Source organism: Eptesicus fuscus, chromosome 9 (genome assembly GCF_027574615.1).
Source record: "Eptesicus fuscus isolate TK198812 chromosome 9, DD_ASM_mEF_20220401, whole genome shotgun sequence".
Classification (NCBI taxonomy): Eukaryota; Metazoa; Chordata; class Mammalia; order Chiroptera; family Vespertilionidae; genus Eptesicus; species Eptesicus fuscus.
This window is the reverse complement of record NC_072481.1, coordinates 20574053-21727485: the sequence shown is the minus strand read 5'-3', so window position 1 is coordinate 21727485 and position 1153433 is coordinate 20574053. Positions and strand designations below refer to the sequence as shown.

At 47.8% G+C, this 1153433-nt stretch overlaps 11 protein-coding genes and 6 long non-coding RNA genes across 26 annotated transcripts; 8 read left to right on the top strand and 9 right to left on the bottom strand.

The window, feature by feature from the left end:
• Positions 1-70111: 70111 nt before the first annotated feature.
• LOC129150338 (uncharacterized) lies at positions 70112-84323 on the bottom strand. Its single transcript, XR_008557064.1, has 3 exons — positions 84132-84323; positions 70283-70380; positions 70112-70188 (listed from the first exon to the last, which is right to left on the bottom strand). It is a non-coding gene; the product is annotated as an uncharacterized LOC129150338 (long non-coding RNA).
• Positions 84324-165343: 81020 nt separating this feature from the next.
• Positions 165344-202098, bottom strand: C9H1orf94 (chromosome 9 C1orf94 homolog). Its single transcript, XM_008156971.3, has 8 exons — positions 202027-202098; positions 201033-201565; positions 184217-184902; positions 181222-181479; positions 179401-179576; positions 174812-174889; positions 171232-171428; positions 165344-166003 (listed from the first exon to the last, which is right to left on the bottom strand). The coding sequence occupies exons 2-8, from the start codon at positions 201359-201361 to the stop codon at positions 165928-165930; spliced, it is 1800 nt and encodes a 599-aa protein (XP_008155193.2). The 5' UTR covers positions 201362-201565; positions 202027-202098; the 3' UTR covers positions 165344-165927.
• Positions 202099-214665: 12567 nt separating this feature from the next.
• CSMD2 (CUB and Sushi multiple domains 2) lies at positions 214666-760327 on the top strand. Its single transcript, XM_008156972.3, has 70 exons — positions 214666-214855; positions 271336-271552; positions 328084-328196; positions 410208-410402; positions 421661-421868; positions 489886-489998; positions 503138-503215; positions 508402-508489; positions 509133-509257; positions 519433-519554; positions 530178-530281; positions 533345-533457; positions 548628-548810; positions 575700-576026; positions 580604-580798; positions 589806-589944; positions 590914-591101; positions 591854-592042; positions 592233-592349; positions 599645-599860; positions 601284-601472; positions 607664-607833; positions 614940-615096; positions 617419-617610; positions 620779-620905; positions 641950-642152; positions 647284-647475; positions 651937-652075; positions 655677-655864; positions 664788-664982; positions 665927-666043; positions 667278-667391; positions 675105-675200; positions 676360-676563; positions 676994-677118; positions 677612-677708; positions 678311-678415; positions 681767-681885; positions 682397-682466; positions 684342-684458; positions 687675-687884; positions 690299-690487; positions 693598-693775; positions 694975-695120; positions 698211-698291; positions 698775-698888; positions 700753-700941; positions 703355-703501; positions 705910-706098; positions 710839-711024; positions 711793-711987; positions 713634-713807; positions 715679-715852; positions 721819-721992; positions 724802-724990; positions 731054-731227; positions 734587-734769; positions 740239-740415; positions 741623-741802; positions 742190-742363; positions 744784-744957; positions 745287-745360; positions 747438-747549; positions 748115-748294; positions 753399-753461; positions 754661-754822; positions 756309-756421; positions 758463-758550; positions 759813-759951; positions 760134-760327. The coding sequence occupies exons 1-70, from the start codon at positions 214666-214668 to the stop codon at positions 760291-760293; spliced, it is 10824 nt and encodes a 3607-aa protein (XP_008155194.2). The 3' UTR covers positions 760294-760327.
• Positions 471512-472246, bottom strand: HMGB4 (high mobility group box 4). The gene has a single exon (XM_008157032.3). It carries the CDS (start codon positions 472120-472122, stop codon positions 471535-471537), a length of 588 nt encoding a protein of 195 aa, XP_008155254.1. The 5' UTR covers positions 472123-472246; the 3' UTR covers positions 471512-471534.
• LOC129150276 (uncharacterized) lies at positions 473924-474530 on the top strand. The gene is made up of 2 exons (XR_008557009.1): positions 473924-473953; positions 474378-474530. It is a non-coding gene; the product is annotated as an uncharacterized LOC129150276 (long non-coding RNA).
• An 11459-nt stretch (positions 760328-771786) lies between the features above and the next one.
• ZSCAN20 (zinc finger and SCAN domain containing 20) lies at positions 771787-786575 on the bottom strand. The gene is made up of 9 exons (XM_054721423.1): positions 786504-786575; positions 785256-785352; positions 779656-780182; positions 778369-778555; positions 777845-777921; positions 777466-777550; positions 775452-776138; positions 773732-774160; positions 771787-773217 (listed from the first exon to the last, which is right to left on the bottom strand). The coding sequence occupies exons 3-9, from the start codon at positions 780070-780072 to the stop codon at positions 771959-771961; spliced, it is 3141 nt and encodes a 1046-aa protein (XP_054577398.1). The 5' UTR covers positions 780073-780182; positions 785256-785352; positions 786504-786575; the 3' UTR covers positions 771787-771958.
• Positions 786576-790274: 3699 nt separating this feature from the next.
• Positions 790275-792995, bottom strand: LOC103300116 (toll-like receptor 12). The gene has a single exon (XM_008156973.3). It carries the CDS (start codon positions 792993-792995, stop codon positions 790275-790277), a length of 2721 nt encoding a protein of 906 aa, XP_008155195.2.
• A 51293-nt stretch (positions 792996-844288) lies between these two features.
• On the top strand, positions 844289-890717 carry PHC2 (polyhomeotic homolog 2). Of its 5 annotated transcripts, none has more exons than XM_054720394.1 (14): positions 844289-844494; positions 845423-845581; positions 846601-846678; positions 847106-847270; positions 849120-849206; positions 850357-850663; positions 861320-861732; positions 861995-862160; positions 880146-880348; positions 882498-882627; positions 883484-883598; positions 884589-884730; positions 885730-886006; positions 889297-890717. In XM_054720394.1, exons 1-14 carry the CDS (start codon positions 844342-844344, stop codon positions 889449-889451), a joined length of 2550 nt encoding a protein of 849 aa, XP_054576369.1. In that variant the 5' UTR covers positions 844289-844341; the 3' UTR covers positions 889452-890717. The 5 variants fall into 5 exon arrangements, with proteins under 5 accessions (XP_054576369.1, XP_054576370.1, XP_008155196.2 ...); XM_054720395.1 differs by having other exon boundaries at positions 850351-850663; positions 861320-861729; XM_008156974.3 differs by having other exon boundaries at positions 850351-850663.
• On the bottom strand, positions 855711-862001 carry LOC114228199 (uncharacterized). Its single transcript, XR_003614309.2, has 3 exons — positions 861914-862001; positions 860429-860508; positions 855711-855924 (listed from the first exon to the last, which is right to left on the bottom strand). It is a non-coding gene; the product is annotated as an uncharacterized LOC114228199 (long non-coding RNA).
• Positions 890718-893862: 3145 nt separating the features above from the next.
• On the top strand, positions 893863-903541 carry A3GALT2 (alpha 1,3-galactosyltransferase 2). The gene is made up of 5 exons (XM_008156978.3): positions 893863-893885; positions 899661-899744; positions 899946-900035; positions 900315-900452; positions 902854-903541. Exons 1-5 carry the CDS (start codon positions 893863-893865, stop codon positions 903539-903541), a joined length of 1023 nt encoding a protein of 340 aa, XP_008155200.2.
• A 5987-nt stretch (positions 903542-909528) lies between these two features.
• Positions 909529-933551, bottom strand: ZNF362 (zinc finger protein 362). Its single transcript, XM_008156977.3, has 8 exons — positions 933514-933551; positions 928488-928551; positions 928082-928328; positions 924203-924524; positions 923294-923518; positions 914454-914532; positions 914179-914337; positions 909529-911089 (listed from the first exon to the last, which is right to left on the bottom strand). Exons 1-8 carry the CDS (start codon positions 933549-933551, stop codon positions 910973-910975), a joined length of 1251 nt encoding a protein of 416 aa, XP_008155199.2. The 3' UTR covers positions 909529-910972.
• Positions 933552-999228: 65677 nt separating this feature from the next.
• Positions 999229-1007215, bottom strand: LOC114228201 (uncharacterized). 4 transcript variants are annotated; one of them, XR_008556991.1, is made up of 4 exons: positions 1007147-1007215; positions 1005382-1005481; positions 1005005-1005100; positions 999229-999593 (listed from the first exon to the last, which is right to left on the bottom strand). It is a non-coding gene; the product is annotated as an uncharacterized LOC114228201 (long non-coding RNA). The 4 variants fall into 4 exon arrangements; XR_003614312.2 differs by lacking the exon at positions 1007147-1007215 and adding an exon at positions 1007054-1007135; XR_003614314.2 differs by lacking the exon at positions 1007147-1007215 and adding an exon at positions 1006742-1006810.
• TRIM62 (tripartite motif containing 62) lies at positions 1006829-1034464 on the top strand. The gene is made up of 5 exons (XM_008156979.3): positions 1006829-1007236; positions 1016850-1016945; positions 1021199-1021455; positions 1023036-1023151; positions 1032292-1034464. The coding sequence occupies exons 1-5, from the start codon at positions 1006829-1006831 to the stop codon at positions 1032840-1032842; spliced, it is 1428 nt and encodes a 475-aa protein (XP_008155201.2). The 3' UTR covers positions 1032843-1034464.
• An 8040-nt stretch (positions 1034465-1042504) lies between these two features.
• On the top strand, positions 1042505-1046962 carry LOC129150218 (uncharacterized). Its single transcript, XR_008556941.1, has 3 exons — positions 1042505-1042540; positions 1044794-1045018; positions 1046056-1046962. It is a non-coding gene; the product is annotated as an uncharacterized LOC129150218 (long non-coding RNA).
• Positions 1046963-1048168: 1206 nt separating this feature from the next.
• AZIN2 (antizyme inhibitor 2) lies at positions 1048169-1073920 on the bottom strand. The gene is made up of 11 exons (XM_028133230.2): positions 1073817-1073920; positions 1073597-1073717; positions 1072656-1072883; positions 1070899-1071072; positions 1063181-1063353; positions 1062130-1062264; positions 1061082-1061247; positions 1058404-1058566; positions 1056916-1057028; positions 1051032-1051246; positions 1048169-1048520 (listed from the first exon to the last, which is right to left on the bottom strand). The coding sequence occupies exons 3-11, from the start codon at positions 1072758-1072760 to the stop codon at positions 1048382-1048384; spliced, it is 1383 nt and encodes a 460-aa protein (XP_027989031.2). The 5' UTR covers positions 1072761-1072883; positions 1073597-1073717; positions 1073817-1073920; the 3' UTR covers positions 1048169-1048381.
• A 30574-nt stretch (positions 1073921-1104494) lies between these two features.
• On the top strand, positions 1104495-1125360 carry AK2 (adenylate kinase 2). Of its 3 annotated transcripts, XM_028133288.2 has the most exons (7): positions 1104499-1104665; positions 1114379-1114504; positions 1116012-1116122; positions 1116251-1116345; positions 1121113-1121185; positions 1122311-1122506; positions 1124486-1125360. In XM_028133288.2, exons 1-7 carry the CDS (start codon positions 1104567-1104569, stop codon positions 1124488-1124490), a joined length of 705 nt encoding a protein of 234 aa, XP_027989089.1. In that variant the 5' UTR covers positions 1104499-1104566; the 3' UTR covers positions 1124491-1125360. The 3 variants fall into 3 exon arrangements, with proteins under 3 accessions (XP_054576967.1, XP_027989089.1, XP_008155204.1); XM_008156982.3 differs by lacking the exon at positions 1124486-1125360 and having other exon boundaries at positions 1122311-1122688; XM_054720992.1 differs by lacking the exons at positions 1116251-1116345; positions 1122311-1122506; positions 1124486-1125360 and having other exon boundaries at positions 1104495-1104665; positions 1121113-1121184.
• Positions 1125361-1135775: 10415 nt separating this feature from the next.
• Positions 1135776-1144153, top strand: LOC129150243 (uncharacterized). Its single transcript, XR_008556973.1, has 4 exons — positions 1135776-1135917; positions 1140707-1140913; positions 1141030-1141132; positions 1143515-1144153. It is a non-coding gene; the product is annotated as an uncharacterized LOC129150243 (long non-coding RNA).
• Positions 1144154-1153433: the final 9280 nt, after the last annotated feature.

The window sequence follows — 1153433 nt, the reverse complement described above, 5'->3', positions numbered from 1 at the left end:
CTCCCCTGTTCTGAAAAGTGCACTGGTCCCCAGGCACCACCTATACTAGTAGACTCATGTCAGGCTGGGATGAAGGCTCACCTGGCAGTAGCATCCTTCACTGATACATTTCTGACAGTTCTGGGTTGGCTGATGTGGGCTCCTGAGATGGGTACACCCAGGGCAGAGCATCCTGGAGCCCACATCAGGCAGAATATCTCAGGAGTGAGTATAAAAATCCCACAAAGACCTGAGCCGAGCTGTGCCTTTTGGGTACAAGGAATGCCCAGACTGCTGTAGAATGTGTCTGTTCACAATAGGGAGGAGAATGGAAGGAAACGGCATTACTGCATTCATTTATGCCACAAATATTTAGTGAGCATCTACTACATGCCAGCCAATGTCCTAGGGCTACATAACAGTGGCCATAACAGGCCAATTCTCTGCCTGCATGAAGCTCATATTATGGGGAGTCTTTCTGCCTAGAAGTTTACCGTTTGATCCTCCAACAACCCTGGTGAAATGGCTATAAGGCTTCCATATGTGAGGAAACAGAGAGGGAGAGTCACCACTATCTCTGAAGTTGTATTTTTCCCCAGGAGCCAGTTCCCTCCCAGTGGTCACGGTAGGGCACAGTCTGACATATAGATGCATCACTTCCCCTGCGTGTGTGGACAGGTTGGCCTTAGGATCCAAACTGCGCGATGTACTTTTCACCCCAGAGCTATTGCATCAGCAGAAGCCATGTCTGCCTGAAGGACCAAATGGCTGGGCCTAATGAGAAGTGTTCCATCCCTTAAACCAGGTTTTAGTCGCCACAAAACGATGGGAAAACTCCTGGCTCCAACCACAGCTCTGTCACTGACCTTGTCACTTACCCTTTTCATCTTAACTTTGGCCATACTATTACTCCCTTGCAAAGCTTTTACAGCTATTCATAAAACAGCATATGTGGAAGCACTGAGCTCATTGTCTGGCAAGTATAGTTGCTCAATAAATATTAGTTGAATTGGAATCGGAAAAATTGAAGCAGAGGCAGTGAGCCTAACTCCTGAGCCTAGAACTTCATCTGGCTCATTGATTTGGCCTTAAGCGATTGATTTTATATGCCAGGGCACACGTCAGGATGGCGCAGGAGACACGATTTAGCAGGCTGGGTTTATCTGATGTGGATGTGATCTGTGATTGAAATGAGGAGCGTTTCCACCTGGGGCATCCGAAAGCTTTATAAATGGACAGCTCAGCGCACACACACCTGTGGACTAAATCTCAGTGACAACCTCCTTGATGGGCCCCTCCCTCCCCTTCTCAAGAACTCAAGCACCTGCTCATCTCTGCTGCCTTCGCCACACGTAAGATGACAGCTGGATGCCTTCAGTGAACAGGGAGCTCAGTACTTTTGAAGATATCCCTGTTTAGATCGAGGAACAGGGCCATCAGGAGCAGCCTCCCTGGTAATTTGTTCAGATGTCAGAGAGGATGGTGGTGATGGTGCCAGTGGGGCTCCCAGCCAAGGCCATGAACTTCATTGTCTTGATGCAAAAAACCAGGTGGTGCTCCTGCTGGGTCCACCATGAGTGGGCAAAGGGACCACATCTTTGGAAAGAAGGTTGTTCCCTCTTTCCCAATGGGGAAGCGGATAGAAAACAAGCCCAGCCATACAGTCCTTCAGGCAGACTGGAAAGGGGGAGTGAGTCTTATATGCAGCTTTGGAGCCTGGGAGTCAATGCCAGAATGGAGACAGGTGGCCAAAATGAGTCATCATGCAAGTGTGCTGGAGGTGGGTGTAGGGAGTTGAGGAAAGGAGCTGAAATAAGGAAGAGTGGGGGAGGGTACCAGAGGCAGGCTCTGCACCTGGAGATGGGATGCGCCTGTCTGACCCAGGCAGTAGGCAAGGCAAATGTCTGGCCACTGACCTGCAGAGTAGTCATGGTGGCCATACAGGCTGGAGGGGGTCACCCTGAGCTCCTGAGCGGAAGTCCCTAGACATCTTCTCATGGAGATTGAATGCAGCCCGGAGGCTAGACTGCTCATGGGCCCTGGCTGACAAGGCAATAGGGTGGGGAACACCTGATAGATCCACACACAGTGTAGGCCAAGGGTCCTGTGATTCATGGGCTCTGGTGAAGACCTGGCTACGTAAGGAAGTCCAGGGGCCCACTTTCTGGGCCTGGCTGGCAGCTGATGGTACATCTCTCATCTTCCAGTGTCAGCCTGCCCATTCATGAACCCAGAGGACTGATGTCTCATGCTGGCTAGCGGCCAGACAGTGTGCTCAGATGGACTCTGACATCTATATAGATGGTGGGTTTGGGAAAGTCTATGGCAAGTGACATGTAAGTGGGTAGCTGCTATAGACTCATCATTTATCTACTGACTGAGGCTGTAACAAGATGAGATTCCCTCCCTCATTTGGCACCTTGAGGACCCAGCAAGAGGTCTGCTCCTCACTCAGCTTGAGCAAAGCAGGGATCTGAAGCAATTACTCAGATTACTTAGGCAAAAATCTCACCGTGCAGCTATTGAGATGAGAAAAATGCAAGTGGCACTTTCCCTTTAAAAATCCAACCTTCTCTATTTCAGTTGCTTTTTATAAAACAGAACCCCAGACCTATTGTGTTAAAGTAACTTTTGATGTTGACTCAGCTGGGCTCTCATTGTGTTCCCCCAGGATTCCACATCAGCTCCAGCCTTCCCGGCCCCTCCCAGGGTGATTGCAGCATTGAGTTAAAATTGAACAGATTAGTAAATAGATTTCCATCTTTGTGCTACACAATAAACAGCTTTGGAGAGAACACATGAAAGGATTGCTGGATAAAAAAACTAATCAATCTAATCAGGAGAGGAGTCTCCGTGATGACAGCGAATGAGTGAGAGCCGACACCTGGAGGAGAGGAGTGGCTGCAGCTGCTCCGGTCCCCACTGGGAAACACTGGGTCACCCCTCCGTGAGCTGTGGTTCTTGTGCTCCTCCTGAGCTGACAAGCAGCAAACTCTGATGACCTGTCCCCAGCAGACCATGTCCACACTGACCTTGAACCCATGTCACCATCCTGGTCCTGGGTGATTTCCACCAGCACAACTGGCCCCCATTTTGGGCCTCGGGAGTGTCTTTCTCACGCCCCAATGTGACTTAACTGATAATCAGCACAGAGCAATTTTCTGTTTTGGATGACAGCATGGGAGACCTCATCAGTGGACTTCTCTGTGTCCATGTCAAACCCCAACATGGGGGTAATCCTTACATTCCAAGCAGGTGGCAGGGTGCCAGCTTCATCCTTCCTAGGCACAGTGGGTCTTGGGCTGATGGCAGAGGGATTGACCCCAGATTCATCTGCTTGTCAGGTTCTTAACCAGGCTGGGTTGGGGTAGGATGGGCTCAGGGCCTGAGTGGGCAAAGCCTGCAGGGTTACATGAGTCTAAAGATAAATAGGAAGGCGGTGGGCAGGTGGGGACAGACAGAAGGCCTGCCCACTGATTATACAAGTGTGACCCTGAGGATCATAATCAGGACTTGAGCCAATGTCAGCAACTCCCCCATCCCAGCGTTTGCCAACATTTCCCTCACATCATGCCCTCACGACACACAAGACTCATCCTAGACTCCTTCCAGCTTGCAACTCCACAGACTGCGTTGGTTGAATTTATTTCCAGCGTCTTTTCATTTGCTAATTCCGGAGGAGCCCATTTTCCAGTACAAAAATTACAAACCCTTTTACTACTGTGATCAAATTAAACTCATTATGACAATCGCCAGCCCAAGGCAAGCATTTAATCTCTCCAACTCACAAGGCCTCATAAGAAATTGGAAAGGATGTCATGGCTCCGGAGTCAGATGCTCTGTCTGAGCAGGTGTGCCTGACTCCCTCATGACCTCCCCACACCCGCATGGCCAGCAGAGTACAGACAGGATGCTGCGTCAGCATGGTGACAAGAGAACAAGGTTCCACTGTATCTTCCTAGAATCACCAACTCACAGTCAAGGTGAAGTGGAATGAGGCCATTGGAAAAGGAGTGTCTCTTCACATGGCAGATGGAGCTTCTTGTCCTCACAAACTCCAATCCTGAGGAAGAAGAGAGGGAATCAGTGGAGAGGGAGACCCCATCCTGGCTCTTGGGTTCACTCACAGGCTCTGTCCAAGTCCTAGGCCTCCTGCTTTGCATTTCCAGCTCTCCTGTGGGAGTCATTTCCTGCCTGTTGTTGGCAAGTCACTCTGACAATTGTCAACCAGATGGGTGTCTAACAAGGGAGTAAGCAGAGCAGAGCAGATTAGAGCAGTCCTGGGAATGACCTGTTTGTCACATGGAAAAACAACTCTGTCACTCCCACCCTAAACGTTTGTTTCAATACCTGTTACCCACATGGGGTCAGGTCAAGGCCAAGATGCCAGAGTTGGTAAATGTCTGTGAAAAGGGAGTCATGCATTTCACTCACATTGACTGAGCACCCACAGTGCACCAGACTTGACCAACAGCAAGCCTTGGATGCCACTTCTGAGGTGAGGAGTCATCCAAAATCTCCTTCCTGGGCTGCCTGCCTTCTGGCCCTCAGCAAGAGTTCTGTGTAGAATTTGATTTGCTTCCTGATGGAAATGGACCTGAGGCCCTAGTGAAATAAATAAATAAGCCCACACTCGATACTTGCAACGCACTTTCTCCTGTCATCTGGGCTCTGCCTGGGCCTGGCCTGGGCCACAAAGATTGAGGTGGCTTTCAAATGACATATGCCTGTCCTCAGATTCCAGGGAGGCACTGGCTGAACTAAAATTTCACTGGCAGGGGAGGCTTCCTGGCACTGGGAACAATGGTCTTGCCACCCCTCTGCCCTCTACCCCTATTTTATGGCCTGAGTCTGGCCATCATCACCCTCACTCCAGATTCTCTCTGTGTCCTTCAGAGTAACCTGCAGGCTCCAGCTAAGGGGACCTGGAAAGCTCTTCCTCTCCAAGAGATGGTAAAATCTAGCTCACACAAGACTCATCAGCAATAACTGACTCTGCAGCAGCCTCCTCTTCCTACTTGGGCAATGGAAAAGGCAGACCAGGTAGAGGCCAGGGCTTAGGCCTGCCCGGACATCTGGATGGCTGTGGAAGTCCACACCCACAATGCAGCTCCTCCTGCTGCTGTAATCAGCTGCAGATAGAACATCTGATTTTTCTCTCCCTCCAGCAGCAGGCTCTGAGATGAATATTCAAGTGCCTGCAGATGAGCCCATCAGCTGTTAAGCCTCTGTCTCCTAGACTAGGTATGGCTGGTCTGCCTGTGAGGCCTTCTGACTACAGCCCTGTGCCCTGCCTCCCACAGGAATGAGCCCCTGAACCACTCCTGCTGCATGTCTTACCCAATGCAGACTGAGAGTGCTGGCCCTCTTCTGGATCCTGGTGCCCCCTCTTCTGGAGCTGGACTCCACTTTCAGGCCCTACCTATATCTCCCAGTATATGCTTATCAAGTGAAAATGGCCTTCTATCCTATAATGAGCCAAAGAACTCTGGAAGCTGACCCTCACCCCTCCTCATCCCATCTACTTTGGACCATAATCCTTAAAAACCAAGGCTGAACTTGAGCTTGCCCATGTCCCTGAATAAATGATTAGCCATCTCCACACTCTTCAAAGACCCACTTCTGACTCAGAGGTTTCCTTGAGCTCTGAGCATCTGTGCAGGATCCCACTCAGTTCCTCAGTCCCACTTCACAATCACCTATCCAACTCACACCTGCTCTGAGCTAGGGCTGTGTCACATCAAACCTCAGGAACATCCCTCTCTATTTGCTAAATCGTCCCCTGGCACTTTCATTTAGAAACACCTGCATTGCTGAAATGGGTAGAAGGGCAAACCAGATGAGGTCATGCAGAGAAGGGGGGAAAAGCTTGGGGCTGGGAGAGGGAATGCACCAAATGAACTCTTAGTGTGGGTTTGTTAAGGGATACCCTTGCCAGTAGACGCAGAAGGAGGAAAGGTCAAGTGGAGGTAGAGAGTGGCCAGAGCACGGCTACACAGGGAGGCGGCAGACATGGGAAGGAAATGGGCAGAGCAAACTCACCTTGCCTACCTAGAGCAGGGTTTGTTGTGAATTGAGTGTTGGGGAGCTTTCTCAAACAAGCAGTGGTGTTAGGGCACATGGCCCCAGAGAGTGAGGCTGGGCCATGGAGACACCTCAGCTTTTCATTCCAGGTTGGGCCCTCACTTCCCCTCATCTTTAAATGCTGGAACATAACCCTGCTTCCAACTCCCTTGGCCTAAGGTACAGAGCCTTCACTCTTGTCCCTCTACTGGCCCCAGAAGCTGCTGATCTAGTGCTTCTGCAACAGAAAGTAGCCATCCAAGAAACATGGTAGTGAAGTTACATTTTAGATTTTGAGAACTAATGAGGTTTACTAGTAGAGTGAAAAACTTAGGGCCTAAGTGGTCGGCAAACTCATTAGTCAACAGAGCCATATATCAACAGTACAATGATCAAAATTTCTTTTGAGAGCCAAATATTTTAAACTTAAACTTCTTCTAACGCTACTTCTTCAAAATGGACTCGCCCAGGCCATGGTATTTTGTGGAAGAGCTACACTCAAGGGGCCAAAGAGCCGTAGTTTGCTGACCACGGACTTAGGCGAATACGAGTTCCTGTCTATGAAGCCAGGACCTGGGCTAAGTGCATTGTAGGCATCATCTCATTTGTCTACACAACCCGAGTATTCTTGTCTCTGTTTTATGGATGAGGAGATGGAGATTTGGAGAGTTCAGGGACCAGTCCACAGTCATACAAGTTGCCCAAGATCGCACAATTAGTATGTGGTAAAGTCAAGGTTGAAACCCAGGTCTGTCTGATTCTAAAGCCTGGGCTGATGACCTCTCCATTCCTTGCTTCCAAGCACCTGACTGGGGCCATCTCCCCTGGGCATCTTTGTGGCACCATGTCTCCCCATGATCCCAGCAGCCAGAGGTAGGGTGGTCCCACCCCCAAATCAGCCCCACAGTAGGCTCACTTGAGACTAAACAAACAAACAAACAAACAAGAAGAACCTCAGCTATAGAAATTGTGTTAATCATACTCCTTTTATCATAGCTCATGCTCATAAAAAGTCTGTGCAAGGCCTTCCATTGTTTTATGAGGTTTTTTCACTTCAACCCCACTTCTCACTCCCATTCCATTTCCTTCCCTAGGTATTCACTCCAGTGTATTTGATATACAGCCTAATGTAGTCATGGATCCTTGTTAAAATCCAATATTGTTTTGTGGTGTGAATGTGTTTTTAATTTACACTAATGGTATTGTCCTATAAATCTTGTTCTGTTTCTTTTTTTTCCCCACTCTGCAGTGTGTTTTTAAGATCTATGCCTGTTACTCTTCACATAGCTAGTCCATTGTTCAAATGCATCCACTATCTCATTCTTATCCATTTTGCCAGCTCCAGCTGACCAACAACAATGCTAGGAGGGTCATCTGGCACAGGTGTCTCATGCATCTGTTCAGGAATGTCTCAGGCTCTACACCCAGGACAGGATTGCTGGATCACAGACTTTCTGCAAATGTAATTTCATGAAATATTTTCATAACACCTCTCAGAATGCCTCTACCAATTTATGTGATCACCAGCAAGGGTTCCCATCTCTTCATCTGTTCTCCAACACTTGCTTTCATCCACCTTTCCAATGGTGTAACCCCCTTGAAATTGGTTGGCTCCCAAGGTGGGGGAGGGAGGTGTTTAAGACCCCAGGGCTGAAACCAGTCTCCAACCTCAAGATAACAGCTCCTCCTTGGCTGCTGGCATCAAGAACTGTCTACACACTGACCCTGCCATTCCCTGCCCTGTGGCGTCTGTGACCCCCACCCTCTTTCTCTGTCTGTTCTGCTTATCTAGCCTTGTCCATTCAGAGTCACCCATCAGCATCAGTTAGAACTCAGAATCAGTTGGACTGTCTGTTGCTCTTGTGACTGGGGATGTGTCCACCATATCAATCTTCATCTCAACCCTTGTTGAGTTGGCTCCAACATAGCTGGGCTTCTTCAGTGCCAGTGCTTCAGGGCCAGATTTACTGCTACCTCAGTTTCCCTAGTCTTCTCAATCTCAGTTACTTATTCTCCACCTTCCCCTCCACGCACACACACCAGCCTGCCTAGGTAGAAATCCCAGCATTCTCCCCTCGACCAATGATTATTTGCATGAGTAGCAGAGTAACTTGCTTTTAACTGTGGTAGCAAAACATCTCCCTAAATTTCCTTTTAGGGACGGGTGCACTCAGAGGAAGAAACAGTGTTCCTTCACCCTCCACCCCACCCCTTGGAATCAGGGAACACTCCTTTGTGCTTCTAAGGTTGGGTTTCATCTTTATTTGCCATCAAGCTTTAGGGAAGTGAGATAAGTCATCTGTGTTTCTGAATTTGACAAAGGAAATGGTCTGAAGCTGACAGACACTCTAGGGCTGATGAGTTGGTCCTGAGAAATAACTCAGACATATAGGAGGGAATTGTGTACAAGAGGAAGAGACAGCAAAGAAGCTGATCTTTAGAAAAAGAATAGATGAATCAGAACAGCAGAACAAAGCAGAGACACCATGAGGAATCTGAGAGCAGAAACTGATACGGACAGAATTATTGCTTGACACCTGTACGGTTACCTATTGTAAAAACAAAAGCAACAACAACAACAACAACAAACAACAACACTGTGCAACAAACAGCCAGAAAATCTCGGTGTCATAAGACAAGTATTTATTTAGCCTATGCATCTTTTGATCTGCTGGGATTGGCTGCTCTAGGCTGGGCTTAGCTAGTCAGTTCCACTGGTCTCAGGTAGGCTCACCCACTACCTCTGTGGCTGGCTTGGAATTGACTGATCTAGGCTAAGCTGAGTTGGTGGTGGCTCATTTCCACATGTCTCTCATTTTCCTCCTGGGACTAATGGACTAGCCCAGGCATGCTGTTCTTGGGACAAAGGCAAAGTGCAATATAGCGGGTCCAGTCACGCATCCAAAACATGGTCAACATAATGCTTGCCATGATTTCATTGGCCCAGTGCATGGAAATAAGGCAGACATGAAGATCTGAGGCCATTAATGCACTCTACCATCAAAACTTTCAGTTCCTGTGAGGCCTAAGTATACTCCCTTTAGTTTATTGGGGTGGGTTTTCTTTTCCTTACAACCAGACAATTCCCAGGCAAAGTGAGACTTCAGGATATAGATTAGGTGACCAGTTAATTTCTCCTTTGCATCTTTCTTCAGACAGAGGACACGAGGCCAGAAGACTGGACTCTGGATAAGGAAAAAGTGATGAATTTGACCAGCCTGGGAGAAATGGCCAAGAAGGAAGAGTTGTTCCTGCAAATTTGCCCAAATCACCATATCTGAGGGAGCCTGATACAGGAGAGAGCCCGGTAAACTCTACTTCTCCTGGCCAATGAATGACATTGTCTGCAGAGGTGGAGGATGGTGAGCATAGTGCAGGGCTTCCAGGTGTGGGAGTTCTCAGTATCAGTTGGAGTACCAAACACGGAGGTCTGCAGGGGCCAGTGTGAAGGATACCACGAGGACATTTGTCTCAAGGAAGGAGGAGGGACTGGCCTGAGTTAGACCCAAGGGTCAGAATTCAGCTGATCAAGCTGGGAGTCAGCTCCAGGCTCAAGTCCAGCAGCGGGCTGGAGTGAGAGTCAGGCACCAGGTCCTTGACGGAAGGGCAGTCACCGCAAAGGGAGGAGCAGCAAGAGAGGCTCCAGGCCCAGGCTCCCACAAGCAGCTGAAGCTTTGCCTACTCAGGCATGAGAAATGGGGTAGCCTACGGTTCTCAGACACAAGGCAGCACCTGAGTCCCTCCCAGATTTGGTTCCCACTGGTCATGGAATGGAGCCTTCGTGTGTGTGTGTGTGTGTGTGTGTGTGTGTGTGTGTGTATCACTGTATCTGAATAGAACTGGGGCAAGTAGGTACTACAGAGACAAGCATCCGGAAGCCTGAATATCCAGTCTGAGCTGCCCCTGCTGTCTGCTAACGCTGGTGCAGTTATTGGTGGTCCCAGGGACCCCATCTTTCACTTATAACAACTGCTCAGGAGCCAGATCTTTGGGACTTTTATGGGTGATGATATATGAACTAGAACTAGTTTGACTTTCTGATCCCCCACTGAACTAGCAACAGAAGTGAAATCAATTCTGGTAGCCTAGCAGTAGGAGAGAGCCGACAAGAGTAACGGGAAACTGTCAAGGTCATTTTCTCACCTGCACAACAGGGAAGAGGAGGAAAAAACAGCCCATAACAACACAATAATTGTGTATTGATGACCACTACATGGCAGGCCCTGGGCTGAATAATGGGATGTGAATGTACATGAGATATGGTCCCTGAGCTAGTCCTGGTCTTGTTGATGTTGGAGCGGGCACACATGTAACCATGTGAATAAAACAGACAATGATGGGAGAAAAGACAGAGTGTTTTTTAAGCCTAGAGAAGGAAAGACCAACTTGGTCAGGGAGTAGGTATCAGCCAGTGTAAGCTAGGTTATGCTGCAGTAACAAACAACCCCCCATATTTTAGAGGTTTAAAACAAAGGTTTCCTTCTCCATTGGGGTTGGTAGGGCTCTCTGTTCCACATTATCATTCTTCCTCTGGGATCCAGGTTAACTGAGCAGCTGGTATCTGGAATGTTGCTGGTTGCCATGTTACAGGGAGAGGTTACCATGCCAGAGAGTCCCACATGGCAAGCAGATGCTCAAGCCCAGAATGGACACATGTCACTCCTGCTCATGACCCATTGGCCAGAACTAGTCACCTGGCCTTAAACACAAAAGGCCTGGAAATGCCATCTCATCCTGTGCAGGGCATGTGGGAAAAATTAAATATCTGGTGAACAGTGCTCATGACCATCACAGAATGGAAATAAAATACTTCTCAGAGGAGGAGAACCTTGAGATAGGACTTGAAGAAGAAGTTAGCAATCAATGAGGCAGGAATATGGCAGGACGTTCCTGGCTCATAGGTGTTAGGGAGACATAGCAATGGGAGGCACACTCCAGAAACCCTAAGGACATAGCAAAGTTGGAGCCCGAGGGCAGTGGGTGGTGGATGGAAATGAGGAAGGGTAACCTCAGTATGAAGCTTCTGTGAGCCTTGCTTGGGAGTTAGGAGTTTGTCCTCCAGCAATGTGCAGGCAGTGGGCATCTTTCAGCAGCACAGTGCAGGGGAGGCTTGAAAGGAAAATCCCCAGGAGGATTTGGGAGAGCTATATTGGGCACTCAGCTTCCCAGGCAGAGACCTGCAGTCAGCTGGCCTCAGCCGTCATTGTCTTTGTTTCCCTGGATAATGCTTTTTATAACTCGGTGATATCCAGCACTTGTTAGTATTTTATAGATTTTTTTAAAACCTGCTGTGGTGACTGGGATGCAGTTTGACTGTCTGAACTGGGATTCTTGGGGTGAATGAAATCATGTTTTATGTGGGACTTTGGAGACAACATATGTAAATGATAACATTGATGCCAAGAATTTGGGACAAATGTCTCTGACTAGGATGTACAGCTACATTTTTAAGTTGCCATCTCCCATCTCTCTAGATAATTCCTCTGTAATATACAAGAAAGGGGCTGGATGGGAAGGGATTGTGAAAAAAGTTGCAATGTGGGAGGGTCTTAGCCTAAAATACCCTTGTCAAAGGTATTTGAAAGAATATGCATCTCTATGTTCATTGCATCATCATTTACAATAGCTAAGATATGGAAGCAACCCAAGTGCCCATCAGTAGACTAGTGGATAAAAACACCTGATACATATACACAGTGGAATACTACTTAGATGTATAAAAAGAATGAAATCTTACCTTTTGCAACAGCATAGGTGGATCTAGAAGGTATTATGCTAAGTGAAATAAGTCAGACAGAGGAAGAAAAATACCATATGATCTCACTCATATGTGGACTCTAATGAATAAAATAAACAAAATAGAAATGGACTCATGGATATAGAGAACAGACTGCCAGTTGTCAGAGGTCCAGGGGTTGGGGGCTTACACAGTACAAATTGGTAGTTACAGAATAGTCACAGAGATGTAGATTACAGCATAGGGAATAAAGCCAATAATATCATGATCAATATATATAGGGCCAGGTGGGTACTTGAAGCAGCAGTGGTGCCACTCTGTAAAGTACATGATTTTCTAACCACTTTGCTGTACATCTGAAATTAATACAGAATAATATTGAATGTAGACTGTAATTGAAAATAGAAAAATTGATATGATCTCTGGGCAGAAGCTCCAAAGAACCAAGCTCCCGTGTTGCCTCTGGTATAACATGGGTTCCTGATACTTACTTCAGAGGGTGTTTTGAGGATTCAATGAGCTTGGCAATGACTTGTAAGCTGTAATGCACCATACAGGTGTATCAGGATTTCTTTCTTAGACTAGAAAATAATGTATCAGTACCGCTGCTAGTTCTGAATGTCCTCATTGATAAGACAGCTGTGCCTTGCTTCTTACCAGTCATCGGCGGTTGTGTTAATCTGCTAGATTCCAACAACATAATCACAGAGCTCAACTTTAAAAAGCACAAAGCAGCATTCTAGAAAGTTACATGATGCTATTTTGAGAAGCGTGATAGAGATGACATTTATGTGAATCTTTGTGTACACAATCTCAGAAAACGCCCACTTATTTTCTCACATCTAACTGAAATGTCACCTCCTTGGTGAGGGCTGCCCTCATCTTCCCAAGCCTGGTTATGTGCTTCATCTGGGGATGACCACTGATGATTGATGTCCAAACACAATTCGGCCGCTTGCTGCCTGTCTCCATGTCCTACACCTACCACTCAGCTCCAGCCTTCTTCTCCAAACATGCCTCTGACCTGCACATTCCTGCCTGTCAGTGTATTTTGAGCCCCAATCCCTTTAGAGAAGTGGGCCTGGGAACATGCTCACATCGCTTCTGGTGTCTGTTGTCCCTGAGGACTGAGCTGCTGGTACCCATCGCGACATTGAGCTGTAACTCCTTCCCTCATATAGGTGGGCTACCATTTTTACATTGACTTTTCAGTTTTTCTTTAATACAATAATAATAGCAACTATGGCCTTCTAGAATTCAGGCATTTTTCTAAAAACTTGGCATATATCAATTTACTTAATTCTCATAACAGCTCTAGGAATAGCTACTACTGTCACTTTAATTTTATAGATGGTAAAACTGGGTTTAAAGGACTTGTCCATAGTCACATAGATTGGTGATAGGAAGGTTCCTCTAACTCCACACCCAGGATCCTTAACCACCACCTCTCTTGTCTTTGTTAAAACAGCCTAGAAGTTCCTGCTTGTATTTCACTCCTTGCCATCCCCAACCACCCTGCAAAACACACACACACACACACACACACACACACACACACACACACACACACACACTTCCAGATACACATTCAAGCCCCTTAGATATTACTATTCGTTTAGAGTTTGGAGTAACCCTAACTTTGTTATTTGGGCTCCCGAGTCCTCTCAAGCAGCTCAGTTAACTCCTTATCTCCTGTCTCAGCCCCATCCCCCACCCCTCAGCCTTCCAGGAGCCACAGCCAAGTTCGGGTGCTCTATGACTCTTGGTCTAGGCTTCTTTTCCATGTTTATTTACTGCATGTCTTGATCTGATTGTGTCTTTGTCTCTTTACTGATCTTCGAACTCCTTTAGGGCAGACATGGTATCTTATTCATCTTCTTCTCATCAGAGCCTGCCTCAAAGAGTAATGAAAGAGTGAGTAGACCTGTAGCATAAGTTGGAAAACTCCTTTTTTGGAACAGAGACCAATGGGGACAATCAAAGGCACTAGAGGGGGCTGAATGAGCCTCATCACTGAATGGTGAGCAGCAGTCACTTCCACTGAGGACTGGGGGACATACGGGGCTTTAGAATTCATATCAGGACTCTGGTTCTGCTGGAGTCAGGGGAGCAATGAAATGGTGCTGACAGGGCCGTCCCCAGCTTCGGTTCAAGTACCACTCTCCGGATTTCTCTGCCTCTTGCATTTATTGAAATTTGGTGTTATTTCCAAGAATGACAAAGATAAAACAGCACCACCTTAAATGGCTTAGAGGAAGAAAACAGAGGGGAGGAGATTCAAAAGGAGGATGGAGGGGGAATAAGAAGAAAAGAAAGAGGGAAGAGAGGAGATGGGGAAAAAGCAAACACAGGGAGAAAATATTTCAAAACAGACTTCAAGAGGCTCTATGGCTTGGCTGTTCAAACCAACAACTACAGGTTAGTGGGTTCTAATCCAATCTCCACCATCTATCTCTGGAGTCTCAGTTTTGCCAGTTGTAAAATGGGCATTCAGACTCTACACTCCGCCATGAAGGACTTAGATCTTAAGAATGCAATGATTCCACAAGTCCTCCCCTCTTTCCCTAGAATGTCACACATCTTGTCAAGTTGTTCTGCCAGATTTGAGAGAGCCTTGAAGTGAGATGGGGAAATAATTATTCACCAGACTTCCAGGGGGCTCTGGAAGTCAGATTAGCTTCCCACTGCCCTTGGTTTGGAAAGCATCAGAGCAGGGCTCACTAGACAACGCCCCTCCAGGGCTGCATGGAAGGGCGAGGTCTCTGGGCCGGAGCAGCAGGACCTGGGAGGATGCACTGGAGCAGTTTGGTGTCTTAGCAATTATCCAAGATCCTAAAGAACTTTTGTTTATGTGTGTTACGTTTATTGATACTTACCATGTTAGAAATTGAAAATGAGAACATTTTAAGACACCAGGATACACAAGCACACGCGCGGCAACATCACCAGACATTACGAAGATGCTGGAGAACTCCACTGTACACTTCGGTGGAAATGAGAGTGGAAAGACAAATCACATCTCAGTGTGGTTATAAAAAGTTCTGATCTCACAGAAACCCTGGGAAGGTCTCAGGATCTGCATGGGTCCATGGACCACGCTTAAAGAACCCCTGGACTAGGGACACAGAACGTTGTACCTGATGGAATTCCTGGGTAACTCCTCAACCCTCAGACAAGACGCCAGATGATGGAATCACATCTGCGATTGGATTTCTTGAGATATGTACAGATGTCCAGACAAGTCAGGATGGATCACTGGCCAAAGGAGCAAAATCAGAATGGCCCAGGAAGAAGTATGGTCAGGAATTTGCAGAAATCACAGGGAGAGCGCTGTGTCCACGTGACCTGGGAAATTTGGAGGATTGGACCCAATGTGAGGAAATCTGCCAGAAGCAAGAAAGGCCTCATGTATCATCCAGGTTCAAGGTTGTTGTTATGAGGTCAAAAATGTAACCCATCCAAAGACCTTGAACCCTACAGCAGCACCTGTCCCTCCCCAACCCCTACTCCTCCCACTCCCACCATGAGGTCATTGTCTGCTCTCAACCCCTCCCTCCCCTTTCCCAGTGCTAGAGGAAACAAGAAGCAGCTGCAATCAAAATGAAATGTCAAATTTCTTAAAACCCGAGGAATTGCTGTAATTTGCAAGGAGACAGAATGCAATTAGCATACACTTGTCAAAATGGGAGAAGGCTCTGTGAGCCCCGCGTTGCCTCAGTTTTATTAAGACTGTGCTGATTCCTGCCAATTCATTTGCTTTTTGCTCCATTAAGGACCAAACCAGTCCAATAAACAAGAAGTCGGTGGGGAGCATTTGTGAGCAGCATGGCGTGGCCCTTGAGCGTCTTCACGGAGGAGGGAGAGGGAGAAAGAGCCTGGCACGTGCCTTTTTGCTTGGAAGAAGGGAAACAGAGGGCCTCATCCCCAAATCCTTCAGCTCCCTGGCCTAGCAGCACTTGGTGTAACCTTTGCTTTCCAGGTCACAGTGCTTTGGGGCAGAAGGCAAGGAAATCAGGGCAGATGGTAGATAATAACAGCGTTAGCCTGGTCATGTAGATGAGACTCTGGGGTGGGAGGGAAGGGGAGATTATAGTTCCCAGCAGCTTCCAGGGTGGCCTTTACAACATCCCTGCTGGGACCACTGTTCTCAGCTATGTGGCATTTATTTGCCTCTACCTGGTCTTGGGGTTACCCCCAAACCCATTCTTCTCTGATCACTTGCAGACTCTTCCCATGGGTTCTGCAGACCCGAGAATCAGACCTGACTCCCTGGTAGGGGCAGGAGATGTGGTTCGCCGGCCTCCCACGGCCCTCATGTGCCCACAGTCCTGCTGGATCCTCTTCCCGGGGCTCCATTAATGGACATGGAACCTGCCCACTGAGCGAGCATGACCCATGGATACAAACGAAGCACTGTTTTATCTTTGCTCCCATTCTCCTTTTAAATGTATCTAGTGTGGACCATTTCTCCCTTGCCTGAGGATGAAATCTCTGTCTCTGGCTTTTATCCTGGCTTTTCGGTAATAAAAAGACCTCTGGTCACTTTATACCACAAATATAGTCTCAAGTCACTAATTTAAATGGTCTAGTCCTAGATAATAAAAATTCTGAACCTGCTTTAAGGCCAGCTCCCTCCTCCCCTCTCCCAGAGCAGCCCACAAAAGAGTTCCTCTGCAGTGGGAGGGACAGGGTCTCTGTCCAGCTTCCAGCTCAGCATTTCTCCTCTCCCAGCTGGATTGGGACTTGCCGAGGTTTGTAACGCTTTCAGAGTTTGGCTCAGGGGGATAGAGGCTGGGGAAAGCATGTTTTTTCAGGGCCAGGGCAGTCCATTCTCACGCAGCACGCTGAGCCTCTGACTTTGCAGTGGTCTCTGCCACACAGCAGCAATCACTAGAGTCCCTGCGCCTGGGCAGATTTTGGACAGCTGCAGGCCAGCATGCTCTGCTCTGGGAATGGTGCACAGACATTTTGGGGATGTCACCCTACCTTCCTCCTTAGTCATGCCTCTTGGTAGAAGTTGGCTTTACCCCTGCTCCAGCAGTGGGTTCTGTGGGCTTAAGCTGATCAGCTTATTGGTCCCTCTCACCACAGGGACTGGCTCAGCTATGGGCTCCTAGCCGATTAGACCAGGGAGGGGACAGGAGACAGATGCTGGGGATTCTGCACCCAAAGACATGGTCTGTTCAAATGATCAAAAGAAACCACTTTTCTCTGCCTGGAAAAGTGGGGTAAGAGGCTGTGAGGTCTGACACGGTGGCAGCTGTTTTGCTACCACAAGGTGGTTGTGTGGAGCTGCCAAGGAACCACTTACTACATGGGCCCCAAGGGTGAAGCCGAGGCTGCCGAAGGCATGCACCTTGACCGTGATAAGCCAGGTCCTGGTGATGTCATTTGTGTCACTCACTAGGTCAGCTCCCTTAACTCAGTGGTTCTCAGTGAGGGGGTGGGGGTGGCAATTTTCCTGGCTGTGGCTCTGTGTTCCCTTCCTGGAATCTGGAATGCTGATGGGCCTGTCTTTACCAATGCAAATCAGGGGAACATGCAGGGCCTGGAAAAGCCAGAAGCCAGATCTGGGATTCTCACAGACTCCATGGAACAAGGCTGCCCATCAGCCTAGACCAGTGGTAGGCAAACTGCGGCTCGAGAGCCACATGCGGCTCTTTGGCCCCTAGAGTGTGGCTCTTCCACAAAATACCACGTGCGGGCGCGCACGTACAGTGCAATTGAAACTTCATGGCCCATGCGCAGAAGTCGGTTTTCGGCCTGGGCGAGTCTGTTTTGAAGAAGTGGCGTTAGAAGAAGTTTAAGTTTAAAAAATTTGGCTCTCAATGCCCTGACCGGTGTGGCTCAGTGGATAGAGCATCGGCCTGCGGACTGAAGGGTCCCAGGTTCGATTTCGGTCAAAGGCATGTACCTTGGTTGCGGGCACATCCCCAGTGGGTGGCGTGCAGGAGGCAGCTGATCCATGTTTCTCTCTCATGGATGTTTCTAACTCTCTCTCCCTCTCCCTTCCTCTCTGTAAGAAAATCAATAAAATATATTTTAAAAAATTAAAAAATTTGGCTCTCAAAAGAAATTTCAATCATTGTACTGTTGATATTTGGCTCTGTTGACTAATGAGTTTGCCGACCACTGGCCTAGACTGTTATAGTGGGGAATAAACTTCTATTTTATTTAAACCACTTTGCCCTGGGGTGTTTTTGCTATAGAAGTGGAATAGTTTTGCCTTAATTAATACAACTTACACTGTACACATCACCAAGAGAACAATTACCCAGGCTTTAGACTTGCAGAAAGGATTACAATTATTTGGGGGGTATAAGCCTTGGTTTTTTACTGAATGGATCACAAATGGTATTATTATACCCCCATCTGTACTTAATTCTGTAGTGGAATTGTAGTGGAATTGCAACTATGTAGTGGAATTGCAACTTAATTTTGGGTTCATTTCTAAAGGTAGAGGATAGGTAAGAATGATTAATATTCAAATTAATATTCAAAATACACTTTAATACTCTCAGTAAGTCCAATGCAGCGGAGTTTTCTTCCAGCGTTGAAAGGCGGCTGTGTCTTTGGTTCAGCTCATGATGAGAACTGACATTTAAAGACTTTATTTTTTGGGGGGGAAAAAAAGTATTTTGAAATATGCTTGGTTTTTCCTCCCTCACCCACTCTTTTTCTTTTTGTCTAGTGAGTAGAATCAAGTGCACCCAAGTTTAACACATGTACGAAGCGATTCGGTGTAAATACTGGTGGCCAATAGCTTGGCTGCCGGGTTGACTCTGTGCTGGAGGCCAGAGGGCTCTCAGTCCATCTGGTTTGCTTCAGGTGCAACCCTGCCTTGGGCGAGGGAGCGGGACACAGTGATTTAATGAGATTGCTTTGAGCAAAGGCAAGTAGCCCCAGGAGTGGCAGAGGAAGCAGTTGCTTGCATGAGTAATTATTTCTAAGTATGCACTGATTTATGCTTAAAATCCCATAGTTAAAAATCTCCTTACTCTGCCTTAATGCTTTAATAGATGCTTCAGCGCGAGTCCTCGCAGTATTTTCCATGTCCATCATTTACATATCATTTCACAACTTGAGATTATTTATGAAATGTTCTCTATGGGCATTTGGTAAAAAATAAAAACATCACCCATATTCTTATTACCCTGCCCCAGCTCTTTTTATTCAGGCATAATCCTTTTTAGTCTTTATCCAAATGGATACATTTTTTCCTTATTTGTAATTCTATCAAACATACTGCATGATATCTGGCCTTTTTATTTTAAAATTTATTATTTAAGTCTTTCTCTGTAGCTACACCTCTGGAATTTTGAGTTTTACAAAAGCCTATTGAATTTTTAAACTATATTTTACTGCACAGGTGCCACGATCTAGAATGGAGAAAAGGATATTGACGTCTCAGGGTTGTTGAGAGAGTTTGGTGGCTATGTGGCGTGTACCCCAGTGTCTGGCATATCACAGAATGGGTAGAGAGAGATGGAGTAAGAGTGTTTGGACCCAGACCTCCTGGCTTGGAATTTCTGCACCCCCTCTACCTACCTGCATAACCCTGGAGAAATATTCTGACCTCTCTGTGCCAGTTTCCTCAGCTATAAAATGGGGATGGTAGTAATCCTAGCTCATAGGTTTCTCATGTTGTCATTGCTATTTTCCGTATTTTTATTCCTCTTTACTACTCTTGGTCTTTGCCAAAGTCTGAGAACCAATCCTTTCAAAAAATTCAATTTCCTCTCTTATTGCTTTGTCTAAAATTCCCACAATAATGATGAATGATTATGAGTTTATCTGGCATAATTGTTCTGTTTCTTATTTTAAAGGTGATGTGACTTTAGAATTACCAGTAAGCATTCAGTTGGGTTTTTGTGTACAATGAGTATTATCCTATATAATAAAGAGCTAATATGCTAATTAGACCTGACAGTGGGACGACCTTCTAGAATGACTAGTGGGTGGGGGCCCGGGCCGTGAGGTGGCCAGGGCCACAAGGGCCAAGGCAGCCGGGGCTGGGAGGGCCGAGGCAGCTGGAGCTGTGAAGGCCTACACTTGCACGAATTTCATGCATTGGGCCTCTAGTCTATATATATAAAACCCTAATATGCAAATAGACAGAACAGCGAAACCACCAAACAACCAAACAATCGGTTGCTATGACGTACGCTGACCACCAGGGAGTGTGTGCAGAACATGGCAGGCATTGGCAGCAGGAGGCAGAGCGTGAAACATGGTGGGCATCGGCCTGGGTGGGATAGTGGAGCAGGTGAGCGGGGGTGCCAGACCAAGGCGGGGTGCCAGTCACTGTTATTGGGGCAAGCCTCTGGTGGTAACTGAAAATTCTTTGCTCCCACACGCTGCAGTCCTGCTTGGTGCTCGAACCTGCTGCCAGTGCTGGAGCTACTGCTTGCACCTGTTGCCGGATACTGGTGCCAGCCCCGATCACTTGGCACCATCAGCGGGTGCAAGTGGCAGCTGCCAGCCCCGATTGCCCCTCAAGGCTTCTCCACCTCCCTCTGCTCCTGAGGGGTGACTGGGGCTGGTAGCCATCTCTCGCACCCGCTGCTGGCGCTGGAGCAGGCACTTGCACCCACTGCCGGCGCCTGGCACCAGTCCTGATCACTTGGCACCATCAGTGGGTGCAAGTGGCGGCTGCTGGCCCCAATCACCCCTGAGGGCTTCTCCACCTCCTCCTGCTCCTCAGGGGCGATTGGGGCAGCAGCCACCACTCACACCTGCTGACAGTACCAGCTCTGCTCGCACCCGCTGCTGGCGCTGACCCCAATGGCTCTGCGCCGTCAGCAGGTGCGAGTGGGGACAGCACCGTCAGCATGTGGGAGCGGCAGCAGCAGGAGTGGGGTTGCCAGCAGACAGGGGACTGGGGGCCGTGGTGGGAGGGGAATGGAGGATGGGCTGAGACCCACCCTTGTGCCCACCGCAGCCTCGTGTCCCACAGTTCCTTTCAAGGTACACAAATTTGTGCACTGGGCCCCTAGTTTTCTCTATAAAAAAATATATTTCTATTATTTTTTAAAAAATACTCAGCATAAGGAATAGCTATTAGTTCGTATTGAATTTTTTTTTTTTGTATCACCCATTGAAATGGTTGTGTTGCTTCTTACATAACTATTGACCTGATGTACATTTGTTCTTAATTAGATCTACTAGATTAGGTTAAGTTTCCTTATCTTACCATTTATTATTCTCTTCCTTTCAATTTCCTTTGGGTTTTGGCTCTTATTGTCCTCCTCCTGCCTCTGCCTGAGACATTTAGACATACATTAAGTGGTAGGAAAGTTTAGATGAATTTACTCTAGGCACTTCAGCCAATGAATGGACAAAGGCCAAAGATGATGTGAAAAACATCCCTACTTTTCAACATTTACATGGGTAGATGACTGCTTAAAATAATTTAGTGCATTTTGAGTTCTTATTTACTTAACATTTGAAAATTAACCTTAACGTTTCTACAATGTGTAATGTTAAATATTTTACCTATTTTGAACTTGAAAGGATTTCTTGTATGTGGTTCTATTACTGTTATAAGGACAGACTTGACAAAATCTGCTTATATCCTTAGAAATCTGTATTTAGTTACAGGCAACAGTACATGACTCTTGTAAGAATTTTTTCCAGGACTTATTAAGTGTTGTATCTGGTAGGAATATGATTATTAATTGTGTTTACAGTGGAATATGTACATAAATAATAAAATAGGAAATATTAATAACTATTAAGATCTTCTAGGACAGCATATGTAATACCAAGTATGGCTGATGTAAACAGATTTCCTTGTGATAAATCACCTTTATTTTCTGAAATAAATCATATATGCTTCTGGTATATTCTTTTTATGATTTCGCTTACTGATTTTTATTTTAATACTTGATATCTGTATTCAAATGTTGTGTGGGTATAGATTTCATTTTGTTGTAATAACTTTATCAGATTTCAGGCTTTGTATCATATTGACCTCATCCTAATATGGGCACCCTGAAATTGCTTTTTTTGTTTTGGAACAATTTATAGCATACAAAAATTGTTTGTATTAGGCATAATTAGCAGCACATTTTTATGGCCCTTATAAATAATCTTCTATTTAAGCCCAATACTGTTTTCTGTTGTTCCTTGCATCAAATTTAGAATGACATGTTTTTAAAATCATTTTTGTCCTATTTTATTGAAGTTTCAAATTATCTGGCAATTTGGCATAAAATGCCTTCATAATTTAAAAAATTATATTGGTTGTTATAACAGCTTTCTGATTTTAATATTGTTAATTTGAATTCGCTTTGATTAGCTTTACTAGTTTAGGTTTCTGTATTTTATCATTTACTTATTTTTTCCTTTCTTTAGCTTTCTGTTGCTATTACCCTTGCCAATAGCTTCTCTTGCCCATATAACCCTATCTCCTTTCTTAGCCACAGATGTTTGGCTGATGCAAGCACAGGTCATCCAAAAGGAAAGATTAACCATTCACTTGTTACTCACTATAAGTGCAATTAAGAAACCTAAAGGCTGTGGTTGTTAGCTGTAGGGAAGCAAGCTGCTACATCAGAGATGTATGAACCAATATTGTCCTCAGCAAAGCCACATGCAAACTGAAATTAAGGGAGAGAAGGATACAAGCCTGAGCTGTGGAAGCTGGTAGGAAACTACAGCGATGAGCAGAGAGAAGCAGAGACCAGGGACCATGGAACCACAGGGCGAGGAAGATAGAGACCAGCTGACTTTTCCTTCCATTCCCATGAGGTCTGATCACCATGAATTTCCATGAGGATCCTCTCTATTTTTATGATTCCATTTGATCCTTAAACAGAGTTAATGTTGCATGCAACTAAACATGTCTTAAGATATTTTCTTATATTTTAAGCTGAATGTTTACTGACTTTATTTTTAAATAACAGAATTTAAAGTAATTAAAAGGCTACAAAGTGATGCAAATTCATGATTTCTCCCACGAATTATTCAAAAGCATTCAGAACCCCTCATTTTTTATAATCTTTGTTTTGCCCATTTTCCCATATGCCTAGCAGCCAATGCCAGGACACAATTTATTCTCATAATGGTTGTCTTAAGTTTCTCCCAAGTAAGTAAGGTACCATATTCTCATCTCATTCTCTCTCTCTCTGAATTACAAACCCAAATTAGGCAAAAACCAAATCAATATCTCTGCAAATATACACCTATATCTGCATAGAGAGAGAAAAAAAGAAAATAGACCAAAATGTTGTCAGCAGTTATGCACCGTTCTTATTTTCTTGTTTATTCTTTCCTGGTTTTCTGAAAACAATGAGAGTGCATTATTTTATAATCAGACAAATGCTAATGTGATACTAAAAATGAACAATTTTCTCTGAGCCTGACTTTGCTGCACTACAGAGATTTTTATATATAGTGTTTTTATTTTCATTGATTTCCACATTTGCTAATACGTATTTGACCCAGAGGCAGCTTTACAAAGGGTTTTTTTCACTTACAAGTTCTAAAACTGTTTTGTCTGCTCTAACTTATATTGCTAATAGAGCTTATGTACCTGACCACCTGACTGGGTGAAAATAAGGTCACAACACGTGTTACTGTTGACTCTACTGACTGTTCTGACCTGTCTTTCCCAGGCACTCATAGAATATAAATGGTTGATGCAGGGTCATTGTTCATTCATTCTTTTCACTAATTACCTGCATGAGGCTTATATGGTGCCTGGTACTCTTCTAGGGTCTGATGATACAAATATAAATAAGACACCTAACACCTGTTTTCATGGAGCTGGTATTTGACTGTGAAAAACAAACAGACAGATCATAGTAACAGAGAAATAAGAGAAAGCCAGAAAAAAAGTGCCTGCATGGGTTATGATAGAGATTAGGTTTTCAGGAAGATATCATTTTAGTGGCCGTATGTACAATGAATTCTGAAAACATAGGGGACTCACTCCAGGCAGTAGGGGCACCGGTGCAAAGGTTCTAATGCAGAATGAGCCCAGATGTTTGAGAAAGACAAAGAAGGTCCAGTTTGGCTGAATAGGCAAGAAGTGTGTTGAGAGATGAACCTGGAGAGGTGGGCATGAGGCAGTTCATGAAGGTATAGACTAGGCCCTAGTCACTAGGGGAAGGGGTGTGGATTTTGGTTTCAGTTTGATGGGAAGCCACTGGAACATTTTCAGCAGGGAAGATGATTTGTTTTATGTCCTAAAAAGATAGCTCCGGAAGTTCTGCTGTGGGCGGATAGAGTACGTGTATGCTTCCTTATTCCTTCCACTAAATACAACTAAAAACACTGGGCGTTATGCATAGAACAAATAGAAGACTTTGAAAGGTGGCGAGCAAAGACATGATGGTGAGTTCCTTGTTTCTTATGTTTTTATTTTTGACTCATATATCCCAAACTTGGAGCTGAAGAAGACAGAAATTCAGAAATTCTTTTTTTTTTAATTTTAAAAAATATTTTTATTGGTTTCAGAGTGGAAGAGAGAGATAGAAACATTAATGATGAGAGAGAATCATTGATTAGCTACCTCCTGCACGCCCCCTACTCTGGATCGAGCCCGCAACCTGGGCATGTATCCTTGGCCAGAATTGAACCCAGGACCCTTCAGTCCCCAGGCCAACACTCTATCCACTGACCCAAACCAGCTAGGGCCAGAAATTCTTTATTAGTGCCAGTTTTTGTTGAGTCTTTGGGATTTTCTACATAGACAATTATGCCATCTGTGAACAATGACAGCTTTATTTCCTCATTCCTATTTGTATACATTTTATGACCTTTCACAGTTTTGTTTCATTAGCTAAAACTTCCAGGGTGATGTGTGTAGGAGTGGTGAGAGGGGAAATCCTTGCCTTGTTTCTGGTCTTAGGAGATCTTCTAGTTTCTCACCACTAAGTATGATGTTAGCTATAAGTTTTTGCTAACTGCTGACAACTTTATTTCTAGTTTGCTGCGAGTTTTTATCATGAAAGGGCATTGGATTTTATCAAATGCATTTTCGGCATCTATGGAAGTGATCAAATAATTTTTCTTCTTAAGCCTGTCGATGCCACAGATTACATTAATTGATTTTCACATGTGGAGCCAGCTTTGCATACCTGGAATAAATTCCAATTGGTCATGGTGTATTTTTTTTTATATGTTGTCAGATTCAATTTGCTAGTATTTTGTTGAAGATCCTCGTGTTTATGAGATAAATTGGTCTGTAGTTTTCTTGTAATGTCTTTATCTGGTTTTGGTAGTAGGAAAATGCTGGCTTCATAAAATGAGCTGGGAAGTACACCTTCTGCTTGTGTTTTCTGGAAGAGATTGCAGAGCACTGGCATACTTTCTTCTTAAATGCTTGGTAAAATTCACCAGTGAAACCATCTGGGCCTGATGCTTTCTGTTTTGAAGGTTACTAATTATTCATCAACTTCTTTAATAGATGTGAATATATTAAGATGATCTAATTCATCTTGTGTGAATTTTTGTAGATTGTATCTTTCAAGGAATTGGTCCATTTCATCTAAGTTACCAAATTTGTGGGCACAGAGTTTTGGTTTGTTTGTTTTTAGTTTTTTTTTTTAATCCTCACCCAAAGGTATTTTTCTATTGACTTTTAGAGAGAGGGAAAGACAGAGAAATATCGATGTGAGAGAAACACATCAATTGGTTGCTTCACGCATGCACCTGGATCAGGGGCCCAGGCCGGGGAGGAACCTGCAACTGAGGTATGTGCCTTTTACCGGAATCTGACCCGGGACCCTTCAATCCCCAGGCTGATGCTCTATCCACTGAGCCAAACTGGCTAGGACTGGGCACAGAGTTTTCATAATATTCCTTTATTATTCTCTTTTAGTTCACGGCATTAGTCTTTCATTTGTAATATTTTTTGAGGCTGAACAGTTATAAAATTTATTGGAGTGACATTGGTTAATAAAATTATATAGATTTCAGCTCTTTTATAATATACTAGAGGCCCGGTGCATGAAATTCGTGCATGGGGGGGTGTCCCTCAGCCCAGCCTGCACCCTCTCCAATCTGGGACCCCTCAAGGGATGTCCGACTGCCCATTTAGGCCTGATCCCGGTGGGAAGTTGGACATCACTCTCACAATTCAGGACTGCTGGCTACCAACTGCTCGCCTGCCTGCCTGCCTGCCTGATTGCTCCTAACCACTTCTGCCTGCCAGCCTGATCAATGCCTAACTGCTCCTCTGCCAGCCCAGTTGCCCCTAACTGCCCTCCCCTGCTGGCTGGTCACTCCTAACTGCCCTCCCCTACAGGCCTTGTCCCTCCCAACTGTTGTCCCCTGCAGGCCTGGTTGCTCCCAACTGCCCTCCCCTGCATGCCTGGTTGCCCCCAACTGCCCTCCCCTGCTGGCCATCTTGTGGTGGCCACTTTGTGTCCACATGGGAGAGGCCATCTTTGACCACATGGGGGCGGCCATCTTGTGTGTTGGAGTGATGGTCAATTTGCATATTACCTCTTTATTATATAGGACCAGAGGCCTGGTGCACAAAAATTTGTGCACTCAGGGGGTTCCCTCAGCCCGGCCTGAGCCCTCACACAGTCCTGAACCCCTCAGGGGATGTCTACCTGCTGGGTTAGGCCTGCTCCTTGGGGGATCTGTCTTCAGCCATCAGTCAGACATCCTTAGCACTGCCGAGGAGGCAGGAGAGGCTCCCGCCACCACCGTTGCGCTTGCAGCCATCAGCCAGGCTTGTGGCTAAGTGGAGCTCTCCCTGTGGGAGTGCACTGACCACCAGGGGGCAGCTCATGCATTGAGTGTCTGCCCCCCTGTGGTCAGTGCATGTCATAGTAGTTCCCGGCCATTCTGCCGTTAGGGTCAATTTGCATATTACCTTTTTATTATATAGGATCATCTGTACATTGTACCACACCAAGTCAAGACTCCTTCCATTACCATTTATTCCCCTTTTACCCTCTTCTACCTCTTTCCAACCTCCCTTCCCTCTGGCAATCAGTATACTGTTGTTTGTTTCCATGAGTCTTTCCTTTTTTTTCTTTGCTTAATCCCTTGACCCTTCTCAACCAGCCCCAAACCGCCCACCTACAGCTGTCAGTCTGTTCTCTGTATTCATGAGTCTGTCTCCACTTTGCTTACTTTGTTCATTAGATTCCACATATAAGTGAAATCAGCATTTGTAGTATTAATTAATTTGTGTCTTCTCCCTTTCCCCCCACCCTTTGGTTAGCTCAGCTAGAGATTTATCAATTTTATTGATCTTTTCAAAGAACTAGCTTTTGGTTTTAATATTTTTCTCCATTGTTTTCTATTTTCACTTTTATTGATTTCTGCTCTAATTTTTTTTCTGCTTGCTTTAGATTTATATTGCTCTTCTTTCTCTGGTTTCTTGAGTTGGAAGCTTAGATAATTGATTTTAGATGTTTATTCTTTTAAGATTTTTAATTTTTTTTACATTACAGTTTACATTATATTACTTTGTAATGGTTTCAAGTGCACAGCACAGTGGTTAGAAAACCATATATTTTACAAAGTGTTCCCTCTAATATTTCCGGTACCCAACTGGCACCATACATAGTTATTACCACATTATTGACTATATTTCCTACACTGTACTTTACATCCCCATAAATATTTTGTAACTTCCAATCTGTACTTTTCAATTCCTTCACCTTTTTCACCCACCCACCGAAGCCCCACTCCTCTCTGCCAACCATCAGACTGTTCTCTGTATCTATGAGTCTGTTTCTGTTTTGTTTGTTCATTTATATTGTCCTTTGAATTCCATATATAAGTGAAACCATATGTTATTTGTTTTTCTCTGACTTATTTCACTTAGCATAATACTCTCCAGGTTCATCCATGCTGTCACAAATGATAAGGTTTCATTGCTTTTTTATCCACTCATCTATTAATGAGTATTTGGGTTGCTTCCATAGCTTAGCTATTGTAAATAAAGCTGCAGTGAACATAGGGGAGCATATATTAGTGTTTTGGGTTTCTTTGGATATATTCCCAGAAAAAGAATCACTGGATCATAGGGAAATTCCATTTTAAATTTTTTTAGGAATCTCCACACTGTTTAACATAATGGTTACACCAGTCTACATTCCCACCAACAGTGCATGAGTGTTCCCTTTTCTTTATATCCTCACCAACACTTGTTTGTTGCTTTATTGATGACTAGAGGCCCAGTGCATGAATTTGTGCATGGGGGGGGGGTCCTCCTGGCCCAGCCCCAATTGGGGCCCAATCGATTGGGCCTCAGGGCAGGGCCAGCTGGGGGGAGGGGCCTCAGGCGATTGGCCGGCTGGCTTCGCCCCTGATTGGTGTGGGGGTGCCAATTGGGGACGGGACCAGCTGTGGGGAGGGGCCACGGGAGGTTGGCCCGCCCCACCCCCTATTGACAAAAGAATTTGGCAAAAGTAGGTCTACAGTTGTTCATGTGGAAAATAATACAATAGTCAATGAATAATAATACAAGAATAAACTGTTTCATGTACTCACAACTGTAAACCTATTTTTGCCCCACCCTGTATACATACAATGCTATAAATTTCCCTCTGAGCATGGCTTTTGTAATTATCTCACAGTTCTTGGTATTCTGTTAAATCTGTTTTATTTTTTTTCCTCTTCCCATTTTAAATTTGGGAGTTTCTATTGACCTCTTTTCAAGTTACCAATTATTTCTTCAAAATTTCCTGCAACATGCCCTGCCAGTATGGCTAAGTTGTTGAGCATCGACCTAACCATGAACCAAGAGGTAATGGTTCCATTCCTGGTCAGGGCATATGCCTCGGTTGTGGGCTCGATCCCCAGTAGGAGGCATGCAGGAGGCAGCCTATGCATGTTTTTCTCTCATCGATTTCTCTCTCTCTTTCTCTCTCTCTCTCTCTCAAATCAATAAAAACATATTTTTTAAAAAATTCCTGCAACATACAGGAAATGAGAAAGAGAGAAAGAGGCAGAAGAAATATTTGAACTAATAATAACTGGAAATTTCTAAAATTAATGACAGATAGCAAATGGATTTAGAAAGATCAGAGAATATCATGTAAGATAAATATCAAAAAATCTGCACATAGGCATATCACAATGAAACTTCAGAAAATAAAGACAAAGAGAGAAATCTTCAAAGAAGCCAGGGAAAAGTAAAGGAACAGAGAAAGATATACCGTGCTAACATAAATCAAAATAAAGCTGAAGTAGCTACTTAATTTCAGACAAGCAGACTTTAGAGCAAGAAAAATAATTAGGAATAAAGAACGGGCATTACTTGATAAATGTGTCAATCCCCCAAGAAGATGTAATACTTAATATGTATGTGCCTCCCAACTGCGTATCAAAACACCTAAGTCTAGGAGTTACACTGTTTACTGCAGCTGTAGGTGCTAAGGCTTCAATTTTTTCTAATGTCCTTGTTTTTATTTTATTTTTTATTGATCTCAGAGAAAATGGGAGAGGGAGAGAGAGATAGAAACATCAATGATGAGAGATAATCATTAATCAGCTGCCTCCTGCACACCCCCTACTGGGGATCGAGCCCGCAACCTGGGCATGTGCCCTTGATCAGAATTGAACCTGAGACCCTTCAGTCCACAGGTTGACACTCTATCCCAGTGATGGGCAACCTTTTGAGCTTGGTGTGTCAAACTTTGCCAAAAAACTGAGCATAACTCGGGTAGTGTGTCACGTTGAGGAAAAAACATTATTTCGCAAATGTTTCATCCTCAGGAGCAGCAAATGTTTCATCCTCGGCATGTGGCCGCCTCAGCGGCCGCGTGTCATCGGAAATGGCTACGTGTGTCAGTGCTGACACGCGTGTCATAGGTTCGCCATCACTGCTCTATCCACTGAGCCAAACTGCCTGGGACATGTCCTTGTTTTTGTCTCCACTGTTGTCTTTGTGTTTCTCAAGAAACCTATTCTTAAATAGGGTTTGGACATTTTTGTAAAAGTAAATAAAATTAATTCTGATTCATTCATTTAGTCAACAAGTACTTACTGGATGCTTTTACGTTCCTGACCCTGTTCTAGGCACTGGGGATAGTGATGATTAAACAGACCACATTTACCCTCAAGGAACTAGCATTTAAGTGGGAGAGGGATGTGATGAACCAAATTACACTTATTTAAATTATAATGCCAGGTATTGGTAAGTGGCCTAAATAAAGATAAGATGATAGAGGAGGCAGAGGTATGTTATTCAAAACTGAGTGACCATGAAAGGCCTCTCGAGGAAGTAAAGCTTGAGCAGAAGTGTGGAAGACTTTACATTATGACTTTAGACCTTCGGATTTCATTGTAAGTGTGATGGAAAGCCACTGAGGGTTTGGAGCAGACAAGAGACGTGACCTCACAAACGTGTTGAAAGGATCACCCCAGCTGCTGTATGGAGAGTAGACTGAAAGGGCACCGGGGACACCAGTTAGAAGCTATCACAGTCATTCACACCAGAGCCGATGGCAGCCTGGACCAGGCTGGTCGCCATGGCCGTGGGGGTGGTGAGTAATGGTCAAATATGTAATGTATTTGGGAAGTTGAGCCAGTTGGAAAAAGACAAAACAAGAAAATATAAAAAAACACTTCTAATCCCTTCATTCAGAATGAAAATTCTATTACCACTTGTCTTTCTCTTTTTTTTTAACATATATGTAATACTTTATTTGCTACTTTAACACTGATTACATTTTCCATATAAATTCTATTCTAAAACACAATTTTAATAAATACATAATATTTGATTAAGGAATGCATCAAAATGTATTTAACCTATCTTCTATTGTTGGACCTTTAAGTTATTTTCACTGCTTTATAAACGCCTACCGCAATGTTTATTCCATTAGCAAAATGCACACGTTCTTACTTATTTGTTTGGGATTCTTTCCTGGATGCACGTAAAGAGTTTGAGTGCCCTTAATGGCTTTAATATGCATTTCTTAATTACTCTCCAAAATTATGAATACCTTTCCTATGCACCCTTATTGAGCATTATCTATCTAGTTACCATAGAAGTATTATCATTGCATTTAATCTTTGCCAGGTTGCTAGGCAAACAATGCTATCTCATTGTTCTAATCGATTCTTCTTTGATTGTAATTGAGGTTGAACATTTCTTTGAGTACATCACTTGACTCTTCCCTACTCATTACTCAGGTCACAGTTCACCTGTGCTGGTATGAAGGCTATACTAATCGAGGGGGATAGGGTGTTTCTATTGCAAGTGACAGACAACCCCACTCACATAATTGAAAAGTGCAAGGGTAGAAAAATCATATTCAGGTCTAATTGGATTCAATGTTCAGTGGATGTATTTGCATTTTGTTTCTCCACTGTCTTCCTGCTTTCCACTCCATTGTTGTTGTTTTTCTGGGGTCTCAAGTTCCATGGTGGCAGCCACTCCAGAGTTTACTACTCTCAGCGTTAAGCAAAGCTGGCAAAAACACCTGTCCCTGCCCAGGAATCACACCCAAACCTTCAGGAACCCCATTGGTTTCAAGCCCCTGATCCTAAGCCAAGCCTGGGAGTCTGGGGCTCTCACTGACTTGGACCTGGGTCATGTATCCTGCCCCTGGGACTAAAGGTAGAACCAGTCTCATCTTTCCCACTCCCCAGGTCCACTGAATTCACCAAGGACTCTTTTTCTAATATGTATGGCTCTTGGCTGGGCACCAAGAGAGTGGCTAACCAGCCTCCTCTCTGGTGTGATGCCATGCAGTACATAGTAATTGATTACGTACAATAGGCAAAGGACTAGCAATGGTGCTGGAGAGGAAGGAGGGCGCTATCAAGAGGTTTCAGACATGGTGGTTTCTCTTCTCTGTGAGTGGTCACTGGAAGAGGCAGAAACAAGCAACCATAATTCAAAGTTAAACGGAAGTGAGGATTAAATGCAGTGAAATGACCTGGGGAGACAGGTTAACTTGGGGTGGGGGAGGGGCATTCTAGGAAGGCTCTGCCAGGACAGCACTGAAGCTGAGCCCTCAAGACCAAGCCAGTGTTCCATAGAGAGAGAGAGAACGGTAGTGACACCCCAGAGCCCTCAGCACTCAATATATGGTTCCCAAACCTTTTCTCCCAGAGCTTTGTGCAAATGATGACTTGTAAATTACAGGGCGTTAATAGCATCATTTATATTCCCTACAGATCCAAGCCGGAGCTGGTCTCAGCCTCTGTGAAGCAAACAGCGGGGCCACATTTCTCCCCTATAGCATGTGCTGTTCCTTTCCGTTATTCAAGATCATTTGGACCCCATGCTGGGTCCGGCTGCTCAGACAGGCACTCTGGCCTGGGCCTCAGGTCACCAGGGGTGATAGGAAGGCAGGTCAGGCAGCACCAGGCTGGCCTCGGCTGCGTTCAGTCGGATTCTGATTGGGAGAGACTTGTGAGTAAACAGCTTCCTTCAGTTACCATTTTTAATTTCTCCTGAAATTGTCCATCAATAACCCACTAACAATAACAAATTGCTACATGACGCCCTCACTGTGCTGCTGGGACTAAGCACCTGAGGAGGTGTTTGCAATCAACTTGACTCCTCTCCTCTCCTTTCCTTCCCTGTTTCTAGTTCATAGGGTCCAAAATACGTATGGAGCACCCACCTCGTGCCAGGTACACAGTAAATAAGCCTGGAGGGACATAGACCCCAACCAAAACCAAATAAATAAAGTCACCGTTTCAGACAGTGGGAACTGCTATGAAGAAAACAGAATGGGCTGCTGTGATAGGTGGTGATTGGGAGGGGACTATCCTACTGAGAGTGAGTGGTCAAGAAAGACCTCTCTGGGGAGGTCACATTTAAGTCATAACTTGAATGATGAGCAGGAATCATCTATGTGATTAACTGGGGGAAGAACATTCCAGAAAGAAGAGACAAGCCAGGAATGTGGGCGGTGGAGGGAGGTCTGAGGGTTGGGTTGCCACGAGCTGGCTGAAGTCTCTCTATCCATCTCTCTATCTGTCATCCTCTCTCTAACTCCTCCTCTTGGCCCTGTCCCCGCCCTTGCCCAAGCCTATGGGATTTTTCTCTGTCAGCTCCTCCATCTATATCTTCCAAACACATAGACTTCCGAGAGTCCAAGATATTGTGTCTTTTTTGAAATTTTGGCTCTTGGCAAAGGGCCAGCACTATTTCCGTCTTGTGTGGAAAATATAGAATTACCGTGAATTATATTGAAAAATTAGATTCATTCACTGCTGTGATAATTTATCTCCCAATCTGTCTCAGAGAGTTAGCAGCTGGTGAGAAAATAAAATGTAATTTAGGCCAAAAAAAAAAAAATCACTTTTAATCCACGTCTGGCAGGGAGAGAGCTTATTAAGTGAGCGTACTCTTTGCCAATCAGGTGGTTTTCTTTAGCACACCCTCAAATGAAATGTTGGGATGGAGGCTAATGTGGAGCTTGCTCTCCTTGGATGGGCCCTGCCAACCCTGGGTGACAAGTCCGACCCCACTTACAGTGCCAAGCTTTCTAACGGGGGCTCCTCCCAGGGCTCAGCTCCTGACAGCCGATTGGACTTGCTCCTGCTCAGGGGAGGATACACTTTATTGCACTGGGGTTTTCCAGGACGGTTTCTGCCTTGAGAAACTAGGAGACACAGCCCCCAATTTGAAGCCATATCGATTGAAGATATTCCTCTCCGATTGGTAATGATGGCCATTTTTCTTCTCCGGAACGTTTGACTATGTGCCCTGGAGTTGTCTCGACATCACCTCATGAGTCAGAACACTGAGCTCATCCCCTGTGGGTCCAGAGCTCCCTGCCTCTGTGAGTCAGCCGCACGCAGAAGCAGGGCCAGGTGAACACCTGGGAACACGGGGCTTTAGGCTGTGACTTTGACCATTGCCCCTCCCCTGCTACAGCCTGCATGTCAGAGCTCAGATTTTTCCCTGTCCCTGCACGGGGTCCTGGCCCCCTCCCCGAGCAGGCAGGACAGGTCAGTGCGGCCCACCTGCTTCCTGGGGAATGGATTCTGTGGTGGCAAGGCTGGTGGGGCAGGGTAGCAGGTACTTGCTGCTTCCCATTCTTCCTGCCTTAGAAATTGCATATTTGGAGAAACTGAGGCACAGTGGCATGAGAATGTCCTAGATCGGACTCAGGAAACCAGGGCTGAAGCGGAGGTTCTTTCATTTGCTTACCATATGACCTCAGGGGGGAGTCTCTTCCCTTCTCTTGCCTGGAGCTGCCTCGTCTGTCCAGTGAGGAGCCTGGGCATGATGGGCATGTTCCCTCCAGCTCGGAGTTCATTAGTCTGTGAATTTGGAATTCGGTCTGCACAGATATGTACCCGCTGGGCACAGCATAGACCTTGCATCTGGCATCTAGGCTCCAGCTTCCCTGGAGTTCTTGCTTTGGAGTTGGTGTGTCAGGTTACTTCAGGAAATGGCCAGGGGTGGGGGCGAGCTCTGATTTGGGGAGGGTACCAATAGAAGGGTGCATCAATGTCTCATTGGTGACTGACACACGGAGTTCGTCTGATGGGATGCCCACTGTGTCGATAGTTGGTTCCCTCAAAGCAACCTGGGGACTCCCCTTGCGGCAGCTGATGGACCCTCCTGATTGGGAACAGTGACAGGGAGCCTGGGTGTGCAGGATCCTCTTAGAAGTCACCTGGCCCACCAGATGTCACTCAGGTGAAAATGCATGTCATCCAGTTCCCCAGAGATCTCTCTGACTTCTTGAACATGACCTCCGAGGTCAGGCAAAGAGAGAAAGGGTTTGATTTAGATTCAGTTTAAACTTGCAGGAAAGCCAGGGCTCTCAGTAGAGATTCTACCTGCCCCACCTCTCCCCTGCCCCTCCCCTTCACTGGTCAGGTTAAAATGACCAGTTGAATATAAAAACAGAGGAGAATGTGGACTGGTGCTGTGAGGTCGGCAAGGCTGTTGGAAATGCACAAATAGAAGGCTGATGGTGGGAGGGGGGCTGACTGTCTGCAAAGGCATGAGCGACATCTACTCATACAAGTCCTTACAGTGTGCCGAGCACTGCTCTAGGTACTGGTGACACAGAACCGGAGAGATACAGTCCCTGTTCTCAAAAAGGTTACATTGAGGAGCCAGACAGAAGACTAATAAACAAAGATATAAACAAGATATTTTCAAGTAAGAACCCCTGCTGGACCTAATGGAGGGCCTGCAGGGGCAGGCAGGGGGCAGCGGGTTATCTCTACAGGTGGTTAGGAAAGCCTTTCAGGGGAGGAGAGCTTTGAGCTAAGACCGGAATGGTAAGAAGGAGCCAGTTATGAGCAGAACAGGGAGAGGATATTCCCAACAGGTCTGAGAGGGGAGCAGCCTGGCGTGCTGGAGGAGTAGGAAGAAGGGCTGTGTGGCTGGGGTGTGAACAGGGAGGGCGGAGAGCGCAAAAGGGGGTCAGGAAAACAGGTGGGCAGACCTTGTGGAGCCCTGCAGGCCACTGCGAGAAGTCTGGATTTTAGGAGTGATGGGGAGGAGGGGGGGAAAGGGAAGAGGGAGAATAAGGGACATCTGTAATACTGTCAACAATAAACAGTAAATTTTAAAAAAGAGTGATGAGGAGACATTGAAGGGTTTAAGCAGAAGGGTCTAAGATGGTTTATATAGCTTTTAGTGGCCTTCTAAGTTAGAGAAAGCGATCCTGGCAGAACTCCATTATTATAGCCCCTAACCCGCCCATCTCAAAGGGAAGGACTGGAGGTGAGGGTGGGCTGTGGGCACATCTGGGGCACAAATAGATCCAACCAGGGCTTGCGGAATCGTGCCAGAGGTACAGGGTCTCACAAGTGACATCAGTTCCTGACTGGACAGGAGAAGTAAGAGTTATTGCCCCACAGCTTTGGGACACCCCATCAGGAACAGCCAGGCCACCTCTTGGTGCTTGGAATCTCAAAGCACCTGCCTCCCTTTTGTCCTCCCTCATCTCCCAAACTGCTGGGTCTCTGGCTTGTTTGGTGCATTTACAGGAAACCTAATTTTCCTCTTTGCCCTTTTGCCTAAATCTGACAGATATGAATGAACAGGAGCCCACCCTGACCATCTCAGTTGGAATTGATTTCAACTCTCAGTGCTGAGTGAAGCAATATTGAGTGTCCCTCTGCTTCTGAACCTGGGAGGGCAGAGGGACAGAAAACTACCTGGCAGAATATAACCCCGGAAAGAAACTGAAGTTCAAAAGAAGGAGTCAATCTTTGACATCAGATAACATTCTTCCTAAATAGTAAAATCATGGGAAGAAGCAAGAGATAATTTTAGACATTTTTAATATTCCTCTCAAAATGTCATTGCATCTATGAATCTAAAGCAGAAGCTCAGCCATGAAAGTAGGAAGAAAGGACAAATTAGGACAGACTGGGTCAGGGTGAGGGTGAGGAGTCTTGGCCAAACATGGGCTCCACACTCGCTGGCTCTGTGGTCCCGGCAAGTTCAAAAGCCCATCGATTTCCTATAACAGTGGGATTTTAAACAGTGCTTTCTTAAGAAATAACGTGTTGGCGAGGAGGTGGAGAAAGAGAATCCTTGTGCACTGCTGGTGGGGTTGTAAATTGGTGCAGCCACTGTGCAAAATAGTATGGAGATTCCTCAAAAAAAAAACAAAAAACCAGAGAGAAACCAAGAAGGTGGCATAAGGTATACACCTGTATGTGCTGCCTCTCACAACCATACCAAAACTACAACTAAAAGACAAAACGTCTATCACCCAGAACCATGGGAAAGCTGGCTGAGTAGAAGTTCTACAACTAGAAGGAAAGAAAAAAGAGCATTGAGACCAGGTAGAACGTGCACAAGCATGGAAAAGCAGAGGTACAGAGGCACATGGAGAGGGCTGGCAGCTGGCGACTGGGTGCACTGTTTTTTTCAACCCGAAGGGAGACACAAGCTCCCAACTGCTCTGAACTCCAGTTTCCAGCGAGACTCTGGGGACCCACACTCCTACGGGGAGAAGCTGGACTGTCTGCCATCGGGTCAGAAAGTGAGGGTGGCTTTCTTGCAGAGGTACGCGCAGGAATCATTGGGTTTTTGTTTGTTTGTTTTGTTTTGTTTTACTTTTTTTTAAATTTTATTTTATTGTTTAAAGTATTACATATAGTAGTACATATATCTCCTTTTTTTCCCCCCATAGACCTTCCCCCAGTCTCCCCTAACTCCTGTCACATGCCCTCATTCCATCCCCCCAGTGTCTTGTGTCCATTGGTTGTGCTTATATGCATGCATACAAGTCCTTTGGAATCATTGTTTACTGCGCTGGGGAGCAGGACGTGGGGACACGGAAACGTGGGGACTTGGAAACATGGAGATGCAGAGATGGCTGACTGGCAGCCATCGCTGTTTGCCACGCCCTAGTGATTCCTTGAGACCCTGCCCCGCCCAATTTACAAACCCACCCAAACTGTGCACAGTGGCTTTTGCATATAAATGGCCTGCCCTATCGCAGCTTAACCTAACAAACTGCAGCTCTGGTCAGACAGCTCCAAAACTTCCAAACCCCAAGCAAAGAGGAGAAATCTGCAGATCTCGCTGTAGCTCCTGCTGGGTGGCCTCAGACAGTAGCTGACCTGAACCCCATTGGAGATCCAGGAGCCAGTGTACCTAGTGGTCAGTGTGAGACGACAACAGATTTCAACTCCTCACATCCATAAGTGACACATTCAAGAGGCAGACTCAGTGAGCACCAAAGCCCCACTGAAACAAGTCCAGCCCCATAAGGGTGTCTCCAGCACAGCAGTTCTTCCATTATAGACACAGCCGGTCCTCACAGCCAATTGGCCTGGAGGTCAATTCCTCCCAGTGTACCAACAGCAATCAAGGCTTAACTACAACAAGACTGTGCACTCAGCCCACAAAGGGGTGCACCAAGAGTGTCCACCTCAGGTGATTGGGGAGGCTGAACCACTGGGCCCTATAGGTCACCTACCACAGAAAACCACTCCATCAACACAGGGAAGCAGCCAAAATGTGGAGATGAAGAAACATGTCACGAATGAAAGAAAAGGAGGAAAGCAAACTAATGGACATAGAGTTCAAATCCACAGTTATAAGGTTACTCAAGAATCTTCTAAAAACCTCTGAGGAACTTAGTGAGACCTTTAAGGATCTTAATGAGAATGCCAAAAAAATGTAAAAGGACCAGTCAGAAATTAAGCATACACTATCTGAAGTAAAGAATATACAGAAATTCAACAGTAGACCAAAGGACCCCAAGAATCAAACCAAAGATTTGAAATATGAGGAAACAAAAAAACACCCAACCAGAAAAACAAAAAGAAAAAAGAATCCAAAAATATGAACATAGTGTAAGGAGCCTCTGGGACAACTTTAAGCGTACCAACATCCGAATTATGGGGCTGCCAGAAGAAGAGAGAGAGCAAAATATTGAAAACCTATTAGAAGAAATAATGACAGAAAACTTTCCTTACCTGGTGAAAGAAATAGACTTACAAGTCCAGGAAGCGCAGAGAGCCCCAAACAAGAGGAATCCAAAGAGGACCACACCAAGACCCATAATAATTAAAATGCCAAGGGCAAAAAACAAAGAGAGACTCTTAAAAGCAGCAAGAGAAAAACAGTTAGTTACCTACAAGGGAGTACCCATATGACTGTCAGCTGATTTCTCAACAGAAACTATGCAGGCCAGAAGAGAGTGGCAAGAAATATTCAAAGTGATGAACAGCAAGAACCTACAACCAAGATTACTCTACCCAGCAAAGCTATCATTTAGAATTGAAAGTCAGATAAAGAGCTTCACAGACAAGAAAAAGCTAAAGGAGTTCATCACCACCAAAACAGGATTATATGAAATGCTGAAGGGAATTCTTTAAGAAGAGGAAGAAGAAGAAAAAGGTAAAGATTAAAATTATGAACAAAGTGACAACAAATACATACTTATCAACAAGTAAATCTAAAAATCAAGTGAATAAAAAATCTGATGAACAGAATAAACTGGTTAATATAATAGAATCAGGGGCATAGAAAGGGAGTGGACTGACAATTCTATGGGGGGAAGGGAGTGTGAGGGGTGCGGGAAGAGATTGGACAAAAATCTTACACCTATGGATGAAGACAGTGGCAGGGGGTAAGGGCATGGGGTGGGGTGCGGAATCAGGTGCAGGGGAGCTATGGGGGGAAAAAAGAGGAATATCTGTAATAATCTGAACAATAAAGATTTATTTTTAAAAAAACAACAATAAACTAAAAATAGATCTACCATAGGACCCAGCAATTTCATTTCTGGGTATTTATTCAAAGAAAACAAAACACTAATATGAAAAGATATATGCACCCCTCTGTTCACGGCAGCATTAATTACAATAGTTAAGATATGGAAGCAATCTAAATGTCCACTGACAGATGAATGGATAAAGAAGATAGAATTATATATATCAGAGGCCCGGTGCATGAAATTCATGCACTTGGCGGGGGGGGGGGGGGTGTCCCTCAGCCCGCCTGCACCCTCTTGCAATCTGGGACTCCTCGGGGAATGTCCGACTGCCAGCTAAGGCCAGCTCCCCACATGGAGTGGGCCTAAGCCAGCAGTCGGACATCCCTCTCACAGTCCAGGACCCCTTGTTCCTTACCACCTGCCTGCTCGCTGCTCCTTACCATTCGGCTCACTGCTCCTTAGGACTGCCGCAGAAGTGGGAGAGGCTCCCACCACCGCCACTGTGCTCGCTAGCCTTGAACTTGACTACAGAAGCCATAATGTCAAGAACTGAAGAGTAAACTACAAGATGAAGCTAAAAGATTATCTTTAATGGAGTTTCATAATGTACAAATATTTTAAAAACTTAAAATAAATGAATTCTAATCCATATCTAATACCTTACATTTCTCTCTCTCTCTCTCTCTCTCTCTTTTTTTTTTCCCCTCTTAACTAAGGAATGGAGGAGATAGGAGAGAAGCAAAAATTTACTAGATTTTTCCTTTTTCACAAGGGTTATGATAAAGGCTTCTTTTTTGACAGAAAGTAGGGAGAACACGAATATTTTTTAAAAAGTTTAAAACACAACTTTCAGGAGAAAAACAGGATATAAACTTCAAACAAATCAGGCAGGAACAGAAAAATTGCATTTCCAGAGAGCAGCAACAACAAAAACAAAAACAAGTATAAGAAAGCATAAAAACAAAACCTTCATAGAACAGAAATAAAGCCATCTATTTTTTTCCACCTTTTAAAATATTGTGACAACAGATATGAGTGAGATAAGTAAGCTCCCTTGTTATAATTAAAAGCCTCTCAATTAAATGGTGAATTAAAATCCATCCAAGTTCATACCACAGAAAAGTTAAAAACCCTGCTCTAGGACATAAAAGAAAGTGAATTACTGTCAAAATATACCATGTTTCTTAATAAGAAGTCTCAACATTTTAAAAATTCAATTTACTTCTAATTAATTCATAAATAAAATATAATTCTAATAAACATTTAAATAGAATTTTTTGAAACTTGGCAAAATGGTTTTTAAATTATTCTGAAAGAACAAATGTGGGAGACATCAAGATAAAAACTGAAGCAGTGGAATAAAGGAGGCATGTATTTTTCATATTAAAGCAAATTTTAAAGGTGTATTAATTAAGAGAGTGTGGTATGGGTATAAAATGAAGCTACCACTGCAATATAATAGAGATCTTCAAAACAGACCCACATAAGAAAGGCAGCATTTCATGCCATTGGGTAAAGAATAGGTTATTCAATACATGGCAGTGAAGTAACTTGCTAATTATTTGGAAATTAATAAAATTGGATCACTACATGATAATGCATACTTAAATGAAGACTAAATTGATTTAAAAATAAATGTAAATGATAAAACCATGAAACAAATAAAATAAAGGTAAAACAAGGATAAATACTTGATCTCTGTGCAGAGAAGGAAGAAAAGATGCAATAGAAGAAAATATAGGACTTGACTACATAAATATTAAAAAAAAATAAAACTTCTTAAAAAAGTCCATAAATCAAGTTTACGGAATATAAACAAAACTAGAAACTGATCTCCTCTCCTCTTCCCCTTCCCTACCCTTCCCTTCCCTTCCCTTCCCTTCCCTTCCCTGCCCTTCCCTTCCCTTCTCCCTCCCTCTCTCTCTCTCTCTCTCTCTCTCTCTCTCTCTCTCTCTCTCTCTGTTCGTATCTTAACCACAGAGAAATTAATACCAACTAGGAAAAAATAAGCCCCTAACAGAAAAAAACTAGACAAAACACAGAAACTGATAAATTGCAAATGAAGAAACACAAGTGGCCAAACTAACATATGAAAAAAAAAAGTTCAACCTCATTAGTAAAGACATTCAAATGTAAACAACATGCCTATTAAATTGAAAAAGTTGTACCCTATTGCTGAGTGCTGAAGCGGGCACGGGAGATAGGTACTCATACCCATGGATTTTAGCAATGTACGTCAAAATCTTACAGGGGTTCAAAATCTGGGATCTAGGTATCCTTTTCCTAGGAATTTATTCTAGGGCAATATGCAAGGATTTACAGAGATTTAGCTACCAGGATCATCTTTAAAGCATTTTAAAGCAGGTCAAAGTTGAAGATAATAAGCAAATCTAATATTTATTTATTGAGCACATAAAATGGCCAGGCACTCTGCCAAGCCCTTCACATGCATTACCTCATTTTATCCTCAAGCAGCCATGTGAGCGAGGTCCTTCCCATTATTGCCTCTATTTTACAGATGAGGAGGTAGAGGATTAAAGCGACTCAAATGCCCAGCAAAAGAGGATGATTACATATATCATGGAACAAAAATGATATGAATGTAGTAAAGCCATGTAAAACAATAATCGCAGAATATAAATGGACATATGGTTACAGTACGTGTGTGTGTGTGTGTGTGTGTGTGTGTGTGTGTGTGTGTGTACAAGGTGGCCACCTGATTTGGAAGAAAACATATACAGAATAGAATTCATGTATCTTCCTAAAAAAAGGACTAGATGGTGAGAGAGAGAGAGAGAGAGAGAGAGAGAGAGAGAGAGAGAGGAGAGAGAGAGAGAGAGAACTAGCTGTTAATAGTGGTCTTTTCTATGGAGGTTATAGAATGATGATAATCAGTTTTCTTCTTTTTATCACTGTCTTCTAATTATTCAACGAACATACACTTCTACACTAAAATAAGATTTTAAATAAAATTTCATATAAAGGTGTGTGTGTGGGGGGAGTATTGCTCTCAGATTTATAGCCGCATCCTAACGGTTTATCCAAGGTTGCTGGGGTTACTAAGGTTCTCACAGATACCTGATCCTAGAAGAGCAGGACTGATTTACTTACCTTGGAATAATTCCACGGGTTGGTCCAGAGAGATGTGGGCTTAACAGACATTCCTTAAATCTCTAAGTCTTCCCTCTGGCTATGGGTTTTGTTAGGAGTTTGAAGCCCCTGTGCATTTTCCAGCTAAATATACTCATGTGTGCATATTGGTATGTCTGAATTCTTCCAGATCCATGCTGTTCCAAATAGAGTGACAAATTCCACATCATTGTCTCCTGAATTTTCACAAATATTTTCACTAATAGAAAAAAATTCCTCCGAGTTCCTGACTGAGTCATTGCAGCAAGCTGATATGGAGAGAGGGTGCAGAGAGGGCTTGAATGTGGAGGGAATGTGAGGGCATCTGTCATCTCTGGCTGGCATGGAGAATGCAGCCACAACGATAACCATAGGTGGATAGGTCACAGCTATGCCTAAGGCCAAGGCCCTCAGGCAGAGGGGCTCCTCCCAGGAGGGCAGAGTTTAAGAAATCTTAAAAGGGTGGGTTTTTAGGTCAGGGAAATAAAAGGCTGCCTCTTTCACGAATAAGACAAAGGAATACAGAAAAGGCTCCTGCTGGCAGTGCAGTTGTGCATATTTCCATTTGGACTTTTCACTCACTCACTCACTCATTCAGAAAATATCTGTTGAACACTTGAAATGTGCCAGACATTGAGGACATAGGGTTGAACAAAAGAGATAAAACCCCTGCCTTTATGGAGGTTTACACCCCGATGGAATTAGGTACACAATGAACATGTAAACACATAAACAAGTCAACCAGCAAATAGAAAATAAGATAATTTCAGATAAAGGTAAGTGCTCAGAAGAATATAAGACAGAGTAATGAGATAGAAAGGGACTGGGGATTACTTTTCTAGGGTGGTCTTGGAAGGTTATGTCAGGTGACTGTTGAGCTGAGATATGAATGAGCAGGAGAAGCCAGCCTCTCTAAATGGCAGAAGGCTTCCCTATTTTCCTTCGTCTGGCCACATCTATCTATCAAGTCCATTTCTTCCAAGAAGTCTTCCTTGAAGTTTCGGCACTGCTGTTGCCTTCTTCTCAGAGCTTCCAGACTGTGCCACATACACCATCAGACGATTCTCCCACTAATGTGTGGGTGTATGTGTGTGTGTATGTGTATGTGTGTGCATCATATATATGCCTGTCCTACCCTTTCACTAAGCTACAGGGTCCAGAGGTAAGCTAGAGGGCATCCTCATGGTCAGTCTACAATTGAAGGGTCAAGTTCTTCCTGGGCATTGGCCCAGATTTCCTTATGCAGTTGCTCACTGGATGGATTTAACCTGAATCAACCCAATCACCCCAAACACCTATATTCTGTAATCCAGAATGAACTTCATTACTTTTCCTGCTCCCAAGCCTGCTTCTCCTATGTTTCCTGCTTCAGTGACATCTCAGCATTTATTTCTTTAGGGGCCTGTCCCTGCCAGTGTCTCCACATGTGGTGCGGCAGTTCAGGCACTGCACAAAGGCCGGGAGAGTGAGTGGAAGCTGAAACTTAAACTGTACTCTCAGTAATCAGGTCAATCTGGTACAAGGGGGATTCCCCCCAAAGGAAGGTTGCCTTTACTTTGCCCATAGGTGCCATCCAGTTGCGCAGAGCTGTACCATTTGCTCAGAGCAGGTACTAATTTGCACAGAGGTGCCCTACAGCTTGCTGTGACCAAGTTCTCCCCTTACAGTGTGATTTTTCCCAGCGCGTCTTCATAACCCAAGTTAGTCAATATTCTCTCCAACCATCCATTCCTTCTCTATTCTTCAAGCTCACTCTCAAGTCCTCCTTCTTCCAGGAGAACTTCCAGAACCCTCAGCAACCTCTCTTCTGAAACCACAGCAGAGGCCATCTGCACTGCTCCCTTCTCTTTGCCTGTACCTTCCATCGTGAGTTTTGCCACCCAATTGGACCATGCATTTGCAAAGACTGAACTGTATGTTGAGCTTCAGGGCCTTGCATTGAATAATGTATGGATCACAGAAGCCCCAAACATGCTGCCTCTCCCTGGGTGTGAAATTCTCCTCTTAGTACTGTGCTCTTGAGTGTGATTTCTGTGAACTCTCCCCATCAGAATCACCTATATGTTCCTGGACATATTGCATCAGCATCTTTAAGGAATAGGTCCTTGGAATCTGAATTATTAGGACCCTCTCAAGTGAGTCTTATGTAGACAGAAGTGTGGGATCCACTGTCTTAGTTGCACTAAACCTCCAGAGGAAAAGAGGGCCATGAAGTGAGGACTCAGGCCAAGAGCGTCCTTGTAGAATCACTGGGTGATGGGTCACTGCTTCTTGCATCTTCCTTTGTAGCTTTTCAGCCCTCAGAGGGAAGGATGAAGAACTGTGAGTGCTGACTGGAGATCTTTCTGAATGAAAACAAAGATCAGACATCAGAAGAGTTTGTGGAATGCTGTCATTTAGTGCCAACAGGTGATGGATAAGTGGATGGATGCATACATAGACAGAGATGCACACATAACTTTGTAAGTGCATAGAGTATCTCTGGAAGGATACTTAAGAAACTAGCATTAGAGTTTGCCTCTAGGGAAAAGAACCTGCAGGGCTAGCTGAGAGAAACAGTTTTCTCATATACCTTTTGGTATATGTACATAGTATTGGACTGTGTATGGAATATAGTATGGACTACTATAGATAGAGATAATTTAAAGTGTCTTCCATATTATCATAGCAAACACTTACATAATGAGTACTATATGCCAAGCACTATTCTATGTGGCTTTATCTATATTAACAATCCTAAGAGAGTGAGGCTATACTTATTATCATATTATGAATAGGGAAAGTGAGATGGAACTAAGCAAAGAAACTTGCCCAAGTTTACACTAGTAATGACAGAGTGGGCATTCAAATGCAGGCAGTCTGACTTCAGAGGCCATACTCTTGACCACTAGCATACATTGCCCCGGGACCTTCAGCACTGGATCGATCCTTGGGAGAAGTTCAGGATCTATAGAATTACTGACTCAAGTATTGTTCTCCTTCCAGTCACAACATGGGCCAATCACAATTCCAGGTATATAGATAGCTTCAACCCAAGGGTAGAATATCTAAGAGTGATTGATTGACTGAATGAATGACTCAATCAGTCAATCAATGAAGCAGAAGACCAATAAATCAATGAGGCAGGTTCTTTGAAAAGACCATTAAAGTGGAGAAATCTCTGATAGATGAGTTTATCTAGGAGATGGTGACAATGGAGGGATTGTAGACACTGAAGAAATGAAGAGAAGGTCAATGTGGCTGGAGCATACTGAGATGCAGCAGATGATCAGAGACATGCCTGGAGAAGTAGGCAGAGGCCAGATCATGCAGGCCTTTACAGAGGATTTTGAAATGTGCCCTAAGAGCCATAGGCAGCCATCAAGGGATTTTAGCAAGAGAATGACCTTCCCAGCAAAACCAGCAATGGGATGAGGTGTTGGCAGCTGGAAACTGCCCAGTTTGAAGGCTGCTTCCAGTTCTGAGGCTCTGTGAAATAAATGAATGGGAATGGTGAGTGAGAATTCTGTCCTGGTAAGCAAGTAAGGAGCTTGAGAGGGTGCCAGGGTCCCTGGGGAGGCCTTGGAAAAGAACATACTAGAATTCCTTATGCTAACTCATGTGGTGACTCAGGCCTCCATCCTCTTTCCTACGGATTTTTCTCCAGTTGGAACCTTCAGACAGTGGCCTCATTCCCAGCGATTCCAAGTCCTGGAGGCAGCAGCGTTGGGAGAGCCAAGGAGACCAGTTGACATTTTCAGCTGGCACGGATGTGTCAATATCTAAGTCCCCTGAGCCTGCCAGGCCAGCCAGGCTTCAGCTGAGGTCATGGGGACAAAGCAAATTGGAGCACATGGCAGCCCAGGGGATGAGACAGACACAATGGAGCCCATCCAGGCTCCACATAGCCCTTCACCATGAAGCACTGCATTGGCCTCAGTGCTTGACCTGGGCTCTGAGTTCCTCTCAAGGCCCCAGCCATGTCAAAGAGCCCAAAACCAACACCTTTGCAATCAACTAGCCTGAGTCAGGGAGATGGGACACAATTAGAGGTGTGAGACTCAGGGAGAAATCAATTCAGTTCAGCTCATTGCCATTCTGCCGTGTAAGTCCTGGGGCTACATAAACACAGTCTTTGCCTCTGGAATCCACAAACTATCTGTGAAGACAGATCTAGGTGTGAACAATGACAATGCGATGTGATCCTCTAGTCTAACAGAAGTGAATGGCAAGTGCAGTGACAGCCCAGATATGCAGCAAAGAAGTCCTCTTGCTGGGAGAGGGTGGGGACCAGGGGAATTTAAAAACATTTGGTCTGGACCTTGAAGAATTAGTAGAACTTTGAGGACTGAACAAGGGGGGAATTATCCTATGCACAGATAGAGAGCAGTTAAATAAAGACAGAGAGATATAAAAGTCATTGTTGTGTTTCAGAATAGAAGAGAAAAGCAATTAAGCCTTTGCACTCCGGAGTTGATGTGCTAAGGTTGGAACCTGACTCTGCCACTTACTAGCTGTGTTACCCTGGGCATATTACTTAACCTCTCTCTGTGCCCCTGTTTCTTCATCTATTAAAAAAATGCAATAATAACAGTACTGACTTCACAGGATTGAAGTGGAGATTGAAAAAGTTAATATACATAAAGTTCTTACAAGAGTGGCACATAGGAAGCACTATAGGAGTTACTAGCTGTTATTATTATTGCTGTTGTTGTTATCGCTGTTATCCCTGGATGGGGGAGGCTTACACATGCCCTGGACACGTGAAATGGAAACTCTCTCAGAGCCTGAGCCTCGGGTTCAGGCCCTGCTCTGGGCATCCAGCAGGCTCAATCTGCACTCGAGATGACAGAATCAACCACGAATGCCCCCATCTTAGTCACTAGAGCCTGAAGGAAGAAGCACAGATGGCTTTGTCCAACCTGGACAAACTCCGGTGAGTCTGAAGGACAGCCTAGGAGGCTTGGCGGGCCCAAAGGAGAGAAACTGATGGGGTGAGGACCTGCCTGCCTCAGATAACTTATTGGTGTTGTGTTAAGCCATTCAGTTTGTGGTAGTTTGTTACAGTAGGCACAGAACATGAATACAAACAGTGCTCAATAAATATTGGTTGAATCCTGAAATTACATTGAATCAGAAGGCTGCTTGACAAATGTGGAATGAAGGACACAAATCTGGAGAGCTGTGTTTTTCAGGCCATGGCGAATCTGTTGAGCATCCCTGATGCTCCCTCTGTTCACCTCTGGAGTGATAGGTATCCAGGTCTCCACACTCAGAGGTGCTCCCCACAGACAATGCAAGATTAATAGTGACAATTCCTGGTTCATGAACTTCGTTTTCCAGTCTGCTTGCAGACCACTCTTTCCTGTTGTTGTTTTGTTATTTTCAAAATTATAAATGAATATATGCCCCTACTAAGTGTTTTTCTTACCATTCAGATAAGTATCTATAATAATAAAAGCATAATATGTTAATTAGACCGGACAGCCGAATATCCTTCCGGACGTTATTCCGGACGTCCTTCGGATAAAGCTGTGGTGGGGGCCGAGGCAGAGGCTGTTAGGGGCGATCAGGCAGGCAGGCAGAGTGGTTAGGGGCTCACCTGCCTGCCTGATCGCCTCTAACTACATTCAGATAAGTATTATAACATAAAAATAGGAGTACCCTCCCCACACTCCCAACCCCTCATTTCTGATCTTCAGAGATAAATAACTGCTAGTTCTGTGGATTCTTATAGAATTTTTCTACACATATGCCAGTATGCATTTACATATTCATATATGTACACACACACAAAGTATTTTGACACAAAATGAACCATACTGAAGATATTGTTCTCCAACTTCTTTGTTCATGTAATAATATGTCTTGGACGTCTTCTATTAGTATATATAAATACATTTCATTCTTTTGAATGGTTGCATAGTAGTCCATTGCTTACCATAATTTATGTAACCACTGCCATAAACTGCTTGGTGTACAATAGAGCAGATTCTTGGACATTTAATTACTCATTTTTGGAGTTTCTACACAACATCACATCAAACATATTTAAAAGTATACTCACATTTAAATTTTTGTTGTAAAACTTGAAAAGATTTTCTTATGATCTTGCTTTGGAGATAATTTTCTCTGAGTAACTTAATTTATTGTTGACTATAATTTCTCAGCATCATCATGCATTCTTGGGAATTCTTGCAAGGTGAGACAGCTTAGCCTGAAAATAGTTTGTAAGTGTAATGGCATTTTTATGAATATTAAATTTATCACTTAATGAATGTGACTGAATGCTGTACTTCATGAACATTTCAACAAACTTATTAATTTTTATTTTGATACCTTTTTTTGCTACCTCATGTTTTTCTTAGGGCTTTGGGAAGCTTGCAATTTATACAGACAACGCCTAGGGCACCCAAGGGATAAGATAGCAATGTACCCAGTTACCCTTGGTCCATGACTGGGCTCACTCTTCAGGTAAGTGGGTAGTTGGGGGGTGCTTGGGAAGGAGGCTCACCAGGGTTCCTAAAATGGGTGTTTCCCAAAATAGTGTCAGGCAGTAGAGCAACATATGGAACTGGAATGGGTCCAAAAGAGGGGCCAGAGTCTCAGCTAAGAAGACAAGGGACATAGCCAGGGTGACCTTTTATGAAAGGAACAAGACTGATTGGTTCTTGGGTGCCCCTTTATCCTCATCCACATATTCCAAGGCTGTCTCTCAAAGGCTTGGTTTTATTTGTTATAGGAAGGGTCTCCTTCATGTCTCTCCCTAAGTGTGGCCAGCCCTTTCAGGTCTGGGGGTCTCTCACTCTGTCTCTATGTTCTGTCTGCTGTAAACCTAGAGCAGCAATCGATGCTTAAGCAGAGCTGACAAATGGGCAAACGAGAGTTTTCCATCAGGAGGTAAATTTCCCCATCTGCATCGCTACATGTGAAATGTCATACTGATCAGAGCGGTAAGTGCTCAGGAGGGAAGGGCAACATAATGACAGAAACAATTTGGCATCTCATTTGATTTCCTTACAAAAAAAATTAGCATTTTTGAAAAGAATGACTTTCTCCATGGAAATTCCTCTTCAATGTAAGCACTTGTTCAATGATGGGCTATTATAAATGCTTATGATCATGAGGATGAGATTTCTATAACATCTGATGCTGTTATTACTTTGAATGAAATCACTGTGAAGACAATTTCGGGTCCCACAAGCAGCTCTTAGCTTTAAGAAGTCCCCGTGGATCAGAACACAATTTCCATAGCTCAGTAACACAGTCAGCCAAGAAGCTTGGGGCAGAGTCATGGAGAGGGAGGGACGCTGAAGATGGGGGTGCTATGTGACAAGAGAAGCATCAAGGGGACAAGGCAGACTCGTAACCTTTGTCTCTTGGGCTATCCCACCCGGGATAAGGAAAAGCTCACAACTTCAGACACACACAATATTTCACTAGTTCTGTCTTAACAGATTCTATAGTACTTTCTGGATGTCTTCTGCCAGGGCCCAGTAGACATTGTTTTTCTTGGAAACTATTGATGGCCACCAGCGTCTTCCTGTCCACTCAAGGTCACTGTGGGAATGGCTTCTGCCACCAACTGTTGTTCATGTGGCTACTCTTGTAGTGATGCTGAAGACACTGATATTGCAAATGCTACCAGAGTAGCTGCCGATTCCAGATCAAGGTTGATGTTGCCCAGTATCAAGAGTGTCTACTTGGTATTTTCTCCTTCTGGAAGAGAATGCCTGTGTTCCCTCAATACCAATTACATTATTTTTCTTGGTTTAAGAAAACTCCAACTTTTAGCTAGACATACTGCCTTTCAGAGAAAGATTATACCTCCCAGCCTCCTTTAAGGCTGTGTAAGTGTGAAAGTAAGTTCTGACCAATAAGATTTAAGGAGAAATGCTATGCAGAGCCATCTCCCTCCCCAAAATGATGAAGATATGAAGGTTTCCACTTCTACTTCCTCCTTATTTTTCCCAGAAAGCAGCTAAGGTGATGGCAGGAGCTCTGGCAGCCATGTTAGGCCACAAGATGACCCTGAGAATGGAAGCCACATGCTGAGGATGGTAGAGTCCTGCTCCCTAAAGACACCATGGAGCCACCACATCAGCTGTATAAGCCATTTCATTCTGAGTATTTATTTATTTAAATAAGAGCCAAACTAATTTTCTTCACAGTCATTAAATAAGTGCTTAGAAAACACAAATAAATTTATCAACTATAATTTGTAACCTTATCTTCCTTGAGTTCCTTTTATAACTGAAATATGATTGACATATAACATTGTAGTTGTTTCAGGTATACAACATAATGATTTGATATATGTATATGTTGTGATCTGATCATTACAGTAAGTTTAGTTAGCATTCATCATCATAGGCAGTTTGAATTTTTTTTCCTTGTAATGAGAATTTTGTTAAAAAAAAATGTTGGCTTGTTTAGTAGAAACACTAAAAGGTACAAAAGGAATGAAGTACTGATACCTGGTGCAATGTGGATGAGCTTCAAAACCATCATGCTAAGTGAAGGAAACCTACATAACAAGTCACATATTGTGTGACTCTATTTATATGGAATGTCCAGAATAGGCAAGTCCATATAAAACCTTTAAGATCTACTCGTAGCAACTGCCAAGTGCACAATGCAGTATTGTTAACTGTAGTCACCATGCTGTCCATTACAGCTCAGCACTTATCTATATATATATAAAAAGCCAGCAACCGGAATGCCGAAATGATGGGAACGACCGATCGCTATGATGCCCACTGCGGCCAGCGAACAGGCCTGGTCAGGGGGTGGGGCCACCGGCCAACCTCCTGCGACCCCTCCCTCCAGCTGGCCCTGCCCCTGATCGCCTCCCCTACCCCAATAGGAGGCAGGGCCAGCCAGCCAACCACCCATGGCCCCTCCCCCAGGCTGCTGCTCCCCCACCGGCCCCTCTACCCCAACTGGGGGCGGGGCCCACTGGCCAATCGCCCACAGCCCCTCCCCCCAGCCAGCCTGGCCCTGATCAGCCCAATCGGGTGGGCTGGCTGGGCCCCACTGTGCACAAATTCATGCACTGGGCCCCTAGTTTATCTTATAACTGGAAGTTTGTACCTTTTGGCCACCTTCTCCTATTTCACCCACCCCCATCCCAGCCCCCACCTCTGTAGCCACCAATCTGTTCTCTGTATCTGTGAATTCTTTTTTTGTTTTAGATTTCAAATGTGAGACCATACAATATTTGTCTTTCTCTGACTTATTTCACTGCATCTTTGTTATATGTAGTCAAACCTTATGCTCACTGGTACACACCAGTTGCTGTAGAAAGTCCTGGTGCCCACGCTTCTGAAAACCAGACAGCAACAGTTCTCTGAGGCTTTTCTCACTGTCCATGGGAATCCTTTTACCCTGTACCCAGACGGGAGCTCATGGAAGCTGAGTGACACTGAGTAATAGGTGAGGCCCTTTGCTAGTCTCTCCCTCTTCTGATATCCCACCCCTGACCACTCACCACATCATGCACCTCCCCCAACTCTTTTCTGGGGTGACCCACTTCCTTATGGGCTCCTTTGCTTTCCATCAAAACAAACAGACCCTTGGTAGACCAGCCCCAAGCTATGCCTCTATCTCAGGGTGAATATCATTCATGACAAAGTCATGACCTCTACTATACTCTTTCTCCTATAAAATGCATGCCATTGCTGCCTAATTCAACAGCCTCCTCCATGGTGGCATCCTTGAAAAGAATGAGCTATAGGTAGGCTTCTTGTTGGCATACTGGTCTTCTCTAGCTGGTCTTCTCACAGCCCAGCAAGAGCACGACCATGCGTGTGGTACTTTTCCCTGCTGTGACCAGGCAAGTTTTCTCTTGGGTCAGTGAGTGCTCCTTGGCAGTAACTACAGTTAGATATTTGTCCCACAGGTAATTTCTCCCTGCCACTCCCCCTTTATGAGAGGAGTACAGACCCCTATCCCATTGATGTTAAGCTTGTCCACGACTTGCTTTGACCAACGAAATGTGGGTAGAAGTGACAATGGGAGGCATCGCATGCTTCTGCTTCCCCCACTGGGAGCACCCAAACTACACGGTGAGAAGAACATTCTGGGCTCCAGAAGAAACACATGAAGGAAGGCTTCTCCAGCTAACCCACGCTCTGAAGCAAGGGGCACCCCTGCTGACCTATGATCTGTGGGTTTGAAAATAAATGACTACTATCTTAAGTGACTAGATTTGGGGTGGTTTTATGCAGCATTATTTCCGTACAAGCCTAGCTAATACATCAGAAGGTGCTCCTGTGCCTTACAGCATCTCTCAACTCCTCAGGTGAAGAGAGACCCTTTAATTCCCCTGGGTGTGAATTCAGAACTGTGAATGTGGACAGCCTGGGCCCCAGCCTCTCCTTGAACTCTTGATTTCTCTCTTTCCTACAAGATAAAGCGGGGGAAGGGGCACCCACACTTGCCCAGAGGAGGACCTCCTCCATCGGATTTGTTACTGGCTCCTTCCAAGACCCACCGCTCCCACATCTGTCGCCAGCAGTAGATTCTTTTCAAACCACTCTCTAAAATGTTACCAGAGCTGTCATCCAGCTGTTCTTTAGAACACCTTAACTGATCCTGTCAGCCACATGCTTGCAACCCTTCCCCAGCTCTCTGGAAGTATTTAGTGAAAGTTCCCATTTCTTAGCTGAAAGGATAAGGCCCTTTATGATCTGCCTTCTGCCGGGTGGCCAGTTCCTCCCTTCCCTTCCCCTCCACTCCTCAGACTCTAGAGAGGGCCAGAAGTTCCCACAGGTGTCCTGCTGCCCCGCACCAATGCCCATGCTTTCCACGGCTTGCATGCCCTTCCCCCATTCCCTGGGCCATGACTGTCTCAAGGTGAAGGTAATATGATTGATGGAAAGATGCAAACAGCCACAGGAAAAGGAAATTAGTTCCTTTAGTATAAAGTCAAGGATACAGCTAACTACACAGAGACAGTAGCAGGCCCGCTCCAGTCAAGTTCATTAGGATCCAATTTCACAGCTGTCACAGAGGGACCCAAATGCCTACTGCCCCCTTCAAAACCCAGCTCAGTCTCACCTCCTCAGGCTCTCCTAGGTCTTTGCCACTCAGTATATTCCAAATGGGTGAACAGCCCCTGTGGCCCCTATACGACTAGAGCTGGCTTCCCAGATGCCTCAGTCTCTTTGTGGTCAAGGCCAGGAGAGGTTCTAATGCTGCCCCATTGGGGTGTGTATTCCAGCTGGTGCTCATTCCCAGCCCTGGTGGAAATGAGGCAGAATAGCAGTTTCCACTTCAGTTCTGCGTCGCCACCTGCAAACCATGTTTGGTGTCGGGCAAGTTTCCTCTCTGCCCTGAATCCAGTGTCTTCATTTGAGCTGTGGGATCCAAAGATCCACCTGGACAGGTAAGAAAGGCCTGGCACATAGTGGGCACTCAGCAAATGTTAGTTTTCTTCCTTCCCCTTCTAGTAGGCAAACCAGGGCCTCTTTCCTTCTGAGAAAATTAAGTTTGGAAGCCTGTGAATGATGCCTGGTCACCTGGCATAAAGCAATGTATTTTAGTTTCAGATCAGAACCAGGAAACCCCACAGTTTAATAATGAGAGGGGAAAAAATGTGAAAGTGAGAGAGGCTATGTCCAAAGACTTAAGAGGGAGAAAAAAGGGGCTGGCGGCAGTGGATCAATCATCAAGGTGAAAACTTAAAAGACGATTGATTTTTCTCCTTGATGTCCACGTTTCAAGGGCCTTGTTGGATTCCTCCTGGGAAATCAACTTTGAGGTTTGTCTGCCGAAGAAAGTCATTTCCTCTGAGCTCAGTTTCCAGTGGTTCCCGGGCTCTGGGCAGGGAGCAAACACCAGTGTCCTCAGAGATCAGCAGCATGACTTTGGGGCCACCCCTCACTCTTTCCCTGGAGCCCAGATGGTTTCCAGAGCACTGAGCCTGCAGCAGGTGCACCTGGGTTCAACCCAGCTGCCCTGACTCTGTGACCTTGGGTGAGTCGATTCACTTGTCTGACTGACAAGTGCCCAATGACCTCCAGGAGGCACCAGTATGGATCTTGAAGGTCAGAGGTAAGTGGACAGGGGTGGGGATGAGCCGGATGATAGAATATGTGTCCCTGGGACACTCAGTGTCAGAACAGGAGAGCCAAGGTTCCCAAGGTGGAATTTAAGGAGCAAACAAGGTAAGAAGAAGCAGCGGGTACAGAGTGTGATAGGAGTACAACAGGCAAAGAGGTCCATGCTGGCTGGGAACAGGGGAAGGCACGGGGCAGAGGGTCTGGCATGCCCAAGGCCTGGTTTTATCTGTCCCTGGTTGAAGGGGGCAAATATTATTTAAAAACCCAGGGTCAAGGTTGACCGCTGTGATTCTAACCCTGCAAGGACGGCAAGAGATTACACGGGGTAATGGGTGGAAAGTGCTACCACGGAAGGCTTGATAAATGGGTTGAGTTAGAGGAAGAATATGAATCAGGCAAAGGACAAAGGAATCAAACTGAGATTGCTCTCCCCTGCCTCAGAGACCTGAGCCCTCTGCAGGTCTCCTGGCCACCTCAGGGCTCCCAGGACAAGTGCAGCCAGAGCTGACCTGCCCCAGGCAGCACCCCAAGAGAAAGCCTTCTTCGTCATCAGCCCCTTCAGCAGTGCTGGGCTCTTTCCCTGCTTTCTTAAGGCAGCGAGGGCCAGAGGACCAAATCTGGCCCAACGCCTACTTTTGCAAATCAAGTTTTATTGGAACACAGCCACGCCCATTTGTTTACATACATATGGCTGCTTTCAAGCTACAACAGCAGAGATGAGTCATTGCCACAAAGACCATATGGCCTGCAAAGCCAAAAGTATTTACTATCTGGCCCTTTCCAGAGAACGTTTGCCAGTCCCTGGATTAAATGCATGAATGTTTGTGGGTGAGACCAGACTGAAGACTTCCTTTACTGCTCAGTTAACACTGTCTTTTCCCCAGAAGACATTTAGAGAGAGTACAACCTGGATTTTGTTGTATAAATCAGAGAAATAAGGAAAGAAGGAGGATTTCAGGACTGGGAAGAGGGAATTGTAAAGGTGATAGAAGGATCTAGGCTGGTCTGACAATGATCCTCAACCCTTATTTCAAAGTGAAGGCCATCTGGGAAAAGAGGCAAATGGAACATAATGATAAAGAGCATGCTGACCCACCTTCAATTCAGTTCTTCTTCCTCTTATCTGTGTGACCCTGGGTAAGTTACTTAACCTCTCTGAGCCTCAATTTCATTTTCCATTAAATAAGAATAGTAAAGAGTGAGAATAATAATTCTCACAGACAAAAATTTAGAGAGCTCATGCATGTGACATATTTAGCATGGAAAGCATTTATATAAATGCCACTATTCTCATTATAAACAAGACGTGGGCGTGAAGAAAGGGACCTATGTCCCCTTCGTTCCCAGGTTCCCAGAAAGAAGCAATTTTTCAGTGTCAGAAACATAATAAAAATTGTCTTGAGTACAGGAAACCTGCTACAGAAATTGTAAAATGGAAATCATGGTTCTATATATTATATAACAGTGTAAATATTAATAACTGTCCATGATATGCCAAAATAAATGTCTATGTCCACTTCATGGGTGCCACTTCCCATAGTCCCCTTTTAAACAATTAATTGGCCTATGAAAATTATTCCACTAAGTTGTCGAGTTTGGGACTTGCTGGTCAGCACCCTGCGAGCTGCTTCAGGTTCTCTCCAGTCTCACTCCAGCTCCAGTTGGAAGGCCAGGCTTTGTCCTGCCTGCCTGGTCTGCACCAAAGTCCCCCTGCTGCTGAGAGCTCTTCCAGGCCTGTCCCCTCTCCCTGCACACAGGCCTTAGCCTCGGGGATACACGCAGGCTCTAAGCCCTCCACGTGTGGGTGAAGGATGCTGGCCTCTGGGGGACTAGTCTGGAGTTAGTCCCTCTCTCATCGCCCTCCAGTGCTGGTTAACCAGCTCTCTGGGAAAAAGAAAGAACTTTGGTAGCAGTTGCCCATTTCTGTGGTGTAAACATTCCCACCATGGCTTGCAAATGGCTTGCAAAATGCCAATGGCTTGCAAGATGCCAATGGCTTGCAAAATTCCTGAGCTGGTGTGACCTGGCTCTAGCACATCAATGCCTCCTCCCAAAATGCCAGGCTTACCTCTCAGTTTCCCAGTTCCAGGTACCCTGTTTGATGGCACCTCCTAGATCTACTTCTGGGGAACTCTCTCCTGGTCTTGGGGTTCCCAGTGTGTTCTCCCAAAGGGTTTGGGCTCTTGGGCTAGAGGTATAAGTTCACCCAGGCTCTGCCCTTATACTACCTCTCATGATCCTTCAGCTCACAGCCCATTCCTTCCTTAAAGGTTCACTTGCCCCTCTCTATCTTTGACCCTACTTGATCGTGACCTTCATTCACACCTTAACATTTACCCCTAGACTTGTCTGCAGCCTCCTTAACAGTCTCCCCAGCCCCAGCCATTCTCTTCCCATCCATTCTTCGCAGAGCCACCTGAGACATCATTCTAAAACATTTTAAAAAATTATTACCCTCTTGCTTATACAAAACAAAAGAATTCTTTGTTTCCTATCACTTATAGGATAAAGGGAGGCATTCTTTTTATTATTAGCGTGGTGTTTTGCTTTGTTTTGTTTGGGGGATCTTTTTTAGTTCTCATGTGAAAGGGTGAAGTTATCACACTCCTTGCTCTGTGGGATACTAAGGTAGTGATCCATACAAAACCCCTCTGATTTAATTTATCTATATGTATTCTTGTTTCTCATTATTCCCCTCTCCTTATTATGGGCAGCCAGACAAATGTGTTTATGTATATTCTGGAATTCATATGTATCTTTGGAAAATGAGGATTATTGTAATCTACATGAATGGCACTGTGCTAAAGATCTTGTCATGTTTCTCATCTTTTCACTCAGCACTGAGTTAACGTTGGTCCACTTGTGCATGCAGCTAGTTTCATTGCTTCCACTGCTTTGCAAGATCATCTGAATTACCTCCGACTCCCTCCCCCACAGATGGTGCTGGCATGTGTATTCTTGTGTGTATCCCCCACGGACTGGTGTGAGAATTTCGCTGAGGAATTGTGGGGTCATAGGGATTTTGCTTCCTTAGTTGACTAGGTCCCACACGTTGCTCTCCTGTGCGGCCACACAGTTCATATCCCAGCAGCCCAAACCCCATCGTCATGTGGCCCCTCAGCACCTCTTCAGCCCCATCTCCTGCCATCCCCTTGCAAAGTTCTTGCCACCTGAAGCACTTACTCATTCACTAACAGTGAGTGTTTCGGGTAATGGGCTAGCCTGACCCCTTTGTTTTACAGATGAGGGCACTGGGATACAGAGAAGGAACAGTAAAAGCTCAAGTTCACACAGCATAGAATGGCTTACCTGGGAGAGCCTGGGTGTCTTGACAATTCAATACTCTTTTCATTGTAATCCAAGGTCAAACTTTTCTCCCATTTTGCAGAAGTAGAAAGGGGAGTTCAGAATTATAGTGACACACTGCATTACATGGAAAATTAGAAGAAAGGGGAAAATCACAGCTCTTCTGTCCCTGAAATTATCTTCCTCCCTGACGTGGATCAGACCTAGAGAATAAGCAAGAGCCCAGCACTCTAGTCAAAGGAGCCTGAGGGTGGTGCTGGGCTCATTTCACATCATGCAGAGCAGCAATTGCCAGGGCTCAGACGGCCCTCCCCACCGTGCTGTCACCCACCACCAGCCTCTGCGGCCTGGATGATCAAATGGGTCTTTTATCAGCCTGATCTTCCTGAGGCTTTGGCTGGGATACTGCATTTAAAGTGAAATTTGTTTCCATGTAATTGTCAATTATTCCAATGGATCAGAGTTGGTCTGGGAAACAGAGGCTAAATTTAAAAGACAGTTTAAGCTTATGAAATTGTTTGGGGACAATAATAATGCAAACAAACAGGCTCTTAATTCATTTTAAATGGTTTCATTTCATTTTTCATGGGGTTTTCATTTCTTGTCCCCTCTCTACCCCTTGAGGCATCATTCTCATACTGAGGAAAGGTTCGGGAGGGAGAAGATGGAGTGGAAAACTAAGTAATGTTCCAGTCAGACCAGCCACAGGGCACCCCTACATAGTGATCCCTACACTGAGTGAGGAAGGGAACTCCCATCTGGACTCCGGGTTCCTGGGTGCCCACAGTCTGCGCCCCCAGACTATTACTTTCCAGCTTCTGCAGCAAGAGCCCCCAAAACGGTCTCCTTTGATGCCTGTTTTTTTTTTTGTTTTGTTTTTTATGCAAGAACAGCTACAATCCACCTCCACCTCCCCTCAGCTCCCCAAATCTACCCACAAGTTGCAGGCAATTTAATAGGCAGATCTAATCTAACCAAGGTTTCAGAGCCATCCTATCCATACATCCTAACTCTGCTTTTCTCTGCCCATCCTCCTCCTCCTCCCCCGAGGCTGCACCACAGCGGAGACCTGTCAGAGGGCCCGGAGGCTCTCAACAGGCTCTCCCAATGTGGCTTCAGTGCTTTCCATTGGAAGTCACATGGAGGGGTGCGAAGTCTTCAGTGTTTCTGATATAATGTAAAGCGAAATGGGCTCTGGAGGCAGGAAACATGAATTCTTCACCAGCTGTGTAAACTTGAGCAAATTTCTTAACTTCTCTGTGCAGAGGTTCCCTGGATTAAAAAAATAAAATGGGAGTACTAATATATTCCTACCTTTTAGCAGGACCTTCCCATAGACTTGTTTGTGGAATTTAAATGTATTAATATGCTCGGAACAATATGCTAAGAACAATGTCTGGCTTAGAGTAAGTGCAGTGTTTGTGTGTCTGCTATGATGGTGCTTGATGATGGTGATGACGATGATGGTGAGCAGTTTCATAAGGGAAAGAGAAATGGGAATTGGTTGAATTAATTATTTCCAAATCATCTTCCCCCCATTGTCCTTGAAGCTCAGAGATTCTACACACGTGTAAAGAAGCCTCCAGGAAACTAGCATTAAGGTGGCGTGAGCGAATCATGTCAAAGGAGCCTGACAGGAAGAAGTGCTGGACAACTAGAAGGGTGGAGCTCACCAGCTGACATCTGATACAATACTGTTTTCTCGCTACTCAAAGTGATCCAAAGACACACACCTGAGCTTCTCCCAAAAGTTGATCAGATATGTAGAATCTCAGGTCCATCCCAGATCCACTCAGTCAGAATCTGCATTTTAATAAGCTCTCCAGGTGATTTCCGTGTATATTAAAGTTTGAAAAGCACTTCTCTAGTCCAAATGCGGGAATGGGTTCAGTGGCCCTCCCCTGTAGTCCCAGAGGCCTGAAGACACCATGCAGGCCAGGACTGTGCCTTATTCCCCACTGTATCCTTAGCATGTGGCATCACATTGCGAGCACTCATAAACATCTGGCAGAGATGTAAGAATGAGCGAGTGGATGACTGCTGGGCTCAGAAGCTTTGTTGACTTGTTTGGAGTTCCCATTGAACAGTGCTGGGATCTCCCAGCAGGAGACAAATGTGTAACTAGACAGACGCCTCTGCAGCACCTAATTTACTGCCAAGATTGAGCAAGATTCGCTTGAGAGACTTGAGCCTTTGCATTTTGTGCATCTCAGCAGAGCTTGGGCCTGCAGCGTCTGACCTTGTGTCTGCCATGTGTCCCTGTGCTCATCCTCAAGTGTCCCTGACAAAGAAGGAAAGCAGGTCAGTCTGACATGGTTTGCTCTAATTGTGCTTGTGCAGCTCAGTAGTGAGCCTGAGTCCTCATCGGGGTACTTGGTGTCCAGCCCCTGCAGACAATGTCTATGCTCTCCTGGGTGCAGACAAAGGCTTAGAGAACTCACTTTCTCCAAGGCTTTGAAAATACGAATGACATTTACCTGTTTCCAGACTTGCAGCCCCTACCAGACTTACATGATTGCTCAAAGATCAACAAATCATGGTTGGTCATTGGCTTTTGCAAATGTTTTTAAATACCCTAGCGTATCATTTGTCTGGGCCAAGAGACGAGGAACAAATAAAGTAGCTCAGTGTTTGATTGCACTGACCTCTTCCTCCTCTTTTGGATGTCGTTTGTGCCTACCAATATTTGCTCTAACCTTTACAGCCTGAAGATTATGCTGAAGGTTGGTCTAAAGGTTTGGGGGCCATGTGTGATAGCCCCAAGGCTTAGAAAATATGTGGGTAGCTCAGAGAGAAGACTGCTGTTTAGAACTCTCTTTGTCTTGTTCCCTGATAGTCCCTTCTCCTGTGATTGCTCAACTATAGGAAATCCTTTAAGAATGGAGGCATAGAGGAAGGTGCTCAAGGTTTGATATCAAACAGACCAGGACTTGGATTCCACCTAGTGAGGGGCAGACCAACAGGATGAGTTCTGTGCACAAAGAGAGTGTTGCTCACCAGGCTCAAGGGCATCCAGGTCCCCACACACCTGTGAAGTATGAGGCCCATCCTCTCTTCTTACCTTCCCATCCTTCCCTACACCTCTCCCCTGGACTACCTTCAAGCAAAACATTCTTGCCCCTCTTTGCCTCGTGAGCTGGTGAGTGTGGCAGACATGGTGGTTTCCTACCCCCAATATCCATTCCCACCTCAGCCTTCCTCCTTCCCACTAGAACCCTTATTGTGTTGGACAGCCAGCTTGCTCTGTGCCTTAGGAGAAGGAGACACAGCCTTGCTGGTGCTTCCTGATGAGTCTAAACCAGTGGTCGGCAAACTGCAGCTTGCGAGCCACATGCAGCTCTTTGGCCCCTTGAGTGTGGCTCTTCCACAAAATACCACGGCCTGGGCAAGTCTATTTTGAAGAAGTGGCATTAGAAGAAGTTTAAGTTTAAAAAATTTGGCTCTCAAAAGAAATTTCAATTGTTGTACTGTTGATATTTGGCTCTGTTGACTGAGTTTGCTGACCACTGGTCTAAACCAGTCTTGCTTTTCCCATTCCTACTGGCAGTGACTGGGAATCTATTCTAGACAGCAAAGTGTGAGGAAAATCTTTGGGGGAGCCTCTGGGACAGCTTTACTTGCTCTTTAAAGTGGACCCATGGAAAAGAAGGTACTGCATTTTTCTCAGTGTCAACAGGTCTAGATATGATGCATAGAAATGGCTGCAGCTATGGAGAGAGCCAGACTTAATACAAAGCCAAGATATTTTGGATGGCAGAGAGAAAAAATAAAAACAGCCTGGGTCCTTGATGACATCTATGGGCCACAGAATTAATCAACCTGGGGACTGCCTTACCTCTGGACGGGTTGTGATATAAGATAATAAATCTTCTCATTGTCTGGAGCTGTTGAGTTGAGTTTGCTGCAGCCAAAGTGAAAAAGCAAACTGTGTGATTAGATATAGACATCTCGGGAGGAACAGTGGTGCTCTGTCTCCTTCGTGGTGATTGATCAGAAGAGAAATCCTGCCCTGGGTCAAGCTTTACACCCCCTGTAAACACACATGCACACTCACGGGTGCTCATACACGCACTCTGGCCAACATCGGCCAAAAAAATGGAAGCAATTATCTGAATATTGTTACAAGAAGAACCTCGTTAGGCTTAAAGCCTAAAGTACAAGGGCCCAGTTTTGTTCAGATCAGGGATATGAAGCACCACCAGGTGGGATTGGGTGAGAATAAGCCAATTAAATTGTGACATTTATTAGTATCTTGTCCTTGAGCGTAGGGCCTAATTGGTGCCAGTTTGTCTAGAAGAGGACTTTGGAAACCATAATTCTGTTGCTAAAGCTAAAACTCATAATTGTGATGCTAAAAAGTGCTTCTTCTGCTCTGAGCTCATTATGTAATTCCAGAGATCTTCAATGTCTAATGTATAAAGTTCTTAGAAGGAGGGCGAAGAAGGTGGCATCAAGCCTGCCGAGTGGAGTCTTGCCCATGTCAGCCTGCTGTGTCCCCAAATGACACCCTCACATCTATCCATCACCTTCAGCCAAGCAAAACCAGGACCTCCTTACACCTTGTCTCAGGAGATAGAGATTTGCATACAGGAAGTTTGCAAGAGTGGGGGTGGGTTGCTCTCAGGAATACCTGTAAGGTAATGAATGAGGGAAACAGCATAGGGCAGAGGGAGATATTGAGCTGGGATATAGTAGTTGTGACTGAGACCTCAGCAGATTCCACAGGGAGCTCTGGAACTAGGGTGGCCCTGAATTAAGGCAAGGGAGCAGGGTCCTTGACCCTTCTCATAGACCAGTTAAGGGATGTGGGCTGACCTGGGGAGGGTGTATTTCCTTGGGCATGGCAGCACCCTTGGAGGGAAGGAAGGCAATCCCCAGGGAGGAAACTGTGATCGGTCATCAGCCAACTTGGCGAGTATGTTCTTTAGTCTCGCAGGGGGATTCTGGATGGCACACCACAACGTCCACCATATATCTGACATAGATATTAAAGAGTGCTGAGCAGAAATGCTCTCTTACTCCCCTGTATGTATTCCCAGCACCTCCCAGAATGCACATGGCAGTCACTTCATAAATAGTGTTGGATAAATAACAACGAACATGCAAGACCCAACTGAGGCAGAGATGAAAGCCTCATGCTCCCATCCCCTCTTCAGCCGACCACCCCACTCAGAGAAGTCAGTTACATCTAGAGATGTTAGGTACTGTTTAAGTCACATAGACCTGCTTCAAACAAGGGAAGAAAGGATGTCATGGTGCTGGGAGGGTTTGTTCCTTATTTGGGAGAAAAAGTTAAAATTAAAGTGTTTCTGCATAGCATACAACAAAATAAAATTCAGGTTAAAAAGTTAAATATAAGCGAATTGAAGCCATAAAAGAATTAGAGGAATGTTCTAGAGCAGGGGTCCTCAAACTTTTTAAACAGGGGGCCAGTTCACTGTCCCTCAGACAGTTGGAGGGCCGGACTATAGTTTAAAAAAAACTATGAACAAATTCCTATGCACACTGCACATATCTTATTTTGAAGTAAAAAAACAAAACGGCAAAAACACCCGCATGTGGCCCGCGGGCCGTGGTTTGAGGACGCCTGTAGAGGAGTGTTTATATAAACTTGGGGGTGGTTAGGCTTTTCTAAGCATCACTAAGCATTCAAGCATTTCTAGGCAAAAACAATAAACGGAAAGATTGATGAATTTGATTACTTAAAATAAAATCTTCACTGGGTCCAAATAAACACCATAAGCAAAATTAAAAGGCAAAGGACACACTGGGGAAAATATAATGAACATATACTATAGAGAAAAGGTTATGTAGATGAAGAGCTTTCAGAAGTCAAAATGGAAAAGATAAGCAACCCCATAAAAATGGGCAATTGACATAAGTAGGCAATTCACTAAAGAAAAATTACAAATAGACAATAAACATATGAGAAAATATTCAGCCTCACTGGGAAAAAAAAAGATATGCAAATTAAATCAACGACTATGGGAAATTGGGCATTCCTATACCCTGCTGGAGAGAGAGTGCAAATTGATGCAATTTTTGTAGAGGGCAATTTGGCAATATCTATCAAAAGCCTTAAAAATGTGCATACATACATACTCAGCAGTTTTACTTCTAGGAATTTACCTCACTAATCAAAGCAAATATAGATGCAAGTATTTATGTGTAAATACAGTCAATAAAGAATTATTTCTGCTAATGAAACCTGAAAAGAATCTGCATATCCAATCAGAGGCAGCTGGTTAAACAAGTTATGGATTATTCACAATATGGGATTCTATTGAACCATTAAAATGAAGTTATAGAAGAATATTTACTGACATGTTTGTAAGATATTGTCTAGTGAAAAAAGCAGGGTACAAAACAATATAGATAACACCATAAATATGTGTATATACTTAGAAACATGCATTCTCCAAATATTTACTTTCTTTTTGACATCTGAAAATGGGTCAAGCACCTTTTTTTAAAAAAATTTCTTTATTGATTAAGGTATCACATATTTGTCCTCATCCCCCCATTCCCATCCCAAACCCCTCCCCACCCAGGCCCCCACCCCCCTGTTGTCCATGACCACTGGTTAGGCTCATATGCATGCACACAGTCCTTTGGTTGATCTCTCCCCTTTATCCCCACCCTCCCCTACCCTCCCACTGAGGTCTGACAGTCTGATCTATGCTTCCTTGTCTCCGGGTCTGTTCCAAATATTTACTTTTCACTTGTTGGTGGATTATGGGTTTTTATTTCCTTTGTGTTTTTCTGTGTGCTGTCCAAATTTTCTGAATTAACCGAGGAGTACTTCTGTATTTATAAAGTAAAATGTCATGACCAAAATAATTGGATTTGGTGGAATTAGCCAAAATATTGTAACTGTTAGCATTATCAGTATCAGGAATAGATACCTAACTCAAAGGTGAGTCTGATGTAAACCTGTCTCCCTTTTGAAGTTGAGGACGGACAGCCAGAGAAGCTCACCTGAGTTTCACAGAAGATGCCCAATGTAAAGTGATTAGTGTTATAAAACCATTGAGGTTGGAGGGCAGGGATGAGCCCCAAGCATCTCTGTGACCAGAACAGGACTGACAACGAGTAGAATGAAGGTATGACTCAGTGGCATGATTAGTAAACCTGACTTCTACCCCTTCCCTATTATGTGAACTTCACTATATAGAAAAAGGACAGCCCCACTCTTTGCCCCTGCAGGAGCCAGAAGGATGCTCTTGTCACCAAGACAACCTGATTCTGAACAGAGGTTGTGGTCCTGTGGAGGCCATTTTACCCCTGGGTTCTTTTCTCCTTGCCTATCCCTGCCTAATTCTCTCTCCAGGGAGTTTCTGTCAGTCTCAAGGTAGAGATGGGTGGCTGCTCTATGCAAAGACATTTTGTATTAACCTTGGACACCAGGCACTACTGCATGAAACTCCTAAGGGAGCCAAGTACAGACTATTGATTTAGCTTTACTACTAAAATAGGTGGTGAAACTGTAGTTAAGCTCAGGTGGGTGGATGATGGATGGGGCAATGGATGAGTGGGTGGATGAATATTAGGTCAGACTTATCTGAAAGCAGGGAGTTGAAAAGATAAAAACTGGAAGTAAGATAAGTCTGGAAGTGACTGAGAATGTGACAAGTGAGGACAGAGGTGTTCTTCGCTTGTTCTCACTTCCCCTAATTTCCATGTGTTAACCTATGCAATCCACACCTCCCTGTCCTGGGTGTATTCTCTGCCCTCATGACAGGCTTCTGACCTAGCCCCTGGTTCTCCCTTCTACTTCCTAACTCCTGAATCATAGCAGGGTTGTTAGCTAGGGCCTTGTCTCCCATCCCCTAATATCCCTCTATGCATTGGTCCTGGCTGGTCATACCCCTGTGCTTGGAGCCACTGTCTGGGCCCCACAAGCCCATAGAACACATCCTCAGCCTGAGATCACCAGGGCCACCTATGGCTGCCTCCTTCCTGCTTCTGGGGTCAACCCTTTGGGAGTCAACTTCAGCGCAGATCAAAGTCTGCTAGGCTCCTTGAACATTGGAACTTAAACCACTGGCCCCAAAGTCTCTGCTGAAAATTGCTGCCTAGCCACACCCTCATCTGGGCTTTCAAGTGGACAGAATTAAAAACCATGGAATGGATTTCCAGTGGCAGAGTTTGGAGATGACATATTATAGTGGGGTAGGTGGAGCCTGCATTGACCAGCAGATCCGCTTTTGTAGACAGGGGGACAGACAATACATAGTAATAAATGCCAGGCTAGTGTCATCCTGCAGCAATCATTAAATAACAATTGGAGATCAGTTTCATAAGATTGTATGCATGCACGTGCCTGAGAGCATTTAACTAGAGGCCTTTCCATTGTTTTTGTTAATAATAGTGAACATTTGCTCAAAATTACTGTGTGCCAGGCACTGTTCTAAGCACTGATGCATTTACATACATTAACTCTTATCACAGCTTATGAGATAGTTACTTTGTTATCTTCATTTTATTCATGAAGAAACTCAGGCACATGCTCACAACCACACAGCCAGTAAGAACAAAGCCAGTACCGAAACCCAGATCTTTTTGAATCCCAAATCCATGCTTTTAAGTTCTATATTTTAATACTAAACTCTCAAAGACACCTATGGCCCAACAAAGGCTAAGAGCCTTCACACAAGGTGAAGCTGAAAAAGTAGAAAAGAACTTTGATTGGGTCAAATCGCAGGGCAAGGAAGCACGAGCGAAAACAGCATCCATAATGGGGTCAGCAGCACTCTGCTATCTGGGCTTTGCAGGTTTTCATTGACTCCTCATGAGAACCCTGTGGAGCAGCCTCACAATCCCCACTTTATAGATGAGTAAGTGGGGCTCAGTGACTTGCTCAGCACTGCTTACTACTAGGACAGTGGTCGGCAAACTCATTAGTCAACAGAGCCAAATATCAACAGTACAACGATTGAAATTTCTTTTGAGAACCAAATTTTTTAAACTTAAACTTCTTCTAATGCCACTTCTTCAAAATAGACTTGCCCAGGCCGTCGTATTTTGTAGAAGAGCCACACTCAAGGGGCCAAAGAGCCACATGTGGCTCGCGAGCCGCAGTTTGCCGACCACGGTACTAGTACATGGTGGTTTCAGATTCAAACTCAGGTTCATTTGACTCTCCAACTGGTGCTATGTGAGGATCAGACTTCCTATGAACTTGCCCACATGGGACAGGGGCAGTGGTGTAAGGAGAAGGAATCCAATGCTCCTTATTCATCCTGTCCTGCCTGTCTTCTTCCTTCCTCTCCATTCCCCCTCTACCTCCTCATCCACCACACCTATTCCTCTTTACTTGCTGGGGATTAAGTTAAGAAAACAAAAATGAAATGAATGCTGCTCAGCCAATCCATCCTTGGAGACACCGACTTACACAGGTCTGATGCTGTTGATGATGTTCTATCGATTTCCCCTCTAATTGCTGCACTGGATCTATATTCATTTTCTGTCTCAAAATTCTTTTTTGTTGGTTCAATCAGCTAAATGAAGGGCCCATTTCTCTCTGCTCCTGTCCTGAAAAGCCAAAGAAGTTCCAAATGAAGAGCTCTCTTAGGATGTCAGTGAGGCCGCCAGACTGAGGACAAAGAGGGTTGGAATCAGATGACTTCTTTGGAAGACTTGGCAAATGCAAGGCTGGAAAAGAAGGACCTGGAGACAGATGCAGTTGGTAAGCAGTAGAAATATTCCACCTTGAATTCACTGATCAGTAGTCTGTTCATTCATTCAACACCTTCATTGAGCACCTGCCACAGACTGAACCCCACGGTAGAATCTAGAAATAGTCAGGACACAGGCCCTGTCATCATGGAGTTCAACATGAGATGGACAGACAGATATTAATGAAATAATCTCATAGGTAAATAATTTGAGCTATGGAAAATGTCTAGGTCAACTTCAAGGAATCTCATGGAGGAAATCGAATTTGTTCAAGCAAGACTCAACTTGCCCTTAACTCAGCAAGCTTTTCAGATTCACTCAGCTCAAGATGTACAATGGAGAAAGCAAAGTACTGAGGGTAATATCCAATCTGGACAAGACTTGATACCTTTCTCCTGGGAGTTCACCACATTATGGAGAAGCCAGATGCTACAGCAATTGCACCTGATAGCACAGGACCCTGGGTAGGATGCATGCAAAATATTGCTTTGTTCTCTGCCTCTGGCTTTGGCCCTTTGTGTAAACCTGGCACTTGCTCTTGGTATACATCCCTGACCATTATTTGCTCAAGAGGCATTTGAGACTGCTCAGTCCCCATTCTTGAAATCTGACTACATGTTATCTTTCCAGCTCAGCTCATTTCCAGTTCCTGGCCTTCACCTGGCCATTCTTCCCCCAACCTGTTAGTCCTCAGGTCAGGTGAGTGTACGAGAAATATAGGGCATTAGTCATAATAGACTAGGTTATGCTGCAATAACAAATAACTTCAAAATATCAGTGGGTTATTAACACAACAAAGATTTGTTTCCTACTATGCAAAGTCTGCAGGAGTTTCAGTGGCTCTTCAGGGCATTTTCCTTCTAAGTGATTTATGGATCTGGTGGGCTTCCATCTTGTGACTCTGACAACTTAACACCTTTGCCATGGCATGTGAAAGGACTGCAGAGTCATTTGGGAGCTTTTTATTGCATTTCCCCAAAGTGACACACATTATTTCTGTTCACAGCCTTGACCAGAATTAGTCACATGGCACCACCAACTTCAAAGCTCTCCAAGAAGAAGAGAAGGATTAGATATTTGTAAGTTCTAGTAATGTCTACCACAATTGGTCCTGCCTCTGAACAGAAGGTCTGTTTACTGACATTCTTAACTCGGGCCTCAAATTTTCAACCCATCATAGCCCAGCTTCTCATATATCATCCTATTCCTATGATTCAACCTCAATTGACAACCCATATCTCTATCTTCACTAGACATATTTCTCAGCCAAACTCACAACTAGGAAAACTCACACCTTTTTGTCTTCATTAGACTACCTTCACGGGAAAAGCCCATGTCCTTGAATCATTTCTGCTATGGTTGGGACAATTGAGATGTACAGTGAAGGCAAAATAGTTCAAGTGCAATAGAGAAGAGATAGGTTTATGAGATGATGCACACAGAGGTTCAACTGTCAACTCTGTTATTCATTATTTGGATGACTTTGACTAAATGACCTAACCTCCAATTTGCACATCTGTAAAATGGAAATGATAACAGTACCATCATAGGGTGGTTGTGATGCCAAACAAGGTAATGTAGCTAGTAAGGGCTCAATAAACAGCAATTGCTATACCTATTATTATAGTTTTCTGGAAGTCAATATCTAAGCAAAGGTTTGATAGTGTGTTTCAGACTCAATGCTAGAGATGCTATAGAGGAGAGAGGTGGAGGAGCAGAAATACTGGAGATCTGAGTTTCCTGCAGACTCCAAATAAGTTGCCTAGGCCAGTGGTCGGCAAACCGCGGCTCGCGAGCCACATGCAGCTCTTTGGCTCCTTGAGTGTGGCTCTTCCACAAAATACCACATGCGGGCACACACGTACAGTGCTATTGAAACTTCATGGCCCATGCGCAGAAGTTGGTTTTTGGCCTGGGCAAGTCTATTTTGAAGAAGTGGCGTTAGAACACTCAAGGTGCCAAAGAGCCGCATGTGGCTCCCGAGCCGCGGTTGCTGACCACTGGCCTAGGCAATTAAGCTGTCAAGAAAGCTAGGTTGGTAAGAGTATTTCAGGCATGCACCTCAAGAGTAATGGGGCCTGGAGGTAGGGGTCAATAAATCTAAGGGGTAGAGGATATGCAGATATACCATACTTTCTTTATTCTGCAACCTTGAACTTGGGCTGGCTCCAACATTGCTTTAATTAAATATCACTATGCTTGCAAAATGCTCAGCTCAGTCCAAGGCCTATAGTTGATGCTTAATAAGTAATAATGATGATGATGATGATTATCATTCTACCCCGATAAGTTGACACTTTGATGTGGGAGGCCAGAACAAGGCCATTATCTCAAAAGAGACCTCTATGAGTTGTTGATTGCCACCACAGCTTCTATCCAGGAGCAAGACCTCTCTTAGATAATGTGAGTTTAAAACTAAGATATGAATTACTCCAGATCTTGAGGAACTTATGGTCCAGAAAGGGGTTGGATATTGTGCAATGACAATGTGTATAGAGCACCTTGTCCTATAATGTGAACATTACTAATATTATGTCCAAACCTCATAGCAGTGGAGCAAGGTAGGTCTTATTCTCCCCATTTTATAGATGAAGGGAATTAAGCTTCAATTTCTTTATCCTTAAAGTGGGTATAACAAGAAACTTCACTGATTACCTAGGAATATTAGAGGTAGTGAGAGCAGTTAGGAACAGGATTAGGCAGACATGATAAGGGGTGAAAGGAGGGAGGAAATATAGACATGACAGTTGGAGCCACCCAAAACCACAGAAATGCTGGTCTTGCAGAAATATAAGATGCCACAAGATAAGAATGCTTATCTTACAAAGCAGAAAGTTACAAGAGATGGGGAGGAAGAGGAAAAAGAGGAGAGGAGCACCAGTGTATTTTAAAATTGTTCCTGGACAAAGCAGGTAGAGGGAACCAATCAGAAAGTGACATGGGTAGACAAAGAACAGGCTTTTGGTAGATATAAACCTCTAGACCAGTGAGCCTTAGTGGCAACCCATTCTTGGACCCCCTCCCATGCATTTATAATAAATTTCTGCTTATAATAAATTTCCATGCTTTTGCGTAAATCTTCTGGTCCATGATTTTATTCTTCAACTTTGTGAGACACAATCCTGGGAAGAACTTTGGCTCACCATTCAGGTATCAGTAGAAACTATGAAAGGCATAAAATAATTTCAGGCACAATGACATTATGGAAGCTAATAGCGAAGTCTCCAGATAACAACTAGATGTTTGTGTTTAATTACCTGTACTGGGAATATATGTAAGAGGGGTAGATGGTGTCCCAGGAGTCTGTCAGCTGGAGTATGGGATAGAAGAGTTGTGTTGAGTGAACTCACAGGCACTGGAGGAGGAAGGGGGAAAGAGAGAGGGAATAAATGAGTGAATGGGTGGGAGGGAGGTTATATAAAACATGCCAGCTCATTCCCAGGGATATGAATCTCAGCCCCAATAGGGCTTCCATATGAAGGAGTTTCAGGGATAGTGCCTGGTATGGATATGGAATAGCTTTCTCCCTGTCCCATACCTCCATCACCCCTAACCAGATCTAAGATAAACCAAAGTTGCTGGCCTGAGAACTAAAATTGCCTGCAAGTTTGGCTTTTTGTGTTTCCTCTAAGTCTCCTATGCAACCAACCATAACCAGAAGTTAATGTGCCAAAGATAAGCCTTGGGTAGGGCAATGGTGAGTCTCCCACAACCTACCACTCTCTCCCTCTGTATCATTTCAGGGCATATGGCTAGGACCCTGCCTATCACTCCCAGGGTTAGCACTCTGGGTCCTGATCCAGTGGCAGAACATACCAGGAGGTGATCTGGTACCATCAGCTTCTCCACACAGGTTCTGCCATATGTGACACATTCTTTCCTCTCTGCTCCTGAATATTTGACTCAAGGTGACATATTTACCGGACCATAAAAATACCTTTGCAATAATAACAGTTACACATGCTTCTCAGGGTTAGCTGGAGATAGCCAGATGTAAGGTGAACTTTTTGGAGGCCCCCTAAGTCCAAATTAGTCCCTTTTGTTAATGGTCTATAAATTTCACCATCAAAGATATTTTATTTTAATTTAGATTAAGAATCCTTTAAAGTGCAAATATTTCTAATAAGGGTAACACATAATCAGAGTTCAGGCAAAGTCTTAAAAGGGGACCTTCTCGATAAGGTTGCCTGTGGAAAAGCCAATAGTCAGAGTGCTGGAGAGAGCAGTCAGTTTGAACTTCATGAGACCAGGACCATGGAGAGTTCCTTTCTGGAGTCTACAATTTCAGGGAGCTTTCCAGATCAGCTCCATCTCCTGCAGGTACTATTGCCTCTCTGGAGAAGAGTTCGTTAGCAGAGACTTTAGCCAATAAGGCCTTCATTCCCGAGAAAAGGTAAAGGCCTTTCCTCTGGACAGAAGAAAGAACTTGGCTTAGAGTTTGTGCTCATTAGATTGGGACCTAAAGACACAGAACTTCTCCATGGACTTTTCTTAGTGATGATGATGATGATGATGATGGATGATGATGATGATGATGGTAATGATGATGGTGGTGGAGATGGAGATGGTAATAATAGTGATAGCTAACATTTCTTGTATATTTTCAAAGCGTCAGGTACAATTTTATGCACGCCCCATGGATTAATTCACCAAACACCCAGGATAAGCCTAGGAGGTGGGTATCATTATTATCCTCATTTCTCAGGTGAAGAAACTGAAAACAAAGAGAGGCAGGGCTTCCTAGTGCCACTGCACTACACAGCTCTGTGGGTGGCTGTCATTCTCATTGTGGTCTGTGTGAATGGTGCCCCTCAGGGTTGTGTAAGGCAAAAACTCTGCAGCCAGTCTACAGAGAGGCTAAGTAACTTACTCAATGTCACAAAGCTAATAAGTGGTAGGCTTAGAATCTAGGAAATAAAATTCTAGAGTCCCAGTTCTTAACCACTGCATTTTATGGAACCCCATCTCAGGGCTTTCTCCTTAGGTAAGTGTACTGTAGGCATGGTGAGTCAATTGGTACTTTTAAAATTCATTTTTAATCTTTATTTGTTATTACAAATATAATACATACTCTAGTAGCAAAGTCAAACATTATAAAAGCAATCAGTGCAAAGTCAAAGTTTCTCCCCCACCTCCTTACTCTTCCAGTGGCATCTCTGCTCCACATGCTTCCACCAATCCCTGTGACAAGAAATAGGGAGAAAAGAGATAATGATGCTAGATTGGCTTAATTACTACTGGAGGTGGGAGAGGTGATACAGGAAGAGAAGGCAATAAAGCTTGAATTTCATGACAACTGTTTGGCACTCGGGGTTGATGTCCTGCCTGGATCTCTCTGTAAGAATGAAATGAGGTCTCTATCATATACATAACTTCAGAGTACATCTAAAAGAGCTTTATGAATGGAGATTTTAGAACTGTTGAATTTCACCACCACCGATTATACCCCCACCAGGAGGACCAAGAAAGCATCTGTATATCATATTAGGATCTAGATGCTTTCTGGTCTCACTTTATGGACTTTGAAGAGTGTGTGGTGCTTCTGAGCCCTTGGCCATAACAGCAACTGTGGGGACATTGCTGACCAAGGATTGCCCAGCCCAGGATAATCCTCTTAATCTTATAAATATATGCATATTTTTTATTTTTTCCTTTATCAAAATGAGATCATACTGTATTTGTCCACAATAAGTTTTTCTGCTGGATGCACTGTTATATATCATGCATTTCTCCCCATGTCAGTACAAAACCTTACTGCTTTCTTCTAATAGGATTGTGGTGGCCCACTGTGCAGCAGACTGCAATTTTTTGTCAGCTTCGTAGTGATGGATATTTAGATTATTTCCATTTTTTGTACTGTTGCAAGCCATTATAGATGTTCTTACATATGGCCTTTCACCTTGGACTAATATTTTTGTATGAAAAGAAATTACTGTGTCAAAGGATATGCAATTGGAGTGTTTTAATGATATAGCCAAATGGCACGAGAAACAAAAGAGATGTTTTTTAATGGGATGGTGGAGGTGTATGGCTTGGAAGTGGTTATGAGCACAACAGCTCTAAAATCCCCATTCATAAAGCTCTTTTAGATGTACTATGAAGTTGTGTATATGATAGAGACCTCATTTCATTCTTACAGAGAGATCCAGGCAGGACATCTACCCTGAGTGCCAAGCAGTTGAGGAGAATGCTGACCTGAGCTTTTGTGACCTAGCAGAATGAGCAGCCTTGACTCAAGAAGACCACAGAGGCAGCAGTGTCCTCTGGGGAGATCTCATTTGCAGTTCAGGTGGGAGGCACAAGGAGTGTTCTGGGAAAAGTCCGGGCACGTAGGAAAGTCTGGAAATGAGAGAGAGTCGAGGTGAGAGAGTATCTTTCCCATGTAAAGTGAACAGCCATAGACACAAGACTGTGAGGCTGGGGGACTGTTTGTCTAAGTGGTTCAAACAGATCTCAAGCAATAGTCCCTAAATGTTACCCAAGGCTTAACATCTGCAAAATGTTGTCTTAGGTCTAATTCCCTAGAAACAGACCCTGAGGGATTTGGATGCATATGATTGTTGGGAGAGCTCTTTAGGAAAACCTGTAAAGGGAGGAAGAAAGCAGGATGGGCTGGAGAGTCAACAAGGCTGTGGCCTTAGGTGAAGCCTGACCCATGGGGTACTCCACAGTGTAGACCAAACCAGGTGGTCATTCACTGAGACAGAGGGGCCCGGTGATTGTGCTCTCATGCCAGCCAGTCAGGAGATGTTCCTGAGGAAGGAATGTAACCCCCAGGCTTCTCCAGGCTGGGAGTGGTGGTTTCCTATCAGCCAAAGGCAAATCTCCAGAGAAGGTCACCATTATAAGCCATTAGCCAAAGGACTTGCAACAGCCCAGGGAAAAGTACATGAACAGCTTTAAGGGGTCTGGGATCTCTGAAATGCTACAAACCAGGAAGAAACTCTCCATGGTCCTGGCCTTCTGAAGTACAAACTGACTTTGCTCTCCAGAGACACTTAGAGCAATCTAATGAGGATGCCCCCAGAGACATGCAAGCCACACATAGAAGGGGTAGGGTGCAAGGTTCACTCGGTCCAAGGAGACTTGCATCATAGCACAACAGCAAAAGTGCCAGTGAGTGGGAGACTCAGACTTCTACAGGCAAACAACTTGCCAAGGCTTGGCTTTGGCACACATTAAAGGAACGTTTTTTTGTAGAAAACTTTTTTGTGTGTGGTTGTTCTGAGAACCAAGACTAAAGGCTGGTGCTGACATGTGCATCCGGACTGGCCATCATCAGGAATAACCATTGTTTCAGGGCTGTAGAAGAAAGTCCAAGGACTCTTTGGAGCCTGAAAAGTGTGCAGTGAACTTCAGGCAAGGCCAGGGTTGGCCACCTCTTTTCCTGTCTTCTGACTACATTTCCCCCCACTGGAGCATCTCACACCTATGATACCCTGCTCCCTGGAGAATGAATCCATGGGCAGTGGAGTCAGATAGGCTGAACATGTCTTCAGGCTCTTTCCCTTTCTAATTGAGGCAAGTGACCTCACCTCTCTGAGCCTCAGTGTTCTCATCTGAAACATGGATGCAATAGTAATCATTACTGAGTGATTGTGCAAAAAAGATAATGACTATGAAGCACCAAGCGTGTACAGTTCACCCTTGAACAATGTGGAGAGGTTAGGGGTGCTGACCCCAACCCAACACAGTGAAAAATCCACATATAACTTTTGATTCCCCCAAAACTTAACTACTAATACCTACTGTTGACTGGAAGCTTTACTGATGGCATAAATAGTTGATTAACATATATTTTATTTGTTATATGTATTATATACTATATTCCTACAATAAAGTAAGCTAGAGAAGGGAAAATTTTATTAAGAAAATCAGAAGAGAAAAAAAGAAAATCAAGATGAGAAAATACATTTATAGTATTTATTGAAAAACTCTGTCACCCTCGCTGGTTTGGCTCAGTGAATAGAGCGTCTGCCTGCGGACTGAAGGGTCCCTGGTAATATTTCAGCCTGGGTTGTGAGCTCGATTCCCAGTGGGGGGCATCTAGGAGGCAGCCAATCAATGATTCTTTCTCATCATTAATGTTTCTGTCTCTCTCTCCCTCTTCCTTCCTCTCTGAAATCAATAAAAACATATATTTTAATAAATCTGTGTATAAGTGGACATGCAGTTCAAACCTATGTTGTTCAAGGGTCAACTATTGTAGGTGTTCAATAAATGGCCCTTGTATTTATGGTTGTATCTTAAAATCAATATTATTTTCATATCTCAGAAGTGCTTATACCAGCTCGCTCTTTGCCTATGGGCCTCCAAAAGTTTATTCCTCTCTATTCCTTTGGGCATATTTCCAAGCTCTGCTTCCTGATTCTGCTGGTCTACCTTGCCTGTTCCTCATTTATGACATCGTAGGAGGTTTGCATTTTTATGATCCACCAAGAACAAGAAGGAGACAAAACCAGATGGGGCCAGGATGAGCAGATGGCTGTGCTCTGGAGCTGGCCTCCCAGAAAGGTCATCATCCAACCTTTATGTAGTACACTCATGTAGTATACTTTGTGTCGTGTACTTATAGAGGCATGGAGAGGTCAAGCCAGACTCCCACAGACCTCTGTATTGTTTCACAATGCATTTAGCTGCAAGTAATAGAATCATTGATTAAAGGTGATTTAAACAAATAGGAGTTTGCTTTTCTGACACCACAAGGAGCCTAGGAGTGGGAGAGTTCTGGAAATGACTCAGCAGCTCGATGATGTCAAAGGTGCTCTGGCCTTTGAAATGCTCTTGGTCTTTATTTTTGCATTTTTCTTCATGGTTACAAGTCGGTTGCTGCAGCTCTGGACATAGCACTCATGCTCAAGGCAGGAAGGAGGAGGAGGGGGAAGAGGGAGAGACTGCTTCAACCCTGCCTCTCCCCTCTTACTAGGGAATTAGATGCCTTCCCAGAATCACTCAGAAGACTTCCACGCAGCACTGAATGGGAAGATCTACCAGAAAGAGAAAATTCTCCAAAAGGAAGTTGGGAAGGTGTTAGAAAAGAGAGGTGACTGCTGGGCAGGAGAGAGAGAGAGAATGAGAAAGAGAGGGAGAGGGAGAGAGAGGAGAGGAAGCGCGAGGTCAAGTACATAAAGAGACATGACTTGCTCTTTAATGTTCATCCTTTAAGTTACAACAAAACTGCAATTTGCCAGCTCTATAGAAACCTTATTACACATATTGTACACTATTCCGCTCCATTCATTCCAGCAGTGCTGAGCAGGGGAAGGCAGAGAGGTGTCTGCCATCAAGATTTTCTGGAGGTGTCCAGGTCCTTTCAATTCCGAGTGGAATTTTTTTTATCCTCTTTCAATTTGTGACCCCTTTGCCCTTCATAGGTTTCTAATAAATTCCCTTTTTGCTTGTAAGCCAACAACGTTAACTGAAAAGATTATAAATAAAAGTTTTACTTCATGCACACAAAACATGACATGATTAGTGGATATTCAGTCTACATGTAATGTTACAGAAATTGCACAAAGAAAGTGACCCTAAACATGTTTACTGCAATCACACCATGCACCTTTATGGCTCCATGCCTCAATGCATTTGCCACCTCTGTTCTATCCAACCAAATGTCCTGTGTCCTTGCAGCAGCCATTCTTTGGGGTGGGACATCAAACCCATGAGGAGCCGCCTTTCTTGGGAACTTCCCTGGATTCAGTGGCTGTCTCTGAACTACCTAAGCTGGATCTTCAGGTCTCGCTATACAAACCAGGGATGCACCTCTGACTCAAGCTGGGCTAATCAGATTCTTCTAAAAATGTGGAATTTGGGGCTGAGACAGGCAGAGATGAGGAGTTGGTGGAGGAGAGTTATGCCCACGTACACTCTCTAGAAAGATCCTAGATTTTTGAGGCCAAGGGCTCCATAATTTCTGCATTTTCACCATTCTTAAGATTAACTTTTTCATATCCAGCTTGGATTCCTTGAAACAACCGTGGCCCTTACAATAACTTTTTTATTTAAACTAACAAGTCTAGTTTTTTAAAAAGTTACAACCAAAATAACCTTATTAACACACTCATGATTCTCTGATTTTTCAAGACTGTTATGCTCCCTTTCCCATGAAGCCACCTCTGACTCACCCTCCTCCAGCAGGCAAAATTTGTCCCCTTCCTCTTCTGTGGACTCATAATACTTACTGCTCACCTCTGCTGCAGCATTTTGTACACTGTTATATAAACTGCTGTGTACATAGACCAGGGGTTCCTCAAGGAAAGAAGCAGACTTATCTATGCTGGTGTATCTAATGCTGATCTCAGTACTTGCTACATAATAAGAGCTCAACTGAAGACAGGCTCTGTGAAGGGTTAAACCTATTCCTTTTGTATGTCTAGGTGGATGCTGCAGAGGGATGTCAGCGGCAGACCAGCTCTGTTCAGCTCACATCATGACCACAATGAACTCTACAAACTGTCAGAATCCCTTTGTCCCATTGGAAGGTCTGTTTGTTGCATGTTGTTTGGAGTGAAAAGCCATCAGATAGGGGACGAGAGATTCCCTTGGTTGTAGAGATTTCTTATTTCCAGAGAGCCTGACCTGGTGTCTTTCTGGCTATCTTATTGACCCCTTGCTGTCTGCAATAGGTCCCTGGGGAGCAGGGAAGGATGCCTCCCTGCCTGAGGGAGGAAGGCCATTGGGGAGCATCAGAGATCCTGACCACGCTCTTCTTCTCATTCACAAGGGTTTGGTTCTGACAGGCTTCAGAGAGACTCATGGCTCTCACTCTGAGCTGAAATTTAAAGACAATTGCAGCGTGGGTGAACATGAAACTCCTGGAAAAGTGAGGACTTTCAGAATGACCGATCCAATGCATGTAACTCTGACCCAAGCTGCAAGAAGCAAGTGCAATTATGGGAAAGTAGGGCAAGAGGAGACAGATGAATCTGATGCTGACCAACGTTAAAGCACTCAGAACACAGGCCATCTGAAAAGTTGGGCTACAAGGCCAAAGCTTTGATTTCAATTGAGCTGCAGAATCTATAAAAAAGAAATGCTATCTGCCTCAGGGTCCCGTGGCTGTGCCATTTGGGACTGGATGAGAAAGGTGGAAACTGCCTAGAAGAAAAAGTTATCTGAACTAAGGTCCTATGCAAAGGATGACTGATAATTATAATGAAATAGTGAAGATATAATAATAATAACAGCTAACATGCCAGGCACAGTTCTAAGTGCTCTGGATGTTTATTGCATTCAATCCTCAGAATATACTTATGAGATCAATGTCTCTATTAGCCTAGTTTACAGAAATGAAAGCAGCCCTGGATGTCATATTTCTTGCTTAAGCTCACACAGCTGGTCAGGGCGGACTCGAGATGCTGCTCAGAGCCCTTGCACTGAGCCTCCAGGCCAAGGATGCTCTTCAGCCACCCTGGGATCTCCCCTACCTTTGCAAATGTTGTTGCCTCTGCCAGGACACACTCAATAACTGATAATAATAGTGTAACAAGATGGACATTTTCACCAAGCCTCTATGCAGCAGATCTCAGATGTCAGCATGGGTTGTGAGATAGGCCAGTCAGAAGAACATTAAAAAGTGAAACTCCAGTCAAGTAGTGGGCAAATAAATATTAAATGTTTCACCTTTGTGGAGGGGATAACAGGATGGGGAGAAATGGGAAGAGGATATCTCGGAGTTCTCTCTGAAGCGATGACATGAGCACGAAGACTTGAATGACATAAATCATGTGGATGTCTGGAGGAAGAGCTTTCTAGAGAGAGAGAGAGAATATCAAGTACGTGCAAAGACTCTGAGGTGGATGCTTGTTGATGGATTCAAGGAACACGAAGGCCAGTGTGGCTAGAATAGAGTGCATGCCGGCAAGAGTCAAAGGAGCTGAGGTCCTGAAGGCAATGGAGCCTTTGCCCTCTTAGGCCATTGCAAAGCCTTTGACTTTTTCTCAAAGGGCAATGGAAAGCTCAAGGAGTTTGTAGTAGAGAAGTGCTGTGCTCTGATATGTATTTTTTAAGAGAAGTGCTGTGGTGAAATCCAGAGGATCAATACAAAGGCTGTCTTTGTCTGGATGAGGTAAAAATAATAAACATTTATTTCTCACAGTTCTGGAGACTAGGAAGTCCAAGGTCAAGGTGCTGGCAGATTCAGTGACTGGTGAGAACGGATTTCCTAGTTCATAGAAAGCTGTTGTCTCCCTGTATTCTCACACGGTGGGAGAAATGAGGGTGCTCTCTGGGGCTTCTTTTATAAGGGCACAGTCCCATTCATGAAGACTCCATCCTTGTGATCTAATCACCTCCCAAAAGCTCCATATTCCCTACCATCACATTGGGGGTTAGGTTTCAACAAATGTATTCTGCAGGGATACAGATATTAAGTCTATAGGAAAGGTTATTGAAATATTCCAGCTGAAAGATGATAATGTCTTTAGCCAGTGGTGGAAAGTAGTCTTACTCTGACTTCATTTTAAAAGAGAAGCCAACAAGACTTGCTGACCAATTGGATATGAAGGGTAGAAAGAGAGGAGTTGAGATAATCCCAAAACTTGGGCCCTTAACAACTGAAAGAAGAGAGTTGCCATTTTCAGTGCTAGCAACACTTTAAGAGAAGCTAGTGGTAGTATATCATGAGTTCAGTATTGGATACTTTAGCTTAGAGATGTCCATACATATTCAAGTGGAGATGTTTAATAAGCAATATCTGGGGTGGAGATTCACCCTCGGAAGTCATCAGCCTAGATAGGGTATTTAAAATAACAAGATCAGATAAAACAACCTAGTCCAGACAGAGAAAAGTCTGAGACTGAGCTGAACTTCCCTTCAATGTTGAAAGGCAAGAGACATAAGAAGGAGCTAGCAAAGGAGGTTGAGAAGAGTTCTTGCCCAGTAAGACAACAGAAGGATCAGAAATGAAGATAAGAAATTCTCTTAGGAAGGAGAGAATTATTGACGATGTCAACTTCTGCTGAGAGGCTAAGAAGATCTAGGCCTGAGAAATGACCTTAGATTAAGCAGCATGAAGGTGGTGAGGACCACGACAAGTGCTCAAGCCATGGAAATGGAAGCTGGTCAAGTGGGTTCAAGGGAAAAGGGAGGAGAGCACATAGGTAGAGCAAGTACAAGCAATGCTTCTGAAAATCTTTACTGTAAAGACAGTGGAGCCCTAGCTGGTTTGGCTCAGTGAATACAGCGTCAGCCTGTGGACTGAAGGGTCCTGGGTTCGATTCCAGTCAAGGGCACATGCCTGGGTTGTAGTCTCGATCCCCAGTGTGGGGCATGCAGGAAGCAGCCGATCAATGATTCTCTCTCATCATTGTTGTTTCTATCTCTCTCTATCTCTCCCTTCCTCTCTGAAATAAATATTTTTTTTTAAAAGAGAGTGGAGAAACAGGGCAGCATCTGGGGTGAAAGAGGTGTAATTAAGAGCTTGAATGCTTATGAGAATGGTCCAAAAGAGAAAGAAAATCTATGTGAGAGAAATAAAGGACATATTTTCAGGTTGACAGGCATCCTTTCCAGACAAGAAGGGATAAGCCCAATGACAAAAGTACGTGCAGTCCAACAGTAGGAAGTGTAGCACTTATGGGCAAAGATACAGGTGTCAATCAAGCTGTTAGCTGAAGTGTTGGAAACCTGTGAAAGCTATACTGAGTGTTTCTATTTTCTCAAGGAACTAGGAAGCAAGGTTATAGCTAAGAGGGAGGAGAAGGAGGAGGAAGGAGGTATAAAATAGTTTTCTTGGAGAAGGGGAGAGATCATGAGCCAGGCGTATGCAGGATAATTACCAGGTGACACTAAGGCCTGTGAGTGGACGTAAACAGAGAGAGAGAGAAGTCAGCAATGGGCACAGTTAGGGATTTTCCTCCAGCCACATCCAGCTGAGACCATGCAGGCATGGAGTTGGGCAGGGACTTCCGTTTCACACAGCTGAGTTAAGTGGAAAAGTGTGACAGGGGAGGCCACCTTGTCGGAGAGAGAGCTCATGGATACCACATCGGCCTTGTGTTAATCCAAAAGGCATTTGGCACTGGGATGCCTTTGTGTTCTTGGAATTTTATGAACTTTAATTGCAGCAGTCGGGTTGTTAACGTTTGCTGAGTTTCTCTCTGCCAGATGGCGTTCTAAGCACTTCACAGGGATTGCCTTATTAAACTTCATGACAACCATATGAGCCAGGTGCTCTTATTATTCCCATTTTGCTGATAACAATACTGAGACACACAGAGAGATTGAGATACTTGTCCAAGGCCACACAGATAATAAATGGCCAAGTCAGAGGAGGCATCTGAGGGGTTACTACAAAGCACAGATAGAGGTCCCACCACTGCCATATGCCTCCCAGCACCATAGATACCACAGAAGTCTGGGCTTTGCTGGATATCTTGGTGCCTCGTGCAAAATCTCAGATATCCTAAATGTGGATAGCAGATGGGCAAACGTATCCCAATTTATTGCCTAATGTATAAAGGGCTCTAACTTAGCTTCAGTCTGGAGGCATGCTTGTTTAACGGAGCCATTCTAACCCAATTACCGGAGCTGGAAAGGGAAAGAATGATGGCTGGGAATTTTCACAGCCAGCCTGCCTTAATTGTCAGTAAATGGGGGTGGGAGAAAGTTTGCCTTGATTCCTAAACGTCCTCGTAATTAACAATATTGTGACTCAACATCACATCCACACACGCCCACAGCGTTTGCATTCTGGCATTCTGAGGGCGGGTGCCATATCCACCACGCTTCCCTGTGAGTAACCAGAGAAATGGCCTTTGGGTCTACCCAAAGGGGTAGGAGGGAGACGCCTCAGCTAAATCGTTTAAAAACCAATATATTGGACTCCTAAACCCTGTTTTCTTAAGCATCTTAATCCCCTGGTTCCCATGTCCCTTGAACCCTGAGTCATTTTGCCATTTCAGCAGCTCCTCCCAGTCTTTCCCAGCTGCCAGAATCTAGCCAAGGCCTTGGATTACCTGCATAATAATCTCAAGGTAACCCATTTTACTATATGTGATAGTTTGGGATGTGACAAATACCTTTCTGGTAGAAAGCATCAAATCTCCTCCTTGTGTGAAGGGTTGGGATAGGTAATTTTGCTTTTGGCTGACTCGGTAGAGGACACACTGATGCACAAGGCCCCTGTAGGAGAACTGGGTCAGTGAGTAAGGCAGGGACCTAATGGACATGCTTCAGGGCCCAGGAAAGTGCCCAGAGCCCAGAATGGAGTCTGCTGGTGTTCAGGTGAAATGGGGAGAAACAGGGCTACCCAGAGGGGACTGTTCATTTCCCTGAGGCACGAGGGCTCTCCTGGGTGACATTATGACTAATGGACATTTGTGATTTTTAAATAGCTCAGCCCTTCTAAATAGGGTGGGGAGTGCAGTCTCCTTCCCTTTCAGGTCTGGACTGTAGTGTTGTTCTTGACTGGTACCTCCTTTGGGCCCAGGCTGTGAAGGTGAGACAGCAAGCTGGCATCCTACAGCCATTGCTCCAAGCCCCCAGGTCCCATCCACCGCTGTGGCCCAGACTGTAAGCTTAGGCACCTGGGTCCAGTCCCCATTTCTCAGGCTGCATGGATGGGGAATGGGGCAGCCCCTGAGGACAGCCGTCCCATCTCTCCCCCCAACACTGACTTCATGGGGACAATTGGGGGTGTTTAGAGGAGCAGGAAGAGGAAGCAGCAGCTGTAGGTACCCTCAGGGGAAATAGCTCTAAGATGGGGGTTAGGAGTAAACTCCTTCCTATGGCTCCAGAAGAAATCTTGGGGAACACCCCCCACAATCATGGAGGAGCCAGTTTCACCAAACCAGGCACTCAGCACAGAGCCTGACATTAACAGGCTCAAAAACTCTTAGTGCCAAGTTCAAGGCCTGACACATGGCATTGGTTCTGAAGCCTTAATGGTGAACCAGAGTGACTCTCCCACTGCAATTTTTAAAATTATTTTTAATATATTTTTATTGATTTCAGAGAGAAAGGGAGAGGAAAAGAGAGATAGAAATACCAGTAATGAGAAAGAATCATTGATTGGCTGCCTCCTGGACGCTCCCTATTGGGGATCGAGCCTGAAACCCAGGCATGTGCCCTGACCAGGAATCAAACTGTGACCTCCTGGTTCATAGGTCAACACTCAACCACTGAGCCACACCAGCCAGGATCCACTGCAATTTTTTTTTAAAAATTTAGTTAAATAACCCATTTTATTGGATAGGAATTAGAAAAACTAGGATAAAAGGGAGGGGGAGAATCCTATACTCTCGCATGAAGATAAGACACATAAACACTTTTAAGTCTTTCCACCAAGACTTCTAATATATATCTATACATAAGCATATTTTACATAGATGGCTCTGTACTGTATGGACTATTTTGCAACCCTCTTTCCCACTTGACAATACGTCATGTTCAGCTTTCAATGTCAGCACACACAGCTCTACATCATTTTAAATGACTCCACTGCAGTCCTTTGGGTCAGTGTACTCAGATTCATTTAACAACCCCCCCATTGCTGGATATTTATGCTGCTTTCAAATTTTTTCTTATTATAAATAAAGATGCAATAAATATTTTTGTGCATCCAGTCCCTGCCCTTGAGGAACTTGCAGTATTAGAATTTGGGATGAAGATCCCATTGCTTTACTTTGTGGCAGGTGAAATAATGACTGTTGTTTTTAATGAAAACACTGATAATAAACACCACTTTCATTAAGCCTTCACCATGCCAGGCACGGTGCTTTATTCCCCTATTCACTTAATTCTTACAATTTTGTGGGGTTGGAATTATTCCTATCCTTATTTTGTAGAAAAGGAAATTGAAGCTCAAAAAGAGCAAGCGACTAGCCCAAGGTCACATGAAGAGTAAGCAGCAGAGACATCATTTAAATCTAGGTCTGTAGATACCAAAGCTACAGGTGAAATACTAGACTTTCTCTTGACAGTGACTTGGAGCCAGTGTTCCTGGATTTCAGCCTCAGACCTACTCCTTATCAGGTTCAAGTTGAAATAATAACACAGCGATAACAGACCCCTTGTGTAAATGGGTTTCTTCCCTCCATATATGCCCGCCCCTTTGCAATGTGAGTTCAAAGCTCCTCCCTTCAAGAGTGGAAGATATTTCCCTACCCTGGAATCAGTCCTGGCCTCTGTGGTTTGCTTTAGCTGCTAGAATAGGGTAGATGGGCCATTGCTCCAGTTCTAAGCTCAGACCTCACGTGGCCCCGCAGCTTCTGCCCTGGCCTGAGAATCTGCCTCTGTCATGCAGACAAGCTCAACTAGCCTGTTAGAGGATGAAGGGCATGTGGTGCAGTGGCCCCATGTCCCCGGCCAGCAGAACCTTGCTGGCAGATGACTGAAACTGTCAGAGGCCAGCATAACCACCCACCCAATTATGAGCTCATAATGCTTAATGTTTTAAGCCCACAAATTATGCGATGTTTATTATGTAGCAAAAGCTAATGGGTACCTGGTTGGGTTGTGTGTGGGTGATGCAGTCAGGGAGAGAGGGGGCTCCAGTGGAGGCTGTGAGCCACGTGGCTGGGAAGGCTTCACAGAAGAGGTGACAGTTCGTGCATTGCGGGGTGTGCAATAAATAGCAAAGCCTCCTGAAGCAGAACGGAGAGGTGGGCCTGCATGTACAATTAGATAAACCTCACCGCTATGGCTGTGGGTTGCCGGGTTGCCGGAGACATCTCTCCAGAGCCCGAATTAAGCAGAAACCTCCCTCTGGTCGGAAAGGGAGCTAGATGTCATTTACACACCAAGTGAAAAATAAAACACCTGGCAGATTCCCTGGCAGCTCTCACAGGGCTATCCTGAGGCTGGCGCAGAGATGAGCTGGATGATGATGGTCTGTCTCCCTTTCAAGTGGACAATTGAAATTCCAGTCTCGGGCACAGGAAAATGTTGTTCTTCTCCCATGTCTCCTCCCCCTGACTGGGGCCAGGCACTGAGGCATCCTGTGCCCTGAGAAGTCCTGAAGGAGCAGTCTTCCCGCCCCTCTGACAAGGCACATACTGCTAAGTGTTTTCTAGTAACCATTATACACGTGACCCAGCAGGGCTGCTCTTAGCAGTGTCCTGACGAAAGAATTGAGCCAGCGTGAGTGATTCAACAAGTCATCCATCCATCCATCCATCCATCCATTCATTCATTCATTCATTCATGCCACAAACATTCCCAATGAGTCTAAGATGCTTAGGATGGAGGACAGACACAAGCAGACGCCTGGGGTTCACAAAATCTACCTTCACTAGCCACTGCTTTCTTCTTTGATTCCCCTAGTTGCTCATAAATGCATCTCTTAAAGACCCTGTGCCTGTCTTAATGAAATCTAGCTGAGAAAGCAGGAGGTCTAAAAAGGGAACCAGGAGTTGTCCCTACCTGGTCTGGGTTGGTGATAGGAGCAGCATCTGAAGGAGCCCGAGGGGTTGGAATAGTGAAAAGAGAAAGTTAAAGTAAGGGGTGTCTGGATGCTGAAACCCATCCTCTTCTGGGTTTGGGTATCACCTAGGAGGAGAAGAGGGACACAGGCAGAGTTGCTGAGGCTGAGTAGGAAGCCAAGGTGATAGGTTGGAGTCCCGAGGGCACTGTTGCCTGTATTGTGCCTCCTAATAATAGTGACAATTCTTCATGCCTGAAAGTATTTTTCAACACTCGTTTGTTAATGCCTTATTGAACTGGCCTTGTGGGAGTTGCTGGGGAGCTAAGGAGGATCCTGCCTTTTGGAACCCATGGTCTGTTGGGACAGATAAGTCTTCAGACACATTGGTGCCTTTCAAGGTGATGGACACTATAGTGAGAATAGGCCCAGGATGCACAGGGAGCAGAACCCAGGGGCCTGGGCAGGTCAGGGTGGGCTGCACATTTGGGTTGAACGAGTAGGAGTTTTCGGGTGATGAAGAGGCATTTCAGGAGGATTAAGGATTTGAATGCACTAAGTTGAAGCAGAATGAAAAAGTATAGAACATCCCAGTGTCCCTGAGTGTAAGATGAACACGGTTCAGTGGGAAACGGGCTGGAAAAAGGCAGACAGGAGCCAGATTGCACAGGGATTTATGGGCCAATTGAAGAAGCCTGGACTTCATCCTGCAAAAAAATAGGGAGCCATTGAATGGCTTTGACCAGAGAATGATGTGATCAGAGCTGTGTTTTGGAAGGATTTCTCTGTAGCTGTGTGGAGGATGGCTTAGAGAAGGGAAAACCAGGGGCAGTTATTCCAGCAAAGAGATGCTACAGGAATCTTGGCAAGAGATGATGGTGGCAGGTGTGGTGGGAGAGCTTAGTACATTGGGAGATGGATTCAAAGCCTTTCTGTATTCCTTACCAGCTGTGTGATCTTAGACAAATTACTTAATATCTCTGCACTGGACTTCTTCATCTGTAAACTAAGGGTAATAAAAGAAACCACGTCATATCAGTTATTTTATGAATAAAATGAGATAGTCCATGTAAGTCACTTGAGCCATCCCTGGTACATTGCAAATGCTCTATAATTACTGATTATTCTGATTTAATTCATTAGACTTGATGATGATTGGATGTGAACAATGAGATAGAGGGTGAGTCTAGACTTGCTTCCACAGAGCTAGCAAGGATGCTATCTTTCCCAGAGGCAAGAGATATGGGACTCTTGCAGAAAGTTTACTCCTCTCCAGGAGGAAGGAGGTGGTACTCAGTGCAAATAGCTGGGCTCCTACCCTCCGCTTCTGCCTGAGGACTCCTGCTAATTGGGTCTTTGTTTTTCAAGAGTAGACTAGGTTCCTATCCAAGACTAATAGCAATAATGTCACACCTGCTTGTCTTCTTCAAACCTCACAATTAGGTCATAAGTAAGACAAGCATACTATTGTTCCATTTTTACAGAAGTGGAAATTGATGCTCAGTGCCAAGGGGAGATGGATAAAAAGGGAAAGATCCATGAGTTGACACTCAGGTCTTCTGACTCTCAAACCCAGTACTCTTCACATGACCTAACGTTGCTCCCATCCTTTGCTTCCTCATGGGCTTCCCAAAGTCCCTGCGACAGCCCAGTACCCCATTGAAGCTCCAAACTCTGCCCTTCCTATCTCCTGAAGATAGAAGAGACACTTCTGAGTCCCACCAAGAGGGTGGAACAAAGAGTGTCCCGGCTTTGCTTGAGTTTCCATAGAAGGAATTCAACCCCTTAAGCCCTTTCTACAAGCCTGGAGGTCTCTGGTTACAATGAAAGGAGGGAGGGAGAGATGTAATACTTAGCCACCCTTTAGAGAGTAGGTCAAAGAAGAGGAGAGAGGGAGGGAAAAACTGTAATCCTTCTCTAAGCTCTGACATTCATCATCTCATTGACTGCTCACATCTGCCATGAAGTAATCAATGTCATTTCCATTTTTCGTATGAAGAGACTGAGAGTACCCAAATTCTTCATCATTCTGTGATGACAATCCTGCCTTCAAATGAAGAAATGCGGACATGAGACCCTGTGTTGAGACCACCTCCTCTCACTGGGTATATTTTCTTACCAACTTGGGAAGGTGGGGCTCGATCTTTAATCACTGCTTTTGTGAAGATAACCAGGTGAACTAAATACTTTTAAAGGGGCTGGGTGGAGCAGGAGGAGGGGCAGGTGGCTTGGAGAACTCAGTGTGTATCTGTCTGTACATTTAAATGATCTGAGGGAACATTTAAATGAAAATATCAACTGCCAGGAAGTGTGATAAGCACTTTATATACATTATTTCGTTTAACACCCTAAACACCCTTATGAATTAGGTTCTATAATCATCCCATTTTCTAGCTGAGAAACCTGAGGCTCAGAGAACTGGAATAACCTCTTGCTCCAAAGTAATAGGGCTACTCAATAGCAGAGTCCAGTCCATGTTCTTAACTGGTGGTCAATGCCACCTTTTGAAGGAGAAGGGAACACCCCTGCTAGTTAGTGGACAAGGTGGGCAGGACCCATAGGCCATCCATGACATGTGTATCCACCTGGAAAGCCAGAGGGAAATCCATGAGGTTAATTCCTAATATGAGCCTGGAACAGAAGCTTTCAGCCTTGGGTTCCATCCCAAAATGAGGTCCACAGCTAAGAACCTCGTATCATCCTCATAATGGAGTTGTTCCGATCACTGCTGAACAGAAGGGCAGTGACAGCATACAGACTGACAGCACAGGTCTCATGACATTTAAGACCTAAGACTCCAGTCTCACCACTGATAAGGATTAAGGATTTGGATGATGAGCTCCTTGACTGTGGGCAAGAGATTTACTTTGTTTGGCTCCAGATTCCTCAGCTGTAAATCAGGGCCAATAACAATCCCTATTGTTCTGGTTCTTATTGCTTAGTAATAAACTATCCAAAAACTTACCTGTTTTGCTGAAACCGGTTTGGCTCAGTGGATAGAGTGTCGGCCTGCGGACTCAGGGGTCCCAGGTTCGATTCCGGTCAGGGGCATGTACCTTAGTTGCGGGCATATCCCCAGTGGGGGGTGTGCAAGAGGCAGCTGATCGATGTTTCTCTCTCATCGATGTTTCTAACTCTCTATCCCTCTCTGTAAAAAATCAATAAAATATATATTTTTTAAAAACTTACCTGTTTAAAACAACCACTCATGACTTTGAGGGTCAGGAATTTGGGGAAGGTGAGGCTGGGCAGATCTGCTCAGAGGCTCTCATATGATGGCAGTCAGACATCATGTGGTGCTGCTGCCGTCCAAAGGCTCAGCTGAGCTGAACGTCCAAGATGCTCACTCCATGCCTGGCAGTTCGTGCCAGCTGTCGGCTGCAAGCACAGCTGGGCTGCTCCTTGGAGTTCGTACACATGGCCTCTCCAGCTGAATAGTCTCAGGGGTGAACTCCTTACATGGCAACTCAGAGTTCCAAAAATGACAGCCCCAGCTAACAAGGGAAAGCTGCACTCCTTTTAGGGACCAAGCCTCAGACATCACTGTCACTTCCACTGCACTCTATTGATTAAAAGTGATTCACAGGGCAGCCACATTCAATGGCAGAGAATTAAGCTCTGCCTCTTTATGGGGGAGTGGGAAGGGTCTAGAAGAGCATATGAAACAGGAGATATGGTGGTCATCATTGAAAATAAAACCTGCCAGCCTTGTATTTCGGTATTGTACATGGATTAAATAGGCATTGCATAAAAAACACCTAAGATTATGCTCGGCATATAGGTTATTAGACACACATGTTTGGGAGCTGTTTTTCACCATATCAGGATAGTAGAAAGGGTTGAGGGAAGAATAAAAGGGGTTACTGGTGGTTATTGATAGCCATTGGTTTTTGCCAAGATTTTCCAAAGAAGTAGAGTTACTTGATCATTTAGCAAGTAAATGGGCCCAGGGAAGAGAAAATGGGGGCACCTCCAGGAGAGGAAAGGAGGGGAGTGTCAGGTTTGTTCTGGCTGAAAGGCTTAAACTATTGGTGAGGGGAGGTGTAATCCAGGAGCTAGGCAGGAAGAGGTGAGAACAAAGACAGGACTGATTGATGCTGAGGTAGGTGGGATCAGCACATCCTAGGTTCATGGTGCATGAGAAGAAGAGAAGACAAGTCTTAGGAGAAAAAAAATAACCCATTAGGCCTGGCAGGGGAACCTACATGAAATCCAAGGTTATATGTCTTGGTCTGTGGCAGCTGAATCCTACCGGGCTTGTGTCTGGGTTAGTCCATGAGGACAAGGAAGTTGTCCTGCAAATCTGTTCACTTTGGGGACAGGGAGGTGGACTGGAGGTGTTTCCCTCTTCGTTTCCTAGAATATTTGCTAAGCTAGGCATTCTCAGTGGAGATGAAGGTGGCCATATCTGAATTTCCTGAGAAAATACTGCACTATTTTACTATTGCTCTTACAATAAAATCCAAACTCCATAACAGTCTGCAGACCAAGCATCATTTTGCCTCTGCTATTTCTACACTCTCATCTTGAACTTCTCTCTCATAATTACTAGATTTCAGTCCCATTGAACTTCTTTCAGAGGCTTAAGCACTAAGCTTTTTTTGCTCTAGGCCCTTTGTACCTACTGTTTCCCCTGATAGAATGGTCCCTCCTCCTCCCTATACATGGCTAGCCCCTTGACATCCTCTAGGTCTCAACTGGAATTTCACCTCTTCAGTGCAGACTTTCCCAACCACCTGATCTAAACTGGCTGCTCCTTATTCTCTTTTAAAAGCACCCTGCTGTTTTTATTAAAATGGTTTAATCACAATTTTGTGTATTTATGTGTTGGATTATTCCTTTAGTTATTGTCTCCTCTCCTACTAGACTGTGAGTTATCTATGAACAGGGCCATGACTGTTGTTTTCACTTTATATACCTAGCACCTAGCCAAGTGTCTGTTCAGTGATTAAAATGAGTTGCGGCCAAGTCTGGAACCTCAGTGTGGCTGAGGTAGGAGGTATGGACTTTGTCCAGTTACAAAGCGAGGATAGGTTAGGACAGTGGTCAGCAAACTGTACCTTGTGAGCCACATGCAGCTCTTTGGTCCCTTGAGTGTGGCTCTTCCACAAAATATCACAGTCTGGGCAAGTCTATTTTGAAGAAGTGGCATTAGAAGGAGTTTAAGTTTAAAAAATTTGGCTCTCAAAAGAAATTTCAATTGTTGTACTGTTGATATTTGGCTCTGTTGACTAATGAGTTTGCCGACCACTGGGTTAGGACATACTGAAATGTTGGAAGTGGTGGTGGCCAGGAAGCCTCAGGTAAGCAAGTACCTGTGGGATCAGGAGATGAATGTTGTTCCTGAGGGTAAAGGCCCCTTGAAGGAGACTGTGTCCAAAGCTGATCTCCCTTTTCCAGTGTGTTCATTTTGAGATGGTTTTCCAGGAAACACTTTTTCTGTACAGATGAATTTGAGTCTTTTGTCATATTAGAAATGAAAATGATTACCCAATGTGCTGCTGCTACCAGGAACAGACTCTAACTGATGGTCTGCCACTTGGGAGGGACTCTGCTGGGGACCTGACATGACCTACCTGCTCAGATCAGGCTTCTCTCCGTGGTCCTGAAATGTCCTGTCTTTCAAATTGTCCTTGCAGAAGCCTGCATCTCAAAAGACGTAAAAGAATACAAATTCACATGTATATATGTACATGTACTCACACACAACTCTATAGACCCACATACATCATAAACTCACCCACATATACTCTCATACTAGTAAATAATGAAATGGCAAAACTCAATTGCTGTGTTTGCATTGAGCTCCTGCTGTGTTTATGCCAAGAGCTACAGTGAATTAGGCCCTTTTCTGAAACAAAAGACCGTCATGTCCTCTGAGGTATAAGGTCCGCAAATCCACAATTATTTCTTTCCCTGCATCCATGCCTCTTAAAATATGACTTTGCACATTTTCCCATCTAGGATTAGAATCTATTTCCTGGCCCCTTGAATCTGGGCCGGCCTCAGGAATTGCTTTAGCCAACAGATAATGATAGAAGTGAGATAGCACCAGTTCCTAGCCTACCTCTCAAGAGGCCTTGGGTACTCCCATTCTCTCTCATGGAAACTTACCCAGCTGTCATGTGAACAAGCCCAAGTCTCCTGCTGGAGGATGAAAGAACACACAGGGCAGAGAAGAGCCACCCTAACTGAGCTCCTCTAGACAAGCCAGTCCCCCTCAGACAGCAGACACATGGGTGAGCACTGTTGAGAGTGGGCTGGCCCAGTCCAGACCAGAAGAGTTGTCTAGCCAATCAGTGAACTTGTGAGAAATAATAAATGATTGTGTCTTAAAGTCACTAAGTTTGATGTAGTTTGGTACCTTAAGATAGCTAACATATACACCTCCTTACATGAAGAATTAAATATGAACTTTTTCTGCAAGTAATATGTCCTCAAACATTAGATGTTGATGATTATAAAGCCCCAGAGGATGTGATCCAAAGGGTGCTGCTTTGGGAGTAAGGAGACCAAAATCTTCATCCCAACTTTGCCACCAATGGACTGTGTGACCTTGGGCAAGTCACTTGACATCTCTAGACTTTGATTCCTTTTTCTACACATTAGAAAAATAAGTGTAGCTAATTTTAGCTCCTTAAGATTTTGACACACATTCTGTGGTCCCATGACTCTCAGTTTTTGCTACTTTCATCTGCAAAGCAAGAGAAGATAAGTCACAATTCTCTCCGTCTTGCAGGATAATCCAAAAGGATGAAGTGCTATTTCCTGGGTGGCACCTCTGCTTCCAGACAGTGTCAGGAATTTGAGTGTCTATGCAACAGGAACAGACACCCTGAGATGCTGGGTTGGTGATAATTTACTGGCTTTTACCAACATATGTGAGCGCACAGACTTTCAGCTCATATTAGAAGTTGGGATGAAACTGACGTGACTCCCAGGCAGTCTCTATCACATCTCCTGAAAGAAGCACAAGCATCCCATTGAAACATGCACTGTGGTCCCCTCTTCTCTTCTCTCATGTTCCCTCTGGGTTAATAACACTTGGTTTGTCAGGTGAGATAGGCTTCCCAGGCTTTAAGAGGTGCTGGACAGGCAAAAACATATGTATGTAACATGGCTCAAAGAGAAAATGGCTTGCAGCGGTTTACTGAGTTCTGAGTATACACAGATCAGTATAAATGTTGAGTGGGGTAAAATTATTTCTGTGGATAGTTTTGAGTGAGTTCTAATAATTCTACTGAAACTTGTTCCAGATATGGAGTCTAGGCAGTGCCAGGGTAAAAACCAAAGTCTGGAGTCTGGCTTAAGACAGTGTCAGTGGCTCAGGAGACAGCACTGCAGGTGGACTGTGGAATTGTGGGACCAGGATCAGGTGCTCCCATGAGAGGACACCAAAATCAAGCCATCAGAAAGCTCTAAATCTGAAGTCCATGGGAAAATCAGAGTTTAGGACCATGCACCCGAGGTCAGCAGCTATGCCAGCACACACAGAAGATAAAGCTAGCAAGGAACATTGCGCTGGCAGTGTTTAAAGACAAAATGAATAGTGTATTGTTCACAATTTCTTTTGGCTGAAAATCACAGAAAATCCAACCTAAAATGACTAATCTGAAATGGATCACAAAACTGATAAAGGCAGGGGGCAGAATGGTTTTCAGGCTTCATACAGGGCTTGGAACAATGTCACCAGGACCCAGTTTTCTCTGTCTCTTGATTAGTCCCTGCTCTTCTTAATGTGTTGTCTTTGACAGGTTCCTTTCTCATTTGTGGGCATAAGAAGGCTACAGCTGCACTCAGACCTTTCATGCATTGCAATCTACACCCGCCAGGAAGAGAGAGGCTGTGTGTGTGTGTATGTGTGTGTGTGTGTGTGTGTGTGTGTGTGCATGTGTCTCAACAGTATACACAAAATCCTGTGTCTAGCTCTTGTTGACCCAATTAGGCCATGTGATCATACTTGTACCAATCCCAGTGCCTAAAGTTAGGCCACACACTGATATGCTTAGGCCAATTAGGACCTACTGTGAGAGGTGGCAGTGGTCAACCCACCTGAACCACTGGAACTTAGAGTGGAAAAAGAGTACCTCTCCAAAGAAAATTCAAGATCTTTTTAAATTTTTTAAAAATATTTTTATTGATTTCAGAGAGGAAGGGAGAAGGAGAGAGAGAGATAGAAACATCAATGGTGAAAGCGAATCATTGATTGGCTGCCTCCTGCAAGCCCCACACTGGGGATCAAGCCCACAACCCAGGCTTATGTCCTGACCGGGAATTGAATCATGACCTCCTGGTTCATAGGTCGATGCTCAAACACTGAGCCACGCCAGTCCAGCTCAAGATTTTTTTTTTAACCAGAAGATGGGTCAATAGATTTTGGAGGGGTAAAAATCCCACAGGTGTTCATTATAAGCTGCAATGGACAGAAATATAGAGCAAGAATCAGAAGCCTTCCAACCTGAACACTGAGGATTTTCTGAAAACAAAGGGTAAAAGTCGTTGCCAGCAGACAAGGGTCTAGATGATGGATATTAGTAATATAAGCCAAATCACGGCTAGAGATGAAGGAACAGGCTTCTTGGAGGGCTCCTTCTGGCCTGGAGGGCTCTGGGGTTACAGAAGTTCAGATGTTCTGGACACTGGATCCAGAAGAAGGATCTGCCAGCCAGGTAGGGTCCTGTTAGACAATACATCTAAACTGTGAAACCAGTCAAATGGAACTGATGTTTCCAGGGACTAGGACTCAAGTAAAGATAAGCCGCTCTGAAAACAACAACACGCAAACAGATTGGGATTTTTAAAAATCTAGGCATATTTTAAAGCATGTCAAGCGGAGCTCTGATTCTTTTGTATGTTGCATAAACCTCCATGCAGCCTGCAGATGCAAAGGAGGTCATGTTTAATGCTCAAATTACCATACCTCTGAGCTCCCACCTGGTGGATTACAACATCTGTAAAACAGGATCACAGTCTTCTCTACAACTCTGTCACCTGGGCCCAAAGCAGTTCTGTTTGTTCCCGAGTTCATGATATATCTGTACAAAACAACTCGATCAGCTTTGGCTTTATCCCTCTCACCAGTGAGGCTGAAACCTGGCATCTGGATGCAGGAACGAGGGAGGGACAGAAGCACAGCATCTCTCCCTTTGGTTTTCTCCTTCTCTATGCTGTTCCTAGACTCCAATAAACAGCCATCCTCCTCCCATGGCTTCTCAATCTATACAAATAAATGTAAGTGGGGAATAGTTCATTCAACTCATATTTACTGAGAACATAGTATACTAGGTGCTTGAGTTTACAGTTCAGTGGAGATGACAGAGAATAAAAAAGGAAACAAAATTGTGTGTATGTGTGCATCTAGAGATAAGTGCTATTAAAATTATCTGGAAGAAAATCAACTGATGTAATCCATCACATCAACAGGCTAAAGAAGAAAAATCATATAATCATCTCAGTAGATGCAGAAAAACATTTGACAAAAGCCCAAACCCATTTATGATAAATACTCTTTTTAATTTGATTTAATTTAATTTTCCCCATCACTATTTATCCCCCCTCCTATACCCTTTATACTCTTAACCAAATATAGAGGGGAACTTCCTCAACTTGATAAAGAACATTTACAAAAACCTACAGTTAACACCATACTTAACAGTAATAGATGCTTTCTTATTATCATTAAGAACAATGCAAGGATGTCCCTTCTATCCACTTTTTTAAAAAGTTTATTTATTGATTTTTAGATAGAAAGAAAGGGAGAGAGAGAGAGAAACATTGATGTGATTGGTTGCCTCCTGCATGCCCCATACCAGGGATGCCCTGGCTGGGAATCAAACTAGCAACCTTTTGGTGCTTAGGATGACACCCAACTAACTGAGCCACCCAGCCAGGTTTCAGCACTGATTTTTAACATTATATTAGAAACCCAATCTAATACAATAAGAAAAATATTTATACAGAATGGGAAGGAAGATATAAACTGTGTATGTTCACAGTGACATAATTATCTACATAAAAATATTGGAGAATTGACAACAAAACACTCCTGGAAGAACAAGTGATCATAGCAAGGTTTCAAGATACAAGATTCACATACAAAAGACAATTGCTTTTATATAGACACGCAATGAACAATTGGAATGTGAAATTAAAAAACTGTATCATTTACATGAGCAACAAAAAAGGAAATACTATGGTATAAATTTAACAAAGTATGTACAAGATCTATATAAGGAAAACCACAAAACTCTGGCAAAAGAAAATCTAAGTGGAGAGATATTCGCATACATGGATAAAAAGACACAGTATTGTCAAGATGTCAGTTCTTCCCAGCTTGATCTATAGATCCAATACCAATCAAAATCCCAGCAAGTTATGTTGTGTATATAGACAAACTGATTCTAAAGGTTATATGGAGAGGCAAAAGACCTAGAAGAGCTAACACAATATTAAAGGAGAACAAAGTCAGAGGACTGACACTTCCCTACTCAAGACTTACTATAAAGCTACAATACACGCTACAGTGTTGGACTTGTGGAAGAATAGACAAATAGACCAGTGGAACAGAATAGAGACCAGAAATAGACCCACTAAGTAGTATAGTCAGTTGATTTTTGATGAAGAAACAAAGGCAGTACACTGGAGAAAAGGTAGACATTCATCCATCCACATGCAAAACAATGAATCTAGACACACAGATCTTACTATTTCACGAAAACTAACTCAAAATGGATCATAGCCTAAATGTCAAATGCAAATCTATAAAACTCCTAAGATATAACATAAAAGGCTGTAACAAGTAAAAGATGTATATTATAATTTTCAGGTTAACCACTAAAAAATACTGCACAGAGATATAGACAAAAGCCAAGAGAGTAAGCAAAAAGAAGTACTAAATATATTTAATTAAACCTCAAAAGACAGAAAAAGAATAACAGAGGAACAACAAAAAAAAAATTATCAGTACTTCCAGTTCACAGAGATTGTATAGACCCATTCATTTTTTCCCCCTGTATATCCCCAGTAAGTACAACCATAAACCCAGGAAATGGTGCAAAAGGTAACCAAAGAAGAACTCAAGTAAGAAGACATAATTAGGCAGTAAGGTAGCTAGGGGAAGGTGAGCTGAGCTGGTCTACCATACCAGGACTAGAGGAACAGCACAGTCACAGGGCATTTTGTGTCTCCTCCCCACCCCTCACCCCCGGCCCAATCCAACAAAGGAAAGCCATCCAGGTCAGCATCTCCTGACCTCCAATCTAACAGCAGAAAGCAGTCCACATAGACTCAGTTTCCCCCTAGATTGAATAGAAATCCTGTGAGCAAAATTAGGTGAGCCCAACATCTCAAATGAAGGATTGACTGACCAGGAACAGAAGTCTCTTATCTGAATGGGTCTAAGAGTCACTTTCCCATTAAAAGATATCAAGGCCAGTGGGCAAACTGTGGAGGGGAGACCAGGTTATAGCAAATGAAAGCCTCTATTCCCTTGGGTTGGAGACTCTCCTTCCCCAAGGTTGGCAGGAAGCACTAAAAAGAAAAAAAAGAATTCAGTCATGGCAAGTGGCATGGTTCAAGAAGTCTTATTGTCCCCATGGGCCCCAAACTCTTCTCCTCCCCTGAGAAACCAGGCAGTTGAGGGCACCTGTGGAGGGATCCCACCACATACCTTCCCCAGAGAGAGACATCCAACCAGGTGAACTGGGGAAAATCTCTCTCTCCCCATTAAATGCCAGTAGGCCCCAGTGGGAGCCCCAATGGCACCAAATAAAGCACAAAGGCCCAAATACTACAAAGGCCCTTCCAATTAAATTGCCGTTGGAAGCATGTTCCAAAAAGTAGGTCAAGGCCCACATGCTAACCCAAAACACTAAACAAGGTGACTGCCTGTTAAAGAAAAGATTTAAACAATACCAAGAGTCCCCTAACATATTGGAAAAATGTCTAAGATACAAATGAAAAGTATCCATTAAACAGAAACCAAGAAAACCACAATTTGAATTATAAAAGACAACTGATGCCAACCCTGAGATGAATTAGATGTTGAAATTATATGGCAAAGATTTTTAAATGGCCATCATAAGAATATTTAACAATTAATTACACAGTTGCCTGGAACAAATGAAAAATATGAAATCTCAACAAAGAAATAGAAGTCATAAAAATAACCAAATGAAATCATAGAACTAAAAACTACGATAACAAATTAAAAAGTTTCTGAGTGGGCTTAATAGTAGAGCGGAGATGACAGGATACTATTGGTGAACTTGATGACAGCACAGTAGAATTCATCCGCTCTGAGCAGATGAAGGGACATAGATTAAAAATAGAATAAACAGAACCCTAGTCACCTTTGGGAAAAGAAGATCCAACATCTGTGTCATCAGGGTTACAGGAGTGAATGGTGTTAAAAGAGTATTTAAAGAAATACTGACTGAAAACTCCCAAAATTTGCCAAATACACAAACTTACAGATCTAAGAAACCATGCAAACCCCAAACAGGATAAACTCAGGGAACTTCATAATTACACCTTTGAAAACAGGCCTTAAAAGCAGCCAGGAAAAAAGAACACATTACCTATAAGAAAACACCTAGTCAAATGATTGTAGATTCCTCATCTGAAATCATAGAGTCCAGACTCAAAGGTTTATACTTTTCAAAATTTCCAGAATATATTCTAAAAAGCAAACCATAGAAAGAAGCAGGAAAGTCTCTGTTTTTATGGGAAAAGACAATTAATAGATGCCAGCATTGTGAAGGCACAGGTGCTGGAATTATCTGATAGAGAGTAGTTCTTACAAAACCATTTCAATAAACAATGTAAACACTCTTGAGACAATTGGAAAAATAAAAAGTCTCAGAAAGAAAGTTCTACCTGAAAAACACAATACATGAAATAAAAAACTTAATGGATGGCTTCAAGAGAAGAATGGAAATGAAAGAGGAAAAGGAAGAATTTAAGGACATATCAATGGAAATGATCTAATCTAAATAACAGAAATATCTATCTTTTTATTCATCAGGTTATAATGTTCTTTATTTTCCATAAATGAATGAGATCATGTGGTATTTTAGAACATTATAATCTGATGAATAAAAAGATAGATGAAGAGGCAGTAAAGCACCAAACAGACTGTCAAATTACAGCGGGAAGGCTGGGGAGTGTTGGGGAGGGAGGGAAATAGATCAACCAAAGGACTTGTATGCATGCATATAAGCACACCAATGACACAAGACACTGGGGGGTGGGGATGAAATGAGGGCATGCGACAGGGGGTAGGGGAGGCTAGGGGAAGGTCAATGGGGGGAAAAGGAGATATATGTACTAATATATGTAATATTTTAAACAATAAAAATATTTTTAAAAAATAAATAAATAAGATTTTTAAAATTAGCAGAGCCTCAGGGACCTGTGGGACAATAAGAAAAATATCTAACATCTGATATACCAGGTATACTACAATATACTCATTAGAATAGCAATCATTCAAAAGATTGACAACAAAGGGTTACTAAGGATGGGGAACAACCAGAATCCTTGGACATTGCTAGTGAAGATATAAAATAATACATCTACTTTGGGGAAAGTACTGACAGTTTCTTTCAAAGTCAAGCCCAGAACTAACCCCTGTGGCCCACTAATTCCAGCTCCAAATAGTTACCCAAAGGCTATAAAAGCAAATTTCCATTCAAAAAGTTGTGGCAAATTGATTCCAAATAGCCAAAAATGAGCAACAACCCAAATATACATAAGTATGAGAATAGGCTTTAAAAATTGTGACATAGTCATACAGTGGAATACCAATCAACAATAAAATGGATGCTATTGATACATGCAACATGGATGAATATCATAGATGTCATAATTATACTGAGAAAAAGAAGCCAGACACAAAAGTTTCGTATTATGTTTGCCTATGGATATGAAGTTCTAAAATCGACAAAACCACTGGTGAGAAAATCAGAACAGGGGTTTGCCTGTGTTGGGGCTGGGTATTGACTGGGAGAAGAAAACTTTCTTGACAGAGGTATGGGTAACACAGATGTAGCCATTTGTTAAAAGTATATGCCTTACATTTGTTCATGTCAATATATATAAATTTTATTTTAAGAATAAGAACTATTTAAAAATTATAATTAAAACAAAAAATGAGCCAGCCATGAATAGAGAGGGGGAGAATGTCAAAGGTGGATATAATAGCGTTTGTAAAGCCTGACTGTAACAAAATGATGCTTCTGTTTGAGAAGGTAAAGGTGGGGCTGGGACAGAATTGATGAGGAAAGAATGGAATGAGAAAAGCTTCAAGTTAGATATAGTCCAAATCCCACAGATCCCAGGTAAACAAAAGGAGTGTTCATTTATCTGAAGTGTAATGGAAAGCTATTGGCGGTTATAAGCAAGGAAACAGTGTAGTCCAATTTGTGTTTTTAAAAAGATTTCCCTCACTGCTGTGTGAGGAATACATTGGAGAAACCGAGAGCCAACTCAGGGAATCAAAAGAGGCCAATGCAATTGTCTTGGTAAGAACGAATGTTACTGGGATTAGTGGGTGGCAGCAACAGCAAGGAGAGGAAAATCTATTGTTTTAAGCTGTATTAGGAGATGGGAATGATTGAACTTGATAACAGGTTGGGTGTGGAGGAGGAGTTTGAAAGAGGAGGAGAAGCAAGGATGGCATCTAGGTTTCTGACTTGAGAAACTGAGCAGAATGTGATGCATTTTGCATAGGTGGAAAAGACTAGAAGCTTGGATATGAGGAGAAAGAGCCCGAGGACATTTGGACATGTTAAATCTGAGAATCAAGTGGAGAGGTCAAGAAGTGGTCGGAAATGCGTGTGTGGAAGTCAGAGGAGAGTTTGGTCTGGGCATATAAAGTAGGGAATTGCTAGCTTGGGGTGCTAGCAAAAGCTCTGGAAGAGAATGAGAGTGTAAAGAGAGTGGAGAGAGAGCGAAGGTGAGTCCTGAGGTCACAGAGAACCCGCAACCTTGACGTATGGGGACAATGCTCTAACCAACTTAGCTACCCAGTCAGGGCTGTGCCTTAGCATTCTTAACACATTCTTTAACAAGTGTCATGAATAATTTTCTTTAACAATCTCCAAATGGGGTCACATTCTGAGGTACTGGGGTTTAGGACTTGAACATATGAACTTGGGGGGCACAATTCAGCCCATGACAAGGGATATTAATAAGTCATATGTATGGAATTCAGGTACTCAGCAACTAGAACATAGAGGAAGATAAAGAACCAACAAGTCAGACAACTTATTACTTGAAATGATAATACAGCCTCTGTCTGCTGTTTCAGGACTGTGATATATTTTCCTAGTGGTCTATTTTAAAAAATAAATAAGGTTTAACTTTTCCTCAAAAAAAAGAACCAACAAGTCTTCTGTGGAAAGAGGCAATGACCAGGTAGCATCAGTGGGGCGTGTATCTGAGGGGAGTTGGGATGTTCTGATGCATGAGTCTCAAGAGAGCTGCCACTCTTGCAAAGAGAGAGAGAGGTGGTCTGAAAACAGCCATGAGGCAGAAGGAGGACAAGCAGGTCTCCCTCCCTGGTGGGGAGGCCTTTGGAGATAGTATTCTCAAGTCTGAAGTAATAATAATAATAATAATAATAATAATAATAATAATAAACAACAACAACAACAATAACAGCAGCAGCAGAAGTTTCCAGCTGAGAGGGCTGCCTGAGCAATGATCTCCCCAGGCAACAGCCATGTTTTCACAAATGCAGGAGGTGGGTGGGATGCTGGGAGAAGAGACTGAGGATACAGAGGAGTAAGCCAATCAGAGCAGGAGTCTACATCTACTGAGTCTGGGCCCCCAGCCCTTGTGCACATCTGTGTGTGTGTGTGTGTGTGTGTGTGTGTGTGTGTGTGTGTGTGTTTATGCATCTATTTCAAGGCCAACATTCAGTCTTGAAACCAATAACTGTCATTGTCTACTGCCCATGTGGGACATTTTCACCACTTTAAATTGGTGGCTGGAAAAACCACACTTACTCAATAGTAAGACTGGGCCACCTATGAAATAGCAGCTGATTCTCCAAGTGAACTTTCAAATCCATTTGTCAATTTGCTTCCGGTGAGTAGTGCCCCCAAGAGCTCACACAGCCAGCTCTCTCTCCATTATTCCAAGAAGAGCCTGAAGTTAAAGAATTGCATCCTGAGATTTGGTGTCTCTGTTGGCCTCGCCCATCAAAAGGATCGGATTAAAGTGCCAAGGGCTGAAACGCCTCTTTATTTCATTCACGCAAGGCCAGGTGATCCCTCCCTTCGGATTTTTATATTAATGTACAAAATAAAAAGTCAGCTGTGTGCAGTGGCTTAATCTAATCCTGTAAGACACATTTAGCCAAATAAGCATGTGCAAATGCAGAAATTTGGGTTTTGAGCTGGATGGAACATCTGAAGGACAGGATGTGCCTGCACGTTTCGTGGAATGAGCCAGGCACGTTACTAAGATGATGCATTGCTGAAGACTGTCTAGAAACAGAAAAATGAACCCGAGCCAGGGCAGGCTCTTTCAGCTTAAATAGATGGAAATCCAAAATGAGGACCTTAAGGAAATGGCTTGAATTTGAACTATTTTAATCACTAGGAGGAAAGAAATCAGGACTTTTAAAAGAAATTGAATATTTGAGACTATTCGGGCATCTCACTTTAAATAATACATCCATCGTGTAAATAATTCTGTTTTCATTCGTTCAACCAGAACTTTAAAAAATCTGTTTTGTCTCATGTCTTATGCTAGGTGCTGAGGATATGAAAAAGGCAGGGCTCCTCCCTAGGGATGTTCCAGTCTAGGGAAGACAGACAGTCACAGATGGTATTGGTTCCCATTAGAAGTCAGTCTAGACTAAATCCTAACTCCCACCCTATAGACTCCAGAGCCTAGGGCCGAGGGCAGCCAGATTTGCATGGTTTTATTGCATCAGGCACTTCCTAGAAAAAATTATTTCCCATGTATATTTTGAAGAACAGTGCTATTTTAAAGAAGAGTGAATACAGTTGTAATTAACCAAAAGAAAACTCATTTAAAAGCTTTTCTTGCCTTGCTGGTGTGGTTCATTGGTTGAGTGTTGACCAATGAAGGTCACACTTTGATTCCTGGTCAGGGTACATGCCCGGATTGCAGGCTCGATCCCCGGTAGGAGGCATGCAGGAGGCAACCGATTGATGTTTCTTTCTCATTGGTGTTTCTATCTCTCTATTCCTCTCCCCTCCTCTCTCTCTAAAATAATCAATAATAAATACAACATATTAAAAGCTTTTCTGAATGCATGGAGCTTCTTGCCATGTATTTTGTCAATCAATGGGTACGAAAAGTATAGCTACATCTAAAAATTCAGGAAATATTTTGAAGTTCACTTAGGGGCTTCAAACTATCAAGAGGTGGTAACGACGGGTCTAGTCGCTGGCATGGGACCACTGATTCGCAGTGCAATCCCAGCACAGCGGGAGTGCAGGACGAGCTGTTTCCTCTGATCCAAAGCTGGATTCTGGATTCCATGCCCCTCTCCTCCTTGGGAATCTCACTCCATTAATTACCTCTTTTCTTTGATATCTTCACTCTTTCCCTCTCTACCAGATCTTTCCCCTTTGTCCATGTACATGCTCAAGAATATTCTCTATCATGTCAGTTGCACAGACATTTATTGGGCTTCCATATAACCTCGTCTGGAATATCAGGGAAAGACTCTCTGAGAAGTTGGAAGTTGACCTCAGAATAATGAGTAGGCATTTGCCAGCAAACATAGGAGCAGGGGAGTTCCAAGCTTTTCATCTTATCTCCTAAAATAAATCTCAAAACCATTTGCTTTGGTCCATCTCCAACACCAGTTAGTCCAAGCTGCCATCAACTCCTGTCTGAATATAGTAATGTCCTTATAACTGGCCTAGCTGTGGTCACTCTTGCCTCCTGTATGTCTGGTCTTCATACTAGCCAGAGTGGCCTTCTTAAAAGGTGACTCTCCCCAACTCCTTGCCACCACCACCTCCAAGGCCCTGGTGATCCAGCCTTTGTCTAACTCTCCTGCTTTGCTAAACATCCTTCATTCCTTCCCACCTTCCTCTCTAACCCACACAGTCCTTGCCGAACTCCATATTTCCTCTGCTCCCTCCTCTTGCATTTTTTTTTTTTATTCAACTTAAACTCAGTGGTAAGGAATTTGACTTCATTTAAAGAGCAATGGGAAGTCTTGGATTTTTAAGTGGATGAGTGATGATATATGACCAGACTTATATTCTGAAAAGAACACTTTGGCTACTGTGTGAAGAGTGAATTTGAAGGTGCAGAGGAGAAAGCAGAGACCAGTGGGAAGGCTATTTCTGAGGCACGGGTTAGAAATAATGGTGACTTGGGCCCACGTGATGGCAGTATGTATAGAGAGAAATAGATAGGCTTGAGATATATTAGGAAATGGAACCAAGAGAGTTTGGGATGTATTCGGTGACAGAGAATGAAAGAGTGAAATCGAGGATGAGTCCTAAGATTTTGACTTGAGCATTTGAGTGGGTGCTGGTTTTATTTACAGAAAGCCTGTGAAAGGGTCAGGTATGGATGCTCACTGTCCTATCTCCACTGATCACTTGCCCTTTCCACCTCTTTGTGGCTGTGAGTTGTTAGGGTAATTGGGATATAGAGTGCTTAATTAGGAGCAAACTGAAATGTGTCAACATATGGAGAAGACTGGGGAGCATGGCCAATTTACAGTATTGTAAAGTTCGCTCCTTAGAAGAGATGAGTTTGAGGTGTTACCTTGCTGGCCCCTTCTGTCTTTACTTCCTTCCCTACCCAGCATAGATATCATTTCTTATCACTTCAACCTCCTGTTACCAATAGCTTTGCCCTAGTGTTCCCCCCAACTCTGGCAAAACACCAACTTTGGATGAATTCAATTATTGCTCATCTCCGGTTGCTAAGCACTGCTGGAAATCTACCCAGATTTGTACCACTATAAATCACTGGTGCCACTCTAAATTTATGGTCTCCAACTTCAAATGGACCCTCAATGCTGCCTGGCAATCCTTCTCCATTTCCCTTGTCATCTCTCTCTCTCTCTCTCTCGTTCTCCATAGTGGCTATTGCAGAGTTTAACCCTCTCTTCAGCTCACTTCCCCTTTGCTCTAAGCAGATGACTTCATTCCTACTTCACAGCCAATATACAAGCCATCAGAAAAGGGAACTACCTCAGCCTTCTTTCATCACCTATATCCTTATTTAAATCTAAAACTATCCTTACTTACCTCTATCCACTTACTTGTCTCTTCTTCTGTCTAAAAGTAATGCTTCAGCATGGATCTCATTCCCTTCCACTATTCAGGACTCTTATGTATGCCCTCCATTCCATTTATTATTCAACCACCCTTTTATCAGCTCCTTCATAACTGCATTGAAACTTGCTCATGTCCCTCCCATCTTAAAAAAAATTTTTGAAGAATCTATTTTTCTCTCTATTCCTAACTAGTTTCTATCAGATCTCTATCCTTTCTTCTGATTAAAACTTTCTAAAAATATTGTCAACACTTTTTGTCTTTGATTCTTACTACCCACTCTGTCCACATACCACTTGCTCTTACCATTGTTACCAATGACCTCCATATGGGGTTCTATTGGTCACCTTTCAGTCACTATACCCCTTGGAATTCTCAGGAGCTTTTATGCTATTAACCATTCCCCCCTTCTAGAAACTGTTTTCCTTGGCTTGTGTAAACCACACTCTTCTGGTTCTCTTAGGCTACTCCGTATTCCTCATCTTACCCTTGAATGATAGCTACATGCCAGGCTTTCTTCTCTTTTCACTCTATACCTTAATTTTAGATGAATTCTGTGGCAGGTTATTGCAAAAATGGTTCCATTTATCTCTCCTTCCTTGTATCTTTGTTCTTTGTAAGGTAATTTGGCAACTCATGCTATCAAGAGGTAGAATCTATTCCTACCTCATGATTTTGGATTGGCCTTGACTTATGTTGGCTGACAGAATATGGCAAACAATGTTGTGCCAGTTGCAAGCCTGAACCCCACTGCCATGTGAGCAAGCCTGTGCTAGCCTCCTGGACAGTGAGAGTCCCATGGTCCAGTCACTGCAGCCAACAGCCAACAGCCAACAAAGCAGCTGGTGAGTGAGGCCTTGTGAGACCAGCTAGCTTCAGCCAACCAGAGATCTATCTTTTGATGTGGTCCAGAAGCAATGCTGCACACACATTTTTCTTCATCCTCTCAACCACCCTATGAGGTTGGAGTTTTTCATTGCCCCATCTTACAGATGAGAAAACTAAGGCAAAGAGAAGTTAATGACATGCCAATAATCACACTGCAAAAATTGGAAGATCTGGGATTTAAATCTAGATCTGTCAACTCCAAAGCCTCTGATTGTCACCCTATATTCTCTTCCCCACACTTGCAGTTCCAAGTGTGTATCACATTCTCATGTCTCTAACTTCACCCATGATGACTTTTCTTCCTTACATATTTCATCTTCCTGCTCTTCTTGGCTAAACCCTACTCTTCCTTTATAACTCTGCTTAGATATTACATCCTTAAGAAGTTTCTCTGATTTCCCTTCCTTCCCTCAGGATGGATCAGATGACCCTCTTCTTTGTCACCAAAGCATCCTCTACACACCTCTCTACCCACTCTCACTGAAGTATATTAAAGTTATGTCTCTCTTCCTAGACTGTGAAACCATTGAGGACAGGGTCTCTGGACCCAGACTGGGGCCAGTGAGTGCTGGGTGCTAGATGATGGCTTCACCCAGCCAGGTGCCATGAGCCAATATATACAAAAAACATGGTTGCCAAGATATCAGCATGGCACAAGCCAGTCAGGTAAGCAGAGCTGGAGTGCCCCAAACTGCTCAAAATGCCAACTACTCACACAGAAATGGAAATTTCAGACTATTTGGTAATTTCTAAGGTAATGGGTCTTAAAATGAACTTTTCAAAGGCAGAAAATTTGCAAAGCCATTCACCCCAAACTCTAATATGTGAGCTTGAAGAGAAACTGTAAGAGATTCCAGGGTTCCTGCTCTTTCTTCTTTATTTCATCAATAGACACTTTCTCATGAAAATGCACTCTAAATGCTGAAAATGAGAGACTTAGCAAATGGAATCAGTAACCCTGGCCATACCTCAGGCAATGCAAGATGTAAATGGCCCCCAAAGGGCACATTGCTCTTTACAGTGAAAGCAAACCCTCTCTAGGATGGGCAGGGCCTCCCCAGAGCACCCTGTCTCAGCAGCTGCTGTCATATGGTGCGGGGCCATCAATTCCACCTCAGCCACCTTTGATGTGATGAGACAGTGATGAAAAAATGCTGCCTTCAGAAGAGGAGAGACATTAGAGAACAAAATCCTGGGTTCTTGCAAGTGTCCCAAGCAATTAAAAAAAATTACAGAGTGCACAGGAAGCAAACACTAATATGGTGATATAACATGCCTAGAGTACATTTTGCAAAATTTCTCAGAGAAACCCCAGGGAATCTTTCACCATCTACCTTTTCAGTGCTTTCTCTTTGATTCTAAAATTAGGTGCATACCAGTAAGAGGCTGTGGAGCATAATCATGTAGGGTGGTAGGTTAGTTTATTCTTGAGAGAGTGGTGTTTGAATTCAATAATGGTTTGGCATCATTTTGGAATGTAGATACTGTTGTACATAAGTATGAGGAAAACTAATAGCTTCTTGACAAAAAATCTATGTTTTCCTCTTCTTGGATATGCACCTAGACTACATCTCCCAGTCTCCTTTGGAGTTAAGTGTGGCCACCAGACTAAGGTCTAGTCATTAAAATTTGAGAAGAAATCTACCCACAAGCACTTCTAGTCTCAACCTTTGAACAGTCCTACACATCAATTTTACAGATGAATGGTGGTGATGGTTGCACAAAAATGGGAATGTACTTACTACCATTGAACAGAACTCTTAAAGTGGCTAAAATTGTCCATTCTATATTACGTGTATTTTACCACAATTTAATTTTTTTAAAATAATTTTTAACCATTTCCATACTCCATAACACTCTGTCCCTCCCTTCCCCCATACCCTATCAGGCTGAAATAGAGACAAACAACTTAAGGGCAATATTGGAAGCTATTGAAAATGATAGTCTCTATAAGTATGCTTACCAGCATCAAGATGTCAACCAGGGCTATAGTTAGTCCAACCCTCAGCTGGAAAAGAACATACCTGATTCCAAACTCACTCACGTGATTACTGGCAAGATTTAGCTCCTCATGGGTTGTTGGCTGGAGGCAGCCCTGGTTATGTGGGCCTCTTTAAAGCAGCTCACTGCATGGCAGCTTACTTAATCACAGAAAGAAAGACAGGGGAGCCTTAAGAGTGAGAAGGATGGAAATAACAGTCTTTTAAAACTTAAATAGAGGCCCAGTGCATGAAATTTGTGCATGGGGTTGTGTGTCCCTCAGCCCAGCCTGCACCCTCTCCAATCCAGGACTGATGGCTCCCAACTGCTCACCTGCCTGCCTTCCTGATTGCCCCTAACTGCTTCTGCCTACCAGCCTGATCACCCCCTAACCACTCTCCTGCCAGCCTGATTGATGCCTAACTGCTCCCCTGCCAGCTTGATTGCCCCTGACTTCCCTCCCCTGCAGGTCTGGTCACCCCCAACTGCCCTCCCCTGCAGGCCTGGGTCCCCCGCAACTGCCCTCCTCTGCCGACCTGGTCACCCCTAACTACCCTCCCCTGCAGGCTTGATTACTCCCAACTGTCTTCCCCTGCTGGCCTGATCACCCCCAACTGACCTCCTTTGCAGGCCTTGTCACCCCCAACTGCCCTCCCCTGCTGGCCATCTTGTGGCAACCATCTTGTGTCCAAATGGGGGCAGCCATCTTTGACCACATGGGGGCATCCATCTTGTGTGTTGGAGTGACAGTCAATTTGCATATTACTCTTTTATTAGATAGGATAGAGGCCTGGTGCATGGGTGGGGACCAGCTGGTTTGCCCTGAAGGATGTTCTGGATCAGGGTGGGGGTTCCCTTGGGGAATGGGGCAGCCTGGGCAAGGGGCCTGTGGTGGTTTGCAGACTGGCCATGCCCCCTGGCGACCCAAGTGGAGGCCCTAGTATCTGGGATTTATTTATTTTCTATAATTGAAACTTTGTAGCCTTGAGCGGAGGCCAGGCAGGCCAGGAAGTTTGGCTTCCTCCATCGCTGGGAAAACCCAAGCATCCTGCTCGCTCCATGGCCACAGCCATCTTGGTTGGGTTAATTTACATACTCACTCCTGATTAGCTGGTGGGCGTAGCTTGTGGATGTAGTGGAGGTATGGTCAATTTGCATATTACTCTTTTATTAGATAGTATTTCAGAAGTGACATCCCATCTTTTTGCTGAATTCTATTTATCAGAAGCAAGTCACTGAGTCCAGCTCATACTCAAGGGGAGAGCATTTTACATGACTATGAAAGCCAAGAGACAGATATCATGGGACCATTTCAGAGGCTTCTTCCCACTGGGCCTATTTGTTACTATAGCTAGCATACCCTAATTATTACAATACATCTAATAGAGCAGTTTGCAGCTTTGGTATTGATGAAAGTTTTATTTGAACATTTTACTCCATTCATTCTCTCTGTTGCTGGGAGTAGAGGCAGAAGTGCCCAATTTCAGGTACTTCATAACTAAAGAGATAAGTGATGACATTTTATGAGTTTTCCCAGCATGCTTCACATTAGCATCATGGCCAGAGCTGACCAAATCCAAGACCAAAGGTAAAAGTAGTTTCCTTTTGTTGCAGATGGTTCCTCTTCCCTTCCCTTGGTGACTAAAGTCCAAGACAGCAGGACTTACCTGGCTTTGCCACCATGTTCTCTGGGAGATCTGGCCAGCTCCTAACACATCAGAAGGTGGAGAACAGAGTACATTAGTCTTGTTTTCACAAAGCCTGGATTGAGGAGGGGCTGGCCAGACAGCTGTCAGATGCAAAGATTCTTGCTTTGTATATAGCTCAACTTAATTGCTCATCTGGCTAAACCCCATTCCTCTCCAGATGTTGTATCACGGCACTGCTGGAATTGCTGCTTTCAGCCTCCTCTCATCACCCTAATTAAGCCAAAATAATAAGGCAACATGTTAGACATGATGATCAAGTTTTAATTAGACTTTGATAAACCCAATGTGAATTTGGGCTCATCAGGTGCAACATCTCTGACGAGTAGTGAGGCCAGTGAATCATGAGATGGTTTGGGTATAAATAGCAACTAGAAGCTCAATTTCATTTGTGTGGAGGGAGACCAGGGATTGGCTATGTGTGCGACTATAACAACCATAATTACATTTGAGGACACTTTACAGTTCACAAAGTTCTTTCAGACCATTGCTACATGATTATGTGAACTGAGGTTCATTTCACAATAAGGCATCCAGGCCCAGATGGGAAGAAGAAGGGAGAAGTGAAGGTTCAGTCAATTCCTAAGACATACCAGAAACTGTGCTCAGAGCATTATATCCAAAATAGAAGTCAAATGTCTCACCCAAAGCCCCAGGTCTGTTCATTTCCTTTATAGAGCTATCTTCACCACTTTGTGCAAACAGTCTTCCAAAGACAGTGTCACAGAGGCAGAGCCACAGAATTAGAACTGAAAGTGCCCTTAGAGATAGATAAATCCAACCTCTTAACTATACAAATGGGGAAACCAGGGCACAAAAGGAGAAGGCTTGCACCACGGTCACCCAATAATTTGGTCGTAGAATCAGCAAGAACTTAAGTATAACAATGTCACTCTTCTAATTCATTTATTTCAATTAGATTCAACAAATATTTGTTGGGCATCTACTTTGTGCCAAGCACCGTTTTAGGGATGTATCAGTAGATTAAAATAGATAAAGTGCCATGTTCTAGTGGATTTCCATTCTGGGGAGTGGGCAATAGAGAGTGAATAAGTAAGTTATATAGTATGTTAAGAGAGAATAAATGCTGTGGACACACCAAAAAAAAAGATGATAGAGCAGGATAAGAAGGATGGAGAGCAGCAGAGATGGGTGACCTTAAATTTAAACAGGATGGTCAGGATAGGTCTTATTGAAATTAAGAAAGCTTCATAAAGACAAATGTCTCCATTCATTCATTCATTCATTCACTTATTCATTCTTTGAGAACTTACTAAACACTAACTTTTGTCCAGACTTTTGATAGAGGTGAGCAGTGATATCAGTAGAACCCAGCTGAATTCCCAGAAAAACCACTGAGCTCCTTTTTCCTGAGAAATAGCATTCCCCAAGCTCATTACCAACTAAGTGGCTCCAGTGCTACTGACCACTTCCATGTGGCACAGAACATGTGGACACAGCATGGAAAGTGTGATAGCCAAGCAGTGGTTGAGCCTGGAATTGAGCAGGCAGTTTGTCTGCAAGAGCCTCCCTCCCCTCCCAATAATTCACCTCACAGGTACCCTAACAAGTCTCCCTCCCTGGATAACCTAACCTTTACCCACCTCTCCCCTTCAAACCTTCACCATACAGGAGCTAACCTCATGATCAAAGCCTTGTGTGAAAGCCCTGGTGTCAGCTAGTTACCCCTATAAGTTAAATGAATCTGTGGATTTTTGTGTCTATACCAGTCTGCTAATTGGGGTCTAATGACCCCGGACCATTCATTTTCTCTCTCTTTCTAATTTGTTGAAACAGCATTCTAGAGATAAGTGGTCTCTGCCAGGAGCCTTCATATACACTGTGTGGAAGCAATAACCCTTTGCATTTGTATAGAATTTTACGATTGACAAGGCACTTTCACATTCATCATGTCATCTAAGCACCATAAAAGTGCTGAGTTATTATTCTTTCTCCCTCTTCCCTCCCAAACCCCCTCCAGATTAGCAAGCCTATGCTCTTAGGAGTGAAAGTTTTCTCCAACATCACACATGTAAACAGCTAAATGTTCAATGTTCATTCTAAAACTCCAAGCTGGCTGGCTCCATGGACAAATTAGAGGTGATCCAGCCTCATGTTGAATAGAAAAGTAATAGAGAGAAATACAGGAAAGTAACAACATGAAATCCAGAAGCAGTAGATTGTAGTATTTTTCAAACTTCAATGTGTACAAAATCCCCCAGGGACATTGTCAAAAGGCAGATTCTGAGTCAATAGGTCTGGGCCAGAGCCTGAAATTCTACATCTTTTTAAAACTCCCAAGTGATGCCGATACAGCTGGTCCTCAGGCCACACTTTGAGTAGCAAGAGGATGATGCAAGGCCACACTGAGTCATTTGATTGGAAGGAGCTCAAATCCCAGTTCTGCCCTTTTGTGGCCATGTAACTTCAGGCAAGTCTCTTCCCCAAAATGAAACTCAGGGTGGTGGTTATTTTTCCCCACACAATTGGATACAGAAAAATGCCACGGGGGGGCTCAAATTTTTCCCTAACAAGACCTTGACTGATCAATGCCCTGAGACTGTCAGGGAGACTCATCCAAGATGTGTCCTGCACAAAGGTACCCACCCACAGGGCAGTGAAATCCAGTCCTCCCTACACTTACCACACAGCACCCCCTGAACAAAGCTACATCCACCTAAAGGAAGGGGCATCATTTCTCTCATTTACACAAGGGCACTACATGGACCAGCCTGGGTCTTACCTACCTTTCCACCATCCTTGACAACTGATCTGCCTCTATAGGACTTGATCTAAATGCCAAACTCTTCATCAATACTTTGTCTCCTCCTCTGCCAGGACTCTATTGAGTGCCACCCATAGCTTTGTGGCAGGGTTTATGTTCATTCATTACCATTCATTTATTTAACAGCAAATACTTATGTGTTGTCCTCTGTATGCCAGGCATGGTTCAGAGCACCAAGAACACAGTAAAAAGCAAAAATAGACAAACCCCCACTTATGGAGCTACCATTCTTAGAGGAAAGCTATAATCCATAAATAAGGTTTAAGATAATGGCAGGAAGTAATATGCATAATGAGGAAAACGAGACAGAAGGTGATATTTGAGCAGAAGACCTGGAGAAGGTGAGAGAGTGAGCCTTGTAGGTGGTAGAGAAGTGCAGTTTGGCATAGGAATGGTCTCTGTAACAGGTCCTGAGGCAGCAATGTTCTTGGCATGGTCAAGGGAGCTGCACCAGTGTGAGTGAATCAGCATGTGTCAATGGGAGCATGGAGGTCACATGAAGAACTTTGCATTTTATTCTAAACTAGAGACCTGGTGCATGAAAATTCATGCAATTGGGGGGAGGGGGAGTCCTTTCAGCCCAGCCTGCACCCTCTCGCAGTCTGGGACCCCTTGGGGGATGTCCACCTGCCAGCTGAGGCCCACTCCCTGGGGCAGTGGTCGGCAAACTCATTAGTCAACAGAGCAGCAAATTGCGGCTCTCGAGCAGCAATTTGTTGCTCTGTTGACTAATAAGTTTGTCGACCACTGCCTTAGGGAAAAACACTTAAAAAAACATTTTAATAATGTACTAATGTCTTTAACCTGAAGTCAAAACTTCTGGGTAAGGGTAATGCCTTACGCAGTGGTCGGCAAACTCATTAGTCAACAGAGCAGCAAACCGCGGCTCACGAGCTGCATGTGGCTCGCAAGCCACAGTTTGCTGACCTCTGCCCTGGGGGATCAGGCCTAAGCTGGCAGTCAGACATTCCTCTGGCAGCCCAGGAGCCCAGCTTGTGGCTGAGCAGAGCTCCCCCTGTAGGAGCGCACTGACCACCAGGGGTCAGCTCCTGAATTGAGCTTCTGCCCCTGGTAATCAGTGCGCATCATAGTGACCAGTCATTCCTGGTTGTTCTGCCATTAGGGTCAATTTGCATATTACCCTTTTATTATATTCTAAATGTGATTGGATAATGCTGGAGAGCTTTGTGCCAAGGCATTGTCACTGCTACAATTATGCCCCTCTTTGTTTCCAGTTTAAATGTTTGAAGCGGTTGGGTTGTGGCATAATTCATTCAACAAAGTCAGCAATATATCTTGAGTCCCTACCACATGCAAGGCACTGTTCTAGGCCCCAATCTAGGTCCTGGGAATATTAGCAATGAGTAAGATAAACAAGTTATCCATCCTTGTGGGGCTTACATTGCTATCATGGGGATATGAATCTCCACACTGCACTCTTCTTGATGAGATCGATGCAGGGATGAGGGTATGCTGGCACTTTTTCATGGAGCCTACTGCCTCTCTTTGGGTTAGGGGTAGGATAAGCCAGAAGCGGCTGAGGGGCCCACTGCTACCTACACACAAATGCTTTGTATTCATGACTCTTGGGGAAATCAAGAACAAGAGGTGGATACCATGTTGAGGTCCATGTGAAACCGAAAGAAAGGATAGCCCCGGGTAGAAAAACATAATGGGGCTGAGCTTCCTGAGGAAGATGGAATTGACCTTGGAAATGAACAGAAACATTGGAAATGCACATAAATTCTAGGAAGAAATGGAAATGGGATGGGAAGCTTGACTTTGATTGTGTTTTACATGCTTGTACAAAAGCATTCTGCCCAATTGTATTTGCCCAAGATCTAGCTTATAAAGCAACCCCTTTACAGTACCATCCTTAACAACCTTCATCACTTCTGCCTTCCAACAAATGCCTTGCCCTGTGCCTAGTTCAGTGTTTCCAATGCTTATCACAAAACCTGGTTCATAGCAGGCACTCAATGAGTACTTGCTGGGTGAGTAAATGGATGGATGGATAAGTGAATGTTATGATGGCCATATGGGTATAGTTTTTATCTCAGACTAGCTTGTTGGTTCCAAGGTGTATGCATGTGGAGGTAAGGGAGTCTGTAGGGAAAATCTGAGACTGATTAATTAATATCTTTTTCTCCTATAGCACCTAGGATATGGCCTTGTACATAATAAGAGCCCAATAAATGTGAGCCGAATGAAAGAAGATAAGCTTTGACCAGAAATATGAGTCCAAGGGTTCAGTTTTTTCCATGAAACTTTAATGCCAAAAAGGATTTCTGCATATGAAATTCACCCTTCCCTGCTCACCTTTACATAATTCAAGCAGCATGTGGTTCCTTGGGGACTTCTTTGGACATTAAGTTCTCTCTCAACAGTCTGAGGATTGAACAGCTGCACTTAAGCAATTACCATCGATTTGTCATTATGAGGGGGGTATAGCAGCAATGGGAGGAAGGGCGTGGAGATGAGAAGGAGGTGCAGAAGAGCCAGGGACAGAGGAACCCAGGGACCAAGAAACACAGGGACTGCCCTTGTGGAGGCAGGGAGCAGGGAGAACTCGGTGTCCCTGGGGGAGCTGGGATGCGGGATAGGGCCATTCATGTCCCCAGAAGCATCGGAGCCTTTACATTGTTTCCTGGCATGCTTGTTTCCTCCCCGCTGAACAGTGTTTAGCTTGAGCCCCTCAGCATCAGTCTGACAAGTGCACCTCAACAAGGCAAATCAGAAAAGGGAAGAGGTTGCAGAGGTTGCCTTTGTTTTGCCGTAAAAACCCAACCCGAGAGCTGATGAGAAAAGCATCAAGGTGCTTTTTGAAGATGGGAGTCTCCTGGGAGCTGTCAGAGGAGTGGAAATGCCTCGGGCAGGGTTTGCCTCCCTGACCCCCTGCTCCCAGGACCATCTGTGCTGTTGTCTTGATAAAGACGGATATCTTCATAAGAAGAGAAGGCTTGATAAGGATAGGTCCAGGTTGGAGATGACAAAGACTGCAGTGTAGCAGCTGGTTAGGAGCCTCTGGGAGAAAGATAAGAAATGACTCCTGTGGGGCCCAGAACTCAGGAAGGGGAAGCCCTGAGAAAAAGGAGAAGTTACCCTCCCGGACTCCTCATTTAGAAGGAAATTGCCTCCCGTGGAGGTGGGTGGGAGAAGAACGCTCAGACCCTCCCACTTTGTTGTGAATTAGTGATGCTAAACCCTCTTGAGGCTTGTGACACCTGGAGAGGGAGAAGTGAGAGGAAAACCAGCAATTAGCATCCACCCCACTCTGAGACAGGCAGCTTCACATACATTGTCTCATCAACCCCTTACAACAATTCTCTGAAACAAGTTCTATAGTGGGTTGAATTGCAGTCCCCCCAAATAGGTTATTGTGTTGTTAGATGAGATCATCTTGGATTATTAGTTGGGCCCTAGAGCCAGTGCCAAGTGTCATTATAAGAGACAGAAGTGAAGGCACTGAAGAGGTGGAGAAGGTCGTGTGAAGACAGAGGCAGAGATTAGAGTGGTGCAGCCACAAGCCAAGGAACTCCTGGAGCCACAGAAGCTGGAATAGGGAAGGACTGCGCCTCCCCTAGAGCTTTCAGAGGGAGTGCAGACCTGCTGACACTTTGATTTTGTACATCTGGCTGCCAGAACTATGAGAGAATAACTGCTTGTTGGCTCAAGCCATTACCTTTGTGTAATTTATATGGCAGCCCTATTACATCATTTCACAGATGAGAAAATGAGGCTCAGAGAAGCTGAGCAACCTCTCTAAGGATACCTGGCTCGGATGAGACCGATCTGGGTTACAGACCTTGAGTAGAGCAAAAGATTAGTATTTGCCACAGAGCATCTGCAGAAATGAGTCCAGAAGGGCCGTCTGCATAGAGTTCCATAATCCAAAAGGGGGGAACACTCAGCCAGGTCCTCTCTGCTAGTGTTGATGGTAAAAGCTCTAAGGAAACTATTTAAACATCACTTCCTCAGCAAGACCTGCCCTCACGCTAGAGAAGGTTCCTTCTCATAGTACCTACCCTGGGCTTCCCTCTGAACTTACACTCACAAGCCTGAGTGAATGCATATTTGGAGTTTGTTTTGTGTACTGTACCAACACTTGGTACATTACGCAAATAACTGCTGAATGGATGATCATGAAATATTTGTTTAACTTTAACCCAAGGTTTTCTAAACTTGTTTAACCATTAAAACCTTACCCCTGTAGCACCTGAGAACATCAGATTTGGAGAGAGGTGGGTGTCTCTGCCAGCAAGTTGCTGAAGACACTGTGTTTTCCTGAGGCGGGCTTGGGTAGACTTCTCCATCCAGAGGGCCTCTCTGATCCTCTTGAGGCCATGGAATCCCAATTAGTGTGTCTATGGGATTTGAAGTGTGAGGAAGAATAGACAAGCTGATTTGAAATCTACCAGTACATGGAAAAACCAACACGTGATACTAGCCAGAAAAATCATGAAATTAAAAAAATAAATAAATCACGAGCCTTGCCAGATATTAAAACATAATAAAAACGTGTAATACTTAAAACTGTTTGGTACAAAGACAGGCCAGTCAAGTAAAGGAAAATAGAATCAGATAGAAATCTAAGGATACACAGGAATTTCATATATGGTGAGTATGATATTTCAAATCAGGCCAAAGAGATTCTTCAACAAGGGGAACTGAGGCATCCAACATGCCATCTGGAAAAAAGAGTGAAGCTGGATCTTGTCTTCACTTCTCACATTATAGCAAATTCCAGATGGAACTTTGTATTTCAGCATAAAAAAATAAACCCATGAAAGTACTAGAAAGGAACACAGGAGACTTTTATATGACTATGGAGTAGAGCCAGACCTTCTAAGCAAGACAACTCTAAACTGAAAAAGTAAAGCATTGATTCATTGGAGTAGAAAAATTAAATTCTCTGAACTTTGAAAAGTACCATAAGTAAACTCAAAAGTCAACCAAAAAAACTGGGGGGGTGGGGTGGATGGGCAGGGAATATCTGCAACTCATATGAAAAACAAAGGCCTGGTTTGCTTAATGTATCAAAAGCTCCTAGAAATCGATAAGAAAACGACAAATAACCCAACAGAAAATAAATGGGCAAAAAAAACAAGCCAAAACAAAAAGCACAAACAGATAACTCAGAGAAAAAAAGTCCTGCAGAAGACTAATAACCAATTTTAAAGTATTTTAAACCACCTTTTATAATGAAAGAAATGGACACTTAAAATGAAAATTTCTTTTTCATCTATCAGATTGGCAAAACTCAGAAATGATAAGACACGGTCGTAGTGTGGGGTAGGGTAATAGGCATTCTCATGCTTATTGGTGGAAACATAAATTGGGCGACGTCTATCAAAATGAAAAGAGTGGGTCAGATGCTCAGTGGATGCAGATTCCTGCCTCAGGGATTCTTGGGCTGAACCATGGCCAGCCCTTCAAGGTCCCCAAGGCCACCTCTCCTCAGCCATCTGCCAGGACCCCACAACAACCTTGAACTACCACCAACACTGAAGACCTCCCTCAGCCTGAGACCAGCCTGGACCTCTGTGCCTCCTGGTCACTGTCTATGCCTTACCACGCTGATTGGGATAAGTGGCTTGGGAGAACTCTGCCAAATGTTTTCTTCTCAAGTCCCATTAAGAGAGGAAACATGCTGAGAAACCAAAGGCACCAGCAACCTAGTAGGAGGCCAGTCTTCCTTCAGAACATGAAGAAGGCAGCCCCTGGCAAATGGAAGGGGATTAAATGCAGTGGCATGTGCATTACACTTGAATGAGATTGTGACTTGGTCATTATGGAAATTGCACAAACTGGTCCTTGACCCAAATGATCCCCACTTTGTGATTTCACTGGGACCCATGTGACCATGGAACCAGATTCTCCACCATGAAACCAACTTCCATAAGATGTGGGCTCAGGAGCCTGGCATGGTACAGCATCTTTTTGATAAGCACATCCTGGGAGATAGTGACATTAATAGCTGAGCCCCAGGCTGGCTTCCTTGGTTTACTTTTAACCTTTCTATAAGCTATACCAAAACTTCCACCAAGTTTCTTTGAATATTTCCACTCTTCATTCCATAAATGAATCTTGTACCCCCCTAGCCAAAGAAATATTAAAACAGTACAAACATATTAACCCAGGAATTTATATTTTAGGAACTTATCTGTCATGTATGCTCATACATATGCTAAAGACATATACCATCATAGTATTGCTAGTAACAGAAATAGTCAAGAAAGAAATTTAAATGACAATCAATAAAGACCCTAGTTAGATAAATTATAGGATATCATACAATGGAAAATTAGTCAGCCATGTAAAAGGATGAGACAATTGATATGGGCACATCCAAGCTATATTAATTTTTTCAAAAGCAAGGTACTGAATGGTCCATCATTGATGCAAAAATAAATAAATAATTATATATGCATAGAATATTTCTAGAAGAAAAATTGTCAGTACAAAATGTATATAGTAAAAAGGATTGTTCCTTCCCTCTGTAGGCCAACCTACCCTAACTCTAAAGGAGGGAAGATCTAGTCTCTGAAATGTGAGGATCTTCAAGTCTAGTCCTTCTCCCAATCCAGCAGCCAGATCATAGAATTGGTCTCTTGTTTAGGTTTGTCATCCCAATTCTGCTTGACCAACCAGCCCTCTGCAAGGATGGGGTGGGGCTGCTTTGTTTTGGCCAAGCCCTTGACGACTGCCTTCAGACTCATAGTTTGGAGTCCAGAAACCATTCCTGAAATACATGTCTCCATGACCAATTGCCCATGATGTGTAGAGTACATGGAACACCCAGCATCACTTCTGGGCATCCTGAGTCCTACCTGCTGCATGAACACTGCTTCCTGGGGTATTTACAACTACACTGGAGTATCAGGCACTGCTTCCTGAAGTCCTGGGTTCTGCTCTCAGGAAATCCAGGTACTACCCTGTCAAGGCATCAGCCCTCACATTCACCCACCAGTGCTGCTTCCTGGGATCCCGAATACTCTGCCTGGAGTGCTGACAGAGCACTGCTTACGTGGAGTTCAGAACACTTTAGTGCTGAGTTCTTGCTGCCGGGGACCTGACCAGGGCCCCCGAGTGCAGAGGACTACATGCGTGGACCATGGGGTCAAGTGTACCAAGAGTTTTGAGCACTCTCTTTGGAGACATGACCCTTGAGTGTGACTAACTGGGAGCGATCCCCACCTCCACCCCCAGCATCTGATCATGAACCACTACTGTCTCAGACCAGGTGTTTTTCTTCCTGCCATCTGACCTCCTGTTCAGCATCTGCCCCAGGATAGTTCTACCTTACAACAGCAGTGCCATATTTATTGAACACCTACTGCATACTGGGCACAATGGTACCTTGATACCTACTGTGTGCTGAGCATGTTGGTAACCTTGACACCCACTGTGTGCTGGGCATGGTGGAAGTCTTGTAGCTTGGTAATGATAGCAAAGGACAGAATTTGCTTCCTTGACTTTGGTCTTGCTTAGATGCATGCAAGGTAGTCCGGCAGTTTTCTGAGCTGCACAGAGTGAGCTTAGTAGTCAGGATGTAGATCTAGATTGGCCACCCTCCCAGAAAGCTGAGGACTAGAGAGATGGATGGACTTCATTACAGGAGGGGTCAGAAAATCTGAATTTGGTGTGAATGCTGATATATTGGAGTCCAAGATATGCCAAGTTAGTCTTGGGGTGGAGCGGATAAACCCACACATGTCTTATGGGTCAGAGGTTAGACCAGGGGAACCTAGAATGTCTTGACCCTGTTCTGCCCACCCTTTTCCCTATCACCAATTTAGGCCATAGTTATCATTCAACCACTCCAAGTCATGACAGCAGATTTTTGCCAGGTGCTCCTGAGGAGATGGAATCAGCAGCTGGTTTGCCCTGGGCTGCCAACCTGGGCACAATGTCAGTGGTAGTATGTGGTAAATTTAGCAGTCAATCTCCACCAGGGGGTCACTTTCTTTCCCACTCTTTCCCTATGGCCATCTAAATCCTCAATGCAGGCTCAGGTTTTCTGGAAAAAGGTGGCTCCAGGCAGCCTCACGCTTGCTTGAGATACATCGCAAATTACAGTACCAATCAGAAAGTTCTGCAGCTATGGTTCTCATGTATGACAACACCACGGTTTCCAGTGGTAACTTAATATATGAGCATCAAAGCCAGAGCACCTGGCTATAAACCTCAGTCCCAAGCAAGTTGCTTAAATTCTTCATACCTTAGATTCTCCACTGGCCATGATAAAACTCCTATTGCTTTCATAGGGTTGTAGTGAAAATGAAATGAATCAATATATCTAAAAGCACTTAAAATGATGCCTGACATGTACTAAATGCTTAATAAGTATTCACTAATATCATTCTAACAATGATATGCTGTTAAACATCAGACGTCCTTCACCTGCGTTATTTAATTCTCTCATAGTGCTCAGAGACGGTTATCATCATCCCCTCCCATTTATTGATAAGGAAACTGAGTTAGAGAGAAGCAAAGTAACCTCCCCAGGGTCTGATGTCTGGAAAGTGGTGGGACTGAAACATGAACCCAAGCAGCCAAGCCCACAGCCCATTTTTATTCTGACCACTGTGCACACTGCCCAGCGGAAGAGCCTTCTCAGATGGGTTTGTTAGAAGCACCAATGAACCCTAGGTTTCTTCAGAGATGGGAGACCTTGAAGAGCCCCCCTCAGGTATGCCAGGAACCATTGCTTGTGGCACAGAAGGTTTCCTGGCTGAGGTCACTATAGCAGTCAATCATCTTGGTATAGGCGAGCTGAATCCAGTGAGTGCAGGGAGTTCAGGACAGGGGTCAGCACTCATAACAGCTAGCACCTACCCAGCATTGACCAAAAAACTTCATCCCCATTTAAGCTTCTAACATCCCTATATATTAGGTACCAATTTATCCCATAGAGGAAGAAGGTGAGACACAGACAAGTTAAGTAATTTGCCTAAGATCACACAGCTCGGAAGTGACAGAACCAGGATTGAACATCAGACAGTCAGGCTCCAGAGGCCATGTCTTGAACACTACCTGAAACTGCATCTGAAGTTAATTGCCCAGAGGATATTCTCAGGGGGTTTAGGGTAGACCCTCAGGATTCCTAAGCTTTAGCAAAGGAAGAAAGAAGAAGGAAATCCAGGAAAATGTGACAGTCCAAGGGGAGCAGAGATTTGGATCGGTCAAGATGTGCAGAACTTTGGTCAACCCCATGTGTTGCTCCAGGAACTGCAGGAAGGAGGCTGCAAAGCACAGAGGAGGGGTACAGGGCTGGGAGCCAAGGGAGCTGGGTTCTGGTTCCAGATGCATGACCCACAGGACAGCATTTCCCCTCTCTGGACATGAGTGATTTTGTCTGTAAATTAAGGTGATCAGTTTATAGGAGCTCTAAAACTCTCTGTTGTTCCTATCCTCTTTGTTGTGTCAAGAGAATTACATGGGTGATCCATCTGAGGCTGACACCTCCCAAAGGGTGGGGACTCCCCCTCCACTTGTCTTGAGAGGGGCCCGGCCAGGTACAGCAAATGTCGTTAGCATTGGCAGATGTTTAGAAGATGATGCCTGCACCTCTGATGAGAGTGCTCTTTTGAAAGGCCCAAGAAGTGGGGTAAATCCTAGGTAGCCTCTCAGGCCAAAATGGGACCAGGCTGAGCTCTGTAATGAAAAAAAAAAAAAAAGCAATATAATGAGTTGTCTTATGAGAGAGGGAGCTCCTTGTCTCTGAAAATGTCTGAGCAGAGATGCATGTTCATCTATAGGGGCTTTGGAGAGGGTGTTCCTTTCTCCCCTAGTAGATTCAGGATGCTTCACATCATAGTCCATTCATTCATTGATCATTTATTAACCCAATGAATATTTAATGAGCACCTACTATGGTGTCAGACACTGGGCTAGAAACATTTGCTATAAAGATGAACAAGACACAGTCCTACCTTTGACCACAAAGGTGTATTGTGGTAGAGGGATGTTGAGAAGGACTGCCCCCACTGAGCTGTAACCTTTTGGTGATTCATGCACCACTCGAAGACAGCTTTGGACTTGCTCACCTACACAATATTTTATATCCAAATTTGAAGTCCACAGGGGAATGAGAGATGATGTCCTAAAATCCTGCTTCTGACCTATTAGCTCCCAGCCCACACAGCTGGTGGGCACCGGCTGCCTACCAGCCATGCTGGGAAGATGGCAGACACATCCAGGGGCAAGGAGATGGAGCTAGCATGAGTGCAGGGCACCTGTGGATTGGACCAGCATCGGGGGAAGGCAGCCATGGTGACAGAATCCAAGCTCTGAGAGGCCAGGGCAGACCTGCTCCATCAGTCCAAGAGGAATGAATGTGTCTGGCCAGATGAGCAGGGAAAGATGTTTCTGAAGGGCAGGGCGTGGCCTGAGGGAGAATGAGATTCCGAGGAGGTCTTTTCTTGGAATTTTAGGAGAAAAACCAAAGTAGGCTTATTCGGGGTGGGTGAGTTGAAGAAGACCCAGGCAGAAAGCAGAGCAACATCAGTCCCCCACCAGTCCCTTGAAGGATTAGATGGGGGAGAAGGTAGAAAAGTCCAACATAGCCAAGAGGTCTGGTCAGGAGAGCACTGGGCAGCTACCCCAAGTTCCCACAGGAATTTCCCTGCTTTTTCTCTGCAAAGAGCAGCCAAGACTATTTCTAACCCACTGCTCTTTCCTGGACAAAATCTCTTGTTATTGGGCTCTGTGGGAGATTAGAGCTGACCAAGGATGCCCAGAAGGGCAGAGACTGAATGGGCGAGTGCTGCCAACAACCTTCAGAAATGCCACTAGAATCCAGGCTCCAGGGTCAGTCCAGGTTATGGTGCTAGGGCCCCAAAGCAACCCTCTCAGAGTCAATCCTGGAGAACAAAGGGGGTCCCAGCCAAGGCAGAAAACTAGATGAAAAGTTGGGATTAGAGGACCTGCCTCTGAAATGAAGCTGACCATTGATTCATCTTTCATCAAGAAGAGGTTCAAAGCGCTTCTCCCAGGGTGACGTTGTTCCCAGCCCCGGTCTTTCATGATGAAAGCCTGGGGCAGCTGTTCTCATTGTCAGGAAGGCCCATAGGACAGAGGCGGCCTGTTTCTGTCCAACTTTCCGTTCACTTAAAGAAGACAGAGCCCACAATCTCTCCTATTGTGTGCCAGACACTTCTGGTCACTTTGCACACCCACCTCCTATACTCCTCAACAATCATAATTGTCTTTTGAGCCAGGCAGTAAAAAAAGCTGAGATTTGGAGGGTTTTAGTGATTATCCAAGGTCACAAGTTAGGAATGGTAGAGCTGGGATTCAGACCCAGTCAGTCCGGGAGCTGCCCACGGGGCACCTTGCTCCCTTGTCACTCGTCCTGACCTGGCTCCTCCGGTGATGCCACAGGGCCATCTTTCCTCATAGCCTTTCATGCTCTGACATTTCGATAACCACATGACCATACTCCTCATTGGCAAGGATCTGGACCCAGCTTCTGGTCGGTCATCTTTCTCATTTTCTCCCCCTGATGTCAACATTAGCTCCAGGAGGCTGGCACACCCACAGTTCCACTTCCATTCTGCTTTCCTCTTCATGGCAATTGGCACCTCCATGCCACGGATCCTTCATGCTGATGCCCCTCCTTTGGTAATATTTTTTCCCAAACTTCACAGAAGCACTATTGCTCTGTGTAATCCTCACTTGGGTATCAGCCCACCATAGCTAAGCCATCTGAGACCCTGGACTCCAGCAAGCGGGCTGGACCTGATGCCGTCCACTTTGTCTCCACCTGGCTATGATCCCTCCATAAATATCTCCTGATTATATTGCAGGCTTTAAGCCTGAGCCTCTTCCACATTTAGTCCAGTTTCCCCAGCCACAGAAAATTATCGTTCTCCAAAACTGGTTCTGCCAGCTGAGATTTTCTATCCCAAAACAGTCTAGCCTAGGATGTCCAAAAATCTGTCTCCAAGTTAACTGAGGTCTGCTCCAGTGTGTCTCAGCCTAGGTTAGAGCTGGAAGTTCAGAATATTGGCCACCACAGTCAACAGGAGAAGTTGGACCTACTGCTATATCTGGCCTATCTCTGAGCAAGCCCAGGCATTTGTCCCTTAAACAAATGCCATCATGAACCATGACTTAACTGTTTCTTGTCTTTCCTCCCCAATCAAACACTAGTATTTTAAGGTTAATCCCATATTGCATGTTCAAAATAACTAATTGAACCAATAAGTGGAGGAGGAGGAGAGGGGAACTCTCATTTACTGGACACCTACTTTTGAAAAACCACTACAGGCTACCATGGACTGAAGAATGTCCCCTCCCAAATTCATATGTTGAAGCCCTAAACCCAATGTGATGGTATTTGAAGATGAAGCCTTTGGGAGGTAATTGGTGTTAGATAAGGTCATGAGGGAGAGGCCCTCACGATGGGATTAGTGTCCTTATAAGAAGAGACACTGGAGAGCTTGCTCTCTCTCCACAAGCACACAAAGAAGAGGGTGTATGAGTACACAGAGAGACTGTGGCTGCCTATAAGCCAAGAGAAGAGGCTACATTGCTGGCACCTTGACTTTGGATTTCCCAGCCTTCAGAACTGTGAGAAACAAAGCCACCAGTCTATATGACATCCTGAACAGACTAGGACACGGGCATTCTGTCCTTTAACTCTCTAATAACTGGAACATTGTGGGGCACACACCTCTGTTTTCAACCCCAAGCCATTCCCCTTTCTTCCTTAGTTTATAGAATTCCTATTCAGCCTCTGTATTAGGCACGTTTAATGTGCTTGGGAAGGTAGGTCCCTCCTCCAGCCCCAGAGCCTCAACTTAGGCTGAACAAGTGAACATGATCTTCATTTAAACTCCAGTTACAGGGAGTCTAAGCTCTAGAGATAAACTCCCTGCGTTTGAATTTCATCTCTGACAATTAACTGCTGAGTAGCTTTGGGCAAGTTTTGTTTTTTTTTTTTTTTTTTTTTTGTTTTTTTTGTGTGTGTGTGTGTGTGTGTGTGTGTGTGTTTGGGGGGGTTGTTTTTTGTTGTTGTTCTTGTTGTTTTTGGTGGTGTTGTTTTTACCTCTGTGCCCCTTAGAAATAGCCCCAATTTCTTAGTATTGTTGTGAATACTGAGTGAACCCTTGTAAGTATTTAGAGAGGTGCCTGTCATTTAGTAAGTACTCCATAAATGTTACTACTGTTATTGTCATCATCATTATTATTATTGCCATGAGCTAACACAGGCACATCTCCTGGGTGCTTCTATGTAAGATTATGCTCCTTGGAAAAAAAGGGAGGTGACAAGGAAGGCTGCCTCCTTCTTTTCGCCTTGAATCTGATGGTGATGGATTTTAATGTCTGGAGCTGCCATCCTGGGATTTTGAAACAATAACCTAAGGACAGACAAGCAAACATGATGGTAATGCAAGATAGAAACTTAGAATAGCCTTGTTCCAAATTTCTCTTCCTGTGAAAGAATGATTAGCCAGTCAGTGCTGTTATTGACCCATTGTAACAATGAGGAAACAGGCTGGTTAAGTAATTTGCTCAGGATCACACAGCTAGATGGAAGATTTGGGTTCAAACCCAAAGGCTGGGCAACAGACCAGGAGGCTTGGAAAGAAGAAGGCATGCCTTGAAGAGGAAGCGAGGGGGATGCTCTGTCCGACTCCATGCTTCCTCTGGAAGAGGTGTGTCAGAGCAGGTGCCTGCCTGCCTCAGTGCCTCGGCTGTCAATAAAACCCCCAGCCTGACTGTGGCAAACTGCAGATTCATGCAAATTCAAGACCTATATTTAGCAGTAATTTAGCTGTCATCAGTCAGAGGGAGAAGAAAAAGCCCTCCCCAATGTAATGGTTATTCATATCGACTACCTACTCCTCAGATGCCTTATAAATCCAACTGAATCTGACTCAAAGCATCCCTGGCATGCAGGCACTGGCTGGCTTGGGTTATTCTACTCTCCCTCTCCACTCCCCACCCCTGGGCAGAGATGAAGGGACAATGGCCTGGATACCAAGAGGAGAAAAGTTCATTTTTCATGGAGGGTGATGATAAGGGAGAAAGATGAGTCAGTCATAGAAATCTAATAAAAACCTGAAACAAGAAGAAAGCCAATGAGTCAGAGGATGTTAGAGCTGAGAGTACCCTGGGAAATCAAGTAGGCCAACCCTGAGGAAACTGAGGCCAAGGAGGGGAATAATCATAATAACAGCTATCATAATTACCATTAACAGAAAGCTTTCGCTCTGTGCCAGGCGCTATACTGAGCACTTCACAGGCATGCCACCATGTGCTTCTTCCTGTAACTCTAACGATCAGAATTATTGTCCCATTTTATGGACCAGGGACTGGACATACAAAGAAATTCAGTCACCTTTTTAAAGTCCAAAAATACAGAGTTAGGATTTGAACTCAGGCCTGTCTGATGCCATAGTCATTGCTCATAACCACAAACAATACTGTGGGATTTGTCAACCATTATTCATGGTTAATAAGTGTCAGAGCCAGACATGGCTTGACCAACTCCTGGTCCATTTTCTTTCTGCTGTATCCTCCAATAGAAAAGAGTGATGACTAGAGGATGGAAGAAGGGAAAATTAACCTGATAGATGAAAGGGAGAGTGGATGTGTGCTTAAGGTGGTTGGAAGTTTGGTGGAGGGGTGAATGTACTGTTTTCTGTCCCTAGTAATGCACCCATTTATTTAAGGGTATTAGGAGGTACTTGAAAGACTGGGAGGAGAGGCTGCTTTGGAAAGGGGTGAGGGAGGCAGGATGATGGGGGCTTTGGGCACCATGAAGGCATGCAGAGCGGGGAGATCTGCACACAGAAAGGGAAGGCAATGAAGTTAGCTTACTGCTCACTTGCACCAAGGATCTGCTCTCCTGCTGAAGGCTGACCAGGTGCCACTTTGCATGAGTAACATTCAGGAAAAGAAAAAACCTAGAAAGGAGTAAAATTCAGGCTACACACTTGATCTAATCATGATTGGGCCAGGAAGGAGCCATGCCCCTGCTCTTAACCTTTAGAATCTGACCACCGTTGTCAAAAGAAATCAATGCAGGAGAGATGGAAAGATGGCAGCTGGCAGGATGGAGGTGAGGAAGAGGGTGTGAGTGAGTGAGCAGGTGGAAGGGGAGAGTGTGTGGATGTGTGTATGTGTATGTGTGTGTGTGTGTGTGTGTGTGTGTGTGTGTGTGAGAGAGAGAGAGAGAGGGAGAGAGAAAGAGAGAGAGAGAGAGAGAGAGAGAGAGGGACAGTTAGATCCTGCAGAAGTACCAGGGTCTGGCAGACCAGGCTCTCCTGGAGAGAGACCCCCTGCCACCACTGCGGGCAGGAGCCCACGCCATCTTGAAGGGGAGATCTGCTTCCTCTAGGAACTCATCATCACCATCACCCAGATTGGCCTTGGACACTGCCTGGGACCCTGCAGCCACATCAGCCAAAGTCCTGCTGCCTGGCCTGCAGACTTGCAGACCCTAGGATGCCCACCTCCAAGGGTGCACGGCTCCCGCACCAGTAAGTAGCACTTCCCCCGCCCCGGCTGCCAACATCCAGACACCACAGTCACACCAAACCAGTACGCATAGGGCCCCCTGATTCCCTGCTCCAGCAGGCAGCTCCCAGGTGCCTCTGTGAACCGCTGCAAAGCACAAGCATACCCAACCAAGGGCGTGGGGCTCATGCAGCAGAAGCTGGATCTTCACCTCTCTGGATATCAGCATCTGGTATCCACTTCAGCAAACAGGCCCCTTGAGCCCACTGCCCCAGCAGGCAGCTCCTGGGCCCCTCTACGAGCTGCCAATAGGCATGTGCCTCCCCAATGAAGGGCGCATGGCCCCCTCAGCAGATCCACAACTTCCCCCTCCCAGCTGGCTGCTTCTGGACACCTTGATGAGTTACTGAGGACTCGCCTCCCCAGACAAGGTCACATGGCTTCTGCCATAGACACTGAGACTCCCACATCCCCAGCTGCTGGCTCCTAGACCCCCTTGTGATTTGCAGAGGTAAATCACTTGGGCCAGAGCCCCACTTCCTCAACCACAGACTATGGGACAGCTGCCCCCCCCCACCCACCGTCATGGGCTCTGGGACCCTCGTAGTGAGTTGCATAGTGATGCTACCCCAGCAAGAGTCACATACTGGCCAAAGTCACAGTACCTGAGCCTGAGGCACCAAGACACCTTCTTCCCGGGCCATGGACTCTGGGAAATCACAGTGAACGCATACCAGAGAGACCTCAGACAACCCTTTCCACAAGAGCGGAACCACGATCACATCTACAACAGCTTGCACAACAAAACCGGGGGTGAGTCACATTGCCAGACAATCTGTGGCAAGACTTCCTCCATGAATGAGAAACCAACATTCAAAACCCAACTACATCAGGAGAACCCAAATAGCTCAAGTAGGGGGCTCCACTAGATCACCAAGCCCAGGGGATCTGTGAGACTGCACCCCTGGATGCACTAGGTCCCCAAAATCACCAACTACATAGCACCACCACCAAGATAATCTGGGTAGCAAAACAGTTGGCTGGTGTGTGACTCTTACTAGGGTAGCATAGACATAGAAACAATTTTAAAAAATACTGTAAAAAAATGGGGAGACAAAAAAAGAATCCCCAAATGAAAGAAAAGGAGGAATCATCAGAAAAGAAATTAAATGAAATGGAGGCAAGTAACTGGACAGAGAACGAATTCAGAGTAATGATTATAAGGATGCTTAGATATCTGGAAGACAAATACACACAACTTAATGAGAATTATAAGAAGCTGAATAAGAATGTCACCAACATGAAAAGAAATCAAGAGGAGATAAAGAATGACATAACTGCAATGAAGAACACAATAGAAGGCTTCAACAGTAGACTAGTAGAAGCTGAGGACCGCATCAGTGAACTAGAAGACAAGATAGAAACACACACACAAACACAGCAGCAACTGGAAAGAAAACTTAAAAAGCAGGAGGAGAGCCTAAGAGAGCTTTGGGACAACACAAAATGAAACAACATCCACATAATAGGGGTAACAGAAGGAGAGGAAGCAGAGCAAGGAATAGAAAACCTGTTGGAAGAAATAATAACAGAAAACTCCCCTGACTTGGGTAGAAAAAAGCCACACAAGTCCAAGAAGCACATAAAGTCCCATGCAAGATGAACCCAAAATAACCAACACCATAACACATCATAATTAAATTGGCAAACATCAACAACAAAGCAAGAATCCTTAAGGCTCTCAGAAAGTTACCTACAAGGAATCTCACATTAATCAAATGATTTATCAACAGAAACTCATCAGATTAGAAGGGAATGGAATGAAATATACAAAGTGATGCAAAGCAAGGGACTGTTTCCAAGAATACCATACACAGCAAGGCTATCATTCAAAATTGAGGGTGAAATCAGGAGCTTCACAGGCAAAAAAAAGGGCTAAGGGAGTTTATTACCACCAAGCCAGCAATGCAAGAAATGCTAAAGAGACTGCTGTATATAGAAAAAACAGAAATAGAAGAAGGAACACAGGCATAAAGAATAAATATGGCAACTAACAAGTACCTATCAATAATAACCTAAAACGTAAATGGATTAAATGCTCCAATCAAAAGATATAGGGTAGCTGAATGGATAAGAAAACATGAGCCATGTATTTGCTGTCTACAAGAGACCCACCTCAGAACAAAGGACTCACACAGACTGATAGTGAAGGGATGGAAATTTTTTTTTCAGGTGAATGCAAATGAGAAAAAAGCTGGAGTAGCAATACTTATATCTGACAAATAGACCTCAAGTGAAGGCCATAACAAGAGATAAAGAGGGCCACTTCATAATATTAAAGGGAACAATTCAATAAGAGGATATAACTCTGGTAAATATACACTGAGTGCATGAATCCTGCATGGGTGGGGTCCGGCCAGCCTGGCCAGTGGGAGGGGACATGGGAGGTTGGCCGGTCTGCCTGCTAGTCAAACTCCTGGTAGAGGGTACAATTTGCATATTAGCCTTTTATTATATAGGATATACACTGAGTGGCCAGATAGTTATGCATTCAGAGATCATAATAATCTGGTCACTCAGTGTATATGCACCCAATATAGGCGCACCCAAATACATAAAAAAAACTTCTGGAATATATCAAGGGAGAGATTGACAGCAATACATTCATAGTAGAGGACTTTAATACCCCATTGACACCACTGGATAAATCCTCTAAACAAAAAATCAGCAAAGAAACAGCAATCCTAAATGACTCACTGGAGCAGACGGACTTAATCAACATCTTCAGAACATTTCACTCCAAAGCTACAGAACATACATTCTTCTCAAGTGCACATGAGACATTTTCAAAGATAGACCACATATTAGGACACAGGCAAAGTCTCTTCAAATTCAAGGAGATAGAAATCATATCAAGCATCTTCTCAGATCACAATGGCATAAAATTAGAAATCAACTACAATAAAAGCAATGAAAAAAATCAAATATTGGAGGCTAATTAGCATGTTATTAAACAATGATTGGGTTACAAAAGAGATCAAAGAAGAAATAAAATTATCCTGGAAACAAATGACAATGAAAACACAACAATCCAAAATCTATGGGACACAATGAAAGCAGTCCCGAGAGGGAAGTTCATAGCTCTACAGGCCTCCCTCAAAAAACAAGAAAAAGTGCTAATAAATTAACTCTGTAACTTAAAGAATTAGAAAGAGAGTAACAAGAAAAACCAGAGTAAGCAGAAGGATGGAAATAATAAAGATCAGAGCAGAAATAAATGACATAGAGACCAAAAATAAAAATAAAATAAAAAAGATCAATGAAACCAAGAGCTGGTTCTTTGAAGGGTAAACAAGATTGATGAACCTCTAGCCAGGATCACCAAGAAGGAAAGGGAGAGGACCCAAATAAACAAAATCAGAAATGAAAGAGATGAAGTAACAATCTACCCACAGACATACAAAGAATTGTAAAAGAAAAAAAAAATACTACGAACAACTCTACTCCAACAAATTGAACAACCTCGACAAAATGCACATACTAGTATTCCTAGAAAAATACAAGCTTCCAAAACTCAATCAGGAGAATTAAAGAACCTGAATAGGCTGATAACTACTGATGAAATTGAAACAGTAATCAAAAAACTTCCAGCAAAAACAAAAGCCCTGGACCAGATGGCTTCCCAGAGGAGTTTTACCAAACATTCAAAGAAGAACTAAAACCTATCCTTTTCAGGCTATTCCAAAATAATTCAAGAGGAAGGCCCACTTCCAAGTTCTTTCTACGAGCCAGCATTACCCTAATCCCCAAAACCAGATAAAGACACTACAAAAAAAGAGAATTACAGGCCAATATCCCTGATGAACATAGATGCTAAAATCCTCATCAAAATTCTAGCAAATTGGATCCAGCATTACATTAGAAAGATCATACACCATGACCAAGTGGGATTTATTCCAGGGATGTAAGGATGGTACAATATCCACAAATCAATAAACGTGATACATCACATAAATAAATTGAGAGACAAAAATCACATAATTATATCAATTGATGCAGAAAAGGCATTTGACAAAATCCAACACATTTTCCTTATAAAAACTCAGCAAAGTGGGAATAGAGGGATCATACCTCAATATAATAAAAGTCTTATATGACGAACCTACAGCCAACACCATACTCAATGGGCAAAAACTAAAACTATATACCCTAAGAACAGGAACCAGACAGGGATGCTCACTTTCACCACTCCTATTCGACATTGTTCTGGAAGTGCTAGCCATAGCAGTCAGACAAGAAGAAATAAAAGGCATCCAAATTAGAAAAGAAGAAGTAAAATTGTCATTATTCACAGATGACATGATATTGTACATTGAAAACCCTAAAGATTTCATCAAAAAACTACTAGACTTAATAAATGGATTTGGCAATGTAGCAGAATACAAAATTAACGCCCAGAAATCTATGGCTTTTTTATACAACAATAATGAACTCACAGAAAGAGAAACTAAAAAAAAAAAAGAAAAAAGAAAAAAAGAAATCCCATTTACCATTGCACCAAAAAAATTAAGATACCTAGGAATAACCTTAACTAAGGAGGTAAAAGACCTGTACTCAGAAAACTACAGGACATTGAAAAAAGAGATAGAGGAAGACATAAACAAATGGAAGAATATTCCATGTTCATGGATTGGTAGAATCAACATCATTAAAATGTCCATACTACACAAAGCAATCTATAGATTCAATGCAATCCCCATGAAAATACCAACGGCATATTTCAAAGACCTAGAACAAACTCTCCAAAAATTCATCTGGAATAAAAAAAGACCCCGAATAGCTGCAGTAATCTTGAGAAAGAAGAACAATGTTGGAGGGATCACAATACCAGATATCAAGCTATATTACAAAGCCACAGTCCTCAAAACTACCTGGTACTGACACAAGAACAAGCATATACTAGTAGACCAATGGAACAGAACAGAGAACCCAGATATTGACCCAAGCCACTATGCTCAATCAATATTTGACAAAGGAGGCAAGAGCATACAATGGAGTCAAGACAGTCTCTTCAATAAATGGTGTTGGGAAAATTGGACAGATACATGCACAAAAAAAATGAAACTAGACCACTAACTTACACCATACACAAAAATAAACTCAAAATGGATAAAGGACTTAATGTAAGATGAGAAACCATAAAAATCTTAGAAGAAGCCATAGGCAGTAAAATAGCAGACATATGTCATAGCAATATCTTTACCTATACAGCTCCTAGGGCAATGGAAACTGAGGAGAAAATAAACAAAAATAAACTGCATCAAAATAAAAAGCTCTGCACAGCAAAAGAAACCATCTACAAAACAAGAAGAAAGCCCACTGCATGGGAGAACATATTTGCCAATGTTATCTCCAATAAGGGCTTAATCTCCAAAATTTATAGGGAACTCATACAACTTAACAAAGTGAAGATAAACAATCCAATCAAAAAATGGGCACAGGACCTAAATAGACACTTTTCCCTAAGAGGACATACAGAAGGCCAAGAGACATATGAAAACATGCTCAAAGTCACTAATTATCCAAGAGATGCAAATCAAAATGACAATGCGGTACCATCTCACACCTGTCAGAATGGCTATCATCAACAAATCAACAAATGAAAAGTACAGGCAAGGATGAGGAGAAAAGGGAACCCTCTTGCACTGCTGGTGGGAATGCAGACTGGTGCAACCACTGTGGAATACAGTATGGCATTTCCTCAAAAAATTAAAAATGGAAATTCTATTTGATCCAGTAATCCCACTTCTAGGAATATATCCCAAGAAAACAGAAACACCAATCAGAAAGGATATATGGTCTCCTATGTTCACAGCAGCACAATTTATATTAGCTAAGATTTGGAAACAGCCTAAGTGCCCATCAGCAGATGAGTAGATTAAAAAACTGTGGGACATCTACACAATGGAATACTACACTGCTGTAAAAAAGAAGGAATTCTTACCATTTGCAACAGCATGGATGGAACTGGAGAGCATTATGCTAAGCAAAATAAGACAGTCAGAGAAAGATAAACATCACATGGATCTCACTCATTTGTGGAATATAATGAACCTCTTAAACTGATGAACAAAAATAGATACAGAGACAAAGAGGCATCAAACAGACTGTCAAACTTCAGCAGAAGGCAGGGGAGGGTTGGGGTAGGGGGCAAGAGATCAACCAAATGACTTGTATGCATGCATATAAGCATAACCAATGGGCACAGACACTAGTGGGGTGAGGGCATGTGCCAGGGGGTGGGGGAGGCTGGGGGGAGATCAATAGGGGGAAAAAGAGACATATGTCCTACTATTTGTAATACTTTAAACAAAAATAAAGAAAGAAAAAAGAAAAGAAAAGTGAAAAAAAAGAAAGAAAGAAAGAAAGAAAGAAAGAAAGAAAGAAAGAAAGAAAGAAAGAAAGAAAGAAAGAAATCAATGCACATTCTGAGCTGGAGCCAGAATCCCTCACAATCAGGTCCTCTCCCCAGGACTAAGAACATGGGCCCTGGGACCAACATTCCTGGTTCAAATCCTTACTAGCTGTGTAATCTTGAGCGAGTCACTTAACCTCCCTGGGCCTCAGTTTCCTCATCTATACAATGGGAGTAATCATAGTCCTTACCTCTTAGGACTGATGTGAAGATGAAATGAATTAGTATAGGTCAGGCACTTAGTGAGTGAGGCAACTGGTAGAACCAGTGTTGTGTGAGTGTCAGTGATGACCATGGCTTTGGTTGCTCATTCTAAGATGTTTTTATCTGCCAAAGCAATAGGTCTGCAGGGCTGAGTGTCCTTCCTCTGTAAACTCAGGATGATTAAATTAGCCTTGCCATGCCACAGAATGTACACACCAGCCACGCTCCAGCCCCATTACATCAATAATATATAAATAATATCAATAATATATAAAAATACTACTTTTCTATTGCTATCCTTCTCCACCATTTCCTCTCTCCTTCCCTCCACCCTCTCCCCCTCCTCAAAACTACATTTATCTGGATGATGATGATAATAATAGAGAAATAAATACCTCCTTTGTCCTCAAATTGCTCTGGCATCTTAAGGCCAGTTCATGTGGGAATATTTTGGCCCCGAGTGACTTCTGCCCATACCCGCCTCCCACCCAGGATCCCCACTGCATCACGTTCTCCCCCACCCCCAGCCTCAGGTTGGTCTGGTCCCCTGGGTGGGAGCCTGTCCCATCCCTCCTTTCAGTCCTGGAACTTCCAGACATCAAGTGTGGCTTCACAGTCAGCACTTTGTATCCTGAGCAGCCAGGAAGAGGGATTGCCACAAATAACCGTGCTAATGGAGGTAATGGAAGGAGGGAGACGGATGTCTCCAGCTCACAGGAAGGCTGGTGGCACGCGCTTGCTGAGCACTTCAGCGGGCTGCGAGCTCCTTAAAGGAAACCGCTGTGAGCCAGGCTGCCTGTACTGACAGCGTCTCCTCTCCGGAGAGGAGTGAGTGCCCAGTTCTCAGGTCTGGGGGAGATGCAAAGAGGACAGTCTCTCCATTCTCCTGCCTCCAAAACCCCTGCCACAACTTCCCCCTTCAACAGCCCTTCACAGGAAATGCCCAGGGGACAAAAGGTGTTGTCCTCAGTGGCCCTCTGTGCGTGACCCCTGGCCCAGCAACAATAGCAGCACCACCTGGGAGTGTGTCAGGGACGCAGATTCCTAGGCCCTGCCCCACATCTACGAAACCCTGAGATAGAATCTCTGGAGGTGGGTCCCTACAATCTGGGTCGTAGCAAGCCCTCTGGGGGATTCTGTAGCACGTTCAAGTTTGAGACACATTGGTCTAGTCAACAGTTCTCAACTTTGCTGAATACTAAAATCCCCCAGGGAGCTTGCACAACTCCCACGGGCCAGGCCACGCTCCAGCCCCATTACATCAGAACTCCGCAGGGTGGGATCCAGATGTCGGTGTTTCTAAGTTCCTCCAGGTGATTCTGATAGATGTCGAGGGTTTCCAACCACCAATCTAAATATTTCATAGACAAATCCACCAAGATCCTCTTTCCAATATGACTGTGCTTAGCAAAAGCCATAGACATTTGCCTCTATGCATGAGAAGAGAAATCAAGTTTGTGCTGCCTCTGTTCAATGCCAAGATGCTACTGTGTCTATTTACCGAGGAATAAAGGAAGGCACAGAATTGCTAAGCAGCTTGTTCAAAGTCTAAAGCCCAGGTCATAACCTGGGGCCACAGGCTAGACCCTGGGTCTGGAACTAGAGCATGACACCATATGCCCAGTAAACTGAGCACACCCTGCTGTCTCAACAGCAGCGGTTATTTCAACGCTGCCTCAGCTCTTGTGAGTGACATCACCAGCTGACAGACCTCAAGTCTATTCAACCAATGCTAATTCAGCAAGGCCAAGATAACACACCAGTCAGACACCCAGAGTCAGTTGTAGAGGGTGTGACACACTGCATAAAACTTACAAAGTTCATTACCTCTAGGCAATACCAAGAAATAAACATTGGGAATCTTCAACCACCACAAATGGAAGATATCATGTCAAGGGTAAGAAACCTAAGTCAGGTTATGTAACAAAACCTAAATGGTGATTTAGTCCTCATTAATTCCATACACTTTCTGACCTTGGTTCCCCATCCAGTAAGTTTCAGAGCCAGAATCTGAATCCTTTAGTGCCCGATCCCAAAGCTCAGACATTTAACACTACTTTTAAATAATCCCCAGGGACCAATTCAATAGAAGCAAACAATTTCTGTATAAAGCACTACCAATAAGTGAAAAAGTGATAAAAAAATAATAATAACAATAATTACAGTATCTACCCTAACTGAGTGCTCCCTGGGACACTGTGCTAAGGAGTTTACATGTATCCTTCCATTTTAACCATATGTTGTCGAAATTATCAAATGTTTCTGATTCTCCCTGAGACACAAGTTAAAATTATACTTCTGGTCCCCTTTGTTGGTGGGTTGGGCATGTAATTCTGTCAAGATGCTGTAGGTGTGAATAGGTGACAAATGGTTGCTCTGTCAGCCTGAGTTCTTAAGTAACTGGGATAAACAGAACCACACAGCCACCAACCCCTTCCCACAACCAATTACCCTATGCTGCCCATGAACATGGGGAAGAAATAAACCTTTGTTTCTCAAGCCACTGAGACTTGGGTTGTTTGTTATACAACATGCAGCCCATGCTGATTCATACTTTATATAATATTATCTCATTTTAACTCTGTCAACATCCCTCAGTGATTAGTATTGATTCCATTTTATAGATGTAGAAACTGAGGTTCATGGAGATTAAATTACTAATTTTCCCAAGGTCATAGCTGGTAGGTTTCAAATGAGGTAGGCTAACTCCAAGACCATAGTTTTAATCACTACACTAAGAAAATGGTATATATGCTCTACAGGACTAATATGAAATCATTAAGATCAATAATTTTAAAGGTAATGCAGAAAAAGGGAGAGAAAATGGAGGGTGAAATAACAAATTAAAGAAGCAGATTACCAAATGGTGGGAAAACTGTGTTTGCAATTCTATTCATAGTATGCGTCTGAGATGAGCCCAACCAGGAAGGAAATATGCAAAAGTGGAAATGGTTGTTGTATTAGAACAGTGGGATTATGTGGGAGTTGTCAAAAGTTTCTCTAGCGTTATTTCATAACTTTCTCATTAATAAAACAAATCAATCTTCTCTTTCAAATGCCTACATCTGCACGATGTCAAACACATGGGTGGAAGGTAAAAAAGTGCCATCCGTCAGCAGCATGCATCTCTTGCCCAACATCAGACATCTGGAAAGCCTGAATGAGCCAAATGACTGAATTTTTCATGCTTCGCTGAAGATTTTGGGGAGTGGGGAGGTTAAGTGTCTCTGAATGGCTCGTGAGCTTCATGGAGAAGCCGACTGAGGTAGAAATGCTGTGGACAGCAATGCCCTACTGAGGAAAACAGTGGGAGGGAATGGATACAGTCTCCCGAGCAAATCAGATGAAAGATGATTCTCTGTTCCGCCACCTCTACCTCAGGTCCACTGGGGAGTGACATTTAGCTGGTAACAGATGTTGGGGTTTGTGGGGCAGGTCCTATCTAGCCAGGCCCTGTGAACCCCTGCCTCTGAATACAGAAAGCTTTAAGGATTGTTTTAATCCACCTGAAGGAAATGATACCCGGGTCAGTATTCATCATAATGCAGAGCAGATGCAGTCTCCACAAAAGCATGCCCATTGCTCCTAAACTATGGAGCCCTACAAAAGTCGGGCTGGTATTATTTGACCATCTCCACCCAGACCCTACGGATGAAGTCACAGGAGAGCACCTAAGCCAAGTGGCAGGCAAGCTATGGGCCTCTGACTTGGTCTAGACAGAAAGCTCTTCTCAGAGGACAATGTCATTTCACAAGACCAGCCAGGGCTTTCTAACGGGAGTCTTAACATGAGGCAGAGATTGGGCAGTAGAGACTAGGAAGGGGAGTGGGAAGACACGCGGGGAGAAGCTGAGATGAGAACGTTTCCCCAGGCACCTCATAGCAGAGCACCGGACACACTCTTGCTTCTAGAGCAGATGGGAGTACTAAGTGACGTGGTGGTTAGCCAGCATTGGGTCCTGGATGATCTTCCTCCAGTCTCTATGTTATAAGGCTGGTCCTAGAATACCTTGTTCGGAGTGTTTCCTCAAGTCATTTCTATAACATGGGGTCTCCTGGGAGGACAAGAACCTTTGTCCAGGGAGCTGGCCTATAGGACATTGGTGCCAAAGCAGCAACGGAGGGAAGTGACCACGAGGTTCTGCAGATATATCCAAGACTAATTGGTTGGGCCAGGAGTTTGCAAGCTTTTTCTGTAAAAACCATAGAGTAAATATATTCAGCTTTGAGGGCCAAATAGTCTTTGTTACAAGGACTCAACTCTGCTGTTGTGTCATGAAATCAATCACAAACGATGTGTAAACAAATGGGTATGGCTGTGTGCCAATAAAACTTCACTTACCAAACAGGCAGCAGGGTGTACTTAACTCGTGGGCTGTTTGCTGACCCCTGGGTTGGGCCATCAGGTTCCTGAATCTGACGGTGACAGGTCCACATGTATCTCCAGGGTAGTGAGCCCATTGAATGCCTTCCTGCTCGCAGCAGCTGATAATGGTCGTGGAGGGATTAGCTCAGGGAGCAATGACATCCGTCTCCAGCTACTGTCACCTTCTCCCCTCTGCGGCCTCTACAGTTTTTTGCGGCTCCTAGATTCCAGGTACAGCCTGATAATGAGGAGATATAGAGATGACAAAGGGCCCAGCTCCAGAGCCCTGCCTCTCCTAACAGCTCCTCTGCCTTCTGGGGGGGAAAAAAAACAGCCTCCTAAGGTGTGAAGAGACAGTGACTGTTTCCAGAAAAGAAAACACCATCTGTGAAAATAAGAAACCTACTTCTTGACTCCACCCATCCCTAAAAAATTCTCTTGCTCACGGAAAAGTAGACTTTGAACAATGCCCAACCACTTCTAAACAGACCATTTCTCCCGGACATGCCACACTGTCTGGTTTCAAAGCCTCTGCCCTGAGCTGCAGGCACACATAGACAACTGTCTCCACTTGGGTTGATATCTCCTGATTTCCACTCCCCTTGGGCCCAGATCTGTTCTTCTTCAGGTTTTGCCATATCATTAAAATGTCACCTTCAATTACTCAACTGCTCAGATGTAAATCCGAGGAATCTTTGTTCTCTCTTACCCGGCACATCCCATCCATCAGCAAGTCTGAAAAGTTGCACCTCCAAATTTTATTTCAAATCCTCTCTCCTGCCTTCTTCCCCAGTACCACTTCCGGAGCTCAAACCTGGCCACCGCCCCTTGCAAGAGCTTCCAAAGTACTCTGTTTGCTTCCCCTCCTGCTCCCTACAGCCCATGCTCAGTCAGCAGATTTTTTTAAAACAGGAAGGTGAGGGCACACGTTTATCCTTCAGCCCCTGCTCAAAATCCTCCCTTTGCTTCCTATGGCCCTTAGAATAAAGCCCGAGGTGGGGCCCACAAGGCCTGGAATTATCTGACTCCTGCCCACTTCTCCAATGCCATCCTGTGACATCCTTCTTGCTCACAGTGCTCCTTCCACATGAGTATCCATTCTGGTCTTTGAATACAACAAGGCCTCTCAAACCTCCAGACTTTTACCCTAGTTGTTCCCTCTGCCCAGCATGCTCTCGCTCCAGTTTTTTGTATGATAGCCTTACTCTTAGCCCTTAGGTCTCAGTTCAATTGCAACCATCTCATGGAGGCACAATATCTACAACCAGCCCCAAGTTACTGTCCTGCCACCCCCTCTATTTCTTCCACAGCCCTAATCACAGCCTGAAACGATTGTTTGGGATGTGTGTTTCCTTGTTCTATCGTTGCCTTCCCCACTAGAATCTAATCTCCAGGAAGACAGGAGTCTTGTCTCTCTGCTCTGTTGTTGTAGCCTCTGTAAGTCCCTGGCAGAGTCTGTGTTCAGTAAGTACTTGTTGATTGATTGAATGAGTAAGCTCACCCCACAACATATGAGGAAAATCCAGTGGTTTTTCTCCTCTCCTCCTTCTCCCCACTCACTCAGGACTCTTCATCTTAATGACTTGGCCCACATTTCCAGCTCTCAGGAGAGTGTATGGCACAGTGATGTTAACTATAAGCTCAGTGTTGTTCAGCAGGTCTCTAGAACTTGCTCACCATGCATACCTTACACTTTATGCCTGTTGAGCAACAACTCCTTGTTTCCCCATCCTCCCAGCTCCTGGAGCCACCATTCTGTTTTCTGCTTCTGTGAGTTCGACTAGTTTAGATTCCATATATAAGTGCGATCATATGGTATTTGTCCCTCTGTAACTGACTTATTTCACTTAGCATTGTGCTCTCAAGATTATCCATGTTGTCACATCTGGCAGGATTTAAGAAGAGACTCTTTTTGAAGTGTGCTGGGGTGGGGTCTACATAGACTTTCCCTCACAGTCAAGAGCAGAAGGAGTTAGACACGTGAGGGTGTGTGAGGATGTGGCTCCCACTGGCCTTTTGTATCCTTTACTGCAAGGAAATCCCTTGAATAGGAGTTTCAGTGTCTTTGCTCTGAGATGGGGTCAATAAGAGCTACCTCACAGGGTGATTCTCTGGGTCAGATGAGAGAACATGCACAAAGCTAACTTGGTATAAAAAAAAAACCTCAAAAACTTGGGGTAGGGGTAGGGTTTATGGCACAGCCTGGTGGGCCTGCTGACATGTGTCAAGTCAGAGGACATCCAAAGGCTCCCTAGAAGAATGTAAGCTCCATGGAACAGAAACTATGGTTTATTATTGCTGGAACAGTGCCTGGCACATAGCAGGTGCTCAAGACTCAAGGTGAATTCATCAGTAGAAGCCAAGTGTTGCTGCTTGTTGTTAGTCAAGAATGAGAGTCACAGGAAACAGACAAATTAGTCTGGTTAACAGCTGCAATCTTTTGTTCTCAGTTATAATTTAAAAAAATAAATGATTCAAAAAGGAAAAGGGAAAAAAGAAAGTGTAACTGGGTATGGTCAGGGTGGTAATGAAATATCCTGGGCCTGTTTGGGAATTAACTACGGGATTTAGCACTTAGGAATCTTGTTCTTCTGGACTGTTATTTGGCCTTTTTCTCATCTCTCTCCTGTTTGGACTCAATATATTTCGCAGCAGCAAGCCTCTCATATTACTTTTCTACCATGCTTCACTTCCCCCAGACAGACTCTGGGATTAGCTTGGGCAATTCATTCTGTTCAGATGGGGGAGTCTTCATTTGGACTGATGAATGTAGAAACAAAAAGTAAATGATTCACTCAGAATCAGTCATTCTTTGTCTACGGTGGTGAGAATGCAGCAGCCTAGGCTCAAGCCTCTGCCCCTCCTGCCCTGGTGCCTGGGGCTGAAGGTAGCAGGGGCTCCTCCAAAAATTGTTCAGCCCCAGGAACTGACATTTTCCTCCTAGGTCAGTTCCCAAAGCGAAACAATTCACTGTAGTCGTCTGGGTGTCTATACAGTCCAAGGCACCAACCAGGGTCTACTGCTGGCTCCAGCAGTGAGTCTGAGCTTTCTTAGGGAAGTTCAGGGTACAGATGAACTTGAGGAGGGAGAGAGCAGATTTTCAGAGGCCATCTGGTCCCAGCCTCAGCCTAAGTAGCCCTCAGTTTGTTATGAGCATCTGCCTGTGATGCTTCTTCTGCAAGGAAAACTTACCCCTGTTTTTTTTTTTTTGTTTGTTTGTTTTGTTTTTTGTTTTTTTTTTTTTTTTGTTGTGTGTGTGTGTGTGTGTGTGTGTGGCTTATTTTGTCCCTTAAGATTTAGCATAAGCACTTCCAAGATATCGTCCATATCTACTAACTGAGGCAGGAGTCCTTCTCCCAGTCCTTGTGCTGGTTTCTAACACAGCCCTTAATTCATATCGTCCCCACTTCATGGAGAGCTCCCCAATGTCAGAAACTTGTCTTATTCCTCTTTGATCAGCAGAGGCCAAAACAGGACCCATCACATAGCAGACATCAGTGAGTGCTGGGGTTGAGTAACGAAGCCGCTCTCTGTAGATCACATAGCCCCGAAGTGGTGAAACCAGGGATATTAGGCAGCTTTGGAAAGATAACAAACAACACCCAAGCTTGAGTCTTCAAACAACAGACATTTACTTTATGCTCATGTTGCATGTCGGTGGCGGCGACAGCTCTGTTCTATGTGTCTTCTCATTCTGGGGCCCAAGAATGAGAAGAAGCATCCCTTGTGTGAGATACACCCATTCTCAGGGCAGAGGGGAAGAGCAAGAGGCTGGCACAAACCACACATTTAAAGCTTTTGCTCAGATATACTATAGGTCAAGTTTGCTCAGATTACATTGGCCAAAGCAAGTGTCCAAGCCCAAAGTCATGGACGGGGAGGGAAACACACTTCTCCTTTAGAGAATATTGAAGTAGAATATAACAGTCTACCATCCCAGGACTACATGCCTGCAAAGGCCCATCTTTCCTTTGTACCTGCCTTCTAGCTTAGAAGCCCCCTACTTTGGCTTAAGCCTTAGGAGAGAAGGGACGCAGATGTAGAGAGGAAGGCTGGTGGTGAATTATTGGGACATCTTTCTCAAAAAGCTATGTTTATCTTCCACTTTGATGAAAAATTTGCAACGTTTACACCATTGCGGCAAGGTAGAACTATAGCTTCCGCAACTGATTTCATGCATTTTGGGCAGTCCTATCATGTTGCAAGGAATTATAAATTTTCTTTCTCCTCTAGGAACTATGTCCTGAAATATAATGCTTACAGAAATAACATAGGAAGCACATGCAACATAAGCTCAATTCTCTTCCCAAGTCTACATATATGTGCCCCAAAATATCAGGTAATGTAAGAAAGAGCTGTGCTGAGCTGGCACCTGCATCTCAAGCCATGATCACAACAATATCGGCAACTGAGAAGTGACATGTCTCTTCAGGAATATAGACCTGACTTTCCTTCTTCCCTGCCTCTTTGTAGCTCAGGTGGCATCTGGGGACCATTCTGACTCACCAAGGAGCTGAGAAGAAGAAGCAAGTCAGAGAGGGATTAATGCCTATTTGCAAACTAGACACCAACTAGTGACAGGCAATATGAAAAATATCTGGAGGTACCACAATTCTATCACAACAGAATAGACCCCAAACAGTAAAAGAAATAGCAAGAAGAGCAAAGTTATTAAAATTAGAAATATGCACATTAGAGGCAATCAGCAAACAAAAGTAAATACTAAACGACTAAAATAATTATCAAATATTTAGTAAGATTCTTATAAAAATGAAAAACAAGGGTGGGCAAAAGTAGGTTTATAGCTGTGAGTATGAGAAACAGTTTATTCTTGTATTATTATTTATTATGTCATTTTCTATACAAACAACTATGAACCTACTTTTGCCCACCACTGCATATTAGATGTTTAAAAGTGGACACACTATAGATAGTTCACAGGATTAGAAAGATAATAAGAAAATTATGAACAACTTTATAGTAAACTTGAAAATGTAGATAAAATGAAGAAATAACTAGATAAAATGAAAAGCTTATCAAAAACAAAGTAGATAATATGAACAGTTCTATAACAATTAAGGAAATGGAATCAGTAGCTTAAAATAGTTTTATGTAGAAAATACAGGGCCCAGAATGTTATACCCAGGGGCTCTAGCAATCATTTAATAAATAGATCATTCCAAGATTACACAAATTCTTTCAGATACTACAAAAAGAGGGAGCACTTCTCAACTTATGTTATGGGACTAACATCCTTTGATGCCTAAAGCTATCAAGCTCAACAAAAGAAAAGAAAATCACAGTCCAATGTCACTCATAAACACAGATACAAAACTTAAAATATCAAATGACTAATGAAATAATATTAATTAATTACATCTATAATGTATCTCATTAACAGATTAAAGAAGAAATAGTGCATAATTATCTCAGGAGATACAGAAAGGCATTCAATAAAATTCATTTAAAATAAAATGCACTATTACCAGCGAAGAATAAAAGTACACTTCCTTGAACTGATATAGGGTATCTACAATAGCAAATAGCGTAATGAATAGTTTTAATTTTTAAAAATTCTCTTTAAAAGTAAAAATAAGTCAAGGATGCTTGCTGCAACTACTTGTACTCAACATTATACTCTAGTCATAACCAGTTGAGAAATACAAAGAAAAAAATAGAAGTCATAAAACTTGGAAAGGAGTAAACAAAACTATCCTTATTCATGAGTGTTCTGATTATCTGTGAAGAATACTCAACAGGACTTGCCGATTATTTAAATTAAGGAAATTTAACGAAGTCGTTGCATACAAAATCAATATGTATATTGACAATTTTGTTTCTGTACACCAGATTCAATTGCAAAGGAAAAGAAAAGTAAATCTAACAAAAGATATGCAAGACATGAAATAAATTATGCAACCGGAATTTGCATAGTTCATTAAAAGATGTATTAAAAGGAAGCTGTAAATTAATGGGTCTAAATAAGACTTAAATAAAGGGAGACATATACCTTATTTATGAATATAGGGAATCAAAATAGTAACAATGTCAATGCAATACTATTCTTATTGCAATACCAAAAGGGTTTTAATGGAACTTGACAAGTTGACTTTAAAATTCATGTGAAAGAGCAAGGGAAACACTTGTAAAGGAAGAGTAGTGTGGGCGGAATTACGATAAAAATATGGTAATTATGACAGTGTTCTTTTGTTGCAGGGAGAAATAAATAGGACAGAACAATGGTACAAATTTGAAAGCCCAGAAACAGACCCACAAATATTTGGAAACTTAGGATATGAGAACTGGCATTGTAGATAAGTACAGAAAGGAAGGTCCTTTCTTTAGATCTTCCTCAGAGAATTAATAGTCTTACAGAAAAACAGTGCATTGTAGTCTTGTTTCAAATCACATGCAAACATCAATTCTAGATATATTAAATATTTCATGTGAAAAGAGAAATTATAAAACTTTTAGAAAAATTATAGAAAACAATATCTTTACCACCTCAGAGTTGGAAATTTTTTCTTAAGTAAAAGTCCAAAAGCATAATAAAGATAAAAAAGGAGAAAAATTGAAAAAAAAGTCCAAAAGCATAGATCATAAAGAAAAGTATAGATAAATTCTATTTCATTGAAATTAAGCTTTTTTTTGTTGTTCATTATGATAGCCCATTAAGGAAAGTAAAACGACCACCAATTTGGAAGGCCTGAAAGGATTAGTAGTCAACATATATAAAGTACTTCCATAAATCAATAAGAAAAAAACACACAGAAAAATCCTGTAGAAAAATAAAAGCTGTGAGGAGTCAGTTGCTTGACAGATATGGAAACAAAAATGACCAACATTAAAAAACAGATGCTCAGCTTCATAAGAAACCAGAAAAAAATAATACTAATTAAAGCCACAGTGAGGTATCTTACACCCATAAGACTGTCAAAAATTGACAACTTGAAAAGACTTCATACTGTATAATTCCAACTCTATGACATTCTGGAAAAGGCAAAACTATGGAGACAGTAAGTTGGTCACTGGTTTCCAAGGAATGGTGGGAGGAATGAATAGGCAGAGCACAGAGGCAGTGAAAACATACTCTGTGTGATAGTCTAATGATGACTACATGTCACCACACATTTGTCCAAACCCATAGAATGTATTACACTAGAGTGAACTCTAATGTAAACCATGGATGTTAGGTGATCTTGATGTGTCAATGTAGGCTTATCAGTTGTAACAAATGTACCATTCTGGCGTGGGATGTTGATAATAGGGGAGGCTGTGCATGGGGGTGGAGGGGGCAGGGAGGATATGGGAAATATCTGTATCTTCTTCTCAATATTGCTGTGAACCTAAAACTGCTCTAAAAATTATCTTTAATAGTAGTACTACTAATAATAATAAATCAGCATTGATGAAATAGTGACCATCTGGATGTTGGAGGTGAAGGAGACATAGGAGTCCAGGATGGCTCCAGGTTTCTGTCTCTGACAGTTGCTGAGGCCATTCATCAAGGCCATCTACAAGATCTCCTGTAATCCTATAACTATCTCCATTCTTGAGATAGCCTCAGCTTTGTATCTGGAAATAACTAAACTCTGCATTTTTTTAAAAAAGACATAAAACATGGCCAAGTGTTTGATGTATATCCATTCCCTGTTTGCTCGTGGGAATGGATATACTGCCACAGGGTGACAAGGAAGGTAGTTTTGAAGCTGGGGCTTAGATTAAATCACATCACAAGGTTTCATAGCTTGTAAATGGCAGGGAGAGAATTCAAATAACATCTAACACATACTGAGCACTTTTTAAGTATGAAAAACTGTTCTCAGTTCATAACATGTATGAATTCACTTAATAAACCTCCTAGCTCTGTGAGGTAGGTAATATTATTATCCCCATTTTACAAGTAAGAAAACTGAGGCCCATAAAGGCTAACTAACCTATCCAAGATAGCACACAGGGACTTGAGAAATCAGACCTCTGCGACATGGCTCCAAAGCTTACTTGCTCTCTTGACCACTACTCAATACTCCAGATCTGTCTGTCCATCTTCAGAGACTAATGGAGTCACTATGCTTTAACTACTGAGCCATACTGCCCTGACATGGGAATATGTACAGGTGTAAGGGGAGATGGTGAAGCCAGTCCAGGTTCAGGGTAGCAACAGGCCAGGGAAGTGAGGTGGGCCTGTGTGGGCCTCTGAATCCAGGGGGCCTGGGATGGGAAAGGGGCAGCAGCAGGATTGATGGGCACAGACCACTCTGTACCGAGGCAGGTGAGGGATGGAGAAATTGAAAATTTCCATCAAGGCTGCAGCAAAGGTGCATTGGTGGGAGGGGCTAGGAGACTGGGGGTGCCAGAGCTTGTTGAGATTCTAATAGGAAACTTACAAGAATCAGGCTTTCTTGTGAAATTGATTTTATTTTTATGCCTTAAGTTTGTGCCAGGATGTTATTTCTCAGTTGAATTCCTTTGACTACTTCTATCTCCAAATTACACTCTCATCTTCCTCCTGTAGCTATGCATTCATTCCCACATGCAAACAAGGACTGCAGGCTGCAAGCCTTGCTTCCTGTAGACTAAGCATGTTGTCTGCATGTTGTCTATGACCCAGAGAAGGAGCTCTTTCTGCGTCTAGTAACCTGTGTTGAGTCAGACCATTAGTCACTGGTTTTGCTTTTACTTTTTTTAAAAAACAATTTTTATTGACCTTAACTCTTCACTCTAGGGTCCCACTTTTTTTTATTAACTGTAGAAATTCAGTGACTACCAAAGTTTAAAAGTACCTGGAGCACTAACCTTTGCTTCCTGCCTTTGGCCTCAGCTAACAGGCTCCATCTAAACTCCAGGGCCCTTGGGCAAGGCTCCGTCCTATTTAAGGCTCTGTTTCCCGGAGTCTCTTTCTTTTCTTTTCTTTTTAAAAATATATTTTTATTGATTTTAGAGATGAAGGGAGAGGGAGAGAGAGGTAGAAACATCAATGATGAGAGAGAATCATGGATCAGCTGCCTGCTGCACACCCCCTACTAGGGATCGAGCCCGAAACCCGGGCGTGTGCCCTTGACCTGGAATCGAACCTGGGACCCTTCAGTCTGAAGGCTGATACTCTATCCATTGAGCAAAACTGGCTAGGGCCAGAGTCTCTTTCTGACAGAAGCAACCTCAGTAGCAAGCAGAGGGAAAAGGGGTGGGGACGCACATGTACTGAGCCCCAGTTCTGTACCCTGCACACGCCAGATAGTTTCCAATTTAATACTTACATTTACTAGGTACTGGACTCCATTCTAAGTGCTTTACAAAAACCACAGTGGTCTTTAAAAATACAAATCTAGGTCTGCCACCTTCCTGCTAAAAGCCAGTCAAGGGTTTCCCATTGCCCTTAGGATGGCGTTCAAAATAAAATTTTTACCAAGCTCTATAAGGTAAAAAGGTCTATAAGGTTCTCTATGACTAAATCGGTAGCCTCATTGCATCCGTTCTCCTTCTTCATCTCCTAATTGCACTCTGCTATTCATCCCCCAGATCTCAGCTCAAAAGCCTGAGTATATGGGAGGGAAGGGAGTACAATGGTTTTTAGGCTGCACTCCCCTCCCATCCATAGACTCAGGCTTTTGAGCTGAGATCTGGGTTCAAATCCCAGCTCTGGGCTTGGTTGGCCTGGTTTGGATCATGTGTCCATCAATAAGCCAGTCACAGGCCAAGGCAATGGAATAGCAGTGCTGCCCCCTGGGGCTCAAGAGTGAAATTAACTTTCCTGGGAACAGGCTGGGCTGAGAGTGGGGAACATTTACTAGGTACTGGACTCCATTCTAAGTGCTTTACAAAAACCACAGTGGTCTTTAAAAATACAAATCTAGGTCTGCCACCATAACAAATCAGGAAATGTTGCCCAAGCAGGGAAAGCAGAGGTCCACACCATTGTCATGCCTTGTTTAGCAGACTTTGATCATTGTGCTCTTCCTCCAGAATACTGTCTTACTCATGAATCACATGTGTTATTATTTAATTAACATGTTCATCACTCTCTTTTTGTACTTAGAGCTTTATTTTAAAATAAATTTATTTATATCACTGCTGTAAATGAAAAACCAATATTACTTGCCATAAATAGGAGGTAACCTTAATGGTGTTTTTTTTTTTTCCCCCAGTGGAAAAAAAAAACCAATGTTATTAAATTCTAGCTAGAGACTGTGTCCTGCTAAAAATGCTCAAGATTGTGGCCTTGTTCCCTCTTTGTTAAAAAGAGAGATTATCAAGTGTTAGAGAGGTGTAAAGACATGCTAACACCAAACGGAGCCTTTCTCCCAGATGTAATCAAAAAGCCTAAGAAAGAATTGAAAAGGAAATTACTTTCTCACTATGTAATTCAATGTGATGTGAGGCCGTGTCCATATAGCATGGAAAAGTCATTTTCCATGCCACTTGCAATCATCAGGCATACCACTAGTGCTACCTGCCCGACTCTTTAAGGAGCACTGTCTAGGAGTGTTTGAACGGGTCAAAATTGTTGCATGAATAGCCAAAGACAGTGAGACTGAGGACTAGTTGGATATTAGAGAGGGTGGAAGGTAAAACAGCCAGCAGATTTCATCAATAGAATATCACCTCTTTGTCTAATTGATTCTTTGTGATGAGATAGAAAAGGAATTAGCTCAAGTCATCTTGTTTCCCTCCTTGCTTCCCACTAAGCTGCCCCTCCTCTATGTCAGACATTGTCCTTTGAAGCTGGCGTCCACATAGTTTTCCCAATGAATGACCCCTCCTTCAGCCCAGCCATACTAGCCTCCATCCTTGACATCTCCTATTCACTCATCTCCTTCACCACAATTTCTCTGGCATATTCAATCCTTTCAACCTCCTAAATATGTTTGCAAATCTGTCCATTTATGTTCCTTTCTAGCGCCATCACTGTAGTTCACACCACCATTATCTCCCTCTGGAATACCACAACTGCCTCCTAACTTTCAATTCTGCCTCCCCTTTTGCCCTCGTTTCCCACTTTCCACCATCATCCAGGGTGATCTTTTTAGAAAATGATTTGAAACACTTGCTCCTCTGCATTAAGACTTCAATGGTTTATTGAGGGTAGAATAAAAATTACAGCAAGGCCTACCTGACTGTGTCATCCAACCTGCCTCCATCTCACACCTTACCTCATTCCACCCGCTGCCTCCATCCCTGCGCTGGAGACCTCTCATTCTTCCTGGCCTCTCATTCGTTCTGGATCAGGTGGCTCCCTCTCCCAGGAGCCATCGCCCCACTCTCTGCTCCTGCTCCTTCTCTGGAATCCTACAGTAATGCCTTCCCTAGCCCCTAATACAAAGTATATATCTTAAGGAGCCATTGTTTGCCTTTATAGCACTTTTTACTGTTTAACCCACGTATATTTGTGTGTGTGTTTGCTTAATGGCACGCTCCATCAGACTAAAAGCTTCATAAGAGGAGGGAACTGATCTGTCTTTCTTATTCACTGATATTTCCGCAAAAATTAGCCCCATGCTTGGCACTTATTTAATTCTGTTAAAAAGCAAAATTAAATACTTTCTAGAAAGTGAATAATATTTTTAATGTCTAAAATGGACTAAAAGAGAAATGTGTTGCATTAGAAGGGGAGAATTTGTAGGTTAAGCATTAAGTCTATTGACTGTATTTGGTAAGAGGTTTGGTAGTGGATAAGGTATAATTAAATTACATAGCTAAATGTGTTTAGGTGTGATTTGTGTTTTATGTTTAGTTGGTAAAAATTTTTTTAAAATGTTAAGTTGGGGAATTTGAGAAAGATGAAGAGTGAAGACTCTGAAAACAGGCAGAAGAGGATGCTAAGTGTTTCACTTCTAGAGACCACAAGAGGGATGTAAATCATGGTCACGGCTGGATATAGTAGAAAAGAGGGCCCCACAAAGGCTAACTCACATGGCCACCACTCCACTTGCTCTGTTCCTCTCATTAATTATGCCAGAAATGGAAAACTTGCCTGCAAACGGGGCTGGTACAACATAGACTCAAGCTAGCTCCACTTTGGAGAGGAATTGAGTAGAAAGAGAGGAGTTTGAGGACAGGCTAAATGTGACATCATATAGGGGTGACTTAAAAAAGAATATGCTGAGCCTGTGCGTTTGAGAGCATCTTGATCAAGTTATCTTCTTGCATGTTTCTCCTGCAAGCACATGGCAGCCAGTGTTCATCATTTAAGGGTCTGTGAAGCAACATATCTTCCCCTCTCCTGCTTGCCACTACTGCGGCTTCGAGAGGAATCCCCAAGGAACAGGGCAAGGAAAAGGCAACAGTCTCCACCAGACTTTAAGTCAGATATCTTCTTCCCATTATATGGTAAGGTCAGTAGGTTTGGGAGACATGAAATAGGATGAACTCTAATGTGATCAGTACATACACCACTGTGTGTGTGCAGTCAGGACATAATCCCCAGAACTTAGAAGATAACTCATTATGAGCGGATCTGTTAAAAGTGTCAATGCCCTGGTGACTCAGTTGGTTGGAGCAGCATCCCGTACACCAAAAGGTTGCAGATTAGATTCCCAGTCAGGGCACGTATAGGAGGCAATCAGTCAATGTTTCTCTATCACATCAATGTTTCTCTCTCTCTCTCTTTCTCCCCTCCATACCTTTCTCCTCCCTTCCTCTCTCTAAACATATCCTTGGGTGAGGATTAAAAAAAAAGAAGAAAGAAAGAAAGAAAGAAAGAAAGAGAGAAAGAAAGAAAGAAAGAAAGAGAGAAAGAAAGGAAGGAAGAAAGAAAGAAAGAAAGAGAAAAGAAAGAAAGAAAGAAAGAAAGAAAGAAAGAAAGAAAGAAAGAAAGAAAGAAATTAAAGGTGTCAACTAAAGAGTAAATCTGACCATCTGTCCAAAATCCCAATGGAGTAAACCACTGGTAGGCTGGAGCCAGCTCATATCAGCTTCCAAAAGCCAATTGTTAAATTTCCTGGAATTTTGTGAACCAGATGTTAAGTACAGACATTATTAAAAAATCCATTTTGAACCTACAATTAAAATAACTTTTATTAAAAACAGATAACATACTCAAAACTCACCACTTCCTAATTACTTCACGGTATTTTACTATCTTTGCTCTTGAGGTTAATTGCTTCTATTATATCTGTATGGCGGAAATACTATTTGATGGTGTGCCACTGTGCAGCTCTTCCCAATTCATTGCTCAGTGACATCATGTTGGTGGTTTGAAATCCACCTAGGTGGGTATATTTATACCGTGGAAATCAGAAAATGCTACAAATCAGGGCTTGATTTATTTGTTGATTGCCTAGACTTGAGAAAGTGATGGAGAAAATGTTAATGATGCAGATTAAGTTTAAAAGCCTGTTGTGTCTGTAAATGTTACATTGTGAAAGGCACAAAATTTGAAGAAACATTCTTCCAGTATTTGAAAACTGTTATCTAGTTCAGCAAAGCAGTCGCTCACATCATTGACGAGGGAGTGGCGTTCCGGCATGCCTTCCTTGTCTCACTTTTATTTTACTTGTTAATGTAAAGGAAAAGATCAGTCAACATTCATGTCAGAACTACACTCATTCACTAATTGCTTCCTTAGGTTGGCTATAGATACAAGTGTTCAGCAAAAATCAGTGAAAATGTTCTATGAGAATCAGCTGGCTATATGGAGTTTATAATAAGCAGTGTTACATGTTTCATTATTTGTAAATTGTGTGCTACACATCCTCTCGGTGAAATTCTAACAAACTTGTGGACGTATGTTCAGGACATACATCTCATTTTGAGAGCTGGTTGTTACACATTGACCAGCACACTACTTGGTGCCTCCAAAACCAAAGCAGAGGCCTGCGCATAGAGGTCATTAGGTTCTCATCTGTTGATAGTCTGGCATAAAGATAGGCCTGTGGAAGGGCGCTGAACTTCATGAAGCCCTGAGAGGATCCAGCAAAGGGGACTTTCCCTGTTTATCCAACCCCGTCCAAGTGCGAGGACACCGAGACTGGGAGTAACAAGCATCAGAGAACCGTGTTCTGCTGGGGAGAACAAAGGTTTCATCACATCTCACCATTGTCTAGACCAGTTTCTCAATCTTGGCACTATTTTGGACCAGGTGATTCTTAGTGGAGGGGAGCTGTCCTGAGCATTGCTGGATGTTTAGCAGCATCCCTGGCCTCTGCCCACTGCATGCCAGTAGCACCTCTGCAATTGAGACAACCAAAAATATCTGCAGACACTGGCTCTTGACCTGGGGGTTAAAGCTGTCCCAGTTGAAAATCAGTAGCTGAGGTAAAATATCATTCTAATTCCATTCACCTCAATAAATAGGTGTTATTACCTGCTATGTGCGAGGCACTGTGGCAAGGACTTGGGGTCCATAGTAAACAAAGCAGACAAAGAGGCCTGCTTCCATGGAGCTCCCAGTCCACATGTCTCTGATGACCGCTGAGCTGACTTTCCCCGCCAGACTGTGAGCTCCTTGAGAGCAGAAATTGTGTCCAGTTATCTCGATCTCCAGCCTGTCCCAGCATCAAGGTCCTCAGTAAATGTTGAGCTGGAGCCATTTGAACACTTTGGCTGGTTGAACTCACCAACCACCTCCTCAGCCCCAGCCCTGCACCCACCACTGTTTCAGCCATACCACTCTAGTCAGTTCCCCAATGTGCTCATGCCTTCTTTCTCTTTGAGATCTTAATTGATGCTGTTCTCCGGGTTTGTTAGTTTTCTGCCAATGTACAACTCTCTACAAATATAGTAACTTAAAACATGGTTTCTGTGGGTCAAAAGAGCCTGGCTTCTCTGCTCAAGTTCTCACAAGTCTAATATCAAGGTGTCAGCTGACTACATTCTCATGGGGAGCTCAGGGGTCTTCTTCCAGTTCATCCAAGTTATTAGCAGAATTCAGTTCTTGGCCAGCTGTCCAGGTGGGGGTGGGGGTGGAAGGGAAGCTGAACAACTATTTCTGATTCAAGGGAACGTGTGATCCTGGATTGGATTCTGGACCAGAAAGAAACCTTTTTTTTAAGTAAAAAGAATATTATTGGTATAGCTATTAAAATTTTAATAACGTCTGCAGAATAGATAATAGCACTAAGTTAATTTCTTGATTTTGCTAATTGTACTGTGGCTGTGTAAAGGAAACGTCCTTGCTCTCAGAATACACACATTGAAGTATTTAGGAAGGAAGGGGCATCATAGCAATTTATTGTCAAATGCTCCCAAAAATAAATAGATGAAGCAAAGGTGGTAAAATGTTAACAGTTAGGGGGCCTAGATCAACCAGAGGACTTGTATGCATGCATATAAGCCTAACCAATGGACACAGAAAACAGGGGGGTGAGGGCATGAGTGGGGGACAGGGTTGGGAAGGTAATGGGGGGATAAGGACACATATGTAATACCTTAATCAATAAAGACATTAAAATGAAAAAAAAAACAGTTAGGGGGCCTAAATGAAAAGTCCATTGGTGTTTTTTGTACTATTCTTGCAACTTTTCTGTATATTAAAAATTATTTAAAAATAAAGTTTACAAAAAAAAATAAAAAGAAAATATAATAAAAATAGTTCATTGGCCTACTCTTCATCCCTTACTCTGTTTTACTTTTCTCCATGGCCCTTACCACTACTGGTTATTTCATGTATTTTATTTAACTGTCACAATGACCATTTGAAGTGGGTACTGTTGTTAGTCTTTGCCATTACAATTCCCTCCGCTTGGCATGCTCTCTCGCTCCAGGTATCTGCATGTTATTCCCTCACTTTTTCTGGTCTCCATTCAGATGTCACTGATGGTAGTGGCAATGTTCATTTCTTCCCTCACTAGACTGCAAATCCCATGAGAGCAGGGACCTTGTTTTTTTCACTGCTGACCCTCATCTCCTTCTATGGTGCTTGGCACAACATACGTCTGCAATAAATATTGTGGAAAGAAACAAATCCATGTTAGAGAAGAAAACTTGTATGTTTTGAATCCAGGCAAAATGCTTCTAGAACTATTACCAACTACTGTGTTCTACTGGCTCTGTTGTTTTAGGAAGCCCCCTGACTTCTGTGTACTCCATGCCCTACCCTTGAGGAGGCTGGACCTTGTAACTCACTGCTAATGAGTAAAATATGGCAACAGTGGTTGGACGCCACCTCCATGACCAGGTTAGTTACGAGACTATGAACTTTCATCTTGCTAGCGGACTCTTGCTGGCACTTTTTCTTGCCTCGTTGCTTGCCTGTCACCATGCTGTGAGGTGCTCTATGGAGAGGCCCAGGTGGCAAGGAACTAAGGGAGGCCTCCAGTCAATAGTCTTCAAGGAATTGAATCTTGCCAACAAACACATGAGCAGTCACTTGGAAGTGGATCCATCCCAGTTGAGCCTTCTGATGAGACTGCAGCTGCAGCAGACACCTGGATTGCAGCCTATGCGAGCCCTGAAGCACAGGACCCTGCTAAGCCATGCCCACATTCTTGACCCACAGAAATTGAGATAATAAATATTTGAAGTCACTATGTTTCTGAGTAATTTGTTACATAGCAATAAATTAATACTACAACCTCTGTATCTCACAGGTATATCCTGCTATTACAGAAACATTTTGCACTATATTTATCTATATCTTCCACTCTCCTTATCACCCACACTATAAGCTCTTCATGGGCATGAACTGTGATTTGTTTACCATTTTATCTATGGTTCATAACACAGTGACTGTTTCATAGTTGAAGCTCCAAAAGTGACTTAAGCATAATCAAGGAGTACCTCATTAGGTATAAGTTATAGTTGGGTTTTATACATCAGTCTATGAATTTGGTTAGATCTAAGGACACTGACAATGTTCCTGAATTTGAAAACCTCAGAAGCAGAGCCTGAACTATGAACACTTTACCGTGGCTGGCTCTATGCTCTCCCCCTACACCCCGCCCCATGAGGTCCCATCTGGGTGACCAGATGGTCCCCTAGACGACATCCCTCTCAGCTTGTTCAACATCATAATTCTTGAAACTAGTGTTTGTAACGCTAAACCACATGAGAGGACAAAGTGACCTGCCCATCCGCCTGTTCTAATTAATATACTTTTAAACCTTGCAAGGAAAACCATTTCTCCTCCTTCCTTTACACCAAACAAAGATTTAGCCATAAAATTCTGGCTTACAGTAATCACATCCTAAATCAATGGCTTCTTTTTTGAGTTAAGAGGGGGGAAAAGATCCCTCTAACATGTTCATTTTAATTTTAAAAATGCTATTTTAAATGGTAGGGAGCCTTTTAATTCTCCACTCTGGGTTATAAAAAAATAATAGATAGGCAGAAATGTGTTATTAGAGCTATTTTTCTTGGCGTTCTGGTAATTTAATAAACTGCTGAAGCCAAGCCTTGGGACTTTATGATGCAGCAAGATGAAGACTTGCCTGTTGATTAATAGTTTCTGATTGCCCCCACCCAACCCCCCTGCTTCCTGGGATGGTTCCTGAAGGACAACGGGTGATTTCTGAAGAATGAAGATTAGGAGAAACATTCCGTAAAAATGTCTTGTCTGTGGAAGTTTATTCTCCAGCAATACCTACATACTCTTCTGTAAGACTTGGGATGCTGGTGAACTAGCAGAGGTGAGTTTCAGAAGATAACTCTTGAGGTGTTATGTTCATATTTGACAATCTCAGAGCATGTCACCAACCTTGAAAATTTTCCATGTCAGGGTCCTTGCAGGGAGAGAGGTATCTTCATATATTCAGGCTGCCATAACAAACTATCATAGTCTGGGTGGCTTAAACAACATAAATTTCTTTCTCACAGTCCTGGAGACTGCAAAGTCCAAGACCAATGTGCCAACAAGGTGGATTTTATTCTGAGTGCCCTTCTCTTGGCGTGTAAGCCGCCACCAGCTTGCTGTTTGTTCTGTATGATGACCTCTCCTTTGTGTGCATGTGGAGAGAAAGGGCTCTCTGGTGTCTCTTATTAGGACATTAATCCATGACCTTATGACCTCATTTAATCTTAATTACTTCCCAACATCTGATTTTCAAATACCGTGACTTAGGGTTGAGGGTTTCAACATATGAATTGGGGGGAGGGAACAAGCATTCAGTCCATAACAGGGGATGTTCCAGTTATTAATCATTCCTTACATGGCTTCAAACCCACTCCTTCTGATCCAAACACTCTGCTTTGCCTGATGCATTTTTGCTTTGCCTACTGGCTCATTTTTAGGGAGACCCACGGCTGGAGGAAGAAGAGACTTGTTTATTCCCGTGTGGCTCCTCTTCCAGTCAGCATCACCCTAGCAATGCCACTGTTTCCCAATAGCAGCAGTTGTATCCACTGTGCCTCTTTAGAGGCTGATACCTCCTACTTAGAGGTTTGAGTTCCTCCCCCATGGAGCTCCTCCTCTGAGCCCAGAGATACCAACACCAGCCAAATGGTCCCTGCTCCCCAGATACAAATGTCTGAGTTTCAGCTCCTCAACACTCCTCCACCAGGATTCTAAATTTTAATAATTCACCTTCTTCTCTTTGGATGTTAGCTTCTTTCTTCAGTTGCTACTTCTCTGTTGACCTTAGAATTCTTTGCTTTTTCTTTTTTTTTTTTTAAATATAGAGTTAATAATTATTTATTTATATTAAAAATTTTCTGTTCAAATAACTAAAGTGGTTCTGTCTTCTGCCTGGAACCTGACTGATAGTGTGGACTTGGCTTCATTCATTTCACAGATGCACCCCCCCAAAATGTAGACAGGCCACTTTTGAATTCTCTAGGCCTGTTTCTCTTACTGTAAAGTAAATCAAATGTTAAATATGGTCATGGGTGAGACTGATCCCACCAAGCCAATATTGTCCTTCTCCTTTTGGTAATGGTTGGGTTCTATGGTTGCAAGGAAAACCTTTCTTGTTGAAAAGTTTTCTTTCTCTATAAACATACTAGAAGCCCGGTGCACGGGATTCGTGCACTGGTGAGGGACGTGGCCTGCGGGGATTGGCCTGCTGTGGGAGTGCTGCTCATCCTGGTCAGCCGAGCAGCTGCGGACCCACCCTCTGAGCAGCTGCTTCCTGGTCCAGGATCTTCCGTGGAGCCAGAGCACTCACCTTTCCAGGAGACTGGGTTGGGGCCGGGCCCAGGGACAATAGCACTGAGAGGCAGTGGAGTAGGCCTCAGTCCTACGGCAGCCACAAACCCGCCTTCCGGCCTCTGGTGTGCAGAGGAGGCAGCAGGGAGCAAGGAGGAGGAGCCTGGGGCAAGGAGGCCAATCAAATCGCAGCCCGGGTTTCTGCCCATAATCCTGTGGTTCACAGTGAGTGCAGCTGCTCATCCCATTCAGCCAAGCGGCTGCTCCCACTGTGGTAGCACACTGACCAACAGGGGGCAGCTCCTGCATTGAGCGTCTGCCCCCTGGTGGTCAGTGAGTGTCACAGCGACTGGTCAACCAGTCGTTCTGGTCGTTCTGTATTTGGTCTCTGGGCTTTTATTATATAGGATAGGATAACTCTGTGAGGGAAGAGAATATGATTGTCCTACTATACTAGTATAACTCAGGACCTGGCCCAATACTTGCTGCAAGGTAGGCATTCAATAAATGTCTACTAAGTAATGAAGGAATAAATAGAAAAAAAGGATGAATGAGGGATGGATGAATGAATGGATGGATGGATAGATGGATAAATGTTACTTGGTCTCAAGAACATCTAGTAGTAAGAAGAAGAAAGTCTTCTTGAAGGAATGGTGCTACTTCCTTTTTCAGTATGTCAATTAGGATTAGGTTTGGCTATGCGTGAAAGAAACTCAAATAGCAATGGCTTTTAAAAGGAATTTTCTTTCCTCTCACATAAACGAGTGTGAGGACAGGCACTCCAAGGCTGGCCTGGCACCTGCACAACCATCAGAGGCTCAGCTTTCTCCCATCTTATTGCTCTTCCAAGTTCATGATGTAGCTTCGACCTCAGAAATTGCACAAAACACTTCTGCCTAAATTTTATTTGGCCAAAACTAAGCCACATATTCTAGGTCATGTGCCAACCTGAAAACTGGAGGCCTATTACTTAAGGGAAAAGGGGGGAATGCATGTTTGGTGCCAAAGGAAATAACACAGAAATGAGATGCCCTCCTGAAGGAGGGAGCCTTGGAGGAGGACTTAAGAACTAGAGGAGGAGGTTAAAGACTAAGAATTGTCTCTTTTCTCCAGATGGCTCCCTCCTTTCTCGAAGCCGCTTCCTTCTCAGTCCTCAGCCTCTGCCTCCCACTGCATATGACGTGGCTTCACACTATAAAATGACTTAGAGGTCTTAGTTGCCTGAAAACTTAACAGTCATTAGCCATACGATCTGAGTTCCAACAAAATTCATTCACTCTGGGCTGTGTTACTAGAAAGAGGCAAGTGGGAGGAAAAGTGAGTAAGAATATTGACTTTGAGTCATTTACCATGTGACTTTAAGTAAGGCACTTAATCACTCTAGATCACAGTTATTGTGAACATTACGCTAGATAACAAAGGTGATGTGTACAGCACTATGCCTGTTCCATTGCAAGGCTCAATGATCAGCAGCTGTTAATTTATTAACTATTTCTGGACTCCACAAAAACATGCTACTCCACAATTCGGTTGCTAACATCAAGCACAGACTATCCTTAGCTTTAATTTGCAGATAAAGTATGTTCTGAGGGAGGAGATTGGGTAGTTGCAACTTGAAAACATCGGATTAGAATTACTTGCAGGGACCAAGAATGGGACAAGAGCAGACATCACTTATCTGACACTCTGAACAGGGGTGAGTGTCCTGCCAGGTGCTCTCCGATGTCCCTTTAATGACTTCATCACCTTTCATTTAACTAGGATTTAATGTCTTAATTTTAAAATGCATGGGGCGCCCTAACAGGTTTGGCTCAGCGGATAGAGCATCAGCCTGTGAACTGAAGGGTCCCAGGTTCGATTCCAGTCAAGAGCATGTACCTTGGTTGCTGGCACATCCCCAGTAGGGGGTGTGCAGGAGGTAGCTGATCGATGTCTCATCCATGTTTCTAACTCTCTATCCCTCTCCCTTCCTCTCTAAAAAATCAATAAAATATATTTTAAAAAATAAAAATTAAAAAAATGCATGGGGCAGGCACCGAATCTGTCTTGCCCACTGACACATCCCTAAGGATAAGTCTCAGTGTATATGAAACCAACAGTTAATAATAAACATGTTTCGGTATTATGTTATAGAGTCTAGCAGTGGTTCTCAACCTTTCTAATGCCACGACCCTTTAATACAGTTCCTCATGTTGTGGTGACCCCCATCCATAAAATTATTTTCGTTGCTACTTCATAACTGTAATTTTGTTACTGTTATGAATCGTAATGTAAATATCTGTGTTTTCCGATGGTCTTAGGTGACACTGCTAGCGGTTCTCAACCTAAGACCATCAGAAAACACAGATATTTACATTACGATTCATAACAGTAACAAAATTACAGTTATAAAGTAGCAACGAAAATAATTTTATGGTTGGGGGTCACCACAACATGAGGAACTGTATTAAAGGGTCGTGGCATTAGAAAGGTAGAGAACCACTGGTCTAGAGATATAGACATAGTCCGGGCATGATGTAAGCTAAATGTGTCAATGGCTTTGTTTGCCACGTAGCTCATAGTCAAAGATTAAGGAAGTATGTTAGTCATGTTCTGAAGGCCTGCTTGTAAATCAAGTTTCAGGAGAAATGTTGAAAAGTACACTTTTGTTGAAATAATAGAAATATACAGCCAGTTAGGCGCAAACAATGATAGCTTAAACAATAACAAAGATTTCTGCGTTTTGCTTTAAAGATACTGTCACTTAAAAGACCCTAAAGTAAATATTCTTTTTAAAAAAGATAATGTCACTGATGCACAATATTTTGCAGAATCTTGGTTCTTCAACCTCGCACCCCTTGTTCTCATAACATAAGTGTAAATTACTGAGGTACTGTTTCTTTGTCAAGCAGGAAGAGGACATATTTGGGAGATTTGCTCTCCTGTCGTTTCTCTTTGGCCAAATCGAACAAACCTTTTGCTATCTCCAAGCACCTGTGTCTCAGTATTTTGGCTGACTAGCACATTGGGCACACAGACCTGAATTTTGGGAGATGGTTCAGTAACAAATATGTCCTGAGTGAATTGGCTGGAGAGGTGGTTGGAAGAAGCACATGGAAGAGCTGGGAGTTTTCAATCCCTTGTGAATCCAGACAAGCACCCAGGATCCCTGTTTCCACTACTCCCAGAGAGGTGAGTGGAGCCAAGGGGCGCTAGGTGTCAGAGAGGCATCAGGCATAGGTGCCTGCCCTCCCTTACGTTCCTCCTAAAGAATCTTTTAGGGAAAATAAATTCATAGAGGCTTCTGAAAATCCGATTCTCAGACATCCTGGGAAGGGGGTGTGGGCTGTGTGCTCTAGGAGTGTCAGGATGCAGCTCAGTAGACTTCCACAAGCATTTTTTGACACCACCATGTGCCGGACACCATGCTAGATGGTGTTCTATATGCACATTATTTTGTTAAATAAATGTGTGTTTTTATTAAAGTCGTCCATGCACATGGTTTAAAAGCCAAATAATGCTAAAAGGCTCATGACTAAGGCAGCAATCCCTGCACCACAACCATCGTGCTTTTCATAGGCACCTCCTTCAACTCTCTTGACTCTTTATTCTGGGATTTACCCCTAGATTTCTAAGTAATTATGGGAATTTCACTCTCCCTGTATTCCTTCATTTTAGATATTATGTACTAGGACTTCCTATTATGATAAATGAAAAATTTTAGCTCTTTTGACATCCCTCTTTTCACCTCCATCTTCCCACCATTGTTACAATGTAATTTAGATTAAATCCATATTTGGGCTTTTTATTATTATGACCAAATAAATATTGTCCATTGCCGAGTTTATAACAATTGTTTCATTTTTAAAATTTGAATCCATAGCTAAATCTTCCCACCCTTACTACCCCCTAGAAAACAACTCTCAATACAACTCGTGAATTTTCCACATAGTCCTCTGTCAGAATCATCATCAGTTTCTTTTTCTTCAGCCCCTCCCAGTCCCCCACTGACACACCTCTTATCTGAAGCCTCCAACTTCCTGCTCCATCTGCACCACAGTGCTGGCTTTCCAGGCTCTGCTTCATGGTTCCGTTCTTGAGCTAAGAACTTCCTCTTTCATCCCCTCAGGAGTCTTCTCAGTCTCCCTCCCACTGAGGTTCTTCTTCTGTCTTGGTTTCCTTGTCTTCATGGAGCACATCCTCCCTTGGCTTCTTGACAAAGGTGCAAAGGAGGTAAATTTTTTGAGACTTTGCATATCTGAAAGCATCTTCACTCTACCTTCACAGATAGGAGTTCGGTTTTAGAACTCTAGGTTGAAAATAATTTCTACTTCAAAGCGATGCCAGCTCTGTCCCAGGATCTTCTAGGCTCCCATGTTAATGTTGAGAAATCTGATTTGCATGCCAGTGGGTTTTTTGAAAAGCTTACAATCTTGCCTTTATCTCCAACCTTCAGAAATTTCACAGCAATATGTCTCTTTTTAAAATATGTTTTTAATGATTTTTAAAGAGAGGGGGAGGAAGAGAGAGAGAAACATCAATGAGAGAGAAACATTGATCAGTTGCTTCCTGCACACCTCATACTGGGGATCAACCTGGCCACCCGGGCATGTGCCCTGACCCAAAATTGAACCAGTGACCTCTCCGTGCACAGGGCGACACCCAACCAACTGAGCTATACTGGCCAGGGCACAGCAATATGTCTGGATGTGGATCTTTTTCATTCATTTTGCAAAGCACTGGTCTAGACCAGTGGTCGGCAAACTCATTAGTCAACAGAGCCAAATATCAACAGTACAACGATTGAAATTACTTTTGAGAGCCAATTTTTTTAAACTTAAACTATATAGGTAGGTACATTGTTATTAACTTAATTAGGGTACTCCTAAGCTGGCCTTTGCTAAAAACTCAAGGGGCCAAAGAGCCGCATGTGGCTCGCGAGCTGCAGTTTGCCGACCACTGGTCTAGACCATCCAATCTGGGAAAATTCCTTGTGTTTTTCTGTTAATGCTTTCCACCCCCTCTCTTTGCACTGTTCTGCCTAGAACTCCTGTTAGCCAGATATTTAGCCTCCTGGACTAAATCCTCTCATTTTCTTATCTTTTATCTCATAATCTACCCCATGTCTTTTTAAAATTCTCCTTTCCATGAGATCTCTCTGATGTTAGCTTCCAACACTTCTCACTGAAAAAAAAAAATCAGCTATCACTGTTCTAATTTCAAAAGCACTTTCTTGTTCTGATTTTTTAAAATAAGCATATAACATGTTGCCCTTATTTTTAAAGTGTACTATCTTATCTCCATGAGAATATTATGGTCTGTCTCTTTTTCTACTTCCCTTTTGCCTTTGTTTTGATGTGTTTCTTGTTGGAGATTGCTCATTTTTATTAAGCATAGGTCCCAAAAAGTTGATGGGGAGCTCTCTGTGCAGGGCATAATCAGAGGGTCATTTTCACTGGTACCTCCAAGTGCAATTCCGTTTCTTTGGAGGACCCTCCAAACTCCTGCCTCTTGGTTAAAGCCTAGCTTGGCATTGGATGTATGTATATTTCACTCAATCTCCATTTTCCATCTGGGCCCTCATCCCCACAATCCCTATGCATGGTCAGTAAGGTTACCTCAAAGAAAATGCCTCCTGTCTCCTGTAGAGCTATTCGTGGACCCTGGCTTTGTGGGGCCAGAATAGGAGCTACCTCTTACATCAACCCCTCAATTTTATCTCTCACCAGCACCACCTTTCATGGTGCCCAGCACCTGGCACCTCCAGTTTCTGAGACCTTCAGGATTCTGCGTGGGAAAATGGCTTGTTGCATGCTGCTATATCTCCCTCAGCCAGCATTTCACTGTGATCTTCCCCTGTTCTTCTAAGGCATTTATTTACCATTTCTCCATCCTATTTCTGCCTTTGTATATAGCAGATGGGATTATTGCCTTTTCCAATTTCATTGAGAATCAAGTTTTTATAGGTTCTCTTACTCTCCTTGCTATTTGAAGGTAAATTTCCAGGGAAGAAAGACAGAACATAATTATTCTACCATATTAAAACCACAAGAATACATTAAGTGGACATTAAGTCTTCTTAAGCCTACATTATCTTTTAATCCTCACAATTAACATTGCCATTAGTGAAACTGAGGTTTAGTGAGGTTAAGTTCTCTAACCAAGGCCAAGTTGGGAAGTGGCTAAGAACCCAGGTCTGGCCAAGGGCAAATCCAGGCTCTTTCTCTTCCTCTCTTTTGCCTTCAAACACTGAGATCAAGAGAGGGTAGAAAACTTCGGTCCAGCCTGAGTTAATACCTGAAAGTATAATATGAGAAAGCCTTTCAGGGAAGAAAGGGGCTCCTGCATTTGTGAGAAATTCTAGTGACCAGTGTCTCTCAGAATCCATGGAGAATCTAGACTGAATCAAGGATAACAACAACAAAAAGTGATATACTAAAAGTAGGGTGAGCCTTGGAGAAGGGCTAGAGGACCAAGGGTGTGCCCCAGACTTATACCATGGAAGAGGCCTAAGTCCTAAGAAAACTTGGGAGAGAAAACGGTTTCTGGGGACTCCCCCCCTCAAAAAACAAAGGCCAGTGAGGCCAATGGTGTCACACTGTGAGGGCAAGAGAAATGTTCCTGTGGGTACTGGACTTAAACCCGCATGCCGAGACATGGGTGGCTTCCAGACCCCAGCTTCTCATTACTATCAGGATTAAAGCTCCTAGTTTCCCCAGACCGGGCTCTCCCCTCAGTCAGGGTGGGGTTGAGCTTTCATGTGACCCACAAGGTTGGGGATAGAGCAACTTGGAATTGACAGTGTTGGTCCATCTGTATATTCGTATTTTATTTTTTAGACCCCAAAGTAGGTACCGTATTTTCCAGCGTATAAGACGACTGGGCGTATAAGATTTTCCTGGGTTAAAAAGTCATCTTATATGCCGGAAAATATGGTAGTCCAATATATCTAATCCATTATATCTAATCCCATCAATATAGTCCAATATACCGTATTTTCCGGCGTATAAAACAACTTTTTAACCCAGGAAAACCTTATATGCCCTGTCATCTCATACGCCGGAAAGTACGGTACTTAGATTAACCTTCTACTGCATTTCATCTTGTTACAGTTTGCCAAAGAATGGCACATGGGTTTCATTTCATAGACCAGCCCTGATCGGTGATGGCTGCCTGGACCACCGTGAGGAGAATAATTCTGTGGCTTTGTCCAGGCTCAGGGGACGGTTGTTTAGTGACGTCTATAATGGCTAGAGAATAGAAGAATTCAAGTACATGTGCATAACTGGTTCCGGTCAGCTCCTCTTCCCCGAGTTGTGTCCTCCATAAATGTGGTCAGGAAGCTCTCAATGTCCATATTCAAGTCACTGATAAAAGTTGATTGAGATATCCTTGGCTGGGTGGCTCAGTTGGTTGGAGCGTTGTCTGTATACCAAATGCGGGTTCAATTCCAGGTCAAGGCACATATGGGAGGCAACTGATTGATGTTTCTCTCTCACATCGATGTGACTCTCTCTCCCTTTATCTCTATAAAATCAATTTTTAAAAAAACCAACACATCCTTGGGTAAGGATTAAGAAAAAAACATGTTGATTGAGATAGATCCAAGAGCAGTGCCATTAGGTGCAGTTTTGAGATTGACCTGGAGTGTGGCATTGATAGACAACCACTGGATAGTCATGACTGTCACATTTAGCTTTATTTTTTTAGTTCATTTCCAAGACACACTTTCCCATCTTGTGTCCAGAGAGTTTTTCGGTAAAACCATCACCTGATAGGACAGAGGAGGGTGCATCTCTTTTTCATCCATTCCTGAGGTACATAAATGGGAATGTTGATAAGTGAAGGGATCACAAAATACAAGAGAGTAGCCCTCAAGTTTAGGACCTCTGGGATGCCATTTTTAGAGACCAGCACTTTAGGACTCCAGCTCGTGGTCTCTCTTCCTGTCCTAACTGAATGATGAGTCTCATTGGGAAAATGAACAATGAAGGTTATGCAGAACATAACAATAGCAGCAAACCGAAAACAAACCAACAGACACATTCTATTTCAAGCAGCTCATACTTTTATCATAAAATACAAACTTTCTAAAATTAAGTGTCTTACTTCTATTTTACCAACAACAACAAAAACAAAAATCACTCTTGTTAGCTAAATACAGGTGCATAAGTAGTTGAGCAAGTGAGTATGATGCTGAGGGGGACGGGGTGTGGTTTGGGCCATGTGTATATGAGTGTTGGTCAATAGATGAGTCTGGTCTTGCTGTCTTCTGTCTGCGACCTGGTCAGAACCTTGGCTTTCCAAACTTCCTACCAAGCTGTTGCAGCAGCCAGAATTCCAGAGCCCTTAGCCCTGACCCAAGGGCTAAGGTAGGAGGAGGAGATCTAAAAATTTATGCCATTCCCACTGGAGGAGAAATAGGGGCTATTCAGCAGGGGCCCACCAGACGACGAGCCGAACCTGGAAGAGAAAGATGATGGATGTCAAGATGAAATTCATAATGTTGGTGGAGATATTAGGAAAAGTAATATTTTAATTTTGTGGCTGTCAAAGACTGTCACGATCATGACAGGCTTGGAGGCTAAAAGCTCTAGCATAATAAAAGTGCTATGGCTGTGGGAAAATAAAATATGAAACGGATATAATTGGAGGACAATAAAGAGCTTTTTCTGCCACTTACTTAGGTCAGGAAGCCCCCAGCAGTCTGTAGGGATTACTTCTATGAAGCCTATGCCCTCATCATGTCCAGAACCACAAAGTAGGGAGCCTCTCTGAATCAGAGCACCTTCCTTGTGGTCCTGCAGCCACTTTACCTGCCTTAGAGGACCAGGGCTGTCCTTTAGGAAATTCCACAACAACAGAGAAATCAGGCCATATCCCAGTCCCCGAGTGAGATCTAGGAGTCCAGACAATGCCAGGGCTCCTCCCCTCATCAGCGCCAGGCTAACCTAGGCTCTTTGTTTCAGAACCAGTTCAAGAAGTGAGCAATGAGACATCACCGAGTGCCTGGGAGTTTGCTAGACCCTGGGAGAAGGAAGAGCTAAGAAGATCGGAGCCTCACCCTCCAAGAGCAGAAATGCGCACACGTATGCTTTTTCTCCCAGGTGTACCTCAATCGAGAGTTCAAAAGCCATCTCCTCCGTGAAACCTTCCCTGCCTGTTCCAGATGGAATCATTTACTCACACTTCTGGGATCCTATTGCAATTTCGTCACCCATCTGCTAGGATGCTTTGGATGAATGGGGACAGAGCTCAGTATGAATTGCAGCAGAGCAAATGACTAGATTTAGTCTAATCCAGGGATTCTCAGTCACTTTTCAGCCGGGTAGATGCATATTACAGGAGATGTGCACAAGCATGGCACTGTGCCATGAATTGACAAAACGACAAAGGTGGAGCGGGGTGGATGGGGGTGGGGGAGAGGAGCAATGGGAACAAACCGCATTAATTTGTAATGCCTCAGCTTCTATCAGTATCTGTTGCTTGCCAAGTGTCCCTGGACAACTAGGCTTCAGATTTTGTTTAATTCCCTTCTCACTAAAAGAGATTCCATGAGAGCAGCGACATTATCTGGACTCCCCACCATTTCATACCCAGAGCCCAGCCTGGGACCTGGCATAAGGCAGGTGCCTGATAAGCAATTAATGCTGGCAGTAACCGCACCTCTTTTTCTCTCTTTCAAAAATCAGATTGGAATATAAATGATTGGCAGTGACGTTACTATAGAGATACCCTGGATTCTACTCTGATTTATAAAATAAAAGCCATAACCAATATTTCGCATTTAATAACTCCCAGGGACAAATTACTCAGGGCACACCTCGCATCTTATCACCACACCCCATGCATCTAGGCCCTTTTCATGTTGAGATCTTCTGATCAGATCAACTGCCAAGGGCATGGACTGGACAGGAGGAACACTAGAGGGCCAGGAAGAGAGGTAGCCCATGTGGAGAGGTAGCCCATGTGGAGAGGTAGTCCACTTGGAGAGTTATCAAGGAATGCTTCCTGGAGGAAGAAGGCAGACTTGAGCTGCCTCTTGAGCACGGTGACCTGTCCTGGTTTGCCTGGGACAGTTTCTATGCTGCTATTTCTAGTAAATTATTATTTATGCTCCTTTTAACTCAATATTGTTGTTTGAAAGATAAGTTGTGTGTCTATTGAATAATTTGCATTATTAAATATGCAAATTGATTTGACCAAGGGTGGGGGGGCTCCCTTGCTCCTTCCCTGAGAACATGGAGCCACCTGCTCCTTCCTCTCCCACTTCGTATGGTTTAGTCTCTTGGTTCTCTCCTTTGCTCCTGACCCAGAGGGAGCGCTGACCCTCCTTGTCTCTGAGACTAAACTCTCCACCTGGGTCCTGTATCCTTTCCCGCCCAGAGCAGCCTCTCTTAGACCTTGTTCCATCTGGGACCACTGGAAGCCCCCCACCCGGACACCACTGCTGTGCTCACTGCTCCCCTCTAAAGTGCCTTCATCTTGTTTTCATCTCCCTGTGTCCCCTCCTTCTCTGCCCCAGGAAATAATTTCGTCACTTGGCTTCCTGCACTCCACACTCTCCTCCATATCTTCTCCCACCTCATGCAGCCCCACCTTAGACCCTTTGCTGGTTCCTCCACATCTCCGCAACCTCTCCACATGCTGGAGGCCCCGGGCCCGTCCTTGGGCCTCCTCTCTTCTCTATGTACACGCACTCCCTGGGCGATCTCATCCCATCCCAAGCCTTTAAATATCATCTATATGCTAATGACTCCCAGGTTTCTATTAGCAGCCCCAGCCCCTGCCCTGAGCCCCAGACTCACATACAGCCATCTGCCTCTCGCGGCTCCCCTCACATCTCAGATTTCGCATATCCCAAACCAAACTCTTGATCAACAGATCGTCGCTGCAGCCTTCTTGACCTTGGCTGTTTGGCATCGCCACTTATCCAGTCACTCAAGTTATAAATGGGATCATGCTCCATTCCTCTCTCCCGCATTCCACAGCCAACCATCCCTAAGTCCTTCCACCAAGACAATAAAGACTCCAGAGCTTTCAGTCTCCTGTCCCACTGTCACTGCCTTGGTCCCCACCACCAGCACCTCTGCCTCAGACGGCTACAAAAGCTCCTCTCCTGCACCCCTGCGGTGGCTCTGACCCCACAGCCCATGCTTCATACCTCAGCCCACGTCGTCTTCTCTAGATAGAAAACTAGAGCACGTCCTCACCAGTTTGAAAGTCATCCTAGTGGCTTCCCACTGTTCTTAAAAACCCCCATACCATGCCTACCGGTCCTACCTAGTCTGGCCATGGCTACTCCTCTGATTTCAATTCCACCCACTCGCTCTTTCCCACTCACTGTGCGCCAGCTACAGTCCGCTGTGGGGCGGCTGCACTTTCCCTGCTTTCTGCCCAGACTGCTCATCGCCCACATACATGCCGGGTTCATTCTCTCACTTCATTTAGATCTCAGCTCAGGAGACTTCCCTCCATTCCCTCTCCCCTCAACCCCAGCACCTGGCCTGTGTGCCGCTTGTTTATTTCCTTGCTGCCTATTTCTCCCCTTGGAATGAGACAAGGAAAACGTTCTTGTTTGCTCCAGTAACCAGTGCCTAGAACAGTGCTGGACACAGAAAAGATGCTCAAGAAATGTTTTTGGAATGAACAAATTGTTCCTTCTGGGGACAGAGTCCGACATGCTTTGCTTCACTTTTCCGACCTCACTCTCCAGGTCTTCCCTGCCCAGAGCAGCCTCCATTCCACCTGCTGACTGCCACCACTCCTGCCACTCTGCGCCTTTGCCCACGATGTGTCCACCTGGCACCAGGCTTCCTCCCGCTTCTAAGACTGTTTCTTCCTAAAGCTCCTGCTCACTCCTTTTCCTCTCCCAGTCCCTATAGACAGCTACCAACTGGGTCTCAACCCTCTACTCTTACTGCTCCCAAGAGTGCTGACTAATGAGACCTCAGTGTCACGCTCCCTCCCAAGTACATACAGCCAGTTTAACAGCTCTCTCCCCTTGAGCCCAGAGTCACAGTGTGGAATACGGGAAGTTTGCTGGCCTGCCGGTAGTCTGTCCTGATCCCTCTGCCTTCTCATCTACTCTCACCTCCAGGGAGCCGAGAAGCTCTCATCCAGACCACGCCCCCTCTCCCCTCCTGTTTCTCTGCCCTCCAGCCCATCTGGTCATTCTGCTATGCACCAATCTGCATCAGATGCCCAGGTCTAGCAGCTAGGAGCCTTTAGGAATGCAGTCCCAGCCTCCTTTTTCCAATCCTATGTTCCACCTTTTTCAGGGATGAATCTAATCATTCAACCAGATGCCTTTATTGCCCAGGCCTCAAGCTTGCTACGCACCTTGGAATCCAGGGCCTCACTTCTCCCGCCTGGAATGCCCTTCTCCAATCACTGCTCACTGTCTACCCAGCAAAGGTCCTGCCTCATCCTCTGCCACTTTGGTGGTCCTCACTTTGTCACAGCTCTAACATCACTGTGCCCACATCTCACGCACTCTCTGCTCTCGGGAGGGGGGAACTATGCCCTAATCACCTATGCGCCCCCAGGCTAAATTCATAGGAACTATGTGAATTAATACAGAGCTTTTTGATATGCCCTACAAGAAAAAGGAAGAAAAATGGGGAGCAAAGGAGAGAAGAGGGGGAGGGGGAAGGGGGGAGGGAGGGAGGCACGGAGGGAGGGAAGGAGGAGAGAGAGAAGATGAAAGAAAAAAGAAAGCAAGAGAAAAACAGGGTTGTGGGGTTTGGGTAAAAATAACACTATTGATTACCCTTTTGGACATTTCCAGGCACCCTTGGAAATTAAATGATCTGAGAATTCCAACAGTTACGAAATGTGTTTACCTTTGTTTCACACAGCTTTTCCCAAACACATCTGACTACAGAAACCTCTTTCTAGCATTTATTCCTTTACAGGAGACACTTGGGGAAGCGCTGATTCGAAAGGATGAGAGTTTGGGGACACACATCAACACTACAGTTTGGCCCTAGTTCTACAAACCGAGCTCCTCAAACGGGGCACTCGCTTCCCAGGGTGTGTGCCGGGAGACTCGGAACCGCAGGAGCCGGCTGCCCGCCTCTCAGGACGTCCCTATCAGTTGAAGATTTGCTGAGAGGGAGTGAGCGGTTCAGTGTTATTACATTAAAACAACAAACAGAGACGTATGACCTAACCAGCATGGAAAATTTGTGTGGTATTTTCGGCCAACAGGTCGAGTTTGTGTTGGCTGTTGGCTGCTAAACCCCTCTCCTCTGCTGTCCGGGGTACTTTGGTGGGAAGGCATGGGCAGCCCTGATAAGCCATGGCAGATCCTTCGGCAGGGCCCGCTGAGAAGTCAATGGGATGTTCTGGAGATTAGCCTGGCGAGGAGCTCAGAGGGCAGTGAGTGGGGGAGAGCTGTAAGAGGATTACCTGGCCGCCTGTTGTAAACCAAGGGAACTGGTAAAGGCAAATGCGCCAGGTCCACCACCCGCCACCTGCTGTGCTGGGTGCCACCACTATGGGCTGTGCAGCGCAGCCCCGAAATGAAGTGGGCCACACCTGCTCGCCTCCACACCAGGTCTTTCCAGGACCCACAGGGCATCCAGATCGGGGGCATCCCCCAGGCAGTGAGGCCCCGGGTACTCTCCTCCCCTGTCCAGCAGCTTTCTAGTGCTAAGCTAGACTTCCAGGGCAGGCCAAGGACTCACCCATACGGCTGGGGGAAGAGGAACTGCGGCCCATCTCCTGCCATGGGGGAAGGGTCTCGGGGGTTGGTGGACAGCTTCGGAGGTGTCCTCTGAGGGTACGGGTAGTTGGGCTGGACGAAGGGGATGTAGCTCAGCAGAGGGGTGTAGGAGGAGCGAAAAATCTGCTGTCCCATTTGCACTGGGTTGTACGGTGTCACCTGCAGGTCAGAGAGGAGAGAGGGGTGAGGTCCAGCAGAGCCCACCGCTTCCAAAGCATCACTCCCCCAACCCTAACCCTAACCCCAGCCCTATCGCTCGACCCTGTGCCTCTCAGGCAACATGTTGGGATGGTAGAAGCACAGGGCTCAACTTCTGTACGTGAGCTTGGCAAGTGACTGAATTTAGCCGAGCCTCAGTTTCCTCATCTGTAAAATGGGCACGCTATCTCCATTGTCTGGGGACTGAGTCAGCTGATGTAAGTAAAGAGTCTGAGACATACTAAGTAGCAAATAAACATTTCCATTCTCTTCCCTACATCCCCTTTTCCCTCTGTCAGTAACCATCCTCAAAGCCCCTTATTCATCTTTAAGTCTTCAACTATCTCAAAAAAAGCTATTGAGATTGAAACATCCCTGGCTTCTAGCTCAGGCCCTCAACAGGGTCCAAGTATAAGACAGCCTCGCCCAGTGGGAATTCCTGTGCTGGGTGCTAGAAGGGTTCTATATCTGCATTGCCTAGCACAGCAGCCGCCAGCCATTTGTGCCTACTGAGTACTTGAAATGTGATATGTGAATAAGGACCTGAGTTTTTCATTTTACTTAATTTTAATTGATTTAGATATAAGTAGCCACACATGGCTAGTGGTTTCTATATTGGACAGTGTGAGTCCAGGAGAAAGGGCCAAAAAAAGGCAATGGAATTCAGCCTAAACCCTAGAGCAAAATAGGAACTCAGTGGGGTTTGGGAGACCACCTGGATCATACTCCCACCAAAAATGGGGCTCCTACAATCATGCCCCTGGCAAGGCAGGGACCCCATCTGCCTTATTTCCTAATATAGTTTCAGTCCAAAGATAGTGCCTGGCACACAGGAGCTGCTCAATAAACATCTGTTGAGTGAATGCAAGAAGGAAAGAGAGAGGAAGTGGAAGGAGGAAAGAAGAAACCTCTAAGTGTCTGCTTGAATACCTAAACGGACATGGAGCTCATGACATCCCGAGCACTGCACTCCCCCCTGACAGCTCCAAATGTCAGGGAACCCTCCCTCCCCTGTGAGAGCTGCGTCCACCCTCCTGAGTGCTGAGGCAAGCTGCCTCCAAACTGGGGAAGCTGCCGGGCCTCCACTTCAATAGCAAGAACCTGGGGTCCAGGCTGCTCAGGGATTCAGCTCGTGGACAGCCCTCTCTCACCCTGCACAGCCTCATCTAATGCACCATTCACAGAGGCTGGCGCCGCTTGAGAGCTTAGGGTGCGCCCTTCATATGGATTCTCTCATTTAAACCCCAACCAGCCTGTGAGGTAGGACCACTAGTATTTCCATTGTGGAGACAAGGAAACTGGGTTCGGAGAAGTTAAGCCGCTTGCTTAGTGTTTCGTACCTCTGTGCTTGCCCCTCTGGAGCCCTGAGCCCTCCCCACACCTCCCCATATTTCTCCCAGTGGATGTACAGGATCTGGTGAAGCTGGACATAGGCACCAAAACCCCAAGATGATGAGCTAAAGGTCAGAAAGATTTGAGAGCTTTCAGAGAGAACCCAGGGAGGCACCTCCCAGGTCAGCGTGGCCAATAATACCCCTAGTTTCCTTAGTCGGGGAGAAAAAGGGGACCTGGGAGGAGACGGACATGAGAGATAAGCTTTATTCAAAAATGTGCCCCTAACCACATGTAACTGATAAAGGCCATAAAACAGAGCTGTGTATACTGCTCTGGAACCAGGTGCATGACAGACGCTTTGCTGACAAAAGCGGTGAGAGAATAGTGTGCCCAGAAGGCCTCGTTTGTACAAAGACGTTTGTATCAATAGACATCACGGGGAAAATACCCAAGGAACCAGTATCAGTGATTGCCTCTACGAGTCATGTTCTTGTATTACCTTCTCAAATAAATGCATTTACATAACTTTGTCAGGAAATGTTCTCTTTGGAACTAGGTGGATGGTATCACTGCTTGTGGGGTGGACATGACGTGGCTGAGACTCTGTGAACCAGACTGCCTGTCATCTCCGCATCTCAGGATGCAAAGCTCCCACTGATGAAAAAGCAGCAGTCCTGGTCCATGGGATAAAGTAATCTATACCTGTGTCCCTTCTCTACCCTCTGGAACATTCCACGTACTTCAGGTCAGAGGTGCAGTTTGCAGAAATAGGGTGGGGCTCTCTGGGGAGAGAGGGGAGGCCCAGGAGTCTGTGAGTTGAGTGTGGGGCTTGTCTACCTGTGTGTGAGGGTGCAAGGCCAGCCCGAGCATGCAGCAGGTTCCAAGCTTCTTTCCTCACCCCACTCCCTCACGCCCCTCCCAAGACACTCAGCATCTCTGGGCATGCTGCTTTGTGTTTGGTGTGCACACAGCTCAGTGTCATGTACAGAACTCTATCTTTGTGTCTCTGTGTTTGTATTTTTGTCTCTGCTGCTTTATTTTGATACTGTATTTCTCTATATGTATGTATAAGAGTCAGTAAACCACTATGATTGGGATCACAGACCTTGAAGCCAGGCTGCCCAAGGTCAAACTCCAGTTCTGCCATTGTGATACTGCCAAGCAGATATTCACCCAACCTTCCCATGGGAGTAGGGGGTGCCAGATTTAGCAGAAAAAAAGCACAGGGCATCCAGTTAAAGTAGAATTGCATATCATTTAATCTCAAATGGATGAATTAACAGCAAATAATACTTTAGTATAAGTATGGGCCATGCAATATTTGGGACATACTTATACCAAAGCTTTATTCACTGCTTATCTAAAATTTGAATTTAACTGGGTGTCTTGTATTTCAACTGACAAACCGCCAGGGGCGGAACAAGAATCCCCAGCCCCATTGATGCTGGGCAAAGCCATGTGATTTGCTTTGGCCAATGGAGGGAGGCTCCAGGGACATTGGGTGTCACCCATTGTGGCAGGAGCAAAAGCTACTACATCGTCAGCACACACCCAAAGGAGAACGCACGGAACAGGCTTGAACCGAATCCCAGCCCGGCTCAGCCAATCCACAGACCGTGAGTGAAAAGTATTTATTGTTGAAAGTCTATGAGATATTGAGGCCTTTTAAGCTAACTTATATGACAACTTTATAACCTTGAGCAAGTTATTTAATCTCTCTGTGCCTTGTTTTCCTCATCTCTAACCTGCCTTTCAGGGTGGTAGTGAAGGTTAAATTAGTTAATGCTGGTGAAGACCTTAGACCAGGGCCCGGCACACAGCAAGGGCCCTGTAAGTGCCAGCTGTATTACCACCTGGGGACGCCTGTTTGGGTCCACCTGCATGCTGGTATCTGTGTGTACTCTGGTCCACGGATGGGCCAAAACGTATGGCTGGTGAGGCTAATGACCAGGCTTTTGGCCTGAAGGCCTTCGTGGAGCTGGGACAAAGGTGAGAGGTCATCTACTCACCTGTCGGGGATAACATCCCAGCTGGGGGTGCACGGCCTGCTGATAGGGCATCCTGGCTGCCCGCTGTGGGTACAGGCCCTGGGGAGAGAAGGAGAGGCTCAGTACTGTGGGGTGAGGGGCTCCCAGTCAAAGGGCAGCCACTCAACTCAGTTTCCATGCCACCGCCCTGCAGGCCAGACCCCCTGGTTGCCAGGTCCAGCTGGCATCAGGCCAGGCACGCACAACTCACACCACACAGGAAGCCTGTTCAGCAGGATTCACTGCTTTCTTGGTGAGTAATTAAGGAGAGAGCTTCAGGAGCCTGACTGCCTCTTAAATCCCAGATCTGCCTGTGTGACCTTGGGCAAGTCACTTCACCTCTCTGAGCCTTTTCCCTTGTTTATAAAAGTATGTGTGTCCAAGACTGTAAAGCCTGTGAAGGTAGCCACATTCCCTTTATTGCTGACTACACTCCTCTTCTAAGTTACTTTCCCCAACCCCATTGCTGCCCTAAGACAGGTGGTATCCATGTACCTGTGTGTGTGCGTGTGTCAGTTTGCACCTGCTTACTTAAGCACATTTGCATGTGTACTTCCTTTTGTGTCGCAGTTGTGTGTTTCCGTGTACAAATGTGCCACTGTGAACCCAAGGGTATTAGTTTGGGTCTCTGCTGCTGTCTGTCTATATGCCCACCAAACCTGTCTCTGGACCTTATGATGAGGACTGGTGTGACGATGAACGAGTTAATGCATTCAAAGGGCTCAGAACAGTGCCAAGCACTCAGCAAGGAATCTGCATATGTTAGGTATTTTTTAGTATCTCTCACTGTACACGCCCCCCCCCCCCACCCCCCCACCCCCACACACACACACAAAGTGCATGCACAGCAGAACAGCTGCTGTGGATGGGGCAGCCCAGGACCCCTCCAGTCTCAGACTACCTCTCCCTGCCAATCCAGAGTCCCCTCCTAAGAATCAGCTCAATACTCAAAGCATCCCTAGACTAGGATGTCTTTCCAGATGATTCTTCACTCTGGATGCTGCCTCAATTCTGGGCTCTCCTTGTGCCAATTATCAACGTGTTGGTGGCTGACTCAGAGCCATGGGGTCCTGATATGGGGTCTTGGGGAAAGTCTCCCAACTCTCCAAGGGCCCCTCTTCCAGGCCCCTGAAAGCACACGTCCTCTCGCAGCCCCACTCACCACTGTGACCACAGCCTATTCCTGCACTCTGGCCATGGCCTGAACCTGGGCAGAGAGGGAGACAGATGGGGCTGCCCTGCCTCTTCCCAGCCCTCAGTGAGCTCCAAAGCCAGGGTTTCCATGTAGCTCCTCTGTTTCACTCCCTCCTACACCCCTCCACCCCATTAGCACTCTGCACAGCCAATGCCTCCAGGCTGCCATCCTCCCCAGGCCAGCTGGGATAGGCTACCCCTAGGATCTGTGCAAGACAAACAGCTGCCCATCCCTGCTCTGTCCTCTAAAAGCAACACTATATGACTGTGAAGACATTTCTAGTTGTTTGACTTGCAATTCTGTAAAATCACAAGCAAGGGTAAATAAACTACTCATTCTTCTTGGCTTGGGGCCATGGCCTCTCCCAATGCAGCCTCCCTCCTTAACTGGGAGCAGAGTTCCTTCCTGCCAAGCAGCCCAGGAGCCTCTGGAGCTCCTGGTACTGGGGACTTAGTCTTCCAGGCTCGCCTTCCTCCACAGCGGAGCTCGGAATATGTTGGATCTGGGACCTCACCTTTACTCCTATGACAAGCAGGAAAAGAGAGTAGGATAAATTGTTCCCCCTTTCTCCTCTCTGTCTCCAGGTCTGCGAGCTCCTGACCCTGTTCTCTAGGGAGATCAGAGCTGAATAATAATAAAAACCAACACCTGTATCCTACTTTAGGTTTTACAAAGCTCTTTCCCGTCCATGGACTCAATTAACCTTACAACCGGATCAAATGGCTGCTGCGGCTGCTGTAATTATAATGAAACCGGGGCTCAGAGCATTTGCCTAACTTGCCCAAGGCCATACAGTTTGGAAGCAGCAGGATTCCCTTAAATGTCTGCTGATTGCAAACCTGACTTATTGTTATTATCCCAGGCCCCTTGATGATGAGAAGCTGCGAGAAGGTAAATTATGCTGTCCTTCTTTACCACCTGTGGGGGCGGGGAGGGGGGTCAACTTCTACAGTCAACTGGGCCCAGTCAGCGCCTACACTGCCTTGCAAGACCCAGGGGTCCTACCAGCCAGGGCCTCCAACCGCTTGTGCCCAGAAGCCAGGGAACCCAGAGTCAGTCCTGCAACACAAACACTTGCATCTCTTAAGACAAAGGACCTTCATGCTTAAAAGAACCATATGATTTCACTCACAGGGAGGATATAAAACAGAAAGCACCAAATGAACAAACAAAACAAACTCACAGACAATAGTGTGGTGATTAGCAGAGGGGGAGGTGTGGAGGGGGGGATGAAGAGGATAAAGGGGGTCAAATATACGGCAATAGAAGGAGACTAGACTTGGGGGGTGAGCACACCACGCAATATACAGATGATGTATTATAGAATTGTACACTTGAAACATAGATAATGTTATTAACCCATGTCACTCCAATACATTTAATGTAAAAAAAAAAAATATGCATCCAAATCTCACCATTCCAAAAGGTCAAGTCAGAAGGAGTCAGCATAGCAAAAAGATATTATCTGCACTTTACAAAGCAAACCATGATGAATCAGCTTTGCACGGTGAGCCCTGAGAGTGCATAATAGAGGAACTGGTTTACACTAAATAAAACGATGCCATCGGTTCTCTGTCTGCAGTGGGGGTGCCCACACAGTGCCGGCCTGGAGGTGGCTCCTGGCTTAGTCACCTCTGAATCCCCTCACCTTGCCAACGCTGTTCTACAGTCAGTGCGAAGCAAAGGTTTTTACAATTATTTAAATATGTGAGCAAATAATAAGTAAAAATGAGCGTGTCAGTGAGTAGGTGAAGAAATGGCTGAGTAGTGAATGAGCACGCGTGGACGAACATTGCTGACGGGGTTGCTGAATCTGTGAGCACACGAACAGGGACCTGTGCAGGGACAGCATTAGAGGTGTGGAAAGCACACTCTTTGATTTCCCTTAGGTCACAATTCATGATCATCTTGACAGTGGCGCAGGAGGCCTTCTGTCCCATGTGAGGAGAGGGTGGGCACTCTTCTCTTAAGGAAACAAACAAAAAGTCTTGAAAAAATTTTTGAAGAGAAAAAGAGAGATTTTGCTAAACTCCTTTAGCTCCGTTTAAGAGCAGGGGTGCCCTAACCAGTTTTGCTCAGTGGATAGAGCGTTGGCCTGCAGATTGATGGGTCCAGGGTTCGATTCTGGCCAAGGGCATATGCCCTGGTTGCAGGCTTGATCCCCAGTGGGTGGGGGGGGAGGGGGGACGTGCAGGAGGCAGCTGATCAATGATTCTCTCTCATCATTGATGTTTCTATCTCTCTCTCCCTCTCGCTTCCTCTCTGAAATCAATAAAAACATATATATTTTTTAAAAAGAGTCAGGGGCTACGGCTCTGAGAGGCTGTATATGGAGTTGGGAAGACAGCTCTCCCCCTGCTGTAAAGGGGGAAATGACACAGGGCCCAAGGGTGGTGGGAGGGGCACAGAGACAGGACCAGAAGACTTCCCGCAAATTTCTGTCTCTCGTTGCCCTGTGTGGGGTTTGCCGGGCAGCAAATTCTCAAGAACCTGGCCCACAAGTTGGTGTTTGTTCCCATCCTTTCCCACACACCAACACGCCACGCTGGAGGAGCCAGGGAGGGCTCAGGAGACAGGAATCTTAGACACTGAGCAGCTTTCCGACAAGCTGAGCACTACCTCAAGGGATTATTAAGCTATTGGATTGGACTATGGTTTAAACCAGAGTGGACATTTATTTGATTTCTTTCCTCCTTCCACCCAGTGGGCGGCAGCTCTTAAGGGAGATTAAATAGACAAACTACAGAAACCACATTTTCCCTGAATAATAAGTTCTGTGAGTAAAATTTCCAACCTTGCTATGAGTGTTTCACCATCCCTTTGTGTCTGCCTGGCTACTAATTTCATTTCAGCTCTGAGTCCAAGACCAAGCATTGTGCCGCCTTAGCGAAATCTGCTCAGATGTTTCAATGAAGTGACCATATAATTTGTCATCCGCACCAGGACACTTGAGAGTGAAAGGGGTGCTATTCATAATTATTCTGGGACAAAAGACCTAAACTGGAACTGTCCCAAGTAATCTAGGATGCATGTCATCTGACTATAAAGGAAGTCACAGGAAGTGGGTGGGGAAGAAGGACTAGGCTGTCATCCTATCCTGGGAGCCCGAGCACTGAACCAGCCAGAGCTAGCAATGCAGCTCTGGAATACCTAGCCCAGAGTGAACTGGAAATCAGACAAAAGAAATGAGAAATATAATAAGTAAAAATGAGCGTGTGTGCACTAAGTAGTAGTTGGTCTGATGTGGCCACAATGAAGAAATTAAATAGTGTCAAGGTTCTCTGTGATTTAGGCATCCTGCTAGCTGCAGCTCCTCTGTGGTGGGAACCTGCATGGATGGCCGCCTGGAAAGCAGGCCCAGAACCCGCTCACTCACCTGATACTGTGGGAAGGTGGAGTGATTTGTGAACGCTGGCGGAGGTGGATAGTTCAAGTTCAGCCAGAGTGGCTGGTTCAGGGATGCTGAGGTCAAGGTGGTGGCAAAGCGTGGGGTGAAGACGTTCCCTGTGTACTTGAGGTTGTTCTTGTCCCCCGCTGTCATAGGTGGGTTAACTGTAAGTCACAGGAGAGGTTTCAGTGGCTGAGGAAGGCAGAGGCCAGGACACCCTCAGCAGGACTGTCCCTAGGATTAATATTCTCAGAGATTAGGTTTTCTAAGCTCCTCTTGGTTCTTTAAGTGAATTTCCAGCTATAGGAAAACACCATTCACTCACACCTTGCCGATTTGGAAGGGTTGAGACGCCCAGCTGGGTCTGCCTTGGAGCCTCTCTCTCCATCACTCACTAGTAAAGGAGGCAGTGTCGGGTCGCAGTGCACACAATAAACCCGATTGCTAGGACTACATCTCACCTACATTCAAAACCAAATTCTTTCAAGTACTTTATAAAAATCCAGTTTTATAGAAGCAATTGCTATGCCACTAGAAGTCATTCTTTTCAAATTATTAAAGCAGCCCCCTGAGAACCTTGCACAGTTTGTTATATGTATACTAGTGGCTGGTGCACGAAATTCATGCACGGGGTGGGGGGGTTGTCCCTCAGCCCGGCCTGCACCCTCTCCAATCTGGGGCCCCTCAGGGGATGTCCAACTGCCAGTTTAGGCCCGATCCCACAGGGACATCCATCTTGCAATCCAGGACCACTGGCTCCTAACTGCTCACCTGCCTGCCTACTTGATTGCCCCTAACCGCTTCTGCCCGCCAGCCTAATCACCCCCTAACCACTCCCCTGCCAGCCTGATCGATGCCTAACTGCTCCCCTGCTGCCCCATTTGCCCCTAATTGCCCTCCCCTGCCAGCCTGGTTGCCCCTAACTGCCCTCCTCTGCAGGCCTGGTCGCCCCCAACTGCCCTTCCCTGCTGGCCTGGTTGGCCCCAACTGCCTTCCCCTGCAGGCCTGGTCCCCCCCAACTGCCTTCCCCTGCAGGCCTGGTCACCCCCAACTGCCCTCCCCTGCAGGCCTGGGTTCCCCCCAACTGCCCTCCCCTGCTGGCTGATTGCCCACAACTGCCCTCCCTACTGGCCATCTTGTGGGGCCATCTTGTGTCCACATGGGGGTGGCCATCTTGTGTGTTGGAGTAATGGTCAATTTTCATATTACCTCTTTATTATATAGTATATTTTAAAAACATTATATGATTCACTATGGTATGACCTAAAACTAGTCTGAATGAATGAGATTTGGCTCAATTGTTTCAGAATATGAATCCTTAATTCTCTCCCTCTACAATAATTCTTGTGGGCTTATAGAGTCAGAGATGGGCCTCAGTTTCCCCTTATTGACATCTTTTTTGGAAAAGTAGGTTTGATTAAAACAGTTGTAGGAGGGCAAGGGAGATAAAGCAGGGACATAAGTAATCTCAACATACAAATAATCTGAAGCATGGATTTTTCTTTGTTTTGGGCAACTTGAAGGGATATACTTAGTCAGGTCTAACCTGACTAAGTGTTTGAACTGACCCCCAATAACACCCATGTGACCTCTCAAAGCCAACAGCATTTCTCTAGCAATTGTAGTCCAGATAAGGGACATAGGGAGAAAGTTATCTCCCCTATTTTGTAGGTTTAGAAACTGACACCCAGATAAAGACAGTGACTTGCCCATGGATATAACAGCCATTGAATGGCAGAGCCACTCCTAGGGCCTGTGAGGGTTTCTGACCTCCCTTCTACCGACTTCCTCTGGGCAGGTTCGGCTTACATTTCAGCTCCAGCCCATCCACCTCTTTGCTGCGCAGCCTTAGCTGCCCGCCTGGGTTCTTGGTGGCCCCAAGGAACTCATAGAACAGGGTCTTCTCAGGGGACCACGCGGACTTCTTGGCTGGTAAGGCGATGGACATGGATCCCCCGGGGTCACTGCTACTTTCCTCAGCACAGATGTCCTTCTGGCTCTGGGGCCACTGACTGAGAAAGAGGCTCTCTCGAACCTTGGTTGGCTCCTTGGTGCCTGAGTTTCGTTCTGCAGGAGGAGGGAAACTGAATCAATGATTCTAGAAGGCCAAGTGTTAGGTAAAGCAGGGGGGGGAGAGCACCTTCTTTAGACTAAGTGATGGATCCTCCCTACACATACCTCAGGCTCAGACCATTCTGTGTCTCTCTCAGAGCCAAGTCCAATCACAATATCCTGATGCCTTCACTGTCCACTGCCCTCTGCCCACTGCCCACTGTCCACTCTGGTCTTTAATTCTCATGAACTCCTTCCTTCCTTCCTCCCTCCCCTCTTCCCTCCTTTCCTTTCTATCTATTTTCTTTCCACCCTTCCTCCTTTTCCCCTCCCTTCCTTCCTTCCAGCCCTCCATAGTGTCAGGTTCTAGGTAAGAGGTGACCTGGACACAGTTCTTGCCTACTGGGAGCACCTGGCTTAGTGGGGGAGACACCAGTTTCCACAGACACGTGGCCTAAGCCACAGTCTGGCCCCTCATCGTGGACTCTGGTTCTGCTTTGATGCTCACAGGTGATTCAGCTCACTCATCAGCACCAGGCCCTGACCTGAGTACTGGGGACACTGTGATGAGTCAGAGCCAGCCTCGGCCCTGCAGGAGCTCACAACAAGGAGGAAGAGAGAGACAGACCCAGAAATAGCTCCGGGACAAGGCAGATGGGGACTGTGAGGTGACAGAGGGACACAGTGGGAGAGGAGGGTGGCTGAGGGTGCTTCTATCTGAGAGGGTCAGAGGGCTTCCAGAAGGAAGCGGCTCTTCAGCCAGGCCTTACGTCCAGGGGCACGAGGAGGAGGGCACGGCAGGCAATGGGTGACTGCAGGCCAAGGCAAGGAGTCATCGGGGAGACAGAGTGAGTCACGGGATGTGGTCTGTGCCAGGCTCAGGTCTCTCTCCAAATAGACCCAGAGCTCCCCAGGGCAAGGACACTGTCTGGACCATCACAGGACCCTCTGCAGCGATGGTCTTCACCTCTACTTCCTTTTTAGGAATGGGACTCTTTCTTCAAACCAAATTAAGAAGCCATTGCTTGGTTGAAGCAGGGGAGAGGCTTGGGCCCTCCCAGCACCCTTCACTCCTTCCCCAGCCTGGGGGTCTGGTCTACATGAAGCATGGCTGGGAAATGGTGCTGGATACACAGCGGGCACCTTGGATCATTTCAGCAGCTGCGGTATCAGGGGAACTTGTGTTCAGTGTTGGGAGTGGATCGGATCCCTCCAGCTCTTGCTCCCCCACTTCTTTCCAGCCCAATGACCTCGGGGCTAAGTCTGGGCAGGACTGGGCCTGTCCTCCTAGCGCCATCCCAGCCAAGGAGAGAGCTGCTCTAGCCCAAGTCAATTTAGGAGAAAAATGACATTTTTAGCAAAACATGTCCCTAGAGTCCCTTCCAAGAGTTTCTCTGGTTGCTGAGGTTAGCCCCCAGCTAGTGCACTGAAATAACAATACCCACTAATAATAATAGCCCTGTCCCCAGAGAGCCACACACCTGCAGTCTCTCTCACACACCTTTGGTCGCCTTAAACATGCTTGCTGCTCGCTCATCTCCAAAACTCCCCCTTCCAGCATCTGTGTACCCAGACACACACACATTTCCGCCTGTCACTCCTTTGACTCACTCGCATGTATGCAACTCCACACATAGGACGGACATACACACACAAACATATACACACTCAGATGCAGCCACACCTGCATTTTCTCGAACCAATACACTCACACCTTTGCCCACACATTGGTGCACACAGACACACATAAATGCTGGGGAGGGCGGGTGGAGAGATAGCCATGCCTGCCTCCTGGAGAAGGGGGTGGGAGAAAAGCCCCCTTCTCCAGGCAGGGCTAATCCTCTCACACATTCTGCCCAGCGTCCCCAAAGAGCCCCCTGGCTCCTAGAGGCCTGCCCAAGACCTGGAGGCCAGCTTGCTGTGCACAGCTCTGATTCCTTGGCCTTCCAACAGTGCTCCAGCACACAGCATGTCCTCAAGTGTGACCACCTTGCTATTTCCTTAGGAACATGGATCTGGGCCTCCCAATACCGGTATGTCTGTTATCCTTTCATGCTCATGGAACAGGGATAAATTTCCTTTTGGCTTACTCCCCTGCATCAGTCTGCCTTCTTGGAACCATCCTACCTGAGTGGCTGAATTAGAACAGACACAATCTGTAGAACCTGTGAGTGGGATGGGGAAACTTGGAGGTGGCTGCATCTCCTGGGAAGGCTGACTCCTCAGTTACGGGGTGGAAATGCACTTTGCCTTGGAGGTGCTGGGAACAAATTCCAGGGCCAATGGTCTCAACTGTACCTGGAGAATTTACATATTCACCCCTTGCTCCAGAGAGAGGACCAGGCCTCATTAGGGCACCTCCATTAGAAGCCAAATGATGCCAGCTGCCAATCAAATCTCTCCCCTGACTGGCTGAAAGTCCCCATTCTGCAGCTCCACCCAGGACTCAGCTGGGTAAGAGTTTCCTTCAGTGTACCCTGGACACCCGGTGGACTCCAAAATGAGTCAGGTGCCCAATGTGCCTGTCCCTCTTCTCAAACACGTTGGAATCAGCTGTGCCCTGTACACGGGCACCCAGCCCGGGGGCACACGGACACTGAAAACGCTGCACCCACCAGAGAGGCCACCTCGTCCGTCCTACTCTGCACGGAGATGGAAGATGCCGCGTGCACCGCTGCGGCCCAGTTGGCTTTCTGGTGAGTTTCTCCTCCTTGCAGGCCCACCTGCCAGCCCTGCTTTCAGCCCTACTCACCCATCAAGTGGTGCCCCTCCACGCTGGGGTCCGCCTCAGGCTTGGAGCAGATCTTGGCAAACACTGGGAGCTGCCTCTTCTGAACAGGGAGCTCAAGGAGCTTGTCAGTGGGTGCAGGAGGCGGCGAGGGTGGCAGCAGCAGGAAGGGGCCCAGCCCCATGGGCTCCCTGTGGAGGGGGCCGCTGAACATGCTGTTCTGCAGGAAATCCTTGATGACACGCGTCTCCTCCACCACCACCTTGTTGTCGGGGGCCTTGGAGGTCTCTTTGGACTTTAGTGGGAACTGGGCCAGGAGCTTGCTGATCTCCGAGTTGGAGGCACCCAGGCTATGGCCCCCGTCCTCTGTCCCCTTGGCACGCTTGACTTTGGCAGCACGCAGGATGCCCGTGACCGTGGTCATGGCAGAATCGCAGTCCTGCCTGCTGCCGATAATGGACACGGCCACCTTCGGTTCCAGCAGCTTGTCACCGGCAATGACAGAGGCTCGTGGGCGCTCCCTGCTGCCTACCACCAGAGGAGGCGTGAGAAGGCAGGGAGCGGGCTGTCCGGGCCCCTCCGGAGAGCCGGCGGCCTCCAGATCCCTCGAGCTTTCCGTGACCAGGATGAGGTGCTCTTTGGTCAGGTTCAGGAACTCCTGCTCCACCAACAGGGAGATCTCGTCCTTGTCACTGCTGAACTCCAGAGCCCTGCAAACAGGTCAGAAAGACACGAGCCTCAGTGCCTGCTCGGGAAGGGTGGCTCTGCTGCAGGGCCGGGCCCCAGGGAAAGGAGCTAGAGACGGTAAGGGGAACTGATTGCTTTCTTGGGACTCCCAAGAGGTCTCTACACCACACCAGCAGGCCCAGCACCAAGAGTGTGGTTCTGGGAATCGGGACACTACGGTCCTCTCCCGATATTACTACTTGCTAAGTGAGCTGAGCTTTTTATTTTTTTTTTTTAAATATATAGTTATTGATTTCAGAGAGGAAGGGAGAGTGAGAGAGAGAGACACATCAATGAGAGAGGATCATTGATTGGCTGCCTCCTGCACACCCCACACTAGGGATTCAGCCTACAACCCCGGCATGTGCCCTGATGGGGAATCGAACCCTGACTTCCTGGTTGTTAGGTCGATGCTCAACCACTGAGCCACGCTGGCTGGGCTGAGCTGAGCTTTTATTTCAGTTTATCCCTCCCTCCTGCCTATTCAGTCGTGCACAGGACCTGAAGCAAAACAGACAGCAACAAAAGGGCCAGGGATGAGCCAACGGCTCTGAGCATGGGCTCAGAGTGCTGAGGCTGAGCCCTGGGAAGTCCTGAGGACTGGCTGCAGAGTGGCAGAGTGAGAGAAGGGACTGTGGAGAGGACAGATGGACCTCATGCTGGGCTCTGTCACTTCCCCATTGTGTGACCCTGAGCAGTCTGCTCAGTATCTTGGTACTCCTGTTTCCTGATCTGGTTTCCAGGAATATCATAGACATGCAAAGCACTGTGGACAGCGTCTGGCACAGAGTACGGGTGACACAGTGTCAGCTAGTATGTCTACACCTGTTCCGCCTGGCTGAGCACCTGAATCCTGGATTCCATACTGTGGCCCAGTGGTCCACCCTGGGTGGCAGGGCCCTTTGCCCAGATCAAGGCCTCTGGACCCGGCCCCACTTCCTAGGAGCACCAGCAGATGGTTGGTCCCTGCACAGAGTCACAAGCATGTACCTGTATCTATACATGGACCTCCACCTGCACCTCAGACTCTGGCCCCCAGCTGGACCCTTGATGGCCGGCACTAACCCGATGGAGCTTGATGGTCTCATGGACTCTAGGCTCCGTTGCTGGCTCTCTCCAAGTGTCGGAGAGGGTGGCAATCCTGCTGGCCTGGCTCGTGGCCCAGCATGCCCCACCAGCATCCTTCACAAGGGGACACCTTCCTCCTCGGCACTCCCAGGAGAATCACCACCACCCAGTTTAAGACCATCTGCTCTCCCTACTCAATGGGCTCCCGAGAAGGGTGGATGAGGTGGTCTACACAGAGCATTCTGGAAACTGCTCAGTGCTTTGGCCCTGAGAGAGGGTGGTGAAGATGGCAAAGAAGAGATCAGAGGGGAAAACTAAAGTGTCTCACGAGTGGAGCTTTGCAGCTGGGGAGGCCTGGCACACGCTCCTGCCAGCCCATTCGGAGAGCCTGGCGAGTCCCACAGTGACTACAGAATCCAATCCAGCCTTCCCATAATGCTCTTTGTGTAAGAGCACATGCACACTCACACGTGCACACAGACACATACCTATGTGTGTTTGATGTGCATACACATGGGACACACAATGGCTCACATATCACTACACTGCAGCTGACAACCAACCAGAATGGACACGGGCTCTAGTCCCAGCGGCTTCCTGCTGTGCTGGGCATTAAGCCCCTGGTTGCCGGGTCCAGATGAGGCTCAAGGCTCCTGCGGAAGGGGCTGCGTGGCCAGGGCCCTTGGGTGCATGTGGAAGAGCTAACGACACAGGAATGTGTTGCTATTTCAACACCCGAGACAGCCGTGCCTTCTGCATGTAGCCTCCCCAGGTCAGGAGGCAGGGAGCAGTGCCAGGAAAGGGCAGACTCCGGCCAGACAGACCTGGTTCGGAATCAGGCACCACTCCTGAGCCCGATTCCTGTCAGACCCTAGAACCTCAGGGACCCCCTGTAAGGGGGGTCTGAGACCTGCAGCACTCACCCTCACAGGTAGTATAAGAAGTTGCTGAGATACCCATGTGCAAGCTCAGTGCTGATACCGTGCTTGGTACGCAGCCAGCACCCTGGCTGAGAGTCTTAGCGGGAGGGGGCTGGCCTGGAAGCTCTGGAGGCCAGCAAGGCTGGCGTGGGGCAAGGCCAGCTGCACTATCACACTCCTCTCTTCTCCATCCTCTCTCTTCTTTCCCTCTTCCCCGTCCTTTCTCCTACTCCCTTTCCTCCTTCCCAAGTCTAGACCTAGCCTATAAATAGGCCTCACTCTCACCCTGTGTCCACGGGGACAACTGGACTAAAGAGGTTGCCAAGTTTTAGATCCCCCTGCATCTTCTCCATCCTCATTCTCAAGGGGAACAGATGAGTCTCAAGTCACAGAAACCAGACAATTGAAAGATCAGTCCCCACCCTCCCCCCTCCCCCCCCAACCAAAAAAACCCCACACCTTACAAAGCAAGCTATATATCAATAGATTTCCTAAATTAGACTTACTACAGGCAGCAAACCAGGTATCCATCCATGTGCTCAAATTTAATCCTCTCCACACCCCTGGGCAATAGACAGCATCATCCCCATTTTACAGATGGGAAAAGTGAGCCTGAAAGAGGCTAAGGTCCTTGTCACCAAGAAAGTAAAGAGGCTGGGGTAGGGATGCCAGTGGATCCAGCTGCCATCACCACCTCCTCCCACCCAGCCTGCTTCCTCTCCAGGGATGGTATTCAGCGAGGTCTCCCAGCCCCCGCTCCAAGGCTGGGCTTCGTTCCCTCCACCTGAATGCAGTCGGGGACGCTGGGGCTCACCCCATCACTCCAGCCTGTGGAGGATCATGGCGGTGAATCCTGAGCCTGTCATCCGTGGCATTAGCTGTCCCTCACAGCTCCCTATCAGCTGCATGTCTGATGAGCTCCTCTTCCGGGTCTCCCGCCAACTTGTGAATGAAAATGTTGAAAGGGAGACACTCCAGGGCTGAGCCTCAGGGACACTGCTAGAGACCCTGCCCGCAGCCTGACAGTAATCCTGGATCAACACTTTGAGGGAATAAGCCAATCAATCCAGTCACCACCATCCCATCTCCACTTCTCCAAGGCAGCCTTTGTCCAACACCTCCCTGCAAAGGAGATTTAGTGCAGCTACAAATCGCTGATGGAGGGTCTCCTGACCTGTGCCCTCCACCCCCATGAAGACAAGATGCCTTTGTTCTGGTTTGTTCTAGAAAAGTGCATGTCCAAGGGCTAGGACAGTGGTCGGCAAACTCATTAGTCAACAGAGCCAAATATCAACAGTACAACTGATTGAAATTTCTTTTGAGAGCCAATTCTTTTTAAACTTAAACTTCTTCTAATGCCACTTCTTCAAAATAGACTCGCCCAGGCCATGGTATTTTGTGGAAGAGCCACACTCAAGGGGCCAAAGAGCTGCATGTGGCTCACGAGCTGCCGTTTGCCGACCACTGGGCTAGGACATTCCCAGGACTCAAATCAAACCATTCCCCCATTGAAACCCTCCTGTGGATTCTCATTACACATAGAGTAAAATCCAGGGCACCACACCAAGTGACCCCGTCGCCCCCTCCCACTTCGATTCCCCCTCCTTCCGGCCACTCTGGCCTTACAGGTATTTCTTGATATGCCTTTGCATATCCTGTGGAATGCCAGATCATCCCTTGACTGGCTCCTTCTCATCATTCATGCCTTAGTTCAAGTTCCACTCTCAAATGAACCTTTCCTATCCCATCGGTAAAAGTATTATTACCTCCTCCCACAGCCCTGCCCAGTCTTACTAGGCATTCTCTACTCCATCAGGTTATTTTCCTCTTAGTGTTATCACCATCATACAGTATCTTTTTTATGCCTTTACTCCCCACAACAACATATCCTCTCTGTGGGCAGAGATGGTCTTATCTTCACCACAGAGGCCTGGGGGACCAGCACAGTGCCTGGCACATAACTTCAGCTCAGTAAGTATTTGTTGAATAAATGAATGAAGAAGCTCATGAACTTGTTGTTACACATGTCCTTTTCATGGAGCTCTTGGAATCAGGAGCTCTGTTGCCAAAGGCTGTCTACCTCCTTGCATAGGTGGCAACCTGTCTGGCTTTGATTCCATTTTCTGTCCTTCTGTCCATGTCCCACCTCTGGCCTGGCATCTCTGTGAACAGTTCACTAACTACCCTGGTAGGTCCAGTCCTAAGACCCCCAAACTTGGTAAGGCAGGCCCCTGGCTGATCCCACACAGAACCTGCCCCCTAGCAACCATCTTGGGGCTCACAAAAAGACTTTTCATTCTCCTTCCAACTTTGCTGGGTTCCACACCAAGCCTGCTTGCCTGCATTTCTGGAATCTATCTTTTTTCTCTCTTCCTAAGAAGTTTTGCCGATGTTGGCACTTCTCCCGTGCTATTTGCTTTCTCCTTTGAGTTGGGAAAAAAAAAACCATAAAATCTGCCACAGACTATCACAGTGAATCATTCAGGAAGGTTAACCCAGCTCCTGGGCGCTGACAAAGGAAGCAAGAGTCACACTCGGTGCCGTGGCTCCAGCTGCTGCCACCACCTCTGCTTTGTCCGCCTCCAGAAATGATAGGTGTCTGACGGTGGCTCTGTCCGCGGACGCTGTGCGTTATTTCTGCATTTGCAGAGTACAGAGTTATACAAAAATAAAGGCTATTGACTGGCTGGCACCCCTTCCCAGAATAATGACTAAGCAAGCATGCTGTTAGCTCCCCGACAGCAGTTCTGTGTACATGATAACACAGAGCAAAGATGAAAACTGCTATTCAGCTGAGCCAAACAACAGAAAAATGCAAGCAGAAAATTGTTAGTGCTGGAAGAGGACAGCAAAACAAATATTTTCTTCTCGCTATAGCATTTCAGACCATCCACAAACAGGGGACCCAGGCCCCGTGCCCAGGCAACGTGGCTGGTGGAAGAGGGAGGCGTGGGACGGGCTCCGGGTCCTGCACAGACCTGGGCTGGGAGGGCGGCCTGTCCACAGACTGACCCCCTGACTGGGTGAGATTCTGACTTCTCGACACGTCTGCATGGGTAGATCAGCAGAGCATATTGGCTGTGAGCTGCGTCTCTAGAGAGAGGCAGACACTGGATTCAAATCCCCTCCCCTCAGTGGGGGCCAGACCTTAAGCTGCATCAGGCCCTAGTTCACAAAATAGGAAGAAGGGTTAGCCTTTCTGGAGTGCTAACAACCAGGGACTGTGCTAAGTACGTTCCATGCAAAACTCTCATTTTAATCCTCACAACAGCCCCCAGGGCTAGTGTGTAGACTGATGACAATCATGGCCCATTTCATCACACCTTTCACATTCTGTATCCAGGCTCTTTGGTAATTCCCTCCCATCTCGATTCATTAGGACTCCGCCTCTTATTTCTTTTGGGACTCGGCCACATCCCGCTGAACAGCCCAGGAGAGCCTGCTGGAGAATGAAGCATCCCCCAGAGGCGAACCCCAATAGTTGGCCAGACCCAACGTGCCCAGCCATGCCCAGTCCCCACCAGAAGAACTACCTGGCTGAACCCAGCCCAGACTGCTGAACTTCAGAAATGTGAGCTGAGTCAATAGTGGTTGTTTTGAGCCACTAAGCTTTGGGGCAGTCTATTAAGTACCAAAAGCTAACTGATACAGAGAGACATAACCATCCCAGTTTTAAAAATGAAGAAGACGGAGCTTTCCCAAGGTCACAGAATTAAGAAGGGACAAGGTGTAAATTGAGGCAATCTTGCCCAGATGCCGCTCTCTTAACCATGAGGCTACCCTGGAAACCGAAGTGAAGCGCTGTGTATGAGAATACCAGGGGTACACCCCTCAGTCAGGACAGCAGAAAGGGCTCTCAGAGGAAATGTCATTTCGGCGGGGGCCTAATGGATAATAAGCATTTAACCAGGTTAAAAAAAAAAAAAGCAAGGAAGAGCTTTCCAGACACAGGGAACAGCATGTGTGAGGATCACATGGTAAGCAAGAGCGTGGTGCACTGGTGGGACTATGCTCAAGTGGGTGGGGTACATAGACTGGAAGGTGGGGAGGTCACAAGAGGTGAGGTTAGAGATGGCAGGAGTCAGAGCCTGCCAGGTCTCAGAGTGATGCTCCAAGTTTTTATTCTACAGGAACAGGAAAGCCACTGAGGAGATCTCAGCAGGGAAGTGTCAGGCTCTGGTCTCTTCCCGATAGTAGCCCAGGGGCATGATGGGAAGGGTCTGAACCTGAGCCAGGGCCTGTGCTGTGTCTGCCAGGTGCCAGCTGTTAAGACTCCACAGCAACCATGAGGAGTAGGTAACATCTTCCTCCCCAATTTAGAAAGAGGAAACTGAGGCTCAGGAATTGAACAACAAATTCAAGTTCACCCAAGAGGGTAAGTGCTGGAGCAGAGTTGGGAGCAAGTCCTCACGGCTCCAAGCCACTACTCTTAGCCACTACCCTACACTTTCCAAAACAAAAGTGGGAGAGAGAGCAAAGCCTTGGCAGTCAGGAGACCTGCCTTCAAACTCCAGCTCTGTCCTTTCCGACGGGTGACCTCAATTCACCTCCCTTCTCTGAATCTCAGTTGCAGGAGGGCCAAAGGCCAGGAGCCGGCCAGGAACTAGGAGGATGAGGCAGCAGAAGGCAGGACTTAGTGGGCAGGTGGGGCCAACGCAGGGACTTGAAGGAGCCATGGCTGTGAGTGGGGGTGGCAAGGAGGCACCAAAGGGCCTCAGACAAGCAGAGGCCTTCATCATAGAGGCAGAGGCTCCAGCATCCAGCCTGGCACCAGCCCCCAGTAAGCCTGCCCTCACTTGCCCGGGCTGACGGACATTCCCCTGGTGCATATGTCACAGCACCCAGGGTGGCCCTGCCCACTGTGGAGGGAAAGAACATGGCCCTCCATGTCAAAGCTACCTTCCTCCATCTTCCCTCTCCTCCAGATCCAGGGTTTATTGAACTACCCTGGGTTTCCCTCCCCGTACACACTCCACACCCATGCACACACACAGCAGAGCAGTGTACACACACACACCATGCCAATGCACACACACAGCACAGCAGTGCATACACACATAACATGTCCATATATACATACACACACACAGCACAGCACACTGGTGAGCATACAGCATAGCAATGCACATACACATGCACACACACACACCCCATGCCCATGCACACACACACAGCACACTTGTGAACATACACGACATTCACTCATGCACATACAGCACAGCAGTGCAGACATACATACCATGTCCATGTGCACATGCACACACAGCATAGCTATGTACACACAGCACACTCATGAACATATACCACATCCATGCACGCACACACAGTCATGTGTACACACACCACAGCCATGCACACACACATGCTGCAGACATAAATGGACACACACAGCACAGCCAAGTACACCATACATAGACACCCATGTGTGCACACTTGTAAAAAAAACAGCAGGAAGAAAAGGGGCCAGGGGAAAGGATGGATTCCACCTCTCTAACCAACTGAGGGGCCTGGGCCGAGTTTTTTCATTTTGAGGGTGGAGGAGACAGTTGAGAGAAGCTGCAGGTTTAGCTGCCATCCTAGGGCCTACGCACCTGTGTCCCAAAGGTACCTGGAAACCCACTGAGCTCTGTCTGCAGAGACCTCTCCAGTGGGGGGCAGGGGAGCTAGGCGGAGGGCCTTCAGGAGCTCTGGGCTCCCCACCCCACTCCTCCTCCACTCTCCTGGCTGCAGTGAGGATTAAGTGAAATGATGAATGTGAAAGCGCTTGGTAAACTGTAGCAGCGCTATGCAAATGTTAGCAGCTCCTACGGAGAGAGAGACCTGGTGGTGCGGGAGAGCCACTCTGGAATGGAGGCTTGGAGCCCTGCTGACCCTTCACAGCCCAGGGCCGGGCTGGCTAAGGGTGGAAAGTTGGGGAAGGCTCTGAGACTTCACGGGGATGGATGGGGACACCACACAGGCTGGGGTAAAAGGAGGTAACACTGTGAAATCGTCAGCTGCCTGAACACCAAGCCTGGACTTCGAGTTCGTCTCACTTCTTAGCGGAGGCCTTTATAGAGTTGAGTCATTTTTTGCAATGTCCCTGGCACACACTTGGAATTCAGTAAAGGTCAGTCTCCTTCCCACATGCTTTTCTTTGGAGCACCACCTTCTCAAAGCTATGTCCTTGTTACACCTGAGGCTCCATCATCTTTGACCCCTAAAGTATCAAAGAACTTTCTATGCATGTGCACGGGAATCACCTGCAGTGCTTGTTCCAAATGCAGATTCCTGGGCCCTCACAGGGAAAAGGGCAGTTCAGTTGGTGCACAATGGGGCCCAGGAATCTGCATTCTGATGCAAATGATGCACAGGGAGGCACCAAGCCTGGTGCAAATTTCCTTCCACTTCCCAGCTCCTCCCTGATTGGCAGGTGGAGGTGAGACACCTCCCACCCCACCTCTTCCCCGACTCTCCGCCCGCAGGAGGGGAAAGGAGAAGTTGAGAACACAGGACTCAGGTCTGAGTTGGGCCAAGGACTGAAAGGGTTGGGGGGATGAAGGATTCAGTGAGCTGGGGAATGAGACAGGAAATACTGCGGAATAAATACGGCAATAAAGGAGCTTCGGCTGGGAGCTACAGAGTGATTCTTATTGTTCAAATTATCTTTAAAACTTTTCATTTGAATCTGTTTAATAAGAGAAGGCTTACCCTAAGGAAGAGGTATTTTTTTAATGTGACTTGGGAGCTGAATTGGAAATAACGTTGCAACAAAGATATTAAAAAGGGGATTAATCCAAACCACTGGTGGCCCATCTCTGCAGGCTCCCACAACCTGCCATACAAGTCCCGAAACCATAAAATTAAATTAAAAAGGGGGACACGGGACATGGGACGTTAATCACGATTCATCTTCCCTTCACCACTCATGGTTCCTAGTGCTAAGCAGACACGCACGGGCTATTGTCAAGGTCTCCTGGTGTCTGGGAAAGAGCCCTGGGCTTGGAGTCATCAGGTTCCTCTTCCTGCTCTGCCGCCATTTGAGCTGGATGACTCTGAGCAAGTTGCTTAACTTCTCTGAGCTTCAGTTTCCTCACCTGTAAAAGGGGAGTACTCTGGACCATCTACTGAAAGGTGTTGCTAAGACAATGAGATAAACAGAAAATTAAAATGCAGAGCCTGGCACATATCAGGTGCTCAAGAAAACATTACTTTCCTTTTCTGCATCTTAAGGCAGAAAGAGGGGGGGAAACCCTGCAATGTCTTGGCTTATTGATATTCTGTCCCTATGTCACTCAATTATTCCTCTGATGATCGTGACTCTTGCTTGGATCCTGGCCACCTCTGGGCCTCACTCACCCTCCTTGCAGAGGCATTTTTATGGTTCATCCATCATTCACTTCCTCATTCATTCATATACACTGCATAGTCATCAAATGCCAGGAACTCAGCGGGGTGCTGGGGAGACAAAGATGAGTAAGACACTGCCCTTGCCCTTAAGGAGCCCTGGTCAAGTGGGGGAGAAGTATTGTTGCCACAAGTCAACATACAGTTTGTGCCAGGCGACCACCTTATCAGGAATCCCATGCCAGAAATGCACCAACAAATCCAAATGAGGTATTGTGTCCTCCCCTCTGGTAAACCTGAGAGCTGGTTCTAAACCGAGTCTTCTATTCCATCATCCTCATATAAAGACCCCTCCACGTCGTCTCTTCTGATGAGCTTCCCGGCTTTCTCTTATTAGATAATATGAGCTATGGAAATCAACTGCTATGTTCCCGTTTTGACCTAGCTGCCAAGAATCTCACAGCAAAATGTTATCCTCAGCTGAGTACTTTCCCTATGCTTAGATTTTCTGATATATAAATATCTTTTCCCCCATACTATTTTTAATTACTTAACTCCTGTCATTTTATCGTTGATAATAACAATAATGATGGTGATGACGGTGATGATGCTGATGCTAGTGATGATGCTGACAGTGATGATGCTAATGGTGATGCTGCTGCTACTGATGCTGATGGTGATGCTGCTGATGGTGATGATGCTGATGCTGATGGTGATGTTGCTGATGATGCTGATGGTGATGATGCTGATATGATAATGTTGATGGTGATGATGAGTCCTTATCTTATGCCAGGTGCTATGTGAGCTTTACCTACCTTATTTCATTCACCTCCACAATAATCTTTCAAGGTGGTCACAGGACTTTTTCCATATTTCAGATGAGGAAAGTGGGGCACAGAAAGTTTGAGTAACTTGCTTACAACTAGGAAGTATGCTAGGATTCAAATCCACCAGTCTCTGTATTTTACTGTTGTCTGATAGTGATATCCTTATCACCTTTAAACCCTTAGGAAAGAGAAGGAATGTAATTGTTTACTTAAATTGAAAAGAGGAACGTGGAAGAGGGAGGAAGAAAAAAATGTTGAATGGGGTGAGCAGTGGAAATTTCAGAAGGTGACACACTTATTCTAGGGCTTTAAGGGTGGGTAGGATTTTAATAGACAGAGATATGGATGAAAGGCATTTCTGGAGGTGAAATCACCTGAGCAAAGGCAAGAGATGTGCACCTGCTGGCAGCTCATCTTGGTTATAGGGAGTGGAGAAGTGCAGCAAGATGTTCATCTAAAGATGTAGGTAGGGCCAACTATTGAGACCCTTGAAACTAGGTCAAGGAATTCAGAAGACAGTGAGGGAACCATGGAAGATGCCTGACCTGCACTGTTGATGTGCTTTAGGAAGATGAAGCTGCCACAGGGGGAAGGACATCCAGGAGGGAAAGAAACCAGGCACAGCAAGATGAGATGTTGTAATGATGGCAGAAGAGAGATAAGCAGGAGTCAAGAAGGGATACCAGAAGTCAAGAAGGGATACCAGAAGTCAAGAAGGGAACTGCAGCTCAGCCAGTGTGGCTCTGTGGTTGAGCCTGGACCCAGGAACCAGGAGGTCACCAGTTTGATTCCCTGCCAGTTGTGGCTCATCCCCAGTAGGGGGTGTGCAGGAGGCAGCTGATCATGTTTCTCTCTCATCGATGTTTCTATCTCTCTATCCCTCTTCCTTTCCTCTCTCTAAAAATCAATAAGAACATACTTAAAAAAAAAAAAAGAAGGTGACTGCAGGATGTGTGAGGAGACTGAAGGAGGAAAGGGTCGGAGGACCCTGGACCTCTGTCTGCCAGCACCATTACATTCGTAATTCACTTGACAGCCAGGAAGGGGGTGTGGTAATATCAGTATGATTGGGGTCACAGGAGAGGCTGAGACTCAGCCCTGGGAAGCTCAGGGGAAGAAGACACTTAAGTATTGGTTCCAAGAGAAAAGGGGTCCAACCAGGGTCACAGGGGATCTCTGAAGTCATTTACAAAATGTCAAGGGATCTGAGGATGTGCTTCCTACACAAGGTATAGAGCAGCTTTCCTCGGATTGTCAGAGCGGTGTTTGTTCCCACAAGGCGAGAAAACACGAGCCTGGAGCATTGGACTCAGGGCTGGCTTCTACTCTAGGACATCAGTCTGAGTTTCCAACTGTGAGTCTTGTCCTTATCACTCCCATCACCAGATTTTTAAAATAATAATAGTAATAAATGAAAGTTGGGATATATTCCAAGCAACTTTTCTAGAAAAGCAAGATACATCCAATTGTTTAAATAATAAGAGCCTAAAGAATTGGTGTGTTCCCTGGCACTGAGAAGGCAACTGTGAGTGCTTGTTGAAAGAATCCATAAATGATGGGATGAACAAATGACACTTCCCAGTCAGAGCAATTGAGTCAACAGCAAACCCAAAGCCCCCCACTGAAGCTGTGCAGTTGTCGTGATGAGGGGGATGAATTAATAAGTAATCCTAGGATACGAGTCAGTGAATGGCTGGCCACACTTCTCTAAGCCCAAATTTAAGACTAATTAAAAGATAACTGAACACAATTCTGGAGTTTAATTGACACTAGACAGAACTATTGATTTCTCCCCAAAAGCTGATTTCTTCCTGTTTCTTCTCCACCTCCATAAATGGCACCACCATCCAACCAGAGGCTCAAGCCCAAACCCTCAAGTTAAGCCTCATGTTCCCGTTTGTGTGCCCCAAACCATCAGCAGGTCTGTTTGCTCCTCTCAAAATACACACTGAATCCCGCACTTTTTCCATCCCCACTACAATCTCTCTGATCCAGGCACCACCACCTGCCTCACCTAGACTATTGCAGCATCTTCACAGAGGTCTCCCAACTTTCTGTCTCACATGCCTGCAAACCCTCTCCATGCAGCAGCTGGAGAGATATTTAAAAATTAGTGAATCTGATCAAATTACACCTCCTTCCCTTAAACCTCCAAAGGGTGTCCATAATATGGAGAATCAACTATAAACTCCCTACAGTGATCTTCCAGGCTTTCTAAGACCTTGCCTGCCTGACTCAGATACCGCCTTGTCCCATGTCTATCACTCCATATGCCCCAGCCATGCTATTCCTCTCCAAGCCACTCCCACCTCAGGGTCTTCACAGTTGCTCTTCTTTCTGCCTGGACATCCTTCCCAGACCTTCACTTGTTGGCTCCTTCTGGGTATCCAGGTCTCGGCTCAAATGACCACTTCTTCTAGAGAGTCCTTCCCTGACCATCCCATCTAAAGATGCTGTCCCTAGTACTTTACTCGGTTTTATTTCTATCAGGGCACTCATTGCTATCTGAAATTATCTGGGTTATTTTTACATGTTTATATTGGTTTCCTCCAACTAGAACACCAGTTCTTTTCACATCTAAAGCTATCCTAGTCTTCTAATAACTTCTTTTCTGTTTCTTTCCCTTACTTGAATGGAAGCTGTAGGAAGGCAGCTTCTATCCCACTAGCTCTTAGCACTGTGCCAGGTACATAGTAGATGCTTAAAAAATATTTGTTGAATAAATAATGGAATGAATAAACTCAAAATGTGCCCACACAGTGAAGTCCGCTTGGGGAGAAAAACAAGCCTGGTTTTAATCACCATTACCATGAGAACAGAATATTAACAGGGAGGACCCAATCAGCACAGATTGGACCATACCTGGTTCTGGTGCTGCACTGCCATAGGACCAGCCATATGCAGAGGAAACTGACCAAGCTGGCATGTGACGGGAAACTTAGAAAACCAGAGAAATTCAGCTTGTAGAAACCAGAAATCCTAGGAGAGGTATTGTTGCTATCTTTTAACATCTAAAGAGCTATTGAGAGAAATAGGGGATAGACTTGGTTTGGAGCCCTAAAGGCAGAATCCAGATCAATGGGTATTAGTCTGATAGAGACAGATTTCAGTACAAGAAGAAAGTGGTCTTTTGACAGCAGGGTCCATAGCAAAGGAAGGGCTACTTTATCAAGTGGTGAGCTCCCCATCTGAGAAAGTGTAAAAGTGGATAACCACTCGGTAAGGATTTTGAAGAGGGACTCAAGCAACAAAAGATGACCTCCAAAGTCCCTTTCAAACTCGAGGTATTTATGTTTCTGAAATATATAGAGACACAGTCAAGAAAAAAAAATCTGGCTAATAAGAGTTCTAGAACGTCCGTATCTAGCTGGCTTATAACAGAAAACATCATCCAAATCAGACCTACAAATTAAGCAAAAGGAAGGTTAGCTGAGGGGTCTTGAGGGTGTGAAGCCAGCCTAAAACACTCTGGACAGCTCCCTAGTTTTGAATGCCAAATATTTTGACTATCCAAAAAGATGCCTCAATTTCTAGGGGAAGACAGCCAATACCATCGGGTAATGGCTCAGAAGGTCCTGGGTTTGCTTTCTGAAACCCCACCACTTCCTAACTGCAGGGCCTCGGCCGAAGACATTAACCCCTCCAAACCTGTTACCTCATGTGTAAAAAGGATTTCATTTCAAAACAGGGGAAGGAGAAATTGAAACCCAAATGGCACAAATTTGATAATGAAGCTCAGTGACAGCCACACAGACATTCACTATACTATTCTATTTGATAGTTTGAAGATTTGCATAATGAAAAGTAAAAAGAGGGGGTATTTGAAATAGTACCTACCCCGTATAATAATTGTAGGGCTTGAAGGAATCAACAGCATCATCATTACAAGGAATTTTTGCAAGTCCTCATTATTACCAAGAATGTTTAAATATCCCATTTAATCATCCCAACAATGCAATGAAGTGCATAGTAATCATATCCACTTGGCAGATGAGGAAACTGAAACTCACGTAAATTAGACCAACTCTGCAGCTGGCTCAGGGCAGCAATACTATCTGAAACCAGTTATCTGACTCCACCATCTCAGCTGCCTTTCTTTCAAGAATAGCTCATCGTGTTCTGCTTGGTTGATATCTACACGATTATATCGTTTATTCATCTAAGTCAGTGGTTTCCCAGCTCTTTTCTCAGTAACAGAGCCCTTTTTTTTTTTTTCTTCAAACACAGTCTTTACTCGGAACTCCAGTAAAGTAAAAGCTATAAAAGCAGAACAGCTCTGGCTGAATGGGGGATTAGGGCCCAGCCACCAGGCCACTTGACCCCAGGATGACCCTTACAGCACCCTAGGGTCTACGAGCATAGTGTGAAAACTCGAGATTGAAAACAACAACAAAACCCAATCCTGGGAATTACATTTAAGGACAACTTCATTTGTATAATGCAGTGTTCAGTCTCCTGTCTCCCATCACTTTGGATCCTCATTATCAGCTCTGAGGTGGACAAGGCAGGGCATATCATCCTCAATTTGCAGATGAGAAAAACAAGGCCAAATGGAATTAAGCAACTGGCCAAAGGTGCGTCAGTTCACTTTTAGGCCAAGTGCAGACTGGAAGTAGAGCCTGTCTCCATTAACTAGGTGTGACCTGGCAGGGAGGGTGCCATCTACTGGAAATTGCCACTGACCCTGGTTCACCAAGTGGACCATCAGCTCCTTGGCCTTTGAGAGCCTGACCACAGCCCCGTGGATCCCCTGCCAAGACCCTGTCCCAGAGCAGATGGCAATGGGCAGGGGCCAGGGGTTCAGTGCCACTCACTCTAGGTCTGGACTGCAAAAATTTTGGCAGCAGGCAAGCCATTCCCATCCCAGCCATATCCTGCTGAGCACAGGGCAGGGAAAGCAGTAGCAGCCAAAATGCCTGCACCTTTGTCTGCAGCCCGAAAAGGGACGGCAGGTAGTGCGGGCCTGGGTGGTAGTTACACATTTTTCTTCTTAGCTCTCGCCTAGAAATCCCCGAGACCAGATGCAGCAGATAATTGCCTGAATGGTTCCCCCACTTCAGAGCAGCTCTGAACTGAGCTGGAGCGTGTGTTGGAACAGGCAACACTTAATTATCACTTAGTCTTTAATTGGCACTTAATTATTAACACTTAATCCATCTGTAAAATGGGGACACTAATACCTGTCTCATAGGGGTCCTGGAGGATTAATTACTGTTTGCGGTCCACTTTGAAGATGCAAAGCATTGGACAAGTGCTCAGTAGTTCGCTTGCTTTTCTTAAGGAGGTCCCCCCTTCCTCTCCTTGTGAATATCCATCCCCAACGATATCTGCTCAACTTTTGTCCTGGTGGAGAAACATCTAGCTCTGTGTTTCCCAGACCAGGATTTCCCATCCAGGAAACGGGCTATTTCCAGCCATCTCCCCACACTTTAATTTTCTATTATGTCCTCTGACTATGTCAATGCCTTCCCAGTAAATATTTTGATGTGCGCTCTTGCAGCAGCTTCTGCGGAGTCTGAATGGGACAGCTGCTCCCTGTATTAGGGAGTTCCAGATGTGGTTTAAAAGCACCCGACGCATCTGTGCCAATGCCTAGCCTTTGGAGGTGGAAGGGGGAAGGAATCTTCTAGTTGCCTTTGGGGAAAGCCATGGGCATCTAACCCTCGGTTCTGGTCCAGAAGGTTTTCCAAGGTCCTCAGATTCACCTCTGGTTGTCTATGCCTTTAGGAGGAAAACGATCCCCTCAGTGGGCTGGTGAAGAGGCAGCAGAGAGAGCCTCAGCCTGGCCCTTCACCCAGGTAACTTCAGGACCCTAGTTAACTCTTCTTCTAAAGGGACCACGGGGGAGGGGATGTAAAACATACAGCCCTTAGGGTTTAGCAGGATGAAGACTGGGCCAGAACATTCCCCCAGAGGGTCTGACCTCGTTTCCGCCCTCCTCCCCTGGTGCCAGCCATGTAGGGGGACACTCACTCTTCTTGGAAGCTGAGCCCGTTGTCTGTCGGAGTCCCAACCACGGGGGCAGAGAGCTGCTCCTTCAAGGTCAGGGGCTGCAAGGCCTCGGGCAAGCCCTGAACTCTCTTCCAGATTTCATGGCAGGTCTTGTCTAGGCTGTCTTGGGGTGTATCCTGGTGGATCCAGATGTATCTGGGGAATGGGCCCAGGGCGGAGGGGCGCTTGGCCACCAGGGTCGAGGACGAAGGGAGCCCATTTCCACTGGCCATCCTCCTCCTGTCTTTCCGGAAGCCCCTTTGTCCACCCAGGGCTCGCAGACAGGGCGACCATCCACCACCGCCCTTCATTCACCAGAAAGGGAGATGAGGACGGGGCAGAAGCAGTTCAGTTCTGTGTGGCTGTCGCTCCAGCAAGGTGACTGTGTTCAGAGGCCTCCGATCTGATTTGTGTGCCAGTGGTGGATGGAGGTCAGCTTTCTTTTGGGGAGGGGGAGCGTATTTTGATTTGTTTTTATTTGCTCCTTTCTGACCTTTGTCCCTCTCCCCCTCTCCCTGAGAAGAAAATATTTAAAAGTCAACAAAAACCAGTAGCTTAGTAACCTTGGAATCCCCCTGAGCTCAAGAACCAGGTGCCTGGGTGGGCAGAATGACATCTGGGAACAGGTGGAGGGGGAGGGAGGGCTCTCCCAGAATCCCTGGCGTGCCCCGTTGCCTGCCACACACCGTGACACCTTGCAGCGCCTGGGGCTCAGCCCATTCTCACCCGATAAACCTGGGGATGACTGGGTGAGGGCCTGGCACTGTGCTAGGCACCTGGAGGGCAGGAGCCCTCCACTGGGCTCTCACAGGGGCCTTCCCAGGGATCCCCGCGCACCCCGAGGGCCAACGGCCTCTCCCCGCCGCCCCAGCCCCGCCTCGCTCGCCCCACTCCCCCCGCCTGGCCCCTCTCCAGCTCCCGGCAGGAAAGCGCCCAGAGCCCAGAGCCCGCCCCAGCCGGCGCCCCCAGCAGGCACCTGCCACGCCCCGCGGGCCTGAAAGGGAGCGGTCCTGCTTGCGGTGGCTCCCACACCCTTCCCTTCCCCTCCGGCGCTGGAACTCCTCTGCGGGTTCAGATGCAACGGCTGGGTGCGCGGGACGCCCGGGTTCGGCGTCGCAGGCGGGATGGGGGTGAATGGGCGCCCAGCGGACCCCGAGCGCTTTTCCCCTCTTAGAAGTCAAGGGCGCCGCACCCCTGCCTGCCTGCCTGCCACTCCGCACAAACCTGGGTGCCTGCCGGGGGCCCTGCCCCTCGATCGCCCGATTTTACCCTTCACTGCCGTTTGTATTGGCGCTTACTGTGTGCCAAGCGCTGGGCTTTCTGTGTTGTCATATTCAATCAAAACAAGCGCATGAAGTTAGTACCGTTGCTTTTTATAGCTCTACCTTTGAGAAAACCGAGTATCAAAGTAAAAAGGGGTGTGTCCAAGGCTCACCGTAAGGGAGGAGCTGGGATTCAAGCCCAGCCCTCTTCCCCCGCACTCTCAGCTACTGAGATAGACCATTCCCTCCGCGCTGGGTTCAGGTTCCAGGGGTAGGTGGGCGGTGGGCCGGTGGGAGTGGGGCCAGAGACTGGACAGAGGTGCAGAGAGAAGCGCTCTGTTATGTTTGCTGCTCAATGGCCTCCTCCCCTCTCAGAAGGGGCTAAACTCAGAAATGACACAGCACCTCTTTCTGCCTGGGGTCTGTGGCCCCAGGAGCCGGAGGCTGTGCCTTCAGTATTTCCCCAGCAAGGCAAGAGCAAGAGGATGTGCAGTAAGAATGGATGGGAATAGAGAAGATGGCAGCCTATGGGTGGAGGTTTGAATCCTGACACTGGTATTTCTTCCTACCTGTGTGACTCTATCAATTCTTCACTTCTCCCATCCTCACTCATTCATTTCCCAAATACTGATGCAGCCCTTCCTCTGTCCAGGTGAGTTGCTGGGCACTGAGGAAGCCTGCAGGTGAACAAAACTGGCGTTGTCCCTGCTCTCATGGAGCCTATACTGTAGTGCAGGGAGATACATCACAAACTCACCAAGCAAATAAGTTAGCAGCGATTACAGATGATATCAGGGCTCTAACGAAAACTCACCAGCAAAGCCAGGCAATGGGGAGGGGAAGAGCGGCAGCTTGAGATGGTGGTCCAGGCAGATCTCTCTGAGGAGGTAACATTGGAGATGAAACAGAGGATGAGAAGGAGTTCTTTTCTGTAAAATGGTGTTAATAAATTATGATAAAGATCACACTTATGACACCTTGTAGGCACTCAATAAATGTGTGTTGGATAAATTAATAATAAACTGTATAGAAAGTGCTGGGCATACTGTAGGTGCCCAATACACAACCTTGCTCTTTACAGAAGGCCCAAGTTCCTGGAAATGTTGACTAAATTTTGAAGTCTGAGCTTCATTCCCCTTTGATTTTCATTATAAAATTGAAAATGTGTTCCTTTGGGGAAAATTCCAAGGACCTAGACTGAGTAAAATTATAGTTAAGAATGTAGAAAAACCTTTGAAAATAGTATATTTAAAGGAAAAGTGATCATTTCTGATGAAATATTAATAGTTCTGAAAATGTCACTCAGTGTTTGTGCTGCTTGGCATTTGGTTGGCTCACACCCGTGTTTGGAGCAGAACTCCAAGGTCCCTGCATTGCCCAGGCTGCAGGGTTCTGGAAAGTTAGCCAGCTCACTCTAAAATACAGCAGGACCGGGCAACAAAGACAGGAGCGGGTTTTGTTTGGAGCACACAGGAGAGGTTTCTGGAAGATTCTGCAAAAAACTTAAGTGATGTACTTAGAAACAACGCTATGTCCAATATGGTAGCCACTTGCTACCGGTGGCTACTACTTTTTTATTTCATTTTAATGTAAATGAAAATTTTCAGTTCCTTAGTTACTTTAGCCACGTTTCAAGGACCTATGTGACTTGTGGCTACCATATTAGATAGCACAGAGAACATTTTCATTATCACAAACCCAATAGACTCCAGAACTAGACTACCCAGGCTCATATTCTGAGTTCCTGTTTTCTGGCAATGCAGGCTTAGGCAGGTTACTCTGTGCCTTGGTGTATTGGTTTGCTAGGGCTTCCATAAAAAGGTACTACAGATGGATGGCTTAACACCAGGGAATGTATTCCCTCACAGTTCTGGAGGCCAGAAGTCTAAGATCCAGGTGTCAGCAAGGTAGGTTCCTTCTGAAGCTTTGCTAGACTTATAGATACTATCTTCTCCCTCTGCCTTCACATGGTCTTCCTATTACGCAGGTCTCTGTCCTTATCTCTTCTTTCAAGGACACAAGTCATATTAGATTAACGCCCACCCTGATGACCTCATTTTACCTTAAATCCACCGTTTAAAGGCCCTGTCTCAAAACTGTCACATTCTGAGGTACTGGGGGATAGGGCTACCACATAGGAATTTGGGAGGAGACAGCACTCAGCTCATAACACTCGGTCTCCTCATCTGTAAAATGGGATGATAATAAGAAAAACACACACCTGTTTTGTAGAGTTGTTGTAGATGTTTTATTCCTAAGTAACTACTTCACACATGGAAGACCCCAAAAACCACACCTGGCACAGAAAGTGCTGTATATTAGTTTCCTTGATGATTACATTGAGACGTGTGCCACTGGAGTTTTTAAATAACAGATTTTGTGCGGTGTATAGGGAGGGAGAACTTCAGCTGTACTGTGAAATTGCTCTGTGATGGAGGAATGGACTCGAATCATCAACTAAGCCTTTTTATGGGTCAAGATTGTGCAAGGTGGGGGGGCCTGGGAGATGAATAAGACCTCTGCCTAGACATCATCGCAGGCTAGTGAGGAGAGCAAAGCACCCCATTGGTGCCTGGTACACAGCAGGTGTGGGAAAACTGAGCTAGCCCAGTCTCCGCTCAACCTGTAATTATGTTCCTTCCGCCCATAGATACCTACGTGCCTAGTAGTGTTCAAGGTTCTGAAGAGAGGGTAGTGAAGACAGTGGGCCTGCTCCCTGCCTTTTTTAGAGATTGAAGTGGTCATGGGCACCATTTCATCTGTTTATTATTTTTAGTTTGGAAAAATTCTTAAATTACCTCTTATTACCCCTACTCCCCTGGGCAGGTTGTGTAAACTCTAAGACCTCAGTTTGCTCACCTGTGAAATCGGGTTAATAAAATACTGACCCTATAGAATAGTTTGGGACAACCGAGACAATACACATATAGGGCTTACAATAGTTAAGTCTGGGACATGCTACGGACCCAATGAATGTTAGCTATCATTTTTAGGATTCTGGGATTCTTGCTTTTCTACTTTGGAACCAAGAAAACCTCAGGAGGAAGCAATTTTCCCTACCTATTCTGCAGCCAAAGCCTCTACTCACCTGGCTTCCATCACTGAGACAAACATGGCTGGGGGGAAATTCAGGAGAGCATGGCATGGGGCTCTTTCAAGTCCTTCATAGGCCCTAAGCCTTGCAGCCCTCTCCCTCCTCTAACCTACTTGAAACACACTCACCTCCCACCATAAACATCACTTTACAGTTGTCAAAGAAAATTGAAAAGATTTTTGCCATTTTGCTATTGAAAATTTTTGGCCATGAGTAATTTATTTAATGTATGGTCTACTGTGATTTCTCCCCAATCTTGGTGCCTACCCGGGAAACCTGGCACAGTGCGAAAACTCCAACCTACAAATTGTCATCAAACATAATGAAATTTTTATGACGATTAAATTCAACAGTTAATGGAGTTGACATAATGTTACATTTTGCATTTAATGAAATATTTACTGATGTCAACGTTGCTGTTTTCTTCTTTGTGTTATGAAGCCAATCATAACGCTTTCAGGCCTCAAACTTTTTAGGCCCCTGAAAACCACGGAGACCCCTTGTTACCATGTTGATGATGCCTAACGGCTCAAACTGCCCAGAGGCGGGGCCCTGCAGAGGGAGATTTCAGGCAACTGTCCTTGAGGGGCTAAATATCGGAACTGGAGGGAGAGGAGAGGGCAGCCATGGGAGTGGGGCTCCCCTGGGTGTTGTCTCTGGACACTGTTGCGGAGCAGCCAGCCATTGCCCAGGATTTTGCAAAGGACATGAATGTTCTAGAAGCAAAGCTGTGACTCTGTGGTTCCTCTCTCCCGGCAACACCATCAGCCATCCCTACCATTTTCCAAGGGATTTCACCCCTTATTGTTGCCTCCATTCGTTGTCCATGTGGGAGGACAGTGTAAGGAGCTTGGGCGGCAGCAGCTGACACTCTTGACTTTGAATTCCTGCTCTGCCACTCACTGAAAGGTAGCTTTGCACATGCTTAACTTCTCTGGCATTTCATCATCTGCAAAAAGATAGAAACAATACAGGTTCAGAGTGGGAGAGGTTCAAATAGGGACATCCATGTAAAGTTCTCAGCACCGTGCCTGCCTCACAGGGTGCCCTCATAAAAATATATCGATTATTGTTGTTAGTATTAGCTACTAATGTGAAATGGCAGCCTATGAGCTCTCTATTTAACGTTAGGGAAAAGGAGCCAGGCCGGTGTAGCTCAGTGGTTGAGCGTCAACCTATGAACCAGGTGGTCACGGTTCGATTTCCAGTCAAAGCACATGCCTGGGTTGCAGGCTCAGTCCCCAGTATGGGGCATGAAGGAGGCAGCTGATCAACGATTCTCTCTCATCATTGATATTTCTATATCTCCCCCTCTCCCTTCCTCTCTAACATCAATAAAAATACATTCTTTAAACAATATAAATTTAGGGAAAAGGAAAGCCATAGTTGGAGGAGGAAAAGAATATAATTTGTCAGTGGAGGCCCAGTAAGGTAGCAATAGAGTCAGAATCCTACTGGCCTTTTGCTTCCTCCTTTGGCCTTCCTGCCAGCCCCTGCCATGATAGGTGCCCCAACATTTCCTGGAGAGGCTCTATATGGGGTCCCTCTCAACTAGAAGGCTGGTATTCTGCCCTTCCTGCCGTAATGTCCATGCCAGGATGGTGTCACCAACATGCATTCCTTTAAGATTTATACTAGTTGACTGCTGAGATGCTTTCAGATTAAAAAGTAAAAATTATGGCATCAAAAAATAAAGCCAGAGCTGCCTCCATCTAAAGAAAGCAGAAAGAGTTGCTACTTTCAGGCGCCTGAATTGGCCAGAACACATGGCGATAATAAGGTAATAAAACTCGGCATTCCTATTTGTCAGCCCAAGCAAAAAATGGAAACACATTGGAAGACAGAGTTTTTATTTTCTGATGGCAGAAAATACACGTCTTCATCTGCAGAGACAAAATGTTTCCTGGAAATCACCCCAAGCATGAATTTATCATGAGCCCTTTTATAAAGGACACTGAGTGACAGAGTGGGCAATACATTCAATTCTGTTTTCATAAAGACAGAAATGCCATTACGTTGGTCAGTTTCTCACATCAGGGTTCTCTGAAGACAGCATAACGTTAAATCATAACACAGAGAAGGCACTTCTTTCAGGAACTCAGATAATGAAGTCTAGGAGAGACACCTTTGGGTCTGTTCCACAAACATTACTGAGCACCTACTCAAGCATCCATCCATCCATCCAATCCATCCATCCAACCATTCAGCAAAAACCTGCTGCATGCCCACCATGTGCCAGGCACTCTGAATGGCACTGGTGGAGGTTGCCTGTAAGAATTGACACCGGACTGAATTTTGAAGGACAAATAAGAAAATGCCAGGCACAGGAGAAGATCATTCCAGGCAGAGGGAACAGCACACACAGAAGCTCAGAGGCAAAGAAGAGAGAGAGCATGGCTATATCGGGAGTGCAAGGACCTCCAAATGGCTGGGGCACAGGGGATGGGGAGTGTGGAAACAGGGGCTAGAGGGGCAGGCAGAGGCAGCCATGGAGGCTCTTGTAGGGAGAGGCTAGCAGGGAGCTTGGATTCCCTCTGTAGGCCTTGGGGAAATGGCTGGGGAAGGCAGAGGAGCTGTGAAATCAGGTTAGTGGGGTTGTTTGTTTGTTTGTTTGTGTTAATCTTCCCCCTCAGGATATTTTTCCTTTGACTTTTAGGGACACTGGAAAAGAGAGGGAAAGGCAGAGCGAAACATTGATGTGAGAGAAACACATCCATTGGTTGCCTCCTGCCTGAGCCCCGACCAGAGCCCGGGCTGGGGAGGAGCCTGCAACCCAGGCATGTGCCCTTGACCATAATGGAACCCAGGACCCTTTGGTCTGCAGGCCGACGCTCTATCCACTGAGCCAAACTGGCTAGGGCGGGTTAGTGTTTTAAAAGATAACTGGTGGCAAAGAGAGGGATAACTTGAATGGGGCAAGAATAGAGTTGGGCACTTGTTCTGCGGCTGTTACAAGGGACCAGAGAGGCAATGGGGCCCTGGCTAGGATCTGGAGCTGTTAAGGAGGCAGAACTTGGGGACTGCCTGGGCGTGGGGGCTGAGGGAGAGGGGTTTCTGGCTCAGGAACTGGGTGGACATCGTTGTCTGTAAGAGCTGACACCTGAGATGGAGGACTGGCAGAGAGGCGGGCGGTGGTGAAGGGTTAGAAGTGGGTGAGTTCAGTCAGGAGTAGACTGGGGCAGAGCTTCCTCCGGGACATCCAAGAGGAGAGAATATCAGACACCAAGCCCTGGGGACTCAGGAGGCTCTTGAGGAGAAGTTTTCTGCCATTTAAGGAGCTCCCAGTCCACCTCCCAGTCTGGAGACGCAGAGGACAGAGGTGTAGTGCCCCGCCCGCCCTTCCTCCAGCACCTGGGACCTCCGGAAGAGCACCCATCCTTCACGCAATCTACCTTTCAGCATTGGACCACACTGGGAAGTGCCACTTCTCCCTGTCCCTCACGCCAGGCTGAGCTAGGGGCCCATCTCATTTCCATCACATCCTGCATTTCTCCCAGAGTAATTAACTACTTTCTCAATCAACTAACAGCCCCCCCTCCCTCCCCTGTTGCCCCCCGCCCCCCCCCCCCGGGGGGGCAGGGACTACTGGTAACAACTTGTTCTTCTTTATATTTGTTTCCTCAGCACCTAGCACAGCGCCTGGCATGCAGCCTGACATGCAGACTAATGTTGGCAGCATGAACAAATGAATGAATGAGTGAGGAGTGAGCACATGACTGCACAGGACACTACATGGAGGGGTGCATACGGGTATTGCTAGCTGCTGTAACACACCCCAATATTACAGTGGTGGGAAAGGTCATTGCTCAGATAAGGGGCCAATGCGAGTGTCCCTGGTTGGTGGGTGATCTGGGGTCTGGGTTTATTCCATCTTGTGGCTCTGCCATCTCCAAGGGACCCAAAGGCTCTGTATGCAGCCAGCAGATGGAGGAGTAAGGGTGGGAGGATTTTAGGGGAAAAGCCTTGAAGTCACACACCCCAATTCTGCTTGCATTCCTTTTGGCTAGAACCTGGTTTTAAGACTGCACCCCACCACAAAGGGGACCGGAACATGCAGTCCTGGCGGGGCAGCCACTTTTCAGTGACAGTTCAGCACTATTGACATTTTTGGCCAAATAATTTTTTGGGGCAGAGGGAAACTTCCTTGGGCATTGTAGAATGTTTAGCAGCATCCCTGGCCTCTACCCACTAAATGCCAGAGGTGACAATAAAAAATGTCTGCAGGCACTGCCGAATGTCCCCTGGGGGGCAACATCACTCCTGGTTGGGAAGCACTGCTCTGTAGTGTGGGAGGGGAATCAGACCTTCTTGGTGTCCAGCTAGCTGTCCAAGCTGCAAAGGGCATCTAACCCAGCAGGGGTGTGGGGGTTTAGAAAAGGCTACCTGGAGGAGGAGACCCTTGCGGGAGGTGACACTTGAGCCTAGTGATGATTAGGAATCATTTACTCCACACAGTGAGAGGGGGAATGGCTTTGCAGTCAGAGGAAAGAGCGTGAGAAAAGGTGAGGAGGCAGGATGCGTAGCTGATTGGAGGAATTCAAGTAGCGATGAGAGCCTGGAATAGGCCCTCTCCTGTGGATTATGGCCTCTGACAAGTAGAAGAAAAAATTGACCTCTTTTGCTACAGACATGAGCTCTGTCCCTTTCCTTGTTGCACAAATGGAGAACTTTCTGCAAGAAATAGCACAGTTCGGTGGCCTCTGCATTCGGGAGCCCTGGAGGAAGGACACAGCCTGTGGCCCCTTCTCACTTGTCCCTCCTGGCTGTTGAGGCCCACAACCTCCCTATCATTTGTTCTGGGCCTTTTTTCCTAAACCCCTTCTGTCACCTTTCCCTAAGAAGCAGATCACTGTCATCTCTACAATGACAGCCTTACCCTTGGGAAATACTAGCTTCTGCCTAATCTTGCTCACTCGCCCTAGCTGGTTTGGCTCAGTGGATAGAAAGTCAGCCTGCGACTGAGGGTCCCAGGTTTGATTCCCACCAAAGGCACAAGTCCAGGTTGTGGGCTCCATTCCCAGTAGGGGCCGTGTAGGAGGCAGCCAATCAATGATTCCCTCTCATCATTGATGTTTCTATCTCTCTCTTCCTCTCTGAAATCAATACAAATATATTAAAAAAAAAAATTAAATCTCCACCCTTCACTCAGACCCTGGCTTTTCCTCTGAGCTCTGGCCTTTGCTCTGTAACCCTGCTAGCCCTTTCAGGCGCCATTCTTGCCCTCATTGCTAGAGCATACCATTTTTTTAAAAAAATTTCAGGGCATCGAGTATATAGCCCCTACTTAAATCAGAGTTCTCCTGAGCATCAGACCTTGTTTTCTTCCTGAAAGAAACCTCTAATCTTATCTGGATATTAGGCTTATCTTGGTGAGTCACTACACCTCACTGGGCTTTGTTTGCAATGTGACAGAGTGGCGTGACCCTGCCCCATGGCTGCCTATTGCTCCTGGGGAGAATGGAAGGGGCAGGCAGGGAGCCAGCCGTGGGGGCCGGCCCGAGAGCCACATCCTCCTGGGCAAGGTTATCGTCTCTTGGACACCTGCCTCTTCCTTGCCCTGCAAACGTGTCTAGGGCCTCACCTCTGTCTCTGCCCACATCACTTCCAGCTCAGACGATTGCAGTAACCTCCCTTTCCCTGCCCCTTCCTTTCCTATGTATGCCCCACCCACAGAGAAGTCAGACCCCATGCCAGGCTGTGCCACTTGGTTCCTATTTCCTAGAAACCTGAAAACCCACCTCTCTGGTATTCAGAGCTGACACCTTTCCAGAGTCTATCCTGCGAAAGCAGTCACGCTCGGCACAGCCGTAACTGATATCTCTTGAAATACATATTCTGGCTATCATGCACTTGCTCTCGCTCCTCCGCCTAAAAAGTCCTCCCTCCTGTATGGGCTGAATTGTGCCCCTCTCCAAAAAAAAAATTCATATGTTGCAGTCCTCATCCCAGAATGGGACTGTATGTGAAGGCATGGTTTTAAAGAGGTAATCAACTTGAAATGGGATTAGGGTGCGCCATAATCCAACATGACTGATGTCCTTACAAAAAGAAGAAATTTGGACACAGACATGTACAGAGGGGGGCCGTGTGAAGACATAGAAGAAGCTGGCCATCGGTAAGGAAAGGACTCAGAAGGAACCAACCCCGTCAACACCTTGACCTCAGACTTCTAGCCTCCAGAACTGTGAGGAAATACTTTGCTGTTGTTTAAGCCACCCGGCGTGTGGTACTTTGTAATGGCAACCCTAACAAACTAACATTCCTCCTGTTCCCCACTGCCTCTTGCCGACCTCCCCACCATGCCCTGAGAGTCCCTCATGATCTGGCCTGGGCCCTATCCTCATCTCCTGGGTTCCTCTCCCCTTGCCCATGCTTTCTATGCCAAAAGCCCTTTTCCCAACCCTTTGCGTGGCTGTCTTGCTTAATTTTCAATCCCACCTTCAAGGTCACCACCTCAGAGAGGCCTTTACAGATCACCTATTTAAGGTACCTCACCCCCGAACCCCCTTCCTTCTCATAGCGCCATGAACTTTTCCTCCCTGGCATTCTTAATTAGTAACTTTTGATGTGTTTGTTTATTTCCTGCCTTCACAAGCCAGGGGACTGTTCACCGGGGTGTATGTTCATTATCTAGCAGTGTCCGGCACGTAATGATCCTGAATAAATATTTGTTGTGTAAATCAATCTCCGCCTTGTCAAAGTTTCTATCCAGGCCTCAGGGTCCCTCTTGAAATTAGCCTACTGATCCCCAAGTCCAGGAAAAGCTTGCTGTCTGATACGCCCTGTAATATGCCCCTGCCATGGTGATTACCACTGCCCGACTGTATGGGCTGTGTGGGGGTTTCTATCTGTGCCCCACATCCTGCCAGGCCAGCCGCACACTGCATCTCTGCATTGCCACAGCACAGCCTGACACAGGGCCCAGAGCCCAGGAGGCCTCAGTAAAGGTACACAGACCCCAAAAGATCAGAGAGGCATGATCGGCGGGGGAATTGCATACACAGGCTAGTTACACGGGATAAAAAAGGTACCCCTGCCCTCTATAGCCCCAAGGAAGAAAGATGACAAATGTTCCTTTTGCCTGGAGGGTTTGGGGGTAAACATCAGCTGCAGGTTGCAGCCATAGAGCAAAGTTCTGGGGCTGAGAAGGGGGTGGGGGAAGTCCACTGGCCTGGAGCCCCAGAATTATAGAGCAGCCAGACTCTCTTCTGCCCAGCTGTGGGCTGCAGGGGAGGGCTGAGTATCTTTGCCAGCTCCTCTCTCTGGAGGAGAACCCCGCCTGCAGGAGAGGGGGAAAGCCCAAGCTTTGGAGTCATGGGGCCCACCCCAGGGAAGATCCTGCCAACAGTCCCCCCAAAGCCACCACCCACTCACCACCAGCCAGTCCTTCTGCCCCTCCCTCTTCCTCAGGTCCGGTAAGGCCCTCGGCAGTGGGGCTGGCTGAGCCCTCTCTTGGGGCCTGGACAATGGAAAGGACTAGGCCCCTCCCCACTGCCCCAGGGACATAAAGCAGGCCTTTCACAGTGGAGTCCTGGCTGCTTCGGTTGGTTCTTGGCACCCAGCGAGGCAGCATCAGGAGGGGTGAGAAAGCAAGTGTGCTGGGGGTGGGGGTGGGGCTGGCAATTCTGAGGCAGCTCCCCCACCAGGGGCCACTCAGCGGTCCCCCCAACTGTGGGGTGAGCTCAGGCAGGACTGCGAATCAACTTGTGCTAGAGGAGGAAGGCAGGCGACAAGGGAGCTGAGAGATCGTGGCTCTGGGAAGGAAGGGCAGACACCCACTCCTCTGGCCCTGCCCACCACCTTCCCCCTTGGGATAGGCAAGCCTATTGCTCCTTCCTGGCTCTTAACGGGAAATCCCCAGGCTCCTGGTCCCTGGGCTCGCAGAGCTCGGGTTTGGCCAAAACCCCAAGCCCCCAGCGCTGCTTCTCTCGGGTGCCTCTGGCCCAGGGGGTGGGGTGCTCACCAGCTACTGCTATTCGGCTGGGCGAGCCAGCAGGGGCCTCCTCGCTGGGCCTTGTCCCTCCTGGTCCCCTCTGTACCCCCATCCGCCCCCTCCCAACGTCTCTTCTCTCTCGCCAGAGAGTTTAGACAGAGAGGGAGCCATCATGACTGACGGAGGAGCCTAGGGGAGAGGAGAACGAGACGGCGACCGGGTGGGGGTGGGGGATGGGGTGGGGACCGGTGCTCAGCCCTCGGGGCTTGGCGGAAGCAGCCAGGCGGGAGGGGTGGAGCGCGACGCACGCCATTGGGAGAAACTCGCCTGGTTTGGGGCTAAGGCTGGGAGGGTGAAAATAAGCAGGGTCTGGTTATTTAATTTTGAGGATAAATTGTACAAGTAACTCTTGCAGCATCCTTCTACAACCTAAACCCGCCCTCCCCCAGCGCACACAGGCACTCGTCTCTCCATCCTGAGATTTTTGTCTTAGGGCAGGGGTAGGGCCATTCGGAGCCAAAAGAACGGGTCCTCCACCCCACCCGCCCTCCAATTCTTAGCCCATCTATGCACAAACACCCATCTTCCGGGGATGGGGTCGGAGGCTGCTGTGAACCGGGGCTCCTAAACATCGCCCCCAGCCCTCTATTGCAAGTTCAAAGCCACTACCCAAGATCAGCTTGTAGAAGCCTTGACGTGGGGATCCGAGTCCTTCTTTGGTTACCTTTTCCCAGACAGTCTTCCAATTTCCAAACGTGGAAGAGGCGTGTGTGTGTGTGGATGTGTGCGCGCGCGCCGCCTGTGTGTGTGCGCGTGTGTGTCTATCACTGTGTGTGCGTGTGTGTATGGGGGTTATATTAATGGGTAATCTTAGAAATGACGAGAGAACTGAACTTAAAAGAAACTGGTCCGTTGTAAAACAAACAAGGAATAAACAACCCATAAAATGTAATTTGTGGTTTATCTGGAGGTGGAGGTGGCGCTGAAGAGGAGCACCCACTCCCCAATATTTATTTATTTTTTTGCTGTGCCTCCACCCCCAGCGTTTGGAGCGGCGGAGAAGCGGCTCGGGAGTGATTAATCCGGGGATAATTCACCCCCCCGCCCCCCAGCGCGAACCCCGCGAAGCGGGATTGGAGGGAGTCATTTCCGAGAGCGCAGCGCGCCTCTCCCCGGCCGGGCGGACACTTGGTTCATTCCAGCCGCAGAAGCTCAAGGCTCCCGCGTACCGGGGTTTTTTCCGAACAGAAAAAAAGCTCCAGAGCTCCCCTGACCTCCTTTCTCCTCGGCGGGAGCGGACCTCTCCCTCGGCGCCGCCGGCCAGCCATGCCGCGCTCGCGAGGACCGAAGCTGGGGCGCTGCGGCTGCCCCGCGGGGAGGGCTCGCAGCGAAGCCGGGATTTCGGCGCTCGTACCGGGCGTGGGGAGCCGCTGGGGCCGCCCGCCGCCGCCGCCAACGCCGCCGCCGCTGCTGCTGCTGCTGAGCTGGGGGCTGCTCAGCGCCTCGGCCGCCGCGGGTAAGTCCGGCCCCGCTGGGAGCCGGCGGCCGCCGTGCGCCCCACCCGAGTCCGATCCCGTCCCCGGCCCTTTCCCCGCCCTCCCTCTTAACCTTCCACTCTTCCCGTCGCCCACCCTCACGCTCAGCCCCAGCCTCACCACCCCCCCTACCTCATCCCTCCCCCCAACAGTGTCCTCACCTCTACCCTCACCCTCACTGCTACCCCCAAACCCAGCCGCAACTTGGCCAGATCCGGCCGGTGTGAGGGCCTGGGAGACTGGCATCCCTTCCCGGGGTTTCGGGGCACCCGGACCGTGGCTTCAGTTTCTCCAGCCTCCCAGCCCCCGAGATGCTAGGCTTTCCCCGGTAAACTTTCCTGGAGCCCTCCCCCTCCCTCCCCATTCTGGGGGCCTGCAGGGTCTGCCCCGCCCCCGCCCATTTTCTAGCGAATGGAGCCCGCGCCCCGCGGTAGCCACCCGGAGACTGCGGCCGCCAACCCCTTCCCCGAGAGTCCTCTCTCCGCGCTCTGGGCTTTGAGGGGGTTCCGGTGGGCGCGGGCCCCGGGCGGGGGTCCCGAGCATGCTTTGCCGGAGAACTCAGGTGGGCGCTGGGGGTGCTGAGGACGTGGAGGCGAGGGTGGGGGTTGTGCCCGGGGGCTGGGGAGGGAGTGTCTCCGGCAGGCTCCACGCCACCACCTTCCCACCGGTTCCCACTCCGCGCCAAAGTGCCCTTTCCCGCGCCCTGCTGCAGCCGAGCGCTGGGGCTGCGGCAGCGGCGGCACCGGCGGCGGGACCTGCTCCCGGCAACCGAGTCCGGGAGGGGGCAGACCTGGCGGGTGCGGCCAGAACTTCGCGGGTATCTGGCTGCAGCTTGAGGACCGGGAAAGGCACGCGGCCCTTCCAGAGAATCCAGTCCCCGCGTGGGGAATACCGACCTCGACTGGTGCCTTCCCATTTTATCCCCTGCACCCCTCTGAGGCTCAGCTGTAGCCACAGCCTAGAAAGTTCCGTGTGCCCGGGTGGGGACGGGCCCAATGGACGAAGCCTTGGGGCCGCATTTTCGTTTCGCCTGGAGGCTGACACCCTGAACACCTGCTGCCCGGGCCTGGACTCAGGCTGGAGCCTTGTTGGGTTTTTCTGGGTTTGTTTTGGTTTTAAACCACTGATTGGATGAACCTCTGAAGGCTTCGCCTCGGCCACCCCAACATCCCAGTGCTCCCTTCTTGGAAAGTGCGTCCCTTCCCTGGCAAGCTCTCCGACTCACTCTGACCTCCACATTTTGTGAGTGGCTCCGCGCAGACCCTGTCGCCAGCTCCTTAGCCGGCAATGTTAGGGTTGCTGGTCAGGCAGGGCTTCGGAGCCAGCTCTCGCATCCCTACTTGATCGGACTTTCTCGGCTTCTCCGAGGAGTCATAGCCGTCATAGCGGCTGACACCCAGAGAGGGGCGCCCGCGGTGCGCGCGCTTAGCATCTAAACCTTGCGTACACCCACACCCACGGGCTGTGCGGCTCAGGACTCCGCTGGTCACCCAGACTTGCCACAGGGGCGGTGAGGAAACCGCTGCTACTGGCTATCAGGCCTTTAAGCCCTTTGTCCAGGTCTGGCCATGCTCAGGCTTAGGGGGCCTGAGATTCCCCATTCTGTGATCCAACAATTTTCTTGGCTAGACTTGACCCAGCCCCCAGGGCATGTCATGAAGAAAAAGGCCCACTCACAGGAGCTTGCACGCTGCAGGAATCCTGCCTGTAGAGACCCACCTGCCAAGCGGCTCTTTGGTCAGGAGAGAAGTTGGGTCGGGATTGGTGAATGGTTTGAGAAGGGGTGCTTGCTCTCTGGCAGCCCTACTCTTGCTTCCAGTGCATTTCTTTTTAAACCTTCCCTGCATTTAGATGTGCTGTCTGGCCTTGCAAGCAGCACAGATTTGGAAATGGACTTGGTGACAGATGATTGCAGGATTTGGCACGGTAGAGGGGAAAGCACATTCATTTTGTGTTCCCTTCACATTGTTGACTTTAAAAGACACTCGGGGCTGAACCATCTCCCTTCCCAGCCCAGTGATGACTGGATAAAATGAGCATAAGGATTTGACAAGGAGAGCCTCCTCACCCACCTTTATCTTTGATCCTCACTCAACACCTTCCCTCTGTGCCTGGCCTCCCTCTGCCCCTGCTCCCAGTCTCCTTGGAGACCTCCCATCAGTGACCTCCTCTCCCTACTATCAATCACTCACTCTTCCTCCTTAGGGTTCCTCTGGGCCTATAAACAGCTTTAATCTTTAACATGAAATAAGCTAACCAAACTTCTTGGCCCATTGACCTTTTAGCTACCATCCCATCTCTCTTTCTCTTTTACAAGTCAGTTCTCTTCCGAGGGTCTTCAACTTTCTGGACCACCCATCACTCCCTGGAGTCGGCCTTCTGTCCCCAGAACTGGAACTCTCTAGGAAAGATAGCCAAGGACCACCCTAACTGCCAACTCTTTCTTTCTGTGGCTGGCTTTTCTTTTCTCTTTCTCCCTCCCTCCCCCTTTTCTTCCTTCCTTCCTTTTCTCTTTCATCTATCTTTATAGTCCTTTATCTATCTGTGACTTTGAATCCTTTGGATTATTCCTTTTAAAAACTTCACTTCCTTGAGCTTCTTGGACACTGCTATTTTTTTCTTACCTCTTGGCTGTTCCTTCCCAGTCTCTATAGTAGCAATTACTCTCCCCCCCCCCACCCCGCCACCCCCCCGATAGTATGGCTTCCTGCAGTTCCACTCCTGTGCTTTTCCTCATTTTCTTTCCCCATTCCCCAGGTGAGCTCATCCAGGTCCATCCCTTCCACAACCACACTCTGAAGCTTCTAGACAGATCTCCTGCCAAGATGCTTCTGCTGATTTATGTCTATTGGCTTTGTTGCACACGGAAATTCTGGGTCTAGACAGCCCATATATCTGGTGACTTCTGGGTGTTTTCATCTAGATGTTACCTTTTCAAAACAAACTCATTAGCTCCTCTCCTGAGCCTCCAATATTCCCTATGTAGGCCAATGATACCTGCAGCCTCCCAGTTACCCAGCCCCGAAACCTGAGTATCATTCTCAACTCCTTCCTTAGGAGGTAGCCATCAAATTCTTTAAGTTTCAAACCCTCAATTGTTCTCAAACATCCCTACTTTTCTCTGGACTTAGAGGCTCTGAGGATTGAAAAGGCTGAAATGCCTCCCATCCCCTTAATAATAAGTAATTCAAAATAAAAGTAATATTAAACTATAAGGAATTCCAACAAAGTTCTGATTTTTCTCATCCTAACCACGTCATTGCTTTAAAAATTCAAATACCAAATTATTATTTTTTTTAATTCTCTGCACTTTGCTTGTTCCTTAAGTGCTTGTTTTCAGGGGCCTCTTGCAGACTGGTGCACTGACCAGACCCAGTGTTTGATTACAATCAAGGTATTTATCTATCTGCCTCACGTATTGAACTCTGAGCTTCCTGAAGGCAGGGATAGTGCTTTATTTCTCTTATATCCCCAGCACCCAGCTCAGAACCTGACATAGAATTGGTGTCTGATGGATGGTTGTTAATCAGTGGATAATTTAAAAATATTTTTGGACCATTTTTTTAGGGCCCACTAAAGATAAATAGTGTTAGGAGTCAAGGAACCTAGAGATAACAATGATACCAAGTTCCCTGTTGTCCTTCTTCCCCCACCCAGAATTAAATGTGACAAGTTGGTGAGATAGCTCCTTATATTTTAGAACCATCACAACAAGCCCTTGACATACATGCTCCCCAGCCCCCCAAAGGAAAGGCATTTAGGCATCAGTATATGGACTTGAAATTCCAACTGCAATTGAGCTGTGGGTTCATGGGATAACGTTGACCATATTTCAGGCTGGTGAGTATGTGGCTTTGTCGCAGGTGAGGCTAAAAGTGTGTGGCAAGGGGACTGGAGAACCTGATTGCGGGGTCTTGGACACTGTGAGGTTTGGGGTTGTCCGGAAGAGTCCGGCAGGTGGCTTCGGCAGCATCACCTTGACTCGTGTCTGACCTGCTCTGTTTCATCATCATTGTCACTCCAGCAGATTAAGAGAATCTGATCGCTCAGCAGAGCCCTATGTTCCTTGTTGGACAACTAGCTGATCTTCAGATCTTTCCAAGGCCCAGTTCCCCACCTGCAAAAAGGACAGGTCATTCCTGTGTTGTGGGAAGGATTAGAAATCAGAGATGCAACAGGCCCAGCACATACTGACCTCATTGAAGGTGCCCCTTAAGTGGAAGCTGGGGCTGAAATAGGAACACTGAGCACAAAGGACTCAGCCAGGAAGTCTGTGCACCCTCACAGTGTCCTCCCCCACCCACTGTGCTCAGAAAACTGTCTGGTACTCTGGGGAGTAACACTAATAGCTGATGTTCACTGAGCCCTCATCATGTGCTGGCATCATCCCAAGCACTTTTGTGTATCTCAAATCTCAAGCAACCCAGTGAGGCCAGCAATATTATTTTTCCCATTTTATACATGAAGAAGTAGGTTCAGTGAGGACATAGACATCCACACAATAAGTCAATGGCCAAGCCAGGGTTTGAACCCAGTCTGCCTGACTCCAGATCCTTTACTCATAGCCACACTGCTGTCTGACTTCTAAGGGGACCCAACTGGTGAGATACTCCTGGAATCCTTCTGCCCAGGCTTCCAGCCCCAGCCTTGCTTTTCCCACTGCCCCCTACCCCTCTTCAGTTTTGCTGTGCTGCTTTTGGTACTTGAGGCCTGGATCCCAACCTTCCAGCTTCTCAGGCAGCTGTGGTTCATCCATCTCCACTATAGTCTTGGGAGGAGACTGCAAAGTTATCCTTGGTTTCTTCTATTCCCAAACACCCATCCGGCGTGAAGTCTATTGCGGACTGTCACCACCCCCCAAGTTCCCCCTGTTGTAAAATCATCAGGACATACTGGAATGTCTTGTTGAAAGAAATGACGTCCGTCTGTGAACTCAGGCAGGGCAGTGGAGCCCAGATCACAGCCTTTCAGTGAACACCTGTTGAGAGGACCTGCAGTTGGTCCTCTGGAACACAGACTCCTTTCCCCCAGGATGCCCTGTTGGACATTCCCAAAGCATGCTGTTTGGAGGAATGGGAAGAGGTGAAGGGACATCCCCAAGGGGATCCTACTGCCTCCTACTAATAATAGCTGGCTAATGTTTTATAGACATTACTATTCAATTCACACAACAATCCAACCACTATAATATCATGTTTGAAGAGACTGAGGCTCAGAAATTGAGCAATTTGGCTAAGGTTGTAGAGCTAATCGGTAAAGGAGGCAGAATGGAAGCTCGGGGCTACCTGACTCTCAGGCCCATCCTCTTAATTCACAGAAAGCATTTGTCACAGTGCCGGATGCATTGTTAGCATCCGTATATGTTAGTGGCTCCCTCTACTACTGCTTCTACTGCTGTGACTGTCTACTTGCTTTCTGCACCAGCCTCTTAGAATCACCAAAGAAACAGTTCTAACACTATGCCACTCTGAGGTGCCGCTATATGCATCAGCAAGAGTCTTTTCTCTTTGCCCCTCTCAATGAAAACTCAGCCCTTAGATCCTGATCACTCAACCCATCAGCGGTAGCCTTTCTCTTCCTAGAGTGGTCAAGGGGGGGGGGGGGATCTCTATCTCCCCCCTAGAGGTTGGAGACTGCCACTGCCACTGCCCTCCTTGGTTTTCACTCCTTGAGTGGGATATGGCCTCCCAGCCACTCCCTCTCTGCCTGCAGAGATTTGCCACCTTAACAGGAGAACATCTGTGTAAACCTGCAAATGGAGGATTACTTCACAGTCCTCTGCCTCATGGAGACACTATCTCAGGTTTCACTGGCTTTGAATAGAACTTAGCTCCTTTAGACCCACAGAAAGCAAAGGGTGGGCTATGCATTGTGGGGGTTTCTCAACTTGAAAATGATGATGCAGTTCTGAGAGATTTTTCGTGGCTCCTGTATGTTAAGAAACAAAGGGAAACCATATTTGTTTTCTTTCTGGACTCTTGAGAGCTCAAACCCCTGGATTATCTTTTCATACCCCTCCTTTAAAGAGGATGGTCTGTGTCTTTTTTCTCTTCTCCTACCCAAATACACACTTAGCTCTTAGATCTTGTGGGGAGGGCGAGACCTTTTGGATGTATCTCCATATAATATGAAGAATGGTCATGCCCCCGTGTAAATCATAAATGAGAACTCTGGCCACGCACAAGAGGAGAGGGTAGGGAATATAATGGAATATGATGGGCGGGAATTGGAAAAATAGAATAATTTGAGATGGACTGAGATTAAGTAGGAAGGATTGAGTGGGTTAGGATCAAGAATGAATTAGGATGTGTTGCAATGGGATAGATAGAATGAATTGGGATGGGTTGAAATGGGGTGTGGAGTGGGATTGAATATATGACGGTTTGGGGTGGTATTGAGAGGATGGGATATAGAGTATTCAGGGGATTGACTGGGATAGGATCGGGTGGGTGGCGTAGGGATAGTTTCGATTGGACTGGGATGGGATAGGATGGAATTAGGGTGAGATGGAATGGATAATTAGGATATAGTGGACTAAAGGTTAATGTGTCATGATGGGATGGGGTGAGATGGGGGTGAGTCAGGATGTCCTGGGGCAGTTTGAGTCAGGTGAATTGGGATGGGATACTGGAAGATGTGATGGGGTTATATAGACAACTGAGTGGGCATTTTGAGGAAATGGGCAATGAGGGAGGGCACCAGAAACAACTTGTTCCCGTTATTGTAGCATCTTCATCCCCCTCCCCAGAACTCTTTGGTTTCTTATTTGCCTGAACTGTGCAACTTCCAGCAGATAGTGAGTCCCCATGAGCTCTTGCTTCCACGCTGGCATGGATCCTAAAATGCTGGAGGCACCACTCTCCTGTTACAAGGGGTCATTCTTCAGGGAGAAATTAGGAGTCCTGTTGGCCACTACAAACCCTACCAGAGAAATATGTTGAGCACATGCCAGAAGACCCAGTGCAGCCCATGTCAAACCCAACAACAGGGAAGGGCGCTGTGCCCACCCTAACGCTAGTGGGGTGCTGTACCCACAGAAAGCAAAGTCCTGGGTGGTGTAGAGGCTCACCTCTCTGGGGGCATCTCGCCACTTGAAATTGCCTTTCCCGTCCTACCTATTTGTTTCTGTATTTGTTGGAAATTTTTCAACTGAATTGATCTCTAAGAGGATGTCAGTCCTATCCTTGAAAATCATCATTATAAGGAACTCTTATGATGCTAAAAATAAGGTATGTATAGTTAAATTACAGAGAGCTCCAAGATGACTCTTAAAAATTTCTTTGAGCATCTCCCATGGGGTCTAGAGCAGAAAACCAGGGCTCATATTGCAGCACAAATAGCCTTCCTCTCTGCCAATGTCGAATTTATACTCAATTAAGTGCAATTATAATCCAGATACCTCCACAAAATTATGTGTCCATCTTCTAGGTTTTCCAACAGGAAATAGAATAAGTTCCATTATTAAATAGCTACGTGTATTTATTTAATGAAAATAAGCGAGTGTGACGGTTGTAACTTTAAAGGGAGAAAGCAGAGACTTTGAAATTTGGACCATTTGAGACACAAGTGCATTATCAGAGAACGTGTAGGCGTTTTGTGTGGATGATTGATGGCCCTTTCTGAGATGCGCAAGTGTGGTAGAGCCGACTCGGGCCTCAGGAGGCTTGTCTACGTGCCGGCTGCCTGATTCTGCTCCACCCCAGCCTGAGTCTCACTTGCTACCTACTGACCCTCATTGCTTCCTCCATCGCCATCTGAGGGCTGGAGGTCAAGGACGCAGAAAGGCTCAGAGATTGGGTGAGCCTTGGTGATGATGCATGGGCTTTTGTACATTACTTGGCGATAAGAAGGAGGTAAAAGTTTAATGATTTATTTTTAATTCATGTTGAACTGTTTCTAGCATGAAAACAGCCACCTCAAGGATGGCATCCTCTCCTCCCAGGGACCTGTGTCGCCCAGGACCTTGTCATTTGTGCAGCCCCAGGAGGGCTGACACGCAGCAGATCCATGACTGGGAGGAAGACATTCTGGTCTATTTGATATATGTATTGAAATTCGGCCCGAGAATCAGGAAACTCGTCTTCCAGACTTGTGGTGCTTCTACCATTTATGTGACCATGAGGGAATTATTTCATCCGCCCGGGCCTCCACTTCCTTACCTGTAATATGGGAACAATGATACCCACCATGTCTGTGTATGCTGTACTTGGAAGCTCTTTAATTAACAAAACAAAACTGGTCCAGGGATAGTAGAATAGGCCACTAGTCTGAGCCTCATCCAATGGGAGATCTGCCTGGTGGCCAGGCCGGCTTGGCTTTCCAGGGATGTGCAACTCACTACCTCTGGAGTGAGCCTGCCTGGCCTTCAGTGGGTGAAGGAAGGTAAACTCGCTGAGCTTCCTAGCCCTTATCCACTCTTACCCTACAATGTGTGCCTGCTCCTGAGAACTTGAAAGGGAGGATGTGAGCAGTTCCTATCTGCAGTCCCTCCGACATCTGCCACAGCTTCTTCCTCACTCTGCACCCCAGGCAGCAGCACTGGGAGTTCTGGGAGAGGTGACTGTAGATGACTGTGGAGGCTCCACCTTCATTGACACACCCATCTGGGAAACAAGATCTGCATTGAGGCCTTTAAACTCTAGCAAGATGAAAAGTCCCTATGTTTGAGAACCACTGAGCCTTGCCTCTCATGACATTTTGCTCCAGGAAACATGGAAAGAGGAAAATGTTATAAGGATAGCTGTCTTGAGTCATGTGGATGACACAGTTGAGGATTTTTTGTTTGTTTGTTTTCTGCTTTTTTTTTTCTTTTTTTAGCCCAGGTGTATAACATTGACTTAGTCCTACCCTCAGACCATGACACTTTATGATCATCTATGCCAGACTTCTCTCTTGTTTTATTTAAACACTAGTGACCGGGTGCACAGATTTGTGCACATTGAAAGGAAATTAATTAGAAGGTTGCCGGTGGGGCAAGATGGGCTGGACATGCCCTGAAGCCAACCTCCCATGGTTCCTCCCGGGCCAGTGGCACCTGGGGCTGTGCCACAGCGGAGTGAGGGGGGTCCCTCTGGAAGGTGGGGTCCCTAGGCCTGGCCTGCGGGGATTAGGCCAAAACTGGCTTTCCGACATCCCCCGAGGGGTCCTGGAGTGCGAGAGGGCACGCTACAAAGTTGCTGTCTTACAGGGTATGGAACACAAACACAAGTGTGCCGTAGACCAGATTTGGGCTGACAGTGCCCAGCAACAACATAACCCACAGCTGACGGTGGAATTGCGTGGCCCCGGGAGGAATTGGGCTCCCTCCTCTCTGGATTTGGGGTGCGTCACCCAAGAACCACCACTGCCAAGTCACTGCAGCTTGGCAGCTACTGTGTTGAGTGTCTGCCCCCTGGTGGTCAGTGTGTGTCATAGCGACCAGCCGGATGGGCGGAGGGAGAGTTAGCATATTAGGCTTTTATATATATAGGTTTTCCTCCTGTTATCCCCAGTCCTAAGGCATTGTTGTCCTCCCCATCAGCATCCACTGTGATATATTTGATATGTCTTTAAATATGCATGAATTCTTATAAAATATGTAGGATTGTTTGTATGCATATATATTTTGAATTTACATAAATGGTAGTGAACAATACGTTTCTTACTGTATTTACTCAACACTAAAGATCTAGCCCTGCTCCCTGAATGTGTCCAGTCCATGGTTTCTAACTGCTTTGGGCATTATTATTGTGCATCCATCACTTTCTATGCATCCATTCCCCTGGAGATAGATGTCTGGCTTGTCTATAACTCCTGGCCACACGTGAAGTTCTGAACCACATCCTTGGCCATGTTCTCTTGGGACCCTGTGTGAGAATAACTCCGGGCTGTACACATGGAGGGTTGGGCTCCTTGAGTTCACTTTCTGGGTTCTGCCATCATGTTTCCTAAAATGGCCGTGCCAGGGCACATTTCCACCGAGAGCGCACAAGAGTTTCTGTGTCCCCATAACATCACCAACACCTAATGTTACCCACCTTCCTGATTTTTGCCCTTCTGATGAGTTCAAAGTGCCATCACATTGTTTTCATTGACATTTCTCTGATAACTAGTAAGTTTGAATATCTCTTATGTTTGTCAGTTGTTTGAGCTTCACTTTTTTGTAAATTGCTTACTGATAGTCTTTGCCTGTTTTTAAATTGGACTTCCTGTCTTCATTGAGAAAAAATTTTGGTTGATCTGCAGAAGTTTTTTGTTTGTTTGTTTGTTTTTTGGATTCCAGATCTTGCCCTTTGCCACTTGTAAAGGTTATAAAGAACCTCTCTCATTCTTCCATCTGTCTATTTTGTTTATGGTGTCTTTCTTTAGACAGTGATGCTTCCTTTTAAACCTAGTCAGATCCATCCATGTTTTGTGGAAAACAGAAGCTAGGACACGTGAGGGTGCTGATGAGCTAGGAGGCAGGGCAGGTTCTCAGGCCCACGTGGGTTCACCTTCACCTTCCTACAAGGCTGGCTCTCCATATGGAGGGGTCTGAGTAGTCCCAGACCTTCCTGTCCATTCTGGGATCCCAAATCCTATAGGAGATTTCTCTTTTGGCTGAGGCTCTATGTTTTCTGAAGGTGCCAGTTAAAGTACAAATCAATTATTTGATGGGTGCCACACTTAGAGAACGTGAGGGGATATTCCGCCCTACAGCAGGCATTACTGATGGCCTGTGCCATGCCTGAGCTCTCAGATGCACTGGGGATCTAGACAAGTTTCATAGTTAAGGGTACATAAAGAGAGGCAACTACACACATGTTCATAGTGGCATCATTCACCATATCTAAAAGGTGTAAGCAAACCAAGTATCCATCAATGAAAGATGGGTAAACAAAATATAGCATTTATATACAGTGAAATATTATTCCACTTTAAAAAGGAACAATATTGTACATGTTACAAGATGGATGAACCTTGAACACATGCCAAGTAAAATAAGCCAGTCTGAAAAGGGCAAATACTATATGATTCCACTTATGTGTGGTACTGAGAGTAGTCAAATCCAGAGAGACAGAAAGTAGAATGGTGGTTGAATGGTGGTTGCCAGGGGCTGGAGGGAAGTGGGGATGGGGAGTTGTTATTTAATGGGGACAGAGTTTTAGTTTTGCAAGATGAAAAGAGTTCTGTAGCCGAGACCGGTTTGGCTCAGTGGATAGAGCGTCGGCCTGCGGACTGAAAGGTCCCAGGTTCGATTCCGGTCAAGGGCATGTACCTTGGTTGCGGGCACATCCCCAGTAGGGGTTGTGCAAGAGGCAGCTGATCGATGTTTCTCTCTCATCGATGTTTCTAACTCTCTATCCCTCTCTCTTCCTCTCTGTAAAAAATCAATAAAATATATTTAAAAAAAAAAAAAAAAAAAAAAAAAAAAAAAAGAAAAGAGTTCTGTTGATGGACGGTGGTGATGGCAACCCAACAATATGAATAGGCTTAATGCCACTGAACCAGATATTTTAAAGATGGTTAACATGGTAATTTTCATGATATATTTATAGCCACAATCTATAATAATAAAAGTATAATATGCAAATGGACCGAACGACCGAACAGCAGAACGACTGTCCGGATGACCTTCCTGATGACCATGCTATGACATGCACTGGTGCCAGGCCAGCTAAGGCGGGTGCGATGCGGTTGGTTGGGGGGCCCAGCCATTGCCCCATGATCGCCCCGCAGAGAGAGGCCCAAGCCACCCTCTGCACGGAATCAATTGCGGAGCCCTGGCTGGGTGGGCAGGGCCTCCCTCTGCTGGGCGATCGATTGCAGAGCCCCATGATCGATCACCCCACAGAGGGTGGCCCAGTTCAGCCAAGGGATCATACCCCACATCTGTCGCCCACAGAGGGAGGCGACCAGTGGCAGCGGGGGGGGGGGGGGTGCGGGGGGGAGGGCAGTGCCGCACAGATGGCAAGCAATGGCAGATGCAGGTTTGGGGCCAGCTGCTGGCAGCTGGGGTAAGGAAAGCCCCAATAGGCCCTGATTGCTGGCCAGGCCTAGGGACCCTACCAGATTGCGAGAGGGCGCAGGCCAGGCTGAGAGACACCCCTCTCACGAATTTCGTGCACCGGGCCTCTAGTTAAAAATAAAGAGGGTAACTATCCCAGAGCAGGGATGTTTAAGCTGAAACTTGCAGGCAGGATGGATAGCAGAGAGCAGATGAAGAGAAGCAGTGGGGGAGTATGCCACCAGTGGAAACCTATCTGCATGGGCTTTCTGTTGAGTGGAAGCAAGTCATGTTCAGGGTCTGGGAGAAGTTCAGTGTGAAGGTCTGCTAACTGAATAAGGCAACGAGGAGTCTGTAGGGTTGTGACCAGGGGTGTGGCCTGTTTGGCTTGGTTGTGGGGTGAGGGTCTCTGAAGGAAGGAGGTGACGATGAGGGCAAAAGGCACTGCTGGGGAAGGCAGGTATTGGGGTGGGTGCTTGGAGCCCCATCAGAGGAGATCACAAGTAGAAGATGAGGGAATTCTTTTCCTTCTGTGTTTCTTTCACCTTGTTCCTGCCTGCCTAGAGGGGACAGACCGCTGATAAACTGCCAAAGGTCCATGAAACTCACCTCATAAACTGTGGGTCATAAACCACAGTTCTGTGAACCCTGCCTCAGTGGGAACATCCCAAAATGTGCATCAAGAAAGAAAATAAAAATAGGACCTCTGCCTGCTTGGGGATGACTCAGCAGGCCATTTCAATACACTGTCTGGTGGGGAGACCTGTGTGTTCTACTTTGTTCTAGTCATGCGTGCCCCTCAATATTTTGATCATTTTGCCTTTCTTGTTCCCTCTCCTCTCCTCTTCCAACCTCCTCCACTTATGTCTCTCCTTATCCTTGGTCCTGTTACTTCCCTGAATACCAGGATTCTTCCCCCTCTTTGCCCCCAACCTCACCATCAGTTTGAACTTCCTCCTGACTTTGACCTTGTTGTCTTCACCCCAACCCCTTGGCCTTCTTCTCCATGGCCTTCCCTTTACCCAGGCTCAACCCAGCAGCTCCATCAACAAGGAGGACTTTTAAGGCCTTTGGCTGCTCCCATCTTCTTAGGAGCAGTGGGCTGGGTCATTTGAACATCTCCTGAGTACCTAGTGCAGTGGCCCAGGACTGGGGGTCATGGATACAAATACCATTTAAAACCAAGTGCCTTCCCCCGAGGACAGTTAGTTATAAGTTCCCAAAGGCCCAGGGAACTGAATAGAGGAGGGCTTGGGGTGGCAGGGCAGACTTCACCCAGAGGTTCAAGCAGGCTCTCCAGGGGTGAGCAGGTGTCCCAGAGGAGGATAATATGGGGTTGGAAGTCCCAGACAGAGGAGCAGCCTGGATACAGGCCGAAGGCGGCAAGCTGCATTTGCGGGATGTCAAGTTTGCATTCCCCCTACATCAGCACCATCGTCGTTGTGATGGAAGCTGGGAGCAGTCCTTTTAGGGAATTCTCAAAACCCATGCAGAGAGTGGCACATTCCTCTCCTTAAACCTTAGGGCACTCGTAAAACGTCAGTCCTTTTGCAATTGAGGGGAGTGATATTAAGGAGATTTAGTTACTCACCCAAGACCACACAGCTAGGGAGGGGTCTTTAAACCTGGTCTGATTCTAGACCCCACACCCTTAACCATGGCACCCAAGTTTCCCAGTTACCATGTAGTTTCCAGGCCCTCCCCTGATCTGGATCTCAGTGTCTAGGAGCAAGTTCCTGTGATGATGCTGCTGCTGATGATGATAATGCACATTCAGTGTGTCTGGAAACTCGCAGGCACGCTGCTCCCCTGGTCTGAAGGTGGAGCTCACAGGAGACAGGTCTTCAGCCACCCACACTCCTCTGCACACCTTCGGCGACCCTGGTCTTGACTGCACCCAGGAGTGAGTAGAGGAAGGGCCTCCGGGCCTGGGTGGCCTTGGAGCAGAGGCTCTACTACCATCTGCAGTGTGCTCCCCCTGTTTCCCCCTCTCCTGCCCCCTCTGCTTTCAGCCCGGCCCTGGGGGAGCCAGGACATGTTCCCAGCGGCTGCAGCACCTCCTAGGGAACCAGATGTGTGCTGATGAGATTAGAAAGCCCCCGGACACAGGCCTGCATTAACATTCCTAAACTGCTTAACACACTTCACGAAAGGCCGGTTGGTAAGGATTGGCCTGACAGCTTGGAGCTCCTGAATCACCAAGTCCTTCTACCAGCCCCTGATTTGTTAGGTGACGGCACTCAGGGGAGTCTTATCCTCGACTTCCTCCTCATACTAATTCCCATTTTTCAAGATTTAATACTCGCTGAAGAGCAGACACGAAGCACTGAAATGCCATTTTCCCAGGGCCTGTTGGTGCGAGGCAGCGGGCATTTTAGGACAGGCATGGGGGGCAGGCTGGGGAGGAACCTGAGGATGGGGTCTGGGAGCCCAGGTTCCGCCCTCACTTTGTTCTGGGCTGGAGCGGGGCCCAGCCCCCAGCGGGGAGGCATTCAAAGAGACTGCAGTCCCAGTGAGAAGCCAGGGGGCTCAACAGGGAAAATGAGGCAGTGGACCAGTTGTGCAAACAGGGATGCCAGGAAATATAGACACTGGAAGGCTTAGTTGTGCATTCACTCATTCATTCATTTATTTATTCAGCCAAACAGATCTTGGCTTTTGGGAAGTGAGGTAGAGATTATCAAGTGAGGGCCCTGGAGAAATGATGTCATGATCAGATGAGTTTGGGCATCACTAGGCCTTGGTTTCCAACGTGCGGTTCTAGGCCTTCCAGGAAGCCCGTTAGAAATGCAGCTCCCCAGGCCCCACGGCCCACCTGTTGAATCAGAATGTGCATTCGAACAAGACCGCAGGTGATTCCTGTGCCTGGGAGTCTGGGAAGCACTATGGGACACACGTCCTGAGCACGAACGTTAGAGTAAGGCCAACCCGGGACAAATCCTGGCTCTAGTTCATTCGGGGCCTCAGTTGCCACCTTAGTAACATGAGGCAAGAAGCCTGACCTCACAGTCGTGCCTATAAGGGCCCATGTTTGCACAGTGCTTGACCCTGAGCACGCATCACTCCACATAAGTCCATGCCCCACTGACAAGGGTTTGGGTTCTTTTTTTTCACTCTGTGTCCCTGGCACATAGGACAGTGCCTGGAGCACGGTAGATGCTCAGTCAATCTTCGTTGAATGAATGAATGCCCATCAAGTGGTTGTCAGGTCAAACCAAACACCCTGGAAACTGATTTCTGGAACTGCATGGACACAGTGAGCTTTTCCTTTCTGTTTTCTGTGTGTGCTGGACGATGGCAGATTTCCCAAGGTGAAGGCATTGCTGAGAGGCTGGGGCAAGGGGACGGTGGACATTTTTGATGCAGAGCAGTGAGATAGCTGCTCTGTGTCAGCCTGTGTTTCAGAAGATTCTGTTGTTGCTGAAATCTTTGAGTTGAAAGCCATTGCTGAAATTAAATATTTTGACAAGTGTTAGCCATTATCACCTTAGTAAAAATGAGCTGATCAGTCTGGAGAGATTAAGGTCAGGTAGGGTGGTAAAGGGTAGATGTGTGTGTCTCTAGACCCACCCAATGTGCCTGGGCCTCAGATTTTGAACCTAGAAGTTAATCTGATCCAACGCTGCCCCTATTTTTCCTCTTGATCCCTTGTTGGCCTTTCCCACTTGGCCCCATCCCTGGTGAATCCTGTTCCAGGATCTGTGCCACTTGGAACCACAGGCTCTATCCACCTTGGGACCATTCTCATCTGTGGGGCCACCTCACCCACCTGCCCTTTTAAATAACCTTGTTTCTTACAACACAGAAAAATTGACAGGAAAGAAAGGCATGAACCTTACTGCGGAATTTGGGTAAGGAAGTGCAGCTAGGAAGGTCACTACTGTAACTGGGGTCCCTGCTCTTTTCTTGAACAACCCTCTTCCCCTCTGTTTTCTTCCCGTGAGCCCGAAAACACACTGTTTCCATCTCTGCAACACACTAAACAACACCCCTCCCTTGAGTCCGCACCCCCTTTTGGCTGTCACCTTGTCTGTCTCCTTCCCTTCCCAGCCTTGCTTCCTGAGAGAGTGTCTGCCAGTTCATTTCTCAGCGCCTGTCATCTGGCTTCCACCCTCCCCACTCCAGGGGAAGTGCTCCAGCCCAGGGCACCACATGACTTCCCACTGCCCAAATCCAAGTGTCTCTCTCTCGGCTTCTGGACCTCCCACAATCTGGCCACAGCCTGCCTCTTGACCTTCCGCCTGTCCTTCCCCCTCCTCAGCATCTCATTCTGCCCATCACTCCCTCCCAATTAAATTAGCCTTTCTATTGCTGCTTCCAGATCTTTGGCCGTAGCCCTCCTCTCTTTTTATTCTACATTTCATTCCTTCCTGTGGCTTTAACACCACTCTCCAAATGAGGATAATCCCCACATTCTACATCTAGTTCTCCAATGAAGACCTTGCCCCTGTACCCCCCATTCACCCAGCACCCCGGGGGTCCTGGGTCCCATGTTCAGCATGCCACAAACCAAATTCTTCCTTCCTCTGTATCACGTCTACCCCCAGCAGTTTTACCATTCCAAAGTCTTTGTGGGTCACCTGCATGAATTGCTTCGCTAGCCATGCATCTTTCTAAACCAGAAACCTGGGAGTCATCTTTGAATTCCACTCCCACCCACTCCCTTTCACTAACCACATTTTGTGGACTCTGCCTCCCAAACAGCTCTGGAGCCTCCCTACAGCCTCACTCCTGCTGCTGTGGCCTCACCCTCTTGGACACTTGAGGACCCAGCACTCTGATAACGCGTAGTCTTCCACATCCATTCTTGCCTTCCTCTAGTGGGTGGTGCCTGCTTCGGTCAGAGAGATACTAGGATAGAAGCGGAGGGGTGGAGGGGTTCTGCGAAGTTGGCATCCTTGAAGAGGCAAGACTGAAACTCTTGGATAAGAGTGAGCCTTCGAAGGAGTTTAAGCTGCGGGATTCAAGAAAAGAGGAGCAGGGACACCAGTTACAGGAACTCCAGTTGAAAAAAGGGAAAGTACTGGTTCATTTATTATAGCTGGGCATGTACCCGATGGCCCTCAAAGCTCAGACCTTTGGGTACATGTGTTGGACACTTTGGCTCAGGCCTGAGTACCATGGTGCTTCCCACCCCCCACTGTGAGTGTACGTCTTGGGAACTGAGCACTCAGGAGCATCTGCAGAATTGGAGCTGGGACAGGGTTGACAGAGCATGCTCAGTGTCCCCGTCCCAACCAGCTCTGGGCAGGAGAATGATGGGCTTGCTCTCACCCCCGTTTTTAGGTAGAACAGGGGGCATCTGGTGGACACACTTTGCCTTTCAGTTTAGGGCTCCTCTCCCTGGCCAATCATGGCCCAGCGAGGGATGAGAGGAGGCGAGTGGCTAGAAAGCCTTCCCGGGCCCTAGCACGGTCAGAAGGGCAGCGGTCCTCCTCCTTCGTGCGCTGAGACCGCAATGGGGGGGTGGTGGTGGCGGCGGCGGTGGTGATCAAGGCTCCTAAATGTCTCTCCCGCCCTCAACACAGCCCAACTTCGTGATGACTGGGGACGCCTTCCTGTCCACTGAGTCCCTCCCAAGAAACTTGGGCGCTGTTTGCACCAGACTGCATTGATTAAAAAGGGCACTGATGCTTTTCTCGTTTTATTTCTGAAAGACATATGTAACTGCCAGTTGCGTTCAGGTCTGTAGGCACTGATCAGCTCCCTCCCCAGATCCCACCCACCCCACAGCATTTCCGGGAGACGCTGCCACGGGGCGGGAACAATCCCCTGGAGTTCCCAGCTTCCTTCAGACCTGCCTGCAGGCTGAGGAGGAGGAAGCCACATCCAGGGGCAGAAGCAGACGTGTGGCCCCGCCCTCCCGCCTTTCTGTTCTCTTGACTCAGAACCCCAGCCCCCCTTCCCATCCTCCTGTGACCTCGGCCATTTTTCCTCCATATTATCTGAGTTCAAGCCGTGAGATGTTCCCTTTCCTAACTTGGGTGGTTCTGTTCTTTGGCCCTGGGAAAAGGCATCTTTTTGGGAACTCATTCTTAGTCCTTGTATCTCAGGTCAAGACTAACCCCATTCATCCTCTCCCCCCCCCCCCCCTGCCCCAGTGCCCCTCATTGCATTTTCCCCTTTCCAAACAGCATTCAGCCTTGCCAAGGAGCTGAAGTTTTTCATGCAGTAAAGCAAGGGGCTGGGGAACCCAACATCCCTTAATTGTCAAGCCTGTAGGGTCCCCGGAGGGTGGTGCCTGGGCCCCTCCAATCAGAATGGACAAAGGGCAGAGTGACCTCACCAACTGGGAGAAGTTCCAGCCTGAAGCAGACACTGGCATTTATTTGGCCGGTGCATTTCGATTGTGGATAAATGCAGTTCCTGTTAGGCTCTTTGAAATATTGAAAATGGCTCACCAACCCTCCTGAACGCCTTTGAAGGCCTGAAGGGGTCTGGGAATCCCAGGCAGGGAACTCTCATCTTGACCACTCCCACCCCTACTTCCCATCACACCTTTCTTCCCCTCTGGAGCTTGAAACCAACTGAGTGAAAAACACAAGAGGTGCCAAATGGAGAGATCAAAACGTCAGCTTCATTACCGATAATGCTGATTGGAGAATGTAGCTTTGGATGTGTGGCCGGATTGGCTTGTTAATACATCCCTTTTGAATGGGAGAGACCCCCCCCACCCCCATTCCTGGGCACAAGGTGACACCTTTGGGCCTTCCAAACAGGAGCCAAGCCTGCCGGACCAGTTTAGGGAGGTGAGATGCAGGTGGGACTGAGCTGAGCTTGCCAAGTCCTCTCCCCAAACTCACTATTTAGACCAGTCACCACCCACCCCAGCAGGGCGAGACAGTGAGAGGTCAGAGTGAGACTGGAAAAATATGTGTCTGAGGAACTTTGCCCTTGGGGGCATGGACTGGGAACTCTCTCCCCCTGTGGAGATAGGAGTGGGCTGTGTGTGTGTGTGTGTGTGTGTGTGTGCGCGCGCGCGCGCGTGCCCTAGCGTTCTCCCACCCAGCCACAGTGGATCTGGGTCTGAGCAGGTCAGCATCACCTGCAGCTGAGAGCGGCCCAGGCAGGCAGGACCAGTCCCCCCCCCCCCCGCAGGAGAAATGGTTCCAACACCCCCCCATCTTGGGTGCAGCTATAGAGGCCAGCCATCCTTGGAGGATCTCAAAGCTCGTACCCAGACAGAGAGGAGATGTTGACTAAGACGTTGCTCATCTGGCTCGCTTATCTCTGTGACATTTAAATAAGAAAATAAATTGTTCATTTTTCTTTTCCCTTCATTGGCCCCTGGAAGGATAAATGGAGAATGGGCTTCATCCAGGTGAATTGCTGGGAAATGGGACCGCTGTTAAAAATGCATCTGCTCTGGAGTCAGACCTGATTCTTCCTCGGTTAACTCCTTGATGTCAGATTGAGGCCAGGCACCATCCATTTGCTTCGCAGATGAAGAACCAAAATTGAGTGGAATAATAGATCCAAGGCAAGAAGGGCAGGTGGGGGGATGACAGAGAAAGTGACTAGCTTTCTAGTAAAAAGCAGTAGCAATGCCCAGACTCTTTCTTTCCTTATCCACAGTTACACCCTCTTTCACTTACTCTGCATTAGGTTTCTTCATAGTTCTTCTAACCACCTGGCATATTATAGGTGCATTCCCCGCTCCCCCCCCTCCCCGTCCCCCCAAACACACACCATTTACTGTCTGTCTCCTCAGGTAATTTCCATAAGATGAAGGAGGTTGTCCTATTTGTTCTCTGAGGTCTGAAGAGCACCAACTTCTAAAATAGAATCCTACACATAGTAGGAGCTCCATGACTATTTATTGAGTATTGAATGAATGAATGAATGAATGAAAGACTAGAGAGATGGAACCAAGACTTTTGGAAGCCCAGCAGATGGAGTAAACAACTCCAGTGTATGGGTGTGTGTGTGGGGGGGGGTGGGGGTAGGGGGGTTGTTATTGGGGGAGGTGAACGTGAGGTCAGATGTTTAGGGGAAGCAGGCAATTTTCCAGGAAAGAAAGAAGGGGAGTGACCCTAGACCTTGAAGGCCTGTGTTGATGGGAGCAGAGAAGTTCCGCATTGTGGGAAGCACCTTGTGTTGTGGCTGGGGCAGAGGAATCGAGTTTGGGGAGGGGCAGGTGACAGAGGAGGGAGAGAGTGTGGCTGATCCCTGTGGAGTGATTCTGAGCCTGGACTCTGGAGTCAGCCTAGCTGGGTACACAGCCCAGCTCTGCAGGAAACACTCGTAAGTCACAATTTGAGGTGGCTATTAAATCATTGCTCAGGACCTCGGAGAACATTGTTGGGCGTTCTCAGAAATACATCATGGAGCTTTAGAGAGACCTGGGCTTAAATCCTGGTCCTGCCGGGTACTAGCCTGCATAAGAGACTTAATAATCTCTTTTGGCCTCCGTTCCCATCTCTAAAACGAGAACAGTAATCCCTAATTCACAAAATCTTTATGAGCATGCAGTGAGATGATGTACATGAAGCACTTACTTAGGCCTGCCCTGGTTCTGGGTCATGGTTGCCAAGGCAACAAGGCCTGCTGAATTCAGTGGGATCAGGAGCTTTGGGAGAAAACTTGCTTTTTAAGCTCTTGGTGGGGCCACAGGTATTCTCCAGACATTTGCTGGCACTCATGTGAGGGCCATGCCTTTGCTCAGAGACCTCCACTCCAGCCCACTCCTGCCCTCAGGTCCCTAGAGGGCCATGCTCCCTCCGCCTCTGGGCCTTTGAACAAGCTGATTCCCCAACTGGAGTGTCCCGCCCCTTTTCACGTCATTAACCTTGGCTCATCTACCCCTGGTTTAGATCATTCTCCTAAAACTGTGTTCCTTGCCCTCGGATAGCTTATCTAAGGTGATAATTATACATCGATCAGTCATCAATTTATCATTATCGATCTTCCTCACAGACTGTAAGCTTCAGTAGGCAGGGACTGTGTGGATTTGCTTATTCTAACTCTGAATCAGAGATGGTCCCTGGCAAATAGGTTCTCAATTAGTCTGAAGAGTGACTCAGGGAAGCTGGAAGTGACAGGCACAACGGTAGTGACCTTGCCTTATCCGGTTCCTTCCCAAACAAGACCTGAATACTGAGGGAGGCACCTTGACCATGAACATCTCAGCATTAGGAGGAATGCCAGTTCTTTTTAAATTTATAACAACAACAATAATAAATAACACATACTCAGCGCTCCAGTTGCTACTCTAAGTACTATGTAGACATTACTTCATTTAATTGAAACGTCATTATTACTGAGAAAAACAAGATGCCGAGAAGTATGTATAATATGATCCAATTTAAAAAAGATAAACAATGTCAACCCCCTACCATATATGTAAATGTGTATATGGGAGTGTGTATGCTTGTGTTTGTGTATGGTTTAATAAGCAAGATTAAATATATGGAAAGATGCCAAAGAGATGTTTAATGTGGATTACCTAAGGGCAGTGGTTCTCAACCTTTCTAATGCCGCGACCCTTTAATACAGTTCCTCATGTTGTGGTGACCCCCAACCATAAAATTATTTTCGTTGCTACTTCATAACTGTAATTTTGCTACTGTTAATGAATTGTAATGTAAATATCTGTGTTTCCCGATGGTCTTAGGCGACCCTGTTAGCGGTTCTCTACCTGACCCACAGGTTAAGAACCGCTGCTGTAGAGCCTAAGACCATCGGAAAACACAGATATTTACATTACGATTCATTAACAGTAGCAAAATTATAGTTATGAAGTAGCAACGAAAATAATTTTATGGTTGGGGGTCACCACAACATGAGGAACTGTATTAAAGGGTCGCGGCATTAGAAAGGTTGAGAACCACTGCCTAAGGGCGTCTGTTGGCTAGTGGGTAGTGTGGGCAGGTGAGGATGGGGAGTGAGGGAGAGCAAGCCAAGTGAAATAGATAAAAGTAAAAAGTAAAATCGCACTAAACACCCAATCTGCATAATCAGATCCTACTTATGCATTCATGCAGGATTATATGTGAATGCGTATGGTAAAAAGAAATGTAAAAATTGTTCCAGAAGAAAGTGCTAAATGCTGACAAGGGTGCACTGTGATGGGCACTTTCATAAACTGCCTGGAGGAGTGTAAATTGTTCCAAACTTTCTGGAAAGCATTTTGGCAATATATTATCAACAGCCTTTAAAATATTCATCTATTTGGACTCAGCATTCCACTTCAAAGAATTTACCCTGAAGAAATCATCAGAGTTTCAGTCAACCATTTATGTGTTAAGATGCACAGCATTATTTATAATAGAGGGGAAAATGGAAATAAACTTAATAATAAGAGACAGGTCAGACTGTTACGTCAGAAAAGAAATTGTCAGGACAGCCCAGTAGACATGCGGACTCTCGCCATCGCCATTTGACAGATGGAGGAAACAAGCGCAGGAAGGTGAAGTAAGTTGGCCACAGTCACATGGCAAGTGAGCGGATCAGGATTTGAACCCTGTGTATTTGCAAAAACATGAGAATTCCTACCTTGTGGATAAGCTTGTGAACAGGGTGAACATCAGCTGTTCAAGTTCTTCTGGAGAAAACTGTTGTTCCCCATACTCTTGAAACCTTGCTGGGATCTGCTCAACCACAGTGTGTGGAGGGACTCTCAGAAGGATCATCGAAGTGACATTACTTTCTTTTTCATGAAATAATATATAGAAGGCCTTTAGCCAGCACCTGATGCAGAGTTTGCACTCAGTATATACCATCCTATATAAAAAAAAAGGCTAATATGCAAATTGTCCCCTCAACCAGGAGTTCTATCAGGGGGCAGGGCCAGCCGGGAGGAGGGGCCACAGGTGATTGGCCCTCACTCATGCACGAATTCATGCACTGGGCCTCTAGTAACTTATAATTCACATGATTTCTTTATTTTTGGTTAGAGAAAATGGTGGGTGTTTTTTTTTCTTTAGCATTCTGATTTTTCTCTCTGGGCTAGCTTGGAAATTGTCCTCCCAGTGGCAGCTTGTAAGAGTTGGAAAGAATCAGTGCTTTGAAGTCAGATCAGGGTTTGAATTCTGGTATTGCCTTTCAGGAGCTGTGTGATTCTAGACAAATTACCTAACCACTCTGAGCCTCTTTGCCTAAATCAGAGAATTGCAGTGAAGATGGAATTAGATGTCAAACAGAAAGTGCCTAAGATTGGTCCTACCTGTAGTAGATGTTAATTAAACACTAGAGGCCCAGTGCATGAAATTAGTGCATGGGTAGGGTCTCTAGGTTTGGCCAACGATCAGGGCCTTCCTTTCTCTGGCTGCTGGCTGGGGCCTTCCTTCATTCCGTGCCACCCTCTGGTGGTCAGCGCACATCACAGTGATCGGTCGAACTCCTGGTTGGTCAAACCCCTGAGGGGACAATTTGCATATTAGCCTTTTATTATATAGGATTAGGCTGTTTGCCTTCCCAATTGGAGGACACATTCTTCAGTTGAAACCTTGCTGAGTGGCACTGGATTGGGAGTAGTTTTAGGCCAAGTTGGACCAGATCAGACCAGAATGTAAACTGGGCTAGGGGCACAAATGTTATATCATGGCTGGCACTTCACCTGAGGCTAGCATTCAAAGTGGGGCTGGGGTAGGAGGGAAAGAAACATGTGGTTACTTGGGTCGAGGATGGGAGAGATTACAGGCAGATTTTGAGTCTAATGTTTTTGCTCTTGTTTGTGCCTAGAAGTCACAGATGATCAGAGACTAGTAGGTAAGTCTGGGCATGAGAAAAAGAGGAGGGATGTGAAGTTTGGATAAAGCCTTGCTGTTGAGGGTCCTCAGATATGTCCTGGGTGAAAAAAGCTTAGTAGGCCTTAGGGAAAGGAGCAGGAATTTAAGCACTTTTTTTTCTTTTTATGATGTCATTTGACCTTGGTTGCCTCAGTCTCCAGAGACATAACCAGGTCCAGGCTATGAGGTGGGATGAAGATATGCAATTGATGAATGTCTGAGAGGGGATGGATGAATGGTGGATGGATGGTTGGATAGATGAATAGGATAGATAGATAGTAGGTGATGGAAGGATGGATGAGTGGATGGGATGGATAGCTAGATGGGATTGATGGGTATTTGGGATGGATGTATAGATGAATGGGCTAATGTTTTTGGGAGTATGGATGAATGCATGGATGGCTAGTATAGAAAAATATGCGTTGGTTGATAGGCTGGTAAAATGAAAGGGTAGATGGGATAGAGGATGGATGAATGGAATAGATGAATAAAGGAAAGATGAATGGAGGGATGAATGGATAGATGGAAGGCTTGACTTGATGGATTATGCAGATGAAATGCCCTGATTGAATGAACGGTTTGAGGGAATGAACAATGAGTAGATTCATGGAATCGGTAGATTTATAAGAGTTTCGATAGATGAATGGTAAAAGACCCCAAAGATGGGTGGATGGGAAGATGATTGAATAATGGATAGATCAGGGTTTTCAAATTTACTGTCCAAGCAAACCCATTTGGGGGCTGGCTGGTCAAAAGTAGAGATGAAGGCTGAATGGGAGAATACATTATAATGGCTATTTAGAGGGACTGCCTGGGGATCGGACTCCTTTGCATCATTCTCTTATCAATTCCCATAATGCTCTTAGTGAAAATGCTTGATATATCAGCCCTAGAACACTATCACAGACCTCATGTTCACGTATCTCTGTGAAAACAGACTGTGTCTATTCTAATGTACAAACATAGTCTTTATTGATTCTGACATGCAAATATGAGATATGTCTCGACTGGTGTTTACACTCACTTGTAATTTGTAATGGAGATCACCTGTTTGCACTCTGCTGGAAACCAAATGCGATTCAATGGCTAACAGTGCACAGCACACATTGCTGGGCGGAAGGAGTCAGCAGGAAGGGACATCAGGTGGCTCAGAGGCCCTGGCCTTGTTTAATAGATATGGATTTTTTCTTTGTTAACCAAGTAATTTATTATGAAAGCTACCAGTTCAGTGAAAAAGAGATTTTAGTTCTTCTTTATCCACTTGGGTGGCTGAAAATAAAGCACTGAAAAGATCTTGCAAGTTCTAAACTAGGGCCTGAATAGTCTCAGAATGCAGTTACCCAAATGATCTAAGTTTCCTCTCCTCCCAGCCATGCTTCTCTCTCTTGCTTGCTCTTCTCTTTCTTTTAAGTTAGTTATAACTAATTTTCAACTACTATAAAAGTAATATATGCTCAGAGCAAATATTCAAACAGTATAGGGAGCATCTATATATATAAAAGGCTAACTGTCTGTCCGTCCAACCAGTAGCTATGACATGTATTGACCACCAAGGGGCAGACGCTCAATGCAGGAGCTGCCATGATGCGCACTGGCCATTTAAAAATAAACGGCACCATGGACCTGGCACTGACAAACCAACACTCGGCTTCCCCCAAGTGGGACACAGGCCCTGCTGAGACCCCATGGTGCAAAATGCGGCCCACAGCCCAGCCCAGCCTGGAAATGGTCCCTGTGGGTGCCAGGTAATGATGTCACATAGCAAGCCTGGCTTCCTCTCCCTAGTGACTAGCCTCCTTGGAGTTTCTTCAGCCCAGGAACCCACTTGCTTTATAGCCAAGTGCAAACATTTTACAGTTTAACCAAATGTTTGTGAAGCATTTTCCCATGTCTCATCTCATCTGATCCTCACAGAAGTCTTGGAGTAGGTAGATAGGAGACCCAGTAGAATCCTGTTTTCTTTTCATTAGCAAGATGCGAATAGCAATATTAAAATATTTCTTCTAATTAATTTCCTCTCAATGTGCCCAATTCCATGCACTGGGACACTAGTATAATGATAAAAGACTTCCCACCTGAGGATCCTCAGTATCTCTTATTGGTAGTTTCTTCTGAATTACTCCAGAAAGTAGAAACATACACAAATTCTTTATATCTCACACAAATGGCATCATTTTAGATACATCAAATATACTCTTCTGTAACATGCCTTCTTCTCTTAACAATATCTCACACATCTTTCTGGGTAGGCATATATAGATCCATCTCATTCTTCTTAATGATTACATAGGATTTCATAAATTACCATAAAAGACAATCAATTCTGTATAATGTAAGCTTTTCCTAGTTTAGCTACCCCAAACAATACCACAATAATTGTTTGTGTATGTATGTGTGTGTGTGTGTGTGTGTGTGTGTGTGTGTGTGTGTGGTGTGTGAGTGATTTCAACATGAATAAACTAGTCTATATAATGGATTTATGGATTTATTGTCTTGGGGTAATGCGTTCATGCTGATAAAAGTGCCACATGACATAAATTTAAATACTATCGAGAGCATTTGAGAGTTCTTGGTTTCTCTACATATTAGGATGCTTGAGAATCACCTGCAGGGCTTGTTAAAGACAGATTTTTGGATCCAAGAGTTCCTGGTTCAGTAGGTATGAGGTCGAGTATGTCTGAGATGGGATTGAGAATTAGCATTTCTAACACATTCCCAGGTGATGCTGATATGCTGGTTCAGGAACCCTGCTCTGCACCTTTCCAACACCTTCTAAAAACTTACCAATCTGATATGTATCAAAAAGATATCTCATTATTTCATTTCTTTAATTGTAAATGAAATTAAGCATCTTTTCATGTTTCTTGGTCATCTGTATTCCTTTTTTCTGCAAACTGTTCATGTATTTTGCTCATTTACGATGACATTGGTCAATTTTTTCTTATTGATTTGTAAGAACTTTTTGCATATGAAATACATTGGTCCTTTGTCTGTAGCAATGTGGTAAATTTCTCCCCCAAGTTTAGAGCTTGTTTTTAGACTATGTGGTTGGCTGACTGGTTTATTTGTTTGCTTCTTTATTTATTTATACATACATACATACATACATACATACATATAGAGGTTCCACAACTTTATGCAATCTATTTTGTCCATGATTTGGCTTTCCAGTTTTGTACTATACGTAGAGAAAGATCTTCCTCACTCTAGATTGTAAAAAGAAAGTTAATAACGAATGTGTGTCAGTGTTTTTTTCTTTCTAATCTAAAGTAGGGCAGCAAGTGTTACTATGGCAATGTAGTAATTACTTAATTGAATATGAAAATGTAAAGTCTTCACATTTCTGAATTAACTTGAAGGGATCTTTTCAGCCTCTTCATCCCTTGGGCCTGTAAAAGAGAAAAGAAACTCCCATTTGATGATTTCCTCCTCTCCAGGCTATTGCTGTGATGAGTTGAGATAAAAATCAGAGTTTGAAGTTTGAGGGTAAAGTATGTAGGCTATTTTCAGGCAAACAGATGTTTCTAAAGTGGCGGAGACACAAGCATGAGCCAGCACAGCACCCAGAAGCTCCTGCCCCTTCTGACAGTTTGCCTCTCATTTGCACACTCCCTGTCCCCAGGTACGCTCTCCTGAGCTGCGAGACTTCCCTTTAGAAGTGGACAGGGAATGGGAAATTGTCAAACACAGCCCTTTGCACAGCCTATTAACAGTGGTCGGCAAACTCATTAGTCAATAGAGCCAAATATCAACAGTACAACGATTGAAGTTTCTTTTAAGAGCCAAATTTTTTTAACTTAAACTATATAGGTAGGTACATTGTTATTAACTTAATTAGGGTACTCCTAAGCTGGCCTTTGCTAAAAACTCAAGGGGCCAAAGAGCCGCATGTGGCTCGTGAGCCGCAGTTTGCCGACCACTGGTCTATAACAACATATGCTTCAACAAATATGGGCTGGCTGACTTAAGGGAACCATCATGACGTTGTAAAGCTTGCCTTTTCCATTATTCAGACCCTTCATCAAGGTTCTGTGCTAGATGCTGGGACAAAATTCTTCACAAGCCGCTGTACCAGCCTTGGAGGAACTGGTGGTCTGGTGGACAGCTAGTTGTGGTAAGAAGTGATATTTTTTAAAAGAGAGAGAGGTGCTAATAGAAGGTGCTAGTTTGTACCAGGTCAGGGACCATGTCTTATTCATCATTCTGTCCCAGGACCTAGCACAGAAACCAACACTTAGGTGACCAACCAATATTTGCAAATTGAATGAATGAGTTTAGGAGCAGAGAGGAGGGAGGGAGGAACTCTGCCTGGGGAAGTAACAGAGGAGGAGTATTTGAGTCTTAACAGGAAGAAGAATCACAGAGGAAAGAGGGTAACAGCAAGGTGGGTCTCTTTGGGTGCCACCTGTTGCTGCCCAGGGCTTCGGATGAATTCTACATGTCACACGGCAAGGGTGAAAGTGTAGGCTTTACTAGGAAAGGAACATTGACAAAGTCAGAGTCAGCAAGATGGGATGGCACAGGTCTCTCATTCTCTCTGATCTCCGTGGAGGGATGTGCTGGGGCCATGGTGCTCTGCCTGACCTTCAGCGTGGGTCTGTGTTCCAGAGGAGGGTCCTCTCCGATCTATTCCTCTTTATAGGCCAAGCATATGAGCCATGTGAAAGTCAGGACATTTATGCCTGGAAGGAGTACATTTATTGAGCACTTACTATGTGCTGTATACCCAGTGGGTAGTTGCATAAAGGAGAATCAGATGCCATGTCTGTGCTTGAGTCCTAGGTGGGATGGCATTGGTTTGTCCCGTAAACCAGGAACCGAGTGCTGTGGATGTGCAGAGGTGGGGACCAGGGACCGTCTCCTGAGGAGGTAGCTTTGAAAACATGCTCACAAAGAGTTGGAAAGTGACCTCTGTAGTCTGGAGTCATCAGAAAAGGCATCTTGAGAGATGAGTCTGAGGATGGGTGGGAGGTGGGACATGGTGGGGATGCAGAAAGGGCTTTGGGGGGTAGGAGTAGGGCAGAACGACTCCTTAAAACAACAGCTCCCTGGCTGGTCTGCCTGCTTCCCGGTGTTCACCTAATCTCATTCTTCCCACAACAGCCAGATAGAGATCCTAAATAATGCAGTTCAGCCTGGGTCATCCTCCCCATGTGCACACAGACTGCCCATCTGCCCCATCCATCTCCCATACCTCCCTCTGCATTCTCCACACCCTAGGAGTGCTGGCCTCCTTGTTAGCTTGTTCCTGCCTCCAGGCTAATACCCCTGCTCTTTCCCTGCCTGGAATGCCCTCCCCACAGAGTCTTCCATGGCTCATTCTTACTCCTCCTTCAGGTCTCTGCTCCAGAGTGTCACCGTCCGAGGTGGACCTCTGTGGATGAAGCTCCACCCCATCACCTTCAGAGCTCTGATGGAGCTCATATTATCTGCTTATTGTCTACTTGCTTATCACCTGTCTCTCCCACTAGAAAGCAGGCCGCATGAGGATGAGGATAGGGAATTGGCACCTCCAGTGCCTGAGGCAGGCTTGACACACAGTTAACACTCAATAAATACTCATCAGTTGTGCGAATGAAAGGCACAGGATGGGTGGAAGGGAGAGAATGAGTGGTAATTAATGTTTATTGAGTTCCCTGTGCCTGGTGTTTCACATCCGTAATCTCATTTAATCTTCCCAGCATGCCTGTTATTACAATAAATGTTATTATCCTTGCTTTATAGATGAGGGAGCTGAGGCTCAGAGAGGGTAAGCAGGTTGCCCAAGGTCACACAGCTAGCAAGTGACAGAGTGGGGCTGTGCATTCAGGTCTACTCCATAGGCCCCTCTGTGCTGTGGGATACGTAGGGCGTCTGCTCAGAGCAGTGAACAGCCTGGTGGCTGATGCCCTGGAATGTGTGCATGTCTGCGGTTGTGGGGAGCAGTGCAGATTAAATTGTAGCTATCATGGCTCTTTCCCCCCCACCCCCACCCCATTCTTACATCTAGCCTTCCATGTATTCTAACTTATGTGTGTAAGCACATGTGCACACACAGGCTTCTACTCACAGCTATGTTCACACACACAGTTTCACCGTCAGGTGGGAGAGACACCTGGAGCTTTGCACAGATTCTTCAGGAATGCCATGGGGGTCCTGTTAGAGGGAGGGGAGCAGCAGGAGGACCCACTGGGCCCTTCATCCAGGATGGTGGAGTGGCAGCATGGGAGTGTGGCGTGTGCACCATGTATTGAAGAGCTGTGCACACGTGTGTACAAGGTGCATGCTGGTACGTAGTGGACGCGCACATTTGTGTCTGGAGATGCCAATGTGTGTATGTGTTCGAACTCTGTGTGCCCAGAGTTAAATGTCATGAGCATCTTGATTAGCCTGGGTCTGAGCTCCCAGCTCCCAGCCCCAGGGGTGGATCAGGCCTTGACCTTGAAGTCCCAGTCCTCAAGTCATGTCCTGAGTTGGCAGAGTTTACATGCCAGACCCCTCCCTGACCACTTGAGGGCTGTTTTTCCCCTCTTCAGGCAGTTTTCTCATGACCCAGGATGTGAGTCTGTGCTTGGCAACAATGCCTGGCAACAGCCAGGGCCCAGCCAGGCCGGCAGCTGCACAGAGCCTGCGGGCCCTGTGGGTCCTTCGGGGAGGCCCTGGCCTGGCACTCAGCTTAGCAGGACGGGGTCTGTGCCTCTGCCTGACCAGCAGGCTTCCCTCAACACCTGGGACTCCTCTTTGTTGGCGCTGCAGCCTCTTTGAGAACCTGCTGGCTTGGAGCCACGGCTGTCTGTGCTTTCTGAGGGGAGCAGGAAGGGAGGGGACACGCCTCAGACTGCCTGTGGGTGCAGTGTTTGGAAGAGATGCGATTCCCTAAGGTTTCTATGAGCCCAGTACATTTTTCTGTCTCAGTGTTTTTATACTAAGTCCTTCGAGTGCTCTGAGGAGGAGCCTCCGAAGCTTTCAGAGCCAGGGGGGTGAACCAGGCATGGTGAACCAGGCAGGGGTCTGCTGCCTGGGCGTGACTGCCTCTGAGCTATCAGCACTGAGTGCAGAGCAGAGAAGCCCTCCAGCCAGTTTGGACTGAGCTCAGAGTCGAACGTGGGAGGAAGGATACCCACGGCCCTGTGTGGAGCAGAAGTGGATCCAGGGAGCAGCTGAAGCCGGCTGCTGAGAAGGCGGAAGGTGCTGTCTGGACAGAGGGAGGAACCAAGAACCACAGTGAAAGGCAAAATGAGGTCATGGCTGCTGGGGCTGGGTGAGGAGAGCCCAGGAGCCGGGAGGCACAGGAGGTGGGTGGAGTGATAGGTGTGGGCAGTGCCCAGCCATGCAAGGCCTCTTTCAAAGCTGGAGACCTCCAGCCCGCAGCAGCTCCACACTCCCAGGCAGCTTCTCCCACCCCCTTCCTTCTTTACCAAGGCTGGTTGGTCTCCACTGTCCCCCCTCCCCCCGCTGAGGTGACTGACTCATTGGGATCCTCCACCTTCAGTCTTCTGCTGCCCCAGCTCTCCACGCTCTGTCCTGGGTCAGCTCCACAGGTCAGCTCTCTGCCTGTCCCCTGGGCTGTGGGTCCTGTGGCCACCGTGTTCAGAGCCCAGCACAACTTAGCCCTCTTCCTATCGGCTACCTGGTCAGCTTCCTGCTTTAATCTGGAGAGTGGTCACTCCAAGACACACATTCCTGGGTCCATCACGAGATGACCTGGCCAGGAGAGAACATACAGACCATCAAGAATGGGCTTGTCCCACATCCTGCCACCCCTTCTTGGGGCACTTCCTCTCCTCCCCTTCTCCCCGAAGAAGTGGGGTTCCTCCTGCAGCTCCTGGTTCCCGGAGCTCTGGGTCCCATTCTCTCTCTCTCACCTCTGGGGTTTGGCTCCTCTCTCTCTTCCACCTCCCCATTTTATTTTTCTTCTCCACCTACTTTACTCTTTTAATTTTAAAACGTGTTCAAAATAAAAAGGGGGCTCTCTTTGGGCCCTGAACCCTTCTGGCTAACTGCCTCGTTCTTCCATTTGAAGCTAAGCTGCTCCCAATGGCCTATATGCAGCCTCCATTTCTTCCCAATAACTCGTGTTTGGCCTTTGTATTAGCTGACATGACAGCCTTTGTCACGAGGCTCCTCTTGTTTCTCTACATCCCTCTCGTGATTGTTACCTTTTCTGCCCCAAATTGGGCTTATTCTGCATTGCCTATCTCTGTCACTACTGTCCCTTGGTTTCTTTTTCTCTTATTTTTTTGTCTCCCTCTCTCTTTCTGACAGTCTTGCGTTGTGTCTGCCTCTGGGTCTCTTGTTCTACGAGCTCATCTCTCTTCTGCTTGGGCTCCTTTGAACCCCTGGATTTCTCTGTTGTTTTCTGTCTACCTTTCCCTGGGTATCAGGCTCTGGATGGTATGACTAAGGGGATCCCAGTGCGTCCTGGAGACGCCCCCTGGAGACCCCGTCCAGGGTGCTGGACAGGAGCAGTGCAGGTCTGCTGTTCCCGGGCCTGGCCCGGTGGCCCCATCTACGGGAATGCCTTCCGGTGGCCGTGGGGCTGGGAGAGTCCATCTCTGTGTGGATGTGTGGAGGTGTGCAAACGGCGGGGCCTGGAGCGCCTGCAGTTAGTGTAATTACATTCTTCCTGCTGACAGTTCCCACCGTGGTCTCAATTGGATGTGACATTCTTATTAAATAACTTCACCAGTAACTAGTAATAATAACACAGTCCTTACTTCCTGACCTAAATTGCTCGATGCTATTTTGGGGAGCAGCAAGCAACAGCGCCGCAGGGCTTCTGCAGAACGGCCTGCCAGATCGCTTCCGAGGCACACGCTCGCTCGCACGCACGCACGCACGCACGCACGCACACGCAGCCACGCTTACGCGTGCACGCACCTGCAGGCACGCCTACGCGTGCACGTGCAAGACGTGAGTGATAGGACGCGTGCGTGCACCATCTGTGCACAGCGTACGTGTGGGTATCTGGGAGCACACGGGAGGGCCGCGCCCACTCTCCCACCCTGGAGTCCTGGGCGCCTAGTGGCCCAGCATCGCTGGCGGAAGTCACTCTCCACCCAGCCCAATTTCGCACCGAAGGTTTGACTTCCGAGGTATCTCGATTCTGGGTGCCTCTCTGTAGCCTGCTCCAGCCTCTGTCTTTGGACTTCCCTTCCCTTCCTTTTCCATTAGGTAAGGCCCATTGCGGATGTTACCTCTTCCAAGAAACCCACTCTGTTCTGCCATAGTGGAATTAGTCACTCCCTCAGTTCTCCTGTTTTATCCCGTCTGGTCTGGCAATGTTGTTGGCTGGATATAGGATTGTCTTTTGGCCAACAGACCATAATTTCTGTAAAGGCAGGGCCTGGGTCATAACCATTTCTGATGGTGCACCCACCCACTCCCATCCTAAGACTTCCTGTGGGTTTAATGAAATGGGAGTGGATGTAGGTTTACGGGGGCAAAGGTTGAGACTTGGTGGTGAGTTTCTCCACAAAGATGAAACCCTAGCCTGTCTTTGTTTCTATTTTCCATCTTGACAAAAAGAAAAAAGTGAGATGTTCATTCTTGCAGAACAAATAGAACTGTGACTTCGGTTTCACAATTTACGTGGCTGATTTTGTCTGCATTTGACAGTTCTGTTGTGTTCCTGCCAGTTACAATTTGGTTTCTCTTTGGAACCTGGGGATGATAAGTTGGGATGCCACCATTGCATTGATCCACTGGGGGAGCACACAGTCCCTTTTGGCTTCTCCTATGCTTTTGTTTCTGAATTTGAAGTTCTGGGCAAGCCAGGAGGAGGACAGATGGGGAGAAAATAAGTCAACGTAAATGTGTGCAATTGAGCGTGGGTGTCACCTAGATTATCTGACCCAGGTGACCACCCAAGGACATGAACAGCGCCCACTTAGAGTTTCCCGGACTTCATCCCCACAGCTGCTTAGTCTCCCAGAGGACAAGTCTCAATGATGTCCCTGCCCTCCTGTAGCCTTGTTTTCCTCCCCAGTCCATCCACCAACCTGAAGCTTGTCTCTGTAAGTTAATGTGAGCTCTTGAACAGATGGGTCATGGATGATTTCTCTCTGGATCCTGAGCATGCAGCATAGGGCCTGGCCCTCTGGTAGCATCAATTTATATGTGATGCATGTACAATGAATGAATAAATAGATGAATGAATGAGTAGTTCCATCTTTTGTGTCGTTTTTCTTTCCTGACCTGAGCATGGAATTTTGAGTCTGTTGCTTTCTAGCTGTGTAACCTTGGGCAACATCCTTGTCTCTGTGCCTCAGTCTTCTCCTCTGTGCATGGTGATAACAGCGGTGCCTGCCTCCTAGGGCTGTTGGGAGGATTACGTGAGACAGAGCATTTAAAGCAGGCCTGGTGTACAGCAAGTGCCCAGGACTTGTACCACAGGGCAACTTGGCAGAGTCCCTGCTGAGATTGAGATAAGAAGGCATTTAGGGATAGGGCTACAACCCCTCTGCTGGGCTTCTCTGTCCCCTGGTTGGATGTCTCCTTACCTCTCACAGAACTTATAGGGTGACTGTCCACATCCTTGTTTACATGGGGTTTAGGAGTTTCATGAAGACGAACTTGAGTCCTGAGCAAAGACAGGGTTTGGAAGTGTGCAGATATCTCTAATGGGTAGGGGGAGATGCATGAAAATTAAAATGCTGGGTGAGATAATGTTAGAATTTTCAGCTTGGAGAGAAAATTCACCGTGGATGAGTAAGAGCCTCATAGCCTGGGGGTCAAGAGAAAGCAGGGGCTCTGGATCAAAGAGAATCAAATATGGTTCCAGATATGGCCACATATCCTTTGGGGTGGGGGGGAGAAACAGCCCTGTTTGAAAACCATTGTTTTACTAGACTGGAAGTGGATGGTAGCCCCCTACTAGCTGGAAAGAGGAGTGAGAAGTGGAAGCCAGGAGGTGGAAATAAATAGGAACGTTCCCCCAGCTGTGTAAGAGCTATAATGTTCTTCCATGTCCTAGCACCTAGGTCAAGGTGGGCCAGTGTCCACACAAGGCTCAGCGGACCCTCAGCAGCAACAGGGAAGTCCCAGCAGCCCCGAGGCTGTCGAGGAAGGGCACAGCCGCTGGGAGAGGATTGCAGGGTCCCAAGCTGTGGCTTTGCTTCCATATAAGTGCCTGCCTTTGGAGAGCCCCTGGACACTAGTTCCCAACCTTGGCCACACCCACACATTCTAATTTAATTGATCTGGGTGGGGGGCCTGGGCATTATGTCACAAAGCTCCCCACGTGCCACAAGGTTGAGAATCAGCCTCTGTAAACCAGGCTGCACATCAGTATCACCTGGAGGCTTGTTAGAAAGGCAGATTATCAGGGCCCCTCCCACACCCAGTGAACCCCCAGGTGAAGGCATAGGGAAGTTTGAGAAGCACGGAGCTGGGATGTGAAAGGTGGGAGGGGCTGGGGACCTTTCAGTCTGACAGGTGGAGTCTGTTGACTCATTAGCCTTAAGGAAAAACATCGACAGCAAACTTAGCAAGAGCTGGTGGGCACAGTCTCTGTTCCTTTTCGGGACCAGAGGCACCAGGGGCAGAGACCCTCTATTGGACAAGCTCTCCCCATCCTTCAGGCATCAGAAGCTGGTCTGACTGCTTCCACAGGCCCAACCAAAAGACATCTGCTCAGGCTAGTCTGTTTTTTCTTCCCCCTCCCCCTCTGTTTTCTCTTCACCAAGATTGACGAATGCAGGACAGAAGCCCCAGACTCCCCAACTCCTCATTCATTCATTCAGTTCTTTCATTCATGCCCTCGCTCTTCAGATATTTATTGTACATCTACTATAGACCACATACCCTTCTAGAATTTGGGGGTTTGATAATAAACAAGAAAGCAATAATAATAATAATAATAAAAACTCTGCCTTTAGGGAGCTTGCATGTCTGGTAATTTGCAGACAATAAACAGCTAAGTAAATAAATATAAAACAAGTTGGGTGGGGATAAGTGCTCTGAAGAAAAATAAATCAGAGAAAGAGGTTGGAAAGGCCTCTCTGAGCATATGGAAGCAGAAGATTCCCCCCACCCCCCGCCGCCCCTCTAATTGGAAGGGGTGAAATTAAAGTCACCAGTTGGTTGTTGTCCTACTGCACTTCTCATTGCTCTATAAATCACACCCAACCTCCCAAGCCTCCTGTCTTTTTCTTTATTGTGGTAAAAACATATTGCATAAAATTTACCATCTTAACCATTTTTTAAAGTGTCCAGTACTGTAGTGTTAACCATATGCATCTTGTAGTAAAACACTGTAAAATAATTAGGAAGTGGTGAGTTTTGAGTGTGTTATCTGTTTTTAATACAAGTTATTATTTTTTTTTAATACAAGTTATTTTAATTGTGGGTTCAAAATGGAATTTTTAATAATGTCTGTGCTTAACAACTGTTTCACAAAATTGCAGGAAATTTAACAATTGGCTTTTGGAAGCTGATATGAGCTGGCTGCAGCCTACCAGTGGTTTAGCCCATTGGAACCTTGGACTGATGGTCAGACTCTTTAGTTGACACTTAATTTCTTCCTTTTAAAAAAACACAAAACCTCACCCAATGACATATTTAGGGAAGAGAGAAAAAGAGAGAGAGAAAGAAACAGAGAGAGAGAGAGAGAGAGAGAGAGAGAAAGAGAAAAGAAAACATGGATGTGGTAACAGAAACATTGATCGGTCGTCTCCCATATGGCCCCGAACAGGGATGGAACCTGCAGCCTAGGTATGTGCCCTGACTTGGAATCGAACTTGCAACCTTTTGGTGTATGGGATGATGCTCCAACCAACTGAGCCACCAGCCAGGGCCAGTTCCTTCCTTTTTTAAGGCTGAATGATATTTTATTGTATGTATAAACCACATTTTCTTCATCCATTCATTTATTGATGGACACTTAGGTTGCTTCCACTTCTTGGCTATTGTGATTAATGCTGCAGTGAACATAGATGTGCAAAATATCTCTTTAAGATTCTTTTTTTTTTTTTTTGGCTGCGTACCCAAAAGTAGAATTGGTGGCTTATATAGTAATTCTATTTTTAACTTTTTTGGGGACCTCATACTGTTTCCCATAGTGGCTACACCATTTTACATTCTCACCAACAGGACAAGATTTCCAGTTTCTCCACATCCTTACCAGCACTTGTCACCTTTTTTCCTAGTGGACATCCTAACAGGTGTGAAATGATAACTCATTTTGAGTTGCATTTCCCTGATGATTAGTGATGTTGAGCGTCTTTTCGTAAGTTTATTGACCATTTATATATCTTCACTGAAATGACTATTGCAGTTTTCGCCCATTTTTAAAGTCAGGTTATTGTTTTTGTTGAGTTGTAGGAGTTCTTTATATATGCTGGATAATCACTCCTTATCAGATATATGATTTGCAGATGTTTTCTTCCATTTTGTAGGTTGACTTTTCATTCTGCTAATTGTTTCCTTTGCTGTACAAAGTCTATATATTTGATGTAGTTCCATTTGGCTATTTTTGCTTTTGTTTCCTACATCTTTGGTGACATATGCAAGAAATCCTTACTAAATCCAGTGGCATGAAACTTTTCCCCTTTGTTTTCTTCTAAGAGTTTTATAGTTTCATGTCTTACCTTTACTAGTAGATCTTTAATTCATTTTCAGTTAACTTTGTAATGTAAGGGTCCAAGTTCATTCTTTTGCATGTAGATATCAGTTTTCCAACACTGTTGAAGAGACTTCATTCTTTCCATTGTGCATCCTTGGCATGCCTGTCAAAAATCATTTGACCATATACGTGAGTTTATTTCTGGGCTCCCTGTACTGTTCCAGTGATCTACATGTCTATTTTTATGCCAGTGCCATGCTGTTTTTATTACTGTAATACTGAAAAATGTTTTGAAATCAGGAAATATGAGACTTCCAGTTTTGTTTTTCTCAAGTGTTTTTGTTTTGTTTGTTTTTTTGCTATATGTTCTTTAAGATACCATATGAATTTGAGGATGGGACTTTCCTATTTTTGTAAAAATTACCATTAAGATTTTGATAGCTATTGCATTGAATCTCTAGACCACTTTGGGTAGTGTGAGCATTTTAATAATATTAAGTCTTCTAATCCATGAACATGGGATTTTTTCCACTTATTATGTCTTCACTTTTTTTCAGCATTTTTTCTTTTTTGGTAGTTTTCAGTGTATAAGTCTTTTGCCTCCTTGGTTAAATGTATTTCTAAGTATTTTATAATTTTGATGTTATTGTAATTGAGATTGTTTTATTAATTTCTTTTTGAAATTGTTATTGCTAATATATAGAAACAACTGATTTTTGTGTGTTGATTTTGTGCTTTGCGACTTTGCTGAATTTGTTTATACTAACGTGTGTATGTATGTGAGTGGGCTTTAGGGTTTGGTACATAGAAGATCATGTCATCTGTGAATAGAGATACGTTTGCTTCTTCCTTTTCAATTTGGATGCTTTTTATTTCATACTCTCACCTAATTGCTCTAAGACTTCTAGTAATATGTTGAATAGAAGTTGTAAGAGAGAGCATCCTTGTCTTGTGTTTCTGATCTTAGAGGGAAAGCTTTTAGTTTTTCACTATTGAGTATGATGTTACCTGTGGACTTATCATATGTGGCCTTTATTACATTGATGTAATTTCCTTATATTTCTAGTTAGATGAATTTTTATCATAAAAGTTTGTTAGATTTTGTGAAATGCTTTTACTTGATTGAGATGATCATGTGGATTTGTTTTTTACCTTCATTTCATTAACATGGTGTATTACATTCATATAGTTTTGTATGTTGAACCATTCTTACATTCCAGAAATGAATTCCCACTGGTCATGGTTATAATCCTTTTAATGTGTTATTGAATTCAGTTTGCTAGTATTTCGTTGAGTAATTTGCATCAATATTCAGCAGGGATATTGGTTTGTAGGTTTTTTGTGTGTTTTTTTGTAGTATCTTTGTCTGATTTTGGTGTAATATCAAAATTATAATGTTAGCCTCATAAAATGTGTTTGGAAGTGTTCTCTCTTCTTCAATTTTTGGGAAGACTTTGAGAAGGGTTGTTGTTAATTATTATTTAAATGTTTGGTAGAATTCTCCAGGAAAGCCATCTGGTATTGGGCTTTTCTTTGTTGGGAGGTTTTTGAGTACGAATTCAATCTTCTTACTAGTTATAAGCCTATTTCAAGTTTTTATTTCTTCATGATTCAGTCTTGATAGGTTGTAAGTTTCTAGAAATTCATTCATTTATTTTAGGTCATCTAATATTCTGGGATATAATTGTTAATAGTCTCTTTAAGATCTTCTTTATTTTTGTGGCATCAGTTGTAATACCTCCTCTCTTATTTCTGATTTTTGTTACTTGAGTCTTGCTTATTTTTTCTTAGTTATTCTAGCTAAAGATTTCCCAATTTTTACCTTATAACTAAAATGAGTCCCATAGCAAGCATATAGTTAGATCTTATTTCTATTATTCAGCCACTCTGTTTTGTGACTGAATTTAATCCATTTACATTTAAAGTAATTGATGATAGAGAAGAAATTACTATTACCATTTTGTTAATTGTTTTATGTGTGTCCTATAGTTATTTTGTTCCTCTTTTCCTATCTTGCTGCTTTTCTTTGTATTTCATTGATTTTTTTTTGTAGTGACCAGATTTACTTTCTTTTTTTGTGTGTGTATATTTCTGTAGACAGCTAAAACAATACATTTCAAATTGATAACAACTTAACTTTAATCACATATAAAAATTCAATTCCTATACATCTCCTTCCCCCCAAATTTATGTTATCAATGTCACAAATCATATCTATTTATATATTGTATTCATTATCATAATTTTCTAGTTATAGTTATTTTATGCATTTATCTTTCAAATTTTATATCAGATTTAAAAGTGACTTTTGTACCAACATTACAGTATTACAGGATTTTTTATTTTCTATATATTTATATTTACCAAAGAAATACATATACACACTTTAACAGCTAATAGCTCAATTTTGTAAATGAAATATGTTTTAATAAACACTGCCTTTATAATTCTTCAAAGTATGCGTATAGGTTTTTGGGACACCCTATATATGCTTTTAGCAATTGTGTAAGGCAGATCTAGTGGTGATGAACTTCTTCAGCCTTTGTTTACTTGGGAAGTTTCTTAAACTTTTGAAGGACAGTTTTGGTAGGTATAATATTCTTTGTTGGCAGTTTTTTCTTTCAGCACTTGGAACATATCTTTCCATGCTCTTCTGGCCTTTAAGGTTTCTGCTGAGAAATCCACAGATAATTTTATGAGAGTTCCATTTTTTGTAACAAATTGATTTTTCTCTTGTTTATTTTTGAGACTCTCTTTTGGTATTTGACTTTTGAGACTTTGATTATGAGGTGTCTCAGTGTGAATCTCTTTGGGTTCATTTTAGTTAGAGTTTTTTGAGGTTCTTGAATTTGGATATGCATTTCCTTCCTCAGATTGGGGAATTTTTTGCCATTATTTCCTTAAATAATCTCTCTGCTCCCTCTCTCTTTTTTCCTTCCAGGACTCCTATAATGTGTATATAGGTCATCTTGAGGTTATTGGGTATTCCCTAAGTATCCTTAAGCTTTCTTTACTATCTTCTTTTTTCTTTCTTTTTTGTTCTTCTGACTTGATAATTTAAAAGGACCTGTATTTGAGTTCACCAGATCTTTCTTCTGCTTGATCAAGCCTGCTGTTGAATCCCTCTAGTGAATTTATCAATTCAGTTATTATATTCTTCAGATTCTAAATTTCTCTTGGACTCTTTTTAATAATTTCTATCCCTTCGTTGATAATCTCGTTTTATTCATGCATTGCTTTTCTGATTTTATTTATTTGTTTGCACTCTCTTGTAGTGCATGGAGTTTCTTTAACATGATTATTTTGAATTCTTCGTCAATAATTTATGGAACTCCATTTCTTTATGGTCTGTTTCTGGAGATTCATTTTGTTCCTTTGATTGGGGCATGTTTCTCTGTTCCTCCATGTGCCTTATGATTTTTTTGTCATGATTTGTGCCACCTCTCCTGCCTTTATGGACTGGCTTCATACAAGAGAAGACCTTCACCAATTCCCTTGGCTAGAGCTTTTGGAGGCTCTTAAACTTGTCCAGGAATCCAGGAATGTGTTTTCTTTAGGTTTGTACCTGTATTTTCTCAGTTTTGCTCCCTGACCCCGCCCTGCGGGGCCCCCCCCCTTCTTAGGAGCTTATAATTTCTTGCTCCCTCTAGTGTCTGTCTGTGGCGCTGCAGGTTTTCTGATGCTGCAAAAAGCACTTTTGTTCTTCAGGGCTCTCATACATCCAAAGTATGCTGGTTTCCTGTTTGCACTCAAAGTCCAGAGAGACAGAAACCAGTCCCTTGGGTAGTTCCCACAAAAGTAGGAACATTGGACTTACATTCCATTCTTCTCTTTCCTTGCCAAGGGAGAAGCTGCTGGTTGGGATCTTGTTCCCAGTCTTGCTAAGCTGTGCTGGCTCGGGGCAAGGGCTATTGTGGTTGCTGTGAAATGGCTTTTCTCACCCTTTTCAGTGTGACTGTTTCTATCTTTGAGCTTGCTTGGAGTACTGCAACTTCTTAATGGTTTCTGGAGTTCTCACAAATAATTTTTGGACCATATATTGTGAATAATGTCTCTGTGAGGGAACTAAGTCTGGGGCTTCCTATTTTGCCATCTTGCTGATGTCACTTCCTGAGCCCCTTTTTGAATGGCACCTTGTGCAGGTGCCTTTCTGCACTATCCCTTAGCAAAGGCCACTGGGCTGTAAGGGGGTTTGAGGGGGTACCAGGGCCTTACCTGTAAATTGAATATTCTAGCAGGAGGAAATAGGTAATAGACAATAAGTGCAATATATAGGTAAACTACATAGGATTCTATAGGGCAGTGATTTTCAACCTTTTTCATCTCATGGTACATATAAACTAACTACTAAAATTCTGTGGCACACCAAAATATATCTTTTGCCCATCTAACAAAAATACAGGTATAATTTTGATTCATTCACACCAGATGCCTACTATTGTGTGACTGTTGTCATTGAGGTCAGTGCCCCTGACTAAAAGTCAGGCATTGCATGTTTTAAAAATTCTTGTGACACACCAGTGTGATGCGCCACACAGGCTGAGAATCACTGCTGTAGAGTGATACATGATATGCTAGAGAGAAACATAGAAAGGTAAAGAAGATAGGAGGTGCCAGGAATGAAGATAGGAGTAGGGTTGTGATTTTTATAAAGGGCGGTCAGGGTAGACCTCATTGAGAAGGCAACATTGAGCAAAGACTTGAAGGAGGAGAAGGCCTTTGCTGTGTCTGGGGTGAGTGAACTTTGCAGAAGAGGAGAGAGCAAGTGCAAAGGCCCTGGAGGCAAGAGCCTGACCAGCTTGTGGGAGGAAAGGGAATAGTACCTGAGACACAGTGGGTGCTCAGTACTAATTTTTAATTGAGTAAATGCATGAATTAAGCATTTGCTAAACTCTGAACTGTTGTGTGTTCGTCTCTGTGCTCAGCTAGTCCCCTGGACCCAAGCCACAGCTCCGGCATCTTCTCAGCTGAGGAGAACTCAATGATAGCTCCCTGTGTTCATTCTGAAAGACCCAGCCAGGAGTAGGCCCAGCCTGGCGAGGCAGCTGTCCCCAGACACTTGGCCCCTTCTCTCAGTGCTGATCCAGGGATGTGGCACAACTCAATGAATGAGAGCCTCTGCCATCAGCAATGCACAGATACCTCTGCTGGTCCAGGATTCCCCGTCAACATAATAAACAACCCCTGGCTGGTGTTGGCTCAGAACAATGACAAATGAGCTGTGTCTGTATCGCCAGGGAGGGAAATCATATTTGGTCTGCAGTGGTGGCTTCTGTGTACGCCATGTGCAGGACAGTCAGAGCGCCTAGAGTTAGAAGTAGGAAGCTGAGTAGCCTGGGCTTCTTTCCACCCACAGAGCAGTTGGATGTGGTACAGAGACAAGCTTGCTGCCTCCCCCTATCTGCCACACGTTGTTTTGGTGCCTTTGCTGCGTGCAGCCCCAGCGTGAGAGGAAGAAGGAGACCCTGCTTTGTTTCCAGTCCCCGAGGCACCGCAATTGTGTTAAGCTCTTTCGAACAAACCCCAGGCTCTGCCCCAGCGTGGGGCGCAGCGTGGAAACAGGACCTTAGCTTTGGAAGGGTGTCCCCAGATGGTGTGTGGAGGAATCCACAGAGCCTTGCAGGGGAAGGGACCTGAGCTTCCCTTCTGCACAGGTCTGGGTTTGAATCCAGCTCTTCCAAGGCTACCTTTTTGACCTTGAGCGTGTTCTTCAACCTTGAGGAGCTCCAGTGTTTTCATGTGTAAAGTGGTAGGGGTGGGGCCGTTAGAGCCATTTCAATGGGTCATTGCAAATGTTCGGGAGATAATGTTAGTAAAGCATGTGGGTAAAGGCTGAGCCCCTTCTCAGACCTGTACAAAAGCACCAGCCTTTCTGTGTGTGTGTGTGTGTGTGTGTGTGTGTGTGTGTGTGTATGTTCCCTATGGTTCCCCTGGGATCCAACAGTGAGGTCTCCCTGAACCACTTGTCAAATGGAGACAGTTAGGAACATGGCTATGTCTGTCTCTTCCTGTACTCCACTGTGAACTCATTGGGGACATGGACACCCCCCCCCCCCCCCCCCCCGCCCCCATCTCCCTTCTCCCGCCATACACACACAGCCTGGAGCTAAGCAGCCCTCCTCAGACTTGCTGAATGGAAGATTGAATTTGGTTTGGATTTCTGGGTCCTTGATATAATCTGGCGGGGGGTGGGGAGGGGTTCCCTAAGTTATGTGGGGGAAATTGAATCTTTTTTCATTAATCTTCTATTGAAACTCAGCATTTCTACCAGTTGTGAGGACAGGCAACAAAGCGCTGCAGTGTTAGCAGTACCTATGAATTTGTCACTGATCTGATCACACGTATTTTCATAGAACAGTACAGTTGTTGCGACTGTAGAAATAGCATCTATGCTTCAGACCACAGTGTGTAACAGGCCCACTGCTGGATCTTGGTAATATGCATTAATGAAGAAGTACCTGTATTACTATATGACAAATTTTCAAAATATTTTGAAAATTATATAGCAATATAACTATATATTTTGTTTTATGCATTTAAAAACATCATTTGAGAAGGTTATACCAGGCTGGTCTGGGAGGCCCCTGGGTAGGCTGCTTTGGCCTGTTGAATCCCCTGAAATGAATGAAGAAGGTGAGAGGGTAGATTCCTATGTGTATTATTCTACAGAGATAACTTCTAGCTTTCAGTAAGAACTCCAAAATAGCTAAGCATTGGACCAGTGATTCTCAACGAGGGGTGATTTTCCCTCCTAGCGGAGGTTTGTCAATTTCTGTAGTCAGTTTGGTTGTCACAATTGGGAGGTGCTACCTGGCATTCACTGGATGGATGCTGCTAAACATCTTACATGTACAAAACTGTCCCCAACAAAAAGACAGTTATCCTGCCCAATGCCCAAAATGTCAATAGTGCTGAGGTTCAGAAACCCTGGACTAGATTGTCACACATTAATGGAAATTTCTCTGATTGTTAAGACTGCTAGGGGAAAAAAAATCAATGTACAACTTCATTAGAAACACCTGTGATAATTCTCTCATCCAAAACTCAATGCACATCTGCCATCTATACCAGGCCCTGAGCTTGACACGAGGATTGCAGAGAGGAGCAGACTCGGGAGGAGCTCTGGGTCTGTAGGTTGGCGGGATGTGTGACCTAGTAGTTGTGTGCAAGGCGCAGCCATTATGCAAATCTCTTGGGGCACCTGTTGTCCAGGCAACGTGCTGGAGATCAATGTGAATGTGACAGAACACGGTTTCTGCCCCCAAGGAATCTGCACCTCCTGGGGAAGATAGACACTGAGTGATTCCATGATGTGTGCTGCGTGTGATGATGGAGGTACAGGGCATGGTGAGGACACGCAGCAGCGTGTGTGCTTGGGTGTGTGTTGGGATGAGGACAGTACTCAGTGTAGGGGACAATAAGTTCCCCTTGGGGTGGTGAACCTAAAAGATGAATAGGAGTCGGCCAGACCAGAGGATGGGGAAAGGATGCTTCGACCAGAGGGAACAGCAAGTTTGAGGACTCAAGAGTCAGCAAAGGAGTTTTTAGCATTAAAGGAACCAAATGGAGCCGGGCTTGGCTGGAGTGTCATTTCACAGAAAGAGTAGCAAGAAGGGAATCCTGTGCGGAGAAAAAGGAACCCTCGTGCACTGCTGGTGGGAATGCAGACTGGTGCAGCCACTGTGGAGAACAGTATGGAGTTTCCTCAAAAAACTAAAAATGGATCTCCCATTTGACCCAGTGATCCCACTTCTAGGAATATACCCCAAGAAACTAGAAACACCAGTTAGAAAGGATATATGCACCCCTATGTTCATAGCAACACAATTCACCGTAGCTGAGATTTGGAAACAGCCTAAGTGCCCATCAGCAGATGAGTGGATTAAAAACTGTGGTACATCTACACAATGGAATACTATGCTGCAGTAAAAAGAAGGAGTTCTTACCATTTGTAATAGCATGGATGGAACTGGAGAGCATTATGCTAAGTGAAATAAGCCAGTCAGAAAAAGATAAATATCACATGATCTCACTCATTTGTGGGATATAGTGAATAACATAAACTGATGAACAAAAACAGATCCAGATACAGAGAAACATTGATCATACTGTCAAAACTCAGAGGGAAGGTAGGGGAGAGTGGGCGTAAAGGGGAAGAGATCAACCAAAGGACTTGTATGCATGCATATAGGCCTAACAAATGGGCACAGACAACAGGGGGGTGAGGGCATGAGTGGAGGGGATGGGGGGGGATAATGGGGGGATAAGGACACATATGTAGTAACTTAATAAAGAAAGAAAAAAAAGGGAATCCTGGAGTCTTATGTGCCATAGTTAGGACCTGGGGCTTTATCCAGAGGAGCCATTGAAGGGTTTTAAGTGGCATGCCGTTATTGGTTTTTTGTTAGTTCGTTTGTTTTTGTTTTTTAAGGCACAGATTGGGAGGGAAGAGGCTTGGATTTTGGTGGATGGCTATAAGAGAGGAAGAGGGAGAGGGAGAGGGAGAGAGAACCTAGCTGCCCCGGAACCACAGGGAGGCTCCTCAGAGTAGGTGCTATGTGTGAACTGGATCTGGAGCAGTGAGTACGGTTTTCTGGGTTGAGAAGGCAGGGAAAGGGCATTCTAGGAAAAGGCCTAAAAGGGCCTGGGTTTACGTAGATGATGAGCTCTTTCGGTGTGACCGAAGCATGATGTATAGGAGAGAGGGGCTAGCGAGGCTCCATGCCAGCTTCTCTCCACCCGTGGCCTCTGGTTCACTCCTGAAGGGTAAATGCCGAGGCCACAGACAGTGTTTGACCCCTGCTTCTCCCATCTGTGCAGACAAGTTGCCCCTGCCAGCAGGCATGCATGGAGTCGGGCCAGAGTCCCATGGTGGACTCGAGGGGCACAGTTGGCCCTCCATGTGGCAGGTGAGCTGTCTTCAGTTGGCATGAGTCCTTAGCCAGCTCTGCAGCTCTCCTCTGTTTCCTCCTCAGCCAGTTTCATTAATTGCACATCGCCGACAAATCTATACCTCGGCCCGGACTGTGCTCCCAAATTCCAGTCTACAGAACTAATTGCCTTCTGGCCATCTCCATCTGGATGTCCCACCGGCAGCTTCTACTAAATTTGTCCAAAATTGACCTTCGCAGTCAATAAATATTTGCAGAATTGAATTGAATTTTCCTGCCAAACTTCTCAAAAGAGTTATCTCCTCAAAATTATCATTATTGGTAGACAACATGATTGTGTAACTAAAACACCCAAAGGAATCAACTGAGAAATCGTTAGAATTAATAAGAGTTCAGAAACCCAGTTGGATGCAAGATGAATGTATAAAAATCAATAGGTTTTCTGTATATCAGTAATAACCAGCTAGGAAAAAAATAATGGGAAAAGTGTCATTCACTAGAGTAACAAAAAGAGCATAAAATGTCTGGGAATAACCTTAACAGGATGTGACTGGGACTTACATAAGGAGAAGTATAAACCTTTACTGAAAAATTAGCTGGTATTTATTGATCATTTACAGTGTGTCGGGTACAGATATTATCACTTTAATCTTTATAGCCATCCTAGAAGTGAGTGCTAATTTTAAAGATACTGAGACTAAGGTTTAAAGAGAGTTACATAGCGCAGCCAGTGTGGCTCAGTGGTTGACCTTTGAACCAGGAGGTCATGGTTCGATTCCCGGTCAGGGCACATGCCCGGGTTGTAGACTCAATCCCCAATGAGGGGTGTGCAGGAAACAGCCAATCAATGCTTTGCTCTCATCATTGATGTTTCTATCTCTCTCTCCCTCTCCCTTCCTCTCTGAAATCAATAACAAATAAATAAAAAAATAAAGAATTTTATGTAAATTGTCCACAATGTATTCAGTGGTATAATGGAAATTTGAAACCAAGACTTTTTGTAACCTTTTCATAAAGCCACCTTCAGAAGCATAAATACATAGACAAATGAAGATGCTAGGTGTTATGTGACTACTATAAAAAATTTCATTTCACTCATCCATTCGTCCCAGAAATATGTACTGAGTGCCCACTGTGGGCAAATACTGAGTGAGATGCTAGAGATAAAGATACATGAAAATCTCAAGGAGGCCACTGGAGGAGAAGCCATGCAAACATGTCATGACATCACCATTGGTGAAGGCAGTGATATTCACTAATTCATTCACCAAGGACGAGTAGACAAAGGAAGAGGACTTGGCATTGTCTGGAGAGTTCTCAGAAGGCTTCCCGAGGAGGCTGCCAGTGTTGAAGTGCCTGGGGATAGCGGGGTGAAGAGAGCATTCCAAACACAGAGAGCTGGATGGACAAGCAGTATCCATGGATTCATTCATTTAACCAACAGCTTGTCTGTGAATATCTGCTGAGTGTAGGTACAGGTCTGGGTGCTGGGGGGAGAGCAGAGAACAAAATAGCCAGCCCCCTGCCCACATTCTCCTGGAGATTGCATTCTAATGGAGGGCCGGGGAGACAGAAGATAAACAGGAAAATATACGTCAGAGGGTGCTAAGTGCTTTGCGGAAAAATGAAACAGGAACCTGGAGCACCTGGTTTGAGAGGAGGAAGGCCTGAGGAGGTGATATTTAACTCAGACTGAAGAAGACGGGGGAGGGGATCACACAGCATTGGGGGAAGAGCTTTCTGGGCTGTACCTTGAGCAAGTGCAAGTTTCCCCGGGTGGGCAAGTGATGGGCCTAAGGAACAGCCAGGAGGCAGCGTGGCGATCACAGGGATGAGCTCAGGAGAGGCAGGAGAGGAGGTCAAGGGGCAGTGGGTGCCCATAGTAGGGCTTTTGAGGCGCAACAAGGACCTTGGCTTTTCTGTTGAGATGTGAAACCGGAGTGAAGTCTTTCTAAGCATGCAAAAGGAAGCATATTACTGAGAAAAAGATAGGTAAATGTGACTGCCTATACAAAGGGGACATTTTAAGCTACATGAAAAAGCTAAACCAAACAAAGCACACAACCAGGTAGAAAACAATGTTTGCAACAACGTTGACAAAAGAGTGAAATCCTGATTCTATAAAGAGTTAGTACAAATTGATAAGAAAAATGGTAAGAGCTTATGGAAGATTTAAGTACATAAAATTGAGAAACCTCTATGTCAAACAGCATAAAAAGGCCAAAACGACTACAGAATGTACATATGTTCTACACACGATGCCCAGAAGGTATAAATATACAAATCAGTAAGAAAAAAAATACCACATTGAAAAATGAGCACAAGAATTCATCAGCTAGTTCCCCAAAGGAGGAATTAAAATCGCTAGGAAAAGTCTGAAAACATGTTGAATCTGAGTCACAAGGAGATGCTAAGTAAAATAAGATAGCACTTTTTGCACCTAACAAGTAGACAGAAACTTCTCAATGAGATCATGGACAGTGTTGGTGTGTATGCCTTGAGATGGGCATTCCTACACAGGCCGTTGAGAATGCAATTGGTGTACCTTTTTCTGGAAAGAAATAAACCAGTGGGCGAAACAGAGCCAAAGCCTCAATAAGGGCACATCCCTTGACCCAGTAACCTGCACTTTGGAAGTCTGTCCTAGGGAAATCATCCAAAAAAAAAAATAAATAAAAATGTGCACAACAACCTCAAGAGTCCAGCTCTCCAGGATTGTTCTTGAGCTCAAAATGGGTCATATTTGGTAGCTCAGCTGACTTAGAGGCATGGGTGAGAGAAGACAGATGCCATCTTGGGTACTCAGATGCAATTCTACAGCAGTATTCCTGTTTACAAGGCAGCAAGCTGGTCACTGAAGAGAGGAGCAGGTAGCTGTTTTCTTGGAAAAAGCTCAGCATTTCATAGGCATGAAAGAACGTTCAGCCACTTTGGCATGGACTCCCACTCTATTAGCATTTCAGTCTGGAGTGCTCTGGGTTATAACTTCCTTAGTTCACGAACACACATTTGATTTCAGGGAGACATCCAAACCAGTCAGGCTTCCAGCCCTGTCTACCCACCTCTGACAATGCCGGTCACAGAGGTCAGCCAACCCGATATGGACAATACCTTCCCTCCCCCGAAACCAAAGCTGGATGCCACTATTGCAAAAGTGAACATTCGTTCTGGGACTCTGGCCATGGAAAACCATTTTCCACTGCACTGACCAGCATTCTGTCACTAGACCTTCCTAAGAGTCTTATTTATAACTAGAGGCCCGATGCATGCAATTTTGCAATTTTGCACTTTGGGAGGGGGGTCCCTCAGCCCAGCCTGCACCCTCTTGCAGTCTGGGAGCCTTCGGGGGATGTCCCACTGATGGCTTAGGCCTGCTTCCCTAAGCGGGCAGTCGGAGGCCGCTGCGCTTGCCAGCCATGAGCCCGGCTTCTGGCTGAGCAGCGCTCCCCCTGTGGGAACACACTGACCACCAGGGGGCAGCTCCTGCATTGAGTGTCTGCCCCCTGGTGGTCAGTGCGTGTCATAGCGACCGGTTCTGCTGTTTGGTTGATTTGCATATTAGCCTTTTATTATATAGGATAGGGAGGAAATCCAGAAACAATTGAAAAGTTTGACGGGGGAATGGTTGAGTAAATTCTAGTATAACCATATATTGGAATGTTGTGCATCCATTTGAAATGCTGTTTATGAACAGATTCAATATCTTGGGGAAAAGCTCATGTTATAATGTTTACTGAATTGTTGCAAAAGAAAACCAAGAAAAGACCTGAATGGCCATCGGCAGGGGAGTGGTTGAATAAATTGAGTTACATCCATGCCCTGGAATATTACACATTTATATGAAAAACAAGTTAGATATGTATTTACTGACCTGGAAGGTGTCCCTGATGGATTGTTAAGTGAGAAAGCAAGTTTCAGAGAAATGAGCTGAACTCCGATTTCACTTTTGAAACAAAATAATAAAAATTCTGCCTTACTGTGCCCATTTGTTTGCATGAGAGAGGAGAAGGTTGGAGCAGGACACCTGCCTGTTAACTTCAGTTACTTTGGGTTGGGTGGAAGGGAAAGAGAGAGAGATGAATTCTTTGTAATCTTTGTGTTGCATGCAAGGGTATTTATGCATATTAGAAGCACCCATGACCTTCTGTGATTTGGCGAAAGAATAATTTACTGAAAAAAGAGAACACAAAATTATATACACACTAGGGGCCCAGTGCACGAATTGGTGCACCTTGAAAGGAACTGTGGGCCGTGAGGCTGTGGTAGGTACAGGGGTGGGTCTCGGCCCATCCTCTGTGACCCTGCCTGGCCCCTCCCACTGCAGCCCCCAGTCCCCTGTCTGCTGGCAGCCCTGTTCCCGCTGCCACTCCCATGTGCTGACCGCACTGAGGAGTGATTGAGGCCGACACCAGCAGTGGGTGTGAGTGGGGCTGGAGCTGTCAGCGGGTGCGAGCGGCTGCTGCTGCCCTGATCACCCCTCAGGAGCAGGGGGAGGTGGAGAAGCCATCAGGGGTGATTGGGGCCAGCAGCCTCCGCTCATACCCGCTGATGGTGCCAAGTGATCGGGACCGGTGCTGGCCACTGGCAGTGGGTGTGAGCGGGCCGGCGCTGGCACTGGTAGCAGGTGCAAGTGCCAGGCGGGATCGTGGCGTGCGGGAGCAAAGAATTTTCAGTAACCACCAGAGGCTCGCCTCGATGACAGTGACCAGTGTCCTGCCTTGGTCTGGCGCCCCCATTCTCCTGCTCCACCATCCCGCTGCGGCCAACACCCACCATGTTCCGCACACGCCCCCTGGTGGTCAGCACACGTCATAGTGACCGATTGTTTGGTTGCTTGACTATTTGGCCTATTTGCATATTAGCCTTTTATTGTATAGGGTTATCTCATCAGTGTGAAATAAGCATGAAAAAAATAAATGAAAATATTAACAGCAGTTGCCTCTGGAAGGAAGGTGAGATTATGATGTTTCCTTTTTTTAAAATTCTTGCCTATATCTTTCAAATTTTCTAAAATGAGAAAAGTGTATAAATTACTGTTTAAAATATAGTGGCCTTTACCCTCTCACCAGCCAGTCTTGACTTTACCTGTTATAATCTGGTCTCTGTTCCCTTGCCACCTGCTACTTGCCTTTGCTGGAATTCATATATCCATTCAGCAAATACTTTTTTAATTCAGACACTGGGGATGAAGTAGGAACCAGGATAAAGCTCCTACTCTGTGTTCTTATTTCTAGAATGACCATTTAGACATAAGACTGAGAGGCCTCCTCCCAAACCCTCATCTTAGCCTCTCTGTGGTGCTCCACACATTGAATCACCTTCTCCCTCTGATTCTCTTCCCACCGTTCTGCCTGCCTCCCTGCCCCTACTCTGTCTCCTTCCTTATACCTTGTACATGGAAAGTGTTCCCTGGGAGTTCTGTTCTGAACCTCCTTCACCTATTTCTTCACTGTTAATACTCAGATTCTGAATGAGAAACTGCAGAACTGTGCTAGTCTGAGCCAAGGCAGCAGTCTGGGATGCTGGGATGGTGGTGAATGTTTGTGTCAGTGGTTGTCCAGGACATGAATGAGGGTAGCTTTAAAGGTGTGGCTCTTATGGGATCTGTACTTGAGAATCACTTTGTGTATGTATTTGTACATGTATCTGCTTATATCTAATCTGTGATCCGAGGCCCATGGCCCATCCCAGGGTTGAACCTAGAGGAATGAATGAATGCATGAATGACATGATACAGTGACATCACCCGGCAGGTTTTAGAACATGATCCCCGAAGATCTGGTGTCACTGCCAGTGAGGGGAAGTTTGGGGAAGTGAACTAGGGGACTCCTTTGGAATTGTAGAGATAGAAGTTTTCTTTCATTGTTATTGTGGTTAACTATGTTTCTAGTTTCTGGGGGCACTTATGTCTTCTTTTGTGAACTAACTTCTTCAAGACCCTCAGTTACACTCCTTGTTGTTTTCCTATTGATTCGTCAAAGTTCTTTCTATATTAAGGATATTACTTTTTACCTAGCATTTTTATATGCCTTTTCATTTTGCTTCTGTTTTTGACATACAACCATTAATACTTTTTGTATAAAACCATCAATCTTGTATCTTCCACAGCTTTTATGTTCAGAAAATCACAGTTAGATCATTATTTGCCAATATTTTCTTCTAACTGTGTTTTTGGCTTGGTTTCTTTTAAACTTGTAACTCTTTATTCTATCTGGAATGTATTTAGTATGTGGTGTGAGTCGAGGAGATAATTCTTTTCCCAAACAGTTAATTAGTTGACCCTGCAAAAATGTGTTTCTTTTCTCATTGATTTTTTAATGTTGTCTTACACATATTTCAATTTTTATGTGTATTAAGGCTATTTCTGCAATATCATTCCATGTTCTGCCTGTCCACTCTTGGACCTCGTCCACACTATTTTCATAAGTGTCATTTGCTGGTTCTGTTTAGTACCTGGTAGGATAAGGCTACTACTACATTTACCACCTTTTAACATTTCTGCATTGTCTGTAAATGCCTATGTTCCCAGTTAAACTTAGGTATCATTTTACTAAATTTAAAACAGGTCATCAGGCTTTTGATCAGAATTGCATTAAGCTTATAAATTAACTTTTCAATAACTTCTCAAAAGGTTAATATTCTAAATTAACCTTTCAGTAGTCTTTCCACTCAAGATTATGCTATGTCTCTCCAGTTATTCAAAATTTTTATCCCTCTATAAAAGTTATTTTCATACAGTGCCTACACAGTCCTTATTAAGTTTATTTCTATTTATTGTATGCATTTTGTAATTAATATAAACAATACCTGTTTTCTTTATATTTTCATCTGTCTCTGGTAATAGAAATGTTATTGATTTTGTATATTTATTTCACATTTGGCTACTTAGCTAAAATTTCTTATTAGTTCTAATAACTTTATAATTAATTCTCCTGGGTTTTCTGGGTATATTAACATATCATCTGCAAACCATATGCTCGCTTCTTTCTCATTTCCTCTCCTTGTGTCGCATGGGCTGGCTCATCCAATAAGGCGTGAAATCTCAGAGGTGATAGTAGCATTTCTATCTCATTCCTGATCTTAATCAGTTATTTCACCACAAGTACCATGTAGGTAATTGTTCTAAAATGATGGTTAAGGAAATATTCTTTCTCCTGGTCCCGGATGCTATTTTAATCAGGTTTACATGTCTTATTTTATTAAATGGCCATTTAACATTTACTCAGAAGACCTTAACTTTTTGCTCTTTTACTGGGATGCTTTGTGTTACAGCTTATTTTTTCAATATTAGTCATTTTAGAGATTAACTGTCCTTTGTCAGTTAATCCCTAATGTGGGCTTTAAAAAAAAATTGGTGTTGAGTCAGTGTATTAGCATCATAGTTAAGCAGGTGGATCTGAGGTGGACTTCTTACATTTGAATCCCGACTGTGAGTAACAGTAGGACTTGGGCCTCCTCCCTTAATTTATCTTTGCCTTAGTTCTTCACCTGTAAAATGGAGATAATTTTTATAGTATCCACCTTTTAGGGCTGTTGTGAGGATTAAACAAATCAATACGTATAAAGTTGTTAGAAGAGTGTCTAACCAAATAATGTGTTAAATTATTGAGAACTTACCATGTGCTTAGTACTGAGCTTGGTTTGTGGCTTTAACCCTTTGCACTCGCTTGCTTTTTTATCGATTCCTTTATTCTACTCGAGATTTAATTTTTTAAATACCCCAGATTTTACAAAGCGTGGCAGTAGAATAAAAAGCTGGAGTTTCTTTTCATACAAACTTATTTATTTGGATTTTTTTATATTTCAAATTATTGATACATTCAAAGAGTAATTTTAATTTCTATAATTTTTCATGGTGTGATATTTTTTGAAACATTCACCCACATGAAGACCTGGTTTACATTCACATGTTTTGCAAATATAAATCGTCTCTCTTCTTCCTCCTTTGATTTTTCTGTTAGAACAAACAACACAATCTTTGTGTTTTTTATTAGGGTGAGGTGTGATTATATGGAGCTTTCCATCTAAACGTTGCTCTAAGTTAGTGGATAATAATCTACCCCTGGAAGTTAGTGTACTGGCCTAATCGTTTTCACGTGACTGATGTGCCTTAGAAACAAATAGCCTTTGAAGATGCCATTGGTGAAGCTTAGGTGGTGGCATCAGTTGAGATGGCATTTACATTTTACTTGTCCTTTCATGCTAATGAAAACAAGAAAAGATACTGGAAAAATAGACAAAAATCCCCCTTTCCCCCCGCGGTGAAACTACGTGTCGAGTGTGGCTCGACATACGAGCTGCTACCGATGCTAACCGTGTCGAGTCACACTCGACATCCGAGTGAAAAAGGTTAAAAATGGGAAAATGCCCATATAGTCTGCTTTCTCATGGAGCTTATGGCCTGGCAAGGAGACAGATATTTATGAAATAATCACACGGAAGCATGGAAGTTTGCTTCTATGATAGGTGCTACCAAGGAGAGGTTATGTTGTCACAAGAGCATATAATAGGGAGTTTGTTCCAGTCAAGGAGAGGCCCTTGACCGTGATCTGAAAGATAAATATGCCAAGTAGGGCGGGGAGAGTGTTCAAAGCAGAGAAAATAGCACATGCAAAGGTCCTGTGGCTGGCTGTGCAGTAAGAGAGAGCGTCAGGTACAGATGACTGAGAAGGGCGGGGTTTGACCGGAAACTATTAGATACAAGGCTAAGAGGTCACCAGGGGCCAGACCATGCAGAGACCCTCATAGACCTTAAGTGATTTTTTTCTTATTGAACAGCAATGAGGGGGTTCCTGAGCAGCAGCACAGCCTCACCAGAGAGTGAGTTAGAGGAGCAGACACTCCGGCCCCACCCAGATGCTGTGGATCAGAATCTCCATTTCAGCCTTGTCCCCAGGCATTGTGCACACACACAGTGAATCTGAGACTGGCCTGGGGAGGACTGTTTTCAGGAGGGTGTACAACACTGTTAGAGGAGCTGAGAGAGAACTCTATTCAATGAAGACTGAAGAGACCCACTCTACCCATCAGTGACCTCAGTAGACCTGTTTGGAACCAGAAGGCAGAAGCGACAGGGCTGGCGAGTGAGTGGGAAGTAAGGAAATGGAGACAAAGCTTGTAAAAAGGTGTGTTTTCTAGAAATTTGGCTGTGAAGGGGAAGATGGAGATAAGGCTGGCGGGAAATGAGGAGTGGGGAATTGTTTTCTTAATGATGGAATCTTGAGCACATTTAAAATGGGAAGGTTCCAGTGGAAAGGAAATGCTTAAACATGTGTATCCTATAGAAGAGAGAAGCATGTATAAGGTTCATGAAGAGGAGGGAGGGATGGGATCCAAAGGGCACATGGAAGGATTATGTTGTCAATATGAGAACATCCAAACCTATAGATAATTTCTTCAGAAGTTTATTTGAGCCAGAGGATATGCCTGGAAGCAAGATCTCAGCAGACTTAGAAAACAGTTTGCATCTTCTTTCATGCATTTGGAATTGGGGAGGGAAGTAAGGAAGATTATATGAAAGCGTGAAGGCAGGAGAAAGCAGGCCAGAACGGGATTATAGGCTAATGAGAATATGTGTTCTCTTGAGGGTGGTTTTTCTTCTGAGGGGTCTGAAAAGAGGCATTTCAAAGGCCTGTTAACCTGTATGCACAGAGGCAATGGACAAGGCTTGCTTAAGGCAAAGATAAACCTTTTATTAAAGAGGTTACAGGCCTGGGGCATGTCCACCCAGCGTAACCTGCCCGTTTAAGAATTTATGATCAGATCACTCTGTGAATTTACTTTCCATAGAACCCCATTTTTTGTCTTAATGTTAAGATTGAAGGAGAGGTGGTTCCTCTGTTGGAAGAAGGAAGACAGCGTGGGGCAGGCTAGATGGGTTTGGAATTGGGAAGACAAGGGATCCCCACTGATGGCTTTTATTTTCTGTGGGGCGTGAGAAGAGAGGACAGGAGGTGAGATGAGGGACTGGAGAGGCAGCAGGCTGCGGAAGGTGCAGAAGGTTGAAATCCTCACTCTGGCATTTAATGTGAAGGGGAAGTCCACGTGCTGCCTAGTCTGGGTGTCTTTTCATTGTCCGCGCTCTCTGAGCCTTAGTGTCCTACCTCACAGAGTTGTTCTCAGGCGTGGCCACAGGGATGCTCATTGTACCACCTGGACAGTGCGGGCATAACAGGCTCACACTCAGTGTCAGTCACCTGTCTTCCTTCCCTCCTGACATCGAGGAAGCACTTGGAAAAGCGGGTTCATGATTCTCTAGCACAGTGCTCCTGTCTCTCTGGAAGCTTCTAGGAGTGCTCCAGGCCACACTGATTGCTCCCTTTCTCTCTCCCAGGCCAGAACTGCACATTCCAACTGCAGGGTCCCAATGGGACAGTTGAGAGCCCGGGGTTCCCATACGGCTACCCCAATTACGCCAACTGCACGTGGACCATCACCGCGGAGGACCAGCACAGGATCCAGCTCGTCTTCCAGTCCTTCGCCCTGGAGGAGGACTTCGATGTTCTGTCGGTGTTTGATGGCCCACCCCAGCCAGAGAACCTGCGGACCAGGTACCACCCGTCTCTTCCCCACAGCACGGAGCTGGGCCCTGAGCCAAGCTTGCTGCGAGGAGGAACCCACTGGGGTTGAAAGATTTATGGTCATCAGCGAAGACCTCTGTTTTTATGAGGCCTGCCCTCAACTCTTTTGCTTTCTTTATATTTTCCAGTTCCTTTCTCCTGCTTAGAAGTGCTCAATGGACAGGGTTGATGAGTTGGATATTTGGGAAGACTCGACAGAAGACATAAAAGGGTTATAGAGAAATTCAAGTTTTTCTCTTGAAAACGGATTTTGGGTGTATTATGGTGTATATATGAATATCTGTTGGTGTATATTCTTTGCACACACAGAAATTAATTTTCTCCCCTTGGACCCAGCAGATAGGAGTTGAAGGCTAATAATAGTGGCTGTGTCTTGCATCCTATACTTGAAAACCATTAATACTTGGTTGGAAATTGCTTTGCATTTTGCCTTGGCCACAAACCTTGTGGCTGTGGCTATGGGTGTAGAATCAGAAATTTGGGGAAGATCCCACTCTCTCAAACCCCATTGCAGGCGATGGAAGAGAAAACCATGGAGAAGGTCAGACTGCTCTCTTGTAACCCTGAGCTGCCTCCCAAGCAGGGGGTTCACATGGAGGAGGGAGACAGGGATGGAAGCTACAGCCTCTGCAGAAAGGGCAGATTTTCTGGGGCAGCCGTAAGGGCTCCAGAGTTGCCATTATGAGGTTTGATTGATGGTAGTTTGCTCTGCTCCATTGCAAGCCTTGTCCTGCTCCTGCCTGCCAGGCTTTGGGCTCCCCAGGAAGCCATAGGGTTAATGGCTTACCAGCCAACCAGCCAAGTCCCCGGGAGCTCGGGGTGCTAATTAATGAGGGGTCCCTGCCAAGTCCTTAACCTCAAGGCTTTGTTGAAGGTGCCTGGAGCAGGGTTACAGACAATATTTGCAATTCCGCCCCAGCCCTCTTCTCTCTGGCAACCTGCCCTCTCTGGGCAGTGCAGAGGTGAGACTGCCAAGCCTGCAGCAGAGGTTGGGGTGTCTGGGGCCCCACGGATGAGTAGTTTGTTTTAGACCAGACTGGGCTTATTCATCTCCCTTGGGCTTGGCAGGATTTGGCACACAGAAGGTGTTCAGTGCAACTTGGGTGAAGGGACTGGAGTCCCCCCCTGCCCTCAGTCATTCCACAAATATTTCATGAGCACATGTTATGTTCCAGACACTGACCTGGGTGCTGGGAATATAGCTGTTAGCAAAACAAAGCCACTGTCTTCATAGAGGTTACATGCTAATGAGAGAGACAGGAGTGGGCTTGAGTAGTGAGTTTAGAGTTCAAGGAAATCGGTGCTAGGTAGTGCTGAAGACCATGAGACTGGATGAGGTCACAGGGGAGCGAGTCCTCACATCCGATGTTGAGCTTAGGTGACACCATGTAGGGCACCTGCATTGACTGGTGGTGAATGTTGAATGAATGTTGAAAGATAAAACGTCCAGTTAGGCTAATGGGCTGCTTGGTTGGGGTATGGACGCGGCAGGAAACTTTCCAGCTCTGCCAACTGGGGTTATTCCAGCTTTCCTTTCTTTTAAAGCAGGCTCCACACATATGTGGTCAGACCTCTGTTTCCTGACATTTGGGTTTGCCGGCTCTGAGTGAAGTGTTAGAAGGCTCACCAGAGGTGGGGACTGCTCTCGCCTGGAAGGTGGGGGTTTCATGACCTTGGGAGGTGGTCCTGGCAGGGGAGGGCCCTGGATTGTGTACCTGGCCCCCGCTTAGCCCAGGCTGGCCAACCAGCCATGTTTGAGGAACCAGGGTTTGTACCTTCAGTGGGTCATCCTTGCTTGGGTTCCTTCTGTGTCACCTTCCTGATCTGCTCATGTCAGTTTATTTCAGAAGTAGCCAAGGGCATTCAGGCTCAGCCGAGGGGAAGGCTGGAGAGAAAGCTCTGCCTCTCAGGACCCCTGGAGCAGAGGAGCTCACACCTTGGAGGACCCTCGGAGGGGAAATGACCGCAGAGGGGGACCATCCAAACAGCATGAAAAATGTGTTCCTTGAAGGTTTTGGAATGACACTCCTTTGGGTCTGTAGGGGGGATAGCAAGTGTGTTTGGTGGGGACCCTTGGGTCTTTGTGAATTCTTTTATGTTCTCACATGATTATTAATCTACTCAGATTTTTCTTTTTACTGAGGAGTCAGTTTCTATTTGTATGCTTGTCTATGAAGCCATCTATTTTATGGAGATTGTCAAGGGTAGCAGTGTAGAGTTACGTATAGTTCTCCCAGGAAACATTTCTATCCCCACAGTACCCGGGATCACATCTCCTTTCTTGCACCTGCTCCTGTGCATTTGTGTTTTTCTTTTTACTCAGTTCGTCTTGCTGCAGTTTGCCTGTTTTATGGGTCTTTTTAAAGTTCTAATTCTAGGGCTATCAATTTTATTCTTTCCCTATTATCTAACTTATTGATTTCTGTTTTTATCTTTATGCATTCTTTTCTCTCACTCACCTTAGGCTGATATTGCTCTTTTGCTGGTTTTGTGAATTGAATTAGTTCCATTATTTCCTGTTTGGTAATCAAAATTTTCCCCTAAGTATAACTTTGACCATATCCCATTAATTTTGATGGATAGTCATTATTGTAGAAAGAATCTCTAATTGCAGTTTTGCTCCTTCTTTGACTCTAGAGATTTTTCCTAAAACTTTCCAGTAAACTTTTTTTATACTTAAAAATTATTATCCAGTTGAATTGTATTATGATTAGATTATGATTTCTACTTTGGAGAATTTGTTGCTTTTATTTTCACAGTATAAGATCATTTTTATGTAAATGTTCTATGAGTATTTGAAAAAAAAATCGCAGATTCTTTGGTTGAAGGGTAAAACTCTTTTAGTATTTATTTTTTCTAATGTCTTTATTGTCTAGATGATATTTGTCAAGGATAAGCAGTGTGTTGACTTTACATTTTCACTACTGTTTTTGTCAATTCATACTTTTATTTTATATATTTTGATGGTGTACTCTTCAGCATATATTTTTAGCATTAGGTCTTCAGAGTGAATTATATATATTTTTCAATATAAAAATTATGTTTATCCCCAAAGGTTTTTTGCTTTAACTTCTACTTTTATACCAATATTACCACCTTTATTTTCTTTCAGTTTTGCATTTATTGAGTCCCTGTTTGCCACTTTCTTTATTTTTAATATTTCTTTGTCATTGTTTTAGATATATCTCTTAGTACAAGATATAATTGGATTTTTATTTTTAAATCTTTCCTGAGAGTCTTTATTCTTTAACTGGAAAGTTTATTTCACTCTTTTTTTTTTTTTGGTGATAACTGATATACTTGCTCTTTTGTGTAATATTTGTATAATAGTTAATACTTTGTGTTTTTTAGCTTTCTTATGTCATTTCCTTTTCTCTGTCTTCAAGTGTAAGTTTTCTTTGCCCTTTCTGTGATTTTTATTCTAGTAGTTAAGTTACTTCAGAACACATTTTTAACTGTGTTATTTGTTATTTTTTAGAGAAAAAGGAAGGGAGAGAGAAATATTGATGTGAAAGGAAAACATTGACTGGCTGCCTCTCGAATCTGGGGATTGAGCTCGCAAGCAGGGCATGTGCCCTGACCAGAAATTGAACCAGCAACCTTTCAGTGCACGGGACAATGCCCAACCAACCGAGGCACACCAGCCAGGGCTTAAACTGTATTTCTCTGTCAACATCTTATCTAGTTAGCCTTTTTTTAATCAGGTCTCTTTGGTATTGCACCTTATAGAAATTCCTTAGTGATTATAGCATGTAGGCATCTCTCTCTTTCCTAGTTTCCAACATGGACACATAGTCTCTCTTTTTATAAACCTTAGGTTATTTCCATGATAATTTAGGGGGTTAGGTTGAAGGGGAGCTTAATATATTATCTTGCCTCTCCATCTTGACCTGAACATTTCTCTTAAGATTTTTATTCTTTTTGATGCTATTATGTATATAGAATTATTTTTAATTTAATTTTTGAAATTTTCATGGATATCTAGAAATACAATATATTATATCCTGTGATGTAGCTAAACTTGTCATCAATAGTCCTAATGGTTTTTTATATCTCTGAATAAAAACAGTTTTAGTTCTTTTCCAATCTAGTTGCTTTTAATTAAATCCTTTTTCTTTTTTTTTCCTAATTGCATTGGATAGAACCTTCAGTACAATATTGAATAGACGTGGTGAGAGTGGACATTCTTGTCCTGTTCCTGATCTTAAAACACTTAGTCTTTCCCATTAAATATGATGTTAGCTGTAGGTGTTTGGCAGGTGCTCTTCTAATGAAGGTTTTTAAATGAAGGATTCTGGCACAATCTGGCTGCAGTCTGGAAAACCCACTGGCTTGGGGGCCAGACTAGTGACTGACAGGCCAGGCAGGAGATGACGGCGCCTGAAGTGGAACAACGAGGAGAGAAGATGCTGTGGATTTGTGTGATGTTCTGGGAAAGCGTTGCCCCGGAGTTAAGAGTAGATTTATAGGGACTGTGGAGTGGGAATAAGAAAAAGGAAGGGATGGAGGTTGACTCCACAGTGTCTGACTTGGAAGCAGAAAACAAGCCATGTTGGCCCAGTGAATCTAGTTTCCAGTAAAATGTGTTCTCTCAGCCTACCCGGCTGTTTGCTGTACTGACGTTATCCTTCATTCATTTGGCAGAACAGGTAGGTCACCTCCTGTCACAGTGTTTTCCCGGGAGACAGTAGGATATAGTGGGGACAGGCCTAGATTTATATGCAGCTCGGTTTTGCATTTATTTGCTCTGTGACCTGCCCAAGTTTGGCCTTTCTGAGTCTCATCTATAAAATAGAGGTGACACTGACCTGCCTTACAGGGTTGTAGCATGTGAGCCACCTGCTACAGACCCCATAGTGCTCCACAGACATTATTTGCATTTTCCCCTGCCCTTCTGTTCTCAGGAACTAGAAACTCAGACTGTTTATAGAGGACTTTGGTGCCTGACTTGACACATCTCTGTGGCTCAACTGTTAGACTTTTTAGATTAGGGAACTGCAAATGTAAAGGACAGACCCCGAAGCAGGTATTAGGCTCACGGGGAGTCATTCCCTGTGGGTGGCATTACTGCTCCCCTGGTCACCCATCTGTGGGGCACAACCACCAGGAAGCCTGCAGTAGGCTGTCTGTGTTTATTGTCAGTGACTTGACTGACAGGCATACGTTGTGCAATTCTGCTTTCTGTACATTTTTAATGCATTTCTTTTTTCACTCCAACTCTCCTCCTCAGTATCCTCATCTATGAAGTGGGTATACTAGTATCAGTATCTGTCTCATAGGATTAAATTAAATAATGTATGTAAACTGCTTTGAATTGTGATGATACATAAACAAAAGGAATACTTAAATATTTGTAGAAAAAAATAAAACACAGTTAAGCAAAAACACACACACACACACACACACAAACGCAAGTACATTTATAAGTCATGAGGTAGAGCAGTGGCTCTCAGCTGAAGGCAGTTTTGAGCCCCAGGGGACATTGGCAATGTCTGGAGACATTTTGGGCTGTCAGACTAGAGAGGGGCTGTGGCATCTAGTGGGTAGAGGCCAGGGATGCTGCTAAACATCCTACCTGGCAGGGGACAGCCTCCCACCACAAATGCCGGCAGTGCTAAGGTTGAGGAATCCCAAGGGAGGTGATTGAGGAGTGAAGGCCTTTAGTGTCAGACACCTGGATTCTAATCTCATTTCTGTGTCAGTGACCTTGGACAAATGAGTCAACCCACCTGAGCCTCAGTGTCCTCCTCTGAGAAAGGGAGGATTCTCAGCGATGCAAGGTACTGAAAGCTGCACCTGGCATCGTTCATGAAGAGGTGCCAGCGGGCACACTGCGCACAGCTTGTTCTATATGCAGATGCCATTCATCTCCCATCGACTCCCTTTCTCCACCAGGGGTTCATCGCCATCTTCTTGAAAGCATCTCACATTTCATCTAGAGCTATTCACAAGCAGCAGCATCCCAGGGTGCCAGGAGGCAGCGTCTGGCTGCTTGAAATTAAATTTACAATAGAAGCTGATCAGATTCTTCTCATAATGGATCAGGGTGGGAAATGGGAGTAGGAGCTGGTCCTGAAGGCCGGGAAGCCTGTAGGAGTTTGGAAATTAGCAAGGAAAGAACAAAGAGCCTTCCAGAGAATGCAGTGTCAGCCCTGCCTGGATGAATTACTGAAACAATTCCCACATCTCTGCTTTCGCACAATGAGATGGCCTTCCCGTGCTGGCAGACGTCCGATTGCATTGCAGTTTAATATGGAATGAAGTTTTTAATGGAACGCAGCGAACATAATCTATGGAGACATTGCTAATAAACTGCATCACTGTACATTGGAGGTTGATAGGGCGCCGGTGATGACTGCACCAGTTAAGCACATCTAAGCATCCCTTAATCTAAACATTTGGGCTCACGTTATGGGAAACACTACAACTTGTTTCCTCAATTACTGGCAATACACATTCTGTCATCAGCCTAAGGTGAAATGCAGTTAGTCATTTGGAGCTGGTTGCAGATTTCACTCAACTGGCGTTAGACACCTGTTTGGAAGTTGTAAAAATTTCACCCAATTTGCCAGATTTACCGTCTTATGAATACAGATCGCAGCAGAGGCCCCTAAAGAACCTGTCTGTTGGATTCCTTAAAAAGTGTGCCTTGTACATCAGTCAGATTGTCCTTGGAGAGTCCTCTCCCCAGAGTTCCTTGAGAATGAACTTTGTGGGCTGGAGGTGGCTGGAAGGACCCATGGGATGAGGGAGCATCCCTGATTAGGACTAAAGCAGAGAGAGGACACTGGAGAGGAGAAAGAAGAAATTATGATACTGGCCACCTGTAATGGGTCAGACACCATGCTGAATACATTCATTCATTTATTCATTCACTGTTATTTATTTAAGACTAGAGGCCCGGTGCACGAAATTCATGCACGGGGGAGGGGGTGTGTCCCTCAGCCTAGCCTGCACCCTCTCCAATCTGGGACCCCTTGAGGGACCCCTCCAGGTAGGATCGGGCCTAAACGGGCAGTCGGACATCCCTCTCGCAATCCAGGACTGCTGGCTCCCAACTGCTTGCCTGCTTGCCTTCCTGATTGCCCCTTACCGCTTCTGCCTGCAAGCCTGATCACCCCCTAACCACTCCCCTGACAGCCTGATTGCCCCTAACTGCCCTCCCCTGCAGGCCTGGTCACCCCTAACTGCCCTCCCCTGCAGGCCTGGTCCTCCCCAACTGCTCTCACCTGTAGGCCTGGGTCCCCCCCAACTGCCCTTCCCTGCAGGCCCGGTCACCCCCAACTTCCCTCCTCTGCCAGCCTGGTCACCCCTAATTGCCCTCCCCTGCAGGCTTGATCGCCCCCAACTGCCCTCCCTTGCAGGCCTGGTCCCTCCTAACTGCCCTCCCCTGCTGGCCATCTTGTGGCAGCCATCTTGTGTCCACATGGGGGCAGCCATCTTTGACCACATGGTCAATTTACATATTATCCTTTTATTAGATAGGATTAGATAGGATAGAGGCCTGGTCCACGGGTGGGGGCTGGCTGGTTTGCCCTGAAGGGTGTCCTGGATCAGGGTGGAGGTTCCCTTGGGGCGTGGGGCGGCCTGGGCGAGGGGCCTGTGGTGGTTTGCAGGCCGGCCATGCCCCTTGATGACCCAAGCGGAGGCCCTGGTATCTGGGGTTTATTTATCTTCTATTATTGAAACTTTGTAGCCTTGAGTGGAGCCAAGCCTCCTGCTCACTCAGTGGCTGCAGCCATTTTTGTTGGGATTTATTTATCTTCTATAATTGAAACTTTGTAGCCATGAGCGGAGGCCAAGGCAGGCCAGAGCTGCGGAAGCTTGGCTTCCTCTACTGCCGGGGGCAACTCAAGCCTCCTACTCTCTCCAGCTCCATGGCTACCGCCATTTTTGTTGGGATTTATTTATCTTCTATAATTGAAACTTTGTAGCCTTGAGTGTAGGCCTGGGCTGGCCAGGGCGGCAGGGAAGCTTGGCTTCCTCCATTGCCGGGGAAACACAAGCCTCCTGCTTGCTGCAGCTCCGTGGCCTCAGCCATCTTGGTTGGGTTAAATTGCATACTTGCTCCTGATTGGCTGGTGGGCGTGGCTTGTGGGTATAGCGGAGGTATGGTCAATTTGCATATTACTCTTTTATTAGATAGGATGTATTGAATGCCTACCAGGAATGCCAAGTGTTGGGGATACAGCAGTTATCAAGACAGCTTCTGATTTCAAGGAATTTATGATCTCTTACAGGAGACAGTACAGATAGTCCAGAATGCTGTGATTGGGGAATCTGACCTCTTCTTGAGGAGATCTTTGTAGATTCTGATCTGGGGGCCTGGGATGTCGTCCTTCCACCTTCCCTTGGTTTAGGTATCATTCTTCATATCTCAACTTACTAATCACTTTCTCACCCAGCAGGTCCTCTGAGACAACTCTTAATTTTCAATCTAGTCAAACCCTCCTGTGATGATAACCCCTCAGATTACACATCCATCCTTCATGGTTTTACATGTGCATGTGTGTGATAATTGGATTTATGCTCATTTCCCACAAGACTGTAAGCTTTTTGACTGCAGGGACTATTTCTGTTTTACTCTGCATTGTGTCTCCAGGGCCTGGTTCCATAGTAGGTGCTCAACAAATTAATTATGGAGTGAATGAATGAATGCTCTCTGGAGGAAATTGAGATCTCTGATAGGGCATGGAAGGAGGGATGGGGAGAGAGGTTCAGGCCAAGAGAATAGTGTGTGCACAGGCCTAGGCAAAACAAGAGAAAGGCAAGGTGCTCAATGACAGTGGTTGGGGTGTAGTGGGAGGTGGGTATGTGGCTGAGCCATATCATTAGGGGTCCTGTATACCATGCTGGGGAGTTTGTGATGTATCCTAAGGGAAGTAGAGACACCAAAAAGTCTTAACCAGGCATTCCATGTGTTATCTAAAATAATTCAACAACCCACCCATGAGATGGGGGATATTAATATTCTTTGCAGGGGTTTAGTAAACGTCTCAGTTCTCTAAGCTGCTAAGTGGCTAATGGAGCAGTGGGTCTCATGCAGCCAGAAACCAGGCTTTCTGCTCCACACCAAGAAGCCTTCTCACTGCATGGGACTCATTTGCATTCACTTCATTTCCTTTTTAAAAATTCATTCCATTTTCCTTGTTAAGCATTTTCTTTAAAATGGTAGAAGAAACGGGAACTCCCTACTTCCAAAAAGTCAAGCCATGCAGTCCTGTATCGAGTAAAAAACGCAAGTGCCTCCTTGTCCCAGCCCCGCTCCCTGGAGGTAACCGCTGTTAACAGTTTGGTGTGTGTCCAATTTCTTTTTAACTACAGATTCATTAAACTGCCCATGAGGCTTATTGGGACATCCATCAGCCCTTTAAAAATTGTTTTGATGAATTAAGTGTAAACTAATTAGAAACATGGATTCAATTACCCTCGAAACACACAAGGGTTTAATAATTAATAGGAAGAGGGCTTGAGGCCAAAGGCATTATGGATTTTATCAAAACCCTAACATCTGAGAAGTAAATATGTTTGATTCATCCTAAATGCCGGCAGATTTGCTATCCGGAGGCAAACCTGTTGGTAAGAGCTTTGTATTTAATCAGGAAAGTTATCTGTGATTAATAAGGAGTCATCTGAAGAGTGGAGAGGCCAAAGTCTGCTGGACACGGCTGCCTGGGACAGGGCAGCAGCCTGTCTTTCTGAGTTACCGCCCTTGGTGTTATTCATGGTCTTTCACCAGGCAAGCTTGGGGGATTCACAGAGGTTCCCAGGGAGATTGCTGACTCCTAATGTGGGAGCAGTGCTGGCGAACAACTGCAGGGTTTTTTTTTTTTTTGGAGGGGGGGACATTGTTTACCTCTAGGACCATGAGCTCTGATGCCTTAGATGGACCCAGGGGAGGGTTGGGAGGTTGGAGTATTTACCTGTTGTGTACCAGGTGCTTATGGGCCATATCTCATTTAATCTTCACAATTTTCCCATAGGTAGGAATACTGCCTTCAGTTTGATTTCTAAGAAAACTGAATCTCTAAGAAGCCACATGCCTTGGGGCAGCTGTATTCAAACTCCTAGATTCTGCTTGACACCAGGTTCACACAGGTTGGCACAGCCACATGATTCAGGGCTGAGGGGGTTGCAGAAGGGGAGGAAGCAGGGTCTGCCAGGCTTGGGGCTTGGGACACCAACTGCAGTGACCCAGGGGGTATCCATGGGCTCCATCACCGGATGCCAAAGGGTGGGTGTGGGCAGACGTGGTTGGGGTTGAACCCTGGTGGTTCAAGGTCAAAGTCTGCTTTTGTAGTAAAACCTTACCTTGCTCATTCGCCAAATCTGCTAGTTAATAGCAGCCAAATTTAAGGCACTTTGGAGCCTGAGTCTCAGGCAAAAGGGCTGTGCTGCCTACGCCCCTCCCCATGATGGCTCCTGCCCACAGTGTCACCAGGTGTCGGTCAAAGAGTCGACTTTCCCCCAGAATGGAGTTGGCCACTCCATGGCCCTCATCTGGCCTTTGCTGCAGGTGGTAGCCAGAAGGGCTGTTGCTGAGATAAGAAAGTGTCTCCTTTTTTATCCTTAACCCTTGTTCCATGAACCTTGGGAATATCAGAAAGTGCTGTGCAAGGGACTCTGATAACTGGGGATGTTGTCCTCATGGTGCAGGCAAGTTTGGACGTGTAATTCCAGACTTTACTCCATTTCTTTGTCTGCAGAAATGGCACCCAACTAATACATCCCAAGTACTGAGCTCATCCTTCTCTTATAGAAAAGAAAACCAGTTCTCAGTTTATATATATATATATATATATATATATATATATATATATATATATATATATGTATATGTGTGTGTGTATATATATGTATATATACATGTATATGTGTGTGTATATATGTATATATACATGTATACATGTATATATACATGTATACATGTATATATACATATATACACACACACACATATACAAACACACACACACACAGATATATACTAGTATATAGATACATAGATAGATTGATTTCAGAGAGGAAATAAGAGGGATTAGAGAGATAGAAACATCAGTGATTAGAGAGAATCATTGACCAGCATGCCCCCACTGGAGATCGAGCTGAGATGTGCCCTGACCAAGAATCAAATGGTGACCTCCTGGTTCATAGATTGACACTCAACCACTGAGCCATATGGGTGGGGCAGTTCTCAGCTTGTAAGTGAACAAAGAACCAGAATACTACTTCCTTGGTGGGTCTGAACTGCCCCAAGGTGTGGTGTCAGCGCCAGGCCCAGCGCAAGGAGTCCTGGTTCCACCCCAGCTCTACCGTGGTTTGCCCCTGGTCTTCACCTAGTCCTATTCCTTCTCGGGGCCAATGGCATTTTCCTGACTTATAAATTGAGGACTTAAGTTTATCGGAACTTCAAAGCCTCTCCCAGCTCTGAAATGGTGTGATTGAGCGATGCCGGAGATGTGTGCAGAGGGCTATAAAACACTCCTGATCTTCTCGGATTATTTCTGCCCATGCAGTTACTGCTCTTGGCACTCTCAGCAGTTCCACCATTTGTCTTTGGCATCAGGATTTATTTTCCAGTGGCCTGTTAAGCAGTGTGGAACTTTCTTGCTCCTCCTTCACAGTGTAGAGTTGCCTGAGGGAAGCAGCTCCCCAGCCAGGGTGATATATCCCAGGCCCCACCCTCTTGCATCTAGGTGGCGCTGTGTAGCTTAGTGGTCAGTAGAAAGTGGACAGAGGTAATATACACCCCTCACAGGCCTGGCCCAGAAAAGCGCCTCTATGATAATTCTACTTTGTCTTTTTCCCTGGAGACAGGAAATGTAAGAAGTCTGGATGCCTGGATGACTTTAGGCAGTAGAACCTGCCCCATCCCCCACCTGCTGCTGATTAGCTGGATTTTACATTAGTGAAACATAAACTTGTACACAGACTTAGACTTCTGAGAGTCTGGGGTTTATCTTTATAGCTTGTGTCTCCTTAGCCATTGAGCCATTGCAAACTTGAGTGTTGGTATTTAGGAATTTATTTTAGAACCTAGAGGTAGGCGAGGATTCCAGATAGCACAGTCCATAGCTTTCCAGAGTTGACACTTGGTCTTGTTTGCTTTGGGGAGATGAAGCTCCTGGATGGTCTGGCCTTTGTGCCTAAAGCTTAGGCCATTGCCCCATAGGTGCGATATATTTTGAAGCAGTTTTTGTGCTTCTGACTTTCCATGGATTCTTTTTGGCACCAACATGTGGTTCTGGTTGTAGTCCTGACCCCCATCTCATCCCCTGCCCCAGATGAGTACACAGTGTGGTGTGGAGGTTGGGAGAGAGACTGTGGAGCCAGTGCACTTGGGTTCAAGTCCTTGTTCGGCCTCTCACTGGCTCTGTGACTTTGGGGAAGTCACTTCTCCCTGAGACTCAGTTTCTACACCACCAAGTTAGGATTATAGTAGCACATACCTAGCAGGGAAGTTGTGAAGATTCAACTGCCTTACAAGGCACAAGTTATGTGAAGATGCTGGGCATGTGGCAAGCACTCAGTAAATGGTTGTTTTATCATCACTGTCTTATCCAAAGCTCACCTCTCCTAAATACTTCCACTCTCCAAGCCACCAGCACCTCTTGCCTTGATGATCAAAACTGGTCTCTCTGCTATTGCCTTTATCACCATCAGTCTGTCCTTAGTACCGGAACTGAGGGGATCTTTTACTTTTTCACCTTTTAAACAACAAACTTTTCATTAAAATAACTAGAAATTGTTTTAGATTTATAGGAAAGTTGTAAAGATGGTACAGAGAGTTCTTATACACCCCTCACCCAGACTCACCCTATTATTACCATCTTACCTTTGTATGGTATGTTTGTCACGGTTAATGAACCAATATTGATATGTTGTTATTAACTAAAGTTCACATTTTATTCAGATTTCCTTGGTTTTTACATGATGTCTGTGCTAGGATCCCATCCAGGATAGTCCATTATGTTCCGTTGTCATGTCTCCTTACGCTCCTGTTGGCTGTGACAGTTTCTCAGACTTTCTTGATTTCGGTGACTGACAGTTTTGAGGAGCACTGGTCAGGTATTTCGTGTAATAGCCTTCTGTTTGGGACTCATGTTTTTCTCATGATTAGACTGGAGTAATGTGTTTTAGAAGGAAGATCACATTTTCTTTACATCATACCAAGGATGCATACTACCAACATGACTTATCCCTGAAAATGTTGACCTTGATCACCTGGCTGAGGTTGGGTTGATCAGCCTTCTCCACCATAAAGTTACTTCCCCTCCATGTCCTCTTTGAAAGGAAGTCACTTATGTGCAGCCCACACCTATGGAGTAAAGTTATGCTTCATCTGGAGGGTAGAGTATCTACATAAATTATTTGGAACTCTTCTATAGGAGAAATCTCTTTTTCCTATCCTACCTAATAATAGACAAATATGCAAATAGACTGTACCTTCGCTATGCCCACAATTGGCCAGGAGGCGCAGGGGGGCGGGACTTGGGGTGGCCGGGGTAGCCGATTGGGCCGGCGGGATGCTCAGCTCGCGTCGCCAGCGGCGGCTCGAGCTCAGCGTCTGCGCCATGGCTGTGCTGTGGCACAGAAGGGGCCTCTGGGGCAGCGAGCTCACGTCCTGCCGTGGACCATTAAAAGCGAGGGAACTGGGTGCCTGTCCGCTCAGGCACCAGGCCTTTCAGAAGCCTCCGCCGTGCTGGAGGCTTCTGAAAGGCCTGGTGCACCAGCGGACAGGCACCCAGCTCCCCCGCGATCGAAAGCAAAAGCGTGTAGGGGACCCTACACGTGCATGATTTAATCATGCACTGGGCCTCTAGTATTCATTGATTTATTGATATCAGTATGGATTCATGGGTATTGATTTTATAATTTTGTTTATAACCCAATGCTAGTTTATTTTGTTGCTTAAATTGTTCCAGCTTTGGCCTTTGGGAGCTCCTGTTTCCTTTGACATTTCCCCTTCATTGTCAGTTTTCGTTATTGGTGGTATTATTGCTGCTGTTGTTTCCCCAAAGCTCTTTGGACACATGAGCTTTGGTTCCTTTAATGAAAAAATGGTATTAGAAACCAAGATCTGGCACTGGGTGTACTCATTACTATTGGGATATCATTGCTTCTAGACCCTTTCAGATGACAGAGCAAGGAAATAGATGTACATATACTAACAAATGTATCTACACATACCTATACATTTTTATCTGTATCCATCTATCTAAATTCAGCTAAACATGAGTTCATACTGAAGTTTCCAACTCTCATCCATTACCACATGGATCATTCTAGCCTCCTTCCCTTGCTTATCTGGAACCTTCCACTCTAACAGTGAGGAACTGCGCTCCCACCATCCATTTACTAATTGCTCAAGTCCAGGGTACATGTGTAGGGTATCAGATCATTAAGTGTAACCCAGTGGGAAAGTTTGTAACTAGAGAATGGTGATTATGTGCAGTTCCTTTTGCCTTTAGTCTTACAGATTCTAGTCATTGTGAAAGTTACTTAGATAAGCACTAAGAGGAAAATACACATCAGGGGAGGGGAGGGGAGGGGTGTGATGTGTAAGGGGTAGGATTTTAATAGGGTGGCCAAGGAAGCTATCACAAAGAAGGCGAGTAAAAACTTGAAACAAGGTGAGTTTGGTGTCTCCACCTATTTTCAGGTGGCTCCAGGGCTTGGGTTGTGTGTCGTACAAGTGTTTTCTTTCCCAGGGCCCAGCAGATTTCATTAAGGAAATTTAAGAGCGAGGAAACATTCAATGGTAACTCCAGGTGACATGGGAAACACTCAGACAGAGGTATGGCACCTGTCCTCCAGGAGCTGTGCTCCCTGGTTCCCAGGGTAACGTGATGAAGGCGATGAAGATACAGAGACTGGTCTGGGTGGGATTTCTGACCTCATGATGCCCCTGAGCACCTTGGAGGCTGGCAGTACAGTGTCTTCAGTCCTGCCCGAAGGAGAACATGTCTTCACAAGGTTTATGTAGGCGAACTTCTCTGCACCTGATGGGCTTTTCCTGTCTCTCCTGATTCACTCCTTCCCATCACCATCACCATCACCATCACCATCACCATCACCATCACCATCACCACTTTTGTCCCCTAATGAGCATTGGTGGCCTCATCAAGCAGCCTTAAAGGAAGGAAGTCTATAGATTTGGCCCCACCTTCCCAATTTGATTTTGTCCCAAAGGGCTCTCAACTAGTGGTCTGGGGGCTTTGTGATGCCCTGACCAATCGGTGGAGGCACATCCAACCTCTGTCTTCTCCAGCATCCTGTAGCCACACATCACAGGCAAGGTGGATCTTCAACTTATATAAACTCCATGCAGCAAAGGGGGAAGGTGACAGATCCTGGCTCCAATAGTCTAGCTGCATTTCATTCATAACAGGATTTCATCATGGTCCATAGATAAATTCAGAAAGCAAGAAATCTGTGAAGGCTCTTAGGAGGTGGGAGAAGGAAGCAAGAGGAGTTCTTGCAGACCAAGGTGGGTTTAGAAATAGCCACCCGCTGCAGGACTCCACCCTTTAAGAACCCACTGTTGCTCCTCCCAATTCTGTTTGATTGTTTAAGCTTCCCAGACACATTGTGTGATTTACTTCTCTCAGGAATCCAGTAAATATTTTTGGGGGTCTCATTCTGCAGAAGAGAGAGCTGTGGTTCAGAATTGGGAATAAGCACAGAGCTAATAAGAGGTGGCCGAGTTCTCAGTAGCCTGCTCTGAGCAATGCTGCCCATGTGGTCTTACAGATTCTAGTAGCCCACCCCCACCCCCGCCACCACCACTGGAATTTACCTAACTTGGGCCTAAAGCCGTGGTTGGCAAACTGTGGCTCGCGAGCCACTTGCGGCTCTTTGGCCCCTTGAACGTGGCTCTTCCACAAAATACCACGGCCTGGGCGAGTCTGTATTGAAGAAGTGGCATTAGAAGAAGTTAAAGTTTAAAAAATTTGGCTCTCAAAAGAAATGTCAATTGTTGTACTGTTGATATTTGGCTCTGTTGACTAATGAGTTTGCCGACCACTGGCCTAAAGGAAAGGAGACCAGAGTACCAGAGTGACTGTCTCCTCTCTGCGGAGCTCCTCCAACTTAAGTGAGACCGCGCCATCGCAGATTATTTCCAGAACCCCGAAGGAGCGGGTTCCGTCTATTTTGGAGTAAAAGATTTTCTTTAATTAGATAGTGCCGGATAGATTTAATTAAAGCTTCAAACCTGCAATTTTCTTTGTTTGATTGATCAGTTGGTGCTGATTGCCTGGAGTAATTATGAAGGGGGAGGTGGCCTTTTCAAAGTCTGGTGGCAATAAGAAGCGGACTGACTCACCTCCTGGGTACTTGGCTGTCAGAATGGAGTCTGAGAAGGTTTATATCGCATGTGTGTGAGCTGGTCAAGTGAAAAATAAGGTATTTAAATTCTTACACTTTTGTCTAAATTGTGCTCCTGGCTGATGGGCTTCGGTGGAAAAGTTCCCTTTTTCCCTCCTTTCTCCAAATGTGATCACACCCCTGAGATCAGATGGTATTCTGCCACTTTTGTCTTTTGTTGTGTGAAATAAGTGAACCACATTGTTGGGAGTGTCTCTTAATGGCCTTTTAAAATGGCCAGAGCCCACAGAGGGCCAGCAGAGAAAGACGGCCTGGTATGGACGCAGTGTGAGCTTAGGGACCTCAGAAGGAGTGGTTTTTAAACCTTTGTTTGAAATACAGTTGACATACAATGTTATATGAGTTTCAGGTGTACAACATAATGATTAGACATTAATAGACCTTATAACGTGATCACCTCAGTAAATCTAGCCCCCATCTGATGCCATACATAGTTATTACAATGTAATCGATTATATTTCCTTTACTGTACTTTACATCCCTGTGACTACTGTAATTACTAGCAATTTCTACATCTTAATTCCCTTCATCCATTTTGCCCATCCCCCCAGCCCCTCTCCCATCTGTTGAGCATCAATTTGTTCTCTATAATAAATGAACAAACACGCTCAGAAGGAGTTTTGAAGCCAGGCAGTCCTGAGTTTCAATCCTAGCTCTGTGACCTGGGCAGGTTCCTTTTTTCCTTTTCCTTTTCCTTTTCCTTTTCCTTTTCCTTTTCCTTTTCCTTTTCCTTTTCCTTACCTGCAAAGAGGGAGACTCATTGAGAGGATCCAGGAGTTGATATGTGTGTGTATTTAATGTCCAGCCTGTTGCAGGTTCTCACTGAATGTCCCTTTCCCTTCCTGTGCTCTGTTGCCCCATTGAGGTGTCTCCACCATGAAAGTTTCATGAGCTCATGGGACCATCTTGCTCATCATCACAAAATAGCCCTTGGTGCATTGCTTGGCACATGGCAGGACTCAGCAAGTATTTGTCCAGCAGATGAATAAATGAGTGAATACCTTGTGTGTTTAGGTCCCCTCCAAAGTGGGTGACACCAGTATAGTTTGGGAGAAGCTGGCTCCATTCATGAAACCTACCGGGCACAGGACAAGCAGTGAGGAGGGGTCTGCCGCTGGAAAGCATTGGTGGGAGAAACCGATCTCTTTTCTGAACTGGTTCACCTCTAGGCTTGTCACTGGAGGGGGATGCTAAGGGCGATGTCAAGACTGTGGCAGCAGAGAAAAATGTTTGAGTTAAAAAACAAAGCCTTTGGGTTAAAAAATACAACTGCCTGTGCATTATGTATATCACTGTGTAAGAACATATACTTGGGTGAAAAAGACCTGAGGGAAATACAGTAGCATGCAGATAAGAGAGGTGTTACAATGGCTGGATTATACATGATTTTTTAATCTATCTTATTAAAAAACTAGAGGCCCAGTGCACAAAATTTGTGCACAGGATGGGGGGCGGGTCCCTCAGCCTAGCCTGCAGCCTCTCGCAATCTGGGACCCCTCAAGGGATGTCTGACTGCCAGTTTAGGCCCGATCCCGTGGCAGTCGGACATCCCTCTCGCAATCCAGCACCACTGGCTCCTAACCGCTCGCCTGCCTGCCTGCTTGATCGCCCCTAACTGCTCGCCTGCCTGCCTGCCTGATCGCCCCTAACCACTCTGCATGCCTGCTTGATCACCCCTAACTGCTTGCCTGCCTGTTCGCCCCTAACCACTCGCCTGCCTGCCTGATCGCTCCTAACCACTCTGCCTGCCTTGCCTGATTGCCCCTAACTGCTTGACTGCCTGATTGCCCCTAACCGCTCACCTGCCTGCCTGATCGCCCCTAACCTCCTCTGCCTGTCTGTCTTATCGCCCCTAACTGCTCGCCTGCCTGCCTGATCACCCCTAACAGTCTCTGTCTCGGCCCCCACCACAGTGGCTTCATCCGGAATGATGTCTGGAAGGTCGTTCAGCTGTCTGGTCTAATTGGCATATGCTTTTATTATTATAGATGTTTTGTCATAGGGTTGTGTTATTTTTACAATAAGAGTGCACTGCTGGTGGGAATGCAGATTGTTGCAGCCACTGTGGAAAACAGTATGGTGTTTCCTCAAAAAGTTAAAAATGGAACTTCCATTTGACCCAGTGATCCCACTTCTAGGAATATATCCCCCCCCAAAACAGAAACACCAATCAGAAAGGATATATGCACCCCTATGTTCATAGCAGCACAATTTACAATAGCTAAGATTTGGAAACAGCCTAAGTGCCCATCAGTAGATGAATGGATTAGAAAACTGTGGTACATCCACACAATGGAATACTACACTGCTATAAAAAAAGAAGGAATTCTTACCATTTGCAACAGCATGGATGGAACTGGAGAGCATTATGCTAAGTGAAATAAGCCAGTCAGAGAAAGATAAATATCACATGATCTCACTCATTTGTGGAATATAATGAACAACATAAACTGATGAACAAAAATAGAGCCAGAGTCATAGAAGCATCAAACAGACTGTCTAACCTATGAGGGAAGGCAGGGAGTGACGGGGTCAGAGATCAACCAGAGGACTTGTATGCATGCATATGAGCATGATCAATGGACACAGGCAGTAGGGGGGTGAGGGCATTTGCTCGGGGGTGGGGGCGGCCAGGGAGAGGTCAATGGGGGAAAAAGGAGACTTATATAATACTTTAAACAACAAAGAATTATTAAAAAAAGAATGCACTTTTAAATAATATTTTTATTGATTTCAGAGAGAAAGGGAAAGGGAGAGAGAGAAATATCAGTGATGAGAGAGAATCATCGATCAGCTGCCTCCTGCATGCCCACATTGGGGATCAAGCCTGCAACCTGGGCATGTGTCCTGACCTCCTGTTCATAGGTCATTGCTCAACCACTGAGCTACACCTGCTGGGCAAGAATGCATTTTTAATGGATACAAAGTTAAAGGTAAAGGAAAGGAAAAAGCTTAAATGTTTTCCTCCCCACCCACACCCACACCCACAGAGGGACATTGACAGACTGAAGTGGGCCCAAAGGAGAATGACCAGGATGAAAATGGCTTTATTTAGTTTATATTGCGAGATGGAAGTTGAAGGACTGTGGGCCTTACTTGGGAAAAGGGGACTCTTAAGGGAAGTGTCAGAGGCCTGGGGAGAGGACTGTGAAGCTGACATCAGGTGGTGGCACTCAGGCTGTGAAATGGAAGTGGCAGGGGAGCAAACCTTAAGTCATTTCTGGCACTTGTATCTGTCTAGAGTTGAGGCTCCCTTCCATGGGAGGCACCGAACTTCCTGCATTTGGAAGAATCGATGCAAAAGCTGGAACTTCTAGGGCTCCCCCTCTCTGGGCCACAGACAACTCCACCTGCACGGTGGGTGCTGTTCTCTGTGGATCAGTGATTCTTCCCCTCACTCCCCCCTCCCCCCACCCAGGAGGGTGGTGCACATGCAGTTCACAGTAACCATTGCTTTGATTGGTTTTCATTTACTTTTGGTAAATTTAAGCCACATTAAAGAAGGAAGTGTTCATTTTATGTGGATCATAAAATGTGGGGTTTTAGAAGATTGACGGTAGTCTAGATGGGTGCTTTGCATGATTTAATGTGCATGCGAGTCCCCTGGGGATTTTGTGAAAGTGCCAATTCAGATTCCACAGGTTTGGGGCGGTGCCCAACAGTCTGCAATTCCAGTGAGCTCCCTGGTGATGCCCAGGCCACTGGTCATGGTGTACTTAAGATGATCTCCGATGCCCTCCCACGGCTCCTGGAGCCCTGGCTCTCTAGAATGGCAGAAAGTTGGTGGCTTATGTACAAGTCCTTGGTCCATCCTTTATAGAGTCTGTTAAATGGAGAGGGACCAAGTAAGAAGGAGGACCCAGGCATGAGTGAATCCAGGCAGGACTTACGAACTGTGTTTTTATAGAAATAGAACTAGGCATTCATTGTTCAGATTTACATCTTCTGCACATGTTTATCTCCGTGCCAGGACTGTTGATCATTTGCAAATAACACTCTCTTGTCTTCATCATACTTTTATGGCTAATGATGTGTGTTTCATTCTGATCAAGCATGTATTTGAGTAAACATGTATTTCTCAATATTTTCGCTCTGATCACTGCCCAGAGCTGTGAGCCATTGAAGGAAATCCTGTGTGAGGGAGGAGGATCATTTCTGGAGTCCACCCCCTAACACAGCTTTCTCTGCTGCCCACTCAGGCCTGGTGGGTGAGCATGTTATCCCCAAGTGTGTCTTCTCTGCCGGCCCAGGGAGTCAGCACGCCTCCATGAATCTACATGGGCACGATGGGCCTGCCAATACCATTGATCGCCACCCCTTCGGAGCAGAGTCGTTTCATTCTCATTTCCAGGAATTTGTGATGTTTCTAATTCGATATATTGGGTATCGCTCTCCACCACCCACTCCTGCCTAGCTGCAGACAATGCTGTTCCTCAGACCCCACGCTCATCCTGCCCCAGCCTGACTGTGTAGAGGGTGGCTCAGGGCTTACATCTGGGCTCAGGATCTGGGCACCCTGGACACTAAGGTGCCTGCTGTGCTGTGGTGTGCCCAGCCCCCTGGCTGGTCCATGCCCTGCTGGTCCCCAGCCAGCTCTGAGCCCTGGATCCCTAGGCCAGGCCTAGACCCACTTGAGACTTGCTAGCACACTTATCCCAGCAGCTGACTCTGCTCCTGACTCCAAGTCAGACTCAGCCCTCAGGGCCCTGTAGCCTTTAGGCCTGGAGCCTCCAGCTTCACTGCCTGCCCCACTCCCCCGGATTGGATGCTGAACCCCAAACTTTGATTCTTCTCCCTTTCTTCCACCCCGTGCCCCTTCCCTCCTCTGACTTGGAGGGTGTTTCATGAGGCCCACAAGCAGGGAATGTGAGGGGGAGGCAACTCCAGGGCAGAGAGGGGGAAACAGGACTGAGTGAGCAAGGGTGGGACAAATCAAAAGCAGGCTTTGGAACGGTGTTCCTAATAATAAAAAGGAACACTTACATACTTGCATATATAAAACTGATAAGCATGTGTGTGTTTTTGTATAAAATGTACACACATCATAGCACATATATGTGCCTGGCGTTCTTCTAATGCATGTGGATTAGTGCTCTGAGCAGCCCTGAGAGGGGGGTGTTATTACTGTCCCCACATTATGGATGGAAACTGAGGTGAGGAGTACTGAAGTGACCGCCAAAGCCACACAGCTAGTGAGTGGCAGGGGCAGAATTTGGACCCAGGCGCCGGACTTCAGAACTCAGTCTTAGCCACTGTGCAGTGTTGTCCCAAGCTCCTGGCTTTGGCAGGGTGGGGTTGTGGACCCATCTGAACACCTGAAGATCGCTATGGGCTCTCCTTCGAATATACATACAACCATTTTTAAATGTGCATTTAATTTTGAGGGGTGGATACATAAACCAGCTGGGGACCATCTTTGAGCCCAGGTTCAGAACTCTTGCCCAGGCTCAGAACTCTTAGCAGAAACTTAGATTTTGCTGAGCACTTAGATGTTCTGGGCCCAGTGCTACGGGCTGTCTATGAATTACCTTGCTTACTCCTCATAATTCCATGAGTTAGGCATTATCACCCTCATTGTGCAAATAGCTACTAGTAAACAGGTTTAGAGGGGTCAAGGCACTGTTCCAAGCTCAAGGAGCTAGGAAGCCCCAGAGAGGGACACCAACCCAGGTCTGCAGACTCTGAAGCCAGTATCCTGTACGCTTGTACCTGGGCTGACCGCAGGAGAATAAGCAGAGATGTGGGGGGCATGGTTTCTAATGGGTGCTCCTTGGAGACCTTGACCCCAGCCCAGGCCTGATGGAATCTGCTACTTGGCATTGGGGGCTCAATGCCCATCCAGCAGAGTTTGCCCCATCTTTGAGGGCAGGAAGATAGCAGGCGGGGAAGAAGGAAAGGGTCGGGGAGACCTGAAACCCCACCCACCTGCATCCCCAGAGGCTGGAAAAGTGCATGGGAGAGCGGGGAAAGGTGTGTGCCAGGAAATCTCGAAGACACTCTCAGAGCAAAGAGAACATCACGCTGGAGGAAGAGGAGACCCCCGGGAAGAGGAGTGTTTGGGGAGTAGGGTGTGGGCACCAGTTTCTGCAGTCAGTTTTGTCTCTTTGCTTCTCCAGAAACCGTCAGTGGTGGGGTCTCAGAACAGGGCCTTAGAGACCTGCAGAAGCAAGGGTGGGGCTGGGGGCCGTAGAGCAGGACAGCCCACAGCAGAGCCAACGTCGGACACAGTCCTGTGCTGTCCTCCTGTGCCCGGTTGCCCTGCTCTCTGAGATGGGTTCTCATGCTGTTTTCTCATGTTCGTGGCCCTGTCTTCCCCCCACTCTCAGCCCCCCACCTTCTCAACCACCTTCCCTATCTTCTGTGTCTGCCGTTTTCAGCCTGGCCAGCTCAGATGTCCAGCCGGAAACATGGCCCCAGCAGGACTTTCTGGCTTTGATCCACAGTGTCGGGATGCACAGGCCACTCTTTTGTTACCAGGCGTGTGTGCCATAGTAACCGCTGATAGATGCCCATGATGTGTTATTACTTGGTAATAAAATGACTAAAGGTTTAAGGCTTTATTTTTAGTCTGAATTCAAATGTTGCTGCCCCAAAATGCCATCTGCAAAGTCCCAGAGGGCTTGGTGGGGGCTCATTTCGTCTTGTTCTGAAATGGTCCCTTGTTCTGAAATGGTTCTGAAATGGTCCCAGTGCGGTCAGAGACCCCAGTAGAACGTGCTCTGATTGACCTCAGATTCAACAAGGTCAGGAGTTGAGAGTCCTAAGAGCCACATCTGTCCTGCTTGACTCCCCACTGGAGAAGAATCCCCAGCCTGATGCCATTCCCAGATAAGGAAGGGCTTAAAGCCAGCCCCTTGCCCAGCTGAGCCAGCAAGCTCCTCACTGGGAAAGCGGGGATAATAGTTCTGACCTATTGGCTGTGCACATGGATGGCAATGACAGTAACAGGTTGTCAGGCCTCAGAGAGGTCCTGTGGGAGCCAGGACTAAAGTGTGCATGCTCTGTGTGTGGCGGTGGGGATGCAGAACAGTATGGGGAGTTTTGGTGCCCAGTTTGATCCATTTCACTCACCAGGTGAATATGAATGGCTACTACTTACTGAGCACTTACTATGTGCCAGGCCCTGCTCTAAGTAAGTACTTTACATGTGTGAACTCCTTGAAGTCTTACATCAAACCATGTGAAGTAGTTGTCCCCATTTTACAGATGAGGAAGCTGAGGCACAGGGAAATTAAGTGACTTGTAAGTGGTGGTCCTGGGATTTGAATTTGGGCAGTTGGGCCCCTGAGCATTGAGATGGGTAGAAACAGTGAGCCGTGGCCCTTGGTGTTAGGGAGAAGCCAGGGCTGTGAGAGAGCCTTGATGAATGTCCAGGTAACTTAAGGATGGGTTAAGGTCAGAGGCCACCTTGCTGCCAGCATGAGAAGATGCAGGAGCCTGGCAGACTTTCTCACTAAGGGACTACTGCTATTTGGGGCTGCGTAGTTCTTCCTTTTGGGGGGCTGTACTTCACATTGTGGGGTATTTTTAGCAGCATCCCTGGCCCAGTAGCACCCCTTCCCCATTGCAGATGTCAAAAAATGCCTTCAGCCCTGGCTGGTTTGGTTCAGTGGATAGAGTCCTGTGGACTAAAGAGTCCTGGTTTTGATTCTGATCAAGGGCACATGCCCAGGTTGTGGGGTCAATCACCAGTAGGGGGCGTGCAGGAGGCAGCCGATCAATGCTTCTCTCTCATCATTGATGTTTATCTCTCCCTCTCTGAAATCAATAAAAATAATAAAAAAATGTTTTCAGACATTGCCAGATGTCCCTGGCCTGGGGGCGTAAAGTTGCCCCTGGCTGAGGACCACTGCTCTGTGGTTAGCAAACATGTGCTTCCCTTCCATCCCCAGATCACCTTCATGCCTTCCGGTTACAGTCTTCTGTGCCATTAGATGCCTCCAGTTGCAGCAAAGAGCTGGCTTGTCCAGCCTCTGGGGATGCAGGTGGGTGGGGCCTTTTGCATCTCAGCTTCCTGACAGAAGCAGGGGCGGGGGCGGGGAGGGGGCACTAAGGTGAGGCCTGGCCCATGGGGACTGGCCAGTGGCTGCTTTCCACACCTTCCCGGCCTTTGTATCCCGTCCCATTAACAAGATACATGGCACTCTTGTTACTCCATTTCCACAAAGAATCAATTGAAAAGATAAAAAATATGGCATCTGGAGAATTTAAAATTAGATTCTTACAGAAATATGAAGTGGAAGAGAAAGGGAAAAAATAGAAACAGGGAGCCGCATGACTTGCACACGTCCTGCATTTGATGCTGGCAGTTGGGCCGCATGGCTAACAGAGGAGAAGGGATTCCAGGATGCAGAGCGTGGGTGCCGTGGGGAGCCCGGAGAGGCGCCGCCCCTAGGGCTCCTCCAGTGCCTCCCCATCCTCGGCCTCTTTGACCTTCTTCTTCCCTTCCTTTGCTATGTATGCTTTCATTATATAAATATATTCCAATTATAGAAAACTTGGGAAATCAGGCTATTATAAAGAATTCTAAAAAGTCAGCTGTAATGTAGCCACTTCCAAAGAACCACTGATCAGACACCCCACACACCATACATTAACTTGACCAAAATTGGATCGTCCTGTACATCCTGCTTTATCACTGCATTATTTTTCCGCACTTAATTTGTCCTAGACCAGTGGAGGAATACAGCCTTTCTGGGTCTCCCCGACCCTCATCCTATCAGCCATGTAACAGCTGCATGGCTGTCCAGCGTGCTCCGTGTTGGAGGGACATGTAGGGATGAGGATAAGATGCCCCCCCCCCCCCCACACACACACACATACCATCCCCTACACCCCTCCCCCTACCTCACCCCGACTCCCTTTGAGTGCTCACAGGCTGTAAAGGGACATAGGACCACTGATAGCCTGCGAGTTGTCACAGGCAGTATCTTAGCTGAGAAGACTTCCTGGAAGGACCCAAGCTGGGCTTCAACGAATCAATCAGATTTGGCTGGAAGGTGGACAAGGGAGGGCATTCCAGGAAGGGGCACAGTGGAGCCATGGCCCGGAGGAGGGGCCACCCAAGGTGTGTTTGGGGGGGTCTTGAGAAGTGAGGCTTGGTGCTTGATCCTGCTGAGCACATTGAGGAGGAGCAGTGGTTGAAAGCCGGCTCATGGAGGAACTGGATTTCCTGGAGGGCTGTAGAAAGCCTTGATCAGGGAAGTGGTGTGGAGCTGGTCAGGGTGGGCTGGAGGGGAAAGGCCTTGACCCTGTTCCCCAGTAACTCCCACCATGAACCTCCGGGTCCCTGGAGCTGCAGACGTGTGCTGGGCAGTGCCATTTCAGTCTCATACTGGTACCGTGCCTGGTTCCTCGTTCCTGCATCCAGGATCATGTGCCTTTGCTGGCCTCTCCAAACCTCTCTGTCTCTTGTCTTTCTTCTTTCCATCTCTTCTTCATCTCCACCCTCCCATCTTTGTGCAGAGTGAGAGCCTATGCAGTCACACAGGGTCCTGTGCTTCAGAAGGTTCCACATTGCTTTATATTCAGCTGTCACCATCTTGAAATGGTTATTAAGTTTTGAACAAGGGGTCTGCATTTTCATTTTGCCTGGGGCCCTACCGATCATGTGGCTGGTCCTATACACAGTAGAAAGCCTCACTTGGCATTTTACTGAGGTCTCCGTAGAGCCCCTCTGCCTCAGGGCCCCCCAGGTTTCCATCGCTCCCTCTTCTTTTGAGGCTGCCCTTCGCCCTGGCTCTCAGGCCCGTTCCCACTTGGACTCTTCCCCGCTGACATCCTCTCTCTCTCTCTCTCTCTCTCTCTCTCTCTCTCTCTCTCTCCCTCTCTCTCTCTCCCCTCTCTCTCTCCCCCCTCTCTCTCTCTCTCTCTCTCTCCACCTCTCTCATGCACCCTCTCCCCTGATCCTTCACTGCAGCCACATTCTTCAAAAACAAATGAAAAAATCAGTGTTTTGCACACCTACCCACCCCTTCCTCCCCTCTCCCCTGCACACTCCCTCTTTGCCAGTATTCCCTGCAGTCTTATTTCTGAGCTCCCCACTGGAGGTCCCCTTCACAGGATGTTCACACGCCTGACCAGGGGCCTTTTCTTAGCTCACTCTCCTTGTCCTCCAAGGCATCGCCTCTGTTGGGCCTTCCTGACCTGGTCCTCACCCTCAGCTCCTGGCTCCTGTGCTTTCCTGCCTTTCTTCTTTCCATCTCTTCTTCATCTCACAAGGTGGTGAACCCCACAGGGTCTGTTCCAGCCATGCCCGTGGCTTCTGGCAGCCCAGAGGTGGCCCTGCGAGGATGGTCCAGCATGGTGGGGGTGGGGGTGGGGGGTCTGAACTATCACAGGTGAGATGGGAGCAGGCAGGGAAGAGCCCAGGGTGGTGACTGATGAGGATTCAGTTCGCAGGGATCTGGGCAGGGGGTTAGGAAAGCTGGGACCGGTGTGCTGCAGTGACCACTGCCTGTGTTCACACTGTCATTCATTCCCCAAGTCGTCACTGAGCACCTATCGGGGCTGGCCACCGAGGGCCACCGTGTAGCGTGTTAATTACAGTGGGCCATGTGTTCACCCTGCAGGGGTGACAGAGGCATTGGGAGAACAGTAGGGGGACAAAGCACACACATTGCCATCTCCCCAGTGTAGCCTCTAGTAGGAGAGACTAATAAGTAAATGAAGGAAGAAACTAAAATTGATTACAGCCTTTGATGAGCTTTTTGATGGAAAGAAACAGGGTGCTGTGTGAGTATTCATAGAAAAAGTCACAGGGATTTGAGGGGTAGGGCAGGCAGAGCTGAGGAGAGAGGGTACCAGGTGGAGTAGAGGGGAGAGGATCCTGGGCAGAGTGGAAGGGAGAGGGTGCCGGGCAGAACAGAGGGGAGAGGGTACCAGGCAGAGCGGAGGAGAGAGGGTGCCAGGGGAGTAGAGGGGAGAGGGTGCCGGGCAGAGCAGAGGGGAGAGGGTGCCAGGCAGAGCGGAGGGGAGAGGGTGCCGGGCAGAGTGGAGGGGAGAGGGTGCCGGGCAGAGAGGAGGGGAGAGGGTGCCGGGCAGAGCGGAGGGGAGAGGGTGCCAGGCAGAGCAGAGGGGAGAGGGTCCCGGGCAGAGTGGAGGAGAGAGGGTGTCGGGCAGAGCAGAGGGGAGAGGGTCCCGGGCAGAGCAGAGGGGAGAGGGTGCCGGGCAGAGAGGAGGGGAGAGGGTGCCGGGCACAGCGGAGGGGAGAGGGTGCCAGGCAGAGCGGAGGGGAGAGGGTGCCCGGACTAAGGCATACCTAGCACAAGGCGCTGAGCCAGGGCCGTGAGGGCCTTTCCCAGGCACTGAAGGAAGTCCCTGCTTGCCCATTTCAGCCGCCCAGGTTGAGCCGGTGGCTGGAAGCACCTTGACTCCTGCTGATATTGACAGCTCCGTCCCTTTTCTCCTTTTTCACGAGGAGCAGCAACGTTATGGTCGCAATGCCCTGTGTGCTTGATCCCTCATGTCTCAGGCAGAGCCCATTCCTCTGGTCACTGCCCATTTCCTCCTGTCCTGCCCCGACCCTTCATACTTCTCTCCCAGAAGACATAGCAAGGAGCCCAGTCTCCAGGTTTGCAGGGATCTCAAATATAGAATGGGGTGGAAGTGGAGGGGGTGGGGGGGCAGGGCTGGGTTTCATTGCCTGGGACATACACTGATCAGTGCCCAAGAGGCAGAGGGTCCTAAAGCTGGTTCAGGGTGGGGTTCTCTCTCCTCTCTCCCCTTTCCCCCAACCCCCGACCAAGGTTGAAATCTAAGAATGTAGCATCCAAGGCTTCCATCTTGTAAAAATGCTTCACGTCTGGCAGGAGGTGAAGTGAAAATGCAATTTAGGGCTGAGTGACGGGGAGCAGGGTCCAGTCTTCTGGGGAAGAGGACTGACTGGAGAAGGCAGGATGAGCGGGGCTGAAGGCCAGGCGTGTGCATTGGGAACCAGGGCGTGGTGGCCCTGTGGGCGCGTGTGGACTGTGAAGGCTGACACCCACCCCGATGCCAGCCTGCCAATCCGCAGACAGCAGGCTCCGGCAGCAGTGCTGGCTCTGAACCCCGCAGGCTCCTGTCCCATTTGCTTCCATGGGGTAGTCTCTCTGCTGCCGCAGGCGGGTCCCCCGCATATTTCTATTCTGATTTCACAGCCTTTCAGACTGTGGCCTGACAGCTAATTCTGTCTCTGCGCTTAGAGTAGGTCTTGGTTTATCTTTCTTCATAAATTTTGTTTGATAGCTATAGGAACAGAACGGAGAGGATTTGTTTTTATAGCATCATCATCACCTTACTGTATGCTGGCATGCTAACCGCCTTCCCTGTATTAACCCTCTGAATCCTCACAAAGATCTTCTGAGGCAGGTGCTGTCATTCTCTCCACTTTGCAGATGAGGAGACGAGGATCCAAGAGGGGAAGTGACCTGCCTAGAGTCACACAAGGAGTAAATGGCAGAGCCAGGGGTCTGATTCAAGTGTGCAAGCCCTCTGTTCAGACCCCTCCCATGTGACATGGGACCCTGGGAGGGAGGTCTCCCTGCTTCCCCAGCACAAAGGCCATCCTTTGCAAGGGACATCTTAGAGTTATCACCTCCCACTACAGCTGTACCCACCTCTGCTCCTGACCGGGGGCTATGCCTGGCTTCCCCTCCTCCTGCTCCCCCAGAGCCCACACTGATTCCCACTCTGCTGATTTCAGGACAAGCTTGCCAGACACTGGTTGAAGGAGGAAGTCAGGAGCTCCTCTGGCAGGGTCACTGCCAGCCTAGAGCATGGCTCCTCCGGCCCCAGCCCCCAGCTTGACTGCCTGTGCTCAGATGTGTGGTGCTATAAAAAGCCAAGTAGTGAGATGCAAATCGCTCTGATTATTTATGGCCAAGCTAGTAAATAAGCAGGAGAGACAAGGTGGGATGTTGTGTTTACGATCTCTGCAGTCCTCGCAGGAAAATCTATGGGAAGCGGAGTCCAGGTGAGCAGAGCCTGAGCCATGGTTTAATAAACACAGCCTAATTACCAGGCACCGGGGACGGACAAGCGAGGGGTTGTGGAAGGGAGTAATGAGAAGCCCGCAGCAGGAGCTGGAGGTGGAGGGGCGGAAGGCAGACTGGGCAGCTGGGTCCTCTCTCCACCCACCTCTCTCTGGCCCAGGCTCTGGGCCGCCTGCTGGTGGGGGCGAGGAGGCACATATCACCGTAATGGGCTGTATGTGTTGCCATGGGTCCTGCCAGTGTGCCAGAATGTTGCTCTGCCGTCAGCTACCAAAGCTGAAAAGAATGTCAGAAGGGGATTGGTGAGGGGGTTGAGGGTCTAGGAGAGGGAGAAGAGATGCTTTCTGCCAGCCACCAGCCTGGTACTGAAGGTGGCATGGCCTGCTGGCTCATTACCCCATCACTTTTCATCACTATTGCGTCTCTCAATGCCAGCCCTTGGGAATCTGTGATTAGGATGGAGTCAAAGAGAGAGCCGGGGCAGGGGCCAGCAGCACTCAAAGGACTTGAAGAAAGCGGGCAACCAGGCAGCCAGGGGCATGGTCAGAAATGCTGTTGAGCATTGCCCCCCACTCTCCACCCAGATCAGGGGTCCTCAAACTTTTTAAGCAGGGGGCCAGTTCACTGTCCCTCAGACCGTTGGAGGGCCGGACTATAGTTTAAAAAAAACTATGAACAAATTCCTATGCACACTGCACATATCTTATTTTGAAGTAAAAAAAAACCAAAACGGCAAAAACACCCTCATGTGGCCCGCGGGCCGTAGTTTGAGGACGCCTGACCCAGATCATATGCTCAAGTACCAAAATGGGAGTGGAGAGGAGACCCAGCCGACCCCATGGATTCCCAAGCATAGCTAATTGCTTAGAGCTGATATCCCCAGGAGCAACCAGTGAGCCACAGAGGAGAAGGCCTCCTCTCCCTTCACTAGAATTACTGAGTTCCACGTTCTCCTCCTGCTCCCAGAATCCCGAAGAGGGGTTCAACTCCATTCACTCACAGTGGCTGGGTTTTGTTGCCTGGGACTAAGACCCCTAGGGGTCACCTTCCCTTTCCTGTCTCATTTCGCCGCTCCCTTCCTGTCTTTCATGGGATCGGTTCACGAATAAACTCACTTGGCACCCAAATCCTTAACCTGGGTCCTGCTTTTTGTGGAACCTCAACCCAGGTGACTATAGCTACCAGGTGCTAAACAGTTTGAGAGCTATAATTATAATAGCTACTAAGTGTTTACCATGTGCCCAGCTCTATTCTAAATATTTCACCTATGTAAACTCATTGAATCGTGCCAACAGTCTGTGAGTGAGATACCATGCTTAATCCCCCATTTATGAAGGGGAGAATGAGACACAGCCGTTAAGGAACCCGACCAAAGTCACATTGCTCGTAAGTAGCAGAGCCAGGATGCAAACCCAAGTACTACTAGCATTGGAGACTATTTTCTTAATCATCATAGTAAGCTGCAGGCCTTCCAGATATTCCCCAAGCACCTTGGGATTTAAAGATGATCTAGACATGGCCCTGACCTTGGAAAGCATGAGATGTCCATGTAGAAACATTAAGGAAACAAGACAAGTCAGTTCAGTTTGTACAGATGTGTCCCAAGCAATGAGGGTTTAGATGCGTTACACATGGAGGAATCAGGGCAGACACTACTAAGGAGGTGCCACTCAAACAACATCTTAAAGAAGAAATTGGTATTGGAAGATGGATGGATGGGGCGGGAAGAAAGCAGGCATGGAGGCTGGAGTGTGTGCACCCTAGTGATATTCAGGGAATCTCCTGAGATCCCCTATGGCTGGAGAGCTGGGGGTGGGTTGGCTTTTTGCTTGTTTGTGTGCTGTTATTGTTGTTTAGGGTGGGAGCTGATGATTTATAGGAAAAGATGCAGAGGCTGCCTTATGAAGGGTCTTGTCACCATGTCAAGGGGTCGGAGAGCTCTCAAGGGGATCCGACTATTTGCAGTGCTTCATGACCGTAGCAGGTGTTGAATACACGGGTGCTCATTATATTCCTCTCTAGCCTTTCTTGTGCTTCTGAAAGATTCTTATTTGGAAAAACAACTTAGAAAAATGAAAGCAGGTAGGAGGTAAACAAACCCACACGGATAGTCCATAGACCAGAATCATTACCCTCAGACAGACACTCGAGTCCTCGGAAGGTGTACCCAGGTCTCATAAGCTTTCTTGGCACTAAGGCACAATCAGAGCCAGCTGCGAGCTCCAGGACCCAAGGACAGAAGTTTACTCTTTTTAAAACACTTATTTTTAAATATGTTTTTATTGATTTTAGAGAGAAACATTGATGTGAGAGGGAAACATTGATTGGCTGTCTCATGCACGCCCCCTACTGGATTGAGCCTGCAACCTGGGCATGTGCCCTGACTGGGAATCGAACCTATGACCTTTTGGTGCATGGGACGAAGCTCAACCAACTGAGCCACACTGGCCAGGGCAGAAGTTTACTCTTGTCAGGCTTCAACACAAGTCCTCTAGATTAAGCCTGAGGGCCTTTTGGATTGGGTCTTGGTCATACCAGTCATACTTTGACCTGTGTATCATCAGTGTTCTCATACAAGGTATTAAAGATTACAGCACTAACTGCAATGTGGTCTGCTAGATTGGATCTTGAAACAGAAAAAGGATGTTTGTGGAAAAACTGGTGAAATCCAAATAAAGGCTGTAATTTAGTTAATAAAATGCCAACGTTCATCTCTTCGTTTTGACTGATTACCATGGTTATGTAAAATGTTAACATCAGGAGACATTGTTTGAAAGGTATATGGGAACTCTCTGTAGTATCTTTGCAACTTTTCTATAAATCTCAAATTATTCCAACACAAGGAACTCATTATGTAGGACAGGACAGGACTGAGGATTGGGTTCTGTCACAAAGGCAGTTGACATCTGTGCAGTCATTGAGCCAGCAAAGAATCTATCGCATTGTGATAATGTCTCAGTCTACCTTTCCTCTTCTTGTGTTTCTAATGCCTTGTTGAAGCCAGATATTCCATCACATTTTCTGATCTTCCCACCTGGTAACTCTTTTTTTTTTTTTCTGAGTTAATAATATTTTTTTCTTTATTGATTAAGGTATTACATAAGGGAGATAAAGTGATAATTTACTTTGCAGAGAGGTTTTGTGTGTGGTTGTTGTTGTTTTTTATCAAAAGATTCACTTGAATCTTTTGGAATGGCATATACTTTCTGGCTACATTTTAAGAAGTTCATCTATTAAAATTGTATTTTCCCCCAGGAAATCTCTAAAATCAATGCAGACGTGTTTGCCCAAGGATGAAGGTGGTAGAGCCCAGCAATGAACATGGAACCGTGTTGAACCTGCATGTGCCACTAACTTTTAAACTTACTTGGACATTTCCTGTCTTCACTTTGCTTGGAGGGACCCAAGAAGGTGGACTCATGAGGAGTCAGTCACCCATGGAAGTGTCCCATTTTGACCTCTCGATAGCAGGGACCGTTCAGTCTTTCTTAGACAGGCGACACGGCCAATTGTCCTCCACTTACATCATTCTAATTGTCCCTCCTGATTAATGAGGTCACTTAAGGTATCAATTATTATCCTGCCAAGAGAATGAATATCAGACTGAAACAAATGCCCGTGAACTTGCTTGTTCTATTAAAAAAATAAAGTAATGAGAGATGATTAATGGTGTGTGCTCTGAGAGAAGCAACAGGAAGGGAAGGGCAGGAGGGAAAGGTAGGAATTAGCATTTTTTGATTAGGGGGCAAAACAGGCTTTTGTTTAAAAGCAGCTTTTTTTTTATTGAACCTCTTCCTTTCTACACCACTGTCTAGACTCTGTCTCCACTTCCTCCCTTCTTATTTACACCTTATCTTCAGCCTTACCACTCCACCAATCTGCTGGGGCTGGTGTGTGTGTGTGTGTGTGTGTGTGTGTGTGTTGGGGGCAGGGGTGTCACCACTGTTCTCCTAATTGTCACATCTATTGACCTTCTTATCTTTTTTTAAAAATATATTTTATTGATTTTTCACAGAGAGGAAGGGAGAGGGATAGAGAGCTAGAAACATCGATGAGAGAGAGACATCGATCAGCTGCCTCCTGCACACCCCCCACCGGGGGATGTGCCCGCAACCAATGCACATGCCCTTGACTGGAATCGAACCTGGGACCTTCCAGTCCGCAGACCGACGCTCCATCCACTGAGCCAAACCAGTTTCGGCATGACCTTCTTATCTTGACTTCAGTTCCTTTGAAAGTGTTTGCTGCTGTTGAGTTGACCTCATACTTCTTTAAACACTTTCTTTTTCTAGCTTTTCTGATACCCCCAATTTTTCACTCATTCATCCCATTTCACATGTATTTATTGAGCATCTACTGTGTGCCAGGCATTGTGCTAGCATGGACTATAAAAAGGTAATAACCAAGATGGACAAAGTCCTTGCTGTAAATGGAGCTTAGAATCAAGCAGAGGGAGTTGGCAATTAACAAATAAATACATATAATAAGCCATTCAGCGTTATAAGGAATGAGCTGAGTGACTGATGGAGTGTGATGACAGGGTGTGAACATATGGGAGCTGTGATTAATGGGATCCTCCCTGTGAATGTGGTACCTCCATCGCTTTGACATAGTCCCTTAAAACTTGATGCTGTCTCTTGGCTCCCATGTGCTTGTGTCACCTCAGAGAATGACATAGACGTGGGCAGGATTTGGGGGATTAAGGGATTGAGCTGGATCAGTCTCCACTTTGCAGAGTGAGTGTGGCTCCAGAGATGACCGAAAAGATGGCATCCAGGGTGTAAACCCCTTTTCTAAATTCAACCTGACAGTTTTCTAATTCTGAGGCTTCAGGCAGAGAGACAGAATTCAGGAATAAGACAACACTTCCAAATCCAGGGCCATCCACTATGATATGAATGGCACCCCTCAGAGTTTTGCAACAACATGGTGGCCCTGAAAAATCCTGGAAGCCAGACCAGTTAGAGATTCAGACACGGAGACAGAACCGGAGAGATTCCCCAAACCCCCTGCGAAACACCTCAGGTGACCAAACTGTTTCACTGCTCCTGTGACTCCATCTTCTCAGGTCTCCAGGTGAGGGCTCTACTGTCGCCTACACATAGCTCTTGTTTGGGTGTGATGATTCAGGTTGATCCTCTGCTGCTCACAACCACCATCACTGGTTGCCGGGGACCTGGCCTTGAAGGCCGTGCTCCATGCTGCACAGTTTATGGGCCTCGCTGACCCTGTTTCCACAGCCCAATTTGGCCCTGGAAACCCAGCTTGAGCTGAACCCATCTGTTGCTTTGCTCAGAGGGGAATCTGCACATTGCCTCCCTAAGGCCATGGTTCTGGAAGCTTCTGTTCATCCTGGTTTCCTGGATCATGGAAAAGTAGTGGACATGGTGCTCTGTGTGTCCCGGGCCTGGCTCTGCCCTCCAGCTGTGTCTGAGAGGCATTACTACCTTGCTCACAAGAATAGGCCGAAGCTCCTCTGCTTCATACCCAGCACCTCCTGGAGGTGGGTGTGCAGCTGCTGGTTCTGGTGATAGTTGCCATTCACCTGGGCAAAGGTGCTGCATGATGTAAGTGCTATCTCTAATATGGAGACCCAGACTTCAGACCAGGTACCGTGATCGGAACAGTCTCTGGTGGCCAACAGGAAGGGCCTCATGGTGCAGGAACAGGGAGGGGAGGACCACCCCATTCTCTTGGTACAGCCTCCCTGCCCTCTTGAAGACATTCCTAGCATCTTGAGCCGCCCAGAGCTCTCAGAAACTACCTGCTCCTTTCTCAGGGTGGCTTCAGCAGCCAGAGACTTGCTGGGCACAAGTCCTCTGGATAGGAAATCTCTAGGGAGAGTCACCATTGGCTACTCACTCACTTTTGGACAACTATAGTTCATTTTCCTGGCATGAAAAGGACAGAAAATGCAGAGCTCTTCCAGGTAGTGCCAATCCTAGAATGGCACCATCTGAGGGTCTTGGTAGATCCCAGCTGATCCAGGGAGATCCTTGTGGTGGTTCAGACTTTCAGGGCAGCCTTGACAAAAGGAGAACAGCTCCTGTTCCCAAATGGGGATATCACTGGCCTGATTTGGGGGAGGTGAATACAGAGGCAGAAGTTTTCAGGAACCTGATGGCCTCTCTTTTCCTTCCCCATTTCCATCCCACCAACCCTCCTGACCCATGGTGCTAGAATCTTCAGCTCTGTCATGAAGCCCAAAGTGGGCCAGGGTTTTCCAGGACCCTGTGTTTGCAAATCAAGTCTGCATCTGCTAGAAGGCTGAGCAGCCTCCAAAACGGTCCTTCTCTCCTGGGGAGGCTGGTAATTAAGCAGTCATGGAAAACACATGGAAGATGAACAGCTGGTTGCTTCCATTTGTCCTGTCATTGGTTGGAGAACCATTTCATAAATTACATGTAAAGTTGGATTTTGTTTTTCTTCTACTCATGCCATCCCCTTTGCTTGAAATTACCCTTCCTATCTTCCCACTAACTTCTATACCCTATGTATAATTGGCTAACAGTTTATCTTTCATGATCAACTCAGGCTGGTGTATCAAATTCCCTGGGCACATCTCTGTCATTGCACTTACTGTGTTGCATTATCATTGTGTCTTGAGCAATAATAATAGTTATTAACTCCTACTGTGTGCCTGGCACCATTCTCTAAAGCTGGGCATAGACCAGGGGACCAAAATCCCTGCCCTCATGGAATTAACATACTAATGGGAAAAGATAGACTTAATAAATAAGAGCTAATGAGATATATACTAGTAGAGTTAGATGGTGATAAGTGTTATGGAGAATGTTATGGTTTGGCTGGTGTTGCAGGCTGTGAAAGAATTCACAACTAAAAGAAGAGATGCAGAGAGGAAGTTTATTTTACTTTCCAAGAAAGGAAAGGGCCAAGTTTGCTAATCAATACAGGGCAAGAAACAAATGGTGGCCTACTCTTTTAAGCATAGGCTGTTGCTAAGCAACAAGAAAGGGAGGCGAATTGGGGGTGAAATTGAGCAGATATCAGGGAAGTTGTCTTGAAAAGTTAGTTTGTTTGCTTTTTAGTAGACAAATGCCCTAGGGGGGTGTCTTATCAGTATTTTCCCAAGCCTGTAAAACATACTTAAGAGCAAAAGTTTTGAAGATTTCAAAAGAGGCTTGGTTGAAGGGAACTTTCTATTAACTAGAGACTCCCTGGTGCAAATTATGCCTGAGTTCTGAAAACAGCAGGCAGCAGCTGGAGGAGGGGTAGCGGGGAGTGGGGAGTGCAAGAATGTAGCCTTGAAAGTAGCTTATCTTGTCTTACAGTTTGAACAGAGGGGCTGTTTGAATCAGAGGAGCTAACAATCTTGGGGTTTAATTACCAAGTGCTTCTCATCAATTGTGGAAGGTCACAGCAAAGAAAAAGAAAGGCTTTTTTTTTTTTTTTTTTTTTCTGTCCTTACAGAGGAAATGTAGAACAGAGAGATCAGAAGCCAGGAAGTGAGGTTGGAGTCGGAAGAGGTTGCAATTTTAAATGGATTGGTTATTGAAGTCTTTGGTGTAAAGGTGATGTCTGAGCAAAAACCTGAAGGAGATGAGGGGACCAGTCATGCACATTTGGGAGAAGAGATGAGATAGCTGGGGAATCAGCAAGTGCAAAGGCCCTATGTCAGAACTTGTGAGATGTGTTGGAGGAATAGCAAGGGGCCATTATGGCTGGAGCAAGGAGCAGGGAGAGACTAATTGGTGATAAAGAGGAAAGTAATGGAGTGGGAGTGTGTAAAGGTGGCAGAGGATTGCCCAGGACCTGTAGATTGTTATGAAGATCTTAGTGTTGTCTTAAATCAAGTGAGACACCTTTATAAGGGTTCTAAGCAGAGAAGTCTCATAGTCTGACTTAAAATGATCATGCCAGCTGCTCTGTTGAGCATGGTCTATCGGAGGACAAGGGGAAAGAAGGGAGGCCAATTAGGAGGTTGGTGCAATAACCAAGTCAACAGCTGGAGGTGGCCAGAATCAGAATGGCAGAAATGAAAGTGATGAGGAGCGGCTGGATTTCCTGATAAATGAATGTAAATGCCTTCTTTTGAGGTTGAACTCCTTGGGGCAAGGTCCCATCTTATAAGTTTTTGTCTTCAGAACCAAACATAGTAGTGACATTTAATAGGGCACATAATTAATGTTTGTTGAATGAATAAGGGATGAAAAATAATTTTTGAATGTTAATAATACAAATAAATCAGCCTCTGTTCTCTTTTTTGAATCTGTCAGATGATAGAGCCAATCCTGGGTAATATTCACCCAGATCACCCTGATGTCATAAAGAATGCTGTTCATGGGTGTGCTGAACCAAGACATGTGGAGGATGTTGGTTTCAATTTTGTTTGTCCATTTTTTTTTTTCTGGTTAGTTTCATTTTTTTTTTCATTTTTTTTTTATTGAGGTATTATATGTGTACATATCTTACCATTACCCTCCCCCACCCCACACCCATTCATGCCCTCACCCCCCAGAGTTTTGCGTCCATTGTTTATGCTTATATGCATGCATACAAGTCCTTCGTTTGATTTCATAACTCCCCCACCTCTCCCTAACTTTCCCCCTGTAATTTGAAAGTCTGTTTGATGCTTTACTGTCTCTGTATCTATCTTTTTGTTCATCACTTTATAATGTTCTTTACTATCCCTAAATGAGTGAGATCATGTGGTATTTTTCTTTCATTGACTGGCTTATTTCACTTAGCATTATGTTCTCCAATTCCATCCAGGTTGCTGCAAATGATGAGAATTCCTTCTTTTTTATGGCAGCATAGTATTCCATTGTGTAGATGTACCACAGTTTTCTGATCCAGTCATCTGCTGATGGGCACCTAGGCTGTTTCCAAATCTTAGCTATTGTAAATTGTGCTGCTATGAACATAGTGGTGCATATATCCTTTCTGATTGGTGTTTCTAGTTTCTTCGGATATATTCCCAGGAGTGGGATTACTGGGTCAAATGGGAGTTCCATTTTCAGTTTTTTGAGGAAACTCCATACTGTTCTCCACAGTGGCTGCACCAGTCTGCATTCCCACCAGCAGTGCACGAGGGTTCCTTTTTCTCCACATCCTCGCCAACACTTGTCGTTTGTTGATTTGTTGATGATAGCCATTCTGACAGGTGTGAGATGGTACCTCATTGTTGTTTTGATTTGCATCTCTCGGATAATAAGTGACTTTGAACATGTTTTCATGTGTCTCTTGGCCTTCTTTCTGTTTTCTTTTGAAAATATTCTGTTTAGGTCTGTTGCCCATTTTTTTATTGGATCATTTATCTTCCTTTTATTAAGTTGCATAAGCTGCCTGTAGATGTTGGAGATTAAACCTTTATCAGTGATAGCATTTGCAAATATGTTCTCCCATGCAGTGGGCTTTCTTGGTTTGTCCATTTTTCTTGCTGTGGGATGTCTCAGAGACTTTAATACACTAATGCACAGGTTCCCAACATTTCTTTTTCTTTTTTTAAGTCTTTATTGTTGAGATTATTATAGATGTCCTTCATTTCCCCCACCCCATTGCCCCCCTCCACCTGGTTCCCGCCCCCCCAGGCCTTCGCCACTCTATTGTCTGTGTCCATAGGTAATGCATATATGCATATAAGATCTTTGTTTAATCTCTTCTCGCCCTCCCCCCCCACTCCCTTCCCTCTGAGTATCATCAGTCTGTTCCATTCCCATGCCTCTGATTCTATGTTATTCACCAGTTTATTCTGTTCATTAGATTTCTTATTCTTATTCATTTATTTTGATTTTTAGATTCAATTGTTGATAGGTATGTATTTGTTACCATTTTGTTGTTCATATTTTTTATCTTTTTCTTTTTCTTCCTCTTCTTAAAGAATGCCGTTCAACATACTTCCTATATAATAAAAGGCTAATATGCAAATTGTCCCCTCGACCAGGAGTTCCACCAGGAGTTCAACCAGGGGGCGAGGCCAGCCGGCCAACCACCCGCAGCCCCTACCCCTGGCCAGCCCGGCTGGATCGGCCCCTATTGGGGTGGGCTGGCCAGACCCCACCCGTTTACAAATTCGTGCACCGGGCCTCTAGTTTCATATAATACTGGTTTTGTGGTGATGAACTCCTTTAGCTTTTTCTTGTCTGTGAAGCTCTTTGACCTTCAATTCTAAATGATAGCTTTACTGGGTAAGAGTAATCTTGGTTGTATGTCCTTGTTATTTATCACTTTGGATATTTCTTGTCACTCCCTTCTGGCCTACATAGTGTCTGTTGAGAAATCAGCTGACAATTGTATGGGTATTCCCTTGTAGGTAACTAGCTGCTTTTCTTTTGCTGCTTTTAAGATTCTCTCTTTGTCTTTAGCCGTTGGCATTTTAATAATGATGTGTCTTGGTGTGGTCCTCATTGGGTTCCTCTTGTTTGGGACTCTCTGTACTTCCTGGACTTATAAGTCTATTTCTTATAAAGGGAAGTTTTCTGTCATTATTTCTTCAAATAGGTTTTCAATATCTTTCTCTCTCTCTTCTTCTGGCACCCCAATAATGCGAATGTTGGTATGCTCAAAGTTGTCCTAGAGGCTCCTTACGCTATCTTTATATTTTGTGAATTCTTATTTCTTTTTGCTCTTCTGATTGGGTGTTTTTTGCTCCTCATATTTCAAATTGTTGATTGGGTTCTCAGAATCCTTTACTCTTCTGTTGAATCCCTACATGCTATTCTTTATTTCATTCAGTGTGTGCTTAATTTCTGACTGGTTCTTTTCTTTCTTTCTTTCTTCTTTCTTTCTTTCTTTCTTTCTTTTTTTTTTGGCATTCTCACTAAGATCCTTGAAAGTCTCACTAAGTCCCTTGGATGATTCTAGAAGATTCTTGAGTAACCTTATAACTGTGGTTTTGACCTCTATATCCAGTAATTTGCTTTCTTCCACCTCTTTCATTTGTGACATGTTTCTTTGTCTCCGCATTTTGGCTGCTTCCCTGTCTTTGTTTCTATGTATTGGGTAGAGCTGCTATGTCTCCTTGAGTTGGTAGAGTGGCCTTGTGTTGTAGGTGTCCTATAGGGCCCAATGACTCAGCCTCCCCAGTCACCTGAGCTGAGAACTCTAGGTGCATTTCTTTGTGGGCTGTAAGCACAGTCTTGTTGTAGTTGAGACTTGATTGCTGTTGGTGTCACTGGGAGGAATTGACTTCCAGGCCAATTGCTGTGAGGACCAGCTGTGGCTACAGTGGGAGAGCTGCTATGCAGGAGACACCCCAGGACTTGCTTCAGTGGGGATTTGATGCTCACTGAGTCTGTCCCTTGAGTATGTCACTTATGGATGTGTAGAGTAGTAATCTGGTATGGTCTTACACTAACCACTGGGTATATTGGCTCTTGGGTCTCCAGGGAGGTGCAACATCAGTCACTGCCTGGGGCCACCCTGCAGGAGCTACAGAGAGATCTGCAGATTCCTCCTCTTTGTATTGGGCTTGGAAGTGCTTAGATGAGGCCCAGCTATGAAGCAAGACAGGATGTTGCTGGTGCTGGGTCTTGGGCCTTTTATTGATAGGTTTGGGGCTTCCTGACCCAACTGCAGCTTGTTTGAGATATTTTAGCCTGAGCAAGAACAGGCCATTCATATGCAATGCAAAAGCCGCTGCATGCAGCTTGGGTGCGCTTATAAATTGGATAAGGCGGGATCTTAGGCAATCACCAGGGCAGAGCAAACAGAAATGGCTGCCAGTCAGCCCTACGACCAGGGAGGTCCCAGCATAGGAACAATGATCCCTGCCAGCACCTCCATCTGGGAGAAAGCTGCCTCTAAGTTCCTGCCCTGCTGCCAGACAATCCAGTTCCTCCTTGTATTTGTCTATGACACCAACCCCCACCCCAACCCCCCGCCGAGCCTTGCGTTGGTCCTGGAGCTCAGAGAAAGCAGGACCTTGTAAGTTCAGTTAGTAGTGCTGGCCTTTTAAGAGGAACAGCTGGGTCTCCAGCCACCTCTGCGTCACTGAGCCCTAATCCACACTGGTTTTTACAGCCTATAGTTACGGGGACTTCTTTTCCTTGGCTTCTGGTGTGGGACTGGGCCTCCTTGCTCCTCACAGGTGGCCTCTGTAGAGACGATCTCCCTCCCAATTAAAAAAAATGGCACACATGGGTGTCAGACCAGCCAGTTTTCTGCAACCTCCGCACCTCCTACCAGTCTCAGTGTACTTTCTTCTTTGCTTCTTTAGTTGTAGGGCTTTCATTCAGCCAGCTTTCTGGCAGTTCTATATGATGGTGGTTCTTTATTTTACTTGTAATTTTGATGTGGTTGTGGGAGGCAGCAAGTTCAGGTGTTTATGCTGCCATCTTGGTTCCTCTCTCTCCCAACATTTCTTAGTTTGAGGTGCAGTTAAGTGCTTCAGTAATATTTGCATAATGCTCCATGGATAAAAGAAGTACCTATCAGCCCATTTATTAAGTAGTAAGGTCTGAATAGCTGAATATGTATTTACATCTTAACAACATTGTAGCTGTTTGGAAAAATAATGACTATAAATTGAAAGAAAAAAAAACACATTTTTATTTTATCCTCAAATAACCACAACTACTTACTAATGGAATGAGTGTACTTGTCAGGCTCTGCACAGCTTTTCAAACTTTGGATTTAGGTTGGACATCACCACCCTCAAATCCTATTCCACGCTGATTTAAACACAGTGCTACTTTTTATCACACCAGCCACCAAACACCCAGCTTTGTAAAGATACCATGTCATCTCCTGGAACGTAGCTTCATGCTGAAACTCAACTACCTTGAGCTAATACTTTGTGTGTCCAAACAGATAGTGAGTATCACAGATTCCCTTGAAAATTTAAAATATCACTCAAGTGCCCTTGTAAGTTCCTTATAGCATCCTAGGGTACTGTGGTACCTAGATTGGGAACTATGGTTTCACTTTGTATGTAGCATTTCCCAAAATTATATGTGCATTTTCTCAGGCAAGTCTACTAACATAACACTGGACAGTGTTCCTTGGAACGTGTTTTGGGAACCGTTGGGATAGAACATGAAGAGAGAATACCCAGGACTCCTTGTTGCAGTTCTATGGGAAATACTCCTGGGTGTTGACAGAGTGAGTGTGCTTAGAGGATTGGTATTCTGAGCATAGAGTGCTGCTTGTCTATTTTTAGACCTCAGTAGGTGAGCCTGCGTTGACTCTAGACCTTGCTTCTGAAGTCATGCATCCTAAAAAGTACATATGGAGATCTTACATGAGAACCATCTCTGCAGATGTTTGGTTACTGGGGTTTCGGGGCTTCTGAGACCAGGAATCTCAGTCATCTCGTGACCAATGTAGCAACAGCATGAGCTCCATGACCTGTCTTCTCTGGCATTTCATTTCCCAGAGCATCCCACAGAACCTCAGCACACAGAACGCTCTCAGAAAAAGAGTTTATGATATATATCCTCCTATACAATAAAAGGCTAATATGCAAATTGACCCAACGGCGGAATGGCCGGTCACTATGATGCACACTGACCACCAGGGGGCAGATGCTCAATGCAGGAGCTGCCCCCTGGTGGTCAGTGCGCTCCCACAGCGGGAGGGCCGCTCAGTCAGAAGCTGGGCTCACAGCTGGCGAATGCAGCGGCAGTGGCAGGAGCCTCTCCTGCCTTGCAGCAGTGCTAAGGATGTCTGACTGATGACTTAGGCCCGCCCCCTGGGGAGCAGGCCTAAGCTGTCAGTCAGACACCCCCTGAGGGGTCCCAGGCTGTGAGAGGGCACAGGCTGGGCTGAGGGACCCCCTCCAAGTGCACAAATTTCTTGCACTGGAGGGGGTCACTTGTATCCCTACTGGGTGGATTGCATAGTATATATATATATATATATATATATATATGTATATCCCTCAAGTGCTCTTGTATGTTCCTTATAGCATCCTAGGGTACAAGCAACCCTAGGCTTTCCTCGGGTTACGTCGGACTCGACTTACATCGTTTCGTGGTTAGGTCACCATCTCCCATTTACAGTATTTATAAAAAAAAAAGTTCCGTCATTTCAACATATGTACATATGTGCTTTATGTTTTTTATTTATTTACCACAAGTAAAGGTCAGGAATTGTTATCTTAAAAATTTTTTTTTTTTACTGTTTCACTTCATTACTGCTGTGTATGTGCTCCATGTGAGTGACGTAGGTGCTTATGTAGGTGGGTTCCGACTTATGGTGATTTTGGTGAAAATTGCGTTACGTCGCACCCTTGGAACGGATCTCTGTCGTAACCCGAGGACTGCCTGTACTTGAAATCAGAAAATCCAATTTTTCCCAGTTTCCCAGTTTTAGAAGCTCCTGATGAAATGCAAATGGGAATTACCAGAGAAAACATGTGTCTGTAGGGTGTATGTGTGTTTCTGTGTATTGTGTGTGATTATGACTAATGTCCATCAATTACCTGCAAATTACTAGATGTTGCCTGTAATGACAGTTCTGTTTTTAGCTTAATGGTTTATGTATCTAACTAGTGGCTGCTCTCTGGAGTAGGGCTGCTGGCAAATCAAAACACTATTTGCCAAGCCTGTCAGTGTGACAAATGTTGCTTACATTGACTCCTTTATTTCCAAGGTCAATTGACATGTCTTTTTTAATATCACTGTTTGATGTGCTAAGAGCCTTAAATGAGAGCCATTCAATAAAGGTCCAATTTGCTACATTACTGTTTATTCCTGGATAATTCTATATTAGTTGAGCTCTTTAAGATCTAAAGGAAGAAACATACATGGATTACCCCCAGAAATGGGGATTTATTACAAGGATTTTCAGACTGTGGGGCAGCACAGGGACCATCTCCTAAGCCTTTTGGTTGCCATAGGTTTCAGGGCTTCTGAGACTGGGAGCATCAGCAGCCTCGGGGCTAACATAGCAATAGCCTGAGCTCTGTGACCTGCCTTCACTGGGCCTGTTATTTCCCAAAGAAGGTTCCCCAGAACCCCAGCCCATACGCTGCTCTAAAGATATAAGGATCTATGATAAAATGGGTGGGGGAGCTGTTACATAATCTATCCCTGCCTTGGAAGTTTATTAGCTTATTAAAAGCAGCCATAACCATTTTATGTTTTATTTTCTGACAATTTCTTTTTTGACCTTGTTAACACAGTATTTCTCAGTTATGTTTAACCAGTAAGCTCCCTAGCATATCCTTTGGAGAAGAGGCTAATATTTGTACTTTCCAGAAGAATCTGATTGTGTTCATTTGTCACCCGTGTTGGGTTCCCCACGGCCACCCTCAGATTCAGTGATTCCCTGGGAGGACTCACAGGACTCGGCATACAGTGGCACTCATGGCTGTGATTTATGACAGAGAAAGGATACAGAGCCAAACAGCAAAGGAAAGCTATGCATGGGATGACGTGTGGGGGCAGCCAGGCACGAGCTTCCAGTAGTCCTGCCCCAGTGGGGTCACAGGATGTGCTTGCGCCCCCAGCAGTGTGGAATGTTGCCACGCAGGGAAGCTCATTGGAGACTCGGTGCCCAGGGTTGTCATTGGGGCATATTACACAGGCACCTCTGCCTGACGTGTATCAGTGTTCCAGAACCCCAGAGGGAAAGCAGGTGTTCAGTGTTTGTACAAATGTTTGTACAAATAGCTTAGGCCGCTTTCCTCAGTTCGGGAAAGGGTGGGGTTCCCTGAAATGCACATTCCCAGATGCCAGCAAGGGCCAACCTCCTAAACTGGTCTTTCAAAGGACATCAGGCCTTTTCTGTCCACTCTCCAATAGTGGAATATCCATTCATTCATTCTTTCATTCATCCTACATTTGTCTTCACCAGTTTGGGCTGCTGTAACAAAAATTCTGTGGCTTGGGTGACTTATAAACAGCAGAGATTTATTACCCATGGTTCTGGAGGCTCAGAGTCCAAGATCAGGGTTCCAGGGGGGTGAGGATCGGGGGAACTGTCTTCTGGGTTTCTGGGTTGCAGACTGCCAACTTCTCGTTGTATCCTTACTGGATGGATTGCAGAGGGAAGCAAGCTCTCTAGTAGCTCTTATAAGAGCAGTGATCCCAGTCAGGAGGGCCCCACCCCACAGCCACTGCATTCACGGAGTTGTAAGTGGACCTTTAGAAAGCAATCACAAAAATAATACATATATTTACCCCAGTAAACATCTCATTAGGAATATGATGAATGCTAGCAAAGAAAAGGGTGTTAGTCAGAATGGGCCATGTCATGCTGTGTGCATTAATCATGTTTCCCTTTTCTGTATTTTCTGATGCTATGACATCTGGGACCCTTGTTGAACCAGGAGAGACAGCCCCTCCCAGGGTTAGCTAATTCCTAGAGACAGCAAAGGATTCTCAGGGGATGGAGCCTTTCATATGCAAATCAACCAATCCAGAGCCCACCCACCTCCTTTACTGTTCTTCACTTACTGAACTACTATCCCCTTGCCCTACTGGAGCCAGACAACTAAGGGTAGTCCCTATACCCTGGAGCCCTCTGAAATTATTCAAACTAGTGCAAGCCTGCCTCACCCACCACCAGCCTGCTCACCCTGCCTCATCCTTTCCTTCCCCTTAGAAAACCTGAGTAAAGGCTCCTACCCACACCTTTCTCCTGCTCTTCCCACCTCCTGAATTACCCTAGTGCAGTGATGGGCAACCTTTTGAGCTTGGTGTGTCAAACTTCGCCAAAAAACTGAGCATAACTCGGGTAGTGTGTCACTTTGAGGAAAAAACATTATTTTGCAAATGTTTCATCCTCAGGAGCAGCAAATGTTTCATCCTCGGCATGCGGCGGCCGAGGCAGCTGCGTGTCATCAGAAATGGCTACCCGTGTCAGTGCTGACACGCGTGTCATAGGTTCATCATCACTGCCCTAGTGCTAACCCATGAGGTTTTGGGTGTCCTGGCTTGTTCCCTCCTCTTGGGAACTGCAAGTAAAAATCTTTTCCATGGAAATTGTCTTCTGATCTGTTGGCCTCACCATAAAATCTACATTTTATTTATTTATTTATTTATTTATTTATTTATTTATTTATTTATTTATTTATGTACTAGAGGCTCGGTGCACGGATTCGTGCACCGGTGGGGTCCCTCAGCCTGGCCTGCATCCTCTCGCAATCTGGGACCCCTTGGGGGATGTCAGACTGCCTGTTCAGGCCTGTGGGGATTGGGCTGAAACTGACAGTCTGACATCCCCCGAGGGATGTAGTAGTGCGCAAAGTGGCAGGCGGCCCTGGAGGAGCCCAGGCCAGGCGCCACACTGCTCCTGCTCATCCTGGCGCCACTGCCCCTGCCCCTGCACCTCTCAGTAGTGCTGCCGTGGAGGCCGGAGAGGCTCGCACCGCCGCAGCTATGCTCGCCAGAAGTGAGCCCAGCGTCTGGCGCCCATCAGTCAGCTAAGTGGTGCTCCCCCTGTGGGAGTGCACTGACCACAGGGGGCAGCGCCTGCATTGAGCATCTGCCCCCTGGTGGTCAGTGCACATCTTAGTGACTGGTCAACTGGTTGGTCGATCAGTTGCTTAGGCTTTTATATATATATAGATGCATTTCTTTTTATATATATTTTTACTAGAGGCCCGTTGCACGAAGAGATCCGTACAATAGGCCTTCCCTCCCTTGGCTTCCAGCACTGGTTTTCCTCCAGCACCTGGGACCCAGGCCTTTGCTCCGGCCAGAGTCTGCCGCCTTCGCTGCAGACTCCAGCCAGAGTCTGCTGTCTTCGCTGCAGACTCCAGCGGGAGTCTGCCATCTTCATCTTCACTGCAGACTCCGGAGTCTGCAGTCTTCATCTTCGCTGCGGGGCCAGAGTGCCACTCCTGTAGATCCCCTCGCCCCCTGCCCTCCCTCTCATAGCAGGCGTCCTGCCCCACCTGGCCACTCTACACCTGGAGCAATTGGGCGGCTGCCATCTTTGTCCTTCTAATTTGCATATTCCCTCCTGATTGGCTGGTGGGCGTAGCAGACGTATGGTCAATTTACATGTTTGTCTATTATTAGGTAAGATTGATTTCAGAGAGGAAGGGAAAGGGAGAGAGATAGAAACATCAGTGATGAGAGAGAATCATCATTTGGCTGCCTCGTGCATGCCCCCAGTGGGGGATCAAGCCTGCAACCCAGGCATGTGCCCTTAACCAGAATCAAACCTGGGACCCTTCATTTGCAGGCTGATGCTCTATGCACTGAGCCAAACCAGCTAGGGCTAAAATCTACATTTTAAAACACAGGTAAGAAACACCGCTCCAATCTCAATGGCTAACTCACCAAAATTTTATTTCTTGCAATATTACATGTTCAAAAGAGGATTGTGCCCTCGCTGGTTTGGCTCAGTGGATAGACTGTCAGCTCTTGGACCGAAGGGCTGCGGGTTCAGTTCAGGTCAAGGGCAGGTACCTTGGTTACAGGCTCAATTCCAGGCCCTTGTCAGGGTGCATGCGGGAGGCAACCAATCGATGTGTCTCTCTTGCATGGATGTTTCTTTCTCTCTGTCTTTCCCCTTCCTTTCCACTCTCTCTAAAAAATCAATGGAAAAATATCTTTGAGTGAGGATTAACACAACAACAACAAAATCAGTTTGCAGGGTCCTCTGCTTAGTGGATCACTCGGGGACCCCGCTGACAGAGACCCAGGTTTACTGACGCAGGGGAATTCAGCATAAGGCGCACAGACTCCTCAAGGCTCCCTGCCAGAAATGGCACACTTCACTGCCACCCACATATCCTTGGCAAGCCCAGTACCTGACCTCAGCTAGGAGGGGGAGGTGCCATTCCACCTTGTGCCTGGAAGGAAAGCTGGAGATCCATGAGCACCAGTGACTTCCACAGGGACTTGTGAGAATGCAAAATAAATAGACTGGTCTGGATGGTCTAGGACAGTGGTCGGCAAACTGCAGCTCGCGAGCCACATGCGGCTCTTTGGCCCCTTGAATGTGGCTCTTCCACAAAATACCACGTGCGGGTGCGCATGTACAGTGTGATTGAAACTTCGTGGCCCATGCACAGAAGTCGGTTTTCAGCCTGGGCGAGTCTATTTTGAAGAAGTGGTTCTAACGCCGAGCCACACTCAAGGGGGCCAAAGAGCCGCATGTGGCTCGCAAGCCGCGGTTTGCCGACCACTGGTCTAGGATATATCTTTCTGAAAATACTATTGAGACATTTGCAATGAGATTTGACCGATGAGAAGGAGTCAATTAGACAAACAAGTGGAGAGTATGTGAGAAAGTGTCCTAAAAAGGAAGCAGCATGTGCAAAGGTCCTGAGGATGGGGGTGGGGTGGCAAATTGAAGTAACTGAAGCCAGCAGCCTACCAAAGAGGAGGGCAGGGAGAAAGGCGAGGAGGAGTATTTTATCAGACATTTTTGGAGTGCACAATCACAGTGATAATAAGTGGACTTACAGGTCCATTTTATTATTGTTTTCAAATTCCTCACAAATTCCTTCTTATCTGCATTCCGGGCTGACCCCTGCCCCTGCCTTTGACCAAAGAAGACTGGAGCACTGGAGGAGCTGGAGCCTGGTGGGGTATAGGGCAGAGAATCGGGCAGGGTCTGGTCATATAGGCTTTGTGGACTCATTAGGGATGTTGGCCTAATCCTAAGAACAGTGGAAGCCATTGATGAACTCTGAACTGGGAGAGTGAGAAGTTTGGGGTCCTGGACTTAACCAGTTTCCAAGATCTTAGGTTACTCTAGGCACAGAGGAAGGAGAAAAGGGAAGGTTCTGGAGGAAGTGGGAAAGACAACAGCCTTGATAAAGGGGAAGATGGGTATTAGTTTACAAATGTGGCCAGGGCACCTGTTTGTAAACGCTCTTCTCTGCACCTTTTAGATTCATCAGATAACCAACAGCAGCACAGGGCTCTTGCCTTTTTGCCATCATTTTACCCCATTTCCCTAATAAGTCTGGATTCTACTATGGAAGGCTATCTCACTCATTCCAATATGGTAAATAGACTTGTCAGATAAAAGATGGGCTGGTCTGAAAGTTTTATTTGCTCATTCTCTGACACGCAAACGTGATAACTCCTCCTGACTCGTGGGTCATCAGCTTGTCTGAAATTGATTCAGTGATAACGTATGGACGAGGGAAGAGCGAGTTGTCAGTGCAACAACGGGGGGATGATGATTCAAGTACCCAGATGGCGAGATCAGGCTTTCACACCCCCTCCAGCTTTAGTGCCTTTGAGGAAGCCTCCATGTTAGAATTTATCTGCCAAGCCTGGGAAATAGCAGAGCAGCGATAAATATCTGATTAGAGAAAATGGCTAGTAAGCTGCAATTCCATATATTGCAAGTGATAAAAATGTAATTGTTTGTTGACAGTGTACATTAGCTCTTCACAGCTTGTGTAAATATAGTACCAAGAAACTAGAGTTTGGAAATCTTCAATGGCAGCTCAAAAATGTTGTGGCACTAACTAGGGGAATAAAATCAACAAGTTCTACTCAGTGAGAAGAATGTCATCCCAGAGATGACTTCATGGGAGAAGCCTTGTGAGGGGTGAGATTCCTCCAGGAAGCTGTATGTTGTTGAAGGAAAAGCCGCCCCCCAGACAGAGTCTGGGAAGGGCACCCAAGGGCATGTTCTGGTGGACATGGGGGAGAAGGAAGTTGCAGCTGCCATGGATTAGGCCCATTTGGAGGTAGAGAGCACCAAGGTCAGCTAGGATGGGGTCTAGAGATCAGATCCAGATAGAGGTCTGGCCCCATTGGGGATAGTTTGGTATTTTAATGCTGGAGGCATCTGTCATCAGCAGACATGACTATCTGGAGGTCGGGGAAAGGTGTCGGGTGCATGGAAGCTGAGGGACAGGTGAGTGGTGGCCTAGAGGCCAGGGTTCTGGTTCTGGTGGTCAGTCCATTTCCAAGGAACCAGCCAGTGCTGTAGGGATGTGTGTGTGTGTGTGTGTGTGTGTGGTGTGGGGGGGGGGGGGCACTGTAGGGGTTGGAATGAACAGGAGGCTGATGAAGGGAGGGGCCCGGCAAGGACCAAATGGGAGCTCAAGGCTCAAACTAGGTAGACTGAGTTAAGGTCAGATCTAATGGAGGACTGAGGAGCTGTACAGTAGAAAAACGGTGTAGGCCACATATGTAATTTTTTAAACTTTTAATTTTGAAATAATTATAGATTCACAAAGTTTTAAGGATGATCCAGAGTGGTTGCATGTACTCTCCTAGTTTCCCCCAGTGGGTACACCTGTCACTATAGTACAGTGTCAAAACCAGAAAAGTAACATTGGTGCAGTGTGTGTGTATATGTCCATGTCATTTTATCATGTGAGCTGATTCATGTCACCACCACTGCAGTCAGGATACAGAACTGTACTGTCATCATCTCTCTGGTGCCATTCCTTTCTAGTCACTCCACGTCCTTTCTCTCACTGCCCCTAACCCCTGGCAACCACGAGTCTGTCTTCCATCTCTTTAATGTTGTCATTTCAAACATACTACCTAATAATAGACAAATATGCAAATTGACCATACCTCCGACACACCCACAAGCCACGCCCACAAGCCATGCACACCATCCAATCAGAGCGAGTATGCAAATTAACCCAAACCAAGAGGGCTACAGCCACAGAGAGCAAGGTTTCCTAGGTAACAGAGGAAGCCAAGCTTTCCGCCTGCCCTTGCCAGGCCTAAGCTCCACTCAAGCTACAAAGTTTCAATTATAGAAGGTAAACAAATTCAAACAAATGGTGGCAGAATGGAGCTTGAGAGAGCAGGCCAGGGTTGCCGCCGGCAACAGGGGAAGCAAAGCTTTCCGCACACCCTGGCTGGGCCCACCCACTTAAGGCAACAAAGTTTCAATTATAACCCCAACACAAATGGCTGCCAGCCTGGAGGGAGCCCCAGGCTTGGCTCCGCTCCAGGCTACTAAGTTTCAATTGTAGAAGGAAAATAAATTCCAGATACCAGGGCCTCCGCTTGGGTTGCCAGGGGGCGTGGCCAGCCTGCAAACCACCACAGGCCCCTCGCTCAGGCCGCCCCACGCCCCAAGGGAACCCCCACCTAATCCGGGACACCCTTCAGGGCAAACCAGCTGGCCCCCACCCCGGTACCAGGCCACTATCCTATCTAATAAAAGAGTAATATACAGATTGATCATCACTGCAACACACAATATAGCTGCCCCCATGTGGTCAAAGATCCTGCCCCCATGTGGACACAAGATGGCCACCACAAGATGGCCAGCAGGGGAGGGCAGTTGGGAGGCACCCGGCCTGCAAGGGAGGGCAGTTGAGAAGGACCAGGCCTGCGAGGGAGGGCAGTTGGAGGTGATCAACCCTGCAGGAGAGGGCAGTTAGGGGTGACCAGGCCGGCAGAGGAGGGAAGCTGGGGGCAAACAGGCTGGCAGCAGAGTGGTTAGGGGGTGATCAGGCTGGCAGGCAGAAGCGGTTAGGGGCAATCAGGAAGGCAGGCAGGCAAGCAGTTGGGAGCCAGCAGTCCTGGATTGTGAGAGGGATGTCCGACTGCCCGTTTAGGCCCGATTCCAACTGGTGGGATCTAATTATCTATTTCACCGGTGGGATTGGGCCTAAACGGGCAGTCGGACATCCTTTGAGGGGTCCCATATTGGAGAGGGTACAGGCTGGGCTGAGGGACAACCCCCCTCTGTGCACAAATTTCGTGCACCGGGCCTCTAGTGTTATATAAGTGAAATCATCTGGTATGTCATGAGCTTTTTTTCACTCAGCATAATGCCCTTGAGATCCATCCAAACTGTTATATGTATCGATAACCCATTCCTTTTTATTGCTGAGTAATATTTTATGGTATGGATGTACCTCAGTTTGTTTAGTCATTCACCCATTATTGTAGGACATTTTTATAATTCCAGGTTTTGGCTATTAGAAAAAAAAAAGCCTAGTATGAACAATCAAGGGCAGGTTTTGGTGTGTACACAGTTCATGTCTTTGGGATAAATGGCCAGGAGTATTAGTGTATGTGTAGACTTCTTTTTAAAAGAAACTGCCTATTTCCAAGTGCTATGCCATTTTACATTCTACCAGCAATGTATGAGAGATCCAGTTGCTCCTTATTGTTGCCAGCAATTGGTGGTGTCACTTTCTATTTTATCTCTTCTGATGATATGTGGTAATACCTCATCCTGGTCTTACTTTGCATTGTCCAAATGGTTAATGATGTTGAATGTTTTTCATGCATTTATTTGCCAACCTTTATCTTCTTTAGTAAAATGTCTCTTCTTGTCTTTTGCTGATTTTTCTAATTGGATTGTTGGATCCTTGCCTCATTTTCAATATTCGGGAAAAAGTATTGTCTTTCACCATTAAATGCAATATTAGCTATAGGATTTTTGTAGGTTTTGTTTATCAAGTTGAAGAAGTTCCCCTCTAGTTTTAGTTTTCTGAGAGTTGTGTTTTTTTTTTAAATCATGAGTGAATATTGAATTTTGTGAAGTGCTTTTTCTATATCAATTGATGTGGTCATGTGATTTTTTTTTTTTTTTTTACTTTTGGCCTGTTAATATGATGAATTACATTGATTTATTTCTAAATATTAAACCAGCCTTGCATCCTTAGAATAATCCCCACTTGGTCATAGTGTATAATTATCCTATATAATAAAAGCCTAATATGCTAAGTGTCCAGTCATCTGCTCAGTTGTTCAACCCATCAAAGCATAATATGCTAATGATATGTTAAGGCTGCTCAACTGCTCGCTATGATGTGCACTGACCACCAGGGGGCAAACAATCGACCAGTTGCTCTGATGTGCACTGACCACTAAGTAGCAGATGCTCCGACCGATAGGTTAGCTTGCTGCTGGGGTCTGGCTGATCAGGACTGAGTGAGATGGGCTGAACATGCCCTGGAGCCCTCACGTGGCCCCTACCCAGCATGCCAACCTCCAACGTCCTTCCCCGGCCCCAATCATGCACCTGTGGGGTCCCTTGGCCTGGCCTGCACCCTCTCGCAATCTGGGACTCCTCAGGGAATGTCAGAGAGCCAGTTTCAGCCTGATCCTGAAGGCCAGGCCGAGGGACCCCACTGGTGCATGAATTCATGCACCGGGCCTCTAGTTTTTATATATTGATGAATCCTCATTGCCATTGTTTTGTTAAGGATTTTTGTTTATATTTATGTAGGATATTGGTCTTTAATTTTCTTTACTCATACAATCTTTGGTTTTGGTATTAGGTTAACAGTGATCTCATCAAATGCACCTGGAAAGTGTTCTTCCTCTATTTTCTGGAAGAGATTGAGTAGAATTGGTGTTAATTTTTCTTTATACATTTGATAGAATTCTCCAGGGAAACGATCTGGGCCTGTGTATTTGGGGGAAGGTGAATTTTAAATTATGAAATGAATTTCCTTAATAGTCTAGTGCTATTCTAATTATCTATTTCATATGGGAAAGTAATGGTAGTTTGTGCTTTACATAAAACTGGTCAGTCTCATCTAAGCTGTCAAATGTATGTGTGTAATTTTTCATATTTCCTTATTCTTTTTAAAAAAATCTTCATTTGAGGGCATTCTTAAAGAGAGGAAGGGACAGAAGGATAGAGAAAAACATTCAGTGTGAGAAACGTTGATAGGTTGACTTCCATATGTGCCCTGACCAGGGATCGAACCCACAACCCAGATATGTGCCCTGACCCGGAATCAAATAGTGCACAGGACAACATTCAACCAACTGAGCCACTCTGACCCAGCCTTAGCATTCTTTTGATAACTACAGACTCTGTTGTCCTTAGCTCTGGAAATTTGCCAGTCTAATAGATGAAAAATGAGTCTTGTGAATTTAGTTTTCATATTTTTATATTAATTAGATGGATAGCTTTCTGTTTTTATTTGTACCTTTGCCCTTTTTTCTCTTGCCTGTGTATCTTTTTCATATAAGTGTTCTTTATAGATTATGAATACTAACCCTCTTCCTATCATGTATAATATATAATCTTCCCAATTTGCCCTTTCTCTTTATTATGTTCTTTTACAGTTTCTTTTGCTCACCATACATGCTTTTAATTTTCACATAATGAAATCAGTATTTTCCTTTAAAGCCTCTGGGGTTTCATGCTTTATTAATAGTACTCAGTCAGTTTCAAGAGATAGAACTCAAATCAAACTAGCTTGAACAAAAAAAAAGGAAGGAAGGAAGGAAGGAAGGCAGGAAGGAAGGAAGGAAGGAAGGAAGGCAGGAAGGAAGGAAGGAAGGCAGGGAGGGAGGGACAGAGGGAAGGAGAGAGGGAGGGAGAAGAGATGTTGGCTTATGTAACCAGGCACTGTAGAGATAGATCTCTGCATGGCTGGGTCAGGCATCTAAATAGTGTCTTATCAGGTCTCTGTGTCTCACCTCTTCTCACTGTTCAGCTTTGTCTATATCTATGTGGGATATCATTTTTTCTAAAGCAGATAGGCTCTGTGTAATGATAAAAAGGCTGCTGGGAGCCCCAACCTTTCATTCTAATGATTTAGAATCCAAAAATAAAAGACTTCCCGAGTCTGTATGTCATATCCCATGGAAAGACTCAGAATGACCCTACCTGGGTGATGTGCCCTCTTCCCTCTTCTTCTTGCCTTAAGCCAGTCCATAAAGATGAGAGATATGCCACAATTGGCTGTTTGCCCAATTCTGTGGCTCGTGAGCAGGTGGGGTATGTGTCAGGACCCCATGAAACAACAGCTCCCCAGAAGAACGATGAGCAATTAGCAACCAGAGCAGTCATCTAAATATGTCACCCCTAGAAAGACCTTCTCTAGTGTAATATGATTTAAAAAATAGTGTATTTCCTTCTAATATGTATGGTTTCATTGTTTTAAATATAAGTTTTGACCCATGTGAGAAAGTGAGGGAGACAGAGCCAGGGAAGGGGAGAGAACATGGTGTGAGGTAGGGATCCTTTGCTGGATGTTATACCTGAAGGGAAGATGACCTTGAGACTTATTGGGTCACCCAGTTCACAGTTGATCACTTTTTCTTCTGTTTCTCTCAAATCTATTCTGTATTAATACGAGTCTTGTAAGATTAGGATGGTGGGAAGGGCAAGGGCTTCATCTAGCACAGTGGGCATTAATCAATATCTGATTTGAGTTGTTGAACCCAGTACTCATACTCTCCAGGGGACCTCTGGGCATCCAGATATTATATAGCAATGGAGGTATAGAGAGGGAACCAGGAACACCACAAATACCCTAAACTACTTAAGAATGGGGGTAAGAGTAAACCTTGAATTCCCTCCCAGAGCCCTGATGGGGGTCAGGGGAGGCAGGGCAAGCCTAAGATAGGGAACAAAGGACACAGATGGACAGGAGACTGCCATCTCTCTACCACCTGTATTCACAATCAGGTCACCTGTGGGGGTCAACACATGTGGACACCCAGCAGTGGACAGCTTTCCTAAAATTTGTCCCCAAGCATTTATTGAAAGCTTCATCATTTTATCTCTTTAACATTAGGAGAATCTTTTAAAAATGATTTTCTTGTGCTAAACACATTACCTCAGGTTCAATAATTCCGTCCACTTCGCCCATTTCTTTTTCTTCACTTAACTTGAAGGGGAAAAAAATTAAGCATTTTAATTTTAAAAGCTGGTACAGTATGATCCCATTTGTATGAAATTATTGCATTGACTCTGATCCCATCTATTGATCCTTCCATCTCTTTCTGTGCCAGCTGTCAAGGATGATCATTTCTAGATTGCACTGGGTTTTTCTATTCTGCTTTCATCTTTTAAAGATAATCAGCACTTATCATTTCTATAAAAGCAGTAGCCTTATTCCTTTTAAAGAATAAGGTGTATGAAAAGAAGCATCAGCATTCTACTACTTAGAGTTGGATATATCTTTCTCAATTTGTGAAAAAATATAGTCTATTGGCAATTATTTGTTGTGCATTTTGTGGTGAAATCTACCCAGGGCCTAAAAAGACCTCAGCCAGAAAGGGAGGAGACAGGGAGAATACAGCCAAAGAAGAGAAAAGAGAAGAGACATACCCAAGGGAGGCCTCCAGGTCAGGGACAGCCCATAGCTTCAGGGGAGTAGCCCCTCATGTTTCTGTGGCAGAAGACCCCGGGTTTCCATCGCTCCTTTCTCTGTGAACCCCTTGTATATGACTGGTGTTTGGCTTCTTTTGTGTTCCTCCCTGTGCCTGCATCAGCATTGTGCATCCAACAGGTGCTCAATAAGTGCTTACTGGATGCACAGTTCCCAAGGGGGTCATCCTCCCTAAATTGCACCTCTTTGTCTTTCAGGCTCACAGGCTTTCAGCTGCCAGCCACCATCGTCAGCGCGGCCACCACCCTCTCTCTGCATCTCATCAGTGACTACGCAGTCAGTGCGCAGGGCTTCCGCGCCAGCTATGAAGGTAGGTGCCCCTCAGCCCTGGACACACGGGCCTTACGTGAAATAGCCACAGGCGGAGCTGTGGTGCTCCTGGCTGCCCAGAAGGGCTGCTTCCAATTCAGAGCTTGCGCCTCTCCTGACAAGGCTGGTGCTGACGAGTAACTCAGTTACTTCAATTGCCCAGGCTGTGTTTCTAGAAAGCTGAGGATTGAAATCACAGCCCAGTGGCAATGGTTTGTCCTGAGGGCCTGGTAATGTCTACTTCTCTGTCCCCTTAACTGGGTTTTGTTGTGTTTTTATTTTTTTAAATTCTGTTTTCTATTGGGCTTAATTGTATAAGGTACATCAGCTTGGTTTTGGAAATAAGAGCGATATAAACCCTAAGTAAAAGCAATAAAATAAGTCACAGGGAAAAAAAATTTCTGCTCAATATAGTGACAGCAAAGAGTCAGTTTTATATCATTCAGAGAAGAACAATTGCTACTTTTTCCTTAATAGCATGGATTAGGGTTTCTTGGTTTGAGTTATGCAAATAATTTCCACTTCTCTCAGCCTGTTTAAATATGGTGTTAGCATTCAAATTAACACTAATATCTTCAGATTATACACTATTATTATTATTAACTTTATTACGTTAGTTCAGAAGGTGGTACTTCTGGATCTCTGTCATTTCCCTGGGAAATTTACATCTCATTAATAGGTAATTATGCTGCTCTTGGCTAAGACCCACACTGCTATTTCGTGTTGAGATCATTAATGGGCTTATTTTAAGACTGTTAATGATAATTAATAACAGTAATGACATAATACCCTAGTAAAGCATGCCAGATATTCTAAAGCCTCCTTTCTCTTGCCTCCAAGAACTTGAAAAATAAGTGACGCTGGCTCACTCTACCTCTCTGAGCATGCCCTCGCCCTTGCCTTTCCCTCCCCCGTCTTCTTCTCCCCAGGCCCCTTACCTTTGCCTTTCTCTCCTGAGCTCCAAGAGCCCTTCTTCTGCCTTTGTAACTTGTGTCCTGTGCCTGTGCATCCCAGCTGGCTCACTTCTACTACCTCTGTAACTGTCTGAATAAACTTTCTCTCATCATTTGAAAAAAGTAGTGATGCTTTCTTGAATAGCATCTGTATTCTATAGCAATGCAGAAATAGATTCCACCTTTGTCTTGGCAGAAATATACCACTGAAAGATGGCATATCTTACCTTCTTGGCTCAATCCGCCCCTGGTGCTGTGGGGGACACAGTTTAATGCTTTAACCTGAGCAATTAAAGGCTCCTGAGAAGGTCTGTTGTTTTTTCACTAAAGCTTCCTGAGGAGGCTCCAGAGAAAGTTCCACATGCCTTTAACTGAGGGCTCCTGAAACAAACCTACGTGTCTTTAAAGGGTGGTCTCCTGAGATAGCCCAATTTCCTTTCAAAAACAACCAGTTCCTCCCAATATCAAGCCTGTGATCTTGGTCATCCTGGTTACATCTTTACCATGAACCTCTGGCCCTGAACCCAAACCAGTTCTCTCCAAAGTTTGAGCTACAACTTCCTTCCCAAGGGAGATCTCTTCAGGAGCTTCCTGCGAGCTCTCTGACCCTGAGCTCCATCCACAGTATGTTGGCCTTGGGGAGATGGGCTGTGTTTGGCGAAGGCTGGGGAAATGAGGCAGTGACACCACGGTCGGTACCTGCAGCGATCCTGTGTGCTGAGGGGCACAGCTGGGCCCTCATGGTGGCCTCCTTCAACATTCCTTGGAGATATTTGTCTGAGGTCCGGGCTCTCATGAGGCTTTAAGAAAAAAGAGTCCTATTTACTTGCTGACCTCACTGGCCCCACCCAGGAACAGTGCCAACACTTCTCATTGGGCAGAGCAGGTCTGAGGTTGCATTCACAGGGCCTTTTGCAGCCAGAGGCTCCAGCCTGGACTTCATGGGCAGGGTCTGTAGTTGGGCATCAGAGGTTTGCAGACCCCTTGTAACTAGAGGCGAAATCCTGAAGGTACAAGGTTGTATGTATTTTTTCCTAGGAAGGGTCTAGAAGAGGGATCAACAAACTAGGCCTCCTCCCTCCCTAAGGGCTTCATCCAGCCGCTGGCTCCTTTTTGTAAATAAACTTTTATTAGAACCCAGACAAGCCCATTTGTTGACATATTGTCTGTGACTGTTTGCATGGATTACAACTTCAGAGTTGAGTTATTGCCACAGAGACCATATGGCCTGCAAAATCTAAAATATTTGCTCTGGCCCTTTATGAGAGCTGTGCTATGAAACATAGTAGCCATTAGCCACACAAGGCTATTTACATTTAAACTAATCAGAATTAAATACAATTTAAAGTTCAGTTTCTCAGTCATACTCGCCTCATAGCAAGTGCTCAGTAGCCACATGTGGCTTGTGGCTGCCCTAGTAGACAGCACAGATAGAGAGCATTTCTATCATTACAGAAAGTTCAGCTGCACAGAGCCGAGCCAGAGCTTCCATTCGATGCACAAAGGGCCTGAGTTTCAAACAAAGCTGCAAGCCATTAGGATAAAATAGAAGCCCCTGGGTCCTTCCTCCCACCTGCCCAGCACCCTCAGAGGCAGCCCAGTCGGGAGAATGCATTCCACAGGAGGACCAAGGGCAGAAGCAAGGGCCTGTCCTACATCAGCCACATGAAGGTGTCAGCTCTCTAAGTCATTGGTGCTAAGATGACAAAGCCTTGCAGGCAGGGCCCCGTCAAGCCCTGGACTGGTGCAAACAGGTTGCTATAGCTGAGGGAGTCCCTGGTTTCTGCTGACTCTGCAGTCTGTGTGGCTGCTGTCTGTGTGCTGACCAGCAGATGTCTGTGCTGACAGCGGGGTCAGGCACAGAGAAGCCACATGGATCTGCCTTAGGACTGGACCACGGGGTAGTATGTGCATCTGGAAAAGTGGAAGTTGCACTGACTTTTGGAACAGCCGAAGTAGAGGGGCAAGGAGGAAAGGTGGGAGGAACCAGGAGGGGCAGCCACTGCTGGGAATATTGCTTAAGGTACATGCACCCACAGTGGTGGCCTGGGCCCTTGCTATTACTGGTCTTACCAGACAATCCCATATTTGGGAATTGGCTGATAAACACTAGCTTCTTGAGCTTATAACTGACCTTGGGCCTTATTGTGGGGGCACAGCAAGAGTCAGTAGTCAAAAGGACTATGAAGATGTGGCTCTCAAGGAAGGAAGTCAGCCCTGTCTTCCATCGCAGAGTTCGCCTTCATCCTTTGTGCTGATCAGCAGCAGACAGACAGGCAGGCAGGCAGGCAGGCTGCATAGAAGGGGCCCCCTACTGACCTGTGCTGCCCCCACTCAGGACAGCTTCCTTAGAGTCTGTATTCAGGAAGTCACCATACCCATTTCAAAATGACACCAGGCCCTGCACTTGATGGCCCCCATTGGCTGACATCCCTGATAGTCTGCTATCAAAGCGAGTTTGTTCCTCCTCCACCCTGTTCAGGAGAGTGAAAAGTGCAGATAAGGAACCGACTGCTACTGGGATTTTGGAGAAAGGTGAAGTCGGGCGAAGAGTGTCAGCTCATAGCTGCTGCTGCTTCAAGGGGAAGATCAAAAAGGCCAGTTGTCAAATCCCGAGGAGATAGGAGATGCTTGATTTGCAATCCCAGGGAGCAAGAGCATGGGCTGCAGCCAAGGACTGGGGGGGAGGGGGTCAGCTTGTATTAAGCGCTAACTGTATGCCAGGCCCTGAACATACATTATCTCATTTAATCCCCATGACAGCCTGGTGGACAGACATCGCTATCTCCATCTTACAGATGTACGAGCTGCGACTCAGGAGTTTTGTGTTCAGCTTAAGGCTACTTCATGGTCAGAAATGGCTTTTCTGGTGCTAAAGACTACACTGTTCTCTTACCCTGTGCTCCTTGCAAAACTCCTGGAGTAAGGCAGAGATTGGCGACTCCATTTCATAGGCCGGTAAACCGGAGCTAAGTCGGCAGCCGGGAATGACACAGGCTGGCCTGGGTCATTCCAGGGAGGCAGCAAGAGATGTGTTCCAGAGCTTCTCAGTTCAGGTTGCTGGATAAAGTACAGGATGCCCAGCTCATTTGAATTTTTAATTATTCAGATTTTTAAAATTTGATACTTTTTTTGTATAAGTATATCCCAAATATTAGCTGTGACATACTTATACTAAAAAAGTTATCTATTGTTCATTTGAAATTTAAATTTAACTGAGTATCCTGTATTTTTATTTGCTAGATTTGGCAATCACATTCTTAGCATTGATTCCCCAGGACCCCTCACGCCACTCATCCCTCCTCCTGACTCGCAGATCTGCCCCTTCCTGCTTGCCCAGCTGGGGCTGCCCATCTATTATAGAGGGTCTGGCCACACCTCTGCCCTTCCAGGGAGTGCACATCTAGACAGCTCTCTGTACACACACACACACACACACACACACACACACACACACACACTCACGTGCACAGACACATCCATGTGCACTTAGGGTTATGCTACATGTGCAGTTCTGTAATCTGATTAATAAGGCCGACATTTTTCTGTGTTAATAAAAGTCCTGATTTGTCCTTCCTAATGACTCTCAGGGAGATAGCCGTTGTGGTTTGCATATACCATAATTATTTAACCAGTCATCTTCTGTGGACATTTAGGTGAAGAATATCCTTGTACATACAACTTAAACCCTCATCTAATTATCTTCTTAGAATAAATTCTTGGAAGTGCAGTTGCTGGGTCAAAGATGGGGTAGATTTTTATGTTTTAATACATAATTGCACAGCGTCTTTAGAACAGTTATACTGCTGCACACGTCCACCAACAGCGCACAAGAGGGCCCATTTCCCGCACTTGACCTACATTGTATGTTGGTGAGCTTCAAATCAGTTTCATTGATTAAAGTGGGTGAAACATGCAGCCTCATTTGTGATTATAATTTGCATCTCTTTGATGATAGAGAAGGCTGAGCACCTGTCATCACTTACTGGTCATTTGTATATCATTTTGTAAATTGTCCCTGCCTCTGCCTACTTTTCTTTTCAGGTGTTGGGGTTTTTTTCTTATCTTTTTTGTAAGTGGTTTTGCATATTAAGGATATTAATGTTATGAGTTTCCTTTTGATGTGCAGCAGTTTTAATTTTTATGCCAGTAAATTAAAACTTTTTAATTTTAATTTTACCTTTGGTGTCATGCTTAGAAAGGTCTTTTCTATGCCAAGATCAGATAAATAGTCATTTAAATGTTCAACTTATTATTTCAGAGGGTTTTTTTGTTCCATTTCACTTTTAAATTCCTTTGGAATTCACTAGTGTTTGTCTTGGTTTCCATGAGTGTCTTTCTGTCTCTGACCTGCTCACGCTCACTGTGTGTCCTTCTGTCTCTCTCTTTGAGTGTGTGGAAACCTATTACTCCCCAATTTGCCCTCCTTGTGTCTCTCCTGAGGTTCCTTGCTGCTGTTTGGACATGATTTTCCCACCCCATCCTTAGGCTTCCCCTTTTCCACACACAGCGCTCAAAGGTTGTATGGGATTGTTTCTGTCTATTCCAGTGATGGGCAACCCTTTGAGCTTGGTGTGTCAAACTTCGTCAAAAAACTGAGCATAACTCGGGTAGTGTGTCACTTTGAGGAAAAAACATTATTTCACGATATTTATAGTTTCAATAACATAAATGTATAATTGTTATATATAATTGTATTTAATAAACCAAAAACTAAATATTTAGTGCTGACACGCGTGTCAGAGGTTCGCCATGACTGGTCTATTCCATACTGATCAGCAGGTAAGCAGAATTAAAAGCAGATCAGAAAAATCTCAATTAGATTAAGAGTCCCTGCAGGTTTTTCATGCCTAATCCTGGTTGCACCTTTGCATTTTATCAGCATTACCCTTGAGCCAATGCTCTGACATGTTCATGAAGGAGAACCCATCTCTGAGTGCTGGTCTCGGTCAGTTAATCTATTGAATCATCTACATCTAAAAACAGGTATTTTTGTTTAGCTAAATCTGTCATCTTGTCATCTTACTCCCAGAATACAGAGGGCTTCCTTAAACATCAAACCTGTTCTAGTTCACTTACTCTATCCTCATAGAATCTAGAAGGATGAAGAATCTTATTTTTGCAAACTCCCTGGTAACCATCAGGGGAGAGGTGGCAGAATGCAATGATGAAGACCTCAGGTTCCGAGTTCAAACATATCTGGCATCCAGTCCCATCTTTGTCACTCACTTGCTATGGGATATTAGGCAGGTTACTTTATTTCCCTGAGCTCTGGCCTCCACATATGTAAAACCAGGATAATAATAGAACTCCATAGAGGAGTTGTGACAGTCAACGAAGAGAACACACGGGTTCACTTAACGTGCTCGGTGACAGGGCCTGGCGAACTGTCAGGCTCTATAAATGTCAGCCAGTTAATGAAGTCACCTTCATCCTGACCTTACTTAACTGAGGTTCTTTAGGAGATGGAAGGAAAGATACATCAAGTCCAGAGGTCCCAGTCCCAACCCCACTGCCAGCCCCCCCGGCTCCTGAGTTTGCATCAAATCCGCACACCAATTGTTCATGGTGTGTCTAGTCTTAAAAACAGGCTGTGGCTTCTTCGGGGAAGGACCGGAGGATTCTCCATATCCAGGAGCCCAGCACTGCCAGAGAGAGTACCTGTCTGATGGGGATGAGGTCTCGGGCCCTGTCACCTGGTGGATGGGAGCTGATGAGGTCAAGGCCGGACACAGTCTTTTCATGGCCTCTTTTCTCTGTATTAGAGAGATGATGGCGTTAGAGCTAAAGATTCCAGTAACACATTCAGTAGGCCGTAGACTTTGTCTTTCCAAACAGACACCTACACACATACACATGTATGCACATACAAATGAACACGACGCTTTTCCATATATTTTTTATATAATTCAGATACCCTGAAGCCCACCCTTGATCCCCTCATCCACCTGAAAAACAGCCCAGACATCACACATGAACTTTGTGGTCGAGATTCTTTCATTAATTAAGCTAATGTTTGTCGAGCACCTACTGTATGCATTCCCTGATTTTTCATCCAAGCCTTATTTTCAGTCACCATGTGTCTCCTCTCTCCCTATTCCCCCACATTCCCAAAGAGGAAGGGGACAGGGAAGGAAGAGCCCAATTCAGTGTCACTTCTGAAAGAACACCTTGGTGTGCTTTCGCCACCTGTGGAAGGTCAGTGATGTCATCTGTGTGCAAGAACCACAGCATGGTGCAACAGGATCAGACAGACATAATATGTGTGAGGGACAGACAGACGAAAATGGAGCACCCCATTGTTGCTCTCCCAGAAGAGGCAGGCTTGGAGGGAGCTTCAGGACGAGTGTCATTTCCTGGCTTCTGCAGGTGGAAGCAGCGTTTGAAGGTGGTCACACCCCTGTGCAGACAGGGAAATCGGGGCCCAGAAATGGATCCCTTCTGACTCATTCCTTCCTGGAATTAGACCTGCTGATTCCTTTTTCCTGGTCTCAGCCTCAGATAATTTCCTCATTCTGAAAGAGTTCCCCAATTCTGGGACATTATGCAGACATCTCAAAACTGGGCTAATGGAAGCTATTCAACTATATATATACTGAATATGCAATTTGCACCATTCAGGCCACTGCGGGCCAGAACAGCAGGCCTGGCAAGACCTCCTCGAGGGCGGGAGGTGATGAATGTCCATTTCCTCTGCCCAGGAGGGATGGTGTGCACTTCCTGAGTGAACTTGCTCCATTTCCGTGGCTCTGCCTTGGGAGTTGCAGAATATTCCTCTTAATCAGTGCTGTGGAGTAGCAGATTAATACATAGAGATGTGACATTTGAGACAAATTGGGCAGCACTTCTCAATAAGTGGGGAATCAGGATGAATTTCATATCACGTCTTCAGTAATCCCACAAACAGTTCATCATGCATAGTGATATTTCCCCCTTTGGGGAAGGGTATTAGCATACCTTGAAGATGATATCATACAAACTCTAGTGTCCTGAACTTCCTCACATTGGGGTGTCCAAAGATATAGCGATGAAGGGGAAGGGGCATTTTCAGGTTGCTAGATTACCTGCAGGTAAGATATACATCTAATTTACTTCTATCCCTGTTTGTTTGTTCGTTCACTCATTCATTCAACAAATATATGCTGCACACCTGCTCTATGTCAGGTCTCAAAGCAGAATTTGAGGAATAGGAATGGAGAAGTGGCACCTACCTACAAGGAGCTCTGAGACCTAAAATAGTTGGAGAGGAGTAAGAATAGAGGAGCAGGGATTGGGAAAAGGTGGGTTCAAGCCTAGGCTAGCTATGAGCATTGGGCAAGTCTCCCAGTCTCCCTGAGCTGCTGTTTTGTTGTTGTTTTTTCCAGAAGAGAAAGTATAAGTCCAACCTCAGTGAGCTGCAATGAGGACTAAAAGAGTTAATGCATGGGAGATGCCTGGCACAGCATCTGTATTCAATAAATACCAATTCCCCCATGACGAGGAGAAAACGCTGTGCTGCCTAGTTGGGTCTGTGCGGATTAGGTGTGAGCTCTGTCTGCCATGTCCCTGCTATGTGAGCTTGGGCAAGACACTGAACCTTCGGGCTTCCTCCTATGGAAAGTGGGATAGCCCTCTCCTCGTTTCCAGGGGTATGTGAGCATTAGTGGTAAGGTATGGGAAGCACCTAGCATGACATTTGGCACATAGTAGGCATTCAGTAAAAGGAAGCTATTCTAATAAGGCCTGGTGTGTTTTGTGGGAGTGAAAAAAAAATTCTCTCCCATGACAAAACCTTTGCTCAAGCCCTGTGGCCCTCCAAGAACAAAGAGTGTCACCCATTTTGTTTTCCTTCCCCAGGCTACCGTAGTCCAGGCCTTGACACACGTAGGGACACCACAATAGTAGCTAGTGCTTGCCTCTTCTAACCTGGATCCCTGCTAGTTCCTATTGGGCTTTTGTGCAAATTAGCACAAGTGGCCACTCTGAGGGGACACAGCCCTGTGAGCACGTGGCCTAGTGGTTGGAGTATAGGCTGGGCTTTTGCTCTCATCATCACTGCATAGGCTGCCCTTTGCAGTACTCAACCCGAACAACTGTATATGGTGGCCTCGCTCCAGAGCCTTCCTCTCAGGATTCAGCAGATCATTAGATGCTGGGTGCAAGGATCTTGGAGAACTTTCACTTCAAACCCTCTAATTGCTTCCAGGATGGAGTACGAACTCCTTACCTGGCCATGAAGCCCTGGACATCATCCCTCCCTTCCCCCCTCCCTCCTGCAGCCACCCTGGACTTTATCCAGTCTTCAGACCCCACTGTCTCCCCGCTCACTCCTTAGATGCATAGAGCCCCCTCTCCTGAACCTTCCCCACTCCACCCTGCTGCTCTTCCTTTTATTCCTTCCAGTGTCTGCTTAACCAAATCAAGGCATCTGCCCCGGTGCATGCACTCCTTTACGTCTCTCTTAGCTCCCTGATGTCTCCTTCCTTCTCATGGGTCACCTGTGTATCTCCTGTTCCTCGTTGGCCTTCTCTACTCCTGTGCGTGTTTTTGGACAGGCCGGAACCCACAGCAGCACACCGATTACGAGCTCAGGGCCCGAAGGGAGAATCAACTCCCAAGCCAGCCGGTTCGTAGCCCGTGTGGGACTTAGAGCAGGTCACTTAACCTCCTGTGACCTCACCTGTCAGAGAAGAACCATGGTAACAATAATCTCTGCTCTGTGGGATCATCGTTGGAACAAATAAGGCAACAGGTGTGAAGAGCGCCTGGTGTGGAAGAAACACTCAAAAAGCAACCACGTGGGCTTGAGCCCAGGATCTGACACATGGTAGATGCTCAATAAATAATGATTCAATAAGTAAGTGGATAGGTGATCATCTCACCCCATGTAAAAGACCCAGACAAGGAAAGAGATTGGCTCAAGGTACCTGGGACCATATTCTCATTGACTCGAAGATGCCCTCAGTTATACAAGATGCACCACTTTATTTGATGTACCACTAAGAGAGAAAAAATGCTGCCAATTAAAGTATGACATGCCATTGATTGTAAGACGCATCCTAACTTCAAAGGTATTAAATTATGAGGAAATGTGCACCCTAGAACTGATGAAATATGGTCACTGCTTAATTGCTTTTGCCCGCCTCTCAGCCTCATTGGGGATGGGCCCATCAGTCTGACCTCCTCTCAGAACCAGGGCTCTCCGACTGGCAGGGCTCCTCCTTTTCAGCATTCCTGTGGTGGCTCACGCTGGCCATGTGATCACTTCTTAATTTATTCTCTCAGCTCTAAGTCTCATTACTTCTCAATTTCCTGCATTGAACTCTATTTAACACCTATTAGCAGAGGTCTTCATCTGATAAATGCCCTTTCTTAGGAGGCTGCAGGATGCCCCAGTCTTGACCCCCCTCCGGCTTCTGTGCCCCCGGCAGGGGAGCTTATAGAACCCAAACGGCCTTATTTGGGACCATTGCTGCTGCCCACTCCCAGCCCCTCCGAGAGGCAGGGGACCACCACTGGATGGGGAACCGAAGGTGATTCCTCCCATTTGGGTGGGGGTGGGGGTGTCAGAGGACTAGCTTTTAAGTCCTGCTCTGGCAGCGGCTACAGCTGGACACACAGCTGTCTCCCTCCTCATGACCTGGTAACCCTGTCAGAGATTCTTCCACTGACTTCAAGCCCTGGAAATTCAGGGTACACATGCCTTTCTTCCTCGGGGTGATTTATCTCCCACCCCATGAGCTGAGCATCAGTGGGGAGAACAAACAGAAATATCAGATTGAATGTTCCTCTTCCCATTAACTGATCATTTGGGGGTGATTAGCCACTGTTTTTAATTATTCGTTCCAGCCCTTCCCTTCATCAGTGTGGATGACTGAGGGTTGAAGCCATTGACATTTCATTGTGACAGGAGGAGAGAAAAGTACTTCCCGCCTTAGTGGGAGGTTCTAATTTGGAGATCTGGTGGTGGACAGGTTACATCTCTCTCCTTCCCCTTCAAACGATCACATTAGAGGACAGGAGTTGTCCACAGTCCCGTGTCCTCATACAAACCGCGGGATCATAAGCCCGGAGCCCCTGGGCTGAGGAAAGCAAAGAAGCCAGCTCTGGTTGAGCACCTTCGGCATGCCTCACAGACACCGGCACATCACTGCCTCCTGAGCAAGCTCAGGACCCCATTTTACAGATAAGGAAGCTGAGGCTCAGAGAGGTTACTGTTTGAGGTTATACGGCACCTTAGGGTCATGCACAGAGGGAAAGTCTGTTTGGTTCCAAAGTCCACCTCTCTCCACTCTGTGCTGCCTCTCAAAATAAGTCCCACACACTTCTCTAAGCTCGCTCCTCCCACCATCCCTGACCCCACAGAAAGGAAGAGGCACAGAGTCAAGTGGGCCAGCACGTTGGACAGTGATTGTAAGAATTATAACGGAAGCCGGCCTTACGGGCGCCAGGTGCTCTTCATAGTGCCTTACGTTTTAACATGTAATCTTCACAACATTCCTGTGAGGTAGGCACTGTTATGATCCCCATGTTACTGATGAGGCACAGAGAGGGTAAGTAACTTACTTGAAGTCACACAGCTAGTAAGAGGTAGAATGTGGGTTTAAACCCAGGCGGGTTGACTTGAGTCTGCAAAAAGGAATAAAATAATTTCACACAGCTGGGACTATTGAATCCAAATTAAACATTCCACTATAACAGAGAGCAGCGCTTAGCATTGTACTTTAAAGAATCTAACAAAAAGATGCCGAAACCGGTTTGGCTCAGTGGATAGAGCGTCGGTCTGCGGACTGGAAGGTCCCAGGTTCGATTCCGGTCAAGGGCATGTACATTGGTTGCGGGCACATCCCCTGGTGGGGGGTGTGCAGGAGGCAGCTGGTCGATGTCTCTCTCTCATCGATGTTTCTAGCTCTCTATCCCTCTCCCTTCCTCTCTGTGAAAAATCAATAAAATATATTTAAAAAAAAAAAGAATCTAACAAAAAGAAAAGATGCACGGATCTGACTATATTCAAATGCAAAAGTTCCGTACAATAAAAACCACATAGAAGGGAAAGAAAAACTGACTTGAATGCTATTGTGCCAGATATGGCAGGGAAGGGTTACTCTCCATATTACACAAACAGCCCACAGGTACCCAAGTAAGGAAGGAACCTGGAGCTCACACCAGAGGAAATAGAGTCAGCGAATAAATATGCAGGAAAGCTATTCGGCCTTGCTAATAATCAATGTAATGCCAATTAACACAGTAAAAGGACATTTCATCCCTGGTCAATTAGCTGGAAGACCCGTGGGAGGCCCTGATCGAATGCTGGAGCTGTTGCAGAGAGACAGGCTGCCACACATTCTGGTGGCGAGGTAAAGCGGTCCTTTGAGAATCGAGCTGGATTACATGTATCGAGTCATAAAATGCTCATGTCATTTGACCCAGCAATTCCCCTCCTGGGAATATAAGTCAACAGAAGGAGAAAGATATAGCATGAAAGTGTTGATTTCAGCACTATTTATAATGATGAAAAATGAGAAACTGTAAAAATGTCCAACAATAGGGGGATTACTAGGGAAATTATGGTATATGTACCTAGTGAATTTATGCAGCCATTTAAAATTATAAAGGCATTATTTAGTACTACAGGAAGATGTTTATGATATTTTCACTGAAAAAAGCAGAATGAAAAATTATGTCTCCATATTTATGACAACCATGTAAAGTAGGTCTTATAGGGACAAGGACTGCATAGGAATAAAAAAGGTAACAATTGATATGAGAGGGCAGTGAGATTATGGGTAATTTTTTTTCAGTGTCTCTGTATGGCTGCTTGTTTGATTGTTTGATAGAGCAAATAGGATAAAATCCAAAATCAAAGAGTAAACTAAGATAAACAACAGTGAAGTCCTGGCTTATGTGAAAGCTACATAGAGGTTTTATTTCACTGTGAGCCAAAGGTCACATGGCTATTAATAGAAGTATAGACTCCAGGTCTCCAGAAGTTGGTGCATTCAGAGGAAGGGAACCACATAATAAAGCAATAATCCATAGTAAGGTGCTTTTGAAGATCCTAGCACAAGAGTAGGTGTTTGGGGTAATGACTAAGAGAAGTAATGATCTCACAAAGAACAGTTAAAGAGAAGGCCTGGAAGTGACTTGAGGATTTGTCACAGATAAGACAAATAATTGTTTATTCTGGATTGCTCCAGAGAGCAGAACAATGTCCAATGCATAGATGTTGGATATAGGTGAATTCCAACCAGGAATCAAGAAGAAACTTTCCATAGCTTTACTTATCATGAAGCAGGCTGCCTCGGGAGGTAATGCGCTTCCCATCTCTGGAGGTGCTCATCCCAGGGTCTGAATGCAAACTCAGCCATAGATGCCCTTAGCATACTTCTCAAAATGTGCTTGTGCTGGATTTCATCAGTTAACATCCATCGACTGTAAGATGCACCATTAGTTTATGTACCACAAAGAAAGAAAGAACACTGCCTGTTAAACTAGGACACATTCTTGATTGCGGGGCTCATCTCAATTTCTGAGCTATTTAAATGTTAAATGTGAAAAAAAAAAGTCAGTGAGATGCTACATAGCCTGGTGTGGGGGGATACATGGTGTGTTTGAGTGTACAGATCTATAGGCTAAATATGGTGCATTTTCCAGTCTTACCACGGGTACAGTATGAAAGCAGACACACACACACACACACACACACACACACACACACACACACACGGAGAGGGAGAGAGGAATGCAAATGGGTGCTTTTTAAAAGACAGAGCAGGAAACATCTAGATAGGTCCTGTTGGTTGCCAGCCAACCTGGCTTGAACCACTAGACCTGAGGCCACAAGAACACACACACACACACACACACACACACACACATACTTTTTCTGCTGAGAATTTCTTTGGTGTGAGAAGATGGGCTGGACTGGATGCAGGAGGAGCTCCCTAGGTGCCTTCTAAAATTCATGGCAAATCTCAGTTGCTAATTCAATGACTCTGTGATTCTGTAACTCACGACTTTAAATCAGTAACTCCCCATTCATTAGCTTGATTGACTTTGATTCTAAAGTGCTTTTCTAATCTCCAGTATTGGCCTAGGCCCTGCCTGTCAAACCTTATTAACACTAAGACTGGCACATGGCCATCCCCCCTTCCCCCACTCCACAACTCACTTTCTGACACACACTCAGCCCTTTTGGGATCCAAACAGGGATCTGTGGAGGGTCTGAGAAGGTATGGCAGCCCCACGTGGGACATTAGCCTAGACCCTAGTGCCCATAGTGTCCCCCTCATGCATCTCACCTAGCTAGTCTCTCACCCCTTTCTGAAGGCTGGGGTGGTAGTGGGTGGGGGAGAAGCAGGAATCAGCCAAGGTAGTAGAATGAGTTTGTAGTGTGGAACCAAATAGTCCTTCGGTTAATCTGCCATTTACTATAGTTATCTGGAGAATACACTGTATTATTTCTGTGCCTCAGTTTTCTCAACTGTGAAATGGAGCTGATGCCTGCACACAGTGAGATAACAGCGATGCTCATTTATAGCCATGCCCAATGGGATTTCATTTGCTTCCTCTTCCAAGATCCCTTCTTGTTCCAGGATGACAGGAGACTCTTCTTAAATGTCCATGTCTGTCTCAAATGGAGGGTGACGTGAGAAGAAGCTCTCACTTTCTTGGGGGAATAGTGTCTGGAAGGCTGTGCTTTTAGCAACTCCACCCTTCACAGGCAGGAAGAGCGTTCTCTCTCCTGCGCTGCACACCCAGCTGTCCTGGTGACCAGCAGGGACCCCGCTTAGAGGCAGCACCTGGACTGGCTGGCTTCTGTGAGGCCTCCTGAGACACAGCGTATATTCCTTGGTTTCTCGCTTTCTAGTCAAGTACAAATGGGAAAAAATGTCCCAAACACTTTAAAGGTTATGAAAACCTGCTGTTTTTTTTTTTTGTTGTTGTTGTTGTTCAGCAATCTGTTGATCCATCCATCCATTCATAAACTTGCACTGAATACCTACTCTGAACGGGACCTGGGGAACACAATGAGTACGATACAGTCCTTGACCTTGGACAACCATGATCTACTTGAGAAGACAGATAAGAAAGCTAATAACTGTGATGCATGTGAACCTACTTGAGAGATGAGGGCGTGGGGCATGATGGTCGCTCGCATAGGCCCAAGGGAAAGAGATCCCTAGATGGACTTTGGGGTTCACACCACCATCTACTGGGCGATTTCCGGGTGAGTCAGCAGCACCTCCTGACTCCCTAAGGAGCCAGTTGGCCTGGCACATTTGAAGAGCAGAGATGAGCCAGTGTGGCTGGAGTAGTGAGTGATGGGAGGGTGGTAGGAGGTGATAAACTCTGAGAGGGAAGAAGGGACCAATCAGACAGAGCCTTTACATTATGGAAGGACTTGGCTTTTGCTTGAGTGTAGTGGGGCCCATTGGTGGATTCTGAACAGAGGGAGGCCTGATCTGACCTTCCTTGAAACAGTTGCTGCATCTGCGCTGATGTTGAAGGAGGGCCAGGTGGGGGCAGGGAGACTGGCCAGGAGTCCACTGCCGTGAAGCAGGTGAGAGACCAGGAGGGACAGGCCAGGGAGTAGCAGTGGAGAGGCTGAGAAGTTGGTCTATTCCAGGTAGATTTTGAAAGTGGAGCCAACAGAATCGGCTGACAGATGGGATGTGCGGTATTAGAGAGAAGTTCAGGGTAGCTCCAAGTGGGGAACACTAGCAACATGGAGCTGCCATGAACTGAGACAGGGAAGCCTCTGGGTGGAGCAGGCTTGGGAGTGCAGAGATCGGGAGCTCAGTGGGGACTGGGAGGTGTGAGACTCCTGCCAGGCCCAGGAGGACCTGGTGGGGAGGCAGGTGCATGGGGGGAGCCTGCCTGAGGAGCCTTCTCCAAATGCAGACAGTATTTAAAGCCACCAGTTTAGTTGAGATGACTTTGAACAAGAGGAGAGATAGGAAAGAGAGATTCTTTCTACTCCCCAAAGCTGCATTTGCCTGAGGCTTTCAGAGAAGGCTCTTCACCCTGTTTTGCACCCTTTTTTTACCAGCTCCCTCCCTTCCTGTCTTCCTGGAGCAGGTGCCCAGCAGGCACTCAGGACATGCCGGCTGAGCAGAGAGATGCAAGGTTTCAGGACAGGGGGAGAGCTGGTGGGTCGTACCTTGAGGTCCTAAGAGAAATGAGAGAAGGCCTGTGTTGCTGAGAAGACACCCCTCTGGGCAGCGAGGCCCGTGGTGTGTGTGGGTGCTGGGAGGCTGTTGGCAGCAAAGACAAAGGATCGTCCACAGCACAGAGGGCAGAAGCTCATCTCTGCCTGGCAGGCACCTACTGCCCGAGGACTATGGATTGAAAAATCCATAGCGGGCATGACTGAGTGATAATACTTGAAAGGATACCCACGATGTGTGCTTTCAAAGCAGCGGTCCCCAGAATGCAGATCTGAGCCGTGGTTCCCGTGGCTGTGCCTTTGGAAATGTCCCTGTTAGCACACGGAGAACAATAGTGAGCCTGTGGCATGGGCTTGGCATGGGGCTTCTTTCTAAAGGCTAATCATTAGACTTTTCTTAAAAAAGAAAAAAAGACAAGAAGAGTGTCCTGTCAAGCGAGGCCTTCGGGACAGACATATAGTGTGTGGGAGCTCCAAGAAAGCCAGGGCTGGTCCTGGTTACGGTGAAATGCAGACAGGCCAGGGGAGAAGCAGACGTGTCACCTCTGTTCCCAAGCCCTGACAGCTAAGATGAAAGAGCTGCCTGAGATTTGACAATAGTTCACTGGCTTCATTTATGGGATTGTGTGTTCTCGTTGGAGAAACATTCATTTATTTAATCAGTATTTACCGAGCAACTACTATGTGCCAGACACAATTTGAAATTCTAGGCTTATAGCAGAGAACAAAACAAATGCCCTTATCGAGCTTATATTCTGGTATATGGAGCAGATGACAGACAAATTAGTAAAATGTAAGTATATCGATGTTAATGAGTGCAAAGTACACTACAAAGCAGAGAAACAGGCCAAAATTTTAGATTGGGTAGCCAGGGAAGCCTCTTTGAGAAAGTGATATTTGTGTGAAAACCTGAAGGAGGTGAAGGAGTGAGCCAAGAAGGTGTCTAGGGAAAGACTGTTGCAGGCAGCAGGAATAATAGCGTGTGCAAAGGCCCTGAGGTGGCCCTGACATGCTCAGGAAGCAGTAGAGAGTAAGGGGATGAGTGTGGGGGGACGTGAATAGGAGGCAGAATCGCAGAGGCCACAGGGCCAGATGACATAGACCCTGATAGACTATTTTATAACTAGAAGAAAACTGAATCATTCAGCCTATATTCCCAAATTTTCAGATGAAGAAACGGACCCCAGCCAAGCAAAGTGGTTTGTCCATAGTCTCGCTGTTAGTAGCTGAACCGGTTCTAACACTCAGGTTCCTGACATCTAGATTATTTCTTTTCATTCAACTCATTTAGTCGTTCAGAAAATGTTTATAGACATTTCACTCACTATTGGAAATAAAAAGTAAACAAAACTGGTGGAAAGGCCCAGAGAACTTGGGTGGAGAAAGGGTGGACTCATGAGAAGGTGCCCATGGACAGCATTTTAATTTTTTTTATTTTTTTTATGAAAGCACTTAAAAACATCATCCCAAAACAAGTGGAAATTAGGACTTCTAATGCCCAGTTTACTTGATTTCCAGACTTTGGACAGTTTCGACTCCAGTCCACTTCCACCCACCTTTACACCTGGAAGTTATTAGACAGGTTATTAGACCAGTGCTCAGCCTCTGGTGGGGAAGGAAGCGAAGCATGCAGTGATTTGATCAGGAATTACAGGCATAGTGCAAGGCGGTGGGGATTCACTGGTGATTAAAAGTAGTCTTTGCCTGAGCCCACATGGAGCTCCCAGTCCAGCTGGGGGACAGGCCAGCAGTCACGGCACAGTGAACAGGGCTATGCTGGAGGTTATGGGGGCTGTGGGGGCGCAGAGGATGGGTGTCCAAACCAGACTTAAGGTGGCTGGGCTAGGGAAGGCCTCCTAGAGGAAGCAGAGACCTAAAGGATGAGAGGAAATACCAGGCCTTCCTGAGACAGAGGGAGACGCAGAAACCAATCATTGAGTGGGTGTGGCAGGCTCTGGCATTTATCCACCTGGATTCAGATCCAGCTCCATTGGTTATGACCTTTGTGACCTTGGGGAAGTCAGTGAACCTCTCTAAGCCTCACTGTCCTCATTTATAGACTGGTGATTGCAGTGGAACTAACCTTACAGAGTTATAATGAAGATAAAATAGGAGAATGCAGAAAAACTGTTTAGCCCATTGTAAATGCTCAGGAGATGGTAGGCATTGTCATTAGAATCCAACGGTAGGGTGTTGTGGACCATAACTCTGCCTGGGCTCTTCCTGGGGGCTGGGCCACCATATCTGCGTCTTAAAGGAAGAGGGCCAGTGAGCTAGGGAGGAGTGAAGAAGGGGAGAGGAAGGCCTTCCAGGCAGAAAGGGCTGCCTGAGCCAAGTCTGGGGGCCAGAGGCCAGATGGGGAGTGTGAAGAGCTCCAAGGTTCAGTATTAATAATCCTATGTAATAAAAGGCTAATATGCAAATCAACCAAACAGCCGAGTGACCGGTCGCTGTGACGCACAGTGACTACCAGGGGGCAGACGCTCAACGCAGGAGCCCTGAGCCAGGCTTATGGCTGGTGAGCGCAGCTGCGGTGGCGGGAGCCTCTCCTGCCTCTGTGGCAGTCGGACATCCCCTGAGGGCTCCTGGACTGCGAGAGGGTGCAGGCCAGGCTGAGGGACCCTCCTGTGCCACCCTCCCCCCCCCCCCCGCAAGTGCACAAATTCCGTGCACTGGGCCTCTAGTTAATTAATAATAATTAGAAGGTAAGGAAGGGGTAAGATGACACTATAAAAACAGGCAGGATCTGGAGCACAGAGGCCTGCATAGATGTTAAGCATCTGGACATTGTAGGCGATGGGGAGCCATTGATGGGCTCTTAGAAATAGGATGTGGCATGGTCAGATATTTTGGAAGATCACTCTGCTGCTGAGGAGAGGATGAATTGGAGGGTTCAAAATGGGAGGTGGGGGCCTCTTAGGAAAACAATGCCTCGGTCCAGGTGCAGTCCAGGTGCCAGCTGATGAGGCCTGAGCTGGATAATGGCAGTGGCAATGGGGAGGGAGAGGCGAGGCTGGGGCTGTCATTCAGGAGTGAAATCAGCAGGACTTTATAGTTTATTTTCAGTGAAAGAAAAGGAAGATCTAGAATGTCGCAGGAGCTCAAGCAGTTTTAGGAAAGATACTCATAATAGATTTGGGAGTTAATGGCTTATCTGTGAGCATTAGTCAGGGTTCTCCAGAGAAACTAAAACAATAGCGTGTGTGTGTGTGTGTGTGTGTGTGTGTGTGCGCGCGCGCACATACAGGTGACCCTTAAACTATGCAGGTTTGAATTGCATGAGTCCACTTATATGCAGAAGTCCACATATAAGTGGACCTGCATTGTTCAAAGTCCATTGTTCAAAGTGCACTATCTGTGGTTGGGAATCCACATATGCAGAGAGCCAATTTAAGTTATGCACAGATTTTCAGCATCTCTAACCCCTGTGTTGTTCAAAGTCAACTGTTTGTGTCTGTGTGCATATTTAATATATACATATTAAAGTGTATATATATACATATTTAAAAATATATAAATTTAAAAGGAGGAATTGGCTCACATGATTATGGAGACTGAGAAGTCCCATCGTATGCAGACTGGAGACCCAGGAAAGCTGGTCATGTGATTCAGAGCAAGTCCAAAGGCCTGAGAAGCAGGGGAGCCAATGGTGTACATCCCAGTCCAAAGGCAGGAGGTGAGAGGAGATGTCTCAGCGCGGCATTGAGGCAGGAGAAAGGCAAATTTCATCTTCCTCCACCTTTGTTCTATTCAGGACCCCAGGGGGTTGGGTCATGCCACCCACATTGGGAGGGCCACCTCCTTTACTGAGTCCACTGAGTCCAATGGTGACCTCACCCAGAAAGGCCCTCACAGACACACCCAGCAATGGTGTTTAAGCTGGGTACCCGTGGCCAGTCAAGTGGACATGTAACATTAACCATCACAGAGTGGTAGTTAGCACCATGAAAGGGCATGAGTAACCAGGGAGAGGCAGTCCCAGTGGGATGTGCAATGAGCAGAGCCTGGAGCCCTGGGAGACACTCGTGGCAGAAAGAGGAAGAGGCTAACACGGAGGGCTCCCTCACCCCCCATTGCAGGGAGCCAAGGCACGGATGGGAGGTGAGGAAACAGAGATGAGTAGTATCTAGACGACTCTTTAGAGACATTGAACGATAAGTGAGGTGCTGGGTTTGTTTGGCTTTGTTTTTACCATAGGAGAGATGAGGGTGGGCTTAAAAACTGAGAAGGCATTTGCTGGAAAGGAGAGAAAGGGATGGCAAAGTCCTTTGTGACTAGTTGAGAAATATTCTTTTGTACCTACACCTGTTGTTCTGCTTAGTTCTGTTGAGCAGAACAAGACAATGGTAGAGCCCTGTGGCAGACCACTGGAGACTGCCTGCAGATGGACAAAGCCCACCTACTCAACTGAGGTCCTGTTCCTAGCTCTGAGGCCTAGCATTGCTGCTCCATTTTGACTGACAGGACCTTCTGCCCATCCACACGCTCCAGAGGATAGGAGGCAGCACAGCAAGGCTGGTGACTAGGGAGCTGGAGACAGGAAACCTGGAGTGAAGGTTCTTGGGCCTCCTCGGGGCCTCTCATCCTCACTCCTTCCTGGGGGGACAAGTTTGAATTTGTCACTTAACCTTTCAGGACCTGCATTTCCTCCTCTATAAGAACAGGGTTAATGCTAATAGCTGCGTGCCTGCACACAGACTGTGGTTGGGGAGGTTAATCGGAAGGAAGGTGTGGAAAGAGGATGGTTGAAGGAAGATGCACACAGCTGTGGTTTCCAGGTCTCCTGTGCCCTCTTGGAGTAGGAGCCGCTGGCTGACAAGTGCAAGAGGACTGCAGCACGGTTCGGAATTCTGATTTGGTTTTGCGTGCTTTACAGAGCATAATTGTTTGTTGGTTTAAGAGAGATCTCTAGGTTTTTTTCAAAGAGTCAACCAATTTATACTCAAACTGACAGCCGTTTTTTTGTGGGGTTTTTTCAAGACCACATGCCTTGCTTTTACAGATTATAAAAGTAGTACATGTTCATAGGAGAAAATGGGAGAAATGCATGAAGGCACAAAGAAAATTACAAGCTACTCCGATCCGACCCTCTAGATATGACCACAGTTAATATCTTGCTATTTATCCTTCCAGATGTTGTGTGTATATGTGTGCACAGACTTGGAATGATATATAGTAGTATTTATATTGCTATAATTATTTAACCAACCCCCTGTGTTTTGTTTCCACTTTTCCCCTATGATAGATAATACTGCAATGAAAAATTCCGGTACATAAATCACTGGGTGCATCCGATTATTTCTTCAGAATAAATCTATAAGGGCATGGCCATTTCTGAGACTTTTGGTGGGTGGTTTCAAATTGCTTTCCAGAAAGATTTATATTCTTGCCAGTATTGTATACCCATCTCCTCACACCCTCTCAACACTGAATATTAACGTTTTTAAATAATGCTTCACCAATTGGACAGATAAAGATGGTTCACCAACAGGGGGCAGAGGAGGCCAATCGTGGGGGGGAGGGGGTCACCAGTATCCCAGCAACTGTAGGAATCATAGCAGAACATGTTTCTCAGAAGCTGTTCCATGGCCATTGCCACGTACCCCCCTCCCCGCCACACACACACACTCAATAAGGATTGAGTCAGGAGGGCCTCTTTTCTCTTGTCTCCGAGTGGGCACTCCCAGGAGGCTGAGGTCAGGAGAGAGCATTTCAGGTAGGGGCAGACCTGTCTCCGGCATTCCATCTTGGCTGTACTTCTGGCCTCAGATGCTAGGGCCCACTTTTGGGTACCACTTATACACCAGAATGCTCTGTTGTCCTTGGAGCCTTCCTCTTTTCAGATTAGATGCAGATCTTCTGGAGGCAGTGAGCTAGCAGAGTGTTCATAGTGTCCATACTAGAGCCAATCTGGCCCTCTGGCTCCCTGGAGGATGCTCACTCACCGCCTCATCAGTGCTTTCTTATTCCATGGGAGCTTCCACTCTCTCAGCCTTGAGCAGTGTCCTGCTCCACCTAGAAATGGTCATGTCTGCACCCTGGACATGGCTGGAGGCCCATGGGTGAAGTAGAGAGCATGAACTTCCTGAATGGGTACCCAAGAATGAATGGTGGCTCATTCATTCCATCTTATATTATGCTATTAGGAGAAAAATGAAACTAAACAAGACCAGGTCCTTTGGTGCCTTCAGGAGCTCACAACCAAGTAAGACAGACAAGCCCATAAAGCAGTAATCACACACCAGGGGGTGAGAGATAAGGCCCAAAACAATTGCTTCCTGAGTCTCTGGATGCCCAAGCTGCTCACTATCTTCCTATGCTATTTGCACTGTAGAAAAAAATCCTGCAGAAGCAGTGTGGGATGGTGAGCTGGAGTCAGGTCATGAGAGCAGGGTGAGATGGATGGAATATAAACACTTGACCTGTCAGCAACCCTTGGTTGGAGCTCCTGGAACAATAAGAGCAGGTGTGAGTAGGGTCTAGAGGCCACAGAACTGTGCAGGTTCACTGTGCAGGGTTCCCCTCCTGGGAGGCAGGGTGTTTGTCTCCCAGTTAGGGATTGAGGGAATCAGGTGCAGCCTGGGAGGACTGTCCCAGAGGTGTCAGGTTTGGCTCGGTCTCAAGATAGCTTGGGCCGAAAGGGCAGGGAGCCACAGAAGGATCTGGCAGAAGGTGCAAATGTATCTCAGTTTGAAAGCCAGTATCAGTCAGTGGGTTGTGGCTGCAAGGACCATGTGTTGCGGCCACATCTAGAATTGCTGAGAAGAGTGCAGAGATCAGCTAGTGATGTCTGCATGGGAGTGGATGACAGCAATGGTGGTATGTTTGCTATTTTTGTCATTGCTGATCTCAGGCATCAGGGAAGATATTACTGAATGGTAGGGAGGGGCAGCATCAAGATGGTGTGCATGATTTCTTCTTCTCCCCGGGAAGGGGCTGTGTGGTCCTCACTGTAATGCATAGCCGAGGTGCCAGAGGAGCAGGAACCATCCACGGAAGAAAGACTATCCAAACTTAGCAGAACATCAGCCTCCCAGCCCTGGTGACCAGATTCAGATAAAGTTCTAGTCTTAGGGGAGCTGTCAGGGAAACTGAGGCAGGAACCCAGTCATATACATCAGGGCACCTGGGGAGTGCAAGGGAGGCTCCAGCTCAGCAGGCTCCCCTTGGTTCATGATATTGGGTCACATAGCTAATTTGTACTCTACCTTCTAATCACTTCTCTGCCCTGTTTAGGACCATAAAGGACCTGGGCAAGATCAAGCCTACAGGAGCTTTATGGGTTCATGGATCAGACAGGTGTGTGTGTGTGTGTGGATTCCTGGCAAGTGAGGTTTTAGGAGCATCTAAAAGTCTCCTTTTTGCCGAAACCGGTTTGGCTCAGTGGATAGAGCGTCAACCTGCGGACTGAAAGGTCCCAGGTTAGATTCCAGTCAAGGGCATGTACCTTGGTTGCAGGCACATCCCCAGTGGAGGGTGTGCAGGAGGCAGCTGATCGATGTTTCTCTCATCGATGTTTCTAACTCTCTATCCCTCTCCCTTCCTCTCTGTAAAAAAAAAAATCAATAAAATATATTTTTTTAAAAAGTCTTCTTTTCTTCCCCTAGGATATCTTCTCCTATATGGATTTCCGCCATCAGAGGTGGCCCCATAAAGTGCCCAAGCCAGAAATGAGCACATGACCCATCACTGCCTAGGAAGTAGATTGCTCACCCTCCCATAGCCTTTTCGCCAAGGCAGAGAGGGCACTTCTAGCTGAACGTACTTCTGTCAGGGCTCTTTGTGTTTTTCAGGGAATATTTCTTCATCTCAGGTCTCATTAGCTTCCCTATTGGGAGACTGTTTTCCCTAAACAGAGACTCGGCTCATGGGTTGCCCATGTAAGTAGGAAGAGCCACTGATGGGAAGTGGTAGGAGAGTGTGCCATGTCACAGCCTCCCCACATGCACTGTCTTCAGGGGTAACTGATGAAGGGCCAATAATACAAGACCTGAGCTGCCCAGCCCAGCCCAGCCAGAACTGAGGAAGAGGTATTTGCTGGGGAAGAGGGTGGGAGAGTGAGGATTGGTGAGTGCAGAACCAGACAGGGTGCCCAGCCCTTTCTCAGAAGCCACCAAGCTCCCAGGTGTGGAGAGTTGGGAATTATAGAATTGAATGGGATTAAGGTTGTATTTGCCCAGGTCACAGCAATACCTGGGCCCCTCAGACCTTCCCTTCTTGAAAAGCCCCAAGGAAAGCTGATGTCTCCTTGATTCTCAGATGCACTCTCTGCTCTCCTACACTTCACCCAATAGTTTAACCCTCTGAAATAGACAAATCTTAAAACAACCAACAAATGCAGTTCATGTGTATTTTTTCTTTTCCCAAAGCTCGAATTAAATTGACAGTGCATGTCATTACTGATGGCATGCTTGAGTCAAGGATATATGGTATGTATACGAAGGATGAAGCTGGCAAAGGAGGCCCTGGTTACTAGATAAAGCTACTCCTCCAAACGTTCTGGTGAGCTGGCTGGATTCCAATGAAAATGTCTTTAATTCACTTACTCCCATGATTCCTTTGGTGGTGCATGAGAGAAAGTCAACTCAAAGAAACAGGAATGGGGATTTATTGGCTTAGGTTCCCAGGAAGTTCAAAGTGTGGATGTGGATGGCTTCAGGAACAGCTGGCTCCAGCATTGCTGGGGCTCTCTCCATCGTTGAGCCTCTACTTTATCTCTCTTATGTGGCAACTAGATGGCTTCTGGGAGTTTTGGGCTTACACGATCTTGGAATGAGAGAGATCCCATTCCTCCCAACAACCAGATGGAATCCATATGGAAAAATTATTACTGGCCATGCTTGGGTCATGTAATGTTCCCAAGAGAAGTCACAGTGGACTGGAGGTGAAATGCCATATTGATGAGCTAGAAGGCAGCAGGTGGTGTGGTTTGACAGTCTGCACAGAGCCACATGGAATGGAAGTGGGGCAGTTCTCCCAGGGGAAGACAGAGTGCTGGGCAGATACAAGCTATAGCTGTCCTCCTTTGGGTCAGCCCAAAGGCCTATAACCAGAGTTCTTTCACTCAGAGTTTAATCTGAGACTTGACTCTTACAGCTCTGTTTGAGGAAAGGCCAATCTGGAATAGCCCATTGGAGTGACAGAGGACTTGGCGAGGAAGAGGTAGAATGTAGCTCTGTTTCACTGCCCAGTCGAGGGGGGGGGGGGCTGCCTCCAGGCATTTCCCCACAGAGGGGACCTGGGTATCTACTGAGAAGGAACAAAATAGCTGGAGCAGCTGAGGGCAGCCTCAGCCACACCGACAGGGAAGGAAGAGGCAGAGGAGAGACTGCATCCTTTGTGAAGATAATGCATGAGCTGCTTAGCTCAGTGCCGGGCACCCAGCGCCCAATCAATAAATGGTAGCTATTATTATTAGCCATTAGGGATCATCCCTCAGCGCCTGCAGTCTGGGCATGATGGATGCAGGCTGTGTTTGTGTAATGGGGATTATTTATTAGTCACCTTGTAAAAAGCAATGACAGAAAGGCACAAAACTCTGTTACCACAGAGGGATCTTATCTCGTGGAAATCAAAGCCTCTGTTTTTCCACTAGAAACGAGCACTTGTCTTCAGAGATTAAATCCAATTCCTCTGTTAGCATCTAAAAGGGAAGAAGGAGATGTAATTCCCACAGGTCTCAGCGCTGCTTTGAGGGTAATTCTTCTCCAGTCCCTAAGTACCTGGGAGAAGAGCGTGTGCGTGAATGTGTGTGTGTATGTGCACGTGCGCAAGCACATGAGCATGTATGTGTTTCTGGGGAGAGATTGGGGGGAATGGAAGTTGCAGAAGAGAGGGAGTTGATGTGGAAAGGCAGGAGTGTTCCCTTGGAACTCACCTGAGCCTTGGCCCCAGCTTTTCTACCTTTACAGGCTGAGGGCCAAGACCCAGAGGTGGTGTTTCTATAGGTAGGGAGAGGCTAAACCACCCTGACCATTCCCCACTTCCCACCCCCTCCCAGCCACATGTGCTTCCTGCTGCCTCACCTTGCCCACTGCTGGCCCGGGACCCATTTTACAAAAGTGTGGTCCATCCCCCATTGTCATCTAGGGGCATATACTGTTTAAGAACTACTTAAATATTTTTAAAGGTTTAAAGTTTTTTTCCAGCTAACAGATGTAGCAAGAACATATTTATGTGGCAATACTCATATAACAATTCAGAGTGGCCACAGAATCCCCATGCACGAGATTAGGTCCTTTGCTAATTACATGTTTAATAACAGCTCTGCCTCACAACAGTTGAAGACCTAAAGACAGCAATCAGCCGCTGTTCCCCAAAGAACATGGAGACATTTTAAATTTATGTGGAGAACAGGAGGGAGCATACAAATCACTTCTTATTAGCATGCAGTGAGACTCCGTGGCTGCTCTGAACATAACATTTATTAAGCACTTATATTCCTTGCACTTTATGGTCATTATCTTATTCCTCCAAACTATTCTCTAAGGTTGGCACCGCAGACTATTATTGTCCCTCTATTACAGGAGAGGAAACTGAGGCACTGAGGGATTAATAGACAAGGGGGGCCTTGAACTCAGAGAGCCTAAAGCGCTGGTGCCTGCCACTACTATAAGGAGAGACCTGGTATCGATCCACCACATCAGCTTGTAAAAAGCAATCATGATCTTACTCTTTTTAAATGATTTGTGTTTATTATAAACATTAAAGAGATACAGCACAATTGCAAATGCAAAATTTCACCAATCCAAAAGTAAATCATTGTTAACATTGCCATCTAGCTACCCACGGAGATAACAAGCTAATGAAAGAAAGAATTTTAGAAAAAAAAATGGGATTGCTGCATGCTCTTGGTTTTATGTTTACATTTGGAAAATTTTACTTGAATTCAACAGATGGTGAAAAATTGAAGGAATTATTGAACTTCAGATACATACACATTAGTTCCTAAAATATTCCTCTTAAGCTAAAAACAAAGATGAAAGGACACAGGTTGGGAAATTTGTCATTATTCTTTCTATTGTTACTGTTTTTGCATTTTTTATGAACCTTGAAAGAGGAGGAGGTTAGTGTATTTATACTTGTTCTCATTCCCTCAACCTCTTTTTCCTGGTTAAAATTTTTAAAATATTTTTACCTTCCAAGGCCTATAACTATATTCTGTTCTGTACAATTGTTCTCACAGTTGTGTTATCTTGGCTTCCAATTTATAAAAGGATTTAACACTTACCGCCAGTCTTCTTACCACAGATTTTATGTTCCAGAGGTCTGTATTTTGATTGATCTCTTGGTTTGCTGAAGTTCACTGTCAAATACTTTTAACACAAAGGGCTCATGGGTGTTGTATTCTCTGAATTCCTACATGCTGAAGAGAGCCTTCCTGTTGTGTAAATACTTAAATGACAACTTCACTGGGTATACAATTCTTAACAATAATTCTCCTGAGAGCATGACTGCATTGATCTAGAGCTAACCAGACCTACTTCTTTGTTGTTGAGCTTGGGTTTTCTGCCTGGAAGCCCATATGATTCATCCTTTTTCCTTGAAATTTTGTAACTTCTCCAGAATGTCTTTCTATATTTCCGAGACATCAGGTGCCCTTTTAATCTTCAGATTTAACTTCCTCTATTTCAGGATGTTTTCAGTGATTATATCTTTATATATTTTTCTCTATGCATGTGTGGGTCTTTTTGTCAGTATTCTGATCTTCTCTATAATCATGTGTATTTTATCTTTTCCATTTGATTATTTAAGTTTCTCAGATTTGCCTGCCAAGTTTCTCTTATGGGTTTTCAGACATAATTCATTTCTCATCGTCCTCCTCCTCCTTCTCCTCCTCCTTCCTTTCCTCCTCCTTCAATTGCTTTCACTGTGATCTTTCTTTTTTTCTTTACCCTGCTCTGCATGCTCACCTTTCATGTCTTTTATCTTTTAATTTCCCTTTTCGATTCTCGAAACTCTTCTTTGAACTTCTTTTTAAAAAATCTATAATTTCTTTGAGTCTAGAGAACCATGTTTTTCTGAACTCATATTGTTTCCTTTGATAATTTCTTCTGAGGTATATTTCCCATAGCCTTTGACTTGACTAATTTCTCTCTTAAAAATTTTGTTATTTCTACTTGTACTTCACTGAGTAGTTTCCTACTAATTATCTCTGTGTTTTGGTGTGTTTTTTTTTTTTTTATCAAATCAAATATTTGCCAAAGAATAGTGTGCAGAATTCTGGGGCCTGGAAAATGAGGGATTATGAACTCAGTGGTTCTGCACTGCAGGCCAGGTTTTATGGCTCAGATATCCTCTCACTAAATCCGGCATTTCTATTCACTCTGTGCCAAGATTTCTCTGTGTGCTGGTTTGGGGATGGATGCCTCACTCGTCCAAAGCCTTGCTCTGCAGCCTCCACAGGATAGAGACATGGCCATAGACCAAGTAGAAAGGCAGGGCGGCCTCTCTTTTTGCCTCCTCGCCCCCGTTCCCACCTGCAGTGCTGGTGGGTCTCTGCAGGACATACCCACTTCTCCCATGGCCAGCCTCATTCTGACATCCTGCCACTCTCATCACAAGTTCATCGAAGCTTTTCTGGGGCTTAGATACTTTAAGGAAACCTGCATTTTGCTGAAGGTATGAGGATGCTCTCAACCTTCCTCCTCATTGAGGTCCACATTCTGCAGTGTGTGATGAATATGCTTCGCGGCTTGTGGTTGGACCTTTTCCTTGTTTCACTGAAGATGCAGCTTTCGCTTCTTTATATTTTTGTTCCTTTCGTTGTTGTTTGTGGTGGATTTCAAGAGCAATAAAAAGTGTATCTTTACTTGACTCCTTACAAAAGAAGTCTTTCGTGGCATCATTGTTGAACGGTTGCATTGTACTGATAACAGCATTGAACTTAGTAAAACTCCACTGAAGGGCAACTATGTTTCCTTCTCTCTTTTTTTGAGTATAAACAATGCTGTGATGACTGTTCTTGGATGTTTGTTCCGTTGCCCTCATTCACATGTTAAAGGACTGGGGGGGAGTCTCAGAGAAGGTGAGGGCTTGCTCAAGGTCAAGAATCTGGTGACTAGTAGCCCTGTGAATGCAAGTCCAGCGTTGAGACCCCATTTCAAAGCCGCCTAGCCTGCCACAAGCCTGCATCTCTGTTTGTCCCAGGAAAGACCCTTCCCACTGCCTGTGCTCGCGAAATGCACTGTCTGCTCCTCCAGCTTTGCATTCTTGTGGATTTAGCCCCTGTTCTCAGAGGGATTAGCTGTAAGAGGATTTCTGTGCTGCTTTTTCATAGAGTCACACAAAAGGACTTAGATAAGTCCTGGCTTAGGGGCCTTAATGGGCCATCAGGGGACACTGGAGCATCTGGGACCAGGTCTAGCCAGAGGGAGGCATCAGGGAGCCTGGGACACGACATGCCTATAGAGGGCCTTCCAAAGCCTATTCTTCAATGTCTATTGAAAGGGGACTCTGGGAATCTGGACTGTTTATTCGACCCAGATATTTGGACTTTCTTAAATGGAGGATCAACTCTTTGGGGGCATTTACACCCAAATGACAAATAACTGAGTACTTGGCAGGTACCCAGGGCTGGCTTCAAAGGCCTGTGTCCTGTCCATGGCACAGGGCCCTGCACTTGGAAGGGCCTAAGCTTGGTTTAATGCTCCGCTGCTGCCCTCTTGAAATACCTCATCATGTTAGGACGAGGGGCCCTGCATTTCCATTTTGCAGTGGCCACTGATCATGTGGCTGGTCCTTCAGGTACCAGATACAGGACTGAACCCTTTCACCTGGGCGAGCTGAGGCTGTCAGAGGGAGAAGCAGAGAACTGGATCCGAGAGCTGCCAGCTGGGAATCTTCAAATCCTGCAGGCTGCGCTCAGACAGCCTGGCATGAGGGCAGGACCGGGCTAATGCAGCTGTGCAGGCGGAGGGACACCTGGACAAGGTGACTGTTCTCTGGGCCTGTAGCCACTCCTGATCATAACTGCAGAAGCCAGCCACTGGGGGTCCCCAGGCTGCACCTCGGAGGCTGATGAGATGCCCATCCTGCCTCCCTGGACTGCTGCCACTGATGGGTGGGGGCTGCTGGAGAGAAGGCGTTCATTGAGTTTTCACTCCATTTTCCTCCCATCTCCAGCAGCATCACCAAAGCAAAGGAGCCCAGTCCCAATAATTGTGCAGACAGATTTCAGCATTCCATCCTAACAGGGGCTCTCTCTCCCTGTCCAAGCGTCTCTCTCTCTCTCTCTTTTCTTTCTTCTGTTTTATTAGCTGCGCACAAAAAAGATTTTTATTACTCAAATGAGCTCTCAGCACGTCTGCTAATACACTCCTAATGGGTTTTAAGACTTAAAAGCAACAGCACGGATCACCATTTGCCTGCTCAGCAAGAATTTGCCTGGTGGGAGGGCGGACTGAAGGAGGGGAGGAAGGCAGGGAACAGGAGATACCTCTGTTGGCCAGACCCACCATGCAAATGAGCTGGATGCGGTCCCAACATATTAAATGGATCAGACCAGCTTCTCGTTCACATGTGCAAATTAGATTAATCAGAGCAGCCGCAGAAAGAGGAGAATAGTAATGCCGTTACTAAGGACACGCAGGCAGCGGCAGGGACTGGAAATCATCTTTGGGCGATGGGTCATGACGTGGCTTCTCCCACCCAGCCATCCAGCCGGGTCCCAATTTATCAAATGGTCCCTGCTCTGCTAGCCATCCAAGGCCTTCCTGTTGGGCCTGACACCAATGAGCAGGAAATTCAACTGCAGATCTTTACTGCCCCTCTGGGTCTGGGTGGAGCCCTGCACACACCCAGGCCTCAGTGAGATGCAGTGTGGCCTGAGAGTTCAGAGCACGGAACCTGGATTCTGATGAACTGGCACCGTTAATTACTGACCCAGCACAGGACCTTGGGAAACTGACTCATCACTCTGAATGTCAGTTTCTGCAGGTGTGAATGACAACTCCCCCAAAGGGGTGTTCTGTGGATTAAATGAGATAATACACGCAAAGCACAGTGCCAGATACGATAAATATTAGCTGTGATTTCCTTCCTCCCTCCCACAGTCCCTCCCTCTCTCCCTCTGTCTCTCTTTTTTTTTTTCTTTTCTGATTGATAGAATCAGTTCTAGTTTTCTCTAAGTTGATTCCCAAAATTGACTCCATGAGTTCTCCAGGTTGATCTTCCAGGAGAGATGCACAAACCCATTCTACCCAGAGATGGCACCCTTGGGAAACTCCAGTCTTCTTCCTGGAGCAGCCCCTTGGGTGGGCAACCCCTTCCTTTCCAGTGTGTACAAGCGCCTCTATTTCCTCATGGGGGCGGGGCGGCCTTGGCTCAGCCCTCTTGTCTGCCTGGTTGTCAGTAGCCCCAAGACAATGAGGATCCACCCGCTGCCGAGACATTCTGTTTGCTCCCCGTGTGTTGTGCCCTGAGAGCTGATCTGTACAGAATCAACACACCTGTGGCAGGATCTGTGGGCAAAGAGATTTCTGTGGAGAAGCCACAAGCTAGGAGGGAGGAAGCCAAAGCTTAACAGAGTGTGGCTGCTCATCATCCTTGCACATTCTTTCCTCCCTCTGTGCCGAGTTTTATTTGGGCAGGTACTGTGTGTCCTAGACGGGGGCAGTGGGGAGGGGGACAGTCTAGCCAGAGTGTATGGTCACCGCACATTGCTCTGTCAGAGAGCCTGAGCATCCTTCCAGTTATTGGCCATTTGTATATCCTTTCCTGTGAATTTTCTGTGTATATCTTTGCCTGTTTTCTTGGGTCACTTGAATTTTTTTCCCCTTTTCAGTAATTTGCAGGAGCTCTTAATAATACTTGAGCATTCATTCTTTGTTTGTTATGTAATTGTGCATGTTTTTCCCCCAGTTGGCTTAGCAGTCCTTGCTTTGTCAGTTACGTTTTCCACTATGCACGTCACCCCAGCTGACCTCAGCGAGGCAGGCACCAGCCCGAGGGTGTGCACAGTCACAGATGGTTGGGGTCACACCTGGGAGTAAGAACTGTCAGGTGTGTGTCAACAGAAACACGCAGATGGACCTCTGCTCTAGGATCCTGGGTATTAGCACAACCGGACTTCGGGATTTTTAAAGCATTGCTCTTCCTATTTGCAATAAGTCAGTTTCTCTCCCAGGTGGGAAGTGAGCTGAGACATGATGAACTCACTCTCATGGCCTGTTGTAACCGGGAACTGAGTTGGAACAAAATCATTAGAGAATAATTCAGGAGTAGGGGCAGGGGAGACACCACTTTGTTTTTCTATTTCGTGAGAGCTAAGCTTGACCTAAGGGCTTTGGGGGGCATGAGGTTCTACACAGGCCCAAAGATTTGATCAGGAGGCCAGCAGTGACTTTTGGTTCTGGATGGAAGGCTGGTAAGAAGTGGCATTCAAGAGGACTAGGACCAGCCCTGCTCGAGTTAGCCATTTGTTAGCCTCTGATGGTGACCGCATAGCAGGCCTGCAGGTGTGCATTTAAATGGGTTATTCCAGCCTTGGTTAAGCCAAGGCCCCCTCCTGAATATAACTTGGTGGGGGGCAGGGGGCGGGAGGGAGTTCTGTGAGAAGGCAAGACAGCATAGAGTTGTCCAGGTATGAATTTCTGGGAAGTCAACATAGACCCATGGTGAGAACTTACAGTCCTAAAGATGTTTCTTCTCTTTCTCTTCATCATCAAGAACTACATTTCCCAGGCGCCTAGTGTGTTCAGTACTGATGGGAGAGCATAGAACTATTTCTTAGCTGCATACATATACATATACATATACACATATACACAGATATAGTTGTACTTTTTAATATAAACTAGAGGCCCAGTACACGAAATTCGTGCACAGTGGTGGTGGGGGGTGTCCCTCAGCCCAGCCGGCACCCTCTTCAATCTGGGACCCATTGAGGGATGTCCGACCTTCCGTTTAGGCCTGATCCAGGACTGCTGGCTCCCAACTGCTTGCCTGCCTGCCTTCCTGATTGCCCCTTAACTGCTTCTGCCTGCCAGCCTGATAGATGCCTAACTGCTCCCTGCCAGCCTGTTTGCCCCTAACTGCCCTCCCCTGCAGGCTTGGTCACCCCTAACTGCCCTCCCCTGCAGGACTGGTCTCCCCCAACTGCTCTTCCCTGCAGGCCTGGTCGCCCCCAACTTCCCTTCCCTGCCGGCCTGGTCACCCCTAACTGCCCTCCGCTGTAGGCTTGATCACCCCTAACTGCCCTCACTTGCAGGCCTGATCTCTCCCAACTGCCCTCACCTGCAGGCCATCTTGTGGTGGCCCTCTTGTGTCCACATGGGGGCAGCCATCTTGTGACCACATGGGGGTAGCCATCTTGTGTGTTGGAGTGATGGTCAATTTGCATATTACTTTTTTATTAGATAGGATAGAGGCCTGGTGCATGGGTGGGGGTGGGGGCCTGCTGGTTAGCCCTGAAGGGTGTCCTGGATCAGGGTGGGGGTTCCCTTGGGGCGTGGGGCAGCCTGGGCGAGGGGCCTGTGGTGGTTTGCAGGCTGGCCACGCCCCCCAGCGACCCAAGCGGAGGCCCTGATATCTGGGATTTATTTATCTTCTATAATTGAAACTTTGTAGCTTTGAGCAGAGCCAAGCCTCCTGCTTGCTCCGTGGCCACAGCCATTTTTGTTGGGATTTATTTATCTTCTATAATTGAAACTTTGTAGCGGAGGCCAAGGCAGGCCAGGGCTGTGGGAGCTTGGCTTCCTCCATCGCCGGTGGGCAACCCAAGCCTCCTGCTCTCTCCAGCTCCGTGGCTGCCGTCATTTTTGTTGGGATTTATTTATCTTCTATAATTGAAACTTTGTAGCCTTTAGTGGAGGCCTGGGCCCGCCAGGGTATGTGGAAAGCTTGGCTTCCTCCATTGCCAGGGAAACCCAAGCCTCCTGCTCGTTTCGTGGCCACAGCCATCTTGGTTGGGTTAATTTGCATACTCACTCCTGATTGGTGGGTGGGCGTGGCTTGTGGGTGTAGCAGAGTGATGGTTGATTTGCATATTACTCTTTTATTAGATAGGATAATACAAACAAAATGTACTATTGTGAAACTTAGCTCTTTTAAGAATGTTATATGGCCCTAGCTGGTGCGGCTCAGTTGGTTGAGCATCCCAAAAGGTTGCTGGTTCGATTCCTGATCAGGGCACATGCCTGGGTTTCAGGCTCGATCCCCAGTAGCGGGTGTGCAGGAGCCAGCCAATCAATGTTCTGCTCTCACATTGATATTTCTCTTTCTCCCTCTCCCTTCTGTTTCTCTAATATTCAGTAATCTATAATAATAAAAGCATAATGTGCTAATTAGACTGGACGTCCTTCCGGATGAATCCGGGGCTGCGAGGGAAGCCCGGGTCCCTGGTGCCAGAGGGAAGCTGGTGCCGGCAGCCGGAGGGAAGGAAGGCCTACTCTTATACGAATTTCGTGCATTGGGCCTCTAGTCTATAATAAAAGAACTTGTCATATGTCTTTAGATCTCTTTCTGTATTCATATTCTTCTTGGTGACTCCGGATTTCCCTGCCATGTTAGCTATTTGATTTGATGGATATAAAGTTGCTCACAGTGGGCTCTGTTAAAAGCAGTGCTGCAGTGAGTGCCATTGTTCATGCGAGTTTGTGTGCATATATAAGAATGTCTGCTGGATGGAAAGCTAGAAGGGGAATTGCCATGACAAAGTGCTCACAGGCTATAATTTTTATATTGTTAATTGTTCTTCCCAAAAGCCATACTAATTCACCTTTCCAACAACAACCTAAGGCAATTTCCTTACCGATTCTCAACACTACATTTTATCAGTCTTTCTCATTTCTGCCAACCTGATGGTCAAATAATGCTATTTCATTGTTGTTTTGATTGGCATTTTCCTGCTTATTAATGAGGTACCTCTTTTCAGATGATTATGCTCCATTTGTATTTTTTTATCCCAGTGAATTACTTATATCTCCTGCCCATTTCCCCCCCTGTTGATTATTTACCTTTTTCTTCTTGACTTGAAACTCTTAATATGTTTTGGGCATCGCCATTGTATCCATTTTCCCCATGGTGACTTTTTTCCTCCTACTTTTCTGTAACTTGTACTTTAGCTTTGTTGGGAGGTCCATTTTAGAGATTAATAAACCAAGTCAGAGAGAGAGAGATATTTAAATGACTTGCCCATAGCTGTATTTCTCTGCAGAGCAGCAAGGCTGTTCTGGCTCCCATCCAGATGAATTTGTAAAAGTGAGCACACACGAGGCATGAGCCAGAGCTGTACCAAGAGCTGCAGAGCTGGATAAGGTGGGAGGCCATGATGGTGGTTCCCACTCAGTTCCTCCCTACCTCCCCTAGCTCTCTGTAGATTCTAATGGAAGAATTTCAAGGATTTACCAGCCCATGGCTCCTGTTGGCTTAGGACCTGCTGCTGTAAATTAGAGGGTTTCAAACTGGGTTCTCTGGAGCCCCAAAGGTTCTAGATTTGAGGCTGCCTGAAATAGGCTTGTCAGATCTCACAAATAGAAATAATAGAACATTAGTTAAGTTCGAATTTCAGATTAACAATAAATACTTTCCTTTTAGTGTAAGTATATCCTGTGCAATATTCTAGTATAACTATGCCCCAGGGAATATTTATTAATGCTAGAAACGCATTCATTGTTTATCTGAAATCACCTTTAACTGGGAACATGTGTTTTAGGACTAGTAGTCCTAACCTGGAAGAGGTGGGAAAAGTGGGGGCAACTGAGTAGGCTCGGGTTCCCTTCCCTGTGCCCCCCCCACCCCCCACCCACCAGCCTGGACCAAAGGGGGATCCTTTTAAGTGTCTTAGATTTAGAAAATATTAAAGGTGCAAAGAGATTAAGTGACTGGACAGAGCGAGCTAGGATTTGGATTAAGATGCTCTGAGAGCAGAGCCCATGATTTTTTCCATGTGCCCTGCATTTGGGGAGCTAACTCTCCTCTTTAGGTCTCTACACGGTGCTGGGGAAGGCCCAGCAGCAGTACAGGGCGAGAGGAGATAGACTCATTATAACAGGGGCTTCCCGTGTGGAGAGACCATAGGCTGAGGGGACTGATGGAGAGAGAGTAATGTGTTTTCTGGAAGACTCTCATCACCTTAAATGGAGTGAATCCACATTAATTCAAATTAAATAACTGTTTAATTGGCTTTAACTCCATCTCCAGGAGTGAGTTCACAGCCCATGTATGTATCGTGGGGCCTCTGATTATTAAACATCTTACATTTCTACACATCCTATCACTTCTTTGATATCTGTTCTAAATGTGTGTCTTTTAATCACCTTTATTGAAGTATAATTAACAAAATAAAATGCACCAATCATAAGTGTACAATTGGATGAGTTTTGACAAGTTTATGCATCTTCCTAACTACCACTGCAGTCAGGACATAAAGGTCTCTATGGTTCTCCGAAGTTCTTTCTGTCCCTTCTTAGTTATCCAGGTAACTGATCCGCTCTCTGTTACTTCACAGTAGTAGTAGATTTGTCTTTCCTAGAGTTTCATATAGTAGAATCACACAGTCTAATCATGCAGCATATACTCTTCTGTGCCTGTCCTCTTTCAGGGTGATGATTGGGAAGTTCATCCATGTTGTTGAATGCATCAGTAGTTCATTCATTTTTGCTGCAGAGTAATGTTCAGTTGTATTAATATAGCCTAATTTGCTTATCCATTCACCTGTTGGTGGAAATACGGTTTTATTTCAAGTTTTGGGCCATTATCAAGAAAGCTGTAATGATTGAAATTTTATATGCAGGTCTTTGCATGGGCATACACTTTCTCTTAAGTAAATACCTAGGAATGAGATTGCTATGTCATGGGATAAGAGTGTGTTTAACTTTATGAAACACTGTTCAACTGTTTTCCAAAGTGGTTGCACCATTTGACATTCCCATCAGCAATGTATGATGGACATTCCCTTGCTAAAACCTGGTATCCTCATTTTTTAAAATTTTAATCATTCTAATAGTATCTCATTGTGGTTTTGATTTGCATTTACCTGATATCCAGTGATGATAAACATCTTTTTGTGTGTTCATTGGCCTTTTGGATTTTGTCTGTCCAAGCCTTCTGCTTATTTTTTAGATGAGTTGTTGAGAAGCTCATCTTCTTATGAGAGAGTTATAAGATTTTATACGTATACTTATATATACATACACATATATAAATACACTTATATGTATGTATACTTTACATACATATATGTGTACACACACACACACACACACACACACACACACACACAGAAAGAGAGGCAGAGAGTCGAGGTTCATTTTTCCCCAGGTGAATATGTGGCTGTTCCTGCACCAATGGTTTAAAAGACTATTAAATCATATTCTTATCAAGATGCAATATGATTGATTTGATACCAGCCCTTTTATTTTTTCACCTTTTTTTCATCAACCAGTACATGCTTAGTTTCTGTTACATGTCGCATTGTGTTGAGTGCTAAGCTCTCATGGATGTCGTAATCTAGTAGCAGGAGACAGATGATCAACAACCGAACCAAAAATAGTAAGAGTAGACCAGGTACTAGGAAGAAAAATAAAATAGGGTCAGGGAACAGAGAGAGGCAAGGCATGCTGGTTGAGACAGGGAAGGCAGAGACCGGAAGGATGGAGGGAGTAGGACTGAGCTCTCTGCAGATGGGCATTTAAGGAAGAGGCCTCATTTCAGACCCTCCCCGCCCTCCTCCCCCATTGCCAGCTCAGCATCTCAGAAACCCCCTTAGGTTGCATTGTTGCAGCAGGGTCCCTCTGCGGAGCCCTTTGTGTCATCACATGGCAGACAAGGCCTCCTCATGCCCTGTCTGCTCCAGCCACTTAGAGCTGTATTTTACAGCTGTGATTTTGCTGCAGATCCACTGGGAATGACCTCAGCTGATTTCACTCCTTCATTCATTTCTTCAAAGGCTATAAATTAAGGACACTAAGTGTGCTTGGCACTGAAATTGTCTCTGGGGAGACAGAGATGAACCAATAAATGGGAGAGGGCTGGGAAATGGGCCTGAGTTACGGCTTCAGCAGGAGCCAGTTCAAGAGACTCTTAAATGCACTTAGTACATTAGGTCTGTCCTCTGCAGGCAGGGAGCCCCATGAAATGGCTGAGGCAATGACGGCTCCTGCTGTTGTGCAACTACTGGATTTTCGGGGATGGGGGTGGGGGAATGGGCCTGGAGGACAAGTAAGGTTGTGCCCAAGAGCTGTTGAGTAGGTCAGGCAGGACATGCTGCAGGTATGAGTGAAAGCAGTGGAGATGGAGGTGGGGCCAGAAAGACTCTCAGGTGACTCCAGGTTCCTGATTTGAACAAAGGGAACTGCTGATGCCTTTGATTGCCTTAGGAGACACAGGAGGAAGAGCAGGTTTGGAATGGATGGGTGTTGAGTGGTGAAGATGAGCTCATTCCATGTTAGCAGTGAGGTGTGCCAGGTAGAAATGTCCAGGACTTAATTGCACTTGAAGGTTTGAAGGTCACGAAGGAGGTTTGGCTGGAGGTCAGGTCTCAGGAGTCATCCACTGAGAAATCAAGGGTGATGCCTGGGGTGGATTTGCTATCTAAACCAACACTCTGTGTCAGGCTTTGCACATAGCACACTGTTAAGTGGATAGTATAGTGGTTATGACGTTGGGTTCTGACCCTCAACTCCCTGGGTTCAAATCTCAGCATTCCCACTTGTTAGCCACTCACTTCACCGTCCCTTGCCTCTGCTTCTGTGTCTACAAAATGGTGATTTACCTTGTGAGGGTATTACAAGGATTTAATTTAGAACATGTATTGCACTTAAAATAGTATATATCTTGTGATCAATACATGTTAGTTAATTATAATGCCCTTCAGTTCTCACAGCATACCTGTAAAATAGAAATTATCATAAACCATTTTACAGATGGGAAATCCAGGGCCTGACAGATCTATTCCCAAGGTCTTCGGTGCAGGAAGTGGAAGATCTGGAACTTGAACCCAGGTCTGTGTGTCCCCAGAGTCTACCATGCAAGGCTTGTCTTCCATCGTGGCAAAAGGCCTGAGCATTCATTGGCTTGTTGACTAATGCAGCCCCTCGGGGCAGAGGAGTCCTAACCCTTGGTGGAGCCCTAATCACCACTGTGCCATCATCAGGCATTGCCAGTTTCTTCCCATTCCCAGCCTGGACCAGAATACCCAGCAGACCAGCCCACAGGCCTTATGCATACATGAGTAGGACACTGTCTTTCTTATCTCTTCTGGGTGCTCCCTTTTCTTCAAGATCCAGATCCTGCCACCTCTCCCAGGAAGCCTTCCCTGACCACCTCAGTTTCCTGGAATTCTCTTCCTCTGTGCACTCTTAGCTCTGGTGGCCTGACTTTCTTACTTGGGACTTGTATGTACACTGCCCTGGACAATCTTTGGCATTTTGTTGCATGATGTACCTACTGTGCTGTGTCTGAGGCAGGTGCTATGTGTACCCTCCCTCGGACTCAGGGAAGAGGGAGAGAGGAGCCTTTGAGTCAGTGCTGACAAAAGTCTATCTAACATGCCCAGGGCCCCGCGTTAAGCTCCAGGTGCCCCATTTGGAGACGAGAGCTAGTCAGAGCCCAGGCTGAGAGAGTGTGCGGCCTGGCATTGAAGCCAGGAGTACAGACTTGGAAGACTTTAGGCTATTAGCAAATAAAGCCCACAGAGAGGCCAGGACTTCTGACGGGAGCCGGGGTTGAGGAGAAGCTGAGTCATGGCCCAGCAGGGGAGCAGGAGGCCACCGGCCCTGAAAGCCAGCAGACCTGGGCTGGAAGGCTGACTCTGCTTACCTGCTCAATCATAAGATGCCCTACTTCCCAGAGCCTCAGTTTCCTCAACTCTAACATGGGTATGACATTGGTATAAACCCTTGAGGATTGTTGGGAGAACCCCTTGCAGGGTGAGGAGAGTGAGATGGTAGCTTCCCTCTCCTTGCCCCTGCCTCCTCTGGGAGAGAAGACCTACACAGGCAAGCCTTAGAAGTATTTGGGAGGCAAGGACAGACATGGATTGGAAGAGCAGAGGGAGGAGGGTGTTGCTTCAAGGGTAGGAGCCTTCGAGGCCCTGGCATTGCTGTGTGGAGGGCTCTAGGATGGAGGGATTTATGGGCATGTGTGTACAAAGAGGGAAGGAACTGGCAACCATCATTCCATGAATCCTGGCTGGTGCTACCTCTGCCCTCAAGGAACTCCCTGGTGGTGGGACAATCAGACTCATTAACGGGGCATCTCCAGCCAAGGTGGTAAGTGATGCTCAAGGAGTGGACCAGGGACTAGAGCTCAGATGAGAGTGATTGCTTCTGCCTGATCCTTCTATTAGAGCATTGATTGTTGTAGCCTGCCAGCCTTCCAGTGGACTGAGACCCCTGTGTTCCTCTAAGGGTGGGGCGACCAGAGAGGCTGTGGAGACTGGATGCTGGAAGGGAGCACAGGTTCATACCAGTCACACCAGCTGGACTAAGCTGGGCAGTGCCCTGAGAACCTTGACCTCTGTCTGGGGAAACACAAGGCGCCAGATCTACTGGGGAGCAGGGACTCCCACAAACATTATCCCACTTAACCCCCTAAAGGACAGAGCATCCCTTTCTTGTCTCAAGCCCAGAGAGGTCAGACAACTTATAGTTACCGAGTAGCACCACCAAAGTTCCCACCGGGCTCCTTCTGGCTCCCCTGGCCTGATCATCCCCACAGGCCCCCTCCTGCCAGCCTCGTGCCTTCTCACCAGATGGCCACTCCCAGTCTCTGCCAAGTCCTGTAGGTGCCGCTATGTCCTGCCTTCATTCAGAGGAGCCCGGGAGCCGCGGGGCCTGGCCCACCGCGGTTTCTCCTGTCCTCCTCAGCTGCCAAACCACTAATTAGCGGGCCTGGCATTGTGGCCTCCAGTGTGCGCTAGCAATTGTTCTTCCGGCTTCCCTCACACTGGCGCCTCCCCTAGAAAGCCTGGCTGCCAGCTATATTAGCTATATTTAGCAGTGGCTACTGGGCTGGGAGGGACTGGGTGGATGGAGAAGGGAAGGAAGGCTAAGTCCGAGCTGTGAGTCTGCACTGGAGGGGGGCAGCAAGAGCAGCCTCTCGTCCATCACCCCAGGTGCAGCCTTGTCGCGGTGGCATCGGGGCTGCAGCGCATCCGCGGTTTGGATATGATGGATGCTGAGGTCCTTGTAAACTCGCCATGGGATCCTCACCACCAGGCTTCTGTCTTCATCCCAGCCTGGTGTTCATTGACAGGTTTTGTAGTAAGCAAGCATCACACATTTGCCTGGATATCCCTTTATATTAACGTCATCCATTTCATACATTGGGGTTCCTATGGGAGGGGTTTGTTCCTTTTAAAAGTTTGGAAATCAGAAGCTTCGACCTTTAGTGCCCTGCTGCTCAGAGTGTGGCCCATGGACCAGGAGCAGGGGCACCAATTGAAGGCCTATTAAAATGCAGAATTGTGGGCTCCATCCCAGACCAAGAGGACCACAACCTTTGCTTTGTAAGATCCACAGTGATTGCTCTGCTGCTGAGAAGCACTGCCTTAGTAGAGAACAGAATCACTGGGCAGGCTTGTAAAACGCAGGCTCCCTGGCCTTCTCCCTGAGATTCTGACACAGAGCCAGGGTGAGGCCCAGGTCACCCACGTGTTTCCGAGCCGGGCAACCCTGTCTGCCCCCGAGACAGTCATGCTTGACTCTGCTAACAGCATCAGGCAGGCGTGCTGGCAAGCAGATGGCCAGAAGCAAGCTTTTCTGTGAAACTCCATTCTCTCCTCCCAGGGACACTCTCCCTTGAGGTCCCTGACCCCGGGGGCAGTGGGATGGGTGACAGCTTCTGCATGCTCAGTGTGCGGGGAAACCCATAGATTCACAAGTTCTCCCCTTGGCCTTGACCATGGAGACATCCTGCAGATGTAGGAAGGGAACAACCAAGGGAGTGGACACTCTGGGAGCCAGGCCTGTCCCCAAGAGGAGGCAGCTGTGGTACCAGACCAGATCTGCAGACTTTTCCAAATCGCTATTCACATAGCCACTCACCAAAGAGGTGATGCCCTTCCTGTCCTGTCCAGACCTTCCCACAGAGAAAGGTGTTCCCAAGAAGAGGGATGATGTCCTGAGGGAGGTGGCCAGGAGGAGACAGGTGATCACACAAGCTGGATTATCCATATCCTGTTCTGAAGATGAGGCCCGGAATAACTTCTTGGCACCTGCTACGTGCTCAAAAAGAGTTGAATTAAAAATAAAGACACTCCCTCTCCAGGATTGTTGCTTTAGGAGCCTTCTAATGAGCACTTCCTGTACCCTCAATCTTTCCTCCTTCAGTTCATCCATTTTACAGCCCCCCAGTCCTGCCATTTATTGCTCAGAGTCCTCTGTGGCTCCCTGGGACTCCAAGGGTTTGCTCCAAGTACCAGCAGGACATACAGGGCCTTGGGACCTAGGCCCTGCCTACCTCCCGGCCTGCCTGCCTCCGTCCTCCATGTCCGCATGCTCCACCAGAACTACATTGCGTCTAAGGCCTTGAGCGTGCATGTCCTCTGGGCCTCTCTGCCTGTGCACTTGCTGTTCCCTTGGCCAGGGGCACCCTTTCCTCCCCCCACTGGCAGGTCTCCTACAACACATCCCAGGAGCCACCTCATCGGTCCATCATTCATTCAGCTATGCAACAAGAGTTTAGTATATTCCTACCATGTGCCAGGCCCTAAGCTGGAGTCTGGGGTACAAACTACAGTGAACTCATTTAAAGGACTCAGACCAATAGCTTCAGGACGATCTCTCCCCTCCCTCTATGCATCACTGTTGAGGAAGCCGAGGCACAGACTGGTTTAAGTGACTTGCTCAGAAGAAACACCGTGAGGGAAGAGGGCTAGGATTTGAATGCAGAGTCCAGCTTGGAACTTGAGGCTTAGGCACCCTGCCGCTCTGCAGCCCTGTTCCAAAGGCCTCTCTCTTCTCACTGTCATCCATCTCCCCACTCCCTGCCCTTCTGCTCCCCTGTCCTCTGGCCCTGGCGCCTTCCTGTGCCCCAGCCCACAGTGTTCATCCAGTAGCCCAAGTCAGACATGCAAATCGTCTTGACCTCTGCCCTCTCCACCCCCAGCCCTGTCTCTCTGCCTCCTAAAAAGCTCTCACATCGGTCCACTTCTCCCGGTCCCCTGCCACCTCCTCTTCCGGGAACCCCTCGTCTCTCACCTGGACTGCAGTATTGCCACTGCTGCTTTTGCTCCTGCCTCTACAATCCATTCTTCACAGAAACCAACCGATTTGCCCCCAGTCTGACCGAGTCACCCCAACCTGGCTCCCCTTGGCCTTAGGTGCCACCCACACTGTTCCAGTGTCTGCCACCTGGCCATTTGTCAGCCCTGTCTCCTGAGCATCGGAATATGCACCTCCATGTGCCTGGAAGCTCTTTTCATCTCTCACCCCGCCCAACCCCAGCCAAATCTACTCATGCCCGTTCTTCAGCTCAAGTTCATCTCCCCAGAGGACCTCCTCTGATCGCTTGTCCAGCACGAATACTTTTTCTTTCTTCATGGAACTGTCTCGCTTTATGGTTTCACACTTACTGGTGTGTTGCTTTATTAATTTCTGTCTCCTCCATGAGACTGAAAATTCCAGGAGGGCAGTGACATGTCCAGTTCTGGTCATCACTGTATACCCAGCACCTGGCAGTGCCCGATGTAGAGTAAGCACGCCAGAAATATTTCAGACGAAGGGGTCACCGTAAGATCAAATCAGAGTGCATGTAAAAGCACGTGATACAGCCCTGAGCATAAACTGGCACTCAATTATTAGCTAATAGTAATTGTTGTTGTTAGAACTAATCTTGAGCAAGCCTTACCTGATGCCCAAAGGGGGGATGGAAATTGCACGTAACTGGGGTGGTGATTGCAGACAGCTGGAAAGAGGTTACAGAGAGCTGAGGGTGGTCCTGCGGACAGCTGGGAAGGTGACCGTGAGCAGCTGGGTGGCGACTGCAAATATCTGTGATGACTGCAAACAGCTGGGGTGGTGATTGCACACTCCTGAGGATAAGGCTGCAAATACGTTGGTGGTGACTGCAAATAGCTGGAGTGTTGAACTGCAAACAGCTGGGAGTAAGAACGGCAAACAACTGGAGAGGAGGCTGCAAATAGCTGGGGAGCAGAACAGCATACGGAGCCACGTATGTGTGTGGGCACGGCCTTCTCTCTCTCCCCCACACTGGCCCCAGACCCTATCTGCCACTGGAGTACCCCGGCCCCTATACATCCTCCTCTTCCCAGCACAGTGGGCAAAGGAGACCCCAGGTGGTGTTTCTCATGAGCCCACACACAAATCTGGTCCCTAGTCTGTGTCGGGTCACCTGGATGACTTCTTTCTACTACTCCCTTGCTCCAAGCGTGCCTCCTCAGATGCACTGTGCTTCCTCCTGGCCCTGTGCTTTGCATGTGCCAGTCACTCCTCCCACAGGCCCACACCCCACGCTTCAGAGCCTTGTTCCAATATCACTTTATCGGAAGGACTAGATCAGGTTCTATGTCTCCATTTTCCTTCAGTTCTTCTTCCTCAATTAGAACAATGGTTATTGTTCCTTCATTTGCATCTACTTGTAGGGTGTTCTGATGAATGCCCATCTCCCCTACTAGACCAAAAGTATCTAGAGAGCACAAGCCATGACATACTCACTACTGTGTGCTTAGCACCTAGTCCTGAACCTGGCACAGAGTAGGTGCCCATAAATGTGAGATGGTGCAAGGATGAGTGTGCTAGTCTGAGTCTGGGACTGATTTCTCAGGGTGCTCCATATATTTTTATTTCAGAACCAGCCAGGCTAGCATCAAGGGCCAGCCCCTGAATTGCCTACAGGAGACTCACAGATCCATAAGCAGGCACAGAACCCAGGCTCACACAGGCACATAAAACCACTAAGAGATCCCAAATAATAATAATAGCCAGCCCTCAGAGAGCTGGCTAGAGGCTCTAAACTGAAACTTCAGAGCTTTTCCAGCAAAAAAAAAAAAAAAAAAATTAGTAGATGATGGGATCGGGGGAGGGGCAGGGGAAACAGAGGAGAGAATTCAGTTCATGGCCCAAGCCACTACTCCATGACCCTTAAAGAAGGTAAAGGAGCCCTAACCGGTTTGGCTCAGTGGATAGACTGTCGGCCTGCGGACTGAAGGGTCCCAGGTTTGATTCCGGTCAAGGGCATGTACCTTGGTTGTGGGCACATCCCCAGTGGGGGTTGTGCAGGAGGCAGCTGATCGATGTTTCTCTCTCGTTGATGTTTCTAACTCTCTATCCCTCTCCCTTCCTCCCTGTAAAAAACCAATAAAATATATTTTAGAAAAATAAACACACACACACACACACACAGAAGGTAAAGGAAGGGGTTGAAAGAACCAGTGTCATTTGAACACCTTTTATATGCCAAGAACTGTGCTAGGAGCTTGACATGGATTAATTCATTTAATTTTAAATCAACCCAAGGAGGTAGATATTAATGTCCTCATCTTGCAAATGATCAGAGCAATTCAGAGCTTCCCAATGCCCCATTATGGCAGAGCCAGAGGCCTCATCAAGTGTCTACAGCCGTAGAACTTTGGCTTTAGGATGGGGCAGTGGGAGAGATTTTGGAGTAAAGAGACCTTCCCAGACCACTTACCTCAGACTCCAGCGGTGATGCCTCCATCCCTCGGTTGTGGGTCAGGGACACCTGATTGCAGCCCCACCCTGGGCTGGAGCAGGCTTGTCAACTCCTCTGGGTCAGAGGGAGCCTAGGAGGCAGAATGAGCACCCAGCTCGGGCAGAGCTGCGAAGGTGGTGTTGGAGCCCCAGTAGAAATGAGGCCAGAGGCCAGGTCCCAGCGATGAGCCATGGGGCTGAGACTACACCCTACACCCATGGATCCCTGGTGGGTCCCGAGACCCCCTTTCACCAGCCCCTCCGTTTGGATCCCTGTCTGCATGTCCTCAGTCATCTTCTGCCTCTGCTCCTATACATGTCTCCCTGACCCGATCAGCGCCCTGGGCCAGAATAGATACACTTTTGTTCTGGGCCTCATCACGGTGAGTGGAAACCCTGAGTCGTCCACATCCTAAGCTCCCTCTGAAAGCTAAATCAGTCCATTCTCTCAGGTGAGAAAGTGACCTTGGCCCCTTGCCTCGGCATCAAAGGGTCCAGAATTATCAGCAAGTTGCTTTTGAAAGAGTAGAGAAACGAAATGTATGAGGATATAACTTTTAATTTAGAATACTGTGCCCTCTGCATTGGGATGTCAGGAGGGATCCTGAGTGACATTTGCGGAGCTGCTGGGGTGCGTGTGTGAAGTCAAGCATTGTCATTAGCCATACTTGGAGGCAGCGGCAGGGGCGGGGGGGCGGGGGAGGGCGGAGAGGGGAATACACTGGTCCCAGAGGCCGGTTTCTCCCAATCAGGAGGGAAGCAGAGCTCAGACTCACTTTAGCACCCCTCAGGCAGGAAGTCCAAATGCTTCAACATGCCCTTGGCCCACTGCGGGGAGAGACCCCAGCTGGCTCCTTGAGAGGTAGCATCTGTGTGGCATCATCTCTGCTTAGAGAAAACCAGAATTTGGCTGCCGGGAATTTTATCAGGAAGGGACCTGGATGATGAGACATTGTGTGGAATTCCCTAACTCATGGACCTTAGATATTTGTGCTGCATTGTGTGTGTGTGTGTGTGTGTGTGTGTGTGTGTGTGTGTGTGTACACCGGGAAAGGGAGATCCATAGATCTATTGAATTTGTTCAAGTTCTCAAAGGGATCCATTGATTTATTTATTTTTAATCTTTTGACAGTGCCCCTGACACTGTTCTAGGTAGGCACTGGGGATATAGCAGTGAACAAAACAGAGTCTGTTTATGCTCTAATCCAGGAGACAGAGAGTAAATACATGCCCAAGCATTAGTACCATGTTCGGAGATTGTGCGTGACATGAAGAACAAAGCTTGGTAAGGAGAATAGAGAAAGGTGGACAGTGGTGTTGGGTGCAGGACCGGAGATCCTCAGAAGCCCTTGGTGTAGCTGTAAGTGGAGTCCAGTTCAGGTGAAGGGTGTCCCTAGATCCACTGAACCTTGCAGAACAAGTCTGGGGTGTAAGCTGGATGAAACCAGGCCCACTGGTGAGGGGATGGACTCCAGAGAGACACAGAGACCCCACCCAGCCTCTGTCCTGCACCTACCCCAGTGCCAGGCTCCTGAGGGTAGGGTGGAGCGTGCTCAGCCAGGGGCAGGCTGAGTGGAACTCCATGCAGGGGGATGTCCCTGGCTTCACAGTCCCATGAGCTGGGCTGATCCAGCCACTCCTCCCTCAGAGGTGAGGTAGTGCACCTGGCGTCCTGTCTGCCTCATGGGCCTTCTCCGTCCACAGAGTGCCCTCCTCCTCTGACTCATTAGGGACACCCCCAGATAAAAGTGCCTCCATCCAAGTGTGCTTGGGCGGGAGGGGCCAGGAGGCTCCAGGCCTAAGGTCACTCCTCAGAGGAGCTCCCGCTCTCCGGGCCTCGGTGGCTTCACTGTGCAAAGCAGGAGTTGGGTTCTGAGATGGGCCGATGGGCCCTGTTGGCTCTCAAGTTCGTGCGCATAAATTTACCAGTATTTTCCTGAAGGCTGCTTTGCTGAAATGATCAATGCTCAGCTGAAACCTTGGGATACTCACAGTCCACTGCAGGAAATGTGCAAGCAAAGCACCTCTGCCACTGACCAGCCTTGGGCAACTTACTTAAACTTTTTTGGGTCTCAGTTTCCTTACCTGCCAAATGGGGCTATGTCAGAGTACTCCGCCACCGCCCCCCCCCCCCCGCCCGGTGCTTTTGCAAGAATGAAACAAGTAACAATATACAAGCACTGAGAACAGCATGCAGTAAAAGTAGGTCCTTAGAGACAAGCCTTCTGACTGCTCATGTCTGTATTGCTGGTGCCTGACCTGGTGCCTGGCCCCGGAAGCATTTCCCGAAGAAAGACGGAATGAGCAAACAGCAGGAGGGCTCTCTTCTGCATGAGGGGTTATCAGATCTGGAGCCACGTGAGATTTGTGGGAGCTCATGTGACACCATCTCCCCCACCCCCACCCCCACCCCGGACAGCTACCGCAGGCTGCTGTAAAGCTTCCGCCAACATCTGTTCCTGTGAGCCCCTGCATTGTGTATTTGAGCCTTTGATATATGGGGGATGTTTGCCAAGGGAGAGAAATGTTTTTGGACATTTTTGTGGTTGTAAAGATTACTTCTTGATGAAAACATACACAAAGAAAGACTTACAAGCTGCCCTTAAGGTAGGCAAACGAATAATGTGTGTGTGCAGCATCCTAGCCATTGCTCAGGGCCGCCATCTGCTCCAAGTGGCTCCTCACAGGGATGGGGACACAGCAGGGAATGGTGGCCCTGGTGGCTACGGGCATAGGCATGGGGTGGTTCTGTGCTGAAACCACAGCAGCCCATGATTCTGAGCCATCTTTTGACTCTTCTTGCTCCTCTCAGCTTTTCTGTTTTTCCTGTAAAAGACCCAGCCTTTTCTTTGAGGTCTGTCTTGGTTGCTACCCCAGTCCCTGAACTTGAGGGGCCCTTGTACAGGGTGCATCTGTCTGAGTACCCACCCCCTGCTCTGACACCATGGGAGGGTTCTACCGCCCCAGCCAGATCCTAACTCCAAAAGGGCAGTGTGCATGGCTATTGCTCCCGAACACTGGGCACAGTTTCCTGCCCAGAATAGGCCAGGCAAGAGAGGGCTGTGTCTCCAGGAGAGAGGGATGGTCTTTAGGCTTCACTTCCTCACTGTACTTCACACACCAGGTATCTCCACAACTGACCTGGAGTCTCTGGGGGCAGGAGCCTTGTCTCATTCAATCTAGGACCCTCTCAGGCCTGCAGAGCCCCCCAGGTTTGTGGAGTGAATGAATGAAGGCCAAGAAGGACTTATAGCTGTGGATCTTGGATGGGTGGCTTACCTCCTGAACCTCAGCTTTTTAAAGTCAGTCTTCAAGGGAGAAGCCTGAATGGAGGCTCTTAGTCTACTAGCTCTGGGGCTTGTCCTCCTGCTCCAGGTAGGACCCTGAGCCTGTGTATTGGCTCCTTATTACCATTATGACAAATTACTACTAATCTAGTGGCTTAAGATAACACACGTTTATTCAAATACAGTTCAGAGGTCAAAAATCCAAAATCAGTCTCACTGGGTTAACGTCAAGTTGTTGGTAGAACTGGTTCCTTCTGGAGGCTCCAGGGAAGAATCTGTTTTCTTGCCTTTTTTTGCTTCTAAATGCCCATATGTGGCCTTTTCCTTGAATCACTCCAACCTCTTATTTCAATGGTCATATTTTCTGTACTGACTCTCACCTTCCTGCCCTCTCTTATAAAGACCTTGTGATTTCATTCTGCCCACCATATAATTAAGATAACTTCCCATCTCAAAATCCTTAACGGAATCATACCTACAAAGTCCCTCTTACTGCGCCAGGCAACATATTCACAGGTTCTGGAAACTAGGATATAGACATCTTTGGATGGGGTGGGGGCATTGTTACGTCTACCACAGCATGATATAGTATAAAACTATCCTACCTTATAATAGAGAAACATGCAAATTGACCGCACCTCCGCTATGCCCATGATTGGGCCTGCGAGAGGCTGGGGGCGGGACTCAGGGTGGCCTATCCGGCCGTTGAGAAGACCAAGATGGCGGCGCCCAATCCTCTTAGTTCCGGGGGTCCCGGGGGTGATCGCCACCCTGGGGGGGCGTGGCGGGGCCCAGCCAGGCACTCCCCAGGGATCCCAGGGCGATTGCCACCCTGGGGGGGCGTGGCCGGGCCCAGCCAGGCGCTCCCGGGGCGATCGCCACCCTGGGAGGGTGTGGCCGGGCCCAGCCAGCCGCTCACCGGGGGTCCCTGGGGCGATCGCCACCCTGGGGGGGCATGGCCGGGCCGAGCCAGGCGCTCCCGGGGGTCCCAGGGGCGATTGCCACACTGGGGGGGCATGGCCGGGCGGAGCAGCCGCTCCCGGGGGTCCCGGGGGTGATTGCCACCCTGGGGGGGCGTGGCTGGGCCGAGCCAGGCGCTCCCCGGGGGTGCCGGGGGCGATTGCCACCCTGGGGGGGCGTGGCCGGGCCGAGCCAGCCGCTCCCCGGGGGTCCCGGGGGCGATCGCCACCATGGGGGGGCATGGCCGGGCCCAGCCAGGCGCTCCTGGGGGCGATCGCCACCCTGGGGGGGCGTGGCCGGGCCCAGCCAGCCGCTCCCCGGGGGTCCCGGGGGCGATCGTCACACTGGAGGGGCGTGGCCGGACCGAGCCAGCCACTCCCGGGGGTTCCGGGGCGATCGCCACCCTGGGGGGGCGTGGCTGGGCCCAGCCAGCCTCTCCCGGGGGTCCCGGGGGAGATCGGCAACCCGGGGGGCGTGGCCGGGCCCAGCCAGCCTCTCCCGAGGGTCCCTGGGGAGATCGGCACCCCGGGGAGGTGAGGCTGGCGGGATCCCTGGGAACATTGCAGGCATGTGGTTGCTGAGACCCAGACCAAGCCTCTGGCCACAGATTCATAGCTTTGCAGAGACCTAGGGCAGGGATCTGCCTCATCTGCAGAGAGACAGAAGTTCTGCAGTGCCCCCAAGACGTGGGTGGGCCCAGCCAGGGATCAAGGGGCACGGAAGGACTCCTGGCAGAGGGGCAAGGACCCTCACCCCTGAGGCGGGGGTTGAGGGGTGGTGCCACCTCAGTGGAAGGGTGCTGCACTGCAGGGTACTGGACTGACTGACATGATTCAGAGAAGCTCCCAATGCTAATGGGCCACGCTCAGGCGGCCTTCACACTTCAGAGGCAGTGACTACTGCTCCTGCCTTGACCCAAAAGCAAGCTCGCTACACCCTGCCCCGTAGCAGAGCATGCCTAGGCAGTGAGTGGGAAGCCTTCCACCTGCTTCAGAGAAGGGGGGGCAGTAAAGAATGGGGGGAGAGGAAAGAATGTGGAGCATCCGCAATGAAGAGGTGCTTGAGAAAGAGGCTGGGAAGCCTGACTGGAAGGTTTGTTCTGTTTGCTGGGCGGCTGCCCCTTAGGAAGCACAAAGAGCATGGCTCTGAGGGCTTCCTGTGTGCTCAGTCAAGTTCCACAGCCAACTGGAATTGGCCTCAGTTTCCTGGTCTGTAAAATGGATGAAGCGTGTCCCAGTGCCTTCACTGAGCTTTGATGGCCAATTGAGATACTATATAAAGAAAATGAGGGAAGAAGTGAGAAAGAAAAGGAAGGACAAGAAACACAAAAGAAAGACTGAACCCATTGTCACTTACATAGGGAATATAGTCAGTAATGTTGTAATGATGGTATGATGCCAGGTGGGTACTAGAAATATCGGGGAACACTTTGTAAAGTATATGATTATCTAACCACTATTCTGTAACTAATATAAAACCTGAAACCAATACAAAATAATGTTGAATGTAAAGAAATGAAAATTGGAGTGAAATTTTTATAAATTTCAAAGTTTAAATAAAAGCTGTAAAGGAAGGAAGGGGAGAATAAAAAGTGTTTTTCATTTTGCCACTTCATTAAAAAGACAGTTGTCTTTATATGGTGCTTTTATACTTTTCTAAGTCATTATCTCATTTTAATTTCCGGGCAACTTAAAGACAAGATAAGTATTCCCTCCACTATTCAAAGAAGGGAAATCTTGGTGTCTGGTCCTAATGATTCAATCGTCAAGCCCTTATTGTAAAGCAGGGTTAGTAAAATTTTCTGTGCAGGGTCATAGCTATACTAATAAAAGCCTTGGGGGTGATCAGGCCAGCAGCGGAGGGTATTTGGGGGCAATCAGGCCAGCAAGGAAGCAGTTAGGAGCCCAAGGGGGCAATCAGGCAGGTAGGTGAGCGGTTAGGAGCCAGCAGTCCCAGATTGTGAGAGGGATGTCCAACTGCAGGATTAGGCCCGATTCCACAGGGATCAGGCCTAAATCTGCAGTTGGACTTCCCCCGAGGGGTCCCATATTAGAGAGGGTGCAAGCTGGGCTGAGGGACACCCTCCCCAGTGCACGAATTTCGTGCACCGGGCCTCTAGTTAAACAATAATCATCAAATGTAGTATTAGAAGCTCTAACGGCACTATGCCAAAAAGCAGCACTGTGTTATGGGAGATATAACGGACACCTGGCTTAACCTGGGGGGACAGCAAGGGCTGAGCCACATTCCCCCCTTTTTCTCGAGTTCTCACTGCCCTGGCTGCCATCCAGAAGAAGACTCCCTATGAAAGGAGGGGTCTCTTAAGCCCCCTGACCTCTTGTTATTCATCCTTACAATTTTTCATAAACTCCAGAAGCCCAAGGTGACCCCCCTGAAACTTCCCTGCCCACTGGAGTTTATGCCTCTGTGTAATCCTAACCCCTTGTGGATGGGGCCTGTGGCATGCTTCTAACCCATTGGATATGGCAAAGGTGACAATTGTCCCTCTCATGATTATGTCCTATATATAAGACTCTGTCTCAGCAGGCTGGAGATAGCCTCTCCCTGCAGGCTGCATGAACTACGTGGCCATGTTGGGGAAGCCCATATGACAAGGAACTGGAGCTGGCCTCTGGGACCCAAGGGCTTCCTCCAGATCCCCAAGGGCAGCACCCAGCTGACATCCGGCAGAAAGCTGTGGGCCTTCAGTAACACAGCTGAAAGGAAACAGAAAGCATTCATCCTCAGTCGAGCCTCCAGATGACAATGCAGCCCAGGCAGCACTGGCTGCAGCCTGGGAGAGCCTGAGCAGAGAGGGGATCCAGCTAGCCCAGGCCCAGGCTTTTGACCCACAAGATAACTGCTATTATTAATTGTGAGACAATAAATATGTGTTGCCCTCGGCTGCTAATTTGTGATAGTCTTATAATTGTGATAATCTATCACTATGATGGCTGATACCTACTGCACAAAGCCTCTGCTGGGACATTACTGTGCTCAGGCCGCTTTCTTAGGCCTGTGCTAAACCTCAGCCTTGTTGGCTGCATGCCCCTCTGGACATGTTCTGTGCACATCTTGTTTCTTCCCTAGCTCCCTAGAGAAGACCCTGGAAGGCACTCTCATCATCGTTCACTTAGAGGTGATAATTGAAACTGTGGGCCGAAACCGGTTTGGCTCAGTGGATAGAGCATCGGCCTGCGGACTCAAGGGTCACAGGTTCGATTCCGGTCAAGGGCATGTACCTTGGTTGCGGGCACATCCCCAGTAGGGGGTGTGCAAGAGGCAGCTGATCGATGTTTCTCTCTCATCGATGTTTCTAACTCTCTATCCCTCTCTCTTCCTCTCTGTAAAAAAATCAATAAAATATATAAAAAAAGAAAAGAAAAGAAACTGTGGGAGTCGGTGACATTATAAGAGAAAGAGTGGGGAGAGGAGAACAGCACAAGGACCATCCAGGGGAGTGCTCACGTTTACTGAGGTTGGGCCGAACTGAGGTGTCCTGTGAGTGCAAAATACGTGCCCAACTTCAGAGACTCAGTATGAAAGGCAGAATGCAAAATATCTCATACAATGATGACATGTGTGGACAATACTATTTTGGATGTGTTAGGTTAAGTAAAATGATGTATTATTAGGTTTAATCTACCTGTTTCTTTTTACTCTTTAATATGGTTACCAGAAATTTAAAATTACATGCATGGCTCAATTTGAGGCTTATGACATTTATACTAGGAAGAAATATAGATAAAGAGATAAAGACATTGAAATTATTTATTGGGCATTTACTGATGCCAGGAACTGTGGTAACTGGTTTATGACAGCATATCATCCGATCCTCTTTGTAACCCTATAAGTTAGATATTGTTGTTTTCATTTTACAAATGAGAATATTGAGGTTCTGAGAGGTTAAGTGACTCTCCCAAGATCACACTGAGAATTCATGAAGAGGCAAAAACTCAAAGCCAGTTCTGTCAGATTCCAAACCCGGGCTTGTGCTGCCTACCGCTGTGCTCTGCTGGCCCCATGGATGAATGTCTGAGTGCAGGACAAAGAGTGAGCGAATGTGCATACTTCTGTGGGCGAGGAAAGATGACATGATTTCAGCTCTCTGGGCAAAGGCTGCGGAACTGGCACCCCAGGACACCCCCGTCCCTCACCCCCCCTCCCTATGTCTGCAGTCATTGATCAACCATCACTCCTGATCTCCCCTGCTCTCTGCTCCCAGGAGGACAGTTTTGTAGAATCACAAGGTGACAGCTGATGGCATCTGAGACTGTGCTCAGGCTGGCACTGGGAGCGGGCAGTTCTGTAGACTCTGCTGGCCCACTCCCGCTCCTGCCCTGCCTGGGAAGGAAGAGCAGGTGTCCCCTTGACAGAGCAGCCCCACCTGCCAGCCAGCGCCTTCCCAGGAGGTGGCTCCTGGAGGCTCTCCCCTGCCTACACGTGCGGTGCGTGCCTGGGCCACTTGGGGAGGTGGGCCCACGTGTGCTCTTTTTTCCATAAGCCAGGCCGTCTCCCTCCTGAACCAGCCGTCTATGCTCTGAGCCTCAGTTTCCTCATCATTAAAATTGGGATGATAATAATCAGTCTGCTGGAAGGATTAATCGTGGTAATCCGTGTAAGGAGCTTAGCACAGTGCCTGGCACAGCATAACCGCTCTGTAAATGAGCGCAGTCATCATGGTCAGGATCATTATCATCTTGGCGGCCCTTGTGGTGTCTGCAGCGGGGACTGTGCAGAAGTAGCTGGTGGTTAAGGGTCTCCTTCAGGGCTTCTGGCACCGTCTAGGACCCTTTCCGAGAGCAGGACTCAGGATTAACATGCAGTGGATGAGTATCAGCAATGCTCCTCCCTGAACTCCTCTCGAGTTCTCACTGCCCTGGCTGCCATCCAGAAGAAGACTCCCTATGAAAGGAGGGGTCTCTTAAGCCCCCTGACCTCTTATTCTCCAGGGCCACATCACAGGTCGTCTCCAGAGCCCCCAGGGCCCGTGTGCATGGGTGAGCCGGCATCGGTGGCCACATGGACAGGGACACTCATGAATGTTCCTCTCCAAGCTGACGTGACACTGGAGCCCCAGTACACCTGTGTGTGTGCATTAGGGTGAGTGTGTGTACCTGCGTGAGTAGATCCTTGAAATTCAAGTAGGGTATCTGCTGGCAACTGGACATTTCCAGATTCTCAAATATCTTTAGAACGTATTCCTCTTAAAAAATCAGTCTAGCGTGTACTTGGGGAAAAAATATTTTGGTGACCTCTTCAGACCTCTAGTGGTTCCACAAATATAAGACCAATGCCATTTATGAAATTTTAAAATCAATTCTCCATGAAAATAGATACCCCTGTACATTGCCTCTATCATTATTCTACTAACATTCATGCAGGGCTTACATAAAGCTTCTAAGCCTAAATGGGTTCCTGATGAATAATGATGCCATGCCCCTACTAACTTCTGCAGCACTGAAAACACTCCACAGAGTGTTTAACCTTTCCTCTGCTTAAAGGTCAGTGGGGCAGCCATAACACTGCCCCCGCCGCCTGGTGCTTCATGGACATGTTTAGGGGGCTCCTAGCTGTACTCGAAGCGCATTTCCACGGAGAGTTGTGGGTTGGTTCCCTGGGCAAATTCTGACAGCATTCTCCACTGCCTTTTGATCTGTCACCAAAGTATTCATTCTGGCTCAGTGAGCAATTTTTGCCCTGGCTGAAGCACTTACTGAAACAATTTCATAAATCATCTTTTTCTTGTTTTCAAACACTCGCAAATCAGGGCTACCATCAAATTCAACATTCACAGCTTCTGTTTTCTGGCTGAACACCATTACTTCCTTAGACTCCCTCACTTCTCACGTCCATTACCACCCTGGGCAGTTTGCTCTATTTTGGGAAGTGATTTTTCAGCACTTCACGGGAACCCCATAGACCCGGAGACGTCGAGTGGTCAGCGAGATTTCCTCCCGGCCGAGGGTCTGCCTCGCAAGCCAGCCTCCCTGCGCAGACTCTGATCTAAGCCTCTGTATAATTAGGAAAGATGGCCTGGGGCCAAAGGTTCACTTGATGTCGACTGGGCCTTTAAGGTTTTGCAACCATAAGGGCACAAAACTTGCATGGCCATGGTTGGGGATGTGCAGGTGGGTTCAAGGTTGGCCTTGAATAGTGGTCAAGAAAGTTTCCCTGCTAGCAGGCTGGTGGAATTGGGGTCTAGACCATAGGTGCTCAAGGCTGGGCTCCATGGGTCAGGGAATTCCCTGGGAGTTCAGGGAGCCTTGTAGGTCTCCTGTTCTATAAAATTCAGATCTTGAGTAACTCCTTCTTAGAAGCTATCCCTGACTCTCCCCCAACCCACCTCTGGAGCAGGACAACTGGTTCCATGAAGTTCATGCCCCTCCCCGGCATGTGTCCCAGAGGACCCGTTGCTCTATGCTGTGCTTACCAGCTGACCTCTCTCTGCACCCCCTTAGACTGGGAACTGAAGGTGAGGACTGCCCCCCTCAGCCCAACCTTCGTTCTGTTGCTCCATGGTTCACAGAGAGGCTGTGCTCCCTGCATCTGGCCCGCTTCCTGGGTGCACGGCCTCTGCAGTCACACAGGGCATGAGGGCATGTGCGTGGCTACTGCTCCTTAACCAGCTTTTGCACAAGGGGCCCTAGATGTTCAGTGTGGACTGGGCCCTGCAAATTATGTAGCTGTTTAATGCCCGCGTTTAATACATGGATGGACAGGAAGCGTTTTGGAGGGCTGGTGTGCCTAGATGACTAATGGCATGAGATTAGATGAGGATCTCTGGGGGCAAGGGCCATAGTTATCGGGCGCTTTCTGACAGCACCCAGTTTCGGCTTAGGCACAGGCCTCCTTTCCCATCCCCCTCTCCCCAGGCCTTGGCTGGGGCAGGTCGGAAATCAGGAGAGACTCTGCACCCAAGAAGACTTTTCACTGAGCACCTCGCCTGCTCCGGAAGACTGTTCATGGCACTCAGCAAGGGAGGCGTTCGTCCTCTGGCATGATTTCAAAGCCAGGCAGTGATGAGCCAAGGATGGCGGGCTCCCACGAGGCCCGCAAGTCAAGCAGGGCACCCACCACGCCATATGCTAGAGCTTTCTATCAGGCCTCCTCCCAAGAGGCTTCTGCTGGAAGCGGGAAGCTGGGGGCCCTCAGCTCCATGGTCAAGGGGAAGAGGACCCATGGCGAGAATTCTAACTCCATTCGATTTGAGCTTTATGAGGTTCACCAAGGGGAAGCTTGCTGAAAGGTGACGGAGAGGGACAGGGGCCCTGGCACCTCTGCCTCTGTCCCTCTGAGGTGTAAAGAGTTTCCCAAGTGCTTTCCAGTGCCACTTGCCACAGTGCCAGTGCGTTCCATGCGAGTTCTCATCCCATCCTGTGCAGTCCTACGAGGGAGGTGTTAAGATCGCCGTTTATAAATGAGGACACTGAGCATGAAGAGACCTGATGACTTGTCTAGTTAGGATCAGAGTGAGGATGCAGACTTGGTGCTGAAGCCTGAATCCCTAGTGCCAGCTTCCAAGCTGCAGAAGCGCCGATGCCGAGGGAAGACAGGTGCATACATAGATGTTAGGTGCTGAGAGAGAGATGTGCCCAGAGCAGGGCGCTGAACCCAGCCTGGGCACAGGAGAATGCCTCAGCAAGGTGACAGCTGAGTCATGCACAAGCTGAGAGCATTTTAAAGGCTGAATAGGAGTTTTCCAGGGTAGGGAGGGTGGGAGAGGCCAGGAAGGTTGGTTCAGGCTGAATGGTCAAAGGCACAGAAATGGAGAGAATGGTCTTTGTAAGTGGGACCAGCATGGTGGTCCGTTGCCTGCAGCTCGGGAGGATAAGGCAGAGTGCAAACAGAAACAGACCACAGGCCCTGCGGAGGGAGGAGTTTGCTTTTATCTTGACGGTCCCCATAAGGAAGAGGGAGAAAGTCCATCAAATAATGGCACTACCTGTTCCCAGACATGGCTGTCCCTGTCTGGGGAAGGTTTGGGTGCAGAGCAGACTATTGCGTGAGGGGATCGATAAGGGGCTTTAAGGAGAGAGTGATGTGGTCAGGGCTGCAGTAGAGACCACCTGGGAGCCAGGGTGAGGAAGGCAGAGAGGGCAGGATTTAGACTCTTGGCCCTTTGACAGCAGGATCTGTGCTCCCAGGCGGCTGGCGCTGCCCTTCACTTATTCACTCATTTGGCAGATATTAACTGAGGGCCAACTCGGTGTCAGACACACTATTCTGTGTGCTAAGGATAGGAAGGAAGGAAACTGACAGAAACCCTTTCCCTCACAGAGCTTATATACTGGAGAATGTAAACAATGTAACTAAATTACTATAGAATATGTTAGATGCTTACAAATGCAGTTGGGGGGCAGGGGGAAGGAAGGAACAGAGATGGGGAGGGGTGGAGGAGGGGGCTTGCAGAGTTAATCAGATGGTCAGAAAAGATCCCCCTGAGAAGCTGACATTTGAGGAAATGCCTGAAGGAGGTGAGGGGATGAACCATGCTGATCATCCCAAGGAGGACCATTCCAGGCAAAGGCCCTGCGGCAGGGGCACATGGAGAAGAGTGGTAGAAAGGAGGGCAGAGGAGAAACAGTTTGGGTGGGGCCTGCAGGTCTTTGCGAAGACTTTGGCATTTACTCAGTTTGTGGGGGAAGCTGGTGGAGCATTTGAGCAGAGACATGGTAATAAATCTATTTCCTGCAGGGTTGTATGTAAATCAGATGTTTGTGCAACGAATCCAGCTTATAATCCCCTACGAGGACCCGGGCTGACATGACAGTTCTTGCTTGCAGGTGGCTGGTTCCCACAAAGCATTTGCAGAGATGTGCATTTCCAGAATTAAATATTTATCTGACCCCCAAACCCTTCTGGGTGAGAGAGCAAGCCCCTCAAATAGCAGCGCTGCCCACGTACAAAGCCAGCCTCCTCCCTGGTGACTGCTTCCAGGCGGATCCACTCTCCCTCATGAAAAGTGGATGAGACCTGCAAAGCGGGAAGGAAACAAGCAAAGATGTCAATTGTGAGGGAGAGGCCGCTGGGCCCTGCAGACAGAGCTGCAGAGCAGAGGAGCCCGAACATTCCCTCTAGCCCAAGCCGCATGAATTTTCTGGGAGGACCGCCATTCCAGCCAGCTATGCAGCTACATTCCATTCACTGAGCACTTAGTATGTGCCAGGATCTGTGATCAGTGCTTTCCATGATCTAACTCATTTAATTCTCTCAAGACCTCTGAATCTCAGTAACTCCCATTTCACAGCTGAGCCACCTAAGGATGAGAGAGGTGTCTTGTATCTCAGAGTCACACAGTTAAAGTAGGAGCCTCAGTCTGTCTGACTCCAGAACTGTGCCTGGAACCCTTTCCCAGCTGTCACTCAAATATTGGCAGATGCTGCCTCTTAAACAGGACAGGGTATGCTAGGCCAGGAGACCCCATTCCCAGTGATTGTGATTCTCCAGCCCTCGGGCGTAACGGGACATTGGTGTCTTGGCAGTGGGGAAGGGGTGAGATTTGGCACCAGGCTGGGCTTGAACTGGGGGCACTGGCAGACTGCAGACCCTGATGAGGGTATCCAGGAGCACAGCTACAGAGCCCTAGACCTCCCTGATAAACCTGAGATGGTGGGTGAGACCTGGCAGGTAGGCTCTTCAAGCCTTGAAGTTCTCAGTGTTCTGTCCTTTGAAAGTGGGACTCCCGCTGGCCATTGAGGGGTGGGCAATGGAGGGGCTGATGCTCTCTGTCACACTGGTAGACTGGATGCAGTTCAAGGTCTAGTGCAAGCTGGAAATGGGAGAGAAGGACAGGGGATGTGGTCAGGGATGCTGACCCAGGGTCGTCTGGGCCAACACATGGGTGTGCTCCCTGGAGGCTGCCTCCCAATACCTAATTCCAGAGTCGCCTGCAAACCTGATTGGTACCCCATCAGTGGGTGCTTTCTAAGCAAATCATATGCATAGACTTCTACAAACCACTGAGAAAGAGCTGCAACATGCTCATATTCCAGAGCGATCCTGTTCCCTGGGAGAGGAAGCATCTGATGCGCGAGCTTAGATAGGTTGGCGAATGAGAGTTTCTGTTTTCATTTCCCATCGTGCACGTGGCCCCGAGCTCCCAAGGCCCCCACACAGGCTTCTGGTCCGGCACCCCTCATCTTCCTGTAAATAACTTACACATCTGTGCCCCCCACAAGACCCAGGGTCCCTTAAAAGTGGCGAGGTCTGCGTCTGACCCCTGTTCCCATTCCCAATGCCTGGCACAGACTGCTCCATAGAGTTATACAGTAAGTTAATGGATAATTAGGAAGAAACGGCTGCCAGAGAACACCAGGGTTCTGAGTCGGTGGACTGGTGATGTCTGTGAGAGGGAGCCTGGCTCCGAGGACTCTGTGTTGAATAACTGAGCAAGGTGTGCCAGAGGCAGAGCAGATGTCAGACCTCTCACACAAAGAAAGACAGTTTCTCACACCCCCAGGAGGAAGGGGTGGGGGAGGGGCCCAGCTCTGGATGGAGTAAGTGGATGGGGCTGCCCAGCCAGTGCTGGGAGCACCTGGGAGGACAGAAGTGGGCGGGGCGGGGGCAGGGCAGCCCCACCCCCTGAGAACCAGAGGGCTGCTGTCCTGTGGGCCAGGATTCGGAAAGGGGCCAAATGTCCAGGTAGAAGGCTTCGTGGATTCATTTGACATGTCCAGGTGTGGGACCCAGGAGTGAACAGGACAGTCGCTGCCCTGACGGAAGAACGTGATTGCGAAGTATTTACAGGTTGGGATAAGTGTGCCCAGCAACAGAAGCAAGGCCAGGTGAGGAGAGCAGGGAGTTGAACTTTTTGGACAGTGTCAAGGAACTGACACTGGAGTGGACACCCGAGTGATGTGAGTGAGATCAGATTTGGGGGCTCAGCTTGGCACATTGAGGAGCTGCCTGAAGGCCCGTGGGATGGGAGTGAGGGGCACGGAGAAGTTGGGGGTAGAGGGGACATGTGAGCATTTGTGCTGCTGTGCCCTGACCAAGCGTTCCTGGGACATATGACTTTCAGTACTAAACTTGGGAATGTCCCAGGCAATTGAGGACTGAGTTGGCCACCTAGCGGTAGGTAGGATGTGTAGACCGAGAGGGGGCCGGGCCAGAACATGCCGAGCCACCTCTGAAGCCATGGTGGGGCTTTGTGTCTTAGTCTCCGTTTGATGGGAACGGCAGACAATGCCTCATTCGTTATTTGACAGCTATCTCTGAGTGCCTCCTCTGTGCCTCTGCTGGACAGGGAGCCAGGGTGAGGCGCACGCGATCCTGCTTTTGCGGAGTTCCGGGCTTTTGCATTCCCTGACATCAGCAGTTAAGCCAGGGGTGGCACAATGTCACACCCGCCTTCCCGTTGGCGTTTTTCGTCCCCGCTCACGGTGAACAGAACAGTGTTGCTCAAGGTGAACAGAACAGTGTCCATAGCCTTCAGAGCAGGCGCTTTTCTTTTCCATCCAGGTCCACAGGACGTTATTTCCAGGCATCATTTCACTGTGACAGAAAGAGGAGTGCATGTATCTGATCTTGGGGTGCAGCCCAGGTCACCCTGAAAATTGAACACTGGCTCACTTTGCACATCTGGGTGGGAAGGTCACAGGGCAGCCTGGGAGGTGGAGATACGCAGGCGGTTTCCACGCAGCACGGCCGTGAGGGCAGGGAGGTATCACACTAGCAATAGCAAACATCTACTAAACACTAACTGTTATCAGCTTCCTGTTGCTGCTGCTGCTGCATAACAAACTGTCAAACGTAGCAGCTTAAAGCACCTTTATTATCTGACAGTTCCCGTGGTTCAGCAGTTGGGCAAGGCCCGAAGGGATTCTCGACTCTGGGCTTCACAAAGCTGTAATCAAGGCGTTAGCTGTGGCCGGGGTCTTATCACAGGCGTGGGGTCCTCTCACACGCTCACGTGGCTGCTAGAAGAATTCATTTCTTTGTGCGGTAGAATCAAGGCTGTTTGCTTCTTCAAGGTCAGCAGAAGAATGATTCTCTGTTGTTTCAGGTCTCCGGCTGCCAAATCCTCAGAATTACCTGATTTGATCAGGCCCACCCAGAACAATTTCCTTTCTAATTGATTCAAAGTCAACTGATTTGGGCCCTAATTACACCTGCAAAATAAAATAAAAGCTTTCACTTTTGCCCAATAACTTGATCTAATCAAGGGAGTGAGGTACCATCATATTCCTCCGTCCTACCCTCACCCAAGGGGGTGAGTATTATGGGGGTGAGACGAAAGAGGGACTATTAGGGGCCATCTTCAAATTCTGCTTACCGAACCAACCATATAAGATATGCTTTACACGATAGATACTGCTATTGTCCCCCTTTTACAAATGAGTAAACTGAAGCAGAGAGAGGGTACATATTAAGCCCAACACGCCCCCTCCCCCCCCCCCCCCAGCCCCAGCTAGGAGGAGCCGGTGCTCGACAAAGCACAGCCTCTGAAGCCAGGATCCCTGTGGCAGTCAAGGAAGGAGGGGAGCCCACCAAAGTTTCCATCGCTGTTTCATTAAGCATCGCCATGGAAACCTTGTGTGAAGCATCACTTAAAGAGCTGTTCGATTATTTTTTTCAGGGTTGCACCTGCTGGCACAGGGCAGCAGCACTAACCAGCACACGCACACACCATGGCGAGTTCATGGGTCTAGCGGTGGCCATGAGGCAGGAGGGTAGAGGGTCCATTGATAAAGGAATGTGCTCATTGGCACAGACAGGGCCTGGTTAGTGTCCCTGGTGAAGAAACCCAGATCTGGGGAACCATCCAGGTCCTGTTGGTCGCAGGGCTGGCAGTTTTCGCTCACTGTGGGCTCCAAGGTACTGTCTCCCAGTTCCCCATCTCTCTCCTCCCACCAGGCCTACACTCCTGGCCCTTCAGCCACCCCCCCCCCCCTTTTTGGGCCCGCTCTTGGTACCTTTGCCCAACAGGAAGAGGAATCAAGCCTGGACCACAAACCTGGGAAGGCCCAAGACCTGCTCCCATCATGACATAGAAAGTCGTGGATATTTATTGATCTAGTCCCAAATCTTAAAATGAGGGCTGGCCTTGCAGATTATTGAAGCAGGAGGTCCAGGGTAATAATTATGATGACAATGATGATTATAATGACCGTCATCTCCTGTGACTTCTTGCCAGGCCTAATGTACGCAAAGTGCTTTGTATACATTATGCCTAATTGCTCATTTGTCAGTTCATTCGACACATGTTTACTGAGCAGTGACTCTGTGCCAGGCTCTGGGTATGCACTAGTGAAGCGGTTAGACATGGAGCTTACATTCTAGTGGGAAAGACAGACCATCAACAGAAAGGGGAAAACTATTTGGTGGTGGTAAGTGCCATGCAGAGAATTAAAATAGAATGGTGTAGTTAGGCCCGGGGGTGGAGGTGGGGGGTGCTTCTTCTATTGGTGTGGAGAGGGGAGGCCTTTCTGAGGAGGTGATAGTTAAGCAAAGAGTTAAGCTGACATCAGGGGGGAAAAGCTGCTCCAGGGAGAAGGTACAGCTAATGCAAAGGCCCTGAGGTAGGAACAGACTTTGTGACTTTAAGGAACAGACGGAAGGGCCAGTGTGGCTGGAGTGTGTTGAGGAAGGAATGGAGGGTGTGAGCAGAGGTTGTCCCAGTAGACTCTAGGTCCAGGTAAGAAGTGTAGGTTTTCTGTGAAGGGGGATGAGAAGCCATTACAGCAGGGGAGATACTTGCTCTGGCTTGTGTTTGGAAAGGGCACTCTGTGTGGGGACAAGAGTGGAATCGGGGAGTCCAGTTCATAGACCTCTGCAGGGCCTGGGAGAAGGATGCTGGTGGCTTGGGCACCGCAGCTGGAGGGCAGCACATGGATTCAGGAGTGGTCAGCAAGGCTGGCTGATGATGTGCATGTGGGAGTGGGGAGAAGATTCTGGAATATTCCTAGGTTTTTGGTCTGAGCAACAAGGTAGATAGAGATTCTATCCTCACGGCAACTCTAAGGTGCCTTTGTCATGTACATGTACGTTTTAGAAGTTAAAAAGCAAGCCCTCCATTGACTGACATATGCTCCAGCACAGATGAACCTTGAGGACATTATGCTAAGTGATCATAAGTAGTCAAATCCACAGAGACAGAACAGAGTGGCAGTTGCCAGGGGCCCCGGGGAGCAGGGAGGAGAGTCAGTGTTTAATGGTTATGGAGTTTCAGTTTCGCAAGATGAAAAGGTTCTGGGGATGGAGAGCGGCGAGGGTGGCACAATGTGAGTGTACTTAATACCATGGAATTGTGCCCCTAAAAATAGTTAAATGGCAAAAATTGTCTTGTGTGTAATTTAACACAGTTTTTAAAAAAGAATAAGAAAAATAGGCCCAGGATCACACAGTTGTTAAGAGGTCGAGCCAGGTTTTTACTGGGCCCAGCGAACCCCAGATGTGGTGACTTTAGCTGCCATATCACCCCTCCAGGAACACAGGCCCCAGGCTGAATGTGGGCTCACCTGCACCCAGGTGAAGATCAGCCCCACCTTACACTGTGTGGGCTTCAAGGGAGGACACCAACCAGGTGTGGCTGGCTTGGCACCTGCTTGGGAGATTTTTGAATGGAGAGGGAGACAATAGAAAGCAGACCGAACCCCAGCATTTCATTTTGTCTGGTAATAATGTTGATATATACAAAGCAGCTCTTTAGAAATGATGATGATGATGATGATGATGATGATGATAACAAAATGATGAAAATGTCAGCTCCTACACAAGGATATCTGTGTGCTAAGCCCTTTACACATAACATTTTATCAGTCCTTACCGTAGTAACACCACAATGTAGGTATTTTCATTATTCCCATTCTACAGATGAGAAGACTGAGGCTAAGTGACGTTAAAAGACTGTTCCAAGGTCACCCATCAGTAAATGGCCTGAAATTTCAAAGCCTGGCCTGCCTCTCCCCAGACATCTTTCTAGTAATGGCCCAGGTTAAATGAGGAGACTGATTAAGAAGGCATAACTGTGGGGATTCTCGGTGTTCTGTCTTTTGGGCTAATTTGACAGGACACAGTAATTATTTCCTGGAAAGAGCATCTTCTGCACAGGCCCCAGGATGCTCCACATTCAGCCTCCTGCGTGGAAGCTGCCACCGCCTTTGCTTGGGGACAAGTCACAACAAGGCTCACTCAGCACACTCCCGCCACGCCCCACTCAGGCAGCACCTCACAGGGAAACAAGATAAAACAACATCAAGCTGAGCTCCTGATTCACATTCCATCTCCGCAGCTCCTTGATGATAAATCCTCTAGAACCAGAAATGAGGCTGGAGGGAGGGGACAGAGAGCTGGGCTCTGCGGCGGGCAGACGGTTCCCACTGGGGATCGTCCTCTCTCAGAGCAGCGACAGGCGGGGCCCCTGGGGTGAGCAGGCACCTCTGCCTCCTCCTCCTCCTTTTTAAAAAGAACTATTTTTAGTCACAGTAAAACATACAACCAAGTTTACCATCTTAACCATTTTCAAATGTACATTTCCATAGCATTAAGTACATTCACATTTTTGTGTAACCATCACCACCATCCATTTCCAGAACTTTTCATCCACTCAAACTTAAACTCTGTACCCATTAAATACTAATGGGTACTCTATTTGTCCTCTCCCCAGCCCCTAAAACCACAACTCCGCTTTCTGTCTCTCTGGGTACCTCTTATCGGTGGAATTGCACAATATTTATGTTTGTCTCTGACTCATCTCATTTAGCATAAGGTCTTCAAGGTTCATCTGTGTTATAGCATGTGTCAGAATTGCCTTTTATTTTATTTTATTTTTAAATCTTGGTTGAAAATATTACATATGTCCCCCTGTTTCCTCCATTGACCCCTTCTATCTCACCCCTGCCTCCTGCTCCAGGCCTTCACCACCCTATTGTCTGTGTCCATGGGTTATGCACACACACACACACACACACACAAGTTCTTTGGTTGATCTCTTCCCACCCACCCACCCCCTCCTTCCCTCTGAGATTTAACAGTCTGTCCCATGATTCTGTGTTTCTGGATCTATTTTGTTCATCAGTTTATTTTGTAGAGTTTCCTTCCTTTTAAAAGGCTGAATAGTATTCCGTTGTGTGGATATGCCACATTTTGTTTAGCCATTCATTCGTCGATGGCATTTGGGTTATTTCCACCTGTTGGCCACTGTGGGTTGTCGTGCTATGAACATGCCCTTTTCTTGACCATGACTGTGTATAATCCTGGTATTCAGGTGGCTGGGTTATGTGGCATCCCCCAGGACTACCACCCTTCACAGCGCCCCAACATGCCCCACCCCTCGCTTCACCAGGTCTCCTGCAGGTCCCACAGGTGTCCATAGCATCCCTGGGTGAGTCAGCTGTGAAAGTGGTCAAGTATAGTGGTTTAGTCCACACTGTGTTGCTTACCAGCTTGGTGATTTCGGGCAAGTTATTTCATGTTCATGGTCTCAGTTTCTTCTCCTATAGATGGGAATCCTACTAGTACCAGGTAAGGGGTGTGGTTGCAGGAGATAATACAAGCCTTCCTTCTGTGTCAGGCATCATGCTATGTGCTTGGCATGGAGTATTTAACTTGGTCCTCACAACTACCCTAAGTAGTTATTCCCTTAGTTGGTACAGAGGTAGTATAACTATTAAGTTCTCTACTTTCTAGATGAGGAAACTGAGTCTCAGGGAGGCCCCTCACCCATCAGCTGAGTGCTGGGCTTGCCCTGGTATCGAACACCTTATTCTGTCTCCCGTGCATGGAGGGCACCTCACATGGGGCTGGTCCCAGGAAATGCCCAGTGAATGGGGATCAGTTTGATCCCCAGGGAGCACAGCCGGCTTTAACCAGCAAGGTCCTTGTTTGGCTTAGTTTGAACCTGGGGCTGGGCTGACAGGTTGGCCATGCTTGCAAACAAGGAGTCCATGTCTGATTTGCAGGAGCTGTGAATCTGTCTTCCCGGGAAGAGGGTCCGTGTGTTTTATCATTTCCCAAAGGCCCCTGACCCCAAAATAGTACAGACGGACTTGGATTGTAAATCCATGGATCTCAGGAAGAGCCACGGGCTCTGGCTTATGAGCAGCAGGGACTGTGTTATGCTGAGAGCCCTGAGAGGGGTAAGCTGCTGCACCAGGCAGGCTGCAGTCGCAGGAAACGACGCAGCAACACAGGTCGTGGCTGCGGGGTAGGACCAGCCAGGACACAGGGTCATGTGGCTGCAGGATGGTAGGGTCAGAGTGGGCTAGGTCATGTGACGAAACGCTGGTCTCCACACCTGGACAGCTGCAGGCCAGGCCTGGAGGGAGGTGCAGCTCCCTTGATTCATTTGGGGAAGGGTGGGGACTGATAAGTCCTGACTCTCAGGCCTCGGTTCCCTGGAGTTGTGAGCAGCCCAGCTTTGCTGTGAACATTAAGTCTTGCCCAACTGTGTCAACCACTGGCTTCCCCGTTCTGTTTTCCTCGATCCCCATCCTCAACAGGCTCTCCCACATAAATACTCTTACGATACACAAATATATCTATTATTATATATTCTGTGGATATAATATATACTTATATATACACATTATATATTATACCCATACAGTATATATTTATGTATGTATACTTATTTATATGTATGTGTGTATATACACACACACAAACATACACACAAACATATACACATACATACAAACACCAATACAATAGAATGACTATAGACATTCATGTCCCTGTTTGCACACATACACACATTGTGCGGGAGGAACACAGGAGTTCACTGTTGCTGGAACATGGGGTGTGTGAGGGCTGAGGTTGGAGACATGGGCGGGGCCGGCTAGTGGAGGACCCTGAGTGACATTCGAGGGAGTTTGAATTGTACCTGTAAGTGGTGGGGAGCCACGAAAGGGCTTTCAGAGGGAAGAGTTGGTCCTGTTAACTGTTTAGAGAGTAGTTGGACTGTGGCAAGTGTAAGGCTGAACAGGGAGGAAGCGACTGTCTCCAGTTCCCAAGAAGAAGGTGTGAGGGCAGGGGACCCAGGGGCATTAGTGCAGATGGAGGGAGATGGATGGGGGAGGTGAACGGAAGCTGATGTGGGACGGGATGGGAGAGCGGATGAGGTTTCAGCGTGGGTAGCTGGACAGACCACAGGCCATTCCAGATGCGAGGAACCCAGGAGGAGAGGTGGGTTCGGGCAATAGCAGGGGCTCACTGAGCCCCGGCAGTGGAAGCATCCCTGAGACTTCCCCGTGGAGAATCCTGATGGCAATAAGACTCGGAGGAAGGCCTGGGCTGGCACCGTGGCTGCGCACAGATTTAAGAATCAGCAGCACAGGGCACAGAGCCTAGTAAACAAGAACACACGTGGGGGCTGCGTGCTCTGGGGCATGTGCCGGCATGGCTACCTGGAATGCCCTCCCTTCTCTGCCAAGACTATATTGAATGCTTCTTCCAGGAAACTTCTTCGAATTATCCCTTCCCATCATCTCTGAGGCTAAATGCCACTGGCTGGTGGGCCAGGGAGTGTGGGGCAGCTGAGGAGAAGGGTGGGGAGCTGACGGGGTTCTGGGCCTCTGTGTCATCTGTATTTCCATAGTTACTCTGGGGACGGTAGGACCATTCATGAATTATTCTTATTAGAGCTGAGGGAGGCCTTTCAGACTGGAAGTGGCTGGCTCCTGCCAGGCTCCGTGGACGTGATATGAGGCTTCCGGACCCTGGACTGGGAGCCAAGTGATGCCACCTGCCTGGCAGATCCCAGGATGGCTTCCCTTCTCCGAGCTCCCGGGGCCCACCTGCTCCCTCCAGCTCCTGTTCCCACTCCTCTTTATTTCTGTCTGGCCTCTCTCACACCACCCTGGCATCTTCTTCCAGGGATCTCCAGGGGCTTCTGTGTAATCACATCCCACATTTATTGAACATTTACTATGTGCCAAACACTGAGATATGCACTTGCCCTAATGATCTTTCTTAATCCTCTCAATTGCTCTGAGCCGGGTGGTTATTACCCTCATTTTATTGGCAGGTAAACATGTGCAGGGAGGGAAGCAACTCGATGGTGTAGTAACAGAGCTGGGATTTGAACCTGGGCCATCTGTCTCCTGAGTCTACTCCCCTCACGGCTGTGCTCTGCTACAGTTACATCGTCACTGCTAACCCACAGTGAGGGGAGGCATGGGCAGAACTCAAACCTTGGTCTGTGGGGCGCCAGAGCCACTCTCCAAACTACGATGCTCTGTGCCACCCAGACCCCGATAGCCCTCGCTGCCACCTCATCGATCACTGAACCCACAGCTGCTAGAAGCTTCTTCAGGATCAGATCTGCACTCCAGCCCCCACCCTGCATTCCATGCTGTGTCTGGGATGACACGAGCTTACACACAAGGTGCCAGGCAGGCCGTGTGTGTGGGGACAGTGACACTGGCTTCCAATGGGTGCTCTGGTTGTAGGAGGAGGTATCTGTGAGGGAGGGACATTAACCCATAAGAAGATCGTTATTTTGATAGACAAATGTGTCATTTATTTGTCTATGTGAGCAAGTGTCTGTTGTCACATGGATGAACACAAGAGCTATGGACTGGTGCATTCTGGATTTGTCTGTTTTTATATACGCATGTGTATGTATGAGGATGTATGAGAGAGAGGGGGCAGGCACATGCGTGTGTCAGCGAGAGTATGTGAATGTGTGGATTTGTGCATTATTGTGTGCACATACTGGATGTGGAGCTACATTGCTGTGCCTGTGCTGTGTGTGAGATTGTGGGGTCCCAAAGGAAGGAGCATCTCCAGGGCAGAGCCAGCTCTGTCTCCTGATTCTTGACCCTGGAGGACCTGCACTGATGGTTTCCACCTGCACAGGAGCTTCCACGTAGCTTTGGACTTGGGGCTCCAAAATGAGTAAAACTGAATGACAAGCAAGAGGCAGGATTTGCCTTCCCCACCATTCCTGCTCCTCAAACTGAGGCACCGTCTTGGGCCCAGTTCAGGGGACCTGTGGGAAATGGAGCCTCAGAGCCGACGTCCCAGCCAGCAAGATAGCCTGTGCCTCGCCAGCCCATCCTTCACCTCCCCACTGAAACGCAGTAGCTAAGAAAGAAGGTGCAGAGTCAGGCTGACCGGGAGTACATCCCAGTTCCTGCAGTTCCTAGTCATGTGAGCAGCTTCATCTCTCTGAACCTCAGTGACCTTACCTGTAAAATGGGGATGATAGCCATTTCACAGTGTTGTGAGGATTGAATGAGACAGAATTCAGTGTAAAGTCAGTGCATACAAGTGGTCAGCGAGCGGTGGAGCTGATGGTGAAGAAGGCGAGGAGCAGGAGGATTCATAGATATCTGTTCAGACGCACCTTTTAATCAGTGTTTTTGTAGTCACTGTATCCACCATCCTTTGTACAAGGAATAAAGGGATGATGTTGGCCAGAAGCCCGGCTTCTCACTTCTTCTCCAGGCCCCTCTGTCTAATTCTTGAGAGAGAGGGAGCCTGCAGAATACTTTGCCTCTTCTAGTGGGATGTGGGTTAACCTCTCTCCTGCTTTAAGAAGAGATGGTGGTGAGGAATCTGGGGCTCCCTTGTCCACTGGGCTGGAGTTAGCGGTAAGGTGTCCCCACAGGCATCCCAAATGGGGCCGGTGCTGAGGCAGCACTTCCCTTCTAGCCAATGGGATATAGGGACTGAGTCCCAGTCTTGTGGTGGGGAGTGCACGCCTGGGCCCCCACCCTGGGAGTAAGGGGACAGCAGGGCAGTAGTGGAACCTGGTGGGACACCCCAGCAAGCCAGGATGACCTCCCTGTGGGCACCACCCTCAGGGTTACCATCCCAGGCTCAGGTCAGGACCCCCTGCCAAGCCAGGTCAGAGCCGCCTCCTCTTACAGCTCCTTTGCTAGGACTCGCTCCTCTGTGCAGCTGGGCAGGGCTGAGGGCCAAACGTGGCTGGCCCTGGCCACAGCCTCGAAGTCCCAGCCACCAGGCCAGGCGTCCTTCTGCCCAGCCAAACAGGAAAGGGACCCTGCTTAAGTTGTCAGGTGAAAATAGAGAACCTGTGTCCTTGTCCTTCTGTGACATGCTGCGTTCACCTGACAGTGCTGAGGTTATTTCTTTAGTAAGAATTGATCCCACTCCCCAACGCTACTGACCACATGCGATCCCAGGCCATCCCAGGCCCTAGGAAAACACAGGTTTGGATGTGCCAAAGGGGGGTTGTGTCTGTAAAAACAATGCATGTTAACCTGGAATGTTCTATGTAAATGTCAACTGTAATTGCTATTGCTGTTTGATGATGATGATTCATTAATAAGGAAAACAAAGCAATTCAGGTTTGTCTTATCCTAAAATCTAGCAATTCCCAAAGTGTGTTCCACAGAACAATTTAGAAGTTAATAGTTATGTCTAAGTGGGGGAGGGGGGAGGGAGCAGAGGGAGAGGGGAGATTCTGTAGTTCAAGTTTTGGAGCTGCTGTTTTGAGCAGGGTTAAACGGGTTTCTGTCCTGCAGTCTCTCAGATAAACTCACTCCTGAATACTGGTTTCTTGACGAGGAGGGGTTCTGCAGTGTTCAAAATTACTGGACCCGCCGAATGTTCCCCTCACCGAATTTATTTCTCAGCCAGGGCGCTATGGACATACTTTGGAAACCATTTCTAGGCTCCATTCTGTAATTACCCTAATTTAGCCCCCAATTGCATATTTAGCTATTGTAAGCTTCGCACTGACAGTATCTTGCAATGTTTCCCCACAGGGCACCGTGGATTCTGCTGGCATTGCTCTGTCTAGACAAGCGGGAGAATCCCTGTGCTAGGATGTGGTGGGGAAGGGGGCTGAGCGGGGAGCAGCAGGGCTCAGGGGTATAGAGGTCCAATGACACTGCCTTGCACCAGGCCAATCAGAGGGGCTGAGGCATGGCACCGCCTCCTAAAACAGGAGAGGGCAATGTTGGTACAGAAAAATGCACTGAGCTTCCCTTGGCGAGTGCCTGGGGGAGGCAGCGCAGCCCACAGCTCCTTGGAGTCCTGCTGTACCCCACAGCTCCACAGGCGCACCCCAGTGGGGGGCTCTGAAGCTGCCCTCTCTGAAGCCTCTCCACCTCAAGGTTGTGCTCCTGAAAGGCAGGGCTAGCTCTCCCCTCTCCCCAGGGAAGTCCCCAGTGTTTTAAGAAGCCGAAGTCACCAATGAAGAGGAGACTCCCTTATGGGGTAGTGTTGCCCAAATTGGCAATTTAAAATGCAAGACGCCCACTGAATTTCAATTACAAACAATTTTTAGTATAAGCATACCCCAAATATTGCTTGGGATATACTTATGCTAAAAAAGTATTTGTGTTTCTCTGAAATGCAAAGTTAACTGGGCGACTGGGTCCTAGGATGCTACCTTTTGGGTGTTGCTTCTGAAGTATCACAGGTGAAATCGATCTGTCTCTCTTACATTGATGTTTCTCTCTCCCTCTCCCTTCTACTCTCTCTAAAAGTCAATGCGGGGGAAAATATCCTCCGGTGAGGATTTATAAAGAATCACAGGTGAAGGAGAGGAGGCCATGGGGTGCTGTGATTATGAAGGGTCAAGGGGAATTCGGCACTGACAGCTCCCAGCTAGTTAGGGTGGGGGGGGGAGGGGCCCACAAGCCCACAAGGGATCTACCGGGGTGTGGGTTGGGCATGCTGTAGTCTGGCAGGGAGAGGGACTGTGCAGGGGGGGAAAGAAGTTAGACAAACACAGACCTTGAAGTCTGGGAGGTCAAGGTTACCACTTGATGAGGCCACAGGCAGTGTGGTCAAATGGCTTGATATTCAACCCAAGCCCTGATCCCAAGGTGCCCCTGGGTCAGAATGAGCCTTGCTGTTCCTTATCTCTCTCCCCCCACCCCCGTTCCATATAAAGGGGACAGTCATATTGCCTCTGTCAGGGTAGGATGAAATAGAAGAGTCCAGATAAAGTGCTGAGTGGAGTGCCTGGCTCATATTAAACACCCCAAAAGTGACTGTTATCGTTACTACTACTAGCTGTGTGGCTCTTCAGCTCTCTTAATTAATTTCTTTTTTGGTAAAATGGGGTTCATAAATACCAACCCGAAGAGTGGCTATGAAGACTAAAATAAATCCTGTTTCAATGGCAAAGAGTCGAGACTAAACACATGTAAGCCCTAGCCCGAAGCCAGCACAGAGTCACCTGTCCCAGGCCAAATGGCAAGGGAAAACAAAACTCAGTCCTCAGGTGCCAACTGCCTGTCTTCTCCCTGCCCCCTTCCTCCTAGTTTTCTCTGTCCGAGACCCTCACCTGTGCAGCCCACTCTCCCCCCGAGCCCCTCCCCATCCTTGACCTCCAGCAAAAACAATCTCTATTATGGAGAGGTGTGTGTGTGTGTGGGGGGTGGGGGGGTGTTCCTGAGATCTAAATTGTACACTGAGATAAATACATGCAGTCAGACTAACTCAGAGTTGCCCGACTATGGCCCATGGGCCTCCTGCCTGTTTTATAGGTCGAGGTTTATTGGGACTTGTGTTGTCTACAGCTGCTTTTGCACTGTGGTTGAGCCACTGGGAAAGTTGGGTCGCTGGAACAGAGACCATATGGCCTATAAGACCAAAAGTATTCACTGTCTGGTCTTTTACAGAAAAAGTTTGCCGACCCTGCACTAGTTAATTGCATATATGTAAATTTCATTTAACACATTCCAACAGGGCAGTCTCCTCCTGGCAGGCATTAAATCAAACACTAGATCTATGAAGAACACGATGGCATGCCTGCCCCGCGGGGAGTATAGAGATGAAAATAGACACCTAACCAAACAATTACAAGCAGGTTCAGCTCCTATTTGAAAGGCAGGATGTTGTAAAGTAATGGATGAGTGAACTGCAATGTTGTATGACAAAAGCAGGCACTGAAGTGCAAGGAAAACTCCCAACTTAACTCCCTAAGTTGGGTCCCCAAAATCCAATGTAAGACATGGGGTTATGAGATTACAAAATTTAAAAAAAAAAAAAAAATGATCAGAGTGAGCCCTCGTGTAGTTAATGGGCTGGGAGTTCCAGGGTTCTGGGAGTGAGTTGTCAATCACGTTATTCCCAAATTTACATGTTATCAGAATGTGTTATTGTGGCAATTGACAATTTATGCAGGACACCAGGATCTCAAGGAAGGGTTCACCAAGATAGGGACATTTAAGTGTGGCCTTGAAGGATGAGTAGGAGTTTGCCAGATGGAGAACTTGAGCGGAAAGCCAGGTGTGCTTGGAGAGCCTGAGGTTTGGAATAGCAGTGGTGGCGGGGCGATGACGGAGAAGCAGGAGATGAGACAGAACATGTCAGCAGTAGCCAGAGCACAGCAGGATGGGGCTCTGGGAGCCGAACCTTTGGTTTATCCTGACAGCACTGGGAAAGTTCCCAAGATTTTCTTTTTCTTTCCTTTTATTGTTATGAATCTTTTAAATCACTATTTATTCTTATCCGAATCATGCAGAAGATCAGAGGGCCTGCTTTTGCACGTGCCTTGGTGATAGGGAACCCCCCAGGGCTGGGTTCTATAACACTTCCTCTGGCATCAGTGGGCAATGCATTGGAGGGGCAAGGCCAGCAGCAGGGAATTCAGAGTTGGGTGCAGGAGTCCAGGGGAAAGATGACCAGGTTCTTCAAATGAGAAGGGAGGAGAGGCAACTATGATTTATGGAAGTTCAAGGGAGAGGTTAGCCTTGCCCCCAGCAGCCAAAGCCGTGCAACAAGAAGGCCCTGGAGAGTGAATAGGACACAGCTCAGAGAGAGCCCACTGGGCTAATGGAGTAACTGACGTGGGCCGGTTACCGTGAGCTGTTCCCAATCTCAGCTCTTCTCTGTGGTCACCTAGAGGAGCCCGGGCTCTGCCTCTGAAATTCTGATTCAGTAGGTTTGGGGACAGAGTCTAGGATGAGTCTCCTTATATAACTCCCCAGGTGATCCTGATGCAAAGCTGCATATGTGAGCCAAGAGAATGGCTCATGGTGGACAGCTTATGCCCAGTGATGGCCAGGGAGAGGCCTGGCAGGACAGGACCCTACAAACGCGTGAGTGGCATACCCCTGGTGCCTCTGCCTTTGCTTGATTGACAGGTGGCAGGAAATGTACAGGACCAGACTAGGTGTTAACTTGCCTGGTTGTCACCCTAAATGATCCCTCCAAGGAGAATGAGTGTGGATCCTTCATGGAGGTGTTTTAAGATACACCAGTCACCATGGACTCTGTGTGCGATGGTCATTGCAAGAATGGCCTAGTGCAAGTGGAAAGTACATGGACTTGGCATCTAGGCACTACTGTGGAAACTCAGCTGAAACCCCAAAGAGCTGTGCAGCCTTGGGTATATGCCTCAACCTCTCTGGCAATCAATCATGCTTATCTCAACAAGGGCTAATAATGGTGCCTCTCTTAATGGGTTGTTGGGAGGATTAAATAAGACCATTAAGTCATTCAATAAAATTTGTTTAAAATGTATCTTTACTGTTGAAAGTATTACAGATGTCCCCTTTGTGTTCCCCCCACTAACCCCTGCCACCCACACCCGCCCCTCCCAGGTCTTCCCCACTCTATTGCCTGTGTCCATGGGCTATGCATATATGCGTTGCATATAAGTTCCCGGGTTAATAATTTTTTATTGAGGTATTATTATACATCAGGCACTGTTCTAGGAATTAGGACACTGAAATGAGTAAAATAGACAAAAAATATATCTGCTCTCATGGAGCTTCCATTGTAGCAGGGTGAGAAAAACAGTCAACAGTGAATGTACCAAAAACATAATATATCAGATGGGCGGAGTGGAGACAGCAAGTATAGACAATTCCTTGTGGATGGGTACATGTACAAAGCATGTGACAATGAGGATGTGTGATAAATCATGTTCACAAGGCCAAACAGCCAACAGTAAAGGATTGATGAAGATTAGCTAAGGTAGTGTGTGATGCACAAGTGCCTGTCACAGTGTAGGCACTCAAAAGAGGGTGTTTTTTGTTCCTTTCTCCCATGACCAACACCCCTCAGTCACACACACACGCACACACACAAACACACCACGCACATATGTATAGCATCATCTCCTCTTTCCATGTTCAGGGTGGTGGCAGATTAAATCCTTCTACCCAAATCCTTCTTCCCAGCCATCCCACAACTCTGTATCAACTGTATGGTCCTGGAGAGGAAACAAGTTACTTGATGGAGATAAGAAATCAAAACATATGGAGGGTGCTTGTCCAGAGAGCATAAACGACTCTTCATGATAATATAGGAACTAGAGTCTCAAATTAAAAATAAAAGAAGGCTGGATGTAGCTTTTGCCGCTCTCCAACCACAGAGGAGCTTCATTGTCATGCAATCACTGAGAATATTATGTTGATTGGCAAGAGCCTGGCTTTGTAGAAGGGACAAAATTCCCCACTGCTCATCTACAATGGAATTGTTCAGCGCCAGGCACAGCTTTAATAACATTGTTCTGGGCCACGCTGGATGTAAATATCCCACTCTTCATTTTGTAAGCAATCAAAGGGAAGTTTTATAGACGGGAGAGCATGAACGATTATAATATCTGTGCCAAGGAACACAGGGGCAAAATCGAAAAATCAAAGAACACTGAGCCTTAGAAAGGCTCCGCTTTGTGGCTTATCTCCCATCTCCTCTGTCTGTCCGGCAAGTTGAGCATCAGATATATTACAAAAGGCCGCACTTTGAATGTTGCCCTTGACGTTATTAAAAAGCACAGGATTGGCAAATCAGACTGGAGGGGAATAAACAGACTATTATAAGTCTGGATACTGAGATAATCATCCTTGGTCTTGCCACAGTGCCTAGAATGATAAAGGAAGGAAAGGAACTCTTGCTTATTAAGCACCCACTATGTGCTGGACGCTTTGTCTCTGTCAGAAGTTGTATTACATCCCAACTAGGAGTGCTGAACAATGGAGCCAGAAAGACCTAGAGTCACAACCTAGCTCTTCCGTTTTCTAGCTGTGTGGCTTTGGGCAAGTTACTTAAACTCTCTGGGCCTCTGTTTTTCCATCTGTAGAATGAGGATAATAGTGTCCCACAGGATGAGTTTGATCTTTATGTAATCTGCACAATAGCCCTGTTATAGGTTGAACTGTGCCCCCACCAAAATATGTTGAAGTCCTAACCCCCAGGACCTATGAATGTGACCTCATTTGGAAATTGGGTCTTTCCAGATGAGGAAGTTAAGATGATCCAACATAACTGGTGCCCTTATAAAAATGTGAAATTTGGACACAGAGACATGGAGGGAGAATGCTATGTGATGATGAAGGATTGGATGGTGCATTCCCATCCAAGAAAAACACCAGAAGCTAAGAAGATACAAGGAAGGGTTGGTTTCCCTACAAGTTTCAGAGAGATCATGGCCCTGCCGACTCCTTGATTTTGGACTTCTAGCCTTCATACCTGTGAGACAATAAGTACCTATTGTTTTATGCCAGCCAATTTGTGGTACTTGGTTACAGCAACCCTAGCAAACTGATACACTCCTGCCATGGGAATAAAAAGTATCCTCGCCCGGTCCGCGTGGCTCAGTGGTTGAGCATCGACCCATGAACCAGGAGATCATGGTTCGATTCTCGGTCAGGGCATGTGCCCAGGTTGTGGGCTTGATTCCTGGTAGGGGCATGCAGGAGGCAGCTGTTCGGTGATTCTCTCTCATCATTGATGTTTCTATCTCTCTCTCTCCATCTCCCTTCCTCTCTGAAATCAATAAAAAATATATATTTTTTTAAGTATCCTCATTTTTAGATGAAGAACTGAAGCTCAGAGAGGTAAAGTTTATGTCTCCAGATCACTCACTTATAGTGGTCGAGCTGAGATTTGAATCTGAGCCACTCGGAGCCCGTCTGCCCTCTCTGATCACTATGTGGCCTCTCTGGAGCAGAGCTCAAGAAGAAAAGGGCAGTGAAGTTAGAACGAGCCCCATCATCACAACCAAGTCCTGGTGGAGGCACCTGGCTGGAGTGGTCTGATTATGAACAGTTCATTAAGTAAAGAGCAGTGAGTGTTTGAGAGTGACTTTTTAAAAAGAATCGACTTTTATTTATAGTGACGTTCCAGTCATTAATTTTGAAGGAAGAAAGCCCAAAGCAGAAGCAGGCTCATTAAAAATTTGACATTAGTAATTTAATTAAATTGGGTCTTTGTGTCCCGTTGCTGAAAATGAACAGTTAGTTCTACACCAGTTCTCAGCCCATTCCCCCTGGTTGGCTCCCTCCCCTCACCTTAGCTTGCTTTCTTCTCCAAATATTTACCTGACCAGTCCCTCCCACCCCAACACATACATACACACACACACACACACACACACACACACACACACACACACCACAGTCACTGCCTCTGCTGCAAGCCAGTAGCATGGGATTATGGGAAATGCCATATAAGCCAGCAGGAGGATCATGGGAAACACCATGGAAGCCAATAGGAGGATCATGAATAATGCCAAGCAAGCCAGCAGCATGGGATCATGGGAAACATTAAGGAAGCCAGCAGCCAATTATGGGAAATGCCAAGGAAACCAACAGTGTGGGATTATGGGAAATGTTAAGCTAAGCTAATGAACAGGCTGATGGAGGTAAATTCTTTTGTCTGGGTCATCTCACTTGTCAGAAATAGAGAATGGGCAAGGAAGAGCTCTTCCTTCCTTAAGATAACTCACAAAAACATAGGCCTCTTGAGGGCGGGGACCCGCATTGTCTAATTCACTACTCCGAGCACAGTAGGCCCATAGTAAATTTTGGTTGCATGAAGGCATTAATATAAGAATGAATAACTCCCCCAAACAACTAGTTAATGAATACGCAACTATGTCCTTACAAGTGCCAGGCACTGTGGTAGACTCCCAGGATACTCCAGGGACCAGACCAGGCACCTGCCCTCGTGGCATTATAGCCCAGAGGAATGATAACATCTGCCATTTTTTGAGCATCTGTCACGTGCTGGGCATGGTGCCAGGCATGCATACTTTATTATCAGCAACCTTCTCAGCCAGTAGATAATTACTATCCTCCTTTCTCAGTTGAGGAACTAGAGCTCAGAGAAGTCACATGGCTCAAGACGGTGACAGCACCTGGTTTCAGACACAGACCAAGCTGGTTTCAGTCTGACCTGTCCCTCTGCACCTGAGCTGTCCTCCTGGAAGGAGAGGAGGAGGAGGGAAAGCTCTCTGCAGGTTCTGAGTCCATCAGGGCTGGCAGAGGGGGTCCCGCCAGGTGCTCCTGGCAACATGGGCAGGAGGAGGGTCCTGCAAGGGCCCAGAGGCCCTCTAGGATCCAGGCTGGCCACCCCCACATCATCTCCACCTCATCATTGCCCCCATCCTGCCTCTCACCCCAGGCTCCCAAGCTTCTAGGCTACCTCTAGCCTCAAGGCCTTTGCATATGACATTTCTTCCCCTTGGCACACTCTTTGGAATAAGCTAGTAATTCTTACTAATCTCAGGGTTCAACATGGGTGGCACCTCTTCCGGAAGCTGTTTCTGACATACCTACACTGGGCTTGGTCCCCGACCTGGTCCCTATCCCATCATAACACAACATACCATTATCCACCCACATCTTCCACTGACCTGGGAGCGTAGATTCACTTACGTTGCATTTACTGTATACCAGACTCTGTCCCATGCCTTAATTCTCACAACAACCCCATGAGGGAGGAAGGTACTATTTCTATCACCGTCTTACAAATGAGGAAACGGAGGCACAGAGAAATTGAGAGACTTGCTCAAGTTCCCATCCTATCTAATAATAGACAAATATGCAAATTGACCATACCTCCGACATACCCACAAGCCACACCCACCATCCAATCAGAGCGAGTATGCAAATTAACCCAAACCAAGATGGCTACAGCCACAGAGAGCAAGGTTTCCTAGGTAACAGAGGAAGCCAAGCTTTCCGCCTGCCCTTGCCAGGCCTAAGCTCCACTCAAGCTACAAAGTTTCAATTATAGAAGGTAAACAAATTCAAACAAATGGTGGCAGAATGGAGCTTGAGAGAGCAGGCCAGGGTTGCCGCTGGCAACAGGGGAAGCACAGCTTTCCGCACACCCTGGCCGGGCCCACCCGCTTAAGGCAACAAAGTTTCAATTATAACCCCAACATAAATGGCTACCAGCCTCGGAGGGAGCCCCAGGCTTGGCTCCGCTCCAGGCTACAAAGTTTCAATTGTAGAAGGAAAATAAATTCCAGATACCAGGGCCTCCGCTTGGGTTGCCAGGGGGCGTGGCCGGCCTGCAAACCATCACAGGCCCCTTGCTCAGGCTGCCCCACACCCCAAGGGAACCCCCACCTGATCCGGGACGCCCTTCAGGGCAAACCAGCTGGCCCCCACCCCTGTACCAGGCCTCTATCCTATCTAATAAAAGAGTAATATGCAGATTGATCATCACTGCAACACAGAATATAGCTGCCCCCATGTGGTCAAAGATCCTGCCCCCATGTGGACACAAGATGGCCACCACAAGATGGCCAGCAGAAGAGGGCAGTTGGGAGGCACCCGGCCTGCAAGGGAGGGCAGTTGAGAGGGACCAAGCCTGCAAGGAAGGGCAGTTGGAAGTGATCAACCCTGCAGGAGAGGGCAGTTAGGGGTGACCAGGCCGGCAGAGGAGGGAAGTTGGGGGCAAACAGGCTGGCAGGGGAGTGGTTAGGGGGTGATCAGGCTGGCAGGCAGAAGCGGTTAGGGGCAATCAGGAAGGCAGGCAGGTAAGCAGTTGGGAGCCAGCAGTCCTGGATTGTGAGAGGGATGTCCGACTGCCCGTTTAGGCCCAATCCCAACGGGCAGTCGGACATCCCTTGAGGGGTCCCAGATTGGAGAGGGTACAGGTTGGGCTGAGGGACAACCCCCTTCCATGCACGAATTTCGTGCACCGGGCCTCTAGTAGGTAATAAGCCGTCAGGCAGGGATGCAAGCCTACGCACTGCGGCTCTCGAGTCTGTACTCAACACCACCCTGTTCTTCAGCCTCAGCAAATCATCGCCAGGGGAGTTAATGGAGAGGTATTTAGATGGGAGTGTGGATGTGGCTGTGACCCCACGTCCCAGCCCTTTGGGGCCATCCTGGAATGGTGGGAGCGTGACCTTCTGTGCACAGGCAGCTCCACTTCTGGGGAGAAAGGCAGCGGGGGGGGGGGGGGGGGGGGGGAGTTGGGTCAAGGTGAATGGCGACTCAAACACAGAGGAGCTGCACGCTCCCTCCCTCCTGATTGGGGGGTCACGATGCTCACGATGCTCTCGCACCCTCACCAAGACTGCTTCCTGGATAATAGGAGCACTTCCCAGCTGGTGGTGCCTTTGTCTGAGGTCACACAGTGTACAGCGTGTTCTCCAGCTCCATTTTCTCAGTCGGATCAGTCGGGTCAGATCAAAACTCAAGGCTCTTGTCTTCCCACCTCACTGCCAATGCCAGCACTAATGACTCCTTCAGCTCCCCCAGTCTCCTGGGCCAGCGTACCCCCCTGGCTGTGAGGACAGACACACATGAAAGAAAGCACATTGGGTTTAATGAGCAGCTACTCCATGCCGAGCTCCGTGTCCCTTCCATGGTGTTTCTGAGAAGGAGTGTGGAGCCTGAAATCAGGGCAACCAAATCCAGGACATTAAAGTGCTTCCTAGGGCATCTAGAGTGATGGGATGGATGTAATCCAGACCCAGGGCTGTGCAGGACAAAATCCAGGAAGCGCGGACAGTCTGTTCTAAGTCACAGGTGTGGCTCCTTAGCGTGACCTCTGAGAGTATTCTGGGATCAGGCGAACCCCTTCTGAGAGGGCCAACCCCTTCCCACAGGGCCGTGGTCGGCAAACTGCGGCTCGCGAGCCACATGCGGCTCTTTGGCCCCTTGAGTGTGGCTCTTCCACAAAATACCATGGCCTGGGCGAGTCTATTTTGAAGAAGTGGCGTTAGAAGAAGTTTAAGTTTAAAAAATTTGGCTCTCAAAAGAAATTTCAGTCGTTGTACTGTTGGTATTTGGCTCTGTTGACTAATGAGTTTGCGGACCACTGCCACAGGGGAAAGGAGACGGCGGGTTGTGCCCAGGGAGGTGCTGCTCTGAAGCAGGGTGTCAGGCTCGAGCCCCGCTCACGGCCGTGTGTCTCCCTCTCTCACAGTGCTCCCGAGTCACACGTGTGGAAACCCTGGGCGGCTGCCCAACGGCATCCAGCAGGGCTCCACCTTCAACCTGGGCGACAAGGTCCGCTACAGCTGCAACCCCGGCTTCTTCCTGGAGGGCCACGCCGTCCTCACCTGCCACGCGGGCTCCGAGAGCAGTGCCACGTGGGACTTCCCCCTGCCCTCCTGCAGAGGTAGGTTCCAGCCTGGGTCCTGAGGGAGAGCATGCTGGAGCTTTCAGTGGGACCCAGTCTCCAGTGGGGAAGCTCTACCATCCACTCCAGTAAGGGCTGGGGTCCTCACTCTGGGAGCCCATGCCTGGGGGACCCCAGGTATTCTAGGGTCTTCTCCCCCTCACCTGACCTCCTAGCCCTCAGGTGTGCACTCTCTCACTCTCTTTCCCCTATATCAACAGTCTGCCCTCACCCCCTGCCCTCCTGTCTCAGAAGAAATGTGGTTTCTCTCCCCGTCACAGACCACCTCCTCATGTGCGTGGATCTCTCTCCCAGCTGCTTTCCTTCTGACCTCACCCTGGCAATTAGTTTTTCTCTTTCCTATAAATCCAACCCCTCCTCGTATTTAATGGTGTCCTCCTCTCCATCTACAAATATGCTCAAAATGTCTTTACTCCAACAGTCATCCCCCCAAAAAATCCCACCTCCCTTCAATGCTACATCCTCCTCAGCCCCCAGCTAGGGTGACAAGATTGCCCTGGTTTCCCTAGGACTTTGTCAATTTTAGCTCTTATTTATATCTTATCTGATGATAAAAATAACATGTGATCACTCTAGCTGGTTGCTCAGTGGTTAGAGAGTCGGCCAGCAGACTGAAGGGTTGATTCCAGTCAGAGGCACGTACCTCAGTTGCAGGCTCGAACCCTGGTGCCCGTCAGGACACGTGTGGGAGGCAGCCAATCGATGCATCTCTCTCACGTGGATGTTTCTCTCTGTCTCTCCCCCTTCCTTCCACTCTCTAAAAATCAATGGAAAAAATATCTTCAGGTGAGGATTAACAGCAGCAAAAAAATAATAACACATGATCAGTTTTAAATAATCTTAGAAAATAACAGAAAAGAATAAAGGAGAAATAAAATGTTTTAACCACGATTTTCATGTCTTTCCTTTCCATTTTCTCTCAGTACATATATTATGAATAGGTACATAATTAAGATTATTATGCAGGTACATGGTTTTTTACCCACCTTTTAAAATCTGGTAGCGCACCGCTGGGCCACCAAGCTTCCCTGTACTACCAGACACGCCAGCATCGTGAACACTCTGCAGCCTGGCTCTCTCCCCACCTCCCATTCACTGCTCTGCAGGCCGACCTCTGCCCCGGCATTCTGCATCTTGTTGCCAAATCAGATGGGAATTGTGCTGGCCCTTATATTCTTTGACCTCTCCACAGCCTTTGTACTATTGACTACTCTTTTCTCCTTGCAATTCTCATCTTTAAATTCTGTGGATCCCAGAGACCCAGATACAGGTCTGGGCAGATCATTTGAAGGAGTTGAGAAATAATTGAAACAAGGAGCTCTCCTTGGGTTCAGATTTTACCTCTCTCTTAGAGGAAGATGTTCTGTAATTACTCCCACCGTGTGCACACACCCTTCCCACAGTCTATACCGGGATGGAAAATACATGGCACATACATCTCTTTCTGCTCTTCCCGCTCTGATTGCCGGCAAGACTAATTGAGTAGAGCACCCTTTCTGCTTGAGTCCAGACACTGCTGTGCGTTCCTTTCCAACAGGCAAGCCACAACCAATCAACATGGGTTGACCTGATGGGTCCACTTGACTCCACGCTTGTTTGGCCCTCCTCAACCAACACTATTGGCCTCGGCCACCTTGGCCTTCTTGGTGGAGCCTGAGGCAACTGGAATCTCTTGTCCTGCCTTCCTAAGTCCCTTCCTCTCAGGCCCTGTTTCTCACGTGGGCCATGCCTCTTTAGTCACATGATCTGCATCAGGAATGACCGGATCAATTACGGAATTTGTATGGCCAAACCGATCAGGCCCCTACATACAGGTGTATGGCCCTGAGTGTCTAACCCCGGCCTGCAGCTGCTGTATCCACCCTTCTTAGAGCATCCATGCCCACCCCCCTGTTCAGAGGATGTCAGGTTAACAGACTGACTTTCCTTCCACGGAGGGGTGACAGAGCTTTGACGTGATAATAGAAATCACTATAGTAAACAAATACGCTGTGAAACAGAAACCAACAGTCTCTCCCATTTTACAGCTCCATAAACGTCAGACATTGTTGATCAATATGGAAACTGAAAACAAATGTAGCGCAAGTATCAGCGGCAGAGGGGCTATCCGCCTGCCCTGGGAAGTGGAATTCACACCAACATCCCATCCCAATGTGGTGCAAACCACCGTCCCTCTCAGAATCTTCCAGAAGCGGTGTCAGCTTTAGCTTCTTCTCAACCTTGAACTCACTGCCGTGCCTCACTCCCTGGGTTCTGCTTTGCCAACTTAGGTCAGGATCTTGGCCCACTTTTGTGACACCGCCTCCCAAATAAAACAGAAATAAAAATAAACAGAACCACTAACAAAGGTGTTTCATGAAGCACAGCCTTTATTGAAGGTTTGTGGCAATGCAGTCAGTTTGCCTCACAGCCAGGCAAATGGCTTAGAATGAAAGTCTGGGCAGCCCGGACTCTCCCCATCTTTTGGTCCCTTCTCCCTGGAAGCTTCTCCCTGGCTCTGTCTCCTCAGGCTCCCGCTTCCCCTGTGGGGTGCTTACACCTCCTCCTCCTTCTCCAGCCTCCTCCACGCTGCAGCCTTCTGGGCCTTGACCCCATTTCGGGGCCACTGTTGGCTGCTCAGGCCCAGGAGCCCGGTTGCACCTTGGCTTTGCCATCTCCCTCCAGGCTGGTGTCTCCCTTCCCCACCGTGCTAGGCTAGGGTGGTCTTTTCCTGCATGAGGAGGCTTCCACCTGAAAGAGACTCTGGGGATGGCTTTTAAAGTAGCTTTTTTGTTAACTCACTAGTGAAAGACGAGTGATGAGGGCCCTAATCCGGTCATTCCTGATGCAGATCATGTGACTAAAGAGGCATGGCCCACATGAGAAACAGGGCCTGAGAGGAAGGGACTTAGGAAGGCAGGACAAGAGATTCCAGTTGCCTCAGGCTCCACCAAGAAGGCCAAGGTGGCTGAGGCCAATAGTGTTGGTTGAGGAGTCAAGTGCACCCATCAAGTCAACCCATGTTGATTGGTTGTGGCTTGCCTGTTGGAAAGGAACGCACAGCAGTGTCTGGACTCAAGCAGAAAGGGTGCCCTAATCATCAATTAGTCTGGTCTGCCTCTAGGAGGTCTTCTTCGCAGATGGACTCAGGACCCACAGTCTGCAGCTGCAGGCCTGGGGAGCCAGGACTAGCCTTTCAGTGGGAGGCGTGGGCTGGGGTGACACTGCTCTCCTAGCTCACATCACAGCAGTAATTTGTGGGCATGGGGCACCTTTTCATGACACGGCTTTCCCCCAAGCCTCTCCTGATTCTCTTTTGGCCTCAGACGATGGCAATTCTTCTTAAATATGTAGCTTCTTCCCTACAAATGTCTTGCCTCTCTTGGAATTGCTCAGCCACTGCATGGCTTCTAATTGTTGTTTGGGGTGGCTCTTTGATTTCTACCTCCAACCCCTGCCCTGTGTCCTGAGCTTCAGGCCCACATGGGGACCAAACGCTACTGAACCCTTCCCAGAGTGAGCCTCGAATGGGGCATATCTAAAACCCAACGTTCTCTGTTTCCCCAAACCTGCCTTCCCCAGTTCAGGGAAGAGTGTCATCATCTAAGGTGGTCCCGCCAGACACTCTAGAGGTACCTTACACTCTTCCCCTTGGCTCCCTGCATCATCAGTCACCATGTCTTGGTGAATCTCCCTCTGCACCGGCCTCTCCTTCCGGCCTCCGCCACTATTCAGAGGGCCCTGGCTTGGACGGCCCAGGCCTTCTCATCTCTCACCTTCTCACTGCAAAGGGTCCATAACAGGGCAGCTGTCCCCCAGCCCCTACCACACACACCCCAACCTATTCTCCATGGCAGAGCGACCTTTCTAAGACACAGATCTGACAAGACCACTCGTTGCTTAGAATCCTGACAGTGGGTCTTCATCACTGACAGGGTCAAGTTCACATTCCTCAGCATGGAGCAGGAGGCCCTTCCCGCCGATCTTCCTGCGTCCTCTCTGAGCATCTTCAGCCATAGCAGAGATTGCTCCCTCTGGAACTCACCAGGAAAGCCAGCCCAGGATGCAAATCTTGCTTTCAGAGGGGCTTCGAGCCCAAAGACCCCTTGGTGCCTGAGGGGCTGAGGTGTGGCTCTCCCAGCGCCTCCGCCCACCCCGTGCTTCAGGCCCATTCCTCTGTTCTAATTCGCCACAAGTTTCAAGAATAGCCTGAGAAGCACCCTCAATCATGTCAGCGATTTCCCGAAAGTGGTTTTGTAAACTGCCCTTCCTTAGGAGGCCAAGCTAAACAAGAGCTGAGGGTGCTCACCATGGGCTGCGCTGTGCCAGGAGCTGTGGTCACGCCAGAGTTAGCAGGTTCACACTCAGGCAGGATTAAAGCTTTGTGGTCTTCCTTCCTCTCATGTGGAACTCTCAAGGGCTGGCATCTGTGAGTGGATAAACCTCATCCACTGGGCAGTCGTCCCTAAATATTTGCTGAATGAACGGATGGCTGGATGGGTCTACTTCACCATCAGGATTATGCAGGATCATCCAAAGGCAAATGACTAGCCTGGGTTAGCCCACCTGCCCAGCAGCTCCGAGTAACACATCCAAGGCTTCAAGGAACAGGAGGGAGGACTGTGTACCTCTGCTTGATACAGGAAGTGCCATGTGCCTGGCTGAATGGTGGTCTTGGCCTGGGGACACAGCTCAAACTAAGAGGTAATAAAGACCAGCTGTGCTCGGCGGGGGTGGGGGGGGGGGGGGTGGCAGAGCAGGTGTGAGGCTGACCTTCAAGGAGGCCCGTCCCCAGGTCCAAGGAGCCCTGGTTCAGCAGGCAGAGGGAAGGAGACAGCTGGGACCACCCTCTGTTTGTGTCACTGCACCTTTTCAAAGGCAGAGGTCCCTGGGAGGCACTGAGCTCCGTGGAACCCCTTTGATCCACAAGAAGGAATACCATGTGGATTTCAGCAACCAGCCTCTTGACTTGTGAGGGGTACTGGCCCTGGATCAAAGAAGACCGCATGGGGAAGGAACAGGGTTCAGATGTGCTGGGGCTGAGAGGCAGGTGGTGGAAAGAAAGCCGGAGCAAGAAACGCTTGGCCTCTGAGGTTCAAGCCAAACACTGCAGGCTGCCACCAGACCTGGGGAAACAGGCATTTGGTCTGCAGAAGCTTGGGCTGCAAGTGCTGAGCTGCATTCCGAATGCCATGGCCCCAGGGAGGGAACCTGCGGAATGTGAAACAGAAGCAGTGTGTCTGGCCTGGAAGAGCAGGCAGTCAGACAGGCCAAGTTCAACCCTGGCTATGCCGGCTCCGAGCTGGGGTTGCCGGTGTGTTGCTGAAACCTCTCTGCATTTTAAAGTGGGGACATGAGTCCTGGTCTTATAAGGGTGATTGCATACTCATTCATTCACTCGGGATTCAGTGACATTTTATTGAGTGCCTACTATGTACAGGAAATAAGAGGGTTGAGTAATATCTGCGGTTTCAGGCATCCACTGGGGGTCTTGAAACGTTATTCCCCACGGAAAACGGGGACACTATATCTATGGAAGAAGCCTGATGGTGGCAGAAATAATGATGCTCTTTCCCAGCCAGCATGGCTCAGTGGTTGAGCATCGACCTATGAACCAAGAGGTCACGGTTGAATTGCCAGTGAGAGCACATGCCCAGGTTGTGGCCTTGATCCCCAATGTGGGATGTGTAGGAGGCAGCTGATTGATGATTCTCTCTTATCATTTATGTTTCTATCTCCCTTTCTTTTCTTCTCTAAAATCAATAAGAATATTTTTTAAAAGAAATAATGATGCTCTCAAGCAGTTTCTTAATTTTAAGAAGGGGAGTCCTTGATAGAACCATGAATAAAGGGTCAGAATCCAGAGCCCCCAAAAGAGGGGACTGATGAGGTTGAGCAGGTCATTGGGGCCCCAGGAGGGACACCGAGCTACACAGTACAAGGAAAGGGGGAGCACGGTGGCTTTGGGGCCTCTTTTCCTGGCTCAGTCTGTCTTGCACTTGAGTTGTCAGGTGGTGGCTTCTTACAGATCCCCAGGGCCTAATGGGATTTTATTTCCTCAGGGGCTGAGTAGCCTTGAGGAGGGAGGATGTGGACGGAAGCCCAGTGCTGAGGACCCGAAGCTTGCAGGGATCCAGGAGTGTGTGCTGGAGTGGGATATGGGGGGGAAGAGGATGCAGGTTCCTCCATCTCTACCTGAAATTTGTGAGTCATTAGAGAGTCCACAGATGTCAAAGGGGGCGGAGAGATAGTTGTCTAAAATTATGGTTAATTGAAGAAATTTTAGTGAAATAAAGTCGATCGTAAATAAAGTCATAAACTTGGAAAGGAAACTATCAGCTTAACACACCTGCACCCTAGAATACACATGACTTAATGGCAGTGCAGAATGCCCATTGCCAGAGAAGGAGGAAGTGTAAATTAATACTTTAGGACTGTGGTGTCAGCTGAAGGTTATATTTTATGACTCCGAAGTTGTAACCATGAAATATGAGGCCTTATTTAAAGTGTGAGAACATCTCCAAACAACTTTTACAACATCTTCAATCAACACAGGACAGAGCGGGAACAGGGGTGTCAGAGGAGCGCCGCAGCAGGGATGACTCACGTGGCAAAGGTGCCATCTTCAGGGTACTCCCGTGGCTCTGCCAGCGGGTCTCATTTCCTGAGTCCTCGGCTCCAGCATGGTCTAGGAGTCATTATTGGAACCAGGTTGTTTGAAGATCTGAGGATGGCTAACCACGCAGGGAGGTACGGTGTAGTAGAGGAGACCACAGTTCTGGGGCCACAGAAATACCTGGATGCAGCTGGAGCTGGAGGGAGGACGCATGGCAGGGATGACTTAGGGCCCAGCTAGCTTAGAGTAGAGCAGTGAGGACGGGTGACTGAGCCAAGAGCCACTCAGGACAGACAGGACTTGGTCGCTGGTTGGTTGTGGGGTGTAGGAGGAGGTGGGAAGGCCCCCAGCTCTGGCCTGAAGACACTGGGTGACTGATGCTGCCATCCTTCAAGACAGGAAGCCAGAGGAAGGCTGGGTTAATGAGAGGAGGGGACGAAGACGGTCTTGGTCGGGTTGAGGTTGAGAACTATGTGGGATATCCTGTGGGGTTTCTAAACAGGAACTAGGCAGGAGACTGCAGGGCCATTATCTTTCCCCAAGACCTGCTTCCCCTCCGCCTTCCCTGCTGTTGCCTTGTCCACCTAGATGTGCAGTGTAGGCCAGGGCCCGGTTGGTGACTTCATGACGGGGCTGGGGCGTGCTCAGTCTTCAGCGGCTCAGTGTCCCTGCTCTCCCGACACCACTCCCTGGCCTTCTTCCCTCGACGGTCCCAGCCCCTGGCTGCTCTTTCTCAGCCTCCTCTCAGGTGCCCTGGCTTCTGCCTGTGGCCCATCAAATGTCACTTCTGTCCCGGTTGTTCTCCACTCCCGTGTGGCCAGTTCCCTCTCCATCCTGCTGACTCCCTGCCTTGCAGGCTCCAGGCTCCAGGCCCTCTCAACTTTGCTCCAGGCCCACAGCACGGCCGTCTCTCAGGAACTCCCACGCTGCATGGGAAGGGCAGACAACTCTGACTAGGAAGTCCCTAACACACTGCCCTGCTCTACCTGTTTCCTCTGCTCACGACACCCTCTCCCTTGAGGCCTGCCAGGCAGTCAGATCTCAGTTGAAGTGTGTCCTGCCAAGTTGTATACACTCCCCTGCTCTGGCTTCTCACTTCTCTCAATGAAAAGCCCAAGTCCGTACAGAGGTTCTCTGTTAGGCCTCATTCCCAGCATTCCCCTCCTTGCATCCACTACTCCAGCCCCATGGGTCCCGTGATGCTCTCCAACGGTGCCTCTCTACACCGTGGCCTTGGCACTTGCTGTTCCATCTGGAATCCTCTTCCCCCAGATAGCCACGTGGCATCCTCTCGCTCTCCTTCAGGTCTTTGTTCACATGTCAACTTCTTCGTGAGGCCCTTTCTGAAATGTCCAGACCCCCACTCCCCATCCTCCTGCATTGATCACTACGTCACTCACCCATAGGGTTTCATTCTTTATCTTGGGTATTGCCCGTTTCCCTCTGACTGAAATGTAAGTTCCAAGAGGGAGGGTGTTTGTGTATGTTTTATTTTCAGATAAATCCCCAGTACCTAGAATAGTGCCTGGTGCATAGTAGGCACTCAGTAAGCATCTGTTGAATGAATGTCTCAACACAAACGTTGCTTCCTTGGGGAGCCTTCCCTGAGTCTCATGTGCATGTCTGTGCTTTGACACCTCGGCTACAACAATTCTGGAGTCACTGTGTGTTTGCTGGGTACCCCCACTCTGAGAAACTCTCGGAGGCAGAGATGAGATCGAATTTTTCACGATGTAGTACTGTCCTTAGCCCAGTGTTTGGCACACAGTAGGTGCTCTGTTAATGGATGTGGGAGGGAAACATTCATGAGCACCTACTGAGTGAGGCCCCTTCATATCTGTGCTCATACATACCCAAGAGTTGGAATTGGAAATGGGCTTATTCTCTTCAAATAGACCTTGACCCTGTACAATGGCATAATTAAGAACAATTCAGGAGCCCTGAATACTAGTAAACACACTTGGACCTCCATCTCACACGACTCCTATGTATCTAGCTGTCATCTCATTCTCTCCACCAGGACATCCCACAGACACACCCGGCCCTGGTCTCCAAACCTGCCCTCCTGGTGGCCTTCCACACCGTGACATGCTCCCCTCCTGGGATCCCTGCCACAGCGAATGGCACCTTTCGTCCATCCATCCATGCTCAGGACAGAAACCTGCAGTTCATACCTGTAGATTTTACATCCTAAATATCTCTCAGAGAAGTCCTTTCCCACCTCCCCATGGCCTGAGCTCAGATCTCATCTGGACTTATCTGGACTTAAGCAACTATGGTTTCCCCACAGCATCCTGCCCCTTCCCTGACTCAGACCTCCTCTGCCACAGACACAGCGATCTTTCTAAAATGCACATTCAATCCTATTTCTTCACTACCCTTGATCCTTAAGGTGAAGTGGGGTGAAAAGGAGAACTTAGCATTTGCTGGGCGTCTACCACATGCCAGTCACTGGTGAATGCGAGGCACTGTCACATTCATTGTCCCATTGAGTTATCATAACAAACCATTGTGTAGAGAAGTGAAAGGACTCTTAGGGAAGTAAATTGCCCAGGGTCACATGGCCTGGAAATTGTGGAGCCTGAATTTAGATCTTGATCTCTTGACCTTAAAATCCATTTTCTTTCTAATGTACTCCTCTGCACCCATTGTTCTCTGTCATGCTGCTCCTTCTACATGTCCAGTACCATGGCCCATTATTCCTCTCTACGATAAACCTTCTAGAGCTACTTATCTTAGACATGCCTTGTGCTTCCATGTTTCTGTGCTTACGATATTTGGTTCCCTCTTCTCTTAAATACCTTGCCCTTAGTTCTCTATCTAGTGAACTCCTATTCATCCTTCAAAACCCAACTCTAATAGCACCTCCTCTGTTAAGCTTTCCAAAATTGACTTACCCAAACAAAGTAATTGTTGCTTTACCTATGTCCTCAAAGTGGGAATTGTAATCTTGGGAGACAGAAGAGTATATTGGTTAAGAGCATAGGCCCTAGAATCAGACCAGAGGGCTTAGGAGTCCAGTTCCTTTAATCACTATGAGCTATGTCACCTTTAGCAAATACCTTGTTTTTTTTTTTGTGCCTTGGTTTTCTTACCTATAAAATGGGAATGGTATTCTATAGGGTCATAGTAAGGGTCACTATGAAATACACAGAGTAGTTATAATAGTACCTGTTGTGGTATGTGCTCAATAAACATTAGCATTTATAATTATCACTCTGCTGCCTCTGATACCTGGTGGAACTCTGATTCTACATTTTTCCTTTCTTTCTGATTTAGTCCATATCTTTAATAGCACATGCTAAGTGTATTAGGATCACTTTCATATAGGCTCCAGGAGGGCAGGTGGCCCAGCGAGGAAGCAGCAGGGGAAGGATTCAAACTGAGGTCTACAATAATTCCAAAGCCAATGCTCTCAGCTATCATATGTAAGAACATGTTCCTCAGATCATGTTTTCTGAATATCAAGTCTCAGCTGGGAGCAGTGAGACGACACTAGGCTATGCTGCAGGGATGCGTAATACATGGTCCCCACCCGTGGGGACTCCTGGCGGAGCTCAGATTCAGAGTGGAAGACAGATAAGTGAACAGGCCATTCAAACAGTGTGAGCCCTAGCCGGTTAGGCTCAGTGGGTAGAGCGTCAGCCTGTAAATCAAAGGGTCCCAGGTTCGATTCTGGTCAAGGGCACGTACCTTGGTTGCAGGCTCCTCCCTGGCCAGGGCCCCCCTGGTCAGGAGGCAACCAATCAATGTGTTTCTCTCACATCGATGTTTCTGTCTTTCCCTCTCTCTTCCACTCTCTCTCAAACTCAATGGGAAAATATCCTCGGATGAGGATTGAAGACAAACAGCGTTAAGTACCACGTCTGAAGTCAGACACATTGCCGAGGGAGCCCAGAGGAGAGAGCAGTTTCTAAAAGCTTGGGGAAACAGGGCTTTCTAAGAGGTGACCTTGGAGTTGGGTCTTAATGCATGAGAATAGTGGCTCTGGACAAAGGACAACCTTGGCAGAGGAAACGGTGTGAGCGAAGGGGAGGAGGTCTGAATGTGCGCAGAGCTGACACAGAGCTGGCCTGGGGGCAAAGAGCAGGAGGAGAGATTGCAGATGTCCAGCCAGCCAGGCTGTGATGGGCCTGGGATGCCCTTTGACTTCCACTCCCGCGGAGAAGGGTTGAGTTTTTGTTTTGTTCCATTACATCTGAGGTTTACTAAGGCCTGGAGGGGGGCGGGGGGAGAACCATCCTATTCACCACAGTTGTGAATGCAGAAATAAACGTGACAGCTGATTTTGACATCATCCTGGAGCAGTGTGGTGTAGTAGTTAAGAATGTGCTCTGAAGGGCAGAGTTCAAATCCCAGCTCGGCTGTATGACCACAGACAGGTTGCTTAACCTCTCTGTGCCTGAGTTTTTCATCTGCTCAGTAAGAACACTGATAGATTCTCAGAACAGCGCCTGGCATGTGGTAAGGGCTATGGAAGGGTCGGTATCATTATCATTAGGCCAATTCAGCCTGGGATCTCGGCCCGTCCTGTCTATGCATCAAGTTTCAAGACTGTCTGCTTCTCACCGTGAAGTGCACAGTGAGTACCAGGCCTGCAAACAGGACCAACTCATGTGAGCCTCTTGCCTCTTGCCCACAGCGGATGATGCCTGTGGCGGGACCCTGCGGGGCCAGAGCGGCATCATCTCCAGCCCCCACTTCCCCGCGGAGTACCACAACAATGCCGATTGCACATGGACCATCCTGGCCGAGCTGGGAGACACCATCGCTCTGGTCTTCATTGACTTCCAGCTTGAGGACGGTTATGACTTCCTGGAAGTCACGGGGACCGAAGGCTCCTCCCTCTGGTAAGCACCATGCCCACCCCTGCCCTGCCCTGCCCGTCACTGGGGGCTGGGCCTTACTGGGCTGCAGTCTCCTCAGCGCCTGGACCTGCAGCCCAAGGCCCCTTTGCCACTTCCCCACCCACCGTGGGCAAGTTTTCCTCTCATTACAATGAGACATCACTGCATATTTTTAGAGCCCATGTAAATTTACAGTAATTTTGGTACCTGATTTGAAGCATGTCCTTGCTGAAGAATTTCATGATGGGTTTTGATCAAGTAACTTGCATTAAGACCAGAAATGTTCTGCTCTCAGGATGTGGACAGGGTCTCAGGGAAATGATTTGAAATATTGTTCCAATTTCTGGGAGACATATTTATAGTGTCCAACGAAGGGAATAGAACCTTAAGTGGCAATTGCTCTTCCCTCTCCCTGGGCCCTGAGAGAGGAAAGGCGTTAGGTCTGGGTTTCTGAAGGGAAGGGCCAATCCGCTCCCCGTGGCTCTGGTTTTACTAAAAAGCACCCCTTTCCTGTGTTGTGCCCATCAGCCTTGGAGACCCTTGATGCTGGCAGGCCTGGAAGAGAGTGGTGTTGAAGACTTACTGGCCTTAGTTGCTTGTAGTCTTGTAGATTTGGACCCACGGGACATGGCCAGTCTGAGGTTGGCTTCAGGGAGTGTCCAGCTTCCTGTTTGGGCGACAGGCCTTGGGGTGATGGTGGGGCGTTTTGAATGCTCTCTCGTGTTATCCTTGTGGCTGTGTTATGAGAGCACTGGGGGCCTATGTCAGCACATCAGGAACCAATAGAAGGATGTGTCCAGATGTGCTCCAGACAAGATGGGCACCTTTGCAGACAAGATGGGTCTCAGACAATATGGGCATCTTTGCAGCCTTCCCCTTTGCAGAGTCGGGGGGAGGCAGAGCGCGGTGCCCTCGGATGAGGGCAGGGGATGTGTCACGAGGAAGCTGAGTGAAGCAGGAAGTGGGTATCTGGCAAGCGTGGTGATCAGTGGGGCTGAGGAGGAAGAAGGAGAGGACAGAAGGAAGGAAAAGGAAGAATACAGGAGGCAGGGGCACATGCATTGAGTCAGGTTTGGTGCTGTTGAGTCAGACTAGTTGAGTCAGACCTGGTCCTTTGAGGGTGAGAAAATCCAGCAAGCCCACGGTAGGAGCCAGGTGTGACTATTTGAAAGGGATAAAGTGGAAATGACTTCTCCCAAATACGGACTCTGAAATGTATGGAACAGTGTAGCCCTGAGAACTTTCCTAGTGCAAAGGAAGGCAAACCGACCAGGGAGCCAGAGACCTTGGTGTTGTAAGCTTGTTCATGAACTTGGCCAGGTCATTTACTACCCGGGATGGGGTGTTGAGAGAAGCACTTGTGAGCTGAAGAGTGAAATTGCTGTGTGGATGTTGAAGTTCTAGTCTGAGGGCAGCAGCTGGACATGGGGAGCCAGGAGTTGGGGGTGAAAGCCCAGATGACCCTTCACTGAGCTGCAACCCCAGGAACCTGCCCAGTCTGAAGATTCTCTGTCCTGCTGCCTCTTTTTGCCAAATACCTGTGTGTTTTTTATGATAAATGTAATACATAGAAAATACGAATAACATAAAAAGTTATAGAGAAATGAATAACATATTAAAATTTTGATGTATTCTCTTTTGGCTTTGCCTAGATCAATAGATCAAGCTAGCTGGCTACTTAAATATATTTTAATATTCCACAATTAGGATCTTAATATGTCTGTAATTATGTATTTTTAATTTAACATTAGATCAGGACAATCTTTCAATATCATTGCAGATGCTTCCAAAATATAATAGGTGTGATAGTAGTATCATATATTGAGCATTTATTATCAACATATGGCAGGCTGGTTCTAAGCTCTTATGGCTATAATTTCATTTCATCTTTATAAAAAATCTATAAAGTGGATAGCATAATTGTCCTCCTCTTACAGATGAGGAAAATGAGGCCCAGAGAGGTTGTGTGACAAGCCTGAAGTCACACAGCGAGTAAGGTGAAGAGTTGGGATTCAAGCCCAGGTTAGGTGGCCTGGAAAGCCCATTAGAGCCATGACAGCACAGGGATTGCCGTGGCTCTGGGGCATTTCCTCGTCAGACTGTGTGTACCTCACGCATCAGCTCTCTTGTTTGGTGGTTCCCAAGTTTTCTCTTCTGTAAACAGATGCCAAGATGAATATCCCTGCCTATTCCCTCTCCTCCAGTCTGAAGGCCTCCTCGACTCGTTTGTTTTTCCGTGGGCCAAACGCTCTCCCACAGCTTCAGCTCCCCAGGTGTGAGTCTACACGTTGTCCAAACTTCTGGAGTGAAACAAATCTGAAAGAGTATTCCTTTTCCTATTAAGTTACTCAGTGGGGAAGGAATTAAGCAGAGGAAATCGTTAGGGGAGTCATTCAGAACTCTTTGCTATAAGATTAAATTATAATTATTTACAGGGCTGGTATCGCCGCTGCCAGACAGGATGCATTTCTTGTTCTAATTTATCCTTGCATAGCAATTATGGATAAACAAACTTGGAGGCGCAAGATGTATGTGCAAAGAGTCCGGGCTCTCCCCTGCCCATTCTTTGATGGATCCCTGGATTCTTGTCAAAGTGCAGCGCGGCTGGTTTACGAGTGCTCTTCTCTTATCAGCTCACATTAAGATGTTAGGATGGTCTCTTGAGTTCTGCACCAAGGTCTAGAAAGACAGCAGATCCTGTTAGAAAAGATGGATTTGAACAACTCACCTGGTGAGAAGACAGAGACACCTCTGAGAGAAAAGTCTGCTCCCTCCCTCCGTGGGTATTAGGTCCCACTGGTTAGGAAGGGTGGGAGGGGTGGCATGGAATGTCCTGACTCAATTTCCACAGGCCTCTCCTCCCCCAGGTGGGACAACGGGAGAGTTTTGATTAGGGTTCAGATTGTTTAAATTTCATGGACCAGTAAAATTTCCAAACAGTTAGGGAAACATAGGGTTGGTCATTTTTTATTGTGCCAAGTAAGGATATTAGAGAAAAACCTGCCAACTCCTTAGAACATTATTTCATAAAGCAAAGGACAGTTCAAAGCCAAAAATGTGGCTCCATTGGGAGCCTTGTTCTGACAGCGAAAGACGGAGTTGGAGGAGAGCTCACTTGAGTAGCACGGTGTGTCCGTAGCGACACTCACGTGATACGTATCCATCAGTGGATTGCCACTCGCTCCCTTTTTGGAATTCATGGCTGACCTCTGGGAATCCAAAAGTACATGTTTGGAATAGGAATGCCTGCTGTGGTGAGCACTGAACCCTGTAACTGGCATGTTGAGAGATTCCCAAATATTTTACACTTATTCTCCCTTATGTTAGTTCAGTGGTCGGCAAACTCATTAGTCAACAGAGCCAAATATCAACAGTACAACAATTAAAATTTCTTTTGAGAGCCAATTTTTTTAAACTTAAACTATATAGGTAGGTACATTGTTATTAACTTAATTAGGGTACTCCTAAGCTGGCCTTTGCTAAAAACTCAAGGGGCTAAAGAGCCGCATGTGGCTCGCGAGCCGCAGTTTGCCGACCACTGTGTTAGTTGCTTTTTTTGGTGACTGACCATAAGCAAAAGCTGGGTTTGAATTGACTGAGAGTTACAATCCAGACAGCATACAGCATATTTGGTATTATTTCCTTACCACACAACACATATACAGCCAAATCAGCCCTGACACACACCCTCCTCCAAGGCCCTGCCATCATATACTCATCACTAAGTCAAACTCCATATGCATACATACTTCTGTCTCTATTCACTGAATTCAGTTCAGGGGCCAGATTTTCTCTCACTGATTCTTCTCAGGGTGGTGGGTCTTTGTTCTGCTCTGACCCATTCATTTGGCTATGACCTTCATGGAGCCCCATTCTTCCCATCAAATTCTAGGAAAATACTCCAGCTCATTCCTCATGAGGCCTCTGGACTCTTCAGAGGGCTGAGATTGAGGGATGCAGAGTCCCCTTTAAACCCAGTTCTGGGTCCCTAGAACCTGGAAGTTCCTGGAGGTTATCAGGATCGTGTTATTGTAATGAGTGGAATTGATTGCCGGCCTATTTCAGAGCCAGCCTCTCCACTGTGTAGAAAACCAGTGAATGGAAGTCCACTGAGAAGCCATTAGTACCAGAATCCTCCCACCTCTTCCTTTGCCTCATGCTAGGCACTCTCCTTCCTCTGGGCTTCAAGGAAGGAGAGAAAGCCAGATATCCTCTCCAAGGATAGGGGATGGTCCATGTAGTCCCTCCAGGATTAGGCATTGAGCATGCGTCTTGATCCATAACTGGGGAGAGTCAGCTTGGGAGTCAAATGGACTTGGACTCAAAACCCAGATCCATCTCTTAACAGTTGTGTGAGCTTGGGATAGTCGCTAGCTTCTCTAAGCCTCAGTTTCCACATATGAAAAATGGGCTCATCGTTTTAACCTACAAAGTACGTTGAAAGGGCTAAACATGTAAACTGCTACCTGACCCATGGTAAGTATAATGCTCCTGGGGTGGGGACCAGAGTCATTTCCCCTCACTCTTTGAGGGGAAAAAGGTAAGATGAGGCATCTCCAGTAACTCGGAGCCTCGTCAGCCCCATTCTTGGTGCCTCCACTGCGGCCGACTTTCAGCTTGCCAGCCCAGGGGCATCTCACCAGGCAGAGAGGCACAGCCCGGTCACACTGGCTCAGCCAGGGAAACTGCCTGTAAAGCCAGGTGAGGTGAACTGGTAGAGAGCCCCTGGGTCCGAGTAGAGGATGGCCGTGCAGAGGCCTGAAGGGGGCGGTGATTTGTTGGAACTGTCTTCCCAGGCTGCACTTAGGGAGCACACTACGGGCAGCATCACCTCTTCTCTGCCTGGCCCAGCCCCAGAGTGGCCAGTGAGCTGCTTTGTTAGAACAACAGAAGAGGGTTCAACTCCTTCAGCCAGCACTGGCTGCTCTGTGCAGGGCTCCCCACCCGGAGTCAGGCACAGCCCCTGCCCTGAGGGGCCGACACTACAGGGGAGAAGGGGCCCGCAGTACGGAGAGACATTCAAGGAGGCCACTGCCCAAGACAGAGAGACTAGGACATCTCTGCCCGGGACCTCTCCTGCCTCTGGTCAGTGAGGCTGCAGAGTTCAGTTGCGCCTGCCTCTCTCCTTCCTTCCTTCTCTTTCTGTGTTTCTCTCCTTCTCCCTCCAGTGGCAATTTCTTCCCATAGCAGGGACGGCAGGCCAAGACAGGTCTGTGCCCAGAAGCCACCCTTGTCCTGGGGGCTGGTAGAGGTGCTTTTGTGTGTCGGTGGGGTGGGCAAGGTGGAGGGAGTTCAAAGCCGTAGGACCACACCCAGCTTCGCAGTTGTCACCTCTGCCAGTGGCGAGTCAGTTCTGCCAGTGGTGCCGGCCTCCTCTCCTCGCCCCCTTCACTCCAGTTTTCATTCTTTGTTTCACTGACCTTTGCGATCGCGATATGTCTGCCCATTCTCTATGTCTCCACACCCCAGCCAAGCCCCCACAGACCTATATGTGGCAAACCTGCCTCCACCAAACATTTAAAGTAGGAAAAGGCAGGAGAGCCTGCCCTCCAAGGGTACAGACTGGGGCCTCCAGATGGAGGGAGGAGGCATTTGAAACAGGCCTTGAAGCATGGGTACCATTTGATATGGGAGATGATGGGCCAGGGAGGGCATCATTCTAGGGCTGCAGTCTGGGCCTCTTGGACAAAGTGGGAGCTTCTCTGATCCCTGAGACACAGGTCCAGGCAGTGGTCCCCAGGATTCTGAAGGGAAGGTTCCCTCCATCATGCCCTGGCCAAACCTCATGCTTGGGAGTGTAGGAGGGTTGGTTCACTGGGAGAACAAGTAAAGGATGTCCTCCGAAAAAGTTGTCAGTTTTCCTGTCATAATGGAGGGGAGGACTCAGATAAAAGAGTCCCAGATGAAGCCGACTTTTGAGTTGAAATGGGGGGTAAGTAAGAGCTTGCCACCAGCACTGCAAGTGGGGTTCAGGGTGCAAGAGAACAAGGGCAGGATGTGAGGCTTAACCTTTTGCACTCGGATGTCGAGTGTGACTCGACACGGTTAGCATTAGAATAAAGGAATCGAGAAAAAAGCAAGCGAGTGCAAAGTGTTAAAGTGAGCACAGGAAGAGCATGAGTCATGAAGAACCTTGTTCCCATGTTGCTAAACTGGGAGAGGGTTCCCTTGATTGTAGAAAGCTACTGACAACAACGAATAATAATAATAATAAAATACACTTGTGATAAGTGCCATCAAGGAAATGAATAGGATGGGGAATAATGGTGGTGACACTATTAAGATAAAAGGTCAGGGCGGGCCTCTGAGGCTGTAGGACTTGAGCTGAGATCTGACTATTGAGAACGAGCTGCTATGGGAAGCACTTGGGAATCAGCATTTAAGGCAGAGGGATTGCACATGTAAAGCCCTATCATCACAATGCCCCTATTAGAACTTGAACTTCATACATGCAAGTGGCATGGGCTGAATGCCTGTCCTCTGGGATTTCAGCCTGTTTGAATGTCGAGTAAGGCAGGGTCAGGGACTCAGGCTTGACATAGACACTCAGGAAGCATGACTGATGCTGCTGAACCCCATGGCACTTTGAACTGATGGGAGGGATCCATTCCAGCCAAGACTCAGAGCCTCCTGCCTTCCTAGGGGTTTGTGATCTCCTTGCTTCCGTCTCCTTCCCTGCCACATCACAGTGCTTTAAGCCACCCCAAGAAGCTGTTCTCTTCTAATGGGGCCCATGAAATTGCATCTGTTGTAGCCATCAGGAGCCAGGCCATAAATAACGAGCCCTTTAAAATCTCATCTCCTCTATCTCTAGGAGTTAGAAATAGCACTACAAGCTCCACAGCTGAGCGGTAGGAAAGGATTAGTGCCCTAGCATGCTGCTGGTACAAACATGTCTGGAGAGCCAGGGCGAGGGCTCCTGCATGCTCTGTAGAGTATCCACATGACTTCCATGCTCCCACCAGTGAGAACTTGCTCTCAGAAAGAGAACAAAAGCCACAGCTTGAAGGAGGAGGAAGTGAGCCTGGTTGACTGCTGTCCACACAGCGGCTCTGCTAAGAGCCTGTGGTTTGGCAAAGTGATGCGTGGGAAGCTGGGGTCGGGCAGCTGGCCTGGCCCCCGTGGTCTGACTGCATGCAACAGGTTTGTACTAAGTGCGTCATCTGCACAGGGGCCCATGCCAGGACCATGAAGGGCACAGACAAGATGCTCTCCTCAACTTCTCTCGAGGAGCTGCCAGATGCCTGATGGTGCCACTAAAACAGATGGAAGGAGATGTTCTGGGCCTTTCCAGAGGTCCCGCCTTCTGGCAAGACCTGCCTTCCTGAATGATGTTATTACTTCATTCAGAATGCTCAAGGCCCCAAGCCTGGTCTTTTTTTTCACTCTTGGCCACGAATGTTTTTCCACTCACTTTTGGCTTCACCAATCCCATGTGTTACAGTGGTTTGGCCTAGCTCTTGCTCCTATATCCTCTTCTGGCTTCCTAAGACTGACCTAAATTCTTGGTTTTAACCCTAAGCCTGTACTTCTTTTAATCCCAGTTTCTCCCCATCAGTGGTATGTGACACCTACAGACCCGCCAAGGAAGTGGGATTCACATAGAAAACTAGCATTTAACAATCTGATGAAACGGCAAGGTGATCACTGTTGAACTCAACAAATTTCACCATTTGGGAAACTAGAGGGCAGGGTTGGTTTGAACAAAACGGGAAGGCTTCATGGAGGAATAGAACTCTTAACCTCTCTGGGAACTTCTCATCCAACTTCTTGGAAGAGTGGTCTACACTGCTGCCTCTGAGTCTTCTATCTCCCTTAATTCTTCACTGACTTCACCATGTCTTCTACCCCCAGCCTTCCCCTGAAACCATTCACATTAAAATCTTCCTCAGAAAACCACCCCCTACATTAACACTACTACTCCCGAGGCCAAATACAGTCTCATTTTACTGGACACTTCTGCATTCCTTTACACTGTTGGCTATTTTCCCCTTTTGGAACTCTCCTTTCTCTGCCTTCATGCTGGTCTCTCTGATTCTTCTTGGACCTCTCTGGCCATTCCTTCTCTATTTTCTTTGATGTCTGTTCTTGTCTTACTGTTGGTAATGTACCTACTCTTTTGGTTTAAGAGGCCTCCTGTCTTTTTGACATTCCCAAATTTGTCTGCCTAGCCTAGCCTCTCCACGGAACATCAAACTGTAGAGCTAACTATTTATTAGACATCACCGTAATGTCTCACCAGTATCTCCAGCTCAACATGCCCCAACTTCATTCATAATTGACTCCTAAAATGGTCACTTTGTTTCCTTTCTTAGTTTATGGCATCTCCCTCTACATAGTTATCCAAAAATCTGGGAATCATCTCTGTTTAGTACCGCTCTGTCAGCAGCCACATTCCATCAATTGCTGAATTCTTCCAATGTACTGCTTATAACATCTATAACATAACTTTGCTCCTTTGCTACCAGTCCCCCAGTTCAGCTCATCCTCTTTTCTTCTTTGTGGGTTGTAGTATCCTCCTCACTGATCTCCCAGCCTCTTGGCACTCTCCCATTCAGCCTCCCCACTGCTACCAGAACGGTTTAATTAAAATGCAGATCTAGCATGCCAAGCCCCAGGCAAAACCTTTCAATCATCTTTCATTGCCCACGGAATAAAGTTTCAGTCCTTGATAGCTCAGGAGAGGCTTCTTTTGATCCAACCCTTGCCTACCACCCCTTGCCACTTCCTTCTTTGAACTCTCATTAACCCTAAAATTCAGTGGTATAACACAACAAAGGTTCATTTCTTGCTCATGATGCATGTCTATCATGGGTCATTGGAAGTGGCTCCCATCAGCATAGTCATGCAGGTTCCATCATCTTGTAGCTGCACCATCTAGAATTTGTGGCCTTCTCCAATGCCATCACAAGGACATAGAGACTAGCATGGGCTTTTCACTGCCCCGGCCCAGATATGATACACATCACTTCCAACTCACATTTCATTGGTCCAGCATAGCTGCAGGGAGCCAGGAAACAAGGTGAACAGATGAAATGCCTGGTGAGCCAATATCTTGGCTACCCCTCATGTTTCAGTAGACAAGATAGGCTGGCTCCTGTCAAAGGCCAGCCCCTCCCTTTATGCTCCAGATGTCATTGGTCCCCAAAGACTTCCCTACTAAATTCATCTCTCTTATTTTTACCTTTGTTAATTTTTTTTCTTCTCTCTTGAGTATTGTTAACAGAATAAAGACAAGTCTAATATCTACCATCTAAACTCAAAATTAAAACAGCCTGCCCCAAACTTCCCCATTAGCCCCATTTAGCTACCACCAATTGTTGCAACAGCTCCCTTTCTCAGTTCTGCCCTGCCTGCCTGAAACTGACCTTGCTGAGATTGCCAGTGATCTCCAGGTTGCCAAATCCCATGTTGCTTTTCTGTCTTTATGTGATTTGGCCTCTTGGCCATACAAGACACTGGTCATCCAGCCTTCTTGGGCTCTTTCCTTCACTTGACTAATTTAAAAATCACACAGCTAGCTACCTGTGACCATTTCTTCTCTGTCCACTTCACTGCTTAGCCTCTCTCTGTCCAGCCTCTACGTGTGGACTTCCCCAGGGGTCCTTAGGGCCCTCCTCTTCCCATCTACCTTCTTTCCCAGATAACCTCAACTAATCACAGGTTGACTTTCAATATGTATATGCCAGTGACTCTCAGTCTAAATGTCCAATCCTGAAGGATTTTGGGGCTCTCTATATATTAACAGGAATTTCAAAATGAAATCTTCCAAACAGGCTTTTTTTTTTTATTGTGGTAAAATGTACATAATGTAAATGTTACCACCTTAACCATTTTCAAGTGTACAGTTCAGTGGCATTAAGTACATTCACAGTGTTGTGCAACCATCACCACCATCCATCTCTAAAACTTTTTTCACCCTCTGAAATGGAAAGTTTATACCCATCTATATATATGAAAGCCTAAGCAACTATTATGACTTAACGACCGGAAAGACTGGTCAACCAGTCGCTATGATGTGCACTGACCACCAGGGGCCAGATGCTCAATGCAGGAGCTGCCCCCTGGTGGTCAGTGCACTCCCATAGCCAACCTCCCATGGCTGGCCAACCTCCCGAGGCCCCTCCCCCCAGTCTGCCACCCCCCCCCCCCATAGGCCTCGATTGCCGGCCATTCCAAGGGACCCCACCTGTGCACAAATTTGTGCACTGGGCCTCTAGTTAAATAATAACTCCCTCATCCACTCCCAACCTCTGGTAACCACTATTCTGCTTCCTGTCTCTATGAATTTGACTGCTCTGGGTACCTCATGTAAGTGGAATCCTATATATTTGTTCTCTGTGGTTTAGCTTATCTCATTTAAGCATAATGTTTTCAAGGTTCATCCATATTCTGGCATGTATCAGAATTCCCTTTTAAGGCTGAATAATATTTCATGGCATGTATACACCACATTTTTTAATCCATTCATGTGTCCATGGATGTTGGGCCGTTTCTCATCCCCTCCTCACCCTTAACCACTTCCTCCCCAGCCTTCTCCATCTCTGTCTACCCCCAAGAGGAAGCTGCTTCTGCCCCTTTGATGCCAGCGCATCTCTGGTTGCTCAATGGCCTTGTCTCCCAGCTCCTACTCCTTCTGTAATCCAAACCATAGAGTACAGCATCTGAGCTGATTGTTGTTCATACATCAAATCTCATCTCCCCAACGTAAGACTTGCCAATGGCTTCTCATCACACTTAGAATAAAATCCTTCAGCAGGACTACACTGTCACGTCACTGCCCACCTCTTTGACCTTGCTTCTGCTGCTCAGGCCCACTCGCTGTGCCTCAGCTATAGTCCCTTCCTCCTGTGCCTTGGTTGGGCTAAGCAGGTTCCCTCCTGGGCCTCTGCACTAGCTGCTCCAAGAGCTTAAGATCCCCTCCCTTCAAAGTTGTTTAAAAAACAAACAACAACAAAAATCTGACTTTTTTTTTTTTTTGAAATGCAGAGTTCAGTTTAAATCTCCCCTCCTTAGCGAGGCCTTCCTTGTCCATGCATTCTAAAGTAACCCCTCACTTTCTGTCACAGCATCGTGTTTGATTTTAGGCATCTGTCAATACCTGATATTTTCTTGCTTATTTATTATGAATTTATCTTTTTTTCTGTGCCTCCTCCCACCCCCTCCCACTGCCTGCAGAACCTTGAGAAGCCCGGAGAGGAGGGCTGGCACCTAGTAGTGGCACCTAGTAGGTATTCACGGGTGGTCGGTTTGGAGGAGAGACCTACTTCTGCCTGGCCAGTAACAATGGCCTGTGGCTCATTGCAAAGGTTATCTCGAAGCCTCTCCACCAAGTATTTTAAGTAATAACCTTCCTGGGGGACATTTGCAAATTAGCCCTGACTCTTGCTGATTATTCATCCTCAACTCATTCTGATTAATAATTAATCAGCAAACTGCTTGGCCAGAGCATGCTGATCAGTGCTAGAAAGGATCTCAAATTATGCAAGTCACTTGGCCAGTTTTAAAAAATAAAAAGCTCAGCAGTCCACAGAACTGGAGAGGTTTGATTGCATCGTGAGTGAGGGAAGGCTTAGCATTTGTTTGTTTTTCTTTTCTGTCTTTTTTTTTTTTTTTCTTTTGACTAAGAAATCAATTAGGCTCCAACTTGCAACCTCAGAGAGAGACTGTGTGGCACAGAAATAGAAATGTGTTAAATATCACTTTCCTTTTTGTTTCTTCCCTTCAGAAGAGTTTTGGTCTGGGAGACAGAGGTTAAAATTAGCCAGTTAGTTAAGTAAATGTCTGTCTGGCACCAGATGTCAGATTTCCACAGCAGCCACGTGAGTTTCAGCTACTCCTTCCCTTCCTCTGAGGGCAGCACAAAGGCCTGGCAAAGAGGAGGTGAGGCATTTGATGGGCACTGCTCACTCTGCCCGCCCATGGTTGGGAGGAATCAATTTGCCAGCAACCTGTGCCACCGCCGGTAGTCCTTAGAGTGCTCTTCATCTCCTGCCTCCAAACCCCAGGGAGACAGGACAAAAGGCAATCAGAGCAGGCTCACTACTGCCAGGAGGGAACTCGGAGACCACCCGGGGCCCCCGTTAATCCTCAGTCTGAGGCTTCAGTCCTCACAGGCTGGCCCCCCATGAGGTTTCATCTTTCTTTCCCAGATTCCTCTTCTAGCCACTGGAGATACGGCTGACAGGGAGGCTCAGAGAAAGCAGAGGTGTCCATGGACATTGACCTCTAGGCTGGGGTGGGGGCTCATAGAGTTTAGTGCTGTCATTGCAACCCTGATGCCCGTTAGAACCACAGTGATGGCAAGGCGACACCCTGGGCCCGCAGGGATGGCATCAGCCACCAGTATTTCTTAAAGCTCCCCATGGGACCCCAGGGCGCACCCAGGTAGGGAACCATGAACCATGTGGTAGGCTTTCGAGAAAGGGATTATGAAGGGAATCAACAAATGGAGGAGGAAATGGGCTTTTCCGGAGATGACTGTCTTCCCCAGAAATGAAGGGACGTCGGTCTGTCTGTCTCATGACAGGCAGGGTGAGGGGAGAAGAGGCAGCTAGACACAACAGCTTCTAGAAGCCCCAGAGCTTCTGATCTAGCTCAGTTATGTCCCCCACTTAAAAAATACCCTTTAGGACGCAACCCTTGTTTCTCAAATCAGGATGTACCGACCAGCTCCCTGCTTCAGAAGACTCACCTGAAGGTGTCTTTGAAAGTGGACTCCTGGTCCTGTCCTAGATACTGAATCTGAAATACCTAAGGAGTGGGCCCACATTCAGTATTTTAAATCCGTTTCCTGGGTGTTCTGAAGGAGATTGAAGTCTGAGAGCTATCCTGGGCCTAAACTGAACTCTCTCTAGAACATAACATTGAGCGGGGTGGGCTTTTGCCCATTATGAAATGATCCATTTTCTTAAGAATGGGTCATCCGTTTTTTTGGCATAGAAATTCCTGGGTTATATTGGACTTACATGTTTGGTTTTGGTTTGTGTACAAGTTTGGCCAAGCACATCTATTACATAGCATACCGACTCCTAACGGACTTTATTAATTTACCTAACACATGTCTTTGCCTGCCTGCTCTGTGCAGGTTCTCTGATCAGCCCTGTGACTGTGAGGCTGAACTAGAAAGTCTCCATCTCTGGCTTGAATTCTAGCCTCACCTTGTCTACTTGGTGTAGGTCTATGAGAGGCTGCCTCTTTTCGGAAGCCTTGAGATGTGGTGGCTTCTCTGTCTTCCCTCCAACCACTCTCCCCCTGTCCCTGGGTTCCTACGGCATCAGCACAAGCCACTTAGCTTCCCTAGCATCCTTCTTCCAGCATGAACTCCTGCAGAGCATGAGCCTGCCCCATCCTCTCTGAGTCCTCAGTGCCCAGCCAAAGTCCTGGCAGTATACAGGCATCAGGATTGGCTGGCAATTGGTTGAATAAATAAAGCCTCTGAGATCTTGGAGTCTCATGCCCTCCTTGCCACTGCATCTCACCACCATCAAAAGGAAAGGCCTGTGATACTTCGCTTCATCTTGCCTGGTCTCTGAGCCCTTTGGCAACAGGACAGATGTCAAAATGAATAAACATAAGCACAACCAGTAAGTGCCCAGGACAGGTGTTGGACCCCGTTCTCTGGACTATCCCCTCTCCCTTCTGCTCCTCTGAGCTCTGATTCGTTTTCTGCCCCGACACCATTGTTCACGTGACTCTGTGGTTCTCTCTTCTGGAGTCACCGGTCTTCTGTCCTTTATCCACGGTCCTCTCTGTCTTTTATCCACGGGCCTATGGTGAGTCCCTCCTGGGTTCCTCCCTGGGTCCCCTCCTGGGTCCCCTCCAGCAGAGCACGGCCCCGGCCCACTGTGCACCTCCATGTCTCCAGGATTCCACCTCCCACCCAGTCCTCCTCATTCCCACGATGATCAGAGCTGCAGTGAGTCCCCAGCCCTTGCTTGAACCAAGTATTTCGTTTTGCCTAGAGTTAGGCTGTAGTCTCCCTCTGTTCCTGTGACAGGCCATTGAAACTCACAGGCTGCTTCTCATGCGGGGGGTTGGGATAATACAGCTTCTGCCAGATGCTGCTCCCTCCTCCCGGGTTTCCCTCATGGCATTCTCTATTGCCAGCTCTGTGAAATAGACATGCAACCTCCTTGCAGAATGTTTGTGGGTGTGAAACCTGGGCTACTAACTCCCAGCTAGATGCTGACCACCCCCTAACCCTGGCTGGATCTCCAGTGGGTTTGACTCTCCCATGTGGGTGCCCATAGCTATGTGGATGTACTGTGGTGCCACAACTCCAGGTGTCCATGCCCAAGTGGGGAGATAGCCAGGGCTTGGCCTCTTCTGCCTCCAGGTCTGGTCCCTGAGCCTCGGTGTGCAGACCTTCCTGAGAGAGGGACCACCTCTCAGGGTCTCTCCTTCAGCATCCCAGGAAAGACCCCGGGACTCCTTCCTGCTCATCCCTTGAACCTCAGGGAGGGCAGCGTGGAGTAAGGGAAAGAACATGGCATTCAAGTTGGATGCAAATATCATCTCTGATTCGCTTAATTGTATGACCTCAGTTAACTCACCCTTTGGGGCCTTACATAGAGTTGCAAGAAATGTTTGGCTTGACAGACTTTGAACAGGCCCAGCTTCCTGCTTTTGACCTTCCTGCTCATGACCTTCCTCTGACCTTGCATGGCTGAAGCACCTGGAAGGACCTCCCTGCCCGTCCCCAGCTCATCCAGTTCACCCTGCCCTCTGGCCCCACTCACGGAGCCTCCCAGCACATGCTCTGTGCAGACATCTGCACACAGTCCCTTCAGAGGCTCCAGGGTGTGGTGGTCTCAGCCTCAGCAGCTGACCAGTCAGGGTCGCCTCAGTCTGGCCCCCAGTGGGAGGCCACAGCAGGAGGTGGACATCACTCTCTGGGCCTGACAGCTCTGAGGTCCCAGGGCCAGGTGACTTTACCCCCAAGGGCACAGAGAGAAAGACCGGATGAACAGTGTGGCAGGGCACTCAGCTCTCTGAACTTCAGCTGCCCTGGTTTTAAGGCATGTGGTGGGTTCTTTGCACCCCTCACTACCACCACCCACCCTCCCCCGCCCCAACCTGCTTTGAACATTCAGCTCAACGCACAGAGACATCCTTATTTCCACATGGAAACGCAGCACACAGATTCCCCTCCAGCAGGACCCACCTGGGAGCATTTGGAGAATAAATGACAAGTACAGTTGGTCCTTGACCAATGTGGGGAGGGGTGGTTAGGTGCACCAACCTCCTCACTGTCTAAAACTCTCCTATAACTTAAGTTGGTCCTCTGCATACACAGATTCCCCACTTGGATAGAAAATACTGTTTTCCATTATTGTTTGGGTGAGTCCTCAGATGGGAAACCCAGGAATACGAGAGGCCGACTCTATATTTATTGAAAAAAATCCACAGATAAGTGGACCTGCGTAGTTCAAACCCATGTTGTCCAAGAACCAGTTGTACTCTTTGTAGAATGCCAACTGCACGTCAGGCAATTACATTGATTATTTCCTTTGCATCTTCAAAAGTAATAGTAAGAAACAGACTCGGCGAGGTCATGTGCCCAGGGTCACAGAGCTAGGATGTTGCAGACTGAAGCCAGGACCCTGTGCCTCCCAACCTTTTGTTCTTTCTGGCCCACTCTATTGGGGTGGGCATTTCCGGCTGGGAAGGGACTGGGTGTCCTGGGGGGTGCCCCTGGGTCTGGCCCCCCAGCTCTTGCTCTCTCCACCTTGTGCTACTTTTGTCCTTCGAACTGTGTTTGGTTGGTACTGCAGGCTGGCTTCCCAGGCAGCCAGTCTCATGGAGGCCTCATCTGCTGGGTGCTGCCAGCTCCCTGGAAGACACCCCGAGAGCGCGGGACAGACTGCCAGCAGCCTTCCCCTGCAGGAGAGCCCTGTCGCTGCAGACAAATGGCCCATGTCATTCAGCGCGTCCTTCTCATTGCTGGTCCATGGCCTGAGTTGTCCAGATAATCCTTTTCATTTAGTATTGTCTTTATGGATGCCAAGAAGGTCCCCAGGCAGTGACAGCCCAGCCTTTGCCCCGACCAAGAGGAGACGCAGGCAGGCTGCTTCCTGACTTCCGTGCGCTGCCCGTTCGGCTCTCACAATTATCAGAATCTGTCAGGCTCCATCAAGGGACGTTTTTTGCACAAAGGCAAGCGTCCCTTAGGGGATGACATCCTGGATGCTAACATGGCCTGCGTCCTTCCCCCAGCATCTTGCTTCACAGTTGCCCGTCTTCTCCCCACCCTTGCCCGACAATGTCCTCCCCAGCTCCCCTGGAGATCGCCTCAGTCTCCCTGCTTATAATTGCCCTCCCCCAGCGCCACCCCCTCCTGGTGCCTTGGCAAGTAATTACCTTCACAGGGAAGTTGACAAGTCTCTGGCGACTTCTAACCCGGCTGGAAAAGATTCATTATTCTGTAGCTGGAAATAAGCAGGCCCATCAGCACAGGCCTGAGATAACACCAGTGTGAAAGTTCTCTATTCAGGGGAATTAATTAGGATTCCTTATTAAAGATCCAATTAGGCAAAAGGGCATTTTTATCTGTGATAGTCAGCTGCTGCTATGTTTCTAAAGCTATAACTCCAGGTTTTTAAAAAAGAGAAAGCCAGGGCTGTGTTTTCTTCTAAAACAATTCAGTCTTTCGGCGCCAGTTATGTCTTCATCAGGATGTGAAAATAGATTTTCTCATTCAATTTGCAATGCTTTATCTCTTCAGAGGCTGGTACTGATTCCACTCTATCCCCTTAGCAAGAACCTCAGCCCCAGATGGGTATTGGGGAGTGGGATGTCTGGTGAGGAGGACCACAAAAGAATAAGTGTTGTTTAGCAACCGGATTCATGGGCTGGCAGGAAAGGCTGGCTCTGCCCCTGTGACCTTGGGCAAGGCGCTCAACCTCTCTGAGCCTCGGTTTCCTCCTCTCTAAATCTGTCGCCCAGGCTGTGGTAAGAAATAGGAGGAAGTTGCTACAATGGAAGGAAGTGGCTAAGAACCCAGGCTCTGGCCGAGATGAGCTTGCATGAGCATGGACAAGCCAGGGGTCCTGGGACTGTGAACCTCCCTCTCCCAGCCCTGATTTCCTGATCCAAGGCTCAGGGTGGATTAAATGGGAGAACAGGTGAAAGCACGCAGCCTGTGGGGGCACCTAGTACAGGGCTGTCCAACCTGAATCAGCTGCTTTTGGGTTCCCCTCAAAAAGCCCGGTGAGGTCGCTGGAGAGAGCTATTCCTGCTCCCCACCCGAGAGAGCTGAACTCGCTTTGTGCTGGTGGGCCTGGTGTAGGTTCCCTGGGTGATTCTAAAGCACAGCCGGGTCTGAGACTGGCACAGCCTCTCCGTCATCTGAGCTCCACTGATTGACGTGCTGTGTCCTCTGTGGCTCCAGGAAGCAGTGCAGGAGGGAGGGGTCACCTCTTGTCCTGCACTGCCCTCAGCTTGGGACCCGATGCCGAAGACCCACATGACCACAAGAGTGGACAGGCTCCATGGAAGCCCCACAGATTTTTATTTACATCGTTAAAGAGAGTGGCACAGCTCTGGTATCCCAGGAAAGAGAAGATCGGGAGGAATACCAGAATCAGAGGTTTCCAGAAAGTTCTGTAGAAAGTGTGCTATTGCCCTATTGCCTCATTCCATAGCTAAGGACACCGAGTCCCAGCATCACTCAGCAAGTGTGTGGCCGAGCCAGGGTGGAGTCCATGCTTTCACAGGCTGCTCCAGACCTGCCTGCTCCAGCTTGGATGTTTCCGGCTGCCTGTCCCTGGACCAGCCTTAGCCAGACTCCACACGGGAGTCACAGCAGCAGCATCCGCTGAACATCTGTCCACACAGACCCCACTTACTGCCATGTTCCCCTCCTTTTTGCTTCTCTGGACCCCACGCTGCTTGTGCCTTAGTGCCTCCGTTTACCCCCATAGAGGAGCCATTTTATCCTCTGGGGCCTCTTCTCACCTTTCCTTAATGTTGTTTTGGCCTCAACACTCCCTTTTAAACCTCCCACACTCTGACCCTGCTCCCTCCCCCATTACCTGGCCCTGCCTCCTCCTGTTCTCTCTCTCATCCACTTCTGCAGCCACACAGGCCTCCTTGCCAATCCTGAGACACCAGGCATGCTCATCCCACCTCAGGACCTTTGCAGCTGCTGTCCCCTCCACCTTGAATGCTCTTCCTCCCAGACACCCAAATGACTCCCTCCTTCCCCTCTTTCAGGTGTTACCTCCAGGTCACATTCTCCGCGAGGACCTCCCTGACCACCTCTCTAAAATGACGAGTGCCTCTTCCATTCTTTAGAATGTCCGTATCTGTCTGTTTTTTTCTCAGCTGGATCTTCACACCTAAGAGTGCCTAGCACATAAGGAGCCTGAAATTCGGGGATTCCAACCCCATCCCTTGGTTCCTTCCCTCCCTGGAAGCTCCATTGCTTAACAGCCATCATCTTACTCTCCAGATGAGGAAACTGAGGCGCGGGGATGTGGCTTGTCGAAAGACACCCGGGGGTTCGTGTCAGAGGAGTGACTTGCTGGGTGTTCTTCAACCAGCTGTAAAGGTCGCTGTGCTCTCCGGTCGGGTTACTTGAGGCTGACCCGAGGGTTTGCGCTGGGCCTTGGTCTGGCTTCTCTGAGTGAAGCCTTGGAGGGCATTCACTGAGGCCTCCATGTTCAAGACCCACATCAAAGAGACAAATTGTTCTGCTGCGAAATGGTGTTGCTGGAAGAGAACACAGTCTGGGCTGAGAACCAAGAAATCCTCTCCCCTCGGCGCTCCTCTCCTCGCCCCCACTGCCCCCTGCCAATTCCCCCATCAAATAATTCCTAATAATGAAGTTAGGATGATTCATTGGTTTTCTGATGAGCATGAATTCATCATCAAAATCTACATATTTCAATCCCCTGATATGTGCTCTCAGATTCCTAACCTGATTAATATGTAAAGTGCTTTATCCGGTGACTTAACAAGAGAAAACCCAGCTTGGTTTTAGGGACCCACGTGTCTCTTAGCCTCAGGGGTTCTAGAGAGTAGGGGAGATGCCGCTGGCTCCGTGTTGGGGATGGGCAAGTAGCGCATCGGGTTTGGGGACAAAGTGCCAGTAGGCACCTCAGCCAAGAGAATATTGGTGTTGCAGGGCAAGCGCTGCAGCCTTAGCCCTGCTGTCTCATAGCCCAGAAAGCCTTGGATGCAGAGCTGTTCAATATTCACAAACCCACAGGCTTAGAGGGGCTGGGACCAGCCCACACCCTATGTCTAGGACCTGGAGACGATTCAGCAGCTCTTCTGACCCTTCCTGGAGGGCAGTCGGGGTGCGAAGGCCAAGGCCATCTGCGCCTTTCAGCCAAGGCCATCTGCGCCTAAGCCCTGTACCGTGTTTCTCATGCCTCTGCAGAAGGAGGGTCAGGCTCAAACGCAGCCTGGGGCATGCCTTCCACAGCCCAGCCTCTGGGACTGGCCCTGCTGCTCAGCTCTAGTGGTATATAAGATGTCTTCCATTTCAGATCCAGCCACCCAACCCCTCTCACCTCAAGCACCAGACATCCTCACCCTCCACCACCAGATTGTGCTGGGGGCCCAGACTGGACCAGTTTGGGGCCATGCTTCCTTGGCCTCAGACTGTTGCCTTTTACCCCCCCAGGTAAGGCCACCCCTGCCTTTCTCAGTCGCCCTCCCCCCTGACCCACAAACCCATATCCACACCTACACACCCCTTGGTATCTCCTTCCAGGTGACTCCATGAGAGGCTGTATGCCTAGTGGGCTCTACAGTTGGGCATGGCTTTGAACCTCAGAGCCAGGATTTGGGCAAGGTGTTTGACCTCTCTGAGCCTCTATTTTAGTTTTTATCTTTAAAATAGGCTGTCAGGAATAATAATCGACTGCTTAGGGCTGCTGTGAGTTTTACATCAGCACTACGCAGCATGTCTAGCATGTAGGTAACACTCAACAGTAATGGAGCCAGTATTGTTATTCATTCTCCTGGTCACTGACCGAGGTTGCCTGGTGCTGCTGTTTTTCTGAGGTGGAAATGGAAACTCAAGGACATTGAGGTTGGGACATGGTTGAGAGGAGCAAGACAGCACCTCTGTTCCACGGAAGTACCTGGAGCTTCTTGGGAGAAAAGGATTTGGGATCCTGCAGAAGATGGGAGTTCCCAAAAGGAGACCTGCCCTGCAGGAGATGGGGATCCAGTCAGCGACCCAGACAGAGCGGGGCTACTTCTGAGCTCATCGTGTGTCCGATGCTGGAACCCTTTCCCCCACTGATACCAGGGTATTGTCCTAGTTTGGGTTTTCCCCAAAGCAGACCTGAGACAATGGTTCAAGGGCAAGTAGCTTATAGGGAGATGCAGGTAACACCAGTAGAAAAGGGGCATGTGGTACAGGGAAGGGACAGCAGCTGATAAAGGCTGTGTGATCGCACCAGCTACTGCAGTGGGGGCTGGGACATGATCCCACAGGGAGATGCTGGGAAACCCAGGTCTTCATAACCCAGCTCACAGAGTTACCCACTGAGAGAATGAGGGAGCTGGGGTATTTACACCCCTATTCCTGAAAGTCATCGAGTGAGGGCTGCTCCTGGGGGCTAGTGGTTTCCTAGTCCTTCCAGCCTGCTGTGCCCATGGCCTTCCATGGGGGAAATCTGTAGTCACAGGGTACAGATGCCAGCAGATGGCAGTCAGGCGGCCTGCTCTGGAAGGACAGGGCACCAACAGCACCTGCTTAAGTTTAAAGGTATAAACTGGCAGGTGGAGGTGAACTGAAAGAGTGGTAACACGGGGTCCTAGGCAGCTTTGCAGTGGGACCCAGCTCACTGGACATGACCTTGGGGAAGGAGCATCTTCCCTTAACCCTTGGGGAGCCCCTGAGACTTAGGCAAATCCTCAGAGACCTATGGAGGGGACAGTGGCTCTGATGAGCAGGTACAGAGGACAGCAGGACTCCCTTATTCAGGGAGCCCCATTGCTGTGACACTAAACCTCCATCCCACTCATCACTGTCAGACAATAGCCTGGAGACCTCCCAGGACAAGAAGAGGTGTAGACCTGACGTGTGGGTGTTTGGATCTTCTGTCCTTCCAGCCAGCAAGGAAGAACCACTTCGGGGACCACTGTCAGCCATCCCCAGGGTCTTGGGGAAAAGCGAGGCTGCCTGCCAGTTTGGCAATTAGCCACTGATGTTTGGAAAATCAGGGACGCAAAACTATTCTGTAATTACAGAATGGTAAGTTCTATGGGTTTAGGTCACATGCAGGTGCACACATACACAGTCACACAAGCCAGTCATTCACTGGATTGCAAGCGTCGGCTGTCAACACTCAGATATTTTTGGAAAGTTTTGCTTTTCCTGGCTGTGCATTGAGTGAAGTCATGCCTATTCTTGAAGTGGTAGGCATCGGGAGTGAAGTCATAGAGAGCTCATGCATAGCTGAGCAGGGACGCCCACTTGGGGGCTTTATTTAGACACACCCCAGAGTCATTTCTGGGACCATCATGAGAAGTTTCAGAACTCAGCTGGGAGAGAAGGAAAAGGCTCAGAGTTCAAACACACTCATGACCCATTTATTCTTTTTTTTTTTCTAAAGAACTTGGGTGAAAGCTCCTATTACTTTATTTCCACATCCTTCCTCCGCTCCTGTCTGAGAGGCCCCTGGGAAGCACCCGGGACGTGGAGTCAGATAAACTGGGCTCCACTGGGCAACCTTTGCAGTCCTCCCACATGCAAGGTGGGCGTTAGAGTGCCACTAAGGGTGCCCAGGAGAAAAGTGGAACATAATAGATGCTCAGTAAGTGCTGCTTGCTCTCCTTTCTTTCTTGTAAGTAATTTTAGTGCTCTCTCTGCTTTAATTCCTCAGCCATCCGGGTTGTACCAGGCAGAGATGTGACCCAGATGTTTCTATTGATGTGGGGAGTGTAAGGATGGATAGCATGATGATCCATTCATAGCCATTCTATACATCATCAGCTTGTTACACACCTACCACTATACCTGGAACATCCCATTGATCGTTTTTAAGGAAGAGCATAAACCCTCTCACCAGACCTGTTTGCTCTTGTTCCGTTTGATTTGGGTCATTCACCTCCTACAAATGCTCTCAAGTCTGTGCTTGGGGCTCAGGAATGCTGTGCCCCCACTTTCTTTTTCCTCCTTTTTAATTACATTTATTGGGGTGACATGGTTAATAAAATTACATGTTTCAACTGTACAATACTATGATGCATCATCTGTATCTTGCATTGTGTGCCCACCACCCAAGGTCAAATCTTCTTTGTCATCGTCACCATATATTTGACCCCCTTTGCCCTTTAGTAACCCCAAACACAAACCCCATTTCCTCTGGTAGCCACCATACTGTTATCTGTGCCTGTGAGGTTTTTGTTTGTTTCTCTTGTTTTTTGTTACTTTCAGTTTGGTATCCCACGTATGAGTGAAGTCATATGGTTCTTACTTTTTTCTGTCTGACTTATTTCGCTTAACATGATATTATTCTCAGGATCCATCCATGTTGTCACAAATGTCATTTTATCTTTTCTTATGGTTGAGTAGTATTCCATTGTGTAAAAGTACCACATCTTCTTTATCCAATCATCTATCGAAGGATACTTCGGGTATTTTCATGTCTTGGCCACCCTGAATGATGCTGCAATGAACAGATTCTTTGCAAATAAATGTTTTCAAAATTTTCAAGTGGATATCCAGAAGAGGTGTTGCTGGGTCATATGGTACCCATATTCTTAATTTTTTTAGCAACCTTCATACTATTTTCCATAGTTGGCTGTACCAGTCTCCATTCCCACCAGCAGGGAATGAGGGTTCCTTTTTCTCCACAACCTCTCTGACACTTCTTATTACTTGTCTTGTTAATAGCCATTCTAATGGGTGTGAAGTGGTAGCTCATAGTTCTGATTTGCATTTCCTTAATAGCTAGTGAAGTTGAGCATCTTTTCATATATCTGTTGGCCATTTGTATGTCTTTTTGGAAAAAGTGTCTATTCAGGTCCTCTACCCATTTTTTAATTGGATTGTTCGTTTGGTGTTGAGTTTTATGAGTTTTTAGATATTAACCACTTTCTGCTTTAAAATCACCCAACCGGCCTCAGTGGAAAAGAGCGAACGAGCAATTATTTTACTGAATTGGTTTTCAGCAAAAAGGAAACAATTTAAAAAGAAACTATTCGTTTTTATTTTTGCTATAAATGTAACACATGCTCATTAAAGAAATTTTAGAAAATAGAGAAATGCTAGATTAGGGGAAAAACCTCTTATGCGTGAACATTTTGATGTATTTCCCCCCATTTTTTCTAGGCATGGCTTTGTTTTTAATTTAAAGAGCTGTGTTCTTGGAGTTTATATCCTTTTTCGTTATTTACAAAAGCAATTTATGCTCATTGTGAGAAATTCCAAACATGCCCGAGAGTACAGAATAAAATGTGAAAGTCTGCTGTTTGTCAAACTCCTACTCTAATCCTACTGTCCTCCCCAGAGGCAAATATCATTAACAAGTCGGGATGCAGCTTTGTAACCTGTCCCTGTGAATTCACACACATACATACACACACACTTCGGAGTTAAACATAAACATGTTATTTTGCAGCTTGTTTTTATTATCTTTAGCATAGGTGGTAGATATTTTTCCATGTCAGTATCAATAGCTGCCCCATTTTTTTTTTTTAAATAATTGTCCAATACTGCATTTTTCAGCATTTCAGACAAGGCTACAATTAACCTTTCATGCATATATCTTGGTGTGTGTGTTGGAGCATTCATAGGGTAGCTTCCTTAAAGTGAAATTGCTGAGTCACAGCGGTTTTGTTTGTTTGTTTGTTTTTTGTTTTTTAATTTAGATTCTACCCAAGTATACTCCAAAGAAGCTGCGCCAATTTAATGTTTCACCAACCACGTATGAGACTGGCTATTTCCCCACATTCCTCTCCAAGTTTTGTTATTTTTATCTCTCTTAGTGGGTAATTTTGATTCCCATTCCTTCAATTATTTGTAGTTGATAATCTTTGCAGGGTTTTATGGTCAATTTTGTTTTTTCTGAATTACTTATTTATATTATTTACCCATTTTTTATTGGATTGTATGTGTTTTTCCTGTTGATTTTTTAGGAGCTCTTTGTATATTTTGAATATTAACACTATGTTTGTGCCAGATCATTCAGCTGTTACAGCATAAATACCACAGACTAGATGGCTGATAAACAGCACAAATCCACCTCCTGCTACTTCTAGAGGCTGAGAAGCCCAAGATCAAGGTGCAAGCAGACCTGGTGTCTGCTGAGAGCCCAATTCCTGGTTCATAGACAATGGTCTTGCTGTGTCCTCACCCGGCAGAAGGGGCAGGAGTCTCATCAGGGTCTGTTTTAAAAGGGCTCTAATCCCATTCGTGAGAGCCTCACCCTCGTGACCTGACTACCTCTCAAAGCCCTACCTCCAAAGACTGTGACACTGGGGGTTAGGTTTCAATAGATGCATGTGGGGGAACATGTATGTGGTAAAAACTTTCTACCAGTCAGTGACTTGTGTCTTACCCTTGTTTTGTTCTTCCTCACAGCAGACATTTTACATTTTTATGTGCTCAATTCAGTTGATCTTTTCCTTTGTGACTCCGGAGTTTCATGTCAGCTTGGAATAGCTCCCCACTTGGAGATTATAAAAAGAGTCTTCCCTGTTTCTCCTGGAACTCTCAGAGTTTTCTATTTTACAGTTAACCTTTAATCTGTGTGAATTATAGTTTGTGCCAGGTATGAGAGGTAGACCCAACTTTTAGTCCAAATGAATAATGAATTAGCCCCAAATCTGTCCTTTCTGATTTGAAATGGCCCTTTTATCATAAACTAAGTTCACATCTATTTGAAATTCTACATCTGGATTTTTTTTTTTCTATTTCACTTATCTATGAATTCTATTTTTGTGCCAGAATCACATCATTTCAATTACCATAGCTTTATGGTAATTTTTGCTTTCTAGTACAAAAAGTCCTCCCTCATTGTTTCTAAAAGATTTTATTGCCAGTTTTTTTTTTATTTTTAATTTTTATTGATTGATTTCAGAGAGGAAGGGAGAGGGAGAGAGAGATAGAAACATGAATGATGAGAGAGAATCATTGATCGGCTGCCTCCTGCACACGCCCTACTGGGGATCGAGCCCGCAACCCAGGCATGTGTGAACCTTTGAACCATTGACCTCCAGGTTCATTGGTTGACACTCAGCCACTGAGCCACGCTGGCCAGGCTATTGCCAATTCTTGTACATTTACTTTTTCCAGATAAATTTTAGAATAAGGTTTTCCGTTTCCCCCAGAAATTCCATTGTGGTTTTGGTTGATTTCCCTCAGAAATTCCATTGTGATTTTGGTTGAAATTGCACTGAATGTGTAGATGGGTTGGGAAAGAACTGGCATTTTTACAGTAGGGAATCTGCTTTTACAGGACCAAGGCATGCCTCTCATTTTTCAGATCTTTGTTTATGTTCTTTAATAAAATTTTATAGTTTTCATCATTTAGGCCTAGTAAATTTCTTGTTATGTTTATTTCTAGGTACTTTTATAGGTTGTTTTTTTTTAATTATTGTGGATAGTATCGTCTTGCCATTGCATTCTCTAATTGTTTGTTGCTGGTAAATAGGAAAGTTATTGATTTTCGTATATTTCTTTTGGAACCAACCATCTTCTAGAACTCTCTCATTAGCTCTAATAGTTTTAAAGTTGATTATTGTAGCTTTCCTAGGTTAGGCAATCATATTAGCTGCAAGTAATGTAATTTTGTTTCTTCCTTTTCAATATGTATGACTTTTTTTTTTTTTTTTTTGGCTCTGACATAGCTAGTGCCTCCAGAACTGTATTAAAGAGAAATGATAGGAGAGCCTTGGTAGCAGCCCCATGATTCCCCCAGAGGAGAGGCTTAAAGGCAATCACAGTTTTCACTAAATTCTATAGCACAGATCAGTAAAAATGACAAAATTGCTAAAGATGTTTTTATTCCCCTTTTCTATAAGACTGAGAAACTATGTGCTGCCTCTATTAGGTAATATTATTTTTTAAAATCTGGGGTGATTCATAAAGGACTGATGGCAACTAGAGGAGGAGGTGCTAAAAAATAGATGGGGCTCTGCGGCACCATCGCTAGACGATGTTGGGTATAATTTTGTATCCTGATTATTTTGCACTTATGTCTTTGGCATTCTCCCTATTATTAGAAACCTTGGCCCCAAAATATTCCATGAAGTGGATATCTCACAACTTATTTAACCATTCCTCTTTCTTTGACATTTAGATCGACTCCGGTTGTTCACGTTATAAATATTGCGGTGAAGAACATTGTTGTGTGGAAAGCTTTCTTTTTTCTGAATTTATGATTATTTCTTTAGGAGCGATTCCCAGAATGAATATTTTTTAAGACTCTTGATTCTTATTGCCAAATTGCTTTCCGAAAGCAGTCCATCACTTTACGCTGCCACCGGCAGTATGTGACTGTCTGAAGAAATGGGACTTTTAAAATTAAAGATTATGAAATATGTAGCAGGGGAAAGAGAATGGGTTCTGGAGTCAGACAGTGGGATTTGAATCCTGGTTCCTCTACTGCCAGACAACAGGGTCAGATGTAAAAAACAACAACTCTCTGATCCTCTGTTCTCTGTCTGTAAAATGAGTGGCTACTTTGCCCAGCCGGTGTGATTCAGTAATTGAGCATCGACCTATGAACCAGGAGGTCACAGTTTGATTCCCGGTCGGGGCACATGCCCAGGTTGCAGGCTCAATCCCCAGTGTGGGGGGTGCAGGAGGCAGCCAATCAATGATTCTCATCATTGATGTTTCTATCTCTCCCTCCCTCTCCCTTCCTCTCTGAAATCAATATATATATATATACATATATATATATATATATATATACACACACACACACACACACACACACACACTAGTAGCCCGTTTGCACGAAGATTCGTGCAATAGACCTTCATTCACCTGGCTGCCTGCACCAGTTTTCTGCCGGCACCAGGGACCCAGGCCTTGGTTGTGGCCACCGCCTTCTGCCTTCTTTCAGGGTCCGGGCTTGGCCCTGGGCGGTGGCCTTGGGCTCGGCTGCACCCAGCGTCCCTGCTACCCGATCAAGGCTGGGAAAGCCTAGGGCGGCTTTCCCCGGCCTTGGGCTCTGCCACAGCACCCCAGCGTCCCAGCGATCGCAGGAGCCAGCTGACCCCCCAGGTTGGCTGGCTCCTGCAATCGGAGCAGGCACCGCGCTGGCGCCCAAGGCCGGGGAAAGCCTCGGGCGGCTTTCCCCGGCCTTGGGCTCCGCCACACCCCAGCTTCCCTGCAACGGTTTCCTGGTGGGCGTGGTTGATGGGCATGGCTTGGTTGGTGGGCGTGGCTTGGGTGTAGCGAAGGTGCGGTCAATTTGCATATTTGTCTATTATAAGGTAAGATAAAATATATGAATATATGAGTGGCTACTTCTTTCTGCAGTCACGCTGAAGAACAAATAGGGGCTGGCACTTGGCACAAAGTAGCTATACACAAATGAGAGTCACCTTCCTTTTATTTGGGCTGTTTTCAGAGGTTTTTACTTGCTAACCAGTTTTGGAGACTTCCCCTGGAAAGCATGTTGTAAAATTAGGAGAGTGACTTCTATCCCTTACCCAAGGCCTGTCTGCCGGGGGGAAATCTCTCCCCCATGGTGGGCCACTGGCTCCAATGTAAGCTCCAATACCTGTTACATAGAACTTCCCACGGGCTTCCTGCCAGGCCCAATCATAAGTCTCCTGAACCCAAGTACAAGGAGCAGCAGGGCCAGTGTTCCCAGTGGCACTAGTGGCAGGGCTGCTGGGGAGGCCACGGCCCCGCCCCAACTCACTAGTGGGATTCTCTCCTGTATGGCTCTCACCCAGAGCAGTGCAGTTGTCACCTGCTTCGGTATCTCGGTTCCAAGCTCTGTCAGTCCTCCCTCCCATATATCTTCCCGGTCAGTCCCTCCCTCTGCAGTGCCAGCTCCCCTTCCTCACTCAGGTGCTCCCACACCTGGAACGCGGAAGCAGCCTCCTCCGAGTCCCCACCGTTGCTCCTTTCATAGGTCCTGTCTTTCTGGTCTGGCCCAGTGTGATCCTTCCAAAAGTCCCGGTCTGGCCTTGCCCCTTCCCTGCCGAAGCCCCTTCACTGGTTGTTGTCACCACAGGGTTTATAGTTCACACTCTTCACTCAGCACTCAGGGCTCCCTCCAGCTGCTGTCACCCTTTAGCTATGCATTCCACTCATGCGTGAGTTTATTCAAGAAATCTGTGTCAGGGACCTGGTGAGGTGCTGGACTCACACAGTCGTGCACCACATAACGGCATTCAGTCAACAAAGGACCAGTATGCCATGGTGGTCCCATAAGATAATAAAGGAGTGGAAATTCTTATTGCCCAGTGACGTCATCGCTGTCATAACGTCGTAGCGTGATGCATCACTCACGTGTTTGTGGTGATGCTGCCGCAGACAAACGTAGTGCACAGCCGGTCGTATAAAAGTACGGCACACAATTACGTACAGTACACAATACTAGCTGGTGATAATAAATGACGATGTTACTGCTCTATGTGTTCCCTATGCTATACTTTTATCATTGTTTTAAAGTGTACTCTTTCTGCTTATTAAAAAAAAAAATAAGCTTGCTGTCAAACAGTAGCTGTGCTACACCGGCAGCAGCCTCATCTCTTGTTTACCGGGTCTCTTGATTGCACCATTTCCTCTTGCACTTGATTTAATCTCATGTTATTTTGTGCAGTAACATGCTGTACAGGCTGGTAGCCTAGGAGCAATAGGCTAGACCATCTAGCCTAGGTGTGGACCAGGCTAGACCATCTAGGTTTGTGTAAGTGCACTCTGTGGTGCTCACACAGTGATGAAATTGCCTAATGACGCATTTCTCAGAACGTCTCCTCATCGTTAGGCAGCACATGTCTGTAACTATGATTTGTTTCAGGCTAACCAGTCTGGAATAAGAATTGTATTTGGCAAACACTTCTTACACTCTTGAGGCACCTGGTGCGATGCTGAGCACTTTACATGCATAATCTCTCTTAACCCTTTCAGTAACCCTCTGAGGCAGGTATTATTTTCACTCCCCTTGTTTTATAGAGAGGGAAACTGAGGCTCGGAAAGTTAGCACAGGGTGCTCAAGATGGCTCTGCTAGGAAGTACTTGAGCCAAGTTCTATGACCAGAGCCCATGCCCTCAGCTACTCAGCAATCCCAATTTCTCTCGTGTGTCTTATACCTGAGAATTCCTATTAGACAAACTTGTGGTCTTCTCTATACACTTACCTTACAGGAAATATGGGCACAGGATTCACATAGCTTCTGATTAGCCAAATTACAAAACTCACCACTGACCAGGGGCCAGCACAAGAACTTGGCAAATTCTCAACAGGGCTTAGATTCCTGCCTTGAACCCCGGTTCCCAGCACCCCAGTTCCTGCCTCCTCAGGTGGCACCCCGTGCCTGGGTTAGTCATGGCATCCCAGGAGGGGCTCTGCCTTTCTCTCTGGACCATCCACAGCCAGGCTTTGCAGGGCACTCGATAACTGCACTGAATTAAATTGGACTGGATTGAACCAAATTGAATTCAGAAGTAGATATCCCCAGCAGTGGCTGGGATTTCAGCTCATTGTTGTACTGATCATCTTGTGGTAGATAGCATCGCCTCCCCCGTAAGTCAGGCTAAGCACTGGGGTGTGTGAGGATAGTATATCTTAAGGGGTTTCTTGGCCTTTCCCGCATAGACCACTGGAAATAGATTTGAGTTGTTCGCGTTCTGTGATGTCATTTTCTGATAGGTCTCGGAAGTCAGAAAGTGTGGGCTTAAGTATCTTCTGTGCCACTTGTACTGCTGCAGATCTTGGGCAAGTTACTTAAACTCTCTGAGCCTCTGCTTCCTCATCTGTCTCTGTCCCAAGGGGATATTGTGGGGATTAAAATGAGAAATTGAATGTAGAGCTCTTACTATGCCTTATGCATAATAAGAGCTCAACGGTTTTGACAATTATAATAATTGTTCTTCGCTCCCTGTCTCTCCTGTCTGTGATACACCATATGGGGTCAGCAGCAGTAAGGGAAGGGCAGAGGCAAGTAATCAGAAGCATGATCTTCAGGAGGAATATTGGCCCAGGGACCCTGGAAGCAGGGGGAGTTTCCAGGATTCACTGGGGGCCCCAGCTCCATCTGAGGATGGGTCTGGAGTTGGTTAAATTGCCTTCCATTGTGGCAGGGAAAGGCCTGGGCATTCTGATGTCCACTGTGTGTCTGCTGTGGTCACAGGTGACTCTGCAGGGAGCTAGAGTGTGCCCTGACTTTCAATGTGTTGAGCTGGCCCATGAGCCCCTGCCCTGTCTCTCCCCTTCCCAAGGGCCTAGCCTCTCTTTCTAGCTACGTATATGAAGATTATAGAATAGTTTAAGCTCCGATCTACATGGTAGCACCTTTCCCAGTACCTTCCCACTTCCACATTCCAAATCCTGTAATACAAAGGGAAGGGCTGTATCTGAGAGTGAGCAAATGAGTGAGATACCCTGGAAATGGGGGTGTTGTTTTCCAGTTCAGAGGCACGTGTCCTCTGTGGGCGACCTCACCAAGGGATCAGATGGGCCCTTGAAAGTGGACCTCCAAGAAGCTTTAGAGAGTTCCCATATGTGTTAAGACCTTCCAACTTCTTAGCACATGAATACAGCTAGACAGATAGAAGTTTCTAGACTTCATGCTCACAGAATGTGACTTAGTAGATTAGGGCTATGACCCAGAAATCTGCAATTTAAATGCCCACCTTAGACCATCTTGATGCAGCAGATCAGAGAGGACCTTTGGGAAATACAGACTTAGGAAAAGACAATTGTGAGGGGACCCAACATCTAACAACCTCCCACCATTTGCCATATTATTGACACTCATTGATTCCTCATGCTCTCCAGTGAGGTAAGTGCATCATCCTTTATCGTCCAGGAGGTAATTTGAGACTCTGAGATATTTAGCAGCTTGCCCAAAGAAGTACAGCTGGTTACCAGCCAAGTCAGAAGTGGAACCCTCCAGGTCTGTCTGACTCCAAAGCCTTTGACCTTTGTTCCCCAACACATCACATCCTAAGAGGAAAATAACACCTGTTTTCAAGTACTTAACTTTCCATCTGTCTTATGGAAGAAAGTTTAGATGATTGGCAGAAACTGAAACAATGGGTAGTTGCAAGAGTCAGACCTTGGCTCAGTGTGAGGTCTAATAGAATAGAATAGCTTTCTTCAGGAGACCAGTGGAGTTTAGGTGCTGGACACACTGCAGGCCGTGTACAGGGAATTCATGAAGTAGGCTGGAGTGTGACTTTGAACCCCTTTCAAGCCTGTAATGTGTAAAATATAGTGTTTTGATGAGATAACTCCCTGAGTTTAGTCCTCATGTTTGCCCTAGACCTGTGGTCGGCTAACTGCGGCTCATGAGCCACATGCGTCTCTTTCGCCCCTTGAGTGTGGCTCTTCCACAAAATACCACGGCCTGGGCGAGTCTATTTTGAAGAAGTGGCATTAGAAGAAGTTTAAGTTTAAAAAATTTGGCTCTCGAAAGAAATTTCCATCGTTGTACTGTTGATATTTGGCTCTGTTGACTAATGAGTTTGCCGACCACTGCCCTAGACTTGTTATTGCATTTGTGGCCTTGAAGGGAGAGGTGGGAAGGAAGAAGGGGGGAAGGAGGGAAAGCAAAGAAGGGGGTGAGGTAGGTAGAGGGGGGAAATAAGCTAGTAGGACAAGGTGTGAGAATTAAGAGAATTAAGGATGCTGAATCTTTTATTCCTCACTGAGTCATTCAGTTATGAGACATCTGAGAAGACATGTCGTGGCCCCAGAGAGATGAGTACCTCTGGTTTCCTTATGGCTGACTAAAGGGTGTGGTGTGCCCAGCGTTGTCTTACTCGGTACCCAGGGCTTTAATGAGGAACCTCCTTGAATCAACCTTCAGATGATCAGGCAAGTTTTCACATGTGCCATTCTCCCTAGTGCCAGCACCAGGCCTGGGTCTACAAAGGAATAACAGCGAAGAGAAAGGTAGATATATTTCATTTCTCTTTGGTCTGAACCTCTCAAATGGGAAGAGTCATGACATAGGCAGCTCTAGAGAGAGTATGAAATTACAAGTGTTGTCCATTGAGCAGCTCGTCTTTTGAAGCGTCTCATTAGATCCTCTTCATCTGAGTCGGTTTCAGTCCTCCAGACTCAATTACCTCCGGCCGCCGCTCCCCTCTCCCCACCGAAGTTCTGCCATAGCCCTGTGGACACCAGGGCCCACATTTGATCCCCAGCTCTACACTCATGAGCTGTTTAATCTTAGCCAAGTCATTTAACCTCGTCGAGCCTCATGCCCCGTTGGTGGGATTATAAATTGGCACGGCCTTTTTAGAAGGCAGTTTGACAGTAGTGATTAAAAGTAAAAGGTGTGGCCCTAAACCAGTTTTGCTCAGTAGATAGAGCGTTAGCCTGCGGACTGAAGGATCCTGGGTTCGATTCTGGTCAAGGGCCTGTACCTGGGTTGCAGGCTCCTCCCTGGCCCAAGCCCTGGTCAGGGAGCATGCAGGAGGCAACCGATTGATATGTTTCTCTCACATCAATGTTTCTCTCTGTCTTTCCTTCTCTCTTTCACTTTCTCTAAAAATCAATGAAAAAATATCCTCTGGTGAGGATTAAAAAAAAAAAAAAGTAAAAGGTGTGTATCTCTCTCAGGAATCTATCCCAAGGAAATAGTGAGAAGTTAGTGTAAAAGGATATATGCAAGGATGTTCATTGCAGTGTTATTTATTATAGTGGGGAAAAGGAAACAATATATGTTCAACATACATGGTTCAGTAAACTATGGTCCATGTGGCTGATAAAACATGTAGCAGTTAGCTTCAAAGAACATTCAAAGAAATTGGAAAATGCTTAATATGGTAGTAAGTGATGAAAATCAACATATAAAATGAATACATAGTATGAAATAAAATCTTTACACATACATGTATATATGATAGTCATTTTAAAAGACAATAAAATGTTAACACCATGAGTTCCGAATGGAGTGCTGGTGTTTTATGTTCTTTTGTATTCTCTAAAAATTTTACAAGCAGATATGACTTTCTGGGTGCAGAAAAATCAGTAAAAGTTAATATATATTTTAATAGCTACCACCATATACAAGCTTCTTAACAGGATTGTCATAATCTGTCCCCATCCTGAAACAGCAGCTTCATCGTCCTTCAGGTCTCCCATCATCATCAGCACCCCACACCATTCCCATGTGCTGTGCTTTAGCCACCCCAAGCTACTTACCCTTCTGTTAACACATCATAACTATTCGTCCTGTTACACCTTCATTCTTCCTGTGTTCTCCATCTGGAATAACCTTCTCCACACTTTTCAAGAACCCATTCAAGTATCCTTACCTCTTCATTGACAGTTAATTATTTCCTGCTCTTTTCCCCTGTATAATTTTTATATATACTTATATAGTTATTTAGTATCTTTCATTTCCACTCTCCTTTTCTTCACAATCTATGGGAACCCCAAGGAGGGAAGGCTAACTCTGTCTTTGGAGAGTCAGGAAAGGATTCACAGAGGAGAGGACATTTGATTGGCTCCTTGAAGAATGAATAGGAGTTTGTTGGTTAGAAAAAAGACAGTAGATGCCCCACACAATTCCAGAGCAAGCTCCCAGCTGGAAAGTTCTTGTGCTATTTTTGTCATAACCCTATCTCACTGCATGGTGTGCTGCATGGGGGTATGTGTATCTCCCTACAAAACAGTAGGTCCTTGAGGGCAGAAAATGTGCCTTGTTTCCTTGCAGTGTTCAGCACCATGACACATGCTGGGCATCATAGATACATTTTTATCCCAAAGTATGGAGATCTGAAATTACCAATCCAGTATTTACCTTTCTCTTTGTCTCTATGCAAACTAGGAAGAGAACATATCCTTGTCTCCTGTCACTGGTTACAAGTACAGGCTCAGAGACACTGAAAATACTCTATGAATTGTCTGCTCATTTGAACCAAATTGAAGAAGTTGCTTGCCTGGTGGGCATTAAGAGGATCTCCTGTAACATTTGGACTTCATTTGAGTATAAAAATTGCACCAATATGAGATTTACTTTCCCTTTAAAAACAAACAAAACACAATTTCAGAATGATGCCTTTAAAATAAATCCTGTTTGAGTAATGTTTCTCTTGGATTCATAAAATCTTTATGGCAGTCTTTTCTCATCTCATAGACTCTCAGAAGTAAGAGAGAGCCAGAACCACTGAGCTAGAAGTGGGGAGTGCAGTATTTTCTCTCATATGTGGGTCATACATTAGTGTAAATAGTTTTTACGGTAAATGCAAATCCAATACTGACTAGATATTAGCTTACAAATCCTAGCTCTGTCCAAAGTGCTGAATCTCTGAGAACTCTCTGAGTAAAGAGTAGGTAGTTTGGAAATTATGTATCCATTCAGATAGAAGGTTTGAATATCTTCAAACATCCAGTAATAACCATACTGGGGATAAGAACACAAATACTGGCAGAAATAAAACATGGATGAACAGCTTAGTACACATCCCCACTGCAGAAAGAGAGAATGAGAATAAGTTGGTAGAGCTCAGCTTTCAACCCAGTTATGCAAAAGAACACTGACCTGAGAGCCATGCATTTATTCTACACACGTTTGAGTGCCTACTGTATACTAGGCATTGCTCAACCACTGACCAGATACTTACCTTGGGCAATTTACTTAACCTCTCAAGCCTCAGATTTTTAATTTAAAAAGTTGGGATAATAGGATCTCACAAGATTACCGTGCAAATGAAAATAATGTTTCCAAAACACTTTGCACAGAATTTAACATGTTATGTTAGTATTTTGTATAGTACATTATGCTAAGGTTTTTAGATCCATTATTTCATTTATACTCTCATTTACTGCACACCAGTCACATGGGATACATAGGTGAGGAAAATGAGGCTCAAAAGAATGGAGTTAGTTAACTTGCCCAGGTTCATACAGTTGGATAGTAGTGTGGACAGAATCCAGGGCCAGCTCTTTTTACAATAAAAGCCAATGCTCAGAATTACGGTGATGCTGGTTAGAACAGGATTTGAAAATAGACCAAGTGTCCAGATCAACAACCAAGGAAATAAGACAAATTCTACCTTCATCTGGGCTGGCATGCTTGAAAAGGCAAATTCTAAGGTAACAGGTGGTCACGTGACCCAGGTTCTTGTTTAGGTCAGAGACACTTTTGGGTTGATGGAGACAGGAGATAAATCCCAACTCTCAGGAGAATGGGGCCAAACCCCAGCCAGCTAGAGTTTCACCAGGCTCTCAGCCTATGAGGGAACCAGAGGGGGACCCAAAAATGAGCAGACCAGCCAGGCACGTAGGTGGAATGATTGACAGAAAGGCTTCAGGGGCTCCAGTGGCTAAGTCCCAGAGTGTGCATTAGCCCACTGGCTTGCGGGGAGAGGGCAAGCAACAGACTATTTCCAGAATCCACTAGGCAAAAAGGGAAGGGGCTTGTGATGAATTGCAAGCTAGGGACTCACTGATGGGACAGGCCAGGTTGAACTTGAGTATGTGGCGAAGCAGAGGCTGGGCAAAAGCTGGCATCACAGAGCCACTGTCTCACCTATTCCATTTGGAACCTCCAGCCCAGGAAAGTCTGATTGTGCTGGGCTGTGTCCTTGGAATGGAGGCGAGGGGGGCTTCTGAACTAGTGACAGTACATTGTTTGGTGGTAAGAATGTGCTCTTTTAGTTCAAGAGCTTATGATTCAGTCCTACGGATTCCACATAAATATATATTCTCTTTGCTTTCCTCCCTATGGGGAATATATAGTTATGAAGCACGACAATACCCACCCTGTTAGCCCCAAAAACCATCTAAAACTCATTGAAATAGGAAAGGTCACATCTCAGTAGTGTCTTTGGGGCTGGCTTTTCCCATTTATGACCATCCAGGCTGTCCTGGGGCCTCTGTCTTCCAGCTCTGACCTTCCACGGGTATATTTAAACATAGAGTCTGGCCAGCCACCAGGCAGGTAAGCAGATCAATAAGGGCTGTTCATGGAATTGCACTCCCAGGGCTTCTGTGTCTACTGCCTTCCGCCCCTGCTGCCCCTGTCAGATCAATGTGGGGACCAGATGGCTGTGCTGTGGCATAACAATGGCCCTTTTGCAGAGACTTTCCTCAGTCCTTCTCTTTTAAGCTGGAGAGGTCAGGGGCCACTGCCCCACACCCCAGAAGCTCTGGGGAGGCCTGTGTTGTTTCTGATAAAGTCAGCATGCGTCTTAAGTATGGAGTCCCACTTGCCCGTGTGCCATCTGGTCTGTCCCTATTAGAGAGAAAGTGTGTTGTGTACAGGGAGCCCATGGGGCTTGGCCTCGTCTTCTGCTGAAGCCGAAGGGAAGGCATGCTGTGTTGGAGGAAACAAAATAGGAGTGTGAGGTCATTTCCAACGCCTGCCCTTCATGCCGTGGTGGTCTCATGGGACGGCTCCTGGCTTAGGAATCCAAAGGGTTATTGAAGAAATACCGAAAGTGCCGGAAGCAGGTTTCTCAGGTGCTGCACAGTTTATTCCCCTTCGCCCTGCTTGTTAATCAGTACAAACGGTCACCCCAACCCTTGAGTCTGCCTGACCTCCTAGCTCTAGGGACCCAACTGACTCCCAGTTTATAAATATCTTGATTGAAATTATCAAGAGAGAGAATCTGATTGGCTCAGCTCATTAGTCAAGTGTCAGCTCCTTGGCCAATCAGCTGATGCTAAGAAGGGTCATACCCAAGTGGTACAAGCTTGGCTCCAATGCCCATCCCTTCAGTGGTTGCGAGGTAGGGGCATAGGGGCGAGGGGGCAAAGGCAGTTCTGAGAATAGGGCTCGGGTTGGGCAAGCAACCCCAGGTATATCTTCTACAGTGGGTTAACCTTTCCGTCTTCTCTTTGCTCTCCCTCAGGAGGTAATGGAGAAAACTACTCTTTTTTCTACCTCCTTGAGCTAAACAAAGTAAGACAAGCTAAGGGCCTGGCACTCTGTGAAGAGAACTCAAGAGCAATTTCAGGGTGTCCTCGCCACTACAGTAATGTCTGTCTGGGTTTCAGTCTGCAAAAGGAAGCTCTGTAAACACCAGGGATTACTGTGATTATTACCAATCCTCTAGCAGCTAAATTTCCCAAATTCTCAGAGTTGTAATACCTTGGGATTTAGAGATATAATTAAGAACAGATGAGCCTCAGAAAGATTGGTGACGATGATCTGGGGTTGTATCAAACAGCAAGGGAATGTTGATGTGAGTTCCAGCACTTCATCTCTCCCAGGTGGTGAAATGTGACCTTGGGGAGGGAGGCATGGTCAGTGGCTGAAGGACCTTCGTACTGGAGTCACTGGCCCAGGAGTCCTTGCCTCCCAGTCACCCAGAATTGGTGACTCAACTGATAAACCCACTCATCAGGGTAGGGCTAGGCAACACCGAGCAGCCTTGGCCATGGTGCTGTGGCCAACTTGAACAGCCTTCCACTGTTACAGGATCGAAGAAGGCTGACCATGCCTGGTCCATTTCCTCTGGGGCAGCCATTTGCCTTGTGCCCGCACATAGATCTTGCCACAAGAGGGCTTTTGCTGCAGCATTGGGTCATTCCTTACCCATTTAGTTTTCACGCTTTCCCCAGTGTTTTTCTCTGACTTCAGTACTTACTAAAAGGCATGGAAATACCAAGAAGGCAATACTATGTTTTATTTGATCTATTGACCACAGTGACCTGAATATATATAATCTGTCATGCCAAGAATATTTGTTTTTATCTTTGAAAAGGAAATAAGTACTTTCCAAACCAGAGCCAAGAAAGCAGCTTAGACCGTCCTACAAGCAAAGGTCTGGGAGCAGGAAGTTCCAGGGCATTAAATCACCATCAGAAGTTGACTAGCCTCAGAGCCCTTGCAGCAAGGGATGGGAAGGAGCAGTGATCCAACAGCTACCATGGGAGGCAGTAGAGTGGGTGTGCTGGAGCCAGAATGCCTGAGTTCTTCTACTTGATAACTGTGTGACCTTAGATAAGTTGCTAAACCTCTCTGTTCCTTTGTCTTCTCACCTGCTAACAGAGATTATAAGAGAATCTGTCTCATGGGCTTGATGTATTAGATGAGTCATACATGTAAAGTACTTAGGGCAGTGGCTGGCATATAGCAAGTGCTGAGAGTGCTATGTTTTGTTCTCAGGGGCTTTATACTGTGTCTTTTAATTTTATTCTCCCAGTAACCCCGGGAAACAGATTTTTGTATTCCCATTATGTAGAAGACATTGAATCTCTGATGCTAGTAAGCAGCACAGACAGATTTCTAAAGTGGACATGTCTGGCTCCCAATCCCATGTTGTATCTATTTTCCTATCATGTCCCCTCCATGGTCATACGCCTGGCCTCCTGTAATCATACCCCTGCTCTCCAGCCCCCTGAGTCCCTCCGCACTTACCTGAGTTTCAGTTACCTGGAATCACAGTGCCACTAACTATGACAGCTCTTCTCTGAGCCTCACCTGCATTATTGCTGCCAACTTTTGCAACAATGGGGCTGAGAGAGGACAGCAGAGCCTGAGGGCTGAAAACTGGCCCAGCACCATCAGGTCGCTGCAGCGTTGCTGGGAGCTGGCCTGGCCGAGACCTTGGTGCTCTCTTGCTAAACATGAGCATCGACACCAGGCATAGCCATGCTGTGATTGATGGATGAAGTAAAATACAAGCCTACTTCATACTCATGTCTGCACTCACACAAAAGCAAGAGCATTTCCAAAATACAAAAATGACCAAATATTCCTCCCTCTGCATCTTGGCCCATCTTCTTTATGACTTACAACTGTGCCTTTCCATTACTCCTCCCACCTTCTGGATAAAATTTATTAAGCACCCCAATCAGAGAATCACGCCTACTTCCTAACAGCCTCCAATCCAGAGCAAAGCTCCTCTTCCTTGAACCCTTTCCCTAATCACCTAACACAAACCCAGACCCTATAGTAAGTTCTTTCCAACACTCCAACCCCCCCGCCGCCATCCCTTCCCCAGCCGCCCATAGTTCCCTGTACTATGTACCCTCCCTTGTTGCCACGAGCCAATAATCCCAACTTTGTTCAGCTGCAGCTGGGTTCCCGGGGGTCTCTGGCTTGGGGAGGAGAGGAGGGGAGGGGTGAGTGGCCATCCACACTGCCTTCTGGAATTAAATGTGATGATGCCTGGAGAGCACTTAGAAATAGGGCCTGGTACACAGTAAGTAAGTGACATGCTAGTTTGGGACATTATACTGATTACAAAAAATGTGCCTATCCTTTGGCCAGAGCTGGCGTGCACCTATGAAATCTCACTGGCCAGCTCTCTTCTTTTCTGAAGTCCCTGCTGACACCTCTTAGGTGTGCCTGGACATGCAGCATGCCCCCTTTGCATTTCACAGACCTTTACTGCCCACCACAGACCCCATGCCTGTGAAGAGCTTTATCAGTCATGACATTCAGGGTGTGGTGTGCCCTTTGGGCCTCCTTGGAGGACATGCTCTCAGGGTGGTTAGGTAGCACAGAAGGTGGAAGAGAGGCCAGGTCAGCAGAGGAGCGACAGTCAGGCTTCAGCAGCCCTTCCCACTTCCTGGCAGAGCAGACACTGCAAAGAGAAGTTCCCTCGCCCACTTGCCAGAGCAGCATGGCCAGAGGGGCCTGGCCAGATTCCTCCGCACAAATGCACTGGCAGCTGCATCCGCGAGGGGCAGCCAGGGGGAACACAGAGGTCTCCCTGCCCATTGTGGCTAATTGCAGATCATGCATTAAAAATGCAGAGCCGCATCTGCTCATTGCAATGTGAGTATCGAGGAACTTACGTGGCTTGTAATGACGGGGTGTGAAGGGAGGAAGATGCTTGTTCTGCCTGCGGGCCAGAGGCACAGCTGTGAGCAGGGAGCCTGAGGTGTGGTTTCTGACGCCCAGAAGATTCTCTGGGTGCCAGCCAAGCCCTTCCTCAGAGGTGCCAAGGGATAGATCCAGGTATTTCTATGGAAATGCGAAATTACATAAGCAGTCAGGCACAGAGTGTGTGTCTGGGTATCCAGGGGTCCTTCTGGCCCAACTCTGCAGAGTTCCTGGGAAGAGGGGGACCAACTGCTGCCAGGTGGGGGACAGGAGGAGCAGTGTGCATCTCCTTTTCTAGCAAGCATGTGCTGAGCACCTAGCACCCAGCCTCGTCTTGGTTCCTCCTCACAGTTCATGCCTCATTGCATTTTTTAATAAATAGGACTAGAGGCCTGGTGCACGAAAATTTGTGCACTGGTGGGGTCCCTCAGTCTGGCCTGCCCCCTCTCACAGTCCGGGAGCCCTCAGGGGATGTCCTACTGACGGTTTAGGCCTGCTCCTGGTCCTTGGGAGGCGACCAGGCTGATCAGGGGAAGGCACCACCCCCATCACCCAGCTGCTGCTACCACTGCCGGCCGCCACGGCTGCCTGCCCTTAGCCCTCGCAGCCTCTATGGCTTTGTCCAGAAGGATGTTTGGCTGTCCAATCTAATTAGCATATTATGCTTTTATTATTATAGATTATTATAGAAGACTAGAGGCCCGATGCATGAAAATTTGTGCAAGAATAGGCCTTCCTTCCCCTGGCTGCTGGCACTGGCTTCCCTCCAGGCCCCAGGCTTCCCCCCTTCGGCTGCTGGCAGGCACCCAGGACCCAAGCTGGCTTCCCTCGGGCCACCCACAGGCACCCGGGACCCGGGCTGGCTTCCTCTGGGCCACCTGCAGGCACCTGGGATCCAGGCTGGCTTCCCTCTGGCCCTGGCTTCATCAGGAAGGACGGCCGGAATGATGTCTGGAAGATATTCAGTCTAATTAGCATATTACCCTTTTACTACTATAGATAGTTACATGTAAATCACCTCAGACCATACCAGGCAAGGCATAGGCAGTTGATAAAAGTTTGCCGCAGCACCCTCCCTTTATCCATGGTTTTGCTTTCTGTGATTTCAGTTACCCATCGTCCACCATGGTCTAAAAATATCAAATGGAAAATTCTAGAAATAAACAATGCATAAATTTTAAACTGCACACCATCTCCTAGTGTGATGAAATCACATCTGGCTTCATCCTGCCCGGGATGTGAAAGGTCCCTTTGTTCAGCATCTGCATGCTGTGTGTGCTGCCTGCCTGGTAGTGACTTAGCATCCCTCTTGGTTATCAGACAGACTGTCACAGCGTGGCAGTGCTTGTGTTCAAGTAACCCTTATATATTACTTCATCATGGCCCCATGATGAAGGGTAGTTATGCTGGCAGTTCAGATGTGCCATCGAAGTGCTTGTTAAATATTGTGAGAAGGTTACCAGGAGCCTAATGCTGCGTCACAGTGCCTGCATCATTTCCTCACTTCATCTCATTCTGTGGGCATGTAATCGTCCTGCGTTATCACAAGAACTGTGCGTTCAGTACAAGATACTTTGAGAGAGAGAGAGAGACCACATTACTTTTACCACAGTATATTGCTGCAGTTGTACTATTTTATTATTAGTTATAGTTGTTAATCTCTTACTGTGCTTAATTTATAAGTTAAACGTTATTATAGGTATGTATATATAGAAAAAGCACAGTATATACAGGGTTTAGTACTATCTGTGGTTTCAGGCACCCACTGGAGTGCTTAGAATGTATCCCCTGTGGATAAGGGTTATGTCTACTGTATTATTATTTCATTTCATGTCAAGCCTTATATTCAGTTTTAAGGCTACTGGGATGACTATAGCAACGTCCCTGCTCTCCTCCACAAGTTAGGGTACTAAACCATCGTTAGAATGTGATATTCAGTAGGAGGCGATGTTTCCTGGAAACACAGAGAGGGGTGGGAGGGTGAAAGAGGGCTTCCTGGAGGAAGGGATACCTGACCTGAGTCCTGTAGGACAGATGGAAGTTCAGCAAACCTAAAAGGTAGGAAATTTGATCCCGGCCTGGAGTAGCATGTGCAAAGGCCCTGAGGAGTTTTAGAATATGGTGTTTCTGTGGAGCAGAACCTTAGGATGAGTGTAGTAGGTATCTATCGCTATGTAATAAATTACCCCAAAACAAACGGCTCAAAACATTGATTATCTTACATTTTCTGTGTGATAGGAGTCTAGGTGTAGCTTAGCGGGGTTCTCTGGCCTAGGGTTTCTCACAAGGCTGCAATCAGGTTGTCTGTCAGGGCTGCACTCATCTCAGAGCCAGACTGGGGGAAGAGACTTGCTCCAAGCTTACTCACATGATTGTCTGAAGGACTGAGCTCCTCAGTGCTGTTGACTAGTTCTTTTCCACCAGGCGGCTATCAACAGGGCAAGCCAGAGAGAGACAGTAGGACAAGAATCACAGTCTTGTATGGATAACCTAATCTCAGAGTGGCAGCTCATCACTTGTGCTGTGTCCTGTTTGTGAGAAGCAAGTCACTAAATCCAGCCCACACACAAGGGGAGGGGAGGGAGTACAAGGGCATGAATATCAGGATATAAAGATCATTTAGTCATTTCTGAAGATGTCTACCACAACTGCCCTCAGGCCCCCAATGATTAATGTCCCTTCACCATGCAAAACACAGTAATCTCTTCCCAGGGTCCCCCAAAGTCTCATCCTATCTTAGAATCGGGTTCAGGTATGGATGAGGGTCTGGGGTATGTTCCTTAAGTACAGGTTCTAGAATACTCTTCCTCTGGATCAGTAGGTCTGTGAAACTAAAGAGACAAGTTATATGCCCCACGTGCCCAATATGTACAGGGCTGGGATAGGCCTAGGGCAATGGTTACAGACTGTCCTACTCAAAAGGGGGCGGGGGGAATATGGGCATAAAGGTGTCTTTGATCCATAACAATTCTGAAATCCATCCAGGAAGATACTGGTAGATTATTTTATTCGTTTCAAAATCTAGAAGTAATTCTCTCTGACTCTTAGCTCCACCTTCTGAGCTCTTGGTTCCTCCCTCTGAGACATCCTTCTTTTTTCATGAACAGAAACACATGTTTGAGGCTGACTTTTCCTCAGTCGGCTTCCTACTGCCAGGTCTGGGTGTCCCCTGACCTTTTACTTTGTGCTGTCTCTGTCCCTGTCAGGCCAAGCACACAATGTTTCTTCTGATAATAGGTTTTCTTAAAAACTTTGTGGGTCTCCTAGACATCTCATTGAGATTCACTTACACAAAAGCCACACCCACAGATTTCTCTGGGCTAAACCCCTGTCTACCTCGGGCTTCTGCTGGGATGGCCAGGGGACAGTGCTCTCGGGCCTCCCAGAGGTGCTGTTGTTTGACCTAGGATTTGTGAGCCACCCTAATCTCTTTAAAGGGCCTTTGTGTGACTAAGTAAGACTCTGATCCCCTTGATCTGCCCGAGGTCTTAACCAGAGGCTGCAGTCACAGCCTCGGCTTTATCTCCAGTCCACCTTTTCCTGATAGTGCTCAAAAACCTTTTTATTTTTTTAATTTTAGCATTTTTTGCTATCTTGGGAGACTGAGGATTTTCAAAACTAGCAAGTCCTGGATCCTTTTTATTTAACAGTCTTTCCCTCATTTTGTATCTCTTCTCACATAAGCAGCAAGAAGTAACCCGACAGTACCGTCCACACTTAGCTTGGACATAACCTTAGCTGGGTCACTAAGTTTAATAGACGTATGCTCTGCCTTCCAAATAACGGCAGACAGCAGTGTCACTAGCTTCCTATGACCACATAGCAAGGGCCCCTCCCCCAGTGTCCAGTAACCTGCTTCTCATGTCCTCGGAGCCCTCACTGGCAGCATCCTTAAAATCCAGATTTCTCTAACGAGCTCCTCAGAACTCTCCCAACCTCTCCCACTGCCCAGCTCCAAAGCATCTCACGTATTTAGATATTTTTCCGGACACTATCCTTCTCTTGGTACCAGCATGTGCATTCATGATCTCTTTTGGTTTGTTAGAAATTACCCCAAACCTAAGTTTGGCATGAAACAACAACTATTCGTTTCTGTGGGTCAGGAATCGGGCATTCTTAGGTGGGCTGTCACAGCTGCAGTACAGGTGTCCCTGGAGTTAGTGATCCACTATAGTGATCCAGTATAGTGATCCACTCCACACTCACTCACGGCCGTTGGCAAGATGCTTAGACTGACGGCCTGTGTTCTTCACTGGGCACTGATCAGAAGCTACCCTCTCAGTTCCTTGCCACAGCAGCCTCTCCATAGGGCCGCTTTTAGCATGTCAGCGAGCAAGCAGGAAGTGAGAGAGAGTCAGTCTTCTATAGCCTAGTCACTTCTGAAGAAGGGACATCCTGTCACTTTTGCCCTATCCTGTCTATTAAAAGTAAGTCCCTAGGTCCAGCCCTCACTCGAAGGAATTGCACAAGGGTGTGAGTACCAGGAATTGGGGATCCCCGGGAGCCATGTCAGAAGCTGAGTGTGGGGGATAGTGCAACTGAAGAGGCAGCAATGGCCTGATTGTGCCATGTCAGACTCCCATAGGTGATGGCAACCATGGAAACCTTTCACTGTTGAAGGGGAGGAGTCTCGAAACATTACTCAGTAGCCAGAGCAGAGGAAAAATTGGAAAGAGAGTGATGGGTGGGAGAACTGTTGCAAGGAAACTGTCACAAGGGGATGGCCACACAAGCGCACGCTCACTGTATCACTGGGGACCTGACCCAGAGGTCAAAGCCAGTCTCCGGGGTCACATGGCCGCTCAGGACCTTTGGCTATGCTCTTCCTCCTATTTCAGCTGTGTTTTGTGTGTTCTCACCTTCTTTAAACCATCCTTTAAATCTAGGGCAGGCACCCCGGTCACGGGACACTTCTTGCACACCAGACCTCATTTGCAGTGACATCCCAGACATTTCACTTCTTCCCCTGCACACCTGTAGCAGGTACTGCTTGTGGGAGTGTGATGAGAGGTGCAGGCCAGGACTAAAGGGTGCCATTGCCTTTGTGACCTCACCCTCTCCATGGACCTGGTCCTCAGCCTTTAGTGGAGGCTGAAATCAGCTATAAGATCCCAGTGTTGCGGTGCAGCCCAAACACTAACTGATTGTTTGCAACTGGGATCAACTTCGCTGTTGGGATTTGAGGGAACCCCAGTAAATAAATATATCTCTTCCCCTGTGAGTTTAGAATTAATTGGCAGGTGCGGGAGAAAGACAGATGAGGATCAGCCTGTCACCTTTACTGCTGATGAACCCGGTGGAGAGCAGACCTGAACACACTCCGCAGCGGGGGCGGGGGGAGGAGAAAGAAGAGCATGGTCCGCCTCATCCCAATTCACGCAGAAGAGCCAGGCCACCTCTTGGGAGTGAACATCCAGGCTGCAAGGGGGAGAGAATTCCTCTGTGGTCCTGGGAGCGGGAGCCTCAGGGCCACAGGGGAGCTTTTAGAAATGCAAAGTATAGGTGCGACTTCCGGAGACATTGAATCTAACTAGGCATGGGCCCACATCTGTGTTTTACTAAGCTCGGAGGTGATTCTAATACAGGTCAAAGCTGAGACCCACTGGTCTAGTGGTAGCTGTTCTACATGGAAATAGGAGACCCAGGAAGAAATGTTCCCCTGGAACATTCTGCCAGCTGTGCCCACCTTCCCCCACCCCTCCACCCCTATTCCTGGAAAATGAAACTTAAGAAAAGAAGTTCCATAGTAGATTTTTAGCTTACAGCTGCTATAAGGAATGCCAGGTAGAGTCTCCTCTCCAAAAGGGAAAAATGTCACAGATTTGGTATTTGCTAGTCACACCTGTTTCTCTCACAGACCGTGGAGGGACTAGCATCCCTTGTTGGCATTTGATAGTCTCTGAAGTCTCTAGAATCACCACTAACTGGAAGTTATGGATGGAAGCATATGGCTCTTCATGCTCTGTGGCTCCCCGATTGTACTTAGATTGCAAAATAAACTTGATAATGCCTGCCCCTCTCCAGCCTCATCTCACCAACACACTCACACCTTCAGACATCCTTTCAATATGCCAAGCTTGCTCCTGCCTCAGGACCTTTGCACTTGCTGTCCTGCTGCTTGAAGAACTCTTTCCTCAGACCTTGACATGCCTGGCGCCTTCTTGTCCTCTAAATCCAAACCCACATGTCATCTCTGACCACCCATTTAAGGTGCCATCAGCCCCACATATCACTGTCAAGCTCACTGCCCTGGTTTATTTTCTTCAGAACACTTGACACTTTCAAAAAATGACCTGGTGTGTTTGTTGACTTGGTTCTTTGTCTCCCCCTCACTGGAAGATGTAAGAGATCAGGGACCTTGCTGTATCCATAGCATCAGAACAGTTCCTGGTCTATTGCAGGCCTAACATTTACATAAATATTTGTTGAATAAATGAATAGATGAATGAGTTAATGGACACAGGAAAAGGCTCTAGGAGCACAGTGGAGTGTTTTGTCAACAACCAGAGGGTGATGGGCCCAAAGACCCTGCCTTCCTCTTCCCATGGGGAGGGTCACCTGGGCCAGTGGAGCAGGTCTGGAATGCAGGCACCAGAGCTTCCACCTGCTTTTCCTGTCACCCATTATCTTAAGCATAGGCTTCCCCCTTCTCCTCGCCCTGCCCTGCCTCCCCCTTCACTGTCATTACATTATAGTCATTAGAAGCCCGCAGATTCGCACCCTCCGGTTGGCTTTTTCATAAAGAAATGTTAATGGAGTTATTTTTCAGCAGGGGCGCTGCAAACTGTTGTCAAAACGCTGACTTGGCCACCCATGTTGACATAATTAATCACACAGGAAACCAGAAAGGGGTGGCTTGAGGGCTGGGGCCCGCTGTGTAGGGGGCTCTTCCCAGAGAGGAGTGTGCTGTAACTCACAGCCGCGCCCACCCAGAGCCCACAGGTCAGGCTGGAAACAAGACAGCGCAAGTAGAAACATTACCAAGTAGTTCAAGTCAGGATCCAATGAGCACTGGGGCGGGCTCCTCCAGCTTCAAGCAATTAAACAGGTAGGGTGGAGACTGGAAGGAGAAATACGGTTAAAGACAGTCTCTTCTAGAATTATAAGGAAGGTGGCATTTATTGAGTATTGTATTAGTTATCTGTTGCTGGGTAACAAATGAGCCCAAGCTTATTGGCATCAAATAACATACATTTATTAGCTCACTGTTTTCTGGGGGATCAGGAACCCAGTTACAGCTTAGCTGGGTCCATTGCTTGAGGTCTCAAAGGGCTGAAATCAAGGAGTCAGCCTGAGCTGAGTCCTCCTCTGGGGCTTAGCTGAGGAAGGACCTACTTCCCCACTCGTGTGGTTGCTGCAGTTCCTGTAGTTGTAGGACTGAACCTTCAGTTTTTTGCTGGTCATTGGTCTAAGGCCACCTTATCTCCTGAGACTTCCCACTGTTCCTTGCCACATGGGCTTCCCCAGATTGAAAGCTTGTTTTGTCAAACCAGCAAGGAGAATCCCCAGAGCAAATCAACCAGATGGAGTTTTGTGTATCATCACATAGCCATGGAAGTCGCATCCCGTCCTCCTTGCCTTACTCTCTTGGTTGGAAGCAAGTCACAGATTCTGCCCACAGTTAATGGGCGGGGATCGTACAGTGGGGTGTGGGGGAGGGGAGCCATGGGAGAGCCTAGAGGGTGTTCACCACAGTCCCTATTATGTGTTAAGGGCTATGGCAGATACTTCTGCATGTGTTACATCATTTACTCACTAAAACAATCTGTAAGGCAGGCGTTACCACATTGCATAGATGAGAAACCCGAGACACAGAGGATTGGGAACTTGCCCAAGGTCCTGTGAAGGTTAAGATGGGAACCACTTGTATCGTGACACCAAGCTAATCTGTGCAAGCTTAGAAGCTGAGGTTCAGCATCTTTTTAGTGAAGAGCAGGGCCTGAGGGAGGAAGGGAAGGGGATAGCAAGAAAGTTAGGTTATAGCTCTCCATGAGACCAGGAGGAAAGGAATGGGTTTGGTTGCATGTTGAGAAAGAAGAAAACCAAGAACACTTATGTCTGATGATCTCTATTTTCTCAATGAAGCAGAAAATGTGGGTGTCTCCTGAGTGAGTGGAGGTTGGGCTGGAGGGGATGCCAAGCCAAGTTGGAACAGCAGCTCTGGGGAATGGGAACGGGAACCTTGCCAGCATGAGTGCAAGGTTGCCAAGTAGCATAAAGCTGCTTCCTCCGGGAAGACTTCAGTGGTTGCCTTGGAGGGTGGTATCCATCCTGCCCCAGCATGTTGGGTAGTCTTCACTTTCCTCATCCTGCCTTGCAGTGCTGCGGATTATGCCCACATCCTCCATTCTCATCAAAAGGAACATTCTCACCGAGCAGGAACCTAACAGTAGTCCCTGTTGCACTTCCTGGCAGCCAGCACAGGGTCTAACACATGGGAGTCCTACATAATCCAGGATTCCTGCCTGATATTAGACCCTGAATTTCTAAATGACACCATATTACCTCTCCTCTTCAAGGTTCACCCAGTTCTGAAAGACTTTTCAAAATATGTATTTTTCACTTTTGAAAGTAAAAGTTTAAACAAGTCCATCATGGACTAAGGGTTGGCGGTGGGACTAGGGAAGTCTGTTGCATGCATAGCCTGGTGACGAAAAAGCAGGCTTGCGGGTAGGCCCAGTCTATTTGATGTCAAGAAGTTGAGAGCCATTTTAAAATATTCCATATGAATCTATATTGATTGGTATGAAATGTTGCCCACAGTGTATTGTTGCCTGAAAAAATTGTTGTCTAAAATTACCTGTTTTGACTCCTTTTAAGTGGCAGAAAACCTAAGTCAAACCATCTTAAAAACTGAAATGTGAGGCCATCTTCAGTGAAAAGTGAAGCCTGAGAATGAGCAATGGCTGTCATCAGCCCCCAGGGCTGCCTCCTCCCCTAGGACTCCTTGCACAAGTCCTGAGACCCACTCTGATTGGACCAACGTGGGTCACATGCTCATCACTGAACCAATCACTGAGGCCAGGGAGATTCCATCTCATCAAACCTTGGTTGGGTTGAATCAGGGTGCTATGAGCAAGAGGAAAGGGAATGGATGCCATGTGGTGATAAAGGCAGCACATCCCTATTTTCTGTATGCTATGCTTATATCCACAGAAAAATGGGTGGGTGCCCCCAAAATATCAACAGGGTTTTCTCCAACTTCTAGGACCTGGGGCACAATCAGGCAGCTGTTTTTGTAAAATCAGCCCCGAGCTTCATCCTGACTAGGATAGGGACCACCACTGGAGTTTCATCCTGGCTGCTAATGGTATCCAAGCCTTACCATGCCGTGGTTTATGCTGCAGGACCAGTTCTGAATTAAGGGTTATGGCAGATACTTTTGCATATGTTACATCATTTACTCCAGGCTTCTGACCTCCTGGTGAGGAGGCTGGCAGGATTGGTGTTCATCTACCTACCCTTGAGTAGGACCGTGACCCTGAGCAGGGCCTTCCACCCTGGATAACTACTTGGAACTGGAGACTCCTACCTTCATGACTCCTGGCGTCTTAATACCTAGAGACTCACACACCCCCGTCCCCCGCCCAAATGAAGCCCTGTAGGTGCTGACCACATCCCTTTGGCCACTGTTGCCACATCTCTCAAAGTTGTCCCCTCCCCAGATCAGTTTCCAAATCCTACCACGCTACTCTGTTCTGCAAAGCAGCAGCCACGGCCGCTCTAACGCCACACACGAGACCAGGGACAGGCAGCACAGTTGAATGACCTTTTATTTCTAATTGGAGCCACCAGCTTGAACGACCTCAGCCTGCCCACACCCCCTGCACGGGTTCCTCGCCGACCGTCTGAGATTCTTCCTGGCAATGCGCTGCTCGCGGTAGACTTTCAGTTCCTCGTAGTACTTAGCTCTCAGAATAGCCGCTCTCTCCTCGTACAGCTGCTTCTCCATGTCCGCTTTTGCAGACCACAGCTTCCCTGAGGCCTTAGCCACCTGCACGACGGACCAGGTGGGATTCTCCCTCTTCAGCTGGGCATAGTGGTCTTGGCAGAAGAGTAGGAAGGATGATGGAGGCCGCCTGGGTGCGAGTGGGTCCCGCTTTCTCCGCTTTTTCTTCTTGCCAACGTAATTCATCATCTCTTCCTGGTATCGGGCTTTGTCGAGCTTGGCCAGGGCTTCATATTTGGACTTTTCGTGCTTTGAGATGGACCTCCATTTTTCCGAACACTTTCTAGAGAACTCTTTAAAGCCAAGGAAGGTATTTGGCTGCTGCTCCTTAAACTTGTTTCTGTAGTTCAGTAAGAAGTGGATGTAAGAAGAGACATTAACCTTGGGCCTTAGCTGGATTTCTTTTGCCATGTTCATCAGATCATGTTTTTCTGGATTCAGTAACTTGGACGGCAGAGACTTTTGTCCCCACACTCCAGGAGCAATCTAGAAGGTGCTCTGCTTGTGGTGAATTGTCCTGTCTGTAAGAGCTGCAGTCAAGGGCCGGCCTTTTCAGTGGTAGTGACATTATTAGGTCATAGAAGGAGATTGTGACATCACCCACAAGCTGGCCACTCTTGGCATTTGCATAGAGGGACTCTCATTGGTTGGCTACGCGATGGTCCATTTTTTTTGCTCCTCATGAAACATAACAGTTTTTCTGGAGAAAGCTATGGAGTAGCGCCTTCCCCAGAATATTTCTCCCTGGCTTCCTGGAGGCAGCAGCTTTGCTCAGCTTCAGTTCCTCAGACGCAGCAACAAACCATGGGATCTGCCTTCCTTGCCGTAACATTGACAAGATGCCATGTCATCCCTTCCAAAGACAGGCCGGAAATAAGGAACTCAAGGAGGTGGATGGCCCCAGAGCTGTTGTGATAAAATGGGAAGTCTTTCTGTTTGCAGCTCACACTGCACAAAGAGTTTAGTAGTAACTCTAAAAATAATCAGGCGTGACAGCCCTGACTCGCTTCCTGTCAGGACAGCGTTGTCTGATTTAAAACCTGAGCACTTGGGCTGTAAGTCTAAATTCTTCCTCTGAAGAGATTTGAGGGAGGGGGGAGGGCAGAAGAGAGCAGAACCTTGGCATTTTGCTAATTGCATTTGAGATCTAATCCTTGGTATATCAGGTGGACTCATCTCAGGGTTCCCCACTTCTTGGGGTTAGAAGACCTACGTCTAACAGCTACATTCAAATAAGTTGGTCTCTGGCCTTTTGTAAAAGCAGTCGCAAATATCCCACCAGTCTTCCAACTGGAAGAAAAAGAAAAGCTCAGGTGTCATTGATTGACCTTTGGTCACCAAGGGGTACTTGCTTGTATAATAATGGGGTTAATATAACTCAATGTTTGCTGATAGGACTAGAAAATCGAGCCTCATTAACATAAAAATTAACCTGTTTAAGGTAAAACAGCCCAGAGTAGGTGGGAGTGTGGATTTGGACTCATTCACCTGACTCAGGCCTTGCTTCCTCCCACTGATAGAAAACTAACTGTTCCTGTGAGGGCTAAGGGTCCAGGTGAACTTGACAGAGAAACTTGCCTAAGATTAGACTGCATTTAGAATTTTTGCCAAGTCCATTCCCAGGGCTCCAAGACTGACTTCATTTTCCATCTTGTGTGAAAGAAGGATGGAAACCGATGAGAGACCCAGTCTTGAATTCTAGCTCATCTCTGCCAAGGGCCACCTAAGCCAGCCCCTTTCATGCTGTGATTTCTCATCTATAAAATCAGAGTGGTGGACTGGCCAGAACAGGCCCTCCAGCTGACATACTATAGTTCTGTGGCTGGATTTGAGGGCCTCTGAGATACCAGATGCCAGCTGAGGATGTCTGGGCTAGGGTAGGGGAGAGAGGGGTCTGGTCATGGAACAATTACTCTGAGGACATTTGTCAACCCAAGTAGCTTTTTCCACTCCAATTTTTTCTCCCAAGAAGCCAGAGGTTGGCTCACCTATATGGTAGACTCGAGCTGGGCTTCAGAGATGAATGGGACACAACTTCTTCCTGAGGAGAAAGGATGGGCTGTGAGGAAGAAGGGGGCTAACCTTCCTGCCTACTAATAGATTCTGCCAGACTTACAGAACAACCTGCAGCTTATCTGGGCCTCTGTTCTGGGCCTCTATTTATGACCTTCACCTTCTCACAAGGATAAGATCCAGGAAGATGAAACCAATGATAACCATCTGGGCCCACCAGATCTAGGAAGAAAAGGTATAAAAGCATAAAAGCTATGGCAGTCCTTGGTTGTTCGGGTCACATCCCTAACATGGAGGGATGAAGCGGGAACCAAGGGTCCATTGTCTGAAGCTTCCAGAGGGTAACTGCCCCCTGCTTTCTAGATTAGTGCTGTGTGTGCTGGTGTCTGAGGTCTGCCCCTCCAGAGCCCCTTACGTACCTCTGCACTCTGCTCTCTGACCCATATGGACCACATCAGTGAATCCTGTGTCCTCTGACTTCCATTTGTTTGGCCAGGGGAGACCCCAACAGGAGATGAAGGAGGGAGGAGGTGAGGTCAAGGCATTTACTCTCCTGGCTCCCTCCCGGGGGGCTCAGCCAGAGCTGGCTCTCAGTCCCTGGACCGAACACCTCAGCTTCTCCTTTAAAGCATCCTCTCTAAATGACTGACCCCTTCCAGGTTCCGGAGCTGCCCCGCTCCTGGCCCCCGCCTGCCGAGGTGGTAGGATCTCTGCTTTAACTAGCCTCGGAGGACTGGCTGTCCCTTGTGTCTTTCCCACACCTTGCCCTTTCCTTTGTAAACAGCCTCTTTATTAAACACGCTTTGAATTCATCTGATTTGAGTGGCCATCTGTTTTCTGCTGGGGCCCTGATCAGTGCCGTCCACTATGAACAGCCGTGAGGTGGATAAAGTGTGGACATCAATCCAGGTAGGAGGGTATTGAGCTTCTGGATACCCAAGAGCAGAGCAGTCACATCGTCTGGCATGGACAAGACCACCAGGACAAGACCACCAGGCCCAGGAAGAAGTGTCTCATATCCTTGTATCGCGAGATGACGTCTAGGCAGGGCCAGGCAGTAAATATGGATTTACAGGCCACACAGTTTCCGTTGCAAGTACTCAACTCTGCCATTATAGCTCAAAAATAGCCATAGATAATATGTAATGAATGAGGGCGGCCGTATCCCAATAAAACTTTGCAAAAACAGCTGCCATCCCCATCCATTTTACATCATGACCCATTTATTTATGCACATGAATACCTCATAATAGTATTTACATAATGTCTAATTTGTGTCAGCCAGCCTCTGTTCTAAGCACTTTGCCTATATCAGTTCATTTAGTCCTCATAAGAGCCCTGTGTAATGCCATGGGGTGCTATTTTTTTCTTCTTAAAGATAAATATCTCTAAGCACAGACCTTACAGAAACAAAAGTTTTTCGAAACCTCCATTTTCTATTCCATTCTGTTATAATCTTCCTCTATTTTATTTTGTTATTTAAAATACAACCCACAGACTAATCTCATGACTCCTTAATTAGTTTGAGAAATACTGTCTTAGGCAAACTGGGAGGGAGCTCCCCTTTACTTGGTGATAAAATGAAATGAAAATCAGAACATGACCTTTGGAGCCAGAGAAACATAAGTTCAAATTCTAGCTTCACCACTTACTAGGCTGAGTAATTCCGGGCAAGTCTAGCTCATTACATCCTTCTCTGTGCAAGGCTTTGAAGAGATGATAAAAGCAGGGATTAACTCATTGAAATAATAGGAGCCCCTGACACTCCCAGTCTCCTACAGTGTGGGCTGGATTAGGGACTTGCTTCTAATAAATAGAATATGGGAAAAGATTCTGTCTTTACAATGGAGGTGAACATCAAGCCATGTTGATATCACATCCTCCCTTTCTATGATGTCATTAACAAGAGCAGCTCCGCTCTGTGGGATTCTCCCCCCAAATCCATAAACCCTGGTCTAATTATGAGAAAATATTAGACAAACCAAAGTTAATGAACATTCTAGAAAATACTTGACCAATACTCTCCAAAAGCATCATGGTCTTGAGAAAACAATAGAAGCATGAGAAATGGACACAGATTGAAGGAGACTCAGTAGATGTGATTACTGAATGCACTGAGAAATGCTGGACTGGATCCTGGAACAAAAGAGGGAAGTAATGGACAAACTGGGCAGATCGGGATAAAGTCTTCAATGGAGCTGATGGTACTGTAGCAATGTTGATTTCTTAGTTTTGATACATGAACCATGGTTATATAAGTTGCTAATATTAGGGGAAGCTGCTTGAAGGGTATTCAGGAAATTTCTGTACTAATTTTGCAACTCTATTCTCATTTCAAAATATAAAGTTTTGGGGTGTGTTTTTTATCTCCCCAGCCCTGGCCAGTGTGGCTAAGTTGGTTGGAGCATCATCTTGTATACATAAAAAGGTTGCAGGTTCGATTCCCAGTCAGGGCACATACCTGGATTGTGGATTTAATCCACGGTCAGGTCGTGTACAAGAAGCAACCCATCAATGTTTCTCTCTCACATCAATGTCTCTTTCTTTTTCTTTCTTGTATCTAAAATCAATAAAAACATATCCTCGGTGAGGACTTTTTAAAAAAACAATCTCCCCAGCTGAAAGTACTGTGCACCCAGGGTTGAGACAGCCTGCTCTGGACCCTTCTCTTTCAGGACACACAGGGCAGATTTTAAACCTCGATCACAGTAACATACACTCTGGGCATATCTTTGTTGCAGTGTTTCTCAAATATGGGGGCATGCTGGAACCACCCTGAGAAGCTTTAAAAAATCCCAGTGCTCAGGCCACAGCAACAACAAGAGCAAAAGGACCAGGCACAGACAGGAATGTCATAAATGCTTTGATGTTTCCTCCACCCCCTCCTGGGGCTCCTCCACCTGTGGACTGGGAATCAGTGGCTGTGTGGGCCCTCTGAGCAAGGTATCTGGCAGGAAGAATGACTCCACCAAGACCCCAACGTCTGTGAATGTTAACTTCCACAGCAAAGGGAACTCTGCAGGTGGATTATGTTAAGGATTTTGAGATGGGAGATTATCCTAGATTACGGTGGGCTTGATGTCCTTTCATGGGTCCCTGTCAGAGGAAGCAGGAGTGTCAGCGTTAGGGCTGGAGATGTGATGACGGTTGCAGAGGGACAGAGTCTGAAAGAGATTTAAGGTGTTGCCCTGCTAGCTTTGAAGATGAGAAGACCACAAGCCAAGAAACGAGGCTGCTCAGACGCTGGGAAAGGCAAGCAAATGGATTTTTCCCTACAGCTCCCAGAGGGCTCCGCAGCCCTGCCAACACTTTGACCTTGGCCCAGGGATACCCATTTTGGACTTCTGAGCCCCAGAATTGTAAGATAGTAAATCTGTGTTGTTTTAAGTCACGAAATTTGTAGTAATTTGTTAAAGTGGCCATGGAAAGCAAACACAGTATCTTTCTCATCTAACTGGTGGTCTGTAACTTTTCCTGTGCTATTCTTAATCCCTGCTTGTGTTAATAGAGATGAAATATTTACACCGATGTTTATTGGATTAGTTAAGGGGGCAGGGAGCATGATCTATTTAATGTCACACACTCTTCTTCACTCACTGGCTAACCCATTATGTCACTAATTCACTCATTTTCACTCATTCACCACTCATTTACACACACGTGTGCACACACACCACAATAAATAGCTGTGAGTTCCTGGAGTAGTGTGGCTGATTTATGATGACCTGTGAGAAGCAGTCTCTAAGGGATGGACAGGTCTTAGAAAGGAAGGTGGTACTAGAGAGAGGAATCTGAAATTTCCTAGAAGCCAAACTGGCGGGGAAGGCAGGGTCATAAACAGTACACTTAGGCTTCCTTGGCCCTGACCTCATGCCAGGCACTGTCACTCAATCAGATGTGACCGGGCTATTGTAATAAAAATGATGACGATGCTTTAAGTTGATCAACTTTGGAAGCCTAGACAGAGAGGTTAAGCAGAGACAGGCCTTCACCGTCAGGTTGGTTTGACTCCTGAGGCCATGTGCTCAGCCCCGCCTGGGAGTCTAGAGACTGCCTTGGCTGGGGTCAGGGAAAGGAGGAAGCCGGGAAGCATCAAGGCCAAGTCTGACAGGAAGAAGGCAGGCAGGAGAATGTTGTGTCTGAATCTCCACACTTAAGGGATTCAGACGAGACTTTCTCATCTGGTCTGATGCTCCTTCCAGATGGATCTGGTCAGGTGATCCCAGTTCACAGGATGCCTGGAGTCCAGCAGGTAGACTGACCTGGACAGCCCACGGCACCACAGCAGCCTCTGTGGAGGTGTTCATGGAGCCTGCATCCACTCCTAAGGACAGACGCTGACCGGAGCTGGCGGAGGTGTCAGCACCCAGCCCCGTGGACTGGCGGACAGCTGGACAGGAAAGGGGATTGATGATCAAGCACAAGAAGGGGATCAGCATGGTGGGCCAGGCATGCCTGCTTTCCTCTGGCAGGATGCAGCAAAAAGGGAGGAGATCTAGAGCAAGACCAGCAGAGGGGAGAAGACCCCATAGTGAGCCCTGCCTCCTTCCCAGAGGCCTTGACAAAGCCACTCCCTTGCATCGGGAGTCCAAACCCCTGCCTCTCTGAGCCACAGTGGATGTCCTTGATTTTGTCTGCTTAGGACTCCTCCCCATCTTTTGAGCATATTTCTTCTTTTGAAGAACTGTCCCCAAACCAGTCCTAGGGTTCTAGTAGATGCCCATGGCACATCTCCCAACCAGACTACTCGTGTGACCCTTTTTGAGTTCGAACCAGGGAAAGAAGTCCTCTTCTCTCAGGGAATGAAGGAAGAGGGTGAATCAGGGAGCTCGTAAGGGTGGGCATGGCTCCAGCCTCGAGCAGCCAGCATTTGCAGTGGAGAGAAGGGAGCCAGCAGACAGAGCACAAGAGAGATGGGGTGCTGAGAAGGCGGCCTGTGGCAGCCACGTCCCTGGGTCTAGTCATCCCAGCCACCACCCTGCTCTTCCTGTGGGCTGGCCACAGCAGCCAATAATTTCTCCTCAATTCCAGACTGATTGGATCAGGATTTCGGCCAGGATTTCTGTGAGCGCTGCCAGCCTCAGGCGGGGCTGGCTGGCTGCTTTCTGGGGGGGAGAGGGAGCACCAGTGATGCTCAAACTCACAATGGCAGTCAAGTGGCAAGCGAAGGCTGGCATGGGAGGCTCCTTGATAAGTCATGTCCAAGCATTTCCTCTGGGTGAGAAGTAGAATCTAAATGTAATCCCGGAGGCCTCTGCGGGGCATACATTGCCACCCTCCTAGGAAGTGGGCAGGTCCCTTCTCTGAGTCACGCTGACAGTGAACAGGCAGAAGATGGCCAGCTGAGTAAGCAAGCAGGAGCTGGTGGAGGCCAGGCCAGAGCCACACAAGGGAGAAAGGGAAGGTGGCTGCCAAGGTTACCGGCCACTCTGGGTGCCACAGAGTGCCCTGTCCTTTCACCCCTGCTCTGTTCTGTCACTAGAGGGGATACAATTGTCCTTACTTCTGCTTTGGAGCAGCAGTCACCAACCGGTGGTCCGTGAGGTCCAAAAGGTTGGCGACCGCTGCTCTGGAGAATAGGGTTTACGGCCGATGAGATGTTATCACCTTTCTTCTCAGACCTAAGAAAGGAAGGGAAAGAGTTCACATCTGTGAGGCGCCTACTGTGTGTCCGGCACAGTCCTGGACACGCTATATCCACCAGCATGGTTGTTCTGCACAGGTGAGGAAACTGAGACTCAGGAGCTATGGCACAGGCCCACCTTTACACAGCTGGTAAACAGTGGAACCCAAGTTCAAATGCAGGACCGTCAGATTCCAGAGGCCCGGCCCTTCACCCTTGACCTTCTTAAACCTGTTGTCTCTGTGTAGGGGAACACGACCCGTAATGAACCAGACAGGCGACCTTTCTACCTTGGCAGAAACCTGAGCCAGGAAAGGGAAGGGCCATGTGGAGTGTAAGCTTGCCTTGGTCTCCAGGCTCCTGAGGCCTGCACCCCGTTCCTGGGCCATGCCTGATGGAGGTAGTCTCTAATGTCTCCGAGCATGAGGACCATTAGGTCTCCAGGCTGGATCTCAGGTCTGATCTGTAGTAACAGAGACTCCGGTGCAGGGAATGGGCAGCTGAGGTCCCAGCAGCTGGTCAGGGCTGAGATTGCTCTTAGATTCTGTCCCAGCTTGGAGAGGACCTAGAGGAGGACGAAAGTACAAGGCACAGGACAGTGTATAAGAATGAAGGAGAAGTAGAAGAAATGATGCTGGGACACCGTGTTTGCAGATCTCCTCCGGGCACAGTCCCATTGGCTGATTGGCCCAGCTCAGGTCACATGCTCACCCTACCCCCACCCCCCAGTGCCATCAGCTGTGCCCTCAGGGTTTTAGGAGCTGTGGGTTGAGGCAGAGGGAGACTGATCTTCTAAGGCAGGGGTCCTCAAACTTTTTAAACAGGGGACCAGTTCACTGTCGCTCAGACCGTTGGAGGGCCGGACTATAGTTTTAAAAAAAACTATGAACAAATTCCTATGCACACTGCACATATCTTATTTTGAAGTAAAAAAACAAAACGGCAAAAACACCCGCATGTGGCCCTGCGGGCCGTAGTTTGAGGACGCCTGTTCTAAGGCTTCAAGCACTCAGAAAAGAATGGAAGTACCTGTTTGAGACCTGGAGACAGAAGAGGAGAGAGTTGGCTGAGTTGTAGGAGAGGTTGTAGGAGATCCACCTGGCACCAGACCCAACCCATTCTGTTCACTTCAGCATCACGGGCACAGCCTCTCACAGAGTCAGGTAATGCCTCACCCAGCAGCCCTGCCAGTGAGCAGCTGAGCTGGAAATGGAAGGAACTGACACCCCAAGCCACTCGCAGACCTTCTCAATGTGACATCCCCAGGACATCAGTAATGACATCCTCATCCCTCCTGACAGCAACCACAGCCAGGATCCCTGTCCCTCAGCTCTCCCAGGCTCACACGCGTGCCTCCAGAGTACAGTGCGTCAAAGGAAACCGCATTTACCTGATGTAGTTAGTTGGCTGATGTAGTTAGTTGGTGTGGGTTCCCTGGAGCTGACAATTAGCTGCACAGGGAAGAACCCAGATAATTTGTTGAGTTTATTGAGTTGCTGCTGGGGAAGAAGAAACATTTGCTCACATTTATTACCAAACTCCACTGGTGCTGTATTGGGGACATGTCAACATGAGAAGAGTCCCCCCAAAAGATACAAGCAGCTGCCACGTGAATGAGGAGCACAGCGAGGGCTGCGGGACCAAGGGATTGGGGCAGCATGTCCTCATGGGAAACCCAGATGAAACCCAGCATGGCCTGCGAGGCCCTGCCTGCTGCCTCCAGGCTCACCTGCTCACCTGACCCCTGCTTTGCCCTATATATGCCGTCTGCTTCCACCAGCAAGATCGCATTCATGTGTTCATTCATTCAAGGGTTCCTCCCTCTAGTGAGTGATATTTACTGTGCCTTTCCTTTGTATCATGCACTCTGCAAGGTACTAAGGAAAGAACTGAACAAGAAAGAAACTGCTCCTATCTTCAGGGAATTCACAATTTGGTGGGTGAGGCTGACCCCTGAAAGACGCTGGTGAGCCAAGCACTATGGTAGGGAAAGGGAAAGGAGTCCAGAGGTACATGGAAGAAGCCAACTTCTTGGAGCCATGGGCTGTAAGGTGACACTTGAAGGATGAGCAGGAAATAGCTAGAAAAGGTGTGGGTGTGGATCAAAGTGGGCAGGGAGTATTTGGCAAGGAGGTGAGTTCTTGATCATTGGAGGTATTGAAAACAGATCTCTACCGACCCTTTGTCAAGAATGCTGTATTTGGGATTCATACATAGCTGGGCATTAGACCTAGGAGACTTCTGAAGCCTTCTCAAATAAGATTTTAAGGCTAGCTGGTTTCCTCTCTCCTGATCACAAATTAGAAAAAGTGTCTCACTATTGAAAGCAAGAGAATGCTGTTTGTTCATTCATTCGTTCATTCGTTCATTCATTCATTCATTCATTCATTCAAAGGCATGTGTATGCTTAACCATCTCCACCAAAGCAGCTGCCTAGAGTAACTGGCCCTCCCACGGGCCTTGATAGATCTTCCTGACCCGTGCCTGTGGTGCTGTCAGCCCAGCTGCCTGCAGGCTGTCTCCCACCCCCACTGCCAATGCCTGTGCACTCCCTGCTCCCACCAGCTGAGTCTTGCTCTTTCTGAGAATCAGATGGGTTTGTTGCCAACTTTCTCGTGCCAGTCATACTTGTTATTGTAATTATGTGATTTAAATTAAACATCACATAAACTGATGAAATATGAGTGTGAAAGGAAATATAGTTGCATCTATGGAAACTAAATTGAATGCTTTGGAATGGCTCCATGAAGGGAAAGCTCTGGAAAGAATTGCTTCCTAAATATTAGGTGTGTGTGAGCGAGGCAGCTGTACCCACTGAGTCAGTTCCATTGGGACAGAGACCAGGTCTGTCTTGTTCACCACCACATCCCCAGTGCCTGGCACAATGCCTGGCACATCATAGGTGCTCAATAAGTATTTGACTGGATGAGCTGTAGCAAAATTGGAAATGATAAATGCTACATTATGGAGTAGTTTATGCAAGATAGACAATGCAGAGAATGAACCCATAGTTAAAGGAAAGGCCTTGGTCCTGTATTAAATGGATTGGCAAGTAAACGTACGTTCAAGTATTTCATATCATAAGGACATGTTTAAGCTATCTATGCATTCTTTTATTATTCACTACTTAGAAAAATATTTATTTATTTTTTTACCAACCAACTACATCAGCAGAAAGGCCTCTATGGTAAGTGTCAATAAAATCTTTCTATAAAGGGCAAGATAAATATTTTGGCTTTGTAGGTTATAGTTTCTGTCACAACTACTCAACTCTGCCATTGTAGCATGAAAGCAGACAGTATGTAAATGGATGAGTATGGTTATGATCCAATAAAACTTTATTTAGTAGTTGGCCAACTCCTGTTCTGTGGAAGTGATTTGTTCGGTGTGTCAGGAACTGTGTTGTGTTGGTGAATATACCAAGAGAAAGAAGATCTGTCCCTGCTCTTAGGGAGTTTACCTTCTAGACAGAGAGATGGGCAAGTCAAAAGATGATCATGATTTGATGCGCCCACTACAATGGCAGGGGCATGTGCATGGTGCAAAGGGGACACTGGAGGGAACTGCCCCTCTGGTGGGGGCAGGGGAAGGGAGAGGTGGAGAAAAGGAGATGCTTCGTTAGGTTCATGGGATGAGTGATTTTTTTCTCCCGGGTAGTCAGGTGGGACAACAGGAAGGGCATTCCAGGTATACAGAGAATAGCATATGCAAAGGCATGGAGACATCAAAGTAGCTAGAGTCAAAGAGGGTGTCATTGGAGAGGGAAGGCATGAAAAAGTTTGGACTTAATCCTAAAGCCAGTGGGTCTTCACCAGGACGTTTCTAGAAGGATTTTCAGCTGCATCCTGGTGTCCTTTCTATCCCCCAGGGAGGAGCGCAGGTGGGAAGGAAAGAGGGCTTGAGAGTGGGGATAGGGTGGTGAATACTTGCTGTATTTCATATTCTTCCCAGCCAGCCTTGAAGATGGAGGGCTGGTTTATGGTTGGCCCTGGGACACAGAGATGCTTCAGCTCTGAATCAGATCCAAGCAGTGCACATAGATTAGTGAAGACATAAAGCCCACGGGGGTGTTCTAGGTCAGCGGTCGCCAACAGGTGGTCCGTGAGGTCCGAAGGGTTGGCGGCCGCTGTTCTAGGAGCACAGAAGCCAAACGCTATATTGACTGAGATTGGAGGCTGCAGAGAGAACGGGACCTGGCAGTTAAATCCTGTAGGTTACAGGGACTCCCCATATCTAGGGAACCACAGTGGGAGTAGCACCCAGTGGCAAATACAGTGCCTTGTATACAGAGTGCTTGGTGAATATGTGAATGAACAAATGTTCTCCTGAGAATGTCAGTTTTCAGGAATGATGAGATTTACACCAAGATCTTCTAACACTGCTCCCCCTCGGTCCCTTGCAGAGTCACTGTCATCTTGTGAAGGGGCTCTCAGCACCCCAACAACCTGACTGTAGGGGAAGCCTCTTACGAAGAAATGCTTCCCACGATGTCTGCTCTGAGCTCTCCTATTACTAAGAGAAGAGATTGGAGCTTTCTGCAGAGGAACTCAAAGCCACTTTTCCCATAATCAGCTACATGCATTAAAGGGAGTGATTTTTTTTTTTAATTCTCCTAAGCCAGATTCCATTAATGAAGCCCCATTTAACGGAAGTCAATTTACCAAAAAGGAAAAAAAAAAATGGAGTGTAATTGCTTAAATACATTTTATGTTGTACCGCAATAGCAATTTCCTGGGTGAACTTGGAATTCCCCAGGCCCCCCATAGTGAAATTAATGTGGACAGAAAGGTTTGAAAGGGAGAATCTCTCTTTGTGTTTCTCTCCTTTAATTATGATTCTAAGGGGGAGCAAAATTAAAGAGGATGCTGGAGGGAGGGGAACAACAGGAACAGAATGGATTTCAGCCTAAACTATTCCACTGCCTTCCTTCATGTCTGCATGTTATGTCTGAGTACATAAGCTGTGAGTGTGATGGCCTGGGTTTGAATCCCACCTCTGCCAGTTAGTAACTTTGTGATCTTGAGCAACTTACCTAACTTCTTTATGCAGCCAGGTGGTACAGTGGGAAATGGCATATAAAGCAAGTGCAAACGCAGAAAAGCACAAAAAAACAGTCTGTGTTTTAGTTCACATAAAGTCTTCTATTTGGCTGGAGAATGTGTGTGTGTGTGTGTGTGTGTGTGTGTGTGTGAGAGAGAGAGAGAGAGAGAGAGAGAGAGTGTGTGTGTGTGTGACACATTTGATCAAAGGCTCGAAGGAAGTGAGGGAGTGAGCCATGTGGAGGTCTGAGAGAAGAGCCAGTTAGCAGACAGAGGGAATGACAAGTGCAAAGGCCCTGAGGTAGGAATCAGGCCTGGCCAGTTTTGAACAGCAAGGAGATCATGTGGCTGGTCATAAAGAATAAAAGGATGAGGAGAGGGGGAGACAAGAGAGGGAAGGCACATGTCTTTTTTAAGGCCTCTAGGCCATAGTAAGGTATTTTACTCTGAGGATTGGAAACTCAGAGTAAAATTTTAGTTTGTTTTTACTTAGCTCTGTTAATGTACATAAACTAAAATTACCCATTTTCATTGTACAGTTCTCAGAGATTTGTCAAATGTGTGCATCCCATAAATTGCTGATTCGATCTTCTGCTTCATTTAGTCTGCTGTTGATTCCTCCTAGTGTATTCTTCATTTCTGAATGGTTCTTCTTATGGTTTCTATGTCCTTTTTAATGCTTATTATGTCTTTGTTTAAGTTCTCACTGAAATCATCTATTCTTCCCCTAAGCTCTTTGAGCATCCTCATAACCATTGTTATAAACTCTGCCTCTGGTATCTTGGTTGCTTCCATTTCATTTAATTCTTTTTGGGGAGATTTCTCTTGTTCTTTTATTTGGGGCATATTTCTTTGTCTCCCCATTTTGTTTCTGTGTATTAGGTAGATCTGCTATGACTCCCAAACTTGTTATAACGGCTTTATGATGTAGGTGTCTTGTTGGGTTCAGAAGCACAACTTTCAGATCACCTGAGCTTGGTGCTCCAGGAATGTTTCTTGTGGGTAATGTGCACCCTCCTATTATAGTTGAGTCTAGAATGTTGTTGGCCCTTTTGTGGGTGGAGTTGACCCTCAGGCTGGCTGACTATAAGGATGAACCTCGATCACTGGTGTATGAGGCTCTCTGCAGGGCTGCCCCAAAGTGGAATTGTTTCCATCAGGGTCTGGTGCCTGCCACGATCCCCCTTAGGGTGTGCTGCTTGTATGGCTAGTTGGGTCAAGCTCTGGTGCAGTCTGAAGGCCACCACTGGTTGTATTGGTTCTGGGTCCACTTGGGCAGGGTTCTGGTACAGGTTGCTGTCCTAAATCGTGTGTAACCAGCCTTGGGCTACCTTTCTGGAACTACCACACTCTTCACTGCTTGTGGCTGCATCTGCTGGGCCTGGGTGTGCGTGGGAGGGGCCAAGCTGTGTACAAGGGTCAGTTTCCTCCAGCTTATAGCTGGGGGCAGATCGGAGGCTACCTGGTCTTCCTGGAGTCTGCTGAAGAAACACTGTAGAGTGGGCCCAGGCTGGCCGTGTTCACAGGAAGGGGGCAAGCACTTACCGAGTTTCCTCTAAAAGCTTCTCCAGAAAAAGGACACACCAAAGATCCCCACTGGGTGCAGCCAGCGTACCCTCTGCAGGACTCAAGCACTCAGACTGGTGTCACTAGTAGTTGGGGGACCTGGTAGTGCACTCTCCAGGCAGGTACTGGAACAATAGGAGTGCTTGGCCTGGGAAGATGTCTGGTCTCTAGCAGACTCTCTTCTCTCCCAGGCAGACTGAATCCCTGCTGGTTTTCACCACCAGATGCACTGTGGGCTCCTCCGTGGGCTCCTCCATCTCTGCTACTCTGAGTTAGGGATCCCTGCATGGGGTTGAGCCCCTATTCTGGTAGGAGGGAGTTTTGCAGCTGAGATATTCCTCTGGTTTCTCAGCCTCTCCACCTGTGTGTGTATGGGGTGGGGGGAGAGGGGGGAAAGTGGGGGGCAGGCAGCCTTTTCTGCATCTCCACCCTCTTACCAGCCTCTGTGTGGCTTCTTCTGTAAATCCTTGGTTATAGTACTTCAGTTCAGCTAGCCTTCAGTTGGCTATTCAGGTTGATTGCTTTATAATTTAGCCATAAATCTGGTTTGGCACCGGTTGGGAGGAGGTGAGGGTAGCTTCCACCTACTCTGCAGCCACCTTGGCATGTGTACATCGCACGTAACTGCCACCTTGTTCAGGACAGAGAACATTTCCACCGCCCAGAAGGTCCCTTGTGCTCTTTCCCAGGCACTGCCACCTGTAACACCCCAGCTCTGGCCACCACAGTCTGCTTCATCTCACTGTAGATTGGTCTTTCCCAGAGTTGGATGTAAATGGAATTGCACAGCATATACTCTTTTATCACTCAGCATACTGCTCTTGAGAGTCATCCCTGTTGTTTCACGTGTCAGTACTTTTTACTGGAGGGTTTTGAAAAAAGCATGACACCATCTCCACAGCAGAGTTTGTTGTTAATCCTCACCCGAGGATATTTTTTCCATTGATTTTTACAGAGAGTGGGAGGGAGGGAGAGAAGGAAGAAGGGAGGGAGGGAGGGAGGGAGGGAGGGAGGGAGGGAGGGAGGGAGGGAGGGAGGGAGGACATCAAAGTAAGAGAAACACATTGATTGGCTGCCTCTCACACATGCCCTAACTGGGGCCAGGGATCCAGCCTGAAATCCGGGTACATGCCCTTGAGCAAGAATCAAACCTGGGACCCTTTGGTGTGTGGGCTAATGGTCTAATCCCTCAGTAACACCAGCCAGGATACACACACACAAACTCCGCGCCCCCCCCCCCCCTTCTTTGATAGATGCCAAGAAAACTCTCAAATGTGCAACATTTACATCCAAGGAGGTAGGAGCAGTTTAGGACCCTCAAGGTTAAGCCTTGAGAATTAACAACAGGATCCATAAGGTGGGAGGTGACCCTTCCGGCTTTGCCAGGCTGTACAGTTAGGGGTTAAAGCAGATCCTGGGGCTGGCTTCTGGTTACAGTCTTGATCATTGCTCCCATCCTGCTCTTGGGACCCCAATACCCCCCCCTCACCCCATTCCATTTTGCAATAAACAGCTTTTGGTTTTGAATTATTCAAGTAATCTCTCTCTCTTTTTACTTCCTTTATGTAAATAGCCTCTAAGCTTTGTCATTGAGATAGAATTGAATTTGGCCTGGGGAAAAAAAAAACAACCCACAATACTGTTTGTGGCTCCTTAGAAAACTTAAATGACTCGGCCTGTAATAAAGTACTTTAAATGGGATCTGGTGAAATACAGTAATTGGTTTCTATAATAGCTCTTACCATAACAATATGGGTTATATTCCTGGAGTTTAGTGTATGTCAGCATTTTCATTATAGTAAAAACTCAGTGATGCAGGGTGTTGAGCTCTTTGGTTAGTTCTTTTGTTTAGTACCTATTAATGGAGACCTACCATGCTGGCTCTCTTCTGTTTGCTCCTCCAGATCCTCTCCCCTCCCTTATGCTTCCTGTCCCATGCCTAGGAAGACTTAGCTATCAGTATGCTCCCTTGCCCTCTGGCTTCCAGTTGGGCAAGATCAACAGAAGCATTAGCAGGAGATTGGAGGAAGGGAGGGAGGAGAGTGAGTTCCAGGTATTCATTCCTTGCTCCCTTCTGGTGCGATTTGCACAAACCAGCTGCAGTCTGGACTGAAGATCTGGGTCCGTGCAGCTCTCTCCTTTGGGGATAACCATTTGCTCTGGAAAGTGGTTTCCCCTTTGTGAAGAATCCATTAAACTCCTGGGATTATTCTCATATGACCTTGCCAGCTATTTTCTGCTGGAATCCCGACACACCTGCTTTGTACCAACCATTCTGTTAGGTGCTTGGTACAAAGAGGAAGAATAAAAATGATGTGGAAGAAAATAGCAGCTCCCACTTACCAAGAGCTCTCTATTTGCCAGGGACCATGCTAAGGTCTTTCTGTGTATTATCTCATTTAATCCTTGCAAGCTCTTGAGGGAGGGGTTATTATTATCCTCATTTTATAGAGAACATCACAGAGAGCTTAAGTAACTTTTATAAGATCACACAGCTGATCCCTCCAGAGCCCACCACCCCTCTTTGCCACAAAGCTACACTGCCATCTTTGAGGAGTTATCTGAGGGAGACACACACCTAAAATGAATTATAATTTGAATAAAATGCTGTGGCATCACAGAGGAGGGGCAAGGAAAAGTATATTGACTGAGCTAATACGTGTCAGGTACTGGGCTAGGTTCTTTACCCACAAGGTCTCTCATTTATTCCCACAAACTCTTAGGGGGCTGGTGTTCTTATTCTCATTCTCAGAAAGGTTAAGTATCTAGTCTTAGGTTACATTGGTAGTTAGTGGTGAAACCTGGATTTGAACCAAAATCTGTGTGGCATCGAAGACAAGAAGAGGAAAGGGTCTCCCGGGGCTGTGATATCTGAGAGCTTCCCAGAGTCATCATAGTGACGTGTGGTGCAGGGGTGAGGATGGCAGGAGAGTATGTCCCCGGCAGAAAGGCAGAGACTAGAACAGGAGACACATGGAGCGCTTAGGTGATGGAGGCAGCTTCTGGGGAGTGGGAGCAGACCGAGTCCAAGGAGAAGCGTGAGGAGGCTCGTGCCTGATTTGTACGCAGGAGGAACAGAGGGAGACACTGGGCACCTGGCCAGCTTGGAGGCTGTCAGAGGAGAGAAGATGGGGGTGGGGATATCTGAGGTGCAGGGGAGTCAGCAGAGCAAGGAGGGGTATCAAAAGGGCTTAGGCTGAGTGTAGTAGAGAGGGCCAGCATGGAGCAGAGGCCGGTCCAAGCAGAGGACTGGGGAAAGGTTTGGAAGGCCAGTCTTGTGTAGACACTGGGGAGCCACGGAAGGTTCTTGTGCTCTGAGTAACTCTACGAGGAAAGATCTGATTGAGCTGGAAGTTGGTTCAGGACGGCAGTAGGTCAAGAGGCCGGGGCAGTGACCAGTGACAGTGGGGGATATCCTGGTGTCCCGCCCACTGATCTGGCCTGGCTAGAACCCTGAGGAGGCTAACCTAAGGGGGGAAGGGTGAGCCAGCAGGGACAGGGAGAGGAGCCAGAGGAGACCCAGGGCCTCGTTAGTGACCCCAAAATGGGCTCTCACACCTGTGAAGGGCCACACTGTCTATAGTGGTGGCCCCAGCCCTTTGTCCTGACCCCTTGCAAGTCCCGGGGGGCTTTACTTCTTTCCTGGAGGGCAGGCTAGAGCTCTGCTGGGGAGCTGGATCTCTGCTCCAGACCTGAAGGACCCGCCCCCTCCTCGGACATCTCAGGGAAACTGGGCAGTGAGAAGGCCCCTGGAGGAGCCCCCTCCAGCAGCTCAGGCCCCAGCTACTGGAGGCAGCTGGGCCAGCACAGCCCTCCCTTCTTGCTCCAGGCTTGGGCAGAGGCCCCAGCAGGCCTGGGAAGTGGGGAGACTCCTGGATGCCCATTCCCCTATCCCAACCAGCTGTGGTCCCTGACCCTGCCACCTTCCTGTCCCCACAGGTTCACCGGAGCCAGCCTCCCAGCCCCTGTCATCAGCAGCAAGAACTGGCTGCGGCTGCACTTCACCTCCGACGGCAACCACCGGCAGCGCGGCTTCAGCGCCCAGTACCAAGGTAGGCAGGCCGGGCGGCCACCCTTCCTCGGTGGGCAGCAGGCGTGATACCTAGGGCAAGCTCATCCTGTCCCAGACTGGGTCTGGTGTGTAATGTGGCTTCAGGGCATACTCACCTCTGTTCTTTTTTTTTTTTTTTTTTCCAATCCTCACCCGAGAATATGCTTATTGATTTTAGTGAGAGAGGGTAAGGTGGAGGGTGGGCGGGGGGAGAAAGGGAAACATCGATGTGCGAGAGAACACCGATCAGTTGTCTCCCATACGTGCCCAACCAAGAATCAACCCTTTCAGTATATAGGATGACACTCCAACCACCTCACTGAGCCAGGGCTGAGGTCCTGTTCTTATTGGCGGACACAGAGCTCTGCATAACTTCATCTCTACATCTGCCTCTGCGGTCTGTGGCCCAAGGGAGTGACATTTCTCAAATGTGTAGGCCAGGCTGCCCCGCTGCAGGCCAGGCTACTCATAACACTCAATATTGTGCTGGACACTTGATCAGCAGCATCATATTTAATCCTCGTCATTGCCCTGGGAGCAATGATGAGGATTAAATGTCACCATCCCCATTTTATGGACAAGGAAACGGAGCACAGAGAAATTAAGCTAGTTTCCCAAGGCCATCTGAACTGCCTTTTAAATCTAGAGTTCACCCTCTTAGCCTGTCCCAGTGTAAAGTGGGAGAGCAGCCACATTTCAGCCCTCTCTCATTTAATGTAGAGCACAATGCATTTCAAACGTAGGCAACATAACTTAGGGAGCCCTGTTGCTTAGAGGCCCAAATCTCTGAAGAGGTGTCAGTGGCAAGAGATCAGACCAGGAGTGGCAGGTGGAAATTGCAGGGAGCAGATTTCTACTCCAATCATGGAGAATTTCTAACCCCAAGAGCCACCTATAGAGAGGAGTGGGTGAACCCCAAAGCAGGGAGCTCTCTAGGACCCAAGGAGATGCAAACTCCCAGGGACATATGGGAGGACATTCCTTTTCAACCTTGAGTTTATTCGCAACGCACACAATTTACAGAGCTAAACACCAGTGGTTTGCTACATAACTTGCTCATTAAGCCTTTAACTGTTACCAATTACAAATTGATGTTGGTTCTAATTGATTCCATAATGAACTTGGATTGTGCACCTATTAAGGATTCAGCCCTTAGGAGGCTCGGGGGAGTAAAAAGAGGAGTGGGCTTGCATTGTGAGTGAGTGAGGGAGTGAATGAGGGATTGAGGGAATCAGTGAGGAACTGAGTGAGGGACTGAGAGATTAGGGACTGAGGGACTGGGTGATGAGGGTCTGAGTATGAGGGACTGAGGAAGGGAGTGGGCACACAATGACCAGGCCGGGGGCCCGAGGGAAGAGTGAAAGTGAACTATAATCACTGCCCTGGGCTGAGGGGGAGCCATTGATTCCTAGTGGAGATCTGGGCAGCTGTCCCTTCCGGCCCCACTTGAGCCACACAGCACAGCACCCCGCCCACCCCAGAGGCAGCACTGGCAGAGCAGAGCCCCCTCCCCCCCCCCCCCCCGCTACCCTCACCCTTCACCCCCAAGCCAGGCTTTCTGGCTGGAAACTGGGATAAAAGCAGCACTGGAGGCAGAAGCGTTCCCTTCAAAAGTGAACCTCTGATGAACGGCCTCATTGCCGCAGCCGTGGGTAGAAGGACATCTTTGAAATATTTACAAAATCAACAAGAAGCTCCCCAAGAGGCGTCCTGGGGACATTTTCCACGAATGAGGCTGGGCCTTTGCGGGAGTGAGGCGCCTGTCTGGACCTTCCCATGGGTTTCCCAAAATAGACAAGCAGAGATGGATGTTGTCATTTCATTGGATTAAATAGGTGCTGGCTGTTTCTCATATTTCCATTTACTCAGGGTCCATTTGTCTTGGTCATCAGTTAGGGTTTGATGCCAGACAATGGGCAGTGAGAACCCAGACCAGAAGGCTAGGAGGTCAGGAGCACTCGGAGGTTGCACGCCTACTGTGCACCAGGCCCTGTGTTAGGCACTGTGTGTGCATTGCCCTTTTTGAGCTTCCCCACGACACGTATGTTTTTAATTCCCATTTTTCAGCCGATGAAGCTGAGGCTCAGAGAGGTTATGTAACCAGCCCAACACACACACACACACACACACACACACACACACACACACACACACGTGCGCACGCACCACAGCCTGTAAGTGGCAAAGCTGGACTTCGCAGGCCTGTGTAAGTTTTCTGCAAAATCATAGGACCTTCTCTTACGGCGCTTTGGGTGTCTTGCCTTTCTATTTGGCTGGTAGCTTTTAAACTTTGTTTTGTTAATCTCACTCCACTGTAAAAAAAAAAAAAAATTTCCATCACAACCCAGTACACACATATATCCGTAGAACTAAAAGGAAAATGTCACTAAGTGGTATTTACCCTGACTCAACGTGAGGCACCCTGAAAATGTCTTTTCCAATTTTTAATGTTAGTTGCAACCTCTAAAAGAATTTCACAAGTCTGGAGCAGGGAGCAACCTGAACTCTGAAAAACTGTTTCACTTATGAAGTAGGCCCTGTGTTATCCTCGCTCTGTCTCCCTCAACTCAGCCTGGGACGGGTTTGCGCATTTGAGTGTGTCAGTGTTCGTAAAGGGCTTTCTTGCTAGTTGCAGGCTCGTGGCATTTATTGCTTCATTTCATCCTAACAGCAGCTGTGTGAAGTAGGGACTGTCATCAGCACCATTTTATAGGTGAGGGTGAGAGTTGCAGAGAGGGAGCGTGGCTGGCTCGAGGTCTCATCGCTGGTGTGTTGGAGCAGTGACTTGGACCCGGCCGGCCGTGTTCCCCGGGATCCAGCATGCTTACATACGGAGGTGTGTGCTGATGGCGGGAATAAATGATTCTCCCCAGGACCTTCTTTTTATAGCGTTTTCCAGGATGGGTGTACGTAGTGAAAGGGTATACACTAATCATTTAGTAATTCCATCGGTGACTCCATCACGCAGGATTTCCCAACCTCAGCACTATTGACACGTGGCCTGGAGAATTCTGTTGTGGGCAACTGTCCGTGCACTGTGGGATGTTGAGCAGCATCCCAGGCCTCTACCCACTAGATGCCTGATGCCAGTGGCACCCCACACACGTACACACAGTCGTGACAACCAAAACGTCTGCAGACATTGCCAAGTGTCTCCTGTGTGCAGGGTTACTCCTGATTGGGAACCACTGCTCTAAAGGAATGAAAAACTACAATCAGGGTTACTCCTGATTGAGAACCACTGCTCTAAAGGAATGAAAAACTACTGAAGACCAATCTATGGTTTCCTGCTTGCAGATTCAGTCCAAAAGAGTGGCAAAGACAGGGCTCAGTCAGGGGGCTAGCAGGAGACAGAAGGCATACTGCACGGCTTAACTGAAGGCTTAGTGAAGGGGCCAATGACAGAGGTAAGGGTGGGATTAAAGGAATCCATGGGGTGCCCTGACCGGTTTGGCTCAGTGAATAGAGCGTCAGCCTGCGGACTGAAAGGTCCCGGGTTCGATTCCGGTCAAGGGCATGTACCTTGGTTGCGGACACATCCCTAGTAGGGGGTGTGCAGGAGGCAGCTGATTGATGTTTCTCTCTCATCAATGTTTCCAACTTTCTATCCCTCTCACTTCCTCTCTATAAAAAAAATCAATGAAATATAATAATTTAAAGAAAAGAAATCCATGGGGTGATGAGGCCCCTAGGGACTAAATAGCAGAGACACCCTTAGGCTAGGGAAAGGTTCATGGAGGGAGTAGTGAGTGCTGAAGCCATCGAAAAGGGGCTGCAAGGCAGAACTCAGGAGCCTGACCACTGCCAACCCACAGTGCAGGAGGGAGCTCCAGGAATCAGTAACCAGTGCAGGAGCGGGGAGCCCCATGAATTAGTAACCAGACCTCTCCCACCGCCCTCCCTCATGCCTGCTGTGCCTCCCACCTGCCAACCCAATAGGAAGCCAAGAGCAAGGGCCCAGATGCCCTGCCCTGGTCTGCTCTGTGCCAGGGAGTCTGCCTTGCCTCACCAGTGGGCTCCCTGGTTCTCTGGCAGTCCACGGAGGTCAGCCTCTGAGGAACCTGAGCGGGACAGGGACATCTGAGCGTGGACCTGAGGAGTCACCAGCGCAGGACCCGTTTCACCTGTGCTCAGCCTCCTGGCATCCAAGTCTCAGTGATGTCTGGCATCACTTCTGAGCTAATAATTAGCAACTCATAATTGTATTGGTGCGTATATCATCCCAAAGAAAACAAACAGTGAATTAAATTCATGAATAACCTACAACATAGCACATTCCATTCCTGTCTCAGCCCAGTCAGAATTTAGGGTTGTTCGTGGCCAGACACAATTTTAACTAATGCCACGTGGTGTCAGAGGATCTGAGTTCTAGTCTACCTGTGCCTCCAGCTGGCTGTCAGAGGTGGGCAATGGTACGTAATTTAACAAGCATTGTCTGTGTGGCACTACCACGTGACGGCGTAGAAAGATGAGTGCAGGCAGACCACTATCTGGTCTCAAGAACAGGTGAGTAGAGAGAAGAGCAGACACAAGTCTATAAGTTCTGTACAGCATGGTAAGAGCTATAATTGAGGCCCTTAAAGGCCAGGACTACAGATAAAAGAGCAATTAGTTTTGTGGGAGGCACCTAAGAAAAGCCACACACACGAAAAAAAGAACCTACAAAATAGTGGCAATGACTTCACCATGGGCCTCACAAAGATGCCAGATGGACAGTAGGAAGAGGCATTCCAGGTAGCGCCAAGGCAGGAAGGCATGAAAGTGTGCACTCTGCAGAACCACAAATATTCATGTGTCTCTAGAGCAGAGACGGGTAAACGGCAGCCCGCAGGCCAGATGCAGCCCTCTGCCTGTCTTCCTAAGAATAGGTTTTACATGTTTAAACAGTCCAAGCAAAAGATGATTTCATGACACATGAAAATGGTATAAAATGTAAATATCAGTGACCATAAATGCGTGTTGATGGGAACACGGCTTCGCTCTCTGATTTATGAATTGTGTATGGCTGCTATAGCACTGCCTGGGCAGAGCTGAGCAGTTTGCAGCTGAGACGGATGGCCCACAGCCTAATATATCTACTCCCAGACCTTTTGCAGAAAACATTTACTGAGTCAGAACAAAGCCCACAGTCTAGAGCGGAGGCGAGCAGCGAGGGGCAGTGAGGCCTGAGGCCGGAAGGTCAGGTAGGGCTCACGTTGTGAAAAGCTGCAGTAAAGCTGGGCTTGATCCCATGGGTGATGAGAGGTGGTGAGAAGTTTTAAACGGGGGGAGGTGGGATCACATTTTCATTTTCCAAAGCTCTTTGATTGCTGTAGAATAAAAAGGTGGGGGAGAGATGGCAGTGAGGAGCCTTTGAGAATTAGCAGATGATGAGGACCAGGGTTTAGGTGGAGGTGGAGGGGAGGAGACAAACCAGACGAGATCTCCCCATGGTGCGCCACACTGGACTCATGACTAGTTAGATTTGGGAGTGAGAGGGGATGGGGGAAGGAGACGGAGGAGTCAGGGATGAACCTTAGGTTTCTGGCTTGAGGAAGTGAGTAAAAAATGATTATATTAACCAGGATGGTCTTGGGCAGAGGCAGATGGGGGATGAATTTTGCTTGGGACACATTGATTCTTGGGTAGTATTGGGATATCAGGGGTTGGGGGACTATCTAGCAGGTAGTTGGCTATTCTGCCAGTCTGTAACTCAAAGAAGTTAAAGATAGAGATGTGAAATGTTCAAGGCAAAATAGAGGCTGGGGCCACAGTCCTCTCTTAGAGTGGGAGTCCTCCCCATGTATATCACCTCAGAGGAGGAGCCCAAAAGAGTGGGTTTTCAAAGTGGGTTCCTTGGAGGCCAAAGGATTCTCCCAGCAGCTGTTCTGATAGGGGCTGAGTGGGTGGGACTCCAGGTTTCCACCCCAACTTCAACCAGAGCAGTTCCTCTTTCATGTATTTTGTGTAGTAAGAATTTACCCGAGTGTTAAAATGATGGGTCCTGTACCTAAACTTGGGAACCCCAGGACTCGAAGGACCACAAGGTTCTTCCAGTTCTGGAAGACCCCTGAGGTTGTGTAACTCATCCCTCTGCCTCCAGAAACATTTCTAGTTCTTCTCAATGTTCATTACTTTCTTGGTTTTTTCAAGGCTTCAAGGAATCAGAGTGAGAACCTTTCTTAAATGCCCCCAGTAGTGAATGATCACAACTAGTAAGGGGCCCCTCACTGTCACCCTGCTCACCTGTAAAGAGGGAATAATATTAACCCCATGGGGCTATTGGAAATTAAAAGAGATCCTGGTGAAGTATCTGGGATGTGGTAGATGCTTAGGAAATGGGACCCAGAAGCTTCAGACCCACCAGTTACCTTGACTCTCTGCAACAAGAGCGAGCTGGCAGCTCCGGCTCCTCCTTTGCCTACCACTCTGACCTGATGGTCATCATCTAGTGCCCGTCCCTCCCTTCAGCCAAATCCTAGCCCGTCCCCGCTCTCCCTTTCACCTCCTCTCTTGTCAGTTCAGTGCTGGTGACCAGGAGATGGAAGATGTTCTACAGAGAAACTATTGGCTCCTCGGCTTTCTAGAAGTCCTGTAAACTCCGTTGTCTGCAGAATAAACTTTTCCATTCAGAAACAGTTTGCATTTGCTGAGCTGCTTGGGGCTGTTTACAGTAACAAGCTGAAGCTTGTTTTTCACTTGAACCTGTCCTGTTCTTGCTCGTGACTGATCTGCAGTCTGGACCAGAGCGGAAAGCGCCTCAGGCATCCCGTGGTCCATGCTCTGACTCTTTTGTCCTCTTCTGTTAGCCTGCTGAGTTGCCAAACTCTAGCCAGCCTCATTTCCAGGTTCGGGGTCCCCAGGGACCTTTGCACAAATAGCTGAGTTGTCACTACCTGGCTCAGGGGCCCACAAAGCAGGCTCCTGAATTCAGTCAAGAGTGAGCCTGAACGAAAAAGTGAGCATGAACACAAAATGGGGCACTCCTCACCCCACCAGCGAGAAGAACCCATTCCTTTTTCCAGGAAATGAATTCCACGCACATATTTTTCTAAAAGTTGACCATTCACCCACTTGGTCGTCAGACTATTATCAGAAACCTTCTCTGTGCCTGGCTGTGTGTCAGTCACAGGATACAGACATAGGAGCTCATGGGACAAGTTGGCAGGAGAACCAGAGAGGACACTGCGGTGCATGAAGGCTTTCAGTGGTCTGAATACAGTCCCGAGAGAGCATCGACTTCTCCCTGAGATGAGGGACAGCCACAGAGAGCAGATAACCTTTGAGTGAGGCCTTGACCAACAAGAGGCAGCCAAGAGGAAAAGAGAGGGGAGGGACATTTCAGGAGAGAGAACAGTATTACAAAGGCAAACTGAAACCAATAACGGATGGCCACGGTGATTCCCTGAAACATCTTTCCTCCGGTCCTTTTCTCCAGCTGACTTCTCGGATGTAGTTTGTGAAGATCATTACACAGTCCATTAATAACAAAGCACTATTCTAGAAATTAGAACAGTCCGCACCCACACTGCCCCCCAATCTCCCATGCCAGGGTCCTTCTCTTCTTTAGGAATTCTGGTAGCCAGAAGCTTTGCTGTGGTTAACCAAGAAGTCACACCAGCAGCACCCAGCAGAGCACCTCTTACCACCTAAGCTGGGTTGATTTCCTTCTTCCGCCCTATTCAGAAAGACAAATCACCAGCCTGGTGCAACACCTGCTTCTGAGGGACTTTGCATATATTTCTTAACTGTCAATAATCCTCCAACACCTACATTCTTAGCAGTGGTATTGCCAGGATGTGGAGTGATTGTTTCATGATTTCCACACCAATGTTTGGCTTCTTTTTTTTCCTTTTTTTTTATATTTTATATTTTGTTGATTTATTACAGTGAGGAAGAGAGAGGGATAGAGAGTTAGAAACATCGATGAGAAACATCGACCAGCTGCCTCTTGCACACCCCCTACTGGGGATGTGCCCGCAACCAAGGTACATGCCCTTGACCGGAATCGAACCTGGGACCTTTCAGTCCGCAGGCCGACGCTCTATCCACTGAGCCAAACCGGTTTCGGCTAATGTATGGCTTCTTATTAGTGAGAGCAGTGAATTCAGGGCTGGAGTGCACTAAAGCAAAGCACCCAGACAAAGCCCTTTCTTGTAGCGTCTAGTGGGTCTTGGACTTTGTCTTCATTCTCCTCCACGCCATTTGTCCCAGCCATCCTCAGCACAAGGACGATCTGAAGTTCCACCAGATGGTCATTTAGTTGTTTTTTGTCACCATCAGTCATAGTAACATTCTAACTGCTCGATGGGTTCTTGAATATGTTTCTCAACTCAGATCTTGTCACCTTTTCCTTGCATGAACGTGGCATCATCTTGGTTCACAATAACCTCTCCAACTTGTTCTGAGTCATGAAGTGAAACATCTTAAAGATTGAGAGCCCAGCTCGCGTTTCCAAACCCCACACCATCAGTAGCACCAGCTACTTTCTGTGACACCAGAACCTGGAGCTTGGACTGCTGTGACCGGAAAGCCAACTTCTGTCCTATTTAAAATGAGTGGACTGAGAGCATCTTCAGCAGTTACAACCAAAGACCTGCAGTGGCCTTGGCAATTTCCAGAGTGGGTACAGTGGATGCGACACTGGAAATCAGAAGTATCCCAGAATTCCCCTTTCTGAACTTTTAAAAAATATATATTTTATTGATTTTTTACAGAGAGGAAGGGGGAAAGAGAGAGAGTTAGAAACATCGATGAGAGAGAAACATCTATCAGCTGCCTCCTGCACACCTACTGGGGATGTGCCTGCAACCAAGGTACATGCCTTTGATTGGAATCAAACCTGGGACCTTTCAGTTCACAGGCCGACGCTCTATCCACTGAGCCAAACCGGTTAGGGCCTTTCTGAACTTTTTACGCATTACTCAACTGGAGGGATGTGGACTCTCAGTTGAATTCTGTGCCTTCAGTTCCTAATTCACCACTCCATGTTTTTCTGCCCTATGATGTGAAAACACTCTCCGAATCTTTGTGATTCCATCAGAAATGATGTCGCTGATTTCTCTGTCTCCATTTGCAGAAATTGTGGCAAAGGGAGCAGTCTCTTCAGGGGTTAGCTTAGGTTTAGGGGGCGTCTTCCCAAATTCGTGGTTATAGCATCAACATGCAACATCACACCTTTCCTGATTTCCCCTGGTGAACACCTTTGCCCATCTTGAAGCCTTCCCTGGCCACCGAACGTTCCGGTGCGTAGCAGAGTGGTGCCACCGCAGCCTCTTCGTTTATGTGTTGGCAGCATCCTGGTCAAATCTGGCGTGATGGTTTTATATTTATTCGGTAAGGCACCTGGCCTGGCAACGGACACCTCACCTTTGGTTGCTTCCCAGCTGTGCTTCAGAATCCCTGTCCTTCCCACTGCTCTTCTCCGCGGCAAGGACGTGGGTGTCTGCTGGAAGGTCTGAAGCTGGAAGCAGTAGGTCTTGAGGCATCTGCACTAAATTTTATATCCGTGGCATAAATCTGACTGAGATGAGGAGCCAGTGTGCTCGACACCGGCTTTGTCTAGCGGAGGACTGTGAGTAATGAACGTATTCCTGCCGGCTGCTGCCAGGCGGTGAGGCAGGCCTCTGTGACAAGGGAGCGACAGCGTGCAGGAGGCACATCCACGTTTTCAAAGGGGAGATCAGATTTCAGTTTTTAAAAGATCACGCTCTGCAACATTTTTAAAGATGGGCTAGAAGAGACTGGATCAGTGAACAAAATCCAAGCGAAAATGATGAGTTTAGGGCAGGAGTGGCTTAGAACATGGAAAGAAGGTACACATTGGAAACTTTTTTAAGGTTGAATGAATTGGACTGAATTGGATTTGGTGAGGGAGTAGGTGTGTATGTATAGGGGGGCGGGGGGAGATCAGGGGATGCTCCAGCCAGCAGAACAGCCCAGTGGTGGGGAAGGGGGATGATCAAGGTTAGGGCATGATCGCCCCATGGAGGGAAGTCTGAATCCATTGGGAAGAGCAGAAACTGCAGGTTCCACCACCCGAGATTCCCAGAGCCTTGGAGACAGGTCAGACCTCCCTCTCCTCTCTACTCACAGGTCCTGTCTCCGGCTAGCTCAGCCCAATAACTCATGCTGCAGGCTGGAGAGGCATTTGTATTGCCAGATTCTTCTAGCTAAATGTGTACCATGTGTCCCGCTAACCTTTACAGCAGCGGGGAAATGTCTTGTAATTAACCAGAATATAAAGGATGAATGGAGCAGCCTGGCAGTCTCCTGTAGGCATTATCATTCGCAGGAGATGAATGCACCTAGTAAGATTTCCATCAACCAGTTAAAGCCCGCACTCCTCTCCTGGGAACCCTGACTGTTCACATTCAGCACAAGAGCATGTGTGAGTGAGTTACATGGTGTATGTGAGTACTGATAGACACATGTACACGGTGCGCAGTGCGCTCTGTGGACATGACACCCCCTCATGTCCTCCTCTACCTCACGGTTCCCCTCCAGCAAACTCAAGGAAACCCCATGCAGCATTTGCCCTGGGAATGGCATCATGGTGCACTGGCCCTTTCCCCGTCCCCCTTCCCAAGTGTGCAGGACAACTGGAAACAAGGGAACTGGCAAGACTGACTCACCTCCTCCTTCTTGGCTAGGTGCCATCATCTCCACAGACCTGACCTCACGTGGGCCACACTGGGTGACAGAGACCTTCCCCCACCCCCTGCCCCAATGCCTGGCCTCAGGGAGAAGAGACCTCCCCCATACCTACCCCAATGCTGGGCCTCAGGGAGAAGAGCTCCAACTGGTCTTGCAGTGCTGGGACCACTCTCGTTCTCTTGGGATGATCAAATCAGAGGAATTTTCCCTGCCGCACTCTATTAGCTAGGCTTGAATAATGCATGCTCCCCTACCGACACCCTCTGTTTAATAATGGTCCATGTTGGTGTTCATTGGAAATTTTCCTGCTGGATACACTTGGAGAGTAATGCACATTTATAAAGGGTCTGAGTGCACATTAGAAAGCAGGGGCTCTGTGGTAGTTACTGAATTCTATCAGGTGTTCAGCTTCGACAGCAACTTGGCAGGGACAAATCCTTGGGGAGCTTTTGGATGCAGGCAGAGAGGGGTGGGGTAGGGGGACTGGGACGTGGCCCCCTGGCGCACCTGGTCGCCCTGGACTTTGAATTCAGGATTGGCACGTCACCACAAGTGCAGAGCAACTGCCTGAGTTTCCCGGGCCTGAGCTGGGAGGGGCAGAAGCTGCAGAAGGTGGACGGTGCCCCTGGGATTGCTTAGGGGCAGGTCACAAGAGAGGAGCACAGCCGATGCTACCTCTATGACCTAGGGCAAATCACTTCAACCGCCGGGACCCTGATTTTACTGTCTGTTAAGTAGGTATAACTACGGGTGAAGGTGGTTAAGTGTATAAGGACCAAATGAAATGGTTATTGAGTGCCCACTGTGTGCCGGGCACTATTCTAGGCATTGATGATATAGCAGTGAACACTATAGCCGAAAACCCCTGCCTTTGTGGAGCTTACATTGCAATGCAGGGTGACCAGACTCGCTAAGTAAATGACATAGTGTGTGAGAAAGTTAGGGAGGTAAAGTAGGGAAGGGGAGGGAGAGTTGGGGTTGGAGGTGTAGTTTTGAATGGAGCAGTGTGAGAAGGCCTCCAGGAGGAACTGGTGTTTCCGTGAATGCTTCAAGGGAGAGAATCATGAAGATTTCTGGGGGAGAGCCTTCTAGGGAACTGGCCAGCGGGAGCAGGAACATGCCTGGCATATTATAGGAACAACAGGGAGGCCCGTGGCTGGAGGAGAGTGATTGAGGTCGTGGAGAGGGCAGATAGGTCTGTGCGGGCCATTTTAAAGGCTTCAGCTTTCCCTCTAGGAGACAAGGGTTGCTGCTGATGAGTTCTGAGCAGAGATGTAATATGGGCGCACTTATGTTTTAAAGGATCCCTTTGGCTCTTGTGTTGAGAACAGATTATAACAGGGGCAGGAGGGAAGATGGGAGGCCATGGCAACAGGGAGAGAAGTGGTGCAGGGTTGGGTCAGCATGATAGACATGGAATTGCATTTGGATAGATTCGGAAAGATTTGCTGATGCAGCAGTGTGGGTGGAAGAAAAGAAAGGAGTCAAGGATGCTGATGTTAATAAAGAACTGGTAAGGCACTTAGCCCAGGGCCTGGCACCTAGGAAGTGCCTGGTTACAGATGTTGCTACCACGGCTGGGTACCAGTCTGAGTGGGGCTGAGTCAGCCAGCCTGCAGAGGCCAGCTGTGAGATGCCACGGGGATCTGGGATTGGATAGATACCCCCAAGCCACCCAACCAGAGACAGGACGAAGCCCTTGGAGGCCAGCAGAGTGCACTAGAGAACTGGGGTAGTCGCACGAAAGATGGTGGATGGATGTAGAGGAGTGGTCTTTGGAATTGGGTTCTGGCTCGGGTGCCCTGGCTGTGTTATTTGGCAAAGTCCTAAAAACCTGTAGACTGGACTCAGTGATTGGATCAAAGCCCAGTTCAATCCATCAGGCCAGCACCTGAGCCAGGCACCACCCCCCAAAGGCCTCTAGGACCCAGCTTCTCCCGCCCACAATAGGTTGGGTGTAGGCTGTACTGATTGGCTCCATGGTTCTCTTGTCCTCCTGGGACTGGCAATGTCTTTCTCCTCCCAATGATGCCAGGGGGGCAAGACTGATCTGACAGGCACTTTTCAAGCCTTTGGACATGTCAGGGCCTCCAAAATTCCACTGCCCAAACCCCAAGTCAAGGAGTACACAGTCTCCTTGCAAAGGGTGTGGATTCAGGGAGGTTGGCAATTTGGTGCCATTATCCAGTCTAACACATCAGGTCAGGGCTGGTTTGGAGCCTGGGCAGGGCTGAGTCTGCAGGGAAGCCGACAGGCAGGGCTTCCCAGGTGCACGGGAGGTCACCTTGTCTGCCTGGCCCCGAGGACCACCTGGATAGCAGCTCTTTCTTCAGGTCTGGGCGCCTGCTGCGCTTGAATGCTACCCTTGGTGTATCCTCGCCTAGAGGGGCTTCTGGCTTAACCCAGCATGGAAAGCCCCAAGCCAAGAAAGGGATCAATCCAGAGGGCCCCATCCCCATTCACAGACAATAACTTAAACCCTTTTCTCTCTTGCTTCCTCTCTAGTCAAGAAGCAAATCGAGTTGAAGTCTCGAGGTGTGAAGCTGATGCCCAGCAAAGATAGCAGCCAGAAGACATCTGTGTGTAAGTGTCTGCCCGCTGGCCCCTGCCAGCCTCTCACTTGACCTCAGACCCTCCAGTGCTGTGACTATGGGGGAGCCAGATGATGCTGGAATGATTTCCCTTCAATCCTGCCTTCCTCCATCCCGGGCTCTGTGCACGGACACACTGACCTGGTGGCCAGTAAGCAGCCCAAAGGCCTGTCCTCAGCCTTCTCCTCCTCCCCGTCTTCCCATCTCCCTCGTCGCTCCTCTTTCTCCCTCACTTCCCATTCTAACTGTAGTCCAGGGAGTCATTACTGCTCCATTTCTCTCTTTATTTTTCCTTTTGAATCACTTCCACCTGCTAAGACCGTCCTTTTTCTGGCTCCTTCTCTAGGAGTCAGTGACCTCCAGCTGGGACCTGGGAGTCTGCAGGGCCCCAATTCCAGCCCCTGTGGCAAGATTGGGAAGGGGAGCGAGAGAAATGCCGAGTAACCTCCACCAGGGTCCCTGGACCTGGCTGGGCAAAGAGTGGACTAGAGGTTGGGGGTCCTGCCTCTCGAGCCAGTGGGGCAGTGCTGGGCTCTCTGCTTGGGGACAATTACGTCTGTGGAACATGTTCCTGCTATTGATGTCTGAAAGATTTAAACAGGGGCATCTGACACTGGGGAGTGGGCTGGATGTCACCCAGAAACACCTGATTGGAACCTGTGCTGTGGGGCTTTGGGGCTAGAGCACAGGAAGGGGTTGGGGGAGGCTCTGGGTGCCACCTGGAAGGCTGGTCTTGAAAGCAAAGGAGATTTTTCCAAGAATCCCTCTCTTTTCATTCTGGAAGTGAGTCGGGGGGGGGGGGTGGCCTTCCGTGGTCCCCAAATGACTGGCCTTCGGTTTACTGTCTCCTCCCTTTCCTTCCTTTCCCCCTGCATCTCACATCCTAATCTCTCCCTCCACGTTCCCCCCTCCTTCCTCCTCACCTTCTCTGCTTTCTCCTCCTCCTCTATTTCCCTCCTCCCTCCTGCCCCTCTCATCTCACCTCCATGTACTTACTTCTCTTGAGATGCGAGCATTGCTTCCTGAGAGATGGGGAGCCGCCACCAGTGTCCCAGAGTTCTGTGCCTTGTGTGGTGGGAGCGGGGCTGGGCAGAGGCAGTTTGGTCCTGAGACCCCAGTGGAACTGAGCCTGGATGTGGGATTTTTCTGTGGTCTTTCAAGTCATCCAATCAAGAGGGGGTACCACTCCCTGTCCCTGGGGACCATCGTCTGGTCATTGTACCCCCGAGAAGGCTGGATGGCAGGGAGCATTCAGGAGGCAGTACGTCTGTGTGTGACTAGGGACCGGGGGAAGAAGCAGGGAGCCAGGAGAGCCAAGGGTTAGGCCAGGAGTCTGCAGAGAAGGCTCGAACCCTGGCCCTGGCCCTCATAGGCCACAGGAGACTAGATGAACTGAGGCAGGCACGATTTAATTTCCGAGTTTGCCCTGAAGCCTCAGGCAAACTATAAGGAAATGGCCCAGATTTGGGAGAACAAGTTTTTATCCCACCATGTCTTCAGGTAACCGTGTTGCCCCAGGCACTTATGTCTCAGTTTCCACATCTATAAAAAGGGGATACAAAACCTTACCCTCTCTTCCTTCTGGGGATGCTAAGATGAGCCTTATTGGCCTAGGATTCAGAAGGTCCGTGAACTGGCCAACAATGACAGTGATGCTGTGGGTGCACTTTATGGGAGGGGGGGGCCCATGGTTTTCATTGCTACTCAGAGGTGCCCAGAACTCCCTTGGAAAGATTCAGAAACCTATTCTAATGAAATAATGCAAACTATTCTTTTGGGGGTTGGGGGGTGGGAAATCTCTCTGTTACAAGGTACTGGTCTTTGTTCTGAGATTTTCTTGTGTGACTCAAGCTGCCTCTGAGGTAGGTAACCAAGTGTATGCAGGTATCTGACCCTATGTGTTCTGCCCAAATGCCCTATGGACAGATGTTCTGAATTTCTTCACGTACATATCCTGGACCCTGCCTGTTGCCTTCATCAGACAGTCCGTGGGTACCATGGATCCTCCACCATCGGTTCTGGCCACCCACGTGTCCATGCCTCCTTTCACTCTGGATAGAAGCATCGCCTTTCTGAGCATGTTTCAGCTTCTTCCTCACCATAGGGGTCCTCACAGGGTGGGAGTAAGATTCACCTTCCCTTCTCCTTCTGCTCTCTGCAGCCAACAGCAAATTAATGCTGCAAACACAAGCCGCTGGTTTTGATTAGGCAGGGGAGGTTGGAATTATAGAAAGAGGGGGAAAACCTCTTGCCTCTGTATTCAGGCAGTAAACCGCTCCCTGCAACGTAAGTTTGCTTGTTGCCTGGGGAGCCTAAAGTCCGCATGGGGCTCCTGTGGTCTGCTCAGTCCTCCCAGGAAGACAGGACACCAGTGAGGTGTGGGCGGCTCCCCGCTGGGCTCGTAACTTCCTGATCGGTGGCTGGGCCTTCCTTCGGGCTGGCTGATTTAAGGAGGGCAGCAGGTGTGCTTCATTTGCCTGGTGGGTGGGTTGTGCCAGGGTCCCTCCTCTCTGGTCCAGAGCATCTTCATCTGTTACCTTCCACTCTGTCTGCTCACTGCGTGGTGTCAGTGCTGACTGAGAGGGCAAGAAAGGGTGTACTGATTGGCTCCATGGGTACAATGTTCCCATTCCTGTCCATTGTTGCAGTGCTACCAGGTGGCTGTGTGGTTCCAATGGGTGGTCTCAGGGACTTTGGGGTGGGTGTGATCGACGGGCAGGGTGGAGTAGCAGGGCCTAAAGAGGGTGGGAGCTTAGCTGGGAAGTCCTCAGTAGGGTTGGAACACATGAAGCTGGCTTACCAACAGGTGAAACACAAGTACAGTCTGCCCTCCTCATCTCAGAACAGAGCCTCCTCTCTCCTTCCCACGCCCTGGGGATCCTGGAGGCCCCAGTATCTCTTCCTCCCCAGCTTGCAACACTGAGGCTCCGGGAGGCAGGAACTGCTCTGCTTTTGGAGACTGCATTTCCTTCTTATCATCCAGGCCCTGAGGCCTGGTGGCCATGGGGACATGGCTAAGTTTAGCAAGTGGAAGCTTTGAAGGAGAGGCTTGGCCAGGGAGGGGACGGGAGCAGGGGTAAAAGTCCAGTGGGAGTGAGTGGGTTTAACTGGTGATGTGCAATGGTAGAGAAAGGGAAGCTACGCAAGAGGCCATGAGCTCTGCCACACACGAACGAGAGGCTAGCAGATGTCCTAACTCCCAGATCCCTTGGCCAGCCATACCCTGGGGTGCCTGGAGGTTTGAACAGGGTCTCCACCAGGCTTCTAACTAGAAATGAGCTTTAGCCTCTGAGTCTAAAGTGCAGCTCCTCACAGGCCCCTTGGCCAGGGAGTCCCCTGCTTCCTTCCCCTCCCACACCCCTCCCCCAAGGCCCTCCCACACCCAGTCTTCCATGAGTCCAGGTGATTCTTTGCCAAGTCCATTCTCACTACCCCATGTCTGTCCCAACTTCCAGGCTCTTGTTGTCCTTTACCCAAACAATCACACAACTTCCTAACTCATCTTGCACCTTACGAGCAATCCAGATCTTTCCTGCACTTCCCACACTCAGGACTCTTCAGTGGCTCCCTGTCGTTTTGAGGATCAGACCCGAACCCCTTAAAAGTCTGACCTCTGACATCTCACCTTTTACTCATCCATCTCACCCATCACCCTTCCTCCTGTTCTGGTCACACTGGGCAACCCCAGTTCTGTTTCTGTGTTTCTACCTCCCTCCCCATGCCTGTCTGTCTGCCTGAGCTGTCATTCCTCTGTCACTGTGCATCCAAATCCTGCTATCTCAGAAGGTCCATGTTCAATAACTCCTCCTCCAGGCAGCCTTTCTTGCTTCTCTCCGCACTGTGAGATGGGTCCTCCCTCTGAATCTCCTTGTAGCTGCATCTTTCATCAATTCCCCATGCGGTTTCACAGTTAGTTTCCGTGTTTCATGTCTTCACTCAAATGGGAGCTTCTTGAGGACAGGTCATATATGACATCTGATTTTGACATGCCCCATGATATATAGTAGGGCTGTGGACACTACTGTGCTAAGTTAATGCTTTTTGTGTATTCGACCGAGTGAGTGAGTGAGTGAGTGAGTGAGTGAGTGAATGAGTGAGTGATGGAGTACCTTGCTCATATTGTGGGACATTGAGAGTGTGGGACAGAAATGGTCCAACTCAGGGAACGTTACTCCAGACTTTCTGTCATCTCAGGGAGGCAGGAACTGCTCTGCTTTTGGAGACTGCATTTCCATCTTATCATCCAGGCCCTGAGACCTGGTGGTGTTGGGATCATGGGACTGGGGAGGCTTTGAGTGGAACTCCTCTGGCCAGGCTGTCTGCCTGGCCCCCGCTCCTGGTCCCCAGAGCCAAGAGTCTAGGGTGTGAGTGGGTTCCAGCCTCATGAGTATGAGCATCTCAAGAACAACGGGCCAGAGTGTTCAGCCTCCCCGGAAACGGAAGAAAACAAACTGTGTGTGTCCGATGCTCCCTGATCAAGCCTCTCCTTTAGCTGAGAGGCCTGCACACATCGTCTTTGTAAAGAGGACTCTGGTGTTGGCCCATGTGAGAGCCTCGCACCGCCTGCCAGGAACCACCACAGGCGTCATTTCTGCGCGCGGTGCCCTTGACCAGAGGCGAGGGGCACGGGGCTGGGGGTGCTCTGATTACTGGTCAGTCAGGCCTGAGAAGTGTCTAAATGGGAAGAGGTTTCTCAGCAGAAATATCTGTGTTTGAGCGAAAGTCTCTACTTTGAACTTCAGACTGCAGCTTTCTCTTACATTCTTTACCGTTTCTGACCACGCATCCACCTTTTATTTAACTTTCTTTGAGTCATTTCTTCATTTGGGGTTGAGGTTGGGGGGCTCATTTCATCTAGAGTCACCACCCCAAGATCCAAAGCTCAAGGTGGGGAGGTCACGGGGCTGTGGACCATCCACCTCCGCTGCTGGTGCGGGATGAGGGACCTGGTGTTGGGTTGGGGTGCCCACATGCTCTAGATGGATTTCCCAAAGGAATTGTCAAAAGCAGCTCCCCAGCTTGCACACTGAGGAGTCCCAAGCCCAGTGGACCCCAGCAGCCCCACCCAGCCCCACCGGAGCAGGGCCTCATTCTGTCTCTGGGTCCTTCCCCCGAGACACCACCGGCCGGTGCTTCCTGTGGTCACCCATCTCTGTATGTGCTGTTTTTGCCTTGTAGTAACTCAGATTGGTGTGTCCCAAGGGCATAATATGTGTCCAGACCCTGGCATACCTGAAAGGGGCAAAAGACTAGGCTCAGATTTCAGGTAAGATCTGTTTGGGAACTTTGTGATTGCAAGGAGGGTGGGATGGGCTGCAGGGGGGAAGGAAGGGGCTGGCTGGCCTTCCAGGAGGTGGAGGGCGGAGGATGGTGCGGATACAGGAATAGACACTTTCTGGAGAAGTGCTATGGCCTCTGACATTCTTTCCTAGTCCAGTTCTGGGAATAGCGCCCTTGCCTGAAGGGGAAGGGGAGAGCTGTAGACTATAGTGTCACCCGCAAACCGATTCCTAGTGTACAGAGGACCGCTGTCATCAGGAATGCCATGCCAGCAAGCAGCTTGTGCCTCTGAAAACCTGGGGGACCCTAGGGCCCCACGATGGTGCATTTCACAAAGTTTCTACCAGGCTTCTTCCCCTAATTCTCGAGTTTGATTAAAGTTTTGAGTATCATCCACCCACTCTTAGCTGTCCTAATTGATACTTAGAGAATTACTGTTTTGCTCACAAAAGTCACCTTTTGACTTAATCCTAAAACCATTCAGTGGTTAAAAAAATTGAGATTTTAAGTGATAAAACTGTAACGATCAAGGGCCAGAACAGAAGTAAGGTTGAGGTGATACTTTGTGGAAGCAGGAGGCCCCCGGGGTGGGCCCAGGATCGAGCTCACAGATGCACCTTGTCTCCCAGGTTAGGATCCAGCATCCAGTTCACCTGCAACGAGGGCTATGACCTGCAAGGATCCAAGCGGATCACCTGTATGAAAGTGAGCGACATGTTTGCGGCCTGGAGCGACCACAGGCCGGTCTGCCGAGGTGAGGGTGCCCTGGGAAAGGGAGGCTGGCCAGAGCGCCGGGCTGGGTGTGGAGGATGGAGCCCAACTCTTAGCGCCTGAGGCCGGGGCTCCCATCCAGGCTGGCTCAACCCACTCTCACTGCTCCCCAGGCCTCAGATCCTGCATTCATTTCCTGATCCACTTACATTTATTTAGCACCTTTGCTGTGTCAGGTCTACACTAGGATGAGGAGATCCAGGAGTGGGGAAGAGAACCATGGCCCTGCATGGACCTTTCAATCTAATGGGGGAGCACATATGCAACAGGTTGCTAGCTCATTGCACAGATGTTATACCTACACCTAGATAGGAAGGGGAGTCACCCTCATAATGTCACCTTTAATCCCTCCATTATAACACCTGTACATCCTGATCCCTGAATCTCAATGTATGTTTCTCTCCACATACTCGGCAGTAAACAGGCCTGCCCTTCTGAAGGTGCCCTTAGCTAAGCAGAGCATATGGACCTGTCTCAGAGGCTCCTCTGTTCTAGCCCCACACCTGGGCACCTTGTTCTCAGGGCCATGCCACTCATGTCCCCAGCTGTCACTTGTACCGAGGTTGGGCTGGCCAAGCCCTCATCCCCCAAACAATCTTAAAATTGCAGACCTGAGTGTGTGCCATTGTGAGGACAGAACAGCAGCTGCTTCTGTTGGAGAAGCCCTGGCCTCATTCTCCAGGGCCCGGGAGGCAGCTTTTAATTCCCTACAGTCTGTGCATCTCTCCTTCCGCTGTTCATGCGCATGGCCCGGACTCAGTCTTGGTGCAGGAATAAGCACTCGCTCTGGAGTTCATAAATAAAGCCAACAAGTGCTCTTTCGAGCACCCCATTGGAAGAGAAGGCATGTTGCCCGTGTTAAAGTTACATTCTGGGTTCTTCCTGTGTAAGAAGGAGATTTTTGCATCTCTGCAGGCACATGCATCACTGTGAGATCCATGCAGAGTAAGGGGTCCAGGGAAAAGAACTCTGATCGTGACTACACTGAGGAAACCCACTCCTTTTTTAATGGGTTTGATAAGTCATCTGGAAAAGGGTTCTGAACATATTTTCAAATGCGCCTTAGTTTTATTCATTCTCGCTCAACTTCCAGGTGGCTCTGATCCCCAATGAATAATGTACTTTGCGTTCCCACTAATTTTAGCTATATTATTTCAAAGATTCCACTTAGCTAATATTTTTTAAACATCAAACAAAAGAAGAAGTCTTGGGTATAACTCTCAGCTTTCCCACCAGCTGGCCATGGGCTGTTTGGCAAGTCATTAATTTTCCTGGGGCTATTGTTCTTACTGGTAAAGATAGATAATGGTACCTATCCTACTCCATCTTGTGTTAATGTGAAGGTCAAGTGGAGTTGTGTATATAGGAACCTTTATAAATTGGGGAGTGCTGGACAAGAAATCAGATATCATCATGCTAAATGATAAGCTCTCAAGGGCAAGGACTTCTATTTTGTTCACAAAACAGGACCTGGCACTTAGTAGGTGTTCAGTAACATGTCTTCTCTCCTTTAAAAAAAAAAATACACACACACACACACACACACACACACACACACACACCTTACCTAATAATAGACAAACATGTAAATTGACCATACCTCCGCTATGCCACCAGCGAATCAGGAGTGATGTGCAAATTAACCCAACAAAGATGGCAGTTAATTTGCATACACAGGCACCAAGTGATGGGGGCAGGATGCTTGCGTCATCGCCATGGCAATGATGCAGGCATTCTGCCCCACCCCCGGTCTCTCAGGGCCTCTGGGCAGTGTGGGAAGGCGGGGCCGGAGCAGAAAGAGGTGGCTCCCAGAGCGGAAAGAGGCGGCTCCAGGGCCTGAGCAGAAAGAGGCTGGGCCAGAGTGGAAAGGCAGTGCCGGCAGCCAGGGAAAGGAAAGTCCATTCTAGCACGAATCTTCATGCATTGGGCTTCTATTCAGAGATCATAATAATCTGGCCACTCAGTATACATACTATATATATATGTATATATATATATACACACACACACATACATACATACATATATATGTGTGTGTGTGTGTGTGTATACATATATATATATGTGTATACACATATATATATAGGAGGTAGCCAATCAATAATTATTTCTCATCATTGATATTTCTCTCCCTTTCTCCCTCTCCCTTCCTCTCTCTGAAATAAAAAGCATATATATATATACACACATATATATACACACACATATATATATGCTTTTTATTTCAGAGAGAGGAAGGGAGAGGGAGAAAGGGAGAGAAATATCAATGATGAGAAATAATTATTGATTGGCTACCTCCTATACACCCCCTACTGGGAATTGAGCCTGAAACCCAGGCATGTGCCCTGATCAGGAATCAAACCATGACTGCCCAACCAGCAAACCACACCAGTTGGGTCAGTAACATGTCTTGAATGGATGATTGAATGAATGAATAATTGATTAGCGCAACACTCCAATTCCAAGGAGCCAGACACCAGCTGTGTAGAAAGACACAGAATTATCAAATCTGAAGACCCAGGGACCCTGTACCAATCTATTGTTTTCACGTTCCTTTTGAGGAGCCAGAATAACGATATCTTTAGGCAGTGGTGAGATCTGACCTCTCACCAAGATCTTTTCATGGAAGGAAGGTTGTTCTGTTAGTAATGGCGGTCGCTTACATGAATATGCCCGAGGGCCAGTGTTTTGGAAGGAAGGTCCCAATTGAGTGATATGCTCCCCTTTTTCTCCAGACGTGTTGTGTGTCCCACTGACGTCCTCCAGTGGTTTTGGCCCAGTGGACTCTGAACTCTGCTACACTGTTAACTAAGCACTGGGCTGAGCTTTTCACAGCTCTTCTCACTTTATCCACTGCCACTCTGCAGCTGGGAAGAATCATGGGAAACCAAGCCAGGGAAATTGGTTTCAAACGAAACCATCGCCACTTTTTAGTTGTCCTTGGGCCAGTGTCTTCACCTCTCTGAATCTCTTCTTTTCCTGCTAAAGGCAGATTATAGAAAATTACTTCGTGACATTACAGCAAGGACTAGATGAGGCAGTGGACTGAAAGCTTTTGTGTAGAAACATCCCAGTGTGGCTCTGAGGCTTTTGTGCACACAGGCTTGGTTTAAACTGCTAATAAACACTGTTGTGCTTTAGCTTCCCCATGCCTGGGGCCCACCACAGCCTCTAGTGGCCATGGCCATGGGGTCTTTTAAAAGCCTGTCCCTCACTGTCTTGCCAGATCACATTGCAGTGGCACAGTTTGGAGGCACACAGACTTTGATCTGGATCACAACTCTGCCCCCGTTAGCTTGCTGGCTCTGGGCAGGTTCCTTCATCTTTGTTTTAGCCACAGGGCCCTCATTGTGAACTGGGAAGTCAGAACTCCCCCTGGTTAGTGATGGCAAAAAGTAAATAAGCCACACTATAGAGAGTGGCCAGCACTTACTGCAGTGGAGAGGGGTTCTCAGGGCAGGTTCACCTTTCTGCTGCTCCCTCCTCCCTGCCTCTCTCCCCTAGATCATCGCAAGGGAGAGAGAGCGAAGACAAAGGCTCCTGGGTTTGAGCTTGGGCCAGCTGTCCCGGGCAGCGCTGAAGGCCAAGGGTTGAGATAGATATTAGATTCAAGGGTCCTTTTATTTGGGCAGTTTTGAAAGTTTTTCTTTTCAAACCTCTAGTTTTGAGTTTAAGTAAACCTCACTTTAAGAATAAAAAAGGGACAAAACTCTGAATTCCAGGATAGCTGCACTAATAGCAGGTCACCCAGAGATCACATTCTGAAAAGGATCTGTCACCACACATATAGCAGCATTGTTTCTCCTCTAATGCATTTCAATTGTGATGTGATTTTAAATATTCCTTGTCCACACAGTTAATTACACTAAAACACGAGGCCTGGCAAATAATAGGCTCTCCACAAATGTTTCAAGACGACCTGCGTGAGTCGGTGATTAAAATGAATGAATGCTGTGGCTCTGTGCCCTCACTTGGAAATCTGACATCAGGCATTCACAGGCCTTTCTTTTGTTTCCCTCCCACCCAAAGAAATAAGCATCTACTTTGACCCCTAGAAAATTGTGATCTTCCAAAGGAGATTGCGGGCACCTGAAGCACTGTTATATGAACTCCATTCAGCCCCAGATAGAGGCAGAACAGTATCTATAATAATAAAAGGGTAATGTGCTAATTAGACTGGATGTCTTCCGGAAGTCATTCCAGACATCCTTCCTGATGAAGCCAGGCTGGAGGGAAGCAGCCCGGTCCCGAGTGCCAGAGGGAAGCCAGTGCCGGCAGCTGGGGGAAGGAAGGCCTACCCTTGCATGAATTTTCGTGCATTGGGCCTCTAGTATATAATAAATGGCTTACTGGACTTATTTTATATATGGGGCTTAATATTTTAAAATGAGATTTCACAGAAAATAAAACAGATGCAGGTGGGAGGTCAACAGGGGATTGGGAGTTGCTCGAAGCTCACCACTCTCAGCAGCCCCTAAGCCACCTCCAAGGAACCCCTGAGGCTCCATGGAACACTGTTTATAAACCACTGATAGAATGAAGAGGACCAAATTGACAACCAGGAGACCTGGTTTCTTGTGACCACAAATTGGGGTTGACAGAGAATAGGATTCGGTACCAGCCCCAGGTGAGATACTTACAGTTACTGAGATAATCTACAGAAAACAATACGTTTGTTTGTTTTTTCCTTTGTGGAGAAACCCACTATTTGCTGTATACATACATATATATTTATGTACACATATTACATACATGCACATTTATATATCTGTTTAAAATACAGAGGGGTTAGCTAGAACACCAGACTCGGGACTCAGAAGCCTAAGTTCAAGTTCCAGCCTTGGTGTTAATGCACGTGTAGCCCAGGGCAAGTCACTGAACTGCTCTGAATCTCCTTCATTCTCACACAATGGGAATGAAACATGGAAAATATGGCACCAACCAGCTAAACTAAAGGCCATGAAAATTGCAGGTGACTATCTTCTTTCCTGGTCGCCTTTGCTGGATCAGCTTCCTGGGCCTACTGCTTAAACACCAACTTTCCGAATTTTCATTCTCCTCACCTCCCTTCCCCCACGCCTACCTTGAGCCTACACCTACCTCCTCTTCTCTCCCTCCATTGTTCCCTGAGTCCCATATGCACTAACGATAAAGCTATTTATTTATTGAGCTATTTATACTTGTATAAAGCACTGTAGTAGGCATCCCTTATAATTTCTTTATGAAGAATGTGGCAATATCCATATTTCATGTTGAGCTCAGGCTTGGTGTGGTCAATCTACTTGCCCAAGGGCACAAAGCTAATCGGTGGAGCTGGAATTCAAACCCTGACTCCAAAGGCTCCATCCTACACTTCCTGAAAATTGTACCTGCACCTCCTTCAGAGTCAGTTTGTTGGATGGAACCACATAGAACATCTCTCTCCCCCACTTTTTGGTAACTTAAGTTTTGGTTTAAAATTGTAAACTCACAGAAATTTTGCAGGATATGTGCAAAGAACTCCTTTGTACTCTTTACCCAGATCCAAACAACTACTTTTAACGAGTGAATGGCCAAGGAGGGAGCTACGGGTCAGAGAGGTAAAAGAGCCGGGAGGCGTCATAGAAGCCAATGAATTCGAGTTTCACCAGGAGAGAAGGGTCACTACAGTTAGATCCTCCAGAGAGGTCCATTGGGGTTACGTGTCTCAACTGAGAGGCAAATGGTTGAAGTTTTTCTTGTAAGAAATTGTCGAGGAAACTGAGCAAAGAAAAGGAAAAGGACTGACTTGAGCAGAAGCTTCAATTACAATGGCAAACCATGAATCTGTGGTGGTACCACGGTGCTCCAAGCAGCTCCCTGGCACCCAGGATTAGGAATAGAGAAGGTGGATGGTAGAATTAATCAAAGGCATATATGAGTGTTGAAGGAGCCAGTGGTGAGGGTCTTGAGGTCCAGACTAGTGAAAGAAGAAGGGTCAGCAGGGGATTGAAAGATGACAGGAAATGAGGGAACCAGAAGGCTGGAGGGGCCTGTGATTTAGGATAGCAAATACCTCAAGATCAAGTCGCTCTGCTGGTTGCATAGGCGGCAGGGGAGAGAATGGGATGATGGAGTTAGATCTCACAGATGGACTCTCTTGGGCCCAGAGCAGCAAATCCTGGGTATGGCCAAGGACATGGATGACTTTGGGCAGGGGGACTGGCCTCTAAAAGGCAAAGGAACTGAAGGGAAGGTGAGCACATAAGCACACAGGATTGCAGAATGGGGGGTGAGAGAGAGTATGTGCCTGCCAGGTGTTGTCTGTTTCATCCATAAAGACTAAAGCAAGGCCGTCAACTGAGAGTAAGGCAAACAAGAGGAAGGGTGAGAGGTCCGAGGGGCAGGTAGAAGGAATGAAAGGGTCTTTGTACAGAGTAGGAGAATGAGCTCAATAGAGCTAAATGGCAGAGTTGCTGGGAAATATCTAGGATTTTTTTAAGGTGAATAATCAGGAATTTATAGTGATGTCAATCTTTCTGCTCCTGTGATTTTTCTCTGAAAAGCTCAACCTTATGGGGGCAGATCTAGAGAACATAGGTGGAGAGGTTCATCCATAATTGATGTCTTTCAAGCAACTGATGAAAGGAAAAAGGAGCAAGAGACTTGGATGGATTTGCAAGAAAATAATCATAATAGTGGACCATGGGCTCTAGGTTTGATAAGGACAGAAGAGGGGACAGGGAGCTGATGGGTGGAGAAAAAATGTTGGTGTTAGTGGAATGAGGTCTAGACGAAAGTCAGAGAGGAGTTCCTCCAGGGATTCAGCAACTGTTTATGGAGCGACGACCTCGAGGAGGTGAGAGAAAGCTCTCCACTACAGAGGACTGCAGAGGAAGCAGTGGACTTGGGGGTGGGGGGCGGGGAGAGAGATGGGCTTCGATCAAGGCAAGACCTGGAGCAGGAGGTACAGAGAGGTGTTGCAGACGCCAGCCAGGTTTGTTTGCCTTAGACTTGGTGGTGGGGATGTGGGAAGGAGGAGGAAGCAGGTCAGTAGTAGGAGAAGCAAGGGCACAAAGGGAACAGTATGGGAATCAGATTTGGGGAGAAGACAGAAGACCAAAGACATTTGCATCTGAAGCAGTTTCCTTTTTGGTGCCAAGTTGTTGCAGTGCCAGAGCTGGCTGTGGGTCCCGATTGTGTCCCCTAGTGTCCCCTGGAATACCACCCTGATATATGGTAGTGATGTCCAGAGGAAGAGGGGAGTGGCTGCAGAGCCCAGACATGGAAGGCTCTGGAGAAGTCTGAAAGCTATCCAGCAGAAAATGTGATGGGAAAAGGCAAAAAGAGAAACATCAACATGTGTGTATTCATTAATCCAGACCTTGTCTGAGCATCTACCATTTTGTCAGCCAGTGTGGGTTGCAGCCATGAGCTAGCCATCTGTTGGTGGGATCCCAGGGGCTGGCTGTTCAGGGGGAAGTCTATCTGTCCACGGACCCCTGACCTCACCCAGACAACAGAGGGGAAGAAAAGTAGCTGATGCTCCATTCTGAACCTGTTTTAATGTGCTCCATGCTAAATATCTACAGATTGTAATATTTTAATTAATTCCCTCTAAGCTCTTAAAGTGGTAAATGCGTGTTTGACCTGTTCTCTCTAATTACCTTCAGCATATTTCAACAGACTGCAAATACCATCTAATTTTTGGAAACAAGTGCAGGATAAATTGAGTCTGAGGCTGAGGGCTTTTAAGGCAGCGAAACCTGGCTTTCCAGAGAAGGTGTAAGATGATGCTGGTGGAGGTTGTGAGGGTTCCCAGGGCTAGGGCTCTGGATCCACAGATCCTCCTCACAGAGGTAGGCTGGGGTCAAGGCTTTGGTTTTGATGACCTTATTCTAATTTGTTTAGTAATGTCGGTCTCAAGTGTGGTCATGGGGGGAGATCCTATGTAAAGCAACTTCAGGAAAGGTAGAAAAAGCTCTCGGGCCTTGAGAGAAATCTTGGGCATCGTGAAATGGAATGAATAGGCATCGGGAGTCCCACAGTCTCGGCTCCCCTTTTGCTGAGCATTGACGATTCCCCAAGTCCTGGGTGAAGCTTCACATCCGTTATCTCAGGTACCTGCCTCCTCGGGAGATGTCACTAGCCCCATCTTACAGGTGAAGTATAGAATCAGAGAGGTTTTCTAACGTCTTTAAAGCAATTAGATTTAAAACCCAATAGGCGCAGCACCTGGCATCCCGGATTAGGAATAGAGAAGGTGGATGGTAGAATTAATCAAAGGCAGATATGAAGGTGTTGACGCCATTGGTGAGGGTCTTGACGTCCAGACTAGTGAAATTTATGAGAGAACAAAGGGTACGTCAGCAAAAAAGAGAACTCTCCTCACCATGGCAGCTGCCTTCAGGCCCAGTTGTATCAAGCAGGACCTGTGAATTGAAGTGTTTCTCAGCACAGACTTACAGAAGCAGCTGGACGCACACACGGGGAATGGAGGAGAGGGTTCTCCTAGGCCCATGGTCGGCAAACTGCGGCTCGCGAGCCAAATGCGGCACTTTGGCCCCTTGAGTGTGGCTCTTTCACAAAATACCATGGCCTGGGCGAGTCTATTTTGAAGAAGTGGCGTTAGAAGAAGTTTAAGTTTAAAAAATTTGGCTCTGAAAAGAAATTACAATCGTTGTACTGTTGATATTTGGCTCTGTTGACTAATGAGTTTGCTGACCACTGTCCTAGGCCCTTGTTTAAACTAGACTCAACTGACTTTGAGCTCAGGGTGAGGGAGAAGATCCTTTGGGTGCCAGGCTGAGGGCATGCCACCAGGAACTTCCCCACTGACAGCGACGAACTAGAAGAGAAGGAGCAATTCTGACCCAGCCGCCTCTTGCAGATAACTCCCTGACAGCTCCACCTGATGCTGTTTCCATACCTGCTTCCTCCGCGAGCTGCTGGCCCTGCAGAGAGGGCTGCGTCTTAGATGGTTTTCCTCCCCACACTCTGCCTGGCCCCTGATAGGCACTCAATAAATGTTGGAATGAGTGAGTGCAGGAATGAGCGTCTGAAATGAGAATGGATGCGTTATGTCCAGAAGCTGTGGGAGCCGCTTCCCAGACCCTCCAGGAAGGGTTCCTGGGAAAGGTTGAACCTGGCCCCATCCACACACAGAGAGGAGCTCCAGGATATGTTGCCCCATCAGAGGAAACCAGGCCTGACACCACTTTCATTTCATATACTTAGGCTTGCTGCGTTTGCTCACTATTTCTTTACCTTTCGGCACTTTGCCTACAATTAGGATAAATTGCCATGTGGGCAGCAATGAAACAGACTCATAGAACTCTTTATTAAAATAGCTGAGCACTAACATTGAAGAATGAAGTGGCTAGAACTAAAGAACACGTTTTTAAAGAAGGCAAACACCTAGATACAATGTAGTACCTTAACTGTTATCAATCACTACTTAATCTAATTAGTTCAGAAGCTATTTTAAGGGGCTTAATTAAATTAAGCTGTGATTGATAACACTTTATATCTACTTGAGTAGAGCACTTCTTCTAATTCACCTTGAGTCTTCATGCTTCCCGTCAAAAGCCTGTTTTAGGCATGTGCGGGGTGTGTGGAGGGAAATGGGGAGGCCTTGATTGGCACTGAGGTCACTCAGGTTGCCTGGTCCAGGCTGAGCTGGGGGCCTTGGCAGAGTCCTTGGGCACAGACATTCTGAGACCTAGTGAGGAGGCCTTGACAAGGACACCCTGAGATTCTAGTTCAGAAGGCCTGAGAGCAAATGGTGACACATAGACAGGTCAGCAGAGCAAAGCATGGGCACCTCAGCAGGCCTACAGGTGTCTGGGGCGCACCTAGACTTAGGTTACATGAGGAGTACCAGGCCACACCCTCTTGGTGGAGTTGAGCTGCTGATCATAGTGGAGTTGGGGTCGGGGGCCGGCTTAGCTTGACCATGGAAGCTCATCGCTGCGCACAGGGCAGCAGGGCAGGCAGAGCATGTGGGGCCTCCCCCTACCCCAGTGCTCCAGGAACTGACTTCCTCTGAACCCACTGAGAACTACGAGGGAAGAAAACAGAAAGCAGAAGGTTATACCTGGGTTGAGACTGTACAGACTTCAGTCTCTTCTGGGCGGGGGGTGAGAGGTGGGGATGGGAACTGGACCTAGTCTAAAGGAAACCTTCATCTTCTCTCCGCAGCCCGCATGTGCGATGCCCACCTTCGAGGCCCCTCGGGCATCATCACTTCCCCCAATTTCCCCATTCAGTATGACAACAACGCACACTGTGTGTGGATCATCACAGCACTCAACCCTGCCAAGGTAAGGCTCCTGGGGAGCGTGGGCAGTGTCCTGTGGGCAGGGCTCGGTTGGAGACAATTGGTTCTACAAGGGTTTCAAACTCAGAACTTGGTTGTGGTGGGTTCTTTGTAGGCAAATCTTTAAAATTGTTTTTATTCAATATCAAGTAGATAAAAAGCAAAATATAAGTAAGATATAAAGAACATCAATGCAATAGACACCTGCATAGCCAAACCCCAGTTACCTTATTGATGTAGATCCCTCATCAGCCCCATCCCATTCCCTATACCTCAGGTACACTCTACCTTGATTGTGTGTTTATCATTCCTCTTCCTTGTTTACAGTTTACATATAAATGTGTCTGAAAATTACATTGTCTAGTAAGCCAGCATTTGAACTTCATATAAATGTAGTCATGTTGTATATATTCTTAATCAACTTCACTCAAAATTATGTCCCTAAGATTTATCTATGTTGTTGTGTGTAGTTTTGCAATGCTATACACATCTTTTCACACACTTAGTTCTCTTTTTTGGTGACATGCCCTTTGTTCTCTCATAAATTTTACAAGTATCTTGCCAAGATCCACAGAATAAACTGCTGGAATCTTTAATTATACCAAACTATAGATCAGTTGGAAAAGAATGGTTATATTTGTAATTCTGAGTCTTCTGGTCCATGAGTATGGTATTTCTCTCTATTGACTTAGGACTTCTTTAATGGCTTTCAATAAACTTTTGGAATTTTTCCATTACAGATCTTACACCATTTCTTAACATATTTACTCCTAGATGTGTTATATTTGTTGTTGCTGTTATAAATCATATCTTTTAATATTTTTATTTTCTATCTATTTATTGCTGATGTTTAAAATGCAATTAGTTTTTATTCTTTGATCTTTGTATATAGCAACTCTCTTGTAATAATTTATCTGTGAATTATTTGAGATTTTCTATATAAGACAATCATCATCTTCAAAAAAACGATGGTTTTATTTCTTACTTTCCAGTCTTTATACCTTCTCTTCATTTCTTTTATTGCCCCAATGTTCTGACTTAAACCTCAAATATAATGTCAAATGACTGTGATGATGGTGGGCACTCTTGTCATTGTTTGAAGTTAAATAGAATATTTACTTCTTCATCATTATCATATTTGCTGAAGCTTTTTTTTATTTGTCTTTTTCCTAATCTTAGTTTACTAAGAACTTTTATTGTGAATGGACATTGACTTTTATCAAGTACCTTTGTATACTTATTAATATGATTTGCTTCTTTATTTTCTTAGTATGGTGAATTACATCGGTTGATTTTTCTGATATTAAACCAACCTCACATTCCTGGTATAAACTCAACTTAGTCATTTAGCATTATCATTTTTATACATGCCTATGATTGATTTGCCAATATTTTATTTAGTAATTTGCTTCTATTTTGTTAGTGAAATTGGCCTTTTTTTTTTACATTACCCTTGCCAGATGATTTTGTCAAATATTGCTAACCTCATAAAATGATGTAGAGTGTTTCTCCTCTTCTATTCTATGGAACTAAAAGTGGAAGATTAGAATAGCTTTGAAAGTTTCGTGGAACATTTCAGGAAAAATTATCTGGGTCTGATGTTCCTTTTTTGGAAGATTTGAAACTATAGGTTTATCTTTTTATGACAAAAGGATTACTTATCTGTTTTTTCTTGAAGCCATTTTATTAAGTTTTCAAATTTATTGGGTATAAAGTTGTATATACTATCTTTTATTATATATTTTTTATTCCCCTTTTCATTTCTATTTTGTATCTTTTTTTCAATATTGCCAGAGGTTTTATATTTTGCTATTTTTGAAAGAACCAATTTTTATTTTCTTAATACTTCTTTTGATATATTTTATTTCATCATTTTCTGCTCATCTTTATTTTCTTTTTTCTATTATATTTGGATTTATCCTGTTATTCTTTTCTGGCATCTTAATTTCATTGCTTAATTTATTATTTTTCAATCTCATTTAAGTATTTAATGCTATAAATTTCCCTTTAAGAACTATTTTGGCTATATTCCCACAGGTTTTTATGCATAGTATATCTATTATAGTTTAATTATGAATATTTTCCAATTTCCATTACTCTTTCATCTTTCAACCACAGCTTATTTAGAAGTAGTTTCTAATTTTCAAACAGAGGATTTTTTCTAGCTGTCTTTCTGTTACTGGTTCTAAAGCTTGTGGTCAGAGAAAATTGTATTTGAATCATTTGAAATTGGTTGAGACTTCCCTTTTGGACCAGAAATGGTCATTTTTTCACACATATTCTGTGTGTACTTGGAAAAATGACGTGTATTTTGTAGTTTTTGTGTTTTATTACATCAAGCTTGTTGATTGTGCTTATATTCTTTATGTCTTCATTGATTTTATCTTCTTGATCAGAGAGCTGCAGAGGAAGGCATATTCAAACCTCCCTCTGTGATGGTAGCTTTTGTCTATTATTCCTAAAGTTCTCTTAATTTTTGCTTTATATATATTGGGACTATGTTATGAGATCATGCATATTGAGAATGATATATCTTTCTGGTGACTTGAAATTTTTAAAAAATAATTATTTAATGACTCTCTTTATCTGTAGTAATGTTTTAAAGATTTTTCCCAGCTATAACATCAGCTTTCTTTTGGGTTTTGTCTAATAAATATTCTCTTCTTGCTTTCAACCTTGCTAAGACCTCTGTCCAGGCACATTCTGTCCCAGTGTGCCTTCCCTTCTCCTCCAGGCAAATTCCTTATTCCCCTTTGAGACACAATTAAAATACCCCCTCTTCTGAGAAGCCTTCCTAACTCCTCGAGGTCTTGCTCCTTCCTCTGTTCCTACATTTCCCTTTTTGTGTATATATCACATTGTACTGGGTTTAGAATCTCTTTCTCCTGTAGTTCAGAAATGCCCTGAAAGCAGATTGGAATCTTGTACAGTATTTCTTCTGCAGTTACCACAGTGCTCAGTGCAGAGGAGCACAGCGGGTGTTTGAATACGTTAATAAAGGATGAAGGAGACCTGTGTCAGTGTCTAGTAGCTCCTCAGGTATGGCCCTGCCCATGTTTGGCCCCAGGGCCACCTCCTGTTATGACCTTTCAGTTCAGCCTCATGGAAGACATGGGTGATGACATTTCCGTGGTCAGGACTGAAACCCAGTCCCACGTCTCTGCCCCCTACCGACACACATCTGCCTTTCTTTCGCAGCTTCTCAGTGTGAACTCAAGACTTATGATTCCGTTTGCATATGAACTTCAATGGATTTGAGCTGGAAAGTTAATGCAGCTTTGCTTAAAAAAAAAAAAAAGTAGAAGTGAGGCTGAAAAGGAAGAGAGAGATAGGAAAGGGAGGGGACATGGAAGGGGGAAGGAGGGGGCATGGAAAGGAGAGGGAGAGGAAAGCTCATTCCATGAACTTCAAAACCAACGATAATAGTGTTTTGATTATTCACTCCTTAAAGATTATCACTGTCACTCTTCCGTTTGTAAGCCTGAAGAATTAAGAATTAACTCTCTAGGCAAGTGATCACTCCGGAGTGCAAATGTCAGGAATACATGTGTTGGCCCATTTGCTCACTCGCTTACTCATTCAGCATTTACTTATGCCCTCTCTGTGCTGGGCTGTGCAGGCTGCTGTCAGAGAAGCCAAGGGTCCCCATAGGCCAGTTTGCATGACTGGGTAGCTCTAGAGGGACCTTTTAATGGCCGCCTCCAAGTTCTAAACTTGATCCCTTTCCTTTTTACAGTTGCTTCACTTCCCATCATATATTGGCATTCCTCTTCCCCTAGAACTAACTGCACACCCTTCTCTATTCTTGAAGACAAGCCCTGCTCCTCGTCTAGCCAGGATTGTATGCCCCTCATGTTTGCCCATACCCACGCTTCCCTAATTTCAGTACTCATCACACCATGTGGTGTTTTTTGTGTACTTGTAAGTCTCCTCTTCTAGACTGTGAGCTCTCTGGGTGGTGGCCATGTTTATCTTGCCTGCTGTTGCCTCTCCAAAGCCCAGCACTTGGCAAGTGCATATTAACTATTGAATGAATGAATGAATGAATGAATGAATGAATGAATCCATCAATCAAAGAGTGGATGAGTCACAAATGGGTGAAAGGGTTTACTACTTTCAGAGCCACCAAAATTAAATGGAGGTCGTGACCAAAGTTCCAGAATCTCCTAAAGTTCTCAGTCTCTGTCCCTGGGCTTTCTTTCCCAACCTCCTCAGAAGCCTTCCTCAGCCAAAATATATAAAGAGCTCATACAACTCAATCACAAAAAAACCACAAACAATCCAAAATAGGCAGAGGATCTAAATAGACATTTTTTCAGAGAAGACATACAGGTGGCCAACAGGCACATAAAAAGATGCTCAACATCACTAATCATCAGGGAAATGCAAATCAAAACCACAGCAAGACATCACCTTACACCTGTTGGAATGGTTATTACCAAAAAGAAAAGAAATAACAAGTGTTGGGGAGGATGTAGAGAAAAGGGAACCTTCATGCATTGTTGGTGGAAATGTAAGTTGGTGCAGCCACTATGGAAAACAGTATGGAGGTTCCTCAAGAAGTTAAAAATAGAACTGCCATATGATGGAGCAGATCCACCTCTGGATATTTATCTCAAGAAAATGAAAACACTAATTTGAAAAAATATATACACCTTGGTGTTCATTACAGCATTATTCATAATAGCCAAGATATGGAAGCAACTAAGTGTCTATCAGTAGATGAATGGATAAAGAAGATGTAATTTGATGAATGGAATACTATTCAGCCATAAAAAAGCATAAAATCTTGTCATTTGTAACAATAGGAATGGACCTTAAGGGTATTATACTAAAGAAAATTATACAGAGAAAGACAAATACCATATGATTTCACTTATATGTAGAATCTAAAGAACAAAACAAGTAAACAACAAAACAAAACAAAATGTACTGATACAAAGATTTGTGGCCATTAGAGGGGAAGGAGGTTGGGGTGGGCATAATGAGTGAGGGAGTCAAGAGGTATAAACTTCCAGTCATAAAGTGGGTAAGTCATGGTCATATACTGTATAGCATGGTAACTATAGTCAGTAACATTATACTAGTATTGCATATTTTGGGTTTTTTTTTTAATAAATGTTAATTGATTTCAGAGAGGAAGGGAAAGGGAGAGAGAGATAGAAACATCAATGATGAGAGAAAATCATTGATCGGCTGTCTCCTGCATGCCCCCGACTGGGGGTTGAGCCTGCAACCTGGGCATGTGCCCTGACAGGGAATCGGACCGTGACCTCCTGGTTCATAGGTCGATGCTCAAGCACTGAGCCATGCCAGCCGGGTTATATTGCATATTTTGTAGCTTTATATGGTGATGGGGGAAACTAGACATATTGTGATGATTACTTCACAGTACATACAAATATTGAATCATTATGTTGTACACCTGAAACTAATGAAATATATCAATTATGCTCAATTTATTTTTATAATACCTTTCCCAAAGGTACCAGAGGCCCATCTGCTTGAACTCCCAAGGGGTCAGGTCAGCCTTCGCACCAATTTCCCCTCTTCCCCCCTCACTCTCAAGCCAATTCTTGAGCCCTACCCTGGGTCTTCAGCAAGACTGGAACAAGGATCACCATGTAGGCCAAGCATGTCAGACTGGCCGCGAGTTTGACATGCTTGAGTAGGCCATGCCCAGTAAAAGGGAGCTCTCTTTCTTTCATGAGCTAATAGTCAAAGTGACAGCAGCATCAGTAAACCAAGGCTGGGTGGGCCAAGGTCAGCCTTCAGGGGCTCAGAAAGTACAGCGAGGAGGAAAGAGGAAGTAGGGCTGGGCAGGGCCTCGTGGAGGGAGCTCTATCTGGCCAGGAAGGAGCAAGGGCTAGGCTTCCCAGGGTGCTGAACCTTATCCTGAGGGTAAAGAGATGGCAAACTTCTTTGTAGTGATGAAAGCCTTTCTTCAGAACCTATAGCTACTGGCTTTCCATTGGCTATGAGTTCCTGAAAATTCCACAGAAGCTTAAACAAAACAGTGTATTTTCCCCACCACCAGAGGTCCAGGGTGGAGAGTCCAGGTCTGGTATAGTAGTTCCCTCAAGTGTGCCGAGCACCTTCTATTTTTCCCTCTGCCTTTTTTTTTTTTTTTCATGTGACTCCTGTCCTCATGATCACAGGAAGGCGGGAGGCTGCTCCACCTCTGTTCTCACATCGATATTCCAGGAAAGCAAGGAGAGAAAGGCAGGGAAATGCTCTGTGGACTCCTCAGCTCATATCTCATTGCCTAGAATCTTGTCACTTAGCCAGACATCCTTAGCTCTGTGGTTAGCTAGGTGCATTGCCACACTTCAGAGAAAGTCGGGGTTCTGTTAAGAACGTATAAAGAGAGGGAGGGACATTTAGTAAACCACTATCTATGTCTGTCACAGACTCCCAAAACATGAACTAGCTCAAAAGGACCTGCTTTGATTGGAGTTTACTGGTGGCCTCTCAAGTACCTTTATGGGACCCTGGGGTGCCTGGGAACCCAGTTTGAAGACCATTGCTCTAGGCCAGAGGTCAGCAAGCCTTTTCTGCCAAGAGCCAGATAACAAATATTTTAGACTTTGAGGACCACGTAAAGTTAACCCTTTAAAAATATGAAAACACTTCTCGGCCTGGCCAGGTGGCTCATCTGGTTAGAGTGTTATCTCTTATACCATGAGGTTGCAGGCATGATACCCTGTCTGGTCGCATATGGGAGGTAACCGATCAGTGTTTCTCTCTTACATTGATATTTCTTTCTCTCTCTCTCCCTTCCTACATGAATGAATGAATGAGTAAATAAATAAATAAATAAAATATATCTTCTTAATTCAGGGGGCAATACAAAAACAGGCCACAGGCCAGATTTGGCCCAAGGGCCATAGTTTTATCCAATGTCTGCTCTAAGAGATGTCGGGGCACAAAGATTTGAATGCAGAGTGAAGGACAGGCTGTATACAGTGTACCTCTGTGATCATGCCTACTTCATGTGCTGCCACTGTCCTGCCTCAGAAAGGCGTTTGGGAGCTTTATTGATCTGCATGTTACTTACTGAGCCATTATAGGATCCTGTGTTTAAACAAAGGCCGAAGAGAAGGGGGAACACTGAAAGCATTGGTACATTGTGCACTGGGACCCGTCCCAAAGCCGAAATCTTGTGTGTGTCGCTTCTGACTGCTTGGTGTGATTAGCGCCTGTGTTAGGGTCAGATGCTGAAAGAGTAGTTCACATCCATGGCTGCTCTGGCCAGTGATGTGAGTCATTTTATGGTTCTGGGTTCTGGCCGTCAAAGCAGTGTTTCCCCTTTATAGACCTAGTAATCATACGCTCCCTTTTTTGGAGGTGGCATGGTGAGCCAGTGCCCTCTGCCCCGGGGCTGGCTAGACGCGGGCACAGCCAGGACCCCTAGTCCCTGCAGAGGCCAGTCCCCTCCTCCTGCCGAAGGCGCTGCCGGCCTTGCGGTATTTTATGTGCACCAAGTCTCTGCTGAGCTGCTGAGATCCAGATAAAGGGCTTAGGGAAGGTTTGAGAGGATAAGCTGTGCTCCCTGCCTCATGGACCAAGACCTCGCTGGGGTGCTCTGAGGCAGTAGAGCAGAGCAGCAAAGAGCCTGGCCACTGGCTGCCTGATGAGTTCCAGGTTCTACCACTCAGCTGTGTGATCTTAGGCAAGTTGCTTAAGGTCTCTGTGCCTGAGCTTTCCCATTTGTAAAATAGAGGTATTCGTAGCAGCTTTTGTAAATTTTACATGAGTTCATGTGTGTAAAAAACTCAGAACAGAGTTAAGCACATTGTAGGATGAGCTCTTATAGTGAAGAAATCTCATAAGAGAAGATGATCAAAACTGTGATTAAGTATCTCAAAGAATCGTCTAGACCAGGAGTCAGCAAACTACTGCTAATGGGCAAAATCCAGTTTGCTGCTTGTTCTTTATAAATAAAGGTTTAGTGAAACACAGCCACACCTGTGTTCACTGCAACAGACCATGGTCTGCACAGGGAGAAATATTTGCTATCTAGCCCTTCACGGGAACAGTTTGCCGACCTTTGTTCTAGACCATAACTCCTGTGAGGGATCCGAGAAGCTAGTGATCAGTCCATGCTAGAGAGTCAGGAAAGGTTTGAAAATGTCCTCCCATTCAACATTGTCTAAGCTGAGGGCATATGCCTGGCATGCCAGCAGGCACTGGCAGTAGAGAGACAGTGATCCTGCCCTTCAGGGAGTTCGTGGTGTGGTAGAGGCCCAGGTACACAGATGAGTCATGGTGCTGCAGGTAAGTACTGACAGAGGTGGGGGCAAGGGAATGGTGATGTCATCCTGTAGGCGGGACGGGAGAGTGAGGATGAGAAAGATATTCCAGCCTGAGCAGCTGACCCCAGGGTGATGCTGACCCCAGGATGATGACAGTAGCCATCAGGGAATATGGGAGGCAGGTTTGCTTGCTCAGTGGGAAAACCAGAAGGGCCCCAGCATCCCATTACTACTGACAGCTACAGTCCACCCCCTTTCTAAGGACCCCGCTGCTGCAGTATTGCCATAGCCCTGAGATCCGTCTCTGGTTTCCCAAGTTCCCTCGGTGCTGTTGCTCCTAAAGCAACAATTTCACCTCATACCTTTGTTTACAACTCTTCCATAGCCCTCCCTTGTCTTTAGGGCAAAGCCCAACCCCTTAGCATGACAGACAGCCCTTCCTGGGCCACCTCTGCCTGCTTCTCCTGCGTCACCCCCACCTTCCAGTAAACAACTCCAGATCTACCTGGAGTCTCTGGACAAGTCCGCGTCCTCTGCCTTTGCCAGGTCACCTGCTCCTCTGCCCGATTGCTCTCCCTTCCATACCCATGTATTCAGTTCACTTCACCTCCCAAACTAAGCCTGGGGTTCCTTTCCTCCGGGAAGCCTGCTCTAGCCCTTCTAGCTAGTGGCCCTCACTTCCTGTCTGTCCTGTCTCTCCGTGCTCAGGGATGTTCTTACACAGAAATGCTCCTCTCTGTGAATCCGTGCCCGTGCGAGGGCCCCGCTTAAATGGCACCCGGGCTCATGAGTGAGTGAGGCAGCTGTTCACTTCCGAGGCACCTGAAGGCACCTTGGGGTGAGGCCCTGCCGGCACCCTGGCAGTGTGTGGGTGCTGGGCTATTTGGTTTGGCTGGAGGAAACCTGCACAACCAAGAAAACCTATCCACAGGATTTCTCTTCTCCTTGGTTCATAGAATAGAGAACAAAGCCGCACCCCAGCCTCCCCACTGAGAGACTGAAGATCTTCCTCAGGTTGAAGCCAGGTTGCCAGGGACAGAAAGACCCAGATTAGACAGTAGCCATGGTGCCTCCGTGGTCCTGTCTTCACGAGTGGCACCACCACCGATCCACCCAGGTGCTCAAACCAGAAACCTGCAAGTCCATCGTAAAGCCCTCCTCCCCCTCAACCCCACAGGCAGGCGGTCACCAAGATCTCAGTGTTGCTGGGACCTGTGTCTGTCCGTCCCCATCCCCTCCTCCATCCCTCATCTGGACCCCCACAGAAACCTCAGACACCCTCACCACCTCTGGCCTCACTCCTGCCACATCGGTTTCCACACGAGCAGCCAGACTAATGCTTCCTCACTAATGCTTCCTGCCGCCCACTGTTTAAAACTTCTGCCGCTCCTCCCTCAGAATGAGCCCCAGCTCTTCGGGGCAGGGGAGGTCTCGAGACCCTTCAGACCTAGCTCCAAGCAGATCCTCTAGTCCTGGCCCTTCCTGAGTCCCCTCCTTGCACTAGAGGGCCAAGTACATTGTCCCCCCACTCCCAGGTGAGGCAGCAGCAGGTGTGCTCGGTTTGTGGACTTGCCGTGGACTGACACTGAGTACTTGTTCTGGAATGTTCCGTGTCTGCCCCAGCGCAGGCCTTGTGCGCCTGACTCTACCCATCCCTCCCTCAGCATTCCCCATTGGCTGGTCTTCCACTCGCATGGGGTCCATCACCCCATGTTGTGGTTGTCAGTTTGCTTCTCTGTCTCCCCTGCTCACTGAGAGCAGGGACTGTGTTGAACCCCAATGTTGAAACCCCTAGCACATCCCCTAGCCTGGCATATAGTGAGTGCTCCGTAAATATTTGTGGAAGGCAGGACTACAACAAGTTAAGAGAGAAGAATCTTGTCGAAATCTCCTTCCTGGACCATTCATTTATTCAACAAATAAAGAGGATGGAGAAAAGCAGGCAGAGAGGCTAAGAGAAGTCTGCAGGCCCCTGGGGGCAGATAGCTGAGATTCCACACGTGGCCTGAAAAATTGCCACCTCGCCCATGGGGGTTCCTGTGCATTAAAGCATGAAGAACGAGTCTAATCATCTCAGAGCTGGCCAGATGTGCCTGGTGTTGCCATGGCAGCCCCCAGAATTGAGCAGATGTGCCATGAGCATCTTTGGAAAACATCAGGGGACCCCAGAGCCTGTATGGCCTGGAGGGAAATAGTTCACACTCAAAACGCGGGCATGGAACTGCTCAGTGTGGATTGAGGGTCGTGTAGGATGGTGCCACGGGGACTCGGGGCATCGGAACATAACGAGGAAATGTCTTCCTGTCCTCAAGACTCTGCCAGGCTCTCCCAGCTGCCCCTGTCTGCTCCCTAATCCCATGCTCCCTCCCTAGGTGATCAAGCTTGCCTTCGAGGAGTTTGACTTGGAGAGGGGCTATGACACCCTGACGGTCGGGGATGGTGGGCAGGACGGGGACCAGAAAACGGTCCTCTACATGTAAGTGACGTAGGCGTTCAGGCGGGAGGGCGGGAGCACGGTACCTTGGCTGAGGGTGGTGGGATGGGCTTGCCGGGTCTTGCCTGGTCCCCCAGACCACACTGCGACCAGGACAGGTGCCTTGCTGTGCTCCTAGTTTCTGCAACAGTCCCTCCGCCTCTCTCTACTCCAGCCGAGGGAAACAGAGCACTGGGCCACATTCTCACTAGGGATTCACAGGAAACGTGTACAGAACGAGCAGTCTTAGGGAGCAGGGAAATAGAGGTTTTGTGGCTGTCTGCTTCGACGCAGACTCTCCTGCCACCCAGCAGTTTTTCTTCAAGGCCAAGTACGTCTGTGGTGGTCTGACTTCAGACAGAGACAGTCAAGTGCTTTGCTAACCTCCCTGCCTGCTCTTAACTATCTGGGAAGTGGGTGGTTCTAGAGAATTAGGACCACATGGACATACACATTCTCTGAGTCCAGAAAGGTTAGATTGTATGGTCTGGCCAAGGGAGAGGGTGATATCAGGCTGTGTGGGATTCCATGACCCTGGGTCTCGGCTTCTTTGCCCACCCGCAGCAGCCTGACATGAAGCAGGATAATGCTCTTGTTTGATGCGTGTGGTCCAGCTTCAGAGAAATAGACAGGCCTGACTTCATCCATGTCCCCTGCCCAAAAGAAGGGGTGATTTCACATATGCTGAGCACCTACTATGTGCCCAGGCACTGTGATGGGAACTTTCACATCAGTTATCTCATTTAATTCCCACAATGTCCCTATGAGAAAGGTGATATTATCCCCGTTTAGCAGGTGGGGAAACTGAGGCCCAGTGGTTGCAAAAGATGGTTGGTGGCAGAATCAGCACTTGAGTTCGAGTCTTTTGATTTCAGTGAGGGATAGCATCCCTTGCCATACCCCCTCCCAGCCAGGCTAGCTCCAAACTAATACCCTCTGGTTTTAATAATGAATGAAAGATAACTGTTCAGTAATAACTGGCTTATTCTGTTCTGGGAACTTCCCACACTTTCTCATTCCTGCCTGGAGAAGATCCTATCAGGCAGTTAAAGGACACATGATGTTACCCACTGAGTCAGAGACATGGCTAGGATGTGGGGTCTCTCAGGAGAAAGGAAATAATGTGAGCCCTGCTTATTCCACTGTGTTAATCAGGGTTCACCAGAGAAACAGAACCAATAGGATATATATAGAGAGAAGGGTTTATTATAAGGAATTGGCTCACATGGTTATAGAGGCTGACAAATCTCAAGATCTGCAGGGTGAGTCGGCAAGTTGGAAACCCAGGAGAGTGATGATGTAATTGTGGTGTGAAGGCCAGCAGGCTTAAGACCCAGGAAGAACTGATGTTTCGGATCAAGTCCAAGGCAGGGAGAAAACCCCCACAAAGTCCCTGCTGGAATTCAGGCAGGAAGAATCTTCTCTCAATGAAGAGAAGGTCAGCCTTTTTGTTCAGTTCAGGCCTTCAGCTGAGTGGATGAGGCCCACCCACAGTGGGGAGGGCACTCTGCTCACTCCATCTATCATTTAAATGTTAATCTCATCCAAAACCACAGACACACCAGGAATAACATCTGGCCAGACATCGGGATACCCCAGGGCCCAGCAAATTCAGATAGCCATCTCACCCACCTCTCTCCTCCTGTTGGTGCCCCCCCTCAGTCACCTGCCCTGGACCGCTGACCTATATGGTGTATCCACTCAGTGTGCCCAAGAGGTCCTCCCACAACCCCATGTGCTTTTCCATGGAGAGAACCTTAGAACAGCAAAGCTGAAAAGACTCTTGGGGATCATACAACCCAATCCCCTCATTTAACATGGAGTGGAAAGGCCCAGAGACGCCCAGCATCTTGTCCAAGGTCCCCCCACAAAGAATGGCAGAGCCAGGCCTTATACCCAGATCTTTGCACTAATCTAGAGTGAGTGAGCTCCCAACAAGTCCTGTAGCAGCCCAGGGACTCACCCATCACCCCCAGATCTCTTCAGGCCAACGTCCATCTCAAACCTTCAGGGAAACACATGCAAAATGGTCAGGCTCCTTTGTTGTCCCAATCGGGCCAGACAGGAAAGGCAGAGGCCTTGGCTTCTCTCTTGCTTACTGCCACCCCGGAGTCAGAGCCAACCCTGGCCTGGCCTCAGTCTACTCGCGTGAGAGCCCCCACATCAGGGATGTCACACAGGCTGGGCTGGTGAACCCCAGGTGGTCTGTCCCAGCTCCACCCCCATGGCACTCATGTGCTGAGCATCTCTCTGCAGCCAAGACAACACCCCCAGCCTCAGCTTTGAGACCCAGGGTAGAGCAGACCCATTAACGAAATTGCCCCCTCCACAGCCTGCAGTCCCCATCTCTACAGTAAGAGGAAGCCAGGTTTCTTCCAGAAACCCCAGCCTGTGCAGTGGATGCTGGCTCTGCCACTCTCCAGCAAGCTGACCTCAGGAAAGCCATTGCCCGTGTTGTACCTTTGTCTTCTCATCTGTACAGTGGGGATAATAACCCCTACCTCACTGGGCTAATGGGGGCATTAAATGAGATAATGGACGTGACGGTGTCACACTTGGATAGGTGCCTGGAAAATGTGAGTTGAGTGAGAAGCTTCCCCATGCTCAAACTTAAAAAAATGTGGCCCAGGGTCACGGCTGTGCTTTTAGCCTCAGTTCTCATACTGGCAGGAAAGGAATGGCTGGGTTCCCACCAGGGGAAGGGGTTTCTGTCTGTCTTTCCTGCAGTACAGTTCACAGGAGAAATCAGAGGTTACAGGGTGTGGACATCCCTTGATTAGATCTGGTTCCAGCTAGCCCTGCCCCCTGAGCCAGCGAGGCCACAGATGTCTCTCATAAGCCCAGGGGTCTGGGCGAGGAAGTGGAGGTTGAGATTCAAGCTCGGCCCGTGGCCGAGGGGGAGAGGCGCCGAGTCCCTGGGCTCCAGTGTCAGAAACTCCGTGGAGCTCAGAATTTGCCCGAGTGAGCCTGGCTCCGAGGTGCTCCTGTAGGTGTCTTCAGTCGGGCAGTCATCCTGGTGGGGTGCCATGGTGGGGTGCACACCTCTAAATCTCTCTCTCCTGACAGCCTGACAGGTACGTCTGTCCCAGATCTCATTGTCAGCACCAACCATCAAATGTGGCTCCTCTTCCAGACGGACGGCAGCGGCAGCTCCCTGGGATTCAAGGCCTCTTACGAAGGTAACTGCTCTTGGGGAGTGAGGGACCCTGGAGTCAGAGCCTTGGGGTCTGAATTTGGAGTCAGCGAGCCCTGGGCTTGAACTAGCTTCCTCTCCTTGGGCACATTGGAGTTCTTGACATCTCTGAGCCCCAGCCTCCGTCCTTGTCCAGTGGGTCTCCTGGGTTGTTTTGAGGATTATCTGAAGTAAATCACTTAGAATACTGGACACAGAGCACTGGGCACGTACATCGGTTCCATCCCCAACTCATACTAGACTCATGTAGGCCTTTAAAGGGCCCCGTGAACTCTCTAACCTCGGTTATTTCCTATCTTCATACTGGAGATAGGAGCTTCCCAAGCTACTACCCACTAGGGGTGTTAGAGCGATGAGGGGCTGTGCACAGTGCTAGGGACAGACACACACCATTGGTGGCCTGAGGAGGATACAGATGAGGGTGACCTTCATCTCTTGATGAAAACAGCCAGCCATTAAGGAAATGGCAGACTCTGGGGTCCAAGAGATGCCACCACTGTCACCCTTCCCTGCACTTGCATGCCTCCTGTTGATTCATGACTGCTAATGCCGATGCCCACAAAAAGGGGAGCAGAAGCCATCCCCCAGGGATTTGTGAAGGCCCTGTTAGGTGTCAGGCCCTAGGCCAGCACTAGGGAGCAGATGCATCAGACCCAGCCCCTATGGCAGAGACAGAAGCAAAAGCAGGGGAGCTATTGCATTCAAGGGGGCATGGCAGAGAGAGCCATGGAACCATGGAGCATGGAGAAGGGCCGTCATCTTCCAGGGCATCAGGAAATGCTTTATCAAGAAAGGGGGCCTTATGTCTTTAAAATGAAAATGTGGCTACTAGAGAGACAGGAAAGAGAGGCGACCTTCCTACACCCCCAGCTCTAAGACCTGGGCGTTCTGCTGGAGGCTGTTTAGGGGGAGCAGTGCCAAAGATTCATTCTGCTCCGTGGGCCTCACACCCCAGTGCTCAAGGGTCCTTCTGTACCAGGACCTGGACTGTCTCCACCCTGGATGCACAGCGTGTCCTAGGGCTGCCCTAACTAAGAGCCACACACCGGATGGCTCAGTTCAAAGGCCGTGTGTTCTCTCACAGCTGGAGGCTAGGTATCAGGAGGCAGTGCTCTCTCTGCGACTCTGGGTAGCATCCTTGCCTCTTCCTAGCTTCCCTGGTGATCCTTCCCGCCGTCCTGGCATTCTTTGACTTGTAGCTGTAGCACTTCGGTCTCTGCTTCTGTTGTCACATGCAGCCCTGTGTGACTCTCTCCCCCTCATATAAGACACCAGTCATAACGGATAAAGGGCCCACCCTACTGCCAGTATGACCTCATCTTAACTTGATTACTTCTGCGAAGAACCTATTTCCAAATAAAGTCACGTGCACAGTCACCAGGGGTTAGGATCCAACGTATCTTTTGGGGAAGACAATTCAACCCATAACAGGAGGCCAGCCCATACATATTTCCTGCACTAGCACTGCCATACCTCAGTGCCCAGGGGTGAGGACAGTGACTGCACTGTTCTAAGATCAGGAAGCATATGTCTGGATGAGACAGAGCAGCAGGCAGAGAGCATCTATTGGGGGACAAGTGCTGAGTTCAAATCCTGGTTCTCTGGCTTTCTAGCTCCAGGGCAGGGCAGGGAGCCTTGAAGTGCAGATAATAATACGACCTAGGTCCCAGAGCTACTGTGAAGATTGCGCTTAGATAAAGAATGTGAAAGTAAGAAGTGTCACACATTGCAGTGCAGTAAGTATGTAACTAATGAGTGCATATGTAGGTAGTTAAAAGAATGGGCTCTTCTGGTGCCTGGAGTTACACTCAAGCAGCTGTGGGGTGGTGAAAAGAGCATCAAGCAAGAAATCAGGAGACACTGATTCAGGTCCAAGCTCTGGCACTCACTGCTTTGAAAATGGGAATGAACTTGGGCACGAAGTTTCTAAAGTTCCCCCCTTTCTGAACTTCTGTGGATGTTTAACAGTGAATGTTTCCAAAAGCGGGAGGAATGATCCTGTCATCACATGCCCTTACTCTGTCCATATTTTATCAATGGCTCAGATTAGACAGAAATAGCATGAGCTTGAAAGACAGGCCAGTACACCAGTCCGCATGCAGAAAGATCTCGACGGGACGGACTGTGGGCTACATTACCATGACCAGATGAAGCAGGGATAACTTTCAAGCATGTTTTAAGGTTCAAAAAATTAGCTACTAGAATTGATACCAGGGAGTTAGTGTGCTTTCTTCTGTTCTGATCTGATCTGGCATCAGAGAATTGAACTTAGATGTGGGGACCGCAGCTTGAGATGGACACGGAGAGGACATCAGGCAAGCCCAGGGAGAAAGGTGAACAGCCACCCAAGCGTTTATTGGGGGGTAAACTCAAGGGAGACCTGAGAGCTGGGTCCAAATATTTGAAGGATTGTTTCATGGGAAAGAAGAATTAGACCTGTTTGGTGTGATTTCATTGGATAGAAAGGGACTTGTTGAGAGCCCACCATGTGCCAGAAACTTTATGTTCATTATCTCGGGGTTTGCAGTGCCACGTAAAGACTTGGGGTGCCCTTAGGGACCACCATGGTGGTGTAATAAATAGAGATAATAATAACAACCTCACAGCATGTTAAGAAAGGAGATCACAGAAAGCTCCTTGCACGGTGCCGGGCACCGAGGCAACTTCCCCTGGAGGCTACTGAAGTCCCTCTCTACCCAAACCTTCCATGATTGCCCTGCTCTCCACTGGGTGCCCTCCTCTGCCCGGGGACCCTTGGCTCCTTGCCATCCCGCAGATGGCCTGTGCTTGCTCTGATAGGCCCCAATTCTAGGACCCCGCCTCACACCTGCACTCCCCACCTGGGCCCTGTACTCCCCACCTAGGGCCCCACCTCACACCTGTACTCCCACCTAGGGCCCTCGCTCCCCAGACTGGCTGAGAAATGAGATGGTTCACTGTGGCCACAGTGTATGGTGTGGTGGCAGAAGGCAAATCCTGGCTCGGAGAGCCTTGAGGCTTCATTAAAGGGTTTGCACCCTTCAGGGTGGGTATCTTTCAGTGTCTGTCCTTAGCCTTCCATCCTCTTTTTGTAGAACCTTCCACAGTTGATCACATCCACTCTCATGGCTCCAGCCTCAACCTAAACACCAGTGACTTCCAAATCTGTTCCCACTTGCATTTAGTCCACTGGTGACACATTTTATATAGCTTCTCCCTCGGACATCTCAAACCTAACCCATCTGTATTAGTCTGCTCATAATGAAATGCCATAGGCTGGGTGGCTTAAATAGAAATTTATTTCCTCACAGTTCTAGGCTAGAAGTCCAAGAGCGAGGTTCTGGCTGATTGAGTGTTTGGTCCAGGCTCTCTTTCTGGCTTGCAGATGGCTGCCTTTCACGTGGCCTTTCCTCAGTGCATGCACACAGATAGACAGAGAGCAAGCCCTCTGTGCCTCTTCTCATAAAGACGCTAGCCCTGTGGGATCAGGGCTCCACACATATGGCCTCATTCAACCTTTATTGCTTCCTTCGAGGCCCCATCTCCAAATACAGCCACATTGGGGGCTAGGCCTTCAACATAGTAATTGGACGGGGGCTGAGGACACAAACATTCAGTCCCCCTCCCCACAGCCCCTGCCCCTGTATCCCCATCTTAAGAAACAGCGCCACCACCCATGCTGTCCCTCGTTCTCCTTTCACCTCCTCCTCCCTCTCCCACCGCTAACCCTGTCCCAGATTCTGACAGTTCTCCCTCTGCAGCGCCCCAGCCCCTTGTCTTCGCTGCTGCCAGGCCTTCATCGCCTCTCACTTGAGTGATAGCACAGGCCGCCTGGACTCGAGCCCCACCCCACCCCCATCTGCCACATGCAGCACAGCCATCTCCCAGAATCCAAACCTGGCAGTTTCCTCCTCCTCAAAACAACTTTCAGGACAACTCTGCATTGCTTTTGGGGAAGGTACAATCATTCGCTTGGCATCCCAGGCTCTCCATGATGGTCATTCCAAGCCGAATTCTGGTTTTTATGAATCCATTCTAGGCAGAATTCCAGTTTATTCATCTCTATAGTCCATAGGGCCTAACCCAGGGCCCGACACATAGCATGTGCTCAGTGAAGCTCGCAGAATTAAATTGTAATGACATTTTGCACGGGCTCCATAGGGCACCCTCACTCAGCATCCTTTCAATCCCCTTCCCCCTACTTCACCAGCTCCCAGAACTCGGGTGCCGAGAGCCCACACCTTCTCCACTGTCCCCTGGGCTTTGGGGTCAGACAAACCCAACTTATAATTGAGTTCTGCTACTGGCTCTGGTGATCTTCAGCCAGTCTCTCATCTCCGAGCCTGAGTTTTCTCGTCAGTGAAAGGGGCTGATAAACTTTTATCTCACAAGGCGGGGTCTTACAAGGACTCAGTGTAGTGAAGTGCCCGGCGGAGGGCCTGGCATTTAGCAAACACTCGATTAAAAGCCTGGTCCCCTCCCCTGCATCTCCTCTCCCAAGCTGCACCCATGGCCCAAAGCCTCAAAATGACCTTCACCCCCCTCTTGGCCCTATTTTAATCCCAGCTTCTGGTGAATTCCCTACAGCACAACTTGGCTCAGGGATGGGAGGGTAGCAGGCATGCAGATGTTCTGCAGGTGGCATGAAGCCCCTGAGAGCAGAGACCTCCTCCAGGCACACCTGGCCCCATCCTCATCAACACTCCCTCTGTCCCAGTTCACGTAGAGAGAAGCTTCCTTGGGGGCAAACAGGTAATACTGAAGTATCACCCCTTTCTGCCCCTTGTTAAAAGTGCGATTCCCGAATGGGAAAATTGGGAGATTTATTTCCTGAAAATTCTTCCAGCTCTGCTTGCTACACTCCCAGGGTGAGGTGGGGGAGGGGATTTAGGCTCCATCAATATCTGAGGAGTCTGAGCTGGAAACTCAGTTCCCCTGCATAGGGACAGCCAGCTGTAGGAAATGCATTCACACTTGCAACTGCTTTGCTTCCGAGTAGAACAAGAAATATTTAAGGAACAGGCAATTAGCATTTACCAGAAACATAAAATTACATACAACTTGCTAACAAGTTTTAGCATCAATCTGGGAGTCTCCTGGCTTCCTGACTTGGAGCCTGGGATCTGCAGCCTGGAGCTAAATCTGGGAGCCTGGCCTAGCGCAGGAATTGGGGGCGGGGTGGGTCTGACCCTGGAGACAGGGAGGAGCGAGGGAGTAGAGGTTATGCAGAAAGGTTGCCCCGCAGTCCAGGGCACTCATGTTGGAAATGAGGTCCCCTGGGTATTCAATACTGTCTAAGCCCCTGTCATGTGTCACAGATACTGTTCAGGACATTGGGGCCACAGGACAACAAGATAGTCTGTGTCTGCACCCAAGTCATAGTCTGTCTTCATTAGAGACAAGGCAGTGCTAGAAGATGGGAAATATCAAGGAGGGACAGTAATCTTGCTTGAGGGCATCAGGGAGGGCTTCCTGGAGGAGCTGGCGTCTGAGACTGAGAACTGCTGGAAGGATGAAAAGGAACTGGTCTCAGCATCCCTGAGAAAGAGGAAAGATTGGCTTGGAGAACTGGCATGTGCATAGGGTTGGAGCTAAGACTTGTGCAGAAATAAAGATTTAGAGCAAATAGGGAGACAATGGCCGAGACTAGCCCTCTCTCCGCCAGCAGAGCCTCCATCCCCTCTGCTGGTGGGCACTGCTGAAAGACGGTGCTGGAGCTGGGCCGGAGAGGAGGCCCAGGGCAGCAGACCAGCACCATCGACTCCCCTCCTTTCCAGACACTGCCTTTCCTCCTATCGGAATAGCATGCATGTGACCATTCTCGGCCCAAATCTGCTATTTTCAGGACACCTCTGCTTCTTGTTTCATCCCCATAAGCACAGAAGACCAAACTTTCTTACTTCTTTCAAGAATGGCACCAGCCATGTTCCGAAGACACTCGCTGAGTTTCCATGATACCCTTAAGGCCTCCTCAGGCACCGGGAGCTAGCGTTTACTGCCTCCTCTCAGGAAAGCCCTTCTGTCCTGGCCCTTGGGGGTAGGGTGACAAACAGCCAGAGGATGCCGCAGCATTAAAATTGGACAGGAAATGATTTGTCCCTGAGATGTACTCACCAAATACCGGGGCTTTTGCAAATGGCAAGCTCCAGTTTGGGGCAAATGCAGACAGCTTCGAGGCCACCTAGATATTCTACTTGTCCATATTCACCCCTTCCCTTAACCTGCGTCAGCCTGTCACATGCCCAGGACAGCGCTGTGGAGGAAGGAGGTGAGGAAGGAAGCATGTCAGCCACTTCAGCCACCCACACTTCCGCCCTATTTGTGAAAGTCATGTGCAGAGAGAGGTGCACAAATACCCCACAGTACACATGCAGGTGCTTTGTGTCTCCTGCCTCCTTGTGCCCTTCCCATCAGAAGGAGACGTGGAGTGGGATGTGGTTCTAAGTCAGTCCATGAGATCCAGGTATGCCCAGGGGTCATCTTAATGCACCAAATATGCCCAGTCACTCGCCAGGGGTTTGTGCTGGTTGAACAATGGATCGGTGTGGCACTTAGTATGCGCAAGACTGTGCTTGGTTGTAGACACGCATCCCTCCTGCTCTCTAGAGAGCATCATCAAACCCCCGGCCTTGAAGAACTGACAGTGTACAAAATAAAGCATAAACAAACTTTCAGCCCTTAAACCAGGCTCTTGTGGTCTCCGTCAGACCAGCTGACCTCGTCCCTCTTCATCACTTCCTGCCGCATTGAAGTTCCAACTCTTCTCCGACACGACACTCCATTCCTCCGAGTCCTTTCCTGCTTCTCTCCTTCCATCCTCCCCTGTCATCCCTCAAACACTTACCGAATGTCTCCTCTGTGCCTTGCACTCTACTAGAAGCTGGAAGGAGATATTTCAAAAACCCTCTCTCCGTCCTCAAGAAACTTTTCATTTCACAGGGAGAATCATTAAGCCAAAGCCACAGCTGTAACAGGAAGTCTTCCCAGGGGCTGGGAGTGGGAGAGAGCGCCTGGCTCGGCCGGGACATCCTAGGCAAGATCTCAGCCTGGGCAGCACTGGGGCTGACATGAATGATGACGCTTTGTCTGGCAGACAAGCAGGGGTGTTCATTCGGGAGCAGAGGGACAGCAGGTGCCAAGTTAGAGCCACGGGAGAGCCAGCTGGGCTCTGCCAACAACAGGCCAAGCCTGACAGTGAGGTAACACCTACTGGTTCCTGGGTACGTGCCATGTGCCGGACATTTTGACAATTGTCTTATATGCACAAGCTCATTAAATCCTCAGGACAACCCTGTAAGGTGGGGGTTGTTATCACCACTTCCATTTTACAGATGACAAAACTGGGACTCGGAGAGAATGAGAAATGGGTTCCAGGTCTACTCCTTAGTGCAGGGCCAGGATTTCGGCCCAGCACTCACTGCCACCAGAGCCCTCGCTCGTCACCGGCGCTCTATCTTGCCCTCCCACCGGTCGCTCAGTTTTGTGGTGTACAAAGCTCAAGGTCAGTGACGGCCAAAGATGACGCTGCGGTGGAGGGCCTAGGCGAAGGTCCTGCCCTGCCGAGGAGATAGGGTTTTAGGAAGCGAGGAGAGAATCAGTGAGCAGGACATGGTGATAAATGGATTTTTATTTCTGAGCGATCTGATGCTGCTTATAGTTCAGAAGAGAGGGAAGAATCAGGGGACCCACTTTTGCCTGATGCCACCATCCAGGTGAGAAATTGGGAGGGGAGTCTAAGGAGTGGGAGAAGGGCCTAGAGCTGAGGGGCCTGATGTGTGGAGGAGGAGGAGCCACGTGAGGTGTTAATGAGGACTGGATGAGAGGGGCTGCGAGATCCAGGCTGATTCCATGTCTGGCTTGGGCCACCTCCAGAAGCCTCCTCCAGCCCCAAGGCCTGCACTGCCCCCTGCTCTCCCAGAGGCTCTGTGGTCAGAGGCACACCTCCTCCCCTGCCCTCATCGTTTATGCTGTAATTATCCCCACGTCCACCTGACTAGGGGTTCTCCAACGGCAGGGCCATGGGTCAGGCTGCTCTGTGTCTCTAGTGCTGACCGTGGCATTTGGCAGTTCCCATGCAATAATGTTAGCTGGACTCACACACTGAATAGAATGTTCTGTGTTCCAGGCACTGTGTTGGTGCTGGGTGCAGAGTGAGCAACAGTACAGAACCAATGCCCACCATAGGACGCACCTTGGGTGGGAACAAGAAACAAGGTCAGCCTGGCAGCCGGAGGCGGGGGAAGGGGCTGAGTGGGTGAATCGAGGGAAGAGGCAGTGGAGATTTTTGTCCTTTTTCCCCACTTCTGTACCCCCGACATCTAGAACAGTGACTGATAAAATAAATAGGTGAATACTTAGGAAGGACAGTCAGTGCTATGAAGGAAGAGAACGGGGTGCAAAGAGAGGAAAGGAAATGGGGAGCATCCAGGCTGCTTGGTCCAGGGGGCATCTTTGAGGAGGCAACCTCTCACATGGCAGTCTACAGTGTGAGGCGTGGGAATATGAAAGGGCGAGGTGAGGACGCCAGGCCCCGGCTGAGAGAACAGTGAATAAACGAAGGAATAAATGAAGTCGCATCCATTTGTAAAGGCACCAAATCGCAGCCCAAGCTTGGACACCCCTCCTCCCTGCAAGCAGCACTGCCCTTCCCTGGAGCACATCAAATGGAGAATTTATGGCGACACGTGACGCAGTTCCCACTGAACAGACATTGTCATAAAAGAGGGCTGCAATTTGGTATTAGAAATTGAAAAACCTGGGAGAAGACCGAAGTTGATCACAGATGATAGGAACAGCACCGCTGAGAACGGGGGAAAGCAAATAGGCTGAGCGGAGGGCCAGCGTGATGGAACTCGGAGGCGTCTGTGAAGCGCTCATCTCGTGTCCCCAGCTTGCTTTTAGTAGGCAAAGGGAGAGAGAGGGAGATAAACATTATAGAATGGAATTACACTAGGCCAGACAACAGGGAATTGCATGCATGATTTTCTCCAAGTCAGAATTTGGTTTATCCATTTGCACTTCTGGGCCCTGACATCGGACTCGGTCAGCACCTGACCAGGAAGGTCAAGGTCAAGCACCTTTCAGGCAGAGCAGTAGAGCACAGGGAGCCGTCTGCAGAAAGACACGGGGCCTTGGTCCCTGTGTTCCCAGCAGGGGTTGATGCCTGGCTTGGAAGGAAGGCCCAGATCAAGACGGGGTGTCAGAGGGACAGAAGCCAGGCACCAGCCCCCTCCGCCTTCCTGGAAGGAGCTCCCAAGCTGCTCTGTTCTTCCTCTCCCCGCCACCCAATCCTGGTTCTGCGGTCTTTACATTCCCCTCTCCAATGCCTTGCACCTCTTTGCCAAAAGCCCCCTTAAACCTGACTTCCCCTTGAGGTCATCATTACCCTATGGCCCTCTGCAGTGCAAGCAACTCATGTCTCCCGGCCATGAATGTCTGTTGGAGAGCTGGGCTCATGTGCTCACTCTCCCATCTATTCCACCTGTGTAAACCCTTCTCCTTTGACCTTACGTTGTCTCCTTCCACCTGCGCCACTTGCTACCCTCCTCATCAACATCTCCAGTCTCTTCCTCTCTACTCCGGTTATCACCTTGCCTCTCAGTGTTTTTATCTTCTCACTTCCTCTCTGTGCACTCCAGCCAAACCTTGATCCTCCAGTACCTCTGAAATCTTAACTCCACCCATCTGCTCTGGCATCCTTTGTCTCTCCAGCTTCTCCACTCATTGCCCCCCCCCTCCTGTTCATCATCCTTCCCTTGACCTCTCAATTCTCCACCCCCACCTGCTCTTCTCACTTCTTTTCTCATTTAGCCTAAGCCCTTGGGTAACCCCTCAGCCATTATTTTAACAGTACCCCCAACTCCCTGCCCCATTGTCCTTCCATTTCTCCAAACCCAACCCGCCCCTCAATCAGTCTTGCTGCCCTTCCTCCATTTCTGCGGGACCCACATCACTGAGGGCTTCTGGGACAAGTCTTGCTCTTGGTGTCCCTATAAATGAGGCATCTCCATCTCCTCGGGCCCCAAAGGTGCATGGCAGTCCATCCAGCCATGATTTCCTCTTCTCCAGAGTGATTGCTTCAGACAGTCTTGTCAACATCAAACCTTCCTCCCCAGAACTGGTTGCTCACTTTCAGCAAAGACCATGACCTCCTCCTTTACTTAGAAAACAGAGCCTGTGTCATCATCATAGGATCTCCTTCAGCCTTCTGGGATCCTACCTCAACACTCACTGCAATCACCTCTTCCCTCGTTCCCCCGAGAGTCCCCAGGTCTCTCAGGCTCTCCCCCCAGCAAGTGACTTTAGGCAGGGCAGTGGAGCACAAGGGAGCCCGTTCCTCCTGCCTTCTCTAGAGTCTCATGCCCTTGTTCCTCCATATCTTCAGCTAACTATGTGATATCTCTCATCCTCTCTATCTGCCTCTATATTTTATGTGTCTGTCTCTATCTTTATCTCTATTTCTATGTCTCTCCTTCCCTAGCATTTAAACATGGTTAGGTTTCTCACATCTTAAAAATATTTTCAACTGCCCCCTTAAGTCCATACTCCTCATGTGTTACCACCTAACTTCTCTCCATTCTGTCACTTCCAGGAAATGCCATTTTTAAGTGGCATCCACTCTTCCTATATCGTCTTCCTCTTCTCCCATTGGGTGTTGGTCCCATTGTTACGTTCAGTCTACTCCCCGCTAATTCGCCACTGACCTTCACTAGCCTGCTTTTCAGTCCTGTGTAAACTTCCCTGCAGCATGCGATGCTGTTGAGCTCCTTGAAGCTCATTCTTCTCTAAGCTTCTGTGACCCCACTTTCCCCAGGATTTAATCTAACATTGTGCTGGTCGCTACAGTGTTCCTAACTGTTCTGTCCTGGACTGACAACTCTTCTCACTCTCCTTGGATGGTCTCATCCTTCTCATGGCTTCTTTTATCATCTGTGAGCTGAATCCAAATTCTATATTTCTAGACCAGACTTTTCTCCTGCACTTAAGACCGAACCATGAGGACACTTTCTACTGGCTGTGTCCACTTGGAGGTGCCTGTGTCCACTCAGCATGCCCTACTGCTGACCCCCAGACCTGGCCCTCCTCCTGCATTCTTATCTTAGTGGAAGCACACCCAGGGTCCAAGGCCCACCCTCATGTCACTGTAGACCCATGCCTCTCCCTTATCCCCTGTAACCTCACTCTCAGTGGGCCTGTGGCTTCTTCCAGCTTTAGGCCTCCAGATCTTTCTGTCTCTCTCCATCCCCTCTGCTAGTGCCCAGTCTGGGATGCTACCAGAACACCTCTCAGATTACTGTGAGCCTCCCACTAGAATGGAGGCTCCAGAGAGGCGGGGCTATGTCTGCCCCATTCTCTGTGAACCCCCAGGGCTGGGCACATTGGCTCACTACGTAGACACGCAGGCATTTGTTAAATGAATGATCCCTCTGCCTCCAGAATGACTGCTCCTGACTGTTCTCCAGACAACAGTCGGAGTCATCTTTCAGGATGTACAATATGAAATGCTAAATAGAATGGACCCCTTTGTGGACTCCCAGTCGCCTGTTATCTGTAGCTCAGTCTTATTAGCAGATCTCACAGGCCCTTTCATGGGTTGGCCCTGCTGCCTTCTCCAGCCTCATCTCTCAGCACCTTGCCGACAGTACCTTGTGTGTAGAAAGGCAATATTGCACAGTGGTTAGGAGCCCTGGGACCATTCAACCCATTTGGATCTTTGATCCACCATTCTCTAGCTCTATGGCCTTACATGATTGATCTGTGCCTCAGTTTCCTTCATTTTAAAACGGCTATAATAGTACCTACCTCTCAGGGTTGCTGTGAGGATGAAATGAGTCAATATATCTACAGTGCTCCAAGTGGCTGCCGGCACATAATCAGCACCGGAGTTATTAGTTATAACAGCTGTTAGCTAGTTAGTATCACTGTTGTCATTGCAGTCCTACAGTCTTACCATTGAGACTTTGCATGGCCTCATCTCCACCTCAAGGGTGCTTCTTCTCCCTTCTCTCCCACTCATTCCTCTCTTTTCCCCCAGCTTCCCTGAAATACAATTAACAGTTGATATTGTGTAAGTGTGTGTACAACATGATGACTTGATATGCGTATATATTGTAAAATAGTTACCATGATATGATTAGCTAACACAACCATCATCTCATATAGTTACAATTTGTGTGTGTGTGATGAGAACTTTTAACATCAACTCTTTTAGCAACTTTCAAATATGCAATATAGTATTGTGAACTATAATCACCATGCTGTGCATAACATCTCCAGAACTTACTCATCTTATAACTGGAACGTTGTACCCTTTGACCAACATCTCCTCATTCCCCAAGCCCTGGCAACCACTGCTCTACTCTTCGTTTCTATGAGTTTAGATTTGTTAGATTCCATGTATAAGTGAGACCATATAGTATTTATCTTTCTCTGTCTGGCTTATGTCACTTAGCATAATGCCTTCAACTTTCATCCATTTCGTCTCAAATGGCAAGATTTCCTTCTTGTTTATGGCTGAATAATGTTCCTTTGTGTGTGTGTGTGTGTGTGTGTGTGTGTGTGTGTGTGTGTGTACACACTACATTTTCCTTATTCATTCATCTATCCGTGTCTTGGCTATTGTAAATGATGCTGCAATGAATCCCCCTGTCCTTTCACCTGCTGGCTTCTGCCCAGGCTTCAGATCTCAGCTTAGACATTACCTCCTCCAAGAAGCCTTCCCTGATGCCAGGGCTGGGACTGGGGTGAGGGGAGCAAGGTACTCACCTTGGGCATAAAATTTAAAGGAGGTGAAGGATGCCAAAAAAAAACCAAAAACTCAGTAATTAATACAAATATTTTAATGTAACTTTAAAATCAAGATTAATGAAAAATGTCGATGATTAAAAACATCAGCATTTGAAATAACCACAGGCTCTGATGATGAGGACTAGAGTGAGACCAGTGAGGTGAGTCATCCAAGTGCAAGGTCAGATCTGGTCTTCAGTTTAGGTCTTGGTACTTTTCTTAATGTTGGATTGCATTCCTAGTCATTAATTTTGAGTTCCTAAAAAAATATTACACTAAGATATGGTGTTGGTTCCTGAGCTTTTGCTGACTCCTGAAGTTTTGTGCCCAAGGTTAGTGCCTCACTCCCCACATCCTATTTCCAGCCCCACCCTCCAGGTATCCTTCTGGGCCCTTCCGCAGCACAATCACACAGTGTCATAAATACCTTCTCCCTCGCCGTATCACAACTAGGTTGTTCGGCCATGGACAGCAGGACCCAAGTCCAGATCTCTGGTCTCCAGCACAGGGACTGGCACAGAGCAGGTGCTCATTACATGCTCTGGTGGCACTGACGCAGAAGAAATGGGGTGGATGTGGGCATGGGGGAAGACCCATACCTACACCTGGGGGAGAGCTGGCAGATTCCTTCCTCCCTCTGAGAACACTGGTTCTCTTGAGCTGATCACACCCTCAGACAACAGCTGTTGGCAGGGACATTGAAGGTGTACCCCACATGTGTATCTTCTACAGCACGGTGGCACCTCACTAAGAAACCTTAGGTCTGGGACCTAGCTTATGGAGTAGGATTCAGCTCTGTCTTCAGATGCTGGGTAACTTCCGTTAGGTCTCCGAATGCCTGCAGTGACAGTCCTTGCCAGGGTCTCACACCCCAGGACAAAGGGAACCCCTAGAAGAAGGAGGGCCTTGCTGCTTGCTTCTCCAGATTGATTTGTCCCAGGGGCCCCTTCTTCCTTCCCTTGGAGACCCTGCAGTTCGGGGACCTAGAGCAAAGCCACCGCCTTCCCGGGAGTGCCTCCATGTGTGCCAGCATCAGAGGGGATCGGAGGTGCTCTCAGCAGGTGTGTGTGTAGAAGGGGAGGCCCAGAGGACGTGTGAGATGAGAAATGAGAGAGCCGATCTGTCCATGAGCCCTTAGACCTGGCACCTGGCCTGGTCCACCCACTTTCCCAAGGACCCTAGATGTTTGAGACCACACACACACACCCTTCTACATACACACACACACACACACACACACTCCCTTCTTTCTGCCAGTTCTCAGCAGGGAGCTGGAGGCCTGGTTTGGGGGAAAACATGAATGTGACAACCAAGTACCCGCCCATATAAGGCAGTGCACAGAGCTGCCTGTTAGGTCACACACGGCAACTTTGGGGACTGTGGCTCCTGGCAGCCCATAATGATGTCTACAGAAAAGCCAGGTTCCCCTTGGCATGACAAGCCTGGGAAGGTGTCCAAAAACCTCCCATTACTCCAGCCCTCTCTCCCAAATCATGGGGCTCTTCCAGTCCTCACCTACCATCTGTCATTTCCTTTATTACTCCCTATATTTCTCTCAGAATGCCTTCCTCCCTGGGAGCAGAGCTTCTTCCCCTCCCCCTCTCTTCTCTCCTCCACGCCCTCCCCTCATGCCTCCTCCACCATCATCTCTCACAGCACCAAACACAAGGCTGGTGGAAGTGGGGGTGTCTCCTCCGGAGGAAACTCCAAGGTCTTGGTGAGGACAGATTCCTTTCCTGGGGTGCCTGGGTCCTGAATGACTCTCCCGTGAGGCAGCCAGCCCGTTGTGCCCCCTGAGTCCAGGCCCCAGAACTGTCCCAGGGAACCCAGCCCAAGTCTGACTCACCACTGTCGAATCAGATGAACTTAAAAGCATAGCTAACAAGGCATTTGTTTCATTTTACCTGCTACCATCTCAAATTGAATTTTAAAAAAATATCTTCATGCAAGTGCTTCCCTATCAGAAAGCAGCCAGTATTGATTCTCAATCTCTGGTTTGGGGAAAGGCCGGCAGCCAAGCATCAGCCGCCTTCTCATCTCGTGCCTGCCGCTGCCACTCCGGAACGGACTGCACTCAAGATCTGTCAGGTGGCATTAGGAATACAAATGCAGAGTCAAGTTCAGCAAGAGAGTCTCCAAACTTGGGGACTTGTCAGCTGGTGGGACAGGCATCCCGAGAAGGAGGTAGACCCACCTTCCCAGAATGAAGGCATCCCAGCACCTAAGAACACTTTCTGTGGACAGGGGCTTGGGCGTTTGACAGGAGGCAGGGTTGCTCACTGAAGATCTGCCTGTGTCACTGGAAGCACTGACTCGTGGCTGAGGAGCTGCAGCTCCACGAGGGAATGAAGTCAACTTTTGTCTCTGTTTTCTTGTCTTCCTGTCTTTCAGAGATCGAGCAGGGCAGCTGCGGCGACCCCGGCGTGCCTGCCTATGGCCAGAGGGAAGGCTCTCGCTTTCGCCACGGTGACACACTCAAGTTTGAGTGCCAGCCTGCCTTTGAGCTGGTGGGGCAGAAGGCAATCACGTGCCAAAAGAATAACCAGTGGTCGGCTAAGAAGCCAGGCTGCGTGTGTAAGTGAGCAGGAGGGGACCACGTGGGGTCTCCGCCCAGAGGCAAGGGCCAATCCCAGCTATTCCAGGGGCCCCATCCTTGGGAACCTTCTAGATCCTAACAACATCACTCTGGTTGGTTTCTTCTATTCCTCACAACACTGCTGGTGGGGTCCTCATTTCTGGCAGTGACGTAGACTGTAGCACTGAGAAGGGTTGCCCTTGACATTTGGGGACCTTCTTCAATGCCATCTTCCCTCCCTGGTGATCCTGGAGAGCAAGGTATAGGCCACTGGGGCTCAGTTCACTAGGCTCAGACCCAGACATTTCCTCCTCACGCTCGTTGCCACTAGTGACACCAGACAGTCAAGCCAGGGTGGAAGGGACTAGTAAGTCTGTAAGATTAGACTCTGTACCAGCCTCTGAGTGCTGTGGGGAGCCATGGCCTTGCCAGGACATAGGAAGTTTTCTCAAACTGCTTCCTCTTGGATTTGATTTAGGGAGGGTGGGGATCAAGCTGTCTTTGTATTATTGATCTTTTGGCAAGAAAGTTGGAGTTGAGTGCTCTGTTCTATGGAAATAATGAGGAGGCCCATCTTTCTTCTTTGACGGGATGGTCATTCTTTCAACGCAAATAATACTTGAAGTCCAGGGTCCCAGTGGGTTTGGCAAGTGTGAGGGGACTGTGTGTAACTAAGAGTGGTGCAGGCTTGGTCTCTATTGAGAAATCAAAGGATCCAGCTTTTCTGGACTGTCACTTCTTCTCCCAACCCTCACTGCCCAGCCTTCTCCATCTCTTTCAATCTGCTTCTCTCGGGGAAGGGCAGACAGCCTGACCCTCTGCTCTTCTCAGCCAGCTTCTTGGAGCTTCTGAGTGCTGAATACGAGGGAACGGTGGCCCTCAGGATTGGGGGAGGGAATAACCTTAGAGGCTATCAGGGAACATCCGTGCTGACTGAGAGTTTGGTGTATGAATTGGTGAGTTGGGTCACATCATTGTGATTATACTTTTCAAACAACAACAGAAAAACCACTTTGTTTAGTTTAACCCAGCATTTTTGATGACTTGTGAGTTTATGTAAAAATTCTTGCAGAGGTTTAAAGATCAAATCACTCTTAGGTACACATTAAACAAATCACTCTTATTGAAAATAATAAAATTGCATGAAATCTGCCCATCTCTGTGGCCTGACATGGTTAGAATAGAGTGCCTGGCAGTGTTCACCTCATAGCACACTGCACACCAAGGGGACTGGAGGGGTAGAGCCAGCAGGAAGCAGCTCAGGGAGCACAGGAGCAAGGGACCTGACAGTCATAGAGACCTCTCCTCCCCCTGTCCCTCACTGCAGGAGCCGGTGAGTGGAGTGGAGCTCCGCTGGGCAGGTTGGAGGTAGGGCTTCAGAAGGTAAAGGCACAAGCTATGGGAGTCCAGGGTACCATGGGGCTTCATCTCTGAAATCCAAGTACATAAAGCAAGGCAGGGAGAACTGGAAAGGGCCAGGCCTCCAGGGCCAAGAGCTGATGGGAATAAAGTGGTTGGCAGACCAGCCAGCTACTTCCGAGCTGGATCACGTTCCCTGCCCCACAAACTGAGACCTGGATGTAGCAGAATGCTGCCTGGGGAGAGGGAGATTGGGCTGTCACGCAAGACCTCCCAGGATTTACCTGACCCTTTGGCTCTTAGGAGTAGCTTTAGGAGATCTTTCTAGAACCTTCAGTAAGGGCAGAGGACCAGCAGGCCCTTCGTTTCCAGGAGCAAGGCTGGCAGCTTCCGGAGCGCTGGGAGCTGATGCAGACAGCTGTGAAGAAGGGGGCGGAACTGTCCTGGCGAGAACCAGGCAGTGTTCTCTGTGGTGTAAATAAAGCGTAGGGGCCCTGGACTCATTGATGGGAACAGTGAAGCAGGCAGGCGCTCTGGGGGCCAGTACAGCGTCTCTTTTTCTGGATGATTCTGAGACCTAGCAGGATGGCATCCCAAGGCAGTCCCATCACTCAGGTTTTCCTGGTCATTTGGACGGAGCAGGACACAGCTCACGTCTCAGGGATGATGGCTTCAGTGGAGGAGGCCAGAGAGCGCCAGTTGGCCCCAGGCCTTTGCGCCACACAGCAAGGTTGCATTTGTATTTTATGAAAGTGAGGGGCGCCACCTGGCAGCTCCACCGAGCTCCCAGCCCCCAAGTTGCTATTTCCACGGGTTCTAGGCTGTGCCCTCGGGGGTGGGGGTGGGGGTGGGGATGGGGTGGCTCACAGGCTAATGAATGGTGAAAGGATGGTGATGAGCAAGTCTTGAGAAAATTTTGGATTCAAAATCAGAGACATGTTTCTTCGTCCTGGCTCCGCTGCATGACAGTGGCCAGGACACCTTTGCTCTGGATTTTGGTTTACTAATGTATCCAAGAGATAACTCTCCATTCTGGCTCCAAGAATTCTAAGCTTCTATGATTATATTTACAGGAAAAAAGGACCACCCTAGCCGGTTTGACTCAGTGGAAAGAGGATCAGCCTATGGACTGAAGGGTCCTAGGTTTGATTCCGGTCAAGGGCATGTACCTGGGTTGCAGGCTCCATCCAGAGCCCTGTATGGGGTGTGTGCCAAGGCATCCAATAGATGTGTCTGTCTCACATTGATGTTTCTTTCTCTGTCTCTCCCTTTCACTCTCTCTAAAATCAATGGAAAAATATCCTCAGGTGAGGATTAAAAAAGAAAAAGAGAACCGTGACATGAGCAGTTCTCACATTTTTCACAATAAATGCTTGGAGACCATTTCCTAAAATGGGTCATTCACACAGCACGTCACACTTTGAATGAGGGATAATGTTAAACTTTGGTGTTCTGCTCCTGACCCCAGATCAAATATATGATGATGTGATCAATAGGAAAGGGACATCTGTGAGCAGCTATAAAAGTATAAAAAGTACAGTCAGTCCCTGTGTTTTATAAAGCCATCATAATGTAAATGCAACAGCCTCTCCAGCGAAAGTCAGCTTAAGTGCCTGAAATTTTGCCCCGCGCTAGTCACAATAAATATTAATGCAATACTTAGCAAACAATGCTGTTCTTTCCTCCTGGAAATTAAGAAGGAGATTGGGGAAATATCTTCATGGCTCAGATTTCTTTGAACAATTTTCCCCCAAAGTGGAAAGCAGTGCCTTGTTCTTCCCTTGAAACATTTTCTTCAAAAACAACTCCTTTCCCGAGAATCGCCCTGCCGAGACTGCACAAACGCACGCTTTCCTTCATGTTTCAGCACATCTTCTGTAGCCAGCAGAGACTTCAGAATAATTGTGTTGGCTTTTGAGCTGCCCTCACAGTAGTAGATGCTCAATAGATGGTCTTTTTCCACGAGGTTTTTAAAGAAGATGATGTTTCTCACAGTGCACAGCATTTTGAAAGAAGAGGTGGAGCCAGCGTCCTCCCTCTGAGTCTGTCTTCCTCCCTGGTTAATTCACATGTCCAGGGATCCCTGCTCAGACTCAGTTGGAAGTAGTACCGCTCTCCATCCATTCAACAGGATTTACTGAGTGTCTGCTGTGCCAAGCACCATGCACTGGGTTCACAGCTGTTGAGTCTGCCTGGGAATGTGCTCAGCGTGGTGTCCTGGGAGAAATTCTGGCCAGGGTGCACTTGTTCTTCACCTGCCCCACGCTCTGATATTTCATCCCCTTTCTTACAAAAGCATAGAGAGCCTTCCCCATGCAACCATTCCCCTGATTCCTCCATAAGAAGCGAGACAATGAGGAAGATACAAATAACTCTGGTGGTGGGTGGTTGACACAATACTTGATGCTTTGTTGATGGGCTAGCAGAGTGTTTCACACTTCATAAAATAGCCAGGAAACCAATTATCAGTCCATTAGCAGCTACTTTCAAAAGCAGTTATAAAACAGCCTTAACCCAGAGATAAGCTGAGGCTGCAGAAATGCAAGCTTGCCTTCACCATCTTGTAAACCACCAGGGGACAGAGTGGGTCCTCATTGCTCAGTTCCTCCTGTCTATGGCAACTGTGAAAGGTGAGGGCAGGGCCTCCTGGGATGGGCACAGTGGAAGTTATAAATCTCGAGAGACCAAGGAGGGAGAAGTGGGTCCTTGGGTGCTCAAAGAAAATGTCACAGCAGAAATAGGGCTTGGATTGGGGGCAAAGGAAGGTGTTCTGCACAGAGATGCTGTGGGAAGTGTCCTCTCCTAGTACCTCCTGACTAGTCCTCTAGAGTTCTCCCCCAATGCAGCCCCCACCCCAGGACACACATACACACATTGCTGGACAGAGGAGTGGACTGGGTCATAGGTTCATCAGTATTCTCAACCTCCTCACTGCTGACATTTTGGACCAGCTGATTCTTTGGGGGCAGCCTCGTGTGCTGCACGATGTTCAGAAGGACCCCTGTCCTCTACCCACTCGAAGGCAGCAGCCCACACACGTGCCCCTCCAACAGTTGTGATAGGCCTGGGGAAAACACCACCCAAGATCAGGAAGCACTGGTCTAGGATAATTTAGTCTCACCAGATTCCAAATATGAAGAAATCTGGGTACTTGCATTTTAAGTGAGGCTATCACCAAACTCAGGGACCTATAGAATTGTGACAGTGAGAAAGCGTGGGGTCGGGGCAGATGCCGATATTTATTAGATGTTTTATGTCATTAGGAAGATGTGACTCTTCCCTATAACTTAATGGAATTTTTATTCTCTCATTTTATAGATGAAAGCAAATTCCAAGGAAACAAGATCACTAGCTCAGAGGTTATGGAGCCATTAAGTGATGGGCTGGAATTTGAACTGTTAGTGGCAGAGCAGGTTCCTACTCCTAATCTTGCCATCTCTCCATTGCACCCAATTTCCAGAACCCAAGGAGTCATCTGCAGCAGGAAGGGCAAGAAGTCTTAGGCAAAAGTACTAGGCCAGAGTATGGAAGCTAATCTTTGGCTGAGTTATTCCCATAACTCAGTAACAGGGATAACAAGACTTAAATTCATGAGGACAAGATCATAACCTTTGTGGAAACTATGTCAATGTTGTGTACATACCAGTATGCACTATACCAGTATAGAAGCCTTTTCCTAATCTTTACTTTCTCTCATCCCTTCTCCTCATCCATTTATCCAACCATTTTTTATTTATTGAGCACCTGCTATGTACAAGGTCAACTGCATAAGAGAGTATGACTCTTGCTGGTCAAATTCTAAACTGGAGGACCTCTGGGGATGAGCCTGCTCAGGGAGGTTGAAGGGGGAGTTTCTTAGCAACATGTCCTATACAATGTGTGTAACTCCATTTCAACAAGTATCTGGAGCAACACAGGCTTTTGGTACATTGTATTCTTTAAAAGTTTAAATACATTTAAAAGGTTAAATAAATACAATATTCTTAATTTCGCATCCTAAAACCCAAACCCATTTCACATTTGGCCATTCTTTTATTCTTACCCATGTATACGCATATTTCATGTGGTGTTAATCAAAGTGAGCATACCATCTTGCATTCTGTGTTTTAAGGTTCACATTGTGTTGCATATCTTGCCAGGCTTCTACATGTCTTTCATCGTTATCGTTCTTAACATCTGAAGACTAGTCTGTCTAGTGAATGGACCATTGCTTAGCCAGTTATGTTCAGTTATATTCTGTAATGACCATCCTCATGCTTATGGCTGTTTTTTTCTTCTCTTGAATTATTTCTAGGTGTGAGGTTGTTGGGCCAGGGTAGGAACATTTTTATAACTCCTGATGTACAGACTCTTTCCCCTCTGGAATGGCTGCTGTGCTTTTATTTTTTTTTTATTTTTAATTTATTGGGGTAATACTGGTTAATAAAATTATATAGGTTTCCGGTGTACAGTTCTATAATACATCATCTGCACATTGTATTGTGTGTTCACCACCCAAAGTCAAGTTTCCATCTATCACCATCTATCCCCCCTTTACCCTCTTCTGCCTCCTCTAACCTCCCTTTCCCTATTGTGGTCACCATACTGTTGTCTGTGTCTTTGAGTTTTTTTTTTTTTTTTGTTTTTTTTTACTTAATCCCTTCACCTTTTTTTCACCCCGCCGTCCAACCCCCTCCCCTCTAACAGCTGTCAGTCTTTTATTGCTCCCCGATAGTGTGTGCCAGTTCATAATGCCAGCAAGAAAAGCGCTAAGGTTAAGAATAAGATTCATATAATACGTGCCCTTCCAACTCAGAAATGTGGCCTCTTTCTCTTTTGTGTTCATCTTCTTTCTAAATAAAGCAACTTGGTGGTTTTCTTCATAGAGTTTATATATATATCACTTGTAACCTTTATCAGCATTGCCAAACCTCAAGTATTTGTGTGGCCTTTTAATAATGGCCATTTTAATGGGTGTCAGTTGCATATATCCCCTACAGCTTATCCTTGTCGACTTCTGCAACGTGCCAAATGTTATGATAAGTGCTGCAAATTCAGAGATGATTGGGGCATAGTTCTTGACCTCAAAGAGCTCACTCCAACAAGAAGATAGACATAATTATGTAAATTAAAGTGGGCTCGTGTGGTTCAAAATGTAGTTTCTCAGCTAGAAAGCATTGGTGATGCAGAGGTGTTTAGGATCGCCCCCATGAAGACTCATTCTTTTACTTAACACGTAGGCATTGCGTGCGTGCGAGGCAACAGCCCCTCTTCTCACAGAGCGTGGACATACGTCAATGCTGTTGGACTAGCTGGGCCTGGAAGACAGGGGGCAGAGTTGGGGCCCTGGTGAAAAGGGGCCCATCCGAGTAGCAGTGCTGAGTTCTGAGAGAAGCCGTGGGGTTTGAGCCTGGGCAAAGGTGGGTGTATAGACACACAGTGTGTGCACACACATGCACTGCTAGTCTGGATATGTGATTTGCTTCCTAAAAGTGTTGGCTGATGTCAACTGTACGTGATGAAAGAAGGGAGGTGGGGCCCGCGGAAGTAGGTTTGAGAGCCTGCTGGGCACCCGTGGGCCAGAGGCCTGGCACTGTGGAGTAAGAGGTGTGAAAAGGGTGTCGGGATTTTCAGCACAGGACCCTGGACAGAGCCTCCAGTCCTGGCCCTTGTCCAGCTGGTCTGGGTCCAGCTCTGTGTAGCAATTCCTGTGGAACAACTGTCTGTACCGACTTGCAGCTTCGAGAATGTTGTGTTGGCATTTTCCTTTCTAGTTTGAAGGCGCTGCTGTTTCTATATTGTGGATAGAATCTCTTCTTGGCATTTTTCTACATAATTTCCCAATCTCTTGTTCTCCTTTTTCCTTTTGCTAGTCTGCATTGTACAGTCGTTTTACATTTTTATATAGACAGATCGCTCAATATTTTTTATTTCTTTTCATAGCTGACAACACTATCATTCCGCCACATGCCTGAGAAACAGTTTGTTCTATTTTGGGTTATCTCTCGGCAATTTGATTTTTTTTTTAAATATATAATTTGTTAATCCATCTGGAGTGTATTTAGATGAATGTATAATATTGTGCCAACTATTATGTGGTTTTCCAACATGATTTATTAAGTAATTCAGTTCCCTTTTTATTTGAGGGAAATGAATTGTTTTATCGCACACTGAATCCTCAAATGTAGTTAAGTCTGTTTCTTGAGTCCCCACTTTGTTCCGCTGCTCTATTTCTATCTTTGCACTGGTATTGAATAATTTTAATTGTTGTTTTAGAATATGTTCTAATATCTGGCAGAGCTGGGAACGACTCCTTTCTCCCTTAATTATTTTCTCTTTCAGAACATTCATTGTGATTCTCATCTGTTTGTTGTTCAAGATTAATTTTAGAATCATTTTGTCAGAGTGAAAAAAAAAATCCTATTGAGAGGTTGTATGTGCGCTCCTATTATACTATAAATTAACTTGAGGAAAATAGGCATTTTATAATGCACAGCCTTCCCATCCAGAAGCACGGCGCGTGCCGCTCTTTTTGTTCATCCACTTGCATTTTTCTAAATATAACGGCTTTGTGGTTTCCTTCATATAGGTCACATACATCGCCAGCTATCTTTATTTTTTTAATAGGCAGGTTTTCCCTTTCTCCCTGCGTGACCGCAGTGCCCCGTACACAGGTGAAGCGTGCTCTGTTTTCTCTCCTCTCCGCACCTGAACCCTGGCATTCCCTGCAAACAAATAATTCCAGATTTTCTGGGACAAGTGCAATCTCAAGCAGCCTCTCTTTTGGCCCAGAAAAGATGATCACAATAGCTAGAGTCCTTGGAAATTGCCTTTTTCAGATATTCGGAGCCAGAATTGGGATCAGCTGAGGTTTGAAAGCCTCAGCCTCCGTGTGGGCGGGATCAGATTTCTGGGGACCCCTTGTGATCAGGGGCCAGGCCACCATAAGAGCTGTTTGCACTTCCTCTGCTGATGCGACATTCGTCTCCTTTCTCTAGGCTTCATTAAAGGTCCCATTAACTCCCAGGTGGCCCCAGGAGAGAAGCAGGGGACCTGGGCATTGCTTTGGTCCACATTTGTATTTCAGGCCAATTCATGGAAATTGAAACCCAGCATGTGTAGCTCCGGGGCCCCTCCCTCTGTTATCCAGCCCTCAGGAGCCAGAACACTAAAGACCTGTGGTCTCACTACGCTCGTGATATGCAGAGTTGGGGGTGCTCTGTAGTACGGCCCCCAGGAACCCAAACGGGTCATTTCCTTGAGCAGAAAGTCCACGGTGGTGGCTGGGGGTGGGGAGGGTAGGATTGAGCTCCTACACTGGGGACTGGGCACTCAGGTGTGGCTGGGAAGGGTGCTGGGACTGCAAGGGAGCCTGGGAAGGGTAAGCCCCTGCGAGCGAGGCCAGGACTGGGAGGGCTGACCCTGAGTGAAGGGATAAGGGTGGCTGTCATCACTTCCTAACAGAATGTCCAAGAGTCAACATTTGCCCTACCAGGTCAGTGGGGGTCATATATCACTTGGTATATTTATTCTTAAATACGCAGATACCCTGTGGGGGAAGGCGGCTCTGGGGTTGGATTTGGCCCTCATCAGAGGGAATCCAGGGTCCCTGCACAGCCAGAAACTGCAGTTTCAGAAAGACCTCACAGCAGGGAATGGCGAGGAAACCAAGAAACAGCTGGGACACACGTGGTAGGGCAGGGTGGCAGACAGGGAGGGTCCTGAAACTGTGTGGGCCTGTGGGTGTGGGGCTCCTCAGAAGCCCACCAGATGCTGACTCTACAGAGCCACACACACCCCACCACACTGGTTTGAGGGGATGGGACTTCTCCGTGACTGTCAGGCTTGGCTGTGCTTGGCTCAGGATCTGGTTGTAAGAAGTGAGCCGTGGAATAAAGGTCTTCCGTGTGTCTGGGCAAGGCCCATCAGGCAAACACTGGCTAAAGGGATGGCTGGCAGAGGAGGCTGCCAGCACAGCCAAGGAGTAGAGCCTCCCAGGCCAGTGTGGGTCCTGTACGTCGGTTGTTCTCTTTATGTTTACATAGGCAGGAACGTCACGGGAAACAGGCGTCTTTGGTGGTCATGTCCAGTCTAAAATGGACCCAAACCCAGCTAATCATTAGAATCATTTATATATATATCTTTATTGATTTCAGAGAGGGAGAGTGATGAGAGAGAATATTGATCAGCTGCCTCCTGCTCGCCCCCTACTGGGGATCAAGCTCGTAACCTGGGCATGTGCTCTTGACTGGAATCGAACCTGGGACCCTTCAGTCCACAGGCCAACGCTCTATCCATTGAGCCAAACCGGCTAGGGCCATTCATGGGCTTTTTATTTTATTTTATTTTATTTTATTTTATTTTATTTTATTTTATTTCATGGGCTTTTTAAAATACAGAATTCTGGCCTGGCTGGTCACGGTTAGATTCCCCAGTCAGTGCACATGCCTGAGTTGTGGGCTCCATCCCCAGTGTGGGGCTTGTGGGCTCTATCCTCAGTGTAGGGCATGCAGGAGGCAGCTTATCAATGATTTTCTCTCATCATTGATGTTTCTATCTCTCTCTCTCCCTCTCCCTTTCTCTCTGAAATCAATAAAAATATGTTTATTTTTAAAAATACAGAATTCTGGTCTCATCGCCAGAAATTCTGATTCAGCAGGTCTCAGATGAGGGCCAGGAATTGTAATTCTAAACTCTTCCTAGGTGATCTAGATGTTGGGGACGTTTGCGAACCTCTAATATAAAACACACGTGTGCCAGTTGCTTGTAGGGTCATCCCTGAGGGGTTCCTTCCCCTGATAAGCTGGCAGCCCCTTGAGGCGTGGGGCAGTGATGCCCACGGTGATATGTTATCGCTAGGAGGGTGGGGCTGCCCTAACACAGTTGTTATGATGGTGGTAGCCTCCTGGAGTCCAAGGAACATTGACCTTCATGGAGGGGAATGGGAGGCAAAGTCTTGGACTCTGACATTGTAACTGATGTTGTGATTGCCCGCCTTTCATTTCATTTGAATGCCACAGTCGGGGGCAGGGACTGCTGTGCGCCTGACCTTGTGCTCCGCATCAGGAGAGCAACAGACAGGATTCTCACACAGTTCTTGCCCTCCAAGAGCTCATAGTCTAGTCTAATGAGTGTGACAAGCACATGCTTTTATTACAGAGCAGTCTTGGGCTTTCGCAGTAATAGATGTGGCCACAAAATGCCACCAGACTATAGAAGAGGAAAGACTTGTTCCAACTGGAAGATTTTTAGATTCTTGGAGGATCATACATGAGCAAAATTTCAGCCCATTCCAGCCGAGGGATCTGTCCATAACTAAACTGCAAACACACTTGAGCACAGGACCCAGTCCAAAGGCCATGTGTATGCATTCTAGGACCACAGCTAGCTACTCCCGTGGATAAACTGACCCAGCCTTAGGCTCTAAACCAGGGCTGTGAGCTGTTTGTGGGGGGATAGGATATATCTGACATGCTCACTTCAGCTTTTGCCTTTGGGTTCAGAACAAACAGGTCCTCTTCTCTGTAAAATTTTCAAACTGATGTGTATGCGAGGTGTGTTCCCAGGGCCTGACACAGACCCTGCCTTCTCCACTGCGCTTCGCAGGGTCTGACTCAGAAGCTGTCAGGATCTGTTTACACAGCTCCTGGCTCAGGAGCTGCTGCCTGCAGCACTGCCAGCACCTGCCCCCACTCCGTGCACCTCCAGGCAAATGTGTCATCTCACTTGGTCAGAGCAGCACTGCTGCTGTGGTGCCTTGGCCTCCGTGGCTCCTGGGGGAGCCACTGCTCACCTTTTCTAAGCTTGGCTTTCTGGGAGAGCCTTGGGCTACCCCTCCTGGGACTCTAGGCTCTTCCCACAGTCCCTTTGTACAAGGGCGGTCTTCTGGGGGGCTCAGGCGATGGGCTCAGGAAGTGGGTTGCTGCCCTAGGCCACCGGTTAACTCCCATTTGCTCTGGGAGTCAGGTAAGGCTCCACCATGGTCTTGAAGGCAGCTCTCTCCAGCTAACTGTAAACTCCCCTGGATCATTGTAGATTCCCTGGAAGGAAATCTAAACATCTTTATTTTTTTTTTAATCCTCACCCAAGGATATTTTTTCCATTGATTTTCAGAGAGAGTGGAATAGAGGAAGGAGGGGAGGAGAGAAAGAGGGAGAAACATCGAGGTGAGAGAGACACATCCATTGGTTGCCTCCCGCACTCACCCTGACCAGGGCTGGGGAACCTGCAACTGAGGTCTGTGCCCTTGACTGGGAATCAAACCCATGACCCTTTGGTCTGCAGGCCAGTGCTCTAACCACTGAACAAAACTGGCCAGGGCTAAACATACTTTTTTGATCATGGTGAGCAGCCATTTAATGCTGTTTTTCAGTCCAGGAAAAGAGAACATTCTAGAAAGAGAAAATAGCCTCACTAAGACTTGGGGTTTCCCTTGCACATTTTTGAGTTATATGTAGTTTAATGTGGCTGGAATGTAGGGGGCAGTTGTGGGTGGGGGGGTGCGCTTCATCTGCTGGGAGTGGAAAAATAAAGATTAAAGAGATAGGCAAATGCCTTAGGTCTTTGGGGGTCTTTTGATCCCTTCTGAGGAGTCTGGGCTTTACCCTCTGTGCGATTAACATCATGAAAATGTGTGATTTACAAAATTCACCCTGAGGCCAATATGGAGGATAGATTCAAAAGGAATGAGATTTACAGCTGAGAAGCCAGGTAGATGGATGCAGTGGGAAGAGGGCCTCAGCCTAAGAGGAGTGTGATGAGGGTGCAAGTGCAAGTGTGTGACAAGTGCAAGAGATACTGACGAGATAGAATCAACAAAAGTGTGTAACTGATAGAATATGGAATTGAGGGAGAAGGAGCTGCTGTATTTTGTTTAGGCAACTGGGTATTGTCATTCATGGAGATAAGGAATGAAGGAGGCTTCTGGACATAGATAAGGCATTCAATTTGGGACAAGCATTTGAGGTGCTAGTGGGATCACCCCGGAGAGATGTCCATCAGTTTTACACTGAGTCTGGAATGTGCAGGAGGGTCTGGGCTACTAGTATTTACTTGAGAGGTAGTTGCGTATAGGAGGAGAAGTTGGGGAGTGAGAAGAGGGCACAGGGAAAGCCCATAACTCGGGGATAATAGGTCTGAATCATTGGCTGATGTCAGGGAACATTCCAGATCCTAGAGTCTAAGAGAACCAAGTTGGGGGAAGAAGACGAGGAGTTCAGTTTTGGACCTACTTACTTTCATTGCTCTGATAAAATCCACACTCCTCGTTATCTAAAAGACTTTCGCCGTCCTCTCCAACTCATTCCTTGTGCCTGGCTGTGGTTCATCTTGCTATGTCACATCGGCCTCCCCTCCACCCTTCACATACAGCAAGCCCGTTTCCTCCTCGGGCCTTTGCACTTAAAACCCCCTCCACCGGGAGCGATCTTCCCTTAGGATAGCTGGCTCCTGCCAGGCCACCTCCTCAGACAGGCCATGCTGACCCCATTATTGACAGGAGGCCACCCCACTCCATTCACGTTTCCCCTTTGCCCTGTCTTATGTTCTTTGCCACCTATTAGAATATAAACTTCCCGAGGGCTGAGGACTTGCTTATCTTCTGGTTGGTTGCCAACCCATACCTAGAGCTGTGACTGGCACACAGCAGGGACGCCATTAATCCTCGAGCCAAGTGAGATGTTTCAAAGACCATTGGATATATGGGTCTGGAGCTTGGAAAACAGGTCTGTCCTGGAGGCAAACTTTAGGAGTTGTGTGTGGGATGGGGTACTCTAGGGAGTGTGCAGTGTGCGAAGATGACCCCGAAATAGAGGGTGTCCCCAAAAACGTAGACACACTCTTTCAATCATTACAAAGGCAGTGTTTATTAAAATACATTTCATTTCAAAGTGGAGCTATCAGCTGTTAAAGTGTGTATACATTTTTGGGACCCCCTGTAGATCCTTTCATGTCCTGGATGTGAACGTCAGGTGGGAGAGGAAAGCTTTCAGAGGACTGTGAAGGGGCAGCTAGAAAAGACAGACCTCTGGGGCACAGAATGAAAGTTTCAGGAATGTGGGAGGGGTCAGATCTGGTGAGTGCCCTGCTAATTTAACTCAGGACAGCAGCTCCCAAATAGTGCCTCCCCCATAAAGAAAGGAATACAAAAACTTGAGCACAATCCATGGCTTCGTAATCCAGTAAGAGGACATACTGTGTGCTTAGGTATGCATGGCCAGCATTGTCCATTTATCCCGGAGGCTCCTTTGGAACGTGTCTGAGTTTCTAGAAGGCATCCTCTGTGTCCTCCTCAAGAGAACCAAGTCTTAACTTACTGATTTGTGATAAGGATGAGCCCTGCTGGGTGATCACTCTCACCCCTCCTCGAGCATGTGACCTTGGGAACCACGTACACCTTCCGTGGGCCCAATGAAGTTAAATGACGCCTTCCAGCAGCTCCAGTGCCAGGGATGACATTAAGACAATGCAGTTGAAAACTAACATACACTGAGCTTCTGAGCAGAAAGAGGCGCAAGAAATTCAAGGGTGGGTTTGTAAGGCCTCTGCTTCCATCTCTGCTATACATTAATAAGCAGAGCCGCCTCAGTTTACTTGTCCAGAGAGACCCAATGAAGCAAGGACAATCTGATGGGGCCTCTCCTGCTTGAGTGAGCACTGCTGGAGAAAATCACCCAAGCAGACAAATTGGCGCTGCTACAAATCCGTGGCACCAATCTTGATCAAGCCTGCAGTAGGGCCAAGCAGTCCATCTGTGTTTCTCAAGGCAGTCTATTCTCCTCTTCTCCGTGGAAGCTATCTCGAGCATTCTCCACTCTCCAGCCCACGAACAGCCCCCTGTCCTCACCTTGCACCAGGAAATGACCTTTCTCCCACCTCCCAGAAAATACCTTCAACTTCCAAATATCAAAGGCACCAGCCTGCAGATCATCCCTGTCCCCATCCTTCCTTCCTCTCACTTCTCCATCCTTTATAACAGATTCTCACCCATCAAAAAACAATCCCCCTTTAGACTGTGCATCCCATTTAGGCTTTAGATCAGGGACCTTCAGACACCTTTAACTCACAGTAAGAAGTGCAACACAGTACACACTCACACATAATTGAAACATACAATCCACAAACAGCCCTTAGCTTTTACTACCTATGATGCACTCAATTATTTTCCATTCTCTTCCTTTTTTTTTTTTCCTTTTAGCATCCAGCTCATGACCCACCACATCGCTTTCATGACAAGTCACTAACAGTGGGCTGCAACCCACTGTTTCAAAAATGTTGCTGTAGATTCTCCCTCACCTCCCACATTCTTGGAACCTTATGCCTTGTGTCATTCATCCTCCTCCTGTTTCTTCAGCCTCTCCCCTTCTGCCAAGCCCTTCTCATCAGCATTTACATTTTCTCAGGTCTGGTCTGGGTAGCTCAGTTGGTCCCAATGCACCAAGGTTGCAGGTTTAATCTCTGTTCAGGGCACATGCAGGAAGCAATCAATCCTATATAATAAAAGCCTAATATGCTAAATGTCTAGTGGTCCATTTAGGCAATCAAAGCGTAATATGCTAATGATATGCTAAGGCCACTCAACCACTCGCTATGACGTGCACTGACCACCAGGGGGCAGACACTCTGACTGGTAGGTTAGCTCGCTGCTGGGGTCAGGCCAATCAGGACTGAGTGAGATGGGCCAGACTGAGTGAAATGTGATCCCTCCCCGGCTAGCCAACCTCCCATGTCCCTCCCTGGCCCCGATCGTTCATCAGTGGGGTCCTTTGGCCTGGCCTGTGCCCTCTCACAATCTGGAACCTCTCAGGGGATGTTGGAGAGCCAGTTTTGGCCTGATCCCACAGGCCAGGCCAAAGGACCCCACTGGTGCACAAATTCATGCACCGGGCCTCTAGTGAATGTATAAATAAGTGGAACAACAAATCAGTGTTTCTCTCTGTGTCCCTCTCTCTTCCTCTCTCCCTTCCTCTTTCTCAAATAAAAAATGTTTTAATTTTTCTCATGTCTCTCTTATCTTAAAAGTAAAGATCTTTCTTCATACCCCACATCTCCTTGCCCATTCTCTGAGATTCTCTGTCACATCCAGACTTTTTTGACAGGTTACAGGTCTTCCCTTGCTGTATCCATTCCTTGCCTCCCAGTCCCTTGTCACCCCATCCATTTTGACCTCGGTGTCCACCACCCCTGGAAACTGCGCTCTCTGAGGTTACCAATGAGCCTCTTGTTGCAAAAATCCAATGGGTTGTGTTTTTTTCATTTGTTTTTTTTTTTTAATATATATTTTTATTGATTTCAGAGAGGAAGACAGAAGGAGAGAGAGATAGAAACATCAATGATGAGAATCATTGATTGGCTGCCTCCTAAACGCCCTCACTAGGGATTGAGCCCGCAACCCGGCATGTGCCCTAACCAGGAGTCGAACCATGACTTCCTGGTTCATAGGTCAATGCTCAACCACTGGGCCATGCTGGCCAGGCCAATGGGTCGTTTTCCATCCTCCTCATACACAGACACCTAGTTGTATCTCAGAACAGACAGCCCTTCCTCCTTCTGGAAGCCACTCCTTGTTTTTACTCCCACCTCTTGGCTGCTTTGTCTCCGTCTGCCCTGCCAACTTCTCTCCCATCTTTTGCAAGTTTCCATGTGGTGGTGTTGCCAATTTGATAGCTCTGATGTTTAGAATTTTTTGTTTTTGTTTTTTAATATACTGCACATTTTCCCACATCTTTATTGACCAACTTTATTCTTTTGTTAGTCACCTCTTAATTTCCTTGGCCCATATTTATATTTTGAGTGTTTATCTTTCTAATGAATTGTAGTTTGTTAAATGTTAAACATAGTAAATATTTAACTGTAATAACTTGCAAATACTTTATCTCCAAACGTTTTTCATTTCTGTAATTGAAAATATTGTTTCCCTTATGATTTCTAACTTGGGTATAATGCTAAGAAAGTCCTTTCCCTACCTCTGAGATTATACAATATTCCTTATATTTTCTTCTAGTACTTCTGTGGTACATTGAGTGAGGTGTGGATCTAATTTTTCTACAACTTGTTAGCCATTTATTCAAGCATCCTTTATCACTGCTCTTTTGAAAGCCTGCTCTTTTGAAAGCCTATTTTATCATATACTAAATTTTTAGACATATGTTTCTGTTTCTGAGCTTTCTTTTTTAGTTCCAGTGATCTCCCATGTGAAGCTACTACAATACAGATTTTATCATTGCACCTTTATAATATGATTTTATATCTGAGCTGGCAAGCCCTCCTTTCACTGGGTGAAAGTAGGTCTCAGTGTTGAGAGCTTGGGCTCTGGAACCAGTTTGACTAGGTTCATGTCCCAGCCCTATCACTTACATGCTGTGTGACTGTTTACTTGAACCTGGACTAGGCTTCTGCATCTGTAAAATGGGAATAATAATAGTATCCACCGCAGAGGGCTGCTGTGAGGTTTCATGAGTTAAAGCATACAACGCTCTTAGAATGCCACCCAGCACCTCATAAGTTATTATTTCTCATATCTCTCAAAGAGAGCTTGCCTATTTTCATCTGTTTTTTCCAACAGATCTTATGATTTTTTAAGTTCATGAGGGTGGGGAGGAATGGCCTGAGTCTTGCCTGGAATTGTTATATTTATACAATGATTTAAGAATTATTGTCATCTTAACAATATGAAGTCATCATCCAGGAAAATTGTTTTTCTTTTCTACCTATCCAGAAGTGTTGTTGTTTTCATTATATAGGTCATGTTTGTTTATTGTTTTTGGGCTGAATTTTGATCTGCTAGTGTTTTGCATATAGGTGGGGTTTTTTTACACTGTGAATGTGTTGGTGTGTGAGTTAGGGGTGTGTGAATACGTGTATCATACATACTTTTTATATGATTGTGTCTAGATTAGTTTTAATGGCTTTACTATTATACTTTTTTTTTTTTTTTAATTCTAAAGCTCTAGCCATGAAACCACTTACTCCCTAGGTATTTTTCAGTTTTCTTAGGTTTTTCTCTTCTCACAATTTTGGTGACTCAGAATTTCCTTGGAAATTCTCCATTTTGTCAATATTTCAAATTTATTGTTATATTATACAAACTATCTATATATATAAAAAGGCAGCGACCAGAATGCCGGAATGGCCAGAACAACTGGTTGCTATGACGTCCACTGTGACCAGCAAACCGGCCCGATCAGGGGATTGGGCCGGCCAACCAACCTCCCGCAGCCCCTCTCCCCAGCCACCCCACCCCTGATAGCCTCACCCACCCCAGTGGAGAACAGGTTGTCTGGCCGACCACCCCTCCTCAGCCCTTCCCCCCCAACTGGCCCCACCCCTATCAGCCCGAAGCCTCTCCCCCAGCTAGCCCTGCCCCTGATCGCCCCCCACCCCCACCCCAATAGGGGGCAGGGCCGGCCAGACAACCTCCTGCAGCCCTTCCCCCTGGCCATCCTGCCCCCAATGGGCCCCCACCACCCCGATCAGGGGCAGGGCCGGCCGAGTCTTGCAGCCCCTCCTCCTAGCCAGCCCGGCCCTAATCGGGCTGATCAAGGCAGGCCAGCCGGCCAACCTCCCGCTGTCTCCTCCTCCCTACAGGCCCAGCCCTGATCCACCAATTGGGACCGGGATGGCTGAATCCCACCTGTGCATGAATTCGTGCACTGGGCTTCTAGTTCTTTTATAATTGGCTTATATCCTTAAATTATTGTCCTATCTGTGTTTCTACATCTTCTCATAATTTATTGAGTAGGTTAGAGAGAAGTTTATCACTTTTTAATGTATTATTATTTAATAATGAATAGGGCTATGAATTTGCTCTTAAATATGGCTTTGGCCTGTTATCATCATCATTATTATAAGTAGCCTGTATTGACAGCTTTTGTTGCTTCTTTGAACTCAAGAACTTATTTAGGAAAAGGTTTTATAAATTTTCAAATGATTGGGACTTTTATTTATTATTTTATTATTGGTTTCTAGTTTATTTGCACTGTGAACAGAAAATGTATCCCAACAGTTTTTCCTTTGTAGAAGGATTTATGGAGATTTTCTTGCAGCCTAATATAAAGTCCATTTCTGTAATATTTCACGGGCACTTGTAAATAAGGTGATGTTCCTTGTTTGAAGTTAGAGAGTCTCATATAACACATTCACACTCAAAGTGTTTTACAGATCCTCTCTATTTATTTACTTTTAGCCTCAGATGAGTATATCTTTTTTTAATTCTTATATATTTTTTAAACAGTTCATTTTGTCTGTTTCAGTGCTTTGGGGCATAATGTATCATAACTGTCATGTCTTTACTTTAGAATGCGAGCATCATCCATTTTTCGAATATCATCTTTGAATTTTGTTTTGCTCTACCAGTCTCCTAGAAATTGAGTTATCATTTTGAAAGCAGTGAAGCTAGCAGTGACAACACCAGAAGAAAAAAGAGTTTTTTTTCAAAAAAGCTTCTTTTATTTTCTACTCAAGATCATATCCTTTATAATAAAGATGTAATATGCAAATGGTCATTATGCTGTGAAGCATAACGATCGACTGTGTAACAACTAGATCACAGATCAGCAGGAGAGTGGGGCAGCAAGCTACAAGCAGGCGGCAGAGAGCTACAGGAAGGGGCAGGGCAGCAAGCTGTGAGGGGAGGCAAGGGAAGGGAGGGATCTCAGGAGGGCAGGACAGTGGGCGGAGAACTACAGGAGGATGGCAGCGAGCTACTGGTTACAAGCGTGTGGCAGAGAGCTACAGGAGGGGGCAGGGCAGCAAGCTATGGGTTACAAGCGTGTGGCAGGGGGAGCTACAGGAGGGCAGGGCCGTGAATGGAGAGCTACTGGAGGGCGGCAGCGAGCTACTGGCACACAGATTCATGTGCAGGGCTACTAGTTAAATAATTACCTGATATTATGCACAGTCGTGCAGCCACTTGTTAATGAGTTTTCTACCTTTATTATTTTTTGAAATTTTGAGCCATGTGGGAGCCTTTTAATATAAAGGTTTATCCAAAATCAAGATCCATTTGCACAACCTTCCAAAAGGCTTCAGAAAGCACCGCATTTTCCTCTTTTAACCTGGGTGATAGATAGTGATGAGATCCAATCACATCACTTTTTGTTTTACATATTTGTAACACTGAGAAGTAAACTATTCTGTAACAGAAGTGTTTCAATATAACATCCTATCTAATAAAAGAGAATCATGCAAATTGACCATACCTCCCCTACGCCCACAAGCCATGCCCATCAGCCAATCAGGAGCAAGTATGCAAATTAACCCAACAAATATGGTGGCGGCCACGGAGCTGGAGAGAGCAGGAGGCTTAGGTTGCCCCTGGCGATGGAGGAAGCCAAGCTTCCCGCCCGCCCTGGCCAGCCCTGTCCTCCGCTCTAGGCTACAAAGTTTCAAGTATAGAAGATAAATAAATCCCAGATACCCGGGCCTCCGCTTCGGTCGACAGAGGGCGTGGCCAGCCTGCAAACCACCACAGGCCCCTCGCCCAGGCTGCCCCACACCCCAAGGGAACTCCCACCCTGATCCGGGACACCCTTCAGGGCAACCAGCTGGCCCCCACCCATGCACCAGGCCTCTATCCTCCTATCTAATAAAATAGTAATGTGCAAATTGACCATCACTCCAATACACAAGATGGCTGCCCCCATGTGGTCAAAGATCCTGCCCCCATGTGGACACAAGATGGCCGCCACAAGATGGCCAGCAGGTGACGGCAGTTGGGAGGGACCAGGCCTGCAAGGGAGGGCAGTTGGGGCGATCAGGCCAGCAGGGGAGGGCAGTTGGGAGGGACCAGGCCTGCAAGGGAGGGCAGTTGGGGGCAATCAAGCCTGCAGGGGAGGGCAGTTAGGAGTGACCAGACCGGCAGAGGAGGGAAGTTGGGGGCGGCCGGGCCTTCAGGGAAGGGCAGTGTGGGGGGGGGGGAGGTCCAGGCCTGTAGGGGAGAGCAGTTTGGGGGGACCAGGCCTGCAGGGGAGGGCAGTTAGGGGTGACAAGGCCTTCAGGGGAGGGCAGTTAGGGGTGACCAGGCCGGCAGGGGAGGGCAGTTAGGGGCAATCAGGCTAGCAGGGGAGTGGTTAGGGGGTGATGAGGCTGGAGGGGAGTGGTTAGGGGGTGATCAGGCTGGCAGGCAGAAGCAGTTAGGGGCAATCAGGAAGGCAGGCAGGCGAGCAGTTGGGAGCCAGCAGTCCTGGATTGTGAGAGGGATGTCCAACTGCCTGTTTAGGATCGACCTAAACGGGCAGTCAGACATCCCTCGAGGGGTCCCAGATTGGAGAGGGTGTAGGCTGGGCTGAGGGACACACCCCTGCCCCATGCACGAATTTCGTGCACCAGACCTCTAGTGTAAACATAATTTTCCAGTGAGAGACCTGTGTAACACAATGCATACTCCCTTCTCCTGCCCTTGTTGCAGCAAGTTTGGGTTGGCTCTTGGGATGGAGGATCCAACTTTGTAGGGACATGTTCTTTTTCTAATAGTGTCAGCTCTGTCTCTTTCTAGGTGCATAAATAAATGTTTCTTGGTATCTATCCAGAGGACTCTTGTCCTGAAGAAAATAAAACATCATCCAGGATTTTGATATTATCCAAGGGTCTGATATATTAAAACTCTTTTATTATGTACTTTGCATTTGCCTCCACCAGTAGTTCTCAAACCCTGGCAGCTACATTATATAGCTGGTCATAATCACCTGGTAAGCTTTTAGACTCTGTGATGGCCTGAGAATTGGTAAATTTTAACATTCTCCTGAAATGAGGGCAATTTTGGTCCATTCCTTATTTTTTACTATTCTGAATCACTTTGTTTAAGACTGTGTCCTGTCCCAAAATGAGAGTTATGTTTACTAGGATAGATTAGCCTATCTACAGTTGTTATTATAAACTAGAGGCCCAGTGCACAAAAATCGTGCACGGGGGTGGGAGGGTCCCTCAACCCAGCCTGCGCCCTCTCGCAATCCAGGACCCCTCAGGGGATGTCCAACTGCTGGTTTGCAGGCCTAAACCAGCAGTCGGACATCCCTCTCGCAATCCGGGAGGCTGCACACAGGTGAAAGGCATCTTGCTCTTGTTGGTCAGCTACATTTTTTTGCCCTGATTATAAAAAGTAGTACATAACATGATCCTTCTGAGACAGTAGTACCATTTTCCTCATCTTGTGGGTGGGAAAACTGAAGCAGAGAGAAGTTAAGTAATTGGCTTTGTCACACAGTTATAAGTGTCAGAATCAGGGCTGACCACAAAATGTGCAATCTGGAGTCCATGCATGTCATTGCTGCATCATCCTATTTTTTCAGTACTAGAGTAGCCTTGCCAGGTTTTAATTTTTAAATCTAAGAGACTGTTCCCAATATATAGGGTAAGGTCCCTAGGCCTGGCTGGCGATCAGGGCCATCTGCGGGGCGACTGGCGGGCGGGGCGATTGGGGGGCCCTCGCTGGCACCAGCCTTGGCTTGCGGCCTGGCGCTGCCCACTCACCAGCCTCGCCCCCTGCCGCCGCTACCCGTCACTTCCCTCAGCAGGGCAACCTGCCGACGGGGCGATCGGGGGGGTGGGGGGGAGTGGGGGTACGGGGCCCCGCTGGCACTGGCCTTGGCTGGCGGCAGGAGGCGACCAGCAGGGCGATTAGTGGGGGCACCACCCACCTGCCGGCCAGCCCCGCCCCCTGCCGCTGTTGCTGGTCGCCTCCTTCTGCGGGCCTGCAGGCTGGGGGCAACTTCTGCGTTGAGCATCTGCCCCTTGGTGGTCAGTGTGCATCATAGTGACTGGTCATTCCACCTGTCGTTCCGCCGTTCAGACAATTTGCATATTAGGCTTTTATTATATAGGATAATTTTTGTGATTTTTAGCATCTTTATACTTCCTCTATACTTCCTTGGTTTTTCCTTTGAATTCCTTTTTATTTTATTTATTTATTTATTTATTTATTTATTTATTTATTTATTTATTTATTTATTTTTGCTACATTGATTGCTATATTTTTCCCCTTTTGGTAATTTTGAAGATAAGCTACTTTATAGTCTATTACTAATTACACTTAATTAAAACATGCTTTAACCTATATTTCTCAAATTAACCACAGGAACTATGTAACAGAATTTATCCTAAGATGAGGAAATTAGCATATCTCCTTCCTCCCACTTTTCTCTTTATATCAGTATAATCTGCAATTTTTTACACTGGGTTTTGGGCAGCAGTGATATATCTTCTCTTTGAAAGACTAATGGTTACACTTGCATTTTGTTTTATAACTATGTGTATAGCATTTATTTAGATTCTTTACTGTATGGCTTATTTGCTTGTTGCCAACCCTTTTTATAATTTTTATGAACCATAACTTTCCCAAACTTCCGTTCTTCATTTTGATTCATCTCTTGGTTTGGTAGAAAACATTTTCAAGTGGCTTTTTTTGAGTGTTATGTGAACAGTATATTTTTAAGGTCACTAATATTGGGAGCTCTTGTTTTTGGTGCCTAACAACTTGGCTGGGTTATACTCTTTTCTACTCTAAACCGTGTAGGGAGAGATCTGCACTGTGTTTAAGAGACATGCATTGAGGACCATGCCACAGTATTCGTCTCTAGTTTCCAGAGCTGATACAGGTGCCCAACTGTTTTTACAGACTTTGGTCAATTCTGGCAGTTGGGTCTTGTAATGGGATGGAATGTAAGGCTTATGTATTCATGTCGCCCTCTTTTCAAATGTCATCAACCATTAAATACTCATTGATTCATTCAGCAAATATTGATTGAGCACCTACAATATGCCAGGCATTGTGGAACCATTAGGATTCAGAGGAATCAAGCAAGATTTCTGCTCTTACAGAGTACATGTGTACCTGGTGGGATGAAAGAGGGACAGGCCATAAACAAACAAATGAACAATATAACTTTAGAGAGTGGTAGGTAGCACTGCCATATACAGCTGCTCAAAATGGTACCCCTGCAGCTTTACAGCATAGAAAAAGGGTATAAAGCAAAAAGAATAACGTAATAGAGTGATGGAGTGGTGGTGGAGACTCGAGTGCTGTTAACTAAATTCTCCTCTGCAGCAAATCCATTTGTTCATATGCTTACAGATGGTCTTCCCTCTGAAACCATAGCACTTTCTTGCCTTCAGTGCACTGTGATGTTGTTCAACTAAAGACAGGCCACATGGTTTTTCCCTTCATCTTCAGGTACTTGGCTTTCTTAGGTTAGAATTCCTCATCATTTGCATTTTACCCCCAGCTGGAGGGCCACAAAGCTGGTGATGGGATAGCTGTCTGAAGGCATCCAGGTCCACCCTAGAGCCCCCCAATTCAGGGTAGGTGTAATGGTTGGGGTTGATAATTCAATCTTCAGCATAGAGAATACCCCTGGGACTCCACTGTTAGACTTGAGCCCAATGGGCAGTACTCATCTCTTACTGGGAAACAGTGTTGAGGGGTGGCTAAGAGGTTGGCCCCGGAGTCAGATTAGTTTTAATTTGCATGGATTTGCATAAATTTGAATTTAATGTTACTATTTACTGATGCCAAGCCATGGCAAGTTACTTAACCTCTGGGTGCCTCAGTGTCTTCATCTTTAAATGGGATTATTAATAGTACCCACCTCATAATGTTATTGTGAAAGTTAAATTGAGTAATTGATGAAAGTGCTTGAAACAGTGCCTGCACTTACTAAGCCCCCACTGGCAATAATAAATAATAATAATTACTATTAACTATATCTGATGTTGCCTTAAAGCTTTCCCCTTGGCCTAAACTCTTTCTATACTTGTAAAATGCAGATATTACAGGAGTAAAGCTGACTGTGGCTAGGGACCAGGTTGGCTTTGCTGAATTTGATGGGAAGACTTTGTTCTTTTTTTGCAAACATGATTTTTTTTTCATTATAATTAACTTCATTATAATTAACTAGATGCCCGGTGCATGGATTTGTGCACTAGTGGGGTCCCTCGGTCTGGCCTGCCCCCTCTCACAATCTGGAACCCCTCGGGGGATGTCAGACTGCCGGTTTCAGCGCGATCCCCACAGGCCAGGCCGCGAGACCCCACCGGTGCAGGAATCCATGCACCAGGCCTCTAGTATGCATATAAGATCTTTGATTAATCTCTTCCCATCCTTGCCCTCCCCCTTCCCTCTGAGAATCATCAGTCTGTTCCATGTTTCCATGCCTGTGTGTTGAGCATCTGCCCCCTGATGGTCAATGTGCATCATAGCTACTGGTCAAATGGTTGCTTAGGCTTTTATATATATAGATAAGTCAAAATTTTAATTTATTCAGTTTCATTATTATTAACACATAATGAAACAATTATTTAATTAAATAATGGGATTTAAATGTTTGTCCATATTAGTTTTCACTTTCTTTATACTTTCTTATATGAAAAACTAGAGGCCTGGTACACGAATTCATGCACCAGTGGGGTCCTTTGGCCTGGCCTGCAGGATCAGGCCGAAACCGGCTCTCCAACATTCCCCAAAGGGTCCCAGATTGCAAGAGGGTGCAGGCCAGGCCAAGGGACCCCACTGGTGCATGATTGGGGCCAGGGAGGGATGCAGGAGATTGGCCAGCCAGGGAGGGACTGGAGGAGGTCTCCAGGGCATGTGTGGCCCATCTCACTCAGTCCCAATCAGCTGGACCCCAGCAGTAAGCTAACCTACTGGTCGGAGCGTCTGCTGCCTGGTGGTCAATGCATGTCATAGCAACTGGTCAACTGTCTGCCCCCTGGTGATCAGTGCATGACATATCGAGCAGTTGAGCGGCCTTAGCATATCATTAGCATATTATGCTTTGGTTGAACAGATGAGCGGACAACTGGACACTTAGCATATTAGGCTTTTATTATATATGATAGGATGTTTAGAATGAGCTTCTATCATGTTCACAGTCATAAAAATTAAATATTGTTTTCACTTTGAAAAACTATCACCCACAGACCTATTACTCTAATACAGCTTTTATTTTGGGTTCATGTCCAGTCTTTATCTATATATAAATAAGTAGTTAAGAGCTATCATCAAAAGTATGCATATAATTTTATTATCTACCATTTTACTTAAGTGATGCTTAACATTCTCCTTTCTATGGGGTCGTATTTATCACTTTAATAATTGTGTTCAAACTGCATCATATTAAAGGCTATAACATACTTCACATTATTGAGTTGACATATAGGTTGTCCACATTTTTTCTCTATAATGAAATTATGTCACTATAAACATCTTTGTCCATGTGGCTCTTTTTCTTTTTAATTGTTTCTAGAGATTACTGAGGCAGAATATTTGAATCATCTTTTGGCTGTTGATAAGAATTCACATAACCTTCCAAAAGGATTAGATCAACTTTACACTCCAACTGGCAATAAATACATATGAGTTTCCATGAAGCCTCAGCAATATTGGGTTATATATGTTTATTTTCTCTAGTGTACTGGACTGTGTTTTCATATAGTAATCCTATTTCTTTCTCATATGAATCCTCTGAGCATACTCTTAGCTCATCTTGGTGATATTCTTATAGAATTAAAAATCTCTAATTCAGTACAGGTACTTGCCCTGTGGCATATTTGTTACAATTCTTTTTTTCCATTCTATTATTTTTCTTTTTAATTTTGGTTTTGTGTGTTTCTCTTTCCATTGATAGCACTTTCCTTGTCTCAGCCTCATTCTAGGGTCTGTTAGTCACTGACATGAAAAGGATTTAAAACAAGGGTTTCCAGAAAAGTGTCTCCTTGGTGTAAAGGAGGAGGGGTAGCAGGAAGTGGGTGGGGCATCGAGATGAGACCCTGTCACCTTTCTCCCCCAGTTCCCTCCAGCGCTTTGGTCTCTGAAAAGTGGTGCTTACCTGGCACCTTCTCAGCATAGTTTTGTAGCTTCAAGGCTGTCACAATCCCCAGGGCACACCTGTCACTTCCCCACCAAAATATGTAATGGAGAGAAATGGACTTGGACTGTCTCCGCCCTGGTTACCACCTGGGGGATCGCCCCCAGCTGAGAGGAGCTGGCACTGGGGCTGCAACTGATGGTTTTCCCCACACATGGGACCGAGAGCATGAGACGCTGCTGGATGAGCACACAGAGAGAGAGAGAGAGGGCCAAGAGGAGAGCGACTCCCCCATGCCTGCACATGGCACCCTTCTCAGCGCCATGCCCAGCATGGAACCCAGCATGTCTCCCGCCTAGAGCTCAGAGCCCAGCCAGGCCAGCCCAACCCTGGTGTCACCCTTTCTTTCTATTGATCTTTAGTCTAAGGCAGTGGTCGGCAAACCGCGGCTCACGAGCCACATGCGGCTCTTTGGCCCCTTGCGTGTGGCTCTTCCACAAAATACCACGTGCGGGCGCGCACATACAGTGCGATTGAAACTTTGTGGCCCATGCGCAGAAGTCGGTTTTCGGCCTGGGCGAGTCTATTTTGAAGAAGTGGCGTTAGAACACTCAAGGGGCCAAAGAGCCGCATGTGGCTTGCGAGCCGCGGTTTGCCGACCACCGGTCTGAGGGAACGCACCCCTGCCAGCCCTCAGGGGCCCGGGCAGAATGCCAGGGACGCTCACTGACCTCCACTGCTCTTCTCTTGCAGTTTCCTGCTTCTTCAATTTCACCAGCCCCTCTGGGGTCGTCCTGTCGCCCAACTACCCCGAGGACTACGGCAACCACCTCCACTGCGTCTGGCTCATCCTGGCCCGGCCCGAGAGCCGCATCCACCTGGCCTTCAATGACATCGATGTGGAGCCTCAGTTCGACTTCCTGGTCATCAAGGATGGGGCCACCGCCGAGGCCCCAGTGCTGGGCACCTTCTCAGGAAACCAGCTCCCCTCCTCCATCACCAGCAGCGGCCACGTGGCCCGCCTCGAGTTCCAGACGGATCACTCCACGGGGAAGAGGGGCTTCAACATCACCTTCACCAGTAAGTCCTCCCTCTGTCCCCAGCTGGCCGTCCCTCTGAGAGTCGGTCCCTGAGGGTGGAGGAGTGTTGATGTGGGGGGGCTGCTCTAAGGGTTGTAGTGCCCAGGCCTGGGGCTCCAGCGTGACCAGGAAGAGCATAAAGCACTGCTGCCGGGCAGGTGCTCTTTCCTGTGGCTTCACTCTCCCTTGAGCATTTGTTTCCTATATATAATGTAAAGGGAGCCTGGGACCTCATCCTCCCTCCCGCCCGCCTCCTGGAAGCCTCAGCGAGAACCAGGAAGGGCCCAAGGGAGAGCAAGCCTGTCGTCCCCTCATTAGTCACGGATCCCTCTCTGATGTGAACGCCGCTTGCTGCCCACTGTGGGCATTCCAGGGGGGCTTGGCCTCGCCCGGGGCCCATCCCCATAGTCAAATCAGAAGCCAGCGTCTGGAGTGCCGTTTCTGTTTGGCTGTGAGCTTTGATTAGAGCCGACTCTGGGGCATTTCCTCATCCCCCCTCTCAGGGCCACAGTCCAAAGCCGTCCCCTCCAGGTTCAATCCTGGGCCCCTTCTAGAGGGAACCCAAGGCCCGGAGGTGATTGTTTTCATTTCTGTGTCTCCTGGGGTTATGGTGAGGGTGGGGGTGGGGGCAGAATCTTGGAGACGGTGAGCCACCAAAGGCAGTGAGAACTACTTATTAGATTATAATAATCTGTAGACCCATCACCTTGGCCGATGACAAATGGTCAAACGGGGCTAAAGCTGGGTCTTTCTGAGCAGTTAACCAGCTCCTTCCCCAGAGGCTGCTTGTGAAATGCAAGTCCTCAACTCAAGCCCCACCCCACGCACATAAGCATACACAGAGCTGGTCCCTCTCGTGCTTTTTGTTGTTGTTGATTTCAGAAAGAAAGGGAGGTCGGGAAAAGGAGATATAGAAACATCAATGATGAGAAATAATCATGGATCGGCTGCCTCCTGCACGCCCCCTACTGGGGATCGAGCCTGCAACCTGGGCATGTGCCCTTGACAAGGAATGGAACCCGAGACCCTTCAGTCCGCAGGCCGATGCTCTATCCACTGAGCCAAACCGGGAGAGCCCTCTCATGCTTTTGACAGAAGTGATCCTCTCTGCCCCCACCCCCATCCGTGGCACAGAGATCTTGTTTTTTTTCGTCCCACCTGTCCCTGCAGTCTAGTTGAGCTGAAGACAGTACGTGCCAAATGGTCAGCCACTGGGGACCCCAGATTCCAAGGGACCACCCCAACTAAAGCCCTTCCCTGACATCCTTGTCAGCACTTCCTCAGGACACCAGGCTAGCTAGAAGCCGTCAACCTTCCCGAGCCTGCCTCCTCCAGGGCGCCCTGCTCTCGTCAGCGAGGGCAGCAGGCAGCAGAGCCCTCTGGCCCCCTGAGCCTCCCAGCCTAGCAGTGCAGCTCTGGCTTGTAGCTCACCCTGCTTTCCCATGCGACCCTGAGCTCAGCACAGGTAGGGGAATGCATTACTTATCTGCCCAGCAGGGGTCTGGTGGGTGGTAAGGATCAGTAAATGTTTATTGAATGGAAAGATCCATGAGTGACTCAATGCTCTTTCCCCGCTGATGAAGTGGGAAGAGGACGGGGGTAAGGAGTCCCCAGGGAAGCCCATTTGTCCAGGATGATGACAGCAGAGAACTCTGCAGGGTCAAAGGAAGTGTGGACACTGATCGAGCACCTGTGGCAAAAATACATGCTTAGCCCTAGCCAGTTTGGCTCAGTGGATAGAGCGTTGGCCTGCAGACCAAAAGGTCCTGGGTTTGATTCTGGTCAAGGGCACATACCTTGGTTGCAGGCTCCTCCCCAACCCAGGCCCTGGTCAGGGCACATACAGGAGGCAACCAATCGATGTGTTTCTCTCACATCAATGTTTCTGTCTTTCCCTCTCTCTTCCACTCTCCATAAAAAATCAATGGAAAAATATTCTCGGGTGAGAATTAACAACAAATACATGCTTATAGTCTCCCAGGAAAACCAAATCCTAGCAAGTCCCCATTTTCTAGGAAAGGAGAACATGCTGGGTCCTTGGGAGGAAGAGGCAAAAGGGTGGTGGACCAAGCTCCTACCTCACATTCTTCTCCAGCGTTTCTCCACCACTGTGAGAATGATGCACACCCAAACGTAAATACTCAGAACACAGGGGCAGCTCAAAGAAGAAATGCTAACTACCACCCAAATCCCCCACCCAGAAATGGTTCTTGCCAACATTTGGTGAACACTATTACTGAATCAGATACTCTTCTGTGCATTTATACAGATGGGCAGTTGGATGGATAAGTAGAAATAATATTTTTAAATCTGGGCCCCACTGCTGAGTCAGAATCTGCAAGGGACTGGGGCCCCAGGACGTACTTTCTAAAAGGCTCTGAGGTGGTTCTGATGTAGCTAGTGAACAATCGTTCGTCCGTGGACAAGTGTTTGGGCAGCAGCGTAGTCTCCCCTGCAGGACAGTCATCTCCTGGGTCACGTCCCAACTGATGATCATCGAGGCTGAGCTGGAATGTGCCCAGCATTGGGGGCTCACTTCCCACTCAGCTGTCTCCATAGCAACAGCAGCACACCGAATGCTTCCCCTTATGATGCCTGAAACCTGTGTCCCTGTAACAAGGACCCGTGATCCTTTTCCACCCCTCGAGCTCCTGGGACTAAACCTCCTCCTTCTTCCATATGAAACATCTCCAAAAGTGATGAAGTAGCTTCTGTTTACTGAGCACCTACTATGTGAGCATTGTGCAGTCATCACAGCGGACCCCACACCAGAACCGTCATAGGCTGAGATCTAGCCCTTTTCACACGGCAGGAGACAGGTTCGGAATGACAGCCAGCTAGAACTGGGCAGTATTTAAGTCCTTGACCTCGAGCGCTTGCTCCCAGGTGCTGAAGAAAGCTCCATATCTGGATCTTTTCTGTGTGTGTGTGTGTGTGTGTGTGTGTGTGTGTGTGTGTGTGCGTGCGTGCATGTGATAGGGCTAACGCCTGAACTTCTAGCTTCAGGCACCACTTATTTCTAAATGTCAGGGCCACCCCATGGTCATAGCTCCTAATAAAGAAAGATTGGGAGACTGAAGTCTGGGCTGACCTCGGCTTTGCATGTCAGAGGGAAGGGGGTGGGGACTTCGTGCAGGCTCTGCAAAGGATCAGCACTCTCATCTCCACGTCAGACCCCCCAGCTCACCTTCAGCAGGAGGATCTCCAGCCTCTTGCCTCCAGTAAGATCCAGCAGCTGCCAGGGCGGACTGTCCGTTTCTGACTGTGCACGTGTCTCCATCACTACGGGATTTCAGAGGCTTATAAATTGGGTTTTTGAAAGTGGTACTTGCCCGTGCAGCCATGGAGCCTTGTCTCCACTCCAAAACCACCATCCTTCAGACAGCGGGGATGCAAACAGGGTGTGGCTTCAGAGACAGGAGTGCGAGAACTGGGGCACCCCTGATGGAGGAAGCCTGGGAATGTGCTTAGCGAAGGAGGTGAACGGGAGGAAGGAATGGCACTGGGTCTTTTTTTTTTTTTAATGCTCACCCAAGGATATTTTTTTCCATTGATTTTCAGAGAGAGTGGGAGGGGGAGAGAAGAGAGAGAGAAACATCAATGTGAGAGAGACACATTGACCAGTTGCCTCCTGCACGTACCCCAACCAGGACCTGGGCTGGGGAGGAGCCTGCAACCAAGGTACGTGCCCTTGACCGGAATCGAACCTGAGACCCTTTAGTCCGCAGGCCAATGCTCTATCCACTGAACAAAAACGGACAGGGCTTACGGAGTACCTGCTCTCTATCCGGAGCCATAGCAGATATTCTCCACTTTCCTGTTCATGTCAACTTTCATTTCTACCCCAGAATAACCCTGCAAGTGAAGTATGATCTCATTTTATAGGTCAGGAAGCACAGGCTCAGCAAGATTACATAAGTTTCCCAGGACCATGTAACTAACAAGAGGCAAAGCTCGATTAAACCCGAAAGTGCTCTGACTCTTTCCTCCCCCAGCTCCGCCTGCATTATCAGTCGCCTGGGAGAGGCAGAGGCAGCCTGGCAGAGGCGAGGGAATGAGGGAAATGGGTTCCGACAGGGCTGATTCCAGGGCACCTACTTCATGATGCTTAGTGTCTGTTAGTGTCACAGGATTCAGAGCCCAGCTCACCTGCTGCATAAGTGATCCCATCACTGTCTGAAGTTAGGGAAGCATGGAATGGATTTGACATTGGGGAGACAGATCTGCATAAGCCTGTTTCCTCATTTGCAAACTGGGATAATATCTACTTCGTGGAATCATTATATGATATGAGTGAATGTGAGAAATACTTAGCCTACTGCCTGATCTATAAATGTTCATTAGAAGGAAATTGGATTAGGTGCCTCAGAAGGCAGGAGACCAGGTTTAAGAATCACCTGCTTTATTCCCAATGTGGCATGGCGGTCCCTGGTTCTGGGGTATCTGGCTCTCCCTCCAGCATGGTGGGTTCTTGGGGGATTGGTGGAGGGCTAGGGTAATAAGGAAGCTGATTTGAGGTGGGGGATCGCTCTGCACACCAGCTTTGCCTAATCACATCCTTGACCCCCATCCACACAGCCTTCCGGCACAATGAGTGCCCAGATCCAGGCATTCCAGTGAACGGGAAGCGGTTTGGAGACAGCCTCCAGCTGGGAAGTTCCATCTCCTTCCTGTGTGACGAAGGCTTCCTTGGGACGCAGGGCTCCGAGACCATCACCTGCATCCTGAAGGAGGGCAGCGTGGTCTGGAACAGCGCTGTGCTGCGGTGTGAAGGTGCGTGCCTGCGGGCTGGGGCTGGCTGTGCAGAGAGGCTGAGGAGGGGACCACGTGGCCTGAACCACCTGGTGCATTTCCGTATCATCCTCCTCAGGGCCACCCTCGCACTGGAATGGCAGGGGCTTGGAGGACCACTCTGCATAGAAATTTCATTGGTAGCCAGAGTTTAAACTGGAAAAACACTGGTTGTAGACTGTCAGGCATCACAACACCTCTTTCAACCGGCAGCTCTCGAAATCACAGCCATTGGGAGCCCTGCTTCCTGACCCGTCCAGGGCTGCTCCATCCACCAAAGCAGAGGGGGCCGTGCTGTGAGTTCTCGAGTCTTCAAGCTGCTGCCACTCTTTCTTTTGCACACGCTGATTTCCCCAGTGCCCTGGGCATCTCCAGGCCTGGCCTTTGTGTCCCACTAGATGCTGCCTTGTTATCCCATGGCCAGTCCCCAGGGACTAAGGGCACACTGGCCAGAGGAAACACAGCTTGATGCCAACACAGGGGTTACCGTGGCGGCTCCTCAATCCTGCCTCGCCACATGGAGCAGGTTTTTACCCCATTTCAGAGACCAACTGTCTGTGCCACCAAACTGCAGGCTTTTAAAACACAAGTTAAGCTTCTCGAGGGCAGGATTGTGTCGAATCTGTGTACCAAACACAGTACCTGGCACAGAATGGGCCCTCTGTACGTGTTTGTGAATAATAGATGAGTAATGCATATCCCATAGGCCCTTGGGAGCAGTGACAGTGCCCAGGAGGCAGGGACTGTGGTTCTCTCCTTTGGGAGCCAGAAAGCTTCTTCCTCTCATCTCACTTGATGGACAGCGGGTAGAGACCTAAGAGACCTCTCTACATACCCAGTCCCCAAACCCAAATCTGAGCACAGTGACCAGCAGGTAGGAAAGACAGGAGAACAAATGGGGGGTGGGGCGGATGGAGCACTGTCCCAGAGATGACAGGTGCAGGAGAAGGGGAGAGACCACCGAGAGCACAGTGCGTGTAAGAGGGTCCGTGGGCTCTCGAGTCAGGGGCCTGGGCTGCAATCCTGGCAGATCACTTTTTCCCTCTGAGCCTGTTTTTTCAGCTGAAAAAGTGTGGCGGTGATAATAATAAGATGCATATGTAAAGGACAGATTCTGGCATAAAGTAAGTAAGTCCTGAAAAGTGTTAGCTGTGTGATCACTGGTTTGTAAACTCCATGAGGTTAGGGAATCATCCTTGGCCTCCTATTCCCACAACTGACATATTGTTTGGCACTTACATGCTCAGTCAGTGCTGGTTGAGGAATCACTGAATGAATGAATGAATGAATGACCTTTGAATTAGGTTAGAGCCCCTTTAATGGTCTTCAGAGCCCTGACCCTCACCAGACCACCTTTTGTTTCTGCCCTGCAACTTACACTGGAGTCACCCTGAGCAAGTGACTTGACCTCCCTGTGCCTCAGTTGCCCCATCTGTAAAGTGTGGTTAATAATGGGAACCTCCTCACAGGATTGTCGTGAGCAGGCACTGTTCTTGGAGAAGTGCCTGGCAGAGGCAGTGCTTAATGTGTGCTGGCCGTGAGCATTATTTTAACCTGATCTTTTTCATCGGACCCCTTAGATGAGTATCACTCCACGTGAGGGGTCTAGTGGTACGTTTCCCTCCTCCAGGTGCCCGCCCCATCATTACGTGAACAGACTACCTTCCAGCCTCCAAAGTCCCACAGCAAGGTCCGCACGACCTCATCTGCCATTTTCCCCAGCACATGAGCAGTTTTGGAAATCGCATGAGCTTTAGCCGCAGAGAAACAAGGCGAAGCTCGTGGCTTCGCCTCCTCCCAGCTGTGGAACAGGGCGATTAGGCAATTCCCTCGTTGGAGAGGGCGATAATCACGCATGTCTGATGGGATTGTTTGCGGGTGAAGCAGCCATGTGGAGCCTGGGGTCTGGGGATTGTCGGTCGGTGGTCGCTCACCTTTCCTCAACCGGCCCCTCCTTCTCCCTCCTGCTTGTGGGTCTTCGGTTTTCCTCATGTTCGTCCATCTCGTCCAGGACATTTCTCTACTGTCTCTTGCTCCCCTGGTCTCTCCCTTTTTCCTAATTCCAGACAACTCTTGGTCTAACCACTATTAATTTTTCTTACCAATTCCATGGGCGTTGGTCCTATCTTCTCACCAAGATTCTCCCCACTCCCTGGCCAGAAGCCCAGGCCCCAGGCCTCTGAGCCTGTGGGGTTCAGTCCCAGTGGAGCTGACCCCCTGAAGAGGCGTCAGGACGTGGTAACTGCAGAACCCTCTTCTTCTCCCCACTGCTGCCCTCCAGGATCAGGTGCTCCTCAACCACCGCCCTGCCCTCGAGAAGGCAGCGAGACACTCAAAACCACGCGTGATGTAGGCGAGAATATTCAGCTCACTATTCATAGGCAAAGTCCTAATTTTGAAACTAAAGCTGTCCCATTCATTCTGTCTTTGGGGGGACAGTAGGCCATCAAAAATAAGGGGCAGCCTGTTAGAGAGACCCTGACGTGGCCCCAGGAAGAAGAGCCTGCTCACTTTTCTCAGAGTGAGGGGCCTTTGCTGCCACCCTGGTTTTCAGGGGCCTGGGGAGCAGCACGTGAGAGGGGCGGAGTAAGAGACAGCCACCTAGGATGGCCAATCCCAGAGCTAACACGCAGGTCAAGTGGAGAGACCCCTGGGAATCTTGCCCCTCCGTGGCCTCTTCCCCCGCTTGTGTCCCAGCCTTGGGAGAACCCTGCTTTGTAATCAGCATCTTCATCTTTTTCAATTTCCTAGTTTTGTTTTTGATTAAGTATCCCCACCTTGTGGACAATTAAATGCAGAAGCTAATGGACTTTAAAAAAATCTTTAATATATGCTAAGAGCCACTTTGTTTTTGAGAGGCTGTAATGGGACAAGGGAGAAAAAGCCTTCTTCTAAATTTAGAAAGAAGGATGATTATCTGACTGATGTAAAGCAGCAATCGGCAAACTTTTCTTAAAGGGCCAGTGTCTTTGGCCTCGCACGTGGTCTCTACGCAACTTGGCCACCGTTATATGAAAACAGCCTGAGACAACACAAGTAAATGGGCTGGATGTGGCCCCTGGGCTGGGTTTTGATGACTCCGGATCTAGAGAACGTAAGGGATCCATATGTTTAAAATCAGAAATTTCCTGCCCAGCCAGATTGGTTCAGTTGGCTGAGTGTCTTCCTGTGCAACGAAAAGTTGCCAGTTCCATTGCTGGTCAGTTGCTAGTTAGATCCCAAGTCAGGGAGCATAGAGCAGGCAGCTAGTCGATGTTTCTCTTTCTCTCTCCTCTCTCTCTCTCTCTCTCTCTCTCTCTCTCTCTCTCTCTCTCTCTCTCTTCTCTCTCCCTCTCCCTCCCTCTCCATCCCACCTGTCTCCCTCTCTTCTTCTCTTCCTATCTCTAAGCATGTCCTCAGATGAGGATTTAAAAAAGAAAAAAAAAATCAGAAATTTCCCAAGAAAGACTTCCAGGTAGTGAAGGCATCTACAAAGGACTGTCTGGTTCTTTCTCCCCATGTTCCTCTTTTCCTTGATCTTTCAAAGAAAAACCAACGAATTCTATCCCACTGTGATGAGTGTTTTACTTACTCACTTCAGCCATGCACCAGTCTAGGAAGTAGGTTAGCTGTGGTCTCCATTGGACATAGAGAGGTTGAGTCACTTGCCTAGGATTCTCCCAGCTTGTAAGTGACAGAGTCAGAATCCAAACCCTTGGCTACACTGTCACTGTATATTTCCTGAATTATATCACTGGAGAGAGTATAATTTCAAACATGTTTATGCAAGAGTTAAAATCATCCACAAACAGGATGGGAAGCAGGTTTTCTGCTTTCCATATCCCAGTAGAAAATTAAAACAAAAGGAGACATATTGTCTGTCACAAAGGACAAAGATAGGATCCCCCTCATGGAAGCATCAGAAATTGACAGCATGGAACAAAATAACAGCAGTAAGACAAACATATCAGTCATGACATAAAGGTAATTAAACTCCTGATTAAAAGGCAGAGACTCAAACTGGATTTTTTTTAATGTTGTTTACAAGAAATACGTGGGGGGGGGGGGAACAGGAGATAAATAATCTACAGTGAGTATGTATTTTCATTTTTAAAGTAATACTTGGTGTTCATAAAATTTTAAATAATACACAAATGCGATAAAGTTTAAAGTGACAACACTCATTTCCCGATCTCACTCCCCAGGGGAAATTGTTTAACAGTCTGGTATAAACATGTGTACATGTTTTTCTCTATGTGTATACCAAATGTGCTCCTTTTACAATCAGAAAATGTTTAAGTTCTATAAAAAAGGAAAGAAGGTGAGTTCTCCCCACTCCCATGAGAGGAATCTGAGTGATGGTTTTGCTCATTTAGGCCTCCAAGGAAGAAGTAAGGGTAGTTATGGAGTTTCTAACATTATACCATCATAGCCTAGGGATTGCAAACTGGCAACAGGCTACCATTTCTTCTTCTTCTATAAGCTGGGATACTTACAGAAAACTTGCCTGCATCAACTGTGTGGTTATCCTGAGATAGAACTCCTAAAGGAAAGTCAGGAGAAATACTTAATTATTTTCCTTTATTTATTTATTTTCATATTATTGAGTTGATTCCCTAACACCTTCAAAAGCTGAACATTTTTAAATATTATTAAAGTCCAGTGGATTTAAATGTATTTTATTTAAATACATTGCTTTTATTACTCTAATCGACTCTCAGATTGTCCCATTGGCCAGTGGGAACCTTTTGAAATTAACCCGACCTCATCTTGACATTTTCTGTCCCTGACCTAGACCCAGCTGTTTCTCCCAGGAGCCCTAGTTGTTGTTTTTTAAGTGGAAAATTGTATTTATAATCTTGGCTCTAGCTTCTACTCCTAGCCTCTCTACCCTGTGCACTCCTTACTATTGAGTAAGTCCTTGTTTCTAAGTCTTTTCAATGAACAGAGCTCAGAAATCATTTTTTAAGGATAAAATGCATCATGGGTTCATTTCATTTCCAGTGTACAAACATGTTTTCCTTTTTCCTTAACTTCCTCGTGTCATATCTGTACCTCCTTTCTCTCTTGCTGAAAACCCCAGTTCCCTACACCACCAGCACAATTTCCCACCCACCATGCTTACCCAGGAGTCTCAGAACTGTGAGGCCAGTACTACCTACAGCAGTGTCATTACTGGAAATAGTTTACGTTGGTTTTCTTTCAGTTTTTCTTGTCCCTGTAACCTACTAAGGTTGGGCTATCAAATTACAGTGTTTTTAATTTTTTCACTCCTTTCTTCCTGTGTGATAATGCTACTAACTGATAGAGGATTGTATTCATTTATTTCCTCTGCTTTTTTGAGTTTTGAGACATGACTTATCAAATGTCAGTATTTCTTTTTAATTGTGCAAAATATTTACAAAGTTCCAAAGTTAAACCTAAAAGAAGGTATATACTTGGGAGAGTCTGGCTTCTATCCCTAGCCTCTGTACCCTGTTCACTCCCTTTTTCATAGGTAATGTTGAGATGTTAGGTTATTCTGATATTGATTGTTAACATGAGTAAATAAATGTGTGTCTCCCACCCTTAGATATGAAATCATACTATACCCTTATTATTTACTTATCTACCTTGCTTTTATACTTAATAATACTAATATATTCTAGGTCATCTCCTCGACATTATATAGACTATTCCTCATTCTTATTTTATAGCTTCATAAATAGTCCATTCTGTTGATTACCCCAATTCATTTACTCAGTTCCCCATTGCTCAACGTATGGGCTGTTTTCAATTTTTTTCTATTAATTAGTGCTGCCTTGTACAGCCTTAGATAGATAGATAGATATCTCTGTATATGTCTATATATGTCATTTCATATTTTGGGTCTAGGTCAGGGACAGAAAATGTCAAGATGAGGTCGATATATCTTAGGGATAGAGTTCTTCAAATAGAATTTGTGGATCATAGAGTAAGTGCATATGAGTTTTGTTGGATATGACCAATTTTTCCTTCATAAATTTACACCAGCAAGGTCGTAGGATACCTGCCTTCCCCCAGCTCACATGTCTTCAGACTGGGTTTTGCCCACCTGATGAGAAATAATTTCTCATTGTAGTTTTAATGTGTGTTTTCTTAGTGAGAGTGAGGTTGAGCCTCTTTTCAAACGTTAAAGAGACACGCATTTAGGAATCCTGCCCATCTCTCTGCCTGGCAACTGCCACCCTGGAATATGAAGTTGAGCCAGAGAGAGTGACGGCGTGGATGAATAGAAAGGTCATTGGGCCATCACATGAGCAGGAGAACAGATGAACCTGGCCAAGGTAATAAAATGATGCAGCAGAGAAAGAAGACAAAATACTGACAACCTAAGGCGGGATTCGGGTTTCCCTTGCTGGAGATTTTAGGGAGGGTTTTCCTTGATAAATAGGCACTGAATGGAGAGTAGTTGAGGCAGGCGAGTGACTGTGATCTCTGGCTTCCTGGAAAGTGAGTGAGGCGATCACAGTACAGCAACCAAAGAGGCTGGGCCTGCGTTGAGTTGGAGCCAAGAGGGTGTCCCTATATCTGCTGAGGTTCAGTCCCTGCAGGGGGACCCGGGGACAGAGCGCTCAGCACGCCTCTCCCCACCTGCTAGGTCTCACATGTCCATTGGAGAAATAGAGGAAAGCTTTAGTAGTTTCAGAGAGATGGATGGACAGGATTTGAAAACGACGCTTATCCAGGAGGTGGTAATACCCATTTGCAATTTACTTTGCATTTGATCTAGGTGCTGTGCAATTACCTGTTTCTCCAAGCCTCAGCTTACTGAAAACGGGTAATAATCCCTGCCTATAAAATGAGGATAATAACAGTGTCTGCCTTTTAGTGTTGCAGTTGTCACAAGGATAATCCATAAGCCTGGCATGTGTAAGCTCTCAGTAGCCATGAGCTCATTACTGTCGGCCGTGGCTGTAGAACTGTTATATGCTGCAGGGGAATTTGAAGATGGGTCTTGAGGTTAAATCTCAGCTGTAACTTCATTAGCTCTCAATCTAATCGCTTAGCCTGTTTAGCCTTAGTTTTCTCCTCTGTGAAATGGGGATAATAAAGAAGTCAATGTCATGTCTCAGTATGAGTTGTCTACTGTTATCACCATTATTATATTGTTTATTTTTTTGTTAATTAAATTTCCCATTATAACTTTCTATTAAGAATGCTTGGCAGTTCATTTAGACATTGCCAAGAAGTTTATGGAATTAAGAGAGGAAAGGTGTGCTGCATTTGGCTGTATCTTATGAAACTGATTGCCTGGAGGAATCCACAAAATCTTGCAGGGACAGAAGAGCCTGTAGCTGTGTTCCCTTCCCGGTCTTGTTCAGGGCATCTGGCACCTGGTAGCCCCAGAGCAGGGAAATGCCAAGGAAGCAGGGCTCCTTTAACCCTGGAGGCTGCTCAGCTTGAGGTCTCTGGGTTTACTTGTATGCCGTTTTCCAGGTCTGAGTGCAGGCGCTAACTTGCTAACCAGGACTAGACCTAACCTCCATTAGCATCAGCACTCTTAGCGCAAGATGGAGAAAAGAATAGAAGCCCCTCACAGGGTCTGTGTCTTGTGAAGACTGAACGTGACTATTGATGTGAAGCTAAATGCCCAGCACGAGTGGGTTCTCAGTCCATGGCAGTGGTGGTGACAGGAGCAGCGGCCCTGGGGGTGGGGAGGGAGGTGTATTAGTCAGGATTAGACGGTGTTAACAAGCAACCCCCAGACCTCAGTGGCTTAAACACAGGAGTTTGTATCTCTTTGAGACTGCATGTAGAACCCGATGACACAGTCATCAGCGGCTCTGCTCCTCAGAGTCACTTACAGGCCTTGACAGGACGTCCACTCTTTTTTTTTTTTTTTAAATATATTTTATTGATTTTTTACAGAGAGGAAGAGAGAGGGATAGAGAGTTAGAAACATCGATGAGAGAGAAACATCGATCAGCTGCCTCTTGCACACCCCCTACTGGGGATGTGCCCACAACCAAGGTACATGCCCTTGACCGGAATCGAACCTGGGACCCCTGAGTCTGCAGGCCGACGCTCTATCCATTGAGCCAAACCGGTTTCGGCAGGACGTCCACTCTTGTTCCACAGTCACCGAGGCAGGAAACGTCTCAGATCATGCCCTGGCTCTTCAGGTTTCCACATGGACAGGACACACGTCACTTCCGCAGTCACGTGGCCTAGCATCACTTCGCTAGCGAAATACGACCATGTGCCCCAAAGGAGGAGGACTGGAAAAGCTCTCATGGCCACCATGGGGGCCCAGGGTCTGGTTGCAGGAAAAGGCAAGAATGATAGGAAAGGTGTGGGTGAGAATGGGAAGCTGAGGAGTGGGGAGAATGGGCAGAAAGACCAAGGGACAGTGATTACGAGCTTAGGGAGATCAGAGGTATGCCTAGACCACCGACATGGACAGCATTCCTTTATCCTTCCATCCATTCATTGATTCATCGAAGAGATACTCGCTGAATTTTAGCCCAGAGGGACAGCTGTGCCAAGCTCTGGGCTAAATGCTGGGGATTCTGAGTCGTGTAAGGTAATGACAGGGTCCCTGCCCTCACGGAGCTCACAGTGGAGCAGATCCTGCTGGGGCTCCAAGCAGAGGGCTCTGCCCACTCTTCAGCGCCAGAGCGCCAGGTGCTGGGTGTGGGGGTGCCTGGGAGGGGGGCGGGTCTCAGCCTCTGCCACAGGCCTGGCAGCCGAGTGAGGAACAAAGCAAAGACCACTGTGACCCAAGTGCTAGCTGTACTCAGCCCTTCTAGGGTGGCAAGGACTTTGAAGATTCTTTTCATTTCTCCCCTCTGGTCTTGAATGAAACGCCAAATGATGCAAATGAGCATATCCATAAGGGTCCCAGTAAACGAAACTCACAGTTTATATAGTTTACATAGTTTTTCAGACACAAAAACAATACTTGTATGTGGATACATTTTATAGAGAGGTCTTTTGTTTGTTCATTTGTCCCCCCAAGAAAGCTGCTTCTCTCCCTTCTGTCCCCCAGCTCCCTGCGGTGGTCATCTGACTTCGCCGAGTGGCACCATCCTGTCCCCGGGCTGGCCTGGCTTCTACAAGGATGCCCTGAGCTGCGCCTGGGTGATCGAAGCCCAGCCTGGCTACCCCATCAAAATCACCTTCGACAGGTGCTTGCAACCAGAGCCTCAGGGGAGGGGTGAGAGGTGATCTCCATGGAGTGGCGTGGGAGGGGAACTGGGGTGAGTGGGGACCAGCCCTGATGCTGCAATGTCAGCAAGTCAGAGAATACCAACAGGCTGCCTGGGTGGGGTACACAGCGCTGGCTTTGCCCTTGGCCTTGGCCCCAACTCAGGAGTGGGGTTTGTGCTGTTTAAGGGACCATGACTTGAGGGGTGAGGAGAAGGCTGGGGGTGTCAGAGGAGGGAGAGTGGGCAGATAGATGCCATGAGATGTGGAAGGAGGCATTAGCATCTACAGAGCATAACCCTGAAATTTCTAGGATGGAAAGGCAGCCTTCCTGACCTCTGACCCTAATCCTGCCCTTTCCCCACTTCCAGCTCCCACCAGGCTGTGTCCCTTTAGTGGGGAGAGAAGCCACCCAAATATGCACACTAACTTTAGACAGAGCATTCCTGGTCTAGAAGAGCAGTCCAAAAACTCTTCTGTGAAGGACCAGATGTAAATATTTTAGGTTTTGTGGGCACAAAGTATATCTATCACATATACTTTGCTTTTTAAAAAATATACCCCTTTATAAAGGTAAAAAGCATTCTTTGCTCTCAGACCATATAGAAACAGCCTACAGAGAAGGTCTGGCCCTGGCCTGTATCAGCTGACCTGGCCTGGAACATTCTAACCCCCGTGAGGCTAGTCCTGGTGCCTCTAGGCCTCAGGATGGGACACGGCCCAGGCCACAGAGAGGAGTGAGAAAGCTATGTCCACTGTGGGAGGAGGAGGACTTAAATACGGTAGAGAAGGTCTCCACGTCACTGGTGAATGTGTGCAAATCATATTAAAATATCCCTGCCTGCCAGAATCTGATTGTTCTAAAGCCCTGGGTCAGACAAGGCCTTTTGTCATCTGCACATTAATAAGCCTTGGGTTTCTCAAGAAGTCCTCGTCTCCGTCTTCGGCAGATTTAAAACCGAGGTGAATTATGATACTCTGGAAGTGCGGGATGGACGGACTTACTCCGCGCCCTTGATCGGGGTTTACCATGGGACCCAGGTCCCCCAGTTCCTCATCAGCACCAGCAACTACCTCTACCTCCTCTTCTCCACCGATAAGAGTCACTCGGACATCGGCTTCCAGCTCCGCTATGAGAGTAAGTCTCGGGGGGCAGATGGCAGGGCTGGCCTGGGTGGGTGAAAGTCTCCCCACTTGGCCCCATCCCATGGCATTCTCAAGGCTGTGCTCCTCAGGAGACCCTCCCTTGCTCTCAGCGTCTCTCAGAGCTCAACCTTTAGAGAGAATGAACGTTTCTCTCTAAAGAGCCTTTACAAAGAATTGAACCCTCGGAAGCAATGAAAGCTGATGGCCTGCACACCGTTCCTCACGGGCATATAGCAAGCCTCTTCCATGTGTAGACAATTGGGGGGCGCCATGTTGGGGACCGAGTATTTGCCGCTCGTGAAGTTAAAGTGAGCTGGCATCCCCCACTTGCTCACCTTTCCTCATCACCTTCTGCATCCATTGCTGGTGCCTCGATTTAGAGACACTGATGTCAGTGCAGCCCTACAGGCCACTGTAGGAAGTATGGCCGAGAGCCATTAGGACAGGGTCATTTTCTTACTCAGGTTTATATCCATATTACAAAGCCTTAGCAGACACTCAACTTAAGCTTATCAAATGAATGAATGAATGAATGAATGATCAATCCAGCTAACTTGTTTGCTCTGATCAGTCTTCAAATATTCTGTTGGCAGATATTGCCAGCACAGTTGATGAGTGAATGAATGGTAACTTAAGCCTGGTGTGAAGCGGGGTCTCTCCTCCCTCCCTCCCTGTCTGAGTCAGCTGGGGTCCCTCTGTGGGCTCGGTGAGCTGCCTTTTCCAGCTGTGGGCTCTCTTTTCCAGCTATAACCCTGCAATCAGACCACTGTCTGGATCCGGGGATCCCTGTAAATGGGCAGCGTCACGGAAATGACTTCTATGTGGGCGCTCTGGTGACTTTCAGCTGCGACTCGGGCTACACATTAAGTGATGGGGAGCCCCTGGAGTGTGAGCCCAACTTCCAGTGGAGCCGGGCCCTGCCCAGCTGTGAAGGTGAGACACATTATCGGGGGCACTAACGTAGCAGATTCTTTTTCTGCCACGAAAAACCAGGGGCCACTGACTCTCCCACCATCAGTGAGGGTTGTGGGTTTGAAAGGAGATGGGGGGGCAGGTTCCCAGCAGGATTGGGGGGAGCTCCTTGAGCCGGTCCATTCTTTCACTGCCCTCTTCACTCCTGTAGCACTCTGCGGTGGCTTCATTCAAGGCTCCAGTGGGACCATCTTGTCACCAGGGTTCCCCGACTTCTACCCCAACAACTTGAACTGCACCTGGATGATCGAAACATCGCATGGCAAGGGTGAGTGTTTTAGGGCCATTGCAGGTATTGGGATATGACACGGTCAGGACCCCACATTCCCCGGGTCAGAGTGACCACAATAAGGATCTCCCTACATAGTGACCTCTGGGCTTAGTCTGAGTTTTTCTCACCAATAAGAAAGATCCCAGAACCTTTCTCTTTGATCACAGAACTCACAAACAGAATGTTTTAAAATAAGTGTTTTTAAGAATCAAAATCCCCCATGAGGGAAGAAAGAGATCTTAGAGATTCCAAGGTCTCAAATCCTTAACGCAGTAGTCTGCTCTGAATTACTCCCCATGAGACAGTGACACCCTTTCTGTCTAAAACGTCTAAGCACGTCCAGTGGTGGGGAATTGGCCAACTCATTCAGCCAATAGGTACCTATTTTTTGATAGATCTGACCCCTCTTAATAGCCTGTTAAGTGCCCCTGAAACGTCCTTCCTTGTTCTGTGTCCTCGGGGAAATAGGATGTGTCTGCTCCCTCTTCCTCGTGTCCGCCCTTCCCATACTGGAATAGCAGTCCTCTTCACCCATCACCCCGCTGTCCTCACCAGGCTGGACCGTCGCCTCGCCTTCCCTAGCAGAAATGGTCTTTGGGTGTCCAAGAACAAGGGAGGGGTGCTTTAATAAAATAAACATTATTTTACAAAATAAACATTAATTAATATACTCTTTCATTCACTAAATATTGATTGAATGGCACCTGTGTGGCAGATACCAGGTCTGGGAATAAACAGTGGCCAGGCAAATATGGCTTTGACCCTCAAAAGCCTGTTCTTTTTTTTTTTTTTTTTCTTCAAATATATATATTTTTATTGATTTCAGAGAGGAAGGGAGAGGAAGAAAGGGATAAAAACAATAATGAGAGTATCATTGACAGCTGCCTCCTGCATGCCCCCTCCTGGGCGTGAGCCCACAACCAGGGAATGTGCCCTGACCAGGAATTGAACCGGTGACCTCCTGGTTCTTGGGCCAATGCTCAACCACTGAGCCACATTGGCCAGGCGGAAACCTATTCTGAAATTCATCTGGAGTCTTGGTTCTTAGCCCCTCTGCACTTTGGCAAACACCTAATGGATAGCTCACACCCTGGAGATTTTGATTTTTTATGCTGGAGTTGGAAACCAGCCATCTATGTTTTTAGAACACTTACCATTAATTCTGACGCATGCCCTTAAATAAGAACCTCTGATCTACAAGAATGAACATGTAGAAAAGCCGAAAAACAATGTTTAAGAGTAACTCTTCCAGATATTACAATGTTGTTATGGGCAAAAATAATTGTACAATTTGGTGTGAGTATAAAAGTGAACACACAAATAAAGGTCCAGAAAAAGGGGTGTGTGTGTGTATGTGTGTATGAGAAAGACTGTCTTTAATATGTGATTAAAGTGTCATTTCTAATCTACTGAAGAGAGAATGAATTATTTACTAAACGGTTTTAAAACAGTGGGCTTAAAGCCCTAGCTGGTTTGGCTCTGTGGATAGAGCGTCAGCCTGCGGACTGAAGGGTCCCAGGGGTTCGATTCTGGTCAAGGGCACATGCCTGGGTTGTGGAGACAATCCCCAGTAGGGGGCATGCAGGAGGCAGCTGATCAATGATTCATCATTGATGTTTCTATCTCTCTCTCCCTCTCCCTTCCTCTCTGAAATCAATAAAAATGAATTTTTTTAAAAAACAGAAGGCTTAAACATTTGGAAAGAAAGAAACAAATTGTACCTCATATATTTGACCACATAAATTCCAGTCCTAGAACATGAAACTCTAACCTCAGATAGGGACATATTTTAAGGAGTGACACCAAAAGTAGAATCTATAAAAGCAAAGACTGTTAGATTTAATTAAATAGAACTTTGAATGGAATTATTTTTAAGCCATTAAAGATTCAAAGAGTAAATGAATGAAAACATTTGCAACATATAATGTACTCAGGGTTACCAACCTGCGGCATGAAAAGCTCTTGGAATCTTGAAACTATTCCTGCTCTCCAGGCCTGTGAAATGAACAGATCTATAGGCTAACATTTCATAATAGAGGGAATACAACTGAAAAGACATCGCCTCCACTGATAGTGAAAGAAATGCAAATTCCACCAGAATGAAACACATTTTCCTTTTCAAATTGGCAAAGAAGATTGTAACCGTGCGCAGTCAGTGTGGAGCCACGGAGACTCTCCTTCACTGCTGACGTGTGATGCGGTTGAAACTTTCAGAGGGCAATTCCGCGATGTGGACCAAAAGTCTTAAAAATGCACATTCCTGCCCTAGCCGGCTTGGCTCAGTGGATAGAGCGTCGGCCTGAGGACTGAAGGGTCGCAGGTTTGATTCCGATCAAGGGCATATGCCTGGGTTGCAGGCTCGATCCCCAGTGGGAGGCATGCAGGAGGCAGCTGATAATTGATTCTCTCTCATCATTGATGTTTCTATCTTTCCCTCTCCCTTCCTCTCTGAAATCAATAAAAAATATATATATAAAAATGCACCTTCCATTGGACCCAGCAGCTCCACTTCTTGAAATTGACCTGAAGAAGAAAAGTAAAACTGTGCATTCAGGTTTTGCTGCAAGGATGTCTTTTAAAACACATTATTAATTGGAAAACTAGAAACTATTTAAATGTCTACCAGTAAGAAAATGATAAATAAATATATGGTGCAGCCAAATATTACAGGTAAAGTATACTGTTTATATAAGAAAAGAAATGTTGAAAGGAAAGCCAATGTATAGCCCCATCTAAGAACTGAAGCGCTTTCACTTTTGCCTTCCATGGGTCGACCTGCCAGGATTAGGATGGCCTGCAGCTTCTTGTGCAGGGCAGGACTCTGCAGCCCTCAGGCGAGCCAGTTGTCCCCTTGTCCCCACACTATTGTTCTTGAGCGGAGGGATCAGGACAGCGTCCTTGCTCATCCTGCAGAGCCGTTTCACCACGCCTGAGCTGGAAGCTGCTCCGTGACGTGAAGAGGGAAAGAAAGGCAGCCCTTTCCATCCCTAGAGGAACAGCCCCTCCAGTCATGATTTTCTCTGCTGGGCATCTGTCATTCAGGGCCATGTGTTTCGACTTTGCCTAGAAGTCAATGGAGTTCAACAGATTTTTAATACTTATTTTACACTTGCACTCATCCTGGGCGCTAGGAAAACATGGCCACTGGGTGTTGCCTGCCTTCGGGAAGGTTACGGTCCAGTGGCAGAGAGAGGAAGCCAAGCGATCTCTGATCTAGCAGGGCCAATGCCGAGATGGAGCAGATAGAGGTGGGGAACAGCCAGAGGCCAGCCCAAGGTGGAAGCAGGCCTGAGCTGAGACGTAGGCCATTCTTCCAGGATGAGTGGGAATTAGCCAGATGAAAGGGGTTCCAGGCAGAATCAACAAGACGTCAGTGACCTACGACCGGGTCATTTAAAGGCTTTGCCTAACCTTTATGAACAGCCAGCATGGCCCCTGAGTACCTTTCTCAGCCTCATCCTGAGCCCCGTAAACACTAAGTTCTAACTACGCTGAGCTTTCAGCTCCCAGAACTTCCCGGGCTTTCTTTGTTCTCTAAAGCTTTGCATAGAGGGACGATTTTCTTCTCTCTCTGACACTTCCTCTTCCGGCAGTCCTCTCTTCTGCACTGTTCCCCTGGCATGGACAGCACTTCGTCCTCCTGAACCACCTCCTCGAATGAGCCTTCCCAACCCTCTTCCCAGCCTCTGGGGTTGGGCTCCCCTCTGGGGACCCCAGTGGTCCTGCACCTCCCAGGTCTACTCCTGCCCCCACTGCACAGAACTTGCATTTTCATCCTCTGTCTCCCCCTCGGACTCAGTTCTTTGAGACACAAGTCTGCCTTGTTTCCTGCAGTTTCTTGGCTCGGCTCTATGCCTGGCTCATAAGAAACTCAAGAAATATTTATATGAATTGAATGAAAGTGAACCCAGACCCTTCTCCAAGAGGGCGCTGCTTGTAAGAGTATTTCAGGTAAATAGACCTAGTAGGCTACTCACTCTGTTTGCTCCCTAACAGGCAGAAGGCTATCAGTAGAAACTCAAAACTCTGGGAAATGCAGAATTATTCGTTTGCCACACACCCAGCCCAAGGGAACAGCCGATTCAGGAGCCCAGAGAAGGTATCCTTGCTGAGACCCCAGGATTGACATATTTCCTAAAACCCACAAGGTTGTCTGGGAGTTAGATGAGCTGAGCAAAGAGAACACCTACTATGTGCCAGGCATGGCGCTTTGCATATGCTGTCCCCGTCACTCCTCACTCCAAGCAGAGGGTGATACTGTCATCCACATATTGTAGTTGAGGAAACTCAAACTCAGGGTGTGCTGGGCAGCTGTGTCCCAGCCCCTCAGCAGGTCTCCCTCTGAAGCCCTGTCTTTCTGCTCCGGCCTGGGATTTGTGTCCTTCGTACGACTCTGCGTGGTTCACTCCGGTGAAGTATTCGTTTATGTGTATCTGTCACACCAACTCTGAATTCAAACGCCAACCTGGGGCCTCGCTTTCTATGACAATGTCTTCATTTTCTCACAGTGGCCAGAAGAGCCCCAAGCAACCAGCACAGCTGGGAAGCCCAGGGGTTCCGTCTCAGTTGTTTACTCATCCTTAGAATCCCTGCCAAATGTTCCCTCCTTTGGAGGGCTTTGTTTGCATGCAGAAGAGAGTTCAAGGCGAAGCGCTTCATCAACTCCGTTGGCCCTGTTACTGCATCTGGCCCCTCCCCACCAGCCCTGCGTTCCAGCTATGAGGGGAAGGGCCTACGTTCCACAGAGCCTGCCCCAAGCACTGTAGACCAAGAGCCGTTTTCCCATTTGCACACATTGGTGTGTTGGGAGGATAGGATACATGCGAGCTCACATACCCATGTGTCTCCAAGCATGCTCACACTCATCATGTCAAGGACCGCAATCCCTGGGAAGCCTTCCCAACCTCGAGACACCTTTGCTCACTCTTCCTGTGCCCCCACTCTGGATTCTTCCTATCGATGGTCTGTCTCCTCTACTAAACTGGCAGATTTTTCTCGGGGTTCCGCACAGGCCTGGCACTTAGTATGTGCTTAGGATCTATTTGAACAAACAGAAGGATGCATCTCAGTTACCTGGGCACAGACCATTTACAAGCTGCATCCCCAGTCCCACCACCTCTTCCGTTCCTCCACCCCCTACCCATAGAATCCCAAATACACCAGGCTCACCAGGTACTACCAACAGAGAGGCCAGACTGAACACATCTAGAATGCTTTCGCATTAAGAGCTTGGATCCAACTGTCATTTATCCAAAACGTGGCAGTAATTATCTAGAGAAGTATTTCTCAAACGTCTGTGTGCCCACAGGTCACCTGGGGGTCTTGTTAGCATACACATTCTGACTCAAGGTCTGTGGCCGAGGCCGAGGCCCTGCATTCCTAACAAGCTCCCAGGCAGTGCCCCTGCTGCTGGTTCATGGACTTGGAATAGTAAGTGGGTCCAGCACCCACCCCTCGTCTACCCGAGTTCCTGCCCTGGCACATCTGCGGCATACACTCCCACGGGCACACACACGTGTGGGTGGACATGCATTTACACGTATGTACACCCAATACAACCACTGTATCTGGATAAGTTCAAGGGTTGCTTTGAGTGTTGAGATCCTGCTGCTTCATAACCTTTTTCACACCCGACCCTTCTTGCTACCTGGTCTCTTTCTGTGATGTGAGAAGCAGCGTCTTGTAGCAGCTTATTGCACAGCCTCTGCGGCCGGATCAACTCCGTGCAGATCCAGCTCAACCACCTGCTAGCTGTGACCTCGGACCAATGACTTTATCTTTCTGTGCCTCCGTTTCCTCAGATGTGCAGTGGAGATGAGAATAATCGTACCCATGCCATAGCAGAATTAAATGAGTTTTCATATCTCCCCTTCCAATTGATAGGGGCCTCCCGCGGAGTAACAGAACGTGTAGGATGGTGACACACAAATGTTAATGAATATTATTGTTTTCATTTAGTGCCCTTCCCCCCTCCCCCTTGGTAGAGCTCTCCCTTTCTCTTCCTCTCAACTGCTCCTCCTTCTGCCTGTCTCCCTAATGCCACTACAGCCCAAGCCTCCATTCTGCCCCTTCTCTGACACGCTTCTGCCCTCCTCCGGCCCCTTCTCCATGCTGTGGCTTCAAATAGCACCTATTGGCTGGCGACTCCCAGATCTACTGCTGTAGCCCCACCTTAATCCTGAACCCCAAATCTATGCTCCCAGATGCCCACTAGCTGTCAATGCTTGGATGTTGACAACTCAGGTGTTCAAAGCTAAGTCCATTACCCTCCCACCACCTGCTACCCCAGGTAGCGAAATACATCCCCTTCCTTCGGCTCAAGACACTCTCAGTCATACCTTCATTTCTCCTTTGCACCTTTGCTGCTATTTCCGTCTATTTCCCTCCCTGGGGTCTTGTGTCCATTTCCTTTTCTCAGTCCCCCTGCCGCTCCCCAGCCCCTCTTGCCCAGTGCATGGCTGCCATCATTCTAACTGTTCTTTCTGCCTCTTCTCCCTCCACTTCGTCCTTCTCGCAGCCATCAACATCTTGCTAAGCCTGAAATCTGATCTGGATAGGTTGGCTTCTCATTGCCCCAGAAAAATATCCGTCCTCGTCCCAGCCTGCCTTCCCAGCCTCTATTGCAGATTGTTCTTGCTGAGTGTGTCCAGCCACACCGTGCAGTTCCCTGGGCCCTGGAACCCACAGCTCCTTCACACACACACCAGTCTCCTGCCTGGGACGCCCTCTCCCCTCTTACCTGGTTAAGCCCTATGCTTCCTTTTAAGACCCAAGTCAAATGTGTACTCCTTAGTGAGGCTCCCCTCTTCCTGCTGCACACTGCTTCCCATTCTGCACCCCGTTCCCGTGGCATCTGGCCTGTGTTCATTATAGCAATCATCACTCTACTATAGCTCTTTGTGTAATGTCTTGTATATCCCCTTGCACCTACCTGGCCCTGGCCCTGGATCCTAGCCCATAGGAAGCACTCAACAAATATGCAAATGTTTATGAATGGATGAATGAATGAATGAATGGCTATGAAGCAGTGTCATAGAACTAGCCATAAATCTCCCTTTCAAATTTTGACAACTGTGAAGCAGTGTGCTTCTCCCTGGCCAGACCTGTGGGCAGTGGTGTGACCCAGTTCATTCCGGTTCATTCATTCAGGTTCACCCACATGGACTCATCAGTGCAGGCTCGTACTTCTGCACACCCGTAGACACTTACGAATTGAAAGTGCTTGTGCGGGTCCTGTCCTGCAGCTGGGCTGCTTCAGCCATCTCACCGTGACCCTTCTGGCCTCTTGGCAGGTGTGTTCTTCACTTTCCACACCTTCCACCTGGAGAGTGGCCATGACTACCTCCTCATCACCGAGAATGGCAGCTTCACCCAGCCACTGCGGCAGCTGACCGGCTCGCGGTTGCCAGCCCCAATCAGCGCTGGTCTCTATGGCAACTTCACCGCCCAGGTCCGCTTCATTTCCGACTTCTCCATGTCCTATGAAGGATTCAACATCACCTTCTCAGGTAATGCCTGTGAGGGTCCCTTGGGGGAAGGGTGCCCCGTCTCGCTCTCTGCTGCCATCCCTGGTCTTCCCCGCAGATGGATAGTGCTGCACCCTCCAGTATCCAGGAAAAAACCTCCCTGCGGCAGTAACCGATAGCTGGGTTAGACCCTGGACAAACTCCCTGTAATGGGCTTGGAAGAAGTGAGCAGGTGATGGAGACTCTGCTTCTCTGAAGGTGTCTAGGTCTCCCTCTGAGCATGACTCACCCAACTGGCTGACCTAGAGGAATTCACAGAAGTCCGTTCCTGCCCTAGTAATTTCAGATACTTCTTTATCCCAATTCCACTTCAGTTAAAGAGGCCAGCCATTTAGAGAAGAGGAGAGGGAGAAGGGGGCTTGAAGGTAACATATCAGAGCGCTTTAGTTTTATTTGGGGCTTCTTCACCAATGCTAACCCAGAAGTAATAGATATTTGTCTCTGTGTTTAGGAATCCTGAAAAGAAAACCCTTTACTTTGGCATTCGGGGAGAAAATAGGACCCTTCGCTCCTCTAGTACCAAGTCCCCTTTGCCGCTCTTATCCCATTGCTCCCCAGGGTCCCCGCTTCCCAGCCAGGAACCGGGATATCAGATGGACTCTACCAGGTTGGGCAAGAGACATCTAGCCTCTGGGAAGTGGGCCTGGCCCAGCTCAGCTCCCTTCTTTCCCCCTAGCAGAAGCCACCTGCCATGGGCCTGGGCTGGCCCCCGATGAGACCTGGCCAGCCACTGTGCCTCATCTATCTGAGACAGACCCTCCTCCTCACCACACAGAGAGATGCCCTTGGGGACAAGGAGTGCCCACATCTCTGCTGTCACTAGAGGTACCAGGCAGGCCCCGGGCCCATAAATGCCCCTCCATCGCACTTGCCATCTGCCTCCAGGGCCAGCATCATGGAGGTGGCTTTGAGCGGAGCATTTGGATTCTTTTTCCAAGTGGAGCTTTCCCTCGACTGGGTCATACAGCCTGACCCTCCTGAACCAGGCTAATTGGATCGAGCTGGATGAATGCCTTGGGAGAAAGAGGCAGGACAGTCCGCACACCCTGCAGCTCAGGGTTAATATGGAGATGAAGGGGGAGAGGAAGGAGGGGTCAAGTCACAAGGAACCTCAGAAATCTCCTGGGAAGCAGGTTCCAGAGCACTGTGCCCCCCGCCCCCCATTCATGGCAGTGAGGCATCCCGACCACCCAAGGCACAGCCTGTGTGTCCCAGCCCTCCCTCACCGCCGGTCTGTCAGCCTGTTTCTCTCAGGCTCTCTCCCCTTTGCCCTTCGCCTTTTGTGGATCGCTGTGTGCGTGCTCTGTGCCTCCATCTGTCTTTCTCTCTGGATCGTCTCTCCCTGGTGTTTTCCTCTGTGACCCCATCTTCTGTCTCTGACCCCGCTCTCCTGCTGCCCTTCCAGAGTACGACCTGGAGCCCTGCGAGGAGCCTGAGGTCCCCGCCTACAGCATCCGGAAGGGCTTGCAGTTTGGTGTAGGCGACACCTTGACCTTCTCCTGCTTCCCCGGGTACCGTCTGGAGGGCACGGCCCGCATCATGTGCCTGGGGGGCAGACGGCGCCTGTGGAGTTCGCCTCTGCCAAGGTGTGTTGGTAGGTGGTCACGTGCTTTCATTTTGCTTCACTAATGGGGTGGGCCAAGCTTTAGTGAACCGGTGTGAGGTGGTGGAACGCACACGGGCCAAGAGGCCAACAGGCCTGGGTTTGAGGACTGCCTTAGCCAGTTATCTGCAGTGGGGCCTTGGGTGGCCTAACCTCCTGCTCCAGCCTCCTATTCCTGCTTCCTGGGCTGCTCCAAGGCGACCTGACCTGTGTAAAGTGGGTCCATAGTAGGCACTCAAATGAAATTGACTCCCATACTGTTCCCTCCCACCCCTAACACATCCCCATGGCTCCAGTGCCTCTTGCAGAGAAATCGGGGTGGAGCACTGGTGCTGGGAGTAGGCCTGTAGGAAGGAGGTATGACCTTTGCCCATGGAGAGGCCCAAGCTGGTGGAGTAGAGGGCGCTGGTACTGGTGTGATGGGGGTGCTAGCTTTTGAGAAACCTCAGAAAGGCTTCATCCATACAGCGGGCGAGGAGAGAGGAAGCGGGAGCTGGGTTCATTGACAGACCACCCGCTGCCCCTCAGGCAGGCTCCTAGGTGCTGGGGATGCAAAGTGAACAAAGCAGAGGAAGTCTCCCCACTCAGGGTCTCACATCCTGATGGGGGAGATCCGCTGTAAACCCATGGTTACGTAGTACGTCAGGCAGCATTGAGATAAATTAAGTCAGCTCAGGAAGCGCCGGAGGTGGTTCTTTTAAAAAGAGGGTCAGCAGAGGCCTCCCTGAGGAGCTGACATTTTAGAAGCTCAGAGGAGATTCAAGAAACTAATCACTCATATCTGGGAGAAGACAGAGCAGAGGTCAAGGCCCTGAGCCTTGAGGAGCAGCGCGGAGGCCCATCTGGAGCAAGCATCAGGGAGAAGGTAGATGATGAGGTTCGAGTCAGAACCAGGAGTCTGATCCAAGGCCCTGCCAGCCCCCCTGCCAGGGCTCCAGGCCTGGAGGGTGGGGAGAAATAGGGTGACCGCGGGGAGCAGGGACAATTGCTGGCTGTCCCTCGTTGTAAGGCTGACGGCTCTGCTTGCTTAATACTTGCAACGTGTGGCTGGAAGGAACACAGGCAGGATTAGTGGAGTACTTACCGTGCTGGCTATTACCCATGGAACTCACGCTTAGAGTGAAATAGTACATAAAACCGCAGTTCGCCAAACAGATAAAAGCAACACTACACTGACAGAAACGCGGCCGGCGTCTTGAGGGCCCTGGAGGTCAGCCTTGCTGGCCACAACTCCATGGAGCCTGGGGCCCTGCAGAGGACAGCTGCAAAAGGGCTGCAAGATGGGCTGGGCTTGGGCTGCACAGTCTCCAGGCTCAAGGTCAAGTCTCTGCTCTGCCATTCACAGCTGTTCGACCTTGGAGAGGCCACCAAGCCTCAGCCCCAGCTAGAGATAACAATATCCAACTCAGGCTCTGTTCCCCATTCGGTGACATCATTTACATAAACCTCAGGGTGCCCTATAATTATAATTTTGCCAATAACCTTTTCATATTATTTACTGGTAACCAATATCCCATCACCTTTTACAATCTCAGAAAGGAAACAGTGATACAAATAGATGCAGAATTCCATTTCTGACCAATTAAATAATCCCAGAGTTTATCCTTTCTCCTGGAACCGTCCCTCTGAGCATTCAGCCACCCCGACTTGGGCACACATTCAGACACACACGTCTCTGCCCTGTGCAAGTTCAGTGTGTATCTAGCTGTTAGCAGTTCTTCTCTTCTCTGGGAAAATATCCTCAGCTACGTGGTTCTGGGGGAAGTTTTTCTTGAGTGGGATTATACAGGACCACAGATGCACACTCCCTAAGCTTTTGCCCTTGATCTCATTGCATAAACTCAATTCTTTAACTTATTATTCTAATTACTGTTTGTTCGTGACACCTCACAATGTTTTCATTGTTACATTTTTCTTCCGATGCACATGTTATTAATACCACAGCAGTTATAATCCCCTCTAAGAGCCACCAGCCCTGCCGCAGAGCCGCAGGCTGCAGGTCTCACGGGAATGCCCGCCGGGAAGGCTCCCCGCTGCCACGTGCCCTGTGGGTGTAAAGGGAACGACTTGGCCACGCAGCGTTCCGGGAACATTCCCAGCTGAGAAGGAGCTGAAAGCTCTGGGCTCTAATTCATGGTGTGATGGGGTGACACAGCCCCGGACCTCAGGGACCCCTGAACTTGATGTGGAAGAGACAGTCGTGACCCTGGAGGACCCAGTCTGCCACACAGAGCATGGCCCTGTCCTTGGGAGCTCCCGTGTGATTGAGAAGGCCTGACCCTCTGCCCTCGGGAGCCCCAGGCTGATGGATAAGACACAGCCCCCGCCCTTAGTGTAACCTCTGCCGACGAAAGTCACAGCTGCCTGAACCAGCAGCAGCCCTCTCCTGGGCATGTGACTGCTTGTTTCCCTGGAACATTTATTTGTTTCCACTTACGCTCCTGTTTGGCTCTTCAGAGCATCCGCTCCCTCACCTCCTGTTACTTTAGAAACTCCCAGAAGCAAGTGCCACATCTCTATCCTCCCGTTCCTTCCCTGGTACCCAGGGCAAGTGCAAGGGGGTCAGGACCTGGTGACTGGCCCCATCCACAGCTCTCAACCCTGTTTCCCTCCTTATAAAGGTGTTGGGCATGTGGGGAGGAAGAGAGGGTCATTATGGCAGAGATGGGCCTACAGCTGTTTTTCTGAAAACCAGGGACAGGAAGGGGATCCAGTAATATGCGAAAGCCCATGTTTAAGGGAAGCCAATTTTTAGGAACTAGGTGGAAGGCAAGAGGGGTCAGAAACAGTGAGGGTGCTATGCATATCAGGCAGCTAACACATGCTTCCCAAGTGTTAAGGTGCCGGTGTTACAGAGTTTATCGGGGTTTCTGCTAGTCCCAGATCACGGGCAGTTAGGCCTCCAGGTGGAAGCAGGTAAGCTGCGTAGATTCACTTGGGATCGATGAGGAAAGAAAGGAGGAATAATACTTGTTAAAGGGCCTACTATGTACTAACCACTCCCCATATGGTCACCTATTTTGTCATCAAATCTCATGCATTTATTTTCTATAGTCTTACTAGAGGCTTGATGCACAAAATTTGTGCAAGGGGCTCGGCCCTCGCAGCCCAGCTGCCTCTCAGCCCTACCCGCGGTCATTCTGGAAGGTCGTTCCAAAAGTCATTCTGTCCCCCAGTCTAATTAGCATATTAGCTCTTTATTATTTAGGATGAGGATGGTGTTATTGTACAGATGAAGGCAGATGCAGAGGCTGAAGTTTAGAGAGTAGATATAAGTTATCTCTCTGCCTCCAAACTCCATGACAACCTCACTGAAGCACATGCCCCTCCCTAGATGGAGGGAACTGGGGTGTGTCCCCAGAGAGGATGGAGAGCTGTTTTGAAGAGCCTCCCATGTGAGGTGACTGAGTGATAAATGTCTGATTGTGCATAGCCCTCATCACTCCCTCCCCAAACCTCCCCTCTCATCTGATGCACCCAGAAAATGTACACACTCTAGAAACATTTCTACCTAAAGGGTCAGCAGCCCCCAGGGTACCTGCCCACCTCTGTGTGTCTAGCTTTATGCCCAGCTCACGTATTCATCACGCACCTTTGGTCCATTTGCAAACAGGCTGAGGTTAGATATCGGAAGTCTAGATCATGGCTGTCCTGGGGAAGTTTGGGGTACTCTAAGAAAATACCATAGATTAGGTGGCTTACACAACAAACATTTATTCCTCATGGTTCTGGAGGCTGGGAAGTCCAAGGCCAAGGTGCTGGTGTTACAGAATTTACCAAGCAACCTAAAAATATGCAGGAGTACCGGAGGCACAGGAAAAACCCATTTATTTCCAGACGTTCCACATGTACCGGGACAGTGACTCAGGGGAGTCTGTTTCTCTCCAAATCCCGAGCAAGCCAATATGGAGGGAGATTTCCCTTTATACCCTTTGGTTTATTTGTCCCCCAGATATGGGATGGGACTTCCAGACCTTTCTCAGGCTTTGCAAAAATCCCCGTGTGTTGGGTGAGGGCCCTGAGACCACATCTAAAGGCCTGGCCTGGCGCCAGTGCTGATTACTCCGTCTGGGAGTTGTGTATTGTTCATGAGAGGTTTATGGCCTCTGTAAAATGGGAGTAGTACTTAGGTAACAGTTCTTGCAGGACAAGATAATTAAAGAAGGGGCAGTGACTAGACTATAGACTAACAAGAATGTGCATTAGGTTACTGGCACAGATTCAGATTGCTAGCCCCCCAAAAAATGTCTCATTTTCCCCATCACCGGCAGATCCACTGTCTGGTGACGGCCCGCTTTTGGGTTTGCAGATGGCAGCTTTCTTGCTGTGTCCTCACATGGCACCAAGGGCTCTGGACTCTCCCTTTGCTTATGAGCACGCTGATCTCATCACCAGGACCTCATCTAAACCTAATTACCTCTCAAAGGTCGCACATTGGGGATTGGGACTCCAACATATGAATATGGGATGAAACACAAGCATTCAGTCCATAGTAATGACTTACCTAAAGTCTTAGGAAACAGAAGCCAGTCCTGAACTGGAAAGAACCCATTGAGAAAGTTGGGACTTGGTAGTGGAACATGGTCACCGTCTTCAAAGGTCTAAGAAGCAGCCTTGGGGACCAGACAACACAGGGTATAACCAAGCCTGGGAGAGCTCAACTCTGAATGTACATCACATGCTTTGTCTGCATTGCCCTGGCCTAGTACTCCAGGCTTAGGGTCATTAGAGGTGAATATATGGTCAAATCGATGGCCCATTGGTTGACCTCAGCAAGGACTATGCCTAGAAGAGGGACATTGGGGGGCGATTCAGAGGAAGCCGACTTGTTACATCAGCTTCAAAGATTCAATAAAGTCTCCAAATTATTTGTATGTCCAGACAAAAAAAAAAAACGGACCTGCCATCTGGACTTGTGTTTTAACATCCCTCCGAACCTAATTATTTTTAGGACTGTACATCTTCTGAAGTCAGTGTACTCTGTATTCATTCATTTTTTCATCTGGCAAGTATTTATTTTATAGATGATCTGGGCTAAGCCTTAAAAATTCATAGATTCATTAAGCATGACCCTAGCTCTCAAGTAATCATAGTTCGGGTGGGGGATCCAGGCCAGTAACAAGCAACCAGGGTGCAGTCTTCTAGCTGCGGTGACAGGGGAATAACAGGGAGAGGCTTCACAGTTATTAAAGACCTTGGGAAGCCAACTGCAGGGTTCTTCAACGCATGCCATGCCACTGAGCTACTCCCCCTTTCCCTCTTGTCTGCTCATGGCCGCCCTACCCAGGCACTGAACAGGCATTGGGGATATAGAGCTATGACCAAGCCCTGAAAGATCCTCAGTGCAGTGGAGGAGATAGGAATAAGTCAAGTAAAATATGATAACTGCTACAAATAAAGTTATGGGGACAATGCAGAAATAATAACAGATTCTGGAAGAGAAGAAAAAGATTTGGGAAGAGGGTGTGAATTCATTAGCCCATTGAAAGAAACAGGGTTTCAATGGGTCCGTGGGAAAAATTTCCCCCGAGCTTCAGGGGCCCTAAATTCCAGGACCAGCAGGGATTGAGTTCTCAGCCCCCTCCTCTTCATAAATTGAGAAACTTGATCTAAATTGCAAAGCATAAGGTTCTTTACCTTTAAAACTGGGATGGTAATGGTGCCTACCTTATGGGGTTGCTTGTTGTGACTAATGACTGAAATGATCCTTGTGAAGCTCTGAGATGCTAGCAATTATTACTCGATCTTGTCCTCTCTCAGTTTCTATCCTCCAATACAGAAAGGCTTCATGTCTCCTCACTTGGCTGCTGCCATCCTCCCCTGACATCCTCCTCGGTCATTTCTGTTGCTATGATACCATGAGAACAGGTGTGGGGAATGGCTGCTTCATAACACTGTGAAAGTAAACGGTATCTGGTGGGTTTGTTTCTGTTTCTGCAGAAGAGAGACAGACAGACAGAATGAGAGAGATAAAGAAACCAAGCAGATTTGTAGGAGGGCAGGTGTTAAAAGAAAAAAAAAAAAAAGCCTTGATAAGCAGACAAATGGACAGATAAATAGGCATTTTGGCAGGTAGAGAGGCAAACAGCTTGTCAACGTTGTAAGGTTCTCCAGCGCTGTGAGCTGTTTTCCTGATGTAGCTGATGGGAGTTAATCTGTGATTATTGTGATTCTCTTTCCAGCTGAGTGTGGGAATTCAGTCACGGGCACTCAGGGCACTTTGCTGTCCCCCAACTTTCCTGCGAACTACAATAACAACCATGAATGCATCTACTCCATCCAGACCCAGCCGGGGAAGGGGATTCAGCTTAAAGCCAGGGTTTTTGAACTCTCTGAAGGCGATGTCCTCAAGGTAACGCTGATAGATTGTTTAGCGCATGTATGTTATAGTATGCAAAAGTGTGGTCAGCACTTACTTATCTCTGTGTGAATGACCCAAACTTTTCTTCTGCCCTCCTGAGTCCCAAGATATTACCCTCAGTCGCCTGGGAGAAAGTGAGAACCTAAAAAAGAAGGGGTATGTGAGTATCCCAGAATGTGGCTTAGGAGCTAACTGCTCACGAATACATACTATGTGATTGATTATGGGTTGACAACATAATAAGAATAAAAGAATAATACATTCAGTTAGAATGGCCAATGGATCATGTTTTCCATTGTGAACTCTGACCATCAACTTGGATAAAGAAGAGCTGTGTGCATGTGTGTGTGCACTAGTATAGATATGTTTGTGGATATAAATACATGTATACATATGTTTCCACATGTGTGTAAATCTGTGTCTAAGTATTCATTGGGTTTGAGGGATCTGTGTCTGTGCATACTTGTCTCAGTGTAGTGTGTGTGTGTGTGTGTGTGTGTGTGTGTGTGTGTACGTGCTTATGTATGCCTTGAGTACATGTTCACTCGTAGATTATTCCATTGTGTCATGATGATGGCCTATGTGTGGAAGTGGGGGTAAGGAAGGTAGATTTAAGATACATGTAAGAGAAAGCAATGATAGGACTGGATGATAGAGAGGGTTGTAGACAGGAAATTGTTTAGACATTGAGCATACATATGACTTGTATTTGTGTGTGTGTGTTGATTAAGAGTGTATCTCCAGTAATGTGTGGTATGTGTGTATGCGTATAATCAGTGAGTTGACTGGAGGATTTATCAAAGAGCTGCCTTAATTAAAGTCGGTTATTAGGGAAATCTCACACAGAGTCTTCATTTTCATCCTAGGCCAGTACATTTTTTAGCTCATTTTAATACGTCTTAAACTTCACCCACACACATACTCTAGCTGTCTCTCAGTACCACTGGATTCCTTTTATTCTGGCCCCTAACATCGGCAAGACAGGACAGACCTTTAAATGCAATAGTATATAATGACAGCTCTATGCGTGTGCCCATGAAGCAAGTGAATCTTCTACGGGCTCCCCTGAAGTGACTGCAGGGACATAAAAACAGGAATGTCCTCTCTCTCTCTCTCTCTCTCTCTCTCTCTCTCTCTCTCTCTCTCTCTCTCTCTCTCACACACACACACACACACACTTTAACACCAGGAGCAGGCAAAGCTCCTACTATGGCCTCTTCTGGCTTAACTCTTCTGCTCACCCCCACGCTTACTCGCCCTCTGTAATGTGCCAACAGAAAATCAACTGGATGTGTGGATGTGTAAATATTCAGTAGGTCAGAGGAAGGGACCCATCTGAGCAGTCAGAGCTAATTGCCCCTCTCTAAACAACAAAGGGAAACAAAAACTTTAAAAGCTCCTAATTTGTATTCCTAACAAGATTTGAGAGAATATTATATTTATGACACAAAAATAGGCAATAATGAAAGCAGAGCAATCTGAGATGAGGAAAGATTGAATAGAGATGAAAAACATGATCACCCAATTAAAAAATGGAATGGAGGCAATGAACAGAAGAGGGTAAACCACAGAAAAATGAAATTAGTTTATTATAAGATAAATTAGAGAGACTCTTCCACATCGCATAAGGAAATGAAAAAGAAGATGCGTTTATATTAATAAAATGTACAATCAATCCACAGTAAAACTTTATGTGCCAAATAATATAGCATGAATAAATTAAATAAAAACTGCAGAAATGTAAAAAATTTTAATAAAGTTACAGTCACCATGGAAGATTTTAATATACCTCTGTTACTCTCTGGCATAAGGATTTAGATAGCTTGAATAATGTAACAGAATAAATCTAAAGAAAGTATGAGAAAGATACTTTTTAAAAAATATATTTTTATTGACTTCAGAGAGGAAGGAAGAGTGAGAGATAGAAACATCAATGATGAGAGAATCATTGATCAGCTGCCTCCTGCATGTCCCCTACTGGGGGTCGAGCCGTAACCCGGGCATATGCCCCAACCAGGAATCGAACCGTGACCTCCCGGTTCATAGGTTGACACTTAACCATGGAGCCACACTGGCCGGGCAAGAAAGATACTTTTAAAGATAAAGTTAAAAATAAAAAATAGCAATTATCAACAAAACCAACTATTTCTTTGAAGACTTTAGTAAAATAGACAAACTTGGCAGGACTGATCAAGGAATGAAGAAGTCACAAATATATACTATTAACGATGGAAAAAGGAACATAGTCATAGCTAGAGTAGAGATTATGAAAATAGTAAAAAAAATATTTAGGAACAACTATAAGCCAACATATCTGAAAGCTTAGATGAAATTGAACTTTTTATATATAAAAGTATTAACATCAAGAAAAATTTTGAATAAACCAATAAATTACGATTCCCCCATATTCTCCCTCAAGGGCCCTGGGCCTAGACCATTTTGCAACTAACAACTTCAAGAAACAATTAATCCTTGAAATAATTAAACTGTCTCGGAAAAGAAAAACATTAGGATCCATCTCCTAACTCATTTTATTTAAATGAGGAACAAGTAGAAACACTGACATCAAACTGAGTAAGGGCAGCATAAGAACAGAAGCTACTAGGCCAGTCTCACCTACGATCATAGGTCTAAAAATTCTAAATACAATATATTGCATCTAGCTGGGTATTAAAACAAAACTAAGTGGAATTGATTCCAGGAATGTGAGGATATGTGTCATTAGAAAAGCTCATACTTTATTTATTCGGCAACACTATGAAATTGCCATTTTTGTAGGTCAAAAGTAATTGAATATTGGCAATTTCAGCATGTGGTTCAACCTAATATCCCATAAACAGAAGAGAAAAATACATGATCCTGCCAATCAATGCCCCCCCAAAACATCATGTAATGAAATTATATATCATCCATGATTTTTAAAAATATCTCATGCAATCATAGGCAGAACTTTTTTAATCTTTTTAAAAGTTTCTACCAACACCTACAGCAAACATTATTCTTAATGACAACACTTCCTGAAGATACCCAGTCAAGGCAGGTCTAAGACTGGGTATCTTCTATCACCAGTTGTATTCAACATTATACTGCCTCTCCAAGCCACTATAATTTACCTCCCCCCACAAAAAAAAAGAAGATAGAAAGAACAAAGAAGCTATAAGGTTTAGAAAGGAATATATAAAATGTCTCTTATTCCAAAAATACAAAAGAATCAACTGATAAACTATCAGAACCAATAAGACAATTCAGCAAATTGCTGGTGTTTCTACAACCAATTAAAACATAATTGGGCGGGGGGGTAGGGGTGTAATCTCATTCATAATAGAAACAAAGCTATATCGTATAAACAATAAGCCTAACAATAATGTGCATAATCTTTACTGAGAAAATAAAACCTTATTTTGAAGGGCATTAAAATAAATGCAGGGAGGTTTCCTGTTCATGGATGAACAAAAGGTATGAATAGGCAGTTCACAGAAGAGAAAAGTAGAATTAATGATAAACTTATGAAAAAATGCTCAACCTCAGTGATAACCAGGGACATACAAATTAAAGCAAGGTACCATTTCACACCCGTCAAATTGGAAAAAATCAGAATGCCAGAAAATACAAAGTGTTGGTGAGGATATAAAGCAGTGAAAACGGTCATACATTATTAGTGAGATAAAATTGGTATTACTCTTCGGAAAGCAATCTGGCACTATCTGACAAAGTTGAAGATGTGCCTTCATTGCAGCCAGTTTCTCTGTTCTAGATGTGTGTCCTAGATGAACTCCAGTGCATGCATGCGTTCAAGCAGACATCAGTATTCGCATTGTTTGCCACTGTGTGTAAAAAGCTATCCATTTAGCATATTTATTTTTAAGCCAAGCCATCTTGCTGAGTTGTCAGATGTAACGGTACATGTATATCAAAACATCAAGTTGTGTACCTTAATTACATACAATTTTCATTCATCAGTTATGCCTCAAGAAAGCTGAAAAATAAAAACATCTAAAAGAGAGGGAAAAAATAAAGAAGCTGAGATGTAGCGGATGCACATAGATTCTCCTAGATTTCTCAAGGGGACGTTCCCATCACCTGTACACAATGATTATCTGGACCATCGAAGCAATTTTCTTATAGACAAGCAATATTCTGTTAGGAAATAAATGTATACAGAGACCCTATTCCCAGTAGCAATCAAAAATATAAAAATATCCAGGAATAAATACAGAGCTTTATGGAAAGATATAAAAGACAACATGATTAAATGGAGCCAGACACTTTGTACATGGAAGATTTAGTTCCCTATAAATGCATTTTTTCTCTAATTCATACATTTAATGTTTATCAGAATTATACAGGTTGATTGTATTCTTTTCTTTTGTAGGGAAGATTTTGTTTTTGATATGAGAAAATTCTTTTTGAGTGTATCTAGGAGAATAAATATGGGAGCATATTTTTTAAGTTAAAAGAAGACAAATGAGGGAGCACTTGCCCTATTACCTATTTGTATTATAAAACTACAGTAATTAAAACAATATGGGTCATGCACAGGAATAGACAAATAGAAGAATGCAATAGACCAGAAAGTTGACAAACAACACCAAGTTTATATAACTATATATGTGATAATGGTAGATTTAAAATGGGTATTGGATGAAATATTTGGTTTGGTTAAATGACTAATCAACCAGAAAAAAAAAACAGAAAAAAAAAAAAAAGGAAAACGTGGAATCTTATTCTTATACTAGAGGCCCAATGCACGAAATTCGTGCAAGAGTAGGCCTTCCTTCCCCTGGCTGCCGGCCCTGGCTTCCCTCTGGCACCCGGGACCTGGGCTTCCCTCGCAGTCCCAGCTTCGTCCGGAAGGTTGTCTGGTCTAATTAGCATATTGTGCTTTTATTATTATAGATCAGATGCCAAAATAAATCTAGGTGGATTTAAGGACAAAATTACTAGAAGAAAGCATTGGTTTATTTATTTATTATATATTTATTGAGTGCCTCTTACATGCCAGGGCACACATTCTGGACAACAATGTATGAATAATTATATTGGGGGTTTGGTTAGTTTTATGATGGAAATTCCTAGAGCTATTTAAGTGCTGTTGGGAAAAATATTTAATGCTTTGAAAAATATGTGCATTATATCAAGTGAAAGAGCAGTTACCATATAGCATCTATAGTTAGATGTTGTATTTATAAAAATAAATATGCATAAGTGAAGATATGCATAGAACAAAGCCTAGAAAGACAGAACAAAATGTTATGAGTGCTGAAAGTTGCTTTTATTTTCTTTGGGCTTTTCTGTTTTATAAGTTTTCTACAATGAATATTTTATCATAATGATACTTAATAAGAACATTTTGTTCTCAATGAATTAGGATGAATTATGCTTTGAAATTAAGGAAAAAATCCTGTTCCCGTTACACTTTCATTAATTAACAACAATTTCTTAATACCATCATATATCCAATGAGCGTTCAAGTTTCCAATTATCTCATAAGTGTCATCATGTTTTCTAAATTTGCAGTTTATTTGCATCAGGATCTAAATAAAGTCCACACATCAGATTAGTTGCCTCATGTTTTGTTTTTGTTTTTTAATCTATAGGTTTCTACCTTCATCTCTTTAACCCCCAGTCATAACTCACTTGTTGAGGAAGTTGGATCATTTGTCCAGTGGAATCATTCACGTTCTGGATTTGCTGACCACATCCCCAGAATATCATCCCCTGTGTTCCTCTGTCCCCTCTATCAAACCAATAGTTTGATCTGATTCCGGTTTGATTTTTTTTTTTCCAGCAAAATGACTCCATAGGTCATAGTATGTCTTCCATCAAGAAGTGCATGATGTCTGGTTGTCTCCCTTACTGTGATGTTAGCAAGTATGGACGATGAATGCCTTGATCGGTTCATTCCAATATATGCTTTAATGGGTAAAATAAATGTTATAACAGTTCGGCCGCAGCAGTAGGCTAACCCCTTTGAACTGGGGCCATCTGTGTGTCTGCTGGAACGCCAGAATTGTCTCCGTCTATGAGTGACTTAGAGCCATTGCACATAGGATCTGGAAACAGACTTGAAGCCCCCAGGGGCCTAAACAAATCTCTGTAACAAAAAGCACTGATAGCTTGAAGGGTGGCTTCCTTTCGAAGGCTTTGCCTCATAAATCGTAGAAGGGAAATATTGTCGCAATTTGCTGGCAGCTGGCACCACATTCTGTGCCATGCACAAATATTCATCGCCCACCCAGAGATCCCATCTTTGATATTTACCAAAGCAGCAGGGGGTCCTTCACTCAATCACAACTTCTGTTATTATTTGTACAATTATCTGGAAAGGAGCAGCCACCTTGAGACCTGGGAGGCCAGTTCATTATTCTGATGATTGTTGACTTGGATGGTGCTCAGAAGTTCAGGGGACAGATGGGACAGGGAAGCCAGATGCCGGCACGATCCCACCCCTGGCAAGCCCGGCAGGCCCTCGCTGGAGTCCTTATTTTAGGAGAGAAGGAGCAGAGACTGAGCTTGAGGAAGGGAAGGTACCATGACATGCTGGTCATCTTAACTCCATCCTGCCTGGATCCCAGCGGCCATGTCCAGAAAAGTGGTCAAGACTGAGGCCACTGCCGCAGTGGGGTGGGGTCAGGCAGGAGGACAGCTGTCTCATCTCTGAAAGGACAGGACCGAGTGTCTAGCGATGCAGAGATGTCTAATGCTTTCAGCGTGCCTGTCTGCAGAAACAGATGGCTTGGGCAGGCAGCCAGCCCCAGCCTGGCCTCCCCAGGCTGCTGAAGATTAAGCTGCTGCCCTATGGGGGCTAGGGGAACAGAGCAGATCTCCACTGGAAAGGTCAGAGCAGCAGGCAGTTCCTAGAGACTGGGCTCACACTGAGATGGGCTGGGCTCAGAACTGGCACCAGTGGAGCCAAGCTCAGTTGCTAGCTCCACTTGCCATCTTCCTTGCATCTGGTGACTCACTGCCTCCCCCCCCCCAAAAAAAAAAAGTTGTTATCGATGTTGAACTCTGAGACCGGGGGCTGTGGGTGAGAAGCTGTTGTTCGAAATCAGGTCATGCTGCTGACGTTGGGTTGGGGTCTCCCCTGTGTCCAGGTCTATGATGGCAACAACAACTCCGCCCGTCTGCTGGGGGTGTTCAGCCGCTCGGAGATGATGGGGGTGACTTTGAATAGTACATCCAGCAGCCTGTGGCTTGATTTCATCACCGACACCGAGAACACCAGCAAGGGCTTTGAGCTGCAGTTTTCCAGTAAGTCTTGCTTGCTTCTGAGTGGACGAGAAGTCAGGCTGTCCCTGGTTGGGAGGTTGGACTCTGGGTCATCATCCATCACAACGAGTTTACTCTAACTGGCGCATGCTTAGTTGCTTGTTTCCTCTAAGGCAGTGGTTCTCAACCTTTCTAATGCCGCGACCCTTTAATACAGTTCCTCGTGTTGTGGTGACCCCCAACCATAAAATTATTTTCGTTGCTACTTCATAACTGTAATTTTGCTACTGTGATGAATCGTAATGTAAATATCTGTGTTTTCCGATGGTCTTAGGCTCTACAGCAGCGGTTCTCAACCTGTGGGTCACGACAGGACCGCTGCTGTAGAGCCTAAGACCATCGGAAAACACAGATATTTACATTACGATTCATCACAGTAGCAAAATTACAGTTATGAAGTAGCAACGAAAAATAATTTTATGGTTGGGGGTCACCTCAACATGAGGAACTGTATTAAAGGGTCGCGGCATTAGAAAGGTTGAGAACCACTGCTCTAAGGCATTGTGCCTGGGATTGGGAAAAGCTGCCACTTTTCAAACCGTAGCTCTGTGGTTTAAACTGGTGATTAACTGAGTTGAGGGCATACCTTTTAGTCACTAGTAACTTTATTTTTTTAATATATATATATATTTTTTTTATTTCAGAGAGGAAAGGAGAGGGAGAGATAGAAACACCAATGATGAGAGAGAATCATTGATTAGCTGTCTCCAGCATGCCCCACACTGGGGATCGAGCCTACAACCAAGCCCATAACCCGGGCATGGGCCCTGACGGGGAATTGAACAGCGACCTCATGGTTCATAGGTTAATGCTCAACCACTGAGCCACGCCAGCCTGGCTAGTCACTAATACTTTAAAAATAATAAACACTGAGGCTTTTAATTAAAGCCACCAAAGATAGCCTTTGTATTTATGACATTTATAAAATAATATTCAACTACAGCCAGATGTAAAAAAGATGCAAATGTTAATGGATAATTGTTAGTTTTTACTACTTCCTAAAGAGCTAAGTCTTGATTCTTGCCCTCTTTTCGTGATTTTAACTTTCTTCTTTACTCCTGGGACTTTGAAAATGGAAAGCACCCAGGTTTGTACGCAGCCCTGGAGTACTTGGGGGTCGGTCACATCCCCATATTTTGGTTCCCCTGCCATTTGACTCATTTATTTGAGCTTCTGCTTGCCCAGTACATACAAAGAAATGTACTTTTATGGACTATTTTAAAATCCAGTGAGTATCCATCAGCCGATGAGTGATGAAACAACATGTGTTATGGAATGTGTGACCACCAAAAAGGATGAAATACCTGATTCATGCTTCAACACGGATGAACCTTGGAAGCATGATGCTCAGTAAAGGCCACGTGTTATATGATCCACTTATAGGAACTGTCCAGAACAGGCCAAGCCACAGAGACAGAGGGAAATCGGGGCAGCCTGGGCTGGGGGAGTTGAGGGAAATGTGGATGGGCTTCTCCTGAGGGGATGAGAACGGCCTGTGTCGACCGTCTTTATTGGTGCACAACTGCGCAGAGGTACTGAAGATACTCCGTTGTACATGCTGGAGGCTGGATGTTTAGTGTGTGAATTATTTCCCAATAAGTCTGCTAGAGAAAACACAGCCAGTGAGGCTACTCAGGGTCCCTGTCCCCGGGCTCAAGGCCATATGACAGGGGGCTGTGCGGGTCCCGGAGGGCGGATCAGTGGAAAAGGGATTCAGCAGAGTCGTCGAGTTCCATTCCCATCATCTGAGATGGTATGACTTCGGAACAATGTACTTAACCTTCCTAAGTCAATGTTCTCAGCTGTAAAATACACCTAGTCGTACCTTCCTGTGAGACTCCCGTTAATAACAAGCAAGAGAGCACGTGAGGCACCGTATCCCAGGAGCTCTGTAGAGGTTTCCTTCTCCAGCCTTTGCAATAGAGCGCATTTAAGCAGGCATGACGGAGGCTTGAAACATACGTTTAAAGCAACTTTCCCACCAGAATGTCTCGGTGAGCAGAACTGAAAGAACAGCTCCCACTTAGCAAAATGCTTTGGGGTCAAACAGAAGAAACAGAAAAGTCCAAAACTATGCCTGAAAGCCATGCCTGGAGAAATAACTAACATCATTTGCAGCTAGCATCGGGGGAATGAATACTCCATAATACACCCTCACCCGAGCACAGCAATGTGACGCCCGAGCAGCGAGTCCCTCAGAACTAGAGACACGTGTTGCTGGCTCCCTTGAGGAAACAGGCTCCGAAGGACTGTGGTTTCTGCCACGGCTGGTCTTGCTTACCCTTTCTTTTCTCTCTTCGCCAGGTTTTGAGCTCATCAAATGTGAGGACCCTGGAACCCCCCAGTTTGGCTACAAGGTTCACGACGGAGGCCAGTTTGCAGGGAGTTCTGTGTCCTTCGGCTGTGACTCTGGGTACAGCCTGCGAGGCAGCGAGGAGCTGCTGTGTCTGAGCGGGGAGCGCAGGACCTGGGATCGACCTCTCCCCACTTGTGTCGGTAGGAGGCCCCCTGCTTGCCATTGTCATACATTTAGCAAGTGGGACCAGAGCCGAGTCAGGCCCCCAGATTCATAACGCTGGTGACAGAGGAGCGGGAGGAGAGTGGACAAGAAAGAAGGTGACGGAGCCTGGGTCCAGGGCATAAACTATCTTAAGAAGGAATAGAACAATGAACTAGCGTCTCCCTACGCCTGGGTGCTTCCAGGGTGTCAGCAGAGGCTCTCAGAAGCCTTATCCATATGCCACGGACTGGAGAAGCCTGATCCAAGGCAGAGTGAGAAATTGGAAAAACACGCCATTCTGTCTGTCTAGCCTTTCACCTTTCACCTTTCACCCAGCTCCCTGCAATGTTACACTTCCTGCTGTGTCCTGATCCCCAGCCCCAAACAGCAGGCCTGCCCTCTCTCCATCCCCACCCCCTTGTCCCACCACCTCAGTGTGCCTGCACTGGCTAAGCTCATAGGAACAAAACACCCACTGGGAAAACATGTAAGGGCCATGTGACAGGATTGGTGCCAGCATGTGTGGAGGCAGAGAAATACAAAAAGAAAGAAAAAAGCGTTTTTCCCTGCCCTTGGGGAGCCCATACTCTAGCAGGGAGAACAGACACATGAGCAGATCATTAATAATACAAGATAAGCACGGTAAGAAGAGTTACATGCCGAGTGTTGGAGGCTATGAGAAAGGTTTGCATAGGAGGTGATATTTCAGTTGAGACTGAAAGATGGCTAAGAACTCACCAGCAGGCGGAGTGGGGTGGGGGTGGCCCTTCTAGCTCAGGCACGTGCACCGGCGTGGTGGACAGTGTTAACAGCCAATAGTCTTTTCCCTTAGCCAAATACATGGTAACAGGATCTTCAACACTGTTAGACAGCAGTGTGCAAAGGCAAGGAGTTTAACCTTTTGCACTCGGATGTCGAGTGTGACTCAACACGGTTAGCATTAGAATAAAGGAATCGAGAAAAAAGCAAGCGAGTGCAAAGGGTTAAGCCTGTAGGCCAGGGTAGTGGCCTCTACCCAGTCTCTAGAGTCTTCCTCTCTCTGTGTTTGAGGTTGACTCAGTCTGCAGTCATGCCCCATCCTCTCTTCCTGCATCCCTGTTTTCATCCCCTTCTTTCACACACGTGCCAGGCCCTGCACTAGGCCCCAGGAATCGAGAAGAGCAGGTCCCAGCCAGCGAGGGAGACACATGCATAAGCAGACATGGGTAGAATGCCGCAGGCAAGCCAGAGCGAGCAGAGTGTGAAGGAGAGAGGATAATTCACGTTATAGGCCATTTACTTGCTTGCCGAAAGGATTCACTGTCAGGTTCTTTTGCCAGTTGGACTGAACTTTGAGGAAGGGCTCGAGCAGTGCTGGTAAGAATATTTATGCTTTGAAACTCAGAGGCCTTCCCCCTTGAGACTCCCTCGGACCCCACTCAGGGGAGTGAGGCTGAGTATTTGGGATTGTGGGTGTATATTTTTACACATGTCACGTCATCGTAGACCTTATCGAGGTCTCCCAGCAGTGACTGCTGTGACTCACACATCCAGGTGTGTGCTTCATTGATGAGTGTGTGCCACAGCCCAACGGGGCAGCCAGGGTTCTGGGACGGGAAGAAGGGGCAGGACCAGGAAGAGTAGAGTCCAGTCGTCTTGACAGTGACTCTGCTGCAGGCTGGCCGCCTGGCCGCTGCCGCCCACCTGCCAGGCCTCCGAGAACGTGGCCTGTGAGGAGAGCAGCAGTGTGTCCTTCGGAAGTGCTCCCAGTGCTGCTGCTCCCCACACTCGCTTTCTCCAAAGCCAGGGGCCTCTCCATCTGGAATAGGGACGGGAGCGCCAGCCGAGAACAGGGTCCTTTCCTCCGCCTTTCTAGCTTCCTCTTCTATTTGTGGGGCTGACAGTCTTCCTCTCCCCACCCTGCTCGCTGCTATGGGCCCATTCCATCCTGCGTCTGTCAGCCAGGTTGACGATCACCCATCCCAACAGCACCACGGAGCGAGGACTCGAAGTGAGGCTGGAGCAGAGACTCTGGTCTCAGGAGCACTGGCAGAGAGCCCCTCCCCCAGCCCCGGCGTAGTGGTCCTGTGTCCAGCCATAGTGCCCTAGACATGCTTAATGGGTCCATTATAGCACCAGGTGAAGGCCAGTCTTCTGTTTGTGACGTTGATCCCACCTTCTCTTTCTTCCAGGATCTTGTCTATCAGTCATTCCCTTTCCTGAAAGCTTTGCAATAAATCTCCAACCCTTCATTTTCATGCTCCCCTGATTCAGACCTTTATAGTAATTTTCCTGGGAAGCAATACGTTTTTTTTCATTCATTGGATCATCCACCCATCTATTCATTTGATAAGCATTTATTAAAACATCTCTCATGTGCCAAACACTGTACTAGACACTTGATGTGAAAATATGGGTAAGACAAGGTTTCTGCTGCCAAGGAGCTTATAGTGTGGAGGAGGTAGACATGATAATAGCATGTTGCATGTGCTGTGATAAAACCTGTTCATGCACCATATGCATGTACCACATTTGTTTATCCATTGACCAGTTGATGTACATGTGGGTTGTTTCCAGTTTGGGGTTATTATGTGTAATGCCGCTGTGATCATTTGGGTACAAGTTTTTGTGTGAAAGTACGTTTTCATTTCTCTTGGGTATATATACCTAAGCACAGAATGGCTGGGGTTATATGATAACTATGTTTAGTATTCTGAGGAACTATGAAACTGCTTTCCAAAGGGGCTGCACCATTTTAGATTCTCACCAGCAGTGGATGAGGGTTTCTCCCATCCTCACCTACACTTGTTAGTGTCTGTCTTTTTTATTTTAGCCACACTTGCAGCTGGGAAGTGGCATCTCATTGTGATTTTAATTTGCATTTCCCTAGCGATTGCTGAGGATAAATACCTCTTTATGTGCCTCTTTGCAGAAATGTCTATTCAAATCCTTTGCCCATTTTTTTTTCCATTTTTAAATTGGGTTGTTTGTCTTTTCACTGTTGAGTTGTAGGAGTTCTTTGTAGATTCTGAATACAAGTCCCACCCAGGGGTATTCTGTATGCGGAGCTCGGTCCCCCTGGAATGAATGAGAGGTGCTCGGGGACATAGACGAGAGGAAGCACCAAGTGGTCGCTGGCAACACAGGCCACCCCATGAAGCTCACTCTTTGGGGATTTCTTTCAGCTGAGTGTGGAGGGACAGTGAAAGGAGAGGTGTCGGGGCAGGTGCTGTCACCCGGGTATCCAGCTCCCTACGAACACAATCTCAACTGCATCTGGACCATCGAGGCTGATGCTGGCTGCACCATTGGGTAAGTGTCTGGCTGGCCAAGTGACCATTGCCAAGTGACCATTCAGGGGAATCATCACCAGCCACTCAGCTGGTAGCCGGTCCCGCCCACCTCACCTGGTGGCCCCGTGATCAGCAGGGGTCGTAGGACCCCAGGCTTGGGCTGGGCCCATGGAGAACCTGGAAAGGCCAGTCTCGGCCTCACAGGGCTGCCACCCAAGTTCACACGACTCTGTGGTCTAGATGGCAGTTACAGCAGAGTGACTGGGGGCATGGGCTTGATGTCATGTGAACCCCAGTTTGAATCCTAGGACCTTGGCTAACTGAGTCTTTTATCCTCTGTGTCTTACTGTCTCCTCTGGATTGTGGGTTATAATACCAGCTTCTCAGAGACGCTGAATGCATTGTGCTCAGCACAGTACTTGGAACATAGTAAATATTTAACCGTGGCTCTGTGGTCGTTTCTCTGACAGCAGTAAGGGTCAGCCTAAGTTGTATGAGCCAGATTACTTCTCTTTCTCAGTCTGAGTTTCCTCAACTGTAAAATGAGGACAAAATTCTTACGGTTTAGGGTTGTGGAGAGAAGAATTACGACGTCCAGCAAGGAAAGACGGAAGAAAGAAAAAGGAAGGGAGGAAGGAAGATTGGCTCAGGTGTAAAGGTAGTTATATGACTAATACACCCATAATAGTCTCTCAGTAAATATGAAATGAGCGGTGAGTGAATCGAGAGCATGATGACTCATTTACTTTAGTGTTCAGTATGCAAATCAGGAGGAGGTCTCCCCCTTTTCCTCCTTGGAGCATTGCTCATTCATGCATTCACTTCATTCATTCAGGTAACAACTCTCTGTTTGATACCTGCCAGTGCCCGTGCGAGGTGCTGGCTTTGTGCAGATGAATGAGACCCTGTCACTGTTGACAGAGAGGGGAAGAGTGTGCACAGAGTGAGGTGAGGGCAGAAGGAGGAGGGCTATGAAAGGCAGGACAGGAGGAGACCAGAGATTTCCTCCTGAAGGATGAAGCGGGGTTGCCAGGTGGCCAAGGAGAAGGATTGGTGGGAGGGGAAGGGCCTTCTGGGCAGAGGAATTGACCCAGGTGCCCAGGCTCGAGCTGGAAATGGTCCACAGGGCGGGAGCATCGCCTGCGATCTGGTGGAAGGTGGGCAGCAGAGGGAGATAATGCTGGGGAGCCCGCTGCGGCCCGGCTCGGCCTGCGACGCTGGGTCTGGACCTGTCGGCAGCCTGTGGGAGGGCATGGGATCGACTGGGTCCGGGAGCCGAGTGAGGAAACTGCCTCCAGAATGTGGGTGGGTGAGGACGCCTGAACCCCGATGGCCACAGTGGGGATGGAGAAGAAGGAACAAATGCAGGAGACATGTAAGTGGTCACCCAGCTGGTCTCCCTCTCCTCATAAACATGGAAATGGAGGTTTCTTCTTTGTCCCTGTGTCTTGTTGTGTAGCACACTGTCAACGTCACAGACAAGTGGAAAGAACAGCACACCCAGAACCTGCGGACCCGCCACCGTTGCGAGTATTTCGCCATATTTGCTTGCTTTTCCCTTTTCATCCTTCTCTCTCTCTCTCTCTCTCTCTCTCTCTCTCTCTCTCTCTCTCTCTCTCTCTCTTTTTTTTTTCTGAATCGCTCAAAAATGCATTGTGGACCATGACACTTCGTTCCTACGTACTTGGCAGCATCTTCTAAGGAGAAGGATGCGCTCCTCCGGACAGCAACGTTAGCCTGCCCAGGACTAACTAAGGTTTAGGACAAGGGCTGGGGGAGAGCAGAGCAGACAGGAGTGGCTGACAGCGACAGTCCGGACGCAGTGACAGGAGTTCGGGGCAGGATGGGGACCATGATCACTTTCGGGAACAGTGGGCGTGGGGTGGGCTGGGAGACCAGGGGCGCCCTTCCTAGCTGTCAGGGAGAGAGAACCCAGACACGTGCAGGCAGTGTCCTCTCCCTTGTGACACAGCAGGAACTGTGAAGTCACGGGGCATGCCAGTGTGTGTGAGGGCCCGAGGTGGGAATAGCAGGGAGAAGGTGAGGACGGTTCAGTCTGCCACATGGACGGCTTCTTGAAGCCAGTGCCAAGTGAGCAGAGATGGGCTTCCCAGATGCCCTGAGAGCTGCCCAGAGGTGGAGATGATTGACAGCCCCTTCTCATTCAGCCCCCACCCCAGCTTGCCTTCCCAGTGTGGGGGGCAACTATGGGCACTTCGTACTCAGCATGTCTTCTCTGTTCTTCTCCCTTTCTCTCCCTCTTTCTCTCCCTCCTTCTCTCTCCCACTCTCCCTCTCTCCTCTTCCCCCCTTTCTCTGTCTCTCTCCCTCGCCATCCCCATACACCCCTCACTTGGATAACCAGCAGCAAATGTAAGGCGATTCATAATTAGACAGAATTAAGACAAACACATTTAGCCCCTTTTGTATTCGAGTTTTTATTCAGAGTAAGGTATCGTTACTATTTCTTAAATGTGAATATCTTTATAGACTTTTTATAAGAATCGATAGTCTTTTTTAAGAATTCAAAATGCAAAGATGTTTATCAAGTAGAAATCAGAAGTGCCCATAATCTCACTCGGTTCTCCTCCACACACTATCGATAGCCGTGCTACTTGGTATGCCAATCTGACATGAAGCAAATGCAACAGACGTGGTTCCCAAAGCAAGGTCATCTCTGTGCGCGGCTCGCTCACCTGCTTTTTGTTTCACTATTTAGTCATGTATCACCCTCTTATTGTGTCAATATATATAGATCAGCCTCTTCCTGTTTGACGGCTGCAGGGAATGCTAATGTACGCACAACCATCATTTATTTAACGGCTCCTCTGTTGATAAAGTGGATATTTTCAGGTTTTCACTCCAGTAAACATCCTTACACATGAATCTTTGAACAGTCACTCAATTGTTTTCTTAGGATATATTCTTGAAAGACAAATACAAGATACGTGACCTCAAATTTCCCTCTAGGGGGTGCAACGATTTCCTCTCCACCGGAAGCCCGCTTCCCCACACGGCACCTCTGCCGTGGCCAGTCCTGGCGGCGTTCACCAGTTTCGTGGACAAAATGATATTAAATTGTCTTTGCTGCTTCAGGTTCTTTGTATATGTTCCTTGGGGGAGTTTATGTTTTCCATATAGAGCGTTCAACTTGGTTCATTTCTAAAGAGTCTATCATTTCAGTTTAGATTTCCTTTTAACCTGAGCACTTAAGAATGTTTTAGAAGTTACTAAGTGGCTATATATATTTTGTATGATCTTTTGTTATTATTTTTATTTTTACTGCATTGTACCTTTTCTGCTTTTCGAATTTTTGTCTTTTGTTCTATGAATGTCCGAAGTAAAAAGAATATAGGCTTTTATGTATTTCTTTTACATCAAATGTATTATGCTTTCTTTCAAACAAACAGAGTATGCTTTTTCTTTGTTTTCCTTTATTTTCAGCTCTTCCTGTTGTCAGCAGACTTGATTTAATGGGCTCGGTCTTCCCTCTAGTGATTTGAAAGTTCTAGATCCTGTTTTTATTCTGCCAGTGATCTTGTCTTTTCATTAATTCTGTTTTCAACAATATTTATCCTGGTATTTCTCCCTCTTTCTTTTGGAAATCTTGTTTTTATTTTTGTTTCTGTTTCCAAGAAGCTGTATTCTTTGTTTACCGATCGCTCTTGGCAGCCTATTTTTGTTTTTACCCATGTGTTATCATCTTGCATCTCTCTGAGAACACTACTTATGTTTAGTTTTACAATGTCTCCCGCTTTTCCCTGCATTAACTGCATTGTATGGTTGGACCATGTGGTCTGACTATTCAGCTGGATTCCTTTGAAGAGCTGTTTCTCTTTATATCCTCAGCATTTTGTCATTTATTCAGCATCAATTTGTAGCTGAGACCTGGGCTCTAGCACCAGACCACCTGCCATGCCACTAGCTGGGTAGCTTAGGAAGCTCTTCAAGCAGCACTCTGAGCCTCAGTTCTCTCATCTGCAAAATGGGGATTTAAAAAAGTACCTGCCATCTCAGTTTGCCCGGAGGATTAAGTTAGTTAACATAAACACTTAGAACAGTGCGTGGCATGTGATTCCCAAGTGATGAGCAGGCCCTCCAGGAGCCAGGCAGGTGGTTGTGGTTGTTAAACACCCTCTGAGCGCAGCAGGCTGTAGGTTACCCCTCAGTCACAGGTGGTGGGTGCCAGGCTATTGGTGGGAGCAGGGGTCAAGCAGTCCCCCCTTTGTGTGTGCCAGATGGGAGGGGATGGGAGACAGCCCACAGGCCAGGCCCTGAGACTGTTCCCAGGGGCACAGACAAGAAAAAGCTTGCGGATGCCTCCCCCCACTCTGACCCAGCCCAACCAAGTGTGGGGAGTGACCAGAGGGATCTGAGGGCAAGCTCAGCCCAGAAGGCTGGGCCAGGATAGTCCCCCTCCAGGAGTGCCAGGAGGGACAGTGGTCAGGCTGACCCTTCCTGGATGTGCAGTCAGACCCGCCTGGAACAGGGACACCTGCAGCATTGTGTCTCTGACAGCCGGGAGTGGGGCAGGCGGCTGATGAGCTCCGTCCAGGCTCGGCAGCTAGCAGCAGGAGAGCAGACCCATGAGCTACTCCTGCCACATCGCTTTCTTCTGTGGTCAGAATGTAAAACACGGATGTTTTATCCCATGTGGTGGGGCCTCTTCTCAATTTCCACTGTTGGGCTGGAATTTTCCTTTTCCTGATCGGTGGGCCAGCTCAGATGAAAATTGCCGAAGAGAGGGAAACAATGCCTTTCGCTGTCTGTCCTGCCCTCTACCCAACATTTATCAAACACCTGCAGCCTACTAGGTTCTGGATCCGTTATTCTTGTGCCCATTTTATAAATGAGCTCACTGAGGCCCAGAGAGGATGACTGTCTCACAGTTAGCCAGTAAGCTGGGTTTCCATCCCGTCTGTCTAGCCCTAGTCTTTCCTCTTCCCAGCCTGCCATTCCGACCCTGGTTTAGTTCCAGTTAACAGAACACGAGCACCTTGTGTTCCTGAGCACCCTCCCTGTGCCCAGCTGTGTATGCTGTGCCGTGGGAAACACGCAGGTCAGCCCACGGCTGGCTCTTGTCTTCCAGGGGCTCACGTGCGTGGGGGGAAATAGTCAGACAGGTGCTCCAAGACAAGGTAGATGCTGTAAGCAAGTCAAGTTCAGTAAGAGAGCAGAGAGAGAGATGTTCTGCCTGGAGGTGCAGAGGCGAACATTCTAATTAACCGGAAGGAGAGTAAAAGCATGAACACAGGGGACATAGGGTCTGACCGCGAGACAGGCCTCCCTTGATGTGGCTGGAGCCTGCTTGGGGCTAAGGGGAGAAGGAGGGGTGGATATAAGGTTTCGTGAGTAGAAAAGGGTCTCTGAGTGGATTTCTCACTGTAACAAGGACCCACTGGAATATTGAGAAGACAGTAACGACATTCAGTTCAATTAAAAATCCTGGAGCATTTACTCAGCGGCAGGCATTCTGCCAGGCACCGAGCATGTAAATATGAATACGAAACAGTCTTTCCCCTTGAAGACCTCGGTCTTACAGACAGACGCTCTGGGGTTAGGAATGGAAATAGGACGACCGACCAGAGCGGCGTGGGCAGATGGAGGTCCACGCTTCCCCGGAACGAGCCTCTGCAGGTCCCATCCAGGCGTGCGCCCAGGATGCGGTTCCTGCCCTCTGGCTCCGCCCTCCCTGGGCTTTCGTCCTCGTGGTCACCCAGCAGCTGCTGCAGCTCCAGGCATCGTGTCTGTGTTCCAGTTTCAAAGAAGAGGGCCGGGCACAGAGCCTTCTCCTCGTGAGAGTGTGCGTCTTTATTCGGGAAGAGCCACCATCCTTGGGGACATCGTCCCACATCTCATTAGTCGGAACTCGCCAGGCCTGGCTGAGGGAAAGCAGGAAGTCAGTTTGGTTTTGCTTTTAGAGTTTCAGTAGGAAAGACAGACAGATGAGAGGTTTGGAAATGGAGTGCAGATAAGTGCGTGCTACGGGTTCTAACATAATGAGATACATGCTATAGCGTACATAGGTTTAGAACACAATAGGAAAGCATTTGCAGGGATAGTTCATAGCTCCGGGCGGCAGCTGGGGGCAGGGTATCCCCGAGACGAAGTGCTGGCCTCGCTGCATCTAAATGGCAGCGGCAGGTCCCCACGCAGGTGCAGGGGAGGGCCTCCCAAACGTGGAGCGAAGGACAGCCAGCTGCTCGGGGAAAGGTCGTTGTCTGGCGCGACTCAGTGCTGCCGCTTCAGGAAGATCAGGGGCAGCAACACAGAGCGAACTGGCTGTGAAGCCGGAGAGGAGTCTCGTGTAACTGTTTGAGGGGCCTGCTAGCATTCAGAAGAACTGGGTTTTGTTTCCTGAGTACAGATAGCGCTGGGCTGAAAGCGCTGTGGTCTGCCTCCATGGAGGGGGCGGCAGGAAAGGGGAAGGGACGGTCCTTTGCAAGCGAGCTTTCCCTAAAGACCCTGGGGCCCGTGCAAGGCGGAGAACTCACTGTTCCCGGGAGCTCTGATTTCTGCTTCTAACACCCATGTGGTCATAAAGCTCATTTTAGCTAATAGTCCTAGTTGGTTGATTTTTAATCATAGGGATTAATGCAGAGGGCAACCTGGAAACTCCGTTCTTGGCTGTCAGTCTCAGAGCAGAGGGATTACCAAAAGGGTGGAGCAGAGTGTTGTTTAACCAGAACCCCTGCCCCGTGGAGCTTGTCTTCCTGGGAGGGTGCTGGACTAGACACAACATCTGGCTGTGCCTGCAGCCCAGACTCCCCCGCTGCAGCTTAGCATCCGCCACAGGGCGCCGGTCCCCACCGTGCTCAGGGCTGCTTCCCCCTAACCAGCGAGCGGGCAGCTGGCCCAGAGGAGGCAGAAGGCACCAGAAGTGGAGCTTCTGTTCACATCTCTTGCCAGGAATGGTGGCCGCAGGTTGAGCAGCTTCCAGAAGGTTTATCCGTGAGCAGTGGCAGGAAGTTAAATCTTAAACAGAGAGGGCCTGTGTACTTGCACTGTGAGAGCTGACCTCCTGAGGGGACGGAGCAGCTAAGCCTTTGTCAGAGTTAAGGTTTCAACAAATCGGGGAATAGTCGAAAGGAACACAAAAGGTGTTTGAAGGAGAGGCTGTGGGTAACCTGGTGGGTATGAATGTAGCTGTAAGAGTGCTGGTGCTCTCTGGCAATTTAGTTTTTCACGGATGACCTCTAGAAAAAGAAGCATGGAGTACTTCAAATTATCCGAGAATAATAATCCAGCTGAGCTACACTGGAGGCTTGCATTGGCCACACATGAGCTTGACCGCCATTTTACAGTCGCGGGAATGGATTCCCACATCTCTCAGGGGAAAATAAACAGTTCAACCAAAGAAATGCAGGATGTTGGTGGGCCTCACAGGACCAGCATAGATCCCTCCCTTCCAAAAGGTAATTAACAAGCAAGCAAGATAAATAAAATCAACTTGTGGTGGCACTAAAACATAGCATTCTCAAAAGAGAGAGAGAGGGGGGGGGGGGACACCATTCTCTAAAAAGATAGAAATGTATTTTCTGAAAATATTTTATAATAGTAGACAGAAGGAAATTTAAATGAGTAGATAATCTCATTTAAACATAAGAAATAGGGTTGATAAGTAGCAGAAGATGGATGAGAAAGTGGTTGAGGGGAGCTTCTGAGATCGAAAGACTGTGATGGAGACAAGTGAACAATGCAAAGGAACTAAATACATGGTAACAGTTAGAATCCACAGTAGCAGTATTTGCCTTGTAAGAAACATGAGCATTGAAGTAGGAAACTCGCTGGAGAATCTCTCTGAGACTGCAGAAAAAATTATGAAGGTATGAAAGTAATGTAAGAAAAGTTGCCAACTGTGGAAGACAGAGTGCCAGTCCACGCAGATAAATGAAGAGGGACAATGAGCAAAGAGAGCAGAAGGTAAAATAAAATACAAATTGTCAGCTAACACCCTGAGAAGGGGATGTGGGGGGCCAGAAGGATGGAGTTACCAGTGCTGAACTTCCTTGGTGAATTGAAAGGACTCCCTGAGATCTAGACAAAATGATGTAGATACCAAATGAAAAAGAAAACTGTACCAACAATAATAAAAAAATCCCTAAAAGCCCTGGCAGGTTAGAGCGTTGGCCTGCACACCAAAGGGTCACAGGTTCGATTCCTGTCCAAGGGCATGTCCCTGGGCTGCAGGTTCGATCCCCAGCCCTGGTTGGGACACGTATGGGAGGCAACCAATCGATGTGTCTCACACTGATGTTTCTCTACCTCCTTCCCTCCCATCCACTTTCTCTAAAAAATCAAAGGAGCCCGGCCAGTGTGGCTCAGTGGTTGAACGTCGACCTATGAACCAGGAGGTCACACTTTGATTCCCAGGTTGTGGGCTCAGTTCCCAGTAGGGGTTGTGCAGGAGGCAGCCAATTGATGACTATCTCTCATCACTGATGTTTCAATCTCTCTCTCCCTCTCTCTTCATCTCTGAAATAAATAAAAACATATATTTTTTTAAATTAAAGGAGAAAAATTATCCTTTTGTGAGGATTAACAAAACAAAACAAAATCCCTAAAAGCATTTGGCAAAATACTCACACAGGTAAGCATACAATCAGGTCTTATGAAATAAAACAGTCATTTATGAAAAACAAGAAACATAACTAATCCAACTCCTAGGATGCCTTCTCTGTGATATCAAAAGCCAAAGCCAGTGGTATTATGAGACTCAACCATTGCTGATTTAGCCGGGATACAACATGCACCAAAGCCACAGAAAATCGCCACTCGAGCCCCTTGAAGAACTGGCAAAGACCTTGCAGATGGCCCCGACAATATCAGGTCCTAATGCCTAGAACCTATAAAGGTTTCCTTATTTGGAAAAAGGATCTTTGCAAAATGTGATTAAGGATTTTGCTAGATGATCTGAGTGGGTCCTAAATGCAGTGTCCTCATAAGAGGAAAGCAGAGGGAGATTTTATACACACAGAGTAGACCACGATGTGAAGACAGACACAGGAAATGGAATGGTGCAGCCACAAGCCAAGGAATGCCAACAGCCACCAGAGGCTGGAAGAGGTAAAGAACAGATCCTCCCTACAGACAGACTCCAGAGGGAGCATGGCCCTAACAAGAGCTTGACTTCAGCACAGCCAGGGATACCGATTTCAGACATCCGGCCTCCAGAACTGTGAAAGAATGAAGTCCTCTTGTGTTAAGTCACCAGATTTCCGGTACTTTGCTACAGCAGCCACAGGAAACTAAAACGGACATGTAATTTTGAACCTCCTAGATGTTCAGGAAAAGACTGTGCTAAGGATGATGACCATGAAAAGAGATATTTAATTGGAGTCTGTAGTCCCTGATTATATTGTCAGTGGTTTAGTATTGGGTATAGTAAAATCGTTTTAAGTTTCCTGTGTTACATAAGGCAGAGTGAAATAGTATATTATTTTTCTTAAATTTTATAATTAGAGAAAATGCAAGTTTGGGAGTATTTTTGAAAATGCTTAAAGATGCTTAAGAATTAGAAACAAAATTTGTAGTTTACAAATCACTGAAGAAAGTGGGAAAACTGCCCGGCTGGTGTGGCTCAGTGATTGAGTGTAGGCCCATGAACCAGGAGGTCACAGTTCAATTCCAGGTCAGGGCACATGTCCGGGTTGCAGGCTCGATTTTCAGTGGGGGGCATGCAGGAGGCAGCTGATTGATGATTCTCTCATCATTGATGTTTCTTTCCCTCTCCCTTCCTATCTTTGAAATAAATAAAAACATATTTTAAAGAGTGTGAAAACTAAGAAATATTACCAAGAAGAAAATAGTAAAAAACATATAAACAAAAGCATAAAATAGGGTGATGAAAAGAAGCTTGCATTAGCAATACTTGCTAACTAATATAAGAAATAACCCCCCAATCTCAGTGTTTTAACACAGTAACGGTTAATTTGTTACTCACTTTACAGTTCCATGCAGGGCCTTGGGGTGGGGTTGGAGTGTCTCTTCAGCAAAGTAATTCATGGCTCCAAGCCCCTTTTATGTGAGAGCCTCACCATCCTCCAGGGCTTCCTCGCATCTGGCCAGCTGAGGAGGGAAGAGAGAAAGCATGACAGAGAGGAACACAGCTTTTTAAGAGCCAGCGCTTCCTCCCACATCCCACTGACCAGAGCATGTATTACAGGTCACCTGGTCCTGAGGGAGGTGTGCCTAGGAGGAAAAGGATGCAAGACTCAGTGAACACATAACGTCGCCGCCATCAAGAACAAACATGAGTTCTGATAATAAGTGTCATTGACTTTTGTCTGACCACTACTGTGTGACATAGGAGGGAATGGGAGGAGGAGAGACAGCCCCTGGAGAGGCCAAGGTTACAGGAGTGCAGGATGGGCAGGTTGGTGGGAGAGTCCACGGACGGACATAGGGCCCAGAGCAAAGAGCTCTGAGACCTGGTTGAGGGTCAGCAGAGAACCAAGGTCAAGTGGGAGAGCAGAGTGCATGGCGCAGATGCTAAGCAAAGGGTCTGCGAAAGGGGTGGGCAGAATGGTGTGGGGGCATCCCTGAGAGAGGCCCCGAATGATGGCGTACAGGAAAGGGAAGCCTCTGTCGTTAGATGTGGAGGAATTACTGACCGACCTATGGGCAGGGAGGGAGCTGAAGGAGCCATGAGCTGGCACCCGCATGTAGAACTTCCATATTGCAAGGAAACTATTATCACGTTAAGTAAAGGGGGGAGGGAGGTGCTTCTAAACAGAAGAGCAATAAAATATTAAAAATAAACATTTGCAACAAAGGAATGGCATGAGAATACATAATAGCATGAGCCCACAGTATTGGGCTTTCTTAAAAAAAAAGTGAAAGTCAAGGGAAAAAGAAAACCTTAAATAGGACAGAAGGAATTACTTCACGTGATAAAATTCATAGCCCATAGTAATCCTAACAGTCATGAATCTTTATGCACCAAATAACCTACCAAGAAAACATAAAGCAAAATCTGTTGGAAATACATGGAGAAACGGACAGCCGTAGAGACTTAACAAATCTGTCTTAGTCAAGTAAAAATAAATAGAGCAAATATGGAAGTCGCTTTAGGTGATTTTACCCTTTATTGATTTTATACTATGAATCAGAGTCAGTGCAAGGCACTTTACATGTGATTTCATTTGCAGCCATCCTCTTAGCAACATCGCTGAATAGGCGACGTTCCTGCCATTTTTCAGAGGAGTAAACTGAGGCTCTGGAGGTTCCCCAATTAGCGATCACAGAACGAGTGTTTGAACCCAGATCTTTGCCTGCACAGCTTCTGGTTTTTTTTTACCACTTTGTTATAAAGCCCCTTCAGGAGACATGAGCTTTCATTTTATGGAAAATGTTTCTTCCAAGAAGGACAAAGGTGCATCTGCCTCTCACAGGGCAGGCTCTAGCTAATGACAGGCAGTCACAGGGTTTTCATTTACGGAGTGAGGATGGAGAGGCAGCTGGTCCAAGGTCACCAGCAGCTGAGAGTGCCGCACAGGGCAGCAGCCTAAGTCTTGCGATTGTGCACTGCCCCGACCTCCCAGAAGGCCAGCCGCTGCAGCAGCGTCAGTGACCGGAAGCCCAGGTTCATGCCTTCACTTATGAAAATAACAAAAGATTCTTTTCTTCCGTTGAATACCAGCTGGCTCTAGACGCCAAGGCTTGCTTTGGGCTGTCTTCTCCGTTTTTGTTCTCTGGGTGGCAGGATGCTTTAATTATTATTGTCTGCTATTATGATCATGGTTTAATTGTTTGTTTGCAGCTCAGTAGCTCAGAGGGGGGCATTTTATAAAACAAGTATTATTTTCTCCCTGTCATGTCCAGTGTCACTAAGGATAATTTAAGCTGCATTCTCATTTGGGGACAGGAGTGATTGCTGACCCTCTTCCCCCTACAGCAGCTGTTCGTTCACACACTATCTCCCCCCCCGCCCCCGCCCCCCATGTAAAGATCCGCCGTGATGGCCTGCATGGTGCAGCGTCCCGTGTTCATCCAGAGCACCCAGGCCCTTTCAGATTCTGGGGCCCAGTCAGAGGGCAAGGGAAATCGACATGGCAAGATGCATGGATTTCTTTTTCTCGTTCTTGCATATCTCTTGCAATGGATGCAGATGAACCCCCTGTAAGCCATGAGGTGGGCAGTCTCCCCAAAATGCCCAGTGTATTCAAGTTTCCTTCAGACTGAGAGAACTGAGGACTGGAACCCCAGAGGCAAGTTTTGTCTGTAGACAGCCCTAGAGAGGTGCCGGCTCCTCCGATGAGAATCCGGTGCTCTCTTCACTTCTTAGATTTAGTCAGGTGGTGGGTTAGTGGACAAGGACTGCTGGAACAGACTGAATGGCTTAAAATAGCGAGTTTATTTTCTCACAGTTCTAGAGCCTGGAAGTCCAAATCAAGGTGTCAGTAGGGCCGTGTTCACTCCGGAGACTCGGGAAGAATCTGTTTCATGTCTCTCCTGGCTTCAGGTGGCCACCAGCAGCCCTCAGCATCCTTTGGCTTGTAGGCACATCACTCCAGTCTCTGCCTCTACCTTCCCTGTGTCTCCTCAGTGTCTCTGTATCCAAAACTCCCTCCTCTTTCTCTTACAAAGACATCAGTCCTTGGACTTGGGGCCCACCCTAATCCAGTGTGACCTCATCTGAACTTGACTTCATTTCACAAGTGCGCTTATCTTTTGGGGGGAAGACAGTTCAACCCACTGAAGGTGGGGTGAGGGCGTTGCAGAGCAGGAACCTTCCAGGCAGAGGGGAGTCCCCAAAGCCAGAGAATAAGAGGAAAATGGGTGAAGGTGAGCAGAGTGGGAGAAGGCAGTTGGGGTGCTCAGGAAGGACTTGGTGGGCCCCCTAGAAAGTCTGGCTCTAATCTGTTGGGAAGGAGGAACCATGGCTGAGGCAGATGTGTGATTCAGAAAGATCTCCTGGCCCTGGCGGAAAAGGTGGATTGAAAGGGGGGCAGGGGGTCTGGACCCAGGGAGGCCAGGTACACTTTTTAGGCCTCAGTATATGCCGGTCCCCGTCTTGTGATCTCCTTCCTCTCTCTGTTTCCTTGTGCTTTTCTTTCTTCAAAACTCAGACACCTCCTTGATGAAGGTTTCCTTGCTTTTCTCCATTAGAAGAAGATGTTGTAAAAGAAAGGCCTTTGGTACCAGAGAGATGTGTTCTGAATACTGCCTCCAGCCCTTACTAGCTGTTGACCACCCCCCCACCCCCCTGCCCCTGCAAATTGCCTCAGTTAACCTCTGGGGACTTCAGCTCCCCCGTTAGCAAGATGGGAAAATAGACTCTAAATTGCAGGGGTTCTACGAGAACATCAGACAATATATATGCACATAGATTTGTCTGAAGGCAGCCCTAGAGAGGTGCCGGTATTTGGCTTCGTTTTCTCCCTCCCCCAGTTATTTGGAGAGCCCTGTTTATCCCACTCCTTTAGTACCTAGTGCACACATTATGATGCTTTGTTGGCTCTTTCAATAAGCAGCAGCAGCCTCCAGGGCAAAGACAGAGCCTTCCACGTTCCCACAGCTCTCGGCACCCCTGGGCACTCAACACGCTCAGCCTCTCTGTGGCTCAGAGAACTGAGTTCAGTATTTCAAAAGCCCAAAGAAGCCAGATGTTCACCTACAGGGGAACCGCGCAGGCAACCCAAGATGTCTGTCTGGGCCAAAATTAGTCCTATCCATCAGAACCTCTGATGAGCATTTTATACACTGATTCCTATAAGGTAACACAAGCCCTCGGTAAGAGTGCTCACAAATGTGGATGGTTTGACACAGCGTCTTCCCTGGCCATCATCCAGGATTTCTAATAGGGTCCCTAGGCTCCTGCAGAGGCCCCTCGATCCATTCTTGCCCATGCCAGTCCCTTCTCGCCCAGGCAGCTAGAGTGATCTTTACATGTAAATCGGTTCCATCAGGCCCCCGCTTAAAATTATTCAATGACTTACTTCCCTTAGCCTGTAGAATGACGTCCCGACTTTTCCCCGAGCCAAGGGCCCCGCCTGGCCTGACCTCTGCCTGCCTCTCGTGGCCTCAGTGGCCTTTCCGTGGCTCAAACCCTCCAGGCTGGTTCCCTTCCGGGGCCTTTGCCCATGCTGCCCTTTATGCACAGAAAGCTTCCTGCCGGCTCTTACCCTACCCTGCCCTCCCATTGGCTGGCTCCCTGTGAGCCTCTCATCTTGCTTAAATGTCACCTCGTAGAGAGGTCTTCCCGGCCACTCTGTCTAAAGCAGGTGCTCCCTCTCAGCATGGCGCTCTGACAGCTGATAATCTTTTAATGGGTTTGTGTATTCGGGAGTACTGCCTGTCTGCAGAAACAACTGGAAGATGACTCCCTGTCTGTCATCCTCACCATTATCTCCCAGCGCCCAGCACGTAGGAGGTCTTTAAATAAATGAATGCAGTAAGGTGTCTGGAACTGCAGCCTCTATACTTCCAGTTGCCAAGTTGCATTGCTTTTGCATGCAAAGGACCTTGGGCTGCCTCCTCCTGCCACTTCTCTTGACCTCATCAGTGCCAAGCCTTTGACTTTGTCTGATTAGCAGATCAGCTAAGCTGAATGCAGTGGGCTGGCATTTTTAATTCATGGTCTCAAATGTCAGCCCTTTACCCTTGTGTATGATTCCTATGTAAACTATTGATTACTGGCGGGGCCTCTTCCGTGCATGCCTGGCTCTCGGCCATAGCCTCTCCCTTCTGGAGATGTGAGCAGCAGCAGCAGGGAAAAGAGGGGAAGCATTAAACTCTAACCTAGACCATAATTTTATAATGAAATTCTGGCTCAGTTTCTAACCAGCCCTGACCTCGGGCAAGTTATTTAACCTCGCTGAACCTCCGTATTCTCAATTGTAAAGATAGAAACGATGCTGCCTACAAAATAAAGGTGTTGTGAGGATTAGGTGGGATAATGTGTGAGTGCCTTCTACACAGTGCTTGTTTCCTAACATGTTTTCTTTCATTTCCACTTAGTCTCCATATTCTTCCCTTTCACAACCTCCTATCAGACTGTCCTCCTGGGATTTTATTCATTCATTCATCGATGCACTGGCTCATTCATTCAATTACTCACCCTTAGGGTCTGTAGTCCATCTGAAACTGGAAGAAGGTAACACCCAAACTCTTCTAGCTAATTCTCGTTATCTTCCTCCACTCAATACAGCTCTTTTCCCTCTGACATCCTAACACCTGAATTTCACGGTGGGGGGGTCACCTTTATTCCCAGGCACCGTCACCTCCCCTCTGCCTCTGTGTCTTGTCCCATGTTATTTAATCTAAAGAAAACACACTCTCTTTCATGCCACCCCAAAATTCAGTCTTATTTCCCACTCCCTTCCCCGACAAGTCCCATCCATGAACCCCTCTTTTCCGAGCACGCGTGCAGCAGCACCGCACAGCTCACCGCCTGGTCTGCCCCTCTGCCGGGCTGCGGGTCTCGGTGCACGGAGTGGCCGCAGAGGGGAGGAAGGGGAGGAAGGGGTCGCCAGGATAGCAGCCGGGGCTCTTGTTTGCTCTGCTTCCTGGGAGCTCCTCCTCCCCCACGTGGGGCCCACTCACCAGCCTGTTCCCCGTAAATGCCTTGAACAGCAGCCCATCTGTCTTCACTCTGCCGGAAGCCCTCAGAGGGGAGGCTGCCGGGGGGACGAGAACACAACCACTGAGAAAACCCACACAGCGTCTGGTGCGCGGGAATCTCCACCTACCTCTATGACAGGGACCATCTAGGAAATCTGAGAGACTCGCTTGAATCCTAGTAGAACTAACTGGTGGCTGAAAATAAGGAGCACACACACACACATATAGTCAACAATAAATGTGTAATAAAAAATTACATCCAAGAAATGTAGCAAAGAAGAAAACCATAAAGTCACCAAAGTACATAAACTAAACCCTAAGTACGTTAAGATATCTACAGTGTTTCTGGCTGGAGAAAATCAGTAACCCAGAGATATCAGTTTGCCACAACTAATCCATAAATACGTTCAGTTCCAAATAAAATATTAGTAGGATATGTTTGAACTTGATCGCTGTAAAGTTCATCTGAAAGGATACATTTGGGAAATTAGCTAGGAAATTTTGCAGAGAAAATACAAAAGGAAACGCCCTGTAACAGTATCAGATTATGAGACTATGAAAACCAAAGTAAGCTGAGCAGCTGTGTTCACGGCATCACCAACACAACCCAATAGGCAGCGGAGGGAGCCCTGGAGCTGAGGAGGGTCTAAAAGCTGACCCACGGCCAAGGCGACATTTTACACCTGTGGAGGAACCTGGAAGGTTCAGTTCTGAGGGTCTTCTCTCCAGGGAGTCAGTGTACCGTCCCAAGTGTTGGGCACGTCTAGGAACTGGGGCTGCAATAGTGAGCAAGGCCTGGTCCAGCACTCGTGAAAATTATCTTCTACTTGGGGAGACGAGCAGCAAATACATGAATAAATGAAGTCTTGGCTGTAATAAATGCTAAGGAGGAAGTAAACAGCGTGTTATAGTCAAAATGTGGATGAGGTAACTTTACATAGATGTTGGGACAACTGAATGTGCATTTGGAAAAATAATGAACCTATAAACCTCCAAAATATGAAACAATACAAGTTCTGGGGAAATATTAAAGTTTTGCTTTTAAGCCATTTTGGGGAGAAGAGGAAAATGTGACGACCAGTATCCTTAAAGGAAAAGATTAACATGGTTGTGTATGTAACATGAATAACTTCTATCCCAAAATGTAAACAAAATTTAAAAGGAGAAAAGATACCAGATGCCAGGAGAAAATATTAATAACAAATATACTGTTCAGTGGGGATGTAAATTGATATAATCACTTAAGAGAATGACTTAGCTATATTTTCCAACATTTAAAAAATATATGCCCATTCTCCCCCCAAAAAGAGTTTGTCTACAAGTCAATTGAAATATTAACAGAAATGTGCAAAGCTATGAAGACAGAGTATTCCTTGCAAACTTATCTATAATAATAAAAGCGTAATATGCTAATTAGACCAAACAGCCAAACCACCTTCAGGACGACCTTCCAGACGAAGGTGGGGCTGCGAGGGCCAAGGCAAGCCGCCTCAGCTGCGAGGGCTGAGCCCCTTGCACAAATTTCATGCATCAGGCCTCTAGTGTAAAATATAATGCTAAAGCCATAGTGAAATATAATAGTGTTCTTTTCTGCAGAAAAATAAATTAATGTATATGCCCATAATACTGTATTCAGTGAAGAAAGAGAGTTGCACAATCACCATGTAAAATGTGCTTCCATTTGGGGGGAAATGTGTTTGTGCCCATTACAAAAAGGTCTGGAAGAACATGCACCAAAACTAAGACGAAGCGAAGAGCTCTGGAAAAGGAGGTTGGTTTGTGTGAAAGAGACTTTTTAAAAATTGAATACATCTGTATATTGTTTGCCTTTTTCTGCGTTGAGTACATCTTAAGATTTTTTTCAATTTTTTTTATTGATTAAGGTATTACATGTGTCCATATCTCCCCATTGCTCCCCCACCCCACTCCCATACCTGCCCTCCCCCCCCAGTGTCTTGCGTCCATTGGTTATGCTTATATGCATGCATACAAGTCCTTTGGTTGATCTCTTACCTCCCCCTGCCCTCCCCAGCCTTCCCGCTATAATTTGACAGTCTGTTCTATGCTTCTCTGCCTCTGTATCTATCTTTTTGTTCATCAGGTTATAATGTTCTTTATTATCCATATATGAGTGAGATCATGTAGTATTTTTCTTTTACTGACTGGCTTATTTCACTTAGCATAACATTCTCCAGTTCCATCCATGCTGCTGCAAATGGTAAAAATTCCTTTTTTAAAGCAGCGTAGTATTCCATTGTATAGATGTACCATAGTTTTCTAATCCAGTCATCTGTTGATGGGCACTTAGGCTGTTTCCAAATCTTAGCTATGGTGAATTGTGCTGCTATGAACATAGGGGTGCATATATCCTTTCTGAGTGGTGTTTCTAGTTTCTTGGGATATCCCACTTCTAGGAATATATCCCAAGAAACTAGAAACATCTTAAAATTTTTATAATTTAAAAGATATTTTTAAAAGGAGATGGTGATGAATGGATTGGAGCCTGGAATAGAACAAGGATGCCAGTGGATAAACAGGAAATCCAAATAAAGTCTGGAGTTGAGTTCAAAGTCATGATCCACAGTTGGTTTCTTGGTTGTGACAAATGTACCAGGGCAATGTGAGACGCTAACAATGGAAGAAAAGGTGAGGGGTTTATAGGAATTCTCTGTATTATCTTCACAACTTTTATGTAAGTCTACAATGATTCCAAAGTAAAATTGATTAGAAGAGAGAGATTTGCACAGGCTCTTAACCAAGGCAGCTTTGACAGTCGGAACCATTTTGATCTGGAAGATTTCAGGTTCCTACTGATCTCTGGCCAGCAGGCACTCGGCTCATGGAGAACCCTGCCTTGCCTCCTTGGGTTGTCAGGGATTAGCTGATAAGTACTAGTAGCTAATATCCCAAGTTCTACCCTTGGGAAACCAAGGTGTAGGCTCACCCTGGCACCCACCACAGCTGGGCCAGTGTCTCAGACACCCACAGCAACCCTGCTCTTTAGCACCTCCTTTTTTTAAGTCTTCATTTTTTAGAGCAGATTTAGGTTCATAGCAAAATTGAGAGGAAGGCACAGAGATTTCCCAGAAACCCACTGCCCTCACACAGGTAAGCCTCCCCCATTAACACCCCCCACAAGAGTGGGCCATTTATTACAGTTAATGAACCAAATTGACACATCATTATCACCCAAGACCCATAGTTTACATTAGCGTTTATTTTTGGTGTTGTATATTCTATAGATTAGGACAAATGTATAATAATATATTCACCATTATAGTATCACTAGAGGCCCGATGCACAAAATCCATGCAAGAGTAGGCCTTCCTTCCCCTGGCTACCAGCACCAGCTTCCTTCTGGCACCAGGGACCTGGGCTTACCTCGCAGCCCCAGCTTTGTCTGGAAGGACATCCAGAAGGACGTCTGGTCTAATTAGCATATTATGCTTTTATTATATATTATTATAGATAAGAGTATTTCCACCTCCCTAAAAATCCTGTGTGCTCCACGTATCTATCCCTCCCACCCTCCACCTATCCATCCTTCCCGCCCATCCAGTCCCTGGCAACCACTGATCTTTTCACTGTCTCCATAGTTTTGTCTTTTTCAGAGCGTCATAGTTGGAATCATACAGTATGTAGCCTTTTCAGGACGCCTTCTTTCACTTGGCAATATGCATTTAAGTTTCCTTTTCATGGCTTGATAGCACATTTATTTTTAGTGCTAACTAGTATTCCATTTTTTGGATATACCACAATTTATTCTTTCATTCACTTACTGGAGGACATCTTGGTTGGCAGTTATAAAGTATTATAAGCATCCAAGTGCAGGTTTTTGTGCGGACATAGTTTTCAATACATTGGGCTAATGTGATTGCTGAATTGTATGTTTGGTTTGGTAACAAACTGTCCAGCTGTCTTCCCAAGTGGCTGTGCCATTTCGCATTCCCACCAGCAATGAGCGAGAGCCCCTGCTGTTTCGCATCTTCGTCAGCTTTGGGTGTCCGTGTTTCCGTTTGGCCGTTCTAATAGGTGTGTAGTGGTATCTCGGTGCTGTTTTAACTTGTAGTTCCCTGGTGACATAGATGTGGAACAACTTTTCATATGTTTGCTATTTGTATATCTTCGTTGGCGATGTGTCTGGTGAGACTTTTAATCCATTTTTAATCAGGATGTTTGTTTTTCTTATTGTTGGGTTTTAAGATTTCTTTGTATATTTTAGATAACAGTCCTTTATCCAGGTGTGTCTTTTGCAGATAATTTCTCGCAGTCTGTGGCTTGTCTTCTTATTCCCTTGCCATTGTCTTTTGCAGAGCATACATTTTTAATTTTAATGCCTTCCAGCTTATCAGTTGGTTTCTCATAGGTCATGTCTTTGGTGTTGTATCTAATAAGTCACACCATACCCGAGGTCATCTAGGCTTTCCCCTATGTTATCTTCCGGGAGTTTTCGTTTTATGCTTTCATTTAGATCTGTGATCCGTTTTAATTGATTTTTGTAAAGGGTAGAAGGTCTGTGTCTAGATTCATTTTTTTTTTGCATGTGGATGTCCAGTTGTTCCAGAAGCATTTGTTGAAGAAATTACCTTTGCTCCATTGTATTGCCTTTGCTCCTTCGTCAAAGATCAATTGACTATATTTGTGTGGGTCTACTCCTGGGCTCTCTGTTCTGTTCCATTGATCTGTCTGTCTGTTGTTTCACCAATACCACACTGTCTTGATTGCTATAGCTTCATAGTAAGTCTTCACATCAGCCGCGTCAGTCCTCCAACTTCTTTCTGAAGAGTATCGTGTGGCAGTCCCAGGTCTTTCGCCTCTCCATTTAAACTTTAGAATCGGTTTGTCAATTGCACAGAATAACTTGCTGGCATTTGATTGTCTGTTTTTACCTATATCGTTTATCTTGCCTTCTCAGCATCCCCCGCACAACCTAGAATGACATGGGTGTAGACTCAGGGGTGGCTCTGGGAGCTGTTGTGTAGAACCGAGGAGGCTGGGGGTTGACAATGGCAACATGAGGCTCATGATAACAAACAAGATGCTGACCCTCCCCTCACCAGTGTGTTCAGTGGTTACAGCATCAGCCCATGCACCGAAGAGCCGTGGGTTTGATTCCCGGTCACGGGCACGTACCTCGGTTGCAGGTTCATCCCCAGCCCCTGTGGCCCATGTACAGGAAGCAACCAGTCAATGTGTCTCCCACGTGAATCTTTCTCTCTCCCTCCCTCCTCCCTTCCTCTCTCTTTGAAAATCAATGGGAAAAATATGCTCTGGTGAGGATTAACAATAAAAAAACGCTCAAAATCTACACCCCTCACCCTTGTCCCCATCACTAATGACAGCAGTGGGAGGAGCAAACTGGGTGGGAATTCTGAGGATGCTGCCAGACGCTGCCTCCTCTCCCTTCCCACGAGCCTTTTAGGTTTCTGACCTTCCCTACCCGATGCCCCGGACAGAAGCGGCTGGGCCCCGCCTGACCGCTGCCTCTTCTCCCGTTCAGGCTCCACTTCCTGGTGTTCGACACGGAGGAGGTCCACGATGTGCTGCGCATCTGGGACGGGCCCGTGGAGAGCGGGGTCCTGCTGAAGGAGCTCAGCGGCTCGGCGCTGCCCAAGGACCTGCACAGCACCTTCAGCTCGGTGGTGCTGCAGTTCAGCACCGACTTCTTCACCAGCAAGCAGGGCTTCGCCGTGCAGTTCTCAGGTCTGTGCTAGCCTTCCCCCGGCCCCTCTCCATCCGTCCTACTGCCTCGAGCCCCTCCTGCCCTCCAGCTCTCCACCCATGTAAAGATACTTATTGAGCATCTGCTGTGTGCCTGTTCAGATAGCCACGCTGCACTTACTCAGTGCGGGGAGTGGGGGGCACAGGCAGGTTAGTAGACACTTATGTACAAATTGATAAGCATATGGAGGAGAAATATAAACTACGATGCTCACCTTGGGGCATCCAGGAAAGATAATGTCCGAGCTCAGACCTGAAGATGAGTAGCAGTTACAGGAGAAAAGACAGTGTTGCCAACAGCGAACAGTCGGCCATGACATGGAGCTGGTCTTGCCACTGACCCGGATTTTGGAGCCTGTGAGGCCCCAATTCGATGAAAAGGAGAGGAAAGTTACCCTGGGTGTAAAGAGCACATGCACAGCACAGAGGCAGGGTAACCGGTTCAGACGCGAGGCTCGTCCCTGGGGCTGAAACACGGGAGCCGGGGAGGGAGGTGGAGAGTGGTTTGGGGTGCGGTTATGGAAGAGCCGATCTGACGTGGCGCACATTCCGGTTCTTAGTCTAGTAAAAGTCTGGAAGCCAAATGTGAGCAATCTAAATTCAATTAATTATGTACTGCCGGAGCCAATTATGGAGGAGCATGACAAAGAGCTGCGGAAGATGGGCAGTGCTCAGACGTCAAGTCCCAATATTAGATAATGTCTATGATTGGCCCTGCCTCTGCCTGTGATGCATCATCTCATCTCCTCTGAAGTGCCTCTCCCGTCACTCATCTCCCTGCACAAGTGACTCTGCCTCGGTCGGTGCTTGCGTTTATTATACAGCAGCTGTCTTCATTACCGTCTCCTCACTCCTCTGTCTGTCTGTGTGAGGGGTTTCCATGGTGATTCCGGAGCAAGTCTGCGTGGCACCTGTGCCGTGGCTTTGCCTCCACACTCTCAGCAGTTGGGGTGTCAGCTAAGGCTGGTTGGGTATATCCCTGGCACCAGTAGGGCTATAATGGAGTTATAGACCCTACACCTAGCGCCCTTCTGATCCATCTCCTCCATAGAGATGAGGGTGTGGGGCAAATGAGAGTCTCCAGCATTGAGTTCCTTTGTACTTTTTAATTTGCCCATTTAGCACTAATGCAGGCTTCCAGCCCAGTGAGGAATAGCTCCTTGCAAGGTTCATTGGGATCTTCTTCCTTGATCTTGGCACCCATTCCCCCATGGAGAGAGTCCCTGGGGGCCACTGAGTAGCACTGAACTCGTGTGAGATTAGGGTTCCAGCACGAGACAACAAGGGAGTCACTTTAGATAAGCATTTCCCAGCATCTGTCCCCTGGCGTTCCAGGGATTATTTATTGGTATTGCAGGAAAAAGAAGTTTGCACACCCGGCCAGTGTGGCTCAGTGGTTGAGTGTCGACCTATGAACCAGGAGGTCATGGATTGATTCCAGGTCAGGGCACATGCCCAGGTTGGGGGCTTGATCCCCAGTAGGGGTCCAACAGGAGGCAGCTGATCAGTGAGTTTTCTCTCATCAGTGATGTCTCTATCCCTCTTTCCATATTTGAAATCAATAAAAAATGTATTTTTAAAAAATATATTTTAAAAAATGCAGGATCAAGTGATGCTGGGAAGGTCCGTAGGTTGAGGCAGATCTAAAGAGGTTATCTGTATTTTGGGACCTCTCAGGACTCTCGGTGTGCTAATGCAAATAAATTCAGGAGGTGCCCGCAGGCCACAATTGCCAGGCATATCTGGCCGTGGATGACTTTTTTCTAAGCCATCTCAAGTGATTAGCATTTCGTGATACAAACTTTGGAAATTGCTGGAAGAAGCAATCGAAGGGTCTCCCAGCAGTGAAGAGGGTAGAATGCTAAAGAGACGGCTCAGTACACTCTGGGGAAAGGAGTCGTATGAATAATTAAACGAGACATGTATTTTCTCTGGCTCTGCCCACACCAATGAGTATGGCTTAAAAAAAAAAAAAAGCCCATAATTGTACCAATGAATTCCCCCACGGATCTGCATTATCTGACTTCCACTGCGTCCTCAGCGGCGCCACGTGGGACAGAGTCCCTGGGCGTCTCGTGAGCCGTGCCTTCACCCAGCAGCGCCAGTGCTTTCTCCTCGACATACTTTCCTCCTTCAAGGTTCATCTCAGAGGCCACTTCTTTCTAATCTCCCCGTTCAGAACACATCGCTGTAGACAATGGCACCTTCAGCACTTTACTTCTGTCTCTTCAGCACACTGTCAGTTCCAGACACTCTGCTTTACATGGGAGCTGGCCACCTGCTTGCCACCCCACAGAGAGCTCTGCGGGGCTGGGGACCACCTCACACCATCAACTCCTCCATGGGGTGCGCATGCAGCAGGTGCTCACTCACTGCCGCCTGCACAGTTGGCACACGGAGACATGGACTAATACATGGAGGATTTTCTCACACACGAGGGCTTCCTTGGTTGGGCAAGCCACCCTGGGCGTTGCTTAGGTCCGCAGAGAGGGGAGTGGGCAAAGCTAGCCAGCCTGGACTCCAGGATGGCCAGTGGTCTGGGTGTAACCGAGGTTCGGGAAAGGTTACCTCCCCTGTTGCTGTCATTAGTTAGCAAATATCAGGACTACTCTCGGGAAGAGAGAGTGGCTCAGCCCATGTTAACTTTATAGTATGTGTTTGACATGGGATTTACAGAAATGCCAGGGACGATTAGTGCCCGCTCGGCTTTATTAAGTAAACATGACTGTGTAACACCCAACATCCTATCTGTACCACGTGGGCCCAGCCTTTCCCAGAGGCTGTGCCAAGCAGCTCCAATTCAGGAGCATTAAAGAGGGAACGCGAGAACAACAAAAGGTGGAGAGGGAGCATAATCACTGCCATCTATTGAGCAGGCGCCACTTTAGGCTCTCCACTACATTCTCCTTCCCATGTTCACACAAACCTTCAGGTCTTATTAATCCATGTTGCAGATGTGGGCTCTGAGGCCCTGAGAAGTTTCTCATGCAAGGTCAATACCCCTGTGTCTGATTCCCAAATCCAGGCTCTTAATCATGGCACTCTGTTGCCTCCCATATAAATAATCTTTCTGAGTATGCTCAGAACAGTGAGCTATTTTCCCCCAAGGAATCATTAACATGTGCACAGTGCCCTGGAAAGCCAGAGATGAAAGCCAAGTCTGTTTTTACTGAGCACTGCTGTGTGCTGGGTACTGTTCTAGGCCCTGGGGAAACAGTTGGAAGCAAAACAGCCAAGGTCTCTGTTCCCATAGAGATAGATGCACACGTGTATACAATTAAGAGGCAAACAAATAAATTAGCCAGGTTATTACAGGTTGTGCTATGAAAGGAACAAAATGGGATAATGTGATAAAAGAGATGGAAGCAGGAGTAAAGAATGAGCCCAGAAGAAGAGAATCAAAGAGACCTGTCTGAAGAGGGGATATTGGTGCTGAAAACTGGATGACAGGATGGAGCTGGCATAGGATCTGTGGCAAGATCATTCCTGGCAGAAGGACCAGCCTGTGCAAAGGCCCTGGGGCAACTAAGGAAGGGGACTGTGCCTGCTGTGTTGGAAGAAGATTTTACAGCTATGGCTGGAGCACAGTGATAGAAGATCACCAGTGCTGCTAATAATTAAAACGGAACACAAGCGAAGAATAGGTTTTAAAATGTGATCTGAACAGGGGAGGGCTTCAGATAGGGTAACATATACCAGGCTCTGTGGGCCATATGACATAACAATGCCACTGCCATTCTAGCACATAGACAATATGTCAGCAAATGAGCATGCCTGTGTTCCAATTAAACTTCATTGACAAGAACGGGCACAGAGCCAGATTGAGATGCAGGCCTCGTTTGCTGTATACTGTCTTAGGCGTTGTTAGGTGTCAGGTGTTAGAATACTGTAACTCCGGACTCTCCGCACAAGCCTGGGTCTTATACTTAGTGATATGCGTGTGTACGGTTGCCCCGGGCTGGCGCTTCTTGGACTTTTCCACTGAAGTCTCTGAACAGCAGAAGGGAGTGGATGCCTATTTTCAGAAGATCCGGAGGGTGTAGGAAGCAAAAATCTCTTTGCGGCTTCATGGTTTTGCTTAAAAACGAGTATGAATTTTACATCCTACTCCATAATAAACTCACTTGTTTTAGTATAAAAGTTATTTTCCCCAAAATTTTAAAGAAAAACTGACCCTCCAAATAAATGAATGTTATTGATCCTGTGGCCTCCAAAACCTCTTGTCCCCGGGTCCTGCTGACCCGTCTGTGAACGATGCCATCGTGGGAACCGTGGCAGCAGCTGGCTTGTTGCAGCTGCCTCAGAATCCTTCCTCTGGACTTTCGTGTACACCATTTCCTTTGGTGCACTTCCTCAGGCTTCATTCATTCACTCACTCATTCGTTAATTCACTTATTCCTCCCTTCCGTCGTTCACCAGGTATTCACTTAAAACATCTGCTTTGCATCACACTAGCTTAGGTAGTAAGACTGCACGCAGCTCCCAAATCCCTGAGTTTTTTGAATTTTTAGTACATCTCAGTTACTTATGCTTGTTTTGACCTCTGCTTTCTTACAAACAGTGGGTTTGTTTTTAGTTCCAGACTGATGAGTCTTTGGTTGTTTGCCACGCAAGAGAGACTATGGGTTTCACCCGCCTGAGTAATTCCCTGCATCTTCACAGCCACTGCTCAGCGCCCGGGCGGCCGACCCCCAGACTCCTTTGCAGCCCCTGCTGATTGAATCTGGAGTTTATACTTAATTATCTTGTCACTCCCTTTTACAGATCATGTTACCTACATTAGACAAGATTGCAAAGCTTAGCTCTGTAACAGCTTGTATCGGTAAATCAAGCTGAACTCAGTTCTACAATCATAGCAGCGCCATCAAGCTCAACTCAGTTTCTCAGGACAGGATGACAGGGATGGTGAAGAAGTTGGGAGAATGGGTGGCAGTGGCAGTGGGAGTGGAAGTAATGGGGGTGAGATCGGAGATGGTAGCACTATTGGGAGGTGTCGAAGATCACGCAGGGGCCCAGCTGACGGACGTGGTGATGTCAGTGAGGGGGGTGCACTGGGAGCCTCATGTGGCTGACACCTAGGCAACCCACCTCCTCTTCTGTTTTCTTGTCCCAGTGTCCACAGCCACGTCCTGCAATGACCCTGGGGTCCCACAGAACGGGAGCCGGAGTGGTGACAGTTGGGAAGCTGGCGACTCCACGGTGTTCCAGTGTGACCCCGGCTACGCCCTGCAGGGCAGCGCAGAGATCAGCTGCGTGAAGATCGAGAACAGATTCTTCTGGCAGCCCAGCCCGCCAACATGCATCGGTACAGAGCAGCATAGCGCGAGCCCTGCCCCCGGGCCCCAGCACGTGGGGGCTCCAGACCCCCTGTCCACATACGTGGCAGCTGCACCTTGAGTCTGGCCAGGAGACTCAGAGCAGCCCAAAGCTGCAGAACACACACACACACACACACACACACACACACCCCACATTCTTCACTCTCCAAAATGGTCCCAAAGGTTCCTAAGCCAGGTGTGTCTGTCCCTTTTCTCCTGGCCCAGGATGTATAGGTTGGAAGGGGACAATGGCCATGTCGGGTAGTAGGTCAGCAGGTTCTGAAATGACTCTTCCGTTACCCAAAGCTCTAGAAGGTCACCCCCAGCTCGGGTGTGAGGGAAGGAACCCTGCTCCTCCTCCTCCCAAGGTCACTGTTGGTCACCTGGGTGTCGGTTCTCCGGATCTGCCCTTAGTCTTAAAATCTCCCCATTTGATGGAGGACAAATTGGAGGCTCTGAGACATGTCCAAGGTCATGCAGCTTATAGGGGTTGGGCTGGAATAATCCTGCTCCCTAGCATAGCAACTGGAGACTAGGAGGAGGAGGGAGCTTGGAGGGAGAGGGGAACAGGAAAGGAGAGAGACAAACATTCCGGTGTTCACTTCCGCTCGGCTCTTTTACTCAGGCACGGTACTGAACATGTTTCCGTGTCAGCACTGGGTGCTAGAGGGGAACCAGAAGCCACTGAGCCCTACTGTGTGCCAGCCCCATGCTGGACGTTTATTTCCACAACCTCGTTTAGCTTTCCCGGCAGCTCTCCATAATGAGTGCCATTCCCGCATTTTACAGTTGAGCAAACTGAAACTTGGACACATTTGGATATCTTGTCCCAAATCACAGAGCCAGGACGTGGCAGAGCCACCCCTGAAACCCCGATCCCTCTGAATACAGAGCCTTGTGGTTTCCCGCCGCACAGCGCACACCGACTCCCCTGCTGGAGACGGGCTCCGGGGACTTCGGAGACGTGTGCCCTGCAGTGCCCACCCGGCAGGGCCCTGCCTCTCTCCACACGGCTCAATCCCTGCATCTGAGGCCTGGCTTTGCGGGCCATGCTCTGAGGCCTGGCATTGAAGACAGACCCTGAATCCTCTCCCTCAATGGATTGTCCTCTGAGTAGGTGACGGAGCATGTGCGTGTGCTGTGGACAGGAGGGCGAGATCCGGGTTCCAGACCAGCTCAGTTCTCAACTACATGTCGTGACTGTCGCAAAGCGTGTGGGATAGGGAAGGAGACAGATTCATGTTATTTCCTTGCTCTGCCATTTACTAGTTCAGTGGCCATGGAAAGGTTACTTTGACTCTGAGCCTCAGTTTCCTCATCTGTAAAGTGAAAGAAAATAGACTTCCTCCTAGCATTGTGGGGTGAACTCACAACTAACCCGAATCTTAGGAAATACTAATTTCTCTCCCTTCCTCTGCTCTTCCTCCTTTCCCAGTTTTCTTCTTTCGAGCTTTCGGACTCACTTCCCTCCCTGAACCAGAGTTCCATCTGGTCCAGGGCATTCTGTCTGGTAAGGCCGTGGAGGGAATCACATGACTTCCAAGGCCCCTCTGATTCAGCATCCCTCATGGCAGGGATTCCGTAGGCTTATCTTGCAGAAAAGCAGGTCCTGAGACAAGACCATCCCAGGTGGAGAAGAAGGGCTACCCTGCATCAAGCTGATGGCAGTAAATGGGCAGCGAGCAGGGCAAAGCGGGTAACTCAGCTCTCGTTACCCATTCCTTGTGCTCTATGGCCTGGGGAATGCTCCTTAGGCAACAAAGTGGAAGTCTTTGCCTCTCTCTCAAACAGCCCGGCCATCCCAGTGACAAGCCCCTAATCTCCAGCTCCCTTGGCCGTCTGCCAGGATTGGCCTGGCTGGCCTTGGCATCCCTTCATTACAGGGAGGAAGCCAAGGAAGAAAACAGGTGTTTGTTGAGAGTCATCCCCGTGGTAGGCGCTGGGATGGACATTGTGGCCACGTGATCGCAAACAGAATCACCATGTAGACTCAGGCTCTGGGTTCCAGCGAGCCAGGTTCCAGTCCGTCTTCACCACAACAAGCTGTGTAGCCTTGGATAAATCACTTCATCTCCCTGTGCCTCGTTTTCCGCTCCTGAAGTGGGGAGAGTAAAAGTACCTGCCTCACAGGGTTGTTTTGAGGATTAAATAAGACAGTGCTGTAAAGCTCACAGTAACCACAGTATACAGTAGAAGCCATTACCATCATCATTCTTTTCAGTTTGTTTTATAGACCAGGAAATGGGGGTTCAGAGAAGTATGATAACGTGCCCAAACTCACAGTAAGGGGCATAGTCAGAAATTGAACCTGGGACTGTGTCACTTCAAAATGGATGGCCTTTGTCACAACGCTCATACCTCAGTACAGCCTGCCGACTTCTCAGCACTCGGGAATGATCTGCCCAATTTAGGGGTTAGCCGAAGGAAAACAGGCGGTTTCAGAAATGCCTAGATTCACCCCACCTGTGGCAAACTTAAAGCCACCCCTGAGCTGCAAAGGAAGGCCGGGCCTAATAGCCCTTGCCCGAATAGAGGCATTCTTGTGCCCCCTTGGGAAGATCCCTCGGAGCTGGGCAGCTGGCAGGACAAGGGTGTTCCCCTCTCACTGGCTGCGTCACGCTGTGCTTCTGGGTAGGGCCACTCTCTGTGGACTGGACAGTGTGGTCTTGCCTTGCTAAATGCAGTTTTACTCGGGTCTGTCCCATTCATCAACCATCTTCTCTAGAGAAGCCTCAGTGGAGGGGAAGCGCGGGAGACACAAGGCAGACCTGACTCGAGGAAGCATCCTCACTCACAGAAGCTCTTGTGCCCGGGCCCTGTGCCCTGCAGGCTCATGGGGAGGGACGCCCCTCCCTTCTCCCACCGCCATCAGCAGTTCTGAGGTGGTAGAGCCTGTTGATGGACTCTGGAGCCAGACATGCGTGGATATGAGTCTCAGAGTGACTCTGGGCGAGTGACAAGCTCTCTGAGCCTCAGTTCCTCCTTTCTAACTCAGGAAGGATAGTCCATAGCTCACTGAGTTTCTATGGGACATAAATGAGATAAGGCAGCTAAAATGCTATAGCTCATGCCTGACATTTAATAGGTGCCCACTTGAGTGTTTCTGGTACTCAAGTTGGTGTTTGAGATATATTTTCCATGGAAAAAAACACACTACTCATGACCACTCAGGTTTGCTGTTCAACCGTGTTAGGACTTTTATGGCCTGGCTTGAAGACCTACCATTTTTAAAGAGACCCTGTGGAGGGTTGCTCCAGCCCTTTAAGCACTGCTCTGAGGAAAAGCTGCACCGGAGGCAATAAATATTGCTCATCTCTGCGACGGGCCAGCGGCTGCTGTTCAGTTCAGCCTTGGATACAGGCTTGGCTCCCACCCCATGTCCAGTCTTGGATTTTCTGGCTTCCTCTTGCACGGCTCTCCGTGCTCCTGTGGGCTCACTGTTTGACTGCTTTGCTGCCAATCTCCGATGGTGCGTCGTAAGCCACAGTCATAGTCTTGGCCATCTTTTCCTGTTAATGACCCCATCCACTTCTCAGCCTCCACTTGACCAAACCCTCATGCTGCAGGGCAACAGCCGGGCCAACTAGTGCAGAGCCTGGCTCAGGATCTGGGAAGGGCCCAGGGGACTCTGGGTAAGCAGCCTGCTGTATCGCTAGCCACCTTCCCTCTCCTGCCAGCTGGGAAGGCCTGTCATCTCGGGAGGGAAACCCCAGTGGACTCATGGGGATTTGTAGTCTCTCCATACGACTGAGGCGTACATGCTCCCTTGGAGAAGGTCTTTTGGGAAATTGGACGGGATCTGCAGCCCCAAGCAGGTGCCAAGAGCACTGGCAGTGTAGGAGGCTGGTGCGCTTGGCAGGTGAACATGGTAATGTCTGGCACTCCTGACCGACTGCACCAGGACTCGGTAAATAGGCACAGTGCCTGCCTCGCCTGGAAAGTGAATGTGAGGCAGTGGGCGGAGAGCAGGTGTTTCCCAGGTCTGATAGATGCATGATGGCTCCAGGTATTGACTGCTTATGGTATGCCAGGTGCTTTCCGACATCACAATCTTTGCAGCCACCCCAGGAAGGAGGTATTGTCTCTAAGCAATAGAAAGTCACTGAGGTCCAGAGAGGTTAGGTCAGTTCTCTAACGTCACACAGCCAGGAGCTGGCAGAGTCTCAGGTTTTGTTTTTAGTCATTCCTTCAAGTGACATTAGCCAATGAGAAATGAATGGCTCAGTGGCATTTAGTGCATTTGCAGTGTTGCGCCACCACCGCCTCTAGTTCCAAAACGTTCCATCCCTTCAAGGGGAAACCTCAGACCCATTACATTCCACCCTTGGCCTCCAGGGCCAGGTGTCAACTCCAGTGTATCAGACTCAATCTTCCTCTTCTGTGCCTACAAATACCCATTAAATTGGACCCGGTGAAGGGAGCGTCTTACCCTTGTCTTCTCTCCTCAGCTCCCTGCGGGGGAGACTTGACGGGACCCTCGGGAGTCATCCTGTCTCCAAATTACCCAGAGCCCTACCCGCCGGGCAAGGAGTGCGACTGGAAGGTGACCGTCTCACCAGACTACGTCATCGCCCTGGTATTTAACATGTATGTACCTTTCCCTGGGAGGGAGACGAAGGGTTCAGAGCAGCTAGGGGGTTCAGACCTGGGTGTCTGGGTGAGTATGCACAGGTCTGCTGTGAGTGCTTGGCCCGGGGAGGTGCAGGAGCACCAAGACAAGAGACCCGAGGATTTACGGAAAGTCTCCTATGGGCCCAGAACGGCGCTCAGTGGCTTCACATATATTCTTACTTCTTTCTTCTTGTTATTATTTTCTTTTCTTTTCTTTTCTTTTAGCTCCAAAGCTGTTGAGATTCAGAAAGTAGGGCCTTGCTGGATTCTTATCTTCTGTCCTCCAGCATTTCCTCCCCTGCTCTCACCCAGCTCATTCCAGCTCGCTCCCCAGCTTAGGAACAGGCTCAGGTTTTTCTCCGATGCACCCCTATGAAGCTCCCCCATGATCTCCTTTATTCCTTTTAGAGGCAAGCTCTTCTAAAGAATTGTCTCTGCTTTTCTCTCCTTCCACCCCTCCTTTCACAGAGAACCGCTGAGAGCTAGTCTCTGCCCACGGGCCTGCTGGCAACTCCTCTGATAAGACACCAGCGAACTGGTTGCTAAACAAAGTGGAACTGTCCCTGTTTTATCCCCGGCACCTCTTGATCGCTCCCTCAGTCCCTACTCTGCTTCTCCCCTTGGGTTTTATGCAGTTCCCCCTTCCTCCCGGTTCTCAAACTTCTTCTGTGAGGGCACCGCTCCCCCCTCATGGCCCTCTTCCTTGGCCAGGCCACGTCTCAAGCCGTTTCTCTTCTCACCCACACCTCCTTGCTGGACAAGCTCATCCCCTCCCAGGGCTTTCCTCTCGGAAACTGCCAACTCCCCTCTGCCACCCGCCCGGACATCCTGCTGAGCTGCAGCTCATGTATCCAGCTGCTGGCTGTCTCTGGTGCTGCAGGAGCCTAGGCTGCAACTCACAAGCATATCGCTCCTCCCAGACAAGCTCCGTTCTGAACGCGGGGGCCTGGCACCCTCATCCCCCTTCACTGCTGCTTTTGTGAGTGACCAAGGTGTGGAGCCGCTGCTGCCTTAGCACGCCTCCTGTTGCCCCTCTGGTGCATCCTCCCAGCTGCTGCCCTGGTTGAAGCCTTGTTATTTCCCATCTGAATTACGACCCTGGTATCCTAAGGGGTTCCTCTGCCCCCATCTTGCCTCCCATGCCAGTCTCTTCTTTAGCCGCGGAGTGGTCTTGTCTATGAAAATGCTACAGTAACCACCCTGTTTTCCATTTTAACGTATGGTAATACTCCTTAGCAATCAGGAGTGAACTACTGGTGCATGCAGTGTGAGTGCATCTCAGAAGGAGCACACTGAGCAAAAGGAGACACACACACACACACACACGAAAGTACATAATGAATGATTCCACTTATATAAAGTTTTAGGATCGGCAAAACTTGATAGGCATGTGTCAAAGCTGGTAGAGCCGTGCACTTAAGAGATGATCATTTCATGATGTATGAATGACATTGAACTTTTTAAAAAAGAAACAACAAATAGATCCTTTATTTTAAAACCCTACACATCTCCTTCTTCCCTATAAATTAAAGTCCAAACTTTTGAATTTCATTCTAAGCAATCTGTTTGCTGCCTGCCTCTCTATTCAGTGCCCCCACCGCAGTAGAACCCCACCCATCCCGATCCCTGGGCTCCCGCCAGACTGAAGTACGAGCACTCTCCAAGGCTCTGCTTCTCCCTTCACAGCGGCGTCCTTTCCAACCGCTGAGGGTCTTTTCATCTCCCTGGGCTCAACGCCAGCTTGGCCTTCACAAAAGCTTCATCTTCTCCTCCCGAGGAACTTGGTGTTGTGACCCCATACACCTGTACAGACTTCAGACTTTGCTGTATCATCTTCACATCCATCACTTCCTTCAGCCCCAGCCCCGTCTGGAAGAATGGGTGGTGTCTGACATATCCCATGTCCCGGGCACCTTGTACAGTGCCTGATATAGGAGGGTACTCAGATAAAATCAGATGATTGAAGGAAGGCAGGGACAGAAGAAGGTAGTTAGGAAGTGGTGGAGCCATAGTCTGTGACCAAGACTGACCAGGTCCCTCCCCTGGTGACTTTAAGAAGAGCAGGTGGATGGCAGCTGAATGATGGTGCAGGAAGACCATCCCACCCAGCAGTGGTGGAGTGACCCTGCAGCTGACCCAGTGTGAGAGGGTGCCATGTAGGAAGGAAGTCATACATGTCTGGCTCTACCCCTCATCCCCTGTCTCTGCCGGCCCTACCCCTCTGACTGAGAGTTGCCATGGCCCCGCCCTCCACCACACGTCTCAACCAAAGGGTAGGACTGCATGGCATTCTCAGTCCAGCCGAATGGAGTATCTGAGTATCCCAGCCTGTGGCTGGGCTATGGCTGAGTTTGCATCAGAAATCTGTTCTCTTCACACTCTCTTCCTTTTATTCTGTTGTTGTCACCTTTGCATGCTCGATTAGTTCCAGTTGCCTTTGCTGGAGATATACCTAAGAGTGGAATCACAGAATCATCAGGCATATATTCAGATCTAGTAGATATCGTGAAACACTTTCCAAAGTGGTTGATCCCAGTGGCTCCACAGTCTTGCCAGTCCCTGGTGTTTTCCATCATTTTCACTCTCTCCATCCCAGTGGGATAGATTACATTCAAAAACACTAATATTCCATTTACTAAACTGAGTCAGTTTTTAAAAAAGATTTTTTTCCTCACACTATAGTCAGGATTTCTAAGAAAGAGGCACAGCTGTGGGTGCCAGGAGTGGGGTGGTAGCAAGTCCTCAGGAGAGCGAGAGCTGGCTCAGGGACACAGGAATGAAGCTAGGGTCCTGCTGGACACAGCCCTTCCTGCCTGGGAATGGCTCCCGGGCCGGCTCTTTCCCTCTTGAAAAAGAAGGTGCAGCGTAGCACAGAAGCAGGGAGGAGACCTGGGTTCTGGACCCGCTCCGGCTAACCCCTGGGTGTGTAGAGTTGGTAACTCATTTTCCCTTCTGCGCATAATATAGTGAATATAGACAATATTGTATTATAATCACCAAACTCGTTAAGAGACTCATTCTCAATTAGTCCAGCCACTAAAAAGAAATGATAATTATGTGAGGTGATAGAGGTGCTGATTATTACTACAATGGCAATCATATTGCATATATAAATGTATCTAGGCAACTTGTTGTATGCCTTAAACTTACACAGCAGTATATGTCAAATACATTTCAATTAAATGTTTTTTAAAAAGAGGATGTTCCGTTTCAGCTCCAGCTTTCTGAATGCTGACTCTGGCATCTGCCTCCTCTGCCCACGCCTGCTTTTTCCATCTTCTCCACTCACTGGGAGGTGGCTGGGGCCTCAGCCACCCACCCCCCACCCTGCCCGCCCCGCCAGGAAGTCTCAGGGTTGGATGCCCGTGGGTGGAGGGCGTGCTGTCTGGGAGGCCTGGAACCAATCCCCCACAGTTACCAAGGGACAGTTGCATTGAGATGAGCATGTAGTTTGTGTCTTTTAGTCTATGATATGTCACAAGTAATGGCATTTTAGATGTTAAACCAACTTTGGTTGTGCCCAATACGAGCCCTATTTAACCCTGGCGGGGTGGGGTGGGGTGTTTTTGTTCCCCAGCTTTAACCTGGAGCCTGGCTATGACTTCCTCCACGTCTACGACGGGCGGGACTCTCTGAGCCCTCTCATAGGCAGCTTCTACGGCTCCCAGCTCCCCAGCCGCATTGAGAGCAGCAGCAACAGCCTCTTCCTCGCCTTCCGCAGCGATGCATCAGTGAGCAATGTTGGCTTCGTCATCGACTACACAGGTAAGGGCGCTGGTGGCCGAGGTGACTGAGAGCAGGGCCCATCCGACCTGCCCGAGGGAAAGCCTAGGGTAGAGCAATGGGCTGATCACCACACAGCAGCGCTGCCACCTGCGGAACACCTGCCTCCCCCGTGGCCCTCCGGGTGGCTTAGCCTTTCGCACCCATTTGCCCCAGGCCTGGGAGAAAGGAGGCCAGATTCTTTTTACAACTCATTTCTATTTTCACATCCTTCCTCCCCTTCTCTCGATTTTTTTCTATGATGATCTTTCATGGCTCTTCAATCTCACAACCTCAGCCCACACATATCCACTAACCTCTTCCTGGTCACTCCCCCGCATTTGCTGAGGATTCTGATGTAAACCTCAATCCTCCTCTCCACCCCACAGCCTCCCACCAGCCTGGATAACTTCTGGGCGCATATGGACGACAGCTCATCAAACCCCTGGGGTCACAGTGCCTGGGCCTCTGTCCCAGGGACACTCTGGCACCTTGCCGTAGGCTAGACACGTTCTGATACTTCCTGAGCACATTTGGTCATCCCTCCAGTTTTCCCATTCTTTTATTCTCATTGCACTTTTGGGTTAATTAAGACAAGTTCAGTAGTATAAGGGTCGAGAGCAGGGGTCAGCAAATTTTTTCTTAAAGAACCACATAGTAAGCATTTTAGGTTGTGAGCCACATCATCTCCATCACAGCCGCTGAGCTCTGTCCTTGTAGCACTAAAGCAGCCGAAGACAAAATACCAAGGAATGAGCGTAACTGCGCTCCAATAACATCTGCTTACAAGAGCAGGCCAAGTCCCTGCCTGGTCTAGACTGTCAGATTGACTGAGCCCAGGCCTCAGCCACTTAGCAGCTGAGTGGACTTGAGCAAGTTTATTTAACCTCTTAAAAACTCCAGTTCCTCATCTATAAAATGATAGTAGATAATTCTTACCTCATAGAAATGTAAAGATCAATGAGTTCATGCATCACAGCTCTTGGTTCGGTGCCTGCCACATATAAGCATCCCATAATGTTCAAATAGGAGCAGTCATAGTTGGTCATAGTAGTAGGATTAGTTCCAGGCTCTCAAGCACTCCACTTTCTTCTCTCATTGTGACCTTTTCTTCTTCCCTAATTATCCTAGACACCGTTAGCCAAATTCCAACTCCATTTCTTGCTTGATTTGTGGGCTTGGCAAGTTATTATCTCTTAGAATCCATCTCTCTTATCTCTATCTATCTAATTATGTTTCAGAAGGTAAAAATTAAAAGGTATTGCATACTTACATATTATATGTCTGAGCACAATATCCAGTATGTACTAAAGACTCTACAGATAGAGGTGATTGATTTTGTTAGTGTAACTGTAACCCAAGTGCACCCAGGCCTCATCAGTCCGTGTGCACAAATGGACTCACGTGACCAGTTAAAAATAAAAAAAGTTTCTGGCTCCTGTCCCCCCACTTGCATAATGTGGGACTTCAGCAACCTTTCAAAGTGCTCTCTAATTAAATATTTTTGGCAACTCCTGGGACTATCTCACATGAGCTCACAAATAACATCAATCATAGTAATAGCCAACAGTGTCTACCAACTGCTGGCTCTGTCCTGAGCACTGTGCACCCATCTATTCATCAACGTCCTCATAACTATCGATTGTCTGCAATTTGTCAGATACCGTTCTAGAAGGTGCTTGGCGCACAGATTAGAGATGTTTTGCTTGTGGTCTTCTTTCCTCATGGGGCTGGCCTGGGCCTCTCTTCCTGCAGACACCTGCCATTTGCTAACCCTCCTGGACTCAAGCCCTTCTCCACATGCCGATAGCACAGCAAACACTGTCACAGGTGATGGAATTCAGAGGACATGACTTAGACAACTTAGACACAGCCTGTGACCCCATCGCTCCACCCACCACCATCCACTGCCATATCATCATCATCATCATCATTTTTCTTCTTAGTCATCTCTCTAATCACAACCTCATCAGTACTTTCAGTTTTCCTAGCCAGAGGTCCTTCTATTGTGTAAACCTTTCAAAATGCACCCTTTGTTACACCTATACCCAAATAGCTGAACACAGCCAGAAAAAGTCACACACACATGGCACTTGGAGCCAACTCCGTTAATGTCCTTTAACCCCAACCAAGCCTTATCAGCCACCAGCGTGACTTCTGACCTGTCTCACCTGAGTCTTCTACTTGATGGAGATTCTAAAATTTCACCCCAAAAGTCACACTTTCAGCCTCCTTACAAGATGACTCCTTTTCACCATCCCTGGATATAGTAAGTTACTGGTAGAAACTCCCTCGGCTTCCTCCCTAGTCATCTTGTTCAGGGTTATCTGGCTGTGGCCACGCCTCCCCTAGATCTTCTCCACGGAATCTATGGGCTAGAGCCACACCTCCAGGTCCTCTTTCCCAAAGCAGCCCCTCCCACTTTCCTCTGTTGGGCTGAAATCATATCTGGAGGGGTCCTCAAGTCCAAAACACAGCCCAGAGAATAAGACCTACCTAGATGCCATCTAAGCCAGCCAAGTGACTGAAGGAGGCCAGTTACTGGGGAGAGCAGAGGCCCAGCCCTTCCATGCATCCTTCATCACCTTATTAAGATCTGTGGTACCGGTACTAAGATAAATGTGTCTGTTTAGGGTGGGAGGTACCCGGTGAGACCTGGAGCTGCCTCCGTCTTCAGATTTCACGTCTCCTAATGTTAGTCACCCCTCTGCTATGTCTCTAGTCTCTGCTCAGGTAGCCTGTTTGCTGGGATCCAAGCACCCCTACCTTATTCTGTGGTCTCCTTCTCCCTGTCCCAAGATCCCAGAATGGGTCTACTGTGCTGCCAGATCCTATGGCCTCAACCAATGTGAGACAGAAAAAAAAGACTATTATAAAAATAATAATAATAATAATAATAATAATGGCCAAACTAATTTAAGCTAAAAAGGGTTCTAGGTTTTAATAGCACAGATAATGAAAACTTCCTCAAACTGAACTCCAAAAGGGGGTGTATTTTTGGAGTCTGAGAGCCCCAGAATAGGAAGTGTAAGGAACTGAAATCAGGGTGGGAGGGTCAGAGGTTGGGATTACCTTCCTCTGTCTCCAGGACCCATGAGTCTCCTCCCTGCCCCTTTCTGAGTATTTGCTCCATTCTCTCTCTGAAAAATAATTTTCGTTTCTTCTCTATTTTCCTAAGACAAGTATGGCTGCCTCACTCTTGACTCTGAGTCACTTTCCAGTCTGCCTCCAAATTCTGAGTCCTAGAGGACCATCAGATTGACCAGGCTTACGTTAAGCATCATAGAATTAGGATTTTTCATAAGGAGCTAGGATAGATCAGGCACTTTTATTCATTTGTTCACTCGGGAAATCGTTAGTGAGAACCTACTCTGTGCCGTACACTGTGAAAACAGAGCCAAGTCCCTGCCTCTGGGGAGTTCACTTCCTAAACCGACAGACATTTCTAAATGAGAAGTTGGCGTTGGCAGCCCACCTAATCATAATGTAGAGGTGGGTGGTTTCTTGGTATCTCTGTTCAGTTGCTCCTGGAAAGTGGCTGTGGTGTCAGCCACTTCTAGACAGGCCTCCTGGGAGATGATTCTGGATGCAGTCAGGTCATTTGTGTATTTTTTGAGACCATGCTTTGAGGCACTTCTCATCGGAATTCTGCCTCCTGGGTAGATTTTACCCTTTGCTAGAAGAAAACAAAAGGAATGAGGAGAGTCCTTTCATTTGGATACAGTTATTACAAAGGAGTCCTGGGGAGGTTATTGTCAATCTCCAGGCCAGAGAAATCAGCAGAATAGGTGGGTGGGAATCTTTATTCTTATCTTCCAGCAGGTGTGGTGGCCTCTTCCTGGGCAGGGACAGACTAGGACATCCATGAACAGGTGTAGAGATCATTCATCCATTTGATAAATGTTTATTGAGCTTCTACTTCATGCCACACGCTGGGCTGGGTATGGAGGATACACCAGTGAGCAGAATGGTCACGGTTCCTACTCTGAGGGAGTGTAGAGGTGAGTGAGGGAGACCAACAATAAAGAAGTAGACAAACTGGAAGTGAGAAGCATGAGAAGTTAGGGAAGAGCAAGCTACTCAGAGGAAGAGAAACAAGGAGCCCACTTCAGAGTGGCAGTCGATAGAGGTGAAGGCCTCGCTGAGCAGGTGACATTGAAACAAAGACCTACAGGTTGAGAAGAGCAGGGGTGAGATGGTGTTCCAGACAGAGGGAAGAAGAGTTCAAAGCACATGTTAGAGAATCTGAAATAACTCAGGAAAGGCCAAGGTGAATCAACCCGGACTGGAAGGTACTAAAAAGTACGTATTTTCTCTTTCAAGCCCTCGGAAGTGACACTGTGAGCCAAGAGTTGCAACTAGATTTCCACACCTGCTCCCACCATCACCACTGTCGCCACCCACCGCTGCCATCGGCCTGCCTTTCTAAATTCAAAACGGAAATCTCTTCATTTCTGCCTATTTTTAAAGTAACACCTGTTGGGAGGAAAAATTCAAACAATACAGATGCATATAAGATGTACTCTAAAAACTTACCATTCTCTGTTACTACCACCCCCTGAGAACCATTAGTCATGGCTTGTTATCTCATTCCAGATAGTTTATATAAAGTAAATTCTAGACGAGGGTTGGCAAACTTTTTCTGTAAAAGGCAAGATAGTAAATATTTTAGGCTTAGCAGGCCAGATGATCCCTGTTGCATCTGCTCATCTCTGCTGCTATAATGTTAAAACAGCTGTAGACAGTATGTAAATAAATGGATGTGGCTGTGTGCCAATAAAACTTAATTTACAAAAACAGGTAGGGCGCCTGTGAATTGTAGCTTGCTGATCCCAGTTCTATATAAATGGAATCACACCATGTGTACTAATCTGTAATATGGGTGGGGTTGTTTTTATTTTTGTTTTTTTTTTTGGGGGGGGGGGGGTGGCTTTGTTTGTTTTGTGTGTGTGTGTGTGTGTGTGTGTGTGTTTGTTTGTTTGTTTTGGCCCAGCAATATAGCCCTTGGACATCTTTCCATATCAGTATGCAAAGACTTCCACTATTCTTTTTAAAGGCTTCTTGTATTTCAGTGGATGGCTCTAATTCGACCTTTTCAATAGTTCTGGATTGGTTGAGGGTTTGGGTGGTTGTTTTCTTTTTTCTTTTATTTGCTACTACAGCATTTAGAAATGGCCCTTTTCTATTAGGATAAGAAGAAGCTGGTTTTTATCATTTTCCCCCTTTTTTTGGGGGGGTGGGGCGGGTTGGGTATTATTTATTATCATCATGATGTTTTAGTCATTTAGTTTTATCATTCACAGCTGAGCTCTGGTTTGGCAGACTGAAGACCGGATTTTGGTCTTAATTCTGCCTATTAATAGTTGAATGACTTGAAAGACTTAGTTAGCTGTCTGATCACCACATTCCCCATCTACAACCTGGACAGCAGTGTACCTGGCCCTGCACACTTCAGAGGCCACTGTGATGTACAAATGCGATAACAGGTTGGAGAGTACTTTGAAAATTACAAAGTGATATTTCTATGTAAGAAGCTATCATCATTATCATTATCCTAATCATTATTATTAACATGATAATGATACAAGGATGAGCTCTTCTGGCTCTGACATGTGACTATAGAATAGAGTCTGTAGTTGGAATCATTGATTTTCCAAGCCCTGAGGTGTTCAGCCAATCAATTCAGCATCCATTTGTTCAGCCTCTATTATGTGTCAGATATGGCCAGCCCTAGCACCAAGTTCTGTGCTAGTTGCCGGGATTCAGAGAAGAATAGGTGATGGTCTCTGTCCTCTATGAGTTCAGAACCTACTGAAAAGAAACATACTTACCCAAATTACAAGTTAGTGCCATGCATGCTATAGTCAAGAAAAGAAAAGCAGAATTCTGCCAAAGAGAATACAGAGTTCAGAAATGTGCTCAAGAGAGGGTGGCGTTGAAAAGTGCAGGCGTTTGCCTCAGAGGAGGGAGGAAAGGACTTGTGGACACAGTGTCTAGTTCTGAGGCCCAGTTCCCTACAAGCACAGCAGTTACCTATAAGCTGTTATGAGGTAGAGGTTTATTCTACTTCCTGTAAGAGGAAGAGACTGTCATCGGGGCCAGTGAAGTGGCTCCACCTAGGTTCCTTTGTCTGCACTACAATGTGAGTGCATGGCTTCCATCCCAAGGTTACCTCGGGATCCAAGGTGGCGACTGGAGTTCCACCCATGATGTCTGAGTTCCAGACCAAGGGATGGAGGAAGGAAGGGAAGAGGGAAGGGCCAAAGAGCATTCTCTGAGCTGTCACCTTCCCTTAAGCAGCCTTTCTGGAAACCCCACACTTATCCATTTAATTATATATTGAGTGCCTACCATGTGCCAGGCACTGGACTGCAGCAGTGAGCAAAACTGAAAAACTGTCCTTGTAAAACCTACATTCTAATGGGGAGAGAGAGAGAAAAATGAGGTAAGCATATAATACACGAGGCAGTATTGACCAGAGGAAAACAGCAGAGAAGGATGACGGGGAGTGTGGGGAAAGGAGTATTAACATTTTATTTTATTTTTTTAAATATATTTTATTGATTTTTTACAGAGAGGAAGAGAGAGGGATAGAGAGTTAGAAACATCGATGAGAGAGAAACATCGATCAGCTGCCTCCTGTACACACCCCACTGGGGATGTGCCCGCAACCAAGGTACATGCCCTTGACCGGAATCGAACCTGGGACCCTTGAGTCTGCAGGCCGACGCTCTATCCACTGAGCCAAACCGGTTTCGGCGGAGTATTAACATTTTAAATAGCGAGTCAGGAAGGTGTCACTCTCCAAGGTGATTTCCATCCCTAGAGTTCCAGCCAAATTCAGAAGACACGGAGTTAAATCCTCAAAGAGGTGGGAGACGTGGCCGTGTGGATGGGGGAACATTCTGAACACAGAGGCCAATGTGGTTGGAGCAAAGTTAGGAAGGAACAATAGGAGTTGAGGTCATAGAGGGGAGGATTGGAGGCAAAAAACTGCAGGGGTTTGTAGGCCTGTAGGATTTTGGCTTTTCCTCTTAGTGAGACAGTAGACTATTGTTTGACCTGACTGTGTTTATATCTCTTGGGCCAGACCTAGCTGTCCAGGAGGCTGGAAGGTGTAGATTTTAGCTGGTGCCATGATTCTCTGCATAAAACCTGGGTTCCTTTATTTAAGGATGAAGGTGGGGAATATATATTGGATGCCACAGCTAGTTTTACCTCTAAGGAGCTATGTGGATTTGATCCCAAGTTACTTAATTTCTCTGAACTTTAAATAAGATTTGACCCACTTTGAATTTATAAAAAGGACAGATGAAATATAAGATCTGGGGACAGTTCTCTATCTCTGTGACTCGCATATGAGTCAGGCAATGGCCAATTGTATTCTTGCCAGAGCCACCAAGTTTAGGGGGAGGACAGATTTGGTGTGGGAGGCAAAGGGACACATCACAGGGCACCTGAAGAAACCACTGCGGGGTCCTCTACTAGGTGAGAGACAATAATCTGGGTCCCACTTGAGTGTGAATTTACTGGTCTATCTGGGACTGCTCCACCCCCTGATATGGGCAAAGACCAAGAGCAGGGCCCTCATAAGGGCTCCAGTGCAGGAGTGACTAGACTCAACAGGATCATAGACTCTCAGAGCCCCGTTCCATCAGTCAGCGGGCTGATTGGCAGCTGAACAACACACTCTAAAGCCATTGATGCCTCTTGTATAGTAGCTTACAAGCACCAGGTGACAATGACAGCCATCAGCAAATTTCCTTTGAGCCATTCATCTCTGAACTCTGATCCTTTTTATTCTGGTTCTTTCCTCCTCAAATCTCTTTCGGTTTCTGAGTCCTCCTGCAAGGACTGTCGACACCTCTGTGAGCCCCCATCTCTAGACCTCTTGGTAGCATAGTCCCCAGGACTCCAGTGGAACCCTGATAATAGTTGCATTTCCCTGATACTGCCCAGCCTCAGTTGTGTCCTGACACTGCCCAGCCCTGAGGACAGGCCTCTTGACCATCAGTGGTCCTGGAACAGGACGATGAGGAGAAGCAGCAGTGCATGGAAGTGAGCATGGCTCAGGATTTCCAGCTGACGGCGAGGGCGGCTGTGGAGATTCGGGGCCCTGGCTCGTCCTGTAACTGCTCAGGCAGCATCAGGTTCACTTCGGTCCAGTGCAGAGGGACAGAGTGGATGCCTGTTAGGCACGTTGTGGTATGCCTGATTGGGAAGACATATAAGCACAGTAGCCAAATGGGAAAATACTGTTTTAATGACCTAGCCAGCACCCAATGCCCCAATGGAAAGCTCTGGAAAACTGTGTTGGAGACCCAGACTTATCCCAGTCTAAGATGGGTTTTCTACTTTCTTCCTAAATCTAGTATTGACACCCTGGTGCTCAGAAGTGCCTGCAAGGTGTGGATATGACAGCCTGCAGAGCCAATGCCAGTCCCACCTCCCCAGCCAGCAGCACAGTTGTAGGCAAAAGAAAAAGGAAAAGAAAGCAGCCTCCAAAAGTGAGACAGGAGGCTGAGGAGGCCTGCCGTGCTGAGTGTGGGTGGTCTAAGATGAGCAAAGGGATGGACTGTGCCTAAGCACTGACCTTCACCACAGTGACCCTGTCCGCAGCTGGGATGTGATCCAGGACCCTCAGCTCCTGCCCGTCCCAGCATCACATGCCTCTCCTGGGAGAGGGGGCTGAGGGATGAGAAAGCTCCCCACAGGTTTACACAGTTCCCTCCTTCATAGTTCAGGGCAAGAATGGGGAGCAAGGAGGTGAAGTTTCACTCTGCAAGATGATTTCCAGCCCTAGATTTCTAACCACATGTGCTCTGTGGCTAATTATAGTCAGGGTTTCCTTATGGCTGCGGCACCATGGAATCAGTCCACTAATGAGTGCTGCATATGTGTATGTGTTTATTTTTCTTTTTCCCAGAAAACCCACGAGAGTCATGCTTTGATCCTGGTACAATCAAGAATGGCACACGAGTGGGGTCTGACCTAAAGCTGGGCTCCTCCATTACCTACTACTGCCATGGGGGCTATGAAGTGGAGGGCTCATCAACGCTGAGCTGCGTCCTGGGGCCTGATGGGAAGCCTGCGTGGAACAACCCCCGGCCAGTGTGCACAGGTAGGGGGGCCGGGGAAGGGGGAGGGAGAAGGAGTGAGTGAGGGCATGCCAGAGGCAGAAGAGGCTATGGGCAAGGGGAATGAGGAGGGGGGAAGGAGTCCTCAAAAGCAGGGTTGCTCCTTGGGTTCTCTGTAAGTGAGAATGGCTGGTAATTCACCAGGTATGCTAGTCCCTGTCAGTGTGTCATCTCTCTCAGATCACAGTGTCCCCACCCACACTCAGACATGCCAGTGGCTCAGACCAGGGAGAAGAGAGTTTAAAGATGACCCAGCTCATTTTTGGTCCTATGAAAAGTCACTTAGAGGTCTGATGTGTAAAACTAAGGCCCCCGGGGTGGGCTGACCAGGGATGTGGGTTAACTATGGAATCCTAGCAGATGTAATGTCAGAACTTCAAGAGCATGGTAGCCACCTAAGTTAAAGAGCACCCTGTGCCCAGGTGAAAGAGCCTGGCTCTGAGGCCCACCCCCTGTGGAACTGGGTACCATGGATGAGAGCAGAAGGTGGCTAGGTCGAGAGGCTAGTCTGGGGAAGCCGAAGCTCTCTACTCATGCAGACACTAACTGCCAGGTGCAGACGTCAGCCATGGGAGTGGCAGAGTTCTGGTTCTCCTTGTCAGCAGAAGAGGTTCCTAGAATGCTCCTCAAGGCTGTGTCTCCGAAGACCAGTGCCCTTGTTAATAGTTAGAGGGCTAGGATTGACGTGCGCAGGAGGGTCGCTGATAGCATCAGGGTGGGTTTTAGGCCATGTGCCAGGTCAGGGATGGATGTCCGCGGGCAGGACAGGGCGGTGTCCTCAGAAGTCCCTTCCTCCACATCAGTGGCTGTGCACCTCATGGCAGCCCAGCAGGGCCGGAAGCTCAAGTGGGGAGCGAGCAGGACAGAGGATGGACACTGAGGAGAGGCCCACAAGGTCACCTGGCCCTCTGTCTGATTTCTCTTTCAGCCCCCTGTGGAGGACAGTATGTGGGTTCAGATGGAGTGGTCTTGTCCCCCAACTATCCCCGGAACTACACCAGTGGACAGATCTGCCTGTATTTTGTCACTGTGCCCAAGGATTATGGTATGGGGCGTTATGTATGTTTTGTTTGTTTGTTTGTTTATGTTTTCTGATTCCTTCCAACTCCTCAGGCCCTTCCCAATTGTATCCCACTTCCACTCCCAATTGTATCCACTCCTTTTGTGGGAACAGGCAGAACAGTGTCCCCTAAAGGACAACTGAGTCTGGATGCCAGAAGTGGGCTGTAGAATACACTCCTGACACACGAGGCAGGAAGGGCACACGTCGGCTGAAAGCAAGGGGATGGGGGTAGTGAGGAACCAGGCAGAACCAGGGAAGGTAGGAGCATTCGGCTACCCAGCACAGTCCAAGTCTGAATGGAGATGCTGCAGATCCAGGCCGATTGGGAACCCAGGGATGGGTATCCAAGGGGCAGGAAAAGTGAGGAGTGGGATGGAACTAGGTTGCAAATACAGGTGAAGGGGCTAGGAGCCCCTTCTTAGACCTGAGCCTGGTCCAGCAGCTATAAGCAGGACGAGCAGGGGAAAAATGAGGAGCAGGCCCTGAGAAGACATAGAAACCTCCAGGTTCCAAGAATCCAAGGTAAAAAGAAGCAGGCTCCTCACCCGGGAGTAGGGACAGTCACGAGTCCTGCCAGCCCTGGGGGACTCAGAACGTTCCTGGGGAGCACAGGCCAGTGGTACCTGGACAATCAGGTGACCAGCCCGGCTGCTTTCTCCCTGGGTCTCTGCTTTGTAGGGGAATAAGAACTGTTTCTATACCCAGTCGGTGTCGAATAGGACAGAGGCATCGATATATCCTGACCGCCTAGGAGAGAGACCGGGCAGCCTGCAGAGAGCTGGCTGCTTCGCAGGGCAAGACCTGCTGTCACTCACCAAACATCTCATAAGCACCTATCAGGGACAAGGTCCTGTGATCACATGGAAAATGGGGGTATTACCAAAGCCCTTTCATGTCCTGGAGTAGCTGCGGCAGCCGCTCTCTGGGAGTAGATTAGCTCAGGGCCACCGCCACCTGCCTGGCCAGTGGTGCAGTTCTCAGTGTGATCCTGACCATGTGGGAGGCCAGCAGCCAGCCCTTCCCAGCTCCCTGCGTCCCCGTGCCAGTGTGCTAATCAGCCTGTAGAAAGGCTCAGCAAGGAGTTGGCCGCAGGAACCAACGACTCCCTCTGAGGCTTCCCTCTTCCTGGCCCAGGGTCCCCCAGACCTCCCGTCCTTACCCCAGCATGGCCGCACAGTCTTCCACACTGAGCTCTCCACACTGTCTCCCCCCGCAGTGGTGTTTGGACAGTTCGCCTTCTTCCACACGGCCCTCAATGACGTGGTGGAGGTGCACGATGGCCACAGCCAGCACTCCCGACTCCTCAGCTCCCTGTCGGGCACCCACACAGGTACCCTGGGCTGGGCCAGCGATGGGGGTGTGGTGGGTCGGGGCCTCACGGGCCAGCTCAAAGGAAGAGGCCCTAGGAGCCTGCCTGCAGGTGGAACCCCACCGTTGGGTGTCTGTCATGTGGTCATGCGCCGGTGCTCTCTCTACCACACAGCAGTCAGTTCCTGACCGCCCATACCTAGAAGGGAGCTTCCCAAACCGCTCTCACCTCAAGCTGTGTCTGCACCACTCCCGTGGGGTATAGCATGCCCCGATGTTTTATATTTAACCCCAACACATTTCTCCAATTATAAACATACTGCATTTTCATTGTAGAAAACTTACAGCCAACCAGAAAATAATTATATAGAGAATTAAAATAAATAAAAGCCACCCAGAAAGAACCACTGAAAAGATAGTGTATCTTGTTTCCAGTCTTTATATCTGCTTAGACTTAATCTTTTACATATTTTATTGAACAAAGCAATATTTTTATTGAAATATTCATCATGAGCATGTCATTATGTCTCTGTCATTATTTTATCCTATAATAGGATTTTTAAATGCTGCATAATTGTCTATCGTATAGTTATTTAAAATTTATGTAATGAATTCTCTATTATTGAACATGTAGATTGTTTCCAATTTTTCACTCGTTTGAATAGTAATTCTGTGTATTCTACATGTCATTATACATATCTCTATTACCTTGGAATATCTAGAAGTAGAATTACCAAGTTAAAGGATATGTGAGATCCTTAATTCTCTTTTAACAGATTGTCAAATATGCCCCTAGAAAGTTCTTGCCACTTTGTTCACCAACAATGAATAAGAGGGAATGTTTTATCCTCACAAAATTGAGTAATTAAAAAGCAAAAGCATTATCAGTTTGAAAAGTGAAAATGGTATCTCATTTTTAATTTCCTTTTTTTATTACTAGTTAGGTTAACATTTTTATAATGAAATGATTGGCCCATGCATTTTTTATTTGTGAATCCACTTGTGAGTTAGTATTAATTTTTCTATTAGCATTTATTTTCTTATTTATTTAGTAGAGTACCATATTATTATAAGCTATATATATTGTATGCTATAAAAACCTCTTGTCTATATCATATGTTATAAAAAGCCTTCCCCTTTCACTTGCCATTTTATTTTCTTCAGGGTGTGTTTTAATGTCAGGAAATTTAAATTTTATTTAAATTTGTGTCATTTGCTATTTAATTTTCTTCAGGGTGGGTTTTAATGTCAGGAGATTTAAATTTCTCATAATATCAAATCTATCAATGTTGTTCTTTTATGGTTTGCTCCTTTACTTTCATGCTGCTGAAATAAATATTCCTCTGTGTTTTCTTTTACTTCTTTTTCATTTCATTGTTTTGTTTTAATAACTTTGGGCTTTATTTTTATATATTATTTGATATAGGGAATATAATCATATTCTTTCTGACTTAGTTAATCAGTTGTTCTAACAGTATTTTCAAAATGCCAGATTTACATATTTTAAATTTTTATGAAGGAAAGGGTATGATTCTAGACCTTTTATCCATTTCCTCTAAGTGTCTGTTGACTCTTATATCAATATGAAAAAGCTTTAATTATCGTAACATTATAATATTGTTTGATATCACAACTTTAAACATACGGTAAGATAAGTTCTCATAGACATTCTTTGTTTTGAATTTTTATTGGCTTTTCTTAACTTGTGCCTCCAGATAAATTTTAGAAATATGTTGTCAAGTTTTTTAAAAATTGCATTGGAATTTTCACTGGAATCTGCTAAACCTATAGATTAATTGGGGATAATTCATCTTTATAATAGGAACTCTTCTTCCTCTTCAGTAACATGCTGTATCTCTCCATTTCCGTTTCCTTTGTAACCTTTGGAAGGTGTTATAATTTTCATTTAGGCCGTGTGCATTCTTTGTTAACTTTTTTCCCTAGATATTTCATGGCAATTGTTGTTGCTACTGTAAATGGGCCTCCCCGGGTTATGTTTCCTAATTGATCTTTGCCAGTATATTAGAAGACTGGCATTTTTGGTGTATTTCTTTTGCAAAGTCATCCAACCCTCCATAACAATGCTAACGCTGCCAACTGATTCTCCTGGGTCCTTTAGGCAAGAAGTAATATCCTCAGCACATAAATTTATCTCATTATTTTATCTCTGCCTCTTCAATGTTTTTTCTCTTAGTTATTTCCATGGTTATTGGCCTGTTCCGGTATCTTACTTTGTTATGAATGCTGGTGTTTTATATTTTAGTAAAAATTTTATTTTGTAATTATTTTAAACTTAGCAACATTGCTTATATAATACTAGAGGCCTGGTGCACGAAATCCGTGCACTCAAGGGGGGTAGGTCCCTCAGCCTGGCCTGCGCCCTCTTGCAGTCTGGGAGCCCTCAGGGGATGTCCTACTGATGGCTTAGGCCCGCTCCCTTAGCTGCCGTGCCACTCCCCCTATGGGAGCGCACTGACCACCAGGGGGCAGCTCCTGGGTTGAGCGTCTGTCCCCTGGTGGTCAGTGCACATCATAGCAAGCACTTGAGTGGCCTTAGCATATCATTAGCATATTATGCTTTGATTGGTTGAACGGCCAACTGGATGACCGGACACTTAGCATATTAGGCTTTTGTTATATAGGATACTGTGGCACTAATTAATCTCTTTTCTGTTAGTGGTTATATCTCCTAGAAGGCTGTATTCTTCTCCTTTGACTCCGCTGGACCAGGGGCTTTGTGTTATTTGTTTTGTTTCATTTTCTTTTTTTACTGCATCTACTTACCAATTTGCCTGTGGAGTTGGTTATTATTTCCTAATTAATTAACCTCTGCCTTTTTCTCATAATGTCTCTCTCCCTCTTTTGTTCTTCAGATTATTTTGTTCTTCTTGTTCTAATGCCTTGAATTGACAGCTTTGTTTGTTATTTTCTCTGTGTAATGAAGAGCTTGTTTACAGCGATATATTCAATATATTTGCCTCTAAGCATAGTTTTGGTTTCAAGCCACCAATTTTGATATGTACTGTTTTCATCATTGTTACTTTCTAAATAATTCATGATCCAGTTTTATTCTTTTCTCCCAGGACTTGTTTAAGAATGTCTCTCTCCCCCATTTCCCCCAAGAACCTGGATTTTGTTCTTGTTACATTTGTGTTGTTTTCTGTTTTTATTGTCATGTGGTTAGAGAATGTAGTTTGTACCATTCTGCCTTGGGAATTAAATGAGGCCCTCTTAGTAGCCAAGAGCTTGTTTTTAAATTCCCGAAGTATCTGAGAAGAATGCAGGTTCTCTGCAGGATCCAGATGTCTTACAGAGAGAAGGGCAGCTCAGGCCCTCAGCCTCCCCTCATGCATCTAACCTCAGCTCTCCCCGCAGCCTCCCCTCCTGCATCTAACCTCAGCTCTCCCCGCAGCCTCCCCTCCTGCACCTAACCTCAGCTCTCCCTGCATCGTCCCGTCCTGCATCTAACCTCAGCTCTCCCTTCATCATCCCGTCCTGCATCTAACCTCAGCTCTCCCTGCAGCCTCCCCTCCTGCATCTAACCTCAGCTCTCCCTGCATCGTCCCGTCCTACATCTAACCTCAGCTCTCCCTTCAGCGTCCCATCCTGCATCTAACCTCAGCTCTCCCTTCATCGTCCCATCCTGCATCTAACCTCAGCTCTCCCTTCATCGTCCCCTCCTGCATCTAACCTCAGCTCTCCCTTCAGCGTCCCATCCTGCATCTAACCTCAGCTCTCCCTGCATCGCCCCGTCCTGCATCTAACCTCAGCTCTCCCTTCATCGTCCCATCCTGCATCTAACCTCAGCTCTCCCTTCAGCGTCCCATCCTGCATCTAACCTCAGCTCTCCCCGCAGCCTCCCCTCCTGCATCTAACCTCAGCTCTCCCTGCAGCCTCCCCTCCTACATCTAACCTCAGCTCTCCCTGCAGCCTCCCCTCCTACATCTAACCTCAGCTCTCCCCGCAGCCTCACCTCCTGCATCTGACCTCAGCTCTCCCTGCAGCCTCCCCTCCTGCATCTAACCTCAGCTCTCCCTGCATCGTCCCGTCCTGCATCTAACCTCAGCTCTCCCTGCAGCCTCCCCTCCTGCATCTAACCTCAGCTCTCCCTTCAGCCTCCCCTCCTGCATCTAACCTCAGCTCTCCCTGCATCGTCCCGTCCTGCATCTAACCTCAGCTCTCCCTGCAGCCTCCCCTCCTGCATCTAACCTCAGCTCTCCCTGCAGCCTCCCCTCCTGCATCTAACCTCAGCTCTCCCTGCAGCCTCCCCTCCTGCATCTAACCTCAGCTCTCCCTGCAGCCTCCCCTCCTGCATCTAACCTCAGCTCTCCCTGCATCGTCCCGTCCTGCATCTAACCTCAGCTCTCCCTGCAGCCTCCCTGCCTGCATCTAACCTCAGCTCTCCCTGCAGCCTCCCCTCCTGCATCTAGCCTCAGCTCTCCCTATAGTCTCACCTCCTGCACTCTAACCTGAGCTCTCACACTTCCTTGACAGGTGCCTGGGGGCACAATACTGGACCACCCTGAGGTTCACTTTCCTCATCTGTAAAAGTTCTCCCTCCTGGAGTTATTGCTGGGATTAAATGAGCTTTGTAATGGCAATTAGATCAGTCTTACTCAATTTCAGTTTTCAAATCCATTATATCAATGGTTCCCAATCAGATAATTTTTCTACACCATCACCCCACACATTCACTCCCAACTAGAACTGTAAATTGGGATCTATTGAGGTAGGATGCTTTTTCAAAATCTCTTGATAGATAGATAGATAGATAGATAGATAGATAGATGATAGATAGATAGATAGATAGATAGATAGATAGATAGATAGATAGATAGATGATAGATAGATAGATCCTATAGATATAGCATCAATATACTCAATTATACTCAGATCCTATCTTATTCCTCATTTGGAGAAACACTGATGATGAGCCACCTGTACTGAGAGTAGTGAAGTGTGCATTGAGGTGGGGAAAAATGTAGGGACCACTACTCAACAATCTTCGTTTTCCTTTTTTATTTGATATATCAGTGATTGAGAATGCTGTGTGAAAGTGTCTCCCATACAATTGTGATATTTTGTTATCTTCTTGTGTTTCTAACAATTTTTATAACTGTGTTTGCCTAACATATCTTTCCTCATTTTCTCTGACAGTCTTTTCCTTTTAAAAGGAAGTTTACTTACTGATTTTGTAAGTGGAACATCTGGTCTGCTACCTGTCAACTGTTTTGTTCTTTCTGGGTTTTTATTTGATTTTGATTTGATTGATCCTCACTTTTCCATTCATACTGACCCCACCTCTAATTTCCATGTTTTTTATATATTTGGACTTTTATATTAATGTTATTAGCAATTATTTTTAAATTATGGACTTCTTCCTCAAGAACAAGTTTTTATTTTTACATTTAGTTTTATTACCTGTTCATAATAATTTGGAGGTTTTACTGTACTTTCCAGGTTGTCTTTATCCCTGAAGTTTTTTATTTTCTTAGTTTCATTCTTTTTTTTAATAAGGCTCATAACTGCAATATTTTCTGTCACCTTGCATGTATGAGAATGAATTTCCTTTAACATATTATATAATTGACAGCTTGATTCTAAATCAAATTATGGGTCACAAATTTTTTCTTTCAACATTGTAGTATTCCACTCTATTCCAACAGCTATAGTTGCAGATGAGTTGGAGTCCAACCTGATTCTTTATTTTGTAGGTAACTAGTGCTTTTCTTTCTAAATGCCTTTCATATTTTTCTTAATTTCTAAAATCAAAAAGCCCACCGGAATGTTTTGGTTAGAAATCATTTTCCATTCATTAGAACTGGTACTTAATGAACAATTTCAGTCCAAACCTTAAGTCTCTCTTAAGCTTAGGAATGTTATCTTCTTTCCCAACTTATATTTTTCTCCTTCAATTTCTCTTGCCTTCTCTCTCTCTAGAATTCTTGATATATGCATATTGGATTTTTTTCATCTGTCTTCTATGTCGCTCATCATTTCCCTCATTATTTTAATCTCTTTATCCTCTTTCTGTGAATTCCGGGAGAATTTTCCAAATTTAATCTCCATGTTGCCGTTCAATTTCTGCAGAATCCATCTGCCACGTACTAGCATTTCTCATCTCTTGGAAGCCTTTATTAATCTCAGTTCTTTCCTTTGACATATCTTTCTCCTCTGATTTCACAGGTGCAATGCTAGATTTAATCTTGTGACAGTCATGATTGACAGTCTTCTGAGAGTTTGCCTGTTCTTTGCTGTAGTTCACATAAAAATATTCGCATTGGTTTCTCAAGAGTGCTTTCCTCCCTTAAAACTTTGAAATACTTTCTTATGTCCAGTGATTTTACTAGCGCTTACTTAGCCATGGAGAGGGATGTCTGCATATGTTCAGGAATGAAAGTCCAAATGGGTTCTGTAGGAGGTTAGGGGGGTCCTCATCCACACATGTCAGGCCAGGTGATGGGAGAATGGAAAAGCTGAGTTTTGCCCCACTCACATCTATCAAGGGGAGAAGGTAGAGATAACAAGGAGACCCTCTGTCTTCATGAGTTTTGGTGTTGTTGGGATTTTTTTGGTGATGTTTTGTTTTGTTTGTTTTGTTTTGTTTTGTTTTGTTTTTGCTTTGGCGGCCAAGAGTTAGCTGGGGCAATGTCTCCTAACAGGCTCAGCCACCTGGGTCACATGTAAGTCTAAGTGTGCTGTGCAAAAGGCTGTCCACTCCCTGTGGCCAATAGCATCCCATCAGCTCTCTGCTTCTTGGCTGATTCCAACTCCAGTCCTCACCGCAGTGGAAATGGAGACTAGCTCTCTGCAGCCCCCACTTCCCTTCTATTGGTGGAGTCAGCAGCCATTCTCAGGCGGCGGGTGGCGGGGGGGCGCATCATGCAGAGTGGCCATGCCATTGCCTGCCACTCCATACTCCCTCAGCTCCACAGGAAGGTGATGACGACCAAGACTGCGCTTCCCGGCTGCAGGTCTGGTTGTGCTGTCTTTATTCGTCCGTCTGTACCACATCAAGCAGGAGGTACACCTTCATCTTCTGATAGAAAGACTGTCAGACTCCATGTACCCATTCAGGTTTCCACCAGTTTGTGTGTTATCAGTTGGGTGACAATACGTCCTGCTTTGCCTGGGACAGTCGCAGCTTCCACTTGAAAGTACAGCCCCAGTATAAGTATTTAGAGCATGCCCTTTTAGTCCCAAAAGTGTTCTCGGATGGGCAATAAATTATACGATCGCTCTGGTTATTGATCATTTCACAGAGAATCTGGGAAAGGCCAGTTCCTCTCAAAGATCACAGCACCCTCCTTCCCCAAAGCTGGTGCTTTTTCTTCTGTCAGACGGAGGGCAGCTCTCCTAGTAAACCGGTTTGCTGATGGCCGTTGTCCTCATCCCTTGGGTCAGCACATCTTCAGGAGCTTTCTCCTCTCGAGGCAGGTCCTTGAATCACTCTGAACCTCTTCCTTGATCGGTTAACTGGGGTTACCGAGCTCTTGTCATGCCAACCTCACATTGACTGTGGGTCAAGGTAAGGCCATGGATGCTAAAGCCTTCTGCAAACTGTACCCTGAAACATGCAGTAAAAATGTGAGGTTTCATTTCAGGAAGACCTGGGTGTGGAAGGAATTGCTGTGAGGGGGATGAGCACCCTCTCCTTCCTGGCCAGGATTTCAGCTGCCCGGCCCAACTGCGGGACTCACTGTCTTCCTCTCCTCCTCACCCCTTATCTCGGCAGGGGAATCGCTGCCCTTGGCCACCTCCAATCAAGTTCTCATTAAGTTCAGTGCCAAAGGCCAAGCACCAGCCAGAGGCTTCCACTTTGTCTACCAAGGTATGCAGGATGTGGACCTGGGAGGGCCCAGGCAGTCTCAGGTTTTCAGTGACTCAATGTGACCTCTGCCCCTTAGTCTGAGACTCATTCTTAGGGTATTTGGGGCAGTCACTAGTTTGCGGGGCAGTTCTTTGAAATTCAGTTTGATTTTATACGTTCATTTACTCAGTAGACAATTCTCAGACCAAACTGCATGTTGAATGAGGGGAGACGTCAGACATGGGAAGCTAATTCTATCCCTGTACTGTCTGGTACAGCCCCAAAGTCAATGGGAAGACCAGCCAGGCTTTTCCTAGACTCTCCTCTGGAGCTTGGTTTTGTCCACAAGGCCCAGGAAAGGTGTGGGGAAACACAGGCTTGGCAGTGAGATGGACATGCAGTTGGATGCCAGCCCTGCCACTTTCTAACTGGGCACCAGTTACTCCAGCTTTTGGAGTCCCAGTTTCCTCAGCTGTTAAATGAGGGTAATAACGTGACCTCAGTGATAGGATTAAAAGAGCTCACGGAGTAGCCAGACCAGGCAGGTCACCAGTGTGTGTTCCCTTTCTTAATGGCCCTGGTCCCCTGCAGGCCCCAGCCTCTCCTTGCCCAGGAGAATGTCCCCTTTTTAGGGCTCAGCCTAAGTGTGGTTCTGTTCCTCCGATTTTCCAGATGAGCTACCTTGCCCTGTGCAGGGGGAATCCTGCCACAGGCGGTGCCATACCTGGGCCTAGGTTAAAGGTCCTATCTACCATTGTGGGTGGGAAGAGCAGAGATTCGGGTGATGGAGATCAGAGCCCTGGGCAGGTCTACAGTTCATGGGAGAAGAGACCAAAAGCAAGTGAGGGCCCTGACGAGGAGGAAGGGCCATTCTCCCTGGTAGGGAATGTGGGAACCTGATGGTGAGGGGCATCGTTGGGAGGCAAGGACCACCGCTGGGCCTGCAGCCTGAGCCGGGGACTCACACTGCCGCCCTGGTTCCAGAGCTGTGCTGCAGCATGGTGTGTTCACCTTTATTTCAGTAAACGGGCCTCCTCCCGGGAAGCCCCCACCCCTGCTAAGGGAGAGTGCCCAGATCCTCTCAGGGTCCCATCCAGGCTGTCAGGTCCAGTGTGTGTCCATTCCTGGGCCCATTTCTAGAGGGGAGAGGCCTGGCCCTCAGTGCCTTTGTCCCCTGCAGCGGTGCCCCGAACCAGCGCCACGCAGTGCAGCTCTGTGCCCGAACCCCGCTATGGCAAGAGACTGGGCAGTGACTTCTCCGTGGGGGCCATCGTCCGCTTCGAATGCAATTCCGGCTATGCCCTGCAGGGGTCCCCAGAAATCGAGTGCCTCCCTGTTCCCGGGGCCTTGGCCCAGTGGAATGTCTCAGCACCAACATGTGTGGGTGAGTACCTGGACAGCCAGGACTCGGAGAGGGGTGGCCGGAAAACAGTCCTTTCTCCCTGGGGAGGCAGCAAGACCTGGCAGCTACCCTGGGATACACAGCAGCCCCTGGCTTCAGCGTAACTTAAGTAGGGAATCCCGTTCCAGTCAGATCACTAGTCCTGTGGGTTGAATGTGAAGACAGCAAGGAGGAGGAGCTGAGGTTGCTACGGGGTGGAGAGACGTGTGAAGGGACATGTATGGGGCCAGGCCCCTGAAGAGGGTTGCATGAGGAGGATTTATGGGAGAGGGTGGGACTGGGGCTCTACTGGAGAAGCCAGCAGGGGGAAGGGTCACAAGCAGGCTGGGAAGCCCTGAGAAAAGTCTGTTTGGGGAGGTTCCCCTGGGAGACCCTCAAAGACAAGCCTCTGACCAGAGTTGCCTCCTCCCAGTGCCATGCGGAGGCAACCTCACGGAGCGCAGGGGCACCATTCTGTCCCCTGGCTTCCCGGAGCCCTACCTCAACAGCCTCAACTGCGTGTGGAAGATCATGGTCCCCGAAGGTGCTGGCATCCAGGTAGGGGCGAGGAGACATCTCCATCAGGCAGGTGGCGGGAGGAGACATAGCCCTGTCCCTGCCCTTTAGGCCAAGTGTGGCGTTGAGGCCCACAAACAGAAAAACAGACAGCTCATGGCCCAGGAGCTGCAGGGGTAGGGAGAGTGAGGAGAGAGCCAGGTAACCGGGAAGGAGGAGGGGTGGGCACTGGCTCCCGCCATCAGGGCGGGCCGGAGAAGGAAGTGGGCCTGGAGCTGAGTACAAAGATTGCAGAGGCATCATGGGAAATCGTTTTCAAATGGCTTGAAGGGTTTGTGTGGGGTTTTTCTTAAGATTGTGGGGACATTGGAGGTAAAGGGAAGGAGCAAACCCAGAAGCACACACCTCGAGTGTCACATTTGCAGCCTGAACCGTAGGGAGAGAGTTAGGGCCATAACGGGTGCCCAGTGGTCAAAACCAAGTGGAGGAATCCAAAGGCTGTCTAACCAGCAGTTCATTCCCTCCATCTTCCCAGATTCAAGTCATCAGTTTTGTCACAGAGCAGAACTGGGACTCCCTGGAAGTGTTTGATGGTGCGGACAACACTGTGACCATGCTGGGGAGTTTCTCAGGTGAGGGGGGACTTCCATGGAGGGTAGTGGTGGGCTTTATTATTTTTTAATTACATTTATTGGGGTGACGTTGGCTGATTAAGCTATACAGGTTTCAGGTGTACAATTCTACATCGCCTGTGTATTGTATTGTGTGTTTACCACCCCAGGGCAAGTCTCCTTTTATTACCATTTATTTATCCCCCCCTTTTCCCTCTTCTACCTCCCCAGAACCCATGTTGCCAAGCTATAAAAAGGAGTCCTGTGCCCCAGATAAACTGCCTACACTGCCTGTATTGCCCAGATAATGAGACATGTCAGAGTTATTTTGAAGGCTGGAAGGGAACCAAGTTCGTAGGCCACCTGAGGAACTCAGCCTACTGCTGGCATGAGGCTCTGTCACTGCTCATTTTGCAGAAAGTTGTTTGTGGCCTCCCTCCTCCCTGGGACACTGGAGACCCAGCACTCTGAGAAGGGCTAATTTGTCTTTTAGTGGGTGTCATCATTGGGGATATTTGGGGTCCTTGGGAGCAGACCGTCCTCAAGTAGCAGAAGCAAGAGGAAAAGGGAGGAGCTCCGGGGGCGGGAGGCTAAGCCTGAGTGGTCCCTGTTTCTTGCCCTAGGAACAACTGTGCCTGCCCTGCTGAACAGCACCTCCAACCAGCTCTACCTTCATTTCTACTCAGATATCAGCGTGTCGGCAGCTGGCTTCCACTTGGAGTACAAAAGTGAGAGTCCAGAGTCTCAGCTGAGTACGGGGTTCAGGGTGGGAACGGATAGGTACTGAGTGCCCAGGATGAGTAGGGGCCAGAATGGGGCTGTGTTTTCTCCATCCCACTCAAGCCTTATCACAGACCTAGATGAGACCTCGAAAGCTCAGAGGAGATCCAAAACCTCCTTAAGGCTGCACAGCCCTTGGAGACGGGATTCTCACCCAAATGTCAGTCACTCAGAAACCGGTGTGCTTCCTCCTGTCCACACCAGGAATGGAAAGGGGGCCTGGTCATTGGCCTACGCACAGTATATAATTTGGGATGTGAGAAAACAGAAGTGATCTCCTCTAATGCCGGAAAAACAGCCTCTCCAACCCCTGGTTCTGTGATGCCATTGTCTTTGGCAATGTGGGGAGGCATGACTGGCTTCACTGTGTCTGACAGCCTGGGCCTGTCAGGTGGAAGCCCCAGTTGGTGGTAGCGGCCTGACAGGGTCAGCACTGGGTGTTATGCAGATGCTCAGCTGGTCTCCAAAGTAAATGAGCTTTATCCAGGAAGCTGGGAGAGGATTAGCCTGAAAGAACCGAAGAGTACCTAGTAGGAGAGACCTGGGACAGCTTGAAGCAAAGACCCTGAGGGGGAGAGGATAGCACAGGACCTCTGGGACCTTCCTCCACAAACCTCTAAGGCTCCAGTCAGCGGGTGGAGTGAACTATCCCGAGTCTTTCAAGCAATCCACATTTTTTTTCTTTTACCCTCTTTTCTCTGTTCTTTGCATTTTTGTGTCCTTATTCAATATTTGAATTTGAGTCCTTAAATGTTCCCGAGAATCTTCTTTTTATTTTCTTTTTCCAAAGACATACTTTCTTCCTAAATCTCTTTGTCATTGTACTGCCTCATTCCCAGGCAAAAATCCACCTCTGCTCAATTTTTCCCCCCAAGGGAGCTGGTAGTTTTCTCAGCAGCTGATCTTTCTCATGCACTGTCTTCTCATGGAGGGAAAAGGCTAGGGGGAAACAAAGCCCCCATCAGTATTTAGAGACTGAAATTCTAGGATCCAAGACCCTGTAGTTATCTTTTTGTTTTGTAGATAATCTACAAAGCGGTGCCGGCGGAGGTTTAATTGCTATCGTACAGGCAATGGTTTTGAAGGGTACTGAAGAGTCATGTTTACTGCTATGACTCATATTTAATGTTTATTTAATTGAAATGGAAATGGAACAATATGCTTTCAAGAGTAATAAATTGCATATGATGAAAATAATTCTTCCTTTATTGCAAGCATGGCTTAAGTAATTATAATCAAGGTGTGCAATGCAAGAGAAATGAGAATGTCTCTGTCCTTCTTTCTCTCTCTGGCCTCACCTTTCTCCCCATTCCGTTTTTTCTCCTATGCACTCTTGCTCTGGTTTTCTCTCTTTTTCACTCTGCCCCTCCTTCTCCTTCTATCACTGCCTTTCCAAGAAGTAGGCCTCGGGTTACTAAGTTGTGATCATCCCACTAAATACTGAGTCGTATTCTACTTGGAGTGCAGGGAGGAGCAGGGAGAGATAAATAAGATGACAGCCAAGATGAAGTACTTTAAATTCAGTTTAATTATGGTTTTAATTCTATCCTTAAGGTCTTTTGTCCCAGCTGGTGAGATTTGTGGGCATAGATCCAAACAGCCTTCATTTACAACCATTACATTCACTTCTTACAAGCCTATGTAGGCCCTGGCCAGTTTTGCTCTGTGGTTAGAGCATCAGCCTGCAGACTGAAGGGTTGCAAGTTCTATTCCCGGCATGTACCTTGGTTGCCATTCAATCCCCGGCCCTGGTCGGCACTAGTGCAGGAGGCAGCCAATTGATATGTCTTCCTCATGTCAATGTTTCTCTCCCTCTCTCTTTCTCCATCTCTCTCTCCCTTTCCCTCTCCTCTCTCCCTTTTACTCTGTCTGCAGATCAATGGAAAATATATCCTTGAGTGAGGATTTTTTTTAAAAACAAAAACACAAACTTATGTAGGACAGGAATTGCCTGGGAAGAGCATGAGGGAACTTTCTAGAGTGATAGTAAGTTGTGTAGTTTTGATGATTCTCAGGAGGGGAGAGCAGGGCTGGGGTCAATGTGAGGTCAGGTGGCCTCAGAGTTTGACTCCACCGGGGCAGACCTGGAGTCAGACAGGGTTTGATTTGCATCCCAGCTCTGTGGCTTACTAAGGGCAGGTCTCTGTGAAATGGGATGTTAAGACCTGCTTCAGGTGGATGAGACCATGTGCGTGACACGCTCACTCCACTTGCTCGTGGGCAGTGCTCAGGGAGTGCTGCTCTGGCGATGATGGTCTGGGGTGGACAGGGAGGAGGAGGCAGAGCGGGGAGATTGAGACAGGTGCCCTAGCAGAGCTCTGTGCACAGTCCTGGGTATATAATAAGGACTAAATGAACGCAGGCTGAATTTGAAAAGTCAAGAAAGGCAAGGGAGGGAGGAGCATTTGAGAACCTGTAGAGATTTTGGAAAGGGACCAGGCCAAGATCATGAAGCATATCAGGATGTCAGGATGAGAAGGTGAGATTCCATGTACTGGGCGATGGGGACCCACTTCAAGCTGCTAAACAAGGAAGTCTAGGATTCAAGGAAAGAAATTAAGAACATCAGGTGCCTGTGAGCACAGGATGGATGGGAATAGAATGGCTCAGAGGAGGGATGACGGGGAGGCTGTTGGGTCCAGAGATGAGTGAGGACCAGAGCGGCCATGGGAGGTGAAGTTCGAGGACCCCACCTCTTTACTCAAAAGAGAGCTGGCCTGTCTTTAAAACAGCAAGAGAAAGAAGGCAGTGGAGTGTCTCATCCACTAGCCAACTTTCTCCCGGCAGCCTGTCCCAGAGAGGGGCTCTGAGCCCCGGACATCGCTGAGCTGGCCTTCTGATAACTGCTTCGTTTCCTTCTTGCCTTTCCTTGGCCTCCTTCCCAATTTCTTAGCCTACAGGAGTTGTCTTCTTAGGGGGAGGAGAATGGAGAGACGTTGGGAGTGATGTGGGAGGAGCCCATGGAGACGGGTCTAGGGGCTTGGAACCAGGGCTGGGCAGCTCCCAATGCCTTCTGGGAAGCCCAGGAGGCAGGCGGGCAGCCAGAGTTCCCAATAGGACAATGCCCACCTGTCCTAAGGAGCTGTATGCTGTGGAGCCACTGAGCCAGGTAAATATTCCGATTTCCCTGTGCTCTGTGAGGGGAAAGGGTTGAGAAGCGCTAGCCTTGACTCAGAGAGCAGGGAAAGCCCAACTGGAGGCACCCCTCTCCTCCCTGCTGCCAGCATCGCCCTCAGCCTGCGAGTGCATTGACCCGCTGGGCTGGTCCATTCTCCTTTCCGTCTGTCTGTCTTCTCCAGCGGTGGGCTTGAGCAGCTGCCCAGAACCTGCCGTGCCCAGTAACGGGGTGAAGACTGGCGAGCGCTACTTGGTGAACGATGTGGTCTCTTTCCAGTGTGAGCCGGGATACGCACTCCAGGTACCTCCCTTGGCAGCCAGGGCAGGAAGCAGGTGTCCCCTGAGCTGTGCTTGGCCAGCCTTGGCACCAGCAGAGCCAGAGTCACCAGAAAACAGGGTGCAGCCCCCCAGCTGCCCCGGGGACCTTTATCCTCTCCTGGAGCTGTTCAGGCAAAAGACAAACTTTGCTGACTTGAGCGATTTGGCACAAGCCAGCCTTGAATGCGTTCCTGCAAAGTTTCGGTTTGATTAGGCTTTAGGAAAATTTAATTTTCCTTTGAAGGCCATGAGGGAATCTGGTAATTAAAGGAAGCGCACAAGGAAGCTTGATAATGAGAATTCTCCAGTAACAGCTGTTATACTAGTAAGCATCCGTCCCCCAAATGTCTCCCTGTGCCTCACTTGCCATCCCACAGTGGACCTACGCATCTTGTCCCCTAACACAAGGTCCCCGAACCAGCCCCCTGTCCTGGGTTGTGCATACAAGTGTGCCCCTGGGGCAGCCTGCCCACCCCTGTTCCTGATTCCTCCAGGGCCACGCCCACATCTCCTGCATGCCCGGAACCGTGCGGCGCTGGAACTACCCGCCTCCGCTCTGTATTGGTAAGAGAGCCCGGACTCTTCCAGTTCACTCACATCCGTGTTGCACAGGGATTGGAGCTCAGGGACATATCGAAAGACAGTTTGGTTTTCTGGGTTAGTTCAAAGGCAGTAGTTGTGGGCTGATGTTTCTGCAAGCTTTCACTCTCACTCAAGGCTGTCATGATGTTTAGAAACCTTCGCCCCTGTAATTGGAAAAATTACCGGAGCCTTGCCCGTTTGAAAAGGTGATGATGGCCATTCTCCTTCCAGTTAACTGACCAAACCCTAAATGGAACGTCTAGGCACTATGGGCTTTCCCTTATGACTTTTCATGGCACAGAGCGATAAAATCCACTAGCAGAAATGCTGAGGGTTACATGTTGAATGAGGACTTAACTTGGTTTGGTTTCTTACCCCGTGCTGAGCAGAGATAAAGAGATCAATGGGTACAAGAAAAGATGGGGTCTTCTAGTCAGGTTGGGGAGGGGGAAACTAACAATAAGTAGTGAGTGTCTGCTGTGTGCTAGGCACAGAGCCACACGCTTCTTCGGAGGGAGTATCATTATTCTCGTTTTTGTAAATTTAGGAAGGTGAAGGCTTTTAGGGTTAAAAAGAAAGTGGTGGGGTCGGGAATGGAAACCTAGGTTTCTCTGATGCCAAGGCAACTGTAAAGGGTCCCTCGAGGCTGACCCTGGGATAGGAAGCAGGGTGTGTTGAAAGAGAGTCACTTGGGCATAATGGCATTTCCCTCCTGGGATCTCACCAGGTACAGGGCCTGGTAGTCCGCCGAGCCATCCAAAATGTGACTGGCCAGCCCAAGGCTCTTCCCTCTATTATGTAATACAAAAGCTCCACTGAGGAAGCCACTCACATTAACAGTAGCTGCCACTGGTTGAGGGTTTACCATGCGTGGCAGCTCCTGTTCCAAGTGAAGTTCAGGTTTCTGTTTTAACCACCCTGTGACATAGGTATTTCACAGTTTGGGGAAACTGAGGTGTGGAGGGTGTAGAACTTGCCCGAAGTCCCATAGGAAGTGGAAACATGGGGACTGCAACCCAAAGTGATCCGTGCCAGAGCGCCTGCTCTGCACCCGGGCCCTGTTCTCTTCAGGCCTAAACAGAACCCTCTCCCAGAAAGCATTGGCCTGCCCTCAGAGCCCTGCCCTCTGCTCCTTTCCCTAGGATCCTCTGCTCCTTTCCCTAGGCTGCCTAACCCCTTTCTGCTCATACAACCTTTTCCTAACAAGATGCGAAAGGACAGAATTTATGTCAGCTGATCAGGCTGTTGTGGCCTTGCAGCCTCAGATGACTCTGAAGTCACCTCGATTAGAGTTTCAGGTGCCCAGCCTCTGTGGCTGGCTCCCCATGGAATGGTCATCTTCGGCTGAGCATCTGTTGACCACTCAACCCCATGGAGTATGAATTTATAAAGAGCCTGGCAAGGTGCCGAGCACAGAGTGGGGATTCAGTGCATGCCAGTCCCCTTCCTTCATCCTTTTTCTTCAGCCTTGGAAGAGTTGGTTGGACAATGAAGAGAGGGAGATTTAGGGGATAGTGTAAGAAATGGAAATATTTCCATTTCCACTTTTGATGTAGGAGCTCACTAAGGGAATTGACCGGCAAAAGACATGTTCAAGGTCAAGGGTCCATAACTTGGATTTGTGGACAGACTGCTGGGAGGTCCAAGGGTGCTGGGCAGCCCTTCCTGAATTTATTTGCTCTGTTTTGCCCTGTGTGCAGTTATTTAGGGAGATGAACTGTAGGTTCTTTTAGATTCTCAAAGGGGTTGATGACTTGGGAAAGGTTCAAAATTGCTGCTCTAAGTGAGTGTCCAAAGGTTGGCATGGCCCCGTACTCTCCTTGATGCTGTCCTAACCCTCTGGTCTCATTGTCACAGCGCAGTGTGGGGGAGCAGTGGAGGAGATGGAGGGGGTGATCCTGAGCCCCGGCTTTCCGGGTAACTACCCCAGCAACATGGACTGTTCATGGAAAATAGCACTGCCCGTGGGCTTTGGTAAGTCTTCACGCCTAGGTCTCTGCTTAAAGCACCTATTTGCTGTGATCACTCAGCATAACCTTGGCTGAGGCAACTTAGCTCTCTGCCTCTCCATTTCCTCATCTGTTGACCTCTTGTACAATCGGAAGTTCCATTAAGAATGGTAGAGATGAATGCTTTAGAAGCTTTAAATGTAGCGAGGGCGGGGGGAATCCTAGGAATTGCCATTATTACTATTATTATTTGAGTAACAAGCTAAAACCCAGGACTGTGGAATGAGAAATTACTCAGGGATGGTTAAAAAGAAAACAACAATCTATTTTACAGACACTGGACCTCAAATTGTGCTATTAACTATAATATCCAATTTCTTGTCCTAATTAAATTGAGCCAAGGTCAACATGAAATAGAGTTTGCATTCTTCATAGGCACATTCTGGCTAGCTTTGGAGATTGGGAGATTTTTTTTATTATTTTTTGTGTGTGTGGAGATGGAATATGGCAGTAGGGAGGAGAGTGATCTGGGTACGAAATTTAATTGCTGACGATTCATCACATATTGTATACTGAGAATATAATTTAACCCCAAATAAATCTGTTGAAGAGAAAAGGGCTTGTGTTGACATGGAACTCATGGGCTGTCCACGTAGGTCATCTGCCCTGAGTCACTGCTCTGCTCCTGGGAAGGAAATGTCCCGAGGGGATCTCCCAGTCTGTGACCTCAGGAATGAAGACCACCTATTTTGTCCTTAATTCAGCCTCAAGTGGGTCTTCTCATGGAGAAGGGGTTTTCGGGAGAAGGCAATCTAAACTGGCCCTCTTTTCATCTGTCCTGAGGGAAGGGGAGAGGTTGGTGACCCTCCAAAGGATGGAGTCTTATATTTAGAACCACCTTCTGAAGGAAACCAAGTCGGATGATGAGGCTACAAAATGATGATGACTTGGGCAGCCTTGGGAAATCCCCAGATTTTGAGACATTGAAGAAGGAGGAGTTAGGATATCCTGTAGCTCTTCATTCCAGACGTGGGCAAAAGAACCTCCAATGATAGAGGGATAGTGGGGAGGGCAACATCCAAAGGAAAGCAGAAGTTTAAGTGGGAGGTATATCACTGTCCTCTCCTGATGTTCAGCCACCAGAGTTCTCTTAAGTCCCCGGGGAATAAGCCTTCTGCAGGGTCCAACCGCAGAAGACCAGGATCTCTCCCTCCCAGATAGTCCCAACGATGGCTTCAGTGTGTAAAGAGCCACAACATTTACCAGCTGCTGCCACTAGGTGACAGTGGGCACATCCCATTCTTTCCAGGGAGCTCATTTAAAAAATCCAGCAAACCTCATAGAGACCCTGTGATGGACATGCAGCCCACAGTGTTGGAGTGATGCATGGGCAGTAGAATGGAAAGCATAGGTGATCTGTACAAAAGTGCTCGTTACAGAATTATCCGCAATTTGGAAACAATCTACATGTTCACTAGTATAGGTATGAATAGTGTTGTTGGATAATTCATAAAATGGAATTAATATGTCATTGAAAATCAATGAACTGTATATCTTTGTATATAAAGAGTAGGCTTTGGAAAACACAGCACTGAGCCTGGTCAGTGTGGCTCAGTGGTAGAACACCAACCCAGGAACCAAGTGGTCACCAGTTTGATTCCCAGTCAGGGCACAAGCCCGGGTTGCGGGCTCGATCCTCAGTAGGAGGCATGCAAGAGGCAGCTGATGGTTGATGTTTCTCTTTCATTGATGTTTTTATTTCTCTATCTCTCCCTAAAATCAATGAAAACATTTTTAAGAGAAAAAGAAAAACACAATGTTAAATAAAAATAATTTTATTCAACTGTATATGAAGCACAATATTATTTATGTAATGTTTAAAACAAACCTACATATATATTTAAGAATCTAAAAACATGACCTGGAAGGTTTCTTCCAAATTCATGATAGTGACCGCCTCTGTGGAGGGAAGTAGGGGAATGGGATAGGGCAGGAGACATGAAGGATCGTCAAAATCACATGTCAAGTCTTATTCTGTTCTTTAAATAAACAGATGCAAAAGCAAAATCATGCATATGAGCTCATTCTAAGCAAATTCGAAAGTACATAATGAACAGTTTTTTTTTAATTAAAATTATCTGTAATCCCACCATGCAACCACTAACAGCTTCATCCTCACCATTAAAAGGGAACCCCCATGAAGACAAGGGCCTTGTAGATCTCATTCATCCCTGTGCAGTGCCTTCCACAGCCCTGATGCAATCAATATTGTTGGAGAATCAATGAATGTTCTTCCAGATTTTAACTAGAAAATTGAAAATTATATACAACCTACTATTTTGCAATCAGATTTTCACAACATTATGGACATTTTTTATGCTTAATAAATATATTTCTTTAATATCATTTTCAATAGTAATCTAATTTTGAGAAATATTTTCATTAACAAAATCAATAGTCCCACCTCCATTCTCCAAAGAATATATTAATATGTAAGTTAGCTATTTAACCTGTCAGGTTGCTAGGAGATATTGATTCATCCAATTAGATCCTAAAGTATAAATTTTATTTGGCTTCTTAGTAGAACAGATGGGACAAGGTATTCTCCTATTTCTGAATTATCTTCAGTGTTCTAGAAAACACCAGTCTTGAAGTTCATGTCTTTCAATTGGGTGGGGAAGATATTATGTTTTGATTGATTTTTAAAAAGAGAGGAAGGGAGAGGGAGAGAGAGAAACATCATAGATCAGTTGCCTCCTGTACACCCCCTACTGGGAAGTGAGCCTGCAACCCAGGCACATGTCCTGACCAGGAACCAAACCCATGACTTCATAGTCCCATGAGTCCACGCTCAACCACTGAGCCACACTGGTCAGGCAGGCATATTATTTCTAAGTAAAATATTTATTTTAGCAAAGCTATCTTTATACCAATATATAAGAATCACAAATTAAATCGTTATCTTGAACTTCATTTTCAATGAAATAAAATGAACTCAAAATAGAGTTCTGAAATGACTGATGCCCTTCCTTTTCAATGAATAATATTCGTTTAAGTTCAGTCCTGCCTGAAGATAAGGGACTGGGTTGGCAACTCCCAGAGCCTGTTCTGGGAATCCTGATTGGGCAGGAAGTCAGTAGCAGGGATGCGTGGGCTCTGGCAGGAAATGCGTTCACAAGGCGGCACATTTGAAGTGCGACTGTATTGCTTTGGGCACTGTCCGCCTCTGTCTTGCTCTTAGGAGCTCACATCCAGTTCCTGAACTTCTCCACCGAGCCCAACCATGACTTCATAGAAATCCGGAACGGCCCCCACGAGACCAGCCGCATGATGGGCAGATTCAGTGGAAGTGACCTTCCAAGCTCCCTGCTCTCCACGTCCCACGAGACCACCGTGTATTTTCACAGTGACCACTCCCAGAACCGGCCAGGATTCAAGCTGGAGTATCAAGGTGAGGACAGGGAGGGCCCGTGTGCTCCTGTGTCCCTCCCCGTGTCTCAGCCTCCCGCATGGGAGAATGGAGAACACAGGAAGGACTGAGGGGACGGGGACAGGCCTATCCATGGAGGCTCCTTTTGGGTGGCATGTCTCTCTGGCCCAGCTGAGACTGTCTGACCCATTGGGTAAGCCTTTTCTGGGGTGGCAGGCCCAACAGCACCCCCGGAGGGTCAACCTCTCTCCAGGCCCACAATAGCCAACAGCTTTACCTGAAAAAGAGATCCATCAGTTCCTCTTGAGCATCCCTGAATGTGCAGCCAGCCCTCCCCTGGATAGGCTTACTGACTCCCTCTGGGTCCTCCCTGGTGTCAGGTCCAATTACGCTCAGCAAAGCTGTGACATGACAGAAAATTCCAGTAACAATCCCAGGAGAGCCCAGGGAGCCTTCACAATGAGATGGGCCCACTTACTGCTCCTGAGGGTTTTCCCGTGTGTGGCCCAACCACATTCACTACACATTTCCTTCCCTAGTCAAAAGCCTGAGACAGATCCCACCGACTCCTCCTGGCACGCTTTCCCAGAAACAGGCCTCACCCACTTCAGCTCCAGCTTCCCCTGTGTGAGTCCCACACCCAGTGCAGCTGCAGGGGGGCTTGTCATCGTGGCCTGGCCTTACATGTGCCTGCCAAGTGCACACAGCCTTGCCGGGCTTGGTAGTGTGGGGCTATCAGGTGGGTCATGATGCATCAAATGGCCACAGTCTGGCCCAGGAGAGACTCAGGCTCAAATCCATGGTCAGCATTCCTCTCCAGGACAGACGCATGCCTCTCAGGCATCCCTGAGTATTAGTTTGGTAGGGCTGCTCTAACCAAGTACCATAGACCAAGTGGCCTAAACGACAGAAGTTGAGTCTCTTGACAGTTCTGGAGGCTGGAGGTTTTGAGGTCAAGGTTCCTTCCGAGGCTGTGAGGGACAATCTGTTCCGTGTCTCTCCCTTACTTCTGGATGGTCGCTGGCCATCTTCGGCATTCCTTAGCTTGTAGAAGCATCTCCCCCATCTCTGTCTTCATCTTCTCATAGTTCCCCTCCTCCCTGTGTGTCTGTCTGTCTCCAAAATTCTCCTTTGCCTAAGGCAGTGGTCGGCAAACCGCGGCTCGTGAGCCACATGCGACTCTTTGGCCCCTTGAGTGTTCTAACGCCACTTCTTCAAAATAGACTCGCCCAGGCCAAAAACCGACTTCTGCGCATGGGCCACGAAGTTTCAGTTGCACTATACGTGTGCGCACCCGCACGTGGTATTTTGTGGAGGAGCCACATTCAAGGGGCCAAAGAGCCGCATGTGGCTCGTGGGCCGCGGTTTGCCAACCACTGGCCTAAGGACACCATTTATTTTGGATTAGGACTCACCCTAATGACCTCATTGTTATTTAGGTAAAAAAAGGTAAAGGCCCTGTCTCCAAATAAGGTCACATTTGGAGGTGTTGGATTTTGAACTTTAACAGAGGAAGTTGGGAGAACACAAATCAACCCTGATGCCCTCTGCCAGGCCCAGTCTTTTCTCGAGGCTTCTCCTCTCGGGTAATGCAAGATGATGCCATCATTGTGACAAGAACAAAGGCTCTGGGGCCTACATACACACTGCCTTTGCCCCTCTGATGGGCACAGCCCTGCCCACTGAGTCCATGTGATAAGCTCAGCTATCCTTGTTAAGGCTGTCCTCTGAGACCCTCAGACTCCATCAACTCCCATAGAAGGGACCTACCTACTCCCCAAGAGCCCTGGCCTCAGGCTTAGCCCCTCCCATGCTCACCAAACCTCCATCTTTGAGACATACCCCTTCTGAGGCTGGACTGCACAAGGGCCCTGTGTTGAGGCTCCAGGGTGACGGGCCAAGTCTCTGGGTTAGCGTTCCTCCCTGTGACATGCTCACTGTCCGCACTGAGCCTTCACATGGTCAGAGACCCGGTCCTCGCAGGCCTTTTCCTGGGGTTGCGGGAAAGGAGCAGGGAACAAGGCAGGTTCTGTGGATGCCTTTAAGCCCAACACCTCTACTAGGAATCGGCCCAACTAGGTGAGAGGCCCAACAGCATCCCCTGGGGTTCAGTCTAGCACTGTCTTCCTTGAGCCTGCTTTTCTCATGGAAACAATGGTAGGTGGCATTTATTAAGCCCTTACTATGTACCAGTACTGTGCAAAGAGTTATGCATATATTGTCCTACTTAATCCCCACAATAACCATTTTCTGAATAAGAACTGAGGTACAGAGAAGTTACATAACTTTCCCAAAGCCAATGACTAATTAATGCCTAAGTTTTTCCTGAGTCCAAGACTTGGTGCTTTACCATGATGACTCCGCGGCTCCTGTGGTCTGGCTGGGGAGAAGGTGCCAGAGCAAATAAAGGAACCTTCTCTCCTGATCTTTTCTAGCCTATGAACTTCAAGAGTGCCCAGACCCAGAGCCCTTTGCCAATGGCATTGTGAGGGGAGCTGGCTACAACGTTGGGCAATCAGTGACCTTCGAGTGCCTCCCAGGATATCAGCTGATGGGCCAACCTGTCCTTACATGTCAACATGGCTCCAACCGCAACTGGGACCACCCCTTGCCCAGGTGTGAAGGTATGGCCCTCTCTCATCCCTTGGGATTTTTCTGAGGGAGACTGATCCAGAACAGTCCTATATCTACTTGTCTGGTCCATGGGATCAGTCACACTGGGAGGTCCTGGAAAACCCTGTCCATCCTGTTTTCCTATGGATGGGACCCAGCCTATCCCTATGGAGGGATTCTGGAGACAGAGCTCTGGACCAACCCTAGGGAGGACCTGGAGGAGATATGAACCACAGCCAAGGGAAAACATACTCAGCCCTTGGGACTGTCCAACCTGATGAGTCGATGTCCCCGGTCAGAAGGAAAGACTCCTGCTTGAGGGTGTAGGAGCAGGTGGTGAGTTGAGGGATAGAGAGGTAGAGTCAATCATGGCACCTTCCCAAAGAGAGAAGAGAACAAAGCCTAGAAAAAGAAAACATCTTGTCCCTGTCGTCACCTGCCCCATCCTTACGCTCTTTCTCCTACATGTGCCTAGAGAGATCTGAGTTGGTAATGCGAGGGAGCTAGAGGTGGTACTTTCCTGGGTCTTCATTAACCAGAACCGGGATGGAAGAAGACCTAGAGTTTGTGCTACCTCTACCCCGTTTGCTCACCTCAGTTCCATTTTCCTTCGTTTTTCACTCTTGGGCTCAGCATTTTCCTGGAGAAAAGCTGGGATTTGTCTTAAAAGGGTAAGTGTGGCAGGCGGACAGCAGAGTGTAGGAGAAAGTGCCCCAGCTCCAGGTCAGCTCTTCCTGGGCTCCGTCCCTGAACCACTTCCCCTCTCTGAACTTCAGTTTCTTTCTTAGTACAATGGGGCTTCTCATCTCTGCTTTGTAAGAGCTGGAAGGGTTCCAGGACTCCTGAAAGTGCCCAGAACAGTCACTGGCTCACACACAGTATTAATTCTCCAAAGAAAAACAGACCTTGTTTGCAGAACTGAGTTGTGCTGGTGTTTGAATGAAAGATCATAATTTCTAAAACGCTTAACCACCCTTCCCCAAAGTTTGCTTTTAGATTTTCCCAACTATCTCTGTGCAAAACCATCACTTACGTAACAAGCTTCATTGTGGACTCTCTTCCTTTTCTTCCTTTTTACACCTCGTGCATCTGTTTGTGGCTTCACAGGAGAAAGGAAAGAGCAGTGTTCAGTAGGACATCTTGAGCCAGAAGCCCCTGTCCCTCCTGAGAGAGCTCTTTCCTTGGCTTCCTTGATGCCATATTCTTTTGTTTTTGCAGTTGCCTTTCTGTCTGTGCCAGCTCCTTGGTCATTGTTTTCTTCAGCTATCCCAAGGCATCTAAACCCAACATGTTCAAATTGAACTCATCATCTTTCTGCCATTAGACTGAAATTCTCATCTAGTGACGGGCACCTCTAGTCACTGGGCTACTCGGCCCTTAATGTGGGTACCTTCCCTCTCACTCATCTTCCACATTCACCAAGTCTTCCTAATTCTACCTCCTATTTATCTTTCCAGTGCATCCACTTCTCTCAGTCCACTGCTTCTACCTTAATCTAGGCCACCACTTAGATGAGGCTCCTCTCTGGTCTCCCAACCTTCAGTCTTGCACTCCTCAGTCTACTTTTCACAAATTAGCTAGAGCATGTCTTCAAAACCATCAATATACTCCTGACACCACCCCCTCTCAGAAGCCATCAGGGCATCCCCATCTCCTGAGGGGTAAATTCCAAACCCCTTCATGTAGCACACCATGTTCCTCAGGGCCTGCTCTCTGCTTACCTGGTGTTCTCTGCTCACACTGACATTGCCCTCCAGCTAAGCTGGAATACTTCCAGTTTTCCCAGGTGCGGTGTTCTCTTACCTGTGGTTCTCAGGGCATGCTGTTCCTTTCTCAGAGAATGTTGTTCTCCTCTCCTGCTTTGCCTCCCGAGCCCTTAGTCCTTCAGGTGTGAGTCTAGATGTGAATTCTACCAGGAATCCTTCCCTACACTCACAAGACCAGATGAGGGGCTCCCCTAAATGCCTCTGTGGCATCCACACTGATGGCACACTCCCCCTATGCTGTGGAGACCCGTATAGGTGGCTGTAGCCCAGTGGACTCTGTATGCCATGGAATAGAACCATGTGCCATGGCATCCTGGCTCCCTTTGATCTCCCCAGGTCATGCCTGGCACCTAGTGGATGTTCAGTACATGTAAGAGGAGTGGTGTGTCCATGCACCACTTTCAGGATCCATTTGTATTCACAGAGCCTTGTCCTCTGCTGGGAGGCATTGAGATAGGGCCTGTCCACCTGTCTGTTTGATGCCCTATGCCAGCTAAATGCTAGTACACTCATGATACTGGACTGTGTTTTCTCTGCTCAGAATCACTTTTTTATTCCTCCCTGGTGACTGAATCTGAACTCTATGGAGACTTCAGGGCCTCTTCATCCCCCTATCAAAAGCCTAGGTCAGAGTGAGTCTAAAATTGGGTGTCACTTTGGGGAAACAGGACGGTAGGGAGAGAGAACCATATCTGGGTAGCAAATGCCTTCTCTGTGATGTGGGGACTCCTGAACACTTGACATGTATCAGTTGACCTTACCGCCACACAATCCTATGAGGGGGTATATTTTTAGTCCCATTTTGCAGGTAAAGAAAAAGACTAAACTTCTTGTCTGAGGTCATCTAGTCAATAAATGGTTTAGCTATTTGAACCCAACCTTAGCCTCACCACAAGCATCCTCAAGTCAAGATCAAAATGACGATTCTGAGAACCTTAGAGTAAATAAAAAGAGAAAGTTCCACTTTCATAATTTTCTTTGCTCTTCTCAGCAAAAGTACTGCATCTGCCTTCCACTTCTAGGGAAGGAGAAGAGAGAGTTTTATTTAGTGTGTCCGTCCACTGAGAAAGGAAAGAAGTGTCATCCATGAGAAAGGAAAGAAGGAGGTGGGAGGTGGGAGCAGACTCAGAGGCACCTACACTGAAGATCGGGGCGCGATGCGGGGTGGTGTGTTGGGACTGGTGGGGGAAGCCAGGCCCAGCCATCCTCAGCCCCATCGCCTCTCCCCATCCCGCCTGATCTCCTTGAACAGGATAGTTTCTGCTGGGAGCTGGGCCTTCATTAGGAAGTCATCTGCGTTCTGAGGTGGGAGGTGATCTCCAGCATTCACCTGTGTTCGTGTTCCCTCTCTGCAGTCCCCTGCGGTGGAAACATCACCTCTTCCAATGGCACTGTGTACTCCCCTGGCTTCCCCAGTCCATACTCCAGCTCCCAGGACTGTGTCTGGCTGATCACCGTGCCCATTGGTCATGGCATCCACCTCAACCTCAGCCTGCTGCAGACAGAGCCCTCGGGAGACTTCATCACCGTCTGGTAGGGCCAGCTGCCATGTTGACGGCCAATAAGAAGAGGGCATTAGCTGAGCTCTGAGCTGGGTTACCCATCTTTGTGTTCAGCACACCAAGAGCTGAATGGCTTTACATGGCTGCCAGCCTCCTGGGTTTCAAACAAACACAGTGGGAGGATGGCTCATCTTCAGTTAGCCCTTATGACTCCTTGAAGGGAGAGTAATGGGAGGGCAGTGGTTCCCACCAGGAGTCCTACACGACAGTACCAACGGGTGTGTGAATGGGAGTGGGCGTAGATGTGGAGGCTTTTCTCAGAATTTCCAGAATCTAAACAAAAATTCTGATTTACCTAAATAAGCTACCCAGACTAATGAAAGAGCTGTGGGTGGAATTTTGTGAAGTCTCATGCTGAGCCAGCACTGTCCAACAGAACTTTCTGCTACACATGGCTATTGAATGTGACTAGAGTAACTGAGGAGCCGGTGTTTAAACTTTATTTAATTTTAATTAATTGAAATATAAATAGCCATGTGTGGCCCAGTAGCTACCAAATTGAACAGCTCAGCTTTGATTTATATAGTTAGAATATCTCAAGTTAATTTTAAAAATAGGAATATGAATTATTAGTTGCTAAGTGCAGTTTCCTAGACAGTTTTTTCCAAACCACTTGATTTGGGAGCAAAGATGTAATTCTAAAATTCCTTTTGGTTTGAAGGTCACTGCCATTCTGAGAATCAATATGAGACAGTGGGATTCTCTGTCCCAAATTCCCAGGGAGAGATAACTGTAATCAGAACTGCCCTGGATTAATTGCCAGCTTAATTTCCAGGCAGTGGCTAAGAACAGATGGAAGGGGCTAGGTAAGTTTCCAGGGAAGAAATCCTTTGCCTAGAAAGGTGACAAGGAGTCCTGCTAGGGGTCTCTTTGCTGGGGGACAAGGAAATGGGGCAGCACAGATCGCAGCATGAGCCTCCTGCACATCTTCTGTACCCCTGTTCCAGTGCTGCCTGGGACTGCGAGAACCTGTGGTACGACCCACAGCCTTGCTCCATGGCTCCTGCTTCTTGGATGAGAGGTGTTCGGGACATTGGGAAAAGACAGTGTAGAGCGCAATAAAAGTCACAGCTGCCTATTCCAGGTCTCTCTGAAGGCCACTGATAGCACCAGGGAGAGTAGGCAGTCATAGTGACTCGTGACATGCCAGGACCTTCTTTCCTCCTGCAGGGATGGGCCACAGCAGACAGCTCCACAGCTTGGCGTTTTCACCAGGAGCTTGGCCAAGAAAACAGTGCATAGCTCAACCAACCAGGTCCTGCTCAAGTTCCACCGTGATGCGGCCACGGGTGGGATCTTTGCCATAGCCTTCTCCGGTCAGTATGGAAGCCTGGCCTGGGGGGAAGGGCCAGGCTCTCAAGTCAAGACTGGGCCTGAGCCCTGGCTCCACCGTTCCCAGTCATGTGACTTTGAATGAATGACATAGTTTCTTAGCCTCAGTGTCCACAAAGTTTTAAGAAATGTGTTAGCTTAAGTGAAATCTCCTAGCACGGGGCTCCATAAATGTAACTTTTCCTCCTCCTCCATACCATTAGGGCAGAGAGGGGAATCCAGGGCCTCTGGACTTCATAGGAAATATTGTGCATAAGAGGCTGAGAATGAAAGGTGTCAAATTTTAATAAAACTATAAAACATTGAGAATTGGCTAAATAAAAATTTAATATTTCTACAAATCAAAAGAGCACCATAAATAAATAAGCAAATGATAAATTGGGAAAATACATTTAACAGGCAAAAGTCAATCTTAAAAATATATAGGGTTCTTCAAACTTTTAAGAAAAAGTAGGACAAAGGACATGAATAGAGAATTAAAGGAAAAATGCAAATAATCTATTGATATATAAAAAATATTTAACCTAACTAGTTTTCAAATACCAACTAAAAGAAAAGAAATGCTATGCTTTCTGTCCTTAAGCTGACAGATACTAAGATTGATGACTATTTCCCCAAAGGGCCCTACATTTCGTGAGGACAAGGCCTGTGTCTGTTTACTTGTGCATCCTCAACAGCTAACGCAGGGTCTGTCTGACCAAGGGTGAGCCCTCCACAGAGGATCATTAAATGAATAGGCAGGAAGAAGAATGATAGCTCCCCGTGTTGTACACACTGATGCTCTGTTGACTGTACCTGTTGAAGTAGGTTTCCTAGAGAGAAAATGGAAGCATGCATCAAATACAGTCATGGTCCTCCCTAGTTTATGTCAAATCCAGGTTAAACCTGCTTGGTTACCCCCAAGAGTGTCTCTTGGTTTCAATACCCACACTTCATAAAGCTTATGTGGCTCTCAATACGACACTTTTCAGCAGACACGACTGTAGAAAAAAATTAAAGTTAAATTCTCAGAACATAATATGATAGTTTTTAAAAAATTGTACTGGGGGAAAGTCTTAAGCTACATCCCACTTACAACTGGTAAAATGTCACAATCCCTTGTGGACATTGGGATGTGCTTCCCAGATACTGGGGGCTCTGAGAGTCATCGCCGCACATGTTCACTGTGGTGCTCCGCCACCCAGCCCTGCACTGGGTGCATTCCCACGGTGTCGTTCATATTTAACCCTTTGTCCTGCCTAGGGTTTTACAGTGTCTCAAGCCCAGAATGTTCCCATGATGCACTGAATGCTTATGGAGGATTTGCAAAGTGGGTGTGTTGCAATGCATAGAATCACTGTTGTGTCCTACCTGTATTAATCGTTGGGTGACCATGAAGTGATGTTTTAAGAATTTAACTTCTAGCCCCGGCCAGCGTGGCTCAGTTGGTCGGGTGTCGTCCTGTGCACTGAAAGGTTGCTGGTTCAATTACCCGTCAGGGCACATGCCCGTGTTGCAGCTGTAGTCCCATGCAGGAGGCAGCTAATGGATGTTTCGCTCTCACGCCAATGTTTCTTTCTCTCTTTCCCTCTCCCTCCCTCTCTAAAAATCAATAAAAATATTTTTAAAGGAAAAATAAAGAATTTAACTTCTAGCACAATGGTTTGCTGCATATATATGCATATATATTTTCTTTAGTTTTAAATACTTTTTTGGATTTGGAGTTCTGCATTATAATTTTTTCCCATTAAAGTAATGGAAAATAGGCGCTTAGTTAGCACCCCTGCATGGAACATCTGATTTCCAGGAATGCATTATTGACATTTAATAGGAGATGCCTGTACTTTATAAAGGTCATAAAATTTAATCACTCTTAGTTCAAAAAAGTAAAAAATTCATAAAAGATGCACATATAGAAGGATGTTTATCACAGCTTTATTTTAAATGGCAAAATTTTATAAACCTAAATGGTTAACAATCGAGTATCTGTTAAATAAATTCTACTAGGCTGTATAATTAAATACTGTGCAATCATTTCAATCATGTTTTTTAAGAAATTTAATTACATGGGGAGTCCTTGAATTATACATGCACACAAAGATCAGCACAAAGTACATAACCATGATGCAAATTTTATAAGAGAAAAAGATTCATATCCACAGAGAATAAACATCTGAGAACTTACAGGAAAGGATTAACGTGGTTATCTCTGTGAGGGCAATGGATGAATTTAATTTTCCTCCTACTGTTTTCACAGAAAATCTCATATTTTCTTTAATGGCAGTGTATTACACTGGTAATTTTTTTTAAAAGAATGCTGTTTTTAAGAAATATACGGGTTGAGGTATATTTCTTAAAAATAATAAGAAATAATAATTCTTTGGAAATAATAATAACAGTAGCAGTGGCGGCAACAGCTAACATTTACATAGCACCTAACCCTGTGCCAGGTAATGAATGAAAAATGAGTTATGAGCACACACCGAACTTGCCTCACACACAATCTAGTCTCTTCCCAGAGGGATGGTTTCCAGTTAGAAAATCCATGAAGCCAGAAGTGTTTAGACAAAGGTCAAGGTAAACAAGCTGATTTCGATGGGCACTCACATAAACCACACACAGTATTTAGATCTTGAGTAGTGGAAAGAGTATAGGGTTTGGGAGCAGCCAGACTTGGATTCAAATCCTACCTATGCCACTTACCTCCTGGGTAACCTTGGAGGAGGAACTGAACCCTCTGAATCTCAGCTTGCTCAGAAGTAGAGCAAGAACACCTCAAAGTGGGAACCGCTGTTGTGAGAATTAAAGATGACAGCGTGTGAAAGTGCCTGACATATGGTTGGTGCTCAGTAATTGCTTCTCCCCCCTTCCCTTCAGTGCTAGTGACTCACTATCTTCCTAGATTCTCTCTCCTTGATTATTAATCTTAACAGCAGATAAACAAAAACAGTGCTCTGTTAAATGTGCACTGTGTACAGATATATACTCATTAATATCTGCTGTGTGTGTGATTGAGGAGTGAGAAAGAAGCATTGAATGGCTACGTGCCCCAAAAACGATGTTCTTACAGGGACTTGTCTGCTTTGTCTTTTCAGCTTATCCACTCACCAAATGCCCTCCTCCCACCATCCTCCCCAATGCTGAAGTGGTCACAGAGAATGAAGAATTCAACATAGGTACCACCTCCCACACCATCGAGGAGGGGCCAGGTAGAGGTGGGGGCTGGCCAGCGGGAAGCATCTCTCCTCCTGTCCTTGGAGAGAAACAGTAGGCCCAGTGCAGGAGGGTTGGTATTCCATCAGCTGAGTTTGCACCAGATATTCTCACTCTTGCTTTTAGACACAACTGGGCAGAGTAGCTAGGAAAGCTGTTTTTTACTGTTATTTAAGTCAGTATGTTTTTGGGAAATAAATCCATGCAAATGCTATAAAAAAAGTTCTTGGGATGTTGAAACATTCTTAGTTTCAGCAAGGCTGAGCTGTGAGAGGGGAGCAGCAGTTGTCTGGGTCATTTGATTGGAGTTGAGCTAGTTATTTGAGCCTGAACAGAACACAAACTCACCACTGATAGTCTGCCTGGAAGTGGGTTTGAGGTACTAAATGGTGCTGATCAGCTCTGACCTCTCTGGGGATTCCTCATGTTACTCTCTCTTTGGCCAGGTGACATCGTACGCTACAGGTGCCTCCCTGGCTTTACCTTGGTGGGGAGTGAAATCCTGACCTGCAAACTTGGAACTTACCTGCAGTTTGAAGGCCCACCCCCAATATGTGAAGGTAACTGCACTGAGCCGTGCCCTTATGGGTCTGGAGTTCCTCCAGAACACAGCCCTGGTGTTACTCCTTTCTGTAGTCCCTGTCCCTGCCCAGGAAGGAAGAGGCCACATAGTATTTGTTTGGATGAGTGAATGAGTGAGTGATTGTTCTAGGTAGTTTCTCTACCCTGCTCCTAGGTTGAGGGCAAGGAATTGGCCACATGGCCACATTTACTTCTCTCTTCTTTTTATCTACCTGGCATTCACTGGAAATGTCACAGTGATCAGTGGAAGGAGGAAGTTCTTGGGCAGGGCTGTGTTCACACACCAACCTTGCCCTACTGGAGTGAAGATATGCTCAAGGTTCTGTGCTGAATGAGGCAAATGAGAGACCATAGTTGTCTTCACTCCAGCGTGAGGCCTTGGCAAAGATGAATTCACTTCACTAATTTATCCCAACGAAGACCAAAAATAATGCTCTCACTTGCACATAGTAACTGCTCAGTATTGTCTATTATTATAATTACTAGTAGCCCGTTTGCACGAAGATTCGTGCAATAGACCTTCATTCACCTGGCTGCCTGCACCAGTTTTCTGCGGGCACCGGGGACCCAGGCCTTGGCTGTGGCCACCGCCTTCTGCCTTCTTTCAGGGTCCGGGCTTGGCCCTGGGCGGTGGCCTGGGCTCGGCTGCACCCAGCGTCCCTGCTACCCGATCTCAGGAGCCAGCCGACCTGCAGGTTGGCTGGCTCCTGTGATCTGCAAAGGCACCCTGCTGGCACCCAAGGCCGGGAAAGCCTCGGGCTCCGCCGCACCCCAGCGTCCCTGCGACCCGATCGCAGGAGTGAACCGACCCCCCAGGTCGGCTCGCTCCTGAGATAGGAGCAGGCACCCTGCTGGCGCCCAAGGCCCGGAAAGCCTAGGGCGGCTTTCCGGGCCTTGGGCTCCGCCGCACCCCAGCGTCCCTGCGATCCGAGCAGGCACCCCCCTGGCGCCCAAGGCCGGGAAAGCCTGGGGCGGCTTTCCAGGCCTTGGGCTCCGCCGCACCCCAGCTTCCCTGCAACGGTTTCCTGGTGGGCGTGGTTGATGGGCGTGGCTTGGTTGGTGGGCGTAGCGAAGGTGCGGTCAATTTGCATATTTGTCTATTATAAGGTAAGACTAGTACTACTACTGTTTTTAGTACTGTTACTACAAATATGTAGTAGCCTATAGAGAAACAAGCCAGCTTCTCCCCTACCTCTCAGGAAGCAAGAGTAAGGGTAAACTGCAGTGTGGATGACTAGTGAGGAAGAGAGGCGCCATCCGCCCCAGAATTAGGATTTCAGCAGCATTTTATTTCAGTTGAGCTGACTCACCCACCACCAAAGCAACCAGCCCCCAATGAAAGTGAACTTTAGCCTTCATCCTGTTACAGAATCTCTGATTTGCTCCAACTGGCCAGGCCTGCATCTCAGCAACATGGTAATGTGGACACAGAATCTGAGGTCACCCCTCAGAATCAGCAGTATAGTCCTAACTGGTTTGGCTCAGTGGATAGAGTGTCGGCCTGTGGACTGAAGGGTCCCAGGTTCGATTCTGGTCAAGGGCATGTACCTTGGTTGCGGGCACATCCCCAGTGGGGAGTGTGCAGGAGGCAGCTGATCGATGTTTCTCTCTCATCGATGTTTCTAACTCTCTACCCCTCTCCTTTCCTCTCTGTAAAAAATCAATAGAATATATATTTTTTTAAAAAGAATCAGCAGTATAATGATGGGTGCTGGGGTCTTGTTTGAATGTGCTCAGGTACCAGCTCTCCAATGGTTGTCTTTTGTACCAGGGAAAAACACATGTGTTGGTCTCGTTCCTCCTCCGTCTCATGTACCTGGTATTTCTCTGTCTTTCTCCAAGTGCACTGCCCAACGAATGAGCTTCTGACAGACTCCACAGGTGTGATCCTGAGCCAGAGCTACCCTGGAAGCTACCCCCAGTTCCAGACCTGCTCTTGGCTGGTGAGAGTGGAGCCCGAATATAACATCTCCGTCACCGTGGAGTACTTTCTCAGTGAGAAGCAGTATGATGAGTTTGAGATCTTTGATGGTAAGTCAAATACTTCGTCATGCCCCACTGCAGATGGCACAGCTTGCTTTGGAACCCTGGGTGTGTGTGCTGCATCCTCCCAATTAGAGCTTTCCAGAGGCCCCACATAATGTCTTCTCTACCACAGAAACCGCAATATCTTGGAAGCCGATGGGTTGTGTGGCCCAAGCAACAGGGCTGCTTATACTGCAGCCTGGACCTGCTGCTGAACTCTTTCTTAATCTAGCCCTCACTCAAAGCTAGCATCTTGAATATCAACCAATGAATGGGTCATAGCAGTACCACCCAGGGAAGAATATGCTACCCGCAAACACCCAAAGGAGTCTACCGGACATCTTGCTTCTTTCTTGGTGGTGGGAAGGAAAAGGTGCAATAACTTGCTTTTTAATTTGGAGTAAATGTCTCAACATACCCCATTCCCCTGGACCCTAAAAATTTCACCTGAAACTTGGTAGGATTTATCTCTTACCCTCTAGAGCATATGTGTCTTGCAAAGACAGCTGCACTAATTGTCCCTTCTGGCTCATCAGATCCAATTAATACAATGTCATCAATATAGAGCACCAGTATGTTCTATTCTGCAGGATGTCCAGATGGTCCACATCTCTTCATGCTGTATTATGCCAGAGAGCAGGAGAATTAACATAACTCTGAGGCAAGACCATGAGTGTATACTCTTGTCTGTTGCACATGAATGCAAAATGCCTATGATCCTTCTTCCTGATGGGTGTGAAAAAGAATGCATTGCTAGATCAATAACTACATTTCATATAACCAAGGCGATGTTAATCTGCTCTAATGAAGAGGAGACTACATCTGGCATAACTACTGCAATGGAGGCTTCTACTTGGTTAGGTTTGTACTATGAAATAAACATGGGCCATCTATTACCACCACCACCCTCAGACTCCCCTGCTCTAACAGAGGAGCCGTGGTGGTGCTTTGAGTCCCCGATATTGTGTATCCAAAAGTCTTCGAACTATCTTGACATTCTCTTTTCTCCAATATTCAGTTATATGAGTAAATAGCGGTAAGTCTTTTGGGAGAAAGAACTGAGAAAATCACTACTATATACAACTGATGTTGTTTTATAGGATCCTTTTTTACGAGCACCCAGCCTCTTCTTCAGCCAGTGTTCTGTAGCAAGAAATAAAACCTGGCACAAGTCTCCACATTGGGAGATTGTAACTTTCCACTGGGATTAGCTTTCCTCACCCTTTTGATCATATATTCATGATCTGTTTTGTTCATATATTCACTTTGTTGGCCACCCATCCATCTGCCTTGTTCGAAGAGCCATCTCCATAAATCCTGCAGGTCAGGCCCTCCAACTGCCATTCCAACCCTTGCTGTCCTTTTGGCAATGATGCCAACCTTGCTTCTTCTGACTATTAAATGCTTCCACCTGGCCTCTATATTCTAGAATCTTGTCAATCCCCATCAATACCGGGAAGTCAGGTTCTGCGACAGCATCTCCTCCCATCAGTTGTGGCCTACAGAGGACAGTCCTTACTCGGGTTGTCGATGATGCTGGTACTCGCCCTCACCAGTGCGTTCCTTATGGCTTTAGGACTTGGCACAGTCCTCCTGAGAACATGGGCAGCTGGTGGGCGTTCTGGTCCTACATAGTAGACCTCTCCGGGCATGCCATTCTCTGAGCCGTTTGACCTCTTCCTTCATGGGCTGTCCCCACAGTTCTGATGGCTCTGTTTCGTTTAATGTGGCCCATGACTTTCACCAAGCTCCCTAGAGCTGACTCAGCAGCATGTTAGAACCACCACTCAGGGCTCTTTCCAGGGTGATAAATTCAGGGCGTGGGAATCTCCAGCTTTATATTCTGCCTCCTGGAGCCAGCCCCCTCAGGATGTACTCCCAGGCATTTAGGGAGGAAAAAGGAAGAGGGAGGCCTTTCTGGGAGAGTCTGGGAAAAGAAGGTGGGGAACTGTGTTATTTGTGACATTGAGACCTGATGTTTCCTCTAGGTGTACTGTTACACATTCATCCATAAATATTTTTTCTATATGGGAGGCACCGAGCTATTTTTAGTACGCACAAGAGAAGTGGGTGGAAGGAGTTCCCAGGTGAAAACCCGCTCTTCCATGAACCAGTGGCTTGACCTTGGGCAAGTTCCAGGATGGCAAATAGTTTTATCTGAACTGCCAAAGGCTGTGGATTGGCAGTGGCTCCCTGGAGGAAGGGCTCAGGAGAAGGGGCACCTAGAGCAAGACCTGGATGCAGAGAGAGGAGTGGAAGAACAAATGAGTTGCTGACTCTGACCAAGTTACCCAGCCGCTCCGAGCCTTCATGCCTTCACCTGAGGAGGGACAAGTAGCAAGTGGTTACATGAAAGGGATCAACTCTAGTATCTTGGATGGCTGTCAGTCTGTAATCCGTGTCCTGTGCTCTCACCCAGGTCCCTCAGGACAGAGTCCTCTGCTGAAAGCTCTCAGTGGGAATTACTCGGCTCCCCTGGTTGTCACCAGCACAAGTAACTCTGTGTACCTGCGCTGGTCGTCTGACCACGCCTACAACCGGAAGGGCTTTAAGATTCGCTACTCAGGTGAGTGAAACATAAGGACTCGCGAGAAGGGCTGAAGGCCATGAGCCCTTAAGTTTCTCACCCCAAACACCCAAATAAGCCATGGGCCGTATCTTCAGCAATGACAGAGCTCCTCCATGGGACTAGGCCACCCTCTCCTCTAAGTCTCTCTGACCTGTAGCTGCACAAGTGCCCTGACATTTTCCCACTTCCCCTTTTCTGCTCCTTTCCCTTCCTTCTCATCTGCTGGAACTGCCAGCCTGTGACTTTGGAGAAGCGTATTCCATGTATGTGATCTAATAATGCCGAAAGGTGATCACATCCCTACCCCTGTTGAAATGTTAATAAAATTTCTTTAAAACTGGAAAACCCTAAGACATGGGTCTCCAACTGGCAAATGTTAGGCAGGCAGCCCAGAGATGGGCTGTATTTTCAGTCCAGGGGCCTCTTTCTGCTCCTCAAGCCATGTCTTCTAGGCAGAGTCAGAGCGAAGGCCATGCAGTCAAGCCTCAGAGAAACATCCCTGAGATGTAATTGAATCTGTCTGAACTCCCATGGTGGGGATCACTGTCTGCCATTGGAAAGAAAACCTGATAAGCTGCTTGCTGCCCATTCTGAAGGGGAGTGGGTCCAGCGAACTGAGTTCTGTAGACTTGGAGGCAGAGACGAATTAAGACCTGGGAGTTCCACCAGGCACCAGGTCCTCTCCGCACGCTTCTCCTGGCTGCATGTGGCCTGTATTCCAAATACACGTTGGACAAATTCTAAAAGAATATTGGTTAGAAAGGCTGTCAAATTACAGCCCGCCTGAGTTACCACTTGTCTTAGTCCATTTCTTCTCATGGGCTACCTACTTAGAAGACAAGCCCAAACTTAGTGGGCCACTGGCAGTCTTAAAGGACCCTGGGCTATGGCTTCAGGGACCAGCAAGACAGACGAAGCCCAAGGGAGCTGGGAGGGGAAGGGCCTTTACTGAGTCCATCTCCTCTGCAAAGTTGACCCTAACTTCCTTCCCCCATGTATGCAAGAGGGTGGCCCCACAAACACTAACTGTCACTAACCAGCTGAATGTCTGTTCGACACCTCACTGAACCTCTCCAGGCCTCAGTTTCCTCAGGACACAAAGAAACCTGAAGGCCCCCCCTAGGGAAGATTCAGGCTGAGTTCCTAGCAGCTGCTCACGCCAAAGGGAAACAGAGCCGCTCAGTAGCAGTTCATTATGCTGGTTGCTAAACTAGGAACTGAAAGCCATTAACGAGTCGCCCTTTCCATGATGTCTTTAAAGACTAACCACATGTTTGGGGGTAATGAGTCAGTTGTAATTACAATACATACGCCAAGTACAAAATGAATTAATCACACGGTGAAGCAATTAGCACTTAATTAAAATACAGTAGACTTGTGTAATTTGCAAATGCCTCTATCGCTGTGATTAAGTCTATTGTATAACTGAGAGCCTCGTTCTTGACTGAGGTAGACACGTAAATATGATATACACAGGACGCAGGCAGCAGAGCGGGAGAGGGAAGCACGTCTGGCTTGGAAGGAGGGCATTTAAAACACATTCACCAGCAGAGGGACATGAGGACCTCACCATGGGAGGACATAGTAAGGGCCTGACACCCTCATTCCTCCTTAGCCCATGCCCCCCTGGGAGACCCAGCCAGGGACTCTCAGAGCAACAAGGGGCACTTCTCTGAGGACCCCTCGGCAGGGTCTTTTATTGCAAGTTCTCTGCAGCTGGGATTTTTTCTATTTATCACTTGTTGTGTTCCCAGCACTTAGAAGAGCACCAGGCACGTAATGGACACTCCAGACTCATTTGTTGACTTAGTGAATGAAATAACTTAGAGCCATACATTGAGGGGATCTGGACTGTGGGTTCTATGTGCTGACTGCCCCAGCTCCCTCTCCCTCTCCCTCACCCTCCAGGACAGAACAAAGGAGGAGGACCAGTTATTGAGCGCTGAACGCCCTGGGCTGGGCTGGGGGCTTTTACTAACAATCCTATTTAAATGCCCAAAAACCTATGGGTAAACATGACCCATCCCAGTAGACAGGCGAGGAGACTGGAGATGAATGAGCTTCAGGGTCGTGTTCGAGTCAGACTCGACTGACTCCGTTGGTTCTGTTTCTGTGTCTCTGGGAGTTGATGGGATTCGAGAGCCTGAACTTAGCTGCATAGCTTAGGCTGAGAAGGGGACCCAGTGCTTCATGTTTTCTTTCCTTTCCTTTCCTTTCCTTTTCCTTTCACTAAACTGTTTGGCCATTTTTCAGTCTTAGCCACTCAGACCTTCCTAGAGAGCAGTGGACTTGGCCATGGGGAAGACAGGGAAGTGGGGGAAGAATGGGGACAGGCGAGTAGGAAGGAGCATGTCTATCTGTCTTCCCACCTGCGCGTGGTCCCCTGACCTCCTCTTCTTGTTCAGCGCCCTACTGCAGCCTGCCCAGGGCTCCACTCCATGGCTTCCTTCTGGGCCAGACCAGCACCCAGCCCGGAGGCTCCGTCCACTTTGGCTGCAATGCCGGCTACCGCTTGGTGGGACACAGCATGGCCATTTGTACCAGGCATCCCCAGGGATACTACCTGTGGAGTGAGGCCATTCCTCTCTGTCAAGGTGAGAAGCAGGTGGGAAGGGGTAACAGGTGGCTCTGATCCTACTCACATCTTGGGTTTGTCCCAGGTCCAAATGCGGGCTTCCTCATTGGTAATTAATTCATCCTCTCAGGAACCGTAGATTGAAGATCTACAATATCTTTAGCCCTGGGGATATGCATATGCATAAAGCACCGTCTCAGTGTCTTCAGAGCAAGAGGGAGATGGGTATTAGCCACATAGGTGCAAAGTGACAGAGGAAGGAAGGGCTGTGTCAGGAGTAGAAGCCACGTTGAAGAGCCAGAGGTGAGAAGGGACCCACCTCCTCCTGGACAGCTAGGGAGGCCTCCAGAAGAAGCACCTTGGGCTCAGGCTGAGAGAGCAAGCAGGTTGGGACCAGTCATTGTCAAGGAGAACATTCTAGCCAACAGCAAGAGCATTTGTCAAAGCACAGAACTGAGAGAAATAAGACATGGGACCAGTTGGGGCTGGAGAGGAGAGGGGGAGGAAAACAGGGTGGAACAGTGTCCATCACCATTCTCAGCTACCAGCCATCAGGCCTGTGATGTGCACCAGGCAGTTTGCATGTGTTGCCTTTGATAATTTATGGGATTATTTTTCCTTAAAGTAACATACATTCAGACTAGTAATCTGAAAGAAAAAAAAAAACACCTATAGATAATACCAAAGAAAAAAGTGAAAATGACCCATAATCCCATCAATTGAAATCACCACTGATAACACGGAACACATTTCTTTTCGTCTTTTATACATTCTTTACAGAAATGGCTCCATCAATATCCAAAACTCTCGATATTAACATCTATCATATATTCAAATACATTTCCTCATCATTATTCTCAGTGGTTGCATAGCATTGTGGGAAAACTGACATTTATTCAAGTCTTTTATTGTTGGCCATTTGAATTTTTATTTTATTTTATTTTATTTTCTACTGTAAGTGCTGCTGTTAAAATTGTTATAATTCCATTGTTGTGAACATTCACATTTATTTCTTAAAATGAATTCCCCAAAATGAGATTGTTGAATCATAACCTATGCGAAATCTACAGCTGTTGATACTTATTGCCCCCCTGAAAGTTGCCTTTTCTCCTACATTCTCATCATTATGTACCACATTAAAAACAGAAAAGACCCTTGCCAGTGATCGAGGCAAACACAGGAAATCACATTGACGTTTTATGGTCTTGTTCTCTGGTCCCCAGCTTGGTGCCACACTGTTTAATGATGTCTCCTCTCTGACCCTCACCGCCTTCTGCCTGTGCCTGGGCCTTCTCAAAGACCAGAAACAATGTGTCATTAGTATTCTGTTTGATGCCCTAAGCAAAGGTCACGGAGAATTGACTGTCCACAAGTGGCACTTGGCTTTGGTCTTCCCGTTTCTAACTGTATTGGACATCATCGTTTTCCCCACAGCTTTTATTGAAACTGACCATTGTCTCTCATGTCTTTTATCTCTTGTCACTTCCCCGAATTAAGCCCCTCTAGGCTCTGTCCACTCATCCTCATACTGCTCTGTGCTTCTCCCCATCCCAATCCAAGCTTCCCTTTGCCACCCTCCCTCCCAGCCATTCCCTCTGTGCTCTCTGGATTCCTGGCACCGTGGCCAACAATCATACACCCTTGGTCCCTTCCCAGAAGGCTCGCTTCACTTCCTCCCTCCACAGAGACCGTGGCTTTCCTCTGAGAACAGGGATGCCGTGTCCCTTTCCAGAGGTGCGTGTCAGTCATCCACGTCCCACATAGCCCAGGGCATTCTTCGAGTTCGCCATTGCTACTTCCAAAGCAGGACTTCTCCACCAAAACTAATCCCATTTAAAGAGTCAATGTTTCCTGATGCTTTCTCTCCCCTGCCCCAGCCCATTCTCTCACGACATATTCTCTCCCTTAGGGATATTATTCCACAACTTCCACATTCGGCCCCCTCCTCTCTGACCCACAGGAAGTGTCCCTCTTACCTGGGTCCTGGGGGACTCTGTTTTGACATGGAGATCAGGAAACAGGCGTTTAGTCACTTAGGCTGGAAGTTACCTTTTGTCTTCTTGGTTATCCGCAGGAGAAAGGCAGGCCAGGGGCAGAGGGAAGTGGCTGCTGCCCACTGCCTTCACTCGCTGCCTCCAGATTGACTCCCCATGCAAAAAGGCAGTGGGAATCTAAATCTTTCTTCCCGAAAGGTTCAAGGAAGCAAAGCAGTCCGTTGAAAAGATATGACAATTTCGCTAACCTGGTACCATTGAAGGAGCTCGGCTTGCTGTTCAGGCATTGAAAGATCATCATATTCAAATGCTCCCTTACTTCCTCATTTCTTCCATTCCTGATCTTCCTCTTTTGTCTAATCTTTGTCCACATCAAATCTTTGAATACTTCCTGTCTTGGTATCTTAAGCCCACTCCCTCTGGACAGTCCATCCTTCTCCATATGATTACCATAATGGAGTCCTTGCCTATTCTTTTTCTGGGTTCTAGAAGTTCTGGTAGCATCAGCATCATTGTTAGCCAGTGTGAATGGGATTTCCTTCTGCTCGAGCTCCTTCCCACTCTGAGGGAAGGTGGTCTCAGCTCTAGACTCGTGGCAGAAGTAGGGGTGGATGAGGGACAGTAGTGGGCACCCTGATTAGTATCACATCTGTAAGAGCTCCTGAACTATCAAGGGGCAAGCAGGGCTTGTACCTATTCATTTCTTTCAAAGACCACCCAGGCTACTCTCACCTAAGTATGTATGTTTCTCCATTAAACATTGTGTTGACCCTGCTCCTTATAAAACAATGATCTTGGCCATGCCCGGCTGTCATCTTGAGATTTTTTTTCTTCATACTCCTGAGTTAGCTCTCTCATTGTTTATATCTCACATCTTGCCCTTTGTTGGTTTTTATGCTCTTTTTGATGGAAATTCCTTAAGGAAATTCCTCAGAAAAGGTTCATGAGAGATCAATGTTATAAGTTTTTAAATGTCTGAAAATATCATTATGTTTACCCTCACACATGCTAGGTAGGTTGACTGGGTAAAATTATACGTTAAAATCATTTCCGTCAGAAATATAAATTGTTCTGTTATCTTCGGACATCCATTGTTGCTGATGGGAAGTCTGATGATGAGCTGATTCTCATTCCTTCACAGGGATGTCATATTTCTCTCTCTCTCTCTCTCTCTCTCTCTCTCTCTCTCTCTCTCTCTCTCTCTCTCTCTCTCTCTCTCCCCCCACTTATAGGAATTTCTCCATCTTTGGTCTTCTGAAATTCCATGACAGTGAATCTTAGAAGGTTCTCTTTGCATCCCTTTGGCTCCCTTTCATTCTGGAGACTTGTGTGTCTCGTCAGCTCTGGGAAATTTCCATCTGTGATAATTCCATCCCCTCCACTTGCTCTGTTCTCTCTTTCTGGAACTCTGACCCATTAGATGTTGGATCTCCTAGATTAGTCCTCTGTGCTTTCAGCCTTTTTTAATCATTTTCAGTCCTTTTGGTCTATAGTCTCAGAAATTCCATTTCATTTTAATCTCCAACGCTTCTATTGAATGCTTGTTTTGGTTATCATATCTTTTAAAATAAAAGACCTCTTTCTTGTTCTGTTTTTGTTCTTTTATTTTTTTTTCAAAGCACTCTGTTCTCCTGTAACGAATATAATATGTCATCTTGATTTTCTCAAGATACACTAGCCAGAGCTTAAAGATTATATATCTTCAATTTCCTGAGTTAGCTCTGTCTCCTCAGGGAGACATTTTTCCCTGTTTTTAATCTTATATTTATGTCTTTTGTGCTGCTGTTTTTCTTCATATGTATAGTGATCCTTGCTTGTCCATATTTTAAAGTAAAAGCTAGGTTGATTTTTTTTTTCAGGCAGCAGATGTGAGCTGCCTTTGTTGTTAATAGTTATAGATATCTTCACCCACCAGGTCTCCCCTACGAACAGGAAGTTGAGCTGAGTATGCTGCAGAGATGAGCAGGCAGAGGGGCAGCCTATAGGCTGTGAGAGCCCTTCAATCCTAGAATTGAAAGAGCTGTACTCTGGGGTGCCAGCTCACACCACAGCAGCCTTAATTCTCTCAGGGGAGTTTTGGGGTTTTTGGGTTTTCTGTTTCTGTTTGTTTTTGTTTGTTCCTCAAATGGGAGAGAAAACTCTCTCTATTTAGTTTGAAGAACACACGCCTGAATGCCTCTACACTGTACTCGTGGGAAGGGACAGAGAACCCGTCTCGCCCCTTAGCTCCCTCCCATGTACTCATTTTGGTCTGCAGAGTCTTGGTACCATTTAATCCATCAGCACACTTCTAGCTATATTTTGTCTTCTGAAATTCTTTTTGAACTCTCCTCTGCTGGTAATCCTCATAAATTTTTTTGTTGCTAAGAAGATTTTTCTACCCTAGCCAGTTTGACTCACTGGATAGAGCATGGGCCCTTGGACTGAAGGGTCCCAGGTTCAATTCTGGTCAAGGGCATGTACCTTGGTTGCAGGTTCAATCCTCAACCCCAGTTGAGGCACATTTGGGAGGCAACCAATCACTGTGTCTCTCTCACACTGATGTTTCTCTGTGTGTGTCTCTCCCCCTCCCTTTCACTCTCTCTAAAAAAAAATCAATGGAAAAAGTATCCTAGGATGAGGATTAACAACAACAACAAATATTATTTTTTCTTTTGTTAGTATTTATTATAATTTTATTAGGGTGTCAGGGGAGAAGAAAGGTAAATATGTTCTCAGAACACTACTTGAATCAGACATGTTCATGACCGTCTTCCCTTTGCTAGCTCTTTCCTGTGGGCTTCCTGAGGCTCCCAAGAATGGAATGGTGTTTGGCAAAGAGTACACCGTGGGGACCAAGGCTGTGTACAGCTGCAGCGAAGGCTACCACCTGCAGGCAGGTGTCGAGGCCACCGCAGAGTGTCTGGAGACAGGCCTGTGGAGCAACCACAACGTCCCTCCCCAGTGTGTCCGTGAGTCCTTGGGCAGGGGAGGCAGGTGTAAGGAGGGCTGGGTAAGCAGCTGAAAAGATTCCTGCAAGGAGTGAGCTAAAGACCCAGTGATGGGGAGAAGCATGAATGGAGGTTGGGGATTCAGGGAGCAGAGGCAGGTGAATAGTGTCATCTACCAACTTTTTGAAATTGCTTTCAAGTCTTTGATAACCATTGCACCCTGAGTTGCTCCCATAAAGCACCATAGGACTTAGGAGTGACCTACTGCACTTCCTTTTAGGTGGAAAAACTGTAAGATCGTTTGCACAAATGTCCTTTGATCACAAAACTCTAAAATGGCAGAGGTACAGTTCAAGTTTAAGGCCAAAGTCATAAAATCACAACTAAATGGGCCCTGTGTCTTTCTTTTGTTTTGTTTCTTTGGCCTATAGTATGATTTATAAAAATTATTCATTGCCCTCCAACACTTTAAAATCAGGAAATTTTATGTAAAAATTCATATTTGTAGCTTTTCTTAAAAAAATGAAGATCTGACCAAATAAAACTGCAGCCTCACATCCGACAGTCAGCATTGACCGAGTACCACCTTCCTTTTTTGGTGGGGGTGCGGATCTGCCGGTCCACACTGGCCACATTCCCACCCAGCCCAGTTCATGCATGACCAGACCTGCCTGGGGACTGAAGACTCTTGGATTCATTATTGTCTGCCAGTCCCCAGCTATGGACTCTTGCCAGTGTGACTTCCACAATTAATTAATGAATCCTCCTTGCCACTTCTTGTCTACCCAGCTGTGACCTGTCCCGATGTCGGCGGCATCGGGGTGGAACACGGCCGATGGAGGCTCATCTTTGAGACGCAGTACCAGTTCCAGGCCCAGCTGATGCTCATCTGCGACCCTGGCTACTACTACACTGGGCAGAGGGTCATCCGCTGTCAGGCCAATGGCAAATGGAGCCTCGGGAACTCCATGCCCACCTGCCAAAGTAAGCCCAGGACGGGAGGGTGGGCAAGTTTGGCTCAGTGCCTCCTACCTGAACTGTCTCATACGTAGGGAAGGGGAGTAGAGGGGTGTCACCTGGGATTACAATGTGCCCCTTTTTTTCTAACACACACCTAGAATCAGGAGCCAGGGAGATGATTACTACTTTAAGGAAGTACTTCTTCGCATCTTGTTGTCTTATTAAAAAGCTGCCTTTGTCCAGGAGAGCATCCACTAATTTATTTATTCAGCACTCATGCCAGGTATTAAAGAGTTTTGAAGATAAAATTTCGTGGTTCCTGCCCACAAGGAACTTGTAATCCACTGGAGAGGCAGACAAATAAGGATGCAGTGATAATGGGGTGTGAGAAGACCTGGAAGGGGTGTGTGTATAGGAGGAATGGGCATGGCACAAGGGACAGGCCACCTAAGTGTGTCTGCCTCAACTTCTCCATGGCAAACTGTTTCTTCGGTTCTTCACGATCGTTTCAAAAGTCAGGGCCCCTGGGAAGCCACTCTAGGACAGAGGTTTGTCAGGGAGTGCTCCTGGGACCCCTCCCTGTGGAAGGGAAGGAAACGGGACTGGGAGGCGGAGGAGTGGGCTCTGGTGCAGCAGGGATGAAGGTCTCAGCCAACCCACAGGGAGCTCTGAAGCTGGGTGGCCCTTCAGAATTGTCACAGCTGTCCCAAGGGGCCTTTGTACCTCTACCCTGACCAAGCATTGGGTGCAGGCTGCCACAGGGAGAGAGCACGTCTTTAGGTAGGAGGACTCTTCACCCAAGGCAACCGGAAGAGGGCCAGCAGCTGAGGGTCTGTGCCAGCAGCTGGGGAAATAAATCCTTCCATCCTAAATGGGGTCTCTGTGGCTCACCTCAGCATCCACTACAGTGGAGCACACTCATGGCATTTACCTAGTCAGTAAGGAGTGTGTTTGTAAAGGAGGAGGTGAAGACAGCCTGTCAATGAGCCCCAGGAAGTTCTAGACTGAGTGGAGTGGTGTCTTCCCAACACCTATGACCCAAGACACTGTTGTCTTATCAGCCAAGTGCAGACTCCACGATGGAATATAACCATGCATGTGGCCAAGTAGGAGTCATGAGCATGAAACAGCCGATGACAGTGAAGGGGCTCACATTTCAACGCAGCCTTGGCTATTGGGTCTCACCCCATATGCCGGCGGATGGCTACCTGCAGTGCTGAGCTCAGCAGAAATTACAAGGAAATTGATCTGCAGTGTCTGCTGAGAACACCAAGGAGCAGTCCACTGAATTGCCATTGCTCTGGTCGGGTGGTTCCTCAGCAGAGTGCATGTCTGAACCACCTGACTTTTTAAATGCATGTGCCTGGGCCAGAGATGGTGAGTCTCGGGTCCAGAGTGCAGCCTGGACATTTTTAAAGCTCCTTCGGTGCTTCTAGCAACACCTCAGCCGAGAATCCCTGCTCCAATGTAACATCACACAAGTCACAGGCATGACCCATATTCTAGTCATGAGTCCCAGCAGAGTAAGGCTAGACAGATCCTCTTTGTCATATTCTTGGTAATCAGGAACAGCACGTGTGCCTCCTCTTCAACCAGGCAACCTGAAGAGGGCCAGCAGCTGAGGGTCTTTGCCAGCAGCTGGCTTACCGAGCATTTTGTTATCCTCTTAGTCATCTCCTGTGGAGAGCTCCCCATTCCACCCAATGGGCACCGCATCGGGACGCTGTCCGTCTACGGGGCAACAGCCATCTTCTCCTGCAATTCTGGATACACGCTGGTGGGCTCCAGGGTGCGGGAGTGCATGGCCAACGGGCTCTGGAGTGGCTCTGAAGTCCGCTGCCTTGGTAAGTGACCTCCCCAGGCCTGTCCTGCCCTCTGTTCCCTCCTCAGGACAGGTTACATCTTTCCAAAGTCGGATCCCAGTCTTAGAACAGTACCATTTTACCTACTTTCCTAAAATGTCTAATCCAAACACCAGCTATTGGGCATCCACCATGACTAAAATCCTAAACCAGCTTCTCTTGGGGCACCCAAAAGAATGAGAACAACTTAAAGTCTAAAGAGACAAGTCTTTGAGGGGTTCTCATTCTGATCAAACACACTGCCCCTTCTTATGGCCCCTGAATGATGGGGGAAACCCGGGTCTCCACCTTCAGGGCAACCTACAGAGACACAGCCCTGTGACAGACCTAAAACACCTTGTGTATGATGTATTAGCAAAGGTACACGTATATGTATTTTACATACATAATATAGAAATATATTTTGGTCACTTGCTTATTCTATACCTTCCTATATAATAAAGAGGTGATATGCAAATTAACCCTCATGCCCTCACAAGATGGCTGCCTACAACCAGGCTGGCAGGAGGGTTAGTGAGGGATGACCAAATGACTGAACAGCAGGCTGCATGGGGCAACCAGGCCAGCAGGGGAGGCAGTAAGAGGCGACCAGGCTGGCAGAGGGGAGGGGGCAGTTAAGGGCGACCAGGCCGGCAGAGGGGGCCAGTTGGGGGCGATCAGGCCATCAGGGCGGGGGTGGGCAGTAAGGGGTGACCTGGCCGGCGGGGGGCGGGGGGGCAGTTAGGAGCAACCAGGCCAGCAGGGAGGGGACAGTTGGGGGCGACCTGGCCGGCAGCGGGGGGCAGTTAGGGACGACCAGGCCAGCAGGAGGGGCAGTTAGGCTGGCACACAGAAGCAGTGAGGGGCGATCAGGCCGGTGCGGGGGGGAGCAGTTAGGGGCAACCAGGCAGGCTGGCAGGTAAGCGATTAGGAGCCAGCGGTCCAGGATTGTGAGAGGGATGTCCGGCTGCCAGACATCCCCCAAGGGGTCCCAGATTGGAGAGGGTGCAGGCTGGGCTGAGGGGACCCCCCCCATGCACGAATGTCATGCACCGGGCCTCTAATATATATAAATAATGAACAATGTTAAACTAATAAAAAAATGAAAAACATGGCTTACAAAGAACAAAGTCATTATTTCCCCCATGGTTCGTTCATCCCCTGCCTAAACCTTACACTAAGGTTCTCTCTCCTGTCACTCCTCTCTTGGACGCCTCAGGTGCAAAGGAGGGTCCCAGCTGCACAAACCTAATAGCATAAGTTGGATAGTCTGTTCCAGAGTGCCCTGTGCTTCCCTCCCACTTCTCTGGCCCCTGTCACATTAACATAGAGCCAAAGGATTCAAGTGGAAATGCTAGGAATATGCTCTACCCAACCCCCATTGAATAAAAATAACTCACCTGGGTTTACATCTTCTATGTGCCTTGCCACTCAAGGAGAAGGAAAAATGAATTTACATAGTTATTTTCTACACAACAGGCTTTGACTGCCTTACTGTAGACCACTGTGCCCTCCATTTGGTAGATGCTCAGTTGATGAGAAAAAAATGGGGCCTGTGTTTGTGTGCAGGGAGGTAACAGTGATAACTTCTCACCTATATCTAGACACAGAAACTAAAGGTCTGACATGGATGGTCATGGGATGCAACCTTGAAATTTGGGTTGCCAAGTCTTCAACACCATTTCTATCATGTCTAGGCTGCCTGAAGTCACTCCTGGACAGCTACTCTCAGGGGGAAGTGGGAAAACAATGGGTGGTTGGGTAACTTGGTCCTTCTCCCCACCATCCCTGTCTCCCCCAACCCTGACCAAGCCCCACCTCATTTTCTGTAAGTTCCTCTTTGATTTACACTCTTTCCCTATCCCCCATCAAAGCCGGACACTGCGGGACCCCTGAGCCCATCGTCAACGGACACATCAATGGGGAGAACTACAACTACCGGGGCAGCGTGGTGTATCAGTGCAACGCCGGCTTCCGCCTCATCGGCATGTCCGTGCGCATCTGCCAGCAGGATCACCACTGGTCGGGCAAGACCCCTTTCTGTGTGCGTAAGTATGTTATCCACTCTCCCTAGTCATGGGCTCAGATTCAACATAGACTTTCTCCCTTGTCCTCTTGGTTAGGTTAGCAGAGGTTTAGCATACTTTTTTTTTAATTCTTTATTGTTTAAAGAATTACATATGAATCGTTTTTCCCCCATTGACCTCTCCCCGCTCATTCCCACCCCGCCCTCCAGCACAAGCCCTCACCCCCCTACTGACTGTGTCCATGGGTTATGCTTATATGCATGCATGCTTTTTTCAAAAATGCAATTATTACTTTCAGTTTTCTGCATATCACTAATTACTGCTTTCACCTTTATTATTTCTTCCCTTGTGATTTCTTTGGGTTAACTTTTTTATTCATCTTTTTATCTGTGGAGTTGGGAATGTAATTCACTTATTTTCATTCCTTCATTTTTATTGAATGTCATGGATATAAGTATGTAGGACTATGAAATTTCTTCTGATCACTATTCTAATTGTATCCCATAGATTACAATAATTCGTGTCTTATTATTTATCAGAAATTCTGCAATTTTAGTAATAATTTCCCCCTTTCACCCAGAAGTTTTTATATAGAAGAGTATTTTTTTTTAATTCCGGTGAAGGACCTTTTTACTTTTTATTGTTTTATTTATTTCTAATGTTAGTGCATTGTACATAATATTTCTATTTCTTAGAATTTACTGATGCTCTCTTTGTGGCTTAATATTTGATCAGTTGTTATGAGTGTCCCATGTGCATTTGAGAATAAAGGGTATTAAGGTGTAAATTTCTTATATAGTCATGAGATGTGCCTTATTGATTATGTTGTTTATGCCTTATGTACACTTATTTATTTATTTTTTTTGTCCACTTGACCTGTTTTGTTCTGAGAGGTGTGTTTTAAAGTTTTCTATTATTAGTGTGCTTCTATCTATTTCTCCTTGCATTTCCTGCATTTCCTGCTACATAAAGGTGGTTGCTGTATTATTTGGTGCATAGGTATTCATAATTATTATATCTGCATTACAGATTGTGGTTTTAGCCTTAAAAAAATGCCTTCCCTGTCACTTGTAATATTTTTTTACTTGAATTGTACTGGTGCCTGATTTTAGGCTTACTGTATTTACTTTCATCTTTAACATTATAAACACCACTTTGTTCTTATAACATCTTAATGCCATTAGCTTTCGTGTATGGACTATGCAACACTCAATGAGCCTGTTCTGCTTCCCAGTCCTCGCTCCTTCCCCTTCCATCTTTAGTTGCCTTATTTCTACTTTGTCAGAACATAAAAGGTTTATTATAATGTTTATATAATATCACTGTGCCCTTCTCCCTACCTTCATTTTACTCCTAGATCTACCATTAAATATATGAAAAGCTCACCAATGCAGCTGAAGTTTGCTCAGTTACCTCCTAGCTGGATCAAGCTGAGTCTCTAGTGGATTTCTCAATCATGCCTCCTTTGCATAATGTTCCCCAAGTTATTGCTTGTTTAAAACTGTCATCTGAACCTTAAAACCTGAAGGATAGATGGATTGTACATAAAATCCTTGGTCACTCTTTCTTTGACTTTCTTAAATACCTCTTGGTAAATTACAATTTCGTAACATTCTCTCTCATAATTTAGTCTTTCTTTCTGAGATAATTTTGTCTTTTTCTCCAATTCTTTCCTGCATGTCATCAATTACCTTTTAATTTTCTCCCATGTTTTCTCCGTGTCTTGCTTTAGTTTTTTTATTTTCTGATTCTTAAGATGGTTTTTCACGTCTCCAAATGCTTATGTGTTAATATTTAATTCAGTTTCGAGTGTTGTTACAGTTTTCTTATGTTTCCTGTGTTTTGTTTTTGATGAGGAGATTTTCATCAACCAAGATGTTTTGATTTCTTTCTGTTTTCTTTTCATCATAGTTCTGTATAGATTTAGGCGGATGTTTTCTATTCATTTTGTGGCTTTACGAAGGTTTACAAAAGTCCCCCTTCTATCAATGTAGCAAAATATGATTGTCTTAAATTTATTTTTCATTTAAGTATAGTTGGTATATAATCATATATTGGTTATATTAGCTTCAGGTGTACAATACAGTGATTTCACATTTTTATATTTTACAATGCGATCACCCCATTACTTCCAGTAATCATCTGTCACTGTGCAAACTTATCACAGTATTATTGGCTATATTCCTCTTCCCTTTCCACCCATACCCTCCTCCCTTCTGGTAACTATTCCTTTGGTCTCTGTTTCTGTGAGTCTGTTTTTGTTTTGTTTTTCTTGTTTGTTTGTTTGTTTTTGGTCTTGTTGTTGTTTTTTAGGTTTCACATACAAATGAAACCACATGGTACTTGTCTTCCTCTGCCTGACTTATTTCATTTAGCATAATACCCTCTAGATCCATTCATGTTGTCACAAATGGCAAGATTTCATTCTTTTTTATTGTTGCATAATATACCATGGAATATATATATTCTCTTCTTTATCCAATCATCTATCAGTGGACACCTAGTTGCTTCCATATCTCAGTGCAATTCCAACATCATTCTTCTCAGAACTAGACTAAATAGTCCTAAAATGTATATGGAGCCACAAAGGCCCCAACTAGAAAGACGAACAAAGTTGGAGATACCATGCTTCCTGATCGCAAACTATATACTACAAAGCTATAATAATCCAAACAGTATGGTATGGCACAAAAAAAGACATATAGATCAATGGAACAGAACAGAGAACCCAGAAATAAACCCTTGTTTATATGGTCAACTAATCTATGACAAAGAAAGTAAAAATATGCACTTGTGTAATGGCAGTGTCTTCAGTGAGTGGCGGTAAATAAACTGGACAGATACATGTTTTGTATTTTAATAGAAGGCTTTCTTGTGTTTGGTAAGGCAAAGTGGTTTGTCCTCCATTTTGTTTGTTTGCTTTTCTTTTGTCATTGCAGGATCTTAAATGTCCCCCTTTTTGTTTATTTTCCCCTTTGTTACCCAATCTCCAGGGGATAGCTCTTCTCTACCTCTGTCTCCCTCCCCCTCTCTTCTTCTCTCACTTCCTTTATTTGCTTGCGTTTCTTTTCTTCTAGACGCAAGGAGGAGAATCACACACTCTCCTGCCCCTTCCCTGTAGCCAGTGCCTCCTGACATCCAGGCCCTTCTTCAATATGTTCCTAATTGAAGATGAACGTCCTGTTTCTAGCAGTGATTTTAGATCAGGATTTGGCCTTTCGCCTGCTACTCTCTTCCCTTCCCATGCAGGCTGGGTCTCCACACAGGCTTGCATCAACAGCATGAGAAATAGTTCTGCCGGGGTTTCCTGTTTTATTTTTCTCCTTACACATAATTTAAAGTTTATAGCATTCTCTGTCTTCTAGTTATTCTGCAAGCCTGGCTTTCTACAGTTTTATTTGTTCTTCTTGATCATCTGCATTTTTTGGATTAGGTGACCATCATTTTTCTCAGCTGCCTTAAAGTAATTTGGAAAATTCTTCACTTTTTAACGCTCCCTAAAGTAAGCCTTTGTGTAAAGTGCAGGGCTGTGTTCTTAATTTTTGCAAGGCCAGTTTTTGTTTTTAATTCTTTTTCTTCATTTGGCTTTCTGTGTATGAGATGAAGCAATAAAATAATGAGACTTACTCGATAAGAAACCCATGAAAGTAGGTCTTAATAGCTTCTAAAGTATTAAGTTTACCAAAAGCAAGGCCATCTCTCTTCACTTTGTCTTTCAGATGTGCATAAAGAAAATATATTTGGTTTCATTCAGGAGAAAAAAACTTCAAATGCCTTCAAGAAATTGGCACAGAATGTGTGTAAATAGATTGGGTTATAAAGAATAGGGAATGTGGGCGTCTAGAAGTAAGTGGAGAGTGTCTGCCTGACCTGAGGATATGTTAGACCTGGTCCACACAGAAAGGCTGTAAAGTATGGAGACAGGCAGACCCTGCCCCTGGAGTGCCTGGGTTCATAGCCCAGGTCTGTCGCCATATGTCATATGGCTGTATGACTTCAGATGAGTTGGTTTACCTCACAGGGTCTCAGTTTTCTCATCTATAAAATACAGACGCCTCAAAGAATATTATGAGAAGTAAATAAATTAATACAAATTAAATGGTCAGAACAGTAAAAAATAAATAAAAAATGACTAGAATAGTGCCTGATACAGATGTCAAGCAGAGGCTGCTGGTGTTGTTGTGATGATGACAATGATGGCGGTGCTGGTGATGCCACCACCTGTCACATCACAGAATCCAGCATCTTATGTCCCAAGTCCCATTGTCTCCAGGAACACAGAAGTTTGGGGCATCTCTGGAACAGGCAAGAACAAATATTTATAAGTGATTACTCTGTGGTAGGCACCATGTTAGTTGTCTTCACATATGCACTCAAGTTTCCAGTATCAGCCATCATCAGAGTTTTCCAGCAATCCTTCCTCATTTCCAGAGTTAGCTCTCATGCCCACTCCCACACAGCTGTTCTACAATGTCACCTTTTTTCTGAAGACTCACACTCCATCTCCTCCACCTATGTTCTCAGCAAGTCGCTAAAGCAAAGAGTTTAGATGGCCTGAAATCACAGAAGCTGGGTTCAAAACTCAGCTGAACCACTAGGAAACTGTGTCGCTCTGTTTTCCCTTGAGGATAACGAGGGTGCCTACCTCACCTAGCTGTAGGACTAAATGAAATAATGTATTTAAACCCCAATAGTTATTAGCCAACTACATAATCTCACTTTCTATTGTGCAGTAATAATAGAAGCCATCAGACTAACTCCTTCCCCGTCCTGCTTCCCCACCCACACACCTGTCCTTGTCTTCATTCATCCTTGCCCCTTCCTCTCACCTCAGTAGAAGACTCTCCAGGCCCAAGGCTGTGCCCTGCACTGAGTCTATAGATCTTCTTTCCTCCTGACTCCTTAGTGAGCTTAGTCGGTTTTTACCTTTCTCCTGCTGATCGCTTTCTATGAATTTCTCTCAGCCTGTAAGACCACATTCAATAAACATTCCTACTATGTACCAGACATGTGAGTAAGTGTTGAGGATAAAGATGAATCGAATGTGTCATAGTCTCTGCTCTCAGAATATTTGGTCCATGTGCTCAAGCGCAGTGAAGTGCTCGAGCCTCTGAGGGCCTGTTTTCCTTCCTAGTGGTGTTTCTCCCTCTCCCCTTTGCAGCCTGGGTTCTCCGGGAAACAGACCTACCTCGGTGTCTGACATTTCTTGAGACTCCCCCTGGTTCCTGTGACATCCCACCTCCTGTCCAGCTTGTCTTTCTACTTTGCTAAGGACCCTTCAGTTTCCTTTGCAGGCGTTTTGGTGGATCTGCCCTTCGAAAGGTTTTCGTCCTCAGCACTCTTCTCTCGCTTTATACAAGTGATGTTTAACCTTGGGGAGGGGGGTCCTGACCCTGGTGAAAATAAGGGTCCTCTCCCAAGCTGCTTGCATACACCTAATATTTCACATAGCATTTCAGTGGGTTCACAGACCCCATGAAGCTTATCTCCACTCTCCCCCGTCTCCTCACCACTCTGGGTCCCTGGGGTTGGCCTTGGTTACTGGTCTAGCAGAGTGACCGATCTGTTCAGGCTTGGTTAGTAGTGACTCTGCCCTGTCAAGATTGGCCCAGGAACTAGGGTGGGTCTCAATCAGCTGAGGGACAGTCATCAGTGTACCTCGCAATGAAGAGTGGAGATGGGGAGCCCCGGGGATGAGAGGCAGGACTGTGTTGCTGGGTGACAGAGAACTATAATCCAGGCCTCTCGCCCTGTGGGGAGTCATAGGATGATTTCTCTCCAGTTGTCCAAGCTGTAGACATGCCTTCAAGGAAGAAGGAATGTCCCCATGAGGATTTCAGGAAATAAAGGTTCTGCAGCAGAAGAGACTAAAGTTAGACTTACGGCTGAACTTCACTGATGGGCATGAGACATGCCAGGTGAGAGGAGGATGAACTTTTTGGGATGTGGAATAACAGGAGGGCTTACCTATCTTGTTTTGGTTACAGCAATTACCTGTGGACACCCAGGCAATCCGATCAATGGCCTCACTCAGGGCAACCAGTTTAACCTCAACGATGTGGTCAAGTTTGTCTGTAACCCTGGCTATGTGTCTGAGGGCGCTGCCGGGTCCCAGTGCCTGGCCAACGGGCAGTGGAGCGACACGCTGCCCACCTGCAGAAGTGAGTCACCCTGCTCCTCCCACTCACCCCAGGACCTCTGCCATCTGTGGTTTCCCAGCCCGAGAGCAAAAGCCCTTGGATTCAGTCCTGCCATTATGTTGACTTGATAGGGAAGTCTGGGGACAGAGAAGGGTCATAAATGGGGACTTCCTCAACCCCTAGATGCATCCGTGGAAAATGTCATCATTGGTTACATAAAAAGAGCAAACGAAGTTTCACCTGTCAAAATAGGAGTCGAAAACAATCTTTTTTTATTTTATTTTTATTTCTTTTATTTCAGTGAGGAAGGGATAGGGAGAAAGAGATAGAAACATCAATGATGAGAGAGAATCATTGATCAGCTGCCTCCTGCACGCCCCCCACTGGGGAATCGAGCCCACAATCTGGGCATGTACCCTAACCAGGAATTGAACCATGACCTCCTGGTTCATAGATCGACACTGAACCACTGAGCCATGCTGCCCAGTCGGAAATAATCTTTTGGTTTACATTTCGTAAACCAATAATTCATCACATAGAGCCCCATTTTTGATGACAGAAAAAAAAGCAGAAGAGTTTGCATGGAAAATAAAAAGCAAATAGTCTATGGTTTGGGTTGAAGCAGGGGAGGGGAGAGAAGAGGCAGATTCTGCATAGAGGATATTCCGGCCCCACCTGGGAAATAGCTCCTAACGCTTGGAAGGCTGTTCGCAGCGGTAAAGGGCAAGTGGAGCTGTTTGCCTCTTACCAAGAGTGGCCGGGCCGGCTCAGTGACATTTAAGTGGACAGTCAGAGTGAGCTGGACACGAGAGAGCCCAGCCTGACCTGGAGTGGACCATTCTTCACAGTAAGGAGGCTGAGAGTCCCTGGACGCTGGCTCCTCCTAGCAGCATTCGGGGTTCATGCCGATTGGCTGTGCAATGTGACACAGCTCATTTGTAACTGATATTAAAGGGCCAAAGTTTTCAAAATAAGATACATTCACAACTAGTCCTAAAATAACATCCTTCTCTTAACGTTTCAAGATGCTGTTTTGAGTGAGAGAAGGTTACAGAGAACAAGACCTTGTTTTGCGCCTTCTTTCTGTCATTTATTCAGGCAGGAAACGTTGAGAACTGCTGCTTTGGGGTGTTATCCCATGTTCCCTTCTCCTCAAGAACTGTGCTTCATCCCCCCAACACAAGATGCAAATTCTCCTGGACCTGCAGCTATACCTGCCCCTTACCCACCCGCCAACCCCGACTGGTCCCGAAATCAGAGGGCAGGGGTAAAACCCTTAGGAGCCTGGCCTCCAGTCCTGCTCCCCACCAGTCATTCTCCAACCTGACAGAGCAATCTGTCTAAAATGCAAATCCGATCAAGTCACCTCCTGTTTAAAACACCTTCCCAGACTTCCCACTGCCGTTAGGAGAAAGTACTCTCCTCCACTGGCTTATGGGCCTGAGGGCCTGGCCCAGCCTCCTGTCCAACCCCATCCTTCCTCACTTCACCTGCTCCCAGCATTGCTTCTGTATTGGGCTTCAGCCACACTGAACCTCTTCCATTCCTCCCGCGTGCCCTGTGCCCACCCACCCCCGGGCACTTCCAGACAGTCTCCTCAAATGAAGTCTCTCTTCTCCATCGCCCTCACCACCCCTCTCTGTCTAGGTGACTTGTGCCCAGTCACCAAGAGCCAGCTGAAATGTCCCTTCTCCTGGGAAGCCATGCCCGCTCCACCCCCTGCTCTGATGCTCTGCTCTGTGCTTCCAGAACATTCTCTGCTGCCCCTATCAGAGCACTTATCAAACAGGATAATCACTTATTTGTTCTTCTCTCTAAACCAGCAGTTTTCAACTGGGGGTGATTTTACCCATCCACCTGCCCCAACAGGGGACAGATGTCTGGAGACCTTGTAGGTTGCCACACTGGAGGGTTTCAATTAGCATCTGGTGGGTAGAGGCCAGGGATGCTGTTAAACATCCTAGACCAGACCACCCCACAATGAAGAATTATCAGCCCAAAATGTCCACAGCCCAACATGTCCACAGTGCCAGGGAGGAGAAACGCTACTTGAGACTGTAAAATCTGTGGTATCCTTACGCCCAGCACAATGCTTGGCATTCACAGTGCTTGAGCGTGAATAAATGCCACTTATTTGTTTTGTGATGCCAACCTCTCCGAACCTCAGAGAGGTTCATCAAGTACCTTAAATGCTTATCAAAGATTTAAAACACCTGCCCTGATGCCTATGAGATTCAGGCAAGATAATGGTAGGTAGCAAAGGTGTTTTGAAAGCAAAAGTACACAACATGAGTTATGAATGATACTGTCATTATTCCAAAATTGCCCTCTGATTTTGAGTTAAGCTGCTTTGGAAACACTTTAACATTTAAAAGTCAAATTATTTCCCCCGGATATTAATCTCTCCCTGGACTACTCACAAAAGTGATTAAAACAGTTTCCAAAAGAGCCCAACATGCTCGGGTTTTACAATTGATGAGCTTTGCTGCGGGAGACACACTGGCTGGGACCAGCACACAGATGGGGCAGCCACGCCCTCGAGGACCGTGCGTGCACAGGAGCATGGAGGAGGGAGAGGTTAACCAGTCTGAGAGGGGGAGGGGAGGCTTCTCCAAGGACGTGCTGTCATGTGAGAGTGAGTCCCTTAACCGCGTGATCAAGGTGCGAGCAGTCCCAGCCTCCGGGCCCGCTCACCCTCCCAGGCAGGATGTGCTTCGTGTTGATCTAGAGATTTTGCTACACTGGGATTCTGTGCCTGTTGGGCTTCTGAATTCTCCTTTAAAAGCATATGAACAACTGGTCTGTGTCTAATTGTCCCGTTCCATTGCAGTCATTAACTGTACAGACCCTGGGCACCAAGAACACAGCGTCCGTCAAGTCCATGCCAGCGGCCCGCACAGGTTCAGCTACGGCACCACGGTGTCTTACCAATGCAACCACGGCTTCTATCTCCTGGGCACCCCCGCGCTCAGCTGCCAGGGAGACGGCACATGGGACCGTCCCCGCCCGCAGTGTCTCTGTAAGTAGATGTCATTACTCCAAATGATCACCTGTGCAGTCATAGGATAGATCATGTCATAGAGCTGGGCTTTCCTCTGTGTGCGTGCGTGCGTGCGTGTGTGTGTGTGCATGTGTGTGTATTACTTCACAATGACTGTCACTGACTGCTCCTTGGATGGCAGAGCCCTGCTTGGCCCCGGTTGGGTTAGTGGCCACACCACCTCGCATGCTCTTTCTTCCTGGCCGTGGGCCTTCCCAGCCCTGCCACCCCCTCTTCAGCCTTCAGGGTCCTTTTCCTCTAGAATTCCTGCCTGACGGAACACTGTCTCCCATTTCCCCCTTTCCTGCTTTTCCAGAAAGACAACACAGTCCTTCCTTTGAAGGACTTGAAGCAGAAATGCCGCGACTCTTGAGGCAGACGGACCTGGATGTGAATTAATAACTAGCTTCTTTTGGAAGAGTTAATCCATTTGCATTTTTTAGTGAAATATAATTCACATACCATAAAATTCATTCTTTCAAAGTCTATCATTGAGTGATTTTAGTATATTCACAGAATTGTACAATCATCACCACTATCTAATTCCAGGGCATGTTCATTAGACCAGAAGGAAACCCTTTAGCAGTCACTTCCCATTTTCCATCACTACCCTACCCACTGGGAGTCATCCATCTACTTTCTGTCTATGAATTTGCCTATTCTGGACATTTTATATAGATGGAATTACATATATGGCCTTCTGAGACTGGCTTCTTTTACTTAGCATAAGGTTTTCAAAGTTCATTCATGTTGTAGCATTTATCCATAAATCATTCCTTTTTATGGCCAAATACTATTCCATTGTATAGATACACCACATTTTGTTTATCCATTTCTCAGCTGATAGACATTTGAGCTGTTTCCACTTTTTGGCTGTTATGAATAAAACTGCTAAGAACATCTATGTACAGGTTTTGTGTGAACATATGTTGCCAGTTCTCTTGAATATACTAGTATACCTAGGAGTGGAATTTCTGGGTCATATGGTAACTTTATTTTGAGCGTTTTGAAGATAACCGTTTTCCAGTGTCTGCACCATTTTACATTGTTGCCAGCAGTGTATGGGAGTTCCAGTTTCTCCACATTCTTACTTACGCATTGTTCATCTTTTTCATTATAGCCATTCTCATTGTGGTTTTTATTTCCATTTCCCTACTGACACGATGTTGAGCATCTTCATGTGTGCTTGTTGGCCTTTAGTTTAGTGTCTCTTCTTTAGAGAAATGTCTATTCAAGGTCTTTGCCCATTTTTTCATTGAGTTGTTTGTCTTCATATTGTTGAGTCTTAATGGTTCTTTATATATTCTGGACACTATACTCATACCAGATACATGATTTGCAAACATTTTCTCCCATTTTGTGGATTATCTCGCTTTCTGGATAATGCCCTTTACTCTTTCTCTTGTTGCTTGTGCTTTTGGTGGAATGTTTAAGAAACCATTGCCTAATCCAGCAATTTTCAACCTTTTTCATCTCATGGCACACATCAACTAATTACTAAAATTCTGTGACACACCAAAATATATATTATATATTTTGCCGATCTGATCAAATGAATAGGTAAATTTTGATTCATTCACACTGACAGTTATTGTTTTGTTGGTTGTTGTCATTTTTTTTTTAACTTGACAATCTAAGGGAAGGAAAAGAGGCCAGTGCCCCTGACTAAATAGTCATTGCATGTTTTAAAAATTCTTGTAGCACACCGGTAGAAAATCACTGGCCTGATCCAGCGTCACCAAGATCATCTCATCTGTGACTAAGCATAGTTTCACTTATTCCTTTCCAAACTGAATGCTTGTTACTTCTTTTTGTTACCTACTTGCCTGGCTAGAACTTCCAGTACAATGTTGAATAGATGTGGCAAGAACAGACATTCTTGTCATGTCCCTGGTCACAGGGGGAAAGCTTTCAATCTTTAGCCATGAAGTATGCTATTAGCCGTGGGGGTTTTGTAGATTCCCTTGATCAGATTGAGGACGTTCCCTTCTATTCCTAGCCTGTTAAACATGTTTATCACAAAAGGGTGTTGGATTATTGTTAAATTACTTTTCTGAATCTATTGGGATGATCATGTGAGTTTTCCCCCTCTCATTTCATTAATGTGGTGTATTACACTGATTGATTTTCATATGTTGAACCATTCTTGTGTTCCTGGAACAAATCACACTTAGTCATGGTGTATAATCCTTTTATTATGCTGCTGGATTTGGTTTGCTAGTATTTTACTGAGGATTTTTACAACTATGTTTATAAAGGATATTGGTCTGTAGTTTTCCTTCCTATCAATGTCTTTGTTTGGCTTCAGTATCAGGGTAATACAGTCCTCATAGAATGAGTCAGAAAGTGTCCTGTTGTAGTTTTAGGAATAGTTTGAGAAAAATTGGTGTTATTTCTTCTTTAAAAATGTGGTAAAATTCAGCAGTGAAGTCAACTGGGCCTGGGCTTTTCTTTGATAGAAGTTTTTGATCGTTCCATTTATTTGTTATCATTCTATTTACATGTTTCATTTCTTCTTGAGCCAGTTTTGGTAGTTTGTGTGTTTCTAGGAATTTGTCGATTTTATCTTGGTTATCTAATTTGTTGACCTACAACTGTTCATGTTTATAGTATTCTCCTATAATCCTTTTTATTTCTGCAAGGTTGTCTGGTAGTAATATACCCACTTTTATTCCTGATTTTAGTAATTTTAACTTCTCTTTTCTCTCTCGCTCTCTCTCTCTCATCAAACTAGCTACACATATATCAATTTTGTTGATCTCTTCAAAAAACCAACTTTTAGTTTTTCTCTCTTTTCTATTTTCTGTTTCACTTATCTCTTTATTGTTTCTTCTCTTTGCTTTGGGTTTAGTTTGCTCCTCTTTTTCTTCTTTCTTAAAAAATAAGGTTAGGTTTGGGGTTTGAGATATTTTAATGTAGGCATTTACAGCTATAAATTTTCTTCTGAAAACTGCTTTCACTGCATGTTATACATTTTGGAATGTTACATTTTCATTTTTGTTCACCTCAAAAGTATTTTCTAACTTCTGATTTCTTCTTTAACCTATTGGTTATTAAGGTGTCTGTTGTTTACTTTCCATATATTTGTGAATTTTCCAAATTCCCTTCCATTATTGATTTCTAATTTTATTGCATGGTGATTGGAGAATATACTTTGTATGATTTCAGTATTTTCAAATTTTATGGAGACTCATTTTATGGCCTAACATACTGTCTATTCTGGAGAACGTTCCATGTGTACTTGAGAAAAGTATATATTCTGCTGTTACTAAGTATAGTGTTCTATAGATTATTGTTACATCTAGTTGGCTTCTAGTGTTATTCATTATATTCCCTTGTTGATCTGTTTGGATGTTATATTCATAATTTAAAGTGGGGTATTAAAATATCATACTGTAATTGTTGATTTGTCTATTTCTCCTTTCAATTCTGTTAGCTTTTTGCTTCATGTACTTGGCAGATCTGTTGTTAGGAGCATATATATTTATAGTTGTTATATCTTCTTGGCGGATTGATCCTTTTATTATTATAAAATGTCCTTCTATCTAGTAACAATTTTGCTTTAAAGTTAATCTTGTCTGATATTAGGATAGCCATTCAGCTCTTTTTTGGTTATTATATGCATAGTATATATTTTCCATCTTTTTACTTTTGATCCATTTGTGTCTTTGAATCTAAGGTGTGTCTCTTACAGACAGTATATAGTTGGATCTTGTTCTTTATTCATTTTTCTGATATCTGGCTTTTATGTGTTTAACTCTCATTTAATGTAATCACTGATAAGAAAGCACATGGAGACAGGGATCATGTGGAGAACAATCACCGATGCCTCAATTGACAGCCAGAACCAAGTCATTGAGAAGGGAACCAATTACAGTGTGTGTCCTTCTTAGAGTCAACCTACCTGGTTTCAAGAACTAGTTCTATCATTGAACAGGTCTGTGACCTTGGGCAAGTTCCTTTTCCTCACCATGCCTCATTTCCTCCTCAGCAAGATGGAGATAAAAACGGTGCCTACCTCGTAGGGTTGTCTTAAGAAATAAATAATATAATGCTTAAAACATACTCTATCCGTTATCTATTGTTGTGTAACAAGCCATCTCAAAACTTAATGGCTTAAAATAGCAACTGCTTTTGTTTGCTCACAGATAGGTCAGGAACTCAGGTAGAACTTAGCAGGTGTATTAGTTTGGTTTTACCAGAGAAACAGAACCCATAACATACTACATATAAAATAAGGAATTGGCTCACACAATTATGGGGTCTTAGAAGTCCCAAGATCTGCAGTCAGCAAGCTGGAGACCCAGAAGAGCAGATGTCATGGTTTCAGTCTGTGTTCAAAAGCCTGAGAAGCAGGAGAGCCAACAGTGTAAATTCCAGTCCATGTCTGAGACCAGGGCTGGATGTTCCAGCTCGAAGGCAGAGAGAGAGAAGTCTCCCTAACTCAGCCTTCTTGTTCTATTCTGGCCTTCAGGAGATTGGATGAGGCACACCCACACTGGAGAGAGCAATCTGCTTTATTCAGTCTACTTATTCAGATTTTAATCTCATTAAGAAATGCTCTCACAGAATAATTCTTGACCAACTATCTGGGCATCCTTCTGGCCCAGTCAAGTTGACAGCTGTCATCAGGGACAGCGTTAAGCTAACTCAGATTTTATCCTGTTGGTCACCTATCCTGGTCATCATCCCTGCCATGCCCTGTCCCCTTTCCAGATGCAAGCCATGACTACAAGTATCTCCTACCATACCCCAAGTTTAATCCATCCAAGTCATTATCATCTCTTCTTGAACTAGTGCAACACCTGCCTCATTCTTGCCCCACTCTAGAATGTTTTCCACATGTAGTCAGAATGTTCTTAAAATGTCTATCAGGTCATATCACTCCAGTGGCATCCCTTCATGCTTATAATAAAATCCACATTCTAGGCCATCGTAGCAACCTCTCCACCCATGTCTTCTTCCATTCTTTCCTTGCCCTGTCTGTTCCAGAAGCCCTGGCTTTCTTGCCGGTCCTCAAACACACCAAGTTCGTTCTGGCCTCTGGACCTTTACACCTGATGTTCCTTCCCTCAGGATGCTCTTCACCCAGATCTTGCATGGCTGGCCTCTTCACATCACTCAAATCACTGCTCAAATGTCACCTTCTCAGTGAGGTCTTCCCTGCCCACCCCGCTCAAAAACAGCATCCTCATCCCGCCCCTGACCACCCTTTTCCTGGTGCAGCTTTATTTCCCTTCTTAGCACTCCCTTAGGATTGCCTGTTTATGTTATTATTTATAGTCTCTCTTCCCCACTAGAATATAAGCTCCACAAGAGCATGGACTTGATTCTCCCAAACACACAGAACAGTGCCTGGCACCCAGCAGGCACTCGATAAATAGGTGCCGAGTAAATGAAAGACCCTGAGGTGCACCTGTGGCAAGAGCGATGGGAAGGCAAAGCACAGCAACCCTGACAGCAGTGCCCTGCCTGAACCTGTACATTCAGCTCCATCTCACCACTGGTTCTCACAGTTACACTTTGCTGTTTCAGGAAAGGGGACTTGCAGGCTTAAGGTGTCAAGTTGGGGACAATGGATGTGGGCAATTATAAGATGCAGTTAGGAAAGGACTATAACTGGTCCTTGTTCTGGAACCTGTGGCCAATGCAGACAATCCCAGGATCCCAATCGCCCATATTGTCTTACGTGTGCTACATCCACCACCTTTCTGCCAGAGACATTTGGGTATGTCCTATAGCAGCGAGGAAGCGTCAAGAAAGAAAAGCAACAAATAGGATCGCATACCTACTACACGTATTATCCCTTCAACTCTTAAAACAAAGGTGTCACTTTTCATTTCACTGATATGGGAACTGTACAGCGAGATGGGTAGGCATTGCCTGCTGATGGCAGCTGGGTGTGCCAGCAGGGAGTTTGCTTCGATTGGTACCCAGGGTTTCTCTTCCTCTCCGCCTGTCACTACCAAAAGCCTAGTGTGTGTCCTGTGATGATGCCCTCTCCCTTAGCCGAGTTGCTGACATGTTTTCTCTTTCCCACAGTGGTGTCCTGTGGCCATCCAGGCTCCCCACCTCATGCCCAGATGTCCGGGGACAACTATACCGTGGGGGCAGTCGTGCATTACAGTTGCACTGGCAAACGGACTCTGGTGGGAAACGCCACCCGCGTGTGTGGGCTAGATGGACACTGGACAGGCTCCCTGCCCCACTGCTCAGGTATGGGGCCTGCAGGGGGGAGAAGGGCCCAAGGGAACACTTGGCTAATGGGAGAGGGACAAGCTCCCCAAGTGTGAGTGTGATAGAAGAACGGGAGGAAAGCAGAGCTTTTGAGCCCTCATCTCATCCCTACCAGGCAGAGAGCACAGCTATGGGAGGTCCCGGCTGGACCTCAGCCTGTGGTGGTCTGAGTCCAGCTTCATCCCTTCATCAGCTCTGGCCAATTCATACAGCCCAGAGATCGCAAACTAGGGAGGACATAGCTGTTCTTACAGTTTGAGATTCTAAGGTAATCCTGTCTCCCAAATTGCACTTCTAAAATATTGAACCAGATATTAGGAGAAATTCTCAAAGCACTAGCCACTCTTTCAAAGGGCTATTTATTGGCTGCCCAGACACATCACTCTATTTCCACCAGGACTTTGGCCCCTCACCTCTACAAGACTCATAAATCATCCAGTTCATGAACTGGGCAGGACAAGGTAATGAGCCTTGGGGACTCCTTTAACCTGGACGAGAAGAAAGCCAATTATCTGGGTTCCTCCCTGACTTCATTCTGTTTTGACTTCTGGTGAAAGTGGCTTGGGGAGGATGGCCTGGGAAGACAACAGCCAAGTATACTGAGGCTTCCTGAGTCGTCCACAGAGCAAGTTCCAGGAGGAAGAGGCATTCCAAAGAGGAAAGGCACACATTTCCAAAGTCTTCTCACCCAAACTCTAATTTCTGTTTGGAATTGTCTTAGTAGAGGTTGGAAAACGACCTACTGGGAAATATTACAGAAACAGTTCTTGTCTGTCTGGAGTAGAAAACTAAGCTGGAAAATCTCCAAAACTTTTCAAGCCTGAGATTCCCTAATTTTGTGACTTCCCAAGAACTGGTCCTGCATGTGGAAGAAGGGACTCTTCCTTGGCCACATCAAGGTTGATAGGGGAGACTTAGAAATAAGCTGACACCTTGGGAGCATGAAATAGTAAAGTAAGAAACACGCCTTCAGCCCTAACCGGTTTGGCTCAGTGGATAGAGTCGTCCTGCGGACTGAAGGGTCCCAGGTTCAATTCTGGTCAGGGGCATGTACCTTGGTTGCGGGCACATCCCCAGTAGGGAGTGTTCAGGAGGCAGCTGATCAATGTTTCTTTCTCATCGATGTTTCTAATTCTCTATCCCTCTCCCTTCCTCTCTGTAAAAAATCAATAAAATGTGTTGTTGTTGTTTTTTAAGAAAGAAACACACCTTCAGCAGACATGAACCCCACTCACTAGGGGATGTATTGCATTCAGCTGTTTAGTCCTGATCCTGAATATTCTGAGGCACAGTTAGCAATCTCATTTTTCCTGAGTATCCATCAAGGATGACAAACACTTGGGATACCAGAATCATGGGCAGAGCTTTCCTAGAGACCTCCAAGGACAGGACTAGACAGGATTCTATAAATGCTGAGGCTGAGGAATGAATGCCTTAAATAAAAGAGAGAGAGAGAGAGAGAAATGAGCCCTAATCGGTTTGGCTCAGTGAATAGAGCAAGGGTCCCGGGTTCGATTCTGGTCAAGGGCATGTGCCTTGGTTGTGGACTAGATCCCTAGTGGGGGGCATGCAGGACGCAGCTGATTGATGTTTCTAACTCTCATCAATGTTTCTAATTCTCTATTCCTCTCCCTTCCTCTCTAAAAAATCAATTAAAAATATTTTTTAAAAAGAAAGAAAATTATATTTTTTAAAAAATAAGAGATGTGAAGAATAGGAAATTATGTTGCAATGCAAGGTGTGCACCAGTGAGTAGAATATAATTCCTCCCTCCTGAAACTTAGAGATGTCATCTTTTGTAACAGCATCTACTGCCAGGCCAAAGAAACACACATTCAAGAGTTCCAAGGTCAAATTTTTGAACCTCATTTTGTTCAGTCAGTGCACCCAGATGATGTGTAACAAAATGTCCTGAGTCCTTGAGACAAGTCCCTAGGCCAGCAAGGACATGCAGAGGTTTCCAGCATTGGAGACATACTTTGGGAAGTTCATTGCTCACCTCTTGCTGATAGGCCTCTTTAGTAAAAGAGTGAGCTGTTGCCATCTGCTCCCATGATACAATATCTGTCCCAGACTCCTTATTTCATTGACGTGGAAGCTCCAAACACTGCAGTGGGGGCCATTCTTTCGGATAAGCCCCCAGGACTGGAGAGCTCCACCCTCGGGCCTATTGCACAATAGCGCTGGCTCCAGCAGAGGCCAGCTAGCCAGTGTGGGAGTTAGAGTACTCACCATCAGGGCTGCCTTTCAGGGGACCCAGTACTGCCTGTTCCGTGAGCTACACCCTGGAAAACTTTAAAAGATAAGAAAACCTGGTCAAATGTGATGGGCCCTCTTTTTTCAAATGTTTGACTTAAAGATTGAATGAATCCCCCTCCCTTGGTAGGAAGCAGAATGGGGAACATGGTATTCTCATAATTCCAGGATTGAGAGGAAGAGACAAAAATGGACCATGGTAGGTTATACATTATTTAAACATTGCTTTACTCCAACAAACTAAATATGGTCACTCAGATGTTGCCATTTGATGCCCATACATGTGGGTTCATGATGAGGTACATCCACATGAGTTGGAAACTTTATCTTCTCATGCAGAAAGAGTTGAGAGGTTCTAAGATATTTAATCCAGAGCTCATCTGTACTCTGTAATTTGGGAGTAGGGAATCCTCAATTAAAGGATCAGGATTCAAGCTGGGCTGTTGAGAAGATGAGGCTATGCCAAGGAGCGTGAACTGTATTCTATAGGCAATGGGAAGCCAGTGGTGCTATTTCAGCAGAAAAGAAACAAGATCAGATGAGGGGTGGTGGTTCATGGTTATGATCTGAGGATAAATGGAAGATGCATGAGAGAGGGAATTGAAGAGGAAGGGACATTAGTTTGGAGGCTCTTACAATAGTTCAGGCAAGAGAATGCTGAGCATCTGAACTAAGATGGTGGCATTGGGAATGGGGAGGATACTCTGGAATCAGCAGCTATTGGTGGAAAAGAGGGAAAATGGAGAAGGAGGAGATGCAGCCAGCTTGGACCACTGGTATTCACACTGGTGCAGGCCAAGGAACGAAGGCATGATCCACCAAAGGTTCTTCCCTCTCCCTTCTCGCTTCCTTGCTGGGTGGTCCCCGGGAATTCACCAGTGACCTCAGACCTTTCTATTCTTTGACCCCTGAGTAGTAAGGCAGGAGCCTGTTCTGGTAACTTGGACTAGACACAATCAGTTTTCACCGCCTCGTGCAGGAGGGCCCACTGCCTCCTATAAAGAGTGGCCCAACATCCTCCTCTCTGTCCTCCACTCCCTTCCATGCTAAAAACAACGGTACTTGTTTGGTTCTGTCTTTAGGCACCAGCATGGGGATTTGTGGTGACCCTGGGATCCCGGCGCACGGCATACGTTTGGGGGAGAGCTTTGCCCCCGGGAGTCTGATGCGCTTCAGCTGTGAGGCTGGCCATGCGCTCCGGGGATCGTCAGAGCGAACCTGCCAGGCCAACGGCTCGTGGAGCGGCACGCAGCCTGAATGTGGAGGTAATGTATGTGACCATTCTCTCTTTCCCTTTGCCTGCCCTTGTTTGCCCACCCCAAGCACCTGCTCTTGCTCACAGATGAAACCATGGCCCCCGGTGAACCCTTGGCCTCCTGGAGAGTGGACATCAACAGATAGCTTGTGCATCCTCATTCGTAATCTAAAGACAAACATATTTCCACCCTCACTTAAGAAGGGAAGAAACCGGGATAAACTAAGTTTAGCCCATTTGTTCACTTATTTCCTATACTAGAGACCCAGTGCACGAAATTTGTGCAGTCCAGGAGCCCTCAGGGGATGTCCGACTGATGGCTTAGGCCCATTCGCGTGAGCCTGGCTTCTGGCTGAGCGGCACTCCCCTGTGGGAACATATTGACCACCAGGGGGCGGCTCCTGCATTGAGCATCTCCCCGCTGGTGGTCAGTGCACATCATAGCAACCAGTCACTCTGCCATTCGGTTGATTTGCATATTAGCCTTTTATTATATAGGATAGTTTCATTCAACAACTATGTGTCAGATACTGTCATATGTGCTAGGGACACAAGGGTGACAGTGACAGACACACATTGCCCTCTTGGAGCTTACCATTGAAGGGAGGAGACATGTTAAACAAGCATCAAAAATGCCCAAAGAACTAGAAATCCAATTTTTTAAAAACATTTAAGAGTAATCTAAACTCTTAATGTTGTTCCCTGAGGTAGCCTGGGTGGGGGCAGTTATGTTTCTGCACATACTCCTAAATTTCTGAAGAGACTCTTTCTTAAAACCTCTCCTCCCAGAGTCTAACTTTTCGTAGCTGCTCCCTAGTCCCTCTGTCTCTAAAATCCAGCCTGTGTAGCACTTTCCTAGTCAGGAAGCAGTTTAACAGCTGAAGGGGAGGTGGACTGAGGAGATGTTGAAAGAGAAAGGAGACGACAGGAAATCATCATCTCGCCTGGGAGGCGTAGGAATGGAATAGGGAAATGCTAGTATATAATTGTCAGGTAGCACCAGGGGCTCACTTAAGGTAGGAGGCCACTAATTTAAAGTGAGAGTAGTCAGCATTGTCTGGGTTTTTGTTCAACCACATATTGCTACACCCGTGCAGGCACAGGGCAGGTGAAGCATTAGGTATAGGGTTGGGGTTTTATCGGGCAACTAAGACATCAGCGGAAAGTGGCGAGGGACGTGAGGGTATACACAAAGCAGTGGTTATTATTGATCTTGGAATCTAAGCTGGGTAAGGAGGGGATGTGTTGTTGTTTTTTTAATGGGAATAGGTAGCAGTAAGAAAAGTAGTAAATCAATGGATTATGAGTCCTAAAAGGACCAAGAAATGACCAGAGAATGAATCCCAGAGGCAGAGAGCTGAAGAGATAAGAGGCAGGGTTAGAGAGCAGCTGTTTGAACTTGAGGTTGTGGAGTGGTCCAGCAGAGCACAGGGAGGCGTTCTGGCCCAAGGTCAGAGGACACCTGCCCAGGAAATGAGCCACATGGAGTCAGTGCCCTCCTACTTGTCTGCCCAAAGTCCCGCCTTTTTGGAGTGCAAAGTTAGCTTCTACGGGATTTTTTTAGACACAGTAAGAAAGGTTTGAGGTAGTCAGAGAGTCAAGGAGAGAATTTAGTATATTCTCAAATATTCACTGTGACCCAAGTCCCCTTTTGTGCCACTCGGACCCCAGGCTGGAGTTAGTCAACATGTCAGGAGTATTTGGGAAACAGAAAGTTAGTGACTGAGAGTTTGGACCTGGAAGTGGATGCTGAAAGTGTGTATGTGACGTGCACACAGCTCTTTGTGACTTCCCTGACCAGTTTCCACTTATCCTTCAAGGCTCTACTCAAATTCTTATCTCCAGCCCTAATAAGATGCTCTCTTCTGAGTGTTTTCTTTCCATCAAGTGTATTACTTATAACATCACTAGAGGCCTGGTGTACAAATTTGTGCAAGGGTGGGGTCCGGCGGACCTGCCCCAATTGGGGCGATCGGGCTGGACTGGCAGGGGATAGGGATTGTAGGAGGTTGGCTGGCCAGCCCCGCCCCCAATGGGGGGGCAATCGGAGGCAAGGCTGGCTGGGGGAAATTGGCCAGCCGGCCCTGCCCCCTGTTCAAACTCCTGGTCAAACTCCCGGTCGAGGGGACAATTTGCATATTAGGCTTTTATTACATAGGATATTTTGATTCATCTGTGTATAGGTAGTTTCTTAAGATATCCTGAGCTCCGCAAGGGCAGAGGACATAACTTGGTCATCACTGAATTCCTGGGACCCAGGCCACACAAATACCTGTTAAATAAATTGATGTTAGAGCCTATCGGTTGTGCTAGTTATATAGGAATCATTTAGTATATTTGACCTCAGGACCACATAAATGTTGTACATACTTACAAAATAAAGTTAAATCAAAGATTAGAAGCAAGTAATCTCTGAATATCAAAATCAAAACTAATGAATTTATGTATCAAGTTAGTGATTTAATAACCCAGAGAATTACTTAAGCCGACTTGAAAAACAATGAAATCTTACTATAGTATATATATCCTAAGAACAAAGAGAACTGCATGAAATCTTAAACTACTTTTAGCAATCATATTGTTAAGTAATAATATTAGTATTACTCTTCTGATACTATTACATACATAATGCCATAGTATCCTATCTAATAAAGAGGGAATATGCTAATTGACCCTCATGCTATCACAAAGATGGCAGTGCCCACAACCAATAAGGAGGGACTATGCTAATTGATTGCCCCACCCTCAAAGATGGCGGTGCCCACAGCCAATAAGGAGGGAATATGCTAATTGACTGCCCCGCCCTCAAAGATGGCGGTGCCCACAGCCACAAGATGGCAGCGCCCAGTCCCTTCAGCCCCGCCAGGGCGGCAGGCCACTCCACGCACCTGCCTCCAGAGTCCCTCAGCCCCCAGCTGACCCAAGGCACAGGCAAACCTCAGATGTCAGATGGTGGCTGCCCAGCTGCCCTGGTTGGTGGCTGCCCAGCTGCCCAGGGCCAGCCCAAAGCACAGGCCAGCCTTGGATGTCAGCTGCCCAGCCGCCCAGGGCCACCCAAGGCTCAGGTAACCAGGGCTGGCCAAGGCTTGCACTGCTGGCAGTGGCAGTAGCAGAGGTGTGATAGGGGCGTCACCTTCCCCTGATCGCCAGGTCACCTCCCGCCCCTGAGGGCTTCCAGACTGTGAGAGGGGGCAGGCCGGGCTGAGGGAACACCCCCACTCTAGTGCATGAATTTTCATGCACCAGGCCTCTAGTATATAGGAAAAACAAATTAAAATTATGTATTGTCTTTAAGAACCAAAATTTCCAGCATATAACAGATATAATATAAAAATTCCAAAGTTAAGGAAAACTCTTAACCCTAAATGTGGATTGGTAATATCAGTATAAGCTCATATTTTATTTTCAATCTGAGAAGTTATTTTTCCAGATATATCCTCTCAAAAATTTTAGAATCAATGAGTGCCCTTAACATCGAGATTGTGGTTTCTAAATCCAATCTCCATTGAACGCAGCTAGTGCTCTTTGGAGAAATGGTAGATTCCAGAACGGAGGCAGGAAATAGAAAGGTGAACTTGGAACATCTTGTCACTCTAGCAAGGAATCTACCAAAGACAAGTGGAGTCATGAAAAGGCTCCCACTAGTCTAAGATGGGATACTTTGAGCATCAATAAGAATAATAGTGGAAATGGATGGCAACATTCTATCTAATAAAGAGACCCTCGCCCCATAGCAAAGATGGTGGCGCCCACAGCCAATAGGAGGGAATATGCTAATTGACTGTCATGCCCTCAAAGATGGCGGCGCCCACAGCCACAAGATGATGGTGCCCAGTCCCCTCAGCCCCGCCGGGGCGGCAGGCGCATGGCAAGGCCGGGCTCTGTGCACCTGCCTCCAGAGTCCCCCATTCCCCTCAACCCCCAGCCGCCCAGGGCCGGCCCAAGGCACAGGTAACCAGGGCTGGCCGAGGCTTGCGCTGCCGGCAGTGGCAGCAGCAGAGGTGTGATGGGGGGTGTCGCCTTCCCCTGATTGCTGGGTCCCCTCCCACCTCTGAGGGTCCCGGACTGTGAGAGGTGACAGGTCGGGCTGAGGGAACCCTCCCTCCAAGTGAATGAATTTTCATGCACCAGGCCTCTAGTCCTATATAATAAAAAGTTAATATGCAAATCGACCGAACAGCAGAACGACCAGTCACTATGACGCAAACTGACCAGTAGGGGGCAGATGCTCAACATAGGAGCTGCCCCCTGGTGGTCAGTGAGCTCCCACAGCAGGAGCACTGCTCAGCCAGAAGCAGGGCTCACATCTGGCAAGAGCAGTGGTGTTGGTGGTGGGAGCCTCTCCCACCTCCACAGCAGCACTAAGGATGTCCGACTGTGGGCTTAGGCCTGCTCCCCTGAGGGAGCAGGCTAAGCTATCAGTCGGACATCCCCTGAGAGCTCCCGGACTGCGAGAGGACACAGGCCAGGCTGAGGGGACCCCCCCCCCCCCGAGTGCACGAATTTCATGCACCGGGCCTCTAGTAGTAAATAAGCTTAACCTTTTGCACTCGGATGTCGAGTGTGACTTGACACGGTTAGCATTAGAATAAAGGAATCGAGAAAAAAGCGAGTGCAAAGGGTTAAATCCATGAGTTCCAGTGACTGTTGGTCATCTTTGAAGCTTGCTAGAGAACCAACTTCTTGTTCTGATGTCTGATTAAAAGAATAATCAAGCATTATCCAGCCTTCCTGTATGACTTGCATTTTAGGGTAAGCAAATATTTGGTGACGGGCATGTTCTTTATTAAAGTAGTCTAGCGGATGCAGAAAAAATTATAGAATTAGAATATCACCCTTTTCTATCCCCTAATAGCAAATCTAGTCTAGCAAGAGTTGATTGCTGTTAAAACCATTAAGAGAGAAACTAATGAGAATTGTATCATGCCAGAACCCATTGATCAGCCTCAAAGTCAGGAATAAGGAAACAATCAGACATTCTGTGCCTCCTGATGGGATGCAAGGGAAAAGGCACAAAACCCCCATGAAATGCCCTGGTTTCTGTAACAGATAAATCACAGGACAGGGAACAGCCATCTCTGGATTCCAAGGGTCTTAGAGACACACCAACCAAATAGCCTTAGGTGGGTCTTGTTTGGATGGTGATGCAAACAAATCAACTATTAAAAAAAGAGGTGAGTTGGGTAGAGAGAGAGAGAGAATTAAGAAAAATTAAGCACGGATTGAATATTGGAAGATACTAAGGAATTGTTTTAATTTTTACATGTGATAATAAAACAGACATAGTCCTTATGTTTTAGAACTCATACAGGTCTCTCCTTCCCTTCTGAAGGTGAGGGATCAGGCGTGGCAGCAGCGTAAGAGGCATTTCCATCCGCAGGCTCCTTGTGCAGCACACGGTTCCCACTCGGGGCAGTTCTCGGTCCCCAGGGGACGCCTGCCCTGTTCTGAGGAATGATGTATTCTTTTGGCTTCCTAGTGATCTCCTGTGGGAACCCCGGGACTCCAAGCAACGCCCGCGTCATGTTCAGCGATGGCCTGGTTTTCTCCAGCTCCATCGTCTATGAGTGCCGGGAAGGTTATTACGCCACAGGCCTGCTCAGCCGGCACTGCTCGGTCAATGGCACCTGGACAGGCAGTGACCCAGAGTGCACAGGTGAGAACCCAGGCCCGTGGGCTCCATGGCAAATGGTGGCCGAGGGCAGTGGGTTCCTCCATGTCCAAGACGAAAGCTGTCCGTGGGAGATTGGGGAGGCTGTCTGGAGTGGTGGGACTTGCCCCTGAATGAGATTCATACACATAATGTCTATTTATTGAGGACACATTGGCAATGGTTTGAGACCACTGAGCTAAGTGCTTTATTTTATAGGCAATGCCATTGGATGCTCACCCCATCCCCCTGAAGTAGCTACTAGTTAGCCCCCCTTTACGTGAGATGACTGAGGCTCAGAGGTTGCGATACACCGATTTGCTGTTTCTCGGGCTCTGGCCAGTTCCTTGGGCTGGCTTTTTCTCCTGTAGGGCAAACCCCCAGTGCCCAGCCTGATTTCTTTCCACTTTAACACTGCCACCACCCACCATCCTTGTTGGTTCCTCTCTCCCTGGCACCCATCCCCACCCTGGCCTGGCTCTCAAGCCTCGTGTAACCCCCCACTCCCCTTTCTTGCTTCTCTCAAGGGAAGCCCCAAGCCCTTTTCCCTGGAAAGTGAGTCCCTGTGGGGCCCAGATGGAGGGAAGTGATAAGATAAGGAATCTGACAACATTCTCCCTTTCCAAGTCCTAGTCTTTGATGTCAGGCTCTATCTGAAATCCCATGTCAACTTCACTTTTGTTCCACAGCCAGCGCTCACCAACCCCCAGCCTCACTTGATACCATAGCATAGTTACAACCATTGCATAGGTCCTCAGACCCTGATTCTCAGCCCCTGGGCCTACAGAGGCCTCCTAGGCAGAATACCAGGTGGCAAGATACACCTGCTGGCAGACAAATTGTCTGTGGGGTTCATTGACACATCTTAGGCTCTTCAACCTGGAGACCTCCCTCCCCCTGAGTCCTAGGAACTGAGCCCTCTGGGTGCTTCCTCTTGGAGGGGTGAGCTTTGAATAAGAAGGATGGTCATCATAGCCCAAGTTTCTGGGGTGCATAAGGATATTGTGGCAAGGAGAGTGGGGTGCAGGAGGACTCCTACTCCTGCAGGGAGACTGGGCAGTGCCCTCCTGGGAACCTGGGAGGGGCCCAGTATTCCTTATCTGACAGATTCCTTCCTGGACGTGTGTAGGGAGTGACAGGGTGGTGTTGGAATGCTGGGGACGAGGGCTGGGGCCTGGGAGTGAACAATGCTGTATCTGTCTCCCTGTCCTAGTCATAAAGTGTGGTGACCCTGGGGTTCCGGCCAATGGCCTCCGGCTGGGCAGTGACTTCAGGTACAACAAAACTGTGACATACCAGTGCGTCCCTGGCTACATGATGGAGTCCCATAGGGTGTCTGTGCTGAGCTGCACCAAGGACCGGACGTGGAATGGTACCAAGCCAGTCTGCAAAGGTGCGTCTGAGGGCTGCAGGCGTGGACAGAGGGCCAAAGAAGATACAAAAGTGAGACGTGGGCCTTGGGCATCTAGAAGGGAGGGTGACGAGGCAGAGCCCTGAGGTCTTAACCAGGGGCCTGTGGGGTGAGGACTGGCCCCTGAACATCTGCAAGGAGGGAGTCAGAGGTACCAAGGCAAGGCTTGGGCTTTGAGAGGAGTGGGTTGTCAGGCGCCGAAAGGAGCAGAAAGACCAGAGCTCCCTAAGTAAGAGGGGCCATTCCTGACTCCTCCTGCTCAGCCCAGACGCCTGCCAGGTGCAGGGTGGCCAGTAACATCCGTGCTGGTGACGGGCCTGGTTTCACCGGGACGGCACCAGAACTCAGCCTGCTGTGGTCTTCCCCCAGCCATCATGTGCAAGCCGCCTCAGCTCATCCCCAACGGGAAAGTGGTGGGGTCGGACTTCATGTGGGGCTCCAGCGTGACGTATGCCTGCCTGGAGGGGTACCAGCTCTCCCTGCCCGCGGTGCTCACCTGTGAGGGAAACGGATCCTGGACAGGAGAGCTGCCTCAGTGTTTCCGTAAGTTGCTCATAGGGCCCTCTAGCGCCTCCTGTCTGCCGCTCCTTCCCCTTCCCTCAGAGCTCTGCTGCTAGAAGTTCTAGACCAGATACCCCGCCCCAGACCAGGGAGGACCTTTGTCAGACACTATTAAAGAAGGAAGGAAGTTTAAAGGAAGAAAATGAGAATAAATTGAGCCCTAGCTACAGACTTTGTGTGGTCACAGTGGTAAGAAATTAAGCCATAGATGAGAGGAAGGTTTTTAACCCAAAAGGTTGTTAACTGGCTCGGTCAGTACCCAGCGATGGGGAGCCAGTGCAGGAAACATGCCTGTCTTCATGGGAAATACCTGCACAGAAGGGCTCCTGGGAACTCCTGATTTCCCGGTGACAGTTTATTTCTACCCACCTGGCCCAGTCGTGTCCCAGAGAGCCCCAAGTCCCCCTCAGGGCTCATTCCTTACCGAGCCCCGGGAGAAGCAGGGTCCAGGTCACTTATTCTTGTCAGAGCCTGAGAATTGGTTCTGGATATTTTTCTCGGTGCCTGTGCTTTGGACAAACAATAGGACCTATTTTTCCTGTCCACTGGGCATTGGTCTAAGGCTGCAAAAACCTGTCAACATACTCATGACACTGTTTGGGTACCCCTGACAGTTTGCTTCCATTTGAGAAATGTCAGCGGAGGCGAGGGCCAGCGGCTCAGACGTGGACCCAGGAAAGGCAGCACTTGGTGCGTGGTTAACCTTCGTGGACCGTCCGGGCGACATTAGGAACGGAACACAGCAAGTCTCAGGGCAGAGTCTGGACTAGAAACAGCATTTTAGCAATGCTTTACAGTTACTGTCCAAAAACACTGTGTGATAGCTGAAAAGACAAAGAAGAACGTAACAGTCACCTGAACTCTCAGTCCCCAAGGCAGCCACGGCTGTGTCTCCATGCCTGTCGCTCTGCATTTTTGCATGTATAGCATATGGATATGATTTTCTATAAATGGCATTGCATCGTGCTGTGCATACTAGCCCATGACTTGTATGCATTGACAGGCCAACGACACCTTTCTCTATCAATAGATACCGACCTACACATCATCATTTTTAATGATTTAAAGAATTTCCTTGTTGTAGATGCCACAACTTGTCTAATCTCCTTCTGGTGACGAATTTGGGTTTTTCCAGTTTAATCCCGTTAGAAACAGTCCTGTAAGAAATAGCCCTGAAAATAGCATTTCTTTACCCTCGTGGTAAAGTCCTAGGAGTGAGCCTGGGTCAGCAGACATGCACTCTATATGTTAGGACACGTGATGCCAAACTGTCTTCTGGAAAGAGTGTCCCAATTTGCACCCCCTCCAGCAGTTTATGAGAACATTTCTTGACTCCTTCCCGCATTAACAATGGATTTTTCCCTTTTTTATATATATTTACCAGGCTGAGGAGTTTAAAAAGTTACCTCCTTATTTTAATTGGTACCACATTGCTTATTAGCTAGACCGAGTTTCTCTTTCTTTGTCATCCATTAGTATTTCTTATCTTTTGCGTTGCCTTTTTCTAGCTACAGTGACTTCTGATCATCTTGGCCTTTGACTGACTTCTGATTGGTCAGGTCTAGACTCCCAGTTTCCACAGCACAGACTTCTGATTTATTTGCATATTATCATGAACCTCATGACTCTGTGTACACACACACACACACACACACACACACACACACACAGACATATACACATCATAGCCTAAAGAATGTTCTTCATGCCTGAAGTGATGTCTTGGGAACCGAAGGTAGTCAGTTTTTAGTGATACTCTGAAGATATGAATGAATGAGCACACTCCATGCACTCCTCTCTCCATGCACTACCCACCCAGTGTAAATGCACGCCCTTTGGAACGACAGTTGCCCATACTATACATTGAGAGCCATGAACACACTCAAACCTTTAAAGATGAGCCCACTCGTAGAGAATCTCCTCCAAGAAAATAATGCAAGTAAAAGAAAGGCCAGGTGTAACTTTATAATAATAGAAAGGTTATGACAAACTATAATTATGATACAAGCTCTCATTGTGGAACTATGTAGCCAATAAATGACAAGGTTGCATAAACCTGGGAAATGTTCACAGAATATTAAGTGAATAAAGCAAGGTTAACAACATTTGGACGTTGGGTTTGCAGCCACGCACAAATTTACCTACAAGTAAACCAAGACCAGAAGGGGGTGAGCGTGAAAATGGGGGGTCGCAGGGGGAGAGCAATAGGGAGTGGCTGAGAGTTCATTTTTTCTCCACGTTCTAAGCTTCCTGTAGTATTTCTCTGTCACTTGGATGGTTACTGATAAGCACTTTGAATATGGGAAGGAGAGGAAACAGCAGCAGCGGGGGTGGGGACCATGGGGTCTCACACTGGGTTCCGGGAAGCAACTTGGACCTGCCTTTCTCCCTTGTGCTCCCAGCTGTGTTCTGCGGAGATCCTGGGGTCCCGGCCCGGGGGAGGAGAGAGGACCGCGGCTTCTCCTACCGGTCGTCCGTCTCCTTCTCCTGCCAGCCCCCTCTGGTGCTGGTGGGCTCGCCACGGAGGTTCTGCCAGTCAGATGGGACGTGGAGCGGCACCCAGCCTAGCTGCATAGGTGAGCGGTGGGCTGGGGCACTGTCCCAGCTGTGGGCACCCCTCTTTGGGGCCCAAGATGATGGCTTTCCTTCCCTGTGCTCAGGGGTCTCACCTGCAAAAGGGGGCAAGTCCTCCTCCGAGCTTCTTGGAGCAGGATGTGAAACGCCAGAGTTAATGTGCTACAGGGCATGGTGGTGTCAGCCAGGGGTCTGGCTCGGGTGGGATCATCGAGAGGCAGGGACATCGGGACGTGGCTCCGTTTTCCTCTCTGCATCTGTTTCTCAGCGTGAGCCGAGGCAAGGAAAGCTTCCGTGACCGTGTGGTCTGTTTCTTTGTTTTGCGATCCAGACCCAACGCTGACCACGTGCGCAGACCCCGGCATGCCGCAGTTCGGGATACAGAACAGTTCCCAGGGCTACCAGGTAATGGGGTCGGCCGAGATCGGGCCTCGGGCCTCCTGCCCCTTCCTGTCACTGTCGGCCTCGGAGGGCCCGGGGACCTTGCTTGGAACAGCACTAGTGGGGGGCGAGACCTTGGGAGCTGGAGGAGAAAAGGGCTCTGCCTGTTGGAGCTGAGCTCACGGGACCCCTGTCACTCTTGCACATGTTACCAAGAAACGGGAAAAACTGTGGTGTAGTCTACAATGGCTTCTTAGACCGCCGTGAAATGCATGAACTGCAGCCTACCCAGTGTGGGTACATCTTAGCAGTGCAACATTAAATGCCGAAGGTGGTATGGTACTATTTCTCTCAAGATTAAAACCAAGAAACACTTACATTGCTTAGAGATGTATGTACACATATGTGGTAGGATTATTCTTTCACAAAGCAAGGAAATTAAAAACACAGGATTCCAGGTGGTGGTTACCACTGAGAGGAGGCTGAGGAAGGGGGCAGGGAAAGGACACCCTCGTCTGTAATGTTCTAGCGCTTGAGTAGTGGGCTCAATCTAAAGTGTTCCCTTTATTGTTATAACCCATGTCTACATAGGCTCCATATATTTTTCCTATGCATCAAATATCACATAATAATTTTTGAAGAGAGAAAGTTATAGGCTGGGTCATGTAGGACTTTGAGGCCAGGATAGCATTTTGGAATTTATTCTAAATCCCAGGGGACACCATTGGAAGGAGACTTGATCTGGTCCACCATCTGGCTGCTGATGAGAGAACAAATAAAAGGGGGTTACGAATAGAGGCCAGCCCTGGCCGCTGTGGCTCAGCTGGTTGAGTACGGTCCCAAGCTTGATTCCGGCTCAGGCACATGCTCAGGTTTTGGGTTCATCCCTGGGTCTTACAGAAGGCAACCGATTGATGTTTCTCTATCACATCAATGTTTCTCTCTCTCTTCTCCCTCTCCCTTCCTCTCTCTCTCAAAAAAAAAAAAAATCAATTAAAAAAAAAAGAATAGAGGCTAGACAAGTAGGACACTTGCCGCAGCTCAGGAGGTGGGTGGGATGGGCAAGGGTAGTGACAGTGGACGTGGAGAGAAGTGAAGGGGTTAGAATGTATTTTGTGGGTAGAACCAAGAGGACTTGCTGATGGATTGGACCAAGGCTTGAAGGAAAGAGAGGCATCAAGGATGACGTGAGGTTTTTGATTTGCACAACTGGGTAGATAAAGGTGCCGTTTGCTGAATGAGATGATGAAATACCAACAAAGAGGTTGAGCATGGAGGAGGGGGGTGGAAATTAAGAGTTTCACTCTGTGTTAGAATCAGCTCCTATAGGTCATAGAAACACATGGGTGTCTTGAGCTGGGCAATCGAGTTGCGTTTTAGGAAGCTGATGGGCAGTGTCATGCCACATGGATTGGACAGGGAGAGATGGAGCTGGTGCTTGTGGGGGTTGAGTCAGACGGTGAGGAACACGTGGAGGGTGAGCGTGGGGAAAATACCTAATACTGGAGTGAGGGAGGGAGGGTGGCTCTCTGTCAGCAGAGATTTACAAAGCACAGTGTCAGATTCTCTGGGGAACGTGTCTATAAGGAAGACAAGTCTCCCATCCTGAAGGAACTTACCATTTCATAGAAGAAAGAGACACAAGTCACTTTTATTTTGTGCATTTCTTCACATTTTATAAAATGCTTCCAGATCCACCATCGCATTCGTGTCGCAGCCTTCCGGCACAGTGGTGACAGGCTGGCCTGCCCCATCCACACTTAGGGAGACTGCAGTGTAGAGAGTTTCACGCAGCTGTCATTCAGGAGAAGCCAGAACCGAGATCGGGCTGTTCGGATTCTGGGTCCAGCACTGCCCACAGCAGCGGAGTAGGGAGCGTCCCATAAGAGCATTGGTGAGGGTGTTGGGCGAGTCCATGTGGAAGAGGAATAATATAAGCTGCCTCAGAGGACAGATAAGATTGAGCCAGGCGGAGAAGTGGAAGAAGGGGGCTGCGGCGGCGGGAGTAGGAGTTGGGTCATGGGAAAGTAAGTGACCGAGTGACGGGTATGAAGCGCGGCTGCATGGGAGGTGATCGTGGGACCTTCCGTCCTCGCCACAGGTGGGAAGCACAGTGCTCTTCCGCTGTCAGAAAGGTTACCTGCTTCAGGGCTCCACCACCAGGACCTGCCTCCCCAACCTGACCTGGAGCGGAAGCCCGCCCGACTGTGTCCGTGAGTGCACACGCCCCGCCTCCCCACACAGCCCGCCTTGGCGACACATTGTCCCCCCCTAGCTGGGCAGCCAGGGAGCACAGGGATGCTCTGAATGACAGGGAGCACACACTGCTTATTGGCACCAATGTTGGTCTCTTTGTCATCATCACTCCTTGGGGACTCACAGAAAACGTTTCACACAAAAGCCTTCCTGATCTTTGAAGGCAATGCCTAGGTCTTAGCAAAATAAAAAGAAAGAACTTTCCGGGGGCAGCAAAAACTAGTAACCACCACAGCCAGCCCTCGAGATGGAAGATTCCAGGCTTTTGACCTTAGTTACTCCTCTTCCCTCGGGATAAGTGCTGCAGGAAGCAGTTCCCCGGGGCTGATAAGCCAGCATCTCCCTGGTGTCCATCATGTCCAGTCCTATAGACCCAGGGCTGGGAGGTGGGGGGAGACATGGGAGGGGATGCTGGACATGAGAGGGGCCTGAAGGGGACAGGCGGGGCATGTTCCTTCTGGGAACGGGAATGGTCAAAGGCCCTACGCTCCCAGGTCCAACAGTGTCTCTCCTCTTGTCCAGCCCACCACTGCAAGCAGCCAGAGACGCCAACCCATGCCAACGTCGGGGCCCTGGACTTGCCCTCCATGGGCTACACACTCATCTACACCTGCCAGGAGGGCTTCTCCCTCAAGGGCGGCTCCGAGCACCGCACCTGCAAAGCAGATGGCAGCTGGACAGGCAAACCTCCCATCTGCCTGGGTGAGTGCGCCCACCGGTGAGCCCCGCCAGGGGGGGAGACGGATGGCGGCTGAGCCTGAGTGAAAGGAGGCCAAAGAGAAGGAGGAAGTAGGATTTCCGGGAGCTGGGTTCTGCCTCTGACTTTCTGAGGCACTGAGTCCCTAGGAGCTGAAACCAGGGCAGCCTAGAGAGGCACATGGTGAATCCTTCTGCCTGTGCTTAAATACTAGTACACTCCCAGGATTACTAGTATAGTTAGTCACCAGACAGAGAAAATCTCTTCGTTTCACCAAACTGGAATACAGCATTATACATATAACCCTGATAAAACGGCGCCCACCCACAGATCCCTCGGGGTTACCAAGAGGTCACAGACCTCCCTCCCCCTGAATTTATTCTCTATTTATTGAGCATTATCCCTGTGCATAACTGCTGAGAATTTGGAGGTGAGAGACAGAAACCCTGCCCTACAGGAGCTCACATTTAGCCACAGGAGACAGACACATCAGATACAACAGTACCTCAGGAACATAGAGATGGGCTGAATGTGGGGTGCGGTGGGTGGTCACTAATTCAGTCTAAGAGGGGGAGGGAGAAGTCAGAGAAGGCTTCCTGGAGAAGGTGGTCTGGGAGTCCAGCAAGAATGCCCGGGTGGTGTGGCTCAGTGGTTAAGCATCAATCTATGAGCCAGGAGATCACAGTTCGATTCCTGGTCAGAGCACATGCCCAGGTTGGGGTGGGGGCACATGCCCAGTTTGTGGGCTCAATCCCCATTGAGAGGCGTGCAGGAGGCAGCCGATCAATGATTCTCTCTCATCATTGATGTTTCTCTCTCCCTCTCCCTTCCTCTCTGAAATCAATAAAAATAAATTTCTAAAAGAGTCCAGCGAGAATCAACAGTCACTTTGGTGTGGGAATGGCATGAAACTTTCTTACAGGTGATGAACTTGCCATATGGCAGGCATTATACTAAGTACTTTGGGTGTACTACCTCATTTATTCTTCTCAGTCACCCTCTGAGGCAGGTTCTGTTCACATCCCCATTTAATATATGGAGAAACCGAGGCACAGAGAGGCTAAGAAACATGCCTGAGGACACCAGCTGGTAAAGGGAAAGAGCTGAGATTCAAACCCTGAAGGTCTGAGTTCAGCATCTGAGCTCTAAGTACTCAGTTGTCCTGCCTCTCAGAGAGAGAGGACTCAAGGTCAGAGCCTTTATCAGAGCCAGCATTTCATAACCACCTTGTATTTTCACCATATAAATAGTTGTAAATTTCCTTTATTTATGGAAAGTAATATTTTTCCACATATGATATTAATACAAGATTTCATTTTTAGAGTACAATTATTTAAGCTTTTCATGTGGTAAAATATAATATAAAAGTTACCATTTTAACTACTATTAAGTGTACAATTCAGTGGCATTAAGTACATTTGCAATATTGTACAACCATCACCACTATCTATTCCAGAATTTTTCATCATCCCAAACAGAACTCCATTAAACAATAATTTTTCATTTCCTTGAAGCCCCTGATAACCTCTGTGACACTTTCTAGCTCTATGAATTTGCCTGTCTAGGTGCCTCATGTTAGTGGAATTATCTAATAGCTGTTGTTTTGTGTCTGTATTACTTCACTTAGCATAATGTTTTCCAGGATTATCCATGATATAGCATGTGTCAGAATGTCATTGATTTTTATGCCTGAGTAATATTCCTTCAATGAATATTCCTTCCATGGATAGACCACATTTTGTTTTTTATCTGTTTACCCACTAATGGACACTTGGGTTGTTTTCCCGTTTTTGCTATTATGAATTATACTACGAACATAAAAGTATATCTTTTATATGGACATATGTTTTTCATTCTCTTGGGTGTTTATCTAGGAGTAAAATGACAAGTCTACGTTGAACATTTTGAGAACCTATCAAACAGCTCTGCAAAGTGCCTGTGCCATTTTATGTTCCCACCAGCAATGCGTCAAGGTTCCAATTTCTCTATCCTTGCCAACACGTTACTGTCCATTTTTTTATAACCATCCAAAGTGGGTGTAAAGTTGTATCTCACTGTGGTTTTGATTTACAGTTCCCTAATGGCTAAAGATATAAGCATCGTTTCATGTGTTTATTGGCCATTTGTATAGCTTCTTTGGAGAAATGTCTAATCAAATCCTTTGTCCATTTTTTAATTGGGCTATTTGTCTTTTTATTATTGAGTTGTAAGAGTTTTTTTAATCCCTTTGATTTCTTTTCTCCCAGATTTATTGAGGTATAATTGACAAATAAAAATGTAATATATTTGAAGTTTACAGCATGATAGTTTGATATATGTATATATTGTGAAAGGATTTCTACCATCAATTTAACACATCCATCACCTCACTCTTTGGTTGTTTTTTGTAAGTTTGAATCTCTTAGCAAATTTTAATTATACAGTGTAGTATTACTATCAACCATCGTTACATGTTATACATTACATCCTCACACCTTATTCATCTTAAAATTGAAAGTTCGAACCCTTTTGCTAACCTCTCCCTCTGTCACCCTACCCCCCCCCACCCCCCCAGTCCTGGCAACCACCCTTCTGCTCTTTGTTTCTATGAGTTTGACTTTTTTTTTTAGATTCCACATGTAAGTTGTACCATATAGTATTTGTTTGTCTTTCTCTCTCTTATTTCACTTAGCATAATGTCTTCCAGATTCTTCCATGCTGTTGCAAATGTCAGAATTTCCTTCTTTATTAAGGCTGAATAATATTCCATTGTCCAAATACATACACCACATTTTCTCTATCCATCCATCCATTGGCAGACACTTAGATTGTTTCCATACCTTGGCTATTGTGAGTAATGCTGCAGTGAATGGGAGTACAGCTATCCCTTCAAGGATTTCATTTCCTTCACATATATACCCAGAGATGGGACTGCTGGATCACACGTTAGTTCTATTTTTAACTTCTTGAGGAACCTCCATTCTGTTTTCCATAGTGGCTGTATCAGTCTACATTCCCACCAACAGTGCACAAGGGCCTCCTTTTCTCCACATCCTCACCAGCATTTGTTATCTCGTCTTTTGGATAATAGACATCCTAACAGATGTGAGGTTATAGGTCACTGTGGTTTTGACTTACATTACCTTAATAATGAGTGATGTTGAGGACCTTTTCATGTACCTGTTGGCCATTTGTGTGTCTTCTTTCTAAAAGTGTCTATTTGGGTCCTTTGTTCATTTTTTAATTGGCTTTTTTGTGGGGGGTTTTATATTGAGTTGCATGAATTGCTTGTATCATTTGTATGTTCACCCCTTGTTGGATATGTGGTTTCCCATTCCATAGGTTGCCTTTTCATTTTGTTAATGGTTTCCTTTACTGTGTGGGAACTTTTTAGTTTATGTAGTTCCACTTGATTATTTTACTTTTGTTACCTTTGCTTTTGGTGTCAAATCCAAAAAACCAATACCAAGACCAATGTCAAGAAGCTTACCCCCTATGTTTGCTTCTCGGAGTTTTATGGTTGCAGGTTTCACCTCCAAGCCTAACCCGTTTTTATCTGCTGTTTGTGTGTGGTGTGAGATAGGGGTGCAGTTTTTATCTGCTGTTTGTGTGTGGTGTGAGTTAGGGGTGCAGTTTTTATCTGCTGTTTGTGTGTGGTGTGAGTTAGGGGTGCAGTTTTTATCTGCTGTTTGTGTGTGGTGTGAGTTAGGGGTGCAGTTTTTATCTGCTGTTTGTGTGTGGTGTGAGTTAGGGGTGCAGTTTTACTCTTTGCATGTTTCCCAACACGATTTATTAGAGACAGTGCTTTTTTCCATTGCATATTCTTGGCCCTTTGATTGAAAAATAATTATCTGGGTTTATTTCTGGGCTTTGTATTCTGTTCTATTGGTCTATTTGTCTGTTTTTATGCCAATACCATACTGTTTTGATTATTATAGCTTTGTGATATAGTTTGAAATCAGGAAGTATGGTTCCTTCAGCTTTGTTTTTTCCCCAGATTGCTTTAGCTATTTGGGGTCTTTTGTGGTTCCATACAAATTTTAGAATTGTCCTATTCCTGTGAATATTGAGTCACTGTGAGAAATTGCTCTGCAGCTTTCTGTGTATCTAAACAGAAGCTGGCCTCCAGAATTGGCAGGGGTGTGCTATAAAACCCTGTGGCCTCCCTAAGGAGACAGTAGGGAAAGTCTGTCCTTACTTGGTGACAAGGCAGATTTTTCTCTGCAAATAAGGAAAGACATTAACATTTACTCACCATGACTTTCGTGTTCACAACCTCATTTGTCCAGCAGAGAGCTGTGAGGTGTGTGTTAGCAGGAGGAGACGTAGACTCTGAGTGGTGAAATGGCTAGTCAGTCGCACACTCATTAAGTAGCACTGCTGGAATCTGAGCCTCGCTGTGTCTCAGGCCGTAAGCTCGCGCCTTGCCTGTGCTGGGAGGGCTTCTGGGTCTCCATATCACCGCTCCAAAGGAGGAAGGCGCTCCACCGAAACTGCATCGGGGCTAGGAAGTTTCCTTTTAGTCAGTGGAAGGTCCTCCTTCGTGCTGGGCATCTGGGAGGAAAGCAGAGTCCAGCTCAGGGTTTCTCAGCCCCAGGTCCTCAATGGGGCACTCGGAGGGCCTGTGCAGTTGGGTAGAAGATAGACATCTTTACCTCTTACCGAAGTGTAGCATTTCCTTTCGTTTAGAATAGTAGACAAAGCCCATAGTCGTGTTAGCAATACTAATGACATTGTCACTAGTAGGAATTGCAGATTTTCATAGATTACAGTTGTTACTCATATCATGAAATACTGTTTATGTTCCTGATTACTCCAAGATGATGATAGTTACTAGACTTGCTGGTAGATCCTGTTATTTAATACAGTAATAAGGAATTATATGTAATTATAACCTAACTCCTTGTTTAATATGACTGTGATTGATGTGATGGGAAATGTGTAACTCTTTACATTTCATCATCTGGGAGGCATCACCCTCAAAGCAGCCCCACTTCTAGTCTAAGAGGATAGGTCCAAAGCAAGATCTCAAAGAAGCCACTGACCTGATGCCAGAGAGGCGGCCACTGTTTTCCAACAGAATGTAGACCAGAAGCTGATCCTGTTTCCTCCATTCTCTTTCCCCAGCAGAGGTCCGGCCCAGTGGGAGACCCATCAACACTGCCCGGGAGCCGCCACTCACCCAGGCCTCAGGTGTGTACGGGCCAGATCTCAAGACACGTGTTGGTTCCTTCACCGAGTTACCCAGAAGCACGCACATGAGTCTCTGAGTGGAAACTAGCTGTAGAGCCAAACTGATTTCCCCTCCCACCTCCCAACCCAGGCAGACTTCAGGGGGCAGTGAGCCTGAAGGGAGCAAAATCTCATCCAGAAGAAGGATCCAAGGTTTTCCAAAACATGTCCAGAGCTTCGAGCTCTGGAGCTGTTGATTACCACACCCCCTCCCGGCACAGCACCAGCCAGTGGACGGTCCTAGACACAGCCCCGGGTCCTGCCCGGGAGCTTCCTGGGAGTGATTACATTTTTAAGACACGTGTTGGTTCTTTCCAAGTGTGATGACCAGACCTGGACACAGAGCTACAGGCCTGCTGCCTGACCAATGCACAGTTATTATATACCATCATATGCTTTTCGGAACCCTTTGCAGTGATATTAGTTAGTATGTGCATTTTACAGGAAACAAGACCCAATCCAAATTCCATTTTGGGCACTGACCATCTGTGAATGGGCTTCACTTCTTGAGCTTCAGTGTATCTTTCGGTAAAATAGGGATTATAGCACGTGCCTTAGAGAATTACTGTAGGATAAGTAACAGTTTAATAGCTATCGTTCATTGGGTGCTTTTATGTGCCTGACATCCTGTGATGTATAATTTGCAACATTAGATCACTTGACCCCTACAATAACTCTGATGAGACAGGTGGGGTGGCCCCCATTTCCAGAACTGCAGGTGAGGGAGTTGAGGCCCTTGCACTTGACCAAACAACAGGTAATTTACAGCCAAGATGAGAATCCGGATCTGTCTGCCTCCATTTGCCCGAGTCCCATCTGCCACACGATACTGACGTATTGGTTTTCTCTCTCTTCTCTTTTTCCCTTCTTCATCTTCTCAGCCTCCTCCCTTCTCTTCTCTTTTCTCCTTTCTCTTTCTTTCTCTTCTTTCTAGTTCCCTCGCTCCCTTTCTTGTTTTCTCCTTTTTTCTTATCCACCTTCTCTCCCTTGCCCTCCATTCATTCACCCTGAGAGCCAAGAGGATCGCAAGAGGTCAGAGCACTCCTCCACCCTCCCTGGGGTTAGAAGTTGGGAAAACAGTCTCATAACTGAACTAGGATCAGTCATCAGGTGGTCTCAAGTCTACTAGCTCTCTCATGTCTGTTTCTCAATTCCTCTAGTTCCTGGGGATGTTTTTGCCAAGAATTCCCTCTGGAAAGGGGCCTATGAGTACCAGGGGAAGAAGCAGCCGGCCATGCTCAGGGTGACTGGCTTCCAGGTTGTCAGCAGCAAGGTCAATGCCACCATGATTGACCACAGCGGCGTGGAGTTGCACTTGGCCGGTGAGAAGCAACCCCTCCCCTCTGCCCCCAGCCCTCTGCGCAAGCCCTGGTTGCTAAGGGCAGGCGGGCACATGCCCTTTGCAGGGATGAATCTGCTGTCATTACATTGTACTGTCCTGGGAGGCTCAGACCTGTCTGGTGGGCAGGGGGAAGAGGAAGTGTCTATTCATCTTTGTTTACATGATAAAAACACCAGGGACTAAAGGTGACAAATATCAATAACTTGAACATACGAAGGACCCTGAGAAATAAAGAGAAAAGAGACTCTTACCCCTAAAACTGAACCAGAAGCGGGGGCTGAGAACCCCAGGAGCCACAGTATAGGCAGTCAGTAAACAAGAGAAAAGGATTTTTCATCAGTAATCAAAGAAATCAGAGCAAACACAAAATATCACATTCTGCTCTTCCCACTAAGGCTTTTTTGAGGGATAAACTTCGGTGCTGGTCAGGGTCCAGTAGAGGCGCTGCCACAGTGCTGGTCCGACTAGGAAATAGTGCAGTTCTAGGAAACAGTGTGGCGTTTGTATCAAGAGCCTTGAAAATGAAGGGACCCATTAATTAAGAATCTTTATCATAGGAAATAAACATGGATGGAGTCAGACACTCATAAATAAAGGATGTTTATATCACAAGGCTATTCATAGTACATAAATGGAAATATTTTAAAAAGGGGGGATATGCTAATTATATCCTATCTATTGGATAAAAGATTATGTCCATTTTGGAAGAAATACATCCAGGATAATGCTTTTAAAATGGGACTCCAGTTTTTAAAAGAAAATAATCATATTTATAAGAAAGAAAATTGGAAGTAATTAAACCAAAATGTTGACAGTGGCTGTTTCTTAGTAATGAGATTAAGAGTGATGTTTTTTCTTCATGTATCTCTGCATTTCCTAAAATTTCCCCAATTTTCAGTCCTTCTATAAATAGAACAACTAAATATGTAGAAAAAAAAACTGTTTTTTGAATAGATGGATAGATAAATGAATGCATGAGTGGAGGAATGCACCCATTAATACACAATCCCGTGTACGCTCACATCCATTCATGCACACACACACAAACATAAGCGAACAGTCACATTCACTCTTTAGCTCTAAGAGAGTCCTAAACACATTCATATACTCCCAGATACATCACTCATGCATTCCTACACCCACTCAATTGTAGTCACACCAGCGCATTAACTGATACATTCACACATACAAAACCATATCCACTCTATTCTCACACATGTATGTATAAACAGGGTCCCAGCCACAGGCAGTAATCCACTGTTTGTTAACATCCATGCACATACTCACCACCTATAAACTCCCCAGCAGCACCATACTTGCCTACTTACAGTTAATAATTCATGGAGTGTTTAGATCAACATCTGCACATGAATCCCATTCAGATGCTCACACCGCATACCCACAAACTTGGGTTTTGACATTTCTCCGGATCTTTCAAGTGCACCCTCTGAACTTGCTTTTCCCAGGAATTTACAAGAAAGAAGATTTCCATCTCCGACTCCAGGTTTACCAGATCACAGGGCCTGTGGAGATCTTTGTGAATAAGTTCAAAGATGATCACTGGGCTCTAGATGGGCATGTAAGTTGAGCAAATCTCACTCAGTCCTTAGACTCCCGGTGCCCTTGGCCCATGCATTCCCAGGGCACTGCCAGGAAAGAGGAGGTGAGGAGAGGGTGGAAATTCTTGCATCCACATGGAAACTTGGGAGGAGGTTTTCCGTAGGGCCAGGACAGGGAGCAAGGGAGACCTCATTGGCTAGTGAAATGGGCAAAGGCAAAGATAAAAAGGGCCAGGAGGCAGGGAGTCCAGAGAGTCAGCAAGACGGAGTAGGTTCTGATGCTAGATCCAAAAGCAAGGAATTTGGAGGTCAGCGGTATACAGTGAATTCAAGCAAGCTGAAGGTCAGGGTGTGGTGGGGGGAGCTGGGAGAAGGTGGTGAGTCCCAGACGAGAACCTGGAACATCTACCCACATTTAAGGATGCGGATGGTGGGTGACTCAGCACAGCGGGGGAGACTAAGACATAGGGGAAGGGATACAGCTCCCTCGCATTCCCTTGTGGGGAAGACTTGCTACCTTCTAGGGCAGTGGTCGGCAAACTCATTAGTCAACAGAGCCAAATATCAACAGTGCAACGATTGAAATTTCTTTTGAGAGCCGAAAACCGACTTCTGCGCATGGGCCACGAAGTTTCAATCGCACTGTATGTGCGCACCCGCACGTGGTATTTTGTGGAAGAGCCACACTCAAGGGACCAAAGAGCCACATGTGGCTTGCGAGCCGCAGTTTGCCGACCACTGTTCTAGGGCATTCTTGAGATGGAAGCCAGGTCCCCAGGGATGCTCCTCTGCCCATACCTTCCAATGTCACTAGTAGTGGAGTTGAGCATGGTGTCACCTACCACATCCTCGGCTTCCCTGTCTTGGATTGTTGAAGCTAGAAGGAGAGTGGGAAGGAGGGAGAGGAATGGTGGGGTGGTGGCCAGAGTAGCCGAGGGCTGAGGAGTCAGGGTACCTCCTCCTGGACAAGACTAGCTGGTGGAGGACTGTGGCTTTAGTGACTTTGCTTTATAAACACATGAGGAGAAGCAAGTGGCTTTTCCAGGGGTGGTACCGAAAGTTAGCTCCTTGCTATTCTCGAGAGTATCCTGGGGACCCCCTTGGGTGTCCCAGCCCTGATGGCTTCAACGGTAGTAGTCCAGAAGCTTACCAGGACAACAGACTCTGCCTTGCGGCGGGGAGAGGGGTGCCAGAGGTGAGAGGACAGGGTCAGGGTTGGGAGATGAAGCCAGGAGTGCAGGCCAGAGGCTGGACAGGAATGGGGCTCTGGGGGCCAGGGACAGCTGCAGCAACTGCCTAGGATGGCAGCCAGCCATTGGCCTGCGTCTGTGTCGCCCAGGGTGTGTTCAAGGGGGCAGGAGAGGAGGTCAGCCTAGAGCACCACAGACAGGGCCCTGGGGAAGAGCAGGAGTTGGAAGGTACACCAGTAGCACCAGCGCTGCCCTCCGACAAGTGTGTTTGGCTGTCTGTGCCAATTACACGAGCCTCATGGAGGCAAGTGGCAGAGGGAACAAGAAGGAGTTATGTCCCCAATTGCCCCCCAAAAATATTACAGCTAATGGAACTGGAATGAACTCTCCAACGTGTGTTAAGTCTGCTGGGTCCATCTTAATCTTGCTTCGGTTTGTCCCAGGGTGCTCTAAGCCAGTTTTTCATCACAGCAAGAACAGCTAACACTTATCTAGGGCCCGTTAAGTGTTGTAAGTGCTTCATCTATATTAACTCATTTAATCTTCACAACCACCCTGAGACATAGGTACCGTTATTATTCCTGTTTTACAAATGAGAAACTGAAGCCACAGATTAAATGACTTGGCCAGTGGGAACGAGAAACGCCTCCCTGCCTCCTACAAGCATTTGGTGCCCCCGCCCCTCCCCCAGCACATCGGCCTGCTCCGCCCGTGCCTGGTTGTGCTGGACAGGGTCACTGTCTGTGTCTGGGCGAGAGCGGGAGGGTGAACCCAGCGCCTCGGGCAACATGCCTATGCGTGTGTCCCTGGCCTGGCTTCCATCTCCTGCTAGCATGCCTCCCCGCTTACTCTCTCTGCTCCCTCCACACAGGTCTCCTCAGAGTCTTCCGGAGGCACCTTCATCTACCAAGGCTCCGTCAAGGGCCACGGCTTTGGGCAGTTCGGCTTTCAAAGGCTTGGTAACTAGCTCTTGTCCCCTGGGAGCATGAGCTCACGGGTGTGGAGGAGAAATGTGTATATTGGGGTAGAGGACAGAGGATTGGTGACAACCAGCAATCTAAGACAGGGGTTCTCAGCCCTTTCTGGATCCGGGACGCCTTTGAGGTTCGGATGAAAGCTGTGGAACACCTCTCCAGAAATAAGCACAATCATCATGCGCTCCCCTTTGCCAGTTTCACGCTCAGCTTTTGAGCTGAAGGCCCCCAACTTAAGGGCATTGGGTCTCAAATACAGGCCCCTGCAGTACTGTCTGGCCAGCCCTCAGGCGGGCATCAACCAGACATCCCTAAGCGTTGAGACGTGGGGTCCTCAGGGGTGCCTTCATCCGTGCTGTCCTTTGCTCCCCACGTGTCACAGAGGTTGGTATTGCAGGCCTCGTCCTACAGATGAGGAAACCGAGTGTCAGCGAGGCTTCCCTCCCTTGCTCCCCTGTCATCGTTACCCAGCATGCTCCACGCCATCAGTGCCCGCGTCCTCCCTCCAGAGATTGGCTTTGACCGTGAGCCTCTGGGTGTGAGCCTCGGCCTCTAATGGGGGGAGAGGTCCTGGCTTCTTGGGAGTCAGGCCTGGGGAGACGGGAGGCAGTCCCAGTGCTGTCTCCAGAGCCCTCTGCCTGCCAGGCAGTCAGTCCATTGCGTGTTCTCACAGCACTGACCCTCAGAAAGGAAAGCTTCTCCCTGTCTCCTGAGAAGGGCCCGCCCTCTCGGAGCTTCAGCCCCTCAGTTAGGTGGGGTGCTTAACATCGGCAAATGTGTCCCACTGCGCTCTTCTGAGCCCCCCAGTCTTGTGGGGGGAGGGGCAGGCAAAGGAGGGGAGACCCTCCAGAGACAGGAACTTCAGTGCCCCCAGAGCAGGTCCTCAGGCATCCGTTTCATATTTCCACTTCCTTGTAAAGTTCCATGGCCCAAAGCTTCTGTGGCCCAAAAGGTTTCAAAACTTCTAAAGGGCTGCGCCCTTTTAAGATTTTACTCTGCGACATAGTTTCGGATTCTCCTGAAGATTAGCTTCCCTAGTTCCGAACGCTGTCCTCTGCATAGGATCTGACCGACCTCCTCCGTGGGCCCTTCTCCCTGGGAGGTCTGGGCACACCCTGGGCGAGGCCTCTCCCCGCTGAGCTCCAGGAGGGACCATGCCCACCGCAGCCGCACTTCCCAATAGTGACCGCTAGGGGCCGCCCTCTCAGGCTGTCTCTGACCTAAGGTTTATGCTTTGGGACTTGCAGACCTCAGGCTGCTGGAGTCAGACCCGGAATCTATCGGCCGCCACTTTGCTTCCAACAGCAGCTCGGTGGCCGCCGCCATCCTGGTGCCTTTCATCGCCCTCATCATTGCAGGCTTTGTGCTCTATCTCTACAAGCACAGGTACCGGGAAGGAAGGGAGCGGGGACGGGGGAGAGGGGGAGCGACAAGACACTCGCCAGGCCCCAGCCCACCCAGAGCTTTCCTGAGCTGTGACCTTCTGAGACCTCCCTGCCCTCCCTCCGCCTCCCTCTCCCTCTTCCCGAATTTAGACCCTGAGTCTGCCCTTTCCCTCTTTTTCCCAGGAGAAGACCCAAAGTTCCGTTCAATGGCTATGCCGGCCACGAGAACACAAATGTCCGGGCCACATTTGAGAACCCCATGTACGACCGCAACATCCAGCCCACAGACATCATGGCCACCGAGGCGGAGTTCACAGTCAGCACCGTGTGTACAGCGGTATAGCCCCCAGGCCTGCTGCCGCCCCCACCGCCCCCGAGAGCCCCGCCTCCAGCAGCCGGTGAGAGGGGTGGGGGGGACCGGGACCTGTGCGGCATCCTTTAACACCCACCCTAAACAAACACTTAACGGAGGAGGAGAAACGATTCCAGCGGGATCATTTAACATGCCAGAATCGTTCTCGGGTTTCATCTTTACGCTCCGTCTTGACATTTTCCTACTCAGAACTCTTGCAAACAGAAAGCAAAAAAATAAAAAGTGACATCTCTGACAACATAAATCGGGCCTTACAATACAAGAGATGGGTAATGACTCTGAACTTGGAGCTGCAGCATTATTGAACAGTATAGGAGAAAAACAAGAATGGCCCATGACCTGCACACACCCCCACCCCCTCCACGTCTGGGGTTCCGCTGGGTCTCAGGGGCCTGGGTGCCATCTGGGTCATCTGGGCTGGCGGCTCCCAGGCTGGGCAGCCTTCAGCGCTGCCCCTCACAGAATCCAGGCCCGGGGAACATTCGCCCCGCCCGCATCGGGCGTGCCCAGCACGGGAACAGAGCCGGTGCCGCTTGGCTCAGGGACTGGGGGCATAAAACCCCTTTGCACACATACACATTTAAAATGAAAGATGAGGTCACAAATTCCAGTGATGCCTGACAAGAACAGCTGAAGTTAAAAACCCCACCCAGGGAAGCCACGGAGGCCGATGGGGTCGGTGAGTAGGGGCAAGGGGCAGGGCTGTGTTATGACTTTCATGGACCCTCCATTCAAATATACATACGTGAAAAAATGATAGTTTATAGCTCTTACAAAGATGAGTACCGTCTAAGCAGGAGTCATTACTACATAGTCATCACTATTATATTCATTTTTAGAGGAAAATAAAACGTTTCCCTGGCCCCTGAAAGCATGGTGGGCCCTAGGCCCGGGGTCCCCTGTGTGTATCGGAAGTCGGCCCAGCCTGGGAAAACGACAACATCCGGAAATAGATGTTCTCTGTGGGGAGGTAGGGGTCCCTGCACCCCACCCTCAGTTTAGGAAGACTAAAAATCAAAGATAAGGGTCAAGGCAACTAATGGTCTTGCATTCTTTCCCCTTTGTCCTTCTTTGCTTTGCTCTTGCCTCCTTTTGCTCCCTCCCCTGCCCGCTCACTGCCTCTCTTGTTGGACAAACCCTGGTGTGATCTGTTTGTTCCCAGTTCTCCAGGGCACAGAAGGAGCTCCCTGAGCCCGTGCCCAGTGCCCATCTTCGTCTGTCCCTCCGCCCGTGTCTGCTCCTGCTGGACTTGGGCCCTGGCCCAGCCGCCCTCTGCTCCCGCCGCCCTGGAGAGGACTCCGCTGGGCCCCGATGGGGCAGGAAAGGAAGAGGGGCTGAGAGAGCGAGGAAGCCTGGGGACTTCCCACAGCAGAGCAGACACACCTCCTTCACTTGCGTCTGTGGAGGCGACCACAGAAGCTTCGAGATCAGAAACGGGTGTGAACGATGCCCCATGCTCCCCACAAGCCCAGAGAAGAGGTGAAGAGGAGGAGGCACCAACAAGCATTGAAACCAACAGGCGCTGTCCGGTTCGGACCGGCCTGTCAGAACCCAGTGACGGTGTCAGCGGATGCATCCGCGGGGGTCAGTACCCAGAGCGGAGACCAGCCCTCTACAAATGAACGGTCCAGCTGCAGGGTGACAGCAAGCATTACCCCAAGGGCAGAAGAACACCTGAAGAAACAGCTTGGAAATCAGCGTATTTTTTTCCAGCCTCGTTTTACTGCGTTCTAATCCCAGTGAGTTACAGTCATTCTGGGTTCCGGGCAGCGCTGGAAAGAAGGGCAAGGAATCTGGCCACGAGCCCAAGGTCAAGTCTGGCTGTCAGTGAACAAAGAAGTCTGTGACCCAGACGGATGCCACGTCTGCAGGCATCGGGAGGTGCTGGAAGGCACAGGAGAGCAAGCCTGCCCCAGTGGCCGAAAAATCACGCTGCAGTGTAATGAGTGTCTGTGCCAGGCGCTTCAGGAGTCTCAGTTCTAGGCCTACCACAACCTAAAACGTAAGAATTATTATCCCCGTTTTATAGATGGGAAAACAGAAGCCCAGACAGGTGAAGAGATGTAAGCCACGGTGAAGTGTGGAGTCAGGATGCAAACGCAGGTGGTTCTGACTCCAAAGTCCACTATACGGCGGCCAGAAACCCAGGTCTAGGAAGGACACCAGACGGAGCAGTAGGTGAATGCCTGCAGCAGGACTGGCCAGGGCCGAGGGGCCAGGCAGGGGGCCTGCGTGTCCTCTCTGGGTTCTGTTCTCCCCACCTGGGCAGCAACAAGACACGGACCCAGCCCCTGCAGCCCCTTGCCACAGCGGACAGAGGGCCTGGGCGCTCCTGGATCCAAAGGATGCAGTGGATGAAAGACACTTTGCAGTCCCTGCAAGGGAGTTTGATTTATTTTGAGTTCTTTGTGCTCTGGGCATTCATGAATTCTATGTAAGTATTGTTGGGAATCTAACGAATTTAGGAATCAAGCTGTGACATTTAGAGCCACTGTCTCTGTCCTTGGGAAGGTCCCCATGGGCTTACACGCGTGTGCATGTGTGACCTGCTGGCCTCAGAAGTCCGTATCACATTTTGAAATGACAAATAGAAACATACAAACGTGTTTGGTCCTTAAGCAAATTCTGGGTTGAAACAGTGAGAAGATCTGACTCACGTAAAGATTGGCTGAAGTGGGAAGTGAATTTCCAGCAGATGCCGCTGGGACTGGCCGCAGCAGGGCCAGTGCTGCCCACACAGCATCCCTGGAATTGGGGGGAGAGGACACACCCCCACGCTCGTCTCTTTCCCTGGAAACAAGTGCAGGAAGCTCTCTGGCTGCTCCCTTCCCCTTCTTACACTCCTCTCAGCCAGCGGGCTCCTCCAGCCCCGCCTCTGCCCCCTCCTGTGTCCCCTGGTGAAGTCCCAGGAGGTGCCCCCCGGAGCCCAGGCTGGTGAGGCACCCAGCACCCTGCTGTGCACTGCCCTTCCCACCTCTGGCACTTTCTCTCTGCCTCCAGAGGCTTGGAAGGGACCGGGGCAGACTCGACCCTTCACCCACCATCCACATCACACACCCATCACCATCCCATGAGGGGAAAAAAAAAGTAAAACAAAAACAAACAAAAAAAATCTTTTGTACAGAGATATATTTTTATTATACAAAGTTTGTACAGTACCAAAAAAGAAAGAAAAAAAGGTGTAAATTTTTTTTCATTATTGTAGGTAAACAGTAGTGGAAGCCTTTTTGTAAATGTAATAAAATGTATAAATATGGTTTTCAGAAAACATCAAGTGCTGTAAATATGTAATCTACACACCTTGGCTTGTCTGCAGTATATACATTTAATTTATCTGTCTCTGTATGTGAGGCTTCCCCCTGGGGTCCTGCATTATGGTACTTTCCTGAATTTGAAAGCAATTTTAAATTTTTTGAATTCAAATAAAATATAAATTTTTGCATTTGTTTTCTTACATGTTTATGTCTTTTTTTATGGGTAGGGACGAGTGTTTGTTGGGGAAGGAGAGGAAATACATATTTGGGGCTAAAAGCCAACTGTGGAAACACAGAACTCTCTTTCTTAAACTGCGTTGTGTTGCCTCTGTGATGTGTTGGGAACTCCTAGCAAAAATAATAGTGGGTACACCATACACAAGAATTAACTCAAAACACACCCAATGCCTACACATCGAACCTAAAACTATAAAACTCTTACAAGAGAACATGGGGGGAGGGGGGAGCTTCAAGACATTGGATTTCTCGGATATGACACCAAAAGTACAAGCAAAAAAAGAAAACAGATAAATTGGACGTCCTTAAAATGTAAAACTGTTCATCAAAGGACACAATCAACAGAATGAAAAGGCAACCTATGGAATGGGAGGAAATACTTTGCAAATCATATCTGACAAGGGATTAATACCCAGGACTTTAAGAACTTCTTCAACTCAACAACAACAACAAAAAACACCCTATTTTATAAATAGGCAAAGGACTTGAAGAGACATTTCTTCAAAGAAAATATACAAATGGCCAATAAGCACATGAAAAGATGCTCAACATCATTAATCATTAGGGAAATGTAAGTCAAATCACAGTGAGATAACACCTGACACCCATTAAAATAGACACTATGAAAAAGTAAATAAATAAAATTAGTGTTGCTGAGGATGTAGAGAAATTGGAATCCTGTACCATTGGTGGGAATGTAAAATGGCCTGGAAAATAGTATGAAGGGTACTCAAAAAAATTAAAAATAAAATTACTGTACATATGATCCAACAATTCCTCTTCTGAGTATATCCCCAAAAGACTTGAAAGCAGGATCACAAAGAGATATTTGTAAAGAAACTCTGTAGCTACAGTGGTTATTGTTAGTTTTCACGAAGGAAGAACCATCGACAATAGAGGAATGGGCAAAAGAGCAGCCAGTACATGCAAATGTCGCTGTGTCCCTAGCAACATTATTCTCAATAGTCAGAGGTGGAAGCAGCCCAAATGTTAGCGGATGGATGGATAAAGAACACGTGGTTGCCTAACTGGTTTGGCTCAGTGGATAGAGCATCGGCCTGCAGACTCAAGGGTCCCAGGTTCGATTCTGGTGAAGGGCATGTACCTTGGTTGCGGGCACATACCCAGTGCGGAGTGTGCAGGAGGAAGCTGATCGATGTTTCTAACTCTCTACCCTTCTCCCTTTCTCTCTGTAAAAAAATTAATAAAATATATTTTTTTAAAAAGAACACATGGCATAGACACAAATGGAATATTAGTCAGCCTTAAAGAGGAAGAAAAATCTGACACAGGCTGCAACATGGATGAACTCTGAGAACATTAAGTGAAATGAACCATTCACAACAAGACAAAAATTGTATGATCCCACTTATATGGGGTACTTAGAGTAGTCAAACTCATAAAAACAAAAAGTAAAATGGTAAAAAGACAGATCGAAAAACAAACAGCCATTTATATAATTGAATATAATTGGGTTTAATTCACCTATTACAGAAAAAGTTTTCAGATTAGATCACAAAGTAAAACTCAAGCCAGTGCTGTGACAGGAGGTATTCCTAAAACACAGTGATTCAAAACAGCTAAAAACTAGGGAGCAAGCCTCTCTTCTGCATGATTCAAAACACTGCACATTCTGGAAAACTGGGCCATCAGCAGGGGAGGGGGAGGGAGAGGGAGGCTCTCATACCCACACTCTGGGGCCAGATATGGGCAGTGCTGGAACTCCTACAGCCAACTGGACAGACCATTACCACATGGATGGCTTGGAGCTAAAGTAAAGAAACTTTGTAGCTACAGTTGTTATTGTTAGTTTTTACAAAGGAAGAATCATCAACAATAGAGGAATGGGCAAAGAAACAACCAGTACTTGCGAACAAGAAACCAGGGGTCACCATGTTGGCATCAAACAAGGCCAAATTCAGGCCCAAAGCTGTTGAACAAGACAGAGAAGGACACTATAAAACTATAATAGCTGGGAGGCAGCTGCTAACTAGTCAACCGGGTGTGGGTGATGCTAGCCAGGACGAAGACAGGAGCAACGGCTGTGCCATTTTACATTCCCTCCAATGGAATGGATAGAAATGGGTAGATTCAAGATGTCTTCTAGAGATTTCTTGCACATGCCTTGGTGGTTGGACAGAGAGACAAAGGAGAGAAGAAATTCAAGGGTGACTCTAAATGCCTGAGCAACTGGACAGATGATGATACTCTTGACTGGGATGAGAAAGAAAGGGAGGAGGGCTGGGGAACCAACTCAGGGGAATAATCAATATGGACCTGCTGAGTCCCAGGGGAGACCCCATACACTTAGTTATGCAAATCTGGAGCTCAGAAGAGATTAGTGTCTGGATTAGTTCAATTGATTATATGAAGGGGGGAAGGGTTCGAGGACACATGTGGCTGAGATGGAGTGGCCCAGGCACCGTATGGCCCTCTTGTAGATGGCTGAGTCACCCAGGGTGTTGACAAGCATTGGGGTGCAAAGGAAGAGAGCACCAAGGGAGGAAGTCTTCAGTGAACACAGGAACATGTTCAGGAAGTGAGATTAGCATCAAAGGAGCTTTCAAATGGCCTCACGGTTAAGAGTGCAGGCCACCTCCCAGAGCTGGAATCTGGGCTTTGCCGAGTAACCAGCTGTGTGGCCTGAGAAGTTAGGAACCTGAGCTTCTGTGGCCCCCAGACAGGATGACCACCACGTGTCTCCTGGAGCCATGGTGAGGCTGAACTGACGGCATCTATGGTCCTTAGCAGAGTGCCTGGTCCTCAGGTGCTTAGTAAATGTGAGCCTTTATGGCCATTAGCTCTCAATTATTGGTCACATGAATAAGGGAGGGAAAGGAGTAATGATGTGGAGGCAGCAGCACGGAGTGAGCAGGGAGCCCTGCCTTCCCACCAAGAGGAAGGGGCCAGGAGCTGGTGAGCACCTCTGGCTGCCAGAGGCAGGTCCGCCCGACAAAGGCAGGCTTCAAAAATCTTAGTTATCATGGAGTCTGAGCAGGAGGAGAATGAAACAGGAGAAGGATATAGAATATTGACCAGGCAGCCCAGCCCTCCATTTCTACCTTGGGAATCCTGAAAAGGCTGCCTTCTATTTCCTTGCTGCACTTCCCCCCGCCCCACCTGCTCCACTTCCTGCTATCCCCTCTTCAGTTCTGCCTGCCCCACTCCCCACCCCACTCACTAGACACCTAGGACAGCCAACCCCTATTTCTACCTCCTATCCCTCCTATCTCCCAGCCTTAGTTGCCTCCTCCCCACCTGTCCCTTTGCCTTCTCCTCCCTTTTCTGTTTCTCTGCCCTTCCATTCACTCACCATCCTTTCTGACTCCCCCCCCACTTCTCTATCAATCCTTCCTTTGCCCCTGACCTGGCTCCTTTCTCAAGCTTTCTGAGCCCTGTATCCATCAGGTCTCACACCTTGTCTTCAGACCTCAACCCCAAGGATGTCCAGAGCTCGCCTGGTGATTTCTACTGCCTACCTGGGGGCTGGGTGCCCCTACCCGTCAGATTCCTGGCCCACCCCAGAACTCTGGCAGCATGAGCACTCAGGGGTCTATTGACATGGGGGCCCACAGAGAGCCAGCCCCAGGCCCCCAGGCATGTCCCTCAGGTCGGGTTTTTCTCCTGTATCACATTCTCAGTTGGACTGGTCCCGGCCAGCTCGATGGCTCTCTAGTCTAGATTGATAGGAATTCTTGTTCCTGCCTGGGTTGGCTGGTCAGCTTTGACACTCGAGACAATGAACATAATCTGTAAGTGACCTCTGGGCCCTGCTGTACATGTGGTCAAACCATGGCTAACAGAAAGCGCATGACGAGGAGGAGTCCATGGCCTCTGTCCTGTCTCCAGGGCAGGCGTGGGGATCTGGTCAGTGGTGAAGCAATGGCTACAAACAAGTTACATGGAAACGTGTAAGCAAAGCCCCTGTCCTCCTTCAGGGAGACGGTGACTCATTGCCTCCCAGATGTCATCTTTGCCCCAAGATGTGCAGAACATGAGTGCATCCTAACCACTGCTGTAGTAGAACCTGCACTGGAGACTCTGGCTCCGATAGGAAGAAAGTTTCCAGTGGATTCTGATCAAAATCATGTCAAATTCTGATCTCTCTCTCTCCATCTCCCCGCCCCTAATTCACAATCAAAATTCAAAGATAACAGAATCTCAGAGGCAAAGTGTTACCTATACCCCATTCAACAAGGATAAAGAGTAAACATTAGAAAACTTCAGCCTTGAGCTACAAAGTCTTCTGAGTATTACCTGAAGGGAATGGGTGGAGCAAGGAGGGAAGAGTGTCCCTCACCCCCACTTTCTCAAGTACAGAGTGTATGGGCTCTGTTCCTGAACTGGGGGGCAAATGAGCAGAGCCAGGAAGGATTCGGCCTTCTGGGAGCACCTTCCTCCCCTTTATCCATAGTCGGCCTTGTGTTATTTACATCCCAGGAACCTCAGATTTCCCAGCACATATGTATCCACACAGACGTATGGAGAAGTCAGCAGACCAAAGAGCCTCTGTCACAGGCAAAAAGCAACGACTCCTGGGCCATGTACCTTCAGCCACATCTGAAGAATCACAGAGAACAGGGAAAGGCAGAGGGCGATTCAACACAAGGGGACCGAGGTCTGGAGCCCCTCCTCCCCGACAGCCTGGGCCTCACTGGTTTGCCCTCCTCTTTACCTCCCTGCTTTTGGTGTAACCAGGGAGATGCCAGAGAATCCCAAACATACCCCCACCTGTGTGTGTGTGTGTGTGTGTCTGTGTGTGTGTGTGTGTGTGTGGGTGGGTGGGTGTGTGTGGGTGTGTGTGTGTGTGTGCATGCGCGCGCACGCACACGCGGCGCATACGCACTCGAGCAGTTTAATCAGTATAATTTAATTATCAAGATAATTTTAGCCCAAAATAGGATTTTACAAGATTTAAGAGATGTACTTAATATCTTAGGAAAATAAGGGATAAGGAAATGAAAACAAAGCCACATAAACTGAGGCCAGGGATTGATGCACAAATTACAGCCCAAGAGAGCTGATGTGTGTTTAGAATCGGACCTTGAATCTCTGAGCCCTTGGTGGCCAAAACTGAATCCATTTTCATTCCATAGAAGCTAGCGTCAGTCACAAATGTCCAGCTTCCCTGTGTTCTCTTCCCCCCAGGACATGCCAGACGGATTTAGTGTGACCTTCAGCCGGCTGGCCTTACTTCCGCCATCGATTTCTGGGAACCTCAGGAGTGGCGTTGGGTCGGGGGCTTCCTGTGTGGTCATGAACAAGCCCTCTCCGCAGGTACTGTCTGTAGAGGTGTTCTCCTGCCCTGACCCCCACCAGGTGGCATTCGCAGGGAAGGCTTCAAAGCTTCTCACCTCCATCTCCAGGGCACCACCTCGCCCCTCCTCCTGCTGGTCTCCAGCTGCCTCTACACAGAAGGGACTCTGGTCTATGAATTCCCCAAAACACTGGAGCTAAGCCGTGTCTTACATGGAAGGAGGGAGAAGAGGCCTTTCCCCTCTGTGTCACATGTCACCTGGCACCGAGTAGGGCCCCCTGAGCCCCAGGGACTCTCAGGAGAGTTCTGTGACAATGGCTGTCAGCCCTTGCCCGTGGCTCCTCTCCTCCTGGGACTCAGATGAGCCCAACCAGCCTCAGAGACTGACTTGTTTCTTACTCTCCCTTCCCGGGGCCCTCACCCTCTAGGTGGCACAATTATGGGGTATTGTCCTCCAATGAAACTGTCGAAAACAAGCGTGGCTTTAGGAGTATTATGCCGTGGCAGACATGATCAGAATCATCTCCACATGCAGAAGGAATCACTAACAGTGCCCTCCTAAGAAAGGCTATGCCTGTGTGGACCCCTATTCTACTTATACGGGTTTAGGCAGAATCTTCTGCTCTTGGCTTAACCAGGTGGCTCTTAGAAGGAAGCAGCTCAGCCCTGAGAAACGGGAGAATGGGCCACACACCGAGAAGAGGGGCCTCTGGCGCTTGCTGCCTCTTCCTGCTCGCAGCACAGGATGGGGTCCCTGGGGCGCAGGCTCCTTCTAGGGTTCCTGGCATGGACCAGGTGAAGGATGCACCAGGAGATTAGAGGCTGTCGCTCCGCTGCAGCACAGGTGGTGGAAGGAATGGCGAGGTGAGGAGGAATGCACCTTTACCCCCCTCCCCGCCCCCCTCCCCCCCCCCCCCCCCCCCCCCGCCGCCCCCGGCCAAGAATGTGCCCTTGGAGGGAATTCCGGACTTGCCTAAAACCAGAGCGAGGGGGAAATGGTCCTGTGTGTGCTAGTGCCGATACTGATGTTGGGGGGTGTAAAACCAGCTGGGAGCTGTCACAGGCTGAAGTGGGAGCTCCAAGGCCCGGCTCGAACCTCCCCTCTCCTGCACAGCCTTCCCTGACCTACCACTAAATGCAGCACTAACCCCCGTAATGGACTGTGGCAGGGGCTTAAAGTAAGATTGGCATCTGCTACTGGGTCGGGCAGGGGTGGAGGGGGAATGTTAAAGGAGGTGGAAAGGGAGAGTGGGATCAGAACTGAGGTAAGGGGACTAATTCTGACTGTAGATACTGACTCCTCCCCGGCAGCCGGATAACCACAGCCCAATTGGAAAATGCCCTTAGAAGGTAGAAGTGTGTGTGAGGGACAGGGTCTGGGGTGTGAGTGTGTAAGGCTCACTGAGGCAGTGAGGGAATGTTTGTGAGTCCATGTGTGTGCACATGCACATGCTGAACAGGTGGCCGGAGTTGGCAGCAGGTGGACATGGCAGCTGGAGGGGCCCAGGAGTCACCCAAGTAGGGCTGGTCAGCAGGTGACTGGGCTCCTAAGCGGGGTCCCAGGGCACGAGGCAGATCTGGGATCATCAGCGTGCACACAGCGGTGAAGACACAAATGGAACGCAGTGAGTGGAGCGGTGGAGAAGCGGGGCTAGGACAGAGTCTGGATGAGGAACAAAGCTTCTGCCCGGCCCAGAGCGAAGGGGCCAGGAGCAACACCGGGATGAGTGAACATGAGGAAGCCCAGCTTTCCGTAAGGTTAGCCTGACGATTCCCAAAGGGAACAAGAAGCAGGACCGACTCCCTGAGAAAAGGGAGCGTCTTTAACCCCCCTTCCCTAGCCACAGCTCTCTCTCCAGAACGTCACTTCGGCCACAGGTGCTTCCCAGTCGCAGCCCACCTCTCCCCCTCACCCGTGTCCTTGTAAAGACGGGAGTTCATATCTGGTGCTTTGCTAATCACTCATCCTTGCTCAAAGCACAGTGCCATTATCAATGTCCCCAAACCTTCACCTTGAGAATTCATAGAGAAATGTTAACAGGATGTGTCGTCTACAAAGTGCTTTGAGATCCTGGCCCGAGTTACCTACCCCAGCGTGAGCGGGGTTCTCTATAGTGGTAAGAACACCTCAGGCTCTGGGCAGACAGGTCTGGTTGAATCCTGCCTTGCCACTTTCAGCTGTGTGACCCAAGCAAGTTACTTCCGTCTTCCAAGCCTAGCTTTTCTTTTCTGGGAAATGGGGAGAATATTAGAACCTATTTCCTGGGGCTGTTGTGAGGATTAAATGAGATCTTGTATATAAAGTGCTTAGCAGAGAGCCTGCCAAACAGCAAATGCTGGATAAATACTGGCTATTTTTGCTATTATTAGCACTGACTTAGTAATATGAGTAATGTAACTGTTGTTCCTCCTTCTTGCTGAGCTCATGGTGGCCTGTTCTCTCACCAGAGTCTCAAAATTCTCCTCTGAGGATATGCCCCAACTAGAGACTGCCATGCAGGAGACTCTGACATGTGCTGATGGGGGATGTGTACACATGGAGAGTGTGAAGGCACAGCGAGGTCTGGAATCACTGCTCAGGACCACTGATTTGCCTCTACTCCCCTAAGCTTCCAATTTGGCTCAAACACTGACAAGCCCTTAAATGAGAGCAAATGTAAGGACAGCCTGAGGACTGAGTGGAGATGTTTTACAGTTGAAAAAAAATCACAAATCTGAATCCTTAGCATTTGTAATTCGCTTCCAAATTACCTGGATTATATCAAGATAACTTCCCTGGGTATACACAAAGCTAAAAAACTGGGAATGTTTCTTTCTGCCATACATCTTATAATCTTGGGAGATTTAAATACACATTTATCTCTTTTGTTGTTGGGGGAGTTGTCTTCTAGGACACTTTCCCTCCTGCATGGGTTCTCCGGTGGGCACTGAAGTGAGAGCTGTTGTTGAAGTCTTTGCCACACTCCAAGCACTTGTAGGGTTTTTCCCCAGTGTGGATTCTCTGGTGAATAATAAGACTGGAGCTCTGGTTAAAGCATTTCCCACACTCTCTGCACTTATAAGGCTTCTCTCCCGTGTGAATCCTCTGGTGAGTAATCAGATTAGAACGGTCACGGAAGAATTTTCCACACTCGAGGCATTTGTAGGGCTTCTCTCCTGTGTGCACTCTCTGGTGTGTGATGAGCTTGGAGCGTTCACTGAAGCACTTCCCACAGTCCATGCACTTATATGGCTTCTCCCCAGTGTGGGTTCTCTGGTGGTTAGCCAAGGTGGAGCTCTTACTGAAGCTTTTCCCACATTCAGCACATTCATATGGTTTCTCTCCTGTATGGATTCTTTGGTGACTAATGAGGGCAGAGCTCTTGGAGAAGGTTCTTCCACACTCAGAACACCGATAAAATTTCTCCCCTGAGTTGGTACTGTATGGTCCAGGAGAATCCAAGTTCCTACTGGCACTTTTAGGTTGTTCAGGAGTTGTCTCCTCTGTCAAGTTCCTCCAGTGAGCACTAAAGGATGGGCTTTGGCCAAAGTTTTCCCCAGGCTCACTACAATGGTCAGGATTTCCTCCCAAGTGGATTCTCTGATGTTTCAAAAGGTTTGAGCTCTGGTTGAAGCTTTTCCAACATGCCCCACATTTATAGGGCTTTACCCCTGTGTGAATTCTCTGGTGGGTGACAAGATTAGAGTGATCACTAAAGCTTTTCCCACATTCAAGGCATTTGTAGGGCTTCTCTCCAGTGTGAATTCTCTGGTGGGTATTGAGGTTGGAGCGGTCACTAAAGCTTTTCCCACATTTGAGGCATTTGTAGGGCTTCTCACCTGTGTGTGTCCGCTGGTGAGCAATGAAGTGGGAGATCCGACTGAAGCTTTTCACATATGTGTCACACTTGTAGGGTTTCTCTGCAAGGTACAGACCTTGATGGTCAATAAGTTTTTCTAAGTCCTCTTCAGAAGAACATTCTTCCCACCGTTCCTGTGGTGGATTTCCTGCCTGCTCTTCGTCTTCGTTTTCATGTTCACTGTCTTCCCCCCAATCGTTAGGGTGGCAAACAACTTCTGGAGGACATTTTGATAACACTCCAGGCAAATCCTCAAAAATATCCTGCTCTGAACTCTGGCCTTCATCCTCATGACTCATCTCAAAACCTGAAAAAATGGGCAAAAATATGTTTTTTTCATTCATTAGTTGATGTCTATTTACATATCTGTATCCTGTGTCATGAATTTGGCTAACATGAAATTGATCAAGTTTTGGTGCATACATGCATTTGTGACCTGCAAAGCTGAGGGAAGGAGTTTGGGACCTGGTGACCCCACCCAGGGAGCCATGAGCCCTAATCAAACAGCCAGTCAGTCTCCCTGGCCAATTCCTTTATTCCTATTTGATAATGAACACCTTCTTCTAGTAAAATCAGCATGTCCTATGTCATATGAGATTGAATAAACTCTGTAATTGCTCAACCAAATCCCAGTAAAATCTAGACCTGACTGCTTATCTCATTTAGGGGATTACACTAAACTAGACATAATCTGAGCAAAGCACAAATCCTTCTACTCAATTCCATTCTGTTTTAGTCCAGAGACAAGGTAAGGAGCCTGGCTCCCTCACTCTATCTGCATGCTTGCAGATTTTGTGGGCATCCAATTATTCCATGCTTACCAGTGTGTGGGGTTTTAGGACATGGGGTTGGAGGTTTGATGACATTTTCATCTGCCATCTCATCCCAGGCCTCCTGGTCGTCAGCCTCTGTACTGCTCCACCCAGACGTAGGAAGACCTGCTACCTCTCTGATGTTCCCCATGGCTCGGACTGCAGTCCGCGCCCTCACCAGGGCCTCCAGCTCCTCATAGAAGGGGCACGTCCCCGGAGGGTGGCTGCTCTTGGCTTTCCGGTAGCTTCGAAGGAGGTTTTTAAATCTGTAGCGACACTGCTCCAGTGTCCGCAGGAAGCCCTGTGCACACAGCCGCTCTGCGACGGCCCGGTACACCTGGCTGTTCTGGTGGCAGGTGCGAAGCTTTTCAGAGAACGGGGACTCACTGAGAATGGTCAGGAAGGCCTTGGTCTCCTCGTAGCCCCAGTGCACACCTGCTGTCAGGAGTGAAGAGGTCAGAATTATGAGATTTAATGAGACTTGCCTAGGTGATCAGGGATCAGGGTCACCTGCCCCTCAGAAATTGTCCAGGTACCTGGACACCAACAAAGAATATACCCTTGCCTCTCAGGGCTGTGCCAGAGTTTCCCACCCCAACCCCTTCAAAGAGATTTATTAACACCTACGAGTCTTGGCTGTAGGGAAGGACTTAGGTAGCCATATTATACCAGGAGACCCCACCCCCTGGCTTCAGCTGATTGGTTCAGGGAAAGGCCTGTAATTGGGATACAAGAGACTCTCCCTATATCCATTCAATACATGTCCTCTACTTACTTTCATGAATTTTCCTTTTAACAAATATGGAAACTGAGAATCCTTAAAGACATGAATGGAGGTCAAATAATTTTGCATTAGAGGCCAACTGAGGATGCTCTTTCCTCTTTAGTGGAAGAAGGAAAAGGAAGTGGTCTGTTCTCAGTTCCTCTGTAGGTACATGATGCAGCCAAGGAGGAACACCACATAAAAGGAGGCTGGAGTCCTGGGCTCTAACCCTGACTCTGCCCCTGCCTCGCTTAGATCCTGAGATAAGACACTTCATCTCTTAGGCTTCAATGCTCCCACTTTTTAAAAAATATGTTTTTATTGACTTGAGAGAGAGAAGAAGGGAGAGGGATAGAGAGATAGAAACATTGATGAGAGAGAAACAACATTGATCGGCTGCCTCCTGCACGCCCCCTACTGGGGATTGAGACCGCAACCTGGGCATGTGTCCTGACTGGGAATTGAACCAGTGACCTCTTGGTTCATGGGTTGATGCTCAACCACTGAGCAACACCAGCTGGGCGTGCTCCCACTTTTACAGTGACTTGGCTATTTCCCAAACACTGATTACTCAACTGTATACTGTCTTGATTTGTGCTCTATCTGTTAAATATTTCACTCAATATCTCTCTTTATCTAAATTTACTATCTGTGAAATCACGGTTGATGTGTTCATACACATTAAAATTAAAAGTTTACTCGTGCAACCTCTGATCATCCCCATACACACTTTGGAAAATACTGAATTAGCTCTTTAAAGTCCCTTAGGACTGTTTCTATAGCTAAAAAACTTGTACAATGAGATTTGGTCATAGGAGAAGAAAGTAGGAGTCTGAGGATGACTGAGGGAACTTAGTGCCTTATCCAGTAGCATCAATCCAGACTTCTGTGCCCTGAACTCAGAGAGCAGAGGTTTGGCTAGTAGGAGGGTTGGAATCTGGATCCAATTAAATGCCTTGTTCTTACCAATACGACTTTGGAATAGAGCCGGACCCCTTGAAATCCTGGGCCCCTGGACGGACTTGCCAGTGGCCAGGTCATCACCATTACAGTCTTCTGCCATTTCCTCTGGCTCCCAGTTCCCATCCTCTTGTTCTTCCATCTCTGCATCACTGTCCCCCAGCCTGGGGAGTGCCACAGCCACTCCTGGGCCGTCTGTGGCTCTGATGGCCGTCCGAGCCCTCACCAGGGCCTCCAGCTCCTCATAGAAGGGACAGGTCCCCGGCGGGTGGCTGCTCTTGGCTTTCCGGTAGTTCCGTAGGAGGTTTTTGACCCTGTAGCGACACTGCTCCAGCGTCCGCAGGAAGCCTCGTGCCCTCAGCCGCTCTGCAATGGCCCGATACACCTGTCGGTTCTGGTGACAAGTCCGGAGCTTTTCAGAGAAAGGAGACTCACTCAAAATTGCCAGGAACGTCTTGGTCTCTTCATAGCCCCAATGCACGCCCGACACCTTCATGTCCTCCACGTCCCACTGGTACTGTTCTTCCCAGGCCTTCGAGTCCCTCCAGACCAGAGCTGGGGCTGGTTTTATCTGCTCATTATCCAGGCTGTAATCTGCAGTGTGCCTTTTTCCAGAATGTATGCGACTCGGACCCCAGAATTCTGGCCCTTGTTCTTGCTGGGAGATGGTATTTGGTTTTGAAACTAGAACTCCTATATAAAAAGAAAAGAAATGATTATGGAGCAGGGTGCTTGTCCAACGTATTTCCCTACGAGAGGCTAATGAGAACTTCCCAGGCTAAGCCCAACAAATGTCTGGGGCGTCAGAGATGTAAGTAGAGGCAACAGATCACTTCACCAGAAATGGTCATTGACCTGTTTGCTTTGTTCATTTGCTCTCTTTGTTGTAATGAAACACATCATACAAAAAGTAACTGTCATTGGTCCTCAAATGGGCATGTGATTTAAACTGGCCCAATCAGAATGAACCCAATGGTCAGAGGACAGGTCTCTCACTCTCTCCGTCTCTCTCGGCGTGTGTGTGTGTGTGTGTGGCCTCAATTGCCATTGGCATCTACTCTTGACTCAGACACACAATAGCTTCCATATGAAGCTGAGACAGGATGGCAGAGCAGAGAAATGATGTTGCTGAGCCCTTTGTACTGTGGCTGGAGCATGCCCTCCTCTGGACTTCCAGTTATGTGAGAAAATCAATGTCCTTACTTTTTTTAACACTTAGCTGAAGGACTGCTGTTCCAACCACTCCCAACCTAACAAACAGAAAGCCTTTAATTAAATAAGTATTTGAACAAAACTAGAAATAGAGTTTAAAACTAAAAGAGGCCTAAGGTTATCGAGCTCAGCATTTCCCAGTTTGTCCCTCTGAGCGCTCTTTTCACCAGACACCACGTGTGAAGGGGGTCACCCTGTCAAGCGAGCAGCCAACAAGCTTCTAGCGCCTTACCTTACTGACAGGGGTGAGGCAGACCTCTCACTGTCCCTCCTGCTCTTCCCCTCACGTGTCTAATCCCAAGCTCCAATGGGAAGCGGTTCATTACTGTGTGGCTTCCTGTGTAGATGTGGCTACAGAGAAAGGAGTCTGTGCCGATCCCATGGGCTCCCAGCCTTCTGAGCCCTGAGATTTACCTCTCCTTGTGGCTTAGTGCATCAGCCTCGCGGTCTCGGTTCAGTCCGCCCCTGAGTGCTGGGTCCTGTTTGAAGCTGAAAAGCCTGGATTTCTGTGGCAGCAGGTAGGGCCCAGCCCCTGCACTGTGGTGCATTTACTGGGGAAACGAAGGAAGGAGCCCCGAGCGGGGAGGCTCCTGGAAGCCAACCTGCCAGCCTCCATCCCGGCCGACTCCACTCCCCACGCTCCACCCCTGCCACCACAGTGCTGGCTACGAAAAGCTCGTCTTCTTCCTGTGTCTGAAGTCCCACTGGCTGCACAGAGGCACGAGACTTAGGGAGTCTTTGGGAACGCTCTTTGGGAACTGAGTGTCTGGGGACCCAACATGTTCTTCCGAGGGCACTAGTTCCTTACCCAGGGACACGCCGTTCCCACGGTTGTCTCCTGGGGGCTCCTTGCGAAACTCCTTCTTGGCACGTCTGCCAGGGCCCTGGGCTTCCTGTGAGATGGACAAAAGAAGGACCTCAAATGTCACTGACCCTGGAAAACAGCCTAGAAACCCTACTGGGCCCCGGAAAAGCTCATGGAAGCACAGGGATACTGTGTGCGGGTCTAGCATCGTAAGGAGCAGCATGACCAACGAGAAGCCCAGCGCCTGGGGGCAAGCGGCAAAAGCTCACAGCCTGGGCCTTGTGGCCTTTTGCTGAGGGGAGGCCATAGAGAAAGAACTGGAGCAAAGGGGCAAAGCCCAGGAGAAGTAATGACAGGAAAGGGAGAACAAAGAGCAGCTTACCTGGGACTCAGCTGACACCTCCCAATCTCCAACGCTCCCCATCTTTGGGAGAGTAAGGACTCGGGGAGTGAGGACAGCTGAGAAGAAGAAAAAGTCTCTAAAACCCGAGCTCTGGTCTCCACAGAACCACCGCTTGGGTCCAGCTTTCCAAAGGCCATGCTTGGGTCAAACTGAGACTATCCCCAGTCAGTGCAAATCTCCCCTTTCCTTCCCTCCCAGAGTGTCTGGCTCCTAAGCTGCCTTGAGTGAGGTGCCTTGTGGGAGATGCCAGCCCAGAACTCCTAGGGTCACCACCTCCGCCAGCCCCAGCCTGAAGCTGCTATGTGACTCAGCTCTGGAGGGGGCGAACTCTCACTGGGAACTTCAATGCTTACGTGCTTGCCTTACTTCTCAGTGAGTCCATCAGACACTCTTCTACCCCTTGCCTTGAATTCAGTACCTCCCTCCCCGCCCCCCCACAGGTACCCTTCCTCACCACCCCTCTCACCCCTCTTCCTTGATGTTCCTTGATTTTTGGTACTCACCACTCTCTTTCAAGGCCTGGGGAGCCATCTTGGAGTCGAGATGCTTGGGAAGGTCAGGGCACGGATTCCTCACCCACTGCCTCTGGGGCGGTCTCTCGGGCCAGTGCTGAGCCGATTGCTGCTGAAAGCTCTGAGGTTCCCGCATTGCCTTCAAGGACCGGGTCTCTTCTCCACACAATTCCAGTTCCTACACACAGACGGTCAACATTCCCATTGTCAGTCCCGTAAGACCAGTTTTGGTAGGGCAGAAAAAGTTCTTTAGAGGGCAATCAATGGTGATCTAGGGATTAACAGGCCCTTTTTAAGACCCAAAGATGGCTCAAGTATGACAACAAAGTCCTCAGACTGCAAACTGTTGAGACTATGAGTTAAATCCACAATATTTTCCTTTCAATGTAAATTTGGACAAGTTACTTAACCTTAGAACAGTGTCTACACACAGTGAGTGTTCAATAAATGCCAGTTACTATTTCTTTTGAGCCTCATGCCTCAGAGGTATTTTCATTCCTACGGTTTCTGATGAGGCATCTGTGAGGGCGTAGAACGATGACCCTGGGACCTAAGGATCTGGGTTTAGGTTATGGTTCACAGGGATGGAGCTTTCTGAACCAGCTGACTTTCAGGGACTTAGTTGAATCTATAAATTATAGGGACAATAATGCTATTTCTTATACTTACATTACTGCTATAAGCATCCAAAGCAATTGCATATGTGAAAAGATTCTATCTATATTATAAAAGGCCTGTGGCCGTGACGCCGTAACGCTGTAATGACCACCTGGAGGTGCACTGATGGGTCTTGCGGCATGGCGGGTCTGGGTCTGGGGTCCCGCTCCCGTGGTGGACGCTGGGGTCCCGCCCGCCAGTGCTGCGGGTCTGGGTCTCACGCGATTTTGCGCGCTGGGCTCCTAGTTAAGTATAAAACCATTCAAATCAAGAGTCCTGTGAACACGGCACTGGGAGGGTTTAGAGCAGTGGTTTAGAATGCTGGCTTTAGAGTCAGACTGTCTCAATTCACATCCTGCCTCTACCAGCGTGGCCAATTACCCCTCTTTTCTCTGCCTCAGTTTCCACACTAGGATAACAGTACCTATCTCATTAAATTGTTCACATGATGAAAGGAGCCAATACATGGAAAGCACTTAGAACAATTCCTGGTACACAGTCATGCTCAATAGATGTCAGTTGCTCCATAACAATAATAACTATTATTTTGGAAATTACTAAGCTAGTCACAGCCCGCTGCCTTGCCTGACCCACTTCAGAGAGGCTGGCTATTTGCCTCACCCGATGCCCTGCAGCCCGGGCCTCTCGGTGCCAATCCTCCACCAGGGCCACGGCCTCCTCGCCGCTCTCAGGGTGGCGCGCCTGCACCCAGGCCTGGACCTCCCCGGGTAAGATAGTCAGGAACTGCTCCAGCACCAGCAGCTCCAGAATCTGCTCTTTGAGGCGGACCTCTGGCCTCAGCCAGCGACAGCAGAGTGCCCAGAGCTGGCTGAAGACCTCGTGCGGTCCCGATGCATCCCTGTACTGGAACTGCCTGAAGCGCTGGCGGGAGGCCTCGGGGCCAGGGACAGGGCCATGGTCCTTCTCCTGAGGTCTGGATTCTGATCTCCACGCGTCCTCCCCCAGTTTCACAATCAGGAGTTCTTCAAGCTCTGGCTGGGGAGACACCTGGGCCTGGGACTCCAGGGCTACAGCCATGCTCTGTCCTGGGCGCCTCACTTCAGCTGGGCTGTCCTCATCCAACGTCTTCCTGCATCTACGGTGTGTCCTTCAAGGGGCTCCTGGGAGAGGAAATGCTTCCCAAGGCTCTGAAGGCAGAAAGATAAAGGACAGTGAGCAAGGGGACCCAGGAGCCTCACCTTCCCCCCTTCCTCACACCCACCACTGCCACTGGATGGGGTGGCAGTGCTAAGTGATGCCCCCGTGCCATAAGCAGGAGGCTGGACCACAATCTGGCACCAACACCAGCAGCCAGCACAGCAAAGGAAGACAGCACAGTGTTAAACCCTCTGGGACACACCAAATGCCTTAGCCTGGCATCAAAGCCTCTGTGATCTGGTCCCAGCATAGCCTTTCCCCCTCTACACATGTCCAAAGTCAGACCTTCCCTCACGTTGGGATAAACATCACCCCCTCAGGAAGGCCTTTCTTCCCGGGCCTTCAAGCATTAGTCTTCCTCTAAAGGTGCTCTCCTTGCCAAGTCCCTCTCTCACTCTGTACTCCTGGTCATCCTACTTGTTTGTATGACTCCCAAAACTGCAGCCAGGACCTGTCTCAAGACCCCCAAATCCAACCACCTATAAGACATTTCCACTTGACTGTCTCTTAGGCACCTCAAACTCAATGGGTCAAAAACTGAATTCAGCATTTTCTCCTGCAAGTCTGTCTCTCTTCTGGAGCTCTCCATCCAAAAAGGCACCAGCCCTATCTGGTTTGGCTCAGTGGATAGAGCAGCAGCCCGCAGACTGAAGGGTCCCAGGTTCAATTCTGGTCAAGGGCACATACCTCAGTTGTAGGCTCAACCCCTAATCCTGGTCGGGGCACATGCAGAAGGCAACTGATTGATGTGTCTCTCTCACATCAATATTTCTCTCTCTCTCCTCCTCCCTTCCCTAAAAATCAAGGGAAAATATCCTCTGCTCAGGATTAACAACAAAGAGACACCCACTCCCATCAACTTACCTATGCCAGGAACCTGATCACCGCCTTTCTCCAAGACCCCCCACATCCAATTCATCACCAAACTGTGTCCACTTGGTCTTCTAACCATCTACATCCCAAGGCCACCACCTCGGTCCAGAGAAATCATCACATTTGTCACTTGATCAGCATTCTATCTCATGTCCCTGCCTTCACTCCTCTCACCCTTGACCCATTCTTTACACAACCAGACCGGATCAAAATCTGACCATGTCACTTCCCTCCTGACCACCCTTCAGGAACCTCTCATTTCCCTGAGGATCAAATACAAACCTTGCCCAGACCTCATTTCTTCACCGTGCTCTCACCAGTCGTGGTGCTTTCAGCTGCCCAGCTTGCAGCTCCTGCATGTGCTGCCCTCTGAACCCTCCCTCATGTCGGGGTCTCCTTTGGGAACAGTCTCTTCCCTTTCTTCACCGACTCAGGGCTCAGCTTAAACTGTACTTTTCCAAGATTCAGTCCTGAGCCGCAAGCTTCCCCGCCACCTTATGGTTTCTGTATCGTTACCCAGATCATACTTTATCATTATCAATCCACTAGATCAGTGGTCGGCAAACTCATTAGTCAACAGAGCCAAATATCAACAGTACAACGACTGAAATTTCTTTTGAGAGCCGAAAACCGACTTCTGCGCACGGGCCACGAAGTTTCAATCGCACTGTACGTGCGCGCCCGCACGTGGTATTTTGTGGAAGAGCCACACTCAAGGGGCCAAAGAGCCGCATGTGGCTCGCGAGCCGCGGTTTGCCGACCACTGCACTAGATCATAGGCTCCCAAAGGGACCTATCAGAGTGCTCAGCACACACCGGACGCACTCCATAAACAGTGAAATAATGGTCAGCTGACGATGGGGATGTGCCATGAAGCAAGGATTACAGTTAAGCGCTTTCTGTGCAAACTAGCGAAGTAGGGAATGGCCTTACTCATGCCAGAAGGAAGTCTCTTCTCTTTATTCCCATCACTGTGACACTTGCCACTTTCTAGGTTGTGTCAGAGGTGGGTGTGTACATGTGTGTCCCCAGAGAGATTACAGCCACACAGGTGGCAAGGAATAGAGCTTATTTCTCCTTTGTGTCACACCCTTAACTCCCCCACACCCACAATAAGCGTGATGCACCAAACACAGGAGGCTCTCAGTAAACGCCTTTTGAGTGAACGTCTGAAGCTGCTTCTCTTACACAATGAAGACTCTGATCACACTCGCGCTGGGTTATCTGGGAAAATGAGCCCTTTGTGTCATTCCCAACAAATCTAGATGACATAAAAAATGCCTCCTCAAAGGAGGCTATCAGTTGCTTCCACGTGGGAATGACATAGCTGAATTGAGAATGGAGGGAGGGTGGTATTTTGATTTTAGGTCATCTGACTGGACTGTCTAGAAATAAGGCAAGGTGATGAGAAACAAAGGTGTGTCCTAAAGACCTCCACATAGTTAGGGAGCGGCTAGGAACACAACTTCCCGCTCGTCCCTCAGCTGTCAGCTCCATGTCACCTTATCTGTTAAGACTTCCTTGACAGGCTATCATGCCCGGCCCCCATCCCTGCTCTCCAAGAATCGTCTCCCCAATCTTGTGTTCCCTAAGCATTTGGCACATACCTCTAATATATGTTATCCTACATTATTGTAGTTACTTGTTCTTCTATCTGACAGCTCCCATTCCATTGCATTACCAGGGCCAGTACTGCATCTTACTCATTCCTGTATCCACAGTGCCCAGCCCAGTGTCTGATAAATAGGAGGGCCATGGGGAGTTTTGTTGACTTTTGTTAAAACAGTTAAGCTGGAACATTAAAAACCTAATGAGCTATGGAAGATCCATAATTTATATCATGCTAAAGAATTAACCTCTCATGATTTTTTTTTTTTAAACCACAGCCTTAATCATGCACTAGTCCAAGCACATTTGTGTCTCTTTCTCAAACGAGGACTGATTCACCAGTCAGCTACAGAGTCCCACTAGGTACCCTGCACAGAGAAGCAACAGGAACTACGGTAAACAATCTCTACCTTCATAAAAGTTAGTCCACTAAGAGACAACCCATGAGCGAAGTCTGTGCTCCTGCACAGAAAGAACACGGCAACGAAACAGGCAGTTAGTCGGCCCACCGGGCCCAAAGCCCAGAGTCTCAGATAACACGTATTTTCTTCTGGGAAGACTGGAAAGTCCCAGAAGTTCTTTTTTAATACAAACCTGCAGATGTTCTGCTACTCTCCTACATACGCATAGCAGCCTGTCCAGAGGGAGGTCAACACAGTCAGCCAACAGCAGAGTGACTTCACAGAGAGGACGGGAAAGACATGGACAAGGGCACTCCGCAGCCTGCGACTCCCAGGAACCCCTAGGTCCTCATCGAATCAGCAACCTCAGAGTGCGCCCACGGTGCCAGGCCCGGGGCTGAGTGCGCGACATTCATCCTCTCACTGAATCTTCCAGGCAAGCCAGGGAAGTACCACCAGTGCTGAGCTGCCTCCCACTGATCTGTAACTTACACATATGAAACCACATACAAACAAGGAAGAAGAAGGACAGACGTGATTTAAATAGTGCACCAGTTCCATCCACTCTGCGTCTATTCCAGGGAGAGCACGTGATGATGACGCCCGTGACTCTGCTGGTCCCGGGTCGGTCTCAGTTCCCTGGGGCCTCTCTTTCCACTGAGGGAGAGAGCAGTGTCTTTCTTCAGCCGGGTCCCTAAACACAGGCCAACTCTTCCACCTCGTGTTCAGGAAAACCCAGCTGTGCTGGTCAGCTTACTGAAAGACAGCATGTTGGTTCCTACATGGCTCCTTGCCAGAGGACTGACTGTGGTTTGGGTTAAATATGATTATCACTCTCCATGCTGCCTGCAGAATATCATCATCCTGTGAGGTATGACTCCACTATAGCTTCAGTCTATATCAGGGAGGGAGCTGAGTTTCTATAAAAAAGATTCACTGAAGGTTACACAACTAGCAAGTGGTAGAGTTGGACTCTAAGCCCAGGCCTTTTCCCCAGTCCTTTCTTTAACCACACCACGCAGCCTGCTCTAGGTCTGCCAGTCACCCCAAGTCCTGAGAAGATGGTATGGAGGAGAGTGGGAGGAACACTGAGGCAGGAGTGAGCACACCGGGGTGCAGGTTCCACTCCTGCCATTTATCAGCCGTGTGACTGGGGACGGGTCCTGTGGCTTCTGCGGCCTCCCTAGATTGCAGCTTACAGCCTGACCCTACTCACCGTTACGCCAGGCTCCCCCAGGAGTACGATGGGAGCAGAGCAAAAGGACAAGGAGGCTAAAATCAGTGGCTACAAATTGAAGTGGCGAGAGGCCTGGCAGTGTCAATGAGGACGTGAGTGGAGTGGGGGCTGTGGCCACTACAGAGACCAAAGGACCATGGCCCAGTGTCCACAGGCCTTCTAATTTTTCTAAGAGAAGTCAGAATTCCAGATTTTTAAATGTTGGCAACCTACTCAAAATGGTTTCAAACACCCTGAGGGTTAAATAGAGCGTGACCACAGGCTTCATTCAGCAGGGGCTGCCACTCTGCCACCTTTCAGCTGAGTGATCTCTAAGGTTCCTTCCAATCTCCTGGAAGACCTAGAAAGAGTACAGGGTCCCCTAAGTAATGAGGGGTGGGCTGCTGTCGAAATCAAGATCCCGCTGCAAACCCAGGGAAGCTGGGAGGCATCCTGGCTCCTGGGACAGCGAGTATGGATGTGGACATGAAGAACCCACCCCGAAAACAGTGGGATGGGAAAAGGATCTGCCCCGGTCCCATGGCAAAGGCCAAGGCTGGTCTGTGACCTCCAAAGAGAAAAACACTGGGAGTTCCCGAAAGCTTCTAGCTCGTGCGGTGGATGGTCCAAGCTGTTGCTTAAACAGCCTGACCTTACACGTAAGGGCATAACCCAGAGAAAGCAGGCAGACAGGTTTCATTTAAAGCACCAACTTCATTCAACTGTGTCAAGGACTCTGAATCCCATGTGAATCTGTGCTGTGACCAGTTGGCTCTGGCTGCCAGGCACAGGCAGGGGAAGTGGCAGCACACATCCCATGTATTTGCCACCCCTGGCTTAAACTCCCACAGGCACTGAATCAGCTCCCAGCAAAAACAGCCGTAACAGGAAGGGGAAGACTAAAACTCACACCCCTGGGAACCCACCGGAAGTAGCACCTTTCAGCCTGCTATAGCAAAGCTCACCCCGATGGCCTTTATTCACACATTCATCAAGTATTTATTAGGCGATGGGAAGCAGAGGTGACTCAGAAACCGTTCCTGTCCTGGAGATGCTTACAGTCTGTGGAAGAGAGAAAGAGAAAACACAGATAATAATGATGGTCAAATGTGGAAAATGCAGTAAAGAGTTCTGAGGGAGCTGGGGGGTTGGGGTAGGGGTACTTTAACTGCTTAAGGCAATTGAACAAAGTCACCTCTGAGTTGGTTCCTGAAGAAAGAATAGTTCTCTTGGCAGAGAAAGGGGAGGGGAGGGAGTGTGCTCAGAGAGAACAGCATGTATAAAGGTGGGAAACCGAACAGCCTCCCCGCAAAATGGGGAAAACCTTGGTAGCCCTGGAGTGTGGGGCACGAAAAGATTGGGCTGCAAAGTAGTTAACGAAGGACCTTGACTATCAGGCTGCCGTGGCTGGACTTAATTCTATCAGCGATGAGTGCCAATGGAGGCTTTTAAAGCAGAAGGCATAATCAGATGTGTGGGTTAAACAGATCACACTAGCTACATTGTGTTTGTCCAGGCTGAGAGGTGAAAGATGGAGGCTTCAGCCAAAACCCGACAAGGAAAGGGCAGATTCAAGACAGGTTAAGGAAACGGACTGATCTGAAGATCCCTGGTGTGGAAGAATACAAGAGAACCCAGAAGGCACCTGGGCCGAGTGGAGGGTGGTGCCATGCACTTCCATGGGGCATGAGGAAAGAAGTGCAGGTGTGGGACAGAACACAATAGCTGGTCCCACCCACTGGGTTCCAGAAGTCACAACCATCAGAGAGAGTGTAAGGGCGTAGCAATTCAGATGTCTGCTCTAGGTGGGCAGGCAGAGGCTGGTACATTGTTTTTAAGGTTGGGCTTCAAGCTCAGGCCCTCTTATCTTCACTTCTTGCCAGGGCCCCCGACCCCTCTCTCCCTCCCTCTGTGGTCTCCTGGCCCTTCTAGACTCTCCCACCTCCAGAACCTCTCTCGGTGTCCTCACCTACAGCCCTAAGCCCGTCCTCACGCCCAGAGCCCTCTAGCTCCCTCCTCATCCCCAGCCCCTCGATGACCCTTCCCACCTCCGGACGCTTCATCCTCTGACCGCCCCTCACCCCACCACCACCCACACATAAAAGCTTCTTTCTCCTCTCACACCTTCCCCGGCCCCCTGTGACACAGCACCCCCTAAGTCTCCAGCCTCGAGCCGAAGTCTCAGATGCCCCCGCCCCGCCACCCGGACTCACCCACCGAGACACCCACTTCACAACGGGGCGGAAGTGCTCCAGGGTTCGCGCAGGGACTGCTGGGACGCGGAGTCCGACCGGCGCCACCCCGGGAATGGAGCGTCTGAGACTACAACTCCCAGAAGAAACCGCGCGAAAGCGGGTAGGCGGCCTCTTCCGTTTACTGCCCTTAAGATGACGTCAGCCAATAGATGTGTCACCTTCTCCCGGTCCCCGGCACCGGAACAAATCAGAATAGGTGCTAAGGGTGAGGGCGGGACCTGTTGCAACCCCGGCCCTTTCCACAGGCTCGGAAACGGCACCGCCCATTAGGCGGGGACTCAAGCTGAAGGGGCGGGGCCTGCTGACGGGGAGAAGCGAGAGCCAGAGGCCCGAGAGAGATCAAAGCAGAAACATTGAGAAATCAGGAGGGTGGCTGGAGATGACCAGGCCCGTGGGCAGAAGAGAGTTGGACAATTGTAGGTTTAATTTACAGCTCACAGTTCAGATGCGTGACTTTGAGTCAATTGTGGACCTCGCTTTATTCAAGCCCATAAAACGAGGATAATAATAGCATCTGAGTCTACACGTTTCTGTGAGGTTTCAACGAATAACACGCTTTGAAAACGATGAACTCAGGGCCTGGATTCTAAACGTACACAGCGAACGTTACCTATTGTTATGTAAATCAGTTAGTGTAGAGCTTGGCCGGTGTGGTGAAGATTAAATGGGATAATTCAGGTAGAGCATGGGCTCTGGAGTCGGCTACTTGTGTCTGAAGCTTCCTGTTTTCAAATGCAGGATGTGGGCCTTGCCACTCACTACTTGTGAGACGTTGAGCAAATTATCTCACCTCTTTATGCTTCCGTTTCCTCTTCTGTAAAATGGGAATTAAAATAATGGCATCTACCTGATAGGGTTTGTGAGAAGTAAGTGGAGAAAAATTTGTAAAGAACTTGGCACATGGCTAGCAGAAGGAGTTTACTAATTATTAGCTGTTATTATTTTTACTAATGGTTATGAGAAGTTGGGGGAATTCACAGCACCTAGCATATGGCCAAGTGCTCAATACATGTTAAAATTTGGGGAATTCTGTATCTTAGCTTTAAAGACCTAGTTCAAAATCCTTCTCCTCTATGAAACATGTTCCAACTGATTGATAGCACTCATGTGGTTTTACACAGCGAAAGGAGTAGCAACCTATCAGCACTCCTTGTTATTGAAGTCTCAACAGCCCTATGAGGTGGGTATTATTACCCCATATTTACAAGGAGGAAATGGGGGCTTGGACAGATGATGCGACCTACTCTAGATCATATAGCCAATAAATGCCAGGCATGGGATTTGAACTGGGGCATGTGACTCTTAACGGTTCCTTCTCAGCCCCATGCTGCATCAGGAAAAGACGGAGGGGATGGAGTGAGTGGGGAGAGAGACAGTTCTTCAGTGTGAGATGCTGGGAGGGCTGGAGCCATTTGAGAGAGTGTCAAGATCTGAAGTTGGAAAGGCAGCTTTGCAGGGTCAGGTAAGGACATTCATTTCAGGAACATCTATCCTGCAGAGGAGGAATGGAGGTGAGAATACACAGAGAGAAACACACCACTAGAACACTAGAGGGCACCCCTCACCCTAAATCCAGCCCAGAACTGTTCTATGGTTTCCTTTAGCCTTTGTCTGTAAAGCCTGGCATTGGACAGAAGAGGAAAATTAAAGCCCCAAGAGGTCAAGTTCCCTGGCCCAGTGTCATACAGAAATAAACAACAGAGCCTGAATCAGACCCCAGTTCTCTGCTTCAGCATCCATCAAGATTGTTTTCTGGCCCTAGCCGGCTTGGCTCAGTGGATAAAGCGTCAGCCTGCGGACTGAGGGGTCCCAGGTTCGATTCTGGCCAAGGGCACATGCCTGGGTTGCAGGCTCAATCCCCAGTGGGGGGCGTGCAGGAGGCAGCCGATCAATGATTCTCTCTCATCATTGATGTTTCTATCTCTCTCTCCTTCTCCCTTCCTCGCTGAAATCAATAAAGAAATATATATATATTTTTAAAAAGAACAGTCGAGTGAATGAGGCAAAAGCCAGACTTATAAAAAAAAAAAAAAAAAAAAAAAAAAAAGATTGTTTTCTGTTCATAGCTGTCTGTTAAGACTCTCTTTGAGCTGGGCCAGCACTAAGCTCTGAGGATGCAGAGATGAATCACACGTGGTCCCTGCCCCCAGGATTTGATCTCCAAACTTCCCTGGTCAAGTGTTCTATTAGTAAATTAGTAATGTTTCCTACTAGTAAGACATTTTTTAGTACACACTCCCAACATGTGTGTTTGTGTGGTGTTTTTTTAAAATCCTCACCGGATATTTTCCCATTGATTTTTAGAGAGAGTGGAAGAGAGAGGGAAAGACAAAGAGAAACATTGATGAGAGAGAGAGAAACACATCAACTGGTTGCCTCCTGCACAAACCCCAACCAGGGCCTGGGCCAGGGAGGAGCCTGCAACCAAAGTACGTGCCCTTGACTGGAATCGAACCCAGGACCCTTTGGTTCACAGATTGACACTCTATCCACTAAGCCAAACCGGCTAGGGCCCAACATATATGTACTTACTTATAAATTATATGCATGTAGTACATATATAATTGCATGACAAGCTAACTTTTATTGAACATTTACACTGCATTATTAGGTCCTGCTTCCCGTGCTTTATACATATTAACTCACTTAATCCTCGGAAAGCCCTTTGAGGGAAGGTGTAATACTATCCCATACTGCAGAAGAGGGGACTGACATGCAGAGGTTAAGTAGCATAACAAAGCCATAAGACTGAAAAGTTTTAAAATTTTCTTCCTAAGCCCCCGTGGCTCATCTTGTGCACCCCCACCCGCCTTGGAGACCACTGCTCTGGGGGCTCCCAGACCTGTAAGGGCTGGAACGGTGTGGTCAGTGCTTTGAGGAAGGAGAGTGCAGGAAGTTATGGGAACCCAGAGGCTGGCAGGTCAGGAATGGCTTTTGGAGAAAGCGATGGCTGAGTTGAGTCTTAAAGGATGCGCAGTAGTTCCCCAGAAGAACTAAATTGGGAGGGAGGGATAGCACACGCCAAGGCCCAGAGGCAGGAGAGCATGGTGTCCTGGGAGCTGAAGCACGGAGTGCCGAGGAGGTGGGCTCCCCTCCCAGTGTTGCTATGAGGTTCAAACAAGGTGACAGATAGGACCATGCTTTCTGTCCTCATTGAGGGAATAGACAATCGGTCTGCTGCCTCCTGGGCAGCATCCCAGCCTTTTGGTCCTCGGCTGCCAATTCCCCTATAACCCAGATGGCGGGAGGGGCCGCTCTGCCCCTTCAAGATCTGCTTGAACTTGACCTGGACCCTGTTCCAGAGCTTAGGAGTACTCTGAGCCTTCCTTTCTTTCCCGTACTCTCCCTGAATTCCCCCTTTATTTCCTCCAGGCTACAGTTTTCATGACCCCGCCCCCTTCACCCTCTTTCTCCTGTGAGTCTCCATCAAAAAACAAAAACTCCAATTAAGCCATTCATTTCATGTATTTAGTCAATTTACTGAGGATCCGGACATCTTGAGATCACATCACATCCCTCATGGCTACCTGCATCCCCCAGGTTTCCTCATTCAGCCTCCAGAGCCTTCCCAAAGCCCTGTGTTCCCAAAGCCGTCGGTTGATCCTCCCTATACACAGCACCCACCTCCCCGAAGCTCAGTTCCGTCTCACTCACTGACACATACCCACGCTCCCCCTGCCAGGATGGCTTTCCTTCCTCTCCCCGCCCTCTGACATGCATGCACTCACTCTAGCCCAGCCTGGCTTGCTCCAGCCTGCCCCCCAACCAAGCCCAGAAGCCGTCCTTTCTTTCCTCTTCCTCGGGCCACAAGCAGTAGTCCCCTCTGCGGAGCAGCCACGCCAGCCTATGGTAGCGGGGGAGCTGGTGGCGGGAGACACGCTCCAAGAAGACCAGCAGCAGCAATGGGGGCCGGGGGGCGGCCAGCAGGAGGGAGGTGGCCAGGCGGAGCTCCAGGCGGCAGCGTGGGGTATGCAGCGCCCGGCAACTCAGCACGCAGAGCGTGACCTGGCTGTTGGCCATGCTCTCCACCACATTGTCAGCCACGTCCTTGCCTGGCTCGAAATCGCGCTCAGGGAGGCAGAGGCGCAGCCCCCGGCGGCCCTCCAAGGCAGGCAGCAGCTCCTGCACCACCCAGGCCTGGTCTTGCCTACAGTGGGACACAAAGACGTCATAGAGGAACCTCTTGCCCTCACCCTTCCGACCCCTCAGGTCCTGAAGCCAAGCCCTGAATAAGGCCTGGAGATAGCGGAGCCAGGAGTTCCTGGCTTCCTGTAGGAGGGGCAAGGAGATCAGCAGAAGCAGCAGGGCAGAGCTGCCCAAAAAGAGGCCCAACTCCAACGTCCTGGGGCAGTGACTCCGGAGAAAGGGGAAGAGGGGACGCTTGGGGTGGACCCCGGCTTCTGGCTGGCACAGCTGGGTGGAGGCTATATGCACATATGTTCTGGGGGACCGCTCAAGCCAGGGCTGCACCCAGGCATTGGCACACTGGCAGGCCAGGGACGAGGTCAGCACATACACGTACCGCGGCATCTGGGGACTGTGCTGCTGGAGACTGCCGTCCAGCACGAGGCCTTCCTCCCAGTCCAGCACCAAGACCTGGAGACTCCCCAGGCCCCGGAAGGTGACCGCAGACAGCGTCTCCAGCCCGGTATCAGACACATGCAGTACCTGGAGGCTGGGCAGCTCCCCCACCAGCTCCTCCAGCTGCAGGCGGCGGGGCTGCGCTCGGGACCGCAGTCGCTGCAGCTTCAGCTCCTGTAGACTGGGCAGCCCGGTGACGCAGCAGGGCTTGGGGCCGTGCCCGTCCCCCTGTACCCTCAGATACTGGAGCCTGGGGAGCTGCCAGAGGAAGAAGCTGGGGGTGTCATGGGAACAGAGGCCGTCCAAGCTACTGCCAAACAGGGAGAGTTGGCGAAGGGCAGGGAAGATCTTGGTGACATTCTGGGTCCCCAGCTGCAGTCCCCAGCCGTTTAGAGTTAAGGTCTGTAAGGCTGGAAAGACAGGAGAAGCCAGCTCCCAAAGCTCCCCGCCTGGCACTGCCTGAAGCTCCAAGCTGGTCAGCCTCGTGGGCAGGGACAGCGCTGCCCCAGAAGGGCCAGAGGGGAGCGGTAGTCTCAGGTCCTGCAGACTCTCTGGGCCCAGGAAGTCCCAGGCTGGGCTCGGCACAATGTGGGTCTTCAGCAGGTTGAGGGTGGTCAGTGCAGGCAGAGGAGCCAACCAGCCCTCGCCCAGGGCCTCCAGTGGATTGTTACTCAAGTCCAACATCTCCAGCCTCCTTAAGCCCTGGAATACCTGGCCCCCCAGCCAAACCAGCTGGTTCTTCTGAAGTAGCAGCTCCCGCAGGTGGGACAAACAGGAGAAGGTGGCTGGGGCCAGGCTCTGCAGCTCGTTGCTGGACAGGTCCAGGGCCCGCAGTCCTGACACAGCTCCTGTCTCATTCGGGCACAGCACGGCACTGCGTAGCTTGTTGCCACTCAGGTTCAGTCTCTGAAGCCTGGGCAGGGCAGCCAGCAAACCTGGTGGCAGGTCCATCAGGCCACTTCCCTGGAGACTCAAGCTCTTCAGGCTTTGGCAGGAAGCCAGGGCCTCCAGAGCTATGTGTTCTATCCGCGTCCATCCCAGTCCCAGATTCAGCTCTTGCAGCTCGAAGTGGGCAACTGTTTCAGCGGGCAGCTCGGCCGTGTCCGTGTATGTCACAGACAGGGCATCCAGCCTCTGCAGCCCCAGTCCCATCACTGCAGCTGCCTTCATCTTCGTGTGGTCCAGTTTCAGAGTCCCCAGCTTGAGGCCCTGGAGGGCCCCAGGACTGGCCACCTTCAGCCGATTGTTTGACGTCAAGTCCAGCATCTCCAGAGTCCAGGCATCGCCAGAGGAGGAGCCAAGCACCAGGTCCGGGAAGATGTCGGCCAGCTGCCCCACATTCTCAAGGCAACTCAACGTGATGGAGAGCCGCCGTAGGTTGGGAGGCAACCGGACATCCGAGCTCCCATTCAGGCAAAAGCCCGAGAAAGCCAAGGACTGGAGGGAGCTCAGGTTGCCCAAGGCATCAGGGGGTAGGAAGAGGTCTTTCACCGGGAGCCTTATGAAAGACAGGCGCTGCAGCTGCCCCAGGCCCCGGAAGGCTCCTGGCTGGATCTGAGTGAGATGCAGGTTCAGCCCCAGGGCCTTGAGGCCAGGGAAGCGGGAGAAGGCGTCTGTGGGCAGAACCGAAGGGGAACCACTGAGACAGAGCCCCTCCACACCCTGTGGCACAGCCTCCAAGGCCTTGGTCACGTTGCTCACCCTGGAGCATGCTGCAAGGAGGGGCAGGCTGGAGTCCAAGCGGCAGAGGGAGAAACGGGAGACCAGATGCAGCCTGGAGCCTTCGGTCACTAAGCAGTTGGAAATGGTCCAGCCCGAGATCGGAGGAAGGAGCAGGAGCAGACCAGGCAGCAGCAAATGTCCGCCCATCCCCGCACCACGTCGGCTCTACAGACAAGCAGAATCAGAACCTGACTGTCTTCTCCCCTCCCTTTCCCAGAGAGGAGCCCAGACCCCTTCCTCCCCATTCACACGCACATACCCAGTACTCACAGCACGGGCAGGCTACACCGCACAGAGGACCCAGGAGGGTCTGGAAGCAGGTCTGGGGGCCACAGTGCTTCCAGACTAGAACGGCTGGGAGGGTGGGCCAGACTCAGAGATGCTTAGAGCAGAGGCTCCAAGGGTCAGGGAAGGCAGAAGTGCTCTCGTGAGAGGAAGGGCCCGGTCTCACGTCTCTGTTGTGAGGAAGTGAGCATTTCTGGGCACAACATTTGGGGCCCAAAGCCCAGGACCCCACTCTGCCGTGGTCCTGAGCCATGCACTGGGCTTCCGCTTCCTCACCTGTAAGCTAAGCATACTGATTCCTGCTTTGTAGGATTGCTGCAAATTACATATAAGTGTCAGAATGAGGGTTCTCTCCTCATCATCCCCTTTACTACTTCCTCTCCTTACTTTAGAAAGGAGGTCCTGAGTAAATCAGGATTTTTAAAAGGCAGATGTTTTACAAGCTAAATAGTACATCAACATGATGCCTTCATGGACATCTTGTAATGCTCCACATGGAATGTTCCAAAAAGCCCAAGATTTATCCAAGATGAGTCTAGGACCCCATCCCTGCCCTTCCAGGCTGGGGCTAGGAAGAACGTTCTCCGTGGCCTCGACCTTGACATGCACTACCAGGATGGAGCCAGGACCCCAGGGGAGAACAGAAAGAGAAGAAGCAAGGTGCTTTATGGCGATCTCAATGCATAAACTACCGTATTCAATATCCGATCATGATTTTAAACAATAATAAACTCAGAAGAAAAGCACCTTCGTTGAGGTTCTTTCTGTCTCCACCACCTTCTTCCCTCCTCAAACCCAGTGATCACCTTGTCTGTGAGTTCTTAACTGGTCATCAAATAATAATCTTTAATCAAACAAGGCATCGGTGATTTCATTGCATAATGGTATTCGGGTAACAACACTAGAATTCTCAATAAAAAGCAGGAACATTTGACCCACAGCTCCACCAACAACAAAGGCAGTGGCTTAGGTTGCCTAAGTGAACTTCCGTTGTTATCCCAGCTTTAAACACTTTTCATGTAACTTCCATTTCTTACACCTTCGTAGGTACTAGGCATCCTGAGAAGCACTTTAAACAATGTAAGCCCAGAAATGTTTTATTTCCCAGAATCCTTTTTAATAACAAAGTAACTACCATTTGAGAGCATGCTATGTGCCCGTCATATGCTCTCTTTTCACTCTAACAACCCAGTTTGTGTGTATCCCTCACCACACACACTCTCCCCAAAGGGAGAACTGTGGCCCACGGAAGTTCAGCGGGTTCCGAGGTCGTTCGTTTCTTCCTCTGTAAAAGGTGAAAATGTCCCAGCTGTTACTTCCCCATTTGGGTTTCCAGGGGACCGTTGGGGTTTGACTGCGAGTTTCTTTCTTGTTATTGCCTGTGTGGCTGTGGTGTTTCAGGTGTAATTCGCAGGCAGCCTGAGTCAAGGATGCCCTTGTTTCGTGTCAGGGCAAACATCTCAAGGACAGAGAGAGGAGTCTAAACAAGGGCCACAGGATGTGGCCATATTTTCACAGATGCACAGAACAAATGGGGATCCAGCCAGGGCGGGGCCAGACTAAGGAAGAGCTCCCGGTAGTCCTGCAGCAGCTGCAGCCCTTCAGGGGAAGTGAAAGAGGTGGGCCCAACAGTGGCCCCGGCTTCTCCATTGTCTTCGCGGAGGTTCTTTCTGTGATGAGGAACAGAAATCAACTCAGACTCCCCCAGGTACCATCTGTTGGGAGGAATCTCCTGGAACCTCTGGAGAAGGACCGAGGAGTGGAGCAGGCAGAGACCTGCCAGTCGCTCCTGTCTCCCACCTCTGCTTCAGCTTTCCCCGCCGAACCGCCATCTCTGCTTCTACCTTCTCATGGCCGACTATGGCCACCCCATCCCCAGGGAACACCAGGACAGCTTTGGGGGGTGCCGAAGATCCATCCCTCCCTGTTCTAGTCACGTGTACCCTCTTCCACCTACTCCCACCACCCACATCTGCTGGAGGTCCCTCCTTCCCTGCTGGCTTTGATGCTCTTTCTCCACCCCCACCAGGAGCCACTGAGGGAGCTCAGAGGGAAGGAGAAGCCAGCATCTTCCCTCCTTGGGGACTTCTGAGAAATCCCTTTCCATATGGTTCCCGTCTATGTCGTGACCTTGCTGGGATGTTCTGCTTGGGGACGAATGGCTTTCTCCGCAGACCGGGGAGAGAAGCAAAATGTTCTCTTGCTCAGCGTAGCAGCGGTTAAATCCCTGAAAAGGGCTTGCAGGTTGGGCTGTCAGGAGCCATTTGGTCCTGGTTTCTCAGTGTTCCCTTTCCTTTTGGCCTGCAGATTTTATTATTTAGACTGTCTTTTTTTTTTTTTTTTTAAACAATGTGTACAAGGCCTGTTAGATATTCGCTCTGTTCCCTCACTCATGCAGTTATTCTGAGCTGCACAGGGTACCAAGGCCAAGGAGGCAGAGTCCCTGCCCTTGGGAGGCTCGTGATAGTGGGGTAAACACACCCATGAAAAGAGGAGTGACCGGATGCCCCTGGTTTCTCCTGTTAGCAGACCACACTCCCCTTTAATGCATATGCAGCAGTAATCTGAACCCTCACTCTCCAAGACTTCAGGAAATCCTCTTTCCAGGTTTCCTTTCCCAAGGATCTCTGAGAATTCTTACATGTTCTTCCTATTTGTGGTTGTCACTTGTCACCTCAGTCTGCCCTACTGGATCCCTGGTGTGGACCTCGGCAGGGCCTCCCCTCCCCAGACTCCTTCCCGTTCAACTTCGTCTAACAAAGCCATGTTCCCAGGGAACCCCGGGTTCCCGGCTCTCCTCTGCATTCCCTCCCTAGGTGATCTCATTGGTCTCATGGCTTTTACATACCATCCGTCTGCCAATGACTTTACAAATCTATATCACCACCACTGACTTCTCCCCTAAGCTCCAGACTTATATCCAACTGCCTGTTTGTTATCTTCGTGTGGAGGCCAACCGGCCATTGAAACTTAACTGAGACTGAACCACATCCAGCACGGCCAGGGGTGAACCTGAGGAGGGGTGGTGAAGGATTAAAGAAGACAGACAAGAGAATACAGTTGGGGCTAGGTAGGATCACTGTGCCTGGATGAGGGAAGAGTGGCACAGCCTGTAAGCCGAAGCTTTATTTATAGTCAGATCACACAAAGCAAAACAAAAGGGCAAGATGTTTACAATGTTCTTTCGAATTTCAAATCTGCTTTTTTCCTGTTGTTGCCATTCTCTGCTTTGTTTTGGCAGCACTTGCTGCTCTTCCCACAGCCCACATCTCTTAGCTACCTAGGAACAAGGGAAGACTATAAGGTCAAGCTTAATGGTGCTAGGAGGGCTCTGCCCTCCAAACTGGGACTTGTATGTGGCTCTGCCACAGGTCAGTCGGAGGCTTGGCCCAATAGCCGCTCCCTACATGAGACCAAACAAACTCCTAATTTTGTGCCCTGCTATTCCCACCCCAACCCGCTCCCCTCCAAGCTTCTCCATATCAGGGGACAGTGCAGTACATAGCATGACACTTATCCACTTAGTTCTCAATCTATAAACCTGAAAGGCACTCCTGATTCTGTTCTTTGCATCTATGTGTGTGTGTGTGTATATGTGTGTTGGGAGGTTGTTTGTTTTGTAGATCTGTGTGTGTCTGTCTTTTTATTAATCATGAGTTAACAGTACAAAACTAATGGCTTTACAGATGGATCACCACTTTAGGAACTTTCTGCCTGACACAAAAAATTCTCCTAGACCAGTGGTCGGCAAACTCATTAGTCAACATAGCCAAATATCAACAGTACAACGATTGAAATTTCTTTTGAGAGCCGAAAACCGACTTCTGCGCATGGGCCACGAAGTTTCCAATTGCACTGTATGTGCGCGCCCGCACGTGGTATTTTGTGGAAGAGCCACACTCAAGGGGCCAAAGAGCCGCATGTGGCTCGCGAGCCGCAGTTTGCCGACCACTGTCCTAGACTATTTAGAGGTTCTGCTCTCCCATCCTCTTTTCTTAGAAGATAATATGACTTTAAACCTAAAACAAAACAAAACACTTTGCAGTTTTTCCAACAATAAAATAAAAGAGAGACCATAACCTTGTTAAGAAGAGGAAAAAGAAGGAAGAAAACAAAATAGAATTTAAGACTAAATCATTAAGTCAAAGTAAGCACTGAGTTGAAATAATACAAGCTCTATTACCAGAGCTACAAAGCACAAAAGCAATGGAAATTTTCATTTATTCACCCAACAAACAATAGCCTACACTGCGCAGGCATTATTCAAGCATGTCAAACTCGTGGCCGGCGGGTTTGCATGCTTGCAAGTGGTAGGGAATGAGCAGTAAACAAAACATAAAATCTCTGAGCTGTGGAAATTAATTTTAATGGGAGAGAAAAGACAATTGTAAGTAAATATGGAATATGTATTATGATAATTAGTTCTATGGAGAAAATAAAGCAATGAATGAGATTGCAAAGAACAAGGAGTGGGGATGGAGTTGCGATTTTAAGTAGGGTGGTCCAGAAAGACCTTTCTGATGAGGTGACGTGTGAGCAGAAGCCTGAGAACATGAGAGAGAACCATGCAGCTCTCTGGAGAAGAGCACTCAAGGCAGAAGAAAGAGCAAGCGCGAAGGCCCGGAGGAGAGCGTGTGCCTGGCCTGTTAGAAGGAAAACCAGGAGGCTCCGGGGTGGCTATACCGGAACGAGCCGTGTGACCCAGAACCTGGCTTAATCTAAACGTGGGTGCAGAGATTCCTTCTTTCCTGATTTGCCCATGCCTCTTCTGTGCCAGGAACCCTTTTCCCCAGGTTTACTGAGAAAACTGAGCCATAGGACAGGAACTGCTCGACTCCTCACCCCATCCCACACCCACAAATATGACCTCTTCACCATTCATCCTAACTGCCTTTCTCTCACTTCAGAAGAGATGTTTCCCTTTCTGTTCAAGGTTCATCTCAAGAGCATCTTTGCTCTTGGTCCCCACACCCATCTTCCCTGAGCACTGTCTCTACCTAGTACTGGGTACTAATTCCTCTTTCCTACATCCTCAAACTCTCCTCTACTAAAATAGTCCTCTCTAGCCGAAACTGGTTTGGCTCAGTGGATAGAGCGTCGGCCTGCGGACTGAAAGGTCCCAGGTTCGATTCCGGTCAAGGGCATGTACCTTGGTTGCGGGCACATCCCCCGTGGGGGGTGTGCAGGAGGCAGCTGGTCAATGTTTCTCTCTCATCGACGTTTCTAACTCTCTATCCTTCTCCCTTCCTCTCTGTAAAAAGTCAATAAAATAAAAAAATATTTAAAATAATTAAATAAATAAAATAGTCCTCCTTGCCTGTAAATAGTCTCAAAGTTTTACCAATTGAAACATAGCCAACTCTTTTGTTCTAGATTTGGCTATTTTTTCCTCTTTTGTTCTCTTCTCCTCCAAGTAACTCAAAAGTGTTGTCTTACAGTCTGGCTCCATATCCTCACTTCTAATCCTCAACCCATAATTTGACTCCTGCCCTTCTGGGACCACAGGAACTCTTAAAATGCCAAAGCCAACGGGCACCTTTTGTCCTCATCTTACTGGATTTCCCCATTGCATGGAACTACTTAGTCCCAGTTCCATCCTGCATCTCTTCCCCCAAGTCCTGCATCTCTTCCGCCAAGGTCAGAGTACCTGAAGCAGGGCCTTTGACTTTCCCTTTGTGAGCTTCGTTCCCTCTTTCTTCCTTTAACACCCTCCAGAGTTGTAACAGAAAACGTGGCTGCCCAGCTGGCCCCAGCCTCTTCTGCAACTGGGTGTGGCACTGTGAGTTCTTGCCAATAGGAATGAGCAGAAATGATGTGGCAACTTCTTGGTCTTACCCTTGGTGCTGTGGACCTAAAAATGGGAGGCTCGTTTGAAGACAGTAACATCAGCCCACCAATCCGGGGCTCAGACAGCTCCTTGGAGCAGAGCTGATCCTGCTAGGCATGGACTACTCACACGTGGGCTTTTCATGTGAGAAAGAAATAAACATATCTCACTTAAGCTTTTGTATTTTGAAACTTTTCGTTATGGCAGCCTAACCTTTACTCTAAGTGCTATAGCATTGACTTAAGTGCAGGTAATCCATAGGCCTTTTAAAACTTACCCTACTCTCAATCCTGACCCTCCTGTTACACTCTCTTAACCCCTGTACTTCTCCTTCAAAGCACGTATCATAACTTGTGATTAAACAAGTATTTGTGTAATGTAGTGGTCACTATTGATTGCCTTGCCAACAACTCTCCTCCTTTCTTTTTATTGCACAGGATCTGATTTTATTCAGCTATTCATGCATTTTATTCAGATTCATTCTGTAAAAATGATAAGCCTAGGCTGATCAGAGTCTCTCTATTATATTTTGAACTAAGGAACAAGTAATTAGACATTTATCAAAAGGACCTAAGATAGAAAGTTCACAATGTAGAAAGAGCCAGTGAGACTACAATGGATCATGTTGGGAACAAACATGCTCAGGAAACCAAAACTAAGAATGAGAGAGACCAGCAGGTAGGCTGCAGGCAGATAGCACCTGTGCATTGCAGCTGATGGAGACATGAGGCCATCTGGACCTAGAATTATCTCCTAGTTCTAGTCTCTGTTCTTGGCTTTCCATAGACAGCATCTCCAATTATCCCTAAAATGCATCCTCTTTCCCTGGGCTAGCAAGAGTTGTTTCCCATAATCAATCAGGCCTGGATAAAACAGTAACTTTGGGCAAACCTATCCCACAAATATTTTTTGAACACTTATGTCCTTGGCCTTGTTGTATACCCTGGGGTACTGGGGGAAAAACAAGATGGGCAGCCTGAAGCATCTCTCTGAGAAGCAGAAATCAAATATATCACTCCTCTACCTGTTTATTATTATTCAACTAGAGGCCCGGTGCACGAAATTTGTACATGGGGCACGGGGTGGAGGCGGGGGGGGGGGGGGGTCCCTCAGCCCTGCCTGCACCCTCTCGCAATCCAGGACCACTAACCCTTCCCTGCCTGCCTGATCGCCCCTGACCACCTCTGCCTGCCTGCCTGATTGCCCCTAACCACTCACCTACCTGCCTGATCACCCCTAACCACCTCTGCCTTGGCCCCTGCCACCATGGCTTCATCCGGAAGGATGTCCGGAATGATGTCTGGAAGGTCGTTCAGCTGTCCGGTCTAAATAGCATATTAGGCTTTTATTATTATAGATTGCTTCTAATTGATCTCAGAATAAAGCCCTAAATCTTTATAGTGGTTTCCAAGGCAACCCTGCATGATCCTGCTTCTGTCTACTTTTGGAACCTCAATTCTCAGTTATTTTGCTGCTCACTTCACTTTCAACTGTGTCAGATCACTTTCAGGCTTCAAAATGTGCTGCCTCAGTGAGCCTGTGCACACTCTCCTCCATCTGCTTGAATGTGGTGAGCAAAGGTCAGAGACAAAGGCAATGATAATAACACTACCACGCGGTGAGCCTTATATATACTCTCTCTATATATGATTCTTAATCTGTCACAAGGTGTATTCTGTTTTCCCCATTTTATAGACGAGAAAACCAAGGCTTCAGAAGTTTATTTACTTGCTTCTGATCACATAGTGAGGACATGGCGGAGCCAAGGTTTGAATCCAAGCCTGTTTGGCTCTAAAGAACAGGCTGTGTCTTTGCCATTCTTTAGAACTCATCTTTTGGCCGGCAGACTTGGGTTTGAATACAGGGCTCCAACCCTTCCGCAGTGAGTGGCCTTGAGCGAATCACTCAATCTACTGAGCCTTGTTTTCCTAATCTGTAAAATTAGACCCTACCCCAGAAAGTCATTGTGAGGTTAAAGTGAAAGAATGTGTATAAGTGCTCCTCACAGTGCCTGGCCCAGTGCATCCAGTAAAGGAAGATATTGTTGTTTCATTATCATCAGCATTACCTTCTTCAAATAGCAATCTCTCCTTTGCCCGGTCCAGGCCAGAGCTCTGCATCTTGTCACAGACACAACCTAAGAGCTGCTTCTCTGCAGGGTCTCCTGGGGCCAGGCCTGCATGAGTCTGTGGAAGGAAACTCGGGCCAGCAGGGGAATGGCCTGTAATTGATCCCAGTTAGGGCTGGGCAGGCCCCGGCCTCCTCGGCTGGGGCCTCAGGAAGCAGGCCGCTGGCTGATTTATGTCCCGGCTGCACCGAGGATGACCTGGTGCCCTCTCTACGTGTTCCAGCAGCAGACAAGGCCATAAAACAGAATTGGTGCTGCACGTTTGTCCCTATCAGGGCCAACATGTACACTGTTGCACCCAGCTTAGGTCAATCCCCAGCAGGACCCTTCCTGGGAAAGGTTGGTGTGTGTGACCACCTAGTGCGGTCAGGCCACTGGGGGCTCAGGGACAGTGGACGGAAGGGAAATCACATTAGCATGTGTGCTCTCGGGCTGCAGTGATCATCTGCTGTGAATGACCCCAACCCACATCCTGAACCTACAGCTCCCCGCAGCCTCAGACCCCGCTACCCAATGGGCTCCTGGATGCTTCCTCCTGCATACCCCATAGGCCCGCAGCTGAACTCATGCTGTTCTCTCTTCTCCGCCACTTCCTCCCTGGCCTGGTGCAGCATCTTTGTATACCCCCTTTGTATACCTCCTTCGTACTCCCTGTTTTGTAATTGGGACATTCCCACAGGTTTTATCATTATCTGTGGCTCGGTCTGTCTCCTCCAATAGACCATGAACTTAGAGACAAAACAGTGGGCCTGATTCATCTCCGCACCTCCGATGCCTAGAGCAGAGCTGGTGCCAAGGGCGTTCCATAAAACTTTGATGAATGAATGAGTGAATGAACGGATGAATGAATGAATATATAAATGAACATAAATGGGTCTCTTTCAGGGAAATTTTAAAATAAAGAACAGGGCTTCTAAGAGGGACACTTCAAGTTCCACTGGGAATAGTAAAGTTAGATGTTAGCATCTTAGAGCCAGAATAACCATATTAATTGCAGACTCTGATCTCATCGGAGTCTTAGATGACTTAGACCGAAAGAGGTTAGATAATTTTCTGAAGCTGAACAGTGATTTAGTGGCAGAGCCTCTGGACTAGCCTCCAAACCTCCTAACATTATAGTCTGGAGCCTTTTCCTCTCTCTCTGTACAGGCTGAGCTTAAGCAAGCTCCTCACAGATTCCCAAGTTTGGCTTCTAAAAATAGACTATAGCCAGTAGAGGGTACTCTAGGCTATCTATAAAGTTTTATTAACAACAACATGATTCATAGAAAAACTGAGTCAGCGTCTCAGAAATTTCTCGTTCTAAGAGCAAGTGTAGAACATATGACTGTGTGCTCCTTATCCTCTCTGAGCCTCAGTTTCCTCATCAGCAAAATGAGAGCAATAATAGCACCTGCCCTGACGGGATGCCTGTGTTTCTCTTTAGGCTCTTGTGGTAGCTGGTATTATTATTCCAACCATTGGCTGAGCTCCTCATCTCTGCCCATTGCAATGAGACTGGCAGTGCCTCTCTGAGAAGGGAGGGGGGAGGGTACCTCACTGCCCCCTTGGTGTCAGCCTAAGTCATCGTTTTCCTTTGGCCAATAGAATCATAATAATAAAAGGCTAATATGCAAATGGTCGTCATGCCGTGACACTGTAACTACCGATCAGCAGGGATCTGAGGCTGCATAGCTCTTGGCAGGGTTTGACGGGGGACCTGAGGCCGCACCTCCCGCCTGGCGGGGCTTGATGGGGTTGGGGCCGGCCGGGTCTGGGTCTCGCCCAGTGGGGGTGAGGCTGGCCAGGTCACAGTCTGGCACGATTTCAAGGCGTGCGTGGGTGGACAGGGACTTGACTCTGGGTCCCGCGACGCGCTCCAGACTCTGACAGGAGGGAGATTTTCATATACATTTTACTAATTTTCTTTCATCTCTGACACTTCTATTATAGAGAAAGGACAAATAGCAATATTAAAATATTTCCTCTAATTAATTCCCTTTTAATGTGCACAAATTTCATGCACCGGCCACTAGTGTAAATATAAGTGACCTATGCCACATTCCAGCAGCAGTTTTAGGAGTCACTGCAAGGTTCAGCCATTTTTCCTCCGTCTCTAGGATGACACAAGGGCTGCTCCTTCGGTCTGAGATAGACAGTGAAGACAGAACAGAACCTCAAATGACCTGCGGCTGTCATTTAACATGCGTGAGAAATAAACCTTTGTTGTTGGCGTGTTGGCAGCTGCTGAGATTATAGGGGTGATTTCTGCTGCATAGCCTAGCCTATGCTGACTAATAATCTTTTGCTTATACTATAGACAGACTCATTTGGGACACCTTAAAGGGGAGGATGGGTTTTGTGGTTAAGGATATCCACAAAATGCATCAAATCCCAGGTCGTCTTAGGGCTAAGCGTTAGTTAGCGGTCAGGGGAAGCTGCCATAATAAAGAGACTCCAAAATAAAAGTCTTAAAGAAGATACAGTCTCATAAAACAGTGCAGAGGCAAGTAGCGGATCCAGGGGGTTAGGCAGTTCAGCTCCATGAGGTTGCCCAAAGTCCAGGTTCCTTCCAACTTGTTGCTCCTGCTTTCCTCTGTGGTGTGGGGGTCCTCATCTGCACCATGTCCACATCCTAGCCTGCAGGAAGGAGGAGGGACAGCCAGTGTTCCTTTTCAGGATGTGCAGAGACCTTGCCCACACCACTCACAGTCCATTGGCCAGATCTTATTTAAATGACCACAGCTAAAACAGGAGGCTGGGAAAGTACTTTCTAGCCAGGTGGCCATGGGCCATGATGAAATGCAAAGGAGACTTCCGATTAGTAAAAGGGAAAAGGCATAGTTCTGCGGTGGCTCACACAGGCTCACAGTCCAGCAGGGAAGCCAGGATTGGGAAACATTGTTCCACTCGCTGCCTTCAGCTCTTTGAACCCTCAGGAGTCTGAGGCTCTGGGCTGCACCTTAAGTGTCCCTCTAACACGAGCATGTCAAACTTGTGGCCCGCGGGCCACATGCTTCATTTATTTGGCCCATGTTAGCCTTTGAGTTTGACATGCTTGCTAGAGTCTAACACAATGACCACAATTTTATGATCCTGAAATGGAGCAAAATGGAAAAAACATAGGAGTCATTGGACTTGGCATGCCATTTTCTAGCTGAGTGACACTGGACAAATCACATATAGGAGGTATCTTCTCTTTACTGCCAGCCCAGGATCTCAGTTCTAGAGATGGCCCTGCCCCTCTTGTATCCACAGGGCCAGGAGAAGAGCCCAACACACCAGTAACTCCTCCCCACCCCTAGGCCACAGATGATTGGTCAGGGCAGGCACCTGACTCAAGCTGAGCCAATCACATCCTATCTCCAGGGTCCTGGGAAATGGAGTACCTGGTAATTATCGAATGAATGAATGAATGAATGAATGAATTTGCTTCTAAATCACTTATAGGGTTTGGTAAAAAGAAAGATAACAACAATAAGTAACATTTATTGAGCACTTATTATTCTAAGATTTTTCATGTATTAAATCACTAATCAGATCAATGTACTGAACATTACTATTTCCTTTTATAGATAAGATACTGAAGCACAGAAAAGTTAAAAATGTTGCCCAAGTTCACTGGGTTAGTGGCAAAACTATTGCAAAACTATTGCAAATCTAAGCTGCCTGGCTTCAAGGCCCCCTCACTCGACCACTGCACCAGACAGCCTCTGTCATCAGCAGCCCACCCCGACTTAGAGAATTGGAATCTCTGCACGTGGGACCCTGGAATCTGTGTGTGAACAAGTTCCACAGGTGATTCTGATGCACAGCCAGAATTAGACCTAAAACTGAGTCTAGAAAGTAACAGTAAGCCTGGGGCCATGAGAATAGAATAAGGAGGCTGCTTCCAGGATTTTAAAATTTATCTGATCATGTGAACAAAGGCCTACCAAATAACGTTGACTAATTGTATCCTCTTTGTGAGGAGGAAACTCAAACTCAGATCAATTACCAAGAACCCTCTGGGGACCTGCTAGCAGCGGGCCAGCTCAGGGGACCTGCCTCTGCGACATTTGCCTACAGGAGTCCTGCCACAGGCCCGCTGTTCTGGGGGGAGCCTGGACTGACTGGGTACCTGCTTAGTTCCTGGACTTTGATCTCCCATCTGACCTCCTTCTCACCCCTGCTCTGATCTGGCAACTCCTGCTGGGTTGACCCCATCTCTGACCTCAGCCTGCCCCAGTTTCAGCCTCACTGCTCCAGGCTGATATCTCACATGATGACAGCCCCAGGCGGGACAATATTGGGATCAGCCAGTGATAATGGGAGCAAGACATCTCCTCTAATAATGTAGTGACAAATGGACGTGTCAAAAGACCTGTGACTTTCAGAGTAGAGTTCAGGTATCCGAAACCAGCTCTGCAACCATCACAGAATGTGGGATTTAGAAACAGTGAGAACTAAGTAGCCCTTGATACTAACTGGAGCAACGGCTCTTTCATTCATTGAACAAATGGTTATTGAGAGCCGATGCCATGACGGTTTCTGTGTTAGCACCGAGGGCAAAAAAGATGAACAGACGGTGTCTCTGCCCCCAAGGAGTTCCCTCATGCCCAGTGCTGCTGTGGCACCCTGGAGGAGGATGCTTCAAAGATTAGCCAGTGGATTGGACCACAGAGAAGAGAGGCTACAGGATTGCCTTTTCAGAGAGGGAATGATTCTAGCTTTGTCTGAGGTTGCAAAGTCCCTCAAATACTGGACTGGCCTATGCAAGGTTGTGGGAGCTGGAAATGAGCCTCGGGACACAAACACCTTAAAACACACACACCTACATCTGTCTGTGCACCAGAGATTCAGGCCCAGGCCCTCCTGGTGGGCATCAAAAGGCCTCAGGGTTGGGATATCCATTCCCCATTTTGTCTCTGCCTATGTTCGCATTTGGTGTATCATTTTAGACAATTTACATTCCCTCTCTGGGCCTCAGTTTCCTCAGACCATTTTTTTTTTTCCTTTTGAACGCTCAGCTCCTCAAAGAGTGTTTGGTAAATGTTTGTTGATTGAGTGAATGAACCTCTGAAGTCCTTTCCAGGTCTGATATTGTAAGTCTGTGAGCCAGAGACACATTTGGGAAAGAATGGGATTAGACAGAAAGAAAAAGTTTAGTCCTACTCCCACGGGACCCTGGGTCACACTCCATTACGCAAGTATGATCTGCTCCTTACGGATCACCTCTCCTTTCTCTTCATCCCCTTGCTTCATTTTCTATCTCCTCTGCACTCCCTTCTACCCCAAACATATTATTGTGGGTTGCATTGTGTCCCCCCAGAAAAGATATGTTCAAGTCCTAACCTCCAGTACTTGTGGACGTGATCTTATTTGGAAATAGGGTCTTTGTAGATGTACTCAAGTTAAGAAGATTAGAGTGAGCCCCACTCTAACAGGATTACTGTCCCTATAAGAAGAGGGGGATTTGAACACAAACACACAGGGAGAATGCCATGAGATGAGGGAGGCAGAGGTTAGAGTGATGCTGCCACAAGCCAAGGAGTGCCAAAGATTGCTAGCAACCCCCAGAAGCCAGGAGAGAGGCACTGAATAAATTCCCCCTCTGAGCCCCCAAAAAGGAACCAACCTTCCTGACACCTTGATTTTGGATTTCAGGCCCCCTGAATTATGAGAGAATAAATCTGTGTTGTTTTAAGCCACCCAATTTGTGGTATTTTGTTATAGCAGCCCTAGGAAGCTAATACAATCGAACCTTGAACAACATGGGGGTTAAGGGCACTGATCACCCTCACAGTTGAAAATCCGCAAATAACTTAAGTCAGCCCTCTGCATGTGCGGATTCCCAACAGAGGACGGAAAATACAGTTGACCTTTGAACTTACACATGGAAAAAAAGTGGATTGGCACTGTCCAAACTGCGTTGTTCAAGGGTCAACTGTGTACCTATCCAAGGCCATTATTGGGAAATCACCCCACTGATGCAGGTTAACAGAGCCCTACAAAGCACCAGTGCCCCTGACATCTCTCCAAATGTTCCCCGAGGCCGAGTCACCGCTGCGCTCATTGTGGATCTCTGAAACGAAGAAGCCTGACTCTCCCGTGGGGAAAGGAGGAAGGCCTTCCCCATGGTCATTTAGCAGGAAGAGGATGCGAGGGGGTGGGGGAGGAGGGTGACCAGCTGCTTTAATTCCCAGCTGGGGACAGCCCAAGAGAAAAAGGGGGCTTTTATCACTATGATTGGATATTACAACCATTTACGTTCACTCATTCAGTAAGTGCATGTGCAGCATTTACTGTGCTGGGCGCTGGCGGAGAGCGTGGGTGTGTGGATGGGGGAGGAATGCTAAAGAAATAAAACACACATCCCCTGAGTTCTAAGCGCCAAGCTGGAGTTGGAGCCCTGTGGCATGGTGGGTCAATTAGCATGGACTTGGGAATCAGACCGTCCTGGTTTAAATCCTGGCTCTGACACTGACTTCCACTGTGATCTTGGAAAAGTTACCTAATCCCTCTGGGCCTTCGTCGTATTGTATTTAAATAAGATGATGTATACAGCACAGGGCCAGAGTAAGTGCTCAATAAATGTTAGTTATTTTCATTAGTGTTCACCAGAAACAGCTTGTTGTAGAAGACTGAAGAAACCCAAGCGATGCTTAGAGAAATGGAGTTACACGGCTTTATTACGCCGGCGGTCTCAGAGGAGTTGCCGCCAAAGTCTGAGCAAACCAATATGGTGGAAGCTCTTCTTTTATCCCCTTTGGTTTCTTTTGTCCCCCAGATATGGATGGGACTTCCGGACCTTTCGTGGGCTTTGCAAAAAGCCCCGTGTGTTGGGATGGGGGCCGTGAGACCACACCTAAAGGCCTGGCCTGGTGGCAGTGCTGATAACCCCCTCCGGGGGTTGTGTATTGTTCATGGTTTATGGCCTCTGTAAAATGTGAGCATTTAGGTAACAGGTCTTGCAAGACCAGATTGTGGAGAAAGGGGCAGTGACTTAATTATAGGCTATCAAGAATGTACATTAGGTTACTGGCATAGATTCAGATTGCTAAACCCCCCAAACATCAGGGTTACATTGGAATTAGCCTTTTAGCCTTCTCAAGCTCAGTAAAAGAGCAAGGTGATTTTGATCAAACAGGACCTCTGTCCAGTTCAGGCCCTCATCACCTCTTGCTGGACACTGATTAAATGCTTAGAACAACTCCAGGAGGAAATCAGTCTCATTGTATGAATAATGTAAGTGTGGTTCAGGGGTGTAAAATACCTTGGCCAAGCTCTCAGAACAAGGAATGTGACAGAGTCATGGTTCAAACTAGAGCTCCCAAGCATGCATTCTTCCTACTTCTGGGCTATGCTTGTTTGCAAGTCAGAGTGGGCTGGGAGCAGCGTATGATGAGGAGGGGGCCTAAAGTATTTCTCTTAAGGCTGTGGCTACCGCTATAGGAAGTAGATTGTATTGAACTTACATATTTATTTTGATTAATTAGCAAGTGCATATCTGGTGCTTCCCATAGGGTGTTCTAAGCACTTTATGTTAGCAACTCATTTATCTTCACAGGAGCCTATAGGATGGACACTGTATTGTTCCCATTTCACAGATGTGGAAATTGAGACGCAGCGAGGTTAAGCAACCTTCCCAAGGTCACACAGATAGTTAGTGGGAGCAGGATGCACACTTGCTTATTTGGCTCCATAGACAATGCTCTTGGCCACTGTTCTATACAGCATTATCTTGGGGGAAGGGGAGGGCTGTTGACATGTATGCATAGGGGAAAGAAAGAGGCTTAATACCCTACATGCAAGCCACCCTTTGGTGCAATTGCTGCAATAAGACCATGAGGAATTCGACCCTATCCGGAGAAGGGCAGGACAGGGGCTGTTTAGCCCTGGGAGTCTGAGTCAACAGCTTCTCATCCCTGGGCCACTTCCTGAAAACTCTTTGCGCCTCAGCTTTGGAAACGCTTTGAGCACAAAGAGCTCATTTCCTGTGGCCGGGAAGGACGGGAGGAGTTCCTGATGACAGCTCATCTCCCTCATTAAGACGCTCATAAAAGTGTTTCAAGGAGCCTGAATTATGGCTCCGCTGTTTGTCAAGATGCCCTTCTGCAAGGAGGCACTCTGGTAATTTGGTGCGAGGAGACATGCAGGGGAAACCAACTCCTTTGAGTCCAGGAATTATTTATGATCCCAAGAAGAGTGAATATTCATTTGGAGAGATAACAAGCCTTCACCAGCACAACAGACTGTTTAATATGCCACGAGGGATGGGAGGCAGCTTCAGAATTCCAAAGCCAGCTAGGAAATCTTGAGAGATTCTGTACATGGAAGTTGTCTGTTCCTACGAAAGCTCCCCGCCAATAACAGCTAACCATTATGGAGGTTTTACCTCTGAGCCAGGGCTTGCGCTAAATGCTTGGTATATGTTCGTTTCATTCTCACACCATTCCTATCCGATTTTACAAATGAGGAAACTGAGACACAGAGAAGTTAACTTGCCCAAAGTCACACATTAGTGAGTGGTCAAGTCAGGATTTTAACCCAAGTAGTTCTGCATCCATGTTTGTAATCTTGAACACCAAACGGTCAGAGCTTAGGTGGAAACTGGATTTTAAATCAAACCAGTACATTAAAAAGTACATATATTCAAAATTACCTTTGATAACCCCTTAAAATACCTATAAATTTTAGTACATTTGGTTTGAGGCATATGGTCTTGTCCAATAATTAGAGAACCACTGAGCTAAACTAAAGAAAAGAGCAGAAGGAAAGCCCATATGCAGATGCTTATGCTTTTAAACTACTCTACCTCCAAGAGAACTATCAAATCCCTAAGAGATGAAATAAAGGGGCAGAGAATTATAAGATGTCCTCACCCACCTGCAGGGATGACTGTTTTCTTTTTAGTAGTTAGCCTCTGTCACTTTAACACATATCATGTGTCATGTGGTATTTTGCTGAATTAAGAGAAAACATATCTACATCTTAAGAGAGGAGGAGAGAAATTTCTGTTAGAGAAGGGGTTCTATATTCCTAGTCTAAATTAAATGAACCTGGTACAATGAGATGCCATGAGACTAGCTTTGGAGCCAGATAAACCTGGATTTGAACCCTAAATCTGCTACTTACTAGCTATATAACTGGACAATTTGTTTAACTTCCCAAAGCCTTGGTTTCTTAATCTGTAAAATGGTCATATCAATACCACCATGTTGAGAAGATTAATTTTAAAAGTTTATAAAGTAGCAAGCTTGAATATATGTAAATTATAATTATTAAGCACTAGCTCTTCATAGCTATTTGACCTAAAGCACGTCACATCATTTCTCTGAGCCTCATTTCTCCTCATCTGCAGTATGGGCATAACTTTTCTGCCTACTAATCTCAAAGGTCATTGTAAAGAAACACTACAGCACAGTACAAAGTTTGCATGAAGATTTTATCAGTTGCTTGGTACACGTGAAATTGTGGGGAGGTGCTTGGAGAGCCCTGCTGGAGAAAATAACTCAGGGGAGTCCTGAGCCAGAACTCAGAAATGCGCTCAGATTTCCACATTGCCCTTTAGCGTGGCTGTGTGACTTTGGGTGAGTGACCTAACCTCTCTGAGCCTCCCTCTGAGCCTCCACTTTCCCTTCTATCAAGTGGGGGGGTTAACAGTTCCGATATCATTGGGTTATCCAGAGAATCATACATATTGTGCAGAAAAGTGTTAGGCACGTGGTGAGCCCTCAATAAATGTTTGCTGAATCTGAGTCTTTCTGAGCTCAGTCAAGTTCAGTCCCTCTTCTTACACGGATGGGAAAAGCCCGCGGTGTCTCCGCGTGGAGCTCAGTCAGGTAGGGGAGATGCTCCACGGGGCTTCAGTGCCTCCCCACTCCCCTGCACCCCCAACCGTTGCCATGGCCACCGGTTCAGGCTCGGAGCAGCGCCTAGGCGTGTTCAGACCAAGCCCCGCCTTTCCGTAGTGACCATTGGCTGGAGAAGCCACGTGACGCGCACTGGTATGCTAATATATGGTAATTGCCCAGCGCCCCTCCTCCCTGGGCAGTGTCCGAGTAGCCAGCAGGGTGCGCGGCGCCGAGCCGAGGGGCGGGCTGAGGGGCGGCCCCCGGGAGAGAGCGGCCAGGTGGAGGAGGAGCGCGAACACGGCCGCAGGTAACGGGCGGGCGGGCGCGTGCGCGCTGGGGCAGGCTCTCGGCGCACCGGCTGCGCGGCGGGGCACTCGGGCCGCCGCGCTGCCGGCTTAACCCTTTAGGCACCCAGCTGTCACGGCCGGGCCGGGCTGGATGACCCCGCCGGGCCGCGCGGGGCGGGACGTTGCCGTAGACACGGGCAAGCAGGGGGCGGGCGGCCGGACCCGGGAGCCGTGGCGCGCGGCCCGCGCGGGGACCGTGCCGTCCTGGCCGGCGGGCCGACTGGCCGCGCTGCGCCCGGGCGGGGACCTGGTGGCGACGGGGGTTCGGGGTTGGCTCCGGGGCCGAGACCTGCGGGAGGCTGCGGGGAACCGGCTGCAGTACCGCTACTCGCACAGTCCCTCCGGGGATACCGAGCCCCTGTCTCGCAGAGGCCCGCGCCTCAGCAGCCCGTGGCCTGCGCGGCCTGCGCCTCTCCGCTCGCCCCGCAGAGTGCGAGGAGCGCGGGGGTCGGGCCCGACCCGCAGCCGCGGCCTGACAGCCCAGCCGCTGGCACTTTTGACCCGGAGTCAAGCGGGGGCCCCGGTGGGACGAAGGCAGGATTGGTGCTGAGGGGGAAGGGGTTTGTGGTTGCTGGAAGGAGAGGACAGTTAGGTCTTAGGAAAAGCAGGCCCTAGGTTTGCCAGGTTGGAGAAGGAAGGATGCCCCAGAAAGGCTCTGGCCTCTCGTGGTCTGTGCTGGGTGCTGACCTGACACTCATGGGGAAAAGTCACTGCTGGACACGTGGATCGGGTCTGTCATGTCCAGAGGAAGCATCTGTTTTGCGTGAGTTTCTAACAGTTTTGTGTGTTTTTCAATAAAGGAAGGTTTCCATTCACCTTCCTCCCTCACTTTCCTCTTAGGTCTGCTACGGAAGTGTGTTCTTTTAATTATCCCCCCTCTGCCCACCAGGGCTGCCACCACCAGCCCCAGTTCATTGAGCCTGGTGGCAGCTTTAGGCGCACAGGGTAATTTAGCTTTCTCTGCAACAGAGACGGTGGGATAGGCCGGGTGCCACTCATATTAAGCTTGCTCTGAGAGCCTCTCAGGAGTGCGGGGGTGAAATGTCTCTATCACAAGTGCGGATGAAAACCTGGCTAATGTGCCAGCGATATCAATAGCGTTTTCTCTGAGTCGGAAGTCATTTCTTCTAAATCAAGGAAAAACGTGGTCACCCATGAAAGGTACCAGGAACCCATTTGATTTTTGCAAGTGAAGTGCAAATTGCACTTTCATGTCGCTCTGTTACCACACAGCAAACACTACCTAAATGCCAGGCACTCCGTGTCTTGGGGATGCAAAGATGAGTAAGATCATCTGTCCTTGTCTTCAAAGAAATAGTGGGAGAGACAAGTAAAATTGCCAGCAAAAGTAATGACAGCATAATAGATGTGTGTATAAAGAGCTGTGGGAGCAGAGAGGAAGGAGCACTTAGCTGTCAGAGAGGGTCCGGGAAGGCTTTCCAGAGAAGAACACGATTAAGCAAGGTCTTGAAGGATGAATAGGAGTTTGCCTTTCAGAGATTTAAAAAGTGTGGTATCTCTAGGCAGTGGTATTATATTGCAGCCACGGCCCTTTTCCTTTCTCGATAAAGTAACTTCCCAACAGTGACCTAGAATTTCTAATTCCCATCACAATTTTCCGGTGGTGTTTTCTTTCTTATTGCTCTTCCCCCTCATCAGTGTTTCTGAGCCTCACTCCTGATCCAATTTGTCACTCCTAACTTCCCAAGTAAGGAGCCAACGTATGGGCATGGGCAAGGAACAGTTTGCAGTAGCTCCAAGGAAGAGGGCTTGAAAACTGGGCAGAATGTGTGGCAGTACAGGCATCATCTGGGAGGGCAGTCTAACTCATACGATAAGAGGAAAATAAAGGTCATGACCAGGGAGGCAGTGCTGAATGTGAAATCTGCATTTGGTCAAATGGTGAGACCTGGGGAAATGAGGGATTGGATCAGAAGCTAAAAGGACCTGAGGCCAGAGAAGGTCTGGACTGTGATGTGGGTCAGGGCAAGCAGCTGAGAACTGACACCAGGAACCAGGCAGAAATGATAGAGCCTGCTGTTACACGGTACCAGCCGTGTAGGGCAGGGCTTGGTCTGACAGCTTCAGGCAACCGTGTAGAAAAGGACAGCACCATCTCCTCTATGGAGTAGTTTCAGTACTTCCCTCTTCTGTTCTCTCTCCCTCCTTACTATTAACCTCTTTTGATCTGTTTCCACCCAGGAGTCACTTTTATTGGGCTTGTTTTACTGAGGTCTTTAGCCATCTGAGCCAAGAAAATCCTGTTCCGCTGCCTTAGTATCCACCTCTAGAACTGTAAATGGTCCATTTTACCCTATAAGCCATCCACTAGCCAGCCTGTTTGTACTTTCTGATCATTTGCAAACAACATGGATGGATCCAGAGGTAGTAAAGTGGACCTCATCCCCCAAACTCACCTGTTTGAATCAGATCAAGGCCTTTTTTTTTAGCTTTGCTCAAACCAAAATTTATTTTTAGAATGGATTGTGGTGAATTTTTGGCAAATCCCTGTCTTGAACTTCAGATCAAGCCGTGTAAAGAAGGTGACATTGGGGCAATAACACCTAATGTGCACTGCTAAGACGGACAATTCTGCAATCAGGGTTGCTATTTAAGCAGTCTTCTCAATCAACATATTTACCAAGTCCCTGCTTGTGTGGAATACTGTGCTGCGTCTGTGCTTTGGAAGAGACAGGAAAATGAGAGAGCTAGCACTCATTCAGATGCCAGTCCTACCAGTTACCTGCTATGGGACTTGGGCAAGTTATTGGACTTCATTTTTTCATATGTACTAATGCTACCTACCTTTCATATAGTCGTGAAGATTGAATGAAGTCACACAGGTAAAGCAGAAATTAAGTAAGCTTTCAAAGTGCTAACTGTGGTATTATAGGAGTTGTAAAAAGAGAAAGGTCATATGGTCTCTGATTATTGAGGAAGACTTTTTCTACCAACATGGTGAATTTTGTTATATAAAGAGGATGAATGTGGAAGGGACTTCAGACAGGGAAAATAGCATTCATAAAACATAGGGCCAGAATGTGGAAGAAAGTTTTCAGAGGCCAATTGGTCAAACTGACCAATCTGACAAGATCAGAAGGTTTAAGTAGAATAGTTGTAGGATTGGAAGGGTTGGTTGAAGCCAGATTTTAATAGGCATTGGTGCCAAACTAAGGAGTTAGGACTTTATCCTGTATGATGGGAAGTCTAAAGATGATTGGCTAGGGAAATGTGAGGTCATGAAAGTAGTATTTTGAAAAGATTCTCAACCACAGTGTGGAGAATAAACTTTAGTAGGGATAGAAAGAGAACTGTACAATCAGTTAGTAGTTATTAAAATAGTCTGGTATGAGGGATATGGAATTGAATTAGGGTGATGTCTGTGAAAATAAGGGATGGGTTCAACAAGTATTATAAAGGAAGCGTAACTAACTGGTTATGGAGGATAAGAAATAAGGAAGAATCAAATATAGCCTTGAACATAGGTGACAAGATTAACAGAAATAGGACAGACAGGCAGGAAAGCTAATTTGGGGGAGAAGTGGAGGAGCTAGGTGCTAGATATATTGAGGTGATACAGGAAATTGTAAGTGGACACATCCCATCAGTATTTGAAAGTGGGGGCTAATGTTCAAAGGAGAGAAGTCAGGGGGTCTTATATTCAGAAGGTGATAATTGAAGCCATATGATTAGCTTAATTTAACATTGGGAACAGCATAGAAACAGAAGTATAGGGGACCAAGGGCTGAAGTTTGGAGATTTCCCACATTTATTTAGCGAGGCAGGGAGGAGGAATGGGGTCAGCATGATAGAAAATAAGGAATCAGAGAAGCAAAAGAATAATTTATGCACCCAACAAATGCATTCTCTTCATGACCATTTGGGTACCTGATTAGACATGCTGTTAGCCATGAAGGTGTAGTATTTCTGCAGTCAAAAGAAGAAAGGGTTTCAAGCTGGAGGGATTGGTCAGCAGTATGAAACTGTACATAAAAAGTGGGAAATGTTAATTATATTTAGTAAACAGGGAGTCGTTGTAACTTTTTGAAAAGAATAGTTTAAATTCAGCAGGGGATGGCAGTGGAGATGTTAAACTCCAGATTAAAGAGGATTGTGGTAAGAGATGCTGATAAAAAATGAAGATAGCATGTAGATCACCCTTTGTATTTTTGGCAATAAAAGGAAGAAGAGAAATAGGAAAGTGGTTAGAGAAGGCACAAGATTTGATCTTCCCTGTCTGCTTCATTATTTTAGTTGTCCTAAAATATCATTCTCATTCTTTCATATCCTGAGTAGCAGTTCAGCAATTCAGTTCTTAAACTTACTGCTTTGATAATTACCTGTGCATTTCATTGAACAAAAATAGTACAGCTTCCATTTATCGCTTACCGTGTGCTAAATACTTTCTATACATCTATTCATTATCCCATTTAATCCTCACAATACTGGATTACAATCACACAACCTCTTAGAAGCATGGAGAGACTAAATAAATTGCCCCAAATCACATGATTAATGAGTGGCAAAGATGGGATTTGGCTCCATGTTTGATTCTAAAGCTCTTCTAAAGGACCATGCTGTACTGTCCCTAGAACAGGACCAGCTTCAGGGCCATGTGACCTGTGCAATCTCCTGAGCCCTGCGTGTATAAGGGCCCCATGCTTGATTTAATGCTCTATTGTTGCTGTCTTGATATTCTGAATAGTTTTTTAACAAGGGATCTGTATTTTCACTTTGCACTGGTCCCCATAAATATGGAACTGGTTCTGCCTAAAGGTATCAGTACTACCTCCTGAAGCTGGGAAAGCATTTTTTGCTATATCCTTTGTTTTGGTTGCATAGCTTTATGTCCTTGCTGTGTCATGGTACACAGTGACATTTTCCTGTAGTCCTCTCATGTTGGACACCTGGTATAAAGGGCAAAAGAGGGATAATTTGAAGATCAAGTAGAAAGCCAGTATGAAGAGAATAGAGAATAAAGAGGTAAGGAATTATTATTTTTTAAAATATCTTTATTGATTTCAGAGAGGAAGGGAGGAGAGAGAGATAGAAATATCAATGATGTGAGAGCATCATTGATTGGCTGCCTCCTGTATTTCCAACACCAAAGATTGAGCCTGCAACCCTGGGCAGGTGCCCTGACCGGGAAGTGAACCGTGTCCTCTGGTTCATAAGACAGTGCTCAACCACTGAGTGGTGCTAGCTGGGCTGGGGCAAGGAATTATTTACCCAGAATGACTTCCAGAAACACGTGCATCATATCTTGAGAGTATTATTGATAGAGTTACAGTCCTGATCCGTTGTTATTCCCAATTTAAATAAGAAATGAGTTCATTTTTATTCCTTTTGTAGTCATATATTCCCATTTGCTTATGGGAAGCTACGGAGACCATTTTCAACCTACTGAAACAGAACTTGGGGTTGAACAGGTATAACACATCTTGTCTGCCCTGCTCTGATGATGCCTTTTTAGCAGGCTGATGCCACCCATTCACCCCCATACCAGGGACCATCCTGCAGCTTTGAACCATGTGGCCATCTTTATCACACTTGCTTTGAATGCTCATGTTCCACTCTGGCCTTTGTTTCCTGCTTTATTCCTTAATCTATCCGTATGAATCATGAAAACCAGAAAAACTTAATTTTTTATGTTGTCTCATTTTTTGGCTTTATTATTACTATGTGTAACTGGCAAAAAAAAAAAGTTTTTCTGGTTTTCATGGTTATTGCTCTCTCAAAAACAACTTTTACTCATCCTCTTGCTCCTCTTACTCCTCGTCCCTCTGAGTAATCCTTTGACCAGGTACGACCAAGTCCTGACACCACTTGATACTACTTGGCCATTTGACCAAGTCCTAACATCAGCCAACCTGGATTCCTTTGTGGAGGACATCAGACAAGACTGGATTGTGTTACTTCCTCCAATATCTGTCATTTCCATTTAGAATGTTTGTTTTCACTTTCTACTCCCAACATGGACCAAGGGAGCCAAAGAATGTGTGAGATTAAACATGTGAAGAGATCTAGAGGATAATCTGTGGCACATGTCACGAAACAAAGTTTAAATGGCCAGGTGTTCTCCATGGCCTTCTATTTGTGCTGGAAGTATAGTCTACATAGCCACTGTAGCAGTCATCTGTTGTGTAATAAATTACCCCCAAATGTGACAGCTTGAAACAACAGACTTCTTTATCTTTTAAGATTCAATTCAAGCATTACATCTCAGAAGCATTTCCCAACTTGCTTTTAATGAATTAATATATTTCCTCTCTGATCTTCCTTTGTACTTTAACATCTCATTATAGCACTTACCACATTGTTATAGTTGCTACAATGTATTTTTTATATCCATAGCTTCAATTCCTCAAACAACTCCTTGAGCATAGTAGATAGGAGGCTCATCCTATATAATAAAAGCGTAGTATGCAAATTGTCCCCTCTACCAATTCGTCTGCGAGTTCGAGTTCAACCAGGGGGCAGGGCCAGCCAGGGGAAGGGAGGGAGGCCCCTGCCGGCAGCCGCTAGGGACCCTACCAGTACACGAATTTCGTGCACTGGGCCTCTAGTTAATTTATACAGACCCAAGAAAGCAATGTAACCTGACCTTTCTCTGATAAATATGCTTAAGAATAGCTATACCTTTACATATTTTATACTCTGTACTTCAGAAAATTTATGTATGCTGAAACATATCTAGCCATGTGCCCTACTCCAGAGAGGACTTACTGAACTTGTTTCTGTCGGTAAGTCTCTGCTTCCCCATGCTCTGAAACCAATCCTGGCTCTTGTAGGAAATCATATAATGAGCCCCTAGCCCAAAGATACATGGTTCACTAACAAAGCCAGCATTGGTTCACTATTTAAATATTTGACTCTAATCTTTATGAAGGGAGGAGTTGGGTCTGTCTTATACACTGCCATATTATCCCAGCACCAAGCACCGTTAAATGCTTAATAGATATTTGTGAATGAATTAATGACACTCCATTCTTTTTTGTTCGTTAATCCTCACCCAAGAATATTTTTTCCATTGATTTTTAGAGAGAGTGGAAGGGAGGAGTAGAGACAGAGAGAAACATCAGTGTGAGAGAGACACATTGATTGGTTGCCTCCTGCACACACCCCAACTGGGGCCGAGGATCAAGCCTGTAACCAAGGTACGTGTTTTTGACCAGAATCAAACCTGCGACCCTTTAGGCTGCTGGCCAATGCTCTAACCACTGAGAAAACCAGTTAGGGCAGACACTCCATTCTTGATATTCATGTCCCATATCTGTTATCCAGGTCCTGAGCTCTGATCACCCAGAATCTTAGGCCTGAGTTCATCATTTCATGCTGCCCAGACTTTTTGTGTTAGTCTTTGACTCTTCTCTTCTAGCTTTTTCATGGCTTGTCTTTGGGAATTTCATCCCTTGCTTGCTCAGAACTAAGGTACCTCCTCCCTATTGATCTTCCTAACTAGTAAGGCCAGATGTCCTTAGGACAGTGGTCGGCAAACTCATTAGTCAACAGAGCCAAATATCAACAGTACAACGATTGAAATTTCTTTTGAGAGCCAAATTTTTTAAACTTAAACTTCTAACGGCACTTCTTCAAAATAGACTCGCCCAGGCCATGGTATTTTGTGGAAGAGCCACACTCAAGGGGCCAAAGAGCCGCATATGGCTCGTGAGCCACAGTTTACCGACCACTGCCTTAGGAGAATATTCTTTTACCTATAGCTAAGAACATCCAGTGTACATATTAAATGTGTCTTTAAAATATTTTAACTGAAGAGAATTAGATTCAAATTGCAAAAGAAAGGGGACAGGCCCTTTAAGAAGTGAATTTTGGCCAGAAACCAAGTTCTAAAATTTTATGAGTCTTAAACTGATTAACTTGTAAACTTCAGCAATTCAATGCAAAATTTTTATACAAACCAGCAAATCAAAAGAAGGAAGAGAATTAAGTGAGTGTGTAAATATGGTTGCCAGGAAAACTTTTCCTGACAGAAGAGAGAGCCTCACAGGAATTAGGCTCAAGAAAGCAATGTAACCTGCCCTTTCTCTGTTCTCTTTTTAAGAAAATATATTTTTTTGCCGAAACCGGTTTGGCTCAGTGGATAGAGCGTCGGTCTGCGACTGAAGGGTCCCAGGTTCGATTCCGGTCAGGGGCATGTACATTGGTTGCGGGCACATCCCCCATTAGGGGGTGTGCAGGAGGCAGCTGGTCGATGTTTCTCTCTCATCGATGTTTCTAGCTCTCTATCCCTCTCCCTTCCTCTCTGTAAAAAATCAATAAAATATTAAAAAAAAAAGAAAATATATTTTTTTATTGATTTCAGAGATATCATAAGAGAGCCTTCATATTTTAGCTATAAATGATGGATGATTTGAGATCTAAAATCTTGGGCCCTAGCCAGCTTGGCTTAGCCGATGGAGCATAGGTCTGCAGACCGAGGGGTCTCGGGTTTGATTCTGGTCAAGGGCACATGCCTTGGTTGCAGGCCCCTCCCAGCTCGGGGCCCTGGTCGGGGCTCATGCAGGAGGGAACCAACCGATGTCCACTCTCCCTAAAAATCAGTGGGAAGATATCCACAGGTGAGGATTAACTAAAAAATAAAAATAAAAATAAATAAAATCTTGCCTGTAAAATGCTTTGAATTGAAATGTGTAATATTGCCCCACATCTGATACCCAGCAGCCAGTGCCTCTTTTTACTAGTACACTCCAATGTACGGGAATTTCGTATCGTGCATGGTGACTTCCACTGGAAGACAGTGAACACAGCAGGAAACATGGAGAAGAGGAAGTGGTCAGAGGCTTGAAAAGACTCGAGACATTGTCACAGTGTTCTTTGTTGAACTTCTCATGGGTGCCGCCCTATGTGGCATCGTGTTTAATAGCATTGACTTTTGGAGCCAGTCTGTCTGGGTTCAGGTCCTGGTCCCATGACTTACTAGTTACATAGCTTTTGGCCAAGTTCCCTAACTTCACTGTGCTTCAAAGTTCCCACTTATAAATGAAGATAATAATAGAACTCCCTCATGATGAAGACTAACTTAGTAAATACATTTCAAATGCTTAATAGTGCCCAGCACATTGTAAGCCTACACAAGTGCTTGCTGAAATTATTATTACTGGTATACATGATATACTAGTTGTCACCTTTATTAAGTTATGATATTTGCCCTCAAAATGAACTAAGCAGTATAAGAAATGACTATTCTCAATGTATTAATTCTCTGTGGCTAGCATAACAAATAACCACAAACTTCATGGCTAAAAACAACAGAAATTTATTCTCTCACAGTCGTGGAGGCCAGAAGTTCACTGTCAATTTCACTGGGCTGGGGTCCGCAAGACTGTATTCCCTCAGAATCCATCCCTGGACTCTTCTGTGTCCTGGTGGCTGCCAACATTCCTTTGCTGTGGCTGCATCACTCTGATCTCTGCTCATCTTCCTTATTGTTTATTTTTCCCATAGTACACAAAAATAATCTTAATTCTTCTGAGATCTTAATGTTTAAAAAATGAATGTACTAGTTAATTTAAATAGGTAATACATAATTGTTCACTGCATGTTTAGAAATTATTTTGGAGTAGTAATCTTAATAAGCAGAAGTTTCCAGGTAAAGAAAGGCTTGGTTCTTCCTCTGGTTATAAACATTTTAAAAAGGAGGCATCCCGTTGTTGGTGCCTTGGTTTATCATGCTTACTATTCAGCCATAATTATGATGACCATAATATTACATTCATTCTCTTTATAGGAAGGTATTTTTATTGTTTGTTACTAAGTATTACTGGGCCTGTTTTATTATAGTGACTGCATTTTTGTCAAGAGGCATGAAAATATAGTAAGAGTGACTCATCCTTCCTATTGCCAGTTCCAGCCCTACAAATGGAAACGGCGCTGAGGGAACGTCCGCTGATTTAATCTTCCATTAAGGTTCTATTTGCATAGCCCATGATCTCTCAAGGCTTAGTCTGCCCGTTGCCCCCACAGACCTTTTGTACAAATAAAATTGAATCAAGCAGATGAGTGAATCAGTGTGTCTGAATAGCAGTCCTGGAATCTCACTACCCTTCTCAAGTGCAAAGCTGCATTTCCCAGCCCTCTCTGTGCACACACAGCCTGTGGGGTCAAACCCAATTAGGTGCTCTCATCTACTCTTTTACAGAGCTGCCCTGTTCAGCTTCGAGAAGCAGCACGACCTGCCCCATTCAGCTGCCGCTCTCAGCCCATTCTTTATCTTCTCTCACGATCCCGTGGAGTGAGGCTCTGGGTTTGTCCTGCACATGCTCCCTGAGCTAGTCATTCACAAAGACAGCCTGCTCTCTAAGGAAAAGCAGTGAACCAGTGAGGAAGGAGATGACGAATCGTGCCAGCCAGAAGGGAAGAGTAAGGCATATTAAAAATGACATCAGTGCAGTAATCCCACAGGGACTTCAATTGAGCGGCTATGTTTTTCCTGGAAATTCCAGCTCATTCCAGGCATTTATTTTTTTGTGTAAAGGAGTGGGGGCAGGTTAGATTCTCTCCATGCAATAGAGACAAGTCAGGGGCAGAGGTAATTAAGCCTTATTGACCAGGACTGTACGGAACTACTAAATATACACCAGACAGACCTTCCCGGAAAAGACATGGAGTCAGTAATAATAACTTCCCCTTTGGGTATTCTCTCAGAGTACTTTTATTTAGTTTGGTTGTGAGAGATACTGTAATGTCATACGGATAGTTTAAAATGGAGATTAATAGAAAACAATCACATTTTAAGTATGTAACATTCTGTTACCATTAAATTTCTGGCTTTTAGCCATAAGTTCAATTCAACAAATATATATTATGAGCCTCCTACTCAGACTGCTAATGGATGAATGTTACTGTATTCAGGCCAAAAACTGAGAAAGGCTGTGTATGGACCAAGTGTGGAGAGGAGAATGGAATTAGGAGAGTATAGACTTTTCTGCTAATCGCTGATAGATGGATTGAAACTAAAATGGCTGGTCTGAGTTGGCCAATCAGACTGATCAGATATATCCACTATTTTATAATAATCTATTTTTTCTTGTTATACAAGTAATATAGAATATTTGGGGGTGAGGAAGTATTAAAACTAAGGGGCGGACATTATCCGACCACCTCAAAGTAATGCTGCTAAGATTTTGTTTTAGATTCTTCTAGTTTTTATGAGTACATATTTTTTTAAAAAAGATCTTGCCACATTCTTTTATAAACTGCTTTTATCACCATATTGTGAACATTTTTGTATCATTAACTACAGTATTCTATATGAAGATACAGTCACAAATCCCCTCTGATGGGAGTTTTCAATTTTCCTTCTTATGATGACCATTTAGGTAGCTGAATCTTTGTGGGCACCCATGATTACTTTTAAGACAAATTCATAAATATAATATTACTAGATCAAAAGTGTATAAAATGCTATGGCTCTTGATGCATACTTTTCTAATTTCCCCCTAAATTTATACGTCTGCCAGCAGTGGGTGGATGAGGAGAGTTTGACCTCTAAGCTGGACGTTACTGAATAGTATCGCACTCTGTATTGCTGCTTACCTGCTCCTATGTCCTGGCACTCTGATTACATCCTCACACTTGACGTAGAGTAGTTTTTCTTTGCTCTCAGGGTTCAGGCAGTGCATGTCACCATGAGGGACGGGATGGAACTCCTGAGCACTGGTTCTCCGCAGGTGCCCTGAAGCCCCAGGATGATGACAAACACGGCAAGACTGGCTTTTTTTTTTTTTTTTAATCCTCTCCTGAGGATAGCTCCTCCATTGACTTTAAGAGAGAGAGGAAGAGAGGCAAGAGCGGGGTAGAGAGAAATACTGATGCGAGAGAGACATTCATTGGTTGCCTCCCACATGCGTCCCCACTGAACCTACAACCGAGGTAGGAGATACGTGCCCTTGACCAGGAATCAAACCCGCTACCCTTCCATCCGCAGGCCGACACACTAACCACTGAGCAGCTGGCCAGGGCAGGCATTTTAATCTCTTGATCTCTAATCTTCGAGAGCCTACTGTCTCTGAGGGAGAGAGCAAGAGAGCAAACACACATCTGTGTAAAGCAGACATCATGCACAAAAGAAATCCACGTAATTCAAACTACTATTTTCTTTTTGGTCAATGTTTTAAAGGTTATCCCTTTGCTTATAAATAAAGTCTGGCAGAATATGGCCAAAATAGACGAGTTGATTATGTCTCTCTCCTGTTTCAAAGTCATCTGTAGGCTTCCCATCACACTTGATCTAGGAACTTTTATTTCTGGTATTAGTGGGCTAATAAGGACCATTGAGGACAGCTAGAAAAGTGGAGAGAAATATTCTCTTTAATTTTCTTAAATGTGTTGAGGAGCTAACAAAACAGTAAGATAGTACTGGGCCAAGTCTAGGGTAAAGCAAGAACTCAGAGCGTAAGCTGAGCACTGAAAGCCCCTTTTTCTCTAAAGGTATTTGCTAGTCTAGAAGAAATGCCTGTGAAATTAAACTGAGTTTCTGGTGGCCTTACAGGACAAAGGAGACAGGAATCAATCGAAGATAATCAGTTCTATAAAATAACAAGATACCCCGAGTAATAACTAACAGACACAGCAGAAAACAGAGTCCCACAAAAACTTCAGATACTGCAATTATTAGACAGACTATAAAACAGCTGTGCTGGCTACATTTAAGGAGGTTTTCTTTAATGAGCTTGAGAATATATGCAGGAACAGAAATCTATAAAATGTGTAACATTTTAAAAAGAACCAAATAGGACTTCTACAACTGAAAAATATAATAACCCAATTTAAGAACTCAGTGAACACTCTTATTAGCAGATTATACATGGCTGAACTGAAAGATCGAGTTGAGGAAATTGTCCAGAACGAAGCCAAGGAGCTAAAATGCTGGGACATCTGTAAGACAGGATAGCAGACATGAAGGATAGAGAGTCCCAGCAGGTGAAGAGTAGTAGTTTGTGACGGAGGCATATTTGAAGAGATGATGGCTGAGAACTTTTCAAACATACAAAAACATCCACAGACTCAACATGGTAAGTGAAAAGAAATCCACACATCATAGTAAATGACAGATAAATATTTAATAAATAGGTTACCTTCAAAGAAGCAGCACACAGGCTGGTGGCTAACTTCTCGATAACAACAATGGAAACTGAAAGATCAAGGCTTCCCCAATTTTTTTCTGCTGATTATTTGTTTTACAAGGACCTCTTGCCAAGGGGTGAGTGGACCCAAACCTAGTCCAGTTGCCAGACCTATGACTGGCTCAGGGCTGCTTCTGCCTAGAGAAAGCAGTGCCTTTTTCTGACCCCCACAAAGATCTTTTCCACTTGCAAAGACATGGGCCCGTGGAGCAGCATCTGCCCAGAGAAGGTGCCCTGTTTTAACTTGCTTGGAATAACCAGACAAGCTAGGAACACGTATGTAGAAAAGAGTAAGATGGCTTCAGTGTGTCTCTCCGAGTTTTGAAGTTTTACATTCTTTCTGTTCTTCCCATCAGTGTGCCTGTCAGAGAAAAACTGAGCTTAGATGGATATCCCAGAAGGGAAATGAAAGCCATTTTGAGGCAAGCAAACACGGAGAATTTGTCATGATTATATAAAGTGTGAATAGATTTAATATTTCCATTAAAAGACAAAGATTGTCACAATGCATAATAATTCACTTGTCTGCTATTTACAGAAAACACACCTAAAATATAAGCCAATGGTTGTCAACTGGGGGTGATTTTGCCCCCAAAGGAACATTTGACTGTCTGGAGATTTTTAGATTGTCATAACTTGGGGTGTGGGGTGTACTATTGACATCTGGTAGCCTGGGATGCTGCTAAACTACAATGGCCAGAACTGCCCCCTACGACACAGAAATATCTGGCCCAAAATGTCAATAGTGCCAAGGTTGAGAAACTCTGATATAAGTAAACAGAATATTTGAAATTTTAAAAAAATAGTTAAAAAAAAAGAAAAAAGAAATACCATGAAAATACACACTAAAAGAAAGCTGGTATAGCTATATGAATGATAGGCAGAACTATCTTAATTCAGAAAACATTTCTAGAGATAAAAGGTATTATTACTTCATGCTGGCCAGTTTTACTCAGTGGTTAGAGCATCATCCCAAAGACCAAAGGGTTTGGTTCCTGGTGAAGGGCATGTACCTCAGTTGCAGGTTCGATTCCCAGTCCTGGTCAGGGCAGGTTGGGAGACATGCAGGAAGCAACCAGTTGATGTGTATTTCACCCATAGATGTTTCTCTCTCTCCCCCCTCCTCCCTCCCTTTCACTCTCTTTGTCTGGGATGCAATGACTATCTCCTTGTAGTTTGACCTCATTTTTAACCATAGCATCCTCAGCAGGCCTTTCCTGACCACCAATCTAAAGTAGCCACCAGTCATTCTCTATCACTTTCCCAATTTTCATTCCCTAATTAGCACATTTGACTATCTGACTTTTTATTGTCTTCACATGAGAATGGGAAGTTTGTCTTGCTCAAGACTCTGTCCCAGGGTGCACACCATGGTGCTCAATAAATACTGTTGATTGAAATGTCATCTTTGGAGTGAGTCATGGGGAGGTGAGGTGATGGAAATAAGGAGAAAAACAGAAAATGAAGAAAAATAAAACTATTTAAAAATATATTTTGTGCAAAAATATAATATAAAAAGGGGGGAGAAAAGAATATGTGTACAATGGGTTAAAAGGAGATGAGAGGAATATCTATATCTATATATCTATATCTATATCTATATCTATATCTATCTATATCTATATCTTTATCTATATCTATATCTATATCTATATCTATATCTATATCTATATCTATATCTATATCTATATCTATATCTATATCTATATCTATATCTATATCATCTATATATAAAAGGCTGATATGCAAAGTGTCCCCTCAGAAGTTCAACCGGGAGACCAGGAACTTTATCACTCGCTATGATGTGCACTGATCACCAGGGGGCAGCACGAAACAAGGCAGGCCCCGGCCAGCAGCTGGAATGCCCCAATCAGCACTGATCACTGGCCAGGCCTAGGGACCCTACCGGTGCACGAAATTCTAGTAATTATATAATAGTGTATTGTGGTTCAGCACTTTATTCGAGGTAAAGGAACTAACTTTATTGAGCTCCTTCTATGTAGGAAGCCCAAATTGCCAGATGATGTTGGTATTTTAAAAGGTTTCATTCCTACATAGAGCTATAACCATAATAGTTGTCCTTGTTTTTAACCCTTTCCTAGGAAGAAAAGAGAGTGAGTTCTTTCATTCTGTTAAAAAAAAAGGGGGGGCTGCTATTTGCTTGGAGTAATATTTGTCTAAGAATATTGGTAGTGCCATTCACTGGGAGAGAATATTACAAAACCCATTTTGGAGGGAAAGCATGAGTTTCATTTTTAACAGATTAAGATTTAGAGGCTTTTGAAATATCCAAGTAGAAATCTTGACTAGATAATGGTATACATCAGCCTAGAGCTCAGAGGAGAGGTCTGATCAGGAGGCCTAAATATTTGGTGTACAGATGGTAATGGAAGTCATGGACATGGGTGTCAATGTCTAAGGGAGAATAGAATATGAAAAAAACAGGTTCTGGGGATGAATCTTGAGAAACTCCAACATTTAAAGGTTAGGTGGTGGGAGACACGCCTTTGAAAGGATTGAGAAGGAATGGCCAGGAGAATATGGTTTCATGAAAGCCAAAGTAAAACACTTTCTCAAGGAGAGAGGATGGTCAGCAGTGTTGAATGCTGCTGATGAGATGTCAAGGAAAATAGGGAATTAAAATGTGTGTTAGATTTAGTGACATTACAGTCTTTGACCTCCGTGTAAGTCATTTTAGCAGTATAGGAATAGATCTGCGCCAGTCTCAGCTTTGCATCCATAGTGTCTTCGTGTCAGCAGACACTGATACATTTTTTCATTGGTTTTACTGTGAAATGTTTATGCAAATGAACGTATAATATGTATGAATATAATTTAAGGAATAATTATGAAGTGAACAATGTTTACTGATCACCTCCCTAGTTGTATCTACCTTCTTCATCCATCCAGAGGTATCTTCTGTTGTAAGAAGTACTCTCTTGCTTTTCTCTATAGTTTTACCGGATAGAAGTAATTCCATAAACAATATACTGTTATTTTTACAATATACTTTTCAGTTTTGTCTTTTTAAATTCTGTATGAATAGAATCATACTGTATTTGTTCTCCTGGGTCTACCTGCTACTCAACATTCTATTTTTCAGAATTGTCTGTGGTGATACATGTGACTGTACATAATTCATTTTCACTGTTGTATAGTATTCTATTGAACTACAGTACCATTTGTTTTTACATTCTGCTTTTGATGGACACTTGGACATTTCCCGTTTTTGGCACAATAGCAACACCACCATGATCATATGTAAGAGTTTTTCTAGGATGGGTGTATATACAGGAATAGAATTGCTGGGTCATAGAATAAGGATATGCTCAACTTTATTGTGAATGCCAAACTGTTTTCTGAAGCGGTTATATAAATTTACACTTCTACTGTCTCTTATGAGAGTTACCATTGCTCCCAATCCTCCCCAATGTTTGATATTGTCAGACTCTAAAACTGCCACCAGTCTAATGGCAAGAGCGTTCCTTGGCTGTGAACAGCACTTAGATTGTGTCCTAGGAAGGCCATGGGCCTTCACAGTCCACATCCATTTTCATTTACCTTCTGAAAGAAGATTAAGGAGAAAATTCAATTTTGCCTAATGCCTCCCCCATATGGCTAATTTATATGTTAATTAGCAAGATAACAATCGATGAAACTGGTAATCAATATGATATCCAAGGCACCAGTAATGAAATTCATTTTGAGATGCACTGCCAGTGGAAATGAAGCAATTACGCAGAATAAATGGGGCAGCTCAGGGAATAGGGGCTCCATATTGTACTTGACTGCATTATTTCCCCCTTTTACTCCTCCCCTCACTCTTTCCCCACCACCTTGAAATCAATTGTCCATTCAGATCCTTTGGGGTGCCACACACCAGCTTCTTTCCCTACATACTTAGAGACTTGCATTATCCCTGTGGATTTGTGGTCTGCCAGGGGGGAAATGGAGCTAAAGAAAATTACAGAGTCTGAGAAGACTATTGTATGATGACTATAATGCCCAGATTTTCCAGGACTGTCCTGATTTCAAATATTTTTTCCCATCAGATAATATGTCAAATGATTGGTCCTATTTAAATCCAGTGTGGCGTAGGCCATAGTGTGGCCACAAGATTTAGCCGAACTCTAGGAAGTTTTATTTCAGCATGGACATTTATTCCAGGGTCTCATGTGTTATTGTTTTTTCTTTGTGTGTATGTATATCTGTGTTGGGGGGTAGTGACTGTACTTATCTCTGAAGATTAATGGCACAACATTATTCATATCATACTTTTCAGCTAAGATAACTGAAATTTATCTTTTATCCTGATGTCTGCACATTGGAATCATCTGGAGAGCTTTTGCCCAAAATTTTATTATGAAAATGTTTAAACATACCAAAAAGTTAAAAAAATTATGCAGTGAATATTACATGTATCTTATCTAGATTTTACAATTAACATTTTACCATACTTGTCTTATCACATATCTGTCCAACTATCCATCTCTCTGTCTATTCACCAATCCATCTTATTTCTTTTTTATGCATTTCAAAGAAAATTGCAGGCATCAGTATACTGGTATTTCACCCCTAAACATGTCAGCATGCATATCACTAACTAGAGTTCAATTTGAGGTAAAATTTGCGTATAATGAAATGCACAAATCTGAAGTACACCATTCTCTAAGTTTTGACAGATGTATTCACCAATGTAATACAACCCCCTATCAACATGTAGAACATTGCCATCACCCCAGATGTTCCCTCCTGCCCCGCTCCAAGTCACTCCCCGGCCCCACTCCCCACTTCCAGAAGCAGCCATCACTCTGATTTTTTCCACCATAGATTAACTTTTCCGATGCCTAGACTTTCATATAAATGGAACCATTCCATTTGTATCCTGTGTAAAATGTTTTTCATCCAGCATAGCATTTCTGAGACTGATCCACGTTGTTGCATATATCAATCATTTGTTCCATTTTATTGCTGAGCAGTATCCAGAGTATGGATATACCACAGTTTTCTAGCTACTATGAATAAAGCTGCTAGGAGCTGGTCTGTACAAGACTCTCCCCCGACCCCCACCCCAGAGGAAGGGAGAGGGAGAGAGAGAGAAACATCAGTGATGAGAGAGAATCATTGATTGGCTGCCTCCTGCACACCCCCTACTGGGGATTGAGCCTGCAACCCAGGCATGTGCCCTTGACTGGAATTGAACCCAGGACCCTTTCAGTCCATAGGCTGACACTCTATACACTGAGCCAAACCGGCTAGGGCTGTACTAGTACAAGACATTTTATGGACCTGTGTTTTCATTTCACTTGAAGAAATTCCTAGGAATGAAATTTCTGAGTTCTAGGGTAGGTGTATGTTTAGCTTTATAAGAAAGTTGTGCTCTTCCTCAGAAGCTTTACTTTTTTATTTTTTAAATCCTCACCGAGGATATTTTTTTTCCATTGAATTTTAGAGTGGAAGAGAAAGGGAAAGACACAGAGAAATATCAATGTGAGAGAAATACATTGGTTGCCTTCTGCACGAGCCTTGACCAGGGCCCTTGACTGGAATCAAACCTGGGACCCTTCGGTCTGCAGACCGATGCTCTATCCACTGAGCCAAACTGGCTAGGCCTCAGAAGCTTTTAAAAACACTGCTCTGTCCTTGCCAGTGTGGCTCAGGTGGTTGAGCATCATCCCATGCACCAAAAGGTCGCTGGTTGGATTCCCAGTCAGGGCACATGCCCAGGTTGCAGGCTCAGTTCCAGTGCGGGGTTGGGGAAGTTGGGGTGTGCAGAAGGCAGCCAATTAATGTTTCTTTCTCATCAATGTTTCTATCTCTCCTTCACCATTCCTCTCTCTCTAAAATCAATAAAGACATATTTTTTTAAAAAGAACAATGTTGCCCTAGTCGGTTTGGCTCAGTGCATAGAGCGTCAGCCTGCGGACCGAAGTGTCCCTGGTTCGACTCCAGTTAAGGGCACGTGTATCTCAGTTGCAGGCTCCTCCCCAGCCCGGCCCTGGTCAGGGCAAATGCAGGAGGCAACCAACTGATATGTTTCTTTCACATCGATATTTCTTTCTGTCTTTCCCTCTCTCTAAACATCAATAGAAAAATATCCTCGGTTGAGGACTAACAAAAAAAAAAAAAAAGAAAAATATCCTCGGGTGAGGATTAGAAAATAAAAAAGAAGAACAATATAGTGGCAAGGAGGTGGGGTAATAGAAAAACACTGCCTCTCTGCTCGCCCCCAGAAATTTCTAATTAATTAATTGGTCTGGAGTGGGACTCAGGCATGAATATTTCTGATATGCTTGTCTGGTGGCTCTAATGTGTGGCCAGAGGTAAGAGTCACCACTCAAGGTTTAACATTTAACTACAGATGAAAGATCTTTGGAAACCAATAATAAATGCAAAAGATTGATTTTTTTTATTTTATTTTACTGTAAAAGTGGCTTTCTGTTGCTGTCCCGTTTTTACTGCTCTAAAGACTTGGGCACAATCTAGAATGACCTGGACACCACAATACAGACTTTAGAGCGAAAAGGCTTGCTTTTTAACCCCAGTTTTGCCACTTTGTAACTGTATAACCTGAGTACATCACTCACCAGTTTCTCTTCGGTAAAATGGGGTTTATAATATGCATTCCAAGGTTATGAGGAAGGAGTGCCTAACTCCATGAATTTTCTGGATTTACCGTAGGACCAGGGTGGGGATGGAGGCAAGCAGCCCTCCAGATGGGTAGGATTCCTTAGCCCCGCCTTCCTGAACAAAGCAGATTGGCAGCTTCCACAACACGGCTCCGGATGGCTGAGCTGTGAGTGTCGGAGGCTGCAGAGCTGTCACCTTCCTGTAATGCCTGGACTATAATTATCTCCTGTCTTACAAACATGTAAAAACTACAGGCTAATAGGATAGGGGCCTATTCACTGTTCCTGTGTAGCCAAACTTTGCAAAACTGCTGGCTAGAGTCCGTATTAAGAAACAGTGAGGAGCTATCCAGCAGCTGAGGCCACGGTTTTTCTTGCTTTCAATCTGGATTACTGAGCAAGGAGTCAACAACAACAAAACAAACTACTGAAATCTGATTCCTACCATCTGAAGCCTGGCCAGGCCCAAAGAGGAGAGGGGCCTGAACCCTCTGTCTTCTGAGTCTACCTCTTATGGTATCAGCCCAGACCTGAGTGGTATCAGTCCAGGTCCCTGGGCCTTGCAGAGAGTTGTATGGGTGGCTCCTGACAGGATTCTACATCAAATGCTCAGTGCTTGTTGGGAAAACAACATCTCTTTAAGGGGTCTTCTCTCATTTTTCAACCATTTGAACGAGGATTTGCAGGAGGAATGCAGTTGTAAACAATGGGTTTCCCCATGTGAGACAGGCCAGCGTGGGCATAGATGAGGCTCTTGAATCAGGCTAGAAGTGCCAGCTTCTTTCTGAACAGAATGGCTGTGGAGGTTTCTCCTCCATGTCCTCCACAGACAACTACTGAGAATGCAGGGTTCTTTGCCTTCCCGGGAAGGTAGGGTTTCAGAGTATCAGAGGTTGCTCTGGGCTCCAGTTATCAGTGCAGAGATCCAGGGTAAAGAATGGCTGCTGATGAGCCTCTTCTCAACTTTTTGACCTCCCTAAGTGTCTGTTTGTGGAACTCCCATGCTTTTGTTAGGGAGGCACAGGGCAGAAGGCATGAGGAAAAGAGATCAGATGGCCTGCTATCTGAGGCACGTGCCTGGCTTCAATAGTCCTCTCTTGGGTTGGTTTTATTCTGTAATGTGTCCCTTGAGAAGACAGACTAAGCAGTCTGGGTTACCCTGCAATTTCTCCAAACTATTTGCATGAAATACTGCAGGCAAAAAGCTCAGTCTCTGATTGGCTGTTGCTAGGTAACAACATAATCATCAGGAAATTAGGCTGGCCTTTTTTTTCCCCCAACCCAGAGTATGTGTGTGATTGCAGCGTTGTGCAGGAAGAGAGAGGGAGTGGAACAAAGAGAGATAAATGGGATGGTCTTGAAGGCAGGGACGCCACAGCCACAAACCTGCATCCCACGGTAGGACAATCTGCTTTGGGTTGGGCTCTTTATACAGTCAAGCCAGTATTGGTACATTTTCCTTTTTTATAAGGATGGCAAAGCTAGCAGTTCTTGCAGACAGCAGGAACAGAAGCTATGGAAGCAATTTTGACATTTGAAGTGATTTTTAGAAGCAGGTGGTAGGGCTTAATATATGAGAATTACCCCAAGTGAGGATAAGTAAATGTGTCTGGAGAACATGTGTAGGCAGAGGAATCCATTAGAGTGCCTGCAGAGTGCCTGAGAGGAACAGAATGTGAGAATGCGCATGGGAATGAGGTGTGTGACAGAGAGAAAACGAGCATGCTTTGAACTGTGGAAGGGAGCCCCAACCTGAAGTTTAGAATTGTGTCTGTGAAAACTCTGCCACTGTTTGGGTGTGTGGTCCTGTTATTCAGCCAGCCGATCCTCAGCCTGCCTTTCTGCCTGGTTAGACTTGGCAGAGGGATGAAGAGTGAGAGAGAGGGGTGAAGTAGTTCATTTTCAAGACTGTATGCAGAGCCCTGACACGTGTACAGCTACACCTGGACACTCCCACTGGATCATTAATATCCATGCGACCAGGAGCCCTTTCCTTTCCCTTCCTGTTGGACCAGATGGCTTTCCCACCTCTAACCTCCTTTACCTTGTCCTCCTTTTGAGTTCCCTAGTAATGACCTTGCCCTTACACTAGACCCTCAGTTACCATACTGCATCTTCATTGGCTTGCTACCCCCGGCAAGCTAATTGCCTTTTGCCATTCATTGTCTGCCAGATTAACGACTCCTCCTGTGTCTGATTGCCTGTAGCCTCCTCTGAGGTTCTTCTGTGTCCTCTCTCTTCTGCCCCCCTCCTCCACTCAGCCTCTCTGAGCTCCACATCTGACTTTTTAGAAGTCATTTAATTCAAAAGGTAAAATAGAAACACTGTCTTTTTCCTCCACTAATTAAAGAAGGTAGTCCCTGGCATAATGCAGAGGGACCATTTTGTAGCAGTGGCAAAAATACATACCAGAACAAGGCATAATAATTCATATATGAGAGTGACTCTAAGTGAGGAGGAATAAATGAATGTCTGGAGGTATCAGGAGCAAGACGGAATGTGTGCCAGGAACCAGGACTCAGAAGGGAATCTCCTCCCACCCATACAGCCATCACAGGGACCTGCTGCCTCCGTAGGTGAGCCTAACAAGCTCTTGCCCCGGAGAAAAAGTCATCACCAATTTACAATGGCTCAAAGCCCCTTTCTGAGCACTTACCCCAAATGGAATGAAGCTGGTGCTCTGCTAAGCATCGTGCCCTGTGTGCAGATATAACAGAGGTTCTTCAAGACGGGGGTCTCCGAGTATGGTCCCTAGACCAGCAGGGTCAGAAATCTGTGGGCAGGGCCCAGCAATCTGGTTTGCCAAAACCTCCAGGTGATTCTCATGTATGCTAACGTTTGAGAACCGCTGTAGACCTGAGAATTTGTATCCTATATAATAAAAGCATAATATGCAAATCAACTGAATGGAGGATGACCGATTGCTATGACGTGCACTGACCACCAGGCGCTCAATGCAGGAGCTGCCCCTGGTGATCAGTGAGCTCCCACAGGGGGAGTGCCGCTCAATCAGAAGCTGGGCTCGCAGCTGGTGAGCCCAGCAGCGTCCCGCCTCCGAGACAGGGCTAAGGAGCAGCAAGCCGGGCTCACGGCTGGCTGGCGAGCACAGCAGCAGTGGTGGGAGCCTCTCCCACCTCTGCTGCAGGCTGCAGGCAGGCAGTAAGGAGTGAGGGGTCAACTGCAAGAGCCCTGGACTTTGAGAGGGATGTCTGACTGCCAGCTTAGGTCCGATCCCCGGGGGTATCGGCCTAAACCAGCAGGCGGACATTCCCCGAGGAGTCCCGGGCTGTGAGAGGGCACAGGCCAGGCGAGAGACACGCCCCCCCCCCTCAGTGCACGAATCTGGTGCACCAGGCCTCTAGTCTTTAATAAGTTCCCAGGTGATACTACCCTTTGAAAACCTCTGCTCTTAAGAATAGAAAATGGGGGACAATGTATAATTGTCCTCCTTCCACCTAGAATCCTCCCTCCCCATTTCCAAAGTCCTAATCAAACTCATCTTTAAAGACCTACCTCTAATGATACTTCTAGCTGATTCAACTGAAGGTTATCTCTTTACACCTTATTACATTTTCAGGGGTCAGCGAATTAGGGCCCAAAGGCTAAGTCCAGCCCATAAGCTGTTTATGTAAAGTCCTGGAACGGATGGCTTTTACATTTTTAAATGATTGGGAGGGTGAGGGTCAACTAAGAATATGCAACAGAGACCATATATGCTTTGCAAAGCCTGAATGACCTACTATTTGGCCCTTTACAGAAAAAGTTTGCTGACTCCTGTCATATTTATTTGTGTACTTTTCTTATTTCTCCTCCTCAACTGTTAACCCCTTAAGAACAGTGTTAGTATCTGAATCATTTTTGTATTCCATTCAATGCCAAGCACATAATAATTGTTCAATAAATATGGAAAGGATGATGGATGGATGGACAGATGGATGGATAGATGAATGGGTGGGTGGGTGGGTGGATGGTGAGCTATTTGTGAGGTTAACCAGTCTTCTGAGAGTCCAAAACACATTGCCACTTTGTAGCAGCTCCATCCAGGAAATAAGAACAGTAGTTTCTCCATGATGAGAATCAGGAAGTTCATACTAATGGAATCTGCTCTTTTTGTTAGTAACTAGAATGACGAAGACATTAGGAGCTGTGCTACAGCTTGAAAAACAAGATTAGCATTTAGAACGTTTAAATGTATTCGTTTAAAAATAAACAAAAGCTTAAAATCTCAGTTGGATTTCTGGCATCCAGTAAAATAGTTTCATGGACCTACTCACAACTAGTGTTAAAGAGATCCTGGAGGCAACGCTGCATGAGTCACGCCTGCCACGAGGCTGCTCAGCCTCTGCTCCGATGGCTCCTCTGACATGAAACTCGCTTCACAAAGCAGCCCACTCCACTTCTCAACAACTCCGCTTGTTAGTAAGTACTTCTTTTTCTTTTTTAGTTGAAATCTATCTCCTTACAATTTCCACTCCAAAGTCCCACTTCAGCCTATTCTAGCTATCAACATTAACTAAGTGTTATAAATATGAGAAAATAAGTAGGGTAAACTTATACTTGCCTGGAAAGAGTGGAAGATTTAAGGGGATCTACCCCATTTAGATAGTTTTGCCTTGCAAAGAGTAACAGAATGGGTTAGAAACGCAAGAAGTTAAACGCCAACAGGTATGCCGAGAGAGGACAAGCAAATGTAGGGTATGAAATGGAATTGAACATAGCATTCCAAACACAATGGGAAGCAAAAGGCTGGTGGCCACAGCAGATCAGAGGCCAACCACAGACATGCAGCGTGTTTCTGCCACAGAGGAATGTTAATCGCAATTAGAGGCCATTATTTGGGGCAAATGAGGGAAAGAAGGCCCCAGAGCTAGGCCTAGGGGACTCTGGAATTGCTTTGTGAAACCAAAGCTCTGAAACAGCTGCCTTGACAAGTTGCTAGGGCAGAAGCAGAGCAGGAGGAAGCCTCTTAGGAATGGCGGAGTCCTCTAACGGTGGACTGGGCCAAAGCAGTGAGGCCCAAGGAGATGGGAGGAGGAGGTGGGGAGAGGAAGCCGAAATCTCAAGCTGTACGCCTGTTCACCATGTAATGTAGTCCTAATACTAATCCAAAGACAGTACCTTGAGAACTGATGAATCAATCATTGCATGACAATAGCTCCAGGAAGAATGTTTGTTGATCACTTACTTTCTGGATTCCTAAAGCACTTTTACTGCACAGAGCTTGGAGGTAAATTAGGAATTTAATCTGGTAATAGTAGTCACTAACTGGCTTCTAGTCTCTTGCTTTCCTTCTCCCTTCCCAACATACATAAATACAAGAGTACACATGTCTAAACACCCTCCCTTCCCCCCCGCCCCCCCTACACACACACTCTATGGCTAAGTCTATTCTGGTTATCACTTCTCCCAGTTATACCTGTAGGTGGTTTGTTTGTTTTTTCTTTTCTTAGGAAGAATTTCTGATATTTGAGAATGGAGCTTTTTAAACTCTGGTGAAAAGCTTATAATCAAGCCTGCTCAATAATCATAAAGGATTAAAAGCCCAAATTTTTTAGTCTTCCCTTCTCCACACTCAAGGCATTCCCATATTACAACTGGGACATGAGTTCTAGATTCAGACTCTTCTGGCTTATGGCACTTAATAGCTTATGATCTTGGGCAGGTTACCACTCAAAACCTGTTTCATCATCAGTAATTATTGCTCCAAAACAATGCTAGGAGGATTAATCAGGCAAAGGGAGGGGTAATTGTTAAATAACTATTCTGTGCTGCACACAGCAATAAGTGGTTTTGCATTCTCTTATTTGCTTTTTCCAATAACTCTTAAAATCTATAGCATTAACATTTTTACAGATGAGGAAACCGAGGCCCACAGAGGTTAAGTAACCTGCCTAAGATCTCCCGACTGGGGCAGAGGCAGGAATCCAAACAGCTTTCTCTGAATACAAAGCTCCTCCTCTTCCTTTTAAATATGCCGCCTCCCTGAGACTGCCCAGCACATGGCGAGCTGTCAGGAAAGGCAGGTGTCCTCATCCCTTCTCTCCAAAGGACTCTCAGGCAGTTGCTTTCAACTTGTTTTCCTTTTCAATTCAATAGTTAAAAATTCTTTTATAAACCCTGCTGGCAGGACCAACCATGTATGTACATCTGTGAAAATACTAGGGGTTAATATCCTAAATTTATAAAGACCTCATATTACTCAACATCAAAAAACAACAACAATCCAATTAAAATGTGGTCAGAGGACCTGAAAAAACACTTCTCCAAAAAGGACATGCAGCTGGCCAATAGACATATTAAAAGGTGCTCAGAGTCACTAATTGTCAGAGAAATGCAAATTAAAATCACAATGAGATATTAAAATGGCTATAGTCAATAAATCCACAAATAACATGTTGGCAAGGGTGTGGAGGAAAGAGAACTCTCAAGCACTGTTGGTGGGAATGCAGATTGGTGCAGCCACTATGGAAAACAGTATGGAGGTTCCTCAAAAAGTAAAAATAAAACTGCTTTGCCCTGCCGGTGTGGCTCAGTGGTTGAGCATCGACCTATGAACCAAGAGGTCATCATTCACTTTCCGGTCAGGACACATGCCCGGGTTGCAGGCTTGATCTCCAGTGTGGGGCATGCAGGAGGCAGCCTATCAATGATTCTCCCTCATCGTTGATGTTTCTATCTCCCTTCCTCTCTAAAATCAGTATATGTATGTATGTATGTATGTGTATATGTATGTGTGTATGTATATATATATATTATAAATATATTTTTTTTTTAAAAGGGTAATATGCTAATTATTGCTGAGTATTGTCCTCAGTGCTCTACAGACATCTCATTTAATCCACAGAACCACCGCATGAGGGAAATGTGACCTCATTCCCAAAAGAATGTAACTTGCCCAAGGATACTAGGGTGGTGGTTAGAAATTGAACCCAGGTCTTTCTAACACAAAAGCCTGTGCTGCAGGCACACTGTCTGCCATGTGGCTGATATATAAAAACGGGTTTGCCACAGACAGGGATCCTGTAAACTACAGCCCACAGGCAAAAACAGCCCGCCACATATTTTTGTAACTCATATTTTATTGAAACACAGCCACACTCCACTTACAACTTGTCTACGGCTGTGTTTGCCCAGCAGAGTTGAGTAGTCATGGCAGAGACCATATGCTGGCAAAGCCTAAAATATTTACTATCTGGCCCCTTACAGAGAAAGATGCAGGCTGAATAGTTGCTGTGTCTCAGAGCAGGGAGACTTAACGCTGCAGTCTCACTCCCTGAACACTCCACATTTGCATCACATGGCTTTAACTTCCTTCCAAAAGTGCCCAAATCCCCTTTTTTCTTCTCCATATTCTTCAAACAACCAGCCACCAGCTTATAGAAACACTTGACATAATCTGCCTTCTATAAATTATGAAGAAAACAAGGAGGTTTCAGCAAAAGTATATCCATGTAAACATACGGGGGTCTGTTTCACAACGAAACCAGACTATTTTGCTGGCTAAGACTGCATGGTCAGTTTTAACTTCCTGTCCTTTATTTCTATCTTTGTTGGCCCTCTTTTACTTACTTTGGTTTCTAGCAACACTGAAGGGGGCAACAAGCAGAGGATGGGGAGTAGGGAGAACTTTTTGAGGGGGCTTGACCTGAATCCATTTGGACTGTTTCCAATGTATCAGTAGCCTCAGACAGCTGCCAAAGGCGCAATTGGATTGGTGCAAATCAGGATACTTACGTTTGTGCGGCAAATGGGGGTGTAAGGTGGTCTGCCCTCTGGCCCCAAAGTCTAGAGAGCCTGAACACTATTATTATTGACTTATACCTCGGACAGAGAAGTGACCTCAGAGGCAAAGGAACCCCATCACCCTGCCTTTTCAGAGTCTCCATACACAAGCCACTGCAGGAATGATAACACCGGCAGCCTTTGTGGGCAGACTAGACCTCTCATTTCCTGCCAGTCTCCGATTGCATGAGGAAAACCCAGCCCACTTCACTCCAGGGCTTTAAGCTCCAGTTGGAGAGCTGTTCTCAGTATCTTTCCCCTCCACTTCCCTGGAACCTCTGTCACAGCTGTAATCCGCAGCAAATGGATTCCCCTGACCCTGGGACAAAGGCCCAGTGTTCCCTAGACTTGGCGGCTCCTGGGAGGGCAGGCCCATCAGCATTTCTCCAGCTGCTGGTCTCAGGCCCCGTGGGCGGCAGAGACCTGTAATAAGATCACTAGCCAAGCCGGTTACAGTCAGCACATCATTCAAAGTGGTCCCCTGTGATTGGGAGGGGGAATTGACTAACGTAAGAATCACAGCCTTCAGAGCTGGGGCTCACACAAAACCACACAGTGAGTTGGAATCCGGAGAAAGCAGACTTCCAGTTCTGGATGTGAGCCATTAATCAGATCTGGCTGTGGTTCATAGTGGGAGTCCACAGGGATGGGTGGCCTTGGGGGAGAAATCAGGAACTAGTTAGGAGGAGGAAAAGGGAGGAATAAGAGTGGGAATTAAAAGGAAATTGAAAAGGGGTGTGTAAAATACTTAAAGCCTAGATACTGAGTTTAAGGGTTCAGACTTTCTAATATGGGGCCACAGGGTTGGGGTGTCATGAGAGGCCACAGATACCTCAGTAGCCCTCACTGAGGCTTCTGAACCTCTGCCACTCCCCCAAGACCAGAGCTTTGAGGCTGAGGAAGGTGGGAGTAGGAAGGCCCTACAAGCTTAGCTTCAAAGAGAGGAACTGTAGTAGAAAAGGCTTGAAAGCTACTATATAAATCCATGCCACCTAATTTTTGTTTTTTCTACCCAAGTTCCCTTCTCCTGGAAAACCAATGAGAAAGTGACATATAGCAGCTTCAGATTCCTCCTCAGGGCAAACCTCAACCCCTGGTTGACTAAGTCACCACAACAAGTCCAGTCAGTGTTGGGAGGGTGCCTCCCATGGTCACGCTACTGGAGGAGACTCCAAGAAGCCCTACGTCCTGGGTTGAGTCACTTTCCCGAAACCTGGACGTCAGTTTTTGCATAGGAAAGACAAGGGAGATAATGCTAACTTTTGATTTCTTGGACTGACTGGTAGATTCACATGCTTATTATCTTTTATGTATACATTATATATAAAAGATTATTTTGTCAGTATAAAATATTTAATAGACATTACTTAATAATTAGGGGATTACATTCAGTAATCTTGGTTCCTTTTCACCTCTGAAAATCTAGTATGCTCTGATATGGACTTGGCCCAATGTCATTACCGTAATGGCTCAAGGCAAGAAAATGGGTGAACTTTCAGAGGGCATAGTTTGGGAAGAGTTCTGACTTTGGAGTCAGACCTGGTTTTGAATCCTAGTTCTGGGATGACCTTAGATAAGTTACTTTGATGCTTCGTTGACAAAATTGAGATAATACCTATCCTGTAAGGGAGGTCATGAGTATCCTATACAATAAAAGCATAATATGCAAATCGACCGAACGGCAGAACAACCAGTCGATGGGGGAGCGGGCCGGCGAGCAAGCAGCACCAGGCCAGCCAAGGTGTGTGCCAGAGGGCAGAGGGAGGGAATGGCGATGGGGGGGTGGCAGCTGAGGGGCGATGGGGGGGAAGGGCTGGCACCATCCCCTGATGGGCCCGTCCAGTCACCTCCCACAGAGGGAGGCCAGACTGCAGCTTAGGACAACCCCTGAGGACTTCTGGACTGTGAGAGGGCAGTCCAGAAGTCCTCAGGGGTTGTCCTAAGACCAATTCGTGCACTGGCTGAGGAAACCGCCCCCCTGCCAGTGCACGAATTTCCATACACCGGGCCTCTAGTATATATGTATAAAGCATCTACTGTAGTGCTTGACACAGTAGGTGCTCGATAAATGATCAGTATTATTAGTATAGGCTCCACTGATGGAAGGTACTGAAGTTAAATCACCTTAAAATTAGGATTCATGTCTCCTATGTTTTTCTATTCCCAGTACTTAACAAGAAGGCCCTGCATATGGTAGGTGCTCGATAGTTGCTCAGATTGTTGAGAAGTAGTTGACAAGGTATGGAAGGTGGGACAGGGCAGCAATATGCTGTGAAAGCAGAGGAAGTGTGGATTCATGCAGTAAAAATGTCACGTTTCCTTTCAAGTGTATCCTTATCCTCTAGGCAGTCTGTCCTTCCCTCCTCTGTGCTTTGCATGAGTGACTGAAAGAGAGGGCAAAAGCCTCAGCCAGAACAGAGAGAACAAGGGGGTGGGGCTCAGGGAGGATGGAGGAAGCATATGATAGAGTGTGCATGCTTATGAATGAAGGAGACAGGATGTGCTTGCTGTGGGGAGCGGGGATTACACTGAGGTTAGGGTAGGGGTGACCACACTGAGAGAGATCTAGAGCACTTGGAGCAAAGGAGGGGAATGTAGAGTGAGCCACATGCAGAGTGAGGTCAGTCAAGGGAAGTGGGACTAGGAGAAGCTGTGGGGAGGCCGGAAAGAGGTCAGAAATAGGGGGAGAGCGCTCATTAGGGTAAACCAGAGCAAGCAGTCAGGGTCAATTGCATGAGAGTGAGAGGGCAAGGGGAGAGTGAGAGGGAGAGCATGCACGTGTTCAAGAGAGTCCACGCACAATCGAGGTGAGTGTGAGCACACAGAGGATGGGGCCAGTGCTAGGAAGCCAGCAGTAAGAGAGCAGTGGTCAAAGGGAGGGTGAGTGTGAGCACAGATGTGAGAGAGCATAGGGATGAGAAGGCAGCCACAAGAATGGGAAAAGCAGGGGTGGGGGCAACAATTAATGAGATGGAAAAGACAAGCGTGGTGCAGGAGCCAAGAATGAGAGAAAGAAGGGAGAAGGGGAAGGCATGCTTGGCAGCAGAAGGAAGGAGACAGGAGGACCAGACAGAAAGTTCAGGAACCACACTGTGCCTGTCCCCATGTTGCTCAGGCCAGTCTCTCCTGCGCGGGATCATTGCGGTCCTTCCTGCACAGCTTTTCTGTAGGGAATGCCGGGCTCTCTTTACCATTATGTGCTGTTTCATTCCTCAGTGAGGATCTGTCCTAGCTGCTACAAAAGAGAAGAAAACAGCGGAGGCTGGTCGTCCAGGATGTAGATCACCCTATCCGTCACCTGCCGTGGCTGCTGCCGTTTCCCATGTTATGTTTAATATTTACAAGTACTTCAGTTGAGATTTCTTAGGGTGGGATGAAAGCAAGAACTGAACCCCAATTCTGGTCAGCATTTTGGGAAACGGAGGCCAAGCATTTAAGTAAGAGGAGACCCTGGGGATTCCATGTTTGAACATAACTCTCATTTACTTACTCATTGCTTGGTGATACTTAAAATTTCAGTTGCACCTCATTTCTGCAACTAGTCTCTCTATTCTGCCAGATCAGGAATTGTGCCTCCTACCACTTGCTCTCCAGCCTGCCCTTCCTTCCCTAGAACATGACATCAGGGGGATTTAGCATGTTTCATTGATTCCTGCATCATTATCCTTAAGTATCCGTAACAAGTGAGTGGCCATAATGAGGCCCAGAACTGAGTGCATTTCCAGACAAAGGGGATTCCAGGACAGAGGCCTTGCCCTGTGGCAGGAAAAGCAGATGTGCAAGCATTAGGGAAACCACTGCTGAAGGACCCAGGTCGTGAGCACTCTTTACGGCAGGTATATTGCTTTGGAAGCCAAAGCCCTCTGAACTTCAACTTGCTGACTGCCAACTGGGAGTGGCCCAGATTTCCTTACCCCCAACATTTCTCTCTTTTGATCTTCATCCACACTTTTTAGCCCAAGTTGAAATCTGCCCAGTCTGAAGAAGGCAGCCTCGAGGAATGTTGACAACCCAACTGAGATGGACAACATTGGAGAGATGACAACAGAACATGGATGACATTGTAGTTCTTTGCACTAAGCATTGTTCTCATTAGTGTGAAAAAATCATTTTATTTTCTCCATTTATAGAAATGGTATAACCGGCAAGCAGAGAATTTAATGTGTATGATGGGATGACAAGTGGTTTTTGTTTGTTTTTTACTCCTCGCCCAAGGATATATTTTTATTGATTTTAGAGAGAGAGAGATAAATATCGATTGAGAGAAACCGTTGCTTCTCATACGCACCCTGGTCAGGGATTGAACCCACAATCTGGGTATGTGCCCTGATGGGGAATTAAACCCCTGACCCATGACCCATGGGACAATGCTCCAACCAACTGAGCCACCCTGGTCAGGGCAATAAATGTAGTTTTTGATGTAGGAAGGAATAGGTAGGAGGGAAAGCGTATATGTAGAAATGAGGATTTTAGAAACAGCATGAAAGAAGAAAAAGAAAGGGACTTGAACTCAATCTGAGTATGCCTTTCTCACCACCCCTTCCTTCCTCCCCAACCCCTCTCCAATGCCTCAAGGGGATGTGTGATTTTCAGTTCTGAATCCAGATCAGAGGTGGCCTCCTTAATGACTGGGGTAGAAGGTCTCAAGGGGCGCTGCTGTTTCTACACTGGAAGAGGACTGACCTATTAGCACCGGGACAGTTTTAGTAACCACACAACAGCCAGCACTTAGGGAGCGCTCACTACATACCTGGCGCTCTGCTAAGCACTTCGTATCATTGTTTTACTTTATCCTCCCAATAATCCATACACTCTTACATCTGATAGTTTAGAGACAGAAGGTTAGAAAAGTGATTGCCAAGCTTTCTCAGCCAGTAAGTGGCAGAGGCAGGACATAAACCCAAGTCTTTCTGACTCTAAACACTGCAATTTTAACCAAATTGCTCAACCTAATGCCCTACTCAGCTTTAGATTGGAGAGCACTCAGCAAGTTCTTCATAAAGAAAACAGAGACTCCAAATACTCAAAGCTCTTCCAGCTTTCAAAACAAAACAAACACTTCAGTTTCTTTTATTGTCTCCTTATTAGCCTCTTTCTTTCATTCAGTTCTCTCTAGATTTTTATCCCCATTTCTTTCAATAACCAGCTGTACAAATGTGGAGAAATAATTAGTTCTCTGGTATTCAGTATCTCTATCCCACAGATAAAGAGATGGATGGAGTGAGAGATGATCCCAGTAAGACCATTCCAGGAGCTCCGCCTCCTCTGCTGGTTTTACTTCCTCGAGCAGATTGAACAGGTCATGGACTTTAGATCAGGCAGACTGATTTCACTCTCACCTAGTGAACCTGCCTGGCCCTGTCCTTCAGATGACAGGACCTCAGTGCAGTAGTCCCCCCACAGGCTGATGGGAAATTCATGCATATGTGTGCCTGCTCTAGTAAGTGTTTTAACATTTCACTTCTGCCTTTTTCCTCCCAGCATCCGCCTGCTCTTCTGCCATCTGAACCCCCTGGCTGTGCCGTCCCACGGGCCATGGAGAATGAGCTGCCGGTCCCCCATACATCTAGCAGTGCCAGTGTCGCCAGCAGTGCCAGCGGGGTCAGTAGCAGCAGCGGTGGAAGTGGCCGCCCCGCTGGGCCCCAGATTTCTGTGTACAGTGGCATCCCTGACCGGCAGACCGTGCAGGTGAGATTCCAGCTGATCTTGGATTGAATTCCTTGGTCATCTCCAGGCCTGGCCAGGAGGGCCTGTCAGCATGGTCTAGTGGAATAACCATGGTGTTGAATCTGTGCAGTCGGAGGAGCCTTTTATCGTTTCCTCTTTTCCTTGAGACTGTGGCTCAGCCAGTCCCATCAGGAAAGAGAGAATGGCAGTAAGGCCAGGGAGTGGGAGATGGTGGCTCAGAAGAGGGGTGATGGAGGGAGGGAAAGGAGAGAGAGTAACGCATCACCCTGTGGCACTTGCAAGCCCTGTGGTCTGCAAGCCCCAGGGGATTTCTTCAAAGGGACTGGTAGGACTTTCCAGGCAGCTAGGGGCAAACCCTGGGAAGAAGCGCAAGAAGGCAGGGAGGATACAGCCCTTGGGTAAGTTTTAGTTGGCTGGTGTGTTGCTTAAGTGGCAATAGTCCTTCCCCCTTGTGAGTTGTCTTTCTTCCCACCCCTTTCCTTCTCTCGGCCTTGTTGAGCTTTGGTTCCCTCCGTCATCTTCCCTGTGTCCCAATCACCCTAATCTGAGGCTGAAGAATGGAAGGGAAGGGGAGTGCTATTGGCATGGGACACAGTGTCACTGGAGGCTTTAAAGGACTTCTGTCTCCCACAGCCTCCCCACCACCCTGAGAGTGAGTCAGAGCAGTGGTGGGCTGCCTTAAAGTCAAGGGGGGCAGCCAACACAGGGCAGACCATTCTGGGGGGCAGTGCACTGAAGAGATACAAGATAGATAAGGCAGAGATGCCTCCCTGAGAGGTGATTGGTTGTGGTGCTCGCAGACCTGGTGCCTTCTCTGAGCAGTTGGGAAGAGAGGGGGGTGGCAGGCGTTATTGCAGAAGGGGTGGGTCTGCGGTGGGTGAGTGGCACAGCTGTTGAACCCTGTCTGCACCTCTCCTGCCCCTCGCAGGTGATCCAGCAGGCCCTGCACAGGCAGCCCAGCACTGCGGCTCAGTACCTGCAGCAGATGTACGCCGCACAGCAGCAGCACCTCATGCTGCAGACGGCGGCACTGCAGCAGCAGCACCTCAGCAGCGCGCAGCTCCAGAGCCTGGCGGCTGTGCAGCAGGTGAGAAGGAGAGGGTGCTGCTGATGCCCCAGGGTCATGTGGCTGCGGGAGTAAGAGACGAAGTGGGCACTGCACACGTGCTCTGTGCACGCTCTCCCTGGACCCTCACAGAACCCCTGAAGTAGGTGTGATGGTCGGCGGCGGCCTCTGACAGACGAGGAAAAAGGCTCTGGGAGGCTAAACACCTGGCCCAAGGTCACACAGCTCCTGAGTGGAGCGGCTGGAACCCTCAGCCCGCCCAGCCCAGCCCCGGCCTTCCTCACCAAGTCATTGCACCACAGGACAGGACTGAAGGTCAGAGAGGTCCACAAGCAAAGGCATTGCCCATTCAGCTTGCCTCTCTGCCATCAGTGGCTGAGAAGAACTCATTCATTCATTCATTCAACAAAATATTTTATGGACCTACTGTATGCCAGAGTTTATGTCAGGCACTGAGTATACTGTGGATTCTATCTTCTTGGAGCTCATAGTGGGGAGACAGCCAGTAAACAGAAACCCAAATAGACAAGGAAACAAAATATGTGAACATCTCAGCTGTGGTAAGCTGTGACTGAATAACAAGGAAGACCTTAGATTGGGTGGCCAGGGAAGGCCTCTCTGTTGGAGTAACATTGACGCTACCCTTGAAGGGTGACAAGAAGCTGGCCAAGGGGAGAGGGTAGGCTGGACATCCCAGACAGTGTGTACAACGCTCCACATGGGGACCCAGATATGATGGAGTGGGGAGGATGGAGGACTGAGAGAGCTGGAAACCTTGCTAATAACCATAGCTGACAATGTGAGTGCTTACATGCAAATGCTTTGCCTTGTTCAATCCTTTTAACAACCGTACAAGGTAGACACTGTTATTGTCCCCACCTTATGAAAAAGGAAACTGAGGCACTCGCGTAAGGTCACACAGATGAGGCAGAATGGAGGTTTGACTCCTTCCCACCCTGTTGTACTTCCTTGGAAGGTGAGAGCCCGGGGCGGGGCTAAGGGAGATCTGGGACTCTAGTGATAAGAATTGTCCTTTCCAGGCGAGCCTGGTGGCCAACAGACAAGGGAGCACCCCCGGCAGCAGTGTGTCTGCACAGGCCCCGGCCCAGTCATCCTCGGTGAGTAGATGGGGGGAAGTGGGCAGAGCCCCAATCCAGGACCAGCTCCATCCTCTTTGCCCAAGACCCAGGGGTGGGGAATCCTCAGCCATGTGGAATCATGGCTGGGATCTATTACTCTTGCCAGAAATCATACGTGTCTCTCCCTAACCCTTACTTTAACAACTCCCTGTCATCGTTCCAATGCCAAGGTTCTCTGTTCATAGCTCAGTTCTCTCGCCATTGGACCCTCCCTGCAGCTCTGCACAAAGGCCAGAGATGGGGCAGCGCTGGGGGAAGATCCAGGGCCAAGGACCAGAGATGGTTCTAAAGAAGGCCGAATCCACCCAGGGACAGAAAGCGGGAGGGGGGGGGGGGAGAGATGGATGCAGGGGCACGGAGGTAACCAACAGGACCTCTGTTTCCTACTGTGTGTCTCTCCCATCAGATCAATCTGGCAGCCTCCCCAGCGGCAGCCCAGCTCATCAACCGGGCTCAGAGTGTGAACTCAGCAACCGCCTCGGGCATCGCCCAGCAGGCTGTGCTCTTGGGCAACACATCTTCTCCCGCCCTGACTGCAAGCCAAGCACAGATGTATCTGAGGGCACAGATGGTGAGTACCCAGCCTGGGCCACGGCTCAGGTGGGCCAGGGGGAACAGGCAGAGAGTCTGAGAGATGAGAGAAGGGTAGGGATTAGCCCAGGTTGGGAGGAAGCCTAGGAGACAGTTGGCAGAGATAAGGGTGGAATAAAGAAGGGAGGGGAGCTGGAAAGCTGAGGGGAGCTTTGGTATGGGCTCACTGACAAGGACGCGGGGTTTCCAGGCTGAAATAGTTACCCATGATGCCTCCTTTCCTTCCCCTCCGAGAGTGAAACAGAACTGTGCTCCTCTTTTCAGAAACCACTCCCTAACATTAATTAGGGTAGACAATGCAGGAGTCCTTGCCTCAATGGTCTGTACACTCAGGCATATCAGATAAGCAAGCATAGAAACATCCATAGACTCCACAGAAATGGGGACATTGGTCTTAGCTCACTGTGACAGTCCTTGCTGGTGATCAAGGGCCAAAGGTGCATTCCGGCTCAGATAGTGAAGGTGGCAGCCAGCATCAGGATGTGCTGCTGCCTCCGCTGCCCTCCCAGCTGGGCCTCATGTTAATCACGGTCACCCCATCAATTGTTAATCAGGTGGGCATGTTTGGGTCAAATGTACTCAGGATGGCATCGGCCCTGGATATGCATACCTAAGATCTCTCCTCTACACCTGGCCCTGAGGGCTGCCGAGTCCCTCAGGAACTTAAGAGGTTTCTAAGATTTAGAAGAACTTCCTGGGAAAATAGCAGCATGCACCCTAGGAGGCAGTAGCATCTAATGGTTCTACTCTCGGCTCCATCCAACCTCATATCTCCCATCCTGAAGATGTCTCCCTCGAGCTCCTTGACACACAGGCCTACCCTCCCTCACTCCTGTGGCCAGAATTTGACACTCGGAGCCTTTCTGGTCTTGCTCCTGCACTTCCGTTCCTGACTCTGAGTTCATTGCTTGAGGCGCAGCTGCATTCCCAGGGACTAGCCTCTTAGTCACACCGCATAGACTAGGCTTCCACTTCTCTAGGGAAACAGCCACATTGTGGCATTGCCCACGCTGGCCTTTGTCTTCAGTTACTCATTCCCTTGCCCAACTCAACTGCCCCCACTGAGTCCTGAAGCTTGTCTGCCTCCCTCCCCAGAGCAGAACATACATGCACGGAGGGTGCCTCCTAGAGTTCTCAAGACACCAGCATGTCCACATTGACCCCAAGCTAGACTCACAGAGGTGCAAGTGTCATGCAGAGACTATCATGTAGCCTGCGTTGTGCCCCGTGGAAGGAGATGCAGACACAAGTACAGCTCTAGACACTCTGCTTCCTCTACCACTGTTGTCTACACGAGCGCGCGCACGCGTGCACACACACACACCTAAACTTGACTAAAAATTGAGCAAATCATCCCTTCTGGAGCTGAGTCCTATTCTGTCCTAACCTAGAGTCAGGAGTGGGTGAGACCTAGCCAGTGACCCTAGGGCATCTATTTCAGCCCGGGGTCCCTGCTCCCCGGGACGCTGAGGAGAGAGTGACTAGGATGCCCTGCGAATGTCAGTCCCCTCTAGGATGAGCTCCTCACAGAGGCTGCTGCAGTAAACCTGACTTGGGTACAGCCACAGGGTGGCTCTCCCCCACCCCCTCTCACTGCCCAGCCTAGGTCAGGATGCCACGAGCCTCGAGATTTTCAGAGGATCCCCTTGGACTCCTTCCCTTTCTTGCCTATTTCCCCATATCTGCTCCCTGGCTAACCTGTCTGTCCTGTGGCTGAGCCCACATTGGGCAGGTAAAAGGCGCCTCGTTTCCTGTGATTCCAGGCCCAGCCAGGTAACCTGGTGCAGGTAGCTAGGAGCCTAGGCGGCACTGTTCCTTTGTCCCCTCAGCTCATCTTCACGCCCACGGCCACCGTCGCTACTGTGCAGCCTGAGCTCGGCACTGGCTCCCCCGCCCGGCCCCCCACCCCCGCCCAGGTGAGGATTCCATGCTTGTGGGAGGGCAGGGGGGTGGGTACCCCGTTGAGGGGTACTGATACTGGGTATGGGCCCAAGCCCTGGGGGAGCTTTGAATCTTTGGGAAGGCTGGAATCTCCTAGGACAGCAGGTGGGAGACTGGATGGCCCAGTGTGCCCAGACCTGCTCCTTCATTCCCCACTGAGAAGGCCTCAGCCACTCCTGACCCTGTTCCTGCAACATAGGTCAGGCGTCAGAGCAGCGCGCTGAGGCCAGCGTGGTTGCCAGTAATGGCCCGGTGGGCTTTGCTACCTTTGTACCTTACACTCGCCCTCCCCAGTGTAACTTCTGCTGCTTTGGTTGCTTTCAAGTGGAAAATCCCACTCTGGTTACATAGACGAGCACCGCTAGGAATCAGGGGAAATGGCATGGAAGGGGGAGGGAAGATGAGTCCTGGGTCCCTAGCCTCTGCTGGGAGGGAGCACACAGGTACTGCTGTGGCTGTGAAGATCCTATGGGCAGCCAGGCAGAGGAACACCTCCCACTCCCATCACCCCATCCCCAGCTACAGAATGGGGGCCACGTGGTAGCAAGATCATCAGATTTGTCAGATGAGAGTCTGGCACAGCCTCTGTATGTCCAGCAGAGGGCACCAGGGACCAGGTTGAATAAGCAGGCCCAACCAGTGCACAGCTTATTCTGGGGACCCGATAATCCTCTGCCTGGTGGCCTTGCTGGTTAATTAACTTTCCGTTTTGCCCTGGCCTTTTCCGGTGTGGCAAGCCCACGCCCTGCGGCACCTGGGAATTCTTTCTAAGTGGTCTGCATCCCATCCTGCTAGTTTGGAGGAGGCGGGAGTTAACAGAAGGGAGAGCGCCTGTCCTGCCTGCCCGGGCCTGCCCCAGCCTGAGCCGTCCTCCCTTCTCAGAATTCCATTTTTTCTGCTGGTGGATCCAATCAATAGCACTCTCTCTTGTCCCCTTTAGAACCTCTACCTGCTCCTGGTTTCTCTTTCAGCCCCAACTCATTCTCTTTGTCTCTGATTTCATACACGATCCTATTCAGCTATTCCTGGATCCGTCCCTAACTCCTTCCCTGTCTTAGTTGTGTGTTGGCATTGTTCCTACCCACATTCTCTGGACTCCTATAGACCCCTCTTTTCCAGGTACAGAACTTGACCCTCCGAACACAGCAGACACCAGCTGCAGCAGCTTCGGGCCCTCCCCCCACTCAGCCTGTCCTGCCCAGCTTGGCCCTGAAACCCACGCCAGGTGGTAGCCAGCCTCTGCCTACCCCATCACAGGGCAGAAGCACTGCTCAGGGTTCCCCTGCAGGTACCAAGTCTGGCCTAACTGACAGTGTGATGGAGCCACTCAAGAAAGGAGATGGCAACAGCAGTGTGCCAGGGAGCTTGGAGGGCCGGGCTGGGCTCAGCCGGATGGTGCCCGCTGTGGCTGCCCATCCCCTCATTGCACCAGGTAAGGGCTCCAGGAAGAAGGATCCTATCCCAGAAAACTGCGGGCCAGGGAAAACTTTCAAACTTTCCCTTTCCCCAGGGACATGCTAAGATCCCAGCCATGTGTCTCTCCCCTCTTCCAATCTTGAGATGTTCATTAGCTCCTCAATCCGTTTCATGCTTCTCATCCAGCTTTAAAAGGAAGCCACATCCGTTGGACTAAATGAGTCCTTCACAATGGGCACAGCAGTGAATCTCAGAGTGTGCAATCATAGCTGTTGACCCTGAGTGGGTGGAGGTTGGCAGCAAGACTATTTTGAAATTCTCTAAGAGTCAGCAAAAAGGATGGGGCCGGCCAGAGGCATGTAAGAACACATGGGGAGATGAGGAAGTGGGAGTTCGTTTTCTCATCATTCCACAGACATTTGTTGATCCATATTTGCCAGTTGTATTGCCAGTTCTGGATATGTGGAGATAAATAAGACTGGGGCCTGCCCCTGAGGAGAGCACAGTCTGGAAGGACAGACAGGTACAGTGAGATGAGTGCTGTAACGTGTGAGCGCCGAGCACTGTCGGAACCCAGTGCACTGTCTGTCCTTGGGGAGAAGAGGCAAGAAAGGTCCCAATGAGGTCACGCGAGAATAAATGTAGCAGATTTTTAAAAAATAATCCAGCAAGTCACTTGTGAGGCGAGTTCTCTGAAGGAGGTGAATCAGTCTTCCCTGGGGCCAGACTCCTTTCCCTGCCGGCTAAAATTCTCCCAGCACCGCCTCTTGTCGGCCATCCCGATGGGAAGAACCTGCCAACAGCCCTAGAAGCCTGACTTTCCCTTCCAGAGAGCAAGACCAAGCTGTTGTAACACAGAAATAAATACGGTGGTGGGCCATGTGGCTTTGCATTAAAGAGAGACTCAGCCTGGTCACATCCCTGGACCGTCACTTGCCCTCAGACCTCATCCAATCTATTTTTTTCTTGAGAATCTACTCTGTGCTTGTTACTAATGAACCAAGATGGTCAAAATATGATTCCTTACCTAAAGGAGTGTACAGTCAAAAGGACAGAGCCAGGTATACGGTAGAAGCAAATCCATTCATGTCATAAATTCCATGAAAGGAATAAGTAGGGGGTAAGTGGGCACAGAGCACAGGTGGTCATCTCAGCACCAGGCAGGATGGTCGGATGAAATGGCACGTGAGTCTTGAAGTATGAGCAGTTGACCCAGCAGACAAAGTAGACGGAGGTATTCGAGACAGGAAAGCATTATGACAGTGAGCTGGGAAGAATCTGATTTAAAGTCCTTTATTCACCTTTTTGAGGTTTCAAGGACAAAGGGTTGGTCTGTACCTTCCGTGGTCACTACCTACCCTTTGGAGGCCTCACTGCCCTGTGGCTCCAGGTGTCTCTTTCTGTCTGGCATTGCTTTCTCCAGAGATTGCTCCAGTCTCTTCCTTTAGGGGAAAGGAACTGAGGCTCAGAGGTAAAGACTGGTTCTTATAGTGACTTGATAGCAGCTTGGACTAGAGCAGGGACCCCAAGTTAGCATTTCTTCTACCTGTTCATTCAGTGCACAAACCCTAGAGCAGAACTGGGAACCAGTCTGGCTGAGTCAGATCCTGGATCTCAGTCATCTAGCCGTGTTTGCCTCTCTCAGTTCTGACAGTGATTTGGGGCTTTCTAGGCCTTTCTTATTTCTGACCTGAAGCTCAAAGAGCCGGCGGTTCTGAGACTGTTCTAGGGTTTACAGAGTGTAAAGGAGGGCTCTCTTTTCTCAAGCCTGGTCAGGGTGCCCGCAGGTGAGCCACAGACTGAGATCCAGAGCCCAGGTGTGGCTGGGACTGACGCTATGTGGCTATCTGCAGTACAGGGACCAGTGGTTCCACAGAACTTTCTATGGAGCAGCTGTGAGCTTCGGACCACAAAGACCTTTCCCCCAGAGACACAAATCAGTAGGCTTTGCATTGTTTCTGCCTCCCACTATCCCCTCCTATTCTTCCTTTCTTCTCCCACCCCTTCCTCTCTGTAAACCCTAGGGTTCCACTCCCCCACCCCTCCTCCCAAATGGATGACAGTGGTGGTTCAGGATGCTGCAGATCCTCTGGGGGCCCCTGGAACAAACAAACAAACAAAAGGACTGAACTAACCCTATGACCTGATGCGGGGGCGGGGGTAGGGTGGAGGGGCAGCCCGGAGCCGCACCTGCCCTGGGCTCCGCAGTTCCCCAGGCGGAGGTAACTCCTGGCCTCCTGCCCAGTCGACCCACTGCGAGTGGAATGATCAGAGCATGCGTGCATGCCAATGGGGGCGGGGGGGGGGGGGAGCACAGAGTGGTTTTTTGTTTGTTATTGGAGCATTTTTGAGCTGGCTGGCTGGCTGCCCCCAGGGAAAGGAACCAGTGGAGACTTGCGGTGGAGGGGCCGCGGAGGGAGCGGAGCAGAGGGGAATGTGTTCTCCCGGGCCGTTTCCTCCCAGAGCAGGCAAAGGCGCTAGTCCCAGCTGGGACTGCTCCCACTGACAGCTGTTTGGGGGCAAAGCCCCTCCCCCATGGCAAGCTCCCCGCTGTTCCTGCTCCTGTCACCTTGGCAACCAGCTTCTTTAGGCTCTGCAAATAGAAAAGGTCCCTTAAGCCCTGAAAAGGAGTGGGGGAGGGGAGTAAGGGGCGGAGAGCTGAGCCTAAGAGGTTGGGCTTCTCAGTGACCAGGACGGAACCACCGAGGGCAGAGAGGGGCAGGCGCAGGCGGCAGGGCCCCAGGGCCTGGTCTCCGGGGAAGCCCAGTCCTATGGGGCTGGGCACAGCTCCCCACAGGGGGCCGGGTTCTTGGAGTCCTCGTTCTAGTGGATAAACTCGAGGCCTTGGGTGCAGTCTGGCCCTAAGGTGAGGAGAACGTTGCTGACGGGAGGGAGATGCTGTGACAAAAGGGAACGGTCTGTTCATTGAAAACCCTGCGCCCTTTTCACACAGTCGTGCTGCAGATGCCCGTTTTTGTTCTGCCTCCCCGTCCCTCCTCAGGTCTCACGGAGGAGAGAATGCTCTGTTGGGAAGGCCTGCACATAGCGGCTTTGTTTATCACAGAGAGGGTTTTGTGTCGGGGAGTGATTTCTGTCTTCTGTTGCGGGCTGGACAGTGGGATGCTTGCTGATTCCAGGAATCTGGCGTACCGTATCTCCCTCCCAAGCAGCTGCCAAACTGGGGGTAGACACACCTTTACTTAGAGAATCCAATAAAAAACAAAACGTGCAGGTGGGCCTGTTATCTGGCTAGAGTCAAAATTCCTAACCATTTTGATATTGGAATCATGCAAGTAGCCATGAAGACCATTTCAACTATCCGCTGTAGGACCAAGTTTAGATTACTAAGAATCTCCTTATATTGGGGGGTATCCACAGGATATCAGTGGAATTTTATATTTTGTTGAAAAGCATCCCTCAGCATGGATGAGAGAGAGAGAGAGAGAGAGAGAGAGAGAGAGAGAGAGCGGGCGCTGTGATGCACAGAGGACCTTGGAACTGTTGAGCACTCCTTTCCTGGCATTCCTCCCCCAGGCTCCTTTATGTATATTACTTCCATGGATGCTACCAGCTAAGAATAGTAATTGCAGTTCATGAACAATTCAATGCCAGGCACTGTAATAAGTGCCTTATCTATATATCTCATTTAATCCTAACAAGGATTGTTTCATCTCACAAATTAAGAAGATATGGCTTAGAAAGAATAACTAACTGTCATCCCCAAATAGTTTTTTTTCTCTTTAATTGTTCAGTTCAGCTCAGCAAATTTTCATTTAGCATCTATTATGTGCCAAACATAATGCTAACCATATGGGAGTCACAGAGATGAACAAGTTTGAATTCCAATAGGGGTTGTGGAAATGTGAGTTGCACCTTGACAAATGAGTAGGTTTCAAGAACTGAACAGAAGGAGGATTATCTCCGTTGGCACTGGGCAGTGCCTACACCCGGAGAGGCCATGTGTGCCTCTGGCCATCTGTTCATGTAGGTGGGACCTGCTCCTCCTCCCCTTTGCCTGCCCCACTGCCATGAGCTCTGGGACACCCTTTCCCCCTGCCTCCCTTGGTTTTATTCCAACACTTAGCCCCCAGAGGAGCTTGTCTGTTCTTACGTTTCAAAAATCTACCAACTGTCCACAGATGCCTTCCCAGTATGCATCCATCCCTGCCCCCATCCTCGCTCCCCCGAGGCTGCCAGCCAGAGACAGGATCTTCCCATTGGATACCTCCCCACCTGATTTCACGTGTTTAACATTTGGAGAATTCATAAACAAACAACCAGAAGTCTTTCTCTACGGAGGGGTCCCCTCTCCCAGTTCCTGACCACTGCCATGAGGTTTTCCTGTGCGCCAGGCTCACAATCTCAGGCTTATTTTGACTTAATGTTCCTTCACCAGAGGGGAGGGTGTTATAAATGGCAAAAGCACAGGCTTTGGACTTAGACCTGGTTTCAGACCCCAGCTTCATCACTAGTTTTATGACCATCATCAAGTTGCTTAATGTCTGTAAACATCACTTCATTTATAAAACAAAGGTGATTATATTTACCACAGGCTGTAAAGATGAATGAGGTGGCCTGCAAAGTGGCCACCAAAGAGTAGGCTCACGGAGGCTTAACTGGTTGCCAGGATGGCCTACTCACAGCTGCTAGAATCATCTTCCTCAGAGATTCTTTCTTCCTTGGCCAGAAACACTGCCGTGTGTCTTTAGTTCCTGCTTTGTCAGTTGCAATGCCCCTACTATAGGAGAGACTCAATAAATAGCACTAAGGGCTTCCTGATAGACTGACTCTGCCCTGGGGTCCCTTCCAGATGCTCCCCCATTGCCCATTGCACCACTCTCATTGCCATGGCTTCCTCACACAGGTCTTCTTCCCCACTCCCATCGCTTTATGACTATTTTACCTCCCACCTTCTGGCATAATACTCCCCTGTCATTGTCCATCCCTCCAAGATTACCTCTAACTCCCTCAGCAACCTCCCACTCGTGTGGCGTCCCTGTGTGCTTCCCGACTTGCACCATTCACTCGCCCAGCAGCAATTTCTGAGCATGCGTTACCTGAAGGCACTGTGCCTCCTCTGTCAGATGCAGTCGGTTTCCCCCTAACCCACCGCACTGGGGAAGTCACTTGGAAACCACTCTCAGCTTCTGCTTGTAAAACGGGAATACCGCCCATTTGCCTGAGGCTTCTTGTAAGAATACAGGAGACTCAAACGATGAAAAATGCTGTGAGGCGTTCAAAGCGACATACAAACAGCTACCATTTATTGAGCATCTCCTAGGTATAAACAAAGACAGTAAACTTCTTTGGGGTTTAAACATAATATTCCATTTGACTCTAACTTCTCTATGTAGTATGTATCACCATTTACGGAACAGAAGTCAACATACAGAGAGGTTAAGCAGTTTGTCTAAGACGGAACCAAGACTCAAAGCAGATCTGTCTGACTCTAAAACCCATGCCTTTAGCTACTTAGGCTGTACTACCTATCCTTCTGCCAGGGGTGGGGTAGTTTCATTTTAATGCTCCAAGCTGCCTGATGAGGAACCCCGCTCACAGAGGATTTGGGTGGTTTTGCCAGCCGGCTGCAGAGCAGGCCTACAGACATGAAAGCGTAGGTGCATCACCGCAGAGAGCCCCTGCAGTTGGCAACCCTGTTTTTATAACCCGATTTCCTCTTACAGGGAAACTCCCTCCACTCTACATCCCCCCTCAGATTCCTCCCAGCCCTCAGCTCCAAGGAGCTGCACCACGGAACACACTCACGTGGCTGTTGCTTTCCGTTTGCCTAAAAGGAGCTTCCTTGTCTGTGTGCATCAGACTCCGACCTCTAGAGTCGACCTCAATCTCAGTTATACCCTGAGGCCTGAGACATCTTTGGAGCTGAGCGGCCTCCTGAGGGTGCCAGCATCATTTAGACCTAACCTAAAATTGCCTCCTCTCTGGCTTTTCTCCCAGAGACACCCTGGGTTCCAACGGTACAGGATGCCCTACAGGTTCCTGAATGCACCCCCGTATTTTATACCCTCAACACTTCCCATATGCTGTTCCTTTTGTCATCTTCCTAACTCTGGATGGTGCTAACACTTTCTTCATCTGGGAAATCTTCTCTGCTCCCCTTCCCAAGCTGAACCCCCTTCTCTGTGTCCTCAGCATTCGGTCCTTATCTCCTATCATAACACTTACCAAGTTACGCTGGGAAATCTGTTTACCAGCTGTCCTTTCACTGAACTGTTATCTACCGTATTCTAGGGTCCATGTTGTAGTCAGCACCAAACATAGTACTTGGCCTGCAGGGGGTGCTTAGTAATGTTGTGGAGTGACTGAATGGCTGAAAGTATCTCTTCATTTAGCTTTCTAAACCTTGAACAGTAGCAGGTAGTAAAAAGTTATGCCATTCCTCTCTCACAGGTACCCTCCCCTCATAATATTCCCACAGCTCCAAACTCTAACCAGTTATTGACTGGGATGCTTACAGCACCTGTACTAGTAGACTTTGGGACAAGAGTGCGAGCATTTCGGGAAAGTGGGCTGTGTCCTGCATCCTTGAAGCCTTGAGATCAATAGAGATCCATTACTGATAAGTTGACAGTGGATGCGGTGAAGGGGCGTGTCAGTAATCCCTCACAGTCAGCCCTCCTGCCTGGAGGACCTTAATCCCCCGTTGCTAACAACCAGCCATTTGGGAACCGCAGTCAGCCTCTTCAGATTCTAAGGAGGCTGTTCAAGGTTAGAGCACCAGACCGTTCCCTGGAGTTTCCTTTTAGCGGGGCCCTAATTCCTGCAGACCCCAGGCCTGCCCCTCCCCTGCTCCCCAGCAGAAAGGGCTGATGAAGCCTTCCAAAGCTGTGGCTGAGGTCCCATGGAACCAACTCTTTGATCCTTAAAAGTGATGAACTTTCTAACATTGGGGGGTGGGAGCCAAAATCGGTGCTGGAATAAAATGAAACTATTGGACCTTAGGAAAATATAAGAAGGGAGGTCCAGAGAGATTTCTGTGCATCGATTTCATAAAGGGATGTGCCCCATTCTAACTGGGGAAGAGGGATGTGGCCACCTCGGTAGCATGGCTTCAACAGGAAAGCCCTCCTTCACCACCCACACTGAGCTGGGAGGGCTGGGAGAGGGAGAAGAACTCATCGGCCTTACCATGATCAGCAGCAAACATTTGCTAAGCATCTACAAACGTGTAGAGTAATACGTTGGACAATGCGGAAGATAAAAGATACATAAAAACTTTCCAGTTGAATTAAAGCCATTTTTAATTTTTTTTTAAAAAAAGAGAAACATAAGACATCTTTGACTGTAAAACCATGCAATCTGGTTGGATAGATAGGAAATGAACACACAAAAGAATGCAAGTATTCCTATTTAACCTAAGACACCACTGATTGTAAGAGGCGCCGTTATTTTTTTAACTAAGAAAAGCACTGCCAGTTAAACCCACATCATCTACTGTATATGCATCCCAATTCAAAAGGCATTAAAATGAGAGGTGGGGAGACGAGTTAATTTTTAAGAATCAGATACATATACAAGGCAGTAAATGTTATCACAAGGTGAATCAAACAAGCAAACAACAAAAGCATTCAGGAATTCCGAGGGAAAACTCGCAGTGGAGGGTTAAGGCAAAGGGAGAAACAGGAGCCGAGCCTGCGCCAGAGAAGCTTATGCCTCAGATCATTGAAGCAGGAGGAGGGAACTCCAGGAAACGGGAAGCTGAAACTGGACCCAAAAGGCGAGGGGCTGCGATGTCCTAAGGACCAGGAGCAGGGCCCTTAGGGTGAGTTGAAGGTTAACACAGGAAGCTAGTGAGCAGAGGCTGGACGGGAGGAAGGCCTTCGTTCGTTCATTCGTTCATTCATTCATTCATTCATTCAGTAATACTGATTGAGCATCTGCTAAATTCAAGGTGCTTTGGAGGAAACAAATCACATCAATTCTGCCTACTAAAGGAGATAGTTGTTTACAGAAGTAACTATGAGATAGGTATTATCATGACTCCCCCCACCCCCCATTTTAAAGATGAGGACACAGGTACAGAGAGGTCTGACTTCCCAGCATCCCACTGCTGGTCAGTGGCAGAGCTAGGCTTCAAATCCAAGCATTCTAACCCTAGAGCCAACCCTGCTGAAGACGCTGTCCCTAGGACAGTGCAAAGCAGAGACCTGGAACAGCTGGGAGGAAGGGGGGAGTCCTGCTGGCTGCAAGGGTGACCTGGATTTGATCTGTGGCGCTCTAGACAGTGTGAGACAAGACATAAGCTCCATAGAGGGGACAGTGAGCTTGGATCAAAGAAATAAGAATTGAAAGGTTGGTTTGTGTTGTGAAAAGATCTTGAATGTCAGAGGCTTTAGATGGCTGCAGACAAAGGAGAGTCCCTGGTGGCTTTTGATCAGGGAGCAGATCTGTGCACCAGGAAGGGTAATTTGCAATCATCTGTAAGGTGGGCTATAGGAGAAGAAACTGAATCACAGAGACCCATTAGGTTACTGCAATACTCGCTATAAAAGGACGTTTACCCAGGACAGTGCGGCAGTTAATTCTTATTAACCTCAGAAGGATGTATCCTCCACCCAAAATACATTGGGGTCTTTGACCTATGAACTTATCTAAGCTTCCACGAGCTTTGTTTACAGCCTTGACATGCACTAGCATCATTTGTTCTAAAACAATTGCCTTCGGGTTTTCCACGAGCAGCACCGGGTGGGGGAGGGAGGAGGGTAGGGTTGGAGGCCCAGGGATGGAGGGCCAGGAGGCCAGCAGTGGCCTTTCCCAATTTGGTAAACAGTGTATTGTCCCTAATTCCCTCAATATACTATTTATGCTCTGTAGATCCAGAACCTTCCTTCTCTCTAACCTTCTTTTGTTTTCACCTTACAAGTCCTTTAAACTATTTTCCTGTGGTAGCCACTCACAATTGTAAAACAGGAAGAGACTTGTATGATCACCTAGCCCAAACCTCCTGTTTCACAGATAAAACTGAAGCCCAGAGAAGGAAAGGGACCCTCTCAGGCCACACAGCCAGCGAGCAGTGGGACGTGCCACTGATCCTCTCAGCTCCTCTGACCTGCACCATCTCTGGTTCTCACCTCAGATAGGCAGCCCCTGGAGTGACTCTGTTCCCAAGCCTGGAATTCCTGATTTTGTAATAAGAGAAAAGGTTTTACTTGAATTTTCAGGGAGGATAAGCATCATTCTGCAGGTCTGGCTGGCTGCTGGAGCCTAACAGGACTGGCGTGGCATCTATAATATCTCAGGTGCTTATCAGCAATTGTCTTAAAAATTCCTGATTGTGAAGTTTGCCTGATTAACATTTTCTGCCTGGTTGTTAAGTTTTGAGGTATTCAGTGTGGAATTAGGAGACAAGGCTTCGGTTAGGGTCAGGGGCAACTTATAATCACCAAATGCCTGCTGGCAATTTTCATTTGGACATTCCACCATCACCTCAAACCCAATACATTTCTCTCAAAGCCTCATCACCATTGGAGTTTCCCTCTGTCATCACTGACTGACATCCAGACTGTAGCCTGTGGGCACCCATGTTCCCTCTCTTTCTGCCTACAACAGTCCGTCACCAGGGACCACTTTGTTCTTCCTTAATGCCTCTTGTTCCTGACCTGGGTTTCAGCCGAATTTCCTGAAACGCTACTGTATACAAGGCATGAGCTAGACCCGGAAGGGAATACTAAAAATCCTCACCTCAAAAGGTCAGCCTGGTTAAAATGCAGGGAGAGAAGGCCAGCAGCCAATGGCAACAAATGACAATAAGTTTACTTACGTGGCACCCATCTAGTGTCAGGCACGAGGTTCTGGATAGAGAGAGATACCTGGCAGTTTTGATGCCACGGGGTTCATGATCTGGAAGGAAAGAGAGCTAAGAACAATTGTACCTCACTGTAATACTGCTGATTCTGATAGAGGTAAGCCCAAGATCCTTTGAGAATCCAAGCCAGGCCTGAAATAATGATTTTAATTATAGCTAGAAATGCTTGGACAGGACTCGGTGCCAGACACTGGGCTGTGCACATCATGTCATTTTCTCTCATTTTATTTGCACAGTTTTGTTTGTTTCTTATTTCATCCTTACAACTTTCTGGGTGGGAACTATCTTTATTTCTAATTTTTAGACAAGGAAGCTGAGGCCTAGAGAGGCTGCGCACATAGCCCAAGGCCCCATAGCGTGTAACAGGAGGTCCTGGTAGCCCGGCCCTGGTCTGCCTCCTGCCACAGTCTGAGGACCACTGTGCACAACTGGAGGAGGCCAGCCTGGGCTGAGCGGAGGGTGAATGAGAACGAGCCAGACAGAGCTGGGTGGGCAGTGGGAGGCTGCCTGTATTGAAGGCGTGGAAAAAGCAAGCGAAGGGCCTGGAGAAGAGAGAGAACATGGGACCCTAGAATCCAGCTGGAATGTCAAGGAAGGCTTCCCAGAGGAGGTGGGTTTTGCATTGGGCTTTGAGGGAAAGCCACGGGCCCAGTGTGCAGCATAGGAGGAAAGCAGGAAAACAGAAAAGACTGGGCCATGACCAAGTCAGGCTGTAGGTGAAAGGTGAAAGCAATCCACCCTGAGTTTGAGAAGCCTCCTTTATGTGGGCATGGGCGGGGGTCCATTTGGGGGGCTTTGCAGAGGACGAGGTCAAGCCACGCCCCCTCCCTGGTTTTTCCCCTTCAGCCTATGCTCAACTGCAGCCACACCAGCTCCTCTCCCAGCCGCCTTCAAAGCACCTGCAGCCCCAGTTTGTGATCCAGCAGCAGCAGCAGCCAGCGCAGCAGCAGCAGCCCCAGCAATCCCGGCCCGCACTCCAAGCCCAGTCCCACCCCCAGCTCGCCTCCATCCCTCCGAGCTTGGCCCTGCAGCCCAGTCCCGAATCCCATGCCATGCCTCTAGGCCCAGTTACATCCACCCTGCCTCTCCAGTGTCCCACTGCCAACCTATACAAGCCTGGCAGCACTCAGCATTGCCACCCTCCCACGCCAGATGCTGGGCCTCACAATGGGTATCCTGAGGGCCTGTCCCACACCCCTCAACGCAGGTTCCAGCATGCCTCTGCTGTCATCTTACAACTGCAGCCTGCATCACCAGTGGTGAGTAAGACGATCCCAGGCTCAGGGAACAAATGGGGGCCACAGCTCAGGTAATCCCACAGCCCCTATTGGGGTGTGTTTCTAGGTGGGCTGAGTGGTGAAGTCCTCCGGATATTCCAAGAAAGAAAGGGGCCTCTCTCTAATGTGGGGCTGGCTAAATCAGAATGTCCTTGTCATCTACCCAAGCTCCACGGAAGCAGGGAAGTGTCCAGAATGTAACGGCAGTTCATGAGAAGATCATCCCTGTCCTATGTCTTCACAGCCCCAGCAGTGCACCCCAGAGGACTGGAAGGAAGTGGTACCTGGGGAGAAGAGTGTGCCTGAGGCTCGGTCCCGCCCATCACCGCATCAGCAAGCCATTGTCACTGCCATGCCTGGTGGCCTGCCTGTACCCAAGAGCCCTAACATCCAGCAGATCCCAGCTCATGGTATGAAGTGTACTGGGGCCCTTGGGGGAAGGGAGGGAGTTGGCCTTCCTTGCCATCCCCTGGCACACTATACTTGGGCAACTAGAATGGAAGGGGAAACTATTGCAAGCCAAAAGAGGCAATGAGGAAGCTGGGTAGGTGAAAATGGAGGGAAGAGAAGGTGAACCAAGGATAAAGAAAGGGGGCCTAGAAGGTATAAGATAAAAGGCTAGAGAAAGGAGTTGAAAATTCTAGATGCAGACTCAGGCCTACATGTCATTGCTGTCAGATGTGTCTACACATCCATATGCTAGTTGGGGAGTTCATCAGGTATCCAGTTGTCTCCGTTCTCTGCTTCATTTGGTAGGAGAGGAGATCTTGAAATTGGAAATATGACAAGATGGCTGGGTAGCTCAAAGATAAGGGAAATAACTGCCTGGGGGGGCGGGGCTGGAAAGGGATTCAGAATGAGTTCAGCTCGTGGAGAGCATCTCTGAAAGAACAGTGCTCGGCTGGGACCCCATCTGTCTGCCTGTGAGTGCCCAGCGACAAGTGGGCTTTTCCATGGCCTAGGTGTCAGGAGATTCTGCTGGATCCCTCTACCCTGACGGGAGAGTCACAGCAGTAGTTCTGCCTTTGCAGCAATCCATTTGCTTTCCTTCCCTGCCTGCCAGTGTGCACAGCAATCTTGGCCCCGATTTCAGTGACATTCTGAGCCATTTGCTGCCTACAACTCAGGGAGGCAGTTCCAGTCATTGGACTGTGTGTTGGGGTCGGGGTGGGGAGAGCCAACAAAAGGTTTGGAAACTGAAGAAGGAGAAATGAGAAGAATAGTACTTGAGGACAAAGTGGGGGGGGGGGGGTAATAAATGTCCTATAATGAATGGAAGACAGGATCAAGGAAAAGGAAAGCAAAGGAATATGGAGAAAGAACATTAGAAAAATTAAAAGACAGGAAGGAGTTCATTGTTCTCTTGGCACTTGCAAGATAAGGGTTCATCAGTTTGAAAAGCAGTCGTTCCATTGTGGAATTTCTCTAATGATCAGAAAGTCATGCTTTAAATTAAGCCCAAATCTTCTCCCTTGGAACTTCTACTACTGGTTGTAATTGTCTTGTGAATTATAACAGGGTCCATCTCCTACAGTGTTTGTAGACAGTTATCATGTCTCTTTCCTCTCCCTCCCATTAAAAAAAGATATGGACACATGTAATACCTTGATCAATAAAAAAATTGAAAAAAAGAGAGAGAGAGAGAGAGAAAATCAGCTCTGGCCGGTGTTGCTCACTGGTTAAAGTGTCAGTCCGAGCACCAAAAGGTCATGGGTTCAATTCCAGGTCAAGGGCATGACCCTGGGGTCAGGGTGCATGTGGCAACCAATGCATATGTCTCTCTCACATCAATGCTTCTCTCTCCTCTGTCTCTCCCCCTCCCTCTTTTCCACTCTCTCTGAAAAGCAATGGAAAAAATATCCTCTGATGAGGATTAAGAGAGAGAGATTGTGTGTGTGTGGGGGGGGAAGTGCGGGGGGAGAATATCCAGGCTAAAGGCTGAGACTTTTTTTACCTATTACACGTCAAGACCTCCTATTCCCACTGTTCTGGTTATTCTTGTCTAGGCACTTTCCACCTTTTCAATAATTCTCTTAAAGTGTGATCCACAAAATTAAGCACCTTAATTCCAAATATAAAAAGCCACAAGTCACAGTAGGTTGGGACTTGGATCTCGCTGTATTAGCCCTTCAAGGGGCAGGCAGGACTGTTTTCCAGATCTGCATGGTATGGTAGGGAGGAACTGAAATTTGTTGAACACCTACTATGTGCCAAGTACTGTTCTAAGTTTTCCTTTACCCATGATAATAAGGCCGAGAAAGAAATATTATGGCCCCCATTATTTAGAGGAGAAAACAAAAAGCTTGGAGAGGCTTCAGGTCCCACAGCTCTGAAAGCACCATGACTCTGGCTCCAAACGTACCTTCCTTCATCAGGAGGTTGCACGGAGGGCCCCACATCAACTGCTCCAACCCAGGGAAATGATACTGTTGGGTCACAGAGCACTGTGTCCCCTGAATTCCAGAGGGTTGGGTCAGCTTTTGTGTCTGCTTTTGTTTTTGAGGTTTCTTTTTACATGGACTGCTCTCATTCCAGGTCTCCCCAGGCTCAAACTCATACAGTTTCTCTTTTGAGCCAATGTATAGTTAATGACATGTGTTAAATATCTTGTGAATATAGCCATAGCCCAGAGTTCCAGCCCAGTAAGAAAATGGTAATAGTTAATAGCTAACATTTACTGGCCCTCTCTGTCAGGGTTTACATGTATTTCCTCATTTAATACTGACAGTAACCCTCTGAAGCAACTTTTATCATCCTCATTTTAAAAAAATATTTTATTGATTTTTTACAGAGAGAAAGGGAGAGGGGAGAGAGTTAGAAACATCGATGAGAGAGAAACATCAATCAGCTGCCTCCTGCACACCCCTACTGGGGATGTACCGGCAACCAAGGTACATGCTCTTGACCAAAATCAAACCTGGGACCCTTGAGTCCGTAGGCCGACACTCTATCCACTGAGCCAAACCGGTTAGGGCTATCATCCTCATTTTAAAGATAAGAAAACTGAGGCACAGAAAGAATATGTGGTGGGACAGAAATGTTTCATATCTGAATGTTGTTATTCATTACATAATACCTCTGTTAACTTTGCCATCTATAAATTATATAGCATGTTTTCTTTGTCTTTAACCAATTTGCTGATAGAAATGTTGAATAGGACCCAACTGAGGACACATGCCCTGTCTATAGGTTGGTGATAATCAACATTCTTTGTTCAAGTATTTGTTATCCAACAATCCCTAAATGAACTGACATTTGCCTACCTTTCTCCATCTTGTCTACAAAGACCTCAAAAATCTCTTTCTGTAATTTAATCAAGATAATCTATACTAATAAAAGGGTAATATGCTAATTAGACCAGATAAAGCGGATGTCTTCCGAACAAAGCCACAGTGGCAGGGCTGAGGCAGAGGCAGTTAGGGGCGATCAGGCAGGCAGGCAGAGAAGGGTTAGGGGCAATCAGGCAGGCAGGCAGGTGAGCGGTTAGGAGCCAGCGGTCCTGGATTGCAAGAGGGATGTCCGACTGCCAGTTTAGGCTCAATCCCACAACCAGCAGTGGGACATCCCCCAAGGGGTCCTGGATTGGAGAGGGTGCAGGCTGGGCTGAGGGATTCCCCCCCCATGCACGAATTTTGTGCACCGGGCCTCTAGTATACACATAACCAGGCATCCTGTCCCAGAAGGACTATCTAATGAGAGAGAAGTAAGCTTCGCATAGTGGAAACAATGGTCAGCCACCTAGTACTTAACTGTATAATCATCCTGTATGTATTTGAATGCTTGCTCTGTGCAAAGCACTGTGGGATGGGAGGTAATACATAGAGTAAAAAGATCTGTACCCTGCCTTCAAGGAGCTAGAGTTCTGCTGGGAAAGATGCTAAGTTCACGGGGAAAAACATATACAATAAAAACTAAAATGTGATAAATGCTATAGAAGTATTATAGGTAAGTGCAATAAGAGGGAAAAGTTACTACCAAGTATAAATTATCAGGATAGACTGCAGAGAAGTGGCATTGTTCTAGAGCAGAGGTTAACAAACTATATCCCAAGGGCCAAATCCATCAAATCACCAACTTGGGTTTGTTTGTTTTTGGGGGGGTGTGTTGTGTGTGTATGTTTAATCCTTACCTGAGGATATTTTCCCATTGATTTTTAGAGAGAGTAGAAGGGGGGTTAGTGTGTGGAGAGAGAGAGAGAGAGAGAGAGAGAGAGAGAGAGAGAGAGAGAGATCAATTGGTTGCTTTCTGTACATGCCCTGACCATGGATTGAACCCATAACCTGGGTATGTTTCTGGGAATCGAACCGGCAACCTTTGGGTGCACAGGACGATGTTCAACCAACTGAGCCACTCTGATCCAGCTCATCACTGCTTTTTGTACAGCCCACAAGTTATTGATGGTTTTTATATTTTAAGATGTTTAAGATACATGATACATGAAAATTATAAAAAAAATCCAAATTTCAGTGTTCATAAATAAAATTTTATTGGAGCACAGCCTCCTGTATTCATGGACATATTATCTATGGTTGCTTTCCTGCTACAACAGCAGAGCTGAGTAGTTGTAACAGAAACCATATGTCCTATAAAGTCTAAAATATTTACTATCTGGTCCCTTACAGAAGTTTGTTGACCACTGTTCTTGAGTCTTGACATTGAAGGATAGGTAGGACCTGGACATGCAGAATCGGGGAAAGGGCATTCCAGGAGAGAGTCGTGGAAGTAGAGGCAGGGAGTCAGGAAAGTGTGGGCATGTTTGGAGAATAGAGAGAAGTTGTGTATTTGATCCTATGTTACCTTCTTTTATAAAACAAAATATAAATCTAAGAAATGTAAAGGTAGAAATGTGAACATTAATGAAAAAAAGGCTTTGGAAATTTGAAAAATAGTAGAGGGGAAAGGGAATAGGAAAAAGAAAGGGAGTGAACAATCAGGAAACATAAAATAAATGTAAAACGTGGAAACAAAGACAAAGGGATGAGGGAGACCTAGTGGGAAAAGAGAGAGAATATGAATGCAAAAAAAAAAAAAAAAGGTCAAGAAATTGGGGAAATGTTGGGAATAGTGAGAGCAATCATGGAGAGATTCGTGCTGTCTACTCTGCACAAAGCTGGGAGCGGGGAGTGAACTTGTGACTCACTTATGGCTTTTGTATCCCCCACGGCTCCTAGCATATCTCCTGAATGAATGTACTTCGCCAGGACAATTCCGTTTAAAGCAGCGTGGTTTAGGAAGAGAAAGGAACATTTATTAGGCTCCAACTGTGTGCCAGGCACTGCTGGCACTTTGTAGAAATGTCCTCAGTTAACCTTCACAGTAAGCCTAAAGAGTCGGCCTTATTCCCGTTTATGGAGGTGCAGCCGGGTCAATTCGGTCATTACTTAACCTCTCCGATCCCGTTCCCAGTGGGAGGATAATGACTCCTGTGGGCTTATTGCGAACACGCCGCGTGCGTGCACGCAGAGCTTGACACACACTAAGCAGGCAATCACTTGCCGTTATTATTATTGCCTCCGTGTTGGCCCAGGGGGAGCCCCGGCCACCGCGCCTCTGGGGACTTTCGACGCGGCGAGGGCAGACGTCCCAGTGGCGCCGCTCGCCCCCCCACACCGAAACCCCAGGTCCCTAACCGCGGCGGGCCTCGCCGCGTCTCCGGGAGGGCACGGGGCGGGGCCGGGCGACCGCACAAAGGAAGCGTGCGGCCCGGCTTCCGCGCCGGCGCCCCGCCTCCCGGAGGCCCCGCCCCGCGCGGCCCCGGCCCCGCCCCGCGCATCACCCCGCCCCCGGCGGAGGCGGCCGCGGGAGCCCAGCCGGGACGCGCCGCATTGTCTCCACGGCGGCTGCAGCCCTCGAGCGCCCGCCGCGCGCGCGCAATCCAGCCGTTGCCCGCGCCCCCGCCCCGGCCTCGCGCCCCCGCCGCCCTTTGTTGTCGCCGGCCCGGCCGGTGCGGTCGGATGCGCCGCGGCAGCCCCGGGCCCCGGCTCGGAGGCTCCCGGCGGAGAGGAGGCGGCCCGCCCGGGCCCGGGACTCCGCGCGAGGCGGCGCCCGGCCGAGGGGCTGCGTAGGCCCCGCCCGGCCAGGCCCAGCCGGGCCCTGGACAGGTCAGTGCCCGTGCGGGGGAGGGGTTCTTGCCCGGAGGGGTCCGCGGCCCGCGCTCCTCGCGCTGGAAACCGGGCACCGCCCTTCGGTGCCACTCCCGGCCCGGGCCTACTCGGCTGCCAGGCCGTGCCAGCCCGCGACTCTCGCCCTCTCGGCGCCTGAGTGGTGTCCTGCTCCTCCGTCCCTCGTCGGGGACCCTCCCTGTCCCGCACTCCCGCCGAAGCCTCTGTCGAGCCCCACGCTTCCGTGTGTCCCCGTCCCTACCCCAGTCCCCCGCACGCCCCCGCCCCCGTCCCCCGGACGGCGAGTTGCCGGGGATGGCCGTCCCTTTTAAGGGGCAAGGCTGCTGTGCTCCATCGATGGGGGACTTGTATCTCGGAGGGCCTGAGGCTTCGCCGGGGAGTTTTGTTTTTAATCTGGTTCAGTTTTTAATTGGATGGAAAGGGACAAGCTGTTCTGTGTCTGGCTGCTCTTCTCTTCCATTTTCAGAAGAGCATTTTCTCTCCTCACACCGAATGATGGTATACTAACTAATATTGTTGGTCCTCTACATCGGGGTTTGTGAAATTCACTATTTAAATGGAAGTGCACAGAGAGGGAATAATTAGCCCAAGGTCAGGTTGCAAACGAATGGTGAAGCTACAATCTGAACTTCTGCCCGTCTGTGCCCCCTGTCCCTCCCCGCCCGCCTTTGATACCTGGACAGCTTTCACTGACACAGCTGACATGCTTTCAGTTCTGATCAACTTTCCTTTCCTTCCTGCTCCATACTTAGAATGTTTACCTGCTTCCTGTGCCGTCTTCAGACACACATTCTTTTTCCTGCTTTACCAGGGACAGCTTTCTCCTTCCATGTCTCCCATCCTTGATTTTTAATCCCCTCCTATTAGCATATTGGGCCCAGAGGATCCTTGTAGTGAACTAAGCTCCCGACCTAAATCCGCCATATGCCCTCGATTTTTCTAGGACAGCCCCAATGTAAAATATTCCATCTATTGTCTGTCAGCCCGTGTGTCTTGATTTTGATTTAGAAAATAGTCACTTTAGCTGTATCTACCCTGCTGTCCTGGCCTTTTCCAGCCATTTGGCTCTGGAGCATAACTGGGTAATCCAATTATCATTCACCTGGGATTTTTCTTCCCCTTCTGAGTCAACCCAAATGTTGGAACTGCCAGGATTTCTAGGGGTGTAAGGCAGTGCCTTCTTACTCCTTTATTTCTGCCCCCTCCCCATCTTTTATACCAGTACAGGGAAGCAGACACGTGGCAGTGTCCATTGATTAAGGCTCAGGTGTAAGTCATAAGGGATGTAGGGCTTTATGTCATTTGACTCTAGAATAGAAAGGAACTTACTGTATTGGTTGTAGGACAAGAGATTCCATCTTGAGTCTTAAGAAACCTGCCTGCACAAGTTTCTTAAGTAGGTTTGGTTTCATTCAGTTACATTTAACAGACCTCTGTTGGGCTTCTTCATATAAAGGAAGCACTTGCTAGGCACTGAGGAAAACATAAAAGTGATTTCTCCACACAGCCCCGACATCTGGGTCTATATTTGGAAATGCCCACACTTTTGAATCAGCGGATAAACTTGTTTTCCACTGTTTCTGTACCCACGTTCCAGTCCCTGCGCGGCGGGAACCAGATTTTCTGGTTTGGCTCATTCACAAGGGCTGGCTTGTTTCACTGAGGGTCCAGCAGATGGGCAGTGGTGCTCTTTGGCACCTGCCCTTCCCAGGCACTCTTCGTCACGTGATCTCTGCCTCCCAGCCCACCCAGGATCTCTTCCCATACTCACTGGGAAAAAGAGAGAGACCTTTCTTCTCCAGCCTTAGTCTTGAGACGGTAGGCAGTTTCCTAGTCCACTTTTCTGTTGTCCTTGAGTTGGTTTCTCAGTTATCCCATTGCATTTTTTTTAATCCTCACCTGAGGATATGTTTTCATTGATTTTGAGAGAGAGATTTGAGAGAGATTTGAGAGAGGAGCTTGGATCTGCTGCCTCCTGCATAGGTTCCAACTGGGGATTAAACTTGCAACCCAGCACATTCCCTGAGGGGAAATTGAACCCGCCACCTTTTGGTGTTGGGATGAAGCTCTTGCCAACTGAGCCATCCGCCAACTGAGCCACCCGGCCAGGGCATCCAACTGCATTTTTGTGAGCAGTCTCTCCTGGTCTCACCCCCTTCTTTCTTTATTTTTCTTGTTTTAAGCTGTTGTTTTACTGATATGTGGCCCATAGATGCTAAATGAACATTGGTAATTCATGATATACTCACCTACCAGCCCTTTCCACTTCTCTTTCTAATTTACCGTGTTAAGTGCACTCACTATATATTATTCCACTTTCTTTAAAGTAAGGAGAAAAGGAAACTCCAGCTCTTCTTTCTGTCCCAGTAATGATTCTCCTGGCTGTAGGTCTCTTCAGCCATCTTTCCTCTGCATCTCAGCGGTGGGTAACTTCTTAGGAAGATGTTTTTAATGCTTCTCCAGACATACCTCCTCTGTCCCTGGCTTTCTAGTCTGAGCCAGTTGACCCTGAGACTTCTCTTCCTGCCACCAAAACCCCTTCCCCCATCTATGACCCTGTGCCTGTTACTTGCTCTGGCTCAGCCCCAGAATCCACTCTTTTTCAGACCACATCCTTTTTCCTGCCTTACTCATTTCCTGTCTCAGATACTTTGGATCCCTTGGTTCTGATTTTTCAGAGGGAGAGAGAACAGACTAAGAGAAGAGGAATAAATAGATAAGTCATCTTATAAAATTGAACGGTTCTGGCCTCTGGTCTTGTGTGCTTTCACACAGCTTGCCCCCCTCCCTGGGGTTTCTTATTTAAGAAAAACAAAAACCAGTTACTATCTCAGAATCAAGAGTTCATGAATGTTTTTTTCATCTTTTTCCCTTTGTGAATGTATGCCTGCCTTAGACTCTTCCTCTAAGTCTTTGCCCTTCTTTGGTCTGTGGACCTCATGCTAGTCATTTGGTAACCATTTGCTGAATAAAGTTCACCCACTTCCTATGAAAGCCCTTCACTCACAGATAGCATGGAGCAGCAAGCCAAAATAAAGTTAAAGTAAAAACAAAAAACGGGAAAAGGATGGTGGTTCCAGTTCTGGTAATACTGTTCTCTGTTAATATGCTATTTACCAAGGGGTATTTCCCCCCTCTTCTTGAGTTAGTCCAAGTTTATATTAAAGTTCTCCCAGCTGTTCAATGCTACTTAATTTCCAGATAGATTTGGTCCCGCCCACTAAAAGATTCTCTTCCAAAAATATACATCTACTAAGATGAGAGTAGGGAAGTGAGTCTTCATAAATGATAGTTTCTCTCTTACTCCTTTTATGCCATTTTGCAACTGGAAGATGAAGTTGCTTTTCTGTGGTCAGGAGGGAGCTCACAAAAGTGGTTGCAGAGCGATGCTTTTGTGTTTTCCGCCCCCATGGAAGTGCAGGGTGAGGACTGGATGCCTTATGCAATCAACTCTGGTGAGTCCTTTGTGCCAGTAACAGAAATGACTCCACAGTGATTTAGCAACTTGTTTGATGGTGATATCAAAGCTGAACTGCCCCTCAAGGCAGAGGTCTGAACATATGTAGATTTATGTTTTTTTATGGAATGGTTTAACTACAATGTGAGTCCCCAGTTTAAAAGACTGAATATGTTTTCTGTTAAATTAGAAAGAGTGCCTGTTTAAAATAACTTATGTATTCACAACTTAAATAGGTGTATGTTTCATTTGAAGCATTGACTTATTTTTAAATTGCAGTTTGAATTACTAGCTACATTAGATCACTGACTTCATATGAAAAAATATTCAGACACAGGTCATCTTTAATTCAATTTCCTGACACTTTGGGAATAGATAGGAAAATAATCAACCATTTGTTTATCCAAGACAGAAGTCTTACAGATTCTGGACACTTTCCCCATCAATAATAAAAGTAGAATGTAATTGACATGGTCAAGAAATGGGCTGTTTTTATAGTTAATAATTATGCAATTTAAAATGGTTAGGTTTTGAAGAGTAAAAGTATAGTAAGAAACATAGCATTAATTTAAATAATAAATTGTTGCTTTGTGATTCAGTGTAAAACCATCTTAGCCAGCATGATAAACTTAATATTTTTTCTTCCCCTTCCAAATTATTTATAGTTAGTGGAAAAGGATGGGCTTTCTTATTCTTTGAGTCTCCAGTCTCCAAAAAAATCTCATTGATTTTTTTTTAGTTTAGGTAAGTCCAAAAGAAGAGCACATTCTTTCTACATCTGCTAAAGAAATGATTGCTATTAAACAGGCATCGCCAGTGCTCTAAGAGGAATCCATATGTTGAAAAGAGTGCCCGTTGCTGTTATGATTTTCTTTAAAGCAAGTATCTGTTTCTTGAATGATTTTCTTCACAGTAAAAGTTATTATACCTCCTCTTAAGAAAAGATTTGTTTTAGATGCCAGCTCTTCTCCAGTGCATTAGGAGGACCAGACCTGATGCTGAGTATTGAGACTGTTGGCAAGAAAGTGAGAGTTCGTGACTGCTTTGAGTTATTTTTAAAGTTTTAGTTGCATAGCTATTATGTCTCAAATACTATATAATTATCCCTAGTTAGTGATATCTTTAGCATATTTGAAACCATCATACATGGTCTAAGTTCACACCAGCTATATTAAGACATTTTTAAACAAAGCAAATGACACTTTAAATTAATAAAAAATTAATGTGAATCAAATACTTTAAAAATGAATTAAGTCCACATTTTCAGGACTCCGATAATCAGTATTAATCTGTTCTATCAGTTGATTTGTAGCCAAGTAGGGTGAGGGAAAGCTTAGACAATGGTTACAGGAAGGAAGTGCGGGCTATGTTTTCCAAGAACTGAACTTATCAGGAGGATTGCTTTGCAAGGTAAGTATTATCCAGCCCATTATATAGATAAGACAACTGAGGCTTAGTGTTTTCCCTCCCTCCTCCATCCTGCAGCCATTTATCTAAATGACCCTACAGCTGATAACCAAGTAAGGCATCATTGCCTTTTCTTGTTACCCTGAAAATAATGAGGGAATTTACTAAACATTTCTAGATATATTTTTTTGGGGGGTAAACTGTTATAAATTCATCTCCCATGATTTTACCCTTAGCTATAAGAGGCTGGTTTCCTAATCTCTCAGATCTCAATGATGTAACCCTTCTATGGCCAAGTCAGGTCAGTTCCACTGTGTTGTACCTGTATTAGCTTAATCCTCATGGAAGCCACATGAGACAGAGATTATACCCCATTTTGTAGATGAGGAAACTGAGGCCTTGAGTGACTTGTCCAGGATTACAAAATACGATTTAAGCCTAGAGTCTTTGTGATCCCAAAGTCTTAACTTCCATGTAGCCCAGCTTCTAAATGCAATCATAGCCAGGTGTTTTTCTTACACTCTAATATTTGCTGTAACCTTGCAAGACAGGCAGTGATCTCATTTTTATAGATGGGGAAACTGAGGCTCAGAGCAGGTACCAATGCTTGAAGCTGCACAGGTGATCCATGATGGAGCCAGACTGGGAACCCAAGTCTGACCAGATCCAGTGTTCTTTCCACTGTGCCCCTCTCCTTTCACCTCCTGCCATGGTGATGCCTCTCCTCTCCCATTGATTGCATTCTCCTTTGAAACCATAGCGGCTGCCAGAGCACTGGGCCATGAGAACATGTGGGGCCTCCACCTCGGCATGGGATACATAGGACCGTCCCCGTTTAAGCAGAACTCTTTTTGAAAACCCTGCCTGACTGACTCCTTGAAGTCAGAGGTAGCTGTTATTCCTGGTGTGTTGACCTGTCCTGTTGGACGTCCCCCGTGGTCCTGCAGATGCTGCTGCTGAGTGTGATCTGGCTGTAGAGCTGCAGCACCCGCCTGGCTGGGAAGCAGTTCCTGCAGCTGTTTGGAAATCCCCCACGGCTCCAGCTCCGTTGTCCTGAACCGCATGGGGGAAGGTGGCTGTTCGCTCCATTGATTCCTTCATAGCTGGGGGTGGCAGCTTGGAAAACATTCAGCTGTTTACAATTCAGCTTATGTACACGTTAGCTGGGGATTGTGGGTGAGTGAGAAGGGCTGCTCTCTTTGCCTGTGTCCTAAGAGACAGCATGAAAGTCAGCTGTATGGTAATGGCTGCCAGGGAGGAGGAGGAGCCCTCCCTAACAGATGCCTTAACCAGAGTCACTCAGCCCAGATGCTTAAGATCCGAGAAGCATGTCTGCTCTCCAATCCTCTTAACCCAGACTCAACAAGGTCATTGTGCAGCGACACTGAGGGCAGGTCTGGGGCCACCTGGCTCCGCCTCCCTTTCATTCTGCGGCCAGCTCACCCCTTTGCTCAGTAATGTTCCCCAAAGGGATCCTCCTTGCCACAGCGTCACTTCCCTCTGTTACTTCCCTCTGCGGAGAGGTACTTCAGGTCGGGCTGCTCTTGTTTGCAGAGCCAGGAAGGTGCCCTGAGGAGCAGAATGTGGGTGGCATGTGTGTGTGAGGGCCTGCTGTGTGTCCTCAGGGCAGGGATATCTTGGATGTCTGACAGCTTGGTCCTTAGCAGGATTGGAAAACTAACAAACATTTGGCCTTGGTTCTTTCTGCCTTCTGGTACCCAGGGGACCCTAGGGTAGGAAGGGTCCTACAATTTTCCCTCCACCAAGAGCTCCTTCTGTGTGTTTAGAAGATACTGTCTTCCAAACAAATTGCATCTATTCCTCTTTGATTCTAAAATGCACAGTTAACTATGCGCATTTTTCCTCCTCTGGAAAATGAAGATGTTATACGAGGCCCTTCTAACTTTAATCATCTGTGATCTCGCACCCAGGATCCAAAATGATCACTCTCCACCCCCACGCCTCCCACTGAACCTTCTGTCCCTACTCTGGGAAGAAAGCTTATCTAAGTGGTTCACAGTGAGGTGTGAATGACCACAGGTGTATATTTGCATTTTAAAGAAGGTTGTTAACCAAATCAATCTCTTGAATTGATGGACTCTGTCAGGATCCCAGGATAGAGCCCCACTCCTCCCTCCCTCCCTCCCTCCCTCTTCTCCTCGTACTGCCCCCCACTTCATTTTCCTACCCTTCCCGTAGGGCAGTGGTCGGCAAACTCATTAGTCAACAGAGCCAAATATCAACAGTAGGACGATTGAAATTTCTTTTGAGAGCCAAATGTTTTAAACTTAAACTTCTTCTAACGCCACTTCTTCAAAATAGACTCGCCCAGGCCGTGGTATTTTGTGGAAGAGCCACACTCAAGGGGCCAAAGAGCTGCATGTGGCTCGCGAGCCGCAGTTTGCCGACCACGGCCCTAGGGGGAAGGGGGAGGAACGCCCACAGATTGGTGCTTATGAAATAGCTTACCTCCCTCACTTTCAGAGTGACACTAATTTTTTAGGGGCCCCAGTATAACTGAAATCCTAAAGGGTGGCCCCCAGACCTCTCCACAGGACTGCCGTGTGCCCTGGGCTTCCTGTGCTGTGGTTCTGCCTCCGCTCAGGCCGGGCACAGCTGCGTCAGCTGCTCTCCCGCAGGGATGTGGTGTCCCGGGGGTCCCTTTGCAGGTGCTCCACTCAGGCTCTCTCCCCCGAGTGAGTCCTTCAGGAATCCTGCTGTCACCCTCCAGGCGTCGTGTCTGGCCTGCTAGGCTGGGCATAGTGAGCAGGACTTGAGCCAGGAAGGGGCCTGGAGAGGACGCTCTGTGTGGCACAGGTGGCCTTGTTTTCCCATTTGCCCAGCAGAGTTTGCTGCAGGCAAATGACCCATGTTATCACCTACTCTGCTTCCTTGAATTCTTTAACTCCATTAGCTCTGGCTTGCTCCTGCTATAGCCAAGCAAGGCTAGTTAGAAGCCTTGTCGAGTACAATTCTCTCCTCGTGTCTAGAGAAAGGAGGGAATAAGTGTTGGTCCAGCTGAGGGGGTGGAAGGAGAAGCTGTGCTTGCCCCCCATTTCCTCTGGAGTCAGGTCTTCAAGGCAAATAGAATGAGCAGCCAGGCCGTCTGAAATAGCCACAGTAAATATTAGTACTAAACGTGTTCCAGAATAACTGATGATGATGTCTTATCTGTGCATGTAAAGAACATCAGAACTGGTTCTGAAGTGGTCCAGTCCAGGTTTTGCATAGCTGGGGCCAGCATGACCTCTGTCTTCAGAGGGCAGGAGAGCTCAGCCTCTCTGGACATCTACCAGTGGTCCTTCGGACCTGGCCATTTTCATGTGACCCCTAGAGGTCACCGTGCCTTTCCAAGTGCCTGGAGCTGGCGTAAATGTTTCCCTGCCTTAACAGGAAGGAGTGGGCCAAGGAATATCTCTTATGCTTCTTTATAGCCAGGTACCCAGGAATGCCACTCTTATAGACAGGCACCAGCCTAGCTGCTCTCAAATCATTATAGCCTCGGAAGTAATTTAAAAATCTCAGCTGCTGGCAAGTTGCTTGTTTTGAGACTAGGGAGACCTGTTGAAACCATGGGTTTCATACATTCCAGTTTAACAGACAGTAAGGATCTGTCATATAGTGGACACTGCACTAGCCCCTGGAGATACAGAGGTGACTAAGATAGCCCCTGCCTAAGAAACCTGCTCTGCCTAGTGAAGCAGATCATGTCACAGCAAGGCCATTGTGGTCCTTCCCACTGTATCCCGCCCCTATAGGGGCTCTTTCTGCCAGAGCCTGAGTGAGACGAGGCACCGGAAAGGTTGAGACATGCTGTTCTGTTCATTCTGGTCTGAATACTTGGCCCTTACGGTCAGCTTCCATTAAAGGCTAGATTCTGCCTTCCCCCAGCACCAGCACCACTGAGGCTTGGCTTTACGGCCCTCCCACAGCCTCCTGGACTCATGGTGTCCGGGCCTTCCCCTTTCAGATTCCAGGGGCCTAACTCTGTACAAAGGTATTTGAGACCCCTGGGAATCCCTTACAGCCTAGGACTGATCCAGAGAATTGAGAAAGGACGGATTCCAAACGGTCGAGTATTGCTTTGTCTCGGTCTTTTATCTGGCCTCCGGGCCAGCAGGGCAGGTTTCTGCAAGTTTCCCTATTAAGCTGCTTTTCCCCAAGCAGGCCGCAGAGCAGTCTGGGAGAGTGGGGAAGCAGATTAAATTAATCGCAGTGTGCTGAGCCTGGCGGGGGTGAGATTGTGTTTTGTCATTCCAGAAATAGCCCAAACTCCTTTGTTACTAAAGCAGATGAGGAGGTATTTGCTACAAGATGAACGAGAAGCGAAGCAGTGTCTGCAAACCCGTGTCTTCATAAAACACGCTCTTCTGTCCCTTGGGTTCTGTCTCCTGTAGCCCGCCCCAGTTATAACGGGAGTGATAGTTCCTAATGTTATGGAGAAAGGGTTTCTCCGTCTGTTGGCTCTCTCGCCTCTGAGCTGGTGAATGTATCTTTCACCACTGTATTTGGCATGAGGAAAGAATCTGACCTCAAAGAGTTGTATACAGTGTATATTAATAGGCACAGATCTGGGAGGCAGGAGGGAAGGGATGAGGGGAAGGGGAGGAGTCCAGCAGAGAGAGAGAGATCCCATGAAAGGTGACAAGGATCAGAGGCTGTATGGTGGTGAGTAGCAGTGAAAAGAGCAGGAGGTGGGAGTGACCCCAGAATTCAGGGAACAATGGACTCATAAACTAAAGGAATTATAAACTAAAATATGGAAGTCACTAATGTTCCTCCACCTGTTCTCTTAATATAACAAAAATCAACCTGATCTCTTAGACCAATACATTGATTATGTTTGCAGTGACTGGGTAGACTTAAAAAGATACAGGCCAAGAAGACCTAGGATGATGATGAACTTGAATCCTTTTTATATACAAGAAACAGTTGGAAGAGCAGAGGGAGTTTGGCCTGGAGGAGAGAAATATTCTGGGGTCATGAGCGACATTCTTCATGACACCCGAGCATTTCCTAGTGTGCTAGCATTGCACTGCTGTTCGTTCATTATCTCATTTAGTCCTCACAGCGACACAGTGAGGTAAGTATTGTCATTGTCCTTCATTTACGCCAGTGAAACCGAGGCTCAAAAAACAATGAGGACTTGACACTGACCCTTCAGTGATAGAGAGACCAGCTTCTAAGACAGGCCCCAGCCCATTACACAAACAGGATTAGCCTTGTTCTGTGTGGTCTTCAGGAACACAGCCAGGGTAAGGGGGCAGGAATTAACAGCAGATAGATTTGGGGCCCAGACTTTCTCATCTTGATTCTGTAATCCATGGTTCATGAGAGGAATCAGAGAATGTTTGCTGGGCTCTAATGAGGAAAAAATAGCCATCATCTAACAATAACATTTTAACTTACACAGTAAGCATTCTAATGATCATCTAGTCATCACTTTAAATAAAATATATACTTAACTTGAATTTTGAAAACATTTTTAAAGCAGAGAAAATCTAGTTATGTCAATGCAGACTTAAATATTTAAAGTTTAAGAGCAGAGAAAGGTAACTTGATTATGTGATTAACTCAGTCCACCTAGTTATTCATGGTTTGTGAAGGAAAGATTTTTTTTTCAGTTCCCACATGCCTTTACACATTAGAAAGATTTCAAAAGAGGGGAAAGTTTCTATCTGTACAAAAAGAGCCAACGCTGTAAATAATTCTCACAACCAAGAAGAATTTTTTTTAAAAGTCCATCAGTTACATCTTGGATGACTCCTGCTCAGCAGTGAAGTTTATTAGAGGTGAATTAGGCAGGTCTGAGTCCTGGAGCATGTGTGGTAGCCACCAACTCATCAAAAAAGATTTATCCTGGCTTATCTGAGCATTAGGGCTACTGTAAGAAATGAGCCAGTTATAAAGCTTTTCTAAAATGAGTTATTTTTATTTCTCCATGATGCATAATTAGACCCTGTTCCATGGTAGGGTTTTGGACCTTTAACATGAAATAAGAGCATCTTCATGGAAAGTTTTGTACAGACATTGCTTAGCTAATAAATTTATTGAAATCGTTTTTAAAGTATGTAACACGCAAATACACACTGGTTTATACTCAATAGGCTGTTGCAGTTAAAAAAAAAAAAAAGCTTTTTCTTTCCTTTTCCCCCTTTCTTAGGAAGTTCCAGGTTTAAGGCAACCTCAGGCTTACTGGGCAGCTGGTGGTGGTAGAGAATGGCTCTGAGAAGGGGGTAGAGGTTCAGAAGTGAGGTGACCAAGTCTGGCACCTCTAAAACGACTCCTGAGAGGTGCTGCTGGAAGTGGAGCAGGGCGGCCATGCGGTGTGGTTCTGTATGGATACCCGTCACGCTGTGGAGCACTCTGTTAGGTCTTTCAGAGGAAGGCCAGCGGGTCCAGGAGAGGAGAGCTCAGGAAAGGTTGTCCACAGAGGGAAGGAGTCTGGTGGCTGAGCATCAGATCGATATGGAGCTGAGGACGGGCAAGAGGCTGGACTGAGCACAGGACCAGCAGCAGCAGCACGGAAGGCCTCCGCTCGGCCTCGCAGCCTCCTGGGTGGAGAATGGAGCAGTGTATCTTCATGCAGTGACCCGAGTCCCAGGCTCTGAACAGTCAGATCTAAGTTACCGTGTTTACTTGGGGTTCAGCTCCCCAAATTCCCGTTGCATTGATTTCTGGGATTTAGTACTCTGACATTTCACGGGACACTTTAAATCTAACCCTTTTCCAGGGAACCTCATAGAAGGTTCTTTTCCCCAAAACCCTATTATACCCCTAGCTTTCTGCCTAGTTCAGCCTCTCAATCCGGTTTCAGATACCAGTTTGAATATATTTTCTCCCTTGAACTGAATGTTACTTTATTTGTCCATATCAATATTGACCAAGTTCTTAACACCTCGAATGCAAGATTCTTGTCTGTTTCACCTAGTTCCGTGGTCGGCAAACTGCGGCTCGCGAGCCACATGCGGCTCTCTGGCCCCTTGAGTGTGGCTCTTCCACAAAATACCACGGCCTGGGTGAGTCTATTTTGAAGAAGTGGCGTTAGAAGAAGTTTAAGTTTAAAAAATTTGGCTCTCAAAAGAAATTTCAATCGTTGTCCTGTTGGTATTTGGCTCTGTTGACTAAGGAGTTTGCCGACCACTGACCTAGTTGAATTGTTAACACAGTTGGAAGTCAACGAAACACTGCCAGCTGATTAGTTGCATTGCTGCACAACTGATTGGAGTCACACCTGGTGGTGTGTCCCTTGACACCACATCCAATAGGTGGTTGAGGGAGGGCACTGCTTGGTTTGCATTGTCGCTTGGCTCCACCGAAGGTACCGGGCTCGTGTTGAGCCCCTGTGCTCCTGGCCTGGACCCGGTTCTGACCTCCCCTGCTTGTGTTTCCTTACTTTCCCCGTACAGAGACAGGGCAGGGCATTGTTCATGCACTGACCGACCTCAGCAGCCCCGGCATGACCTCAGGGAACGGAAATTCTGCCTCCAGCATCGCCGGCACTGCCCCCCAGAATGGTGAGAATAAACCACCACAGGCCATTGTGAAACCCCAAATCCTGACGCATGTTATCGAAGGGTTTGTGATCCAGGAGGGGGCGGAGCCTTTCCCGGTACGGACTACTTCTTTTCCCCTCTTTTTTCTTTTTTTTTTTTTTAAGTATAATTTGGATGTGTATTAGAATATTTTATGTTTCCATGTAAAATTTCCAAAAATGTGAAATAGTTGTTCTTTCCTGCTAATTTTCCCCAAAGGAATGTCAGAACCATTTTCTTTCTAGGATTGAGCAGCTTCCTGAGGTCCACAGGGGTCAGTGATTAGGAATAATTGGCAAGACGCCTCGTTTAGAAATTCCCACACACAGACTCAGCTGTGTCCCGCCTCGTGCTGTGTGACCCCCTTGGTTAGAAGGGAGTTCACCTTGGCATATTTGGTGGACTTTGGGAAATGAAACCCCATTCAGTTTTGAATACCAAAACCTCTGCATGGCAAAACTGGCCAGAGAACAAAAGGAACCTGCTCAGAAGAGAATTCTTGAGGTGCAACTGAAACGAAGAGATTAGGGTTGTGGCTGGGGACAGAGCCTCTAAATGGGAGTGAATGAAAGTGAGGGCACTTCAGAAAGGGTACAGTCAAGTGTCTCCAATCCTCCTATATAATAAAAGGCTAATGTGCAAATTGACCAAACTGGGGAACAACTGGTCGCTATGACGCACACTGACTACCAGGGGACAGACGCTCAATGCAGGAGCTGCCCCCTGGTGGTCAGTGTGCTCCCACAGGGGGATCGCCGCTCAGCCAGAAGCTGGGCTCAGGGCTGGTGAGTGCAGCCGCGGTGGTGGGAGCCTCTCCTGCCTCTGTGGCAGTGCTAAGGACGTCCAACTGTCGAGAGGGCACAGGCTGGGCTGGTGGACCCCCCCTCCGAGTGTACAAATTTTGTGCACCGGGCCTCTAGTTAAAGCATAAGACCAAAGGGAAATATAAAGGAATCAAGAAAATGGCTTATTAGAACAAAGCAGCCAAAGCTGATTCTGCTCAGTGCAGACTGGTGAGGACAGGTGGTACTGCTGTGTGGGTGGGAGGAGCCTAGAGCCAGTGCACATATAGCCCCTCCTGTGATAAAAGAATCTGACTGTTGGAGACATACGATCCTCACGGGCTGCCATCTGCCTCCTGCTCATTTTTGGATCCCTAAGTGATTTGAATAGTCAGCAAAAGACTACGCTTGATTAACTGAGAAGGGTGGCCTGCCCTTCTGAAATGCCAAAGGATACCTAGGTTCTTGTCCTCTTTTCCTCTGGAGGTCGGTCAAGGCCTGTGGCAAAGAAATTCACCTGGAGCACCTTAGCTCTAAGTAGCTCTAGGCCTATGACAGTGGTCGGCAAACTCATTAGTCAACAGAGCCAAATATCAACAGTACAACGATTGAAATTTCTTTTGAGAGCCAAATTTTTAAAACTTAAACTATATAGGTAGGTACATTATTATTAACTTAATTAGGGTACTCCTAAGCTGGCCTTTGCTAAAAACTCAAGGGGCCAAAGAGCTGCATGTGGCTCGCGAGCCGCGGTTTGCCAACCACTGGACTAGGTCTTCCCCTTGGCCTCCTGGAGAAACACCAGAAACCAGCCAGTCTCTCAGGGTAGATGCAGATTCAATAATACCCCAGCAATGCTCTAGCGATCTGGCCACGGGGCTGCCTGAACAAAGGCAACTAAGGGAGGACCAAAAGAATGAATTAGCCAATCGGGGATCCTTGCAACCATAGAGGGCATTTTTGCTCTTAGCCCAGAGTCCATTTTTTTTCCTACTGTCACCCATGGCTGTGTGTACTTCTGGCTTGGGTAGGGCAGTGGTAAGATAGAGAACAGTAAGAAATTTTAAAATGGTTGCTGAGTCTACCCTCCCCCCCCCACTCCCACACACAGCCTTGGTTGTGTTCCTGCCTGGTGGCATGTGAACACTGTGCTGTCAGTGTGGGCAACCCCAATCTCTGCCCCTTAGACACTGGGAAGGGTAGATATTTTCCTAACCTCTTAAGGCATCCATTGGTGCTGGATTGAAGCCATCCCTTCAGTCTCCAGTAGCATCCTGCCTCGTGAGCTAAACGGCGAAATAAGCCTTTTACAGGGCATACTTGGATGATGACACAGGGGCTGGCATCTATGCCTGGATGCTTTAGACATGTAATTTTGGTGAGGCTGGATGGCAAGGAAGCATTTCCCAGCTAACCATGGCCTCCGTGTCACTGTGTCGTCTAGGTGGGACGCTCGTCCCTGCTGGTGGGGAATCTCAAAAAGAAGTATGCACAGGGGTTTTTGCCTGAGAAACTTGCACAGCAGGACCATACCACCACCACCGACTCCGAGATGGAGGAGCCCTATCTGCAAGGTGAGCATCTCAGACCCCGGACGCTGAGGGCGTGTGCAGCCACACAGGAAGGAGGCAAGTCTGGGAAAGCAGGCCTCCCACACTTCCTTTCTTGGCATCCATGGAGGAACTCGGAGCCAGGGAGTGTGTGAACATGTCGGCTTCCTGATCATTTCCCCCAGTGCCTTCCCAGCTCCTAGGAAGCAGGGACGGGGGAAGTCCCTGCCCTGCCTGTCCTCCTGCCAACCACAGGACTCTCCTGTGTGAGTCGCTGGAGAGCGGTAGGGCTTGAGGAGCAGCCGGGCCGCCCGTGCCCTTCCTCCACGGCCTCGGGAGCCTGCACTCAGCACGGCCCAGCTCTGAGGCTCGGTGGCCAGACAAGGACTGCGCTTGTCACTTGAGCCACTGATAAATGGAAGGAGGGGCCTGTGTAGGTTACAGAGCTCCTGGATTCTGTTACCCAGGTTAGCAGCCAACTAGACAGATTAAGGTGGGTGGGGAAGGACAGTTGTTCCTTCATGAGCTTCCACCCAGCTTAGCTCAGTTGTGGCCGCACCTGGAGTGCTCCCTTTGAGCTCCCCTCTCCCAGGATCAAGAGGGGTGCTGCTACGTCTTCACCTGTGGGCGCCTCAGGCTCATTGCACTTAGGCAAGAGAATGGTCAGTGTCGCAGGGGCATCCTCAGACCCTTTGAGTACTTTCCAGGGAGGGAAACAGCCCTTCCAAAAACAGTGACAGAAGGCTCAGCATTTCCCGAGCTAGGTAGCTGTGGTGTGTCACAGCTGCGACATGAGCTGACGGAACGGAGTAGGGAGGCCCTGCGATGGGGCTGTTGACAATTGCTTGTTCTCCAAACTTACAATTTTCATACATTTCAGAATCCAAAGAGGAGGGTACTCCCCTCAAACTCAAGTGTGAGCTCTGTGGCCGGGTGGACTTTGCCTACAAGTTCAAGCGTTCCAAGCGCTTCTGTTCCATGGCCTGTGCAAAAAGGTGAGTCGCTCGGCCCCCCACACCCTGTGCTGTGCCCAGTCCCTGCCCTCCCCCAGGATTGCACCTTTGTTTCCTGCTCCTGTGTCCCACCTCCCTTCAGTAATAGTCCATCCCAAGAGGCCAGGGTGTGGCTTACCCAGCTCCCCATTTCCTGTGCCTGCCTGGAAACAGCATCGCGTCACTAATTCTCCAGAGAACTCCCTCAAGCAGATGAGAGAGCAGCACAGAGGGAGGGAGGAAGCACAGAAAGGAAGCAGGGCTTTCGTGTGGCTGCCTCCTGGGTCCCATTGGCCCAGCCTCTTTTCCTGCCCATCTCCTCCGAGCATGGCACTAGTGACAGTTCCTCCTGAGCTTCCACCAGCTTAGAAAACTAATGATCCTAGTAAAAACCAGCCTTGTTGATTGAGAGCCTGCATGTGCAGGGCAGTCGGTATCCGTTGTGTCATCTAACCTTCAAGACAACTCTGAGGCAGGTGTTGCTATTGTCTTGTTTACACACAGTTTGGGAACAGGCACGAAGGATAAGTAATTGAGCCTGAAGTCACAGAACTGGGATTTAGATCCTCCGACTCTAGAACCCTCTGTGGTCTTTGTACCAAGGTGGGAGAGGCAGCTGACCTAGAAGCCCGAAGCCCCCCAAAGAGAACAACTCTAGGCCCCATGCACCCATGCTCTGCAGGCCAACTAGAGTAAGGCTTCCTCAGCCCTCAGCCCTTCAGGCTGTGCTGGAGGGATCAGGGCACTTGAGTGAAGCCTCACCAAGCTGCTCTCCAGCAGGACAATGGACAGGAGTTTCTTAGCACAGCTGGTATTGCAGAGAAAGTGTCAGCAATGAGTTATCTCCATGATCCAATCTGTGCCAAGTGACAGATTTAGGATTGGAATGAGTGAATAGACGGACATGGGTTTGCCACATAGCTTGGCTGCTCTTCTGCCCGAGGCTGTGCACCCTATGACTGCTGACTTCCTGTGTTCCCCTGACTCGGGCAGGTACAATGTGGGATGCACCAAACGAGTGGGGCTTTTCCACTCGGACCGGAGCAAGCTGCAGAAGGCAGGAGCCACGACCCACAACCGCCGTCGGGCCAGCAAAGCCAGTCTGCCAACACTTACCAAGGATACCAAGAAGCAGGTGAGAGGGCTGGCCGAGCCTGAAGCTCCATCCTCAGTCCCCACCAGCTCCCCTTTTCACCACCACCGGGACAGCCCCATTCCTTTTCTGCCCACATCAGCATGCTCTGTCAGCTCAAGCCTTCTGCATGTCCCTTCACGTAGATCAAGCATGTCAAACTCAAAGGCTAACACGGGCCAAATAAACAAGATGTAAGTGTATGTGGCCGCAAAACAACAAAAGCTTCAATTTTCATAGAAACATAGGTTTATTTCGATAGAGACATGCTGAATACAAAGGGCTAAAGTAAATGAGTAATCGTTAACATAAAATAATAGAACATTTTAATAAAATTAATATTTTTTCTTGAGCATTAACTTATCAGACACTGAGTAATTGCACAAATTAATAAGCATAAGGCAAATAAAACTATTTTTCTTACTCTCCAAAAGCAAAACTCTATTGTGCACACCAAACAACTCAGGACAAGACTAATGACGTGGCAATTTGCTGCTAAAGTATCCTCTGCTAGTATTAGTGGAGAGAAATGGTGCGCCTGCATGTAAGGCGAGTAAGGGAAATGAACGCAACACGATTATAGTAATCAGTCATTAGCGAATGTTATAGTTCGTTATTAATAATTATGTATAACAGGATATTGTAAAAATTAAGTTATGACATTTTTATTAAAACGTTTCTTACATACTGTTATATTGGCTGGGCTGCAAAAATCCTCGTTGTGGGCCGCGAGTTTAACATGCTTGATGTAGATCCCTGGGTACCGATGAGGTGACTCCGTTTTCAGGGACCTGCCCCAACATCGCCCCTCCCAGTTTGCCTTCATGGCCTCAAGTGTGGCACATACTCCAGTGCTGACTCGAGGGTCAAAGAGGGACAGCACAGAAGGTACTTTCTGGAACTCAGAGATAGGTAGTAGACCAAGTAGAGGAGGGAAATATAGCTGCCTTTGCCCATCACTGTACTAGAATGGTTTATTCCCCCATCCTTTCTCTCTCCCAGCCAACAGGCGCTGTACCCCTTTCTGTTACTGCTGCATTGCAGCTAACACATAGCCAGGAAGACTCCAGCCGTTGCTCAGATAACTCAAGCTACGAAGAACCCCTGTCACCCATCTCAGCCAGCTCATCCACCTCCCGCCGGCGACAAGGCCAGCGCGACCTGGAGCTCCCTGACATGCACATGCGGGACCTGGTGGGCATGGGACACCACTTCCTGCCCAGTGAGCCCACCAAATGGAATGTAGAAGATGTCTACGAGTTCATCCGCTCTCTGCCAGGTGAGGCCCTTGGAGGTTCCACGCCTGCACGGAAGGCGAGAGATGAGAGGGAGTGAGAGACCTCACCTCTGCCACCAGGAAAGATTAGGCAGCTCAGTTAATGACTCAGGTTCCGGAACTGGGGTGCAAAGATGATGGTGATGAGTTTTCCTAGCTAGAGCTTACATTCTAGCACAGAACACAAACATTTTAAAGCTATAATTGGATATATTTACTGGATATCTTTACGTGTGTGAATATATTTATGTGTGAAACACAGAGAGGATAATGTAATGAACCCTGTGTCTCCTGTGCAGGTTGGGAGGAGTGACAGGTGGGAGTGTGGGAAATCTGTCAGGAACGTCAGGAACAGGTATAGGATAACTGCTGTAGACATGCCGTTCAAAAAATTTAAACTGAGTGATGGTGGACAGGTAGACCCTTGCCAGATGAAGTGATGCATGAGGCAGCAGCTTGAGGCATGAAGACATGAAAGTGCAGCATTTAGCTGGGAACTCCACAGAAGCCTGTGTGGTGGAGCGCAAGTGGTTCTGAGGGCTAGAATCCAGAAATGAACCCTGAAAAACAAACCGCACACCATGTGGGGTACCAAAGCTTTTCTGCTGTCTTCCTGCCAGTGTCACCCAGCCAGTGACCAGGTCAGGCACTGATGGCAACCACAGGCCTGATACTCAGAGCCTGGAGTGGGGTGTAGTTGTCAAGAGCACAGACTTCTGAGTCAGACAGAACCCGGCTCTGCCAGTTAACCCAGTGTTAGTTATCACACAGTTACTGAGGGCAGTTCTGCCGCAGGGTCCCTTTTGAGATTTTGATTAAGATGTCGACAGGTCAAGGCTAAGGTCATCTGAAGGCTTGATTGGGGCCTCACACATGATTCTCAACTAGGGTATGGCTGTTGGCAAGAGGCCCTTTCTCCACATGGGCCTCTTCGGAGCACTCAGGCTTGAGTCTTCTCATGACATGGCAGCCAGTATTTGCCACAGGCATTGTTCCAGGAGAGCAAGTTGGAAGCCTCTGTGCCCTTGACGATCTGGGCTCAGATAGCACACACAGTACCGTCAGTTTCACAGCATCTTCCTGGTCACCCAGGTAAACCCTGTTCATTTTGTGAGGGAACTCATGAGGACATGAAAGGGAAGCAAGGATTATTGGAAGCTATTTGGAGGGTGCTTACATAGTCCCCCAGTGACTCATATCCTCCCTCATGTAGAAACACTCTCAGCCCCTACTGAGTCCTCTTGAGTCTCATTCCATTGCAGCAGCAGTTTGAAATCCAGGATTTCATCATCTAACTCAGGACCAGGCACGGATGAGGCTACTCTTCAAATAAACAATTCCTCTCAATTTAAAGACCTGAGAACTAGAGATAGGTTATCCATTTCCCCTTCACAAATTCAAAATATAGTGGGTGGGATAGGTATAGGATAATCACTGTAGACATGTCATTCAAAAAGGGGGAAATGGAGCCGCAGCAGTCCCTAAATCTAGCGGGGCACATGTTGGCCTTTCCTTCACTAGGACTCACAGCCTGGGAGTAATTCTAACTCTTGGTTCTACTCTGAGTCATTCTTCCTCTCCTAGGAAAGCTAGCCTGAGTTTTCTCAGCCTATTTCCTGCTGCTTTTCAGGTTGTATTACCTCTGACTCTTTCTGTTTAAGTGAGCAGCACTCTGCCAATATGATTCTCTTAAAATATTTGTTGGCTCCCCATGTATCTTGTTGGGGGCTCACTTCATAAGACAAAAACCATACTCACGAAAGTCTTCAGGATGAACTTTCTCTACATTGGGCTTCTTCTGAAGCTGTGGGACAGTGAATGGGCATAGAAGCCCTGCTGTTGGGTGGAGAGGATCTGTGAGGCCCTCCCATAACATCCTTCAAGAGTTTGTTTTATTGAATTGTGCTCTAGGCAGCATCTTAAATCTTTCTGAGGTCTTAAAAGATTGAAGTCACAGCCTCAGTTTCATCTGTAGACCATCTTTTCTTGACCATGCCTTGTATTTGATCTTTGCCTAGAAACCATTTCTTAATTTTAGCATCATTTGCCATATAGAGAGGCTAGAGATTTTCAAAGCCAGCAAATCCTGGCTCCTTTAGAGCAGTTTTCCTTTACCTTACCTCTCTCCTCTCCTTTTGTTTTAAGCAGCAATAAGAAGCCAGGCTGCCTGGCTGGTGTGGCTCAGTGGTTTAGTGTCAACCAGTGACTTGGAGTCACAGTTCAATTCCTGGCCAGGGCACATGCCCGGGTTGCAGGATCGATCCCCACTGTGGGGCATGCAGGAGGCAACCAATCAATGATATCAATAAAAATATATATTATTTTTTAAAAAGCAGCAGCCAGGCAACACCTTCAAAATTCTGCCTAAAAACGTTAGCTGGACCACTCAGTTCATTAGATATATTAAACTTACATGTGGCTGCATTTTCTAATTCATAATAAGGATCCGTTTCTTCCAATTTCCACTAAGTTTGCTCACTTTCCTTTAAGCCTCCCCAGGAGTTTCTCAAAGGCCATCAGACGTCCAGTCTTGTGAAAGCGCCTTAGCCATTAACTAACACTCTCCTCTCAGTGCCCACCCACTGGTGCTCCCAAGACCACGCCCACATTTTTAGGGTTTTGTTATGGCAGCAGCCCTTTGCTAAGTACCAAAACCTGCGTTACTTTTATTGTGAAACGGGTTACCCCAAAACTTGGTGGCTTAAGAGAGTAATTATCTAAAGGTTTCTTGGGTCAGGAACATGGAGTGGCTTAAGCTGGCAGTTCTGGACAGCGTCTCTTACATGGTCTCGGTGAAGATGTCAGCCAGAGCTGAGGTGTCCGAGGTTTGGGGCCGGAGAATTCACTTCTCGGTGCCTCACATGGCATGGAGGGCTGGCTATGGGCAGGAGGCCTCAGTTCCTCTCCGTGTGGCCTCCAGAGGACTGCTTGAGTGTCCTCACAACACGGTAACTAGCTTACTCTAAATTATCCAAAAGAGCAAGGTGGATTCTGCTGCGCCCTTTATGATCTAGCCTCAGAAATGACGTGCCATCACTCCCACAACACCTTATTGGTCTCCCAGGTCAGCCAGTCCACTGAGGGAGGGCTCTGAACAACTACATGGAGACTAAGGAGGCGTGATTTCTGGGGCCATCCTGGAATCCGGCTGCCTTAGGCAAGTCACTTAGCCTTTCAAGCTATAAAATAAGGAAGTGGTTGTGAGGACTAAATGAAACGTGTGTGCAGTGCAGGGACTGCCAGAGTGAATATTGGGGGCTCTGATTGACAGTCTTTGGTGGTGTCCCTGTCAGGCTGCCAGGAGATAGCAGAGGAATTCCGTGCCCAAGAAATCGACGGGCAGGCCCTGCTGCTGCTCAAGGAGGACCATCTGATGAGTGCTATGAACATCAAACTGGGGCCTGCCCTGAAGATCTACGCTCGCATCAACATGCTCAAGGACTCGTAGGGCTGGCCGGGCAGCCACGGTTCTGGCCCAGGACGCCTCCACCCAGCTGAGCAGAGCCAGACAGACATTCCTGAGGGGCCCAGACGTGGGGCCAGTCGGAGGGCAGGGGCTCTCCCTGTGGGGCATGGCTGGTAGGGAGGTGTTGGCACCTCCTAGTGGCTCTCAGGGGCCTTTCTTTCTGTGGGAGGGGCAGAGAGGTAGGTGGCGCAGAAGATGGGGCTTTATGCTTGTAAATACTGATAGCACTGGCTTCCTCCAAAGTCCCAACACTCTAGCCCCGCTCTCTTCCCCTCTCTGTCCCCCATTTTCCAGGGGGTATATGGTCAGGGCTCCCAACCTGAGTTGGGTTACTTCCAAGGGCAGCCGTCAGGCCTGGATAGAGGCCTTGAAAGCCCTTCCTGCCTTCCTCCCACTTCCTTCTCCAGGCCTGGCTAACTCTCCTGCCGCCAGCTTCTCCCCCTTCAGCTTGTTTCTGAAGCAGCCAGGTGTTCCCCCTTCACCCTCTGCAGGTGGAGAGAGAGAAGCTGGGCCCAGTTTGCCATGCCTGCTGGCACAGACGCCTTAAACGCTGTGTGTGTGACTGTATGACTGTGTGGGAACCTGGACTGACAGATAGGCCAAGAGCCACCCTCTGCATCTCCAGGTGTTTTGTAGCAAACAGCCACTTAGTGCTTTGTCCTGGACTCCACTCGGCCTCAGGATGGGGAATAGAAACGAAGGGCGGCCCCCGTGCAGAGAGGCAAGATCAGAAGGCGACAGTTAGATGCTCCTCTCCAGGCTGGCCATGACGCCTCTGAAGTCCCTTCCCCACACTGTGAAGTCCCCCGACTGCCCTGCTGTCACAGCATTAAAGAAGCTGCCGGCCACAGTGCTGGTGGGCGGGCTGGGTCAGGCTGAGCCTCCTGCCCGCCGCCCTGGGAGCCCAGTGGTGAGGCCCAGACAACCTCTGAGGGAGAGAAGAGCTGGAGTGACCGCTGATGTGGAGAAGGCAGCCTCTGGCCTCCCACTCCCACACTTGGCCTTGCGAACCTGCTAGCAGCAATTAGAGCTGCCTGCGGAGGAGTCAGGGCGGGAAGGGTGAGGCCTGCCTCTGACTTGCCCTGTTCTCGGTAGCTCCCCGGGGGGGAGAGGGGCCTCTCCCGGGAAGAGGTGGCTGCCTTCCTCAGCTTGTTCTGTTCCCCACTCACACCCCTGGCAGGGTTGGAAATGAAGGACTTTTTTAACCATTTGTTTCTGTTTTTTAAAAATAAACCTGTAAAATCCGTTTTTTATGCCTTTCTTTCCTGGAGATGCCTGTCCCTACAGGTATAGGTCCTGAGTGGCGCCAGCTCACCCCTCGGAGCGGGGTGGGTCCCTGGTTGGGACAGCATCTCCTCCGCACTTAGCTGGGCTGGGCCACTGAGGGCGCCCTCAGCCCCGGTCCTTACAGGGGTGGCAGGTTCTACGTCTCCTCACACGGGTGTCCCTTGAAGTGGAGGGTCCAGAGCCCGTTCAGCTCTGAACCCCATACCCACCATTCCCATTGGGGAGACAAGACCCCATGGGGATATCTGGGACACCTTAGGCTGAACCCTGACTCCCATCCTCTAGCCGACACCGTTAGTTGTTGCTGCTCAGTGTCCAGGAGAGCCCTTGGAATGGCTCTGGTTCACTCAGCATGTTCTGAGCATATTTTGGACGCTGGAATAGCAAATTATTAGAAAGTCATTGTCCCTCAGGAGGTAACACCTAAGCCTCGAATGAAAGAGAGCTCATTCCAGACCCAGGCAGCTCACCCAAAGGCAGGAGCATGAAGGTGGGCGTGCCGACCACAGGATGTGAGGGGCGGCGGGACGGGCTGTTGACCTGGGCCTCAGAGCCAGGCCTTGTGCTGGCAACGAGGCCCTGGAGGTGAGCACACTGCTGTGCCTGCTTGCACGGAGCTTACATCTCGCTGCACCTGTCCCGGGGAAGGGAGGAGGGCAGCTGGCCTGCTCCTGACCCTTCTCTAGTTTTTCCTGCAGACAGTGTTTCCACTTGTTTAAAACAGGATCTAGGCCGAGGGCCCAACCTACTGAATCAGAGAACCTAAGGGTGGGGCCCTGGAAGATCAAGCCCACACAGAGCCAATACCCTCACCTTGATAGCACCTCTCTGGAAAGCCTGTTACATGTAGTTGCTCCTGCCCTGGCCGGGAGTGGTTAGAGCATCGTCCTGATACCAATGCACTAATGGGTTCCATCCCCATCAGGGCACATACAAGCAGCAACCAATGAATGCAAAACTAGATGGGACAACTAATGGATGTTTCTCTCGCTCTCTAAAACCCATTTTTAAAATATATGGACTGTTCTAGCCGGTTTGGCTCAGTGGGTAGAGTGTTGGCCTGTGGACTGAAGAGTCCCAGGTTCCATTCCAGTCAAGGGCACATGCCCGGGTTGCAGGCTTGATCCCCAGTAGGTGGCGTGCAGAAGGCAGCCGATCCATGATTCTCATCATTGATGTCTCTCTCTCTCCCTCTCCCTTCCTCTCTAAAATCAATAAAAATATATTAAAAAAAAAAAATAAAATGAAAGATATGTACTACCTGGAAGAGGAGGAAAAACAGATTACAGGCTTACCTTGCATTTTTGCGCTTCATTGCAGTTCACAAATACTGCATTTTTTTCATTGTCTTATTTTAAGATATTGCCCCAGTCACCCCAACCTTCAGCAACCACCACCCTGATCAGTCAGCAACCATCAACATCGAGGCAAGACCCTTCACCTGCACAAAGATTACAACTTGCTGAAGGCTCAGACGATGGCTAGCATTTTTAGCAATAATGTATTTGAAAACTAAGGTATGTGCGTTATTTTAGACATGATGCTATTGTACACTTAAAAGTCTACAGTAGCCTGGCCAGTATGGCTCAGTGGGTGAGCTTCGACCCATGAAGCAGAAGGACATGGATTGATTCCCGGTCAGGGCACATACTGGGGTTTCAGGCTCCATCCCCAGTAGGGGGCGTGCAGGAGGCAGCCAGTCAGTGATTCCCTCTCATCATTGATGTTTCTATCTCTCCCTCTCCCTTTCTTTCTGAAATCAATAAAAAATATATTTAAAAAATAATAAAAGGCTATAGTATAAACATGGCTTTTCTGTGTCCTAGGGAACCAAAAACTTGCCCTGGCTCACTGTATTTCAATATCCGCTTTGTCATCGTGGTCTGGCACAGGATCGACAGCCAGATTGATAGCCCTGAGGGCGGAGCCAGGACTGGGAAGTGTGGTTGTTCCTGGAGAGAGGGAATGGCTAGCAGGACCAGGGGCCAGCACAGCCCCTGAGCTGAGGGGGACGAGGGAGAGCATAAAGGACCTTGGGGAGGGCACCTAGTGGGGAGGGCACCTGGGGACACCCCCTGCCCTGCCCCTCCCGCTGCAGGAAGTGGGCAGGTACGCTGTGGCCTGGGTGGCTCTGTGCAAGTCCACTCTGGACCTCGACATTCCCCTTCCTGGAAGAGAGTGAAAGCCAGGCCACACCTGAGTTTGTTTTGGTGTGCATGGTGGGGAAGGAAACCTGCGTTCCCCAGAGGGCCTGGTGAATTGGAGGGAACGGACTTAGGTAAATATGGGCACCGTTTCTTTACTTTGGGTGAAAGGCCCCACCTCCCGGCGTTTGAAGGGTGCATCCTTACCTATATTTTTGTTCCTGTTTACACTTGACACAAAATTTTTCAAACCTTTGATTATGGTCCACAGTTTAAAAAGTGTTTCCAACATTCATATACATACTTAAATACATAATTGAAAACAAAATTTCACAAAACAATACCTACCTTTATGTACAGTGCATTCTGGTGTTTTCCATTCTCTTCCTGTTCATACTTTTTAAGTCTTGGTCACGATCCATGAAATCGATTTCATGGCCCTCGGATGGATCACAACCTGCATTTCAAAAAACGCTGCCCGGTGCAAACTCCAGAAATTCCCTATCCACGGTCCTGGGTGACGATACCGCATTTCGCTGAGGAGGCAAAGGACTCCTGGGGTAAACTGTCCAAGATCACAATCAGGAGACAAGTGCCCTGGGGCTCTGGCTGAAGCCTTTCTCTGATCAGACCAGAAGACACTGGAAGGGGCGCAAGGAGCTTAGAGAGGAAAAGGGAGTCAGTACAAAGTAGCTCAGAGCCTCTGGCCAATCAGAGCTGGCCTTATTCCAGTCCACTGTTTTCCAAGGGAGTGCCCAGCCCCCACTCCAGCCTGGAGCCAGCCTCCTCCAGCAGGTGCCACTCCTAAGTCCCACACCAGGCGAGGCGAGGCCGTCATCCCCGCCTGCCTCTGGGTGTGGTCCCAGATGGCCTGTAACCGCCTTGTCCCAGATGCTGGGTCATTTGCTTCCCAGCTCTGAGCTGAGCGAGTTCTTGGAAGGCTGCCCCACCAGCTTCTCAACATGGCTCTCACAGAGGGACTCCGGTGAGTGGGGCACCCCCAGTGCGGGGGGAGCTGGGGCAGGACAGCTGACCTGAGGAATCCAGAGCAGCCTAGGAGGCACCAGGACGGTCCTGGGAGAAGGTGACTCTAAGAGGGAACACGGCCCACGGGGTAGACAGACACAGCAGGGGGTGATCTGGGAGATCTCGTAGCCTGTGAGGAGCTGGGTAAGTCCTCTTGCTTCCCTAACTCTGAGCCCCTTGGTGAGCCAGAGAAGGCAGGCCTGGGGGCTGCACCCCGACTGTAACTAGAGGTCTCCATGTTCCCACGGCAGTGACTGTCCAGGATTGGAAGCTTGTACCTGCTTAAGAACTAAAGACTGATCTTTAACCCCTCTGGAAAGGAAGTGCAGGGAACAGGACATGAGGTGGGCTTGAGGGACCACCTTCTGCAGGTAGAGGAGGGGTGAAGGGGGTCCTTTTGAAAATATCTGAGAAGGGAATGTGAAGGAATAGGCCAGGCAGCGGCCATACGGACTAAGGGCTCCCAGGCTGGGGCATAGAAAGGCGGCAGGAGCTGGCGGGTGCCTGCGCAGGCCTGGGTCTCAGCACCCTCCCAGACCTGACAGGTGCAGCCCACCTGGGGCGGCTCTGCCTGGCTGCCCCGGTGGAGGCCCAGTGCCCAAGATAAGCATCGGGACAGCAGTGAGAGCAAAGGTCCCAGCCAGCCTTGTCCTGCCCTGCACCACAGAGGGTACCTCCTGCCGTGCACCTGGGCAGCCCTGCTTCCGGGAGCCGGAAAGGCCCTGGTGCAGCCAGCCCTCAGGAGCTCAGCGTGGAGCTGAGAGGGAGGGGAGAGAGAGGCTTTTTGTAGGAGAGACACTGACAGGACCGTGAGGAGCCAAGCCTATGGGCAATGGTAACAGGGACTTTTGGAAGACGAGCCTCCGGGTTGAGCTGGGGCCAGGTCAGAAAAAGCCCCAAATGCCAGGCTCCGGCTTGGGAGTCAGACAGAGAACTAAGTTCAAACCTCAGCTCCAACACTTAACTAGCCGTGTGAGCCTGAGCAAATGGTTTAACCCTTCTGAGCCACAGTCCCCTGTTTACAAGATGGAGGTAATCACAGTGTCTTCCTCCAGCAATCGTGGTCAGCCTTCCAGGAGACAGGAACATAAAACTGTCAGCACAGCCTCCGCCTCAGTAAGCTCCTGGGATTACTCATAAAGAGTGCAGGGCGGACTCTAAGAAAACGGTGCTTTAAGCAAAGGAGTAACCATCAGTTTAGGAAGGAGAATGGAGACAAGGAACCCACTGATTACCCCATTCATTTACTGAACAAATAACTATTAATACCGCCAACTATGAGGCAGGCTCTCGGGTCCAAAGTCTAATAAGACAGGAAACTCGTGCCTGGGGGGGGGGGGGCAGACGTCTAGTTGGGCAGGTGCTGGCATAGGGTTTGCACAGGAGGAGCTCTTGGGAGGGCGGGTGTTGAGGGGAAGGTCAAGGAAGGCAGCCCCAGGAGGAAGCCAGGTATTGAGGAATGACTGGGAGCGTGGTGGTGGTGGATGGGAAAAGAGCAATCTGGGCAAAGATATAGAGGTGGGAGGACCCGGAGTCAAAGCAAGTCTAGGAATCACAGGCTGGAGACTGAGAGTTGCAGGAACCTGTCTGATGAGAAACAATGAGGGTAAGAGTTCAGTGGGGTGGAGAAGAGGGAGCCGAGAGCTCTCTGGGGGAGGCAAATGCAATGGAACTTGGTGATCGAATGGCTATGAGGGGAGGGGTGGCGGGAAGGGTCCACTTGGGTAACCGGGGCCAGTCACGGAGAATGCAGAAGGAAGAAGAGATCAGGGAATGCAAATTGGGAAGCCCTGAGCTGGAGGTGTCTGTGGGACACCCAGGTAGACACCGCAGTCCAGGAGACACACGGTGCCTGAGTCCAGTGTTCAGTGAGAGCTGGGCTGGACGCGGGTTTGGGAGTCATTGGTAGAGAAAAGACAAGGCGTGAAAGGGGGACCACACAGAATCCTAACTGGATTCCACATGACAAGAAGGGCAAGCCATGCAGAGGTGAATGAGGAGGCTGGGGCCAGAGCACAGCAGGGGAGCACAAGAGAGATCCCAGGAGCCAGAGGCATGGAGCTCTGCACACCAGACCCAGGGGGCGGGTTTTGTTCTAAGAGCGTAAGAAGTCATTGAGAGGCCTGGAGGAGGGAAGAGATGTTCCAATATGTTTTTGAAAGTTCATTCTGGAGAACAGATTGTTGGGGGGCAAGAGTAGAAGCAGGGAGGCTGAAAGGGGTGCTATGAGGTTATCCATACAGTGGCCTGGAGTGGAATGAGAGGAGGTGTAGGCCCATGGATGGAGTGGAGTGTGTTTGTGGGAGAGTCCACAGGGCTTGTTGGGGCGTGACCGATGGGAGGAATAAAGGGGGGCTCCTAGGTCTTCAGTTTGAGAAATGGGGTATATATCATGATGTCCATGTCCCAGGATGGAGGAGACCTGAGTGGGGAGCAGGTTTCTGAGGAAAATCGAGAGTCCCTTTCTGGTCGTATAAGTTTGAGATGCTTGTGAGATATCCAAGTGGAGAGATCAGGTGGCACCAGTGCCCCCAGGAGTCCTCTGTCACTACCAATGACGCCCAGATCAGTCCACCAGAGGCCCCAGGCCATGATTCGGCCCGCACCCCACTTCCAGGAGGGAGGTCCGCTGGAGGCCGTGGTCTCCTAAGAAAGCCATTGGGTCACTTTTGCACATTGTTGTCTCCTTTCCATGGACCTCCCTTCCCGCCCTACTATCTTCTTTTCTTGGATACCTTCTATTGCTCAGGTGCTAGCTTAGAGGTCACCTCCTCCAGGAGGCTGCCCTGACTTCCCACCTGTCAAGGCTTAGGTGCCACTCTCCAAGCTGCCCTCGTAGCATCTTCTATTTATATTAATTACAGCCTTCACTGTGCTGTGTTCCATTCATCTGCTTGCTGCTGTCACCTGACCTTTTCCCTCTCCTCGTGGACTCACACATTCCTGACTCCACTTCCTGAAGACAGGCCCTCTGAAACCCTGACCTAGCACAGCGCTTGATTCTGAGCGTGTGCCCATGAATATAGGTGGAATGCATGAGTGAACAGAAACCGCCAACTATGAGGCAGGCTCTCGGGTCCAAACTTACTCCATGCTGAAGATTATCTCCTTTGAACAGAATCCCAGAAGCTGAGGTTGTTGGATTAAAGGGGATGAAGACTGAAAGCGTCAACCCCCTTAGCTAAGGAGCTTTCCACAAGAGCTGCGGTATTCTACACGCCCACCAGCAAGTGTGAGAGAGCCCATCTCACCGTGTTTTTGCAGCGTGGCTAGTTTTCTTTATTTCAATTTTTAAAAATACGTATTTTTATTTATTTCAGAGAGGAAAGGAGAGGGAGAAAGAGAAACATCAATGATGAGAGAGAATCATTGATCGGCTGCCTCCTGCACGCCCCACACTGGGGATTAAGCCCACAACCCGGGCACGGGCCCTGACTGGGAATCGAACCATGATCTCCTGGTTCACAGGTTGATACTCAACCACTGAGCCACGGCACCAGGCTTCTTTCCTTTTTAAATGAGCTCATTTTATAGGCAAATTAGAACCACCTTGTTCTAATTTGTATGTCTTTGATTACTAGTGAGGGTGAACATTCTTCCATGTTTGACTACTAAATGCATTTCTTCTTTGAGGATTTACCTGGTCATGTGATGTGGAAACGGGTAAGGCGGGCTGGTGTTTTGTGAGGTGTTCTGGGGGCTGTGTGGGGAGTGACTGGAGGCACGGAGGCTGCCGCTGGAATGGTCCTGGTGAGGGGTGAGCAGGCAGGGTCGCTGTGGGGGCTGGAGGAACAGCAGGGGCAGAGGGGGTAAACTAACATTATTATTAACTCTATTCAGGAATAAGAGTAGTAGCTACAGCTTACTGAGCCACTAGTACAGGGGTCCTCAAACTTTTTAAACAGGGGGCCAGTTCACTGTCCCTCAGACCGTTGGAGGGCCGGACTATAGTTTAAAAAAAACTAGGAACAAATTCCTATGCACACTGCACCTATCTTATTTTGAAGTAAAAAAAAAAACGGCAAAAACACCCGCATGTGGCCCGCGGGCCGTGGTTTGAGGACGCCTGCACTAGTATGTGTGAGCCTTGTTCTCTTCACTTAGCATGTGACAACTCTGACCACGACAGCCTCGGAGGCAGGTATTCTTGTCCACATTTCACAGATGAGGAGACCACCGTGCAGACGTCCACAGCCTTGCCCGGGCTCAGGCAGCTAATACGCGGTGGAGCTGGGACTCGAACCCAAGGGTCTGGTCCCAGTCTATGCTGCTCACCATGGGGGTCCAGCCTCCCCAGAGACAGGGGCACACCTCAGAGATGCAGAGAGCAGGATAAGACCCCCAGAAGGAGCTTATTAAGATTCTCAGCTCTTGGCCCCCTTCCTGGAAAACAACCAGCCACGGACAAATCCGAGCCCACCTCCTCTGAGCCGGGAATGGGGCTGCTGAGTTCTGCTGGAGGAACCAGCCCGGTGACTGGAGCCACGATAGACACCTGGTCCCTGACCACAGCTGCCCTCCCTCCACGCGGCCCGGCAGCTCTTCCCCAGCGTTAGCTCTCACCTCCCAGCCGCCAGTCACAACTTCCCTGCCTCCCCTCCGACTCTCTCCCACCCAAGGTCAGTCCCAGCCCCTTCCCAGATGAAACACCCCACACCTAATGCTAGCATCCCCCCAACCTGTCCGAGGCTGTGCCCCCCAGCACTACTGGTAAAAGCAAAGCATATACACTGAGTGGCCAGATTATTAGGCGTTCAGAGATCATAATAATCTGGCCACTCAGTGTACATCTAAATGCTCATTAGAAGGGACCTGGTCAGATACATTATGCTATTGCCAATCAATGGAAAAGGGTGAGGAAGTGATTTAAGTACTGAGATGGAATAACCTCAACGACATTATGTCAGTGGAAGATGCAAGATGCAGTATTATCTACTGTGCTACCATCTGTGGGAGAAAGAACGAGGAGATGAAAATCATTACAGGGTGAAAAAAAGAAAAAAAGCAAGGGGGAGGGGCAGGGTGGGGTGGAGAATCTGCTACCACATTCACCACTCAGCCTGCCTGTGCAGACTCTTTCTGGAAAGACACACAGGAAGCTGGCGATGTTATGGGGCGACCCGCAAGAGACGACCGCCAGAGACAGAGATAAAAATGTATGAGCCTTTATCAAGCTGGCCGGCGACTACAGCTGCAGCACTTCACCGCGGTGAAGGCCGAACTGCAGGGCCGACCACAGGTGTTACAGCAAATTTATACTCAGAATCCACAAGAGGGAGTGAGGACAGTTACAATGACAGCCCAAAGGTGACAAAAGTTATTTCAGCCGTTTCCAAGAAACTCAGGGCACAGGTGCAACGCCTGGGCATGCTTGCCCGGAGCTTGAACCGCCACCTCCCTCCAAACTCCAACCGACCCTCTACCTCCCTGTCTACCTCCCTCTGTCCCAAGGCATCCTGCCTCCAGGCAGCGGAGGAGCTGTGCAATGTTTGCAGCCCAGAACAGGCGACACTGGCTGCCCCCCCGCAGAGGAGCTGGGTGTCTGGGGACAGGAAGGTCCTTGCACTGCACATCCTTGTGTATCTTTGAATATGCATGTGAAGAGAATATATTCGTATCCATAATAATATTACCAATAATAAAATGAAACATTAAGTTGCACAACGATTTCTCACACGTGTGTGCAGGTATCTGTGTGTATATAAATGTAAACAGAAATGTAAATCGTCCCCAGGGCCTGGAAGAGGATCTTCTGGTGGCTGATCCTACTTGCAGTCAGCTTCTCAGGGCTGCTCCTGTATGGGCTCCCTGCAGTCAGGTACACCTCCTTTCCCCAGCGCTCAGGTGGGCCCTCCGGGCAGGATGACAGTGGGTCTTCCCAAGCATCCCCTTGAGGGTTGGAGGGTGTGACCGGCCCGGCCCACTCAAGTGTCCTGGGGGCTCTCCCTCCCGGTAAGGAGCAGAGCGACAGGGCTGCTGAGCAGGCTGGCGTGCCCCTCACTGCTGCCCCGCCCAACAGGCATCTGGAAACCTTCATCCCCATGGGCACCTGCCCTTTGGCCAGAATGCCCCCGCTGAGAGACAACTTCACAGGCCTCCTGCATCTCTGGTAAGGAGATACAGTCCCTCCCACCCTGAGATCTCCCATGGTGCCCTCCAGTCTGTGCTCCAGCGTCCCTGCCCTCCTACCCCCGACCCCGGCAGAGCCAGGCTCTCCACCCAATGGCCCAGCGGGTTGCACATCTCGGGGTCTGTTTGTGTTGGTTCCGGGCCAGGGACTGGGTATGCCCCACCTGGGGGTCCCTAGGGCCCCGCATGGGGAGATGGCAGTGAGCATCGCCAAGTGGGTGGACAGATGGACCCTGTCTCCCATCCTTGCTCTGGCCAGGGCCCGGCCGGAAGTCCTGACCTGTACCTCCTGGGGGGCCCCCATTATTTGGGATGGCACTTTTGATCCAGATGTGGCCCAACAAGAAGCTATACAGCAGAACCTCACCATTGGGCTGACTGTCTTTGCTGTAGGCAGGTAAGACCTGGGGAGGGGAGCAGGGCTGTCAATCAGGGAGTGGGGGGGGGGGTGCATGTGATACGGGTGGTGGGGCTCCCTGTTCCCTGTGCCAGAGGATCCCAAGGGGATGCAGAAGGCAAAGACGGCACCCCTATCCCACTCATCCCCTGCCTGTCCTCCTGGACCCTAGCCCTGTGCAGCCCGCCCAGCACAGGCAGCCAGGGGCTCGACGCCATGTCCTGCAAAGAGCCTGCCATGGGGCTGTCGTCCGTTTGGAGACACTGGGTTTGTGGTGAGACAATGATGACGTCTCTCATGTGAGGATGGGGAGACGAGGGGAGAGCAGCTGGGTGAACAGAGGAAAGGGCGTGGCTGCAGTAAGTGCCCACTGAGGTCAGTGGCTCAGAGGCCGGCACGCGATAAGGGGAGGGTGGAGGCTTGCCCAGCAAGCCTGATGGAGGGAAAGGGGCAGGGGAGCTGAGGGTCTCTGCAAGGGAGTGAATCTTGAGCTGAGTAGAGAGGGAAGTGAAGAGAGGAGGGGCGGGGGGCGCTGAGAAAGGGTTCAAACCTGAGCACTCAGTGGGGTAGGACTGCTGGGGAGGGGTATCCCAGGAAGTGGGCTGGAAGGATGGGGGGGGTCACAGAGTAGGACAGACTGCTGATGAGCAGGCCAAGGGAGTAGACATGGGGCTAGGTGACTGAGGAGGGTAGAGGCAGAATCACTGTCGGAGAGGAGTCTGAGGTACGGAGAAGGAGCCGAGTGGGAGGTGGAGAAGAAATCCCCGGGGCACTGACATCCCCATTATGGATGGCAGCTGTCCAAGCTGGGTGCCCATTAGAGGAAGCATTTGTAATAATGCAACAGACTGCTTTGGGAAGGCGGTGAGAGTTTGGCGTCCAGGAAGAATGTGGGGAAGGAATTCTATTATCAAATACCCCAGAACTCTGAACGCCACTGGGAGTTAGAGGGCAAACAGGACTAAGGGCTGACCCATCGGCCAGGTGGGCGGAACCCTGTGCTCCCACTTCTATTCTGGATGCTAAGTATCTAGTAGGGTGTTCTTGCACCAGCCGTAGGGGGCAGGATCTCGGGGTCCAGAAATTCCAGGGCCTTGAGGTCCTGAATTCCAAGGTTTTGTGAGTCTAACACCCTGGGAGGCTGAGGTTTCCAAGGTCTCTGATTCCAGTTCCTCACGGACCTACCAGGAATAGAGCAAGGGCAGGTAAAAGCTCTGTCCCGAATGCCAAGCTGGTTCGATCATAGCTCTGCACTCACCACCTGTGTGTATGCGTGCACCAGGCACGAAAGCTCTTTGTGGCTCAGTTTCCTCACCTCAAAAATAGCGATAACAATAAATGGTGAGGATTAAGCGCTCCACTTGAACTCTGTCTGCCACATGACAAATGTTCAAAAATATTAGGCATTATTACTATTATTTCAGAACCCTGGGACCCCAAAATCTTTTAATACAACGTCTCCAATATTACAAATGTTCTAGTAAGGAATTACCACAAACTTAGGGAGTTAAGACAACAATTATTTATCACGAGGCCCAGTACACAAAATTCGTGCACTCGGGGTAGGGGAGAAGGGGTCCCTCAGCCCAGCCTGCATGCTCTCACAGTCCGGGAGCCCTTGGGGGACATCTGACTGATGGCTAAGCCGGCAGTCGGACATCCTTCCCGCTGCCATGGAGGTGGGAGAGGCTCCATGCACTGGCTTCTGGCTGAGTGGCGCTCCCCTACATTGAGCGTCTGCCCCCTGGTGGTCAGTGCACATCATAGCGACCGGTCATTCCCCTATTCAGTCGATTTGCATATTAGCCTTTTATGATATAGGTTAGGATTATAGCTCATGATTTTGTGGGCCAGGAATTCCAACAGGAAGCATTCCACTGTTCCCCAATGTCCGGGTCTCTCCTGGGATAACCGACTGCTAAAGACTGGTGGGGCACCTCTCTCCACACAGCCTCTCTGTGCGGCTGGTCTGGGCTTCCTCACATCAATGCAACATCCAAATTTGGAACTTATTAAACAAAGGCCCAGAGCTCTAGAGCGACAAAGGCTGACCACGATCAGCCCTTTGAAGGCCAGCGCAGCACCACTTCCTTGGTACCGCGGTCAGGGAGGGCCCGTGTTCAAGGGAAGGAAGACGGGGCCCCTGAGGGCACGAGTGGCAAACAATTTGCAATCACCTTTAATGGCTTGCACGATTTGGGGACTGGAGCCTTCAGGAGCTCCAGGGACTGAGGTTGCAAGTTAACAAGGACCTGAATGCGGAGGAGCAGGGAAGCTCGAGTCGGGGGGAGGGGCGGGGAGAGGACAAAGGGCGAGGGGATAAGGAGGAGGGTCGCGGCTGCGCAGGGCGCCTTGTCCAGGATGACAGCACCCCAGCCCCCCACCCCCACCCCCCTTGCAGGTACCTGGAGAAGTACCTGGCGCGCTTCCTGGAGACAGCCGAGCAGCACTTCATGGTGGGCCAGCGCGTGGTCTACTACGTGTTCACGGAGCGCCCGGCCGCCGTGCCGCGCCTGCCGCTGGGCCCCGGCCGCCGGCTGCGCGTGGAGCGGGTGCTGCGCGAGCGGCGCTGGCAGGACGTGTCGATGGAGCGCATGCGCACGCTGCACGCGGCGCTGGGCGGCCGGCTGGGCCGCGAGGCGCACTTCGTGTTCTGCATGGACGTGGACCAGTACTTCAGCGGCGCCTTCGGGCCCGAGACGCTGGCCGACTCGGTGGCGCAGCTGCACGCCTGGCGCTACCACTGGCCGCGGAGGCTGCTGCCCTACGAGAGCGACCCGCGCTCGGCCGCCGCGCTGGCACCGGGCGAGGGCGACTTCTACTACCACGCGGCGCTGTTCGGGGGCAGCGTGGCGGCGCTGCGCCGGCTGACGGGGCACTGCGCGCGGGGCCAGCAGCAGGACCGCGCGCGCGGCCTCGAGGCGCGCTGGCACGACGAGAGCCACCTCAACAAGTACTTCTGGCTGCACAAGCCCGCCAAGGTGCTGTCGCCCGAGTTCTGCTGGTGCCCGGAAATCGGCCGGCGAGCCGAGATCCGCCGCCCGCGCCTGCTCTGGGCGCCCAAGGAGTACACGCTGGTGCGCGACTAGGAGCCAGCGCCAGGCCGCGCCCCTCCTGCGGACACCGGGGCCCGGGAAGATGCGCAGTGAGCGGAACAGCAGGAAGAGACCCTGAAGCCACCGGGGTCCCTTCTGGACGCAGCATGGCGCTTTGGAGGACAGGGAGAGAGGGGCTGGAAGCAGCCCTAGCACCTCCGGCCGGTGCCCAGACAGGAGGTGGGAGACGCCCTGGGCCTCGAGAGTGTTTTGCGCAGACAGTGTTGTGGTTGGGCCTGCGCATGTGGCCCTTCAGCAGAAGCCACCAGGACACTGAAGAAAAGGACTTTCAGGACCTGGAAGGTACACAGCTCACCGGGAGCCACACAGCAAGGTCTCGGGTCGAGAGAGGGCAGGCCCGGGTTCCCTTTTCTTGGGATGGAGAGTGGGGTTCTAGGGTTTCGTGGACTCCCCCTGTTGGTGAATTCAACATGTAAGAGCGGGGATTTAAAGCTCCGGAAGAGGAAAAACAAGGGGCCCAAGTGATTAGTTACTGAAATCAGCCAAGATCTCTAAAACACAGAGCCTCAGTGGGCGGTGCAGCCTGTTCTTTCCTCCTGCGGCTGGCCCTGGGTTATTGGAGACAGCTGCTCTCTTGGACGTGCCTGCCTTGGCAATCAAAGCTTCAATTGGACACTTGCATTACAAAAAGGCAAAAATAACAACAACAAAAAAAAAAACAGCAACGACTCAGGAAGGGAGCTTCTCACTTGCAAGCCTCCTTTCCCTCACTTTCTGCGGGGAACTGAGGCATAGAGACCTTTCACCTCTGACCTTACTGAATTTAGTCTATGCCGCCTGAAGAGATGTTTTAGCCCCCCCCCCCCCCGCCTCCCGTCAGCAACCCCCCATTTTTATTTTTTTTTCAATGAGGAGACTGGATGCCAGTGGCATCCAGCTCCTTGGCTTTGACCTTTCACCTCCCTGGCCCTCAAGCATAGTTTGTACATACTTAAGTAATATTATTGTGAGTGAAAAAGGGGCTATGACATAACCTAACAAGTTCAGGGGGCCACATGGCAGGCCTGATAAGCTCAGCAACCACACAGGATGGTCTGATCCTAAATTCCTAACTGGGCAGGCCATGGTGGGAGTCACATCCCAGGACTACAGCATCCTTAGCAAAGGTCAGCCTTGATCCCAAGTGAGCCCTGTCCACTGTTCTTTTACATCTAGGGTAACATACCTTTGAATGGCAGAGTGATCGCTCTTCCAGACCCCTCGAGGACACAGCACAGGCGCAAGATACCAGAACCCATCCTTGTTATCCTGTTTGCCCAATACCATCTCTACGTGCTGTGTGAATCACTAGTTGTCCTGTACAGCCAATGTAAAACCATGTGTTCCTCCATTTTGCTTTTTATCCGGTCCTAGAGATTTGCCCGCTCTGCTTTCTCCCACCTCCCTAATCTGTCACCGGTGATTTTATGTATCCTCCTCACGCTTTTTCTCCTTTAACTCTAAATGCATCCAAGGAGCTGCAAAACTGCCTTTTTCCAGAGCATTTTCTCAGTCTTTGAGATTTTGTTTCCAGGCAAAATTTGGCTCAAACTTTAAAAAAATTTTTTTATAGGAATTCATTTCTTTCCTAATTTTTTAATTTTTTATTATTATTATTTTTAATTTCAGAGAGGAAGGGAGAGGAAAAGAGAGATGAAACATCAATGAGAATCATTGATCAGCTGCCACCTGCAGGCCCCACACTGGGGATCGAGCCTGCAACCTGGTCATGTGCCCTGATTGGGAATCGAACTCTGACCTCCTGGTTCATAGGCTGACGCTCAATCACTGCCACACTGTCCGGGCAATTTATTTATTTACTTACTTGTTTATTTATTTATTTTTTAAATCCTCAGCCGAGGATATTTTTCCATTGATTTTTAGAGAGAGTGGAAGGGTTTGGGAGAGACAAAGAGAGAGACACATCAACTGGTTGCCTCCCGAATGCACTGGGACAGGGAATCGAGCCTGCAACCGAGGTACATGCCCTTGACCGGAATCAAACCCGGGACCCTTCAGTCCATGGGCAGATGCCCTATCCACTGAGCCAAATGGGCTAGGGCAACTCTTTTTTTTTTTTTTTTTAATGTGTTTATTGGGATGGTTTTTAAGAAGTTTATTTATTTTTAGAGAGAAAGGAAGGGGGAGAGAGAGAAGAAACATCGATGGTACAACATAGATCAGCTGCCTGCCTCCTGCTCACCCTCTACCAGGGATGGAGCCTGCAACTCGGGCCTGTGCCCTGACAAGGAATCGAACCAGCACCATCCTGGTGCACAGCAACCTCCTGGGAGAACGCCCAACCAACTGAGCCATACTGGCCAGGGCTCAGATGAACGTTTATAATGCTTTTCTGTATGTTGGGAGTTCTCTTGTTGGTATCATAATAAAATGAGTTATTCCAAAAGTCTTCATGGCATTTTTCCTGGAGCATCAGCGTTTACAAAAATGACATTTCCTTGTTCTGGGGCTCATAGGTCTGTTTGGTCACAGTGTCTAGGAGAGATGTTTCCTCAACCAGGGCTGCTGTCCAGACTCTGCATCCTCAACCGGAGAATACACAAGCTCGGAATAGGAGCATGAGGTCATCAGGTCCTCCAGGAAAGGTGGTCCCAGAGCCAAGGCAACAGGAGAGGTAACCAGGGGAAGCCCCTGGGCTTTTGTGGGACAATTGGGAACACTGAGGCCTGAGAGGGTGGGATTTCACTCCAGGTCTCCCGGGTCCTTTAGGTGGTGTTCGCGTAGACTTGCAGTTTTAACAGCCTCCACTGCTCCCAGGTAGGATAGCAAGTCCAGCTATAAGCCAATCCTGATGGTGTTTATAATCTAGTAATTTGTATAAGCCAGTTCCAGTTATTGATGATGTGGAATAAAAGATACCTCCCCTCTCAAAAGCAGTTCACACTTCCCTGGTGCCTCATACCTAAAGCAGGCAAGCAAAATCCAGAAGGCCTTTTGGCCACTGGATTAGAAATAAGAACAGGCCAGGTGTACTGGAGAACACGTTAGACCAGGGGTCCTCAAACTTTTTAAACAGGGGGCCAGTTCACTGTCCCTCAGACCATTGGAGGGCCGGACTATAGTTTTAAAAAAACTATGAACAAATTCCTATGCACACGGCACATATCTTATTTTGAAGTAAAACAAAACGGCAAAAACACCCGCATGTGGCCCGCGGGCCGTAGTTCGAGGACGACTGGGTTAGACTATGATCTGGTACATCCCTTCCTCTGGGACCGTTGTAGAGAGCGCCTGGGAAGGCACATGAGCATTTCTTCAATTATTGTCAGCTGAATCCAGTGGCGTTGGCAAAGCCACGTCCTGGAAACACGCTTTGCCAAGAGGCAGGATGTTGTCAGCTTGACCTTCAGTCCAGGTGCCAGGGGGTGGGTTTTGTTATTTAAATCCAGCCAAGCACCAGGAATGAATACGACTGGGGCCCACCCAAGAACGCACATAATCTCCTTTGTCTTGACCTTTAGTAAAACTTCCTGGTTTTTGCTGTATAAAATAAACACACTGTATTGGCTCTGGGTCCCTGTCTCTCCATCAGAGGACAGCATTCCCACCCAGCCCCAGCTTCTTCCTTCCATCTCTGTGTCTGTCTCTCATTTTCTCAATCCCCAGCCGCCCCTACTCAGGAACTGGGCCGCTCTCTAGCCGCGCTGGATGAGGAAAAGAGAGAAATATTCACAACCATGATCCCCATCTTACCCTAGAACAGTGGTCGACAAACTCATTAGTCAACAGAGCCAAATATCAACAGTACAACGATTGAAATTTCTTTGGAGAGCCAAATTTTTTTAACTTAAACTTCTTCTAATGCCACTTCTTCAAAATAGACTCGCCCAGGCCGTGGTATTTTGTGGAAGAGCCACACTCTAGGGGCCAAAGAGCCGCATGTGGCTCGCGAGCCGCAGTTTGCCGACCACGGCCCTAGAACATTCACTAAGGGTCATACACAGGAGGACCCTGGGGCACTAGAGACCTGAGCATGAGCAGGTAAGACCCGGATGGGAATCGGATGTTCATGCTCAAGTTCCTTACCTTTGCCTGGTCTGTTTTCTCACATGTAAAGTGGGGGTGCCAGTCGCCCTCTGCAGAGGTTGTGACGCTCCAGAAAGCATAACTTGCCGTCTCCCTCTCCTAGCCTGTCCCTTCTCCAACAGGTTCATAGTGCAAATAACTCACCAAACGGTCATTTCCTCTTTAAAAGAGACAGCGATGGCACACTCAAGGGTTTCTAGGTGCTGGGCTCGGGCAGCCTCATCTGTGGGTGCCGCCGGCGGTGTGCTGGGGAACCAGCTCTTGGAGGAAAAAGAAGGCCCAGTCTGCAGGGATCTGCACCACCGAGGATACCCCGCCACGGCTGATTTCCAGGCTCCCACTGACGGCAGAGTGGAAAAGAGGTGTGCGCCACCCACTCCCATGAGCCAGGACAGCAGGTCCTCGAATGATGTTTCGTTCAACATCATCCCTTACAGCGCTGAAGAGACACAGTAGGAACTTAACTCTCGCTGATATCATCAGTCTGTGGGAAAATTGTCTCGACATACGTCCTTTCACTTAAAGTCAAAGAACCTATCATGACATTACGGGCGGACTTAGCTGTACACGCCACGGGCACCACTGGTCTAGGAATCAAGTCACTGAGGCAGGTGGCCACCCCTGGCCGATCAGCTGTGGATGGGATGGGGCCATGTGACCAAATATGGCCAGAGCCCACCCTTTCACCGCGTGGCGGGCTGTGGGAGGTCCATTCCAGAGAAGAGGAGGAGTCCTGTGAGATGGCGTAAAACATGTTTTGGCTACTCGTCCATTTCCCCTTCTGATGTCACACAGGCTGGCGTCCTCCTGGGCAGGTGCTCAGGTGCAGACTCGCCCTCTGCTGGGGCGCAGAGCATGGGCTCTTGGCCTGCGCCCCACCAACTATAGACATTCCGGTCATGTGACTGGTTCAAGGACCACGCCTCGCCCAGTTCAAACCAGGAAGACCCCATCAGACTTTTGCTGGGACTTCTGGGAGAGACAGAGGCTTGACTGCTGGAAGCCTGTGGGCGGTGAGGCTGGAGTCCAAGGGTGAAGCTGACTGGGAACAAGGCCAAGTGGAAAGACACTTCACTGAGCCCTGAAGCGGCCCTGACCCGGCCGCTGTCCGGGTGTTATGTAAGCCAATAAATCCTCGTTTGCGCTGGGCGTTCCACACCCTGCAGCCATGTCACACTCACAAGGGCTGTGAAGGCTCAGAGGCGTGAGCTCCACGGTGACTCATGTCCAAGTCACTTCTGTCTCTCCCATAATGCCTAGCACAGGGCCTACCTTGATAAACTTTGGAAGGATTAATTCCTGCATTTCCCTCCTGGGCAACCAGAACACTGACCTCCATGGTCAAACTTAGGCGAAGGGGACTTCTCGATCCCCTCAATCACTGGAATAGCTCCCGCAAATCTGGGCACTCCTGATGGTCCCCGAGAGGGGTGGGGTCACCAGACACAGCTGCCCCTCGGGGAGAAGCTGCAGTGACCCTCTCTGGTGGACTCCGTACGTCCGAAAAGGCGTCAGGACTAGACAAACCTGGGCTGGATTTACGTCCCTCTATCGCAGCATGACCCTCGGCAAAATACCTTGCTGCCCACTCCATAGGGGGTTGTGAGGTGACCAACACCATCTCCCTCCAAGTCTGGGGGGGCGGGGAGGGGAGAGGAGCAGTGGAAAGGTGCCCCCCAGCCCCGCCCTCGCACAGAGCACGCCACACACCACCGCCACCCGGGTGCAGGTCTGTTTATTCTTCACAACAGAGAAATACAGAGAGCAGAGGGCTCAGAACGCCTTCGTGTCTCGCCCCCTGCAGTGTTCCCCCCACATTGGATTTGTTTCACTCGCCACCCCTTTTCTTAAATGTGATGCAAACCTCTTCCTGAAGCGTTGAGGGCGCCTGCCCTCACCTCCCTGCCACCAAGATGCAGACGGAGAGGCCAACAGACGGTTTTCTCTTTTTTAATAAGGTAACTAGTTCTAAATAAGGTGGCCTGGAGGTCCCATAGAAAAAGCAGAGGGTGTTAACAGTATGTATAACAGCGTATTTACAGGGTAGTAACATGCGGACAAAAGCTACAATACTGAGTATCAGACGACGCAAGTCAAACAAAGGGGTGGGGGCGGGGCAGAGAGCCCTGTGGGAAAAGAAACCCCAGGAGACGTTAAACTGGTAAATCAATGGTGAGTTAAGGCTTAAAAAGTGTATAAAAATAACACAGTTAATATTCAAAATGGAACTCCAGATACAGAATATATAGATGAGTTTCTGTCTAGTTTTTTTTTTTTTTTTTCCCGGGGGATGGAGTGGGGCTTCTCCGGTCTCTGTACATGGTTCCTATATACACGGACACGCATGGCTTTCAGATCGGGGTGTGTCTGTGGGGGCTGAGGGCAGGGGCAGCTCCTGGGACCCTCCTTTCGGAGGATCCCTTCCCTACCGAGGGGCTGAGGGCCTGGGCTGGGGATTCCCCCTCCATGGCAGGGAAGACAAGTAACCCCTCCCTGGGTAATGTCCCATCTGGAGGAAATGATGGAGGGGGTCCTAGCCCCAGACCCACTCCCTCTCCACCCCCCTGCCCACAGTGTGGGATGGTGGGAGAGGTAGCCTATAGGTTTCCTGGCCAGCACCGAGGTAGACTGGGGTGGTCTTAAGGGCATTGGGGGTCCAGGTCTTACCCAGCCCACCCCACCCCATTTCCCTGGGCTGGCACCCAGCCCAGCCCAACACTGCACCCATTGGTCCTTCGGATCCCCCGGCCCCTCCCGTTTTGCCTCCTGAAGTCTGGGCAGCTCTGGTAGCTGCCGCTTCCCTCTGGTCAGTGATGCTCAGGGTGCAGCTCGAGGTCCGAGCTGGGCACCCAGGGTGAGTGGCTCACTCCAGCCGCCTCCTGCCCCTCCCACCAGCCCCCCTCCCCTTTGCAGTCCAGAAACCCAGGCCTGAGCCTTCCCTCAAGACCTAAGGCCATGGCAAGAGGAGGTCCCACGCTGCCCTCTGGTTCTCTGTGTCCATCTGTCCAACTCTTAATTTCTCGGTCTTAGCAGCACCAACTTCTTGGCCAATAAATATCTTTTTTTTTGTTATTTCCAAAACAAACTTAAAAAAAACAAACAGTGAAGCAAGTGAAGGGTGGAGGGGAAAAGAAAACCCAACAGAGAGAGGTTCAAAGTGCTGAGATCGTCTTTGGATGCCACCAAACAGTCCAGTATCTTGCAGTTGGCCTGGCCACCCCTGGAGCGGGACCGGGCAGGGCTTCTGTGCCCAGGCTTTCTGGAAGGTCAGGAAGGTCATTGAGAGCTCGGCTGTTCCTGGAGGGCCCTGGAGGGAGTCGGGCCTGGTGCTGCCTGGGTCTGTGTCTGCCAGTGGGCAGGGCGGCGCCTGGGGTCGGCTCAGATGAGGGAAATTCGCACCGGGATGCCGGGGGACTCCGTCCTCTGGGGCGAGTGATGGCTCACCAGGTGCTCCACCACGGTATGTTTGGACATGTGCTTCATCAGGTAGGTCTCCTGCAGGCAGGGATGAGATTCAGAGCATAAAACCAACAGCTGGCCGGAGAGGCAGAAGAGGCTGCAGTTCCCACAAGTGGCCACTGGAGGGCTCCTTGGCAACGGGCCAGCCAGCGAGCAGCCACAGCTCTGGGGAGCAGATTAGCATCCTGCATAGGTTCTAGGGATGATGCTGCCTCCACAGGCCTGGGGGCTGGTTCACTGACCAGAGACTGACCCACCTCATGTTGGCTGGAGAGCTCGTCCCTCTGCAGTGCCCACCTGGCACTGCCTGGGGCCAGGCCAGCTGCCATTTACCAGCGAGCTGCAGCCAAGTATGCTGGCTGGTGCTCGCAGGGAAGGTGGCGCGGCAGCCCTGGGTTTCGACCTGGTTTGGATAATCACCTCACCTCTCCAAGCCTGTTTCCTCCTCTGTAAGCAGGGACGGCGCAGGAACAATCTCAAAGGGCTGCCAGGGTGATGTGGATAAAGCTCTGAGCATGCAGTAAGTGGTGAGGGAACCATTCCTTCCCTGGTCTTTGCATTTCATTCCAGGTGGTGGTGGGAGCCCCGGCCTCTGCACCCCCACACTGGATCCTCCCTTGAGGAGAAGTGGGGCCTGATTTGATTGGTGAGTTTGGAAGTATAAACTGGGCATGCTCAGCTCATTCCTGGAGTGCCCCCCATAGGCTCTGCTAAATCTGACTTGAGGCACCCAAGAATGGGTGGGCAAGGTGACCAAAGGCCTGCCTGCAGGCCCGCAGGCCCTCACCCTAGGCTGCAGGGGGGCACGCTGGTTCCCGCCTGCCACTCCTTGGCCTCATGCCTCAATCTGCTCAGAATCCCGCAGAGGAAACCCTCAAATGCAGTGGCCACATGCTATCACACAGCATCAGAGGGGAGCAATCAGCAAAATCCAAACTAGGAAATGATTCTTCAGTGAATAAATTGCAAAGAAAAAAAAGGCAGGAGTCGGGGGAGCCAAGAGATTAAAAGATATACTGACCCAGTGCAATGTAGAAATGTTATTTGGATACTGATTAATAAAATTCTAAGTAAATAAAATCATGGAATTCATGGGACAAACGGAAATGTGAATGCTTACTGGGTATTTGATATGAAGGCCTTACAGGGAGTTATTTTATGGTATTAAGAAGTACTGTACGTATGTTTAAAGAGTTCTTATGTTTAGAGTCACTAAGTGAACCTTTAGATGGAACAGGATTGGCTGAGGGTTCTGGGGCTGATGGGAACGTGAGGATTCACTATTCTACAATGTTTCTTTTATGTATTAAAGTAGTTTAAAAATCAATCTACTAATTTTTCTTTCTTCAGGCAGGCCCAGTTCAGGGTGGGGCCTCCGGCCAGGTGAGAGCTGACCCCCTCCTTCCCCCCAGAGTTCAGACAGATCCCCTGTAAGAGCCACAGCTGTGGACGCTGGCGGCACCTCCTCTAAGAGTGGGGGTGTAGAGGAGGGTCAAGAACTTGGGGCTGAGACTGACTGAAGGTCCGAGGACTGGGGCTCCTAGGTTTCTGGGGCTCCCCACATATGCCCTTTGGGCCCTGGGCCCTGCAGGTTCTGTCCTCCCAGTCTCTCCTCTGCCCTCTGACTCCAAGAAAGAAAACGCCAGGTACTCAGCACTCAGCAAGCTACAGCCCGCTGGCATCTGTCACATACTGCTGACCACCCTGCCTGTAATCCTTGCGGCCCCTCCAGCCAGAGTGACCTTTCAAAAATACTCTCCTAGCCGGCCCCCTCCCGATGGCTTCCCATTCCCCCTGGAAAAATATCCAGACTCCTGCCCAGGCCACACAGCCCCGTGTGACCTCATTTTCTTTCAGTTCCTGGAACACACCTCACTTGTTCTGCCTCAGGGGGCTTGCATCTTCTGTTCCCTGCAGGGAATGTTCTTCCCCCGCCTCCTGCTCACCTGGCTCATTCTCCTCCAAGGCTTCAGCTAACTGTTACTTCCTCAGGCAGCCTACCCAGACCTGTCTCTCCTTCCCCACTCCATTTTGTCCTCCCTGCTGCTGTCTTTCAAAACATACTTTCCTTCTTAGCAATGGTTCTCAATCAGAAGCGACTTTGCCCCCCACGGCCAGGACATTTGTCAAAGTCTGGAGGCATCTTGGGTTGTCACAACCAGGGAGGGGGTTGCTAGTGGGCAGAGGCCAAGAATGTTGCTAAGCATCCCGCAACGCACAGGACAGCCCCGCCCCAGCAGAAAGGCACCTCCCAAACGCCAACATGGGCCGAGGCTGAGAAACCCTGCGTGGAGCGAGCACCACCACTTGTCATTACATGTTTATTGTGTGGTCACGTATGTAATGTGTCTCCAGCAGGAGACTCGAACCTCCCTGGCAGCCCCGACGACGTCTGTCTGGTTCATCCTGGGTCCCAAGGGCTGGCACAGGCGCTCAGGAAACACCGAGAGAGTAAGTGTGTTAGCTGAGGTGGCTGAGGGCCAACGGCCAGCCAGCCGCCCTGTGAGTTAGGAACTATCCCTCCTCCGTTGACAGCTGAGGAAACTGAGGCTCAGAGCTGTCTATCGGGTACACACGGGGGTCTGTTACCCAGAATATTTGATTAGCCAGAAGCACACATACAAGTGACTCACCTGGACTCCCTCTTCTGAGTTCTGAAAGGCCCTTGTTTAGGGAAATTCAAACCCAGGGTCAGAGGGCTGGATGCAATGACTCTTCTGGCAGTTCAGGCCTTCCCTGACACCTGAGGTGGCTCTAGGCAAAGTCACTCTGCCACCTTGTGGCCATGATGGGGGTTGCAGCTTCCCCAGAAGAAGAAGGCCTTTCTCCCTCCCTGACTCCGGAAAGCAGGGTGCCAACCCCCCCACCCACCCCAATCACGGCCTGGAGTATTCTGGGGCCTGGAGGGAACCATGCCTCTGAGCCCTAAAGGCCACAGGGAGCTGGGAGGTTGGCCTGGGAGACAGAAGCCCTGGGTCCACCGCTCACTGTGATCTTAAGGAGGCACTAGGAGCCCCTCTCTGGGCCTCCATTCTCTTGTCTAGAAAATGGCAACTGTCAGTACAGCTCTGAGAGGAGGAAGCGGAGGCCAGGGAGAGGACGAGGCCCCGGGACCCGGCACTCACAGAGGTGTAGGCCCGCCCGCACATGCTGCAGCAGTAGGCCTTGGCGTGCTTGATGGCGTGCGCGGACAGGTGGATCTGCAGGGAGGCGGAGTCCGAGTAGGCCCGGTAGCAGTTGGGACACTTGTAGGGCTTGTCCTTGTTGTGCTGGCGCTGGTGAGACTGCGGGGAGCACAGGAGGGAGTCAGGGGCCAGCAGGCCTCGCCCAGCCCCACCCCTGCTTATGCTCCCTTTTCAGGTAACGGCACCTGCTGGGCAGGAGGCAGGTGGCCACTCACCTGGAGATTGGAGAGCTGAGTGAAAGCCTTTTCGCAGCCAGGATGCGGGCACTTGTAGGGTCTGTCGCCTGTGTGGATTCTGCAATGGGCAGCCAATGAGGTGGCGTCCCGGCAGACACCCCTAGGCCACTCCAGCCCCCAAGCCTTCCCTGGCCTGCGCATACCTCTGGCTCCCAAGCCTCCCAGGCTCCACTACACAAACTCTCCCCAGAGTGAGCCGCCGGCAAGAGCTGGGGTCTTCAAAGGCCACCCCCTCTCCTCTCTCTGACCACCCACTGCCAATCAATGACTAACGCCTCCCTGCTCCCCAAGTCCCTGCTGAACCCAACCCTCCAGGGGCACCCCCTCGGAGACCTGGCCTTGACCTCCAGCTAATCCTGGAGGGCTTGCTTTGACTGCATTGGCCCCCCCACCCCGTCTTCTAAAAAGCCCACCTGCAGGCCACCCACTGAGAAGAGCACAGACTCACAGCTTCTTTCCCTCAGACAAGGAGACACCTCACTCTGATTGGCCCCAACATCTATTCCCGACTCCTCCCCATGTCAGGCACGTGTCCATGATGGCTACACGGTCACTCCAACTACCGAGAGAATGCAGGACAGGGTGGCCCTAAAGCTCAGCCCCCCTGTATCCTTCCTGTGAGTCCCTTCTGTCCCCTCATTCCTGGGTTCTCATCCTGGGTGACCTTGGGCAAGTCACTGAGCCTCGGTTTTCTCATCTGCGAAATGGTTTGTATAAAATACAGTCCCTCCCTCACTGGGCCTTATGAAGATACATGAAAAGGGCTGAGCCTCAAGTACTGGCACAAAGTGAGCACTCAGTAAACACTAGTATTATTATTCATTCATTTAACAGTTACTACATCAGGTACCTGTGTGAACAAAACAGACAAAAACCACCGCCTTGTGCAAACAAGCAGCAAAACACAAGTCCCACGTGGGAGGTAATGCGTGCTGTGAGAACAAGGGTGGGGATCACGAGTGCAGGGAGGGGTGCAGGTTTCATAGGGGGCCAGGGTAGGCCTCATTGAGAAGGTGACTTGGAGGCTGAGGGCCCTATGTTCAGCTGAAGTCTGTGGGCAGCACGTGCCCTCCCTACAGCCAGGTGGGGATGCAGGGGGACTGAGGGGAGGTGTGTGGAGGGGGCCCTCCCCGCTCTCCCCACTCAAGCCTTCTCCTATCACCTGGCCTTGCCTGTCATCACCTGTCCCAGCAAATCCTCTGAGCCAAGCAGGTGGGGAGTGAAACGCTGGCTGGGTCTGGACCCCGTCTGCCTCATTTACAGAAGAGCATTAGTGCAGGGAGGACCCGGCTCCGGCCTCCTGGGGGCTCCTTCCCTAAGCCCGGGCCCCCTCGCTGTCTGGGTTTGCTCTGCCCGTCAACACTCATCAAGCAAACTGAGGCCCTCGGCCAGGCCCCGTGCTGGCGGGCTGAATCAGGGGCACTCCCTGCCATCGACAAGCCCATGACACGGAGACCGCCCGCTGTCAACACCGGTGAGTCCCAATTCCTTCGTCGCTCAAGGCCCTCTGCCGTGGGGTCCAGCTCAGCTCCCTGCTCCATGCGCCGTCCTGGTCAGAGAACTGGCTCACGGAAGATTCTGTCGGCCAGCCCTGCGCCCGCTGCACCCTCAGCCCGGGAGGCTGCCCTCTGACTGGGATCCGAAGGCCAGGGACAGTGTGGTCTCAGGGGCGAGGCCAGGTGGAGCTGGGCTGGCTGGTCCTGAGGACCCTCCCTCTGCCTGCACATTTCTGGGTCACATGTCTGGGGACATCATCCCAGGCTCCTGCACCCTGTCTCTACAATGGAAGGACCTTAACCCTTTGACCTCGCTTGCTTTTTTCTCGATTCCTTTATTCTTTTTTTTTTTTTAATATATTTTATTGATTTTTTACAGAGAGGAAGAGAGAGGGATAGAGAGTTAGAAACATTGATGAGAGAGAAACATCGATCAGCTGCCTCTTGCACACACCCTACTGGGGATGTGCCCGCAACCAAGGTACATGCCCTTGACCGGAATCGAACCCGGAACCCTTGAGTCCGCAGGCCGACGCTCTATCCACTGAGCCAAACCGGTTTCCACTCGATTCCTTTATTCTAATGCTAACCGTGTCGAGTCACACTCGACATCCGAGTACAAAAGGTTAAGAGTCATCTGGCCGACTGCCTGATGCCTGAATCCGATCCATTCCCTCCCACCTTCGCTCCCTCCAAGGCTGTGGGGTTCATTCAGCAAGAGATCCAGTGGAGAGAGTTCCTTTGGGCCGGAACTTGCCTCCGACCCCTGATCTGTCCCTGTGGTGGCACCAGCCCCGACCTCCTCGGGGAGCCAGTGTTGGATGAAAGGAGGACCAGACTGCCCATTCTCACTGACACTGGCCCCAAAGCTCTTCAGTCCCCGAGTTTCAAGCCAGGGCCAAACCTTCAACTGCAACGCCAGATCCCTCTCTTTGTGGGCACCTTCCCACTAGGGGAGCACCCGGCACTGGCTCCCCGACCTGTGGAGATGGGGAGCTCTCCACCCACCCCAGGCGTGCGTATCACAGGGAAGCTGAGCTGAAACGGGTGCCCCTCACCTGCCCTTCCACCCCAGCCCCAGCCCCGGGCCCCAAAACTCGCTCTGCTCTCCTGCCTGGTAGCTCCACCCCCACGCGAGCTCCTTCTGCAGCCTGGCACCCGGGCCCCTTCCTTCCTCCACGGCACGGCTGCTCCTCGGGGCTCTGGGCGCAAATCTCACTTCTGCCTCCTCCTAGGAGCGTGACCTCAGACAGGTGACTCTGCCTCCCTGAGCCCATTTCCTCATCTCTACAACAGGACAACAGTAAGCAACGTAAAGATGGGAGGGGTTAAGTGACTTACACAAAGGCGTTCATAAATTATGTCTGTGGTGTTAGTCTGTAATACAGTCATTTCTATTTCAGAGAAACCGTTTATGAAAAACAACAAATGGGGAATTTATTCCAAGTTTAAATGAAATTATTAAGGATTCATTAGTTACCATTTATCTCCCAGGTAATAACGCCTCCTCATAAGGATGGCTTCGGTCATGTTGTGCTTTGTAACTAAACAACGGCAGCCTTCATCCATTCCTTGAAAGTTAGCTAACCTTCCTTCTCCGTGGCATTTCTCAGGTTTGTTACGTCTTAGGAGGACACCCCTGTTCGCACCGTATGAGGCCCTGATGGGACACCTCGCGTGGAAACGGCGACGGAGCCGGGCCCACGGAGCTTTCTGCCCAGGGACACAGGTGGGCACACGCAGTTTACGGGGCCTGTGCATTCCCTGTGGCTTGTTGTGTTGCAGTCTTACGTCACATTTTTAAAAAATGTCTGCTTCTGAAAACACTCAGATTCTTATCATTACCAGTGCTTGCTTCTGTGTGCATTTTCGTATGGGAAATAACACAGTAATTCATACACGCTAAGACGAGAACCAACTCTGTGTTTCGTGTACTCACAACTGTAAGCCTACCTCTGCCCACCCTGCAGCGGTGCTGATTTCATTATCGTCACTCTCAGCAGGACTGACAACGACTGACGCCCGTCCCTGTCCCAGTCATCACTACACACGCACAACACGTCACACGGCCAGGAGGAGAAGAGGCAAAGCGCTCTGCCGTCTGAATCAACCACCGAACAAACCTAGAGTCCCTCTGTCTAGCAGGTGTCCCCCCCAAAATGAACCTTGGGGCCCGCTCTGTCCCTAACCCCGTAACGGAGCATTGTCCTCCCTGACTTGCGCACCGTGGTGTCTGCAGATGTGTAGACATGCCGACGGCAGGAGACCACTGCTGTTTTTCTACCACGAGCGGACTCGCCACGAAATTCTGTTTGTTTTCTCTTAAAATGCATGCGCTCTTGACTGCTCCCTGAGCTGAGCCTCCGACGCCTGGACTTCGGCAGCTCTTTGCCGTCACCTGCTTTCCGTCCTGTGCTTGTCCGACGGCGGAGGTCCCGCCGAGACGCTCCGGTGTCCAGCGCCTCCACATGCTCCCAGGCACGTCTGTCTCAACAGCCAGGGGGAGTCCGGCTCAGCCCGTTTCTAACTGGCCAGGGCTGGCTCCCTTTGGGACATGAACATCTTTTTCTTCCTCCCTTCATTATAGGCAATAACATGGGAAGATGGGTTTGATTCTATGCCCTGATGGTTGAGTCCAAACCCCCTGCCCCAGATTCGAGGCCTCCGTTCCTAAAGCCTCCCCCTCGGTCACCTGGAATCTGGTTGCTTCCTTACGCTTGGCTTTTTGTGTGTGTTTAAAGGGTTCTGGGACTTGTGGGCATGGGGGACCCCACCGCTTTGTCACTGGGCTGACACACTGGTTTAACACGTGCTGCCGCCTAATGACTAATTATCTGTCCCTAAAGGTGGTACAAACGTTGCTTGTTTGGCTTTTCACCATTAAGAACTGAAATCACTAAAAAAAATAAAATTGTGCCCTCAGGAATAGAGAGCAATTCCCCCTCCCCCCGCCCCGGTCAAGGAACATTCTGATGAAACAGTCTCCTTTAGGCCTGTGCATTTCTTGTTGCTTGTTTTGTTGCAGGCTTAAGTAATATTTTTAAACAAATGTCTACTTCTGAAAAAACTCGGGTTCTTAATCATCATCACTGCTTGCGACTGTGCGTATTTTCTACTAGACCGATGCCCAAACCATGCCCGCTCTGCCACCTCTGTGCTGTAGCCTTTCTCAAATCCAGAAAAATAAAACGACCGAGGTGTCCTTCACCCCCAAAGGCTCTGGCAGTTTCCAGAAGGCTGCTGGGCGACACCAAAGGTTTCCTCCTTCGTTTTATAAAAAGAGGGATGATCCGAAAATTGGGTATTTTTTTAAAATATATATATATATATATATATATATATATATATATATATGCTTTGTTTGTTTAGTCCTTGCCTGCGGATATTTTTCCATTGATTTTTAGAGAGAGTGGAAGAGAGAGGGAAAGACAGAGAGAAATATCGGTGAGAGAAACACATCGATTGGTTGCCTCCTGCACGAGCCCAACCAGGGCCTGGGCCGGGGAGGAGCCTGCAACCGAGGCATGTGCCCTTGACCGGAATTGAACCTGGGACCCTTTGGTCCACAGGCTGATGCTCTATCCACTGAGCCAAACCAGCTAGGGTAATTCTATATATATATATTTTTTTTAATTCTATATATTTTTAATCAGCAGAACACTAGAGCGAGAGCTAGCCTGTGGAGTTCCTGGTACGAGAAAATTGGCAAAGCAAATGAAGAGAAGCTCAAGCTCCCGAGTTAACTTTATGAATATCTGTAATTATATGTAATGTATATAAATATAATAGTAATGTCATATACTAGTGTAATATAATCATAGATAACATGTAATCATACAGAATGTAATTATATGTGCCCTATAATTACATATAATATAAATATACTGAGGCCCGGTGCACGGATTTGTGCACCGGTGGGGTGCCTCGGCCTGGCCTGTGCCCTCTCGCAATCCAGGACCCCTCGGATGATGTCGGTCTGCTGGTTTCGGCCCGATCCCCGCAGGCCAGGACAAGGGACCCCACCGGTGCACAAATCCATGCACCGGGCCTCTAGTATGCATATTAGATCTTTGGTTAATCTCTTCCTTCCCTTCCCCCTCTTCCCTTCCCTCTGAGATTCATCAGTCTGTTCCATGTTTCCATGCCTGTGCATTGAGCATCTGCCCCTTGGTGGTCAAGTGTGCATCACAGCTACCGGTTGAGCGGTTGCTTAGGCTTTTATATATGTAGATTCACCATATAATTATATATAATATATTTATATATTTATGTTTTTTAAGATGGAGGGAAAAAACCAACAACTTCTCACGTATAGAGACTTGCACAATAAGTATCCACAGAGAGATGTCTTAAGAAGATTTTTTTTAGCTTTAACTATACTTATCGATTAGCGCCAATCATAACATGTGCTTTATGAGATAAATCAGAAGGCCCTGAAGATGGGTCCATGCCCTTACTGCCTGTGTTTTTAATCTGAAAAATGGACCGTGATTACGCCTTAACAGAGGGCTCCATTCTCCCCCGTTCTGACGTTGCTCACTATTATACCCAACAGACCCGAGTGACTTAGTCTTATCCACCAGTCAGATTACCCCTCACACTTGCCTGAAGGCCTCTGCTTCAAACTGCAGGTCAGAAACTGAGTCTGGAAGAAGCATCAAGAGACGATGGCCTCGCCGAAACCGGTTTGGCTCAGTGGATAGAGCGTCGGCCTGCGGACTGAAGGGTCCCAGGTTCGATTCCGGTCAAGGGCATGTACCTTGGTTGCGGGCACATCCCCAGTAGGGGGTGTGCAGGAGGCAGCTGATCGATGTTTCTAACTCTCTATCCCTCTCTCTTCCTCTCTGTAAAAAATCAATAAAATATATTAAAAATAAATAAATAAAAATAAAAGAGACAATGGCCTCAGCAGAGGACTGTCAGCCACACTGGCTCTTTATACTTCAGGAATGGACAGTGGCACCGGCTTCCAAGCTGGCGCCATCCCCGTGCCCAGACACTGCCCGGGGCCAAGGCCAGGTCCACGAGTCTTTAGTCCAGAAGCAAACGATTTTGCAAAGTGAACTAATGACCCGAGATCAGCAGAACAGGAGCACGGCCCAGCACTGGATGGAAGTGACTTAATTCTAGTCAATGTTATTTCCTAACGGGCATGTGAGAAAACCCTCTTTTGCTTTGATTTCTCTCTAGCCCTCAATTTAGGAGGCCATATCTGTACAAATGAGAATAAAATATTCCTTAAAAGGTGCCTTGTTCCAACGAACCCTTCAGAGTTCTGGAGGGGAAACACTATAAAAATTTAACATAGATATAAACCAATGAATGATCAGGGAAATTTAAAAATAACAGTTCTACTGAAAACCGTACAGGTAACTGGTCTTGTCTGCAACACTCCGAACAAGTCCGAACAAGTACTAGGAAGCATTCCACGTGCCGTTACCGAGACCCTCTCTTCCTGAGATCATTACCGGCTCGGTAAGCAGGTTCAATAAGAATCTGTGCTCCTTCCTAATAGGACTTAATTGGGTAAATCAAATTTGTCACCATGACCATGCCAGAAATGTCACATGTAAGGACAACTGCTATTTAATTGGGTATGACAAGCCTGATAGTAAGAAGCAAGGACTGGCCTTCACAGGTGGCCCCCCCAGCAAACCAGACTGGCTCTGCTCCGCGGCAGGTCCTAGGGAGCTGCGTCTTTAAGGTTGTAGAAAAAGTCATTCCTGCTGGCCCAGAAAAGTGACAAACTTGGGGATTCTCCAAAAAGATGCTGCCTGCTGTCCCAGGTTATAGAGGCAAACCTGACAGGGTGAAGTGGCTGGTTCTAGGTTCCCTCCCGGTCTTAGATAATAAGAAAACTTTGCGCGCGCGCGCACACACACACACACACACACACACACACACACACACACAGATTAAAATTATGACCCAGGGGCTTCACAGAGTCTCCTGACAGAAGTTAACTCTCAAATCTTAGCGTCACATGCTCTAATTTTAACAACCATGCAACCAGTGGGCTTGATTACATATAGTTCTCTGTACCTAAAACTGGCCAAACCTTAAAAAAAAAAATCCAAGCAGTGACAAAAATCAGAAAATTGCTGAAGCAAACTTAGGGGCCAATGTACAGCAGGGGAGGCATGAGAAAGAGGAAAGCGGACTGACTCTTGTCCGGAGGCCGTTCTGCCATTGTTTCTTACTATCCTACCTACACGCCACGCCCCCAAGTCCGAGCAACAGACCGACAAAGCCTGCTGCACCCTGACAGGCACCCTGAAAACGCAGAGAAACGGATAAATAAGGACAACAAACCAAGTAAGACATAAGGTCCCTCTGTCTAGCATTCGTCCCCAACACAGAGAAAACCTTGAGCGCTTCCTGTGAGATACCAACTCCGCGGCAAAAAAACCATTTTATCCCCGACGGCGCCAGGCTGATGCTGGCAAACACAGCAGTTACAGACCTCTCCACCCTGGAGAAAAGGGCTGTGTTTCTCCCCTGGAAGAGGTGAACTGCCATCTTGAAAACCCTGAGTGTGTTTCTTTAAAGGTCCATGGTCTTTTTATTTGGTGAGCCAGTCTCTTTGATGTCTGTCCTCCCCTGCAAAAACATGTCTTTCCTTTAAGCACGTTTCTCTTAGAATCTCCCCTTCACACCCTGGACTAGAATGTGAGCCCAGGAGGGCAGGGATTTTTGTCTGTTTTGTTCACTGTTGTACTCCCAGCACCTAGAATCACACCTGGCTTATAGACGAGGTTCTGTCATTACTTGTTAAAGGGCCCTATCAAAGCTCGTTCTAGTTATTTCACAAATGTAAAACAAATGCTTAGATGCTTGTGGCACACGCTGGGGGTGTGGAAATGGAGGAGACCAAGCCCTGGCCTGCAAAAACTCCCAAAATATTGGGGATGATGGGCAAATAGCCAGGTAAGTACAAGACAGCCTCCCACTGCTGTGATGGGGAGGCACAGGGCCTGTGGAACCAGCTCAGGGGGGCCCAGGAGGAAGCTGGACTGAGAGATGGATAGGAGAGGGCCAGAGAAACAGGGTCAAGGAGGGGAGGGTGTTTCAGGTAAAGGACACAGCGTGTGCAAAGCCCTGCAGATGAGAAAGGATGGAAGGATGGTGTAGGAGTGTGAGCTGATGCCAGCGAGGTCCACGTAGGCCGTATCATAAAAGGCCTCCCTCGAATACCAAGCAAAGGAATTTGGTCTTGACCCTGAAGGCAATGGGCACCTAGAGAAGGTCCTTGCACCAGGTCCATGCATGGGCACGGGTGCCGAGCTGAAACGGCTGCAGGCGGGCAGCCAGCAGGCCACTCACCTGGTGTGCTGCTGGAGGTGGGAGAGCTGTCGGAAGGACTTATCACAGTAGGAGCAGTGGTAGGGCTTGACGCCCAGGTGGATGCGCAGGTGCTGGGCCAGGTAGGAGGCGTTGGCAAAGGACTTGGAGCAGTGCGGGCACTTGTGGGGCTTGGCCTCTGTGTGCGACTTGGAGTGGATCTGCATCTCGGACTTGGTGAAGAAGGTCAGCGGGCATACCTTACACCTGGGGGGCAAGAGGCCGGTTCACACGCGGGAAGACGCCTGCACCCCCTGCCTGGACAGCTCGGGGAGACCTGCACCAGAGACCGTGCACCTGGGGCAGAGCCTTCCTATGAGGAGTCTCTGGGGCACAGGCCCCGCTGGGAGAGGTGGGAGGCAGGCCCGGGCCTGGACAACCTCCAATCTGGGGGAGAAAGCTCTCCCACTGGGGGCCCCTTCCCAGCAGCCTGGGCAGCAGGCTCACACCTCCCGGGGAGGAGAGGTCTGTGATCCGGGGACGGTTTGCCCAGAGCCACACCCCAAGTGCTGGGGGAGGCGTTCAACTGGCTGCACCTTAGAATCATGCGGGAGCTTCCAGGAAAGACTGACCCTGGTCCTCCACGTGTCCCCCTAACCAATTAAATTAGAATTTTTGGAAGTGAGGCCTGGTTTGGCATTTTTGGAACTCCCCCCAGGACCTGGTGATTCTAACGTTCGGGGTTGAAGGGAGTTGGAAACAGACTCCCATGACCCTGGCGGTGTGCCCCACACTCACTGCCTCTGAAAGGATGTGGGTGCAGTGGACTTAGCCCCACCCTCAGCCCCTGGGGTCCCTCTCTCCAGCCCCCACTGCTGTGCTTCTGGGGACAGCCCTCTGCCAGAGCCTCTGCCCCAAGCCCACCTGGACCCCCCCGGCCGAGACCCCCACCTGTATGTCTTGCCCTCCTTGGCAGTCTCGCCTGAGGCCAGGATGGGGTAGGGGACTACCAGGACAGGCGGGCCCCCCGGGTTCTCCGCCTTGATCTTTTTGCGGCCTCGCTCGGACTTGGGGGGGCCCAGCAGGCCGTGGCCCTGGATTGTCTTGATGGAGTCCAGGAGGGGGGGGCTGGTGATCCCTGAGATGAGGGTGGGGGACGAGGCGATGAGGCGGCTCTGGCTGGTGGTGGTGGGTGTGGACGGGGTGCTGGTGCCCGTGCCCGCGCTGGACTCTGACGTGCTCACAGCCGGGGTCCGGGAGGAGAGCCCTAGACCTGCGAAGACACGGGGTGGGGGCAGGGGTGAGGGGCAGCTGCAGAGGCCAGCTCGGCCCTGGCCACCCAGCTGTGTGACTTCGGCAGGTTACTCGCCTTTTTGAGCCTCCCCTTCCCTTTGTAAGTTATTATCCAGGGGTAACTAAATGAGCTGTGTACGTGTAAGATGCCTTAGATACCTAAGAACTAAAACGAGTTAGATAAAAGGCACTTTGGAAATCATTCAAACCACAGGAAAAAAACAACGGAGGCACAAAGATGTTCACGACTGTGTTAGTTATAATAGTAAAAATTAGAGCACCTGAAATATGTAACATTAGGGAAGGAAGGATTCGATGAATTTTGATCAATCTCCTCTACTGAACATTACTGCCCATTAAAAAGGTTATATTTGTTTTAAAAATGTTTAATCGATTGATTTGAGAGAGAGAGAGAGAGAGATATCAATTTGTTGTTCCACTTATTTATTCATTCATTGGTTGATTCTTGTACGTGCCCTGACTGGAGATCAAACCCACAACGCTCTAACCAACTGAGCTACCCAGCCAGGGCCAAAATAAATAAGTAAGTAAGTAAATAAATAAATAAATAAGTAAATAAATAAATATTAAAGGCATATGTATGCATAGGAAAAATAAGAGGAGATATACCAAAATGTGATGTGGATGATAGAATTAAAAGTAATTTTAAAAATATATTTTTGGGTTTAACTATACTTTCTGACTCTTTGGCAATAAACTTTTTTTTTTTTTTTTACTTCTATAATAAAAGTTACTCTTTTTAAAATGAGGGGACCAGAGCCCTGGCCGGTTTGGCTCAATGGATGGCTCGCTAGCCTGTGGACTGAAGGGTCCTTGGTTCGATTCCGGTCCAGGGCACATGCCCGGGTTGCAGGTTCGATCCCCCGTAGGGGGTGTGCAGGAGGCAGCCAATCAATGATTCTCTCTCACCATTGATGTTTCTCTCTCTCTCTCCCTTCCTTTCTGAAATCAATAAAAATATATTTAAAAAAATAAAAATAAAGCAAAATGAGGGGACCAGAAACATTTACAATTACAGACTAAGTAGACAAAACGATGAAAATGGCATCATGTGGTGAAACTACGCTTTTTTTTTTTTTAATCTTTCTGTGCACTGAAAGAGATACTAGCCAGCACCAGCACAAGCATGCTTTAGTCACACATGCAGCTGGAGTGTGCACGTATCAACTTTAATGAAGGACTGCATGGCAACAGCCCTTAACATGTTAAATGTACGTAACTTTTGACCAAGCAATTCTACTTCTAGAAATCGCCCTAAGAAAGCATTTGCACATGAACACAAAGGCTGTATACACGGACCTTCCGTACAAAACCGTGGTTGGACAAACTGGACACGAGCTGTTTGTCCTCAGTAGGGATTGTGTAGAGATGAGTCCATCCTCATTATGGAGGACTGGGTACCCATGACAATAAGACAGATGTCACCCAGTGACGTAGAGAGAAGGCCGAAATGTGCAGACAGTATGAACCCCTCTATTTTAAAAACACACACCCAAACTACATATGTATTATACAGAGACAACATATGTGTGTGAGCGCACAGGAATGCATGTGAGAAGAGACACACCAAACTAAACTGTGTGTAAATTGTGGTGCTCTCCAGGGAGAAAGAATGTATTGGTAAAAGGAGAGTTTCATACTTTGTCTATTTACTTATATATTACTTGAAGTTTTTACCTGGTGAATTCCTCCATTTTTTTACATCTGTGATTAAAGGATAAAATAAAATAAATTTATAGAGAAAACAATGAAATGCTAACAATAATGGGACTAGGACCTTTTCTCCTTTTAGTTTATCTTCAATTTCTAAACTTTCTATAATGACTATGTATTATCTTTATAATAAAAAATGCACTAAATACTAGGGTGTCCCCCAAAAATGTATACACACTTTGAAGAATTATTAATTCCAGTGGGTTAAATCTGAAAAGAAAACTATCCGTTGAGCTATCAGCTGTTAAAGTGTGTATACAGTTTTAGGGACACCCTGTATGTTTATGATAGAATGGCATGTAAGAAAGCAAATTAAAATCATGGGTACAGCCCTACCACCAGCTCAGCAAAACACACGTGCACACTGAAAAGCAAACAAAAAGATGAAAAAGGAAGGAAAAAGACCAAAAGGCTCTCTAAGCTGCTGGGTTAGGAGCTAGGGGATTATGAGTGATTTTTTTTCTTAGTTTCTCTGTTTTCCAAATTTCCCTTAATATGCTTATATTACTTTTTTAATATTACTTTCATAATGAAAAAAATAAATTTAATAAAATCATAATAACGGGAGAGTGTGCAGAGTGTGGCTGGGGCCTGGGGGAGGCTCACGGGGCCCAATAATTCTTGGGCATCCCAGCCCTGTGACCCCGCACCAGGATGTCCCCCTGGCACCCTACCCACGACGGAGCTCCTGACCTCCCGCCCCCTCCTCCTGTGGTTCCATCTCATGGGCAGTGCCTGGGAGTCTCCCTCACCTCTTCCCACTCCTCACCCCTGCATCCAGTCTAGCAACCAGCCCTGTGTATTCCCCTCAGATCGGTCCTCCCCTCTCAGTCCCCACCGCCTTGCCAGGGCCCCACCATCCTCTCCTGCATCTCTCTCCATCCTTGTCTCCCACCAAGCCAGTTTCCACTGCAGCCAGACCCAGCTTTCTAGCCCAAATCTGAGCACTTCCCTCTCCTACTTAAAAACCTCCCATGGCTCCCCGCTGCCTGAGGCTCCCCACTGCACAGCATGGCCCGCAGGCCCCTCACAATCTGCTGCCCCTTCCTCTCTAGCCTCAGCAGAACCAGGAGGAGCACAGGGATTAGCACGTGGGCTCTGGAACCTCACTGCTTGCCTCTGCCTCCTCCTCCTGACTGTGAAACTGGGCCTCCGTTTCCTCATCTGTCGAATGGAGACATTAAAGTGAATGCACAAAACTGCTGTTTTATGTAAGTCAAAAACAGTCCAGTGTTCAACCTGATACTAACAGTACCCACCTCACAGGCCTGCTGGGAGTGATAAAATGAATAGGAGTGAACCTACAGCGGTGCTCAACCGGAATTAGCTGCCACAGTATGATCAAAATCACCGTCATCTTCTGGCGCTCCCCACCCAGACTGTCCTACTCCTGCTGTCTACACAAGCTCGCTTTGCACATGCTGTTCCCTCTGGCTGCTCCATTCCCCAGTTAACTGCCAACCTTTCCCTGCCTATCCGCTCCTCCCAGGAAATCTCCACCCCCCACCACCCCTCCAACCCGCCCCAGGTCTGGTCGGGGTTCCTCTCTGGATTCCTAAATTCATGAAACTGACTTCGCTTCCCTCATGAGCCCCTGGTGGGCCCTCGTCCTGTCGATTTAGTGGGGCAGGTCCTCCCAGTAAAGAGTCAGAGGAAATCTGGTAGCTGTACCCATTCTGCCCTCACCCAGCCTGGCCAGCCTCGCCACGCCCCTAGCCCCGCCCCCACCCAGGCAGGTCCCCGCCCCCGACCACGCCCATAGCCCTGGCCCCGCCCCTAGCCCCGGCCCCGCCCCCGCAGTACCTGTGACCGTGCTGGTGGCGGGCCGCGCGTGCAGCGCCACGTCGGGCTGCGGCACGGACTGCGGGTGCAGCCCGGGCACCTGCTGCAGCTTGGGCAGCGACATGACCGCCTGGCTGCTCTCGGCGGGCGCCGGCGGCACGAGCAGCGGCTGCTGCGACGAGGCCGACGTGGGCGGCAGGTGAGGCGGCCGGATCTTCTCCGCCATCAGCTGCTCCTTGATCTTGTTGATCAGGACCAGGTTGTCCAGCTGCGGGATAGCAGAGACACTTACGGGGCGTGGCCGGCGCCCGGCCCCTCCCCTCCCCTGGGCCGTCAGTCCGCCTGCAAGCCCCTCGCCCCTCGCCCCTCGCCCCACCGCCAAAGCAGTAAGAGGGGAGGGTGGCCGCAGCGGGGACGCTCCTCTTACCTGGCTGGGCATGGTGGGAGGAGGGGGCCAGAAGTAGGGGTTGTTAAATCGAGGCTCGGCCATCCTGCGGGGAGAGAGCGACTGTTAACGGGGAAGAGGGCCCTCCCCACCAGCTTGGGGCGAACTCAAGTCGGAGCCAGTGCGTGGGACCCTCACCCCGCAGCAGAGCAGGCCTCCTACCAGGGCCAGGGAACGGCATCTCAGGCTGAAGAGTCGAATGCAGCGTCTCCCTCAGTGGGCACAAAGGTCACATCCAGACCAGAGCGCTCCCAGCCCCTCCCTGAAACGGGCAGACCAATCCCCATTCCTTCCTGCTCCTATGACCCATGGCCCCTCTAAAGCAGAACCCCCATCACAACACAGGGGCAACCTGAGCCATCAGGTAAGTCTTTCTGAGAGGCAGTTTGGCAGGACGACTTACAAGGACCCAAATGGTTACTGGACTTTCTGGAAAGTGATCTTTATAAAACAAGCATGGCCGTGGGCAACCCTTAACCTATAAGAATGTGTCAGGTCACTGTGCACAGGAGGGGGCTGAGGAGGCCTGAAGTGACTGTCTGTCTGGTGGCCCTCGCCTCCCAGGTCCTCGGCAGGCCTGTGCGGTTAGAAGGCCTTTTCAACCAAGGAAGTATGCGGGATGGGCCTTCAAAGCTAACTTAGTCTTCCTGTGGCCCCAGAGTGAAGAGTGACGTATGGGGACCATGCTGGGCAGAGGGATTCCATTGTCTTGCTTCCTATCCAATTTCTCTTACTTAACAGAAACTACTAACTCAATACCTAACTGATATCACTGCTTAAGTGAACTTGTTTATTTTGACAGGCAAGGCCAAAAGGAAGTGTCTTCAACCTCTTTTCCTGGTCCCACAAGCCTGAGAAGCCCCAACTGGAATTGCAGACAGGGCGTTTCAGGAGAAAACCCTCAAAAAGGTTAAATCTAGTCTCAGGCCTTTAAGAGAGATGTTTTCTGTGAGTTATCTCTTGTGATCTTTACGTAAGAAGGCACAGAAGGTATTATAACCCCAAATTATAGGTGAAGAAACTGAGGCCTGGAGAGGAGGGAAGAGAGCTGCTCAAGACCACAGGGCGAGGGTGTCAGAGCCAAGACTAGAAATCAGATTTGGCCAGGGAAACTGACTTTGGTTCCTCTTGTCATTTGCTTTGTAAACCCCAGTCTCAGTTGAGCAAATAGCCACATGCCAGTAACTCACGACCTATATGCAAAAATCCTGGCACCTCACTTCCAGCCTGGGGGCGGGGTGGGGGGGGGGGTTGGGTGTGAGCCTGGCCAGCATGGGCATCAGGGCAGGGCAGCCCCTGCCTCTGATAGCTCTCCTGCTCCCACCACCCGCAGACGCCAAGCTGCCCTTCCCTCTACCCATCCCTCGCAGCCCCATACAAGCAGCACTTCCTGCCTGGAGTTCTCCCAGAATGCTCCAGGTGCCTGGGGGTTCTTTCTCAGAAAGACCTCAAAACAGTAACAACAGTGAGGAGGCTGCCGTTACCTTGGGCCGGGCACACTGACACTGAAAAGCAGGTGCTCTCATCACCCACGTTTTACAACTGAGGAAACTGAAGTTCAAAAAGGTGGGATGACTTGGTCAAGGTCACACAGCAAGTAAGTAGAGAGCTCAGATTCCCCCTCTAAACTGCCTGACTCTGAGGTCCAGCTCATCAGTCCCTTAGCTGTTCCGGCCCAGAGGTTATTAATAAAGTGAGTTGCATGACAGAATGAATAAATGAAGGCATAATCATCGGAATTATCTTAAAGACAACCCCACACAACTATCTAGCGCTGCTGACAGCTTACAAAGCTCTTCTGTACCCACTGGCATTCTCATCAGAGCCCCGGGGAGCAGGGAGGAGAGTTCACCCCCATTTCATAGAGGAAGAAACCAGGGCACCAGGAGGGAAGCTCTTGGCTCCAGGCCACATGGATGGGGAAACAGGAAGGAGCGCTGGGCTGCGATGGTGGGCATCAGCTCTCTGAGCACCAGTTTCCCTCGTCTGTAAAATGGGGTGAAACACTCCTGGCCTAGGACTCTGTCCACTGCACCCAGCTGTCCCTCAGACAGTTCTGGGGGAGGCTGTCCTCTCCTCCTCCTCCTCCTCCTCTTCAATCCAATGCCAAGTTCAGGCTTTCCAAAGCCCGACCCTGGTCAGAAAGGTATGTGGAAGAGGGTGGCTTGCTTAGGGCCCCATAGCTGCAACAGAGCACCTTCTCTGCCATTTACCGGGCGCCCAGCCAGACAGGGACCACCCCTCCTCACCTCGGATGGGGAAGCAGGCCCAGCGAGGGGAAGGCTCTGCCCTGAGCTGCACAGCCTCTGCCTAAAGTCTGCATCCTTCTCTGGCTGGTCTGAAATAACTTAATGGTTCAGTGGATGACCTTGGTCCTGGTGTATACCTACTGTGTCAGATGCAGGGAAGGCTGGCTGAGGTGGGGCGGGGGGGGGGGGGCGGGGAACACGTGCTGAGTCCCTACTGAATGTCAGACACATCGCTAGGTGTGCACCAAGAGCATCTCATGTGAGTCCCCCAGCAGGCGTGGGAGGTGGGTGTCCATCTGTGCAACCCCGGGACCTGCATGACAAGGGGGGCGGGGGCGAGGGCTGGCAAGGGGGCAGGGGGAAAGGTGGCCAGGGCTGGGCTAAGCCCCTCAGACCTTGTTTTGAGGGAGGGTTTTAAGCAGGAGAGAGACTGGACAGATGTGTGTTTAGGACAGGTGGACGAGGAGAGGGCATTCCTGGCAGAGGCACCAGCTTGAGCAGAGGCAAGCCAGGTTTGGGACAGTGAGCAGCTACCCACGGGCATCAAAGAGAGAGCTGGAGAGTGGGGTGGGGGGTGAGAGACACAGGCCCGTTGGCAGGGCCTTGAATGCCATGCTAAGGTGTGGGGATGGATGCTGGGGGTGAGAAGGCCTCAGGAAGTGTTCTGGACCAGGGGGGCAATGAACCTAGGGGGTCAGAGGGAGAAGCCTGAGGACAGCACAGGGGGGCAGAGGGATGGCGGCAGAGCAGGCGGGTGGGGCTGAATGTCCGTGGCAGACAGGCAGAGGAGACACGCTGATGGTGGGGAAGGACACGTGGACTGGGCTTCAAGCCCCAGACAGAAGCCGAGACTCTGTGCTGAGTCCTGGGACACGTGGCACTGATCCTTGCAGTGGGGCTCTCATTTGGGGGGTTTTGCTCTAAAAAGGGGGAAGAGTTGGATGGGTGGACGAATGAAACACCTTCCAGAGCTGCCTCTGAAAACAGCATCCTGATGGCAGCTGCCCCTCCACCCACCCGTCCATCCGTCCATCCATTCATCCTGCAGACACCTTACGGGCCAAACGGGGGGCCAGTGCTGGGAACCTGCGGCAAACAGGAGAGCGCTGCCCTCCGGGAGCCCCAAGCTGAGTGGAGGAAGCAGGCAAGTGACCCAAGTTTCTGAGAAAAAGAGCTTTTGCCTAAGAAACCGACTACATGCCACCAGCGCACGTAGGCCAAGCTGACCGGCCATCTTCCAGTCCTACATGGCGTCCCTGCCAGCGGGGTCCGTTGGGAAGATCTGTGTGCGTGACCCCTGGCTCCCTCCTCTCCGTCTCTGTCACAGCAGCCCCACCCCCGCTGGGCTGCTTAGGGTAACGCAGGTGCTGCTTCTTTCTCCCTGACCTCGGTCCCTGGGTGGCCCACCTACTCTAGGACTTTAAATGCCAACCAACCCCCACGCCTCCACCTACAGCCCGGACCTCTTCCTAGAGCTCCAGACCCAACTTTCCAGCTGCCTCCCTGACACGTCCCTCTGGCTGTCTCCCAGCCTCTCACTCGGCCGGCCTAAGCTGGGCTTGGTCTTTCCCTAGATGGACACCTCCTCTAGCCATTCCCAACTCCAAGAGGGCCTCCCCAGCTGCCCATGTGCTCTTGCCAGATACATACATTGATCTACAACGCATCCCCTCTCTTCCCAGTTCAGATCCATCGCCAGCCACGTCCTCAGAATTCTCACTTCCTTCCACAAGTCCTAGCTACAGTCACCTCACCTGGCCATGGAACAGCCTGCTTTGCCTGGAGCCCAATGCACCCAGGTTCAAATCTAGGCTCCAACTCACCAACTGTGTGATCTTGGGCAAGTCATTTGCTTCTGCCCCCGCGTAAGGGGAGAGCAGCCCAGAGCCAGGGGCCTGGCCCAGGATGGAAAGGACGGACCACGGAGGACTTCCCAGGGGCAGTGATGCTGGCTTTGGGTCTTAAAGGAGGAGTGGGCGTTGGCCACGCAGAGGAGTGGGGAGCATTCCTGGCAGAAGGAGCAGCCTGAGCAAAGGCCCGGAGGTGAGCAGCAACACGGCATGTGAGGGGGCTAAAGCATTCCGGTGTGGACTGGGAGCCAGGACACGAGGCTGGAGCCATCAGCCAGGGCCTGACCCAGAAGGTCGATTCCCGAATCCTAGGCCTGGAGTCTGGACTTGAAGCAGTGGGTGATGGGACGGAATCTGTGGTTTAGAAAGACCCCTCTGATGGCTGAGTGCAGACAGGGCTGGAGAGGCCAGAAGTGGAGGCAGTGAGAGAACACCCATTAGGAGGCCCTTGGGAATGGAGGTGATAGGCAGGGGTCAAACCCGGGCCGGGCAGGAGAGTGAGCAAGGAGGCCTGGCTATGTCGTTGAGCTGCAGGCCAAGGAAGTATGTATAGGCTGCCACCCGTGTGGCCTGGCAGGTTCTCTGGATAGCAACATGGACACACATGGCCACAGGAACATGCAGACAGACAGCACCAAAGTCAGACACACATGACAGACACAGACCTGTAGCCCCAAACATGGACAGAGGGGGACACAGCAACTCCCATGAGCAGGAACCCACAGCCCCCAGGACACAGAGTCACGGGAGGGTGCTGTTAAAGTGGGTGCATGCATACGACCCTGGGTGCAGATCCAGAGGGAGGCCGTGAGGGATGCTCAGGGAAGCTGGGATGAACACAATGGCGTAATCCCCCAAAGAACAGATCCCTCGTTGACAGATTTCAACCTGGAATCACAGGCCGCTTACCTAGAGTGTCCTTTCCCACTTGGTGAACTTCTACTCATCCTTCAAGACCCAGCTCAAGTGTTCCCTCTTCTACGGAGCTTTCCCTGAACCCCCAGTCAGTCACTTCCTCTGTGTTCCCAACAGCACCTTGTATATGAGAATAACAATAACAATAATAAAATGGCAGCTACCATTCATTTCCACACCTATTATGTGCCAGGCACTGTGCTGACTATGTCACAGGCATCAGGTCACTGAATCTTCCCAATGACCGGGTGATGGAGTGAGGGTGCCTCCCAGCACCACAGGGACATCATACCCTAGAGTGGTTATCTGCCTTTCTGGGCGACTTCCCCACCAGGTTATGAGCCTTCAAGCCAGGTAGGGCTGGTGCTGATTCACCTCTGCCATCCCAGCATCTAGCCCACGGTGGTCTCGGAAACGCTATATAGAATGAAAAAGTGTAATAATATCGACTACCGGTTCTTGAGCACTTACAATAGGCCAGGAACCGTGTCAGGGCCTTTTACAGCCATTATTTTACTGGTGAAATAGACCCATTATAAGGAAACTGCGGTCCAGAGAGGTTAAGTAACTTGTCTGAGGTCACAGAGCCCAGTCTGGATTTAAAACCAGGTCTGTCTATCACCCTGTCCTAGGAAGGTGGCCTCTGAGGCCGGCCTAGCAGCCTGCACAAGGGGGAACTTAGGGTGGGGCACTGCGGAAGGGGTACACCAGGGGCCAGGCCCTGCTACCCAGGCAGGCTGAGGCCTAGACAAACAGACACAAAGAGGACAGGTAGCCCAGGGTAGAATGCAGCTAGCCTTGCCCACTGCAGGGCAGGGGGATGCGGTTAAGCAACTTCATGTCCCACCCCCATCCCCAGCCCAGCCCAGCCCACAGACATTAAAAAATGAGAATTGACCAGACCCCGCGCGGCCACAAAGCAAATGGGAGGGGACAGCCCGGACACTATGATTACAAAGAGGCAAAAATAAAAACCTGCGGCAGAAAAGGCAAGCAGCAGGGAGCCGCGCCCAGAGGGAGGCTGGGAGGTGGTGGGGGGGGGGGGGGCGGGGGGGGGGGGGAGGCGGCTGGAGCCCATCTGACTTTTTGTCATTGTTTCTCTGATTTCCAGATTCTCTGTAATATTGTTCGGTTGCTTTTATATTGAAAACAATAAATTTATTCTTTTCAAAATGAAAGAGAAAGAAAAAAGAAAGAAAGAAAAGAAGAAAAGGAAGGTTGGTAGAGGGTTGGGGGAGGGGGGAACAGATGGAGGGTCTGGAGCATGGAGGAGCAGGGAGAGGTCAAGGTCAGCCAATGGTGGACACTCAATTGACAGTTACAAGCCAGGCCCTGCACAGCCCCACCCTCCAGGTACATATGACCTGGGAAGGGGTAGCAAATGTCAGGAAGGGCTACCTGACAGAGGCAATAGGCAATCTGCACTTTGAAGCTGGTGAGGATTCCACCAGGTGGGGAAAGAAGAGTGTGCCCACCCCTCTCCTGCCTTGGTCCAGGCCCCCTTCAGCTATTGCGAGAGTTTCCTCAAGGTTTCCCCACCTCCGCCCGCATCCCCCCTTCCATTCTCTGTAGTCACGCTGGTATTTCTAAAATATAAATCAGATCCCCTCAGAACCTTCCATGGCTCCCTACTTCCCTGCAGACAAGGTCTGGATTCCTTAGACCTTACATATTCAGCCCCTGCTGACCTCTTTGGCCTCCCTGGGTATTCCGCCTTACACTCTGCCCCCGCTGGCCAAGACCAAGCGTTCCCCCAGTGTCCCACTTCTCTTCTCACTTCCTTAACCTTCCATCAGGCTGCCCCCTTCCCCTGGAGCCCTCTGCCCTCCCCATCTCACTGGTTAACTACAACTTATTCCTCGGGCCCCAGATTACAGGCTGTTTCCTCTTGAACGCCTTCTGGGACCCTCCACCGCCCAGACTGTGTTGGGTACCTCTCCTCTCTGCTCCCTTTCTGCCCTGCATTTCCATCATCAGACACTCATCACTCCGTTTTCTGCCTGTTTTCCCATCCATCTCTGCTGCTGGGCAGGTTCTCTGTTAGAACAGAGTCACAGCTGAGCCACTTATTTGTCCAGCCCCACACTGTACCTGATAAATGTCTGAATGAATGAATGAATGAATGGTCTAGGTGGAGGAACTGAAAGTGTCATGGTCTGGGTAGAGGAAAGTCCCTTCTCCCTCCCTGGGTCCCTTCCACTCACCCTGGCACTATCTTGTCCCCTGTGTTATACTGTTTCCGATTTCCTGTCTCTCAGCCCCATCTTCCTACTTGATCGGAGAAGGGGTTGCATGCTATAAAGACTAGCAGACCAAAAAGGGTGTTAACAGCTAATAACCACACACAAAATGGTTCTGCTTCCCTAGCAGTGAAAATTAAATGAGCTTCACCTGTTAAAATAGCAAAAATAAGTAAGAAAACGATAACACCCAATGCTGGCGAGCCTATGGTGACACTGGCACTCCCATGATTGCTGGGAGTGTACGTTGGATCATTTTTAAGCAATCTGGCAATAATGTGTCACAAGCTCTAACACTTTTCAGACTTCCTGGCCTAGCAATCCCATTCTTGGGTCATCTACCCCTAGAAAATATCCCAAATACAGATAGAGTTTTGGACACGAAGCTGTTTGCTTCAGTGGTTTCTTATAATAGCAAAAACCTGGAACATCCGAAATTTTAAACAAGAAGGGGATGGCTCTGTAGATCATGTTAAACAATGACAGAGTCTACAGTCATTAATAATAGACAGTGTTTACTGGCATTGCAATGACTTATTTAACACTCATATCAGCCTTAAAAGGAACTGAGGCACAGAGAGATCAGGTAACTTGCCCAAAGTCCAACAGTCCGTGTCCCATAGGAACCTAGAAAGCTGGGCTCCAGAGCCCCGTTTCCCCCGTTAGAAAGAAGGATTAAAACCACCTTACAGTCATTCAGAAAATACCTGTGATACTATATATATATATATTAGGTTCGGAGAGAAAACAGGTTCAGCAAGCTTTGGCCAAGCAAAGATACCCCAAGCCGCTCACAGCCCCAGGAGGATTCTGGCCCTCCTCTCTGGGCGCTTTAGAGAGGAGGACCAGGCCAAACAAAGGAAAGCCCGCCCCGGCCACTCGCTCTCCTACTGAAATCCCCCCTATGTTCCCATCACTTTGGGGCACAGCTCCAAACTCCCCAGCATAGCACCCTTTGCCAAGGAGGCCCTGCTGGCCATATACATCCCAACAGGTACCTCCCCCTCTCCAGCCTCACTACCTGCAGGTCCCTCCAAAACTAGCTGCTCTCTTGCGCCACCGGGCCTTTGCACAGGCTGTGCCCGTCCATCTGGGGGTCATCACCAGCCGAAACCCTGCCAGGTTCCTGTCGACCACTAAGTCAGCTTGGTGTCACTGCCCAGGGAAACCTTCCTGATCCCCGCCCCTCCAAGGCTCCATCTGCAGCTTTCCCCGGAATTCCCACAGCTGCCTGGGCTTCCCCCACCAAAGCCCTGATCCCATTGTCCTGGAATTGCCTGGTGACTTGTTGGCCCGGTGCCCACGTAGCTGGGAGCTCCCCCAGGGGAGCTTGGGTATGGCTCTTGGTTACAACCCCATACCCTGACTCGGCCCCACAGCTTACCAGGCTCTTCCTTAAAAGTCACTTTCTGACCTTCTCCCCACCAGGAACTGGGCCACCCTGTTACACACACCCAGTGCCCCCTGCATTCTCCCCACCCCGCCTTGGTACATCTCTACATACTCCCTCCACACCTGACCCACAAAGAAGGAGCCACCGCTGTAGGCCCAGAGTCCAGTGCTGGCCACATAGTAGGTGCTCAAGTGCCCAGTTCATATTAGGTGCCTAATAACTGCTCACTGAGAAAATCAGTGAGAGGAAGGGGTCTGTCCACATGGGCCTGGAAGACTGAGAAGTTTGCCAGGAGAGTGAGGGTGGAGAGAGCCTCTGAGCAGAGGGACAGCTTATGAAGATGCAGAGGGTTCTACTGCTGGGGGTATGGCTGGGCCAGGGGGCGGGGTATTCCTGGGAGGAGGAGCCCATCTGAAGGAAGATTTCATAAAGATGGGACTTACTGATGGGGGGAAGGGAGATGTCAAGAAATGCCAGGGAAGGTAAGCCAGGTGTGCAAAGGCCCAGAGGCAGGACGGCACACAGCAGACATGGGTACCGTGCAGACATGCACAGGGGAAGGAGGGGAAGGTGGCCGGGGCAGTTCACAGAGGACCAGAGTTCCAGGCTAAGTGCGTGGGTGAAAGGCTGGGCATGGGGCATAGGAGGTCCCTGAGCAGGAGAAGGCCATGGTCAAGGTTTTCAATGGAGAGGTCATTATGGGGCCAGAAGGATGGCCTGAGATGGACGAGCAGGAAATGGTCTAAGTTGAGTGTTCCCATTTTCCCAGCGCCTTGAGACCCCCGTGTGCTCAGAGGTTTCCTCCCCATGACCCCTCTGCCCTCCATGTACCCCACTCCATGCAGCCCTAAGCCCTGAGCCCTGAGCCCTGAGCCCCAGCTGCTGGGCCCCACTCCACCCAGGTCAGCTTCAGAAGCTTGCTCCTGGGAACTTCCTGTGAGGAACAGGCTCCCAAGGGTCCTGGATCCAATCAGGCTGGGTTTCCGCAGCCCTGCGGGGGTGGGGTTGAGGAGGGGTGGCGGGGGGGCTGTTTCCATTGTGGTGGTGGGGCTGACCGGGGCTGACCGGAGCAGGAGGGGCTGCTGCCTATGCCCTGGGCAGTGGGAGCTGGGATGCTAACCCCTCCCTGAGCCCTCCCATCCCACTGCCAACCACCCAGAGCCCCCCAGGGCAGTGGCCCTCACCCTCGCTGGGAGCCTCAGTGCCCTCACTTAGGAAATGGGCCATGACTGCTCCTCTCAGGGCTGAGAGAATGTGCTGCAGCTGTGCACACAGGCCCTGCTCTACTTCCATTCCCCTGGGGACCCCATCGCCCATCCCCACAGGGGACTCCTCTGGCCACCATAGAATGGCAATAACAGAACAACAACAACAATAACAATAGTTACTAAGCATGCCTTCCATGTCAGGTGCCATTAGGTGCTTTACAAGCATTTCTCACTCAGCCCCCTAAGGACCCTGTGACAGGTGCTTAGAACATAAATGAACAGCTTGGTGACTTGTTACAAAGCCCACATCCAGAGAACCCAAGAATCCCCCACCCGTCCCCTCCCAATTGCAGTCCCCTTGCTTGCATCCCCCAAGTTCCCACCTCCTGGCTTCCGTGGTGGTCATCCTTTCCTGTTTGCGGCAGGAATAAGGCCCAGAGGAGTATGTAACCTGCCCGAGGCCACGCAGCTGTGGGGTGAGGGAGCAGGGAGCTGGAACCCTCTGCTATTGGCTGGCTGGCTGGCTGTGCGACCTTCAGCAAGTCCATTTCCTTTCGGGGCCTTCATTCTTTCATCTATAAAACGATTCCACTAAGTCACAGCCTGAGTTCCTGGACCCGCTGAGGGCCAGTGTGGCAATTGACAGGTCAACAGTACAGATTCTGGAACAAGACGGTGTTGGGGGAAGCCCCAGAGACTGTTACCAAACTAGGGATGATAACGGCGTCCCCACAGCGCTGTTGTGAAGATTAAGGGAGTTAATACGTATAAAGTCTTTAGAAGAGTGCCTGGCATACAGTAAGGACTCCGTACTGGCTACTGCTGTGTTGTTACTAGGTTCTCTAAGGCACAGAGAGCCTTTCCCAACTCAAAGACCCACGTGGAAATCTGACCAAGCTGTGGTGGTAGCTGGGCTGGGCGGGGGAGGGAGGGGGATGGGGGGAGGGAGTAGCCCTGGAGCCTCTCAGGACCCACAGGGGCTGCTCTACTGATGTGGGAGCCAAGTCTGAGATTAACTCAAAGCAGGACAGCCAGTTGCTGAACCCCAGCTGTGACCTGGCCCCCAGGAACTTTCTAGACAATTCCTAGGGGTTGTAGGCAGGGAACCCCCGGCAGATGGTCAGAACCTGTTCTCATGCTGTATCTCCAGACCCCAGAGTGGGCCCTCAACGCAGGGCAAGGCAGCCCAGGGAGGGGTGGGCTGGTCAGAGACAGGGTGGGGAGTGCCTGGGTGGACACGTGTGGAGGGGTAGAGGCCAGAGAAGACCTACCCCAGGCCCTGCCAGCCCAGGTCTCACACCCTCGCCAGCGACTGTCTAGAGCTACCACCTTCTCCATGTTCCTTGCTCTCCCACCTCAGGACCTTTGCTCAGGCGGCTCCCTTGGCTTCTGGGGAAAACTCCTGGCCACAGGTCAGGTATCACTTCCTCCCAGAAGCACCTCTCACCTGCCTGTACCATGACCGTCACTCATTATAGGAAACTGACAAGCATGAAGCCACAGGGCGGCCCTCGTCAGAAAACAGCAGTTCCCTCCCAGCACCTGCCACAATCTATAGTCACATCATCATTGTGTGCTCTTTGGCTCGTCTGTCTCTCCCACCAGGACAGGAACCATGTCAGTTTTCCTCACCTCTGTCCCCAGCAGCTAGCCCCTGGCCTGGTTTATAGTAAATGCTCAAGAAATACTGCTGAATGGAGGTGGAAGATGGAAACGAGCTGCCTGCTCCACCGCTGCAAGCAGATCCAGGCAGGGTGTGGGCACACGCGTGAATGCATGGGGATCGTGTGCACAGCCCAGAATGGGAGGTGCAGGTACACGTGTGAATGCATGGGGATCGTGTGCACAGCCCAGAATGGGAGGTGCAGGTACACGTGTGAATGCATGGGGATCGTGTGCACAGCCCAGAATGGGAGGCTACATCCTCATGGTGTAAATGAGTGGGTATGCAAGATATACCTACATGTAAAAACACACATGTATATGAGTATGCCTGAGTGCAGGCGATAAACTTGGCATGTATCATGCATGTGAAAGTACATGAGAAGGGACAGCCATGCAGCTGTTTGTCACTTCCTGGGAGGGTGCACCCAGGTATCTGCACGTGTATGTAATCCTGCAGGTGGTAGGAGTGTATGCATGTGTTCCCATGTGGTGTGTGTATCATGTGGTAGATACACACTCCAGCAGACATGCCTCCTGAGCTTCTGGCTCCTGCGGGCCCAGTTCGGGGCAGACCTGGTGGTGTTTCTGAAACAGCAGGGGAGCACCCAAATTGGGAAAGGAGGGTAGGGCCAAAGGTGGGAGTGGATGGCTGATAATGTGAATATGTACGAATGTGTGTTTTTCAGTGGATCTGGGGGGATGTACCCACCCGTCAGGTTTCTCCCACTGAACCCCAGAATCTGAAATGGCTAAACTGTCCCCTCGAGGACTGTCCCTGTTGGCTTTAGCTCAGAGAAGGACCGACATGGAAAGGAAACCCTGTGGCCACACCAATGAGGCAGGGGCAGGCAAGACACGTTGGGCTCCAGAACCAAATACCTGGCCCTCCCCCCACACCTTACCCACTAAAACACCACTCGGCCACCTCCCCAAATCCTACCCAGCCTCCGAAGCCACCCCCACAGCCCCTCACCCTTCCACCCCACCCACTTCCTCAATCCCACCCAGTGCCAGGCGCTGGGCCCCGCACAGCCTGTGCATCAGGGATGTGACCCCCACTGTGGAGGTGAGGAGGCCGGTGCCACCCAGGGGGCTTCTCCAAGGAGGACTGCGCCTGCCTTCGAACCCCAGGCACACAGTGTGGCCGCCTGCTGGCCCCTGGGGAGCAGAAAGCCCACCAGGCAAAGCATCTGAGATGTGCGTGTCCTTGGACAAGGCCTACTGCTCTCCGTTCCCGCTGCAGTCTCCCCAACAGGCAAAATGAGGTTCGGCTGGATAATCGAGGAGGTCTACCTCTCTCCAAGGAGTATGCGGCTGTAGGTCTCAGATGGTCCTCCAATGGGGGACAAACATCACCCATGCAGACTTTCTTAGGGCTCTATGGAGAGGTAACTGTCTTCTTTTCCTCAGGGCACTGAGTCTGCCCAGTGGCCTGGAACAAGTGCCTAGCACAGTGCTACAGAGATACAGGGAAGCATTCTTTGTACACACGGTTCATTCATTCATTCATTCATTCATTCAACACCAAAGCCGCCTGCCTGCAAGGAGCTCACAGCCCCGTGGGGAGAAAGAGGCGTCTAAACTCACAAACCACAAGGACAAAAGCACTGGGAAACCATAACATTCGGATCCCTTCACACTTTGTAAAGAAATCTTTCCAGCAATGACAACGGTCTGACAGGGGAGAATGGGGGTGCCTGGTGAGGAAGGGGCCCCCCTCACTCTAGCAGAGGTCAGGGCCCTTTTGCCAAGGATGTGGGAAGGGGATTCCAGCTCCATGCGGGGGTCTGGGAAGTTGGGCTTGTCCTCATCAGGTGTGGGATTCACAAGAGGAGCCCCAAAGTGCTGGGTTCGACTCCCACAACGCCCTTGACAAGCTCTGTGGACCCTGGCGAGTTACCTCATCTCCCTGTGCCTCGATTTCCTCATCTGTAAAATGAGGGTAATAACAATGAGGATTAAACCCATTAACATTTGTAAAGCCTTTTATAACATGGCCCGACGCACAGTGAGAGTGAGGCAGTGAGCGGTCCCCTTTGTAAGATTCCAAATCCCAGAGCAGATCAGGCGAACACTCCAAGTGTCAAAGTTTCTGAGGCAGAAAGCTTCTCAATACTAAGATTCTGAGATTGGCAGAGACTGGGATTCTTAGATCCCGCGATTTCATCATCTCATTATTTCCCAACAACAGCCCGGAGCTCCCCAGGGGAGGAGAGGACAGAGCTCGGTGTCACTTCAGTGTCACTTCATCTCCCAGGCGCTGCCAGGGCCGCCGCCACACCTGGGCTCCCAGCATTTCCTCGCCTCCAAGACGGCCCTGGTCACACCTGCTGGAACCACCTGCCCTCTCGCCTGCACGGTCTACGCGTGATCCAGTGGTGCAGACAGACAAGACGTGCAAATAAACAAACACATGAGAAAGTTTCGGATACTGGTAAGAGCCACAAGGAAACATAAAAAGGGGCTAACATGACCGAGCGTGAGAGTGGGAAGCTATTACAGAGCAGGTGGTCAGGGAAGCCCCTCTGAGGAGGTGACATTTGAGTTGAAACCTGTGAAACAAGAAGGTGGCAGCCATGTAAACATTTAGGGGTGGGGGATGTGCAAAGGCTTTGTAAATCTGAGGTACAGACAGAAGCCAGTGCAGCTGGAGATGGTGAGACCAGAGGGAGGGGTAGGAAGGGTGGGGGTGCAGGGGAGCTGAGGGTGAGGGGTGGGCAGGCCCAGACCTGAGGGGCCTTGGAGGCCAGGCCGGCAGTCCCTTGCAGGACTTTGGATTTTTGATTTTTGTTCTTCTAAATGCCTAGGAAACATTAGGAACGCCTCAGCAGTGGAATGACAAGGCAGAGCGGGGCTTTCGGGGTCCCCAGATCATTTGGCTCGTTCTGAAAACACCACGATAGCCGAAACCGGTTTGGCTCAGTGGATAGAGCGTCGGCCTGCGGACTCAGGGGTCCCAGGTTCGATTCCGGTCAAGGGCATGTACCTTGGTTGCGGGCACATCCCCAGTAGGGGGTGTGCAGGAGGCAGCCTGATCGATGTTTCTCTCTCATCGATGTTTCTAACTCTCTATCCCTCTCTCTTCCTCTCTGTAAAAAATCAATAAAATATATATAAAAAATAAATAAATAAAAAATAAAAACACCACGATAGTTTTAAAAGTCCAGGTTGAGCCCAGGCTGGTAATGAGCAACCCTTATCATCCGGGTGGTGTATACTGAGCCCCTACCACATGCTGGGAGACAGTGCAGACGCTCTGGTTATCACTCCCAACAACCCATGAGGGTTTCACTGAGATGCCCCACTTTAAAGACCAAGAAACTGAGGCTCAGAGAGAGGAAGGACGTGCCCACCGTCGCACACACCATGCACCACACTGCGCAAGCTGTAAAACTCAATACACACATGGGGCTTGGTCCCAGGACCCAGACCCACCATGGCGATGGTCTGTGGGACTCCTTTGGTCTTGGTAAGCCTCCTCTTCTCCTAGAGACCTCCCCTGGGGCCTCACGTAGACACCAGGCATGCCGCCCAGGCTAGTGCTATCCACACCCGCAGTCTCACAGCCCTTTCCCTGTTGGCTTTCGAGGACTGTCCAGCCTGCGCTAGGCGTGCCGGGGATTGGATGGTTGGATGGACAGAGATGAATGGACTAATGAAATGACTAATCCAATAAACTGATAAATAAATGAAAGAATAAAGAATCTGGCAGACCAATAAACAAATGAATGAATGAAGGAACAACTCTTACTTTACAGAGAAGCAGGGCAGAGAAGTGCCTACTCAGGGCAGGGCTGGAGCCAGGCTAGCTTCAGACCCAGTTCATACCTCCCCCACACAACCCGCTTCCTCTCCACCCGGGGCCATTCGCCTCCGTTCCCCAAGAACTCAGGAGCCTATTCCTCAGCCCCTGGGACAGACCATGTCTCTAAGTGTTGGCCGCTACGGTGCGCACCAGCACAACCAGCGATCACAGCTCTCCCGAGGCCAGTGGAGCCTGCGGTGGGGAGAGTGGCTCCCTCCCCCTCTGCGTGTCTCACGAGGAAGGGAAATGAGACACCAGGGCTCTGGTCCTAGCTGGGCCCTGAATGGCTGGGTGTCTTCAACCCAGTGGCCTCCCGTCTCTGAGCCCAGATGACTTCTCTGGGCCTTTTCAGCTCCGACTGTTGTAGGGGGTGGGCCTCTCGATTTTTAGTCGCTGGGGTGGCCTGCCGCCTAAATTTTAAGATGGGGTTAAGTGTCCTTGACAATTTCACCCCAACAGAGTTCTCGCGAGCGCCGATGTGATAAGGACCATGCACGACACTGTGCAAACTGTCAAGTTCCACTCACTCATGACGGGTTACTACGGGGAAGGGCTATTACGGGAAGGGAGATGTGCGGTCGAGTTCTTTCCAAAAGGACCCTGTCCGGGGTCAGGGCCAGAGAACACTGCAGAGAGCCAGCCCAGAAGCGGGAGCCTGAACATCTGGGTCCCTGACTTGGTATCCCAACTGGCACTGTGACTTTGGGCAAGTCACTCCCCCTTCTCTGGACTTCCGTTTCTTCATCTGAAAAATGCCTGGCTTGGTACCTGTGGCCCAGGCATGCAAGTTCTACAGCCCTAAGCTCTGAAACCCCACCGCGAACCCCTGACTCTGCCCCCGGGGAGCTCCCAGTGCCCTGTGGGGCCGGGCCAGGCCAGGAGGAAGACTAGAGGTGTCACTGCTCCCGGAGACGCCAGGGCAGGGGCCAGAAGGGCTCGGGGTCCTCCCAGGACACATACTTTCCCAACCGAGGGAAGACCAGGCCCCACGAGCCCGGTGCCTTGGACAGCGCCAGCCACCCCAGGCCTGGCCTTCTGACCCCTCTGCAGCGCGCAGAGCCAGCGGGCCCTGATGGGTCTAGAGAGAGACTTCAGGAACTACACTGCCCCCAACACAGGAGCCTCCAGGGTGCCGGCAGGGGCGGCAGAAAAGGGTAGGAGCCACCACGGGCGAGAGGCTCAGACGACCCCCACTAGCAAACCAGCAGAGGCCCCCCAACACCAGACAACCTCTCAGACAGGACCCACTGGAGCTTCCGGCTTGTGCCCAGCCAGGAGCCCACCCCTGGGGGCGTCACCACCAGATGCCACCTCCTGCAGCGGGAGGCCTAGCAGGGTGGGGAAGGGGCTCTCCAACTGCCAACCAAGCACACTTGCCAGAGGGCACCCAGGGCGGGATTCCGGACTACAGGGAGGCCCGGGCCACCCAGGGAGCCAGGCCCACTCCCCACACTCACGGCTGGAGGGCAGGGTGCGGGAGAGCAGGTTCATTTCCTCCTGCCTGGAGTCTGACTCGGAAACCCTGGGCCCTCTCCCTCAAACCTGAGAACATAGTTCCTTACAACACATTTCAGACAGCCTCTTCCAAAAGACGTGTCCTGGTGCCCCCAAGTCCCCATCCCCAACCCCCCACACGCCTTCCGCAGCTCTGAGGAAACCGGCAGTTAACTTTTCCCCAAAATTCCTGCCAAGGCGACTGTCTGGGGGAGAGAAATAGACCCCGAGATCCTTTCGCGGCATTTCACCGCCTTCAAAAAAAAAAAAAAAAGAGAGAGAGTGAGATAGAGAAAGAGAGAGAGGGAGGGAGAGCTTTAAAAAAAAAAAAGAAAGAAAGAAAAGAAAACTTTCGGAGTTAACTTTAAATTCCCAGCCCTACCCCCCAAATCGCCCAGCGGCTTCCTTTTTTTTTTTCTTTAAAGTGCAATTGCATTGTGTCTCACCTCCCCGAAAGGCTCGCGGCTCTCGCCAAAGAAAAGGGAAAAAAAGCCAACCCTTCGGGTGCCCCCTCTGCTTCCAGCCGCCTCTCCCACATTCTCAGACAGTTTTATTAAAATTTTCAGACAAAAGAAAAACAAAAATGGCAGCCTGGCTTATTTTTAAAACAGGACAGGGACGCCATATTCTGCAGATCTGCAAAAAAAGGGAGAAATCCGGCACTGGCCGCTCCACCCGGCCGGCTGCAAAGTGCGCGAACCGCGCCGTTTGCTACCCGTTTATTTGCATTAAGTCCCATGAATCATTGTTTACCGGAGAATTGCAGCAGGTTTGAATAGCCCGGCTTAAGAAAACACACACACACACACACACACACGCACACACTCGCACACACTCGGAGCAGACCAGACACGCCGCCGAGACACTTCCTACCCGCGCGCCGCCGCCGCTCCGGGCCCCGCCGCAGGCGCAGGCGGCCCCGGGCCCTCGGAGCGCCCGGCCCGCGCTGACAGCGCCCGCGCCCCGGCCCGCACCCCGCCCGCAACTCCGCGCAACTTTCCCGCGGGCGGGCGCTCGGGCGGGCACCCGCCGCCACCGAGCCCGCTCCCCCCGCGCCCCGGGCCCGCACGGACCTGGCTGTGCTGCGGCGGCTCCGGCACGCGGCCGCAGCCCCGCGCCCGGCGGCCCGAGCAGGGCCGGGCTGGGGCTCCGGCTCCCGGCTCCGGTCGGTGCGGAGCCGCGCGCAAACCTTCCGGGTCGCCTGCTGTTCACTTCTGGGTTCTGCAAGCCGAGGCGGCGGCGGCGGCGGCGGCGGGAGGCTGGGTCTGCAGCGCCGCGCGGCCCCCCGTGTTCTCGGCGAGCCCCCGCGCCAGGCGCCCGGCTCCGGGGGGGCCGCGTCGGGCCCCCGCCTCTCCGGCTGCGCAGCCCGTCCGGCCCCGGGGGCTCCCGCGAGTGGGCAGCGCCGGGCGCGGGCGACGGCGCGCGAAGGGAGGGGGCCGGGCAGGGGGCGGGGGCGGGCCGCGCGCTGGGGGCCCCGCTCGGGCCCGGGGGCCTCGTCTGGCTCTCGCCGCCGCCGCCTCGCAAAGTTGCGCGGCTCCCACCGTCCGCGCCGCGCCGGAGGCAGAGCCACAAAGGAACTCCTCGCCCCCCTCCGCCCGCCCGAGCCGCGCGGGGAGGGCACCGGCGCCCGGCCCTAGGCCAGCCCCTTCCCCAGCGCGGGGGCTCCCGGGACCCCGGCAGCCGCGGCCATTGTCCCGCCCTGGCTGGGCCGCCGCCGGGCCGCCCCCTCCCCGGCGATGGGGACCTGGGCCTGGCGAGCCATGGCCCTGATCAAGGCGACCCCGCGCGGCCGCAGGCTGCCCCTGGGGGTCTCCTTCGCAGACGCAGGCGGAAGGGGACCCTCAGAATGGGCCCCCACACCTGAAAACCAACGATCGTGCTCAAAATCCAGGCTGAGGTTATTTTTTAAACGAGAACATGGGGATGGGGGTCAGTAGTTCGGACAGGGCAGGCCACCCCCTCCCTCGCTAGGCTCCGGCCCTCCCTGGCTCTAGGCCCGGGCCCCCAAAGGGTGGGGCCGCCCGAGGCTGTCAGCGGCTCTCCTCGCAGAAGCTATCAGAGGTGGCACCGGCGGTCCCCAGCTCCAGACCTCAGAGCCATCTGCGTGTGACTCCTCCTCCCGCCTCACCCTCCCCAGCCAATCAGTCACCAAGTCCTCCGGATTCGGCCTCCCGGGCTGTGTCAGCTTCCAAACTTCACTTCTACCTGAGGTGGCCAGTCCCCGGGTCCTGCACCCAGCTCAGACTTCCGTGTCACTGACTGCCACCCAGCCTCTAGGCCAAGAAGAATCAGGGCTGGCCCTGCCCTCAGGGAGCACCCAGTCCCCGGGGAGAGGCTACACACACAACCATCACCTGCCACCGCTTGCCATCCTGCAGGAGGCATTTCCCAGGGTGTAAGGAGTGTTGATACCGGCTCTCAGATGCTCTACCTGTTGGCTGGAAACAGCTCCCAGCAAGTTGGACCAAGTGCCTGCCCTCAGGGCACTTCCGGTCCAGCACAGATAAGGCTGTGAGCGACTGGACGGCAGGACACATGTAGACCTTTGTTTTCAAGCCCAAGTCCCAAGCACAGTGCCTGGCGCAGAGCAGAGCACAATACGTGTGTGTGGCGTGAATTAGTTGGAATTACAAAGCATGAGGAGAACACAGATGAGGCCACTGGTTTTCTCCGGGAGGCAGAAAAGGTCTTCAGAAATTAGGTGTGGTGCGAGCGGGGGGGTGGGGGAAGAACGGAGGGCCTTCCAGGTCCCAGAAAAATGGGGTGATAAGTATCAACCCACGTTGAGAAGTTCAGTGAGATAATACATTTTAAAATGGAAAGAAGAGACAAACCTCTCATGCAGAAGGATTCCCAATAACTTATGTAGACCGTCCAGGAGCTGGAGCATAACTCCCCACTCCTTACGGGTGAGCTGTGCACTGCAACTTCCCCAGTGCACAGTATGAAAAGGGAAGGGAGCCCCAGCCGTTTTGGCTCAGTGGATAGTGTCAGCCCTCCAACTGAAGGGTCCCGGGTTCAATTCCGGTCAAGGGCACGTACCTCAGGTGCAGGCTCCATCCCAGGCTCTGGTTGGGCCCGTGGGGAGGCAACCAATCAATGAGTCACTCCGCCTCCCTTCCACTCTCTGAAAAAAAAAAAAAAAACGAATGGAAAAATATCCTCAGGTGAGGAGTAACAAAAAAGGAGGGGGAAGTAAATTCACAGTGGAAAAGCTAAACAGCTACTACCTCAGCCAGGTGGTCAAGGCCAACGTCAGCGGTCGCAAGTCATGCTGACAGTGTGTGTGCTTGATATGCAATGAAAATGACACTTTACCTCTGTGGACTTCCTCCCAATAACCTATAACCCCAGTCTCGTCATGAGAAAAACACCAAACTCAAATCACGGGTTTCCTAAAAATATCTAACTAGGACTCCTTGAAACTGCCAAGACCATCAAAGACAAGGAAAAGCTCAGAAACTGCCGCTGCCCAGAGGAGACTAAAGAGGCATAACAATTGCAATATGGTATCCTAGACGGGATCCTGGGACAGAAGAAAGACATCAGGTAAAAACCAAGAAAATCTTAATAAACTGTGGAATTCAGTTAATGATGTATTAACAAAAGCATCCATCAATAAATAATTATAACAAATATACTAACAAAAGATATTACTAGTAGGAAAAGCTGAGAGGGGGGCGGTATGTGGGAACTCTCTGTAATATTTTCTCAATATTTTGGTAAATCTAAGTCTGTTCTAAAAAATAGAGTCCAATAAGAAAAAATAAATAAATCCCCCAAAATGTACTAGCCCATGTCATTACTGATGTCATTGTTAGTCAATGAAATAATGCTTGACATGGCACCTCACATATTGTAAAAGGCCCAACAAATATTATTATGTTATTATTATCATCCTCATTGTAATTCTAGGCACTGAGAATAGCATCTGCAAAGGCACCAGAGTTGAGGGTTGAAAGGGAGATGGGAGACAGAATCCTGAAGGCTTTGACTGCTGGGATGAGGTCTTGATAGGGCAATTATGGGGGGCAAGGAACATGATCTGGCCCATCTGCCTCACCAGAGCCTCCTGTCTGAGCATGTGGAAAGCTATGCTCTCAACAAAGTGAGCTGCCATCTCAGGCCAACCACCTGCCTCCTAAGGTCTGGGAGCATGCTGTTCCCTCTGCCTGGGACCCTCCCTTGTCCTCTCATCACACCTTCCTGGTCCCTTCAAGCCGTCCTTCAGATCTTAACTTAGACGCTCTCTAACATGTCTTCCCAGGCCAGCCAAGATGCTTTTCATACGGCCAGTGCGGGCTGAGGCGCAGGAAGCCAGAGACGGAAGCCCTGAGCTCATCTCTTTGCCGTTGGCACCCAGACTCCTCTCCCCCATATCCAGTCACACCAGATGCTGCCCCACACCGTGTACCTCTGGTTCTGCAAGCCTCTGTTCATGCTGTTCCCTCTGCTGGGGATCCTTAGCCCTTTTCTCCCAATCTCATCTCTGGCAAACACCTATTTATCATGGCTCAGCTTAAACATCACCTCCTCTGTGCAGCCATTCTGGATCCTCCCATGGGAAGAGGCACTGTCCTCCGATTCCCAAGAGCACCTGTTCCTCTGGCCTCACTGCTGGCAAAACCCTTATCATGGTGCATTAGAGTGAGTGTTTGTTGAATGGATGAATAAGTGATGGGATAGACAGCAAACCCACTCTCATTCTCTCCAAATATTCAAATCTTCCTTATTCTCTTCCAGGAAGTCCTCCATGACTGCTCCAACCCACTGACTCCCTCCTTCTTTAACTTTTACAATTTAGCCCCTGATTATATTCTCACCGTTATGTATATAAGTATTACTACAGTAAATTATTTGAGAAAGGAACTACTAGTATGTTATATATATATTCTATTTCGGGTGGGGGTTTTTCACTCATTCAACAAATATTCACAAAGCACCTACTTCTATGTTGCAGATAGGGTCTCAGGCTCTGGAGAGGCAGTGAACAAGACACAGGCCCTGCTCTGATAGAGCACCAGTTAGCATAAATAGTCAGGATAGACCAGACCATGCTGCAGTAACAAAGAACTCTGAAACCTCCGTGACATAACACTTGTGCCGCATGCCCATCCTAGGTCCTCAGCTCTAGTCACCCACAGACCTAAGCCGAGAAGTCCTTATCATCTTGAAGCCGCACCCACTGGAACATGTGACTTTCTTAGTTACCAGGGCAGGAGAAGAACGCTGGAGAATTGTACATAGGTTTGACACTGCTTCAGCCGGAAAGGGATGCACATCACTCCTCCTCACTACCCATTGGCCGGTATTAGTCACGTGGTCCTGCCCAACTGCAAGGGAAGCTGGGAAGTACAGTGTTCCCTGGAGGGCAAGAGAAGTGGACCTTGGTGAACTCTCCCAGTCTGTTCCAGGAGACAGAATTTAACAGATAATCAAGGAGCAGTGTAATTAGTCTCCATAGCTACAAAGGACAGGGTTGAGGTGTCAGGGGTGTGGGTAAGTGAAGATTAAGGAGAACTCCCCAGAAGAAGGGATGTTCAAGCTGAGATCAGGGAAGAGATGAGAAAAGAAGCTTGCTGGCAGAAAGAACAGTGTGTGACGCTTCTGAGGCAAGAAGGCCCTGGCCATATTAAAGGGCCAGAAAGGATAAGGGAGCTCGAGTGGAATGAGGGGGGACTGCAAAATGACACTGAGGGCTGGACGTCGTAGGTGGGCCCTGGCAAGGAATTAGGATTTTAGCTTAAGAGCAATAGGAAGTGTGGGGAGGTGGGCATTAAGTAGAGAAATGATGTGGTCAGAATTCTTTTCAAAAGGTTCGTGTGGCTGCTGGGGAAAGAATGGATTGGAATGGGGCTAAGCAGGAAGGCCAATAGGAGGCGTTCAAAGTCTTCCGGGTGTCAGGGGTGTGGGTAAGTGAAGAACAATGGTGATGGCTTGGACCAGGGTGGCACTAGCAGAGGTGGAAAAACGTGGGCAAATGTGGGATTTGTCCATATTTGTGAATTTCGTGTCACCAGGACTTAGTGACTGATAGATGTGGGGTGTGAGAAAGCAGGTGTCCAGGTGACTCCCAGGTTCTGCAGCCCCCATCGTGGCAAATGCAAGGTTGACTTCATAGCATTGCATCTAAAGCCTGTTCACAGTAGGGCCTGAAGCCCAAAGATTTCCATCTTCCTCTCCTTGCCTTCTACTCAACCTTGCCGCCTCCTTATCCCTCAAACTGGGCGAACCTCCCATCAGAACTAAAACAATCTTGAGCTTCAACATATGCGCTTTCTAATTAGACCCCCACAGGAGCCCTGAGAGGGAGGCTGGTACGGATGTTAGCCCTATTTCACAGGTGGGAAAACTGAGGCCCAACAAAGGCAAATGGTTGGTTAAATCTTGGGGCTGCAGGATTTGTAAAAACAGAGATAATATTAACCCTTTGCACTCGCTTGCTTTTTTCTCGATTCCTTTATTCTACTCGGGATTTAATTTTTTAAATACCTCAGATTTTACAAAGTGCGGCAGTAGAATAAAAAACTGGAGTTTCTTTTCATACAAACTTATTTATTTGGATTTTTTTATATTTCAAATTATTGGTACATTCAAAGAGTAATTTTAATCTCGACATCCGAGTGCAAAAGGTTAATCATCTTCCTGCCCTTTGCATTGCTATGATACAACCCCCACTATTTCTTAAACCTTCAGCAAAAAGAGCTGCATGCTGAATGTGAAGTTGGCACTGGGTTGCCTGGACTGGCACTGAGCAAAGAGGAGAGGTGGGCAGAGGAAAGAGAGTAAAGGTACACTAGGAGTAGACAGTTGGAGCTGGAAGTGATCAGGACTTTGTAAGACATTGGATTTGAAGAAATCTTGAAGACATCATTGGATTTCTACAAAACATGAGGTAGTAAATTCCAGTCAATTTTTATTTAAATCTCAAAGGATTGGGAATCTGGGCTTTAAATAGGAAGAATGCTGTGACTGATTAGCAATGTCTGACAGCAGGTTACATAGGCCAGCCTTATTCAGGGGCTCCCGGGTCTGCAATTGAGCTCAGTGTTTGCTTAGCCAGAGGGTCAAGACTAAGTCTTGGTCATCTTCTGTGTCTCCACCATTAGTAGTGAGCTGGGGGTTGTGGGATGCGAGGAGGTGGCGGAGGGAAGGGCAGGGGAGCAGAGCAGAGCCAGCAGCAAGTCGGGCAGGGCAGACATGTGGATATTTAAATAAAACCCTTTGAGATTTAAATAAAAAATGACTGGAATTTCCTACCTCACATTTTGCAGAAATCCAATGATGTCTCCAAGATTTCTTCAAATCCAGTGACTTAGAAAGTCCTGATCACTTCCAGCTCCAACGTGTGGGTCCAGGTTCTGACCCTATTAAACAACCTCAGTGAGCTGGGGTCAGCCACATTGCAGCTCTGGGCCTCAATTTCTTCAACTGTGAAATGGGCCAGTAGGATCTGGTGGCAAGTTGTACGTGAAGCACGTGAGTGTTTTGAGTTCAGTCACACAGCGTTCAAATACGGGCTCCCACTAGCTTTAAAACCTGAGGACATCTCAGTCTTCTCATTTATAAAATGAGGCGAATGCTGTCATTCTTATTTCACAGAGCAGTAAGTCAGGATTAGAAATTGTATGCACCACCATTTACCAAGCATTTACTATTGAGTGAGGCACCTTGCTGGGCTTTTGCAGGCATGATCTCACCTGGAGAAGGTGGGGTGACCAGCACAGTGCCCAGGACCTGGCCGGTGCTCAGGGCGTCCCTTCCTCTTTTCCTGTAGGGCCTACGGAGTTCATGGGCACGGGAGGGCTTTATCATCCCCAAATCACCTCCAGTAACTATGTACAGCCCTTCCTCCAAGCTGGTCTACTGGATGGTCCACGCTGGGCTGCCACAGCAGACCTGGATCCAGCTCTCTTTTACGACCGGCCCGGGGCTGCCAGAGGAAAAGGGCACAAGTGCTATAATGAAAGGGCAGACAATTACCTTCCCTTATAATTACCATTTGCAATAATTAAATAATAATAGCCTTTTGTAGGCCCTGAGAATTCAAAGCAGCCCACGTAGATAACATCTGGCTCCCTTCTCTTCTGCCAGGAATTATGTGCCCTCGAGGACAGAATGGGGAAATTGAGGCAAGGAACGCAATAAGGCCAGCCACCCCAGGTCACACACAAATCAGGGGGCCAGAGTCATGGAGAGATCCTTAGAGATGTGACTCAGACGGGCAGACAGCCGGCGGCCTGTCTCCACTGCTCACGTGCTGTGTGGCTGTAGGTGGCTCAGCTCCCTCTCTGGGCTTCAGTTTTCCCACACGTAACATGAGATGGAGCCAACACTTGACCGGACACAAGTCTATTGTTCTAGGCTTTATTCCGCTGATACATAATATTTAGCAATTATCTTTGCACATTTCGGATTGCAAGAGACGGAACTCCGTATCAGGCTAGCAAATAAGCAGAAAGTGTGTGTGTTGGGGGGGAAGGGAGCCGGTAATTGGCTCACAGAAGCCAAGAAAAGGTTGAAAGGCCAAGTTGTGTGAGAAGCAGAGGTCTCGCTCAGGAAGAATCAAACCAGGGACTAGGACACCTCAGGCCTCCCTCCTCTCTGACTCTCTTTCTCCACCTCCCTCCAGAGTGCAAGAAACATGGGCACCAACAGCTGCCCCTAACCAGCAGTTCAGAGCTTCAGCCACCTAAGGGAGTCTGCTCTGATTGGCCCTGCTTGAGTCAGTGGCCATTCTGGAACCAATCCACTGCAGAAGGGGCAGGGTCTATATATCCCGTGGGAATGTTAGGGATGGAGTAAGAGAAGGGGCAAGGGCAGGAAGAAATAGAGGGCACTAGGCAGGCAAAATAATAGTCATTCACTAAAACAGAATTCCTGCACATGGCCTGTCAGAGAGTGAGAGCGGCGCCATCAAACCAAGCAATGGTATAAATCACCAGGAATGCAGAAATACCAGAGGCTCGCCTGGCGGGGGCAAGGGGAGAGCTGTACGGGACTGACTTCACCAACGTGGGGAGAAGCAGTTCCAGGCTTCTGGATGGCCTGGGGGAAAACCCTGTGAGTGGACATGGACTGATGCCGCCTGCCAGGCCCCTTCCTTCCTCTGGTGGTAGCAGCCCCAGAAGGAATTGCTGTGCCTCTTATCCCAACCAAGTGGTCCTAGTGGGGACTGGAGGGACACATGACCAAGCCAGGACCATCAGAATCCTTCTCCTGGCCTTTCCTTGGGCACCTAAAGCCGTGGTCCCAGAAGAAGCCATCCCAGAGAATAAAGCCTGAGCTGAGAGGGGGCAGATGCAGAGAGCAAGGCCCTGGCACAGCATCCCTATGCCTCGACCCCTCTCCCTCCCTTACCCACCCCCTTCAGGCCCCCCCCGCCCCCCGCCGAGAGTTCAGCCTCACTGCAAGCCTTTTCCTTGGTGGCTGAAATGAGCCAGTCACTTTCCCCTAGGGCAGGTGTTTCCTAGAGCTGTTGTAACAAGTTACCACAAACTCGGTGGCTTAAAACGATAGGAATATATTCTGTCAGCTTTGGAGGCCAGAAGTCTCAAATCAAGATGTGAGCGTGGCCCACACTCCCTTCTAAATTCTAGGGGAGGGTCCCTCCTGGCCCCTGGCAGCTTCTGGTGGCTCCAGGCATTCCTTGATTTGTGGTGGCATCACTCTAATCTCTGCCTTCATCTTCACATGGTCTTCTTCTTTTGTCTTCTTGTTTTAATTAATCCTCACCCAAGGATATTTTTCCATTGATTTTAGAGAGAGTGGAAGGAAGGAAGGGAGAGAGAGAGAGAGAGAGAGAGAGAGAGAGAGAGAGAAACATCGATGTGAGAGAGGGGATTGAACCTGCAACCGAGGTACATGCCTTTGACCAGATCTAACCTGGGACCTTTCAGTCCTCGGGCTGACGCTCTATCCACTGAGCCAAACCAGCTCCTTCTATCTGTTATAGGGGCCCTTGTCACTGGATTTAAGACCTACTCAGGTACTCCAGAATAATCTTATCTCAAGATCTTTAACTTTATTACATCTGCAAAGACTTTTTTCCAAGTAAGATCATATTTACAGGTTCTGAGGTTAGGACATGGACATACCTTTTGGGGGAGCTACCATTTAACCCGCTACAGCAGGCTTATGTCCTTGTAACGGAAAGAACCCTCACTCATGCATGCCCTGGGGCTAGCGTGAAGCAGTTCTCCCCTCATTGTTCTGGTCCTGGACTCTAAACATAAAAAATAAAAAAAAACAATTCCAACTCCTTTCAAGGAATGCGATCCCTCTCTGAGCCTCTTTTTGTGTTCTGCCTATCAACATGGGTTAACACCACCTATCCACAGGGGTGTTGAGTGAATTATATGAAGTGTCACAGGTTAGATTTCACAGTTCACGCTCCATGTGAGCTTGTCTCCTGAGCCCCAGGGGTGGTGGACGGAGTACTCGGATCTCTGCAAAGGAGCATCCTGTTTGTAAATGAGCCACGTGACACCTGGTTCACTCATCAGGTTCTCAGACGTCTGATCCCCTGGACCTGACAAAATCCAATTTCTGCTCCTGCAGAGCTAAGGACTAGAGCCAAGTCCATCAGACTTGGGAGAAGGCGGGACTCTGTAAGCTGATAAAATTAGGGTCATAGTCAGGGAGGAAAAGCCCAGACAGAGAAACCAGCACACTGATAGCTGTTCCCTAGGGGGTGCCTCCGCCACACTCCGAGTCCGGCCCACACTCGGGCCCTTGACGCCTCCTTTCGTCCCCACCACCATCCGGTGAGGCAGCTCAGGTGACTCCCACTTAACAAACAAAGTTGCCGCGGCTCAGAGAGATGAAGTCAGTGGCCCAAGGCCACACAGCAATGAGCTGTGGGCCTGATGCAACTCCACCATTGTGCTGTCTCCTCCACCACGGTGCCTCCACAAGGCTCACTGCCCCTCGAGTGCCTGCTCCCCACACCCAGTGGCATGGGGGCGCTTGGAAGCACAGTGAGATAGCATTCTGCAATATTAAATGAGGGCCCGCCCACACACACACACACACACCACCACACACACACACAGCATACTCTTGTCACACACAACATACCTATGAAGACTCAGTCCTTCCTCCATCTGACTTTGAGTCACAGGTGTGTGCCTGGTGGCTAAAATAGTGCCTGGCACACAGTTGACACTCAGGAAATACTTGTGGAATGAATGGATTCAGTGAGCTAGGGCATTCCTGTGGCTAGTGCCTCGGAGAATGGATGGGAGAACGGATGACATCATAACACAGGTAACAAAGAATTCACGTTCTTTCGGTACTCAGCCTGGGGCAGGTGGGGAGGAAATACCCGCCGCAGGTGTGTCTAGACAGACACCCGAGCCAGACACAGGACTCCCGCTGCACACCAGGGAGTGAGCTTGGCTGGGAAGGGCTGGGAGGATTAGGGGCACTGGGAGGGGCCGGGCAGCAGGCCTTACTGAGGCTCAGCGCACACAAGGGGCTGCAGAGTAGCTGTGGAGCCACACTGGCCAGCTCAGATCCTGGTTCTGTGAGACCTTGGGAGTCTCCTCACCTCTCTGTGCCCCTGCTTCCTCATTAACCCGAAGATGACTTAATAATATTTCCCTCTTCATAAGGACTAGTGTGAGGAGGAGCTGCTTGCCCGACACTTTGGCCTCTTCAGTGGTTATTGTTATCAATACGGGAGCTGGGCTGCACCCACTACAAAACCAGTTGTAGACACTTGTAGGGAGGGCTGGCTCCCTCGATTACCCTCCTCCCAGCACAGCAGGGGGCCCACCAGAAGCTGGGAGACCCCCAAGGGAGGTCGCCCATGTGCTCCAGTGTTAGAGTTCATGACCCTGGGTCCCATCTAATCTGCAAAGTCTGCGAAATGAGATGATGTTTGTAAAAGCACCTTGAAAACAGAAAGTGCTCTAGGAATTTCATGGATTATTCATAGGAGCGGCATACCTGCTTCCCCCACCTCATCCTTCAACTGACAATTTTTTCACCAATCTCCAAATCCATGGGCACTTTTTAATCTTTCTTTCCCTTATTTTTTAAAAATTGCGTTTACTTTTTCCATTATAAAAGCAATGCCTGCTCATGATAGAAACATTTGAAAATACATAAAAGTCCAAGAAAACAGGGGGAAATCTCCTTTGGGCCCATGACCCAGTGGTAACTAATAACTTGATGTATTCCCTTCCAAATTTTTTTTGGGGAGGGGGCAGGCATTTTTACCAAATGTGTTCTTCTAGTAATATGCAAATTTGTATATAATTATTTTGAATAGATCTTTTTTCTTATTATAATAAATGAGTAAAATTAGTACATAAAGAAAAAAAGAAGAAGAAAGAAATACTAACCAGAATCCTCCAGTTCAGATGCAGTGAAACCCCAGGTACCTCCCCTCACCTCCTGCCCAGTCACTTTCTAAAAACTTCCACGTTTCATAATGATTTTTTAAAAATCCTCATCCAAGGATATGGTTTTTATTGATTTTCAGAAAGAGAGAGAAACATTGATGTGACAGAGAAAAACATCAATCAGTTGCCTCCTGTACGTACCCCGACCAGGGATCAAACCTGCAACCCAGGGAGGTACGCTGACCAGGAATGAAACCCACAACCTTCTTGGTGCATGGGACAATGCTGCAACCAACGCAGCCACCTGGCCAGGGCAGGGTATTGATTTTGTTAGAGGACTGATGGGGAAGAGGGGAAACAACACTCTGGCTCTCCAAAAGCAGCCCCAGGCCTTAGGAACACAGCTGCTGCTTTTTCCTCGTCGCAACATACCTTGTTTCTGATCTAGGGACAGAGAGGGAAGGAGAATGAGATATGGACATTGTGTACTTTCTGATCAATCATCACCAGTGGTTTGCTAATTGCACTTCTCACTCCACCTCCAGGACTTTCTCATCAGTGGTAAATCTTGAGTCTGACCATGGGACGATTTTCAACCGTGGTTTCCGATGTCTTACTGAATTTTTTGTCTTTTTCTGAGGCTTCAAATGACCTTTCATGCCATTTGTCCCCAGTGACACTTCCTCCTGCTTGAAACCCTCACGTCCCTTGACTTCTGTGGCACCTCTTGCCACTGAACTCTCCCTCTGCCTGATCCTCCCTTTTCTGTATTCTGCCGCCTTCCCTTCCTCAGACCTCTTAAATCTTGGTCTCCCTGAGGTTCATCCTTCTCTCTTCTCTGCAGTTGCTTCCATCCCTCCCGTGACTTGCACAAGGTTCATTTCCCACCCTGATCTGTTCCTCCAGCCCCAGGCTTGTATCCTCCCTGATTATCCTTCAGGAATCTGAGATTCCACTTGTCCACGGCCTCCATGCTTTCTTTCCCCAAAATTCTTCCTGTTGGATCAACATATTTCATATTCATGTTCTCTCTCGCCCTTTCCCTCTCTTTCTCCCCCCCTCTCTCTCTCCATTCACCCACAATAGGTAGCTCAATGTCATCCTCTCTCCTTTACCCCAACTACCAGTGGGCCCAGCTTAACCTTTTTGGAGTTTTGTGGTTTGGTTTTTTTGTTTGTTGGTTTCATTTTGTTTATTTGTAAATTTTCATTTTGAAATAATTTAAAATTTACATAAACGTTGCAACCACAGCGCGGAGAAACTCAAATGTCCTTTACCCAGGTCGCCCATTGTTGACATTTTGCCTCATTCACTCTGTTTTTCTCTCTTTACATATATCTTCACACACACAGGTAAATACCCACTAAATAGTTCAGAGTATATTTTCTAAGAACAAAAGTAGGCTCTTAAAGAACAATAATACAACCATCAAAAATAGGAACTTGACATTGATACGACTCTGTTATCTAATACCCAGTCCATGCCCAAGTTTTGACAATTATCCCAATAATAATGTCCTTTCTAACAATTCTCTTCCAGTCCAGGATCCAATCCAGGACGGCACATTGCAGTTAGCTGCCATAGCTCTTTATTCGCCTTTAATTTGAACTGATTCCTGATCCTTTCAATCTGTTGACGCTGACTTTTTTTAATACCCACCAGAGGAGATGTTTATTGACTTTAGAGAGGAAGGAAGAGAAAGAGGGAGGGAGGGAGGGGAGGAGGGAGAGAGAAAGAGAGAGAGAAACCTCTATGTGAGAAAGAAACATCTATAGATTGCCTCTCCTACGCACTCCAACCAGGGATCAAACCCTCAGCCTTTTGGTGTACCGGATGGCACTCCAACCGAGCCACCCAGCCAGGGCTTAACCTTGACATTTTTGAAGATTCATGAACAAGTTATTTTGTAAAATGTCTTTCAATTTCTGTTTGTCTGATGTTTTGGAATCAAATTATATATTTTTGGTAGAAACACTATTGAAGGTTGTATCCTTCTCAATGTGTTACCTAGGGCACTCAACACCTAGAACAGATTTTTTTTTTTTTAATTAACACTTCCTTCTTCTATATGGCACAATTCTTTTCAAAAATAATCATGAAATTATATGAGTAATAATAATGATCCAGAAGAGAAACACAGAGATGCCAGTAAAGTTATGAAAAAATCAAATATTAGAAAATATGATAGGACAAAAAAGGAAAAAAAAAGATGGATTAAAGATGTTTAATTACATTAGTGTAGTTTTAGAAGAAGGGAGGAATAACATATGCCTACATATTGGTCTGTCACAGAAATGCATAATAACCATACACTTTCTCATTTTTGTGCCTTTACGGCTATAAATTTCTCATGCTTTCATCAGAATTTATTTTATTCACATGTTCAGTAGAAAGTGTACCCAGATTTGTAAATCTGTCTTCACTCATAGTTGGTCAAATAATACTTTTTATTCATTTTCATTTAGAAAAGTTTCTTCTATGTGAATCAACATATAGACACATAGTTAGAAAAAAGTCGTGAACACAGGGGTCAGTTTGGGAGGGACCCACCCAAATCCCCGTTCACAGTAAGTCCGAGAAAGCACAGTGCTGTGCCTGGCTTTGTGTCTTCGGGATGGATACCGATCCAAACATCTTCGCAATTTAAAAAATCTCCACTAAATTATATTCACCAGAAGTCATCAAATACTTCTAATATACGTGGTCAGGAAAAACAACTCCCAAGGTTTTCCTTCTTTTGCAAAAAAACAGACAAAATGGCTGCAAAATGGCTGGTCTATCACCAAGTTGCTGGCACATGGTGATAACAAAAAGCAAATCAATGTTAGTCAGTTAGACAGCATTTGATCCCGTGTCTTTCAAGAGGATCCCGTTCCGGGTGAAAATGGTTGTGGCCTCCAAGCGTTTCCCTTTTATTTCTTCTTGCCAAGGGAGACCAGCAGTTTCCCTGGCTCTCTTCTTCTAAACATGCTTCCTTTTCTATGTAAATCCCCACCTCCTTACCTGTGCCGTCGCACAGTTAATGACTTTCTCCACAATTTCTGTTCACCAACCTGCAAGAAGCAACTGGAAAGCTTGATGTTGTACCGTACCGTGATCCAGGCTGATTCCAGCTGGTTCACATATTTTTGTGTCTAATTGACCTCACCTCGAACTGCACACTTGATAAAAGATAACGCAGGGGGGAATTCTCACATGCAGCAGAGAGCAAAATCTGCACGGATTCCCCTTTGGACCACGCAGCTCTTCAAAGCTGGGGTTCACTTTTCAAACGTTGTCTGACTTCACGCACAGCTTCAGGCGGGGCAGCGGTTTCGTCTGGGGAAGTCTTTTCACTGCACTTCATTCTGCGGCATTTTCCATCAATGAAGCGACCCTGAAAAGAATGACTACCTTTTTTCTAAAGTTCCAAAAAATGTCACACACGAGGGAGGAACTCCAGGGGGTCACATAGAATGTCAGAATTAAACTAACTCGAGTTCAATTTTCTTCTCCGGCGCTCTGCTATTATTGCTTATTTTGAGGCCACTATTTAAACACAGACTGTACCCAGGTTAGCTTGAACGGTTAAGGACCGAAATTAACTTACTCTGGCCAAACAAACAAACATTTTTCAGAGTCCACGTATGCGAGGGCCAACTAGATAAGTGGGAATTTTCCAAATAAATATTCACTTTGAACCTATCGTTTATTAAAAGGTAAGTGTAATTAAAATATTCTCATTTGAAGCACATAGGTGTGTGGTGTATAGGTGTATGTGTACACATATAATTAAACATATACTAAATATATAATTAAGGATAAAATTAAAACTCAAACATAATGGCAGCAATTGCTTAGATATTGTCAGGGAGCTCTGGTCTATCACCAAATTGCTGGCACATGGCGACAACAAAGAGCAAATCGATGTTAGTCAGTTTTACTATTTTTAAATTCTTTAGAAATACAATTCATCCCCTTACTATTCTACCATCCTTTGATGATTTTCTAACTCCCAAATTTTCTCAAATTTAGTAATTGGCATTCTACAGTTAGGAAAAAGCATTATCTTCTCCCATATTTATCTATCATTTATCTATAGCAATATGGACTTGTAGATTGCTATTTTAGTCAATGGATTATAATCCAATACTACCTTTTAGCATTTTGATTTTCAAATTGTTCCTGATCTGGCCAGTGGGAGCCTCTTCAGGTTAGGACCTGTGCACTTTTGAAATGTCCCCATAAGTTTTTTGAGCACTTTCTTACATTCTGATGTGTACCAATATGTATCATGCATGACAACCAATGTGTGTCCGTATACTGACTGGTATGTGTCCATGTGCCAATATGTATAGTATGTGAGTATCAGGAAAATGACCTAGGAGACCCCGGAGGGAATGTTGCTGGTCTCCATTGGGGCCCAAAACACTGGAGCAGGAGAGAGCAGATCTGGGACAACTTCCCGTTTTGTCTGCAGCTCCCCACCAGAGTGAGTTTGCTGCCACTCTCCTGTGCAATGATCCAATTGCCTGGTTTCTAATACTCTGTTGTTGATAGTATTTGATAACAGTGCAGCGTATACCAATTGGAGGATGCGGTGGGTGTTACCTGGCTCACAGTGGTTCTCCCAGCACGAATTCACCACGTCATGGGGGTACTCCCCACGTCCCCCAGGCAACACGCACCATTTGGAAAACCATTCCTCCTGAATTCCTCTACTCAGACATTATAATAAAATATCATCGACAACAGAGATTTACTTCCTCACAATTCTAGAGGCTAGAAGTCCAAAGCCAAAGTGCCAGAGGGTTGCTTTTTGGTGAGACCTCTCTCCTCAGCTTGCAGGCAGCACCTTCTCACTGTTCCTTTACATGGCCTTTTCTCTGTGCATGAGCCTGGAGAGACGGAGGGAGGGGAGAGGGAGGGAAGGAGGGAGGGAGGGAGAGAGTGAGTTCCGGTGTCTCTTCCCCTTCTTGTAAGGACACCAGTCCTACTGGATTAGGACCCCACCCTTATGGCTTTATTTAACCTTAATTACCTCCTTAAAGGCCCTGTCTCCAAATGCAGTCAATTAGAGGTTAGAGTTGCAACATACACGTTTTAGGGGGACACAGTATAGTCCATAACACTTCCCTTTGCTCTAGCTAGGAATGTCTTCTGGTGATCCTGCCTTCTTGGCTGTGGCACAAGCACCTGACTGAATCTTGGCCAATCATTGCACCTCACTCTCCTCAACTATGGTGATTGGCCGAGCCAAGATCACATGACTCAAATTGTCTTTCCAAGGGAATTAATTTTTCAGCTTAGAGCAGAAGTTCCAAATATATATTTTTTTTAAATAAAAGGCTAGCCCTAACCGTTTTGGCTCAGTGGATAGAGCGTCGGCCTTCGGACTCAAGGGTCCCAGGTCTATTCCGGTCAAGGGCATATACCTTGGTTGCGGGCACATCCCTGGTAGGGAGTGTGCAGGAGGCAGCTGATCGATGTTTCTCTCTCATCGGTGTTTCTAACTCTCTATCCCTCTCCCTTCCTCTCTGTACAAAAATCAATAAAATATATTTTAAAAATGAAAATCAAAATAATACAAGGCTAGGTAGTAAATATTTTAGCCTTAGGAGGAAACAGGTATATGGTCCCTTTCCCAAATACCAAGTCTGTGCTAACCTCTGCCCTTGCAGGTGAAAGCAGCCAAAGACAATACATAAAGGAATAGGCCTGGCTGGATTTGGCCTGTGGTCGGCTGGACTTTGCAGACCCTGATCTACAGCATAGAATAATGGATAAAATGTGGGCTTATTATGTGGCTGCCTCCGTTCAAATCCTGGCTTCATCAGTTTCCTTTTCTATAAAATATGAACAAAAGGTAATTTTGTATTAATCGGCTGGGCAGTGGTAGCTGCTATAATAACCCCAATATCTCAGTGGCTTAGCACAACAAGAAGTTATTCCTTATGCCACCACACTCCACTGCTGATTGGCAGAGGTGGGTGGCATAGCTGGCATCAGCTCTGCTCTGTGAAATCATTCAGAGAGCCACGCTCATTCTACCATGAGGTTTCACCATCTTTAACTCATGGCTTCAAGGTTGCCCTGTCCTCCGCCCACTGCCAGATCAAAGAAAGAGTAGAGCACGGAGGAGTATTCACTCTTAACTGCCTTGGACCATACATAGGTCACTTCCAGTCACATCCCATTGGCAAGAACTGGTCACGTGGCCCCACCCAGACAAAGGGGTCTGGGAAATGCAGTTTGCTTGTGGGTCCAGGAAGAGGAAAAGGGTCTGGTGAGCATCCAGCCAATCTCTGTTGTGGACTCCAGGTTATCATGAGACCTGTGTCAGAGAAAACTGTGAGGACTTACAATAGTGCTGGTCCTCGTAAGCATCCATAGTGTTAGCTTTGATTATTACTGAAGCCAGAGGGGAGAAAAGAGAGTAACTCGGAGAGCACTCTTTTCCTTTTGGGTAGTAAAGCCATGCTGACGTCACCTTACCTATAGGATGGAGCTTATAATAATACCTCTTTCACTGGGCTATTGGGAAGGGTCAATGAATTAGGGCAGTGACTGCAGTAAAAAAAAAAAAAAAAGACATTTTATATCATGACGAGTACACACATCATCTAAAACAAAAGTCCATCCATAAAACAAAATTTGTTATTATTATACCCTGTGATATACTCTGATGTATAGAGCTGTGGCTTCTACTGAGCGGCAAAGGCTAGCGTCAGGAAAAGATGCTGGCCCAAAGAAGGAGGGGCCCGGGTGGAAAATGGAGGCCGGCAAGAGAATCTGGATTGTGCCAAAGTGCCTGCTGCAGTCAAACCTGCCCTCTAATCTTGGTGGGTCTGCAGTTAACCACAACAGCAACAATAGCAGCTAACAATGACTGAGGTCTTACTATGTGCCAGATACTTTGCTAAGCTCTTAACAGCCATTAACAATTTTTAAACTCAAACCACAATCCATGGCAGCGGAGTGGGTCATGAAGTCATTTTAAGAAGTTGGTACCAATGTTTTTTTAATGAACAAAATAGACTAGACTAAGCTAGAACTAGGTTAAATTACAACCAAAAACATCAGAGTATATCACATGTAAACATAGCGAATTTGGTTTTGTGGATGGACTTTTCTTTCCGATGATGTGTGTACTGGTCGTGACATAAAATGTCTTTTTTACTGCAGTCACTGCCCTGATTCGTGGACCCTTCCCAATAGCCTCGGGAAGAGGGATTATGTTAAGCTCTATCCTATAGGTGAGGAAACTGAGGCACCAGGAGGTGACCCCACTTGCTGCAGGCTGCACAGTTAGGAAGTGGTACAGTCAGCATTGGCACCTTCAAGGTTTGGCTGCTGAGTCCCACTCTGAAATCTACCCTAAGATCCTTCTAATAAAGCAATCACTTCCTTTTTGGCTTAAGCTTCTCCCGGTCAGATTTCTGTATTGTGCAAACCCAAGAGTCCTAGGAGGCAGGGAGAGGGAGCATAGACAGGGCACGGGATGTGAAGAAAGGAAGGAGCCTGGGCTGGGCCTGGAGCTGCCCAGAGACCTTCAACAGGGCATCTCACCTTTTTGAGCCTGTTTCCTCCTGGGAAACGAACATGGCAATAATGTCTCCCTCAGAGGCTTTGCCAGGAAGATGCAGCTGACCTAGGAGAGTACCAGTCCCGGGTCCGACTGTGAGCCCCTGGATGGGGGAGGGGAGAGCAGGGACAGCACCTTAAAGGCATAGAGATGGCATGGCGCAGAGCAAGGGAAGACTGACCAGACAGAACCAGAGGATGGGAGGTCAGGCAAAGCAGGTGTCACCAGCCTCAAAGGCTACGTGAGTGCAGACAGGGTCAGTTAACCACACAGCATGCTGGGAGGTCCTTGGAAGGGCCAAGTGGGAAGTTCCCCAGTGTCCTGAGGCACAGACAGTCATTTCCTGTGAATTCAGCTTGAAGAATACACAGCATGGTATTGTTCATCCCCGCTGGCCTCCATGCCAGGTGGCTCACCGAGGAAAATGGAGTCAAGTATCTCAAACCTACAGCTCAGGACTGGGGGAGAGTGAGGACTGGGGGAGAGTGAGGACTGGGGGAGAGTGAGGACTGGGGGAGAGTGAGGAAGCCAGGGTCCGACCTTGGCTGAGGCCTCCCCGGTTCCCAGAGCTGCACAGCAGGCTCCATGCAGAGCAGGAAGCCCAGAGCTGCTCCAGAGGGCAGGCAGCTGCGAGGCCTCCTCTGGGAAGCTACCCTTTGATCTCCATGGCAGCCCAGGGTCCCACTTCCTGCATCCCAGAATGCCTGCTCCAGAAGGACCTCAGAGGTCGCAGAGCCCAACCCCATTGGACAGAGGGGGCCAATGGGGCCCTGAGAGGCACAGAGCCTGGTCAAGGTCAGACAGGGAGCGGGTGGGGGGGAGGTTAGGGGGGCAAGTAAGGACCAGTGTCCAGGCAGCAATGCTCGCCCAGGGCCCCCTCCACTCCTCAGTGCTCCTCCTGTTTCCTCTCCCTCAATGGGAAGCCAGCAGGGAGGGTGGGCTCTTTGGCTCTTTCCATTCTCTCTGCTGTGGGGGATCCATTTCCTGCCCCAGCCAAGTAAGTTCAAAGGCCCTGGAATGGCGGGGAGGGGAACCCGGACAGCACAGGGTAGGGAGTGGGTCTTTAAATCACAAAGGCGACTTTATCCTTGGAGATTTTAAGTGGACAGAAGCCAATTTTCTAACATCCTTTCTTCTGATGTGGCCCTTGGCAAAAATTATGACATGGGGTGGGGATAAGGAAACTTAAGGTATCTGAGCCCCTACTATATGCTGGGCTCTGTGCCAGGCACATCTTTTATAGACATAACAATCTTTCCTGGTAGGGACTGGTTTCCTCAGTTTACAGATGAGGAAAGGGAGGCACAGGAGGGGACGTCACTTGCTCAAGGTCACATAGCTAGGATTTGAGTCCAAGTGTGTCTGACTCAAGAGTGTTTAACCTTGCCCTGTCAACGTGGCTCAATGATTGAACATCAACCTATGAACCAGAAGGTCACGGTTCGATTCCCGATCAGGGTACATGCCCCAGTTGTGGGCTCAGTCCCCAGTGTGGGGCACGCAGGAGGTAGCCGATTGATGATTCTCTCTCATCATTGATGTTTCTCTCTCTCCCTCTTCCTTCCTCTCTGATATATATTTTAAAAGCGTGTTTAACCTCAGGCCACATCGGTGCCCAAAGGGTTGTGGGTAACCTGAGTTCCACCACTGTCTCAGGGTTCTCCAGAGAAACAGAACTAACAGACAGCAGAGAGAGAGAGAGAGAGAGAGAGAGAGAGAGAGAGAGAGAGAGAGAGAGAGTTGGTTCGTTATGGCATCATCCAATCTGCGGGGGATCTGAATAGAGCATAGAACCCAGCATATAGTAGGGGCTCAGATACCTTAAGTTTCCTTATCCCCACCCCATGTCATAATTTTTGCCAAGGGCCAAATCAGAAGAAAGGATGTTAGAAAATTGGCTTCTGTCCACTTAAAATCTCCAAGGATAAAGTCGCCTTTGTGATTTAAAGACCCACTCCCTACCCTGTGCTGTCCGGGTTCCCCTCCCCGCCATTCCAGGGCCTTTGAACTTACTTACTCAGTCCAACAAGTAAAATACTAATCTCTTCCTGGAACACCCTCACAGACACACCCAGAAGTGATGCTTAACCAGTTATCCGGGCATCTCATGGCCCAGTCAGGTTAACACAAAATTAACCATCACAACTGGTCCATTTATTCATCCAACAAATACATGCTGAATGTCTGGTAGGTGCCAAGTGCTTTGAGTACAGAGATAATAAAAATAGGCAAGATTGAGTACTTGCCATGTGCCAAGCACTGTTCTAAGTACTTTATGTGAATGAATTTATTTAAGCCCCACAACAATCGTGCAAGGTAGAACCTATTAAATATCCCCATCTTATGGGGAGTGAAATCGAGGCACCGGGAGAGGAGAGGACGCACCATAGTCCCAAAGCTAGGAAGAGCAGAAGCCAGCTGTCAAACTCTGGTGCCAGCGTCCATGCTCTGGATCACTGCACCACACGGCCCTGTTAAACCTCCAGAACTCACAGGCAGGACTCCATAATAACGTGTGAGAGGGGGTGGGTGAGGGAGGTACAGGGCATTGCTGGTGTGCAGAGAAAGGGCAGGCCAAAGCCAGCGTGGGTGGCCAGGAAAAGCTTCAGAGTGGATGTGACAGCAAAACCAATGCCTAAAGAGTAAAGAGTCAGGCAAAAAGGAAACGGACTGCCCTGGGTTGGCCTCAAGGAACAACCTTTGCAAAGGGTGTACCGGGGGAGCCGAAGGAAGTTTCCGTCTGGCTAGAGCTTGGAGTGCGGTGGGGAGTGCTGAGCAGGGAGACTTGGAGGTAGAAGGAACCCAGGGTCCTGACAGGCACTGAATGACACGGTTCGAAGTCTGGGTTTTATCCTGTGGGCATCAGGGAGCCCAGATGTGGGGCCCTGGACAAGTCACTGTACCTGATTGCACTTCAGTTTCCTTATCAGTACATTGGGAGTAAAAGAACCTACTTTACCCGGCTGTTATTCAGTGGAAGAAATGAGACAAGGCATTTGTAGTAGAAACCTCAAAAACAAACAAACAAACAAAAAAACCCACGAGGAACCAAAATGCAGAGGCAGCTGAACAGCTAGACAAACGCTACAGGAGCCAGAGGCTCCCTGGGTGCCAAGCAGGAGGCTTTGAGCAGCAAGGTACCGAAACTCCAACTAAATATGGCTTAAGCCATAAGGAGTTCATTTTCTTACAAACAAGGGAGAGACGTTCTAGAATTCGGAAATTCAGTGGCTCAGTGTTGTGCTCAAAGAGCTGACAGCCTCCTTCCCATGTTGGCAATGGCTTGCCTCACGGTCACAAGGTGGATGCAGCAGGGCCTGCCATCATCGCATGACCATGTTCCATGAAGAGGCATTTCCTCTTACTCATCTTTAAAGGAAGAAAACCTTCATTGGAAGCCTCTTCGCCAGACTTCCTCTCAGGTCTCATTGGCTGGAATTAGATCATAAGCCTTTCACTAACCAAGACTGGCAAAGGGGATATAATGACCATGGCTCGCTTAGGCCAATCACAATTCACGTCCCAGGCCTGAGGATGGACTTGTCTCCTGATTGCTGGCCTCAAGGGGGCAGGATCCAAACAAAACAGGTCTTTCTAAGAAGGAAGAAGCGGGGATAGATTTGGCGAGGCCATTAGCATTATCTGTGACTCCAAGGACCTGAATTCAAGCTCCGGACAGTAAAGGTAACTCTGTCCCCCACCTGCTGGTGGGCTGAAGGGCTGAAATCATGCTATGACCCTGGAGGTCAGGTCAGGCTGAGCCCAAAGCATGGAGCTTAAAAATCACCTCTCAGGGGCTGAGGGAGCTGGAGTGTGTCCCCTGTGCCCCCTGGGTCTAGCTCAGTGTCTCTGACAGAATCCATCATTTGCTCAGTCAATCCACAAGTGTTAATTGGGCACTTGTGGTGGGGACAGACAATGTACAAAACTCAACATGGACCCTGCCCTCACAGAGCTTACCTCCTAGCTGCAGAGAAAATCAACAACCACACAGGTATGTGTGAAATGACAGCTGTGGTCAGTTGTGGACTGATGAGCACGTGATGCTGGAAGAGGACATAGCAGGGGGACTTGACCCAGGTGGGGAGGTCAAGGACTTTGGGTTTGGCACTTGTCGTTTTGATTCCAGACTCAGTCACTTACCGCCTGTGTGACTTTTCAAAGGTGATTTGCTTGACATTTCTCTACGCCTTGGTCTTCGTTGGGAAACAGCAAATATAAGGGTAGCTGTCTCTGGGATTGGTAAGAAAACTCAATGAGATAATGCAGCCCATTCAAGCATCATGCTAGAACTAGGAAACCGCACACTATCAACAGTCCAGTAGTACAGCACAGTGGGCAAGGCTTCCGGCCCAAGCCAGACTGTACGGGTTTGAAGCCTAGCCAGTTCTGCCTCCTTCTAGCTCTGCTTCCTTCTAATGTAACAATGAGCAATTGCCTCATCCCTCTGTGCCTCAGTTTCCACATCTGTACAATGGAGCCAGTAACAAATAGAGTTGTAAAGACTAAATAGGTTGTGTATCCTATCTAATAAAAACTTATGTGGTCGTGATGCCCTCACGCCATAAAGAGCAATCACCAGGAGGCTGCATGCACAGCAGGCGTGCATGGGTGGGCGTGTGTGATGCAGAGGCGGGACCCCCAGCAATCCATCAAGGAGCCCCGAATGGGTGGACGGGGCCTACCGCTTTGGGGCGATCAATCGCAGGGCTTCCACACTGTGAGAGGGCACAGACCAGGCTGGGGGACCCCCCCCTCCTAGTGCATGAATTTTGTGCACCAGGCCTCTAGTTAGTATATAAAGCTCTTTGCACAGGGTCTGACACACAGTAAGCTCAATAAAGGTTAACAAAGATTATTTTTATGTGTTGCTGTTTTGAAATTCATCATAAAACAAATGTGAAAACAGCTGGATTCGAGGATTTCAGTCAAGCAACTGCAAAGTCGTTTTTCTTGCTGACACCTTAATAATAAAGGTGTTTGGCAGAGCAATATGCGTACAGCTACGAATGTTAAACATCCCTGAGCATTCCTGGGTTTTGATTGCACGCAGATTCTCCTCTGGAGGACTGACTGGCCTGCCTTTTTCTGTCACCTCCAGCGCCATCAGTAACACACCTTGAGAAGCAACCATTGTTAGGATAAACAAAGCAAGACAGCCAGCAGCCACACCGCAGCCCAGCCTCCGCTTCCTTCCTTCCGGGCGGCTTCCAGCTTGCAGCGGCGTCTAACCAATCGCAAGCCGCAGGATGCAAATTGTGTTCCCTAATTGATCCATCAAGCTCTGCACAGTTCAGGTTATGAACACTGGCGCAGTGGGAGGGACGCCTGCGCGTGCAAACACTCAGCCCTGGGCCCAGCGGATGTGGAGTGTTTGGGGAGCACAGCTATTGTCTTTCATATTATGATTCCTCCAGATGGTGGGAGCATGGGGGCCCTGCCAGGCGGCGAGAACCCTCGCCAGCTTCGCTTCCCCTTCCCTTTGTGAAACCACTGAAGCCTCGGTAGGTTATCGTGTTAAATTATAGCCACACCTACTTCACAGGGTGGTGGAGAGGGTGCCGGGAGGGAGTCAGTGCGGTGAGGCTTCGGGAATGGTGCCTGGCACTGGCCAAGTGCTCAGGAACAACAAGGGCAGTAATGATATTCAACACACTGAGCACTTACCACGGTCCCTCTCCAGATTCAATCCTTACCACCTGTGAAGGAGGTAGGTATCCATAGCATTCCCATATTACAGGTGAGGAAACAAAGGCATAGAGAGGTTAAATGACATGCTTTACGTTACACGGTAAATTCTAACATTAGATGCTGTGGTGACAGGTTTTTCCCAAAGGAGAGCATTAAACAGTAGAAGCACCCCCGTAGGTAATGAACACAATAGCTTGTGCACAGGGGGAAGAGCTGGCAGGAAAAAGACTTCAACATGTAAATAGTGCTTATCTCTATCTCCACGGTAGGAATGTGGGTGGGGTTATACCCTTTCTCCCCTCATTAATCTGTTTTCTCAGTTTTTCATTAGCAGCATGTATTATTTTTATATTGGGGGGAAATAATCAAAATGGATGTTTTAAATGGGGCTGGGGGCGGGCCAGTAGGGGGCGTGCAAGAGGCAGCCAAACAATGATTCTCTCATCATTGATGTTTCTATCTCTCTCTCTCTCTCCCCCTCTCTGAAATCAATAAAAACAAAAACAAAAATTTTAAGGAAAAACTGAGAAATGCCGTAGCCAAAGAGAGGCTATGGATTGTCCACCCAACAGCACTCCTTTTGGTAACAGAACCTTGATTTTGGTTAGGTATCAAGCAGCCATCTGCTTCATGAGTCTGGACCCCTCCCACCACAGCACATGAATCCTGATCGGTCTAAGCCAATCACAAGAATCCATTGTCCTTTCCTGTGAAGGGTTTTGGAATGGCCCAGTGATATAATCCTGGCCAACGGGACAGGAAGGGGGTCTGCTGTGTGTACTGCAGAAAATGAGTTTCTTAGCGCTTAAAAAGAGGTGCAAAGAAGAAACGGTCCTTCGTTAGCATGATATTTTCATGTCTTCTTGGGAGACTGCACAGCAATGCGCCTGCTAAGTATGATGAAATGTGAAAATGGAAAGCAAATTGATGTCAGCATTGGGCTAACACTGGAGAAACCTGGCCTCCGGGTTATTCTCTAGTCGCTTTAGTTGGGTTTTCCGTCAATTACAACTGAAAACATCCATACTTAAACACGTTTTGGTTTCTCTATTTCTCCGTCCAATTCCAAAGAGGATTAGGCGTATCCTGCAATAAGTTACACAGGGAAAACTCAGAACAAGGGTAAACAAGTATGACATCATGGCAAACTAAATACCCTTAATGTCCTTCCTGATGAAAAACAGCCGAAGTTATTTTAAATACGTATTTTAAATGAATCGGTTGCATTTATCAGCTTATATTTACATCAAAGGCAACAACCAAAAAAAAAAAAAAGGAAAGAAAGCATATAATATGTCAGCAGGTAATAATGTATAGAGAGAAATAATTTGGGGAAGAGGGATCAGGAGTAAGTAGGCTACAGTTTCAAATAAGGTGATCAAGGTAAACTTTATTGAAATGGTGACATTTGAGAAAAGACTTGAAAGTGATGAGGGCAATAGCCATATGAATATCTAAGAGAAGAATGAATCAAGTAAAGGAAATAGTGCAGAGAGCCTATGGTGTGAACATGTCTGAAATGTACAGGGAATAACAAAAAAGACAATATGACTAAATGAGTGAATGGGAGAATAGGAGGAGAAGAGGTCATAGTATTGATAGATATAAAATTCTAGATTTGCAGTATTTTCTTTCAGCCATTTGAGATTATCATTCATTCCCTTGTCTTCTGGCTTCCATGTTATCTGTGCAGAAGTCCACTGCCAGACCTATTACATAGTCTTTGAAGAAAATAGGTCTTTTTTCCTCTCGCTGCTTTTCATGTTTTCTCTTTGCCTCTGGTTTTCAGAAGTTTTTGCTATTATATGTCTGAATTTGCTTTTCTTTCTATTCATTCTCTCTAGGGTTCATAGTACTTCATGTATCCTATGACTTAAAGTCTTTGGTTTTAGAAATTCTCAACCATCAACTCTTCAAATATTGTTTCTGCCCTATTTTCTGTTTCTTTTCATTCTGAGATGCAGTTACACATTATTTAGACATGTTCACCGTGTTTCACGTCTCATATATTCTTTTCTGTATTTTTTTATCCTTTAGTCTTACTTTGGTCTGGATTTTTTAAAAATATATTTTTATTGATTTCAGAGAGGAAGGGAGAGGGAGAGAGAGATAGCAACATCAATGATGAGAGAGAATCATTGATCAGCTGCCTCCCACACATCCCACACTGGAGATCAAGCCTGCAACCTGGGCATGCACCCTGACCGGGAATTGAACCGTGACCTCCTGGTTCATAGGTCGACGCTCAACCACTGAGCCACAATGACTGGGCTGGATGTGTTCTTTTAGCCTATTTCCAGTCTGCTAATTTTCTGTTCAATTGCATCTAATCTGTGTAAACCCATCCACTGAGTTCTTAATTTCAATTTTTATGTTTCAGTTATAGAATTTACTTTTAATAATTTTCATAGTTCCCAATTCTCTGTTGAAATTTTCCATCGTTTCATTTAACTTGTTGACCATATTAATTACTGTATTGAAAAGTCTAATAATGCCAATAGCTGGGTCTCTGGTGGGTCTCTTTCTATGACATACTTTTTCTTTTTCTTTTTTTAATTCATGTCTCTTTGTATGTTTGGTAACTTTTTATTAAATTTTAGCATTGTATATGAAAAATGTAGAGATAATTTGAAGTTCTGGCTCATGTTCTCCAATGATTTCCTTTTTTAAAAAGATATACCTTTATTGATTTCAGAGAGGAAGGCAGAGAGAGAGAGAGAGAGAGAAACATCAATGGTGGGGATCAAGCCCGAAACTGGGCATGTGCGCACACTTGACCAGAATCGAACCTGGGACCCTTCATTCCACAGGCTGACATTCTTATCCACTGAGCCAAACCTGCTAGGGCTTTACTTTTGCTTTTAACAGGTAGTAGAGGCAGACCATTTTGATGCAATCAGGGACTGAGCTGATCCAAAGCTGGTCTTTCTTTAGTGATTATGATGGCTAGTCTATTTCTGATTCACTCAAAATCACAAACTGTGAAACTCCCTATAAAGGAAGTCAACAGAGTAATAGAACAGATAATAACGAGAAGTGGATGCTACTTTAGCTAGAGTGCTCAAGGAAGACTTCTGAATGATGAGGAGCAAACAAACATGTGAAGATGTAGATTCTTCCCATCAGAATAAGCAGCCAATGTGAGTGTCCTGAGGTAGAAATGGGCTTGGCAGCTCTGCAGAATAAAAAGAAGTCAGAGATTAGAAGCCCTGGCAGAGAGTGTAGATTTCCTTCCAAGTGCAGTGGGAATTATTGGAGAATTTTATGCAAGGGAGTGACATGATCTTTGGTGTTTTTCAAAGATTGCTCTGATTGCTAGGTGAAGAAATATTTATTGTGGGGGGACAAGAATTAAAGCAAAGAGACTAGATGAGCGACGTGATGGCCTGGACGAGGGTTGCAGTGCGAATGAAGCAAGATGGATTTGAGATATATTTTGGAAGAGGATTGACAGAGCTTATTGCTGGGTTGGGGAGAGAGGGTTTGAGCAATTGGGTGGATGCCCTTCTCTCCAAGGAAATGATTTACAGCAAGAGAAAAGGCCGCCATCCCACAGCCCGTGCTCCCCTCGCGGCACCTGCTGCCCCGTCCCTCAAGATGTGTGAGTATCTATCTGTTCGTCTTTCTAGGAGCAGACTGGACAGGCCTATTCCCTCTGAACCCCTCGCTTAGTGGAATGAAAAGTGAATCGGCTTTGGAGTCAGAAACCTGGATTCTACCTGGGTCTGACATTTAGTAGCTGTGAGGCCTCGGACTAGTCACTCAACCTATAGAGACTTCGTTCTCCTCATCTATAAAATAGTGATGAGAAATACATAATTGGGTGGGTTGTGAGGATGAAATAGGATCTGGAAGAGAAATGCCTGGCGCAGTTCAGGTGCTCTATGCTTTGATAAGGGAGGCCATACCGGAGGCTGAGTTTGATCGTGGAGAAATGGGTGGGGAGGCGAGAGGCTGGAGCGGAGCCTGGCAGCAGGGAGGGAAGCGGCTTGGGGCGGGGGGCAGGGATGTCTGCCACTCCTTGGATCACTGTGTAGCTTCCTTGGCCAGCCCCACCCCAAGTCTGGCCTCAGCCCAAGCCTGCCCGGTGGGGCCCTCTCCAGGGTCCGCACCCACAGCCGGGACAGGCCCTGGCCTGTACCCCACTCCTCTGCCTGTGGATGGGGATTGCTAAAACCACATACATTCCTGAGGGATTGATAAGATCCCAGAAGCCACGCCCACCACCCATGGGCCTACCCTAGGCTGGATAGGAGGGGCGCACCAGGCCCTGCCCCTCTACACAGTAGGGGCCGACTGCCAGCACCCGCACCCCATATACAAACACCCCAGCCCTTCTTACAGAACCACAAAATGGCACAGCTTTAAGGAACCCCAAAGAGTCCAGGCACCCTCCTTCAATGACCTGGGCCCTGAATCTGGTGGGGACCCCAGCATGTTCCCCAGTGAGCAAGAACCAGCTTTATTCCTTTCCTCCCCATGAAGCCCACACATTATTATTATTATTATTTTAATGCTTAGAATCCTTTGGTGTTAGGGAAACTGTGGCTAGGGTACCTAAGGGTGCGTGGACGTACCTGTCATCCTCTGGCATCTTCACCTTGATTATAGCTCCAAGGACTCTGGGACCCCCAGTGGGATCCCACTGATCTTGGTGGGTGCAGGACACACTCCAACCATGGCTGTGGGGGTAGGTGGGATAAAGAGGGGAGTTCTTAGGCTCTGGAGCCAAACAGAAGGCTTTGTCCTGACTCCCCGACTTCTCAGTGTGACCTGGGGCAAGTGGCTTAACCTCTCTGAGCTCCTGTGACCACATCTGTAAAGCAGAGGTTGATGACAAGATAAGTGAGGGTTAAATAAAGTAGTGCTTGTAGAGAGTGTAGCAGGAGGCTGGCATATAGTAAGCAATCAATAATCAGACCTGTTCTTGCCCTCATCATTAATACAAACAAAGGAATAGTCCTGTCTTAGCCCTGGGACCAGGCAGGAGCTTGAAGGAAACTCAGAGACACCCCCCACCCACCCCCATTGTGGAATCCCAGGACCTCACCGCCTTTTATCTGCTTGCCTCTCCCCCCCCCCCCCCCCCCCCCCCCCCCCCGCCAAGCCCACATCCTGGAGCCTGGACCCAGCCCTCTCCCGCTCCCGCTCCAGCTCACAGCCCTCTCAGGCTGCTGACTCTGATGATTCATCTGGCCCCCAGGCCATAGTCCTGCCTATCAGAAACCCATTTTTCCGGTTTCCCCTCCTGAGCCTGGGGCCCCTTGGGCCCTGCCTTGCTCCTGGCATAAGGGAGCTGTAAGGGGCCCTGAGGTGGAAAAATATGGCCTTCTCCTTGCCCCCTACCCCAGACCTGGGACCAAGGGGTTGCTGGGGGAGGGAGGGCGAGATCTGAGAAGCAAGGAGAAATCGAGGAAGCAAGGGGACGCCTCCTCTCCTGGCCTGAATTAGGTCTAGAGCAGGGCCAATGCCTGAACGGGGATGGACCCAGGTGTTGCAGAGCTGGGGGTGGAAGGAGGGGAGAGGTCAGGCTGGAACCATGATTTCCCACTGCTGGGAGGGTCCAGCAGCCCCTGTGGCACCTCAAACTCAGCACAATGCAAGCAGAACGTGTCTCCTCCGTGACCAAACTGCACCTCCCAGAACCAGGGAGCCCCCACCCCTCTGACCAGTGCATCCCTTCAGCGGCCAGGCGCTGGCCTTCTCTGCATGTCTCCCGGTGGTCCCTCCTGCCATAGTCTGTCCCCGCCCCAGCCCTGGTGTGGGTCCTCATCAGCTCCCTCCCTCCTCTCCCCGCTCCTCTCCTGCAATCTCCCTCCAGCCCAAAGGGGATCTTCCTTACACCCAGAACTGGCCCAGCATGGGCAGCTGGGGAGGAGCAAAGCCAGCAGTGACGGCAGGAGCCAACGCTTCTCTCTGGAAGGGGTGGGGTGGGCAGTAGGGTGGGCAGACCCCAGTCCAGGGCTCACAATCACTGGTTACCTACCCATGCCAGGCTAGGACCTTCCTCAGTTCACTTTTCCTTCACCACACCCTGGGATGGGGGCTTTACTGGACCCATTTCATAGATGAGGAAACCAAGAGGTAGGCTGGCCCTGAAGAGTGCACCCAGCCTACAGCTGGGAGGTAGCAGAGTTGGATTTTGAATTCCAGTAAGACTTCAGAGCCTGGTTCTCCTCACTGTTTACAGGCATTTCTGAGCCTATGGGGAAGTAACCTGTGTTGGGAAGCTCCTAAGAGTAGTGAACCAAGTGGTTTCCTGGGAAGCTCTCTGGAAGGGTCTTTGTGAGGTGTGTGTGTGTGTGTGTGTGGTGTGTCCAGCTACTGGCAGGCCTGTGTGTCTCACCTGAAAGTGAGTCTTGCCCACTGCTGCCCTCCACTGACCAGAGGCAGAACTGCTGCATTCTCTTGGGGATCTGACTTCCAGGGGACCGACCACATTGCTCAACTCCAGAGACCCAGAGAAACCGGGTGGTCTGAGGTTACATCCCTAATATACAAAGAGCTCTTAGAAAGAAATAAGAAACCAACAAACATATCCAACATAAAAACAGACAAAGGATATAAACAGGCCATATCACAAAAGAGAACATCGCAATAGCCAAGAAGCAGATGAATGACCAAAGAAATGAAAATAAAAACAATGAGATGACATGTTCACCTATTAGATTAGAAATTGATCATGTTTTCTGTTAGAAAGGGTGTTGAGAATGGGCACTCAGATTGTTGGTAGAAGTGAGATGTGGTACTAATTTTTGGCCGGATAGTTGGGCAGTGTCTATAAAACATTTTAATGCTCACATTTTTGACCCAACAATTCCACCTCTGGAAATTTATCCTAAAAATGTGAAAGGACATGTGTTTAAAGATGTCCATTGCAGCACTGTTTATAGTTCATTTATTTATACAGGAAAATAGGGAGCCACTGAAAATAAAGGGATGGCTAGGGTTTACTCGTGTTTATGCTGATCATATTTATACATCTGTGTAAATAGTATGTTTGTGAGTATGTAATACAAATTTTTTAATAACAAGGTAAGCATTTTTACATAGATATCCGTGACATATTATTGAGTAAAATACTTAGAATGCAACACAATTACAATACTATCGTTTCATTTACACAACATTGTGTGTGAGGGTTTTACGTATGTAGGGTGTGTGTGTGTGTGTGTGTGTGTGTGTGTGTAAGAGCATAGTGAGTTGTAGGGAAAACTACTGCCAAAAATCTTAACAGGGACTGCCTTTGTATAATAGAATTGTACTTTTTCTTTTACACATCTCTTACGGTTTATATTTTAGGAATGAGCTTATATTATGTTTATAATGAAAGCAATAAAGCTATGTTCATTAGAAAGCAAGCAATCAGAAGGTCTTGTTTCCCCGAGTGGTGGGGCTCAGTGGTGGGAATGAGGGGGATGAGGAGGTCATGGCAGCCGGCTGGGACTTTAGGGGGAATCAGAGAGCTGGGGTTGGATCTGCTAGCCCATTGCGAAGTTGTCAGGAGCAAGTCCTGGGCTGTCAGAGATGGGTTGGCCTGCTTGTCTAATGCCCTCACTTTGAAGCAAGAGTGATGGATGAGATGGTGGCTCAGAGAGGGCAAGGAACTTGGCTGAGGTTACACCATGAGCCAACACTGAATCCGGAACTGGAACCCAGGCCTTCCAACCCAAGGCCAGGGCTCTTTCCTTGATGCTGTCTTTTCATAATGAGATGGATCTGAAGGTCAGAAGGGTGCTTTTAACCTTCACACCCCGCCTCCCCCCGCTACACACACACACTGGGGACCAAGCCCACAACCCAGGGCATGTGCCCTGACCGAAAATCGAACCTTGACCTCCTGGTTCATAGGTTGACACTCAACCACTGAGCCAGCCACACCAGCCGGGCAGAAGGTTGCTTTTAAACAGCACGTTTCCACAGATGTGGTGCTGCCACCGATTTGCTGTGAAAACAATTCTGTCCAACTCAGTCTCCGCATCTCTGAGCCAGGAAGTCACAGCGCCCCGAGAACATCTTTACTGACTGGCCTGTCACTGACGCTGACCAGGAAGCTGACGTGTAAGGAAATGGGTGGTGGCCTCCTCTCAGTTCCCATGGCCTCCTCACCACTCTCCCTGCCACCAGGACCGCCTCAGTGATCCATTCTGTACACCACCCTCCCCCGGTGCTTTTAAACATCACTCTGGCTGTCATCTCTGCTTGGAAAAGCTTTCTGTGGTTTCCCATTGCCCACATTCAAGGCCTTCAGTGATTAGCTCCAACTTTCATTTTGCAGCCTTCCACCCCCTCCCTCCAGCTGCCTCCACTGGGGTCACATCCTAGGTGCTGACCTAGCATGCCTTTTGACCTACCTGGGCGTTTGCTCATGCAACCCCCTCTATCCTATATAATAAAAGGCTAATATGCAAATTGTCCCCTCCACCGGACCAGGAGTTCGACCAGGGGCTGGGGCCAGCTGGCCAACCACCCACATCCCCTCCCCCTGGCTGGTCCAGCCCATTGAGATGGCCTCAATCAGGGTGGGCAGGCTGGACCCCACTCGTGCATGAATTCGTGCACCGGGCCTCTAGTTTATTATAAGATTCCTGCCTTTTCTAGGTGGACACTCAGTCTTTAAGTCCATCATAAATAAATGCCTCCTCCTGCAGGAAGCTTTCCTTGACTCCCACATGACTTTTTAAGGGGTTGTCTTAAACTATCCCTACCTGCTTTCTCTGACTGCAATTGCTACATGTTTTTTCTTTGCTTCATTTTTCATATTTCACATCTTTCTTTGAATAAATTTTTTAGAAATCCTTCTCCTTCAGCTAGCAGGGAAGTTAAGTAAAAATAACTTACACACTTAAAATCTAGAATTGAGTAAAACCCTCACCTTCTTTCTGCCAATCAATACAAAATCAAATGTTTTGAATCCATCTTGTAATTATTATCATTATCACTGTGAGTTACCACTACTTATTCATATTCATCAACGCATTTGCCAGTTTCTTTGTTCACCATTACCTCTTTCTTCTCACTCTTTCCTTCTGGGATCTTTTTCTAACAGCTTTACTGAGATGTAATTGGCATACAAAGAAACTGCACATGTTGAAAATGAACAATTTTGGTAAGCTTTGACATAAGAATACACCTGTGAAATCATCACCACAATCAAGATAATTGCCCCCAAGAGTTTTCCTTCGTCTCTGTAATTTCTCCCTTCCTCACTCCACTCCCTGTCCCACCCCCTCCCTAGGCAACCACTGATCTGCTGTCACTATAAATTCGTTTTCATTTTCTAGAATTTTATATGAATGAAATCATTTTTTCATCTGTCTTCATTTACTCACTAAGCAAAATTTTGAGATTCAGCCATGTTGTTGCATATATAAATAGTTTATTCATTCTTTTATTGCCGAGTAGTAATCCATTGTATGGATATTCCACATCATATTTATCCATTTACCTGTTGATTTGGTACGTGTGGGCTATCTATACTAATAAAAGGGTAATATGCTAATTAGACCGAATAGACCAGAATCTTCCGGATGTCATTCCAGATGTCCTTCCTGACAAAGCTGGGGCCCAGGCAGCACTACCTGGGTTCTGGGTGCCTGTGGCCGGCCTGGGTCCCAGGTGTCTGTGGCTGGCTGGAGGAGGGAAGCCTGGGTCCTGGGTGCAGGGGCCAAGGCAGAGGCAGTTAGGGGCAATCAGGCAGGCAGGCAAGTGGTTAGGGGTGATCAGGCAGGCAGGCAGAGGGGTTAGGGGTGATCAGGCAGGCAGGCGAGCAGTTAGGGGGCATCAGGCAGGCAGGCAAAGTGGTTAGGGGTGATCTGACAGGCAGGCAGGTGAGCAGTTAAGAGTCAGCAGTCCTGGATTGCAAGAGGGATGTCCGACTGCTGATTTAGGCCCGATCGGGCAGTCAGGCATCCCCTGAGAGGTCCTGGATTGCAAGAGGGTACAGGCCGGGCTGGGGGCCTCCCCCGCCACACACTCCTGTGCACGAATTTTGTGCACTGGGCCTCTAGTTGTAAATAAAGCAGCAATGAACATTTGTGTGAGAATCTTTGTATGACAAATGCTTTCATTCCTGTTGGGTACCTAGGAGTGGAATGGCTGGGTTACAGGGTAAGGTTTAACTTTTTAAGAAACTGCTGAACTGTTTTCCAAGATGGTTGTACATTGACATTTCCACCAGCAATGTAAGACGCCTTAGCTGCTCCACATCCTCACGAGCACCTGGGATGGGCTTAGACACGGCCACAGGTGCATAGCCGTAGCTTATTGCAGTTTCAGTTTGCATTTTAATGATGCCCAATGATGTCGAACATCTTTTCCTATGCTTATGTGCCATCCTGTGTATTCTTCAGTGGAGTGGCTGTGCAGATCTTTTGCCCATTTTGGGGTTTTCAGAGTTCTTTAGATTCTGATATAAATCTTTTATCAGGTATGTAATCTGCAAGTATTTTCTCCCAGTCTGCGGCTTGTCTTTTCATTTTCATAACAGTGTCTTTCAAAGAATAGATTTTCCTTAATTTTGATCAAATTCAGTTTATCCATTTTTTGTGTTATATTCAGTTTTTTAATCTCACTGTTGCATCCAAGAAATCTTTACCTAGTCCAGTCCCACAAAGAATTTCCTCTATGTTGTCTTCTAGATGCTTATAGTTCTAGGTTGTACACTGAAGCCCATGATTCATTTTGAGTCTTATTTTTGCCTGCAGATATCTAATTGTTCCTCGAAAAGACTATGCTGTCTCAACTGAATTGCCTTCATGTTTTCGTCAAAAATCAGTTGACTATATAAGTGTGGGTGTCTGTTCTACTTCATTGACCTATTTGTCTATATTGAAGTCAATACCACAGTCTTTTAAAAAATTATATGTTTTAAATTATAGTTGACATACGATGTTACATTAGTTTCAGGCATACAACATAGTGATTAGACATTTATACCTTACAAAGCAATCCCCTCGATTAGTCCAGTACCCATCTGGCATCATACATAGCTATTACAATATTATTGACTATATTCCCTGTGCTGTACTTTACATCCCTGTGACTATTTTTATAACTGGCAATTTGTCCTTCTTAATCCCTTTCTCCTTTTTCACTCCTCCCCCAAACCCCCTTCCATCTGGCGACCATCGATTTGTTTTCTGTTTCTATGAGGTTGTTCCTGTTGGGTTTTGTTTGTTCACATATTTTGTTTTTTATATTCCACATATAAGTGAAATCATCTGAACACCACACTGTCTTGATTACTGTGGCTTTATATGTCTTGACGTCAAGTAGTATAAGTTCTTCAACTTTCCTATTCTTTTTCAAAGTCATTTTTGCTATTTTAGATTCTATACATTTTTATATACATTTCAGAATTAGCTTGTCAGTGTCTACACACACACACACACACACACACACACACACACACACACACATACACACACACACACACACACGCCTGATAGGGTTTTCATTAGGATTCTGTTGAATCTATAAGTGAATTTTGGGAGAACTGATATCTTTTTAAAATATATATATATATATATTTTTTATTGATTTCAGAGAGAAAGGGAGAGGAAGAGAGAAATAGAAACATCAATGATGAGAGAGAATCATTGATTGGCTGCCTCCTGCATGCCCCCTACTGGGAATCGAGCTCACAACCATGCCCTTGACCAGAATTGAACCTGGGACACTTTGGTCCGCAGGCCGACGCTCTATCCACTGAGCCAAACCAACTAGGGCAAGAACTGATATCTTTTTTTTTTAAATAAATTTTTATTGTTCAGATTATTACAATTGTTCCTCTTTTTTCCCCCCATAGCTCCCCTCCACCCGGTTCCCACCCCATTCTCTGCTCTTACACCCCCCTCCCCACCGTATACCATAGGTATACGATTTTTGTCCAGTCTCTTCCCACACCCCACACACCCCCTTCTCCCCAAGAATTGTCAGTCCACCCCCTTTCTATACCCCTGATTCTATTATATTCACCAGTTTATTCTGTTCATCAGATTTTTTATTCACTTGATTTTTAGATTCACCTGTTGATAGATATTTGTTGTTCATAAATTTTAACTTTACCTTTTTCTTCTTCCTCCTCTTCTTAAAGAATACCCTTCAGCATTTCATATAATACTGGTTTGGTGGTGATGAACTCCTTTAGCTTTTTCTTATCTGTGAAGATCTTTATCTGACCTTCAATTCTGAATGATAGCTTTGCTGGGTAGAGTAATCTTGGTTGTAGGTTCTTGCTATTCATCACTTTGAATATTTCTTGCCACTCTCTTCTGGCCTGCATAGTTTCTGTTGAGAAATCAGCTGACAATCGTATGGGTGCTCGCTTGTAGGTAACTAACTGTTTTTCTCTTGTTGCTTTTAATATTCTCTCTTTGCCTTTTGCTCTTGGCATTTTATTTATGATGTGTCTTGGTGTGGTCCTCCTTGGATTCCTTTTGTTTGGGGTTCTGTGTGCTTCCTGGACTTGTAAGTCTATTTCTTTCACCAGGTGAGGGAAGTTTTCTGTCATTATTTCTTCAAATAGGTTTTCAATATCTTGCTCTCTCTCTTCTACTGGCAACCCCATAATTTGGATGTTGGTATGCTTGAAGTTGTCCCAGAGGCTCCTTACACTATCTTCATATTTTTGGATTCTTTTTGCTTTTTGCTATTCCAGTTGGGTGTTTTTTTCTGCTTCGTATTTCAAATCTTTGACTTGAATCTTGTGATCCTCTAGTCTGCTGTTCGATCTCTGTATATTATTCTTTATTTCAGTCAGTGTATGCTTAATTTCTAGTTGTTCCTTTTTCATATCATCGAGGGTCTTACTAAATTTATCAGCAGTTTCTAGAAGATTCTTAAATAACCTTATAACCGTGGTTTTGAACTCTATATCCAGTCATTTGCTTTCCTCCATTTCTTTCATTTATGACCTATGTCTTTGTCTCCACATTTTGGCTGCTTCCCTGTGCTGATAGAGTGGTTTTGTGTGCTAGGTGTCCTATACGGCCCAGAGGCTCAGCCTCCTCAATTACCTGAGGTGGACACTCTTGGTGCACCCCTTTGTGGGCTGTGTGCACAGTCTTGTTATAGTTAAGCCTTGATTGTTGTTGGTATCACTGGGAGGAATTGACTCCAGGCCAATTGGCTGTGAGGATCAATTGTGTCTACGATGGGAGAACTGTGCTGGAGACACCCTAATGGGGCAAGACTTGCTTCAGTGGAGCTTTGGTGCTCACTGAGTCTGCCCCCTGAGTGTGTCCCTTATGGATCTGAGGAGTTGTAATCTGGATGGTCCTACTCTGACCCCTGGGTACACTGGTCTTGGATCTCCAATGAGGTGCTAATTTAGCCTCTTCCTGAGGCCACCCAGCAGGAGCTATGGAGAGATCTGCAGATTCCTCTTCTTTGTGTGGGGTTTGGAGGTGCCCAGATGAGGCCCAGCTGCGAAGCAATGCAAGCTGCTGTCAAGCCTTGGGCCTTCTTTTGGAAGTTCTGGGGCTCTCTGACCCAGCTGCAGTTTGTTAGGTAATTTTAGATTGCAAAGGGCCAAGCCATTCATATGCAAAAGCCTCTGCACACAGCTTGGGTGGGGTTGTAAATTGGGTGGGGCGGGGTCTCAGGGAATCAACAGGGCAGAGCAAACAGCAATGGCTGACTGGCAGCCCTGCCCTAAGAGGCCCCCGGGTCTCAGTGTCCCGAGGTAATCGCTGCAAGCACATCTGAGAGAAGGCTGACCTCGTGTTCTAGCCCGATGCCAGACAGTCCAATTTCTCCCCGTATGAGTCTGGGTCCCCAGAGTCTCACCCGGAACTGGAGTTCAGAGCAGTCGGGAGCTTGTGTCTCCCTCCTGATTGAAAAAGACAACCACATACTCAGTCGCCAGCCCCTTTTCTAGCGTGCGCACTCCTCCGTACCTCCGCACTTTACTTCCGCACCTCCTCTGAGTCTCAGTGTGCTTTTCTCTTTCCTTCTAGTTGTAGAATTCCCACTCAGCCAGACTTCCTGTGGTTCTGGATGATGTCCGTTTTGTCTTTTAGTTATAGTTTTGAAGTGGTTGTGTGAGGCAGCAAGTTCAGGTGTTTACCTATGCCACCATCTTGGTTTCTCCAAGAACTGATATCTTAATAATAGTGTGTCTTCTAATCTAAGAATGTGCATGGTATATCTTCTCATTTATTCAGGTCTTCTTTAATTTCTCTCAGCATTTCTTTGTCGCATTCTGTGTATAGGTCTTATGCAGCTTTTGTCAGATTCATCCCTGAGTACTTCCTGTATTTTATGCTATTGTAAATCATGTTTTTAATTTTAATTTATGATTATTTGTTGCTAGTATATAAAAATACACTTGATTTTTAAAATATTAATCTTGTATCCTGAAACCATATTAAACTCACTTATTAGTTCCAGTAGCACTGGCAATGATGAATAAGAGGGATGCGTGCTGAAATCCTTGCTTTGATTCTGATCTTACAGGAAAGCATTCAGTCTTTCACCATGAAGTATCACATAAAGTGTAGGTTTTTGACAAATACCCTTTATTTAGTTGCAGAAGTGCCCTACTACTCCTAGTGCGTTGAGAGTTTTAATCAAGAATGGATGTTGGCTTTTGTGAAAAATTTTTTTCTGTTCCATTAATATATGTGACTTTTCTTCCTCAGTCTGTTAATATGCTGAATTATACTGATTACATTCCCGGGATGTATTATCCTTTGGACCATAATGTTGAATTAACTTTGATGGCCTCATAGAATGAATCAGGAAGAATTCCTTCCTCTTCAGTTTTATGAAAGATTTTATGTAGAATTGGTATTATTTTTTCCTTACATGTTTGGGAGAATTGCTCAGTGAAGCCGTTTTGGAACTAGAGTTTTCTTTGTGGAAAGGTTAAATTCAATTTATTTAATATCTGTAGGACTATTCAAGTTATCTATTTTTCCTTGGGTGAACTTTGGTAGTTAGTATTTTTCAAGAAATGTGTACATTTCATCTAAGCTATTAAACATATGAGCATAAAGTTGCTCCTATTATTCCATTATTATTCTTTTGACATATTTAGAATCTATAACATATTTAGAATTAGTGATGTCACCTCTGCCATTCCTGGTATTAGTAATTTGTGACTTCTCTCTTTTTTTTCTTCATCAGACTGGATAGAAGTCTGTTGATTTTATTGATCTTCTTAATGAGCTAGCTTTTGATTTCATTAATTTTTCTATATTGTTTTTCATTTCACTGAAATTTGCTCTCATCTTTATTATTTCATTTCTTCTGCATACTTTAGGTTTCATTTTCTCTTCTTCTAGGTTCTTAAGGAGAAAACTGAGGCCCTTGATTGATGCCTTTCTTCTTTGCTAATACAGGCATTTAGTGCTATAGCTTTCCTTCTACATTCTACTTTAGCAGCATCCTACAAATTCTAACATGTTGTGTTATCATTTTCATGACATTTAAAATAGTTTTCAACTTGCCTTTTGACTTTTTCTTTAGCCCATAGGTTATTTAGAAATGTGTTATTTCATTTCTAAATATTTGAAGATTGTCCAGAGATCTTTCTATTATTGACTTTTAATTTGTTCTATTGTTGTAAGAAATATGCTTTATATGAATCAGGTCCATTTAAATTTAATGATACTTGTTTCATAGCCCAGACTATGATCTAACTTGGTAAATATTCTATATAAGCTAAAAGGAATGTACACTCTGCTGGCATTGGATGAAGTATTTCTATAAATACCTATTATGTCAAGTTGGTTAATAATATTATCCAAATCTTTTATATCTGTCAACTTTTGATAAAAGTGTGCTGGAATCTTGTACTGTAATTATGGATTTGTCTGTTTCTCCTGGATTTGCCTGTTTCTCCTTGCAGTTCTCTCAGTTTTTGCTTCGTGTACGTATTAGTTTGCTAGGGCTTCCATAGCAAAGCACCACCGACTGGATAGCTTAAGTAACAGCAATTTATTTCCATGTAGCTCTGGAGGCTAGAAGTTTAAGATCAGGGTGTCAGCAGGGTTGGCTTCTACTGAGGCCTCTCTCCTCGGCTTGTAGCTGTCAATCTTCTCCCTGTCTTCACGCGGTCTTTCTCCTGTGTGTATCTATGTCCAAATTTCTTCTTATAAGAACACCAGTCACACTGGATGGGGGCCCTCCCTAATGACCTCGTTTTAACCTAATTATATCCTCAAAGATCCTATCTCCAAATACAGTCATATTCTAAGGCAGTGGTCAGCAAACTCATTAGTCAATAGAGCCAAACATCAACAGTACAACGATTGAAATTTCTTTTGAGAGCCGAAAACCGACTTCTGCGCATGGGCCACGAAGTTTCAATTACATTGTATGTGCGTGCCCGCACGTGGTATTTTGTGGAAGAGCCACACTCAAGGGGCCAAAGAGCCGCATGTGGCTCGCGAGCCGCAGTTTGCCGACCACTGTTCTAAGGGACTGGAAGATTAGGACTTAACATATAAATTTTGGGGTAACACAACTTATCCCATAAAAAGTATGTAAATTTTACCTTGTTGGGTGCCGGGTAACTTTTGTATACCTATAAATATTCTTTACCTTTGTTCTGGATATGGTTAAATTACTTGAAAATAATTTTAAACTTTTTTGGCAGGATCAGAATAGCATTTAGTCTAAAGATAATGTTCCCGCACTAACCGGTTTGGCACAGTGGATAGAGCGTCGGCCTGCGGACTGAAGGGTCCCAGGTTCGATTCCAGTCAAGGGCATGTACCTTGGTTGCGGGCACATCCCCAGTGGGAGGTGTGCGGGAGGCAGCTGATCGATGTTTCTGACTCTCTATCCCTCTCCCTTCCTCTCTGTAAAAAATCAATAAAATATTTAAAAAATAAATAAATAAAGATAATGTTCCCCATGACAGAGGCAAAACCCTTTTGAGTACTCAGTGCCCCAAGAATTATGGTATTTTCTACTCTCGCTGGAGGGAATGACACTATTCCTGGCTGTATGTGAACTCTGAGAATTTGTCCCTTTAATGCTTTTGGGAGGTTCTTTGGCCAGCCTTGGGTCCATTTCCTCACTGCATGCATTGATCCGTACTCAGTGCTGTGCAGGTCTGTCCTGCCAGCTCTGGCTTCTTGGGTCTTCTTGGACTCAGCTTTGTCTCCTTAACTCAGGAAGACCTCTAGTATCTGCCTGGGCGCCCCTTGCTTCCCTGTGACCCGGAAGCTTTCTCTAGGTGGCCAGCTGGGGCTCACCCTGTTCACTTCCCATCACTCACAGATCACTGCCCTTTGTTGCCTGATGTCCAATGCCTTGGGAACCACTGTTTTATATGTTTTATCCCATTTTTAGTTGTTCCTGGTGGGAAGGTTAATCTGATTCTTGTTGTTTCATCTTGTTTGGGAGAGAAGGTCTTTCCTTCTGAGTTTTGAATTTTATTTTTTCTTGCTGAAGTTTATCCTTCATAATTTTTTTGAGCAAAAATCTGACATAGGATTGCCTTATCTCTCAGTCTGCATGTATCTGAAAATTTCTTTATTTTACATTTACCCTTAAATGCTGCTTAACTCAATGTAGGATTCTAATTGTTTTTTTCCCCATCACACTGAAGCTATTATTCCATTGGCATCTGTTGTTGCTGCTGAGAAATTGGCTTCAGGCAAAATGTCAGTCACTTGTGGATAATCTGTTTCCTCTCTGGTAGCTTTTCAATTTATTTATTTATCTTTATTGTTTTTTAATTTCTCTACAACATGTCTAGGAATGGAAATTTTTTATCCTACTCAGAACTCAGTGTGTTTTTTCATTTTAGAGGCTCATTTTTCTTTATGTATAGAAAATTCTCCACCATTATTTCTTCAAATGCTACTTCTCTATTTTCTCCTTCTTGAATTACTATTAGATTAATGTAATTAATTCTCATTTCCTCCTCCATAATTTTTAATTTACCTTTCATATTTTCCATTCCTCTATAATATTTCCTAATATTTACTGAGCTCTTGCTTAATGCTATAAGAATTATAACTCACTGATAAGACCTACTAACTCATTTGATCCTAACAGCAATCTTATATCTGAGAAAACTGAGGCACAAAAAAGTTTAAAAACATGCCTGCGGCCTTATAACTAGTAAGAAGCAGAGTTGAAATTTAATCCCAGGTGTGTGTTTGCAGAACCCATGCATTCTACTAATAGTCTGTACTGTCCATCATAATTTTATCTGTTTGTGCTCCTTTATGTATTGTATTCTGGGTGGTTTCTTTAGATAAATTTTAATTTACTAATTCTCTCTCCTGTCTGTATCTAGTCTACTTTTCAAAACATCTATTGAGTTTTTTAATAGTTTATTTCTATTCTTTCTATTTGGTTCTTTATTCATAAGTGCTTCTCCTTGCCATATGCCTTCTAGTCTTCATTTCATCTCCTTTAAAATAGTTACATTAAAATCTTGGATATTGTCTGGCCAGGGTGGCCAGTGCCCGGCCAGAGCTTGAGCGTTGACCCATGCCCAGGTTGTGGGCTTGAGGCAGCCATTTGATGTTTCTCTCTCATCAATGTTTCTCTCCCTCTCCCTTCCTCTCTCTAAAATCAACAAAAACATTTTAAAAATCTTTGATATTGTTCTATTATCCTAATTTTTGGCATATGCACCACTCAGATCTCCCTTTAATAAAAGAAAAAGTTGCCATTCAGCCACAGGGAGTGCAGTTAGCTGACAACCACCAGCTGATAGTGCCTTCAGTATCTGCTTTAGCTTTTGAGTTGAGGCCATGCTCTTTCTTGTCAGTCCCTAAGAAATGACGGATTAGGAATGGGTACTAGAGTCTTGCAATTTCTGTTCAACGTGGGACTCCTCTAACAGCAATATGTGCTGTAATTCCCCTCTAGGTTAGCCAGGCCTTTGTCTGATCTGCATCATATCCGAGGCTCTCCCAGTCCCATCTTGCTTCCTTTGCTTTTAACTTTCCCAGGCATTACCCTCAATAACCCCCTGCACTCCTACGCCATCCCCACACTCACTTTCTGGAAGACCCAACTAACACAGCATTTGAAGCAGCCAAGTTGTTTCTGACTTCATCTCCTAGAAGTCTTTCTCTTCCCACAGTTTGTAATGTGTTTAGTAGTGGGAGTTGTTTTCTATAGAAGTCCCATGTGCCCTAGATTGTGGAGGAGTGCCATGGGCAATTTCACAAAAGGCTCTATTACTCTAACCAGCTCCAAGACAAATTTCATTTCAATTTCTTGGGTAAGATTTCCCCCCATCACCACCATTAATGCAAACAATTCTCACACCCACACTAATTCAAGCTGTTCACAACCACCCCCAGGTGACTCTTTTCTACCTACAGTTTTTGAGCTCAGTTACATGTTAAAAATACATTTGTTGTATTTTATCCGTCATTTCTATTTGTTTAGCGTAGGACATGAAAGGAACTACTACAATTACAGGTAGCAGTTACTGTCTTCTCTGTAGTACCCCATTTTTACTGAAAGTAAACCCAAGAATCTACACTGAGTGTGTATATATATATGTCTATATATATATATATATTCCCCCAAAAAATGTATGCCCACACTTTGAATAATTATAAAGGCAGTTTATTAAAATACATTTCATTTTCAAATTTGAGCTATTTAGGTGTGTATACATTTTGGGGGGCACCCTGCATCTTCTGTTAATTGCATCTTCATAATTTGACTTCCTTGGTGGTTCTGTTATTTTAAACTTTTCATTTAAAAATAATTATAGATTCTCAGGAAGTCGCTGTTTCTCCTATCAGAAATCTGCATTTTAAGCAAGTAATGAAGTGACTCAGATATAGATGCAGCTCGTTGCAGATCCTGTCAGTTCCCCACCCATATTCCTGAGACCTTTCCTGCCAACTGCTCTCATCCACCCCTCACCAATGACTCCCAGTTGTGATATAAACACTCCTCGCGCTTCTGAGACATGTGTTGTGTACCCCTCTTAGAGTCTCCCTGCTTGCTGGATTAAGCTTTGCTGGCGTAATAGTGCAGTCTTCTCGGCTGCCTTTCTTTCCTTTATCGTTTCCCACTTCTCTACCAATATAACTGACATTTACCAAGTAAGTTAATTTAACTCGCGTCCTTGCCTCAGAATCCGCTTCTAGTCACCTAAACTAAGGCAGCTTGTACCAGAAGTGGTGTTAGGAAGCAGATCCTTAGGATAGAATTCTAGGATTGGATCACTTGCTAGTCAATGGCAACATTGCTAGTCTTTGATATTTTGTAGAAGCCCCATAATAAAGACTCTCACTTGTGGTGAATTAGAGGCTAGGATATAAATGTAAGGGGGTATCATGGTTTATGCAGTCTCTCTAACAATTGAACATGGTAATAATAATAAAGAAAGAAAGAAAGAAAGGAAAGGAAAGGAAAGGATAATTAAAAAAAACTTGGTGCCCAAGTTGTGGGCTTGATCTTCATTAGGGGGTGATCGATGTTTCTCTTTCACATCGATATTTCTCTCCCTCCCTCTCCCTTCCTCTCTCTCTAAAATCAATAAAAACATAAAAAAAGAACTTGTAGAGTTGGTTGGTTGTTGTTCAGTATAATTGATGTGATGAAAGAAGACAATGACAGGTTCAAACTAGCTACCTACTAATCTAGGGCATGGCATGAAAGCAGAAAACCTCTATGACAGCATTTGAAAATCTGATCTCCCGCAGCCGGGGGGAGGGGGGAGAGAGATTGGGCTGAAAACCACATCCAGGACCCACTGATGAGAGTGGCGGGAGGGCCCACTCCCCTTTGCTAGAGCGCATTGGGCTCCCCTCCTTGCCCAGAGACCATGCAGAGGCCTCACCTAAGAGATTCCTTGCAAGAGGATACTTGCCCTAAGACCTGCTCCTACTTCCTCTCACAACTTCTCGGCCAATCATTAGGTCAAGTCTCAGCAGGGCACCACTGAGGAAATACTATCTCTGCTTAGAGAAACAGGAGTTTGACAGAAAGAACTGTGGGATCTGGCTAATAGCTACCAACAGAAAGCTGGAGAACCTGTCTGTGCATAGATACTGGGGGTGTTGAGTCAGGATGGGAAATGGAACATAGACCGGATTAGAGAGGAGTCTGTTGGCATGGAGGCACTCTCCTGATATGGACCTCTGGGTTCTACATCCTGGCAAGAGTACTTGGAGCTCGGATGGCTCCTTGAAACTTGAAGAAAGAATAATGACCAGGATTCAGTCAGGGAACAGAAACCATAGCACTAATTTAAATAGAATCTAATTAATGTATTGTTAAGTAGGTATAACATTATTAACTAGGTAATTGGGGAAAAAAAGAGCACAGAGTTATCACAAAGGTAGCAATTACGGGGGCAGATGCTATATCCAGGGCTGGTGAAATAAGGTAAGAGGATGGGATGACCAAAATTGAAAAGCTTAGAGGAGGGCCCAGCCAACATGGCTTAGTGGTTGAGCAGCAACCTATGAACCAGGAGATCACAGTTTGATTCCCAGTCAGGGCACATGAGAGGGTTCTAAGCTTGATCCCTAGTGTGGGGCGTGTGGGAGGCAGCAGATCAATGATTCTCTCATCATTGATGTCTCTATCTCTCACTCCTTCTCCCTTCCTCTCTGAAATAAATAAAAATAATTTTTAAATAAAGAAAAAAAACACTTAGAGGAGGGATTCCAAAAAAATGAAACTCAGACCTCTGAGGAGGAGCGCCAGAGTGCTGGAAACAGGTGCCAGGAAGTGTTGGAAAAACTGCCAACCAGATCCAGCTGCTGCTAAAGGTGAAGAAGCTTTGCTAGGGTGATGCTGGCAAGAATAGGAAGCTGACAGGAAGTCCATAGGGAGAAGCAAGTCCCTCCTTCCTGCTTCAGCCTATGGATTTCCCCTTGCACTTCTTTCTCATTGGCAGGGCAAAACAGGGAGCAACTGGCAATGATAGAATGTTATTTTTTGAGTCCTGGCTCTAGCATTCAACAGCAGGGTATAGAAGGGTGGCTTGGGCATTAAGAGGCAGTGATTTAACAATGAATAGAAAGAACAGCTACAATGAACAATGTAGCAATGCATGAACTGCCAGCACTGCAGGAAGCAAGCAAAAGGTTCAGAGAGGTGGGTCCCCTAGCAGAAATGTATTCCCTCAAACCAGGGGGCCCTCCAGCTGAGTGTGCTCCCAGGATGCCCCCTTCACTGGAGCAATGAGAAATGAGCTTGTATAGGGGACACTGGCATCATGGAGCAGCTCAGTGGTGGCTGTCCTTTCCTTTTTCTTTTTTCTATAGGAAGATTTAAAAAAAAATTAAGGGGCAATTTTAAGCCTTTTTTAAGATCTAATTGGCTTAAATAAGCTAGTCATTTAATCAGGCAGCATTCCATCCAGCCACTAGTAGGGAGCTCCCCCTTTTAAAACCATTTTTGGTGATTGATCTGATGGCAAATTTTAGCCAAGCTATTCTTCAAACCTTCATCTTTTTGTGGAGATTTAACAGATAGCCTATGGTTTCCTTCTCCATTGTTCCAGGCCCTTCCCAACTCCTACCTTTCACCTCTCTTTCTTAGCCCCAAGACAAATGCAAGCACTCACCACTCTTGGCAACAAGGACCAGAAGTGAATATAAATAACAAGAATGCAATAAATGAAATTTCACCCTAAATTCCTGAAGAATCCTGATATCTAAGGCTTACAGTTGAAATTACATTTCATAGAGAACCTTACAGGTTATTCTTTATTATCAAAGTGAAGCATAAATATGGGGGGACATTTTGAGTGAGTTATTAGATACTTGCCTCACTTTTATTTATTTATATTGGAGGGGTCCCAGTTTTACTGAGATATAATTGACATACAGCACTGTATAAGTTTCAGGGGCACAGCATAGTAACTTGACTTACATGTCTCGTGGAATGATTGCCACATACGTTTAGTGGCTGTCCTTTCTAAACTCAGTGGCTACGAGGGGAGGCTGCTGTGGGACTGGACTCCTTGGTGTTGTTAATGGTGACGGCAGAGGCCAGGTGGCAGCACTTCACCACCAGAGGAAGGTGGAGAGAAAGCCAACCAAAGGGCTCTTGCCACAGGGACCTGAGGGATAGATAATAGATCTTGGCGTTCCTAAGGGAAAAATCAATGGGCAGCCAACAAGGGAATTATTGACCAACATCATCAAAACAGATCGAGAGCATGTGATCCGAAGGCTGATGTGAGCCACCACAATGGGAAATCACTATCCCTCACCTATTTTCCATGCTTAAGTTAGTCCTTAGACCAAGAGCCCATTGTTTGAAGGAAAGGCTGGGATTCTTTGGGAAAGGACTGCAATGCCACAGTAAGTAAATATAGAACCTACTCCCCTGTTCTTTCCCCAAAGAAACTGTACACGGGGGAGAGAAGGATAGCCAGATGTTTCTATAGTTTTTGGATACAGGGCTTGGCTGAGATTAATACTAAGGCATCCAAAAAGCCACTATGATCCCTCCTGTGAAAGCAGGGACATATTGAGGCAAGATGACAAAAGCCCACCTCACAGTGGATCCATTGGCTCTTCAGACCTCCTGTGATCATTTCCCCATCCCTAAATACTTAATTGGGGTGAATAAAGTTAGCAGCTGGTAGAAACCTCACATTGGTTTCTTAATCTACACAGAAAGATCCATAATGGTAGGAAGGCCACACGGAAGCATCTGAAATTGTGCACACACACCCCAAGATAGTACATTAGAAGTAATACTGCACTCTGTGGTGAATGGCAGAGAGTATCACCTTAAAGACTTAAAGAATGGCTCTGACTGGTTTGGCTCAGTGGATAGAGCTTCGGCCTGCGGACTGAAGGGTCCCAGGTTCGATTCTGGCCGGGGGCACATGCCCGGGCTGTGGGCTCGATCCCTGGTGTGGGGTGTGCGGGAGGTGGCCGATTAATGATTCTCTCTCATCATTGATGTTTCTCTCTCTCCCTCTCTCTTCCTCTCTGAAATCAATAAAAATGTATATATTTTTTTAAAAAGAATGCAGGAGTGGTAGTCCCCATGGTATTCTCATTTACTTCATCAGACTGGCCACTGCAAACATTAAAATTTTTTGAAAGATCATTGTAGGTGTTGATGTACTACCATAAACTTAACCAAGTAGTAGCCTTAATTGCAGTTTCTGTGCCATGCTGTCTTTACTAAAACAGACTAAAAAAACCTCTGGAACTTGGTATGTAGCAATTGTTCTGGCAAATGCATTTTCACCACAAACCCCTCCCCCCTCCTCCCAGAAAATCAACATCTCGTGAGCTACTGGGTTCTAAGTGATCATTCCAGTGTCTACCAGAGACTGAGGAGGTACTGAACAACCAGGTAGATAGGTACTGAACAACCAGGTAGAGGAGTCATTTTCAGGAAGATCAGAAGCAATATGCATTCCCCTGGAATAGTGGTCGGCAAACTCATTAGTCAACAGAGCCAAATATCAACAGTACAACGATTGAAATTTCTTTTGAGAGCCAATTTTTTTTAATTAAAACTTCTTCTAATGCCACTTCTTCAAAATAGATTCGCCCAGGCCATGGTATTTTGTGGAAGAGCCACACTCAAGGGGCCAAAGAGCCACATGTGGCTCGGGAGCCGCAGTTTGCCGACCACGACCCTGGAACAAACTGCAGTATTTGTTCATGGTCTTGCCCCAGGGCTATGATAACTTCCTACTCTGTCACAATACAGTACCTGCCATTCCTCAAAACCTCATGCTGGTTTTGAAGAATACTCTCTTGATGACATCATGTTAACCAGACCTGAGAGAGAGGAAGTGGCCAGTACACTGGATGCCCTCTCAGACACATGCACAAGAGGGAAGCTCCTCTCACGCAAGCTGATCTAGGTATTACTACTACTAAGTGATCAGTAAATGCAAGGAATTGTACCTTGTGTCTCTTGCCACCAAGAAAGAGCCACTCAATAGACCTCTTGATTTTGGAGACAGCATATATCTCACGTGCGGATACTGCTCCAATCCAGTTATCAGATGCATGGTGATGGAAGTATTTATAGTAGGTAAGGACACACAGGGAACCTTGGGCAAGCCCCCGTAGGAGGGTTTCAGTGCAGATCTCTAGGATTCTGTAGCCAGGGCATGCTTTCTCCAGCAGGAAAGCATTCAATATTCGAAAATCAACATCTCGTGAGCTACTGGGTTCTAACAGAGACTGAGCAATTGACCATAGGAAGTCAACTGACCCTGTGACCAGAGCTTCCCATTGTAAATTGTGTACTGTCAGATCCACCAAGTCATAAAGTCAGACAGGTGCAACAGCAAGCCATCGTAGGATGGAAATGAGACATTCAAGACCAGACCTGAGCAGAACCAGAGGTCACAGATAAATTACACAAGCAGGCCAGGCCCCAGGTTATCGCCCCTCTTTGCACTGGAGCCTCTTCCTCAGCTCCCACCTATGAACTCATCGGAGATTCCTTATGACCAACTGCCGAAGAGGTAAAAGCTTGGACCTGGTTTATGGACAGGTCAGCACAATACGAGTGTCTGGCATGGTAACAGGAAGGAGGCAGTCTCCCAGGAGGCAGAACGTCAAGCAGTGCAGTAAGTCCTCAACGGGGTTCAAAGGGAGAAGTAGCCTAAGGAAGGCTCCTGGGCAGTGCTGACTATTTGGCTGGTTAATCGGGAACCTGCAAAGGACAAGATTGAAAACCAGAGTTAAGGAAGTCTGGAGAAGAAGCTTGTGGATTGACCTCTGAGAGAAGATATAAAATGTATGGATCTCTGTCTCATTCCAGTGTCTACCAGAGACTGAGGAGGTACTGAACAACCAGGTAGATAGGTACTGAACAACCAGGTAGAGGAGGTACTGAACAACCAGGTAGATAGGACGATTCATTCATTTGAAATAAGTCATTCTCTCACCTCAGGCACCTTAGAACATGCACAATGGGCCGGTGAACTGAGTAGCCTGGTAGCAAGGATGGAAGCCATGCATGATCCAACAGCAGGACTCCCTCTCACCCAAGCTGATCTAGGAATTACTACTACTAAGTGTCCAGTCTATCAGAGCAGAGATGATGCTGAGCTCTTGATATGGTACCATCCCTCAAGGAGAGCACCCAGCCACATGGGACAGGTTGATTATAATGAACCCAACCATCCTAGAAGGGCCATGATTCCTCCATGACTTCATGGGATTGACACCGGATTGCCTTCTTGGTCTATGGCAGTGATGGGCAACCGTTTGAGCTTGGTGTGTCAAACTTCGCCAAAAAACTGAGCCTAACTCGGGTAGTGTGTCACTTTGAGGAAAAAACATTATTTCGCAAATGTTTCATCCTCAGGAGCAGCAAATGTTTCATCCTCGGCATGTGGCCGTCTCAGCGGCCGCGTGTCATCAGAAATGGATACGCGTGTCAGTGCTGACACGCGTGTCATAGGTTCACCATCACTGGTCTATGGTGTCTCTGCTAGCATTGCTATCTGAGGGCTCCCAGAGTAGCTAATTTCTCTTCCTGGGAATTCTCCCATAACATGACCATGGAGGAAGTGGACATATAACCTGTTATCCATGGGTTCTACTATATGCCATATTAACCAAAAGCTGCCCTCCTGAGAAAATGTAATAATCACTTGGAGGTATAACTAAGTTTGAAGAAAAGGTTGGGGTGCTGTCCTGAAGATAGATTTATATTCCTTAAGCAAATAGTCATTATCTATGTACAGTACCATGCTCAGTAAAATACACAGGTCTAGGAACCACGGGAAAGGCTCCTCTGACTTTTATTCTCCATGACTAGCTTGGTGAATTTATGCTCTTTATCCCCAAAGCCTTAGGCTCTGCTGGACTAGAAATTCTCGTTTCCAGAGGGTGTGGGGAAAACACTTCTCCTAGAGGACACAGTAATAGTTTTACTAAAATTATACCTGACCCCTGACAATTTTGAATTCTTCATTCCAGGAGACTGGGAGGCAAGGAAAGGAGTCATTGAAATGGCAGGGGTAATGGAAATGCTGGCCCACGTGGTTGGCATTTAGAATGAGTGGTGGAGAAGAAAAAGGATGAGCATTGGTTCATCTCAGGTCCAACCCCAGCAATGGGGTCTGTAGCTTGTTCCACTGCCCCTCCTATTGTCTCCTTCCTCTGCTTTTTAACATAAACTGTGACTGGCCACCACCTAGAGGAAGCAGTGGCAGGACACGTAACCACTGTGGTGTGCAAGCTGCTCTGAGCGGCTGTAAGGGGTGGACTGTCACAGATCCTGCCGTGGTCCTGCCCTTGCCCCTCAGACCTGTCGGTGTGCTCCCCACACTCCCAGCGGCCAGCACCTGCATTGTGGCTGAGGGAGCCTTTCCCCAGAACCGCAGAAGCAGGACTGCATTGCAGGGCTGGGGAGCAGCCTCAGCACTCACAGATGGTGTACGAATGCTCAGCTCCCTTGCCCTTTGGGCGGCATCGTTCTTTGGCATGTGTCTTACCCTCTTCTCTAGAGTCCCTGCAGGAGAAATCAGCAGGTGCCCCCTGGCTCCATCGTGCAGCCTTGTGGGACTGCCTTCCCTGCCCTGGGGCCGCTTTCCACCTCCCTAGGCGTGTTCCTTACACTTCCCAAGTAAGCTGTTTTCACTCCAGCCTTTCTCAAGGTCAGCCCTTGGGAGAACCTGTGCTAAGACACATGTGGTTCAAGGACCATGCTTAGAGAAGCAATGGTTTACAGAGTGCATTCATTTCTATTTTTAGAAAATCTTCCTCTCCCCCTCTCCCTTTCCCCTTCTCCTTCCTCCTCCTTTGTGTGTGTGTGTGTGTCTGTGTATGTGTGTGCGCGCGTGTGCATACGCGCACGTATAATATGTAACAAAGGTCTATAAGGACATAAACCTAGTATTAACAGTACTCTCTAGGTGGTGGAATCATGAATATTTCACATTTCCTTTGAACGTTTCTCTGTCTTTTGTTTTTCTGCAGCAGCAACTGTGTATTAGCAGCTATCTTTAATTGGCAATTAGGAGATTATTAGTGAGTGCAGTGGGGTGGTGGGGAGCAGAGCCAGACTGTGTGGCTGATGAAAGGCAGGAGAGGGTGTGCGGACGAACCTTTCAAGAGGCCAGGCTAGAGAAAGGCAAGAAGTAAGCTGGTAGCCCGGGGGTGGGGGAACTGCTGTTTTCAGAGAAACTTGAGCATGTTTATAAGCTGAGAGAAAGCAACCCATGCTGAGGAGGGAGACCAAAATACCAAACAGAGGAGAGAGGAGGGTAATTGAAGGAGTTGGGTCCCAGAGGAGGCCTGAGGGGATTAGACTAGGGCCCAGGGGGAGGAATTAGTTTTGAACAGAAAGCACACTCCATCTTCAGACGGGAGGAAAGGGGTGAGGATGAATAAAGCTATAAACGCGTTGACTTCATCATGTGTTTATTTTACACTGCCTCATTTCACAGCGGACTTGAGGCGTTTCTGTGGATAAGTTGATAGGTTGAAGGGGACTGGAATCTGAGAATCTCCCCGCCCCCCTCTGCTTTCTCCATGAGTGGGAGGCAAGGTCCCCCACGGAGAAAAGGAGAAGGGTGTGTCTGTGTTGCTTGCAGAGACAGGCAAAGGTCTGCAAAGGTGGGGAAGGGACTGAGAGAGGGGGCCCAGCTGGACTGTTTATAAAGACCACGGGATGGAGCTGAGGGCCCAGATGTGGCCTTCGCGCAACTGTGGGGTCTTCTCCAGCAGCTTGGGGTGGAGAAGCCTTGCTCTGAGCAGCAGTTTCCTCGTCTGCAAACAAGGAGGGCTATCGTGAGGATTAAACAAAATAATGGACATGAAGCACCTAGCACGGTGCCTGGCACACAGGAGAGGCTTGGTATTCATTTTCTTTCCCCTCCCGCTTTGAGCAGGCCCGAGCCAATGTTACCTGGATGGAAAGGGTGTTGGTACCTTGTATTGGTGGATGCTGTTAGACACAACAATTTTAAATGCAGTCGACCTTCATTATTCACTGTTCTGTTCTATAAAGTTGCCCCAAAGACTGAAAGAGCAACTACTGAATCATCGCCCCATAAGGAAATACAGGGTCAGGTTCCTATGAGCCTCAGGCCATGTTTTCACCAACCAATCAATACACAACTGTGTTTCCTGTGTGTTTCTGTTTAAAAACGCCTTATTTAATACTGTTGATTCATTAGCATTGAACTCATGGCCAACAGCACTATAATCCATGCCCGAATGAAGCTTATCCAACACACACATTTTCTCCCTAAGGCACAGCATAGCCTTCCTGCGCTGAGGAGCGCCGTCTAGACAGAGCTTCGGCACTACAGTTGGGGGCCATTTTAAATAGCAAAATCACCAACCAGGAAAGCACAGAAATGAGAAAAGCATGACAGCAACTAGACCACAAAACGGATACTAGTGTACAGCCTGAGAGCTGAGACAAGAGGGCAGAGGCCGCCTTGTTGGACCTCAGCTGGGAACATGCATGTTGGGCAACTAACATGTTCACCCCTCGGCGCAGGCCTATGTCCACAGATGACTGCGAAAGCACCTCATGTATTGATTTTGGGGGGCTGCAGGTACATTTTAGGAGTAGGCGACTTTGCAAATATGAAATCCATGAATAAGAAGACTCCACTGGGTCTTTTTTATTCTGATTATAAAATTACATAATAAACAGAGGTAGACAATGTATGAGGTCCCCCCATAATCCTAGCCTATAGATAAACACATTTAAAATTGCTAGAGTTCTACACATTTTTGCTACACATATAATGCATATGTGTACGACTGTGTGTTCATACCTGTGTCTGTGTGTGTTGGGGCCTTCCTTTCTTTTTCCACTCAACAATATCTCTTGGATTGTTTTGTTTTAATTCCTGATGTTATTATTTTTTTTAGAGTGTGAAAGGAAGCATATACTGCCGTCAGGATCTCTAAGGCTTAGACCCCTCAACAGACATCCAGAAAGAGCAATGGCTTGACAAACTTAAGTATAACCAACAGTTTGCATAGAGTACTATGCATCTTAACTGTGTTAAAAACAAAATTCAACTGAGTAAATTTGAACATCTCATTGGCTTCAGTAAACAATCCATGAGTAGGGCAGCGTCCCATCTAGCAACTAGAAGGGTGCTCCAAGGCGTCGTACAAAACGGGAGGATTGCATAGAAAGAAGTGAGGGGAAAGGGGATTTCTTTCAATTAGTGAAAGGAAAAGGATTGTTTGGGGGCTTGGACATCTTTTCTCTGGCGGAAAAGATAGGAAAGGGTTTTTATGATGTCAATTGCCTCTTCTTTCTAAGGGGGATGGAGAGGACTATGTGACAGATTACCTTACTGGTGCTTGATCAGAAAATTCCAGACTGATTAAATAAGATTATAAAATAAGGTGACCAGACATCCCGATTTTTAACAATTTGTCCCGTGTCCCGCGGCGTTTTAAAAAAGTCCCGATTTTTGGAAAGAATGCACGACAAGCTAGGGAACGGCGGGAGAACGGGAAGGGAATATACGGTTTTCGGCGGCCATGTGGCTATTTAGCCAGGATATGAGTTTTATATTATTTTTGTTAATTTTATAATGTTAAACTTTAATAATACAAATAATTGTTGAGAACTGATTATCAAGAACTGCTTATCAAAGTTCGCATTGTTGATCAGTTGTTAGAATTCGACCACCACTGTTTGGACTTAATGAACAATGGCATTTTTTGGGATTGGCAACGACGAAGACATTTTGTAACTGTCTCTCAGACGATACACATTGTGCTGCGTGCTAGTAAGCTAGTTGAACAAGTAATGTCATTACAAATCAGCTATTCAGATAATTTAGGTAAGTAATTTATTTATTTCACAAATACATAAATTTTCTTGAATTTATCAGACAGTACTCGTATTATTTATATTTTATAGTGGCGGCAAAAAGTCTAGCGCCGGCCTTGAAAGTGAAACTTACGACTTACGTAATGGCAAATTCAGAGGAAAAATAATACAAGTTAGTATTGTTATTATTTAGAAAGAAATATAGGATTAAAATAATTTTTAAAATATAGTTACTTTATAACAATCAAATTAATTTAATTTATAAACTAACAATAAAATATGTTCATGTAATTATGTACCTACTTACTGTGTTTTTAAGCAATATGTATATAATAATTTATAATATAATTTTAAATTATTTTTTTAGATTTTTAACATAATGAGAAAGAAAAGAGGATGCAAATTCAACGATGATCTAAGAAGTGAATTTCCTTTTATTAAAAAAAAACAAAAGTGATTACAATATAGACCAAATTTTTAATCAAGAACCCCCTCCCTCCCCCCGGGCCGAAACCGGTTTGGCTCGGTGGATAGAGCGTCGGCCTGCGGACTCAAGGGTCCCAGGTTCGATTCCAGTCAAGGGCATGTACCTTGGTTGCGGGCACATCCCCAGTAGGGGGTGTGCAAGAGGCAGCTGATCGATGTTTCTCTCTCATCGATGTCTCTAACTCTCTAACCCTCTCCCTTCCTCTCCAGTAGGGGGTGTGCAAGAGGCAGCTGATCGATGTTTCTCTCTCATCGATGTTTCTAACTCTCTATCCCTCTCCTTCCTCTCTGTAAAAAATCAATAAAATATATTTTTTTTAAAAAAGAAACACCCCCCCCCCCCCCTCCCGGTCAATGGTGTCCCGCTTTACCAGTGTTAAAATCTGGTCACCTTATTATAAAAGTCAATGAATCACTGCTTGCATAAGCAACCAAGTTGTTTCTGGCAATGACAGAGATCAGGTATTAGATTTGGTATCACTGGCTTTTAGCACAAATGACACCATTTTGGGCCTGTCGTTTTTTTCTTTAGCAGCTGAGATGATGTAAGGCCAGAAGAAGAACAGCTCCAAGGGTGAAAAGGCTAAAAGCTGGAAAGTATTGTGAAAGGTCAAAGAGGCTGTAAGTTTCAGCCAGAGGAAACCACTTTCCATACACGTTGGAAGAGATTGGCGCTGAATATTAAGAGGAACTTGGCTACTGAAAGTAGCTATTTAGACAACAGCATTAAATAGTACCAGAGTCTCTTCTCAAAACAGATATAGAATAGCACTGGGAGTGTTAAGCTGCTGCAACAAACACGCCAAATACAACGGCTTATAGAAAATGGAAATTTATTTCTCACACTCTAGCTAGTCCCCATGGGTAGGTGGCTCTGCTCCATATAGTCATTCAGGAACCCAGGTTCCTTCTGTCAGACCCTTTGAAGTAATCCTGAGGTTGAGTCCCTGGCACATCTGTGTTCCAACTCAATGGAACATGGAGGAGCAAAAACCTAGTGCCTTACGGGCTATTTCACTTACGTCTTACCGGAAAGGACTTCGTCAGGAAGCCACACTCAGAGCAGCTGGAAAGTGTGGGGTCTCTAGCTGACCAGATATTTTTCCAGCTACTTTGTTGCTATAGAAGAGGAGTATGGATTACATGTTGAATAAATGAAGCCTTTTTTATTTTACTTCAAATAATTCAATAATTTAGACCATGCCCTCCTTACCAAAAAAAAAAAAAAACACAAAAAACAAAACACATTTTTTTTTAACGGGAGTGCATATCAGCATGTCATTTGTGATTCTTTTGGTTGTCAAGTGGCAGCACAGGCTATCAAACTTGCTTAAGCAATAGGATGGACCATCTCACAGTCCAGGCTCTGTCTCGGCCAGCCAGCTCCTCTTCCCTAGCTCCCTCTTGGATTCAGCCAGGTGTTGGCTGCATCCTCAGACTGGGACCACGATGGCTGCGGCAATCCAAGCATCACCGCCAACCACATCCACACCCAGAGAAGCGGGTAGACTGATTTTTAAAGTGAAGAGATCCTTTCTAGAAGCTCCCTCCCTACCATAGGCTTCCCCTCTGGTTTTTCAGGCCAGACCTGCCTCACGTGTCCAAGCCCAAGACATCACTGGCAAGAGGCATGTAACCACCACAATGGACGTGGACCAAATGGGGCTCACTTCTTTGGTCACACGAGGAAGGGAACCACCTGAATAAAATCAGGGCTCTGATTGCAAGGAAAAGGGAAGGAATCACTGCTGCACGAGCAACCGACTTGTTTCCTGGCAATGACGGAGACATGGGACCGGGTGATGGTGTGATGGAGGACACATGAACAGCAGAGGAGTAAACTTCAAGCTGTTTCTTAAATTATCTATACTAATAAAAGGGTAATATGCTAATTAGACTGGGAGACCTTCCAGGAGACCTTCCGGACGTTCTTCTGGACAAAGCCATGGTGGCGGGGCCGAGGTAGAGGCGGTTAGAGGCCAAGAGGGGAGGGCAGTTGTGGGTGATCAGGCTGGTGGGGGGGGGTCATTGGGGGTGATCAGGCTGGAGGTGGGGGCAGTTGGGGGTGAGCAGACCAGCAGGGGGGCCAGTTGGGGGCAAGCAGGCTGTCAGTGGGGGTCAGTTGGAGGTGATCAGGACAGTGGGGGGGGCGCAGTTTGGAGGGAGCAGGCCAACAGGGGGGCAGTTGGGGACGAGCAGGCCAATAGGGAGGGAAGGTGGGGACAAGCAGGCCAGCAGGGGGGGCAGCTGGGGGTGAGCAGGCCAGCAGGGGGGACAGTTGGGGGTGAGCACACTGGCACGGGGGGGGCAGTTGGGGGTGAGCACACTGGCACGGGGGGTTAGTTGGGAGTGATCAGGCTGGCGGCGGGGGGGGCAGTTGGGGGCGAGCAGGCTGGCAGGCAGAGTGGTTAGGGGCAATCAGGCAGGTAAGCAGGTGAGCGGTTAGGCGCCAGCAGTCCCAGATTGCAAGAGGGATGTCTGACTGCCAGTTTAGGCCCGATCCCTGTAAACCGGCAGTAGGACATCCTTCGAAGGGTCCCAGATTGGAGAGGGTGCAGGCTGGGCTGAGGGGACCCCCCTCCCTTGCACGAATTTCGTGCACTGGGCCACTAGTACCTCAATAAAGTGTAATCCCAGTGAAGACATTGCTGGAGGACTCAGAAGCTGGGGAGCTACCCTCAGTGCCTCTTCTTTCTCACCCCCATATCCAATTATTACAAATGTCAGTGTCTATGCTTTCAGTACCCTAGCTTCTCTCCTTACCCACTGCATGGCCCCCGTGCAGGTCTCATGTCCTGCAGGCATTATGACAACCGTGACCTAACTGGTACCCGGGCTCTCTTCCTGAAATCCACATCTTTGCCACCGTTATTCAGCCACACACCTTTACTGTGTACGGAGCACTGCGTATTTGCAGACACATCAGAAAGGGTCTCTGTCTTCACTTTGCTGATCGTATAACGAGCATCTCCTGGACTTCCTGAAACCCATGTCAGACCCGGTCATTTTCCTGATCAAAAACCCCATGCCTTCAGGAAATCCTTTACCATGACCCTCAACACCCTTCACCTCACCCAAGCCCCTCCCCCCAACAGTACAGAACTACTTGCACTTCCCCCCCATGTGCCCTCCCCCTTCACACCGCTATGCTTCTGCACATGCTGTCCGTCCTGCTCGAATCCCCTCTCCATCTGGCGTACAAACAAGGTCTCCTGTTACTCTTTCTGCTGCTCCACCCCCACCCCCACCCCACACACTTACACAAATACGGCACTCGAAAAATGTTTGCTGCATGGAGGCAGCTCCTTGGGTCAGATGTTAGCCAGGGCCAGAGCTTTCCCAACTTCTTCCCAAAGCATTCCTTAAGAAAGGGAAAAGGATATCACATGAGCTCACTCATCTAGGGGAAATGATGAACAACATAGACTGAAGAACAAGAACAGCATTGATCAGACTGTCAGACCTCAGAGGGAAGGTAGGGGAGGGTGGGGACCAGGGAGATAGATCAACCAAAGGACTTGTGTGCTTGCATATGAGCCTAACCAGTGATCACGGACAACAGGGGGATAGGGGCATGCGTGTGTGGGGGGGGTTGGGATGGGAATGGGGGGGGGGTTGATGACAAATATGTGATACCTTAAACAATAAAGTAATTTTAAAAAAAATAAAGGGAAAAGGAAACGGGTCCCCAGGACTTAGGGATGTGAGGGTCTTGAACTGCTCTAGGCAAGCAGGGTATTCCTCGAGTTTGATCTTTATATGTTATACAAAGTTGTATTCTATGCAGATAACATACATATTATTTTTCCCAAGTCTTTAAGTTGATGACAAAAAGATGTTCCTCTTTTATTCGTTAGGCTCTCAGGTTAGCTGTCCCCGCACCGCAGGGACCCTAAGCAAGACCTGGGTGTTGTTCCAAGTGCAAACCCTGAAGAACAGCTGGGTTCAGGAGTGGGAGAATGGTGGGGGCTGGGAGGGCCCCCACGGGCTGCAGGCTGGGCCCCGCTCCTTCTCTCCCCCGCCCGCCGCGAGGGCGGAGTCACTTGGGTCCCGCCCGCGGGGGCGGGGAGGGAGTCGAGGCTGCTGGCCGCTCCGGCTCGGCTGGTTCCGGGTTGAGAAGCTGAGCTGGGACCGGAGCTGTGGCCGCGGAGCCGGCGGGGGTAAGAATACGCGCTGAGTCGGGTCTTGGGGCCGGGACCGGGCTGAGGAACGTGCTCGCACCCCTCCTTTCCTCTGCCAGGCACAGCCCTGGTGCGGCTCCCAATGGCTTTTCCCTCCCCCAGAATTCCCTATCCCCAGCTTCTCCCCCTCCCCCATCGCACCCATCCCGGGATTTCAGCCCCCCCCCCCCCCCGGCCTCCGTCCCCCTCCCGGATCCCCTTCTCCCAGCACCCATTCCTTCAGACTGCCCCTCCCCCTAGAACCTTCCTGCCAGGAGCCCCTTCCCTCAGACACCCACGGCGCACTCCCTCCAGCACCCATCGCTCCCGGTCACCCACTGCCTCGGGACCACCTTCCTAAACTGCATCTCGGGTAGTCTCCACTCCGCACCCCTTCCTCGTACTACCTGTCTCCCGGGCCGTAGCGCCCGCTCCTTCCCCTCCCGGCCCGCTCCCCGCACCTGTCCTTCGGTGCCGCCCCCGACAACGCCGCGCTCTCTCAGCAGCCCCCCTGCATCGCAGCCCCCGTCTCCGCCGCCCCTGGCGCCATGGCGTGCAGCCTCAAGGACGAGCTGCTCTGCTCCATCTGCCTGAGCATCTACCAGGACCCGGTGAGCCTGGGCTGCGAGCACTACTTCTGCCGCCGCTGCATCGCCGAGCACTGGGTGAGGCAGGAGGCGCAGGGCGCCCGCGACTGCCCCGAGTGCCGGCGAACGTTCGCCGAGCCCGCGTTCGCGCCCAGCCTCAAGCTGGCCAACATCGTGGAGCGCTACCGAGCCTTCCCGCTGGACGCCATCCTCAATGCGCGCCGCGCCGCGCGCCCCTGCCAGGCGCACGACAAGGTCAAGCTCTTCTGCCTCACGGACCGCACGCTGCTGTGCTTCTTCTGCGACGAGCCCGCGCTGCACGAGCAGCACCAGGTCACCGGCATCGACGATGCCTTCGAGGAGTTGCAGGTGAGCCGCCCGGCGGGCCTCGGGCGGGGACTCTGCAGGCCCGGAGGCCGAGTCAGGGCTGGCCCGTGGGCGGGGCCAAACCATAATTGCCACGGGGCGGGGCCGCCGGCGGGGTCAGGGCCCTATCAGAACTAGCATGGGGGCGGGGCCGGGGCGGGGCTGCGGTGAGGGGCGGGGTCTGAGATAGACTGAAGTTGGGGTAAGTCCGTGGTTGCGGAGAGGGCACCAATAGAGTCAGGGAGGGACAAATGGGAATGGACTGAATCAGAGCTGGCCAAGGGTAGGGCCACCGTCAGTTGTCATGGGGCTGGGGCTGGGGCTGGAGATGGGCCCACAAAAGAATGGTTTAGAACAGAGTTGGGGACAGACACAGATTGGAATGGGGGTACAGTCAGGGCTAGACAGGGGGTGGAACCGTCTCCAAGGATGGGTCAAGACTGCATGGAGTAGCTGAGCAGCAGGTGTGGAGGCCCATCATGTGTGTATCAGGACCACGGGGCAGTACCCGAATTGGGCAGGTAGGGATTAAATCCAAGAGAGGGTTTAGGTTAGGGTCAGCAAACTGCTGAGAGAGTGGGTTTGGGTACCAAGGGCTAGGCTGAGGTGTGTAAGGGGTTAAGGCTGGGATCCAGTGGAGATACTGTAAGGACCATTTGGGATTTAAACCAGAGTAGAGCCCTGGTTGAGAGTGGGGACAGGACGTGAAGGCCAAGATTCGGAGAATGAGGCTGTGAGGTGAGGGTGTGGACCTGTAGGAGTCAGGGTGTGGACCTGTAGGAGTCTCCAGGGGCTTTTGATGACCTCCTTGGCGCTGTCACTCACATCAGGACCTTTGCAGACTAAATGAAAGAGCACATGCATGGCAACCTGAGCATAGTCTGCCTAAGACTGTAAATGGTCTCCCTTAAACCTGCCCATCTTCACTAGCCAACTCCTACTCAGTTCTCAAAGCCCTGCTCACACATTCTCTCTGTGTAAGCCTTCCCCAAGTTCCACTGGCCAAAAAAAAGAAGGAAAAAATAGCATTAGAGCTGCATGTCCCCTGATGTTCTCTGTTAATAAGTATGGTGTTTTAAAAAGTGTTCCAGATTATCTATATTTGGGAAATATAGTATATTCTCTATTTCCCCTTAGAGGATTCTCAGTGTACATTTGCATATTAAAGGATATTCTCTATATTCCCCTTAGAGGATTCTCAGTGTACATTTGCATATTAAAGGATTGGGCAGTAGCAAAGAAACTCACTTTACTGTATTTAATAAAATAGTTCCAAGCTTATTGAAGCCTGGAATCTCTTTCTCAAGCTAAACCATTTAAATCCAGCAGCCTCACACCTCTGGCCTTGGCATACCGTCTGGCACATAAGTTCCCCAAGGACAGAGACAGTCTCTTATTCATCATATCTATGGGCTCAAAGCCTGGCACAGAGCCTGGCCGACAGTGCATATCAGTAAAGATTGAATGAATGAATGACCAACCTTGACCAGAACTGGCCCAGACTATGGAGCCTTTAGAAGCAGAAGAGTTTCAACTCAAACATTTTATGAAAATGCAGTGGGCTAACTTGCGGGAGTGAGCTTTCTGGCCTGCAAGATGCTTATGCAGGAGATAAAGAACAACTTTGTCCCATATTTTAGGGGGTTCCTCCCAATCCGTGTACCTGAGTCCCTACAAGTCAGCCTGTACCCAGCAGGTGCTCATGGAGATGAGCGTTGGTCCCAGGAGAAATGGCCTATGTTCCCCATTCCCCGCCCCTTTCATCCCAAAACCATGACTGACTTCCTTCCAGTCTGGCTCTGAGTATGGAGAGCAAGGGTTGGGGGCTCTGGGAGCTTGCACAGGCTAGTATTGGCCCTTGACCTCCAGAGTTCCTTGTCCCAAGCACTGGTGGCCCCATCTCCTCGTCTGTGAGGTCACAAAAACTGGGAAGAGGAAAGAATCTTTGACAGGACCAGGTGCAGGTTGTAGGAGTTTGAAGGGACTTTGTCTGAAACCATCTGTCCAGCCTCTTGATTACATAAATGTGGAGACTGAGGTCTAGACAGGGGGTGTGACTTACCCAAAAACACACTGCCAGACAATGAGAGATCGATCCCGGCTAGAAAGCACAGCCTGACCCTGGCCAGATCCCTCCCCTGCCCCTCATCCCTCCTCTTCCTGTCGGACTTTCTAGCTGGAGAGGCCTCTGCCCACTGAACCTTGGTTCCTTTTTCAGTAAACCAGAAAATCAGAATTACTGTGTTTGGGTTTTTTGTAGTCCATTTTGTGTCCTGGGGAATATAGGAGAAATTGCATATATATTTTCTCCAAATGTTACTGAAACACTTTTCATTCTTGGGTAACAAGACAAACAGGACTGCCACTCACTTACCTTCTGGTGTACCGCCCTGGGTCAGCAACTTGCGTCCCAAACCTACCTTCACCGCTATCTGTGTAACTCAGCTAAGTCGCTGCATGTAGCCTTGCTGCTCCCATCTGTTAACTGGGGTCAGGGTGATTCTTTCCTACCAGGATTTTAATGAAGCTGACCTGTGATGAACCTGCTAGCGACGCCTGGCCCGTGGTGGGGCTTGGTCAGCACGCACTCCCATTCTTTCTCCTTCTACCTGTGAGAACTCACATGTCCACCTGGGGAAATGCCCAGCCCTGCCTCTCTTGCCCCAGGAGGCCTGGCTTTGGTGCCCACTTGGGCTTGGCAAGAAGGTGGCAGAGAAACGTGCCTCCCCATTAGAGAGATAAGCTCCTGGGTAAGGTTCAAGCCACTCCAACCCCTACCTGCATCTCTCTCCTTATGAGCTCCTTATGCCCTGGGTCTGAGGCTGAGCTGCCCCCACACCCCTCCTTTCCCAGCTGCAGGCTTCTGGAGCCTGGGATTGGGCCCCTCTCCTAAAGATAACAGACGTGGCGCTGGCAGGGCCTTGGAGATTGGCTGGTGCAACCTTCACTTGACAGATGGGGAATGGCAGGAGGGGAAGGCGCCTTGCCCAAGGCCTCAAGGCCAGAGGAGGCGGGGCGTAGGCTCAGCTGGAGACCCCCACACCCCGCCTAGCAGGTGATCTGAAGCTTTTAAATGTATTATACATCCTGGAGGTAGCAGAACAGAAAGGTTAAAAGGTCTGGTTTTGTATTCAGGCAGCTCCAACCCAGTGCTGCCATTTTCTGGTTGTGTGACCTTAAGAAAGTTATGTATCATCTCTGAGCCTCACATTCCTCATTGACAGCGTGGAGTAATGGGGTTGGATTAAATTTGATGACATTTGCAAGAACTTAATACTGCACTTGGCACATTGTAAGCACTTAATAAATAATAGCAGCTCTAGGATATTACATCATACTCTGCACTATGGATATTTAGGGCCAGGTAAGTCTTTGTTGTCCAAGGCAGTCCTATGCATTATATGTGTAGCAGGCAGGATCCCTGGCCTCTCTCTACAGACTAAATGCTAGTAGCGCCCTTCCCCCGGAGTTATGACAACCAAAAATGTCTCCATACTTCATCCCATGTCCCCTGAGGTCAAAATCAGCCCCGGTTGAGAGCCCAGGCCTGAAGAAGTCCTACTCAGCTTTCCAGGCTCAGCTCAAATATCACCTGCCCCGTGAAGCTTTCCCTGAACTGCCAGGCAGAATTGGTCCCACTGCTGGGGTCAGATCCTGGCATCATCACTGAGAAGCTGCATGTCCTTGGTCAGGTCACTTGGCCTGCTCATCTATAACGTGGGTGAAAGGTGCTGTGTCCAAGGTGCCTGATACTGTGCCTGGCACAGAGTGGCACACAACCATTTTGATTTTTTTTCTGATGATAGAATTAGCATAATAAACAGAGCTATATAATGTAAACGTTAAAGTCTCCCTGTAGTCCCATCCCATAGAGAAACCTGTTAAGAACTGCTTTCTAGTTCTATAGAATTTTTGTTGTGTAAATAGCACGTGAGTGTGTACATCTCCCCCCCCCCCTTTTTTTTTTCCCACTTCTGAGCACTAGATCATGGTGCAAAGGGGAGGGAGGAGCCCCATCTCAGTAGGTTTTGGGACTTCTCCGCTAATATTTCTTGAGCTCTAGCCTAATGCCTGGGGCTGTACTAAGCGCTTTTCTGGTATTGCCTCGGTTAATCTTCATAACACCCTGTCCAGTGGGTTCTGTAATTTGTTCCTTTTACAGATAAGGAAACAGAGACTCAGGAATGCAGTGACTTGTTCAGTCAGCCAGCTAGTAAATAGCAGAGGCAGGATTTGAAGCCAGTCTGACTGGGCCGCTCATAGCCTGCGAGCTACTTCTGAGAGCCGGGTAGTCGTCTTTCCACCTCCCCACCCCGATCCTGCCGTCTTTGTATTACAAGTACTCAGCCCAGGGTCAGGCTAAGGACACAGGCCACCTGTACCAGCTGATGCACCGAGGGCAGGTGGCTGGATGGCATCTGGGTCAGGCATAGTATGCGGCTCTCTGGCCATCTCAGCTTCCTAACCTAAGAAGGGATCTGATTCCGTCTCAAACACCCCCTCCAGGCCTCATGTGACCATTGGAGCCTTTCCCAAGGCCTCCTTCCTACCAAGGGAGACAGTGGTGGATCAGCCTTGGATGGGAGCCTTGAAAAACTGGGTGTGGTGATCCAGAGATGCCCAGGCAGCCGCACAGGGAAAGAGCAGGGTTGGGGGGCTGGGTTCCAATCCTGCTTGCTCCACCTGAATGGAAGGTACTGCTTCTCTGCACCCTTTCCCAGTCTGGGAAATGGAAGTAGGAACAAGGCTGTCCACTTACTGTGTAAAGAGGGGAGAGAGTTGCTTCCCATCCAAAGAAATGACAGATAGGAAGGACAGGGAGGCAGCCAGGTTGTCTGTGTCCCAGGACAGGGCAGGATTTATGTGCAAACAGCAGCCTCCATGGGGGCGAGGTGGCAGTGAGTCAAACCCGGAGGTAGCTGTTGGTCTCTTCACTTCCCTCCTCACAGGTGTCTTTGGGCAGCCAGGAATGCCCGGCTCATCCGGGACACCTTGGCTAAGCACAGGCTACAGTACAGAAACTTAGAGTTGAAGTTTATTTTACATAGAGAGAAGGATCTGGTGGGGAGTGACAACAACAGAAATAATAACAACTCTAAAAAACAACAACAACAACAACAACCACTGGCTGAAGAAGTTTCTTAGGCACTTGCTGTGTGCCAGGTGCCGCTACGGGCATTGAATCCTCCCAACGGCCCTTTATTCTTTCCCTGCTCCCCGAGTGGGACTCCGCACCACTGCACCGATGAAGACACGGAGGCTGAGAGGTCCAGTAACTTGCCCAAGATCACACTGCAAGTGGGAGGCAGAGAGGGATTCGGACTGGGGTCTGTCCAGCTCAGAACTCAGCCTCCCCACCAAGCGTCTAACTGCCTTGGGGAGCACCTGAATGGGGAGGGAGCTCAGAGGCCATCTAGTTCCACCCTCTCCCCCCTTTCCAGATGGAGAAATGGACTTGCCCAAGGTTAGGCCAGAACTTGGCTCTATGCACTCTCATCCAGGGGAGTTTTTACAGCAGCCTTTATCTCCGGGACCTTGAGATCTGCTTGGACACTGGTGGTGGGGGTGGAGGACCTGGAGGTGGGTTCCCATTGGGTTCAGAGATTCATTAAGTAATTTTCTCAGTTGACACTCCAGCCCAAGGCCTGTGTGGGGCCCAGGAGAGAATGAATGAGCCCTGGCCCTGCCGTGGTTCTCTGTCCCTCTCTCTCAGTCTTCACAGCAACCCTATGAATTGAGTCCCATCACTCCATTTTTCAAATGAGGAAACTGAGGCTCAGAAACTGTGCTTTAGTACAACCACTAAGTGTCACTGAAGCTGGAACTCAGACTCGGGTTACCTGAGTCTGACCAGGGACAGGCATGGAAGTGAGCACATGCCCAGGAGGTTGGTTGTGGCTGGAGGGGAAGGTATATGGGGAAAAGCGGGAAAGGGAAGCTTGACCAGGTCAAAAGGACCTTGAATACACCATCCCCCAGCCCAAGGGGCTTGGACTTGATCCTGGAGATGCCGGGGAGCCAGGAATGGGTTTGGGCAGGCGAGTGTGGCCTGGTCTGATCTTCTCAGGGTGGACTGATGGGAGCGCCTGGAGGCTGGGGGAGCAGACAGGAGGTGTAGCGAGAGACAGCGAAGCTCAGAATGGACCGGGAGGTGGGGCTCAAAGACAGAGAAGAAATGCAAGAGTTCAGTCCTGCCGGGAGGAGCAGGAGCATCAGGAGTTCTGGGCATCGGGAGGGGCTGGGAGGAGAGGAAAAAGGAGAAGCAGGTTCAGTTTGCCTTATTAAGATTTCCGGCATCCTTGGGGCAGAGAAGGGAAGAGAGAGCGGTACCAGTGCACAGAGAAGGGGCGAGGCCTTGGGCACCCACGATGTGCCAGCACCACACTGGGCCCTTTCCTAGGAGCCCACTCATCTAACCCTCATCACAACCCTGTGCGTGGCTCTCATCCCCACTGGACACATACGGCCCTGAGAGGTGGCCCTGAGAAAGCAAAGTGCAGCCGGGACTGGAACCCGGGCTTTTTGGACGCCAGAGCTCACGCTGTCTCCCCGGGGCTGCACTGATCAGTGAGGGGCTGAGAGGGTCCCTGAAGTCACGGAGAGATGGCTTCCTGAGGCAGCTTTCTCTCCTGGGCTGGGAGAGGGGTGGCCGCTCAAGAGGGAGGTCTGGCCTTGAGGACGTGTGTCCACACAGCTGCTGTCCCATCCTGGCCTCTCCAAACCTACGGGAGCCCCAGAGCCTCTCGCCCGAGTATTTACGTAGTTGTGTGTGCTCCATGCACCAGCCCTGCCTCTGCCCCCTCGCCTCCGCGGGAGGAAGAGGTGCAGAGCTGTGGCTCTGCCCGCTGCAGGTGCATCCTCTGGTCCCCTCCTCCTGCCCTGCCCAGCTCCCACAGGCCCCTGCAGAGTCCACCTCCCCCTCAAGCCTTCCCCACCCGCACCCTGCACCCTCACGGAGCTAGCCCCAGGGCCTTTCCATCTTGTGACTCCACCCCCTGCCACATACTGGGCTCCAGCCATCCCCTGCGGGGCCCCCCCCCCCACTTCCTGCACAGCCAGGTGTGCCCCTGCCTGACTAGTTCTCTCCGTGGGAATGTTTGGGCCCCACCCTGGAGACTTGAAGGAACCCTGCCCATCTGTCCATCAGAAATAAACTCTCTCCTGGAAGCTCCGCAGTTCTGAGTCCCTATTTCACCTGTGATTGTAATTGTTATGACGATAATGACAACAACTAAGAGTGACAGCACATCCTAGGCATCGTGTCAGGTCGTGAGTGAGGTCAACTAATCCTGATCACCACTGAGCCTGTGCTGTTCTCTGCACTTTACAGATGGGGAAACAGGTAGAGGGACAGTGTCACAAACACAGTCGGTGGCAGCCAGCTGGATGGGTTCCTAGGCCATCCCCCCATGTTTATTCTGTTCTCCCTTGTTAATTTCTGCCTCTCCAACTAACTTCAGGCTCCTCAAGGGCAAGGACTGTGTCTATACCCTTGAGTGGCTGGCCCAAAGCCTGACCACGGGTGACCAGACATGATGGCTACGTTGAACTGGGTGGGAGACAGAGCAGCCGAGGGTGTCCAGCATGGATTTGGAGTTACTCAGAGCCCCTCCTGAGCTGTGTGACTTTAGGCCAGCTGCCTGACCTCTCTGAGCTTCCATTTCCCCCTCTATGAGATGGAGGTGACAAGGCGCACTAACCTCGTGAGAATCAGGTGACATGACGCCTGTGAAATTCAAACCCAAATCACGCCACCTCCAGCCCCTCTGGTCCTGAGCCCTGGCATTGCCAGTGCCCTGCCTCCCAGTTAGCCCTATCACTTAGTTTATCAGTAGCTTCATGTTTCCTGTCTGACCTCTGCTGGGAATCCGGTTGGTTCTCCTATGTCAATCCGTGTGGCTGCGGGCCACTCAGTCCCTTTTCTTGGACCTTAATTTCCTGTTCAAGAAGTCCAGGGGGTTGGACCAGATGGTGCCTGGGACCCCTTCCTGATCTGGCTTCCTGAGGAGGCAGGGAGGGACCTGAACACAGCAAGGGGTGAGGACATGGAGAAGTGGCTGAGAAGCCTCACATGGGACAGGGTGACCACTCCATCCCCTGAGCACTCTGTATGCCAAGCTCTGCCCTGTCTGTGTCCTCACAGCAGTACAAATTCTGTACATTTCCCTTATTTAACCCTCTGATATTTTAACTAGAAATTGAATTAATGAAACAGATAAACATATTACTTCATATTTAAAAAAAAACACCACAAAAAGACATGCCTGCCTTGTGATTTCCTATGAGGCTACTAAACACTTATTATGATCTCCTTTTACCCAACCCTAGAAGGTATTATTATCCCCATTTCATAGATGAGGAACTGGGGCACAGAGAAGTTAGGGTACATGCCCAAGGTCACACAGTTAGTGTGTGGCAGAGCCAGCCTCTGAACCAGGCCTGGAAGGAGGCATGTGGGAAGCCTGGGGGCGGGCAGTCGCTAGAGCTCCCCCCTCCCACCCTTTCAGAAGTCTGACTTGCCCAGCTCTTCCCAGGGCAGATTCAGACCCAAGTCACTGGCCCTGTCCTAGGTACTGAGAATGTGAAAATCTATCAGACACAGTCCCTCCCTTGAGAGCCCACAATCTTGAAGGGGAGATTGACGGGTAACTTTTTTTTTTTTTTAATCCTCACCTGAGGCTATTTTTCCATCGATTTTTAGAAAGAGTGGAAGGGAGGAAGGAAAGGAGGAAGAGAAGGAGAGAGAGAGAGAGAGAGAGAGAGAGAAACATCCATGTCTGTGTTCCTACCTTCCTCCCAACTCATCCGCACCCCTCCCGAGGCATCGTGGATTGAAACTCGCCCCTCATCGCACTCCCTGTCGCTGACACAGCATCATGTGGGGCCCAAGAAGGCCTCAGCACGTGTTCATGGAGTGGACGAATGAGTGTTCCATTGCTCCCGGGGTCCAAGGGGAAGGGGCAGGCCGGCTGTCCCTGTTCCAGCCCTGAAAGCAGAAAGAAAGCTGTCCGAGGCCCTCGGGTTCCCTGAGCTATGTGCAGAACATAACCTCCAGGGCAGCTTTCTCAGAAACTCTAAAGAGCTGCCTGGGTGGCTGGGACATTTGCGGACCCACGAGGACCACCAAGGGGGAGGCTTGTAGCTCTTGGCCCACCTCCTCAGACATCTGTGTGTCTGCCAGACCATGTCCCGAGTTGGACAGACCCAAGGCAGTTAGGGTGAGCCTGAAGAGCAGATGGGCAGGGTTCCTTCAAGTCTCCAGGGTGGGGCCCAAACATTCCCACAGAGAGAACTAGTCCATCTGCTCCAACGACTCTCTCGCACAGGAATCCTTTAGGAATGACTTCCAGCTGTTATCAATACAGACCTGACTAAAGGAGCTGAAATTAGATGAGGGTGTATTTCTCCTCCGCGTACAAAACACGTCTATGGGAAAGGACCCCAGGCCACTGTGTGCTGGAGGCAGCTTGCACCGGCTCCTGAGAGCTGACTGTGCAAACCTCTCCGCAGCCCCGTGTCCTGGGACCTCACATTGATAGCTTGAAACCGGCTGTGGTGGGAGTGTTCACATCACAGAAACTGGCAAGCACGGTAAATTGGGGCTTTTTATTTCCAGAGGGAGCTGAAGGAGCAGCTTCAGGCCCTTCAGGACAGCGAGCGGGAGCACACGGAGGCGCTGCAGCTGCTCAAGCGACAGCTGGCGGAGAACAAGGTGAGCCGGGCCCGGCCTGGGAGGTGACGGGCCGGGCGGGGCGGGGCCAGCGGGGAAGATGAGGGGCGGAGACTCGGCCCTGCTGTGGGGGCGGGGCTTCGAGGGGCCGAACTCCACGTGGAGGGGCGGGACTGTGGAGGTGGAGCCGAGGTTGAGGCTTCAGCAAAGGTAAATGAGGTGGAACTTAGTGCAGGGTAACTGAGAGCAAGGATTTGGGTTAGTGCTTGGATTAAGGGTGGATCCCTTTCTCCCTTCCTGGTTTGGGTGGAAGTTGAGGTGGGACCAGAGGCCCCGGGAACCGCCCCCCTCCGCGCCTCCCTGCAGGGTCTTTTTCCTCCTACATGACTAACCACGCCTGTTGACTGAGCAGCCAGCCCTGAGCATCCTCCCTTGAAGCTCTCCCGATGATTTGTGGGCCAGGCCTGATATCATCTCCCCTGTCAAACTCAGGCCTGGGATCATGGACTCTGAAAAATAGGGTCAAACCCTCCTGTCTCTGGCCACAGTGATTTAAAAAAGAAAAGCCTTTTTTCTTGGCCTTGAGAGGAGGGCTGCGAATTCTGAGGCACCACGAGCTGCTCACTGTTTGACTTCACTGCCGGCAGCAGCTGGAGCTGAGCCTTAGCTGCCAGCATGCTCTGGGCCTCCGGAGGTCACGCTGGGGCCCGCAGAGGCCGTTGGAGATCCAGATCTGTGCCCCATGTTGGCAACCTGCTGTGGGGTTTCAGACATTTCTTTAGAGAACATTCCAGAGGGCCTCTGGGCAGGACCCTCTGCTAGCAACAGATGAGAAACAGTCACAGAACTCTGGCCTGTTTTGCTTCTCCCGGCCTCAGTTTCCCCATCTGCCGGGTGAGTATACACTTCTCAGGAAAAGAGAAGCAAAGGGAAGCCTCTGCCTGGATGAGGGGGGAATATGGTCTGTTTCTTCTCCCCAGCATTCTCTTCTTTTCTCCCCCCTCCCCCCATTGCTTTTCTCCACTGACCTCTCCCTCCCCTGATTTCCTGTCCATCTGTCTACCTCTGGGAGGTCCTGGGGGGCCACCTACCCTCCAGTTCCCCCAGCCCTGCTTCCTGTCTGGACTGGGGTGTTTATACAAGAAATGCCTATGGATGCTTTGGAGGTCATATTTCACCTGGTGCCTGACTCCGCGTTCCTGCGGCGCCTGCTCCTCCAGCCGCCCAGCCTGAGGGTCTGTCTGACCTCTCTCCACAGGCCCAATGTTTTCCTTGGTCGGCCCTGACTGGGTGATGCATTCTTGGCAGGGTGTTTTTCTGAAATGGTCCCAGCTCCTCCCAGCCCCGGTGTGTTCCCAGGGATGTGGTGGGCTGGGGTGGGGGCCGCTTTCCCAGCCACGGTACCGAAGGGATTGGGGGTGAGGCAGGGGTGGCTCTGCCATAGAAAGGACTATAGTAACCAGGACACACCAGTTAAGCTAAACCTTTCTCCACTAGAAATAGTTTCCTATTCATTGTCTCACTGAGCCTCACAGAATGTCACCTCCATGACAGCAGGACTCTCAGACCTAGCACAGGGCCTCCCATACAGTTAATAATTGCAGAACAAATAAGTGTGTGTGTGGTGGAAATACCTTTTGAGGTATCTCCATTTTATCAGAAAGGAAACTGAGGCACAGAGTGGTTGACAGACTGACCTGAGGCCCCAGAGCGAGTACGTGGCCAATCAGGAGCTTGCTGTCTAATTACGTCAGAGCCTGGTGCATATTCCAGCCTCATGCTGGGGTGTCCTCAGCAAGATCCCTGGCTTTGTGGTCAGCGAGCCAGGTAGGTCAGGAAACATCTTTGGGTCTCCTGGGGTGGCTGTCACTCTGATGTTCCACTTCTGAGCTGCCCTCTCTTTGCCTCTCCCACCTTCCCTACCCATCCTCTTCTGTCCTGGGGACACTGGGCTCCCACTCTAGAAATAAGATGGGGTCTGCACCCACCTTTGCAGAGAAATCTTGGGCAAGACCCTTCCCTCCTTCATCTCTCAGGCAGGTCCTGACTGCACCAGCCTTGTGCCAGGCCCTGGGATGGACACCGGGGGTTGGAGGGGGAGGAGGAAAGAGGTGAGGAAGACATCATTCCCATGGGGTGAGGGATGGATCTAATAGCTGGGAACCACATACAATTTGGGACAGTGTATTAAAAAGTATTTACAAAATGCTCTGGGAACATTGAACTCAAGTTAAGGCAGGTGCCACAGAGGAGATAGCCGGGCCGTGTAGGATCAGTAGGAGTTTGCCAGGTGAATAAGCTCTCTGTTGGGGTATCCTTTCCAGGCAGGTGGAACTGCAGTGCAAAGGCACGAGAAGGTCAGCCGGGATGAACCGAGGACTCTGAATGCCAGGCTAAGGAATTCAGCATTGCACTAGTCCTCCAGGAGCCTAGACAGGTTCTTCAACGCAGGATGGGCTGTGGCCCAGTTCACACATTAGAAGGGTCACTCCGGCAGCGGGTTTGTTGGCCAAGACACAGCTGACTTTGGACCGAAAGAGTTGGAGGGCCTGTGGGATCCTGGGGTGTGTGTGGAGGAGGCAGGTGGGGAAATGAACATGGGGCTCAGGAGTCATGCAAGGCCACCGATAAGGACGTGGGAGCCCTCCTCAAAGCAGGGAGAGCCAGAGAGGATGGAGGGCATGGAGGATGAGAATGTGGGGAGCTGGCCTGGACACGCCCTATGGAACATGGGTGGCAGAGAGGGAGCAGCCACATAGGTGGGAGGCAAACCAGAACTTTCAATTAGTAGAGGGTGGCCAGTGGGCCAGATGCCGCTGCAGCATGGTTGAGGAGGAACTGGAAGGGGTGGCCCTGCAATTTGGGGACCTTTGGGGGGCAGCGGCAGATGGTGCGGGAAGGGCAGGCCCCATTTCTCCATCGTGACCTGCCGTGACCTGCCGCTGCAGAAGCCTCTGCCCTCCCTGGGTGGGGGCTCAGGCACTGGGCTATTTGTCCCCAGCCTCCCCTCCACCCCTTTGTCTGCCTGGCGCTCTGGGTGGGCATGCGCAAGGAGGCTGGCCCACTGCCAGCAGCTCTTTCTGCCGCCGAGACAGGGAGGAAACTGGCCCTAATTGAGCCTTTGTGGAGCCTCCCACAGAGCCCTGGGCACTGTACACAGCAGGGTCCCTGACTCTGTGAACTCCCAGCCAGAATCCCACAAAGTAAAATCGCAGAGGCAGGCCCCACACACTGCTGCAGCCTGGCCACACTTCTGGGCCCTGCGTGTGTCATCCTGACTGGCGCTGTTCCCTCTTCCTGCTCTCCTCACCCGCAGCTGACAGCCGCTCATTCTCCAGGCTGCAGCTCAGAAGCCGTCTCTCAGTGGAGAACTTCTAGGATGTGTCTGTCAGAACTGATGCCTTTTTAATGACCAGGCTCCTTCTCTGCACCTTGAACAATGTCATGCGTTTTGTGAACATCCCCTCGTTCAGTCTTCACCATAACCCTGCAATGTAGTTTACCCTTTGCACAGATAAGAAAACTAAGGTTCGTAGATAATCAGGCAACTGAGGTTGCCATGCTCAAGACCCAGAGCTGGGATCCTCACCCACACTGTGGGCACAAAAGCCTGTGCCCTACACCTCTCAGCCCCCTCCTGGGTCTGGCATGCCTGCGGGGGCAGAGAGAACCACTAAAGTCCATGCTTGCCTCCTCTGATAATGGCCTTAACCCCCTGCTCTTCTTCCTTGGCCTCAGGGGTGGCAGGACAGGGTGAGTGACCACCAAGGTTTGCCCAGCACATTGAAGTTTATAAAGCTTCTGATATGTCATCTCTTTGTCATTTTGCTTGCGCCCATGAGTGATTTTTCTCAAAAATAAAGACTTCACAGATTGAACTCAACATCTTTTCCTTACCCCGCCCACCCCCAGCTTTCTTCCAGCTTCTCATCCCTCTGACCCTAAGCCCCAAATCTGGGTGTCATCCTCAACTTTCTCGCCTACATCTAGCCAGTCAGTCTTCCACACCCTAAATGTCTTTCAAGCCACGTCCCTTTGCTGATCCTCTAGTTCGTGCCTCATTGTCTTACCTGGACTGTCTCATTAGTTTCCTAACAGGGCGTACAGAATCCTGTGCCGTGCCTGGCCATGCCAGTCATTTCATACCACCGTGCTTTTGCATGTGCCATTCTCGCCCCAAGTGTGCCCTTTCCCTTCCTTCCTCTCTACATGCCAAGACTCTCCGTTTCCACCTCTCATCCAGGCATCACCCCATCTGCTCTCCCTAACATAACCGCTGATGACTGTCCCCGCAGTCTTCCACCAAAAGCCTGCGGACCACCATTGGCGAGGCCTTCGAGCGGCTGCACCGGCTGCTGCGGGAGCGGCAAAAGGCCATGCTGGAGGAGCTGGAGGCCGACACCGCGCGCACACTGACCGACATTGAGCAGAAAGTCCAGCGCTACAGCCAGCAGCTGCACAAGGTGCAGGAGGGGGCCCAGATCCTGCAGGAGCGGCTGGCCGAAACCGACCGACACACCTTCCTGGCCGGGGTGGCCTCACTGTCTGAGAGGCAAGTGCCTGCCTGTCAGGGACCTTCCTGAGATGGGTATACCCTACTTAGCCCATGTGAGGTGGTAGGGATGGAGACGGATGGGGTGGTTAGCAGAGAATTCATTCATTTACATCTTGATCAAATGTATAGGACATCTGTTGTATGCCAGAGTCTGTGCTAAAGGCTTTATGTATTTATATATACACAATATAGTATATTACTTGTGTTATAATATGTTTGTTGCTCACAGATTTATGTGATTTATAATAACATGCATATTATCCTATCTAGTAAAGAGGGAATATGCAAATTGACCATCACACTGTCACAAAGATGGCGGCACCCATAGCCACAAGATGGTGGCACCCAGTCCCCTCAGCCTGCCACTGGAGTCCCACAGTCCTTTCACCCCAGCTGGAGGGGGCGGGGGAGCGGTAGGTGCACGGTGCGGCCAGACCTGCCCTCAGCCCCCCAGCCACCAAGGGCTGGCCCACGGCACAGGCAAGCCTTGGATGGCGGCTGCCCAGCCACCCAGGGCTGCCCGAGGCTCAGGTAACCAGGGCCGGCCGAAGCTTGTGCTGCCGGCAGTGGCAGCAGCAGAGGTGTGATAGGGGTGTCTCCTTCCCCTGATTGCCAGGTCGCCTCCCGCCCCTGAGGGCTCCCAGACTGAGAGGGGGCAGGCCAGGCTGAGGGACCCCCACTCCAGTGCATGAATTTTCATGCACCGGGCCTCTAGTCTTACCTAATAATAGACAAACGTAAATTGACCGTACCTCCACTACGCCACCAGCCAATCAGGAGTGATATGCCAATTAACCCAACAAAGATGCCTGTTATTTTGCATACACAGGCGCTGAGTGACGGGGGGTGGAACGCTTGAGTCATCATCATAGCGACGACACAGGCATTCTGCCCCACCCCCAGTCTCTCAGGGCCTCTGGGCAGCGTGGGAAGGCGGAGCCAGAGTGGAAAGAGGCGGTTCCCGGAGCCTGAGCAGAAAGGGGCTGGGCCAGAGTGGAAAGGCGGTGCCAGCAGCCAGGGAAAGGAAAGCCCATTCTAGCACGAATCTTCGTGCATCGGGCTTCTAGTCTATAATAAATAGCCTCCTTGAAAGTAGTTACCACTATCATCCCCATTTCACACATGTAGAAACTGAGGCACAGAGAAACTGGATCAATTGGCTAAGGCTCCTCATTAGTATGGGAGAAGGCTGGGATTCAACCCCCAGTCTCTCTGGTCCCTAGCCACCTTTAATAATAATAACACTTAATTATTGGTCTGTTGATGATCAATACTAATAGTTAACATCATGTATTTGGTGTTGACCCTGAGCCAAGCACTGTGCAAAGCATTTTATATATGTTATGCCATGTAATCCTTACAACCAAGAAGGCAGATGCCATATAGTACCCTTTTTAAAGAGGAGGAAACTGAGGCTGATAGCTAGAGAGGTAGGAAGTGGTTCAAGCAGGCACTTGAATCTGGGTCCAGCTACTTCTCACACATGACCTCACCCTGTGTCAGCTACCCTGAAGGTGGCCAGTGTTGGGACAGGAATCCAGCCCCCAGTGCAACCTGCTCTCCTGCTCTCCTTCCAGGCTCAAAGGGAAAATCCATGAGAGTAATCTGACATATGAAGACTTTCCAACCTCCAAGTACACAGGCCCCCTGCAGTACACCATCTGGAAGTCCCTGTTCCAGGATATCCACCCAGGTAAGGCCCTGCCTGCCTCTCAACAAGAGAGTCCAGGAAGAGGCAAGGATTCTCATGGACTGAGGTCTCTTGAGCACATCCCAGCCCAGCCCCCTTTTCTAAACACAGGAAGGGGGCAGGGCCAAGGGATGAAAAGAGTGCCTTGGTGAACACGTACTATGTTCCAGAGCCTATGCTGGGCACCTACACAATCACTTGGCTCAAAGAATCCTCATACAACCCCAGGAGGTAGGTTTTATTAGTATACCCATTCTCCAGATGAAGAGACTGAGGCCCTGGGTAGGTCACTCATTCATTCTGTAAGTATAGTATATATAAAGCACCTACCTCACACCAGGCACTATTCTAGGTGCTAGAGATATCACAGTGAGCAAAACAGGCAAAAATCCCTGCTCTCATGGATCTCACATCCTAGGGTGTGAGAGAGGAAGAAACAAAGGTAAATAGGAAAAATACATAGTTTATTAAATAATGATAAGGATAGGAAAGGGACTCAGGGGTGCTGAGGTAAAATAGAGATTTTAGATAGGGGATCCAGTTAGGGGACCACACTGAGAAGGAGGCATGGGAGTAAAGACCTGAAGGAAGGAGAGTGAGCCATGGCGTCATCCAAGGAAAGAGTTCCTGGCTCAGGAATAGCAGGAGCAAAGGCCCTGAGGCCGGAGCATGTTCAAAGAACAGTAATGAGGCCGGTGTGGCTGGAAGGGAATGAGTGAGAAGGGAAGTTGAGGTGAGGAGGTCAGGGATGGAGCAGTGGCCAGACCCTGAGGGCCCGTAGGCCAATGTGAGAATTTGGAGCAGGGTGGTGACAGTGGAGGTGGTGAGGGGTGATCGGATTTAGGATATACTTTGAAGGGATTGCCAATAGGATTTGCTAATGTGAGAGAAAGAAGACAAGGAAGCCTGCAATGATTTTGGCAGAGGTGATTGGAAGGATGGGCTTGTGAGCACGAGTTTTGCAAAGCCAATTAGTGTCTCCGTACTGACGTGGAGAAGGCAGTTGGGATGACGAGTCTGCGGTACAGGAGAAAGGTCAGGGCGGCCTCCTCGGCATGTGGGCAGTACTGAATGGGCCCGGATGAGCTCACCTAGGAAGTGAGGGTAGATGGAAGAGAGAGAGGACCACGCTAACATTTGGAGCTTTGGGGCAGGCAGGGACAGGAGGGGGACCCAGCCACGGAGACGGAGAAGGAGCTGCCAGAGAAGTAGGAGGGAACCCTGGCATGTCCTGGAGGCCAAGTGGAGAAAGTGGTTCCAGGAGGAGAGTGGCCGGTGGTGGCAAAGGCTGCTACGCCAAGTGTGAGAGACCCCAAACTGTTCTCCCGTCTACAACATGGAGGTCTTTGCTGACTTAAACAAGAGCTGTTTTGGTGGCGCAGTAAGGTCAAAAGCCTGATTGGAAATCATCCAAGAGAGAATGGGAGGAGAGGAAGTGGAGACAGCGTGGAGACAGTGCTTTCGAGGAGTTTTATTTGCGGGGAGGAGAGAGTGTGGCAGCAGCTGTTGGTTTAAGAGGAGAAGCAACAGCATATGTGTGGGCTGATGGGAAAGGCCCAGGAGAAGGCGGAATTGAAGATGAAGGAGCGAGAGTTGCTGGAGTGACAGCTGAGGAGTGGGATCTGCTGGGAGCCCCGAGAAGGTAGAATAATGGGCACCGAGCAGAGGGGCTGTGGGGCTGTGGGGAGTCTCTGCTGATGGCTTCGCCTTTCCCAGCGAGGTAGGAAGCAAGGTCATCCTCGGGGCTGAGGAGGGGCAAGAGGAGGGAATGGGAGTTTGCTGAGAGAGGAGGGTCTGAACAGTTCTCTAGTAGAGTTGTGGACCCTGGGGCTGGGAGATCGACGCCTTCCCGAAATCACACAGCCCACAAGGGCAGCAGATTCCAGCCTTTTGGCAGCCGGGAGCCTTGTGTGTTCCTGAGTCAGGTACGAGGTCCTGTAGAGCAGGTGTCCTCAAACCATGGGCCACATGTGGGTGTTTTTGCCGTTTTGTTTTTTTACTTCAAAATAAGATGTGTGCAGTGTGCATAGGAATTTGTTCATAGTTTTTTTTTAACTATAGTCCGGCCCTCCAACGGTCTGAGGGACTGTGAACTGGCCCCCTGTTTAAAAAGTTTGAGGACCCCTGCTGTAGAGGCAAGACAAGAATATCGAGGGGAATTCTCCTCGAGAAGCAGGCACTCTTATTCTCCTCACTTTTTCAGATGAGGTAACTGAGGCATAGAGCTACTAGGAACTTATCCATGGTCACAGCCTATAAACGGATAGCCAGGATTTAAATCCAGTATCTGTCAGACCCCAGAGCCTGTGTCCTTACCCACTAAGCTAACCAGCTATTCTCTGGCCTCAGACCAACCCAGGAAGGCTGCTGGGGAGACTGAGGCTCAGAGAGGCTCACTGATTTCCCAAGGTCACACAGCAGTCAGAGGTCTTTCCACCTGTCTGGATCCATTCTTTCGGTCTATTCACATTGAAAGTCCCTTGAGGCACTTTCAGGGGGCAGGGGAGATAAATGGGCAAATAGACTCGGACAGTCCAGCAAGACAAGGACTATGTATGACCAGGGACTCACACGGGGCTGTGGGAGCCCAGAGGGGGCACCGGGAGGCTCTGGATAGAGCAGGGGCGGAGCCAGGACATGTTGAACATCACTGAACAGATACTGTTTGAACTGAGGGCTAAAAGGGAAGGGTGGGGCCTGGAGGTGCCTCCAGACAGAGATGTTGAACTGAATGGGCAAAGGTGGTGGGTGGTCCAAGGATGCTCACAATTGGGCCTTCTGGGTAGGGGCGGAGAGGTGCTGAGGCCAATCCCTGAGCGTATGACTGCCAGGCAGAGAGGCAGGGCTCCCCTGTAGGTGACTGAAGGTGACTCATCTGATACATGATTGCGGATTTCACAGAAGTGAAGGGCCACCTCCTAGGGCAGTCGTTGGGGGCAGGGCCCGTTTTCCAGCAGCCTGGCTGGGCCTCTGGGTTACCCTCCTGGGCAGGGGTCTCTATGTGCTGCTACCTCGGAGGGGCCTCCGCAGTGGGACCCAGCAGGGTCAGGGCCACTCGTGGATGAAGCAGCATAACGCAAGGAGGCAGGAAGCACGTGCCAGGGTCTTGTTCCCGCCCCAGCCACGGACCAGGGAAGCCCCTCGGCAGACGGTCTCGGAGCTCTCTTTGTCTCAGCCGCCACCTGCTGCATCCCTGTCACAGCTCAGAGGCAAGCCTGACCATCAAGGCCCCATGGACTATATTCTCCCTCCTCTATCCTTGCACACACACTGCTCCCTAGCCTGCAGCCCTCTGTGTGAGACTCCGTCTTTGATGGCTAACTCCTGCCTCCTTCACATCTTAGTTTATAAATGCCTCCTCTGGGGAGCCCTCCTGCATTTCTCCAGGTAGCCTTGGGTTTCCTGATCTCACTGTTCTGTCAATGTCTGTGTGGCTGTCTCTCACTAGACCAGTGGTTCTCAACCTTTCTAATGCCGCGACCCTTTAATATAGTTGCTCATGTTGTGGTGACCCCCAACCATAAAATTATTTTCGTTGCTACTTCATAACCGTAATTTTGCTACTGTTAATGAATCGTAATGTAAATATCTGTGTTTTCCAATGGTCTTAGGCGACCCTGCTAGCGGTTCTCTGTGGGAGGGATTCTCTTAGATAGGTTGAGAACCGCTAGCAGGGTCGCCTAAGACCATCGGAAAACACAGATATTTACATTACGATTCATAACGGTAGCAAAATTACAGTTATGAAGTAGCAACGAAAATAATTTTATGGTTGGGGGTCACCACAACATGAGGAACTGTAGTAAAGGGTCGCGGCATTAAAAAGGTTGAGAACCACTGCACTAGACTGTGAGCTGCAGCGGGTCCAGAGCTGGGTCTAATGCACCACTGCAGATCCCCAGCAGCCAGCACAGTAAACGTCTATTGATGAATGAGTAAAGAAATGAGTCCCAGGCCCAGTCTCAGTTCTGCAATCAGAATGGTATCTGGCATAAAGTAGGTACTCGGACATTTGTTGACTGAAGGAACTTGCCACACGTTCTTGGACAAGCTCCTTCCTCCCTTGAGCCTGTTTCTTCCTCTGTCAAGCAGGGATGCTCGTGTTCCCGTCTGCACTCCCTCTCCAGGGAGCCGTGGCTGTGGGAACTCGCTGCTTGCCCCAGGGCAGGGTTTCTCAACCCCAGCACTATTGACCTGGGGCCGGATAATTCCTGGTTGTAGGGGGCTGCCCTGTGTGCGGTAGGATGTTTAACAGCATCCCTGGTGTCTACACAATTAGATGCCGCCCTGCCCCCCCCCGCCCCCCGTTGTGGTAACCAGAAATATCTCAGTCTGTCCGAGGTCCCCTGCGAGGCAGAGCACCCCAGTTGAGAACCACTGCCCCAGAGAAAGCTGCCTGTAGGAAGAGGGGCTGAGGGAGCAGAGTAACATGTGCCCCGGACATCCTGCCGAGGACAGAGGCCCCCGGGGAGTTCAGAGAACAGTGACCTGGTTAGCCAGGCCCCTTCCTTTGTCTGTAGGGCCTGTGAAGTCACTCTGGCTCCTCTGCCAGCACCAAGGCCCTTTATGTCCAGATGGGAGGGGCAGGCACCCCCAGGGACCTAGCCCATGGATTCCAGCAGCTTCCTGTACGCCCCCCTTGCAGCTCTATAGCTCCCTATTGGCTCATCTGAGAACTTCATCTAGCACCTGTCACTCCTCCGCATCCCCTCACCCCTGCTCTGCAACTTCTACTCTCTACTAACACCCCCTCCCCCACCCCACCCCTCAGCTGACATTGGAAACCCTCCTACAACTGCCCGGCCTGATTGTCCCAGCTCCCAGGCATCAACTTCTTCCCCGGCCAGGCCAGGTGGCCATTGTCCCAAGGACACCAGACACTGCTCCCTTATTTTCCTACCACCTCCCTCTCCTGGCCTGTTCCCTCCTCCCCTGCTTATCTGAATCCAGTCATTTTGGGTTCCAGCATGTTCCCTGCCTACCTAGCTGTGTGACCAGGGCAAATCGCTGCCCTCTCTGAGCCTGTTTCTTCATCTGTAGATCGGGAAAGTGTAACTTATCTTCCCTGGGTAGGTGTGAGAATTAAATAAAATCCTTTCTTGGTGATAACTAGCCAGAACTTAGTACTTGGTACCTGCTTGTCAGTATTATCCTGAATATCAGATGGTTCCTCAGTCTTACCCAACAGGCTTTCTGGGGCCACATACAGGAAAGAAAATGTTTGAAAAGACCGTAACTCATGTTCCAATGCTACTTCCACCCCAAGTAGCAACTTGAGCACGCCACTGAACTTGGCGACGTCTCCAGGGCCTCACTTTCCGCTTCTGAAAAATGGGTACAGTCATTTGTGTTCCTGGGGCTGCTCTGGTATTCCCATCAGCTAGTAGGTGTGAAGATGCTTGCCAGAGGCCAGCACTGTGCAGCGGAGGGCCTGAGTGGGTGGGAGGCCTAGGGGACCAGCTTTTTAAAAAAGGCCTGGCCAGAGGCAAGAGCTTATGGTATCTCCTGTCCTGTTAGGCCCGTGCAGGCTCAAAGCCACTGTCCTGGAGAACAAAGAGGCACACGCCACTCATTGCCAAGCAATGGTGCTGGACTGCGGGTTTCTCTGCTGCTTGGACAGCTGTAGCGAGCGGTTAATGATGGCCCAGAGACATTTCCTGGGGCCTCCACAGTCCATGCTCCTTCCCGAATGCATTTTAGCCTCAAGGTCTCAGAGAGGCTTAAATGGACCAGGAATCTACCTGGAGACAGACAGGCTGCCTGCTTTTTGTTTTTCTGAGACAGTGTTTTGGGACCTAGGAAGGCGCTCTGACCTCCAAGAGAGTAAACCCCAGGGGAAGGGACTTGTTTCCCTGGCTCGGTCACCTCTCCTGAGGATAAAGGACGGGCGGAGGGACTGCCTGTCTACTAAAAGGGAGAAGAGGTGCTGGGTCTCTCTCTGAGCCGAAGGCTGTTAACTCCTGCTAGCCCTGGCCTCAGGGGGGCGAGCGGGAGGCCCCGAAGACAGGACCCTCTGTTTATGATGAGGTGGGAGGCCCTAGAGGTGGCCCTCAGCCCACCCTTTGGGGTGTAAAAGCCTCCTTAGGTTCAGGCCACGCCTTCTGCCTCATAAGAACACCAGGGCCTGCTCCAGCCCTGCCCCTAAGATGTGGGGCCCTGGCCCCTGTTATCAGGCTCCGCCCCCTAGTTCTGCCTTCCCTGCCAATGAGTGGTGTGCCCTGCCCTCATCCAGTGCCCGGGCTTCTGTGCCCAGGACCTCCTTCCCTTCCCTTCTGTCGGCCCAATCTCAGAACCACGGACAGCCCACGGGGCTGCCTCCTAGAGCAGCCTCCCCCGTTCTCAGTGGCACCGGAATTGACCTGCGATGCTACCTAGGCTTAAGAGTCAGGGGCTGAGCCCTCCTGCCTGTCTAGTCTCCCTCCTGGTCCTTCTGCCCTGAGCCACAATTTCTGCCTGCTGCTGGTCTCCTCAAATCATCCAGGGCACCTCAGATATAAGGCCCAGCTTGCTGCGAGCACTCGGAACTGCTGCTGCCCACACCTTGGCGTGGTGCCCGCTCTGACCCAGCAGTTGACACCTGCGTACGACCCACCTCCACAGCCAGGAGGAGTGGCCCATCTGTGCCTGATGACATTCTTCTTTCCCTAGCTCCCCCCTCCCCACCCCACGCACACTTCCTCCACCCTCTCCACCCCTCACCTCCTGACCCCTCTGTGGGAATCCCTCATTCCCGTGGCAGGAACCTGGTGGTTCTGACAGGCGGCACCGTGACCGGTCAGATGGCAGGGTAACACATTCATACGCTGATTCAGTGTCTTCCTCCTCGTGGCCCTCCCTCTTCAGTGTCCCTGGATAGAGAGTTGTATTTCCATTGGCCCCTCTGTTCACAGGGCAGCCCTCTGAATTCTAAGACCAGGAAAGAAAAGTGTAAAATGTAAAACTAAATTCACTCCTCACAGAGCCCTGGAAGGAGCTTGGTATGTCAGAGGTCAGCTTTGTTAGCGGAAATATGGACGGAAGCAGAGTCCAGGGCGGTCTGCTGTGCTCTGTTGGAGACGGTCGCCCTCACGGAGGCGTTTTATTTCTGTGCGTGGACAGAGCCAACAGAGGTGCTTGAAGTAGGGGCAGTGCTCCAGCCAAGTGTAACCACGTCCCTGCTTCACTGAGAAGGAATGTTCCAGAAAGCCGGATGAAGTCCTTCCTTCACGCCAAGGAAGTGGTAGCAGGATTCCTTCTTCCCACCTCCCCTCCCCTCGGCCTTGCTCAGGCCTGGAAATGGTCGTCCACGCTAAGGAGGGTCACTTCCAGGTTCCCCTTCTCCCCGCTGGGCATCAGCTCCCTCAGGGAGGCGGGAGTAAACAGACAGGAGTTCATGAGACTCAGAGCCAGCTCTGCTCAGCCAGTGGCCAGCCCGGAGCCCGGTGACCCAGCCGGTGCTGCTGCCCAAAGATAACACAAGCTGGCTCAGCTTCACGGCCTGAGCCTTTCCAGAAATCTTCCCCGTGCGCAGGGCACACAGGGAGAGGCTAGCGGGATCGCACACAGTCCTTGCCCTGGAAGATGTGGGTACAAAATATATTGGGAGAGGGCCCAAAGTTAGAGAATCTCCGAGGAAAGAGTGAGCACACCTGCTGGGAGTCCGGGAAAGTTTCCAGGGGATCAGCCATGGAATTGAGCTGTGTGTGTGTGTGTGTGTGTGTGTGTGTGTGTGTGTGTGTGTGTTGGCGGGGAGGCAGTGATTACAAGCAGAGAGGAGGTGGGAGAGGACACAGTCTGAGTGAAGGCCTTGGGCCTGAGTGGGATGCAGAGCGGCAGCTGAGAGGTAGACTGGAAGAGAGGGCTGGGGGGCTGGATTGCACATGGCCTAGATGAGTCCTGGCTTTGCTGAATCACCTGACACTAGTCATGTCTCTTCTCTGGGTTTCAGTTTCCCCATCTGTCAAATGGGAGGGTGGGTCTGGAATCAGTGGTTTTCAGATTTATCAGACCCATTATCTACTTCTCATAACAAATAATTTGTAATGTCTCAAAGATAGAATGACCTTTTAATAACTTTAAGTACATATAATATATAAGATATATACACACGTGCATGCATATATACACACTGACTATAATATGTAATATGAAGGAAAAGCAGAAGAAAATTATCTGTAATAAAACGTTGTGTATGTCACTATGTAAATGTTCACTCACAGCCACACTAGAAAACACAATGAAGTAATCAAGTAAAACACCATTCTGCCTCAAATGCAGCCGGAACAGGTAGGTTATATCAGTCAGTGGCCTTGTTCTTAAAGATATAGTTTCCAAAAAGGTGAACAATTCTCAGTGAAGATTTTTTTAAAGTATATATTTTTATTGATTTCAGAGAGGAAGGGAGAGGGAGAGATAGAAACATCAATGATGAGAGAGAATCATTGATCAGCTGCCTCCTGCATGCCCTACACTGGGGATCGAGCCCACAACCTGGGCATGTGCTCTGACTGGGAATCAAACCATGATCTGGTTCATAGGTTGACGCTCAACCACTGAGCCACACTGGCTGGGCCTCAGTGAAGTTTTAAACAAAACACACTTAGTCTTTCCTCAGTTTGCATGGTAGTTGTATTCCAAAATAGTCAATATATATTACAAACTGTATAAAAAGTATTGCCTGGGGGAACATTTGACAATTATTGGTGGGGTGGCCTGGGGCTGCCCTGCGCATTCCATTCAGGGCATTTAACATCTTTGAGACAATCCAAACATCTCCCACAAATTTCCAAATCACCCCCTAGGGGGCTATCCAGCCCTTGGATGATCTTTTAAACGCCCTTCCAGCTTGATTCTGGACCTCATTCTGGTTTATTCTCTTAATTCTGGACCTCATTCTGGCTTATTCAACAAACTTTTGTGGCGTGCCCACTGTCTGGCCCCAGGCATCTGCCCTGAACCAGCAGCATTGCGCCTGCTCCCCTGAGCCACGTTGACTCTGGGAGGAGCTCAGCCTTTACCCTCCCATCGTACAGAAAAGGAAGCGGAGGTCCCGGGAGGCTTGTACTCAGCCTCACACAGCCTCCTGGGGACCAATCAGAACCTGACCCGCAGAATGGCTCCACAGTCTCCTCTCCACTCACGTCTCCCTCCTCCGTCCCCTGCAGTGCCAGCCGCGCTGACCCTGGACCCGGACACGGCCCACCAGCGCCTGATTCTGTCCGACGACTGCACCATCGTGGCCTATGGCAACCTGCACCCACAGCCACTGCAGGACTCGCCCAAGCGCTTTGACGTGGAGGTGTCGGTGCTGGGCGCCGAGGCCTTCAGCGGCGGCGTCCACTACTGGGAGGTGGTGGTGGCCGAGAAGACCCAGTGGGTGATCGGGCTGGCCCACGAGGCCGCGAGCCGCAAGGGCAGCATCCAGATCCAGCCCAGCCGCGGCTTCTACTGCATCGTCATGCACGACGGCAACCAGTACAGCGCCTGCACCGAGCCCTGGACGCGGCTCAACGTCCGCGACAAGCTGGACAAGGTGGGCGTCTTCCTGAACTACGACCAAGGCCTGCTCATCTTCTACAACGCGGACGACATGTCCTGGCTCTACACCTTCCGCGAGAAGTTCCCGGGCAAGCTCTGCTCCTACTTCAGCCCCGGGCAGAGCCATGCCAACGGCAAGAACGTGCAGCCCCTGCGGATCAACACCGTCCGCATCTGATGCGGCGGAAGGACACGAAGGCGCCGGCGCCCTGGCCACCAGCAGGAGCCCTGCCCAGGAGGCAGGAGGCCTGGACGCCGGCCGCTGGCCAGCCTGAGATCTCAGGCGGCTTGTCTACCCTTCAGCCTGCCTTTCCTTGTCTGTAAGATGGAGGCTGTGCTCCATGACTCCTAAACCCTCTTCCAGCATCGATGTTCTTCAGCTCTGACCTGGATGGGGACGCATCTTTGGCCCAGGAGTGTGACATGGCTTCCCCTCAGGGCAGCCCCTGCCCATCCCTCATCCCCATCCTCTCAGGGGCAGGGCTCTGTCTCCCTGTACCTCCCTCCTGCCCGCATGCCCTAACCTCAGGGCATGTCAGAGTGGTTGCCAGCGGTTGGCAGCTCGGAAGACACTCAGAACCCTCTTGGGCTCCCAGGCCTAAGACCGTCCCTGACCAAGCTAGTGATGGGCCATTTTACCCGTGACCCCAGCCCACAGTGGACCCAGGCAGTAGCTGGACCTAGTGTGGCCTCAAAACCACTCTCTCCTTCCTCCTCCGGACCAAGAGCGTTATGGTTCTTGCTTTTCCAACTTCTCTGCAGGTAAAGACGGTGGTGGCCTGTGAACGGCAGCCAATGATGAGGCTTGGAGAAGGGTCCAGCCCGACCCCTGTGACAGGCTAGGGTGTGGAGCAGGCTGCAGGGAGCAGCTGTTTTCATCAGGACCCGACTACTGGAATGGGCTGCTGGCTGGGACCTCTCGTCAGACTTGGCGTCTATCTCCGTTAAGATCCTGATGTAGAAACAAGAGCTGCTGTAGCTCGTTTAACTAGACAGGATTTATTACCAGGCCCCTGACGGCTTTACAAAATCATTGGAGGGGCTGAAAGAGCAGACACTTTGCTGAATTTCCAAGAACAGCTCCCAGCTGCCAGATTCATCGTGTCTCTCCTGACCAGGAACGCCACTCCCGAGTGCAGGAAACCACTGTTGACTGCAGAACTGTGCTCCCTCTGCTACGCTTCCCAGCAAATGGATGTCCTGAGGCCTGCCTTCTCCCACTCAATTCAGTTCCCAAATCCAAGTCTCCATGAGGGATTCTGTTTGGGGAATTAGAAATCAGGTCCAAAACCTTGGCTGCAAGGGAGTCTGGGGAATGTAGTTTTCTTTCTAGCCTCAGCCATACAAAAAGGCCCATTAGAAGGACGTTAAAATGGATGTTGAAGAAGCCCTGCATGGTTTTTGCCACGAGTGTGCGTCCAGACCTTGGCTTTGAAACGCACGTTTCCTGCTCCATGCTGAGTCCCTGCCCAGGGGCAGGAGCCCAGCGGATGGGCCTGCAGGACCAGGCTGAAATGTGTCTCCAGCCTTGACTTTTCTTTCTAGGCCTGGGGCCTACATTCTGAACTTGGAGTCTCTGACCACACCCATCCCAAAGGAGCCAGCCTAGCTGAACTTGGGGGGCTCTCACCTCACAACTGCTGCCCACTGGGGCCTCCCATGGGCAGGAGGAGTCCTCAGTCTCAACCAACCCCTTCATCTACCAGAATTTGGGCCACCCCCAGCAGTATTTTTATTTTAAATGTTGCCCATTTTGTGAGTTATGGTGAATTTGTACTAAATTAAAGTTACAGGATACCAGTGGTCAATTTCATTCATTTTGACAGACAAAAAGGCCTACCTCTTGTGTCTCGGGCAGTCTACATACATTAGAATACACAAAGCACTCTACTGGGTAGCTAGTATTATGCCCATTTTACAGAAGTGGAAAAATGAGGTTAAGATAGAAGGCATCGCTTACCGTTCCTTGTCCCACATGGGTACGTGATGGAGCATGGGTTAGAACCAAGTTCTGAACCACTACTCACATCACACTGACTAGCCAGGGAAGAGTGGCAGTCTGCCTGGGAAGAGGATGGCGGTAGCCTTGGTTGCAGAGCGGAGCTCATGAGGCAGTGGCAAGAACCTGGTCTCTGGAATCCCACAGACCTGGGCTTGAATACAGGCTCCATCACAGTGTGGCTTTAAAGAGATGAGGTAATGTCTCTGGGTCTCAGTTTCCTCACATGGAAAAAGGGGGGTAATAACCCAGTCTCACATGATGTATCAGTAAGCCGCAAAATGGAATGCACTTAGGGAGGCCCTGCCTCACTCCAGCTGCCTCCCAGAGCCAGTGCCTGGAACCATGTGTGCTGCCTGAACCTCTGGATTGGCTCTGACCCTAAGGCGTCTATTTCCTGCTTGTGCCTTATGTGGAGTGTGGGACCACCTAGGCCAGGAAGGCCCCCAGGTCTGCTGTGTAGAAGCAGATGCATTCTGCCTCTGTCTGATGGGGAAGCAGCCTGGCCAGGAGTCAGGCAGAGCCCTGCATGTGGACACAGGCTGTGCACACTCCGTGGTGCGGTGCAGCAGCCTGGTACCTTTTAGGACAACCCCGTGAAGTTGGTATCATTATCTCAGTGTCTGAGGGGAGAAACATTACTTCCCAGGGGACCCACAGCCAGTATTCAGCAGAGCTGGAAACCAGACCCAGGCCCATCCAAAGCTAAAGCCAAACTCTTCCTGGACCTCCCCGGACATCTCCACTATGAGGGCTGCATCAGGGACAGGAAGCAGCCCCCAGAACTGGGATCCCCCGGATTCGAAGTGGGAGCTGTGCCGAGGCTCCACACCATTGTGGAATTAATTGTGCAGTTGCCAGTTAAGCCTCAATTGGGAGCCAAGCCTCATGTGTCTCCCGGTCAGGGGTGGACTCGTGAAGGCACTATGTGAAGCTTAGTGGGTCCCCTCTCTCCTGGGCCCCAGTTTCCCCATCTCTTTGGGGGAGGGGCTAGGGATCTAGGTAATTGATAGCCAAGGTCCTGGCTCTGATGGTTCAGGATTCTGTAAGTCTAATGTTAGTCTCAGGGTTTGGCCTGCTCAGCACCTAACAAGGCCATTAAGTCTGGATCCTTCTCTCTGGGGTGGCAGCAGGGACAGAAAACAACAGAGATAAGGTCTCTTGGCTGCACAGAGCTTGGCCCAGGGGCTTGGGACCAGCCTTCCCTCCTGCCAGAGAGGCCATCCCGGGAGGCTGACTGCTCACACCTGGGCAGCATTCCCTCCTGTCTGGGTCCGAGCTCTGGTCACGGTCCCTAGGAGGTCAGTTGAAAGGACATGTCACAGGCTTAAATGCAGGGGGCTAGACGGGGAGGTGGGGGGACGTGGAGGGGATGGGGTGCTGGCCAAGGTGCTGAATTATCATTGCGCACCAAGGCATGGTTATTTCTCCTTACCCTGAGAAACCCATGATTCTCCCCAGTTTCCTGGAAATCCTGAACCACAGAATGGAAGAGGGAGTTATGCAAAGCAGAGTAGAAACAGCGAAATGTGCTCATTTTTGTTTTTCCTTTTACCTAAATGAAATTTTATGGGGTTTTTACTCTGGATACAGAAAAGTCTTACCAAAATTTCAAGTTTTCTTGTATTTCTTACTATTGCAAAATGCTCCCCACTCACCCTAGGAATTAGATGAAGGCCCAGGGGCTTTCTATTCTGATGCCTGACAAGGGAGGGCCTTTCAAGAGCTGGAACTAGGGGCACGAAGCCCAGGTCCTGATGAACTTCCCAACACTGTGGGCCTGGGTGTGCTCAAGTCTGAATGCTGAAGGAGCCTGATGGACCTTCCAGTCCAATTCTGAGGCCCACGGAGGGCTGGTTTCTAGCTCAAGGTCATACAGCACAAGGCAGAGCCAAGGCCAAAACCCAGGCTTCCTGGTTTCCAGTCAGCACACGAGGTGGGGGAGAGAATGGTCAGCTGAGAGGGCCCCTCCCAGGCAAGAAAAAGGAGCACAGAGGGTCAGCTGGAAGTGGGCAGGGCAGGGCTGAGGAAGGAGGTGCTCAGAGGAGAAGGACCCCCATGTCTAGGAAGGTCATCAGGGTGTGTGTGTGTGGGGGGGGTACCCTCAGAATCGGGGACTGCAGCTCCAGGGTCACAGAATCAGGAAATTCTCTCCAGGGTAGAGACAGCCCAGCTGAGCATGCCAGTCAGCATCACAGACTCCAGGATGGCTGCTGAGAGACCACTGATCTCAACTCTGTCATTTTACAGATAAGAAAACCAAGACCCAGATGGGAAGGCACCAGCCTGCGGGGCAAAGCCAGGCCCAACCAGGTCTCCCGACTCCCAGCCATCCACTCTTTCCACGCAACCTGGTGCCTCCTCCCTCCCCCTGAGAACCTGGAGCCTGAGCAGAAGGAGAAGGGGAGTGGCCAGGGGCCCCACAGCCCCAGGCACCAAGAGTTGGGTGTCCTCCTCCATCTCCTGCCCAAGGAGAAGGGAGAATTGGCCTGGACCCCAACAGCCCCTCCTCTGGACAGAGCCAGTTGGTGCCTGCCCACACCCAGTACCTCCCTTACTGGCAACAGAGTCCAGAGCCAGCACCAGCCACACCAAGGACAAAGCCACCAGGGCAGCTGCCGGAGCCGCAGGGAGTCGCAGGTGAGTGAGGGCAGAGGGAACCATGGCCAAGGGGGTCCCAATTCTGCAGCACTAGAGTCAGCCCTGGGCCATGGTGGCTTGCCGGGGTTGGAATCTTTTTTCCCAGAGAAGGGGCTTTGCCCCCTCACTCCCCGGGCTTCCTCGCCCCCTGCCAGCCTCACGCTGAAGCCTCTCCCTGACCAAACTGCCAGATTACAAGCAGGAACGGGATGTGGGGCCCAGCAGCTGTGTCTGCGCTGGGAGGAGGTGCGGATGAGAGCCCCAGGAGGTCCCGGGAAAAGCAGAGGCTGGCTGAAAGTGTGCATCTCAGTCTCACAGGCGTGGGGCTGTGTCCAGGCCTGGGAGATCCTTGCTCAGCCCGGGTGGGCCCCAGCTCCGTCCTGACTCTCCAGTAACCCTGGATGGCTCCCTTATGGGTGTCCACTCCTCAATGGTTCAGCAAGAGGCATGGGTGATGCTGGGCTAAGGTTCTAGCTTGAGGCAGCCTCATGGAGTTTAGGAAAGTTGAAGGGTTGCCTTTTTAAAATTATAACGTATGCTCATTATTTTTTTAAATTTCAAATAAATGTAAGACTGTCAAGCTGAGCGTCCCTCATCTGGGTCCCAGAAGTCCTTCTGGGCATGTCTGCTCTGCACAAACATACACAGAACTTCCTGTTTATGATCTGTTTAAATGCACAAGCCTTTTACCAACAATTCCATTGGTAGGAATGCAGGCTTGTTCATTCAGCCCTGGCCAGGTGGCTCAGTTGGTTGGAGCGTCATCCCATGCACCAAAAGGTTGTGGGTTCAATCCCTGGTCAGGAGGCAGGTGATGGATGTTTCTCTCTCTCTCTGCCTCTCCCTTTCTCTCTAAAAATCAATACAAACATAGCCTTGGGTGAGGTGTTTAAAAAAAAAAAAAGTCTTGTTAATTTAAAATGTTTTGATTTCCTAAGTAAATGTATTTCCTTATAACATGTTCATTGTAGAAATTTTGGAAAATATAGTCAAGACACACAAAATATAAATGACCCATTAGCCACTGTTCAGAGAACCACTGCTGGCGATTTGGTGGTAAGATTTATAGCCTTTTTTTCCATGTGAGTCTGTTTATTTACAAAAACCAGGACACTGCTATTGTTCCATGCCAGCTTTTGTTCTCCTGGTTGTCTTGGTACTAACACCTTGTGAGCATTTTCCCACGTTGTTGAATGTCCTCTGGTCAGTTTAGTATGATAAGGTACTTTGGCCTCAGGGCCCCCTAGCAGCCTGCCTGTCCTGACCCCCATTCTGAACGGAGAGCCTTTGGCAGCAGTTGGCTAGAACCGGTTGCTCCAGGCTATGACCTCGGTCTGCCCTCCCTTTCAGAAAGACAACACCCAGGGAAAGCCTTGAGCACCTGCTGCCTTGACCCCTCTTGAGCTGAGGCCCCAACACCCCACTGATGGGCACGCAGCCCCCCTGCAACTTCTCCACTGCTGCCCACCGGTGCAGTAAGTAGACTCCTGACCCTTTCTTCTGCCACATTCCAGAACCCTGGGCTTCTCTGGCCAACCGCAGACCCAGAATGGGAGAGGTGTGGGGAGCTTAGGTGGTCTCACCTGTGAGGCAGGAGAGGGCTATGACTCCAGTTGGGAGTGGAGAGTGCCACTTGCCCCTGTACTTCAGCCAGCTCTTCAGCCAGCTTGCCCTCATCCTCTTGCCCCTGATGAAGGAACTGGGCAAGTAGGAACCAGGAGTGACAGGGAGGCGCTGAGCCACTTGAAAGTTTTCTGGCTCCAAAAGCAAATACCCAACTTCCCAGTCTAAGCCATCTCTGCCCCAGGAGTTTACTAGTCAAATAGTGTGGATTTAAGTGCAATCGTGGGCAAGACCCATCTCAACTCGGGGGTGCTGGGGGTCTTAATACCACGTGGTTCCTAAGGCACCTTCCCAGCTCTCGAATTCTATAGCCCAATTTGAACCCATGTTTTCAAATGCTGTCTTTTCTCTCAAAGTCCCTGCACACCTTATGATTTGTTGAAGTAAACAGCACCAGGTCTTGTTTGGGGCATTATTAGCATAATTATAATTATTAGCTGTCATCTCATTTAATCCTCATCACAAGTCTGAGAGGAGGTACCACTTTCATCCCCATTTTCCAGATGAAACTAAGTCTAGAGAGTTAAGACAATTTTCCAATTAAGTGGTCGAGCTCACATTTGAACCCAGGGCTGTGACTCCCAAACCCATGCTCCTTATCCACCCATCCCCATACCACTCTGTGATGTGTGCAGGGATCATTATTCCTTTGCTACAGTTGAAGAAACTGAGGTCAGAGAAGGGAGGCGAATTCCTCAAGGTCACAAAGCAAGTTCATGGCAGAGCAGCACTGGCTAGTTTTCAAAGACAGAAGCTGGTGAATCAGAAACAGCCCTTGAGCTGCATTCAAGAGCCCAGAGCTGAAAGGGGTAGGGCTGTCAAGTGGGGAAGGCTGTGTTTGTTCAGCCCAGCCTGGGTCCACCCTGTCCCAGCTCAGGCCAGAGAAGTGTTGACTTTGGGCAAGTCCCATAGGAAGGAAAGGTGACATTACCTGTGGGGAGGAGGGCTCCTCTAAGCCTGCCCCACTGTGCTCTCCACTCCCTTACTCTCTCATTTAGTCACTTACCCAACAAATCACTTACTCACATAAGCAACGACAGATGCACCCCAGGTCTCTATCAAGGAGTTGACAGTAACCAGGCAGTCATGGCACATGTGCTGTGGGCTAGGCTAGGACAAGAGGGGAGTCGCACAAACGCCGAGAAGAGGGGCCAGCTGGAGGAGGTACTGCTGAATCTGAGACCTGCAGGGTGAGTAAGAGTTGGGCAAAGTGTTTCTGGAGGAGGGAACAGCATGTGCAAGGGATAGGAGGCTGGAGATGAGGTCGTGTGGCTGAGGGTTGAATGTGAGGCAGAGGGGCAGAGTGCTGAAGCTGGAGAGAAAAGCATGGGCCATCTGAGAGCAACAGGGAGCCATGACAAAGGTGTTAAGCGGGGAATGGGCTATGGTCATATTTGTATGGGGCAGGGCAAAGCTGGAGGCAGGGAGTCCAGAGAGAAGGCCGAGAGGCTGATGAGTCTGATGCATGGGGTGGGATGAAGGATGGAGAAAGGGACAAGAGGGCAGAAGTGAGGAGCCAGTGAGTTCTCCTAGGAGCACGGGGGCTGTTTCAGAGCTGGAGTACTCAGCCTCCCTCCCCTTCTTCGGAGAGGACAGGCACAGCAAGCTGGCGATTCTGCCGAACAAGACCCAGAGCCCCGCATTGTTCCCAGCAGCAGCAGGACCCTCAGAATTTGATTCTTGCAGTCTCCCACCATATCCCTGGGTAAACGTCTGGTGGCCGGAAGCTCAGCCCATACTGGACAATAAGGGTTAGGAGTTCTCCCTTTACATGTGTCCCCTTGTGTCCTCACTGGTCCGAGCTCTGTTCTCTGCCCCCTCCCCAGACAAGACTGGCCTCCTTTCCATTGGACAGTCCTTACAGGCCCCTCTGTTTATTCCTTTACCAAGGACGCCTTCCCATTCTTCAGCTGAATAACCCGAGGCAGTAGTATTGGATTTCTCTGCTACCTAAGCACCTTCGCTGATATGGGGAAAAGAGAGTTAGCCTGGGTTTGAATCTTGGCCTTGCCACTTATCAGCCAAATGATCTTAGGCTAGACACTTCACCTCATTAGCCCGTTTTCTCATCTGAAAAATAGGAATAATATTTTCTCTTGCAGTTGCTGTGTGGACCAAACGTGTCAAATTCATTGTAATACCTCATGACAGCTAGAACTTACTGAGGGACTATCATGTGCCAGGTGCTGTCTGACTGGGCTGGGCCACATGCCAGACCCGTAGTGAGTGTTCAGGACATGCTTGTTGGGAAGCATGTGGATAGCATGAGGCTTGGCAGCATGCAGACCTGGGTTCAAGTCCTGTCTATGCCCCTTACTTTTTAACCTCAGCCAAACCAGCCTCTGGACTTCAGCTTCTCCATCTGATAAATGGTAACAGCAGAGGCAGCTTGCCGGGTTGGATAAGACAAGGCCTGTAAAACACCTGATGTTACTAATGTCACTTCTCTCCTATGTATTAAGCACCCTCTAAGTGCCAACCGCTGGGGTGGGGATAAAGGGGGTAGGGGACTATTGGCCACTTGCCCAGGTCGCTCAATCTTTGCCTCCAAGCATATTCTTGCCCTGCATCATGCCCCCTCCAGCACTGGGACCCTGATGTGGGTGAGTCATGGCTGCTGAGGACAGGGGCACAGCCTGCCCCAGGGACGCAGTCCTCTACCCCTACCCTGACGTCCCTGTCCCTTTGCCAGACGTCAGATGTGGGTGGCTTGCAGACCCCAGCGATCATCATCCCAGCCCTGCTCTCCTCGTCCACTCTGCTGGTCGTCAGCTGCATCTTATGGAAGACATGCCACCAGTGGTCTCGGGTCAGCAGCCCCAGGTGACCATCCCAATGAGGGGCCCAGGTAAGCCGCTTAAGGACAGAAAGTTCCATTTCTGTTTTAGTGTCCTACTGTGTTAAGTGGGGGCGGAAGTAGCTGGTGGGCAAGGAGCCGACTTCCGGTGTTACTTTGGGCCTTTCTAGCCGGGCAGAGGCCAGGCCACCCCTTCCCACGCCACTCGCGTCGTGGGCTGACCCTTTTCCCGTGCGAGTCCCGCCCTCGGCGAAGGTTCGGTTTTCCACTGGTGGAGGCTGGGAGCTGCGGCTCTGTCTTTTCACCAAGGGATTCCGCTTTTCCGCTGTTTGGTGAAGGCCTAGCCTCCTCCGGGCCGGCAGAGGGCGCGAGAGCTTGTGACTCGAAACCTAGGAGCCACTGGACACGGAAGTGACGTCACGGTACCGGAAATCCGCCGCCGTGAGGTCTGAGGGAGTCTCCGGCAGCTGGAAGTCCCGTGATCGAGGTTCTGGGAAGCCGTGGTTAAGAGTATCGTTTCTACCCCTGACGCACTCGAACGCTCAAATGAGAAAACTGAGCTCTTGGAGGAAGGGGCTTGCTCATATTCCCTCAGCAAGACCAGCGCGCTTGCACATGACTCCTGGGAGCAGAGGGACGACCCTTTGGGGGGTGGGGGTTGCTGCGCCTGAGGAGTCCCCGAGGCAAGTCTCACGAAATATTGCTAGTCCACAGATGGGGAAAACGAAATTCGAGAGAGGCAGGGACTTGCAGGGTAGGTCGGGTTGCCAGATTTAGCAAATGGAATGCAGGACGTCCCGTTAAAGTTGAATTTCAGGTAAACAACAGTGGTTTAGTAAAAGAGTATCCCAGATATTGCGTGGGAATACGTTTACTAAAAAATTACTCGTCGTTTATATGAATTAAGATTTAACTATGCATCCTGTAATTTACTGGTATTCCTAGGCCAAGGTCAACCCAGCTGCGTGAAGAGCAGCAAGAGCTGGTGGAACTTCCTCGGTGCCTCCCCACCTAAGGCTCACTAGTCTGTGGACCTGCGCTCTTCCGAGGTGTACGGCTGAGGTGGCCTGCAGGGACCACAGCCCCTTCCAGTCCGTGGTCTGCCCTCCAAAGGATCTAGGCTGAGAAGGGGCCAGATACTCATCCCTTGGGATTCAGGATATCCCTCCCCTATCTCCCCTCCCCCCCCCCCCCCAACATACACACACCTTCCAAGGCTAGTTTATTCAAGACACCTAGGCTCCAGATGGCCCTGGCAAGTAGGAGAAACTCCTGTGTTGTTGTTGTTGTTTTTTAATGAATAGATAGATGTGCAGGAAGACAAGTAGAAAAATTATAATACATTGTGATAAACAACAGTTCTTTAATGTGGGTGAGTGCAGAATGCATGAAAGTTCAGAGAAGCAATAAATACTTAACCAAGAAAAAGGGAGAGAGAGCCCAGCTGAGACCTGAAAGATTCACTCAGCACTTGTTTATTGAACAGCCGTATGTAGGGCAGTGTTTTAGGCACTGGGGACACAGAACAAAACAAATTTCTGCCCTTAAGAGCTTAATCCTAAATAAGATGTATGTTAGATGGTAATATATGGGGGAAGAATTAAGGCTACTAGGGGATTAAGGAATGCTGGGATGTCAGTGTGACAGTTACAGTTTTAAAGAGGATGGTCGGGGAAAGCCTCACAGGGGAGAATGAGCACAGACTTGAAGGGGTGAGGGGGAGAGGTCGCGAGGGTGCTTGGGGTTATAAGGAAATGTGCCTGGCATGTTAGAGGAACAGAAAGTGATGTGCTGCCTCCAATATGATAGCTTTCTAAGGGGTTTTTAGTGATCCTTTTGACAATGTGTTTCTTACCTTAAATATTGTTTTTAGAATCTAATTCCTGTTGAGTGTAGCTCCATGTAACTAGGTGGGGAACCACTTTGAATAGGTTGTTCAGAAAACACCTCCCTAAGATGGTGACATTTGAGCTGTGGCCTTTCTGATGATCTAAATATGTTAACTTATTTAATCCTTAGAACAATAGTAGGTAGGTACTATGAGCCAGCCCTAGAGAAGCTGGAAGAAGAGCTATCTAGGTAGAAGGAAACAGCTAGGGCAAAGGTCTGGAGGCAGGAAAGAGCTGGCCAGTGGGCTGGAGCATGGTGAGAAAAAGTAGCATGAGATAAGACTGGAGCGGTGGGCAAAGGTCTCGGGTAATTTAGCTTTTATTGGCATCACAATAGGAGTCAACTGAAGGGTTTTCAGCAGAAGACTCACCTGACAAGATAGAATTCATGTTTTGTGAAAAGATCCCTCTGACTGCTTGGAGACTGTATTGGATAATTTCGCTGGTTGAATTTATTCAGCTCATCCCAGAGGTGCCAGGAAAGAGGATTTAAAATGGAGCAAAGGGTTGAGTGGAAAGTGCCATCCTTTTGCCTCCCCCATGGTCCCTTTACAGCTAGAATGAGCTGTCTTGGCCACGTGGGTTTCCTAGGGAAGGGATGACAGTGACTCACCCACCATCTCCCTCCTGAGCAGGGGTGGATAGAGATGATAACTTGTGTCCCCCGGCCCCTGTCAGGCTCCTTGGCCAGCCCCCCCTTAATCAGACTGGTGTGAAGGAAATGCATGCTACCACCGGCCCACAGGTCTCCTCCCTCTGCTGCTTTTGAATACACTTCCAGTTACCTTCTCAACGGTCCTGTCATACTTCCGCTTCAGAAGCAACAGGGCTCCCTACTGTCTGCAGAATTAAATTTAGATTCCTGGCTCTGTTATCCAAGGCCCTGTATGGGTGCACTGCATCACCATACCACAGAGCCTGGCCACAGTGAGTGGTCAACAGATGCTCAGGGAATTAATTACCTTTCAAGATCATTTATTGAGCCCCTAATGATGTGCTCGGCCCTGGACTGCACAAATGGTACTTGATACCATTTTCTTATTTAATCCTCACAGTAACCACGAGGGAAGTATAATTAGCAGCCACACTTTACAAACAAGCAAACAGATTGATAGGCTAAGTGCTATGTTTATCCGTTTGTCCATTTGTGATATACTTTTTGAGCATCTACTTTGTTCTAGGTAATGAGAACGTAACATGATAAAAATAACTAAGGTTCCTGCAACCAAAGAGCTCACATTCTAGAGGGGCTGACAGATGATACACAGACAAACATGGAGTGTGCTGATCGGTGCTGGGAAGAAAAAACCAGTTAAGGGAGAAGAGAGACTGGAAAGTGCTGTTTTCTAAAGGGTGCTCAGAGAACAACTCACCTAAAGAAAACATTTGAGGAGAACCTGAATGAAGTGAGTGAGCCCCACAGGTAACCTGGGACAATCATTCCAAAGAGACAGGACAGTATATACAGGCCCAATAGTGCCGGGGCTGGCCAGCAGACCCTGAGAGAAAGATGAGTGGATTATTCTAACACAACATTTGCTGTGAAAGAGAAGGCTAAGGGACGGCCTGGTTATAGCAACCAGGCAGCCCTGGTTGCCTGCCTTGCTAGGCTTTTATTACAGTTTTAGATAAAGTTTATCTTTTAGATACAATCAGTAGGGTAAGTAATCTTGGGAGGACTCATGTTTACATTGTCCTCTAGGCAAGGGCATCCAGGGATGAAGCATGAGGATTGCAGTAAACACCCAGGGATCTGTAAATACATAGACTTGTTTGAAAGATCAAGGAATAATTAGGGGCGCCACCTTCGACACTCCCTTAAGTCTCCCCTAAGTCAGAATTCCGATAAACAGGACAGGCAGCCTTCCACAGGCTTCCCTTTTATCAGAATGTCCTCCTTACAACTTTCCAAACATGAAGTCTCATGCTTCCCAACACAGCAGGAGTACCTTGCATGGAGTGTTTGAGAGGTAGAGAGGCTGTGCTGCCAGGGGTAGTGAGTTAGCGGTGGGAGAGGGAGTCAGAGGTAGCTTAGTCAAGACTTTACATTTTATTCTTGGAGAAATGGGAATTGTGGGAGTGACAGGATCTGGTGCTGAGTTGAGTGGACTGGGGAGGGGAAGAGGAGCGCCAGCCCTTGGGTGAGAGAGGATGGCCGCTTGGTCTGTTAACCTCCCAGAGTGAGTGAATGAGTGGCCAGAAGGAGCTTCTGGAGGCACAGGTGGGTTGTGGGGAGCTGGTGGGAGGAGGATGTCCCTGTGGTGAGGTCCCAGGCCAGGATGGATCTGTGAGAGTCCAACAAGAAAGTGACGGGCAGCCAAAATGGCATGAGGGTTCCCTGTCAGTGGATTGCTTAGGGAGGCACTCAAAGAAGGCAAATGCACAGGCCTGAAGCCCATTAACATTCTCCACACATTTAATGCTTTTTCTTCTTTCTCTTTAGAAAAAGATGGAAACAACAAAAACAAGTAACTGAAAAGAAATGACTTTATTATTCTCAAATAAGGCACATCAAGTTCTGTGTATCTTTCCCAGAAAAGTAAATTTCACATTCTTGCAGCAAATGGAACATGAAACAATTGAAAGGCTCCAGTGAGATATCTGTTCAAACTCTGCCAGCTGCTGTCACTTTAAACAGAAGTCTCAGAAATAGTCTCATATATGAAGGGCTGAGCCTCTCATGGTAATATGTAAAACGTGGCTTTGGATGAAGAACACAGGGGCGGTAGAGTAACTCTTTCTGACTGCTCTCTGGGTCTCTTGGTGTCCTGAGATTTCAGCCTACTTATTGTCAAAATATCAAAGACTACCCCAGCCTGGAAATGGGAGACATCTGTGCTTTTGGCAAGAACCTCATTCACTTAGAACACATTGCCTCATTAGATGACCTCAGAGTCACGGGCAGGACCCAGGACTGTCAAGATACTGAAACAGGATGTCCAGGTATGACATTGTGATTTATAAGAAATATCTCTTTGGTCTTCATCCCCATTTAGGCACAGAAGCTCCTAAAATTATTGTAGTTTCCTAAGTGGTGAGAGTGATGAAGGTGTCTTTTGCTATGTCCCACCCCCAACCCCAACCTCTGGGGAGAGGGGAGGGGCTGGAGATTGAGTTCACTCACCAGTGGCCAATGGCTTAATCTCTTGTGCCTATGTAACGAACCCTCCATAAAACCTGAAAAAGACGGGGTTCGGAGAGCTCGGGTAGGTGAACACATGGAGGTGCTGGGAGAGTGGCACAGGAGAGGGCATGGAAGCTCGTGCCCTTCCCCCATACCTTGCCCTACGCATCTCCTCCATCTGGCTGTTCTTGAGTTATATCCTTTTATAATAAACCAGTAATCTAGTAAGTAAAATGTTTCTCTGGCTTCTGTGAGCCCCTCTAGCAAATCAGTTGAGTCCAAGGAAGAGGTAGTCAGAACCTCTGATTTATTGTCCGTCAGAAGCACAGGTGACAGCCTGGACTGGGGGTGGCCTCTGAAGTGGGGCAGGGGTGGCAGTCTTGTAGGACCGAGCCCTTTACCTGTGGGATCTGAAGCTATCTCCAGGTAGATAGTGTCGGAATGGAGTGAAATTGTAGGACACCCAGCTGATGTCAGAGAATTGGTGAGTGGTGTGGAAAAAACACACATTGTACCAGGCTTACCCAGAGAGACGTTCAAGTGAATGTATAAAAAGTCAAAGCGAAACGTTCAGAATAGGCAAATGTGTAGAGTTGGAAAATAGATTAGGTGCTGGGGAGGAGATTGGGGAGTGACTGCCGATGGGTTTCTTTTTGAGGTGATGAACATGTTCTAGAATTAGATAGTGATGATGGTTGTACAAACTCTATGGATATACTACAACCACCAAATTTTCCCTGGCCAGGTGGCTCACTTGGTTGGTAGTGTGAGGAGACATCAACATGGGGACACTGAACGTGGCAATATCTATGGCCAACCCTGTTATAACAGGTACTGCCTCGATTCACAAAACCAAGCACCAGGTATTGGCATTCCTCTTATTGCCTTGCAGACCTGCAAGGAGAGTGGGGATGAAGGGCCTCCTTAAAACCCATCTCTTCGCTCTTTATCTTTGGTATGAATTTCCAAAGCTGTGTCTAATACTCGATTGCCCCCACTTAGGGTCAGGCCTTAGGTGGAGTGTTAGGTTCACACCGAGGCCCCTCTCAGGCATGAGCTGAGCTCCAGGGATGAAGGGAAGCAACTCTGAGCCCACCTCAACCTGACAGCTCACCCTTCCTCAGGAGGCCAGGCACGGAGGCCTGTGGAGAGAAGAGGAGTCAGAGGAGCTGGTGCTGCAGGAGATGCCCACACGGCAGCCGGTCAGGACTGAGGCAGAGGCCATGGGGTCCTCGGTGCAGGTGGACATCTCACTGCTGGCCTAGCCAGGCTGCTTTGGGAATTGAATTGCTAGATTGCACTGGAATATTAAAAAACCTAAATATTTATTTGCATCATATTTACAAAAGTGGGAAGGAGACCAGGGGAAACCCTGAGCACACCCACACCTGGCTGACCAGCCCCTTGGCGCTGCAGAGGAGGCGGACACAGCTGGAAGGAACAGGATTTATGTTGCATACTTGAACTACAGCGAGTGTAAGACTGGTCCTATTTACAGGGCAGAAACACTACGGGTGGAGGGGGGGGGGGCAGCAGAGCGAGCACCAGAGTCCTGGCCAGACGGTGCCCTGCTTGCCACCTTCCCCACCTCTCCCAGAGGCATCTCTGTGGCCCCGCTGGGGTTCTCTGGGGGGAACGGGGCCGCTCACATGATGCTCGCCGGGGTGAAGACAGGGCCCACGCACAAGGTGTCTGTGATCTCCCAGCCGCAGGACAGAGGCTTGCACATGCCCTCAGCGTCCTCATCCTGTTCTGCAGGCAGCGGCTGCTCTCTCATTGCTTTCCTGTGGGTGAGAGAGGGACACTGGAAGCCACCAGCATGGGACCTGCTGGCTGGGGGCTCCTGATGGCCCTGCACCAGAAGACCTGGCCCCCATCGGGTATAGGGGTCTCACCTGACCCCCAGAGCCCAGCCTAGGGCAGGAGAAGGCCTGCTGACCATCTCCCCTACCCTTGTAGTCCAACGCCCCCAAGAAGGAAAGGAACCCACATTTATTGAACACTTACTGTGTGGCAGACATTGTGCCAGGCAGTTTACTTATGTTATCTAATTGTAAGAGCAGCATTATCACCCCCATTTTACTGAGACAGAGAGAAGTGACCTGCCCAAGGTTACATCTCTAGAAGGTGGTAGAACTAGGATTCCACCCAGCTCTCTCACTCCCACATTCTTCATACTCCAGGCTTGGCTCTTAAAAAAAAATTACCGCCCCATTCAAAAAATCCACACTGTTTCTCCTCCTACCTACCCATGTTGATACGGGCCTCCACCCTCTGATCAGCCACTAGTTGGGAATCTTATCCTCACACCCAGTGATCCTGCTGACCCCAGCTCCTGAACCTCCTTACAGTACACACCTCTCTCCATTACACTGCCACCACCATCTTTAGCTGGGAATGCAAGTCTCCCAGATCTTCTCTGGCCTCCTCCAGACATTTCTGCCCAGGGCCATCTTCCCAAAGAGTGAATCCCTGCTCTTGAGTTACCAGCAGCTTCCATCCAATCTCCGGCCCCAGGAGATCTGTCCCAGCTGGCCTCTCCAACTGTGCCCATCCTCACCTCCTGTGTGCCATCCACAGCAACCATCTTTTGGGCTCACACCGCATCCCATTCCCAGGCCTGTGCACGTACTTGTGCTTCCACCTGCATCATCAACCCTTACTAACTTCTCCTCAGCCTTCAGGTCTCAGCTTCAGTGACTGAATCTCAGGAAAGACTTTGCTGAATCGCACAGCACAATGTACTTCTCCTGGATAATGATAAGGGTTCAATATCTGCTTCAGCTACATCACCCCTTCAACTACAGCCCTCCTTCAGCCACAGCCCTCCTTCAGCCACAGCCCTCCTTCAGCCACAGCCCTCCTTCAGCCACAGCCCTCCTTCAGCCACAGCTCTCCTTCAGCCACAGCCCTCCTTCAGCCACAGCCCTCCTTCAGCCACAGCCCTCCTTCAGCCACAGCCCTCCTTCAGCCACAGCCCTCCTTCAGCCACAGCTCTCCTTCAGCCACAGCCCTCCTTCAGCCACAGCCCTCCTTCAGCCACAGCCCTCCTTCAGCCACAGCCCTCCTTCAGCCACAGCCCTCCTTCAGCCACAGCCCTCCTTCAGCTACAGCCCTCCTTCAGCCACAGCTCTCCTTCAGCCACAGCCCTCCTTCAGCTACAGCCCTCCTTCAGCCACAGCCCTCCTTCAGCCACAGCCCTCCTTCAGCCACAGCCCTCCTTCAGCCATAGCCCTCCTTCAGCCACAGCCCTCCTTCAGCCACAGCTCTCCTTCAGCCATAGCCCTCCTTCAGCTACATCAGGGCAGGGAGTTAGTGCCTGGTGCCCCAGCAGGCACATAGTAAGCACTTACTCAGTGGAGAGAGCGGATACTCCTGCCAGCCATAGCCATCTCCCCAGCTCCAAAAGAGGGGCTCTTCACTGCTGACCAGCTCTGTGACCTCAAGCAAGTGACCTATCTGTGATAACACTCCTCACAGAGCTGTGTGTGGTTGAAAGGAAATAATCATAAAGCCTGACAGAAGGGTTCAACTAACAACTTTCATCGCATCTTGCTCACTGGATCCCAACACTGGCTTGGTGAGGAAGGAGGGCCAGTTTTAGGCTCACTTTTTAAATGGGAAGATGGAGGCTAAGTGAGTGCTAATATTTCCTGGGTCATAGAACAGCCACTTGACTGGTCAGCTCTATCCATACATGCCCTTGGCCTCCCTTAATCCACACAGGAGCTAGAGTGGCCTTTCTAAAGTCCACATCAGACCGTGTCACTCCCCTGCTTCAAGCCAGGCCGTGCTACCCCCTTGCTGCTCAAAGCTTTTCTCAGTGTTTAAGGCCCTTCAGATGCAGCCCTGCTCCCTCCCCAGCCACCACCAACCTTGTGTAGAATGCTCCCTCCCCGTTTCCTCTCCGTGGAACCCTCTCCTGCCCCTCCTGCCTCTTGCTGCCCAACTCCCACTCATCTCCTGGCTTTACTTCACCTTTCCTTCCTCCGGGAGGTGGATCTGGGCCCCAGGGAGGAATCTAAGCTTCTGCAGCCTGCCCTCTCCACCCAGCACAGAATTTATCAGGAGTCCTGTCTGCTTCTCTGTGTCTCCTCCTCAAGGGAAGCTCAGTCTCATTCATGGCCACAGCCAGGGGCCAAGCACAGGCCTCACTTGGAATCAGCAGCCAAGGGCTACTTGTCAATTTGGATTTCACAGAAGCAGGGTCTCAAACCTAAGGTTTCCCTCATTGCTTCTGCCTAGCCCGCTCTTTCTCCCCCACCCCACTCCATTTCCCAGCAGGGCCCCCTTACCAGGCCACCCTGGACATGGCATAGGTGATGCGGCAGGTCTGGATCCCTCTGAAGAGGGAACCCATGCCCACAGTGTAGGCGCCCATGTTCTCAAAGACCAGCCAGTCCCCTACGTGTAGTTGCGGCAGCCACAGGCCCTCAGCTACACAGTCACAGCCGTCAGCCGCCGGGCCCCACAGGCTGCTGCTGTACAAGGGCTGCTCTGTGGAAGGTTTCTGCAGGAAAGAGGGATGATCACATTCAGCTTTCCTGGGCTTACTGTTCACAGCCTTATCACTCCCTCCCTCAAAAGCCTCCGTGGCTCCCATAGCCAATAGCATAAAGACGGATGGGCCTCCTAGCCTGGCATTTAAGGCCCTCCCACTTTTCTGCATTCATTGCCTCTTAAGACTCTGAAGCCACAATGCCTGGTGTTAAATCCAGGCTCCAACACTTGCTAGTTGTGTGACCTTGGGCAATATTCTTAACCTGTCCTGGCCGAGTGGCTCAGTTGGTTGGAGCATCGCTTTACACCAAAAGGTTGTGGGTTTGATTTCTGGTCAGGGCACATGCCTAGGTTGCACGTTCAATGCCTGGCCCCAATTGGGACACATGCAGGGCGTGGGGGGGAGGGGGGAACTGATTGATGTTTCTCTCTCACATTGATATTTCTCTCTCTCTCCCTCCCTCCTTTCCTCCCTCCCTCTCTCTCCCTCTCTCTAAAAATTAATTAAAAATGTCCTTGGATGAGAATTTAAAATTTTTTTTGATAAATATTTAATTCATAAAAAGAATGTATCATCTGTAAGATAAAGGAAAATTTCCAGTATCTTTGAAACTCCTATGTGGCCCACACCTATGAGATGCCTCCTGAGGTAGCCATTATCCTGAATTTTGTTTTCATTATTCTCTTGTTGTTGTTTTTTAAATATATTTTTTTATTAATTTCAGATAGTAAGGAAGAGGGAAAGAGAGATAGAAACATCAATGATGAAAGAGAATCATTGATTGGCTGCCTCCTGCACGCTCCCCACTGGGGATTGAGCCCGCAACCTGGGCATGTGACCTTGACCGGAATTGAACCTGGGACCCTTTAGTCCACAGGTCGACACTCTATCCACTGAGCCAAACTGGCTAGGGCATTCTCTTGTTTTATTTAGTTTTCTAAAAACATACCTAACCTTAAACAAGATAGTATTTAGTTCGCACACTTTTGAAATATACGTAAATGGAATTATAGAGTGTAATCTCTACAACTTGCTTTTTTGTTGTTGTTGAAACTTACACACTCAAGATTCCAACTAATGCAATTTGCAGTATGCTGCATAGAAAATTCATTATATGGCCCTGGCTGGTTTTGCTCAGTGGGTAGAGTGTTGGTCTGTGGACTGGAGGGTCCTGGGTTCGATTCCGGGCAGGGGCACATGCCTGGGTTGCGGGCTCAGTCCAATGTGCAGGAGGCAGCCAATCAATGATTCCCTCTCATCATTGATGTTTCTGTCTCTCTCTCCCTCTCTCTTCCTCTCTGAAATCAATAAAAATATATTTAAAAAAAAGAAAATTCATTATATGGAATACACTGTAATTTATTTATGTGTTACCCTGCCAACAAACATAAGGTGGTTTCCAATGTTTTATATTATAAAAATTGCTCCTGTGAACATTCTTATATATCTCCTCAAACACATATGCCAAGAGTCTCTTTACAATATATACCTAGGAACTTGCTGGAAGGTAGGGTATATGTATGTTTATCTGAATAATGCCTACAAATTCCCACCTAGCTAGCTGCTCCATGTCCTCACCAACACTTGATACTGCCATGCTTTAAACTTATTTCTAATGTAGTCAGTATAAAATGGTACCTTGTTTTCACTTCAATTTGCATTTCCTTGATTGCCAACGAAGTTGAGCACCTTTTCATTTTGCATTTGGTTTTCTTCTTCTTAACTGCCTGTTAGTCTTTTGCCCATATTTCTATTGCTTTCTATTTCACATTGTTTTTTCCTTAAGGTTCTTACTTGTTTGTATTTCTTATTTAAGAATCCTTCATATATTCTGTATACTAAGCCCTTATCAGTTATATACACGTCTCAGTATTTTCCCCCAGTTTGTGATTGCCTCTTTGCTTTTGCTAACAGATGAACAGAAGCTCTTCATTTTAATGTAGACAGTCTTTTCCTTTTTTATTTTTAAGATATCCTTCACTGTGCCTACATTGGTTTCTGGAGTTTATATAGAGATAGGGGTCCAATTTCATTTTTTGCATATGGACAATCAGGTGTTCTAGCATCACATATTACACAGTACCCAATGACCTTCCTTGCAAGCCCTGTCAACACTTTCCACATGTGTGGTTCTTTCCTGTGCTCTTTGCTGGTCTATTTTTTAATGCTGGTGTCCAAACTAAACTATTTTAATTACTCCCAATGTTAGAAATTATATACTATGGCCCGGTGCACAAAATTCGTGCACAGAGGGGTGGTTCCCTCAGCCTACCCTGCACCCTCTCCCAATCGGGGACCCCTTGGGGGATGTCCGATTGCCTCTGCCTGCCTGCCTGATTGCCCCTAACCCCCTCTGCCTGCCTTCCTGATCGCTCCTAACTGCCCTCCCCTGTCGACCTGATCTAGCCCCCAACTGCCCTCCCCTGCCAGCCTGGTTGCCCCTAACTGCCCTCCCCTACCGGCCTGATCTCACCCCCAACTTCCCTCCCCTGCTGGACTGGTTGCCCCAACTGCCCTCCTCTGCCAGCCTGATCTCGCCCCCTACTGCCCTCCCCTGCAGGCCTGATCTCGCCCCCAACTGCCCTCCTCTGCCAGCCAATTTGGTTCTGCTTGGTCAGTTTCTATGCCAGTCAGCAACAAAAGCTCCGCCTTCTAGGCAGCTATTGGCTCCTCACAGTTGACCCAGATTTGGTTCTGATTGATCAGTTTCTATGCCAGTCAGTGTCAAAAGCTTCGCCTCCTAGGCAGCCATTGGTTCCTCACACTTCACCCATATTTGGTTCTGATTGGTCGGTTTCTATTCCAGTCAGCATCTCTGGGTCTATCAATGGGGCCTGATCAGAAAGGCGGTGCTGATCAGCAGCCCCCATGGAGGCCTGGAGAGAAATGGAGGCACAGCTGCTGGCCAGACTGGGAGAGAGAGAGGCAAGTATGATCAAAAACTGCCACAGAGGCAACGGATCAGTCCCTGCTTCTCTCTTCAGGCCTCTCTCTGGCCCTGATTCACAGCCCCCTCAGCAGTCAGTTTGGGGGCATCGCGCCTGCAGCGGAAGCAGTCAGCGCTGGGTTGCCATGGCAACCCAGCGCTGACTGCAGGACTGACTTCCGGTTGGTCGAGCCTTGGTCATGGTCGAGCCTTGGTCATTGCCGGACGTTACTACCCAGGGTTTTTATATATTAGGATTTCTATTATTTTAGTGGTTACTCTAGACATTTACATTTTAACAAACATGCCTAACTTCAAGTCAAAAATTAATATCTTTAACTTTCTCTCAAATAATTCAAAATCTTAGAACACCAACTTAGTCATTTTATCTTCCAACTTACATTCTATTGCACCCTAACATTGCTATCCAGTGTTTTATTCTATCTTATTTGTGGCAGAGGCTGCTAATTGCCTATTGCAGTAATTTCAACCCTCAATTTTTGCTGGGCACATGACCACCTACAATAAAGGCCAACTTCCCTTCCAGGTAGTGATGGCAACGGGATAAAAGCCTAAATATTGTGTGGCTACTTTCAGGAAATTTCCTTAAAAGACAACTGGCACATGGACTTCACCTTCTTTTCTAAATGTCTGGAGCTTCCATTTGTACCAACCAAGATGAGGGCAATACCTAGAAGTAGGTACAACTGAAAGCCATATGGCTCCATGAAACCATGGTACCAGCTCTTGAATTGTCTGCATCCAGACATTTAGATTGGAGTGAAAGGAGCCTTTATATCTTGTTCAAATCATGTAATTTGGGATCTGCTACTCACAGCCTACCCTAACCATAAGTGAGCCTGTTTTTAACCCCACAAGTTAGATGCTAATGATGGTGGTGGTGTGGCGAAAATTTAGACCCTCCCACTCTCTTACACACTGCTGGTGGGATTGTCAATTAGTACAACCACTTTGGGGAACAGTCTCGCACTGTCGCATGAAGCTGAACATTTGTATGCCCTGTGCTCAGTGGTTCCACCCTCTTCTGCTCATGCATCACAGAGACCAAGAATATTCATAGCAACAGTAAACACAGTCACAAACACCTGGACACAATCCAGATGCCTGGAGAGGAGAGTGGATGCAAAAGTTGCACATATTCACTGACAGAGTGTTACGCAATGGTCAAATGAAGAACTTTAGAGACATACGGCGGTATTGAGGAAACTTAGACTGGATATTAAGTGTTTTTAAAAAGTCCAACACCCTTTTTGTAAAGTAAAAAACAAAATATGAATATTTTATGAATGGTCAACAGGTATGTGAAAAGATGCTCAGTGCCACTAATCATTAGAGAAATGCAAATGAAACCATAATGAGATATCACCTCACTCACAGCTGTTAGGATGGCTATTATCAAAAAGACAACATGTGTTGGCAAGGTTGAGGAGAATTGAACCCTGGTGAGAATGCAAAGTGGTGCAGTCACTGTGGAAACCAGTATGGAGGTTTCACAAAAAACGAAAAAGAGAACTACCGCCCTCGCCGGTTTGGCTCAGTGGATAGAGCGTGGACCTGCAGACCAAAGGTTCAATTCTGGTCAAGGGCACGTACCTTGGCTGCAGGCTCCTCCCTGGCCTGGGCCCTTGTCAAGGCCCATGCAAGAGGCAACCAATCAATGTGTTTCTCTCACATTGATGTTTTCTCTGTCTTTCCCTCTCTCTTCCACTTTTCCTAAAAAAATCAATGGAAAAATATCCTCGGGTGAGGATAAATAAATATAGAACTACCAGATGACCCAGAAGTCCCATTTCTGGGTGTTTATCCAAAATAATTGATTCTTTCTGGGGACAATAGGATATAGGATCCCACAAGAATGCAGGCAGTGCTAGTGCATCACAGTATAAAACTGAATTCCTGGGCACATCAGGGCAGCTTACTGAGACAGGCAGACATAACCGTATTTAACAACACAACTATAGGATGAGGACCAACTAAGTCAAAGGAGGCCCTCTCTACCTGCCCCACAGGAGCTGACATGTGACTAGGCCTTGAAAAACTAGACAAAATGGAGAGGAAAAGAAAAACACACACACATTGAAAGCTCGTGATGGTGTAGGTGCTGGTTAGGCTCTCAGTTTTCCTTCCAGAAGCTGGACCACACAAACAGAGGCCTGGAAATGTGAAAATACAAGGGTGTGACTGCCTTTCTTTCCCTTTGAAGATGCCCGGGAAGCTGTGGGAGGCCAGGGCTGGTTCTCAGGCTAGGAGAATGTTTTGCAAATTCCTGTTCTCTTGTTAACATGGGAAAACTCATTGGAGAGAAGCTGTTTCTTTTTACTTCTAGGAATTTACCCAGAGCAATGATCAGAGATGGGTGTCAAGATATACTCACAGCGCTCAAAAACAGGAAACCAATGGCCAACCACTAAAGTCAGATGGGTTAAAATATTCTGCAGTCATCAAAAAGCATGCTGTCAGAGATTACTTAATAGCATGGAAAGAGCTACCCCCCATATTAAATGGGGGAAAGCAGGTTACAAAACAATATGACCCCAACTTCATGGGGGAAAATATAATACATTTTTTTAAAGACTGAAAAGAAATCTATGGGGAGAGTTTATGGGTGATAACCTTCTTCATCCTTGTCTATTTTCTACAATGACTATGCTTCACTTTTAAAAATTAGATATCACACAAAAATGTTATTTAAACAAGTCCACACAACTGAAAACAGGCCCCAGTGGCTCACCTTCTGCAGGACGGGGGTAGGGCAGGTGTTGTCAAACAGGACTGAGTTGAAGATTCCATAGATGCCCTCATGGAGTTGGTAAACGATGGTCTTGGGGGCAGAACCAGTCTCCTCTGCAGGGAGGGGAGAGGTCAGGGGCAGGGCAAGCAGCAAGATGAGGGGGTGGGAGTAGGGAGCTGGCACAATGGTGGGCTCCACAAAGATGATGGCTACGGTAATGAAAGGGCTGCCCCTGCCTCCTGCTGTGTGTGACATGAGGTTCACTGCCTTGTTGGAAACATTCACCTTGTAGCTGAGCAGCGCTGCCCAAGATGCATGCCTTGTCTGCAACAGACCTTGATGCCCCAGCAAAGGCAGAAGAGCAGGCCTGACAAACTCAAGACCCCAAGAGATTAAGCCACTAGCTCAGAGGCACACAACTGGGGCAACACATGAACTGGAATGAGAAGCCAGGTCTCCCAGTGGGACTAGATAGGACAACCCCCCCCGCCCCAAATCTATAAAGGAGGCCAGAAGAATCTCTCTCTCTCTCTCTCTCTCTCTCTCTCTCTCTCTCTCTCTCTCTCTCTCTCTCACACACACACACACACACACACACACACACACACACACACCATCACACCATCACACCATCACACCATTCTACCTGAAGCCCACCACCTCTCCACTGGAGCTGCCGAGAGGACTGATCTATCAGGAAGTGCAGGGAACAGCACTGATGTTAGCAGTGTGGGCAGAGACGTCTTGAGTTAGCCCAGCCTGGACTTGGATACCAGCACTGCCCCTATCAGCTGTGGGACCTTGGGCTGGTGACTCAACCTCTCCTTGCCTACGTCTGTCCTCTGTAAAGTGGGCTTGGACAAACATAAGTTGTCATTAATTATTTTCAATGTGTTAGAGATGCAGTTGGGTGAGTAAGAGCCTGTACTCAGGAGAGGAGACAAACATGGGATCAAATGCAGGCTTTACCTCTTACTAGCTTTAAGCAATTCACTTATATTTTCTTCGAGTCTCAATTTCCTCATCTGTACAGTACAGTTAATAAAATATCTATTTTACCTAAGGTTGTTTTGATCTTAACCTTTTGCACTCGGATGTCGAGATTAAAATTACTCTTTGAATGTATCAATAATTTGAAATATTAAAAAATCCAAATAAATAAGTTTGTATGAAAAGACACTCCAGTTTTTTATTCTACTGCCGCGCTTTGTAAAATCTGGGGTATTTAAAAAATTAAATCCCAAGTAGAATAAAGGAATCGAGAAAAAAGCAAGCGAGTGCAAAGGGTTAATCTTCATAAAATATGAGCATGCATAGGATAAAAGATGCTACATGAGTGTCTTGGGAGTGAGGTGACCTGATTGTAAGTTTCCCTACAGCAAGGACCCAGTCTCTAGATTCCCCCACTCCCTAAAACCAGACCCTGCTCAGCTAGCCAGTGCTTAGCTCCAGGGAAGAATGAGGCTCCCCTGGCCGACTGGCACCTACCTTCCCTGCCAGGCTGGTCCAGAAGAACCTCCTTCTTGGCGATGATGCTGACTGCCAAGGTGAAGGCTGAGGTCACATAGTAGCGTCCCAGCTTGGCAAGGATATCCACGCCGCAGCCCTCCGGGAAGTACAGGTCCAAGGCTGAGTTGATGACAGAAGCAATCTGGTGGTAGGAGAATGGGGGTGGACAACTACATGTTTGAAAGTGGGGTTTATGCTGAAAACTCGCTACAGCTCCACGTCTATTTCTTTCTCTTTTTTAATATATTTTTATTGATTTCAGAGAGGGAGGAGAGGGAGAGAGAGAGATAGAAACATCAATGATGAGAATCATTGATCGGCTGCCTTCTGCTCGCCCCCTACTGGGAATTGAGCCCACAACCTGGGTATGTGTCCTTGACCAGAATTGAACCCGGGACCCTTCAGTCTGCAGGCTGAAGGTTATCCACCAAGCCAAACCGGCTAGGGCCCAAGTCTATTTCTTGAAAGCTTTGATTTCAGAAAGAGGGACTTGGCAGCTGCTAAGGCCCCAGCTGGAAACCATGAACAGCTGGCCAAGAAGGTAGGTGGGAGGCAGAGCTGGGTAAGGCCCCACATGCTTGTGTAAATCAGCCTTCTCAATGCCCCCACAGTGGGAAGAGGCACTCTTAAAGTAACACGTGGTACTCAGATTCCAGAAGCCCTGGTGTGGATTTTTCTTTCATAAATAACCAATTTGTTAAATGACACGATTTTTTTTAACAGAAAATAAAGACACAAAAAAAGGATCAAAATCACCCCTAATTACAGCATGGATGGATCTAGAGGGTATTATGCTAAGTGAAATAAGTCTGTCAGAGAAAGACAACTACCATATGGTTTCACTTATATATGGAATCTAAAGAACAAAATAAAGGAACAAACAAAATTGAACAGACTCATAGATACAGAGAACAGACTGATGGTTGCCAGAGGGGAAGGGGGTTGGGGGACTGGGTAAAAAAGTGAAGGGATTAAGAAGTACAGATTGGTAGTTACAAAATAGTCACAGGGACGTCAAGTACAGCATAGGGAATATAGTCAATAATATTGTAATAACTATGTATGGCACCAGGTGGAAATATTGGGGGGAACACTTTATAAAGTGTATGATTATCTAACCACTATGCTGTACACCTGAAACTAACACACAATAATATTGAATGTAAACTGTATTTAAAGTTCTTTTTTAAAAACAACATTCCTAATTCTGTTATCCAGATTAGCCTAATCATTAACTTTTTGGAGTAGCTCTAATTCTTTTTTTTATACAAACACTATTTTTTATGATAAACAAGACAGAGTTATATACATACTAGAAGCACAGTGCACGAAATTCGTGCATGGGGGGGGGGGGTGTCCCTCAGCCCAGCCTGCACCCTCTCCAATCTGGGACCCCGGTGGGATTGGGCCTAAACAGGTAGTCAGACATTCCTCTCACAATCCAGGACTGCTGGCTCCCAAACACCTATCTGCCTGCCTGATTGCCCCTAACCGCTTCTTCCTGCCAGCCTGATCACCCCCTAACCATTCCTGTGCCAGCCTGATCGATGCCTAACTGCTCCCCTGCTGGCCCGATTGCCCCTAACTGCCCTCCCCTGCCGGCCTGGTCACCCCTAACTGCCCTACCTTGCCGGCCTGGTCGCCCCTAACTGCCCTCCCCTGCTAGCCCAGTCACCCCTAACTTCACTCCCTTGCCAGTCTGGTTGCCCCTAACTGCCCTCCCCTGCTGACCTGGTCGCCCCCAACTGCCCTCTCCTGCCAGCCTGGTTGCCCCCAACTGCCCTCCCCTGCAGGCCTGGTACCCCCCCCCCAACTGTCCTGCCCTGCAGGCCTGGTCACCCCTAACTGCCCTCCCCTACAGGCCTGGGTGCCCCCCCACAACTGTCCTCCCCTGCAGGCCTGATCGCCCACAACTGCCCTCCCCTGCTGGCCATCTTGTGTCCACATGGGGGTGGCCATCTTGTGTGTTGGAGTGATGGTCAATTTGCATATTACCTCTTTATTATATAGGATGTTTTTTATAACCTATTTTTCTCAATCGACTGTGAATGTAAATGTAAACATCATAAGAATGTTTTGTAATTTAACCAATCCTGAGTGTTAGGTGGACCAGGGAGGTCCCATGGAATTCTATGATATACAATGCTGCAATGTTCATCTGTGAGGCTAATTCTTTGTGTCTATAGCAGATTATTTTCCTAGGGTCAGTCCTAGATGTGGATATTCCCTAGTGAAGCTCTTACTGCTAAGGAGAAGCGACCCCTAGTGGTTGGAGTGGGGATTGAGCAACACATTTTTCTGGATTTCATCTCACAGATGAGAAGGTGGACAGTTTTGCTTTCCTTTTTCTGCCCTCTCATTTGATTTCTCATCAGCCCAGACATTCAAAAAGCTTTATGACTTACGCAAATATGGCCTGGTTGAGCTCCAAACATGTGCATGGTCTGAATCTACCGTGGACTCAGGAAGTGACATAATTTGTATAAGCCGCATTTGCTCAGTGGTAGCACAAGGTTAATAATAAGATCCAGGCAAAGCACCAAGCACAGGAGTTAACACATAGGATCAGCTCACAGTGGACTCTCTATCGGCATTATAACCCTCCCCGTCACCCCCGCCGCACAGAGCCCAATGTGACCCTTCTGCCCCAGGATTACCTCTTCGAATCTCACTTTGGCCCCCTCCACTCCAGGGAAGCCACCACCAAGGTCCAGGATGTGCATCCTGTGGCCCAGCTCGGCGCCCATTTCAAACACAATCCGGGCGTCTGCGATGAATTGAGCATAGGCCTCAGGGTCAGGACAGCAGCTGCCAACATGAAAACTGGGAGAGGAGGAAAAGCGTTGGCTTACATGCAGGGCCCCAGGGGCCACGACCTCAGTCCCAGCCAGGAAAGGCACACTGGACATGGTGCCCATTTGACAGATGTGATGCCTGAGGGCCTAAGAGGTTAAATGGGTTGCTGAGGGCCATGTGGCAAGTGAGGAGTGAGTGGGAAGCTTGGCACTTGGTGCCCCTGCCATCCCTCCATTCTGCCCCTAGGACTGAGCCTTCTGGAACAAGTCAGCCAGAGCTCAAATGCCACCTCCATCGCATCCCTCAGTCAGTGGTGTGGCCTGCCTAGGCTTTAGCTTCCCCATCTGTCGGCCTGGTCGCCCCTAACTGTTCTCCCTTGCAGGCCTGGTCATCCCCAACTGCCCTCCCCTGCCGCCCCTGTCACCCCCAACTGCCCTCCCTTGCCAGCCTGGTCACCCCCAACTGCCCTCCCCTTGCCAGCCTGGTCACCCCTAACTGCCCTCCCCTGCCGGCCTGGTCACCCCCAACTGCCCTCTCCTGCTGGTGACCCCACAAGGCTGTGAGGTAATGCACATGTAACATTTAGCACTGGGCCTGGGATGTCCTAAGTAAAGAATAAATGAAAGCTGTGTTGTTAAGTCATTGAAAAGATTTGGCATACAGGCTGGTAAAACTCATAAAAAGCTAGGTTCCTCCTGGGACCTCCTAGGATAAGACCTGGGGAGTGTGAGGTTGGGGCAGCATGCCAAACCTTCTTTACAAAGAGAGGAAACCTCAAAAGGCAGAATCCCATGCCCAGAGACAGGCCCTCCTTGGAGGACTTCGGGGAGGTCTCATACAGAATGAATTCCTGGGAAAGAGGCAGCGGGCCTGGTGTGGGTGGAGGTGGTGGGGCTTCCAGACGCTCACCTCACACCCACCACCTCTACGTGGCTCTTCTTGGCGTTTTGAAGCAGGTGTCTGCAGGAATTCAGCAAAGCTCCAAACTTGAGGCTGAGGCAGCTCTGGGAGTGGGAGTCATCGGTGGCGATGCACAGCAGCATCCTGAGGGGAGACAGCGCCGCTGCCGGGTGGGCCCGCCTCCCCCACCCCAACCACTTCTTCTCTGAGTCAAGGGGTGTGAACCCCTGCGGCTCAGAGCCCTCCAACCCCACAGGCCCCCAATCCTTCCTCTCCCTGCACAGCCAGTGGGCCTCTGAGTCCTGTCCATTCCATTCCCTAAACATCGCTAGGCCCTTCCCTGCAGCCCCTGCCCTGGTCGCGACCTCTCCAGTTCTCCCCTGCAGTTCCACTTCCTCCGAATCAGCCACTACACCAGCCGGGCTTTTCCCGCTTCTCTTGTATGAGGAAAACCATTCTATTTTCCAGACACAGTCTTACTAAGAACCCCGATGTTGTGTATAACAGACAAAATGGAAGCTGCTGTGGGTGAACCAGAGTGGCCCACCACCTGGCCTCCCCTTCACCCCGAGGCCCCTCCATGGAATCCCAGGGTACAAGTGACCATGTGAGAGGCTCAGCCTGAGCAAACCGTCCAGTGCTGACCCCTGGCAAAGCCCATTTGCACCAGGTCCCTGCCCCATGGCCAGCATCATTCACTGTCTCCCTCACCCCTCACACATGGTATGTTCGCACTAAATTTCTGCTTGTCCCTCAAACACCCCATGCTATTTCTGACCTCCATGCATTTGCTTACACAGTTGGCTCTGATGCACTGTATGTACCCTCCCCAAATTCGATTCACTACTCAAGGCCCAGCTGAAATGCCACCTCCTTCATGAACCTTTCCCAACCACCCTATCTCAGCCTTGACTTCGACCTCCATCATACTGTGGCTGTAATCAGTTATCTCTGCCTTTGTCCGAGGCAGGCCCTGGCATCCTTGGTCCTGTCCATCCCCTGTGACCCAGCTCCACTCCTCCCACCCCTCCGCCTCCCATACGAGTGGCTCTCAGCTTACTTGGCACTGGGGTGGTTCTTCTCCACCTTTGCCAGCTCCATCTCGTTGTCAAAGCTCAGCAGCTGGATCCCATACTTGGCAGCATACTTGATCTGTGCAATTTGCTTACAGGGATTGGCGAAGATGATCTTACTGGCAGGGACGCCAATATGCTGGACCAACTCCATCTCTGCCTGTGGGGTCCCAAAGGTGGTGGTGAGGAGGCACCAGGGCCTGCTGGGCCCACAGAAGCCAAGGAAACACAGATGCGGGGCAAAATCCTAGCTATGCATGCAGAGATCCCTAGGAAGTGGGCCTCGCTGTTCAACAGCAGATATTAAACACCAGGACTCCCGCTGGCTCTCCGCTGTTTGACAGGCAGGGCTGCCAGGTACGGCTGCGCAGGTGATAGCCTTGCACAGTCCGAGGGGGTCCCATTCACAAAGAACACATGGTAGATTTGTGTATTTATTACAGTTTCCAGGCAGTAAAGCATATCCTTCTAACAAAGACAGTATATTATTATAACAATTGAGTGCCTTAAGGAAGGAGCACATTTCCTAATTCACACAAAGGCATCATGTGGACTCACAGTGGCCCCAACAGACTTCTGACACATTTTCCTGGCAGCTTTAAATGCTTAGAGCATGTTACTTGATGTATAAGGAAGTTCACAGCATCCGGAGTCTTTGGCACAGGCCTGCTGTGTGTATAGCCCCTCTCTACACGGGCCCCCCTCTTCCTTGCCTTTACAGAACACTGCTCCCCTGATGGTTGCATTAATGATACAACGATGATGACAATGACAGCAACCATGATCATGGAGCACCTACCACAAGCAGGCACCCAGTGAGATGCAGACTTTTTCTACAAAGGGCCAGAGAGCAAATGGTTCAGGCTCTGTCCACACAGTTTCTGTCACAATTACCCCACTGCCACTGCAGCCACAGACAATGCATAAGTGAATGAGCGAGGCTGGGATCCAATACAACTTCACAAATCAGCACTGGGCTGCACTGGGCCCACCGCCCACTGCTTGCCAGCCCTCACTGCAGGTTCACTGTTTTATTCACTCCTTACGGTAACCCCATCAGATGGGTTATCAGCTCCATTCAACAGAGAAGGAAACTGATGCTCAGAGAGGCCATGTAGCAAGTAGGTGGCAGAACCAACTTTCAAACTGGGGTCTGACTCTCCACGATGAAGGGAAGGAAGCTGAGAGGAAGTCAGTTTGGAAACACGGTAGGAGACGAGGCCATTGTTAACCACCTGAGTTTGGAATAAGACTCTCATTTTAACTTAGCACCTTTTCAGCACAAGGTGTTTATGTGCATCATCTCGAGTGGTGCCTATAACTATCCTATGGAATACTCACTGGTCACATTTTACAGACGCCGGAGCGGTCCACCTGCCTATGGTGACACAGCCAGGACACACAGGTCCGAGTCCAGAGCTGGACAGCTCGCTCCCAAGGAGCCTGGGTCTGAGTGGCTCCGAAGCCGCTTTATTCCCCACTTCACATGAGGTGAGAGGGAGAAGCAGTGCTAGCCCTTCGGGGACCTGAGGTTTAGCTTTGATTATAAATATCTAAATAATAAGCATCGTTGTCATCATGGAAATATGCAAATCAAAACCACAATGAGATACCACCTCACACCTGTCAGAATGGCTATCGTCAAAAAGAAACAACAAACAAGGTGCAGAGAAAAAGGAGCCCTCACGCACTGCTGGTGGGGATGTAAATTGGTGCCACCACCATGGAAAACAATATGGAGGTTTCTCAAAAATTAAAAAGAGAACCACCATACGATCCGGCAATCCCACTTCTTGGTATTTATCTGAAGAAATAAAAAAAACACTAATTCAAAAAGATATATGCAGCCCTATCCAGCTTGGCTCAATGGATAGAGCATAGGCCTGCGGACTAAAGGGTCCTGGGTTCGATTCCAGTCAAGGGCACATGCCTGGGTTGTGGGCTTGGTCCCCAGTAGGGGGCGTGCAGGAGGCAGCCAATCAATGATTCTCTCCCATCTTTGATGTTTCAATCTCTCTCTCTCTCCCTCTCCCTTCCTCTCTCTGAAATCAATTTTTTAAAAAAAATTTTCCGTAGCATTATTTGCAATAGCTAAGATGTAATATTCTATAGATATACAATGGAATATTACCCAGCCATAAAAAAGAATGAAATCTTGCCATTTGCAGCACAACTGATGGACTTAGAACATATTATGCTAAGTAAAATAAGTCTGACAGAGAAGGCAAACACCGTATATGATTTCACTTCTGTGTGGAATCTAAAAAACAAAATAAACAAAAGACAACCAAAAAAGGACTCATAGATATAGAGAACAAACTTATGGTTACCAGAGGGAAAGGGAAATGGGGGAAGGGGTGGGGGGAAAGGGTGAAGTGGAAAAATAGGTACAAATTTCCAGTTATAAAATACATAAGCCACCCTGGCCAGGTGGCTCAGTTGGTTGGAGCATCATCCCATACACCAAAGGTTTCAGGTTTGATTCCTGGTCAGGGCACATACCTAGGTTGCGGGTTTCATCCCCTATTGGGGCGCATAGAGAAGGCAACCAATTGATGTCTCTCTCTTTTTCTCTCCTCTCCCTTTCTCTCTCTAAAATCAATAAACATATCCTCAGGTGAGGATTAAAAAAATACGTAAGGCATGGGAATGTAATGTACAGCACAGAGAATACAATCAATAATATCGTAATAACTATGTAAGGTGACAGATGGTTACTAGACTTATCATGGTTAACACTGCGTACGGTGTATAAATGTCTAATCACTGTGTCATACACCTGAAACTAATATAATATTGTCAACTATAATTTTAAAATAAATTTTTAAAAAGGTAAACATAGCCATATGCCAGCCACTGCATCAAATATTTTATTTATATTCTTATTTAATCTTTATAATAATCTTATGAGATAGGAAACAGAGGCTTAGAGAGGTTAAGTCACTTGTCCAAAGTAACACAGTTCATAAGCAGCACAGCTGGAATTCTAACCCGCAAGTGTCAGGCTTGAGCACACCAGCTCTTCACCACAGCACCATGGAGAATCCAACCTCTAACCTGGGCTAACAAGTGTTCCTGGAGCTCTGTGAGTTGCCAGGCCCTGTGCTAGGTGCTATGAAAAGAGGTGGTAAGTAAGGCAGACGGGTCTCTGGCCCTGTGGTCCCTTCAGGCTGGAGGGGAGGACAGGTAGGAATGAATGAACACTGAATAATAGTGGAATTACAAATGAATAAGAGCCATGAGGAAAAAGTACAGGATACCAGAGAGAGTGTGAATGGGGAGGCCCGGGTGTTGGGGAGGACGGCCTTTCCGAGGGTCAGAAATGTAAGCTGAGACCCACAGGAGGCCTGCGCCAGGCCAAGATGGGAGGAAGGAAAGGAGGCTTCCGGGAGAGGAAGTGCCTGTGCGGAGGCCCTGAGACCAGAGGTGCTCAGCCTGATACAGGAGGACGGGCAGTGGCCTGGGCAGGGTGCACACGTGGGGAAGATGAGGTTGGAGGGAGGTGGGCAGAGCCAATGGGGGAACCAAGAAGGCTGATGTGGATTCCTATTCTGTCCTGTGAGTAACGGGAAACAGGTTGAAGGGTTTCAAGAAGGGAAATGACATGCTCAGATTTGCATTTTAACTGCCAGCTCTAAATCTGGTTCCCCGGAAGGGCCTGAGGGGCTGTGGGCAGACTGGTCACCATCACCCTGGCAGAAGTAGCAGAGTCTGCACCAGAAAGGCAGGGGAGCTGTGTTCTGGAAGCAGGGCTGGCAGGCTGGGTGGTGGGTTACACGTGGGGACGCAGGGTGAGGATGTCTGAGGGGGACTCCATGCCCAGCAGACCAAGGGACCCCTCTTGAAGGAAGATTGTTGAGTGCATTTGAACACACTGGATTCCAGGCATCCTATGTCATTATCAAGCCAGCAGCTGAGTAGATAGGTCTGGGAAGGAGATCAAAACGTGGGAGGTGGTGGCGTATTGATGGCATTGAAAGCCATGGGCAGAGATGAAATTCCCTAAGCAGAGGGAGAGTTTCTAAGAGAAGGGAGCCTGAGACAGAACCCAGAGGAACTCTCCCATTGAGAGAGCGGCCCGGCCTGTGTGGCTCAATGGTTGAGCGTTGGCCTATGAAATAAGAGGTCAGAGTTCAATTCCTGGTCAGAACACATGCCCAGGTTTTGAGTTTGATCCCCAGTGGGGGGCATGCAGGAAGCAGCCCATCAATGATTCTCTCTCATCATTGTTTCTTTCTCTCCCTCTCCCTTCCTTGCTGAAATCAATAAAAATATTTTTTTAAAAAAAGAAAGAGCAGTAGAAGATGAGGAAAAGCTGGCACCCAGGACCTGTAGAGAGGGGAAGATAATACAGAGATTATGATGCCATTCCTGCCCAACAAAGCCTGCCCCACAACTTCTGTCTGTATGGAAGGCCATGTCACTGAGGGAGGCACCCCGTGAGGGTGGGGCAGGGGCAGGGCAGCATTCACTTTCATCTGATAGCCTTCCCAAGTCTTTAGAAGCAGGAGCACCTGTTATTATTGAGTATGTTTTAAAAGACCGTGTCATTAAATGGGGAGTGGCTACTCAACGGGCATCAGATTTCAGTTTGGCGAGATGAGTAAGATCTAGAAGCCTGCCGACAACATTGTGCCTAGTTCACCACACCGGACCTAAAAGTGTGTCAAGAGTATGATAGGTCGCATGTTAAGTGTCCTTACCAAAAACAAACAAACAAAAAGTCCCTGCATTGAATATTGTTGAGAGGCCAGATAATTCGAGGACCCAGGAGTGTCCCCAACAAGGTCTAAATGCATCAACATGGACCGATCTTCAAAACCTGCTGAGTTGAAAGCTATTGCTGAACAGTACATACATGACCATCTTTTATATTTCATTGCAAAATCACAAGATATTGTGTATATTTTTTATAGGTCACATTTAAATACTACCAAACTCAAATTCATGATGGCAATTAACTCTGGAGACATAATGCTGATGTCCTATGTGTATGTGCGTGCATGTGTGTATGTGTATTTGTGTGTGTGTGTGTGTGTGTGTGTGTGAATACATATATTATTTGAATAATTGAATGTGAAGGTTTAAAATAAAGTTCTCACTGCATCCTGGGGACATTGGTAAGAGGAGTTTCCTTGGAGCAGTGAGAGTGGATGTCAGAAGCAATGGCATAAGGAGTGGGTGCTAAGAAAAGTGACAAGTGCAGACACACAAGTGTAGACAACTCGTTTTGGCCTTGAAGAAGGAGCAAGGGATGAGGGTGGGGAACCATGTGTCCAGGAAAGGCTTTTTAAGATGGAAGCATGCTGATGGAGACAGCAAGAGAGGGCAAGGGATGGGGTCAGGAGAGAGGACATAAGGTCTTTGGGAAGGTGGGTGGACAGAGCTCCGTGCAAGGCGTGGCCTGTGCCCTTGACCCTGGAGCCCTTTGATGTGGGTTTGTACTCCCAGCCCCAGCTCACCACCAAGCCTTCAGTCAGTGTGCTGTGTGGCCACCAGCTATGGCTGACCAGAAGAGGGCAGCCTTGGACTTCCATAGCAAGCTGGGCGTCCCACACTCACCTCTCAGTAAATGCACCCAACAGTCTGCGCGATCCCCCCACCAGGAGGGGGTCTTGGCCTCTTCCCGCCCTTCAGTTAGCATCTGTCACTAGCCTAGTCCCAGCTCAGCCATCCTCTCCCTAGGATCTTGGAAAATACAGCGGCTATAGAATCAGAGACCCCCTTGCTATACACAAGTAGCCACTGACCAGTGAGTCACTCTACCTCTGTGCTTATACACTAAATGCTTACACACTCAACCTCTATGCTTATACACTAAATGCTTCCTCACAGGACTGCAGTCAGAATCAGGAAATAATAATTGCCTCCCAGGGTTGTTGCGCGAACAAAATGAGATCATGTCCAGAAAACGCTTGGCAAAGCGCCTGGCACAACAGGAGCACTCAGCAAATGGTAGAAGCTTTTAAAGTCCCCACTGACTTCAAGGTCTTTCTAAGCCCTCACTCCCCTTGGAGGCCAGCCCCTGAGGCCAGAGGGCCAAGGGCCCCAGCGCGTGGTGTCCAGAAGCAGAGGACTGTAGTCAGTGGGGTTCGGTCCTGTTCTTCACCCCTAGACCCAGGGGGCAGAAAAGATCCCCTTCCTCCTTGCCCGAGCAGAGGCCCGGGGTGTGCAGGGAAAGTCCTGGCTCTGCCACAAGCAAGCTATTATAGCCGGTCCCCATGTCCTCAGGTGTAAAATGGCAATCCCTCTCCCCACGGCCCTCCCAGGGCTTTATGGAACACACGGCACAACACTGGGTGTGTAGAGCAAGAGCTAATGCAAGGGGGCTTTGCGGGTGACAAGAGGGAGAAACTCATCGATCAATAACAATATTAACATCTGTCTCTGATAAAGGTTAACCTGCTTGTTCTGACAGTCCCACCCTGGTTCACCCCTGTCGCCCCTGGAACCCCACCAGCCCTGCCATCCCCCCCAAGGCTAGCTCTTCTCCTTTCTCCCCCAGGAATCCCTTCTGAAACTCTCCTCACAACACCCAGTCATATTGCTGCCTTTAAGGGGCTTAAAATGGGTCATAAAAAGGGGTTCCCCTCAAAACAACCATTTCTGACTATTACAAAAAGTAACAGTCGTGACAATATCACAAGCCAAAGCACCTCAGGGCCTTTGCACTTGCTTCTGCATGGAATGCCCTTCTCCTAGTTACCCACCTGGCTTGATATTTTGCTTCCTTCAGGGCTATATTCAAATTTCAGCAAAGCTTTCTCTGGCCAAACTATCTAAAAGTGCTATAATCTCATCCAATATTTCCTACTTCCCTTTCCCGTTTTAATTTTCTCCATAGGGTTTACCATCTAAAATACTATCAATTTTCATTATTTAACTTATTTTAGAAAGCAAGCTCCATGAAGAAAGGGCCTTCTGTTGTTGTTTCATTTGTTTTGTTCGCTTGCTAAATCCCCACCTAGAATAGTACTTGGCGCCACAGGAGGTGCTCAATAAATGTCTGCTGAGTAAATAAATACATCCAAAGCTGCACTCTGAGGAAATGTTATAGCTTAAAATTTCTCAAGTAAGAACAGAATGAAAATAGGTAAATTAAGCCTTCAAGTCAAGGACAGCAGAGTCTGTCTTACTCAACGCTCTGAAGTCAACCCTACCTAGCACAGTGACTAGCACATTGTAGGAGTTCAGTGAATACAGAATAATAGTAAATAAGCAAAGTAAATCCAAATTGAAGAAAAGAGAATTTAGACAACAGCATTAATAAAATTAGAAAGGCAATAGAATTGGCAACAATAACAAAACTCTAAAAGGATTAAGAAAAACTAGTGACATATTAAGATTATAAAAGAAAAAAGAAAAGAAAACCAACAATAAGAGGATGTTTTTGTTTTGTTTTAATTAAAAGAATACCATGTATAATTCTATGCCAAGCAGTTTGAAAGACTCCATTTAAAAAGGCGACCCGTCTACCCCAGGGACACACAAGGTTCTAACTTGGAACTTCAATGCTGGCAAATTCCACGCTTGTTTTTCCCTCCCCTATCCCTTAACGCCTCTTCCAAGGGAGTGGCCCTTCCCAGAGGGCAAGGAGCCAACTGCAGGTCACTCCTGCCTCCCCAGGGCCCACCCACAGCGGCCCAGCCATGTGTGTGCTCAGTAGGCAGTGGGGGTCAGTGTGCTGGTGGGGGCAGGCGCTCACCTTGTTGGCACAGCTGAAGCCCAGCCCCAGCTCAGCCAGGACCTTCAGCACGCCCAGGCTGCTGTTGCACTTGACAGCGTAAAAGGGCCGGACTCGAGGCAGGCACTTCAGAAAGCAGAAGTGCTTCCTCACTACCGCACCCAGGTCGGCCACGAAGAAGGCAGTGACCTCACCCTGCACAACAAGATGGGGGAATGTGAGACCCCACCCAGCTCCCGCCTTGTGCATGCCATCCCTGGTTCTTCCCAAGTATCTGCCCCCAAATTTGGCTGTGGCCACAAAGCTACCTGCTCTAAGTTCTCTGGGGCTCCCCAAGTCTACAGGACAGAAGGCAAACTCCCCAGCCTGGCATTCAAGGATCTGTGACCCAGCCCTACCCCCTCCCCTCCCTGCAGCGCAAACTCCAGCTGCAGACTGAATTATTTATCTTCCCACCTCCAAGCCTCTGTTCCCACCATGCCCTCCACGTGGAATACCCTACCCCCACTTGTGCCTCGCAAATTCCTAATCTACCTTCAGGTTTCACCTGGGACACTACCTCCCCGTGGACTGCTTTTAACGCTCCCACTACATTTTGCACTTGCTTCCGAAGTATCACAACAGTGTGTGCATCTGTCTTCCCCAGAAAAAGATAAATTCCTTGAAGGCCAAAGCTATGGCCCACAGCCCATCGCTTTTCACATAGTGGTGCTTGCGGTAGTCCCACTGCCGCTGCAACCCATGCCTGTGGACAGCTGGTTACCACAGATTTGCTGAGGGCTGATACGTATAAGGAAGGCTATGGGTGAGACCACATTGCTGAAGCCTTCGCTGAGACTGTTTCCCTTTATGCAACACTTTTTTTTTTTTTAACTGACGCCCACTTGGTGCCGGACATTATGCCGAGGGACAGAGATGGCCAGACAGGGCTCTAGCCCTGAAGGGATTTGGGTCCGGAAGAGAACACATCCCTATGCAATGACAAGTGCATTCAATCAGTGCTAGGTGGAAGTTTCTATGCAATGCAGTTGGGGCCATGGAGAAAGAATATAGAGAATCTGCCTGGGCAATCAGGAAAAGGTGACACTGGTGAGGAATGAGGTCTGAGTAGGAACAGGTAAGAGGGAGAGAGGCCGGGAGAAGAGTGTTCTAGGCAAAGGGGTGATAATAGGGCACGTGGCATCATTGGGGCACAGGGCAGAGGAGTGCAGCTCTGATGGAGCATGATATATACCGAGGGAGACGCCGGAAATGGGGCTGTGAAGGCAGAGGGGTTCTGACTTGATCCTATAGGCAGTTGGGAAGAGCCAAAGAATTCTGATTTTGATCAGGGCTGTGATAAAGTGTGTGTGGGGGGTGGGGGGGGGAGGGGGGAGATGAGGCAGGAAAGAGGTTGGGGGGCCTTTAGAGAGATGAAATCTGAACTACAAAGAGGTTTAGGAGGAGCACACTGGAGGGTATTTTAAGGAGGCTGAACTCACAGAGCTTGGTGATGCCTAGATTGGGGGTGGGTGGGTGGGGGGGGAGAAAGGCCTCCTAGGTTTCTGACCTAGATCTAGGGGCTGGGCAGGTGATAGTGGTGCTGACATCTAGGCAGGAACAGGAGGGGCAGGTTTGGGGGCAAAGGCCAGGACCTGGGGATAAAATGGGTCTGGCTCTTGCAATGAGCAAGTATGAGTAGCAAGTGAAAGAATAAGATGAGGCCCCAGGGGTCCTGTCAGAGGAGGAGCTGGGCCTGCACCGGGAGCTGGGCTCCACCCCCACCCGCAACCCCTCACCGTGGTGGCCTGAGAGGCCCCCATAGTGAGTTCCTCCAGCAGGTCTCGCGTGCTGAAGCCCTCCTCCACCATCACAAAGTCCGTTTCACTCAGGTAGCCTGCCATGCCGAGGAGGAGGAGGAGGAGGAGGAGGAGGAAGAGGAGGAGGAGGAGCCGATGGGCTGGATGGAGCCGCCGCCGCTGCCTCTGCCTCCGCCGCCGCTGCCGCCTTAGAAAGTATGCAACACACTGCAGGGGAGAAGGAGGGTGCTGCTGGCCTGGGGTCGATGGGGCGGGGGGGGGGGGGGGGGCGGCTGGCCTCCGCTGACCCCCTCACTTCCCCAAGCCAGGGTGCCCAGTCCTGTCACACCCCGCCACGCCCCTAGCACAAGCTTGGGGAGCTTAGCTTCACTGGGAAGGGTAGACACAATCACGAATCCTGGACTGGGACGAGGCATTATAGGCCTAGATGTCAGCGCCTCTCCGAGCCTCAGTTTCCCCATCCATAAAATGGATGCATTGTTTTGGAGATTCTTTCCAGTTCTGGAATTCGGGTTTTAGTTTAAAAAGGAAAGAAAGAGAGTGAGGGAGCAGGAAAGCCGAGTGTCTCGGGAGGCCGTTTCCAGCTTGCCCCGGTCCTGACCACGCCCACCTAAGAGGCTGCAGAGGGCTGCGCCCAGCCCCAGAACCGGAGCTGAAGTTCGAGTCCGCTCTCCGCTGAGTGACCTTGGGGACGCCCCATCCCCTCTCAGAGCCTCAGCTTCTACATTTTTAAAGGGGGGCAGCTGGACTTGGAGTGCTAGGATTCTAAGCGTGCATGGGGGCGCCTTGCGGGCTCCAGGGGCGAGTACCAAAGGCTGAGGGTCCTTCCCGGGGAGCCCTCCCGAGTGCAGGACCGAGGTCCCGCCCCCGACCCCCATACACACATACACACACACACGCGCGCGCACACACACCCTTACCACGCCCCGTCCTCCTTCGCAGGGGCCAGAGCCAGGCGCACTGCTAGGGGGGGTCGCCGGTGACCTCGAAACTTGTGCAACACCCCGAGGAGGAGTGGCAGTTGCGGAGCCGAGGCCCCTGCTGAAAGGAGGCAAGAGGGGCCAGGGGCACATCAGCACTGGAGACTGGAGCCGAGGGTGCCCGCTCCCTGAGGCTCCCAGAGCCACTCCCCGCACTCGCCTTAAAACGCATTTACACGGCTTCGGCCCATAGATCTCCCCAGCGAGTGAATCGGGTCCTCCGCGCCTCCGCGCCTCCGCTCGCTCGCTCCCCCCCGGATCCGGCCCCGCGGCCTGCGCCCCGCCCGCCCAGCAGCCACCGACCCCACGCTCCGCCTTCCTCCCGCGGCCCGCTTATATAAGCCCCGCCCCGACCCCGCCCCTGCCGCTCAGGCCCCGCCTCCGCTCGGCCGCCCTACGGTAGCCCTGGCAACCGCGTGCCGTCATCCCATTGGTCAATTCTGACATAAAGCATTCAGCTCTGCCAGAGGACTCCGCAAATCTGAGCCTCTGTCCTCCCGGCGGATCCCCTGTCCGCGGCTACCCCGCCCCTGGAAATCGGAACTGCGGCGTCACCACCGCAGAATTCCCGACGTCGGCGCGGTGGGACTCTTAGTTCCTGGATCCTGGATCTCAGAGAGTGGGCAGGAAGCCTGGAGAGTTCCTATTTGCTCCTGAGAAGACTTTTCTGTGACGACCTCCTCTGCCCTGCCTGGCTCCTCCCTCGCAGTCCAGGTCAAAAGTCATCTTGTATTACTTTTCTAATAAAAACCGTTTTTATTTAATTACCTCTTCCAGCATCTTCTCTGACACCTCCAACTCGAACCCAGCCAAAATATCTTCAGAGAGCCTTCTTGTGGTTTTCTCAGCTCAGGGCAATCCCTCCCTTCATTTCATCCTCTGAATCGGGCAAACGCCTATCAACTCGCATATGAAATGTGTCTCCTAAGGTAAGCGTTCTCTGACTTCCCCACTCAAAGCATTTCTTCTCTTCTAGACCCGAAAAACGCCTACTCAGTCATCTAAGCCCAGTGTGCCACGCCCCCGTGGAGCCTCCTCGGACTTCCCCTAGCGTGGAGGAACAACGGAATTCATCACACCCATCTGCGGGGACTCCTCAGCCCTTTGGCTCTGGTTCCCCACAGGGTGAGGTTCCTGACGTCGTTTTACACTTCTTGTTTGGTTACGCTTCTCATGGAGTGTGTGAGCTCTCAAGGGCAGGAACCGAGGGCCTGGCTCCTCAGAGTGTCCAGTGCCTGGCGTAAATAAAAGTGCTGGAGAGGATTCAATATCTGTTACTCCAAAGCTATTTAAAAGTTCATCTGGAACAGTGATGATATGAGAACAACTAAGACATTCTTGAAAAGAAGACAGAGGCCTCCCTGTACCAGATAAAAACATATTTTTGAAGTGATAGTCTTTGAAACAGCAGAGCGGTGGTGCAGGGAGAGACAGCAGTAGCACAGAACAGAGTCTGGAATGGTCTTGGGCATATTGGAGAATGCAGTACACCGTGAAGGCGGCATTTCAAATCAGTGTGGCCAAAGAGCTTTGGGTCTAACATGTGTTTGTGTCCCGTGTCAGGCTGCAGGCTTCTTGCAAGGCAGAGGCACGTCTAGTCCTGCCTCAGTGTCTGCCAAGGGCGCCCTGAAAACCCTCATCAGAACATGCACAGATGGTGTAGAGCAGTGACCATGGAGTCTGGGAGAGCCATTTCTGCTTCCCACCCAGCCTGGCCACGTGACTGCCGGGTGTACTTGGTGGGGTCATTCTGCTTAGACAGAGTCACTTCCGCCTGGCTTGGGTTCAGACTGCATGATTCCTCTGTGCCCTTCTACTTGGAACCTTTTTGCTTTCTATGCATAAGAACAGCCTTTCAGGAGGCAGTCAGCTTTACGGGAGGGGTCAGCTGCAAGCCCATTCTTTGAGAGATTCATAGTCACTTGTATTATCGTATGCATTAGTGACTGAGGTCCTCCTGAGAACAAGCATCTACTGACTGTGAGGAGGTAGACCAGGACAGCCATGAATGAAACCCTGAAGGGAGCCCTCAAGAAAAGATGACAGAGGAGGGGAGGGGCACTCAAACAAACTTTGGCTCTATTTTTTTAAATATTTTTTATTGATTTCAGAGAGGAAGGGAAAGGGAGAGAGAGATAGAAGCATCAACGATGAGAGAAAATCATTGATCAGCTGCCTCCTGCACCCCCCCTACTGGGGATTGAGCCCACAATCCAGGCATGTGCCCTTGACCAGAATCTAACCTGAGACCCTTCAGTCAGCAGGCTGAAGCTTTATCCACTGAGCCAAACCAGCTAGGGCGGCTCTATTTTTTTAAAAACCACTTTTGAGCTGGCTGTATTTGGCTACAATGGTCTAAATCTATCTCACTAGCTCTTTTCTTCCCCTGGTACAGAGGAGGCACATTCAGTATGCTTAATGAATGAATCAATCAATAAAGGTAAGAAGGAGCAATCAGAATCCAGTCTGTTCATATATTATCTGTCAAGGGCTAGTGGACGGGATACAAATAAACTGGATGTATCTTTTTCCCTACTGCTGGGTATTTATATCACTAAATCTCCATGGCAACCCTATGTCACAGGGGCTATAATTGTTCCCATTTTGCAAATGAAAAATCTGAGACTCAGAGAAGTTCAGTAATTTGCCAAGGGTCACATAGCAAGTAAGGGTGGAGCCTGGATTCACACCTACCTGTCCTGACTCTTACCCTTTATGATTAACTGCCAACCAGTGGCTGGGCATTCTGGCTGCAGCTCAACAAAAATCACCCAGACATCCTGCTGGCATCCAGCCCAAAAGTTGGCAGCCCCTCTCCTGCCAGTCTCTCATGCCACTGTTATCCATGGATGCTGTGCAGAGCCCTCAAGAATATGTTGCTGCCCTAGCCAGTTTGGCTCAATGGATAGAGCATCAGCCTGTGGACTGAACGGTCCCGGGTTCAATTCTGGTCAAGGGCACATGCCCAGGTTGCGGGCTCGATATCCGGTTGGGGGTTGCAGGAGGTGGCCAGTCAATGATTCTCTTTCATCATTGATATTCCTATCTCGCCCTTTCTTTCTGGGATCAAAGAATATGTTGCTGAAGCAGGACAAAAAAACCTCTGATCTCTGGCCAGGATCACGTCAGTCAATTTCAAGCTATTTTTCCTAAACCAATCATAATCATCATCACAAAGACTGCAATAAGAAAGATGTCTTATGTCTGCCTAGAGCTGGAGAATTTGCAAAAAAAAAAAAAAAAATACTTTCCTATTGATCATTTCATTCAGGATTCCCAGTACTTCATGGGATTGGATGTGAGTTAAATTTAGGTTTGGCTGAGGAAAATAGAAAATCCCCAAGTAACAGAGCCATAAACAAACATAGGTTTATTCTACCAAGCATGTAGTCGATAATATTGGAGGTACGCAGTCCAAGTCTGCCATCCCCAGCTCCTAGCTTCTAGCCTCGTGGTACAAAATGGCTGTTGGAGCTCCAGCCACATTCCCAGGGCTAATATCTAACCAATATATGAATGTGTGTGACCACACAAATTGTTCATGGTCCATGTCCTTTTTGATCGATCAGTGCCCATCTCCATACACAGATTGTTATAAACACCAACCCTGCACATTCCAAGCATTAGGAAGCCCCCTTTCAGCAGCCATCTTCCAATTCCACCTGTGTTCATTTCCTAGGGCCCCCGTAAAAAAGTACCAAAATCTGGGTGGCTTAAAATAGATATTTATTGTCTCACAGTTCTGGAGGCTAGAAGTCCAAACTCAAGGTGTTGGCAGTGCCATGCTCTCTCTGGTGGTTCTAGGGGACGGTCCTTGCCGCTTCTAGCTTCTGGTGTTTGCTGGCAATCCTTGGAGATCCTTGGCATTCCTAGGCTTGTAGGCTTATCGCTATGACTCTCTCCTCCCATTGTGTCTTCACATCATCTTCCCTCTGTACATGTCTGTCTCTGTGCTCAAATTTCCCCGTTTAGTAAGTACTCCAGTCATTCTGAATTAGCACCCACCCAAATGACCTCATTTTAAATTGATTGTGTAAAGACCCTGTTTTCAAATAAGGTCACATGCTGTGATATTTGGGTTAGAATTTTAACATATCTTTTTTGGGGGAGGCTACAACCACCAACACTTCCTTTCATATAATTGGCCAAAACGGATACATGGTGCCACCTAGCTGCAAGGGAGGCGGGAAGATATAGTCAGTAGTTGGGTATGTTGTTACTTCCTCCCACACTCAATAAAGTCAAAATACTAAAGAAAGGGGGACTGGATATTGTGTGAAGACTGGCAGTCTTTGCCACAAGTAGGAAAGGTTATTTCCCCTTTTACTGATCACATACCAGTTAGAATGATTATGGGATTTACTCCATTGGGAGAGGTGAACAAAGAAGTAAATAAACATTTATTAAGCACCTATTGTGTGACAGTTACCATGATGAATGTTTATAAATACATGTTTGTATTTAATCTTTTTGTTGTTAATCCTCACCCAAGGATATTTTTTTCCATTGATTTTTAGAGAGAGTTGAAGGGAGGAAGGGAGAGAGAGAGAGAAACATCAATGTGAGAGAGACACACATTGATTAGTTGCCTCCCACAGGGGCCCCAACAGGGGTCGGGGATCAAACCTGCAACCTAGGTATGTGCCCTTGACCAGGAATCGAACCTGGGACCCTTTGATCTGAGGGCTGACACTCTAGCCACTTAGCAAACCAGCCAGGGCTATTTCATCTTTACACAACCCAGCAAGATGGTCATTATTGACCCCATTTCAAAGATGAGAAAATTGATGTTAAATCCTTTGTCCAAGATTACACAGTTAGTGTGAGCAATAGGGCTTGAACTTAACTCTGGTCTGAAACTTTATGCCTGTGAAATGGGCCCTGAGAATGGAGCATAAAGCCAGAACAAAGAGTGCTGGGATCAGGCCAACAGCAAACAGCAGGGGACCTGAGGGGGTCTGGAACTCAGAGTGAGAGAACAGGTGAACTGGTAGAAAGAGCATCAACCTGAAGGCAGCACTGCAAACCCCCTGAAGGCATCGGTGAGATGGAGACCCTGAAGAAACCGCAGCTGCAGCTGAAAGCAGCCCTAGGCATTGTAAAGTCAGAGCTGCCTTTAAGTTAAGGATGGAAACTAACAATAACAGCCACCATTTGTTGAGCATCTACTATGCTCCAGAAACTGTATTATGTATTTAACATTAATAATAGCTTACATTACCAGAATAGTTGCTATCATGCAACCTTGTAAAATTTATATGACCTTGAATCTCACAACAATCCTTTGAAGTCTGTGCTATTAATATTACAAGAGAGAAAACAAGCTAGAGAGGCTAACTAACCTGTTCAAGGTCACACCAGAACCCTGGGCTAGTAAATGGCACCTCTATGCTACATGCATTTCCTTCATCTTCACAACAAGCCTGCAAGGTGGGGATTATTACTCTCATTTCACAGTTCAGGAATCTGAGGCCTAGAGATGCCAAGTATTTGCCCACAAATACTTGGCACAGCTGGCAAATGACAGAGCCAGGACTCTGGCTCGGGGCTGTGCACTGGTGAGGAATTTGAAATGGTACAGGCCAGGATCATGTTGGAGCAGATCCTGGACCCCAACTCTTGGAACCCCCAAATCCTAGTTATTAGTAAGGCATCTGTCCCCTGACACAGAGGCAGGCAGGACAGAGGCCTGGTGTGTGCCTCAGAACCCAGCCCAGGACTTGGTACCAAGCTGGGCCTCTTTCTAAACACCCTTCCCTAGACCGACAAAATGCTAACTTGCTGAATTGGGTAGTTTGGGATTCTTTATGTTAATTTCACTCTCTTTTAAGCTGAATGCAAAGGTGAAAAAATAATAGTGTGCAGCAATTAAGGAATCCACACACTTTCTCTCGAGCAAGACCTGAGTCATTTCTGACAAATGTGATGAGAATACAACCATCATCACACACACACACACACAAAAAAAAAAATACTCAGCTGAAAAGTCTCACTTTCTCCAGCTGCTGTCTCCAGAGCCACCAGAAAGTGGAATGGGAAGGGTTTGATCCAATGGTTCTCAGATGGGTGGGCTTCAGAAGCACCTGGAAGGCTTGCTAAAACAGCTTTCTGGGCCCCGCCCCAGAGTTTCTGAGTCAGTAAGCCTTAGAGCAATCATGTCAAACTCAAAGGCTAACATGGGCCAAATAAATGAGGCATGTGGCATGCGGCATGCAGGCCGCGAGTTTGACATGCCTTAGAGGGTCCTATGCATTTCTGACAAATTCCCAGGCGATGATGATGCTGCTGGCCCAGGAACCACACTGGTCTGAATGAACCTGAAGCACAGCAGACAAAGAGGTCAAAGCTGTGTACCCTTGAAAGCATCGGGCTCTCACCCCCAGCCCCGCTCAGGGAGGTAGGGTGAGGCAAAAGCCAACCTGGGCTGGATGGCTGTGCGTCTCTAGATAATAAGGGAACAGGCTCCAGGGGTATATAAACTTCAGTTCACCTCCTGGGGCAACTCTCACTGGCTGTGTGACCTTGGGAAAGTTACTTATCTTGTGTGAACCTGACTTTATGCATCTGTACAACAGGCATAAAAAGAGTGCCTACTTTCTAGAACTGGTTCTAGGAGTCCATGAGCTCTTGCCGGGTGCTTGGCACATACATTAGTAAATGCTTTCTAAGTTGTCGCTCTTGGTGTTATCACCCTGAGCCAGGGGGCCAGAGGAGAAAGTCCAGCAGAGGGTCAGGGATACAGCCCAGGAAGGACGGGAGAGGCAGCCCCACAAGGAGGTTTGGGAACCTGAGCTGAGGAACACCCAGCCAGGGACAGAGGTCCAGGGAGAGGGTCAGCATGTCGAGGGGAGGTGGGTGGTGGAATTCTAGTCCATTCCCTGTGGGATTGCACACGGGCAGAGGCCGATGTGCTGAGCACTGAGTCATGCAAGCCTGTCCCAAGCTGAGCCTCTTTGGAAATTGCTAGTCACGTTCTCCTCCCGAAAACTGCTCACTCATCTCAAGGGAAAGTGGAGCCAGGCAGCCATGTCTGTACCTCCGGGCTCTCCCCTCCCTTCCCCCCACTGCTAATGTACCTCCTAACTGACCAATCAGAGACACAGAGACTGTGGTTGGGTGATAAGTCAGAGCCAAGGTGACTAGAATGCACTCTAGAGGGAGCCAAGGAGTGTTTGCCTTGGTCCCCGGAGGCTTCCGGCCACACAGCAGAGTCCTCGTGGCATGGACACTAGACCTCCTGCCTTTGTAAGGCACAGCGCCACTTCCTCTGCGTTCTATTGGTTGAAGTAGTCACGGAGCGGTCCCAGATTCAGTGTGGATGGGACCACACAAGGCGTGAGTATTGGGAGTCATGGTCTACGGGGGGACATCATTGGAAACTAGCTGCCACAAACCCAACCTCTACCCATCCACTGTGCCCACTCTGTCCAAATCATCATGATCATCTCTAACCCAGAGGTCTGCAATCATTTTCTAGGCAATCCCCTGGGCTACTCCTACCTCTTGCCAATCTAGTCCCCACACTATCACCCTTGTTCTTATTAAAATGCAAATAATGTCCAAATGCAAATTCAGTCGATCCCTATTTAAAACCCTGCACTGACGTCCCATTGTTCTTGGGATGAAGTCCCAGATTCTTAAAAAGCCTGGGAGGCCCTCCCTCAGGGACCTGGGTCCAGCTTCATCGGCTCGGGCTCCTCTCCCCCTGCCACCACCATCGGGCCTTCCTGCAGTCCTCACGCCTGCCACACTCTTTCCTTTCCTGGGACCCTCCCATCTGCCTCTTCCTGTGACCCAGCTACTGCTCCCCCTTCAGGCCTCTGCTTAGTAGTAAATGCCCTCTCCTCAGAGAGGCTGTCTTGGTGCTTTGGATCATCAACACATTGTTTTTGTTGGGAGTCAGAGAAAATCCAGCTCAAACTGGCTCTAGTCACTAGTGCAAAGGGAATTTATTGCCTCATGTAAGGGAGCCACTGAGGGATCAAACCTCAGACGCAGACTTTGCTTCAAGTATCAGCTCTGCGTGCGGGGTGGGCTTCCGCCTCAGGCAGCCCTGGACCCCTGGACTGTCTGCTTGGCCCTGTTGCTTGACGTGGGAGTCTGTGATTGGCCAGGCGTGGGTCTCGAGCCACCCCCTCCCAGCTTCGAGATGGGATTAGTAAGGAAGGAAGGTGGGGAAGGGATAAGTGGGGTATTGTTACCTGAAGAAGGGGGGTGCATTGTAGGCAGGTAAAAACTACCAAAGCATTCCCTTTACCCTCCGGGCCAGCACCCTGAACATTTCCTTCACATGTAAAAATGTATCTTTATTGTTGAAAGTATTACAGATGTCCCCCCTTTTTTCCCGTTGACCCCCTCTGTCAATATACTATATTTTTCTTTTAATTCCTTTTAATAGTTTACTTGAAACATTTACATTGTCTTGATGGGTTTGCTTGTAGCCATATTCTACAAGCAAACCCATCAAGACAATGTAAATGTTTCAAGTAAACTATTAAAAGGAATTAAAAGAAAAATATAGTTCTCAGAGATAGACAGAAATCATAACTTTGAGTGCTGTTTAAACACCTTAAGTCATCTCATAACAAGGGCATCCCAACAAATACATGCCTATTTTGGAGGTAAGAGGAGCACCCCATAAGCCAGCTGCCCCCAGATCCCCTCCACCACCTAATCCGGGAGATCTCCGAGCCTGCCCCTCATCTGTCCAAAGGGATTAGTGAAACTGCCTCCCGGTTGCCAGAGCTGATTTCCCAGGTGCATTAATTTGTGCGGTATCTGTTTTTATCATCTACACGTTTTATCGGACTTGTTTCCATGATGGGCCCGCCTTTGGGCACGGAGCGCAGGATGCCGGCAGACACGCACCTGGCCCGAGCCGGCCTCTGCGTCCAATGTCAGGCGGCGCTGCCTTCAGCCGAGCTCTCCACGGGAAACTTTCCCACCAGAGGCCGCCAACCCTCTCCGCGCCTCCGGCTCCAGAGAAGCCGCGACTCCGTCCCTTCAGAGCGCAGCATCCTCCGTCTGCTCACACAAAGGATGCCCACAGGACGTGTGATCTACGAAGTTGTTCGCGGATCGAAAGGCAAACCCAACGCAAGTGCCACCCATTCCTCGGCGGTTTCCTTTTCCCGGGGATTCTGATTACAGTTCCCCGTTCCAGCGAGAGGAGACCGCAGCGGTGCTCCGGCCCGCACCCGGGGCCCGTGCGGGCGCGCGGGGAAAGGGGGAGGCGGACGCCGGGGACGCGCTCCCGGCGCACGGAGGGACCCGCGGCCAGCCCCGGGCGCGGTGCAGCCTGCCGGCCGGCAGCCACTGCCCTGCACGGACCGGGCTGGCCCGGCGCACGAGGAGCCGGGACCCGAGGCCGGGCAGAGGCGGGCGGCGCGCGGCCACTCCCCGCGGGCTCCGGTCCCGGGAGGGGAAGCGAGGCTTGGCCGGCGCGCTGCGCTCCGGCGGCCGGGGGCAGCGAGGTCAGCCCTGGAGGACCGACTGCCCCCGACCCCCTGGGGAAGGAGGGACCCCGCTCGGCCGACTGGGGCTGAGGACACCCACTCAACCCAAAGCCCGATCCCCGGCCGCCACCCCCTCTCCCGGGCGCGCAGCAAAGGCTGAAGGGCGGCGGACCCCCGCGCGCCGAATCCCCGGCCCAGGCAACCTTGCAGCCTGTTCCTCACTTCATCTACGGGCGGAACAGTTAACCGGTTAATAATGCGGTTAACAATAACCGGTTAATGGTGCGGATTAATTATTAACTGGTTAATGTGGATTAACAACTAACCGGTTAATAATGCGGATTAACAATAACCGGTTAATGGTGTGGGTTAATTATTAACTGGTTAATAATGCGGATTAACTATTAACTGGTTATTAATGCAGATTTTGTAATCCAAAGAAAACACGATAATTTCAAGGGAAACATCAAAAGTGCCTTATTCAAAGTAATGTCCATCGCTAGCTACACATTTCCCCCATCTTTCAGGTAATTTGTGGATACTGTCCCCATAGGACTTTTCTAGTTTTGAGGCAAACGAACCCCAACCCGGGCCGCAAGTGCGTTGGAAGTGTGGGTGATCAATGTGTCCTGCAATTCACATTAATTCTCGCAGCTAGCTATGTTCTTCATCCATGCACCAGCCCAGTGATCCCCCGCTAAGAGTGGTAAGGTTTTGGATTTTTGTTTCCACTGCCTGGCACGGCAACCTTCTGAAGGAGCAAGGTCTGGTGAATACAGCGGGTGGGTTAATACCTCCCAGGCAAGATCTTTTAACGTGTCTTTAACTGGTTTTGAAGTGTGTGATGGTGCGTCATCATGAAGCAAAATTAGTTTGCCGTGTCTTCTGGCCCATTCTGGTCATTTCACGATCAAAGCGTGGTTCAAATTATTTGTCGGGAGTGATCAGTATTAACGGTTTCACCTGGTTTTAGAAGCTCATAATACACCACACCTTCCTGATCCCACCAAATGCAGAGCATTTTCTTCTTTCCGACGTGATTTGGCCTTGCAGTGGGTCGATGTTGATGGTTGACCTAGATCAACCCATGATTTTGTGCCTTTGGGATTCTCAAAATAAATCCACTTTTCATCGTCGGTCACAATTCGATGCAAAAAAGACTTTCTTTTGTGCCGTTGAAGCAACATTTTACTGATGACTTTGGGTTTTTCATTTGTCTTTCATTCAGTTGATGTGGCACCCATTTTCCTTCCTTTAAAATCTTTCCCATTGCTTGTAAATGATCAGAAATTGTTTGCTGAGCAATGTTTAATCTTTCTGCAAGTTGTTTTTGAGTTTGACATGAATCTTCATCCAATAATGCTTGTAATTGTTGGTCTTCAAACTTTTTGGGTTGACCTGGACGTTCTTTGTCTTTCACATCGAAATCATCACTTTTAAAGCATTTAAACCAGCGTTCACAAGTATCTTGAGATGGAGCATGTTTACCATAAGCTTCCCGAAGTATACGGTAACTTCCAGCAGCACTTCTCCTCAAAATAATGAGTTAAAACTTCCCACAAATGCTCTTTTTGGCACAAAATTTAACATTTTTAAGCATAAAAATATCTATGATGTTAACACCTTCAGAAGATTTGACATACCAAGTTTTGAAGCTTGTCAATACAACAAAATAGCATACATATCAAATCGCATATATATCAACATATGTGTAACTCCATCTATTGAAAAAAATCCGCATTATTAACCGGTACACCTAGTACATGTATATTTACATGTCTATATACACGTACATACTGTCGCTCTATATCTATATAATTTATTTTTTTCTGAACTGTTAGAGTAAGTTGCAGACATAATCCCCCTTTACTCCTAATACATAATCAATGTGTAATTTACCTGGAATGTCTTTCCTCCAGATTTCCATATGGTTCACTCTGCATATGGCACCCCTCACCTCCTTCAAGTCTTTGTCCAAAGAGGCCTACCTGATCACCCTTTAAAATTCCAGCCCAACCCCTCCATACACATTGTTGTCACTCTTGGTCCGCTTATCCCGCTTTACTTTTTCTTGTCTTACAGCACCTTTCACTTTGTAGGATACTTTCGAACTGATATATGAAACCTCTGTATTATAAGCTTCATAAGGGCAAGGATCTTGTGTTCACTGAAATATCCCACGCTCCCAAAACAGCACATAGCAGATGGTCAGTAAATAGTTATTGAATGAATGAATGAATGAATGAGGCAACCCAAGGTCACAGCAAATGAATGGTGCAGGGCTTTTCATCAGGCCCTGCCATGGGCCAGGCACTGCTCTCAGAGCTTTTCTGTGAGGTCCCTGAGGCTGCGTAGGCTCTCACTGGGACCATCGGTGACACTGGTTTATGTAGATCCTACCCATTGTGGGGTGGACCCAAATGATGAGGTCTCAATTTTGTCATCATTACCTTTGACTTCCCTTTTTCTCTCCATCCCCTACCCCAAAGCTGTCCTTGAGAGGCAGGGCGGTGTGGAGCCAGGTGCACTGGATGGGAGTCCTTGGAAAAGCCACTTCCCTCAGTTCCCACGATCTCTGACACTCCTGGTGGCTTGGCTATCACCCTCCAGCCTCTTTCTGTCATCACCCTAGCGAACCTGGTTGAGACTGTGGCCTGTGCTCTGATGGCAGAAGACATGGCTTGTTCTCGGAGGGAAGAGATGAGAACAGTATTCTCCGCTCTGGGTTTGCTGCTGGCCTGCCTCTCCCTTTGGGAATCAGACAGATCTGGATTTGAATCGAAAGCTGCCACACCCTGGCGGCTCTATGATCCTGGCAGTTGCCTCTGTGTTCTGAGTCTCAGTTTTCTGTCCTGTAAAATAGGTTTAGTAATATCTTCTTCAGAGGGTGCTGGGGAGAATTAATTAAAATATGCATACAGAGCACTTTGCATGTCACCTGACACATAGACAGTGTTCCCCAAATAGTAGCTGTTATTAGCTTCTGAGCCCTGAGTGGGTGCCTGCATTATACACGGGGGTGGAGGGGGGGGGCATTTCTGGAGCCCTCTCTGCACAGCGGGTGTGGGCCTGGCCACGGTGTGTAACTGTTGCGGGGCTGTGGATATTTAGGAGACAGCAGCTCCTGACCTTTACACAGAGCTCCGGGCCCCTCGTCTCCCCATTTGGAAGACTGAGCCCAGAAGTCTGAGTCACAGAAAGCACTTGAAGGTCCCTGGGAAAGCCATCTGGGCCAGGAGCACTTAGAAGATGCTTCCCCCGCATGTTCAGTTTATTGAAATATTGTATTCATCACTCAGAGCTGCAAAAGAAATAATTCCCTAAAGTTAGCAGCTTAAAATAACAAACGTATTCTCTCACTCAGTGTCTGAGGATCAGGAATCAGGAAACGGCTTAGCTGGGTGGCCTGGCTCAAGGTCTCAAATGAGTCTGTGGTCCAGCCATCGGCCAAGGCTGCAGACCTCGCAAGGCATTCACGGGGACTGGCGGACACACTTCCTGTGAGTTCACTCACATAGCTGTTGGCAGGAGGCTTCAGTTCCTCGCCAAGCGTATTTCTCCATAGTGATGCTCAACACGTGGCCTCTTCCAGAGCAAACTATCTGAGAGAAAGAGAACAGTATCCTGTTCTCAGCAGTGACATACCATCACTTCTGCACATCCTTACGGCCACACAGACCAACCTGATACAGTGTGTGTGTGTGTGTGTGTGTGTGTGTGTGATTGCACAAGGGGGAGCACACCAGGGCTTGCTGGGGACTATTTTGAGTGCTGCCCATCACAGATATAATTTGCATAGATGAAATTCACAGATCTTGGGTGTACAGTGTGGTCAGTTTTAGCTATCGAACATTCTATGTAACCCACACTCCTACCCAGGTTTAGAACATCTTTACCACCTCAGAATATTCCTCATCCTCAGAACGTCCCTCAGAACATCCAGCACCCCCCGTACCCAGTCCAGCCCCTCTCATCCCAGGCAACCACTGATCTGATTTCTATCTGGATATAATCCACGGTTTTGCCCGGCCTAGAACTTGGTAAGAATGGAATCACACTGTCTGTACTCTTTTGTATCTGACTTCGTTGCTCTGCGTGATGATTTTGAGATTCATCCATGATGTTGCCTGTATCAATGGTTCGTTCCTTTTTATTGCTGAGTTAGACCCTCCCCCCTCTGTGTGATTCTGACCCTCATTCGATGTGCCCTTGACTCAGGAGCCCTCTCCTGGGTGGCGGTTAACTCCTCATGTTTCTCCTTCCACTGGACAGTGGCCGTCTCTCATTTATTTCTGGGTCCCCAACATGAGCGCAGTGCCTGGCGGGCAGCAGGTGCTGGGAGCTGGCCCATCTGGAAGGTAGCGGTGGGCAGGAACACAGGAGGCAGGCAGGCCGGACATTGGACATTGGCAGGACCTGTTCACTGGGGCCGGAAGTCACTCCAAGACCCAGCGTCCACAGACCCCAGGAGCTCCGGGGGCCCTCCAAGCAGAGGTTCCTGGACAAAGAAGGGCTTTCATTCTGACAAACACTGAGGGGCAACGAGTGCAGGACTGTTACTCTGGAGGTCACCCTCTGGCCACTGAAAAGCTCATTGACTGGGGATAGGTCTGAAAAGAAAGTGAAAAAACGGATTCTCCCTCTCCTTTCTCCTCCCCTTTCACCCAAACACCTAACGACTAGCCCCTCCCCTCAGGCAGGGGTTTGAAGCCCCTCCCCCTGTGAGTACCTCCCTCCAGCTCACACTCACACTGGCCTCACCCTTAGCAAGCCCAGAGGAGACCAGGGCTAAGGCTCCAACGCCCAGTAGGCTTTCTGGAATCCCAGGGCCCCTAGAGCATAGCCTTAGGGCTCAGGGGCCGAGTCCCTGTTCTGCCACCTCTGGCTGTGTGACCTCGGTCAGTGGCTTCCTCCGCTGTAAATGGGAGCATCATTCTTAGCTGCTAGGTGAGTGCAGGACTGACTGAGGTCAAGTGCTGAGCACAGTGGCTGGCAGAGAAAGGGTGACGTGCCTCCGTGGGCCTTTTCTAAAGATGGTTAACCCAGAGAGGCAGAATTAGCACCAGAATCCGGAGCGCAGAACAAAAAGCCTGCAGTGCTCCACCTTCCAAGCTCAGAGGACGCCTGGCTCCCTCGGGGCTTGGTTAGGACCTGCCATTGCAGCAGGAGCAGCACTACTCACAGGGCTGGGGGTAAGGAAAGAAACCACCGACCCTCTCTCCCTGAGGGGCAGAGCAGGGGGCAGTGGATGGTTCCTCTCCCTGGGGCAGGGCAGGTACATCCAACTGTAATTTGCCAAGATGGCCACCCTCCACTTGCTCCTCTGCAACGTGACCCTATCACCCCTCCATCAAGAGGACCCGTCAAATCCCCTCCCCTCGAATCGGGGCTGGCCTTGGTGACTCACTTGTAACAACAGAATGCAGCAGAAGTTACTCCCCGTGACTTCCGAGGTGAGGCCAAAAGGAAGCTTGCAACTTCTTCCTTGGTCGCCTGGAAAGCTCACTTTCTCTTGAGACACACCCTCTCCGAGCCGGGCTGCTACGCTGTGAGAAGCCACGTCACATGGACCGGCCACGTGCAGGTGCTCCCAGTGACGGTGCCAGCTGGGCCTTCAAGTCCTTCTGGCGCAGATACCAGCCACGTGAACGAATCACCTCCCAGGTGATTTTAGCCCCAGCCACTCGAGTCTTTCCAGCTAAGGGCCTAGACATTAAGGAATGTATTAGTTATCTATTGCTGCATAACAAATTACTCCAAGATATAGCCACTTAAAACAACAAACATTTATCATCTCCTACCATTTCTGATCGTCAGGAATCTGAGAGCAGCATACCTGGGTGGTTCTGACACAGGGTCAGTCTTTCGTGAAATTGCAGTCCAGCTGTCGGCCAGGGCTGAGTCATCTAAGACATGCTCTGGGCCTGGAGGACCCACTTCCAAGCTCATTCACATGGCCATTGAAAGTAGGCCTGGGTTCCTTCCCAGATGGGCCTCTCCATGCTTGAGTGTCCTCAAGACATGGCAGCTGGCTTCCCCCAGAGTGGGTGATCTAAAGGACAGAGAGTCATAACCTAGACTCAAAAGTGGAGTGACATACTATCTCTTCTGCCACATTCTAATGGCCACCCAGACCAGCCCTGATACAGAGCGGGAGGGGACTAGACAAGGGCATGAATCCTGGGAGGCTTGTGTCATTGGAAACTGTCTTGGAGGCCGCCTACCGCAAGCAGAGCCCAGCCACCACCCCCCCACCCCCACCACCTGCCGTGCCCTGTCCAATTCCTGACCCACAGAATCCATGAGCGGGATAAAATGATGATTGCTTTAGGCTGTGAAATTTGGGGTGATCTGTTTCACAACAGTAACTGCTACAGAGTCAAGGGAATAATTCATCCAGTTTGCCACCAGAGGGAGCCCGACCTCTCATTCCTGGTGGGTGTCACCTGAGACACTGCACCTGCCCAATGCCTGGAGCTACTGAGATAAGGGAGAGGGCCCTACAGAGAGAAGGCCAAGGAGGGATGTGGCCAGGTGGTGAGTGAGCAAGAAGAGGAAGAAAGACAGAGTCAGCCCATGTCCACAGGCCCTGGGACTGGGGCTGCAGAGGGTAAAAGTGATGAGGGCAGCAAGCCTGCCAGGGACACAGAGATGAGCTGTGAAGGGTGAGCCTATGACCACCAGCTGAGGAGAGCTGTTTGGCACCAGCATGGCCTGTGGGGTCCCCACGCCCCTCACACACACATCCCATGTCTCTAAGGGGCTGGACAGCTGTGATGACGGAGAGGGCAGGAACACAGCCACATTACAAGCAGTAAAGAAGGAGTCCGCCACGGGCCAGCAGGGGCTCCCTAAGGAAACAAGTCCTTTTCTTCCTTTTCATTCCTCCCCACCAGAGGCCGGCGAGCAAGCCACGCCCATCTCCTCGCAGGCCACAAGTCCGTCTGCTGGGACTTTGAATCCAACAGCAATTGACCTTTGAAAATGCAAAGACCAAGTGAATGCCCAAAACAAGAGACTTCATTCATAACCAAAAATGACTGAGTTTTGGAAACAGGTGGAGATGTCATCTAGGGAGCCAGATGCCGATCAGGAAAGGGAGAATGGCAGGCTACAGTTGGTAGAAGTTGTGCTTTTAAAGACTGATACTTATCTTTACATGTTAATGTTTCTCAATCAAACTAGTTCTGGGAGCCATTATTATTATTATTATCATCATCATCATCATCATCCTTGGCTCCTCCTCTTTCACTTCATTCACTCACTCACTCACTCACTCATTCACTCCTCTTTCATATCATACATTCATTCACTCACAAGCATTTACTGTATGCCCAGCACTGTGCTAAGCACCGTACTGTGATAACTACAGTAAATTACAGGTGCAGTCAATTGATCATCATGTCCTGTCCATTCAACTTCCAATTATCTCTTAAGCCTTTGTCCACTTCCCCCACCCCAAATGTCTCTGCCTTGGTTCAGGCCTCAGTAACTCTCATTTGGATTATTTTCTTCACTCTGATCTCTTACTATCCAGTCCATTCTCCACCCTTTTCAAGAGAGACCTTTCCAAAATGCAAACAGGATTGTCACTCCCTGTTGAAGATGACTAGTTGTCCCCCAGCATCCAACCTTCCTTTAGTAATAGAGCTTCTACATTTTAGCATCTGTCAGTCCAGAATAAGAATTACATTTCCCAGCACCCTGGCTGCTAGTGATGGTCATGTGACTAAATTCTGGGCAGTGCAATGTTAATGAAAGTGCTGCGTGCAAGTGTCCAGGTTATGCGGCTAAAGGGAAGCGGTGTGTTTTCCATGACCCCTTTACTCCTGCCTGCTGGCTGACATGCAGAAGTGATCATGGAAGCTGGAGCCACCCTCCTGGACCACAGGAAGGAAGAAGTATGTTGAGGATGTCAGAGCCACGTGCCAGAAGGAGCCGGGGTTCCTGATGATTGCGGAGCCACTGTGCCCACTCTGCTTGCCTACCCAGGTTCTTTCATAAGTGAGACGTAAATGTCTATCTTGTTTAAGCCATTGTTATTTTGGAGTCTTTGTTATAATAGCTGAACCTGTTTTCCAGCTAATAAACACTGTAACTCAAAACTCTTCCGATGGCTGTTACTGTATTCAGTCAATTCCAAGCACCTAAACCTGGTACCTAAGACCCTTTGAGATGGAGTCTCTGTCAGCCTAATCTCTTGTCCCTCTTGAATTGAAACTCCATGCTTTAGTCCTACCAAATGACTAGCACTTACCAGATGCACTAGGCTTGTTCATGCTTCCAGGCCTTCACTTAAACCACTCCCTTTCTTCTTTACTGTCTCTCCTTTCTGCTCACCCTCCAGGACTCAGTTCTGGAGTCATGTCCTTTATAAAGTTATCCCAAACCCCATATCCCTCCACCCCAGATTAAGCTATGTGCCCTGCTAAATGCTCCCTTAGCACTTTCTCTATTTTACTCATGTCTGCTAGACTGTAAACTTCAGGAGGACAAGTCTTGACACTAAATGTCTAGTCCCTAGCTTATCAGGAGAGCTCAACAAGTATGCATCAGATGAATGAATGACTAAATTAACAAGCCATTTATCAACCTGTATTATCACCCTCTGCTCACTCAGTTGTCTGCCTCTGCCATCACCTGAGGTCCCTGACACCGAGTTCTGACTGCCGGGCATAGTAGGTGCTCAATAAATGTTGTTCGAGGAGCTCTTCAAACCCAGTGCCCTTTGCTCTGCATCATCATTTTTCTTTCTTTCTTTCTTTTAAATACATTTTATTGATTTTTTTACAGAGAAGAAGGGAGAGGGATAGAGAGCTAGAAACATCGATGAGAGAGAAACATCGACCAGCTGCCTCCTGCACACCTCCCACCGGGGATGTGCCCACAACCAAGGTACATGCCCTTGACCAGAATCAAACCCGGGACCCCTCGGTCCTCAGGCCGACGCTCCATCCACTGAGCCAAACTGGTTAGGGCTGCATTGTCATTTTTCAATAGAATTTCTAGGTTCATCCCACAAGGGTGTTCTCACCGTGTCCAGTGTGCAGCATTTCCCAACAAAAATGAGCATTTGTTGCTGTTGACATCATGAGCCTTCTCTTGGAGGGCTGGCGGCTTTTATGAAAATCAGCCTTTGGCCACAGTGACCTCAAAACAGTAGCTGAATGGCTCTGCTTCTCCAGGTGGCATGGGCTTAGCCGGGTCTTTAGAAAGCCACATCTCGGTGTTGTGGTCTGGGTGTCAGAGAGACAGGAAGCACGTTAGAGAGATTGGGAAGTGGGTTCTAGGTCCGGCGGGGTTGTGAAGCCCCAGAAAGGCACAGAAGAAGGGGTGTGCTCTGCAGATGGGAAGGGGTTGGTCGGTATAGGTACCTGGAACTCAAAGTCCATGGTAAGTAGGTCTTGGCTGACTTGGCAAGAGCCTCCTGTCCAGCCTCTTTTTTTTTTTTTTTTTTTGGTTGTTCCTCACCCAAGGATATTTTTCCACTGATTCTTAGACATAGTGGGAGGGAGGTGGAGAGACAGAGAGAGGGAGAAACATCAATGTGAGAGAGACACATTGGTTGGTTGCCTGCTGCATGTGCCCAGACCAGAGCTGGGGATTGAGCTTGCAGAGCTTGCAACTGAGGTACGTGCCCTTGACCGGAATGGAATCCTTCAGTCCGCAGGCCAACGCTCTATCCACTGAGCCAAACCGACTAGGAATGTCCAGCCTCTTTATTCTGACCCCACTGAAGGATAGATCAGTTAGGATGGGCTAGGTTTTGCTACAGTAAGAAACAACTTGGAAAAATCTCAGCAGCTTAAAACATCAAAATAAATGTTTTGCTCAAACAATATACTCATTTGAATCAACTAGGGGGCTTTGGTCAAGGGAGGCTCAACCCTGACCACAGCATTCGAGGTGCAGTCTCGACATGGCTGCTTCTGCAGGTCCTTGGTTAGAACGCTCTTCACCTAGTCCTCAGTTGGCTATTCAGAGTGATTGTTCCCCAATTTAGTTGTATCTCCCTCCAGTTTGGTCCTGGGACGAGGTTGAGTAAGATTTACCTACTCTAAGGCCATCTTGAAAGTTCTCTCCTAAGCGGTAACTTTTTAAAAATTAAATTGTGACTCATGTGGATGGCCAAGAGGCAGGAGTGAAATGAAAGCCCGGTGGCCCCTTCCTTCATTGAGGCTGGAGGAGTGAGACCCCTGGAACTGCCATTTCTGTCTCCTCCGTCATACAGGCAGGAGCTGAGCTCCGGCTGTTTCCCAGGCCAGGGATTTTGTTGGGCACAAATAGACAGACGTGACCTCCTGACCTGCTTTGGTTCTTGACAGCCACGGCCAATGTAGCCTATAAAACAGAGCCATGGACATGGACAGCCAGGCGCTCTGCAGGTCAGCATTGGATTTCGGGGTTGCAGGTCCGCCTATGCCTATGACTCCGGGATGTGTGCTTTGCACTAGTCACTTGTGCCTGATGTGCAGGCAGCCACAGAGCCAGCTCCCGCCTGAGCAGTCAGAAGCCAGGAGGGAACCAGCCTCCAGGAATGGGAGGTGGGAGCTCTCACATGCAGGGGAATCTTCCTTCTCTGGGCCAGCAGCAGCTCACATCTCCGTAGGGAGCCTTAGAAGGCCTGAGGCGCCTATACCTCCCTCTGGGAGCATACATGTTGTAGTGTAACCCCCATCTTACAAAGGACGCCTCAAAAAGTCCAATTATGGAGTCATTTATTAAAAGCCGGCGGCATCCGAGGGAGAAAAAGCACTCCAGACCTCGCAGCCCGGAACAGCTTGCCACATCTGGCTTATGTTGTCAGAATATCACAAAGGTATCGATTACATCTTCGGGTCTGGAATGAGGAACCTGTTTCATGAGCAAGTTAGTTATCTAAAGTTTCGATGAATCACTGAATCAACAGAAACACATTATCTGGGACCACCGGGCAACTTAGAATAATTGTTCTGTCCAGATTCTGGGACCACTGAGTCAACCAAAACTCAGTTATCTGTAGCTACTGAGACAATTTAGGATATTTGAGCTGTCCTGGGTCCCAGAAGAATGTGCTTCCGTAACCAGTGAGATCACAATCAATGGGATATTCAAACCACCATCAATGGATTGGGATAGCATACATAAGTTCAGAAAATCAAAATAACTTCCTATTATTTTAGCAAACAAATAAGTACAGAAGCCAAACAGCAGTTTCTACCGGAGATGATTGCTACCATACTTCATACACAGTGTCCCCTGCTTATCCAAGCAGGGAAGTCCAGGGCCATTCTTTCATTCTGCTGGAGTTTTTCAATGAAGCACACCACTGTCCTGATGGGACCCCCAGGCAAAGCCGAAAGTTTGTATTCTAAAATAACTCCTTTGGGGAAGCATGGGGAGGCACTGGAGGCTGCAGGTCCGCCAGGGGGAGGTTGTGATCATCCTGGTGAGAGGGGAAGGTGGCCTGAGCCGTGTGGTAGCAGGAGGGATGGAAGAAGGAGACAGACATGATGGGTGCTGAGGAGAGTCAGGCAGATGGAACTCTCTGACCATGTGGATCTGGGGGGAGTGAGGAGGGAAAGGAAGGAGTCAGGCCAACTCCCAGGACTGATCTAGAGATTTTTTTTTTTTTTTAATTTGGCACCAAAAGTAACTTGTCAGCAAATCTGACCGGAAAGACATTCCAGTTCGACAGATATAGACTCTACAATCTTTATGTATCCCATACGTTTTATTGAGGAAATATTAATGCCTCTCGTGGCATGGGGCTGTCTTGGACCATACATGCAGGTGCCCTGGATCACCTTTGTCCAAAGTCCAAAGGAATTCCTGGTTCTGAATTACTCCTGGTTTGAGATAAGGGACTGTGGGCCCGGAGCAATGGCAGCCGTGGTGAGGCAGCTACTCACTGCACTAAGCTCCTCCCAAGAGGCCTGTGGGGATGTCCCGGGTTCCATTTGCTTTCCACTCATTAGTCCACAGGCAGGCCCCTCAAGGCCTCTTCCAGTCTATTGGTCACCGGTGCCCACCATCCTCCAACCCACAATGGGCAGCAACACATTCTGCTACTCCCTGCAGCACACTGGGTCATGGGGGGACTTGAGGAGGGGTGTGTCTCAGGTCCTTGCCCTGCATCATGGGGTGGGGGGTGGGTCTCTGAGATCCTGTCTCTCTTGGGCCCTCCCGCCGCCCTCCCCCCCCCCACACACACACACCCCTGCCTCCAGAAAAGGGATAGATTTTCGTCTAGGAAGTCCCACACCTGTCTGGGAATCCTATCATTGCCACTCCACATGCCAACTGCCCTCAGGGCATGGAGAGGCAAGCCCCAGGACCCCCTTCTCAGTCACCATAATAGTTCAGCACTCTACTTTCCCACGGGTTCTGCTCCCCTCTGAGCACAGGTGTTTAGTTTCTGGCAGTCGGGAGTTGACTGTTTCTTCTGCTTTTCTTTTCCTGAGGTCAGGACCTCAGCCTTGGGGGCCCTCAGATGAGACTCTTTCTCTTTCGCTCTTTGCCTTCTCTAGAGTCATCCCTAGCGAAAAGGTGGAAAACAGTAGTTGCAGAAAGAGTAGTTAATACTAAAAATGACACTCATGCCCACCCATAAACAGGCTGCCTCTTTCTGGAAGACACCTTGCCTTCCCCACGGCCACCCCCTCAGGTTACCAGCTCACCTGTCTCCCTCCTTCCCCTGAAAAGCCTCAAGAATGAAGAAGGATCTCGACTCATACATTGCCTACTTCAGTCTACCACCCCCATCCCAACCTCCAACTGAATCAGCTGCCTTGTTAAAGGTCATGGACAAACCCCTTGAGGCCAGTTCCAAGGGGCTTTCCTCAGTCCTCATCTTTGATTCCGGATTGTATTATTGTTCAGAAATATTCCCTGCTCCTTCACTTGGGCCTGTCCCAGTGAGAGGAGTATATTCCCGGCCCCATTGGTTACAGTTTGGCCATGAGACATGCTTTGGCAAGTACAATGTAAGCGCATGTGACCTGTGGCATTTCCATGACCTATACCACTCCTGGGAAGAAGCTTTAAGGGCTAACACCATTGTCCTTTTCCAGTGCCGTGCTGGTAAGTGCTTAACAACAGATTCTCTAAGGGGAAAAAGTATTCACTGATTTCCATAATATAAATACTCCCACCATGACTGACTTCAGCCTACTAAAGTAACGTCATTGCTCATGGAGTTGGGAAAAGATGCAGACAGTAGGCTTTGCAAGTGCAAGCAGACACTAGGCCCCTGTACCTTTTCCCTCTCCCCTGAGATCAGCATTGTCCTAGCTAGGTGCTGCTCTTCAGCCAGCATCCCCGATACAGAGCAGGACCATAGCTGACCTGCCACTGGCATGTAGCCTTTTCCTGTAAGCTGATATTTTGGGGTTATTTGTCACCGCAGCATAACCTAGCTGAGGCTGACTAACGTACTCTTTGAAACTCTTTCTTTGCCTTTGGGAACACTTCTTATCATTTCAATCAACAAACGTTTATCAGTGCCCACTACATACGAGAGACAATGTATTGTGGTGGTTAATAGTACAGGCTGGATAGCCAAACCACCTGAGCTTGTAGCCCAGCTCTGCCATTTACTAGCCATCACCTTGGGCAAGTTACTTAACCTCATTCTTCCATTTCCTCATCTGTAAAATGGGACTAATAATAGCACCGACCTCATAAAGTTGTCATGAGGATTAAATTATTTACTGTGTGTAAAGCACGTAGCACAGTGCCTGGCACAGGGTGATCAATCACCAAATGTTAGTTTTTATTGTTACCACCAGCTGCCTGGCCCCACGCCAGGAACAGAAGATCCAGTCAAGGCACTCCTCCTCTCAGGGGGCTCATTCACGGCCTCGGGCAGGAGACAGACATAAAAGCAGAAAATCACAATAAATCATGGCAAGTGCAGAGGAAAAAAGGATGTGCTGTGGGAGCCTGAGCATCAGGACAACTAACTTGGAGTGTGAGGCTGTGGGGCAAGTGCCCAGGAAGGCTTCATGGGGAAGGGGATATTTAAGCTGGACTTTACAGGATGAATAGGAGTTTTCCAGATGAAAAAGGGTGTGGTGGATAGAATGAAATTTCAAGTTTTTCTCTTAACTCTCTGATCATTCTCTGACTCCTTTGCTGACCACCTCTTTCCCCTCAAGTGTTGGTTCCCCAGATTTAGTCTTCATTCTCCGACTCTTCTCTCTACCCTATCCTAGGACAAACTCAATTGTTCCATGGTTTTGTTGTTGTTGTTAATCTTCATCCGAGGATATTTTTTCCATTGTTTTTTTAAGAGAGTGGAAGGGAGGGAGGGTGAAAGGGGAAGAGAGAGAAAGAGAAACATCAATGTGAGAGAGACACATTGACTGGTTTCCTCCTGCACTTGCCCCCACTGGGGCTAGGGATGAACCTGCAACCCAGGTACATGCCTTTGACTGGGAATCGAACCCACGACCCTTCGGTGTGTGGGCCAATGCTCTAACACTGAGCCACATGGCCAGGGCTGCGGCACGGTTTTCTCGCAGATAGTAAGAGTGAGCATTTACTGAGTGCTTGCCATACGGCATTGTGCTAAATACTTCACATCCATTATCTCATTCGATGTCCACTACGATCTTGCAGGGCAGGTATCACCATCCTCGCTCACAAAGAGAAACTGAGGCCCCGAGGGGTTGGGCGACCTGCAGAGTCACAGGAGGTGCTTTCAGCAGCAGGTACGAGGATACCCAAATCAATGCCCCATCACAAAGACTCGAGGGGAAAGAGAGACCCAGGTTAATTCAGCAGCTTAGTGATGCCAGACTCTGGGTCAGCTTCTCTCCGAGTCTCTCGGCTCTCCCTCGTGGTCCCAGGTGGCTGTTACACGCACTGACTAAACACTGCATCATCCCTCAAGCCCAAAGGCAGGCAGGAAGGGAGTGTTCCCTCCTGGCATCTCTTTCTATTGGAGGGGGACCCTCCCCCATTAGCCCCAGGAAAACTCCCCGTGGTCCCTCCCTCCCAGCCTCTGTTTTCTCCCCTGACCCTCTCTAGCTCCAGCCAGGCGGGCCCTCTCCCAGCTCCGTGCCAACCAGGGTTCTCGGTGGCTAACCTGAACTGTGAGGGATTTCTCCAGGACAGGCATCCTCCACTTTTCACAAGTTCGAGTTCCACCACTTTACTTTTTTTTTTGTTAAATATCTATTTTTAAATTGATTTCAGAGAGGAAGGGGGAGGGAGAGCGAGACAGAAACATCAATGATGAGAGAGAGTCATTGATCGGCTGCCTCCTGCACGCCCCACCCTGGGGATCGAGCCCGCAACTCAGGCATGTGCTCCTGACCAGGAATCGAACCGTGACCTCCTGCTTCATAGGCCGATGTTCAACCACTGAGCCACACCCGCTGGGTTCCACCGCTTTACTTTTATGAAAGTACCTGTTTTGCCAACTGAAAGAGATACAAAGAGGAATTTCACTTTTACCGGGGGTGGGGTGTGTGTGTGTGTGTGTGTGTGTGTGTGTGTACGCGCACGTGTATGTGTGTGTGTGTGCAGGTATGTACGCGCGCACACGTGTGTGCGTGTGTATGTGTGTGCGTGCATGTGTGTATGTGCATGCGTGTGCGCGCACACACGCATATGTGTATGTGTGTGCGTGTGTGTGCATGTGTGTGTGTGTGTGAAAAGTAGAAATAACGTTGAGTGTTGTTTTGCAGCAAGCTGTTAGAGAAGCAGCCTGCACCCCGGCAGCCAGAGGGCCTCCCCAACCTCCTCCCCGGCACACCCTCAGCATCAAGCTGCCAGAGCTTGAACTTGTCCGTGAGCATCGACGAGACCCATTGTTGAGGTCTGGGAACACTCGACACATTTTCCCGCATAAATTAATGGTCATTGTTTCTCCGCTTTCTGCCATTTTGGCTCACAAAAGGTTTCATGTGAACATTTGACCTTTGGAGAGCGAGGGAAACCTGTCACGTGAGGTGCCCACAAATGTCAACCATGGACAGCAACCGAAAGCAATGAGGCTAAGAACACAGGCCGACGTGGCCCACGCAGGAGCTCCGCGGGACAGACACTGCTGGCCATCGGCCACCCGCTGCGCTGTACCGCCCGCTCCAAGATCCGGCCCTGCCGCCTCAGCTCTCTCCCTCCAAGGGCAAAGTCCTGGCCAGGAACATCCCTGGTCAGGCCTGGCCGTGCACTCACTCCCAGTTTCCAGGAAGGCGGCAGGATTCCGTCCTTCCAGCTTCCGTCACGGGAATTGCGGCTGCTTCCCCGCAAGCCCTTTGCAGGGTAAGATTTTCACAAGAGAAGAGAGGCATTCCTCTGCTGAGTACCTGGTTTCTCCCAGCTTGCCGCAGTCTCTCTGGCCTCCAGGCCTTTACACACACAGTTCCCTTCGTATAGAATACCTGTCTCCTGCTCCTCCTTCCCCTCCTTCTCTTCTTCCTCCTCCTTCCCCTCCTCCTCCTCTTCCTCCTCCTCCTTCTTCTTTTAAATCCTTACCCAAGAATATGCCTTTTCATTGATTTTTAGAGAGAGAGAGAGCAAGGGAAAGAGAGAGAGAGAAACATGGATGTGAGGGAGAAACATCCATTGGTGCCTCCCACACAGGTTCAGATGGGGATCAAACGTGCGACCTCTGGTGCCCAGCGTGACACTCCGACCACCTGAGCCACCACCCAGGGCCCCTCCCTCTTCTTTAGGCAAAGCCTCCTCATCTCTTTTAGATGTCACTTCCCCTCAAGTCTGGGCCGGGTGCCCCTCGGCTGTGTTCCTGCTGTAGCCCAGCCTCCAGCACTGGACTGTAATCGCCAACCCAGCTGTTTCTGTTCCCCACTTGACGGCAAGTTCAACACGGGGGGAGACTCTGACCTCCTTGTTCACCGCTGGATCACTAGCACCAAGCACAATACTAGGCAAGTAATATAAGCTCACTCAGTGTATGTTACATTAATCAGTTAAAGAATGAATGAGATGAATATTAATGGCACTGCCATCCTCCCAGCCACCTGGCCCCCAGACTCGGATATCCTTATCCCCATCTGGTCTGGTGTCAAGTTTCATTAATTCTCCCTCCATCGTCCAGGCCCTCACTACCTTTCTCCTGGACCTCTGCCACAGCTCCCTGCCCTGGACATGTCATTCTCCCCGCCCATTAGCTCTTCCCTCTTATTGTGGAAACTCATTTGCTTTTGGGGAACGACGGCTCCCATCCCAAGCAGTCTTGAGGGAATTTCACGTGTGCCAAGGGGTCAACATGGGATCCAAGCCGAGCCAGTGCTTTGAACCTTGAGTAGAATGACACAGACATAGAAGACAGTTGAGCTGGGTCATTTCAATAAGAGCATCCACAAGAAATGTTTGTTGGGTTTTGGGAAAGCCTTGCTCAAATGAGAGAGCGCTATAGAAGTAAGACAGCAGGAGATTAAAATATCACCTCTAGCCTTAGCTGGTTTGGCTCAGTGGATAGAGTGTCGGCCTACAGACTGAAGAGTCCCGGGTTTGATTCCAGTCAAGGGCACATGTCAGGGTTTCGGGCTTGATCCCCAGTGGGGGGCATGCAGGAGGCAGCCGATCAATGATTCTCTCTCATCGTTGATGTTTCTCTCTTTCTCTCCCTCTCCTTTCCTCTCTGAAATCAATAAAAAGTAAAGTAAATATCACCTTTTTTTCTAACAAAGCCATTGGAGATGTACCATTAGGTCTGATAGGCCAGTGAGCTTACTAATACTGAACCACAGAGTTAATCTCTCCACCCGGTCCCAGGCAGTGCTGGAAAATCGTAATCTTCCCTATCAGGGTCAGACGCTGGGAAATTTAGAGCATGGAAGAAGAGAGCAATTAATAACAACAGCCCTGGCTATTGTTCAGTGGTTAGAGTGTCAGCCCGCACACCGAAGGGTCACAGGTTCAATTCCAGGCAAGGGCACATGCCTGCCTGGGTTGTGAGTTCACTCTCTGTCCCCTGGTCAGGGCACAGGTGGAAAGCAACCAGTCGATTCTCTCTCTCTCTCTCTCTCTCTCTCTCTCTCTTCTCTCTCTCTCTCTCCTTCCCTTCCACTGTCTCTGAAAAGCAATGGGGAAAAATATCCTCTGGTGAGGATTAACAAAACAAACAAAAAACAAACTAAAAAAATTGCTCTTGTGGCAAGCAGATCTGAAGGAGAAAAAGGGAAGAAGAGCTGAGTTGAGGTCCATTCATTCTCCCCAAACTCACCAATCAGATAAATCACTCCTCCTCTTCTGGGGAGTATAGACGGGTGAGGGGGTGAGACGAGAGGCAAGGGTGTTACTCTAAAAGAGGTCCCTCCACTTGGAAAAAGCTGGAGGAGGGAAGAAAAGTTCCCCTCAGCACCATCCACTTGTTCACGATCTTTAGGTTATGAAAGCAACCCTGGCTCCTATCACTCCTGAGCCCTCTGGTTGTACAACTGCGCCCTCCCAGTGAACTCCTGTCTTGCTAAATGCAGCCAGATTTCTGTTACTTGCATCCACAGAACATGTATTAGTTTCCTATTGCTGCTGTAACGAATCACTACAAATATGGTGGCTTGGAACAACACAAATTTATCTCACCATTTCAGAGGTCAGAAATCCAAAATGGGTTTTATGGGCTAAAACCAAGGCGTCAACAGGAGGTGTGTTCCTTGTGGAGGCTGTAGCGGAGAATCTGTTTCCTTGCCTTTCCAGCTTCAGAGGCTGCCAGCATTCTTGATCTGTGGTCCCCAGCGAGCAATCCCACCCCTCTGATCTCTGCTTATGTCACCACCTCTCCTCTGCCTCTCCTGCTTCCCTCATATTCTTATGAGGACCCATGTGGTTATATTGGGCCCATCCAGATAATCCAGGATAAGCTCTCCAGCTCAAAATCCTTAACTTAATCACATCTGCAACGTCCCTTTGGCCCTCCAAGATAACATGGTCACATCTTCCTGGGATTAGGTTGTGGACGTCTTGGGCGGGGGGGGGGGGGAGGGCAGCATTATTCTGCTACCACAAAATACTAACAGAAATATTTCTTAGCTCATCCTGCATCTCTTACTCTCCTCTCCAGGCTGTCCTGAAAGTGATCTTTATAAAATGTGAATCTCTTCTACCTAAGAAACTTCCCGATTCCCCAGAGCCCACTGAATAGAAACCACAGCACACCCTGCTCTCTCTCACCTCTGACAGTTTGCTCCCCATGTTCTCTCAGCCTGAAATATCCGCCACCCCAAAGCCAAATCCTCTGTACCTTCAAGGTCCTTCCCTTTCACAGAAACCTTCACGATCCCTCTAGCTGGAACCCAGCTGCACTGCGAGCCCCATGTCTGCAAAGCCCGCCTACTTGTTACCTGGTAGTGCTGGGCACCAGCCAGTCAGAGGGGCCTGAGCTCAACCCATCTGTGCCCTTCTTTCCTCTATTAAGAAAAATGCAGATAAAAAAAATAGTTACCTCATAGGAAGTTTGTTGTGAGAATTAGATGAGATAATGCATGTGAAGTGCTGAGCACAGTGCTGCACCCAGTATTCAATAACAGGTAGATGGTAGCAGTTATTATTAAAAATTAATAGTCAAGTGAATAAATGAATGAGGGAGTCCCTCCTTCCTTTGGGCTCTCAATATTCCCTTTATAGATCTTAGTATGCCCCAAGCCTAGAACACTTTTTAAAATATTTTATTGACTTTTTACAGAGAGGAAGGGAGAGGAATAGAGAGTTAGAAACATCGATGAGAGAGAAAGATTGATCAGCTGCCTCCTGCACACCTCCTACTGGGGATGTGCCCGCAACCAAGGTACATGCCCTTGACTGGAATCGAACCTGGGAACTTTCAGTCCGAAGGCTGACGCTCTATCCACTGAGCCAAACCAGTTAGGGCTAGAACACTTTTTAACATTGAAGAAATAAACCTTACATTTTGTGTATTAGTGTGTAGTCGTGGTTGCTTTTCCTCCTGGGGGCGGGGTGGGGTCCATGCCTGGTCAGCATCACTGTAGGGATTGCTGGTAGAAAGGGAAGGCTGTCCTTGTGCCCCTTGCCGGAGCCCTGGGCAAACCTTGATAAACCCTGGTCTTCTTGGATGGAAGTGAATTTTGGCCACAAAGAAGCTTCCTCCAGGGAATAGATGCTTGCTTTCCCAGCCCCACCCCAACCCCCATGAACCCTGTGCTCATGAACCCCAGCCCTCATGGCACCACCTTGTCGTTCCCAGCCTTGTGACTCTGCCTCTGTGTGGCTTTGGGCGGGCCACTGCAACTCTTCCTGGAAGTGGCCATAACAAGTCCTGCCCCCGTCCAGGTCAGGCACCTCATGGAACGAGGGACCAGGGTGGAGATGAGGAGTGGATGTTCACTTCTTTTGTGAGGTGAGGTGAAATAGAAGAGACCAAGCTGACTCCCAGGACGTGGAAAATGAGTTCCTATGAGCCTGTGGGGAAACATAATTGTTTCCTAATCACACTCTGGACTAGAGGTCCAAAGGGGCCCTTGGGGCTGCTCTTGCCAGAGTTTCAGGGGTTGCTTCATAGGGGGTGTGGGCGAGACGTTGACACACCAAAAAGCTGCAGGAATCATTTCCCTGTCCAAGAATGGTCATCTCTTTTGAGAAAAAAAGACAAACTACCTTTCCCTGACTTAAAAAGGTCGTTTTCTTATTATAAAAGTAATATCTGTTTATTCTAGAATTCATTATTGAACTTTTAGAAAATATAAAAATGCCCTAAGAAGGGGAGAAGTTCATGTAATGACACTATAACTATCAAACAAAATTGGGGTTTTGTTGTAACTGCAATTTTGTTTCCTGTTTGGTGAACATCTTTCCATGTGATTAAATATCTTGGGGGCTGAGGGATGGCGGGGAGGGGTTCCAGTATACAAATTTGTTACCATGTATTTCAGCAATTTCTTATTGTTGAACATTTGGGATATTACCTTTGTTTTTTTTGGTTTTTGCTAGTTTTTGGGCTTTGAGGCTGTTATAAGTGCTACAATTAGTATCTTTGTTACACAAGTCTATACCTATCCTTGACTATGTCCTTTAAGTTCCTGGAAGTGGGACTGCCGGACCAAAGGCTATTTGATACATACTGCCAATTTGTCTTCTAAAACTGATTTCACCCATTTACACTCCCACGGGCAATTTCATAGGAATCACTGGAGCTGCCGGCGTCTTTAACTGTCAAAAAGCCTACCCAGAGCTACTCCCAGAGGCCCTCTGGCCTTGCTTCACCTTTTCCCGCCCACTCGGCACACCCGCCGCGAGCCCCACCCCCTTCAGTTTACGAGGGCCCACCCCTTCCTTACTCCTGCCGCGTGGTTGGTAGCTTAAAGTGTCCGTCGCGCTCAGGGGCGGGAAAAAGGGACTGACAGACGTGAAGACGGGCCAGTGTGAGCGGCGAGCGGGCCGTGCGTGCGTGCGTGCGTGCGTGCGTGCGTGCGTGCGTGGCGCGCTGGCCTGGAAGCGCTGGACCTGAGAGGTGTGCAGGCGGTTAGCAGTGGGAGGCTTCGGCAGCCATGGCTCCCAACGTTCCCGCGCCCGAGCCGGCCCCAGAGAGTCCTAAAGGCATCCGGGCCGTGCTGCTGGGGCCGCCCGGGGCCGGCAAGGGGACCCAGGTGAGCTGAAGGGCCGCGCTTGACGGCGGAGCCCTGGGAACCCCAAGGTCAGGGCAGCTGGAGGTCCGGATGGCCCCAGAGAGGGGCCGCGGGCTGAATCCCGGGGCGCTCTGGCCCGCGGGATTCAAAAGCCTTGAATGCTGGCAAGGCTTTTGGGCGAGGGTCCTAATTGGAGGTCGGGGAAGTGTGAGTTAGGATTAGCGTTCTTGAGGGATCCAGGCTTGAGGTGTGGAGCTAGGAGGTCTAAGGACTGATTCGGTCTCGTAAGGAGTTAGAAGCTGAGCGGGTTTGAAGGGTAGGGCGAGCCCTGGGCTGAGACGTCTGGATTACAGCCTGAGTGGTGGCAGGGACCCCAGATTCCCTGCTGCTTGGGGGTGAATTGCCCGGGGTTACGTTCCAGGCTCGCGGGGTAGGGGATCGTTTCTTACAATGATTAATGACTGAAGGCGGCGGAGCATCTCCCGCACGGGGCCGAGTGGGAGCTGGCATATGCTGATGGTGCTACTGCTAAGAGGAGGGAGGTGTGACCCGCGTGAACCAGTTAAGCTGGGGAGGGGGAGGGGGGATGGGAAAGGGTACCTCAATCTACAGGTAAGAAAACAAGCCCGGAGAGGTCAGGTGGCTTTCCAAAGTTAGCAAAATTGACTTAATGGAGCCTGGAACCTCAAGAGCCATGGGGCTCCAAGTAATTGGGAGTCTGAAGTTACCTTCTGCCCTAGCAGACGGTGAGGCCTCACTCGGTGTCTGGGATGGAATGGGCCCATAGATCAATGTTGGGATTTTAGGATCTTATTTAGGATTTGGAAGCCCATAGGTTGGATTATCAACCCTTCCGTCTAAGGTCTGGCATTACTCCCCTCCCCCACCCAGGCCCCAGGCTCTTGCTGCTAAATGAATGGGGTTCTGGGGACTGCTCTGTGCCCACTCTTCTCTTACTATACTTGCAAAGTCTTGGTAAACAGATCATCTTGTCTTGCTCATTCTTGGGACCCCTGTGGCACCCAGCACATTACTTGGTACTTGATGGGGATACTGGACATGGATGAATACACGTTCATGTGGATGATGAGAAGGGACGTCTGGGAGATTCAGTTCATTCCTGTGATTTTGCTTTTTAGCTCTGGGTACTAGGTCAAGAAGGACCACTTAACCTTTTTTCTCGTTAGCCAGAGCTGATTGATCCTTGGAACTCACTGTTGCCTAATCCACCTGCCCTTAATAACACTGATGTCTCCTCTTTCCTGTTGCTACCACCCTCAGTTACTAGATAACCTGTCGTCTTAGACTCTGCAGATTTTTGCTGTGAGTATAAACAGGGTAGCTCAAAGGCATTGGTTATTATTTTTTCTTAGTTCATATTGAAGTTAATAAGTTCGGTAGTGGTGAAATGGCTAACCCAGCCCAGTGCTAGGACAAAGGCTTTATTTATAGTCTAGCAAACTTTGTAACTTCCAAACCTCAGTGTTCTCACATGAAAAGTAGGTCCCCTACCTTACTACCTTACTCATTTAGATAGAGCAGTGCCCATGTAGACCAAAACGAGGATCTGGGAAGATAAGTGTGTGTGTGTGTGTGTGTGTGTGTGTGTGTGTGTGTGTGTGTGTGTAAAGCACCTGTAGGTACTTAATGACAACCTGGCACATAGTAGGTGTTCAATAGTTATTGACTCCCTCATCTTAGTAACACATCTCCCCACCCTCCCAACTCAGATGTATTTCAGTGTAAAGGATGATGTAATCGGAAAGAGTTGAAGAAAATTATGAGCTGATACATTGAGGGTGCAGAAATGTGAGTGTTGGTGAGGCTTTGTGGAAGTAGAGCAAGCATGCTTGAAGTAGAGAGATGTAATTAGAGCTGGGACTTGAAGGAAGGGTAAGATTTACATGAGTTACTTAACCTCCAAACAGCTTTTCATAATTGGAACAATAGGTGGTTGTAGTTTTATGGAGTTAAAAAAAAAGATGTTCATAAATCTGAGGTTGCAAAGTGGCAGCCTACAGCAGCATTTAGCCTGCAGATGCTCCCTAACTTTATTATGAACTTTGAATACACAAAAGAAGTCAGGATGGTATAATGAGCCCCCATACACCCATTATCCAGCCTTAATCACCATCAGCTGGTGGCCATTCCCTCCCATTTACTCTCCCTTCTCAAAGTATTTTAAAGCAGCAGCCAGACATTGTAACATTTCATTTGCAAATATTTCTGTGTGTATCTCTTAAAAGATAAATTATTTTAATAAAAAAGTGAAAAAATAAATAAATAAAAGATAAATTATTTTTTGTAAACAAGCACAATATTTCCTTAAATATTAACAATTTTTATTAGTAGTCAGTGTTCACATTTCCCTTTGTCTCACAAATGTGATCATTGTAAGTCTTAATTTACAGCTTTCCTCCTAGCTTTGTTTGTTTGTTGGTTGGTTGTAGGTTTGTTTTGTTGTCATTTTGTTTTGTTTTTGTGGGAGAAACTGAGTTGTTTGTCCTAGAAGTGTCCCTCTTTCTGGGAATTTTTTATTGTATCTCCCTGGCATATTTAACATCTTCCCCTTTCCTCTCTATTTCCGGTAAATTGGTAGTTTAGTCATACACTTAACAAACCTGAGTTCAATTTCTTTTTTTTTAAAATATATTTTATTGATTTTTTACAGAGAGGAAGAGAGAGGGATAGTTAGAAACATCGTAGAGAGAGAAACATCGATCAGCTGTCTCTTGCACACCCCCTACTGGGGATGTGCCCTTCACCGGAATCGAACCTGGGACCCTTGAGTCCGCAGGCCGACGCTCTATCCACTGAGCCAAACCGGTTTCGGCCTGAGTTCAATTTCGTAGCTCACCTACATCACAGGTGGTGCTGTGCTGTGCTTTAGGAGGCCCATCAGGTCTGCTTGTCTCTGATAATGCCGGTTCCAGAACTCATTGTGGGTGGCAAAATGGTGTTGTTCTAATTATATCATTCTCTTTTTGTTTATTAACTGAAATGTTTCTATAAAGAGAAACTTCTCACCTGCTATTTGGTATGGTTTGTATAGAAAAGGCAGGATAAATGCTTGATTTATTCCTTTTTAAATTAATTTTATTTCTTTATTTTAGAGGGAGAAGAAAGGAGAGACAGAGGCAGAGAAACATCATCGATTTGTGTTGCACTTATTTATGCATTAATTGGTTGCTTCTTATATGTGCCATGATCAGAGAGCAAACCTGCAACCTTGGCATAACAGGACAATGCTGTAACCAAGGGAGCTACCAGCCAGGGCTCTGATTTGTTTATTTTATTTGTCGACTTCCAAAATAATAAGTTGAGCCCTGGCCTGTATGGCTCAGTTGGTTAGAACATCATTCTGTTTGCCAGAAGGTAGCAGGTTCGATTCCTGGTCAGGGCACATACCCAGGTTGCAGGTTCAATCCCTGGTCTGGAGCATGCAGGAGGTGGCCAATTGATGTTTCTCTCTCACATCTCTCTCCCTCTCTTAAATAAATAAATAAATAAATAAATAAATAAATAAATAAATAAATAAATAAAATAAGTTGACCACACAGAGTTTTCAGTTGTGAAATTTCACTTAATATCCAGAACTCTAGTTTCTCTTGAGAAGTCAGATCTGGTGGCTCTGGGCCTCCAATCCGGCCTGGCATGCACTTGAATGGTGAGGCTGCTTTGGATGGCTCATGTGCTCTCAGGTCCCCTGAAGAGTACTCTTACATTTGCCCCACTTCATTCATTTGCCTGGCCCCTGTTGGTAAATGTTTGCAAGTTTTTGATGTAAAATCCTTAACCTAGGTTTGTGCTTAGTACCTACTCAATAATGTTTGTTTTCTTCCCATTAGTACATCTTTTTATACCTGCATAACTCACTTAATGTATTTTATGTTGGCATGACTGTAATTAAATGTTTCCTATTAAAACTCTTTTTTTTTTTTAAATGTGTCTTTAAAATTGATTTTAGAGAGAGAGGAAGGGGGAGATACATATAGAGAGAAACATCAATGATCAGCTGCCTCTTGCACGCCCCCCACTGGGGATCCAGCCTGCAACTGGGACAAGTGCCCTCCCGGTTCATGGGTCAGTGCTCAACCATTGAGCCACACTGGCCAGGAACTGCCTGCTTTTTCATTAACTAATTATGTTTAAAACATCTAGAATACATGGGTTATTTTATTTAAATGAGCTTACTTCCCTGTGTTCCTTTTGGGGTTGGATGTTCCTACAGTGTGGCCAAAACATAGATGTGTTTTGTGTTTTCTTTGCCAGCCCCTCTTCACATTTTTTTTCATGTGTCCAATCTGTACCAAATCAAGGCCAGGCACACTTAAGCAATTAATTGTCATCTTGCAAGTCAGACTCTGTCAGTTATGTCCGCGCAGTGACACTCATGTCCCCTTTTACAGTTAGAGAAACTGAAGTTCAAAGGGCTTGTCCTCTCTGTGACATAGCAAGTACTTGGCAGATTTTGCACCTGCGTGACTCAAGAGCTCCTGCTCTTTCTGCTGCTATCTGCTGCCCTGGGTTAGATTTTTCTCCTGCCCTCTGCATGTTTTGTTGGATAAGTTTGGTGCTGAAGATGGAGAGAGCAGCCCTTGCCCTAGAGGAAGAGGTATAATATACAAAATAGTCACCCTTTGCTCCATTATGTAAAAGACTCCTGGCCAAAGACTTTACATGTGTTCTATTATTTAAGGCCACAATCCTAAGAGGTAGGTCCTGTTATCCATGCCTTTTTACTGGTAAACTGAAGCCCAGAGGCTCTATCTTCCCCCAAGATGCTCATACAGTAGCGAGGGCAGGATTTGAGCTCAGATTGATTCTTGAGCAGCAGAGTCACCACCTTACATTGTCGCTGTTAGTCAAGGTATCGGGGCAGAAGTGAACATTCATGCAAACAATACATGCTAGTGCAAAGTCCCATGTGGGAAGGGACAGGTGAGTGACTAGGTTAGTTCAGGATTAGATCAAGAACTAGAATTTGTTGAAGTCTTCTGTTCTTCCTCCTACCCACTCAGTGATTTTGGTAATAATATCCCCAATTTATAGACAAGGAAACAGTCTCAAAGAATCTCTGGCCTAAGGTTACATGGTAAGTTAAGAGGCAGAGCTGAAATTCAAACACAGGTTTCTGTGCTTTTTAAAAACTTTTTAGCCGAGGCCGGTTTGGCTCAGTGGATAGAGCGTCGGCCTGCGGACTCAAGGGTCCCAGGTTCGATTCCGGTCAAGGGCATGTACCTTAGTTGCGGGCACATCCCCAGTAGGGGGTGTGCGGGGGTGTGCAGGAGGCAGCTGATCGATGTTTCTCTCTCATCGATGTTTCTAACTCTCTATTTCTCTCCCTTCCTCTCTGTAAAAAAATCAATAAAATGTATTTAAAAAAAACAAAACGTTTTATATTGAAGTATTATATAGAGAGACAGATGCAAATGTCATAAGCAAGCAGCTTGATGAAATTTCACAATGTGAATGAATGCACTTGTGTAGCTTACACCCATAGCAAAAAACAGCATTGCCAGGTCTGTGATGTCCTCCTGTGCTCTCTTCCACACACTCACTTTCCCAAGGACAGCCGCTAAGGCTCTGCGTTGTGATTTAACAAGGCCATATAGCAGCGATTTTCACTTGGTATACCGCAAGAATTTTTAAAACATGCAATACCCGACTAGTCGGGCACTGACCTCTTTTTTCCTGGATTGTCATATTTTAAAAATGACAGCCAACACAACAATAGCTGTCTGGTGTGGATGAATCAAATGTCAGTTGGGCAAAAAATATATCTTTTGGTGTACTGTAGAATTTTAGTAATTTTATGTGTGCCACAAGATGAAAAAGGTTGAAAATCATTGCCCTATAGCATCATGGTTAAGAGCTAGGACTCCATAGTCTTGAGGCCTGTTGCTATTATTACTAGCTACGTGATCTTGGGCAACTTAGCCTCTGAATTTCATTTGTAAAATATAGATAAAAATAATTCCTACCTCATGGATTTGTAATATATTATGGATACTAAATACCATAAAACAACACATGGAAAAATTGCTTGGCATGTTGTAAACACTCAAAGTTTGCTGATGTTAAGACTTCTTGATGGAAGAAGGGACAATTGGGTGGGAGAGATAAGCTCAGAATTTGACTACAGGGAAGGATAGAGGTTGACCAGTAGGGGGAAGGGAAAGGGTATTCCTGCATAGAGAGGAGCTTTGAGCTAATGTCCATGGAGAGACTCATTTTATGTCTGAGAATTATACATAGAGCAGCTGTTTGAGCCGTGCAGGGAATACAGAATGGGATTTGTGGGGGTAAATTCGAAGAACTTGGGGTCTAGAAAGTTGATTGTGGAGGACGCTGAGTGCTAGGCTAAGATATATGGACTTCCCCATTGCACTGGGGAGACGTTGAAGCCTCCTGAATGTGTGTGTTGGGGGTAGAGAAATGGGGTGGCATAACCTTTCCAATAGTGTTTTAGGAGATGGTTCTAGCTACATATGCAGGAACCTTAGAGATGGGAGCCGGAAAAACTGGAGTCAGAAAGATGTCACAAGTAAGTTTGAGATTAAATCAAATCTGAACAACTGATAGCTTCCCTTTATTTCCCTAAATGCCAGGCACTATGCTGGATGCTTTTGCATATATAATCTTATTAAATCCCCACAGCAGCTCTGCAGATGGATATGGTTGTCTGTATCTAGGGATGAAGAAACCGAGGCTTTAAGAAGGCTGCATAACTTGTTCAAGGGGATACAGTGAGTAAACTGTAAATCTGGTGCCCACCCAAGATCTGTCCCACTATAAAGCCCAGTCTTGCCCCCTCTTCCCCAGGGCTTCACAGACTGTGTACATCAGCATCCCAACACACTCAGTCGTAAACTTTAAGGGCGGGCCTGTATTTTAGCAAGTGCCCCAGATGATTGTGATAACACACTGAAGTTTGAGAGCACTAAAGCTACTGTTCTGTCTCCCTATTGGTTTTAGCCATTATTACCCACTCCCGCCTCCCAAAGTCCATCCCATTCCCCACAGGGTTCTCATAGAGGTGATGGGCCTATTTCTCAGACTCAGCAATGGTCCATGGGTTCAATTCCCTGGTCAGGGCACAGGTCCGGGTTGTAGACTCAATCCCCAGTGAGGGGTGTGCAGGAAGCAGACGATCAATGCTTCTCTCATCATTGATGTATCTATTTCTCTCCCTCTCCCTTCCTCTCTGAAATCAATAAAAATATATTTTTTAAAAGTACATGTTCTCAGGCCCCACATTATAGAACCAGAATCTGCATTTTAGAAGCACCCTCCCTCCATGGCCCACCTTGTGGTTTGGAGTAGCATCGCTCTAAAGCGAAAGCTTGAAGTATGAGGGGAATATGGTAAAGTTATTTCATCAAGCTTCTTCTGTAGTTTGCAAGTAAAGAGTAAAGCAAAGAAGAGCCCTGGCCGGTGTAGCTCAGTTGGTTGTACATCGTCCTGTGCACCGAAAGGTTGCCAGTTCGATTCCCAGTCAGGGCACATGCCCGGTTGTGGGCTCAATCCCTGGTAGGAGATGTGCAGGAAGCAGCTTATTGATATTCTGCTCTCACATCAATCTTTCTCTCTCTCTCCTTCTCCCTTCTCCTCCCTCTAAAAATCAATAAAAATATGTTTTTTAAAAGAGAGTAATGCAAAAAAAAAAAAAGACATGAAAGGAAGGAGGTCTTTTGTTTATTGAATGCCTACTGTGTGTCTGATGTTTTGAGTCCTTACTTCATTTTATCCTCACAACAGCTCTAAGAAGTAGATGTTATCCATAATCCCATTTGACTGATGAGGAAACTGAGATTCTAAGAAGTTAAGTAACTAGCCCAAGGACACACAGATATTGAGTGCTTTAAGCCAGGATTCATGTGCAAATCTGTCTGACTCCAGAGTCTGAGCTCTTTGCAGCCCATCACCCTGACTCCCTTGCAGCAGCAGGGAATAGTTAGTCTGCAATGACATGTCTTCCCTATTGGAGTGTTCTTCCCTGTAGCTATAGAATCCAGTCACCTGCAACAGCCCAGAAGAGTCCTGTAGTTTGGGGGGTGGACTGGATACAAATAGAACAGTCAGGTTTTGTGCTGCTAACAGCACTTTTCTGGTGTTTTCGTCAGCCTTTCCCCTTGAACAAGCCTGACCTTCACATTTTTTCACCTAAGTTAATTTCAACAACCAAGGAGAAGATTGGCAGGCAAGCATAGTTCTCTGGGTATGTGGCCACTGGTCCAGTCTGGAAGGCCAGAAGGTCTACCATGGCCAGAGGGTCCTGACCTTCATTAGTTTTCCAGAGCTTTTAACACCTGATTTGGATTCTGTTTTGCTCTGAAGTCATTTCTTTGCTTGAACTGAATCATTCCATGAATCACAAACCAGAATTTGCTGCATTGGGTCCCATCTGTTAAGTTTTTATTATGTGCACCTACGAAAACTCCCAATAACTGGTTTGAACAAGGATCCAAGCCTACTTTTTTAACAAAACAAGTGAGCCAGAAAGCTAATTATTAAGCTCCTTGAATTGATGCAAGTTTTTTTGTTTGTTTTGTTCACAACCAATGTTGAACTGTCCAGGGTCTCTTGTTGTTTCTAGTCTTCAATCTGATGTGTAGTCCACCAAACTATGAACTCACAGAGGACAGAATCTCTGTCTCCTATTCATCTGTTTCCCTGGCTCCCAGGAGGGTTCTTGGAAGAGACATCAATATGATGAATGAGTAAATTCATTTCTGTAAAAATGAATATGGACTTAGGTTAGGGGTTACAGTAATGGCTAATGTTCACTGAGCACTTACTATGAGCCTGGCCCTGCATATGCCGAATTCTGTATAATCTCATGAACCCAGTGGTGTAGGTTCTATTACCATTTCCAGTTTATGTAGAGGAAATTTGAAACTTAGAAAGGTGATATAATTTTCTCAAGTAACATATCTCTATCTAGTCATTGGTAGGCCTGAAGTCTGAAACCCAGGCTGTTGGACTTTCAAGCCCATGTTCTTAGCTAAAAGGCCTTACTGCCCCCTAAAACTAACAAGTGCTACTGTTTGTCAAGTGCTCTTTGTATATATTTCATCTCACCCTCACAGCTACCTTCCTTGATGGAGCCTTTTTGCCTTCGTTTTAAGCAGATGAGGAAATTGAGCCTCTGAGAGGTTACGTGATTTGGCCAAGATAATGCAGCTACCTAGTGCCAGGGAAGGGGAAGAACTGTCTGCCTGCGGGAAACCTGTGTTCTTCACCTTGACCCCGGCTGCCTCTAGGCCAGTGGCCACAACACTTGACAATCACACATTCAATCCTTTGGCAAATATTCATTCAACACATTACATGCCAGGCATTGTGCTTTATATACATGAACTCAGACTTCACAGTGACCATGTGAAGTATCGATACTACTTTTTTTATTCTTCCCATTTGTAATGGGGAAACTGAGGTTTATATGTCATTAATGTATCTAGCGGAAGGAGTGAAAATAATATTTGTGACAGCTTCTTGTGTGCTAGGTGCACTGCTTTAAGTGCTTTACATGTATCATATCATGTATTATATCATGTCATTATATGTTAAACTATAATACAGGTACTTTTATCCCTGTTACAGGTAAGAAAATTGGCATTTGCCAAAATTCACACAATCAGTAAGTTCCTGGCTCAGGTTCATACCCAGGAAGTCTGACTCTAAGGCCTGCAGTGATAACTGGATTTTGGTTTTTGTTTTCCCCTCCACAGGCACCCAAATTGGCCAAAAACTTCTGTGTCTGCCATCTGGCTACTGGGGACATGCTGAGGGCCATGGTGGCTTCTGGCTCAGAACTGGGGAAAAAGCTAAAGGCAACTATGGATGCCGGGAAACTGGTAGGTTTGGTGGTACCAGGGAATGTTGATATTCCTCAGAGTCTAGGTCTGCACTGCCTCATATGGTAGCCACCAGTCCTGTGGAGCTGTAGAAATTAAATTCAATTTCATGTAAAAGCCAGTTCCCCAGTCTCACTTGCCACATGTCACGCATTTGCTCGCCAGCACAGATACAGGTTATTTCCATCCCTAGAAAGTTCTGTTGGACAGCCCTGTGCTCCAGGGCATGTGAACAAACTGGCACCTCATAGGAGCTTTTGGAGCAGCAGGTTACTTGGTTTGTTCTGAATTTGTGGCACTATTTTATTCACAGTATTCTGGAGGTTCCTCTGTGCTGATGCAGTGTGTAATATACCCAATTTTTAGGGCCAAAAATGAAACTGTCATCGCTAGGCTAGAACTCAAGGATGTGTTAAAGAAAGGACTTACGAGCCACAGGGTAGTTTTAATCTACTTTTGTGACTCTGTTCTGTGTCACTATCAGAGGAATTGCTTTTGACAGATGTAATCCTTCCTGTTTGGGAGATATAATAGTATTTTCTCTTATTTCTAGTCCAGTTAATCTGATTGGACAAATATAACCTGTTATCTACTAAATCTTCTTTGATTAGTGCCAGAGCTTTATTGTTACAGTTATTCTGGGACATGGCTTCTGCAAATCACCTTTAGAAGTCATTTTTTGCTTGGCCCTCTGGCCTTTTTATATCTTATTTAACATGGTAGGGAAGGTGCTGGGCTTTGCCTCCATTCCCAAATTAATACTTCCTGTCAGGCTTTGAGAGTCAGTGCCTGTGTGGAATGGTACCCCTGCCCGCCTGTCCATTTGCCTGTTTGCTTCCAGCTTTCCTTTCATGTCAGTGAGGCCCTGTCAAGCTAGAAAGCTAGCTATTCTGGACTTTGGGTCTTGGCAGAAGATCCTGTACTGAGAAAAAGTTGGGATGTGGCAATGAGATTACTTATCTCCAACCTTCACTTAGTTGCAAAGCTTACACTTTGTCCCCAAGTTCACAGCTGGTCCCGGAAGATAAGAGCATTAGCTACCAAGATGGGCAGCCTTCACTGTAATACTAGCAGGGAACCTTTTCTCTGAAGGCCCAGGAGGAAAGCCAGTCTTTGAAAGCTGGGAGGGGTCCTCTGGGGTTTTCACAAAAGCTCAAAGGTGTGTTGGGCTGGCTCCTCAGTTCCTTGGTGCTAATCCAATCTTGCCAATCAGTGAACTTCTCTGTTGTCTCATGTCCAGGGTCCCCGGGTCACTTTAACTGTGAGCCTAATCAAAATTGGGAAACAGGAAAGTTGGAGCCTTTCTGCATTCTGGTCAACCCCCGCCGTCTCCTGCGGTGGTCAGGTTATATAGACACAAATTTGTGACCCTGGAGTTGGGTTAATGTCACCCACTTCAGCGGTCGCCAACCTTTCAGACCTCATGGACCACCAGTGGTCCACTGGTTGGTGACCGCAACCTAGTTTATGGATTTAAACCCAAGGCTGTTTTGTCCTTGACTTCCAGGTGAGCGATGAAATGGTCGTGGAGCTCATTGAGAAGAATTTGGACACCCCTCCATGCAAAAATGGTTTTCTTCTAGACGGCTTCCCCCGGACTGTGAGGCAGGCAGAAATGGTGAGTGGGTTTGTTTTGTATCACCATTGCATGATAATTAACTCTCGCCCTTAATATCTTAATTCCTTTGAGGGAAATGGGTCTGATCAAGCTCCGGTAGCTTAGGTGGGACACACACTCTTTTACAGCTTGACGACCTCATGGAGAAGAGGAAAGAGAAGCTTGATTCTGTGATTGAATTCCGCATCCCAGACTCCCTGCTGATCCGGAGAATCACAGGAAGGTATTTGTTCCTAGAAGGTCCCTTTTTTTCATGCTTCTTCAGAGATTAGTCAGACCATGGGAACTGCTCTTGCCTAATCCCAGTCATGAAGCTTAATACCATTTCAACATGGATTGATTTTATTTGGTGACATCTACTGATGTGGTGATGAGATGGGATGTGGAAAGAAGAGCAAGGGATTTGAAGTCAGACAGCATCTCAGTCCTGTCACCCTTTGACTCTGACTCTAGGCAAGTGACTTAACCTCTCTGAAGCTGTTTCCTCGTATTTAGAGTAGGGATAATAATACCTGTTTGAGGAACTACTGTGCGTGTTATCTACACTAATAAAAGAGAAAAATGCTAATTGACTGTACCTTTGCTACGCCCACAGCCAATCAGAGTGAGTATGCAAATTAACCCAACAAAGATGGTGGTTAATTTGCATACAGTGAGGGAGGGAGGAGTGAAGACTGAAGACAGCATAGAAGGAAGAGGGAGGGAAAGCAGAAAGCAAGGCGGCTGCCAGAGGGAAAGCGCGGGCGGGGCAGGCAGCGCCTGCGGCCGCTTGCAGGAATCTTCCTGCAACGGGCTCCTAGTCTATACATATTACAGCGTAATATGCAAAGTGTCCCCTCGGGAGTTCGACCAACCGGGAGTTCGATCGATTGCTATGACGTGCACTGACCACCAGGGTCGGCGTAGAATGAAGGGAGGCCCTGGCTGGCAGCTGGCAGCCATTAAGGACCCCACCTGTGCACAAATTTTGTGCACTGGGCCTCTAGTATAACATATAAAGTGCATCATTCAGAGCCTTGCTTCTAGTAGGTGCTTAAGAAGTGTTAAATTCTTTCCATGTGTACCTCTGTTTTAGTGCTTTTAAAAATCTGATTTCAGTTGGAATTGCCATACCTTGCTGTAGGGTTTTTAGTAATTATACAAGTAATATGACCATCTACACAAAGTTTAGAAAATGAAGGGAAATTTTGCTCATCATACAGCCAGTGTAGCCAAAACCAGTTATTTTGTGTATATGCATGTTTTGTTTTAAAGTGCTCGTTTCTCTATAGTAGTCAACATTGAACAAATATGCACTGCATCCAAACGAGTTGGTTCTGAAAGATCGCAGGCAGTTTCCTCTCTCCTGTTTTACTAATCACTCTGCCATCTGCTTTGTGCCTCCCAGAAATATGTTGAAAGCTCTCAGCCACTAATAGATCCTCCCACCCCTTTTTTATTGTGGGCTTTAGCTTTTTTATTTCTTGGCCATTTTAATGGAATCTCAGGAAGGTGGTCAGCGTACGTCATGGAACCAGACATCCATGACCATTATTTTTATTTGCTGTATGATTTTTCACAGATGAACCATCATTTACTTAATCGTTTCCTTATTGTTGTACATTTGTGTTTCTTCCAGTTGTTCACTTTTAAGTTGATGCTGTGACCATCATAATACATGTAAATTTTTGGATTTAATTAAGGGGAAACTGTTTTCTCATTGTAAATTTTATTACTCTGATTTCCTAATGAGGTTGAACATTGTTTCCATGTGTCTGCAGTCCAGATCTTCAAGGAGAGAGGCAGGCATGTAAACAGACAGCAGAGTGCGTAATAGAGGTGGTTTCCTATAAGGTTATATTGGGTACAGTGGGATCATCTTACATTAATTTTCTTTTCAAGTGTCCAGGTTTCATGTTCCTAGCTCTTCCACGGGCTCCTTCAATACAGGAACTTTTCCTTCTTTGCATCCTCCCTGGCACAGGGTAGACAAAGTTGATGTAGTGGTAGGGTTGACAGGATGGGACATACCAGGCCTGGGGTCCCTCGTATGCAAAGCCAATGTTAATAGTAATAGGTGACAGTGGAGACCTTTAATTCAGTCGGGCCAGCTTCTTGAGTGCCTGCTTTGTGCTCAGCACAGTACTAGACTCTGGGGCAGGGAGCAGGAGAGGGTATAAAAGAACAACATCATGCACATCTCTGACCTCGAAGTTTACAAACCATACCTGAAATCTGAGCTGTTAGTGTAGTAGGAAGTCCAAGAAGAGAGTCTGGGAGGAGGGAGAGAAGGCTGCCTAGGAGAGGTGTATGTCAAACTTAACCTTCCTGGATAAAGAAAATTGTGTTGGCTTTCCCAAAGAGAGTAGATGCCAGAATGAGTATGGGTTGGGGGAGGGACTCTAGCTGGGGTTGGTGGCAGGGGTCTGTCCAGAGTTGGAGGAATGGCCTGGGGATGGGGGCGGGGGGTGGTGGTGGGGGGCTGGGCAGTAGAATGAGTGCTGTTGGGAAGGTAGGGTGGGAGCTAGACTGGGGAAGGTCTGCCAAGGATGTGACAGAGTCAGGAGTCGTGGCATGTTCTTAAGCCACTAGGTATTGTGGCAAAAACAACATTCTAAGAACATTAGCTTGGTCCTGGCATACAGGCTAAATGGGGAAAGGAGAAACAGACAAGGACTCCACCTAGCAGCCTGGCTGGCCCACATGTGAAGTGGTGGAGGCTTTTAACTGGGCGTGGCTGGTTGGGGATAGAGATTCTGAAGAACAAACTACAGGGTTGTTGTAGAGGGTGAAACAGTGAAGACTCCGTCTCTCAGTTTGGAAGTGAGTGGTTCATTGTGACTCCTCCCTCGCAGTGGAGGAAATGGGGCAGCCAGACTGTCGTTTCCAAGTTCCCTGTGCACGTCAGTGACAGAGCTGGCACCAGGGCCTGCTTTCTGCCTCCTGGGATTAAGTCAGGAACTAGCAGTTTAATGTGGGTCTTATGTAAACCTGACAGGCTGAGGACCCCTGTAGATAGCTTCTGAATGAGCACAGACCTCTCTTCTAATACATTTATGAGTCGTTGTTTGATTTCTTAAGTAAGTATGGTTGGTAGTTTGGGGTTTTAACCTATTCAGTGTTGGCTCTCTAGTATCCTAATTATCCTACCAGTTGGTTCTCTGGTATAATTAGTCTAATGTCTCCTACCATCCCATTCCGTGGATGAGAATACAGGTGTCTGAAGTGCTGCACTCAAGGTCCCGGTGACTGCAGATTCCCAGCCCCAACCCCTCCACATCTTCACCTCCACCTCGAGGCCAGGCTCTGTGACTCATAGAGCTGTTTTAGTTGGAACTTAAGACCAAATCTGTTTTGAGAACTTGGAGATTGGGCTTTCTGTTTTTTTTTCCTTTTAAGGAATGAGCCTTGCATTCCTCTTTAAATGATGTTTGTGAGTGGGGAAGGAGCACTATTGTTGTAACTGGAGGGCTGAGGGAATGTGGGAGTGAGCAAGAGATGTAGAGAGGTGGGCAGGAGAGAGTCGTGTTTATTGCCAGCTGGCTGCTCTGTGCCCTGTGCTCTCCAGAAAGTGAAGAAATAGGGTCCACATCTCATGCCACCCCATTCCCCAAGGGAAAGCTATGGCTAAGCTGAGCGGTCTGTACTCTCCCTCCCCCTGGGTCTCCCAGTGGTGCACAGATGAACCCCTCCCACAGCTGAAATACAGGAGGGCCCATCCTCAGCTTACATGCTTGCAGTCACCGGCCCACTCAGTGCAGCTAATTTGCTCTGCCATCACCTCTCCTCTCCCCAGTGCTGTAAATGAACCATCTTATGCTATAAACGGACCACTTGACCCCCCAAAAATGCGCTTATTGAAACACAACCTCATATTTTACACCGTTGCAGCTCTGAAGTCTAACACAGAGTTTTCCTACATGATGAGCGGAGATATTGATCCCTTCAGCCATCAGAGCAGCGGGCAGGCCTGGGAAGGCCATACGTCCCCTGGAGGAGCAAGCACCTCGCGTACTGTATTCTGTGCATGCCAAGAGCTGAAAAATGCTGGGACGTTCTGGTCTAATAGACCTTGAGGAGAGCTGCCATCAGTTAAATAGGCAGACCTTGGTTGGCACGGACTTGGGAAACCACACGAGCTTGAGCAAGTGGGCCCTGGCTGTTGAGCCGTGTTTGGCCTGCCTCCTTCCCTTCTTAGGTTTCTGGGCTCCTGTGGCGTGGCCTCACCCAATCAGTAACACAGGCATGTTGCCTCAGGGGGCACAGCACAGATGCAGCTCCAGTGCCAGACAAGTGCTTCTTCTTGGGCTCCTGACTCCATGACTTGTTTAGTGAGTCCTTTTCCCAGCGCCTTGACCACTGCAGTGGATGGGCCCTCTTTTATCTACGTGATCCCAAACGGGTGCTGCTCCGTGTGGTGGTGTGTGCATCCATCGCACATATTTTTCCAATAGCACCTTTCTGGGTTTATAACCAAACCAGGTTAGAAAATGAGGTTGGTTTCTCTGTCCTCTGTCCCCCATAGCATTTTACACAAATCTCTGTTATGGGATTGTCTGGTTTATTGTGGTTATTTATTTCCACATTTGCCTCCCCCACTGAATTAAGCACTGCTTGTGAGCAGGGAACTTGACTGGTTGCTCTGTAGCCCCTGGATTCAGCTTAAGGCCTGAATGGGACTAGGCACTTAGTAAATGTTTGTTGAATAAACGGGTGAATAGAATGAATGGCTGTGTGAGACCAGCACCAGAGTTCCTCTTTCAAGTCCTGAATTAGGTGGTTATACCAGCTCTTCAGCCGGACACTCATTTTAATGTTGGGTCAGAATAGAAAACATACCCACTCAGGCATAAGCCTAGTATCTTCTTAAGCAAGAGTTGCCTATAGCCGCGTTCTCTGCTGGGTTAAGGTCCTGCACCCAGCTTCCCTGACTCTGCTCATCGTCTTGAAGACCCCTGCAGTTCAGGATACTTTCAGGCCACCTGACTTGTGTTCCTTTGCTGTCTTTCAGGCTGATTCACCCCCTGAGTGGCCGTTCTTACCACGAGGAGTTCAACCCCCCAAAGGAGCCCATGAAAGATGACGTATGTTGACCCAGGACAGGAAATTTCCTTTTCTTTCCTTCCCCTTTATTTCTTTGTTTTTTCTTTGTTTTTTTCCATCTTCCCTCTGTGTCTACCAGTATTACTAACTTAACCATGAGAAATATTAGTCACGTAAACCACATGGGCTGTGGCTCATCTATACAGCGTCTCTCCAGCTGGTTTATTGCTCGACCTTGAGGTGGCTACTAGTGCCAGCTATTTCCCAGTGCCCTGTTTGTACCTGTCTTTTGTCCAGAACAGCACCTTTCAGATACCATGGCAACCTAAATGGCCAGTTAATTGGAGGGGGCTGCTTGGAAGCCCAGAATCAGAGCCAGGGTGGAGAGGATAGTACTGGACAGAAGTTTGTTGACCTTCAGAATGTCCTCTTTCTAGTGATTCTCCTGTGCCCTGAAGATTCAGAATATTTTGGCTAGACTGTCATATTCTTATGACAGTCTTTAATTGTTTGCAGGCGTAAAAGGGAGGGCCTCATACATGCTCACTGTATCATTTGCCATAAGTAGTCCATTTTGTATGTTTTAGAGCATGCAAGCAATAGTAAGAATTTCTTATATTAACCTTTGTCTGTAAGACAGGTTCATCAGCTCATACGGTTCCAACACCATCATGTGTTAATTTTGTCACATTTCACAGAGTAGTTAAACCATTCAGAGTTCTTTTGCACTTCACTTATTCCTTTCAGATTGTTGATGGCTGACACCCTAGTAAACACAAAATACGTGGGCAAATCTATAATAATAAAAGTGTAATATGCTAATTAGACCGGACATCCTTCTGGGCGTCCTTTCAGATGACCTTCTGGACGAAGCCGGGGCGGTGAGGGAAGCCCGGGTCCTGGGTGCCTGCCGGCAGCCAGAGGAAAGCCTGGGTCCAGGGTGCCTGAGGGAAACTGGTGCTGGCAGCCGCGGGAAGGAAGGCCTACTCTTGCACGAATTTCATGCTTCGGGCCTCTAGTAAGATTATAATTGCTAATGCATCCCTGATTTTATATGGTCTAGATTGTCTTGTCTTTCCCTCTGATGGATTTTGGAATCAGACAGCAGCTCAAATCTGCATCTGGCTAACAGTCCTGGCCTTCCATTGTCCTCTTCCTGTTCTCAGATCACTGGGGAACCCTTGATCCGAAGATCAGATGATAATGAGAAGGCCTTGAAAATCCGCCTGGAGGGCTACCACACGCAGACTACCCCACTAGTGGAGTACTACAGGAAACGAGGGATCCACGCTGCCATCGACGCCTCCCAGACCCCTGATGTTGTGTTTGCAAGCATTCTAGCAGCCTTCTCCAAAGCCACATGTAAAGACTTGGTTATGTTTATCTAATGTTGGGTCTATAAAGGAATTTCTTTCTTCTTCCTATCCCTGTTGAGGGAGTGGGTGGGAATGGCAGACCAGGCAGAAGGAAGCTTCCTCAAGCCAGCTAGAATATCATTTGATGTATTGATTAAAAAAGCACTTGCTTGATGTATCTTTGGTGTATGTGCAACTCTCATCTCATCTGTATGTGTGCGTTGGTACAGGTATGTGTACACTCTCCTACTTTCTAAGTTATAGGTGAGGTGGCTTTCCCAGCTGTTTACTTCTTTAGACATACTCTTGATTTTTTTTACTAAAATAAACTACCTCAGATATCTGCCAGGTACCCCATTCCCTGATATTTATTCCATCTCCAACAGCTGATTAGAAGTCCAATGTCAAGTGTAGTCAGGCAGGGCCCAAGTTCCTGGTGACAGATTGTTGGCAGGGAATTCCACCTGTCTCCTAGCCCATGGTGAAAAGCCTCATGAGTCTGTGTATGGACAGGATTCATTGATTTCCCCCCAGCTAAATGGAAGTCAAAAGGTACTTAAATTACAGATTCCAGAGAAAGAGCCAGGCCAAGCTGGAATATTTTTGTGGTCTGCATTATGGTTCTATAAAGTAGGGATCATTTGAGACCTGTGCTTGAAAACCAAATTGTGGCCAAAGAATTAAACCAGATGACAGGTCATTTTAAATTCAGACTGTCTTCTGAACACCCAGGCTGGGCATCTGAGAGCAGTCAGTCTGCTTCCTCCAAGTGCCTTTTGTTTTTATTTTTAATTTTGCCTGTTTCCAAGGATGAACAAAACAGTGATTTGGAGATAGTCTATTCTTGGATTCGTTTTGATTAGAATTTATTCAAATCCAGTCACTCTCCAGGATATGAAACTCAGATCAGATGTATACCTTTTAAACTCAAACCCTCTCCCTTCCAGATCCAATCCTTCGCCCCTTACTTCATGATGATGGTGGCCACAGACTCCCCAAGAAAAGATCACCCAAAAATAAAATCACCTATGACAGTAGCCAACTTTCATGCCTAACCTCAGCTCCCCAACTGTAAAGCATTTCCTGGGTTCCATGCTGTGCCTTTTGATCTCTGGTGTGATTCGTGGCAAATGGACAAATTAACAGACTGCTGGGAGGGACCATGAAAGCAGCAGCCTCTGGAAAAACCATTAGAAAATCAGTGGCAGGTCCAGTAAATAATGCCTCCTGCCCTGGCATCATCTGCTGACACAGTGCAGACTCTCAAGTGCCCAGTGCCCCCTACCTGAACTCCCCTGCTCTCTTGGGACTACCGGAGGGCTTGTCCTCTGCCTGGAAGCTGGGCGTGGGTACGTGGCTGTCTTGCTTCTCTCTCTGTCTGGTTCAAGTGAGTGTCTGCTGGCTCTGCTCTGCCTTGTTTCCCTGGCTGTAAACCAACTCCGCCCAGTCTGGTGTGTGGTGTTTCGGGGAAGCACATGACTTCTGAGAATGGGCAAAGGAAAGGAGTGAAACCAAAACTGTCAGCTCTGTCTGCAGCGAATGGGATCCTTGCCTGGATGAGGTGGCCTCGTGAATCTTGGACTCTACTCCCCTTTGACCGGGGACAGTGGCAGGCACTTGGCCTCAAAGTTGAGAGGTCCTTGAATGTTTGCTAATTGAACGTGCATGATCCTTGCTTAAATATTTGTCATCCTTCCTGTACATTTACTTGTGCGTACATGCACAACACGTGTGTGATATTTGGGCTGCGGGTAAAAACTAGATGTGGGGGATGGGTATGCTTTTTGTGGGGGTGGTTAGGATTCAATTTTTGCTTCATTTAATTCCAGAGCCTTAACCTCGGCAAGCATGAGAGCTTTCACCTGGCAGAGAAATGTCCAGTGTTTAATGCATTTGGTTGCTGGGGCGTGCATGCCAGCCTTCTCTGATGTTTACTTGGTTTTTAAAAACCCATTTTGTTCTCTCTTGTTTTCCTCTCTATTTCAGCCTAGTAACAGAAGGCCAGGCGAGACTGCACCACTGCTCATCACCCCGCGGCGTGATCCCTGCTTTTAGGTGCTGGGCAGAGGGGAAGGGTGGTCAGGGTAAGGATGGAGAATCAAGAGTGATGAAGGGCTCGCGAAAAAATATTGGAAGGGCAGCAGTGTTGTAGTGAGGTGATTTCTTTCGCATATAGTAGGAGTCTTAAAGAGTGTGAGTAATTAATTTTTTTAAAGACTGATTGGAGGATGTAAGTAGAAATAAGGAGGTGCAGTACTATTTCTAAGGAATCAAGTTTTCATTTACTCGGGACTGGTAACAATATTTTTTAAAGCCAGTGCCCTGAGACCTCAACTTTTATCTCAGAACCTCATGGGTTGCCAGCCCAGGAATGCAGGAAATCAAACTGTTGTCCTCTCTGTCCTATAACCAGGGACAAGGAGGGTTTGACTACTGACACTGGTTCCCCACAGCCTGTGATCAAAAAATCATCTCCACATTTGAAAGAGATACAGGCTGTGCTCCTGGGGGCAGTGGCCCAGCAAATCAAGTTTACAGGAGTCTGGGGAGGGTGGGCAAGCCGATCTCACTCCCTTGCCGACTTACCACCTGCTCTCATGGGTGAGTGCCCAGCACCCACCCAGTGTGTGCCACAACTCTACGCTCTTGCCTTCTTTCATCCATGGTGTGTGAAGGGACCCTTCAAATAAATGAGCAAGTGTCCTAAGCAACATCATCCAAAGATTGTCCTTCCGGTCCTCACATCCTGTGACTGGGATCACTCGACAGCACTGTGATGTATTTTCAATGAGGTGCCTTTCTTAAAGACCAAATGCTGCCTTGTTTGGCCCCTAAATCAATAAAGTATGTAAAAATTTGCATCCCCTGTTGTGGCTTTTTTGTCTTTTTTAGGGGATCTGGGCTAATAAAATGACATTGAATTCTGGATCTGGCTTGGAAGCCCTTTCTTGTGCTCACTAGAAGCTGTGAGGTGGGAAGGTCCAAGTGTGTGCTCATAAGATGATCCTGCACCCTCGACCTTTAGCTCATATGCAGGCTTTTCTTGAGCCCGTGGACAGGGCAGCTTGGTCTAGTGGAGACAGAGCTGTGCTTGGAGCTCAGGGGATGTACAGCAAATCCCAGCAAATCATATACTCTGCTCCTGTTTTGTTGTCTGAAAAGAGACTGGTGATGCTGCCTTCTCAGACTCGTTGGCATTAAATGAAGTTTATAAGGAGAAGCTTTTTGCCTGGCACGTAACAGACAGAATACGTGTTATTTGGATCCAAATATACACAGAAAAATGTCTGTTTCCTGACGGGCTGGATAATTGTTGAGCGGGCAGTTGTCCGCAGCCCAGAAAGCCAGCTGTTCTAATCCCTAAACTAGATTTTTGGCTGCCTTTTCAGATGCCTCTTTAACACCCTTGGTTGCTTCTTTATAAATCCACTTCTTCCCTGACACAAACGAGCTTAAATTGTTTGACTAAACTGAAACCCTCCTGTGCTTTGGAAGGGCTGCCAGTGCCAGTGAGGTTTCTGGGAAGTGACCGCGCTCCCTGAAACCAGGGGGAGCAGGGCCGCCATTCTCTCAGGCTCCTGTTGGGGGAGAAGCAGCGTTGTCACTGGCGTGTTAAATCCTCCCCAGCCAACTCCTTTCTCCTGCCTCACCACTTCCCCACCTCTGCAGAGTCGTGTTCAGGTGACAACATGACTTATTTGCTGTGGCCTCTTCATTCCCTGAGCTATTTAATGCCCCCTGAAAATTTTCTTCTCTATCTTGATCATCATGTAAACAGGGGAAATGTTTGTCAAACCAGTCCACATGGTATGCTGAAGGAATAAGCTGAAAGAAGCCCAGTGAGCTGTTATTCGTTCACTTCTCTGGGCTTGGTTTCTTCATCTGGAAACAGATTGGATGAGCTAAGAATCCCCAGTGATCCTGCAGGACCCTCATGCCAGGGCCTGTGCAATGGCTTCACATCCCCGGCCTCACAACCCTCATGAAGCATCCTAAGCGGTCGGAACTGTCATCCTCTCTCACAGATGAGGAAACCGAGACTCAGAGTGGTGCGGTAAGACTCATGAGGTCACACACAAGAGGCAGGACTCAAACTTTGTCGCCTTGATTTTGTTGCTGAAGTGGTTTAGCAACTTGCACAGCTCTCCAACAGGAAGCGCCCTGCAGATGAGTTCTTTTTCATGCACACACACTCGGAACTGATTGTGCAGAAGTCACTGCCAGTCTGATGACCCCGCGTGTGCATCTTAGGATCTCTCATGTGCAGTGTTGCGGAATGAGGAGCAGTTTTGGGCCTCAGGAAGCCTCACTGGTCGTTTCTCAGGAAGACAGCTAAATGAGTCAGGAGACAGATTACAGCAGCAACTAACTCCTCCACCATGAGACCTTGGGCAAGTCATCTTACCTCATGAGCAGAATGGGAATGGGCCCTGTCCCCCAAAGTGTGCTGACAACACTGGTGACCAATCTACTGGCCTGGGCCAGGATTCCCAGTATACAACTGGTGCTGCATATATGCTGATGGAGTTCACAGAGAAAATGTAGGCATTGGCAAGACCTATTGTCTCACTGACTTAGGAACTGGTCTAAGGATTCTTAACCTGAAGATCCCCTAGAAGTCCATGGACCTCTGAAATTGCAGAATTCTGTATTTTTGTGTTTTCATAATTAATAATTTAACATATACTAGTATTTAATGCTTAGTGTGTAGTAGGTTCTGCATATGTTATTTATGCCCAATAACCCTTTGAAGCAGGTACTATTATTGTCTGTGTTATGCATATGCGTTTTGAGGTTCAGACAATCCAGGAATGGCAGAACCATAGTGAGCCTGCCTGTGGCTCCCCTCCAGCCTCATCCCCGCCAATTGCTTTGACACTTTGCTGAGAAAGGAGAGATTCTCAGGGCACCTGTGATGCAGAGAAGTCATTGAGCCAGGGGTCTGAATGAAGGAAGAAATTCTACTAGGTTTGCTCTGTCACAATGCAGAACCCGAGTGGGGAACGCTACTTCAGGTAAGGCCTTTTTCTATTTCACCGTTCTCTCCGACTCTCTTGCTGTGGGTGTTAAAGCTCCAATGGACTGGATTTGCAAAGCTCTTGGAAGCACCCATATCCCAGAAGGTCCAGAGGGGGGAATTACTGTGGGAGAGAGGAGTCAATTACCCCGTGCCCTCCCATCCCTTGCCTGGTTCTGGAGAGGGTGACAACAGGAGGGTGTGTGCGCTGGCTCTCTTTCATCGTATGCCCCGTGGCATTGCATTATTTGGAACTGCAGAAGGAACACTGTCCTCATGTGGCAGCTCTGTGTTTAGAGTCATCAGGGCAATTGTTGATGAGCTCCTCCCACAGAAGGCCCCTTCCAGGTGCCCAGGCTGGAGGTGGTGCCCCCAGCAGAGAACAGACAAATACAAAGACTAGGTATCAGGGGGTGAGGGCAAGACAAGGTCACCCTCAGGTCACACAGATCTCTTGGGTAAGATTGCTATAGAGCAAGTCATTGCATCGTATGGTGTCCCTTAGATAACGACTTTGGGAACAAATCTCTGAGCTTCACCCTAGGAGATAATTTGCTTCCTATTTAGCTGGTCTGCATTCTTCTACTAGATGAGAAATGCTTCGTTTTCTACTGTCTTCCCTTTTGCCCTGGCTCTGAGGAAAGTCCCCTTGTGTTCGGTTGCTATGCTTTCCTCTGCCAGGGTTTCTTAATAAAATTCTTACCCCACCTCACCCAATTGCATTTGTTTTATGTTTGGTGTTTTTGTGCTTTGACATGTGTTGGAAAGTGCCTTGAGTCTATTTTGGAAAACACAGCGTAAAGAAAGGTCTAATTATGTAGTGCAGGAGGGCAGGCTGCAGAGAAAGGGGCAGCTTCGTGGAGGAGGTGGGGTCAGGGTGGCTCCATGTGGAGGAGGGGGCAGTACAGGCAGAGGGCACTCCCCCAGGGAAGGCACAGAGGCCAGTGGCACTCAGGCTGCTTTAACCTAGTGAGCCCCAGAGTTCTTAGGAAATCGCTGACTGTTGGGAAATAGTATCCTTCAAAACAAGCATAGGGACAAGAGAAGGTTTTCAGCTCGGGAGTAATGGCAAGAACCCAGAAGAGCAGGACACAAGGGTATGTGCACACAGAGTTGATGGCCCACCTTAAGCCCTGCCTGGGCCATCCTTCCCTCCCAAACACAACGCAGGGGTGCTGTGACCACGAACGGGGTGATCCTTTGCTGTGAGACTGAAGAGGAATCCCTCCGTGCTGACAGCTGTATTCAGTCATGTGCCTAGTGATTAGGCATGAGTTCTGGGTGATAGATGACCTGGGGTTAGGTCTTGGCGCTAGTGCTCCCCGTGTGCCTTGGGGAGACGCTTAACCTCTAAGCCTCAACTCATCTGTAAAATAAGGATCATAGCACCCACCTGTGGGTGGCTGAGTGAGTATGAATTAAAAAACAACTGCCCAGTAATCCTTTTTGTCTCCTTTCCCATGGCCATTTGCGAAGGAAAAAAGGACCTTACTGTGGCTACCAGGTATTTCAGAATGTGTAACTTCACCCATTCCTATTCCCCAATGCCATCTCCACCCCCCTAGGAACAGTGCACTAAGCCATTTTGCTTTGCTTTTTGCTGGGGTGCTTGCTGAAACCCCACATGGTGCTAGCGCTACCTGCACTTGCACCATAGACCCCTCCAGTGGCTGCAAACAGGAGCCGCCCCCACTTGAAGCCAAAATGGGAGGCGGTGCACAAATGGGATAAATCTGTGTGCTTCAGTTGCCTGGGATACCAGGGAGGTGCTGGGCTGGCCTGACAGTCTTTGGTGAAAATTTGACGGTTCATCTTTGAAAATTGCCCCATGGTAACGGAATGGGAGCAGTACCTCTCCGTTAGTGTGGTTGTCACGATAAGAAGTTCACATACATCAAGGGCTTTAGAACAGGGATGGCCCGTGGTGAGCAGTACGTGGTCCCTAGTCAGCAGCTCGGGCTCAGCAATTCCACTTTGTTAATGTATCCTAAGGAAATGACTAAGTATATGCAGCATTTTTTATTACAGGGCAAGAATTGGAAACAACCTAAATTTCCCATAATGGGAGAGATGGGCTATGATTCATTCACAGGATGGAATGAAATAAATCATTTCAAGACAGAAGAATTTCACAATTAACTATTGAGTGAATAAACAGGTTATAAAATAGAGAATGGGCCCATTTTTTAAAGTAAACTTTTTATTTTGGAATAATTTTAAGTTTACAAAAAGTACTAAAGATAGTACAGAGAGTTTCTGTATACAATTCCCCTAGCCTGAGGATGATACTGAGGGCGCAGAGCTAGGAGATGAGCAGAAATGGAGTCCTGATCAAACGATGCCTAACTGCCAGGCTCCACCACACTTTAAAGTTGCGTGACCAACCAATGTCCTTTATGGTTAAGCCAGTTTTCTGTTATTTGCAACCAAAACCGTCCTGATTCAGACTATCTAGTTAAATGATTTTGTTTACCAGGAGATGATTTATTCACTTAAATATTGATTAGGCCCCTGCTACCTACCAAGCACTATGCTAGGTGTCAGGGATTTATCAGTGAACAGTATTGATGTGGTCCTATCCTCCTCAAATTAATAGTCTGGTGGAAAGAATCAGGGATAAAATACCTGCTTTGGGCCTGGCCATGGCCAGCATGGCTCAGTGGTTGAGTGTGGACCTATGAAGCCCAGGTTGTGGGCTCGATCCCCAGTGGGGAGCGTGCAGGAGGCAGCCAATCAATGATCATTTCTCATCAATGTTTCTATCTCTCCCTTCCTCTCTGAAATCAATAAATAAATACCTGTTTTGGGACTGGCTCTGATGTATTTAATCTGCTCAGCATCCATCCCCCTCTTTTGGATATCAGAACCCTACTTTCCTTTGGACACCATCTGAAGGGCTGGCCAATTGATGTAGGCCTGGCCAATTAGCATATTCCATGCCCCTCGCCACGGGGACTCATTCAGTGATGGGCAGGAGTCAGCCCTAGACCACAAACCTCAGAAATAGGTGCTGCAGGGTAAAGTCTAGACTCCGCCCTGCCACACGTCACCCTGTCCTGGTTCGTCTCCCCCTCGTGGTTTACACTCTGGCAGAGCAACCACATAGAGGCCCCTGAAATCAGCACCACCCTGTTTCTCCTCCCTGTGACTCTCCTCTTCGTGCCCACCTGGTAACCTCCAGTTCATCCCCTGGAAGCCTGATTGGGCCCACACCCCACCTTTTTATGTGTAACTACATGGGCTCATCCTACTTCCCCAAGTGCCTGGGACTCCTTCAAAGACAAAGAATAGGTCTCAGTTTCCTCCACACCCTCTCCCTGACCCCTGGTGCCTAGCAGAGGGATTGACTCCGAGCTGTATCTCTAGATGAATGGATGGATGGATGATGGATTATGGATGATGGATGGATGGTGGATGGAAGTCCTTCACTTCGTCAGCAAACATCAGGCTTTTCTGCCTCTCGCATACTAGGGCTGAGCAAGACACAGTGGGTGCAGGAAGTGCAGGGTGCAGTCCAGACAGACTCCCATGCTAACAGGTAATCGCCGTGCTGGGTGATACGATAAGACTGCAGGTGAGAGCAGCTATTTTGAGTGCAGCTACTTTGGGGAAAGCTTGCAGGAGTCACCATCCAAACTGGGCCTTGAAAGTAGAGCAGGGAATTGCCAGGTGGTAAAAGAAGAACCGGTGGTCCGTGAGGTCCGAAAGGTTGGCAACCGCTGCTCTAGCTTGTACAAGGCAGGGAGGCATGAAAAGCACAGCGTGGTCCAGGGACAGCCAGTGCTTGTTACGGCTGGAGCATGGGAGGAATGGGAGGGGCTGCGCGATGAGGCTGGGCAGCAGGCAGGGCCAAGGAGGGGCAGACTTTACCCACATGCCAAGGTTGTGGACACGCGTCAGGGCCAGCGATTGAAACCTTGCAAACAGGGAAGAAATCATGTGGATAGTTTGCATTTTAATGTTGAGGAGAGGTGGGATAGAGAGGCCAGGGCAGAGGCTACTCTATTAGTGCTTGGATTTGGGCCACTTAATAGTAATAACAATAGTTAACACTTATTCAGTGATCACTCTTGTACATATTAACTGATATAATTCTCCCAGGACCCTATTTTAAATATTCTAAAACTGAGACATAAAAAAGTACCTTGTTCTACTTAGTAAGTGGCGGAGTCAGGATTTGCACCCTGGCTGGCCCATTTCAGGGCCTGTGCTTGGAGTTACTGTGCTGTACGTGTTCTCATCACCATCATGGTAATAAGGATGATGTTATGCTCATGAACGTGTGGGCGCATATTCCATGCCGGGCTCTGCTCTGTGCACTTCAGACTGTTACCAGGTTTAATCGGGTTCTAATCAGGTTGGCAAGGATGCTGTCCAGCTGGAAGGCCAGCCCAGAGCCCAGAGTCCAGTGAAGACGCCGCTCCAGGCCTTGCTGTGTCTGAGCCACCAGAGAGGTGGTCTGGCCACCTCCCCAAAGCGCTCACAGTGACCTTTGGCAGTGGCAGCCGGAGCCTCGTGCTACAGTTGGCTGAGAGCCCGGCCAGAAGGACTGAGCCAGTGTGGAGTGAGCAGCTGCAGGGCCTGCGCCCCCAGGGCCTCCAGCTACCCTGGCTTAATGCAGGGGCACTGTGCAAGGCTACTACATCCCAGAGCTGGGGACCCCGCATCGACCCCTGAGGTTTGGGCCCAGCTTGGTCACTGCTGTGCTATGGAATCTTGGGCAAATCCCCACCCCTTCATGGGCCTCAATTTCCTGGAAGGTGAGTGGACAAGATTGACCTTGTCCTTGATCTTCCTTCTGCATAGTGCCTATGAGAGGTGGGCACGGTGTGTACCACAATCTCTGCTGCCAGGAGAACTGGGCCCCAGGCTATTCAGGACTCTCCTGGGTGCCAGGCCAGGTGCTGTACGCTGGGACCCTGGGTAGAGGCTGAGCTGATCCCTGCCTTCAAGTAGTTCCCAGCCAGTCGTGGGGTTGGAGAGCAGACAGGATAATGAATCACAGCGCAGTGGTGGGTACTGCACTGCACAGAGAGGATACCCAAGAGGGCATTGTGGGCTCCAAGGAGAGGATCTTTGGGTTCCGAGGAGTCTTTGGACACTATGGACCTGGGGAGGTGGTTCTAACCACAGGTTGCTGGTCAGAAAGATGGGAACAGTTGAAGTGTTTGAATATATTGGGGTTCCTATGTTGTATCTATGGAGTTTCTTCAGTCCATTTCATTCCCAGGGTGCTCACCCCTTGATTATCTTACGCATTCCACATTGGCCCGCAGAGCTAAAGAGACTGACAATGGAGAAATGAGGAGAGCTGCCCCAAACCCCCCAGAACATCTGGAATCAGACCTGACCCTCTCCTGTGACCTCCATCTGCCCTTACGCCGCCCTCTGTCAGGCTGGGGTCTACCTTCCCCCAACCCAGCCTGGCCTGGCTTTTTCAGCCCCTGCTGAGCTACAGGCCTTAGAAGCTAAAGAACCAAGCCCCACTCCCCACCTGAGCTCTCCTTTCTGTAGAAACCCTGTGCGGGGAGAGGGGGATGAACTAGGGGCTTTAACCCTGGCTCTGCTCCTTCCCTGTGTTGCTGTGCGTTTAAGTCAGATCATGGATCTGAAAGTGCTTCATAAACTGAAAATGTTGAACCAGCACCAAGAAGGGGAAACCACCCCTCCTGTGGACAGAGACGAGTGCTCCGGAGTCAGGCCTTCAAGGGGCTCATAGTCTGGGAATACAGACGCGCAGACCCACATCCCCAACGTGGCAGGGATAACGTGACAGCCAAGGAATATGCCAGGTACTGTGAGGGCACAGACTACTCCTCAGGGAGTCGGGGAAGGCCCTCAGAGGAGGACACCTTGGAGATGGGCCCTGAGGGATGTGTGACAGTTTACCAAGCAGACATGCATTTCAAAGAAGGGAGCAGCTGGTGTGAGGCACGGGGGCTGGGAAGGAGTGGGGTCCCGCCAGAGCACCTGTAAGTGACCGGGAAAACAGTCTTGGCAAGGCAGGCCCCGCCAGGGCAGAGGAGAGCATTGAAATACTTGCAAAGATTTCCAGTTCTTTTCAGTAAATAATGGGAATTCTAACGCAAGGAAGTGGGCCTTGTGCAAGAAATTATTATTTCCGTTTTTGACAAATTTCAAGACAGAGGCCCAGAGTGAGCAAGCAAACTGCCCAAAGCCTCTGTATTAGTGAGGAAAACAGAACTAATAGGATGAAGATATTTTATATATATAGACCCACACATTTATATAAATTATATCTCCTAACATATTTGTATATACACTTATATTTATATTTTCTATATTGATATTTAATATTCTAGCTGTAAGAGATTTACTATAAAGAATTGGCTACATGATTATGAAGACCAGTAAGTCCCAAGATCTGCAGGGTGACTGGGCAAGCTGGAAACCAGGAGAGCCAATGGTTTAGTTCTGGTCCAAGTCCAAAGCTATCTGGGAACACTGTGAACCAGTTAAATCCTATATAATAACCTATATAATAAAAGGGTAATAAGCAAATCAACCGAAGGGCGGAATGACCGGTCGCTATGACGTGCACTGACCACCAGGGGGCAGATGCTCAATGCAGGAGCTGCCCCCTGGTGGTCAGTGCACTCCCACAGGGGGAGTGCCGCTCAGCCACAAGCTGGGGCTGACGGCTGGCCAGTGCAGCAGCGGTGACATCCCCAGAGGGCTCCTGGACTGCTAAAGGGCACAGCCCGGCTGAGGGACACCCCTCCCTCCCCCCTGCTGCCCCCCCCCCCCCCGCCGCAAGTGCGTGAATGTCGTGCACCAGGCCTCTAGTTGGCCTATAAAATTAACTACCATAGCCTCACAGCTAACAAACCACAGATCAGGGTTCGAACCCTCTCTCTGCTACAGCAGCCACCAGGCAGAGATCCAGGGCTCTCCTTTCTCGGCCTGGATCCCAGCTCCCTTCCCAGCTGGAAAACAGCAGCCAGTCCCCGGCCAGGTTAGACTGTGGCCAGTCAGGAAGCCCAGCAGGGCTTGGGGAAGGAGCTACCCAGCAGCCTCTCTGTTTTAGACAAGGCTTTGCAAAGGGCTTTACACCCCTCTTGGGAGGAGAGGTGAGGGCCAGGGAGTTGGAGCTTGCCCGGCAGAAGCATAGCGGGAACGGGCTTCCCCATGGGCACTCCGCCAGTCCGGTTCTCTTCAATTGTTTCTAGGTCTTCCTAGAATAGAGGCCTAACATGTAAAGGAACTGAATAGGCAAGTCCAGGGGTGTGGTTACGGGCCCTTTCCTCCCCTGCCCGGAGCCTGCCAGGAGTAAAGATTGACCCATCCCTGTGCCTGCAGTGCCAGAGCAGTGCCTGGAACAGAGAAGGTGTGTGACTGTTCAGTAATGTCCCACGTGTCCCACAAGGTCCTGAGGTCCATGGGAGAGGCTCGGAGGATGATGCTCAGAGGACAGAACTTCACGATGGGGCTAGTTCAAATGGGGGTGGTGAGGAAAAGGAGCGGAGGACCATCGTCTTCCAGGCCTCAGCGCCTGGGTACACGGGAGATCTCTTTCTCCGGTTTTGAGCAGTTGGAAGAGGAGCAGATGTGGAGGGAGATGGACCATGAACACAGGAGTGTAGGTCTGGAGGAGGAAAAACACAAGGCTGGTCTGAGGAAGGTTGTGGGTGTGTCCTGAAGAATTACATGTGAGTGGTGGAGGGTTTGCATGGGAGCTGAGGGTGGTCCTTGATCCCCTTTGGGCCGTGGAGCAGGTCTTGAAGCAGACCCCCAGGGAGATGATTCCAAAGGTCACGCCCAGCCAGCCCCCTGGGAACACCACACCCCAGATTCCTCAGCGAGCTGGGGGAGATGAAGCCAGGCTGTGCCCACATCCATGCCCACTTCTTCCTCGTCACCCCATTTAAGCTCGGCAACCATGAGAGTGAGGAGGAGTGAAACGCCCCTTGGGCAGATGGAGGAACGAAGGCCCGGGGAGCTGAAGTGGCTTGCCCAGCGTCACAGCTGGGAAACGGAATCTCAGGCGGGGAGCCCAGGCCTCTCCTACTTTACAGAAAAGAAATGAGAGGCCCAAAAGGAATGTCCCCATGATGCCAACGAGGAAGTGCAAACAGGAAGGTTGGGTCTTCTCCAAGCCGTTCAGTGAATAACGATCAAGTCTTCCAGCTGTCCTGGGTGTTGATTCATCTGGCCACCGGACTGGTTCTTTTCACCAACCCCAGAGTTCACAAAATACTCGCCTTGGCCACGGTGTCTTGCATTCAAGGCCATGCCACTGCAGCGCCAGATGCTGCTTCACTCTCACTGGGTACTGAGATCCAGGGAGGGAAACCACCTCCATGGCACACAGCAAGGCAGGCGCCAACTCCCAGGCTTTTCCCGGGCTGCCCCTCCGAGCAGCACAGTGAGGACTCGATTGGTGAGACCAGCCTCTGGGGAACTCTCTGGGGAGAGGGGGGTTCTGTGGCCCAGAGACGGCGAGTGGCTGGCTTGAGGCTCCACAAGCTAAGACCGGTTGCCGCCCTATCGAGGCCCTTGGTGAACACCAGGTGCTTTCTGAGGGCGATGGTGGATGGGCAGCCACAGCACCTGCCCCACCTCCCACCCTGAGAACACACCAGCAGCCAGGGGCTTTCCACCAGATCCCCGAGAAGTTGCTCCATCATTCTGTCTCACCACAACCATTTCCTTCTCTAAAACGCCCTTCCCCGAAGGCCCTGAGATCAGCCGGGCTCTCAGCACAGAGGGTCCGGACTGGACTAGTTTCGCCAGGCTCAGGAATGTCCCAGGAGGTCCCTTTACCTCTGCCACAGCCCCAAGCTGAGGGGGTGGGGGTGGGGAGGCGGGCAGGAGGAAGGGCTGGGCCTGAACTGTGGGCTGGGGAAGGAAGAGTAGCTATTCCCAACGCTGCTGCCAAGCAGTTTACCTACAACGGCTCGCTGGGCCCTCCCAGCCTCCCTGTGTGGGGGACAGTTCTTGTCAGCCCTCATCTCACAGGGAAGGAGGCTAACAGCCTCTCCGTAGGTGGGCTCAGTGGTGTCAAGTATCAGGTTTTTTGTTCTTGTTTTGCTTTGGGAGATTTTTTTTTTTTTTTTTTTTTTTGAGGCTGCCTGGAAGGAGTTATGACTTGCAATCGTGCCTAAGAGAGAAGGGTCCCTGGGATGGGGACACTGAGGGAAGGAGACCTGTCTCAGTGAAGGTCACCCAGCAAGAGAAATAACTGGCTGGGTTCAGACCCGGGGGCGAAGCATCTCCAGGCTCGCACCCTGACCCCCGGCTGCCGCCTCCCATCCCTAAGGCCTCAGTTTCTCTTCTATGAAGCGGGGGGGGGGGGGGGGGGGGGGGTTCCAGAGCTCCCGCCTCGGGTGGGGCTGCAGGCCGTGGGAGTTGCGTTTCCGAGAATTGGTTTGGCCTGTGTGGGTGCCTACATTTCGGCCCCTTCAGCCCCGCCCCTGACCCGCCCCCAGCACCCAACCGGGGGCCCGGAGAGGCTTCGCCCCCAGCAGAGGCCGTCGTGAGGGGCGGGGCCTCTCCCTGGCAGGAGCCCTGTCGGCTCCCTGACTGGGCCCACCTTGGGAGATGGAGGGTTGGCTCCTCCAAGGAGAGACAGAGTTGGGTTGGTGAGCTACACCTGCTACTACTGACTCATTCACACATTCATCCACTCACTCATTCAAACTCCTCCATGTTTAGTCATCTGTTCTCTCAACACGTTCTTATCCAGCACCTTACAAAGCTCTCACTCAACACTTCCTGACAGCCACAGTGGGTGCCCCCTACTGCTGGACCCTGGGACACAGATATGAGCAAGGTGGACAGGGTCTCTGCTCTGAAGGACTTGAAGAGTGTAGGGGGCACAGCAGTGTGTGTCTGATGCTATAACGGAGGTATGGACTTGAGACAGCAGCAGGACAGCCAGAGCTTGAGTGGGGGAGCAGCCGGGGAAGGCTATAGAGGGAGTGACCTCTGACCTGGGTCAGTAAGGGAGCACCAGTCGGCCAGGTGAAGAGTTAATTATAGCAACAACCCCAATAGGAGTTCTTGGCAGGCTCTGCCTGTGTGCTTTATGTCCATTAATTTTCATCTTGACCACAATCCTGAGATGGATTTGGATGGAAGGATATTATCACCCTTATTTTACAGATGAGGAGACCGAGGCTCCAAGAGGTTAAATAAATTGTCCAGAGTGATACAATCAATAAACAAGGAAGCTGGAATTTGAACTTGGTCTGTCTATCTCCGAATCTAGTGCTAAATTTAGACCTAGATTGAAATGTAAAAGTACAGTCTGTGAACTGTAAAGGCCTGGAGGCTATACCCAACATGTTAGCAATAGCAGCCTCTGGGAGATGACTTTACATTGTTATATGCTGATATACATTTGAATTCTGTATGAAACAAGATATATCTATATATGTTAGAATTCACAATTATCCCTATGGTACATTAACTTTGCTTTCTCCAACTCTTTTTCTTCCCCCCTGGAAATGGAAATTGCTTGAGTGGGAGGTGTGTGTTTTTTCCTGATTACAAAAATATGGGATCATTTTTTGAAAATCAGTCCATTTAAAAATGACTGTTATTAGTGATTTTTCCCGTTGTGTTTTCCTAACTCACTTCATGCATAACCTTTGTAATTCGAACGTAAATGTTATTTTTAAGAACTGAATTACACACATCAAGGACTGGATGACCTGATCAACCAGAGCTCAGGCAGTTCCCAAGAAAAAGGCCTGGGGGTTTTGGTTGACTTCAGACCAGAGTGAGTCAGCTGGGTGAAGTAGCTGCCAAGAAGCAGACAAGTAGAGACCAGAGTCCCAGATGAGAGAAGGAAGTCTTCCCTGGACTTCAGGCTAGTCAGATCTCATCTGAGGCTCAGGCCTACTGGTGAGCTGCCCTGAGGCTGGGGAGAGACCTAAGCACAGCTGCGGGTCCTTGCAGAAGAGATATCTTGGGGGGGGGGGGGGGGGGTGGTCCCAGTGCATGCACAGTTGGCATGCAGGTATGGGCAGGGTTTGACCAGGGGGCGTGACCTGCCTGGAGAAATAGTGGAGCAAGAGAGGTGGAAAGTCCACCTCATTAAAGGGCAGCTGTGTGGGTAACAGACTGCATCAGGAGACCTCCCTAATAGGGACAGTGTTTGTAGGATATGATGGGGGGAGAGATACATACCCAACTCAACATCTCAAAGGGAATGTGCTAGAAGTATCAGTAGTAAACAATGAGAAACATTTGTTGAGTGCTTATTGTGTGCCAGATTCTTAAAGCCTAGCATATTATGTGTTATATACTTATATTAATTAGGTTAAATATTTTACATAATATGTGGTATGTTATACAATATAAGTATGGTATGCTATATATACTGTGTGTGTGTGTGTGTGTGTGTGTGTGTGTGTGTGTGTGTGTATCTCTAGCTTATGGTGGTTGTGATAAATAAGTAATGCACATTGTGGTTCTCACAGGTTGGTTATATATGTGGTGCGAGGCATAAGGAACCTGAATATGTATCAGTGGCTTTCAAACTTGAGCTACTCTGGAGGGCTCCTTGCAAGACAGATCGCTGAGCCCCACCTGAGGAGTCTCTGATGCAGGGGGTTAGGGGTCAGGCTAATTCACAGGTGATGTCAATGCAGCTGGTCTGGGGATCACACTTTGAGAACCACAGGGTACATAGTCTTATTTATTTGTCACAACCACCTTAAGATGGAGGTTCTGTCATTATCCCCATTTTACACATTAAAAACAAAAACAAAAACAAACCCCAAACACATCATCTGGGGCTCCGCACAGAGGTAAAACGACTGTTTACAGCTAGTACACGGTAGAGCCTAGGTTTGAATCCAGGTCTTTCTGACTCCAAAGTTCATGCATAACCAAAACAATCAGGTTTTATTTTCAATCAACTGATAAATAGAAATCAAGGTTTTTATATCTGGTAACAAACTTGCAAACTGTTTCAAGATATAAAATAAGAACAACAAAATGGTCCCTGGAAGAGGTTGGGGCAGGAATGATTCCAGGGCAGAGAAACAGCAATGTCCTGGAGGAGGAGGGGGCAATGATTCAGCCCCCCACCCCCAGGCCCACCCCCACCCCGTGTTGTGAGGCGCTTTGAGTTACCTTATGCCCAGTATTTCTCAGCTCGTGCAGCTTCAGGATTCCGGGCTGTGGGCTCTCTGCTGGGGCAGTAGTGCTTCCCCTTCTTAGGATACAGTTCAGCAAATGTGTATTGAATATCTAGCTTAAGAGAGCAAGATAGGCTGAATAACGGCCACCCAACGATACCAGGTCCTAATCCCCAGGACCCATGAATGCTACCTTATGTGGCAAAAGAGATTTCACAAACGTGATTACATTAAATACCTTACAATGGAGAGATCATCCTGGATTATCCAAAGGGCCTGATGTAATCACTAGAGTCCTTATAAGAGAGAAGGCAGCGTGTGAAGATAGAAACAGAGAGAGGGATGTGAAGAGGCTATGCTGCTGGCTTTGAGCATAAAGGAAAGGCCGCATGGCAAAGAATAAGCTGTAGAAGCTGAAAAGACAAGGAAACCAATTCTTCCCTAAAACTGCCAGAAGAAATGCAAGCAAGCCCTGTCAACGCCATGTTTTTATCTCCTCAAGATGCATTTGGGACTTCTGACTTCCAACTGTAAGATAATGAAGTTGTCTTGCTTCAGCCACTACATTTAGGATAGGCGTGTAACTGCCAAAACTAGAAAACTGCCTCTGGCCATCACAGTAGAGTGTGAGCAAATAAAATACATCCACACTCACACGGCTCCGGCCTTGTGCCTGCAGGGAGCAGATGCATACAGACCCACAGGTGGCTTCCGGCCTTGAAGAGGGAGAGCACCCGTAGCCACCTGCACCCACTGAGACCACTTGTGGCCTTATTTCCACAAGTAAGCAAATGTGATCGATTTCCTTATTTAACATTGGCTGAGTACCTGCTGTCAGCATGCCCAGCATGGTGCTGGGTGTGGGTACACACCGTTAAGCCCAACAGATCCTCATGGGGCTTCTGGGGAAGGGGGGCCAGAAGTTCAATACTCTTTCACGTTTACCGTTACAGTGAGGGTGTCTCTGTAGGGGGTTCAGTTCTAAAGCCAGCATTCAGGTGGAAAGGGCCTATCATTCAAAAGTACATTTGAAAGTCCTTAAGTTGCCTATAATGCACAACCACCCTTTTGCATGCTTAGGTCTGACAACTAGGCTAAAGGAAGTAACTCAGAGAAAGGCTGTCTTCAGTTACCTGGACATTGAAGCTGCTCTGCCTTGAAGGAAAAGACGGCGTCTCTAGGGATGAACTGATGTTGGGCAGAGAATTCGGAAATGCTCCTGGCGCTGCAGGGCTGACTCCAATCTGCTTTTCTACGAAGCCTCTATCATCTTAGCACCGTTAAAAGGTTAGTTTGGTTTTGTCAGGGCAATGCCAAAGTCTGGGGTCACATCTTTGGAGGTCAGTGGTTTCTATTTATCAAGGTCGGTGTGAGTTCAATGTGCCTGTGATGCAAGTCCACAGGGCAACTGTGGTCAGGGCTGCTGCGGAAAAGGGCTGAACCCATGAGGCTCTGCGTTGGAGGCCGTCCCAGAGGAAGTGATGGTGAACTGATACGGAGGCACAGGTGGGCATTAGCCAGGCAAGGCGACTATGGGGGAGGATGTGCTGGGCACACAAACCATCTCAGCGAGTATCTGGAGTTGAGGCCTCCTCTGTAGGCCCAAATGAGTGGCACTCACAGCCCCCTGCTGCCCAGAGGAACCCTGAGGCTCTTTGTCTTGACCCTGAGACCTGCAGGAGAGCCTTGTTTGTGAACCCTGTTCCACTTCCTAGTAAATGCTGGGGATTTCTTGCAACCGTTTCTTGTTTATGCACGGGACACTTTTTGTTTCCTGGAATAGCGTGGTGGGTTTGCGGGGAGTGGTCTTAGAGTCTAACAGTGACTTGCTGCGTGACTTCAGGCCACGCCCTTCTCTCTGGGCCTTGATGTATCCACCGGTAAAGTGGGCGGTTGGGCGGAGGTTGAGTGCTCCCAAGCTCTGACACAGTCCTGGGACTTGGGGAAAGAGCACCCTGTAGTGGTTTGAAGCCCCAGGCTCTGGCACTGAATTTGAGTCCTGACTCCACCATTTACTCATTTCACCTCTCTGAGGTTCCATTCCCTCCTTTATAAAACACCCTCTGGATTGTATGAGGATTCAATGAGATCACAGACCGAGCATTTGTTGCTGTGCCAACCCCTGCAAATGGCAACTACCAAGTAACTTTTTGTAAAGAATGGGAAATGGAATGCCTTATCTCTGCTGATTGCTGTGAAACGCATACCCTCGGGGTTTAGCATTAGTACAGCCTCAGAAGGTCCTCTGATGTGTTCGGGGAAACACCCAGAGCTGCGTAGCTTCATTTTGGCAGGAACTGAGGAAATTCCCCATAGGGATGAGACTGCTGGGAAGGCCACGGCTGCACTAACTTGTGGGCTAGTGGATTAGACTGAGCTGCTGAGAGTGGGCCTGGGATAGAGTCTGGGTGGTCTGAATTAGCTCAGGGTGGGAAAGAAAAAGTCCCTGCCCTCAGCTGGTAAGCAGGGCCAGGACGAGCTGGGGCAGGATGGAGAGGAGGACAAATGAGTCTTCCCTCACCCATGACTGGGCCCTGGGCTTCTGGCCCTGCCCCACCATCACTATGACTCTGACCATCTGGTTGGCATCTACTCATTCTGCAGCTTAGACAGTCTGGCTGCTTTTTATGCAAGGGATGGGAAATGAGTCCCAGAAAGGGCAGGGACTTGCCCAAGATCTCTCAGCAAATCAGAACCAGAATTGGGGGTCTCCAGACCTCAGATCCAAGAATCTCTGACATCAGTAGCTGTTGCCTGGCAACCGTGCCAGCCCCAGGTGTTTTCTATCTCCACATTTCCAGGGGAATCAGGCTACCCAGTGACAAGTGGCCGCAGACCTCAGAGGGAAAATGTCCCTGGCTTAGGGGCTGTAGGGAGGAGGAGTTCTGTTGAAGCACTGACCCAGGCAGGGCCTGACCCAGACAAGGCACAGTCAGTTCCCCTCTGGGTCTCAGAGTTCCTCCCAGGCTGCCCAGCCTCATCAATCTTTCTGGTTAGGGACAGACTCACATGATTCCTTCTCCAGGTGGCGCTAAGCGGTGGGCCATCATCATAGACAGCAAGAGGTGCTGGAGGAGAAATCCTGCCTGGGCCTTTCAGTTACCACTGAGAGGCACCTTAAGAGAACAATTTGGAGTCACACCTTGGCCTCAACCCTGGCTCAGCCACTCATTGGTAGGAGACCTTAGTCAAGTCATAGGCCTCGAAGGTGGGGAAACTTATAATGCCCTAACTGCAAAGAAGATAACTGCATCCATGACTGTCATTGCACATGAAACAGGGAAGGATTTCCAACTACTTGCAAAATCTTTAGACTCGCTACCCAAAGTGGCATTAGATAACTGCATAGCGCTAGACTACTTACTCACATCACAAGGAGGAGTTTGTGCTATGGCAGACAACTCTTGCTGCTTTTTTTTTTTTTTTTAATATATTTTATTGATTTTTCACAGAGAGGAAGGAAGAGGGATAGAGAGCTAGAAACATCGACGAGAGAGAGACATCGACCAGCTGCCTCCTGCACACCCCCCACCGGGGGATGTGCCCGCAACCAATGTACATGCCCTCGACCGGAATCGAACCCGGGACCTTCCAGTCCGCAGACCGACGCTCCATCCACTGAGCCAAACCGGCCTCGGCTCTTGCTGCTTTTATACAAAAACCACTGGCCAAATTAAAGAGAGCACTCGGAAAATAATGGAACATTCTAACTGGTTACAGACCTTCAGTCAACAGGGCATTGAGAACACCATGTGGGACTCTATTCAAAATATGCTTCCCAAACTGACCTGGTTCTTTCTGCTACTATGTCTCTTAACAGCAACCCTCCTCCTCCTGCTTTTTGGCCCATGCATACTTAACTATCTTGTTCACTTTGTCTCCGTCAAGATTCAGGCAACCCGACTTCAGATGGCCATGCAAGAATGCCGATCCCTTCCCTTGGCAGACGGCTCCAGCAAGCTCCTGGTTGTGCAGGGGAATTTGGTTTTGTCCTACCTAAACCTGTCCCGGACAGCCAGCAAGAGACTGAGACCCATAGGTCAATGCCCACTGGCAGCAGGAAGAAGTTACAGAAGCCAGACCATCGCCCTTCAACTTCCCAAAAGCTTTTGGGTCCCAGTGTCTTGAGGGGGGATGTTAGAATAGGTAGTTAGTTAGACATGAGCTGGGGCAGGCGAAAGAGAGAAAGGGCGTAGATTATCTTTGTGCATTCCTGTACGTCTATAGGGCCTAAGGTAAAATGTTTAAGCCAAAACAGATTTCCCCATACCTGGACTTAAGATCATCAGATCTCTGATTCACTCTCAGGATGTTGTTCAGCCTCATAGGTCACCAGTTCCAGTCGCCTAGCAGGTGCATGGGTGGTTAAGCAAGAGGGGCGAGCTGAAGGGACAGGAGCAGAGAAGTCCAGGAAGGCAAAGCCCACAAATACTGAGTTCTGTAACTGATCAGGGCACTCTCACTCTGAGGTGCTCACTCAGGCCCGTCTGAGGATATTTCCGGACTGCCAATAAACTCTTGCTTGCTTTGCTGCACCTTGTCTCTTGACAGAAATCTTTCCTTCAAGAAGACAATGGCTGAGGTCTCATCAGTAACAATACCACTTCTCAGCTGGCTACTCGGAACAAGTCCCCTCTCTGGCCTTACATTTTTCATTTGGAAAACGGGACACTGATCCTCACCTCACCTGTTTGTCTGCATAGTACTAGTATCGATGAGTGCCTGTATGTGAAGAGCTGGGGATATATAAGCACATGTAATTGGGAGGGCTTGGAATGTCCCAGAAGTTAAACATACAGAGACCTGGATTTAAATCCTGCCCCCATCTTTCTAGCTGTATGTCTCTGGGCAAGTAATGGAACCTCTCTGAGCCTTGATTTCTTTTCCTATAAAATGGATTCTTGGTTTCCTCAGCTGTGGAATAATACCTTGTCTCCTAAACTGGTTCCAGTTGTTAACTGAAATACGCACATCAAGGGCTAGGAAGAACCTAGGCTCAGAGCAAGCTCTCGGGAACGGTGGCTCTTGTTTCTAATCCTCGATGACCTCTCACTTCCTCGCCTCTCCCATGTGCTGTCTTGTCCAGACCCAGCTGTGCTCAGGACAAAGCCCCTTCGGAGACTGCTTCTAAATAGACCTTCTCCCACATCTGTGAGGCCTCAACTAATTGTTAAAATAGAGAATAATTTTATTTATATCTTTTACTCATTGTAAAAGTAATGTGCTCATGGTAAGAAAAAAATTAAACACAAAAGTAAAAAGATGAAAATAGAGATGAAACATTACTTCACCACCCAGAGATAATCACTGTTGAAAGTTGGGTGACTTTCCTTCCTGATTTCTCTTTATTGCATGTGTAACAGGATGTTAAATGCAAGTTTCCTTTGGTTTTTGGCTTTGGGGTGAAGGCAATGAATGCCAAGGACCACCCAAGCAGGGCCTGCTGAAGGATGGAGAAACCGGTTGGACCAGCATTAACCCATCACCCACCTCTGGTTATCATGGAGTGTGTGTGTGTGTGTGTGTGTGTGTGTGAGTGTGTGTGTGTGTGTGTGTGTGTGTGTGTGTGTGTGTGTGTCAGAGACAGAGAGAGGAGAGGCTGGCTGAGGGGGATCCTTTTGAAAATCCAAAAGAATCCCCCACTGCAACACCCCAGAGAGAAGGTGTGAGGATGTACCTCTTCCTCATTTTAGGGGAGGGGACTCTAAGGGAATTACTTGACTTTGAGATGTGCCTCAGGGCTCTGGACCAAGGGGAAAAGGGAAGTCTAAGGCAATGACCCACTTTCCTATCACTCACACTTTCCCCAGCAGAGAGCTGATCATACTGAATCGTAAATAACTATTGAGTTGTCTGCCTCCCTAACTGACCTCCACAATCTTTCAGATAGTCTGGGTCTTGTATCCCCTGCCCCTGCAGAAGGCCTAGCACTTACTCAATGCTTGGTAAATGTTCTGGTGAATGAAGGAAAGACTAATGAAGCCGTGGAATGGAAAACAGAAATAACAAGGGTGGGGGCTAAAATTCTTCTAAATTCTTCTTTCTTTCTTTCTTTCTTTCTTTCTTTCTTTCTTTCTTTCTTGTTTAAAGTAGTACATATGTCTTAAATTCTTCTAGCTGGACTATTAAGTTAACATGAGATATATTAGCAGGAAAAAAATGTCCAAAATTTATTATGGATGTACATGCCAGGGGAGGGGGCATAAGAATGAGACCCCAGGAGGCACTGGCAGTTGAGATTTATATGCCAATCTGGACAAGCAGAGGGAGGCAGGAGTCTGGGATTTCAAAGGGAAAGCAGGCAGTTTACAGATAGATGGGAAGAGCAAACATGTGACAAACAAATTCTTGCTGGGCCACCCAGAGACAACGGGACACAGGAGGAAACAGGTTTTGCTGGATTTCTCCTTGTCTGCCGACCAGTTTATTTTATGATGCTAAGGTGATGCTCCCTTTCTCTAAGCGGGTCTTTCTACCTGAATTACTTCAAGCAGTAAGGTGGGGTGGTGGGGGGGGGGGGTGGTCCAAAGTTCTTTCTGAGTCTTTTGTTTCTTAATAACCGGCTTTAAATCAATATCTATCCCAAAAGGCATATTTTGAGGTGACAAAACTTTGGTCCCCTTCACAGGATTTAGAACCACACAGACCTAAGTTCAAATCCTGCCCCTGCCACTTTCTACCTGTGTTCCCCTTGGGGAAGTCATGTCATCTCTCTAACCTCATTTTTCTCACTTGTCAAATGAAGATAACTTGGGGGTCTGTTCTACAGAGTTTTGAATGAAATGGCACATAGTAGGTGTTCCAGCAATCACGAATGAATGAAGACAGTAGTCTTGGAAACTCTGCAAACTGGCTGGGCCTCCTGAGAATTTCCTGTCTGAATTGATATGTTTCTGGAATTTCCAGATCCTGGCTTTCTACCCTGTTCCTTCTCCAGTCCCCATCACCACCAACACCCTCTCCTCTTTATAGCAGCAACAACAGCTGCCAGTGGTATGGCAATTTATAGAAAATCCATGGCCTGGTCTCATTGAAATCTCACAGTAATCATGTGAGATCTAGATTATAATCACCATTTCACAGATGAGGACTTTGAGGTCTGAAGATGATGAATTATTTGCCCGAGGGCACCAAGATCTGAGACCGGCACTGCTTTTGGCCTTCCTTAAAGGAATCGATTTAACATGAACTCAGCACCCACTGTGTGCCAGGCACTTAAAATTTGTGGTGTTAAACAAAAATCTTAAATTCCACGGTGGAAAGTCTTTTTAAAAGAAAAGGTTTATTAGGCCATTGCTAGCAAAGAAGACTGGTCTTGGAGCATGAAGGTCAAACTATGCGGCAAGGAAAGAAAACATGTCAGGATTCTGGAGTGCTGCAAGTTTTATAGATCAAGTAGCAGAGAGAAGGATGTAAGCCATTCTGAAAAGAATTTGTGTTGTCCGGCCGGCATGGCTCAGTGGTTAAGCATCTACCTATGAGCCAGGAGGTCATGGTTCGATCACCGGTCAGGTCAGGGCACAGGTTTTGGGCCGATCCCCAGTGGGGGGCCTACAGGAGGCAGCCGATTGATGATGTTTCTCTCTCTATCTTCTCCCTTCCTCTCTCTCTGAAAAGCAATAAAAACATATTTTTTTTTAAAAGAATTTGTGTTAGCTGTATACAAGGGGGATGGCTGCAGGTGAGGTGGGGTAGGTCTGTACAGCTCTCAGGTAAACAAAAAGCAGAGGCTCCTGGCTATTCTTTTTAGATAATCTGGGAAACAGCCACCTGGAAGTTAAGTTAATTCCAACATACACTGCAGTTGTTAGCCCATTAACCCCTTTTTGTCCCTTCCTTCCTCCCTCCAGCCTGTTGTAATTTAATTTAGGATGGCTCAGAATTTCCTCCTTGCCAGCTGCATGGCTCCTATCCCCTTATAGGTGAGTGGGGAGGAAGACAAGCACCTCAAAAACAATACCTGTGACTCTGCGTGGTAAGTGCCGTCTATAAACTCCAGACGAGATGGCAATTTCTTCTGCTTGGGGACAACCAGCTGGAGAGCCGGTCCATTCCACTGTTTTCTATCTCTGTGGTTTGGGCAAGTCACTTCACTTCTCTGGGCATTAATTTCTTCATCTGTAAAATGGGGGTTATAATAGCACCTCTCTCATATAACCACTGCAGGGATAACAGACGATGTATACATGTAGCACGGGGTCTGGCACAAGTAAGCACTTGGTGAATGATTTCTGTAACCTGGAGGTCAATCAGGGGCCCTCTGACCCCTTGAGATCATGGGATGAGCCCAAGCACCCATTCCAAAACCCTCTCCAAGATTATTACATATTCCTGGAAGGTTTTCTTTCTCCTGGTCCAGCTCCTGCTTCAGCCTGTACTGTCTTTGGCTAGCACTACACCAACACAAATGAAAAATTTGGCCCCTTCATCATTTTCACAAACACCCCAGTCAGTGCAGCTTCAGTGCGTAGAAGCAGACTTTTTTGAAGATCTCCAGGGATGGGAGACAGAAGAAGATAACATCATAGCTACAAAAAAACCTCAGAGTGAACTAAAAATACCCTGGTTCCCCATGCAGCCTCAGCTGGCTCTTCTGCTTCTCTCTACACTGTCCCCAGTCCCTCAGCCCTGGGCCAGCTCCTGTCTCCTGATAACCAACATCTACCTTTGTTTGGCTATTGTCTCCATAATCGCTTCCTAAGGAGCTTTCCAATTTCCACTACCCTCCCATTTTTAGTGTTGGCTTCCCTTCCTATCTCACCCTCCCTTTCCCCCCAGCGCGGCCAAGCACTACAGGTCCCCTCTCAGGCCTTCACGAAGCCCCCACAAGGATGGGGAAATGTTTGCTGTCATTTGTGGCAATTGATGCCGGTGGGTGTGCCACACTGGCTGGCTTCCTGAAGCCTCCCACATCTCCCTGCTCCCACCCCTGGCCCCTCACTCTCCACGCTTTTGTTCCTGCTCGTTTTCCAAACCCAGTCCTCTAGTTTCTGGTAGATTCTCCAGTCCTAAGTAGTTTAAAACATCCACATCAGAGTCCTCTTCCTTGTTGCCTCCACAACAGCTGTCTCTTAGCGCTTCAAGATGCACCTTCACCTTCAAGAGTTTTTTAGTTATTTTTTCAATGAAAGTCATTGTTAGGTCTGATCAAATAATTGAATTCATATCCTTTCCTCTGGGGACTGACCTTTAGACCACTTCACAACCAACCTTCCCTTTCGCTCAGACCACATTCCACTTGCTGAGACCGTTATCTTTCCCCTCAGGACCCGCCCAGGGGATTCTCCGCCCAGAAAAAGCCCACCTAGAATCCTTCAAAATCCCTGGCTCCCTGTCTCTGGGGGCTGGTGCCATTTTGGGGCTCAGCCCACCTGGTATTCAGATGACCCAATACATTTATAATCCCTTACCACTGTGGCCTCATGCGTTCCTCCTTCAGTGACCCTAACAGTCATTCTCTTTCCTAAGAGAGGGGCTCATGCACTGTGCATCTCTGACCTGCATCTGGCCCACAGGGATGTTTCAAAAATCAAATCAACATTTAAAAATGAAGAGATTACACATAACAATCTGGATGTGTGCCTTTTCTTGTAAACTCAAATATCTGGCATCACAGGACCCCCAAGGAGCATGTTGGCCTGAACGCAGAGTGGGGTCCCTGTCCTTTATGGCCCTGCCCACATGACCTTATTTATTTCTCCTGCTTGAGCCCCGTAAGCTTTCAGCTTTGTGACCTTTGCTAAGGAGGCACTTCAGTGCCAGTTTCCACGCTTCATCGCATTATTATAAGGAAGTTGGGTCTACGAATTTGCTAGGTCCACAAAGGTCACCCTAGGCAGAAGGTACAGCAAGTCACTTAAGTGTGCAAGTGATGTCTTTTCTTGAAAGGGTAAGGGATCCAGAAGGACTGGGCCTCTGGTGCAAAGGGCGGTGGGCTGGAAAGGGTTAAGCTGGGGTTTGATTATGAAACGTATCGATGCTCTCTTATAGGGCATTGGGAGCCAGTGTGCGGCTTAAAGCACGCCAACACAGCATGAGCCGTGCATATGAGAAAAGCAGCGGGGAAGCTCCTGGCGCGGGATAGATTGGAACCCTCCCATCCCCCGCCGTCCCCGCAGGGAGCCCAACGAGAGGCTAGGGCAGTGGTCCAGGAGGGCCAGGGATGCTGCCGCTGGACGCGTGGCATCGACCGTGGGAATGCATGGGACCACAGCAGGGATTCGGAGGCGGCCTCGCCTGAGAGTGGATATGCTTGAACTTTGACGCAAAATAGCGTGGGCGCTGCAGCTGCAGCTCGCTGGCCTCCCCTTCGCCCCCCTCCCTTTCCCCCGCGCTGCGGCAGACTGCGGCGGAATCCCCGCCACTCACGAAGCGCCTTCCCGAGTAGCAGCGGTGCACAGGGGGCGGAGGCGGGATGGCGGGGATGCCGGAGACGCGGGTCTTCCCTGGAAGGCCAGCGAAGAAGAGGGGGAGGCTGGTCACGTGGTGCTCCCGGCGCAGCCCTATCCACGAGTCCCGCGGCCGCGGCTGCTCGGGTTTCCAGGCACGGAGCCGCCCGCCCCCGCGGTTCCGGCGCCCGCAGCGCAGTCAGTTGGCCCCGCGCAGAGCCGGGTAGGGCGGGAGTCTTGCTCTCTCTGCAGCCTGTACCTCTATCCCTGGCTGCCCGTGGCGGTCCTCATGGAAGCTTGGGAGGGCTGATTGTCCCCGTGAACACATCCCTTCCCCATCCTCCTCTGCCTTCCAACCCCGCCCCCCGCCCCAGTCCCTTTTCCTACCACGCCGCCGGCACACCAGCTTTGTCTGGTCTGGCTGAAGCAGGTTTCTATTACATGCCGCAAACTTGCCGTTTTGAACAAAACCAATTAACCTGGCTGGAGGTGGAAAAGATTAAAGCAGAAATCCCACAGATACCTCAAGCCCCACACATTCCAAACCAACCTTCTTAATCCCCAAACTGCTCTTTCTTAGTGTCCCCATCTCTGTTTTAAGCAGAAACCCACGTAAGTCATCGCCTTCTCACTGTTCGCCATCAAATTTATGACCACAACGTACTAAGTTTACCTCCAAAATATTTCTTAAACCTCAGTACCCAGTTTTATTCTTTGGCATCTATCCTGATTTGCAACTGTTTATTTGGGATTGTTTTTGGTATGGTTACCCCATACCTGGACTGTAATGTAAGTTCCATGAGAACAGAGACCTTGTCTATTTTGTTCATCGCTGTATCACCAACACACGACCAGGCACGTAGTAGGTAAATGTTAATAAACAGATGCACAGCAAGTCCTGTGCTAAGTATTAGGTGCAGGAGGGGGACATAGATTTTAAGTTGAAACACAGTTCTGTTCTCAAGAAGTCATCTATCCAACCAACATGCCCTGGGAGGGGCCAGTGTACAGGATAATTAAGACTCCATTTCTAATTTCCCCATTCATCTGGGAGGGACTACAAGTGACTAACCTAGAGTCTAGGTCCGGACCTAGACAATAAGACTCCGTAGTATTGGACAGGTCAGGGGTAGTGGTACATACTAACTTATAGAGTCAACAGAGTCCAAGATTTGGAACCCGATGATCTGGCTTCCCAGGCTAGCTTTGCCACCTTCTGGCTTTGTGACCACAAGTTTCCTCTCTTTTGAGGCTCCACCTTCTCATCTTAAAAACAGGAGTAACAGTCCTAGCTGGTTGGGCTCAGTGGATAGAATGTCGGCCTGCGGACAGAAGGGTCCCAGGTTTCATTCCAGTCAAGGGCACATGTCCAGGTTCGATTCCCAGAAGGAGGCGTGCAGGAGGCAGCCTATCAATGATTCTCTCTCATCATCGATGTTTCTATCTCTCTTTCCCTCCTCCTTCCTCTCTGAAATCAATAAAAACATATTTAAAAAAATAGGAATAACAATACTATCTCAAAGGGCTGAAAGATATGAATGAGATAAATGAAAGTACCGAGTGCCAGGTTTTATGACAATGTTGGATGTAGGTGGGTAACAGTACCTTCTAGTTTGCCTGAACAGATCAAATGATACCTTTTGAACCAGAACAATTAATAATAGCATTCCCTTTCATTCTCAAGTGTCCTGGGTTTGGACAGTAAATTATGTGGTCATCCTTGTAATAGATGTAACACTAGAGTTATCACGGTGCCCTGGGAACACAAAAGAGGGAGAAAGATGAATCTGACTGTAAAAGGTGGGGGGAGGGAGGGAGTGGCCATGGAAATGAGCCTGCAAGTATGTATAGAATTACAACAAATAGAGCAGGATAGGAAGGGCATAACAGGCAAAGAAACCAACATTTGCAGAGTCTGGTTTGATCATTGTGAGATGTTTAGATAACATCAAGAAGCTCAAATGGCCCAGCCTGCGTGGCTCAGTGGTTGAGCATCGACCTATAAACCAGGAGGTCACAGTTCGATTTCCGGTTGGGGCACATGCCCGGGTTATGGACTCGATCCCCAGTGGGGGGGCTTGTGGGGACTGCCAATCAATGATTCTCTCTCATCCTTGATGTTTCTATCTCTCTCTCCCTCTCCCTTCCTCTCTGAAATCAATATATATAGATGCACAGAAGGAGATGAGGCTGACTGTGGGCACTGAAGACATTTTTTAAGTAGTAGACAATTTTTCAGTAGGGAATGACATGAGCTGATGACTTCACAAACAGGCCAATTGAGGAGCTGGGGCCAAGTCCAGTCAAAAGAGATACAAAACCAGAAAGAGGTCCTGTAAGTACTTTGGAGAGAAATAGAACTTGGATTTGGTGGTCAGAGGCAGGAGGACTTCCAGGTGGATGGGAGGTCACTCACTGAGCATGTGGCAAGGAGGAAGTGCCTGGAGACCCAGGAGACAGGGGACAACTCAGATCAGACTGACTAGGCTCAGTGGCATTCACCACTCCTGATCCAGAGGGAAAAGTAGGGGTCACAACAGGTAGAGGTCACGTCTAAGGCCAGTGGGAGCTGGAGCCCAGTCACTATTTAGGTACCATCTGATTAAAATTCACTTTCAGAGCAACCTTGAAAGGCAAGAGAAAACTCAAGTAAAGATAGACAGGCCAACTTCATTATACATATGGCTCTCCTTGAGCAAAATGTTCCCACAGTGTCCAACTATTTAACAATAAAGGCTGGTGTTCAAAGCTCCTGGTGATCTGGTCTCAACCTATTCCTGGTGAACATTTCATATTTCACCTACTCATGTTTGGCCCCTTCCTACCTGTGAAAACACAAGAATTTCTCCTGCCCCTGCTTCAACCATATGGTCCAGGTAGGGACTATCAATCATGGTGTCCCATCCCCATGACTAAGGGCCCAGTTGCCATAGTACTTTCTCAAGGGTTACGTGACCTAAAAATCACTATTTTGCCTTAGGCTAGTGTAGCGGGGTAAAATAAAAAATTACTTTCCTCCCGCCTTCTAAGTTCTTGTAGCTGGGCTAATAATCAAATTAATATAAGACAGATTAACAGGGGAAAAAGTTCAAAACTTATTACAGATATATATGGGGTGCCATAAGAATATGAAACCCAAGCCCTGGCCAGGTAGCTCATATGGCTAGAGTGTCATCCTGATACGTCAAAGTTTCAGGGTTGATCCCCTGTCAGGGCACATACAAGAATCAACCAATGGCCCTCGCTGGTGTAGCTTGGTTGGGCATCGTCCTGTGAACCAAAAGGTTGCTGGTTCAATTCCTGGTCAGGACACATGCACAGGTTGCGGGCTCAATCTTTGTTAGGGACCGTGCAGGAGGCAGCGGATAGATGTTTCATTCTCACATCAATATTTCTCTCTCTCTCTCTCTCTCTCTCTC

Excerpts from the sequence above, each read along its gene's own strand:
- TRIM62 (XM_008156979.3), top strand. The coding sequence starts at position 1,006,829 with ATGGCGTGCAGCCTCAAGGACGAGCTGCTCTGCTCCATCTGCCTGAGC. Across the intron at positions 1,016,946-1,021,198 it reads GACAGCTGGCGGAGAACAAG|TCTTCCACCAAAAGCCTGCG; the intron begins GTGAGCCGGGCC and ends CTGTCCCCGCAG. Across the intron at positions 1,023,152-1,032,291 it reads GTTCCAGGATATCCACCCAG|TGCCAGCCGCGCTGACCCTG; the intron begins GTAAGGCCCTGC and ends CGTCCCCTGCAG.
- LOC103300116 (XM_008156973.3), bottom strand. The coding sequence starts at position 792,995 with ATGGGCGGACATTTGCTGCTGCCTGGTCTGCTCCTGCTCCTTCCTCCG.
- PHC2 (XM_028133274.2), top strand. The coding sequence starts at position 844,342 with ATGGAGAATGAGCTGCCGGTCCCCCATACATCTAGCAGTGCCAGTGTC. Across the intron at positions 849,207-850,350 it reads GGCCCCCCACCCCCGCCCAG|GTACAGAACTTGACCCTCCG; the intron begins GTGAGGATTCCA and ends CCTCTTTTCCAG. Across the intron at positions 850,664-861,319 it reads CCATCCCCTCATTGCACCAG|CCTATGCTCAACTGCAGCCA; the intron begins GTAAGGGCTCCA and ends TTTCCCCTTCAG.
- A3GALT2 (XM_008156978.3), top strand. The coding sequence starts at position 893,863 with ATGGCTCTCACAGAGGGACTCCG. Across the intron at positions 893,886-899,660 it reads GCTCTCACAGAGGGACTCCG|GGCCTGGAAGAGGATCTTCT; the intron begins GTGAGTGGGGCA and ends AATCGTCCCCAG. Across the intron at positions 900,453-902,853 it reads ACTGTCTTTGCTGTAGGCAG|GTACCTGGAGAAGTACCTGG; the intron begins GTAAGACCTGGG and ends CCCCCCTTGCAG.
- C9H1orf94 (XM_008156971.3), bottom strand. The coding sequence starts at position 201,361 with ATGAAGGGCGGTGGTGGATGGTCGCCCTGTCTGCGAGCCCTGGGTGGA. Across the intron at positions 174,890-179,400 it reads CCACCTTCCCACAGTATCAG|GGCCTGTACCCACAGCGGGC; the intron begins GTGAGTGAGCGG and ends TTCTCTCCCCAG. Across the intron at positions 166,004-171,231 it reads CTCTTCCCCCAGCCGTATGG|GTTCGGCTCGTCGTCTGGTG; the intron begins GTGAGTCCTTGG and ends TTTCTCTTCCAG.
- ZNF362 (XM_008156977.3), bottom strand. The coding sequence starts at position 933,551 with ATGAGTAGAAGTTCACCAAGTGGGAAAGGACACTCTAG. Across the intron at positions 924,525-928,081 it reads CGCCACCAGCACGGTCACAG|GTCTAGGGCTCTCCTCCCGG; the intron begins GTACTGCGGGGG and ends GTGTCTTCGCAG. Across the intron at positions 914,533-923,293 it reads CACCTCCAGCAGCACACCAG|AATCCACACAGGCGACAGAC; the intron begins GTGAGTGGCCTG and ends TGCCCATTGCAG.
- ZSCAN20 (XM_054721423.1), bottom strand. The coding sequence starts at position 780,072 with ATGGCTGTAGCCCTGGAGTCCCAGGCCCAGGTGTCTCCCCAGCCAGAG. Across the intron at positions 778,556-779,655 it reads CCCGGGCTGCAGGGCATCGG|GAACTGGAATTGTGTGGAGA; the intron begins GTGAGGCAAATA and ends GTCTGTGTGTAG. Across the intron at positions 777,551-777,844 it reads AGGTGTCAGCTGAGTCCCAG|GAAGCCCAGGGCCCTGGCAG; the intron begins GTAAGCTGCTCT and ends TCCATCTCACAG.
- AK2 (XM_008156982.3), top strand. The coding sequence starts at position 1,104,567 with ATGGCTCCCAACGTTCCCGCGCCCGAGCCGGCCCCAGAGAGTCCTAAA. Across the intron at positions 1,104,666-1,114,378 it reads GGGCCGGCAAGGGGACCCAG|GCACCCAAATTGGCCAAAAA; the intron begins GTGAGCTGAAGG and ends TCCCCTCCACAG. Across the intron at positions 1,121,186-1,122,310 it reads AGGAGCCCATGAAAGATGAC|ATCACTGGGGAACCCTTGAT; the intron begins GTATGTTGACCC and ends TCCTGTTCTCAG.
- CSMD2 (XM_008156972.3), top strand. The coding sequence starts at position 214,666 with ATGCCGCGCTCGCGAGGACCGAAGCTGGGGCGCTGCGGCTGCCCCGCG. Across the intron at positions 592,350-599,644 it reads CGAAACATCGCATGGCAAGG|GTGTGTTCTTCACTTTCCAC; the intron begins GTGAGTGTTTTA and ends GCCTCTTGGCAG. Across the intron at positions 742,364-744,783 it reads AGAGCTGCCTCAGTGTTTCC|CTGTGTTCTGCGGAGATCCT; the intron begins GTAAGTTGCTCA and ends TTGTGCTCCCAG.
- AZIN2 (XM_028133230.2), bottom strand. The coding sequence starts at position 1,072,760 with ATGGCAGGCTACCTGAGTGAAACGGACTTTGTGATGGTGGAGGAGGGC. Across the intron at positions 1,058,567-1,061,081 it reads CCAAAGTGAGATTCGAAGAG|ATTGCTTCTGTCATCAACTC; the intron begins GTAATCCTGGGG and ends TCCTACCACCAG. Across the intron at positions 1,057,029-1,058,403 it reads GGACCAGCCTGGCAGGGAAG|AGGAGACTGGTTCTGCCCCC; the intron begins GTAGGTGCCAGT and ends CCCTCCCTGCAG.
- HMGB4 (XM_008157032.3), bottom strand. The coding sequence starts at position 472,122 with ATGAACATGGCAAAAGAAATCCAGCTAAGGCCCAAGGTTAATGTCTCT.